The sequence below is a fragment of the Triturus cristatus genome, chromosome 8 (genome assembly GCF_964204655.1).
Source record: "Triturus cristatus chromosome 8, aTriCri1.1, whole genome shotgun sequence".
Lineage (NCBI taxonomy): Eukaryota > Metazoa > Chordata > Amphibia > Caudata > Salamandridae > Triturus > Triturus cristatus.
The window spans coordinates 1627582874-1628736306 of record NC_140591.1 but is presented as its reverse complement, the minus strand read 5'-3'; the positions used below and the strand labels follow the sequence as shown (position 1 = coordinate 1628736306).

At 47.0% G+C, this 1153433-nt stretch overlaps 1 protein-coding gene and 1 long non-coding RNA gene across 7 annotated transcripts; one reads left to right on the top strand and one right to left on the bottom strand.

The window, feature by feature from the left end:
* Nucleotides 1–327943: 327943 nt before the first annotated feature.
* Nucleotides 327944–1057264, bottom strand: LOC146808458 (transient receptor potential cation channel subfamily M member 2-like). 6 transcript variants are annotated; one of them, XM_085623568.1, is made up of 34 exons: nt 1057141–1057264; nt 971246–971465; nt 956281–956369; nt 950243–950417; nt 929538–929718; nt 928118–928287; nt 920961–921141; nt 919276–919337; nt 803995–804195; nt 789189–789291; nt 775616–775737; nt 757511–757861; nt 750748–750867; nt 746843–746972; nt 738454–738599; nt 734644–734756; nt 721943–722062; nt 655552–655765; nt 640015–640133; nt 624278–624410; nt 596357–596528; nt 590812–590989; nt 588553–588734; nt 575553–575685; nt 562190–562277; nt 496153–496240; nt 474952–475103; nt 457918–457994; nt 420708–420809; nt 413694–413780; nt 413116–413221; nt 405245–405346; nt 390522–390632; nt 327944–330970 (listed from the first exon to the last, which is right to left on the bottom strand). In XM_085623568.1, exons 2-34 carry the CDS (start codon nt 971408–971410, stop codon nt 330845–330847), a joined length of 4599 nt encoding a protein of 1532 aa, XP_085479694.1. In that variant the 5' UTR covers nt 971411–971465; nt 1057141–1057264; the 3' UTR covers nt 327944–330844. The 6 variants fall into 6 exon arrangements, with proteins under 6 accessions (XP_085479694.1, XP_085479692.1, XP_085479693.1 ...); XM_085623566.1 differs by lacking the exon at nt 1057141–1057264 and adding an exon at nt 1047687–1047802; XM_085623567.1 differs by lacking the exon at nt 1057141–1057264 and adding an exon at nt 1047611–1047701.
* Nucleotides 989940–990432, top strand: LOC146808459 (uncharacterized). Its single transcript, XR_014967568.1, has 3 exons — nt 989940–990040; nt 990142–990224; nt 990345–990432. It is a non-coding gene; the product is annotated as an uncharacterized LOC146808459 (long non-coding RNA).
* Nucleotides 1057265–1153433: the final 96169 nt, after the last annotated feature.

The window sequence follows — 1153433 nt, the reverse complement described above, 5'->3', positions numbered from 1 at the left end:
CTCTCGGAATTGTCTGATGATATGACGGGGCAAAAGGCGTCAGGCAGGATCTGATCCTCGGAAATCAGGTGACAATGGACCACCGTGACACTCGCCCCCGTGTCCCGGAGCCCATCGATGCGGTGACCGTTGACCGTTACCTGCTGTCGGTACTTCTTCGTGTTGGCGGGCAGGGGCGTTCCGGGGACCATCTCCCGGTCCCCTAGGGAGACCAAGGCCATGGCGGCTGGTTCCCATTCTTCGGAGTCTTCCATCTCTTCCCCCAGGGCTACAGAGGCCATCTGTCGAGCCGGCGGGGCTGTGGTGGCGGTCCGCTGGTACAGGGGACACTGAGCGTCACTGGCATAGTGTCCGGTCTGCTGGCAGCGGAAACAGGTGATCCTCACTCGGGGCCCCGGCCTCCCTGGTGGCCCGGTGCTGGCCGGAGGTTGAGCTGGAAAGGGTGGAGATTGTCCTCTGGGAGGGCTGAGCGGGGATCCCCCCGGGAGCTCCCTTTGCCGGCCTTGGTTCCCTCCGCCCCTCTGGCGGGGGGTCCCTGACTGTGGCGACCGTAGTCTCCCACGGGGCCCCGGGAGGTCCGGGTGTTCACCCACCGGTCAGCCTCGACGGCCAGTTTCCGAGGGTCTGTGAGTTTGCTGTCCAGGAGGTGCTGGCGCAGCTCTACGAAGCAATTAGCGGCCAAGTGTTCCCATGCGATTAGGTCGAACAGCTCCTCAAAGGTGGAGACCTTGCTGCCCTTGATCCATCCGTCTGAGGCCCGGCTGTAAAAGTTCACGTACTCCACCCAGGTGGTACCGGGTATCTTTTTGCAGTCTCTAAACCGTTGCCGGTACATTTCAGGGGTGAGCCCATATCTGGCTACCAGGGCCTCTTTCATGTGACTGTAGGAGTTCATCACGGTGGAGGGCAGGTCCAGCAGGGTATCTCTCCCCTCACGCAGGAACCGGCCCCACAGCCCAGCCCCCCAGTCTTTCTGCGGGACTCGGTGGGAGGTCATGGCGACTTCGCAGGCCTTGAACCATTGCTGAATATCGTCGTTCTTATAATATTCTTTCACCACATCTTTGGGGATGTGGACCTTCGGTTCCACGGTGGAGGAGATGGGTTGGGTTTCCGAGGGTCGGGCCTCCGTCCTCTTGGCCTTGAGCTCGATTTCTTTTAGGCTACGTTCGTGCTCTAGTTGGAGTTTCTTTTCTTCGTGTTCTCTCTGTCGTTTCTTTTCCTCTAGTTCTCCTTGTAGGCGTAACTGTTTCACCGCCAGTTTTTTCTCAGCCAGTTTTATCTCTCCTTCGATTTTCAATTCTGCTAGTTCTAGTTCGTGGTTGCGACCTCTTTCTCGGTCCGCTAGTTCCTCTGGGGATAGGCCCCCCTCGGGGGCGCCGTTCCTCCCCGGGCTGCTTCGTGGTTCGTTGGGATGCTCTCCTTCTGTTTGTGTCCGGGGAGCTTCTGCCTCGACCCAGGTTTTTAATGCCCCCTGGAAGTCCTCTTTCGTGCTTAGTCCGGTGGTAGCGATTCCAAAGTCTTTGCAAAATTGTTTCAGTTCTCGGTGCGTATAAGATTCTAACTGGTCTTTTTGAAATGCCGTGCTTGGGTTGGTGCCTGCGGCACCTAGGGAAGTTTCTCCTTCCATTCTTCTCGGTAGTGCGTCAGCCGTCTACTGCACGATCTCTAGGTGTTGGCTCGGATCCCGTCGCCTGCCACCAAATGTTGGAAGGCGTTCCCCGGGGAGGCTGCGGAATGAGTTCCCGACCACCCTGAGGCCAACCTTTCCCAGAATTAGGCCGAGCAAGAGCAGGGAGGCCCTTCCTGGAAGGGTCTCGCAGCTAGGATCGCACGCGCTGCCCTTACTCTCTCTTCGGATAGAGGGACACCACACAGTAGGTCGTTATAAGGTAATAAGCTTTTATCGGTAGTTGTCAGGGATCTTTATGATCCGGCAGACAGGTGCAAAAGTAATGCCACAAGCGGCAGCGATCTCGTGATGAGGGAAAAGTGGTAGCGGGACAGTCTTTCAATCAGTGTCTCTGCGAGGTATCCGGCGCACAGCTCTCAATCCTCGAGTTGAGGGGATGTTGCTTCTCTCGGCAATCTCTGCCGATTCTCTTGGAGGAGCGGGCCGCGAGTCACTCAGCAGGCACCGGAGGGTCGTAGTTCAGGGAGCCGCGAGTCACTCAGCAGGCACCGGAGGGTCGTAGTTCAGGGAGCCGCGACGGCGTCAGCAGGGCTCAGATGGTTCAGAGTTCGGGGAGCCGCAACGGCGTCAGCAGGGCTCAGATGGTTCAGAGTTCGGGGAGCCGCGACAGCGTCAGCAGGGCTCAGATGGTTCAGAGTTCGGGGAGCCGCGACAGCGTCAGCAGGGCTCAGGTGGTTCAGAGTTCGGGTAGCGTTCTTCTGTTCGGTGAGCGATCGAGCCGCGACCAGGTCAGCAGGCTCTCGTCAGTCCAGGTCTTCTCTGCCTCTCGTCCCTTCAGCACCCCTTGTTATACTCCCCCTCCTCTTTGAAGTCCGGAGTCCTCGCGGAGAGGGGTCTGGTGCCTGGGGGGCGGTGTGTCGGGGTTTCCTGTCGCTCGGCCCTTTGATCTGTTCAGGTGGGTCTGGGAGGGACTCCAGACAACCAGCAGGCGAGGCGCCCGCTCACTGGGGGCCTGGTGGTCGATCGAAACCTCCTTCGGGGGAGAGACCAGAGGTGTGACAGGGTCGGCGCCTCTCGGTCTGGTTTGGGGGGGGGGGTTCGTTCTCCCTCGGCCGGGCATGCGTGTTGGGGATCTGGTCGGCCCTCGGGATGTTGGTCCACGGAAGCCGGAAGGCCGTGCCCACGAGGTTCGGCGTGTTTGTAGTGTGACTTGCTGGTCGGGAGGGCCCACGCCACGAGGCCGGTCTCACACTGCGGAATGTGTTCCTGACCACCCTGAGGCCCACCTTTCCCAGAGTTAGGCCGAGCAAGAGCAGGGAGGCCCTTCCTGGAAGGGTCTCGCACCTAGGATCGCACACGCTACGCTTACTCTCTTCGCCGGATAGAGGGACACCACACAGTAAATCGTTGTAAGATAATAAGCTTTTATCGGTGGTTATCAGGGATCTTTATGATCCGGCAGGCAGGTGCAGAATTAATGCCACAAGCGGCAGCGATCTCGTGATGAGGGAAAAGTGGTAGCGGGACAGTCTTTCAATCAGTGTCTCTGCGAGGTATCCGGCGCACAGCTCTCAATCCTCGAGTTGAGGGGATGTTGCTTCTCTCGGCAATCTCTGCCGATTCTCTTGGAGGAGCGGGCCGCGAGTCACTCAGCAGGCACCGGAGGGTCGTAGTTCAGGGAGCCGCGAGTCACTCAGCAGGCACCGGAGGGTCGTAGTTCAGGGAGCCGCGACGGCGTCAGCAGGGCTCAGATGGTTCAGAGTTCGGGGAGCCGCAACGGCGTCAGCAGGGCTCAGATGGTTCAGAGTTCGGGGAGCCGCGACAGCGTCAGCAGGGCTCAGATGGTTCAGAGTTCGGGGAGCCGCGACAGCGTCAGCAGGGCTCAGGTGGTTCAGAGTTCGGGTAGCGTTCTTCTGTTCGGTGAGCGATCGAGCCGCGACCAGGTCAGCAGGCTCTCGTCAGTCCAGGTCTTCTCTGCCTCTCGTCCCTTCAGCACCCCTTGTTATACTCCCCCTCCTCTTTGAAGTCCGGAGTCCTCGCGGAGAGGGGTCTGGTGCCTGGGGGGCGGTGTGTCGGGGTTTCCTGTCGCTCGGCCCTTTGATCTGTTCAGGTGGGTCTGGGAGGGACTCCAGACAACCAGCAGGCGAGGCGCCCGCTCACCGGGGGCCTGGTGGTCGATCGAAACCTCCTTCGGGGGAGAGACCAGAGGTGTGACAGGGTCGGCGCCTCTCGGTCTGGTTTGGGGGGGGGGTTCGTTCTCCCTCGGCCGGGCATGCGTGTTGGGGATCTGGTCGGCCCTCGGGATGTTGGTCCACGGAAGCCGGAAGGCCGTGCCCACGAGGTTCGGCGTGTTTGTAGTGTGACTTGCTGGTCGGGAGGGCCCACGCCACGAGGCCGGTCTCACACTGCGGAATGTGTTCCTGACCACCCTGAGGCCCACCTTTCCCAGAGTTAGGCCGAGCAAGAGCAGGGAGGCCCTTCCTGGAAGGGTCTCGCACCTAGGATCGCACACGCTACGCTTACTCTCTTCGCCGGATAGAGGGACACCACACAGTAAATCGTTGTAAGATAATAAGCTTTTATCGGTGGTTATCAGGGATCTTTATGATCCGGCAGGCAGGTGCAGAATTAATGCCACAAGCGGCAGCGATCTTGTGATGGAGGGAAAAGGGGTAGCGGGACAGTCTTTCAATCAGTGTCTCTGCGAGGTATCCGGCGCCCAGCTCTCAATCCTCGAGCTGAGGGGATGTTGCTTCTCTCGGCAATCCCTGCCGACTCTCTTGGAGGAACGGGCCGCGAGTCACTCAGCAGGCACCGGAGGGTCTTAGTTCAGGGAGCCGCGACGGCGTCAGCAGGGCTCAGATGGTTCAGAATTCGGGGAGCCGCGACAGCGTCAGCAGGGCTCAGATGGTTCAGAGTTCGGGGAGCCGCGACAGCGTCAGCAGGGCTCAGATGGTTCAGAGTTCGGGGAGCTGCGACAGCGTCCGCAGGGCTCAGTTGGTTCGGAGTTCGGGTAGCGTTCTTCTGTTCGGGGAGCGATCGAGCCGCGACCAAGTCCGCAGGCTCTCGTCAGTCCAGGTCTTCTCTCCTCTCGTCCCTTCAGCACCCCTTGTTATACTCCCCCTCCTCTTTGAAGTCCGGAGTCCGCGCGGAGAGGGGTCTGGTGCCTGGGGGGCAGTGTGTCGGGGTTTCCTGTCGCTCAGCCCCTTGATCTGTTCAGGTGTGTCTGGGAGGGACTCCAGACGCCCAGCAGGAGAGGCGCCCGCTCACCGGGGGCCTGGTGGTCGATCGAAACCTCCCTCGGGGAAGAGACCAGAGGTGTGACAGGGTCGGCGCCTCTCGGTCTGGTTTGGGGGGGGGTTTCGTTCTCCCTCGGCCGGGCATGCGTGTTGGGGATCTGGTCGGCCCTCGGGATGTTGGTCCACGGAAGCCGGAAGGCCGTGCCCACGAGGTTCGGCGTGTTTGTAGTGTGACTTGCTGGTCGGGAGGGCCCACGCCACGATGTTGTAAATTGAAACAACGATGTGATTAAGCATTTACTAAAGACATGAATTCTCTACTTTAGAGTACGTTTCTTCTGTTATGTTGACTGAAGTCCGGACTCCATTTTGTATTATCATGACTCCACGTGCTCACCACGCGAAGAGTTCGACCTCTGTGTTAGTTGCTCTTGTAATCTGCCTAGTAACAGTCTATAAATAGCTCCTTTGTCCATCTGGCGCATGCCCAAACTTGATCACATCTGTTATCAGTTAGCCTTGCTTGACCATGTTTTCGCGGGCTCAAGGAGTATGTCAGCTCCGCCCATATATTGATTCAGTATCGAAAATGACCATAAAAGGTAACGTTCTCCGGCCTCATGTTGTATCCACCCACTTATGAGCCCCTCTATTGTGTATAAAAGGGGACCATGTATGCAAGTTCTTTGTGCTACTCTATGCAATACTGAAGAGTGTTGTATGGATTGTAGGACCACCCTTAAGGGTTAATAAATCTTGTCTTTGTACTTTGCAGTTTCCGTGCCAACTTCCTTACAGATTCCATTGCAGGAGAGCGAACCCTTGTGTCCTGCGGGCCTAGCTGGGGCCTGTATTCATCAATTGGCGCCCGTCACTTGGGGCTCATCGGCGACTCGGATGCTCGAAGGACTGGTCGCGACGAAGGTGAGGAATTTGGCCGGGGATGTGATCACTGCCAGCGGCGGTTTTTGCTCTGGTATCCCGAGGTTTTTCTTCCTTCCCTTCCGAGCTGACCGTCTGGGTGGCGCCGGTCCTCGACTGAGACCTCTTCTGTCGGTCCTGCCGTGAAAGCCGTTTGGGCGATTTTGGAGCTTGGCAGTTGGAATCTGGACTCTTGATTGGTAAGGACCGTTGTACGGTACTTGCTCCGAGTTTTTTTGAAGCCTGGGTTGGCTATTTGAGTTTGATTTGTGATGACTGGTCATATTTTGTATTGGTTATTTTGAAAATATATGCGTTGCAACACATATAGGCAGGTAATGTGGAGAGATTTCTCCGGAGCTGTGTAACTTTGAACGGCGCAACGATTAAGTGCCATTTTCTTTATAATATTGCATATTTTGCATTATTTTTGAGCATGCCTGCTTTTAGCGCACTCCGTAAGTGGTGCTGCTGCTTTGGAAACCGGTTGAACCTCGAGGAATCTGCTCCGGCTCCCCCAGAGGGGACTCCTATTAGGGATATGTATGTGAAGCATGGTCTTTCCTCCATAATGTACAGCACAGTATGGAGGAAATATACTAAAAAGGATCCTGAGTTGCGATGGCCCTTGTATGGATCGTTTGATCTACGTAAGATTGAGTATGTGGAACAGTGTATGTGTAAACGGCGTGCTCGTCAGGATATGTTTGAGTGTGTGCGGTTGTGGGTGAAGGAAGTGCGTGAGCGAGAGAAGCGTGAGAAAGCGCTGTTTGATAAAGAACAACGGAAGAATGATCATGTGCGAGCACAGGAAGAGAGGCGTCGGGAGGACAGAGAACAGACGGAGAGACAAGAGAAAGAGCGTAGGCTGCAAGTCTCGGGTCAATACGCTGTTCGTCAGCCACTTTATCCTGTCCTTAATAATCTTGATGATGATTTTTATTTACTAGATCGCTCTCCGCCATCTTATGTTGGCGCATCTGCCCCGAGGCCACAAGATTCTGACCCGGCTCCGGGTAAGGTAGATACGCGGTCCATGCTATCGGCTGAGCGAATGGGTGAGCTTCGGCACGTTTCTTTCCGTGCACTAAAGGGCAAGGTGTCCCTGGATGAATTGTTCCATACTTAGGGGATGGGGCAGGATAGAGAGAAATTGTATTTTTTGGGCCATTTCGCTGATGAAGTGATTACTGCTTTCCGGAAATATTCCAGTGTCTTTGAGCCTGACGATGTGGTGTCGGACGCTAAAGCATTGCGTAACGGTGTTTTTCCTTCCTCTAAGGCTCCTGATGCGGCTCGGCGGCTGTTCGCATTACGGGACGCGGTGCTGAGCCTTAAAGAAAAAGCACGCCAACAAACGGGGGAGGAGCAGCAGTCGGATTCGTGTACAGCAGAGGGCCACTCATCCACCTCTCAGTCAGATAAGAATGTTGTAGTGCATGCTAAGCCAATGCGAGAGGCGGCGCCTTTGTATGTTCCTCCTAAAGGAGCGGGGACTAGCTCGGACATTACCTCCGCTGATGCTAAGGGTTATTTTGTGTATAATTGGGTTTATACTCCTTGGCATAGAGCTGATGTTATGGCATTGAAGAATGCATTGCCTGACCCCCGCAAGAATCCAGCGGCCTTTTACGAAGAAGTCGAGGGGGCCTTGAATTCTTGCGTTATGACCTTAGCGGATATAGACCTGTTCTTTGGTCTTATTCTACCACCGGATATGTGGCGATCTGTCCGAAAAGTGGATGATATAGCTGCTTTTAAGGCTCGGTGGTCTGACCTTGAGGATGAGGATAAGGAACGGAAGCCCGCGCAGAAACCACCCCAGAGCATCTTAGATCTCCCCACCGCTATTCTGACTAAGCTGAAGACAATTATCCCCCCTAAAAAGATTGACTGGAATATGTTAGCTTCATGTAAGCAGAAAGTTGACGAGTCAGTCGCAGACTTCTTTACGCGCTTTGAGGAGACGTTTCATGACTTTAGTGGCCAGTCGCTTACGGATGATACGGGTCGGCACCTTTTCGCTGATAAATATGTGGCTAATCTGCTGCCGGCAGTTGCGGCCCGTCTAAAAGCGAGTGAGAGCTCTTGGTCCTCCGCGACCCCGACGGCCCTCCTGACTATAGCTCAGTATTACGAGCGTCAGGAGCAAGAGGCAAAAGGCCAAGAGGAAAAGAAATCGAAAGATCTAAAAACAAAGGTGATGTTGGCACAGGTATATGGCCCGCCCCGACGGGGTGGTAATAGAGGTAGGGGAGGATTTTATGGACCTCCCTCAGGCCGATCTGATTTGAATAGGAATCAATGTGCGTATTGTAAGCAATCGGGACATTGGGCTAGAGATTGCCCGGCGTTGCATGCTCCGCGGCAGGGGCATAGTCAGGGTGGCCCGAGAGGTAGAGGGGGTTTCTCGAACTTTAGAGGGAATTCTAACGACCACGCTCGGTTTGATTCTACTGGGCAGCAACGAGATAGATCAAATGTTTTCGATCGCCAGCATCAGTATCAAGTATCGGGGATCGACCGTTCGGGGTACCATAAATCTCAGCATGCATAGGAATGCGTTGGATGGGGGTTAGAATCAGTTGAGGTGCCGGTTGATCAGAAGGGTCCTTATGTATTGGCTGAAGTTTTGGGCTCTACTGATCAGTTCCTAGTGGATACAGGAGCGACACGTAGTGCGCTGTCTCAGCAATTGGTTCCGAGGGCTCCCCCATCTGGCTTAATGGTTACATCGGTAGGGTTTGACGGTACACTCTCCCGAAGCCCTCTTTCGCAGCCCCTCACATTTCGGGTTGATTCCTTTTCTGCACCCTGCCCGTTTCTGCTTGCCCCGTACACACCGGACAACATTATGGGCCTTGATATGTTAAAGCATTTTAGGGCTACGATCCGCTGCTCCCCTGCTGGTGTGCGGGTAATATTGAATGACAATTACCCCCGGTCTGAACGGATGTGTGTGGTCTCAGAGGATGCTTTGTTAGCTTCCCTCCCACGTGCTTTGTGGGCCACTTCGGATACTGATGTGGGACAAATGGTGATCCCGCCGGTCCACATTAGTGTCCAGGAGGGGGCGGTGTTGCCGCGCCTCCCACAGTATCGCATTTCCCAGGAGGGGGAGGAGGCTCTCATACAGATTGTGCAGGATTTGATTAAAGTGGGGGTAGTGGAGGAAGTTCCCTATAACATCTGTAATAGCCCGATTCTCCCCATTTTGAAAAAGGATACGGATGCCAGAGTTTATCGGTTTATAATTGATTTGAGAGAAGTAAACAAGATCGTGATACCTCAGTACCCAGTGGTTTCTGATATCACGACGTTGCTTACTTTGGTCCCGCCTACGGCGACCGTGTTCTCAGTTATCGATTTGAAAAATGCCTTCTTTTCCATTCCCATTCACCCCGATAGCCGATATCTTTTTGGGTTTACTTTAAATAATAGATCTTACCGTTTTTGTAGGATCCCTCAGGGCTACACAGAAAGCCCTAGCATTTACAGTCAGGCTTTGAAAAGACAATTGGATTCCTTTGTTCTGCTCGAGGGGGTCGCCCTCATTCAATATGTCGATGACATCTTGCTGGCGGCTGACACCCTAGAGTTGTGTGAGAAGAGCACGTTATCCTTACTTTCCTTCTTGGCATCCCACAATCATAAGGTATCTAGGAAGAAATTGTAGTTCTGTAGACCAAAGGTGACTTATCTGGGTCACCTTTTGTCTAAGGAGGGACGTGCACTCACACCGGATCGTATCCAAGTAATTTTGGATACACCGACACCGTCCACGCAGAAGGATGTGCGTGCATTTCTGGGTCTTGTTTCTTTCTGTAGGCAGTGGATATTGGGGTTTTCACATATAGCTAAGCCATTGTTAGCTCTTTTGACAAAAGACACACCTATCCCGATCCCTTGGTCAGATGAGTGTGACGCTGCTTTTCAGCAATTACGACAGGCCCTCTGTTCAGCACCAGTGTTAGGGACCCCTGATTATGCAAAACCCTTTTCGTTGTATGTGCATGAGAAAGATGGATGTGCATTATCAGTTTTAGTACAGATGCACGGCGATAAGCAGCGCCCTTGTGCATATTTTTCGGCTGTACTTGATCCTGTCGCCCGAGCATTACCAGGGTGTTTTCGCTCGGTCGCGGCGACAGCTGTGTCAATACGCCAAAGCGAGGGAATTGTGTTATCTCATAAGTTGTTGGTATTAGTCCCCCACGCTGTTGATGCCTTGCTTAATCAAACAAAGACGCAGCATTTGACCAGTGCCCGTTTAACGGGATATGAGTTGACGCTTTAGGCTCCTCATATTACGTTGAAAAGGTGCGTAACGTTAAACCCGGCCACATTGTTGCCATACCCCGAGACTCAGTCTGAAGCACGGAAAGCACATGATTGTATTCTTGTGACTGAGGAACAAACAAAGGGTCGTATTGATCTCCAGGATACACCCTATCCAGATGTAGATGGAGAACTGTGGGTGGACGGATCATGCCTGAAGCTACCAGATGGTACGACTTCAGCAGCGTATGCAATTACTACGTTACAAACGATAGTGGAGACAGCACGCATACCGCAGAAATCAGCTCAAGCAGCGGAACTGATAGCATTAACACGAGCATGTGAGCTCAGTACAGGATTGTGTGTGAATGTTTATACATATAGCCGCTATGCCTTTGGAGTAGCGCATGACTTTGGCCTGCTCTGGAAGGAGAGAGGGTTTTTAACGTCACATGGAGTACAGATAATGCATGGAGAGTTAGTTCATAACCTTTTAACTGCATTGACCTATCCGAAGAAAATTGCCATCGTTAAATGTAGCGCCCATAGGAAAGTAGTTGATAAAGTTGGGGAAGGGAATGCGTTAGCGGACCGAGTGGCACGGGAGACTGCGACACAGCCCGGTGCTACTGCCATGTATGTAGTGAAGTCACAGGTGGAAAGATGGCATGATGCGAAAGAGGAAGTGCGAGAAATGCAAAGGACCGCTTCTGATAAAGAGCGGGAGCAATGGGCTAGTGAGGGAGAATTGGATGATGAAGGCTGCTGGAGGAATAAGCAGATGGATAGATGGAAATTACCCACGGGTTTTGTACAGCCTATGGTTCAGATGGCACATGGGCTAGCACATGTTGGGGCTTCCGCAATTGTGAAATTGCTTACTCAAGTTTGGGAGCATCCAGAGATTGCTAGCACGGCAAAGAGGGTGGTGCAGACCTGTATGATCTGCCTGAGGTACAACCCAGGAAAGGGTACTCGAACTCCAGCAGGAGGATTTGTGACACCTACTGCACCCTTTGAGGTCTTGCAGATGGATTACATCCAGCTTGAGCGCTGTAACAATTTGAAGTATGTTCTAGTAGTGGTTTGCGCCTTCAGTAAATGGGTTGAAGCGTACCCTACGAAAGACAATACTGCAATGACTACGGCGAAGCTGCTGTTGAAGGAGTTCTTCCCTCGATATGGCGTTTGTAGACTTCTGTGGAGTGATAATGGGCCCCACTTTGTAGCGGATGTTATAAAGTACGTTTTGAAGGGCCTGGGCATCACCCAGAAGTTCCACGCAGTATTCCACCCTCAGTCTGCAGGATTAGTTGAGAAGTATAATGGTACACTGAAGCTCAAGATCGCTAAAATTCAAGCTTCGACGTCTTTGACTTGGCCAGATGCTTTACCGCTGGCGTTATTGTCAATTAGGTCGGTACCACACTCTCGAACCGGTCTTACACCGTATGAGATTGTCTTTGGACGCCCAATGAATATTTGGGGTCCACCGAAACCTAAGGCTGTGTACGATGTACCTTGTGTAATGATGAGCGATTATCTGGCACAGTTAACGGATAATTTGGTTTCTATTCATCAACAGGTCCGAGAGGCGCTCCCTGATCGGTCTACCGGTGAAGGACATGGTCTCCGACCTGGCGACCATGTGATGGTAAAAATCTTCGACAGGACAAGCAGCTAGGAACCGAGATGGGTGGGTCCTGAGCAGGTCCTCCTTGCAACGAGGACGGCTGTGCGAGTTTCCAACAGAAAGAATTGGATCCATTCCCTGCATTGTCGGAAGGTGCCGCCTGGATTGGTGGAACCTGCTGTGCTGACCGATCAACGAGAAATCCTGGCTGCCGAGACAGGCCGTGCTGCGGAGCCAAGCGCCACTGAGGAGCTCTTTCCGGACCACGCGACTCCTGGAGGAAGGCGATATCATCTTAGGCCAAGGAAGTGAGTTCTTCAGTACCGGGACACATTGTCAGAACGGCCCTTGGGTTAGTGAAACGGAGAGCCAATGAGGCAAGGGGGGGGGATCAGCCCTGCATTAGTGTAGCGACACCCGTCTTGGCCCGTTGGTGAAGAAATCGACCGCTGCCCAAGGAGAAGAGTTCTGACAAAATCTTTAGTTTCAGGAAGATATTGGGTTTTCTTTTATTCTATCATGGAGAGGAAAAAGATTCTTTGTGCATCAGGGTTCATGCTGACAGTAGCTATTGTTGGGATAACCACATGGTTCGTGGAGGATGTGACTCCCGCTCGAAAACTACTTGTGTTGACAACTCCGGTGCCTGAGGAGCACTACTTTTATACATTACCGTATCAAGAGTTGAAGCATCGACAGTCTTACTTGAATAACACTTTCATCCAGATGCTGCATCATACCCACGTTGCTACGAACGCTACGAACTGTTGGATATGTGGGATGATGCCAGCCCATCAGAAGAAAGGGGGAACGCCATTCATACCACTTCCTTTCTCTCACAATGGCTCTTGTAGAGCCTGGTACACTTTGCTTTTTGCTACTCGGAAACCGACAGTGGGACGATTACTCTTTAGGCTCAACAAAGAGTGTCACCAGGATAAGAATGGGTATCCGCAAGCGAATGGGACAATTTGGGAATGGGAAGAGTACCGACTGGACAATGAATCCATTCCCTATATCTTCACGAACACTAGAGACACTGTGGGAAAGGACAAATTTGTGATTCAAGTGGCACAAGCTCAAGCGGACCTGTGTGTCCAGAGTGTGGGTTTTATTCCTGTTGGCGTCAGTGATTGTATCACCGTTTTGAACATTGATGGGTTGAACAATAGTACCTTTTTAGCGTCCCACAATACATTCTTTGTGTGTGGAAATAAAGGTTATTACCGTTTGCCGGCTGGGTGGTCTGGGGTATGCTACGTATCATTCCTATTACCTCCTGTATTCCTAGCACCAGCATCTTATCATAAAGATCTGAAATTGTTGAATAATGTGACTGTAAATAGGTATAAACGTACTCTATCAATTGATGATGTAGATCAGACTGATACCAGTCTGCAACAGTATATTGATTTTAATTTAGGATTGTTTTTCTTTGTTGGAGCTGCCCTGAACAGTAGGAAGGTCCGAAGATTAACAAGAGTGGTAGAGGCTGTGACAAACCAAACTGCTGCTGCTCTTGGGAATCTTACGGAAGAATTGCAAATTACTAGAATAGTTGCATTGCAGAATCGTATGGTATTAGATGTTATGCTAGCTGACAGAGGTGGAGCATGTAAAATTATCGGAAGTAGTTGCTGTGTGTTCATTCCTGATCATACGCCGTCAGTTTATAATGCCATCAATAAATTACATAAAATTGCAGCTGAAATCCATACAGAAAACGGCACTTGGTCCTTCTCTGGATGGTTTTGGGCATTGATCACTGCCTGGGGATGGAAGGTTTTAACTGGTCTCTGTATCATTGTGGCCGTTCTGTTTTCTTGTTGTATCTGTGTTCAATGTGGTCCCTTGCTCTGTTCCTTATGTGTATCATTCTGTATTCCCGATAAGAAAGCTGTTGCCGATGTCGCTCAACAGAAGCGTTTAGCTAAAGAAGTCGAAGAAATGATGACAATTGACATATATGATGATTACCCTAACAAGCCGGATGTCTTCAGTAAATGCTGAAAGGGTCGTCTGTTGTAAATTGAAACAACGATGTGATTAAGCATTTACTAAAGACATGAATTCTCTACTTTAGAGTACGTTTCTTCTGTTATGTTGACTGAAGTCCGGACTCCATTTTGTATTATCATGTCTCCACGTGCTCACCACGCGAAGAGTCCGACCTCTGTGTTAGTTGCTCTTGTAATCTGCCTAGTAACAGTCTATAAATAGCTCCTTTGTCCATCTGGCGCATGCCCAAACTTGATCACATCTGTTATCAGTTAGCCTTGCTTGACCATGTTTTCGCGGGCTCAAGGAGTATGTCAGCTCCGCCCATATATTGATTCAGTATCGAAAATGACCATAAAAGGTAACGTTCTTCGGCCTCATGTTGTATCCACCCACTTATGAGCCCCTCTATTGTGTATAAAAGGGGACCATGTATGCAAGTTCTTTGTGCTACTCTATGCAATACTGAAGAGTGTTGTATGGATTGTAGGACCACCCTTAAGGGTTAATAAATCTTGTCTTTGTACTTTGCAGTTTCCGTGCCAACTTCCTTACAGATTCCATTGCAGGAGAGCGAACCCTTGTGTCCTGCGGGCCTAGCTGGGGCCTGTATTCATCAACGAGGCCGGTCTCACACTGCGGAATGTGTTCCTGACCACCCTGAGGCCCACCTTTCCCAGAGTTAGGCCGAGCAAGAGCAGGGAGGCCCTTCCTGGAAGGGTCTCGCACCTAGGATCGCACACGCAACGCTTACTCTCTTCTTCGGATAGAGGGACACCACACAGTAAATCGTTGTAAGATAATAAGCTTTTATCGGTGGTTATCAGGGAGCTTTATGATCCGGCAGGCAGGTGCAGAATTAATGCCACAAGCGGCAGCGATCTTGTGATGGAGGGAAAAGGGGTAGCGGGACAGTCTTTCAATCAGTGTCTCTGCGAGGTATCCGGCGCCCAGCTCTCAATCCTCGAGCTGAGGGGATGTTGCTTCTCTCGGCAATCTCTGCCGACTCTCTTGGAGGAACGGGCCGCGAGTCACTCAGCAGGCACCGGAGGGTCTTAGTTCAGGGAGCCGCGACGGCGTCAGCAGGGCTCAGATGGTGCAGAATTCGGGGAGCCGCGACAGCGTCAGCAGGGCTCAGATGGTTCAGAGTTCGGGGAGCCGCGACAGCGTCAGCAGGGCTCAGATGGTTCGGAGTTCGGGGAGCCGCGACAGCGTCAGCAGGGCTCAGATGGTTCAGAGTTCGGGGAGCCGCGACAGCGTCCGCAGGGCTCAGTTGGTTCGGAGTTCGGGTAGCGTTCTTCTGTTCGGGGAGCGATCGAGCCGCGACCAAGTCCGCAGGCTCTCGTCAGTCCAGGTCTTCTCTCCTCTCGTCCCTTCAGCACCCCTTGTTATACTCCCCCTCCTCTTTGAAGCCCGGAGTCCGCGTGGAGAGGGGTCTGGTGCCTGGGGGCCGGTGTGTCGGGGTTTCCTGTCGCTCAGCCCCTTGATCTGTTCAGGTGTGTCTGGGAGGGACTCCAGACGCCCAGCAGGAGAGGCGCCCGCTCACCGGGGGCCTGGTGGTCGATCAAAACCTCCCTCGGGGAAGAGACCAGAGGTGTGACAGGGTCGGCGCCTCTCGGTCTGGTTTGGGGGGGGGTTTCGTTCTCCCTCGGCCGGGCATGCGTGTTGGGGATCTGGTCGGCCCTCGGGATGTTGGTCCACGGAAGCCGGAAGGCCGTGCCCACGAGGTTCGGCGTGGTTGTAGTGTGACTTGCTGGTCGGGAGGGCCCACGCCACGAGGCCGGTCTCACAGTAGGCTTCAAGGGCACAGGCTAAGTGCGATGGAGACTGACAGAGGACCTAACATCACAGCACCAAGGACAAAATGGTACAACTTCCAACAGGCCAAACTAAGTCCTGTACCCAGGCCGCATGAATCGTGATGGGCCTGAACTTGTCACTTTGTTCCGGACCAGGATGACCAGATAAACACAGTTGCCACTTTGTGCTTTTTGGCAATATTTATCACTTGAAAACTCATAAATGTAGTTCTACTGACTGGATGTTTACTAGTTTGGTGTCATATTTATTAAAATGTACTCTATTGATGTAAATTGGTGTTTTTTTTTTCTTGTGTTGTGTTTTCACTTTATTACTGTGTGAGTCTGCATAAATACTTTACACATTGCCACTAAGTAAAGTATGATTGTATTTGTGCCACACGACCAGAGGGTTAAGCACAGCTTTATTTAGTGGCCTTTGTGGTTCACACTGACAAGGATTGTGTTCATTATTTGAGTGGGGCTTCTACCTCTCTTAACTGATAACCCGGTTTCTCACAATGAGTATTTGGAGAAGAAGAGCGAGTGTCATGGTGCAGGGCCCGAGTGTCATTACATAATGAGTATTTGGAGGAGAGGGGTGAGTGTCATGAGGCAGGGCCTGAGTGTCATGGCAAAATGAGTATTTGGAGGCGAGGGGTGAGTGTCATTATGCAGGGCCGAGTGTCATTACAAAATGAGTATTTGGAGGCGAGGGGTGAGTGTCATGAGGCAGCGTCCGAGTGTCATTACATAATGAGTATATGGAGGCGAGGGGTGAGTGTCATGAGGCAAGACCAAGTGTCATTACTTAATGAGTATTTGGAGACGAGGAGTGAGTGTCATGATGCAGGGCCTGAGTGTCATTTCAAAATGAGTATTTGGGGGCGAGGGGTGAGTGTCATGATGCAGCGTCCGAGTGTCATTACATAATGAGTATTTGGAGGCGAGGGGTGAGTGTCATGAGGCAAGGCTAAAGTGTCATTACTTACTAAGTATTTGGAGACGATGGGGAGTGTCATGAGGCAGTGCCAGAGTGTAATTACAAAATGAGTATTTGGAGACAAGAGGTGAGTGCCATGAGGCAGCACCCGAGTGTCATTACATAATGAGTATTTGGAGACAAGGGGTGAGTGTCATGAGCCACGGCCCGAGTGTCATTACATAATGAGTATTTGGACACAAGGGGTGAGTGTCATGAGCCATGGCCCGAGTGTCACTACACAATGAGTATTTGGAGATGAGGAGTGAGTGTGATGATGCAGGGCCTGAATGTCATTACAAAATGAGTATTTGGAGGCGAGGGGTGAGTGTCATGAGGCAGCGTCTGAGTGTCATTACAAAATGAGTATTTGGAGGCAAGGGGTGAGTGTCATGAGGCAAGTCCAGAGTGTCATTACTTAAGTATTTGGAGACGATGGTGGAGTGTCATGGCCATGGCCCGAGTGTCATTACATAATGAGTATTTGGAAACGAGGAGTGAGTGTCATGATGCAAGGCCCGAGTGTCATTACAAAATGAGTATTTGGAGGAGAGGGGTGAGTGTCATGAGGCAGCGCCCGAGTGTCATTACATAATGAGTATTTGGAGACAAGGGGTGAGTGTTGTGAGACACGGCCCGAGTGTCATTACATAATGAGTATTTGGACACAAGGGGTGAGTGTCATGAGCCATGGCCCGAGTTTCACTACACAATGAGTATTTGGAGATGAGGAGTGAGTGTGATGATGCAGGGCCTGAATGTCATTACAAAATGAGTATTTGGAGACAAGAGGTGAGTGCCATGAGGCAGCACCCAAGTGTCATTACATAATGAGTATTTGGAGACAAGGGGTGAGTGTCATGAGCCACGGCCCGAGTGTCATTACATAATGAGTATTTGGACACAAGGGGTGAGTGTCATGAGCCATGGCCCGAGTGTCACTACACAATGAGTATTTGGAGATGAGGAGTGAGTGTGATGATGCAGGGCCTGAATGTCATTACAAAATGAGTATTTGGAGGCGAGGGGTGAGTGTCATGAGGCAGCGTCTGAGTGTCATTACAAAATGAGTATTTGGAGGCAAGGGGTGAGTGTCATGAGGCAAGTCCAGAGTGTCATTACTTAAGTATTTGGAGACGATGGTGGAGTGTCATGGCCATGGCCCGAGTGTCATTACATAATGAGTATTTGGAAACGAGGAGTGAGTGTCATGATGCAAGGCCCGAGTGTCATTACAAAATGAGTATTTGGAGGAGAGGGGAGAGTGTTATGAGGCAGCACCCGAGTGTCATTACATAATGAGTATTTGGAGACAAGGGGTGAGTGTTGTGAGACACGGCCCGAGTGTCATTACATAATGAGTATTTGGAGACATGGAGTGAGTGTCATGAGCCACGGCCCGAGTGTCATCACATAATGAGTATTTGAGGGGAGGGGTGAGTGTCATGATGCAGGGCCTGAGTGTCATTGCAAAATTAGTATTTGAAGGCGAGGGGTGAGTGTTATGAGCCACGGCCCGAGTGTCATTACATAATGAGTATTTGGAGACATGGAGTGAGTGTCATGAGCCACAGCCCGAGTGTCATTACATAATGAGTATATGGAGGGGAGGGGTGAGTGGCTTGATGCAGGGCCTGAGTGTCATTGCAAAATGAGTATTTGGAGGCGAGGGGTGAGTGCATTATGCAGGGCCTGAGTGTCATTACAAAATGAGTTTTTCGAGACGAGGAGTGAGTGTCATGATGCAAGGTCTGAGTGTCATTACATAATGAGTTTTTGGAGGCGAGAGGTGAGTGTCATGAGCCATGGTCCGAGTGTCATTACATAAAGTGTATTTGGAGGCGAGCGGTGAGTGTCATGAGGCAGCGTCCGAGTGTCATTACATAATGAGTATTTGGAGGCGAGGAGTGAGTGTCATGATGCAGGGCCCGAGTGTCATTACAAAATGAGTATTTGGAGGCGAGGGATGAGTGTCATGAGGCAGCGTCCGAGTGTCATTACATAATGAGTATTTGGAGGCGAGCGGTGAATGTCATGAGGCAAGGCCAGAGTGTCATTACTTAATGAGTATTTGGAGACGAGGAGTGAGTGTCATGATGCAGGGCCTGAGTGTCATTACAAAATGAGTATTTGGGGGCGAGGGGTGAGTGTCATGATGCAGCGTCCGAGTGTCATTACATAATGAGTCTTTGGAGGCGAGGGGTGAGTGTCATGAGGCATGGCCAAAGTGTCATTACTTACTAAGTATTTGGAGACGATGGGGAGTGTCATGAGGCAGTGCCAGAGTGTAATTACAAAATGAGTATTTGGAGACAAGAGGTGAGTGTCATGAGGCAGCACCCCCAGTGTCATTACATAATGAGTATTTGGAGACAAGGGGTGAGTGTCATGAGCCACGGCCCGAGTGTCATTACATAATGAGTATTTGGACACAAGGGGTGAGTGTCATGACCCATGGCCCGAATGTCACTACATAATGAGTATTTGGAGATGAGGAGTGAGTGTGATGATGCAGGGCCTGAATGTCATTACAAGATGAGTATTTGGAGGCGAGGGGTGAGTGTTACGAGTCAGCGTCTGAGTGTCATTACAAAATGAGTATTTGGAGGCAAGGGGTGAGTGTCATGAGGCAAATCCAGAGTGTCATTACTTAAGTATTTGGAGACGATGGTGGAGTGTCATGGCCATGGCCCGAGTGTAATTACATAATGAGTATTTGGAAACGAGGAGTGAGTGTCATGAGGCAGCGTCCGAGTGTCATTACAAAATGAGTATTTGGAGACAAGTGGTGAGTGTCATGAGGCAGCGCCCGAGTGTCATTACATAATGAGTATTTGGAGACAAGGGGTGAGTGTCATGAGCCACGGCCCGAGTGTCATTACATAATGAGTATTTGGAGACATGGAGTGAGTGTCATGAGCCACGGCCCGAGTGTCATCACATAATGAGTATTTGGAGGGGAGGGGTGAGTGTCATGATGCAGGGCCTGAGTGTCATTGCAAAATGAGTATTTGGAGGCGAGGGTTGAGTGTCATGAGCCACGGCCCGAGTGTCATTACATAATGAGTATTTGGAGACATGGAGTGAGTGTCATGAGCCACGGCCCGAGTGTCATTACATAATGAGTATTTGGAGGGGAGGGGTGAGTGTCATGATGCAGGGCCTGAGTGTCATTGCAAAATGAGTATTTGGAGGCGAGGGATGAGTGCATTATGCAGGGCCTGAGTGTCATTGCAAAATGAGTATTTGGAGGCGAGGGGTGAGTGTCATGATGCAGGGCCTGAGTGTCATTACAAAATGAGTATTTGGAGACAAGGGGTGAGTGTCATGAGGCAGCGCCTGATGTAATTACATAATGAGTATTTGGAGACAAGGGGCGAGTGTCATGAGCCATGGCCAAAATGTCATTACATAATGAGTATTTGGAGGCGAGGGGTGAGTGTCATGATGCAGGGCCTGAGTGTCATTACAAAATGAGTATTTGGAGGCGAGGGGTGAGTGTCATTTTGCAGGGCCTGAGTGTCATTACAAAATGAGTATTTGGAGGCGAGGGGTGATGTCATGATGCAGGGCCTGAGTGTCAATACATAATGAGTAGTTGGAGACGAGGAGTGAGTGTCATGATGCAAGGCATGCGTGTCATTACATAATGAGAATTTGGAGACGATGGGTGAGTGTCATGATGAAGGGCTTGAGTGTCATTAAAAAATGAGTATTTGGAGAGAAGGGGTGAGTGTCATGAGGCAGCGCCTGAGTGTCATTACAAAATGAGTATTTGGAGGTGAGGGGTGAGTGTCATGATGCAGGGCCCGAGTGTCATAACATAATGAGTATTTGGAAACATGGAGTGAGTGTCATGAGCCACGGCCCGCGTGTCTTTACATAAAGAGTATTTGGAGGCGAGCGGTGAGTGTCATGATGCAGGGCCTGAGTGTCATTACATAATGAGTATTTGGAGGCGAGAGGTGAGTGTCATGATGCAGGGCCTGAGTGTCGTTACAAAATGAGTATTTGGAGACAAGGGGTGAGTGTCATGAGGTAGCGCCTGATGTAATTACATAATGAGTATTTGGAGACAAGGGGCGAGTGTCATGAGCCATGACCCGAGTGTCATTACATAATGAGTATTTGGAGGCAAGCGGTGAGTGTCATGATGCAGGGCCTGAGTGTCATTACAAAATGAGTTTTTTGAGGGGAGGGGTGAGTGTCATGATGCAGGGCCTGAGTGTCATTCCTAAAATGAGTATTTGGAGGCGAGGGGTGATGTCATGATAAAGGGCCTGAGTGTCATTACAAAATGAGTATTTGGAGACGAGGGGTGAGTGTCATTACATAATGAGTTTTTGGAGTTGATGGGTGAGTGTCATCAGGCAGCGCCCGAGTGTCATTTCATAATGAGTATTTGGATACGAGGGGTGAGTGTCATGAGCTACGGCCCGAATGTCATTACATAATGAGTATTTGGATGCGAGGGGTGAGTGTCATGAGCCACGGCCCGAGTGTGATTACAAAATGAGTATTTGGAGACATGGAGTGAGTGTCATGAGCCACGGCTTGAGTGTCATGAAATATGGGTGAATGCCATTATACCTCATAAGTGCTGTGAGATGTGGGCTCAGTATCTAAAGACATGGACTGGAGCTGTCAATCCTCCTGAATTGTGTAGTGAATACAGGGGGAATTCCTTTGTTTCTGGAGATGAGAATCCCCAGTGCCAGGAGGGAGAAGAAATAAAAGCCTCACTATAAGGATGGAAAGAGAGGGAAAGAATCCATGCTACACAAGGGAGTAAAGAGCGCCCCGCTATGGAGTGCTCCCTCGGTGCTGAAATGAGAAGCATAGAGAGGCAGCACACACATTCATTCGACCAGCTCATAGCAGGCTTTGATTGTACCAGAAATGCTTAGTGGGGCTGTGCTCCTTGAGTGCGGATGCAGGTGAGCTGAACTTCAAGCAGCAGCTGTTGCAGGGGAGCATTGGAGCCCGTCCTTCCTGAGGGCTGTGCTTCTTGTGTGCGGCTTCAGGTGAGCGGAACTTCAAGCAGCAGCTGTTGCAGGGGAGCAGTGGAGCCCGTCCTTCCTGAGGGCTGTGCTTCTTGCGTGTGGCTGCAGGTGAGCGGAACTTCAAGCAGCAGCTGTTGCAGGGGAGCATTGGAGCCCATCCTTCCTGAGGGCTGTGCTTCTTGCGTGTGGCTGCAGGTGAGCGGAACTTCAAGCAGCAGCTGTTGCAGGGGAGCATTGGAGCCCGTCCTTCCTGAGGGCTGTGCTTCTTGCGTGCGGCTGCAGGTGAGCGGAACTTCAAGCAGCAGCTGCTGCAGGGGAGCATAGGAGCCCATCCTTCCTGAGGGCTGTGCTTCTTGCGTGTGGCTGCAGGTGAGCGGAACTTCAAGCAGCAGCTGTTGCAGGGGAGCATTGGAGCCCATCCTTCCTGAGGGCTGTGCTTCTTGCGTGCGGCTGCAGGTGAGCGGAACTTCAAGCAGCAGCTGTTGCAGGGGAGCATTGGAGCCCATCCTTCCTGAGGACTGTGCTTCTCGTGTTCGGCTGCAGGCGAGCGGAACTTCAAGCAGCAGCTGTTGCAGGAGAGCACTGGAGCCCACCCTTCCGGAGGGCTGTGCTTCTTGCGTGCGGCTGCAGGTGAGCTGAACTTCAAGCAGCAGCTGTTGCAGGTGAGCACTGGAGCCCACCCTTCCGGAGGGCTGTGCTTCTCGTGTGTGGCTGCAGGCGAGCTGAACTTCAAGCAGCAGCTATTGCAGGGGAGCACTGGAGCCCACCCTTCCGGAGGGCTGTGCCTCTCGTGTGTGGCTGCAGGCGAGCTGAACTTCAAGCAGCAGCTGTTGCAGGGGGGCACTGGAGCCCACCCTTCCGGAGGGCTGTGCTTCTCGTGTGTGGCTGCAGGCGAGCTGAACTTCAAGCAGCAGCTGTTGCAGGGGAGCACTGGAGCCCACCCTTCCAGAGGGTTGTGCTTCTCGTGTGCGGCTGCAGGCGAGCTGAACTTCAAGCAGCAGCTGTTGCAGAGGAGCACTGGAGCCCACCCTTCCTGAGGGCTGTGCTTCTCGTGTGCCGCTGCAGGTGAGCGGAACGTCAAGCAGCAGCTGTTGCAGGGGAGCACTGGAGCCCACCCTTCCGGAGGGCTGTGCTTCTCGTGTGCGGCTGCAGGTGAGGTGAAGTTCAAGCAGCAGCTGTTGCAGGGGAGCACTGGAGCCCATCTTTCCGGAGGGCTGTGCTTCTCGCGTGCGGCGGCAGGTGAGATGAACTTCAAGCAGCAGCTGTTGCAGGGGAGCACTGGAGCCCATCCTTCCGGAGGGCTATGATTCTTGCGTGCGGCCGCAGGTGAGCTGAACTTCAAGCAGCAGCTGTTGCAGGGGAGCACTGGAGCCCATCCTTCCAAAGGGCTGTGCTTCTCGCGTGCGGCCGCAGGTGAGCTGAACTTCAAGTAGCAGCTGTTGCAGGGGAGCACTGGAGCCCATCCTTCCTGAGGGCTGTGTTTCTCGTGTGCGGCCGCAGGCGAGCTGAACTTCAAGCAGCAGCTGTTACAGGGGAGCACTGGAGCCCATCCTTCCTGACGGCTGTGTTTCTTGTGTGCGGCAGCAGGCGAGCTGAGTTTCAAGCAGCAGCTGTTGCAGAGGAGCATTGGAGCCCGTCCTTCCTGAGGGCTGTGCTTCTTGTGTGCGGCTGTAGGCGAGCTGAACTTCAAGCAGCACCTGTTTCAGGGGAGCATTGGAGCCAAGAGCTGTGCTTCTTGTGTGCGGCTGCAAGCGAGCAGAACTTCAAGCAGCAGCTGTTGCAGGGGAGCATTGGAGCCTGTCCTTCCTGAGGGCTGTGCTTCTTGTGTGCGGCTGCAGGCGAGCTGAACTTCAAGCAGCAGCTGTTTCAGGGGAGCATTGGAGCCGAGAGCTGTGCTTCTTGTGTGCGGCTGCAAGCGAGCAGAACTTCAAGCAGCAGCTGTTGCAGGGGAGCATTGGAGCCCCTCCTTCCTGAGGGCTGTGCTTCTTGTGTGCGGCTGCAGGCGAGCTGAACTTCAAGCAGCAGCTGTTGCAGGAGAGCATTGGAGCCCTTCCTTCCTGAGGGCTGTGCTTCTTGTGTGCGGCTGCAGGCGAGCTGAACTTCAAGCAGCAGCTGTTGCAGGGGAGCATTGGAGCCCATCCTTCCTGAGGGCTGTGCTTCTCGTGTGCGGCTGCAGGCAAGCGGAACTTCAAGCAGCAGCTGTTGCAGGGGAGCATTAGAGCCGATCTTTCCTGAGGGCTGTGCTTCTTGTGTGTGGCTGCAGGTGAGCTGAACTTCAAGCAGCAGCTGTTGCAGGGGAGCACTGGAGCCGAGGGCTGTGCTTCTTGTGTGCGGCTACAGGTGAGCTGAACTTCAAGCAGCAGCTTTTGCAGGGGAGCATTGGAGCCCATCCTTCCTGAGGGCTGTGCTTCTTGTGTGCGGCTGCAGGTGAGATGAACTTCAAGCAGCAGCTGTTGCAGGGGAGCACTGGAGCCGAGGGCCTTCTTGTGTGCGGCTGCAGGTGAGCTGAACTTCAAGCAGCAGTTGTTGCAGGGGAGCATTGGAGCCTATCCTTCCTGAGGGCTGTGCTTCTTGTGTGCGGCTGCAGGTGAGCTGAACTTCAAGCAGCAGCTATTGCAGGGGAGCATTGGAGCCCATCCTTCCTGAGGGCTGTGCTTCTTGTGTGCGGCTGCAGGTGAGCTGAACTTCAAGCAGCAGCTGTTGCAGGGGAGCACTGGAGCCGACGGCTGTGCTTTTTGTGTGCGGCTGCAGGTGAGCTGAACTTCAAGCAGCAGCTGTTGCAGGGGAGCACTGGAGCCAAGGGCTGTGCTTCTTGTGTGCGCCTGCAGGTGAGCTGAACTTCAAGCAGCAGCTATTGCAGGGGAGCATTGGAGCCCGTCCTTCCAGAGGGCTGTACTTCTTGCGTGCGGCTGCAGGTGAGCGGAACTTCAAGCAGCAGCTGATGCAGGGGAGCATTGGAGCCCATCCTTCCTGAGGGCTGTGCTTCTCGTGTGCGGGTGCAGGTGAGCGGAACTTCAAGCAGCAGCTGTTGCAGGGGAGCATTGGAGCCCATCCTTCCTGAGGGCTGTGCTTCTTGCGTGCGGCTGCAGGTGAGCGGAACTTCAAGCAGCAGTTGTTGCAGGGAAGCATTGGAGCCCGTTCTTCCTGAGGGCTGTGCTTCTTGCGTGCGGCTGCAGGTGAGCTGAACTTCAAGCAGCAGCTGTTGCAGGGGAGCATTGGAGCCCATCCTTCCTGACGGTTGTGCATCTCGTGTGCGGCTGCAGGCGAGCGGAACTTCAAGCAGCAGCTGTTGCAGGGGAGCACTGGAGCCCACCCTTCCGGAGGGCTGTGCTTCTCGTGTGCAGCTGCAGGCGAGCTGAACTTCAAGTGGCAGCTGTTGCAGAGGAGCACTGGAGCCCACCCTTCCTGAGGGCTGTGCTTCTCGTGTGCGGCTGCAGGCGAGGTGAACTTCAAGCAGCAGCTTTTGGAGGGGAGCACTGGAGCCCATCCTTCCGGAGGGCTGTGCTTCTTGTGTGTGGCTGCAGGTGAGCGGAAGAGCCCATCCTTCCTGAGGGCTGTGCTTCTTGCGTGCGGCTGCAGGTGAGCTGAACTTCAAGCAGCAGCTGTTGCAGGAAAGCACTGGAGCCCATCCTTCCGGAGGGCTGTGCTTCGTGCGTGCGGCTGCAGGTTGTAGGAAGGTGGATATCTGACTATGGTTACCCCCAACTTTTTGCCTAGTGTCTAGCTGGTTTTTCGACTTAGTTGGCCTGAGATCCTGCCATTCAGGGTCTCAGGCTGTCTGCTCTCTCTGTAAAATGGACTCCATGTACCCTAGGTACATAACCAATTGGTAAGGATCACCTTATTGGACCCTGTACAGTGTACCCTAGGTACCCAGGGCATAGGTGTACCCTAGGCCTCCCAGGGGCTGCAGCATGTACTATGCCACCCCTGGTCTGGCCTTCCAATCCGACACAACTGGCTGATCACTAAGCTGGGGCAAGGTCGTGTAATCACCCCTTGCTTAGGTGTAGTATTCCTATACCTACCTTATATATAGACACATGTGTACCTATCAGTCACTCCTATGGCAGGCCTTAACAATCCTGGAGGCAGAGTGCTTGGTAACATGTGAGATGGTGCTCTAGCATGAGCTGAGCCTGTCTGCAGCTTTCGGAACCATGTCCTTATAGCTGTTCTATGATATAGCCTACCATATACTCTTAAAGTGCCTTATAATCTTAAACGGTTATGGTAACTATGGTTGGGCTGTATCAAAACATGTCGTGTAAGGTGTCTAACACTTTGGAATAATACCCCCATACCATTTCTGGTGATGAGGATATTATTCCTCCCTTCTAGAGGGAGAGACATGTTAAAATCCTACTTTGCTGTGTAACCTCTGACCAAAGCCTCAGCATCACAAAATGGATGCTGCTGCCACGACACAAGTCTGACCTCCTGCAGCTGGGAGTGATCCCAGCCAGGGAGGCCTGGACAATAGGTTTCCTGCTTGGGGAGGTGCTAGCACCTCTCCAGACAGCCTTTAGTGTATTGGGGCAGGGTGGGCTGAAAGGAATGAGACATGCCTGGGGCACACAAGGTGTTCCTTGCATAGTCCAGTTCAAACCGGCGCTGGGGCACTCCAGCCCCAGCTCTAGCGCGAAACTGGACAAAGGGAAGTGGGTGTAACCACCCCCTCCCAGGTCCCACCCATAAGGCGTGACCTAGCAGGTATCCCAGCCCCCCAGATTAGTATAAGAGTGGGAGTTGGGCCTCAAGACTTTAGATTATCCTGAACCTGCAAAACTGAACAGAAACTCTGGACCTTCGACATTCGACGAAAGAAGAAGACTGAAGAATCTCCCTTGTGGCCAAGGAGTGGCTACCCTGTGCAAACAGGCACCATCAAGAGACTACCCTTTGCTTTGCCCACGTTCTACGAGGAACCGACTGCAGAGCCCGACCAGAGCCTTGACTTCCAGACTTCTCCGACCCTGATCCACATCTGCAGCAGAGCTGAGATCCGTGGAGGCGACGAGCGACGTGGGACCGGCTACCTGGGAAAAGTGGCTAGTATCTTCAAGCGCAGCTTCTGAGGCACCCTCGAAGTTGTGCACCGGGGATTGAGAAGCCCCACCCCCAAGCACCATCTGCACCGAAGACCAGCCCCCCACACTCAATGAGTCCTGCGTGGGGCCCTTCAGCATTTTCCTGCTTGCCGCGTCTGTCCGGTTGCTTGCGCGCTGGCTAGTGGCCTTTGTGACGACGCATCCCGAAATCTTCTGCGCTGGTTTGGCTCCTCCAGACTGGCTCCTGCTTCCCTGCAAAGAAGAAGCACCCCAGACCTTCCTGGTCTGATCCTGAAGCAAGTCCTCCGTTCTTCGTGGGTTCCGCTTGCCAAGGCCTGGTGAGTCCTAGCCCAGCTTCGACGCCGCCGACAGCAAGAGCCTTCGTGGGACAGCTCGCCTCCTGGTCCTGGTCGTCCTCGACGCTTCCTGGTCCTCCTGGCTGCAGCGACAAGCTCCACCTTCACCTGCAACTCTTCACGACATCGTCTGGTTCCTTCCTGGTTCCACGTGATCACTGGCTAGTGATCTTGACTCTGTCCCCTCTGCTTGCAGGTCTCTTCTCTTCTTGATCCCAGCCTTGGGATCCACCGGACACTCTTCACTGACTGCCTGTCAGCATCTTTCTTCAGGCATCCATAGGAGTCGACGACGAAACCCGACGCAACTTCAACCCTATGCACCCGCAGCCTGTGGGCTAGGTAACTTGGGTACTCCGGTGCTCATCAGGATAGTGACTATCCTAGTGTCTAAGTTTCAAGTCTCAACTTCCTAGCTACTCCGGAAGTGTCCTAAATCTATCTATTTCTAAACTGTACTATTGCTAGTGACTTTTACGCATTACGCGTGAGTGTTTCCACTCTGCATACGAATCCCGTGGGCCTCCCACTTCCTAACTGTTGCTAGTGCAGTGTAGCCCCAGCGATTCCCTAGGCCTAGGCCTACCCTATTTCCGTGACAGTGGTCCTTATACCACTTACTTAGTATATGGTTTGCGTGGCCCCTAGGGCCTAACTGTATTACTTACCTGTGTGACTTACTGTATGCATTAATAAGACTGTGTTGTACTTACCTCTAATCTCATAAAGAGTGTTGAGGGTTTGCTTAGAATAAATACACTTTATTTTATATATATATCTGTTGTGGTGTCCTTTCATTTGGTATTCAAGGGATTATATATGGTATCACAGCTGGCTTCACATGCCATTCAGAGTTTAGCCTAAGACTGCTCTTGTCCATGCTACCACTAGGATAGCTGGTCTATAAGGTTGACTTTACAACCAATCACCATAAGGGTATTTGGACTGATATAAGGTGTACACTATAACTAGTGACATCATACATCAGGCCAACTTCTCACATTGGTGAGCAGCGGTTGGGATCTGAGCTTGCTGTTGTAATACCATTGTAATCTTGAGATACTAAATTGAAAGATCACACAGATATTGTCTAGGTACATATAACATAGTTTATAATACTTAAGTCCTACTGGACTTAGTGGTTGTAGGTTGAAGGGAGTAACACACCCTGACTACAACTACTAGAGAGGTTTAGTAGAAACAACTAGTGTAGGTAGGTGCACACACCACACCCTCACTAGATCATGCCTCTGGGAGGAGATCAAGTAGATGCTCTCTCAGGAGGGGCAGGTCTGCAGAAGACCCCCTCTAGGTATGATACCTTAACATTCCAGGAGATGAGACAATTGTGTACCTCCAGAGGAATAAAACAGGGTGCAAACCCTACCCTCCTTCAGTTAAGACAGCTCCTAGAGGAGTATGATACCATTAGGGCCTCTCAGGCAGGTACCCTAGGTACAGAGGAGGGTCTACCCACCACAGAGGAGTCAGATGGGGCTTCAGATGGGGAGGTAGACAGCCAGGGCCAAGTAAGGAGACTTAGCCAGGCTAACCTAAGCTTACATGGGAGTTTGCATGGGGTCCCCCCATACAGACCCCCAAGTAGGTTTTCACAAAGAAGCAGGAGGGACAGATCCCCTTCAAGGGAATCCATCCACTCCCATGTTTCTAGCATCTCTAATGCTTCCTCTCACAGGGGAATGACTTCACCTGAGAGAAAGGAGCATAAAGCCAGAATGAGGGAAGCTAATCTGAGGATTCAGAGGGAAGAAATTGCCCTTGCCAAGGAGAAGCTTGCTCTGGCTAGAGAGCAAAAATTGTGTGGGTCAGAACCCACTGGTGGCAGCAACATTCCTAGAGATAGGGATAGGTCTTATGACCATAGAAACCTAAGCAAGATAGTCCCCCCATATCAGAATGGGGATGACATCCACAAGTGGATGACTGCTTTGGAGAGGGCCTGCAAAGTACAGCAGGTACCCCAGAGTCAGTGGGCAGCTATCTTGTGGCTCTCCTTTTCTGACAAAGGTAGAGACAAGCTCCTCACAGTCAGTGATGAGGATGCAAACAATTACAAAGTCCTGAAGAGTGCTCTGATAGATGGGTTTGGCTTAACCACTGAGCAATATAGGTTGTTGTTCAGAGACACCCAGAAGACACAGACACAGGACTGGTCTGATTTTGTGGATTGTGCCACTAAGGCTTTGGAAGGTTGGTTAAATGGCAGCAAGGTGCAGGACTATACAGGATTGTACAACTTGATTATGAGGGAGCAGATCCTTACTAATTGTCAGAACCAGCTTCTCCATCAACACCTGGTAGACTCAGATTTGACCTCTCCCCAAGAATTGGGAAAGAGGGCAGATAAATGGGTCAGGACCAGGATTAGGCCTAAAAATCAGGGTGGTGACCAAAAGAAAGATACCACCAAGCCTCAAGACAAGGGTGGGGATAAAGCAAAAGAGAAATCTTCCTCAGGGCCCCAAAACTCCACACAGGGTGGTGGGTCCCAAGCTCCCTCCTCTACCACAGTTAAAAAGCCTTACTGCCATGTGTGTAAAACACCTGGGCATTGGAAAACTGACAGCAGTTGTCCACAGGCTAAAAACAAAACTGTTCCTCCAACTACTCCTGTCACACCACCTATTACTGTCAGCAGTAATCCCCCAGGTGGTGGGAGTGCCCCCAAAAATTTGGGTGGGTTTACTTGGGGAACACAGGGGGACCCTGGCTTAGCCAATTCCCCTACGGCAGCTACTCTTGTCTGTGATGGTGGCATGGGGTTTGCCAACTTCACTGCCTGTCCCAACACTTTGGGTAGGTACAGACAGGAATCCTACATCAATGGTAGAAAAGCTGAGGCCTACAGAGACACTGGAGCTAGCATCACTATGGTGGCCCATAGGCTAGTTCCCTCTGAGCAGCTTTTGCCTGGTTTCTCATACCAGGTAACTAACATTGATGGCAAACAGACCAGTCATCCCATGGCAGAGGTATGTCTCAGCTGGGGAGGTGTCACTGGCCCTAAAAGGGTGGCAGTGTCTCCAACCTTGCCTGTGGACTGCTTGCTGGGGAATGACTTAGAACTCTCAGCTTGGGCTGGAGTTGAACAGGACACCCATTCTAAAATGGTAGGCCTTTCCAAAAAGGGTAGTGGGGTTGTGCCAGTCACAACCCCTGTCCAAGTAGCTTTCCTCCCTGAAAAGGTTGGAAGGGCAGTGGTAGCCACAGCCCAGGCACAGACAGACTTCCCTGTAGAAATTGGCAGAGCTGTGACAGTCACAGCTCAAACACAAACTGAGTGCCTTCCTGAAAAGGTTGGCAAGGCTGTAATGGTCTCAGCCCACACTCAGACTGATATAGGTGTAGTGAAGCCTGAAACTATGGATCACTCCACACAGACAGAGAGTAGTGGGGAGGAAGAAAAGTCTCCCTCTCCCCAGACATTAGGAAAAGGTCAGCCTCCTCAGGGATCTGACCTCACCCCTTGTGAAGGAACTGCCCCAGAGGTAGCCAGGCCTGGCCTGGCAGAGCCTCTGATGTCAGTGGCCTCTTCCAAGGTGGGACCCAGTCTGCCGCAGGTAGCCTGCCTCTCTCTACCCTGCCTCAGTCAGCCCAGGGCTGCAGAGGTCAGGGAGGCCAGTGGACCCCAAGAGGGCCCCTGTCCACAAGAACCCCCCCTTCAAAAGAATGAGGATTGCCTGGTTAGTTGCCCTAGCCAGGTGATGGGTAAAAACATTCCTGAGGGATCCCCTTCACAGGTAGTTAGGGACCTCCCCCAGAGGGATTCTGTTGGGCACAGGCAAACATGGGACCTTAGGGCCCCAAACCTGACCTGTCCCTCCAGTAAGCCCACAAAAGGGACCCAGCCTCCAGCTTTAGGTAGCCAGAGGCTGACCCTGAGAGCACAGTGCAACTCAGTTAGAGAAAGAAAGGCATCCATGGTGGAGGATGATTGGAGGAAGCTGAGGCCTCACTTTGAGGACACTCACTTCAGTACTCCATCTCAACACCAGCCTTTTTCTTTGCAAAGACACACCAAAGGTAGAGATTCCCTATGGTGGAGACCCTATGATATCTTTAGGATGAGGGATTGCTTAGTGGACCATGAGACCGGGGGTAACCATGCCAGTGCTGGTTCTTCCTTATATGGCCACTCAGGCAATAGAGGCTTACCTTGTAAAGGCCAGCCTTATCTCCTTTCGTTTGGGGGGGGGGTTGTGTAGGAAGGTGGATATCTGACTATGGTTACCCCCAACTTTTTGCCTAGTGTCTAGCTGGTTTTTCGACTTAGTTGGCCTGAGATCCTGCCATTCAGGGTCTCAGGCTGTCTGCTCTCTCTGTAAAATGGACTCCATGTACCCTAGGTACATAACCAATTGGTAAGGATCACCTTATTGGACCCTGTACAGTGTACCCTAGGTACCCAGGGCATAGGTGTACCCTAGGCCTCCCAGGGGCTGCAGCATGTATTATGCCACCCCTGGTCTGGCCTTCCAATCCGACACAACTGGCTGATCACTCAGCTGGGGCAAGGTCGTGTAATCACCCCTTGCTTAGGTGTAGTATTCCTATACCTACCTTATATATAGACACATGTGTACCTATCAGTCACTCCTATGGCAGGCCTTAACAATCCTGGAGGCAGAGTGCTTGGTAACATGTGAGATGGTGCTCTAGCATGAGCTGAGCCTGTCTGCAGCTTTCGTAACCATGTCCTTATAGCTGTTCTATGATATAGCCTACCATATACTCTTAAAGTGCCTTATAATCTTAAACGGTTATGGTAACTATGGTTGGGCTGTATCAAAACATGTCGTGTAAGGTGTCTAACACTTTGGAATAATACCCCCATACCATTTCTGGTGATGAGGATATTATTCCTCCCTTCTAGAGGGAGAGACATGTTAAAATCCTACTTTGCTGTGTAACCTCTGACCAAAGCCTCAGCATCACAAAATGGATGCTGCTGCCACGACACAAGTCTGACCTCCTGCAGCTGGGAGTGATCCCAGCCAGGGAGGCCTGGACAATAGGTTTCCTGCTTGGGGAGGTGCTAGCACCTCTCCAGACAGCCTTTAGTGTATTGGGGCAGGGTGGGCTGAAAGGAATGAGACATGCCTGGGGCACACAAGGTGTTCCTTGCATAGTCCAGTTCAAACCGGCGCTGGGGCACTCCAGCCCCAGCTCTGGCGCGAAACTGGACAAAGGGAAGTGGGTGTAACCACCCCCTCCCAGGTCCCACCCATAAGGCGTGACCTAGCAGGTATCCCAGCCCCCCAGATTAGTATAAGAGTGGGAGTTGGGCCTCAAGACTTTAGATTATCCTGAACCTGCAAAACTGAACAGAAACTCTGGACCTTCGACATTCGACGAAAGAAGAAGACTGAAGAATCTCCCTTGTGGCCAAGGAGTGGCTACCCTGTGCAAACAGGCACCATCAAGAGACTACCCTTTGCTTTGCCCACGTTCTACGAGGACCCGACTGCAGAGCCCGACCAGAGCCTTGACTTCCAGACTTCTCCGACCCCGATCCACATCTGCAGCAGAGCTGAGATCCGTGGAGGCGACGAGCGACGTGGGACCGGCTACCTGGGAAAAGTGGCTAGTATCTTCAAGCGCAGCTTCTGAGGCACCCTCGAAGTTGTGCACCGGGGATTGAGAAGCCCCACCCCCAAGCACCATCTGCACCGAAGACCAGCCCCCCACACTCAACGAGTCCTGCGTGGGGCCCTTCAGCATTTTCCTGCTTGCCGCGTCTGTCCGGTTGCTTGCCCGCTGGCTAGTGGCCTTTGTGACGACGCATCCCGAAATCTTCTGCGCTGGTTTGGCTCCTCCAGACTGGCTCCTGCTTCCCTGCAAAGAAGAAGCACCCCAGACCTTCCTGGTCTGATCCTGAAGCAAGTCCTCCGTTCTTCGTGGGTTCCGCTTGCCAAGGCCTGGTGAGTCCTAGCCCAGCTTCGACGCCGCCGACAGCAAGAGCCTTCGTGGGACAGCTCGCCTCCTGGTCCTGGTCGTCCTCGACGCTTCCTGGTCCTCCTGGCTGCAGCGACAAGCTCCACCTTCACCTGCAACTCTTCACGACATCGTCTGGTTCCTTCCTGGTTCCACGTGATCACTGGCTAGTGATCTTGACTCTGTCCCCTCTGCTTGCAGGTCTCTTCTCTTCTTGATCCCAGCCTTGGGATCCACCGGACACTCTTCACTGACTGCCTGTCAGCATCTTTCTTCAGGCATCCATAGGAGTCGACGACGAAACCCGACGCAACTTCAACCCTATGCACCCGCAGCCTGTGGGCTAGGTAACTTGGGTACTCCGGTGCTCATCAGGATAGTGACTATCCTAGTGTCTAAGTTTCAAGTCTCAACTTCCTAGCTACTCCGGAAGTGTCCTAAATCTATCTATTTCTAAACTGTACTATTGCTAGTGACTTTTACGCATTACGCGTGAGTGTTTCCACTCTGCATACGAATCCCGTGGGCCTCCCACTTCCTAACTGTTGCTAGTGCAGTGTAGCCCCAGCGATTCCCTAGGCCTAGGCCTACCCTATTTCCGTGACAGTGGTCCTTATACCACTTACTTAGTATATGGTTTGCGTGGCCCCTAGGGCCTAACTGTATTACTTACCTGTGTGACTTACTGTATGCATTAATAAGACTGTGTTGTGCTTACCTCTAATCTCATAAAGAGTGCTGAGGGTTTGCTTAGAATAAATACACTTTATTTTATATATATATCTGTTGTGGTGTCCTTTCATTTGGTATTCAAGGGATTATATATGGTATCACAGCTGGCTTCACATGCCATTCAGAGTTTAGCCTAAGACTGCTCTTGTCCATGCTACCACTAGGATAGCTGGTCTATAAGGTTGACTTTACAACCAATCACCATAAGGGTATTTGGACTGATATAAGGTGTACACTATAACTAGTGACATCATACATCAGGCCAACTTCTCACATTGGTGAGCAGCGGTTGGGATCTGAGCTTGCTGTTGTAATACCATTGTAATCTTGAGATACTAAATTGAAAGATCACACAGATATTGTCTAGGTACATATAACATAGTTTATAATACTTAAGTCCTACTGGACTTAGTGGTTGTAGGTTGAAGGGAGTAACACACCCTGACTACAACTACTAGAGAGGTTTAGTAGAAACAACTAGTGTAGGTAGGTGCACACACCACACCCTCACTAGATCATGCCTCTGGGAGGAGATCAAGTAGATGCTCTCTCAGGAGGGGCAGGTCTGCAGAAGACCCCCTCTAGGTATGATACCTTAACATTCCAGGAGATGAGACAATTGTGTACCTCCAGAGGAATAAAACAGGGTGCAAACCCTACCCTCCTTCAGTTAAGACAGCTCCTAGAGGAGTATGATACCATTAGGGCCTCTCAGGCAGGTACCCTAGGTACAGAGGAGGGTCTACCCACCACAGAGGAGTCAGATGGGGCTTCAGATGGGGAGGTAGACAGCCAGGGCCAAGTAAGGAGACTTAGCCAGGCTAACCTAAGCTTACATGGGAGTTTGCATGGGGTCCCCCCATACAGACCCCCAAGTAGGTTTTCACAAAGAAGCAGGAGGGACAGATCCCTTCAAGGGAATCCATCCACTCCCATGTTTCTAGCATCTCTAATGCTTCCTCTCACAGGGGAATGACTTCACCTGAGAGAAAGGAGCATAAAGCCAGAATGAGGGAAGCTAATCTGAGGATTCAGAGGGAAGAAATTGCCCTTGCCAAGGAGAAGCTTGCTCTGGCTAGAGAGCAAAAATTGTGTGGGTCAGAACCCACTGGTGGCAGCAACATTCCTAGAGATAGGGATAGGTCTTATGACCATAGAAACCTAAGCAAGATAGTCCCCCCATATCAGAATGGGGATGACATCCACAAGTGGATGACTGCTTTGGAGAGGGCCTGCAAAGTACAGCAGGTACCCCAGAGTCAGTGGGCAGCTATCTTGTGGCTCTCCTTTTCTGACAAAGGTAGAGACAAGCTCCTCACAGTCAGTGATGAGGATGCAAACAATTACAAAGTCCTGAAGAGTGCTCTGATAGATGGGTTTGGCTTAACCACTGAGCAATATAGGTTGTTGTTCAGAGACACCCAGAAGACACAGACACAGGGCTGGTCTGATTTTGTGGATTGTGCCACTAAGGCTTTGGAAGGTTGGTTAAATGGCAGCAAGGTGCAGGACTATACAGGATTGTACAACTTGATTATGAGGGAGCAGATCCTTACTAATTGTCAGAACCAGCTTCTCCATCAACACCTGGTAGACTCAGATTTGACCTCTCCCCAAGAATTGGGAAAGAGGGCAGATAAATGGGTCAGGACCAGGATTAGGCCTAAAAATCAGGGTGGTGACCAAAAGAAAGATACCACCAAGCCTCAAGACAAGGGTGGGGATAAAGCAAAAGAGAAATCTTCCTCAGGGCCCCAAAACTCCACACAGGGTGGTGGGTCCCAAGCTCCCTCCTCTACCACAGTTAAAAAGCCTTACTGCCATGTGTGTAAAACACCTGGGCATTGGAAAACTGACAGCAGTTGTCCACAGGCTAAAAACAAAACTGTTCCTCCAACTACTCCTGTCACACCACCTATTACTGTCAGCAGTAATCCCCCAGGTGGTGGGAGTGCCCCCAAAAATTTGGGTGGGTTTACTTGGGGAACACAGGGGGACCCTGGCTTAGCCAATTCCCCTACGGCAGCTACTCTTGTCTGTGATGGTGGCATGGGGTTTGCCAACTTCACTGCCTGTCCCAACACTTTGGGTAGGTACAGACAGGAATCCTACATCAATGGTAGAAAAGCTGAGGCCTACAGAGACACTGGAGCTAGCATCACTATGGTGGCCCATAGGCTAGTTCCCTCTGAGCAGCTTTTGCCTGGTTTCTCATACCAGGTAACTAACATTGATGGCAAACAGACCAGTCATCCCATGGCAGAGGTATGTCTCAGCTGGGGAGGTGTCACTGGCCCTAAAAGGGTGGCAGTGTCTCCAACCTTGCCTGTGGACTGCTTGCTGGGGAATGACTTAGAACTCTCAGCTTGGGCTGGAGTTGAACAGGACACCCATTCTAAAATGGTAGGCCTTTCCAAAAAGGGTAGTGGGGTTGTGCCAGTCACAACCCCTGTCCAAGTAGCTTTCCTCCCTGAAAAGGTTGGAAGGGCAGTGGTAGCCACAGCCCAGGCACAGACAGACTTCCCTGTAGAAATTGGCAGAGCTGTGACAGTCACAGCTCAAACACAAACTGAGTGCCTTCCTGAAAAGGTTGGCAAGGCTGTAATGGTCTCAGCCCACACTCAGACTGATATAGGTGTAGTGAAGCCTGAAACTATGGATCACTCCACACAGACAGAGAGTAGTGGGGAGGAAGAAAAGTCTCCCTCTCCCCAGACATTAGGAAAAGGTCAGCCTCCTCAGGGATCTGACCTCACCCCTTGTGAAGGAACTGCCCCAGAGGTAGCCAGGCCTGGCCTGGCAGAGCCTCTGATGTCAGTGGCCTCTTCCAAGGTGGGACCCAGTCTGCCGCAGGTAGCCTGCCTCTCTCTACCCTGCCTCAGTCAGCCCAGGGCTGCAGAGGTCAGGGAGGCCAGTGGACCCCAAGAGGAACCCTGTCCACAAGAACCCCCCCTTCAAAAGAATGAGGATTGCCTGGTTAGTTGCCCTAGCCAGGTGATGGGTAAAAACATTCCTGAGGGATCCCCTTCACAGGTAGTTAGGGACCTCCCCCAGAGGGATTCTGTTGGGCACAGGCAAACATGGGACCTTAGGGCCCCAAACCTGACCTGTCCCTCCAGTAAGCCCACAAAAGGGACCCAGCCTCCAGCTTTAGGTAGCCAGAGGCTGACCCTGAGAGCACAGTGCAACTCAGTTAGAGAAAGAAAGGCATCCATGGTGGAGGATGATTGGAGGAAGCTGAGGCCTCACTTTGAGGACACTCACTTCAGTACTCCATCTCAACACCAGCCTTTTTCTTTGCAAAGACACACCAAAGGTAGAGATTCCCTATGGTGGAGACCCTATGATATCTTTAGGATGAGGGATTGCTTAGTGGACCATGAGACCGGGGGTAACCATGCCAGTGCTGGTTCTTCCTTATATGGCCACTCAGGCAATAGAGGCTTACCTTGTAAAGGCCAGCCTTATCTCCTTTCGTTTGGGGGGGGGGGGGTTGTGTAGGAAGGTGGATATCTGACTATGGTTACCCCCAACTTTTTGCCTAGTGTCTAGCTGGTTTTTCGACTTAGTTGGCCTGAGATCCTGCCATTCAGGGTCTCAGGCTGTCTGCTCTCTCTGTAAAATGGACTCCATGTACCCTAGGTACATAACCAATTGGTAAGGATCACCTTATTGGACCCTGTACAGTGTACCCTAGGTACCCAGGGCATAGGTGTACCCTAGGCCTCCCAGGGGCTGCAGCATGTATTATGCCACCCCTGGTCTGGCCTTCCAATCCGACACAACTGGCTGATCACTCAGCTGGGGCAAGGTCGTGTAATCACCCCTTGCTTAGGTGTAGTATTCCTATACCTACCTTATATATAGACACATGTGTACCTATCAGTCACTCCTATGGCAGGCCTTAACAATCCTGGAGGCAGAGTGCTTGGTAACATGTGAGATGGTGCTCTAGCATGAGCTGAGCCTGTCTGCAGCTTTCGTAACCATGTCCTTATAGCTGTTCTATGATATAGCCTACCATATACTCTTAAAGTGCCTTATAATCTTAAACGGTTATGGTAACTATGGTTGGGCTGTATCAAAACATGTCGTGTAAGGTGTCTAACACTTTGGAATAATACCCCCATACCATTTCTGGTGATGAGGATATTATTCCTCCCTTCTAGAGGGAGAGACATGTTAAAATCCTACTTTGCTGTGTAACCTCTGACCAAAGCCTCAGCATCACAAAATGGATGCTGCTGCCACGACACAAGTCTGACCTCCTGCAGCTGGGAGTGATCCCAGCCAGGGAGGCCTGGACAATAGGTTTCCTGCTTGGGGAGGTGCTAGCACCTCTCCAGACAGCCTTTAGTGTATTGGGGCAGGGTGGGCTGAAAGGAATGAGACATGCCTGGGGCACACAAGGTGTTCCTTGCATAGTCCAGTTCAAACCGGCGCTGGGGCACTCCAGCCCCAGCTCTGGCGCGAAACTGGACAAAGGGAAGTGGGTGTAACCACCCCCTCCCAGGTCCCACCCATAAGGCGTGACCTAGCAGGTATCCCAGCCCCCCAGATTAGTATAAGAGTGGGAGTTGGGCCTCAAGACTTTAGATTATCCTGAACCTGCAAAACTGAACAGAAACTCTGGACCTTCGACATTCGACGAAAGAAGAAGACTGAAGAATCTCCCTTGTGGCCAAGGAGTGGCTACCCTGTGCAAACAGGCACCATCAAGAGACTACCCTTTGCTTTGCCCACGTTCTACGAGGAACCGACTGCAGAGCCCGACCAGAGCCTTGACTTCCAGACTTCTCCGACCCTGATCCACATCTGCAGCAGAGCTGAGATCCGTGGAGGCGACGAGCGACGTGGGACCGGCTACCTGGGAAAAGTGGCTAGTATCTTCAAGCGCAGCTTCTGAGGCACCCTCGAAGTTGTGCACCGGGGATTGAGAAGCCCCACCCCCAAGCACCATCTGCACCGAAGACCAGCCCCCCACACTCAACGAGTCCTGCGTGGGGCCCTTCAGCATTTTCCTGCTTGCCGCGTCTGTCCGGTTGCTTGCCCGCTGGCTAGTGGCCTTTGTGACGACGCATCCCGAAATCTTCTGCGCTGGTTTGGCTCCTCCAGACTGGCTCCTGCTTCCCTGCAAAGAAGAAGCACCCCAGACCTTCCTGGTCTGATCCTGAAGCAAGTCCTCCGTTCTTCGTGGGTTCCGCTTGCCAAGGCCTGGTGAGTCCTAGCCCAGCTTCGATGCCGCCGACAGCAAGAGCCTTTGTGGGACAGCTCGCCTCCTGGTCCTGGTCGTCCTCGACGCTTCCTGGTCCTCCTGGCTGCAGCGACAAGCTCCACCTTCACCTGCAACTCTTCACGACATCGTCTGGTTCCTTCCTGGTTCCACGTGATCACTGGCTAGTGATCTTGACTCTGTCCCCTCTGCTTGCAGGTCTCTTCTCTTCTTGATCCCAGCCTTGGGATCCACCGGACACTCTTCACTGACTGCCTGTCAGCATCTTTCTTCAGGCATCCATAGGAGTCGACGACGAAACCCGACGCAACTTCAACCCTATGCACCCGCAGCCTGTGGGCTAGGTAACTTGGGTACTCCGGTGCTCATCAGGATAGTGACTATCCTAGTGTCTAAGTTTCAAGTCTCAACTTCCTAGCTACTCCGGAAGTGTCCTAAATCTATCTATTTCTAAACTGTACTATTGCTAGTGACTTTTACGCATTACGCGTGAGTGTTTCCACTCTGCATACGAATCCCGTGGGCCTCCCACTTCCTAACTGTTGCTAGTGCAGTGTAGCCCCAGCGATTCCCTAGGCCTAGGCCTACCCTATTTCCGTGACAGTGGTCCTTATACCACTTACTTAGTATATGGTTTGCGTGGCCCCTAGGGCCTAACTGTATTACTTACCTGTGTGACTTACTGTATGCATTAATAAGACTGTGTTGTACTTACCTCTAATCTCATAAAGAGTGCTGAGGGTTTGCTTAGAATAAATACACTTTATTTTATATATATATATCTGTTGTGGTGTCCTTTCATTTGGTATTCAAGGGATTATATATGGTATCACAGCTGGCTTCACATGCCATTCAGAGTTTAGCCTAAGACTGCTCTTGTCCATGCTACCACTAGGATAGCTGGTCTATAAGGTTGACTTTACAACCAATCACCATAAGGGTATTTGGACCGATATAAGGTGTACACTATAACTAGTGACATCATACATCAGGCCAACTTCTCACACAGGTGAGCTGAACTTCAACAGGGGGGCACTGGAGCCCATCCTTCCGGAGGGCTGTGCTTCTTGTGTGCGGCTGCAGGTGAGCTGAACTTCAAGCAGCAGCTGTTGCAGGGGAGCATTGGAGCCCATCCTTCCTGAGGGCTGTGCTTCTTGTGTGCGGCTGCAGGTGAGCGGAACGTCAAGCAGCAGCTGTTGCAGGGGAGCACTGGAGCCGAGGGCTGTGCTTCTTGTGTGCGGCTGCAGGTGAGCTGAACTTCACGCAGAAGCTGTTGCAGGGGAGCACTGGAGCCAAGGGCTGTGCTTCTTGTGTGCGGCTGCAGGTGAGCTGAACTTCAAGTGGCAGCTGTTGCAGGGGAGCATTGGAGCCCATCCTTCCGGAGGGCTGTGCTTCTTGCGTGCGGCTGCAGGTGAGCGGAACTTCAAGCAGCAGCTGTTGCAGGGAGCATTGGAGCCCGTCCTTCCTGAGGGCTGTGCTTCTTGCGTGCGGCTGCAGGAGAGCGGAACTTCAAGCAGCATCTATTGCAGGGGAACATTGGAGCCCGTCCTTCCTGAGGGCTGTGCTTCTTGCGTGCAGCTGCAGGTGAGCGGAACTTCAAGCAGCATCTGTTGCAGGGGAACATTGGAGCCCGTCCTTCCTGAGGGCTGTGCTTCTTGCGTGCGGCTGCAGGTGAGCTGAACTTCAAGCAGCAGCTGTTGCAGGGAAGCACTGAAGCCCACCCTTCCCGAGGGCTGTGCTCCTCGCGTGCGGCTGCAGGCGAGCTGAACTTCAAGCAGCAGCTGTTGCAAAGGAGCACTGGAGCCCACCCTTCCGCAGGGCTGGGCTTCTCGTGTGCGGCTGCAGTCGAGCTGAACTTCAAGCAGCAACTGTTGCAGAGGAGCACTGGAGCCCACCCTTCCGCAGGGCTGTGCTTCTCGTGTGCGGCTGCAGTCGAGCTGAACTTCAAGCAGCAACTGTTGCAGAGGAGCACTGGAGCCCACCCTTCCGGAGGGCTGTGCTTCTCGTGTGTGGCTGCAGGCGAGCTGAACTTCAAGCAGCAGCTGTTACAGGGGAGCACTGGAGCCCACCCGTCCGGAGGGCTGTGCTTCTCGTGTGTGGCTGCAGGCGAGCTGAACTTCAAGCAGCAGCAGTTGCAGGGGAGCACTGGAGCCCACCCTTCCGGAGGGCTGTGCTTCTCGTGTGTGGCTGCAGGCGAGCTGAACTTCAAGCAGCAGCTGTTGCAGGGGAGCACTGGAGCCCACCCTTCCGGAGGGTTGTGCTTCTCGTGTGCGGCTGCAGACGAGCTGAACTTCAAGCAGCAGCTGTTGCAGGAGAGCATTGGAGCCCTTCCTTCCTGAGGGCTGTGCTTCTTGTGTGCGGCTGCAGGCGAGCTGAACTTCAAGCAGCAGCTGTTGCAGGGGAGCATTGGAGCCCATCCTTTCTGAGGGCTGTGCTTCTCGTGTGCGGCTGCAGGCAAGCGGAACTTCAAGCAGCAGCTGTTGCAGGGGAGCATTGGAGCCGATCCTTCCTGAGGGCTGTGCTTCTTGTGTGTGGCTGCAGGTGAGCTGAACTTCAAGCAGCAGCTGTTTCAGGGGAGCATTGGAGCCGAGAGCTGTGCTTCTTGTGTGCGGCTGCAAGCGAGCAGAACTTCAAGCAGCAGCTGTTGCAGGGGAGCATTGGAGCCCGTCCTTCCTGAGGGCTGTGCTTCTTGTGTGCGGCTGCAGGCGAGCTGAACTTCAAGCAGCAGCTGTTGCAGGAGAGCATTGGAGCCCTTCCTTCCTGAGGGCTGTGCTTCTTGTGTGCGGCTGCAGGCGAGCTGAACTTCAAGCAGCAGCTGTTGCAGGGGAGCATTGGAGCCCATCCTTTCTGAGGGCTGTGCTTCTCGTGTGCGGCTGCAGGCAAGCGGAACTTCAAGCAGCAGCTGTTGCAGGGGAGCATTGGAGCCGATCCTTCCTGAGGGCTGTGCTTCTTGTGTGTGGCTGCAGGTGAGCTGAACTTCAAGCAGCAGCTGTTGCAGGGGAGCACTGGAGCCGAGGGCTGTGCTTCTTGTGTGCGGCTACAGGTGAGCTGAACTTCAAGCAGCAGCTTTTGCAGGGGAGCATTGGAGCCCATCCTTCCTGAGGGCTGTGCTTCTTGTGTGCGGCTGCAGGTGAGCTGAACTTCAAACAGCAGCTGTTGCAGGGGAGCACTGGAGCCGAGGGCCTTCTTGTGTGCGGCTGCAGGTGAGCTGAACTTCAAGCAGCAGCTTTTGCAGGGCAGCATTGGAGCTCATCCTTCCTGAGGGCTGTGCTTCTTGTGTGCGGCTACAGGTGAGCTGAACTTCAAGCAGCAGCTTTTGCAGGGGAGCATTGGAGCCCATCCTTCCTGAGGGCTGTGCTTCTTGTGTGCGGCTGCAGGTGAGCTGAACTTCAAACAGCAGCTGTTGCAGGGGAGCACTGGAGCCGAGGGCCTTCTTGTGTGCGGCTGCAGGCGAGCTGAACTTCAAGCAGCAGCTGTTGCAGGGGAGCACTGGAGCCCACCCTTCCGGAGGGTTGTGCTTCTCGTGTGCGGCTGCAGACGAGCTGAACTTCAAGCAGCAGCTGTTGCAGAGGAGCACTGGAGCCCACCCTTCCTGAGGGCTGTGCTTCTCGTGTGCGGCTGCAGGCGAGCTGAAGTTCAAGCAGCAGCTGTTGCAGGGGAGCACTGGAGCCCACCCTTCCGGAGGGCTGTGCTTCGCGTGTGCGGCTGCAGGCGAGGTGAAGTTCAAGCAGCAGCTGTTCCAGGGGAGCACTGGAGCCCATCCTTCCGGAGGGCTGTGCTTCTCGCGTGCCGCCGCAGGTGAGATGAACTTCAAGCAGCAGCTGTTGCAAGGGAGCACTGGAGCCTATCCTTCTGGAGGGCTATGATTCTTGCGTGCAGCCGCAGGTGAGCTGAACTTCAAGCAGCAGCTGTTGCAGGGGAGCACTGGAGCCCATCCTTCCTGACGGCTGTGTTTCTTGTGTGCGGCAGCAGGCGAGCTGATTTCCTAGCAGCAGCTGTTTAAGGGGAGCATTGGAGCCGAGGGCTGTGCTTCTTGTGTGCGGCTGCAAGCGAGCAGAACTTCAAGCAGCAGCTGTTGCAGGGGAGCATTGGAGCCCGTCCTTCCTGAGGGCTGTGCTTCTTGTGTGCGGCTGCAGGCGAGCTGAACTTCAAGCAGCAGCTGTTTCAGGGGAGCATTGGAGCCGAGAGCTGTGCTTCTTGTGTGCGGCTGCAAGCGAGCAGAACTTCAAGCAGCAGCTGTTGCAGGGGAGCATTGGAGCCCGTCCTTCCTGAGGGCTGTGCTTCTTGTGTGCGGCTGCAGGCGAGCTGAACTTCAAGCAGCAGCTGTTGCAGGAGAGCATTGGAGCCCTTCCTTCCTGAGGGCTGTGCTTCTTGTGTGCGGCTGCAGGCGAGCTGAACTTCAAGCAGCAGCTGTTGCAGGGGAGCATTGGAGCCCATCCTTTCTGAGGGCTGTGCTTCTCGTGTGCGGCTGCAGGCAAGCGGAACTTCAAGCAGCAGCTGTTGCAGGGGAGCATTGGAGCCGATCCTTCCTGAGGGCTATGCTTCTTGTGTGTGGCTGCAGGTGAGCTGAACTTCAAGCAGCGGCTGTTGCAGGGGAGCACTGGAGCCGAGGGCTGTGCTTCTTGTGTGCGGCTACAGGTGAGCTGAACTTCAAGCAGCAGCTTTTGCAGGGGAGCATTGGAGCCCATCCTTCCTGAGGGCTGTGCTTCTTGTGTGCGGCTGCAGGTGAGCTGAACTTCAAACAGCAGCTGTTGCAGGGGAGCACTGGAGCCGAGGGCCTTCTTGTGTGCGGCTGCAGGTGAGCTGAACTTCAAGCAGCAGCTTTTGCAGGGCAGCATTGGAGCCCATCCTTCCTGAGGGCTGTGCTTCTTGTGTGCGGCTGCAGGTGAGCTGAACTTCAAGCAGCAGCTGTTGCAGGGGAGCATTGGAGCCCATCCTTCCTGAGGGCTGTGCTTCTTTTGTGCGGCTGCAGGTGAGCTGAACTTCAAGCAGCAGCTGTTGCAGGGGAGCACTGGAGCCGACGGCTGTGCTTTTTGTGTGCGGCTGCAGGTGAGCTGAACTTCAAGCAGCAGCTGTTGCAGGGGAGCACTGGAGCCAAGGGCTGTGCTTCTTGTGTGCGGCTGCAGGTGAGCTGAACTTCAAGCAGCAGCTGTTGCAAGGGAGCATTGGAGCCCGTCCTTCCAGAGGGCTGTACTTCTTGCGTGCGGCTGCAGGTGAGCGGAACTTCAAGCAGCAGCTGATGCAGGGGAGCATTGGAGCCCATCCTTCCTGAGGGCTGTGCTTCTTGCGTGCGGCTGCAGGTGAGCGGAACTTCAAGCAGCAGCTGTTGCAGGGGAGCATTGGAGCCCGTCCGTCCTAAGGGCTGTGCTTCTTGCATGCAGCTGCAGGTGAGCGGAACTTCAAGCAGCAGTTGTTGCAGGGAAGCATTGGAGCCCGTCCTTCCTGAGGGCTGTGCTTCTTGCCTGCGGCTGCAGGTGAGCTGAACTTCAAGCAGCAGCTGTTGCAGGGGAGCATTGGAGCCCATCCTTCCTGAGGGTTGTGCTTCTCGTGTGCGGCTGCAGCCGAGCGGAACTTCAAGCAGCAGCTGTTGCAGGGGAGCACTGGAGCCCACCCTTCCGGAGGGCTGTGCTTCACGTGTGCGGCTGCAGGCGAGCTGAACTTCAAGTAGCAGCTGTTGCAGAGGAGCACTGGAGCCCACCTTTCCTGAGGGCTGTGCTTCTCGTGTGCGGCTGCAGGCGAGCTGAACTTCAAGCAGCAGCTGTTGCAGGGGAGCACTGGAGCCCACCCTTCCGGAGGGCTGTGCTTCTCGTGTGCGGCTGCAGACGAGGTGAACTTCAAGCAGCAGCTGTTGCAGGGGAGCACTGGAGCCCATCCTTCCGGAGGGCTGTGCTTCTCGTGTGTGGCTGCAGGTGAGCGGAAGAGCCCATCCTTCCGGAGGGCTGTGCTTCTTGTGTGAGGCTGCAGGTGAACTGAACTTCAAGCAGCAGCTGTTGCAGGGGAGCATTGGAGCCCATCCTTCCTGAGGGCTGTGCTTCTTGTGTGCGGCTGCAGGTGAGCTGAACTTCACGCAGAAGCTGTTGCAGGGAAGCACTGGAGCCAAGGGCTGTGCTTCTTGTGTGCGGCTGCAGGTGAGCTGAACTTCAAGCAGCAGCTGTTGCAGGGGAGCATTGGAGCCCATCCTTCCGGAGGGCCATGCTTCTTGCGTGCGGCTGCAGGTGAGCGGAACTTCAAGCAGCAGCTTTTGCAGGGGAGCATTGGAGCCCGTCCTTCCTGAGGGCTGTGCTTCTTGCGTGCGGCTGCAGGTGAGCGGAACTTCAAGCAGCAGCTGTTGCAGGGGAGCATTGGAGCTCGTCCTTCCTGAGGGCTGTGCTTCTTGCGTGTGGCTGCAGGTGAGCTGAACTTCAAGCAGTAGCTGTTGCAGGGGAGCATTGGAGCCCATCCTTCCGGAGGGCTGTGCTTCTCGTGTGCGGCTGCAGGCGAGCTGAACTTCAAGCAGCAGCTGTTGCAGGGGTGCACTAGAGCCCACCATTCCGGAGGGCTGTGCTTCTCGTGTGCGGGTGCAGGCGAGCTGAACTTCAAGCAGCAGCTGTTGCAGGGGAGCACTGGAGCCGAGGGCTGTGCTTTTTGTGTGTGGCTGCAGGTGAACTGAACTTCAAGCAGCAGCTGTTGCAGGGGAGCACTGGAGCCAAGGGCTGTGCTTCTTGTGTGCGGCTGCAGGTGAGCTGAACTTCAAGCAGCAGCTTTTGCAGGGGAGCATTGGAGCCCATCCTTCCTGAGGGCTGTGCTTCTTGCGTGCGGCTGCAGGTGAGCGGAACTTCAAGCAGCAGTTGTTGCAGGGGAGCATTGGAGCCTGTCCTTCCTGAGGGCTGTGCTTCTTGCGTGCGGCTGCAGGTGAGCTGAACTTCAAGCAGCAGCTGTTGCAGGGGAGCATTGGAGCCCATCCTTCCTGACGGTTGAGCATCTCGTGTGCGGCTGCAGGCGAGCGGAACTTCAAGCAGCAGCTGTTGCAGGGGAGCACTGGAGCCCACCCTTCCGGAGGGCTGTGCTTCTCGTGTGCGGCTGCAGGCGAGCTGAACTTCAAGTGGCAGCTGTTGCAGAGGAGCACTGGAGCCCACCCTTCCTGAGGGCTGTGCTTCTCGTGTGCGGCTGCAGGCGAGCTGAACTTCAAGCAGCAGCTGTTGCAGGGGAGCACTGGAGCCCACCCTTCCGGAGGGCTGTGCTTCTCGTGTGCGGCTGCAGGCGAGGTGAACTTCAAGCAGCAGCTTTTGGAGGGGAGCACTGGAGCCCATCCTTCCGGAGGGCTGTGCTTCTCGTGTGTGGCTGCAGGTGAGTGGAAGAGCCCATCCTTCCTGAGGGCTGTGCTTCTTGCGTGCGGCTGCAGGTGAGCTGAACTTCAAGCAGCAGCTGTTGCAGGAAAGCACTGGAGCCCATCCTTCCGGAGGGCTGTGCTTCGTGCGTGCGGCTGCAGGTAAGCTGAACTTCAACAGGGGGGCACTGGAGCCCATCCTTCCAGAGGCCTCTGCTTCTTGTGTGCGGCTGCAGGTGAGCTGAACTTCAAGCAGCAGCTGTTGCAGGGGAGCATTGGAGCCCATCCTTCCTGAGGGCTGTGCTTCTTGTGTGCGGCTGGAGGTGAGCGGAACGTCAAGCAGCAGCTGTTGCAGGGGAGCACTGGAGCCGAGGGCTGTGCTTGTTGTGTGCGGCTGCAGGTGAGCTGAACTTCACGCAGAAGCTGTTGCAGGGGAGCACTGGAGCCAAGGGCTGTGCTTCTTGTGTGCGGCTGCAGGTGAGCTGAACTTCAAGCAGCAGCTGTTGCAGGGGAGCATTGGAGCCCATCCTTCCGGAGGGCTGTGCTTCTTGCGTGCGGCTGCAGGTGAGTGGAACCTCAAGCAGCAGCTGTTGCAGGGGAGCATTGGAGCCCGTCCTTCCTGAGGGCTGTGCTTCTTGCATGCGGCTGCAGGTGAGCGGAACTTCAAGCAGCATCTGTTGCAGGGGAACATTGGAGCCCATCCTTCCTGAGGGCTGTGCTTCTTGCGTGCAGCTGCAGGTGAGCGGAACTTCAAGCAGCATCTGTTGCAGGGGAACATTGGAGCCCGTCCTTCCTGAGGGCTGTGCTTCTTGCGTGCGGCTGCAGGTGAGCTGAACTTCAAGCAGCAGCTGTTGCAGGGGAGCATTGGAGCCCATCCTTCCTGAGGGCTGTGCTTCTCGTGTGCGGCTGCAGGCGAGCGGAACTTCAAGCAGCAGCTGTTGCAGGGGAGCACTGGAGCCCACCCTTCCGGAGGGCTGTGCTTCTCACGTGCGGTGGCAGGTGAGCTGAACTTCAAGCAGCAGCTGTTGCAGGGAAGCACTGGAGCCCACCCTTCCCGAGGGCTGTGCTTCTCGCGTGCGGCTGCAGGCGAGCTGAACTTCAAGCAGCAGCTGTTGCAGAGGAGCACTGGAGCCCACCCTTCCGCAGGGCTGTGCTTCTTGTGTGCGGCTGCAGTCGAGCTGAACTTCAAGCAGCAACTGTTGCAGAGGAGCACTGGAGCCCACCCTTCCTGAGAGCTGTGCTTCTCGTGTGCGGCTGCAGGCGAGCTGAACTTCAAGCAGCAGCTGTTGCAGGGGAGCACTGGAGCCCACCCTTCTGGAGGGCTGTGCTTTTCGTGTGCGGCTGCAGGCGAGGTGAACTTCAAGCAGCAGCTGTTGCAGGGGAGCACTGGAGCCCATCCTTCCAGAGGGCTGTGCTTTTCGTGTGCGGCTGCAGGTGAGCGGAAGAGCCATCCTTCCTGAGGGCTGAGCTTCTTGTGTGCGGCTGCAGGTGAGCTGAACTTCAAGCAGCAGTTGTTGCAGGGGAGCACTGGAGCCCATCCTTCCGGAGGGCTGTGCTTCTTGCGTGCGGCTGCAGGTGAGCGGAACCTCAAGCAGCAGCTGTTGCAGGGGAGCATTGGAGCCCGTCCTTCCTGAGGGCTGTGCTTCTTGTGTGCGGATTCAGGTGAGCGGAACTTCAAGCAGCAGCTGTTGCAGGGGAGCAGTGGAGCCCGTCCTTCCTGAGGGCTGTGCTTCTTGCGTGTGGCTGCAGGTGAGCGGAACTTCAAGCAGCAGCTGTTGCAGGGGTGCATTGGAGCCCGTCCTTCCTGAGGGCTGTGCTTCTTGCATGCGGCTGCAGGTGAGCGGAACTTCAAGCAGCATCTGTTGCAGGGGAACATTGGAGCCCATCCTTCCTGAGGGCTGTGCTTCTTGCGTGCAGCTGCAGGTGAGCGGAACTTCAAGCAGCATCTGTTGCAGGGGAACATTGGAGCCCGTCCTTCCTGAGGGCTGTGCTTCTTGCGTGCGGCTGCAGGTGAGCTGAACTTCAAGCAGCAGCTGTTGCAGGGGAGCATTGGAGCCCATCCTTCCTGAGGGCTGTGCTTCTCGTGTGCGGCTGCAGGCGAGCGGAACTTCAAGCAGCAGCTGTTGCAGGGGAGCACTGGAGCCCACCCTTCCGGAGGGCTGTGCTTCTCACGTGCGGTGGCAGGTGAGCTGAACTTCAAGCAGCAGCTGTTGCAGGGAAGCACTGGAGCCCACCCTTCCCGAGGGCTGTGCTTCTCACGTGCGGCTGCAGGCGAGCTGAACTTCAAGCAGCAGCTGTTGCAGAGGAGCACTGGAGCCCACCCTTCCGCAGGGCTGTGCTTCTTGTGTGCGGCTGCAGTCGAGCTGAACTTCAAGCAGCAACTGTTGCAGAGGAGCACTGGAGCCCACCCTTCCTGAGAGCTGTGCTTCTCGTGTGCGCTGCAGGCGAGCTGAACTTCAAGCAGCAGCTGTTCAGGGGAGCACAGGAGCCCACCCTTCTGGAGGGCTGTGCTTTTCGTGTGCGGCTGCAGGCGAGGTGAACTTCAAGCAGCAGCTGTTGCAGGGGAGCACTGGAGCCCATCCTTCCAGAGGGCTGTGCTTTTCGTGTGCGGCTGCAGGTGAGCGGAAGAGCCATCCTTCCTGAGGGCCGAGCTTCTTGTGTGCGGCTGCAGGTGAGCTGAACTTCAAGCAGCAGTTGTTGCAGGGGAGCACTGGAGCCCATCCTTCCGGAGGGCTGTGCTTCTTGCGTGCGGCTGCAGGTGAGCGGAACTTCAAGCAGTAGCTGTTGCAGGGGAGCATTGGAGCCCATCCTTCCGGAGGGCTGTGCTTCTCGTGTGCGGCTGCAGGCGAGCTGAACTTCAAGCAGCAGCTGTTGCAGGGGTGCACTAGAGCCCACCATTCCGGAGGGCTGTGCTTCTCGTGTGCGGGTGCAGGCGAGCTGAACTTCAAGCAGCAGCTGTTGCAGGGGAGCACTGGAGCCGAGGGCTGTGCTTTTTGTGTGTGGCTGCAGGTGAACTGAACTTCAAGCAGCAGCTGTTGCAGGGGAGCACTGGAGCCAAGGGCTGTGCTTCTTGTGTGCGGCTGCAGGTGAGCTGAACTTCAAGCAGCAGCTTTTGCAGGGGAGCATTGGAGCCCATCCTTCCTGAGGGCTGTGCTTCTTGCGTGCGGCTGCAGGTGAGCGGAACTTCAAGCAGCAGTTGTTGCAGGGGAGCATTGGAGCCTGTCCTTCCTGAGGGCTGTGCTTCTTGCGTGCGGCTGCAGGTGAGCTGAACTTCAAGCAGCAGCTGTTGCAGGGGAGCATTGGAGCCCATCCTTCCTGACGGTTGAGCATCTCGTGTGCGGCTGCAGGCGAGCGGAACTTCAAGCAGCAGCTGTTGCAGGGGAGCACTGGAGCCCACCCTTCCGGAGGGCTGTGCTTCTCGTGTGCGGCTGCAGGCGAGCAGAACTTCAAGTGGCAGCTGTTGCAGAGGAGCACTGGAGCCCACCCTTCCTGAGGGCTGTGCTTCTCGTGTGCGGCTGCAGGCGAGCTGAACTTCAAGCAGCAGCTGTTGCAGGGGAGCACTGGAGCCCACCCTTCCGGAGGGCTGTGCTTCTCGTGTGCGGCTGCAGGCGAGGTGAACTTCAAGCAGCAGCTTTTGGAGGGGAGCACTGGAGCCCATCCTTCCGGAGGGCTGTGCTTCTCGTGTGTGGCTGCAGGTGAGTGGAAGAGCCCATCCTTCCTGAGGGCTGTGCTTCTTGCGTGCGGCTGCAGGTGAGCTGAACTTCAAGCAGCAGCTGTTGCAGGAAAGCACTGGAGCCCATCCTTCCGGAGGGCTGTGCTTCGTGCGTGCGGCTGCAGGTAAGCTGAACTTCAAGCAGCAGCTGTTGCAGGGGAGCACTGGAGCCGACGGCTGTGCTTTTTGTGTGCGGCTGCAGGTGAGCTGAACTTCAAGCAGCAGCTGTTGCAGGGGAGCACTGGAGCCAAGGGCTGTGCTTCTTGTGTGCGGCTGCAGGTGAGCTGAACTTCAAGCAGCAGCTGTTGCAAGGGAGCATTGGAGCCCGTCCTTCCAGAGGGCTGTACTTCTTGCGTGCGGCTGCAGGTGAGCGGAACTTCAAGCAGCAGCTGATGCAGGGGAGCATTGGAGCCCATCCTTCCTGAGGGCTGTGCTTCTTGCGTGCGGCTGCAGGTGAGCGGAACTTCAAGCAGCAGCTGTTGCAGGGGAGCATTGGAGCCCGTCCGTCCTAAGGGCTGTGCTTCTTGCATGCAGCTGCAGGTGAGCGGAACTTCAAGCAGCAGTTGTTGCAGGGAAGCATTGGAGCCCGTCCTTCCTGAGGGCTGTGCTTCTTGCCTGCGGCTGCAGGTGAGCTGAACTTCAAGCAGCAGCTGTTGCAGGGGAGCATTGGAGCCCATCCTTCCTGAGGGTTGTGCTTCTCGTGTGCGGCTGCAGCCGAGCGGAACTTCAAGCAGCAGCTGTTGCAGGGGAGCACTGGAGCCCACCCTTCCGGAGGGCTGTGCTTCACGTGTGCGGCTGCAGGCGAGCTGAACTTCAAGTAGCAGCTGTTGCAGAGGAGCACTGGAGCCCACCTTTCCTGAGGGCTGTGCTTCTCGTGTGCGGCTGCAGGCGAGCTGAACTTCAAGCAGCAGCTGTTGCAGGGGAGCACTGGAGCCCACCCTTCCGGAGGGCTGTGCTTCTCGTGTGCGGCTGCAGACGAGGTGAACTTCAAGCAGCAGCTGTTGCAGGGGAGCACTGGAGCCCATCCTTCCGGAGGGCTGTGCTTCTCGTGTGTGGCTGCAGGTGAGCGGAAGAGCCCATCCTTCCGGAGGGCTGTGCTTCTTGTGTGAGGCTGCAGGTGAACTGAACTTCAAGCAGCAGCTGTTGCAGGGGAGCATTGGAGCCCATCCTTCCTGAGGGCTGTGCTTCTTGTGTGCGGCTGCAGGTGAGCTGAACTTCACGCAGAAGCTGTTGCAGGGAAGCACTGGAGCCAAGGGCTGTGCTTCTTGTGTGCGGCTGCAGGTGAGCTGAACTTCAAGCAGCAGCTGTTGCAGGGGAGCATTGGAGCCCATCCTTCCGGAGGGCCATGCTTCTTGCGTGCGGCTGCAGGTGAGCGGAACTTCAAGCAGCAGCTTTTGCAGGGGAGCATTGGAGCCCGTCCTTCCTGAGGGCTGTGCTTCTTGCGTGCGGCTGCAGGTGAGCGGAACTTCAAGCAGCAGCTGTTGCAGGGGAGCATTGGAGCTCGTCCTTCCTGAGGGCTGTGCTTCTTGCGTGTGGCTGCAGGTGAGCTGAACTTCAAGCAGTAGCTGTTGCAGGGGAGCATTGGAGCCCATCCTTCCGGAGGGCTGTGCTTCTCGTGTGCGGCTGCAGGCGAGCTGAACTTCAAGCAGCAGCTGTTGCAGGGGTGCACTAGAGCCCACCATTCCGGAGGGCTGTGCTTCTCGTGTGCGGGTGCAGGCGAGCTGAACTTCAAGCAGCAGCTGTTGCAGGGGAGCACTGGAGCCGAGGGCTGTGCTTTTTGTGTGTGGCTGCAGGTGAACTGAACTTCAAGCAGCAGCTGTTGCAGGGGAGCACTGGAGCCAAGGGCTGTGCTTCTTGTGTGCGGCTGCAGGTGAGCTGAACTTCAAGCAGCAGCTTTTGCAGGGGAGCATTGGAGCCCATCCTTCCTGAGGGCTGTGCTTCTTGCGTGCGGCTGCAGGTGAGCGGAACTTCAAGCAGCAGTTGTTGCAGGGGAGCATTGGAGCCTGTCCTTCCTGAGGGCTGTGCTTCTTGCGTGCGGCTGCAGGTGAGCTGAACTTCAAGCAGCAGCTGTTGCAGGGGAGCATTGGAGCCCATCCTTCCTGACGGTTGAGCATCTCGTGTGCGGCTGCAGGCGAGCGGAACTTCAAGCAGCAGCTGTTGCAGGGGAGCACTGGAGCCCACCCTTCCGGAGGGCTGTGCTTCTCGTGTGCGGCTGCAGGCGAGCTGAACTTCAAGTGGCAGCTGTTGCAGAGGAGCACTGGAGCCCACCCTTCCTGAGGGCTGTGCTTCTCGTGTGCGGCTGCAGGCGAGCTGAACTTCAAGCAGCAGCTGTTGCAGGGGAGCACTGGAGCCCACCCTTCCGGAGGGCTGTGCTTCTCGTGTGCGGCTGCAGGCGAGGTGAACTTCAAGCAGCAGCTTTTGGAGGGGAGCACTGGAGCCCATCCTTCCGGAGGGCTGTGCTTCTCGTGTGTGGCTGCAGGTGAGTGGAAGAGCCCATCCTTCCTGAGGGCTGTGCTTCTTGCGTGCGGCTGCAGGTGAGCTGAACTTCAAGCAGCAGCTGTTGCAGGAAAGCACTGGAGCCCATCCTTCCGGAGGGCTGTGCTTCGTGCGTGCGGCTGCAGGTAAGCTGAACTTCAACAGGGGGGCACTGGAGCCCATCCTTCCAGAGGCCTCTGCTTCTTGTGTGCGGCTGCAGGTGAGCTGAACTTCAAGCAGCAGCTGTTGCAGGGGAGCATTGGAGCCCATCCTTCCTGAGGGCTGTGCTTCTTGTGTGCGGCTGGAGGTGAGCGGAACGTCAAGCAGCAGCTGTTGCAGGGGAGCACTGGAGCCGAGGGCTGTGCTTGTTGTGTGCGGCTGCAGGTGAGCTGAACTTCACGCAGAAGCTGTTGCAGGGGAGCACTGGAGCCAAGGGCTGTGCTTCTTGTGTGCGGCTGCAGGTGAGCTGAACTTCAAGCAGCAGCTGTTGCAGGGGAGCATTGGAGCCCATCCTTCCGGAGGGCTGTGCTTCTTGCGTGCGGCTGCAGGTGAGTGGAACCTCAAGCAGCAGCTGTTGCAGGGGAGCATTGGAGCCCGTCCTTCCTGAGGGCTGTGCTTCTTGCATGCGGCTGCAGGTGAGCGGAACTTCAAGCAGCATCTGTTGCAGGGGAACATTGGAGCCCATCCTTCCTGAGGGCTGTGCTTCTTGCGTGCAGCTGCAGGTGAGCGGAACTTCAAGCAGCATCTGTTGCAGGGGAACATTGGAGCCCGTCCTTCCTGAGGGCTGTGCTTCTTGCGTGCGGCTGCAGGTGAGCTGAACTTCAAGCAGCAGCTGTTGCAGGGGAGCATTGGAGCCCATCCTTCCTGAGGGCTGTGCTTCTCGTGTGCGGCTGCAGGCGAGCGGAACTTCAAGCAGCAGCTGTTGCAGGGGAGCACTGGAGCCCACCCTTCCGGAGGGCTGTGCTTCTCACGTGCGGTGGCAGGTGAGCTGAACTTCAAGCAGCAGCTGTTGCAGGGAAGCACTGGAGCCCACCCTTCCCGAGGGCTGTGCTTCTCGCGTGCGGCTGCAGGCGAGCTGAACTTCAAGCAGCAGCTGTTGCAGAGGAGCACTGGAGCCCACCCTTCCGCAGGGCTGTGCTTCTTGTGTGCGGCTGCAGTCGAGCTGAACTTCAAGCAGCAACTGTTGCAGAGGAGCACTGGAGCCCACCCTTCCTGAGAGCTGTGCTTCTCGTGTGCGGCTGCAGGCGAGCTGAACTTCAAGCAGCAGCTGTTGCAGGGGAGCACTGGAGCCCACCCTTCTGGAGGGCTGTGCTTTTCGTGTGCGGCTGCAGGCGAGGTGAACTTCAAGCAGCAGCTGTTGCAGGGGAGCACTGGAGCCCATCCTTCCAGAGGGCTGTGCTTTTCGTGTGCGGCTGCAGGTGAGCGGAAGAGCCATCCTTCCTGAGGGCTGAGCTTCTTGTGTGCGGCTGCAGGTGAGCTGAACTTCAAGCAGCAGTTGTTGCAGGGGAGCATTGGAGCCCATCCTTCCGGAGGGCTGTGCTTCTTGCGTGCGGCTGCAGGTGAGCGGAACCTCAAGCAGCAGCTGTTGCAGGGGAGCATTGGAGCCCGTCCTTCCTGAGGGCTGTGCTTCTTGTGTGCGGATTCAGGTGAGCGGAACTTCAAGCAGCAGCTGTTGCAGGGGAGCAGTGGAGCCCGTCCTTCCTGAGGGCTGTGCTTCTTGCGTGTGGCTGCAGGTGAGCGGAACTTCAAGCAGCAGCTGTTGCAGGGGTGCATTGGAGCCCGTCCTTCCTGAGGGCTGTGCTTCTTGCATGCGGCTGCAGGTGAGCGGAACTTCAAGCAGCATCTGTTGCAGGGGAACATTGGAGCCCATCCTTCCTGAGGGCTGTGCTTCTTGCGTGCAGCTGCAGGTGAGCGGAACTTCAAGCAGCATCTGTTGCAGGGGAACATTGGAGCCCGTCCTTCCTGAGGGCTGTGCTTCTTGCGTGCGGCTGCAGGTGAGCTGAACTTCAAGCAGCAGCTGTTGCAGGGGAGCATTGGAGCCCATCCTTCCTGAGGGCTGTGCTTCTCGTGTGCGGCTGCAGGCGAGCGGAACTTCAAGCAGCAGCTGTTGCAGGGGAGCACTGGAGCCCACCCTTCCGGAGGGCTGTGCTTCTCACGTGCGGTGGCAGGTGAGCTGAACTTCAAGCAGCAGCTGTTGCAGGGAAGCACTGGAGCCCACCCTTCCCGAGGGCTGTGCTTCTCACGTGCGGCTGCAGGCGAGCTGAACTTCAAGCAGCAGCTGTTGCAGAGGAGCACTGGAGCCCACCCTTCCGCAGGGCTGTGCTTCTTGTGTGCGGCTGCAGTCGAGCTGAACTTCAAGCAGCAACTGTTGCAGAGGAGCACTGGAGCCCACCCTTCCTGAGAGCTGTGCTTCTCGTGTGCGCTGCAGGCGAGCTGAACTTCAAGCAGCAGCTGTTCAGGGGAGCACAGGAGCCCACCCTTCTGGAGGGCTGTGCTTTTCGTGTGCGGCTGCAGGCGAGGTGAACTTCAAGCAGCAGCTGTTGCAGGGGAGCACTGGAGCCCATCCTTCCAGAGGGCTGTGCTTTTCGTGTGCGGCTGCAGGTGAGCGGAAGAGCCATCCTTCCTGAGGGCCGAGCTTCTTGTGTGCGGCTGCAGGTGAGCTGAACTTCAAGCAGCAGTTGTTGCAGGGGAGCACTGGAGCCCATCCTTCCGGAGGGCTGTGCTTCTTGCGTGCGGCTGCAGGTGAGCGGAACTTCAAGCAGTAGCTGTTGCAGGGGAGCATTGGAGCCCATCCTTCCGGAGGGCTGTGCTTCTCGTGTGCGGCTGCAGGCGAGCTGAACTTCAAGCAGCAGCTGTTGCAGGGGTGCACTAGAGCCCACCATTCCGGAGGGCTGTGCTTCTCGTGTGCGGGTGCAGGCGAGCTGAACTTCAAGCAGCAGCTGTTGCAGGGGAGCACTGGAGCCGAGGGCTGTGCTTTTTGTGTGTGGCTGCAGGTGAACTGAACTTCAAGCAGCAGCTGTTGCAGGGGAGCACTGGAGCCAAGGGCTGTGCTTCTTGTGTGCGGCTGCAGGTGAGCTGAACTTCAAGCAGCAGCTTTTGCAGGGGAGCATTGGAGCCCATCCTTCCTGAGGGCTGTGCTTCTTGCGTGCGGCTGCAGGTGAGCGGAACTTCAAGCAGCAGTTGTTGCAGGGGAGCATTGGAGCCTGTCCTTCCTGAGGGCTGTGCTTCTTGCGTGCGGCTGCAGGTGAGCTGAACTTCAAGCAGCAGCTGTTGCAGGGGAGCATTGGAGCCCATCCTTCCTGACGGTTGAGCATCTCGTGTGCGGCTGCAGGCGAGCGGAACTTCAAGCAGCAGCTGTTGCAGGGGAGCACTGGAGCCCACCCTTCCGGAGGGCTGTGCTTCTCGTGTGCGGCTGCAGGCGAGCAGAACTTCAAGTGGCAGCTGTTGCAGAGGAGCACTGGAGCCCACCCTTCCTGAGGGCTGTGCTTCTCGTGTGCGGCTGCAGGCGAGCTGAACTTCAAGCAGCAGCTGTTGCAGGGGAGCACTGGAGCCCACCCTTCCGGAGGGCTGTGCTTCTCGTGTGCGGCTGCAGGCGAGGTGAACTTCAAGCAGCAGCTTTTGGAGGGGAGCACTGGAGCCCATCCTTCCGGAGGGCTGTGCTTCTCGTGTGTGGCTGCAGGTGAGTGGAAGAGCCCATCCTTCCTGAGGGCTGTGCTTCTTGCGTGCGGCTGCAGGTGAGCTGAACTTCAAGCAGCAGCTGTTGCAGGAAAGCACTGGAGCCCATCCTTCCGGAGGGCTGTGCTTCGTGCGTGCGGCTGCAGGTAAGCTGAACTTCAACAGGGGGGCACTGGAGCCCATCCTTCCAGAGGCCTCTGCTTCTTGTGTGCGGCTGCAGGTGAGCTGAACTTCAAGCAGCAGCTGTTGCAGGGGAGCATTGGAGCCCATCCTTCCTGAGGGCTGTGCTTCTTGTGTGCGGCTGGAGGTGAGCGGAACGTCAAGCAGCAGCTGTTGCAGGGGAGCACTGGAGCCGAGGGCTGTGCTTGTTGTGTGCGGCTGCAGGTGAGCTGAACTTCACGCAGAAGCTGTTGCAGGGGAGCACTGGAGCCAAGGGCTGTGCTTCTTGTGTGCGGCTGCAGGTGAGCTGAACTTCAAGCAGCAGCTGTTGCAGGGGAGCATTGGAGCCCATCCTTCCGGAGGGCTGTGCTTCTTGCGTGCGGCTGCAGGTGAGTGGAACCTCAAGCAGCAGCTGTTGCAGGGGAGCATTGGAGCCCGTCCTTCCTGAGGGCTGTGCTTCTTGCATGCGGCTGCAGGTGAGCGGAACTTCAAGCAGCATCTGTTGCAGGGGAACATTGGAGCCCATCCTTCCTGAGGGCTGTGCTTCTTGCGTGCAGCTGCAGGTGAGCGGAACTTCAAGCAGCATCTGTTGCAGGGGAACATTGGAGCCCGTCCTTCCTGAGGGCTGTGCTTCTTGCGTGCGGCTGCAGGTGAGCTGAACTTCAAGCAGCAGCTGTTGCAGGGGAGCATTGGAGCCCATCCTTCCTGAGGGCTGTGCTTCTCGTGTGCGGCTGCAGGCGAGCGGAACTTCAAGCAGCAGCTGTTGCAGGGGAGCACTGGAGCCCACCCTTCCGGAGGGCTGTGCTTCTCACGTGCGGTGGCAGGTGAGCTGAACTTCAAGCAGCAGCTGTTGCAGGGAAGCACTGGAGCCCACCCTTCCCGAGGGCTGTGCTTCTCGCGTGCGGCTGCAGGCGAGCTGAACTTCAAGCAGCAGCTGTTGCAGAGGAGCACTGGAGCCCACCCTTCCGCAGGGCTGTGCTTCTTGTGTGCGGCTGCAGTCGAGCTGAACTTCAAGCAGCAACTGTTGCAGAGGAGCACTGGAGCCCACCCTTCCTGAGAGCTGTGCTTCTCGTGTGCGGCTGCAGGCGAGCTAAACTTCAAGCAGCAGCTGTTGCAGGGGAGCACTGGAGCCCACCCTTCTGGAGGGCTGTGCTTTTCGTGTGCGGCTGCAGGCGAGGTGAACTTCAAGCAGCAGCTGTTGCAGGGGAGCACTGGAGCCCATCCTTCCAGAGGGCTGTGCTTTTCGTGTGCGGCTGCAGGTGAGCGGAAGAGCCATCCTTCCTGAGGGCTGAGCTTCTTGTGTGCGGCTGCAGGTGAGCTGAACTTCAAGCAGCAGTTGTTGCAGGGGAGCACTGGAGCCCATCCTTCCGGAGGGCTGTGCTTCTTGCGTGCGGCTGCAGGTGAGCGGAACCTCAAGCAGCAGCTGTTGCAGGGGAGCATTGGAGCCCGTCCTTCCTGAGGGCTGTGCTTCTTGTGTGCGGATTCAGGTGAGCGGAACTTCAAGCAGCAGCTGTTGCAGGGGAGCAGTGGAGCCCGTCCTTCCTGAGGGCTGTGCTTCTTGCGTGTGGCTGCAGGTGAGCGGAACTTCAAGCAGCAGCTGTTGCAGGGGTGCATTGGAGCCCGTCCTTCCTGAGGGCTGTGCTTCTTGCATGCGGCTGCAGGTGAGCGGAACTTCAAGCAGCATCTGTTGCAGGGGAACATTGGAGCCCATCCTTCCTGAGGGCTGTGCTTCTTGCGTGCAGCTGCAGGTGAGCGGAACTTCAAGCAGCATCTGTTGCAGGGGAACATTGGAGCCCGTCCTTCCTGAGGGCTGTGCTTCTTGCGTGCGGCTGCAGGTGAGCTGAACTTCAAGCAGCAGCTGTTGCAGGGGAGCATTGGAGCCCATCCTTCCTGAGGGCTGTGCTTCTCGTGTGCGGCTGCAGGCGAGCGGAACTTCAAGCAGCAGCTGTTGCAGGGGAGCACTGGAGCCCACCCTTCCGGAGGGCTGTGCTTCTCACGTGCGGTGGCAGGTGAGCTGAACTTCAAGCAGCAGCTGTTGCAGGGAAGCACTGGAGCCCACCCTTCCCGAGGGCTGTGCTTCTCACGTGCGGCTGCAGGCGAGCTGAACTTCAAGCAGCAGCTGTTGCAGAGGAGCACTGGAGCCCACCCTTCCGCAGGGCTGTGCTTCTTGTGTGCGGCTGCAGTCGAGCTGAACTTCAAGCAGCAACTGTTGCAGAGGAGCACTGGAGCCCACCCTTCCTGAGAGCTGTGCTTCTCGTGTCCGCTGCAGGCGAGCTGAACTTCAAGCAGCAGCTGTTCAGGGGAGCACAGGAGCCCACCCTTCTGGAGGGCTGTGCTTTTCGTGTGCGGCTGCAGGCGAGGTGAACTTCAAGCAGCAGCTGTTGCAGGGGAGCACTGGAGCCCATCCTTCCAGAGGGCTGTGCTTTTCGTGTGCGGCTGCAGGTGAGCGGAAGAGCCATCCTTCCTGAGGGCCGAGCTTCTTGTGTGCGGCTGCAGGTGAGCTGAACTTCAAGCAGCAGTTGTTGCAGGGGAGCACTGGAGCCCATCCTTCCGGAGGGCTGTGCTTCTTGCGTGCGGCTGCAGGTGATCTGAACTTCAACAGGGGAGCACTGGAGCCCATCCTTCCGGAGGGCTGTGCTTCTTGTGTGCGGCTGCATGTGAGCTGAACATCAAGCAGCAGCTGTTGCAGGGGAGCATTGGAGCCCATCCTTCCTGAGGGCTGTACTTCTCGTGTGCGGCTGCAGGCGAGCGGAACTTCAAGCAGCAGCTGTTGCAGGGGAGCACTGGAGCCCATCCTTCCTGAGGCTTTAAGCCAGTGAGGCAAGGTTGTATATGACACTGCTTCTCAGGATGCGGCCCAATTATATGACCCTCGTGAGACTGAAACAGAATCGACCATTAGTGCCAGGGCAGAAGGCACCCAGTGAGCTTTAGTTCTGATAAGCCGGTGTCTCAGGACCTCTTCAGGGATATGAGATGCAATAGAAACACACTTACAGGCTGGAGATCCTAACTCAGCTCTCTCTCTTGCCAGCCCTGGTGAGGCGGACCAAGCGCCGTGAAGAACTGGCGCTGTCTTTTCAAGGCATAATACATCTCAAAACTCCCGCATTGGTCAGCCACAAAGCAGCTTTTTGTAATGTGTATTGTAGAGGATTCTTAGTGATGGAAGCCCGTGAAAAGACTGGGAAAAGCGACTTCTGAATGGCCCCTTCAAATCAGAAGTTGGGCGAAGAGAGCAAAAATGTGTCTAGTCCTTGACCCATTTACCAAGGGAAGTTAGATATGCAAGGACCCGGAGGCACACCCAGCCCACCTCTTGCTGCCTTTCATGTGCTGTTAACTACAACCTGGGCACACGTGTGTGTACCTTGGCATGAAACCGATTATATGTTCCACTAAATATAAAAAGGTGAGCTCGGACCAGCCGTGAAATAAATGTGCAGAAAAACAGCGGCAAGTGAACGTGGCAGGTCTCCTTGTTTGAGCCTCGAGGTCTCTGTTGGCGCTATAAGGAGTAAGGAAGCTGTTCTGTGGGCTCATTCTCACTTCAAGTTTAGACATTGCTACCCTAGTAACATTGAGGAAGGACTATACTGTTGGTAATGGCAGCCATATTTTGGGAAGAAGTGCAGTAAAAGTGTTCACATTGCGAGTTATCTGTATCTGGCTTGCAACATGGCTATCATTGAGTTATCTGTCAACAGAGGACTTTTGGACAGAATGTTTTTGTTCAGGTTTGATGTATTAGTGACTGTGGATAGTTGATAATTTCATCTTTGTTAGCGCTTTTTCTTCTGCAAATTCTGGGGCACATTAAGTGCTTTCTGATGAATCAAACTTCAACACTGGGGTTATCCGACAAATCAATACATTCAAATATAGTAAACCACGTTTGGCTTCACAATAAAGACAGAGAATGATTAACCTTTTAAACCATAAAGATTTTATTGAAAGTTTTATCATTTACAGAAGGCAAAATCAATCAAGTTAGGGGCAAATCATTAATCAATATATGAAGTAAGTTCAAACCAATTCAAAGTGATAGAAGAGGGCAAATTAACATAAAATCCCTTAAAAAGGAAAAATTAAGGAAAGGCAGTTCTCATATTAGAAGAGTCCTCTAAAGTCTCCTACTCTGATCCAAACTGTTTCGGAAAGCTGACAAAACCATTCTGAAGTTTTCTGAAGTGCCGGGTCATCAGGAAGCAGCATTTCTTCTGTTAGGGCCGCCTAACAGAGCCAACTACTAACCATGAAAGTGGGGGGAGGCTTAACACGAACTATGTTCGTTTGCTCAACACCACATAAAGTTTTCCCGAATGACAGCGTCTCGGGATTCAACGGCCGAGCCCTCCTGACGTACTTTGTCTCCCCTCTCTCCATTGGCTGGGGCCCAGCCAATTAGAACACAGCCTCGGGGAATTTGCCCAATCACATTTGGGCTGACTGTACTGCTCGATTTTCCTGGCCTTCCGGTGTTGCAGAGCAATCCATATGACTTCAGTCTCTTTCCATCCGAGTCTAAGGACTGGAGTAGTGAATAGGGCCTATCTATTAGACACTTGTGACACAATCCCGTGCTCCTACTCATAGCTCAGGGCCTACACACATAGCCTAGGGGATAGATTCGGTAGCCTTGAGGATAACTTGCCCTATAGTGAGGGTATTTTATGGAGCTGAATTCAGGCCTGGTAGGCCTTAAACGGGAGCGATATTATTCACTTCGACATGATCCTGTGTCCTTCCCCATAGATCAGGGTTTGCATACATATCCTAGGGGATAGATTCGTTAGCCTTGAGAATAACTTGCCCTATAGTGAGGGTATTTCATAGAGCTGTGTTGAATTCAGGCCTGGTAGGCCTTAAACGGGAAAGATATTATTCCTCCACCGATGTTAGTCATGTTTATTGAATGTATAATAGACTGAAGTCAAGGGTGGAATGTACTGCCCGATTTTCCCGGCCTTCCCGTGTTAAGAGAGGCCTAATGTGACTTCAGTCTCTTTCCATTCAAGTCTAAGGGTTAGAGTAGTGTATAGAGCCTATTTATTAGGCACTTCAACATGATCCTGTGTTCTTCCCCATAGATCAGGGTTTGCATACATATCCTAGGGGATAGATTCGTTAGCATTAGGGGTAATATGTTCTGTAGTAAGGGTATCTAATGGAGCTGTGCTGCATTCAGGCCTGGTAGGCCTTAAACGGGAGAGACTCCATCTTTCCTCCTGCTCTGGCAGCTTGGGAAGTTTCTAGGTCATAGGCAGTGTTTTAGTTAGGAGGTGTTATTCGCTTGGAGAGAACCGGTTCAGGCCGGCCCTTATCGAAGGATTGTATTCTCCTTCATGCCGAAGACACTACAACAGGCCGGCCGGCTGGGAACGTGTCCTTGGCACGGGGAGGTACAGGAATTTGGTGAGCGGCAGGTTTCGAGCTGGAAATTTCCATGAGAGAATGCACATCTATATTAGTGAAAGTCTGAGGCAGACACTTGCACTTGCTTCTAGACCATAGGCGGCATCTGGCCGTTAGCAGAAGAGCTATTACTTATTCCAGGGAAGACTGATGACGAACTTGAATCCAAAGAGGAGAGGGTAGTCGATGAGGACGAGGTTCCAGTGACTCGGAGAGGGAGAAGGAAGCAGACCCACAACTGCAGAGGGGTGACTTCCAGGCTAAGCCGAGGCATAGACGAGGAGGGAACCTAGATGACCACTGAGTACAGGCGACGTACCCTCAAGGTGAAGTCGATCCCTTTTTCTTTGAAGTGTATAACTTAATCTTTTACTTTCCTTGCAGGTTATATATATATAATGTGTTCCGTAAATGTGCATGTGGCATTTAAATAAAGTATTTAGCTTGTTGTAAGTTAGCATGTGTTATGTGTCTTTGCGTAGAAGGATAGCCTAGCCTCTCTGTCAGAGCTAATGCGACATGAACCGGGGTTAATCCGGGTCAGGTAAGTGATAACTGGATGAGGAGGAAATGAGCCCCTCAAACTGGAGAACAGGTTGTGCTCTGCTAATGGTCTTTGTGTGATCTGATATATAGTAATCCCAATTCCCCTGTCGTGTACTACGGTAATAATAGGATGAGCTCGTGCTAAGGCTGCCGAATGGGTAGGAGATTCTGGGTCTGACTGAGGCCGCGAGATCGTGTGTGTGTCGCTGCCGAATGGGTAGGAGATTCTGGACCTGACTGAGGTCGTGAGACTTTGTGTGTCGCTGCCGAATGGGTAGGAGATTCTGGACCTGACTGAGGTCGCGAGATCGTGTGTGTCGCTGCCGAATGGGTAGGAGATTCTGGACCTGACTGAGGTCGCGAGGCTTTGTGTGTCGCTGCCGAATGGGTAGGAGATTCTGGACCTGACTGAGGTCGCGAGATCGTGTGTGTCGCTGCCGAATGGGTAGGAGATTCTGGACCTGACTGAGGTCGCGAGGCTTTGTGTGTCGCTGCCGAATGGGTAGGAGATTCTGGACCTGACTGAGGTCGCGAGATCGTGTGTGTTGCTGCCGAATGGGTAGGAGATTCTGGACCTGACTGAGGTCGCGAGGCTTTGTGTGTCGCTGCCGAATGGGTAGGAGATTCTGGACCTGACTGAGGTCGCGAGATCATGTGTGTCGCTGCCGAATGGGTAGGAGATTCTGGGTCTGACTGAGGCCGCGAGACTGCGTGTGTTGCTGCGATCGCAAGGCTGTGAAGCCTTGGTATAAATATATATATATATAATAGGAATTCCCTGTCCTTAGGTGGTACGTATATATGTGGTTATTTAGGTGTAAAAAGGCCCTAGGGAGGGGGTAACGTTCTGGTTTGGGTTAAAAAGGCTCTGTGGAGCAGGTTCTATCAGGAGGAAAAACCAAAGCAGAACATTTGGCGTCGTGAACCGTTTACGTATTCTGTGTGCGTTGTGTTGTCCCGTGTTTGCTGCTGCCGTGTGCGTGACTTTGTTTGTATGTTCTTTGTGATATATTGGTGTGTCTAGCCTTTCTTCTTCTTTCTTTTCTTTCTCTTCTTTTCTCTTTTTCGCGATCTGTTCTAAACAATGTATATATGCTTTTAAGTTGCCCATTGATATTCCCGGCTGGGATTCAATGCCTTATGAAGCCTTAGCCCGTGAGTGGGCTGAGTAATTGGAAGCAGACTGTTACACATCACTTGATTTATTTGAATGGGGGCAGACGGTATGATGTGCTGGCTCGTGAAGTGAGCTCATTGTGCTGATTTAGAATTGGTATGTGTATGTTTCAGCGTGTCTTGTAAAGGGTGCTTGTAAATAGCTTGCTACGTGAGGCGGAGAGGGCTGGATCCCTTTCAAGTGTTAGTTAAGGAATGCATATCTACTGTTTTCAGTTGTAAAGTGCATGTAAGATCTCAAAGCATGGCTCTGAAACGTGGGACTCCCTTGAAATTCCAGTCTCCGTAGTTGCAAGGAAGGGTGTTATTCAGCAGGTGATTGATGGCATTTTGGAGAGAGACAGCGGTGTTATTTTCATGTGTTGGTTACCATGCATTACACATGTGGGCATTTGCAATAAGAACGTAGTGAGTTGAATCCGGAGCTGGTTGATGCCCAATTTGCTAATATATCTTTGACGACTAAATTAAACGTGTACTAGGCTGTGAAGTTGTTCACTTTGCCATGCCAGAATGATTCAGGTGTGATGAGTGTAACCGAGAATGCAGACAAGCTATGAGCTGCACAGACGGTTTTAATTACTTCCTCTGAGACGCTTTCTCATCCTGAATGGAATGTGCATGAAAGTAAACAGACTATTGTTGTAAGCTTCACGATCACCGGTTGCGGACATAAATTACACATGACTCTGTATGATATATTTTGCTTTAAAAGATGATTGCAACAATGTGATTTTGGATGTGCACAGCTGATTGTGTACAATATGTCTGATATGTGGCCTCTTCATTAACATGTACATTTATTTCATAAGGTACTTCTAGAGCAATGTGCCCTTTTTAGTTACAGGTAAGTGCAGGGAATTAATAGGTCCCTTTTAATTTCAGATGCTGGGCACATATTGTGCTTTTGCGCCCCAACAAATACTGAACAAAGCTGGGTTAGAGGCAATGTGATTTGCCTATGGGAGAGCATTTTCAGATTAAGACATGTGCAGTCTTGCTGGAGGTAAGGAGTGGTTACAGCTATTTTTCCTCTCAGACCTGTAAAGAGCTGTTCTGGAAGTGGGTCATTTGACAGCGTCTTTCAGATTGCTGTTTGGGAGTCTTGCAGTGAGATCATCCAGCAACGCTGGGCAGGGCTCAGGCTTTCTGTGAAGTCCGAGAAGGAATTCCTACGGGAGGGGTCATCTCATCTCAGTTCCTCTCCTCCGTAGGTAGGGACAGCTTCCTGGACATAACTGTCTGGGAGGCTTGCACAGGCGCAGGCCCCCCCCCATGAGCAGAGTCGCAGACAGTCCAAGTAAGTTGGCAGGCGTGCAGTTCTCTCCGACCTTGAAGGAGATAAGGTGTGAGCTACAGACAGCCGGAGAAGTCTCTGCTTGTTATCTTTGGCAAGAGGCCATTTAGAGTCCGCGGAGATTTGTGAAGGTGGGCTGCACCTGTGAGGGGTGCAGTGAGAGAAGTCAGAGAAGGAGACTGCCCCAGCCCTTCTTGCTGTGTATTGAAACAGAGGGATTTTATCAAGACTTTAGAGGCTAAAGTGTTAGTAGTATTATTACACGATTCCCCAGAGCTGGAGGAGACCTATATAGATAGAAATTTAAATATTGTACTTTTGAAAATGTTCTTTACAAGAAAAGTGATGCTTGTTTCTTTTTCAGATTCGCCCAGTTCTCCGCGTGTGAGTGGGACTCCCTTCTCCCGTGTGAGTGGGGCCCTCCCTCTCCCCTCCCCTTCCCTTCCCCCCCCCAAGCCTGGAGTAATACGAGACGGTGGCGGCTGATGCCGGTGGCTATCCAGACTGGATGGGGTCCTCCCTTATCAAGAAGATACAGCTGCTGATGTGTACCGGAGAGCATGATGGCCTGCTTCTTTCCAAGCGACATGGGATCGGCGAAGTATGGAACTGTTTCCTTCACGTGCGGCCAACGTTGTTTGCATGAAGGCGGTGTGTTTTTTCATACTGCAGGACTGTTTTTTTTTTTTAGGGATGGACATGAATAGAGACGCTCTGCAGCACTCTGAGTAGATATTTTCTGAGTTAGTGAACAGTGATAACTTGTAGCTATTGCTACTATATCTGAGTTTGACAGTGGAGTCTCCAGTTTAATCATTAGAAGCATTAGGTGCGTTCAACAGCTTGATTGATTTATTTTCTGTATCCATTCCACATGTATCCGGATGTCTATGAGCTATTTCTAGCTGCTCCTGTAGTTGTGGCTACTACATGTGTTTGGAGAAAGCGGACTTTATTTGCTCTACAGTGATTATCACATACCTTTGATGAGTTTTTTTTTTATTGCTTTTTAGTCATGCTTTGTTTTGAATTGTGTATTTTTGTGTAGCAACTTCAAAATATGAGTTGCTGTTTCAACATGTGCTTTTTAGTAGTTGTGACTTTTGATTTCGACATGTGGTTTTCAATGGTTTTTGCTTTCAACTGCGATATGCAGTACTTTCATGATCATTTTGCTTTTCAGTTATGTAATTCAGTTGCTATTTGCTAGATTTTGTTTTTTGACATATGTGAATGGTGATGATCAAGGGTCATGGGGTGCAATGTAGTGAATCAGCCACTTGTGGTCTGACACCCTATGGTGACCCTCAACCACCACCATTCTGTACTGACTTAAGTGTGTTCTACCTTTTAGTGGAATAGTCTTTCCAAGAATAGAAGGTATGGTATGTTGAGGTGCAGTCTTGTGGGTGGTGGTGCACACATGTGCTCAATGTTGTATACTGAGGGATTTAGCGTATAATGTTATTTGGGTTAGGTGAATTATGATTTTGACCTATTGGCTTTGACGTGGTCTAATGTGATTCTGCCTTTTGACTCTACCTTGCTTCAAACTTCTCTGTGTGTGTAAGTTGTGTGGATGAGAATTATTGGTATTCCTGCTTTGGCAGTCTATAATGCCAATTCTATTGAGAAAATGGCCTGCTGGATGGTGAAATCCATTAATAATACTTCTACAATCTTATCTGACTTGCTATTAGACGCCCAGGGTGAACGTAGAGCCATCTTGCAAAATAGAGCAGCCATTGATTATCTTCTGCTTAAACATGGACATGGCTGCTCAGACTTTGAAGGTCTCTGCTGTTTTAACTTATCTGATCATACACAATCCATTCGTGCACATATAGATAAATTGCATGACCTAACTAATGAAGTTAGGAAACACATTGATCAGGGCTGGTTTGACTGGCTCTTTAATTGGTTGCATATGCTGTTGCTTTATTCAGTGTATCCCTTCACTGCTTCAATTCTGCACATCTGGTACTAGACATAGATCGGTTAGTTTTGTTTCATATTATTCTTCCACAGATGTTAGTTCCATTTAGCAGGTATAATAGACTGAAGTCAAGGGTGGAATGTACTGCTCGATTTTCCCGGCCTTCCGGTGTTGCAGAGCAATCCATATGACTTCAGTCTCTTTCCATCCGAGTCTAAGGACTGGAGTAGTGAATAGGGCCTATCTATTAGACACTTGTGACACAATCCCGTGCTCCTACTCATAGCTCAGGGCCTACACACATAGCCTAGGGGATAGATTCGGTAGCCTTGAGGATAACTTGCCCTATAGTGAGGGTATTTTATGGAGCTGAATTCAGGCCTGGTAGGCCTTAAACGGGAGAGATATTAGGCACTTCAACATGATCCTGTGTTCTTCCCCATAGATCAGGGTTTGCATACATATCCTAGGGGATAGATTCGTTAGCATTAGGGGTAATATGCCCTATAGTGAGGGTATTTCATGGAGCTGAATTCAGGCCTGGTAGGCCTTAAACGGGAGAGATATTATTCACTTCGACATGATCCTGTGTCCTTCCCCATAGATCAGGGTTTGCATACATATCCTAGGGGATAGATTCGTTAGCCTTGAGAATAACTTGCCCTATAGTGAGGGTATTTCATAGAGCTGTGTTGAATTCAGGCCTGGTAGGCCTTAAACGGGAAAGATATTATTCCTCCACCGATGTTAGTCATGTTTATTGAATGTATAATAGACTGAAGTCAAGGGTGGAATGTACTGCCCGATTTTCCCGGCCTTCCCGTGTTAAGAGAGGCCTAATGTGACTTCAGTCTCTTTCCATTCAAGTCTAAGGGTTAGAGTAGTGTATAGAGCCTATTTATTAGGCACTTCAACATGATCCTGTGTTCTTCCCCATAGATCAGGGTTTGCATACATATCCTAGGGGATAGATTCGTTAGCATTAGGGGTAATATGTTCTGTAGTAAGGGTATCTAATGGAGCTGTGCTGCATTCAGGCCTGGTAGGCCTTAAACGGGAGAGACTCCATCTTTCCTCCTGCTCTGGCAGCTTGGGAAGTTTCTAGGTCATAGGCAGTGTTTTAGTTAGGAGGTGTTATTCGCTTGGAGAGAACCGGTTCAGGCCGGCCCTTATCGAAGGATTGTATTCTCCTTCATGCCGAAGACACTACAACAGGCCGGCCGGCTGGGAACGTGTCCTTGGCACGGGGAGGTACAGGAATTTGGTGGGCGGCAGGTTTCGAGCTGGAAATTTCCATGAGAGAATGCACATCTATATTAGTGAAAGTCTGAGGCAGACACTTGCACTTGCTTCTAGACCATAGGCGGCATCTGGCCGTTAGCAGAAGAGCTATTACTTATTCCAGGGAAGACTGATGACGAACTTGAATCCAAAGAGGAGAGGGTAGTCGATGAGGACGAGGTTGCAGTGACTCGGAGAGGGAGAAGGAAGCAGACCCACAACTGCAGAGGGGTGACTTCCAGGCTAAGCCGAGGCATAGACGAGGAGGGAACCTAGATGACCACTGAGTACAGGCGACGTACCCTCAAGGTGAAGTCGATCCCTTTTTCTTTGAAGTGTATAACTTAATCTTTTACTTTCCTTGCAGGTTATATATATATAATGTGTTCCGTAAATGTGCATGTGGCATTTAAATAAAGTATTTAGCTTGTTGTAAGTTAGCATGTGTTATGTGTCTTTGCGTAGAAGGATAGCCTAGCCTCTCTGTCAGAGCTAATGCGACATGAACCGGGGTTAATCCGGGTCAGGTAAGTGATAACTGGATGAGGAGGAAATGAGCCCCTCAAACTGGAGAACAGGTTGTGCTCTGCTAATGGTCTTTGTGTGATCTGATATATAGTAATCCCAATTCCCCTGTCGTGTACTACGGTAATAATAGGATGAGCTCGTGCTAAGGCTGCCGAATGGGTAGGAGATTCTGGGTCTGAATGAGGCCGCGAGATCGTGTGTGTGTCGCTGCCGAATGGGTAGGAGATTCTGGACCTGACTGAGGTCGTGAGACTTTGTGTGTCGCTGCCGAATGGGTAGGAGATTCTGGACCTGACTGAGGTCGCGAGATCGTGTGTGTCGCTGCCGAATGGGTAGGAGATTCTGGACCTGACTGAGGTCGCGAGGCTTTGTGTGTCGCTGCCGAATGGGTAGGAGATTCTGGACCTGACTGAGGTCGCGAGATCGTGTGTGTCGCTGCCGAATGGGTAGGAGATTCTGGACCTGACTGAGGTCGCGAGGCTTTGTGTGTCGCTGCCGAATGGGTAGGAGATTCTGGACCTGACTGAGGTCGCGAGATCGTGTGTGTCGCTGCCGAATGGGTAGGAGATTCTGGACCTGACTGAGGTCGCGAGGCTTTGTGTGTCGCTGCCGAATGGGTAGGAGATTCTGGACCTGACTGAGGTCGCGAGATCATGTGTGTCGCTGCCGAATGGGTAGGAGATTCTGGGTCTGACTGAGGCCGCGAGACTGCGTGTGTTGCTGCGATCGCAAGGCTGTGAAGCCTTGGTATAAATATATATATATATAATAGGAATTCCCTGTCCTTAGGTGGTACGTATATATGTGGTTATTTAGGTGTAAAAAGGCCCTAGGGAGGGGGTAACGTTCTGGTTTGGGTTAAAAAGGCTCTGTGGAGCAGGTTCTATCAGGAGGAAAAACCAAAGCAGAACAGCTGACTCCCACAACTTTTCTGTTTATACCTGCCTCGCTCCGGGTCTCATCACTTCCTGGACCCGGCGGATCGAGGCTGCATAGGTTTCCAACGGGTGCCGAACAGCGAGGGCGTAAGTGAACGTCCTGTTACCTGCTTCTTTTCTATTATTTTATGTTCTTTTAAAGCCACAGTTCTGGTTATTGAGCCGCTCGTGGCCTCGCTCTTTCTCTTCTCTTCTTTTCTCTCTTCAGGGTGTGCCATATTGTTCGCACCCCCACCCCGGGATCCCTGAGGCGACGAACGGTCTGGCCTCTTAGTAAGAATACTTCTTTACATTCAAGCATCTTTGCCTTCTAGAATTGATGCACGGGCCATGTCCAATGAGTTCCCGGCCCCTCTCTTTGATCTAGATCCTCACGTAGCGTGCAAAATTTCACGTTAGTTCCGATATAGAGTACTAGTCACGTTATTCAGGTGAAGTCTGGTGTACTCCCCTGACACTAGTACCTGGATAAGCGTATAGCACGGATAGCACATCTTTTGTCACTTGAGGTACTGATTATTGGCACAGTCCCATCCTTGCACTATGTTTTGTGCCAGTAGTTACGGCGATTTAGAATGAATTGACCATGCACATTTACAATTCTTTTATGTTTTGTCTTGTGTTTGTTTGTCCTTTTTCATTTTAAGAGTAAACTCGTTTCTCTCCACCTTGATACCACTTGGCGGATTTTGAATTGTTTATTTACACACTTTTTCACATAAGAGCCCACGGCAGGGTGAACCTTAGTGCGTTTATACCTCCGGGGCTCACACACTCCCACTCTGGTCCTGATGAAAGCCTGTATAACATACCCAAGGCAGAAACATGTTGACCGCCATGGAGTGAATCCGGTCTGTTATTTTTTGACCCTCACTCCTTTTTAATCTTTCCCAATTCGCAAAACTATTAAATTATATATTTTTTGACTCAATTGGGTATTTTTAATTCCAAATTCACTGTCACCTCACAAAATCCCGCTCCGCAGTAACCTGGCGTTGTAGCACACTGGGATGGCACTCGGTCATACCCAGTGGAGCCCGATGATGAAGCATGTCACCAACCAGGTTGGTGAGTGAGGGCTTTCATACTTAATTTGTATTACCTCCCAAGGTCTGTGCTCCTCCCTATAACGTTTTGGGAAGGTCCCGACTCTGGAGACCCGTGCTTTTCGGATGGTAAGTGCCTTGCAGACACTACACTGACTTTGTTGTTTTGGAACTTTTCCCTTGAGGGGACTAGTCGTGTTTTTACCCTTCCTCTTCTGTTGTTGATTGATATATTGGCAGCGCACAGCTGTGAGAGCCCCTTCCTTGTTCTCCCTTACTTGAAGGGAGCTTCCTTTACCTCTAAACATTTCCCGGAAGTTAACAATATGGCCACCCTTGGTCTCACCTTTTCTGACTCTGAAGTCGATGCTATTTTAGCACGCCCCTCACTCTTTGCAGATCCAACCATCTCACAGACGGTGACATATGCCAGTGAATGGGAACAACTCTCAGAACTAAAGAAAAATCGTATCCGTACCATACTACATGGGACTATCTTAACTGAATACTTGAGGACGAATACAGCCCCTAGGGGCTTACTAGTGACCAATGCGCCCCGCATCTTCTTAGAGGATGCCACCTTCAGGAAAGAGTGGGCCATGATTGCATGGCACTGCACTCGAGACTGGCTTGTCTTGATTATAAAAACAGCAGTACGACTATCAGAGGCAATCATGATTGAAATCACCCAAACAGAGACACAATTTAAGGCCACTCTAACGGGGTTCAAAAAACGACTAGATGAATTAAATAAAGACATTAATGAATACAAGGAGAATCTGACCCAAAGTAAGGTGAACCAATTTCAAAAAGATCTGAAAAAGTTCGAATTCAACAAAACCTATCCTTACGCAGATCCCTCCTTTGTGGCAGTGCGTAAAACCGAGACCTACACCTATGGCTCTGACGATGATTCATCGAACAGTAGCGGCTCGAGTAATAACAGTTTCAGACAGGCGAGGAGAGGCAGACAAAGGGGGAGAACACGCCCTCCCTTTAATCAACCACCCTGGATGAACTTTCCTCCCCAACAAGGTATCATGGGGACACACCCAATGCAGTTCCATTACCCATTCAACCCACAAATGGGCTGGAACCCAGCGTACACGGCTCCAATGTATCCACAAAATCACTTTACACGACCTCCTTTTTTAGAGAGAGGCCAAAGAGGCAAGGGACGGCGGAGAGGACCCAACCAAAGGGTCCATTGGATACAAGACGACCCGGTGGGCAATCACACCAGGAGCAAACAACCACAGGATCAGACGATCGCAGGTCCGAGTACCTCAACAGCCTAATTGTCAATCTATCTGACAAGATCCTAACTTCCAACGAGATAGCTATACTGGAAAAGGGATTGGGTTTTGTTCCATCTGCCCGTCCCGACAAATTTCGCCTCCATTGCGAACTCTCGGCTTTCTTTAGGAAATTAAAATTGAAAGCCTTCTTTGAGGAACACACCTCAGAGTCAACGGATTTAGATGCAGGTGACACACCACTACGACCAAAATCAACGTTCATACCTTCCCCACATACCATACCAGTGGAAATTGTAACTTTCGAACGTGCGGTTTTTACCGAAATTGAGAATATGGATATCCCCCCTATTTTCAAAAATCTTAGAGCCGATGAATTCAGAGCAATCAATTCTTTACGCCAGGACCCTAATCTTACCATCAAACCGGCTGACAAGGGCGGAGCAGTGGTCCTGTTGAATACTGCTGACTACGACCATGAGTGCCGTAGACTCCTCAGTGATCGCAAGAACTTTACACCTCTTTCTAGCGACCCCTCTAATGATCTTAAAAACCAGATCGAGAGGATAGTCGAAGAAGCACTCACAGAAGACATCATCACCAGACCAGAAGCACGATTCCTCACTGAAAGCCAGGGTATTATTCCCTATTTCTACACACTCCCCAAAATTCACAAGGGTAGACTACCTCCCCCTGGACGCCCTATTGTGTCAGGGATTGGCTCTCTCCTGGAACCATTATCTCGGTTCTGTGACCATTTCCTCAAGCCTCTGGTCCAGCAATCATCCATGTATCTTAAGGATACTAAGGACCTGCTTAAATTACTAAACACCATTCAATGTTCTGAGGACACGGTCTTGGTCACATTGGACATCGAGAGCTTATACACCAGTATCCCCCAGGATGAGACCATCCGGGTCCTGGGGGAGTCTCTCAATACCCATCCTTGGGAATATAGGACATCTAAGAACTTCATTGTTCAATGTGCAACCCTTGCCTTGAAAAGGAACTTTTTTGAATATCAGGGACATCTATACCTACAATCCACAGGTACTTCCATGGGGAGTACCATCGCTCCCAGTGTAGCGGGATTGTATGTGTATGATTTTGAACGAAAATTTATTCTTCCTGATACCAATCCTCATCTATCCTCCATAGGCCTATGGAGACGCTATATAGATGACGTGCTCCTCATCTGGCACGGCGATATCAACGCCCTCAAAACTTTTTTTCAGTGGGTCAACACCTTGGATCCCAACTTAAGATTTACATACACCTATGATCTCCAGGAAGTCGTATTTCTCGATGTTGTGATCACCAAGAAATTTGGATCTCTTCACACGAAGACACACTATAAACCCACATCCAGAAATAACCTTCTTGATTTTACGAGCTTCCATCCTCGTGCTTTGAGGGAGAATTTGCCTTATGGGCAATTCCTCCGCCTCCGGCGGAACTGTACCTCTTTGGGAGATTTTAAGGCCCAATCCAGTGATCTCACTTCCAAAATGACAGCCAGAGGGTACCCCGTCCCTCTTCTCTCCAAAAGTTACAAACGGGCCAGAAACCAACCTAGAGAAGTCCTTTTAGAGGACTCTGTAAAAGACGTCATGCCCATACCACTCACATGCGTCACGACTTACAGTACCCTGTCAAACGCTATGAAGAAAGTCGTCATGAAACACTGGCGTATTATTAATAGCAACAACCGGAGATGGGAAAAACCTCTATTCTCATTCAAACGAGCACAAAGTCTGCGGAATAGCCTGGTGCATACACGCCCTATCATCCAATCAAACACTGCTCAAAGATCCATCACTGAAGCATGGGGTCTTCCTAAGATCACTGGCCATTTCCCATGCTCGGACTGCAGTATATGTCACTTGACCTCTCACACTACCTGCCTAAACCTGGAACCTGGCAAGGTCTGGACCCAGACAGGACATACCAATTGCAATACATCCAATGTCGTCTACCTGATTACTTGTCCCTGTGGTCTACGCTATGTAGGGATGACCACGAGGAAAGTGAAACTCCGGATCGGTGAACATCGGAGCAACATTAGATGTAAGCGAGTCACTACAAAACTTAGTGAACACTATCTGTCTGCTAACCATACTACTAACGATCTACACTGGACAATAATTGAAGAAATCACGACACACAGCAATACTCAGAAAATCCTTTTTGAGAAGGAACAAAGATGGGTGTATCGTCTGGGTACTAATCTTGTGGGTCTTAACGATAATATACCTTGGGTTAACATACTTTAAGTATGTACTGATGATCTCATCACTCACTATGATTGCCAGTCCGTGTAAACCCATCCCCTGCTTTATGATTACGACTTGACTTTCATCTTGGTCGGTCCCTTCTTTGGTTGTTGCACCGCAGACTTATTTAGTACATAGGTCTTTTTTTTGGGCCGTAACATTTCTGACCCCCTCAACACGGTTAATAATTCTTCTCTGAAATACCTGTGTGTGGGCTTCTTTGCATAATGTTATTTGTTCCACGAATATTTGATCTCCCCTCTTTCGTATTGACACTCTACAACACTGAAGCACTTAGCATGTGCTCGATTACCTCCCTGCTTCCGATTTGCGGATTCAGCATTTTTTCTATTTTCCCAGGCTCAACACGAACTATGTTCGTTTGCTCAACACCACATAAAGTTTTCCCGAATGACAGCGTCTCGGGATTCAACGGCCGAGCCCTCCTGACGTACTTTGTCTCCCCTCTCTCCATTGGCTGGGGCCCAGCCAATTAGAACACAGCCTCGGGGAATTTGCCCAATCACATTTGGGCTGACTCCCACAACTTTTCTGTTTATACCTGCCTCGCTCCGGGTCTCATCACTTCCTGGACCCGGCGGATCGAGGCTGCATAGGTTTCCAACGGGTGCCGAACAGCGAGGGCGTAAGTGAACGTCCTGTTACCTGCTTCTTTTCTATTATTTTATGTTCTTTTAAAGCCACAGTTCTGGTTATTGAGCCGCTCGTGGCCTCGCTCTTTCTCTTCTCTTCTTTTCTCTCTTCAGGGTGTGCCATATTGTTCGCACCCCCACCCCGGGATCCCTGAGGCGACGAACGGTCTGGCCTCTTAGTAAGAATACTTCTTTACATTCAAGCATCTTTGCCTTCTAGAATTGATGCACGGGCCATGTCCAATGAGTTCCCGGCCCCTCTCTTTGATCTAGATCCTCACGTAGCGTGCAAAATTTCACGTTAGTTCCGATATAGAGTACTAGTCACGTTATTCAGGTGAAGTCTGGTGTACTCCCCTGACACTAGTACCTGGATAAGCGTATAGCACGGATAGCACATCTTTTGTCACTTGAGGTACTGATTATTGGCACAGTCCCATCCTTGCACTATGTTTTGTGCCAGTAGTTACGGCGATTTAGAATGAATTGACCATGCACATTTACAATTCTTTTATGTTTTGTCTTGTGTTTGTTTGTCCTTTTTCATTTTAAGAGTAAACTCGTTTCTCTCCACCTTGATACCACTTGGCGGATTTTGAATTGTTTATTTACACACTTTTTCACATAAGAGCCCATGGCAGGGTGAACCTTAGTGCGTTTATACCTCCGGGGCTCACACACTCCCACTCTGGTCCTGATGAAAGCCTGTATAACATACCCAAGGCAGAAACATGTTGACCGCCATGGAGTGAATCCGGTCTGTTATTTTTTGACCCTCACTCCTTTTTAATCTTTCCCAATTCGCAAAACTATTAAATTATATATTTTTTGACTCAATTGGGTATTTTTAATTCCAAATTCACTGTCACCTCACAAAATCCCGCTCCGCAGTAACCTGGCGTTGTAGCACACTGGGATGGCACTCGGTCATACCCAGTGGAGCCCGATGATGAAGCATGTCACCAACCAGGTTGGTGAGTGAGGGCTTTCATACTTAATTTGTATTACCTCCCAAGGTCTGTGCTCCTCCCTATAACGTTTTGGGAAGGTCCCGACTCTGGAGACCCGTGCTTTTCGGATGGTAAGTGCCTTGCAGACACTACACTGACTTTGTTGTTTTGGAAGTAATGTCCATAGCTGCTGACTTCGGAGCTGGGGGATCAAGTTCTAATCTCGGCGTCAGCTCAACATCCTGTGATTCTTGGCAAATCTCCCCATAAATTAATGTGTACTTAACTGGTGCTCAGGAAAAGCGCCAGTGTTCATGATTAAGTGCCGGTGCTGAGCACCGGAAAACATCAGCCCAAATTAAGCACTGAGCTGATTAGCTTCTCAGGATCCTCCACATGACAGCCTTTGTCAATTCAATTCAATTCAAATCATCTTTATTCAAATTTTTAAAATTCATAAAAGCAATCGCATATATACAGACCCAAATATAATACCAGTATATATTTGTACAACACACAATACATGGTCACATATTATTTGGCGCAAAAATTCTTTCAAGGGTTTTCCATTGTTTTGCGTACATAAGTTACAACTCTCAAAAAGGTGCTAACACGAAAAATCAATTCATCAGTTTCCAGGGTGAGCAGCATCACATAAGATTGTTCCAGAGAAAGTGGTCTTTGTTTTTTAAAATATGGGAGTAAAAACCATTTAATATATTTTAAATAAAATTTACAGAAAAAGAAGAAATGTAAATCATTTTGTAAACTCACTCCATCACATGGGCATAACATATTATCTGATTTCGAAGAAAAATAACCTAATGGAAAACATAATAGAAATCTGACAGTACCTGCCCTTAGACGAAGCAATAATGATCTTTCCCAATTTATCATTGGTAACGTAAGATATAAAGGAATTGATTGTCTATATAAGTCTTTGTTTACATAGGCCTGGACAGTTGATTTGGTTAATTCCACTTCCAGTCTCCTGTTACTATAAAGTGCATACAGTGCAAACTTAATTTCATTTTTATCTGTGGGCTCAATCTTAGTAGGATCAGTAAATAAATGACCTTTGCCCACACTACATAGTAACTTAAAAACACCAGCAAGCCACGGAATTCTCAACCCTTTCTCACAATTTAGACAATCTCTTATAATTTCATGAGTTAAAGAGGCCGCTGTATTCCTCCAAATTGCCAGCCAGAACAAGGCAGGTCTCGTTGCTATAAAATCTGTTATATAATGCAAATTTAATTCGCAGTGACAGATATACTCCGATGTAGCAATCGGGGCTCCAAGGAGTTTCCTACAGAATCGATTTTCCTCAGTTTGAATACTAGGAGTCTTAGCCAAACCCCATATCTCGGCCCCATAGGTTGCTACCGGTGCACATTGCGATTTAAATTTTTTTAAATAGCTTTAGTAGCTCCTATTTTCTTAGGCCGTGGGAGACTAAGAATAGAATTGATGGCTTTTGAGAACTTGCTCGTGGCGTGGGCCAAATGCCCACTCCACGAGCCGTTCGCAGCAAAAACCATTCCTAAATAGGGAAAAGTATTTGTAGAATATAACTTATCGGTTCCCACCGAGATGGCACTAAGCTGTCTTTTCCCTGGCCCGCAGGACATAATAAAAGATTTTTTTAAATTTACTTTAAGATCCAACTTATCCATATGCAGTACAAAACTTTTGACCAAAGTACGCAAGGCGTACGGGGTAAGACCCATAAGGACCGCATCATCTGCGTAAAGCAATGTTGGTAGAGGACCCCCCCTTATTTTTGGGACATCCATAGTTGTCAATTTTAAGGAGTTACTTAACCCATTAATATAAATGATGAACAGCAGGGGTGCTAAAACGCACCCCTGCCTAACTCCTCTTTCCACTCTAATGGCCCCGGAGGTTTCCCCCGCCATCCCAATCCTTACTTGGGCTTTTGTATCGGTATGCAAATAGGCCAAAAAATGTACAAGGGGAGCATCTAGACCATAATTTAGAAGGATAGACCACAATTTGGATCTATTTACAAAATCAAATGCGGACGATAAGTCCATAAAGGCTAGATAAATTGGTGACGACCTTGCGATATTATATTTGCCAATTACTAAGTTTAAATTTAGACACTGCTCTGTCGTCCCAACCCTACTTCGGAAACCCATTTGACACGAATCCAAGATACCTAATTCCTCTGCCCATGTGTTTATTCTATTGTATAGGACTCGTCCCAGAATTTTTAGTGTATTATCCAAAAGTGGAATAGGTCTATAATTTACTGGGTCTGTTCTCTCCCCTTTCTTGTATATTGGTACAATTATACTTGTTGACCAAGTGTCAGGCATAGGTACTAGGGGTAAGCTAATAAAAACATTCATTAAGATCGGCGCCCAAAATTCCGGTTTCCATTTAATTATATCTATTGGGAAACCACCTGGCCCAAGGGCCTTATTGCCAAGACTTTGTTTAATGGCCACAGTCACTTCGCCTAGACTGATCTGTATAGAGCATAATTGACCAGATATATACTCAACATTAACTGTTGGAGGCATGGCATATACTTTTGAAAAGTGATCTTCCCATCGATCACTCGAAATAATACAATTAATTGTGGATAGTTGGCTTCCCATGTTACGCATTTTTTTCACTACCGGCCAGAAATTAGATGCATTCTTTCCTGTTGCAGCATCATATAGCTCCTCCCAATGCTCTCTCAGAATCACTGCCATGCGTACCTCTATTGTAGACTTATATTCCTTTCTTGCCGCCCTAACCTCCAGTTGAGATCTTGGTTTTGCACTCAATGCTTTGCGTAAGGCCCTATTAGCAACTGAGCAATTTCTGTCAAACCACCTAGGGTCCTTACCTATCCTTTGATTAGGCACGGATAGGAATGATTTTATAGCTATACATAAGCTGGTAAAATCTTCGATTATCCTTTGATTATTCCCATCTGAGGATATGCATGAGTCAATTAAATGTTGGTGCTTATTTATAACATGCTCAACCACCCTTCCACTGTCAACCCCTCTCCATTTCAGCCTCAAATTATTTGTGGTGGGGCTGATATCTCTAGCGCCTGGAAAGCTTGTAAATACTGGTGGTGGACCCAGTTTGATTGCTGCCACTAATGCATTGTGGTCGCCAAAGGCAGTTTCTAGGACCCCGGCCATTAAAAGGCAATCAATTAGCTCAGGTGACATAAAAATATAATCAATGATTGAACTATGAATGTCGGAACATTATCAGTTGTAGAAATATCATTTATGTCCATCACGTTAATTAAAACATGTTCACGGATAAAACAATCCAATTCTATACCGCGTTTTAATGCACGGTCAATGTGCGTATCTCCTTCTTTTACTTTTAATTTGGTAATTTTAGCATTAAAATCCCCTGCTAGAATGATCCTGTTACCCCTACTATTTTCTGATCGTTCGATAATATCTGATAAGAATTTAAAAAGTTCTATAAAATTTTTATTTGGAGTTGAATAAAAATCATTATTATAAAAATTAATCACGTAAATGGGAGCCTTCCTTTTATATTCAATAACCTGAATATTGGGGTTATTGGTTGGTATTATCTTTATGCTTCCACCTGCTGTTATCCTAACACCAATTAGTAACCCACCCTTAGGGCGACCATAATCAGTCTTGGTTGCAATTACACTGTTACAATGAAAACCTTCTATCTGAAGGTCCGTAATAGCCCAAGTCTCCTGGAACATTATTATGTCTTTATCTTGTCATATATCCTTAACCAGTTGGAATCCAATAATCTAGGCTCCAGCCCTGCGACATTCCAGCTAAGGATATTAAAGCTAGTTTTGGTCGACTTATCTAAACAAGGTTTTTGGCTTTCCCCATTTTCGGTCCCCATATTTAAAGATCTATATCTGGGCTTTACAGTCCCTTCACTACCCCCAGTGTTTTCCATTACAACAGTCCCTACATTATTTATCCCTGTTACCAATGGACATTGTGTAGTAGGTGCTGCAGCTACATCTATATCTGTGTCCCTATTCTCCAGAGTTAGTTTTGGGTGGCTGTGGACCATCTGGTTGACTCTACCATTATTCATTCTCTGCCCCTCCTACTCTCTGGTTGGGGAACCAATAGGAGCTACGGGTCAATCTACAGACTCCAGACAACTATACCTGTTAAAAGTCGGGATCCCTCTATATTTTCCCAAAAAGCTTCTATCACTACGATTCCGCACTCCCCACTCCCCCCGGTCCCCTCTCCGATCCCGGTGGCCTATTGTGCTCCAATTTTCGTCTTCGTAACCTGACCCAAAACAACTCATAGAGGGGTAGAAAAAAGCAAATCTTTTTGTTTCAATACGCTCATTACATCCTTGGTTTCTCCATGAGCATATGTAATCTACGGTGTTTGGGTCCTCAAAGTTAATAATTACGCAGTCGCCATGGATCTTTTTCTCCTCTTGCCCCACCCATGGCACTCTACGCACCATTAAGATCCTGCTTGACCGGTTGAGGGGTAATGGGCGATTAGTATTAAGCCAGTGCTGGACTTTATTCTTTAATGACCAACTCGATTCCTCTATATGATCCGCCATTTCTGGAACCCCTGTCATGATCACCACATAAGGGCTTGCTTCAGGGGGCAAATTAAATTTTAATCTATCCTCTTTCGCTCCCATATCCCGGTCCCTTTTAGGAAGTGTGGAGGCCTTAGATAGAATATTTTCCTGTCTATTGGGCAGAGTTGAAATAGCCGATCTATCGGCCATTTGCTTATCTGGGGCCTGCAAGGTGCTTAATTGTACATTCAAGGGTATCACCGGCAAATTAGGATCAATAGATTTAGTTTTTGTTCCCCCAGTCTTTGGGGCCCCATGCTTAAGAGAATCTTTTGAGGGAGCACTCAATGTGGCCAACAGCCTTTGTCAGTGTCCTTCAAACTTACATTTCTGCAACAAAACGAGATACATTGGAGCAGAATGTACCCTAGATGTGTCTTCTTGGATTCAATGGCAATTAAAGCATGGGAATGAAAGCACAAAAACAACCAACTTTAGCCATTTTAAATGCGGTCCTACATTAGCTATGGTCAATCTAAAAGTGTATTATACACAGTTTATAATGTTACGTATTTACATGTTAATGTTGATTCATTGGAAAAACAGGTAAGATGAAAAAAATCCCTTCAATCAGACGGATCACAGTTTGAAAGAAAAATACCTGTGCCTGCGGCCCCTTAAGATGGAGAACCACAGGTAAAGGCCAAGATGCCATCACTCCCAGTGAGGGGGCAATGACTGAAGGGCGCTGACCCACTGCCTCACCCTGTATGCAGGGGTGGGTGGCAGCAAAATGAGAACGGCACAAAAACAGATGAAAGGATGAAGAGAGAGAACTGAAAGCCTCCATATGTATGTATAGGTTCATCTATTATTTTTGAGGACTGAAAGCCTCCATATGTATGTATAGGTTCATATATTATTTTTGAGGACTGAAACCCTCCATATGTATGTATAGGTTCATATATTATTTTTGAGGACTGAAAGCCTCCATATGTATGTATAGGTTCTTATTTGTTTTGAGGACTGAAAGCCTCCATATGTATGTATAGGTTCATATATTATTTTTGAGGACTGAAAGCCTCCATATGTATGTATAGGTTCATATATTATTTTTGAGGACTGAAAGCCTCCATATGTATGTATAGGTTCATATATTATTTTTGAGGACTGAAAACCTCCATATGTATGTATATGTATGTATAGGTTCATATATTATTTTTGAGTACTGAAAGCCTCCATATGTATGTATAGGTTCATATATTATTTTTGAGGACTGAAAGCCTCCATATGTATGAATAGGTTAATATATTATTTTTGAGGACTGAAAGCCTCCACATGTATGTATAGGGTCATATATTATTTTTGATGACTGAAAGCCTCCATATGTATGTATAGGGTCATATATTATTTTTTTTAGGAAACGAAAAGTTCATGACTAATGCTAGACCTTAAAATGTTTCTGAAACTATTTTTCTAGGAGAAAGCACAGTGTTGCCCCATTTCCTCTGTGTGTTATGAGCGCTTGCTAGATCTGGCGTGGAGAGCAGAAACTGTAGAATTCACTGCTCTCTTGCAGGTCTTTCAAATATTATGTGAGCGGTTAGACAGTCAACCCTAAAACAGTCTGGCGTAAACCTGACTTCAAAGCAAGTAACCTGTTCTCAAAAAATACCTTTGTGTTTTCTGGAGAACTTGAGTGTAGGGAGCCCTGCAGGGAGACTCTTTTCCCACAGTGTTTTAGGTTTGACTAAGGGAGTTTTAGCTTTCTTGCCAGCCTCATGTAATACAACAAAGTAAGTAACCTACATATGTACATACACAGGGTGTTGGGTCAACCCACTTCTTCCTGTGGTCTGTTCAGCTGTACTTCACATTTTGGTTTTGCTCACTAAGGCATACAGCTTGGGGCAGTGGGACAGCCTGCTCCAGTCACTGGCCCTCTCACACAGCAAACAAAAGCATTTCTTCCCCATGAAATGCGCACATCTGCCCAAAAAGAAGTGTTCAGCAGTGTCAAAACTGGTGGTCAATACACTGCTTTGCCAATGTTTGTTTCTTTCCATTTTTTTAAATCCTTTTTAAAAATTATATTATGAACATCTTTGTGTGTTTAAACTATGACTGCAGGTTACAGTAATTCAAAGCCAGTAGTACCCTTTCTGTGCTATTATTTGCATTAAGATTAAATTTTCTGTACCTGTTCTAAAAACCCCAAGCTACATTAACGAATTCCACAGTCTCTTTTCAGAAACTTTGGCGACCCCTGTTGTCCTTACTAGCGCTAGAAATGAACGAGGTGACATGCCCCAAATATCTCCGCCTCCTTCGGCTCACTGACACACAACTTGGGGAGGATGCCCCCAGACCAGCATCTTAGACGTCAGCCCCTAAGTGAAACCCTCAGAGGTCTACATTCAGCACACCGGTTCCGGGAAGGAGGGGGGGGGGGGGGGTTGTGGGTGTTTTTGAATGTTCCTGGATTGTTCTTTATCGGCATGCTTATTGGGATCTAGTCCATGAGACCCTCGCTCAGCAGATCACCCCATATCTGACCATGGAAACTTCTGGGACTCGCGATGAGACATGGAGCTTCAGGTTGGGAATGGGGGGGGAGATAAGCATAAGACTACTTTCGGGGTTTGTCTCCAATGTACATTGCCATTTTTGCATTATAAAAATCAAGAAAACAGATTTAAACCTAAAGCAACTGTGGCCCTGAGTTTCTCCAGTGCTTGGAGTACATGACATTTGTTCTGTAAGGGGTATCCTCAACAGTCACGTATAAGCTCACCCCTCTATAATTAGCCATAATACTGAGGACTAAGGTGTATTTCCAAGTAATCTGACCAATATTAAAACATTCAACTGTAACATTGACATAATTACACATTAACATGACACAAATAAATCGCCAAAACTGTGGAAACTGAGTTTTCTTTCCGTCATGATAGCATTAAAAAAGAAATCTTCACCCTTTCAACAGCCTGCAATGTACTGTTCCGTTACAAAAAAAACATATTTGCGTAATCAACACAAAAAAGTTATTGTATTATTATTTTAAATTAATTTATCAAATGATTAGTGTAAACATGTTCGTCAAAACAACTTATTTAAATTCCCCTATTTAATTACTAGTGCGGTCAAAAAGATTCCTTGATATTCCCGTGGAGGGAGGGGGGAGGGGTGTCCTCTTTACTAAAGTAGCAGATTTCAGCTCCAAATGGTGTCCACGTTTTCCCTCCCTCTATTGATCAGACAGGCCCACCCATTGAGTTTTGACTTCCCAATGGATATTATAGCACTGATGGGTCAGAGGTCATCCACTGGAGGGCAGCACCTGAGGGCATTTGTTTACACTTATGTGATGTTCAAATCTGAAATCCTTTTTGTCTCTCATTCATAATGATGGCGTTTGAGTTATTTATTCACCCAGCATCAGCAGTTCAATCTTTTTTTCGATGAAACCAGCAGTGATTGACGTTGAGACTTGGCAGCAGCTTCGATGTGATAAGCCTTCACAGGAAGAGGCATCAGCAACTCTACACGCAAGATTCCTCACCTGAAGTGCTTCATCTGGGTTATTAATCAGAGTGTGACCTTCTCATGGGTGTTTCTAAGCAGTGCAACCCTCGCCTCTTCCACCAGGCTGTGTCTTAGTCCCTCCCAGGCATGAGCTGTTCTTATGGCCACTCCTCTCACCTCAGTGTCCGTCTATGGTGCTTTTTAGGTCTCGCCTGAGCCAGCGCATGTGCTGCTCTGGCGAGACTTTTAGTAAGGGCTTCAGAAAATGCTACCACTGTGGCCTAGAGCTTGCGGTTACGCATGCGGACGCGTGCTTATGAGCAGAGGCGCCATATGGCTTTCCTCTCTCGTCATGGGTCATCAGCTTTCAAGATACGAGAGCTTTCTTTCACATTTCTGAAGTCGATCGCTTCCTTGTCATTTGCGTTACTAAGCAATCCTGGGCGGAGCCAACTGTTAAATTAAATGAATCAGGTTATTCGTGTTAACAAGCATCTCCTGAGAAACGCGCAAAACTTTCAAATTACTCCGTGGTTTGAAAGTTTCGCCACGTTTCTCAGGAGATGCTTGTAATCAGCTTTCAAGATAGGAGAGCTTTCTTTCACATTCCTGAAGTCGATAGCTTCCTTTTCATTTGCCTATATATCCCTGCCTCTCTTCTACCCCTCTACCTCTACTCTACTTCTCTTCTACCCCTCTACCTCTCTTCTACCCCACTACCTCTACCCCACTCTCTCACAGACATTCTCTCACACTCTCTCACAGACTCTCACAGACACTCACAGACTCTCACAGACACTCTCTCAGACTCTCACAGACACTCTCTCACAGACTCTCACAGACACTCTCACAGACTCTCACAGACACTCTCACAGACTCTCACAAACACTCTCACAGACTCTCACAAACACTCTCTCAGACTCTCACACACTTTCTCACAGACACCCTCTCACAGACTCTCTCACAGACTCTCTCTCACAGACACTCACTCACAGACTCACTCAGACACTCTCATAGACTCACTCACAGACACTCTCTCACAGACACTCACAGACTCTCACAGAAACTCACTCACATACACTCTCACACACTCTCACAGACACTCTCTCATAGACTCTCTCACAGACTCTCTCATAGACACTCACTCACAGACACTCTCTCATAGACTCTCTCTCACAGACTCTCTCATAGACACTCTCTCACAGACACTCTCTCAGACTCAGACACTCTCACAGACACTCTCTCACAGACTCTCACAGATTCTCACAGACACTCTCTCACAGACTCTCACAGATTCTCACAGACACTCTCTCACAGACCCTCTCAGACTCACAGACACTCTCTCACAGACTCTCACAGACACTCTCTGACAGACTATCACAGACACTCTCTCACAGACACTCTCTCACAGACTCTCACAGACACTCTCTGACAGACTCTCACAGACACTCTCTCACAGACACTCTCTCACAGACTCTCTCTCACAGACTCTCTCACAGACTCTCACACAGACTCTCTCACAGACTCTCTCACAGACACTCTCTCACAGACACTCTCTCACAGACACTCTCACAGACTCTCTCTCACAGACACTCTCTCACAGATTCTCACAGACACTCTCACAGACTCTCACAGACACTCTCACAGACTCACAGACACTCTCACAGACTCTCACTGACACTATCACAGACACTCTCTCACACTCTCAGACACACTCTCACAGACACTCTCACAGACTCTCAGACACTCTCTCACACACGCTCATAGACTCTCACAGACACTCTCTCCGACTCAGACACTCTCTTACAGACTCTCACACAGACACTCTCTTACAGACTCTCACACACTCTCTCACAGACTCTCACAGACTCTCACAGACACTCTCTCATAGACACTCTCTCATAGACACTCTCTCACAGACACTCTCTCACACTCTCACAGACACTCTCTCACAGACACTCTCTCACAGACACTCTCAGACCCTCTCTCACACTCTCTCACAGACACTCACTCACAGACACTTTTTCACACTATCACAGACACTCTCTCACAGACACTCTTTCACACTATCACAGACACTCTCTCACAGACACTCTCTCACAGACACACTCTCACAGACACTCTCACAGACTCTCACAGACACTCTCACACAGACACTCTCTCACAGACTCACAGACACTCTCTCACAGACTCTCACAGACACTCTCTCACAGACTCTCACAGACACTCTCTCAGACTCACAGACACTCTCTCACAGACTCACACTCACAGACTCGCTCACAGACTCTCACAGACACTCTATCACAGACAATCTCTCACAGACAATCTCTCACAGACAGTCTCTCACAGACTCTCTCATAGACGCTGGTAGACCTTGAGGAGCTGCTGGATACATAGAAGGCTGAAGTCCTTTCCTGTGGGAGCCTCTGACACTTGCCTAGTTCAGTAGTGTGCATCGAGCTTCCTTGCCACTTTCTGCATGATATCCTTCATGTTTGCGAAGAGGGGTATCTTCTGGTCCACAATCTGCCAGCGAATAAAACTAGTGGATGTGAGATCAGGAAAATTCTGCAAGACATAGAAAAAACTTTACTGTAGAACACTGGACCCGCTCCGCCCAGAACACACTTTCAACATTGTGCCAATTTTCACAAGGTATTAGATACCCACTTAAAGCAGCCAGGTGCATCCATACACAATATAACGTCAAGTGAATCAAATCCAGGGTTTGCAACAGTGAAGATCCATCCACTGAACATACTCGCAGTCAACACCTGTTAATAAATCTTTGGTGCAATCAACAACACTCTCAAGCCTACTTATGCAAAACTTTGAATTGTGGTCAACTATTAATGAGACAACCCACCAGACCAAGACTAGATCCTCTTCATTCGACTGGAACACCGCAATCACAAGACCATCCGTGATGATCTTATAATAAAAGAAACAAAATGTTTTCCTTTCAAACCTTTAGAGTGGGATCATCAACTAATGGGACATAGAACACACCAAGGATCAGGCTCCTCCATTCAACCGGCAAAATATAACCATAAGATCAACCATGTTCTTTGTGGTGGAAACCAGTGCACCATGCAAGTTCTTCCTCTACTGGCAATAGGAACCCTCTGGGTGACCGGCTATTGACAGCCCGTTAAAACCATTAATTGTGCACTGCTATGCCAAATAGCTGTCTAAAAATGGGGGTGTCTTATCACTCTGAACTGGCATGAGTTAACATACTAGCACTCAAAATCTTACATTAATGGATAGATAAAATTATTAAGACAGTAATACAGTGCATGGGGATTAGTCCACATTGGATAGGAAAAGGAATGGAAGTTCTCTTTCAATACTGTAAACCACTGCACTGTATCACTTTGTGCTAGAATAAAAAAAAACACCCCATGTTTTTGTAATATTTCCATATTGCTTTTGGTGACACTGGTTTAAATAAACAAGTTACTTCCCTTTTGCAATCTCCTTTCTGATGGGTAATCAATCTAACCACAGATTTCTCACCTTGTAAATACCTCCAGGGTCCAGATTTGATCTGGAGATTTTTCTCTCAGCAATTCCTACAAGCGTCAGTAGCTGGCGAAGTGATGCTCCACATCAGTTTTATCCCGCACCGAAAGTGACATAGGGTCACAATATAACTGTTGCTTCCACATGACAGCGTCAGTTTCTTTCTGATATCTGTCCACGCCATCCGGCACAAAGCCCTTAGGAATAAGATATTGTCAGTGGGTAGGTGTCTAAGTTGGAAGCTTTTTAGTATGCACAAGGAAAGTACATTCCACAGAACAGGGAGGAGGGTGGATCAGTGAGGAATCTGTAGATAGAGTATCCATAACAAAAATGTGTTACTGAAAGTAAGTAACTTGTTCTTCTGATGGATAACCACAGATTCCGTGCCATGTGAATAGATAAAGCAGCACCTCTCCTGGGGGTGGGTCTGTGGAATGGCTCAGGTTAAAATGCCCCTATCACTGGAGTAGGCTATCCAGGTAGCAGTGTGTCATGAACCTGGGCACCGATGCCCATGCTGCAGCCTGGCACATGTCCAAAGCAGGCATTCTGCATGCTAGCACAGTGGTAGCAGCTTTGTTTCTGGTGGAATGAGCACACAGGCCTTCCGGAGACTGTTTCTTGGCAATGTAATAGCAGAACTTTATACAAAGAACAATCCATCTGGCGATGGTCCATTTCAGCACAGCCCTTCCTTTGCGAGTCCCAGAGAAAGCCAGAAAGAGGTGATCGTCCACCCAGTGATCTTTGGTGCGATCAATGTAGAGACATGGGGATGTCATAGGGTCTAGGCGATGGGGTCCCTCTTCCTCCTTGGATGGATGAGGAGGAGCGAAAAACGTTGGCAGGGTAATAGACTGCCCAATGTGAAAGGGTGTTACAAATTTTGAAACAAATGCTGCCATGGTACTTAGCCCCAATTTGTCTGGGAAGATTGTGGTGTATGGTTGGTGGATAGAAAGCACTTGCAGCTCACTCATGTGATGAGCTGACGTAATCACATTGAGGAACACTGCCGTCCATGTGAGCAAATTCAAGCAGCTGCTGTGCATAGGCTTGAATGGAGTGCACATTAGGAATGTAAGAACCAGACCGAGGTTCCATTGGGGCATCACAAAGGGCTTTGGCTGGAACATATCACCCAGCCCTTTCTACAATCACATCACAACAGCCAACGTGAATCAAGATAGCTGATCAAGCAACCACAGGCAAGCAGATAAACCTTTACCGATGCCACAGCAAGGCATTGCTGGGCTAAAGTCTAGGAAAAAAGGACATCAGACAATTGGGCTTGTAAGGTGTTGAATATGGCTGGAGGAACACCAAACAGAACATTTCTCTCTGTGTCTTGTATGGATGGTTATGGTGGAGGGACACATGGATCCCGGAATAACTTTTACCACTTTGGGAAGTACGTCAAAAGCAGTCAACTGTTGCTGTTCAATTTCCAAACATAGAGGTGTAACAGGAGATCCTCCCAAAGAGGCAGCTGAATCAGAGAAAAGATGGTAATCGCCAGAAGTTCTCGGTACCACACTCCCCTGGCCTCATCAAGGAGTCACTAGGATGACTTGTGCCTGGTCGTTCCTGATCTTCTTCAGAGCGTTTGGCAAGAAACGTAAAAGGGGGGTTGTGCACAAGAGTCCCAAACTCCAGTCCAACTGAAAGGCATCTCTGAGGATGACCTCCATTGCGCAAAAGCTTGAACAATGTGTATTCTCAGCAGATGTGAAAAGATGAAGACACCCATTTCTGGAAGGCGTCCTGTGCCACCTCAGAATGTAGCCGTCATTTGTGATTTGTTAGGCAATGCACTGGCATTTAAAGAACCTGCCAGGAGTTGTACAACCAGAGAGACTCCTTGATGACTCATCCAGTTTCTGAGGTACCGATGTTCTTTCCACAGGACCCACAACCTCACCTCCCCCCGTTTGCTGCAGTACCTCACCTCCTCCTGTTTGCTGCAGTACCACATGCCGGTGGTGTTATCTGTAAGAAACTTCACACGTACCTCCTTTATGGACTGGAGGGAAGTCTTAAGTGCTAAGCAAATCACCTGCAACCGCCAACAAGTTATGTGAAGGTGGGTTTCAGCCAGAGACCAGAGTCCTCTGACTTCCCCCTCTCCCAGATGGCTTCCCCAACCCAGCAACGATTCATCCATCATGATCGCTGTTAGTCCTGGGTAAGGCAGGGGGACGGTCTGCATCCGGACCAATTGCGGTCCAGTACTTACTATTCCGGATCTTGAGCAGTCTCTCCAACACTTGGATAGAATTTCCCTTGGTGCTCAGCCCACTGACACTTCAGATCCCATTGCAGAGCCTGCATATGCCATCTGGCATAATTCACTAGTAGGATCCAGGAGTCCAAGAGGATGACAAGCCTCAGAGCCGCTCTCACATTGACCCAAATCAAGGGTTGAAATATCAGGATTATAGCCTAAATATCCTGGACTCGTTGAGGGAAAGGGAAGGCATGAAACAGCACCATGTCCAGTATGGCTCCGTAGAAAGGGAGTCTCTGTGAAGCAGTCAGGTGTGACTTTGGCACATTGATGGTAAATTTCAGAGATCTCAACCGGTCGGCTGTTGTCTGCAATGGTTTACAATTGTTTGAGGTGAGCACACCTTTAACAAAAAGTTGTTGAAGTATGGGAAGACTGGTATTCGCAACCTCCTCAGATGTGCAGCTATCACCATCCTTAACTTTTGTGAACACCCAAAGGGCATAAGTGAGGAAAAAGGGGAGCACAGAGGACTGAAAGTGCTTGTGGCCTACCTGAAACTGCAGGTAACATCTGCAGGTTTGAGGACAGGGATGTGGAAATAGGTATCTTGCAAATCCAGTGCTACCATCCAGGGGCCTGGATCTAGGGCAGATAGACTTTGGGTCAAGGTGAGAATCTTGAACTTGCCCTTCTTGATGAAGATGATCAGGGACAGAGGTCCTTCTTTGGCACCAGAAAGTAGTGGTAGTAGCAGTCAGTAACTATTTCTGATGCTGTTACCCTCTATATGGCTCCCTTCTCCAAGAGGATGTTAACTTCTTGACAGAGAAAAGACAAGTAGGTTGCTGGAAGCCTTTATGGTATAGGCCACATGCCTGGAGGGGTAGAGAAGAAGGAGCATGGCATTACTAATTAGAATGATTTGTCAGATGTGATGCTTTACCACCAGTAGAGGTAAAAACGTATCTGGTTTCCTATTGGGTGGGCGATAGTGTGCCAATGAGTGTAAACTAAAGGGGTTTTGCAGCAGGGATATGGGGGAGTGGATAGTTTGTCAGGAGCCTGGACACTGGCAGTCATATCCCTGACTTTTTCCTTGAAAGGACTGGGAGGTCTGTTGCTGCAGAGGCAAGGTATTTGCAAAAACAACAATTGATGGACAGAATGCAGAACAATGTCATACATTCAACCCAGTACAGAGATCTGGGCCTAAATCCATCGTTTTTTTGCTCACCATGCCATTCCAGTTTGAACCCAGCCATATGCAAAACAGTCTTGACCCTGTGCCTCATGGAACAGTCCAGCCCGAACTGCCAAGCCAGGTCCTCCCTGGACTGGAAACAAGCATCCTAGGACCGGTTTCGGGGTTTCACCCCTCTTCAGCCAGGATAGCTTGATTCCAGTGGCATGGAAAGCACGGGACTCACGTCTGAGCATACCCGTCCCACTCGGGGTGACAATTGCAAAAACAACAATTGATGGACAGAATGCAGAACAATGTCATACATTCACCCCAGTACAGAGATCTGGGCCTAAATCCATCGTTTTTGTGCTCACCATGCCATTCCAGTTTGAACCCAGCCATATGCAAATCAGTCTTGACCCTGTGCCTCATGGGAACAGTCCAGCCCGAACTGCCAAGCCAGGTCCTCCCTGGACTGGAAACAAGCATCCTAGGACCGGTTTCGGGGTTTCACTCCTCTTCAGCCAGGATAGCTTGATTCCAGTGGCATGGAGAGCACGGGACTCACGTCTGAGCATACCTGTCCCACTCGGGGTGACAATTGCAAAAACAACAATTGATGGACAGAATGCAGAACAATGTCATACATTCACCCCAGTACAGAGATCTGGGCCTAAATCCATCGTTTTTGTGCTCACCATGCCATTCCAGTTTGAACCCAGCCATATGGAAATCAGTCTTGACCCTGTGCCTCATGGGAACAGTCCAGCCCGAACTGCCAAGCCAGGTCCTCCCTGGACTGGAAACAAGCATCCTAGGACCGGTTTCGGGGTTTCACCCCTCTTCAGCCAGGATAGCTTGATTCCAGTGGCATGGAGAGCACGGGACTCACGTCTGAGCATACCCGTCCCACTCGGGGTGACAATTGCAAAAACAACAATTGATGGACAGAATGCAGAACAATGTCATACATTCACCCCAGTACAGAGATCTTTGCCTAAATCCAGGCTGAAGACGGCTGAAATGCCAGAAACCGGTCCTAGGAAGCTTGTTTCCGGTCCAGGGAAGACATGGCTTGGCAGTTCGGGCTGGACTGTTCCCATGAGGCACAGGGTCAGACTGATTTGCATATGGCCATGTCTGAACTGGGGTGGCAGAGTGGGCTAAAAAACGGTGATGGATTAAACCCAGATCAGTTGACTGGGGGTGTGTGCTTGCAATGTTCAACACTCCGTCCATCATTTCCTTTGGTTTTTGCTTTGTTCGCCATAAGTAGGCAGGGTATGCTCAGACGTGAGTCCCTTGCTCACTTTGCCACTGGATTCAAGCAAGCCTGGCTGAAGACGGCTGAAATGCCAGAAACCGGTCCTAGGAAGCTTGTTTCCGGTCCAGGGAAGACATGGCTTGGCAGTTCGGGCTGGACTGTTCCCATGAGGCACAGGGTCAGACTGATTTGCATATGGCCCTGTCTGAACTGGGGTGGCAGAGTGGGCTAAAGAACGGTGATGGATTAAACCCAGATCAGTTGACTGGGGGTGAGTGCTTGCAATGTTCAACACTCCGTCCATCATTTCCTTTGGTTTTTGCTTTGTTCGCCATAAGTTGGCAGGGTATGCTCAGACGTGAGTCCCTTGCTCACTTTGCCACTGGATTCAAGCAAGCCTGGCTGAAGACGGCTGAAATGCCAGAAACCGGTCCTAGGAAGCTTGTTTACGGTCCAGGGAAGACATGGCTTGGCAGTTCGGGCTGGACTGTTCCCATGAGGCACAGGGTCAGACTGATTTGCATATGGCCATGTCTGAACTGGGGTGGCAAAGTGGGCTAAAGAACGGTGATGGATTAAACCCAGATCAGTTGACTGGGGGTGAGTGCTTGCAATGTTCAACACTCCGTCCATCATTTCCTTTGGTTTTTGCAGAGGCAAGGTATGACATGGCCTCTTGGCAACTCTCTTTCACAGTGCTTAAAGATGCAATATTGTTGGGTAAGTGGACATAACAGGTGATTCAAGGCCAGTAGAGCATGCTATTGCTTTGCTTTCTTCGAGCGCTCTAGTGATGAGTCTTCCTTTTCTCCAAAGAGATGAGTGCCATCAGATGGTATGTCATGAGGGGCTGTCCATCGTGTCTTTATGTGATGCCAAAGCACCATGCTGGTACCAGATGCCCTACAACGACAGTCAGTAATGACGTACTTTGCTGTGTCTTGACCATCCTGAATTATTTACTGGAGGTTGGTGCAGAGGTTGTCTGGGACTGCGGACAAAATCTGGATCACCATGTTCTGCAACCCATGGGAATAATGCTCCAGGAGGCAACTTGAGTTGATGGACAGAAGGGCAAAGCTGGTAGAGGAGAACATTCTTTTCCTGAATGCCTTTATACATTTTCGACTTGACTAGATTCAGGTTGAGTGAGCTGGTGCAAGCCAGAATAATTCTCTCAGGTGTTGGGTGCTGCAGGAGCAAAGACGTGTCCCCTAGAGTTGGGCGGTGTCATCGGCCTGTTTGCCTGTTGACAGGATCTCCCAAGTGCCAAAGAGGGTATTTTCACTAAATGGGAATATTGTTTCTGACAAGATCTACCCTGGCTGCATGACCTTAGTAAGCACATTCATCACATTCATTTTATCCTCAAAGGAGGCAGCTGGAAATCAAGTACTTCTGATATTCTTCTAAATATCATGGTGAAAAAAGCAGATTCTTCTAAAGAGTAGCCAGGTGGGGAATTAAGTCCAGTGTTTGGAGAAGTATTAATGCCACTGGCCTCCTGGAGGTTCAGAATCAGAAATAAATTCTTGTAACCATAGAGGTGAGATTTATCATTACCAATGTTGTTGTGCTGTGGCTCTGGGGTAGAAATTCTATGTGGCAAATAAAGTTTGTTACAATCAAAACGCTGTGGCATAGGTGAAGGTGGGCGTGACTTTGATCAATGTCACAGCAGATTCGCTTCTGCGCACAAAATGGACTATTCATTAACCTCTGTTGTCAGTTACATTGCTTCCTGGAGATGATGCATGGGGGACTCTTTTGGTAGTCTGGCCGGGTGAAGGGGTGGGAGTAGGCCCTGTTTCCAAAGTCAAGACGGGCCTCGAAATGGGGTTGAGAGGAACAGTCACTTCTGAGATGACTCTGCTGACGGTAACCCCATTTAAGGCCCCCTTGGAACCATGGAGCTCAACGGAGCACCAGCAGGATCCAGAAGGGTACCAAAAATTAGCCGCATAACCTTTTTGGATAACTTTCTGAACTTGCTGCTATGTCGCCAATGGACGGAGGAACTCATCCTAGATCAGGACTAGTGCGGGAGTCGGTTCCATAGTGAGAAGACTTGAGGTACCCTGGCGTCCATGCAATGTCTTCTGATGAGAGTGGCAGGAAAACGGAAAGACATGTTTTTATGTCTTGTGTTACTTCTTCTTTGACTTACTTGGAGTGGGATGAAGATCTCTCAGCACCAAGAGTGCATCCGTGACTTAGATTGGGACCGAGCCTTCTTACAGTGCACAGCGACGTAGAGTTAGGCATTGTGGTTCCAGATGGTCTTCGGGATCATCTGGGATCATCTGTCACATAACTTTGAGATGTGCAAGGAGCTGAGACACTGGAGACAGACCTTGTGCAGATCTGTCACTGAACTCTGGTTGTGGGAATCCCTAAAGGGTTTGAACCCAGTTGTTTTAAGGAAAGACATGTCCCTTGCACACTGGTAAAAGTTTGTAAAATGTTTTCTGTTAAGTGACAGAAATCAAGGGAACAAGCTTGGGATCCACGCCAGAAGGTGTAGAAAGAAAGGAACTGATGTTGTCGTGCAGAAGTACAGTTATAGTGTGGCACTGACGTCACATTTGGGGCAGGACAGAGCTGATGAAGACGGCATGACGCCACCTAGCGGCATGCAGTGGAATTTCTGAGAAAAAAATCTGCAGATCCAGTCTGGCAGCTGGAGATATTCATAAGGTGAGGAATCTAATGTTAGAAGCATTCAGTGGCATGGCGCGATGTCTGGTTGAACAGCAGAATGGAAAGACCAGACCCTACATATGGTAGTGCAGGTGGTGAGGATGGGAGACAGCCGCCTATTGTTTTTCCTTCACCTTCTACTGGCACTTTGGAGAGAAAAAAGATCCCTAAGTGGAGGGTTTGACTTTCGTGAGATACTAATACTAAACCAGGATTTATCTTCGGGTGTGCCCTGTGAGAAATGGGGGCTGATAGATTCCTACATGAAGTGGCCCAAGCAGAGTTGCTTTGGAGAGAACAGTGTTGGGAACCCTAGTAAACTGTGGCAATTTCTAAAGATACATTTTTTTGGGATGTTCTTTTTGCTCTGACGGGAGACATAGTGACTTTTTGTTCTTCTCTAGAATATATTAAACTGAAAAATTGGTGTTTTGATGTTTTTCTATTTTGAACATGTCAATGTGAGGGAAAGAAATGTCAGACTTTTGGTCACTGAAGTTCTTTTGTATCCCACAATTTAGTTTCACAACTGACAGATGAACAAATTACTTATCTTTGGTAGTGATCTTTCTGGTGGATACTCAATTCCTCTCCTTATGAATGATCCCCAGATGTCAGTCTGATATGGAAACCTTTAGAGCAGTTCTTCTAGATAGTATCTTTCTGCTTCGCGCCCACGTCATCCAGCTCCAGAAGTGAGGAGCACAGTTGTATATAAGTGCCACCCATGTGCACTGACATCATTTGCTTTCTGGGATGTAAGCATCCTGCAGGTACAATTCCACCAGCTAGTCTCTAGGACTAGCATAAGCGTCCTGAATTTGTCCTTCCACAGGAAGGCATTGAGAGGGGGAAGATGTAAGATAGAATGAAGGCATCCATCACTCTTCAAGACGCATAAGTAGCGAGAGTAACACCCAGTTCCTAACTCCGAGGCCAGAACCTTTTCAGTGGCTCCTTTGACCAAAAGAGCCTGCCCTTCCAGCGGTAAGACTGACAGATAGTCCTGTATCAACGAGCCTGGGGGTCCTGGATTGCTTATGTTCTGGTTCACTGAGGACCTGACTTGGCAGTTTGGCACAGACATTTTCCATTGGAGCAGGGTCAAGACTGATTTGCAAATAGCTGGGTCCAAACTGAGATGGCATGGTGTGCAAAATATCGATGGACAGCGATGCAGAGCGAGTAATTACCAAGGCTGGGATTAATTCAAGCGTTCCTGCAATCACTTTTGTATTCTTTAGAATGTCGCCCTTAGTGGGATGGGTAGGCCCAGATGTGGGTCCCATACACAGTGTGTCACTGCGACCAAGCTATATCCGACTTATAAGCTCATATCAAGGGTGAAACCGGTCCTGAATTGCATGTGTTCTGGTTCAGAGAGGACCTTGCTTGGCAGTTCGGGCTGGATTGTTAGTATTGGAGCAGGGTCAAGACTGATTTGCATATAGCTGGGGCTAAACTGAGGTGGCATGGTGTGCAAAGTAATGATTGACTGGGATGCGGCCCCAAGTAATTATCAGTGGCTGAGATTAATTCAATCATTCCATCTGTCACTTTTGTATACTTTAGCATGTCACCCTGAGGTGGGATAGAAAGGAATGACAGGGCAGAGCCCAGATGGATAATTTGGAGGGCCCACCTGTCTGTCGTAATGGACTAGCACTGATGCAGAAAAAATCAGATCCTGCCACTGACTGAGAGTCTGTATGCTGACAAGGACACACTACAGGGTTTTTGTGATTGCGGCTGCTGGAGGGGTGGGGGACTGAGCAGTACATTGTCCCTGCTGTCGATGGAGTTATCAAGAGTTTTGGCCTCTACGACAAAAGGGCTGAAAAGCCTGTTGGAGTGGAGGAGCAGTCTGGTGTTGCAAAATTAGGAAACCCCTGTTGTAGCCAAAGAGATTTCAAAACTGTTTCTGGAATTCCAATGGGGGATCAGAAAGAATTAAAAACTGGATGTGGCACTGCTCTCCTTGAAATGTTTTATGGAAAAGTCTGTTTTTTTGCCATAAAGCTGAGAGACATCAAACATATCCATTAAAGATGCCTGGATGTCCCCAGAGAAGCCAGTGTGGGGTGCCGAAGACCACACTGGTGTTACCCATGGCATGTCCAAAGCAGTCAGTCGTGTCCAGTCCTGATCGTATTACAAATTTAGCAACATTGCGGCCTTCCTGAATTACTCATTAAGGAATACCCGGAGGTTGTCCGTAACAGCTGGTAAAACCTGAGCCACCGTGTCCTGAAGGGAATGGGAGTAACCGCAGAGGAGACAGCTAGCATTTGCTGATCATAGAACAAGGAAGGCTCTTGAAGGAGAAAATTAATTTGCCATACGTCTGTATTTTTTTAGACTCCGGATTGGGAGGAGTGGTGGGAAAGGCATTTAGGTTAACTCTGATGGTGGATGCCTGCACAACCAGGGTTTTCAGAGTTGGATGCTGTGATAGGAAAGCAGGATCACCAGGTGCAGGGCGAGGGCGACCTGTCTATTGAAGGGAGGCCTTGAACAGGGCTTAGCACAGGTGCCCAAAAGGGTGTCGGAGAGAACCTCATTAAGTGGTCAAAGAGGCTCATTAGAAGCCTGTTCAGGTTTTAACACCTCAGTTAAAACAGGCTAGACTTTCATGGTTGCCAATGGTAGGTTTAACTCCTCAGCCCCCTTTGCATCACAACAGCAAATGAGATGCTTTCTTCTGAAGCAGGACCTGGGGGAGACACATGGCCAGTAACAGGCAAATGCAAGCCCACTGCCATACCAGCGGTCCTCATCATATTGGGGGATATTCATCCCCTTCCTCATAGCAGTCATTGGCAGAACCCATACCTAGAAGTTATGTAAAGTATGGGCCTTAGATTGAAGTGAGGTCAAGGTATCAGAATCAGATGGGTTTCCAAGAGGTACTGCGCCGGCTCGACTTTGGTCAATGTCATGGAAGATTCATTTTGGAGTTGGGACTCAAAGGACATATAAGATGATAACACCACACCACCGATAGGACATACTTATTGGAATTCCGTCCTCATTGTATACAAATATTTTTGGAAATTGCAGACACCATAAGCTGTGGTACTGCCTTTCATACTGCAAAGGTCACTGGTGATGCTATTACCAAATAAGGGGATACCACTGATAGAACCCCTCAATTACTGTGTCCTTATTTACCTATCAATAAAGTCAATCTATTTGCCAAGAAGACAGGGTGCATGGATGGGGCAGAAACCTCGGTGCTTGGAAGGTTGTCAGTCATTATTACCCATGCGGGTGGCATGAGAGAGGGTAATTTGTCGCTGTATATTTAGTTGCAAATGTTCATTTTAGTCTCCCTAGTCTTGTCACTATAATTACTATGCACATCTTATTTATTTGAGGGTTTCTATATAACGCAGACTATTACCTCGCAAGGGGTGTCAGAGCCCTTTACAGGTACCATAGAGAATATACAACATTAATGTTGTTTGTCACATAGAGGCAAATGTTTGAGTGTCAAAATATATACATTTGGTGTGCCCAGGGGGCTTGGGTCAGAGTCACTGAGAAATGTCAAGAGCAAGCTTATTATTCCAAGAGCAACACTGTGTTTTTTTATTCTGGGAGGACTATAGGCGACAAACTTTTTGAGGACCACGTTACGGTACAGACAGGTGGGCATGTTGACGTGTGATCTAATATAGTTTGTGGCTGGGTGCTTTTGGATGTGATTGTCCTGGTTGTTTATTGTGGATCCCGAGGTTCATATGTCTTTGTAGGTCTCAGTCCGAGTTTGTGCTATTCTACTGTTGGGAGGACCTCATTATTCTGGTGGGACCCCTGAACGCAGGGGGTCTTCAGTGTGTGTTTGTGCCAATTTCGTACTGGGGTTCATCTAATCAGTAGTGTTTCCTTGTGCACATGGATCAGGGATAGGATTTTAAATGCATCTATATTCGCACAGTTGTTGAGTTGAGCTTTATGAAGTGGTGGTTCCTGTTTTTTACTAGTTTCGATTTATGAAGAGAATAAGCTACTGGGGCAACGTAGTGCGGCCATTTGGGAGAAAATGTTGGATGAGCAGCTTTTTTCACTTCTGCTTTGAAGACTTTAAGAGAGCGATTGGTTCCAATTGAAGAGGGGAAAGTGGTTCCAGATCATGGGGGCTTGTTGAGAGTTCTTTTTATTTTCCAGGCAGGTGGGAGTTTGTTATTGCTCTGCAGGAGGCGATGGCCTCCTGAAAGGGTCAGTTTTTGGGCTAGGCAGATCAGGGTCTTTGTGTGAAGGGCTTTGTGAATAATGCAGGTCAGTTTCAGGATACTTCTGGCTTTGGTAGCCATCTTTCTGAAATCAGGAAGGGGGTGATGTGAACACATTTTCTTACATTTGATACAAGCATACAGGCGGAATGGAGGGCAGCAAATAGGGACACAAGCTGGAGTTTAGGTATGAAATGAAATGGGGTCTTGTAAAGTGCATGGCTACCCAGAAGCATCCCAGTTAGAAGAGAATTTCTGTAGTCTAGTGTTGTGTAGTTCACCACATCCCAGTAGGAACTGCACATTTGTTGGGCAACTTAAACGTAGGGATGGTGCCAGACTGATTCCGTGCACCCTCACCGGATTTGTCATCATCCTAAAGACCAGCTAGCCCACAGTGCCACCATGTGCACCCCTAAACCTAGATGGGTAGCAAACGGTTTTGGCAACCACAGAACATGATAAGCCTGAGCTCTCCCAGGGATCGTGGTAACAGATCTAGAACCCTTTCGCTCAGTCACTCGTCCTCTCTTTCTCTCAGAGAAATAAACAAGGAATACTCAGTGGAGCGTTTATAATATTTCTTGAACCACAGTGATTCATGTAGAAAATATATGTGCTGCAGTGATCAATAGACAGAAGCAGATGAAAGTGATTAGCAAAATCAGGACAGTGAACAAGATGAAAAGTTCCACCATCTTGCTAATACAATACATATGGGGGCATATGAAACAAAATGTATATATATATCGTACTCCTACTATGCATTCTCTAACCTAAATGTCTAGGGTGTATGCATGTTTCTGCCAGAAATCCCCCACCAGATGATCCAACCCCATTTCCTGAAGGGAAAGAATGCAGGACCCGCCCTGGTCACGAGTTGGACAACCCTCGTCGAGGGATCAGCTAACAGCTGGGCTGAGGTTTCAGCGTGTAGGGACCTCACAAATGACAGCAAGTGCTCCTCTGTTAAAACCCGGAAATACTATTTATGTTTAACATAAATCATCCTTGCCTTGGGCTGAGATTCTAGTTAGACTGCCATGGTTTATGTACTATAGATAGCTGTTTCGCCGCATGGATAAAAAACAATTGATCACATTTTCACAATGTATGTATAGACCTTGTACATGATATTCAAGGTATCATGACAGTGTTCTTGCAAAGCTGATTTTGTAAGCATATATAGTTTCATGGAAACTAATCCACTGGCATGGACGCAAATGTGTGTCAAAAGTCATTGTGTGAGAGTGAAGGCAATTTAGGAAATAAATAAGATCAAGCACACTAAAGCAGACTTCTTCAGCCACCAATTAGACCAGGCAAAAATCCCCCCAAAAACTTTTCGAGTTATTCAAAACTCAATCTAAGGATGCACTTCACCGCCCCCAAGAAAAATTAGGCCCACAACGCAACTATGAAGAATTTGCTTCCTTCTTCACTCAGAAGACGGACAGCATTAAGAAGGACCTTCTCAATGATCTAATCACACACTCTGTCTCACATACGAACCCCTCACCATCCCTTCCAATTGCACCACATCGAATCTCAGCAAAGTTCGGCCTAAAAAATAATGCATCTTGGTCATCCTTTAATACTTACAATGAAGAATCTATTTGCAAAATGCTTATTGCCCTGAACCCTGCCAATCACTTCACTGACCCTCTCCCAGCAAACGCTGTGAAAGACTTCACCCCGCTGCTACTATCTCTCTGGACCAAGATCATAAGTAATTATTTACGACAAGGTTGCATCCCAGACACCCTCAAAGCGGGGCAGGTATCCCCCATTCTGAAGAAACCTACGGCTGAACCTGCAGACTTAAACAACTATTGCCCTATATCCAACATCACCACCTTGGCCAAACTCTTAGAAAAATGTGTACACCTCCAGCTGATAAGACATATTGAACATTTTAACCTACTCAACAAATACCAATCAGGATTTCGTGCAAGTCACAGCACATAATCAGCCATGACTCATATAGTTGACGATGCTCTACAAATCCTAGATCAGAATGGAGCCTGCTTACTCATCTTGCTAGACCTTTCCTCGGCCTTTGATACCGTCAAACACGATAACCTGATAGACCTTCTGAAACTCAGAATGGGATTATCGGGATCAGTTCTAAATTGGTTCACTTCGTTCCTCCAAAACAGATCACAATGATTCAAGGTCCACCATTTACTGTCCAAACCCGTCCCAGTCACTTTAGGAGTCCCGCAAGGGTCTTCACTATCTCCGACACTGTTCAATCACTTCATGGAACCACTCACCGAAATTCTCCACACATCTAACGTGCAATATCACATGTACGCTGATGACACACAACTATACCTTAAGATCCACACCCTAGATGACATCAAATCGCTCAACACTACTCTTGGAAAAACTCAGACTTGGCTAGCAGAAAACCATCTAAAATTGAATGCCCTCAAAACCGAATTCCTCCTAATCGCCCCTCCCGCCCAAGTACCCATAATGCAAGGCTGGATCAAACACCTCACTGCACTCAACTGCCAACCTATCATCGTGGAATCAGCAAAATCGCTGGGAACAACACTGGACAGAAACCTCAATATGCAAAAATATTTCATCAGCAACGCAACAAAAGGAGCAAACTTTCAGATAAATACGTTGAGAAAGCTATAACCCTTCCTGCTGGAAAAGGACTTCAAGTTGGCAGTACAAGCTCTAGTCATCCCAAGAGTGGACTTCGGGAGCGTTTCACTCTGCGGCCTACCCAAAGCCGCAACAGCCCCGCTAAGAGCATCAATCAATGCCACAGCAAGACTTATCACTGGCTTGAAAAGAAGCTCCCACATATCCCCTGACCTAAAATCCCTTAATTGGCTACCTTTTGAAACCAGAATTCATTTGAAAATATCATGTATGACACATAAAGCCATTAATCACAATGCACCCAGCTTTCTGGCACAGAAACTGGCGCCTTCATGTGGCGTCAGATCTGCAAGAAGTGCTAAAAACCTCCTACTGAAACCGCAAAGATTCTACAAGAAGAAAACATATAAACAAACCTTTTCAGGGATGGCGCCCAGAATCTGGAACGCTCTACCCCCAGAAACTAGACTTATTCCCTCTACTGCAGCTTTAAAAAAATAAGTTAGAGCGCTTCTCATGGCTAAATTCACCTGAGCTTGGATCACTGTTATTATGTGACCCAACGTATCTTCGATATCGAACTTTAGAATGCCTACTTTCCAGCCAGATATCCTAGATAGTGTAACTACATGATGCTTGTTATTCTGGGATCTTTTGTTATGTACCATATAACTATGTATCTACGAGACCATGTCTATACTATCACTGACGTGCATTAAACCCTATGTCATTTACATGTACTATGTAACTAAGACACTTCCCTGTAAAGCGCTCTGATACCCGCAAGGGTGTTGTTCGCGCTGTATAAAACTCTCAAACTAAATAAATAAATAAAATAAACTTGTGTGTATGTAAAATGGCAGTGTTTCCTTCTAGGCCTAACCAGGAGACCAGGCATAGGTCCGGATAGAAAAAGAGATTGCACCACTCTTTTGTTATCATAAAATATAAAGCAATTCTATTTTGCTGGAAGGTGGTTTATTAGTAGGTGCAGCTAGTTATAACATCACAATCACAAATAAGGTCCAGTCAATTCTCAGTCAATGAATCCTTGCTCAACCCTTGGTAGCTTGGCTCGTGGACAGTCAGGCTTAACTTAGGATACAGGTGTCTAATGCATTTAAAAACACCAATACAGCAAATAAGTAAGACACAACACTCAATACAAATCCAACACCAATTTATAAACGTAGGAAATATTTTTATGATTAAAATACCACCAAAACGAAAAAAGATCCAATGTAGGAAACCAGAGACAGGATTGTTTAAAGATTAAATGCTTTTTACGGTCTAAAAGCCAAAAGCGTCAACTTGAGACATCTGTTTGCACTTGATCGGGACAAAGTCAAGGTTTTAGGCCAACCGCGATGATGCCCGGTTGAATATGATGAGCGGTAGGGCTTGGTCAACTTTTTACCTTCTTTTTTTTTTAAAACATATTTTATTTCGTCAAGTTCTGTACTCCAGAGACGTCTGTCACATCAATCATACATATACATGAAAGCAAACGACATTTGTATACGGAAAATAAAGATATAGAACAAATGCATGTTTGATAGCAACTAGTTTCCCCACCCTTAACTCCTCCCTCCCTCACCCAACTTCCCTATGATCGCACTACATCCGCTTAATTTTGTTCTCACGCTAACACCAACAAAATGTCCCACCCTCGTACCCCCGCACTCCGCAACCCCTCCTCTGCAGCTGGACCCTGCTAGCAACTACCCCAGTGAATGGGTCTCCGCCTCCACCGGCAGCTCTAACCATATTCAACAATAGTCTGCCCACCGTTTCCAAATCTTATAGTGTTTGTGTGGGCAGCCCCTGGCCACAAAGATGGGTTGCTCCAGCCCCATACAAAAATCCAATCCATTCTTCCATACAGTCATTGAAGGGACCTGTGTCGCCTTCCACTCCCTAGCAATATCCCGTTTTGCCAGCGTAAACCCCAACAGCATAAGATGTCGTTTGTAGATATTGCCCCCTATTCCTTCCATGACATGGAGTATAGCCAGCCGTGGTGTTCGAGGGTGCTCCCACCCCAGTACCTCTGAGAGGCATGCAAATACTCCCCTCCAAAAACAATCTAAGGACGTACACTGCCATACAGTATGTAGGAAAGTGCCTTCCTCTCTACCACATCGAAGACACTCCGGGGAAGCAATCAATCCCGCCCGCCACAGTCATGTTCTTGTAAAGTAGACCCTGTGAAGGTATTTGAAATGAACCAGACGGAGCCGTATCGCTATTGCCACACCCCGCGGAGCTGCCAGTGCCTCCGTCCAGTCCTCTTCCTCTAGGGCGCCCACGTCCGCCTCCCAATCCCCCCGAAGTTTGTGCAGTGTGGAGGAACAGTGTGTGACCAGGGATTAGTATATCCGAGAGATCTTTTTGTCTTTCAGGTCCCCCATGAAGACATTCGCCTCCAGTGGGCTAAATTCAGGGAGTGACTCCAAACTCTCCAGACTAGGAGACAGGGCGTGACGAAGCTGAAGGTATCAAATAAATTGCGACCGTGGCATATTGAACTCCCTCTGTAGATCCTGAAAGGGCTTGAGTGTCCTACCCCTTATCACATCTCCCAGTGCCAATATCGTTCCATCCCCTGTAGAGCCGCCAGTTGGGGCAGGTGCCCATTGTTCCACAGAGGGGTCTACCGAGTCAAGGGCTTTGGAGGCAGAGCCTGCCTCCAAAACTGAAACACTACCCGTGTGACCGGTGGCAGCGCACCTCTCAGCGGTGACGCCCCAGAAGCTACTGTTCCAGCGCATATGGCGGGTCTCCCCTATCCCCATAACACCATTCATCAAGAACCAGCAGGTGCGATGCCTGGTAGTATGATAAAATATCCGAGGTCGCAAGCCCTCCGCTATAGGTGGATAGAAAGCACGTACGTATTGCCACGCGCACCCTACCCCCCCCCCACAAAAATTGCCCGAGCACAGAATTCATCAGCCTGAACCAGCTAGGCGGGATGCGGTACGGGTGGTTCTGTAGCTGGTAAAGGAGCCGAGGGAGCGCCACCATCTTGAAGATTACCGATCTGCCATACAGGGTCAGAGGCATACGGGACCAAGATTTAATGTCCGAGCGAACTCGCTCCCATACCGGAGCCACGTTCCGTTCCCAGGAGATTGCTGGCATGTCTGACAGGAACACCCACAGGTATTTCAGGCCCCCCACTGCCAGCTGGACCGAGGACACCCATGCACCCACTCTCGTTTGATCTCCCAGGGCCCACAAGGTGGACTTGCGGGGGTTCATGTACAAATCTGACGTTTCCCCAAAAATCTGAATGATGCGCAGAAGCCGCGGCCCTGTCCTGTCCACTTCTGTAAGGAAAAATAAGACATCATCTGCGTATAGCGCGATCCGGTCGGACACACCCGGGGCACATTCGAATCCCTGGACCTGCGCATCAATGCGTACCCACGCTGCCAGCGGCTCCATGGCTAGGACGAAGAGGTACGGAGACAGGGGGCACCCCTGCCTCGCGCACTGTCCTATGGAAAAGGTGGGGGAGGACGTGCCACCCACCCGTACCGACGCTGTTAGCTCCGTGTAGAGGAGCGTTATGTAGGAGAGGAAGCGGGCCAAGATTGAGCCTCCGTAGCAATGCAAAAAGATAGACCCAGCTGAGGAAATCGAACGCCCTGTCCATATCTGACATGAGTAACGCCGCCGGCTCTCCCGTGTGCCATATGCCTGCCACCGCAACGTGAGCCCTCCTTATGTTGTGTCTGGTCGCCCTCTGGGGCATAAACCCCGCCTGGTCCGGGTGCACTCGGGCAGAAATGTGGGCCAGAGGTCGATTTGCCAATGCTTTCGCCAGTATTTTGGCCCTTTTCGGGCCTCTTCCACTACCACTTGGTAATACGGGACTAATTGCATATTGTAACGACGGAAGAATTCGATAGGAAACCCATTGGGTCCCGGTGCCTTACCAGAATTGAGCTCCCCCAATGCCACACCCAACTCCTCATCCGTCAAGGCATCTGGCACTATTTTGGGGGGTAAGTCCGCGAGGAACTTATCGATGGTGGCTCCTGATAAACATTCCAGCGGGGTGTACAATTCTGCAAAGTAAGGGGCGAAGCTCTCAGCTATGGCTGGGGGGTCCGTAATCGGCATCCCTGCCGAATCCAAAATACCCGGTAGGGCCTGGGCATGAAAGGCACCCTGACAGACGGTGTAGCATTTTACTAGACTTGTCCCCCCATTAGTATACCCTGCTGCGTGTTGCCAGCCAGACCTGTCGTGCCTCATCCATTAGCAGGGTGGCACATGCCTGTTGTGCATAGAGCAATTGCGGCACGTTCTGGTCCATCCCTGCCCCCTGGCACCGATGCTCAAGTGCCTCCACATCCGCTTCTGTATGAATCAGTTCCTCCCTACGCTTCCTACGGGCCGCCGTGCACCAGGATATATCAACTCCACGCAAGGTGGGCTTCATCGCTTCCCACAAAGTCACAGCACCAGGTACAGACCCCTCATTATCCGTCAGGTACTGGGCAATTGCTTCGCTCATATGGGACCCATACTCTGAATTTTGCAAGTGCCAAACTGATAATCTCCATCGAAACGGTTGTTTCCCCCTTCCTATATATATCTCGAGGAACACAGGAGAGTGATCCGAGAGGCCGCGAGGCAAAATTTCCACCGACGACACCCTACCCACTGCCCCCGAGGGACAAAGAAGTAGTCAATCCTGGATAGTGAGTGATGAACCGCCGGGAGGTATGTGAACCCCCGCCGATCACCATGCATTCGTCGTAATACGTCTATCCAGTCCAAACCCATAACTAGCGACTGCAGCTTCGTGGGAAGACCACCCCCTGGGCTACACCCAACTCTGGTCCTATCTTTAGTCAGGTCCATAACATCGTTCCAATCCCCACCCTCCATGGATAACCCATCCGGCATGTCAGCCCACAAGGAGAGAAGTTTCTCAACCAGATTCCATTGCAGGGGAGGGGGAGCATATACACTGCCCAAGGTCAGGAAATCCTCCCAATTCTGCCCCTGATAAATAGATAATGCCCCTGCGTGTCGGTCCACTGTTGTTCGTGTACAAATGGAACCCTATGGTGTCTCAGGATCGCCACTCCCCGCGAACCCATTGTAAAGCCAGCGTGAAATACCTGCTGAAAACCATATAGTTGCAAGCAAAGGGCCTTTGTGCCCAACAAATGCGTTTCCTGTAACATTAGAACATCTGCCCTAGCCCTCTTTGCCTGATGGAGTATCGCCCCACGTTTGATTTTGTCCAGGGCCCCACGCACATTCCAACTGATAATACGGAGACTACCCGGGGTTAACCAGCTATCATTTGGCACTCCTGTCATGAGATGGCGTATGTTCCAGCCCAGCCGGCAGTGAACTGTGGCGGTGCAGGTGCAGAGAACAGCGAGTGTCCAGCGGAAGTGCGATCTGAAAACTGAAACAGCCCCCCCAACAAACCCCGCACCCCATACCTCAAAACCACTGAAGTATCTGTTGTGGCGGAGCCAGGCCCCAATCCCCAACAGGAGGATGAAGCCCGCCCCAACCAATGGATCCCTAACTCACAGCCCATTTCCTCTGAGCATGTCTCCAACCAAAACGGTCTTGACAGAGAGACCAATCCACATCATAACTCCCCCTAATAAAACAGCTTCCACTGCTCCACAAAGCCCCATTAACGTCTTATATTAGAGTGTGTCGCCCTGAAGTAGATCCCCCCGAGAGGAGACACTGCAGGACCAGGAGCGCTGCCAGATCTAGATCTTCTGCTGCTTTTCTGATGCGAGCCCCGAGGGCCCTTCCGAGCCTCCTCGCCCGATGACGAGTCAGACTCCCTTCCTGGCGGGGTATGCGGCCTCACCCGCACCGTCTCGTCTGTCCATTTGAACACTTCCTCCGGGGTGTCGAAGAAATGGGTGCGGGAGCCAGCTCTCCAGCCAGTGCGTCAGGAATCGTTCCATGTTGCCCTCTTCGCAGCCCTCCGGGAAACCGACAAATCGAAGGTTGTTGTGTTGAGCCCTCCCGTCCGCATCTTCCACTCGAAGTGCAAGGCCCTTCTGGACGGTCTCCATCTTAGCAACCTTCTGCTTTAATAGCGTGACATCGTCTTCCACCCCCGAAATCCGGGACTCAGCCTCCGTGATATGGGTCACCGCTGTGCGCAGATCCTGCCGCAGCAACATGACGTCCGCACCAACTGCCCAATTTTTGCGTCCAACATGTGCCTGGACTGGGTGATAGCAGCCAGGAGAGCTGCATTGTCTGGTAAAGCTCACGGTGGGCCCCCAGAGGCCCCAGTCACCATTCCCGGACCCGTGAACTTGTCGATGGGACCCTGCTTGTTCGATCCACCACCCCCCTTTTCCCTTGTCATATCTGTCCCTGATGCCCCCGCACAATCCCAGGAAGAGCCAGGTAGGGCGCAGGTGCAAATACCGCTAGCTCCCGCGGTCCAACCAGGCGGCCGAATGGGAGCCGGCCAGCAGACGCTGCAAGTCCACCCAGCCTATTAGACCTTTGCAGGGCCCCACCTCTCCAGGGACTTCCAGGCCCGTAAGTACGTTCAAATCAACTGCCAAACCCAGGTCTCTATAGTTGGAGCGATGAGGCTCGCAGGCACTCCTGCCGGTCTGTTCCACCCGAAGTAGGAATAACTACCAGTCCCGGAGGCCCAATGTGAGCCCACGCGGCCCGATCGACCGCCGATGTGGGCATCCCCTCGATCCAGACCCAACTCTGGGGGGGGACGGACGTAGGTGCTGAAAGCCGGTCCGCCAATTCCGCAGCCCCCCCTCGCGGCTCGACTTCGCCGCCGGTCCCCCACCACTAACACACACTCAGGAGGAAGATACTCCTGGGGACTCAGGTCTGCCGTCCACAGTCCAGGCCGGCCCCTCGAATGGCCCAGCACAGGGGGGGGAGCAGAAGCCGAACTCAAACCGCCGGAGCTCTGCCCCCGCAGCTCGATTCACCCGCCGATCCCCCACCGACACACCAGAGAGATGAGGGCGCCCCCCAGTCAGCAGACCAACCCCACACGGCCCGCCCGCCCGCCGATGTGGGAGTCTCACTGGCCCCCGCCGATTCCAGGTGAGGAGGGAGGAAAAGAACATGTGGTAACCCCCCAGAACCTCCCCGCGGGCCGGCTGCACCGTAGATCCCCCACAGAAGATCAATAGTACCTATAGGGGGGCCCACACCTCAGCACACAAGCCTGCAGTCCGTATCGGCGATCTTCAGTGCCGCCTGCCACCCTCACCGCCTCAGGGGCACGAACGCGGCACACAGCTCTCTCCTCCCCTGCGCGCGGTCCGCCCAACCGCCGATGTGGGGGTCGCACTGGCCTCCGCCAGGCCAAAGTGGGGATGGCGGAAAAGAATGTGCGAGGTAAACTCCCAATCGGCTCCCCTGCAGGCCGGCTGCACTGCCGATCCCCCACACAATATGAGCAGTACCGGTAGGAGGGGAGCCACACCACAGATCATGAGCCTGCAAGCCGGTTTGGCGATCGTCAGTGCCGCTGGCTGCCTTCACCGCCATAGGGCCCGATCTCAGCCCCCAGCCCGCGCCTCACCTACGCGGCCCGATCCGTCTGCCGAGTCTCCGCCTCGAACTGTGTCCCGGACCCGGCAGCAGAACCACGGAGCAGCGCCCAGCACCCAGGCCGGCTGTCCAGGTCCTCCGCCACCAGTAAGGCTCGCCAACTTGGTCGTATGTCAGTGGGTGGGCCCAGTATGCCGCACGTCCCCCAACCGTCTCCAGTGGCCCCATATGCGACTCCCCGGCTCCACCGCCAGCAGCTAGGCCTCTCTCCAGGCGCCACTTGATCGCACCATCCAGGATCTATGCGGGCTCACAAGTATCTCTCCGGGCGATTGCAGAGTCAGTGCAGCATCGATGGGTCGTCACTATGACATTTCAGAACGCAAAGGAGTTAGGATAAATGTCAGATGTTCGGTGGGCTGGACGGAGCTCACTAAGCACGCGTCTGCCATGTTAGGCTTGCCATGCCACGCACCCAAGTTTTTACCTTCTAACTTAGTCACTTCTTTTTAGCTTTTTATCTCGACGTTGAGCGAGGCTCCTCATCAGGCTGGGTTGCAGTTCGATGATGGCAGCTTGCTTCCACGATATGCCTCGGCAACTCCTGGAGGTTTTGGTTCTTGTCGCCGACGGCGAAGAGTTCTGGAGCTTTCAGTGAGGCAAACCTGGATTTCAGGCCGAGTCGCGGTTCGATATTGCCGGCTTGACTCTCGACGACAGGCCAGTCAACTAATGGAGCTTTTTGATGAATATTCTGTAAATGGTCTCAAACCTCTGGATCTTCTACCAGAAGGTCATTTTGGGGTCTTGCAATGTCCACAACACAAATCCAAGGTTCCAGAAGCTCTGAGTTGCTCTTTGGGACAGCAATGCATTTGGTCAAATCCTTCAAAGTCCAGGTGAAGCTGGCCAGCTTGTAGTGTAGTTCCTATTTCCCTGATAGGCTCTGTGCATTGGAATAATATACACTATAGTTCTGTGCATAGGAATGAGGTCAGTATGCTCCTATCGTGTATTTTTAAACTTAATTACTTGTGTGCCAGCTAATTCAGAGGTCACTAGAAACTTCTCGAATGAACAAGAAGGGATTAGTTTCCGACAACCGCATAAACATGACAACTTTGTTTCCTTTCAGAATCGGAACGTGTCTCAGAATCGTGGAAACAATAGATAACAGTTTCACTCAGTCAATCGTGCATGCTTAGTTTCTTCAGAGTTACACAGAAAATAGGAAGACGGGTGTTTTCAATAAAAAAGGATTAATTGAACAGTCTTAGTTCTCGTGTAAGAGATATGAGCTGTCACGATCATTAGACAGTCAGCAAGATATAATATGCACAGCGTCAGCAGTAAGAAGAAGTAAAACTGCAACAGCATTATCTTTTAACTTTGACCTATATCTATATACATGCACATAAATACACAGGCTAAAAGTGGATACTCATCTGGTGCTTCTAAATAATTCCACCCCAGTGTACCTAACTTGAATGTAGTGCAAGGTAGGAGGTAGGTGCTGATTTAAGCTATGGTTGGTATGAGCTTAAGTTAGTATACTATATGAGATGCCAAGAATGTCCTTAGGTTCTAGTCAGCTCCATACCTTAGAATGAGAGAGGTGGGAATCTCTTTCCAGATCTCGAACTCTAAGGAAGCTGGAATCTCTGCGTGCAGGGAAGACAGCTTCTGTTCAGTGCGTCTGGCGGGGACTCGAACTCCTTCAGGACTTGCCGTGGCGAGCCGTATAGCCGAGCTGTGCCGTACCGTGATTTGCCAGGGGAAGTGAAGGTATTCCTAGACACCTTCTATATTTATACCTGGAAGGTGTCTAGGAATGTTAGCATTGAGGTAGTCGGGCAGAGGAAGACGTCATGAATGAACCCCTAAGGAATAGTAGTTCATGCATAATAGATGAGTTCTTGGAGAAATCAATAATCCAAGCAGGGAAAATCCCAACGGCTTAAGGGTCTGGTTTCTAAGAACTCGTTATGACATGGGATGGCCGGATGTAGGTGACCATGCCTGTATTTGGATCTGCATGGCCAATGCCTAAATAAGGACTGGAATATTATGCCTAAATAAGGCCAGGTCGAATTGTGCATATATAAGGACATGATTCAATAGACCTAGGGTATCTAAAGCGACACACAACTCCCACTCCACTTTCTATAGAGCGACATTACTAAATGCTAAACATGATAAATATGTAAAATAGAGTATCACATGATTTACTAAAAACATATCTAAAAGCATAAAAACCGTCTCTAAAAACAGTGGCTATGCATTAAAATGAAATAGTGCTGTACATAATTAAAGCTAGTCTCATTCTAAGCAAACATATTACATTGATCGCTAAATGAATGAGCACAAGTATATACAAATATACATACAATGAAATGGTTCAATGGTACAGAAAGGAAAAACAAACCATTTCATGTCATGATTACATTGGTGTTAAAACAAAATATGATGACAATGTGTCCCTAGAAGTGTTCAAGGAAATCTATTCTCTATGAATAGTTCTACTATAAGCAGAGTCCATGAGCCAAAAAAGAAAAATGATAAAGCGAAAAAATGAAAAGTTTCAAGCTTTGTCTCTTGGTTTTAGAAAAATGAAGGCCAAATTCAGTGATTATCTGGTACAATGTGAGCCAAATCAAAAGTCAGTGGAAGGTGTAGGAGAGAACAAGTAATCCTCCAATCCTGTAGACAAGAAGTCGTCCACCGATATTGGTGACAGGTCAAATTCCTCGTTTAGATGATTAACTGCACATAGATGTAAAACATCTTCAGTAGCAGTATTCGATGTTACCTGTGCGCCTGTTGATCTGTCTCGTACCTCAGCAGTAGCATGTCGCATCTGTGAGATTTCAATGAATGCTGTCATCAGGATTGGTAGCCGCTGGGGACAACACAGAGCATGGGCCATTATCGGGTCCAGCAGAGTATCGATATCCGTAGGCATGACTGATGGAAGTGTCAGACATATGTCTAGCACGCATTCTTCACCGCAAAGCAGGCAGCGCAGAACAGGTAAGATGCAATCCTGCCAGATTGGTCTGAATGACAGAAACCATATGGCGTTCAGTTCTCGTAGACGAGGTAAACCGAGTTGTTGTTTTATCCGCTCACGACAACTCCTCTCTAGGAGCACTATCTCCAAATTGCTAGTGACGTTGGTGGATTGGCTTGCCATAGCGTAGCAGGAGGAATAAAAATAGGATTCCTGCAATGAGTGCTAAAAGAAGCGGCAGACCACCAAACACTGAGTGCATAAAGTTTGGAATGATTCCGAGGACTGCTTGAAAAGGTGTTAATAGTCCTGGACATATGGTCTTAAATACATGCACAGTACCGCTCGTATCAGACATGTTTAAGATACGTCCCAACATTTCCGTGAAATGTGTAGGGCAGTTGGTACGTAAAAGAGGCTGTATCTCAGCCGAAGTCCTTGCAATTTTTAGATCATAGGTTTCTTTGGCAGAGGTCAAAGGCACAGTTTTCTGCAAAAGAATGGATTTTATTCTGCTTAGAGTATCAATTCGTATAGAAGAGATATTCAGTGAAGGCCATTGTTAGACCTGTCAGCCCTAGGGTGGTCTACCCCGTTTTTTTTGCCCTTGTTGCCTAATTTTTTCTGCCATCTTTTTGTTGGCCCTAGGTCTCTGGGCGCCTTACCACTGCCAAACAGGGCTGAGGTGCAGGTGCTCTCTCCTAACAATATGGCTGCCACGGGCCCCTGCTACCGCGGAGTGGCCATTGCATACTAGTAGTCAGGAACAGTCTGGGACATTTGGATACAGTATCTTTTTCCATTCTGCCTTTCTGTCCCATAGACTATTATGTGGAAGCTCCTGGAACCTTCCAGCCCTGGGAGGGATTTTGCTTTGCCGCCTTTGCAGGAGGGTCACCTGACCTGGGGGTATAAGAGGAAAGGACGGAAACCGGACTAGTTAGTTGAGGCACCAATGGACCTGGGGGAACCTCTGCCGGAGCGTAGGCGGTTGGGCCTAGGGGAGGAACCTACACTACTGGGGACTGACTGAGTCTAGGCCCTGCTGTACCCAAGTTAGATGAGGGACTCTGCCTGCCTACTGATCTTGCCTGGTGAGGGGGCAACCCAGGGGACCATCTCCAGCGTGCTGCAGGGACCCACCCTGCCTCTGATGCCTGCCAACTCAAAACCCCTTCTTCCCCCCACTGAACCTGCCAGGGGGACCTGCCATCTACTTTCCCCTGCAGACGAATGCTGACCTGGACTGTTGCTAAGGGCCCTACAGAATTGCAGGTAATGTGCTGTGCCCCCCCAAGCGCTATGCTGCCAGACATGGGGCCTTGGAGAAGAGGCTGGCTGTGATCAAGCACTGTGCCTGCCTAGCGCTGTGCTGCCGGAACTGTGCCCTGGGTAATACGTGCCTGCTGTGGAGCGCTAAGCTGTCGCTGTGTCCCCCCTGTAAGCGCTCCTCTGCCTCCAGCGCTGCATCAGCTCAAAGCGCTAAGTCATCTTGGACCCCTCGACCTGCGGGGCCCTGGCGTGCCACGACCTGCCCGTACCCATGACACCGGGTGCTGCTAACCCTATCCACCACCGCGGCCCGGGGGCCTGAGTCTAGCGCTGCGAGAGGGGTAGCGCCAATTGTCACCAGACACCGCCGCGGGCCCGCGCTCTGCTCCAGGGGAGCTACTACACCCACCTTCACCGCTGCGGCCCGAGACACACGTGTTAGCGCCGGGCCGCGAAGAGAGCTCACCGGGTGGAGACTGCCGCCGCCGAGGCTCTAGCACCCCCGTCCTCGGCGTTGCCTCGCTGGAGATCCACCGCCGTGGCTCCGCTGTCTAGGAGGGCTGCCGCGATAGCGTGGGAGGCCACACTGGGCCTTGCGAGTGACGTCAGGCATCCTGAAAGAAAGGCGCGGCCCCATTGGTCCCGGTGGCCGCGCCCTCGAGGAGCTGGTCACCCATTGGTTCCCGGGTCGAGGGAGAGCCCAGGCCTGCCTCGATCTTCGTCGCGGGGGCTCCAGAGACGGAGGGAGCCCCTGACCTGCCCCAGGCCGGGGCAGAGCGATAGAGCCCTTCGTGGAGGCGGAGGCCACCGGAACACCCCCAGGAGTGGCCCAGTCTAGGAGGGGACGGCGGGGCTGCCGAAGAGCACCCCACGATCCGTGTGGTAGCCCCGCCACCGCCCCTCGCTTCCCAGGAGCCGTGACGAGGCCTCGAGGTGCCCCCCAGGTAAACGAGGTAACCGAAAGTGGGAGCCTGCCTGCCAGGGTAGTTTAAAGGGCGTAACTGTTCCCAGGAGAATTGCCGGCGAGTACCCACTGAACTTCTGGACTGAATTTGCCCCCTTTTCTGAGCCCACATAAATCCTCAGTTGTCCTGAGAGTTCTCGCATTATTCCTTTGGACGGAGTTGCGCCCGTGTTGGGGCGGGACTGAGTTGCTTATGGCCAAAAGGTTAATGGTGCTGTATCCCCAAATGAATTCATGCCTGTGTTAATCTAAATGAATTGATTGTCGCCCTGCCAGTCGCTGATTCATGTCTGGGAAGTACCCTGATTGATTTAATGCAATGAATTGACTGTTCCTCCATCCTACATTACTTGAAGTAACTGAATGGACTGATTGTTGCCCGATGATTATCTGTTGTAGCTACTCCATTGATGCGAATGACTTTGTTGTTGCCCTGAAAAGTAACTGCGTTATACCTGAAATGAATTGATACCCTGAGACTTGCAATAGATAAAGAATCTTGTGTTTTACAAAACCCCTGTGGTGGCGTGCTTCACTGTGTGCGCATGGCTGAATTTGTGTGAGTGAGTGCTGCACTAGTGCTTTACACATTGCCTTCGGGTGCCTTCCTACCTCTCGCCAAGCTACCATGTTGGAATTGGTGACCCCAGTTCTAACACTGGTGTTCAGCGGTGGGATTGGGACTTGCGCTTGTGCAGCACCCTACAGGGATTCAGTGTGCGCCGCAATTGGACACCTATCCTAACACAAGCAAATTGCCCTTCACTGTCCGTTTGAGTGTATAGGCTCCTGTTGTGAACCTGTTGCCTACGTCCTAGTGTTTTCCCTTGAATTGTCTGGGGCCCCACCTGTCAGTATGGAGTTCGAGCTGGCCAAACTACAAATGCATACGGTGGCGCAGCTGAAAGAGTTCTGTCAGGGAATGGGGGTGTCCGTCAGGGGAGGCGCCAAGAGAGAGGAGCTTCAGAAAGCCTTGAGGGCATGGGTATTGGCCCACCCGGGAGGGAGAGGGGACGGGGGGCAGGGGGAGCCGGGCGCTCCGGGGGAGCCGGGCGCTCGGGGAAAACTGGGCACTCCGGGAGAGTTGGACCTACTGCAGGTTGATGTTAGTGACAATGAGTTGCCAGGGAGACGTTCCAGGGCAGACAGTAGTGTGTCAGCCGGGAGTGTGTCGGTGGAGGAGTATGAGGACAGGAGGGAGGAGAGGCAATTGAAGTTGGAGCTTGCTAGGATGGATAAGGAGAGAGAGAAGAGGCTAGCCATGGAGGAAAGGAAGTTTGCGCATGAGCTTAGCCTGAAGGAGTTGGAGCTGAAAGCATTGCAGCTAGGGGCGCAAGGCAACAGGAATGGTGGCAGCGTACCCGCTGAGGTTCCACAAGAGCCTAAGATCCATCTACCGAGGGCGGTGGTGGCCAGTTTTAGTGTTGGGGATGACGTAGATAAGTGGCTGGCGGCATATGAGGTGTCCTTGGTAGCCCATGGGGTGCCCGAGAGTTACTGGGGGGGTGGTCTGTATCGGTACATGCCTCCCGTGGCGAGGGACACGCTCTTGGGCTTAGACAGAGAGGATCGAACCAATTACCCTGTCATGAAGGAGGCCCTGCTTAGGAAGTTTGGTCTCACCCCAGAGAAATATCGTCAAAGGTTCCGCAACAGCCATAAGCTTCCCACACAGAACTGGGTGGATTTTTGTGATTATCCACGGAAGACCTTAGAGGGTTGGGTGCGTGGCCTTTAAGGCCTTACATGTAATAGGTCCAGAGTTTCTACAGCAAAGACTGCGCTGGTACGTTCCAGGCAGACATTTGCGCTCTGAAGAGGCCAACCTGGTTTGGGTGCCTCGTATAAAGAAAGCCCGCTGGGGAGGCAAAAGCTTTATTTATGGCACAGCGAAGGCTTGGAATGAATTACCTCGCTATCTGAGATCTTTCACCGAGCTTTTACCTTTTCGTAAGGAATTGAAAACGTGGCTCTTTTCCAAAGTGTAGTCTGCCTCCTTTTATTGTTTCCTGACAGTCTTAGAGAATCAAGAAGCGCCAGGACACCTCCGGGTATTTGTTGCGCTCTATAAATGACATTAACATTAACATTAACAAGTGAGCGACTACGAGGGGCTGTACAATCTGTTTTTAAGAGAGCACCTCGTCGATAAGTGTTTTCCAGAGCTACGTCAACACCTGGTGGACCGCAAGCTGATCGACCCTCGGAAGCTGGCGGAGGAGGCAGATACCTGGGTTAGCACCCGGGTGTCCCACAAGGGACCCGGGGGAGACACCCAGAAGGGCGGACAGGGCGCACCCCAGAAGAGAGAGGGGAGGATAAAAAGAAGGAGTTCTTCAAGGGCCCCCAAAATAGACCTCAAGGGAAGGGGGTAGGTTCCCCACCTCAATCTGAATCACCAAAACCCACTTACCCTGACAAGAGTCAGCAGCCCAGAACTGTCCGGTGTTACGAATGTGGGGAGGATTGGGCACTACAAGGGAGATCCCCAGTGCCGCAAACGGTCCCCAGCCCCCACAGGTGGTAAGAGCCCCGGGGTGGCTAGTGTAGCGCTGGGGGAGGAGTTGTCCCTAGATGAGGGGGGTGAGTGGACCGGCCTGACTCTGGTTTCACTGGGGGATATAGAGATGGTCCCAGTGACTCAGTTGCCCTCGAACACTGCCAAGTACCGGCAGAAGGTACGGGTTAACGGGGAGGAGGTGGAGGCTGAGGGACACGGGTGCCAGCATGATGATGGTAAGGCGTCAGCTGGTGTCCCCAGAGCAGGTGATTCCTGAAGTATTCCACCCGGTGGTAATGGCTGATAACAGCCTGAGTCATTACCCCGTGGCCCAAGTTCCCTTTGAGTGGGGAGGAGTCTCAGGTCAGTTGAGAGTTGCCGTCAGCCCTGCCATGCCAGTGGATTGTCTGCTCGGAAACGATCTGGAAAATACCGCCTGGAAGGAGGTGGAGTTCAACGCTCATGCTGAGATGCTGGGGTTACCAGGATGGACTTGCGTAGTCACGAGGTCCATGGCTGCCCGGCAAGGAACTCAACCCGGGTTGGAGCCTGGAACAATGGCCCAGCCCAATGCTGGTCAGGAGGACGTTGTGGGAGATGCACCCTGTGAGATGGATAAGGAGCCCGCGGAGGTGACCCCGGAGTCCGCAGAGGTGGATGTTGTTCCCGTGGGGACTTGCCGACCCCTGCAGAGTGGCCGGTGGAAAGAGGGAGTGCCCCACGCTTGAAGGTATGCGGCGTCAGGCCGAAACCCAAGCAACGAACCAGGAGACCGGCAATTATCATATTTACTGGGAGGATGGTCTCCTCTACAGTGAGCCTAAGGCTCCGGTGCATGGGTCATCTAGGGCCTTAGTGGTCCCCCAGTGCTACCGGGCCTTTCTGCTAGAGTTGGCACATGAGCTACCCCTAGCAGGACACCTGGGCCAGGACAAAACTTTTGCTAGGTTGGTCCCACATTTTTACTGGCCCAGAATGCGAGTTGCCTCTGACACCTTCTGCAAGACCTGTAAGACTTGCCAGGCGAGTGGCTAGACTGGGACTAAGTTGAAGGTCCCCCTGGAACCGCTCCCAGTCGTCGGTACCCCTTTCGAGTGGGTAGGTATTGACATTGTCGGGCCCATGGACCCGCCGACTTCTTCGGGACACCGGTTCATCTTGGTGTTAGTGGACCACGCCACCCGGTACCCGGAGGCGATTCCTCTGAGGACCATCACTGCACCTGCGGTGGCGCGGGCCTTGATGGGGATTTTTACCCGTGTGGGATTCCCCAAGGTCGTGGTGTCAGATAGGGGCACTAATTTTATGTCGGCCTACATGCAGGCCATGTGGAAGGAGTGTGGAGTGACCTACAGGTTCTCCACTCCTTACCACCCCCAGACTAACGGGCTCGTAGAGCGCTTTAACAAGACTCTGAAGGGGATGATCCGGAGTCTGCCCGAGGACTTGAGGCGGAAGTGGGACGTCCTCCTGCCCTGTCTGCTGTTCTCCTACCGAGAGGTGCCGCAGAAGGGAGTCGGGTTCAGCCCCTTTGAGCTGCTCTATGGCCACCCCGTTAGGGGGCCCCTCAGTCTTGTGAAGGAGGGGTGGGAGAAGACTTCTACGAAGCTTCCCCGGGACGTGGTCAGCTACATGCTGGCATTCCGCAGCCAGATGGCCAAGCTGTGGAAGGAAGCCTCAGACAATCTGGAGGCTAGTCAAGCCATCATGAAGGAGTGGTGTGACCGCATCGCTCGGACGGTGGAGTTGGATGTTGGACAGAAGGTGTGGGTCATGGAGCCCGGAGAGCTTAGTGCCCTCCAGGACCGGTGGACAGGGCCGTACGACATCGTGGAGAAGAGAGGCCAGACCACTTACGTTTTTGACCTTAAGACCCCCCGACAACCCCATAGGGTGTTCCACATCAACCGCCTGAAGCCGCACCATGAGAGATCGGAGCTTGCTCTCCTTATGGTGACGGAAGGGAGTGAAGAGGAAGAGAGTGAGCCTCTTCCAGACCTTCTGGCGACTCAAGAGAAGGATGGATCGGTGGAGGGAGTGGGATTCTCCCCATCCTTGACCCCTGAGCAACAGAGGTACTGCCGCCAGGTCTTGGAGCAGTACGCCTCGTTGTTCTCCCTCACTCCTGGGATCACGCATCTGTGTACCCATGACGTGGACACAGGGGACAGCCCGCCCGTGAAAACCAAGTCTTATCGGCTGTCCGACAAGGTCTAGTCCAGCATCCAGGGTGAGGTGGCCAAGATGTTGGAGCTGGGGGTGATTGAGCCTTCCATCAGCCCTTGGGCTAGTCTGGTGGTGTTGGTGCCTAACGCGGCCCCACCGGGCACCATACCGGAACTTCGGTTCTGTGTGGATTAGCATGGCTTGAACTCCGTGACTAAGACGGATGCTCACCCGATCCCTAGGGCGGATTAGCTGATTAACCGGCTGGGAGCAGCTCGGTATCTAAGCACCATCGATCTGACGTCCGGATACTGGCAGATTGTCATGGCCGATGGAGCAAAGGAGAAGACTGCGTTCTCCACCCCCGAGGGCCACTTTCAATTTCGGGTGATGCCCTTCGGGCTCAAGAATGCTCCGGCCACTTTCCAGCGGTTGGTTAACCAGGTGCTGTGTGGCCTAGAGGCCTTCTCGGTTGCTTACCTGGACGACATAGCCGTCTTCAGCAGCAGCTGGGAGGACCATCTGGAGCACCACCAGGAGGTGCTACAGGCTCTACAACGGGCTGGCCTAACCATCAAGGCTAGCAAGTGCCAGATTGGACAGGGACCTGTCGTCTACCTGGGACACCTGGTGGGCGGGTGTAAGGTGCAACCCCTCCAGGCCAAAATTGAGACCATCTTGGCCTGGGAGCCCGCCAAAACCCAAACTGAGGTCTGGGCTTTCCTCGGCCTCACGGGTTACTACCGCCGGTTTGTTAAGGGGTACGGAACTATCGTGGCCCCTCTGACGGAGTTGACCTCTAAAAAGCAACCCCGTAGAGTCATTTGGACGGCTGCCTGTCAAGAAGCCTTTGAAACCCTGAAGCATGCGTTGAGCACCACTCCGGTGCTTCGAACGCCAGATTTTAATAAGGAATTCATCGTGCAGACAGACGCCTCTGAGCATGGCATTGGAGCTGTGCTCTCTCAACTGAACGAGGAAGGCCAAGACCAGCCAGTGGCCTTTATTTCCCGACGACTACTTCCCCGGGAACAGCGGTGGAGTACCATCGAACGCGAAGCGTTCGCTGTGGTCTGGGCCCTGAAGAAGCTGAGGCCATATCTTTTTGGCTCTCACTTCCTCATTCAGACCGACCACCGACCCCTTCGCTGGCTCATGCAAATGAGAGGCGAACACTCCAAATTGTTGAGGTGGTCCATTTCCCTACAGGGGATGGACTTTAGGGTGGAACCTCGACCCGGAGTAGACCACGCCAACGCTGACGTCTCTCCCGGTTCTTCCGCCTTAGTGAAGAGAACTCCCTAGAGGCTGGGTAGCTCTCCCCACTTTCGGCTGGGGGGACGCATGTTAGACCTGTCAGCCCTAGGGTGGTCTACCCTGTTTTTTTTGCCCTTGTTGCCTCATTTTTTCCGTCATCTTTTTGTTGGCCCTAGGTCTCTGGGCGCCTTACCACTGCCAAACAGTGCTGAGGTGCAGGTGCTCTCTCCTAACAATATGGCTGCCACGGGCCCCTGCTACTGCGGAGTGGTCATTGCATACACATACTAGTAGTCAGAAGCAGTCTGGGACATTTGGATACAGTATCTTTCTCCATCCTGCCTTTATGTCCCATAGACTATTATGTGGAAGCTCCTGGAACCTTCCAGCCCTGGGAGGGATTTTGCTTTGCCACCTTTGCAGGAGGGTCACCTGACCTGGGGGTATAAGAGGAAAGGAGGGAAACCTGACTAGTTAGTTGAGGCACCACTGGACCTGGGGGAACCTCTGCCGGAGCGTAGGCGGCTGGGCCTAGGGGAGGAACCTACACTACTGGGGACTGCCTGAGTCTAGGCCCTGCTGTACCCAAGTTAGATGAGGGACTCTGCCTGCCTACTGATCTTGCCTGGTGAGGGGGCAACCCAGGGGACCATCTCCAGCGTGCTGCAGGGACCCACCCTGCCTCTGATGCCTGCCAACTCAAACCCCCTTCTGCCCCCCACTGAACCTGTCAGGGGGACCTGCCATCTACTTTCCCCCGCAGACAAATGCTGACCTGGACTGTTGCTGAGGGCCCCACAGAATTGCAGGTAACGCGCTGTGCCCCCCCCCCCAAGCGCTATGCTGCCAGACCTGGGGCCCTGGAGAAGAGGCTGGCTGTGATCAAGCGCTGTGCCTGCCTAGCGCTGTGCTGCTGGAACTGTGCCCTGGGAAATACGTGCCTGTTGTGGAGCGCTGAGCTGTCGCTGTGTCCCCCCTGTAAGCACTCCTCTGCCTCCAGCACTGCATCAGCTCAAAGCGCTAAGTCATCTTGGACCCCTCGACCTGCGGGGCCCTGGCGTGCCGCGACCTGCCCGTACCCGTGACACCGGGTGCTGCTAACCCTATCCACCACCGCGGCCAGGGGCCTGAGTCTAGCGCTGCGAGAGGGGTAGCGCCAACCGTCACCAGACACTGCCGTGGGCCCGCGCTCTGCTCCAGGGGAGCTACTACACCCACCTTCACAGCTGCGGCCCGGGACCCACGTGGTAGCGCCGGGCTGCGAAGAGAGCTCACCGGGTGGAGACCGGCGCCGCCGCGGCTCTAGCGCCCCCGTCCTCGGCGCTGCCTCACTGGAGATCCACCGCCGCGGCCCCGCAGTCCAGGAGGGCCCCCGCGATAGTGCCGGAGGCCGCGCTGGGCCTTGCGAATGACGTCAGGTGCCCTGAAAGAAAGGCGCGGTCCTATTGGTCCCGGTGGCCGCGCCCTCGAGGAGCTGGTCACCCATTGGTTCACGGGTCGAGGGAGAGCCCGGGCCCGCCTCGGTCTTCGTCGCGGGGGCTCCAGAGACGGAGGGAACCCCTGACATGCCCCAGGCCGGGGCAGAGCGATAGAGCCCTTCGTGGAGGCCGAGGCCACCGGAACACCCCCAGGAGTGGCCCAGTCTCGGAGGGGACGGCGGAGCTGCCGAAGAGCACCCCACGATCCATGTGGTAGCCCCGCCACCGCCCCTCGCTTCCCAGGAGCCGTGACAAGGCCTCGTGGTGCCCCCCAGGTAAACGAGATAACCGAAAGTGGGAGCCTGCCTGCCAGGGTAGTTTAAAGGGCGTAACTGCTCCCAGGAGAATTGTCGGCGAGTACCCACTGAACTTCTGGACTGAATTTGCCCCCTTTTCTGAGCCCACATAAATCCTCAGTTGTCCTGAGAGTTCTCGCATTATTCCTTTGGACGGAGTTGCGCCCGTGTTCGGGCGGGACTGAGTTGCTTATGGCCAAAAGGTTAATGGTGCTGTACCCCCAAATGAATTCATGCCTGTGTTAATCTAAATGAATTAATTGTTGCCCTGCCAATCGCTGATTCATGTCTGGGAAGTACCCTGATTGATTTAATGCAATGAATTGACTGTTCCTCCATCCTACATTATTTGAAGTAACTGAATGGACTGATTGTTGCCCGATGATTATCTGTTGTAGCTACTCCATTGATGCGAATGACTTTGTTGTTGCCCTGAAAAGTAACTGCGTTATACCTGAAACGGGTGCCTTCCTACCTCGCGCCAAGCTAGTGTCGGAATTGGCGACCCCAGTTCTAACAGCCATAAATGCGACTCCCTGACTGTGTGACTTGTTAGGGGAACAAGACTTGCATATAGCAAGTGACCCTGGAAGTAACCGTTACTAGATATGGGATACCTGGCAACATGCCACAACAGCTCTGATCATTCAACATGAGGTAACTCCCATTTGAAAGTTGTCCAAACATTGGATTAATCACAGCGGCTGGTAAACCTTGCAGGTGGCAGGATAAATTTGAAATGGAATCGCTACAGGCCCCGTGTAAACTAATATCCCGACATATGAGTGAACCGCTCAGTGCATTTTCACAGTGTGTACCACTAATACACACTTCATGCCCCCCCACTCCAACATCTGTGTGTGTATGGTAAATCCCAGGATGTCTTGATGTATTCTTTACCCAAGCTTTCATATTTGCCCACTGGTATGTATTTGAGGCAATACTGAAAATGGAAGGTTGTAACAGGCAGAGGTATTTTGCCATGAATTATCCATTCAGTAGCTGGTTTTTCTGCTACCGTAAATGGCATTTTTTCCAGTTTTTCAATGCTCAGCACTGAATACTTAGCTCCCGTTTGTGCCAGTTCGATCTGTTTATTAGTGAGATTGTATTCTGGGAACAGAGAAGACGTGTTGATGAAACGCCAAGGCACATAGCCTGCACGCAAGTTTTGTAGCGTCCAGCCTAATGACAGAATAGAACGTAATTGAGACTGGCTTTGTTGCAACTGGACCAAATCTTGTTCCAAAATGTCTATTGCTGAGGATACAATGTTGCCCAATGAATATATCCTGGATGACAGAGTCATTAACCCATTGTCGACTACAGCAAGAGTTTCCTCTAAATTAATACGATCAATTTCTCGTATTCTTTCTGCAGCGGCTGCTTGGGTAACCTTCCATATTTCATTATAAGCAGCATAGATACCTGCATGTATGAAAAGTTTTTGACGCGGTTTTCTCGGTCCTAGCATGAAATCCCTAAGGTCTGCATCATCTTTAAGTAAAGATAAGTGTTGTTTCACATCCTCTAGTGTAGATGTCTGCAGTCAGTCGAGGCATAATTTTTCTACAGTGTATGTTGTTACTACCCCTGGATGCTGTCTTTGGACATAGCGCGGGTGTGGCCGATTGTAAACCCCTGTGTTCTGTTCAGGAATCTTTCTTGACAGTTGTTTGTGTCTATGGGCCAGAGCAACCATTTTTCCCATTCGGAATCTGTTCTGTTTTGTAGAATTTTATGTACGTCGACCTCCCCCCGTGTAGTGCTATCACTGGCAGGTTTAGGTATGGACGGAGTGTTCATGTCTTTGATCTTGACTAATCCAATGCAAGACGTTTGTTGGACAGTGTCCTTCAAAAACAAGCTGTGGGATGATGCAGGCTCTAAAAAAAGCTTCTATCCCCTGCACTTGCCAATCTTTTGTACCCCAGACAGATTTTGTGTCAATAGCTTGTTTCCAAAAATCGAAACCCTGTCTAGCCAGTTGGTCAAAAAAAGGATGCAGAAGAAATCTGTTTTGTAGTTGTTAACATATTTTCCTTTCCTGTTTGGTTGACATTTTTATAATAAAACGTTTCTCGGATGGATGTATTGTACCCTAAAAAATATGGAAACTTCTTCTCAAATGTTTTTGAGCTACCCCATAGTGGTGTAGGGCAATGTTCCCATTGGTTATACAAAAATACATTTCTAGGAGTTCTAGATTTATGCAAGAAATGATCACCATTGTGATTGTAGCAAAAAAAACATTCATAGTCTGTTGAACCCTCTAAATATTCATGGTTAGAAAATGCAGCAGACCTTTCTAGATCAGACATCATGTTTTTAAGAGTCTCAAAATCCCAATCAGCAGAATAGGTACTAGAGGTAATAAAGTCACTTAATGATATTTTGAATAAGTGTGGAATCTTCACAAGTTCAGACGGACCGAATATATCATAATCCGTTTTGTCTCAAACTATACCATCTTGTATAGTAACGGCTGTGATGTTCACTGCTGACAAGTCTCTTGCTTCACGATGGGATTTTTTGTGTGGTTTTAAAAGTAAATTCACAGTTCTGCTTTCTGTTTCCAAGTGAATATATCTTCCCTCTGTATTGTATTGTATTGTATAAATATTTATATAGCGCACTGTGACCCTTCGGGTATCCAAGAGATCCAACCAAATGAGATGTTTTAATGCTGAGGGGGGCAGAGTAGGGGGCATCATGCTACTGGGAAGAGCCAGGTCTTAAGGCTTCTCCTGAATTCCATCAGTGATTGCAGCTGTCTGAGTTCAGGTGGAAGTTTCTTCCAGCTTCGGGCTCCGACCACACTGAAGGCCCTCCCCCCCAATCTTGCCCGTTTGAACCTGGGCTGGGCCAGCAAGCTGGCATTGGATGACCGCAACTGCCTTGCGGGGGAGTACCTTGAGAATCTCTCCTGGAGTGGGACCGGCCCTGTTCCGTGAATTGCCTTATGAACCAGGCAGAGGGATTTAAAGAGGACCCTCTCTCTAACAGGCAACCAGTGAAGGTCCCTAAGTGCCTGAGTAGAGGAAGAGTCAAACCTGCGACCCAGTGCCAGCTTAGCAGCGGCTGACTGTACTCTCTGTAGCCCCTGCAAGATGTATTGGGGGGCTCAGAGATACAGCGAGTTACAGTAGTCCAATCTGCTAAGTATTGTGCTCCTAACAATCGTGCTGCGGGAGTCAACAGGCAGCAGCGGAAGAATCCTACGTAAAAGACGCAGCAGTCCAAAGCAGGTACTGGATATTTTATTTGTCTGTGAGTCCAACTGGAGGTTATCATCGAATAGCACCCCGAGATTCCGTACTGTGCCAGCTGGGACCAGTGGGGCCGCATCCAGAGCAAGCCTAAAATCCACTGGTAGATGTCGAGTCCGTCTTGTTGGCGCAAAGTACAGCAGCTCGGTTTTGTCTCCGTTGAATTGCAGGCAGTTTCTCTGTAGCCAGTCCGTAGTCTGCCTCATGCAGCTTTGGAACTGCTCCAGAGAGACCACCTTGTTACCTTCCAGGGAGAAGGCCAGTTGTGTGTCATCTGCATAGTTAATCAGCTCCACCCCGAACGCCTTGATGATAGAAAATAGCGGTTGCAGATATATATTGAACAGGATGGGGCTGATGCTGGAGCCCTGTGGAACTCCAAAGTCCACAGGGGTATTTTCTGAGGAGAAGGAACCCATGGTCACCCTTTGGTGTCTCCCCGCTAGATAGGAGCGGAGCCACTGTAGAGCCTGGCCGCCCACTCCAATCTCCATCAGCCGTCCCAGCAAGATTTTATGGCTCACGGTGTCGAACGCGGCTGATAAGTCCAGGAGCACCAAGACAGATGTGCTCCCGGTGTCAGCCCGCATACGCATCGAGTCCAGCATGGTAACTAATGCTGACTCTGTTCCGTGGCAGGGGCGGAAACCAAACTGGTCCTTGTCCAGCAAAGAATTGACCTCTAGATAGTTCGAGAGGGACCCACTCACCGCCTTCTCTAGGATTTTGATAGGGAACGGGAGGAGAGAGATGGGCCGAAAGCTAGCAGGAGCAGTAGGATCCAGAGTTGGTTTTTTAATGAGGGGGGAGACAACGGCCTGTTTCCAGCTGTCCGGGACCATGCCCTCTTCCAGCGATTGGTTGCAAATTTGGCACAACCAGGGAAAAGTCGGATGGCCAAATAACTTCCACGCCCTCTGGGGCAGAGGATCGAGAGGAGAACCGGATGAAATGCTATTTGCTGTTGTGACGAACGACACTTCCGAGAAGGATGGAAAAGAGGTCAAAGAACAAGACCTGCCCGGACTCTCAAAAGCCACCTCATCACCAGGGTCCTCAACCACTCTGTCGATACCCCTAAAGAGATCGGTTATCTTGGTCACCTTGTCCCTAAAGTAGGTGGCTATCTCATCGCATAACCTCTTTGATGGAACGACTTTATTTTCAAGGCAGCTAGGGGCCGATAGAGATTTCACAATTCTGAACAATTCCCTTGCCCCGTTTGGGACATGCACTATAGAGCTAGTGTAGAAGCTGGCCTTACGTTCCGTAATGAGCTGCTTGTACCTGCTCTGTGCGGATCTCAGCGCCATCTTGTCCCTGGCGAGGAATCCCTTCCTCCATTTTCTTTCGGCCTGCCTGCAATGCTGTCTTAGCAGTCGCAGATCGTCATCATACCAAGGCGCAGATGGCCTGCTCCTGACTCTTATCTTTTTGTTCGGAATTAGGAGGTCCAGCTCTTTAGTGATGAATTTGTGGTAGGCGTTATAGTTTGCTTCCACAGACCTAGAGGCCTGAAAAAGGCTGGCTATGGGCGGGGAAAGTAAAGAGCCCGTCTTGGCCAGTTTGATCCAGTTTCTACCTTCTATATACACTGCAGCGGCTTTTGCTTGGGTGCGAGTGGCTTTTAGCAGTAGATTAAACTGGATACAATAGTGATCTGTCCAGATTAATGGCAGAACATTTATAAGTTCAGCCTCTGCCTTGCTGACAAACAAAAGATCCAAAATGTGACCTCTTTGATGAGTGGGAGAGGTGACTAGTTGGTGAAGTCCAAGGCCGCTGCAGGTAGACGTCAAGTCTCGCAGCTGGCTCTTTGTGCTGGTGTTCTCCCACCAGTTGAAATCACCAAGAACCGTCATTTTGGAGTGTGTGAGTGCCAGGTTAGTAATGGCATTCAGGAGGGGTTGCAATGGAGTATACAGCCCTGGAGGGCGATAACAGAGCAAGCCTGTAAGTAAATTCCCTCTGCTGCTATGTAGCGAGAAGGCCATTGCCTCGATTCCCGCCAGCTCCTCAGTTTGTAGCAGGATAGGACGAAATTCCTCCCTGTAGATTAGTCCCACCCCTCCCCCCATGCCCCCTTGCCTGGGTTTATGTAAAAACTTAAAAACCTCAGGGCATGCGGAGCCGACCTCCACTGCTGTGTCTGCCCTTGCCCAGGTTTCTGTAAGGAAAAAGGTCTTCTATTAGTAGTGCGATTTCTGTATGATGCTTAACTAGGGATCTACAATTCAACAACACGCAATTAAAGGTACTCAGCTCCCTCGGGCGTCTGTTGCCTGCCCTCGCTCCCAGACTGGAGAATTGCATAGCAGACTTAATCTGACTAGGAGCACTGTAGCCCATCCTGCCCCCTATCTCTAAGAGCTGATACCTCGAATACCTGCGGCATACCTTACCGCCAGTAGCTACGTCGAGAGTCGTCCTCTGTGCGTCCGAGGCGCGGACGGGCGCAGACGGGCTTGCCTCTGGCGAGCCTCCTGCGCGCTTGCGTACTGTTCATTTTTATAGGCGATCCCCCCGTGAGGTTGTCGCCCCTACCAATATGGCGACTGCCCCGCGCCTCCATGCCCGTCCCAAGATGGCTCCCAAGCAGCGAGGGAACGGAAGGGGATCCTGCTCAAGCAGCAGGTGAGTGATAAAATGTTTTTAAGTGCGAGTATGAGGGTTGGTGGGACTGGAGATAGAGCGCCCTAGCCACACATTAAAATACGAACACAATCAACACACAAACCGGGTCGGCAACAAAGATATTCAAGTGCCCAGAACCCGGCTGCGTAAACAAAAACAGTAAAGAGATGATTAAAAACCATTCAGCGCCAGCAACAGCAGCCCCTAAGACAGCCGCTCAGCTGCTCAATGAGAATACATGCGGTCAGAGTAGGCTGCACGCTTGCGTACTGTTCATTCTTATAGGCGATCCCCCCGTCAGGTTGTCGCCCCTACCAATATGGCGCCTGCCCCGCGCCTCCACGCCCGTCCCAAGATGGCTCCCAAGCAGCGAGGGAACGGAAGGGGATCCTGCTCAAGCAGCAGGTGAGTGATAAAATGTTTTTAAGTGCGAGTATGAGGGTTGGTGGGACTGGAGATAGAGCGCCCTAGCCACACATTAAAATACGAACACAATCAACACACGAACCGGGCCGGCAACAAAGATATTCAAGTGCCCAGAACCCGGCTGCGTAAACAAAAACAGTAAAGAGATGATTAAAAACCATTCAGCGCCAGCAACAGCAGCCCCTAAGACAGCCGCTCAGCTGCTCAATGAGAATACATGCGGTCAGAGTAAGCTGCGCGCTTGCGTACTGTTCATTCTTATAGGCGATCCCCCCGTGAGGTTGTCGCCCCTACCAATATGGCGCCTGCCCCGTGCCTCCACGCCCGTCCCAAGATGGCTCCCAAGCAGCGAGGGAACGGAAGGGGATCCTGCTCAAGCAGCAGGTGAGTGATAAAATGTTTTTAAGTGCGAGTATGAGGGTTGGTGGGACTGGAGATAGAGCGCCCTAGCCACACATTAAAATACGAACACAATCAACACACGGACCGGGTCCGGCAACAAAGATATTCAAGTGCCCAGAACCCGGCTGCATAAACAAAAACAGTAAAGAGATTATTAAAAACCATTCAGCGCCAGCAACAGCAGCCCCTAAGACAGCCGCTCAGCTGCTCAATGAGAATACATTCGGTCAGAGTAGCTTAAAGTTATTACCAAAGGTAAGCCAAAGTAGAAAGAAGAAAATTCCAGAAATAATCCATAGTTCAATCCATGGTGAAACCAGATAAGTCTTTTTCAAGTGATGAAAAAGTCTTGTGCTTGTTCTTTAAAAGTCTTTTTTGCTGGCGTCATTTCAAGTTCTCTGGGATCCTCAGAAAACATATCAAAGATAATGAAATAGCCAGAGGCAGTTCTGTCAATGGTTGGAATTGCTTCAGGATTCGCATCACTGGCACCAGCTGATCACGTGTTATGTTGGTGTAGACAGATGTATCAGGATGAACTGTTGTATGGGTTTCAAGAGGAACGAGTTACATAGCATTGTTGCTTAGTCCTTCATTTCTTACAGTTGGAGTCTCAAAGGTGATGAGTCTTTCAGTTTGAACCTCTTGGATAGCAGCTAGAGGAGTGTGTCTGCTGCTTGGTCAGAGTCCACTTGGCCTACTGTTTAGTATCGCCCACATAGTGTGGTTTGATGAGGTCGATGGACACAAATCTTTTCTCCTTTTTACCAGCAAGGGGCGGCAGAAGTACTGTTCTTGATCCGTGGATTGTTAGGACAGGTACTGGTTGTTTGTAAGATAGGACAGGTACTGGTTGTCTGTAAGAAGGCCCAAATTCCTTCTTATCCGCGATCTTTTCTCTGACTAGATCCCCAAGTTTTGGGATCCAGACAGGCCTTGCTGGGATGGCTGGATTTTCCCCAGTGGTGGTTGGCTTTAGGAAGACGTTGCTTTGTTCCGTTCTCAATACATTGAAGTCCTGTAAAACAGCCAAACGATCTGTGATATCAAAAGGTTTATTTTCCACCACTGTGCCTGCACATTCTAGATCTGGGACCCACATTCTTCTCCCAAATAGGACCTCATATGGAGTGATTCCCCTAGAGAACTTCTTGGCAAATTGTTTAAAGAGCGTTGGACCCCATAAAGATGTTTGACCCACCCGTCACCCGTACCTAATACTCTTGCTGTTATAGACCGCTTTATGTCCCGTTTTTTTCTTTCCACAACAGAATTTCCCTCAGGATGGAATGGAGAAGAGTACCGCAATGCGACGCCCAAACTGGCCATGGCTTCTTTGTAAGCTCGAGAGCTAAACGCAGGGCCGTGGTCAGAGTGTAGCGTGCCAATTGCCTATGTGCCGATAAAGACTCGCAAATCTTTTATAACAGTTCAAGCATCAGCCGAGCGCTGAGGCCACATCCATAGGAACCTTGAGCACGAATCCACTGCGACCATGATATATTTATAGTTACCTTTCCTTTGCAAGGGACCGCAGTGATCCAGGTAAACACAAGCTAATGGTTTAGCTGAAATTAACAGGGGAGTCTGCACAGGACGTTTCACTGTAGAGACTTTCATCTTCTGGCATATTTCACATTCCAAAACGTAGATTTTGGTCTGTTTCCTAATGCCGGCCACCAATATCTCTATTTCAATAACGATACCGTGGCGGAAACACCTGCAGGGGCAGAGGCTAACCCTTCATATGCTGCTAGGATTAGTCCTAATCTATGTTCCTTGTTTGGAATTACCCTATCCCCCACTCCAGGGATTCGAGCAAAAGGAACATTGTTCGCATCAATTATGTATGAGTATTTGACTAGAAACTTTTTAGGTAACGCTGCGCCGCTGCCTTTGCTTGAAGTATTGACAGCCAGCAATATCTCACTGTCTAGTGATCGCAGCTACGGAAGCACAGCACCCTTCGTGGCTTCGTCAGCCAATGAATTCCCTGCAACTTGAACGCCATCACGTTGATGACTGCACCCTTCGTGGCTTCGTCAGCCAATGAATTCCCTGCAACGTGAACGCCATCACGTTGATGACTCAGTGTGTGTATCACGTGAGTGTTTTGTAGTCCATGTCGCAACTGAACTACTTGTTCCCAAAGCGTTTTATGCGTGATCGTGCCACACTTTGCATCTTTCAAACCATTTTGAAGCCAATTCTGTAAATATTAATTATATGATTGTACACAGTAAAAGGAATCGCACACTATAAGTTTGGGGAATTTGCGATCTGTATTTTCAAGTACCAATTTGAATGCTTGTAGTTCAGCTCGTAGAGCTGTACAATCTCCTAGAGATTGTGTTTTAGTAACCATCGGTCAGAATTTACCGCTTGTGTGTACAAATGGGATTTTTATGCAATCGGTACTTTTTCACCTTCATTAAACGTTAAGTAGGTGAATCCGCATTGACCCAGAATTATTCGGATCACTAAGTTACGTGTATTCACTTGTGTTTGTAAGTGGTTTGTTGCTAACATGTCAGCTTGTATTGAACGCAGGATATTTGTGTGTTCCTGTGTCTAATCTTTTTGTTTGAAATCCTGTTTGATTAATTCGTAGAGAGGTTTAACCCTTTCTGCTTAATTTAGAATGTAAGTTCTTCCAAAATTCAGGAAACCTAGAATCGACTGTAAGTTATTCAGCGTTTTTGGAGGTTGGAGTAGCGCACATTTCTCTAAAAAGTTTGCTGCCAGGCTTTTGCCTTTACTTGAAAGTTCATATCCTAGAAAAAGAACGTTGAGATGGGCAATTCTTGATTTTTTTTAATTGAATTTGTAGCCCTCAGAGGCAAATCCCAGTATTATGGTATTTACCCTGTTCAAGTGCTTTTCCAGGTCATCGTCTGTTAAGTATATGTCATCGACATATGACTGCCTCATCATCATAAATTTGCAGTAACTCTGTTACTCTTGCTGAGAATAACCCCGGGCTGTTCTTGAACCCTTGTGGGAGTCGACAAAAGTGATGTGAGTCCCCATTATTGAGAAAGCTGTCAAGTACCTACTTTCAGGTGCTATATTTTGACAAAAGAACCCATTTGAAATATCCAATGTGGTTTTATATTTTTTACGCACAATATTATTCATTAATGCTGTACTGTGTGCATTTTGCACTGCAAATGTTTTAGAACAAGTGTTCAGGTGTCTGTAATCCAAAACTAGACGATATGTGTTGTCTGATTTTGCAACAGGAAACAAAGGATTGTTCATTGATGAGGTGCATGTTTCAATCACCCCTTGATATTCAAGTTGATCTAAGATCTCCCTGACCTGTTTTTAGCTTCTTGCTTAATAGGGTACTGCCTTTGTGCAGTTGATTGCGTTTTTAATTGGATTTTATGGTGAAGTGAGTCCTCATCCCATCCGAGATGATTTTTATATAATGCTTGAGCTTGGGCAACTGCCCATTTCCTGGCATAAGTATATTTTAGATGTACTGGAACATGGTTGGAGAAGGCTGGCATAATGATGTCTTCGCCATGTGGGCACTCCCTGACAAATTGTGATGGGCAGTCTTTTTCTGCTAGAAGTATGTCTTAACCCCTTGAAAGCTTCTCCCAACAGAGTGCTTTCACTTTTCGTGGTATGTCTCCCTCCATCCGGAGTATTATTTCATATAACTTTTGTGGAGAACTAACCTTGGTGTCTACAGTTTCAACTGTTATGTATTCATTCAAGTCCACTATCTCCAGAAGTTCCTTCACGTTCTGGCAAGCTATTGTTACTTCTGCTGCACTGTCCAGCATTGTCTGAGCCCATTCTCCGTTCTTGAGTTGTGTCCTCAGGCTTTTCGGCATGTCTGATCTTCAGACCTGCTACCTTTTTCTTGGTGAATTGAGGTTTTGGTTTGTTTTTCTGAACGTGTTGATCGTCTCTAGACTTCTTCTTTGTGTTCTGACTGTCCTCTTCTTTCGGATGTCTGTGAAAATGTCTGAAAGGTGCGAGATGTATCTTAATACCTGTCAGGTTTTCTCAAATTGTCCCTATTCCTGAGGTTATACCTCCTTTCAGAGGGCTCCTTTTGAGGAGACCTACCTCGGGACTGAGAACGTTTCTCTTTTGACAAGATGTAGGATTGTTTTTAATTGAGTCTTTTTCATGACCGTCAGACAGTTGTGGTTTAACTGGTTTCCCACCTAAATTGTCTCTGCCTAATTCTTCATAGGAGTTTTCTATTTTTCTGGGTAGTTCATGTTGATGTTCTGTTACATCAAATTCCCTTAATTTCTGGCGGATCGCCACCGATGCTGCCTCCCCTTTTATATTAGATAATATTATGGTTGAGACCTGGTCGAAGTTTTTCAGTAATTTCATACCCAAGTTTAGAGCAGGCTCTGCCCCGTATTCATTTTGAATCTGTTTCAGGACATCAGGTATTACCGCAATAGACGGAACACCATGTGTTTTAGTGTAGATGGCAGCAAAGAGTGGTGCAGTCTTCCAGATGTGGTGTGATCCCCATTGGTAAACAGATTGTTAGGATTCTGTGTTTCTCATAAGGGCTAGTATTAGGAAATACTGCTTCGATTTGAGTAATTTTTTAAGCTATCCAGAATGGAATTTGTTCACGTTTGTGGGCATTTTACCCATGACTGCGTGTAAAGTCTGTGGAGTAATTTTTTGTATATTCCCCTGATGAGGGGTCTGATTTGGAATGGTTATTGGTGGTTGGACTGTTAAAGTCCGCATGACATATTGTACTAACTGTCTGTAGATTTGTATTAACTCTTTCAGTTGAGTGAGTAATTCATCATCTGACATTGTTTCAATGTCAGGATGAGGTGTGTAGCCGGCTAAAATCGTCCATGTTACTCCTGGTCTACCTAGTGGACCGAGCCTGGTTATGTGATTGTAATGTTTTAGGGCGCCTTTAAACCAGAGCTGATGCTCCTGGTATGTGAGTGGAATTTCAATATCCTCGAAGGGAATGTATTCCTCAGGTGGTTCATCTTATTTGAAGAAGTGAAAAAATTGTCTTACTGGATTTGATTCTGGGAATGTAAGCCATGAATAGAATACCTCTGTCTGAAAAGATTCATGTGCCTCTATCACAAAAACAACTCTACCTCTTGGTGTTAGACCATGTTTTATACGTTTTAGAGTGATGGCTCTCCTTAAATTTGGATGGATGTTTATAACACCCTCATCGGTTTCATTTAAACCTGTAGTATTTAAACCTGTTACGACTGGATCAGCTGTAGCCTCTGTATCAGACATTTTGTTTAATGAAAAATGTAGAACAAGTTTCAAGGAAACAAAGATAAGGTGCACATTATTTTGGAACACTGTATCCTTCAACGTTGAATAAACCAAACAGCTAATACATAGGACTCTCGTCCTACTCAGTTATGGCGGATATTATCCCTCTCCACTCCAGACGTCTTATGGAGTATTAGGAGTAGGGGTCTCTGAGAAAAGCATGACTGAGTTACTTCAGTATCTAGCGTTAAATTAGTGCCTTACCAAAACGTTGGGCGCAATGTAGTGTAGTTCCTATTTCCCTTATAGGCTCTGCGCATTGGAATAATATACAATATACACTATAGTTCTGTGCATAGGACTGAGGTCAGTATGCTCCTATCGAGTACATTACACTTAATTACTTATGTGCCAGCTAACTCAGAGGTCACTAGAAACTTCTTGAATGAACAAGAAGGGATTCGTTTCTGACAACTGCATAAACATGACAACTTTGTTTCCTTTCACAATTGGAACGTGTCGCAGAATCGTGGAAACAATAGATAACAGTTTCACTCAGTCAATCGTGCATGCTTAGTTTCTTTAGAGTTACACAGTAAATAGGAAGACGGGTGTTTTCAATAAAAAAGGATCAATTGAACAGTCTTAGTTCTCGTGTAAGAGCTATGAGCCGTCACGATCATTAGACAGTCAGCAAGATATAATATGCACAGCGTCAGCAGTAAGAAGAAGTAAAACTGCAACAGCATTGTCTTTTAACTTTGACCTATATTTATATACATGCACATAAATACACAGGCTAAAAGTGGATACTCATCTGGTGCTTCTAAATAATTCTACCCCAGTGTACCTAACGTGAATGTAGTGCGAGGTAGGAAGTAGGTGCGACTTAAGCTATAGTTGGTATGAGCTTAAGTTAGTATACTATATGAGATGCCAAGAATTTCCTTAGGTTCTAGTCAGCTCCATACCTTAGAATGGGAGAGGTGGGAATCTCTTTCCAGATCTCGAACTCTAACACCCCGCAAGGGGAGTTGGAACACTGGAAGCTGGAATCTCTGCGTGCAGGGAAGACAGCGTCTGTTCAGTGCGTTAGGCGGGGACTCGAACTCCTTCAGGACTTGCCGTGGCGAGCCATCTAGCTGAGCTGTGCCGTGCCATGATTTGCCAGGGGATGTATGACGTTACAACGCATGCTTTTACACCGCATGCCGTTACAACGCATTTTTTACACCGCAAGATCTGTTACAACGCCAGCCTTTACAACGCATGCTTCTACAACGACGTACACTAGATGGAGTGCTGACATTAGAAATGTATAATTTACTATTCTAACTCCAGTCCACGTTGCAGTAGGGAAGGTGTTTGGATAGTAAAACTACACTATTTCTAATGTTAGCACGCCATCTAGTGCATTTCGTTGTAATGGCATGCGTTGTAATGGCATGCGTTGTAACAGATTTCGCGTTGTAATAGTTTCGTTGTAATGGTAGTGCGGTGTAAAAGTTGCGTTGTAAAGGTTGTTCACCTTTGCCAGGGCAAGTGAAGGTATATTTATACCTGGAAGCTGTCTAGGAATGTTAGCATTGACGTAGTCGGCAGAGGAAGACGTCATGAATGAACCCCTAAGGAATAGTAGTTCATGCATAATAGATGAGTTCTAGGAGAAATCAATAATCCAAGCAGGGAAAATCCCAACGGCTTAAGGGTCTGGTTTCTAAGAACTCGTGACGTGGGTTGGACGGATGTAGGTGACCATGCCTGTATTTGGTTCTGCATGGCCAATGCCTAAATAAGGACAAGTCCAATTGTGTCTATATAAGGACATGATTCAATAGACCTATATACGGGTATCTAAAGCGACACACAACAAGCTGGGTTCTTCTTGGTGGAAGTACAGCTCTTTTAACCTGTTGCTTTCATGGAGTCCACTCCTCAAACTTTCAGAGCAAGGAAAAGTCCTTCATTTGGTAAATCTCGAAGTGTGCAGCAGGTGCAGTCCTTGAGATTTCTGTCCTCTTGGTGCAGAACAGGCGCTCAACAGGGGAGTAGTTCTTCTTCTTGTTCCTTCCAGTCAGGGATCTGAGTTGCTGGGCAGCTCTGACATATTTACCAGGTTTTTAAGTTGGCAAGAAGGGGGGTACCCCTAACTAATGACATGCAGGGTGCTACCCTCTGTGATGACCACTTCCCCTGAAGTGTGGCATTTTCTTGTCCCAGCAATGTTCACAAAAATCCAAAAAGGAGAAAATCTCTCTTAGAGGGTTAGGTTTCTCTAACCCAACCTACAGGTGTGGCTAACTTTCCCTAAAACTTCCCTTCCAGTCCCTCTGTCAATTCAATTACAGGGACTGCCATCTGACTGGGGGTGCAGGAAGTAGGGGTGCGCCTGGTACCTGTCCTTACTGTCTTTCTCTCTTTGAAGACCAGTTTGGCTACACCGCCCCCTTGCAGTCTTTTGCTCTGCAGCTGCAGATCTCGTCCCACCAAATGTCTCTTTGTTTCCTTTCAGGCAACTTCAAACCTCATCAGAGCCCTTTGGTTCAGCCTGTCAAAGGCTAGCCAATCAGGAGAGGCTTCTCCAGAGCTGGATTCAGGCACATCAAAAATTCAAGTTCTATAACTTTTTTTCTGTCATAGTTTATAATAAATCCAACCTTGGCAAGTTGTTGAATTTATTCTATTATTTTAATACTTTTTAGCTCATGCCTGTCAATAGTTACACTTTATTGATGTTAAATAAAGCCTTCCCATGTAAGCCTATGGATCTAATGCGCTACAATGGGGAAAAACGAATTTGGTAGCTGCAATTCCACTGTAATATTTTACAATTTATGCAATATTGTAACTTTACTGTAAGGGTGCTGTTCACCAGGTAACCAAGCATTATATTGATTATCACTAATGCACAAAGAATGAAGCAGGTTACACTAGCATGGCAACAACACACTTTCCATATTTAGATATTAATTTCTACATTATGGGAGTGTCACTATAACATACCAAATATGACTAAGGCCTATGTGGCTCTATGTTATAGGTCACGACTCGCTGCTTGTATAGGGTCAGTCTACTTAACCACAAGGCCACTTCTTTCCCTATTTCCAAAGGGCCGTTGTTCTAAGCACCAACCCGATCTGTTCATCCTGGCTTAACGCTGTTCTTGCAACAATTCACAGCTACTGTCCCATTCTTTGCTTCTAACCATATCCTTCACTTCTCATGCTCTGGCTCACATTGCCAAGGCCATTCTATGAGCAACACAGTAGTTTTCCAATGCAAGGCCTTGCAACTTAGTGTATTGTAATTTTCCACTTCAACTGCACTAAGCAATAATGGGCCAAATGGATGAAAACAAGATTATCATACTGAAGTAAAATGTTTCCAACTCACAGATCATCATGAGGTTCAAACAAGAAAGTTCTTACCGATGTCAGTAGATCCAAATCTTCTGGGGTGTTAAGGTGCACATTCACTGTGTGTATCTCAACCCATGCATTATCTGTGTTTCTGGGGTCATCCAGGTAACCTTTATACACCTGCAAGGGTCAAATCAACAAATAGCCTGCGGTTACATTGGCAATAACAGACTTAGGTTTTGGTTCCTCTGGGACTGACCCCATCTTGTCTCCCCCTCAATTAGCTCTTCCCACTCAGTGTTCTCCTCTTCCTTCTAGTGTCAGCGCAGGCTTTGCTACATCCAGTCTACTTATATCACCTTCTGTGCTCTCCTCGCTGCATCCTGCCTACTTAGATCACATCCTGTGCTCTCACTGCTGCATCCTGCCTGCTTTCATCTAATCATTTGCCCTAATCTCACTATCCTTGCTGCTTCCATGGCCTACTATACTGTTACCGTTCCATACAGCATGCTTCTATCTTATATTGTGACCTGAGTAGTGAACCCTGCCTGCTTCACTTGTGACACGTGTTTGCATATTGCAGCATGTGTATTTCACTCATCCCTTGTTTCTATACCCTTCCGGCTTTCAGTAACTAACGTGTTCATGATTTTGCCCCCTTATTTCATCTCTTGCCTCCAAACAACTGAGAGCCATCAAAAGGAATGTCCATGAGTGAGGGCTGAACATCCTCTAGAAAGCCAGTGCTTCTGAGCCAGGTGGGGCGCCTAAGGGCCACTTACGATGATATTGCTCTGCCCAGCAAGTCAGTTGTATCATGCACTCATCCTATACGGGCCTCCCATCAGCAATCCCTTGAGAGAGTATGGCTCGGGCCTCCTCCGAGACTATGGGAAGCACTTGTGCAATTGAGTTCCAGATTGTATCGGAGTATCAGCCCAAAAGGCATGCTGTGTTCACCGACCGCAATGCCAGGCTGGCGGAAAAGAACACCCTCTTCCCAAAGGTATCCAGTCTTTTCGATTTCCTGTCCAGTGGAGTGGCAGGGAATGCACCGGAGTTAACTTTGGAGGTGGAGGCCTGGACCATCAACCTCGCTGGGGTTGGGTGAGGAAATTGGGGTACCCTGGGGCAGATCGATGGCAGCGGGCAATTGTACTATGCACAGGAGCCTCTGTGCAGGGCTTGGACCAGGCCCTGAGTTGGACATCAATAAGGACTTCCTTCGAATGGGAGTAATGGTTCGATAGTCACAACTCCCGGCTGAAGCGCATCCGACAATACGGTTGTCTTGACCACCACTGAGGGTAGCATAAGGTCTAGAACCTCAGCTGCCCCCGCACCACCATTACAAATTAGGCATCCTCCTCTGTAGCTATGGTAGGGGGAGAGACCAGGCCAGTGTCTGGGGAGGTGTCCAGTCCACTGGCATCCCCCAGACCTCATACCAGTTGCCCTCAGGATCTTCTAACTGGTATCCATAAGGGTCTGCATACCCCTCCCATTCATCTCCCAATCCAGGTCATATGAATAAGTCACTGGCTCTGTCATGGGGAGTCTGCTCCCCATCGGAGATGGATTTGGACGATGCTATCCAACTTCATGTCGGAGTCAAGGATGGCAATGAGGATGGCACTGGAGCAGGTGCTGGGGATGGTTGAGGTAGGTCAACCAGTGTTGCTCCGGATCCATCAATAAATCCAAAGGGACCGAGGGGTACTGGTAACAAATCTGCTGACAGAAGACCAGTAGTCCCCCCCCCCCATAACCCGTGGGGCCCAAAGGCACTCCAGCAGGGATAGGCCACCCAGATATGAGGTGCATGGCTTCATAACATTGTTGTAACTGGGCAGGGGTCGCTCCAGCTTCCGGCATCTCTGGGAGGTGTGGAGACAGTCCAAGCCGAGGCTCCATCACAGAGCTAGGGCTCAAGTGCCAACACTGCCTTGTCTCATCAGATGACTTCAACGGACGTGATGAAATCGAAGATCTCTTCAACTTCTTGTTCTTCTTGTGCATGTGGTACTTACCCTATTTCCCTGGCGACCCTGACTGCGATGAGGAACTCTTGGACTGGCTCCACAGCCAATCTCAGGCCTTTCCTCTCGATTGAGATCCTGAATGCTGTGGCGTCAAAGGAGCTTGATGGACCACTCCCTCAAGGCCTTGGGATGCATGGCATGCCAGTCGAAGCAGTTCTTTGCATCGTATTCATGCTCCAAGCACCAGAGACACGCCAAATGTGGTCTGTCACCGACATCTGGTGATGACAGGTGCCACAGGGCTTGAAAACAACTTTCATAGTTGATATCCTTGATGCACCACAGGACAAAGTCTTGAAACAATCTTGACAAAAAGTAAAAAAAGGGTCAGTCAAAAAAATATGGGGTAGCTCTTCTCTGGATCTGCACTGAATGGCGCATAAAGAAAGGAAATAAGGTCAGCGCGCCAGGGTTGAGCCTATATTGGCACCACACATGTCACTGCCAGTATGGAGGACGCTGACGATGCCATGGGGAGCTGAATGATGCCACCTACCGGTGAGCAGGGGTAATGCTCACAACAAAGTTCCAGAACCAGTCTGACGCCTGGGGATTGTTTTGAGGTAAGGAATCTGTGGCTAGAAGTCTCTATCAGACAGATGATTCCTGCATGTTGAGTACATTTAGAAATAGATTAGATCGTTAAGAAGTCAAAACAGTGAAATAAAGGTCCAACCAACAGAGACAAATTTGTCTCTTTCTTCTACCACAGTAACCTAACAGGTAGAGGTACTAACAATCATCATTTGAGGAGCAAATGGTCACAAAGTACAGAATAAAAGAAATAACATTAATACTACTTTCTCACGCATATTTCCCAGTACTACTTGCTTACCTGTGAAAACTTTTTGGAATAAGGAAATCCTATGAAAACAAGTGGGTGAAGTGACCTTCTCTTCTCACACCAGAATCCAAAGAATAGTATTTTGCAAAAGTGTGGAGGAACGCCCACATCACCATTATAGATCTCTACTACTGGTACAGCTTTAGCTAAGGCTGTAGTGGTACGCTTTTCTGGTGGAATGGGCCTGGATTCCATCAGACGGCTGTGTTTTTTCTAGTGTGTAGAAGGTCTTTATACATAGTACAATCTAGCGGAAAAGAGTTCTCTTTTGAACCGCCTTTCTTTCCTTGATGCTCGTGTATCTGATAAAGAGTTGGTTGTCAGACTAGATCTTCTTTGTGTGAATGCTATAGAAGCTTACTGCACACTTGGGATCCAGCCTATGTAACTGCTTCACTATCTTGGTAGAGTGGGGTTAAAGATAAAAAGTGGGAAAGGTGATAGACTGCCAGAGATTGAAAGGGGACACCACCTTTGGTAGTAAAGTTCCTTTAGTTCACAGAGCAAGCTTATCTGGAAAGAAGGACATTCAGAGCCTGCAGCTCCGTAACTCGATGAGCTAAGGTCATCCCAACGAAAAATAAAATCTTTCATTTGAGAAGCCTCAACTAACAACTATGCAGGAGCTCAAACAAAGCACCCAAACACATCTCAGTGGTAAATTATTGTCCAATTACAGTATGGGAAAAAGGACTAGCGGAAATAAGTTTGTCAAACCCTTCAAGATTCCAACCATCACCCGTGCCTTGAATAAAGAATTTTGGTCTGGGAGACATAGATCAGCTGACAAGGCTGCAATATATCCCTTGACTAAGCCAAAGATAATGAAATTGGAGGATTTAGCAAAAGTTGATTTCAAGGGTTGAGTATGCCCGTCTGCACACAAGAGCTACAAACTCATTCTAGTTCTTGGAACAGACTGCTTAGCGAGTGACAATTGGCTGAAAGTATCACATCGATCACCTCTGATGGAAACTGAAAGGAACTAGATTTCCCCTTTTAATCTCCATGCATGAAGATGTAACCGATTGAGATTGGGGTGTAGGACCTGGCACTCTGATTAACATAGAAGGTCTACTCTGAGAGTGAGATGAAGGGGAGCACACAGGGAGAGGTGCCATAGGTCTATATGACACACAAATTGTCTCAACCAGTCCATGGTGATGAGAATTACTTGAGCCTGTTCCCGCTAAATCTTCCTCAGAGCCCGAGGAATCAAGTGTATGGGGGAAATGGTGTAGGAGAAACTTCCACCCCACTGAAACGTGTCTCCCAGAGCATCTTGCAACAGATATTGGAGGACACACAAAGTTGGAAAATATGTGTTGTTGTGAGTGGCAATCAGCATCGCCTGAGATGTGCCCCATAGGAAGATGTCCTGAACCACCACTGGATGGAGATGCTGCTCATGGTTAGCAAGATGACACTGACCGAGACTGTTTGCTCTGATGTTGAGTGAGCTTGCTAGAAGGTTGGCTAGCAGCCACAGCCTGTGTTGGTACGCCCAAGTTCACAGCCACAGTGCTTTGACAAAGAAGGCGAGACCACACTCCTGACTGTATGGTAATGTACGACATCACCAGTGTGTTGTCTATCAAGATCTGGATGGGTCATCGGTGAAGAGATGGGAAAAAGGCCTTGATTGCCGAATTTCCTGGGTCCTCTGAGGAGGACGGAAAGCCAGAAGCAAGGTCATATACAGCACTGCCCCAGTGAACAGAAGGCAGACATTGCTTGAAAATCACAATTTGAACAGCAGTAAAGCTGCCAACTGCAGGTAGTGAACATAACTTGATCAGCCAGTCATCTAGGTATGGGAAAACTGGGATACCCAATCTTCTGTGAGGGGCCGCAACCACCGCCCTCACCTTGGTGAAGACTTGACGTACCTAAGCCTGTCTATGAGGAAGAACCACAAATTGGTAATGAATAGAAACCCCTGCAAAGAGCTCAAACTTCCTTGGTGATCTTAGGATCGGTATGTTAAAATGTCCTGAAGTTGAGGTACACCATCCGATCTTCCATATCCAGTGCTTGCAAAACCCAAGCAAAGGACAGCATCCTGAATGTCTCCCTGCACAGGAATTAATTCAGGATCCTGAGGATTAGGATCGAAAAAGAGAGCTGTCCTTCTTGGGAACCAGGAAGCACTGAGAGTAGCACCTCTCACCATTTCCTCCTCTAAAGTATACAAAAAAATGATGGATTCAATACTTACATTAATCTCAGCCACTGGTAATTCCTTGGGGCTACATCTCTATCCATTGTTATTTTGCACACCATGCCACCTCAGTTTGGACCCAGCTACATGTTAATCTATCTTGACCCTACTCCAATTGGAACAGCCCAGCCTGAACTACCAAGCCAAGTCCTTCCTGAACTGGAACACAAGCAGCTCAGGACTTGCTTTGCCTTACCTATGGGCTCATCGGCTGGATCCAGCTTGGATCCAGTGACACAGTGAGCATGGGACCCAAATCTGGCCATACCTGTCCCACTTAGGATGACACGCCAAAGTATGTATGTTTGTGCAATTTCTTCTTCTTGTACTAATTCCACCAATCCCTTCTGCAGCAGGCCCGCCACCTCTTGATGCAGGATCTGAAGAGTGTTTCCTGGAGAAAAGGAGTGTTGGGTGGCTATTGGTAGAAGGGTAGGGTATATTCCTTGACAATGACTTGTGGGACCCACTGGTTTGAAGTAATGATCTGCCAAGCATGAAGAAAATAGGATGCCCATCCTCCAACCGGCATCATGTCCTCCTTCACAGAGTACCTAACGAGATATCCTAGGTGGAGCGGGGGAAGAAGAGGAGGAGGATGAGTGTTGGACTTGTTGGCCACATCCCTTGCCTCTATCTCTGTCCTGATGGGCCAGAGGATTCAGCTGTGTTAACTGGGAGGTGCAGATTGGTTCAATCTGCTCCAAATGGCTCTGCCAAAGGCCTTGGGTCATTAAAATGAGCAAATACTCTTAGAGTCCCAGAGAGATAACTGTGGCTCTTCCTTTCTTAAAGTTTTCATGCACTACATTTCTCCTCTGACAAAAATCCACTCCCCATCAAACGGCATGTCCATTAAAGTATTTGGCACATCTGCGAAGAAGCCTGTAGAGCAGCATAACCAGGCCTGCCTTCTCAAGCTAACAGTTGAACTTGTGGTCCTGGCAACACAGTCCATCATGTCCAAGCCTACCCTGATGATGTGGTGAGAGGCATTTTGTCCATCGCGGGCTACTTCTTCAAAGTGGTCCCTTAGGTGTTCTGCTGGACACCAAGGATGCCATGTTAAAAAGGGCAGGAGTACAGTGACCCAGGAGACAAGTGGCATTCAGAGAGCAAAATGCTAGGCTTCCTGCACAAAAGGACTTTCCCTTCCACACCTACCAATTTGTTTGACTCCCTGTCCGGGGGTGGTGACATCATAAACAAATCCCATGCCAATCATGGATGGACATCTTTCCCTATGGCAGGGCTTAAAACCTGTCTTTTGGGTGGAACCATGTCCTTAGCATTGCACCAAAAACAATCTTGAGAGCAAAATCTTTTCACCTCAGAGCTGAGGAAAGCGGCTTTGGAAAATATTTAACTGATGTCAGGGTACCAGGGTGAGCGCTATATGGCTCCAGTAAAGTCACCACAACTCAATTTCTGGTGTTGAGTCGGAACCCACATGGAAGATGGAAGAATTTTCCAGATCTAGACTGGTGCCTGAGATATGCAAAGCTGAGGAATCTGCAGGTAGAAGTATCCATCAGAAAGGTAGTGCATGTTGCAGTAAAGAACAGACATCAGAACCACTGTCATGTGTTCACGTTCTCTTCCCCAGCAATGAACATGTTATTTATTGCTTTAATTGCTGCTGGCTTTTCTGGAGCTGCCACCATTCCAGCCCAGTGTGTGATGGTATATCAGTGGATGAGGTCTATCCTGTGCATGTTCGAATCCTTGCTCCTCGGCACATGCGCAGCATTGTGAGTATGCCTAGTGGTGAACTGTCTGCTCTCATCGAGCTCACTGTACCACCAAGCTCCCTGATGTGAATGGCACTTTGCTGCGTATGTGAACTTTGTCTACCATCATGCCCTGGTGCACTGGGACCTGCATCAACCAGGGACAACAGCTGCTAGAAACGAATGCGGAGCTGTTCATGTGTCACCAGAGGTTGTGTTCTGGAGCAGAGGGTGAATGTCTGGGAGCTCTGAGGTGCCCTAGAGGAAGGGCCTGAGACGCTGCTCACCGATGTGATTCCAGCTTGGTGATGCCAGTAAGCACAACTATCTGTGCACGTTATGTGGGGGATAATTGATCTCTACAGGGAAGGGCTTTGGGCACAAGAGGCCTACCTGTGATCAATGGATGGGAAAAGGCTATTGAAAGTAAATATATGGACAGCCTGAATCATAAATACCCCCCACAAACCCCAATCCTTGTGCAGCATCCTTAGAGCATGTAGACCCCCAATGCTGAGATGTGGAGGATGAGAACTCAGCTTGGGAACAATTCCTGCAGGGTTGTTTCAAAAGACAGCATGCCTTCAACCATGATGATATTGAAAACATGATTATGGAAAAGCAAACCAACAGTACTCTTATTCTCCTCACAGACTAGTAATCACACACTAATGGAAGCACTATTACACCCTTCCCAGCCTAGCAATCACACACTACCGTAGGCACTCTTACACCCCTCACACACTAACAATCACACACTACCTGAAGCACTTTTACACCCCTCATAGACTAGCAATCACACTCTACCGGAAGCAATCCTACACCCTTCAGAGAGTAACAATCACACACTTCCGGAAGCACTCCTACACCCTTCATAGACTAGTAATCAAACACTACTGGAAGCACTCCTACACCCTTCACAGAGTAACAATCACACACTTCCGGAAGCACTCTTACACCCTTTATAGACTAGTAATCACACACTAATGGAAGCACTCCTACACCCTTCACAGAGTAACAATCACACACTTCCGGAAGCACTCTTACACCCTTCATAGACTAGTAATCACACACTAATGGAAGCACTCCTACACCCTTCACAGAGTAACAATCACACACTTCCGGAAGTACTCCTACACCCTTCATAGACTAGTAATCAAACACTACTGGAAGCACTCTGAAACCCCTCACAGTCTAGCAATCACACACGAAGCACTCCTCACAAACCAGCAATCACACACTACCGTAGGCACTCTTACGCCCCTCAGACTAGCAATCACACACTACCTGAAGCACTTCTACACCCCTCATAGACTAGCAATCACACACTACCGTAGGCACTCTTACACCTCTCACACACTACCAATCACACACTACCTGAAGCACTTCTACACCCCTCAGACTAGCAATCACACACTACTGGAAGCAATCTTACACCCTTCACAGAGTAACAATCACACAATACCGGAAGTAATGCTACACCCTTCACAGAGTTACAATCACACACTTCCGGAAGCACTCCTACACCCTTCATAGACTAGCAATCACACACTAATGGAAGCACTCTGAAACCCCTCACAGTCTAGCAATCACACACGAAGCACTCCTCACAAACCAGCAATCACACTCTACCGTAGGCACTCTTACACCCCTCACACACTAACAATCACACACTACCCGAAGCAATCCGACACCCCTCACAAACTAACAATCACACACTGCCTGAAGCAATCCTACACCCTTCACAGACTAACAATCACACACTACCTGTAGCAATCCTACACCCTTCACAGACTAACAATCACACACTACTGGAAGCACTCTGATACCCCTTCCCAGCCTAGCAATCACACACTTCCGGAAGCACTCCTACACCCCTCATAGACTAGCAATCACACACTACCATAGGCACTCTTACACCTCTCACACACTACCAATCACACACTACCTGAAGCACTTCTACACCCCTCAGACTAGCAATCACACACTACCGGAAGCAATCTTACACCCTTCACAGAGTAACAATCACACAATACCGGAAGTAATCCTACACCCTTCACAGAGTTACAATCACACACTTCCGGAAGCACTCCTACACCCCTCACAGTCTAGCAATCACACACGAAGCACTCCTCACAAACCAGCAATCACACTCTACCGTAGGCACTCTTACACCCCTCAGACTAGCAATCACACACTACCTGAAGCACTTCTACACCCCTCATAGACTAGCAATCACACACTACCGAAGGCACTCTTACACCTCTCACACACTACCAATCACACACTACCTGAAGCACTTCTACACCCCTCAGACTAGCAATCACACACTACCGGAAGCAATCTTACACCCTTCACAGAGTAACAATCACACAATACCGGAAGTAATCCTACACCCTTCACAGAGTTACAATCACACACTTCCGGAAGCACTCCTACACCCTTCATAGACTAGCAATCACACACTAATGGAAGCACTCTGAAACCCCTCACAGTCTAGCAATCACACACGAAGCACTCCTCACAAACCAGCAATCACACTCTACCGTAGGCACTCTTACACCCCTCACACACTAACAATCACACACTACCTGAAGCAATCCTACACCCCTCACAAACTAACAATCACACACTACCTGAAGCAATCCTACACCCTTCACAGACTAACAATCACACACTACCTGAAGCAATCCTACACCCTTCACAGACTAACAATCACACACTACCGGAAGCACTCTGATACCCCTTCCCAGCCTAGCAATCACACACTTCCGGAAGCACTCCTACACCCCTCATAGACTAGCAATCACACACTACCGTAGGCACTCTTACACCTCTCACACACTACCAATCACACACTACCTGAAGCAATCCTACACCCCTCACAGACTAACAATCACACACTACCTGAAGCAATCCTACACCCTTCACAGACTAACAATCACACACTACTGGAAGCACTCCTACACCCTTCACAGAGTAACAATCACACACTTCCGGAAGCACTCTGATACCCCTTCCCAGCCTAGCAATCACACACTTCCGGAAGCACTCCTACACCCTTAATAGACTAGTAATCAAACACTACTGGAAGCACTCCTACACCCTTCACAGACTAACAATCACACACTAACGGAAGCACTCTGATACCCCTCACAGTCTAGCAATCACACACGAAGCACTCCTTACAGACCAGCAATCACACTATACCGGAAGCAGTCTTACACCCCTCCCTGAATTTCGGTCATGCACTACTGGAAACATTCCTACACATCTCACACACTAGCTGTCTCTCTTCAGACATTCCCACGCCCTTCATAGCAGTCAAACACTACGAGAAGCACTCTCACATCCCTCATAGACTAGTTCCGAAGACAGACCTAAACTTGCTTGGTAAGAATGACAGCACACAGAAGTGCCATGCTTCTATTCTCAGGCAGTAGCTGTGGCCACCAACAGAGACAGAATGGAAAAACCTTGACTTGAATTTTTAGATATATGCAAGAACTACTGTCATTGACGATGCTTGTTCGGTTAAACTGTATTATTCCTTTTCTTTCTTTTAACAAGGTCAAAATTAGGTACTTTTATCTTGAACTTAGACCTGACTATAGAGCATGTAAATATGTTTGTAACTTAGATGTATCTCCCCACAAGGCTCATATGATGATTAAATAATGATATTTAAACATTCCAGGAAGAAAGGTACCATATCATTAGGTTGCAGGGCACTGTAGGGGTGCACATCAGATTCATGTGTCTTTGTATACATCTTCACCCCTCTGCTCTACCAGAAACATGCATTAAAAAGTCAACAATAAAAGCAGCACCTCAGTTCCTTTTTCTAGCAGAGCCTCAAACGTTTCCCAGAATTCCTTCTTCAGGATGTCTTTGAGTGTTGATGGCAGCTTCTCATCTGGCCGCAGTCTGCCCTGAAACACAGGATATCATGGGTGAATGGAAGTCTGAAACATTCAAAACTTGCAGTCCATGACACATCCATGGTGATAAAGGAAATAGATCTATTAAACAAAAACCTTGTAGTGAGCGAGGAACAGGTGAAAATATCTTCAGAAGGAAAGAAGTGCTCATCCTGCCAATAGCTGATGCTGAGGCAAGGTCTATTTGTTTTGTCAATGCTTGTCATAAATGTCAGTATCACAGCCGGGTGAGTGTTTGATTCAGCACTCCGTCAATCATCTCCTTGTGTTTGCTTAGTACCACAACCGTAGCCATCACTTCATACAAGTAAAATCTAGCATGCAGTGCTGGGCCGCTTAACTACTCCCTCCCACTCTTCTGCTGAATGAGTGTCTCGGTTCTTACACTTCATCTTCAGTCAGCAACTGGGGTTTCACAAATCCCATAACTTTAGTGTGGTGGAATCAATGTCCTGCATCCCAGCTCTGGAAATAGTTCCAGGACAACTGGAGAACACTTTAACAATTCTTTACTGTGACTTATTGCAGAAGTCTGAATCAAATCTATTATAGGTGTGGCTGATTGCGCTTTGTTGGTGGTGACAAAAGGTGTTAATCAATTTAGATAATGACACTTAAAAGGTTTGTATGGACCTCAAGCAAGCCTTGGTATCACAGACCATTTCTGGCTTCACAAACATGCAACATGTTTAACAATTATAAGAAGGGCTAAAGCATGAAAGCATGTTCAAGGGACATGTACATCATGGGCAAGTAAGAAGATCACTGCCTGATTGATGGCTGGGTCAGACCTGTGTTGTGAATTGTAATAGACTACTGTCAACAAGTAAGCATTGCTGCTGGGGTCACAGCGAGCATTACATTTATGGGCACTTTCCCTGTTTGCGCCAAGGCGCACCTATCAAAAGGTGTGGCGGGTGTAACAGGGACAGTGTGCCATATTAGATTATTATTATGGCTAAATGTTAATTTGCAGCATTCAGCTTCAAACATACATTACCTAGTGGGCAAGCGAGAAGCTTCGCCCCCAGAACTCTGATTCAGTGCGTGATGCCTATTATTGCTGGTGAGAGGGCGGGCAGCAGGCACCACAGAGGGTGAGGGCAAGGAAGTAACAGTGTGGGCAAGCACCAAACCAGGGTGGGATGGGTGGAGGGGAGATGGCCTGCAAACACAAGTGCTCTTTTGGAGTGCTGAAACTTTAATCAAAAAAGCATTTGCAATGCAATAGGTCTCGCATTTGCGAGAGTTTAAGCTAATGGCATTGTTAATGAGAACGCCTTTTATTTATCTGTTTTGCTAATTAACACATATATAAAAGGCATTGTCATTTACAATGCCAACAGCTCAAACTCTTGTAAATGTGAGACATATTCGAAGAAGCAGCCGCCATTGTCCAGGGCCATAGCTGCCAAAGTTTCAGTTTGCCTATGTGTGAGAATTTCAATTTTTCTTTCTTGTGAGCAAAATCATGCAATGAAGAACAGGGAAACATATAAGCAACCTAAAAAACAACCATATGAGCAGCCACAAACCCGCATTTTAAAGTACCAGCCAGTAGAAAATTAGAAGAAAAAATAAATCACAAAAGCCGGTATTTTCTCCTCCATTAGAACATACTAGAGGTAGAATGAAGAAAGCACTTTAAACGTGCTTTAGAGCTGCATATGCTGATCCCTGGGCGATAGGTAAAATAACAAAAACAGAAAAGATATGTAATACAGATGGCTTTATGCGAACATGAAAATAACAAAAACAGAAAAGGTATGCAATGCAGATGTGTTGGACTTGGTCTTTCTGGCAGGTTCACCCCTAAAACTTTTTGCTGTTGATTGTGATCTTGTGTTAGTGATTTTTGGCTTCTGCGCACTTTACCACTGTGTCCCAGGGTAAAGTGCGTGCGTGTAGTGAGGTTGGCCTGCCCTCCCATAGGAATGCATAGGGGACTTTATGTGTCCCTGGTAGTTCCTGATGCGTGGGGAGTGCAGGTGCGAGTTTGGTATGTGCGAACTCGTGTGATGAAATGCTGCGCGATGATGTGTGCGGCGTCAATGTACCTAGTGTGGAAGTGCCACTTCTAGAAGTTGGCATTTCTGTGTGCAGTGTGAGATGAGTGCCTTGTCTGGCGATTGGCTGGCTAAGGTCATGTGACGGGCTAGGGAATCCCCAGAGTCAGGATGAGTCACCCAGTGGTGAATGGGGAGGTCAGCAGCCAGATGGGTGGGAGGAGTACACCTGGGACCTGAATAGGGCTGGGCTTTCCCCACACAATGCTGGCTCCGCCCCCTGTGGTGTGTCTGATGGCCCTGGCCTGTCCTGTGAAAGGAAGGAGAGGAGCTGAGCAAAACAAAGTGCTCAAGTGCTCCTGAACCAGTTGTAACTGGTTCTGCCCTAAACCCTGTGCTGTGTCACAAAAGAAAAATGTGTATAAAAAGGGGCTGTGACTCCTTACAAAATGTTCTCTGCTGATCCTAACTGGGGGGGCTGCTGCTGGGCACCAGGAGAGACCGCCACTGGGGACTGCCCCCCTGCCTCCTGAAAGACTTTGCCCAGAGCCTTGCCTTGTTGGAGGAGCGCTGTGTTTCCCAGGGCAGAAGCGCTGCATTTTTGGACTAAGGAGCGCCTTCATTTGTGGCCAGCAGCGCTGAGCTGCGATAATTTACAGGGGAACCCCGACGTAGGGATTCCCCCGCTTTTTGCCGTGTTTGATAGCGGGTGCCCACCCTGCATTTTTAATCGCCTTTCACGGGTGCCCACCCCGCTTATTTTATTATTTTATTTGTAGGCGGGTGCCCACCCTGCTTATCTGATTTAGTATCCTCGTGGGTGCCCTCCCCTCATCACCGCCATCGAAATCACCGCCGCGGCCCCCGCGAAACCGGAAGTCAGGCGCCCTGTGAGGGACACAGTCAGCGCCAGAAGTGTGGCGGCGACGTGGGAGGGGCCTGACCCAGCGAGCAGGAAGTAGCCTGGGAGCCTCGCGGGCTCCAGAGAAAAGTCCCGGTCTCGAGGAGGGAGACCGGGGGAAGCCCGGCTGGATGATAGTGCGGGACTCCCAACAGTGGAGAGAGCCCCGCCGACGTATTGGACCAAGAGGATGCAGAGCCTGAGGTTCGGCGGGAGCCTACCCCGCCTACCGTCGAAGGAGAGGGCCCCGTGTGCAGCCCAGCAGCCGCCGTCACCACGAGACCGAAGGAGAGCGGTGACATCGCAGGAGAGAGCCGGTGAGTGGGGCGCGGTCTTCGGTGGTTGGGGGGTGTGTCGGGCCACATTGACGGTGGCCGCCCTCCTGTGCAAGCTACCTCCCAGCTGCCCCATCTGACAGCGGGCTGCTGCAACGTGTTGTGGGCAGCATTGATCAAGAGCCAGAAGCGCTCCAACATTGGGGGCATTATTAATCACGAGTGCCAGTGCGCTCCAACGTGGGACACAGTTATTCCCAGAGCCTAGGTGGCTCCAGCCCTGCGCAGTGTTTGTTTTAGAGCCCAGAGGGGCTCCAATGTTTAAGGGGCAGTATTACTTCAGAGCCTGTGAGGCTCCAACGTCTGAGGCAGTATGATACCAGAGCCCAGAGAGGGCTCAAGGGGCACGCCGATGCCAGGTTCATTCACAGCTGCCCAGCACTTAGTGGGCAGCTGCAACGTTTAGGTTGTGCCCTGCGGCCTGCACCCTGTACGTTGCTGCATTCGCAGCTAGCCCTGACTCTGCTGGACAAAGGGCGTTTGAGCCCCTGAGAGGCCGGGTTGGCCTAGGGGACAGGTCTAAGTGATCTGTGCGTTATTTGTCATTATTGCCTAATGTGACTTATGCAATGCTTTGTGTATCCCTCTAGATGTATTTTTTATACCTAGGAGGTTGTGTTACCTAGTATAGTGATACTAGTGAGTTCATGGTTCCCTGCGTAATATTTTCCTAAGGTGGTTAGGGTTGCGTAGGTGGTACTTACCTGTTACCAGTGGTTACTGGTTGTGCGCTACATTTGCTAATTGGTGCTACAGTGATTATATGTGCTATGTTCTAAAGTGTTATTCCTACAAAGTGCTGGTTCTAAAAGTGCTTATTCCTGACAGTGGTCCAGGAGGCCCTGTCCCATGTAGATAATTCCCCTGTAAATTCTGCCCGTGCCAGTGGCACATTGTGAAGTGTGTATTTATTATCTAATGTGTTTGGTATAATACAAAGGCTATTTTTATATATAACCTTGTGTGGAGTTTCTTTTGTGGTGGGCCTGGGGTGTTGTTGCTGGGTGCGCGCGCAAACGCTTTACACATTGCCTCCGGGATAAGCCTGACTGCTCGTGCCAAGCGACCAAGGGGGTGAGCAGGGGTTATCTTTGGCGTGTAACTTCCTTACCCTGACTAGAGTGGTGGTTTCTGACTGGCTTTGGCGCAAGCCCTAGCCAACCAGAAAGCCCATTTCTAACATTGGTGATCAGCGGTGGGATAGGACTTGCGTTTGCGCTGTACCGCAGCAGCAACTGGCTGCACTACAAAACTCTGCATTTTAGATAATCACGTATTTGGGGATTATTGTTTTGAGTTCCAATATTTCTTCTCCTAAAGGTGTCCTTTGTGAATTGTGTACTCCTGTTTTAGCTCAGACACCCAGGTTCCTTGTGTTGAACTTTTCTCGAGAACGTCCGCCAAAATGGAGCCTGCTTTTAATTTCTGTGGTCTGTTTAGAAACAGTATGTTAGAGTTGGTCAGATTCTGTGAAGAGAGAGACATAGAGGTGGGTGAGTCAGACACCCAGTCCAAACTGAGGGACAACCTGATCCTATGGCAAAAGGATGAATGGGAACGAGAGCGCAGTGAGGAAGATAGGGCCCGGGCCGCACGCCAAGTGGGTGGTGGGTCTGAGGGGAGCTCTGAGGAGTCTGAAGAGGAGGAAGAAAGTGACCTGACAGGGATGCCAGTAGATAGTGAAGACCCCATAGATAGGGAGTCCCTTGCTGGGTCCAGTGTCAGGAGCAACACCCCATCCCTTTTCCTGTCCCCAGAGGAGTGGGTAGATAGGAGGGAAGAAAGGGAGCATCAGCTGGCGCTGGAGAAGCTCAGGTTAGAGCATGCCAAGAAGATAACGCAGCTGAATGTGGAGGAGAAAAAGTTTGAGACCGAGAGGGTCTTAGCGCAGGAGAGGATGGTGGAGGCTGAGAGGGCCTTTGCCAGGGAGAAATTAGCTCTGGAGGGCAGATTATCCCCTGAGTGCCGTTGTAGTTTTCTGGATTCCCCAGTGAGGGTAGAATCCAGTGGTGGCAGCGATATAGAGTCCAGTGCAGGAAGTCCCATTTCCAGTTCCCAGAGTATGGTACCTGTTTCCCAAGAAGAGGAGGATAGGTTGAAATTCAGGGGCAGTAGGAAACTGTCTCACCAGTCTTGGGAGGAGTTTGTGGAGGAAAGTAATGATGCACTGGTCAATTGGGTAAAGCTTGACCCGGAATCTGACTTTGGTGAACTTCTCAATATGATTCTCAAAGAGCAAATGTTCAGTAGTGGTTGTGGGCCGTAGTTGCGCCAACACCTGTTGGGGTGGGAGGCCTGTGATCCTTGGGAGCTTGCAGAAAAAGCAGACCGTTGGGAAAGGGCCCGAGGTTCCGAGGAGGCATGGGAGAGTACTTCCAACAGTAGTGGCTCAGGTATCTTCCCGTCCAGCATTGGGGAAGAGGCTCAGAGTAGCCCAGCTAGGTCCCAGAGTAGTGAGAGGGGTGTAGGGGCTCACGGCCTATCTCAGTGGAGTAGGAGTGAGTGTGTGACTTTGAGTCCCCAGATGCCCGAAACCCACTCTCAGAGCCTGGATGGTTTCTTCAGGGAACACCAGGTTGGGGGCCTAGGCTGTCCGGTTAGTCCATTTGAGGAGGATCACCTAGTGTATGGAGAACCTGGAGCATCTGTAAGAAGAGCTCCAGTGGTTCTGGTGTCTGGCACTGCCGCTCCAGTAGGGAGGGTACAGAAGTCCAGCGAGAGGGGTGGCATGGGGCTGTGTTCCCCAGTGGAGGAGCCAGTGGGTCAGGGACCAGCTGGGAGGGCTGAGTCTACTAAAAGTGACCATGGTGACCACACGTCTGTCCTGGGGGATCTTCTCGCACTGTCAGGTGGACGGGAGATCTGCGCCAGGCCGACTGTCACGCAACATATGAGGCATATGTTACCCTCGGGGGGAGGGTGTGTAAGTCCCCAGAAGTACTGGAGTGCCAGGCAAGTACTCAGCCACAGGATTTAGACCCCTGGTTGGGAGGCCAGGTTCAGGATCAGCCTGACCTGGAGGGAAGGACGCAATGTCCTGACCAATGTAGCTGCTAGGGGCACCACTCCAGTTGGGAGGGTGCCGGACTCTGGAAGGGGGTGCAGAGGGAGGGAGTCCTCGCCTCTTACCCCGGTGCAACCTGAGGGGTTAAACCCTAGGTTGGGAGACCGGTTCTCAGGGAAAGGTCCTAAGCTGGGGGGGGGGGGGGATTGTGTTACGAGGTCGCCTCTCAGAGGAAGAGAGGGCGAAACCCTAGAAGAAGAGGTAGGGGGAGGAGAGCCTCGCCCATTACTGTTGGTCAGCCTGAGGGTACAGACCCTGGGCTGGAGGATCAATGGCAGTTTAGAACTGCCCTGATGAGAGGTAGAGTGGAGAATGGTTGCTATGTGCCAGGGGTTACTACCCCCAACTCTGTGGTTAGTCAAGGACCAGTGGCACCTGGATGGCCTAGGGCCTGGTCCTGGCCGCGGACAGCTGAGGAGTACCAGTGGGGTAGCCCAGTTGGTCCGCCGAGTTTTTTCAGAGGGAACCCCATGGGTTCAGAGTGGCGTAAAACCGGAGAGTGTCCCTGCCGTTGCGGGCCTGCGTCTGTGTTTTATCGCCCCAAGCAGGGAAGACCATCACGGTGGTGATTGGTCTACCCTGCGTTTTGGCTGGAAGGGGGTTGTGTTGGACTTGGCCCTTCTGGCAGGCTCACCCCTAAAAACTCTTTGCTGTTGATTGTGACCTTGTGTTAGTGATTTTTGGCTTCTGCGCACTTTACCACTGTGTCCAGGGTAAAGTGCGTGCGTGTAGTGAGGTTGGCCTGCCCTCCCATAGGAATGCATGGGGGAATGTATGTGTCCCTGGTAGTTCTTGATGCGTGGGGAGTGCAGGTGCAAATTTGGTATGTGCGGACTCGTGTGATGAAATGCTGCGCGATGATGTGTGCGGCGTCAATGTACCTAGTGTGGAAGTGCCACTTCTAGAAGTTGGCATTTCTGTGTGCAGTGTGAGGTGAGTGCCTTGTCTGGCGATTGGCTGGCTAAGGTCATGTGACGGGCTAGGGAATCCCCAGAGTCAGGATGAGTCACCCAGTGGTGAATGGGGAGGTCAGCAGCCAGATGGGTGGGAGGAGTACACCTGGGACCTGAATAGGGCTGGGCTTTACCCACACAATGCTGGCTCCGCCCCCTGTGGTGTGTCTGATGGCCATGGCCTGTCCTGTGAAAGAAAGGAGAGGAGCTGAGCAAAACAAAGTGCTCAAGTGCTCCTGAACCAGTTGTAACTGGTTCTGCCCTAAACCCTGTGCTGTGTTACAAAAGAAAAATGTCTATAAAAAGGAGCTGTGACCCCTTACAAAATGTTCTCTGCTGATCCTAACTGGGGGGGCTGCTGCTGGGCACCAGGAGAGACCGCCACTGGGGACTGCCTCCCTGCCTGGAGGGCCCTGTGAGCTGGCCCCTGGGCCCAGCTCTTGCCCCCTGCCTCCTGAAAGACTTTGCCCAGAGCCTTGCCTTGTTGGAGGAGCCCTGTGTTTCCCAGGGCAGAAGCGCTGCATTTTTGGACTAAGGAGCGCCTTCATTTGTGGCCAGCAGCGCTGAGCTGCGATAATTTATGGGGGAACCCCGATGTAGGGATTCCCCCGCTTTTTGCCGTGTTTGATAGCGGGTGCCCACCCTGCATTTTTAATCGCCTTTCGCGGGTGCCCACCCTGCTTATCTGATTTAGTATCCTCGTGGGTGCCCTCCCCTCATCACCGCCATCGAAATCACCGCCGCGGCCCCCGCGAAACCGGAAGTCAGGCGCCCTGTGTGGGACACAGTCAGCACCAGAAGTGTGGCGGAGACGTGGGCGGGGCCTGACCCAGCGAGCAGGAAGTAGCATGGGAGCCTCGCGGGCTCCAGAGAAAAGTCCCGGTCTCGAGGAGGGAGACCGGGTGAAGCCCGGCTGGATGATAGTGCGGGACTCCCAACAGTGGAGAGAGCCCTGCCGACATATTGGACCAAGAGGAAGCAGAGCCTGAGGTTTGGCGGGAGCCTACCCTGCCTACCGTCGCAGGAGAGGGCCCCGTGTGCAGCCCAGCAGCCGCCGTCACCACGAGACCGAAGGAGAGCGGTGACATCGCAGGAGAGAGCCGGTGAGTGGGGCGCGGTCTTCGGTGGTTGGGGGGTGTGTCGGGCCACATTGACGGTGGCCGCCCCCCTTTGCAAGCTACGTCCCAGCTGCCCCATCTGACAGCATGCAGCTGCAACGTGTTGTGGGCAGCATTGATCAAGAGCCAGAAGCGCTCCAACGTGGGGGGATTATTAATCACGAGCGCCAGTGCGCTCCAACGTGGGACACAGTTATTCCCAGAGCCTCGGTGGCTCCAGCCCTGCGCAGTGTTTGTTTTAGAGCCCAGAGGGGCTCCAACGTTTAAGGGGACAGTATTACTTCAGAGCCTGTGAGGCTCCAACGTCTGGGGCAGTATGATACCATAGCCCAGAGAGGACTCAAGAGGCACTCCGATGCCAGGTTCATTCACAGCTGCCCAGCACTTAGTGGGCAGCTGCAACGTTTAGGTGGTGCCCTGCGGCCTGCACCCTGTGCGTTGCTGCATTTGCAGCTAGCCCTGACTCTGCTGGACAAAGGGCGTTTGAGCCCCTGAGAGGCCGGGTTGGCCTAGGGGACAGGTCTAAGTGATCTGTGCGCTATTTGTCATTATTGCCTAATGTGACTTATGCAATGCTTTGTGTATCCCTCTAGATGTATTTTTTATAGCGAGGAGGTTGTGTTACCTAGTATAGTGATACTAGTGAGTTCATGGTTCCCCGCGTGATATTTTCCTAAGGTGGTTAGGGTTGCGTAGGTGGTACTTACCTGTTACCAGTGGTTACTGGTTGTGCGCTACATTTGCTAATTGGTGCTACAGTGATTATATGTGCTATGTTCTAAATTGTTATTCCTACAAAGTGCTGGTTCTAAAAGTGCTTATTCCTGACAGTGGTCCAGGAGGCCCTGTCCCATGTAGATAATTCCCCTGTAAATTCCGCCCGTGCCAGTGGCACATTGTGAAGTGTGTATTTATTATCTAATGTGTTTGGTATAATACAAAGGCTATTTTTATATATAACCTTGTGTGGAGTTTCTTTTGTGGTGGGCCTGGGGTGTTGTTGCTGGGTGCGCGCGCAAACGCTTTACACATTGCCTCTGGGATAAGCCTGACTGCTCGTGCCAAGCTACCAAGGGGGTGAGCAGGGGTTAGCTTTGGCGTGTAACTTCCTTACCCAGACTAGAGTGGTGGTTTCTGCCTGGCTTTGGCGCAAGCCCTAGCCAACCAGAAAGCCCATTTCTAACAAGATGGCTTTATGCGAACATGAAAATAACAAAAACAGAAAAGGCTTTATGCGAAGATGAAAATAACAAAAACAGAAAAGGTATGAAATACAGATGGCTTTATGCGAATCATGAAAATAACAAAAACCGAAAAGGTATGAAATACAGATGGCTTTATGCGAACATGAAAATAACAAAAACAGAAAAGGTATGAAATACAGATGGCTTTATGCGAACATGAAAATAACAAAAACAGAAAAGGTATGTAATACAGATGGCTTTATGCGAACATGAAAATAACAAAAACAGAAAAGGCATGAAATACAGATGGCTTTATGCGAACATAAAAATAACAAAAACAGAAAAGGTATGAAATACAGAAAGCTTTATGCGAACATGAACAAATGTTAATATCCGGTATATTTGTTTAATGCTCTGAAATCCTACCTTGAATAGTGCGAAGCCGACAGACTTGAGAGGTGCCAGCGGCTCCATTCTGGCTTTAGGCGCCATTCATAGAAACAAGCACTGGCAAAGCCAATTGGTCTCGGCAATCCGAGAGCTAATGGCATTGTTTTACCTATATGTTATGGAGTGGAGCGGATGTATGTTGTTTGGAGTGGATTTATGTATGTTGGTTTGGAATTGTGCGCCGTGGAATTGTGTTGTGTTGAGTGGAGTTATGTGTGATGGAATTATGTGGCATGGTGTGCAGTGGAAATATGTAAATAGCAATTATATGGTATTGAATGTACTGGTATTATGTGAAGTGGCATTGTGTGTAATTATGTAAACTGGTATTTTGTGTTGTGGAGTGGTATGTCGTGTAGTTTAATTATGTGGTGTGCCATTGATTTTTGTGGCACGACGTGGAATTCTGTGGTGCGTTTTGGATGTAAGGGCTTTAATTGTGCTGTTGAGTTGAATTATGAGTTTTGTTGTCGAAATGTGGTGTGGAATGGAAATTTGAGGAGTTTAATTGTGTGGCGTGGATCTGTTGGGTGTTGAATGAAATGAAAGAAATGACCATGCTGCGAGTTCCCATCCTTCAGAGACAGCAGCCGCATTATGACATTAAAATGGAACCACTGTATACTGCTCAGTGCAGTGCCCACTAGTGAATGTGCACTTGTTCTGGCATGGCAGCAGAATAATTCATATGAGGATTCATGGAGATGGTGCCCTGCTCAACAGCACATGAACTATGCAGGCTGCGGCACGGTACCCATGGCGAGGAGGAGCAAAGCCCTGGGGGGGTTGGGTGCTGTGTACTCCAGGAATGATACTCCTTATTTACAGCGAAGGCTACTGCTTGCTAACGGGAACAGTAACTTCACATGTTAGATTATCCCTGGTCAATAAAGGCTGCGTCGCTAATGGACTTTTTATCTAGCTAATCCTTAAAAGCAAAAAAAAAGTGTGCAGAGTGGGATAAAAATCCACAAACAAGGCAGACATATTAGGCACTACTAAAAAGCATTTGGTCACAACAAACACTAAAGCCCACACTGACTGACAAGTTAGGGCTTGTAAAATATCTGATAAATAATGCAAAGCTGAAGTACTCAAAAATGTTGAAGCTTTTGAGAGGAGTAAATTAGACCTTCTCTGCCATGAATGCAGCTTCTTGGCACATCATGATTAAAAACATGGCTTTAAGTGGGCCGGGTCCTGCCAGTGCTCAGCACCGGCAGTTTTTAAAAGCAGGTGCCGAGACGGGTCCCTATCGGGCTCTCCGTTTTTACCCTCAGGGTGACTGCTTTTGATGTAACTTTAAAGAGACACGGTTTTATGTAGCGCAAACTTGGAGCGCTTTACATGAGCACCAGTTACTTTGCATAAGGGCATATTAATTTTTGAATCACAGGACGTCAGGCTCGAACCTGTGTTTTCAGGTCGGCTGCTCTAGCCTTACTCCACAACCGCGAGGAGCATTTTCAATATTATATACAATGAAGTGATAGTTGTTGCTTATTTATCATATACCACTTACAACCATTGACAAAGCCAATAGTCCGTTTTAACTAACGCCCATTACAGCGGCCACGCCCCTATGAGAGACCATCCAGTTTTTTCATCCCAATTAAAGCCCTGATTATTTAATATAAAACTTACAAGACAGGCAAACAGTGTAACACGAGTGGGAAACGTGGAAGATGCAATACATTGGAAGGCACGACCGGTGCAGAAGCAAGCTGAGCACACACCCCAAAGAAGGTAAACAGTGTGACATGAGTAGGAAACAGACGGAAGCAGCACATTTAAACAGGAAACTTAAGAGCACAGCGAATATCATAATTCCATTTTTTAGGTCTCGCCTTGCTATCGCTGTTGGAAGGCGTACCCCGAGGAGTCGGCGAGACCACCAAGGGGGGGCCCTCACACTGTACGAAGTAGCCGAGCGCTGCAGAGAAGTCTCCTGAGAGATCCTTCCCCTATCACGTACTAGCACAGTAACACCACCACACAGGACTCAAGGAGGTTGTCTTACGACAAGCAAATCTTTATCAGCAATCAAAAGGTTACGAGGTCAATATTTACACGAAGGGATCGAGGAATCCACCAAAAGTCTCAGTGTCTCTTTGGAAGGGTAGGGGTAGCGGGACAGTCTTTGGCAGGAGTGCGGTACGAGGGTACCTGGGGCCCAGTTCTTATCCTCAAGCTGGAGGACCTCTGGATCTCGGAGGGGTCGAGCCGCGACGGCGTCAGCAGGGCTCCGGCGTACAGTTCGTGGAGAGCCGCGATTCAATCAGCAGGGCTCTCAAGATGGTTTCTGCTCAGCTCGAGCCGCGACGTCGTCAGCAGGGCTCCGAGGGAGGTTTCAGCGAGGTTGGGCCGCGACAGCGTCAGCAGGGCTCCGATGTTCCAGGTGGTTCAAAGTGTTCACAAGAAGGAGCCGCGACGCAGTCAGCAGGGCTCGTGATGGTTCCGACAAGAGTTCTTCTCCGTAGGGTCAGCCGCGATTCAATCAGCAGGGCTCTCGACTCCGGGATACAACTGCCGATCTGTGGCGGGGTCGCCCCAGATATAGGTCTGGAGCCCTTTGATGTCTGGACCAGGCGCCCGGGGGGGGTGGAGAGGCCGGGTGGAGGTGGCCAGACGCCCAGCAGGAGAGGCGCCAGGCCCAAGGGAGTTGCAGGGCGATCACACCTCGAGAGGGGAGGACAGTTGGGGTCCTATCGATACTGTCCTCCGCCGGGGGCGATGAATGGTTCCTGCGGCACCCCCTGGCCAGTTCGTAGTGCCTCGATGTCGGGGCTTCGCTGGGGTCGAGGCCGGGTTGAGCGGGGTCGCGCTGGCTGGTGCACAGAGTCACGTGGATGCCAACAAGATGGCGGAGCCACGAGGGGTATGCCACCTCGTGCAGCTCAGGATGAAGGGCCTCGGTGCAGTTCAGAAGGGTGGCCCGTGAAGGCCGGGGCGGGGAACGGGCACAATCCATGGGGTTAAGGACCACGCCACGAGGCCGGGTCCAACAGGTGTCCCCCCCAGCCGAAGGCATGGAGAGTCACCCATCTCCTTGGGGATTCTCCTCGTCAAGGCGGAAGAAGCGGGACAGGCCGTCGGCGTTGGCGTGGTCATTGCCGGGCCGGTGTTCGACGTCAAAGTCCATCCCTTGTAGCGAGATGGACCACCGCAGCAGCTTGGGGTTCTCGCCCCGCATTTGCATTTACCACCGCAGGGGCCGGTGGTCGGTCTGGACCCGGAAGTGGGTACCAAAGAGGTAGGGCCGGAGCTTCTTGAGGGCCCACACTACAGCGAAGGCCTCACGCTCAATGGTGCTCCATCGTTGCTCTCGGGGCAGTAGTCATCGGCTGATGAAGGCCACTGGTTGGTCGAGCCCCTTTTCATCGGCTTGGGATAGGACGGCCCCGATCCCATACTCGGAGGCGTCCGTCTGCACCACGAACTCCTTATTGTAGTCAGGGGCCTGCAGCACCGGGGCAGTACACATGGCTGTCTTTAGGGTGTCGAAGGCTGCTTGGCAGCGGGGTGTCCAGTGCACCTTCTTGGGCTGCTTTTTGGACGTTAACTCTGTGAGGGGGCCAACAATGCTCCCATAGTCCCGGATAAACCGCCGGTAGTATCCGGTGAGGCCCAGGAAGGCCCGGACAGCGGTCTGGGTAGTGGGGGGTTCCCAGGCCTGGATGGCATCTATTTTCGCTTGGAGGGGGGCCACCTGCCCGCTCCCCACTTGATGGCCCAGGTAGGTCACGGATCCGTGGCCGATTTGGCATTTGCTGGCCTTGATTGTGAGCCCGGCCCGCTGGAGGGCGGCCAGGACGGCTTTAATGTGAAGGAGGTGCTCTGCCCAGTGGTTGCTGTACACAGCAATGTCATCGAGGTAGGCCGCGCTGAAGGCCTCAAGCCCGGCCAAAACCTTGTTCACCAGTCTTTGGAAGGTGGCCGGGGCGTTCTTCATTCCGAAGGGCATCACCCGAAAGTGGTAATGCCCATCCGGGGTCGAAAAGGCGGATCTTTTTTGGGTGCCGAGGGTGAGCTGGATTTGCCAGTACCCAGCGGTGAGGTCCAGCGTGCTCAAGTAGCGAGCGGCCCCTAGGCGGTCGATGAGTTCGTCGGCCCGGGGTATCGGGTGGGCGTCTGTCTTGGTTACTGCATTCAGGGCTCGGTAGTCCATGCAGAATCACAATTCTGGGGGGTGGCCGGGAGCTGCGGCCTTGGGCACCAGGACGACAGGGCTGGCCCACGGGCTGTCGGAGGGTTCGATGACCCCCAGGGCCAGCATCTTCGTTACTTCGGCCTGGATGCAGGCCCGCACTCGGTCGGGTACCCGGTAGGCTCTGTGTCGCACGGGGGGCTCTCCCCGGTGTCGACGTCGTGGACGCACCAGTGGGTCACCCCCGGGGTGAGGGAGAAGAGGGCTGCGTAGTCCCGCAGCAATTGCTGGCAGTCGTTGCGCTGTTCCGGAGTCAGGGAAGAGGCGAGTTGGACACCTTCGATCGATCCATCATGGATGTTGGACTGCAAGAGGTCGGGCAGGGGCTCGGAGTCGTCCTCGCCCTCCTCGTCGGTCGCCAGCAGCAGGCTCAGTTCGGTCCGGGGAAAGTGGGGTTTTAGCCTGTTAGCATGTAGGACCCGGAGGGGGTTCCGGGGGACTCCAGGTCGACCAGGTAGGTGACGGGACTTTTCTTCTCCACTACCTTGAAGGGCCCGGTCCACTTGTCCTGGAGGGCGCCGGGTTCGACCGGGGCCATGACCCATACTTTCTGACCTGGCTCGAATTCTATGGTAGAGGAGTTCCGATCGTACCACCGCTTCATGTCCTCCTGGCTGGCCTCGAGGTTGGCTTCGGCCATGGCTCGGAACTTGCGGGTCTGGTTTCGGAGAGTCAGGAGGTATCGGTAGACGTCAGGAGGGGCGCCTTGGGGCTTCATCTCCCAGCCCTCCTTGACCAGGCTGAGCGGTCCGCGGACCGGGTGTCCATACAATAGTTCAAACGGGCTGAACCCCAGGGACTTCTGCGGGCCCTCATGATAGGCAAACAGGAGGCACGGCAGCAGGACATCCCACCTCCGCCTGAGGGGCTCTTCCAGGCCCTGGATCATTCCTTTTAATGTTCTGTTGAACCGCTCAACCAGTCCGTTCCCCTGAGGGTGATAGGGGGTCGTGAACTTGTATGTGGTCCCGCACTGCTGCTACAGGGACCGCATGTACCTGGAGATAAAGTTTGTGCCGCGGTCGCTCACCACTTCGCGGGGAAATCCCACTCGGGAGAAGATCCCCATTAAGGCCCGGCCTACCATGGGGGCCGTTATAGTTCTTAGCGGGACCGCCTCCGGGTACCTGGTGGCGTGGTCCACGAGGACCAGGATGAAGCGGTGGCCCAGGGCGGTTTGGGGGTCCAGGGGCCCCACAATATCGATTCCAACCCGTTCTAACGGGGTGCTGACGGCTGGAAAGGGCTGGAGGGGGGCCTTGACCCGACCCCCCGTCTTCCCGCTGGCTTGGCAGGTCTGGCAGGACCGGCAGTGGTTGTCCACGTCTCTCCCCATCCGGGGCCAGTAGAAGTGGGTCACCAGACGACTGTACATTTTGTCTTGCCCCAAGTGTCCGGCGAGGGGCACATCATGTGCCAGGTTGAGCAGGAACTCCCGGAAGCGGAGGGGGACCACCAGCACTCGGCTGGCCCCGAGTTCTGCCACTTTTTGCTCACTGTAGAGCAGGCCCTCGGCCCAGTAGACCCAGTGGGTGCCGGTCTGGTTCCCGTTGGTTTGGGCGGACGCTTGTTGGCGGACCCCTTCGAGAGTGGGGCAGGACTGCTGCTCTTGTTGGAACTGCTCCCGGGCGGGGCCCCCTTCGTGTCGCCATTGTGTCAGCTCTGGTAGGGCGCTCGGGGAAGCCATCTCTTCGGGGGAGGATTCGCTAGGTCCAGGGTCGGTGTCCGCCTTCTCCTCGCTGCTGGTGAGAGGGGGTGTGAGCCCCTCGGCCTGGGCGGCCCCGGAGGCCGAGGATGAGCGGGGGGCCCGGGCGGTCATGGACCGGGTGATGGCGCAGGCCCAGTCAGCCAGTCCCAACATTCGGAGGTGCTCTCGTCGCTCTACTTGAGCCCAGGGGGAACTCTCCAAGTCGTTCCCCAGGAGGCAGTCGACAGGGGCGTCATCGCGCACCGTCACCTTCAGCAGGCCCGTCACCCCTCCCCACTCGAAGGGGACCAGGGCCATCTGGCACAGGCTTTCACTGTTGTCGGCCGTCCGGACGGGGCACAGTACATTCGGTAGAATCTGTTCAGGGGTCACCAGGTGGCAGCGGACAGCGGTGATACTGGCGCCGGTGTCACGAAGGGCTTCGGCCCGTTGTCCATTGACCGTGACCTGCTGCCGGTACTTCTGGGTGTTGCTTGGGATGGGGGTGCAGGGTACCATTTCTCGGCTACCCAGGCAGACCAGGGACATGGCTGCCGGCTCCCACTCAGTGTTTCCTCGGTCGAGGGTCTCCTCTTCCTCTTCTCCTTCTCCCAGGGCGGCGGCCGCCAGCTGTCGGGGCGGGGGCCCGCCGGCCCCGTTTCTTCGGTTCAGGGGGCAGACCGGATCGCTGGCATAGTGTCCGGTTTGTTGGCAGCCGTAGCAGGTCACTGGTGGCCGTGGTCCGGGTCGGGCCGGGGCCGCCCCCCTTCGGGCTAGGCTCGGGGAGAGTTGTTGCTGCGGTGGTCCTTGAGGGGGGCTTCTGGGGGCCCCGGCGGGAGGGTCTCGGTTCCTGTTCGGCCCTCCCCCTCCACCACGCTGGCGGGGGGGTCCGTTGGGGTTCCTCTGGTACTCCCCCATTGAGTTTCCGGGGGACCCGGGAGTTGACCCATCGATCGGCCTCGACGGCAAGTTTTCGCGGGTCGGTCATTTTGCTGTCGAGGAGGTACTGTCTCAGTTCCACGAAGCAATTGTTGGAGAGATGTTCCCACACGATGAGGTCGACCAGCTGCCCGTAGGTGGTTACTTTGCTCCCTTTGATCCACCCTTCTAGGGCCCGACTGAAAAAGTCCACATATTCCACCCATGTGGTACCCGGGATTTTCTTGCAGTCTCTGAACCGCTGGCGGTACATTTCCGCGGTTAGCCCGTAGCGGGTGAGCAGGGCCTCCTTCATGTGATCGTAGGAGGTCATCACCTCCTCCGGCAGCTGGAGCAGCGTGTCTCGACCCTCACTCAGGAACCGCCCCCACAGGCCCGCGCCCCAGTCTTTTCGGGGCACCCGATGAGAGGTCATGGCCACCTCGTAGGCCTTGAACCATTGTTGGATGTCGTCATTCTTGTAATACTCCTTGACGACCTCTTTCGGGATATGTACCTTGGTCTCGGAAGGCGGTAGAGTGTCTCTAGTACTGGGGGTGTTGGTCCCCCCGTTCTTGGCCTTGATCTCGAGCTCCTTGAGACTGCGCTCGTGCTCAAGAGTTAGTTTCTTTTCCTCCAACTCCCGGTGTCGTCTCTTCTCCTCTATCTCCTCTTGAAGCCGTAGCTGCTCTAGGGCCAGTTTCTTTTCTGCCAGCTGGAGTTCGCCGTCCAGCCGCAGTCGTGCGAGCTCTAGCTCGTGGCTCCGGACCCTCTTCCGCTCTCGTATTTCTTCTTCGGAGAGGCCGGTTTCTAGGCTCTTTCTTCCTCCGGTTGCCGGCGTCAGTGCGTTTGATGTGGTCTCAGTCAGGGCAAGGGACCTTCTTCCTGGGAGGGGCCTGCCCCGGCCTCCAACCATGCCCTCAGAGCTTTCTGCATCTCCTCTTTGGTACCTAGGCCGGTGGTTGCAATGCCTTTGTCTTTGCAGAACTGTTTTAACTCTTTGTGCGTATATTCCTCCAGCCGTTCGGGCTGGAACTCCATTGTCGCGTTGTTTTCCTGGCTGCTCATGATGCTGTTCGTTTGGATGGGTAGCTAGTGGGTACTGGCTGGTACGTACTGCGTTCGGCTCGGATCCCGTCGCTGGCCACCAAATGTTGGAAGGCGTACCCCGAGGAGTCGGCGAGACCACCAAGGGGGGGCCCTCACACTGTACGAAGTAGCCGAGCGCTGCCGAGAAGTCTCCTGAGAGATCCTTCCCCTATCACGTACTAGCACAGTAACACCACCACACAGGACTCAAGGAGGTTGTCTTACGACAAGCAAATCTTTATCAGCAATCAAAAGGTTACGAGGTCAATATTTACACGAAGGGATCGAGGGATCCACCAAAAGTCTCAGTGTCTCTTTGGAAGGGTAGGGGTAGCGGGACAGTCTTTGGCAGGAGTGCGGTACGAGGGTACCTGGGGCCCAGTTCTTATCCTCAAGCTGGAGGACCTCCGGATCTCGGAGGGGTCGAGCCGCGAAGGCGTCAGCAGGGCTCCGGTGTACAGTTCGTGGAGAGCCGCGATTCAATCAGCAGGGCTCTCAAGATGGTTTCTGCTCAGCTCGAGCCGCGACGTCGTCAGCAGGGCTCCGAGGGAGGTTTCAGCGAGGTTGGGCCGCGACAGCGTCAGCAGGGCTCCGATGTTCCAGGTGGTTCAAAGTGTTCACAAGAAGGAGCCGCGACGCAGTCAGCAGGGCTCGTGATGGTTCCGACAAGAGTTCTTCTCCGTAGGGTCAGCCGCGATTCAATCAGCAGGGCTCTCGACTCCGGGATACAACTGCCAATCTGTGGTGGGGTCGCCCCAGATATAGGTCTGGAGCCCTTTGATGTCCGGACCCAGGCGCCCGGGGGGGGGCGGAGAGGCCGGGTGGAGGTGGCCAGACGCCCAGCAGGAGAGGCGCCAGGCCCAAGGGAGTTGCAGGGCGATCACACCTCGAGAGGGGAGGACAGTTGGGGGTCCCATCGATACTGTCCTCCGCCGGGGGCGATGAATGGTTCCTGCGGCACCCCCTGGCCAGTTCGTGGTGCCTCGATGTCGGGGCTTCGCTGGGGTCGAGGCCGGGTTGAGCGGGGTCGCGCTGGCTGGTGCACAGAGTCACGTGGATGCCAACAAGATGGCGGAGCCACGAGGGGTATGCGACCTCGTGCAGCTCAGGATGAAGGGCCTCGGTGCAGTTCAGAAGGGTGGCCCGTGAAGGCCGGGGCGGGGAACGGGCACAATCCATGGGGTTAAGGACCACGCCACGAGGCCGGGTCCAACAATCGCGTAAGCGATCGCCAAGCGAGACTATAGGGGCTTCTAAAAGTGCTCCCAAAAAGCGAATTGCATTGCTAGCACGCGCACAATCACGCGCTTGGTGCCGCCATGCACTCCGCCTTTTGGGAGCACTTCAAAGGGTCCGCTTCCCCGCCCCCAAGAGCGCGTGCACGCGCCACGCTCCGCCGGGCTTGTTTCTGATTGACTTTAATTGGCTGTCGTTCAGCCCAGAAGCCTCCGCGCCAGGCCTGGGATGAGTGGAGCTCTGAAAACCCCTCCCCCTCTGCCAGGTGCATCTCCGTGCTCCGAAATCCTACATGCCGCCAATAGGTACGCCGGACTGCTGCGCGTGCCGATCCAGGTCCTCGCCGGTGACAGGTGCACCTCACACTCTGGTACACCCCGCTGACGGTGCTACTTCACCACTGTTCGCTTAGCTTTCTCCTGCTGAGGGACACCTCGCTCTCAGCTCGCCTAATCGGGTCATCTGTGCCAACTCAACCAATCAGGTCCTCACGTCCGATGCTAGCAGGCTTGTCTCCTCACTCTCCTCACAGCGCCATGTCCTCTTGCTTGCCGACAACAGGGCTGCTTGACGGTTTGCTCTCTGAAGCGATTCCTCGGCACCGGCAATGCACTTGACTCGTTGATTTGCCTAATCAGATTCCTCGCCGCCGACAGTTGTATCTCACTAATGTAACCACCCTCTTGTGCTTTTTGCTCACTAGGAGTAAGTGGTCCTCACCGCGACTAATGAGGTCTTTGTCAGACCAGTCTGTGCACCCATTTTGGTGTTGCCCTTCATCTTGCACGTCCCGCGTCTTTAACTAGTGCCAACATTCACACCGCGCTTCAGATCGCCCAGCGTCTGTGGGTAATAGCCTGGGCTTCTTTTCTGGTGGGTGGGGGGGTTAGTGGAAAATTTTGAAGTTTAATGTAACAAAGTTAGACTTTCAGAGTCAAAAACATCACACATTGACGTAAATTTCACAATTGGTTTTAAAAAGTACAAGATAAGGGAAGGAGACTTGCTCGATCACCAAATAAAGGGCTGTTGGTGTGTCTCTTGCAAGCATAAAATTGTGCAAAATGTTGTGTTGAAAAGCCGCGCATAAAACGAAATTTAGGAATCTTGCAGATTTCAGTCATTTAAATGTTGTCAAGTCCTAGTTACGACACTGTTAAACTCAATTGTCACATCTTTCACCCACCTTCATTGAATGAATACAAAATGTGTTGCATGGATATAATAAAATAACAATCATTAAACAGCAGAATCCGCATAAATACTAGTAAGATGAACAAAACAAGCATTTGCAATGCAATAGGTCTCGCATTTACGGGAGTTTGAGCTATTGGCATTGTAATTGACAATGCGTTTTATTTATGTTTTACAAACAAAAACATAAATAAGAGGCATTGTCATTTACAGTGCCAATAGCTCAAACTTGCGTAATTGCGAGACCTATTGCATTGCAAATCCTTGTTTGTTAAAAGTTGCAGTGTGAACGAACTATTGATAACACCCATAAGCATGTTTTAGTTTGTTCCATGAGGTTTGTACAAGGCAGAAACTTGATATATTTAAAACACTGCGCAGACTGGCAGATGCTACGGGAATGGAGTGCTGGGAACAGCCACCAGCAGCAGCCATCGCTTACACTGTGCCTCTCTCAGGTCAAACCTCTGCGCCCACAAAGTGAGATTTATTGTGTAGAGTTGTCCAGCGTGCAGCGGGCTAAATTATATGTGTGGTCTTAGACAAAACTTGTCCTTTTAAAAGAAAATGCGGCTGCCCTCGGCTCCCGCAGGGGGCCACTTCAGAGGGCGGACACCCTTAGTTTCATTTGGGCTCCTCCCCCCCACTTTCCCGCGGGTCTCCAGGAGGAGGCCCCTTTCAGGGCGCGCTGGACACGTCATGTCTGGCGCGCCGGGGGTTGGGGAGGGGTATTTAGGCCTCCTCCCCTCCATTTTGGACCCTCTTTGCTGCCCCAAACTGACCAAGCTGGGAAGGGGAGAGACACAGTTCTAATGCCTCTGGGTGACCCCAGGTACTGCCCCGTGGCGAGAGTCAAAGAGTACTTGGCCATCCGCCCCAAGGTCCCGGGTTACTTTCTGATTCATGTGGATCAAGTGCCTCTCTCTAAATTTCAAATGGATAAGGTGATGGGGGCCTGCCTCGGGCGTGCAGGGCTTTCCTGCCACGGCAGGAGGTTCGCGAGTCATTCATTCAGGATTGGGGCCGCTACTACAGCATTTAAGGCGGGCATGGGGCAGGAAAGCATAAAGAAAGTGGGTCGATGGGAATCCCGTTGTTTCAAGCGCTACATTCGTCCTTGAGTGGGGCACCTACTGGCAGCAGGTCATGCGTTTGCCCCCCCCCTGCAACATGGGACTGTTGTAATATGTGTGCAGTGAATTACGGTGACGGTTTTTGCGTCCTTTGTATATATGTGTGCAGTGAAGATGAACATATTTCTGAAAGCAAGAACATTTCTTAAACAAAAGGGGGAAGGAACAAGAACACAGAGAAAGGGTTTTCATTAATTTAGGTATCAGAATTGATAACATTCGTTATGTAAACAAAAAAAAACATTGCAGAATTTTATACTTCCAAATACATACAGTAATACACAATAGTGAAATAGTGGTGCTCAGTGGTGATATAGATACACAGTGCAGTGAGGTGGGGGTGGGGGATATGGTTTGTTTTGAAAGGCCAGATTCAGAATGCAGTAACAAGTAAGTTAAACAAATGATATAGTTGGTAACAACTGTGTCCTGCAATCTGTGCCACAATAGATCGTCGACGTTTCAACCCTATGGGCGCTTGGTGGAGTGTCACAAGCGGGTCTTCATCAGGACTGTGGAGGAGGAGGGGCCGCCTATGGGAAGGAGTATTACAATAAAGAGTGTTCAAGTTCCTATTATTTGACACTATTTAAATTAAGAATTGAGTTGAATTACATAGACTCACCCTAGAATTTCAAGGGCGGTCAAGGCAAATTGATTGAAGGGGTTTGGTTATTCTAACAGGATGTCTGTGAAAAATAGAAAGTTATTATAAGTACTGACTCCTATTATAAACTTTATTGCGTGATTTAAAAGTAAACCATTGCAAATACAAACATTTAAAATTCAAGGTTAATTTAAGACGATGATTTCATTAAAAAGTTGATATGTATGGATAATAACATAAAACTTCAGTTTAAAAAGTCATATTCAAAGGAGCCAGAAGCAGCAAGTGAGGATTTTTCTGCATTATTCCAATGGGGGGTCGCAGACTCTGGACAGCTCAGTATGTTTTTTTGCAGCGCACTCCATAAATCTTACTAGGGCACAATTTAGTTTAGTGTTCCTAGGATCGAAACACGCCAAAACTGCTGCTCTACAGCTTCTAATCATGTTTCTATTCCAGTGATGCTTGAGTAAAGCCCGTCTCTCTGTCAATAGTAGAGGACACAGGCATATGATGTGTGTAATGTCTTCTTTGGGGGACCCGCAAAGTCGGCACTGTACTTTTTCATGTTCTCTTTTCCATTTTGGCCGGTGTGTCAACAGATTAATGACTCCCAGTCTCAGTTTTAAAAAACTTAGTTTCGTCCGAGCACTAAACAATGTGGTAAGGTACGGCTGTGGGATTAGCAAGGCATAGGATTGAAGAGTCATCCACCCATGACTTCTTTTGGCAAGGCTGGCTTTGTCTTCCACTCTTGATAGTTGTTTAGTGCTGATTTTCGCTAGCCTTTTGAATTCCTTCTGACTGGCATGCAGGATCCAGAGGTCATTTAGGCACAGAGTTTTTAAGCCTTTTGACCAATATTCGTGTCCTGCTTGCCATAAGTTGTTAACAATGCAGGCCCACAAATGGTAACCTAAACTTCCCTCCTTTGATAACCTCAACTTGTGACAGCACACGAGGAAGGACATGGCTCTAGCCAGTCGTTGTTTGCAGATGCCAAATTCCAACCTGATTTGTGCAGGTGATGTGTGGTTTGGTAATTTGAACACGGACCTGTAGATATTAGTGATTATTTTATCCAGATGGTCACTGTCCAATCCTTTTAGAGCTTCACTGCCATAAGTTAGAGTGGGAATGATTTTTGCCTGAGCCACCTGAAGTGTGGGTGCAAGAGTAGGGCCTTGAAGTTTCTTTTGGATTAGTCCGATTGCAAAGGCAAGTGCCGTACCCTTCCTTTTTTGCTCTTCTAGTTGGGATTTGTATTTTCCGTTGTTGTTAAAAGTGACTCCAAGGTACCTTTGGCAGTTGGATTCGACAATGCTTTCGTTATTCAAAGCCCAAGACAGCTTCTTTGCTTTCCTTGAATGCACCGCTAAAATTTTCGTCTTCCTGTTATTAATGCGAAGCTCATTATTGTTGGAGTAGTTGGAAATAGCATCCAGAAGTCTTTGCATTCCGATCTTTGTTTTACTTAACAGTACCACGTCGTCAGCATATAATAGGTTTGTCAGCGGCAAACCGGATAATTTAGGAGCGTGGGAATTGACCTTATTGAGAACTTCAGGAAGGTCGGCTAGGAATAGATTGAAAAGTATTGGGGCCAAGACACATCCCTGTCTGAGGCCTTTTTCCGTCGAAATCTGGCGAGACAGTCTTGAGCCGTCCCCGATCTTAATTCTAACCCATGTGTCCTGGTGCAGGAGTTGTATGGCTCTAAGAAGGGCCTCTGGAATGTTGAAACTGGACAGCTTCTGCCATAATTTGCTTCTGTTGACATTGTCAAAGGCCGCTTGATAGTCGATAAACCCCATATAAAGTGAACAAGAGCAGAATTTAGCTTGGTCGATTAGGCATGAGAGGGACATGAGATTGACTGAGGTTCCGGTGTTTATTGTAAAGCCTGTTTGATTCGGGGGAATTATGGAGTTTTCCTCAGCCCATGACCTAAGTGAGTTTAGCAGCACTCCCGCAAAATACTTTGCTTCGTTGTCAATGAGTGCAATGAGGCGGTACTTCCCAGGAGATTTTTTGTCCCCACCTTTAAAGATTGGTGCAAGGATAGATCCACGTCAGGAGGGCGGTATGATGTTGTTTTGGAGACATGTATTGAAAAGGGGGCTTAGTTTCGCAGCCCAAAAAATTGGATCTTCCTTGAACAAAGCTTGAGGAATTCCCCCTGGGCCAGGCGCGCCATCCTGACGTCCCTTTTTTATTATTTTTTCAATTTCGCCCTTCTGGACTGTCACAAAGTTGGCGCAGCTTTGGATCGAATGAATTACTTTTATTGGTATCATTTTGTGACCGAGCTTTTTTGAGGAGTTTGAAGTGTTCAGATGAGATTCTGAGGCAATCTCTGATTGTGATAGTGTGTCCCTGAAAGGGGGATATTGATCATTAATGAGCAATTCCTGGTCATTGAAGTGGGAAGAAAGATATTCAACCCACTCTATTTCGAGAATGCTCGAGGAAGCGACTTTGGAAGAGCGCCCAGATGAACTATTAATTGTGCGCCAAAACCTGGCAGAGTTGTTTGTTTTAACCCCTTCGGTGCTCATGACGGAATGGTTCCGTCATGACCCACGGTTGAGCTGTGCTCATGACGGAACCATTCCGTCATGACCACGCCCGCGCAAGATTCCGTCAGCACAGCGGCGGAATCTGCGCAGCATCGAAGGGGTTAATATCATACTGTAATTTGACCCAAAACAGGTTCCATTGGTTTTTGCGTAGTTCACGTTTTGCTTTCTTAAGATGATTACGTGCCTCTCTCAGTTTTTTTATTTTGCTGGGATCCGATGGGTCAGTTTTTAAAGCCCACCATGAGCGATTCATTGCTCTTTTTGCAGATAGTATCTCACCGTTCGAGCGCGGCATGTTCTTTTGATCAATTTGGCTTACGTGTTTTGTTGGTTTCGCAAATCTATCCATAAGTTCGGTAGCAAATATTGACCAGTTGGCACATATATTGCCCGGGCACGTTTGGCACTCAATTATTTGTTTAGCCTCGGCTGATATGGGTTGAAGATTCTTAAGGGAACATTTGATGCGTTTGAGGTTGATTGTGAGGCTCTCAGATGGCAAGTCCCTTACCTTTTTATGTTGTGTGAGGCCAGTCCTCAAAATAATTTCTTGCGGGCAATGATCACTTTCTATTCTGTTTCCAAGACAGTATCCTGCTACTTGATGGAGCAAAGAGATGCTGACAAAGGTATAGTCAATTAATGAAGTGCCTTTTTTCGATAGGTAGGAAAATCGAGGTGGCTTGTCAGCAGGATAACGTCCGTTTAAGGCTCTTAGACCCAGATTTTCGAGGTTACCTTGTAGAAAACTTCCTTGAGAATCCTCCTTATGCCAACCAGGCTTGGCTTGCGGTGGGATCACCCAGATGCTATCGTGTGATTTGGTGACCTCATTTTTATGAAGAACTGACATTAACCACATGTTAAAGTCACCAGTGAGTAAAATTTCTGAGTTTGGAAAACCTGTTTGCACTCTTACTACTGATGCCGATACTTCATCTGCAAAGGATTTCCTGGATGCTGTGTTTGGGCGAACGTAGACGTTCATGAGTGTTAACCTCCATTTTTGGCCATTGTTCAAAATAAGAGAGATTCCCACACATTGGAGGCGATTTGATGAGTCCGGCAAGTCCCAGGAAGTGACTGCGTTTTTTGTTGATATATAGACTGCTAGACCACCACTCCCCCTTCCCGGACGATTCAGTTTGTGCGCTGGGATGTGGTGGATTTTGAAGCCTTCTAGGTGATGCGGTGCCATAAGCCATGTCTCTTGTAATAAGAGTATGTCAAAACCCCGAAGGTAGGGAATGGTAGTATTGTCCTCGAGTTTGTTCACGAGGCCATTTATGTTCCATGAACAGATTTTTCAAGGACTCTTATCATAGCAGTCCACCCTGCTAGGATGTCAGCGTAAAAGACGGGTTGTATTCAGGGCGCCGGCCAGCCATGACCATGAACCCACCTCGTCCAGATTCCTGTTTTTTATGCATCCATCTTCTTTTGCTTTCCTCATTGGGTGGGCAGAAGTGGGAGTTTTATTACATGCTCCCCTGAGGACGGAGTAAACTGTACCCCTCCCTACACTTCTATTTACAACACCGCAGCTTCCCTGTAAAACGTGTGGGTAATCCTCTTCCCTTCCCGGTTGTATCATTATTCCCCATTGTTTGAAGGTGTCGATTGACCCTAAAATTTTGTTCATTGCTTCAGCAGTTCTCCAGGTGATTTTTGTAGAATCATTTGATTGGCCTTGACACGGTGCGATGAATTCTACCGATTATGTCTTGAGAGGTAATTTCATCAGACAGACCTAACGCTTGTATCAGCTTTAAAATGTTACCCCGATTTAGGATATCGTGGCTGCCTTTAGACTTGTATTCTGGATAGAAGAGGGTAGAGTAGTTGTCCCCACTCCGAACTATGCTATTTGGCCTGGGCATTGCCTCTGTTTTATCCATGATTGGTAATTGCGCTATTTTTATCAAAGGACCCGTGAAGGGGATCTCATTGCGCATAGTGTCAAGCCTTTCATTATTTACATGACCAAAGTTCCAGTTTTTCTTTACTGGGAATGGGCCCTGTTGGTGGTTGGCACAGGTTGCTGCATCTTCCAGCTTTGAGATGGGGCCTCCAAGCGGCCTTGTCGCAAGACTCCGAGCATGATTCACATCTATTTCATTCTGCTTGATGTGTATGTTGGGGGGAGCCAAGTTGGTGGTAGTTTTTTGTTCTTTTGCATCAATGGGCAAATATTTTCCCAAAGGGACCGTTGGTGGTTCCTTTAATGTTGGCGGGCTGGAAGTGAGACTCTTCCTTTTGTCACAAACTTGATTGATTGGTTGTGCTTCCGTTGTTGTTCCTGGGACAGAGGGAGTTACTTGCTCGACATCTCCGGAGACACCAGGTGGTCCAAGGCTGTTAAACATCGGGTAGAGGTTTAGGACTTGTTTGCCCCTTCTCATTTTATTGCGTCCTTTCCGCTTTCTCTGTCTCTTAACTTTCCCCGCAGGGTTTTCCTCTTCTTGTTCAATTGAAGAGAGAGGGGTGGAACTGGCTCTGCTAGTAACCTGCTTCCCTCTCGTGCCACCACTTTGCGCCGTGTTCTCTTCGGGTCGTAGGGAGTTATCAATTTCTTCCTCACTTGGTCTTAAATTAAAGACTGTTTTAGATTGACGAGCTTCGCTTGGATTTCCTGGGTCTGTATCGCTGCCATTTCCAGAGGTAGGTGTAGCTTTTGCTATTTCTTTTAAGTCTGCTACAAGCTTTTCCATTATGCCTGGAAGCGAACTGAGTTTCTCCACAATAGGTAAGCAGTCGCATCCTTGCTGCGGGCGATCTACAGTTTCCTGGGCCCGTCTGATCAGGCTGTTTAGATTTGAGATCCTTTCGTCGATTTTGGCAACGTATACGGCAAGTGTGTTTAAGAGGCTGATTTGTATATCCATTTTATCAGCCTGATAGAGCATAGCGTCTGCTGACTTTTGAAGGATATCAAGGGCGGTGGCCCATGCGTTTTCTTGCGAGGGAACCTCACTTTTGCCCTGCCTTGAATTTGCTGGTGGCTTGGGAGAGCCAGGGTTTGAATTCCCATATGAATTCAACATTTTTGCCCATTCCGTCGATTCGAAGTAGGAAAGCTCCTTCATGACACCCTCAGCGTCTTCTGTGTTCATTACAGTTTCATTATGCACTGATTCAGATTTGCATACACGGTGAGAAACCTGTTGGTTGCAACCACCCCCCCCAGAGGAGGTGCCTAGCTTTTCCGTCATAAGGGAGGTGTTAATACCCTTAATAAAGTGAAGCGCAGATTCTATGTTTTGACTGCACGGGATGCTTAAGCTAACTTCAGGAAGCGTACGGTTGAGATTTCCCAAAATCCTGTTGTTTTCCGCCGCTGGTTCAGTGTCAGTTTTCTTTATGTTGAGGTCAACACTCCTTGAGCCCCCGTTCGCTGAGCGATCCTTGGAAATAATCACCAGTGGGCTTAGGGGGGTTGGGAGCCCGGTGATGTTCTTGTTGCTAGAAAAAACCGCTGACCCAGCGTCCTTTAAGTAGTTGAATTTTGTTGTTATCTTCGGTTGGTTTCCAATAAATTTACTGGCCCTTGTATCAGAATGCTTCTTCAAGGCCTGGGACTCGATATCAGTTGTGGTGTCGGTGTCGCTCAGCAACAGAATAGGTGACCGTTCTGGGTCAGAGACTGTCCTCTCGTTTCTCCCTTTGCTTTTGTTTTTCCTTTGGGGAGCCGTCGTCCTCACCCTGCCAGATCTCATCTCAAGGCAACAAAGTAGATGGGAAACTTGACTGAGGAAAAGCTCACAGGACTACTGCCGGACTTCTGCAGCGGCAGGGCTTTTGATCAGATACTACCGGCCACCAGACGCTGGACACAGGACACAGGACCCTTTTCACGAGGCCCAAGATCACTGGTCTCTTTCGCCTCCACGGCTCAGGTCTCAGGAGTTTCACTAGCGTTCGGACATAAAATTAAGTTTTTTGTTTTTTTTTTGTTTTTGGTCAGACGACCGGATTCTCCCAGCAAGTACACTCAGCAGACCTGGGTTGGCTCGGCACGGCGACTCGGCGCCACTTACACTGACTCTCTAGCACTGTCTCTAGCGCTGTCTCTCCCCCTGCCGTGATACTGGAGGCACAGGGCAGCAACAGCGGCAGCTTCGAAGGGTAAGGCCCAGTCGGGGAGGGCCAAGGAGAGCCAAATGGGACCCGGCCAACCCGCTCCAGGTGATACTCGGAACTTAAATGCCCAAAGATGCCCAAAAGATGCCCAAAGATGCCGGAAACGTCGAACTCCCACCAAAACTGCCTATTACTACTTACAACCAGTCCGCTCTTTCGCTCCGGTTCTTGCACAACGCAGCGGCAGGACACCTCCCGGTCCAAAGGGCCTTGGGCCTGCTCCGGCTCCTTGCACAACGCAGCGGCACAATGCAGCGGCTGGCAGGACCTCCCGGTCCAAAGGGCTTTGGGCTCGCTCACGCTTTTCCTCCGGCCCCCACCAAGTGACTCAAAGTTCCATGCAGGCAGGTAGATTGTGCTGTGATGTATTGTGACGTATTATGCAGTCAGCCTCTGTCAACAGCCACCGTTCCCCACCGCTCGCCCTTCGACCTTTGCCCCCCTTGCGGCCTCGACAGTTTCAGCAGTTTCAGCACTTAAGCCCGTAGGGATGCCGCGAGGGTGCTGTAGAAGTGGTACCTGATCCAGGGTGGCCTCTCTGGGGCCTGAGCGGAGCAGAGCGCGCGTCAGCCGCGAGACAAACAGCAGCGGTTCCAGCAAACACTTGCGGCTGTAGCGGGCTTCTGTGGCAACTGTTGTGAGCACAGGGAACAGGAGGGAGCAAGTACGCAAGAAAAGGTGAACAAAGTGTGAGCGAGCGAGCCTACTACATGGGTCGAGCTCAAGCTCAAGCTCTACCTCTTTCTCTAATTGCTGCTTGCCAGTCTCACCGGTATCCACCAGCATCCAGCTGCCAGCCTCCAGTGCAAACGCGGCTCAGCACCCGGCCGCTCTACTCTGTCTCGTGAGCTTTTGCCTCCCGCGCCCCCCCTCCGAGCGAGGGAAGCGAAAGCAGGGCCGAGCCGGGCCGGTGGTGGGCGGTGTGTGAAAGAGCGAGTGAGCGGGTGAACGAGCCTTCAATGGCAGACCCGCTCTAACTCCAGCTCTGGCTCCTGCACCGGTTGCTGGCTGCCGGTCTCACCTGGCCTTGCCGGTCTCAAACACCACAGCCCGGTCTCCCCGTCTCCCGCGTTGGCGTTGACGGCTCCCAACCCAGCCGCAGCTCCAGGTGCCGAACGAAATGGAGCGGAGCTCCTCCAACAGCTGTGGCTCGTTCGAAGTTTGCTCTTCCTCTCAAGGAACACTGTCGGTAACAGCCCTGCCGGGTTTCAGCAAGCGTAACAATGATGGAATTTATTTTTCGTTCTTAAAACGCGTTCTAGTAACGCCAGCGCTTTGTAAAAGTGGTTTAACAGATAAAATAACCAGACACTACACATTTTTGGGCAAAATGAGAGCACGCTCAGCTAAAGCAGGGAGCGAGCGAGCCCCTAACAGTACTGACTCAGATGTGAGTAAAACACAATTGTATGGAATAATTCTAAAATCTTACCAACTGTGATATGAATTGCACAGAAGATCTGAAGGAAAACAAGATAAGGGGAAATTAATCACTAAACCAGGAGAATGATTTAAAAATGGTATAGTCATGGGGCAATGGTAAAACTCACCAAAGAATGATTGTTTTCTTGAGCTGGTAACACGGAGTCCTCACGAAACACTGCTTCCTGGTTGTGGAGCAAGTGAGAAATGAGCTCCTAAATACTCTTGGCCAATGCTCCAGCTGGGAGCTTAATGATGATTGACAAGTGTGTTCAAAGGAGCCATCACAAGGCCTAACTGGCAAGTCAAAAGGCTACAGCTGAACTGTAGCTAAAAACAATCAATTATGTTCTGCCATGGAAATGCGTGCAAACGAAGTGAAGGACAAATTACGAATTAGGTAGTCAAACCCGAATAGCGCTGGCGCAAGTATTGGGTAGGGTAAAGTATTCATAGTAATAATATACATTGCTTAGAAACAATTGATTCTAAAGGAGGGGCCTCCGTAGGCAAGCTGGGTTGGGCTCCCACCGTGAGCTTCATGATGATTGACAGGTGTGTTTAAAGGAAGCAACCAGAGGGTTTTACTGGCGCTAGGGAGGTTTTCAGCTGAAGGCAGCTGAAAGAAATCAATTAAGCTCTGCAAAGCAGATGCGTGTATTCAGGGAAAAGCAGCTTTTATAAAAACACACTTCATCGATTCTAAATGTGGGTGCAGATCACACAATCTTGCCTGATTTTTAGAGGCTTAAGAAAGTATTTTCTCTCAGTGGCACCGTGTGCTTGTTGCGATGTTTCTAAGCAATGTTGTATTACTATGAATACTGTACCCTACCCAATACTTGCGCCAGCGCTATTCGGGTTTGACTACCTAATTCGTAATGTGTCCTTCACTTCGTTTGCACGCATTTACATGGCAGAACATAATTGATTGTTTTTAGCTACAGTTCAGCTGTAGCCTTTTGACTTGCCAGTTAGGCCTTGTGATGGCTCCTTTGAACACACTTGTCATTCATCATTAAGCTCCCAGCTGGAGCCTTGGCCAAGAGTATTTAAGAGCTCATTTCTCACTTGCTCCACAACCAGGAAGCAGTGTTTCGTGAGGACTCCGTGTTACCAGCTCAAGAAAACAATCATTCTTTGGTGAGTTTTACCATTGCCCCATGACTATACCATTTTTAAATCATTCTCCTGGTTTAGTGATTAATTTCCCCTTATCTTGTTTTCCTTCAGATCTTCTGTGCAATTCATATCGCAGTTGGTAAGATTTTAGAATTATTCCATACAATTGTGTTTTACTCACATCTGAGTCAGCACTTATAATACCTTCCTATTTTTCACAGACATCCTGTTAGAATAACCAAACCCCTTCAATGAATTTGCCTTGACCGCCCTTGAAATTCTAGGGTGAGTCTATGTAATTTAACTCAATTCTTAATTTAATTACTGTCAAATAATAGGAACTTGAACATTCTTTATTGTAATACTCCTTCCCATAGGCGGCCCCTCCTCCTCCACAGTCCTGATGAAGACCCGCTTGTGACACTCCACCAAGCGCCCATAGGGTTGAAACGTCGACGACCTATTGTGGCACAGATTGCAGGACACAGTTGTTACCAACTATATAATTTGTTTAACTTACTTGTTACTGCATTCTGAATCTGGCCTTTCAAAACAAACCACATCCCCCCACCCCCACCTCACTGCACTGTGTATCTATATCACCACTGAGCACCACTATTTCACTATTGTGTATTACTGTATGAATTTGGAAGTATAAAATTCTGCAATGATTTTGTTTTTTTTGTTTCCATAATGAATGTTATCAATTCTGATACATAAATTAATGAAAACCCTTTCTCTGTGTTCTTGTTCCTTCCCCCTTCTGTTTAAGAAATGTTCTTGCTTTCATAAATGTATTATATGTTATGCTGAAGTAACTACGGCTAACTACAATATGCATTGTTTCTACCCAAGGGAACCATTGTTCTTTATACATTAAATACCCAGGTTCCTAGGGACACAGGGTCACCCCATTGTGTTAATATATAATTCAGTGCAGGTGCTACCTGCGAGGGTACTTTTACTCTCACTTTGTGTGTTTTTTGTGAAGGCATTTCCTTCTAATTATAAGTTGTGGTTTTTTTTTTTTCCAAGGTAGAAATACTGGCTTGACTAAAAGAGCAACACTGCTTAAAAAAAAGGAAGGATGACTATGTAATTAATAGTATTTAAGGTATAGAGGGATAAAGTGTCGTTCTAAGAGATGTTTTTTTTTTATTACCGGGCAGACAAGATGCTTAGCAATGTGCTGTTTAAGTAAAAACAGACTACTAATAAATGTCAGAAGAGGGCAATAACCTGGCAGATCCTCTGTCGAGGTGGATCTTACACACTCGCATCACCAAGGACTATGTCCTTATGCTCACAAGGGGTGACTGAAGTAGGGAGGGGGAGGGGGGAAGGGAGGGAGGGCCCGGTTCGGGGCCAGAGGGTGGGTCAGAGTGGGATGGTTGAAAAGGGGAAAACAGGGATCATGGGTATAATTTTTGTTGATTGTTTGGAAACAATGCAGGACAGGGGGCAGAGTGTTTCTATTTTTTTTAGAGCTAGAGCTAGAGAAGATGGCAGTTAGAAAACTAAGAATAGGTACTCTAAATGTGAGAGGCTTGAATGCTTTAAATAAAAGGCAGCGTGTTGCTCGGGAATTGCAGTGGCTTAATTGCGATATTATTGCATTGCAGGAGACACATCTTGCATGGTCTAAGCGAAAGTATTTAATCGATCTAGGGTATAGTGTGCTGGTGTGCACTAAGCAGTCCATTACAACGAGGGGGGTCGCTATATTAGCTAAGAGAAATTTAATTGAAGGCGGACGAGTCTTAGCGGATAATGCTGGAAGGTGGGCAATTACGGAATGTAGAGCAGGAACTTTTAAGTGCACTGTCTGCTCCATCTATGGATCGAATTTTGATGAGGCAGTAGTCCTGGAATATTTGAATGTTGAATTGGCAACCTGGCCCGCTCCTGTAATTCTTTGTGGTGATTTGAATATTAATATTCATCCTGGAACATTAGGTAGTGATCAATATAGTTATGCAGGCAGGAAACCAAAGGTATACAGGGCATTAAGCTCACTGGTGAAAGCACATAGACTAACCGATGCTTGGGCTCATCTCAGGAAGACCGAGCCCGGCTATACTTTTTTCTCGTCCCCTCACCAAAAATTATTTCGCCTTGATTACTTCTTAGTTACACATAAACTGTTTCACGACGCACAAATACAGGTTTATCCCCGAGCGGCGTCTGATCACGGGCCTGTAGTATTGTCTATCCGGGCTTTACTTCCACCCGGCAAACCCCGTGATTTCTCTTTTGATCGCAAGCTGTTGCTGGATGTTAAATTCCAATAAAGTATGAGCGAGTGGATTCGTGAGTTTTTCAATTCAAACAGGGGAAGTGCAGGAGTTGGGGTAGTCTGGGATACGTTTAAAGCAGCTTTTAGGGGGGAGGTGTTAAGTTATGGATTGTATGCTCAAAAACAGATTCGAAAAAAGCTGCAGGAGCTCTATCAGGACTTAGGCAAGGCTGAGGAGCTGTTGACTCAAGACATTGCTTATAATAGGGATACCTATAATACATCAGCCGCGGTGACGCGATCCAAGGCCAAGGTTAATAACCATTGGAGTAAGGAAGCAGCAAAGACTTTCGAGGTTAAGAGACAGGTGCTGTATGAATACGGGGAGGCAAGTGGGAGGTGTCTTGCTCAGAGAATGAGGAACAGAGAAACCGCTCAACGAATTAAAAGTATGAAAAATGAAGCTGGGCAATATGAAGAAACTGAGAGTGGAATCTTAGAAGTCTTTAGAAGTTTCTATGCTCGTTTATATGCAGCAGAAGAATATGACAGTAATAGAGCTTTATCCTTTCTTGGGCAAAATCTCGGACCAAAATTGGATCAAGGACTGGCAGACATATTGGAGGCCCCTATAGAGATGTTTGAACTAGAAGCGGCTATTAAAGCACTACCAGCAGGTAAGGCTTCGGGTCCTGATAAGCTCCCGCTTGAAGTATATAAGACTTTTTTTCAAGCTTTAAAACGGGATATGCTAGCTACATTCCGAATGGCCCAGCAAGGGGAGTATCCTATAACATGGGGTGAAGCGAGTATAGCAGTGTTTAGAAAAAAGGAAAAAACGGCGGATTTACCAGGCTCATATCGGCCTATTTCATTATTAAACACAGACGGGAAAGTATACTCTAAGATTTTAGCTACCAGACTATCAGAAGTGATAACCCTTCTGGTCTCTATTTATCAGCATGGGTTTATCCCAAAGCGTGCTACAACTGATCATGTTAATCGGGTGATCACTTTAATTGATCATGCAATTGTGTCAGGGAATCCATTGAGCCTTATATTACTGGATGCAGAGAAGGCCTTCGATCAAGTATCGTGGGCCTTCTTATGGGACTTGATGAAGCTACAGGGGTTTGGGCCTAACTTTATTAAATCAATACAGGTGCTCTATCAAAAACCTAGTGCACGGATCAATGTAATGGGACTTCAATCCGCAGTGGTATTAATTCAACGAGGGACTAGGCAGGGATGTCCATGCTCCCCACTGCTGTTTGCTCTGTATATAGATCCCTTTTTAAAAATGATTGAGATGAGTAGTAGGGTACCTCCAGTTAGGATACAATCACAGCAGTATCGTGTATTGGCGTACGCTGATGATGTCGCAGTGCTCTCACCAAGACCGTCTATGGCTATGCCCGAAATTGAAAATCTTGCAAAGATATATGGAACGGTATCGGGATATAAATTAAACACTGCTAAGACCCAAATACTTTGTATGAATATCAAGTCTTATGTTGATCCACGAGTCTTAGATGAGGTTACTTATTTGGGAGTACAGATTTGTGCTGGTGCCTCCACTACGGTAGAGGCTAACTGGCAGAAGCTGACGCACGGGGTTCGTAAACAGCTGGATCAGTTAGAATGTTTACATTTGACATTGGTTGGCAGATGCAATATCTTGAAAATGATGGTATTGCCTAAGGTGCTGTATCTTTATAGATGTTTACCATTAGAAATCACTAGTGTACGTATATCACAGTTGCAAGCAATATGTATGAGGTTTATTTGGTCTCAGGGGAAAGAACGACGGGCTAAGAAATATATGACGCTGCCTAGGGCAGTGGGTGGGTGGGCAGTCCCTGACTTCCTTTTGTACTATTATGTATGTATGTTGCAGCGAATGAATGTTTTACTAACTGGTCAGGGACCTGCGGAGCCAGCACTACAACCCTCTATATATTCTCTGCTTTTAGGGACTGATGCTAGGAACCGCCTCTTTATTGACACAGATTGGAATTATTACAAGCGTACTAGATTTAAGGTGATAGCCGCTGCATATAAGGTCTGGAAGGTAATAAGGAAACAATATAATATTCGAAATGTGTCTACCTATACTCCTTTAATTGCACCGGTATTACACCCCAATATATGCTGGGATCGCATAGTAGTCAGCTGGCGTTCAAGAGGTTTAATAACAGTGGGAGATTTATATACACTAGACGGGTTAAAATCTTTCTCCCAACTGAAGAAACAATATTTGTTACCCACTTCGCATTTTTTTAAGTATCTTCAGCTGCATGAGTATTTTGTTAAAATAAATATTTTGAATAAATCTAACCCTCTTATTGAGGCAAATAAAAAGTGCTCTCGTATAGGAGTACTATACAATATAATTATTGAGACAATGCCCAACGATCTGGAAACTCATCGTACGAGATGGAAAGAAAGATTGGGATGCTCTGAAATATCGCTGGAGCTCTCGATTGAATTGGCTAATCGTTTATTTATGTCAGCCAATCTTAAGGCACAGCATTACAAGACTATGTTCTATCTCTATCGTACGCCCGATAAAATTGCAAAGTGGGGAGGAGATCCAGATGGAAAGTGTTTTAGATGTAATATTTTACACGCTGATGTAGCACATATCTTTGCCACCTGTGCTAAATTATCAGAATTGCTCGGACATATAAATAGATTCTTGTCTGAGATTCTTGGTGTTTCTATACAAGTGTCAATTAGTGAGATTTTATTGGGTATAGATGCAGGTGGGGCACGCACAGATTCTAGTAAGGAAGTCAGGTATTTGATATTTATGGCAGCAGCAGTGCTTAGGATGTGTACTGCCTCAGTGTGGCTACAAATTGATGCCCCCACATTTGAGATGTGGAGAACTCGTTTTTTGTTCACGTATAATATGGAATATAACCTTTATATTGTTAAGGGGAGGTGGAAAATGGCATTGGGACAGATGATTTGGGGTGCTGTCCGTGCATATATGGATAAGTAGGATGGTCTTGAGTTATTTGGTGTACCTATTAAGTACCTGGCCTTATCTTTTTTTATTCTTTATTTTTACACTGAATGATATAATGGAATTATTTTTCCTTTTGTATCAGTTATACCGGCTGCTATACAGCCTGAAATCTGCCGAATATTATAGCAATTTAAATTTTGTGAATTGATCCTGCATTATATAACAAATTGAATCGTGTGTTATGCTTCTCTTTTGTTTGTACCCGTGATCTCTATTCAATAAAGAAATTTGATGTCGGAAGTGGATGCAGGGTTTCCCACACACTAACGTGGTCTGGTGGGGTTTCCCCGGCATGCGATGGTCCAGCCTGCTGAATAGACTAGAACAGGGCCTGGCAGGGCGGGAAGGCTTTCCCAACATCTTGATAATACACCTTGGAGGCAACGATCTCCCTTCCATGGGCAGGGGTGCTCTCTTACAGGCCATGAAGACTGATTTGGGGGAGATTAGCAAGCGCATGGGACTATGCAAGCTTTTTTTAGTCTGAAATAGTGCCACGCTTGGCCTGGCATGGGGCAAAGTCCAACGAAGCGGGTGAACATTCCCACAAAAGGGTGAACAGTGCAATGCGCAAGTTCACAGACCAAAGAGGCCTTGGGTTTATCAGACATGAGCTGAGCCAAATGAAGGTGAGAGGCTATTTTGATGCCGATATGGTTCACTTGTCACAGGTTGGAATGGACCTGTTCCTCTTGGATATGCAGGAGACACTGAAGGGAGCTGGGTGCAAGTGATTAAAGTGCTGTTGGTTGGTGGGGGGCTCGGTAGGCAACGGGGGCCACCTCCAGAGCTGTGGAGGAGTTACAGGGCGATCTGGAAGCAGAATGGGTACAGAAAATACCTCTGCAAGAGCACAATAGGGGTGCCAGAGCCAAACCCACAGGAGCCTCAGGAGAGGGTCCTGGAACAATGACGTCGGCGCCCCGTTAGTCCCTAGGGCGGTTGTGGGCCTGAACAACCGGGGGCTTGCCTTGCTACGCTCCGCCCTGAAAGGGGCGTGAGTAATAAGGGACCAATGTGTCACGTGATCCAGTAAGGGGATCACCCCGATAAGGGTAGTGCTGGTTGGGGGTTTCTTCCACAGTACTTGGCTCATCAGGCGGGCAGGGCAGCATAGGTTAGTACGGCTACCTGCCCTTGGATCACCCGTAAGATAACCCACAATATGTTGCATACTTTGTATGTAATAAACCTGCAGCAATATTTTTCCAAACAAAAAATTGTGGTGTATTTATTTATTTATGCATGCTTATTCTGCTGTGGTGTGGGTGGGGGTCCTGTGCCCATAATGGAACTATGTTATTTTCCTGATGTGAGCTGCTGTTAGGATGTCACTGCATCACAAGCTGTGCACATAACAAGCCGGGGTCCTCTGCTCCAGTGCTACTGACACGTCGGTGTGTCGAGCTGTGAGATAGTACTTCGCAAGAAGCAGAGAAATAAAGCTCCCCCTTGACTCTGGCTGGGAGACTCGCTGAGGGAGGCTGTTTTCCTGGGGAGCCTGCCAGGTAAACCTTGACACGCCGCCCCTCGTGAGTCCAAAGTGCACAGGCTCGTGTGCAAGTCTTAAGAGCATTGAAATTAAGGAAGACTCGCCGCGAGCCGGTGTATGGACGGTATGGCTGCCGTCTGAAACGTCACTGAGCGATCTTCCAGAAAAAAAGTAGCGTAGAAGCAATATACTAAATTGTTAAAAAGAAGTAGGGGCGATCGCTTGGGGAGGGCTACATGAAGTAAAAGGCATGATGTATGCATGCCCTTAACAAATGGGGAGAAAGACAAATGGGGCAACAATAGTGCCAGCCAATGGGAAGCCTGTGGTGGACTGAAGCCCACAGCTATAGAAACAACAGTCTTGGTTCAAGACCGCGCATGCGCGCAGTCTAGAGCCGAGACCTAAACAACTGTACGTACAGTATCACAGTGGTGATCATCATTCTCATGATTTTACAACTCCAGCAGCATTCAGAATCATGCCAGAAGCCACCAAAAGCTAAGGTCAGTGTTAGTGATGCGGGGTGGAGTCTTTGCCGGAAGGGGTGCTTGAGGGGGGGGTAGCCGACTGCAGGGAGGTACCCCCCCTCCCGGCAGTTTGGGAGGGGCGGGGGGGGTGGGAGGCGCTCTTCAAGCCAACCATTTTGTTTTGTGCTATTATTTTTTGTAGCCCAAATGGAGCCCAATTATAAATTCTTTGGGCTCCTGCTCCCGGCCATTTTAGGTTTGGTGACCTGGTGGCTGGGAGCATAGGCGCAGTGTAATTTTTTGAGAGGTTTTTTGTGGTTTATTCATTTGTTTAGTCAGGTGATAGTTAGTTTGTTAAGTGTTCTCTTGTTATTTAATTCCCTTACCGTGTGTCATGGAGGACTATCGGGTGCTTGAAGCCCTCCGTTTGCTGAGCAAGGCCGGCAGGATGGATTTTGTCGTGGGCGCAGGCTGCAGCAGGTGTAGCAGCCGCTCTGGCCGCATGCACGTCTCCAAAAAAGCGTTGCCTGAATATGGTGAGTCAACAGGCCGCCCGCGTACCAGGAAGGCGGCCCCGGCAGGGAATGGGCAGTCTGGGGGTGCTCAGGCTCTGGAGACATTTTGCGGTGCGGGGCGTTTGGCAGGTGAGCAGGTGTGGCAGCGAGGGACTCTTACAGTGGAGCCCCAGGTGCCGTTGCTGGGCTTGGAGCGCGGGGAACGAGCAGGCTGGCACAGCGGGGGTGGGGCAGCAAGCGGCGCTCGGCCTCCCTTTCAGCCGCGCCGGTTTCTGACACTAAGAGAGGGGACGGGCACCCTGGGGGCCTGTGTGTGCTCCGCTCTCCTGCTGAGGAAGGGCAGAGCAGTGGGAAAGAGGGCGGGCTTGCGTTTAATTCCGCCACATTGGAGACAGGTTTGTTCGGGCTGAACAGCTGGGTGGAGGACGGGGAGAGCTCGCTTTGGTTGGTCCTGTCTCGGGCAGCATGCAGGGAGGGGATATCGTTTTTCAGGATAGAGGCTCTGGGGTTGAAGGTTTCGCTTTCGAGGAGGCGGGTTTTGGTGCCAGGGTGATATTGTCGGGGCCTTCGCGCTGTGCATTGCAAGGCCCTGGGAGGGGGGAGATGTGTTCTTTAGGGGGTAGCTCTAGGAGGGATGGTGAATGGGCACAGGTGGGAGGGGGGGGAGGGGCAGCAGAGGGTTTCTTATGGCCTTGGGGCAGAAGTGAGGGACTCAGCACATCAGTCCAAACTTTTTCTTTACAGGGCACAGAGCATTGCAGCGCAGCGGACTCGGTAGGGCGGGGAGCGGCCCAATTGCACCGAGGTGAAGGGAGGGTGGAGCCTCGTGCGGCGCAATCCGTACCGGCAGGGGATCCAGTCGCGGCCAGCGCACAAAGGTCCAGCATGACCTCGCTGGACCCAACGACAAGCAGGTCAAGGTGGTCTGCTACGTCAACGAACACGGAATGTCAGAGAGGTCAACGCATGGGGGAGTATCGGCGTGTACAGTCGGCTCCCCCGCAAGGAGTGCATGCCGGGTCCGGTAGGGCCAGTGTAGGGCATGCTGGGTCTAGTATGGCCCGTGGTGTTGATTTTGCTAATGATGAGCTCCAGGTGGAGGAGCCTATTGTGCTGGATTATGAGGAGGATAGCTCCTAAGAAGGGGAATTGTGGGAAAATGAGGAGGGGGGGCCCTCTCACGTTTTTTCTAGTGTTTTGCAGGCACCGGCAGTGGCACCACACAGAAGGGCATCGGAATTAAGGAGAGAACACGGCCCATTGGTGAGGACTCCTTGGGCAGTGGATCAGACAGAGCAAGTGGCAAGACGGTCGCCGTCTGTCCGGGCAACCTCCTTAGAGCCAGGTGAGACCAATAAAGCACAGGCCAAACCTAAGATGGTGTCTGTGGGGACGGGGGAGGGGGCGGGTGGGGGAGAGATTGAAGGGAGATTACACAAAGGGAAATATGTTAAGGATACGTGGTGGGAACAGGGGATGGGGAAGTAGTGCAGGGCACCAAAGTAGAGAGCGGGACAAACACAGAGGCAGGGGGTGGGGGGGAAGGAACCTTTGGAGAGTAAAGAGTTGAAGATAAAGAAACTGCCATATATAGGAGTGACAAAGCCTTTGAGTGCTCACTAGATGCTGGCAACCAAGGAGCGTATTTGGAAAGGGGAATACGTAGAAATGCTGAAGCTTCTACACAGGACAGTTAGGCCTAAGGAGGGCTCTAAGGAGGAGGAATATGAGTTGGCCAAGAGGCCTAAGGTGCCTTTGACCATAGAGAATTGGACGGCAGCATTTTTGATTTGCGCCAGCATCTACTGCAAGAAGTTTCCTGAGCGCTGCGTAGCCATTTTTAAGTACATGGACGTAATTCGAAAGGCACAGATCACGGGGGGTGGCTACTCTTGGGCACAGTATGATGAGAAGTTCCGGGCCCATATGGCTTGGGACCCGGAAGATGAGGGCTGCGAAAGGTGGTAAGACCATCTATATGAGTTCATTTGAAGCAGCGTTTATTCAATAAAAACCCAATGCATTTCGGGCTACTAGCGCCCTTCGTCGGGTGTCACTGTAAATAAACAATAAAACAACACCAATTATGATTTAGAGCCATGTTATAGCATCGCTAATTAATATTCAGTTTACTCACAACCAATAATGTATGCCACCCAAAGCATTATACACAATTAGGCCCCTTGTCTCAACATCGTGACTTGTCTCCCGTTTCCCACATAGCGCGCCAGTGCCTTCTAGAAAAGGCATTGGCGTGCTATGTGGGAAACTAAATTCCGCCTTCCTGAAACCCTTGTCTTGGAGAAACCAGGCATTAAACCTCCAAGTTGGGGGAGGAGCCAAGATGGCGACCGGGATGGCAGCGTAGGCTCCCGGCTCCTTGAACCTCCGCACCCCGCACACATATCCTGCACGAGATCCTTAGCCTGCGCTATCTGCCCGTGTTGGTGAACGCGAGCGGCAACCGATCGTGTGACCCCGAAGTTTCTGGCAGCGGTACCGCCGGAGAAATGTCCGTCTGAAGTTTGCGGCCTGTGCAGCCCTGGAGCCGGGACCTCGAGTGGACGCCGTGGCCGGGCGGCAGTGCAACAACAGCGGCCTTTGGTGACTGGGTGGAGTCGGACTGCCGGAGTGGTGTGAATGTCGGCCTGCGTTTCGCCGTGGTCGTTCCTACCACTAAGCGTAGCTGAACGAGTGCGTGCCCGAGGTGGCAACTCCAAGACTCTCCGGTGATTGCCTCAGCCTTCGCCGGTGAGCTGCCCGGACGCCGCCCGTAACTCGCCCCGATTCTTGCGGGCTGCTCCCGGATTTTTGTGGGCGCTGGTCCGTGGTGGGGACGACTGTGGCCCGTGACCACACACCGGACACATCATTTTGCCTGCCCCCGGAACCCTGTTTCCAGTGACATGGAACCCGAGGCGCTTGGGCCTGAGTCCCGGTCCCGATCTGGGTTGGATCTACCCAGCGGCCATTTTGGTAGGGCAGTGTCCACCATCCTGTACACTGGGTTGCAGCAGGATTGGGAGGGTGCGACTCTGGGGAGCGTGGCGGAGCGAGCGCCGGGAGCTGTACTGGGGTACGGTGACCTTCTCGAGGCTCTCGGTGCCCTTCATTCCACCTTGGTTCACGGCGCCTGGGTGTTGGGGAGCAAGCTCGATGGAGTGACATCAGCGTCGGAACAGTTGCCGCCTGCCTATCCCCAGGTACACTGGGACTTCTTACACCGCGCACGGGGGGACAGTGTCGTGGCCGCCCCTGTGAATAGTGCACGCATGGACTCTCCGGACAGTATATTAACGTGCGATCAGCTGGCTGTGGATCTGGTCTGTTCCGGAGGTTTCGGACCTGAGTGGGGGGTGGTGGCCTTGTCCCATGCGCGGCCTCCGACGACTCAGGCAACATCCAGGCAACGGTCGCCTGCTCTGGCTGATTCCGCCTTCCTGGGCCTAGTGTGCAGTGTAAATCCTGGCTCAGCACTGGGAAAGACGACCCTCCATAGAGCTGACTGTGTCGATCTTCAGAGCCCTCTACCCTACCTGTGTGTGTCGCTTCCTGTTCTTTATTGGACGCTTCTCTTCCTGGTAACATTGGACATGGCACTGGGACGAGGGGTATGCATGGGTGGGTTTGCAAAGAGTGGCCAAGGATGAGGCTGACCCTTCGGAGGTGGTCATCTACTAGGCGGGCGGGCTCGGGAGTTGTGTGCTCTCACGGCATAACTATCAGTGTACCAAGTGCGTAATGCTCCTTACTTCTCTTTGACAGGGTCGATTTTGTGTTCTTTATTGTATGCTTTGCGGGAAAACGTATGGTGCGGGAGGGAGAAGCCGGGGGCGTGTTTTGCAGGCCCTCCTCCAGTTTATTAATACTCTCTCTACCCCCCCGTCTGGTGGGGGCTCTTTTCCTACTCCTTTTCTCTGTTTCTTCTATATTTCGGGTCTGGTTCCGGGGCGACAGGCACACTGCTGGGGGGGGGGGGCGTACTCATCTGCAGAGGTGCAGGGTGGGGGGTTGGGGGGGGGATTCTTTAGTCTTTAACCCCTTTTTTCTATGGCCTCCTTTTCTTCTCCTATTCTTCTTTGTCTTTTTCTGGGATCAGCATGGTAGAACTCCTTTGTTGTTAATCACTGCTGTTTTCGGAGTGCCATAATTTCCGTGGAGTTTCCTGGGTCTTGGGGCAGGGGGTTGCAGGCGCAAATGGCCGTGTCATTCCTTCACATCCTGAACTTCCTGTTTCAGCGCCATTGCTTAGATAGACTGCTGTTTATTGTTTATGTTCATCGTTCTGCCTGCCATTTTTCGCTGCTGGGAAACTGTTTGGCACCTGATCCTTCCATCCTATTCTATTATAAAATGTAAACCTTTATTATCCTGGTCTCCTACTTGGGCTGTTCAGAGACTGAGAGTATGCTAGCGTCGATATTTTGCTCCCCGAGGTGCTGACTGTGATAGACTTGCTTTCTGTTATTCTAACTGTTTAGCGGCCGGCCCCGGGGGTTGTAGGCCCATATGTGTAATCGATTGAAATATCAATAAAGGTTTTCAAAAAAAAAAAAAAAAAAACCTCCAAGTTTGCCGGACAGAGGCGGGGGGGGGACCCGTGCGGCTCATCACTGGCGAGTGGTCAGAGATACCTCTTGGAAGAAGCGAGACGTCTTGAATCAGCAGACAGTCCGTCGAAGGAACGAAGATGGCATCAATGCATGCCTGTGTGTGGTGCGCCGCTGAGGTGTTTGTGAATTGTTTAGAGTGAGGGTGCCATAAACCTAGTGATGCGGACCAAGACCTCAGTTGTTTGGCCTGTGTAATTCTACCAGGGGATGGAGGGCCCGTCGTGTCAAGGTCGGATGATGAGATCGCGTTAAAGTCGCCCCCAAGAAATGTGGAACCAGGGGGCAGGGATGCCAGGAGGAAAACAGTCTTAGCTAGGATCGTCGCCAGCATTGAGGGGGGAGAATAAAGGGACACCAGGTTAAGCGGGTTGCAGTTTAGTGTGCCACTGAGGGCCACGAAAGTGCCCTGGGCATCAAGAGACATGTGGATAGTCACCAGAGGAAGGGAGCGTCTCACCAGGATCGCCACCCCTTGGGAACCACTTGTAAAACCCGAGTGCCACATTCTATCATAGCCGTACCGCGTTAAGAAGGGACAGCGATTACCAAGCAGGCGGGTTTCTTGTAAGAGTAAGATGTCAGCCCCTAAGCGCTGTGCGTATCTGAGGACAGCCATGCGTTTAAAGCGGTTCAGGAGGCCATTAACGTTCCATGACATGATGCGCAGGGGGGCGTTTATCAATGGTGTGTCGGACATGGCACTTGAGTTGGCAGTAGGACTACAAGTCTGAAAGGGGAGGCCCAATCTGTCTGCCCTATCGGGGGTACGTCAGAGTGCTTCGTGAATGCTGGTGTGGTAGAACTAAAAAACCCAAAGCCCAAAAACAGGTCCATCGGTGCATCCGAAGGGAGATCTGTATGTCTCACAGGGTGCAAATCTGGGTGCCATAGGAAAGCTGGTGTAGCGAAGCTAAAGGAAAAGAACCAAAAGTACAACTGAAACACGGGACAACGGTCCCACCCCCCCAACCCCTCTCCCACCCCCCACCCTACACTTCAGGAACGGAAGCATCTGTTGCTCTAACAATAAATCAGTGAGTAACAACTGAACTAATACGTTTGGGAATGAAAAAGCGTGGAGGACCCCTCCTCGTGTCCGGATGTGTGTATACGAGTCCATCGGGAAAGTAAGAAATGTTCTGGGTTGGAGCACCATCTCCGGCTGCGGAGCTAGGCCCGGCGGGCAGAAACCAGTTCAAGCAGGGTTGTGCAGGAGCATCGGGTTACAAGAGAGGTCCGATTGTGGAAGGTCGATCGCTGAGAGCCCGGGCGAAGCCCCCCTGCCATCCAGGCAGCCGGAGGAGCCGGAGCGCCTCCCAGTCGAGGGTCCTCTGGAGAGAGACACCGGTTGCTGTGAGTGACCTGGCGGGGAGGCCGAGCGGGTTCTTCTCTGCCCACGGCGCCAGCGGGAGCGATTACGCTGAGGTTGAGGGGCAAAAGGAGCGGGGAGGTCAAGACCGCCCTCCGCCCCCTGAGTCCAGCACCCGATCCTCGGCCCGCAGAGGGCCTCCTCCGTCGCCCAGGTCCAGGCCGCCGTCGGGTCGTCAAAGAACAGTGTCTTGTTCGCGAACACCACGGGCAGGCGAGCCGGGAAGAGGAGCCGGTATTGAATGTTGAGCGCCCTCAGCTTTTGCTTGACCTCCCCAAAGGAGCGGCGCTGGCCCTGGATCTCGTGGGTGTAGTCTAGGAAGATCATGATTGCACAATTTTCGTAGCGCAGCCGCTGTTGTTTGCGGGCTTCAGCCAGGACAATGTCGCGGTCCTTGAAATTGAGAATCCGCATGATGAATGGGCGGGGGGGCGCACCCGGCGCCGGCCTCGGGGCCAAAGACCGGCGGGCCCGCTCGATCGCAAACCATGGGGAGAGAGAGCCCACTGGGACCCACGACCGCAGCCACTTCTCCAGGAAATCCGCCGCGCGGCCCTGCTCCACTCCCTCCGGAAAGCCCACCAGGCGGAGGTTATTGCGTCGAGATCTATTATCGACATCCTCTGCCCGACGGTGCAACTCCTTAGTGTGTGACTGATGACGGGCCACCTGCCCCCTTATGTTGTTGAATGTCATCTTCGACAGTGGAGATGCGGCTTACAGTCTCTGTAATCCGGGCAGTGGCGTTACGGAGGTCCTGCCGAATGAGAGTCACCTTCACCGAGGTCTGGGATGCGTGGATGGCCTGGAGGATGGTGGCCAAGTCTGCAGACGGAGTGGCCTCCTGTTCAGCCACGCCCCTGGTAGCCCCTGCTTTCAAGGTAGTAAAGCGATCCATCTTCGTCTGGGTGGCAGGGATCTTCGCTGATCTGTCTGTTCTGCCCATGGTGGCACCTGGGAGTCAAGGATTCCTCACGTCCCCACAAGCAGACCCCACAGTGGGAAGTCAACAAGCTAAAACGGGTGAGCAGTGGGTCAGCAGGGACAAGCAGCTAGCATAGGGACTCGGCACGGGTCAAATTGCCGCCGCCCGAAATGTGCGGCCGGAGTCGAGGAGGAGGGAGAAGGACCACGATCCAGGGCCAAACAGGGACCCCCCGCCAGGGCCACAGAAAGTTCCGCTGGGCGGCTATACACAATGTCTGCTGGGATATTAGCTGGTCCAGGACTGATGTGGGCAGGTGACCACGGGAGCGCAGTAATGGTCAGTGCCAGATCCATGGAGGAGAGGCCCAGCAGGGTCAGTTCACCTCAGCCGCAGGTCGCAGGAGGCGCGTCGGGAGTGGGGGAGAGGGGGAGGAGGCAGGGTGGAGGGAAAGGAAGCCGTGCTAACTAGGGCCCCACGCACCTGCCTGCCACCCGACCAACGGCCGAATTCTCCACCCAAACCCAGATGCCTCAACACCCCCACTCCTTACCTCCAGTCCAAGGCGTAGGAGATCACTGCCCGCCGCAGAGCTCCCATCGACTGCTAGTGGTGCCCGCAGCAGCGGTACAGGCCTCAGGTTCAGCAGGGGCAATCAGGAAGCGTGCAGGCCTCTCCTACGTAGACTCCGTAGGCTCTCCACTCCCAGAGATGTTGTTTGGGCCCAGGGGGTGGCGGGGGGAGCACCGCTCTCAACAGACAGCCCAGCGACAACGGTGATATCCCCCCATGGGAGACCACAGCCCCAGTGGATCATACAGCAGGCGGAGGCCCACGACGCCGGCGGAGTCCGCTCAGGGCCGGGAGGTGGGGCAATACCGGAGCGCCACCTCAGCAGTCCACACCTCGAGCAGAGGCTCGTGGCTCCATCAGGAATCCGCCTTGCCCAACCAAGTCTGCAACCGTGGCGCGATGGGGGTCCGCAGTGCCAATTGTTTCCAGTCCGGGCCCCGGGGGACGGCAGGTACCAGCCCAACAAATCCTGCAGTTGTGTTGTGGTGGGGGCCCGCGACACCAAGGTTTCCATTCCGGGCCCCGGGGGATAGCAGGGTTAGCCCTTCAAGTCCTGCAACCGTGATGTGGTGGGGTCCCGCGGCACCAACACCCGCAGCCCGGTATAGCGGGGCCCACTGCCTCCAGACGCGCACACCACCGGCAGAGGCCCACGGTACCGGTCACACCGGTCCAGGTCACAGGGCGGAAACAGGGATCATTGCCCCCAGCGGGATGCACTGCATGCACCAGTTCCCAGCGGTTGCCGCGTTAAGCCAGGCCTCAGCCCCGGGAGCAACAAGGAAGGCTCCGGCATCCCCAGGCACACTGCACAGGCCCATCAGGATCGCTGATTGCGGGTACAAGGGCCCCCGCAGAGCCGAGCCACAGCAGGCAGAACCGGGCCCACCTCGGAGGAGCGGGCAAGCCCTGGGCAGGAGCGCCGCAGACCGCCAGGCACCGTCAGTCCACAGTCCTTTGCCGCCCGACCGACGGCCGATGTCACCGCCGTCTCTCGGCGGTCATCCAGTACGCCAGCGCTCGGTGCAACCAGGCCTCGCAGGGGAGGGAACCAGCCAATATCAGCAAAGCGGGGAGGTGCCAGCTACAACAGGGGCCCCACCGCGCAGGCAAATGTAGTCAATCCAGGGCGGCTGGCCGGCAGCTGACCCGGGACCTTCGCGGCAGAGGCCGCCATTTTAAAGGTGCCGCGCGGCGGGTCCAGGAGACAGGGGCCGCCCACACCGTTCCAAATCGCCACCACCGTCCCAACTGGAGCTGCGGAGGCCCCCGGGCAGCAGGGCGCTCGATTCAGGTTGACAGGGAGTCCCGATGATAACAGATGGCCGAGCGAATGACGGAGGGGTCCGGAGCACACCTAAGGTGCGACCGCCATCTTGACGCTCGTAGCCACGCCCCCCCTGCGTGAAGACTCTAAAACGTGAACGACGCAATACCCTCAGAGTCTTAAATATGTGATTTACACTTACCAGCATGGCTCTCGTTTTTCTCTTTCTTTCTGTTTTATCCTATGTTAATGCCTTAAAGTTGATTCAACATGAGTGTCTTTGGGACCCTAGCAACACAATGCATGTGGGTACTTTGGGTCAAATTACTTCATACATTACGCACGCCCCATATTTTAGGGGCCAAAACCAATAAATGTTCTCTGATTGGTGAGTAACAGAGAATCTTTGGGTAATCCTCCCTTTTAAAAAAGTCTCTATTATGCATGAATGTGACTATTCTCTTTGAATTGTTTGCACTGGAGGTGATGGTTTTATGACACGGATTTTGATGAGGAGCATTCTCTTGTTTTTAAAGTAGATAAATGGAGTAATGTAAAGATATCTCCAGGGGTGTACGTAGAAAATTAACATTAAAACTTTCTTCTCCCATTATTTCTTTCTTTTTCCATTACTAGATTCCCCCTTCCTTCACCCATTATAAATTATAAAATAATAGGTCCTGAAGAAGATGGAGAACAATTATTCAGTCCATTGAAACGTAAGTTGGCCAGAGAGTGTGACACCCCAGTTACCAGCACAGCAACCGAGGGTTGATGTTATCACCCCGTTCTTTCCATCTGTGCATGCAGTGTTGTTCTGGGATGTGGAGTGATAGTGTGTAGTGTGTGAGGGATACGGTTGAAGATGAGAGGTGTGAGTGTGTGGGGGATTGTTTATTGGTTTCACTACACAATCTTAGCTGTTGTCATACAGGTGCTGAGATTAGATGTAATACATAGATTGTACCAGTTTCCAAACAATGGGCATTTTAGGTATAGCTGCCTTTTTAGTTCTACCCTTTTTGATAAAATACATACGTAGCTGACCAAAGAATTTATTGTGTATGCAAGTGGCTTGCTTTAGGGCCGTTGGATTTTCTACACTGGCCTGGAGCTCATTTATGGCATAATCTATATCCTTTTCGATGCTGGCTAATACTTCGGGTAGCTCAGTTATCTTAACCCATTTAAGGCGCCTCAAGTCATTCGATGGAACAACATCCGCGGTGGAGTATGTGTCCTGTTGTTCATGGGGGGGCCTTAAACCGTATTAGGTCCAGGTCCACACATAATGGATTATGATCACTTTCCAATCTATTGTGAACCCTCATATCCTTAACGGCATGCCAAAGTGCTAGGCTAACCAATACATAGTCTATCCTACTAGCACTAAAGCCATTGTCAAAAGTCTTTGACCCCATTTTGCCTGACGGTGTACGGTCATTAACTGCCCGTAATCCCTTTTCCATACAGATGGAATTAATTTGGATCACCGCATCTGTCCATCTTTTTATTGGGTCAAGTTCCAGATTTGGGACACCCCACTTAGATCTCGATTCCGATCCTGGATTTATTTTTCCCGTACGACTCGTATCTGTATTTTTTTCCGTACGAATCGTACAAGTCCCGTACAAACTGCGAAGTACGATTCGTTCGTAAGAACTTACATACGAATTGCCTCGGGAAAAGTCTCCGACACGTCCCCGGACAGTTTTACTTACAAATCGTAAAACTGAAGTCCGAGCGTACAAGTACGATTCGGACCGCGCGTCCGAACACACAAGCATATGGAAAAAGCTCCGTACGGAGCGAACTCTGTACGAGCCCTTCCCCGAATACCCCTGTTCCCGGGGTACGAGTCAGACAGCCCCCCTAGCCCCCCACCCCACCCCCGTATGTACACACCGTACCCCCACCCACCCCCGTATGTACGCACCGTACCCCCACCCACCCCCCGGTATGTACGCACCGTACCCCAGCCGGACCCCAATCCTCGCGTATGTACGGTGCGTACCCCAAGCGAACCCCCCACCCGCGTATGTACGCACCGTACATACACGGGTGGGGGGTTCGCTTGGGGTACGCACCATACATACGCGAGGATTGGAGTCCGGCTGGGGTACGGTGCATACATACGGGGGGTGGGTGGGGGTATGGTGCGTACATACGGGGGGTGGGTGGGGGTACGGTGCGTACATTTGCAATTGTGGGGTACTCACCGTCCATGATGACATGTACAATGTGGGTGATGGGCTGTACGTGGCGTAGGGGGCCCCCTTTTCTTCGTGCATCGCGGCGTACTTGGCTTTTCCGGCACTTTTTGGCACTCGTGTAAATATAGCCGTGAGGACTGCTGTGGGTACGAATCGTACTTGCTGGTCCGTAAAATGCAGCCTGACTCCGTGCGGACGTCGCGTACGCGCTGTCCAGGATCGGAATTGTATGTATTTTTTAGCCGCACAGTCTTTTGTACGATTCGGACGGAAATTGTATTTCCGTCCGAATCGCACTTGCTGGTTTGTAAGGTGTATTGCCCGGGTACGAGTCGGACGGAGAAAACGCTCCGTACGACGATTTATACCCGGGTTTTCCATTATCGGAATCGACACCTTAATGTCTTCCTCATCTAACAAATTACCCTCCTCACTCAATAGAGGCTCAAATGTCGCATTCAGGTCCCCCGCGACATTGATGTTTGTGTTTGTCTGGCTACCAACGAGAAGATCATCAAGAGCCGCTAAAACTCCCGACTTTTTCCCCCGGGTGCCTCGCACATAGATATTATAAATATCCATAATCCCGTTAGTTCCCCTATACACTCTAACAGCCTGGATGTTTTGATTAAAAGTTGGGAGTGCTTTGATGTCTATCCTTAGATCTTGCCTCACCCAGATTGTCAAGCCCCCCGATTGCCTCCCTTTTGAGCCTTTACTGGCCGGGATGTAAAAATGTAAATATCCCACACAAAAGAGAGTAAATTCTGCCCAGGTCTCTTGAAAGAGACAGATCTCAAAACCTTCAATGAAAGCATGTCACTCTGGGGATCCCAGTTTGGAACCTAGTCCTGCGATGTTCCACTGATATCCGGGATGAAATCCGGTCGTATTACACCACATTACACACTTCTCAGCTGAGCCGTGACCCGACTGCGCAGGAGGCATATCTCTCTGAGATTATCCTAGTGTACCTAGAAAAAGATATGCAGGACATTATGGTGGAACCTATCACTGAATCCGAGGTCCGTGGAGCAATCAAGGTGCTTCGCAGCTCCCCTGCCCCGGGATTGGACATCTTTACTAGGGAGTTTTATAAGGCCTTCTCAGACCTCCTGGCGCGAAGCTGATTGAAGTGTATGCCGAGGCCCTGGAAAAACAGACCCTGCCTCCTACATTAAGTGAAGCAGTTATCACTCTCCTTCCTAAGCCCGGTAAGGACCCTTCACTCTGCGGATTCTACAGGCCGCTTTCCCTATTGAATGTTGATTATGAAATCCTCGCAAAAAATTGTCGCTAATAGACTTTCCCAATTAATGGAATACATCATCTCCCAGGCCTAATCGGGTTTTGGCCCGCATCGTTCGACCTTCTTAAATATACGGACCCTGTTTGCGGTACTTCTTAGAATAAGCCCTGAGGTTCCGGCTGCGGCAATTCTACTTGATACAGAAAAAGCCTTTGATACACTTGAGTGGCCATTCTTTGTATCCATCATGCGTCGCATGGGCATGCCAGTCGGATTTATAGCTACTTTAGGCCTATTGTACAGTCGGCCAACGGCCAGACTTCGCATAAACGGAACCCTCTCTGACTTCTTCTCACTGACCCCCGGCACACGCCAGGGTTGTCCTTTGTCGCCCCTTCTGTTCATTCTCGCCATGGATCCCTTAATGCGGCACTTCCAAGAGCGACATCTCCACGGGGGCCTGCAGTTTAAAACAGGCCCCCTTTTGGTTTCTTTATATGCCGACGACACTATCCTCTATGTTCGGGAGCCGCACTTGAACCTAGACCCGCTCCTCCGGCAGATTCTTCATTTTGGGCAGCACTCTGGATTAGGCATTAATTGGCGCAAATCAATTATTTTTCAGTTGACCACCAGTACGACACCTTGGGATTGTGAATTTCCCTTGGAATGGTGCTCGGACTCCATCAAATATCTGGGTACCCATATACGCTTAGACCCTGCCCAGATGGTCCGACTAAATTATGGACAAGCAATAGCGCAATTGGAGACTCAGGTGGAGAGGTGGCTGCGGCTCCCACTGTCCATGGCAGGTAGAATTGCCATAATTAAGATGATGGGCCTTCCTATATTAGTATATCTTTTTAATAATATCCCCATTCCCCTCACGCATAGTATTTTTGCATCATTACGATCCCATCTCATCCGATTGGTCTGGGGTGGAAAACAGCCGCGTGTTCAATGGAGGATACTCACTTTACCATTTGATTGGGGAGGTTTTGGGGTTCCGGATTTTTATTTATACTATTTAGTGGCGCAGGGCAGTTTCGTCTTTGCTTGGTATCACCCAGACGCCAGGATTCCGTTTCTGCGCCCGGAGACCGACTTGGTCCTCCCTGAACGGCTTGCTGCTGTCTTGCCCAGGGGTGAACCTAAGGATCCAGTAGATATACAGACAGTCTCGACCACTAGCTGGGCATGGAGCAGACTCCATCTATGCTAGTTCCTCGGTTTTATACTCGTCAGCCCTTCCGCTTCCTAATGCCCGATGGCTCCCTATTTCTGGAGAGAAACTTGTGCAACGCACGTTGACTAAGTTCAACATTTTAACGATAGGTGACTTTTATCCAGACGGCCACGTCTTTTCAGTCACTGAGGAAGCTTGCTTCCAAGAGGCCACATTCATGGATAAATTTGTGCCAAAACGGCTATACTCTGCATTGCGATCCACACTGTCAGGCTTTCCTTTAGAACCTGGCTCATTCGCTCCTCTGTCCCTCATTATTGAGAGCGATAGTGGAATGCACATTGTATCCAAACTCTACAAGCTTTGCATCACACAACTCCCTATCTTGGACGATAAACTGCGTACGGAGTGGGAGACAGATTTGGGTCACCAGATTACAGACGACCAGTGGACCGTCTGCTGCAGAACCACAAAGGACGTCTCATTGAATAGTCACCATAAGTTATTGCACTACAAGTTTCTGCGCCGAATATGCATGACACCGGCCACGCTGCATACAGTTGATCCCAGTAGACCGCATAACATGCAGGAAATGCGGCGCTCAGCACGCTGATTTTGCCCACCTGTCCTGGACATGCCCCTGCATACGCCCTTACTGGGAACTAGTACACTCCACGTTAGGTGAGATCCTTGGACTTACCCTTATTCCTATTCCGGAGGTAGCGCTCCTGGGTTACACTGTAAATTTTCCTAAAGCAGTCCGTAAATTGGCATCTCTTAGCTTACTGCTGGCAAAGTGAGAAATCGCACTATGCTGGGGCAGCAAGATTCCTCCCACACTACAAGGCTGGTTGCACAGCTTGGCCCACTGCAGCACAAATAGCAAGATATACTCCAGCACATTACCGAGCACAGCACGGCCCAAGGATATCTGGGGCCCATATAAAGTATACATTAACACCCTACGCAACTCCACCACTTCACAGTCCAGCTCAGGTATAGTACCCACGTGTAGGATAAATCAGCTGCTTCATACACGAACAAGCCATACTGGATATCTCCCAGCACTACAGGAGTTACCAATTCCGCCCATACGTCACCGCAGTTTAGTTATGCTTCTTTAGGATAGGGACCCCACTGGCTCCTCAGACACAGCTTGCTACAGGGATAGATTTGGAGTATAGTTATGCTTCTTTAGGATAGGGAGCCCACGGGCTCCTCAGACACAGCTTGCTACAGGGATAGATTTGGAGTATAGTTATGCTTCTTTAGGATAGGGAGCCCACGGGCTCCTCAGACACAGCTTGCTACAGGGATAGATTTGGAGTATAGTTATGCTTCTTTAGGATAGGGAGCCCACGAGCTCCTCAGACACAGCTTGCTACAGGGATAGATTTGGAGTATAGTTATGCTTCTTTAGGATAGGGAGCCCACGGGCTCCTCAGACACAGCTTGCTACAGGGATAGATTTGGAGTATAGTTATGCTTCTTTAGGATAGGGAGCCCACGGGCTCCTCAGACACAGCTTGCTACAGGGATAGATTTGGAGTATAGTTATGCTTCTTTAGGATAGGGAGCCCACTGGCTCCTCAGACACAGCTTGCTACAGGGATAGATTTGGAGTATAGTTATGCTTCTTTAGGATAGGGAGCCCACTGGCTCCTCAGACACAGCTTGCTACAGGGATAGATTTGGAGTATAGTTATGCTTCTTTAGGATAGGGAGCCCACGGGCTCCTCAGACACAGCTTGCTACAGGGATAGATTTGGAGTATAGTTATGCTTCTTTAGGATAGGGAGCCCACTGGCTCCTCAGACACAGCTTGCTACAGGGATAGATTTGGAGTACAGTTATGCTTCTTTAGGATAGGGAGCCCACGGGCTCCTCAGACACAGCTTGCTACAGGGATAGATTTGGAGTATAGTTATGCTTCTTTAGGATAGGGAGCCCACGGGCTCCTCAGACACAGCTTGCTACAGGGATAGATTTGGAGTATAGTTATGCTTCTTTAGGATAGGGAGCCCACGGGCTCCTCAGACACAGCTTGCTACAGGGATAGATTTGGAGTATAGTTATGCTTCTTTAGGATAGGGAGCCCACGGGCTCCTCAGACACAGCTTGCTACATCGATAGATTTGGAGGGACTCTTCAGACATATGTTTACTCTATGTCATGCATTCACTATGTATGTTATATACTCATTGCTTCGAGACCGGGCAGCGCTGTTTGTTTTATTCAATATTACTGTGATATTTTCATGACGAAAACGTGTTTATCTTGCAGTGACCAATGATAACAGTGATGAATATGTAAAAATTGATAATCAATAAAAAAAGTTTAAAAAAAAAGAAAATAGGCTATGGTTAAAGGCCTTTACGTGTATGCTTGCTGCGTCACTTTTACGAGGTGTTCCTGCGACAGAACGCCCATCCTGTGCAGTTACACCCACATGAAACCAAATGCAGGTTTCATGTGGCGCAGGGCTTTACAACCTGACGCATCTCCCTAGATGCGTCACGTTGTAAATAAGGCGCAACGTGGCGCATGGTTTACGCCGCTGCTGCATCACAGAAGTGACGCAACAGCAGCATAAAAGCGTCGCAAGGGGCTTGTAAATCTGCCCCATTGTATTTTGCTTTGTATCCATATATATAGTGGGAATGCATTGTACATCTGCACTTAACATTTGCAAGGGGCTGCTTAGTTTTAAAGATGCCTGGATATTCTTTGTGGCTCTAAGTCAAGTTCCATAAATTTAAATCATTTTACAAGAGGCATTTCAGATCATAATCAGGTACACAATGGAAAAGCAAACAAAAATGCAGTTTAGAAAATTGTGAAGAGAACTCAATATGAGTAAGAGTCAAAGGGAGGGGGCATTAAATAAAATAAATGCTATGAACAGCTGTGCAACGTTCGAAGAACTATATCGACTTGACCTCATTTTTAGATCTAGCTTCAGCCAGCCACAGCTGCCTGCCTGTTCTCACGTGAAGATTCTCACAGTAGAAACTGTCTTCAGTTCTTGATACTTTTGAAGGTTGTCTGCTGTTTTCCCATGAGTTCATCGCTGCACCTGGCCGTTGTAGTAGTGAAACTGTTCAAAAGTGTGACTGATTCAGGAAACGTCTCTATTATGGTACAAATGTGAGTATCTGCTTGCATTGGTGGGAAGGGCGAATTATTACCAGATTCTGGGGGATTCACTTGTAATATTATTTTGTGATGCACAGATTTTTAAATACATTTTCATACTAGACTAACATATGAAGGCCCCAGTGTCTTCTATATTTAGTCGCTTTGAGCCTCATAAGGACCCCCACCCCCATAACTCTGCATACAAGGAGACTGTCAGTGCCTAATTTGAGCCGGTGGTTTCCAGTGCTTTGCACCAACACTTATGACGGGCGACCACATGGTGGCGCTGTCTGTCTAATTTGGGAATGAGCACAACAGTTGTTTAATAATTCTGTATAGATTAAAAATGACTAATACCAGGCGCCCTATCCATTCTTACAGCATTGGGTGGCCTGGACTAGTGGAATTGTCACACTTGTGGGAGTGTCATGGTTAGGTTAGTAGTTGTGTTGGTGCTGTCATTGGCCGGTGCAGTGGGTGGTGCAAGCTGCAGGGGCCTCCTGACAAGGGCCCTGACCTTTCTATTTTTAGAGATAAAGTACTGGGGACAGTCCCTCTCACAGAGGCACCATTACCTTCTTTCTTCATGGTGTGCTCAGAGATGAACTTCTCCAGGTTGGTCCTCAGGGGGATCTCGACCCGTACCTCCTCCGTGTCCCATCGTCCACCAGGATGAAGTGAGAGTGGTTGTTGTCCAGACAGCAGAGGCCTCCTTGGTTCTCCACATCCAAATAGTACTCAGCTGGGAGACCGTCCTAAAAGGAAATACATTTAAGAATTGGTTCCTCTGATGGTGGGAAGTCTGGAGACAGCTCCAGGAGCATATTTTAACAATGGTGCCCACACAGGGCCAGAAAGATAACTTTGCGGAGAAGCAAAAAGCACTGCGGTTTCAGGGTATATCATTCTAGAAAACTGTGAGGTCAGTTCTCTGGGGCCTTCAGAATTCAAGGGCAGTTAGGAAATTCTTGTAGCAAGTACTGGCACTCTCCATGGAAATACAGAAACAACATTTAATTGACATGCTAAGCGCCTCTTTTTGAGGTCTTAACTTTCAGGGATCAGCAGGGTGCAACTCTTGCAGGATGGTCTGGGGATATAAAGGCAGACAGAGGAGGATCACTCACAACGAATGAACGGAATAGTTTATTTTCATTCATGGGATCATAAAATCGCAGATAAAAAAAATGCACAAAATGGTAACATCTTAAAACATCTGCAACAAAAGAGAATATTAGAAAGGAAGCAATACCACATTGGAAAAAGAGGAAATTATAATACCTACTCATTGATATGAAAACCCTAAACCTATAATTAAAATGTTTTCATTTCTTGGCGCAAACGTTCCTCTGCGCAACAGGCCGTAACCCTAAGACTTTCTCAAATGACTGCAAAGCAGACAAGAGAATGTGATTAGGTCAAAGAGTTAACTTAACAAACCTTAGTTTGCACTCAAGAAGCCTTCCTAAATGACCGATGGGTGCAAATATTTGCTTCTTGAAATAATGTAATAACAACAAAAGAAAATAAAATCCATATGTGATTGTTTTGGTGGTAGGTCACAGGGGCACTTGAGGGATCTGGGGGCATGTTTACAAGCCCCTATCGCCACCACAACGTCACTTTCAGTAACGTTGTGATGGCTATAGGGGCTTCGCCTTATTTACAAGGTAGCGTAAAGCCACTTAACGTGATTTAACGCTGCCTTGTAAATAAGGCACCCTTTCACGCTGTACTTAGCGTGAAAGGGGAAGACAACGGGTGTCGCGGTGGGCGTTCCACTGCAACACTCATTGATTTTGACGCTCCCCCTATTTACAAGGGTGGCGTAAATAGGTGGCAGTGCCAAAATTAAGACCAGGGAAAACCTGGTCTTCAACAGGAGAAACGAGGAGAAGTGCTTCATTTCTCCTCGTTTTTGCAGTTTCATTGTCTGCTGCCTTGTACAAACAGCATATTGCCATTGGCTGTTTTTGTGCAGGAAGGTCTCCCTTCCTGCACATAAACAATCAAAAAAAGAAATGTCATTTTGCAACTTCTATGTGTGCTGCTTAAAAGTTACAAAACACAATTTAAAGATTGTTTATGTCCAGGAAGGGAGACCTTCCTGCACATAAACAATCTTCCCCTCAATGCAGACACCCTTGCACTATGATGCAAGGCTGCCTGCGTTGACGCTAGGCTGCTGAGTTTAGCAACAGCGCAGGGGAAACGCAGGGCTGCACCTTATTTTTGTACATATGGTGCAGCCATGTGTTTCTGAAGTGGCAGAGTGCGGCGTTAAGTCAAGGAGGCTAACACCACACTCTGTCACTTCATTGTAAATATGCCCCCTGAAGTTTTATCCTGGGAAAAGACAGCTAACCTGTTATCAACCTCATCTTGAAGCTTGGTCATAGGCCTTGCTCACAGTAGCTTCAGCCACGTCCGGCAGGACCTAGCAAAGGTATAAGCCCATGCAAAGAGGTGTGTCTTGGTTCCTATGCATCCTCCCCAGAGGTCCAGGTCCCTGCTGCTCAGCCGGTGTGTGAGGGCAATAGAATGTTGATTGTGTTCGGCCGAGTGTCAGTTTAAGGAATGGGCTGAGCCGCAAGGATGCGGCTCCTGGTGGGGTGTTATCTGTAACTTGGAACAAGCTTAAAAAACCTTCAACTTGGCTACACCCCATCTTTTATTTATTACAACAGGTTGCATGCTTCTACATTGTCCCACTCTGTTATAACTGATGACATGTTATTTTTGGCAAAATAATAAATGTCCTGTGGCATCTTTATTTTCTCTTTCTTGCATCATCAGCTCATTGGGTATTGCTGAGTTCTTCCTTGGAATGGATGGTGTTTGTTCCTGAAAGGGGCATCAGTTGAAGACCAGGTCCAGGAGCCGTTGTGCCATGTAACATGATCTTGTCATGCAACATCAAACTGTGATACAGTTGTATGTGACTCTAGGAGTCTTTGGACACTACGGGCATATTTATGGGGATTTGGCATAGGGCAGCGCAGCAAGTCACCTTGCTGCCCCGCCCACTGTCAAATTAAAAGGGCAGAAATGCACCGTATTTATAACATATGATGAATTCCTGTCATTTCCTGTGCTCTGGCGCCATTTCAGCAGCCTAGCGCCAACGTGGGCACCTTTGACCATGATGCAAGAGTGCCTGTGTTGTCGGCAGGAATGTTTAAGTACAGGAAGGGGCACATTGCTGTACAGAATCAGTCCACTGAGACATGTTCCTCTTTCTATGTGTGCTGCGGGATGCACCCTGCCTTGAAGGGAAGGGGTGGATGCCACCATTAACCCAACATATTTTATGGACAAACCTCACACAAGTTAAACGTGAATTAGCTTAGGGTCAACAGTGACCCAAAAATAAGTGAAAAAAATGTACCCTCTCAATCGTATGGTTGTTCATTTAGTCTAAAACCTGGGCAGGGCGGCAAAAGACAAGAACCTTGGATTCTGTAAATGTATGCGTCCGTCACAAAAGATTCCATGTATGTTAAATATTTAGTGACTAAACACTGCAGTGCTCAGAGTTTGTAGCAAACACCTGGCATCAGAGCCATCAGACAAAAGGGGAGATCATTTACTTGCCAGCCTCAGGGGGTCTGCACATCCCTACAACAAAGGCTCCAACCCTAGTTGGTTGATGCAGATGGTGAACAGGAAGGATGCTAAAACACGCCCTGCCTGACACCTCTCGCCCACCCGAAACAAGAAGTGCATTCCCCACCCAGCCCACACCTCACCGAAGCATTAAGATTCCTAACCAGAGCAGCTCACGGGGCAGCAGTGTCTGGGGCCAAGCCCGTGGAGGCCAACATTAACCACAAATCATCCAGAAAAGCCAGAAAAGACTCAGAGCCCAGCACACGGCCTGTTTTCTCTAAATGCACGGGTGCATGTGCATCATACTGTTCATGGTCTCTTTTAAGAGTTTGGGGTTTGCAGAAGAGTTCTAGGACTCTGCTGTGTTTGAGGACCCCCGGGTCTGGACATGCAGGGGGACAGCACACTGTGTGGTGGCAGTCTGCCTGGTAAGATCTCAGCGTTTGCTCGCCATCTGAATGAAAGTACAGCCGGACAGGCACCCAAAGCAGCCCTGGCAAATTCAGCCAGATTGGCTCCGTAGGGTGCAAGGCGAGCAAGCGCAGCGAGCAACCGGACCACTGACCACCTAACCACTCAAGAAGGATTGGGGGAAACGGTGCATTCTACTAAAGATTTGTCATTATATATGAACTGCTATTAGCTTGTAAAGCATAGTAACTGCCGACCTCACAGGATACGGCAATCGTTGGCGGGGATCTTCAATAATCCCCCACTATCACCCTCCAACATTGCGCCTCTTCCCTCCACAGCCCCTCTCTCACATGCATTGTATCTGCTTTATAGCGACGCTCATACCTGTGTAGGGTGTCCGAGCACTTCTGTACATCACACACACATGCACAGACAATGAATCATACGTGTGTAAATGAGTGCATAGAAAATGTTCCATAAGACAAAAGGGAATACAAGGCGTGGGATGTTCATGTCCTCCACACTAGCAGCCATTCTTTAAAAATAATTCAATACGTAATGCAATGGGTGGGGTTAGATTTACTAATAAGAATATATTCATATCCAAACAAACCCATATTAACAATATTAGGATTATGAAAGACTGGGGAAAAAAACATACCTTTCGAAATTGTACCTTGCAGTTTGCATGCAGCTCTTTGATGGCAGTTCACAGCTCACTGAGCTAGATTACTATTGTAAATACAAACTGTAAGTAACAAAAGGATCTCTGTCACAAAAGTAATAACCCAGTGAGCTATCCTCATAAAATACAGCTCTGTGACGTGCATGGTCCACGCTCTTTGTGGAGCTACTTTACATGAGTCGAAACTGCTAATCGAAAAAACTCTGATTTCTCCCCAGCAGGAAGATTATTCCTTAGAGATATCAACCTTGACCCTTTTATTGGTGCCTGAAAACTGCTGGATATACAAGGAACTCTTCAGCAAGCGTGAGAAGGGAGTGATTATGCTGCCCAGGCCTTCTGATTTTGTTACTGGGAGGCAATATTGCAGCACTGATGCAGCAAAACTGGCTCCCAGGAACAAAACCACCCCCCAGCCCTCCAGCTTCCTGGGGGAACGTCTGATACCCGCACGACCAGTCGAGTCCACGCCACATTTGCAGAGTGCAGCTGGAGCTAGAGAGACATGTTGGCCTCAATGCCAATCAAGCGTGTTCATGTGAAATTGCATCTTCTGTTCAGCTTGCAGTCAATAATTCAGCATGCCAGCTTTCCTGTACATATTCCAGTTGGTTTGCAGGGACTTGCAGGTAGGGTGATCTGATGACGCTTACATTTCACCTATAGATTTAGGCATTACTAAATGACAAAATCTGCTTTGAGATTCAGACATAAACCTGAATTTAAAAAGTGGCACAGTGAATAGGGCCTGGTCAGATGCTTTCAGTCTAATGAATGATGTAAAACCATGCTCAATTAATTAATTCTTGGTTGATTTAAATGTGTTTAGTTTAGATTTGACCTCACTATAGAATGTACATTTATTTGGAAAATGTGTTTTGGACTTTCAAAGTTTTCATATATACTTGCGCTGAATTAACACGCATTTTAAAGCGTAGAAGAAAAGCTGAAATACACAGCTCCTGATTTCGTTTGCTTTGAGAAGTCAGCACAAGACCTTGAGATAAGAAAGGAATGTCTGCCTCCCCGTTTCCTTTTCTGTTTCTTCATGAAAGACCTTTCTTATAATTTACTGTGGCTTACTTTTATCAGTATGCAGTTGTTTAGACAAAGCTTTATTCATTTTGAAGCTTAGAATGAAACTGTAAAGCACACATTTTCTTCTGAAATATTGTAGAATGTATTCACTGTTTTCACATAAATATTACTTTTTGATGGAGTCAGGACAGAGATGAAATCATTTAGCACAAGATTCAAATGTGTTACAAGAACTCGCGTGATTGATGACGTGAGCAGTCAGCCCATGGGGTGTTGATGCTTTTTGCAACTTCAATTGGAGGAAGACCAAGTCACGTGTTCTGTTAGAAATATATACTGGTTCCTAGCTGAGATGTGAGGGGGTTTTCCTTATTTTTTTAGCAGGATGCTTGCAGAATCACACAGCTTTTTTTTAGTTCTGCAGAAGGGAGGAGTGGCTCATGGGCAGCTCCTGCGAAGAGAACAGACAGGCAGAGAGAGAAGCACAAAGAGAGGAAATGAGCTGCAAGAGAACGAGGGCAGATTGAGATGCAGACTTTTTTTTTACTAAAAACCCTAAGATTTATTGGTCCTATGCTTATTTCTCTTTATGGGAGTTGTTGCAATTATTAATTATTGATTTAGCTTTGCTAAGCTCACTCTTGCATTATATTTCTTGAGCTCTTTATGAGTTTTGACTGACATTTATGCCTAATGTTCCATAGAAATAGGGATTTCTTCCCTTATGGACTGTTTTCTATGCAATTTATATGTTATGTATTAAATCTATTATTTTTCCTATTTTCAATTCTTTAACCTGATTGATATCTGACTAATGAATAAAGGGTCTGAGAACCTTAAATTTTGATTGGAAAATAAATACTTTAAAACTACTCACAAGCTCTCATTATTGCCTTAAAATATTTATTTGCATTTGAATTGCTCATGTTCAAGTAAGTCTCTTTTTGAGTCATCACACGGTGGAAAAGGTTCATCGACTATTATCGGAACTCAAGATTAGTGGTGTTTTGCATAGGGAGATTACCGTGAAATTTCCGCTCCATCAGTTTGGTAGCAGACTTATGGTTATACACCTTGATCAAAAGCAGCAAAGTTTAGGTTAATGCCTAAATGGAGCTACAAAATAATTGCTCAAGTTAGGTAAATGTCCAGATCCTCAAAAAGTCCTGATTCCTGATTCCAATGCCCAGAACTTGAAGACTGGCAAAGCAGTAATGGAAGGTAATGCGAGAAGTTGCTGAAATGGTGTGAGTATCAATAGGGTTGTGAAATGTTGTTAATGTGCTAGAAGGTATTATTAGTAGTGTTAAAAAAATAGTAAGGTTTTGACTAATGATGACATTTTGCTCATTAGACTTGATGGTTTTATTGATTAAATTGGTAATTGATTAGGACAGAATTAATAATTTTTTATTAATATTTTGTATCATTGTTACATGTTGTGGTCCATCGTTGACCTTAAGAGAGACGGGTCCGAAGTGGCCTAAGATCGCGGGATGATATTAGCCTAATGGGCAGGTTTAGTGTGGCATACACTAAGGGCCTGATTCCGATCCGGTTAGGAAAGCATTCCCACCTAGGGCCCAATTACAATGCAGTTAGGATGGCCTCCTAACGGCATTTGCTCCTTCCAAATCGGATCGGGAACACGTCTTCCTGACCGAGGGCCAGATTACGATGTGGTTAGGAACATAGGGATCCCATTGAGGTCAATGGGAGTCCTACCAAATGGTATCTGGAAGCATCCGGATGCATCATACTCGGTCAGTCGGATTCTCCCGATCCGAGTCGGTCGGGAACCGTTTCCAAACCGATTAGATCTGGAGGATTTCCTAACCGCATCAGAATCTGGCCCTTAGTGGTATTGCGTTGTCTGCTGATGTGGTATTAAGCAACAGATGGGTTGTATTGAGAGCTTTGAAAACTAGTATGGTGGAAATGTATTTGGGTACCTTTGGAAGGCGCAAATGAAGAAGTCCCGAAAGTTTTGACTTGATAGAAAGTAGAATACCGCTGGTCGAGATTCTACTAGTAGCAAAAGAATACTTTGTGTGATTGAATCTATCTCTTTCTTTTAGTGGAGCAGACAAGCAGGTTTGTTTAAATGTTGTTTCTAATTTTGTTTCTGTGTGAGAAAAGTTTGTAATTTATTGCTGATTATTTTTGTAAAGGGAGTGTCAGTAGCAGGAGTTAAACTGACTGAAATTGAAAACAGGATAGGAGAAAATAAATTGCATTAAGCTATTGCAAAATTGAAATTGTTTAAAGGCTTTAAGAAACTGTTGGGAGGTAATGTGAAAAATTTGATTTTAATTGGTGATACCCCTGAAGGAACACCTGTGCATTTTATGTCCACAAATTTGGGACAAAATTCATGTATGTGGGTTCACCAACGGTGCAAGATTACTAAGAAGGAGGGTCCTTTGAGGTTTCCAAAATATGGTACTTTTGAATTGCACATTATTGACAAATTAAGGGAAATGTTAAGTGAAATGAAGACTCCACCTAGAGCTACGCAATTTAAAGCTTTAAGCATGTGGGAAAAGACAGCAAGAGACAAGGAAAGAGAAGATAAAAAGGGAAAGCATCAGATACAGGAGAAGGGAATTAATGATGACAAAAAGCTTCAAATGAATAGTGATTTAGGATTTGAAATATTGGATGCATTGTTAACTGAGTGTCCACCGCCTTATGTGGTCCCCACTACAAATACTGATAATAGTATACCAGTAAGTACTGCAGTGGCTACTGCTTCTGTTGAACTAAGAGAAATACAGATTGAGAGAACTGTACAGACATTTCATATTGACCCACTACCTGTTGATTCAGCACTGACAGTGATATCTCCAGGTGTTACTGCTTTAGCTGTGACTGACTCAGTTCAAATACTACAAGCTACAGTTGCACAGACAATGCCTGGACAAATTGTGACTGTGAAAATTCATATGGTCCCTACTCAAAAAGTTCAAAGAACTTCAGAATGAATAATTACATCAGGGTTTATTTCAGAAACTCAGCATTCACAGAGTATTGAACAGAAACTACCCCAGACAGCCCAAGCATTGAAAGATGGGGGGGGAAATGGTCTTTACAACACCAACAGCCCAGGGAAAAATGAATATATTTGGAGATGGGATTTTTCAAACATGTTTTGAGGAATCAGCAGTGATTAAAAAGATTGAGAGCATGGGGTACAAATTAAGTCAAGCCCCGAAAAAGAAAGACAGCTTAATGTTTCAAATTTAAAAATTGAACATGAAGAAATTATCAGGGATGTTTAGATCATGAGAAAGTGAACCATTGTCAGGAAAAATAATTCATTTCCCTGAGTAAGGAAAATACAACATGTGCAGTAACTATACATGATAGACTGACAAATTTGGCTTAAAAATATGAAATTGAAGTTTCAGGAAGTTTTCCAAATCAGAAAAGTTTCAGTGTATATATGGATGATGAAGCAAATGAGACAATGCGTTCTTCAGGAATGCAATTCCACATTGCAGAAATGGTGAAATATATTTTAAATACAATGGGTTTGAGAAATTAGGAGACAAGTGGGCAAGAAAATATGAGAAGAAAAAGAAACCACCAGACCTAGCAAGGAAATATGAGAAGAAAAAGAAACCACCAGACCTTGTTGAGGAAAATAATAAACAGAACGAGGGAGAAGCTTTTGCTTACCCATGGAGAGAAATAGTGGGAGAAGTGCATGTTCATGTACCACGGAACAAAAGTGAACTTGCAGCATTTCTGAACACATTCCCAAAATTGAGAGGTACGCATATGCTGTGGTACCCACAAGTTGATGGATTTGTTGAAATTTCAAAGGAGTTGTGTATTCATTTGAAAACGTTCTTTGACACTGCCATGCAAACTGAATTGTGGTTTGAATCTAAAGTTGTTGTGCAAGGGCCAGATGAGGAGACAATGAACATGTTTTGCATAAATGCACCGCCATCTTCTGTTGTTATGGAGAAAAACGAAGCAGTGATTATTCTTCTGATGGGCAGAGTGCCAGCAAAAGATGTTAATCGAGGGTAGATGAAAAGAACCACAAAAGAGCTAAAAGAATTGGTTCATGAGTTTTGAGAAAGAGTGAGCCAAGAGTTTCAACATCACAGTGGGAGAGAATGTCCTGATGCCAGTGAAATTAGATTATTTGTGACTCTGTTTGTTATTGGGTTAATGTTCTCTGATCAGATCAGTGTGCATGTACAGAAAATATTGGTTTGTTTGCAAAAAAAGCTGACAGATGGGATTCTGAAGAATGAAGGGTACTATTAGTGCTTAACAAGGAATGAAGCAGAAAACGTTTGAGGAAGAACCTATGATGGCTCAGAGGGAGTTTGTCAGAGAAGTTTTCAGAATCAGTTGTTTGCAGAGAATGAAGGTGAGTTACAGGTGTTGTTTCACAAGCAGAAATAAAAGGTGCTCAAGCAAAATGTGGTGTTTCACAGTCAAGAGGTAGCAGTGTTTTGGTTTGTGCAAAATCAGGTATGGATGTCGCAGTGCTGATAAAAGTGTCCTTTTGCCATCTTAGTAACAGATTTGAGCAGTGAAAGAGGAAGCGTAAACTTAAACATGATGCAGTAAATGGAAATGCGCAAACACAGAGAGAAATGCAGGTGCAAAATGTGCCAATTCACCAAATGCAAATGTCAACTCAGAAACAGGTACCAATGACCGGAGTTTTAGGAGTTTTAAAGAGAGACATTACAAACCCAGTTTTGGAGAAGGTTGCAGCAAAAATAGGTTCATTTGTGAAAGGTTACCAATTTGTTGTTTGTGACTCAAGCACTGGAGGCCTGACAGGAAAACATTTGTTTTGCAAATTAAACAGCACAGATTACTGTACACTAGATGTTGTTACATATCAGATTCCTGATGATGTTCTACAGTGTAAAATGGCTCAACAAGTGATATCTGTAGGATTGTTTTCAGAAATGACAGTTGAACAATTACCCTCTGATTTGAAAGAAATAGAGAATACAGAGGTAATGGAGTTCACAGTGATGAAAAATGACAGATTAAATAAAATGTGCAGAACAAGTCTTAGTCAAATTAGAACCAGATGACATGTATTCAAGAACACCATCAGTTGCAGGAATTTTACTCATAATTGGAGATAAACTGAGTAATGGATTTTGATGGAATTCATTGGAAGTTCATGTAACTTTCTGTTCACAGGTTTACAGAAACGAATTGAGAACAACAGAATAGTGCAGGAAGTTAATAGCATAATTGTTCCATGTTATCCTATGGTACCAAATCCAGCCAACATATTATTTCACATGCCATGTGCTGAGTAATTGCTTACTGTTATTGATTTTTGTCAATTTTCTATCACAGTGCTATTGTATGAGGATAGTCAGGAGTAGTGTCAAAAAGAAGATCAATATCTGGGACACATAATTGGAAAAGGAGCTAGAAAGGTATCACCAGAGAGAGTGGAAGTAATTCACAAGATGAATCCACCTCAAATTCAGAAAGAAGTCAGGGTGCTTTTGGGAATGGATGTCTGCTGTAGACAGAGGATACCAAACCTTTCCCTAGTGGCTAAGCCTTTACTGAGGCTGACACACAAAGATGTGTCTGATCCACTTCCATTGGACAACAATTGCACAAAAGCATTCCTAGAGTTGAAAGAGAAAATGTGTCGCACACCGGCACTAGGGATGCATGTTTATTTAAAAGAAAATACACCAATTTGCAGTAAGAGGGAGGGCTGCACTCTCTCAGTGCCTGTTCAAAAACGTGAATGTACTGAAAAATCTGTGACGTATTTCCCAATGACCCATGACCACATCATCATAGAAATGCCCAGCTGCCTTAACATAGTAGCTGTGGTACATGTCAGTCACAAAAAGAGTGAGAATATAATGATGGAATGTCCAATTACTGAAATGGTCCCTTACTTTGTGGAGTTGTTTTTGGAAAATACTGGGACCAAAACATGTCTAAATTCAAATGTATTGAACTTACTGACAGCAAATGACATTGTTTGTGATGAAACTGAACATGAATGTCTAGGTGACATGAATCTATACATGAAGCCAAGGATAGACTTTAATGATTAATCCCTGATTGAACCCAACAATGTAGAATTTGTAGATGGCTGATGTTTGAGAAGTAACAATGGCACATTATGAGCAGCACATGCTGTGCTCCCTATACATTATGTTGTCAAAGCTTCATGGCTTTCTGAAGTTACCTCAGCCCAAAATTCTAAATTGTTTGCCCTTACCATAACATGCAGTATAACTCCTCAAATGGGAGTCACTGATGTCATGGAAAACAAAAATGCTAATTCAGTTGTACAATGCTGTGTCCTGTTAGTCTATGGAATTTTCACATGTGACTCTGAGAAGGATGCTGTCTATCTAATGTTGATGTCAATAACTAATACTTGGAAAGAGTTAAAGGAGGTACAAGAAAATATTTCAGGGGCAGAACAACAAGGTTGTATCAGAACAGATTTTCAGAAAATGCCAACTACACAGTAGCAAATGTGTTATTACAAAAACTGATGCCCAGGTATAGATTGCCAGTTTCTTTGAAATCAGATCAAAACTCACTCTATCAATGAGGTCTCAAAGATGATGTGTGTAGAACTACATATTGGAAAAAGATTGGATTGTAGCTACGTGCCTCAACTTTCAAGCAGTATAAAGCAACACAAAGACACCACATAGTCTCACTTTTCAAAAGACTGTGTCTCAACATCACTGAAGTGGCTTGAATATGTACATGCAAATGCACTTGTGAAAACCACAGACGAGAAGACTAGCCATTGCTATGAAGGATTGGCTGATGTGTAACATGCAGTTTCTCATCAGATTGCAACAGCTATACAAGATCTTCATAGTGGACGGTGCCAAAACTTTGAGCTGAGAGATGGTGTTGTGAACAAAAAGCACAATCTGAAGATTTGGTTGCAACCAAGATAGAAAGGCATGTTCCAAGTGATCCTGGCAATGACCGTTGTGAAGTGTGGTGGCCTTCCAAATTGGGTGCATGCCTGTATGGTCCCGTGTCCCCTTGATAAAACAGCTCCTCTTCAAGAAGAGATGCGAGCAGTGGTCAAAAGGCCAAAGACTTTGGGTCAGTCAAGCTGTAAGGGAACACACAGAGTCTGAAGCAGCACTAGAGCAAATTGAGGTGGTACTGGAAAACCAAAAAGTGGAAACTGGCTCAGATGAAAGCGGTATCAAAAGGGTGAATGAGTCAGGTCCATGCTCTTGATGAAGGAATTAGTGCTGTGGGCCCATGAGTGGAGGTAGAAAAAAGCTGTCTGAAAGGGTGTCCAAACCGTCTCCAGTGGTCCCCTGAAAAAATCATTTACAACCATAGCTGAAACATCTGAATCTGAACAAAATGAAGATAAAAGTGGAAAGTTTGGAATGAAAAAGTACAAAGAATTGATGGTGCTCTGTCAGAGTTATTTAGCACCTGAGTGGTCAAATTGCATGGAAAAAACACAGAATGCCACATTGAATGAACTGTGTGAAGCGAGGCTTGAACTGTATGAGCCACCTTGATTGCAAGCTTAAGACAAAAAGAGCCCAAAAGTCATGAAACAATAACTGAGAACTGTCATGGGCAGAAAATAAAACAATGACTGAATGATGAAAGAAAAGAAAAAGAAAAGAAGAAAAAGAACTGTTCTGTTGGATATTTTAAAATTATTTTAGTTACTTATTTTGCAGAAAACTAACAGTTCCAAGAAGCTACTTACAGAACTCTGCACTAAACGTTTGAGCTTGGCTATATATGATATGATTACAGACAAAATGTGTGTTGCCTTAGAAATAGAGGTAAAATTGTTATATGCTCAACTATTGTAATAACAAGTGATAATGAACATATTAATTTTAGTAGGGGTTTTCTTTATATGCTTGATAGAAATTATGTGTCCGAATGAAATTACCATGTCTACATACACTAAATATGAGTAGCAATATTTTAGGTAGAGAAAAATTGATATTACACTCAACTAATGATGAAAGTGCTCTTCGATCAAATGTCACCTGTGAAATGAAATAAGTGTGATGATTTACAAATCATTTGAGGTGTCATGATTTGTTTCTCATCAAAGGGTGAATTGATGACACTTAAATTTTACTTATTGATTTAGGCACTATTAAATGACAAAAGCTGCTTTGAGTTTCAGACATAAACCTGAATTTAAAAAGTGGCACGCAGACATTCAGTGCATGAAAAGTGAAAACAGTGAATGGGGCCTGGTCAGATACTTTCAGTCTAATGAATTATGTAAAACCATGCTCAATTAATTAATTCATGGTTGATTTAAATGTGTTTAGTTTAGATTTGACCTCACTATAAAATGTATATTTAATGTGGAAAATGTGTTTTGGACTATCAAAGTTTTTTTACATACTTGTGCTGAACTAACACACATTTTAAAGGTAAGAAGAAAAGCTGAAATACACAGCTCGTGATTTAGTTTGGTTTGGGAAGTCAGCACAATATCTTGAGATAAGAATGGAATGTCTGCCTCCCCGTTTCCATTTCTGTTTCTTCATGAAAGACCTTTCTTATAATTTACTGTGGTTTACTTTTATCAGTATGCAGTTGTTTAGACAAAGCTTTATTTATTTCAAAGCGTAGAGTGAAACTGCAGAGCACCCATTTCTTCTGAATTATTGTAGAATGTATTCACTGTTTCTGCATAATTAATACTTTTTTTGTTGGAGTCAGGATGTTAGAAGATGAAATCATTTAGCACAAGATTCAAATGTGTTACAAGAACTTCAATTGGACGAAGTACGAAGACCAAGGGCCAGATGTACAATCCTAAAGTGCATGCACAAACGGGATTGTGACCCGTTTGCGCATGCAAAATGGCCCCGGGCCATGTACAATTCCTAAATAGCGAGTCGCAATTTATTTGCGACTCGTTATTTAGGATTTGTGACTTGCTATTAGGAAGGGGCGTTCCCTTCCTAATAGCGTCCACAAAACAATGTATGACTGTTTTGTGACCACAATTGCGGTCGCAAAACACTCGCAAATTACCACCCAGTTCAAGAGGGTGGTAATGCAGTCGCATTTGGAAGGGTTACCCGGGGGACCCCTTCCACTTTGTGAATGTCTCTAAAAATATTTTTAAGGGCAGGCAGTGGTCCCAGTTACCACTACCTGCCCTTAAAAAATTAAACAAAAACGTTTCATTTTCTTTTTTTTAAATGCATCCCATTTTCCTTCAAGGAAAATGGGCTACATTTAAAAAAACTGCTTTATTTAAAAGCAGTCCCAGACATGGTGGTCTGCTGAGCCCAGCAGGCCACCATCCCTGGGAGGGCCTGTCATTCCCACGGGCTCACAAATTGCGAGAGACTCATTAATATTCATGAGCCTCGCAATTTGCGACCCCATTGGGAACCGCAAACAGTGTTAAACACACTGTTGTACATGCCAGATAGAGCCTTGCAAATTGCGAGTCGCAAATGAACAGCAATTTGCGAGGTGCTATTTTGCACGTCGTAGATCTGGCCCCAAGTCACATATTCTGTTAGAAAAATATACTGGTTCCTAGCTGAGAGGTGTGGGGGCTTTCCTTATTTTTTTACCAGGACGCTTGCAGAATCACACTGCTTTTTTTGTTCTGAAGAAGGGAGGAGGTGATCATGGGCAGCTCCTGCGAAGAGAACAGACAGGCAGAGAGAGAATCGCGAAGAGAACCCAGTGATCCCTGCCCTTTATGGAGTGCCTACAACACATAAAAACACTAATAATCCACCCATGAGCCCCATGATTTCCTCAATCAATTCGAGTACAGAACCCATATCAAAGTATGTGGATGCTTTCCTGTTCCCTTTAATTTTCACCTATCAATCGTACATTAAGGACACAGGGGACATCATTAATAAGATAGAGAACCAGTCTTTTGAACCGAATAGAGAATTTTTAGTAACACTAGATATAGAGGCACTCTATACAAATATACCCCAAGGAAGAGCAATAAAGCAGTAGCATCGCTACTCAGTAGAACTGCAGGGGAGAGCCCGGATGGTTTCATCTTAGAGTGCCTCAAACTAGTTCTATACAATAACTATTTTGAGTTCAATAATGATCTTTTTTTTCCTTTTTTTTTAATACTTTATTTTTTGTCCAACCAGAAGCATTACTTCATAAATACACAACATTTTCCATATTAGTAGTACATAGTTTCATGGCATTACCTACATATATAATACACATAGAAATTATCACTTAACAGCAATGCATATTGAATAAATGACCACTGAGCGGATCAGAAACTGTTGTCATGACTTGGTCTGCCACAGCACACACCACCCTCATTTCTGCTATACATGATCTTTACCCGCCATGCCTAGTGTGGAAGGTTGTATAGCCTAATTTGTGCTTACGTTGTGCCAGTCTCTTGAGTCGACTGCAAGTACTGAACTAGTGGTTCCCAGAAATCTGTGGGTCGTGAAGCTTGCGGTATTTCCTCTGCATAGGCCTCTAGCGTCTCCCTGCAATAGGTCATGTCCGTGATCCAATCTTTGAGTCTTGGGGGCCTCTTCCTCATGTGTACCTTCCTCATAGGCTTCCTCATACATTTCTGCTAGATGGTAAATCAGTAGATCTTGAAATTCTTTATAAAACTCTCCTGGGAGTCCGACTAGTCCCGAAGCCTTATTATTTGGGAGAGAGTTAATCGCGTCTATAATTTCGTCCCTAGTAATATGGTGGCAGAAATACTCCCGATGTGTATCAGATAACCATACCAGTGCTACATCATCCAGGTACTCATTTGTTTCAGATGTGGATACCTTCACCTGGGCGGTGTATAATTTAGCATAGTATTTGGTAAAACAATCTAAAATAGCTGGGATGTCATACAGTGATTGGTGTTGATCATCCTGAATCTGGGTTATGTATGCTGTAGTGTGCGCAGGTTTGACTTTATATGACAGTGCGCATCCAGGCCGCCCACCCTCTCCATAGCACCTAGCTGTGAATTTGCGCGAAATATATTTTATCTCGTCGTCCGCAAACTCGTGATATTTATCTATCTGGAGTCTGATGTCCGCTAATACTGAATTATTCTGAGTGGCTTCAAATTCCATTTCAAGTCTTCTAATGTCTGCTCCTGTCATTTTTAGTTGTTGTTGGATATCCTTTAGGATGCCTGCATGTTTACTAATACAATGACCCCTAATAGTAACCTCCCATAGTATCTTTGCGCTGCTAACCGAGCCAGAGTTGTGATCAAAATAGTCTGTTATCGCCTGCTGCAGTTCGCTGAGGAACACTTGGTCCTGAAGCGCAGCTTGTCGCAATCTCCATGTAAATTGTCGCGGAGTGTGTGTAGTAATCGCCAGTGTGAGGCGTACTGGGGCATGGTCTGACAGAGTTTTAGCTAAGTGCTCTACTGCAGTGTTCCATTTGCACACCTCTTGTGTCAACAACCAGTAGTCCAGTCTGGACCATGTATGGTGTGTTAATGATGGGCAAGTTCCTTCCTTGCGTTCTGGGTGTCATAGTCTCCATATATCGACCATGTTCCAGTCCTCCATTCCCTCTCTTAAGACCTTAGCCGATTGTTTACCGTATCTGTCGTTACTAGATGATCTGTCTAAAGCTGGGTCTAAGCAAGTGTTAAAATCCCCACCCCATATAATAGCTGCAGGTTGTAAATCTCGTAGCTGTGCCCAGATTTGTGTGTAGAAGGTTGGGTCATCATTATTTGGACCATACACATTGACAATTGTTAAAACAGTGCCCCCAAAGTTGCCTTGAACTATAATATAACAACCCTGACCATCCTTGATGGATTTAATAAGCATGAAAGGTGTGTTTCGTTTGACTTACAATAGTACCCCTCTTGCAGATGAGGAATATGAGGATGCCATTTTGTATGCGGCCCATCCGGCACCTATCTTATGCTCTCTGAGGTCTGTCAGGTGTGTCTCCTGTATACAGGCAACATCCACAGTATGTCTGTCTAAATAGGCTATTTCTTTGCGTATTTCAATAATGATCTGTACCAGCAAATAAAGGGGACCAGCATGGGAGCTTCATGTGCTCCGAATATTGAAAACATCTTCATGGGGAAGTTTGAACAAAAACACATTTTCAATGAAGTAGCACCATATTTTGAAAATGTAAAATTATGGCACAGATATATAGATTACATCTTTCTAGTATGGGAGGGGGAGGAACATATTCTCCTTGATTTTATATCCTGGTTAAATCTGAGTGAGGCAAACATCAAATTTACAGCAAATTACAGCAACCAACAGGTGGAATTCCTGGACATAATCATTTCAGGTAACAATGGCTGCCTAGAAGTCAGCTTTTTTAGAAGCCGAAAGCCAAGAATGCAATTTGTTAAACACAACAGCTTCCACCCCAACTGCCAAAAGGATTCCATCCCTTTTGGAGAGTTTCTGAGAGTTAGACGAAACTGTTCAAATATCTCAGAATTTGACATCCATGGAGGGCATCTAACACAGAGACTGATAAACAGAGGGTACCCCAAAAGGCTAGTAAGGACAGCCTGTAAGAGAGCGAGATTCTATACCCGGGAGGCTCTTCTAACAGGACCTAAACGCCAGAAGGCAGACAAATTAGTATGTGTAATAATTCATTAGTCATTCAATTTTAAAGTAAAAAAGATACTGGAGAAAAATTGGAATATCCTCAATGCCACCGAAGTTCATGATGTTTTAGAAAAACCCATACTAGCGTATCGCAGAAACACCAATTTGAGAGACAAAATAGTCCACACTAGAGACAATAAACCAAAGGCCATTAGAGATAGAACAGTGACAGGACTGCCTGTTATTAAAGGCAACCATCAATGTGGCACGTGTGTTGCCTGCGATACAGCAAGTGTGACAGATGTATGGGAATACCAAGGCCGATATAGCAAGCTACAAGACATGACAAATTGCAGGAGCAGCAACATAATTTATCTTATCTTATGTCCCTGCAAGAAGGGTTAGGTTGGAGAAACAGGCAGAGAGTTCAGGGTACGTTACACTGAACATAGATCAGCCATAAAAAACAAAAAACTCACATCACCTATGGTGCAGCACTGCCATAAATATGCACATACAGCAAAAGACTTGCCTTGGCTAATTCTGGAAAAGGTAAAAAACCAGGGTACAATGAAATAGGCACACGAAAAGGCAGAGAGACATATTGGATTTTTACCCTCAATACTGTTGAGGATGGCCTCAGTGAGGAAGTAGTCTGGAAAATTACGTGACTGGACACTGTATTATGATAATCATGGAGCAGTGCATAACCACTCCCTGACCAACCTCAGAATGGACTACATGTACTCAAACTGACTCCCATGGCGATACTTACAAGGCATACTAGTTTCAGAAAGTTGAATATGTGATGTAGTAAGAGAAGCTTAGAACTTAGACTCCCTCTCTTTAAAAAGTCTCTGTATTATGGACACTAAGAACATAGTAAACCTCGGCATAGCTACACTTTGTAATTTGGCTACTTATCCCATAATCTAAAATGCACTAAGAGCTGTAAGGAACCATTCCAATATGGAGGGTGTCACTTAAGATATTTATAGAACATGCTTATCGAAACAATTACTAACATCAGTTTTACAAATATTTGATCAACATAGTTAATAATTTTTTCTTTTAAATTTTCGGATTGTTAGACTTAGCCCCTAGTTCTTTCTGATAAGCATGCAAAACCTTTTATTTTGCATATCGTTGAATTCAGGTATCCTTATTGTCCTATTGAAAAAGTTCCATTTGTGTCAGCATAGCTATATACACATATGGACAAGGAGGGAAATCACAAAAATGTTAATACATTATTTTACTATCATTGGCAAGAAGTGGAAAATCCATAGAATATACAGCGAGTGGTCATTCAAAGATGGCGATCCCGTTGGGATCTGAACAAACATAGCGATGAGACGCAGATCATGTGTACACCACGCATTTTAAATGGTCCTTGCGACCCCCATTGAGCCAGACAGGAACCATCAGAAATGCCGCTGAAGTAAAAGCGCCCGTAATGGGGTATGCGCTGTGGAAATAGTTGGGATATTTGAGTTAAAAGGAGGGACTGGTTTCCCGAGAAGGTTTTTTAAGTTAATCTCCTGCATGCCAGCAATGCCTATCTCGCATACATATCGGTTAGGTAACATATTACTAATGCAAGCACTAAGATCGCTTTTGAGGCAGTGACCTCTATCAGGCACCCGTTAGACCACCAGACTGGATGTTTTTTATAACCGCGGTGGAAAGAGTTGAGGTAACGGAGTAAAAGGGAAAGTCAGGTACCCTGAGAAGGTTTTTCAAGTCAGTCACCAGGGAGATACAGGTACCCCGAGAAGGCTTTTTAAAGTTAATCACCCGCCTGACAGCAATGCCCCCCATACATAGATATTGGGCAGCTAATATTTAACTATTGCAAGTATTAAGATTGCATTTGGTGGCAGCAACCATTATCGGGTACCCGATAGACAACTAAACTGGGGGGGTCACGCAACCTTAGGTTCACGATATGTGTTAACAAGCATTTGCAATGCAATAGGTCTCGCATTATTAAAGTTTGAGCTATTGGCATTGCTAAATAATGCAACACCAATAGCTCTAATTTTCAGTAATGCAAAACCTAAGTATGCCACTATGGCACAAAATTCACACAAACACAAAAGATATGTGATTACGAAGTAGGCCATAGAGACAACACATACAAAAAAATACACCATAATAGAGGGTGACGCTTACGTGCACTGCATGCACAAATGCTGTTTATCACATTAAAGCCTACACTACTGACTTTGCCAAATGCAGAGAACTCAACTTATAATTGATAAAAAAAAACACTTGTTCGCCTTTCACCACCAGACACAGGCCTCTTTTCAGTGAGCCAGATTGTGTATTCAGAGACAAACATCTAAACACATAACAATGAGAGAGGGGTGGACTTGTGGTTAATTAGCCAAATATTGCTGATTACCTCCCCCCAACGCCCCGTTTGCAGCATATTATGATGCTATTCAAATCACGTTCTATCCTCGCACAAGTGTAAAGCGGAAGCACTTGGAAAGCGCTACACAAAGGTAGTAGCAGTAGCCATATAAAAACTAGTTTCCACATTGAAGAAATGACTGGAACCATGCCGCTTTTAAAAAATAACATATAGAAGGGCTGGTGCATGCTCATGCCCCGCCTGCTGCCATCTGTCTCAGTGAGGTAGGAAGGTGAGCGCTTTCCCGACATGGCGCGACACTCCTTAGCCCCGCTCCGGCATCCGCAGCCCTGCATGTCGTGTCACCCCAGAAAAGAGAGGAGAGAGAAGTACTGGGGCCGCAGCGGAGACTACTGACCCCCATGAGGCTTCCCTGTTGCCATAACCCTGACCTTCGCAAAAAACACTGGTGCATAGCAGCACACAGATGGAATATGAATTGAGATGCTAAGCAGTCCCTCTATGCAATGTAACACCACCAAGGACGTTGCCTCATCTCCATTCACCAAAGGACGATAGAAAAACATGCAGCAGAGGCATGTGCTGTAAATAATGGGTGTCACTATTACACAAAGGTATGCGACTTATTGTGCAGGCACCGGGTGGAAACGTGAATTAGACTTGCAGGGATTCGAATTGGTGGTCTCCGAAGCACAGCAGAGGTCAGCGGCGAGCGTTAACTCGCCTGGCCATTTTGTCGGTAGTCCGCTCTGCATCGATCAATGCGTAGGAATGTAGGCAAAAAGTCAGTTTTAAAGAAGCGCGCGAAATCGGGTTAATTAATTCAAACAAGCAGGAAGGGGGTGGCAAATGATGTGCACTTTCGCGGCCGTTTTGATGTCCTCAGTGGCCGCGCGGCTCACTGAGGACATCAAAGCGGCCGCGAAAGTGATCAGGCAGTGCTTCTCAGGCTGCCAAATGGTGCGCGCACCCGGCGCACATGCACTGTATTTGGCGGCCTGAAAGGCACTAGTTTGCACTTCCAGATCCCCCTTTTACAAAAGCTCTCGCGAGAGCAGCGCTAAAGCGCTGGCTCAGGCGAGACCTAAAAAGTAAAACCAGTTCAGGCACTAGTAAACTACCTGACGAAGATCCATGGTATACGTGACTAGCTCGCTCCGGATCAAGACCAGGGTGAAGTAGTTGCATTCATGGGATGTTAACTCTGCTGTTTGCCTCTGTTATGAAATAGATACACAGGGATAATTTAACCTGATAATTAAAGCTTGTGGCGAAAGCTATATTTGGAATATGTGAGACAGTTGAGGGAAACCAAATTAAGGGGAAATAATTATCTACTTTGCTGTATACCTCCTAAATACCTTTCCCTCCCCTTTTTAGGTCTCGCCTGAGACAGCGCTTTAGCGCTGCACTGGCGAGACTTATAGTAAGCGAGTTTTGGAAGTGCAAACAGTGCTTTTCAGGCCGCCAACTACAGTGCATGTGCTCCGGGCACGCGCACCATTTGGCAGCCTGAAAAGCACTGCCTGATCACTTCCTTTGATGTCCTCAGTGAGCCGCGCGGCCACGGAGGAAATCAAAGTGCACACCATTTGCACTGTGCCCGCCCCCACTCCCTCCTCGTAAACTTCAGTGCGCGCTTGTCATTTTTACACTTTAGCACTCGTGCTTTTGTGGCATTTGAACAGCAGCGTGTTTCCCCTTATAATTTTGTGGCTGCTAAAAAACATTGTGCTTCTCCTTTATAGTTAAATACTTATTTACGTCGGAAAAGGGCAAGTTAGCTTGTGTGCACGTTTAAAAGTTTTACCCACCTCCTCCCTCCCGTCTATGCCTGCTCCGTCCACAAATCACTCCCAGTCCCTCCCCCGTCACTACTGTTAAAACCACCCTTTGGCCTTTGATGTCCGCAATTCATTGTCATTGGTGTTTCTAACTGGCCTCCCCCCAGGATCGGCTCAGAGTCTCTGTGCAATGGATTCCACATTTTCCATGCTTGTATTTTCCGCAGTGTTGTTTGCTGTTGTTTCGACTAATGTTCACACATTCACTTACATCTGTTTTTTCTTGAGAGAGTGATTCTCTGTTTCTTTTACCCCTCTTTTAGCTGTTTGATTGACTTCTCACCTGTACATTAGCTTGGCAGCGGTGCATATATGGTGGCCATTCCACTAGGACTAATTGCAGAATATAAGGGATATATTGTTCCTGCAGTACATTTTGCTCAGCTGCTGATTAGTGGGAAGCCTTCCAATTGGACATTGGCTCATAATATATTTTTTCCCTTTTCACAAATATTTTCCTACGATACGAACTGAAACTTTCTATACTATGAATTAGGTTAAGAAGAATGCACTTTAACACCTACAGCAACACTGATTACTTGTTTAACTTCACACTATTATTCAGCGTGGCGCCTATTTTCTAAGCGCCGTGCTTTCAACTTTTAAGCTCCATCTCCCCGTAGGCAGCCCTCCCTCCCACCACCAAACACAGGCTGCCTATGGAACTCTCCTCCCACCCCTGCTGCCAGGTTGAGGAGTTCATCGGTCGCCCGGTGTAGACTCTTCCGCTATGTTTTGCTTGCAGCTTGGACGCTTTGCATTTCTCCGTAGGGTGCCCTCCCACCACTTCGCACCTCCCTCCCACCTCCCCCGCTCAGCCGGACTCAGCCTCTCCCGGGATCACCTCTTGCTGCAAGAGCCATGGTGATCAGCTGCTGAGCTGATATTGTCTGATATTTTTCTTTATATAGCTGTAAAGAGGTGATTATGCAGCCAGGTATCGCTTTTTTGCACTTCTATGGCGATAATACCTGCAGTATATGGTATGGTACTTAGGGTAACCAGATAACACATAGCTGTTCCATAATAGGGGATATAGAAACTACAACTGCAGTGACTCAACTGCATGAATTCGAAATAAGTCTCTGGGAAGGAAGAAAGGCACATAATGTGCATGTTTTGACCTCCTAGTTCTTTTGAAAGATGCAAGCAGGCCTTGCACACGTCTTCAAGTAAAACTATTTTTTCACGTTTCATTGACTCTCTAAGAAGTTTGCCTAGTGTTGTCTTCACAAAAGACAATTGCATTTTCCTTGTCTCACTGACATGAAGCGGCTTAGCAGGAATGCCAGAGTTTAGATGCACCCGATTTTAAGTTGAGGTACCTAGGTCCGTGCCTCTTAAAAAAACCTTTGCTTTGATTTTTTCAATCAATGTAGGTTTTGCCAGCTTGGATTTATGTGTGAAAAATGATTGTAAGCCTAGATTAACATGAAGTGCCTAATTAGTAATATATATCAGCACTTTACTGTGAAGTGGGCTCGCTGTTTGAGAGTAAGGGGAGGTGAAATTGCAGTGTCTTCCCATACAAACAACACGTGTGAAATTCACTTGCAGGTGCACATAGTTTGTCATTGTATGTTCACTTCCTTTGATGTCTGAGAACTAACTAGTGGCTGCGGTCAAGCAATAGTGCTCATCAGTCTGAAGCATAACAAAATATACAAAATTCCAGCTATCACCTAAATGTTGCTTCCAGAAAACATTGTGAATATAGTAGGTGTTCAAAAATAAAACAAACCACTATTCTTACTGAAAGAATAATTTATTGTTAACGAATGTTTTTCTTCTGTCAGTGAAGAAAGTGGTACAACTGTATCTTTACTCTGTGAATTTTTACAGCCCTATCTTTGGGAGAAGCACTTAATACATTTTTATATGGTTGCAATAGCACACATTACAGAACAATGTGCACTACATAATTAAGCATATGTCATCAAACGACATCATGATTCCAAAATGACCACTGCATCTCAGTATTTTGCTGTGCACCGTTTTTAAACTGTAGTTTACTTCATATTATTGTCTAGTGAGTGTAGGTGTGCGGTGTACAGCTTCCTTACACAGGAGTAATGAGGCAGGTGGCAGGGACATACAAACAGCCTTCTTTATTTTGTAAGCTTCAGTCATAAAGGAAACAGATATGTCCAGCTCCTCTGCCACAGCAACTCCTGCACAGAATGCTGGACAGTGTGTCACCATCTACCACCCTCTACATTCCATGTACGCTCTTATAATGCACATCTCTGTGTCAGTCTTTCATTTCCACAGCTACAATGCTCAATTAGCAAGTGTTAGCTGGGAACAGACAACAGGCGCCACTGTGACACAAGGCCGACAGAGCCATCCTCTTTGAGTAACCCCTCCTTTCTCCTATAACAGCGCTTGCATCCTGCTTCTCCAGGACTCCAGCCTCTCTGCTGGAAACAGACAACAGGCGCCACTGTGGCACAAGGCCGACAGAGCCATCCTCTTTGAGTAACCCCTCCTTTCTCCTATAACAGCGCTTGCATCCTGCTTCTCCAGGACTCCAGCCTCTCTGCTGGAAACAGACAGCAGGCGCCACTGTGGCACAAGGCCGACAGAGCCATCCTCTTTGAGTAACCCCTCCTTTCTCCTATAACAGCGCTTGCATCCTGCTTCTCCAGGACTCCAGCCTCTCTGCTGGAAACAGACAGCAGGCGCCACTGTGGCACAAGGCCGACAGAGCCATCCTCTTTGAGTAACCCCTCCTTTCTCCTATAACAGCGCTTGCATCCTGCTTCTCCAGGACTCCAGCCTCTCTGCTGGAAACAGACAGCAGGCGCCACTGTGGCACAAGGCCGACAGAGCCATCCTCTTTGAGTAACCCCTCCTTTCTCCTATAACAGCGCTTGCATCCTGCTTCTCCAGGACTCCAGCCTCTCTGCTGGAAACAGACAGCAGGCGCCACTGTGGCACAAGGCCGACAGAGCCATCCTCTTTGAGTAACCCCTCCTTTCTCCTATAACAGCGCTTGCATCCTGCTTCTCCAGGACTCCAGCCTCTCTGCTGGAAACAGACAGCAGGCGCCACTGTGGCACAAGGCCGACAGAGCCATCCTCTTTGAGTAACCCCTCCTTTCTCCTATAACAGCGCTTGCATCCTGCTTCTCCAGGACTCCAGCCTCTCTGCTGGAAACAGACAGCAGGCGCCACTGTGGCACAAGGCCGACAGAGCCATCCTCTTTGAGTAACCCCTCCTTTCTCCTATAACAGCGCTTGCATCCTGCTTCTCCAGGACTCCAGCCTCTCTGCTGGAAACAGACAGCAGGCGCCACTGTGGCACAAGGCCGACAGAGCCATCCTCTTTGAGTAACCCCTCCTTTCTCCTATAACAGCGCTTGCATCCTGCTTCTCCAGGACTCCAGCCTCTCTGCTGGAAACAGACAGCAGGCGCCACTGTGGCACAAGGCCGACAGAGCCATCCTCTTTGAGTAACCCCTCCTTTCTCCTATAACAGCGCTTGCATCCTGCTTCTCCAGGACTCCAGCCTCTCTGCTGGAAACATACAGCAGGCGCCACTGTGGCACAAGGCCGACAGAGCCATCCTCTTTGAGTAACCCCTCCTTTCTCCTATAACAGCGCTTGCATCCTGCTTCTCCAGGACTCCAGCCTCTCTGCTGGAAACAGACAGCAGGCGCCACTGTGGCACAAGGCCGACAGAGCCATCCTCTTTGAGTAACCCCTCCTTTCTCCTATAACAGCGCTTGCATCCTGCTTCTCCAGGACTCCAGCCTCTCTGCTGGAAACAGACAGCAGGCGCCACTGTGGCACAAGGCCGACAGAGCCATCCTCTTTGAGTAACCCCTCCTTTCTCCTATAACAGCGCTTGCATCCTGCTTCTCCAGGACTCCAGCCTCTCTGCTGGAAACAGACAGCAGGCGCCACTGTGGCACAAGGCCGACAGAGCCATCCTCTTTGAGTAACCCCTCCTTTCTCCTATAACAGCGCTTGCATCCTGCTTCTCCAGGACTCCAGCCTCTCTGCTGGAAACAGACAGCAGGCGCCACTGTGGCACAAGGCCGACAGAGCCATCCTCTTTGAGTAACCCCTCCTTTCTCCTATAACAGCGCTTGCATCCTGCTTCTCCAGGACTCCAGCCTCTCTGCTGGAAACAGACAGCAGGCGCCACTGGGGCACAAGGCCGACAGAGCCATCCTCTTTGAGTAACCCCTCCTTTCTCCTATAACAGCGCTTGCATCCTGCTTCTCCAGGACTCCAGCCTCTCTGCTGGAAACAGACAGCAGGCGCCACTGTGGCACAAGGCCGACAGAGCCATCCTCTTTGAGTAACCCCTCCTTTCTCCTATAACAGCGCTTGCATCCTGCTTCTCCAGGACTCCAGCCTCTCTGCTGGAAACAGACAGCAGGCGCCACTGGGGCACAAGGCCGACAGAGCCATCCTCTTTGAGTAACCCCTCCTTTCTCCTATAACAGCGCTTGCATCCTGCTTCTCCAGGACTCCAGCCTCTCTGCTGGAAACAGACAGCAGGCGCCACTGGGGCACAAGGCCGACAGAGCCATCCTCTTTGAGTAACCCCTCCTTTCTCCTATAACAGCGCTTGCATCCTGCTTCTCCAGGACTCCAGCCTCTCTGCTGGAAACAGACAGCAGGCGCCACTGGGGCACAAGGCCGACAGAGCCATCCTCTTTGAGTAACCCCTCCTTTCTCCTATAACAGCGCTTGCATCCTGCTTCTCCAGGACTCCAGCCTCTCTGCTGGAAACAGACAGCAGGCGCCACTGTGGCACAAGGCCGACAGAGCCATCCTCTTTGAGTAACCCCTCCTTTCTCCTATAACAGCGCTTGCATCCTGCTTCTCCAGGACTCCAGCCTCTCTGCTGGAAACAGACAGCAGGCGCCACTGGGGCACAAGGCCGACAGAGCCATCCTCTTTGAGTAACCCCTCCTTTCTCCTATAACAGCGCTTGCATCCTGCTTCTCCAGGACTCCAGCCTCTCTGCTGGAAACAGACAGCAGGCGCCACTGGGGCACAAGGCCGACAGAGCCATCCTCTTTGAGTAACCCCTCCTTTCTCCTATAACAGCGCTTGCATCCTGCTTCTCCAGGACTCCAGCCTCTCTGCTGGAAACAGACAGCAGGCGCCACTGGGGCACAAGGCCGACAGAGCCATCCTCTTTGAGTAACCCCTCCTTTCTCCTATAACAGCGCTTGCATCCTGCTTCTCCAGGACTCCAGCCTCTCTGCTGGAAACAGACAGCAGGCGCCACTGTGGCACAAGGCCGACAGAGCCATCCTCTTTGAGTAACCCCTCCTTTCTCCTATAACAGCGCTTGCATCCTGCTTCTCCAGGACTCCAGCCTCTCTGCTGGAAACAGACAGCAGGCGCCACTGGGGCACAAGGCCGACAGAGCCATCCTCTTTGAGTAACCCCTCCTTTCTCCTATAACAGCGCTTGCATCCTGCTTCTCCAGGACTCCAGCCTCTCTGCTGGAAACAGACAGCAGGCGCCACTGTGGCACAAGGCCGACAGAGCCATCCTCTTTGAGTAACCCCTCCTTTCTCCTATAACAGCGCTTGCATCCTGCTTCTCCAGGACTCCAGCCTCTCTGCTGGAAACAGACAGCAGGCGCCACTGTGGCACAAGGCCGACAGAGCCATCCTCTTTGAGTAACCCCTCCTTTCTCCTATAACAGCGCTTGCATCCTGCTTCTCCAGGACTCCAGCCTCTCTGCTGGAAACAGACAGCAGGCGCCACTGGGGCACAAGGCCGACAGAGCCATCCTCTTTGAGTAACCCCTCCTTTCTCCTATAACAGCGCTTGCATCCTGCTTCTCCAGGACTCCAGCCTCTCTGCTGGAAACAGACAGCAGGCGCCACTGTGGCACAAGGCCGACAGAGCCATCCTCTTTGAGTAACCCCTCCTTTCTCCTATAACAGCGCTTGCATCCTGCTTCTCCAGGACTCCAGCCTCTCTGCTGGAAACAGACAGCAGGCGCCACTGTGGCACAAGGCCGACAGAGCCATCCTCTTTGAGTAACCCCTCCTTTCTCCTATAACAGCGCTTGCATCCTGCTTCTCCAGGACTCCAGCCTCTCTGCTGGAAACAGACAGCAGGCGCCACTGTGGCACAAGGCCGACAGAGCCATCCTCTTTGAGTAACCCCTCCTTTCTCCTATAACAGCGCTTGCATCCTGCTTCGCCAGGACTCCAGCCTCTCTGCTGGAAACAGACAGCAGGCGCCACTGTGGCACAAGGCCGACAGAGCCATCCTCTTTGAGTAACCCCTCCTTTCTCCTATAACAGCGCTTGCATCCTGCTTCTCCAGGACTCCAGCCTCTCTGCTGGAAACAGACAGCAGGCGCCACTGTGGCACAAGGCCGACAGAGCCATCCTCTTTGAGTAACCCCTCCTTTCTCCTATAACAGCGCTTGCATCCTGCTTCTCCAGGACTCCAGCCTCTCTGCTGGAAACAGACAGCAGGCGCCACTGTGGCACAAGGCCGACAGAGCCATCCTCTTTGAGTAACCCCTCCTTTCTCCTATAACAGCGCTTGCATCCTGCTTCTCCAGGACTCCAGCCTCTCTGCTGGAAACAGACAGCAGGCGCCACTGTGGCACAAGGCCGACAGAGCCATCCTCTTTGAGTAACCCCTCCTTTCTCCTATAACAGCGCTTGCATCCTGCTTCTCCAGGACTCCAGCCTCTCTGCTGGAAACAGACAGCAGGCGCCACTGTGGCACAAGGCCGACAGAGCCATCCTCTTTGAGTAACCCCTCCTTTCTCCTATAACAGCGCTTGCATCCTGCTTCTCCAGGACTCCAGCCTCTCTGCTGGAAACAGACAGCAGGCGCCACTGTGGCACAAGGCCGACAGAGCCATCCTCTTTGAGTAACCCCTCCTTTCTCCTATAACAGCGCTTGCATCCTGCTTCTCCAGGACTCCAGCCTCTCTGCTGGAAACAGACAGCAGGCGCCACTGTGGCACAAGGCCGACAGAGCCATCCTCTTTGAGTAACCCCTCCTTTCTCCTATAACAGCGCTTGCATCCTGCTTCTCCAGGACTCCAGCCTCTCTGCTGGAAACAGACAGCAGGCGCCACTGTGGCACAAGGCCGACAGAGCCATCCTCTTTGAGTAACCCCTCCTTTCTCCTATAACAGCGCTTGCATCCTGCTTCTCCAGGACTCCAGCCTCTCTGCTGGAAACAGACAGCAGGCGCCACTGTGGCACAAGGCCGACAGAGCCATCCTCTTTGAGTAACCCCTCCTTTCTCCTATAACAGCGCTTGCATCCTGCTTCTCCAGGACTCCAGCCTCTCTGCTGGAAACAGACAGCAGGCGCCACTGTGGCACAAGGCCGACAGAGCCATCCTCTTTGAGTAACCCCTCCTTTCTCCTATAACAGCGCTTGCATCCTGCTTCTCCAGGACTCCAGCCTCTCTGCTGGAAACAGACAGCAGGCGCCACTGGGGCACAAGGCCGACAGAGCCATCCTCTTTGAGTAACCCCTCCTTTCTCCTATAACAGCGCTTGCATCCTGCTTCTCCAGGACTCCAGCCTCTCTGCTGGAAACAGACAGCAGGCGCCACTGTGGCACAAGGCCGACAGAGCCATCCTCTTTGAGTAACCCCTCCTTTCTCCTATAACAGCGCTTGCATCCTGCTTCTCCAGGACTCCAGCCTCTCTGCTGGAAACAGACAGCAGGCGCCACTGGGGCACAAGGCCGACAGAGCCATCCTCTTTGAGTAACCCCTCCTTTCTCCTATAACAGCGCTTGCATCCTGCTTCTCCAGGACTCCAGCCTCTCTGCTGGAAACAGACAGCAGGCGCCACTGGGGCACAAGGCCGACAGAGCCATCCTCTTTGAGTAACCCCTCCTTTCTCCTATAACAGCGCTTGCATCCTGCTTCTCCAGGACTCCAGCCTCTCTGCTGGAAACAGACAGCAGGCGCCACTGGGGCACAAGGCCGACAGAGCCATCCTCTTTGAGTAACCCCTCCTTTCTCCTATAACAGCGCTTGCATCCTGCTTCTCCAGGACTCCAGCCTCTCTGCTGGAAACAGACAGCAGGCGCCACTGTGGCACAAGGCCGACAGAGCCATCCTCTTTGAGTAACCCCTCCTTTCTCCTATAACAGCGCTTGCATCCTGCTTCTCCAGGACTCCAGCCTCTCTGCTGGAAACAGACAGCAGGCGCCACTGTGGCACAAGGCCGACAGAGCCATCCTCTTTGAGTAACCCCTCCTTTCTCCTATAACAGCGCTTGCATCCTGCTTCTCCAGGACTCCAGCCTCTCTGCTGGAAACAGACAGCAGGCGCCACTGGGGCACAAGGCCGACAGAGCCATCCTCTTTGAGTAACCCCTCCTTTCTCCTATAACAGCGCTTGCATCCTGCTTCTCCAGGACTCCAGCCTCTCTGCTGGAAACAGACAGCAGGCGCCACTGGGGCACAAGGCCGACAGAGCCATCCTCTTTGAGTAACCCCTCCTTTCTCCTATAACAGCGCTTGCATCCTGCTTCTCCAGGACTCCAGCCTCTCTGCTGGAAACAGACAGCAGGCGCCACTGTGGCACAAGGCCGACAGAGCCATCCTCTTTGAGTAACCCCTCCTTTCTCCTATAACAGCGCTTGCATCCTGCTTCTCCAGGACTCCAGCCTCTCTGCTGGAAACAGACAGCAGGCGCCACTGTGGCACAAGGCCGACAGAGCCATCCTCTTTGAGTAACCCCTCCTTTCTCCTATAACAGCGCTTGCATCCTGCTTCTCCAGGACTCCAGCCTCTCTGCTGGAAACAGACAGCAGGCGCCACTGGGGCACAAGGCCGACAGAGCCATCCTGATTGATGAATGATTTAGGATTTAGACGTATTTAAAAGAAAACAAACACAGAGAGCAAAAGCAACACACAGACATCCGCCTTAATTGATGTTTCCCCTCTAAGGGACTTAATTTACGCCAAACTCACATTTTTCTGATCCACCAAAAACCTGTACTTTTTTAACGGATTCTATCTTGCACAGTATTGTTAACATAAAACATATTTTATCCTAAAGGTGTTTGATTATTTGTCGCATTTCACACATTTTAAGTTAGAATCGGGTACACAGCCCATTGCACAGAATGTTTCTATAAGGAAACTGTCATTTCCATTTTGCAGCTTCATCCCGTCACTCACTTACAACAGCACACACTCCACTACCTTATTGTCTCTTCCCTTCTCTCACTCTTCCTTCTCTAATTCTCGGTATGCTGACATAACTTTAATCTAATACTATTTTGGAGCCTTTCTTTCTCTCTCACCCCTTTATCTGCTTTGCTTTCAAAACACTAAATTCACTTTCATTCCACTGATTTCTCTCTGTTACCTACGCTGCTTTTTTCTGTACATAGCGTTTCATATATTGCTCATGTCGCTGCTGCAGTCAAACAGATAACATAACACATACTTTGACATACTCACTTACATACATTCACAGACTTTTACATGCACCTTACCAATAACATCAGAGTGCTCCATGACACCCCTGGCTTCACATGCACCATATCAATCACATCAGAATGACCCAAAGGGTTGCAAAGTGACACGCATCACTTTCTGCGGATGCAATACGCCTTATGGGGAGGACTGCAAAGGGTCCGCTCCCCCGCCTGGAATATGCCCACCCGCCCCCAAGTGCGCGCCCCATGCTCCGCCGGGCTTGTATTTTTTTCCTTATTTTCTAAAACTTTAACCGCGAGGCATGCGCAATTAACTCACTCTCACTGAGTCACTCTATCACTAATTAACTCACTCAGTGAGTCACTATCTCACTAATTGACTCACTCTCACTAATTGCCTCTCTCTCACAGACTCACTCTCACAAACTCACTCACTCTCTCACTATTTGACTCACTCACACTGGCTCACTCTCACTGACTCACTCACTATTTGACTCACTCTCAATGACTCACTAATTGACTCACTCTCACTGACTCTCTCCCTTAATAATTGACTCACTCTCACTGGCTCACTTGCTCACAAATTTACTCACTCGCACTGAGTCACTCTGACTAATTGACTCACTCTCACTGACACTCTCTCTCTCATTACTCACTCTCAATAACTCACTGTCACTAATTGACTCACTCTCAATGACTCACTCGCTGATTGACTCAGTCACTGAGTCACTCTCTCACTAATTGACTCACTCTCACTGACTCACTCTCTCATGACTCACTCTCACTGACTCAATCTCACTCGTTGACTCACTCTCACTAACTCACTCAGTCACTAATTGACTCACTCTCAATGACTCACTAATTGACTCACTCCCACTGACTCACTCTCTCTCTCATGCCTCACTCTCACTGACTCACTCTCACTAATTGACTCACTCTCACTGACTCACTCACTAATTGACTCACTCTCACTGGATCAGTCTCACTCACTTACTCTCACGGACTCACTCATTGACTCACTCTCACTGACACACTCTCACTCACACTCTCACTAATTGCCTCACTCTCACTGACACATTCACTAATTGACTCACTCTCAATGACTCACAAATTCACTCACTCTCACTGACTCTCTCTCTCACTATTCTACTCACTCTGACTCTCTCTTACTAATTAACTCACTCTCACTGAGTCACTCACTCACTAATTGACTCAGAGTCACTCTCTCACTAATTGACTCACTCTCACACTAATTGCCTCTCTCTCACAGACTCCCTCATAGACTCACTCTCACTGACTCACTCACTCTCTCACTAATTGACTCACTCTCACTGGCTCAGTCTCACTGACGTACTCTCAAGGACTCACTAATTGACTCACTGTCACTGACACACTCTCACTGACACACTCTCACTAATTGACTCATTCTCACCGACACACTCACTAATTGAGTCACTCTCAATCACTCACAAATTGACTCACTCTCACTGCCTCAGTCTCTCTCTCTCACTAATTGACTCACTCTCACTGACACTCTCACTGGCACACTCTCACTAATTGACTCACTCTCACTGACACACTCACTAATTGACTCACTCTCAATGACTCACAAATTGACTCACTCTCACTCACTCACTCTCTCTCACTAATTGACTCACTCTCACTGACACTCTCACTGGCACACTCACTAATTGACTCACTCTCAATGACTCACAAATTGACTCACTCTCACTCACTCACTCTCTCTCACTATTCGACTCACTCTGACTCTCTCTATCAATAATTTGACTCACTCTCACTGAGTCACTCACTCACTAATTGACTCACTCACTGAGTCACTCTCTCACTAATTGACTCACTCTATCACTAATTGCCTCTCTCTCACAGACTCCCTCATAGACTCTTAAAGCTATCTGAGTTATTCTCACGCGTATTGCATGAGACTTGAGATATCTATCAAACGTTGCATGAAATTACAATTTCGGATTCTCCTTTGAAAGCCCATGCACTGTGCGTGATTTCATAAAAATGAACGAGTCCCAGCATTCTGGCCAAATTAGTTGCCAAATGCATATTTCAGGAGCGTTTAGATAATATTAAGAGCTGCTGCCACAGATGTGAACGGAAATATAGAAGTGCAGATACTCGCACCGGACAGTACCTGCCCATTTAAAGCACTGGTCAAGCATTTGCAATGCAATTGGTCTCGCATTTACATGAGTTTGAGCTATTAGCATTGTAAATGACAATGCCTTTTATTTATGTTTTGTTTTTTAAAACATAAATAAAACGCATTGTCGTTGGCAATTCCAATAGCTTAAACTTGTGTAAATGCGAGACCTATTGCATTGCAAATGCTTGCTTCAAAGGATACTGAGCAAACCAATGCTCAACAACAGACAGTGAGAAACCACTTAAGATATCGTCTTGTCTCAGAGCAGCGCGATGAAACAAAATGAAACCTGTGGAACCGCTGCCCCACGAGGATCATCGGGCTAGTCTTACTGCCAAATTGAACCAAGCATAAGGTAATGAGAGTATATGACTCACGTGTAGGAAGCAGAAGCTATGACACAAAGGAGCGAAGAGAAGTAGAAAATGTAATTAGACATCAAGCTTCCATTACAGTAACGGTGTTAGATAATCAGACGGCCGCTGACAGAACGACCAAGTCCTATGCTTGGAAAGGGCCTTTCTACAACCACAGTTTTATCTTGCACACGTATCATTTTATACAGCATGGGTCACATTGCACCAGGAGAAGAAGGGCTATAAGGTGTAAATGCCGGCACACTAAAGATATCTTCATTCAATAATCCGAAACTTGTAGCGGAGTGTTCTTCTTATTCCTTTTTCCTCTTTTTCTAATTACTTTTTTTTAAAAAAAGGATTTTATCACCAAAATATATCCCTCTTTGCACGGGTTTGCTAAGGTGGAGGTTTGTATTTTTCTCTAAAATATATTATGGGCGCCCTTCAATCAAAATATTTCCTTTGCTTACAGATACCCCTTCTATTCTTGGATGTAAATTTCATTCTTAACACAAGGTCCTGCAAATACATTTTACCCACTGAAACATACGTCAACCTAACCAATTTGATCCGTAGGTGGCAACGCAACCATGGAAATTAAATGAAATGTTTCTTCCATGAGTTGAACAGTGTATGCCTTTAAAACTGGATGAAGTATGTGTGTGGGGTATGAATGTGTGAGCGTGGTAACTTAGGTTGTGATGTCTTGTGAGTTAGTTGTGGTGTGAGGCTGACCATAGTACAGGGGTTTCTTTATACAAATAGGTTTTATTATGCACATTATTATGAACTATTGAATCACGGTTAAACAGAAAAAATATATATTTTGAATAAAAAGCAAAGACATGTTTGTGTATTTTGAAAATGATGTTTACTCTCTGAAGAAATTAAAAAAATGAATTTTACAAATAAAAAACAGCAAGTACATGAATAAATCATTGTTGTATCTGATGTATTGTTATAGCAAAGGGATTGCCCAGGAGCTTAACTAGCTGCTACTGAAGAAACACAGGTCAAGTGGGAGTGCTCTTGGAGAATTTAGTTTAGTTTTCTGTTAGAAGATGAAATCATTTAGCACAAGATTCAAATGTGTTACAAGAACTTCAATTGGACAAAGTACAAAGACCAAGGGCCAGGTGTACAACCCTAAATTGCATGCGCAAACGGGTTTGCGACCCGTTGGCGCATGCAAAATGGCCCACCATGTACAATTCCTAAATAGCGAGTCACAATTTATTTGCGACTCGCTATTTAGGAATTGCAACTCGCTACTGGGAAGGAGCGTTCCCTTCCTAATAGTGTCTGCAAAGCAATGTATGAATGTTTTGTGACCACAATTGCTGTTGCAAAACACTCGCAAATTACCAACCTCTCCAAGAGGGTGGTAATGCAGTCTCAATTTGGAAGGGGTCCCCATGGGACCCCTTCCGCTTTGTGACTGTCTCTAAAAATATATTTTAAGAGCAGGCAGTGGTCCCAGTTACCACTACCTGCCCTTAAAAAATTAAACGAAACAGTTTATTTTTATTTTTTTTAAATGCATCCCGTTTTCTTTTAAGGAAAACGGGCTGCAGATTAAAAAAAACTGCTTTATTTAAAAGCAGTCCCAGACATGGTAGTCTGCTGAGCCCATAATCCTGTGCATAGTTCTGTTTTGGGGCAGAATCCCTGCAACATGGCACCATCAACGTTTGGTCTGATACTTATACACAGGACCTCTGAGTAGCACTAGTGCTTGTCCACGATACCCTCTCACTGGTTCCTGGAGATGTCTGTGGTGAGGGGGCTTAGCCTCTTATATTTGTAGGGTATACCTATTTCTATAAGTTTTTTAAGCTCGAAGTTTAAAACGTTTATTGACCCGATTTTGCTCTACAGTTTTACTTGTTCTTTTTACAATTTACACATGACACAAATGGCCGCTATTGCGGCACATAACCTCACGGCATTTACAGCTTACTTAACTCAACATGGAGTCCCCAATGCGGGGGCTACCTTCATTTTTGTAGTTGAGGCGGATCCAGCATGCAGGTTATGTTTCCCACGGTGGATGCGAATATTAAATTGTTTCACACTTACACGGCCGCTGCTCTACCACAGGCATATCATCCTCATGCATTAATTGAAGCTCCGTTGATGTCCTGGGAGCATACCATTTGATTTAATGGTGCCCTTCCTCACCCTGTCTCTTTTGTTCGAATGGGCCCCTTGTCTATCGATGGGGGAACTTGGCCTGTTTTGGCTGGTTTTACACCACATCCAAATTATCTCATGGTTACTATTGTGGAGCTACATCTACTATATACACAGCTGGTTCATCTTCATAGATGAGTCATACAATTTATGTCTTGTCAGGTAGCTATGGCTGGAGCTGCTCCTCCGGCACCAGGTCAGGCCGGAGGGCTTGTGATTAGTCATGTCAAGAATAACTCCGTGATGGGAAAACATACTCAGAATCGTGAGGACTTACCGTTTGGGATAGCACGGAAAATTGAGATGCTTGAGGCTATTTTTCCACACACATCTCCTATTGAAAAACACAGGATTCTTACAGTGAGTTTGCACACTGGCTTGATTATTCCTTTTGCGGACTGCTCCACCTGGGGGACGGTGTTTGCTTCAGTGTATACACTGTGCTTTGGCACCCCCCCCATGAGCATTCTGCCAAGCTTTCTGAAGAAGGTAAAGAATGAACATGGGGCTGGTCCAGCCCTGGATTTGGGGATGAAGTTAATAGGCATGTTCCCTGTTGTCTCAGATATGATTGTGGCTAACATTAAAAGTGAAGCAGTTTGCTTGCACGTGTGCGAATGCCTGTCAGCGGTTGCAGATGGGGTTTGGGAGGGACAGTTACCGATTATTATTGCGGATGTGCATACATCCTTGGGTCACAATAGTTTAGGGATTTGACCATTTACTCAGGCACAAGGTAAACCCCCACCTGAAAAGGAGGGTCATCCAGTCTTTCCTATAAAGTCTTGTGTAGGAAGGTAGGATCCTTCTGCATGTGTACCCCTACGTTTTGCCGGGTGCTAAGCTGATTTTTAACTAGTCTGACTGGGATCTTGCTAATCAGGACCCCAGTCTATCTGCTTTCTCCCTGAACTGTTACAACATTGTACACACCAGATTGAATACTGGGGTACCCTTATAAGTCCCTAGTATATGGTACCCATGTACCCAGGGCATAGGTATCCCAGAGGTCTCCCATGGGCTGCAACATGTATTATGCCACCCATGAGAGACCATGCAAAATGGGACCACAGGCCTACCATTGCGGCCTGTGTAAGTTGGTGCATGCACCACTTACTTAAGATATAGGTTTCCTATATCTAAGGGTCACTGCACTTAAAACCTATAAGTCACCCCTCTAGCAGGCCTTTACAATCCTGAAGGCAGTTCTAAGTGAGAGGATGCCCCTGCATGAGCAGGACACCCCTGCAGCCTACAGAGTCCATTCTCCCGGGTTATCAGTGTAGCAACCATAAATATATGTAGAGGTGCATTATGCGACAGCGTGATGACTATCTCGAAAACGACTGCAATTAACCTTATCATGTTTGTTATCAAACATCTTGGAATCATACCCCCACTCTGGTAACCGTTGTGGGAGGTATGATTCCACCCCTCAGAGGCATCCTTCGTGGGGCTCCTGGTGATCCCAAGACCAGCCTTCTAGCCCGGACAGTACAAAATGGTTGCTGCTGACGACCAGAGACACATTTCTGCCGTCCTGCTGCTGAGCCCAACTCGAAAAGTTACCAACAAAAACAAGGGACACCCTACTCACAAGGAACCGGGGTATGTAAAACTTGCCAGAAGCAATGGTTCCTGTGGAATAGTACAAAATTCTATGGTGATAAAGATATGCACAATCGCATAAAAAAGGGTTATGATGATGCCAAAGGAAGAAGAGACCATGTACACCTCGGTTTCTATTTCCAGTATATGTTTTATATAGTTCAACAAATTATTCATATATATATACAAAAAACAGAATAGTTGTGCGTAGTGTCCCCAGTGTGAATGGAACCTTAAAGCAAGAGTGACATATTTGTGACATATGGGTCCATTTGAGGGTCAACTTTGCTTTTCTTGGGCTCCCCTGGTTGCTCCAGGCTGGCCCTGACTCCCCTGTGTTTGGTGAGTCTCCTGGACCTTGCTGGTTCACACCCTACTCTTCCATGAGTTTCTGCATGGGTTGCTGTTGCCAAGGCTTGTTGGTGCTCCAGCTGGACACCAACTCCTCAGTGTAAGAAAGTGGCTCTGTATATACTGTTCCCAAATAGGTACAGTGTATACAGTCCCTAGAGGTTTGGCAGAGGCTAAAGTTAGATACAATCTTACTCTCTAAAGTGGTAGCTTGGTCGAGCAGTAAGGCAGTATCAGAGGACAGTGTAAAACATTTGTTGTACACACTCAGTCAGCAAATGGTCTCACACACTCAAGAACTGAACTCTAGGCCAATGGTTTGTATATAAAAATATATGCTTGTTTTTATTTTAGAACCAACAATAGGTATCAAAATATACATTCTCAGAATGAGATGCTTTAGATAAATACTTTCAATAGGCAATAGACTTTTGAATGCAGTAGTTGCAGTTGTTGCAATAGGCAACCCAATTTCAAACACAATATAACATTGAGCTCAACGGGAATTTCTAGTTAAATGCAATAGATTACTTTTTGGATTACTTTTCTTACCACAGGACTGGATCCTGGATTCAGTCCTGGGACATCTCCTGTAAACAGTTAAGTAAAAACGTTTTGGTTACAGTTGTGATTTTTAAGGAATATTATTGTATTTTAATAGTTGACACTTAGAAACTTTTTCACATAGAATCACCAATGTTATCCTATGGGAGGAAATTCACTTAGCAGGTCATGGGGTTATAGTTACCTTTTCCAACTCAGTGTTGGATCCAGCACTGGGGCATCTCCTGTAAACAGTTGAAAAAATGTGTTTTTGTTATACAGGCGATTTTTAACAAATATGTGTAAGTTTGCAAAATTGACACCAGGCAATGTTATCCTATGGAGGAAAATCAAGTTAAAGGTAAGTACGGTTGTAATTACTTTTCAGGGTCAGTGCTGGGCACCAAGATCCAGCACTGGGATCTCTCCTGATAACAAGTGAGTAAATTCGTTTTTGTAATTCTGCTGATTTTAGATGAATAATTTAAAGTTTCAAAACTCGACACTTAGAAGAATTTCCAAGTGAAACCAGTCAATGTTACACTATGGAAGAAAAGTGAGTTATCGACTTTTTGGTAAGTACTCGACTGGCAGAGTTAAGGTTCAGGACATAGACTCAGGGGTCTCCCAGGGTCAAAAAGTACAGTTGTTACACCTCTGCAGCCGGGTGCAGAGTGAGTTAGGCCCAATGTTATCCTATGTGAGGCAGGGGGCCTTTGGTTGTTGGCTGCTGGCTAGCAGGCCATGCGGCTGTGGGAGCTGGGCACCTGGTCAGGGCAAATGGGGAAGTAGATTAGAGTAGAAGTTGCACTGCCAGGGGTACTCGGGCGGCTGGGTGCAGGGTGCTTTTGAGCCGTTGGGCTCTCAATGGATTGCAATGGAGAAGCTCAAGAACGAACAAAGGCTGCAAGCTCGGGGACGAAGATTCTTCAGGTGCGACTACCACTTCGAGAGGTAAGTTGGGTAGTTGGAGGATAGGTAGGCACCCAGGAGTTGGGCACAGGGGCCGCAGGGCGCCGGGTGAAGGAGTGCCTTTTGGCGTCGGGAAATCTTACCCTCTGCTGGTCGCGGTTGGAGGGGTCTCTGGTTCTGAGGCTGCAGGCGTCGTCAGGAGTGTCGAGGTGGGTCCTTGGGTGCTGGATTCGGAGTCACAGTCACCGGTGGGTACGTCCTCGAGGTCTTTGTCCACTTCGGGACAGGCCAGGCTTGGCGGGTGCAGAGTGTGCAGGGTTCGCGGTTCCAGGGGTCAGTTACTTGCTTTGAGCAGTACCACTGCTCGTGGGAGTCCCAGGTAGTCAGAGTCACAAGGCAGTCAGGTCCTATGGGGTTGTTGAGGTTTCTGACCACTGGAGATGCCGGGGTTTAGCAGGAGCAGGTTTGAGGGTCGACAGGCCGGTAGGGCTGGGGCCAAAGCCGTTGGTGTCTTCCTCTTGTTAGCAGCTGCACGGCAGGTCTTCTTGTTCCTTGTTCTTCTTTCTTGTTTTGGAATCTGGATCTGAGGAAGGAAGGTTCAGGGTGCCCCTAAATACTAAATTTAGGGGCGTTACAGGTGGGTAAAGTGCAGGCCCTGGGGTGGGTACACCCCTATCCTGCCACTCTCCTGTGGGAGGGGGGCAGTAGCCTAGTCCTGATTGGGCAGGTCTTCCCATTTTCAGAATGGCGAAAGCCTGGACATGTGCTTCACCTCGCCTCCCCCACCTGAGGGGTGAGGTTGGCAGAGGCTGGCACACCCCCTTTCCTCACTTAGCTTTTCCCACCGATCTTCTCGCCAGAGAGGGGGTAAGAACCGGTGGGGGCCAGTTGCTGAGTACAGCAAGTGGCCTGGAGAAGCTCACAAAGGCGGCATGCCTTTGAAGCCTCCCCTGCCCATCCTGGGGGAGGAGACCGTCTCCCAGGTAGACCTAGTGTTCGGATTCGATGGCGAGCGTGTGATAAATTCAGCAATGGCATCGCTGAGGTCAGTTCATGGTCCTGGCAGTCTGTATGTGGGGGTTCCTTAAGTTTAATGGCAGTTTTGGTGTCAGCGCAAATCTGGAAGTTCATGTTTTCCATGATTGGCATTGTATCATAATCAGTGATGGTGCAGGTGATTGGTTCTTTGTGTACTGTGGCTATGACTCCTCTATGAATGTTGGTGCGGTTGCAGTGTTTCATCTTGTAACCTGCCGGGAGTTGCTGTGGCTATGTCTGGGGACGATGTGGGGTGAGCCAGGTGTCCGTAATGAAGGTCACATCGGGGTTAAGGGGGGCTGGTGTCCCAGATTTTGGTGCCATGATTGCAGAGCGATCTGGCATTGATCCCGATGCCTGTGAGTTGTTCCTTAGGGGTGTTGACATTTGGGCGTGGCGTGGCACTGTTTGATGTGGTGTTAGTCGGTGCTGGGGTGGAGATGAATCAGCAGTGGATGCAGATGAATGGCCCTGCTGTGGAGCATGGTGATGTGAAGCAGCAGCTGTTGTGTGCGGGGTTCAGGGCACGGAGCTCCTCGGCAGAGTACCTGTGGGAGTGTGGAGGGGCAGGGTTTGGGGGCAAATGGCCAGCTTTGCGTTACTTTCCTATACAAACCAACGCTAACACTAACTATCGTTGATTTGTTAATCACCAAAAAGGTTTAGCGTCTGGTTAGCATTACAAAAATAACACTGACCTGACACTAAACCTTTGTGACCAAGGGCCAAATTGCGAAGACACCTGTCCCTTGTTAACATTTCTACAGTCCCCGTTCCGAATGCCATTGTTTGGGAAAAGGTCCCATTTGATATTTTAGGTCCCACATAGACTTTACAAATTTCATATCTATTTAAGGTATTTCTTAACAAGATGATCATCCCTGGCAGCATTTCCGATGACTGGGATATTAATACTGTAAGATCTATGCTTTCTGAGCTAGAACATTATACTGTATTTTAGGATGAAGATATGTATAGTGGTACATCTAATTATAATGAAATGTTTTGTTTTCATCTCCATGCGTACCCTTACTTACACAGAGCGAGCAATCTGGGTTACACACAATGGGAACATTACCCAACACCCCCTTTGGGCAGCGCCAAAACACACTGACAAAAGTTAGCATATTTTTCTGGCAACAACCCCATAGACCCAGTATCTAATTATTTTAAACTTCTCCCTTCCCCGGCAAAGAAAAATGTACTAAGCAAAACAAAATGTATTTATTTGGCTTCCGTTATTTCCCAGTTGTCGATACAAGCGTATAACTGTTGGAAAGACAATGATGATTTAAAATCTTTTTGGGGAACAAAAAATTGGCAAGTGCAGGGCACCAAAGCTTTGTTTAGAGCTTGTATCATAACAAGGCAAATGATTTTTCTGAACAAGACTGTACAGCAAACCTCCTGCCTAGGCCTTGTCAAGATAAATGATTTAAACTAACATTTCCACATTTGCATGTTTTGAAAATTGGCAACAATTCACAAAACAACACAGAGGAACAGCTCAATGTTATGGTACAGAATGGTACATACAATTCTTCACATTTCAGTCCGGAAGGGTGGCTAGTGTGGCCATTAGATACTAGTGATTGCCATGCACATTTTTTGAACAACATGAAGGGTTTCAGAACAAACAGACCAGACCCACATTATGTGCAGGCACAACACTCAAGGGTTGGTACAACATACAGTGTGGAAACGTTATGCCTTCAGTGGTTACAACATTCCACATTGGAAGAGGTGGAAAAACACTTCTCTCTCCTTTCTGATGACATTGATTTACAGGAGTTTTTATTAGGCTCTAGGAGGCCACATTATATACGGTTTTTGAATGCTGTATACAACAAACTTTGAAAGTTTTTGCAACAGGAAGTTGATTAACTGATGTGTTAAGTTGACAGAGTAAATTTAGAAAAAGCTTTAGCTGTAGTTGACAATAGTATGACAACTTTATACACTAGAATGTACTCTTTAAGTAACATTGTGTCATCATCTATTGACATCGTACAGAGTGATTATCCCTTTTTCAGCTTCGACCCACTGTGCTATTAGGCTGAACATTACAGACTCTGAAGAGTGGTCATGTACACTGGAAGCATTTTATTTTTGCCCTACAATTTAACATGTGAACAAACAAAAAAATGGCAAAGAAAGACGCGACATACACAATCCTAAACATAGAACACTTAGAGAAGTTACCGTTTACTGTTGCAGAAACACCATTGGTAGATTGGTTAATTCTTGATTTTATTTCTCTACCATTTTCAACATTTCACTTCACGTCCTGTTTGAAACAACTTCAGGTAGGCAAATATGAAGCGTTATGGGAGAGATATGTACATGAGACATGGATACTGCCTTTCCATTACGGGTATAGGAATGGAGACACTGAGGTTTTTCTTAGCTGTACTGACTGCGAAAATACTTTTGGCCATTCTTTAGTTTGCAGGTAGGTTACACTTCCTGGAGAATGTGATGCATGCAAGTCAAACTTAGCTTGTTATCTGAAGGGTTCCCTAGGTGCTGTAATTCGTCCGGCATTCAGATTACTTTTCAATGGAAGTTATTTGATGTTGAATGACCAAGGTTGCTGTGGGATGGGACCTGGAGTACACTATGTCGTGACAGTTTCCAGGGTTGTAACCTGCAGTACAAATGTACTTTTACCACCCACGTGTACAGTTAGAGGAGTGACATTTTGGCCTTCAATCTCTATTTTTAATGTGAACTTTGATGGTCTGAGCAGACTGAAAGCCTTATTGTTTCATAAGGAAGTTTTTTTAACATCTGCAAAAGAGATGTTTGCTCTGCAAGTTGCAAGGTCTTCTTCTGAAATACAATCGCTTCGACGCACTAACCACCCACAACATTTCAGAGAACTTGTGCATTACATTTTTAATGTATCTATACTGCGGCAGTAGTAAATATTTTCATAGCAATTGGGTCTGGGTTTGTTAGTACATTTCAGACTGTATTCAGAGTGATTCTATCATTCATACACTCCTTGGTTTCCAGTTTCTTTGAAGGCATTCCACTTATTAAATTTCTGATTGTCCGAATCCTGCTTTTATTTTTGCTGCACCGCAGTCGATGTTCTGCCACTCTGCAAAATGGGAATAGCACTGCCCTATGTGCTGATGTGTCATGATTGCATGATACAGTTCTTTGGCGCACCCTTACTTCAGGAACTGAATGACGTCTGGTCTCTGTCCATTTGACCTGTTTTGTTACTTTGCATTCAGCCAGTGTTCCTCTGTCTACTGTGTGCTTTCTAGAGTGCCCTGGATATATGCCTTGGAATGAAATCCGTTTAATCTACAGATGTGAATCTGCTGGTAGGTCCATTACAAATCCATTCTCAGAGATGTCCTGTTCAATTGCCGTTATTGCAAAATGCATATTATGAGCCTTCTATGGATGCCTCGACTCGTGGGTTTTCAGATCCTGTCCCATCCTCTGCGGATGCACTTCTGGCTGCCACATCTTCACCAGTTGCTGATTGGGTTGGACACAACCATGTTTGTTTAATGGAACTTGTGATTGGGGCACCAACGGAAACATCGTCTGTGAAAGCTAGAAACACCATGGTTTCTAAAGACTCTCAAAATGTTTAAAACATTCTTGCAGTTTCAAGAACATTTTAATTCAGCATCTTTTTAATGCGTGATTTAATTATTTTTAATGCAGATATTATTTGCATATTTGTAAACTGGCTTTTACCAATTTGGCTTTCCTTATGCTTTATTATTAAAGTGATTTTATTTTAGACTTTCATGATATAAATCTTACATTTTTATTTTAGGATGTGTATTTATGTTTAGTTTGAAGCTTTTAGTCACCTTACAGTCAAGGAGTGGGTGTTGTGAGTTTAATAGGGCTCCTGCACAAATGCTCTCATTTTTACATGTTCATGTTTAAAGTTGACTTTTTGCTCATATTTGCTTGTGTGCTTGTAAGTGATAGTTTTCTCAGAAAGGAGTTGATTACAAATACATTTTCTTCATAGGCACATTATCATACCATCATACATTTTGTCCATGGCCCAAGTACACTGCGCAAATTGCCCTTGTTTGTGGTTGTCTGTTCGGCAAAAGCCCTGAATGGATGGGATAAACAATGACAATTGAAATCTGGACTCAGAATGGGTCCAGTTTTTATTATATACACTGCCCAAGCCTTGTTGCAGGGATTCTGCACAGAACACCAAACTATGCGGAGGATTATGGGCCCTATAGGGACAGAGTCATCCTACCACCTTAGTACCTATGAGCCCAGGACCGACTAGCTATAGTGTCTCACTTGCCCTCCTACTCACTCACAGAGGAACAAGTGATTAGATAACCCAGAACACAACACTCCCGACTCTCTCAGGAATCGAGGTTGCAAGACACACCCTTTTGCTCACACTCTTGTACTTGTCCACAGTAAGATCTGACAGAGACAAGAACAAGTTTAAAATATTTATTTTAACTAATGTGCTCTAATATGCAGTATACGTGCCACAATAATCAGAAAATGTATAACACAAATACGGTCACCATAGCAAGTAGTCCATAAATCATAAAAGGAGCGGTCATTGTAAAAGACAGCGTAGCCTAACCTCCTTCCCTTTGTATAGGAGCAGGATGATTATATATTAGAAGAACTCTGGGCATTATCTGCAGACTCCGTACCTCTGTCTATAGATGGTAGATCTACATCATAGGTGCTGTCATGCTTTTCTCCCTATAAAGATCCCTCTCTAAGTGCTCGCTACCTATCCGTGTATTCCAATTAAACCAAAGTATGTACTCCCAAACAACAGCTGCATCTGTATGTTTTGTCTAGGTGCTAGGGCCTGACCAGAACTGAATAACAAGGGGCATTGTTGTTGGACCTTGTTCACAATGTTCAGACTAAATCCCAGGAACCTGCAGAGCGTGAAAACAGCAGTAGGTTCTTCTGTGAAAATTTCAAAAGAGGCATTTTCAAAATAAACTTGTGTAGTAACGTGCGCAAAGCAGCGGACAGTCTGCAGCGTGCTCATGCTAACTTAGAGAACACTACAATGTTCCCAGGGCTATGTGACACCCTTCCCTTGGTCAGGACGTTAGCCCTGGACTAACATAGAAGGTAGAGGTAAGCAGAGCCAAAGTGCCTTTGTCAAAGGCCAAATAGCAACTCAAGTCCAAAGCTGAACCCTAATGGACGGAGAACTGAAGAAGAGAGAAACATTCTTTGGTATGTAACAAAATATCCAATCACAGCGTATCGTCTGGGGCAAAAACCTCGCGGGACAAGTGGAAAGTCTTAAGCTCCAATAAGGCATCAGAACCTTCCAGAGTAAAAAGGAAAGACATCCAATTAAGCAAGTCAAATGAGCAGACATTCTCCTCATATCCAGAGGCCCTTAGGAGCATTCCAGGGCAACCTGTGTCGAATTCAATGAAACTCCAATCCAGGAGGTGCTGTGCAAGGGCACAGGGACTCATTTGGCCGCCAGCCCCGGTGAAGGATTGTACACAAGCCACCTACCCATGGAACAGTTCTGGTTATGGGACATGAAGAGACCCATCAACAGTTCATAATCCAGGGCAGCGTGTGACGTAGTGGACAGGCAGGTGTTCAGGGCCCATTGAAAAGGGCACCGGATGCAGTAGAACACAGGTTGCACGTGGAGTGGTGTGGCTCACTGGTTAGAGGCAGCAGACCGGGAAGCAGAGGACGGCCCGGGACCAGGGTTCAATTCCCGACGCGGCAGGGTCGTGGACCAGGGCCAGCGGACTCGATAATTCTCGCCTCGGTGCCTACTCTAACCAGGGATCACACTCGACAACTCTGGGCATTAGCTTGCCTCATCTCCACAACGGCCCCCCACATTCGCCGGGGATGCCTGGTTTCACCTTGGAGATACCCAGGAGGGACCATCTCACAGGGATAGCCAGGACAGGTTCCCCAGCGGTCTACAGCGCCACGACGCCTCAGGGCAGCAGTGCGCTTTACAAGACACATTACATTACATTACAGGTAAAGTAGGCATAATGGAAGGTCAGCCAATAGTCGATTTCAAGAGCTTCCAATTGCATTAAACCAAAAAACAAAAAGTATAGTCGGAGATTTGTGTTTAGCAGTGACTGAATTTCAATTGATGTTCTTGCCACCTGCAATTCAAAGGGCTCACGAGCTGACGTGAGAGCCACTTTGTGTTGAAACAATAGCGTTTAGAGTCTGCTTAGCTTATTGAAATTTGTTTTCAAAGTCGGAATGGAAGGCCACTGGTAACTATCTACACTCCCATGTGGGGAGGGAAACAGGTCATTGTTACAACAAGTAACTTGTTGTGAAACTGTTACTTTATGCAGGATGCCTGCCCGTAAGCCGCAGCAGTTCTGATTGTTGAGAATGAGATAACTGCCATTGGAAAGTAAAGTGAGAGTTGAAATAACAGCAGGAACCAGGGTTCCTTTAAAAAAACAAGCCAAATTAGGGGCCAAAATGTTGCAGGCGCAGTGAAGTTTTACTTGCTTACACACAAGGGAGTGGCTGACCGTTGAATCACAATCCTCCCCTGTAAGGAAAATTCCTTTTCTGCACTCTGGCAACAGAATGTGAATGGTAAGGACCACACTTCATGAATGTAACTGCTCCCAAGTGGTTCATATCTACCTACAGGATAGTGCTTCATGCAAGCTGCAAACTGGAAAAGTGAGATTGATAATGAAATAACACCATGTATTAACCACACCGCTAAATCTGTTTCCGCTATAGTAAATGATAATTGTTCAAGTTTTTCAATATGTAACAAAGTGTATGTTGCATCTTTCATAGACATCAGTTTCTGTTTGTCTGTCAAATTGAAAGGTAAAAACAGTGCGGGAGCATTCAGGTAATCAAATGGTACTCTCTCATTTTTAAGTGTGTGCAAGGGCCAACCAAATTGCATAACTGAATGCAGCTGATTCTGACCATGATACAAAGAGTATACCTCATTTCGAGCAACATCAATAGCAGATGATACAATATTATCTAAGATATATATACAAGAATCCAGAATGTTTATGCTGTTATCAACCACAGCAAGAACGTTTTCCAAATTATCCTGATCAATTTGGCGTAAGCGTACTGCTGCTTCCATTTGTGATAGCTTCCAAAATTCATTGTAGACTGCATAAACAAAACGTTTAATGCGAGGGGATTTTGGGCCTAAAGGAAAATCCAAAATATATATTTTTTTAATGTCACCTGACAAAAGGGAAAGATGTTGCTTCACAGACAATAGCGTGGAGTGTTCCACCAATTGTTGACATAATTTACCAACTGAATAAGTTATAACTGTGTGGGAGTGGGGGTAATGAGGATCAGGTCTATTTTGGGTAAACCCCTTCGTAACATTTATGAAGTGTAAATGACAAGCATTGGTGTCTGTGGGCCATAGTAACCAACCCTCAGAGCTAATAATAAATTAATTAAAAGTGCCATTTTGTCTCATACAAATCAAGTCCTCAATTGTATAGTTGGTATGTGTATGCCACGTCTCATATTGAGCCAGGGACGGAATAGAGGGAATATTCAAATTGTTAGCAGTAGCTAAACTGAAACAGGTTGTTTGTTGGAATGTCTGATTTAAAAATATTAGTTGAGACGGTATTAAACAGGCATGAAGCAAAGGACTCAACACCTTGCACTTGCCAACATTTGGCGCCCCAAACAGACTTTAAATAAATTGTGTCCTTCCAATAATCATAATCTTTTAGGGACAGATTTTATAAGAAGGACGATGAATACATTAATTTAGTGTGAGAAAGCATGTATTTGTTCAAAGTGGGGATATCCAATTTGAAAAAATATGATGCTGGGTCTGATAGATTGTAACCAGCACAGTATGTACATTTCTTTTTCTGCATTATAGAACTCCCCCTAGATGGTGTTGGGCAATGCTCCCATTGCGTATAATTAAAATGTGTTTGCTGAGTACTGGTCTTGTGTACAAAGTGATGTCCATAATGTTGGTAGCAAAATAAATCCGCATAATTTTCCTGAATTTAAATATAGAACTTCGGCATCAAAAACAGTATTATATTGCAAATCTGAAAACAATAAGTAAACAGCATTGACATCCCAATCATCTGAATGTATTCCAGGCAAAACAACATCACCCAAAGAAACACGGAAGACATATGGAATTTGTATGGTCTCCTTAGGAGCATATACATCAAATGGCACCTTGGCCGAGACTGCTGAAATATTAACATGGGTTTGATCGCTTTTTATTTTATGAGATGAAGTATGAGGGGCCAGTACTTCTTCAACCAGTTCTACAGGGGAGTGTTCAGGCAAGTAGTGGCCATTACTTAAAAGGAAAAAGACAGTCACAAATCCAATCCACATGAAGAGGAACACCATTGTCAACACAATCCAGATGTAAGTCCATGGTCGGACCAAGTAAGTTATTTTCAACCACGAGATGAAAACACAAATCCGTGTATGAGGTACCACCAGAGACTAAGACAACGCAGTAACCACTGGAACTGAGCTGAAACAATTGGGCTTTTCTTCATTGGAAGGTGAATGTATTATACTATCAGGAACACCAACTGTAAGTTAAACTGGTGGGGAAGCATACTTGTTTTCCACAGATGTAGAAGGCAAAACAAGCAATAAATCAATTGAAGACTCCATCTCTCCCTCCAGTTGCCGGGGAGAATCCGGAGAAACAGAATACATGTGATGAAGTGAAACAACCTGACGTGGAATGCTTGTAGGCATACTATTGAGTATCGGCCATATGGTGTAACTTGACATGTTCAATAGAAATGAATCGATTATCTTTGTGACCAGGTAGCAGAGGTAAGATCACAGTGCAGGTGTTCTTTAGACCAAGAACCGGGACCGGTGCACTGTATGTGGGACTGCATGTGGGACCAAATTCCTTCTTGCTCGCCACCTTCTCCTGGACTAAATCATCAACTTTAGGAAACCAGTCAGAAACAGGAATCAGTGCTGCTGCATCCGATGGCGAGGGCAAATGGGTTTTTGCTAGAGCATCTCATTTGTTTTGTACATCCTGTAACATAGCACAATGGTTATCTATGTCAAAAATGGCGGCAGCCGCAACAATGTCTAGACCTTCAAGGTCTGGCACAAACATCTTAATGCCAAAGAGCATTTCGTACAGGATCCGCAGACCCAGAGATCTTCTAGTTAGATTATTTAGTGCACATTGGACTCCATAGAGATGAGTCAACCAGCCCCGGCCTGTACCTAATACCCTAGCTGTTAAAGATTGCTTTAAGTCATGGTTCATCTGCTCCACAACAGAATTGCCCTCAGGCCGATATGGAGATGAGAAATGCACCTGCACCCCATAGACTTCATCGCATCATGGTAAGCCTTAGAGCCAAATCCGGAACTTGGTCTGAATGGAAGGTGCCACAGGCATATGTCCTACAAAGACATGCAAATCTTTTATAACATCATGAGCGTCAGCACAGTGTTGCGGCCAGACCTGAAGGAATCTCGTGCACGAATCCACTGCAACTAAAATGTATTTGAAAGCATTGTCCGATGTCAATGAACTGCAGTGATCAAGATAAAAAGAAGAAATGAAGAGATGAGTATGTGGCGGACGCGAAACAATAGAAGGTTTAATCTATTGACAAATGTCACAGGAAAGCACATATTTGCGTGTCTTTTGGTATAAGCAGCGCCACCAATAACGTTGCTGTAAAAGTGAAACTGTTGCTGTCACTCCCGCATGTACGGAAGCCATTCCTTCATGGACAGAAACAATTAATGATAGCCTGCGTTCCCTGTTGGGAATCAAGCAATCACCAACTGAAGGAATAGTTACAAATTGAATATTATCAGTTGTTAAGTGATAGGTATAACGTGAAGGGAAACCCTGGGGATATAGTGTCCCCTCCTTCGTTGCAGTTATAGCCTCCAAGATGTTATCATCAATTTCAGTTACGGACCTAGTAACCGCCACTACGGAGCATGTGGCTACTGCAGATTTGGCTGCCTCATCAGCCATAGAATTACCAACAGTGTGTGCTCCCACATTAAAGGATTTTACACAGTAGAAGGAGTCACATACAACAAGAGTTGGCACCTCAGGATCAGTAAACTCAAGAGTACCCATGAGCCCGGGACTGACTAGCTATAGTGTCTCACTTGCCCTCCTACTCACTCACAGAGGAACATTTGATTAGACACCCCAGAACACAACACTCCCGATTCTCTCAGGAATCGTGGTTGCAAGACACACCCTTTTGCTCATACTCTTGTATTTGTCCACAATAAGATCTGACAGAGACATGAGCAAGTTAAAAATATTTATTTTAACTAACGCGCTCTAATATGCAGTATATGTGCCACAATAAGCAGAAAAATGCATAACACAAATACGGTCGGCATAGCAAGTAGTCTGTAAATCATAAAATGAGCTGTCATTGTAAAAGACAGAGTAGCCTAGCCTCCCTCCCCTTGTATAGAAGAAGGATGATTATATATTAGAAGATCTCTGGGCATTATCTGCAGTACCTCAGTCTATAGATGGTAGATCTACATCATGGGTGCTGTCATGCTTTTCTCCCTGGAAAGGTCCCTCTCCAAGTGCTCACTACTGATCCGTGTATTCCAATAAGACCAAAGTATGTACTCCCAAACAACAGCTGCATCTGTATGTTTAGTCTAGGTGCTAGGGCCTGACCAGAACAGAATAACAAGGGGCATTGTTATTTGACCTTGTTCACAATGTTTAGACAAAATCTCAGGAACCTGCAGAATTGTGTGAAAATTTCAAAAGAGGCATTTGGAAAATAAACTTGTGTAGTAACGTGTGCAAAGCAGCGGACAGTCTGCAGTGTGCTCATGCTAACTTAGAAAAGACGACAATGTCCCCATGGGACATGTGCCAGCCTTTGTTCAACAGAGGAGCATTTCCAAGGAGTGTCATGGTTGCCTAATGTCTGAGTTCCGGCCCAGCTGACTCTCATCACCATCCAGTAAGGGATGGCATCCTGCTCTACACCAGAATGGCTTTTGGATGAAACACTCACACTGGTAACTGGGTAGATAGACCATTTTGAGGTATCCGACAGAATTGCATCCACCCTATGCTCTCAAGGATAGGTTGTACTAGATAGGACTACAATGATATGTACTCACATAATCAATGCACCAATTATAATGGTTGAATTATTTATCATTTTCACGATTCTTGTAATGCTAGTTACTATGGGCCTGATTCACAGAAGTAATCTGAGACAAAATCCTAAACTTACAACTTTTTCCCAGAAGGCATTTAGTAGTAGTAAAGTTAAGATTTTGTCTTAAGTCTGTCTCAAGTCTGTCTCAAGTCTTCTTAAGTCTGTCTTAAGTCTGTCCTACGTTTGTCTTAAGTTTGTCTTAGGTCTGTCTTAAGTCTGTCTTAAGTCGGTCCTAAGTCTGTCTTAAGTCTGTCTTAAGTCTGTCTTAAGTCTGTCTGAAGTCTGTCTTAAGTCTGTCTTAAGTCTGTCCTAAGTTTCTCTTAAGTCTGTCTAAAGTCTGTCTTAAGTCACACTTAAGACAAAATCCTAACTTTACTACCACTAAATGCCTTCTGCGAATACCAAAAGTAGTAAGTTTAGGATTTTGTCTCAGATTAGTTCTGTGAATCACCCCCTATGTTTTGTTTTCTTCTACTAAACATTTCAGCAACATATTTTACAAAAGAATCCAATTGTTTCACAAAAATGCTTAGACGTGACAATTGTTGTATCTTTTGTGTTTCCCTTTGGGCATGCCTGATTTAACAACGCAAGGGTAAAATCAGTTTCCATGATTTTCTTGGGGGAATTAGGGTTTTCTTTTCTGAGGTTGCAGACACCACCAGGTACCCTTATAGGTTTACGGGTTCGAATGGCGCACTGTGAGCTAACATATTCTGAAGGTATGAGTGGATGTAGTCCCCCTAGTTTTGATGCTTATGTTGCCCCAATGCACAGTCTTACTTATTTTGTAGGAACCAGCCTGCAGGTACAAACAGATTCCCACAAACCAAATAATCGCTGGCCATAATGCCCTCCGAGGGATCGCCCAAAAGTAGATGGTCCAGTGCATTGTGGGAAACATATTCCTGACCTCCAGCAAGTTTCAGGTGGCTACTGTTTTCACCCGGACCTCCGAACGTCAAACTTATCATCTAGCTAACCTTACCGCTACTAAAGCTTGTTGTTACCAGTCCGGTTACCACTATCTTTGGTCAACACTGCAACATGAGGGAACTCTGCAGTACCTTCAACTGACCACAGCGGTGGCCCAATTGATGACCTTCTGCATCCGTTTCCTCCCCTGCACAGTCTAAGTGATAAACCCAGGTTTCCTGCGGCTCCCGCATCAGCCCAAAGGTCAGCCAGGACAACTCTGAACCCGGGGCCTCTCGGGCCAGGTAAAATTGAACTGATAGTTGTGGCTTGGTCCTGTGAACCGCATCACCTACATCCCCAGTGGGTTCCACATAACTCGACCTGCAAGTGGCATATTTTCAAAGTTTTACTGTAGTGAATTGCACTGATTTATTATTACTTCTAAAATCCATAACTCCCATTATATGCATGAGATTGTATTAGTGTTTGTGTCTAAATTAATATAAAAATCTGCTTTATGTTATAGTGTTGGGGTTTACTTCGAGCCATGTCAGTAACTATTGTCCATGTTGGCACTCTGAAATGCTCAACACATGTTCCTCTTCTAAAGCCTGACTGCTGTTTGCCACACTACCAGGACTGGAAATGCCGGAAATAATGACATCACTCTCTCGCAAGACCTCTGCGACTCCCTCGCAGCCTTCTTCCACAACAAGATCACCAACATTCACAACAGCTTCGGCCCACCAACCACGAACCTCACCACCGAACCGATGCCCCCCACCGCCACCCTCCGCACCTGGACCCCAGTCAGCACCGAAGACACAACACGCACAATGAACACCATCCACTCCGGATCCCCTACGGACCCCTGCCCACACCACATCTTCAACACGGCCGACCACATCATCGCACCCCACCTCCGCGACATCATCAACGCCTCCTTCAACACCGCCACCTTCCCGGAGTGCTGGAAACACGCCGAGATCAGTGCCCTGCTGAAGAAACCAACTGCAGACTCCTCCGACCTCAAGAACTACCGCCCCATCTCGCTCCTCCCGTTTCCTGCCAAAGTCATCGAGAAGACCGTCAACAGACAGCTAGCCGCCTTCCTCGAGACCAACGGATCCCTCGACCACTCGCAATCCGGCTTCCGAGCCAACCACAGCACGGAGACCGCCCTCATCGCAGCCACAGACGACATCAGATCCCTAATGGACACCGGGGAAACTGCGGCCCTCATCCTCCTGGACCTCTCCGCAGCGTTCGACACTGTCTGCCACCGCACCCTGGTACAATGCCTGAACAACACCGGCATCCAGGAGAAGGCCCTGGAGTGGATCACCTCATTCCTCGCCGGAAGAACCCAGAGAGTCCGCCTCCCCCTGTTCCGGTCAGCGGCCACCGAAGTCATCTGCGGCGTTCCACAAGGGTCATCGCTCAGCCCCACCCTCTTCAACGTCTACATGAGCCCCCTCGCAACTATCGCACGTCAACACAACCTCAAGATCATCACCTACGCTGACGACACCCAGCTGATCCTCTCCCTCACCAGCGACCCGGACGCCGCCAGAGCCAGCCTACACGAAGGGATGAAAGACGTCGCCGAATGGATGAAGAACAGCCGCCTGAAACTGAACTCAGACAAGACGGAGGTCCTCATCCTGGGATCATCACCCTCCGCCTGGGATGACTCCTGGTGGCCCCCCGCCCTGGGAGCTACCCCCAAGCCAACGGACCACGCACGCAACCTAGGCTTCATCCTGGACTCCTCCCTCTCGATGACCAGACAAGTCAACGCCGTCTCGTCTTCATGCTTCAACACCCTGCACATGCTTCGAAAGATCTTCCGGTGGATCCCCACCAAGACCAGGAAGACGGTCACCCAGGCCCTCGTCACCAGTCGGCTGGACTACGGGAACGCCCTCTACGCCGGCACCGCCGCCAAACTCCAGAAGAAACTCCAACGGATACAGAACGCCTCAGCACGACTCATCCTGGACATCCCCCGACACAGCCACATCTCCGGACACCTGAGAGACCTGCACTGGCTCCCCGTCAACAAAAGAATCACGTTCCGACTCCTCACCCACGCACACAAGGCCCTCCACGACCTGGGCCCCAAGTTCCTCAACAGCCGCCTGACCTTCCACAAGCCCACCCGCCAGCTCCGCTGCGCCAGCCTCGCTCTCGCCACCGTCCCCCGCATCCGCAGAGCCACCGCCGGAGGAAGATCCTTCTCCTACCTAGCAGCCAAGACATGGAACTCCCTCCCCATCCACCTCCGGACAACGCAAGACCATCTCGCCTTCAGGAAGCAACTCAAGACCTGGCTGTTCGAGCAGTAGCGTTCCCCCCCCCCCCCAGCGCCTTGAGACCCTCCGGGTGAGCAGTGCGCTATACAAATGCCTATGATTGATTGATTGATTGACTGAGCTAAGGATTTATTATTGTGAATCCAAGGATCCATATCTCTACTCCAGTTTCCAGCAAAAGTCATTGAAAAAGCCGTCAACAGCCAGCTCGCCTCCTTCATTGAAGAAAACAACATCCTCAACACCTCCCAATCCGGCTTCAGGAAAAACCTCAGGACCAAAACCTCCTCACCACAACAGATGACATCTGCTCCCTCTTCGACAGAGGGGAGATTGTGGCCCTCATCCTCCTGGACCTTCCGACAGCCTTTCACAAAGTCTCTCACCGCACCCTAGCAAGCAGAATCTACGACACAGGGATCCGGGACAAGGCCTTCGACTGGATCCGCTCATTCCTCTCCGGTAAAATGCAGTAGGTTAGATTCCAACCACTCCTCTCGGATCCCACACCAATCACCTGCGGAGTTCCCCAAGGATCCTCTATCAGCCCCACACTGTTCAACATCTACATGGCCCTGCTTGCCCCCATGGACAGATGCCACAGACTCAACATTGTATCCTACGGAGACGACACCCAACTCATCCTCTCCCTATCCAACGAACCCAACGTATCCAAACATAACTTTCAAGAAGGAATGGAAGCAGTCACCAAGTGGATGAAGAGCAACTGCCTACAACTCTACACGGAGAAAGCCAAAGTATTCATCATGGGCCCACACCCCAACGCCTGGAACAACACCTGGTAGCCCCCCGCTCTCGGGAATCCGCCCACCCTCACAGGCCACGAATGCAACCCCGGACGCATCCTGGACTCCGAGCTCAAGATGGCCCGCCAAATCAACGCTGTCTTATACTCCTGTTTCCACACCCTCCGACTCCTACGAAAGACCTTCAAATGGACCCCCTCGAACACAGAAGGACCGTCACACACGCCCTCATCAGCAGCAGACTCGACTACGGCAACACTGTCTACACCGGAATCAACAAGAACTTCACCCATAAACTCCATTATGTTCAGAACGCCTCCGCCAAACTAGTCCTCAACCTACCGCGCCACTGTCACATCACCCAACACCTGCGTACACTACACTGGCTCCCCAACGAGAGGAGAATCACCTTCAAGGTTCTCACCCACACCCACAAAGCCCTCCACAACACCGGACCTGCATACTTGAACCACGGCCTCACCTTCGACGCACCCCAAAGTTCCCACCGCTCAGCCCAGCTCTCCCTTGCTATGGTGCTGCACGTCAAGATGACCAGAATAGGTGGATGTTCCTTCTCCTTCCTCGCGGCCAAGGCATGGAACACCCTCCCGCACCACCTCAGACAAATGCCAACACTCTCCAAGTTCACAAAGGACCTCAAGACCTGGCTCCTGGATGGATCTCCTTGATCATCTTGGACCTGCCTACACCCCCCACTCCCGACAGCGCCTTGAGACCCACCTGGGTGAGTAGCTGCACTTTACAAACCCATGATTGATTGATTGATTGATTGATTGATTGAAGGACCATCTTTGAAGTATTGTGAGAGCAATACATAGTGAAGCCTAACCAGCATCACTACCTAATATACCGATTTCTACATTGATTGCAGCAGTGGGATCCTGAACTTCTGTTTTGTAGTACCACTTGGTCATAAGTGAATTTTGCACAAGGAATCCACTATTGAATTTAGACTCAAAAATATTTTTTTAGAAATGTTTTCCTAAAATATTTATTGCAATTTCAAGGCCTTTTGTGGACCTCCACTACAAAAATAAAAAAACAAAGTCCTAGAAAGTTAGGATAAAGGTTTAAAAGTCTCTTAAAGTTTTAAAAAGGTTACAACTTTCAGGCAAAATGGAGGCTGGACAGAATCTCATGTTGTCAGTCATCCCAGCTCTGAAGATTACTGATCCAAGAGTTCTGTGCAAAGCAAGGGGCATTGACCATAGGACAACAGCCAAAAAGGAGGAGCTTGAGAGAGTCATCAGCTCCTACCAGAAAGAGATGTTAGGGAGAGCGGGATACTCCTTAGAAGAAGACCCTGATGAGGGGGGGAAGATGTCCTAGCCCAAAGTTATATTAGGCAGAAGGTGAAGACCACACATCTTCACCCTTTCCCAGACCCCGTTCACCAGTGGGAAGTGACAGAAGTCGCTCTAGCAGAACCCCTACTGGAAAGGTGGTAGGAAACTTTGAGGAAGAGCTTGACCTCCTCTCACTAGAGGAGAAAAAGCTTAAGCTCGAAGGAATGAGACTGGCCATTGAAGAAAGAAGGGTCAAGATGGGCTCAAGGACCAAAGAGAATGGTGTCAGGAACGGTAATACAGAAAAAAAGGAACACTTTGACCCTAAGATCCCCAAAGGAACTGTCCCAAAGTTTAGTGATGATATTGACAACTGGTTTGCAGCCTTTGTGAGGGCCTGCAAAATGAGACGGATAGGACACCAGCACTGGGGCATGTGGGAGTTATTCTCAGTGAAGGGCAGAGATAGACTGGTAACCCTTAATAAGGATGCAGCTGAGTCCTATCAGACTACGAAAGAGTCCTTGATAGAAGGATTTGGACTCACCACAGAACAGTATAGAGTGAAGTTTCAGGACACCCATAAAGGTCAAAAATGGACATTGGTGGATTTGGTAGACTCCTCTCTCAAAGCACTAGAGCACTGCATAAAACGCAGTGAGGTGGGCGCTTATGATGGACTATATAATTTGATTATGAAAGACCACATTTTGTCTAATTGTAACACAGAGAAATTGCATTAGCATTTGGTATTTTCAAAGTTGTTGTCTCCGAGGGAGCTGGGGAAGATAGCTGGCAAGAAGGTCAGAACCAGGGTGACCAAAAGGCCCATGGCGTGAGTGACCACAAAAAGGGTGCTCAAACATCACAGCAGGAGAAGGAGTTGAACAACAATAAAGATAAAAAGAAGGAGTTCTCCGAAGGCCCACAAAGTTCTTCACAGAAGGGTGGTCCCCAAGATTCTTCCCAGTCCAAGGTTAGGGGTTACCATGGTAAGAATTGGAATCCTACAAATACATCTGAGACATGCTATGACTGTTATCAGTCAGGGCATACGAAAGGAAAACCAGCATGCTCCAAAAGTCCACCAATGGTGAACAATCCAAGAGATTGGCTAGAATAGGAGTGGGGTGGAAATGTACTATGGAGAGGCCAGAGGATACACTTAAGCTACTTTAGTTTCCCTGGATAGGGTGGATATTGAAGCCCTGGCTCTTACATCCAAGCATGGAGAAGTATAGACAAAGATCAATGGGAATGAACTAGAGGATTCTCAGAGATACAGGTGCCAGTGTCACCATGGGGGCATCTAGACTGGCTTACCCTGACTAATTGATACCTGGTGTTAGTCACCAGGTGACAAATCCTGACAATGAGTCTAAGCTCCATACAACAGCCTTAGTAAGCTTAGAGTGGAGAGGGGTCATTGGTCCACAGAAGGTGGTTGTGTCCCCTCCCATCCCAGTGGAGTGTATGTTAGGAAATTATCTGAAAGCGTCTGCATGGGCAGAAGTAGAAAGGAGGGCTCATGCAAAAATGCTGGGCCTTCCTAAGTGGTTGCGTATGACGACTAGAGCACAAGCAACACAACAGAGAAGTCATGGGATCTTTGGAGCATGAAACAGTGGCCTAAGGGTCCCAAAGCAAAGGAAAGTGCAAGAAGTCTGCTATGACGGGTTCAAAGAGGAGAGTACTCCTGAGGGAGATGCCCTGGTGCCTGAGGAGGAAACTGCAACTAAGGGAGCCTGACCTGGTGGAGCTCCTTACTTCAGGGGAACCCTCCAGAGAGGACCTATGCCAAGGGCAAAACTCAAGCCCTACTCTTGATGGTATTAGGCAGCAAGCTGCAAGGCAATAAGAGGGAGATGTCAGTGTTACCTACAGGGTCTACTGTGAAGATTGATGTAGGAAACTGGCTCTCTATATAGTGTACTAAAATGTAGTACACTGTGCAGAGAGTCAAGTCAAGCCCCAATTGGTATACAGAGGTAAAAGCAGATAATTCTAATGCTCTTTTTGTGGTAGTGTGGGCGAGCAGGTAGACTTATCAGAGGGTAGTGCTAAGCATTTGTTGCACTCATAGAGGCAATAAATGAGACACACACACTCAAGAATAAATCCGAGACCAATTTATAAAAATAGTATAGATTTTTATGTAAGTTTTAAGACCAAAAACGTTGATCTACAGTAAGTACTTTAGAAGTTACGATTTCTCAAATTTCAGAAAAGACATCACTTTTGTGTACAATTACGCACCATTGAAGTCAATGGGAAAACGTGTTAAAATGCAAAGAATATCAGGCAATGTTTTTACAAAGTTCACCTTCTCATTGTAGGTCGATAACAGGACCAGGTCCAATGTTCCAGCAGCAGACGTTCGGGTGCAGAGTGCTAAAGGTGATGGTAGCTGGTGCTCTATGACGAAGGAGACCACTTGAAAACATACTGCGCAGGGGTACTTAAAGGTAAGTCCAAGGGGTTTCCTTCAAGGAGAGAGGTCGCAAGGGTCTCAGGGCCAAAGGAGAACAGCTGGTTCATCGTTACCTGGGCGACCAGGTGCAGAGTAGATAGGACAGCCTGGCGTCGAGCACCAAGAGGTCCTCGCAGTCAGGAGCAGGCAACTTGGCGAGGTGATTCTGGGACTGTTGGGCCACTCTAGAAGTGGGTCTCAGGGGTCTCGATGTCCCTCGATGGGTGCTTGCTTCTGGTGCCATGGGAGTCCGGTTCGGACTCTTCTTCTCATGTTTTGCAGGTGGGGTCTGGTACCCCAAATATTGGTACAGTGCAACATTGGTAGTTCTTGGTTCCTCCAAACTTGGCGGAGAGGCTGATGTGACCCTCTGGAGCTGGTGTACCGGTTTTGGTGTAGATGCTTCTTCAGGATCTCTAGGGAGCAGCAGTCGACAAACCGGACTTCTCGGGATCTGTGCCTGATGTGTGCAGGGAGTGAGACCTTCACTCCAAGGGAGGATCTTGGCACTTTTTCAAAGTCTGGAGGAGCTCTAGCATTCTTGGAGTCTTCACAGGTTTAGGACGACACGGCAATTGTCAAAGTCCTAGAGGCAGCAGGTAGGGTTTGGCCCCTTTTTCTTCTGCAGCAGGGCTTCAGTTGTCTTGCAGTGGGTCTTCTTTGTCCTTCTCTTCTTCCTGTCCATTGAATCTAAGTTCCAGGTCTGGGGATGCCACCTAAATTCTGAATTTAGGGGCGTTACAGGGGGAGACAGGTGGTAGCCAATGGGCTACACCCTCTAAGTGACCACTCCTGTGGGAAGAGGCACTGCCCTGGCCCTGATAGATTGTTTCTCCACCATCCAAAGAAGGTGGATTTTCAGGGGAAGGGTTCACATCGCCTGCCCCACCCTAAGGGCGGTGCTGGCTGAGTGTGGACTCTCCTTCTCATCTAACTAATTTATCCCACCTGTCCTCTTGCCAAATGTGGAGCAGGAGAGGGGGGTTGGCATCCCCTCTATCTGGGGAAGCCTGGGCTGAAATTCAAGGGCAGCAACGCCTTTGAAGTGTCCTACTCTGGAAAGCCATTCTGGCCTGGAGGAGGTGTGAAGCACCTCAATCCAAAGCAGGCTTTGTTTCTGGCCTCTAAGAGTACAGACTCTCACCCCATGAGGTCAGAAACATGTCTGGTGGTGGCAGACTGGTTATGACTAGTCAGAGACCACACCAATGCTTGGTAGGTTTTCAGGGGACCCTCTACAGGGTCTCCTGTGTGCATCTATTAATAAATCTCCCACTGGCATCAATGAGGATTTATTACGACAAGATGTTTGGTACCAAACATCTTAGGTACAGGGAAGCCATCATGGAGCTAGGAACTCGTAATGACAAGTATCTAGCCCATGTACTCTTTATGGCTTCCCTGTTCATTTACAATATCCAAGAAGGGCTCAGATATTGCAGGGTCATAGCTGCTCATGCAGATATGTACACACATGGAATATAGTGCATCCTGCCTTAGGGCTATAAGGCCTGCAGTAGTTGTGACTTACCTATATCTCATGCAGTGTCTGTGGACCTGGCATACAGGGCAGTGTGCCATGTCGACTCTTTGTGTTACTCTGTACCAAGACATGCAGCCTGCAGTGGCAGTTTGCATGGTCTTGGTGAGGGGTCACTGGTGTGGCACAATTTGTTGTGCAGCCCCAGTGGGCACTCTAGAGTACCCATGCCCTAGGTACCGAGGGTATCATTTACTAGGGACTTACTAGGGTGGCTGAAGCTGTGTCAATCGTGGTACATTTTTAGGACAGAGATCTTGTACTGGGAACCTGGTTAGCAGGGACTCAGTGCACTTACAGTTTGAAATCACATCAGGCAAAAAGTGGGGGCTAACCATGTCAAAAGAGGCACTTTCGAACAACTGGCTTCTGTGCACTGAGGCCAGGGACCCCAAAAGAGGGGCAGCCAGGAGAATGGTGCTCCTCCAGATGTACAGAGATTGTTCACCCTAACCTTAGCCCAACACAACTCCCTTGCTGGACATCTGGAACCAACCAAAACCTGGGACAGGTTGGTTGCCCATTTTTAGTAGACCCAGATATCTGGGAAAGTGAAGTTTTGTCACTCTTTTTTCACCTGTCAAGCCTGTGGGGAAGACAGGGGGACAACCAAAGGATCCCATAATTCCACTTCTAGTGGTTGGGGCTCCCTTTGAGAGGGTAGGGATTGCCATTGTTGGCCACCTTTACTTTACCACTGCATCTAGGAACAGATTTAGTCTGGTAGTAGTGGACCATGCCACCCAGAGGCAATTCCCCTCAGGACTGTCAATGCTCATGCAGTGGCAAAGGGTTCTCTTAGAATCTTTACCAGAGTGGGGTTTCCTAAAGAGGTGGTCTCGGATAGAGGGGCAAATTCTATGTCTGCATATTTGAAAGCTATGTGGAATGAATGTGGTGTGAGCTACAAGATCACCACCCCCTATCATACCAGATAAATGGTTTAGTTGAAAGTTTAACAAAACCATGTTGGGCATGATAATGGGACTCCCTGAAAAAACTCAAAGGAGATTGCATGTCTTGTTACCCTGCCTCTTATTCCCCTACAGAGAAGTGCAACTGAAGGGGGTTGGCTTTAGCCCCATTTAATGTCTGTTTGGCCATCCCGTAAGGGGTCCATTGAGTCTAGTGAGGGAAGACTGTGAGAAACCTATCAAAGAACCCAAGCACAACATAGTGGACTATGTACTTGGCCTGCATTAACACATGGCTGAATACATGAAGAGAGCAAGCAAGAATCTGGAGGCCAGCAAAGAGCTTCCAAAGCTCTGGTATGACCAAAGTCAGCACTGGTTGAGTACAAATCAGGTCCATTGGTTTGGGTGTTGGAGTCTGTGGCTCACAGGGCCCTCCAGGACAAGAGGACTGGGCCCTACCCCATTTTGGAGAAGATAGGAGAAGTCACTTACCAGGTGGACTTAGTCACCCCTAGGAGCCCTCACAGGGTACTCTATGTAAATCGCCTAAAGCCAATCAATCAATCAGGGGTTTGTAAAGCGCACTACTCACCCGTGAGGGCCTCAAGGCATTCGGGGTGGAGAAGAGGGGAGCTCCGCATCAGTCGAAGAGTCAGGTCTTGAGGTCCTTCCTGAAAGTGTGCAGGGTTGGGGAGCATCTGATGTTCACAGGGAGCTCGTTCCAGGTCTTGGCTGCGATGTGGGAGAAAGCTCTCCCGCCTGTTCTGTTCTTGCGGATCCAGGGGACCTCTGCCAGGGCGAAGTCGTCAGAGAGGAGGTTCCTCTTGGGTACGTGGAAGGATAGTCTCTCGTTGAGGTATTTGGGTCCGATGTTGTTGAGGGATTTGTAGGCGTGGGTTAGGAGCTTGAAGGTGACCCTCTTCTCGACAGGGAGCCAGTGAAGATCTCACAGGTGTTGAGTCATGTGTTAATGGCGTGGAGTCCCGGGAACGAGCCACACCTAGACAGAGCTGACATGACAATGCTGATGGTCACTGGTGGAGGCCAGTAGGAGAACAAGGAGCCCCTCCCTGACCTACTATTAAACTCACAAGACGGTTCAGTAGAGGGTGATATCTTGCTAGACTCTCATACTGCACAACAGCAGACTGATTGCAGACAAGTCCTGAACCAGTTTGCTGAGCTCTTCTCCTTGACCGCTGCACATACAATATGGTGTGCCCATGATGACCAGTTTGCTGAACTCTTCTCCTTCACCCAGGTCAGAAAACATGGTGTGTCCTTGATGTGGACATTGGTGACAGCCTCCCTGTCAAAAATAAAATATATAAACTGTCTGACCAAGTCAAGAGTTGCATAAAACCTAAAGTAAGCAAGATGCTAGAGCTAGGGGTGATAGAGCCCTCTGACAGTTCCTAGGCTAGCCCAGTGGTACTGGTCCCCAAGCCTCACTCAAAGGGTGGAAAGCCAGAGATGAGGTTTTGTGTGGATTACAGAGAGTTGAATACAGTCACCAAAACTGATGCACACCCCATGCCAACAGCAGATGAACTCATCGACCAACTGGGATACTGGTAGATTGGACTCATCCAGAGAGCAAAGGAGAGATCAGTATTGTCAACCCCTGAAGGCTACTTTCAATTCAAAGTGATGACATTTGGTCTGAAAAATGCACCTGGCAGTTTCCAAAGGTTGGTGAATCGAGTTCTTTCAGGACACAACTTTAGTGCAGAATGGCTCGGTGATATTGCTGTATTTAGTTCCACCTAAGAAGATCACCTGGTCCACCTTAGGGAAGTTTTACAGGCCCTGCAGCAAGACGGGATAACTATCAAGGCCAGTAAGTGCCAGATAGGATAGAGCTCTTTTGTTTACTTGGGCCACCTTATAGGTGGAAGCCGAGTACAATCTCTCCAACCCCAGATCCAGACCATTCTGGAGTGGGAGGCTCCCAAGACCTAGAAGCATGTCAGGGCTTTCCTTGGCTTTACTGGGTAGTACAGGGGAATTGTGAAGGGGTATGATACCAATGTGGAACCACAAAAAGCAGTCTATGAATGTATAATGTATAATGTATAAAAAGGCTTATAAAGCGCTCTAATGCCAAACGGCGTCTTGGCTCTGTGGTGTGAGAGGAGCAATGAAGACGAAAAAACTGGGGAACTAGAGGACGTTAAACAGCCTGGACTTCAAAGCTTTCCTGAAAGAAAGAAGGTCTGGCTCCAGGCGAAGAGAGGCTGGAAGCCTGTTCCATAATTGAGAGGCACAGATGGAAAATGTGCGGCCACCCCATCTGGCACGTTTATATCTAGCGATACACATAAGGCCAAGATTGGCCGAACGTAGATCACGACAGGGAACATAAGGTCTAAAAAGATTATGGCAGTAGGTAGAACCACCCCCATATTGTGCCTTATGGACAAGGCATAATGCCTTAAACTCAACTCTCTGTTGGACCGGGAGCCAGTGCAACGATCTCCTAGCAGAGGAGATGGAGTGGCCCTTGGGGATTTGCAACAGGACACGGACAGAAGTGTTCTGAAGAGATTGAAGTTTGCTAATCTGAAACTTGTCCATGCCCAAAAACATAGCGTTGCAATAGACAAGTCTTGACATAAAAAGAGCGGCCATCACCGTCTTCTAAAGAGCAGCGGGAATAAAAGGAAAGATCTTACGGAGAGACTTAAGCAGGAGAAAACAAGCAGAAGTTATGCTATTAACCTGCACTGACATATTCATCTTTGTGTCAAATATGACGCCAAGGTTTCTAACCTTTCCCACAGGGAGAGGACAAAGTCCTGCCTCCGGTGGCTACCAGAGGTTGTTACAAATTGGAGGTCCCTTCCCGAATTCCATAACTTCAGTTTTCTCCGTATTGATTTTTAAAACGCTCAGCGACATCCAAGCCATAATGTCCTTAAGACACAGATGGAACCGCCCTGCAGTTAACTCTGGAGTATCTGATAGCGAAATGACCAGTTGCGGGTCGTCCGCATAGGAGACAAAGGAAAAGCCATGCTTCCTCACAACAGCAGCCAGGGGTCTCACATAGAGATTAAACAGAGTAGGGGAAAGAGCAGAACCTTGCGGAACGCCTCAGGTCAGATTAAAATTATCTGATTTCAAGCCCTCCCAACTGAGAGATTGCTGTCTGTCCTGCAAAAAAGAAGAAAGAAAGACCAGGGCTCGGTGACTGATGCCTGCCTCCTTTAGTCGCTGCACTAAGACCGTATGGTTAACGGTATCAAAGGCAGCCGACAGATCGAGGAGAACTAAAATAGCTCTCCCACCTCCGTCGACTGCCATACGGATTCCCTCCGCTGCAGCAATAAGAGCAGACTTGGTAGAATGATTGGAACGAAAGCCATGCTGAGCCGGATCAAGTAAACAATTACAGTCTAGAAATTCAGCAAGCGTGGTATTCATATGCTTTTCCATGATCTTAGCAACAAAAGGCAGACCCGAGATTGGTCGATAATTTTTGAGCTCAGCAGGATCAAGCGAAGCCTTCTTCAAAATTGGTCTGACACTCGCCGTCTTCCATGCAATGGGATAGTTCCCTGACAGCAGAACTTGATTAATTAGAGGCGTAAGAATGGGACTGGTCTTATCTGCAACCGGATGCAAGATTGACGGGGGACAGGGGTCCGAGACAGACCCTGACTTAGTCGACTTTAACAGATCTGTTACAGCCTCATCCGTCAGGGAGCCGAAGCTAGAAAGACCACCATGCCTGGTCGCAGGTAACGGGCAAGGTTGGCGGGAGATAGCTTGACCAAGAGCTGGGATTGCAAGATTCGACAACTCCTCATATATAGATTGAACTTTGACAAAGAAAAAGGAAGCCAGCTGGTCACAGAAACCCTGATCAGGGCTAAATAGACAGCCCTGCTGAGGATTGGCCAAATAAGATACCGATTTGAAGAGTTCTTTAGTGGAGTTACCAGCGGCCAAGATTTTCCCCGTAAAATAAGATGTCTTTGCTGCATAAATGGCCACTTTATATTTATAAAGGGCGACATTATAAAGATCTTTACTGGCCCTGGTATAGTCCTGTCTCCACCGGCGCTCAAACCGTCTACATTGGACTTTTAAAAGTTTGAGATCAGAGCTATACCATGGGGCCCCCGCCGGACGCCTATTGAGAGTGGCTGTCTGTATAGGGGCAACAAGATTAATTGCTGCCCTGACCCAGTCATTGAACTGTGCTGCGGCCACCTCATTATCTACATCTAAAATAGGGGGGAGATGATCAAGGGCGGCCACTAGATCAGTGCTAGTGATTTTAGACCACCGCCGGAACGCGACCTTAACTGGTTTATGAGGGGCGCTCATACCGGCAAACCTGGCCACAACCTCAAAAAAGACTGCTTTATGATCAATCCTAGGAAGCGGATCAGCCCTGCAATAATTAATATCTGGGTGATTAGAGAACAGTCCATCAAGAGTATGGTCACCTTCATGTGTTGGTGCAGTCACTAACTGATGAAGACCAAAGGCTGCCATAACTTCACAGAGTCTGTTCGTATCAGAACTAGTAGTAGATTCCAAATGGAAATTAAAATCACCCAAAATGGAATATGAGTCTGAATCCGTGCAGGATTCCATGTAGGTCATAAGAGCCAAAGAGAAGGGAGCCCTGGGGCCAGTGGGTCGATAAATCAGCAGGCCCTGAAAAATCGTGACCTCCTTCCACTTGACGGCAAAATGAAGTGCTTCAGCATGAAGCTCTGTAGCATTCATGGTCTGGACAGTGAAAGTTTGCTTATAAACAATGGCGATGCCCCCACCTCTTCTGCCCAAGCGATCCAATGACATGACAGCATAACCTGGGGGCAGAGCGACATTCCAATCAGGGGCGTAGGCAGCCTCCGCCCAGGTCTCGGTTAGAAAAACCATATCGGGATTGTGTGCTCAAGTTTGTGCTTGGCCACCGAACGCACATTTAAAAGAATGCCCTTAAACGTCTTCAATGAGGTCTGCTCTGCTGTCCTACTCGAGGCAGGTAATGTGCCTTTGAGTAGGGCGACTGGCGAAGGAAGAACATCCTTACCGCCGAACGCGGTATGGCATGCGACGTCAGCATGACTCGGCATAGTGGTGGTAAGCTTGGTAAATGGTGCAAAATGACAGTGAATGCAACAGCGCAGATCAGGATCATCCTGGCAGTTAAACATGACACCGGCCCCACAGGGTGGTGGCCGGAGCTTGTAAAGCGCCTGAGAAGCATAATGGATTGATACCACCAGAGCAGGGGTCCTGGCCACGGACCCATTCCGGGCGCTGACGGGCGCAGATGGGCTTACCTTTAGCACGCCGTCGGCGTGCCGTCGGCGTGCCCGCTGCCTGCGTCTGCTGCACGCTCGCACCAGCACGTCCGCTGCGCGCTCGTGCCAGTGCGCTGTTATATTGGTGGCGAAAAGACTAGAGTGCTGACCGCCGGAAGACGGGCCCGCTCGCACGGACGGGCCCCGCTACCGGTCGGAGACAGCACTGGTAACCGCAAGGAGAGAGGTACAGATAAATATATTTAAAAACAAGGAAAAGTTTTAAAAATGCCAGATGCCTGAAAGTGTCTCTCGCAGCCCTGCTTTGCCTCCCAACGTGAGCGCGAAGCGTCTCACACGCTGCGCTCGCGCCAATGCGCTGTTATATTGGTGGCGAAAAGACTAGAGTGCTGACCGCCGGAAGACGGGCCCGCTCACATGGACGGGCCCCGCTACCGGTCAGAGACAGCACTGGTAACCGCAAGGAGAGAGGTACAGATAAATATATTTAAACAAGGAAAATGTCATCTAGATCACAGGATGCCAAAGGGCGTTTGACACCCTGAAAGTGTCCATGTACTCAGTGCCTGTCCTGAAGGCACCTCTCTATGGAAAGGAGGTCAGTGTCCAAACAGATGCTTCGAACATGGGATTGGAGCAGTGTTGTCACAAACAAATCATGAGGGCCAGGATCAACTAGTTTTCTGTGGGAAGCAACTTTTATAACGTGGAAATTACCACGTAGTGCCTTTACCACGCATTTTTTCCGATGCAAATTTTTATGATGCATATGCCCTGACTTGCCTACAGCTTTGGTGCCGTTTGACAAATCTTCACGAAAGTTACCCCAAAAAGTGTGCTGGTGATTCTTGTTCGTGCATGGAAAGTTTCGGGGAGATACATCAAGCGGGGCTAAGAAAAAGGGGACCTCAGAAAAAGTGTGTTTCCCATGTTAATTCCCATAGACTCTTTGGACACGCCTGCAGCCTGAACCACTGGACGAAGTCACACCAAATTTGGCAGAAAGCTAGCATTTGGTCCACAGATTGTGATTTTTGTTATTTGGTGTAAATCCGTTCAACGTTTGTGAGATATTAAAGGAAATCTAAATTTGTATATCTGTGGCCGTAACTAATTCTCAACGATTCATGAATGTGCGTGCCAACAGAAATGCTGTATCTGACTGACCGCAACCTGAGTGGAGAGTTGCGACCGTCATTTTACTTTATCGGAACAGTCCCCGGGGATGAAATGAAATGGCACAAAATGAAATAAGGGGTTAGGTTGGATGTGTTACAACAAACAAATGATGGACGGAATGCTGACAATGCAGACATTCTCCCCCAGTCAAGAGATCTGGGTTAAATCCATCGTTCTTTTGCCCACTACGCCACCCCAGTTCAGACATGGCCATATGCAAATCAGTCTTGACCCTGTGCCTCATGGGAACAGTCCAGCCCGAACTGCCAAGCCATGTCTTCCCTGGACCGGAATCAAGCATCCTAGGACCGGTTTCTGGCTATCAGCCGTCATCAGCCAGGATAGCTTGACTCCAGTGGCGTAGTGAGCACGGGTCCCACGTCTGGGAATACCCATCCCACTTAGGGCAAAAAGCGTTACAACAAACAAATGATGGACGGAATGCTGACAATGCAGACATTCTCCCCCAGTCAAGAGATCTGGGTTAAATCCATCGTTCTTTTGCCCACTACGCCACCCCAGTTCAGACATGGCCATATGCAAATCAGTCTTGACCCTGTGCCTCATGGGAACAGTCCAGCCCGAACTGCCAAGCCATGTCTTCCCTGGACCGGAATCAAGCATCCTAGGACCGGTTTCTGGCTATCAGCCGTCATCAGCCAGGATAGCTTGACTCCAGTGGCGTAGTGAGCACGGGTCCCACGTCTGGGAATACCCATCCCACTTAGGGCGAAAAGCGTTACAACAAACAAATGATGGACGGAATGCTGACAATGCAGACATTCTCCCCCAGTCAAGAGATCTGGGTTAAATCCATCGTTCTTTTGCCCACTACGCCACCCCAGTTCAGACATGGCCATATGCAAATCAGTCTTGACCCTGTGCCTCATGGGAACAGTCCAGCCCGAACTGCCAAGCCATGTCTTCCCTGGACCGGAATCAAGCATCCTAGGACCGGTTTCTGGCTATCAGCCGTCATCAGCCAGGATAGCTTGACTCCAGTGGCGTAGTGAGCACGGGTCCCACGTCTGGGAATACCCATCCCACTTAGGGCGAAAAGCATTACAACAAACAAATGATGGACGGAATGCTGACAATGCAGACATTCTCCCCCAGTCAAAAGATCTGGGTTAAATCCATCGTTCTTTTGCCCACTACGCCACCCCAGTTCAGACATGGCCATATGCAAATCAGTCTTGACCCTGTGCCTCATGGGAACAGTCCAGCCCGAACTGCCAAGCCATGTCTTCCCTGGACCGGAATCAAGCATCCTAGGACCGGTTTCTGGCTATCAGCCGTCATCAGCCAGGATAGCTTGACTCCAGTGGCGTAGTGAGCACGGGTCCCACGTCTGGGAATACCCATCCCACTTAGGGCAAAAAGCGTTACAACAAACAAATGATGGACGGAATGCTGACAATGCAGACATTCTCCCCCAGTCAAGAGATCTGGGTTAAATCCATCGTTCTTTTGCCCACTACGCCACCCCAGTTCAGACATGGCCATATGCAAATCAGTCTTGACCCTGTGCCTCATGGGAACAGTCCAGCCCGAACTGCCAAGCCATGTCTTCCCTGGACCGGAATCAAGCATCCTAGGACCGGATCTTAGGTTGGATGTGCCCTGACCCCATGAATGTAATATAGGCGTCTTTGAGGAACCCCTGATATGTATAATATGTCAAAAAATAGCTTTTTCATCGTGCGATATTTGTGAATTCATCGCGACCCTCAGTGCTGCCCCCTGTGTAATGTTGCAATGACTTTGTAAATATAGGCAATACAATTCAAAAATACATTCAGAGACTCATTCAGACACTATGCATTCACTCATAGAAATACTCAGAGCGTCATGCACCCACTCACACACCCACTCAGATACTTACACAGCCATTCACAGTTCCACTCAAACACCCATGTACTCATTCACAGACACTCACACACCCACTCACAGACTCACTCAGACAGTGATGCACCCACTCATAGAGCCACTCAGACATTCATGTACCCAAACACAGACCTACTCACAGACTCGTGCACCCATTCACAGGCCTATTCAGACATTCATGCAGCCACTCACAGTCCCACTCAGAGGCCTATGCACCTACTCACAGATGCACTCAGAGAGTCACATACCCACTCACTGTCCCACTCGGAGACACACCCACAGAAAAACCCACTCAAACACTCACATATCCACTTGCAGTCCCACTCAGAGGTCCATGCACCCACTCAATGACCCACTCGAGACTCACACACCCACTGAAGCACACCCTCAGAAGCACACGTGCCTACTCAGAGACCCAGTCAGACACTGATGCATCCACTCAGACACTCATGCACCTAGTCACAGACCCCACTCAGAAACTGATACACCCATTCACAGTCTTACTCAGAGATCCATGCACCCTCTCACAGACTCACTATGAGAGTTATGCACTCACTCACAGACCCATTCAGAGACTCACTCCACCACTCACACACCCAGACAGACAATTACACATTCAGTGCTATGATGGCTGCCGAGTAGGAGCTCTCCCCTGAAGCTCCCGGGTTAGGGACTACCAATTCGGTAGATATCCCTTGTTTACCCATCCATCCACATCTATCCTACTAGCAACCTGTAAACAATCTAGTTACTTTTCATCAAAATCGAACTTCAGTATAACTTACCCCTCTGGAGACGACATCGGATGACTTCAAGATCCGCCGACTCGCGGACCACGCTGCTCCTCACCGGGACCAGCTCCCCCTGGCCGGTTGGGGATGAGCCCTCCACACCCAGTTGTGCTGATGTGGGTTCACTCCATTGACGGCCACCCTGATGCACCGCTGGCTTGTGGCCCGACCTCTGCCATCCTGATGGGATTTAGGTGAGACCTCCTCACCCAGTTGTGCTGGGTTGGGGCCACTCCACCGGCTGCCTTCCCTCATGCATCGCCGGCTGATTGCCTGACATTCGACGTTCCGGGCAGTCCTTTGCCTCGCCTGTCTTGCCGCTCCTTGCCGAAATTTGGCCCTCCTTGTTCGGATTGTAGACAAGTCCTCCGTCGGCTTCCACTCTGATCCATTGGCGGTGTTCCCTGCCTCGAATGAGCCACTCCTGTCCCTACAGATGTTGGGGGACCCTCGTGGTCAATTTCTGACTGAGTGCTGGGACGAGGCAGAGCGGATGTCCGAGAGTCGATCGATCCTCCTCAGCCACCTCTTGTCTCGACGTTGCTGCTGACGCGGGAGCATTCTCGGAGCTGTGTTCCTCCCGGTGTCGGGTTGGGCCTGGGAGGGCTCCCCTGGCATTTCTGCTTCCCGCTGGTGTGCAGAGCTCCGGCGTCACTGGATATGCGCCCTTCCACCACCTTAATCACTGCCTCATTCTCCCACTGTTGCTCGACCGTCTCTCCTGTCTCTCCGCCAAATGGCCTGAACAAGTAAAATGCCTGGACTGGCACATGGCGGCGGCTGGAGTGGAGCCTTTCCCCCAGAGAAGAGATTGAGGAGGCGTAAGTGCCCTGCCTCCACTCCGACCGCATCTTAGAGTCAGACTAGGCTTGATTACCTAATTCGGCTTCCTGCTGCCACACAGCACCCTGGTGGAGCCTGTGGAGCACTGTGCCTGATCCTTGCCTCCACTCTGGCCTTTGTGAGGGCCTGGTGAGGCCTCCATGCCCTGCCTCAACTCCGACCACTTGGGCTGTTCCCCTCCCTCCGTTTGAGGGCCTGGACTGACCTGAACTAGTTTATCGGAGCATTACTATTTCACTGTGCTTAGCAAACTTGGCGATCCTCCCCCTTCTCATTCCGAAATTGCGCCGGCTTGGCCCAGACACCACACAGATCTGCCTCACGTCCTCCACGATCGACTAACTGACTGATTGCTGCATTATTCCCTGGCGAACCTCTGTGAACTCCCTCCTTACGCTGGTGCAGTGGCTGAAAATTTGACTGGTGTCATACCGCGGTTTAGCCGCTGACACTGACGATGAATGCATGACCTGTTTCTTTCCTACTTTCTTTGTCTCTCCTTACTTTATTTCTATTCTTTATTTTCATGACAACCTCATCTTCAGAAAACTTCTCCTCAAAATGGTGATTCTCCACCAGTTCCAAAATGGAGATTTTCCTCTAGCCACCACTCCCTAAACCCTAAAATGGCGATCCATTTGTCCACACAAAAAGGCCAGGACGTGTGATTCCTCCCGACCCCTGCGATCTCACCACTAACCAGCCCGACCTCGCCCCTCCCGGCGCCCGCACCGCTGCAGCTCTGAGGTAATTCTGCGAGCCTTCTTTTATTTCGGAACTTAGTAACCTGGACAGGAATGGCACAAAAACTTCCTGTTTTTCCTGTATTAACTCTATAATATATGACTAATTAATAAGTGGTTTTCAGTGATTTACCTGCACAACTTCACTGTTTCATCCTCCGGCACGGACTAGAGACTTCTCTCTGACACCAACGCCCTAACAATGGTTCCCCACCCTTACTGGCTGGAGTCCTCTGTATAGCAATAAATAGCCGCTCGAGTTCTCCTGTTTGGAAACAGCATGCAACTACTCCGCACCCTGCCGCCAGGCTATCCTCAGCCTCTCCGCTCAATTTACTGACAATCCGTAACTCTAGCTTCCTGATAGTGATTTACTAGGCCCCCCAAATGTAATTTTAATTTTATTATATTCTATCTATCACTTTAATTATGCTAACTCCATAACTGTTGTTACTATTGTTGAACCCTCTTTTACTTTTTGATTGTTATCCTGAGTGATGGTGTTCCAGCCCTAGTAGCTTCGCTACTCCATCACTACTACTTTCACTATACTATGTTTTAATATTGACTGCTTCTGGTGTGCTACCGCTATAATTATGCTATCTCTATAAGTACTGTTACGCATGTTGAACCTTCTTTATACTTTTTGAATGTTATACTGTCGTTATCTTGACGTACCTTTAACTAATCTAGGTGCTCTCTGGCTGAACTCCCACTGCTACACGGTTTCCCCCCACTTATTAGTCCCTCCTACTCCTTCTCTACCCCCTCTCTGCTCTCTTCTCTCAACTCCCCCCTCCCCCCTCCCCCCCACTACTTTATTCTTCTGTCCCCCTATTATATTTGGTAATATATTCATACTCTGCCATACCCTCCTGGCTTCCCCCCAAACACCTTCTTTTCTATATCTCTGACAGCTGATCGACACTTGGTTCCTTCCCCCCACTGCACCTCCTCCTCTCCTCGTCCCCTAGCGTCTCTCCCCCCGACCTCCCATCTCTAACGCCTCCTACCTCTCACCTCTTCTGTCCCACCCCCCTTCCGTCTTTTCCTCCTAACTTCCCCCATCTCCCGATGGCCCATCATGCCCCCCCATCTACCGTGCCCACTCCCCCAGATCCCGCCCTCTCAAGACATGGTCCAAATTCATGGAACATTGTATACCCATCCAATCTGTCCAAACATGCCAAGAAAAACGTTAAGCATAAATTACTGACTCATCACCCCGAAACTCTCATTGTTGACTCCTACCATGGCCTCAACTCACCGATAAAAACTAACCTTATTTTCTACTCCAAACGCCCCTCCAAATGCAAAAGCATCTTTCTGACCTATCTCACAGTCTTTAAATTCGGCAATATCCCATATGGTTTCAAAGTATCGACCACCCCATCCCCAGCTTTTAGCGGAGAAATCGTCATATCCATTTTTAAAACCGGCAACATTCTCATTCAAGCATCCGAACACCAACTCAACACCTTCGACCACCTCTACAGTTCCCTAAGTGACCTTCTATCCAAACCTACCCCTAACCCCCCTCCCTCCCAAACATCTCTCACCCACATTTCTCCCCCACCAACCCAGAGCCCACACCCCCTAGACACCCTAATTGAGCATCCCTCCACTCAAATCTCCACCTTATCTAACAATTGAGTTCCCCAAACCCACCTTGCTACCGATGACCCCTCCACACCTCCTGTATTCTCCCCTGAACGTCCACTCTCCCAATGCCCACAACACCTACTCCGAACTACACTCACCCCACGCACGCGGAGGTAATTAATTCCCGACGCCTTCACCCACTGCTTCCCACCGCTCGCACCACTTCACCTATATGTCCTCCACTGAATATCACTCCTCCCCCTCATATTGACCTTACTTCCCCCTCCCCTCTCTCCATCATATTGCCTCCCCTGGCCTCTCGACCTACCTGCAAGAGTGACCCCGCCACCTCAACGTCCTACCGCACTAGCTCGCCTCTGACCCCACCACGCAGCATCTTCCCCCCTCCACCCATCAGGCTCTCGTCTCCAGCCAACAGCGAACCCCCATGCCCCACCCCAGCCTCGCCGCCCGAGCTAACACTCAACCTTATCGCTCTGACACTCTCCAACATTGAACTGAATCTCTCAACCGTTGAGGCGGAACTTATGAGACTCAGAGAAGACTTCAGAGCTCTGAACAGCAAGGCCCTCCTCAATCAAAATGGCTCCGCCTGCCCCACCTCACTCACCACTCCCAACATAACCTCTGGAAAACTATTCCCCTCAACAACAGATCGCCTAGGCCGCACCGTGCTAGAGCTGATCTCTCCCCCTCTACCACCATGGACCTATGCAACTCACCCTCGCAAACACCTGATCCCTGAACGCACCCCCATTTTCTCCAACATCCCATTGATTGTGGGAATGAGCAGAACACCCTCCTCTCCCATCTCGGCCAGACCCCCAACACAACTTACCACCATACGCTCGTGCACTATCGCCAAAGCTAACCCAAAGCCCATCTCCTGCATGCTCGTTAACTGCCGCTCGGCAGTCCGACACGCAACTGAAATATCAGAAACCCTCCTTAGTGAATCCATCGACATCGCCTTCCTTACAGAAACCTGACTTAATGACCACTCAACAGCCATTCTTGACCTACCTACCCCTCCAGGCTACTCCATCATTAGGAAAGACAGAACAGACAGAATTGGAGGTGGCCTAGCTATTGTTTACAAAAACAAACTGCAACTCTCCTGTGTTAAAAATTCCAAACACTTAACCTTTGAATACCTTGGTGCCGAACTCACTATCCAGGGTTCCCTCCCAATTCGCCTACATAACATCTACCACTAACAGATGCGGTCATCAATCTGGAGGCTTGGCTACATACATATCCACCACAACAATAACTTCGGCAGTCCTCATGGACTCATCCACATCCACAACGTTAACAGTGAAGATAAAAATACAGCTAGGCAACAAAGAAGAAGAGATATGCCTTGTCAACGCATACGTTCATCCCAAACATAGAGCCAAAGACTCTAATACAATCTGCAACCAATTGACGGAGTATGTTACTCAGATGGAAAAGCCTCTCTTCCTCTTGACAGGGGACTTCAATCAAAACTTACTTGGTTCATCAGCAGAAGAAGAGGCTATAGCCCTCAATAAAATCTACACCATACCATCACAAAGCTCCCCGCTACATAGGAGAAAATATCAAAATAACGCCTTACTTAAAGACCTAGAACATCAATCTTCGGGCTTTAAATGGAAGATTTCCGACTGACTCTCCTCCAGTAGAAACCTTCTACTCACAAACTGCCAGATCTATTCTGGACTACACTTTTGCCAGTCTGGCACTATTTCCACATATCCGGGGGTTCAGAATGGGGGACAAGGGTGAAAGTGACCACCGTCCCCAGGAATGCTATTTGACATCTAAGACGCACACTGCAATTAGGCCAGACAATATGCTAGGGGAGATCTATTCGATCAACCTGAAAAGCATCAAATGCACGCCAACCAACTTAACCACCTTGGCTGAAACTGCCCTTCTCATATATAACACACATAAACCAGATGCAGTTGGGCACATCTCCCACTGGGAGCAATACACAGGATTTCTGCTAAAAGAACTGGCAACTAAGAACGCCCCAGAAAGCAACCTCAATAAACAAAATAGCAAAAGAAACTTAAAAAAGGTCCGAGAGCTCAAGTAAGGTCATACAAAAGACCAGTCAACTTGACCTTACGGAAGCTAAGATCATCCCCTACCAATGCACATCTTCGAGTAGAGCTGAGAAAACAAAGGGCTGAGCTCAATCGTATAAAATGGATCATAAAAAAAGATGCTGAAAATGAGGCATGGGTAAAATTACTATATGATACTAAAAGTAGCAATAGTGCCCGCTTCTGGCAATCAGTGAACAGGATCCTGCATCCACATCATAAAGACCTAGGATCGCACATCGTGGTAGAGTCATGGATCAACTACCTCTACAGTCACTTCAATGACCATCTGGGACATACAGGAACACAAAGAGGTAACAACATAGAGGCAGACTCCACTACGCCAACGCCGGGATCTCTGATCAAGAGAGAGCAAGGCCAAACCATAAACTACCTGGAGCTACCAGCCGCTCAGCAAATAGCTGTAATAAAAAAGCAGATTTGTAAGGGCAGGAAAGAAGGCGTGCCAGGACCCAATGACATCCTGCCAGCCCTATTTAAAGAAAAAAATACAGAATGGGCAGCTATTCTGCAACCAATATTCTCGGAAGTAAGACTCCTAAATAGAATCCCAGAATCTTGGAGAGGGTCGACGATCGTCCCTATATACAAAAAAGGCAGCAAAATGGACCCCAACAACTATCGCCTAGTAGCCCTCCTTGATAATGAGGCAAAATATTTTGCGGGAACTATCCTAGAAGAGATTGTGCAATGGGCGGAAGCAAACCAGATCATTCCACTGAACCAGAACGGTTTCCGGAAAAACACAGGAACATCAACCAACATCCTGGCCATCTCACTAATCATAGATGCTGCAAAAACTAAAAAACTTCTTCTGCATCTGTGTTACATCGACTTCAGTGCAGCATTTGATAACATCGAGAGAGGCAGACTCTGGGGGAAATTGGCGCAATGGGGCATACCACAGCCGTCGCTTAACATGCTGAAGCTTCTCCACTCTGATACTTGGGTGCAAGTGAAGCTAGGAGGCGGCACACACTTGTCATCTAAGGTTTATACCACCAAAGGCCTTAAGCAAGGGTGTGTGCTTGCCCCAATATTGTTTAATCTGTACATGGCTGACCTGCCAAGTCTACTCAAAACATGCAACTCCCACTCTCCGAGGTTGAGAGGAAAATCTCTGAGTAATCTTCTGTACGCGGATGACGTCGTACTACTCAGCCACACCTACATCGGCCTCCAGCAGCTTCTGATTCAAATGCATAGCTACGCAATGGAAAACAATCTAAAAATAAACCTGAGTAAGACTCGAACCATGTCAATCAACACCAAGAATAAACATCAGAAGTCATGGGCCCTAGGTGGCCAAAAAATAGAGCCAGCATCTGAGTACAAATACCTTGGAGTCATCTACGACAGAGATGGTACATTTGCACAGCATAAACAAGATGCAAAAAGGATAGGGATTTGCATTGCCGTCACTTAGAAAAACTTAGCCAACCACCTGACGGGGCCAATTTTGACTCCTTACTTGAAGGTTATTCAGGCTAAACTACTCCCTTCCATCTGCTATGGCAGTGAGGCACTACGAGGAAGAGACTCTAAGAATCTGGACACAACCCAAATAAAAGCCTACAGAATAATGTTTTCGCTCCCGCACTACACCTCGCCTGCCCAAATAAGGCTGGAGTTTGGTTTGCTAAAACACGACCTTGCCAGACAGGGAGCCTACATCATCTGTTGCCACAAACTCCGCTCGGCCACGGCTAACACCCTAAACTCACTGCTATGGCAAGACATCCAAAGCAGGGACGAATCTCAAGCAAGATCTTACTTGAAGGCAGCCCTGGGGGTCACCAACCAACTTGCGACTTGGGATATGCAACTTGGGCATAATGCGTTTAAAAAACTGGTTTGGAAAAACGTAAAATCTCTTTCCTTATTAGAGGACAAGGCCGCATTCACAAAAAGAAACCACGCATGGATGACCTTAAACTCATACAAAACCCTGACACCACAATCATACTTCAGTCAGGGCTATCCCAAGGCCATAAAACTGCGGTTTCTGAAACTCAGATTAGGGGTCTTGCCGAGCAGAGAGCATCTTCCACCATGGCTCAGGAGCAATGGCCGAGAAGCCTGTCCGCTCTGTAACCAAGAAAAGGGCGATATTCTCCACCTGACTTGCCTCTGTGAAGAGCTTCGGCTAGCCCGTCAACACCTCCTAAAGGACCAGTTCAAGCAGCTGAGGACTAGCACTAGAAGGCAAGCAGTGCTTGCCTGCATGAACCCTGCAAATACGAAACTGAACTGCAGATATGTTAAGTTCCTTGCGACAGACTGTTAAACTCACTAAAACTGACGATCAATTACGCAGATAACAAGTAGGAGGTCATCAGGACGCTAAGGAACATGCTGCTCCGCATCAGGGAAAAATGCTGCTGGACAATTATTCTGGGTCTTTTACTGTACGCTTAAAAAAAAAAAATTATGAACATTATAATGATCAAACTTTTATGCTTTTTTAAACTTTTGTAAAATGTTTGCACTGGTTTTAATTAACTATGCATAATAAATTTACCTTACCTACCCTCTCGTCGGTGACAATACACTAATCGTTCCTACCGTCTTGACCCCGTCTCCTCAGCCTTCCACTCCCCATCTCGCTTGTACCCCCCCAGAACCAAGACTTCCCCCCGGCAACTTAAAAACTATGCATCTTGGTCAAACTTCCACCCCGTGACTGATCTCGAAGTCCTTAACATCATAACCAAACTTAAACCGTCCTCACACACCAAAGACCCTATTCCCTCCAGTCTTATCCAGAATCTCAACCACATCATTGCCCCTTACTGGACCAACATCATCAACACTTTCTTCTCTACAGGTTGTGTCCCGGACTCACTTCAACTCGGTCAAATCACGCCTATCCCTAAAAATACCACCGCAGACCCTAATGACCTGAACAACCTCCGCCCTATCTCTAACCTACCTCTCCTGTCCAAAGCCCTGGAAAAATGTGCTCTGCTTCAACTAGATAAACACATTAACAACTTCAACCTTCTAGACACCTTGCAATCTGGCTTCAGAAAAGGCTGCAGCATGGAAACCGCCATATTTAACATAATCGATGACATCCACTCTTCCCTTGACAACGGTGAATCCTACCTACTCATTCTCCTTGACCTCTCGGCTGCCTTTGATACAGTCAACCACAACTCCCTTCTCAACTCACTCAAGTCCCGCTTTGGCCTTAACTGCCAGGTCCTTAAATGGATCACCTCATTTCTCCAACACAGAACAAAACAAGTCAAAATGAACGACTGTCTATCCAACACCTCTCTGGTTTCCCTAGGCATCCCCCAAGGCTCTATCCTCTGCCCTTCACTCTTTAACCTCTTTATGGAACCTTTTACCCTCATCCTGAAACAAGCAGGAATCAACTACCACCTCTATGCTGACGACACACAACTGTACTATAAGATTAGGTCTCACGCTGATGTACTTCATCTTAACCATACCTTAAACAAGATCCAACACTGGTTCCACTCCAACCATCTCAAACTCAACCCCAAGAAAACTGAAATCATCCTCTTCTCCCCCAAAAACAACGGACTCCCCATCCAAACCTGGATCTCTGACCACAATGCACGCAACTGCTCTCTCTCTTTGTCCAACTCACCGAAATCCCTCGGTTTTACCATTGACAAAAATCTAACCCTCAACGATCACATAAAAATCTCAGCTAAAGGAGCTCTCTTCACTCTCCATCACCTGAAGAAAATCAAACCCTTCAGCCCTCCTGAAGACTTCAAATGGGTCGTCCAATCTCTGGTTCTCTCAAAAATCCACTATGGGAACGCTATCCTCACAGGAACCCCCAAAGTCCACCTAACCCCACTCAGACCTGTGCTCCACTTAGCAGTCAGGCTTATCACTGGCTATAAACACTTTGACCACATCTCCCCAGCCCTGAAGGCTCTCAACTGGCTTCCCACCGTAGGTAGATCCACATACAAGACAGCATACATCACATATAAAGCCCTACACCAAAATTCCCTGCTGTATCTCACAAACAAACTCAAAAAAGCGGGCTGCTCCAGAATGATGAGGAGCACAAACACTTTCCTCCTCATCCCCCCCCTTATTCAAAAAGAAAGCCTCTCAATCCCGCTCCTTCTCTAGAAACGCGCCAACTATCTGGAATGCCCTCCCAAAGGATTTGCGCTGCAACCCCTCCTACATTGCCTTAAAAAAAGACCTTAAACTGCACTTCCTCGACAAATACTGGGGTCATTAATCAGCACTCTGACCTGCTCCGACCCTATCCTCCTCCACTTCACTCCCTCCCCTCACCTCTCCCCTTTCCCAGTCTAATCTCCCCCACTCTACTCTCACCTCCCTTCCCTCCTCCCTCTTAAAGCCCTGCCTAGATGACCACCCCCCTCCCACAACCTGTTTTCGCCGCCTATCCTTTTTTTAAATCTCTATCTCACCCTCAGCTCAGCCCTGAATCTTCCCCCGCCCCAGCAACTGTATATGTTAATTTTGTTTTGCTTGTGCTATGTCTCTGTTTATTAGACAACTATGGAACGTTTATTTTATTGATTGTTAATACTGTTTTTTTCTCTTTGAGCAACTCCTGTAATATTGTTCTTGTTTTTCTTTTCGCACTTGTGAAACGCTCTGATACCCCCGAGTCTAGCCAGTGCTATATAAAACCTTTCAAATAAAATAAGATAAATTCACTCACAGGGGTGTACCCACTCACAGACCTACTCAGCCAATCCTGTACCCACTCACAGGCCTACTCACAGATTCACGAACCCACTCACAGGCCCACTAAGACACTCATATAGCCACTCAGTCTCATTCAGAGACCCATCCACCCACTCAGAGAGTCACGCACCCACTCACAGTCCTACTCAATGACCCACACACCCACTCACAGATCCATTCAGAACCTCACACACCCAGTGAAACATGCACTCAGAGGTGCATGCACCCACTCACAGACCCTCTCAAAGACTCACGCACCCACACAGAGACTAACTCAGACACTGATGCACCCATTCAAAGACCCACTCAGACACTCATATACACAATCACAGACCCAGAGCAGCAGTTACACAGCCACTCACAGAATACACAGGCACTGACACCACTACTCACAGACCCACACAGTCACTTACACACCCTCTAACAGACCCATAGTGCCATTCACAGTCCCAGTCACAGACCCACAAAGGCCCTCACATGCCCAGTCACAGACAAACACAGCCACTCACACACTGATAGTTCCACTCTCAGACCCACACACAGACACATACAGCCAATCACCCCTATATAATTTCCAAGAATTTGGGGGCAGGCCCTGGGGGATGGGGTCACCAGGGCCAAAAAATTAGAAAAAGAAGGGGGGCTACACGGCCCCCCGTCTAAAAAAAGAAAGAAAAAAAAAGTGATCGGCCGGAGGCCACGCCCCTTTTTACACCTCTCTGCAAGGCAGGTCCGTGGCGCTTACTGGAGGTACCTGATGGGCTAGTTGGCTGCCAGGGGACCTCAGGATTCAAGGGGACTTAATCTCCCAACTTAAAATGCGCCACGGGGCGCGTTCGCACAGTGGTGAAGGTAGGGGGCGGGGCCTGAGGGGATATTGTGCAAACACGCCCTGTGGCGTGTTTTAAGTTGGGAAATTAATTCCTCTTCAATCCTGAGGGTCCCTGGGGACCAACTAGCCCACCAGGTACCTCCAGTAAGCACCATAGAGCTGCGTTGCAGATTGTTGTAAAAAGGGGCGTGGCCTCTGAACACCTCTCTGCAGTGCAGCTCCCTGGCGCATACTGGCGGTACCTGGTGGGCTAGTTGGCCCCCAGGGGACCTCAGGATTGAAGAGGAATTAATTCCCCAACTTAAAACGCGCCACGGGGCGCGTTTGCACAGTGGTGAAGGTAGGGGGCGGGGCCTGAGGTGATATGTGTGCAAACATGCCCTGTGGCGTGTTTTAAGTTGGGAAATCAATTCCTCTTCAATCCTGAGGGTCCCTGGGGACCAACTAGCCCACCAGGTACCTCCAGTAAGCACCACAGAGCTGCGTTGCAGATTGTTGTAAAAAGGGGCGTAGCCTCTGAACACCTCTCAGCAATGCAGCTCCCTGGCGCATACTGGAGGTACCTGGTGGGCTAGTTGGCCCCCAGGGGACCTCAGGATTAAAGAGGAATTAATTCCCCAACTTAAAACGTGCCACGGGGCGCGTTTGCACAGTGGTGAAGGTAGGGGGCGGGGCCTGAGGTGATATGTGTGCAAACATGCCCTGTGGCGTGTTTTAAGTTGGGAAATTAATTCCTCTTCAATCCTGAGGGTCCCTGGGAACCAACTAGCCCACCAGGTACCTCCAGTAAGCACCACAGAGCTGCGTTGCAGATTGTTGTAAAAAGGGGCGTGGCCTCTGAACACCTCTCTGCAATGCAGCTCCCTGGCGCATACTGGAGGTACCTGGTGGGCTAGTTGTGGGCGCGCGAGATGTAGTTAGTACAACTAACTATATCGAAGGAATTTTGATGGTTTTGTTCGAGTGAAATGTCCAGCTAACTATAACACCCCTAAAACCTATTGTTTTTTCAGTGAATTTCTAAGGTTTTTTAAATGCTATTTCCTAACTATATCAGGCCTGAAACCTATGGTTTTTTCTGTGAATATATATATGCATACATATACATATATGTATGTATATATTTATATATACATGAATATATATATATTCACTGAAAAAACCATAGGTTCAGGGGCGTTATAGTTAGCTGGACTTTTCACTCGTACAAAACCATTGAAATTCCCCCGTTATAGTTAGTTCAGCTAACTATAACTTGCGCACCCGCAATGCACTGCTGATGACATCACATATTACATCACTCATGACATGGTCAGTGACATCACTCATGAGAGCACTGATGACATCTCAAATGACATCACTGATGACATCACTGATGATATCATCCAGATCATCCAGTGAATGTGTGTTTTTCAGAAAATTACATATGTTTTATATATGTATATCTCAAGGTCGATGGAAGAATAAATGGGTATATAAGTGTCTAAATGGATGATTTGTTTTTGAAAAATTGATTGTATAACTGACTGATTAAGTGTATCTTAGTGAATACATGGCTTAGTGAGGAATGTTTAAATATGTAAATATCTGTATCTGTCTCTCACTTTGTGTATAAGTGGCTGCAGGGGTTGGTGAGTAGCTACATGAGTGTCTATATCGGTTATTAGTTGGTTTTTTGAGTATGAGTGTCTGAGTGTCTGTATGGTTCGGTGGGGGGTATTACATAGTGCATAGGTGCATGAAAGGGTGACTCACTGTTTGTATGTGTTGAAGACAGCATGTGTGCAGGACTGTATGGGCGGATGAGTGTCTGCATGGGTGTGCTAGTGAGTGAATGGCTGTCTCAATAGTGTCTTTATGAGTAACTACATATGTTTTAAACTAGTATATGTGACTATTGGTGTATATAAGTGAGTATATGTGAGAGTGAGAGATTGAAAGAGTTACTGTATGAATAAGTATGTGTTTCTATAAGTGATTGTTTAAAAGACTAAGTATGTGTAAGTTTCTGTAGAAGTAAGTGTGGTGGTGTGTGTATAACTGTATATGCAAGTAAATGGATGTTTGATTCTTTATTAGCATGAGTGACTATGTGTGTGAGTAACTCTATGGATGAATGGCATTGTGTAACAGGATGTATAGGTGTATGAGTACATATGATGAGTGAGTACATGTATGAGTGACTGTATAGGACTGTTGGTGAATGAGTGGATGTGTATGTGGATCTTAGAATTACTGAATAGGTTGTTGTAACTGATATTGGTATGTCCATTGTTTTGAAAATTTTAGTTTCTATTTTTGAATGTGTGTATCAAAGGTTATATTAGGGGTAGAGGAGGACTGCCACTCTATCACAAGGATGATGTCATCAGTGATGTCATTTGAGATGTCATCAGTGATGTCATGAGTGATGTCACTGACCATGTCATGAGTGATGTAATATGTGACGTCATCAGGAGTGCATTGAGGGCGCATGAGTTATAGTTAGCTGAACTAACTATAACGGGGGAATTTCAATGGTTTTGTACGAGTGAAAAGTCCAGCTAACTATAACGCCCCTGAAACCTATGGTTTTTTCAGTGAATTTCTAAGGTTTTTTAAATGCTAATTCCTAACTATAACGTGCCTGAAACCTATGGTTAATTCAGTGAATTTCAAAGGTTTTTTAAATGCTAATTTCTAACTATGCCTACAGAGATAGGACATGTGAAGAAAGAAGAAAAAACGCACTGAAAGAAAAAAAAGAAATGCAGAAAGAAGAAACAGAAGTCCTCAAAGACGAAGAAAAGTGCAGGATGAAGGATAACGTGCAGAAAGAACAAACAGAAGAGCAGAAAGAAGACTTGTTGCAAAATCATCCTGTACCCTCAACTTTTTTAGACGGATACTGGTGGTAACTGAGTCTGACTAACCAGTCCTAGAGCCAGTGCTATGTTAAAAGACACTCAGAATACAATGAAAACGCCTGCATACACTAGGGAACACTATGCGTTGGGGTCCCCCTGTGATCAGCATGACCTCCTCTGTAAGCCCCTAGTATATAATAGGGCAGGGGATTAAAACTACCTCTTAAAACGTACCACAGGGTGTGTTTGCACACGTCACCTCAGGCCCCGTCCCCTCACTTCCCCACTGTGTAAACACACCCTGCGGCCTTTTTAAGTTGGGAGATTAAGTCCCATTGAATCCTGAGGGTCCCTAGGGTCCAACTAGACCACTAGGTACCTCCAGTAAGTGCCACAGAGCTGCGTTGCAGAGAGATGTAAAATAGGGCACGGCCTAGACCACCTCTCTGCAACGCAGCGCAGTGGCGCTTACTGGAAGCACCTGGTGGGCTAGTTGGCCCCCAGGATCTCTCAGGATTGAAGGGGAATTACTTCCCCAACTTAAAACGTGCCACAGGGCTTGTTTGCACACGTTAACTCAGGCCCCGTCCCCTCCCTTCCCCACTGTGTAAACACGCCCTTGGCCGTTTTTTAAGTTGGGAGATTAAGTCCCCTTGAATCCTGAGGATCCCTAGGGGAAAAATAGCCCACTAGGTACGTCCAGTAAGCGCCATTGCAGATGTAAAAAGGGGCACGGTCTGCACCACCTCTCTGCAACGCAGAGCAGTGGCGCTTACTGGAAGCACCTGGCGGGCTAGTTGGCCCCCAGGGTCACTCAGGATTGAAAGGGAATTATTTCCCCAACTTAAAACGCGCCACAGGGCGTGTTTGCACACGTCACCTCAGGCCCCGTCCCCTCCCTTCACCACTGTGTAAACGCACCCTGTGGCCGTTCTAAGTTGAGAGATTAAGTCCCCTTGAATCCTAAGGATCCCTAGGGTCAAACTAGCCCACTAGGTACCTCCAGTAAGCGCCACAGAGCTGCGTTGCATAGAGGTGTAAAAAGGGCCGTGGCCTCAGAACACCTGGCTGCAACGCAGCTCCCTGGCGCATACTGGAGATACCTGTTGGGCTAGTTGGCCCTCAGGGACCCTCAGTATTGAAGGGGAATTAATTCCCCAACTTACAACTGGCCAGGGGGCGCATTTGCAGAGTGCTGCAAGCAGGGGGCGTGGCCTCCAGCGCGATGCCAGTCTTTTATTTATTTTATTTTTTTAAGGAGGGCTGCGTGGCCCCCCTTCTTTTTCTAATTTACTGGCCCTGGGGACCCCATCCCCCAGGGCCTGCACCCTAATTTTTTTGTTGAAAAAAAATACATTTGGCCCTCCCAAGGCCTTAATCGGCCCCGGGGACCCCAACCCCCGTGTCATGGCCTTTGTTTTTTTAAAAATTCTTTAGGAGGGGGCTGCGTTGCCCCCCTCCTCAGGCCACTTATGGCCCCGGGGACCCCATCCCCCGGCGCCGGCCTTTGTTTTTTATTATTTTAAAAAATATATATTTATAGAAAAACCTAGGACATGCTGGACAAACCGTATGTACCTATCACCATGACGATTTGCGTGATATTCATTAAAAGGCGACTATGCATAGAATGAATCCACATGGAATGTATTTACACCGCTAGTGAAGCTCTGACGTGTCTGACGCCCTACCGTGCCTAATCCCGGCACCCCCGCCGGTGGGTACTCTCCAAGTAGACACCCTTGTTGTTTATTTATACAAACATGGGTAGCTCTTGATGGGCACATTTAATATACACGCACACCAAGCCATTCAAAGGGGATTCGACAAAAATTCGACCAAACTATGCAAGAAACCCCCCTCACGCTTAATAAAACACACATCCACCGCCGGATGTGTAATGCTTTTTATTTTACTCTCTGAAAAGGAGACGAACCTCACTTGAGAGTCACAGCGTGCTCCTGGCTGAGCCCAATGCTGTGTTACACCTACCAGTGCCCGCCGAGTCCCTCACACCTCTGTGTTGTATTCCACCAGATAGTGCGTATGCTATGACACTCTCTAGCCCATGTGCACTGTAACACCACCCCGTGAATATGTCATGCCACACTTGCCTTCGCACGGGTTATATTGCCCCATCTAACGTGCCTTCCTCGATGCCTACGTTATAACGCACAGCGCGATGCCATACATATTACAATCTGGGATCCATATCTTTGTCACAGTGCATATGCAACGTTACACTCCCCAGCACATATTTTATATTACAACTTTAGAGACTAGTTAGGTTACACAACACTGCCCTGTGCATATTACACTCCAAGGCGATTATCGCATAGCACGCACTAGTGCCTGTGCTATCTCGCGCTCTCCAATGAATCTGTCATTGCGCACAATGTATTGCATATTATATTTCACGCCCCGGTTCATCTTATATCACACTTTTTGGTGCATAGTTTATGCCATATACTATATCTAGTTTTCATTTTCAATCGTGCTCTCAGGACTATGTTCTATATAACACTGCGCCCACCTACCAAAGTGAGATTATGCTGCATACTTGTTCATATTTTAGGTTGTTCGCACAGACACACATTTTAAAAACAATAAAGTTCCTAATACCCACCTTCTCTGAACAGTTAGCCTGCTGCCCCATCCACCTCCTCCCTATCCTCTGTTGTCTGAATCCATGGACTAGCCTCCTCCCTCCTGCCATGCATGGTCTGATGTGCTGCCACTGCCCTCCATTTAGCATGATGTACCAGTCCACTCCTCCTGCCCTCCATTGCCCAATTCTATGGCCCATCATTGACCTCCTGCTTAGCCTCTGTGCTTAGCTTGCTGCCCCTATTCTCCTTTCCCCTGCTCTCCGATGTCTTTGTGCATGCCCCTGCTCCATCCTTTTTGCCCACCATGTTCCATGGACCTGCCACTCCTATCTACTCTGAGTGTTCTGTTGAGCTGCCACTCCCCTACCACCTCCCTAGCATTGTCAGATGACTGTAACCTGTCCCTGCCACCTCCACACTGCCTGTCCACATGCCATGCCCCTATCCCCTTCCTCCTGTCCTCCATGGTCCATTTTACTGCCACACCCTTCTGCCCTCCCTGGTCTGTTGTGCTGCAACTGCTCCTCCTGCCTGCCCCGCGCGGTCTGTTGTGAGGCCCCTTCCCCTGAACTCTCTTGTCTGTGCCCAGGTCCTAACCCTCCCTTCTATCCTCCATGGTCCTTTGTGCATGCCCCTGCACCCTCCTTCTTGCCCATCATAGCCATTGTGCTGCCACTAACCCTCCTGCTTGCCATGCATGGTCTTCTGTGCTGCCATGGCCCCTCCCACCTTCCCTGTGTGGTCAGCTAGCTGCCCCTGACCCCCTCCCACCTTCCCTCCATGGTCTGTGTGTATGCCATCATAGTCTCATTGTTGGTCTCCATGGTGTGTCTTGTTTCTAGTGCCCATCCTGCCTGACCTCCATGGTCATCTTGCTGCTCCTGCCCTGCCCCCTTGCCCTCAGCCCTCTGTTTCCATGTGCAGACCCCAATTTCCTCCCTCCTGGCTTGTCTGTTCCATTGTAATGCCCCTGATCCATCCCTCCTGCCCTTTATGGTCTATTATGCTGCAGCTTTCTCTCCTGTCTGGCCATTATGATCAGCTAGCTACCATTGTCTCTTTCCCCTCTGTTCTCTGTTGTACATGTGTATGGCCCTGTCCCCTCCCTATTGCTTTCTATGGATTGTTGTGCTGCACTCCCGTCCTGCATGCGCTGTGTGGTGTATTGTGCTGTTGCAAACCCTGATGCCTGCCCTGTGGGGTCAGTTTGGTGCACCTCTCCATGTGCCTCCTGTCCTCTGTTATCCGAGTCCATGTCCCTACCCCAATTCCTCCTGCCTATCATGATCCAATGTACCATACTTGCGAACATTTTGAACTTGGTAAGAGGGAGATTTTGAAAAAAAACTGGGTTATTGATTTTCCCCTTTGAGTTACATTGAAAAAGAGGAGATTGTAGATAGGAGACAGATCAAATAAAGCCCATTTGAGCTTAAAAACATTGGACGTTTCCTGGCTGAAACTAGTCTGTTGGCATGTATGGTTGTACTACCACTGCCTCTTCCTTCTGACCACAATGGTCTATTATATTGCCACAGCCTCTCTTGCCAGTCCTGTATTGTTGGTTTGTTGCCCCTGCCCCCCTTTCCACTGCCCTCCATAGTCTGTTGTGCTGCCACTGCCCTTCCTGCCTGCCCAGTGTGGTCAAATTGTTGCCTCTGCACTCTCCTACCTGCCTTCAATTTTCAGAGTCCGTGCCCCTGGCCTCTGCCTCTCAACAGTATCCCAATGAACAACTAGATTACTAACATTCTATATTTATTACAAAAGTGTGGAACGCCTGACGTCATCTTGATGTAATCAAAACTGTAATACATAGAGTATTTCCTTTAGAAATTACATATATGAGAGGGTCTTATTTGCATCAAAATTATGGTTAGTGCTCTAAAAAATTAAAATGAGGACATATTTTCTGAGTTTTCAAATAGCGACAAAGAACTTTTAAATTATTTGTAATCTTTATGTTTTTTTATCCAGTTGACCACTTGATTAAATGTTGCACCTAGGGGAGAGGATGTGGTGTTACTTCCAGAGCTGCAGACTTTGCCACTGGGGAACCAGGTTGGAGTTTCTGCTTCAGCTCAACATTCTGGTCAAATCACTTAATCTCCCCATGTCTACAACCAAAATGAATTTGATCCTGTGTGATGTAACCAATGCTCATGTAAAGCACTCCAATACCTGACAAGTCTGCACTATATAAAACTGCAAATACACAAAAAATACGTGTTTTGCACACTTCTGTCATTGGGCTATACTTGGGCTACATCTGGGTGATATTTGGGCTACATTTGGGCTCTTTTGTCTCTGGTGGCCATCTTGGGAGATTTATTTGTTATGAAGTTTCCTAATTTCCTCATGTACTGCAGTCTCCTCAGTGAGAATACTTTCAGTTTTTTATTTTGGTTCCATCAAGAAGGCATTCACATGTGTTACACATTTGCCATAAATTCTGAATGTTAGCACTCTAGTTGCTCATTAGATCACTGTAGTAAAACAACTGCTCAACAGGGAAGTCTGCTGCTGGTATTCAAAGTGCACGTTTCAGTCTGCATGTCAGAATTTTTTTATGAAATAGAAGAGGATTTGAGAAGTCAAAATGTGCCCTAATTTTTCTTTCTGCAGAACTAATCATAATTTCTATGGCAAAATGAACCCCCTCATTTTGTTCCTTTTTAAATTAAATGTTTTAAGAGTTACCACTTTATTCCAATCAAGATGGCTTCAGGTGTGCCATACGTTTGTCATAAGTAGGACTGTTAGCGCTCTAGTTGTTCTTTAGAACACTCTGGGAAGCTGCGGTAGAACACAAAGGAATCAACTGACAGTCTCTGCCCTTGTTGTCTGTCCATGTTTAACTGAGAATGTCAGACTTCATTCTCACACTTAGAATAGCGCTTAGAATAGCAGCATCTCCTGAGGCACAGCCGGGAGTACGCCCCTCTGATACATTTTAAAATTGCACGTTTATTTTGTCTGTTAATAATTTTAACCTTACGAGCATTGCCTTTGCTTAGCGCTCAGCGCTCGGACAGCTGACGCGGGCGGGTGACTGGAGCACTAACGCGAACGCCATTGGCCGATTGAAGGCCACGCCCCCTGCCGAGAGACACGCCCCTCTGCATTACTAAAGCGCGCGCTGTTCACGAGCGTGGCGCTTAGAATAGCAGCATCTCCTGAGGCACAGCCGGGAGTACGCCCCTCTGATACATTTTAAAATTGCACGTTTATTTTGTCTGTTAATAATTTTAACCTTACGAGCATTGCCTTTGCTTAGCGCTCAGCGCTCGGACAGCTGACGCGGGCGGGTGACTGGAGCACTAACGCGAACGCCATTGGCCGATTGAAGGCCACGCCCCCTGCCGAGAGACACACCCCTCCATCTATTCCTCATATAAAAGATGTGTCCTTATAGGAAGCGCAGCGGACGAGCGCAGCGGGCGCGACGAATGCGCGCCGAAGGCTCGCCAAAGGCGAGCCCGTCTGCGCCCGTCCGCGGCCGGCCGGGACCAGGGGCTACAACTCCTGTCTCCCAAATTATAGATAGACCAGGCAAACCTCCACTGGTATACTCGCGTGGTGAGCTGCTTATGCTAAATACTCCTCTAACAACTTCCCTTTGTGCCAAAGTTGGACCCTCCTACATCATGGGCCCCTTTAGCTGCCGTCATTGTCGATGGAAGTGTAACCACTTGGAGTCACCCTTATTGGAAGCCACACCTACACAGGACTACACATGTGTTTATGTCAATGCTAGGTCCCTCCCCAAACACTCTACTGAAATATGGGACATGTTACAGGATAGCAGACCCGATTTTGCCTTCATTTCGGAGACTTGGCTCGGCGAGCACAACACCCCGGATATTTCCGCAGCCCTACCTATTGGGTATAAAATCATTAATCTAAATCGACAAATTAAGAGAGGAGGCGGAGTAGCTATGATATTTAAAGACAGTTTCTCATGTTGCCAAGACAGAGTCACTCAACTTGGCAAACACGACGTGTTAACCATCTCCATCTCCATCAACACTCAGGTTATCCTCGGATGTGCAATCATCTATAATCCCCCAAACTGTACAGCTGACTTTAGCACTCAACTCCTCGAACAAATCCTTCCATTCTGCCTTAATCATAAAAGTATTATAGTCATTGGAGACTTCAATGTTCATTTTGATCTAGCTGATAATTTCCTAACTAAACAACTTGCCACAGATATGGAAATCCTTCAACTATCACAGGTAATAGCTTGCCCCACACACAGAGCGGGGCACATGTTAGATCTCATATTTACAAATATATTGAAGACCAACATCACGAATATAACTCCTTTGACATGGACGGACCACCATAGGATAGATTTTACTTTAAACCTACCTTTAAAAACTAACAGATCACTAGCCCAGTCGGCTAACTCCACTAAATGTTGGAGCAAATTCTCCTTGGAAAAGTTCAAAGAAGATTTTTCCTTTTTTCCTAGTCCTGAAATGACATGCGAAGAAGAAATTTGCCTCCTACAAGAAAACTTAGAGATAGCACTTGCCCACTGTTCACGGACTCGCGTAACCAATCGAGTAAAATCAAAAACCTCTGAGAAATGGTATGGCCCAGACCTAAAAATTGAAAAAAGAAAATGCACCTCTCTGGAGCACAAATGGAGAACTAGTAGAAACATCGAAGATAGAACATCTTACAAACATCAGTTGAAAATATACCATACTGCCATACGCAAAGCAAAGAAAGACTACCTTTCTCAAAAAATTTTAGAGAATAAAAATTCGTCTAAGGAGCTTTTTAAAATTGTAAAAGATCTTTGTAATCCTCCTAGCCTTATATCCAACTTGACACCATCACAAGAGAACTGCACAAAAATCAGTGACTTTTTTTGTAATAAAATTGACAAAATATATGCCTCTTTCACAAACAACGCCCTGGCCTCTGTGGAGTATCGGACTGACCCGACTTTGCAAACCAGTTGCTCTACCTTTGGCCCATTTTCAGAAGACGAGGTCACTAAAGCCATGTCAGAAATTAAATCTGGCTCACCATGGGATGTGTGCCCACACTTTATTTTTTCTCAACTGACTCCCACAATTGGCCCCGCAGTTACAAAAGTTCTTAACAAGTCTCTGGAGCAAGCTGTTTTTCCAGAAGTTTGGAAAAAATCAGCAGTAATTCCATTACTAAAAAAGGCGGGTGCGGATATAAATGACCCAACCAACTACCGCCCCATCTCACAGCTCCCCTTTCTATCGAAGGTTTTAGAAAGACTGGTAACAAAACAACTGTCAAGTTATTTAGAAACCAATAAACTCCTCGACACCTCCCAAACAGGTTTCAGATCTAATAACAGCACAGAAACAACGCTACTGGCTGTAATGGACGACATTCGTATGCAGGTTGATAAAGGCAAAACGGTTGCCCTGATACTTCTCGATTTATCAGCGGCATTCGATACCGTGTCCCATAAACTGCTAATTCACATACTTGCCGCAAAAGGTATTCAAGGTAAAGCCCTAAACTGGCTGGAGTCTTTTCTATCAAACAGATCCCAGTCTATTTGTTTAGGCAACTTTACCTCCACCCCCCGTAAGATTAAATACGGAGTCCCCCAAGGAGCCACATTGAGCCCAACATTGTTCAATGTATATGTCTCCTCTTTGGCGTCGATTGGCAAGAAATGGGGCATTAATATCTGCTCCTACGCTGATGATACTCAGCTGATGGTTACCCTAAATGGAGATAACGATGCCAAAAGCAGATTACACAACTGCCTGTCAGAGCTATCCAACTGGATGCAGGGCCACTATTTAAAATTGAACGCTGACAAATCAGAAATTCTACTCTTTGGTGGGGCCAAACAGCTCTGGGATAACACCTGGTGGCCAACTACTTTAGGTTCTCCACCAATCCCTACAGCATCTGCTAGAAATCTAGGAATTCAGATGGACACCACCTTATCAATGAAAAGCCATGTTTCCCTAATATGTGGCAAAGGATTTGCCATACTAAAAAGGTTGAAAAGAGTCTTCCCCTGGATCCCACTTGAATGTAGACAGATCCTAGTCCAGTCGCTACTAGTGAGCAGGCTGGATTATGGCAACTCACTATTTGTAGGTATGTCGGACTACTTATTTAAAAGACTACAGCTGGTCCAGAATGCCGCAGCAAAAGCTGTCTGCAATAAGAAAAAGTACGATTCAGCCACAAGTTGTCTGAGAGCCTTACACTGGCTGCCCATGAGACAAAGAGCCACGTTCAAAATGCTATGTATTGCCTATAAATCAATTCACAATACTGGCCCCTACATTTTACGAAATAGAATTAAGTTCTATGCCCCAGCGCGGAACTTACGTTCACAATCCTCAGCCAAAGCAGCCACCACTCGGATTAAGTTATCCAGAATGGGCGGAAGTGCTTTCTCTCACATTGCTGCGAAATGTTGGAATGAATTACCCATCAACCTCAGACTCGCGGATTCCTACCCCTCCTTCAAGAAAAAACTAAAAACCGCACTATTCCCCACATCAGATTAATCTATTGGCTTTCTGTCTACTGCCTGGGTTTCACTGTTATTCTTTCCAGCGCCGTGATATCCTTGCAGGATGAATGTTGCGCTCTATAAATACCCTTAACAATAACAACAATAACAATAACATGACTGAGAAAGATAATGTGAATTTACAGACAATATGCTCTCAGTTTAGCTTATAGATCACCTTCCAAACCTCTGTGGGAAAAGCATGAGAAAATATTCTCTCAAACATGATTCATGAAATCACAGCAGAAGGCTTTTTCACATGGTAAAATCACCTTACAACACACCACAATTCCTAAAATGGGTATGGTACCATCAACAAATGATTTACAATGTAACTAAAGTCTTAAAATCTTCTATTAACTGCAATGCTTTGTAATGAGGTGCTAGCATGTATATTGGTCCCAAGATGGCTGCCAACACTTCTTGGATTAAGTGCTGACAGCCAATCAGATCTCACGATGAGATGTGTGGTTAGGCACCGCCCAGATATATATGTGATTTTAATTTTGATTTTCTCAGGAACTACTGAACAGATTGACACCATATATGCAAAAGGCACATGCCTGACCTGAGGACTACCTCTTTGCCAAATTTCAAGTAATTCTGTTCAGCCGTTCGGGCTGTACCTTCGACTAAAGGTCCTATGGGAAAATGCATGGGGAAAACACGTTTTGGGACCCCCTTTTTTTCTCAGCTCCCGCTTGACGAATCACCCCGAGACATTCAGGGTAGGAGCTGAGCGGAGTGCCCCATTAGTTTTGAAAATTTCACAAAGATAAGTCAACCGGCGCCAAAGTTATTCAAAATAGAATTTTCTGATTTCCTATGGGAACTCTGTCCTAACTATAACTATCTACTGGCGACCGCCAGTAGATAATATATATATATATACTTATATTTTCAATTTTGATCAATGGCACAAGTAAGTATTATAAACAATCTTAAATTCACTTCCTCCGCCAGGACTTGGGATGGTTACATTATAAAATCAATGTAATTACTGAATACATGTATACGGAAATGCTAAAACTTTACTGTTTTATCAAATGAAGAAGCATGAGCAGTCACGGTTGTGAATATATGTATTTTTTCTATGTTTATTGAACACGCTGCATGTTATTGAAACTCACTGAAGGTCATGTGACCAAGATCTCGGCTGAGATCGAAACGCGTCTTGTGGTTTGTCGAATAAACCCGCAACATTAACCAAACCTTGGACTGGAGTGGCTCGTTTTTCTACTATATTCGTAGAAAATTGTCTGTGCATATTTAGCGGCGGCGTCCGCTGAACGAGCCCCGACTCGCAAGGAAGGGAAGTGCCTGTGACCGCCAACCCAACTTTTTGAACTCGAGAAAACACGCCCGCCGGCGCAACCAGGAAGACTCAACATCAAAGAGCCACGACTCGGTACTAGAAACTTTCCAAACACGGAGAGCCAACTGAAAACGAGTGGACCAACAGGCGAGAGAAGAGCAGATTGAATATCTACCATGAACCGCCAAATATCTACTCGTGAGTACGCAAATGCCCCGACTGTTTATTTTCTGTTACGGTTGCGCTAGAGTCCGTGAGTGTACGTATCACTGAAACGCGGTCCAAGGTGTGTGAAAACCTATGTGAAAGCGGAGTTTTTGTTATGGCAGACGAATGATTGAAAGGACGGGAAGCATCCGCTAACCTAATTTTCAAAAGGAAAAATACGGGAGTGGGAGAAAATACCGGCACACAAGGACCAACAGTGCCCGAGGGTTCAACAGTAAAACAGCTTGGGAACCAACTCGAGAGACTACGCAAAAAAGAAAAAAGTAGATGGTGGGAGGCGACTTCACTGCAAAATGATCTCGAAGTCGATAGAATCTCACGAGGCCTGAGAATCTTTATCATTCCGACACTAAACTGTCCTAAGCCACAATTACTCAAAGACTGGACTGACAACACCAACACTTGCTCTAAGAATATGCTACACATGCTAATAAAAAATGCATGGGAAGAACACAAGGAATTGACACAGCAAATTCAAGTACTAATGGATGAACTAGCAAGTAATACAGACCAGAATGAAGTCAAAAGCGTCCTGAAACTAATTGATGAGAGAATTAAAACATTTGAAAAAGGAGTAATTGAAAGAAAGGAAAGGAAGTTCCAACGTGATGAGAAGGATTACAGATTGGGACGAATACTGACTTTTGCAAGAAAATTTGACAAAATCAGAGCAGATATGGCGAAAGACAAAGCACTTGGAGTGATCGACAGAGGCACGGATGGCTCAATTACAGATCTGAGCTCAGACCAAGAATCAGTGGATAGTGGTGCATCAAATCAAGGTGAATCGTCGTCTTTTTCCGAGGAAATGCGCCTCATTCAGAGAAACCACGAACAGTCCTACAGAGGAAAACCGGGGGGAAGAGGAAGAGGCGCCAACACAAAAGCAAGAAAAGAAGGTGCAGGAGGACAAAGGAAAAACAATACTGCTATGGGAACGAGAAGCCAGGACAACAAGAAGCAATAATGGAAGATTCTACCCAACAATTAACGGTAATGAATCTGTCAGTTAGACCTATTACGGTTTTTGAAGAACAGGTTTTAAAATTGGGTTTATCTTTTTGTCCGGATAACCATTTAGACTATGCCCAAACTCGAATTGATCTTTATCAATTCGTACGTAAAATCAAGCTCTACAAATTACACACATTACATGGCAATGTTACCAATACTAATCCCAGTATTATTTCACAAGGAGCCAATTCTAGTGTTAACCAAGGATTAGCCATAGCTGATATTCCAGTTCTTTTAAGCATGCAGCATTTACAGAATCCCAATGATAATGTCGTGAATACACAAAATCCATTAGATCCCAACAGTAATGACATTAACTCACACACACTGGGAATTGAAACTAATGCCCCTAGTCTGACTAATTTTAGAGCCCCCTCCAAATATGTACCCCAGACACCTAAAGACAACTTTGACCTATTCCATGAGACGGTCAGTCAAGACCTACTCAAAGTCATTGATAAACACCCTAAAACTAGGAACATGAGTAAAGACCACTGGGAGGCAGTCTCGAATTTACAGCAAGACAACACAATAGTGATTAAATCATCGGACAAAGGTGGTAATATTGTGGTCATGGACAGGGACAAATACATCCAAGAGGCCATGAGACAACTGAACAACTCCACATGCTACGAAAGGGTAGACAAGTCGTATCTTGACACACTACTCACTAGATATCATGGGTATCTAAATGAATGGTTTGACCAAAAACTCCTGAGTTGGGATGAAAAGAAATACTTACTGAATGAAACGCCCACCACATCCACTTTTTATTTATTGCCCAAAGTACATAAGGATTCTGTTAACCCTCCTGGTCGGCCCATAGTATCTTCCAAAAACAGTCTTCTAGAAAAAACATCAGAATACATTGACCATTTTTTATTTCCATATGTCAAAGATCTCAATTCATATCTAAGAGATACTACAGATTTTCTTCAAAAGATTCAAAACCTGCATTGGGAAAAAGAATATTGGATGGTCTGTCTAGATGTAGAGAGCCTATATACTAGCATTAAACATACAGATGGCCTGATGGCATGCCAATATTTTTTAAAAGCAAGAAATATTGAATTTTTGGATCACACACGCATGCTCCTACAAATGATCGAGATATGTCTTACTGAAAATGTGTTTATGTTTAATGAAAAATGGTACAAACAATTGCAAGGCACTTCGATGGGTACCTGCTTCGCCCCAAGTTATGCCAACCTTGTGGTAGGTTGGTGGGAGAAGCAGGTACTCTGCAGCGAAGATACTGAGCCATGGTCAAACAATATCGGACTGTGGCTCAGATTCATTGATGACATTCTCTTTGTGTGGGAAGGCAATGAATTAGATCTCCTTGATTTTGTAAATCATCTGAATTGTAACACCCTGAATCTTAAATTCACGATGCAACACAGCCAACACAGTATAGATTTCCTTAACCACTGACCTATACAGAAAAAAGACGGCAGGGAACTCTATCCTCCACGCAGCTAGTTGTCACCCACCAAACTTCAGATGGAGTATACCATACAGAGAACTTCTGAGAGCAAAACGAAATTGTAGCACCTAAAAAGTTGAAAGAGGGCCCGCACAGGTAGGTTTAAAATCAGCCAGTCTTTATTGGAGGAACAGCAAATGCCAATGCAGCGGGAACAATTTCACAGCATCTACGTCCAGCCCGACGCGTTTCGTGCACTGTAGCACTTCCTCATGGGCTTAAGGCATTGTAGGACAAACAACAGGGCAGTTTCTTGAAACACCTTTTAAACAGTCATTCCCGCCCCAATAGGCGTGGCCACCAGAGTGGCCTGCTGGAACTTGTAGTGATCAATTTTCCTCATGTGAGTTGCCATGTTGCTGCCCCAGTTGGCAAAATCGATACCCCAGTGGGTGGCGAAACATTCACGCTGCTGGGTACAGCTTAGTGACGCTACTCCAATGGCACCACCTGTCCCTGTTGCCGCAGCGTCGGTTGGCGCCGCAGCGGGACTGCTCACGGCAGCGAAGCACCTCTCGCGGCTCAGGCGGGGCCGCTACACAAATCCAACCAAATGTTGCCTGTTGAAAGAGGGCCCGCACAGGTAGGTTTAAAATCAGCCAGTCTTCATTGGAGGAACAGCAAACGCCAATGCAGCGGGAACAATTTCACAGCATCTACGTCCAGCCCGACGCGTTTCGTGCACTGTAGCCACCCACTGGGGTATCGATTTTGCCAACTGGGGCAGCAACATGGCAACTCACATGAGGAAAATTGATCACTACAAGTTCCAGCAGGCCACTCTGGTGGCCACGCCTATTGGGGCGGGAATGACTGTTTAAAAGGTGTTTCAAGAAACTGCCCTGTTGTTTGTCCTGCAATGCCTTAAGCCCATGAGGAAGTGCTACAGTGCACGAAACGCGTCGGGCTGGACGTAGATGCTGTGAAATTGTTCCCGCTGCATTGGCATTTGCTGTTCCTCCAATAAAGACTGGCTGATTTTAGACCTACCTGTGCGGGCCCTCTTTCACGGTCGCCAGTAGATAGTTATAGTTAGGACCGTGTTTCCATAGGAAATCTCAAAATTCTATTTTGAATAACTTTGGCGCCGATTGACGAATCTTCGCGAAATTTTCAAAACTAATGGGGTGCTCCACTCCGCTCCTACCCTGAAAGTATCGGGGTGATTTTTCAAGCGGGGGCCGAGAAAAAGGGGGGGTCCCAAAACGCGTTTTCCCCATGGATTTTTCCATAGGGACTTTAGTCGCAGCTACAGCCCGAACGGCTGAACAGAATTACGTGAAATTTGGCAGAGAGGTAGCCATAAGGTCCATGAAGTGCCTTTTGCAGGTTTGGTGTAAATCTGTTCAGTATTTTCTGAGAAAATAGCATTTAAATCAATATATATATCTATACGCGCGCAGCGTGCGCGCTGGGTGCGCGCACCTTGCCGTGCGCGAGCGCAATTCTGATTGGTTGGTAGATCTTAGTAAACATTCGAATCGGTCGAAACCAGGACGTGTCGGCCGCCATTTTGTCTCTCGCACTCTGAGGGGGTGAAAAACTAATGTGGAGAATGTGAAAAGGGGGCAGTGTGGACACTTCCCGACCCCCTAGCCGTGGTCAGGGGGTCCCAGAAGCACCCCCAAGGGCAAAAAAAAAAAAAAAAAAATTCGAAAAATCGCCGAGCGCGCGCACCATCCAAACAGAAAAAAATCTGCGAAGTTTGCGCAGCGTGCGCGCACTCCGCGATTTTGAGGAAAAAAAAAAGCACAGCAAGAACTGCGTACAGTGGGCGCGCGGTGCGCAAAGCGCACCGCGTGCCCACCGTGCGTGCACGGTGCGCGATGCGCACCGTGCGCGCACGACACGATCTGCGTAAAGTGGGGACCCGCGTGCCCACCGCACGCGCACGGCCTGAACTGCGTAAAGTGGGCGCGCGGTAAATAAGTGTCTAAATACAGTGATGTAATATCTGACGTCATCAGCAGCGGATTGCGGTCGCGTGAGTTATAGTTGCCTGCACTAACTATAACGGGGGAATTTCATTGTTTTTTTTCGAAGGAAATGCCCAGCTAACTATAACATGCGTGAAACCTATGGTTTTTTAAGTGAATTTGCAAGGTTTTTTAAATGCTAATTCCTAACTATAACGTGTGTGAAACCTATGTTTTTTTCAGTGAATATATATATATACATACATATATATATATATATATATATTCACTGAAAAAAACACAGGATTCAGGGAAGTTATAGTTAGTTGGACATTTCACTCGTACAAAACCAGAAAAATTCGGCTGTTATAGTTAGTTGAGCTAACTATAACTTGCACTGCTGATGACGTCACATATCACATCACTCATGACATGGTTAGTGACATCACTGATGACATCTCAAATGACATCACTCATGACATGTCAAATGACATCACTGATAAAATCACTGATGACATCATCCAGAGACTGGATGATTTTTAAAAGTTTAAGAATGTTATATATAGATACGCAAAGATTTATTGAAGAATTAGTGGGGGTATGAGTGTCTGAATGGATGATTTAGTGGGTGCGTGACTGACTGTATAAGTGAGTGATTAAATGTGTCTTAGTGAATGCATGGGTGAATGACTAATCTGTGTGAATGTCTGTATCAGTCTGTCAGTTCCTGTTTAAGTCGCTGCATGAGTTGGTGAGTAGCTACCTGAGTGTTTATATGGGTAAATGATTGGATGTCTGAGTACCTGTATGGGTGGCTGAGTGTCTGTGTGGGTGGGTGGGGAGTTGTAACTCCCAGCATGGATGTGTGAGTTGGTGATTCAGTGGGTGTATGGGTTCATGAGTGCATCTGTGAGGGGCTCTATGGGTGAGTGAGTGTGCGTATGGCTGTGTTGGTGAGTGAATGGATGTCTCAGTGGTATATGTGTGAGTAACTACGTATGTGAAAGGCAGTATATGTGAGTGTTGGAGTATATAACTGACTATATGTGATTGTGAGAGTGCCTGTATGTGTGAGTGTGTGCCTGTGTCAGTGATTGTATAAGAGAATACGTATGTGTTAGTATCTGTATGAATAAGTGAGGTGGTGTGTGTATAACTGTATTTTTTGAGTAAATGTCAGTGTGATTGAGTCTTTGGGTGACTGGCTAGATGTGTGAGTATCTCTGTGGATGAGTGGCAGTATGTGAGTGTCTGTATGGGTATATGAGTGCATATATCAGAGACTGTATTGATGAGTGACTGTATCAGTGAGTGAGAGGATGTGTGTAGACCTATGACTCCATGAGTGGGTATGTACTAACTGGTATTGATGTGTCTATGGTTTCGAGAATGGTAGTCTGTATTTTAGAGTGGATGTGGAAAAGGTTATATTAAAGTGTGAGGAGTTGCATCAGATATTAAGTGGATGATGTCATCAGTGATGCCATCAGTGATGGCATCTGAGATGTCATCAGTAATGTCATGAGTGATGTCACTGACCATGCCATGAGTGATGTAATATATGATGTCATCAGCAGTGCATTGCAGGGGCGCAAGTTATAGTTAGCTCAACTAACTATAACGGGTAAATTTCTCTGGTTTTGTATGAGTGTAATGTCCAATTAACTATAAAGTCCCTGAAACCTGTATTTTTTTCAGTGAATTTCTATGGTTTTTTAAATGCTAATTTCGAACTATAACATCACTGAAACCTATGTTTTTTTCAGTGAATTCCAATGGTTTTTTAAATGCTAATTACTAACTATAACGTCCCTAAAACCTATGGTTTTTTCAATGAATTTCAAAGGTTTTTTAAATGCTAATTTCTAACTATAAGGTAGTAGTCGCGTTTGCAGAGTGGTACAAAGGGGGGACTGGGCCTCCAACCAGTGCTCAGGAATTCCACTGCGTAGGACTTACAGGAGGTACCAGGAGGGCTTCTTGGCCCCCAAAGTCCCTCAGGAGTAAAGTGGACTTCATCCCCCAACCCGTAGTGTGCCAGGAGGTGCGTTTGCAGAGTGGTGGATAAAGGTGTGTGTGGCCTACGAAGACCTCTTAGCAACCCCACTGTGTGGGACTTACTAGAGGTAACAGGAGGGGTAGTTTTCCCAAGGACACCCTCACCAGTCTGCAAACGTGCTCCCTGGCGTGCTCTTGGATGGGGTCCCCTTCGCTGCTGGGGGTCCTTTGTGGCCAACTAGCCTACCTGATACCTCCAGTAAGCCCCAGATGGTGGGATTGCTGAGAAGTGGACACAGGCCATGCCCCCTTTCTCCACCACTCTGCAAACGCGCCTTCTGGAGTGCTCTTGGTTGGGGGATGAAGTCCCCTTGCCTCCTGAGGGTCCCTGGGGTCCTACTAGCCCTCCTGTAATATCTAGTAAGCCCCACACAGCTGGATTGCTAAGAGTGGTCCAAGGCCGCGTCCCCTTTTTACACCACTCGGCAAACGCGCCTCCTGGCGCACTGCTGCTCGGTGGATGAAGCCCACTTTAGTCCTGAGGTCCTTAGGACACAAGAGGACCTCATCGCCCCTCCAGCTGAACGCCAAGAGGCGTGTTTGCAGAGTGGTGTAAAAAGAGGCGTGACCTTGAACCGCCTCTCAGTAATCCCACTGTGTGGGGCTTACTGGAGGTACCTGGTAGGCTAGGTGGACACTTTTGGCCCGGGGACCCCATCCCGTGGGGCCTGGCCTTGTTTAAAAAAACTATATTTATGTATACAGGAGGGGGCTGCGTGGCTCCCCTTCCCTAGGCCACTATTGGCCCCGGGGACCCCATACCCCGGGCCTGGCCTCAACATTGGGGACCACGGGGGGAGCCCCAATGCACCCACGGTCCCAGCCGGCTCCCCATTGCCTGCGGGAGCCGGAATTGCTTTTGGACAAGGTGAGCTTCTGATATGCTGTTCCCTTTGTCCAAAAGCAATCTACTTTGGATATGGAAGCGAGAGCAGTTTTCCTGCTCTTGCTTCCACAAAGCAAAGCAGAGTTTGCAATGACAGGGCGGGAGCAGTACTACTGTCCTGTCATTGCAAACTGCAATGTCCCAGGGGTGGGTACCCCGGGACATTGCCGGAGCCAGTTGTAGGAGAGTAGGGTCTGCAATCCTATGATCACCCAGATTTTTTTGCTTTTGCTTCATTGGTTTACGACTTTCCCCGGCTGTGGGCCTGCCAATCAGACCCACAGCCTAGCTGTTCTCTCTCGAAATTAACACACATGTACATTAGGTGCATCCACTAATTGGAACTGGACCGCCTTGTCAGTCCCTGTCTCAGCATACCACAGGTATCCAGGGCATCGGTGTACCCAGGGCCTACCAGGGGCTGCAGCATGTATTATGCCACCCCTGGAATGGCCGCCCAAATCTGACACAACTGGCTGCACGACAGCTGGGGCCACGTGGCGTAATCACCCGTTGCTGTAGGTGTAGTATTCCTACACCTAACCCTAAAATGGACACATGGATTCCTATCAGTCACTCCTATGGCAGGCCTTATCAATCCTGAAGGCAGAGTGCGGGGAGTCATGTGGGATGGTGCTCTGGCGCGAGCTGAGCCCGTCGACGGCTTGCGGAACCAAGTCCTAATAGCCGTTCCATGGTGACGCGGGCCAACTATATTAAATGCATTATAATCCTTGTGGTTATTTGCTAACTTTGGCATCGCATCACCTACACATGTCGAGTAAGGTGTCATACGAATTGGAATACGAACCCCTCGCTAGTTCTGGCGACGGGGTTAGCATTCCCCCCTTCTAGAGGGGCACGACATGGAAGTAACCCTGAACCCCGGTTAAAGTTGACTCAAGCCTCAGCATCACAAAATGGATGCTGCCACCAGACACAAGTCTGACCTCCTGCTGCTGGGAGACCTTCCAGCGAAGGGAGTTTGGACAAAGGGTTTCCTGTCGAGGGCGGTGTTAGCACCATCCCAGACAGGGTTTGTGTATTCCAGGTAGGCAGGGCTGAAAGGAAGGTGATCGCAAGTGGCACCCCGGTGCTCACTGTGCATAGCCCGGCTCAGACCAGTTTCGGGGGCACACCAGCCCCTGAGCTGGCGCGAAGCCGGACAAAGGATAGGGGTGTAACCACCCCCCTCCTGGCTCCACCCATAGGTAGAACCTAGTCACGGGCCAACCCCTTTTTCTTAGAATAAAGGTAGGAGCGAGTCCCCTTCCCAAATTGGATAGTCAGATAATCGGATAACTCCGAATCACGAACCACTTTCCACGAAAGGAACTCTTGACTATTTCTGAAGACTCTCCCTTGTGGCTAAGGAGTAGCCCCCCTGCACCAGCAGGCACCACCTAAGCGCTTGCGGTTTGCAGTAAGTCTCTCCTACGGATCAAGACTGCCCAGCTCGACGAGACCCGAGTCCCTGCCATCTCTGACCTTTTACTTACCTCATCAGCCCAGCTGAGAGTCGTAGGTGTGACGAGACCTGCGGGACCGGCCATCTTCAGAACCTCCACGACGCTTATCTAGCACGCCCACCGAGGGACCCTCGAGTGAGTGCACCTAGGGTTTGAGAAGCCCTAACCCTGAGCAGCTCCAGCACCGAAGTCTGCCTCCCCAGCATCCCCGAGATCTGCGTGGGGGCCCTTCCGCTCCTTGCTGTTCACCGCGTTGTTCGACCACTTGCCGACCGGCTTGTGGCCCTCTTCACGACGCACCACGATTGTTTCATCACTAGTCTGGTTGCTCCAGACTGGCTCTTGCTCCCCTCCAACAGAGGAGTACCACGGACTCTCCTAGTCCACTCCAGACGCCATCTTGACTCCACCACGTGGGCTTGCCACTGCCAAGATCCGCTGCCCCATTCCTGGGCCCAGCATCATCGACCGCAGACACCTTCGTGGGACAGCTCGCCCTCCATCCTGGTCGCCGCCGCGCCTCCTGGTCCGAGGAACAGCCGAGTCCGACGTCATCCACTCACCTGGTCGAGGTGACTTCAGCCGGTACCCTCCTGGTACCCACACGATCGCTGGCTAGCGGTTGAGAACTGAGTCCCCTCTGCTTTCAGGTTTCCTTTATCACCGATCCAGGCTTGGATCTCGCTGAATATCGACACTGGTCGCCTGCCAGCAACTCTTCTTTCAGGCTCCTGAGACTACAACGAGGACTTCCGACATCTTGCCGAACCTTCTACAGTCGCAGCCTCTGGGCTAGGTAACACGAGCATTTCGGTGCTCCATCGCAGGTTCACTTTACAAGTGTCCAGTTCCTTTTTCGTTTAAGTCCCCCTGATCGGATCACTCCGGAATCAGTAACTTTATACTTTCTAACCTCTCCCCTTCCACTTGCAGTGTAATGGTTTCGTGCCCTCGGGCATTTGTGTAAATTGTGCAACCAGAAGTATTTTCCTAAGAGTTTCGTATTGTGCTTAGCTCCCTGACTCATAAAGAGCCAGGGTAGTCTTGTTATAAATAAATATCCTTTATTTTCATAACAACTTGTGTGGTGTCCTTTCACTTGGTGTTCAAGGGGTATATGTGATGGTAAACAGCTGGCTTAACACGCCCTCTAGAGTTTAGCCTAAGACTGCTCGTATCCACGCTACTAGGATAGCTGGTCTATAAGGTTGACTTACAACCAATCATCAATAAGGGTCGTTTGGAATGATACACAGTGATCACTAGAATAGTGAGCACTACATATCAGGCCAACTTCTCACATTGGTGAGCAGCGGTTGGGATTTGAGCTTGCTGTTGTTTTACCACACACGTATCCTAAGAACATCGCAGTGAAAGATCACATAAGTACCAAGGTACATATAACTTAACTTAGAATACTCCGAGTTCTACTGAACCGGCTGTTGTAGTGTAACAGGGCTTAGCACACCCTGACTACAACTCTTAGCAAGGGACCAGTAGGTAAACACATAGTGTAGGTAGGTGCATCACTTACACCGCACTAGACAAGCATGTCGGTCCACGGAGAGTCCTCGCAGACTCCCTTAGTGGTCAGTGACCCTCCACAGGTCGTGTCACGATATGCAACTCTTAGCTTCAAGGAGATGAGACAACTGTGTGCCTCCAGGAAGCTAAACCAGGGTTCTAACCCTACCATCGCAATTCTGATAGGTCTCTTAGAGGCGTACGATGCTAGGAGGTCCTCTAACACAGGTCCCCCCAGTGCAGATGGGAACATGCCTCCCTTAGAGGGAACCCTCGGTGACCCCGACCTCGACCTCCACACAGAGGAGGAGGACGAGGACGAGTTATCGGGAGACGAGGCAGACAAAGGTCCAGTGGTAGTCAGCAGGCTTACAAGGACCAACTTAAGCAGGCATGAGAATGGAACTGGGGGAGCCCCGGGCCCACGCTCAAGCAGGCTTAACCTTGGGAACGGACGAGCTAGGTCTCTCTCCAGAGGCTCCGGCAGATCGGTTCATACACATGTCTCTCAGACATCTTCTCAGAGAGGGATGACGTCCCCCCAGAGAAGGGAGCATGAAGCGAAGATGAGGGAAGTCAATCTGAGGATCGAGCGGGAAGAACTTGCCCTCGCCAAAGAAAGACTTGCCCTGGCCCGAGAGCAGAAATTAAGTGGGTTAGATCCCACTGGTGGCAGCATTCTCCATAGAGAGAAAGACAGGGGTATAGACACTAGACACCTGAGTAAAATAGTGCCCCCCTTTAAACAAGGGGACGACATCCACAAATGGATAACTGCCTTGGAGAGGGCCTGCACTGTCCAGTGCGTCCCCCCAAGTCAGTGGGCAGCTATACTGTGGCTTTCCTTTGAAGGTAAAGGAAGGGACAAGCTCCTCACTACTAGAGCTGAGGATGCTAACAACTACCAAGTCCTGAAGAACACACTGATTGACGGGTTCGGCCTAACCACGGAACAGTACCGGGTGCTGTTCCGGGACACCCAGAAAACTCAGTCTCAGGATTGGACTGACTTTGTTGATTGTGCCACTAAGGCTTTGGAAGGCTGGTTACTGGGTAGCAAGGTTACTGATTACACAGGATTGTACAATCTTATCATGCGAGAACAGATTTTAAACAACTGTCAGAACCAACTGTTGCATCAGCACCTTGTCGACTCGGATCTGACCTCTCCCCAAGAATTGGGAAAGAAGGCAGACAGATGGGTCAGAACAAGGGTCAAGCAGAACCAGAATCAGAACCAGGGTGGTCAGAAGAAAGCAGACCAGAAGGGTAGTAACAAGAACGAACAAAATGACCAGAAGTCTTCGACAGGTCCCCAACAAACCAAAGAGGGTGGGGGTCAGGCTTCACAGAAGAAGAAGACTCAAGAAGGCCAGTCAAAAAGGTGGTGCCAATACTGTAAAAGTAAGACTCACTGGTTTAGTGAGTGCACCAAGAAAGGAGGGCAAACTCCTACCACTGCAGCCCCTAAGGCACCTGCACCCCCTAGTACAGTCAGCAGTGGTAGTGCGCCTCCCAAGGCATTAGTTGGGTTAACCTTGGGAACCGAGGGGAGTGACGACTTAGTCGGCACGCTCACTCAGGCCGTCCTTGTCTGTACAGGGGATATGGATATGTCCCCTGATGCCAGTCCCAATACTTTGGGCAAATACAGACAGACACCTTTGATCAATGGAAAAGTGGCTCAGGCCTACAGGGACACTTGTGCCAGTGTCACCATGGTGACGCCTAACTTTGTGGACCCTGGACAGATCATGCTAGGTACCAGTTACCTAGTGACCAATGCCAGCAACGTCACTACCAATCACAGTATGGCAGTTGTTGATTTCTCCTGGGGAGGGGTAAGTGGCCCGAAAAAGGTTGTGGTTAGTTCAGACCTCCCCGTAGAATGTCTGTTGGGCAATGATTTGGAAACGTCACAATGGTCAGAAGTGGAGCAGAGGACTCACATGGAAATGTTAGGCTTGCCAGCACATGTCCTTGCTGTGACCAGGTCACAGGCCAAAAGATGCCCCACTGAACAGGTGCTGGATCCTGGAAGAACGGACCAGACACCTTCCAAGAAAAGGAGCAGTAAGGGTAAGGCTTCGCCTTCCCCCTTGCCCCAGGTCGTGGATCAAGTCTCCGAGGAGGCTGACCTTAAAGAACTGAGGGAAACTGAGCCGCAAGAGCTTGAACCTGGTCAGGTTGAGTTTCTGGGCTCAGGGGGACCCTCCAGGGAAGACCTGGGGAAGGCACAGTTAGACTGCCCCTCACTTGAACCCCTCAGACAGCAGGCTGCTGCTGAGGCTGCAGGGAACGCCACAGGTACCCACAAAGTGTACTGGGACGATGGACTCCTGTACTCTGAGGCAAGAGACCCCAAACCTGGTGCGACCAGGAGGCTGGTCATCCCCTTGTCTCTGAGAGGTTTCCTTCTCACCTTGGCCCACGAGATTCCCCTTGCAGGTCACTTAGGCCAGAATAAGACTTGGGACAGGATCGTTCCACACTTTCACTGGCCCCACATGTCCGAAGATACGAAGGAGTTTTGCCGCTCCTGTGTCACTTGCCAAGCCAGTGGTAAGTCAGGTGGCACGACAAAGGCCCCCCTCATACCACTACCGGTGGTGGGGGTACCCTTTGAACGAGTGGGGATCGACATTGTCGGACCAATGGAACCCCAGACAGCATCAGGGCACAAGTTTATACTGGTGGTGGTGGACCACGCCACCAGGTATCCTGAAGCTATTCCCCTTAGGACCACTACAGCACCTGTGGTGGCACGGGCCCTACTTGGAGTGTTCTCCAGAGTGGGCTTCCCTAAGGAGGTCGTCTCAGACAGAGGTGCAAACTTCATGTCGGGATATCTGACTGCTATGTGGAAGGAATGTGGTGTCAACTACAAATTCACCACACCCTATCACCCACAATGCAATGGGCTTGTTGAGAGATTCAACAGGACCCTAAAAGGGATGATTCACGGACTACCTGAAAAGCTTCGGCGGAGATGGGATGTCCTGATACCCTGCCTCTTGTTCGCCTACAGGGAGGTCCCGCAGAAGGGGGTTGGCTACAGCCCTTTTGAGCTTCTGTTCGGACATCCTGTAAGGGGACCCCTTTGTTTGGTAAAGGAAGGATGGGAGAGACCTCTCAGAAAGCCGGCATCGAACATTGTGGACTATGTACTCGGTCTCCGCTCGCGGATGGCGGAATACATGGAAAAGGCGTCTAAAAACCTTGAGGCGAGCCAAGAATTACAGAAAGCTTGGCACGACCAAAAGGCTGTCCTGACTGTGTACCAGCCTGGACAGAAGGTGTGGGTGCTGGAGCCAGTGGCCCCAGCAGCACTCAAAGACAAATGGTCTGGGCCCCACACGATCATTGAGCAAAAGGGAGAGGTCACCTACCTGGTAGACCTGGGAACTCCCCGGAGCCCCCACAGGGTGCTCCATGTAAACAGGCTCAAGGCATATGTCGACAGGGAGGGCATGGGCTTGCTCATGGCCACAGATGAGGGACAGGAGGAGGAGAGTGACCCTCTCCCGGACCTGCTCTCTCAGAACCCTGACGATGGATCAGTAGATGGTGTTGTCTTTTGTGGCAGCCTCTCTGGACATCAACAAAAGGATTGTAAACAGGTTCTTCAATCCTTTCGGCATATGTTCTCTCTGACACCCAGTCAGACCAATTGGTGTACCCATGAGGTCGACACTGGGGACAGTCTACCCGTAAAGAGTAAAATCTATCGGCAACCTGATCACGTCAGAGACTGCATCAAGACGGAGGTGCAGAAAATGTTGGAGCTGGGAGTCATTGAACCCTCGGACAGCCCCTGGGCTAGTCCCGTAGTGCTCGTGCCGAAACCTCACACCCAGGGCGGTAAGAAAGAGATGAGGTTTTGCGTGGACTACAGAGGTCTCAATGCAGTCACTAAGACTGACGCCCACCCGATACCAAGAGCAGACGAACTTATCGACCGGTTGGCCTCGGCCAACTACTTAAGTACGTTTGACCTGACAGCTGGGTATTGGCAAATCAGGTTAGCTGAGGAGGCCAAGCCCAAAACCGCATTTTCTACCCCGGGTGGGCATTATCAGTTCGTGGTAATGCCCTTTGGTTTGAAAAATGCACCTGCCACCTTCCAAAGGCTGGTGAATCGAGTTCTCACTGGGTTGGACGACTTCTGTGCGGCGTATCTGGACGATATCGCTGTCTTTAGCTCCACCTGGGAGGATCACCTGGTCCACCTGGGGAAAGTGTTAGAGGCCCTGCAGAAGGCAGGCCTCACTATCAAGGCCACCAAGTGCCAGATAGGGCAGACACAGGTTGTATACCTGGGCCACCTTGTAGGAGGGGGTCAGGTTCAACCGTTGGAGAGCAAAATACAGGCCATCCAGGACTGGGCTCCTCAACCACCTAGACTCAGGTTCGAGCTTTCTTGGGCCTGACTGGTTATTACCGGAAATTTGTCAGAAATTATGGATCCATTGTGACCCCGCTAAACGACCTGACAAGTAAAAAGATGCCAAAAAAAGTTCAGTGGACAGCAAGCTGTCAGAAGGCATTCGATGACCTAAAGCAGGCCATGTGCACAGCACCTATCCTAAAGAGTCCAGACTACTCCAAACCATTCATTGTCCAAACAGACGCTTCGGAGCTGGGTGTGGGAGCTGTTCTATCGCAACTGAATTTTGATGGTCATGACCAGCCCATAGCTTTTATTAGCAGGAGGCTGACCCCCAGAGAGAAGAATTGGTCAGCTATTGAGAGGGAGGCCTTTGCTGTGGTTTGGGCCCTGAAGAAGTTGAGGCCATACTTGTTTGGCACTCACTTCAAGATTCAGACCGACCATAAGCCCCTCTTGTGGCTAAATCAAATGAAGGGTGAAAACCCCAAACTACTTAGGTGGTCCATTTCCCTACAGGGGATGGACTTCACAGTGGAGCATAGACCTGGCACTGATCATGGCAATGCAGATGGGCTCTCCAGGTATTTCCACTTAGAGCAAGAAGACTCACCTGGTCAAGGTTAGCTTATTGTCCCAAAGTTTGGGGGGGGGTCATGTAGGAGAGCAGGGTCTGCAATCCTATGATCACCCAGATTTTTTTGCTTTTGCTTCATTGGTTTACGACTTTCCCCGGCTGTGGGCCTGCCAATCAGACCCACAGCCTAGCTGTTCTCTCTCGAAATTAACACACATGTACATTAGGTGCATCCACTAATTGGAACTGGACCGCCTTGTCAGTCCCTGTCTCAGCATACCACAGGTATCCAGGGCATCGGTGTACCCAGGGCCTACCAGGGGCTGCAGCATGTATTATGCCACCCCTGGAATGGCCGCCCAAATCTGACACAACTGGCTGCACGACAGCTGGGGCCACGTGGCGTAATCACCCGTTGCTGTAGGTGTAGTATTCCTACACCTAACCCTAAAATGGACACATGGATTCCTATCAGTCACTCCTATGGCAGGCCTTATCAATCCTGAAGGCAGAGTGCGGGGAGTCATGTGGGATGGTGCTCTGGCGCGAGCTGAGCCCGTCGACGGCTTGCGGAACCAAGTCCTAATAGCCGTTCCATGGTGACGCGGGCCAACTATATTAAATGCATTATAATCCTTGTGGTTATTTGCTAACTTTGGCATCGCATCACCTACACATGTCGAGTAAGGTGTCATACGAATTGGAATACGAACCCCTCGCTAGTTCTGGCGACGGGGTTAGCATTCCCCCCTTCTAGAGGGGCACGACATGGAAGTAACCCTGAACCCCGGTTAAAGTTGACTCAAGCCTCAGCATCACAAAATGGATGCTGCCACCAGACACAAGTCTGACCTCCTGCTGCTGGGAGACCTTCCAGCGAAGGGAGTTTGGACAAAGGGTTTCCTGTCGAGGGCGGTGTTAGCACCATCCCAGACAGGGTTTGTGTATTCCAGGTAGGCAGGGCTGAAAGGAAGGTGATCGCAAGTGGCACCCCGGTGCTCACTGTGCATAGCCCGGCTCAGACCAGTTTCGGGGGCACACCAGCCCCTGAGCTGGCGCGAAGCCGGACAAAGGATAGGGGTGTAACCACCCCCCTCCTGGCTCCACCCATAGGTAGAACCTAGTCACGGGCCAACCCCTTTTTCTTAGAATAAAGGTAGGAGCGAGTCCCCTTCCCAAATTGGATAATCAGATAATCGGATAACTCCGAATCACAAACCACTTTCCACGAAAGGAACTCTTGACTATTTCTGAAGACTCTCCCTTGTGGCTAAGGAGTAGCCACCCTGCACCAGCAGGCACCACCTAAGCGCTTGCGGTTTGCTGTAAGTCTCTCCTACGGATCAAGACTGCCCAGCTCGACGAGACCCGAGTCCCTGCCATCTCTGACCTTTTACTTACCTCATCAGCCCAGCTGAGAGTCGTAGGTGTGACGAGACCTGCGGGACCGGCCATCTTCAGAACCTGCACGACGCTTATCTAGCACGCCCACCGAGGGACTCTCGAGTGAGTGCACCTAGGGTTTGAGAAGCCCTAACCCTGAGCAGCTCCAGCACCGAAGTCTGCCTCCCCAGCATCCCCGAGATCTGCGTGGAGGCCCTTCCGCTCCTTGCTGTTCACCGCGTTGTTCGACCACTTGCCGACCGGCTTGTGGCCCTCTTCACGACGCACCACGATTGTTTCATCACTAGTCTGGTTGCTCTAGACTGGCTCTTGCTCCCCTCCAACAGAGGAGTACCACGGACTCTCCTAGTCCACTCCAGACGCCATCTTGACTCCACCACGTGGGCTTGCCACTGCCAAGATCCGCTGCCCCATTCCTGGGCCCAGCATCATCGACCGCAGACACCTTCGTGGGACAGCTCGCCCTCCATCCTGGTCGCCGCCGCGCCTCCTGGTCCGAGGAACAGCCGAGTCCGACGTCATCCACTCACCTGGTCGAGGTGACTTCAGCCGGTACCCTCCTGGTACCCACACGATCGCTGGCTAGCGGTTGAGAACTGAGTCCCCTCTGCTTTCAGGTTTCCTTTATCACCGATCCAGGCTTGGATCTCGCTGAATATCGACACTGGTCGCCTGCCAGCAACTCTTCTTTCAGGCTCCTGAGACTACAACGAGGACTTCCGACATCTTGCCGAACCTTCTACAGTCGCAGCCTCTGGGCTAGGTAACACGAGCATTTCGGTGCTCCATCGCCGGTTCACTTTACAAGTGTCCAGTTCCTTTTTCGTTTAAGTCCCCCTGATCGGATCACTCCGGAATCAGTAACTTTATACTTTCTAACCTCTCCCCTTCCACTTGCAGTGTAATGGTTTCGTGCCCTCGGGCATTTGTGTAAATTGTGCAACCAGAAGTATTTTCCTAAGAGTTTCGTATTGTGCTTAGCTCCCTGACTCATAAAGAGCCAGGGTAGTCTTGTTATAAATAAATATCCTTTATTTTCATAACAACTTGTGTGGTGTCCTTTCACTTGGTGTTCAAGGGGTATATGTGATGGTAAACAGCTGGCTTAACACGCCCTCTAGAGTTTAGCCTAAGACTGCTCGTATCCACGCTACTAGGATAGCTGGTCTATAAGGTTGACTTACAACCAATCATCAATAAGGGTCGTTTGGAATGATACACAGTGATCACTAGAATAGTGAGCACTACATATCAGGCCAACTTCTCACACCAGTCCTGTGGGGTGGCGGTCCCCAGGGCCATGGAGGGCTCCAGGAGGGGGGCCCCCCTCCCAACATGTATGTATACCCGGAGAGGTGGTGGTCTCCAGAGCCAGGGGTCCGCAACAGACCCACTGTCAGGCAGCGCAACGTGATAGCACAAGAGAACGGGAAATAACTCTAGGTAGACCGGTTTGATTCTTTGGGTCATTTCTTTCTTTCTTTTACTCAAACAGAAATGAGGTCATTAACCCAAGTCCTCTGCTCTTTTGGGGCTTCCCAGTTCCTCGGGGTTCGTCCTTGAGCGACGTACTGCCTCTTGCTTGGCTTGAGATACCAAAACAAACAAAAGAATAAACAATATCAGATATGGGGAAGATAGCGCTTCCTTGTTTAGGGAAGGGAGTGCAAGGGGGTATCACCCAGATACCAATACCGCGTGCATTACGGAGTGACCTCCCTCTAAAATGTCCCCGTCCCCTGCCCGTCAAACCTGTGGATCCTGGCCCATACCTTGCTTAGCCACCCTCCTCCTGGAGAGTGGCTGGGCGACGCGTGATCCTGTTGGACTCCTGGCGTCTCCTTCTCGTTGGGGATGTCGTCTCTGCAAGTATTCCTCTTCTCCACCCAGTAATAGGCGAGGTTCAGCGGTTCTTTTGTCTCCCGCATCTCTCCAGCTGTTCTTGCGCCGACTTCCGCGCTCATCACAGTATCCGGGATTTTTCTTTGGGCCAGCCCCGCTTGTGATAGACCGGTTGAGGGAAGCGTCATTTGGCCACTCCCCTCGGGGCTCCTCCTGCTGGCAACCGAGGTGTTGCTTAAAGGGCTCGTCCAATGCCTGTATACGGAAGGACAGTACATCAGCTGATGTCTCCTTAGGGGAGTATACCACTGCAGTTAGTTTGTCGTCATCGGTCCCCTGACACATACCCCCACTAGGATTTCCCCGATCGGGGGAAAGAGGAAAGCGCGATATGAAGTCTGCATTACCCTGATCCTTGCCCTTCAGATGACGAACTTTGAATTGAAATGGTTGCAGGGCTAGAAACCATCGGAGAACCCGATCGTTACAGCCTTTGTTCCTTTCGAGCCAGGTTAGCGGTGCGTGATCAGTGTATAACAAAACTGGCCACCCCTCCGAATAGTACCGTAGCTTCTCTATGCTCCACATCAGGGCCAAACATTCCTTTTCAATTGTTGGATAGGCTTGTTCCCTAGGCAAGCGCTTATGGCTTATATAAAGGATTGGCTTTTCCAGTCCGTCAGTGTCCAATTGAGAGAGAACGGCACCTATGCCCACCCCGGAAGTGTCAGTCTGTAATATGAAGGGCTTTTAGAAGTTAGGGGTAAGCAATAGGGGGAGGTAGTAAGGCAGGTTTTCAGCCTTTGGAAAGCTAGGCACTCTTGACCTGAAGGGGACTGGAGGTGAGAAGGGGTAGAGGTCTTTTTTAGTAAGTCGGTGAGGGGTGCCACCATGTCAGAGAACTGGGGAATGAAGCGTCGGTAGTACCCGACCAACCCAAGAAAAGCTCTCAGTTCCTTTTTGCTTGTGGGATAGGGGGTGTCTTGAATGGCCCTGACCTTTTCTGTTTGAGGTTCAATTAGCCCCTTTCCTAATACATACCCCAGATATTTAACTTTGTTGAACGCAAACTTGGATTTTGTTGCATTGATGTGCAAGTTGACATCCCTTAATTCCAACAGGATGGCAGCAAGATGGGCCTGATGCTCATCTCACGTTTTGCTATACACAACAATTTCATCCAAATAAGCCGATGCATACCCTAGGTGTTGTTTCAAGAGGGTATCCATGAGTCTTTGGAAAGTAGCAGGGGCACCATGTAGGCCAAACGGTAGTACAGTCAACTGGTACAAACCATCTGGAGTGGGGAATGCCGTTTTTTCCAGGTCTCAAGGGTCAGAAAGGACAGAACCGACAGCCACACCGCATGAAAGAGACCAGTGGCAGACAAAGCTGAACCGCAGGAGCGACACACCCAATGTGCAGCATACGCACATAAGCAGAAGTGCACCTCAACATTGGCAACATACCGGCACAAACAGCAAACCCTCCACAACTAAACACAGGACACAACTGGATCGACAAATGTGCACAACCAGGCAAATCACATCTGTAACCCCAGGGATATGTACCGTGACAATGCACAATTCCAACCTGTAACCTGCAAATATGTTTTATTCACACATGCAGTGCAATTGGACATCTACTACAGTCCCATGATTGCCACGGACTGACACAATGTGATGTGCTCATGAGAAGTAGGTGTCAATGATGTAGTTCCTACGGGCCATTCCTGCCGCAGCTGCAGTGGGATGTGGCCCACCTGCCCCATCACCATCATCATTGTTCGGTACCTCTGGTTCTGGGATCCATGGGGCCCTGGTACGAACACAGATGTTGTGCAACACACAACATGCAACGATCATCTTGCACACGACGTCCGGGCTGTACATTTCACTCTGTGTTTGAAAGTGGTCTTCAGTGGGTGCCAGGAATTTCCACAGTAATCATTAAAATAACAACACATTAATCTGACAAAAATAAAGCCTTCAAAACCAGGAAAAAGAAGATTTTCTGACCACCATCTCAGCATTATAAAAGCACAAATCCTAATCATAACAGTACAAAAACACATGCTACTATCTTCTTGTTAACAATTAATTTATTAAAGAACAATTGCATATAAATGTCCACCAAAATATTCCTGAGTATATCGTGACCACAGACAGACTGGTCACTGAAAAACGTAAAATGTTTCAATTTGAAAGGTCTGCAGTTTTAAAAGCTATGTCGTGCAACAGATACATGTGTCCCTGGTGCACACACAGGATTAATCCATTTTACCATTTTTGCTCTTTGTATGTTACAAAATGAAGCAATATAAACTGTGGCACCAGTGGTGAACAGGTAGGAGAATGATTGTGCTCAGTTTTTGTTGTTCTTTCATGAAAATTAATGGAAAAAATAAATTTCTCTTTTTTTAAAATGTTGAAACTGGGGCTAAGATGGAGGCGAAATAAATCAATTTTCATCATATAAAGACTGCAATAGCAATTTTTTACATGTTTTTTAAGTTACTGTTGTTCATGGACAAAACTAGATTTAAGAAAAGTTGTATGCATTAAATATTTATTTAGAGTTAATATAAATATTTTGCATATGTTTAGCTGTGGTTTCATTCTTCAATTGCACCCGTCAGAAATATCGACTGGAGCAAAATGTGTTTCTTCAGTTCCATGTTGCACAAAGATAGTGCAAAATAGTTTTGAACTTTTTGCCACCAGTACAAGTTTCTGTTCTATGGGCCAAAATGTGCAGCGCTAAGGAATGAGTTAGGTAAAAGCAGTCAGAAAGGAAAATGTTACTTATCCAGTAAGCATCTATCTGTTCATAGCTTGTAGTGCTATAGATTAATCTGCTCTGCATTCTCCTACCATCTAGTATTGGACTCAGATGTTTGCAGGTTGCTTTTCATTATAGATGTCTTTCTAGTAAAACTATGCGACATGGGGCATCCCATAGTGAACAATGCCCCTGAGCACCGACTCCATCTTAGACTGTTTTTCTCACAGTGGGTGAGAATGTGTACGGAGTGTTGAGTGAGTGCACAAATGTGCACTAAGCATTTTGTGCAGTGTCAGCTAGGTAATAAAAGAAGAGATCTGCCTTCAACACGAGTTCCTGGGCAGGAGGGTGGGCGCATGTGAATCTACAGCACAACAAGCCACAAACAGATGCTTACATGGTAAGTAACATTTTCCATTCATAACATGTGTGACTGTAGACACCCATGCCACGCATAGAGTGTAAAAGAGTATCCTCCATAAGCGGTGACTAGAGTGTGGAAGAGGAAGTTGTCCGGAACAAGGTCTTCAAGACTGCCTGGCCAACCATAGCCGGCTCATGCACTAAAAGTTCAACACAGTAGTTTTTGGTAAAGGTGTGTGGTATTGACCATGTGCCAGCTTTGCAGATGTTAGCATGCAGGATGGTATCTAAGAAAGTCATAGTTGACCCTTTCTTATAGGTGGAGTGTGCTCTGGGTGGCGCTGGTAGAACATTTTTGGTGTTTTGGTAGCAGGTTTGGATGCACTTGACTAACATATTTCAATACTTGCTTTAGAGATGGGTGGCCTTTGTGAGGCTTTGCTAAGGCAACAAAGAGCTGGTTAGACTTGCCCATGGATTTATCCTGCTGATGTAATACATAACCACTCTTTCAATATCTAATGAGTGTCATCTGTTTCTGCAATGATGTAGGCTGGGAGCTCCAGGTCTGGCTATGGTGGAAGGATGATACTATGTTGCGTAGAAATTTAGGATTGGTTCTGAGAACAAACTTATCTTTGTGATCCAGAATGTAGTTTTCTAAAGCACCCGTGGGGAGTAATTGCCATCAGGGAGGCCACCTTCCATGAAATTAACTTTAGGGATGTGAGTGTAAAGGTGCAAAGTGTGGCCCTATGTATTTCATGAGGACCAGATTAAGCCTCCACAGGGGCAGGATGCATTCTGGGAGTTATACCTGTCTAAAGACCCTCAGTGAAAGCCTTGTTTACTGGAATCCTAAAAAGGGTGTATGTTCCTTGTTTTGCATGGAGGCTGCAACTGCATCTGGGTCTAGGTGCATTGATGTGTAGGTGAGGTCTGACTTCTACAGATGTAAAAAGTAGCATCTAATGTCCTGGGTGTTAGGCTTTAGTGGGTTCAGGTCTTTGGAAATGCGGTAGTGGATAAACATTTTCCACTTTGCAGCATAGCAGCCCTGTGTAGTGAGCCTACATGCTTACCATAGAATGATCATGTCTTTCTGGGGAGGTGCAAGGAATGCTAGGTTTAGCGGTTTAGGGCAGGGTTGTATGATCTGGCCTTTTCCCGTGAGAAGGTCTGGTCTGAGGTGGAACTTCTTACAGCAGCTGACAGATATGCCTGGCCAAGGTGGGAGTCACCAAGATAAGTGTCAGGGATGTTTGTCTCATATTCCTGACCATGTATAGGAAAAGTGGGAGAGGAGGAAAAACGCAGGCAAAGATCCCTGACCTATTCACCCACACTGGACTATGGACTGTGGGTCCCTGGAAGTGAAGATTGGGCTTTTTCGGTTTTTTTGGGGCGGTGAACATGTCTATTTGCCGGGTGTCACAATGCTGGAAATATCTTTGTAAAACATTGCAGGTTGCTTTCCCTCTCATAAACTCGATGCATCCAGCTGAGCAGGTCTGCAAAGTCGTCCAACCTCAGAAGGTGTTCCGCTTAGAGGTGTATTCCATAGCAGATCGCCCAATGCCAGATCACTTGCGCTAGTTATGAAAACGTGGATAGTGCGTGCTGCTCTGTTTCCATAGGTAAAACATAGCGGTTATGTTGTCTGTCTTGATGAGAACGTTGGCATCTTTTTTGCACCTTTTTGGAGAGGCACCTGTGCCTCTTTTTCAAGAAGACAGAGATAGCTCATGCAGAAGAAATGGCTGTGGGAGGAATATTGAGAGAAGATCTAGGTAAAGCTGTGGGAAACCAATGCTAAAACTCACTTGTCCAATGTGATTTCTTTCCAGTGAGAGGATCTCTTGTATGCTCTACCTGATAGGTGACGTCTGATTGAGGAAGAGTTAGGTCAAATCACTGCTTAGACGTGAAGGCTTTACTGGAGCCACCTCTGCCCTTGCCCCTGCTGTTACTCTGTACCCCTTATATAATCCATAGGCCCGCTGTTGGAAGGTTTCCTGTTGTCTCAAGTAAGACTGCAGCTTGTCGGGTCAAGTAGGCTTGGGTCTGCTCCTGGGTTGATGCTTAAGAATGGAGCCTCTAGCCACTGGACTTTGTAGGGTTGCCATAGACTTTGCAATCTTCACATCCTTTTTAGGTCTCGCGAGCCAAAGGCTCGAAGAGACCTTTTGTATGTGGGATTTTCAAAGTGCTACCCACAGTCTTTTGGCTGGCCTAAACCTTGAGTGCACGATCACATGCACGTGCACAGCTGCTCCTCTGCTCATTGCATTCCCCCCTCCCTTCTCACCCAGCCCTTTGATGCTCTGCTCGATTACTTTCACTTTCGCCGCTTTGACCCTTGCATTCCCCCCTCCCTTCTCACCCAGCCCTTTGATGCTCTGCTCGCATCTCCCTCCTCCCTGGGCGTGAAGGGAGACAGAGCCATCCTGCTTGATTAATGGCTTTTTTTTAACTGGTGCTAATCTCAGCTACTTCACACAGATGGGCGCCAACAGAGCAAAGTATTTGTGAGGTTATTTAACTTCAGTTAAAGGGGTTTGCGTTTGGCGATGAAATCCCACTAGAAATAACTCTGCCTCCTGAATATGGCTTGATTTAAAAATAAATACATTTTGCACGCAGCTCCCAAAAAAAAAAAATGGGGGTCTGAGTGCTTACTTGCACCCAAACGTCGGGGTGAAATCGTTCAACAAAAGGCATTTATTTTAGTGTGTGGATTACAACGTTTTTTTTTTTTTTACTGCAGCCCACTTTGATTTTTTTATGCATTTCTTTTCCTTATCAAATTTCGCACTCTTTGAGTTGGTCACAAATGTAGTAAAAATGCCAGCCGAATGAGGACTCGCTTCCAGACTACTTGAGGTTGCCTCCTTTCCACCGAGCGGCTTTGAAGCACTGGTCCCTCCCTGCCTGTTGGAAGCCTCGAGGGCCTGGGCAGACGCTGAGTTGATTGATGTGTCGAGCACAGAGTTATAATAAATACATCCTCCTCTGAACCCGATTGAGGTTTTTTTTTTCAACAGCGGGCAAGAACGCACACAGGAGGCGTGCCCTGTACAAACACAGGTGTCCCCGCTCAACTTGTACACGAGACGTTTCCGGACGGGCGGGGCCGAGCGCCCCAGTCTGCCCGTGGAGTTTTAAAACAACATACTTCACGTAAAACCCAGGCCAGCGTTCCTCGGAATCCTTGTTTGATAACACCACTAGCCGGTGAGATAGCTCGGTGGGATAATGTGTCTGATGCGTGAATCTTTTTGAAACCAGAGGGCTACAGGTTCGACTGCTACCAGCAGATCCGCGGATTCAGTTCTAGATCCGCGGATTTCATCATAACCTGTGACATTGCATCTTCTACAGAGATCTGTCTGTCGCAAACCCCAGTCCCTTTAACAGAAGCATAAGAAAAAGGCATCTCTTGAAGGGTTTTGATTCTAGTCCACAGAGCACGATTTCCAAATCCAGTGGGTTGGGTTTAGCAAGTGGGATAAGGCACCTGCAGCAGAGGACTGTGAGCATCCTACAGGCCACTGATTTCGATTCCTATAGCACAGCTCAGCAGGTTGACACATCTGCTGCAGAGGTCTGTCTGTCACTTGCAGGTCACAGTTTATATCCACACTGGTGTAGTTGATGTGTGTTAATGTATTCAACATTTGTAGCGTGTCAGCAGCAGCAGTACATAACTGATGACGAGCAAAGGTTGCCGTGATATCGTATCTTCAGCGTTTCAAAACTATTTAGACTGTGCCAGATTTGTTTTTTAGTTATAAAACTCGCATTTGCACCTTAACGTCGACTTTTTTATGACGTTTGTGATTTTTCCTGGCTTTTGTGAAAAGGTTACAACTGTAACAAGCATTTACAATGCAATAGGTCTCGCATTTACGCGAGTTTGAGCTATTCACATTGCAAATAACAATGCCTTTTATTTGTGTTTTCGTTTTTCAAACATAAATAAAAGGCATCGTCATTTACAATGCCAATAGCTTAAACTTGCGTAAATGCGAGACATATTGCATTGCAAATGCTTGTTTACTTTGGCAAGCAACTTGTTAACCTGGGAGCCAAAGAGATACTGCCCATTAAATGGGAGATTGAGGAGATGCTGCTGGACCTCAGGTTCAAACCGGGAGATGCAAAGCCAAGTGTGGAGTCTAAGGAGAATGCTAGTATTGGTGCCTCTAGAAGATGTGTCCACGGCGTTGAGCGCACAGCGAATGTTGGTGTTCCATATGGTCTTGCCCTCTGACACTATATCCTCCGCCCCTTCCTCTACTCTTTCAGAAAGTGTTTTATTGCCCCCTCCCACTGCAACTGTCATAACGGAAGAAAAGGCTAACAGAATTGCTTATGCACCAGTGAGTGGCTGCCCCTAAAGCTACCCTCTTACCCACTGCATTAATCTTTTTTCTTTATCAGCCAGAAGTACATCATCTTAGGCTTGGGTTGAGGCTCTGTTTGCTGCCAGTATGGACTACCAAGAAGTCAGAAGGCCCTGGCTTTTGATATAAATAGCGTTACTAGGGTTACTAGGGGATGGTTTGTATTTCTTCTCCACCCTAGGTGTTACCACCCTAGCTTTAACTGGGACAGGTTTAATCATGCCCTTAAGCATGGGTAAGAACTGCATGAAACGTTTAGACTTGGTAAGAATTTCCACATGGAAGTCCTCTTCCTCCGTAATGACAAGCATGTTGAGGCCCTCTGGGTGACCTCATTGTAGGCTGTGGTATCATTGGGCAGAGATGCCCTAACCGTGTAATGTTTCATGTCAGGACCACCCAGGCATGGGAGAGGAGATGGCACATGGGATGAAGCTGATGCTCGCGCATCGCCCCTCATGTCACATCTTGTGACTCACAAGACTTCTTTGGAGAAAACTAAATTGCAAAGTGCTGACCTCAACACTAGGATGACAGTGGTATACAGAGCATGTGCCTATACAGCCATGCATGCTATGAACATAAACAAATTGTTTAAAATGCATAGTAACTCCTTCAGATCATTCTCTGGAGCAGAACACCTGCCAGTGTGACGCTCTGCTACACTGATAAGTTTAGGGTTTGGGGTGAGTTTCTTCGATTTTCTGGGTTGGGCAGCTGCTTATGGCGGAGAACACCCACAAACGTGTAAAGTTGTGGCTGTTTACATAGCTCTCGAGGCACTTTCCCACCCTGGAATTACATGAAAATGTGTCCCTGATGAATGAAGAAGCAATGGCCCTACCAGGGCCAGAAAGTGGAGATGACATATGCCTATGTAATGGAGGATCTATGGAAAGGATTTGCACACAGGGAACATATTTTTCTCCTAAATACACTTGCTGACACACATAAACCCATGAAGAATTCATTTGGCGAACATACGTTTTGCACATGCTCTAGGAAATCTGTGATGGCTCTAGTTTACCTAAATCAGTCCTGGGTTATTTTGCAAATGCCTCAGAACTATGAAATGTACTCGAGATGTAGCTGCAGGCTCCTGACCTTTGAACTGCAGTCAAGGGGGGGGGGCGGGTGTCAGGTCCACCGTGCCAACCATGGGCCTGATTTAGCCTATGATGAATGGAGCAGTGTCCGTCAGGATGGCGGAGGACATTACCTACATCATCCCAATGATTGTCCATCTGCCAAATTTAGAGATGACCACCGGTTCAGGGCTCATCTCTGTATATTGAAAGGACTTGCTGTCACAGTGGTCCCTTTCAGGGTTCCAAGAATGTTGCTGGATGGCCACCATTGGTTTGGGCAGCCATCCACCAAACTTTTAGGAGGTTTTGTGTTTCAGACTTAAACTCACAAAGCAGGAGTTTGTTTCTGAAAAAGATTATTGACTAATGACCACAACAGCCTGGAGGCCATTTTTGTGTTTAATCCGGATCCTAACCGGCAGGTTTTTCCTGGTGGTGATGGACAGGAAAAAAAAGACATTATTCCATAAACCCTAAATTGGGCGGGCAGTGTAATGTCCTCCCTCCAATAGTCCGTCCTCTGGATGTCAGAGGAAGTCTTCTCTAGACTGAGCCAATGGGGCCTATACCGATAAATACTTCAGCTCTGCCAATCTCTAAATAGGGCAGGCAGACCGATTTTGTGTTTGCAACGGAGTACCCTGTCTGCCAAACTCTAATTAACACGCATTTGGGAGTGCCTTGCCAACAGTTCCTAATGAAATCTGGAACCGCATAAACAAAAAGAAATAATAGGGCACTTAAATCAAAATGAAGTGCAGACCCCAGGGACCAAGAGTCACCCATGCAAGTGCATCACGACTGCAGAATAAAAAGAACAGGAGAAGCAGCTCTACTCTTGGGTAAAACATGAACACTCTTCTACCACCTTCACTGCGTGCAACAAAAGAGCAAATAGCGGTCTGGTGTGATACACAAGTGCACACAAACAGCATCCATCATTTGCACTTGGATAATATAGAAGTAATAGAAGTAAGTAGATAACACATAACTGTGTAGCAGAAAAATCACTCATTTGTTTTTACACCCACCGTAAAACGACCATGTATTACTCCCAAAATGTAAACAAACATCTGCATGCTTCCTCTGAAATTAATACTTAATTGCCCACCAATCCTAATTTCACTATTTATTTAAAATATGTCATTTGGAACAAGCGAACTGAAAAAAAAATATTTTCATATTTTTACTTTTTACACTGCATAGGTAAATGTTGAAGTTACCTGCAAAGCCGCAGGTAAGAAAACACAGCTTACTGCCTCAGACTGCCCAGTCCAATGACTTTACATGAGGAAAATAACTCTGCTAATGTAAGGTCTATTCAGAGGGATTGTATCTCACTGCATGGATGTAAACATGTGTACCCTGGGTTCCTTTAACCCCTTCGCCGCGGCAGGAATTCCGCCGCGGCGCTGGGGGGGGTTTGGGGGCAGCGCGGTGGCGCTGTGCTCGTGACGGAACCGCTCCGTCACGAGCCACGGTTGAGCTGTGCTCATGACGGAGTGGTTCCGTCACGTCTCTGCCCACTGCGCTAATCGCCCGCACAGGCGGGGAATTAAAGCCGCGTGGGCGGAGCGGCGGCCAACGGCCGCAGCATGACGGAACCACTCCGTCATGAGCACAGCGCAACCGTGGCTCATGACGGAGTGGTTCTGTCATGAGCAGGGAAGGGGTTAAATAGCTCTGTTTAGAACTACATGACATAAATGACCATTGTTTAGGGACATGTAGTGGGGGTGTTGAAAGTGCTTCAGATCATTGTACCAAATCTCGCATCATGACCACACACTCCCAGAAGTCTGAGTTTTAACTTCCCAACTCTTACTTTGAACTTTACTTGAGCTTTAGCATGGGGCGGGGTCAGGAGTCATCCACAGTGGGCGGGCTGGAGGAGCAGCAAAGCACAAGGAAGCAGGTGTTTACAATGATGTGGTGGTAAAATCCGAAAGCCCTTTTGTTTACTTAATGCAACACAATAGAGTTTCAACACCTTATTCACAAAGCCTGAGCAAACAAATTTTGTTTCAGTGACAGCATGTGTACTAATTTACATGGAGACACCAGAGCAACTTCTATGTCCTTCGCTTGATTAGCATGGAGACTCCAGAGCCGCCTCTATGCCCTTCGCTTGGTTAGCATGGAGACTCCAGAGCAGTTTCTCTGTCGTTCACTTGGTTAGCATGGAGACTCCAGAGCAGCTTCTATGTCGTTCACTTGATTAGCATGGAGACTCCAGAGCAGCTTCTATGCCCTTCGCTTGATTAGCATGGAGACTCTAGAGCAGCTTCTATGTCGTTCACTTGATTAGCATGGAGACTCCAGAGCCGCCTCTATGCCCTTCGCTTGATTAGCAGGGAGACTCCAGAGCAGCTTCTATGTCGTTCGCTTGATTAGCATGAAGACTCCAGAGCAGCTTTTATGTCGTTCGCTTGATTAGCATGGAGACTCCAGAGCAGCTTCTGTGCCCTTCGCTTGATTAGCATGGAGACTCCAGAGCAGCTTCTATGTCGTTCACTTGATTAGCATGAAGACTCCAGAGCAGCTTTTATGTTGTTCGCTTGATTAGCATGGAGACTCCAGAGCAGCTTCTATGCCCTTCGCTTGATTAGAATGGAGACTCCAGAGCAGCCTCTATGCCCTTTGCTTGATTAGCATGAAGACTCCAGAGCAGCTTCTATGCCCTTCGCTTGATTAGCATGGAGACTCCAGAGCAGCTTTTATGTCGTTCGCTTGATTAGCATGGAGACTCCAGAGCAGATTCTATGCCGTTCACTTGATTAGCATGGAGACTACAGAGCAGCTTTTAATGTCGTTCGCTTGATTAGCATGGAGACTCCAGAGCAGCTTCTATGCCCTTCGCTTGATTAGCATGAAGAATCCAGAGCAGCTTCTATGCCGTTCGCTTGATTAGCATGGAGACTACAGAGCAGCTTTTATGTTGTTCGCTTGATTAGCATGGAGACTCCAGAGCAGCTTCTATGCCCTTCGCTTGATTAGCATGGAGGCCCCCAGAGCAGCTTCTATGTCGTTCACTTGATTAGCATGGGACCTCAGAGCAACCCGATGAGCACTGAGATTTAAGAGCAGTTTCTATGTCCTTAACTGAATAGCAAGAAGACACTGTATCAGCTTTAGTAGCATGAAGACTCCAGAGCAGCTTGATTTGCATTGAGACCCCCGAGCAGCTGCTATGTCCTTTGTTTGATTATCATGGAGACTCCAGGGCAGCTGCTATGTCCTTTGCTTGATTTTCATTGAGACTCCAGGGCAGCTGCTATGTCCTTTGCTTCATTAGCATGGCACCTCCACAGTAACCTGCCCGCCCTCATCCTTTGCAGGAAGATGCAGTAGAAGCCCCATATGCAGGATGCCTGATCAGAAGCGATTTGTTAGGTATAAATGGGAATGTGAGCTTTGTAGGAGCCTCACATTCATTGGTGGGTGTGACGTGAACAGGGCCTACCTTGGCTCTTCCACCATGCACAGATGAGAACTTCTTATAGCCCCTCCCCTGACCTCAGTCTCATTTCAATGGGTGAGGACAGAGATGATTAGGTAGTCAGCAGTCCGGAGGTGCAAGTCTAATTAATGTTTGTTTGGCACGCGATGAGAACCCTGGTGAAGTCCACCAAGTAAGAGACACGAAGATCACAATCATGAAAATAAATAAGGTAAGCAACGAGTCCGCATGGCCGTTTGGGGACTTCGTTTAAGCTTACAATATATCACAGTATTGGAGTGAGGGAATATCAACCCCCAACAGCGATGATCAGAACAGTAGAGATCACAGGGCCAGGGCCTTTGGACAGATTTCAGGAATCATTTCACAGTAAGTGTTTGTGAATGAAAATAGAAAGTTAAGGACTAGAGTATGACTAATAGGTGGTTGTCATACTGGAGGGTTCGATCTTTAAGAGCTGGGTCCACGGACGGTGGAAGACCTTGAAGAGATGCTGGACATATGTCGATACCTAAAGTCCAGCCATGACAAGTTGTCCGAAGCATGCTGAGCCTAGATCAGTAGTGAGCATCAAAGCTCTCTGCCACACTCTGCAGGATATCCTTCATGTTCGCGAAGAGGGGGATTTTGTGATCCACGATCTGCCAGCGGATGGAAACAGTGGGCCCAACGTCAAGAACATTCTGCAAGAGAAAGAGAGAGAGAAGGTTACAATCAGATACAGAACCTGTTTTTCGTGACCAGGACAAACTACTTTTTTCAATGCAGTACCAAATTTTCAAAAAGTGAAATAGTCCCTGACAGCAGCCAGAGAATAAAGTAAACGGAATCAAACTCAGTCATCTCTCATTGGGACGCCCCATTACCATAGAGCACACACAGCCAGGAGTCATGGAAACCAGTACGCCAGGCACTTCACCTTTACAAATTGCCACTGATGGCAAGGACATAATACTGTATAAAACAAATCATTGTGGACTATCACTGCCAAGAACTGGTCAAGCAGTGCCCATGTCTTGGACCTATAAAGAAGGACATACTGTGTTGCAGAGTGCATCCTTGAGTTTGATTGCCTGTTGTTGTGCTGTTGTTCCTTAATAAAGACTGTGTTCCGATAGTGTGTCTACTCAGCATGTTGTGCAGGGAATTCATTGATTATTCCAATGCGGGTGTCTTTGATCCAACAACCTCACTTATTTGCACACAGTTTAACACACCTTCTCCGATCTCTACTGAAGATTTGATTAGTAATGCATGGGTAAAGGGCTAGGGCCTAACTGAGATTCATAAAGATGGCAGATATCCCATCCACCATATTACAAGTTCAGTGACAGATAGATATGCTGTTCTCCTTATTAAAAGTGCATTATATCCTTATGGAGTTTGTAATAAGGCAGATGAGATATCTGTTGATTTTGGAATGGAGTAACCCATCCACCAAACTCTAAATTAATCCCCAAGTTTACATTTATTATTGCTCATAAAACCAATCTCTTAGCATTATTAATTGACCTATTCAATCTGTATTGTTTACTTTTTAGTATTTTCACAACGCAGTCTAACTTGCAGAAGGCATGGTAGTGATGTTCAGCAGTCTATATCCGGAATAGACATGAAATCACATACAAAGTTTCTACTAGAACTCTGAACCAAAACAAAGAGCTCTAATAACCACACATCAAGCAGAGCACAACTACTGTTTTAAATGTCACAGGTATTGCAGTAGATGGATTTTTCATATTGGTTCAGTATGAAACCCCAACATAATTACCTACAGTTCACAAAGGAGAGGAACTGTGCAGTATATCAATGGAACAACTGACGTCATCAATCATTGCAAGAAGAGGAGAAGCCTCCACCCTGAAACTTCAGTTCATTTTGACTGTGGGAGTGGGTGAGCTAGGGAGTGGCCACCCCTGCAAGACTTATTATATAGCTACTATGGCGAGCGAGCATCAGGTGCACGAGGACATTGGAAAGCTTCATTTCAGAGTGCACCCTATTGACACAAAAAGACAAGGCAATGGGGATGGATGATAGTGAGGAGGCGTATACTTCCTGAGAGTGGGGGACTTCCAGGAAAACACAGATGAAAGAAGAAGCCTCAAATTAACGTAAATTCATGTATTACTGGGATTTGCACACCAGTTAAACCCTGTGTGGTAATAAGAAATAGCTTATTTAACAGTTTGTTAGACCTGACATCTTTGGTGCGATTTTCCCGTCTTTTTTTGCTACTGACCTGCTGTTTTTGACTGTGTGCTGCAATTCGTTTTTGCTAGTTTTAGAACTCTGGGCACTTTATCACTGCTGATCAGTGCTAAAGTGCGCGTGCTCCCTGTGTAAAGTGCGATTGTGATTGGCTATCAATGATTGGCATATTTGAGCTACTGGTAAAACCCTAGTAAAGTGCACTGCATGTACCCAGGGCTTGTACTTCAAATACTTCTAGTGGGCCTGCAGCACTGATTGAGCCACCCACATGAGTAGCCCTGCAAACATGTCTCAGACCTGCTACTGCAGTGCCTGTGTGGGTAATTTTAAACTGCCATGTCGATCTGGCAAGTGCAACCACTTGCCAGGCCCTAACCTTTCCTTTTACTACATGTAAAGAACCCATAAGGTAGGCCCAAGGTAGTCCCATGGGCAGGGTATAGTGTATGTGAAAGGTAGGACATGTACTGGTGTGTTTTACATGTCCTGATAGTGAATTAGTGCTAATTTCGTTTTTTACTATTGCAAGGACTATCTCTCCTATAGGTTATTATTGGAGCTGCCGTGTAACATCTTACAATCATAACTTACAATTGAGAAGAGATAGAGATTAGAAGTTTGGGGTCTCTTATCTCACAATTTAGAGATAAATCTTTCAGTGAAGTTCGTTTCTAAATTGCGTATTTGAAAATGCCACTTTTAGAAAGTGTCTTAACACACAAGGATTTGGCCCTCAATCAGTAAGGCTGGGCCATAAATACTAAACAACAAGAGAAATGCCAAAATTGTCACTTTTGTGATCCCTATGAATATTGAATAATAAGGAAACTCTTAAATGTATCAAATTGTCATAAAACATTCAAAGAAACTTTGTTCAAAGAACAAAAATTGAAAACAATTTTAAAATAAAATAATAATTCACTTCATAGCATTGATCATAGCAATTGGTTTGTGTGATCTTGTTGCGAATGGATGATTGAATGGTGATCAGAATTGGCATTTCTCTTGTTGTTTAGTACTTTTAGAAAGTGGACATCTTCATGCTTTGTTATTCTGTGCCTCTGCCTGCCTGTGAAATCCTCGCCTGTAGGAGTTGGGCTATTTGTGCATTCACTCTAGACAGTCTTAACCCTGTGCCTCATGGGAACAGACCAGCCCGAACTGCCAAGCCAGGTCCTCCCAATACAGAGCAGAGTAAGTATACAATACAAATCAGAGTAAATATAAAAACATGTTGGCAAGGTTTGGCAGATAACAAAAGCGATAATAGAGATGAATTGTTTGGTGCAGAGGGAACAAGTTCAAGTACGAGATAATCATAAAAGCGAGGGTGTCATCATGGGAAGAATAAACGGTGAGGATTGTTAAGGAGTTAAGGGAGGAATTTGCTCATCAGGAATGATTTGGCTTCCCTTTTGAATAATAGTGTTGAGGAGATTTTTCTGAAGAAAGAGGTAGCGAGTTCCATATTCTTGGTGCAGCTCCCGAGAATTCTCTGTCAAAAGTTTTCTTCTTGCTGAAGCGTGAAGGTTTCAGAAGTACACTGTCGGAGCTCCTAGAGTGTCTGATTCCTCCAGATACAGTAAGTTTCTGAGATAGATATTAGGGGGTATTATGGTGTAACGCTTTATGAGTGATGCAGGCCATCTTTAGGTGAATTCTAGCTTCGTAGGGTAGCCAGTTGAGCGTCTTCAGGTGTGGCGAGATATGGTCAAATTTCCTAGATACTGTTAGGAGTCTAGCTGCTGCGTTGAGACAGGCTTTTAAAGGGGCTGTTGAGATTTTGGGAAGCCCCAAGAGGGTAGTACATCTGTACCCCAACCACGATATGACTAAAGCCTGAACTGCAGTTTTGAAGTCAGAGTTCTCAATAAATGGTTTCATTTTTCTGAGATAGCTGAGGTGAAAGCGGGCATTTTTAGCCAACAGGTTGATATGTGTTTGCATATTAATGTTCTTATCCAGTGTGATTCCAAGCGATTTGATGGAGTTTATCAGAATCGGAGTGCAATTTAGAGCAGTGATCAACTTAGTCCATTTATTGATCACCGGAGAGTTTTTTGGTGAGGAGATTAATAGAAATTCAGTTTTTTGCGAGTTTAGCTTGAGGAAGTTGATGGTTTTTTCAAGAGCTTGATTCATAATGTTGATCTCTTCAATGGAAGTGACCTTGATGTTCACTTGAGTGTTATCCGCGTACATGTGGAAGTAGATATTCGCCTGCCGTAGTAGTTCGGTTAGTGGCTCGACATAGAGGTTGAAAAGGGCGGCGGATAAAGTTGAGCCTAGTGGTACTCCTAGTAGGTTAGGGGAAGAGGGAGAGAGATTTTTATTCACCATGAACGTTTGCATTCTGTTTTCCAGAAAGTATTTGAACCATTGAAGGACTGTGCCAGATAGTCCCACCCTGTTTTCCAGTCTTTTTAGAATTTTGTCGTGATTGACAGTGTCGAAAGCTGATGAGAGGTCGAGCAGGACTAGTAGACAGGTTTCATTACGGTCGAGAGCGAGTAGGGCGTCGTCGACAATATGAAGAATTGCTGTTTCTGTGCTATGACCAGATCTGAAACCCGATTGGCAGTCGTTTGAAATCTGCGATGTGTTGGTTTAATTGTTCCTGAACACGTTTTTTCAAGATCGTGCCTGGCATGGGAATTTTTTGGCTATAGGTCCGAAGTTATTAGCGTTTTCGGATGTTTTTTTTAGGATAGAGGTGACTTGACCAATTTTAACGCAATCCGGGATGTGACCTTGTGAAAGCGAAGCATTGATGATTTTGGTCCATAGAGGGGAGATGATATGGTAGATGTGGGGTAGGCAGTTTGAGGGAAGAGGGTCATTGAAATGGTGTTTGGGTTTGATGGTTGCTAAGGTTTTAGAATATCGCTCACATCGTAAAGTTTGAAGGTAGACCAGTGAGAGTTATTTTTAGACAAAGATAGATCAAGTTGGATAGGATTTTCGACTTGTGTGTTCATTAGGGTAGCTGAGTTGATTGCTGCCGTCGAGATCTCGTGAAGGAGGGAGTTGGTTTTAGCTGTGAAGAATGAAGAGAATTCTTCACTACTTAGCTGCGATTTCTAGTTATTGAGTGTGGTTTTGGCCAATTTGCTTGATTGTTGTTTTAGCATTTCGAAGAGTTTCTTCGGTCTATTTTTGGCATTGTCTAGTTCCAATCTGAAGAAGTCTTTTTTTGATTGTAGAATACTTTTGTTATAGGAGTTTCTAGATTTTCTTAGGAGTTTGAGTTGGAGGGAGGAGGGAAGTTGTCTCCATTTCCGTTCAGTTAGTCTCAGTTTACATCTCTCTTCGTTCAGGGTGCTGTTGAACCATGGGTTTTTGTCTTTGACCGGTATTCTTTTGAGTTTTGGTGGAGCTACTTGGTCAAATAATTTGGTCATTGCGGAGTTGTAGTGATCAGTGAGGTCACTGACGTCTGACATGTTATTGTCAGGCTTCGTGGGTGCAGCGCCTACGGAGTTCCTTACAAAGACTTCATTTCCCATGATGCCTGCCTTTCGGAAGGGGTTTTAGACGACGGCGTCGCACAGGAAGTTGCACGCAATTCTGATTGCTGGCCATTCACTCTCTCAGCTGAGGGAGGTCGGAGGCAAGGAGGCGTCGTTGGAGATCTTTGGGGTTCGAGATCCCAGGTTGGAGCTTTACAGCTGCAAGGACTACCAGCTGTATTTCCGTGAGTACGGAGGAAGGGTTTTGATGTCCGGAGTTCGGCTTCATTTCTCACCCGGAGAAGGATTTCTTGTTTACTCGGAGCGAAATACGGCGGTGCTACTGTGTATTGCCGTTTCCTAGTTATTTGTGTTCTACATTTATTTGTTGAAGTACTCTCATGGTGGCACAGTGGAATACGGCGGTAAGATTAACCGCGTATTGCCATTTGTGTTCTTATCGTCTCATTTTGGATTGTGATTTGACTGCGGAGTACAGCGGTGGGATTGCTGCGTATTACCGTTTGTGTCCTTTGATCCTCGATATACATTTTTATGGGAAAGGTTGCGACATTGAGGACGACAATTCAGCGGGAACTCACCGTTAATTCTGCACCTATGAACCATTGGCCATATTTAGGCAGTATATTTCTGTGATACTTATTCCAACTTTATACGGAGGTGAGGCAACCCCGTAGGACGGAGTTTCTGTGCATTTGGTCATTTACCCTGGGGAGGGGTTCTACCAATTCTACATACTAGCTTTGGATCTATATTGCTAGTGACACGTGGGGAGTATATATTTAATTGCACCAGTACAAAGATTTCATGCCTGTGTATGGGACTATCTTTTGATATATATGAGGTCTATGTTGGGACATATTATGAGGTGAAGGGGGAGTAGTATGACAGAGTTAATGCTTTTAAGTTCTTTCATTTCAGGTCAAATGTTTTGTCTGGTTAACGTTGGAGGATGCCCAAAGAAGGTATCTACAGCAGTAGTCATATCCAGGTATATAGTTGCAGCCCTCTACCGAGAAATATATGAGAGTAGAATTTATCACTTTGTTGTATGTTTTGTTGTTTCAGGTTCTATTCCCATGCTGTCCCTTCCCTCTCCTTTCCCTCGCCTGATCATTCGAATACCCTGTGTACGTTCACAGTTCAGGGTATCGGTAATATCAGGAGGTGGACCTTTTTTCTGCTGCGACTGGATTCTGCGGAGCTGGGCCTGACAGTTATTGGGAGGAGTGAGTACTTTCTCTCAGTGGAAAGCCAGATTGTTCCAGTTGAGGTTTTTCGTGTCTCTTAGCCAGTGTCTGGGCATGATTTGCTGCGAGTAAGTTTTCTTTTTAGCAGAGGGAATTTGGAAGGTGATAATATGATGGTTTGACCAGTCAGAAGGGGGTGATCGAGATAGATTCAACTATTTTTTCTTTAGAGATGACCCAGTCAAGTGTATTAAATTAAAATAAATCTAAAAGGGCAATGGGACTAGCTAGAAAGGATTTGATCCTATATTTAGGGTCACATGGTACAAAAAATTAAAAAAATAAAGAGGTTGGAGTCAGTTGGGTTCCAAAACCGCCACAATTCCATGCCACTCTTGGTCGTGCCCCTTCTCCAAGCAGTAGTTCTACCCTTGCATATTATTTCACTTATACCATGTGAAATTTTAGCCTCCATAACAACACTTATGACATCTCAAATGACATGATCTGTGAGAACACAGTGGAAGGTAGAGTAGTGAGTTATTGTCAATGTAGTGTGGAGAGTGAGGTGACAAGACAAGGCAAGACTGTGCATAGAGGTGCGCTATTTACAGTAATTTGAAGGTGGTGCATAGATTCTAACTGAAAGTTATAACTACAATTTAAGAATTTCTATTGTTTGTATAGTTTAAGTTGGGTTGATGTATATATAGAATACCTAAAGTTTTCCTAACTATAGCAAAGGTCACTGGAATCATGCAGCAGGAGAGGGTCAAATTGTGTGGTAGGGTGTAGTAAATTACGCGGCACGAAAACACAAATTAGGCGCCGTTATGTGGCACATTTTGTGATGGTTTTACTTTAACGTTTGTCATTATTAACACTGAGCATTAGTTGTACCTCATTAGTGCCAGTTTAACACTTCTATATAGCAATAAGCTACAGAAAGGTGACCACTCAACTTTAGCAAAGGGCCTTTCACTGCATTTTTAGTAACTTTTGAACAGTTTGAGCTAGAAACAATTTTTTTGTTGCTAAAATCTGCAGATTATGTGGCAGATGATGGATTATGTGGCAAATGCAGCAAATCTACAATCATGCATAAATCGAGGCAGCCGCAAAATTGCATAATTCAAGTGGCTCTTACTATAGCAAAGGTTAAACATTTGTATTTTTAATTGATATATATATATATATATATATATTACCTACTGGCGGTCGCCAGTAGGTAGTTATAGTTAGGACCACGTTTCCATAGGAAATCCGCAACATTCTATTTTGAATAACTTTGGCGCCGGTCGACGAATCCTCGCGAATTTTTCAAAATAGGTGGGGCGCTACGCTCCGCTCCTACCCTGAAAGTCTCGGGGGGATTCGTCAAGCGAGGGCTGAGATAAAAGGGGGGTCCCAAAACGCATTTTTCCCATGCATTTTTCCATAGGACCTGTAGACAGGGCTACAGCCCGAACGGCTGAACAGAATTTAATGAAATTTGGCAGAGAGGTAGTCCCCAGGTCAAGGAAGTGCCTTTTGTAGGTTTGGTGTAAATCTGTTCAGTAGAATCTGAGACAATAGCCTTTAAATCAATATATATATCTGTGGCAGCTTACGGTGCGCTTACCGTGCGCTTACCGTAAGCTTACCGTACGCGTACAGTGGCGTACGCGAGCGCGATTCTGATTGGCTCTTAGATCTTAGTAAACATTCGAATCGGTCGAAACCAGGAAGCGGCGGCCGCCATTTTCTCTCTCGCTTCCTGAGTTGGGCAGCAAAAACGAACCCCAAAAATGTGTAAAGAGGCAGTTTCATGAGATCCTAACCACCCAGCATTGATACAGGGGTCCCCAAACCACCCCCAAGCCCAAAAAAAAAAAAATTTTTTTTTTCGGAAAATCGCCGATTACGCTTACCGTACGCGCACGGTAAAAAATTATAAAAAAAAAAATCTATCCACATTCTCCCCACCCCGTGTGCAAATGGTGCCCGAAGGGCACCATTTATGCATGGCCTATTAGAGCTAAGAAGTTAACAAAGAATACATTTCACAAAGATGCGCAAAATATGTCCCCCATGTGCGCACGGTGCGCGAAGCGCATCGTGCGTACATGGCCCATCCCGCTTAACGTGGGCACGCGGTGCGCGCAGCGCACCGCGTGACCACTGTGCGTGCACGACACTAACTGCGTAAAGTGGGCGCGCGGTGCGCGAAGCGCACCGCGTGCTCACTGTGCGCGAAGCACACCGTGCGCGCACGGAACGAACTGCGTTAACTGGGCGCGCACGCCACGAATGGCGTAAAGTAACTTAGCATTTAAAAAACCTTGCAAATTCACTGAAAAAAACATAGGTTTCACACATGTTATAGTTAGCTGGACATTTTACTGATAAAAAACCAATGAAATTCCCCCGTTATAGTTACTGCAGGCAACTATAACTCACGCGACCGCAATCTTCTGCTGATGACATATGTGTCTTTATGAAAAAAAAATATTTGTAATATATGTAAAGCTAAAATTTAATGGAAGAAGACATGGGCAAATAAGTGTCTAAATACAGTATTAGCATCAGCAGAGGATTGCGGTCGCGTGAGTTATAGTTGCCTGCAGTAACTATAACGGGGGAATTTCATTGGTTTTTTATCAGTAAAATGTCCAGCTAACTATAACATGTGTGAAACCTATGTTTTTTTCAGTGAATATATATATACATATATATATATATATGTATATATATATGTATACATATAGATAGATAGACAGACAGGCTGACAGATAGATATTCACTGAAAAAACAAAGGTTACAGGGACGTTGTTGTTAGGCTCATATTTCACTCGTACAAGACCATTGAAATTCAGCTGTTATAGTTACCTGATGACATCTCAAATGACATCACTGATGACATCATCCACAGAAGCACCCAGGGCCAGAATCAAACATCATTTTTTCCAAGAAGAGTCCCTAGTTTTGCCAAAAACGTCTACCCAACTGGAGAAATTTAATTTGGTTAATTGATACAATTAGTAAGTGCTACCTCGTTGGGTGAATGTCTTGTGCATATTCTACATTCCAGCTGCATAGGGGACCACGAGGTGTGCATGTCATTTCGGCAATGTGATTGTTCTTCGAGTGTCTTTATCCAAAATTCTGTGATAACGCAAATCCTCATCAATAGAAGACTAAAAGAATACAAAGAAGTAAATCTCCACCAAACTGGGGTACTTCCCCTTAACTAAATGAAGTAAGTGGCTCTTTGTTTGGTGGAGATGTCCTTGTATTCCTCTGCATAAAGAACCCGTCGCCAAAATCGGAGGGAAATGCGCTCGAAAGCCTTTTGGAAAGCTGCTCATCAACATGGGAAAAGGCGGAAGACCCTTACATTCTACTAAGGAAAACAGTGCGCGGTCACACGGGCAGAGCTTCCAGATGATTTTGGGCATGTGCACACTTAGGTCAATTAAAAGGGCTGCCAATGCTTCCTAGTTGAACTGTTGGCAGCCAATAGGATCTCTGCACAAGATCAGGAGGGTTCACGGAGGGTTCATGCAACTAGATATACAAATTTGAATTGTGACTGGTCTGACCATCACATCATTACCTTTAGTATTTCCTCCGCTACCAGGAAAACCTTCCCGCTACAAAACAAAAATAAACAATGGATAAGAAACACAAAAAACTTTGACTGGAACACCCTAGCCTCTCACTGTGAAAAAGTTCTCCTCCCACCCAACAACATATCTAATGTCACCGACCACTACAACTCCACGATGACCAAGATCTTTGACCAAGCTGCCCCACCTAAGCTCAAACGAATTCCAGACAAAGATAAAAAACCCTGGTTTAACGGAGCCCTAAATGAAGAAAGACGCAAACTTAGATCATCAGAACGGAAATGGCGACAGCATCCCTCCCCTCTCCATCTCAAACTACTTCGGCAAGCTAGAAACTCCTATAACAAAAGTATTCTTCAATCCAAAAAAGACTTCTTTAGATCAGAACTAGACAATGCCAAGAACAGACCAAAGAAACTCTTTGACATTCTAAAACAACAATCTAACACATTGGCTAAATCCTCTCTCTTGACCGCAAAATCACAACTTAGCAGTGAAGAATTCTCCTCCTTTTTCACAACAAAAACAAACTCCCTCCAACTCGAGCTTAACATGGCCGCAGCGAATGCAACCCCCCCCAAAGCACTCTCTAGCTGACATCCCTGATCAACCCGAGTTACTTTTGCCAAAAAATAACTCTCACTGGTCCACTTTCAAACTTTACGATCCAATTGACATCACCAAAACATTAGCAACCACCAAACTTAACAACCACTTCAATGACCCAGTCCCTTCAAATTGCCTTCCCCACATCTACCGAGCCATCTCCCCTCTCTGGACCAAAATCATCAACGCCTCGTTAGCGCAAGGGCACATACCGGACTGCCTACAAACAGGCCAGGTCACGCCTATACTAAAGAAACAGACTGCGAACTCATTCGACCCCAACAACTTCCGACCTATAACTAACATTCCCATGCTAGCCAAAGTCCAGGAAAAATGTGTTCAACAACAACTGAACCAACACATCATGGACTTCAACCTTCTGAACACCCACCAATCGGGTTTCAGACCCGGCCATAGCACAGAAACAGCCATTCTACATATAGTGGACAACGCTCTCCTTGCCCTTGACCGCAACGAAACTTGTCTACTACTCCTGCTTGACCTCTCCTCAGACTTCGACACGGTCAATCACGAAAAAATTCTCAAAAGACTGGAAAGTAGGATGGGTTTATCTGGCTCAGTCCTTCAATGGTTCAAATCCTTACTGGAAAACAGAATGCAATCTTTCATGGTGAACAAAAATCTTTCCCGCTCATCACCAAACCCTCTGGGTGTACCACAAGGCTCTACCCTATCCCCCACTCTATTCAACCTATATGTCGAACCGCTAACCGAACTACTACAGCAGGCAAACATAGCCTACCACATGTACGCGGACGACACTCAGCTTTACATCAAGATCTCCTCCATTGAAGACATAATATCAATGAACATGGCACTCGAAAAGACCGTCCACTGGCTAACAACCAACTTCCTCAAGCTAAACTCACAAAAAACTGAATTTCTTCTAATCTCCTCCCCTAATAACTCCCAGGAGACAAAGGAATGGTCCAACTTGATCACTGCACTTAACTGCACGCCAACTCTGGTGGACTCCACCAAATCACTTGGAATTACTCTAGATAAGAACCTTAACATGCAAACACACATCAACTTGCTTGCTAAAAACGCACGCTTTCACCTCAGATATCTCAAAAAATGAAACCTTTTATCGATAACCAGGACATCAAAACCGCAGTTCAATCCCTAGTCATCTCAAGGCTGGAGTACGGATGCACCACCCTCGCGGGACTGCCCAAAATCTCAACCGCCCCATTAAAAACCTGTCTCAACGCCGCAGCAAGACTTCTAACATGATCCAGGAAATTTGACCACATATCCCCACACCTGAAAGCGCTCCACTGGCTTCCTTTTGAAGCTCGAATCCACCTAAAAATGGCATGCATCACTCACAAAGAGCTTCACCACAATACTCCCCAGTACCTATCCCAAAAACTGACCTTATCTGGAGGAATCAGACATTCAAGGAGTGCTGATAATTTACTCCTAAAACCCTCACGCTTTAGAAAGAAAAAAACCTCTGACAGAGCATTCTCCGGAGCAGCACCAAGAATATGGAACTCGCTTCCTCCCTACATTAGAAAAATCCCCTCTACTCTTCTGTTAAAAAAAGAAGCAAAATCATTCCTTATGTGCAAATTCCTCCCGTAAACTATCTCACAGACCATTCCAGATATACACCCTAAAAAATTGCTCCTGCTGTCCCCCGAAAGAAACCTTCGCTGCTCTCGACCCGTTGCTTAAAGTTGATCTTATGTATGCTATTCTTTTCTTGCAAATTGTTTTATTCGTATTGTGCCCTCAGTGTAAAGCGCTCTGATACCCTTATTTGGGTCTGGTCAGCGCTATAGAAAACTCTAAAAATAAATAAATAAACTTATTAATAAACATTTTTTTTTAAAAAGTAACGATTGGCGTACATTACACATCAGAGAATACGTTACAAAATAATCAGTGACACATATTAAGTAGAGCGAAAGTCCGTGCAAACACAACAAAGCATTATTCACAGCAATAGTCATTGTAATTTTGAATTACTTTTAATAACTCTATAACTACTGTACAGATTTACACCAATTAACAAAAAGGTTGCTTTCTGGACCAAGAGCTACCTTTCTTCCTAATTTGGTGTAAATCCGTACAGCGGTTCTGTCATGTCTAAAAATTCCAATGGGAATCAACATTTTTTAACCCCCTTTTTTTCTTCCCCCTCCACTTGACGGAGCACCCTTAAACTTTCCATGCATAACTAGAACCACCTGTACACTTTTTGGGGAAAATGTGGTAAGGATTCGTCAAACAGTGCCAACGATGTAGGCTAGTCAAAAAAAGCTTTTCCTATGGAAACTAAGTCCTAACTAGGCCTGGGCGGTAAATTCCGTTCCGCTCGCGGAATTTGCGGAATTTGCGTAATTTCGCGTTCCGCGGAGAACGCGAAATTGCTCAAAAGTCTGCTTTCCGCGATTTCGCGAAATTTTTGCTTGTTCGCGTTCTCAAAATGCGTGTTCGCGAGATATTTCTCCCCGAGCACGCAAAAAGCAGGAAAAAAGCATCGCGAACAAGCAATTCCGCGTGTTCGCGGAATTTCTGCGTGTTCGCGGAGATTTTTTACCGTTTCGCGGAGATTTGCGTAACGCAATTACGCAAATTCCGCCCACCCCTAGTCCTAACTATAACAACCTACTGGCGTCCGATTATCAACTGAAGATTAGGTATGACCGATCTAAAGTGCTTAGAGCATACTATAAAAGCCAAGGGCATTTGCGGTCAAGGCAACTAATTCAGGATAGAATGTCGCAAATCTAAAGTGCTAGGCGTGTACTCTGAATACCAATAAGGTTTGCATGGAATCCACATTAAGTCTGACAGTTATAATAAATTCCAAAATGGATATACTTTCTGGTACAGTGATGTCTCAATAGAGCAAATGTCTGGCAGTTCTTACGTGCTTGGGGCTAGCTTATCTTTTTTTTTTTTTTTTTGGAACAAAATTGGACACTTTAATAAAGAAGTTTACAGGAAATCAATTATCAATATCAGGAAAGACTTTTGTTGCAGTTGCAATAATTTTCCATGATGGACCTTGTATAACTTCTGGTCATTACACAGTTTATCTAAAATGTGAAAAAGGATGGACACTGTGTAATGATTCACAATTGATTTTCAAGCAACGTTTGCCTGCAGAATGACCAAATTCCTACTTAATTTTTCTAAAACCAAAATTTAAGATACAAATTGCAGCATCTGAAGAGACCATTATTTCGATTTTATAGGATTACCATTGGATATTTCACCAAAAAAGAATTTAAAAATTACCATTTGGCCTCATGGAAAGGTAACTGTTTCTATTGTGGACTTCTTTGATAGATATTATTTTGGTGTATGTGCTTAAGCAACAAGATTTACAGACGATATTTATTGCAAATAGTTATTGTTCTTAGAACATATTTTTAATATATATGTTACATTTCTATCAGGGTATGTTTTACTGAGGATAGATTCAGGGCTTTTTTAAACAATCTTTCAGATTGTTTTTTTTTTTTTTCTTTTTCTTTTTTTTTTTATATAAAACCTTTATTTCGTCAAGAATCTGGACACAGCTATTCAGCCGACAACCCGGAGGTTCGGCAGCTTCGATAGGAGAGGACAAGGAAGCGTCCACAGTGCAATAAAGGAGCAGTGAAAAGGTTCAATTTTTAAATAATAACAAACACACAACAAACCCAAGCAAGGCAACAACACTGAATGCCCACGGTGAGAGCCCCTCAGGGGGAGCCGGACCCCAATCGTCTAACAGTCACAGTATTATGATAAGAGGAAAACGGGGGAAAAGCAGAGGCCCAGGAAGTCAATTAACCATCACATCTGCATACTGAGCTGGAAAGAAGGTCAAGAAGAAAGCTGTTCCTCGGGGGGATCCAGATCAGGGGCAAGACATATTCCCCCCCTGTATTGATTCCACCGCCCCCAGATGGCATGCCACTTCCGAGGGCGGCCTCTAGCGCAATACACTGTCTTCTCCCTGAGCATACTCCAGTCCATGTTCTCTTTCCACGCGGTTAACGTGGGGGGCCCTTCGGAACCCCACAAGCGCGCGATGTCCCTCTTAGCAACCATGTTACCCAGAGTCACCCACTGGGTCTGTGCCTCATCATGATCAGTGGGCCCCCAGACATTCAGGAGACAGCACCGCACTTCCGGCTAAATAGCAATGCCCGTCACCTCCCCCATCACCGCATGAACTCGCCTCCAAAATTCCGTGATGAAACCACATTCCCAGATGATATGTAGGAAAGTGCCCACCATACCACATCCCCTCCTACATAGGCATTCCTCCGAAAATCCCATATGAACCAGTCTTGGCCCCGTCACATACACTCGATGCAATATCTTGAGCTGCACCAGCCTCAGACGCGACGGGAACGCAACCTCCTTAGGAGAGGAAACAGCGGACTGCCAGTCCTCATCATCCAACTCGAGTCCGTCCCTAGTCCACTGGTCCCGCAGCCCCAGAAGCATATCAGCCCGAACATTTATCAGTTTCTTGTAGATGAGCGAGATCGTGCTCTCTGGCATATGGCCATCAAGGATCCGGTCCTCCAAAGGAGAGGACTCAGGCACCTTCTCACCCTCCACGAGGACTGACCGCAGGGCATGACGCACCTGAGCATAGCGGAAAAACTCAGATGCCCCCAACTCATACTCCTTCTGCAACTCTTCAAAGGACTTCACCCTCCCCTTAATCAGCACATCCCCAACCCTGGAGATGCCGATCAAGTCCCATTTATCAAACCCTTTCGTGTGCCAAAGCCTACCCAACCTTTCAGATTCAAACAACGGGGTAGCTAGGGTGAGTCTATCCTTCCAGCCCAGAGAGTCAGTCGCCATCTTCCATACACGCACCGCCACCCCCGTGGGCCCCGTGAGGGACGGGTCGAGGGACCGCGAGTACAACGCCCTAAGATAGTTCCCACCGCGCAGCAACCATCTGTCCATGGCATAACCAGGGCTGAGGGCCGGGCCATAGAAACCATGGTTAATCGCGGACAACTGGGTGGCTGTACTGCTCGATTTTCCCGGCCTTCTTGTGTTGTAGAGCGATCAATATGACTTCAGTCTCTTTCCATCCAAGTCTAAGGACTAGAGTAGTGAATAGGGCCTATTTATTAGACACTTTGACACAATCCTGTGCTCCTACCCATAGATCAGGGCCTACATACATAGCCTAGGGGATAGATTTGTTAGCATTGAGGATAACTTGCCCTATAGTGAGGGTATTTCATGGAGTCGTGCTGAATTCAGGCCTGGTAGGCCTCAGACAGGAGAGACTCCATCTTTCTTTCTCCCCCTGGCAGCTTGGGACATTTCTAGATGGAGGGTGATGTTTTAGTTATGAGGTGTTATTCGCTCGGAGAGAACCGGTTCGGGCCGGCCCTTATCGAAGGAGTGTATTTTTCCCCTGCCGAAGACACTACATCAGGCCGGCCGGCTGGGAACGTGTCCTTGGCACGGGGAGGTACAGGAATTTGGTGGGCGGCAGGTTTCGAGCTGGAAATTTCCATGAGAGAATGCACCTCTATATTAGTGAAAGTCTGAGTTAGATATGGGCACTTGCTTCTAGACCATAGGCGGCATCTGGCCGTTAGCGGAAAAGCTACTACTTATTCCAGGGAAGACAGATGACAAACTTGAATCTAAAGAGGAGAGAGTAGCCGATGAGGAAGAGGTTCCAGTGACTCGGAGAGGGAGAAGGGAGTAGACCCGCTACTGCGGAGGTGTGACTTCCAGGCGAAGCCGAGGCACAGACGAGAAGGGAACCTAGATGACCATTGAGCACAGGCTACATACGACTAAGGTGATGTCGACCCCTTTTTCTTTGAAGTGTATAACTTAACCTTTTACTTTCCTTGCAGGTTGTATATATGATGTATTCTGCGAATGTGCATGTGGCATTTAAATAAAGTATTTAGCTTGTCGTGAGTTAGCATGTGTTGTGTATCTTTGTATAGGAGGATAGCCTATTCTTTTAGTCAGAGTTAACTCGACATGAACAGAGGTTAATCCTGGTCAGGTAAGTGGTAACTGGATGAGGGGGAAACGAGCCCCTCGAACTAGAGAACAGGTTGTGCTCGACTAATAGTCTTTGTGTGATCTGATATATAGTAATCCCGATTCCCCTGTCGTGTACTACGGTAATAATAGGATGAGTTCGTGCTAAGGCTGCCGTCTGGTAGGAGATTCTGGGTCTGCCTGAGGCCGCGAGACTATGTGTGTTGCTACCGTCTGGGTAGGAGATTCTGGGTCTGCCTGAGGCCGCGAGACTGTGTGTTGCTGCCGTCTGGGTAGGAGATTCTGGGTCTGCCTGAGTCCGCGAGACTGTGTGTTGCTACCGTCTGGGTAGGAGATTCTGGGTCTGCCTGAGGCCGCGAGACTGTGTGTTGCTGCCGTCTGGGTAGGAGATTCTGGGTCTGCCTGAGGCCGCGAGACTGTGTGTTGCTACCGTCTGGGTAGGAGATTCTGGGTCTGCCTGAGGCCGCGAGACTGTGTGTTGCTACCGTCTGGGTAGGAGATTCTGGGTCTGCCTGAGGCCGCGAGACTGTGTGTTGCTACCGTCTGGGTAGGAGATTCTGGGTCTGCCTGAGACCGCGAGACTGTGTGTTGCTGCCGTCTGGGTAGGAGATTCTGGGTCTGCCTGAGGCCGCGAGACTGTGTGTTGCTACCGTCTGGGTAGGAGATTCTGGGTCTGCCTGAGGCCGCGAGACTGTGTGTTGCTGCCGTCTGGTAGGAGATTCTGGGTCTGCCCGAGACCGCGAGACTGTGGTTGCTGAGATCGCGAGGCTGTGAGGTCTTGATATATATATATATATATATATATATATATATATATATATATATATATATATATATATAGGAATTCCCTGTCCTTAGGTGGTACATATATATGTGGTTATTTAGGTGTAAAAAGGCCCTAGGGAGGGGGGTAACGTTCTGGTTTGGGTCAGAAGGGCTTTGTAGAGCGGGTTCCACCCGATCCGAAAACCCAAGCAGAACATTTGGCGTCACGAACTGTTTACGAAACCTGTGTGCGTTGTGATTGTCTTGTGTTTGCTTTCGGCGTGTGCGTGGTTTTCTTTGCATTCTTTTTTATATATTTGCGTGTATAGTTTTTTCTCTCTCTCTTTCTCTCTTCCTTTCTTTTCTCTACGTTTCTTTTTCTTTCTTTTTTCGCAATGTTTTCTAAGAAATCTAAATCTACTCTGAAATTGTCCGTTGATATTCCCGGATGGGATTCAACGCCTTATGGAGCCTTAGCCCGTGAGTGGGCTGACTCTACTGGTCTGAGTGAAAATTGGAACTCTTCTTTGGAGTCGGCGGAACCGGCTGACGTGATTACTTGTTTGCAGACGGCACCTGTATTGAAGGGTGAGGAGGTTCCCGCTTTGGGGCGCAGAGGTTGGGTTATTCTGTCTGCATATCGGATTCTGCATGATAGATTGTTGAAATTGCAGATCTCTCTTAAGGATGTGGAGGCACACTTTGTTGAGATTCAGAATTCTAATACTCTATTGCGTTGTCAAAATAAGTTGCTTTCTGACAAACTTGACACTTATCAAACGGTTGCCGAAAGGGCGGCTGTGCGGATTGCTCGTTATAAGTACAAGAACAGGCGTGGTCGAGTTTCGACGCGTAAGGTGCGTCTGGTCGTGGCGAAAGCTGGACTGGATTGGAATCCTGATGAATGGGATGGTAATATCTGGGACTCGAGTACATCTTGTTCCTCGGGTGAGGAATGTGCTACGCACGAGTTTTCTCGTTCCCGTCATGAATGTAAGTCTGCTTCTCGCACCTCTGATGGTGCACCCCGTGATTGCGCTCGTTCTTCGGGCGGGATCGATGCTTCTTACACTGATTGTCCCTCTACTAGTACTGCTCGGGCTCCTTGTGATGCTCGTCCCGTAGTCTCTGCGCATCCGGTTTTTCGTCGGAAGTTGCAGCAGTCTCCCAATGCTCCGCAGGGTGTTTCTTTGGACTGTTTAGAAGATTTTACCCAACAAGAAATTAGTGATATTTTGCAGCGCTTTCGGCAGCGGACTGGTGAGACCTTGCTCACATGGATGGTGCGCCTTTATGAACTAGGCGCTGCTGGTATTATGTTGGATACTGGCGATTGTTTGAAATTTTGTTCTTTGAGTTTGGATTCTACTGTGCAAGATCATTTTCGTAACTATAATGGTGGTGGTCAGATTTCTTTGCTCCAATTGGCGACTGAGGGTTGTAATTTGAAGTATCCTACTGAATCTGACTGGCCTGTCACTGACAAGCCGTGGTATACCTTGCGTGATGCTGCGCAACGTCTTAAGGAGGAAGTGATGAAAACGGCTATTTTTCTGGGCACTGCTGACAGGTTGCTTGATGGGATGTTGACTTCTTCTGTGCGGAATCGTATCATTCGCTCTTCTCCTGTCGCCTACAAGCAGGTCATGATGACTTTGTTGATTAACCAGACTGGTAATGTGCTATCTACGGTGATGGAGTCGGTGCGCCAACTCGGTGAGTTGGGTGAGTGGTTTAAACCTGAACGTCAGTCCCGGTCTGACACTCGTACTCCTGGTGAATATAAATTTACTAGACGTGATATTTTTACTGGTCTTTTGGCTGATGGTGTACGTCGGGAGGACATTGATGGTGAGACTACTGCTCGTTTGTGGGAGTTGTTTCGCAAACGGGGCTTGGATCGGAAGGAGGGTGCCCGGCGTGTTCGAACGACTGAGTGTGATCGTGGTTGTTCTGATGATAGCGGTGATGACGATCGCCGTGGGCGCTCTGATCGTCGTGATGATCGGCGTCCTGTACGTGATCTGTCCCCCCATCGAGAGCGGGACAGGGAGAGAGAGGGGGAAAAGGAAAGGGGGAGAAATGATCATGCTTACAGCAGACGTAGAGATGATAGGGATCAATACCCTGAGTTGAGAAGGAGAGAGGATCGACACAGTTTGGCCGATCGAAACCTGCAGTACAATGCAGAGGACAGGAATCCATTTCGTAATAGAGATGGATATGAACAGGAGGTATCGATACCTAAGAAACGTGAGAGTCTTTATCCTGATTTGTCCTGGTACACAGAATGCAGTAAGAAAGACTAGGAAATAGGTCAAGCTCCAGTACACAGATGGGCTCACAGAGATAATAGACCCTATGTAGATATTGATATTTATTGGAGACATCGTAATATCCAAAGGGCCCGAGCATTAGTTGATACAGGAGCGGAGGCCACTCTTATTCATGGAAAATCAAAGAAGTTTACAGGACAGCCTTTTACTATTACCGGATTAGGAGGAAAAGAAACCCCTGCAGTTCAAACTTTGCTTGAAATGAGAATAGGTAGAATCCCTAGAAAGGAATATTCTGTATTAGTGGTGCCACTCTTAGAATTCATAATTGGAATTGATATTTTGAAGGGAATGACGTTGCATCTTGATGATGGATGTTACCAATTTGGAACGACGCATTATATCTCGTCCAGACCTATACGGGTTGGTCGTTTAAGGATGCCCCCTATACAAGTTCCCCAGGCGACCAAAGTGGTTTGTCAGAAGCAGTATCGTATTCCGGGTGGTCATGAAGAGATTAGTACCACCATTCAGGAGTTGGTTGATGCAGGCGTTATAACTCCAGTTACTTCTGCTTGGAATAATCCTGTTTGGCCGGTGCGTAAGAGTGATAATTCTTGGCGCATGACTGTTGATTATCGAGAATTGAACAAACACACGCCCTCTTTGACTGTTGCAGTACCGGATGTTATCACCCTGATTGAAAGAATCCAAACACATCCAGGTACGTGGTATGCGTCCATCGATATTGCTAATGCTTTCTTTTCTATTCCAATTGCCCCTGAGTGTCAGGAACAGTTCAGTTTTACGTGGAATGGACGTCAGATGACGTTTAGAAGTCTTCCTCAGGGCTATGTGCATAGTCCTACGATTTGTCACCGGCTGGTGGCAGAACATTTGGCTGAGGTACCAGTTCATCCCAAAATTCAGATATGTCATTATATTGATGATGTTTTGATCCAAGGCGAAACACAAGAGGATGTTCAGACACAATTAGATAGAGTCATTGAGTGTCTGCGTGAGAAAGGTTGGGAGATCAATCCGGATAAATTACAAGGTCCATCCCAAGCTGTAAAATTTTTAGGTATTAATTGGCACGAGGGACACCGCGAGGTGATCCCTCAAGTTAAACAGAAGATTCTTGATTTTTCGGTTCCGAGGAATAGGAAGGAAGCCCAGAGCTTCATTGGCTTATTTGGTTTTTGGCGTCAGCATATTCCTCATTTGAGTCAAATATTGGCCCCTTTGTACCGAATTACACGTAAAAAGAATGCATTTGAATGGGGTAAGCAACAGCAAGATGCATTTAGTCTGGCGAAAGAGGCAATTCAACATGCTATGGATCTATGGCCTGTACGTGATGGTGATGTGGATTTGAATGTGTCTGTGCAAGGCCCTTATGCAAATTGGAGTCTATGGCAGAAACAAGGCAGGAGTAAGGTACCGTTAGGGTTTTGGACCAAAAAGCTACCTGATGCTGGTGAGCGTTATACACCCTTTGAGAAACAGCTACTTGCTTGTTATTGGGCTTTGGTGGATACCGAGCAATTGACTTTGGGACATGACATATTCTTGCGTCCTGAAATTCCTATTATGCAGTGGGTTTTGAGTTCACCAAAAACTCATCGAATTGGGCATGCTCAGGAGGCAAGTGTGATTAAATGGAAATGGTATATACAAGACAGGGCACGTGTGGGTCCGAAAGGAGTTGCGTTTTTACATGAGCAAGTGGCGCAAGCACCGTCGACTGAAACTGAGAGTGAGAGTTCCGTACCTTTAGAACAGGAGTCTCCTGTCCAGTGGGGTAGACCTTTTGATGATTTGTCCGCTGAGGACAGAAACCATGTTTGGTTCACAGATGGGTCAGCGAAGTTTATTGGAACGACACGGCACTGGAAGGCGGTGTCTTATAATCCGGTCACACAGAAACTGTTGAGCACAACTGGTGAAGGGAAGAGTAGCAAATTTGCCGAGCTTTACGCTGTTTACCAAGTTTTGAAACAGGAGTTACCTGGTACATGTCATATTTTCACCGATTCCTGGTCCACTGCCAATGGACTGGCTGTTTGGTTGCCGACCTGGCATTCCCATAATTGGAGGTTACACTCCAAAGAATTGTGGGGAAAAGAGTTATGGCAAGAGATTTGGGAGATGCTCCCACAGAGTACTGTTACCATCTTCCATGTGGATGCTCACACCCCAATAGACTCCCTTGACAAATTTTTTCATAACATTGCAGATGAAAAATCTAAAATTGCTGAGGCAGTGGTGGACAGACAAGATCCTGATATTGCGGGATTGGCGAAATGGGCACACCAGAAGGCAGGACACTTTGGAGAGAAGGCCACTAGCAGGTGGGCTGTTGATAGAGGAATTCATATTCCCCTGGATCTAATCAAAAATGTTATCTTACATTGTCCCGTCTGTCAACATATCAGACAGCGTAAGGTACCCCAAATTGTTAGAGGCCATTTACATCGCGGGAAACTGCCCGCTCAAATTTGGCAGATTGATTACATCGGACCCCTTCCCATGAGTAGAAATTGTCAATATGTTTGCACAATTGTCGATACATATAGTGGCTTGCTGGTAGCTCTTCCATGTAAGCAAGCCACCCAATTGAATACCATAAAAACATTAGAATTGATTATGATGTATTATGGTGTGCCATTCCAAATTCAATCTGATAATGCATCCCATTTTCGTGGAAGATTGGTACAGGAATTCTGTGTGGAAAATAATATTGAATGGATATTTCATATACCCTACTACCCGCAGGCCTCAGGCCTGGTGGAGAGATTGAATGGCCTGCTAAAGGATCAATTACGAAAGTTAACAGATGACAAGTATAAAAATTGGCGAGACTTTTTACCCCAAGCACTATTGATCCTGAATAATCGTCCTTTTTTAAATGCTGAATCTCCACTTATGCGTTTGTTTCCCCCAAATGTTGAGACTATGCCTAATGTAATCAATGAAACTGTGATGTATTGGGAAATTACTCCCGGAGCTCTGGCTCCATGCAGAGCGACCCCAGGGTCGGCAGGTTTAGACTTGCATGCCATGGATGACACCGTTCTGGAAAGTAAAAATCGGGTCATCATTGCTACCGGTGTTGGTATTCATATACCACCTGGGAATTTTGGATTGATCGCCCCTAGATCGGGGCTGGCTGTAAAAGGCACCCAGGTACTTGGAGGGGTTATCGACAGCGACTATCAGGGAGAGATTAAGGTACTTCTGCTAAATAGCAGTGAGATTGACTTACTGATACACCGCACCGACCGAGTGGCTCAATTACTCATTATGCCTGTTTTCAGTGGTGAAATAATGAAAGGCACTGCCCCAACTTTGCTAACTGTACGTGGCCAGAAAGGCTTTGGCTCTACGGATAACCCTGGGGCCAAGGTTTGGGTGCAATCGCCTAAGAATCCCCCTGAACAAGCAGAGGTTATTGCCACCGGTCAGGACAATACCATTTTGGTTATGAGGCCAGGGAAAGATAGCTGGGAAGCTGTCCCAGCTGATAAATGTTATTTACGAGAATGATTAATGCCTGTATTTGGTTCTTTTTCAGATCATTCTTTGGATTGTTGCTGCAGGATGTGTCGGTATTGGACTCCTTTCGGACTGCTTCGGCGAGAGAGAAGGGATCCTATCAACCCGGGATGAACTGGGAACCCGAGTGTTGCGTTCCTTCAATGCGTGGGATTCGTCATCGAACTTTTGGACATTACTGGCCAAGAGAGTGACTGATGCCCCTCACTTCTGTTTGACACCGATGAGATCTGTGCACGACATTCTTGCGACTTGCCTAGTTGCTGTCCCCGCCTCACTGGAGACTTTAATCAGTATCTTTAACATTTCGAAGGCTCGTCCGAATATTATCTTGGGTGATTTTGCTACCCATGTATATTGTCCTTTGTGTATTGAACTGCCGAATGACCAACTTCCCATCCAGTCCCAAATAATTACGTATAATATCACACAAGGTGACCTATGCTTCTTTCTTACATGTAATCCTAATGCAATTTCTGAATGCCTACGCCTCAAGTTAAGAGGCGCCACTTCTTTCACAACTCACGAACGAACTTTGTGTTTCCAGAGGACACCGACCACATGTGTCTCAGTCCAGAACAATATGACTTGCAATAGTTTGGTAGTTACTCCCAGTCACTATCGTGCGATGTTGCTACCTGCCGGATGGCTTTTCTCATGTGGTAATACTTCCTGGCCATATGTCCCTGCAAACATTTCCGGAGGCCCGTGTGCCATTACTAGATTGAGTTTACTTATGTTTTCATCACATCCAAATGCCAACTCTCGTGTGCTTCGAGATACAGTGATGTTACAGGAGGATTGTGACTCATCTTTGCATTTATATTCCAAGTCTGAATACCTTAGCCTAGCTGTTTCAATTATTGGTGTTCCTGCTTTGGCGGTTTACAATGCCAAATCCATTGGGAAAATGGCTTGCTGGATGGTGAAATCTATTAATCATACTTCTACAGTCTTGTCTGACTTGCTATTAGACGGCCAGGGTGAACGTAGGGCCATTTTGCAAAATAGAGCAGCCATTGATTATCTTTTGCTTAAACATGGACATGGTTGCTCGGACTTTGAAGGCCTCTGCTGTTTTAACTTATCTGATCATACACAATCCATTCGTGCACACATAGATAAATTGCATGACTTAACCGATGAAGTTAGAAAACACATTGATCAGGGCTGGTTTGACTGGCTCTTTAATTGGTTACCGGACATGCATATGTTACGCCACACATTAGGTGGCATTTTGATTGCTATTGCTGTTTTGATTTCTATCTGTTGTTTTATTCAGTGTATTCCTTCACTGCTTCAATTCTGCACATCTGGTACTAGACATAGATCGGTTAGTTTTGTTTCATATTATTCTTCCACCGATGTTAGTTCTGTTTAATGGATGTATAATAGACTGAAGTCAAGGGTGAAATGTACTGCTCGATTTTCCCGGCCTTCTTGTGTTGTAGAGCGATCAATATGACTTCAGTCTCTTTCCATCCAAGTCTAAGGACTAGAGTAGTGAATAGGGCCTATTTATTAGACACTTTGACACAATCCCGTGCTCCTACCCATAGATCAGGGCCTACATACATAGCCTAGGGGATAGATTCGTTAGCATTGAGGATAACTTGCCCTATAGTGAGGGTATTTCATGGAGTCGTGCTGAATTCAGGCCTGGTAGGCCTCAGACAGGAGAGACTCCATCTTTCTTTCTGCTCCGGCAGCTTGGGACATTTCTAGATGGAGGGTGATGTTTTAGTTATGAGGTGTTATTCGCTCGGAGAGAACCGGTTCGGGCCGGCCCTTATCGAAGGAGTGTATTTTTCCCCTGCCGAAGACACTACATCAGGCCGGCCGGCTGGGAACGTGTCCTTGGCACGGGGAGGTACAGGAATTTGGTGGGCGGCAGGTTTCGAGCTGGAAATTTCCATGAGAGAATGCCCCTCTATATTAGTGAAAGTCTGAGTTAGATATGGGCACTTGCTTCTAGACCATAGGCGGCATCTGGCCGTTAGCGGAAAAGCTACTACTTATTCCAGGGAAGACAGATGACAAACTTGAATCTAAAGAGGAGAGAGTAGCCGATGAGGAAGAGGTTCCAGTGACTCGGAGAGGGAGAAGGGAGTAGACCCGCTACTGCGGAGGTGTGACTTCCAGGCGAAGCCGAGGCACAGACGAGAAGGGAACCTAGATGACCATTGAGCACAGGCTACATACGACTAAGGTGATGTCGACCCCTTTTTCTTTGAAGTGTATAACTTAACCTTTTACTTTCCTTGCAGGTTGTATATATGATGTATTCTGCGAATGTGCATGTGGCATTTAAATAAAGTATTTAGCTTGTCGTGAGTTAGCATGTGTTGTGTATCTTTGTATAGGAGGATAGCCTATTCTTTTAGTCAGAGTTAACTCGACATGAACAGAGGTTAATCCTGGTCAGGTAAGTGGTAACTGGATGAGGGGGAAACGAGCCCCTCGAACTAGAGAACAGGTTGTGCTCGACTAATAGTCTTTGTGTGATCTGATATATAGTAATCCCGATTCCCCTGTCATTGTACTACGGTAATAATAGGATGAGTTCGTGCTAAGGCTGCCGTCTGGTAGGAGATTCTGGGTCTGCCTGAGGCCGCGAGACTATGTGTGTTGCTACCGTCTGGGTAGGAGATTCTGGGTCTGCCTGAGGCCGCGAGACTGTGTGTTGCTGCCGTCTGGGTAGGAGATTCTGGGTCTGCCTGAGGCCGCGAGACTGTGTGTTGCTACCGTCTGGGTAGGAGATTCTGGGTCTGCCTGAGGCCGCGAGACTGTGTGTTGCTGCCGTCTGGGTAGGAGATTCTGGGTCTGCCTGAGGCCGCGAGACTGTGTGTTGCTACCGTCTGGGTAGGAGATTCTGGGTCTGCCTGAGGCCGCGAGACTGTGTGTTGCTACCGTCTGGGTAGGAGATTCTGGGTCTGCCTGAGGCCGCGAGACTGTGTGTTGCTACTGTCTGGGTAGGAGATTCTGGGTCTGCCTGAGACCGCGAGACTGTGTGTTGCTGCCGTCTGGGTAGGAGATTCTGGGTCTGCCTGAGGCCGCGAGACTGTGTGTTGCTACCGTCTGGGTAGGAGATTCTGGGTCTGCCTGAGGCCGCGAGACTGTGTGTTGCTGCCGTCTGGCAGGAGATTCTGGGTCTGCCCGAGACCGCGAGACTGTGGTTGCTGAGATCGCGAGGCTGTGAGGTCTATATATATATATATATAATAGGAATTCCCTGTCCTTAGGTGGTACATATATATGTGGTTATTTAGGTGTAAAAAGGCCCTAGGGAGGGGGGTAACGTTCTGGTTTGGGTCAGAAGGGCTTTGTAGAGCGGGTTCCACCCGATCCGAAAACCCAAGCAGAACAGTGGCCCAGTAATAGCGTCGGATGTCTGGAAGCGCGATACCCCCGTCATACCATGGAAGCGTCAATTTAGCAATCGCTATCCGCGGCCGCCCATCCCACAACAACGTTCGTTGGAGGCTTTCGACCTCCCGAAAGTACTTGGCCGGCACCCAATCTAGAGTATTCTGCAATGCGTAGAGGAACCGAGGAAGGGACATCATTTTGAATAGGGCAGCGCGCCCGACGAGGGAGAGCGGCAGCCTCCGCCAGCCCTCAACATCCCGCCGCAGGCGCGCCAGGGGGGGGAGCAGGTTTCTTTCATACCGCAAAGCGGGGTCCATGGAGATAAAGATCCCCAGATACACGAAGCCCTGCTGAGCAATCTGGATCGAGCAAGTTCGCGGGACCGGTGGAACCTCACCACTCAAGACGTATAAATACGATTTACTCCAGTTGATGACGAGACCCGAATTCCTACCGAAAGATGTAAGAACGTCACAGACCACTATGAGGGAGTTCTTGGGCGAGGCAAGATACAACAGGATGTCGTCCGCATATAGCGAAATGCGGTCCTCGTGTTCGGGCGACCATCGAAGGCCACGTATGTCAGGGTGCCAGCGTATCCATGCCGCCAGCGGTTCAAGGGCAAGGGCGAACAGCAGAGGCGACAGGGGGCAGCCCTGCCGAGTTCCCCTCCCAAGCCGGAACGGAGTCGATGCCCGGCCATTCACCACCACACTCGCAAGGGGTCCCTCATACAGCAACCTCACCCAGCTCACAAAACCAGGGCCAAAGCCGAATTTGGCTAGCACAGCCCACAAATACGCCCATTCCACCGTGTCAAAGGCCATCGTGGCATCAAGAGACGCCACAATAGCCGGTTCTCGCAGCGTGCCAGCCCTGGCAATCACACCATGAAGGCGCAGAAGGTTTAACGCGGTGTTGCGATGCGGAATAAAACCGGATTGGTCCGGGTGAATCAAGTCTCCAAGTACCCTGACCAATCGGCCCGCCAGGATTTTAGCCAGAATCTTCGGCTCGGCGTTGAGGAGTGATATGGGCCTATATGAGGCACACTTATCTCGGGGTTTACCATCTTTGTGTATCACAACAATTGTCGCCAGCCTCTGGTCCAACTGGAGGGTCCCCCTCCCCCGCGCCTCCACGAACATGGCGCGCAGGTGAGGGGCCACCCTATCCGGGAACAGCTTATACATGTCAATCGGCAAGCCATTCGGGCCCGAAGCCTTGCCCGAGTTCAGCGCGCGAATAGCTCCCGCCACCTCATCGACCGTTATGTCTCCATCAAGATCATCTCTATCTACATCAGAGAGACAGCGCAGAGAGATGTCCCGCAAGAGATCACGCGAGTCCTCGTGCGGCCTATCCGACACTGAGGCATAAACCTTACGGAAGTAGTCCGAGAAAGACTGTACAATCCCCTCAGGTTCCACAGTCACCTCTCCCCCCTCTCCCGTCAGCTCCGGCACTACTCTATTAACCCGTTCTTTTTTATCCAGCCAAGCTAGGAGCTTCCCGGCCTTGTCACCAACATCATACAGGCGGCCCTGCTGTTCCCTACTGAGGGTCTTAGCGGCATTTGTCACAAGGTCCTTATACTCGGCTTGCTTCAAGCTCAGCTCATGCAGTGAGGCCGCTGTTACCTCCTCCTCTAGCGCTCCCTCCAAAGCCACGATCTCCTCCTCCACCTGCATAACCTCGCCATCTCTCCGCCGCTTGGCCGCCACTACAAGTGAGAGGGCCTCCCCTCGCAACACGGTCTTAAATGCTTCCCACAACGACACTGCCGAGTCCACGGACCCCTGATTGTCCTTGAAAAAATTATCAACTGTCTTCACCAGTGCGCTGCGCATCTTGGAATTTCGAAAGTACCAGGGGTTAATAGGAGCCACCCTTCCCCCTCCCTCGCGGCCTATATCCAGCCTGACCCACACTGGCGAATGGTCCGATATACCGCGCGCCATGTGCCTGGCCTCAGACACCAATGGGGCGTGCGCAGCCAAAGTGAGCAGGTAATCAATCCTAGAGAGGCTACCGTGCGCCCCGGAGTGGAAGGTGTATTGACGCTGTGTGGGGTGCCGGAGCCTCCAGCAGTCTATCAGGCCGAGTGTGTCTAGGAAGTCTGGAAGCCACCTCTGAGCCCCCCCAGTGTCCCTGGGCGGGTACCTATCCAGCAGCCCAGAGCCGACAGCATTAAAATCCCCCCCACCACTAGCATACCCCCCGGAAGATCCAGCAAGGCCCTACCCAAATCTGTAAACGTGGAGGCCTGCAAGGCTGGAGGGACATAAACCGAAACCAAAACCAAAGTTCTACCTTCCCACCTCCCCGCCACCGCCACAAACCTCCCCCTATCGTCAACAATGGTGGAATCCACCTCAAATGGTAGCGAGGCCCTGACTAGGATGCCCACACCCCTGGACCCGGAGGAAAATCCCGAATGAGCTATGAATTTGTAACCCTTCCTATTAAGAGCATAACACGTATTACCTATAAGGTGTGTCTCCTGCAGTAGGGCAACATCTGGCATTGACCGTTTCAAGTGTTGCAAGACTATCCCGCGCTTAATGCGATCCCCCAAACCATTAACATTCCAGCTAATAACACTTAAACCTCTACCCCCCATCCCCAAACACAAAGAGGCCCACCCCCCACCCGAAGAGCCACCATGGAACAATCCCGAAAATGATCACTACGCCTTGCAGAAACAAACCCCCCAACAACAAACCCAAAATCCCAACCATCCCCCCCACCCTGCACCCCTGCTGCAGCTTACAAAGCCCCCCCAACTTGCAGTGTGCCTGTCGCCCTACCAAACCCAAAATCTACAAAAAGCACCCAAGGGAGGAAAGAGCTCCCCTCGTCCTCCCGCAACCCTCCGCATTTACTGCACTCCAGTCAAGTCATTAGATAAAGTCAAATCGAGTCAGACCAGCTCCGAAAACCTCAACCTTGCCCATCCCGGCCACTGTCACCCTCCGCGGCGGCGTCCTCTCCCGTCCGTCGTCGGGGCAAAGCGTCCAACCATTCATCGGCCATGGCAGGAGACTCAAAGAAGAATGTCCGGTCTTCGTACACCACACGTAATCTGGCGGGGAAGAGCATGGCATACTTCAGATCCCTCTCCCGAAGTCGCCTCTTCACCCCCAGAAAGCCCTGTCTCTGCCTCTGCACCTGCTGGGTGAAATCAGGATAGAAATTCACCGACGCGTTCTGGAAGGGGACCGGGCCCGTCACCCTCGATGCTTGCAGGATAGCGTCCCGATCTCGAAAATGAAAGAGCCGGGCGACAATCGGCCTCGGTGGGGCTCCCACCTTGGGCTTCCCACCCGGCATTCTATGGGCCCTTTCAACAGCGAAGAACTTCCCAAGACCCTTAGGCTGCAGATGGTTAAGCACCAAGTCCTCCACGAGCAGGTCAACCGAAGCCTCATCCGAGGACTCCGGGACCCCGATAACGCGCACGTTGTTGCGCCTGGCCCGGCTCTCGAAGTCCTCCAGCCGACGGGCGGCGAGATCACTCTCAGTCCTCAGCTTACGAACCTCGGTCTGCAGTTCCAAGACATCATCGGCGAGGCCCGTGGTCTTGAGGTCCAGGGATTTAACCCGTTCGTTTGTTTTGCCCAAATCCGCACGGATCAGGTTAACGTCCACCAAGATGGTATCCACTTTATGCGCCAGGGCATCAAACTGTCTCCCAATCGAGGTCTGCATCCCCTCGAGCGCACCCATGACATCCTGCAGCGAGAGCTCCGGGGCCAAGGGCGAGGCCGCCTTCTGGGTATCCGGCGACTGGCTCGACCCACTCGGTGACCCCTTCTGCAGGGCATAGCGGTCCATGTTATTGGCTTGAGTATAGGCTCCCCGCCTGATAGACTTAGGCTTCAGTCGATCCACCTCTGCCTTGCCCGACATGGCTGGCACCAAGCAGTGCGGTTCAGATAAGACGGGCCTCTCTCAGCAAGAGGAATCAGGAGTGTTCAATTCTGCAGTGGGCCGCCAGAGTGGCACGCAGAGCGTCCAAAGGATAATAAAGCCACCAAGAGCTCTCCAGAGGCAGGGCAGACAAAGGAAGAGAAAGTGAAAGTGAAAGGACGGGGACCTCCATCCGACAGTTCACACCTCGCCTGGCCGCTGTTGTTCAACTAGAGGTCGGGCATCCTGCCAACTCTAGCCTCTGGCATCCCTCGGAGATAGGCCTCAATCTTCCGCCATGCATAACTCCGGTTCCCGGTGGGCGATCCGACCTCGGGTAGCATCAATCGCCTCCCTGACAGGTCATCTACACGATGCCATGCATACAGACAGGATTAGAGACAGGATAGTCGACGGAGGGCGCGAGGGTCTCGGGAGCTCAGAGCTCACGCGGCCATCTTGGTCAAGCGCTAGGCTCCTCCCCCGGGGCTAGCTTATCTTGATGATAAAGTGCTAACTTATTAAAACAAAATTATGGCATATCTAAAGTGCTTACCGGTAGCTGCTATTACTGTTAAAGTGCTAACTCAATAAAGCAAATTGTGATGCTCAATACGTGTTTCAAATACTTTGAGGTTAACATGGGGTATACACCATGAGACATTTTGTTAGCGCTACCTAGTTTTGAGGTTTAAACATCTCAAGTTCATTTATGCTGTCACAATAAGACCTTGTATGTATGGCAACCAGATGTAAAACAATTAAATAGAAGCTCTAAAATATTTTCCTAACTATAAAATCCGATGGTGAATGATAGAAAAGATTTGAAAAGTCTATTCTGATCTAGATTACTCTTATATCGATTAGATCTAGTCATAAAATAATCAAATAAGTAAGGAAATAAAAATTATTTGTACAAGTCTTCTGATACCGAGATATAAAGTCCCTTCTAGTAACATACACATGTAGTAATTAAGAAAAAATACTTTTTTGTTTTCTTTCTCATTTCTTTTTTTTTATTATATAGAGCTTCAGTCTGTGCATATGCTAAGGGATATGAAGGTGATATGAAAGCAGAGTCATGATTATTGATCATGGGGCAGTTTTAAAATAACTTGGAAGAATCCTGACAAGAACTTGGAAGAGTTCTAAAAAGGGTTTCATATTTGAAATCCATAAGTAAATGGCAGCTTAAAGGTGTACATGAAGTTCAGCATCTGTATTTAATCCGCGTGGATTTTCAGTGCCCATTAATAGAATCCATCTAGACTCTATATGTATATATATCCTAATATGAGAGGTCAGAAGCAGTGTAATACGGGGCATAAGTTATAGTTACCTCAAGTAATTATAACTGCGAATTTCTATGGTTTTGAGTGTGTAAAATCTGAGCCTAACTGTAACGTCCCTGAAACCTATGGTTTTTTCAGTGAATTTCAAAGATTTTTTAAATGATAATTTCTAACTATAACGTCCCTGAAACCTACATTTTTTTCAGTGAATTTCAAAGGTTGTTTAAATGCTAATTTCTAACTATGCCTACAGAGGTAGGATGTGTGCAGAAAGAGGAAGAAAGGCACAGAAATAAGCAAGAGAAATACAGAAAGAGGCAAGAGAAGTCCAGAAAGACAAAGAAAGGTGCAGAAAAAAGCAAGAGATATGCTGAAAGAACCAACAGAGTTACAGACTAAGGCCTTGTTGCAAAGTCATCCTGTGTCCCCAACTTTTTGCTGACTGGTACTGGTGGTAACTGACTGACTAGACAGGCCCGGTGCCAGTGCTATGCTAAAAGACACTTAGTATACAGTGAAAACACCTACATACACTAGGGTACACTATGGGTTGGGGTACCCCTGTGATTGTCATGGCCTCCTCTGTAAGGCCCCAGTATATAGTAGGGCAGGGGGATTAAAAATACCTCTAAGTCAGAGGTGCAGAAAGATGCTTCTTTAAGTAGTAGTTGTGAGAAGTTGGCCTGGTATATGCTGTCCACTAATTATAGTCGACACCCTGTACCAGTCCAAACAACCCTTTATTGGTTATAGGTTAAAGACAACCTTTATTGAAAGCTATCCTAGTGGTAGCTATGGAGAGCAGCCTTCAGGCTAAGTCTTGAAGGAATGGAAAGCAGCTTGTTTTACCAGTCTATAATCTCTTGAATGGCTAAATGAAAGACAACCACACCAGGTATATATATAAAATATATGTATTTATTTCTAAACACACCCTCCTAGTCTCTTTATGAGGCTAGTGGTCAAAACACATAAGTTACACTTCAAATATCACAGTAATAAGCACAAATACATGTCAGGCCCTAGGGGCGAGCCAAACCATATACTAAAATAGTGGTATAAGAACCACAACTTAACTAGACACAAGGCCTAGAGCCTGTAGAATCGCTGGGACACTAAGGAACCACCCAAGGTAATGGCACAGGGGACCCACGGGGGCCTTGTGCAGTGTGAGAACACAGCCATGATCTCCAGTTAGCTTCTATGGGGAAAGTCACAGTTTGATTTTCAAAGGTTAGGGACACTTAGAAATGAGTCAGGACCAAACACTTTGGGACTTAAGAAGTTCTAGGGTCAACACCCCAGGAGCACCGGAGTACTCGTGTAACCTCACCCAGGTAAGCCGAGTGCGTAGGTGTCAAATGGTGTTGGGTCGTGTCGTCGATTTCAATGGGAGCTGGCAAAGAAGTGCTGCTGCTGGGAAGATGCGACGTGTCCGAAGAGATCCAAGCCTGGATCGAAGTCGAGAAGAATCTGAAAGCAGAGGGGACAGAGTCTGGGTCCCTTGCCTGTGACCAGGAAGGCAATAGGCGGATGCCCACCGATGTCGGGTGATTTCAGGTGAAGGAGGTGAATCTTGAATCTTCAGCCATGAGGACCAGGAGGCCTCGAGGACAACCAGGAGCTGGGTGCGAGCTGTCCCACAAAGGATGTCGAGTGCTGCAGCATCAGTGCCCGGTTTGGACACAACAAGCCTTGGCAACTGCAACCCACGCAGAAAGGAGATAGATGCTTCGGTGCAGACCAGCAAGGTCTGAGGGACTCACCACTTGGTTGGGAGTTGGGGCACGTCTGCAACAACCAGGGAAGCCCAAGGAAAATCAAAGTTACCCCCTCAGGGACCCACCAGCTGACGGACCAGGGATCGCGAAGGGACCTCGAGAGGAAACACAAAAAACACAAAAATGGCGGCTCACAGGTCACTCGGTGTGACTAGGGCAACAATCTTTGGTGGATTCTCTGCTCGAGGTGGGGACTACAAGTAACCCCAAGCACGACTTCAAGAGACGCCGAGAAGTCAATGCACTTGCAAAAGTGTACGGTGACCAGGAGTTCCGGTTCCAAGCTACTCACGAGGGCTGCGGGTCTCAGCTTTGCTGGGGACTTGGGTCAGCCTCTGAGATGTCTGGAAATCCTCTTCCTGGGCTGCAAATACTTCGGAGTCCGGTGGGAGCTTCAGAGATGCAGACTGGCAAAATGCTTTGTTGGTCCCTGCCAAGCAGGGGAGTCACTCCTTGACCCCAAGGGAGATTTCTTCAGTCCTCTAGTCGTTAGTAGAGCGTCAAAGTTCTGGGATTCAGCTTCAGAGTTTCCTCCAGGGATATCTAAAGTTCTGGTTACAGAGGTTCCTTACTTGTCCATAAGGAAGGGGTTGGACTAACTCTGGGGATCCAGCTATGGGAGGGTTTGGAAAGAGGGGTGGCTACACCCATTTCCTTTGTCCAGTTTCATGCCAGAGCAGTGGCTGGAAGCCCCTGAACCGGTTTGAGTTGGACTGTGCACAGGAACACCAAATGTGCCCCCAGTGCAGGACTTCAAAGCACTCTGAGAGTGCTCCCACCCAGCACCAATACACATTAGCCTGTCTGGGAGGTGGTTACACCTTCCTGTGACAGGAAACCTATTGTCCAGGCCTCCCCTGCCGGGGTTTCGGTCAGAAGCAGGAGGTCATACTTGTGTCTGTGGCTGCAGCATCCATTTTGTGATGCAAGGGATCTGTTAAGTTTCTACTGGGTATACCAGTACTGCCATGTCTCTCCCTCTAGAAGGACGGAATCATACCCTCACATCAGGAATTGATGTGGGGTATGATTCAAAGGTGTTTGACACCAAACAAGACATGTTTCCGTGCAGCCAGTCCAAAGTTAGCATTAACTGATTAAGATATAATGCACTTGTATGAGTATGTGGTCAGGCTGCACCACTGACAACCCCGGAGAAGAGATTCCGAAGACTGCAGAGGGGCTCAGCTCATGCCTGGGCACCCTCTCACATATAACCAAGCACTCTGCCTTCAGGATTGTTAAGGCCTGCCATAGGAGTGACTGATAGGTTTGTATGTGCAGTGATAGGTGAGGTATAGTAGACCTATACCTCAGTAAGGGGTGCATGCACCACCTTACCCAGGCTGCAGTAGCAGACCTGTGGTGTAATTTTGGGAGGCTTTCCAGGGGTGGCATAATACATGCTTCAGCCCCTGGTAGGCCTCTGGGGTACCTATGCCCTACCTATGCCCTGGGTACTTAGTATACCATATACTAGGGACTCACAAGGGTACCTCAGGATCCAATCTGTGGTGTACCTAAAGTACATGCAATCAATTTATAAGAGAAATCAGATAGTTTGGCTGGGAACCTGCTATTCGGTTCCCCAGCCTAAGTTAAAAACCATCAAAACACCAGGAAAAAAGTGGGGGCAACCATGCAGTCAGATTCCACCTTCCTACTGTAGTCACGTTTGCAGAGTGGTGGAGAAAGGGTGCTGGGCCTCCGACCAGCGGTCAGGAATTCTGCTGCATAGGACTTACAGGAGGTACCAGGCAGGCTTATTGGCCCCTAAACACCCTCAGGAGTAAATTGGACATCATCCCCATCCTGTAGTCTGCCAGGAGGTGCATTTGCAGAGTGGTGGAGAAAGGGGGGGCATGGCCTCCTAAGACGTCTTAGCAATCCCACTGTGTGGGACTTACTGGAGGTAACAAGAGGGGTAGTTGACCTCCTAGGACATCCTTGGTGGCCAACTACCCCTCCTATTACCTCCAGTAAGTCCCACACAGCAGCATTGGTAAGTACTCGTAGCAGGCCATGCCTCCTTTGCCCACCACTCAACAAATGCACTCCCTGGCGCGCTCTTGGATGGGGATTGAAGTCCCCTTCGCTCCTGGGGGTCCTTTAGGGGCCAACAAGCCAACCTCCAGTAAGCCCCACATAGTGGGATTGCTGAGAGGTGGACAAAGGCCACACCCCCTTTCTCCACCACTCTGCAATCCTGTTTTGCTTAATTGAAGCGAGAGCAGGTTTACCTGCTCTCGCCTCAAACAAGCAAAACAGTGTTTGCCATGACAGGGCGGGAGCCGTGCTCCCGCCCTGCCATAGCAAACAGCAATGTCCTGGAGGTGGGCACCCCTGGAGATTGCAGGAGCCGGCCCTGGGGGGTGGCGGTCCCCATGGCTATCAAGGACTCCAGGAGGGGGACGCACGGCCCTCTTCCTTCATTTCCAAAGCCTCAGGGAGGTGATTGTCCCCGGGGCAGGGGGGATGTAACAGACCCCCGAATTATAATATTTAGTAGTGGTCCCTGGGGCATGTGGGGGGGGACTTGAGCCCCCCACACACTTATTTTTCAAAAACAGAGCTCCGGGGAGGTGGCGGTCCCCAGGGCAACAAGGGGGCCAGTGCCCCCGGCGTTTAAATTGGCAAAGCCCCGGGGAGGTGGTGGGCCCCGGGGCATGTGGGGAGCTCGAGCCCCCCACACACATCTTTTTAAGAAACAAAACAGAGCCCCGGAGAGGTGGTGGTCACCGGGGCCGCATGTAACCCGCATTTAAATTGGCAAAGCCCCGGGGAGGTGGTGGTCCGCGGCGCGTGTGGGTGGGCTCAAGCTCCCCCACACACATTTAAACTTTTTTTAAAGAGAGCCCCGGGGAGGTGGTGGTCCTGCAAATCATGAATGAAGCCCCCAGGAGGTGGCGGTCCCCGGGGCTGCGGGGTCCCCATGGACCCCCCCATTTTAATTTGGGATTGCCCCCAGGACGTGGCCCACCCAGGGGCTTAACAATAATGAAGCGCGGGAGCCGGCACCCCCCCCCCCCCCACCACCTCGGCAGGCCTAGGGGTCAGGGTGTTTCTACCTTGCCCCTTTTTCTTGTTTTTTAATGTTTTTTCACTGTTTTCCTGTGACTTGGTTACTGAGTCACAAGATGGCTGCCAACACTTCCTGATTTGGAGTGTTAGCAGCTAATCAGAAGTCAGCTCGTGCTCGAGAGGATTCTCGACTCCTCCTCAGTGCTCAGATATCAAAACTTTTCTTTTTCAAATTACTCAGGAACTACTGAACGGATTTCCACCATTTCAAAAAAGAACTATTTCTGAACCAAGAGCTACCTTTCCGCCACATTTGGTGTAATTCTGTACAGCAGTTCGGGCTGTAGCTTTGTCTAAAGTTCCTATGGAAATTAACATGGGGAAAATGCATTTTGGGGCCCCCTTTTTTCTCGGCCCCCGCTTGACGAATCACCCCGAAACTTTCAAGAGAGGAGCTGACCGGAGCGCCCCATTTGTTTTGAGATTCGTCAAATGGCGCCAAAGATATTGGCAAAAAAAAGAATGCTTTTTGAATAGAAACAAGGTCCTAACTAACTAGCTACTGGCGACTGCCAGTAGGTTATATATATATTACCTACTGGCAGTCGCCAGTAGGTAGATATAGTTAGGACCTATTTTGCATAGGAAATTCGCAACATTCTATTCCCAATAACTTTGGCGCCGATTGACAAATCTTCGCGAAATTTTCAAAACTTTTGTCCAGCTCCGGTCCGCTCCTATCCTAAAAGTCTCGGGGTGATTCGTCAAGTGGGGGCCGAGAAAAAGGGGGGTCCCAAAACGTGTTTTCCCCATGCAATTTCCCATAGGACCTTTAGCCGCAGCTACAGCCCGAACTGCTGAACGGAATTACGCCAAATTTGGCAAAGAGGTAGTCCTCAGTTCAGACTCGTGCCTTTTGCTTAAATGGTGTAAATCCATTTAGTAGTTCCCGAGAAAATCACAATTAAAAGTACATATATATCTATGGCCTCGGAGGGTCCGGGTACCCTAAGCGCAGCCTAAGCGCACCCTGCCGTGCACAAGCTGTATTCTAATTGTCTGTCAACACTCCAAATCAGGAAGTGTTGGCAGCCATCTTGTGCCTCGGTAGAACCGAGGCACAAGAAACCAAATAAAAAACCTCGCAAAACGCGCAAAGGGGGCAGGATAGACACACCCTGACCCCCTAAGCCTGCTCAGGGGTCCCACAAGGACCCCTAAGCCCCCCAGAAAAAAAACAATCGCGGGATGCGCGTAGGATCCACGCATCCCGCTGCTGAAAACAAAAATGAAGCGCGGGCTCACGCGCTTCGTTTATAATTAGCCCCGGGGGCCGAGTCCCGGGGGCATTATATTATACTTATGGGGGGCCAAAAGGGAGCCCCCAGCCCTGGGGACCGCCACCCCTGGGGCTTTTGAGAAATATATGGGGGGGCTCTCAGCCCCCCCAGCCCCGGGGACCGTCACCCCCAGGGCTTTTGAAAAAAAATGGGTGGGGGGCTCAAAGGCCCCCCCAAGCCCCTGGGACCGCCACCCCCGGGGCTTTCTGACATTAAATGCGGGGGGTTCACGGCCCCCCGCAGCCCCGGGGACCGCCATCCCCCGGGGCTTTAAAGTATAACGTGGGGGGCATCCATGTCCCCCCGGAGACTGCCACCCACCAGGGCTTAAAATGTATTGTGTAGCAGGGTGCACATGGCTCCCCGCTGCCCCGGGGATAGGCAGTCCCGGGGCTTTTTTTTTAAAAATAAAGTGAAACTAATTGGGGGGGCTTGAGCTCCCCCACAAGCCCCGGGGACCACCACCTCCCCAGGCACCAAGTTTATAATTTGGGGGTCCCCGCTGCCCCGGGGACAGGCAGCCCCGGGGCTTTTAAAAAAAAATAAAATGAACCTGAGTGGGGGGGGGCTTGAGCCCCCCCACAAGCCCCGGGGATCACCACCCCCGGGGCTTTTCAAATGGTGGGGGGGCCCCCAGGAGCCCTTGATGGCCCTGGGGACTGCCACCCCCCAGGGCCGGCTCCTGCAGTGTCCCGGGGTGCCCACCCCCGGGACACTGCCATTTGCAATGATAGGGCGGGAGCCTCGCGGCTCCCACCCTGTCATTGCAAACTGCTTTGCTATTTGGAAGAGAGAGCAGGAAAACTGCTCTCTCTTCCAAATAGCAAAGCAGATTGCTTTCCATATGGGGAGCAGCTAACGGGAGCAGCATGTTAACTGCTCCCCATATGGAAAAGCAATGACGGCTCCCCCAGGACGCGGGGAGCCGTCTGGGACCGTGGGAGTATTGGGGACCCCTCCACGGTCCCCAGTGGAGTGGGCCAGCCCCGGGGGATGGGGTCCCCGGGGCTATTAGCGGCCACAGGAGGGGGGCAAGCCAGCCCCCCTCCAAATAACAAATATTTTTAAAAAAGGCCCATGCCCCGGGGGATGGGGTCCCCGGGGCAGATTATGGCCCCCCTTCTAAAATAATATATATTTTTTTAAACGGGATCGCAGCAGGAGGCCACGCCCCACTCTGCAAACACGCCCCCTGGCGTGTTTGCGGAGGGGGAACAAATTCCACTTGAATACTGGGGGTCCCTGGGGGCCAACTAGCCCACCAGGTACCTCCAGTTTGCGCCAGGGGGCTGCGTTGCAGAGTGGTGTTCTGAGGCCACGCCCCTTGTTACACCTCTCTGCAACGCAGCTCTGTGGTGCTTACTGGAGGTACCTGGTGGGCTAGATGGCTCCCAGGAGACCTCAGAATTTGAGGGGACTTAATTCCCCAACTTAAAACGAGCCACGGGGCGCGTTTGCAGAGTGGTGAAGGTAGGGGGTGGGGCCTGAGGTGATATGTGTGCAAACATGCCCTGTAGCGCGTTTTAAAATGAGGAATTAATTCCTGTTCAATCCTGAGGTGCCCTGGGGGCCAACTAGCCCACCAGGTACCTCCAGTAAGCGCCACGGAGCTGCGTTGCAGAGAGGTGTAACAAGGGGCGTGGCCTCAGAACACTCTGTTTTAAGTTGAGGAATTAATTTCTCTTCAATCTTGAGAGGTCCCTAGGGCCCAACTAGCCCACCAGGTACCTCCAGTATGCGCCAGGGAGCTGCGTTGCAGACAGGTGTTCAGAGGCCACGCCCCTTTTTACACCTCTCTGCAACACAGCTCTGTGGCGCTTACTGGAGGTACCTAGTGGGCTAGTTTGACCCTAGGGACCCTTAGGATTGAAGGGGACTTAATCTCTCAACTTAGAACGGTGACAGGGCGCGTTTACACAGTGGTGAAGCGAGGGGACGGGGCCTTACATGATGTGGGAAAACACGCCCTGTGGTACGTTTTAAGTTAGGGAACAAATTCCACTTCAAACCTGAGGGACCATGGGGGCCAAGTAGCCCACCAGGTGCTTCCAGGAAGCGCCACTGCGCTGCGTTGCAGAGAGGTCATGCAGGCCGTGCCCCTTTTTACATCTCTCTGCTACGCAGCTCTGTGGATGTACTACGAATTCAGATTTACTCACCTGTTATCAGGAGAGACCTCAGTGCTGCATCTTTGAGCCCAGTACTGATCCCGAAAAGTAATTCTAACCATACTTACCAGTAACTTGAATTTCCTTCCATAGGCTAACATTGACTGGTTTCACTTGGAAATTCTTCTAAGTGTGGAGTTTTGGAACTTTAAAATATTCACCTAAAATCATCAGAACAACGAATTCCAATTTACTCACCTGTTATCAGGAGAGAACCCAGTGCTGCATCTTTTAGCCCAGCACTGACCCTGAAAAGTAATTCCAACCATACTTAACAGTAACTTGTATTTCCTTCCATAGGAATCCATTGTCTGGTTTTCTGAAGAACAGTTTCTAAGTGTCTATTTTCACAAACTAAAAATATCCCTAAAAAATCGCCTGTATGACTTAAACGCATTCTTTCAATTGTTTACAGGAGATGCACCAGTGCTGGATCCAGGATCTACCACTGAGTAAGAAAAAGTAACGATAACACTACTTACCTGCTAAGTGAACTTCCTTCCACAGGGTAAAATGGACTGGTTTCACTTGAAAATTCTTCTAAGTGTGGAGTTTTGGAACTTTAAAATATTCCTATAAAATCAGCAGAACTACGAATTCAGATTTACTCACCTGTTATCCGGAGACACCTCAGTGCTGCATCTTTGAGCCCAGTACTGATCCTGAAAAGTAATTCTAACCATACTTACCAGTAACTTTAATTTCCTTTCATCGGCTTACATTGACAGGTTTCACTTGGAAATTCTTCTAAGTGTGGAGTTTTGGAACTTTAAAATATTCACCTAAAATCATCCGAAGAACGAATTCAGATTTACTCACCTGTTATCAGGAGAGAACCCAGTGCTGCATCTTTTAGAACAGCACTGACCCTGAAAAGTAATTCTAACCGTACTTACCAGTAACTTGTATTTCCTTCCATAGGAATCCATTGTCTGGTTTTCAGCAGAAAAGTTTCTAAGTGTCTATTTTCACAAACTAAAAATATTCCTTAAAAATCGCCAGTATGACTTAAACGCATTCTTTCAACTGTTTACAGGAGACGCACCAGTGCTGGATCCAGGATCCACCACTGAGTAAGAAAAAGTGACGATAACACTACTTACCTGCTAAGTGAATTTCCTGCCATCGGATAACATTGGTGATTCTATGTGAACAAATTTCTAAGTGTCAACTTTGTAAAATACAATGATCCTTAAAAATCACTACTATAACCAAAGCGCTTTTACTCAACTGTTTACAGGAGATGTCCAAGGACTTAATCTAGGATCCAGTCCTGTGGTTAGAAAAGTAATCCATTAAGTAACTAATTGCATTTAACTAGAAATTCACATTGAGCTCAATGTTGCATTGTGTTTGAAATTGTTTTGTCCATTGCAACAACTGTAACTACTGTACTTAAAAGTATATTGCCTATTTGCAAAGTATTCAAACTAAAGTAATTCATTCTGAGAAAGTATATTTTGTAATGTAATGTATAATGTAATTAAAAAAATAAATATCTAAAAATAAATAGTTTAAAAAATGTAGTAAATCAGTATAAAAAAATATAACAATTAATACATTTAAAAATTGTAATTTACAAAACCTTTGAAATTCACTGAAAAAACCATAGGTTTCAGGCCTGATAGAGTTAGGAATTAGCATTGAAAAAACCTTAGAAATTCACTGAAAAAACCATAGGTTTTAGGGGTGTTATAGTTAGCTGGACATTTCACTCGTACAAAACCATTCAAATTCCTTCGATATAGTTAGTTGTACTAATTATATCTTGCGCGCCCGCAATCCACTGCTGATGTCACATATTACATCATTCATGACATGGTCAGTGACATCACTGATGACATCTCAAATGACATCACTGATGACATAATCCACGTGACAGTCAGATACACCTCATCATACACTAGTATAACCTTTCATCGCTCACTGTAAAATACAGAGTACCATATTTGAATCCATTGACACACCAATACAAGTTACTAAAAACCCACTCAGTGATTCCTAGATCTATACACACTTCTAATCACTTACCTACAGATTCACTCATACATGCTGTCAATGATCAATAGAACACTATCAAATATACCTATGTATCGACATTACACACCAGTACACATCCTATTCACTTATGAAGTCATCCTACTCACTTATACAAACAATAGATCATACTTACATTTACTTAGCTACACACTTATACAAACACCACGTCATCTATTCATATAGATAGTAACTCATACTTAGTGGGTTATAAAAACACTATTACAAGTATACAGTTATCCATATAGTCACTCATACAATCACTGAGTCTTATGTATACTTATTTATATACAACTGACACATACACTGCCTTTTATTTTTCTAGTTTGTTGGACATGTACCATTGAGACATATATTTGCTCATTACCACACCCATAAAGATTTTGACATAGAATGGGTGGATATGCTATATCGATCTGCACATCATCTCATGTACATATATTGTATTGATTCTAACGCATCAGTTTCTAAACATTCAATATTGGGTGCTAATACAATGCTGAATACTTATCCACCTAAAGTATTGAAATTATTGAGATCACAAGTAACCCCAAAGTTAGATCAATATCATAAGCACTGTAGCACACCAGAAAAAAAGTCACTATCACAGTCCTTAAAGTATGTTAATTCTAATCAATTTATCAACATTTGAATTAATAGAATTATGTCCATTTCACTGTTCCAAATATCACAGAAAGCTTGAAATATTGGTCCATATCCACGTAGAGTTGTCAAAAATTGAGCTTTATTCCAAATTCACATAGCAGCCATTCCAAATTCACATAGCAGCCGACGCGCGTTTCGCCCATCAGGGCTTCCTCAAGGCTCAAAAATGGGTTGCTCTTTCATGTAATCAATGAATCTCTTATACAGATTGTCAATAACCATTAGAATACTAACTCCAGGATTCAAAGTTAATTTTGAAGTGCGTAATAGTAAATCCAGTCATCGCGAACGACCGGAGAGTTTGAGTACATGCTGTTGGAATACAGAACAGCAGTGAGGACTTAATATGGTCCCTGGAATGCAAATTACTGCATCCTAAACAATTTGGAATACATATGCCTTGACTTTGATGACTGGATTTACTATTACGCACTTCAAAATTAAAATTAAATGGCTGCTATATGAATTTGGAATAAAGCTCAATTTTTGACAACTCGACGTGGAATTGGACCAATATTTCAAGCTTTCTGTGATATTTGGAACAGTGAAATGGACATAATTCTATTAATTCAAATGTTGATATATTGATTAGAATTAACATACTTTAAGAACTGTGATAGTGACTTTTTTTCTGGTGTGCTACAGTGCTTATGATATACACCCATAAAGATATTCACTCACCCAAAGAACTGTTATAACATGTAGTTTTAACTTCATATACCTACTGAATCAACTATTCACACATCTTTGGGCAGTCACACACCCCCCCACCGAACCACACACACATTCACTCTCCCATACAAATACTCAATAACTAATATAGACTTTCACATAGCTAGTAACCAACTGGAGAAGCAGTTTACACAACAACTGACAAAGTGATACAGATATTCACACAGTTTAGTCACTATCCAATATATTTAGTGAGACACTATAAATTAGTCAAGTAAACAGCCAATCACACTGCTACTAAATCCTCCTTTCAGATATTTATATTTATATATCCACTCATTCTTCAATGCAAATTGATATATATATAATACATATTTAAATAACGAACCAAACCACATTCACTGGATGATGTCATCAGTGATGTAATTTGAGATGTCATCAGTGTTGTCACTGACCATGTCATGAATGATTTAATATGTGACATCATCAGCAGTGGATTGCGGGCGCGCGAGATATAGTTAGTACCCATGGTTTTTTAAGTGAATTTGCAAGGTTTTTTAAATGCTAATTCCTAACTATAACGTCTGTGAAACCTATGGTTTTTTCAGTGAATTTCAAAGGTTTTTTAAATGCTAATTTAAGTATGTTTTTTTTTTTTTTGGTTTTTAAGCGTGCGCGCACAGTGCGCGCGCCTCGCGATTTTTTGTTAAATTTTTTTTTAAATGTTTTCACCCTTCGGGGTCCTTCAGGGACCCCCTGACAAAGGCTAGGGGGTCAGAAACGCTCTACTCTGCCCCCTTTTCACGTTCTTATATGTTTTTTTAAAAAGGTTTTTCACCGTGCGCGCACTGTGCGTGCACCCCGCGATTTTTAAAAAAAATATATATATTTTTTTGGCCCTTCGGGGTCCTACTGTGATCCCCTGACAAAGGCTAGGGGGTCAGGAACTCCCTACCCTGCCCCCTGTTCACGTTCTCCACCTTTCCTTTTCAGTGCGACAGACAAAAATGGCGGCCGACACTTCCTGATTTCGACCGATTCGAATGTTTACCGATATCTAGCAACCAATCAGAACTTTATTGATATTTGATATTTATATGCTATTTATATGCTTTTAAATGCTATTTTCTCAGAAAATACTGAACAGATTTACACCAGACCTGCAAAAGGCACTTCCTTGGCCAGAGGACTACCTCTCTGCCAAATTTCAAGTAATTCTGTTCAGCCGTTCGGGCTGTACCTTCGACTAAAAGTCCTATGGAAAAATGCATGGGGAAAACGCGTTTTGGGACCCCCCTTTTTTCTCAGCCCCCGCTTGACGAATCACCCCGAGACTTTCAGGGTAGGAGCTGACCGGAGCGCCCCATTAGTTTTGAAAATTTCGCGAAGATTCGTCAACCGGCGCCAAAGTTATTCAAAATAGAATTTTGAGATTTCCTATGGAAAAAGGGTCCTAACTATAACTATCTACTGGCGACCGCCAGTAGATAATATATATATATATATATATCTGAGAAAGGTTATTTTACCGAAATGCATCATGCTTGTGCTGTTTAAATAAAGGGTTTCCATGCTTCCCTCAGTTGGCCTCTCAGCATTTCTTCATCGAGGAGGTGTTTGTGTTAAAGATTTATCTTTGAGTGCTTGCCAGCGGCACTCGAGAGGCCCCGTTCTTTCAAGTGGCGGGAGTAATGCTGACACCAGCGGCAGCTGTTCGCTTTTGTTTTTTCCGAGTGATTGGATCAACTCCTGCCCGCCTCAACTGCAGACGAAGCCAGGGACTGCTGCCAAGCGCAGCTTGTGACTTCACAAGGAGTCGAAATCACTGTACCTTCGACTTATGGCCCGACGATAATCTGCTCCAGAGGCTTGGATCTGGTGAGGGACTCAAGGAAGCCTGATATTTTTATTTTTGAACCGGGACTTTCCACTCAATTAACTCGTTTTTCACCTGATCATCTTTGCCTTCCCCATGCAGCACTCAGTCGGCAACTGTGCTTTCTGGGTACCGTAGTCTATGTTGGACTCCAGTGAGAGAGCAAGCATGTGACTTGGGATCGGAATACTCTCACCAATGGGAGTCATGCAGGACACTTAAAAACGAGGGAGAAGCCACTTACCTGGTAGCAGCAACAGCGTCTGAGGAAGGTTATTTTACCGAAATGCATCATGCTTGTGCTGTTTAAATAAAGGGTTTCCATGCTTCCCTCAGTTGGCCTCTCAGCATTTCTTCATCGAGGAGGTGTTTGTGTTAAAGATTTATCTTTGAGTGCTTGCCAGCGGCACTCGAGAGGCCCCGTTCTTTCAAGTGGCGGGAGTAATGCTGACACCAGCGGCAGCTGTTCGCTTTTGTTTTTTCCGAGTGATTGGATCAACTCCTGCCCGCCTCGACTGCAGACGAAGCCAGGGACTGCTGCCAAGCGCAGCTTGTGAATTCACAAGGAGTCGAAATCACTGTACCTTCGACTTATGGCCCGACGATAATCTGCTCCAGAGGCTTGGATCTGGTGAGGGACTCAAGGAAGCCTGATATTTTTATTTTTGAACCAGGACTTTCCACTCAATTACCTCGTTTTTACACCTGATCATCTTTGCCTTCCCCATGCAGCACTCAGTCGGCAACTGTGCTTTTTGGGTACCGTAGTCTATTTTGGACTGCAGTGAGAGAGCAACCATGTGACTTGGGATCAGAATACTCCCACCAATGGGAGTCATGCAGGACACTTAAAAACGAGGGAGGAGCCACTTACCTGGTAGCAGCAACAGCGTCTGAGGAAGGTTATTTTACCGAAATGCATCATGCTTGTGCTGTTTAAATAAAGGGTTTCCATGCTTCCCTCAGTTGGCCTCTCAGCATTTCTTCATCGAGGAGGTGTTTGTGTTAAAGATATATATATATATATATATATATATATATATATATATATATATATATATATATATATATATTCACTGAAAAAAACATAGGTTTCATGCACGTTATAGTTAGGAATTGGCATTTAAAAAACCTTTGAAATTCACTGAAAAAACCAAAGGTTTCAGGGGCGTTATAGTTAGGAATTGGCATTTAAAAAGCCTTAGAAATTCACTGAAAAAAACATAGGTTTCAGGGGCGTTATAGTTAGCTGGACATTTCCCTTGTACAAGACCCTAGTAATTCCCCTGTTATAGTTAGTTTAGCTAACTATAACTCATGCCCCCGCAATGCACTGCTGATGATGTCACATATTACATCACTCATGACATGGTCAGGGACATCACTGATGACATCACTCATGACCTCTCAAATGACATCACTGATGACATCACTGATGACATCACTGATGACGTCATCCATGTGATAAATTAGTGCATCTTCTCACACCCTAATATAACCTTTGATACACCAACTCAAAATTTCAGACGGCCATTTTGAAAACCATAGATACTCCAATACCAATAACTACATACCCACTCATTAACTCTTAGGTCTACGTACACCTCCACTCACTCACCTGTACAGTCACTCATACTTACAGTCACTCCGTACAAGACTATCATATGCATGTCTACACCTATATAGACACTCACACACCGCCAATCATCCATTGAGGTACTGACACACCAAGTCAGTCGTGCAAGTAATTAAACACAGTCCAATTTACTCACCTATACAGTTAAACACACTCAAGTTCACTTAATCATAAAAATAGTACCACATTCTTACGCTCTTATACAATCATTGATACAAGCACACACTCATCCATACAGCCACTCTCACAATCACACACTCTCACACATACCCACTTATATACTCTTACACACATATATACTGCCTTGCACATATGTAGTTAGTCACACATGTACCACTGAGATATACATTCAATCCCTAACACACCCATACATACACTCACCCAACCATACAGTCCATCACAGATGCACTCTTAAAACTATGCACCCATAGAATCACCCACTCACACATCTATGCATAGAGTCACACACACCCTACCCACACAAACACTCAGGCACCCATACAGATACTCCGACAACCAATCAATAACCCATATAGACACTCATATAGCTATTCACAAAACCATGCGAGGGGATCCTAACAAGAAATACTCTTGCGGCACGGCAAGTATGATGAAGCACCTGAGGAGCCGAACAACCTTGCACAACAAGAGTGCCGACGGATGAGAAACACTCCTGCGCCTTCCACCTCATCGCAGCCGAGCAATTCAAGAGTGCATCCATCAGCCCAAAACTTGGACATCCGTCCTCAATTTCAATATTTAAAAGTGCTCTGCACTAAGTGCAATGCGACTTTGTGCTACGGTGAGCAGTCGATCGATCTGATCTGCCGCCGGCAAGAAAGTCACATTTGCTAGTTTAAAAAAATAATAATAATTTGTTCCCTGATGTTCATTGTTTGGTTCCTCCTGTTTTGTTTTTTGTTTTTTTCCAGAAAAACCAAAAAAAATAAAAATTGTTCAGAAACCCCCCAAAAATATAAAAGAAGAAAGAAGAAAAAAAAAAGTTCTTCTAAGAACTAACTTTCCTGGTTTAAAAAAAAGAGCTACATTTATTTGTTAGTGTGTGAAAGTTTAGATGAATGTATTTGTAGTACGTAATTGAGTGAATGAATGCATTAGTAGCGTATGGTGAATGTATAAGTGCAGAACTATGAGGAAGTGCTGCAGCATCACACAGTAACCTCTTTAACTACAGTGTGCTGTAGTACTTCCGAAGAACAGGGATGCAACATATTACATAAATATGTTGCAAATCTATGCTTGTCTCTGCACGGCTGCTTAAACTGCAGCCATGTGGTGACACAGGCACCCTTGCACCATAGTGCAAGGATATCTGTCATGTGCTGTTTGTTTTTCTGCAGGAAGACACACCTTCCTGCACAAAAACAATGATAAAATGCATTTTTCTCCTTCAATGTATGCTGAACATTTCAGCATGCATTGAAGATATAAATATGTGGAGAAATGAAAACAATTCTCCTTGTGTTGCATTCCTACACCAATTTTAGAATGGTGCAGCATTCACACACATATCGAGATTTATGATTTCTGACAAATCTAGACATGCGTCTTGTTCTATGAGTATTCAGTGCAATCATGCACAACAACACTTATAGAACACAATTTCAACGCAAACTGGTGTGCATAATGAGGTTGTATTTACATGGAGTATAAAAAGTACACAGAGTGCCTTTTCCTCTCTTTGTAAATATGAAAGAGTGTCTTGCACAATAACTATGTTACAAAAAGTGACATATTTCCGGTTTTAGAATTCCTTGCAAATGATAGAAGGTAACCACAGAGTTTTGTCTGCAAAGATGTTCAAAGAAGAATGATTGAAATGATTGCGGGTCCTTCAATAGCTACAATGGGAAATATTATAAACCCCTCAAATCTCTTTTTTTGCAGGTCACATGATATCTGATTATGGTCAGATTTAAACAGAGTGTTTTTAGAAACGTGTTTCAACTTTGTAGCTTCTTGCAGACCTCCTCATTCTGCATATTGAGACTTAGTTAAACTTACCTTCACAATAATAGAAATAAAAAATGGTATACATTTTTTTCAGATTTTCATTGCAATCTAAATTCATATAAATTGCTTATTTTAAAATTTGGATCTGTGAAAGAAAAGGAAAAAAAAGTTATAAAATGTAATAATACATTTTTTACAACACAGCATAATTTCCACAAAGTAATTTGTTTGCCTTTTTTGCTGTTCTCAGAATATATTAAATTTCACTAAAATAGTGATTTCAATCGTACTCATCACTTAACAGCAGACAAAAAAAAACCAATCAAAAAGATTGTTAAAAAAAACCCAACATGCTATTCTCAACAAAATACCACAAGATACAAATCACAGATATATAAAATGCTTACAGCTAACAAAATTTTATAAGTTTAAATTACAAAAACTGTAAATGTTGTCGCTTTAAAATATTCACCGAATCGAAGGATGAATTTTCGGAGGACGCACCACGCCCACAACGTTTTCCTTCAGTGGTGTGGAAATGTTTTACTTTTCCCGAGGGGCAAACAAAGATCAATGCCACCTTGGTCACGTGCAAGATTTGCAAACGAGTTCTGTTGCAAGGGGATCCTAACAAGAAATACTCGTACGGCACGGCAAGTATGATGAAACACCGAAGGACCCTTCATCCAAACAATCTTGCACGAGAAGAGTGCAAACAGATGAGAAACACTCCTGTTCTGCATCTGTAAAAAAGAATCACAAATAAATGTATTTTAATAACTTTCAAATTTATACTATTCCATTACTGTAAAAAAAACACATTTTATATAAAAACTGACTAAGAAACTATAGCCCTGAACCACAAGTGTGACAATCGTTAAAACACTACATGCATAGTGCATACTACTTTGAAGCAGTTCATGCCCTAAAGCCTACCTCACTAAAAGACTACATGCTAACTGACTGAATGATTACAGTACTATAAGGAGACACACTGGGTGAGTAACAGGGTGTTTGCTAGAAGTGTATGAATACTGACTGGGGAATTGAAGGTGTGAAAGACAACTGGGTAGGTGGTTAGAGGACTGCATGCATACTGGATAGGCATTTGAAGCAGTCCATGTGCTAAGGCCTGGCTCACTGCATGAGTACTTGAGTATGACTGAATGATTAGAGTACAGCAAGGAGAGTGCCTGGGTGAATTTATAAGTGGTAGGCTTTTGGCGCAGGGAATGGATTAGTACTTGGTACTGAATGGGTCACTAGAGGAGTGCAAAGGGAGTGACAGGATGTTTGCTGGACTGTATGGATACTGACTAGGGAATTGAAGATGTGAAAGACAAGTGTCTAGGTGGTTAGAAGACTGCATGCATAGTGGATAGGGGTTTGAAACAGTCCATGTGCTAAGGACTTGCTCAGTGCATGAATACTTAGGCGTTGACTGAATGATTAGAGTACTGCAAATAGAGTGTCTTGGTGAATTTATAAGTGTTTGGGTTTTGACACAGTGAATGGATTAGTACTTGGTACTGAATGGGTCACTAGAGGACTGCAAAGGGAGTGACAGGGTGTTTCCTGGAAGTGTATGGATACTGATTAGGGAATTGAAGGTGTGAAAGACAAGTGTATAGTATGTTAAAAGACTGCATGCATACTGCATAGTTGAAGCAGTCTATGTGGTAATGTATGGTTCACAACATAAGTACTTAGAAACTGACTAAATCATCAGACTACTGCAAGGACAGTGCCTGGGTAAAACTTTTAAATTTTCAGTTCTGGCACAGTGAAGAGAATAGTACATGGTACTGCACTTTAGTGTCAAACCCTGACTCATTTTATCAATGCATAAGCAAAGACTAGCTTCTAATGCTACTAAAACTTGACAACATGACCGGTTTTAAAAGAGTTATCTGTCAGCAAATACACGATGTTACGGAATGCTTCTCTCACAGTGGTTCCCAAATGCACACAGACTCACAGTGTGATTCTAGACAAGCACCACTATCCCTAGGAGGTTACCAAAACTCATTCACTACGGTAGAAGTGGTAAGGGAAGTGCACACAATCTACACATTTCAGGACTGCACTTTTGTGTCAAAGCCTGACTCATTTAATCAAAGCATAACCAAAGACTGGCTTCTAATGCTACTAAAACTTGACAACATGAACGGTTTTAAAAGAGTTATCTGTCAGCAAATACACGATGTTACCAAATGCTTCTCTCACAGTGGTTCCCAAATGCACACATACTTGCACTATACCAAAACACATTTCTTCATCTAGAAGGAGTACTACATTTTAGCACAGAAACATAACTCATTTCACAAATTCATAAACAATGACTGGTTTCTAATTATACCAAAATATAAAAACATTACAGTTATCTGTCTGCAAACACATGAAAAACACAAATGCTTATCACAGAATGGTTTCTACATGCATACACACTGTCAATAAGATTGTAGAGAAAAAAGTACTCCCTACACTTTAGCAGGAGAAATACATTAGTCTGATTAAAATCAAAATAGTCTACATACATCCCCTCACAATTAAATAACTCACCTTTTTGTAGATTAAGAAGTATATCAGTCACACACCAGATTTTCTTTTACAAAATCTCTGCACTGTGCACCTCTCAGCAAAAACAAAGAATGGAAACGTTTCCCTTTCATTTTCCACACATATACATGTAAACATCAAATCACAATCCTTCACACATAAATTCAAAAGCAAACACACATTTCTATTGGTTAAACATTTCAACCCTTTCCAAATGAAATACATTTCAACCCTTCCCCGAATCTGCCTTCTGCCTGTTACCATAGAAACAGGTCATGGAACACTGCACTGAGCACACAGGTCACAAGTTCAGCACACAATGTTGCTAAACAAGACAGCAAGTGTGCTTGACTTTTCAACATATCAGCTTATCATATATAATGTTCCTTACAAACTGTTTTTGTTAACCAATAAGAATCATGCCTTTAACAAACAGAAATATACACCCTACCTTTCAGTGTAGAAAGTTGTAATACAACCAATGATCTCTTGTCTTTTTTCAATTTTTTTTCCTTGAATCCGCGCACCCAACACAAGAGAATCCGTGCACCCGATGCGATAGGATGCGCGCACCCTGAGTGCATTTGGCCGTTTAAAAATAAAAAAGGGGCCCCAGGGGTTCCTTCTGGGATCCCCTAAGCACCTCTAGAGGGTCAGAGTATTTCCACTCTGCCCCCTTTATATGTTTTACACACTTATTCCCCTTGCTTCTACAGCCTCGCTTCTACCGAGGCAGAAAATGGCCGCCAACAGTTCCTGGTTTCGAATGTAGACAGACACTCGATAGCCAATTAGCATTCAGCGCGCGATCGGGAGGGTGCGCGCTCGGTTCGGGGAGGGTGCGCTTACAGTGCGGGTAGGGTCCGCGGATCCTCCCCGGCCATAGATATATATGTACTTTTAACTTTAATTTTCTCAGGAACTACTGAACGGATTCACACCATTTATGCAAAAGGCATGAGTCTGAACTGAGGACTACCTCTTTGTCAAATTTGGTGTCATTCCGTTCAGCGGTTCGGGCTGTAGCTGCGACAACAGATCCTATGGGAAATTGCATTGGGAAAATGTGTTTGGGACCCCCCTTTTTTTCAGCCCCCGCTTGACGAATCACCACGAAACTTTCAGGGTAGGCTGGCCAAAAGTTTGGAAAATTTCGCGAGGATTCATCAACCGGCGCCAGACTTATTGGGAATAGAATGTTGCGGATTTCCTATGGAAAATAGGTCCTAACTATAACTATCTACTGGCGACCGCCAGTAGATAATACATATATATACATATACTTACATATACATATACACACACACACACACACCAAAGTTTAAAGCAACTTTATAGTTAGGAGAATATGTCAGTGACAACATAAATGTTTTGAACTAAAATTAAACACAGAAATTCACCAGTTATATTTAGCAGAGCGCCATGCACTGCTTATGACCTCACATAATACATCACTCCTGACACATTCTAAGACATCATTTATGACATCACTGATGACATCATCCAATGAGTGTGTTAGTTTGTTTTTATAGTTTACATAGTAGCGGGTACCATATTACTTTTCTACCTTATTTTGTACAGCATGTGTCCAGCGAATGGGTGTAACTGTCTATAAAACGCATGTGCTTCTAATGCAGCATTGGTGTATAGAGGTACTGAACACAATATAAATCTTTGTATTGAAGAGTAACTCTGTGTGCAGATGACAGTTGATGACTTGTCCAATATTTTCCACCAAACGTTTTTGGGTTCTTCAGAAAAAGTTTACATCAGAGCAAAGATTCTTCTAAGTAGATACTAAGACTTGTAGGCAGACTTGAGTTATTAGACATAATCTTCTCAGTATGACAATTTCTACATAACATAGATTACTGTGTGCACCAGGTACTAACCTATGTACATGTTCTTCTTTTGCTTCAGAAGATGGGCTACCTGTAAAATTTCCACCACAGTATGTAAGCGCCATTTACCACCTTTAGATCTTCGTTATTTTGAGCAAACAGTGTATTTTTTGGTAAGTGTTGCATAGGCTGCATGCTGTTCTTAGAAGATACTTTTTACTACTCTCTGGTGTATTTCTCATGACAGTTTCACTGTCTGCAAACAGTGTGGTACAGAGTAAACTCTCTATAGAGTGAACTCTGTTTACAGTATCCACTTTTTTAAGCAAATCAACTTAATTTCTCAATGTAGTTTCGATGACTGTGAGGGGGTTAATACAGGTAAAGGCTGTCCATAGTAGATCATTAATTATGGAACAGGAGAGGAGTATCTTGAGGAACCTGGGGGCATATTATCAAACACGGCATTAAAAGTATTGCCGCTTTAGCGGCAGAAAACTGCAGCTAAAGCGGCGATAATGGGCTTGATAATATGCTGCAGAGAATTCCAATAGAAGCCCATGTTAACACTAGAACATGGGCTTCTATTGGAATTCTCAAGGGCATATTATCAAGGCCATTATCGCCGCTTTAGCGGCAGTTTTCTGCCGCTAAAGCGGCGATAATTTTAACACCGTATCTTGATAATATGGCCCATAGCTTTCTCTGAACAGTTGCATGCAAATTGAACACCATGTGTAATGAGAGTTTCTCATATATCTGTGTTAATGTGAACTAGGCTACCCGTTAAGTGTATGGTACAGGGTTAATGTTCCACATAACACATGCTTGTTACACCTAAGGAAGTTGTATCTGTGATGGCATTAATGATGCTTTGTATTATTTTGCATTTACTTTGCGGCGTCGAATGCCATAGTTGTTTATTTTATAGATTAATGTCTGCGTGATATCATCAGTAATGTCATCAATTATATAATTTGTCCAATATCAGCCCGGGGAAGAGGGCAGCGTGCACCCCTCTACCCTAAATATAAACATCTCTTTTCCCTAGGACCTGGCCCACCCTGGGGTGGGTGGGCTTAAAAGAAACAAATGTGGGAGACTGTGCTTGTTTTTTTTAAACACATGCTGCAGTGGATTTGCGGACCTTCCGCTAATTTACAGCAACATTTTAAAAAACAAATTTGGGCAACAAGCGAGGTCCCTTCTGGGCAACAAGCAGGGTCCCTTCTGGGCTCCAAAAGGTCTGTGGGAGGGGGAGGGGGTAGGGTGTTTACCCTGTCCCCTTGTGTCTTTTTTTAATTGATTTTTCAGGACTTGGGAACGAGTCCCAGGTCTTAAGATAGCTTCCACCACTTCTCTATAAAAAAAAGGCCCTGGGGATGGGGTTCCTAGGGCCTAATGAGGCTCGGGAAGCGGACCACATGGCCGCCCTTGCCTTTGAAAAAATATAAAGCCCTGGCGATGGTGTCCCCAGGGCCTAATGAAGCTTGTGGAAGGGAGCCACATGGCCCCACTCCCCCCCACTCCCCTTTAAAAAAAGACCCTGGGAGATGTGGTACTCAGGGCCTAATGAGGCTCAGGGATGAGGGCCACAAGGCCTGGCTTCCCATTTAAAAAAAGGCCCTGGGAGATGGGGTCCTCAGGGCCTAATGAGGCTCGGGGAGGGAGGGCAATGCGGTCCTACCTCCGCTTTAAAATACTTCAGGCCCCGGTGATGGGGTCCCAATGCCTAATGAGGCTCGGGGAGGGGGGACAAGTGGCCCTTCACCCCCTAAAGATATACATCTCTTTTTCCTTAGACCTGGCCCCTCCCTCCCTGTGCCATTTGCTATTTGCGGCCCGTGGACCTCACTGGGGCATGCAACCTCCCTCCCCAGGCTGAATTTGGTCCCAGAGACCCAATCTGCCGGGACCAGGCTGCATTTCTAAAGAGGGAGTGGGCATGCTCTCCCTTTGTGGGCTGATTTCGGCCCATAAGACCCCATCACCTGGGGCCCACCGCATTTCTAAAGGGAGAGGGGAGCATACGGCCCCCTTCCCCAGGCCGATTCACTGGGACCTGTTTTCCCGGGGCCTGCAACATGTTTTAAGGGGTGTGGGGGCCGCACCGCCACATTCCCTGTGCTTTAGAGGCCTCAGGGACCCCATTCCTTGGGCCGTAAAATAATGAAAAATGGAGGGGGCCTGCTGCCCCCCCCCCCCTCACCCCACCCCCCACCGAGCCATTAATGGCCCTCGGAATCCCATTCTCTGACGAGACTTTAGATCTGTTTAGGGAAACATCTGAATATTGCATTATTAGCAGCTGCCTGCGGGCATGGAGCCCTCTGGGGCTGCATAGGGCTTGGGGTTTCCCCCACAGACTCTACAGAGGATATGGTGGATACTCTGGGTAGGCACCAGAACACCCTCTTTTTATTCTGCAGGTCCCCAGGGAAAGAGGGGGGCAAAATAGGGGGGCATGTGCCTCCCACCTCCTAATATTAACTTCGGGCCGGTGCTCAGCATCGGGTTTGGCTACATGAGGGGGTTTGGCTGCAGAACCTGTGTTGGGTTTACATATTGTAATTAAGTATTACTTTACGTTTAAAAAAAAAAACTAGAAATTCACTGAAAAAAACAAGGGTTAAAGTTATGTTATAGTTAGGTGAAATGTTCAGTAACAACGTAACGTTTTAAACTCTAAAAACCATAGAAATTCACCAGTTGTAGTTATCTCAAGTAACTATAACTTGTGCCCTCGCCATGCGCTGCTAATAACTTCACATATTACGTCTCAATAATGATGACATCTTCTATTACATCATTGATAATATGACTACAACATTTGCAGTGAAATTAATGATGATAAAACTGTGCATTGCGAGGGCGCGAGGTATACTGTGAGAAAGTCATCCTTTTTGCCCTGATCACCCCCATTTTTTGACAGATATTGGTGGTAACTGACTCTGACTGTACCCTGAGCTCGGCTAACCATGCCCAGGGCCAGTGCTCTGATTAAAAATGTATATGGTAATTATGTGTAATTACAATTGGCACTGACAACCTACCTGTAAGTCCCTAGTATATGGTAGGGCATGTAGGTTTAGAGGCCCAGCAGATTTGGGGCAATTAAGTGTGCTCTGCGGTGTTCACTGCTGTCATTTTAAAAGGCAGCCCTGCTTTGAAAGCTAGCGCCTTTTAAACTGAAATAATATGCAAATTCGACTTTGGATTTAAAGGTACTTCCAAAGTATCAAACTACCTTATTTTTACATGTCAGTCCCCCCTAAGTGCCACTGTTGAATTTATCATAACTAATAAAGAAAATAAGTTATAGAGCTTTCTTTTCTGGGAGCCAAAATCCAGCCTTCTAGGAGCCTTTCCTCCTTGGTCAGCCCTCAACAGGCTTAGACAAACTGCTTTGATGAGGTGATAGGTGGCCTGCATTGAGACAGAGGTTATCTGCTTGGGGGAGCTCTGCAGCTGCAGAGAACAGGCCAGGAAGGTGGCTGGGTGGAACAAATTGGGCTTCAAAGAGAGCAGGACAGTAAGGAATGTCATGGCCTACCCCCTCTTCCTATACCCCCCAGTCAGATAGTAGCCCCAGGAATGGAATTTGCAGGACGTCTGGTAGGGTAGTGTTAAGGGACATGAGCCACACCAGTAGGTTGGCTTAGCCAGTTTTATTCCCAAGGAGAGTTCTCTATCTTGAATTTTAAAGTACAGTGCTTTAGGGGGTCACGAATATGCCACACTTTGGAGGAAACTGTCATGCTTTTGGGTGGTATCCTGTACCCTATTGGTCAGGGGTACTGCCCCAACTTGTTGACCCAGAGCAGTGGATAAATGTGTGAGAGCTGTATAGCAACTTAGATCTACTGCCTCAAACTACAAGGAGAAGGACTGCCCTGCTGGAACCCTGGTCTGCACCCACGAAGAATTTGACTCTGATGAATGGCTCCTGCTGCACACTTGGAACTAAAGTCCTGAGGAGTTTGCCTTACTTCAAAAAGGATGAAGAAGTGGATATCCTGAAAGCTACAGGCTAACAGAGCTCGCCTACACCACCTCCCCTAAGAATACCCTAGCCTGGAGTACGTCGAGTGGACTTTTAAGGATTTGGCCAGGCACATTGTGGGAATTGTAGTCCCAAACTTCCAAGGACCATCCCAGAGTTTCTAAGTCTTTTGATTTTGTTTTGGACACTTTTAACCCTCAAGAGTAAACTTCAGGAACAAGTTCCAGAAGTTTAGAGCAAATTTTGGGAAAAGCTCCATAAGGTGACTGACCCGTCAATGAGAGTCGGGCTGCCACCATCGAACCGCGACCCAGGCTAGATTTCAGGTTCCGCTGAAAGCTCTGGAGCTCAAGACTTCCAGGATTTCACTGAGGCCTCGCGCTGAGCCAAGATGCCATTGTTGACTCCAAATTCCGGCCTGAAGAGGAGCCTCGCTTAACGACTAGTGAAACTCCTCCATAAAAGTTTTAAAGTGCGAAGATAACATTTTAATCGGGGCCTCCAGCTTAGTGTATTCGACCAGGGATCTTTTGCAGTTAGCCTCAACCTTTGACTTTGATACTATATCAAGGCAGGGGATTGCAAGATTATTGCTGGTTAGTTCAATGCGCAGTCAGCTGCCCATCACCTACTCCTCCTTCTGCCTGCCTGACCACGCATTGAAACCACAATAATCTTGCGGTCCCCTGCCTTGACCCAGGGCACATTATGGCCTATGAGCAGGGGTTGATTTATGGATTCGTACTGGGGGAGCATGACATAGATCCCTAGGATCTATTGTATCACGACCAGGGATTGAGTATAATAGGACTTTAGATACCAATCCTAATTCAGGTGTAGGGAACATATTTTTTGGTCCTGAAGAAACGCTAGGGATCCAGTACTGCACCAACATAGCGAGAAACAAGTTGACCTGAATAGTGAAACCACGATAGTTCACTACAACACACTCACTGAGTAGTGGCGTATCATAACCTTGCGCACACTACTGCATCTTAGTTTTTAACCTTACTGAAGGGTCACTGAATAAAATTTGATCTCCTTTAGGTCATTTAAAAATCACACTTTACACATTATACCCCACACACCCCCATGCACTGTCATGGCTGATACAAGAAAAGATCTCCGACAAAAAGCCCTTTTGCTTGGCCCGTGGGGCATTGCGGCGCCGGCCCAACGAGGACCCAAACGCCCGATGATGCAGCATGACACCCACATGGGTGTGTGAGGGCAACACTTCAAACAAGGAAGATCCCCTTGAAACCATATATTCTGACCACATCTTTTCATTAAATGTTTTCTATACCCTCTCCACATAGGAACAAGTACCCACACTGATTAGACTAATAAACTGACACAACCATCACATTTCTAAATACAATGATTAAAAAGGAATAAATTATCTACTTTTCAAACCGTGACTGAAGCCAGTTGCACATGTGCTAGTCATCTCGAGGATTGATACTGGCAATGCCATTCTGGAAGGTCTTCCAACAAATGTGGAGGCGCATTTCAAAACAATACCGGACTCCACCACACGGCTCATCTCAGAGTCAAAGAATTTCAACTACTTCTCCCAATCCTGAGAGATCTACATTGGTTTCCATTAGAGGCTTGAATAAAATGTAAAATCAGCTAATCACCACCCAGGTAGTCCAAGACAATTAAAAGATCTACTGGCAGTCTTAGGAGGTGCAAGAGATTCCAAGAGCAAAATCTCTCTGCAGTTGAAGATACCCAAAGTCTGAATGACTGAAGCCCAAAACAATCATTCTTTAGGGCAACTGCGACCATGTGAAACTCTCTACCGATCCACTTAAGAACTTCTCCGACATCTTGATATCCTGAATATGTGGTAAACAGGAAGAGGAGGAAATTATGCTAAAGTTCATTTAGGTGGCGAATTTCAGCCACGAAAGACGCTAAATAAATACAGCCCCACACTATGAATGGTAATGTTATGTACCACTCATCCCTCCTGCTCTCTGTTCCTGTAGGTTCTGCAAGGATCTTTTCTGTCTTTGCCCTCTGTGTTGTTTCTCCCATGCCTTCCTTCAAGCAGTTCTCTCCTGATTTTTGGACTCGCTCCATGCAGCACCCTAGATACCCCTGCCTCTTTATATCTTTCCACTTCCGAACACTGACAAGCATGTGCAGCACTGTGGAAGCAGGAACAATGGTATTAAAGTATGGTATTTCAAAACCCTCCCCCCTCTTTACATACACATTAGTGGGCTTGTCTCCAGATCTCCTTAGTGAAGACAAAGCTATACTAAGACATCAGGACTGATTAGATGGAACCAGGGCAAGGTTTGTGAACCAGATTGCTTCCAATTGGCAGATTATCATGAGCTTCACAATAGTTCTTACCGATGTCAGCAGATCCAGCTGTTCTGGGGATTCAAAGTGCACGTTGACTGCACGTGTCTCCACCCATGCATTGTCTGTGTTCCTCGGGTCATCCAGGTAACCAATGTACACCTGAAAGTGTCAAATCAATAAAGTCTGGTTTTACTGAGGCAAAATCATTGCAATCAACTGGTCCGTATGGACATTTACTACTTATCTCCCATCCCTGACTCCCTCCCTCACTTTTTGTCTGTAACCTCCTCCTTCTAATGTCAGTGCAGCGTTTTCTGCATCCAGTCTGCATACATCACCGCTGTGCTCTTAATGTTGCCTCCACCATTTGATATGTATTTACTGATTAATTCTGCCTGCCCTCATCTAATCCTATGCTCTTATTTCAGCATCCTGTCTACTTCTATGACCTACTATTCCCTTAATATTGCATCCGGCATGCTTCTATCTAATCTTTAGTGCTGAACCCTGCATCTTTCACTTGTACCATGTGATCTCCTATTGCACCATTTTAGTTTTGTTTTCCACGGATCATTGTATTGCCATTTACAAACAAACACAAAATCAGTCACTTTATCATGACTTACACACATTTGTCATCTTAACAGCAATCATAGACGTGTAGCCAGGCACCAGCAACCCTCTCTCCCAATACAGCTCTTCTGGGACTTCCACCCTGACTTGGATTTGAAGTCCAAAGAAGCACAACGCCCCTGTAATCACCAATATTTTCAGGTGCTTCTGTGTGCGTTCCCCCGCTCTGCAGATCAGCATTTCTAAGGTGTACATCGATCCATCCCTTGTCACCAAATCTCCTGTGAAGAGGGCCCCACAGCACACACGTTCTTGCATGTGTCACTTTTAGAAGTGACAGACCCAATCCAAAGCAGCGCAGTTTTATAGTGGCCATGTGTCTCTATCAAGACTTGTGTGTAATTATTGGTCCTCACTAATCTGCACCCCAGTACCTCTGCCCGTGTACGGTAAATCAGCGTCAGAACAGGCCTCGTTTGACCACAGTGACAGCTTGTGTGATGTAGTCTTCTCTTGGACATTTGCAGTCCTAGGCATACTGGGGAGTCCCTCTGAGCAAATCACCAGAGCCTTACTCTGGTGAGGTAGGTCCAAGGTGGATTTACTCAGGTGAATAAGTCTAAAAAGCAACACAGTGGCCGACTCTTGTGGCGCCATTCTTCTTCCTGCCATTCGTCGTTAGTCAGTTTACCAACATCTCTCTCCTAAGCCTGAGGAAACTTATCAATGGTATCTGGTCTTCTGATAAGCAACAAGCAGTACATTTGGGGCATCTGCCCTCCTCTAACGCCCTCATTAATGTCTTCCTCTTAAGTGGATTGAGGAGGCTCTTTGAGGTCTGTTATGTATGATGTGATCACATGACACAGTTGGAGACATCGGAAGAATTGACTCTTGTCAAGTTTATATTCTTCCCTTATGTCGGAAAAGGGACGCACATCAGCTCCCTCTGTTGAGAAATCTCAATTGTGGCTTACCCACAGCAGCCCTGCAGTGCGAACATAATTCTGAGCCTCTTTCCCACCCAAAATAAAGTCTCTTTAGTTAAATTATCCTTCCATTCAAAGTCTTGTCCCTCACTTTGAGCAGAGGGAGAGGGGATTTAGACCTACCCCATAAAGTAGTTGTCGGATCAGAGCCCCTTTCATAGCCCACTTAAGAGTCGTAAAAGCGTAGTCTATCTGTATATCATGCCACTACCCAATATGACTAGGTATAATGCTCTATAGTATAGCCTGGTATCCACAGCCCCAATTCCCCTGTCGTATTGGGACTTAAAACATTTTGTGAGAGCTATTCTGAGATCACTGAAACCCCACAGAAAGCTGTGAAAACTAAGCAAGAAGTTACTTCTCTCCAAAAAAGTTGCTCAGGATCACAAATGGGAAATTCTGGAGAAAGTAGAGGATGTGCAGCAGAAATATAATTTTATAATATGGCGGCTCTGCTCATGGAAGATAGAGGCAGGAGGGACCAAAGAGCTGTCTATTTGAGGTTGATTTTTTTTGGGGCGAAACAATAGCCTTATCTGCAGTCACACACATTCCAAAATACTTAAATCCCTCCTTAGCAATCGATGGGCCAAGCCCCAACCAGGTTACTGTGGTTGTATGCCTACCAAGTATAACCAAGACTTATTAATCTTCAGACTTGTACATCTGCCTACTATATGGAGGATCCAGAGAACTTTGGGCCCACAATCACATCATCTGAATATAGAGGGACTTTGTAGGCAATGCCCGGTGCCCATTTACAGCCCCAGAGAAGGTAATCTCTCCTGAATCTTCCCTGCCAGTGGTTCGGTTACGATGGCATCAAGTGTGTTAGTGGGCAGCCGTCTTTAGTACCTCTCTTTAGAGGAAAGAGATCAGACACTTTGCGCACACACCCTGACCCTCGTGGTTAGACGAGTACATAGTAGCTGCAGCCGCTGGTCAGTGGGAGATGAGCATGTGAGAGATGAGCCTATGTGTTTGGCCGGCTGCCTCGGGCCAGCCAGACTTCGCACTTAAATATGTTAGGTGAGGCTTGCGTTGTTTTTTAATGAATTTTTTCACGCTTCTTAACAATGCATTCTTGCTCTGCACTGTCTTTCGCAGGGCTTACCAGAGCCGGTTCGTGTACTTCACCTAATTTGATGAAGCCAACAAATAATTTATGAAGTAAGAAGGCCTCCTATAATTGGTCCTTTTAACAAATAATTTTTAAAAACATTTTTGGGGGATGAATTTGTTTCTCCATTATTTGTTTTCTTTTTTAGAAATCACTATATAGATGATTACACGAAGACCGTCCTATTGATTCAATTCCATAACTAATTTCATATCACGATACAGCATCCCTGAATATTAGATATTGTATATAATATCTTTAACCCCCAGACTAAAAAGTGGGTATTCTGTATATACATGCTCATCTTTCTTATCTTCATCAGATACCTTGGAGGATACCCGTTCTTCTCCAAATATAGCTATAAGACACCAAGAACCTTTACTGAGATATGAATCACTTCCGTTTATGGTTACAAGAATTAGAATTGTGAATCTCTTATTCGTGGATGATCTTCTCTATAATAATAGGTACAGTATGTTAGACTTATCTAAACTTGATAATACCCTAGTTTTAACTTTCTGTTTGATAATAATCAAACCAATATCACCTCGTTTCTGTTTCCTATTAGCATTAGAGATTACTGGGGAAGATGGATTAGTTACTTACCTGTAATCCTAGTTCTCTTCCAGGGGTATCCTCATCAAAGTCATAAGCATTAGAATATTCCCGCCCATGTGCGGGATCCCGGAAACAGTATATTATATGTGCCCCACATATACATATCCATACATATATACCTATATGTATACACAAGCAAATGCAGCCCCTAACACCCTAGAGCTGGATCATGCTGTAAGGAATTTCCACTACACATTAGAAAAATAGCATTATAAACATGAGAAACAACATAATAACTTATTTGGAAACTGTTTTAATGCTTAGAAAAACAGCAGAAATTCTTAGAAAACACTGAAAGCATAGGAAGCTCCCAGGCTGCATTGCAAATACCCAGTCTAAAAAGACTGAAAAGCTAACTCATAGCTGTATAGTAAAAACTGACACCGTGCCTTTAAGGCACACCTGACCCCCACCTTCCCATCATGCCTCAGGGGTGACAGTTAGGTCAGTTGTTCTTTGCGGAGACTGAAAAGTCATGGCACAAAGAAAATAATAACCTCTGAAAACTATCACACCTTTGCCCGGGGAGGCGGGAGGGTTGCTTATGACTTTGATGAGGATACCCCTGGAAGAGAACTAGGATTACAGGTAAGTAACTAATCCTTCTCTTCCAGGGGATCCTCATCAATAGTCATAAGCATTAGAATAGAATAGCGAGCCTCACCTCATCTCCCTGCGGGCAAAGGAAAGAAAAAACAGAGAAGGGACAGTATGCTCAGATAGCTCAGCTACCCAAACAGGTTCCTCAAGGAGGCTTGGCCTACTTGGGCATCCGCCCTGGAATCGGATTCGAGGCAGTAGTGCCTGGTAAAAGTATGGACCGATTTCCAAGTGGCCGCCTTGCAGATCTCTGCCATAGGAACGTCATGCAGGAAAGCTACTGTGGCCGCTTTCCCCCTAGTAGAATGGGCCTTAGGGGCCAAAGGTAAGGGCCTTTTCGCCAGCTGGTAGGCTAGGGTAATGCAAGAAACAATCCATCTGGAAATGGATCGCTTAGCCGCTGGGAAGCCTGTTCTCATGGCGCCATAGTTGACAAACAGCTGGTCCGTCTTCCTAATGCCTCTGGTACTTGCCAGGTAGAATTTAAGTACCCTTTTGAGGTCTAAGGAGTGGAGCGACCGCTCAGCCGGGGTCGCTGGATTCGGGAAGAAGGATGGCAGAGAAATGGACTGATTAATATGAAAATCAGACACTACCTTGGGGAGAAAGGATGGATGTGCCCTTAAGACCACTTTGTGCTGGTGAAAAACTGTGTACGGCTCTTTAGTACACAGAGCCTGGATTTCGCTTACTCTGCGTGCCGATGTAATGGCTACCAGAAAAGCCGCCTTCCACGACAGATGCTGTAAAGAAGCTTTGTGGATCGGCTCAAAAGGTGGGCCCATCAACTTGGATAACACTAAGTTCAACTCCCACGGAGGTGAAGGGTTTCGAACAGGGGGGTAAACTTTTTTCAACCCCTGCAAGAAGTCCTTGACCACCTGCATCTGGAAAAAAGAAGGTTGACTGGGAGACCTCCTGTAAGCTGTAATGGCAGACAAATGGACCCTGATGGATGCATACTTCAAGCCTGATCTAGCTAAGTGAAGGAGGTACGGATCATGGTGATTCTCCCTACACCAAATGAAGAACCTCTTCCACTTAAACGCATAAGACGCTCTTGTGAAGGGTCGCTTCGCTTCCTTGAGAATATGCATGCAGTCAGGAGGTAGACCTAAATGTCCGTATTGCAGGACCTCAGGAGCCATGCCGTTAAGTTCAGTGAGGGAAGGTTGGGATGCAGAATCCTCCCGCCCATCTTGGACAGCAAGTCCGGCCTGCAAGGCAGCCGCCTGTGAGGTCGAACCGAGAGATGAAGAAGGTCCGGGTACCACCACTGGCGCGGCCAGTCCGGAGCTATGAGGATCATCTTCATGTCGGATCTGAGCAGCTTGGATACCACCTTCGGAATCAGAGGCAGGGGCGGAAAGGCGTAGGCAAATGTCCCTGACCAGTCCATCAAAAGAGCATTCCCCCTGGTCCCTGGACGGTGGAATCTGGACGCGAAGGCGTGGCATTTTGAATTTTCGTCGTCTGCAAACAGATCGATGTCTGGACGACCCCACCAACGGAACAGGTCCGCCACCACGTCGTCGTGCAGCACCCAGTCGGGCTGATCTTCGAAATGCCTGCTGAGTGCGTCTGCCTTGATATTCAATTCCCCTGGAAGGTGTACTGCCACCACCGAGAGGTTCCGGGCAAGCAGCCAGTGCCAGATCGCCTGCGCCTCCAGGGAGAGGGGCCGTGACCGAGTCCCGCCCTGTTTGTTCAGGTAAAACATGGTCGTGGTGTTGTCGGTCTGCACCAGGATTGAGTTGGTCTCGATTGCTGGGAGGAACGCTTTTAGAGCAAGGTGGACTGCTCGAAGCTCTAGCATATTTATGTGGTAGCCCTGTTCTTTTGCAGACCACTGACCTTGTATCTGGAGGCACCCCATGTGGGCTCCCCATCCTTGTAGCGACGCGTCTGTCACCACTGATTGCACCGGAAGTGGCTGGTGAAACGGGACTCCCACCAACAGATTGTTCTGACGAGTCCACCATGTTAGGGAAGATTTCGCTACCTGGGGGAGAGAGATCCGATCTCCCCAACGACCTGTGGACTGATCCCATTGATCCTCCAGAGCTTGCTGCAAAGGTCTCATCCGCAGCCTGGCGTGGGGAATCAGAAAAATGCAGGACGCCATGGAACCCAGCAGAGATGCTACCTGCCGAACTGACGGCCTCCGCATCTGCTGCATAAGCCTGCATTTTTTCTTCATTGAAGACAGTCTCTCCTCCGAAGGATACGCTCTTCCCACGCTTGTGTCCAGAACGGAGCCAAGGTAGTGGATGGACTGAGTAGGCCGCTGCACGGACTTCGCCATGTTGACGTGAAGGCCGAGAGCGTGCAACTGCCTTAGACAGATTTGGAAGTCTTTCTTCACCTGTTGCTGGGTTGGAGCCTTCAGTAACCAGTCGTCCAGGTACGGGTAGACGAAGAGACCCTGCTTGTGTAGGCAGGCCGCCACCACTGCCATACATTTGGTGAAAACTCGCGGGGCCGACTTGAGTCCGAATGGAAGCACTTTGTACTGGTAGTGCTTGTCTCCAACCACAAACCGCAGGTACCTGCGGTGATGCTTTGCTATTGGAATGTGAAAATACGCATCTTGGAGGTCCACCGAACACATCCAATCTCCGACTTGTAGATGTGGACATATTTGGTGAAGCGCCAACATACGGAACTTCTCCTTGACGATGACTTTGTTTAGGAGACGAAGGTCCAGAATCGGCCGAAACTTGTGCTCTTGATCTTTCTTGGGCACCAGGAAGTACCGGGAGTACACTCCTTTTCCGACCTGTGAAGGAGGAACCCTTTCTATGGCATGCTTTTGCAGAAGGGACCTCACTTCCTGCTTGAGTAGGTTTAGGTGGTGAGGACGGGACCTCTTTGGCGGGATGTCTCTGGGAAGCGCTCGAAAACGTAGCGCATATCCATGACGCAGTATATTCAGCACCCAGCGATCTTTTGTGATGCTGACCCACTCTGCTAGATGTTGCGATGCACTTCCTCCCACTGGAGTGGGCAACGGTCGTAGAGGAAGCCACAGCTCATGACTTTCCTCCTCTTGTGGCAGTGGAGGACTGTTGTTGGTGTCCACCTCTGCCTCTGCCAGACTTTCCGCCTCGAAACTGGGTTTTCCCTTGGGGTTTGCTCTGAGACCACTGAGGGGTTTGAACCCTCTGTTGAGGCCCCTTGCGTTGGGTGGGTCGAAAACGGCGCTTGAACTCCTTTTTCTTCTCCAAGCCCACGGCTTTGAGAGTGTCCAGCTCAGTTTTCATGCGCCCCATCTCCTCATCCGTGTGAGTGCCGAAGAGGGAGTTGCCAGAGAACGGGAGGTTTAAAATCCGTTGCTGTGCGTCTGGCTTGAGCCCTGTCAGACGCAACCAGGACGACCTCCTGGCGCAGACGCCGTGTGTATAAGAGTGGGCTGAGATTAGCGCACCATCCGCCGCTGTGCTAATCGACTGATTAGCCACCAGTGCCCCTTCAGTAACAATCTCCTCAAAGTCCTTTTGGTCCTCCTTGGGCAGCTTGGATTTGAAACGTTCCATCGAATCCCAGAGGGCCCTATCGTACCTGCCCAGAAGCGCTGCCGCGCTGGAGATCTTGAGGGCTGCCGCCGCCGAAGAGCAGGTCCTGCGTCCCCATGAGTCCTGGGTTCTGCTCTCCTTGTCTGGAGGGACGGAGGAGGAGGCCGACGCCGTCTGACCCTTCCTGGCAGCTGCCACTATGACGGAGTCCGCAGGTGGGTCTGTCTTTACAAAGACGGGGTCAGAGGTAGCTGGCTTGTATTTTTTTAGGATACGAGCCGGAACGGCTTTGACAGTCGCCGGGGTGAGAAAAGTGTCCATGACTGGTTCCATGATTCCTGGGACCAAAGGCAGCAGCGGACGAGAGGCAGACTTTTGGTGAAGTGTTTCAAAAATCACCGAGGTTGTGACTTGGGGGACTGACATCTCAATCCCCAGCTTCAGTGCTCCCCGCTGCAACACTTCCTGGTAGGTGTTGATGTCGTCTACGGGAGAGACCCTGGACACTGGGCTGTCCGTGAGCGTGGGAGAATAGTTTCTGATGGAGGACTTGGAGGACGAGGAAGAGGACGATGATGGAGTCCTTTTGCGCTTCCGGTGATGATCACGCGCCCTTGACCCAGGTGAACGCTCCTCCCGTCTGGGGGAGCGCGATCTGCGTCGCCTGTAGTCCGGAGATCTCGGACGTGCTGGCCTGGGGGGACTAGATCTGTCCACAGCCGCCACCAGGCGTTGCAGCGGAGAATCATGCACTGGGCTAATGTATTCCCGCATCCTCCTTGTAGGCCCTGAGTCTAGCCAATGATGTGCTGGTAGTAGCCATCTGGGCGACAGAGTAACGGTCTGAGCCTGAGGAGAAGACCTACGGGGTTGAGCTGCAGGTTCTCGTGGCTTTGCTGGTCGTGGAGAGGCCTCTGAGTGGGAGGAGGAGTGGCGAGAAGCCGACTCTGTAACCAGGACCACCGACTTGTCTGAGGCCTGTCTCGACGTCGAGCGCGGTCTTGACGACGATCCGTGGTGTCCTCTCCTGTCTCGCTGGGACTCTCTCGACGTCGAACGCCGTCTCGACGTGGACCGGCGGCCATGTTCCGTGGGCGAAGCCTGCCGCCTCGACGTCGAGCGGCGATGTGAAGCCGACGACGGAGGCTCTCTCTCCCTCGACGCCGGACGCCGCGGGGACGCCGGCGGAGATGCTGCCACTCTCGACGTCGATACCGATGCCAACCTCGACGCCGAACGCCGCTTGGAGGACGACGGCGGAGGATCCTGCTGCTTCGACGTCGAACGTCGATGAAGCCTCGACGACGGTGGGGATGGTGCCCTCGACGACGGAGGGGTGACACTCCTCGACGCCGGTCGTCGCCTGGTTGACGACGGCGGAGGGTCCCTGCTCCTCGACGCCGATCGACGTCGAGATGTCGACGGCGGAGGGTCCCTGCTCCTCGACGCCGAACGCCGCTGGGTTGGCGACGGCGGAGGCTCTCTGGTCCTCGACGCCGATCGTCGCCGGGTTGACGACGGCGGAGGCTCTCTGCTCCTCGACGCCGATCGTCGCCTGGTTGACGACGGCGGAGGTTCCCTGCTTCTCGACGCCGATCGTCGCCGGGTTGACGACGGCGGAGGGGGGGTGTCTCTCGACGCCGAACGTCGCCGGGTTGACGACGGCGGAGAGGATCTGGATCTCGACGCCGCTCTGGATCTCGACGCCGATCGTCGCCGAGTTGACGATGGCGGTCTGGACTTCGACGTCGACGTCGTACCTGCTCTCGACGGCGAGCCCGCTGTCGAGAACTTCTTTTTCGAAATATGACCTACCGGAACATCTTTTCCCAGCGCCGAGCCCGACGCTGAGGCGGAAGGACGAGAGGACTTGCTTCTAGATGATTTTTTATGCCTCTTGGAGCCCTTCCTCACCGGAGATCGGCCTCTAGATGGTTGTGCCAGGCCATAAGCGCGACTTCGCTCTCTGTCCTTCAAAGTTCTTTTGGACAGGCCCTGGCAGTGAGGACATGTGCTGGAATCATGGTCCTCCGGCAGACACAGGATACAGACCCTGTGAGAGTCAGTCGCGGCCTTTTTCTTGCCACAGGCAGGGCAAGGATCGAAAAGAGAAGGCATTTTAAGTGGAAAAAATGCCCAAAAAAGCCTAAAAAAAGGCAGCCTCTTACCGACTTAGCTGTGAAACGTCGAAGTAAGGGAAAAAGAATTGAAAAAATAGACAATATTTTCTGACAAACTCAGAAAAAAGTGGAGCTCTGTTGCCAGGATCCTTCCAGAAGGAGCCGGAAAGAACAACTGACCTAACTGTCACCCCTGAGGCATGATGGGAAGGTGGGGGTCAGGTGTGCCTTAAAGGCACGGTGTCAGTTTTTACTATACAGCTATGAGTTAGCTTTTCAGTCTTTTTAGACTGGGTATTTGCAATGCAGCCTGGGAGCTTCCTATGCTTTCAGTGTTTTCTAAGAATTTCTGCTGTTTTTCTAAGCATTAAAACAGTTTCCAAATAAGTTATTATGTTGTTTCTCATGTTTATAATGCTATTTTTCTAATGTGTAGTGGAAATTCCTTACAGCATGATCCAGCTCTAGGGTGTTAGGGGCTGCATTTGCTTGTGTATACATATAGGTATATATGTATGGATATGTATATGTGGGGCACATATAATATACTGTTTCCGGGATCCCGCACATGGGCGGGAATATTCTAATGCTTATGACTATTGATGAGGATCCCCTGGAAGAGAACTGTTATTATCAACACACAACTGATATATTTACCAGGAGACCGTCTGGCGAAAATACTTGCTTTTTCAAACCTTCACAAGATTCTAAAAATTCTTGGGTATTTATATTTCCTCAGTTTCTAATTATTTAAACTTATATTCTGAACATAGTCACACTCAACTAGTATGTGTCTATTCATTGTCTATTTTCAAACCTCTGCTCTCTATTATACACTTCTACAGAACCACATCGCACGTCGGAATCTTCTCTTGAAATTATCTACACTTATTACTGCGTGCTAACAGTAGCATAATTATATGCCTGACATTTAAAGCGTTCAAAGACTCTTTACAAAGGTTAGTGCCTATATTCTACCTTGGGACACAACGCTCTACTTTCCTCACACCGGATGTGGTGGTGGGGACAATCCAATCTTCTAACCCAATTACCTTACTGGTCACATCACTACCTTTTTTTCGTTCTCATATTATCTCTTTCCTTAACTAACTCACGTTTTTTCCTTTCCTTTCTCTCCCATTCGTTTCACTCAAAAAATTCTTATACTTTGCCTATTTTTCACAATGGAACTGATAATAACGGATTGAACTAGATTGCTAATGTACAATATCGACACACTGTTGGTGTTTTGTGCAAACTAAGATCTTGACATTCTTCTTACAGCCCTGAGGAAGTCACTAACGTGACGAAACACGTGTCGGCTGTCATCCTTCTGTATCAAGATTCAGAAAATTGAAGTCTCCCTGTCATGAAATAACTAGGGAGTTCTGATTTTTTTACTTATGAATGTGTTTTTCCTTTTTGTGAAACTTATGTATTAAATTGCTTTCTGATATATACTCTTGTGAGGACCTATTCTGTTCCGTAGTCAGTTACTTTTATCGTCACTGTATCCTTCTCTCTTTTTGGCTAATAACCAATAAGAATAATATATGACTTTAGAGTGCCGGGATTGACTTATGTACAAAGACTTCGCACTTAGGTTGGTCCAATCCGGCTGTATTGAACAGCCAGGCTGGAGAAGCAGCACAGACTCCCTGTCCTGAGCCGTGCATCAAAGCAGCTTGCTCAGGCCAATCCCTGCACTGCTGTCATGCGTGAGAGCAGTGTGGGGATTGCATTGCACAGGGAGTCTCTGATGCTTGCCCAGGTGCTGCTGGGACCTAGGAGGCATCGGAGAACTGAGGCGCCAGGAGCAGCATCAGATACGTTTTTTTTTAAAACAGTGGTCACCCCCCTGCTCTTCCTCCTCCCGTGCTCCCCCCTGCCCCATCTCGTTCCCCCCACACCCCCTCCACCCACCCTACCCCTGTTCGCCACTGGTTTGTTACTTTGCAATCAAACTGGCATTTCACAGAGAACATTTTTCCCTTTGTCTAGATGCGAAGCTTCAGCATTTGACATTTTGTGGGGCGGCCAAAGGTGTACTTGAAGAAAACAACAATCATGAACAATATTGGAGTTCAAGACTCATTCATGATTTCCCTTGTAAAACCTGCTTAGATGGTTCACCTGTTGATTGAGGTCACATGGTAAGTAGACTGCATGTAAAGACAAATCTCAGGTTAGAGACAATGCCAAATCTTTACCTCAAAACATACATGTCCATATCTAGTATTGCCGTGTTTGTTTATTACATCGTTGTGGTATTGTCTGTTTGAGCCAAAATCCTGTCTGTTATCAGAGCAAGTCGGAAACCCTTGACAACCAGAGGGACCATCCTGACAGCCAGGAAGCGTATGTGGCATTATGCCTTCTTCATCAACTAGAGTCCTTGTTTGAGAGTCTACCCAGACAGGCCCATTAGCTTGTCAGAGATGAGCAGAGTTTGGACAGGAAGGTTCAGAAAGAGAGGATTGTCTTGTCAAAGGTTACTCCTCTTGCAACTGCGCACTATGGACTGCTTTACTGTCGGGGATAAGAGACCCTGGAAGTCCTTTGTGCCCCCACTGGGTCCATTGACTCTCCAGACACTGCCGCAGTGGTCTCATGTGCAGACTTCCATTCGAAAACATGACTCCGCGAATCTGTTGATTATTTGATAGTGGGCAGGGGCGTAAGACAGGGATGCATATTAGATCCCTTTCTTGTTTCCTTATACATAAATGGCACAGACAACTTCTTGGCTGCTAGAGTGTTATATATGCAGACAATGATGTGTTAATGGCCCACACTGGCAATGCATTACAGTTTCTTACGGATAGTTGTGTGTCTTCAAGGGAGGGCCTGAGTCTTAAAGTTAATATAAGCAAAACACATGAAGTATTTCCATTGCTAGTTCCTGCTAGAGCCATTGTTGAGGCAGGCCTCCATATCAAATACAGCTGCAAGGTGCTTTGCATGTGTGACCCTTGACAAATGAAGAGGGAGGGTTTTTTTTACTTTGTGAACTTTCTTCCATGAACACAATAAGCATGTGTTTTAAAATGTGAGCTCTCTGACAAATACAATAGGGTGTTTGGGGTTTACATTGTGAACTCTGATAAAGATAACATCAAGGGGTTTTATATTGAGAACTCTATGCCAAACACCATAGCAATTGTCTTCACCTTGTTTAACACAGAGACTTTACACAGATATCTAGTGGAGGAGGAGCAAAAGAGGTTTTCATTGCGTACATCAGTGATTTTATGTTTAATATTAATAATATGGGACTTACCTTTGTTTTTAGAGGAAATGACTGACTGGAAATGAATGTATTTTATGCTTGCTTTTGGGTGGTTTGTGGAGTTCTAAGCGTTCTCATGGGAGCTGTCCAGGCGAGGACAGAGGCAAGGTCCTGGAGTAGGGTCACCAAGGAGTCAGGGTGCGGGTGGGGGATTTGGGGGCCGTTTGCACTGGTGTAAAGAGAGTTAAGTCTACTCCAAAATTAAGGCGGGGGACACCAGAGGTAAAAGACTCCAGTTGTTATAGTTGCTGCCAAGTAACCCCTGGTTACCCTGGAAATCTCCATGAACCAGTGAGCACATTCCCACATAACTTCAAGGGTACATCCAGTGCCCCAGAAGAATCCAACCCTGCTACGCCCATCTCCCCAGCGCATGCTGCGGCGGCACAAGTTCCAACAGCTGCATGCAGGTCTCTGTTTCAAAAACATCCCCAAGGCCCATTGCAGTGAGTGCAGGTAACAGAGCCAGTACAACATGGCATGATGTGGTGTGTATTGAGCACTTATGGGATGGCCATATCTCCCAGCTCAATGATGTGGCAGCATACGCATGCATGTAAACACCAAACATTGGAGCCAGACTGATCCCTGCCTCTCCCCCAGGGGTGATTAGGATATCTGTCAGGCTACTGGCAGAGCTACCGCCCTCCATCCCTGTGTCCATGGTAGCAGTGGATAGGGTCTATGCTGCACTATGCTGGTTTACCTATCACTCAAGGTGCTGTTCTGTACGTGCACTGGTATGTGCTCTTTGCCACATGCAAAGTATAATGAACCTGCCTGATGGTGAAATACCTACTTTAATAATGCACTGTACCCCAAGTGCACCCTGCGTGTGTAAGGCACTAGGCTGCACCCGCTCATTTTGTATATGTGCCCAACGTGGAGTTCGTGTGGCTTTGGTGCAGTGCAGCCGGTGCAGACTGGTGCAGAGCTGCTCCTTTCAGGCAGGAGGGCGAATGGGTGCAAGCGCCAAGCAGCCAGGAGGAGGTGCCAAGATTCTGTCACTGATGTAACTGGGGCTTGGTGGTGCCACTCAATACAACCAGTTCCACACATGGTGGTGGGCAGGGGCAGCCTGACAGTGGTCACTAGGCAAGGACTCTCAAAAGTAAATCCATGGACAGCCTGGCTCATTAATGCCCACCCTCAGTAGGAAAGCCACTGAGGCTCCCAAGTGGAGAAAGTGGGCTCTAGTTAGTAACTATTACTGCAAAGTTCAGGACAAAGGGCCATCCAAGGCTTGTCAGGGGTGGTAAGTGCTAGAGAATGGAATTTAAATTCAAATACAAGGGGAAGGGGTAAAACCTCATGGTAGAAAAGCAAAACTCCTAAATGCTGACTACGCTTTTACATCCCGTAAAGGCTAGCAAGCACACACTACCAGGAGCACCCTCACACTCCTCTGAGAGTAGCAGTCACACACTCCTGCGGGGGAATCCTACTCTCTTCCGTTACCAGCAGTCTCCCTATCCAAAGCTGTCTGATGCGAATCACAGCAGCAGTCACGAACCACGAGAAGCCCCCTCACACCCCTCACAGTCTAGCTCCCAGGCCAGGCTGGTGCATGGTGAGAATGAGTGAAAGCAGGACTGCCAGATCTCCCTGGCCACAGTCAACACCAGTAAAAAGCTCTGTCTTGTATTCTCAGCTGTATGCCGGACATGCATCTCAGTGACAAGGCTTGTGAGGTTTGGTTGTATTATTCATTTTGTTTCTCTTTGAGTGTTTAAAAGATGTTATTTTGAAGTGGGACTTTACTTTGTACCATGTAAAGTTGTCCATAACTATTACATACTTCATCACAGGATTAAAATTATGTTTAAATAAAAACAAAATTAGAATCACTACAATTGTGCTGCAGTGAACGTGTACACTCATTTGCCGGCGTGTTCTAGTAGAAACATATGTAACATGCACAAAATGTGAATTTAATGTGCTGACCTCAGTTCCTTTTTCTAGCAGAGCCTCAAACGCTTTCAGGAATCCATTCTTCAGGACCTCTTTCAGTTTGGATGGTAGTTTCTCACCTGGCCCCAATGTGCCCTGAAACAGAGGATAATATGGTTGAACTTGGGTCTGAAGCATGCATTAACCCACTCTTGGCCACTTATGAACAGATGAAGAGGATAGAACTGGCATGATAGACAGAATATGGAAATGCCCCTGAGGGCAGAGTATGTGTCTAAAGACAGGCAAATTGCAACAAGACACATATAAATGGCTGTCAATTATCTGGATTGGTAATACTGAACGCCACATATGGCCCATACGTGGCCAGTATATAGCATCATCGTTCTAGATTATTAACAAAGTGCCACTTCACTTTCAGCCCTGGCAAACCCACCCTCACATTAACACAAGCCTCTTTATGATTTCTATCACCTTGTCGTCTGGGACCTGACAGAGCACCAGCAAGGGCACAGGCAAGCATCCCCATCTTGCTTGGGTGAAGAAGGGACCCATGGTAAGAGAGAAGGAAGGAATAGTTACTTACCTGTAATCCGAGTTCTCCTAGCGCAACCTTCATTTTTGGCATAAGCACTGAATTGTCCTGCCGGCGCCAAAGTACAGGAAATGTTTTGGAAAAGCCTAGGAAAGGCTATATTGGAAAAGGATTGGCTGTTTACTTTAACAAATAATTTTTTTTAAAAAAAAGAAACAAAGTCAATAGAAATAATCTAGTGACCTGAAAACTCTTTCACAAACCTATTTTAAAGGAAGGCTGAGCAAAAATAGGGACCATGTAACCTAATACACGGCAGGGAAAATGGCGCTGCTGCATTGAATGTTATGTTATGTTATATTGTAGTTCTATAGAGCCCGCTTTCACTCAAAAATGGGCATCTTGGCGCTATTGACAAGAACTCTCAAAATTGTCAATAATCTGAACACAAAAGTGAACCCATCTTTTAAGGGGCACCAACCCGCTGGTTCAAGGAGAAAAAACAGGTTTTTAGAACCTTTCTAATGATGCTCCTAGATGATTTGGCAATAGATTCCACCATTTTGCTGCCATATAGGTAAAACTTCTTCCACGCCAGTGAACTTTCTTTATTCTGGGTATTTGTACTTTGTTAGCTGTACTAGATTGCAGCCGCGGTCGGTAGCAGGAGTAACTGCAGGGCGGTGAATAATAAAACAAATTTCGTTGCGTGCACTGCATCCCCAAATGCCATGCAGTGCACGCAACGAAATTCGTTTTTATTAATTTATATGTTAACTTACCTGTAAACCTCCGTAATCCATAGTTTACTACCCCTCACCCTGCCCCTCCCCCTCCCCACGTCACCGCCCTGCAATTACTCCTACTACTGACCGCGGCTGCTAGATTGTAAAGTAAGTGGGGGAACGTACCAGTGAAACATTTCCTGCAAAAAGAGTGGACCGTCATGATGTAAACCATTATGCGCCCAGCAAAGAGCTTTGAACTGGATCCGCTCCCTAATTGGAAGCCAATGTAGTTCCCCAATGGATTTATAAACTGAGCAGAATCTTGGTAACAGAATGTTCGCCGCCGCATTTTGCAGAGCCTGAAGTTTATTAAGAAGACGTGCTTGACATCCTAGAAATAGTACATTACAATTATAAATCCTTGATAATACCAAGGCAATGATTACTTTTTTTTACATTCTAATGGAAAGAATGGTTAGATCTTTTTTTTTATTTTTAACGTGAAAAAGCAGGAGGAGGTCACCTGGTTTGAATGTTCTATGAAGGTTAATCTGTTGTCAAAAATGACACAAAGACGCCAAGACACCAAGATTTCTCAACTTCTGGGCTGGAGTTGGCAGTGATCCCAAAGTAGATGGCCACCAGGTGGAATTCCAAAAAGCACTGTGATTTCCAAACGCTAACACCTCTGTTTTATCGGAGTTAAGCAACGAGAGTTCAGTTGCATCCACTGCGCAATTCTATTTATGCACGTGCTGAACTGCAAGGCTACTTTTTCTGGATTCGATGAAATTGCTACTCGTAGCTGTGTGTCATCAGCATAAGAACAGATTGAGAAACCTTGTGCTCTAATTAGCTGAATAAGTGGGGTGATGTACACATTAAAAAAAGATTGGACTTAAAGAGGATCCTTGCAGGACCCCACACCGAAGTTTAAAAGGAGTGGAGGTATATCCTTCAGCATCACTGCTTGCTCTCTATTAGTAAGAAAGGATGAAATCAATTTCCGAGCCTCTCCTTTTATGGCTATTTCCTCAAGGCGATAGATTATTGCGAGGTGATCCCCTGTGTCGAAAGGGCTGATAGGTCTAATAAAATCAAGGCCGCATTCTCTCCCGCATCAACAATGGATCAGATCTTTTCTGTAGCTGCCAGGAGAGCTGACTGAGCTCTGTCCAGGCCTAAAACCGTGTTGTGTGGAATCAAAAAGATTATTGGAATCAATAAAGGAGATAGCCTCTTCATTCATTGCTTTCTCCAATATTTTTGCTGGTAATCAAGAAATAGGCCTATGATTTTTCACATCGGAGGAGTCCAGAAATGCTTTTTTAATTTAGGGTAAGAGAGATGCTTTCTTCCATGTTGTCGGGGAATAGCTTGAATTCAATATATTATTTATGATACTAGTGAGGTGAGCAGCGACTGTATCTAAGACAGGATAGAGTACCTTCGGGGAACAGGGATCAGTCGGGGATCCGGACTTATTTGTTTTTAAAAGAGAAAGCGTTTGTTCTACTTTAAGATGAGTGAACAAGAGCAGAACCGGGGCACGGGCAGAGCAATTTTAGTTTAATGTATCAGTATCCCTGATAGTACCTGGAATATGACCTTGACCAATAAGTTGACCTTAGAAATCTTGAAAGATTGTGTTAACTTTCTTAAAGAAAAAACAGAAGAGCAGGGCATCACCAGTATCCCATCACATTCTGTAGATGTCAGTTGAGCTAGATCGATGGCGAAGGGTCGTAGTAAATCTGACAATATTATCCTTTTGCCTTTACTCTGGGAAGGGTGTGGGCTGCTTATGACTATAATTAAGACCCCTCTCGACAAGAACAAGGATTACAGGTAAGTCATTATTCCTTCTCCTACAGGGGGATCTTCATAATGAATAGAATAGCAAGTCCATCAATACAAAGGCAGAGAAAAAACTATTGCAAAGTCAAAAAATCAACCACACAACGTAACCAAGAAGATTCTGCAAAGAGGCTCGGCCCACTTGGGCATCAGCTCTGGAATCTGTAACAAGACAGTAATGACGTGTAAAAAAGTATAGAGAGTTCCACTTGGCAGCTTATAATATGTCAATATTTGAAATCTTTCTCAGCAACGTTGTAGTAGCAGCTCTGCCTGTAGTGGAGTGACCTGGGAAGGATTTATTAGCCTTGCTTTAACAAAGGATAATACAGGAAATAATACACCTTGAGATGGATTGCTTCAACTGTGCTATAGGGGCCATAATTTACAAACAGATGGTCAGATACATAATGTCTTTGGTCTCATCTAAATAAAAGTTTGAAACACTTTTAACGTCCAAAGGTTTCAAGGCCCTCTCCATTGGACAAGGATTATGAAACAAAGTTGGAAGACAAACTGTCTGATTAACATGGACATTAGATACCACCTTGGGAAGGAAACGTGGGTGAGTCCCCATCTGTACTTTGTACTTATGGAACATTGTATATGGTTTCTTACATCAAAGTCACTGTCCCTAAAGACGAAAGTCGTAGCCACTAGAAAAGCTGTCTTTCAGGAAAGATTCTGTGGGGTTAATTTATGAATGGGTTAAATCTGGGGACACAATAGTTTACATAAAATTAGATTCTTTTTCCAAGGAGAAGGTCTTCTTAAGAGATTCCTGGGCAGAGTTTGCAGAGTTCTGCTATATGGATCTCCTCAAAGTGCCGAAAAAACTCCACTGTGCTCCACAGAGTTCCGTGAGCGGTGGACTGCGGTAAGTCGTGCTGCTCACGCTGATTTTTAGCGCCAGCAGTTTGTCCTATGCTGTAAAATCACAAGAGGGTGCTGCTTCTTTCTGCCACTCATGGCAGCTTCCTTATCGCAAGCGGCAGGTTTCTCAACACGAGCGGTAGCAACCTGCAGCGACTGCCCGCATTGAGAAATCTCACTGGGAGGTTGTCTAGCGTATGATATTGGCTGCTCGCCAAAGAGGAAAAACTACAATCCACTTTGCGGAGTTTTGTGGAACTCTGCATGGAGTGCAGAGTGGGTAAAAATCTACAAACTCCGCCGGTGCAGCAGAATTCATAGCCCACCCCTACTTAAGAGAGGATAAGCCTTAAGTTCTTCTGAAAAAACTTTTTAGAAAGTGATTTTGAAAAAGAGGTTTGTGAAGGGTATTTTCTGTAGGAGGTTAGGGCTGATAAATGACCCCTTTTTGAGGAAACCGGCAGCCCAGTTATTCTTAAGTCAATAAGGGATGGAAGTACCACTTCCTCATGACATCTGAAATGGTCAGGTTTCTTCCACTGGACTCAGATGCAGAACCTCTGCACTTAAAGCTATAGGATGTTCTACGGAAGGGTGCCTGTCTTCTCTCAATATGTTCATGTTATCTCGAAGTTTTAAGCGGACATACTTCAAGAGTTAAAGAGCTAAGCTAATAACTTCCACAGTGGAAAAATAGGGTGCAGAATTTGGCTCCCGAACCTGAATAGGAGATCTGGCCTATACAGCAGTCTCCGGTGTGGTCCTTTCAATAGGAGTAGAACTTTGGTGTACCACAATGGCTGGGGCTACTCTGGGGCAACGTGAATCATTCACTCCTTGTCTTTCTAGGCAGAGAAAGTACCAGAGGCGTAGGTGTCATGAGAGGTGGTGAAGGAAGAGGTGACCTTCCATGTTTAGATAATTTAGTGGAAGTGGAAGAATAGTCACCTCTGGGGATATCTCTCTGGTAAGAGAGTATGTCCGGGAGTAACTGGAGTCAGGCATACATGGAACTCTTTTTAAACTTGCGGACCTACTCTTTAGAAAGATGAAATTATCTGCTTAGAGAGGAATCCACCAACATTGAACGTCTCCTCAGTGTTGACACAGTCTCTGACAACAACATCCTTGCCCTCGGAGTTCACTCGCCCCATCTCGAAGTTGACCTATGGCTCTGGCTTTGAAGTCAACAAGAACCACGTTCTTTTTGTTCTTTTGTTTTTGACCCCCTTGGTTGTCCTTGGAAGTGGCAGAGAGAGCAGAGGGTAGAGTGACACGCTCTCCATGTCCCTTAAATCTTTCAGGTGTTTTGTCTCCTCAACATCGGTCCTCTTAAAGGCTGTGGTGACTTATCCTCTCCCTCTCCTTTCTTCATGCGTATGTTCTATCAGAACTTATAGGAATCAGGAGGATGAGATTCAGGAAGGCACACAATACAGACTTAATTTACTTTAAAAAAAGGTTCATGAAGGAGAGTATGTCCTTGTCACCTAGGCATTCTTTTCTGGGGGACCACTGGGCAAGCATAAATAGATGCCGGACCCCATTCAAGGGCCATGGGGCAAGCCTCGGCCATGAAGGCTGTGTTTGTTTGCTTTTTCTGTCCTGCAGTCCTTCTTACTATGGCTCAGAATACTGGTTACCACAACCCTTTCAACACTTTCAACACTTGACTGTCAGTGCTGGCGATCGTGAGAGTCACAGGCTTCTCACGGAGGTAGTGTGGTGGTGCATCAAGCTCAGTACTCAACAATGACCCAACAGCACAATTGCAGATTGTCAAACCCAACGCTTGACTTTTTATTTTTAAGTACTTCAATACCCTCCAAATTAAATACTATACATTTCAAAATGCAGTTGTGAATAATCACCGGGTTTCAGGCACAGGAGCAGTTCTACACCACTCTAGAAGGGCTTGTGCGCTCAGTTTAACGGTCTTAATCTCTGTAATGCAAGTCTTCTCTGCCAGTTGGCACCACAACATGCATCAGTTCTCTCCTCCTTCCATGGGGTAGAGGAGCCAGCTTCGGTTCCATTGGACCTCTGGTCCTCTGCCCAGGAGAAGCAGGTTTGGGGAGTGGCGATATTTAAAGGCTGGCTGCTGGTGTTGCTAGAGGTCTTCGGGAGGATTGCAGGCCCTCTTCCAGGAGCGAGGTAAGTTGGCAGACGTGAGAGGTGGAAGTACAGTTCTGACACCATACACTCTATGGAGGGTCAGTAGTGTGGCCATGCAAATTTGGGAGATCAATGCAATGATGCAATTATCTCTAGTCATACTTTCGACTTGCAGCAGTTGGAGCAATTTGAAGCACAACGGTGGAGGTAGCAGCGGTACAGTCTGTTTGGGCATGCCTCATAATAGTGCCACTGCCTTGCTGCTTTGGTGGGATAGACAGAGCTCCAGTCCAGAAGTGTGCTGTTCACTCTCTTGTGAGCCTCTAGCAGGCAGACCCTCAGTTCCAGTGTCTGCTATTTTTGTTCTCCCTGGTAGTCAGTTTCATCGGACGGCCTGACTCCCTCCTTCCTTCTTCTCAAGCAGGTTAGCTTCCAGATGCTTCGGGACAGGGAGAAAGTTCTTCCTTCCAGAATCAGATTCCAGGTAATGTTCCCTCACCACTCGGAAGCTGGCTGACAGCAGACACCAAGTCTGGTTCCATAGCAGTCCTCTGGGTATTCTACGGAGCAAACCATTCCTTAATGAAAGAGAACTTGTAATTGAAACAACAAGTGGGTCAACAGCTTCCCCTTTTATACAGATACAGAATACAGGGTATATGTATTCTCTGTCTGCACTTCCAGAACAGGTTTGGGTCAGTTCTTCTTTCATGTGTCTTCTCCAGGTTGTCATTCAGGCACAGCCCTTGCATAGAATAGTGATGCTCGTCACAGCAGGGTTATCTCCAGGTTTGAACACCAATAACAGAAGCACAAAGAGGTGTGAGCAATCAGCTCCTGGCTAAAAACAGCAACAATTAACATTGATCAGGAAGCAAGGCTGGTCTCAACGAAAGGACCCTTCTCACTTCTAACAGAGACTACAGTTCATCCCCCCACTCCCATCTCCCAAAGGGCAGCACCACTAATCAACAGCCCCTGGCAGCAAAATGACCTCATCAAATTTCTAAGGGAAGCACGGTCTTCTTTTCTCCTGCTTCAGTGTCTGTGTCTCCTCCCTCAAGCATCGGGAAAGTCAGCAATACACTGCACAATCTGGGAAGGCAACCTCACCTCCAACACTCTCATTCACTTATACAGGCTACGCATGCACCACACAGGCAAACACACAAAGCAGTCTCATGTTTGCATTAGCACTTGGGTTCGCGTGTAGCCACAAACACGAGAACCGCGTGTCACAGTGGCACAGATAAAAAAGTCTAATCAGAGCAACAAGTTCATTGTGTCTGATGCGCGCTCTGGAGTAATTTAAGAGACAAGGACCTTCTGATGTCGGCAAGATTCTGATGATGAATGCAAACACAATATAAAAAGCAAAAGTGTTTCCAATGGTGTGTTTCATCTATATGAGAATGCAGCACCCTCTAAGCATCTGTTGGTTCACACAAGCTCGGCCAATCAGTGGAATGGCTTGAGATCCCAAGAACTTCCTCAGAAATGATGTTTTACTAAATGTATCAAACAGTTTGAATGGAGAAAGATGGCGACGTGTCTATCCTTGACTCATGCCATTATCATGGAATATGTTATAACAATGAAAGGGAAACTCATTGAAATTAATACACTTAGAAGCAAAGATGAACTTCTCTACCACTTCAACTAATGATCTCTAAAGACAGAGCGGAAGTGGCTTGCTGTGTAAGCCTCTACTTTACATCTGGGACCTTCGTCAGCTGCAGCTAGTATTAGTTCCTTCTAGCACAGATGTCCTTCTCCACCACCTTTGTGAGCCTTACCCCTGGCAGACCCCAGCGTTCTGATCCAACACGTTTCACCACCAGTACCTCAAGCACCTTCTTCATGTCCTTTCTACTAATGGAGCCATTGTTGTTTTTCTTCCAGCTGGAATGAGAAGGAAAGCAGTCAGCATGTCCGAGAGCAGGTGTCAACGTATGCAAAAGTGAATTCTATTACATGGAGTCACGGACATCACATCAATCACATGTCAATATTTCAAGTATTTGCAAGGCATCTTCACAACAGACCAGCCTCACATTCACCATGGATTTGGTCTCTTGCCTAGAGTAAAAGCTCTAAACCCCAAAACAGCCATTTGCAATAACATCTCACAATGGAAACCCACCTTTGATAAATCTGGCACAGATGGTTAAAGGATCTGAAGACCTGATAAAGGGATTTATTTAGAGTCAAGTGATCAAGGGATGAAACTAATGATGGAAAACCTACACGGTACTCTTCATAACAGTGTTGTACAGAGCATAACATGCCTCCCACAGTGCTCCATAGCAGAATAATTCTCAATTGCCGTTGAAGCCTCGTCAAAGAGGGGGACTGAGAAGATCTCAGAACTTACTGTGTCAGCACTGGGTGTAGACAGTGGTTTGGTCCATACCACCTTAGGCTTCCGACCCCTCTTAATCCTGTTCGTCCCATTGGATTCCTTTGTAAGAGACAGAAGCAAGTCACAATGTTGGCATGCACAAGAATATGTGGACTGTGAGCTCAACAGCATTGGATTATTGTTGACTAGTTTATTCAAACTCAAGTCACATCCCAAGTCAGATCCGAGAATCGTCCAGACAACAGCTATCAAAATGATTCATGGTACATTATCAACTTTCTAAGTTAGTTTCCCGTTCAAAGGTTATTACTTTTATAACACATCCTCACAACCCTCTTACATATAATCTTCCATAAATTCAAAAATAACTCAATTTTCAGAACTGAGAGAAATAACACATTTATGACTGTCCTCCTAAATCCATTACCTCAAAAACCCTTCTGTTCCAAAGTAAATGGCCCTCCTACATCCACTCTGTCACCCACAAACAACTCCCTTATAAGAATCCAAACTTCTGCTCTAGCATCATTTCTTACTCACCGCCGACAGCACCAATCTGTGGGCGCTTTCAATCGCGAAGCATCCACAGTTAACAGGCGCTAATGACAGGGCCACACGGGCTTCACATTCTAATGAGATCTGAGCACTGACTTACAGAGCCTCATCACCTGATCCCAGTGACTACAGTCTCTTCCCTGTAGTAATGTCTAAGGGGAGGAACCAACTGAGAAGAGCAGATAATTTGCTTTCAGTATACAAAAGTAAGGAGAAAGCAGACAGGAACATGCGCTTAAAACAGCATTGGATCTAGGGAAGAACCCAAAGCAAGAACCGATGACAAGCCAAAGTGGGTAAATAAGGTGCTGATTGTGCAGTTATAAGCTAGCTATGTGAAGGGAACAAGTGTGGGTGTTGAAGGCAAATGATTCCCTTTCCAAAGATCCAGTGGTACCGGGTGAGCACTAGGCCTATTAGTGTCCACAATGGTTTCCTGCAAGAATCTGGCTGCCACGTTTAGGAGCTGTCATGTTTTCTTTTTAAAAAATGGCAAATGTGCAATGAAAAAATTGCCATCACATCAACTTGCCATGGCCACACCCATTGGCTTGGCCAATGGTTGTGCATTTTGAAAATGGGTTGATCGTACCACAACCTAGTAAGAGAAGTAACTTTCCCCAATATCACCCTCCCTGGATACTTATGGGAAATCTTTGCTGCGCGTGGTTGTGGGGTATGAGGCTCCCAAATAGGTAGCTCTCTTGGCTTACCGCCTTATCCGAGGATGGTGAGAAATGGTGCCTACTTTAAAGAGACTTACCATGTCCTCACCCCTAGGATGCATTGGAACCCATGGGGATCAGAGAATATGTGTTACAATAGGAAGCTGGAGCGAAAGCGAAAAGACTGTAGGGCAATTTGTGATTCAGTTTCTGTCATGTAGGCAGCACATAAAAAATCTAGAATTCCCAGAACACAATGTACCGCTCCGCTTGACAGAGAAGGACCAGAATGGATGCCTTCAGCAAGAGGGTTTCCTATATGGCAGCTATGTCCATTAGAGCAGCCAACTCTTTCGCAATGTTGGGCAGTAATGGGCGCCAGATGTGGTCGGACATAGCACCATGTCTGGATTTCTTATCAGAAGGCAGAAAACAGGAAGGGAGGGCAATGTTGCATAAAAGGGGACAAGCGTCTGCATTGCTCATTGGCTCAAAGATAGAAGTCATTAATCTAGGATTTCGACAACTAGTTGGAGAAGAAGTATTATGAAGGTAAAGTATAAAATTTTAGACATCTCCTTTAGCAGAGAGTTATTATTTGTGAAGCACTTTGATGATGTGCTCCAAAGTGTCAGAGAAGACAAAGTCACAGCCATGTCTCTCAGAGCCTTACAGTAGAGATGACCTTACCACTTTCATGGAGACAGAGACAGAGCCCAACCATACAGGGGCACTGATAATTCATATATATATACCCTTCATACCAACCACAGTGGCAGTACCACTAACACTATGGATCACATCAGCAGCAGCTATATGGGCCACCACCAGCCCAGACTTAAAGCAAGCCTCCATCCAAAAACAAGGCACATGATACAATCATCGATGAGTGCTTGACACTGGCTGCCATGCCCACATCTCCAGGAGTTCTGACTCTGTAAACTGCAGAATCTCGGTTTCCAACAATGATTGGGAAATAATGACAGCAGACATTAGATATCATCCAATATGGATGCACCTTGGAGTTCCTTCAGTGCTTTTCTCGAAACCTGCCATCCAAGGTCAAGCACGGTTATCTGCTTCTACTAAAAACCGAGATTCTCATCAAGCTATAGAATGGACCTATCAAGCCAATCCTGGCAGAACATCAAAGAGTAGGGTTATACTAGAAAATCTTCTTATTAAATAAGACATCAAGAGAATTGAAACCCATTCTAGGCTTCTGCCTTTTTAATGTCTTTCTCAGAAAACGCGAATTCAGACGAGTATATGGCATCACTAGAACTCAAAGATGCACACGTTCATATAGGACAAACATCAACCATTCCTCCGATACCATTATCAATTCTGTGTACTCCCTTTTGGCCTCAGATTAGCACCCAGATGATTTACCAGACGCAGCTCATATTCGAAGCTTAGGGCACCAGATGTTGCTGTACTAGGACAGCTGCTTGGTCAAAAGTTCATCTACACACTCCATAAGAAACTCAGCCCGAGCCTGTACCAAGCTCTTCAACAAGTTAGGACCCGCACCAAACATGGACAAATTATTAATGCAACCATCATGAACAATCCAGGCTCTGGGTGCTCTCGGATAAGAGCAAGGAAAAAGTATATCCTTCGCAGGACAGAGAAGCTTCTCGCCAGGCATTAACAAAACAACCAGCAAACCAACGCCAAGTCAAACTACCCTCTCAGAAATAATGGCACATCAAACCACTTTCTAAAACATTTTCTCAGCATGATGTCGTCCTGTATATGCCTAGTCCCATTGTGTAGATTGGGAATGTGATTAATTAAAGAAGAGTTGTACAAGCAATGGGCTCAGGCAACATTCGCTTTCAGTGACCATGTTAAAGCCATGTCCAGAGTGAAAGAAGCCGTCCCATGGTCGATGTCTGCAAAAGAATCGATGGGAACAGGCCTATCATTTCTCCCTCAGTCACACTTCGTAGTACCTCAGATGCTTCGATGCAAGGATAGGTTGCCCAACTTCAAGAGGGCAAGAAGTGTAAGCAAGTGCTGTTTGGTCCACACAAGAGGAGAGACCCCATAAAAATGTGCTATCGTTAACATCTCTCGAGAAAGCCCTGCAGTCGCTTCTTCGTCACACCACGTCAATGTTTTATGTAAACAACTAGGGAGGCTCAAGGTTCCAGGTTCTCTGCTCAGGAGCACAAGACCTTTGGTGCTGGGCCATACAACAGCACATTGATTGCCAGAGGTGGAAAATTATCCGGCAGAGTATCTCAGGAGAATGATGCAAGATTGCAACAAGTGGAAGCTGAACAACAGTGCTCTCAAGAACCTAATCAGTTCATGGGGAAAACCAAAGATCGACCTGTTTGCTATGCAAATAAACAAGAAAGGTGTATGATGCAAGCAGGCACCTACAGGCAGGCTCATGGAGGAATTCATTTTTTCATGGTTCAGGACATTTGCATACGTATTTACCTTTTTTCTCCAATTCACAGAGAAATTGTCAAAATGTAGGAGATCCTTGCAGGATGATATTGATTACTCTAACATGAGCGAGACCATTATAGTTCATAGACCTTCTATTTCTAGCGGACAACCTCCTATTACACTGGGGTCACAGCTACATCTGCTATCCAAGAGGTATATTTACTATAATGTCTTGCAATGCAGCACAGCAACTAAAAGTGCTGTGTTACATTGTGCTGTGTGAGAGAACAGGACAACACCACATTTACAGAGATATGGTGCTGTTCTGCTAACCTCCCAGCGCTTGTGCGCATTTCGGCTGTCAGCACCACACACATTAGTGCAAAAGCGTCTGCGTCAAGTCTAACATACTTTTTCTACTTAAAGGTTATTCTTCCAGGACAAAATACTTTGCTTAGGCTAACTTTTAAATTTTTCCTAGTTTTTAAATGTTCTGTACAGTGCAGCACATATGCAAAGTCAGAAACGTATGGAGAAATAAATGCATTTCTCCTCATTAATGCCAGTGTCAAAACGGTGTTACTTGTTCATGGACACCCCCTTGATGTAATGTAAAGCAGTGCTAGGCGCTGTTTTGCATTGTTTGCAGGTGACTTTCTAGCACAAAAAATCTTTTGCCCTGGAAAGTAAATTGTAAATAAACATATTGAGACAATTTCTGTCACCTTTGTGACACAAACCTCCAAGTGCCAAAAGCAGATCCTACATCAACACACAGAAGGTTTAGCATTTTTGGTTTAGCTTCTGAATTCAATGAAATCCAAACCTTAGACTTCCCCGGATGACTGCAGAAATATCCTAGCGCAAACAAGGGCAATCTCTTCAAATAAGTCCTACTCATCAAAACAAAAGAGGTTCTCTGGTTGGTGCTCTTTCAAAGATCTACATCCATTCATAATACCGCCCTCCTTAAATATTAACCTTATTATTAGAGCTGACTTACTTAGCCCTAAAGCACACTTCTATATAAGTTCTTGCTGACATATCAGGATATAGACAATTTCCAGGACAACTATCATTATCGTCACAAAGAGTTATCTGAGAATTTTTGAAGAGTCTCCTAAGAGCTTTCCCACTGTCTGGAATCTTCCACTGAAGAGAGAACTCAACACAGCCTTTCACAACTAATGAGAAGTCCATTTGAGGAAATTCACAAAGTTCATATAAAAATACCTCACATAGATCTACTATTGGCTGTCACTTCAACAAGATGAGTCAGGGAGAATCAGGAATTTAAATCACAAGGCTTACCTGCAGTCATCCAAAGATAATGTCACTTCATTGAATAATCCACAATTTGTACCCAAGGTCTCTGCAGATTTTTACCTCAGCAAGCCCATAGTCTGAAAGGCTTTTTTTCTAAAGCCATTGTGATGCAGCACAAAAAATGTGACTTTAACTGGATGTACGAAGATGTCATAAATTCTATCTGGACAGAACTAAACAATTCAGAATAGCTAACCAATTACTAGTCTTGTTCTCCAACCCAGGTAAAGGTTCCCCATGATCAAATCTGGGAGCTACCAGATGGTGGACTCTCATCTCACTGGCTGCATTTCAGGTCTTTTCGAGAGAGGTGAATGGGTTGTGACATTGTTTTTGGGCATTTCAAGCAGGCAGTGACTTCTATCGCCACTGTAAAGTTACTGTAGGTCTCCCACCCAATGACGGTAGATGATTCAAGCATGTGACTCTATGAACGATACAATGCAGGGGAAGGTATCTCCTTTGCCAATTGCAAGCTACATTGATTTTTGAGTGTTCGATGATCAGATGCCTCCCCAGCCAACCTCTTAACCACCTCTAATTAAAGAACCCAGCATTAGGCATTAGGAGGAATACTCTGCCCTAAAGCTATCTTCTTTCAGGAGTGACATGAATCTCGGGTTCTAAGCTATGGGGGCTTTTTGTTGTACCTTAAAGTGATGATGTTGTAACCTCAGGTGATTTTGTTTTAATGTGAAGTGGATTTGTTGCGACCTGAAGCTGTTATTTTTCCAGAGGAGTCTGATGATGAGAAGCTGCTAACAGTCCAGGCAGGAAGATGTAGTAAGAAGTGACGCAAGGTTCAATCTGGCAGGTGGCTGACTCCTTGCATCATGTCTGAATTCATCAGTGCTTCATGGCGGGCCAGCTGTGGAGGATTGTGGAGCCCCAAAGGATGTATTGTAAATTACTATTGCTTGCAGGTGTGTGTTCACATCTACAAGCCCATGATCCTTTCTCATAGCATCAATTTATTGAGATCTTTGTGCTTGGTCATTCCTCTTCATCCACTGGTTTTTTCAAATGTCAGTCATATTCTCCTTCCACCCACCTCAGCATTCAGCCATGGCAATGCTTGGACATTGCTGCTGTGACCCGCTGGCCGTGTGAGCTCTTAGTTAAAGTGCCACTTGTTCCTTATCATAGTATCCTCTCATTTTTATCAAATGACATGCAGGGAATACCAATGATGAAGGCCAGATGAGTAAGCAAGTGAGTACTGCATTTGGTTTTTCATTGAGCATGATGACGGGTGAGGGCAAAAGTTTTGAGAAAATGTGATACAGAGAAAATGACCAGTATCACTTTTCCACTGGTGGCACAGAATTCAAGAGCTTTACGGGCCTGAATTCAGTGCTGCCGAATTCAGCCACCATTCTACCTGCGCGTAGCATCTTGCAGGCCTCCCACACCTCCCTACAACTTTACTTTTCCACGCATACAGCTATAGTCTTGGCTTAATTTTCAAGGTCTTACTTACCCCATGGTGTCTCATATAAGACAGACAAGGCTCACTCAGGGTAGCTAATCCTTCACTGTGTAGTTTCTCACATGAGACAGACAGCATTCATATTCATAGAGGGTACCCTGGGCTTCACTGTTTAATATTGAAGGTCTCACATGAGACAACCATTGCTCATATAGGGCACACAATCCTTCACTGTACAAGGTACTCAAATGTTTACTGTGCAATGTTGAAACTCTTACTCATAGGAGTAGCTGTTCCTTAACTGTGCAATGTTGAATCTCTCAGAAATTGCAGACAATACCTGCAGCAGAAGTCATTCCTTCGCTGTGCAATGCCACAGCAGTTACAGACTGGATTCCTAACAGGCGTCCCTCTTTTAGCTTGGAAGGCTTGAGCAGTCATATTAGACAGTACTCATAGCAAAGGTCCAACCATCCCTGGGCAATGTCTGCGCATCACAACTAGCAGACATTAGTATTAGGGCTATTTCATCCTTCTCTGTTATTGCAAACCATGAGCACCAGATACAAATGACACTACTTAAAGAAGATGTCCTCCCTTCACTGGTTAATCCCTGAGCACTCCCAACAGACATATTGTACTCACAATGGAAGACCGTCCTTGACAGTGTACTTTCCACATGTGCTCTCGAGGTTGATAAGGTTGGTTTTGGAATTGTATTCTCTTTTAGGTTCAGAGCCAGCAGTCCTGTTGAAGACAGAAAGACAGTCAGCCATGAATTCCTTGCAAGAAAAGAGGCTGTGAAGAGAGAGAGAAACATGTGAAGAACAAGAAGGTCTCTACAACAATAAGACAAAATTAAAGAAGGATGACAGCATTACATGATGTCACATCCACATCTCTATTTCTGAAAAAACAAATTGGTATTAGTGCTGGGGCCGACTGTTGTGCAGGCCTTCAGTTCATAGCCCCACATTTCCCTCCTCCAATCTCTGTTATGCCAGCCAGGAGTGAAGTTGGCACTTCTCAATTACTGTTACCTGCTTCACAGAATTCTCTGACATTATCCTTACCTGAAGTTACCTGAAGATATCAAGGGGGCCAACTCGGAATGTAGGAGGGAGCAAAGCGAATCAGTGCCAGAACAGTTGCATGAGGCATGAGAACCCGCAACAGGGGGGCAAGACACTCATTATGCAATGGGATGCTAAAATATGCTTAATCTTTTTCTGGACGGGATTAGGGACCTCAAAGCATCTCAAACTGTAGAAATTGCAGCTCTCCATGCTAGGCTCTCCAAGATTGAGGATATCGTGGCTCAGATTCCAGAGAGTTTAAAAGAAGCTGAGTTTAGGATTTCGGAGCTTAAGAACCAGGTCCCCATGATGCAGAAAGATGTTGAGACGTTTCATAAACAAAAGTTCATGTTAGAAAACAAGTAAGAAGATTTGGAAAATCCCTCTTGGTGCACTAATTTCTGCATTGTTGGGGTCCCAGAGGGACGTGAGGGCCAACAAACTCTCCAATGGGTGAATTCCTTTATAAAAACCCATATTTTTTCAGAGTACTCCAGGGACTTGACATTTACTAGAGCTCATCGTGTGCTGGCACAGGTGCCCCCTAATCAAAATTTTCACGTACAGTATTGGTAAACTTTGGGGACTATCGTATTAAAGAGAAAGTGTTAACTAAGGCAATCAGACAAAGACAGTTCACTACGCCAGAAGTGCTTCTTTTCTGTATTTATCCTGACATGTCTCTGCAGCTAGACATCTTAAAGAACTTGTGAAAATGCTTTATTTGCTCGAAGCTCAGGGTGCTCAGGCAATGATTGTGCAGCAATCTGAATTGATGGTGTTGGTAAAAGGGCAATTTCATTTATTCTGTAAGGTTTCAGAGGCACAGGAGCTCTTACAGCATATGTCCAACAAATCTTAATCACATGGTATGATGCCTAATGCATAGTGACCATTTGGAGTATGCAGACATTAGGATTCTGTTGATCAACTGTTTGCCTATTGGCATTTAGCAGATGTCACCCATATTACTGTTGTGTTATATGTAAGGCGGCGGGGGTCCGAGGAGACGGGTCTTGGCACAGTGTCATGGTGCCAGTAGTTTCAGGGGTAGGGAACCATGTCAGGTGTGGGTGGAAAGGTGACTCACTGCTGCTTGGGGTGGGGGATGGTGGGGGCATGTGGTGGGTAAGAGAGGAAGGTGGATGTAGTAGGCTTGATAAAAAAGATCCAAACTTGCGATTTGTAGTAAAATGCACCAGTTTTGAAGGTTCAGAATGTTACATTTCAAAGAAGGGGGGGGGTGATAATGTGGGGTTGATTCCATTGTTGGATTACAGCAGTGTATTATTTGTAATGGTTGCTCTCCTAAAGGAAAAGACCAGGCATGCAGGTTCTGTAATTAGATATGAATTGCAAGATGGGGAGATATTTCAGTAAATGGGTATTTGTGGCCAATTGCTGGATATGCATGTTTTTTAATTGGGGTAGATCATGGGACGTAATAGTAGTTGGCCATTGGGTAACACCTCCTTTCTTCTTTTCACACTAAGCTCTCTACGCACTTTCGGCAGCCCAGTGCATAGGGGGGTTTCATAACTCTGAACCAGCCTTAAATGTCTCCTTAATGGAGGTATGGTCACCCAAGAATAGGAGAGTGCATGTTCATTTTGAGATGACAACAGTAATAATGCTAAGGCTTAGGGAATCATCGGGAATGCAGGCCCCGCTGAAAGCCCCTGTCTGCCCTGAATATTTGGGCTGATGATACACAATTCAGGGGAGAAACAGGGAAGGAAGTGAGAGAAAGAGGTCCTGGGTGGGAATGCACTCTCCAAGGTTTCGTCAAAAGATGGCACCACTCTGTCTGGATGTTATGGCAATAGGTACATCTGATCAGCTGGAAGACAGGGGGCATATAATAGTCACAATCATACCTGCTGAGCAGCAGGGAACATATGACAACTGAAACAAGTTTTAACGGTTCCAGCAGCAGATGCTGCTGCGATGAGCCATGAGCTGACCTGTAACATGGAGAAGACCTCTGAACGCTGCTGAACACTCACAGGTAAGACACAACAAACACATGGGACAAGAGACAGCACAAAAAACTATACAAAGGAAAGAAAGGAACTAACAGTAACTGAGAGGACTAGAAGGGAAAAAGGTGAAAGGATGTAAAACGGGTGCAACTGTAGCGCGGATTGGAAACCCAAAGTTACAGGACTAAGGGGCATATCAACAAGCGGCAGCGATAATTATCACTGGCCGCCCTGAGCGTGAGTAATTTTATCGCCGGCTATCGCAGATAATTATCGCCATGCAAGCGCTGTATTAACAACGCATAGCGCAATGGCGATAATTATTCCTGCGATAGCGGTGTTTTCCATGGAACATCGCTGGTTTTCCAGCGATGTTCCATGGGAAACGGCGATATCCTTGTTGATAGGGCTGGGTGATCTCAGCCCTATAATCCACCACCCATTGGCTAACATTGTTTAGCCAAAGGAAAAGCAGGCGTAAGGAAAGTAGCGATAACCAAGGTTAGCGCTACTTTTCTTATCGCTATGCTTGTTAGCGTGCCCATTGATGATTGGAGAAATGTCGGTTAGCGACATTTCTCCAGTTATTTTGGGACGGAATCTCATTAGCGATGCAAAGCTGGGCGTTACGGGAAAGGGTGTTAAGGCAAGGATTCACGCAATAGGGTGACCTTGCTGATAAAGCGATAAAATTATCGCCGCTTTTCTTCCGAAACCGGACGCAAAACCAGCGATAATTTTATAGCGCCGCCTTGTTGATATGCCCCTAAGTTCTTATGGAGTATAAATAAGGCCCGATCCCTCCTGATCCGTAAATGACCCAATCCCAGGAAGTGAGTGGGTGTGAGTCACCGAGAGTTAGCAGTCCTGACTGTCAGAGCTTCCATTGACCCCTTCTCTAGCACCTCCATCCCCCGGGTGATGGTCATCTAGCCTGAATCCTGATATTATGTGCTGGTCACCTGCATAGCATTGGGCAGCATTCCCTAATACAATGCCCAAGACCACACAATACGTATACCAATAACAACACATATCCAAAGGAAGAAATGATGCTGTATTGAAAGGTGTGTCATTGGTAATGTCAAAGTTAAGATCTTATGCAATGACACTGGAGATGTCATCTGTCACATGTTTCCTGCCCTGGGGTACTTTTGCCTCTAATTATCTGCTTTTAGAAACTGGCACGTGTTAATAAACAGACACCTGTAGCTCTACTTGTACACAGAGGACAAACATCCTGTAAACCAGGAATCTTCATGAGATCACAAAGTGTCTGGGGCTCAGCCACTACTTCTTCTGCATCTGCTATTGGGTTGGTCCACAGCCAGATAATTCCATTTGTGTCTCGCAAAGCTCTGAAATCAGTTGAACCTATATGTTAACAGCACAAATCCTAGGTGTAATTCTGGAATTACAAATCCATGCTCCAAATAACTGAAGTGATGAAAGGTTCTTGATGTTAAATATCCATACTCTGACAGATACACCTCCTCTGACACATCAGCTACCAAGCTAGTAGAGTTCAGAAGGACCCTGGTCATGTCACATCTGGACGTCTGCCACTGTCCACGACAGAAAAACTGATTAGCAGAGATGCAAGATCTGTGCAGAGTCCTTCCTACACTGAACAAGCCAGAAGAGCCAAACTTTACTGTAAAAGCACTGCACTGGCTATCAGAGGAGAGCACAGTTACTTTTGAAATCCTGTGCACAGTTCAGATGGACCTCTGAAGCACGTTCCAAGATACGTGCAGACACCACCCCCACCACATAGGAAAAGGAAACTGGTCAGCCCCTACACAAAGAATCTGCCAGTTAGTTAAAAAGTGTGAACACTTGTGCAAGACCCACGCACGAGATGGCTTCATACTCTGCAATGCTCTCACATCACCACTGAGGACACTGTCAGCCTGCAGACCCCAACTACTACTTTCACCTCACTACTGAGGGCACAGTCAGTCTACAGACATTGTCTGTCTACAGACACTGACTAATACTTTCACCCCACCACTGAGGGGGCTGTCAGTCTACAGACCCTGTCAATCTACATACACTGACTAATACTTTCACCCTACCACTGAAGTGTCTGTCAGTCTACAGACACTGACTAATACTTTCACCCTACCCTACCGCGGCTGCTGCACCTTCATTTTAAAAGTCTCTCACTGTTATTACTATTGTGAGCCTTGTTGTTTTAAAACTTTTTTTAAACACTTGTATCCTCTTATTTTTTTCACTTTGGCTATTTCCTCATCTCGCTGCATTTTGAGCTTGCTTACCTGTTGGGTATAGGTGTTCCGGTCTCTGCCCTGTTCCACCGTGGCTAGTGCCGTTTGTGCGGAGGGCGTGTATTGACCAGTCATTCGTTCTTCCTCACTTCTGGCGTCAGCAGGTATTTCCGGGTGGTGTGTGGGCTAGTTTCCCGATGCAACCGCCTATTTAGCCTGATGTGGGAGCGGACGCGCGCAGCGGGCGTGCCGTCGGCATGCCAAATGCAAGCCTGTCTGCGCCCGTACAAGCTTGGACTGTGCCCAGTGCCACAACCCTTGCCCGTTTTTGCCCAGGAGTGGGGTCGGTTCTTAAATACTCAAGGGATGAACTACTGACTCTAACTAAGGCAGAAAAAAAACATAGCTGTCCTTTATTAGATCTGCAGAGTGAGCACAGGCAATGACACAAGTGTAAACTACACCTGAGCTTTACTAAGGTCAGAAATAGTTCTGCTGCTTCCCCGCATAAACATTCTCAACTTGGAGCCAAGAAGTTTTTTTGGGGTATGCTCTGTCAAGAATTCCTGTCATGCGAGGGGAAGAAAACGGTAACCAGCGAACACGGACTATATCTCCCAGGATGCTTAGCGGTTGAGAGTTTATGTAAACAGGAGAGCTGTTACATAACTCAAGGAAAACACGCCCTTATGTAAACAGGAGAGCTGTTACATAACTCAAGGAAAACACGCCCTTATGTAAACAGGAGAGCTGTTACATAACTCAAGGAAAACACGCCCTATAAAGGGAGGAACCGGGAGTTACAACGCTGTCGGATATTGTGTTTACACCGACGTACCTGCTTCGTGAAGAGCAGTGTTCCGGAGTGGTGCTCCAGTAAGGCAAGAACGGAGGTAGGTCGAGTCGTTACTCCCTGGGCCGTGTCTTGCCCCATCGTCACCTGTGAAGGACCCGGAAGCTCTACCGGTCAACCATTAAGCTTCGCTTTTTGACTCGGCTGAGTCAAAGCGCAGTGGCGCTTTTGCTGGTTGGAGTCGTAACTCCCAGCCCGACCAGAGATACAGGGACTGCCAGCTGTAACGCACACCAGGAGGTGTTTGCCGCGTTACAGACTCGGAAGTCCACAGGATCGATCGAGCGGCTGCTCTCGGTTCAGTCTTCTTGCTTTTGATTGGGGTATCGGTGACGCATCACCAGGAGGTGACTCCGCGTCCCGGTGCAGTCTGAGGAAGAGGTTGAGCGGCTGCTCCCTTCAGGTAGAGACCCCGGCTGGGTGTTTCCCTGACTCCTCGATTCTCCCCAACACTCTTCGTGCCCCTCACAGCCTACCGATTGGCATTGTCGGCCATTTCATTTCTGCCCTCTGTTGGCATACGCCGGGATCGGCGTATATGCAGAGGACGGTTAGGACCATCCGTGCGGTGGGCTGGTAACGTACTTAGCCTGGAGGATTCCAGTGACTATAACTTTTGTTTATTCTTTGTATTATTTTTGCCTTCATTAAAATAACTAACCCTTCACAAGTGGTTGCGTCCTCATTATCGTGTCTGTTAAACGATCCTGAGACGTTCAGGGCGTTACAAAATATCCCACCTTAATAACACTAACTGTCTCCCGGTCGATAACAGACATGGCAACACTTGACGATGTGCTGGCTGCTTTAGCGACCGTGCAAGCTGAAGTGGCTGCCTCTAGGCAAGAAACAGCCGATGTAAAAGCCAGACTGGATGCTATCCAATTGGACCCGCTCTCGCCCAGCACCTCCCTCACGAACCAGACCCCTGCTGTAGTAGTGGAAATGCCGGTAGCCATCCCCTTGGCAACACCAGAGAGGTACAGTGGGGATCCTAACACAGTGCAGGTATTCCTCACACAAGTGGCGCTACATTTATCGTGCAAACCAAAGGCGTTCCCCACGAGTCAGGCTCGTGTGGCTTTCCTTATTTCCTATTTGGCTGGAAACGCGGCACAATGGGCCATACCTCTGGTGAGCAGGGACGACCCCATCTTATGTGATTGGGGTGCTTTTCGCGAGGAATTCCTGAAGGTATTCGACAGAAGGGCTGACTCGTACACGGCGGACCGTGAAATGCTTGAGTTGAGATAGGGATCCAACGACCTGGTGCAGTATCTCAACGCGTTCCGACGGCTGGTTGCGGAAACCAAGTGGCCTGTTGCTAAACAGACGGCGCTCTTCCATCAAGGGCTGTGCGATGAGCTCAAGGACGCCGTGGATCATATTGACCCTCAACCCAAGACATGTGAGGGCCTTATCAACCTGGTATTACGGCTGGAACATAGGCTAAGTGAAAGAAAGGGGGATCATGGGAGAAAAGGAAAATCCCTTCCATCCTATGTGACGGTGGGAAGTCCTGAAACTTCCACCGCATCCAAGGGAGAACCCATGGACATCGGCGCAATACGAGCGAGCCTCACAGACACGGAGAAAGAGTCACGCCGTAAACAAGGATTGTGCCTATATTGTGGCAAAAAAGGCCACTACGTACGTGAATGCCCTGCCAAACCGAAGACGTCACGTTATCGGGCCAACCGGTCGGTAACAGCCGTGGTGGACATACCGGCGGAAAACTAGAGGACTCCCAGACCAACGAAGGGGCATCTCGGAGTCACTCATCCATCCCTTCACTTTCCAACTCGGTCACTAAGGGACACCGACACCTGTTTCTCACGGTGCACGTGGGAGTGCATGACCAGTGGATACCCGTTGTGGCCATGGTGGATTCAGGGGCCACTGGCATGTTTATGGACCACAACGAGGCATGCAGGCTAGGGCTAGTGCTTCTTCCCAAAGCTGTACCCGAAGACGTCTATGCTGTAGACGGAAGGCGATTGGTGACGGGGCCCATCGGGCAGCACACGGGGGTCCTTCCGATGAGATATGGGAGGAACCATTTGGAACAAATCGATTTTAACATCATCCGAGCGCCCCAATATGGCGTCATATTGGGATTGCCGTGGCTACAGAAACACAACCCCTCTGTGGATTGGCCAACACATCGCGTCGAAATGACGTCACCGTATTGCATCCTGCATTGTGGAAAAAGAACGGAATCCCTTGACGCAGATGCGAGCGGGAGTCAGACGGTGGCTAAAGCGGCAGAAAAAGATGTGGCTCTCCCCCAGGCTTATCACAGTTTTGAGGATGTATTTGATGAGGTGAAGGCGGAAGTGCTACCACCACATAGACAGTTTGACTGCCAGATCGACCTGGTGCCAGGGGCCAGCGTTCCCAGCGGCAGGCTGTATGCCCTGACGGAGCCTGAAAACGTGCATCTCCGGGGGTACCTGGATAAACTCCTCAAGCTAGGATTCATCCGCCCGTCCAAGTCTCCGGCCGCCTCGCCACTCTTCTTCATCCCGAAAGCTAATGGGGAGCTGAGAGCCTGTGTGGACTTTAGGGCATTGAATGCGATAACCATAAAAAATCGGTACCCCTTGCCTCTCATCAGTGTACTTCTGGAACAGGTCAAGAAAGCTCGTATCTACACCAAGTTGGATTTGAAAGGGGCATTCCATCTGGTGCGCATGAGGGACGGAGACGAGTGGAAGACCGCCTTCAAGACCAGGTTCGGCCTTTTTGAGTACCTCGTCATGCCGTTCGGTCTGTGCAACGCCCCGGCAGCCTTTCAGTACTTTTTGAATGAGGTATTCAGAGAGGAGTTGGATATCTACGTGGTCGTATATATCGACGACATCCTCATCTACTCGTCCAGTGTGGAGGAGCACGTACACCACGTCAAAGCTGTGCTCCAAAAGCTGAGGGAAAACATGCTGTTTTGTAAACTCAGCAAGTGTGACTTCCACGTCACGTCCGTGGAATTCCTCGGAGTGATGCTGAGTCCAGAGGGGCAGGAGATGGCAGAGCGAAAGATCAAGGTGGTGAAAGAATGGCCGGTGCCCCAAAGCGTGAAGGACGTCCAAAGTTTCATTGGCTTCGCCAACTTTTACAGGCGGTTTATAGATGGATTTTCAGGATTGGTGGCCCCAATCACACAGCTACTGAGGAAGTCCAAGGAGTTTGTCTGGTCCCCTGAAGCGAACACAGCCTTTGAGGCCCTGAAAAGCGCCTTTGGTAAGGCGCCGGTGTTGGCTCACCCCGATCCGGATCTCCCCTACGTGGTGGAAGCGGACGCTTCGGATGTGGCGCTGGGGGCTATCTTGTCCCAACGCAACCACGACACAGGGGTGCTTCATCCCGTTGCGTACATGTCCCGCAAACTCAACGACGCCGAACGCAACTACCATATAGCGGAGAAGGAGCTTCTCGCAATCAAGGACGCCTTCACCGAATGGAGGCATTGGTTGATGGGGGCAAGACATGTGGTATCGGTGTACACGGACCATCGGAATCTACAGTTCATGACGGCCACAAGACACCTTTCTCCCAGGCAGCTGCGGTGGATGATCTTCTTTGCGGGGTTCAACTTCCGCATCACATATCAGCCGGGGACGGAAAACCGGAAGGCGGACGCCCTGTCCCGTCAATCTGCAGTTAAGGAACCATTGCCTGCGACCGAGCGTTCCATCATTTCCCCGAGGATGGTATTGGGGGTTATCCAACCGGATACTTTCCTGAGGGGAATAAAGAGAGGGATCAGGTCGTTCGCATGGAGGAGGTGGCTCCTTAGTCACAGGGAATGGCAGCTGAAGGACGGGATACCCCTGAAGGGCAGGTGCCTACTGATACCCACGCCTAGGCTAAGGAAACAAGCATTCATCTGGTGCCATGACTCTCCATGCGCAGGTCATTTGGGCTTTGAAAAAACGGTGGCTAGCATGGGACGGCATTTCTGGTGGCCAACCATGAGAGTGGATGTCAGGAGGTGGGGACAGGAGTGTCCTACGTGTGCTACCATGAAGGCCGACCATGGCCGAACCCAAGGGCTCTTACATCCACTTCCGACCCCGGATAGACCATGGGATAGCATATCACTGGACTTCGTGGTGGGCCTACCGGTAGACCAGGGGATGACGGCAATACTGGTGGTGGTGGATTACTTGACGAAAATGGGGCACTTCATCCCTTGCAAGAGAGTCCCTACGGCCGGGGAATTGGCGTCTCTACTTCTAAAGAATGTGGTACGACTGCATGGATTACCTGGGGTGATCGTGTCGGACCGGGGGTCGCAGTTTACTGCGCAATTCTGGAATACTTGGTGCACTGCGCTGCATGTTAAGACCGCCCTGTCCACCAGCTACCACCCTCAAACGGACGGCCAAACCGAGCGCCTGAACCAAACGCTCAAACAGTATCTGCGATGTTTTGTGGACCAGGGCAGGGAAGAATGGGTCGACTTGCTATGGGTTGCAGAGATAGCCTATAACAACGCCACTCACAGCTCCACACAGTCATCTCCGTTCTATAGCAACTATGGCCAACATCCCAGGTTCTTGCCGTTTCAACATCCGTTCAGAGAGGACAGGATTCCCGCCACAGCGGACAGGGTGGCACACATAAAAGACACGTTGATGCGCTCAAGCGCTGTCCTAATAGAGGCCAAGAGAAGATACAAGGCTGCGGCAGACAGGAAGAGAAGGCCCGGGCCACTGTACCGCACTGGAGACTACGTCTGGATATCCACAAGAAACATGAGGTTTCGAAAGAACAGTGTGTTCCATCCCAAGTACATGGGCCCCTATCGAATTACCAAGTGTATGGGTCCCGTGAACGTGAAGGTGTGCTTGCCCCAGTCATTGCGGATACACCCTGTCTTTCATGTATCATTGCTCAAACCTGCACCCTCCAAGCCGTCTGGGACACCTAGGCCGGTATGTGTGGAGTCGGAGGTGGAGTATGAAGTGTCGGGCATACGGGCGTCCAAATGGCGCAGGGGGAAGCTGTGGTACCTGGTTGCGTGGAAAGGCTATGGCCCGGAGGAGCACTCATGGGAACCGGCTGAAGGGGTTCATGCTCCGCGCTTGGTCTCCTTGTTCCATTGGCGTTTTCCTGCCAGCGCTGGACCCATGGGGAGCCGCTGAGAGGGAGGATGTACTGTCAAGAATTCCTGTCATGCGAGGGGAAGAAAACGGTAACCAGCGAACACGGACTACATCTCCCAGGATGCTTAGCGGTTGAGAGTTTATGTAAACAGGAGAGCTGTTACATAACTCAAGGAAAACACGCCCTTATGTAAACAGGAGAGCTGTTACATAACTCAAGGAAAACACGCCCTTATGTAAACAGGAGAGCTGTTACATAACTCAAGGAAAACACGCCCTATAAAGGGAGGAACCGGGAGTTACAACGCTGTCGGATATTGTGTTTACACCGACGTACCTGCTTCGTGAAGAGCAGTGTTCCGGAGTGGTGCTCCAGTAAGGCAAGAACGGAGGTAGGTCGAGTCGTTACTCCCTGGGCCGTGTCTTGCCCCATCGTCACCTGTGAAGGACCCGGAAGCTCTACCGGTCAACCATTGAGCTTCGCTTTTTGACTCGGCTGAGTCAAAGCGCAGTGGCGCTTTTGCTGGTTGGAGTCGTAACTCCCAGCCCGACCAGAGATACAGGGACTGCCAGCTGTAACGCACACCAGGAGGTGTTTGCCGCGTTACAGACTCGGAAGTCCACAGGATCGATCGAGCGGCTGCTCTCGGTTCAGTCTTCTTGCTTTTGATTGGGGTATCGGTGACGCATCACCCGGAGGTGACTCCGCGTCCCGGTGCAGTCTGAGGAAGAGGTTGAGCGGCTGCTCCCTTCAGGTAGAGACCCCGGCTGGGTGTTTCCCTGACTCCTCGATTCTCCCCAACACTCTTCGTGCCCCTCACAGCCTACCGATTGGCATTGTCGGCCATTTCATTTCTGCCCTCTGTTGGCATACGCCGGGATCGGCGTATATGCAGAGGACGGTTAGGACCATCCGTGCGGTGGGCTGGTAACGTACTTAGCCTGGAGGATTCCAGTGACTATAACTTTTGTTTATTCTTTGTATTATTTTTGCCTTCATTAAAATAACTAACCCTTCACAAGTGGTTGCGTCCTCATTATCGTGTCTGTTAAATGATCCTGAGACGTTCAGGGCGTTACATGCTCATTAAAGCATGGTCCTTACCAAAACACAATACAGAATTTGCAGAGATGGTGGGCTCATATAAGCTCGACTTGGCATTCGTCACTGAAACCTGGGCGGACGAATCTTCCGATCTAGAGTTGGGCTTAGCAATCCCAGCAGGCTACTCGATTCTTAGAGCAGATCGAGCCGATAAGTGGATTGGGGGGCAAGCAATTATATTTAGAGATGATTTTCTAGTTTCAGGGTCTGCAGCGGGTCACTCCCCAGACTGCGAATTCGTTTCAGATCACGTTAAGTAAAAACTATACGTTTAAGGGCCTTCTTCTATACAGACCTCCAAGGTCAAGAACCACCTTTGTGAATGCTGTTAGCCCTCCTATAGAATCTAGTCTCGATGCAGCAGATTTCACAGTGTTAGGAGATTTCAATTAACATTTAGAAATACTGGAGGACCACGACACAACCTCACTAGTCGATACCATGGCTTGTTTTTCCATGAGACAGATCATCGAGCATGCTTCCCACGATGCAGGGCATACCTTAGATGGCATATTTACTTCAAATCCATCTGTGAAGGTCTCAGAAGTGTTGCCCGTCCCATGGTCAAACCATAAAGCTATAATGTTCTCATTTTTTTTTTTAAATGGTCTTTACTAGTTTTATAAAGGTAACATCATTGACATTAGCATGACGATTCAGTCGAACATTGACGGTATAAAATAGCAATAAATCGAAATAGCGTAGGCAGGGTACAGGGAAACACCCATTTGGGAAGTATTAAAGTCCATTCTAGTGGCGGGGTTGCCGCTTCACTCTGCGGCGCAGCATAACTTTACAGAGTCCAATGTAATCAGGACAATCACAGTGGAATCAGCCATTGTTCTTCAATACCATTTCTTCATTGAGTCACATACATTTTGCAAATGTATTTTTGACTTGATCAAGAAGAACAACAAAGAAAAATTGAAGATAGAAAACAAAAGAGAAAAGGAACAAATGATCTCTTCATAGAACCACCAGCACAAGTGCGTCTGGTAGTCTGGTTCATCAATGGGCAACAGGTGTGCGGCTGCAAGGACACGGTAGGCCATGTCAGGAGTTGTGGCGTAGCGGGGGAAAGGGTAAAAAGAGGAGGCACGAAGTGAAAGGACAGCAACGGGGATAAGGTTCTCATTGAGTACTGATCAGCACACCTCGAGACCACATAAACCCTGTGTCACTTCTTAAGGTTGTGATTGGGGGAATATTGACCCACTCACTCTATGAGGGTCCCTATCCTTACCACTGACGCCAATACTGCTGCCCATAGGCTCTCCACCTGGATTAAAGCTGCCGTCGATCCACTAGCACAGGTGAAGACCTTTGTTACCAGGCAGAAAAATACCTCAGAACCATAGTTCAACAAACTAAGAGCACAGAAACAAGTCTGTAGAAGGATAGAGAGGTAGTGGAGAGCAAATCACGACCTTAAGAAAAAAATCCAATATGCACAATCACTGGCAGACTATAAGAAACTGATAATGGAAGAAAAAAGGAAGAACTTCTCTACAAAAATCCTACGGGCAAAAAACTCTAGTAAGGAGCATTTCTCTACAGTTAAAAGCCTAGCCAAACTACCAGCGCCACCAAGGATGGAAAGGAGTGCCGAATTCTGTAACTTACTGCCACAGTCTTTTAGGAACAAAGAGGAGACAGTATACAAATCCTTTCAGCACGGTTATAAAATCATATTTGGGAACCCTCTAGCAGTTACATCTCCTTCCCCACCCAATCGGTTTACTTCCTTCTCCCCTCCTCCCACAGAACAGATTACCCAGGAGGTAAAAAGTAACCACGGGCAGAGCTAGCGTAGTGCCACTAAGCGGAGTTCCACAAAGTTGGGAAAAACTCAGTGGAACTCTGTTCCGCTCCCTGCATCCACCCCCCCTAATAAAAAATATTTTAAAATGTATTTAAAAAGAAATAAACACACGTACCTGTACTGCGGCATCCCCGGGCTGCCCTCCTCCTCCTAGCCGCCTCTCTCCTGCATGTCCCCTACGTCGGACGTACATCTTGCGAGAACTGCGTGCGCACTTCTTGCAAGACGTCTTGTGAGAACTGCTCATGCGCGTGCACGCCACCACTGAAGGGACTGTCAGTCTACAGACACTGTCAGTCTACAGACACTGACTAATAATTTCACCCCACCACTGAAGGGACTGTCAGTCTACAGACACTGTCAGTATACAGACACTGACTAATGCTTTCACTCCACCACTGATGGGACTGTCAGTCTACAGACACTGACTAATACTTTAACCCCACCACTGAATGAAATGCCAGTCTACAGACACTGTCAGTATACAGACACTGACTAATGTTTTCATCCCACCACTGAGGGGGCTGTCAGTCTACAGACAGTGTCAGTCTACATACACTGACTAATACTTTCACCCCACCAATGAGGGGGTGGTCAGTCTACAGACACTGTCAGTCTACATACACTGACTAATACTTTCACTCCACCACTGAGGGGACTGTCAGTCTACAGACACTGTCAGTATACAGACGCTGACTAATAATTTCACTCCACCACTGATGGGACTGTCAGTCTACAGACACTGACTAATAATTTCACCCCACCACTGAAGGGACTGTCAGTCTACAGACACTGTCAGTCTACAGACACTGACTAATGCTTTCACTCCACCACTGATGGGACTGTCAGTCTACAGACACTGACTAATACTTTAACCCCACCACTGAAGGGAATGCCAGTCTACAGACACTGACTAAAACTTTCACCCCACCACTGAGGGGGCTGTCGGTCTACAGACACTGTCAGTCTACAGACACTGACTAATACTTTCACTCCACCACTAAGGGGGCTGTCAGTCTACAGACACTGTCAGTAAACAGACACTGACTAATGCTTTCACTCCACCACTGATGGGACTGTCAGTCTACAGACACTGACTAATACTTTAACCCCACCACTGAAGGGAATGCCAGTCTACAGACACTGTCAGTCTACAGACACTGACTAATACTTTCACCCCACCACTGAGGGGGCTGTCAGTCTACAGACACTGTCAGTCTACAGACACTGACTAATACTTTCACTCCACCACTGAGGGGACTGTCAGTCTACAGACACTGTCAGTCTACAGATACTGACTAATAATTTCACTCCACCACTGATGGACTGTCAGTCTACAGACACTGACTAATACTTTAACCCCACCACTGAAGGGAATGCCAGTCGACAGACACTGTCAGTCTACAGACACTGACTAATGCTTTCACCCCACCACTGAGGGGGCTGACAGTCTACAGACACTGTCAGTCTACAGACACTGACTAATACTTTCACCCCACCACTGAGGGGGCTGTCAGTCTACAGACACTGTCAGTCTACAGACACTGACTAATACTTTCACCCCACCACTGAGGGGGCTGTCAGTCTACAGACACTGACAGTCAACAGACACTGACTAATACTTTCACTCCACCACTGAGGGGATCGTCAGACTACATGATCATAAAGATCAAAGAGACTGAGAACATCCAAGTTGCTCATTCAAGACACTGACCAATACCGGGGCTGTAACAACCTAGCACAGCAGAGTAGAGGACAGCCCATGCATCCTAGTCAAACTGCGGATACTTGGAAAGTACTGTTCATCCACTCAGCAGGTTCTACTAACCCAAAAACGGCATCCGCGTTATGTCACACAGAGTACAAACAGATTCTGGGACGAAATCTCAGTCACTCGTTTTAAAGTAAATCTCTAAGATCACTGTCTAACAGAGTGAGTTGCAATGGTAAGAAGGTGACCTATGAAGGAGGCTGCATAAAATACCAAGTTACATATATAACAAAGAGAAATATACCGTAAGCGCCCTTGCTCAATTTTTATCTTGTTGTCTAAAAGTGAGTCCAAGATTAGCTCCTGTTGCCCGGACAGGTATGTGAGCCGGTATTTTCTGTTATCCTCACACTTTCAATGATTGTGAATCTTTACAGAGTGTTACTAGTCACTAAGACCATCGCTAACCAATGTTGTTGATGACGTTGAGGAGAGATTTGAGACAAACCAATAGACCAAAACAGTTTTTGGAGAGTAAACAACTATTCCCAAAAGTATTTTGTATCATCATCTGTTGACTCAAATAGATTTTTTAAACAATATCAAGTCTGGTTTTTGATTGACTACTTCGAGCGGTTAAATGGGCAATTCTAATTTTGACACTTCGACGGACCTTTCTTTACCTAAAAATCCTCCTTAGTTACGTCACTCCGGAGACCAAGATCATTGGCCTTTTCATTCCTATTTTCTGTCTGCATTTTGGTCAGTCTCTGTGATATTTCCAGGTGTAGTAAACATGTTCACATCTATATGGTCTACCGGACTCCAAGACGTGGATGCCTGGGACTTCTTTTTCCTGACTTGTGGCTGACTCTCTCAAAAAAGATAGACCTCTTTAGCTTCTGCGCGGCAACATGTCCACTTCCAACTATTGGTTTGGCCGAAACATATTAACCTGTGGCTTCTTTTGTTCATTCAGGGATTCACTTGTGGGAGTCCTTAAGTTTTTCAAGTATTATCTTTAAAAATATTAGAAATAACAACACCAGGCAAAGAACCCCTTGACCTTCAGAGCATATGTGCATCTTCAGTGGTCTGGTGGCTCCTGGAGTCCGTTTCCAAAAGCAGCAGGGCAGGCCTGCAGTAGGTGAGTGGCAGTGTGAGGGGTATCTGCTAATAGTGATATTTTGAACATGGTGGGTGTAGATGCATACTGTGGCTTTGAAAATCACTTTAATGCTACCTTGTGATCCCTTCATTTATAGATCACTTACAAGCCATCCACATCTATCTGCACATGTAATTTTGAAGTCCAGTCTACTCACTGTTTAAGAAAATATTGTTTACCTCTGCCCCTAAATGTGTCTTTTGGCTAATGGCTTCCATTAGCTCACTGTCTATGCCCTGAAATCCTTTTTCTCATCAGTGGTCCTGAATGATCGCTTGTGGCCATGCACTGTGGTAGCTCTGCAGCATGTCTAATGACTATATTTTGACGGAGACTAAGGATACATATCTCATGCATGAAACTCATGCCCATAGCTCCCAAAGAGGCCTTCAGCTGTGAAATGGGGTACTGAACACAAGTGATTACCCTTGCATACACCCTGTGCTTAGTAACCATTCCCTCATTGCCCACAAATATAGTATTCAGACACAACTCCTTACAGCATCTTTCTCTTGACCCACACAGTACTCCCCCCTACTTTTACCACGAACATTACTACTCGGCATCCGAATGCTACATGACTTATACCGATCAATGACCCACCTTTGAACACTGTTTACTGTACCACTCTTTGTTATCTTGACTGTCATTGACAAATGTTGTAAAGCACTCCGATACCTTTGGGTCTGGCTAGCGCTATATAAACCTCCCCACCCCCCCCAAAAGAAAATGCTCTTTGGGTACCGATCACAGGGCAGAGTCTTCAGCCATACCATATGCTGAGTACCTGTGCTTTTAGTGAATACAGTCATGTACTTAGTCATGCCATCCTGAAGCTGGGAGCAGGGTGAGGCCTTTGGGTATGCTCTGTACCCATCACATGTGCCCTGCAGTATTCAAAGGGCCTGGTCTTTGATCTTCCATCGAGGGTTTCAGCCTCTGTGTGTGAACTATAGCCTCACTATGCCTCCAGTACTAGAAGAGAATTGCTTTCAGACAGTGTTTTTGTATTCTGATACAACGAGGATCAGAGCGACTACCCATCCTAACCAGTATGTGTGCTGACAGATATGTTCTATGTAAAGTTTTCAGTTGTATAAGTCGTAAACGCATTGGGATGGCCACCTCCCTAGGAGAGGAGATGGCTTCTTGCCAGTCGTCGTCCTCCAGCTATCCCAGTTCTGTTTCCCACTGCTGGCGAAGAAGTATCAATGGGTCGGGTTTGTTATTGATGAGTTTGTGGTAGGTGAGCGAGATCACTTTACGGGTCAGGGGATCCGTCGCATAAACTGATGTTTGGAGAAAAAATTCCAAAACATATGTAAAACTGAGATTTGAGTGGTAAATGGTGTAGTGTTGGGGAGACTTGCTACTAATACCACTACTTTGATGACAGAGGCTGTTCTGTATTGCCAATATAAAGGCATTTGAAATTAACAAAGTAATTGACAAAGATTTATTTTACATTGCTACTGGCTGCCCTGCCTGATGCACTGAGGTGTTCACTGCTCATACTCTTCATAAGGAGGCCACTGATGAAATCTTGTCTAATGTGATCACTAGTGAAATACCATATAGTAACAGCTCGGGATAGGATAGCTCCCATTACAGACTTTGGGGCATACTACATGCTGCAGCACATCTCATCCAGGCCTGAAGACATATGATGACATCACTTCCGTCCTAATGGTACTCCATTGGCTGGCCCTGCTGGCCTGGACCATCTTTAAATCAAGCTGCATCATTTACAAAGCTATCATGACTAACACTTCGGATTACCCTGCAAACAAACTCACCATCTCGGGTAGTTCATGGCACGAAATAAAGAAAGTCACAGGACAGAGTGACTTTTCTATCTAGATATCCAGGATCTGGAACAACATACCTGTGTCAATCAGAACCACCTCAATGCTGCTCCAATTCAATAAAGAGTTGGAGACTCAACTCTTTAAAGAACACTACATCCCAACGCATTAACCCTCAACAACCCAGCTACCTCTCCTATCACTCATTGACTCTATGCGTGTCTTTGGCCATGTGCAGCAGTCGGATACCTTTTGGTTAAGCTCGTGCTATAGACGTATCTCCTCCATTCACACTGCACGTTTATTTACTAGCAGACACGGCTACAGTTCCTCTGCTAACATGCAGGTATCCTTTCTGATGCTGCACCATACACAGTTGAAAGTAAAAACATGCTATCACCTCCTCAAAACACCTCTGCCATTATTGTTCAATCTATTACTTTTTAGGAAAATGATTTTTGCTTCACTAACACCTTAGGCTCTGTCTTATGAATATAATTGAAATATTCTCAAGAAATGTTTGTCTTTATAAGACTATTTTACAAACTGTCATGAGGATTTGCTTACTGGGTGGAGGGAGAAGTTCATGGCAAGTGGCCCAGATGTCTCTTTTCATATTCAGTATCTAATGACAAAGATTTGGTAACTGACGTAAAATACACTGATCAGAATTTCACTAGGAGCAGAGATAGAGTTTAGCCCGAGGGTGCTGCTTTTTATTTGGTGTAAATTCCTGTTATGTTTTTTGGAAAATGATACAGGGTAAAAAACAATGGTGTTGCAAGGATGCAATGGACCCCTCTGCAAGAAAAGACTGGGCCTTCATCCCATAATTTTGTTGAAATGTTTGTTCCATTCTTCTGCTGTTCAAACATACACAAGCTGTTATGCCTCTGAACACCTTCAGGGAGATTTCCTATGAATTAATGCAATTGTTCTGCATGACTGGGAGAAAGCTGGGAAGCAACATATTTACAACAATCATATTTACAAAGATATGGCTCTCTTCAGCTTTCTCTCAGTGCTAGCACACTTGTGACTGCCTATCGCCAACACAGCCAGCCTTTGCACCATGCCGGAAGGGTGCCTGTATTACAGCCAGGCCTCTTTTGTGCAGAAGGGATAGAATGCATCATAGATAGAAAGAGGAAGCAACAAGAAAGAATAAACATACTTCTCCTTGTTCCGACTCTCCATGACACGCAATTCCAGCTTCATATACCTCAGTAAATCTGTAATTGCATGAAATCCATGGGTAGATGCACGGGACCGCCCATTCTCCACTCATGGAACGTGTGCCACTAAGAAATGGAGCGTAATGCAGTGCAACTGATACTGAGCCACTGATGATACTCAACCACCGATACTGAGTCACTGCTGATATTTAACCACCAATACTGAGTCATTGATGATACTCAACCACCAATACTGAGTCATTGATGATACTCAACCACCGATACTGAGTCACTGAGATACTCAACCACCGATACTGAGCCACTGATGATACTCAACCACTGATACTGAGTCACTGATGATACTCAACCACCGATACTGAGTCACTGCTGATATTTAAACACCAATACTGAGTCATTGATGATACTCAACCACCAATACTGAGTCATTGATGATACTCAACCACCGATACTGAGTCACTGAGATACTCAACCACCGATACTGAGCCACTGATGATACTCAACCACTGATACTGAGTCACTGATGATACTCAACCACCGATACTGAGTCACTGCTGATATTTAAACACCAATACTGAGTCATTGATGATACTCAACCACCAATACTGAGTCATTGATGATACTCAACCACCGATACTGAGTCACTGAGATACTCAACCACCGATACTGAGCCACTGATGATACTCAACCACTGATACTGAGTCACTGATGATACTCAACCACCGATACTGAGTCAATGATGATATTTAACCACTAATAATACTGAACCACTGATGGTGCCTGTTGGAACTGGCACTTTCGAGTTTGCTACGGCAATGCCCCAGCCAAGCAGAACCTACGACTCCTGTCAGGGGCGGATGATTACACACACTGTATAATTTGTGCTCACCCTTGGGTAGCTTGGCACTGAGCTTTCAGGCTAACCACAGAGGCAATGTGTAAAGCATTGGCACAGCACTCACTCATGATAAATACCTTGAGTGTCACAAAAGAGACTTCACACCAGATGGATGTAATCTAACGTTTGTATTCAACACACATAGGGGCCGATTCACAGAACTAATCTGAGACAAAATCCTAAACGTACTACTTTTGGTATTCACAGAAGGCACTTACGATTTTTGGTATTCACAGAATGCACTTACGACTCCTAACTTTATGACTGCACTCGGGCTGGAATTTCTGCACCCAGACCGTACTCTCCGCACCCGGAGCGTACTCTCCGCACCCAGACAGTACTCTCCGGCTAGGGCCGTACTCTCTGGCTCGAGCCGTAATCTCCGGCTGGGGCCAGATAAAGTGTAATCAATAGGCCGGATTGCAATTTTTACAAAAAGGAACATTAGGAATGTGTGATAAATGGTAGGGGAGGTCATGAAAGACTGTTTGGGCAGGGAAAAGGGTACGGTCAGACACTACATCATAACCCAGAAACGTTTTCACCTTTGCATCATGGTACATGCAGTGCACAATTTGTGCTCCCCTTATTGTTCACTGCATCGCATGAGTGTATGGGTACTGCCTGAGTGAATGGATGAGTAGTGCCTGAGTGGAAGGTTTGGTGAAAGGGTAATGTCTGGGTCATTTGATGAGTGCAAGTACGAGTGCAAGAGTAATGCCTGGGTCATTGGATGAGTGCATGGGTAGTGCCTGAGTGAATAAATGAGTACATGGGTACTGTGTAAGTGAATGCTAGAGTTCAAGAGTAGTGCCTGTCTGATTCCATGATTAAATGGGTAGTACCTCAATGATTGGATGAGTATATGGGTAATACCTGACAGAAAGAATGGGTACAAGGTTAATGCATGTGTCATTGGATGAGTGCATGGTTGGCGCTTCAGTGAATGGTTGAGTGGAAGAATAATGCCTGAGTGATTGTATAAGTACATGGGCAGTACCTGGGTGATTGCATAAGTGCAGAGGTACTGTGTGAGTCATTGGATGAGTCCATAGGTAGTCCCTGAGTGACTTTATTAGTGCATGGATAGTGTCTGGTTGCTTAGATGAGTACATGGGTAGTGCCTGAGTAAAAGGATGACTGCAGGAGAAATGCCTGGGTCATTGGATGAGTGCATGGGTAGTGTTTTACTGAATGAATGAGTGAAGAAGTAGTATCAGAGGTGAATGAATGAGTTCACCAGTAGTGCCTGAGTGATTGCATGAGTACATGGGTAGAGCATTGATGATTGCATAAGTGCAGGGGTTGTGTCTTGGTGATTGCATGTGTGCATGGCTTTTGCATCTGTGAAATGAAAAATGCAAGGATAATGCCTGTGTTATCCTATTAGTGCCAAAGTTGTGCTACAGAGATTAGATGACAGCATGGATAGTGTTTATGGGAAAGGATCACTATCTGGCTGATGACATCAGCAACATAATGAACGTTTTTAAATAGTGTAAAGGATCAACATTATTTTTAATAGAAATAAATAACATAACAGTGTTGACTGCACAGTCAACACTGAGGGGACCACAAATTGTGCACTGCATGTACCATGATGCAAAGGAGAAAACGTTTCTGGGTTATGACGTAGTGCCTGGCCTTACCCTTTTCCTTGCCCAAACGGTTTTTCATGACCTCCTCTACCATTTATCACACATTCCTAAAGGTCCTTTTGTAAAAATTGCAATCCGGCCCATTGATTACACTTTATCCGGCCCCAGCCAGAGATTATATGCTACTTCATTTATTGAGAACAATTCTTATAACGAAAGGAGTAACAAAACTGAAAAAAGAAAAGAAGTAAATAAACCTTGTGCAGAGGGATGAAGTAGAACATATCTAACATGGTACACATAGGGCGAAATCACAACATAAATGGACCTCCTTTGAGGCTGGAGGGGCAGGGGAGGGTCTCCCGACTGTTGTCAAAACTACCATGCCTGGTCTGTAGGCCTCTGCCTGTTGTTCCCCTACAATCATCTACCATTCAGGTCGGCGCTCAGGGCTTTCTAAAGACCAGGTAGGGTTATTGCATTGCTCATTTTCAGGGGGGGACTCTTGGCCAGGTTCTGAACCTGTCTCATCATTTGCAGCATCCTCAGGAGTTTCCCATGCTACCATCACCTCCCTCCATTGTTCGGCTATTGGGTGCTTCCTCATGCCCTTAGACCCTTCCCAGCTGAGTGTTCTAACTTCTGCCCCCGCCCACATGATAACGTCTCTATTCCAGGTCTTAAACTGTGGCCCCCTCGGAGACGTCCATTCCATCACAATTTGGTGCTTAGCCAGGCCCAATGCGAGTCTATCATCCTATTCCCAACTTTACGCTTTGGGGGTTTGGGGAAAAGACCAGTAAGCAAGTCTGCACTGTGGGAGCCACCACTCTACCCAACACTTCTGTGAGTTTGCTAAGCACAACCCTCCCAGAATGGACACAGGCTTTGCCTGTCTCAAGTCATATGGCCAAGTCTGCATCCGGATGCATGCATCTGGGGCACAGACAGACTTCCACCCCGTAGGTCACATTAAGACGATGAGGTATCATGCAAGCCATGTGTGTGTAATTGAATTGTATATATTTTAAACGTGTATTGCGAGAAATCTTCTTAGGATAGTGCAGGACCCTGCGCCACTCCGCATCTGTAATCTCTCTGCCCCCGATTCTATCCCTATTTTGCCTATAACCCACTCAAGGGTCCTACTGAGGCTGAATGCAGTGCAACATATAGCCATTTCACTAGGTGCCCTGCTGTCCCAAGTGTGAACAGGGCATGCAATACCGAGTCTGTTTCAGGTTCTTAACTCCGTTTATTCCACAGCTGCGCAACTGTTCGTGTCAAGGCCTCATATTGCAAGAACTGGCACGAAGGAAGACCACAGTCCTCCACAAGCTCTGCATATGGGAGCAGAGACTTGTCCAGGTAACAATCCCCCACATTGTCCAACCCTGCCTCTGTCCAGCAGGCCAGCTGCTAGCTCGTGATTAGAGTTTGGGGATCGCCATGCGACAGTCCTACAAGTGGTAGCATAGGAGTATACTTGGTGATTCGCCGCTCCTTGTCCTGGCATCGCCTCCAAGCTTGGAAAGCCATACCCTGCAACAAGGAGTAGTGCGTTGTTGGTACTAATAATTTCACCATCACTAGGTTAGGGCGGGATTCTGGAAGTGATAGACACGTACCCTCCTCATTCACACACTACACCCATTGCGCCAGCAACTGTAGCTGAGCAGCGAACATATAAAATTCAAAATTCGGTACCCCCAGCCCACCATCAAACATAGGGCATTGTAACGTTTTAGGAGACCTCCTTGGGCACCCATCTTCCCACACCAGGTCTCGTAGTAGGGAATTCAAGGGGCGAAACCAGTCGCTGGGCATGAGGACCGGAAGATTAAAAAAGAAAAAAGTAATCGCGGGAGCATGACCATTTTAGATAGCTAGACCCGAGCCATGATAGCTAGTTGCAGTGTACGCTAAAAGTGCACGCAGGAACGTAGCGAGCGCAGCGCTCTACCCAAGTTTCCCTCCTTCAGATCATCCAGTGAGTGAAATATCTGAGCCCATAATATGTCGGCCATCAGTGCCTCAGGTCTGTGCATTGGGCCTGCTACCGGGAACAGATATGTCTTTTATTTATTGACTCGCAGGCCCAAAAGGCTAGCAAAGTCATCCAGAATGTGTATGGCCACAGAGGTGCTAACGACTCCATCTGCCAAATATATCAACATGTGGTCTCCGTAGAGGGAGACATGATGTAGCCGCCCTCCAATAGACAGCCCGATCCCATCCCCTCCCTGGTGAATTCTCTCAGCAAGGGCCTCAATTGCCAGGGCAAACAGGAGGGTAGAAAGGGGGCACCGCTGTCTAGTCCCGCGGGGTATCCTATACTGCCTGGAGATTGTTCTGCCCATTTTAACCCTCGATATACTGGCGGTATGTAAAAGTCGCACCCATGGCACCCATTCCTCTCCCAGGCCCATATGAAGCATCACCTCAAATAGGTACTCTCACCCTACCGTGTCAAATGTTTTTTCTAGATCAACAGAAAGCACTGCTGCCTGGTGTTTGGTGGGGGCCTCGACATGATAGAGAATGGAGTAGAGCCTGCGGAGGTTATAAGAGGTGTTGCAAGAGGGAATAAACCCGTTCTGGTCAGTGAGTACTAGTGTCTTCATATGTGGGATTAACCTACCAGCCAACACCTTACTTAAGATCTTAAAATCCATGTAAAGCATGGAGAGGGGCCTATAATCTTTAACACACGCCTCTGTCTTCTTAGTTTTCGGGAGGGGGATCACCAGGGCCGTCTGGGTGGAGCATGGCAATTCTCCAGATTCATACGCGTCTGCATACAACTTAACTAGCTGCGGTGCTAACAGGTCTGCGAAGCTTTGTTTAAATTCCGCCAGAAGGCATGCAATAATGGCTGCTTTGATTTCCGGCAAACTTATTGGTTCTCACCAGTTCTTCCCGGTCCTCCTCTTCTATCGCACTGAGGGGCAGGGGCTCCAGGTACTCTCTTATATGCAGCCGGGAAACCGCGGTCGGGGCAGTGTATAATCGCTCATAGTATGTTAAAAAGGATTCATCATTCTCATATGGGTCGTACACCACCTCCCCGGTATCTAAGCTAATTTGGGTGATTGGAGATCCCCCTAGTTCGGATCTAATTGGCCTTGCTAATAGTCGGTCCGCCTTCCCTTCCTCTCTCTGCACTTTATCTAAGTAGTCCTTGTGATTATAACATCTCAGTTGCCCCAGTGCATCATTATACTTTACACGCGTGGTCTGTAGTGCCACTCGAGCAGCATCGTCAGTACTCTGAACATTATCTAGGCTGCGGATGCTCCCCTCTAGGGCTAATATCTCTTGAAGGAGCTATCTATGCACCCCCGTCGCCTGTCCCATACAATGGCCCCATATGATCGCTTTAAACGCCTCCCACTCCACTTGAGAAGAGGATGTTGTGTTTGCGTTAATGGGAAAGTATGTGTCTAGGAGTGTATGCAATGATGTGCGAAAAGGAGCATAGAATAGAATAGAATAGAAGGAATTTTTATATAGCGCATGGCTACCCGGAAGCATCCCAGCGCTGTATGATCACTAGGGTCGGAACTGCCTTTTAAGGAAAGAGCCAGGTTTCAAGTTGTTTCCGCAAAACAAGATGATTGGGTTGTTTCCGCAGCTGCAACGGAAGGCTGTTCCACAGCTTGGAGGCGTTATAGGCAAAGCGACGGCCTCCACATCTGGTCTTCCTTATCCTTGGTACCACTGCGAGGTGCATCTCATCCGAGCGGAGGCTTCTAGGGGCCTTTGTAAGGGCAGATAAAGGATTCCATAATAGGAGGCCCATTACCCCCTAGGGACTTATGGACGACTCACAAGGCCTTGAAGTGGATTCTTTCTTGTACTGGTAACCAATGGAGCGTGTGAAGTGCCGGTTTTGCGGAGCTTTGTTTCTTGGTTCCCGTAAGCAGCCTAGCAGCAGAATTCTGCACGGTCTGTAGTTTTGAAATTACATAGAGGGGTGCGCCCAGGTAAAGGGCATTGCTATAATCTATCCTTGATAGAATAAGTGCTTGGACCAGTGTTTTTTGGTTTGCTCTGGTAGCAGTGGCAGAACTTTGCGAATCATTCTTAGTAGGCCGAAGCAGAGTGCAGTAGCTTTTCTGGCTTGGACTTTGAAAGAAAGATCTTGGTCCAGCCAAACACCCAGACTTTTTATTTCTGTTTTTGGTGTGGGTGCTGGGCCCATGCAGGCTGGCCACATGGTGTTGTCTTTAAGAGTAAGCTGGCTATCAAGTAGCATAAGTTCAGTCTTATCGCTGTTAAGTTTTAATTGGGAAAGACTCATCCAATTGGTGACTTCCTCCAGGCAGTGGTGGAGATTAAGGGATGTGTGGTCGGTCTAAGTCAGAGCTACTACCAACTGGGTGTCGTCCGCGTATGTAACTATATGGATCCCAAAGGGGGCGACCGTCTCCGCCAATGGGAACATATAAACAATAAAAAGGGTAGGGCTCAAAGACGAGCCCTGTGGGACTCCACATTTGAGGGGGACTGATTTAGACAGAGTGTCACCTGAGAAGGCATGAAAACAGCTATCCTCCAAAAAGGATTTGAGCCAAGATAGCACCTTGCCGGACACGCCTAGTTTCATTAGACGGTGAGTCAGGATCTTCAAGAAGTGCCAGGTTTAGTTTCCAGGTAGGGATCAGAGGGTACTGACCCAGGGGCTGATGCGTCATTATCAGTGGGCTATGATCTGACAATGTGCGCCCTAAATATTCGGTATGTTTAATAGAGCTATTAAGGGTAGGGGAGCACAGGAACATATCAAGCAATGTGTGCACTTCATGGACCAGCGAAAAGAAGGAGAACTCGCTGTCTCTGTTGTGATCTAATCTCCATGTGTCTTCAAGGCCCCAATGTGAAATCCATGTGTGGAACCCCAGAGCCATGCGGCGTGTCTGAGACCCCATCAAGGGAGTGTGCGAACGGTCAGTAACAACGTCCGCAACACAGTTGAAGCTCCCCCCATGTATCAAGTTGCCCCTTAATTTATCGGCCAGCACAGCAGAGAAGGATTCCAGAAAGCCAATCTGGTCCTGGTTAGGAGCATAAATATTGCCAAGGATAACTTTGTAACCCGACAGTCTCCCTGTGTCCAGAGCATACCAGCCTTCTGCATCTAACCACGAATGCTCAAGAGCAAAAGGTACCCCCGGCTTAACCCATATCAGTACCCCTCTGGCAAAAGCCGAGGGGGTGGTCACAAAGACCTGGACCCTCCATCATCGTTTCAGCTTCCCAGCTTCCTCACTGTTCAAGTGGGTTTCCCGAAGGAGCGCGATGTGTATGTCCCTGCGCCTCAGGTAGAAATAAATATTATGGCGCTTTGCAATAGACCCTATTCCTCTATTGTTCCATGTTAGGAATTGCATTACGCTACGGGCATCTGCCATTCGTGTTGGGTATCACCAAGCGGCTCGCAGAGGGAAGCCCTCCCCCACCGCCCCCCCATTCCTGCACCATCCCCCCCTCTGCAAACGTTCAAACACAAAAAAAAAGGACACCTATGATGGTCAGCACCCCGACCCCAGGGAAGTCCGACAGTGGTCGGCCGCTCAAACATCATGTGAAACAGTTGGTACTAGATGAGGCCCTAACCTGGTACGGCACTCATCGGGGGTTAGCCAAGAAAGATTAGATTGGGACGCTCCCACCAAACAGAGCGCACCAGCCCCGTATACAATATACAATGGGGCAGCTCGGGACCTGGAGCAGCCAACTGCAGTTCAACATCCTTCTGAGTAGCACAGTCACCGTAGCTTACCAATGGCATCAGATAATATCATCCGCAGTGTTAGGCGTCACCACTGGCAGCTTCACACTGTTGCTGCGGGAAGTGTCAAACTCATTTTCTTCAGTCTCTCTCGAGGAGTCAGCCTCTGTCTCCGGGGCAGCACTCTGACTTTGCATAACTGCCGCCACAGCCTGCAACGCTGCAGCCCTCTCCCTCTCTGTCTGCGATGAGGTTGGTTTCTTCTAGGTCCCCCTACAAGGTCATCGTTTCGGGCGTTTTCCAAGCTCTGTGGTCTTCCGCATGGCAGATCCAGGACCCGTGTCCCGCGGGGTCTCACATTTGTAGGCCTCTAACCAGTCCCAAGCGTCTTTATGACTGTCAAAGTAGTGGGTGTTCCCCTCAAGTATAATGCGCAGCCGGGCAGGGAACATCAGAGAGTATAGGAAACCTTCCTCTCTCAATGCCTTCTTGACCTCTAGGTATGAGGCCCGCTTCCTCTGCACCTCTAGCGTATAGTCCGGGAAGAGGGAGATTCTACTGTTATCCATAGTGAAGGGGCCCTCCGCTCTCGCCTTGTGCAGGAGGAGATCCCTGTCTCGGAAGTAGAGCAGTCGTTCCACCACAGGCCGCAGATGCCTCCCACGGGCCAGTGGCTTGGCCGGAATTCTATGGGCCCTTTCCAGTGCATAAAAACTGGACACACCCTCTGGTGCTACCACACTTCTGAGCCAATGCTCCAAGAAGGACACCATTTCGCTGCCCTCCGCCCCTTCCGGCAGGCCTAGGACCCTGATTTTGTCCCTCCTCTTGCGCCCCTCGGCATCTTCGACCCTACATTCTAGTAAACTCACTATGTCCGTAAGGGCCCCCATCTGCTGCTCCAGTGCCTTCTGTGCTGGCGCTAGTTCTGCGACATTAGACTCAGTCTCTTTTACGCTCCCCAACAATGTCTTATGTTCTTCTCACAGTAGGTCAAGTCCCACCGCAACCGTGCTAATATCTTGATGAAGGGTGGCCTTCTTGACCGCTATGGCCTCAAGTATTTTGTTCAGTTGTTGTTGCACCAGATCCTCTGGGGTAGATTACAACAGCTCCTCGGCACTGTCTTCCAGATCTTGAAGGGCCCCTGCCTGACAGCCTCTAGGATTGCCCAGTGTGCCAGGGGCTCACTAGGCCTATTTGACGCCCACCGCTGACGATGCTTATGAATCAGAGGACCCGCTGCAATTGGAGTTCAGCAATGATCGTGGATCCACCACCTCGAACAGGGCCGCACTGCAACCTGCCAGAGTAGTCCGACTCAGCCCCTTTCCCTCTTTTCCGCTAGTCCTTGCTGCACACCGTGGGCCCTGTACGATGCACCTCCACTGGACCGGGAGCGCTGCCTGGACCACCCTGGATTGTCTTCACTCACTTAAGCCGTGTTCTGTGTGGCCCACCAGACTACGGGCACAGCTATCACACACTTTGGACTCCCAGTGAAGGTCCGGCGCCCTGCCCACTCAGGCGTTGCGGGCCCCCTAGCTGCACCCCTCACTGCGCATTCCAGTGTGGTGGGGTCCACTCTGCTCCACGGTCACGGAATCATCACAGGGTTCTTGCCGCCGGGCAGACCAGCGCAGCTCCTCCTCTGGGCTGTTTCCACCTTCTCCTTAAGATCCATGCAAAGCCCTATAAACTGCCCAGGTACATCACCAACAGCGCCCTATCCAGTCCGCCCGGCTATGGCCAGACTCCTTACGGGCTCTATTCGATTCGAGTCCGGAGCCTGAATACCAGGGCTGCAAGGCCAGGCCCGTGCCGCCTACTGCTCCAACCTCATTGGCAAGCACTGAAAAGGCTGCTTCGGCCAGCCTCGCCCAGCTCTCCAGTGTTACTGCCACTGTATCCGGCAGCGATTGCGTTCTAGGGCAGAAATGCCAACACAAAGTCCAGCACCACAACTAGGCCCAACCCCCAGAGGCCCGGGCAGCCTCTGCACTACCAAGCCCACGGGAAAGTCCCCAGGCGCCAACTCGCCGTCTCCGGCAGGGGCCTCAATCACAATAGCTTTCCTCCCGAGGCACTCCGCTACTACCCTGGTCTCAGGAGGAAGTCCGGTGTTGCAGGAGGCCCTCCAGCTCCGAGACACAGCCAGGCAGTGCACCGGTCATGCCGCACTCCTGACAGCTAGACTCGTCAGGGGAGGCCCGCCTGCATCACTCAGTGGATCTCGGGCTCACCTCGGGGACACAGCTTCTGCCTTGTACGCGGGGACTGCCACTGCGCCTCCCGCTGCTGTCCAGCGAGGCACGCCTCAGAGCGTAGGGGCAGCAGCAGACATCCACTCAATGCCTGGCTCCGCTCACGGGGTAACTCCCAGGCACCTCAACGTCCTTTTTCGGCCGCTGTCACTTCGGCCGCAGTGGCCCGCTCCATGCAGCATATCGCGCGCCCTACTGGAGCCCCTGGCGGACCCCAAATTCCTCCTGGGCTCACCCCTCGGCTCGCGGATCTCTGAGGGACAGTTTGGAAGCTTGTCGGCTCATCCAGGCTGCCAATTTAATGAGAAGAAAATGTGGGCTGGTACGGAGCTCTTGGCTCACGCGTCCGCCATGATCCTCAGTTAGGCCACGCCCCCAGCTGGTGATGATACTTAACCACTAATGATTCAAAGCCACTGATGATACTTAACTACTAATGATATTGAGGCACTGATGATACTTAACCACTATTAATACTGAGCCACTGATGATACTTAACCACTGCTGATAATGAGCCACTGATGATACTTAACCACTATTGATACTGAGCCGGTGATGATACTTAACCACTAATGATACTGAGGAGGCGATGATACTTAACCACTATTAATACAAAGCCCGTGATTATACTCAACCACTAATGATACTGAGCCGGTGATGATACTTACCCCCAAATTATACTGAGTCACTGATGATACTTAATCACTAATGATACTGAGGAGGTGATGATACTTAACCACTATTACTACTGAGCCACTGATGATACATAACCACTAATGATACTGAGCCACTAAGGATACTTAACCACTCATGATACAAAGCCGGTGATGATACTTAACCACTATTGACACTGAGCCGGTGATGATACTTAACCACTAATGATACTGAGGAGGTGATGATACTTAACCACTATTAATACAGAGCCAGTGATTATACTCAACCACTAATTATACTGAGCCGGTGATGATACTTAACCCCAAATTATACTGAGGCACTGATGATACTTAATCACTAATGATACCGAGGAGGTGATGATACTTAACCACTAATGATACTGAGGAGGTGATGATACTTAACCACTAACGATAGTGAGCCACTGATGATACTTAACCACTATTAATACTGAGCCACTGATGATACTTAACCACTAATGATATTGAGGCACTGATGATACTTAACCACTATTAATACTGAGCCTCTGATGAGACTTAACCACTAATGATACTGAACCACTGATGATACTTAACCACTCATGATACTAACCTGGTGATGATACTTAACCATTATTAATAATGAGCCACTGATGATACTTAACCACTAATAATACTGAGCCACTGATTATACTTAACCGCTTATGATACTGAGCCACTGATGATACTTAACCACTATTAATACTGAGCCACTGACGATACTTAACCACTAATGATATTGAGCCACTGATGATACTTAACCACTATTGATACTGAGAAGGTGATGATACTTAACCACCAATGACACTGAGCCGGTGATTATACTTAACCTCTAATGATACTGACCCGTAGATGATACTTAACCACTATTCATACTGAGCCACTGATGATACCTACCCTCTATTAATACTGACCTACCGATGATACTTCACCACTATTAATACTGAGCCACTGATGTTACTTAAACACTAATGCTATTGAGGCACTGATAATACTTAACCACTAATGATTCTGAGCCACTGATGATAATTAACCGCCAATGATACTGAGGCACTGATTATACTTAGCCACTATTAATACTGAGCCAGTGATGATACGTGACCACTAATGATACCGAGCCACTGATTATACTTAACCACTAATGATACTGAGACAGTGATGATACTTAACCACTAATGATAATGAGCCAGTGATGATACTTAACCACTAATTATACTGAGCCGGTGATGATATGTAACCACTAATGATACTGAGCCTGTGATGATATTTAACCACTATTAATACTAAGCCAGTGATTATACTTAACCAGTAATGATATTGAGCCAGTGATGATACTTAACCACTAATGATACTGAGCATGTGATGATACTTAACCATTAATGATACTGAGCCAAGAATGATACTTAACCACTATTAATACTGAGCCACTGCCCAAAAATAGCAGGTGCCCAAGTACCTTTATTGTCGAATGCTGACAATACGGTTTTGATGGCCTTGACTGCCAATAGCCTTCGGGGATGTTTGGATGCTTTCACCGAATACATGACGTCACTAGACCTGAAGGTAAATTATAAGTAGGGCTCCCGGTTTTATGGTATTTATTTTTTTGCCATTTCCGTCTGTATTTATCCATATTTATTTTTTGGGCATTTTTTCTGTATTTATCCACATTTATTTTTGCCACAAACAAAAGACGACGCTACAGCTACTATTTTTCCACATTTATTTAAATGCCCAATGCCAGTGTCCACCTGAACTCATCTAAAGCAGGTAGCAAGAGCACTTTCAGCGAAAACGACCTAAAACCCTCAGTGTTACCGAAGCTTGCCTACAGTAGACAACTGAGAGCACATTCAGTGTCCAATACACGCCACTGCCACTGTGCACTTGAGCTCATAGGAACAATGGTGTAACCTAAGCTCTTCGGGTGAAGGCAGCAGCAAGTACATTTATTGACCAATGTCCACCACCTCCAGTGTCCATCTGAGGATATCTAGAGTGTTTTCAGTGACCAAGGCACAACAATCTTAGTGCTTTCCTAAGCTTTTCTACAGCAGGAAACAGCGAGCACATTTAATGACCAATACCAGTGTCCACCTGAACTCAGAGCAGGAAGTAAGAGCACTTTCAGTGAACAAGACCTAAAACCCTCAGTGTCTACTGAAGCTTGTCTAGAGTAGACCATAGAGAGCACATTCGGTATCCAATGCTTACCACTGCCCACCTGAACTTATATAGAGCAATCTCAGTGACCAAGCAACAATGCTGTCAATGACTACACAAGCGCTTTGGGAGCAGGCAACAGCAAGTACAGTCACTGGCCAAAGGCCACCACTACCAGTGTCTACCTCAGCTCATCTGGAGCACTTTCAGTGACCACGGCAGAATGCTGTCAGTGACTGCCTAAACTCACCTACAGCAGGCCGCAGAGAGCACTTTCAGTGAGTACAACCCCAGCAGAAAGGTGTGCTTCCCACCAATCCAGGCAGTAGCGAGCACAATCACTGAGTACACCCCCAGCAGAAAGGTGTGCTTCCCACCAATCCAGGCAGAAGCAAGCACATTCACTGAGTACACCCCCCAGCAGAAAGGTGCGCTTCCCATTCCTTCCCAGACAGCAAAAAGCACATTCAGTGACTACAACTCCTCAACAGAGAGATGTGCTTCCCACCAGCTGGAGACAGCAGAGAACACATACAGTGAGTACAACTCCTTAGCAGCCATAGTTGGTACTCACTCACCCACATGCAGCAGAGAGCGCATTCAGTGAGTGCACATAACCAGCAGAGGGGTGTGCTTCCCACCAACCCAGGCAGCAGAAGGCACATTCAGTGACTACAACTCCCCAACAAACAGATCTGCTTCCCACCATCCGGAGACAGCAGAGAACACATACAGTGAGTACAACTCCCAAGCTGTCAAAGATGCTACACACTCACACGCATGCAGCAGTAAGGGCATTCGGCCGAAGTCCGGTGCTGAGGGGGCCCCCTGGAGCTTGGAGGCACCCCCACCCCGCGGGGGCTATGGGGGCCTGTGTTACGCCCTGATTTTTTTGTATGAATCAATAAATAGCACGTTGGGAAATGGTCCTTTTGTAACGCGTTCTGACACCTTCGGGAATTAGGTGTTTCGAAGATATTTTTTATACTTTTTTGTGTATACTGCTTTTATGATTCATCTGGAATCGAATAGAGGTTTCTGACTGACTACTGAGCCAGTGATGATACTTAACCACTAATGATACTGAGCTGGTGATGATACGTAACCACTAATGATACTGAGGCAGTGATGATACTTAATCACTAATGATACTGAGCTGGTGATGATACTTAACCACTAATTATCCTGAGGCGGTGATGATACTTAACCACTATTAATACTGAGCCACTGATGATAACTAACCACTAATGATACTGAGAATGTGATGATACTTAACCACTAATGATACTGAGCCAATGTTCATACATAACCACTAATGATACTGAGAATGTGAAGATACTTAACCACTAATGATACTGAGCCAATGATGATACATAACCACTAATGATACTGAGCCAATGATGATACTTACCCACTAATGATACTGAGCCGGTGATGATACATAACCACTAATGATACTGAGCCGGTGATGATACATAACCACTAATGATATGAGGCGGTGATGATACTTAACCACTATTGATACTGAGCCAATGATAATACTTAACCACTAATGATACTGAGCTGGTGATGATACTTAACCCCAAATGATACTGAGGCGGTGATGATACTTAACCACTATTAATACTGAGCCAGTGATGATAGTTAACCACTAATGATACTGAGCCGGTGATGATACGTAACCACTAATGATACTGAGGCGGTGATGATACTTAACCACTAAGGATACTGATCAGGTGATGATACTTAACCACTAATGATACTGAGCCGGTGATGAAACTTAACCAATAAGTTGCCACTGATGATACTTAACCACTATTAATACTGAGTGAGACGATACTTAACCATTAATGATACCGAACCACTGATGATAGCTAACCACTCATGATACTGAGCCACTGATGTTACTTAACCACTAATGAAAATGAGTCACTGACTATACTTCACCACTATTCATAATGAGTAAGTGATGATAATTAACCACTAATGATAGTGAGCCACTGATACTTTAAAGTAAAGTCGAGACTTCATTTACTCTTTTTTTGCTGAATCATTGACATGTCTGCCTAGGAAGCAGGTGTCATATGTGCTAAGAACCTGTGAAAGGTCAAGTCACTCACACAACAATATCAATAAAAACACCTGAAGCGACATCAGTATGGGACAAATGCCTTGTTACCTCCATTTCAAGGTCAGGCACGTACACGAATATAAATAGTGTAGTCTGAATTGAGGTGTTTTTTTACCTAGTTATTTTTTGATAATCAATTTTTATTGTTTTTTTAAAAACAGGAATAAACATAAGACCCACAGTAAGCAGAGACATTAATATTCAGCAATTGTATGGCATCTTCGTAACATCAAACAGCCACTCCTCGGAAAGGCATGAAGTGAAAAGGGGGACAGAGTACATTCTTACGTTGAATCTACAGATGTATAAGTGGAATGTTATTTGTCTATTACCCCCACCCATTTGCCCCATACTTTGCGATACTTTGCTGGGCATCCCCTGGAATTATACATGTCTTTCTCTTGTGCTGAGCACCAGTCCACTCCCCTACGCCACCTTGCCATGGTGGGAGCAGCTGGTCTAAACCAATTGCCTCAATGTCCCTCTTGGCTACCATCATGGCAGTGTTCAGGAAGGGTTTATCCGCTCTGGACCCGTCCAATCCCCCGGCAACCCCCAGAAGCACATTCAATGGTCTATGCAGGATCTCCCAGCCCAGGACCTCCGTGAGTTCCCTTTCTATGGAGTCCCAAAATCGTGTAATGACGGGTCAGAGCCATACCAAGTGGAAGAAATCAGATTGTTGCTGGTTGCTAAGGGGGCACGATGCGTCTGGTCTCAGCCCTTCGCTGTGAAGGCGCTTCGGCGTAAGGTAGGCGGCATGGAGATAATATATTTAAACTAGACGGAGCCTCGCGGAGGTGGTGATTGTCTTGGGTGTCATCAGTGCGTTCCTCCAGTCCTTCTCCTTCAGGGGCCCGATCCATCCCTCCCAATGGTCCCTGAGTCGGTGTAGTGTGGTGGGAGTGTTATTCGTTAAGGAGCAATAAATTCGAGAAACTCCCCCCTTTCCCAGGTCACCTGTCATATGATTTGGGCCTCGCGTGGGCTGTATTCAGGCAGTGAGGCAACGTCTGATATGTGGGAGCGGAGGGCGTGACACAATTGAAAATACCTGTAAAACTGTGAGGGGTATAAAGAATACTGGGATTGTAGGTCTTGGAAGGTGCGTATGTGGTCGCCCCCTCCCCCCATATGTCCCCAAGTTGCGAGATGCCAATAACGTCCCGCGCCCTGAAGCCTTCCAGGTTGTTAACCTCCTGGAGTCAGGTGCCCTGCCAGAGCGGTGTGTATTGAGTCAGTGTGTTTGGCCAATGCGTATCACGTAGAGAGGCACGCCAGGCCAGGAGAACCCCCTGTGTCACTGTGGGCAGGGATCTGGGAATAGCTTCTCCGTACATCATCCCTTGGATCTTAGATAGGCCCAGGGCATTTAGTTCCACTCTGTACGCTGGGTCCGATCAGCCGCCGTTGAACCAGTCGTGTATAGTGAGCAGTCGGGTTGCTAAATAGTATAGGTACAGGTTAGTCATGCCCATTCCTCCATCGAAGGGCAGGATCCGGCATTAGGCCAGAGCCAGACGAGGTCTCCGACCCCCCCAAAGGAATTTGATAGCCAGGCTGTCCATCTCCTTGAACCAGGTTTGTGAAAACAAGAAGGGTGTATTCTGAAGTATGTATAAGAACCTGGGTAGTATCATCATTTTGAACAGGGCTATTCTGCCCAGGGGGTTCACTGTGTTTATAAGAATGCAATTAAGACGAGCATATTGATGCACACAGTTCATGTCAGACATTTCTAAGGTTATGTCAGAAGTTTCCATCTCAGATAAGATACAGTATAAAAGGGCGACCCCTTGACCCTTGGTTAGGAGAGGCTGGTTGTCCCGGATTATCACTTAATATACTTTGTCTCCCAGAGCTCCGGGATGCTGCTGCACCGTGCTTTATGCTGATACCAAGTTGAGTCCAGGAGGAGAGGAAATGACAAGAGGTATGTTTGTCTTTTGCAAGGATTATGGTCTCCATGACTTCTAATAACCACAGTGTTTTGCTGTAAACGGGTATGCAGTGTGTTGATTCTCTCTAAGGAACTCTTGATGTAAGCTATGCTACCCCATGGTCTCCTAATGTAGTGCCCAAAAGTAGGTTTTAGGGTATTAGGTTTTCTTGACACTTTAACTATGGTAGAAATGTTGAATTTTGTTCTCGTTGTTCACAACATACTTTTGTGATGTTTAAAGATATTTTGTGTTGTTATTTTAGGAAAGGACAAAGGACAGAATAGAGAGAATGGAAGAATGGACGATGAAGCAACAAAACCCTGCCTATGACATGGGGTCCTGAAGGTGACAAACAAGATGAACCTTTGATTCAACACTTACTCTCCCCAGGGGTTGTACGTTCCTCTGCCCTCTCTCTCTGCGATATGGAAAGGAGGGTTATAGAGCAGGAAGTCCACCTATGGGGAGCAAAAAAACACATTATTACAACATGGACACACACACAGGCATAAACACACACCAACAAACAAACACATTCTGACACAGACACATGCACATTCACACAGCACACACACACACACAGGCATAAACACACAACAACGCACACTCACAGTCTGGCACAGACACTCACACACACAGGCATAAACACACACCAACACACACACACACTCTGCCACAGACACACAAACACTCACATACACACAGGCATAAACACACTAGCACACACACACACACACATACTCACACACAGACACATACACACACACAGGCAAAAACACATGCCAACGCACACACACTCAGACACGAAGGGCCCCTTGCTTTGCCTCTGGTGCCTGCAGTGGGGATCTGGGGCCTCCATTTAGGATAGGGAGGTACTCTGTCTGTTTCCGCTGGAATAACCAAGCCAGAGAAGATTCCTGTGACGGCATATATTATTCACAAGACTTTTCCCATGGTGAAAGAAATCCCACCAGACTTAGCTTCTTCCAGAAATCAGAGTGTTTGCGACGACCACCGACCTCTGACCCAGTCCCATGACTCAGGGACGGCAAGGAGTCTAAGTGAGCCTGTGTGGCATTAGCCAGTCTTCCAGTGATCTTACATACAGAAACATTTATGACCTCCTCACTTCGTCCTCTCTTTCTCCATCCTTTGCCATTCAATCTTCTCACTCTGTTATCTCCTTTCTCTCCACTTTCAGTTCTCACAACCCACTGCCCCCATTACCAATCCCTCATTCTACCCTCTCTCCTGCTCACTCAGGCTTCTCTCACTCCATCTTCAGGTTTGCTCTCAATGAAATACCAGTAAATACTGTCTGATAAAGGACAGCTGGGCCCTGTGAAACTGAGGGCATATTCCCTCTCTGTCCCCACTCCCCCCTCCAGCACCCAAGCAAGTGTGAATGTGTTTTTAGAGCTTACGTTAGCCAAGACATTTTGTTTGTCCCACAACAATTATTTAATGAAGTATCCACATATACATACATATGATGATAGCTTTCAGCCAGCCATCTTCACCCATTGGTCAGTAGTAGTGTCACACGCACATTGTTTCTGCTCACCACTTTAGCCTTTGGCTATCTTCACTGAGTGACATCATTTTGCCGGTTTAGTGTCTGCTTGCACATCTGTATGCAAAGGAGTTAGGGACAGATGTGTCAAACCTATTTGCAGTTGCAAACAGTGTGATCCGAAGAGTCGGGACATTTTTCGGTAACACATTACCGAATCTCAATTTGGGACTGCAAATACATAGCAATGCGATATTTGGAAGGGGGTGTTTAGGGCGTCCCATCCAAATATCAAATTGCAGTAGTATGAATGAATGTTTTGTGACCAAATTATGGATGTAAAACCTTCATTTTTTACCAACTCCTCGGAGGACCATTTTCAAATAGTAAGGGGTCCCCATTTGTGAATGTTGATACAGATATTTTTTAAGAGCAGGCAGTGATCCCACAGACCACTGCCTACTCTCAAAAAATAAAACTTTAACATTGAATTGTTTTCTTCTGCTGCATTTAAAAACAAGAGATGGCTTTACTAAAAAGCAATCACAGACATGATGGGCTCCTGACCCCAGTAGGCCACCTTCCCTGTGATTGCTGCAACTCCTAATGGGTCGCAAACTACGACCTAACTCATTAAAACTCATAAGGTAGGTCTATTCCGTCCCCATTATGAAGTGCTATTTCCAACTTCTAGGTTTTTGTACACTAGGAATTGCGCATCTCAGGGGAAGGGTATTGGATAAGAAAGTCTTGGTCCCCAGGTACAGCAAGGTGACGGTGAGCAATGATGTTTGACCAGAGACCCGTACAGGCCTTGGCCCTGATCCCCAAAGAGTGTCTGTCGAAGTGTTGTTAAAAGGGAGAAGAATATGGCATGGCTCTAGGACCTCAGTCAGCACATTAGTCTTGACTTCTTGTGTAGGGAGGTGGAAGTCAAGGATTTCCACAGCTCTGGGCACCACCATGCCTCAAAGTCGGACAGCACTATGGTCGTCCGTTGTCATCCGGTTCGGGTGAAAATGTTATTGGCATCAGAGGATAGCGCTTTGGCAAAGGGCATGATGCTTGAACCCGGTTCAGTACAGGGCTCCTGCTGGCAGGAGTCCAGTTGAGAGGCCCCTCGGTTGCATGGGGTCTGAAGGCACTCCAGAGGGAGTCAATTGGGGATAATTAACACATCACCGCCTTGTGAAACTCCTTGATTTGTCACAGAGGCACCCCAGGTCCAAGAAACTCTTCTAGGACTTATCCGAAGACCGTGATCTTGATCATGACTTCTCGAAGGAGGGGCCTTGAGAAAAGGGTCTTCCTAATAGTGACACAGAGTCTTTTGTTGTTGGGAGACAAACAACTACGTTTCTTGCTCCGGAATGGGCTTTTGGTGCATCCAGGCACCTCACTGTAGGCCGCGGAGTGATGGGATGACCCCAGATACCACAGGCAGACTAAGAGAGGCTCAGTTACAGACAGTGGCGGCTTGCTCGGAATAGGGGTGGTGAGGCGGGGTGGATTAAAAAATGTTTTTTAAAAATAAATATACCTTCTCTGCCGCGCCACTGCACACCTCTCCTCTGTCCTCTTCAGGTCTGCTACAGCACTGGAAGCACTCAGGATTTGGTGCTCTCCCAGTCAGTCACGACACTGCAAGAGCAGACTCATGACTGGTCTGAGCATCCTCTTGGACACCCAGGCAGTGCCTGGGTAGGCTGGGCATGTCATCCACAGGGCTGTGTAACACAGCCCAATGGAGAACATGCCAAGTGAGCATGACGGTTTCGCTGGCCCTAGAGGACCAGCCAACCTACCATGTGCACTTAGAGAAGTGCAAACCGCTCCTCCTCTGCTCTGGCGTCATAGAGCTAGCCTGCCTCGACTCCTGCATAGAAAAAGAAAATGATAATTCGGTCCTGTTATTATCATATTCTTTTTCTTTTTTGCACAGCTGTAATAGCAGTGAGGCGACACTCCTTTCCCTTACCGGAGGAGCCGCCACTGGTTACAGACAGTATGGGTGTAGGAAAGTAGGATCTGCTTTCATGATTACCCACACGTTTTGCTTGGTGCTATGCTGTTTCTGACTAGTCTGATGGGATCCTGCTAACCAGGACCCCAGTCTCTGTGCTTTCTCCACTAATTTGGCTATGGTCAGTACTTAGGTACACCCCAGATTGGCTACTGGTGTACCCTTATAAATCCTAGGATATGGTACCATGGTACCCAGGGCATAGGTACACCAGTGATCTCCCATGGGCTGAAGCCTGTATTATGCCACCTATGAGAGGCCACTCAAACTGTAACAGGCCTGCCACCGCAGCCAGTGTAAGCTGGGGATAGAACTACTTATGACAGATATACGTTTTCTTACATCTGAGGTCACTGCACTTAAAACCTTTAAGTCACCCTTAAGGCAGGCCTTTCAGTCCTGAAGGCAGGGTGCTCAGTTCATAGTGTGAGGGTGCCCCTGCATGAGCGGGGCACCCAAACAACCTTCATAGTCCATTCTCTCAGGTTGTATGTGCATTAGCCATTACGATATATAGAGCGGCCATGCGTCATTACGCGATGACCATCCCTAAATTGTCTGTAACGAATCCTGTCGTGTTTGATATCAAACATGTTGGAATCATACCCCCACACTGATGGTGTAGAAGGTATGATTCCATGTACTGTAAAGCTCCTCCAGGAGGCCCTCATTGCTACCGGTACCAGTCTTCCAGAACCGGACAGCGAGTTAGGGCTGCTGCCGACCAGAGACATGTTTCTGTCAACCTGCTGATGAACCAAGCTTGAGCAGGGGAAGGCAGAACAATAGATATTCTGTCACAGGGAGGTGTGACCACCTCCCAGTCAGGTTTAAGTGTATTGGGGCAGGGTGGGGGTCTTTGCCAGCGCCAATGAGACTGCTGGAAGGGCACATTTGGTGCCCTCCTTGCATAGTCCATTTCAAACCAGTTCGGGTAACTGTTGGCTCCTGCTCTGGCACGAAACTGGACAAAGGACATGGGAGTATCCGCCCCACTGTCCAGCCCCTCCTCTGGGAGGACCCCTGAATTGTCCCAACCCTTTACTTAGAGTACTTAAGGGCTTACCGGTGGGTGGGTCCCTAGATTCGTCATGGGACAAGATTCAGATCAACCCACCACTTCATCTTTGACCATCTGGGCCCTCTGGACTTCCCTGGACTCTGCTCTGGGCACCAAGACTGTAACTGGGAAGACTCCTGCTGCTCCTGGTCTTGTTGTCCTGCTCATCCGCTGCAACGTCTGTGCCTGTGCTCCATACAGGATCCTTCCAAGGCCTGTGGACACCCAAAGACACTTGAAGTAATCACCCTTGAAGTGAAAGAGTCACTTCTCTGCATCTGCAGGCACCGCAACAAAGCTGGGCAAACACAAGCTGACCATCTTCTGCTCCTGGGCTGCCACGGACTCCGAAAGGCACAGCAACACAGGTGGTGGTTCTACACCTCCCTCAAGGCCTGCACTGTCCTCTCACCAAGTTTGAGACCAGTATCCCTTGTCGGAGCTGCCAGAACCAAGCCCCTGCGCACCAAATCGACTTGCCATTGCCAAGGTCTGTTGGCTCTCTTCCTCAGAGATCTTGGGGCTCCAAGCAGCTCCCTCCTCAGGCATCTCCTGCTGTGGAAATTGCAGAAATTACCGTTAGCATAAGCTGAAGCCATTTTGTTTGTGGCATCCATTTTAGTTAGCCATGGTTTAGACATGTGCTTCTTCCGTCTTCACTGTTACCTGCTTTTCTGTTCTGCTTGAGTCATCAACTATAACTATAGTTAACTCTTTCAGTACTGAGCCAGAGCACTGCGCATGCTCAGAAAGGCCTGTAGCTGCTAGAATGCACCTGTCTTAGAGTGTAAGTGTCAGGTTGTTTTAACTGATGTAAGCATAAATGTTTCCCCTCCCACTTTGTTGACCAAGCAATTTTTGTATGCCCATGTTAGTCAATAACTATTCTTGTATGTGCCAGTACCTCCCCTTTGAGTCTCCATGCTGACTATGCAATAAATGTATATATAAGGCCCCTGGCTTCTGTATTCTATGGACTACCTCATACAGTGCCCGAGGGTGTTGTATAGATGTAGTCCCACTCATGAGAGGTTAATAAATCTATTTCTTTGATATTACATCTTCCGTGCCAATCTCTTCTTTGTTGGTTTAAGAACCAGTGGAGAGATAAGGGTGAACCCCTGCACCGGTGGGCCTCTAAAAAGACTCATTTCCACACTGCAGCCAGGATCTTTGTCCTCACAGTATCCTTTGCACCGTGGGCTTGCATCTTTGGCGAGCTGCTCGAGGTCCTACTGCGACTCCTGTGTCTCTGGCCTGTGGGTCCTCTCGAGGGTCTACTTTGGCTCCAGGGGGCTCCCCCAATTGCTCAGAGCTACTCTGACTCCTCTGCTTGTGGTGAGTCCCTTGGAACCTGCTGGTACTACCTCTGCACCTTTTTCACTTGCCACGATGTTTGCGGTTGCCAAGGCTTGTTGGTGCTCACGACAGACACAGACCGCTCAGCTCTCGTCATCCGGCGTGGGACAGCTCGTGAATGTCTGCTGGTCTGCCACAGCATCGCCTGGTACACACAGCTGAAGCTCCAAGGTCATCGTCAACTCTCCTGCATCTCCCAACATCGGTGGGCATTCGTCTTTCGTGCCTCCTGGTTATTCCTGAGTGGCATAGGCTCTGTCCCCTCTGCTTGCAGGTACTTCTTGACTTGAATCCACCTTTGAGTTCCACTGGACCCTTCCACCTTCTCCAGCAGCGGCATCTTCCTGAAGTCCTCCACTGAGTTTGACGGTGGTTTCTGACGCCACTTCACACCTATACACCCGGCTTCCCTAGTGTAGGTATCCTGGTTCCTAGAGTATCCACGGGTGGGGTGACTCCTCAACCTTCTGTCTTTCACAGGGTTTCTTCAGGGTCCACTGGGAAGGGTCCTTCTTTAAAATTTTAACTGTGACTTACCCATTGACTTGAATTGAGCACGCTCTTGTGATCCCACTCTGCACACGGCCTCCGTGGGGTTCCTGGGTACTTAACTTGGGTGGTTCCTTGGATCCCCAGCACTTCTACATCTTCTAGGTACAGTCATGACTCCAGTTGTGGTTCGCATCCCACTATTTTAGCATATGGTTTGTTCTCCCCTTGAGGACCACTGTGTATATGTGCTATTTGTTTTTATTGCAAAGTATTTTGTGCATTGCATCATATCTCCGGGTAGAAGATATTGTTGTGTGTTAGTGAGTGTCTTATAATAAATACCTATTTTTATAAATACACTGTGTGGTTCTTTTTCACTAAACCTATACCAAAAAGATTACGATCTGGTAAAACAAGATGCTCTACACTCCTTCTGGACTAAGCCTGAAGGATGTTCTCCAGAGCTACCACATAGAGAGCTTTCTAAGGTTGTCTAAGACCACTAAAATCATCATAAGGGTTGTCTGGATGAGTGCAGAGTGCTACACTTTAATAAGTGAGCACCATATACTAAGCCAGCCTCCTACAATGGGTACAAATAAAAAGTATATATAGTGACAATGTGATCTTCACAGGTGCTCAATTTTGGCCTGTTCCTGGACATAGTTCCAAAAAACATGTGGGTACTATTTTTCATCGAAGAAAGTGTAAAAAGATTGGATTGCCAATTTGCCTGAAGTTTAGGAGTTTTCCATCCAGTGGTTTATTTGTAACAAAAAAATGTCTAGAAACAGAACCAACTACTGACCATGAAAGTGGAGGAAAGATGTGGCATAATAGCCAGAGCTGCCGACCTCCGAGCTGGGGAAACAGGTTTGAATCTCGACGTTGGCTCAACATCCTGTGATTTTTGGGCAAATCACTTTAGCTCCATGTGCCTATCATAAATGAATGTGTCCTTTTTCTGGTTCTGATGAAAAGCGCAGGTGTTAATGATCAAATGGCGGTGCTGAGCACCAGAAACTACTGGCTCAAATTAAGCACTGTTTCCATCATACAAAAAGGAAGAATTGTGTGTTTTTTTTAACCCATGCTGTGATATTTGCAGGTGATTCTGGCTAATAAAGCATGTTGGAATACATACAAGCCAACTCACCAAATTCTTTTCTGCAAGTCTGGTTTTTAAAAATGTGTTAAATTGGTAGGATTCGACTGGGCGCCTAACCTGTACCCAAATACTCTAGACATCCCCCTCAAATCACCCAATTCAAAAACATTGCCAGGTATTTAATGTGTAGGTCTTTGCTTGGTTAACTAACCATAAGTATACTAAGATAAGTATCGTACTAGACGCCGAGACCCTCTATGGGAATCTGGAACAACAAGTTAATTTATGTGAGGTCATGCTCCTCAAAGCTTCTGTGTGTTTCTTATCAGTGGACCCACCTCGGAGTTCGTTAGATTCCTCTTAGACCTGTAGAGGTACAGATCCATCCGGACACTTCGGACTGTGTGGCATCATGCTATACATGATGTCTTACTTATGGAACCTCTACAGAGGTTCTAATGCTGACACCTTTCTTGCTTCCATGACTTCATCAGGTTTCTCTTGAGTTCTTAGTTGAGAGTACGGCCAATTATATTTTACAAATCTTTCCATGTTTAGGGAGAAGAATCAAGAGTATTCAATTAGTCACTAGATTATTTTCTTGATTTTCTGCATTGCAGCAACAGAGAGGTTTATATGCACATTTCTGTTGAGGACTGATAGTGTAAGGCAGTTTGGTTGTCCTTTGGTGATTTATTTTATACTTTTACAGTATGTTTTTATGATTGATATATATCAGTTTGGCTTTGAGTTTTTAGCAAATCTTTTCAACTTCCAGTTAAGGACTCTGCCTCTTATTGTGTGGTTTTAAAGGTCACACTGTAATTGTGATTTAAATACGTCGTTAACCCCTCTCGCCCTTTGGCTACTAAGAAAAGGTCTACTGACCGAAATGGGATTTTGAGGTAGCCGGGAGCATCGTCAACTACAACGGTGAAGGAGATGGCACTGAGTTCATGAAAGGCTTCGACACCAAGGAGTCTGGATACCGGTGAGAGCAACGTCTTGTCATCCAAGCTTTGCTGGTCTTTGTTGGGGAGTATGTCGGGGCTAAAGCCTTGGATATCGACGTCACGGTCTTCAGCAGCGATCAGGAATGGTGACTACAATGCCTTTGCTGCCTTTTATTGAAGTATTTTCTCGGGACCACGTGCTGTGAGAGTCCTTGACATTTGCTTGTACCTTCTCTTTGTGTTCCCAAATGTTTTTCCAATTTTCTTTTCTTTTTCTCTTCCTTTTCCTTTAGATCTTGAAGCTGGCCTCAGAATCTCATCCCATCTTGTTGATGCCAAGTCCTTTTAGACCTCACAGCAGAACACTCACATTCCTACACTGAATGGCAGGGCGGGAGGACACCGCGCACACTTTTGTGGGCCAGTGGCAGATCTTCCTTTTCCCACAAGAGGGCATTTGACAAAAAGAGGTGGTATCCTGATGGTAAAAGCCAGAAGAATGAAGGCAAAAAAGGCTTTTCTTACTTATGAGATGATAAAGACATTCAGTGGCTTCATTAAAAAATCCTGAGATCGACTCCTCGGAAAACATGAGGTGTGAACAGGCAAAATGTTCTAGGACCCTGAGGAACCGGCCAGTACCAGCCATCATGGGCACGTGACGCTCATGGATCCTTAAAGGGACAGGACGCCTTTTCCACTACTATAAATTAAGCATCTCATGTTACATTTTTATCAGTATTAAACATGCAGACAGCAGTTCAGGGTTAGACGCTGGCATGGAGGTTTTAGGAAGAATTCTTTGAAGTACAACTATTTACATTTTGGAAAATAACTTTGATAGGCTTCTAAAGGGCGCGTATCAACATATGGACAAGATGCCCTTCTCACCCTATCTGTGTAAATATGGACAAATATATTGCTATGAAGAGTTCAAGGGTCAACACACGGCAAGGAATTATTCTAATGTTTTTGATTATCAATAAATATTCAATGAATATTGAGCAGTTCAAAGTATCCATCAGAAAGCACTCTGTTTGTGTACTCTGCGGTTTGCAGAAACAATCTGTTTATTGATAACATGGATGCTACTGCACTGTAATCAGGGCCTTTGAAAGCAGCTGCCTTAGGGCATCACCACAAGATGCTGCTTAGCTACAAAAAAATAAGTCATCACAACTGGCATTATTTGTAGTGCAGGAGGGGAACGATAGTGCCAAAATGTCATTTTCCCTTGGTGGTAGGTAAAAAGTGCCTACAAGGGATTTTATTAGCTACTCTCACGACACATACATCACCGATTTGATTCTACAGGGTGGTGTCTTTTATCTATACAACTCAGTTCAAGACTAGTGTTCTTTCGGCACAGTCAACAGTGTGCACTGAGTGGCACCTTTCCTAACATTTAAATTAGGCAGAGACTAATGCAATTTTTGTTAGAGTCTATATGCCGATAGGAGCCCATTCGCAAGGCCCGTTTGGTGTTTTTAAATTCTGACTCATCTGGTTCCAATCGAATATTGAACCTTTATAAAGGGACTTTTTTAACCTCTTCAGTGCCCATGACGAGATAGTCTTGTCATGGAGCACGGTTGCGCTGTGCCCATGACAAGACTATCTCGTCATGAACCCCACCCACTAGTGCAACGCCCGGCACAGGAGGGGGAAAGGGCGTGGCACTGAAGGGGTTAACAATCAACTTCATGTCCTCAAGATGGTCTGACGGACAAATCTGCCACTACAGACCGAAACGTCGACTTACACATCTGTTTCCCAAGCATGTGTTGCGCATTAGGAATTGTTTTCTGCTTTTTCAGATCCATCCCTTCTCCATTTCCATTTGGAATAGATGTTCACCCCTGTGATTTGCAGGTCGTTTTGTACATCCTCCATCATGGTGTTTTGTTGTATTTGAATGTACCCTTTCAATTATGAAATTATGAAAAATTATGAAAAAAAGATATTTCTGTGTTTGTAAATTTTGTATTGTTGAATATTTATGTTTTGAATAACCTAATTTATGTATTGATTGTTTAATGGTTAGCTACCAATTGGGGCTTAACGCACAAGTGATTACTTTTGTGCAACCTTTGACTGAGAGTAGCTAATAAAATCCCTTGAAGGCCCTTTTTACCTGCCATTAGTCTATTTGCCCAAGCCTCCAAAGGTATGGAATATGCTACTTACCAGTATGCATCTGTTCTTGGCATGTAGAGCTGCAGAGTTGTACACTTAGCATAGATCGCCATCTGGTGTTGGGCCCGGATGTTTGCAGTTTGTTTTTCTTCTTGGACAGTCTTTGGAAGTCACGAGTTTGGTGACTCCTCCTTCGGTCCGTACTGCGCATGGGCATCGGCTCCATCCTCAGATTGTTTTTCGCCAACAGGGAAATGATGGAGCGTAGTAATAACAGTGAGAAACCCATGTGTTGTATCTAAATAAGATGTACTGGAACGGATACAGGTAGCCGGGGAGGCGGGTGGGCGTGTACAACTCTGCAGTTCTACATGCCAAGAACAGATGCATACTGGTAAGTAGCATATTCCGTTCGAGGCATATGAGCTGCAGATTGTACACTTAGCATAGATTATATAGCAGTACCCAACCTTAGCGGCGACCACCGGTATCCGTTGCAGCTGTTTGAAAAAGTGTCTTTAGTACAGCCTGGCCCACCCTAGCTTGCTGCTTGGAGTGCACATCTACACAGTAGTGTTTTGTGAAGGTGTGCGGTGTAGACCATGTGGCTGCTTTGCAGATGTCATCTAAGGGTATATTCCCTAGAAAAGCCATAGAAGCCCCTAACTTTCTTGTAGAGTGGGCTTTAGGGGGAACAGATAATGTTCTCTTTGCCTTTTGATAGCAAATTTGTATGCATTTTACAATCCACCTAGCTATCCCTGATTTTGAAATGGGGTTGCCTTTATGTGGTGGAGAGAAGGAAACGAACAATTGTTTAGTCTTCCTGAAGGGTTGCGTTCTTTGTATGTAGTATAGCAACGCCCTTTTCACATCAAGTGTGTGTAAGGCCCTTTCCGCAACAGATTGGGGTTGCGAAAAGAAGACAGGTAATTCCACTGATTGATTGAGGTGGAAGGGGGAAATGACTTTGGGCAGAAACTTCGGATTTGTGCGAAGTATGACCTTGCTGTGATGCATTTGTATGTAGGGTTCCTGTATGGTGAACGCTTGTATTTCACCAACCCTTCTAAGAGAAGTGATAGCTACAAGGAAAGCTGTTTTCCAGGTGAGAAATTGTAGCTCACATTTGTGCATTGGTTCGAAGGGCGGACCCATTAGTCGTGTAAGAACTAAATTTAGATTCCATACAGGGGAAGGTGGTGCCCTGGGAGGAATTACTCGTTTAAGGCCTTCCATGAAGGCTTTAATAGCGGGCACTCTGAAGAGTGATAAATGCTGTCTGTTTTGTAGATAAGCAGCGATCGCTGCCAGGTGTAGGCGTATGGATGAATATGCCAGGTTACACCGGTGAAGATGGAGCAGATAGCATATGATGTGCTGTATGGATGCATCTAGAGGGTTGATTGTATTATTACGGCAGTAAATTACAAATCTTTTCCACTTTGCGGCATAGCATGCTCTAGTGGTAGGACGTCTGGCTTCCATAATGATGTTCATGCAATCAGGGGGAAGGTTAAGGTATCCGAATTCTAAGATTTCAGGAGCCAGATGGCCAGGTTGAGCTGAGCTGGGTCCGGGTGCCTGATTTCTCCATGGTTCTGGGTTAGGAGGCATGGGGATAGGTGCAGTTTTTGATGTGGTACCACAGATAGTTGTAGTAGCGTGGTGTACCACGGCTGCCTGGCCCACGTGGGGGCTACCAGAATGAGTGTGAGGGAGTGCTGTTGTAGCTTCCTGACCACTAATGGAATTAGTGGGAGAGGTGGAAAGGCGTATGCAAATCTGCCTGACCAGTTCATCCATATCGCATTGCCCTTGGACAATGGGTGTGGGTATCTGGCGGCGAAGCTTGGGCATTTTTTGTTTTCGTGGGTGGCGAAGAGGTCTATCTGAGGATGCCCCCACTGTTGGAAGAATGGGTGGAGAACTCGTGGATGCAGTTCCCATTCGTGTAGTTGTTGCGTTTGTCTGCTGAGCAGATCTGCCATGGTGTTTTGTACGCCTGGAACGTGCTGTGCCAGGAGAAAGATGTTTTGGGGAATTGCCCATCTCCATATGCTCTGGGCTAAGCGGGAGAGCTGGGGAGAGTGTGTCCCCCCCTGTTTTTGTATATAATACATCGCAGTCATGTTGTCTGTGCGAATGAGGACTGCTTTGCCTGAAATCTGTTTTTGGAAAGATTTTAGGGCTAGAAAGATCGCCAAGAGCTCCAGATGGTTGATGTGGAGCGATTTTTGCTGTGGCGTCCATAGACCTTGCATTGTGAGGTGTAGGAGGTGCGCTCCCCAGCCGGAGAGCGATGCGTCCGCTGTTAGAATCACCTGAGGAACCGGGTCCAGGAACGGCCGCCCTTTGGAAAGGTTTGTGGTGTTCCACCACTGCAGAGAGTGATGTGTGCGGCCGTCTACCAACACCAGATCCGTCAGCTGACCCTGGGCCTGGTTCCACTGTTGTGCTAGGCACTCTTGAAGTGGACGCATGTGGAGTCTTGCATGGGGCACTATGAAGATGCAAGACGCCATCATTCCTATGAGCTTCATAAACACTCTTGCTGGAAGAGAGTGTTGTGGAAGGAATGTTTTGCGTAAGGCTTGAATGCTTGTGATTCTGGCTGAGTTTGGGTAGGCAATACCTTTGGAGGTGTCTATAGTGGCCCCGAGATATTGCTTTGTGTGAGATGGTACAAGGTGGGACTTTTGGTAGTTCACCGTGAAGCCTAGCTGGTGGAGCAGTTGGATGGTGCTGTTTGTATGTTGCACGCATTCGTGGTAGGACGCGGCTTTTATCAGCCAATCGTCTAAGTAGGGGAAGACGTGAATATGTTGACGTCTGAGGTGTGCTGCCACTACTGCTAGGCATTTGGTAAACACTCTTGGTGCGGTGGTGACCCCGAAGGGGAGAACCGTGAATTGGTAATGTTGCCCGTCCACCACGAACCTGAGGTATTTCCTGTGAGAGGGGTGTATTGGAATGTGAAAGTATGCGTCTTTCAGATCCAAGGTTGTGAGAAAGTCTCCCTGACAGAGGAGCGGGAGGACTTGTTGCAAGGTGACCATGTGGAAATGGTCTGAATGTATGTATGCATTTAGAGGCCGGAGGTCCAGAATGGGCCTCAGGGTCCCGTCTTTTTTCGGTATTAGGAAATACAGAGAGTAGACCCCTAGATTTTGTTGATTGACGGGGACCTGCTCTATAGCGTGTTTTTGCAGGAGTGAGAGTACCTCTTGTTTGAGCAGTGTGGAATGTTCTTGAGACATTGGACGGTGCCTTGGTGGGATATTGGGTGGGGTAGATGTTAGCTCTAGACAGTACCCTGACCGAATGATTTGGGTCACCCATTTGTCCGATGTTATGGACTCCCATACGTGGATAAAGTCTTGTAGTCTGCCCCCGACCGGAGTGGAATGGTCTGGGGGGAGCGGAGGGGAGTCATTGTGCGGGGGGGGGGTGGCAGAACGGGTGTTGTTGGTTTTGCCCCTGCCCTTATTGTTGTTACCCCTGTAACCACCTCTCTGATTGCCCTTTGAAAAGGTATTTTGAGGAGGGGACTTGTAGGAGGTAGAGGCGTTATCGGTGGAGGAGCCTCTGCCTGTGCCACGAAAGGACGAGCGTCGAAAGGAACGTTTGGAGGCTTGTGTTTGGAGTGCCCCCATAGACTTTGCTGTGTCTGTGTCTTTTTTCATCTTTTCGAGCGCTTCGTCTACCTTTGGCCCAAAGAGTGTTTCCTGGTCAAAGGGGTGATTGAGTATGGATGCCTGGACTTCAGGCTTGAACCCTGAGATCCTGAGCCAGGCGTGGCGACGAAGCAGGACACTAGTATTTATGGCCCTAGAAGCAGTGTCGGCTGCATCGAGGGCACACTTAATGGAGGTGTTTGTGATTAGTTTACCCTCCTGTATCAGGTCATGAGCCTTGTGCTTGTATTTTTCTGGAAGGTGCTGCATAAGAGCCTCTAGTTCATCGTAGTGTGCTCTATCATATCGCGCAAGCAGTGCTTGTGTGTTCGCAATGCGCCACATGTTTGCAGCCTGGGAGGCGGTGCGTTTACCAGACGCGTCCAGAAGTTTAGATTCTTTGTCTGGCGGTGGGGCATCTCCTGAGGATTGGGAGTTAGCCCGCTTTCTAGCTGTGGAGACAACTAGGGAATCTAGGGGAGCAGGGCCCTTGATGTAAGCAGGGTCTGTGGGTGCCGCCTTGTACTTTTTCTCTATTCTAGGGTTCAGTACTCTGGCTCTGACAGGGTCTTTGAACACCTCTGTAGCGTGCTTGGTGACACCCTTAAGCATGGGTAAAATGGAAGTAGATTTATCTTGTATATCAAATGTATCCAGTAGGAAGTCTTCGTCTACTGGTTCGCTGTGCATGTCCACCCCATGGTAGTGTGCTGCTCTCTGCACTAAATGATGAAACCCTAAGGAGTCCTCTGGAGGAGACGGCCTTGATGGGTATAGGTCGTCCTGAGGTACATTGGGTATATCAGGGTTATTGTAATCCTCCCATGGATCTGGGGTCCCTGGTGGAGTGGGATCCATTGGGGCGTCCGCCGGGTAATTGTCTGGGTCCCCGTCATCCGGATCTGGGGATGGGGCCGGATCGTAGTGAGGTAAAGGTGGCGGAGACCTGTGAGGTGGAGGGGGTGGAGGAGGTGGAGGAGGTAGGGGAGGCGGTGTTGGGGAGGGCACTCTGAGGGGAGAGGTAGCAGAGTCCTTCCTTTTGGGTGGAGGAGGAGGAGCCGGAGCATCAAGGCGTCTTTTCTTGGTAATTAAAGTCAAAAGCCCAGTCTTTGGATCTTTGGACAAAGTCTTTTGTAAAGGGTCTGGTGTAAACAGAGCCAATGGTGCCGAGCCGTCTGTCGGCACCGGTGATGTCGGAACCGGGGGTTTCGATGGTTTGTGTGCGCCATGCTTTCTTGAGGTCTCCGGGTGTTTCGGCGTCGAATGATGTTTCGGCGCCGGAGCGTCGGTGCCGACAGATTTGTGTTTGTGTTTGGTCGGCACCGAGTGTCCAGGCTTCGGCACCGGTGGTTTCGGAGTCGAGCTGGATTTTGCAGTTTTCGGTGCCGGATGCTGTTTTTCGGCACCGGGCGTCGGCTGGCTCGATCCCGAGCTGCCGTGAGACTTTGGAGGCTTCGGCACCGGGCCCGAAGGTGGGGTGATCGAAGCTTTGGTTTTGGTTTTGCCCAGGCCGGCAGGCGAGGGAGTAACCTGAGTCTCTTTGGTTTTCGGCGCGGGGGTGGGAGGGGGCATAGTACTCACGGCCCGCTGCGCTGGTGTAACTTCCTCCACGTCGGAGTCGTCGGCCTCGGAAGCGCTGACGACGTCTTCCTCCTGCTCGGTGTGTGTTTGCCCCGAAGCTTCGGCGTCGTCCCCGAAGATGTCCGGTGGAGCTGCAGAGGATGAGTGCGCCATGGTGCGTCGAGCTCTTCGATCTCGGATGGTCTTTTTCGATCGAAAAGACTTGCAGGCGGGGCAGTCTCTAGCCTCGTGTTCCGGAGAGAGGCAAAGGTTACACACCTGATGGAGGTCGGTGTGGGGAAATTTAGACCCACATTTTGGGCACTTTTTGAACGGAGTCCTTTCCATCGGCCGGGACCGGAGTCGCGGAGGGCCCGAAGGCCGGTGTCGATGTACGGGATGGAGAAAGTGCCGCTTCGAGAGATGAAGATGATGAAGGAACTCGAAGAATCGAGGATTTTCCGTCGAGGCTGGAACCGTAGAAGTTCGAAGCCGGAGCACGAAGTATCACATCCGAGCCCGATGGCGGAAAAAAAACAATCTGAGGATGGAGCCGAAGCCCATGCGCAGTACGGACCGAAGGAGGAGTCACCAAACTCGTGACTTCCAAAGACTGTCCAAGAAGAAAAACAAACTGCAAACATCCGGGCCCAACACCAGATGGCGATCTATGCTAAGTGTACAATCTGCAGCTCATATGCCTCGAACATTGGGTTTCCCACTTTCCTGTCACTGTATTTTCCCTTGGTGTCTGGGAATCCTGACTGTGATGTATACTGCATACTAGGAGCCTCATTTCAGGGGATTTGGCGTAGGGCAGCGCCGCAAGTCTTCTTGCTGCGCTGCCCTACACCAATCTAAAAGGGCAGGAATGCACTGTATGTGTGCAATAGGATGCATTCCTGCCCTTTCCTCCACGCCGGAGCACTATGGGCTGTCTCGCACCAATGCAGGCACCCTTGCACCATGGTGCAAGGGTGTCTGCGGCGCATGCAAGGTTGTTTTTGTGCAGGAAGGTACAACTTTCTGCACAAAAATAATCCAGAGAGGGGGTTTCCTCTTTCTATGTGTGCTGCAGAATGTGGGACACAGGGAAAGAGGAAAAAACCAGGAGGAATAAAAATATTTTATGCCTGCTCTCTGGAGGCAAAAGTTTCTGGCTCTTACCCGAGTTTACGTGAATAATTAAAACTAGGGCACCATCAAAACACATTGGTGTTGCTTGTGAAAACCCAGCACAACGCTCATGGACTGCCTCCCTAGCACGATTTATCTGCTTTGTCTTACTCCATATCTGTGAGGCCACGCAAAGTAGATGTGGTCGAGAGGTTTGCACCGCCAGAGCATCAGGAAAAGTTACGCTCCGGTGGCGCAAGCCTCTCATAAATAAGTCCCCAAGTACATACCTGTGCTGTGTATGTAGAGTTGAATTACATGCTAATGTGTGCTAATGCTAATTAGAAAACTGGTGGAAAACAGGTGTTCGGACCCCTGGGTGCTCATCTCGGGACGTATTGTCACGTTTGATCCTCACCTGCCATGGCACCAATTCATCTGGTACTGGGAAGCGATTCACATTGGAGCCGGGGTACATCAGCTGGCGGGAATTGACGTGGTATTCAGATTTGGAGATCTCAGGTTTGTTCCCAGAGGTTGGATCCTCGGCTTCAATGGACCTCAGATGTACTGCGAGAAAAAGAAAAAAACATTACTAGCCCCCAAAATCCATCATGCACCTGCAGCCATTGGACTTCAAACAAGCACTGGCAAAATCAAGCGATTGCAATGGTTACATATATTTCTATTTTGTACTGCACGCATACACCACAAAAATAAAAAGAAGGAAGAAAAGAAGACATGCCTCAGCACAGTGGCTGTGGACTTACAGTACAAATCTGATATATAAATACATTAACCATCATATCATTTTAACAGATCAGTATGGGCATACTAGCATTACCGGACACTTCACTGTCTGCTTAATATCTCCTGACCTACAGCTTCTCTGTTACTGACTGACCTACCAGTCTGTTCTTCCTAGGCCTAGGGTTCAGCCTGAAACCGTGCCTGCAGGACCAACACTCCAGCTAACACATCTCAAACGCCTCTTTGCACATATTTAACCCACAATAAGATGAACACACTTTTATCAAAAGTAAATCAAAGTTCTGAAATACAGAAAAGCGTGGTATAAATTTTTTTTTTCTGATCGACATGTGTCTCCTTGGTGAATCTGTCATTCATAGTGCACTTCGAATTAAAGTTAAGACAAAATCAAAAAGAAGTGTTCTGTGTTCTGTAAATCATTCAAATAGTAACACGACTTTAGGTACAAACTCCCCACCTTGAGCCCTCATCTCCTAAAGCATGAGAAAGATCCTGAAATGTAATTTGATAAAAATTCACCTTGGAAGGCTCATTGGCTGCAGATCAAAACTTGTCCTTAATATTATGTTCCTGAAATAAGTGACCTCTGTATGGATTGAGGAAACAGTACAAAAGGCCGACCTACATCTTGATGTCAAATCGGCTCTGCTCTCTGCCCTCAGCACCTGAAGCTGTCCAGTGTGAACACATAGGAGTGGGCCTGATCAGAGGCTGTGGCCTCAGGCCTTCCTACTAGCTACTTACTCAATCAATTAGGGATTTATAGAGCGCACTACTCACCCGTGAGGGTCTCAAGGCGTTGGGGGAGGGGGATTCGGGCAGCTCCGGTCATCCGAAAAGCCAGGTCTTGAGGCTCTCCCTGAATGTTTGCAGTGTGGGGCTTCGCCTGATGCTGAGGGGGTGTTTGATTCAGGTCTTGGCCGCAATGTAGGAGAAGGAACTGCCACCCGTTCTGCCTCTGTGGATGCGGGGAATTTCGACCAAGGCTAGGTCAGCAGAGCGGAGGTTTCTCTTGGGGGCTTAGATGGAGATTTTTTCGTTGAGGTATTGGGGTCCAGTGTTGTGGAGGGCTTTGTAGGTGTGTGTGAGCAGCTTGAAGGTCACTCTTTTTTTGACAGGGAGCCAGTGGAAGTCTAGTTGGTGCTGGGTGATGTGGTCTTGTCATGAGATGCTGAGGATGAGTTTGGCTGCGTCGTTCTGGACGGTCTGGAGTTTGTGGAGTAGAGATTTGTTGATTTGGGCATAGAAGGTATTAATGTAGTCCAGCCTGCTGGTGAGGAGTGTGTGGGTGATTCAGAGGGGATCCATTTGAACGTCTTGTGGAGTATGCGGAGGGTGTTGGAGCATGTGAAAGATACAGCGTTGATCTGTCGGTTCATGGTGAGGGAGGAGTCGAGTATGATGCAGAGGTTGCGGGTGTGGTCCGTGGGAGTGAGAGGGTTGCCGAGTGTGGGGGGCCACCAGGTGTCGTCCCACACGGAGGGGGTGGGTCCGAGGATGAGGACTTCCATTTTCTCCGAGTTGAGCTTCATGCAGCTGCTACTCATCCAGGTTGCGACATCCTTCATTGCTTCATGGAAGCTGTGCCTGTTAATGTCGGGTTCCTTGGTGAGGGAGAGGATGAGCTGGGTGTCATCGGCATAGGATACTATGCTGAGTCCGTGTTTTCTGACGATGGTTGTGAGGGGGGCCATGTAGATGTCGAAGAGCGTGGGGCTGAGGGAGGATCCTTTGGGTACTCCACATCTGATCTCTGTGGGTTCGGAGAGAAAGGGCGGAGTCTGATTCTTTGAGTTTGACCGTCAAGAAAGGAGCGGATCCACTCTAGGACAGTACCCTGTATGCTGGAGTCTGGTGGCATGTGTGCGGTGGGAGATGGTGTCTAAGGCTGCTGAGATGTCTAGTAGAATGAGGGCTGCAGTGTGGCCTTCGTCGAGGAGTGTGCGGATGTCGTTTGTGGTGGCTAGGAGGATAGTCTCGGTGCTGTGACTGCTGCGGAAGCCGGATTGAGATGTGTCGAGAATGTCGTTGGATTCTATGAAGTTCGTCAGCTGGATGACGATCTTCTCCGTGACTTTGACGGCGAAGGGGAGGAGGGAGATGGGCCTGTAGTTCTTGAGGTCCGTCGGGTCTGCAAGGGCTTCCTGAGGAGCAGTTTGTCTTTGTGCGTTTCCAGTCAATGGGGTAAATGTCTGTTTCGAGGGTGCAGTTGATTGTCCGTCGTAGTTCTGTGGCGCTGACGGAGGCGGCCCTGTGGAAGATGGGCGGTGGGTAGGGGTCAGTGGGTGCTCCGGACTGTATGCTGCTCATGGTTTTTGCGTTGTCTTCTGTGGTGACAGGGGTCTAGGCGAGGATGGTCGGCTGAGTGGAGTTGCTGGCGGAAGGTGTTGGGTCGGTGCCTTGGTTCTGTTCGTTGAAGTTGTCATAGAGAGTCCTGATCTTGTGGTGGAAGAAGGAGCTGAGTTTGTTGCAAAGGTCCTGGGAGGGAGTGACGTCAGAGGTTTTGCTGGGGGTTCTGGTGAATTCTTGTATGATTTTGAAGAGTTCCTTGGAGTTGCGGGAGTTGGAGAGAATTCTGTCCTGGATGAAGTTCCTCTTCGTGGATCTGATATGTTTGTGGTGTGCTGTAGTGGTGGTTCTCTAGGCGATGCGTGCTTCCGGAGTTTTGTTGTGCCTCCATGCTTTCTTGAGTCTTTGGCTTGAGCGCTTAGATTCTCAGAGGTCTGTGGTGAACCAGGTGGCTTTCGTAGTGTGTTGTCTGTCGGAGCTCTGAGGGGTGCAAGCATGTTGGCGCAGTTGGCGATCCATTTGTGGATCGGAGCATGTGAATCCGAATCCCAGCTTCTCTTTCATTTTCTAGACTATTTGACTCACTCTCCTGCGTCTTGGTTATCCCCCAAACACTGGGATGCAATGAAGTTTACCAAAGGGGCAGGGCAGTAGGGCTTCGGGGGTACATGAAAATGTATTCATTGCCTAGTTGTCAAAGGTCGCCCGGTGCTATTAGTTAAAAGTGTGCAGATATTAAGAGTACTTTACTCGCATCTATGAGAAAATCAACATTAACTAAACAAAATGCCAGAATGCGTGTCAGTTTTCACAGTGTTTTAGACAGTACTGGTTGCTTAGTTTCATTGCATTCATTGTTGTATTTACTCTTTTACACAGCATCCAAAGTAGGTTACCTAACCCCAAAACCCCAAGTTGTTAAATGACCCTAGAAGGGAGTGTTTTACAGTTGAGCAAATGTGTCCAAATGTAATTTTGGTAGTTGCATGGAATGATCAGCCAATGAGGTACTCGATGAGCAGGTATTTAACTACACCAGGGGTACTCATAGTGGCGGCCCGCGGACATTGCAGACATCGTACCTGTGCAAGCACCGCCTCTTGCAGCAGCGCGGAGCTATGGGGGCCGGGCGATTCTTTTAAAAGCCAAGTCACTTGTTAATGAGGCTTTGTTGTATTTCACCTCTTCTTAGCGCCCCTGTATCTCCCCTCTGAATGAGTGGAGATGCAGGGGCGCTAAAAAGAGATGAAATACAACAAAGCCTCATTAACAAGTGACTTGGCCTTTAAAAGACCTGTGAAGTACTTGGGTGCGGCGGCTGTTTGTGTTCCAGGAAGCTGACTCAGCGCCGGATGAGGTGACGGACAGGGGGGGGAAGGGGGAAGGGGGGGCAGCAGCTACTGAGCGCAGCCGGTGAGTTTAAAGCGGGAGGAAGACAGAGTGCGACAGAGGGAGGGAGAGAGGGAGAGGGGGAAGACAGAGCAGGAGACAGGGAGGGAGAGACAGCGAGAGAGAGACAGACAAGTTGGGAGAGGGAGGGAGACAGAGGGAGGGAGGGGGACAGAGGGAGAACAGATGGAGAGGGAGGGAGACAGAGGGAGGGAGGGGGACAGAGGGAGAACAGATGGAGAGGGAGGGAGACAGATAGGGAGGGAGACAGAGGGATGGAGACAGAGAGAAAGGGAGACAGACTGATTGAGAGAGAGGGAGAGAGATAGAGAGAGGGAGGGAGACAGGGAGAGAGAGAGGGAGGAGAGAGAGGGAGAGGGAGGGAGAGAGAGGGAGGGAGACAGAGAGGGAGGGAGAGAGAGAGAAGGAAGGAGGGAGACAGGGGGAGGGAGGGAGACAGAGAGGGAGGGAGACAAACACAGTGAGTGAGGCAGAGGGAGAGAGAGAGAGACAGAGGAAGACGGAGAGGGAGGGAGACAGGGAGAGGGAGGGAGAGAGAGGGAGACAGAGGGAGAGAGGGAGACAGAGGGAGGGAGACAGAGAGAGAAGGAGACACAGAGGGATGGAGGCAGAGGGAGGGAGACAAGAGGAAGGGAGACAAGAGGGAGGGAGACAAGAGGGAGGGAGAGGGAGGGATGGAGGGTGGGACTGAGACAGAGAGAGGGAGGGAGACAGAGTGAGTGAGACAGAGGGAGACAGAGACTGAGGGAGGGAGATTAGAGAAAGGGAGACAAAGGGAGAGAGAGAGAGAGAAATAGATAGAGAGGGAGAGTGATAGAGGGAGGGAGGGAGACAGAGATAGATAGATAGATAGATAGATAGATAGATAGATAGATAGATAGATAGATAGATAGATAGATAGATAGATAGATAGATAGATAGATAGATAGATAGATAGATAGATAGATAGATAGATAGATAGATAGATAGATAGATAGATAGAGATGTGTGAATGCCGGGTCTGGTGGCTCAGTGGACGAAGGTGTCTGCTACAGGGGCCTGTGTTCAACCTCATGGTCACAGTTTTTTTTTTTTGCTCTAGCCCCGCCCCCTCCCCCACTGCCCCCGCCCCCACCGGTGCGGCCCTCGGCCACAAACCACACTGTAAATTTGGCCCCCGAGAGAAAGTTTGTGAGTACCCCTGAACTACACATTCAAAACGTACGGTATTGTGGCTGTTGTTTGTTTGTACACAACCACCTCTCTGAATGTGTTTATTAACACAGAGCTTCATCTACCAGACAGTGCTCACAGAGGGGCAACTAAAGCATAGAACAAAATGTATTCATTTATCCTGAGTGTGAAGGCACCCAGAAGGCTTAGGTGCCCGCCCGGAGAGGCTAGGGATCCCAGCGCTTCTACAGACTCTGTTGTGCTCCTCTGCACCAGCAGGGCTCAGCTCAGAATCTGTTGCTTCTACTAAGAATAGGTGAGGGGGATGAGGTTGGGGCATGCTGGAGTTGCCAGCAGATTTCCAGGTTATTGAAAGTGATGATTCTGACGTGAGGCAACGGAGACTGACTTTGTCTGTTTGTTTGCACCAGTCTACTTCTCTACCCTCTACCGGGCTCACTGTCATGTATCCATTCATCTCTCTTTGTTAGAGGTGCGCGAGCCAATATATTAATTAGCAGGTAGAGCCAGCCGGAGAAGAGCCAAGCGTATAGGAGCCAGTGGGCGAGCCGTGAAAATGATCGGCATGTTAATCATACAGTAAACATGATGTAAATGTACAATAATGTCTCTTCAGAATTCAAAAAAGTGCATTTCTTTAGCGCGCCACCTCAGTACACAAGATTATAGCACTGAATTGAGAGGAAGTTATTAAAAGTGCTCGTTTTAAGCATGAGTTAAAACACTGCCGCTCCTCCCACCCGACAACAATGCCATTTGTGAACTGAGAGGCGTCAGTTGCCATGCATACCCCGAATGTTGCCTAGAGTCTTATTATATTTAGAGTAACATTAAAATCTAGTTCATTAAACATGAGCAGTTTTTGTATAGCACGCATCTTGAACTCGCATATTTCAAGATGGCAATAATAAAGATGAAACCGAAGTGCCGGCAGGCAAGAAAACACGAACAGGAGTGGGAGGAGGGCAGGGGGGCAGGGGAGGGTGAGAAGTCACAGACTGAGGGAGGGGCCGGTGGGGTGGGGAGACAGAGAAGAAAATAGTGTTAGGAGTAAAAGTAAATGGAAGCATATAAATCATGAATGAGGAGGGACTAACAAGCCTCAAACCAATTGTAAGGCAACATTTAAGACAAAAGCCAATGGGCAGGGAGTGGGCGGAGTTTCCACGAAGCTTCCACCCTACAGTATATACTGCATGCCTCGCAAAGTGATGGCAGCGCTTTCACTCTGCAACACTAGGCGAGACCGAAAAGAAAATAGTGTTAGGAGTAGAGGGGCCAATAGCCGTGGAAGTATACAAATGATTGAATGAGGAGGGACTAACAAGCCTCAAACCAATCGGAAGGCAGCATTTAAGACAAAAGTCAATGGGCAGAGAGTGGGCGGAGCTTCCATGAAGCTTCCACACTACGGTATATACTGCATGCCTCAAAGCGATGGCAGCGCATTCGCGCAGCAACGCTAGGAGAGACCTAAAAAGAATAAAAAATATGGGCACAACCTATTTTAATAGCCACCACGCCTGCCAGGCATCAGTGGGTGAAAACACTCAGATTAGGGACTCACAACGGAGATGTAACTCATTTGCCAGATGAATATAGAGAAGGGTTTAGGAAAAGCTTAACGCAGCTTCCTTCCCTGCAACGCGCGTGCAGAGTTGGGAAGAGTTCGGTCTACCTGCTCGCCCTTCCACGTCCCTCCATGCCCCACCACGGCCCATCCCCAACGGTAAAATAGCTGCCTTTGGGGATTTTTACACAGTGACTTGTACGCATAGGCTGACATTTGATTTTTCATCTTGTACACAATTTGCTGAAGTCAAAGGCGTATCTCAGTCGTTAATGCCCGCGACAGTCTAAGGTGGGCAGCTGTGAGGATGGAGGAGGTTAAAAAGAAGAAAGAGGGGGGGGTTGGCATGTTGGGTAAAGAGCAAAGGTGAGGATATGTGTTCAATTTTTAACTATCATGTCCAGAACAGTGGGTTGTGAACCTTACTTTCTCACTAGTAAACATAGTGTGATCTCAGATAAATAGCAGTGCCTCAAATTAACTCTCAAAATAAACATAGTGCTTAGAAGTAGTTGGAGCAGTTAGTGTTGAGCATTAAAGCAGGGCTAGCTTGGGAAACAGCCTTTACAATGAGGTTTTTACCTCTTTGTGCCTTTACCATGCATTTGTTAGCACGCATGTTTTTACCGTGAATATGCATTTACAACGCATGCCAATACCACACATTTAGGTAAGTTGTGGGGGCGGGGGATCTCCCCCCACAAATTCATCATATTTAAATATAAATACAATGTGTGGTATTGGCATGTGTTGGAAATGCATATTCACAGTAAAAACATACGTGCTAACAAATGCGTGGCAAAGGCATACGATGTATTTACCTGCGTTGTACCGTCATACAACTGGGCTGATGACTCAGCAGCTACATGCGGAATTATTACGTTCCATTCCTGACCTCGGCTCAACATTGTATGTGATTTTTGGAAACTCACTTAGGGCCTCATGTAGGTAAATAAATTTTACCGGTTCTTAAATACCGAGCCGTACCGAATCGGTAAATTAGAATCGGTAAGTTACATGTAGGTAAAAATTCGGTAACAGTTACCGATTCGGTAACATTCGGTAATCACGAATCGGAATTCACCGAATCGGTAAATACCGAGGTGGTATTTACCGAATCGGAAAATACCGAATCGGTATGTACGGATTCGGTAAATCAAATCACATGACTTGACGAAACAGCTAATCCAGTGCAACGACAGCCCACCCAACCAGGAAGTGCCCACACCCAGGCAGGTGTACATAATTAGCCGAAGTGGCCACACCCAGGCAGGTGTACATAATTAGCCGACCCTGGAGAAGCTTGGAGTGCAGAGGAGAGGCAGGGAGCCGTTGCATGTGCGAGCGGGTAAACGAACAGCATGTCCAGCCAGAGAACACAGAAAGACGGAGGGGAAAGGAGGAGGAAGCTGAAATTTAGCCCCAAGGAACTCCAGGTGCTGGTGGAGGAGGTGGTGAAGCAGCACCAGAAGCTGTTTGGAAGGCAATCCCTACAAGTGCCTGAGGCCGAAAAGCGCAACATATGGCTGGCCATCCAGGCGCAGGTCAATGCTGTGGGAGTGACCCACAGGGACATTGAGGTCCTCAAAAAGCGCTGGTATGACCTCAGGATTGTAACCAAGAGGAAGATGGGCGACATCCAGAAGGAGGCCAGCCAGACCGGAGGTGGAACCAACAGGGCACCTGCCCTCACCGAACTGGAGGAGCTGGTGGCGGCCACAATCGAGCAAGAGAGCGTCGTGGGTCTTGGGGACGCCGACAGCTCTGCCAGAGCCGCAACACACCAAGGTAAGACGAAAGCACAGCAATGTAGCCCCCCCTACCCCTATCCCACATCCCCCATTGTGAAACGAGAATCACACTGCAGTCCACACGTGTCAGTGCAGACAGGCAATGCATTCCGGGAGATGTAGTCAGGGCAACACTAACCATGACGTAAATGTTACAGGGCAACAAGGCATGTCACGCACTCGAGGCACAAGGAGACAGGGCACATATTGGAATGTGAAATGATTTATTGTGACGCTTGCAATGCAGCCCTTTGGGGACACTGAGCCAATGTTGTATTTCTGTCCACAGATGTGACATCATGCAGGACAGGGCATGCTGCAGGAGAGACGGCACACCGGCCACATAAATCATCTCTAGCCAGCACCAGTTCAGACCAGGGAGCAGGCCCACTGGCAGCCGCACCACCAACACAGCCAGCCTCGCCGCACACAGAGCCAGCATCACCTCACCGAGAGCCAGCATCACCACCACCAGAGCCAGCATCGCCACCACCAGAGCCAGCATCGCCACTCATGTTCGAATCACCGGCCACATCTCCGCTTGCAGGTGTGAGAATGAGGAGGCGTCCAGCAGCCAGGCTACGAGCCTTAGACACCTCGTCAGACGACAGCATGGGCCCAGAAGACCGCACCGGGCCCCAGGAAGGGAGCCATGCCACTGTGCCCCACACCTCACAGGCAGCACAGACGGAAGCAAGAGGGCGCCGCAGGTCGCGTGTCCAGAGTCCACCAGCACCCACTGACGGCCATGGTGTCTTCTTGGGGCTCGAGGGCCAAATGTTGAAGCAACAGCGCCTGCAATCAAAGGCAGTCATGTCAGTCCAGAGGCACATGCGGGTGATGAAGACAACATTAGTCAACATGGACACCAACATTAGCGGCATGGCTGCGGGCATTCGGGACATGTCCCAGTCAATCCAGCAGTTGTGCAGCAAATTAGATGCTGACATCGAAGCACGGCGCCGGGAACGCCAGAGAAGGGACACTACCAGCAGGGCACTCAACCGTCTGGCAACTGCGACTTCTCTACTGTGCCGGCGCTCTGTGACGATGCAGGAGGGCCTAACACAGTGCTGCAGCGACCTGTCTCGGGGGATGGTGCAGGTGACAAGTGCACTAGGGGTGCTATTGACTAGTCAGGCGTCGACAACTGCTGCAGGGGATGCTGCGGAGAGCATCGACACCAGCAGCAGCATCACACCCCCCGTCCCAGAAGCACGCAGGAGCAGCAGGCGGCTTGGGGTTGGCTCTAGTGAGGATGCACAGGCAGTGCAATCCACCGCTGCAGCGCGTATGCGCAAACATTGATGTAGCCCTGCTTAGCCACTTCCCATTGGGTGACGTAACCCTGGACATACTCCTTGTATAGATGTTATATTGCCAGATTGGCCTGTTCATGTGTTCATGGCGTGGTGCCACATTAAAACTACGTCAGGACTTCTCACAACTCGCTGTGTCCCCTTACTTACTCAGAAATAGTTGCATGTGATATCTGCCCGTCTCTCTCTCCCATCTATTGCAGTTGGCACTCTAGCTGCGTTGCCCTCTGGCTGGCCTGCCTCATCCTCGTTGTCCTCAAAATATGTCAGTTCCACATCTGTACCTTTTTTCGTGGCAAGGTTGTGCAGCATTGCACAAGTGGCAATAATCTTGCAGCAGGTGATGGGTTTGTACTGGCGTGCGCCTCCGCTCTTGTGCAGGCAGCGGAACCTGCTCTTCAGTAGTCCAAACGTGCGCTCCACCACATTGCGTGTTGTTTTGTGTGCCACGTTGTATCGTCTCTCACTCTGGGTTGCTGGGTGTAGGTAGGGAGTGAGGATGAATGACCGGCATGCATATGCACTGTCGCCTGGATGAGTAAAAGGGAACCATCAGTAACATGCCTCTATACACTATGATTTGCAGGTTTCAAGGGGCGTCACTGTTACTTACCTAGCAGGTATCCCTCTCCGAATTCTCCGGCACTCAGTCATGTGTAGATCCCACTATTCTGGAAGATGTAAGAGTCGTGGGTGCTCCCAGGAAACTTTGCAACAATATCTGTGATGATGTTCCCTGCATCACAGATCACCTGCACATTGATGGAGTGGGTGGACTTCCTGTTCCTGTAGATGTGCTCTGTATCAGCTGGTGGACAGATTGGGATGTGTGTACCATCAATACAGCCGATGACATGGGGGAACTGTGCCATGTGATAAAAGTCTGTTTTTGTTTTCTGCAGTGCAGCCTGTGTGTTTGGGAAGCTTATGTAGTGGTGCATTCTCTGCATCATGGCATCCAGGAACTTCCTGAAGAAACGTGACAGGCAACTCTGGGATACCCCACCCACCGCAGCTATCACCACCTGATAACTGCCGGATGCCAGCAGATGTAGGCTGCAGAGCACCTGCACATGTGGGGGTATGGCGTGCGCCCTTCTTATTGGATGGTCCAGGAGTGGCTGTAGGTCCCTGATTAAGTCCATGATGGTTTCGGGGTCTAGCCTGTACCTCTCATGTATCTCTGCATCAGTCAGCTGGAATAGTGTGATGCGCTGTCTGTAGATTTGTTCCTCCCGTCGCCACACCCTCAGTCCTGCTGCCTGTAGACGTAGGCGCCTTGCAATGACGTACATAGCGGCCATGTTGTCCACGCTGTAGCATTTTGGGATTGCTTATATGCATTGTTGATGGTTACCACCTGCTTTCAATCCGTGTTATTTACCGACTCTTATTTACCGATTTTCCTGGATTTCTTAATTACCGAGTGCTCCTACATGTCATTTTAATTTTTACCACTTCATATTTACCACTTCATGTTTACCGATTCGTTAATTATGTATTCGGTAGATATGAATCGGTATTTACCGCCTCATATTTACCGAAAAGTTGTTTTTGGACTCCTACATCTCACTTGTCTGAATACCGGTCGGTAACGGCATATTTACCGAATATCGGCCGTTACCGACCGGTATTTGGCTACCTACATGAGGCCCTTAATCTTCCTGCCTCCAGTACTACAAAGCGCTTTATTGCCAGTGGGAGCTGTAAAAGTGGTTGCACGTTTTTTTTGCAATTTTAGTTCAGGCAAAATCGACCCTAGGAGGTGGACCGCTTTGAGTAAGCACAGGTTACATTGCACAATCATTTTTGGTAGGCACGGGGAGATTAAGTGATATACCCAGAATAACATGATGTTGAGCCAAGGCCGAGACTCCAGCCTCATCTTCCAGCTCCTAAGTCGGCAGCTCTGGCCATCACACCATATTCATGGTTCTGTTTTAGGCGGCACTAACACGAGATACGGTCTGTTGCAAGCTGCTTCCTGACGAGAGCCCTGGCACCTATTTTCTTCCACAATAACCACTGAGTCATAGGAGAGGAGGCCACACCAAACTGTCAGTGACTACAGTCATGGAACAAGCTACGTGTCACGAAATTTCAAGCTACACAAATGTTATGTGTGCCTTACACACCTGCTGTACGTTAACTTTCATTAGGTGTGTTAATACCAGAACACACCATATGCTTGTTTTATTACTTACAGGAGGGCATTCATGTGCACCATGTGCCCTCTTTCCGCATTTCACTGTCCCCTGCCCTGCAATGAGTGCCACCCTCACATATGACAGATAGCGCATCTCTCGGCACATCAGAGAATAAATGCCCTTGTAGCCAACAGATTTATAGTGCACGCACCCCTCTTGTAGTGTGTCCTGTTGCAGAGTGCACACATCGTCATATGTTACAATGCACATTACCCCCATTAATGTCCCTCTGCAGCACCCGTTCTTCCTAACTAATGAGTGGGTGACTTCACTACAGCTGTTTTACTTCTTTATTTGGTTTTATGAACCAAATACCTGCCCAATACCCATTAATAAGAATAAAACATTTTATTTACATAAAGCACAAGATGGTTAATAAATCGTAAAACTGAAACTTATTTCATCAATTCCAAAGTCAGCTGTTTTATCTGTTACGTTACTCCACTACAAACAAAACAAGCATTTGCAATGCAATAGGTCTCGCATTTACGAGAGTTTGAGCTGTTGGCATTGTAAATGACAATGCCTTTTATGTATGTGTTGTTTTTAAAACAGATAAATAAAAGGCATTGTCATTTACAGTGCCAATATCTTAAACGCTCGGGAATACAAGACCTATTGCACTGCAAATGCATGCTAATACATTTTTTCAAAAAAGTGTTAGGAGGGAGACTGCCCTGTTTCAGGCAGGACAAAGCTATTTGAGAAAAAAGTGCTTGGAGGCTGTAATTAAAGCCTACCGAGTAACTACTCACATAACAGGGGGTGTAACCAGTGGAGGTTACAAAATGAGACATGGCAGTACTAAGGAGGGACTACTAAGCCTTTTCAACAATGCACAGCCACAGTTTACAGTGGACATTGACACAAGCTAATGAAAAATATGGGCGGAGAGTGGGCGGAGCTTCAATGTCCAACCTGAATACAGCATGCCTCACAGAGCACCGCATGCGCTGCCCAGGCTCGACCTAAAAAATGGTTGTTCAGTCTGAATTGCGCTGCATTCCCTTTCCTCTTAGCATCTAGACACTCTCAGGAGTAAGTCATATCTAAAATAAAGCAATGAGTATGGGTTTAGAAAGATGTATCCCATGTGTGATAAGAAAAGCACCCGTTCATTTCAGCAGGGCACGTTTTTCTTCCATAATTTTAGCCTCCAGGCCTGCTCCATTAAAAGCTGGATAAACATCAACATCTGCAGAAGAGAAGCGACGCTAGGATGTGATAGTCTATACAAATAAAAAGAGGTGTGACATTTCTGTTGCCACCGAGGCGGAAATTAGAGACATCAATGACTTTGATTTTCATGCTACCTAGAATGAGAAGCCTATGTAGTTTGGCTCATTTGGACCATTCCCGAGCTGCAAAATAGGTAGTCTCTCTCAGGTTGAAGTCTACTAGACAGCGCAGCCGTCTGGTTTGCTAAAGACATCTTGGGGACATCCAGAACGGTTCCTTCCCTGGGATTACATCACACAAATTGCTTACTATTGGCTTTGTGGTTTGTAACTCACATTTGCATGCTTTAGATTTGCTGGCTTCATTTGTTTTTGGTTGTCCAGGGTGAATTCATCCCACTCATGAAGCATTGCCTATTTACTGTCTTCTCTCATGGGCTAGTTTTGTGTAAACAGGTCATAAAGTCTTGTTCTTAGGTTGTCACATTTGCTGTGCATTCAAAGACAGACGTCAAAAGTCAGGCTGTGTCTTCCGAGGGAGCTTGGTGTTTACTTTTCTTTCTCTGATTTCGAAGTGAGAGGATGTATTGACATCCTTGTATACATAGGTTAAATAGGAGATTTTTGATCAGGGATTCACATTGAATAAGCAAGTTGAAAGCTTGGATGGCCTTGGTAAGCACACCAGGTGCTGGACCATAATGAAAACCTTCAACATTCCATACGTACCAAAATACCCGATTTATGGGGAGGAAGGCTTCTGCCTGAAATCGCCCTCATTTTACAAGTCAATGGGGAATAACCCCCCATCCCCCATTATTGCTTTACAGCCACCATCTTTCTGCTTTTGGAATACTAGCAATGCAGAAACAAAAAGATGTATATCCATGGAGAAACTCCAGTCGCATGAAGCATGGACACAGCCTTCTTTCAAGCCATCTTCTGTCCCCAGGTAAGGTAACTACAATTGTGACTGTCTGTATAGTAGTAAAATATAGCGATATTAGGTGCTTAGAGGAGTTCTGACAACTTTTGGCCCAATGCCACTGCACCTGCTGCACCATTTAAATCAAGCCCCTTTTAACTGCAAGGTAACTGTAATTGTGTCTGCATGTACAGAAGTTATATACAGCAATATTAGGTGTTTAGAGGAGTTCTAACAACTTTTAGGCCTGGTGCTTCTGCACCTGCTGCACCATTCAAATCGAGACCCTCTTGCCTGAAAGATAACTGCACCTGTGTAAAATATAGCATAGCTCTTTTATATTAACTTGATTTTTATTTTTATAACACTTTTTATTAGCACTCAAACAATGAGCAGTACGTTTATAAACCCTTTGATTTTACATTGCAATTTTCTTTGTTACACTGCAGGTTAGAATTTAGTTATACATTGCTATTCATTCCTACAATCCCCATGGGAATTGCCACTACAAATTACTGTAATCTCCATATAACCCTCTGTAGGCCTGCCAAGCCCCCCGAACCTTCTCCCATTTCTTGGGGCATCCCCTGTTGTGTAGACTGCATGTTCTGCCTGCCAGCCAGCACCAATCCAAGTCATTTTCCCATTCTGCCACTGCCGGGGTGGCAATTGCCCCCCACTTACTTGCGATATTCCGTTTCGCAACCATGGTTGCTAATGCTAGCCATGTTCTTATGTGTCTCGGCCAGTCCTCTTCTCCAGGGATCAGCAATAGGAACCATTTTGGTACTATCGGTACCCTCAAGCCCACCATGTTTGCCATTGTCTCATCCACTTTATGCCAGTATGCCTGCAGTATGGGGCATTCCCACAATACGTGATATAAGGTCCCTTCTAACCCGCACTCTCTATGGCAGTGTGTGTTTCCACTATGTGTATTCACAGTGCAGCACTGATCTGGGGTAGTACACTCTATGCTGAATTTTCTGTTGTATTAGTAGAAACCTCGCTTATATTGTCACCTCCCTCAGGCCTTGGATTATCTCTATCCACTCTTCTTCCTCCTCAATAGGGCCTACATCCCTTTCCCATGTACTTTTCAGTATGTCCAGTGTGTTGGGGGCGTTATTAATTATTTTCCTGTACAGCAAGGAAATGGGTTTCTCCTGTAGCTGTTCAGTCAGTATTCTGTCTTCCCGTGGAGAGGCCTCTACTAGAGTCTCTCCTTCGCTGATGTATTTTTGGAGTGCGTGTCCCAACTGGATGTACCTTAGCCATTCTCCTTTGTTCATGTCATATTCTGTTTGTAGGGTCGCACATGTGATGTATGCCTGTCCTCTCCATAGGTCTCCCAGGGTTTCCAGACCCAGCAATTCCCATTTGGTGAAGCCCCCCTCAGGTCGCCTTCTTCCTTCAGGCGATCCCCTTCCCAAAGGGGTGTCATCCCTGTAAGCTTACCCTCCCAGCCCAGATAGTTTGTTGCTGCATGCCATGCTTTTATCACTGCATGTGTATGCGCTGGTAGACTCGTCCTTGTTAGTTTAGTATATATTAACTTCATTTTTAACATGCAATGTTTATTACAACATTTAGAATTAGATCATAATCGCCAAATAGATTAAGTTGGAAAATTCAATCCGATAATGCATACAAAGTGCAAAGAAAGGTACTGGGGTATGAATAGGAAATGCTGCAAACATTCTGAGGCTAAAGCATCCGCTTTACTCAACTAAGCAATAAAAAGCAAGCATTCCAGCATACTCTTAGAAGCTCTGTGCCTTTTCGTGGGGAAGAGATCTTCTCTTGGGAGTGAATGGGGCTTAAAAAGTGGGAACACCTTTAGTAGAAGTTTCGTAAATGCGTGCAGCCAGGGGAAGTTACCAAAATAAAACTTTCCACACAAAAGCGAAGGAACACAGTAATTCGGCATTGGGAACTGATAATAGCCCCATTAAATACAAGACATTTTCACACTGTGAAACCTTTAAAAAAAAAAAGCACTCCAGTACACTGTTAGACGTTGTCTGCCTTTTCCATGGGAAGAGATCTTATCTTGACAGTGAATGGGGCTTAAACAGTGTAAACAGCTTCAGTAGAATTATTGTAAATGGTGGAGCCAGGGGAAGTTAATAAAATAAAACGTTCCACACAAAAGTGAATGAAAATAGTAATTCGGCTATGGGAACTGAGAAGAGCCTCATTTTCAGATATATTAAATACAAGAGATTTCACAAGCACAGCGCAAGCGAGAACTAGAAATGATGAGGTGTGGGTAATTCTTCAGGGCATTGGCTCTCTGGTAACACATGCACTCTCGTGGAAAATAAAAAAGTATTGATAATTCTTCAGGGCATTGGCTCTCGTGGTAAGACAAGCCCTCTAATAGAAAATGACAAAGTGTGGTCAATTGTTCAGGGCACTGGGTATTGCAGTAAGGCAGACTGTTTGATAGAAAACAAGGAAGTGTGGTCTGTGCTCCACGGCATGGAATCTTTCAAGAATGACAGACCCTGTGATAGAAAAGGAGGAGGTGTGGTCGCTGTTCCAGGGCCTTGGCTCTCATGGTTAAACAGGCCTTCTAATAGAAAAGGAAGAGGTGGCATCCCTTTTAAAGAAGGCGGAGCCCGTGCTAAAGCCACCTTCAGACACAGAGAGTCTGATTCTTCAATATAAAGTTCCGGTCACTTTGATAATTCAGAATCTACCATCAGAACACAGCTCTTGATTCAGTGAGTGGTTTACTGATTCAAAATTGATTCTTGCTGGCAATTTACATTTGTGAGTGGCCAACCTTATGGTCAACCCCAAACCTAGGATTCAATCAGTTATTTTAATAATTCCAGGTTGGAGTAACTGGTCCCATCGACCCCTCATATCACTAGGCAAACTCTGCCCTGTCTGTGCTACCCGGGGTCTGTTCTCCTTCCCACATACCCTTCAGGAAATTCAGTCATGTCACTTCAGCATTTAAAGGCATCCTCTAGCTGCCAACATAGCATCAGTTTTGCCTTTGTCGTGAGGCTTCCTTCCCATAACTGGACCGATGTGAGTCCTGAGGTACTGGATAAGAAGCTGGGACCACTGAATGACTCGTGTTCTAGACTTGACTCCTTTGGTTAAAACTAAAACCAATTCCATTATTTAACTCAATCTTTATCTCAATCTTCTGACTGATACTGGTTGTATACACATGGAGTGAAGGAGGCTGAAATGTACTTCCACATTTATCTCTGCCAAGTTTGAGCTCTCTACAAAAACTTGCTCTTGGTCACTGAGTCTACATATTCATTGCTTTCAATGCGTTCAAATGGACGGCAAGGAGAGTGAACCCCTGTAGAGCCACCAATCACATCCCTCCCTGTCTGCTGCTATGATGACCCCGGTGGATGCAGTTGCTGCTGATCTTGTAATTACCTGGAGTCAACCAAACCTTTCCAGCTTTCCAGAGAGGCTGGTCGGGACATGAGAGTCACCGTCCATCAGCAGCTCACACACTGAGGCACAGACTGGTGATGGCTCTTCGATCCTCTCAACCACCTGAAAAGAACCATGCTGTGCTTTACGCACTTCCATGGGTTTTTGTTCAGCTTTTTAAGACTGATGTTGGGCCCTTTGTTTAGCTCATCAAATCAATGTGCTTTCACCACTGCATGTATCTCCACGACACAAAGATCATTCTCCAGTATTCGCGGCTAAGTTCCCGTGATGCGTGGTGTGAGTTCATGATTGAATGGGTAGCAGCCTTAAACATGGGTAAATCTGAGGTTAAGGTGTTCATGGTCATCAGCAGATGCCCTACATTTATGGGGAACCATAGTTTCACCCAGGGAGCTACATGAATGTCCTAGACCGAGCTCTGTGATAAACATTTAGAGGCTCAAAGTGCATGTTGTGCTCTCACAAGCTCCACAGGTCTCTTTGCATGTTCAGTGTGTCATTGTAAGGTAACACCATTATGATGCATCATCGCTTGCCTCACCCCTGCTGGCTGTATTATAATGATTACTACATTTGTCGAACAGGATAGATTTGGGGAATGCTTTCTCTGTAGGTCTTCAAGTTTTCCTATTTAACTGGACCAGGGGTCCCAGCCATTCGCTCACACCACACCTCTTTTTAGATCACTCTTGGTTATCTTGGCTCACTAGGGTGACAATCAAAGCCCTTTGTGTGGTGCACTGTGCCCTCTCTGGGAACAACACACTGTTTATCAGGGATATTCTTCAGCAATGCGCACCTTTTCACGCCCTTCGTTCCTATGATCAGAGATCTTTGTTTCGTCGACCTTTAGAAGGTAGCGTGGCAGGGCCTGCACTACCTCAGTGCTTCCTACCCAGTTCTGTATTCCCTGCAATAGACAATCCATCTCCATATTAATCATGACCAATTTGGAAAGCTTTAAAGACATTCATCTGCTCCCTGTGTCATACAAGTTAACTGATTGCTCAGCTTTCAGATGTGGAACTTTTAAGGGTGGTCTCTTGTCATGAAAGTTATTAGGGTGTGCAGGCACTTTACCAAGACACAACTGCACTCTCTATGATGCAGAGTGTCTGAAAGCTATGTGGCCTGGAAGGAGTGGCCAGTGCAGGTTCTGAAGATTACAGGTGCTAGGCTAGTAGTTGTGTTAAACAGTGGCTTAAGTGGATCTGATGTTTGGTGGTCCATTGTCCTGCTTCTGACAGAAGCGGACAGACCTGACTTACTAGAGACTTTATGCAGGTAGCGAGAAGATATTCCAGGTTTCAAAGAAGATCCCTTGGTGAAACAGCCCGCATTGTAGAAAGGTTGACCCATGTAGATCCACAGAGTGTGACAGCTGAAATAACACAATGTCCCATTTGGTCTGGCCATTTCTAATGCTTTGCCTTAGAGGAAAAAACCCTAAATGCCCATTGCACACTATTTTACATGTTGCACTGAACAACCAGATTGCGCCTTCTGTGATTTACATATGAGAGGTTACAACAGTTCACTTCTACTGAATCCACCCAAATTTGGATAGTCCGTTCCTAAATATGGCCGCCAGCCGGAGATGAACCTTACCATGTACATGCAGAGGAGATGCTAGTCGAGACTGGTAGAAGTCATCTTCATTGAATAAGGCTGGTATGACCTCTCCCTGATCAGCCTACGTGCCATTCTAATCTCTCTTAGTCAATATTGAAACTTTACAAACTTTTTCTGTGTTCAAAATGTATAATCGCTTTGGTAGAAAATGAAGCTGCACCTTTAAGATCTGTATCCCCAATGTGTTTCTCAAATTTGAATGTGGACAAGGCCATGTTTGGGGGAGCTGGAACACCTCCATGCTTGGCTTTCATTGAACCCAAGTGCCACCCACACAAAATCAAAGTAGGAGATGAGAGAAAATGAGTGTTGCTTTATTTCTATCAGCCAATTTCTCCTCTTATTCTGTATCTTCCTCTGTGATGAGTACAGCTTTAGCCTCTTTAAGCCCTTACTTGTCCTTGTTCCAGAATGAATGTTCTGCTAGCTTCCTGCTGCTTCATGACCTTTATCCCACCAAACAGAAATTACTGTGCCCCATTCAGGCATAGCCAAGCTTTGTAGCCATGGGTTGCACCCTTCAGTGTCATCGCATACATTCCACACACTTTGTGCAAAGGATAGGGGAGGTCCAAATTTACATTGGTTCAAAAAGTGCTAATAAGAGACACAGACCAGCCAGTACATCTCACCTTCCGATTTCTAACCCTACCAAAAAAAGAGAAAGGCCAATCCTAGAATCTAACTCTTTGATTTTCGAATGCCCATTCACAGTTTATAAAACCAATAGCTTTTGGGTAAACCACACAGCACCCCACTAAACACCAGCAACCTGTTGTTGAGCGAGAGGTCTCAACTTTGCCCAAGCCATATAACTCGAGCCAGGCTCATACGAAACATGAGCTCTCTCTTTTATAAAACCAACGAATCCCGAGTCACCCTCACTCACCCAAGACTGGATCATTTGCCTTTACCAGACAAACATGTTGATAGTCACCATCACTTACACAAGAAAGAAGCCCTCATATTCAGCCACATGACGGATCCCAAACAATGCTCATTTGTCCAAGATAGGAGTCCACGCCTTAATCCAAATAAGAAACCCCAAACTTTCCTCACATACACACGACAGAGCCCTGTACCTCACTCCACCAACATATCACAAGTCCTCTTTACAAATCTATGATAGCAGGCCTCTCCTTTACCAACCCAACATAACTTGAGTCAGACTTCCTTACTCAAGACAGAAGCCCTCTCAATTACAACCAACATACCTTGAGTCAGCCTTCCTTACTCCAGACAGGAGCCCTCTCAATTACAACCAACATATCTTGAGTCAGCCTTCCTTACTCAAGACTGGAGCCCTCTCAATTACAACCAACATACCTTGAGTCAGCCTTCCTTACTCAAGACAGGAGCTCTCTCTATTACAACCAACATATCTTGAGTCTGCCTTCCTTACTCAAGACAGGAGCCCTCTCAATTACAACCAACATAACTTGAGTCAGCCTTCCTTACTCAAGACTGGAGCCCTCTCAATTACAACCAACATACATTGAGTCAGCCTTCCTTACTCAAGACAGGAGCCCTCTCAATTACAACCAACATACCTTGAGTCAGCCTTCCTTACTCAAGACAGGAGCCCTCTCAATCACAACCAACATATCTTGAGTCAGCCTTCCTTACTCAAGACAGGAGCCCTCTCAATTACAACCAACATAACTTGAGTCAGCCTTCCTTACTCCAGACAGGAGCCCTCTCAATTACAACCAACATACCTTGAGTCAGCCTTCCTTACTCAAGACAGGAGCCCTCTCAATTACAACCAACATATCTTGAGTCAGCCTTCCTTACTCAAGACAGGAGCCCTCTCAATTACAAGATAACTTGAGCAGCCCTGGCAGCTGCCTTCTTTACCCAACCTGGCAAGCTGGGCGTCCTTCCCTTTACACCTCTACCCACCTTCCCTGTACATACCCATGACAGGAGCCTTCTCCTTGGACGCAAATCCCTTCTCCATCAAGGACTTCATGATCCAGCTCAAGGCCGCTGTAGACTGAAACACCTGCACCAAAAATAATTCAACACAATTCAATTATATTTTACCTTCCATGCTCTACAGAAAAAAAACATCCGCTAATTGGCTAAGAGTACATCACCGAGCATAATCATGAGGGATCGAACAGGAACGGAACAGACATTGTTAAGGCAGGGATAGAAAATGTTATCAGCAGGACCGGTCACAAGTGCATCATGTAAACTCATATGGTTAGTGAGACTCCATTTATTTATCCATTTCCACTGGGAAATGAAATTCTTTTCTATGTACCTCAGCCTTTCAGAATTCTGACTCCAATGTGCATTGTCTCAGGGAGACACACTCTAGATTGCCTTTACGTGGCATTAGGGAGCAGAAGCCAACCCACTCCTGGAGGTTTCAAGTACAATGCTCTGGCTATCAGTTGCTCTTTGGGTATTTGGCAAGGAGAGACACTATTGGTTGTGCTTGATATAAGATTGAAAGAAGCCAATGTAATTCAACTATGTTCAAGCTGAGCTAGTAAGTGTGCAGCCTCACTTCAGTATGTCAAGCTAAAGTATACAGATTAGGGATGGACGCAATACTTGAAAAATCTCAGCCACTGGTAACTATTCAGTGCTGCAACACCAGCCATCACTATTTTGCACACCATGCCACCTCAGCTTAGACCCAGCCAAATACAACTAAGTCTTGACTCTGCTCCATTGGGAACAGTCCAGCCTGAACTGCCAGGCCAGGTTCTCTCTGAACCGGAACTCAAGCATCCTGGGACCGGTTTCATCCCTGTCATGGGCTCATCAGCCAGGTATAGTTTGGTTTCAGTGACACAATGTGCACGGGATCCACGTCTGGGCATCCCTGTCCCACTTAGGGCGACACACTAAAGCATACAAAAAAGTGATGGATATACTTTAGTGTGACTTCAATATGTCAGCAAAAACATAGTAGGAACTGCACATACCAAGGCCACAGTAATCTCTACAAAATTGTCTTTCCTGATTTTATGTTCTTTACTTTTAAATCACAAATTAAATAGTTATGACAATAACCTGTAAGCTACCGAGCTTCCTACACCCCATGTCAAGTAATAAATACAATTTAAATATATAAATTAATACTTTATTTGCCCTGAACGGCCTTGGCTCTACTGCTTACATACCTGCCCTCTATTATGATACCCTGATTGACTATTAAATTGTTGTACACCTGGGAATCCCAGCGTTAGCATGCTATGCACATATATGTAACTAATGTTCTTTTCCCACTACTGTTGCCTACCTATCCTAAAAGTGAAGAGCTCTGATACCCGCTTTGGTCATTTTCATGCTATACAAAACTTTATAAATAAATAAATAAATGTATTTGCAAAAATTGAATTTTTTTTTGTAACTTTCTTCATAGAATTTATAACATTATTAATTGTTATTTACAGCAATTTAAGAAACTTTTCTAATATTGATTGTTTCATTTCCCATAATGTGCCACACATCAGCAGACAAAGTACATTTCTAACGTCAAAAACTATTGAAAAGAAGAAAAAGCTATTTATCCTTGGAAAAGATATCTCTGGTGGAAACATAATCGTCCCCCAGATTTCTCACCTTCTAGATACTCCTTACAGGCTTCAGACTGGCCCTAGAAACCTTTGTCCTTGCAAGAACTCTCCAGTGCAGCCATGCACAACAGATTTTGATACAGAGGATGACCAACTATGGTGCTTTTGGTCACCGCCTTGCCCTTCTTGACTGCAACAAAGCCCACACAGAGCTGATTGAGTGTGGATAATGCAGTAGGATGCCACATGCCCGGGGTCGAGTCTGCGCAGTTACTCCTCCTCGGTGAGACGTGGGAGAGGGAAGAGAGTTGGAAGAGTGGGCCATATGAAAGATTTAAACCATACTGGGGAAGAAGGATAGGTAAGTGCGAAGTACCAGCTTATAGAGAGAGAAAATGTGAAACCTGTGAGAACTGGAAGGGTGTGGAGTTCTCCTACCCTGTGAGAAGATGTAAGGTCACACATACAACTGTTTTTAGAGTTAGAAGCCAAACCAAGCAACTGTGCATCAGCTCAAATGAAGATGATATCTGGAAAATTAATAAAAGTTCAAATCCCTGAGAAGCACAATGAAAAGATTGGGAGGGAACAAGTGAAGTAAATCTTTACAAAAAAAAATCTTTGGGCCAGAATAAATATGATCACATCACCCCCATCCTGATTAAACTCCATTGACTCCCTTTCTGGCTCGCATCATCTTCAAAACCAGCAGGATCATTTACAAAGCCATCAAGGCCAGCACCCCTGCTCATCTTACAGGCGAGCTCATCATCTCTGGTGATCCTTGGCACACCCACACACAATCAAGGCAAAATGTAACAAGCATTTACAATGCAACGGTCTCGGCATTGTTAAAGTTAGAGCTATTGGCATTGCTCATGACATTATTCTATAGCTATCATTTCAGGGCCCGTTTTTAGGATGCCGGCGTCTCCGCACCCCGTTGGCTCGAAGAGCTTGAAATAAATAAAAGCGACATAATACAGATTGGAGACACAAACACACACACAAACACCGCCCCCCCAAACACTCCCTCCCCCAAGGCCTCTGCTTACAAAGCATAACTGTATACATTTTAGTACGGAATAGTCAGCCCTTTTATCTAAAATGACTGGCACTCATCTCCTGAAAGTAGTGAATGAGCAGACTCCCAGCTGGTGCGAAGTACACAAACAGCGGTCTGCACGAAAGCAGAGTAATGACAATATACTATACAAACGGTATACAAACAACTGGACCAGTGAACCGAATTATACTACACTGCCACCCCACAACCCGCCAATTACGGTGTCATTGCAATTGGTTAACGCTAAGGTACCAACTGCATGATCTAAACTCGGAGTCCGAGGCAGGAACTTTGGCAGAGTCTTTTATCGGTGGATACAATTGCAGTTAATATCAAATAAACAATGCCTGCAGATTATCAAATATTGCAATTTGAACTATTTTATTAAACGACGTTTACATTCTCGGTATAATCCTCTTAGGTTTGGCAGCCTCAAGAAACACAACTTGCTGGTACTCACAGCAGAAGTGGCACCGCTCGCTGCCGACCGCCGGGGCACTCATGGGTATAAAACGTAGGTGGAACACCGTAAGAAAAGGCCCATGTCTAACACAGAAGTGCCTGCGCTTCCGCGCGTTAGGAAGCGGGGAACGTTTACCTTTGAATTCCTGTAAACATTCAGCTCTCACACACCGCAGGACCCCAGCGCTGTCCTTTTCTCGAGGACCCCGCGTACAAGGGGAATTAACGCACTGCCTGCGAAGTAGCGGAAGTAAAAACGCCGGTATGGCGAGTGTGAAGCAATAACACCAGAAGAGAAGGCAAGCCGTAAAGCTAACTGGGGAACCAGATCAGTACAAAGGAACGGCGTGCTTCTGTGGGGAATACGGAAGGAAAGTGCGGTAAGGCCTTGGCTAACCATCGGATCAGTGGAGCGAATGAGGAAATAGCTGCGTGCAACGACTCAGAGAGTTTGGTTTGTTCAAACTGGGCCGTATCTCCTAATAAACTTACACCGGGCATAGCGCTGCAAGAATATGATGCACGGAATGATAGAACAGAGTGTTACCATGGAAGAGGAGGGACGATACCATGGGCGGGTAAAGAGTGGGTCTTCGAGGGCCTCTCAGGAAGAGAGCGGACGGTAGATGAGTGCAGGGCGGAGGAGAGAGCAGGGGGAGAGGACGAGCACACCACTGCCTTTCTCCGAAATTAATGCCTCAGAGAATCGCAGCGTCGTTTTAGGATTCGGGGGCGTGTTTTTCTTTCTCTCCTCTTGCCATTGGCTGGAGGAGAGAAAAGAAACACGCCCAGAGAAAAAATCGAAAAAACACGCCCCCGAATCGCAAAAGGACGGGGCTTGTTTGGAGAGACAAACCTCTTCTCCAATGGCTGACCAGCATTTCAGAGGCCAGCCAATGGAGAAGAGGAGAGAAGAGGGGCGGGTTAAAGCCCCACTACTCCAAGTCATTAAATCTCGCGAGCGAGACTGCGCAAGCGCAGCCTTCGCTAGCCGAGACCTAAAAAAGAAGAAAAAAGCAAGCCGCAAGCTTTAATGGATGTTGAACAACATCCCTGTATCCATCAGGACCGCCCCAACACTACTCCAATTTAATAAAGAGTAGAGAATGCATCTCTTTAAAGAATACTACATCACAATGGATTAACCACCCACAAAGAACTACCTCTCCAACTACTCATTGACTGTATGCCTTTTTTTGACCTCGTACAGCGCTCGAGTGCCTTTCGGCTAGGCTCGCTTTATAAAAATACCAGAGGCATACTCATACTTACAATGAGGGGGACGTGGCCAAGAAAGATGGCGGAATAGACGTATCTTTTCCGGCTCCTGTCATCTCATTATCCGATATTATCCTGACGGCTGAAAATCGATTGTCTACACCTGACCTGCTCTTCACCCCTTCTTCTAAGTGGTGTGCCACGGTACGATGAGCTTGGCTACCTCGTGGATCGGAGTGTTGAGCGGGACCCTGCGAGAGCAGCCAGAGCTCCGCAGCCATTTTACCGAGCCTCCTTGCGCTGGAAGAGTCGGACGCTTGGGGGTGAACAAAACGTCTTCCAGCACTGGCCGGCGATCTAGGGGGACCGAAGCAGTGGTGGAGTCCTCCTGTGGCTTCCGCTGATCTGAGCGCCGATTGTGGTGCCTTTGTGGTGAGGATCCGAGCGAGGCAGATGCTGGATGAGCTCCGCGCTCTGGGGCCTGCGGCGGCCTGACGCAGCACGGGGATCTCGACTGCCAGATGCCTGATCCCTGCGTGACAACGGCTGGGTGTGTGGCGGAGGATTCGGCGGGCTGGTGCCTGATCCTGAGAGGGCCTGCATGACATTTTGTGGACGTGATTACCACCTAGGGGGCATAACCTGAATATAACACTGCAGCCCATAATGGGAATATCCAACAGTGCCTGAGGTTTGCGGTTTTTGGCAAGGGGAAACAACAGGCCGAGGTATTGAGGCTGACTCCTGCTGTATATGCTGGCATTGTACCACACCTAGAGCCCGGAGCTGAATCTGCGCAGGGCTTTGGAGCGGCAAAAAGGCCCAGATTGGGGGCTTTCTACAAGGAGGATGAGCCATCGAAGTACTAATGTTGCAACTGCTGACATACCCCTCCTGTGACTCAGTTATTGAGGGGAATTTAGCAGACCACCGATTACAGGGCGTCCGGGGCTGACCTCTTTGTTGCGCATTGGTGAGACAGAGAACGCGCAGGGGACTCTGTCATAACTTTGGGCCTACTCTTCGTGTGCTGCACCCTGACTGCACAATGGCGATAGACAACTACGCCCAGCCGCTTCCTTTGGATCAAGGAGCTACGGCGATGCCCATAACCACGGAAACAGAAGATTTGCCTCAGGCTGCTGACAGACCCCCATATATTACAGAAATCCTCTTCGCAATCCATACCACAAGGGATGAACTGAAAACGAAGATAGATTCGGTCGCTATTGATACAGAGCTATATAGCCTCTGAGACACTGGGATCACCTTACAGAAAAAAATAGTGCGCCTAGATGATCAGGTGGAAGATGCGGAAGGACGGTCCAGGAGGAATAATCTTCGTTTTATTGGATTTCCCGAAAAAGCGGAAGGGCCATCCACTGAACTGTTCCTGGAAGACTGGCTGACGGGGATCTCTGCCCCTCGGGGGCTCTCAAAGATTTTACAGTGGAGAGGGCACATAGGGCGCTTGTGCTTCCCCCAAAACCAGGGGCACCTCCCAGGGCCATAATAGCCCGCTTTCTCAACTTACGCGATAGAGATCTCATACTTCATTGCCAGGAGTCGCAGCCCCAGCTGAATCAGAGTTTGCCTGGACGGCACCATGCAGGTCTCTGATGTTGTTCCAGATTCGAGGGCCTCGTCACCTGGTCACCCTCCGAGCGGTAACATGAGCGAGGACACTGATGCCTGATACAGGACAGTAAGGGGGATAGGTGATTTGAAGAATTAATGGTCACTCTTGATTGGTAAGACCGATCTATTGAAGGGGTAGAGGTGTACTACGGGAAATTGATTGCATCACAGAGACACAGTTTATTTCCACACGTGTTTACTGGATGACGGGGGCCTGAACCATAGTGACTGGTGCCTGTCGACGGAGTTGGAGGCACGGCCTCACACCTCGGCGGTTCATCACTCACTTCTTTTGGAACAGGGTGGGGTGGGGGTAAGATACATGACTGTGCTGTTGTTTCTTTTTTGTGAATCAGTTTGAGTTTGTTGAGGGCACAATATAGGGAAATGGGGCAACATCTACATACCTTCGCGGAACCAGGGGTTGCCGGGGAGGGACGTGATATTGCCCAAGGGGTGGGGGGTTGTTGGGGAAGTTCAGACTTGGGACAACCAAACCTTCCTTCACGAGAAACAGTTTGGAAATTGCCAGTGGTCGTACGTGTGGAGGACACTGCTCACCTTCATGAAAAATGAGCGGAATTGTCCTAAGTAAAGTGCTGATAGGGATACTATTTGGCGCCCACCTTGACTAAGTTACTTACATGGAATGTTCGGGGCATCGCTAGCTTTGACAAACGTAGACAAGTCTTTGCCTACCTAAAGAGGTACAGGGTGTCGGTGGCCTGTCTCCAAGAAACTCACATTTGGGGAGACTCAAATAAAAGTTTGAGGAAAAGATGGCGGGGACAGTTGTACACTACCGGGAACCCTGTTTCAACATTTACATCATGTGATGGATGCTGATGGGAGATATGTTGTATTGCATGGGAGACTTGATGGATCAGAAGTATGTATTATGAATGTCTGCAGCAGGAGATATCAGCTACTCCCATACTGCAGATCCGCACTGCGGAGGGAACCTTGCATTATACACAAAAGGGCAACGTGGACACCTTGGCGACACACCTCGAAAAGGTATACACTAACCATGCAGGGGCGGAAATAGACCACGTGACCTGTTACCTGGATACAATGCAGTTATCTCACATTACCACTGATGAGCAGGAGACGCTGAGCTCTCCAATCACCAGGGAGGGAATAAATAGGGCAATAAGACATCTTAAACCGGCAAAGAGACCGGGCTCTGATGGACTACCCGCAGAGTTCTATAAGTGTTTTGCACCAATACTAGTAGATACATTTCTGGAAGTTTACAATGAAGGACTACAGAAGGGTTCTCTCCCGTCTACTATGAGTGAAGCCCTAGTCGCTATGATCCCAAAAAAGCATAAAGATCCTGATTTGCCAGGTTCATATAGACCCATATGCCTGTTGAATATAGATGTAAAGGTTTTGAGCGGTATCATGGCTGATCGCCTTCTCCCATTCATGTGACGTTTGATCCACACTGATCAGGCAGGGTTTATCCCTAGAAGAAATACTTGTTATAATTTACGACGCTTGGCACATGTGTGGCATGCCCCGAGCTTGGCAGACTCTGATAATGCTGTTAAGTAAGTATATACTTTATTTAGATATAAAAATATCCTTAAAAGCACACCTCAAAATTACAACAGCAATACACATTTTAAAAACAGAACCTTAGCATAAGAGTAGTGGTTATTAAGAACTTCAGATTGCAATAAAAGCTTCACTGATATACCAGTGGTAAAAGGACTTCATGTGCAAAATGCAATGACAAGCATAACGTTTAAAATACATTTGATTTCAAATGTTTGACAACAACCGTAAGTACAATCAAATATTTCATAAAATGACAACCGGTTGTGCAAGGCGCCAGTCAGGTAAAAGTAATGTTAGCAGCCTTTGAGAAATTACAGGATGAAATAAAGTAGCTCTTAAAGAAAGCATAAAAACATACCAAACCATTACTGTTTAAGAGTGCGGTAAGCATGTCGTAAAAAAGTTGTAAAGGCAATATTTAGACCTGTGTTTTCTGGCGTTAAAGATGCAATAATTGCTTGTCTACACGTTCGGATTCCCAGCCTATTCCACTCAATTTTCAATTTACGTCTACGTTGTGACATAAAAGATGGACAGAGACATACTATATGCTCCAGGGACTCAGGAGACATACCGCACCCTCTGCACATTACGTCCCCTGAAAGACAGCGCCAGACGGGCAGTTCCTTTAGAAATTGCCAATCGCCCAGTCTGGCAGCCATAAAGCTGATTTTTAGGTGAAAGGAGTAAGTGCAAGATAGGTAGGATGCGGGGGATAACCGACCATACGAGGTCATTACTACCCAAGCATGTCTGCGTTTGGCAAATTGGGCTATATCAGTGATCAGGGACCTCATTCTAGTGCATTTCTTAATGGTAGCTTTAAATATTGATTTACTGGGGTTGAGGTCCCATAATGCACCTGCAGACATTTCTTGGATCGAATCCTTAAAAAGACGACTGTAAGAGCCGCGTGGATTTTTCTGGGAGATATCCAAACAAATTAAGGACTCCAATGAACCTGTGTTTGCTTGTCTCAATTTGTGGCACAGGTTTAAATACATTCCAGTGGCTGACATTTCATAGTTTAATAGACCCAATTCGAGTCTGATCTGTGCAGCAGAGGCTGATTTGGGCAAGTGGAGTATTTTTTTGAAGAGTTTCGTCACATGTTGGTTAAAAGAGGAGTTTAATTTCCCCCTAAAAATCTCAACACCGTAAGTCAATGTAGGCCCTATTTTTGCTCTCATAACTTCCAGTAATGGGGACAAGCTTGGGCCAGACAGATTTCTTGAGAGCTTGCAAAAATTCACCTGTAGGTTCATGGCTTTTACTGAAATGACCTTACGCTGTTTGTAAAAGTTGCCCCTGGAGTCAAAATTGACCCCAAAATATTTATAAGCGTTTCCTATTGTAAGACTCGAGTTGTTAAAGAGCCAACCTCCTCCACGATAAAGTTTTCTACCAAAAGTAACCACTTGGGTTTTCTTTAGATTAACCTCTAACCCATTCATGGTGGTGTAGATTTCCAATTTGTTTAGTAGGATTTGCAGCCCTACCCGTGTCAAACTGAAAAGGACCAGGTCATCGGCATATAAAAGATTACTTATAGGAACACCTCCCATCTTAGGCGAGTGGCTGTTTGTTTCTTCGAGGGAGGATGGCAGATCAGCTATGAACAGATTGAAAAGGAGGGGGGCCAGCACACATCCCTGTTTGACCCCTCTGGTTGTCATGATTTTCCGAGAGAGATGTGTGCCAGTCCCCAACTTCACTTGTACCCACGTGCCCGAATGAAGTTGGATGATCGCATACAGAGGTTTGTCTGGGATCCCCCATTTTTTTAGCTTCTCCCATAGAGCGGCCCTTGGTACCCGATCAATTGCGGCTTTAAAATCTACAAAACAACAAAAAACCATCTTAGATGTGACTAATGCTTTGTCAACAATAATAGACAGTGACAGTAAGTTGGTCAAAGTACCGGAGTTAGCAGTGAAGCCAGTTTGGTTCATTGGAATCAGATTGTTCTGCTCTACCCAATTTTTCAGTTCCTCCAATAGTGTTCCTGCAAAAAACTTGGCTTCAATATCTAACAGAGCTATTAGTCTGTAATTATTTGGAGAGGCATGAGAGCCAGACTTGTAGATCGGATGGATTATTGCCCCTCGCCATGAATCCGGTATGGTTGAACTTGTCAATGCACAGTTGAAAAGATTGGTTAGGTATCTCGACCATAGGTCAATGTTTGTTTTAAACAAGGACTGTGGTAGGCCATTTGGACCCGGAGCGCCATCTGATCTTGCTTTTAACCCCTTCTGTGCCCATGACGAGATGGTATCGTCATGGAGCACAGTCGCGCTGTGCCCATGACGAGACCATCTCGTCATGGGACCCACCCTTGGGGGAAGCGCTGGCGCTCCCCCCGTGATTTGTTGATTTTTTTTTTTTTTTTACTCGGGAGGCAGGGGAAGACCTTCCCCTGCCTCCCCCCGCCCCCCCGCCCGCGTCATCAATGACGTCAGCGCGCGAGCCGCGCTGACGTCACCGGAGGCTTCCCCTTTGCTCTCCGAGGCGCAGGAAGCCATTTGCTTCCTGCGCGTCGGAGAGTAAAAGTCAGTTTTGGGGCTAGGAGGGTGTATTATTGCATTGGTGGGTTAGGTAGGGTGGGGGCACAATGTTGGGGGGGGTGGAAATGTTGTTCTGTAGGCTCCGCTTTGTTCCTGCACTCGGATAGTCAAAGTGCATGAGAAATGGATCCAAAAAATAAACGGACGTTTTGGAGAGATGCCCTTTTTAGGTCTCGGGACTATTTGTAACGCAAAGTTCTAAGTGCTCATGCTCTGTCTCAGCTCTTGACCTCCCACCACTTCCTGGAGTAATTCTTAACTTCTCTATGTAGCTTCCTTTGGCGAGTCAAGCGTACAAAGGGAATCCTTTGATTTAGAGGCTCAAGTGCCATAGCAACCGAGCCCTGGAATACAAGTGCTCAGTAAAGGTACCAATCACGGATGCTGTCCTGAGTGTCCTCTAACCACTGCCTGCCTTAGGAACCTTCCGAAAAAGCCCCTCAATGTGCACAACTTTGAAGCTGAACTTTTTTTGCTACTAGTAAAAAATCGATTATTACTGTTATCCTTTCGATATTATGTTGCCCAGGAGCAAATATTACAGAGCCACGTGCTCAGCTGACGGGTGTGATCTCTCGCACCACTGATGCTGCTTTGAAGAAGTGCGTCCATCTGGCTCGAATCACACGCTCTGTGGTCCGAAAAGTACAGCGCCACCAGCAAAAAACAAGCATTTACAATGCAACGGTCTCGGCATTGAGTTAGAGCTATTGGCATTGCTCATGACATTATTTTTGTTTATGTTTTTGTGAAACGGCATTGTCATGAGCAATGCCAATAGCTCTAACTCAATGCCGAGACCGTTGCATTGTAAATGCTTGTTTCTCTCGTTTTCAGTATGAGGGGTGCTGCTAGCGTGGGATGGGGGTGGGGGGCGAAATAAAGTCAGCCATAGGGGTTGTAAAGTCAAGCCAGATTGATTTTATTTGCATCCAAATACACCAGCATCACATAGTGCTACTTTCGTTTTCTCGTCTTCATTTGAACAGCATTGTTGTTCCCCGGGGGCAAAATAAAGTTAGACAGAGGGATTGCAAAGTGGCCAGATTTATTTCTTTTACATCTTGTGATCGGTGGGTGCTGGTAGGGGGGTGGGGGGTGAAACGAAATTATTCAGAGGGGTTGCAAAGTGCCCTGTTTTTTTTTTTTTTAGTATACAAATACACCAGCATCACAGAGTTTGCCAGTGAAGTGCTACTTTCGTTTACTTGTGTAACGTTGAAGAGCATTGTTGTTCCCAGAGGGGGCGAAATAAAGTGAGACAGAGGGGTTGCAAAGTGGCCAGATTGATTTTATTTGCTTCCAAGTACACCAGCATCAGAGTTTGCCAGTGAAGTGCTACTTTCGTTTTATCGTCTTCCTTTGAACAGTATTCTTGTTCCCAGGGGGGGGCTAAATAAAGTAAGACAGAGGGGTTGCAAAGTGGCCAGATTGATTTTATTTGCATCCAAGTACACCAGCATCAGAGTTTGCCAGTGCAGTGCGACTTTCGTTTTCTCGTCTAACTTTGAGCAGCATTGTTGTTCCCAGGGGGGGCGAAATAAAGTAAGACAGAGGGGTTGCAAAGTGGCCAGATTGATTTTATTTGCATCCAAGTACACCAGCATCAGAGTTTGCCAGTGAAGTGCTACTTTCGTTTTCTCGTCTAACTTTGAACAGCATTGTTGTACCAAGGGGGGGCGAAAGAAAGTAAGACAGAGGGGTTGCAAAGTGGCCAGATTGATTTTATTTGCATCCAAGTACACCAGCATCAGAGTTTGCCAGTGAAGTGCTACTTGCGTTTTCTCGTCTTCCTTTGAACAGTATTGTTGTTCCCAGGGGGGGCGAAATAAAGTAAGACAGAGGGGTTGCCAAGTGGCCAGATTGTTTTTATTTGCATCCAAGTACACCAGCATCAGAGTTTGCCAGTGAAGTGCTTCTTTCGTTTTCTCATCTAACTTTGAACAGCATTGTTGTTCCCAGGGGGGGCGAAATAAAGTAAGACAGAGGGGTTGCCAAGTGGCCAGATTGTTTTTATTTGCATCCAAGTACACCAGCATCAGAGTTTGCCAGTGAAGTGCTTCTTTTGTTTTCTCATCTAACTTTGAACAGCATTGTTGTTTCCAGGGTGGGAGAGTGTACCATTTGTGGAGGTACTGCAATACCTGGTTGATGGGTGAATTGGAAAACACAATGTGCACCATGGTTCTGTGTTTATGGATGTGGTCTACCATACTGCTTATGTTTTGTAAGGATGTAAGCAATGGACAGTGAAACGGTTCCCTTCAGGGCCCTCTAGTCATATCCATAACTTTTCCGGTGAAACCACTCGCTGATTTCGGAATAGTTAGTGAGAGATCGTTTAGGTAACCATGTTGTTTCTGCTTACATTTCACATGCTTTGCATTCCCTAAGAGTGTTTTTTTTTTTTTTAGGCAGCGTATTACTCTTATCAAGTGCATATTTTGAATTGAGCCACATCCAAGTGTTTATAGCGGGCACAATTAGGTTATATCAGTGCGAGTTTCTCTCAGTGGGCAAGTATGGCGTTCAGTGGGGATGTGGCACTATGGCCGGAGCTGTTGAATTTGGAAATGGGGAACCGGGTTCAGCATTCATGACCAGTCCACCACACCACTGTACTGAGGGAGCACATTCCCATGCTACACCGTAGAAGGCCCCACTAGACCGTAGAAGGCTTGATGTCTTAGCACAAGCAGGTGTACTGTAGTGGTGTCAACTTACAAAAGAGTACAAAGTACAAGTAGAGGTATAAAAGTGCAATAAATGGCAGACACGCAAAACACAGGAACACACTGGGTAGGCACTTCTACGGGCATGGAGAACCGAATTTCCTATAATGTAAAGACTTCCTTCACACAATAGAGAGGGTGTGAATTAAGTTTGGAAGTGTCTTTGCAGGAGGAGAACTTTGAGGTTAGTTTTGAAGGACTGGGAAGAGGGAGGGGGTGGTCCGGAGCTGAGGCTCAGTTCCAGATTCTCGCCGCGTTGCTTGTAAAGGATTGGGCCATCGATCTTTTCTTTTTGAAAGTGGGAGGTTCAAGCAAAACATTTTGCGCAGTACGTGATGGTCTAGAGCATTATATGCATATGTTACAATAAAGTTTTTCTTCTTCTTTTTATTCTAGTCTAAAGCTTTTCGACGGTGGCTGTTCTGCAGTTTTGTGTAGTTGCATTCTGTTGGTAAGAAATTTTTTGTTGTTGTATTTACACCAAATGAGTAATAATATAATGTCTGAATGAATTTTTTTGTAAGTGATGTCATAATGGCGGCATATTTAGTTAGTGGTTTGAGCATGAAATTCTTTGCGATGTGTTTTGCATAGTCTTATGTGTAATTGCTTTTCTCTTTCTTTTTTAGTGGGATATTGTTGATCCATACTGTGTCTGTACAGAGTTGGTGGTGGTGAGTAGTTTAGCTGCCTCTGGCAAGTGAGTGGTATTGTTTTGGAGTATATTTAAGTTTTTGATAAAGGTGCTTTTTGTTTATTACTTATTTTACAAAGAGTTTGTTGTTGTTGACTTGTTTGACAAGTTACCTTTATTAGTAAGCAATATGGCTAGCCGTAGAATGACTGCTCAACAGGTGGTCGGTATGCTTCTTGAATCTTCCTCTGAGCATGATTATGAGATTGACAGTGCGTCTGAGGGAGAGGAGGGAGGGGAAGATTCTGGCAATGAGTTTTCACTCAACATGGAATCATCGGATGATGAAGGTACTCTCAGTGCAGATGAAGGTACTCTTGGTGTGGATGAAGCAACTCTCAGTGCGGATGAAGTGCCTGTCTTAGAGGAGGAAACTGCTGTGCCGATGGTGCAAGAGGCATCTGGATTGCAGTCTGAGGCTGCTAGGCTTCCTACTGGAAGTGCTGGACTTTGGGTTGATCCAAACATGGTGCAGCCGGTGTTGCCTGCCTTTAGCGGTGATGCAGGGTGTACAGTGAATTGTGAAAACTTTTTGCCTATACAGTTTTTTCAGTTGTTTATGGATGATGTATTTTTGGGTGAGATTGTTGAGCAGACGAATTTGTATGCTGAACAGTTTTTGAGGAACAACAGCGACAAACTTAGGCCCCAGTCTAGAGCTACCCGGTGGACTCCCACATATCTGGAAGAGATTAAGAAGTTTTTGGGTTTGACTTTATTGATGGGTGTGGTAAGGAAGCCAACCTTGGCTTCATATTGGTCTACTAGCCCCTTGTTGGCAACTGCCATATTTCCTGCAGTTATGACTCGTAATCGGTATTTTCTTTTGCTACGTATGCTGCATTTTGTTGATAATTCTATGGCGTTGCCACGAGATCACCCTGACTGTGACCATCTTTTTAAGATTCGGCCTGTTCTTGATCACTTTGAAGATCGATTTTCTGAGATCTATACTCCAGGGAAATAAATATCTATTGATGAGTCTTTGGTCTTGTTCAAGGGCCGTTTGGTTTTTAGGCAGTACATCCCTAGCAAGAGGGCACGCTATGGAATTAAGCTGTATATGTTGTCTGAGAGTAGGACAGGATATGTTTTTAATTTTCGTGTGTACACTGGTAGAGATTCTACTATTGACCCCCCAGGTTGTCCGTCCACTTTTGGAGTGTCAGAGAAAATTGTGTGGGATCTTGCTAGAACACTGTTTAACAGAGGCCACCATTTGTACCTTGATAACTTCTACACTGCTGTGCAATTATTTAAGGAATTGTATAAAGTGGACACTTTTGCATGTGGCACAATCCGCTCTAACCGTAAAGCTTATCCGAAAGAGCTTGTTTGCAAAAAACTTCAGAGGGGGCAGTGCAGTTCCTTGCGTAGTGATGAACTACTAGCTGTAAAATTCGTGGACAGGAGGGATGTGTACATGCTGACTACCATCCATGATGAGAGTACTTCACCTGTGGCTGTTTGGGGTCAGGTTGCTGAAGTGCGCAAACCTGTGTGCATTCTAGACTACAATAAGCACATGGGTGGTGTTGACAGAGTAGATCAGAGGTTGGAACCTCACTCTGCTATTCGGAAGGCTTATGTTTGGTATAAGAAGTTGTCCATCCATTTCTTCGAATTAGCAATGTTCAATGCTTTTATTGTGTTCAAGGAGTGTTCTCCTGCGTCAAAGTTGACATTTCTTCAGTTTCAGCACTCTGTGATAGCTAGCCTTGTTGTTGTGGAACAGGCAAGTGTTCCTAGATTTGGAGTGGTGGAGGATGTGGTTCGATTGAAAGATCGCCACTTTCCTGATTTCATCCCTCCCACACCGGCAAAAGATTTTCCCACTAGGAGATGCAGAGTCTGTTGGCGAAGAGGTACGCGGAAGGAGATTCGTACGTATTGCCCCGACTGTCCATCTAAACCTGGGCTGTGTGTCCCTGCTTGTTTTAGAGCGTACCACTTGCAAAATAATTTTTGGGAGCATTCATGAGTGGTAAAGTTAACTGATTGGTTTGTATTCTTTGAAAAATTTGATTCTGTTTCAAGGTTGGCGTTAGTGCAATGTGTTTAGTTTCTGATTTTGTGTTTGTAGATTTGTATCTATTTGTGATTTGTTTGTGTTTTTATTTTTGTCTAAAAAAATCCTAAATGTGTTGGCAGTATGTGTGGACTGGCACTTCTTTGGCGGTGTACGTGGAATGGTGCTTGGCTGGCGGTGTGCATGGACTGGTGCTTGGCTGGTGGTGTGCGTGGACTGGTGCTTGGCTGGCGGTGTGCGTGGACTGGTGCTTGGCTGGCAGTGTGCGTGGACTGGTGTTTGGCTGGCGGTGTGCGTGGACTGGTGCTTGGCTGGCGGTGTGCGTGGACTGGTGCTTGGCTGGCGGTGTGCGTGGACTGGTGCTTGGCTGGCGGTGTGCGTGGACTGGTGCTTGGCTGGCGGTGTGCGTGGACTGGTGCTTGGCTGGCGGTGTGCGTGCACTGGCGATTGGCTGGTGGTGTGCCTGGACTGGCGCTTGGCTAGCGGTGTGCGTGGACTGGTGCTCGGCTAGCGGTGTGCGTGGACTGGCGCTCGGCTGGCTGTGTGTGAGTAGTGACTTGCTGCTGGTCACTACACACACTGCTTGCTGAGTGCCACTCCACGCAATCCATCTGCTTGTGTAGTTGCTGTGTCAGGAATGTGGGCGTGTGAAAGTGATGGGCCCTTGAATGGCGCTGTGTGCTGGTGTGAGTTTTGTTATGTGATGGGCCTGCGGCTGGCGGTGTGAATGGTTTTGTATGTCTCACGCGTATGAAAGGTGTATGAATGGCCTGTAAAGAGGTTGGTGCCTTGTCGTGGCTTTACAGCTCACGAGCTGTGAGTCAATGGTTCAGTTTCTCGCCCTTTCAATTATTAACAGTGCATTTCATTTTTGTGAAATCACTTGCTAATACAATTGTATATTCTGAACCATCACTCACCCTCGTGCCAAATCCAACCAGTATGTGTGTGTGCTTGAGGATTAGATGGCTGTGCAGTAATATTTGCCTTTCTGGAGCAGGGTGTACCTTGTCCCTTTTGTGAATTTTTTAATGTGTTGTTTTTGTGCCTGGTGGTGCAAATGGTCTTGTGTGTATCACGTATGAAAGGTGTGTGAATGGCCTGTAAAGCGGTTGGTGCCTTGCCGTGGCTTTACAGCTCACGAGCTGCGAGTCATTGGTTCAGTTTTTTCTCCATTGAATTATTGACAGTGCATTTCATTTTTGTGAAATCTCTTGTTAATAAAATTTAATATACTGAACTATCACTCGCCCTCGTGCCAAATCCAACCAGTATGTGTGTGCGTTTGAGGAATAGATGGCTGTGCAGGAATCTTTCACCCTTATGCATCAAGCCAAAATCCAGTCGGTAAAATACCGATTCCTTATTAGCTCCCGGTATTAAGTAAAAAATACCCAATCCCAATGCATCAACCCAAAAGCAGAAATCGGTATTTAAGGAATCCTTAAATAGCGATTCTTTAAATAGGGATTCCTTAAATACCGATTCCTTAAATAGCTCTTGCATTTAAGGAATCCCAAAGTGAGATTCCTTAAATGCAATGCATCAAAGTTAAAAAATTAGCGATTTCGCTAATAAGGGGAGCAAATTACCATGAAGATGAACTGCATGGTAATTTGCAAAAACTTTGAAAAATGCACTTTTGTGCATTTTTCAAAGTGTCATGTTGCGCACACACATGCCCTTAGAGCATGTGTGTGTGCAACATATGTGCACATATCATTTTCAGGGGTGCAACAGGGTGTCCTTTTGACACCCTGGCACCCTTGAAAGTGCTCCAGCTATTAGCGATTCGGTAATACCGAATCGCTAATACAGAATGGCTTTACATTCATTCCTATGGGCCTCCAAGCCCATAGGAATGAATGGGTAGGTATTCCTTATTACCGATTCGGTATTACCGATTCGGTAATAAGGAATGTTAAGGAATCGCTATTTGAATAGCGATTCCTACATGCATAGCCTTTTGCTATTCCTTATTAGCGATTCCTTATTTTTCGCTAATAAGGAATCGCAAATGCTAATGTTGATGCATATGCCCCATTGTCTTTTTAGTTTCTCTGCCAAGGTGTATGTTCCATGTAAAAATAACCCACCAACTGTAGATATTGTCGTAAATCCATGGGAGTTCATGGTGATGTCTCTCTTGTGAATTCCAAAAAGGTTTTTTATCCTCAATGTCCTGCAAACCTCAAAATATCTGTCACATTGTGCCGAAATTCTCACGTTGTAGAAACAATGTCAAAACGTTCTGGTTTTGCAAGGGGGTCAACTGTCTTTTTGGCCCGTGCTCGGCGGCCATCTAGGGAAACCTACCAAACCCATACATTTCTGAAAACTAGACACCCGGGGGCTTCCAGGGAGGTATAGCTTGCGTGGATCCCCCAACGTTTCCTTACCCAGAATCCCCTGCAAACCTCAATTTTAGCAGAAAAAATCACTTTTTTCACACTTTTTTGTGTGGGAAAGTTGTGGCATCACCGGGCTCACTCAAATTTCCCACCTCCCAGCGTTCCCCTGGGTCTACCGGTAAAAATGGTGCCTCACTTGTGTGGGAGGCCCAAGTACCCGCGACAGGCAAGGGCCCAAAACGTAGTGATGCGACATCAACATTGCCTATCTCAAAACCACCTGGTTTTGCACGGGGGGGTCTCTTGGGTTTTTGGCCCGGTGCACGGCGGCCATCTAGGGAAACCTACCAAACCCATACATTTCTGAAAAGTAGACACCCGGGGGCTTCCAGGGAGGTATGGCTTGCATAGATCCCCCAACGTTTCCTTACCCAGAATCCCCTGCAAACCTCATTTTTAGCTGAAAAAATCACTTTTTTCACACATTTTGGGGTGGGAAAGTTGTGGCATCACCGGGCTCACACAAATTTACCACCACCCAGCGTTCCCCCAGCTCTCCCGGTAAAAATGGTGCCTCACTTGTGTGGGAGGCCCAAGTACCCGCGGCAGGCAAGGGCCCAAAACGTAGTGAGGCGACCTCAAAATGGCCTATCGCAAAACCACCTGGTTTTGCAAGGGGGGTCACTTTGGTTTTTGACCCGGTGCTCGGCGGCCATCTAGGGAAACCTACCAAACCCACGCATTTCTGAAAACTAGACACCCGGCCGCTTCCAGGGAGGTATGGCTTGCGTGGATCCCCCAACGTTTCCTTACCCAGAATCCCCTGCAAACCAAAATTTTTGCTGAAAAAATCACTTTTTTCACACATTTTGGGGTGGGAAAGTTGTGGCATCACCGGGCTCACACAAATTTACCACCACCCAGCGTTCCCCCAGGTCTCCCGGTAAAAATGGTGCCTCACTTGTGTGGGAGGCCCAAGTACCCGTGGCAGGCAAGGGCCCAAAACGTAGTGAGGCGACATAAAAATGGCCTATCGCAAAACCACCTGGTTTTGCAAGGGGGGTCACTTTGGTTTTTGACCCGGTGCTCTGCGGCCATCTAGGGAAACCTACCAAACCCACGCATTTCTGAAAACTAGACACCCGGCCGCTTCCAGGGAGGTATAGCTTGCGTGGATCCCCCAACGTTTCCTTACCCAGAATCCCCTGCAAAGCTAAATTTTTGCTGAAAAAATCACTTTTTTCACACATTTTGGGGTGGGAAAGTTGTGGCATCACCGGGCTCACACAAATTTACCACCACCCAGCGTTCCCCCAGGTCTCCCGGTAAAAATGGTGCCTCACTTGTGTGGGAGGCCCAAGTACCCGCGGCAGGCAAGGGCCCAAAACGTAGTGAGGCGACATCAACATTGCCTATCCCAAATCTAGATGAGCTGGAGTTTTGGCGGTTAATTAGGGCCCAGAATCTTTTAGAGTTGCAGCTTTTGCTCTCCCATAAAAGTTTGCACCAAAATTGGGCTAGGTGGCGACGTTTATCAGATTGTGTTGCCTCCCTGAGTAGTTTTTGGTTGGCTTTATACCCATTCAAGAACTCATTGTTTCCTGGGGACGTCTTGAGAGTCCGCAGAGCTTTGTCTCTGGATTTCTTCAATGCCCTTGTTTGACTGGAAATTTGGAACTGGCGGCTAAAATGAGCCTTGTGAACATGTTGTCTGGATGGAAACCGGCTTGTCAATTGGGAGCAGAAGGACGACCACGCGCCAGTGGAGGAAACCGCTGAGTCAGTGCTTTCCGTTATAAAAACCAAACATGCTTCCATGATATTTGTGCTAATGTCGTCTTTCCATCTTAACCGTTTTAGGTTTTCTGTATAAATTCCTGGGCATGTCGTTGAAGCAGGTTTATGGTACTCTGGCTGTATATTAAAGTAGACAACTTGGGGACGATGAGCGCTTTCTAATCGAGGAAGGATGCTATAGCTGCTCAGGTGATGGAACAGCGCTAAATTACAGATGGTGTAATCTAAGTAGGAGCATTTGCGGCCATTTGACCAGGACCAGTTGGGAGGAGTATCATTCGTAGATCTGCCATTCATTACCAATACTTAAGAATAGCAGCACATAGAGCTCACCAAGGCCACAATACACTTGGTTTGGGGGTTTGGACTGTGCCTTGACTTCCGAGGTTGTAAATGTAAAAAGTCCTTCATAATCGATAGAATTACCCTGGAAAAAGTTAGTGTTGAAGTCTCACACGCGATTTTCATTAAACACGATAGATGGGCCTTTTGAACAGGTGTTAGGATTAATATACACATTTAGAAGTAAAAGAGAACGCTGTTTGTTCCATGCACTGATTTTAACACCAAGTAAGCAGTCTTCGTCAAGGTTCAGTAACTCAATCGGGCCTTTTAGGTTATTTGAAACATAGATCGACAGACCACCTTTAGGGTGGCCATAGAGACAGGTTCTGATTGCCGGTTTCCAAAATTCAATAAAACCTGGTCAACGGCGACCATAGTCCCCATCTATAAAAAAGGCAACCGTGATGACCCCCAATGTTACCGACCCATTTCTCTCATCGACGTGACAGCCAAGGTCCTGGGGCGAGTCATCCTATTGAGATTGCAAGACTGGGCAGAGGAGCAACAAATCCTCTCCGAAATCCAATACGGTTTTAGGAAAGGCAGATCTACCACCGACCAATGCCTAAATCTATACCTCCTGATTGCAAAATATACCATCGCCGGGAGGGGGTCAATACACATGGGGTTTATGGACCTCTCAGCGGCCTTCGATCGCGTAAACAGGAGAAAGCTCTGGGCTATGCTAAAGGAACTAGGAGCGGACCAATCACTAGTCGACACTCTACAAAACCTCCACCGGAACACCTCTGCAAACGTAAGGTACAGCCAGGAAGGTAAAAAGACCGATCCCTTCACCTGCAATAGTGGAGTAAGGCAGGGATGCATTCTTGCGCCCTTCCTTTTCTCTATTTACATTAATGCATTGGAAAAGGACCTCCTTAAGCTTAAAGTTGACTCACCCCAAATCGGTCATCGAGCAGTGCCCGTACTACTCTACGCCGATGACGCGGTCCTGCTCTCTAGAACACCTCTGGGACTGCAAAAACTAATTGACGGGTTTGTCAAATTCATGGACAAACTGGACCTGGCAACAAACCTGGAAAAGTCCTATATTATGTCATCTGGGAAACCCACAAAAGGAACTTTCACCTATAACATTGGGTCACATAAAATAGACCAGGTCAAGTCTTTTACGTACTTGGGGGTGTTATTCGATCACGACTCATCGTTTAAACCCCTGATTGAGAAGCACTCTACAAAACTGGCAGCTGCAGTAGGAGCAATCATGGGGTATGGGCAAAGACTAGGGAAATGGTCCCCGGAACAAATTCTGACCTTATACAGATCCATCTGCTGTGCGAAAGTAAGTTATGGGGCAGAAGTGTGGGGCTTCCTGGGCAAAAAAGCACAGCCGCTTCAGACTGAAGAAAACAAATTCTTACGAAGAATATTAAAAGTTCCACAGAGTGTTTCGGCCCACATTATACACGAAGAGGTAGGAGAACCCTTTCTAGAGGACAAAATCAAATCCAAACCTCTCCTGGCATGGGTGAAAGTATGGACCAACCCTGAGGCGGCCCTTACAAGACAAATCATTGAGGACTGCCTCAAAAGAGACAAAGGCCATGCAATCCCCTGGCTGAAATTTGTCAAGAAGTCGCTAACAGAGATTGGTTGCTCCAAATACTTCTCATCCCCCGACTCTCTGACCCCGGAGAGCAAGACCTTGGTTAAAAAACTTTTTCTTACACATCTGAAGACATCAAGGGCTGAAAAAGAGAAGCATAAACCCACCAATCTCACGTATAACGACCTCACTGCGAAGCAAGGCATGGAACCCTATCTGAGGGTCATGTACAACGCGCAGGATCGCTACCTCATGACCCGTTTCAGAATTAACATGTTACACCACATCCTTGCAGTGCCATCTGGGTTTACCCACACAGTGGAGGAGAAGGGTACCTGCGGCTGCGATCTTAGATCTCCGCAGGATACCCTCCACTTTGTTTTACTGTGTCCATTTTACACGATGCCAAGACGCAAGTTCCTGGTGGGAATCCTGAAAGAGCTAAAATTTAAACACGCAAAACTGGCGCTGAGATTCCTACAGGAAGCGGAGGACGCTTATACCCTGTTTTGCACGATAAACTTTATTCGAATTGCAACAAGACTGAGGAACACTAGAGACATTGGCCCCTAAACGTGATTTGAACATTTAAACTCTTTAAATCCCCTGGCCCTCTCCCTGAGTACAGAAAATCTTAACATTTATACTTTTTAAACTGAATATCACTTGCTGTGTTTTTAATTTGTGTATATATATTGTATTTGCGCTTTTATGGTGTCTTTTTAAGAACCAAATAAAGATTATAATTGAATTGAACAATAAAACCAATAACTGGGCTAGTTTGAGAGGCCCAGGTTTCCTGAAGGGCAATTAAATCATGACCAAAAATAGAAGAATGGATCTCTAAATTAGTGATTTTCTGAGGGAGACCACTAATGTTCCATGAACATAGGGTGAGCAGAGACTGCGGCTGGGGGGACGGGATCATTGTGGGAGGATATAGGTGGCGTCCTGATTGAACCTGGGCTACGAGATGTTCATCACGTGGTCAATCTGATATATTACGGGACAGGGTGGCTGGTAGCCAACCCCAGTCAAAATTTTTATCGAAATTCAGGGGATTAGACCGTCCGTCTTCGGTCGATTGTAATGATCCTAAAGCGTTTTTAAGGATTGAGTATGGCCTATTTTTCCCCCCAGGTCTATGGCTAACCGGACTTAGCAAAGTAGGGGACTGTTGGAATAACACTGTAGGGTATCCTTGCGTGGAGTAGGGGTAGATTTTGATGCCCCATTTCCGAAATGTGACGTTTTGATCTAAGAATAGTCGTACCCAAGTGGTAGACTTAAAGGACACCACGGTTACCTCTGAGGGTTGAGTACCCCTTGGAGGGAGAAATTCAATTGACTCGATATCATCCGAAATCAGAGCCTCAAAGCCCGGAACACTGTTTTCTAATTTAATTATATTTGTTCTGTTAAGTATTTCCTGCCGACCTTTTGATATGTATTCGGGGGCAAGGAGAATTTTTAGGTACTGTGAGTCACTATTAGCGGTATCGATGATCCGGATTAGGTTGGGCTGTGAGGAGTTGACACTTGGGGAACCTAAGTGTGCTCTCTGATGAGATTGGGGAAGGTCCCGTGTGCCTTGCCCGGATATCCGAGAATCTTTCAATAACGTTGATGTATTATTGAAGATTGTATTATGGAAAGTAGGTCTATGTCGAGATGGACTTGACAACACTGCTACTTGGGGTTGGGGTATTGTGACTAATGACCTCATTGTTGTTATCTCATTGGAGTTGCTTCTTGGTTCGTTTATGTCCGGCTGAGATTCTGAAGGCCCATTTTCCAGTGGTAGGGGGCTTCGCTCAAGACTGCTCAGAGGAATCTGTTGATTGGTGGTTATGGTTATATCTGCCTTATGGGGGCTTCGAGAAGAGTTTGTTGGCGTTGCTAAAGATTGTAAAGTGCTTGGGGTGTTTTTGTTGGTAGCGATTGAAAACAACGGAAATAATTTAGGAAGATCAGCTTTGGTGTTAAGTCTTGATTTGTTCCTTTGTTTTCGCTGACGTTTACGCTCTCTCTTACTACAAGGTAGCAGGGGAGGGTGGAGCATTTCTGGGATGGTGGGGGCAACGACAGCTGGATTGACACTTGACCCTGCCATATTACTATCACTGACATTGGAGAGCCCATTTGCTGTCTGAGGGCTTGTAACGGCTTGTACCAACGGTACCGTCAGATATGAAGAACCTTGGGCTTGGTGAGGGTCATCTTGATGGTCGGTCTGTGTCATAGAAAGTTTTCGTTCCCCTCTTGTCTGTAACCCAGTGGTCGTTGGTGTTGGGGTATTCACCGTATCTGATTCGTGAATTGGGAGAGTCGAGGGGGTTGATCAGGCCGAGACGAAACACCGCCACCCTTCAGCAGTTTTACTTCATTTAGGACACTAGTTAGAAAGTCTGGGAGCGAAGAAAGGGAATCAATAATAGGTGAGCAACAACAGACTGACTGAACCAGATGTGAAGATGCTTGCGCACTCATTATTAGATTGTTCAGTTTGTCCAGCTTACTATCGATCCCTGCTGTGAACAAAGCTAAAGTTTTCAATGGGTCCACCTGAGTGTCCAATTTGTCCGAGTGGTAATTTAGGGCCGTAACTGTAGATTGAAAAGTCTGAAGTAATTGAGGCCAGATGGTCAGGATTGTAGCGGCATCGTGGTGAGGCTCCTTTTTAGATCTAGAGTAGGATGTGTTATTAGGTGAAGTGGAGGTGTTCATAAAAGATAAAGACAGATCTACTAGCCGTTGATCTTTTAATTCTGTTTTTTGTAAAACCTTTGGAAAGGCTGAAGCTGCTGCTTGGGGTGGGAGTGGGCACTGTTGCGGTTTAACTTGGTCTGGGCTCCCCTCCAGAAAACTTAAGACCTGTGGTGAACCGGGACTAAGTGTATCAGAGATGGGGATCAAGTCTTTATGTCCATGAATTTGTGGAAAAAGTAAGTGAGAATGAGGCGCAATAGGAGTCATCTCAAACTCCTGGGGGTTATGTGGTGACATAACTAAAAGATTCTCTGGTTGAGATACATGCGGAGCTTGGAAACTTAAATTGTAAGTTGGACTCACAAAAGGTATGAGGCTGATTAGAGCAATACTCTTGATTAACAGAGTCATGGCGGGGGGAGGCCGACTTGGTGAGGGTTGATGATAACTTAAAACCGGTGTTTGAGTTGTAATCATAGAACATTCTGAGACAGGTTTCCGAACGTCGGGTGCTGACCCAAAATGAAAACATCCGGATCATGAACTGGAGTGATAGATGATTTGGAAAACAAATGAGACAGTTGTATATTTCGCTCAGAGACTTGGATTGGTTCGCAAGATTTAGTTGCCTCGGGTGCTTTTTTAAAATAGTCCAATAACGAGTAAGATTTTGAAGTGTTTGCAGAGGATATATAGAATGGTTGCATGTTGCTTTTATTGGTATGTTGCCGTCCCTTTGGTGACGGATTGGAAGCCTTCGGTGAAACCAAGGGATCTGGTGCGATCGCCGGAATGGCAAGAGCAGACTCCACAACTGCGGCCAACCGTTTTGAATTCTTCCGTTTTAAAGCTGGAAGTGCTTTTCTCGTATTCCTGGATCTCATCTCTTCTGTTGTTGTGGAAGGCTTATTAAAATCTGTGGGTTGATAGACTGGGTCGCTCGAGCCCTTTGTCAGGCACACCCTTGATTACCAGCTGAGCCAACCAAGCTGGGATGTATTTGCAGGAACACGAGGGGGCGTGAAAGACCAAATTGCCTCCCGGACAGGCTTACTGGGTTTATCCAAGCTTGGCCTGGACGGAAAGAGCAAACTCAGCTGACTATGACAGCATGTGCAAGGGCAACCCCCGCTAACTTCGTCCCAACACAACCACTTGCTAGTCCCTTACCCGCGGCCTCCCATCAGTTGCTCCCAACTGCTTCAGAGGGAAGACCCTCAAGCCTAATACCCCCGCTAAACTCCCAGTACCCTAACCCCCCCAAGACTCCGCGTCCACAACTGTCCGGCAGGCAATACCCAGTTCGAATAGCCGGTGGAGTCGCAGCGCGGTGGCGAGGGGAGGGGGACCGGGCCAGCGGAAGCGGGCCAAATTCCCCCTGGGCAGGAGGAGCAGCGCTGGTAGCGACGGGCTGGGGGGGTTGGGGGGTGCGGGGGGAGCAGAACCAAGGCTGGAGCTTACTGACTGGCGCGCAATCAGGTGACCAGGGCAGCTGACTAACTGCCAAATTGGCTGGCCAAAGTGGAGGGGAGCCGAGCAGGGGCCGCTCCGCCCGGAGCGGAGCAAAACGGTAAGAGGCGATCTAGAAGTCCGAGGCTGGCCAAGGCCAGGCGAGATGAGAGACTGGAGAGGCCGGAACCGGAGGCAGCCAGCAAGAGAAACCCAAGAGCGAAAAGAGGCCACAAGCGGAGGCGAAAGCGGGGGCTGTGGCAAGGGCAAGGGGGGTGAGGAGGGGCAGGAGCACAATGCGACATGTAGAAGAACTTGGCGCCTTAGGGCAGTTATGACCACACACCCCAACGCTCCCCAAGTCGACTTACTTGATGCTGCTCCGCCAAGACTCCTTGTCTTCCTCGGGGCTAGCAGTAGACGCTGCCTATCCGCCCTCTACCCTTTACCCTCTGTCGTCGCCGCTACCGCCGGTCTCGCCACAGGACCTCCAAAATCTACCGGGTCTCTGCAGGTCTCTGCGGCTGCCAGTCACGGTTGATTGCTCTTTCACGGACTCAACCTCTCCGTCGCTCACAGCCGCTCGGCTCGGCTCTGCCCACAGGGCTCGTCAACAGTCTGACGCCTGTCGCTCGTCACATTGTGTGCTCCTCCTCCAAAGTTCGCGGCCTCTAAACACTCACACTCTGATAATGCTGTTGTTTCCCTAGATATCGAACAAGCATTTGACTCCGTGGAATGGCCTTACATGTGGCGGGTTTTGGATCGTATGGGAGTCGGGCGATCAATATCTTAAATGGGCTCAGCTGCTTTATGCGGCTCCTGTTGCCAGGATACGGGTGGGTAGGACTGTTTCAAGACAGATAAACTTGCGGAGAAGGACTAGACAGGGGTGCCTGATGTCACCCCTGCTTTTTGTGGTCACTTTGGAACCACTGGCAACCCATATGAGAACGGTAATGGATAACTGACGAATAAAATTGGGGAAGACAAATCATGTGATATCGCTATATGTGGATGATACGTTGGTCTACCTGCAACGCCAGAGAGATCCTCCCGATATTGCTACGGGAGTTACGGACCTTTGGAGAACTCTCAGGACTACGTATCAATCTCGGCAAGTCTACGGTGATACCAATGGGCAGGTTGGCCATGCTTCAACCGGAATTGCGACCCAAGATAGACCTACCATGGACTGCAGAAGGGGAGCGATACTTAGGGATATGACTGACCAACTTTGCTGATACCTTTCATGCGGACCAACCTGTGCCGTATTTTGGAAGGATTGCAGGGCTCGGTTCACTTCTGGGCAGATTTACCACTTTGGCTTATGGGACGGATAGCCATAGTCAGAATGATTATTCTCCCGCGTTGTCTTTAAATACTGCAACACTCCTTTTATGTGATACCGAGGTTATACTTTACTACCCTGGAAGCCCTAATTGGTAGTCTTCTGTGGGGGAAAATAAGATGACGAGTTAGACTGACGACACTGCAGAGAACAAGGGAGGGAGGTGGACTTGAGGTCCCAAGGTTAGACCTGTACTAAATGGCATCTCAACTGCAATACGCAGTACAATGGTTCGATGATGAGGAAAACTGGGAGAAGGATCTACTGTCCGGGACATATGGGAGGGACTCCCTGGTGGAACTCTTAATGATGGGGTCATCAATCCCTGATACTCGCCCATATGTGATACGATATGTGGCTATACTCTGGGAACGAGCAATAAGACAAGTGGTGCAGCATGCCCCATATGCACCGGATATGTCTCTATGGGCGGTCCGGCCATTTACTGCAATTGCGGACTCCATGTCAGTTAACCACTGGAAAGAGGGGGGATGCTTGCTAATGGGGGACCTTTATAATGGGGGACACATGAAGAGGCACAAACCAAGTTCAGGACGGGCCCAGAAAAATTCCTACAATATAGTAAAATATCAAGTGTCGCACATGAGTTTTGGCATATTTTTCAGATGAGCCACCCGTCACCAATGTCCTCCGGACGAGGATAGAGATGGTACAGGGCAGACAACTCATTTCCCATTTGTATAGAGCTTTAAGAGATGATCTCCCAAGGGAGCCACTGGGCCTTCAACAGAAATGGGATGAGATCTTAGAGGAACACTTATCGGAGGAGGTGTGGCGGAGGGTGCATAAGGGAGTACACAAAGTGAGCACGAATGCCCGTTTTAAATTACTTCATTATAACGTTATACATCAAGTATATTTGACCCCACGCACGCTGCATATTATATATCCGGAGTGGAAGTGCCCTAGGTGCATCACACCGGGGGCAGATTTAATTCATATGATTTGGCAGTGTCCCACAGTTGGACCCTATTGGGAAAAGGTGTTGGAGAACCTAGGTGATGCCTTGAGTGGAACATCTCATGAGACATAAAGACAGTATTGCTTGGACTGCTACCCGCACCAAACAATAAAAAGCTGAGCAGACGCTTTGTACACCTGGGACTAGGACTAGCAAAGAGATGTATGGCCATTGTCTGGATGAGACCAAGCCCTTCGAAATATTCAGACGGGTACGGAAAATATGGGTGGGTGGGCGACTGAGGAGCTAGACAGGATGAGATCTGTGAGGAAGGATGAAAAGGCAGAGGATGATAGACTAGCCTGGGCATCCATGATAGCAGACCTACAAACAGGTCAGGGACAGCCCAACCAGCATAATGACGGGGAGGACAGCACCCAGGAGGATAACACAGACGGACACTCAGACAGGCAAGTCCCGTCATCTGATTAATACGAGTATGTTGGACCTACTGGTGATCTCAGGAAGGGGGAGATGTTTATTGTTTACTTTGTTCTTTTGTTATCCAGGTTGAAACAGAATATGGCAATACAATGTAATTGAGAGTGCACAATGTCATGTGAATTGGATAATTGCTCTTTGTAGATAAAAAATACTATTTCATATAAGTTGGATTAAGACATATGTTTGATAGCATGTCTCATGAATACAGGTCATGATGTGTTCTGTATATTCTCTTAAAATGGCAATAAAAAATATATAAAAAAGAAAACGTACAATGAGGGAGCTCCTGTCAGGTGAGCCACCTCTGGGAAAGATCCCCTTAGCTGCACCCACTTTCAGAGGGCAATCATCTCTCAACACGTGGTCCACAACTCCACCCTACCCTGTCTGTTGATGTAATGGATGGTGGTGTTATTATCTGATAGAATTTGATACTGCCTGATGAGTTGGAAGGGAAGAGGTATTCAGGGCATGATGGATCGCCGACAACTTGGCCACATTTATTTGGACATGTTGCTCCATCATCGACCAGGGGCTGTACACCTACCAGGTGGGCAAAGCCACCTAGCTCAGCAACATCCATGACAATTGTAGCTTAAGCTTGTTAGAAGTTGAGAGGACGATCTCTCAGGAGGTTAGAGGGTTCCATCCACCAATGCCTCGATGTTGCAATCTCTGATTTCTCAGACACCAAGGAAGGACCTCATCTAACAACAGGATGCAGGAAGTATAGTACATGCAGGCTCAGGATCCAAGCTTGAGTCTGACACATCGAAACTATTGACTGAATATCTGCAACCATCTGAAGAGGAGGAAAGGCTGTTATAAAATTGCATTGAGCACATCTTGATAAAGGTCAACCTTTGGGTGTTAGTGAGGTAGGACTTTGACATTGATGGTAAACCTTAGGTCATGCAGAAGAGTTACTGCTTGCTGGAGATGTTCCGAGAGAGGCATTTGGGACTCCGTCATCCCCAACAAGTCATTGAAGTATAGATATACATCGACTCCTGGCCTCTGTGACAAAGTTGTGACTATAGATCCCACCATGAAACTAAAGTAGTGTCTGTTTGCAGGGAGGATAGGAAGATGAAAGTAGATGTCCTGGAGATCCAGAAACACCAACCAATCTCACAAATTCACAGCCAACAAGGCCTGACTGATAGACATCAACTTGCATTTGTCTTGCTGGATGAACAGGTTCAGAATAAGCCTCAGGCCTCTTTCCTTCTGGGGGATTAGAAAGCAAAACATCCCATGCTCCTCTCTTTTGAAGGCACCACTTCCATGGCTCCCTTGTCCAGTCAAACAAATGCCTATGCCTTTAAGAAAGAGATGTAAGTTGGAAAGCACGAGAAGAGAACCAGACAGATCAGCTGTGATCTGTGATCACCTTCAAATGATTATGAAATGGGAGACCACACGTCATCAGAAGATGGTGGCAAAGGGTGATCTTCAGAGGGGTTTAGACTCAGCAAAGTGCACAGACATGATGGGAAGTGGATCTTACGCTGTTGCTGATAGCTTCTATATACATTGCTTCCAATGATAGATCTGCTGAGGTGTTTGGAGAGGTTGAGACAGTTACCAAGTCTGCACAGCCCTAGAGTGACCACTGAACTTCCTATATCGGTAGTGAAATTGCCATACAGTGGAGGTCAGGCCCAGGGCTTGGGCCATCATCCTGTTGTTCTTGTAGCGTTCCAAGAAGGAATTGACTTTCTCCATAAATAGTCATTCTCCATCAAAGGGCATGCCCATAAGCATAGCCTAGATATCCCCTGAAAATACAGTGAACTCATCCAAGCCTGATACCATAGTCTGACTGCCATGCCATAGATGGCACTAAGAGGTCTGCTGGTTCAAATAATTGAACCGCACAGGTTCTATTCCTATGGTACTGGTGCTGCCTAAGCATGGGTTGGGTAAGTACATATTTTGGGGAATTGTAAACAACTCTTCTTCGGGAGAAGAGTGAACCGTGCAGCTGGATCAGCTCATGGAAAAGCATAGATTACCCTCAAGAAGCCAATGAACATTGCCATATAAGACCTATCTATAGGGAACACTTTAGACTATCCTGCAGATGGATGACTGACACAATATCATGATAAATAATATGGCTGACAAAACCTTTTTGGCACAATATCATTTTCCACAATATTGTGCTCCTATACTTTAAATGGCAAGTACCAAAATATCGGGAAAAAAAAGAAATCTTTGTCTGTTCGAGGCTTGCTCCCGGATTGTATTATCCAACGTCAGTGAGCACACAAGGATTCCCATAATAAACTTGCAATGTGAACACCAATAAACAAATATGTACATGTGGAAGCATTTCAATTCCCATGCACGTATCTTGGAGTCATGTAGTACTACCAGTCCCATACCAGTCCCATAATGCCTCATTGCGACACACATTGGGAAACTCATGAATGGCACAAGTAATTCATGCGGCAATACATCCTGCACTAATTGGCATCACTCTAATATTTGTATTCTTAAATCAAGGAAAATCCAAATGTAATCTGTTTTTAATGTGACGGGAGACTCACACAATGAAATGCTCTTGTTCGAAACCAGTTCAGTTTGATGCAAACGCATTTTTTTTGCCTCTGCGCCTGTATCTTTAATACAGCACTGGTGCAAAGGCAAAATGTTCCCTCATTTGCATGGACCCCCACCCACATGCAAATGACGGACTGCCCACTCATGATCGAACCAGCGCAAGGGGAAGTAAGATTGTGCATTTTATGGGTGGGATGCGTCCCAATGCCCGAAAAAGCCAACCCCTACACCAGGCCGTTGGCTTTAGGGGTTTGAGCGAGAGGTGAAGCCTGATGCCATAACAGGCTGGGCCCCACCCCGTCTGTATAAAAAAAATATCTACCCCCTGGTGCCTTAATGTTCCTTCAATCCCCTAGGGGAGCAGGAAGATTATTGTCCTCTAGGGATGTGGATTTGCCCCATGTCAGGACAGTCTCCCCTCTACCCCAGTCATTTTTTCTTTTTTAGAAGTGATTTCATTGCGTCAAATCTTCAATTTGATGACATTAGTGTGGATGACGTGCTGCGTGTCATCGAAATGAAAACAATATGTCTCGGATTGTAAGGTAAGGGCTGCCCTTGAAGTATGAGGTGGTGGTGGCATGAAAAAGGAAGCCCTCTGATGTGAGTTCCAGAGGATTCCTTGCACGTAGTGCGAGAACATAAGATGCATGGTCACCACACTATGTCACACCCACTGCACTTATGTGGTTAAACATGGAATCATCAAAACAATATGAACCCTTAATAAATCAATCAGTCAATCAGAGGTTATTGTAGAGTGTGGCTTGTCACCCCGGGGGGTCTCCAGGCGCTGAGTGGAGTTTGAGTCTTGTTTGCAGAGGTGGTGGTCGAAGAGCCAAGTCTTGAGCTGTTTCCTGAAGTCCTTCATGGATGTGGCGGTGCAAAGGTGGAGGGAGAGGTCGTTCAAGGATTTTGCGCCGAGGTTGGAAAAGGAGCGACCTTCACAACGGCTGCAATAGATGCGGGGGATGTGGGCCATGGTGATGGTGGAAGAGTGGAGCTCTCTGATCAGTTGGTGGAAAGGCAGGCTGCTCTTGATGTAGGCTAGTCCGTTTCTTTGGAGGGCTTTGTAGGCGTACGTGAGGAGCTTGAAGAGACATCTCTGGACTGAGAGCCAGTGGACGGGTCTGAGGTGCGGGGTCATGCTGGCTCTTCTGGAGAGGTCGAGGATGAGTCTAGCTGCCTAGTTCTGGATGGTTGGGAGGCGGTTCAGGAGCTGTTTGGTGGTTCCAGCGTAGAGTGCATTGTTATAGTCAAGTTGGCTCAGATGTCTGTAGGCCATAGATCTCTACAGAAAGGTATTTACCCACAAGAACTCTCTTATTGTGGTTTTTATCCCCTGAAAATTACTGGGCACACACAGAGTCTCAGGCTCAGTACAGTAGCAGGTCGCCCAACTGGCTGAGCGTGACTCTCCTCCTTCTGAGACAGTCAAGGCCCAGACCACGAGGCAGACATTAAAAACACGCTAACATGCCTACCCTTCTTGACCACATTGCTCCAGCCACTCAGAGGAGAGGCCGACTGCATAAAGCAAGACTGTCATAGTTAGTGCTTTTGTGCTATGACCGATTGATCTGAGCCTGTGTTATGCTGGGAGGTGCCACCTCGTTCACAAAGTTTGCACACAAAGGGCTAAACAAAGCCCAAATTTGCCCACTCCGCCAGGAGAGTTTTTCCCCCCAGTAATTGGAACTATATTGCCCATTTGTGGGAGAATAAGTCCAATCTGGCAACACTGTGTGAACACGGTGTAATGTACAGGTCCTCAGGAGTGTGACCTGATGACGTCAGGTGCAGACTGAGGCATGCACCCTGGTGAGCAGGTGTTGGCGCCGGAGACAATAACTGAAACTGATTGGTGTACGGCATGCAGTTACAACCCAGCCATTGTATGGTGTTGTCTTTGTGTGCTGCTGCTCTGATCCGCCAGCCCGGCGCCACTACACCACACTAGTGATGCATTCTTCACGAGCCCTCTGGAAATGTACAATATATTCTCTACTAACTTGGGGAAGGGGTCCCTGCAACACTTTCTGATTAACCCTTTGATCAGATCACCATTTATTAAAGGAGTCCACAAACAGCCATGGAGACTGTGAGGCTGCAAGCTCGAACGTTGGGTCTGCAAGGGACAGGCCAGTCTGCTGGGCCACAAATGAAACTCTCAAGTGCTTCCTGTAAACACAATATGTCAGTGGCAACGATCAAATAAACTCAAGTTTGTCAATGTAAGGAGTCACCATCAGGCAGTGTTTTAGGCTTGTCCCAGAGAGCACCTGCAGGTCAGGTTTGACATTTTCTTCGTGACTGGCATTACTTCAGCTACTGCGTCTCTAGTTTCACCTGGACCGCTTCTCTTGTGTTCTTCAGCAGAATCTGGAGCACAGACATGACTGACTGTGGTGGTTTATTGAGCACAAACAACCGTATTAAAATACAGCTCCACTTGTATTGGAAGTTCCCAGCACAGAGGTGAGTTGTGGCTTCCAACATGCAGAGGGGGCCCTCACCCTTTCAAAGGGTTCCACTCCTGTAGGGGATTACCATTCAGCTCAAGGGCAATGAATATCTGTGAAATATGGGAGACTTAGGGGTCCTTCATCACATTCTGTAGGGGGCCACATCATTTTGTGTTACACCATAGGCTTCCGTAACCACCTGCCTCCAGCCTACAGTCTTTGCGGATAAATCCTGCAAAATCAATAAAGTGCCTCCTTTGAACTGCAGAGTTTCAGATTTCACAGTGTCTGTGGGTCAGATGTATCAACGTGATTTACCCATTCTGCGTCTATGGGAAGATGTGTTCATACATATGGCCCTGTATGTTTTCTTTGTGTAAAAGAATGAATCCGTGTTAAGATATCCTGGGTCAGGGTCGTCCTTGCTGAAATGAAAAGGCTCCTGTTCTGTGAAGAATCATGTAAGAATCTTCTGCAAGTTGTAATATGTGGCAGGGCAAGCTTTGTGTGTGGGCATCTAAACCTGTGACATTGTTGCCAAACATAGCTCAACTCATTGCTCCATGAATCATGGACCATGATGCATCGAACAGGAGCTGCAGGTTGTGAGCCCAAACACAACATGCAGATGTAACATGGGTTGGACCTAGACATTTTGTTGTGGCATCTGTGGCAGGTTTTAAACCCAGAAATATTAGAAGGACAATTTGAGCTACTCGCTATGAAAGTAGTGAGAAATTTCATGCTTGAAGCACCAAAAGAGCTCTTAACCTACATCAATGAGGAATGGAAAAACAGGAACTGAAGCCAGTGCACCAGTCGGCACCAGATATACTCTGATGCAACTTCCGGTGCGAGGAACTGCTGCTGAAGGCGCATGGAACCATCTGGATGCGCTAGAGAGCTTTTGCTCCCCAAGAATATCTACACAGTCAGAAGCATGGAGAGATGTGGATGAGGTGAGGGATCTATGGGAAGAGGAATCCATTAGAACCTTCTCTACTGATTGAGTCACAAGGAAGAAAAGAGCCAAGACGTGGAAGCGGGATGTGCAGTGCAGAGGGATGCCTGGTGGTACTATCATAATCCCTAAATCTAAGGACCTTCAACATGCCCAAAGCATTCTCTAATTTTGCTATTGACCTTCTCCTAGCTGTGCACTCCGACAGAAAGAAAGGTGCATTGGAACAGGCACTCTCAGTTGAGAAGGCTTCCAAACATCAACCAGATGCAATCATGGAAGTGTCATAGTTAATTAGCCAAAGACATGGCATAATGGGAGGAGTTAATTTAAAAAACAAAAATGTATAACACATTTTATTGGGATTTTATTGGTAATACAGCACAGCCTGAAAGGCCCATATACAAACATATCAATCGTAGCACAGTTCTGAGCAATTCCAATATTTCGGAACTTCAAAATCCGCGGCACAGACCGGATACTACACCCCATACCCCACAAAATGTCAGTCCACTGCAGTGGAATAGTGAAGACAGCAAGCTGTTCAAGACTATATGACTGTATTTCCTGCTCTATGAGGGATTCTAGGGGCTGTGGAGAAGGCAGGTCAATACCTCTGTACCCTGCCCGCCACTTCCAGATTTTATTATGTTTCTGAAGGCAGCCCTATGCCTGGAATACTGCCAGTTCCATCACCATACATCTGTCCATGGCTCACGTCCACCCACCCACTGATGGTGGGGAGACCCATTCCAGTGTTGGGCAATATCTCTCATGGCTGGTGTTAGACCCAAAAACAAGAGGTGTTGTTTATGCCTGTTGCCTCTGATCCCATCTGTGCTATGTGGGAGAACTAGTTTGGATTCAAGGGGGAGCTGCCAGTCAACACTTGAGCTAGGAAAGATGTTACTCTGCGCCAAAAAGACAGGGGTGCAGTGCAACTCAATACCGTGTGGAGGAAAGTCCCATCCTGTTTGCCGCATCGGAAACATTTGAGGAAAGATATTACTCCCATGCGCCAGAGGCAGGACCTTGTGTAGTATGCTTGGTGTAGGTATTTGAACTGGATTAAACAATACCGTGTTGCAATGGCAGCGCCCCGAGAACCCGCCAAGGCTTCTGTCCTGTCATCGTCATTTAGGTCCAAGATATAGCCCTCCCATGTCGCCAGCAGCATCCCTAACGTGGTGTGTCTATGTGTAACCAAAGTTTGGTATTGTTGTCTGATCTTGTGGTCACTCATATCACCCATTAACAAGCCCTTCTAACGGGTTAAACTTGGGTAGGTCTGTCAGATCCTTATTGAATGGTGTCAGTGCGTATCTAAGATGTAGGTACTTATAAAACTGGCTACAGTGGAGCTGATAATCATTCTGCAGCTGTTAAAAGGATTTGAGCACTGCCCCCTTCATAATGTCTCCTAGTGTGGACAGTCTGATAAGGTCCCAAGCATGGAACCCAGGCAGTACAGCCACCTGCCAAACATAGATTCCATGCCACAGTGTGGTCGCCTGAGTCAACCTCCCCACCAGCCCATCCGCTGGACCGTCCGCCAGCATAATTGGATAACCACTTTAGCCGCAGGGGGCAGGTGGTCTATTCCCGCATAACTATAAAGGAGATCTAACAGTAGCTGGTTGCCCATTGCTCATCTCTCAACTGCATATGCCGGGTCTGTCTGCGTGCTATAACACCATGCGTTGATGTTAAGTAGGTGGGAGGCAGAATAGTAGCCGTATACTTCCACCGCGGCTATTCCTCCACAATAGGTAGACTCTATACAGGTACGAAGGGCAACTCTAACTTCCCGCCCCCCCCCCCACAGGAAATGAATGAGGTCTGCATTAATCTGCTTAAACCACGATGGGGGAATATCGTAGGGGAAATTATGGAGCCAGTAGAGCAGTCACGGTAGAGAGAGAATTTTAAAGATGGCGGACTGTCCGAACAATGATAGGGGCAAAGGGGACCACGCCTTCACCTCCTCTCGGACATTCAGTAATAAGGGGTTAATGGTGTGCGTCCAGGAGAGAGTCGAGTTGGAGGAGATATATATACCAAGGTACTGGAAGCCGCCCACTGCATGGGTCAAATGGGCCGCCCATGTTCCTCTACCCTGGTCCCCACAGACCCGGAACAGTATTGATTTCGATGGGTTAGTGCGTAATCCGGTGGTCTCCTGAATACTCAAATTGTCTGCAGGATTTGTGGGCCTGTGAACCCCAGATCTGTACTAAAGAATAACGTACAGCGTACAATGCGATCCTGTCTGATGTCTCGATGGACCAATCAAATCTGAGCACTAGACGGTCCCGCCTCACCCATGCGGCCAATTGCTTTACCACAAGTGCAAATACTAGGGGGGAAAGCGGGCACCTCTTCGTGGTACTCCTAAGGATAGGGAATTGGTCTGCAGTGCCCCGGCCTTGCACACAGAGGCAGAGAGGTCTGTGTAAAGTAGATGGATATATGTCAGAAACCTTGGACCAAAGTTGAGAGCTTGCAAGAGGAGAAACAGATAATCCCAGTTGATCGAGTCAAAAGCTTTATCTATCTCTGCTAATAAAATGGCTGTGGGTTGGCCAAGGTCTGGCGCCTTTGCGAAGGCGATGTGAACCCTTCTGATGTTGTGGCACATGGATCGTTGTGGCATAAAGCCTGCCTGATCTGGGTGAACAAGATCAAAGATGTGTGGGAGGAGGCGATCTGCAAGAACCTTACCCAAGAGTTTGGCTTCCGGATTCAGTAATGAAATTGGGTGGGCGTGGTTATGTGCCGTAGCGTGATGGCGAGTAGCTTCTGGACTTTTGCCTTAACACCGATAATCCGCCTACATAATCCGCACCCTGAGCGGAGACAAAGCCGCCAGAAGTAACCAAGATTCGTCCGAGCCCGAAACCGAGTCCTCCAGACCAGTATTGGCAGAGCTGTGAGCTCTGTTGCGTGTGGCCTCGCCGGAGTGGAGAGCCGGGACCTGCTGTGACGGCCAGATCCGTAGAAGGAGTGCGAACGGGTTCCGAAGCACCATGCAAGACCGCGGCCTGAGAACTGTGGGTGAAATATCGGCACTAGGACAGTGCCCCCCCCCAACCGTAGTGAACACTGGAGAGTGGCGTGAGGTTCCCTGGAGCCCCTACTGTGGTGGGACCCCCCGGTCATAGAGGATCGGAAAGAGGGCAGCTGCGTGGCTCGGCCTCTTGAAGCAGAGAAACATACTGGCAAGGTCTCCTGTGATGTCGACTGGCCGACGTACCCCCGCGACATCAGAGGACCTCGTGTGTCCCTGAGCGTGTGAGTCCAATAGTAGCGGCACCGCTGGCTGCCCCAGAGCGGCGTGAGGTCCCTACGAAGCCCAGATTCTGTGAGGCCTAGGTGGTGGAGGCGGGCCCAATGCCTGGAAGACCCCCAAAGACAGAGGTGAACCCCTGAGGTGAGATCGCGGGCTTGAGGAGCTGCAAATACATACGACGGGGATAAAATTGGGAGCCCTCCCCGGGGTCGCTAACGTGGGACGCCTGCCAACTGGCGAGAGAGAGAGAGGTGGCGCCCGTGCACCCAGTCCACACTTGTTTGTCCTGGAGTGCTGAGGAGGGGGGACACAGGCATTATCCTCCGAATCCTCCTGATCTGGAGTCAACGACGTGTTGTTGGGTCACCCCTCCCCCCCTCATACCATAGTGAAAGGAGCGACGGCCTACGCCAGTGTGAGCAAAGTGGTGAGGGAAAGCACCAAGAACATCAAGGGTGGAACAAGGTGTTGGGCGGGAGAGGCTCAAAACGTACACAGCAGAACAAGCTGGACCGCTATACTTGCCCAAAGGCAGCTACTTCTGAGCAGCTCACTTGGGACAGGCCCGCGGGAGGGTCAGATGGAGACCACCCTGAGCTTACCCTGAAAGATGTCATGGAGGCAATCGCTGGGGTGAGAACGTCAATGTAGCAGAGAACGGACGCTATCACAGTTGAGATGACACTCACCAAAATGAGCGAAAAGGTTAAACAAATGGAGGTGACCACAGCTAGCCTCGTCGACGACGCCTCCCAACTCCAGAACGAAATCCATGAATTGAAAACCTTTCAAAAATTCGCTGAGGATAAACTGGACGATTATGAGGGGCGCTCCAGACGAAATAAGGTACGAATTATTGAGGTGCCAGAGAAAGCGGAGGGACAAGCAGCTGATCTCTTTGTCGAGGACCTCATACTCAACAATCTGCGCCCTAAGGGCCTGTACCAATTCTTTGTGGTTAAATGGGCCCACAGAGTCCCAGGGGGGCGTCCGAAGCCTGGCGCCCCTCCCCGCCTTATACTGGCCAGACAGCTTAACTTCCGGGACCGGGACGTGATATTACAGAGTGCCAGAGTGGCTCCACCGCTCAAATATGAAAATGCAGTCATCTCTTTCTTCCCCAACTTTACTCAAGCAGTACAAAAACAGAGGTGATCCTTTCTTGTTGTCAAGAAGAAACTCAGAGATAAAGGACTGAAATATGCGGTGCTGTTCCCGGCTCGTCTCCCGGTCGAAGCAGACGGAAAGGCCTGGTTTTTTGATCATTCTGAAGCAGTGGCGGACTGGCTGGAGGGCTGGAGAGACGCAGCGGAACACAATGCTCGCTGACACCTCGATAAGTGTGGAACTCAAAACGCGATGCAGTCCCAGACTCGGTGAGCCATAGCTTTTGCTCCGCCCCTTGCCCAGAGCTGAGCTATGAAGTGGTAGGCGGCAACTAAAGGTGTCCTGGCGAACTATGGCTGGTTGAGTCGTCTCACGTCTCCTGCCGCTATAGACACTGGTAACTGCCCTGCTCGAGGACTAAATCCTGACTTGAGAAAAGGGTGGTTGGGCAGAAGGATGGAGCATCTTCCCCCACATTTAGCTACTGTTGGTTTATAAGTTGGGCGACTGGCACTCTGCATAGGTGATTTCATGGGCAGTTTCCAGCCCAGAGTGCAGGGAAGCAGGAAGGGGGGAGGTTGGGTTGGTGGTTGGGGGTTTACTTGTTTTAGTTAGATCGGCAACAACTGTGTTAAGGCACATGTATGGTATGCTTACAACTGAAAAGTCCTCATGGGTACGCACTGGGATAAGAGTATAAAGTTACTGAGATGGAACATAAATGGGCTTGGGGACATGGTGAAGCGTACTTTAGTCCTTCAGTTCTTCAAACGCCACTCCCCCGATGTGGTGCTCCTCCAGGAGTCTCACCTGCTAGGTAGCACCTGTAAAGCGTTGAACAGATGGGGTATAGACTGCTAGCCCATTCTGGCTTTACATCCGGCTACAGGGGAGTCGGCTTCTTCAAAATCTCCTTCCTCTTCTCCATACAGTCTACATGCTCGGATGAGTGGGTCAGATACATCGCTATCATGGGACAGTGGGAGGGGAACACACGAACTTCAATGTCAGTCTATGTCCCACCCGCACTTCAGGGCCAAACGTTCACAGATCTAGGCACCCTCCTGATCTCGCTTCCTGAGGGTCTCTTACTGGTGGGAGGGGACTTCAATGCTGTAGCCTCTGGCTCCTTAGACCGCTACCCCCGCAACATAGGCCCCTCGCGTCGATGGCTTCCTGACTTCCTGGAGGCCCTTGGCCTCGGGGAAGTGTGGCGGGCATTCCAACTGGCCAGCACACAACATACCTTCTTCACGGGGGCGCATAACAGCCAGTCCCGAATCGACTGACTTCTTACACCAGTGTCTCAACTCACCCATACCCAGGAGGTTAGACACTTGGCGCGAGGTATCTCTGATCATTCCTCAGTGTGGGTCAGGTGGGTCGGTGGGGATACAAGGGTGGGGAGGGGTTTTGAAAAGGGCTATTGCAAGCTCTAGACAACTACTTCCAGGAAAACCAGGGTTTGGTTGAGTCCTCCCAAACATTATGGGAAGTGTTCAAGTCGGTAATCAGGGGGCAGGCTCTTTCCCCGATTGCTGGAGTCAGAAAAGAAAAACAGAACGATCTGGTGACCATAGAGAACGAAATCCTCCGGCTGGAGGGGAGTCTTGGTGACAAACTAACTCCAGAAAAGTTACATATCTTACAACTGAAGAGAGAGGAATATAAGGGTATCGCCACCAACAGGGCTAGAACATGGGGGAGGGAGAGGGACGGCAGAGTATATGAGTGGTGCGACAAAGCCAGGAAGCTACTTGCCTGGCTGGACAAAAAAGAAATGGCTGATAGACTTGTCCCAGAGCTAATCAGCGAGGCAGGTGAGAAAATCACAGACCCCCTAAAAATTGCTAGTGAATTCGCCGCACACCATAGCACGGTATATCAATCCAGCACAACCTTACTCGAGGAGGACTCCCGAGATCTACTTCGAGATATCCGCCTCCCTGCTCTCTCTGAAGAGGATAAGAACTTCCTGGAAAGCAACATTACCAACGACAAAATAGCTCAGGTGATCAGGAGTCTCCAGCCAGGGAAGGCTCTAGGCCCTAACAGCCTACCGATTGAACTGTATAAACTACGACCAGATAAAATACCCCCGCATCTAAGAGCCATGTTCGAAGAGAGTAGGAGAGTGGGTTCGCTCCCGTGGTTGGTCGTGATCCATAAAGAGGGTAAACCTAGGAACAAATGTTCCTCCTGCAGACCCATTTCCCTGCTTAATGCAGAACCTAAAATACTGGCCAAAGTCTTGGCTACTCGATTGGCTCGAGTGATTAGTAATCTGGTACACCCTGATCAATCGGGCTTTATGCCCCACCGAAATATGGCCCTAAATCTACGTAGATACATGGAGTGCTGGGTAGGGTGGACACCATCCAGGAGGCGGCCGTGATTGTTTCCCTAGACGCCTCCATGGCGTTTGACACCATCGAACCTTATCGCTGTCCTCACCAAAATGGGGTTCGGGCCTGTTTTCATAGCGTGGGTTAGACTCCTCTACTCAGGGCCCCTCGCACAAGTGGTGGACAACAATAAACTATCAGCCACTTTCGAACCGAGTCGTGGTACCCGCCAGGGATGTCCGCTGTCACCCCTACTTTTTGCCTTTTTCCTGGAGCCACTGGCGGCATGGATCCGGAGGGACCCAGTGATACCTGGGCTACAGTGGTCGGCGGACTGGGAAGACCGCATCTCGCTATACGCAGATGATATTCTCCTCTACTTAGCCTCCCCCAAAATGTCATTTAGATACGTACTAGACATCTTCACGACCTTCGGTAGATACTCTGGCTACTCGATCAACTGGAGTAAGTCCCTCATGTATGTTCTTAGTGGAGACCCTCCCCCCACACCCAGGGACTGCCCTATACAAACGGTTAGAGATGGCTTTCGCTACCTTGGGATCTTTGTCACCGCAGACTCTAAGCTCCGTTTTGAGAGAAATCTGCTCCCAGCTTTGCTGAGAATGAGGTGAGATATTGCCAGTGGAAGACACTCCCACTCTCACTGCTGGGCAGGGCAGCCCTATTTCAAATGATGTCTTTGCCCCGTTTCCTATATGCCCTGCAAAACTAACCAGATCAGGTCCCTTTAGGGAAATCGAGGGCCTGCAAAGGAAATTGCTATGGGATGGGAGACCCCGGATAGCTCTAAATAAACTTGTCTTAAATTGGTACGATGGCGGCATAAGTCTCCCTGACGTCAATAAGTATTACTGGCCTTCCCACCTCGCTGCTATCAATCACGGCACCTATCGCGGACCAGATGATCCAGGGTATACCATGTATAGGTGGCTGCTGCCGGGCAGGGACTATAACAGGGCCCTGTACTCTAGGAAATTCCCTTTAACTGGTCCGACCAGACATGCTGTACAGGTCTGGCATGCAGCAAAGAAAAGCTTGGGATGGGACCGGAAACTCACATTGGCAACTCCCTTGTGGGACTCGGAACAACTGGGCTACCTGCGGTCCTCGAAGGGATTTGACAAATGGGACCTCCTCATCGTAATCTCCCGGATTGGAGACCTCTGGGTGAAAGGCGAGATGATTCCGTTTGATACATTGCGGCAGGCGTACGGGTTAACTGGCTCGGAGTATTTCCGATACCTGCAGGTCCGTCATGCACTCGTATCAAACCTGCAGAAGGGCTCCTCCCCCCCTGAGTCTTCACCGTTAGAAGACAGATTACTCTATGGATACCTACCACAGAAAGCAATCTCCTTAACTTATAAAAAATTGATCAATAACACCCCAGATCCCCTCGAATGACTACGAGAATGTTGGGAAAGAGACGGCCTAGTGCTTGATGATGAAGAGTGGCAGGAGGCGGTGGCCTCTCCTGGGGAAGTGGCGATTTCCGCTCAGCTACGGCTTGTTAAACTAAAAATATTACACAGAATATACGTCACAGGACCCCAACTGGTCTATATCGGAAAGGAGAGGGGGAGGATTGTAGAAGGCACTGTGGTCAAGTGGGCACTTTCCTGCACATAATTTGGGAATGTGAGCATATACAACTGTACTGGAGGGGGATAAACGAGGTCATGCGGGAAGTACGAAAGAAGAATTTACGCCGGGAGGCCAAAAGGTGTCTTCTTAATGTTTGGGAACCTACCGATCTGAATTTTATGGATAAACTCTGGGCTACTTTGTGCCTGATGGTGGCAAAACGAAACATTGCGCAAATGTGGGGGGCAAGAACATCACCAACTCTGGAAGCCTGGAAAAGAACTTATATTGGTGCATGTTTAGGGAAAGAACTGTCTACACAGCAAGGGGATGTCCCAAAAAGTGGTCCTCAGTATGGTGTAATTGGAATGTCTACCTGGGAAATATACGTGCTGCCCCTAATGTCCCCTCGGAAGATGAGTCTCTTTCTCCTTGAAACCCATTCCCGTTGTTCGTTATATGTCCAAGATATGTTTGTCGCCAAGCTGTGCATGCCATTGTGAACCAATTTCTTGCAAGTGTAAACTGAATTGCTGAACAGTTCTTGTTTAATAAAAAGAAATGTAAAAAAAAAAATTAGATTGGGTGATATGAGGAAGGTTCATCAGGGGGTTCCCAGTCTGATGGGAGGATCTGCTGGTCAGAGGCCTCCTGAAGTACCTTTAGCAGATGTGCACCCAAATGGGGCATATGTATTCTCAGGAACTCACTCGGGAACCCGTTAAGTCCTGGGACTCGGCCTGGGAGTAGACTGGACAGTGCTTTAGTGAGTTCATCTTCAGTGATCGGCATGTCGAGTTGTGCCCATGTGCTGTCAGAAACTAATTTTGGCTGTATGCTCCTTAGGAACTCAATCATTTGATCATGAGACATGGCCTCCCGCTTAGCGTATAGGTGCGAGTAATAATCTGCGAATGCCTGAGCGATTTTGCGAGGGTTGTACACAGGCCGCCCTCCGTGTCTTACAGCACCGGCACTGGGGCCGGCACCTGCAACATTTAACACAAGCAATGCAGCATCTTGCTCGACTGTTCACCCCATTGGTATATTCCATACTGGGTCGCTTGCCACGCCACCTGATCCTCATTTGTAAGTAAGCGATGCAGTTGCTGTTGGGAGAGAAGTAGACAATGTCTAGCCCGTGCTCCGCCACCATCTCTAATCTCGGCCTTGAGGGCTCACTGCTGGGGTTTCCAGTTCTACAACGTGTGTATTTCAGCGGCATCTCTCTCCAGCACAAAAGCTGATATCTACACCCCGCAGTGTGGGCTTCAGGGCTTCCCACAAATTCACGCCTGAGGGGGCAGTGTCAACATTAGAAAATGGACAGTCTGTGATCGCTTGGTGGAGAGTGTATTTATACAATGGATTTTGCAGTTGCTAGGTCGACATTCGCCACCGAAGTGGAGATCTCTGGGACCCTATATGAAGCTTGAGCATCACTGGAGAGTGGTCTGACAGCTGTTGTGGCAGGATTGATACCACAGAGGCCCTATGAACCTGGGGGCTAGGGAGAAATAAATAGTCTAACCTAGAGAAAGACCAGTGAACCGCTGAACAGATGGTATATCCGGGTTCTGCTGGATAATAAGCTATTCATACGTCCGGCCACCACAGGGAGGACATCAGAAAGGTAACTTTGAATCTCCTGGACTGTGGCTAGGTCCCTCTGCACGCCATCTGTCTTTTGGTTCCATGGTGTCATTCCAGTCGCCCCCATCGCTGATAAACAGTCCGGTAGTTCCACCAAGAGGCACAAGACCCTATCCACAAATACCTGACCCAGGGGAGAGGGGCATAAACACCTCAGCAAACATGAAGTATCTGTCAGGGTGGGGGCACCTCCTGAGCCCCAACAGGAGCCTGGGAGGATCCCGTGCCAATGGTTCCCCAATCTCCCAACTCCCTCAACCATAGGTCTTTCGAACTTGCAGGTGTCGGGCCTATCCGGCCTGGTGGCACCACAAGAGCTGACCGAGCGGGTCATATCTGAATACAATGAACTTGGGTTGAATTGGGTGACCCGTATCAGCCCCATTGTTCAGTTACGAATCTTCACCCTGTGTGATCTATGTCTCTGATTCGATGTGGATTTCTTCGGACGGAACTGCCTGTTTCCCTGGGATGAATCGGACTCCAGCGGAGGTGATGAATGCAGCCTAAGGTGTACAGTTTCTTTGGACGGAACTGCCTGTTTCCCTGGGATGAATCGGACTCCAGCGGAGGTGATGAATGCAGCCTAAGATGTACAGTCTCATCAGTCCATGTAAAAATCGCCTCAGGTGTATCAAAAAACAGGGACTGTGATTTGTAGATGACCCTCATTCGTGCAGTGTAGAGCAGCAAATATTGGATATTGAGTTCCTGGAGTCTGCGTTTGGCCACCACAAATGATTGGATTTGCTGCTGAACAAGTCTAATGTAGTGTAGTCAAGGAAAATCATGAGAGCATAGGTATCATGTGGGAGCTTGTCTTTGTGGCTCCTGGCGAATTGAAGAATAGTATCTCTGCCAAGGTAGTTCTGCAGTTTAGCGATTACGGGATGGGGCCTTTCCCCAGGAGATAGGGGGGAGTCTTATTTCTTAGGACCCTGTGAGCCCGCTCTACAATGCAGCATGGGGAGAGCGAGATGCGAGGAGTTTATAAAGCATTGTTCTTGCCTGCTTTTCCTGCACCTTTGTGCTAAGTTTGTTGCTTCAATGAAAGCAGGTGGGTTACTAAAAGGCATGAGAGGTGATCATTAGCACATTTCTAAAGCCCAGATGCCCAGCAGACTTCTGTAACCATTCCAGGCTAACATCTCTAATAAACTTTGAGTCTAAGATCTTAGTCAGGAGTTTGCCAAACATGTTGATCACATTATAGGTATCTTTTACAATGCCCTAGAAATGCCAGTGAGGCTCAAAGATCCCCTTTCTATCCTCCTACCAGACTTTGAGATTAAGACAAAGCAATTGACTACTCAGACTGGGAAGATCAGTTTCATATCCTTGCCATATGAACATGGGTCCTATGTGCACTACATACTTCCATCTGCTGTATAGGGAAGCTAAACGTGTATGAGTGACCCGGATACTCCACGACTCTTTTACCATTGGGTGTGGGTAGTGCAGAGCGTTGCCTTCTCTCAGTTCTACTTTTTGAGCTTGCTATTGATCCACTGGCACAAAGGCTGAGCAAGAATAAAGGCATTAGCAGTGTGCAGTGGGCCCAAGGGTTCGAGCAACACCTGCTGCAATTGCGGACTACCTTTTCCTAGACTTAAGTCAAGCTAAGCAATCAGGTTGACTGGCTGGACAGATATTGGACAATAGTGGGCACCCCTGTAGGGCTAAGCGTAAAAACGACAAAACAAAGCTTATTGCTCGCACGTAGAATGGGGGATGCAAGAAAATGGCCCTCATTCCCTGTACTACCAGTGACTTCTGTATGGATCAGGTGCCGGGGCTGTTCATAGGCTAGAGCAGGCAATAGATCCCAGATGGCGGAGACCACCATCTCTGGTGGCCACTGCCATATTGCTGATGGGGAGGGTGGCAGTGGTTACTATGGAACACTCCCTTGAAACTTGTACATTCTGTACTGCTTCAGTGATTAGCATCACTGTTAAACGGATTCCTCTGGGACAATGGGATTTCTTATGCCTACCACCTCACAACAGAGTGGTTGCAGCATTGTGAAACTCCCTCATGGGACAGTGATAGTTTGGCTGAAGTCGGGAAACTCGGGGGGGGGGGGGGGGGGTTCATGGCTGGAATCAAACTGGTATAAGCAAACTGGGCGTTGTGGACTGGAAAATTGGAATTCTATAAACATCTTTGTGTTAGACATGCCCTGTTGGGTCAGGTTCCGAGAGCAGCTGAGGCAGAGGAGGTCTGCTCAGTAGTAGACAGACTCATCGCTGAGCACCTTCATTAAAAATACTTTTTGTTAATATATCAGAGCTCAATAACAGCTCCTTCAATACACGTGTACAGCTGAAAACCGATTGACAAAAGGACTATAAAGAGAAGGATGGGAAGAAGCAATGGGATCTCCGCAATATGGCCAGGATTCCTAATCCTCCACAGATCTCACTGCACTAGTAGCCCTCCCTCTCTGGAAGATGAGAAAAACAGAATCAGGCATGTGTGTGAAACTGCAAATTGTCCAAAACACAGCGGCAAGGATCCTGACCAACACTCCCAAATTCAAACCTACATCCAATTTAATAAGTCAGCTCCACTGGCTGCCCATCAGAAGCCGAACAAAGTTCAAGGCCCTATGTATCGCCTATAAGGCAGTAAACAACACAGGACCTTAATTCCTAAAAAAAATACTATGCCCCTACAAGCCAACCAGACCCCTACGCTCCTCAGCAGCAAACCTGATAAATGTCCCCAGAACAAAAAAATCCTCCTGGGGTGACATAAGATTCACAGTCGCCACCACCAGACTATGGAACACGCTTCCCCTTCACATCAAAAACGCCCCCTCTCTCCTTGCATTCCGTAAACAACTCAAATCTTGGTTATTCAACCAATAACTGACCAGCTCCGACCCTGTCCTATCCTCTCCCGTCTACAGCGCCGAGACACCCAAGAGTATTTGCGTGCTCAATAAAATGCATAAATTAAATAAATTGAATAAATATGAGAGGATGTAGCCAGAATGGCACTGTTAATCATCTCCTTTGGCCGTGCTCATGACTGGGACCATTCTGGCAGGATGTCAAGGCCTGCCTCGGACAAGTCACAGGAACACAGATAGACGACAAAAGGCTGAACATCTTTACCAACCTGGGTGACGGAGAGCCACCGAATTCTCAAAACTATTGATCACCCTGGGTCTGATGGTTGCAAAAACGAATATTGCTAAAATAAAATGGAGATCAGTCCAACGCCAGACTTGAAGGACTGGAAGGAAGCCATGGACTGGTGCATGCTGGCTGAGAAGCAAGTCTATGCAGGCAGGGGATGCCCGAATCAAGGAGAAAAAAAATATGGCTGAATTTGCAGGAAAAAGGGGTATGATGTTACCAACCTATACACCAAGACGTTCTTGTGTGTGATGATGATATACATTCATTGTGAGAAATCAGAAGACTAATGGGGCTCCGAATTTGAAAAGATTCTTGTGCCCTCATATGTGGTGAGATTAATTCTTATTCAAATCCGCTTTTTTTGTAAGTGACAATTTTTTCCCCATGTTTTTTGAAAAAACAATAAAATTGATTAAAAAAGAAATACATTTCCATTGGGAGTCACTTTCTACAAGTTGACTTTTTAGGAGGGTCACACATGGTGGACTTCCCCTCTTACTATCAAATCTCTCAATTCATGGTAATCAATGAATGGCTGATTGACTTGGGTTCAGTCCTATCAAAGAGGAGTTATTTATGGGTTTTACCTGAAAATATGTGATCAAATAAAAACAATATCTGGATCCAGGAATAAAGAATCAGACATGTACTATCAATCAGCCATCACCAGGCCAGTGAGAAGATACAACCAACAGTTGGTTTGACAGTTATCAGCTGTGCCAGGGAACTTTCCATGGATAGTTGTCATGCGGGTGAGAAAGGAGGAAAAGAGGCTACCACTGTGGAATTTGAAGACATGAAACAGAGATATCTGAGTGTGCCACTACATTGTTTGCAGTGGGTGTCCTGAGGACTGATCCTCCAGTCACTAGAATGGTCTATAAAAACTGTAGAGGCTCCTGGGAATCTAACAAGAGTACCGCACTACAGGGGAGCACACAGCTACCCCAAGTAACTGCTGTTAGGTTTCAATGTGCGGGACGCCTTTGGCATCTCCACTGTGGGAGAAGAAGTCAAACAGAATCCTATGGCAATATTTGATGAGCATCTCCATACACACATTTAGCGGTGAAAGCAACTTCAACATCCACCATTGCGATGAGTAACAGCCATGGGCACTTCACTTCCTTTAAATCACGTGGACGCGCAACTCAAGATATCCAGCTACAGGTCTAGGGTTCACAGGTTATTGGTCCTACATACACCTGACACACTTCCTGAATTCCAACCCAGGTGGAAGACTGACTTGGGGCCCTTAAGCATTGGCATGTAGACCTTATAGCTCTGGAGGAGACTACCTTTTGGTCACCAAACCAGCTTAGAAAAAAATCAACAACTTACATAGTATATACTTCACCAGAATTGGGCTGTGACAGATGAAAAGGGACTCCTCCCTCTTACGTTTAAGATGGCAAACTGAAGAAAGAGATTTTCTCCAATAAACTTGTGCTATTGAAAAAGAGAGGGACAGGTCAGATTGCTACACCATGTGTCCTTGCTGGAAGGAGATTCAATTCATTACTTCATTGAGACAATGAGTTGTTCAGAGATATGCTGGAATGTAGTCAAGGCTGTTGGATTGGTCATTGAGTGTCGAGCCTTCCATGTAACCCCTGATTTGGGGTTACATGGTGAACAACTTGAGAACAGCTTTTCCATGGATCAGTTTACGTCTCTGGGCTGCTTTATGTCATGTTCCCCTTTTGTGATGTTTAGTACCTTACTTTAGGGGGTGGTGAAGAGGATGACCAGATTACAACAAGAGTTGCTTTGATTGGATGATTTATTTCGTATATGACAAGTGTAAGTATGAGGAAAGTGCATGGTACTTTTGATGGAATTTCAAAAGTTGGAAGAAGAGTTTGAGGTGGAGTTTGCAGCAAAGAAGTGAGAAGTGCCATTGTGTAAGCAGACCTGTTTGGGCACGGAACTATACTTGGGCCCTTGGATAAACAAGAGGCACTAAAAATATTGATAAATGAAGTGAGAGGCATGAGAGACAGAGGAATGTACAACAGTTATTCATGAAGATGAACTTCACATGTAACAGGACTGCCCCTGTGTAGGAGATTCTGTAGGGTGATAGCTATGGCCATGTTTGTCATGTTAGGAGAGGAAAGATCTCCCCACAGAATGAGGGTATCTGGAAGGGTCAAGCGTAATCGAGAAATTCTACAGCTTTTTGGGAAGACTTCAGCAGGGTGGACACTGAAGGAAATGGGGAATTGGAACATAGAAATAAGTTCTGATGCAACTGGATGGTGGGAAAGTAAGTGAGTAGGCTGTTAGCAGGAGGAGAATGAGACACAAGAGTACTGAGATTACAGAGATTATCAATGTTGAAGTACAAGATAATGTTTAGGGCACAAGTGCAGGCTTACACATTGTATTGTTAACAATTTGTCATCTTCTCAGAGTGGGGTAACCTCTCTTGGTTGGCACCAACAACAGAGAAAGGTTAGAGGCTTGGAGAAAAAAAGCCCCCAATCCTTCATCTAAAGGGACGATGAGCCGTCACAGGAGACAAAAATGTGTAAGTGGCAGCTGAGCAGTCAGAGCCCACTCCTGCACACAGCACTAGATTAACAACAGACAATTTTGAGTATTGTGGCTGTTACTAAGTTATGTAGTGTCTTTTGAAACGTTGAGCATATACACTGGATGTGACCTCAGGAAGGAATATGCTACTTACCAGTATGCATCTGTTCTTGGCATGTAGAGCTGCAGAGTTGTACACTTAGCATAGGTCGCCATCTGGTGTTGGGCCCGGATGTTTGCAGTTTGTTTTTCTTCTTGGACCGTGCTTGGAAGTCACGAGTTTGGTGACTCCTCCTTCGGTCCGTACTGCGCATGGGCTTCGGCTCCATCCTCAGATTGTTTTTCGCCAACAGGGAAATGATGGAGCGTAGTAATAACAGTGAGAAACCCATGTGTGTTGTATCTAAATAAGATGGACTGGAACGGATACAGGTAGCCGGGGAGGCGGGTGGGCGTGTACAACTCTGCAGCTCTACATGCCAAGAACAGATGCATACTGGTAAGTAGCATATTCCGTTCGAGGCATATGAGCTGCAGATTGTACACTTAGCATAGATTATATAGCAGTACCCAACCTTAGCGGCGACCACCGGTATCCGTTGCAGCTGTTTGAAAGAGTGTTTTTAGTACAGCCTGGCCCACCCTAGCTTGCTGCTGGGAATGCACATCTACACAGTAGTGTTTTGTGAATGTGTGCGGTGTAGACCATGTGGCTGCCTTGCATATGTCATCTAAGGGTATATTCCCTAGAAAAGCCATAGAAGCCCCTAACTTTCTTGTAGAGTGGGCTTTAGGGGGAACAGATAATGTTCTCTTTGCCTTCTGATAGCAAATTTGTATGCATTTTACAATCCACCTAGCTATCCCTGATTTTGAGATGGGGTTGCCTTTATGTGGTGGAGAAAAGGAAACGAACAACTGTTTGGTCTTCCTGAAGGGTTGCGTTCTTTGTATGTAATATAGCAACGCTCTTTTCACATCTAGTGTGTGTAAGGCCCTTTCCGCAACAGATTGGGGTTGCGAAAAGAAGACAGGTAATTCCACTGATTGATTGAGGTGGAAGGGGGTAATGACTTTGGGCAGGAACTTCGGATTAGTTCGAAGTATGACCTTGCTGTTATGCATTTGTATGTAAGGTTCCTGTATGGTGAACGCTTGTATTTCACCAACCCTTCTAAGGGAAGTGATAGCTACAAGGAAAGCTGTTTTCCAGGTGAGAAATTGTAGCTCACATTTGTGCATTGGTTCGAAGGGCGGACCCATTAGTCGTGTAAGGACCAAATTTAGATTCCATACAGGGGAGGGTGGTGCCCTGGGAGGAATTACTCGTTTAAGGCCTTCCATGAAGGCTTTAATAGCGGGCACTCTGAAGAGTGACAAATGCTGTCTGTTTTGTAGATAGGCAGCGATCGCTGCTAGGTGTAGGCGTATGGATGAATACGCTAGGTTACACCTGTGAAGATGGAGCAGATAGCATATGATGTGTTGTATGGAGGCATCTAGAGGGTTGATTGTATTGTTACGGCAGTACATTACAAATCTTTTCCACTTTGCGGCATAGCATGCTCTAGTGGTAGGACGTCTGGCTTCCATGATGATGTTCATGCAATCAGGGGGAAGGTTAAGGTACCCGAATTCTAAGATTTCAGGAGCCAGATCGCCAGGTTGAGCTGAGCTGGGTCCGGGTGCCTGATTTCTCCATGGTTCTGGGTTAGGAGGCATGGGGAAAGGTGCAGTTTTTGATGTGGTACCACTGATAGTTGTAGTAGCGTGGTGTACCACGGCTGTCTGGCCCACGTCGGAGCTACCAGAATGAGTGTGAGGGAGTGCTGTTGTAGTTTCCTGACCACTAATGGAATTAGTGGGAGAGGTGGAAAGGCGTATGCAAATCTGCCTGACCAGTTCATCCATATCGCATTGCCCTTGGACAATGGGTGTGGGTATCTGGCGGCGAAGCTTGGGCATTTTTTGTTTTCGTGGGTGGCGAAGAGGTCTATTTGAGGATGCCCCCACTGTTGGAAGAATGGGTGAAGAACTTGTGGATGCAGTTCCCATTCGTGTAGTTGTTGAGTCTGTCTGCTGAGCAGATCTGCTATGGTGTTTTGTACGCCTGGAACATGTTGTGCCAGGAGAAAAATGTTTTGGGGAATTGCCCATCTCCATATGCTCTGGGCTAAGCGGGAGAGCTGGGGAGAGTGTGTCCCCCCCTGTTTCTGTATATAATACATCGCAGTCATGTTGTCTGTGCGAATGAGGACTGCTTTGCCTGAAATCTGCTTTTGGAAAGATTTTAGGGCTAGAAAGATCGCCAAAAGCTCCAGATGGTTGATGTGGAGCGTTTTTTGCTGTGGCGTCCATAGACCTTGCATTGTGAGGTGTAAGAGGTGCGCTCCCCAGCCGGAGAGCGATGCGTCCGCTGTTAGAGTCACTTGGGGAACCGGGTCCAGGAACGGCCGTCCCTTGGAAAGGTTTGTGGTGTTCCACCACTGCAGAGAGTGATGTGTGCGGCCGTCCACCAACACCAGATCCGTTAGCTGACCCTGGGCCTGGTTCCACTGTTGTGCTAGGCACTCCTGAAGTGGACGCATGTGGAGTCTTGCATGGGGCACTATGAAGATGCAAGACGCCATCATCCCTATGAGCTTCATAAACACTCTTGCTGGTAGAGAGTGTTGAGGAAGGAATATTTTGCGTAAGGCTAGAATGCTTGTGATTCTGGCTGGGTTTGGATAGGCAATACCTTTTGAGGTGTCTATGGTGGCCCCGAGATATTGCTTTGTGTGAGATGGTATGAGGTGGGACTTTTGGTAGTTCACCGTGAAGCCTAGCTGATGAAGCAGTTGGATGGTGCTGTTTGTATGTTGCACGCATTGGTGGTAGGACGCGGCTTTTATGAGCCAGTCGTCTAAGTAAGGGAAGACGTGAACATGTTGACGTCTGAGGTGTGCTGCTACTACTGCTAGGCATTTGGTAAACACCCGTGGTGCAGTGGTGACCCCGAAGGGGAGAACCTTGAATTGGTAATGTTGCCCGTCCACCACGAACCTGAGGTATTTTCTGTGAGAGGGGTGTATTGGAATGTGAAAGTACGCGTCTTTCAGATCCAGTGTTGTGAGAAAGTCTCCCTGGCAGAGGAGTGGGAGGACCTGTTGTAAGGTGACCATGTGAAAGTGGTCTGAATGTATGTAGGCATTTAGAGGCCGGAGATCCAGAATGGGTCTGAGGGTCTCGTCTTTCTTTGGGATTAAGAAATATAGGGAGTAGACCCCTAGATTTCGTTGATTGTCGGGTACCTGCTCTATGGCGTGTTTCTGGAGGAGCGAGAGTACCTCTTGTTTGAGCAGTGTGGAATGCTCTTGGGACATTGGACGGTGCCTTGGTGGGATATTGGGTGGGGTAGATGTTAGCTCGAGGCAGTACCCTGACCGAATGATTTGGGTCACCCATTTGTCCGATGTTATGGACTCCCATACGTGGATAAAATCTTGTAGTCTGCCCCCGACCGGAGTGGAATGGTCTGGGGGGAGGGAAGGGGAGTCATTGTGCGGGTGGGGTGGCAGAACGGGTATTGTTGGTTTTGCCCCTGCCCTTATTGTTGTTGCCTCTGTAGCCACCTCTTTGGTTGCCCTTTGAAAAGGTATTTTGAGGAGGGGATTTGTAGGAGGTAGAGGCATTATCGGTGGAGGAGCCTCTACCTGTGCCACGAAAGGACGAGCGTCGAAAGGAACGCTTAGAGGCTTGGGTCTGGAGCGCTCCCATAGACTTCGCTGTGTCTGTATCTTTCTTCATTTTTTCGAGCGCTTCGTCTACCTTTGGGCCAAAGAGTGTTTGCTGGTCAAAGGTGTGATTAAGTATTGATGTCTGGACCTCAGGCTTGAACCCTGATATTCTGAGCCAGGCATGGCGGCGAAGCAGGACACTGGTGTTTATGGCTCTAGAAGCAGTGTCTGCTGCATCGAGGGCACACTTAATGGAGGTGTTTGTGATTAGTTTGCCCTCCTGTATCAAGTCATGAGCTTGGCGTTTGTATTTCTCTGGAAGGTGCTGCATAAGAGCCTCTAATTCATCATAGTGTGCTCTATCATATCGCGCAAGCAGTGCTTGTGTATTTGCAATGCGCCACATGTTTGCAGCCTGGTAGGCGGTGCGTTTACCAGACGCGTCCAGAAGTTTAGATTCCTTGTCTGGTGGTGGGGCATCTCCTGAGGATTGGGAGTTAGCCCGCTTTCTAGCTGTGGAGACAACTAGGGAATCTAGAGGAGCAGGGCCCTTGATGTATGCAGGGTCTGTGGGTGCCGCCTTGTACTTCTTCTCTATTCTAGGGTTTAGTACTCTGGCTCTGACAGGGTCTTTGAATACCTCTGTAGCGTGCTTGGTGACACCCTTAAGCATGGGTAAAATAGCAGTGGAACGATCTTGTAAATCAAATGTATCCAGTAGGAAGTCTTCTTCCACTGGTTCCGTGTGCATGTCCACCCCATGGTAGTGTGCTGCTCTCTGCACTAAATGGTGAAACCCTAAAGAGTCCTCTGGAGGAGACGGCCTTGATGGGTATAGGTCGTCTTGAGGTACATTGGGTACATCAGGGTTATTATAATCCTCCCATGGATCTGGGGTCCCTGGTGGGGTGGGATCCATTGGGGCGTCCCCTGGGTCATTGTCCGGGTCCCCGTCATCCGGATCTGGGGATGGGGCCGGATCGTAGTGAGGTAAAGGTGGAGGGGGTGGTGGTGGGAGGGGGGGTGGCAGTGGGGAGGGTACTCTAAGGGGAGAAGTGGCTGAGTCCCTCTTTTTGGGTGGAGGAGGAGGAGCCGGAGCCTCAAGGCGACGCTTCTTAGTAATCACAGTCAAAAGGCCAGTCTTTGGATCTCTGGACAAAGTCTTTTGTAAAGGGTCTGGTGTAAACAGAGCCAATGGCGCCGAGTCGTCTGTCGGCACCGGCGATTTCGGAACCGGAGGTTTCGATGTTCTGTGTACGCCTTGCTTTTTGGAGGTCTCCGTGTGTTTCGGCGTCGAATGCTGTTTCGGCGCCGGAGCGTCGGTGCCGACCGATTTCTGTTTGTGTTTGGTCGGCGCCGAGTGTCCAGGTTTCGGCACCGGTGGTTTCGGAGTCGAGCTGGATTTTGCAGGCTTCGGTGCCGAGTGGTGTTTATCGGCACCGGGCGTCGGCTGGCTCGATCCCGAGCTGCCGTGAGACTTTGAGTGCTTCGACACCGGGCCCGAAGGTGGGGTGATCGAGGCTTTGGTTTTGGTCTTGCCCAGGCCGGCAGGCGAGGGGGTAACCGGAGTCTCTTTGGTTTTCGGTGCGGGGCTGGGAGGGGGCATTGTACTCACGGCCCGCTGTCCTGGTGTTACGTCCTCCAGGTCGGAGTCGTCGGCCTCGGAAGCGCTGACGATGTCTTCTCCCAGTTCGGTGTGTGTCTGCCCCGAAGCTTCGGCGTCGTCTCCGAAGATGTCCGGTGGAACTGTCGAGGATGAGTGCGCCATGGTGCGTCGAGCCCTTCGATCTCGGATCGTTTTCTTCGATCGAAAAGACTTGCAGGCGGGGCAGTCTCGAGCCTCGTGTTCCGGAGAGAGGCAAAGGTTACACACCTGATGGAGGTCGGTGTGGGGAAATTTAGACCCACATTCTGGGCACTTTTTAAACGGAGTCCTTTCCATCGGCCGGGACCGGAGTCGCGGAGGGCCCGAAGGCCGGTGTCGATGTACGGGATGGAAAAAGTGCCGCTTCGAGAGATGAAGATGATGAAGGAACTCGAAGAATCGAGGATTTTCCGTCGAGGCTGGAACCGTAGAAGTTCGAGGCCGGAGCACGAAGTATCACATCCGAGCCCGATGGCGGAAAAAAACAATCTGAGGATGGAGCCGAAGCCCATGCGCAGTACGGACCGAAGGAGGAGTCACCAAACTCGTGACTTCCAAGCACGGTCCAAGAAGAAAAACAAACTGCAAACATCCGGGCCCAACACCAGATGGCGACCTATGCTAAGTGTACAATCTGCAGCTCATATGCCTCGAACATTATATTTGCCATGTTTGAGTAGGGTGTATAGCGATTTTGGAAGGTTCTATTAAAAATGTTCTAAAAAGGAGAGCCGTGGTCGAAGATGGCAGCCTGATCTGCGAGCTTCGCTGTGAGAGGGGCTTCAGGCAGAGACGGCGGCTTCCTACACATGGACTGAGGCATCGTGTTAACACCTCTTACATCACAGCGCTCATGAGAAACAAATGGGCCAAACTCCCAAACTGCCAGAGATGTCTTTCGGGAGTAACGTACACTGTGCGTGGAGAAGACCAGTCAGGCCTATGGCGGGAAAGTGTGTTGTGCTATATTAACTGCAATGAGACTGGCATATTCCCGTCCTCTGTGCTCTTTAATTTAATATACTGGCCCCACCTCCAAAAAATGGACTTAAGTGTTAGTCTGTGGCTGTGTGAGGAGTAATTCTTAATGTGTAAGTGGATAGACCCATGCGAAGCGACAGAGCGTCAGCTCTTAATTCATGAGTGACCATTGCAGCAACAGCATAGCTTGAAGCTTCACAGTTTGACAGGAGGTTGTTCGGACACTTAATTAAATACAGATTTAACCTTGTACATTGCGTCTCTAGCAATTGAGAGCCATATAGCGCCCTTGTTGTTGTGAGGAATATTCTGCGCTCTAAGTATCCTATCATCTGCTACCAAATATTTTACTCCTTGTCTTCAATAGCTGTGCATTCAACCATATGTTTGGTCTTCAAAGATTGAAATAGCTTGTTCCCGCGCTTTGGTCTCTTTGACTCGAGATACTGGCCTCATCTTCACAAACGACCTGGAGTGTTAGTCTGGGGCTGTGTGAGGAGAAATTCTAAATGTACAATGTGGATAGCCCCGTGTGAAGTGAGAGAGCGCCAGCTATTAATTCATGAGTGACAATTGCAGCTACCATATTGCTTGAAGCTTCATAACTTGACTGAAGGATGACTTGGTCACTTAACTAAATACAGTCTTATTCACACACAGTGCGTTTATAGCAATTGGGATCTGTATGGCACCCTTGTTGCTGAGAGGAATATTCTGCACTCTCACTATCCTATCATCTCCTAGCAAACATTTTACTCCTCGTCTTCAGTAGCTGAATACCTGAAGAAATTGGTCTTGCTGACACACCTCAAACTTCCTCATACCGATATCAAATGATCTAAGTGGAGCAGCACATAAGAGAGGAAGGAACAACAGTCAAGTTTCACTTCCATTAACGACAGGAAAAAAGTTCTGCCATCTTCTACAGAGGATTTGAGCCGACAATACCAAAGTTGATAGGCACCTTGTCTTGTATACTTGTGGAGGAAGGTTCATACGAGTGTCAACAAATTTCACTACTTAATCGAGTCACTTAAGACTTTACCTCATAGACCCTGTGGCTGTTCTGTGCTTCCACAATGACTCAGCGCAACACCCTGAGAATAAAAGTAGTCGAAAGTCTACTGTCAAGCACGGAAGTAAAAGCTCGAAGAAACCCCTGTTTGTGGACGTACTCAAACAGCCATGCAATATGTCTATGAAAAGCACTGTCTCTCCGACAGAAGGCTCACCTTAGATTAACTCAACCTTCACACAAGGGGAAAATGTGGATCGCATATTGCAAGAGATTTCTGCTATCAGCCAGAGGTTAGAAGGGTTAAGCACAAACATATCCTCCTTAGCGACAGAAACTAAATGAATTTGAATAGACATTGCAGGATTCCATACAAAAACAGATGCACTTGATCATAGATTGACTGCTGTGGAAGAAAGTCTATAATCAATACAAAGCAGAGATCAAGAACTGCTATTTCTCCGTAGCAAATTGATCGATTTGGAAGATCGCAGCAGGGAGATAATGTTTGTGTTTTTGGGTTTGAGGACAAAAATCGAAGGCCCAAATGCCAGAGTATTTCTTCGAAAAATGCTTCCGAACTTAGTTGGCTTTACTTTTGATCCTCCACTGGAAATACAGCGTGCACACTACATAGGCCCACTACTCAAAGAATCCGCAATGCATTCACGGCCACTTATTGCCTGCATGAACAGACAAGGCAACTACTAACATCAGCTCGTTTTGATGGTCTGTTCACATATGATGGTCACGAAATCTGCATGGCAGCTGACTTCTCCAGAGAAACTAATGATCGCCTGCAAGGCATTTCTTTCACTGAGACCACAGTTGTGACAAGTGGACATCAAGTATGGTCTCTTCAAACTTGCCCGCTTACGCATCAGGAAAGATGGTATCTCTAAGGATTTTTATGACTCTGAAGACCTCCATCTCTTCATAGACCGTTTGAAGCCACTGGATATGGACACGTAGCACTCTACTCCTGAACCAACACAATCTACTCCTATCACTCAGGTTCCAGGAAACTCACTACATTGCGGCAGAGATCTCGAGAGGTCTGCTCGAATTCATGAAGACAAGGCTACAGCTCTTCATACTGTGTCTACCTTTAATCAGGAGCAACACAGAGGCAAATCTCGCTCCCCTATAGTCATGATTATACTATATATAATACCTTCTAGACCTGTGGCAGGCCTTTTTTGTGCTCAAGACACCAGAAAGAACGAAAACACCTTGCCATCGGACAGCTGAGTATTACTCATACTGATTTGTTCTCATTATCATATTAATTTTGATAAGTCTTCTGTTTATTTCCTGTGTTTTAACAGCTATATATGATATAGGTGTCTTTCAATTCAAGGTTTCTACTGTTGTTACAGATTTATATGAAATTATTAATATTTTCGATAATAGTGCAGATCCACATGATTTTGATCGTATACCAACCTCTTTAATCCATAGGCAGAGTAATATGACACAAAGTTACATTGCAATGTTTTCTTATAATCCACATTTTACACATTTTGATTCATACAGTGTAACTGTCCTTTTGTTTTATTCTGTATTTATTAATCATTACCCCGTTCTCTTGGTGGGGCCCCCTCATGGCGGTGCTCCAGTGTGCTTGGATCCGCGGTTAAAAGTTCAGATTCCTCATCCCATTTCTCCCTCCCTTACACTCTTCCCTTATTAAATCATATCACATCGCATTTCCTGATCTGTAGTGCGACTTTAGCTCCACACATTAGTCATCTCTCTTTCCGGTTATCTTGTTGGATTATCTTGCTTGTGTTGCGGACCAGGGTTTCCCTCCCATTTTCCTTCCCTCCTCTCTCTCTTCCATTTCCTTCTCGGCTGGTTCTTACAGTACCAACCAATTCATAACAACCTTATTTGGCATATTTTGATATACTTATAATAATCCCCTATTATTGACCATTCCTCTCTGTTTTCCCATCATGGTCTCCCCTTACGCTCTTCGTGTCATTACATGGAACGCTCATGGATTAACACATTTCATCAAAAGGAAAAGAATACTCTCTTATTTACAATCTAAGCAGGTTGATATAGCACTCCTTCAATAAACCCATCTAAATGCTACTGAATCTGACAGACTGCGTAGGGAATGGGTGGGAAAGGTGAACCATAGCAGAATACAAGGGGAGACGCCTCCGACGAGAGACCTTCTCGCAAATGCGGAGTGGCCATCCTTGTTCGTAAATTTCTACCAGTGACAGTGTTAAAAACGTGGACACCTCCAGATGGACGTTACGTCTTTACCAAATTACGAATTGGGGAGTCTCATATTTGCATTGGTTCAGTCTATGCTCTGACCGCAGCAAAGAGTAATTATTTCTACATTTGAATCGCCTTCTAACTGAAAGAGGTGTTTCACAATTCCTTATCGGCGGAGACTGGAACTTGGTAAGTGACCCAGTTCTAGACAAAACAGGTCCATTAGACAGGTGCAATGCGGCAGACAGAGCACTAATGGATGATATACAAGCAGATAATTGTTTGGTAGCTCGTATGGCTTTGAATATTCTTTTTACTTCCAAGGCAGAATATGCCCTACAAAGGAGACATTACGAGGAAGGGGAGAAGGCAGGGAGGCTACTGGCGGCGCAATTGCGACAGAGAGAAGCAGCCATGGCTATACCAGCTATAAAATCTACTACAGGAGCCACACTAACTAGACCTCAAGACATTGTTAATCAGTTTGCCCTATTTTACAAATCTCTTTACACTACTGAGATTCAAGCTGATAATGATAAATTAGAAGCCTTCCTCACAAAAGCAAAACTACCCTGCCTTTCTGATGAAGGCAGACAACTTTTAGAGGGTGAAATCACCAAAGAGGATATCTCGCATATAATAGCCAACTTACCTTATCATAAGGCCCTGGGTGAAGATGGCTTCCCTGCAAAATTTTACCGATGGGCGGGTTCGGAGATTGTTGACTCCCTTCATGCTGCATTTCAAGAAGCAGAGCATAAGACCTCTCTGGGTCCCTCATCTCGTAAAGCTGCAATTGCTGTGCTACCCAAACCTGGAAAATACCCCTTTTCTGTGGCAGTTACCGCCCCATATCATTATTAAATTGTTATATTAAAATATTAGCCAGTGTCTTAGATTCCCTTTTGCGCAAAGTTTTACCTTCCTTGATTGATCACTCACAAGTAGGATTTGTCCCAGGTCGATCCACTAGGAACCAGCTCCGCACTCTGGCACATACACTGTGGTCTGCCATATGCCATCAAAATGACGCATGAGCCCTCTCACTTGACGTGGAGAAAGCTTTTGACCGCATTGAATGGGAATACTTTTTTAAAGTATTAGAGAAGTTTGGATTGGGTGACCAGTTTATCACCAAAATACGTTTGCTATACGATAATCCTACTGTGCAGGTAAACTGTGGGGGTTTTGTGTCTAACTCGTTTCCGATTCGTAGAGGGACTCGTCAGGGGTGTGCCCTCTCTCCACTCCTATTTCTTTTAGCTATGGAGCCTTTAGCAGCCACAATATGTCAATGCGTCAATATTACGGGTATATGCCACCCTACACAGATGACATTCTACTTACACTTACAGACTTACCCATCTCTCTACCATCCATACTTCAAATTATAGATGAATTCTCCTACTTTTCGGGTTAGAAAAATAATTGGGACAAAAGTGAAGCTTTATCCATTTTGGATGGATCCACAAAAGGGGCTATACATGGTTTTCCCTTTTATTGGCAGTCCTACCAGTATACCTGTTTAGGTATACTGGTAAATAAAGGATTAGAAGGGATGATTGTCGACAACTCAAACCCCCTAATTACTCAGATGCAACGCGATTTTGAAAAATGGAAGGTACTGGGGCTCTTATGGGGGGTAGAGTACAAGCCATTAAAATGGTCACTCTCCCATGTTTCTTCTACGTTTTAGGTATGCTCCCCCTTCAGATTCCTCTGACCACTCTGCGCTCAATAGATCCCAAAATAAAATCCTTTGTATGGAATTCAGCTAGACCTCATCTAGCAGCATCGAAACTGAAGGCCAATTACTCTTGTAGAGGTATGAGACTTCCCTCAATAGTGCATTATGCCCTTGCACTACATTTATCCCAATTGGCTTACATGACATCAAAAACCTCTGATGTGCCTCAATGGGTACTCATAGAAAGACACCTTTTATCAACTGAAACAGACTTTTCTGCTTTATATGGTGCAGGGATTAGTCATGAGGACCCTAACAACTGGATTTTATCAGCCATGCGTAGATCCTGGCAACGAGCACATCGATTGTTGGGCTCAAATCCTCGAATACATGGAAAGGCCCCTTTATGGGATAACACAAATATACGTAGTAACAGGCAAACAATACCAGGCCCCTATGGAAAGTAGCAGGCATTCACACCCTAAACCAGATTCTTCATAATGGGGATCTTAAGTCATTTGCACAATTACAAGAGGAATTTAACCTACCTGCCCAACAATTCGGAAAATACTCACAACTTTGACAATGCTTAAGGAGGAGATTAGGGCCACAACCTTGGTTGTTACAAACTTCCCCAGTTGTATCATATCTACATACCCTGGGGAAAACATAAAGGGATCACATCCGGTTTATATGAAGTACTTACATCCCATATCTTTTCGCAACCCCTACTGCAAGATTTGTAGTACTAAATGGCAATCCCGATTATCAGTCTCATATAAAGATGGTGAATGGATGGAGATCTTAGAAGATTTGAATAAAGGCACCCGTGAGGCTAGATTGAAATTTTGTCTATTCAAAATCCTTCATCATTGTCATTGGTCACTAACAAAACTACATACAGTGGGAATACTTCCACATGCTAATTGCTGGAGATGCTCTAATACCTATTGCGATATAACCCATATTATATGTGAGTGTCCTCTGATACAACTTTTCTGGGCCCATGTGGGTAACACCTTATGTAACACGATGCCTTTACACCTTCCACTTATTTCTACCACCGTTCTCCTACACGATACACGTTGATCACAAGCACTGTCAAAACCTCAAAGTCGTTACTATCTTGAGAAAACAATAATAATCGGATTCTTACAGTGAATAACTACAATTAATAGTGACAATTGTTGATAATACACACCACCAATTGATGCTCTCTCAATTAATATAATAGTAATTACCCCTCGTTTTACAACTTATCCTAAAAATACCTGCATTCCATACCACTCCAGGGTGCTTCCAGGCACCAGAAAGAGAAACTGACAACTTCAATTTGCTGATTTTGCTTGCCATGATGGCGTTTATTTTTTCAATTTTTGTGGTGCAGTTCGGTCAGACGCAGTGGCCTTGATCACATGAGCGTGTAGCGAATGAGTGAGGTATATATTGGTTACCCTCATACCATGTGACATTGAGTCTGTTTCCAGCATAGACATAGAAGAAATACTTTGCATGTTGATAAATAAAAACAAAAAATGCACTGACCAATATATTAACAAAAACGCACTGATATAACAGACTACAAGTGTGAATCAGAGGAAATGCAGTTTCATACATGGATATTTCAAAAGAAAAATAGAAATGATGCAAATTCATAGATATTGCACGTTCGTTGTGCTCATATTAAACAGACCTGCCATTCAAACATAGAATATAAAGTGCTAAAATGCAGCTATAAAATATGTTTAGATTAAAAAACCAGGCAGTAAACAAACGGGAATTTAAAAACCAATTGTATAAAAATATTTCTTTTTTTCCTTTTTTGTCTTCTGATATTTCCTATTAGTAGTATTCTGTGCAAACATGAGGAAGTTATTAAGGGTACAAATACTGTAATCAATTCGAGAGTAAGGGATCTCATTTAGATACCCTAATTCATCATAGTGCATTAATCATAAAAGAATTCCAATCTAAAGTGCTGTGTGCAGACATCTAAAAACTGTGCAAATGTGCAAAAGATAAAGTGCAAAGCTACAACAGGTAAGAGCTAAAACTATTAGAAAAAGCAGTGCAGATGCTATAGACTATATATCTTGAGAACTAAATCGATGGTTTAATGCATTTTATCAAAAATAAAAACCCTTTCCATAGACTTACATATATCTCTACTTTCAATTTTCCCTTTTCTTACACATGGTCATGCCCTCTATCATCTGTACTGTATTCCTATACTATTATTTTTGTCTACAAGTACATACCTAGATGTCTCCAACTTCCCTACTATATATCTTTTCTAGAGTTATCCTCCCTCCCCTCCCCTCATTTTAATTTCTCCTCACACCCTTCTCTCTCCTCCCTGGTTCCGCACCACTATAGCAACAGAGCTATAACAACGGAGATATAGTAGCTCGTTCTATTCTGTACCTTACATAACATCCTAGCAATACTTATTCAAAAGGGACTTACCATATTTCTCCTCTTCCTGTGAGTTATAATCATCCCTTTCTCTCCCTTCAGATAAAACACTATACATTGTAGAATGGTAAGTATTCATCTAGATCCTCCTGCTATTGTTGCCATTTTTTTAAGCAGTATTAAAATACACACAGCTTTCAATTCATTGTTTAATATTACTACGCATAAGTCACCTTAAGCTCTTGTATTTACATTTTACTCTTACATTTGACTAATAGTCACTGTTTGCCACCTGCCACTTGCCTTGAGGGGACTCCAGGTCCCAGAATTCCGTGCTCACCCAGGGAGGGAGGAGCGTGCTGCTGGTGTGCGCTGAAAAGCGCTGGACTTCTCCGCGGCGCGGGAAGCGCGTGGGCCGTGCCCGGGCAAAGCCCGGGCCAAGGGCAGGCCCATCCTAGCCCGTCTGAACCTGAAGGAGGCCGGGCAGGGCAATACTATTGACCTTTTGATTTCCGGGTAACAAAGTTCTAAATCTGGGAGGTACTGTGTTACACACTGATATTATTAACTATTACTAAGCAATATTTAAGATGACTAAACGTAAGCTGGGTTTAAACTGTGGGGTTGTGGGGACACTTGATGCCTTTCTACTACGAGCAGAATCAGTCCTTACCCACGAAATAGAGCTTACTGAGCGCAGGTTGTCATTAGAACCTCAACTACCTCAATTTTGTCAAGCACTAGCAGGCCCCCTTTTGAGTGGACCTGCTGAGGTTACTAATTCTCAGTCTGAGCAGGTACATACCGTTCATTTGATCCCTGAAATTATTGTAGCACCCGAGGTAGCGATCAGCCCGCATAAGACTACTTCAACTACTAGGGGAAAAAAGTTAAAGGCGCCCAAAAATATCACCCACGAACCACCCTCTAATAAAATAAAGGGTCTTGGCCCCCCGTATAAACAATATTCGTCCAGGGTAACTAGACGCAAAATCACAGTAAGTTATAGTGACGATAGTCAGGGGGCTAAAAAAACGCTAGAATTGCATGATCCATGCTGCTTACTTGAGTGCGGCGCTCCCATCTCACTTGTATCTTCCTGAGCGCTGGTGATCTCAGGAGGCGCTATAAATGTGAGGCTTATGCATTTTAGTTCGTTGATGCAGACCACCACACTAAAATGCGTTGGTCTAACCCTGATGCTTGGTACCTGGCAGGGCTGGAATTCCCAATGCTCACCTAGGAGAGGAGCAGGCCTCACAGTAGTGAAAAAACGAATTGGGCTGTTTGTCACTACCAGGACATGCAACACATACAATTACATGTCCTACTTTTACTTACACAGCACCCTGCCCTAGGGCTACCTAGGGCCTACCTTAGAGGTGACATATATGTAGTGAAAGGGGAGTTCAAGGCTTGGCCAGTGGGTTTAAATGCCAAGAAAAACTGGCACTAAACTGCACACACAGGCACGGCAGTGGCAGGCCTGAGAGATGTTCAAAGGGCTACTTGTGTAGGTGGCACAATCAGTGCTGCAGCTCACTGGTAGCATTTAATTTACATGCCCTGGGAATATGGTATACCACCTTACAAGGGACTTACAAGAAAATTAAATAGGTCAATCAGATATACACCAACTATACACATGCTTAGGGAAGAGGCACATGCACTTTAGCACTGATGGGCAGGGGTGAAGGGCTCAGAGTCCTATGGCCAGCAAAAGAGTTCAGCAAAAAGAGGAGGAGGAAGGGCCATTTTCCACCACTTATTAACTTCAGACGCACGGAGAGGAACACTGCCATTCACTGGCTAAAGTGCTACAGATTTAGAACTTGAACAGTAGACAATTTACACAAAACTCTTACCCATGTCCACTGGGCCATACCATTTTCCTACACGGTCACTACATGCACATTTGATGCTTTCTTAAATATAGGGTGCAAACTACATAGTAGGTGTTCATGTGAGTCATAAACCAGTGCAAAAAGGGACATGATTAGTTCAACTCATCCCTCTCTATGAACATTTCTAGATATATTGATAAATATGAAATACAAGCAAAGCACATCACCTGTTCTTCCAGCTGCGCCAGCCTCTGCTCCATCATCCTGCTATGCTTCTCTTGTTCAAACTCCAACAGTGTGACTACTGTATCGACCCTAGACAGAAGAGAGAATGAGTTATCAGCGCCTCAGGCAAAACATGAGGCCAACGTGAAAGAGAACAAAGGGTTTAAGAGTAAGCACTGTCATGACAACTCTGGCAACCAAATATAAAAGGACAATGGTAGTAGCAAGCAAAGCCATACACACCTAAAGCGAAGGAAGAAGGCAAGATCAAGCAGTGTCAAACACAGCAAGCAAAGCCATACACACCTAAAGCGAAGGAAGAAGGCAAGATCAAGCAGTGTCAAACACAGCAAGCAAAGCCATACACACCTAAAGCGAAGGAAGAAGGCAAGATCAAGCAGTGTCAAACACAGCAAGCAAAGCCATACACACCTAAAGCGAAGGAAGAAGGCAAGATCAAGCAGTGTCAAACACAGCAAGCAAAGCCATACACACCTAAAGCGAAGGAAGAAGGCAAGATCAAGCAGTGTCAAACACAGCAAGCAAAGCCATACACACCTAAAGCGAAGGAAGAAGGCAAGCTCAAGCAGTGTCAAACACAGCAAGCAAAGCCATACACACCTAAAGCGAAGGAAGAAGGCAAGCTCAAGCAGTGTCAAACACAGCAAGCAAAGCCATACACACCTAAAGCGAAGAAAGAAGGCAAGATCAAGCAGTGTCAAACAAACTCTACCTTTGAGGCTAAAGCTTCAGTGCAGTCAGCCTGAAAGCCCAGGGTGCAGGACTCATAAGGGATGAACAGGATGTAGACAGGATGAGGAATAAGCTAAGGGGGAGGTCAGAGTATTAGATGTGTGTTGCAAGTGCCATCCAAGGACAGAGCAAGTGGCTCTGTTTGCATACCCAGAGTCGACACTATTGATGAATTCTATTTATCAATGGAAACCTACTGATTCAGCCTCTCCGGGAACCCACTGAGTTGTGACCGTCAATTTCACTGGACAGTGGACTAGAGTGGCTGCTAAAAATGATCGAGTACCTTCCGTTTGGACTCCCTGGCATGAACTCTCATTCATTAACAGGTGATCTGAGCCCTTTTTCCATATGTAATTGAGGGTACTTAGGTTAAAATGGAAATGAATCATTCTAAAGTCAGAACAGTACCCCACGAGGGGCTCCAGCCCACTGTATGTATCAGAAATAAGGTAAGCGTATTCATACGTTGTTAAAGGATTCAGAAAAGGGCACTAAGGGGGAACAGTGCAAGTGCTAATCTGCAGAGGGTACTTTTCACACAGATAGGACAGCAGATTAGAAAAATTCAACACCAATATTTCGCCCGATCAATGGAAGGCATTCATGAGTTGCCTGAGGAAGCCCTCGAATGCTGACAAGAATCTTAAGTAAAGGGCCCTAAAGTTACCTGGTAAAAGCTAAAATATCAGAAATGTTAAATGAAGATTAAAATACGAACCTGCACACCAACTGCCAAACCTCCCACTTACTTTCTCACCCTGGCCACGGAAGATGAGACTCAGGAAGATAGTGGAGAGAATCTCCTGAATATAGTACTCCTACCTTCTCACCAGGTGAGGAAACCCTTTGTCGCTTCCTTATATAGATACTACACACAACCGGCCAGATAACCCAGTCTGAGGTAGTGCAGCCTAACGTTGAGAAAACCTCTCAGGTGACTGTCAGGGAGATTTTGTGAGGTTCGAGTCATTGTCTCGAAGCCTCTAAACCAACAGCACAGGAACCAGCACTTCCCTGATTTTGCAGTACCACATGGTGGTTGTGTTGTCTATCATGACTTGGGCTGGCCTGCCCTTGATCAAAGACAGAAAAGCTTTGAGGGCAGCTGGATGGCACACAAGTCTGCCAGACTGCTTTGAAACCACTGTCCCATCAATGGCCAGAGAGCTTCACATCGTCCAATTGCTCCCCCACCACTGATCAGAGGTGATGTGTCCATCACATCTACAAGCTCCAGCAGAAAAAAGGGAGAACGGCCATCTGGACAGCAGGATGGATATGCCATCCTTTAGATGGTCTGAGACTTGAGCTTGCATTCCTAAGCTAGTGATGGAGATATGGTAATACATGTATTCCAACATGTGACCAGGGGTCTTGATCAACAACACGATCTTTGTGAAAACTAGATGGGATGAGGTAAGGCCGAAGGGTATGACAATGAATTAAAAATGTTCAGATTGTACCATAATATGGAGGTACTTCCTATGGGACTTCAGGGTCAGCTCATGGAAGTACGCACACTGCCAATCAAACCACACCACCCAGTCATTCAGATCCATGGCCAACAGGATCTGGGAAAACATCATTATTTTGAACTTCTCGTTCAGGAACAAGGCATTCTACAACCTGTAGTTTCAGATGAGCCCCCGTTCCCTGTCCTTCTTGTGGACCAAGAAGTATCAGCAATAACACCTATACCCTTCTCTGCCTCGGTTACCACCTCAATCGCACCGTTAGCAAGCAACCAATGTACATCTCTGGTGACACTAACAGTGTGATAATAAATATACACTATATATATATATATATTTCTATTTTTAACCATTTCAAATAATGTAATTTAATTGCACAATATTTCCTATAGGGCTCTATTTTTAGTACCTACCTCCGTTGCTTTCTATGGGGGTTTGCAGTAGCAGTGGTTGGCCATGTGTAGTGCTGGACATACTATTGTCTGTTTTTTGTTTCTGGTAAGTTGCACAGTTTGGGAACACCAAAAATTTCTAAACTTACTCTAAAGTGTAAGTTACCTTTGTGAATCAGGCCCTAGATGTTTTAAATGTGACATGGGGACATGTAGCAGCACTGGCTGGTAAATAAACAGCATAAACTTCATTTATCACGAGCAAGGCTCCATCAAAAATCTACCTTACGACAATACACAATACACACTGTCCTTAGGCAGTCTGTTTAAGTGAAGTGAAGTGGAATACTAACATACACATGTTTTGATGGGTGTGCAATGAGAGTATACACACCTGTATTTGTGAAACTAAAATCGGATGTGGTTAGGTCCCAATCTAAACATACAGATGAGGACGAGACCCTCATAGGCTGCGGTGGGTCTGAGACCCATCTTACTTGATACTCCTCACCCGGCGGGAGCACCAGGCTCTGGATCTGCTACCGCCTGAGGGCTGAGAGAGGTGGCCAAGCCCCTCTGCCTCCCCTGACCATGACCCTGACAGATGAGGAATAACCGAGGGGAGCAAAGTCTCACCCTACGTCTTCAAAGACCTCCCCGAGTACCAAAGCCAACGTCCTATGGCTGTGTGCTCCAGAGTATCTCCTCCAGCAAATTGTGAACCCGATAAAAGCTAGCATTGTAATTGTTCTCTCATCCCTCATTGCAGAGCCCAACCCCTGTACCACTAATTGTCCCTTTGCCCACATTGTAGAAGTCTTCAAGTCTACCTGGGTCATTGCACAGTTCCAGCCCCCACTGCAGGGTGGATAAGGTACCCCCGATGCCGGCAGAGTCCTTTTGCAACCGTGCAGGAAGGCTGGGTCTGTGCCTAATTTGGACAGAAGTACTTCACACAATTAATGCTTACAATAACTATGCAGTTTTCAGTAAAGTGCCTCTGGTGCTCGAACTAAATGTACTAAGGGAGGCACAGGTCTCTGTTAGCACAAAGGCGCTGTGCAAAGTCTTGCTGGCATGAAGCACACACCACAGCCTATGACGCCCAGGTCTGCCACAGACAGAAGTGGGGTTTTTTCTTTGCTAATAACTTTTGGTCCATTTGACAAATCTAAACAAAACAATCCATAAAAAGGTTCATCCACCTTAGCTGCTTCATGGAAAGTTTCAGGGTGATCAGTATTGTGGGGGCAGAGAAAAGGAGGGTCCCAGAATTAATTTTCCTACAGACCCCGGACCTCGCGCCTTGTTCACCACTACCATTGCCGGCCTCATTGCACCCCACGCCATCGCATCCATGGACAACTTACTCATCGGAGACCTGAACTTCCACCTCGACAACCCCAACGACCCCAACTCCACCATCCTCCTGGACAACCTCGCCAACATCGGACTGAAACAGCTCGTCACCATGCCAACTCACAAGGCAGGACACACCCTCAACTCCATCTTCACAGGAGGTAACAACATCCACTTCAGCCATCCCACCCAACCCCCATGGACGGACCACCTCTGCATACACTTCCACGTCCACAAACCCATGCCGCCCAAACTTGCACCGTGCCCCCTATGAAGGAACTGGGGCAAAGTTACTGAGGAACAGCTCAACTCCACCCTCAACCGACGCCAGCCTCGCAATCAAAGAACTCTACAGATGAATCTCCAACTGCGCAGAAGAGCTCGCACCTCCACAAAACTCCGACAGACAGCACCCTAGGAAGGCCAACTGGTTCACCACTGACCTCCAAGAATCCAGAAGCACCTGCAGGCGTCTCAAGAAGAACTGGAGAAAAAGAAAAACGTCAGAAGATCGCACCACCTACAAGAACGCCATGACGGAATACCACCAACACATCAGATCTACCAAAAGGACCTTCATCCAGAACAAGATCCTCGCCAACTCCAGCAACTCCAAGGAACTCTTCAGCGTCATTTAGGAATTCACCAAGCCCCCCAGCAAAACCACAGACATCACCCCCCCCCCCGGCCCCTTGCAACAAGCTCGGATCCTACTTCCATCTGAAAATCAAGTGCCTCTACGATGACTTCAACGACCAGACACCTGACTCAGAAACCACCTCCTTCCCCAGCAACGCCAGCCAGCCCAACATCTCCTCCAGGACCCCAGTCACCACCGAAGATACCACTTCAACCATGACAGGCATCCACTCAGGAGCCCCCACGGACCCCTGCCCGCTGCACATCTTCCACAGAGCCGCCATCGCTCAGAACTACTATGCACCATCAACACCACCTTCAAAACCGGCATCTTTCCAGGTGACTGGAAACGTGCAAAAGTCAGACCCCTGCTCAAGGAGCCCCCAGCAGATCCCACAGACCTCAAGAACTACCGACCTATCTCCCTCCTCCCCTTCGCGGCCAAAGTCACCAAGAAGACCGTCAATGCCCAAATAACAAAATCCATCGAAGAAAACTCCATCCTCGACCCCTCCCAATCCAGATTCCGCAGCAACCACAGCACCGAGGCCGCTCTACTTGCCGCCGCAGACAACATCCGCAACCTCCTGGACCAAGGACACACCAAGGCCCTGATCCTACTCAACTTCTCTGCAGCGTTCGACACCGTCGCCCACCGCATACTTACCGCCATACTCCACGACGCCGGCATACAGGGAACCGTCCTCGATTGTATCCACTCCTTCCTCACCGACAGAACCCAAAGAATCAGACTGCCACCCTTCCTCTCCGAACCCACAGAAATCAACTGCGGAGTACCCCAGGGATCGTCGCTCAGCCCACACTCTTCAACATCTATATGGCCCCCCTCGCCACCATCGCCAGACAGCACAGACTCAGCATAGTATCCTACGCCGATGACACCCAGCTCATCCTTTCCCTCACCAAGAACCCCATCACCACCAGACTTAACTTCCAGGAAGGAATGAAGGACGTTGCACCCTGGATGAGCAGCAGCTGCCTTAAGCTCAACTCTGTTAAGACAGAGGTCCTCATCCTTGGACCCTCCCCCTCTGCATGGGACAACACCTGGTGGTCACCACCCTCGGCAGCCCTCTCACCTCCATAGACCACGCCTGTAACCTCGACTCCTCCCTCGCCATGACCCGACAGGTCAATGCCGTCACCTCAAGCTGCTTCAACATCATCCGCATCCTCCGAAAGACCTTCAAATGGATCTCCCCCCAACCAAGGAAGACCTTCACTCATGCACTCATAACCAGCAGACTGGACTACAGAAACGCCCTCTACGCCGTGAGCAACAAGTCGATGCTCCGCAAACTCCAGACCATACAGAACACTGCAGCAAGACTCGTCCTCGGCATCTCTCAACACAAACACATCACCCGACACCTACGGAACCTCCACTGGCTCCCCGTTGAGAAGAGAGTTACTTTTAAGATACTCACCGACGCCTACAAATGCCTCCACAACACCGGACCCCAATGCCTCAATGAGAGAATCTCCTTCCATGTACACGAGAAACCTCCGATCCGCCGACCTCACCCTCGCCACAACCCTGCGCATCCGCAGATCCAGAACAGGTGGAATAGCTTTCTCCTACATCACGGCCAAGACCTGGAATGAGCTCCTGATCGACATCAGATGCACCCCCTCCCATCTTCAGGAAGACACTCAAGACATGGCTCTTCGGTTGAACGAAGCTGCTTACTTCCCCCCAGCGCCTTTAGACCCTCAGGGGTGAGTAGCATGCTTACAATTCCCCTGATTGATTGATTGATTGATTGATTGATTGATTGATTCCCCAAGTTCCCATAGAAATTGTAGATAGTGATACAATACAGGTGAACAGAATTACAACAAATTTGGTAGAAACCTAAATCATGACTCAGTGAGTGTGCTTTTTTTGATTTGGTGTAAATCATTTCAGCTATTTTTGAAATAGTGTTAAAAAAAAGGAAATATATGGACGGTCAGTGAGAGAGTGAACGAAACAGAAGAAACTGATAACAGAGGTGGCTGAATTATAAAAAACTGTGCACTCTTTGTTGGCTTTGGCTGACCAGCTCGACGCCAGGGTTGAGGATGCGGAAGAATGGATGCGGTTGCGAAAGGATGGACGCGGTGATGTAACGTGCATTTTGTGGGTCTCCTGGAGGGGTTTAAGGGATGCAACCAGAACAATTCTTGGAATCATGGATAAAAGACTTACTTGAACTCCCAGATCTCTTGCAGTGCTTCGTAGTTGACAGAGTACACAGAGTGCTTGTTCTGCACCCCCCCCCCCCAGGAGTTCTGCCAAGAGCACTCACTGCCAAGATCCTAAACTACAGAGACAGAGACATTATCCTGCAATGCACAGGGAGCTCCCTGAAGCCAGGTATGAGGAGGACCATTATTGGGATCTTCCCACCCTATCCTCAGAGGGTACAATGCCTCATGCACTTTTGAGCTGGTTGAACAAAAAAATTGAGTTATGGCAATAAAGTATATGCTCCTTTTCCCTGCAAAACACTGTGTTCTCCACAATGGGAAGTCACATTTTTTCACAACTCGGTAGCAAATCTGGGCCTGACTGAAGGTGGGTGAGCGCACCAGAGCCAGTAGACTCACTCCTGAGACCTTCACCTCTAGCTGACCATTGCCTTGCTTGTTTCGATCTGGTTCTCGAATAAGACAGAGGATGTGTAACGGCGCAGGCTCGGGTGGAGAGTAGGAAAATGTCCTCTTGCACAATGACACAATTCAGGGTTTCGGCAGGTGGCTCATGATACCAAAGGGGCCTCTTTCGAGGCAAAGCTAGGAACATATAAAGCTAAAGAAGGTTTACTCAGCTGGGGTGGCTGGAGTGAGTGTTTTCTTCTCCCTTGACTTCATGCTTCCATAGGGGTTGGGGATGTCACATTGATACTCCTGTGTTTCTTCTCTCGAGCTCACTAAGATGGTAAGTTACTTAGTGCACATTTTATCACTACAGTTCCTGTTGAAGTGGGCCTTCATTTGTGGAAGCTCTATGATTGGTCGCAAGCTGATCAGCGTCAATAGGCAGTGTTTGCGTAGGGGGGAGGTCAGGAGCATTTTTTGTTTGCAGGATTTCTTTTCACTCAGACATCCATAACGCAGCAAAACATGGCATTGGGTATCCCACATTGTAACCTGGGTAGGCATTCATGGTCTTATCAAGCTCTCCCCTGTTGTTGGCAGGGAAGTGGCTTCATAGCCTCTCCCACTGAACAATTATTACAAAGATGGTCACACATTAGAAAATACTGATGTGGAATGTCAGAGCCCTCAATGCCCACAGAAGTGCCCTCCTTCCTAAAACATCATAAACTTGACAAAGTCTGTATGCAGGAGGCCCATCTCACTGATTCAGAGGCACTCAAATGGACAAAGAAATGGCGCAGACAACTCCACTCATCTACGTACTCGGCCTATGCCAGGGTGTGTCTATTTGGGTGGAACCTGGAGATCCCTTCAGACTGAATTACTTGGAGCCAGATATTGAGAAGTGTTATCTCATGCTCCTATGGCATGTTAGGCGAGAGGGTAATCAGCATACTTAATGTTTATGCCCCTAATACACATGTTCAGCTGTATTATTTCAAGATTTAGGACCTCCTTGATGACTATGAGCACACTCATATGAATCTATGGATTCCCTGGGGTGTGCTGGCATATGGAGGAAATTTCACCCTGTAGCCAAAGAGTATTCTTGTCGCTGGCTGGCTCATAAACATATAGTAGGTTGGATTGCATAATGGTCATGGGAGGGCTGTGCGATTGACCCAGTACTTTGGCAGGATCTTATCTGACCACACTCTGCTATTACAGGAATATACAGTTAATTCATGGAGACTTCCAACAGGGATACTCACGGAGCCCACTGCTGTTGACACCATCAGTACTGCCAGTACATGCTACTTTGAGGGTAACTGGGGCACCAGTGAAACTCGGGGCAACAAATGGGAGATGATGAATGGTAGGTGATGAAGGTGGTAGTTTAGGGAAAGCATGTAGTTTTAATTTGTGGGGTCCGAGGACATCTACAAAATGACTTGAAGACTCAGGAGGAGATGCAAGCGTAGGTCCAGCACAGATCCCGTACTTCCCCCACTACAACACATCGCTGCTGGCAGCCAAGAGAGAGCTAACAGACACAAGAGACAGGCTGGATAAATACACACTGAGTTATCATTGGCAGTGCCGTCATTGGGAGGGGGACATGCTGTGTACATTACTGGCTTGGCTGATTGCCAAAGAACATCAGCACACTTCAATTTCTGTGCTTCTGTAGGCATGTTGGTCATGGCACAGATGGCTATCAACAGAACATTGTCTGACCACTTGTAGTTGACTAGGTAACCTCTGTTCATATGGCACACGGCAGCAGCTAGTGACAGCCAATTCTGCAGAATCTACAGCCACACCTATTACTTGATTGGCCACTGGAAGCATTTCATTGAGTTCACCAAGAAATCTTGTCAATGTTTTAAAAGATAGTTTATGATAGATGTAATATTGTCCATGATTACGCATTATGGTTACCCAGGTGTTGAGGGGTCTCCAGACTTAGATTGGGTTCTGGACCTCTCTTCCCTTGTCTATCATGGATCGGGTGGCAATTTAAAAAACAGTGGTTCTCCCATTCTGTCTACAAGGGTATATACGGTGAGGACTCCCTTTTGTAGTTGCTCATGGAGGGCAGCCGGATCCCAAAGAAGTACCCATACATTGAGAGGCAGACTGGAATTGTACAGGAACAGATCTCAAAGCATATTCGATGGAGGTTGTTCTTCTCTAGGGTGCTGAACCAGTGGTCCCTGCAACCTTTTAAATGCATAAATGAGGTAATGGCGCTGTCCCAATGACAAGAAGGGGGATGTCATACCTTAGGGTATTTATATCTGGGGAGACATTTCTTCCTTTTCAAGAGGCACAGAAGGTATTTGGGGTGGGCCCTGGACACTTCCCACATTATGCAAAACTCAGTAATGGCAAGGGGGATCTGGACTTGGTTCCTGACTGCTCTGGCACCCACAAGGGCGCTCAAGGCAGTTTTGCAACTGGGTGCGTCCCGACACACAAGAAGCACATAGATATAGAACGCTGTGATTTGAAAGCTCCAAAAAGGTGAGCAATTATAGATCTGTGTAGGAAACAGATATTTGGAAACAGCTAACTGATAGGATCTGCCTGTGCTTAGGTTCGGGAGGTCCTGGGTAAGCAAGATTTGAACTAATACGATTTAACTTCCTCCACCGAACATAACTGACACTAGTAGTCATAACCCGAAATAGATACCCCTTACCCTTTAGTCTTAGTACTATGAGATCAAATTAAGTCAGCAAAGATTTTCTCAAAGATGAATATTTGTGGAACCCATAGTTTGGTGATGATGCAACAATGAGATGAACGGATGACTGTGTTTAGTATTTGATGATGTCCTTTGGGCTGTGCAATGCATTTGCAACTTTCCAACATTTTGTAAATTACATTTTCCAAGATATGTTGGACATGCACAATAATACATATCTTAATAAAGTTCTTATTGTTTTTTAGAAAATCTGAAAAGCATCAAAAATATGGCAAGGGTGTGCTAAGAAGACTAAAAGAATATTTAAACTTTGCAAAGCCAGAAAAGTGTCTGTTGGAAGTGTCCAAAGTGGTATTACTGAAGTCCTGAATCTCTCAAACGAATTCATATGGATCTGTAGAAGATCAAGTTAGTACATGATTGACCCCACCTCGAACAGTCATAGAATAGTCATTCCTAGGGTTCTCCAATGTTTATAGACACTTTATACAGAACTTTTCAGAGATTTTGTGTCACATTTGGAAGTTCACCCATAAAAGAGTTGCTTTTCACTGGGGCGGGGGACAGGGATAATTTGAAACCTTTAAGAAAGCATTTACAAATGCCTCCACCCTAAGACTTCCTGACTGTAATTGCCCTTCCTCATAGAAACGGATGCTTCCTTCGTTGTTATAAGTGCTATTCTGTTATGGAAAGAGACTTAACTGGCGAAATCCACCTGGTGGCATAATATTACAGAACTTTAGCATCTGCTAAAATCAACTATGCCATTGGTGACAGAGAACTCATACTCAATACTGAAAGCACTCTCCTACTGTAGAAATTATTTAGAAGGCACTGAGAATCATATTACCATCAGGACTGACCAAGAGAACATACAGTGTCTTAAATTCCTGAAATTCCTGAACCCTAGAAAAACCAGGTGGTCCCTTTTCTATGTTTTGCTATAGAGTCAATTATAGGCCAGGGAACAGGCATTGGAGGGTGGATGCATTATCCAGGAAAAAGGGAAAACGTCAGACTATCAACAGCCCTTATGCATTTTAATCACAGAGCAATTATTCTGAAACAGATAAAGGATTTTTAGAACATCTTTTACAAAACTATCAGAAGTTTAATGAGAAAACAATGTCAAGTCAAGTCAAGTCAAGAGATACGTATTCGGCCACTAAAGGCCATAAAAGCAAATATTTGATAAAAAAATAAGGTAATTAAAAGATCCCACATATACAATTAGAAAACTAAATCACACAAGTCAATAAGCTAAAAAGCCACAGTACACACAAATACAATGTGTATCACAAGATCCCCACAAAAGAAAACAACAGAATGAATGATTATGGAACAACAAAGGAATAATAATCTCTGATCTTGATATCCAACATAGGAGATTAGAAAGAGGACATGATTCCCCTACAGCTGGACATCCAGAGATGAGGAAGACTTGAGATCTGATTACCTGTCACTTCTGAAGGACTTAGACTGCTGTGTTAAACTGTGCTCAGTGTGTGCACAGGCCAAAATGTCTAGAATGAAAGCCAGGCGAGCCCTACACTCACTTCCTACCCTCAACAACCAGGTCCTACATTTTGATAGATTTTACAACAGATTTACTTCAGTCAGAAGTTACATTTTTGCTTCTAGTTGTAGCTAACAATTTTTCCAAGAGGGACCATTTCATTCTACTTGATAAGAAGCCCACCGCTCCTTCTTTAGACATTACTTTTCTGAGGGAAGTAGTAAAGTTTTATGGATTACTTTCTGGTGGAGCCTATAGGGGGTCCCAGTTTATTGTCAAAATCTGGAGGTCTTATTTGAGACTTGGGGGTGATACATTACATGTCAACAAGTTATCATTGACAGTCTGATGGGCACACTGAGAGGCTGAAAATTGCGTTCCCCCTCACATTTGGCCACCAAAGATTTGCCATATCACAGTTTCATCACAACAGACTCCCATACAGGAAATAAGTAAAATGCACAACAACTATTTTACAACATCTAAGAATGGCAAAGCAGCAAGATATAAAAACTATGCTGACAGACATCTCGCCCCTCGTTCCACCTACACGGTTGGGGAAAGGATCTTGTTATCCATGGATTACCTCTCAATTCTGGGGATATATTAAATTTTCCCCCTAAATTTGTCTGTCTGGTTCTTATCCTCAAGTTAATTGGTACAGAAGCAATCAGGTTAGTTCTTCCTGGTCACTGGAAAATTCCTCAGGCTCTCCAAGTGTCTGCCTTCAAGATAGCCCATTCAGCTAGTCCTTCACTCCTCCCCTTGCTTTGGTAGCTGGAACATCCTATTATGAGCAAGAGGACATTTTGGACGCTCGGTGGTGCAGAGGTCTATTTTGGTAACTTGGAAAGGGTATGTGCTGTCTGACAGTTTATGGGAACCAGCTTCCTTTGTCCCTCAATTGGTATCCACGTTTCAAAAGAAAATCCCATCCAAACCTGAACCCCACGGAGAAGGGGATACGTGGGAGGTGGGTTGATGATGTCAGGCCACAAAACACTTTAGAACACAGAAGAATGGGAACTTGGAAGAGATGGCTCAGAGGTCTGTGGAAAATACACATTCATACACGTTAAATCATATTTCCCAGACTCATAAGCACAGCCCAAGCCACTAGACCATTCAGACCTGGTAATTAATTAATTTACCACAAGAGGCCAACAAAGTTAAGGTAAAAAGTGGCAAACTAGGTATTCAGACCAGACCTTTATAGAGTTCTCTTGTCTGGCAACAGAGGTTAGTGCGATTATTTGTTATTCCCTTGGTTCACACCTGGCTTGTCCCGCCGCCTTTGTTGTTTTTCACCTTTTTGGGTCCCTTCAATCCTGTAGTATCCTTATCTGTAGCTAGTGGTTGCCTGCTTTGTTACCCTCTTTTGAGTTTGTCTCCTTGCCCGGTGCCCCTCTTTCCCAGTGCAGCAGAGGCTTTCCGTCTTCAGCCCCTGAGCAGGACTCAAAGAACGCTGGAGCTAGTCGCACCTGGAAAGTCTTGAACTCTGTTATCTTTTGGTATACCTTCTTATTTTTTTCTGACCACCAGACTGCAGACTCCATTGTTGCTCTATTTTCTAGTGTGGGCCTGCCTTCATTAACATCCTTGACCTAATTCCGAGGGTTAGTCGGGGGAGATAGAGGCATTGGACTTGACATCCACAGTCTCGCATTATTGTGTCTATCACACTCAGACAGCAACCAGCCCCATGCAAATCAGCCTTAGTCTTGTTCCAATAGGCAGCTCCTATGACAGGCAGTGGAGAATATGAATGAGTGAGCAAGCGAGTCAGTCAAAGAGTGAGAAAGAGAGGAGGCTTGTACAGACTGCCATAATGAAATGAGTGCTCTTGAGAGTTAGAAGTGGGACAGATCTCTATCACCATCACAATTAGAGGGGTTTGAGAGAGACACTTACTTGTCTGAGGTATCTCTTATTTTCATGTCTGAGCTCTGATTTTGCGCATCTCGCTGGTTAAGGACATAGTTTTCCTTCATATATTCCTCCCAGGACAAGAGAGTCGCTGTCTCATTCTCATCCAACCGGTGCACTGTCACAGAAATTACAGATAAATCAGAAAAAGTGCATACAAGCTTCAACAATATCCATACATACCTCAATAGCAGATGACATAAGCGAAACCTCACATATAATTGTAACATCTTACAACACCTTCTAGAAGTCTCACATGTTGACAATATACCCTGCACATACTGCCACCATTTATCAATATTTTTAGTAGCCATCTTTGTTCATATGTAGGAGAAAGTGTAAGGTCTGATATGTTCAACTAGCTGTTATGTAAACTTGAGCAACCTTGCCCACTCTCTAGGCCTCTGCAGAACCACAGACTCAAGGGTACTTGATGATGAGCCAACTTCAGAAGCAAGAGGTCCTCTCCAAGTACTCTGTGCTATGAACATTACGAGTTAATCAAATGTCATCCATCAAACTCAAAAGAGGAAGGTGGCAGATCTCTGCGCTTGATTCACAAAGTTAAACTTAGACCAAAAGTCTAGGTTTACGATGTTCAGTATTCACAAAGGTAAATTACGTGTAGTATCTTTAAGTCTGCACTCGAACCAGAATCTCCGCCCCGAGTACATAGATCAGAGTGGGAGAATACACTCTGGGTGTGGAGTTGTTTTCTCTGCAGGCGAGCCAGAAAATTCCGGCCCGAGTGTGGACGTAAAGATACTACTCGTAACTTACCTTTGTGAATACTTAAAGTCGTAAACTTAGACGTTTGGTCTAAGTTTACCTTTGTGAATCGGCCCTCTCTCTTCAACCAAGCCCCATCCTTTGATACAAACTCTGCCCCCTCTAACCAACCCTTTCTGGACAATCAGCTATCTCAGAGCCCATTACCCTGACTTTCTGAACTACGGCCCACTCTCAATCCACACCTCCATAGATATATAACTCAAGCCCTTTTAAATGATTTTTTTGTGGTGAACTACACCACATTAAGATAATGAAATGTTTGGCATCCATTCCGACTGTGCATTTTTGAGGTGTCAACACCATCAATGCTAATTCACCCTCCATTATTTACTACTGGGGTCAAGGACAGCATTGACAGCCTTGCCACAGGAAACATGCCTTCTCCTTAGTAACTACAGCCCAGATTTACAAACCTCTCACACAATGCTGCGCACTACCCAAAAATGCTGTGCTGCTTGAGGGGCATAGGGAAGGACAGCGCAAATCTACTGAGATATGACTCTCTCCTCACCTTTCTCTAGTGCCTGAGGACAATCAGGCCGCCAAGCACCACACAGGCACATTTGCACCATCACCATAGTGCAAGAGTGTGTGTGTGTGGGAGTCTAGCATAGGGTTTGGTACCCTTCAAGTAGTATGATAGATTAGACTAACTTAAAAATGTTTTGGGTGTGTGCTGTGCAATGCAGCACACATAGAAAGTGGGAAGCATTAATAGAAGTAAGGCATTTCTCATTTTTAACATCTGCTTCAAAGCAGCGTTATTTATTGGCACAAAACCCTGTCTACTATTGTTAGTAGATAGGGTTTTGCATCAAAATGTAATGATGGTTGCATGTGAACGCCTGTATACCACCCATGATTCCGGTCCAGGGAAGACATGGCTTGGCAGTTCGGGCTGGACTGTTCCCATGAGGCACAGGGTCAAGACTGATTTGCATATGGCCATGTCTAAACTGGGGTGGTGTAGTGGGCAAAAGAACGATGGATTTAACCCAGATCTCTTGACTGGGGGAGAATGTCTGCATTGTCAGCATTCCGTCCATCATTTGTTTGTTGTAACGCTTTTCGCCCTAAGTGGGATGGGTATTCCCAGACGTGGGACCCGTGCTCACTATGCCACTGGAGTCAAGCTATCCTGGCTGATGACGGCTGATAGCCAGAAACCGGTCCTAGGATGCTTGATTCCGGTCCAGGGAAGACATGGCTTGGCAGTTCGGGCTGGACTGTTCCCATGAGGCACAGGGTCAAGACTGATTTGCATATGGCCATGTCTAAACTGGGGTGGTGTAGTGGGCAAAAGAACGATGGATTTAACCCAGATCTCTTGACTGGGGGAGAATGTCTGCATTGTCAGCATTCCGTCCATCATTTGTTTGTTGTAACGCTTTTCGCCCTAAGTGGGATGGGTATTCCCAGACGTGGGACCCGTGCTCACTACGCCACTGGAGTCAAGCTATCCTGGCTGATGACGGCTGATAGCCAGAAACCGGTCCTAGGATGCTTGATTCCGGTCCAGGGAAGACATGGCTTGGCAGTTCGGGCTGGACTGTTCCCATGAGGCACAGGGTCAAGACTGATTTGCATATGGCCATGTCTAAACTGGGGTGGTGTAGTGGGCAAAAGAACGATGGATTTAACCCAGATCTCTTGACTGGGGGAGAATGTCTGCATTGTCAGCATTCCGTCCATCATTTGTTTGTTGTAACGCTTTTCGCCCTAAGTGGGATGGGTATTCCCAGACGTGGGACCCGTGCTCACTACGCCACTGGAGTCAAGCTATCCTGGCTGATGACGGCTGATAGCCAGAAACCGGTCCTAGGATGCTTGATTCCGGTCCAGGGAAGACATGGCTTGGCAGTTCGGGCTGGACTGTTCCCATGAGGCACAGGGTCAAGACTGATTTGCATATGGCCATGTCTAAACTGGGGTGGTGTAGTGGGCAAAAGAACGATGGATTTAACCCAGATCTCTTGACTGGGGGAGAATGTCTGCATTGTCAGCATTCCGTCCATCATTTGTTTGTTGTAACGCTTTTCGCCCTAAGTGGGATGGGTATTCCCAGACGTGGGACCCGTGCTCACTACGCCACTGGAGTCAAGCTATCCTGGCTGATGACGGCTGATAGCCAGAAACCGGTCCTAGGATGCTTGATTCCGGTCCAGGGAAGACATGGCTTGGCAGTTCGGGCTGGACTGTTCCCATGAGGCACAGGGTCAAGACTGATTTGCATATGGCCATGTCTAAACTGGGGTGGTGTAGTTGGCAAAAGAACGATGGATTTAACCCAGATCTCTTGACTTGGGGAGAATGTCTGCATTGTCAGCATTCCGTCCATCATTTGTTTGTTGTAACGCTTTTCGCCCTAAGTGGGATGGGTATTCCCAGACGTGGGACCCGTGCTCACTACGCCACTGGAGTCAAGCTATCCTGGCTGATGACGGCTGATAGCCAGAAACCGGTCCTAGGATGCTTGATTCCGGTCCAGGGAAGACATGGCTTGGCAGTTCGGGCTGGACTGTTCCCATGAGGCACAGGGTCAAGACTGATTTGCATATGGCCATGTCTAAACTGGGGTGGTGTAGTGGGCAAAAGAACGATGGATTTAACCCAGATCTCTTGACTGGGGGAGAATGTCTGCATTGTCAGCATTCCGTCCATCATTTGTTTGTTGTACCACCCATGTAACGCCACTTGATGCTTTACGCTGCTTTGCGTTACTGTTAGGCAACTTTCTAGAGCAAAACAAGTTTTGCACCAGAAAGCAAATAAAAAATATATTTTGCGAAGGTTTGCATCACTTTAGTGACGCAAACACAATGCAAAAGGTTGTACATCTGGGTGTAGGAAGCTGGCACTGTATATACTATACTAAAGTAAGGTATAGTGTGCACAGATTCCAGTGGAACCTAAAGGTAGGCAGAGGTTAAAGTTAGATAGAACCGTACTCTCTGTTTGTGGTAGTGTGGTCGAGCAGTAAGGCAGTATCAGAGGGTAGTGTTAAGCATATGATGTACACACTCAGTCAGCAAATGATATCACACACTCAAACAAAGACTGTACTTAAGACCAATTAGTTCTGCATAAAAATATTTTTTTCGTTTTTTATTTTCTAGAACAAAGCATGCCTGGCACAGGTAAGCAATAAATACTTTACAGTAGCAATGCAGTTTGGTTTGATTACAGTTGATTTACTGGTAACGCAATGCTTTTGATATCCTGTACATATACTGTATATAGGCTTTTTAGTAGAATGTCAAGTAGATTACTTTACAGATCACTTTTCTTCCACAGTGCAGTACACCTGGATACTGCACTGGGACATTTCCTGTAAACAGTAAGTATAAGAGTTTTGGTTATTTACTTACAGTTTTAAAGGTTTTTATAGATTATCCAACTCCACAATTAGAAACTTTTTATAGGAAAACAGTCAATGTTATCCTATGGAGGAAAATAGTTTTATCGGTTAGCAGGTAAGTACTTTGTTGTTGAAGTTGGTATTCTGGGGTTAGACTCAGGGGTCCCCCAGGGTCAAGGATGCATTCTTGTTACACCCTCAGCAGCACTAGGGCGGCCGTGTGCAGAGTGCTGAGGCCCAATGTTATCCAGTGGGGGATAGGGGGCCTCCCGTTGGTGGTCTGCTGACGAGCAGGCCACTGGGTTGTGGGAGCAGAGCACCTAGACTTAAGCTCAGGGCAAATGGGGGTTCAAGCCAGCACAAAAGGTGCACCTTTAGCGGAACTGGGGCGGTCAGGTGCAGATTGCTGTTTTGGCGTTGGCCCTGTAGCTTTCAATAGGGAGTCTCCTGTTTGCAAACACATTGCAGGCTCGGGGACGAAGGTCTTCTGGTTGCGACCACCACTTGGAGAGGTAAGTTGGGATGCTGAGGGTTGGTTAGGCACCTCTCTCTAAAATGCCCTCTGTGTGCATTTTTCATTAAATGCCACACTGACATCAGTGTGGGTTTAAAGTGCTGAGAAGTTTGATACCAAACTTCTCAGTTTTCAGTGTAGCCAATATGGTGCTGCAGAGTTCGTAATGACAAACTCCCAGCACCATTTACTCTTAATGGCAGCACTGCACTTACAATGTCTAAGAATGGACTTAGACACTGTAGGATACAGGGCTCATGCACCTGTAGCCTCACCACTGGTAGAGGGCTCCGAGCTAGAGGGGTGACTGATCTATGCCAGGGCAGTGGGTTGTAGGCATGGCACACAGGGATGTGTGCCATGTCGAATCTTCACTTTGTTATGCACCAAGACACGCAGCCTGCAAAGTCAGTGTGTGAGTGTAAAGGTACAGGGCCTCTAAGGGTGGCACAATAAGTGCTGCAGCCCTTAGAGGTCTTCCCTGGCCACTGTGCCCTGGTTACCTGTGGTACCATTTACCAGGGGCTGACCTGTGACCAGAGATGCCAATTGGGTTTTGTTTTAAATGCAGTTATAGGGAAAGAACATAGGCCCTGGGTACCCGATTGGCAAGAGCCCAGGGCACACTCAGTCAAAGCAGATCAGCAGTTCAGCAAAAAGTGGGGTTAACCATGCAGAAAGAGGGCACTTTCTCACCCCCCCCCCCCCAACGAAATAGGATGAGACTAACCTTTCCCTAGAGAGTCTTCATTTTTTATGTGGAAGAACCTGGAAAACCCATCTGCATTGGCATGAGAAGTCCCAGGTCAGTGTTCCAATACAAAGTCCATTCCCTGTAGCGAGATGGACCAACTCAACAGTTTAGGATTTTCACCTTTCATCTGCATTAGCCGTCTGAGACGTCTGTGATCAGTTTGAAGTAGGAAGTGAGTACCAAACAAGGATCGTTTCAGCTTCTTCAAGGACCAAACCACACAGCAAAGGCCTCCCTCTCAATGGCACTCCAACACTGCTCCCTGGGGACAAGCCTTCTGCTAATAAAAGTAACGAGTTGGTCTTGGCCTTCATCATTGGTCTGGGATAGGACCGCTCATAGCCCTAGCTCAGAGGCATCGGTCTGCACAATGAATTGCTTGGAATAGTCTGCAGCTTTGAGAATTGGTGCTGAGCACATTGCCTCTTTCAGGGTGTCAAAAGCCTTTTGACAGCTAACTGTCCAGTTTACCTTTTTGGGCATCTTCTTGAAGGTATGTTCTGTGAGGGGAGCCACAATGGACCCATATCCCTTCACAAACCTCCTGTAGTCCCCAGTCAAGCCAAGGAGTGCCCTGACTTGGGTCCGGGTTGTTGGAGCTGCCCAGTCCTGGATAGCCTGGATCTTGGGCTGTAAGGGTTGCACTTGGCCTCCACCAACAAGGAGGCCAAAGTACACCACCGTTCCCTGCCCTATCTGGCATTTGGATGCCTTGATAGTTAGGCCTGCAGTTTGCCCAAGGTGGATCAGTTGATCCTGACAGGTGGAACTATAGACAGCAATATCATCTAGATAAGCTGCACTAAAGGACTCCAATCCAGCAAGGACTTGATTCACCAACATTTGGAAGGTGGCAGGGGAATTCTTTAAACCAAGTAACTGATAATGCCCATCACGTGCGGAGAATGCTGTCTTTTCTTTTGCTTCTGGTGCCATGCCAATCTGCCAGTACCCTGCAGTTAAGTCAAAGATAATTTGGCTGCACCTAGTTTGTCTATCAACTCATCTGCTCTTGGAATGGGGTGAGCATCTGTCTTGGTGACAGAGTTGAGCCCTCTACAATCCACACAGAATCTAATTTCTCTCTTTCCCCCCTGTGAATGAGGTTTGGGCACTAGAACCACTGGGCTGGCCCAGGGGCTCTCGGAAGGTTCAATAACCCCTAACTCCAGCATCCTGCTGACTTCAGCTCTGATGCTTTCCTTGACTTGATCCGATAGATTTTGTATTTGACAGGTGAACTGTCACCAGTGTCCACATAATGGGTACACCAGTTTGTCTGACCAGGGGTCAAGGAAAAGAGATTTGCATACTGCTGCAAGACTTGCTTTCAATCAGTCTGCTGTTGGGCAGAGAGGGTGTCTGAAAAGACAACTCCATCTACTGACCCTTCTTTTGGGCTGTAGGAGAGGAGGTCAGGGAGAGGTTCACTCTCTGTCTCCTGATTCTCATCAGTCACCATCAGCATGGTGATTTCAGCCCTATCATGGTAGAGCTTAAGGTGGTTCACATGGATCACCCTTTTGGGTGTCCTACTTGTGCCCAGGTCAACCAAGTAGGTGACCTCACTTTTCTTTTTTAAGAAGGGGTAAGGGCCACTCCATTTGTCCTGGAGAGCCCTTGGTGCCATTGGCTCCAAAACCCACACCTTTTGCCCTGGTTGAAATTCTACCAGTGCAGCTTTTTGGTCATATCAGTGCTTGTAAAGCTCCAGGCTGGCCTCAAGATTCTGGGATGCTTTTTCCATGTACTCAGCCACTCTGGACCTTAAGCCAAGCACATAGTCCAAAATGTCTTGTTTTGGTTCTTGGAGAGGCTTCTCCCAACCCTCTTTTACAAGACAGAGTGGTCCCCTGACAGGATGGCCAAATAGAAGTTCAAAGGCGGAAAACCCTACTCCCTTCCAAGGCACCTCTCTGCAGGCAAAAATCAAGCATGGTAAGAGGACATCCCGTCACCTTTTGTGTTTCTCAAGGAGCCCCATAATCATGCCTTTCAATGTCTTGTTGAACCTCTCAACAAGACCATTGGTTTGTGGGTGGTAGGGTGTAGTAAACTTGTACTGCACTCCACACTCTTTCCACATGTGTTTTAGGTAAGCAGACATGAAGTTGGAGCGTCTGTCTGAAACCACCTCCTTAGGAAACCCTACCCTGGTGAAGACACCAATAAGGGCCTTGGCTACTGCAGGAGCTGTAGTAGTCCTAAGGGGAATTGCCTCAGGATACCTAGTGGCATGATTCACTACCACTAGAAGGAATGTGTTTCCTGATGCTGTGGGAGGTTCAAGTGGACCCACTATGTCCACACCTACCCTTTCAAAGGGAACCTCAACCACAGGCAGTAGTATCAAGGGGGCCTTTGGGTATCCACCTGTTTTGCCACTGGCTTGACAGATGAGAAGGGAGCTGACAAACTCCTTTACTTTTTGAGATATCCGGGGCCAGTAAAAATGGCTAACTAGCCTTTCCCAGGTTTTGCTTTGGCTCAGATGTCCAGCTAGGGGGATATCATGAGCTAAAGTTAGTAAGAACTCCCTTTACTTCTGAGGCACTACCACTCTCCTTGTGGCTTCAGGGATGGGGTATTTGGCCTCAGTGTACAGTAGTCCCTCCTCCCAATAAACTCTGTGGGTACAACTGACATATCCTTTTTCTTGAGTAGCAGCTTGCTGCCTCAGGCTTTTTTAAGAGTTGGACAGTCCTTCTGTCGAAGGCACAGCTCTTCCCTAGAGGGTCCCCCTGGGCCTAAGAGTTCAACCTGTTAAGGGTCAAGCTCCATGGGCTCAGTTCCCTCTGGGGTTTCCAAGTTTTCTCCCTGAAGAGAGGGGTCCTGATCCTTTTGCTGTACAGAAGCTGGTTTCCCAGTCTTCCTACCTTTCCTCTTGGAAGTTTGGGCTATACTTTCAAGCTCCAACACTTCTTTTACACCCTGTTTTCTGCTCCGTAATCCTGTTTTTACACACACCATCTCAGGGATATCCAGCATTGCTGCATTGGTTTTCAATTCTACCTCAGCCCATGCTGAGGTTTCCAGGTCACTGCCAAGCAGACATGCAGCTGGAAGCTTTGGAGAGACCACTACCTGTTTCAGGCCAGTAACCCCACCCCAGTCTAATGTTACCATAGCCATTGCATGGTTAGTGGTAACACTGTCAGCATTGGTGACTGGGTAGGTTCTCCCAATAAGGTATTGCTCAGGGGAAACCAGTGTATCTCTCACCATAGTGGCACTGGCACCTGTATCCCTCAGAGCTTCTATCCTAGTTCCATTAATCCAAGGGTTTTGCAAATAATTATTTAAGTTTGGTGGCCACACAGCTAAAGTGGCAAACTCAACTTCCCCTTCTGAAACTAGAACTGGTTTAGTGTGCAACCCTATTTGCTCTTGGCACACTGCTGATCCTATCTAGAGACTGGCTACACCAGGAGTAGCTGTAGTAGGACTAGGGGGCTGCTTGTTAGGACAAGTAGCATCTCCACTTAGGTGTCCCAACTTTATACAGTTGTTACACTAGGCCTTTGCAGGATCAAAGTTCTTTCCCCTGTACTTAGTAGTAGATTGGGAAGAATTTTGGGACCCACCACCGTGAAGGTTTTTGAAGTCCTTTTGAAGGCTCAGGCTTTTTATCTTGGGAATTCTCACCACCTTTTTCCTGGGGAGGTTTTGTAACCCCTTTCTTTTGGTCACCCCCAGTGGTAGTTTTTGTCACCCATGTCTTGACCCAATGGTCTGCCTTCTTTCCCAATTCTTGGGGAGAAATTAGACCTGGGTCTGCCAAATGCTGATGTAACTTTTCATTAGTGCAATTACTTAAAATATGATCAGACTGTGCACCTGGATGCCCAGCTAACCAATTTTCACACTGCACCACTAGCACTTTTTTTTCTCACCCAAAAATATTAAAATGTTTCTGGACTATAGAAAAGATGGGATATTCTGATGAAGAAACCCCCTCATGAAGAAGAAAACTTGTTGATTGATTTGGATTGTTTCTGCGTATTGGCGTATGTTGTGTTCGAGAAGGTGGGATCTACTGGCATGGTCTAGGTGTGCTGCTGATTTGTTTGTGCCTTAAAATATAAAGTTAGATGACTACTGACTTACACTTAGGAGACCACTGTTTTCTATTGGGGGGATGGCAGCAGAGCCAAAGCTGGCATGTCAGCTGATTTTGACCACGGGATCATGCTAGCCTGACTACTGGTATCAATAGATCCCCCTCAGTTGGTTCAGCTCTTTCAACCTGAGCATCCCAGAGGATATCTAACCCCATCCCCTCCCATTACTTCTGCAGCTCCCACAGAGCTGCTGAATACCCCATGGGTCACTCAACTCTGGCTAAGATCACCCAATCCCACAGTCTCCTCTTGTTCATGAATGCTAATGACACAAACCCTCTCTATTTTGGAATAAAATGGGTCATCAGAGGCAACCTTCTGACAATGCATGATGGAGGTCAGAGATGGATGGGCAGTGACTTGCTCAAGCTTAGTTGATACATATCAAGGTCCGGTGGCACAGGGACCAGCTGACCAATGGGTGTGTCATTTCAGACTTTAATCAGAGGGACTGTCCTCTGTCTGTAAGAATCATTAACACTCTGGGCTCCAAAACCGATGAAGATTACATTTGTTCACTTTCACATCAAGCTACTAAAGTCATGCCATTCCATATACTTACCTGCGATGTAAAAACTCTGATGTAACAGTAACACACATTTCTTTTTGGAAAACATTAGCCCAACAACACAGTTGTTAGGAAGCAGGCTGCTTGCTGGTTTACCCTCACTTTGTTGCGCTCATTTTGAGTAGTAGGTACTGGTGTAACGGCTCTGAAATGCCCTGAGACCTGCTAAATCGGACTTGGTGCACGTGTTCTGAACCTTAAAATGATGCATGTTTGATTGACTTGTCCCATATTGGCATAGCCTAACTTACTTATAAAATCCCTAGTATGTGGTTCCGGATACACAGGGCCTGTAAGTTAGAGTGTCGCCCAAGGGACTGCAGCACTGGTTGTGTCACCATGAGTGGGACAAGGTAAAGCTTGGCTCTCACTTTGCCAATGCAGACTGGAAGGGCAGTTTTAAACTGATAACTCCACTTTGCCATTAAAGGTGAAGGCAAAGCTCAAAACTCCCTTTTTAATGAATGTAAGTTACACTTAAGGTAGGCCTAGTGAGCCTTAAAGCTTAAAGCAAGGTGCTGTGTGTTAAAATTGGGAACATGTACTTTTACATGTTCCAGCAGTAAAAATACTAAATCCTCCTTTTTATTGTGGAAAGACTAGTAGCCCCATTGGCAAGTACAGAGTTACAGGATGCACTTTAGCTCCGCTAACTCCTGAATGGAACTACTAAAGTTGGTACAGTAAGGTATCAAAATTATCAGTGTATTAAATTAGATTTAGCTGTTAAATGTAATGTAATGTCACTGGCGGCAAAGTGCAACTTCAGAAGTTGTCACTATAGTTGTCCAAAGTTTTTAATGCCTGTTTACTGTCGTACTCAGAATCTGTCCTACCGACAGCTTTCTGCCCTCGTGGGGCTATGTACTATTGACTCATAGAGCAGGAGACAATAGGGAAAGGAGGTGTCACCTCACTCTTGCAGGACGCCACAGGGGTTTTGACCTAAAAGGTGAGCTTCAAAGCTGAATCCTCCTTTGAAGGGAAAATAGAAAACACTTGGGAGAGGGGCTGCTCTACCGTTTAGGCAGACAGGCTGGCACTAGGGACAGGGAAGAGGAAGCCAGTTGGCAAACCGGTTTTTCCAGGGGCTTGTACCCCCTTGGTAGCCACACCTCTGGGTTGGGCTAGGCAGCTCCAAACCAGTGGTTAATTTGTGAAAACATAAGTGCTGGGGCTCTCGTTAGCAGGCAACTTGCACCAGCCAATTGCTCCTATTATAGCGACCTATAACAAAACCAATTATTAACCATGAAACCCTACATGTAGAGAGAGGATGTGGCGTAATGACCAGAGTAGTCAACTTTAGAACTGGGGTACCAGATTTGAGTCTCTGCAGTAGGCTCAACATCCTGTAATTCTGGGCAAATCACTTAATCTCCCAATGCCTACCAAACATGAATGTGTCCTTAACTGGTGCTCATGAAAAGCTCTCCAATATCTATGGGAGGAGTTTGTGCTATAAGCGCCAGAGTCGAGGATTAATTGCAGGTGCTGTGCACTGGAAACCACCGGCTCAAATTGAGCACTGCTCCACACGCCGGGAGAGGGGTCCTGCCATATTGGAAGTGGGCAGTATGGTGCATCCTGGGATGCCCAAATACCACACTTCACAGAAAGAGGTCATCAGGTGGTAAGAAACCTAGTACCCCATTGGCTACAAACTGCATCCTCCACCGAGGGCATTTTCTGTATAAAAATAGGGCACCCCTGGCGCCCAGAACTCAGATCTCGACTGGAGATGAGAGAGGATCGAAGAAAATCTGCCCTGCTGCACTGTGGAATCACCAAAGAGAGGCGGTACAGGTGTGGAGTGCATCTCCTCAACCTGGTGGCCTGCAAAGGAGAGGGACTGTGCCTACTATGTCTTGCTCAAGGAGAAGTCATCTCCAGAGTCCATCCAAAGCCAAGCGACTCCAAGGGCCAGCTGACTGGCCTCCTCTTCTCAACACAGAGGCACAACAGCAGAAAAAGCCTGCTGGGGAAAGTTGGTAGCCCAAAGTCTTTAAACCGCTGCCAACCGCTGCTATGCAACACCAGGGACCAGGATCCAACACACAAGGTTGCACCCGAGTCCGCTGAGCCCAGGAGTGCAGCTGAAACCTCCAGAGGACAAGTTATTGACCCAGAAAGGACTGGCCTGTGACTGTGATACTGAGCGACCAGAAGTCCAGTGGTGACTGGACCTCTCCCAGTTCTGAGAGGTCTTCGAGGGACTTGGCCCTTGTGACATGGACCACCTCACCCCCTTTGCAGACAGAGGGTTGCTGGTATGGTGTTGTGGAAGGATAAAAATCATCCAGTCAAATGATGGTAAAGAAGCTGTGGTCATCTAGGAAGGGGCAACTACATGAAGAGGAAGGATAGAAAGCTATTGAATAAGATACATGCAACTGACACTGAGAAGAAAGCCAACCAATGAAAAGCAATGGGCTGACCAAAACCCACTGCAAGTGCGGGTTTAATACACAGCTGAAAGGAGCATATAGGTGAGTCCTAAAATACCAGTCAACTCTGTATTATTTCCCACTGGTGTTTTAGTGCATTCTTGGCCCCATCTTCATGAGACAATGGCCCAATCCCTGGAATTGTGCTGTGAGTGATGAGGAGAGACATCTACCATGTTCGGCCACACTCTTAAACCTTTCTTTCATGAGATACACATGTAGGGATCTAATCTAGAACAGGGTGCAGCCCCCCTTTCTCTAGAGCCCTAAATCCTGTCTCAGTATGGGAAGGAACAAGGAGATGCAGGAAGGGATCTGTTGCCCTAAAAGCTTTAGAGTAAGAAGCAGTGGAGAAAGGATCACACCTAACATACAGGAGGTAGACAACAGATCATACATGTCACAGCTGAGGACAAGCACAGTTCACTCACTGAGCAGCTTCTTGCCACGGACTGGTCTCCGCAACATAACATTATTGACCAAGAAGTAGAGGAGGCTGAAGAGGATGAAGGGTGGCGGGGCAGGAGGTCGGTTGCTGTACTCCTCAATCAGGTTGTGTCGCTGAAACTTCCAGATCTGATCAGTGTGATCTTGTACTTCAGAGAAGGTGTAGCTGGAAGCAAAGATAGCAACTGAAAAGGTTAGATGAAGGTATGCATTTTACCATGAAAATAAGGATGAGAATCGCACTACATCAGCGAATTGGAAGAGCAACCACTCAAGGTGAGGAAAAGCAAATGACCTGGGAAGGACATGTAATTTCACAAAAATCAATTTAAGACAACAGGCAGGAATAAGGAGAGAGAAAATAAGGACAGAAAAAGAAACAAAGCAAGCTGGAGAACTAAAGAGCAACACTGCAACCTATCCTATTATGAATGACCAGACCAAAACCTGAGGAATGCAAGAAGGCAGACCTTTACATTAGGGTGGATATACCATTTTAAATAGGACTAGTTGATGCTTTGCAACTTATTCTGGAAAGAGCGGATCAGGTTTATATATGGACAACGACAAGCATCACTGAGGGAGCAGAGAACAAGCTAGGAAATGGCTGCTTGTGATAATGTTTTTCAATAGAAGTCATGCAAAGCATTTCTTTTTCTGTCACCCATCTTTTGGAGAAGCTTGGAAATCTCTAGTTACAGGGACTACTGTTGTAAATGATATATTTTGTTTAGAGGCTTTGGCACGGGCTGTTTTAGGAATTCTATTGTGTAGCCATACCTTACTATGTCTAATACCCAGAGGTCAGATATAAATTGTATCTAGGCAGGGTAATAAGCCTGAACCTTTCCTTCCATCATATTGGGAGATGTGGGGATTGGGCTGCCAAGGAAGTGATGCTCAGCTCAACTTGTCCTGCCAATTTCTGGAAGACAGGCCTTTCTGTGTTGTCTTCCTCCAAATTATCATCCAGTGTAGCGATGGGTGGACCTGATAGCTTTCCCTGGAGGAGCGAAAAGTACTGGATGACCCTGAAATGGTAAAGTCCATTTTTTATACAATCTTCATGTGTAAGAGAGTAGTCCTGCCTAGGATACTCAGGGGTTTGGCTTGTTCCAGAGGAGGTTTATTACAGATGGATGGATGTATACCATCTCTTTACCCCCACCCAAAAGGTGGCAAAGCGTGTTCCAGATTTCTGGATCTTACATTGGTAGCTAATGGGTCATTGTTGTGCACAGGAGAGCCCCAGATGGTCCAGCGTACTGTAAATGGGGGAGGGATGTAGAGATGTGGGCAGTATCCGAAGAAGTGGCCTTAAAAACTGAAGAACAGAGAGGGTTACGCCAAAAACCTACAACAGACGCATGGTCGGACTTTGGAGCAGCATTCACTAGAGTAGTAGACACCTAAGGAAAGGACCCATCATGGACTGGATGACTGTGTGCATGCAGACTGAAAAAAGGGGGAGCACTGCCACACTTGCTGGACTAGATATAAAGGAAGGCAATTATAGACGGCAAGTACATAAATAATATACATCTCAACACATGAATAGATTCCTAGTACTTGCAGTGTGTTTAATTTTATTACAGAGAATATATTGCAGAAGAGTAACAATGTGCACGAGGAAATTAGTCGATCACATCTTCATAGTCTTGTCTATGCATTAAAGAGCTACTGTTGCTCGTAATTTACATACGGCACATTGAGATCAAATAGGTGCCTGGCAGGATGTCATGTGCCAATAAGATGTATGTGATTCATCTTGGTCAGCTTCTTGGCTTGATGCACTTCAAAAACCATTTGAATGATCAGCATTACTGCATGATTGTTACATTAAAGTAGACAAAAACAATACAAAATGATTAGGAAAGACCATTAAGACTAGTGGTGTCAGTGCCAGGGAGAATATGCATAGGTATTGCCTTGACTTTGTCAGAATTTGAATATTTGGTCATGTTAAGTGGATCTGCAAGCTTGATACAATAAGAAGGGACACAACAGAGAAGAAAATACTGGAGTGGACCTTGTAGACACTTGAAAAGAGATACAAATGAAGCAGTGGAAAAGAGCAGCAGAGTGGAAACAGAAGAAAAACATTGAGCAAGAATGTAAAGATCTGAAGAGCAACAGACACAGTGTGAGTAAAGTGACATGAGAATGAAAAAAGAAAGCTCACAAAGAGCTAAAGGGAAGCAGAAGAGAGATAAAAGAATGAAGACTACGGTGGCCTGACTCACCTGAACATGGCAATCAGCAGGTTTAGGAGCAGAATGTTGGCAAACAGCAGGTACAAACAGAGCAGGACAATCGTCAGCCACTCTGGGAAGACAGGAACTCCATCCAGGGTTTCAGCACATTTCGGTTGAGATGCGACTGACCCATCTGCGGTGCATGTGCTGTTATTAAAGTTTAATTCTGTGACAATAGTAAAGACAAAGGATTCACATCCTCAGCCCTTCCTGTGGCAGGAAGCATTTCAAATTCAAAAGGTTGCATACATCATGAAACAGTATACTAGCAAGCAATTAGCATAAAGAGTAGCAAAGAGCATGAAGGTTTGCTGAAGTTTTGGATAGAATATCAGTGAGAGCAGTACACACAGTCAAGGTAGGATACTTAAAACGACAAATTACAAACTTTCACTAAGCAGTAACAGCCACATTAGCTCACATGCAGAGGGCTGAATCGCTCTATCCCACAATGATCTTGTCTTGGGATCCCTGAACTTTCAGGATATCATGCCACATGGGACAAAAGGGAGACATTTCCCTGTAGTCACATATTCGTCAAAGCTGTCATGTCACCTGTGGTACTTATTATTTGCCCATTCTGCTCCCCTTTTAGCATATCATCATGAATGTTATGCTTTTTATATTGAATGTTATGCTTTTTATATTGTATGTAATATATTGTCCTAATCCAATAGACATTAGGTTGACTGACCTCTCTTAGGTGCATATCATCAAGGACCGGCGATAATTATCACTAAGCGCACTTAGCGCTAGGATAATTATCGCCGGGTAACGTGGAATTTTATCGCTGAGATAGCGTGCTATTAGCAAGGCTTAGCTCAAAAGCGATAAAATTCCAAGCGCTAACTGCCAAATGTGAGATTATCGCTGGAAATCCAGCGATAATCTCACAAAGTTTGGCGATAGCTTGTTGATAGGGCAGGGCAGACTTAGCCATGATATCCACCTTACATAGGATATCATGGCTAAGTCAGTTTTGAAGCAGGCGTAAGGAAAGTAGTGATAACAGAGGTTATCGCTACTTTGCTTGTCGCTCTGCAGGTTAGCGTGCCCATTGATAATTGGAGAAATGTCCCTTAGCAACATTTCTCCAGTTATGTCAGGGCAGGACCGCCCACTTTGCATCTCATTAGAGATGCAAAGATGGGCGTTGGTGGAAAGGGCGATAATGCAAGGATTCACGCGATAGCGTGACCTTGCTGATTAGGCGATAACATTTTGCTCCCTGGAATATGGTTGAGCACATCCTGGTTTTTAGGGACCTGGATGAGACCTGAGGATAAAGCATGACACCAATAGGGTGTGTGAGGGTCTACATAGTAAACAATTAAGATTGTGGATTTGTGAAGATTTAGCCTAGAATAGTATAAAAATAGGACACTATTTGGTAATGATTGATTGATGGTTGGAGGACGTATCCTATGGTCTTTCCTCTCCCCCCCATAGAGAGCATCTGACTGACCCTTTGGTCTTACCTTTTGCTATTACATCTCATTAACTCCTCGAGATCATAGACACTGGGGCACGTAGTTGTCCCAGTTCTACCTGTATAAAGCAATGTCATCTAGGGAGGTGGTACTGAAGCCATCCATCCCAGACAGTACTTGGTTGACTAACATTTAGAAGGAAGGAGCATTCTTTAACCCAAAAAGCATCACTTTAAACTGAAAGTACCTGGGGTAGAGAATGCAGAACTCTCTCGTGAAAATACTGTTAGGAGAATCTGCCTGTACTCTAAAGTTAAATCAAAAGTACTGAGAAACCTGGCATCCCCAAATCGACAATGAGCTCACCAACCCTAGGTATGAGATAGGATCAGTCTTCGTGGCTGCAATCAGCCTCCTGTAGTCTATACGAAACCTCAACTGGAGTCCCCTTCTGCTCCAAGGAATGTTGGAGGGTTCGATCAAACCTAGGTCCAACATCTGGGAGAGCTCTCCCTTGCTGCTGGTCTTCACCTTGTTTGACAACCTGTATCACTTTTCTTTTAACAGACATACTCTCATCTGTTATGGATACACCAAGAGGTGAGCCCAGGTGTCAGCAATAACAGAGACGCAAGCTGCCTCTGCAACTGAGGACAGTCCCTCTGTTGTTCCTCCACTGAGCCATCTTTCTCATGATGTGACATGAGATCAGGGAAGGGCTTATTCTCCTCCTCTTCTCCACCCCTAGTCAGAATGAACATGGTGATTTCTGACCTGTAATAGTTGGGATTTATCCTGTTGACACACAGGACCCTGAAAGTGTTCCTTCAGGTCTCAAAATGTACAATGTAAGTCACCTCACATCCTCTGTTTGGAGTGATCTTATTCCATCAGCAAAACTGCCTGAGCAGGCTGCAACTCCACCAAAGTCACCTTCTGATTATACCACTGTTTATCAGTTTTGGACTTGCCACCAGATTTTGGTTAACTTTCCTCAAGCACAAGCACTGGGCCATAATGGACCCCACGGTCAGCAAATAATTCACCACTTCTTGAGAAGGCTATTGAGTTATCTCACACCTGTCTCTGAAAAGACTCTGAAGTACCCGGATCAAATTTACTGAACACTACTTTCTTCTGTGCCCATTCCAGTAGGCAAACAACAGGGATTGGTACACAATGCCTCACTTACTCCAGGTTCTTTCATCAGGATTTGATTATCTTTTTAGGAAGCCCATTTTTCTTGGGTGACATTGCTTGTAAATAACCCCTGCTGACATGAAACTTGACACCCTGTCAAAAAAAACCTCCTTAGGAAACCCCCATTTGGGTCCCGCCCACAAAGGCGGCATCAGGATACCTGGTGGTGTGATAAACTACCACAGAATAAACCTATCTCCAGAAGTTGTAGGGTTTTGGAACCAACAATCTACCCTTTCAAGGTGTCTCTACTACAAGAAAGATCCAGAGAGAGCCTTAGACATTTGTCCTGACGTGCCACTGACTTAAAGGCATGAAAATGGCAAGATGGAAGAGTGGTAGAATGTATCTAGCTTCTGCTTCATCAGGGGCCAATAAATGTGGTTGACCAACTTGTCATAGGTTTTGGCTTTTCCAAGGTGTCCTGTAAAAGAGATATCCAAATTCATTACAATAAGAAGGTCATGTAGTACTGTGAACCACCACCACTCTGCCTGACTCGGGCTCTGGAATCTTAGGCTCACCATGGAGGACACTAACCTCCAAGTAGATTAGGCAATTGCCAGTGGTGTCCCCTTCTTCTGTACCGTAACTTGTTGCCGAAGACATTTGAGAGTGCTTCTACTTTTTAGAAGTCAGACAGAGATGGTTCTCATGCAGCTTGGCACCCGTCTAGCTCAGGCAGGCCTCCGAGGACAGACACCTCTTCCCCAGTAAGCCAAGGTCATCGCCCTCACGTTAAACTCTTCTTGGACCATGAGAATTTCTGGGATTGGTTACCATGACCATTTTCTTTTGTGCAGGAACCTGGTCCACTAATTCGGTCCCTATGACTCCCCTGATACACTAGTCTAAACCCTGTGGTCAGAAGCACCCACTAAGGCAAACCCAAAATCTCAACATGCAATTTAAGAATACGTCCTTCCTGGCACAGTGCTCCAAATCATTGCCTAGCGAACAATCTACAGGTACAGCAGGGCTAACCTCTACTTTCCTACGACCATTGACCCCACTGCATGATTCCTGTGACACCATCGCCACAGGATAGTAACTGACCTGATTGTCTACATTTACTACACACTGCCACATATTAGTTAGGCTGTGCTTTAGTTTAAAGATGACCACTGCCTGTACTTTTCAATGTTACCAAGCATGTAAGCTATGCATTCAACTCCCTCTTAACCATGGATAAGGTAACCTCTGTGTACACACGATCACCACTGCACCAGTGTCCACCTAAAGCACTACATTTGCATTCCCTGTGGACTGCCCGATGGAGGAAGAGGAGACTTTTTAGTGTAAGCAGAGTCCAAATTACTGGTAAGTAACAAGGCCCATTTATTTTCATTGATCAGAGAGAGCTGTTCATCGAAGAACACAATAACGAAATACAATACACATATTTGTAAGTTACTTACCTTCAGTAATGCCTTATCTGGTAGAGACTCTATCTAGCTGCAGATTCCTTACCTTAGAATTATCCCAAGACATCAGACTGGATCTGGAATTTTTTTGTGAGTAGTACCCCTGGGTGTGGATAGGTGCCGTTGTTCTCCTCGAGGAAGTTGGTCAGTTACTTCTTGACGGCCTTTTCGATGACCTTCGCCGGGAACGGGAGCAGGGAGATGGGTCGGAAGTTCTTGAGGTCCTTGGGGTCCGCCTTGGGTTTCTTGAGTAGGGCCTTGAACTCTGCATGCTTCCAGCTCTCCGGGAAGGTCGCTGTCTCGAAGGAGATGTTGATGGTTTTCCAGAGATGGGGTGCGATGGTGCTGCTGGCTTTGTTGAAGATGTGGTGTGGGCAGGAGTCTTCCGGGGATCCGGAGTGGATCGTGTTCATGATCTTGACGGTGTTGACGTTGTTGATGTTGGTCCAGGTGAGCAGGCGGTTGGTGCGGGTGGTGGTCGTGGGAGCGGGGGTCTCAGCGGTTGCCGGGGGTGGTGACGGCTTTGAAGCTGTTGTGGATGTCTGCGATCTTGCGATGGAAGAAGGTGGCAGTGAGTTGCACAGGTCTTGTGACGGTGGGATGTCGTTGGTGTTGGAGCTGGGGTTCGAGAGTTCCTTCACAATGTTGAAGAGCTCTTTGCTGTTGTGTGCGTTGTTGTCTAGGCGGTCTTTGAAGGAGGTCCTTTTGGCGGAGCTGATTAGGTGGTGGTGTGTGCGGGTGGTGTTCTTGTGAGCTGTGTAGCTTTCCGGTGTTCCTTCAAGAATCAATTTTTTTTCGAGTTTTCAGCAGTTTCACTTGGAGGCCTGGAGGTCTTCGGTGAACCAGCTGGCTTTCTTGCTGGTGTGGGTATTGGAGGGATCCTTGAGCGGGGCAAGGGTGTTGTGGTTGCTTTATTGATCCTTTCTCACTGGCACCGATCGAGGTGTAACACATAGGTGAAATGACATCTATTTGAACACTGCCCAAAGGAGCACTGGTTCCACCACACATCACTACATGTAAATTGAAGAGCTTGCCCTGTCCCAGGGTGCATCCATACAAATTCCACAATAAGCATCAGAGCTCCCACCCTACGCAAAGGAAAACATTAAATGTGTGAATAAATGTAAACATTAGTGGCAGAGCTGTCTTCCTTTGCACAATGCCACCCTTCACATGAACAATTGCTTGGTTATTACTCCTAAATTCCCATAATTCCTTCTAATTTAACACAGATGTGCCACCCTGGGAAGCTACAAACATCAGCAAAAAAGCACTCCTGACTAATCACGAGTTCCTCTGTGTGGGGGGTGATGACTCTGCTCAGCTCGGTCCTGGGGTATCATCATTTTACATGAGCAGTGATTATCTCAAAAGGATAAAAACAGCATAGCTGGTGGCCCAGGGGTGTGTAGGATTGGCAGAAGGTGACTTTAAAAGACATATGGCACGTGACATAAACACAACATGGTTCCTTACTGTCCACATCCGTAGGTAGCTGCCCAAAGAGGGTGAGGTAAGGCTGATATATCACACTGCGGAAGATCCATTCCAACCTCTCCTCATTTTGTATCATGATGGCCTGCTTGGAGACTCCAAATGACACCACCCACACAGACAACAGGAACAGGAAGAAGAAGATGTCCTTGATCTGAAATGAGAATGAGAAATGAGCTCCTGTAAACACTTTAGCCAAAATATCCTACTCTTCACGCAAGGCTGTGTGAACCTCTCCTGCAGGCGAGTTTGCTGGTGTTTACAACAGCGGTGGAGAACTCACTCTTCCTGACTGTTGGTGCTCAGCTCATTTGGAGAGTGTTGCTGACAGAGCCTGCTCCAGTCCCATCACCAGCATACCCCGACAGCTCGATGGGGCACGGAATGTCAGAGGTGAGCCTTATCACTGCCTACCGGCTTCTCCACTACGGCGGAGGAGCGTCGCCCCACTGCTTTCTCGCAGTGCGAGAAGCCAAAACAAAAAATGGTAATAACTTTCAGTTATGACCATTTTATGTTTGCTTTGCGCAATGTGGGTGGGCGGGTGGACAGTGGAGGATTGGTCTGCCCACTCCTGAGTGCGCAAAGACTCTTTGGTCCGCTCTCTCGGGCCGCCCAAACCAGTCATGCGCACTCTGCCCAATGCAGCCTGCATGGAGAACATGTCCACCCCACTAGCCCCTGGCTGGGCACCGTCCCGACCAATCACAATACTGCACTGCATAAAATCAGGGCCTTTGTGGTCATATTACTGAAAATACAAGATTTGAAATAAATGTTATTGTCTACGGGTGCTTGTGGAAGACAATTTCTATGGACTGGAATCTAGAGAATGCAGAAGTGATTCTGGTATTTTACCGACCTCAGCTTGTCGTTTTCTAACAAGAAAGTTAAATAGAGTCAGTTGTAAGAAAAATAAAAAAAGAAAGCTCCCCAGCAGAAAGCAATGCTGCTATTTTACTGACCCCTGCTGATCATTTTCTATTAAGACAGTTAAATAGAGGCAATTGAACAAGCAGAAAGCAATTCTGGTATTTTTCTGACCTCTGCTGGTCATTTTCTATAAAAACAGTTAAATAGAGGAAGTTGAACAGAAAAAAAGTCCCTAAGCGGAAGCAGACAGGTCCTAGGGCTTATCTCCAGAGCTCACAAAGTACACACACATATAAGTATATAATAAGTTTATACTAAAGTATATACAAGAGGTCTCGAATGCTTGGCCTAAAAACATACGGTGCAACACTTCCTTCACACAAAGTGCAAACAGCAGGAGCCGCAGATGTAAAGAATCATAAAAGAGCGCAAGTCAAATCAGCGGAGCGCGGGTTTCATTGGAAAAGACAAAACAAGGCAGATTCAGGCAGACAGGAGCAGGTGGAGGGCCCAAGGAGTCAGAGCACACTAGACACCGCTGGGTGGGCGAAGTGTAAACTGCAGGTCACCGTGGAGGAGGGAAAGAGCTGATAACTGAGGTCCCAAAGTTACATGAGCCATTGTTTGTGTCCTCACAAGCTCCCACCTGCAAAGAGCGCTGCTTGATGGAATGGAAAGAGATAGTGATAAATAGGCGTGCAAGGTACAACCAGTCAATGTATCTTATTATTACAAACCCATGTTGGATCTAAGTCACACAGGGATGTTTGGGCACCCAACATGCATTTCCTGAAAATGAAAAGACATGGCATTTAAGGATAAAAATGCAGTTTTTTAATTTTATTGGTAATTTTTTGTTATGGGGAATTGTGTTTATTGTTGCAAAATGAAAAGCTTGAATTGGGTAGCAAAATGTGTCTGACTGAAAAGCTGATGCTTGGATGCGAAATTATTAAATTTGCTAATATATCTTTCATATAACGTTTTCCTTAATTCTTTAATAGTGACCATTTCCCCAGAATAATAACGGTGTCTTCTGAAAGCTATTGGCACAGATTTGTGGAGCTGTTTGAGGTTTGGGAATGTCCTCGCAATCAGTCTCTCTGCCGGTTACCTCCGAACTGGAAGATGCTGAACTGCCTTTGAGCTGAAATCAGGTTCCCCCAATGAAGTCTGTCTGGTCAAGAGTTTAAATTCTTTGTCCCATGCAGTCATCCTGATTATTGCCACAAACCATTATCCTTCTTTTTCTTGTAGTTTTGTGCTGCAAGGACTGACAGCAGGGGGTGTTGGAAATGCCTAGTTCAGACCCCTGGATGTAAATAAAACACAATCTCATTTTGATTACCTTCAGTTGCCCTGAAAGGTGAGAAATGTAAAGCCCTATGACAGTCCAGTCTAGGACCCCTATTGGTCTGCAGCGTTTGATGGACAGGTTTCTGCTGTTCATCAACGATAGAAAACTGTTGATCAACAAGACTAAAACTTTCATTATGGAATGCGGGGCGGTGTGTAAGAAGCCACATGCTTACTTTTTAGAAGGTCATAAGGTGTCTACAGTGGAATCTTTTAATTATCTCGGCATCACCTTTTCTAAATCAGGCAGCTGGACTAGTGAGATCAATAATGTCCAGGCTAGGATGGCAAAAAACTCGCATGGAGTGTTCAAATTCGCTACAAACATTGGAGATAAACGGATCAAAGATATGTTGACAATCTTTCAAATGAGATGTCTGTCCGTGGCCCTTTATGGAGCCGGAGTGTGGGGGCATACAAAGACAGGGAACCTGCAAGTAGAGGAAAACCACTTTTTAAAAAGGTTGTTGTGTCTACCCAAATCTGCCACAAATGATCTGGTTCATAGAGAACTAGGTATCTCCCACCTCTCAGATTTACTGGCACTAAGGCCCTTAATGTTGTGGCGTTCTGTATGGTTAAAAGAAGAAACCTCCCTAAGCAGAGCAATTATTGGAGATTGTCTCTCCATTGATGGCCATATGAAAATTCCTTGGATTAAATATGTTATTAATTGTTACTTCGAGATTTATGGTATTAGTCTTAAAAATGACTGTAACGCCTCCTCCAGTCTGTCTAAAAATGTGATGAAATTAGTTTTTATGAATTTTGTACAAAAACAAAGGGAAAGAACTAGCAGAAATTTAAGTACATGTGTTTTCTATAGTAGTTTTTGCGAAGATGAGGGTTTCCAGCTATATCTGAGTTTAGTCACCCGGCCCTCCCATAGGTACGTTATCACCAGATTAAGGTTTGGGATAGTTCATCATTTGGTGGCCTACCCATATATAAAAAAAATACCCGGTAGGCCCATGCCCATGCGATAACGTATCAGATCAAAGCACTATGCACTTTCTCTTGGCTTGTAATCTTTATGATAATTACCGTCGAGCCTATCTTAAACCCATCTTTTTAAAATACGGAGTAAGGAACAGGAAAGATGCTATGAAGTTGCTTTTTAAACCTTATCCCGATGTATGCTTTTTTACCGCAACCTACCTCCTATTAGCTATCAAAGCAAGGCCTGGTATGCTCTTTTAATTATTTATATTCTTAAATCATGTAACCTGTCTACATTTTAACCATGTATTGTTTGATGTATTTGATGTGTATTTTGTTTTGCTTTTATGGACTTGTTTTAAGCTCCGAATAAAGCCTTATGAACTGAACTGAACTGTCCAGTCATCTCAATGACTTTTACATTTTAGATGGTTCATGAATGTGTTTAGCCTGTTTCTTAGACTCTGATAATCTCTGTCCTTCTCAGACTGGACCTCGAAGCAGATCCTCCCACCGGCCTCGTTCTGCTTGACCTGTTGTTTGCATCGGTTTTGGTTGACCATCCAATCTTAGTCATGCAAATGAACGAGGTGGGTATGTCAGGACGTGCCACAGCTTAAGTTGCTTCTCTCTTCTGTGCCAAAAAAACATTCCTCTTTCTTTCTCCTTACCATTCTAAATCATTCACAGGCCTCCTCAGGGATCTTCGCTTCCTGAACACAGAAACATACATGAAAGCCTATTTAGACACACATCATAATGGGTGACTTCAAATAAACATGCTGGTCAGGAAAACAAGCAAGGCTGGAGGCTATAAGTAACCAATACAGTGACCACAGCAAAGCCTTGCCAGGCCAAAGATAAAACCAAGAGAAGTACATCACGTAATGTAGGCTGCAGAGGGCCGACTCTTCTATACTCACATTAGAGGAAAAACTTAGTCCAATAGTCAGAGGAAATGGCATTTATGAATGGAAGGTTGAGCAGCTAGAATAACATTCACTACCCACGGCAGATGATCAAATCCTCTCAGTGGATTCCACTCAGTCTCCAAGCGTGGAGGTGGAAGTTGAGGAGTGGCGATCCAGAGACATGTTCTGCTGCTGGACAGCACATTCTCTAGAAGACGCAAAGTGGAGGCCATATGGAATATCAGAGTCTCTTGGACCGGTCTAAGCACTCTATCCATCATGACCCTCTTCAGGACCCAAGGAATCAGGCAGAATGACATGCAGGAGTTCGGAGTCCGACTGAAGAAGGAAGAGTTTTCCAAGGCGGAAATTCCAGGATGCAAACTGCCAGCCATTGTGTATTCTCTGAGGTTGCCAACAGCTCTAAGGGCTCGGCCCACTGCAGAAGATGTCATGTGCCACCAGTGAGGGCAGGCTCCACTCTTGTTATCTGCAAAATGAATCCTGTTGAGCTTGTCTGCCCAGATGTTTAGAGTGCCCAGTAGATGGCTGACCTTTTGGGACATGCTATGAGAATCCAACCATCACCTCAACATTATAGACTCCAGAAAGAGGGTGCAGGACCTCACACAACCCTGCTTGTTGTAGAACCACAATGCATTCATGTTGCCCAGCAGGACCTAAACAGGCATGCTTCTGAGGATATGACATATGACATGATGACAGGACATATGATAAGACATGACATACGACATGACACGACACAACATGACATGATAGATATTGTGCATTGTTACCCCAAGGTGTTTTCCTGGTGCTGAGAAGATGATTGGAGAAGCAGCCAGTGCAGGGGGTGAGGATGACTGAGACAGAGACCTGGCTGGGGATGCTGGGCAGAACCCTAGCAGCAAGACTTTGAATCAGTTGTAACCTGGTAAGTAGAGATTTAGGAAGGCACAAGTAGATTAAGTCGGTGTGGTGAAGTCTCACGATGATAGTAGCTTGCACCACAGTCTTGTGACACTGCTTTACACCTGAGTCTGAATGAGCAGTAGCACAAGGTATAAGTGTTGTTGACTTGGTGTGGAAAGTTGAGCTGGATTCAAAGACGACCCCCAGATTTTAAGCACTATTGGTGGGTATATTCAGTAGCTGTAGCTCAGTCGGCCATCAGGAAGGGGACCAGCTGTTGGAAGATTTGCCAAATATGACAATCTCTTTTTTGTGTGTGTTTAGTGTGAGATGGTTGGCTTACATCTAGGAAGAGACAAGCGGAAAGATGTGGATAAAAGCAAGGAAAGTCAGTCAAGGTGGACAGCCTTTATATGTCATCACCATAGAGGGCAAGGACAGTTTGAAGGATTTAATTAGGTGGGCAAAAGGGAGTACATAAGCATTGAACAAAGGGGCCAGAAAGAGGACCCCTGAGGAATATCACAAATATTGACATAGAAAGAAGACTAGTAAGGAACAGGTAGTTGGAGATGTTGGTGGGATTTGGGTATCGATGCCTGCCCTGTTGCTCAAACAATAGGTCCTCTCGAAAAAGTAAGCAGATTGGTGGGAAAATACTCAGGCTCAGAAGATTGGGGTATCACACTCTCCTGGCCCAGTTTGGGTCCATTAAAATGACATCTGCTCAGTCTTTCTGATCTTTGGAACAGTAGATGCAGGTGTAGGAAGGTATACAGTAGACCAGAGTCCCAAAATATTAGGGATTCATCTCCTAAGGACATCTTGGCAGAAATTCTTATGTGAATCAGTTGTGACACTGTACACGTTTGGTAGAGGTGGAAATATCTTCTTACCTCACTGGGCAAAGAACAACCTGTAGGGGAAGAAAAATCTGTGGTCTGCAAGTTGATCTCTGCTGAGCGTCTCCACTCTGGCATTCAGCAAGTCCACCAAATGAATGGTCAACTGAGAAAACCCCTAGAGGTCCCACCACTTCCAGGGACACAGCTTCTCCTAGCAAAAGATCCGTAACCCCACACTACCCTGCTTGTTACAGTACCACATGGCATTGGTGTTGTCCTCCCAGAGCTGGTGCAAAAATAGGGACCCCTCTCTAAGGAAAAATAATTTAAGGTCAGGGAGAAGAGGGGAAGAACAAAGAATACAATAAAGGGCTCCCTCAAGACCTATATTTCTTTTATCACAATAAGGCTGAATTCAGCTTGGGCTCAACAACAATATAATCATCTCAACAAGACTAGCAAGATTAATTTTATCATAGTTGTTTATTTAACTTCTTTTTGCATTTGAGATATATGTATCAAAAGTAATTCATTTCTTTCTTTTTTTCTTTTAAGACTTTTATATATATATATATACATAAAAGTCAACAGTATTTCCACATAGAATTCAGGAACAAATACAATATACTGTTGAGCAAATAACCCCCGAGAAAAAACACTTACACATACCAAAAACAAAAGACACAAAAATCATCCAGACTCATACGGACTCATACAACATTCACAAGAAAACACATCTGGGTAAAAGGGAGACTATAGGTTGCAAAATCTCCACAACCAAGTATGATGAATATGTTCAACAGAATCTGAACATTAGGTCGACGCACGTTTCGGAGGCATGAAAGAAGTAGTACGGCCCCCTTCCTAAAGACCTTTTCAGATACCCACAAGAATCACAAAACACCCGGGGGACAAACTATAATAAAAACTCAATGTTCTCAGAAAAAATGGCAAGATATGCCGCAGCGTCCTTTAATAATGATGCATGATCTGGAACCCTTTTATATAGTGCCCCATAGGTAGAGAAGTCGTGATTGAACAGAAAATATCCCAATGGGACTCTGATTTCTAATTTGGTAAAGCAAAACGATTATGCTGGTGTTTTTATTTCCAATATCATGTGACTGTACGTTACAGAGAGTCAAACAACTCTTGACTTGTAGGGTTAAAACGACATTCTCCTGCAGCTAGATACCGAAATGAATCCGATCAATATTGTGTACGGAGATATGTGGACCACCGATCCCCAGCCGGGTAGACCTCCCAGAGCTGTACAGACTTCCCTTTCATTGATGGGAGGAAGGCCTTCAAAAACAACCAATGGGCGTGAATCTATAACAAGTTGATGTGTCGCTGCTCCATCAGGAGCTAATGGCCTCTGATCTCCACCTTTCCCAGATGAACACCCCAACCAAGAAACAATGCCTCAGTCATTACTTTGAACTCTAGGTGGGGTGGGGAAATGATTTGCCTCATGTCAGATTGGTGACTGACAGCCCCCAATGAAGGTCCTGGGCTGCCTTATCTAAAATACAGATGCTACCCAAAAGACAGCCCCACTTTTTGTCCCCACATATGGAAGTTTTGTTGCAGGACTTGCATGTGCTAATTGGCTCATGTAACCAGATTTATGCAAAGGCCTAGAGGTCAGGAAACCTCATAACTGTCAATGCCAGAACCCAGGAAACTGATAGTGCTCTGATGCCACCACAAACTGGAGGAAGCATCTGTTGGACAATAGGATTGTCACATGAAAGTATGTGACTTGTAATTTCTAGTGCAGCACCAATCCCCTGAGAATATAGGCCAATGTCACCATCTTGAACTTTTTCAACTAACACAATTCTAAAACGTAGACAACTCTTCTGAACATAGGTTGAAAAGCACCTTAAGTACTCCATCTTATTTTGTCTACCAAAAAACAACCTAACAACCCCTACCTTTCTCCGCCTCTGGGACTTTCCCTATAGGCAGTTTAACCAGCAGGAACTGAACTTTCTGCACAAAGAAGAAAGCATAATCTGCTGACATCTAAACAAGACAGGTGGAACAAATTAATTGTGTGGAGTCATCCAATTCTGACATCAGTTTCCTCTGGTTGTGGCAGTCTGAAGCCTGTGGTCTTTGGATGAGACATTTTTCCTACTACTACGTCTAAGTAAAAACAATTTTGGAGTTGGTAGAACACTGATAAAAGCTGGAAGCAGAACTCTGGATAAAAGAACAGAATTGATGTCAGTGCACAGGTGTGGCACCTATATATGGCTCGACGTTCGGCTGTCACTTGCAGAAGAAGTGTGAGGTCACTGTGGAGTCTATGGCACAACTTATCAGCACAAAGGAGCTATTGCTATGAAAAGTTCCTGATCCAATCAGGCACCCTGGGAATTTATATAGTGAGGAATCTGTTCATAATGTGAGGAACCAGTTGTTAGAACAATCCAAACAACATGCTCAGGGTGGCAGAACTGCATTGGCCAAGAAGAAGGAAGTCGAAAGAGGAAGACAGGAGAGTAATCTCCATGCTGTGAACTGTACAGAACCTGGACTAATTAGCAAAGGAAGAAAATGGGGCTGCTTTCTTTCTTTCTTGTAAAGTTTAAAGTAAATCTATTGAGCTTGAAATTACATACATTAGCATAATAGAAAGCAATCAAACAAGAGAGATAAAGATAAAGATAAAGGAAGAGGCATACAATGAATAAACAATTACAGTCTGATTATTTATCAACTATACATATTAGAATAAAGATTGATAAAATTAGTTATATAATCAGGAAAGGGAAGTTAGGGAGGCTGTAGAACTTCCTGGATATGAGGTGGGGGGCAGAAGTTGTGATGGCGGAATGTTTTCCACAATTCACAAAGGGGAATGGAAATAATGTAGCTTGGGAGTCTGTAACTATTCAGTAGGTTGTGACCAGAATTCTTGCTGCAAACCATTGACACATCCAATATGAATTTGCTATATGTAGGGGATGACTAGAACATACCCTTTCCAAACAGTGATTCAATATCCAATAGCAAACCCTTTTAAAGAGTCAGTAAAAATTTACCACCTCAAAAAATGGCTTTCAAACATTGTAAAAAAAGATTTTTTGATTGCAAACAGTGAAGCGGATTGTAGTTTTCAACAAGTGCCCGTGTGGATGTCCATAAATGCCTTGTTAAATGGCAACAGAGGCTCCGAAGAAACTGGTTGGAGAATTTCAGTCAATAAGTTGCCTTTGATTTAAACTGTAGGCCATTGTAAATCTTGGCCCTCTGCCGCCTTGTGTACTGCTGTTACAAAGGAGGTTCTTTTTTCCATTGGTGGGCCAGGTATTGAGTCCAGCTCAGGCTCTGGGGAGGTGTTTAACCCACTGGAACTCTGTATGTGTAGGTAAAGTCCTTCAACAATGTGATGAGAGAGGAGAAGTCCTTCTGCCTCCTTGCTGTCATTGGTGTGTTGGAATGTTTTGTAGTCTTGGTACATTAAGAATCCTGTTCTCTTTGGAGGAGGCATCTTCCCTAGCAAAGTGTCCAAAAAGTGTTGGCATTTTTGGAAACTAAGACCAACAGGAGCAGAGTTGAAAGGTGCAGAAAGAATGGTACTGACGTCAGCGCACAGGAGTGGTGATATATGCAGCTTCACTCCCTTGCTTCTGTGGTGATTGTGAGTCACCGCAAAACCACATGGCACCACCTGCTTGCTTGGAGGAACCATTGCTGGGAACAGTTTCCGAATCCAGTCTAGCACCAACGTCATTCTAAATGTGAGAAATCTGCAGTTAGAAGTATCCATCAGAAAGACTATTACTTTTGGTTGGTGGAAATTTAATAAACAGTTTTTAACCATTTGGCTTCAGTAGATAAGGTTCCTTTTCCTACTAATGAGTCTAATAGACAATTGAGCACATTTTATAGGTAGATTTTGGTTGCGAAAGACAATTTAGCAAGAGTTTTTGAGTAACATTAAGATCTTCTGATGCTGTACCTTCTTGCAGTGTTTTCTGCCAAATTAAATGTTGCAAACATGAGAAATTGTGGCGCCAGTTGAATGAAAGCCTTAAGCTTAGGGATTCTCACTATGTGTGGCCTCTGGTGGGACATGGTATGAATAGGTATCAAAATAAATAACATTTTTTTTATTAGTTTTGAGACCTGGGAATCCTTTATTTTACAGCTGTAAACCATAATCAAAACTGTGATTTTAATCCTCCAAATTGGTCCCATAATTACCTTACAATCCTTTATTGTGACAATTTGGCTTTTAATAAGAACGGCCACTCTGCTCGTGCCCCCAGTCCTGACAGTGTGCCAACTTTTGTATTAAAGGATTATCCAATATTCTGAAGCTCCACACTAATTCAACTTTTTATCAAAATGTTTAACAAGAAGTTATAATGAAATCATGAAGATGGTTTATTTTACATCTTATCCATAAATGTGTTTCATTGTCAGATCCAACAAGTGATCATTTAATAGCATTATTAGATTCAGAAAGCACACGATCTGCCAAATATATGATGGACAAATTATCACAGTGACTTCAGGATGAAGATATACTAGAGTTCTCTTAAACTGGCTTTTGGGCCAACCGCTCTGCTCTCGATAGCACAATGGCATTAAATGTTAGCATGATGGCGTTAAACATGTTAGCATGATGGCGTTAAACATGTTAGCACGATGGCTTTAAACATGTTAGCATGATGGCTTTAAACATGGTAGCTACCTGTTCTTTAGCAAATATTTTTACTGCTTTCAATAAAGTAGAAATTGCGATTGAACTAAGCTACTTTCTTGCGGCACTAAGAGCACCTTATAAGATTTTTACTTGAATTATAGTTAAGGCTCCCAGTGTTCTGTAAAAATATTTTTATTGAAATTTTCCCATACTTGGAATAACACATCAATTTTGCATTCGATACAGATACAAACAGTAAGCGATACACATTTCTCATTTGGTTACAGGAAATACTCTTTTCCTGTGGCCTTGATAGACTATCGCTTATAGACACAGAGTCGGAGCTACACTGGTTTCTGCTCCCGTCTGCGCCATGAATGGCTGCCCGGTAGGGCCTCCTTTGTTCCGGGGCACTACTACGTTTTGTGACCCACTCTGTGAGTCTTGAAGCTCAAGCCCATATTACCTGATCCAGGAATGCCAGATCTTAAAGAATTTCCTCGGACAGCCTCTTGATCTGTACGTCATCTGCTCCGCCCCCATATACATGTCCATCCCAGATTTCCACTCCCTCAAGGTCGAGACCTCCGGTGCACCCCATTTTTTCGCTATATCTCTTTTTGCCACGATCATCCCTAAACTACACAGGAGGAGACTTCGTCTGGGCAGGTCTAAATCGGAGGGTATGCCTAGCAGCGCATATTTGGCATCCATCGGTATATGAGCTCCCAATAAGTCACTGAGTTCCCTCACTATTCTGGCCCAGTAGCGTTGTATAAGTGTGCATTCCCACAAAATGTGTAGGAACGTATCTCTTTCTATCTGACAGCGGAGGCATCCGGGGGATTCCGCCCTCTCCATTTTGTGAAGAAGGGACCTGGTTACATATGTTCTATGTAGTATTTTTAGTTGAATTAGACGCAGCCTCAATTTAATTGCTACCTCCCTTGGGTGCATGAGGGCCGCCTCCCAATCTATGTCTTCCTACTCTCCCAGGGTACCTTCCCATTTCCCCCCCGGAGCCATCAGGTTATCCGGGACGTTATTAAGGAGGGTCTTGTAGGTCCAGGATACAGCTTTCTCAGTGATCTTGCCCTGTTAGAGTCTACCCTCCAGCGGTGCAAATTCAGGGAAACATGTCGCTTCTATTCCCTCAGCGGCCCACACATGTTTCAGTTGTATGTATTTGTACCTTTGCCTGTCCCCCATCTGGAATTCGAGCTGTAGGTCCTCAAACGAGATCAAGGAGCCTCTCTTTATTAGATCCCCGATTGTGGAAAGTCCTATTAAGTTCCAATCCTTAATCCCCTTCAATTTTCCAATTTCTGAAAGACGCCTTCCTTCCCACAGTGGGGTGTGCCTCGTTAATTTCACGTGCCAGACCATTTGTTTCTCAGTGCCCCTCCAGGCTTCCAGGGCCCTCTGAGTTGCCGGCAGCAGTTTAGCCCCCTTTCCCCCATATATGTAATGTAGGTATGAGTGTACTTTGAACTGGTCACATTCCAATGCATAAGTCGGGTGTGTTCTTGGCATATGCCCCCACTCATTTATTGCAATCAAATGTGCAGCTCTGTAATAGGATCTGATGTCCGGAAGGGCTATCCCTCCATTATACTGGTTATGCTGCAGAGTTCTGAGTGCGATCCGTGGTTGCCCCTGTCCCATGGCAGTGTGTACACCTCCCCATCTATTGTCCTGAAAGTGTCTTCCGGGATCTTGTGGTACGTGTTTTGCAAGCCATACAGAAGCTTGGGGAGCGTAATCATCTTATACATTGCCGCCCTGCCCAATAGCATGAGAAAAGTGGCCCCAGCATACAGATCATTCAAAACAAAACATTACATTGACGATATACTCCTGATGGAATGGAGACGCCACTGAATTGGCGGTGTTTCATGAATGGCTCAATCTACGTAATGATAACATCCAGTTCACGATACACTCGGATGCCAAAGAACTTGCTTTCCTGGACATCAAAATCTATTGTGAGGACAACAAATTGCACACAACATTGTATCGGAAACCTGCTGAACGCAATTCCCTACTTAGATACAGTAGTCACCACCCACTCGGCCTCAGGGATAACTTACCTTTTGGACAGTTTTTGAGGATCCGCAGAAACTGCACCAAAAAAGAAGATTACCTTGTCGAATCTGAGGATTTGAGCAATCGACTACTATTAAGGGGATATCCGAGGAGACTGGTTAAGAAAGCACGCAAGAGGGCATGGTTCAATCCCAGGGAAACCCTCCTAACACCCAAGGCCAAACAAGATGCAGCATTGCAGAGAATGATTTGTGTCACCACTTTCTCGACACGAAGCAATGCAATTAAGAAAGTGATCAATAAGCATTGGAAATTAGTGGCTGATGACATCGATCAACCGAACCCGCCGATACACTCCTTCAGGAAAGCGAGAAGCGTGAAGGACTATGTAGTCCACTCTTTCCTAGAAACAGCAACAACACCGACCATCCAAGAACTTTGGAGCCTGCCACCAGTGATCGGACATTTTAAGTGTGGTCACTGCAAGGCCTGCGATACCACTGACACAACGAAGATCTTTACGTATAGAGGACACTCGATTACTCTCAGTTCTTCCACTAACTGTAACTCTCTCAATGTAATTTATGGTATTGGTTGCCCTTGTGGCTTACTCTATATCGGACAGACACAACAAAAGGTGAAAGCCAGAATTCTATAACACCACAGCAGAATCCGGTGTAACGTGGCGGGAGCTCCCCTCGTTGAACACTGTGTCTTAAACAATCATAAACCGGATGATCTTAAATGGCTGGTTCTTGAGAAGGTGAAGGTTGGCCCCAGAGGTGGTAATCTATCAGCCATCCTCAATGTCAGAGAATCTAAATGGATGTCTTTGATGGACACTGTGGCTAATGGGCTTAATGAACTTGATGGCAGCAACGCCCAATTAGCAGTCCTCCGCATTTAATCATTGGGTACTATATCTGTATATGAAATATCTGTTTCTCTCCTCTCCCTAGGTCAAGGAGTTAACGTCTTGTTGATCAATATACAATAATGAGAACTGATTTCTAATGCTAAATCCTTCTCAACCTACATGTATACAAATGACAACGTATAGTGCATTTTGAGTTGGGCCATCAATGCTATCTATGTTTTGTGCTAGATTTTGACGGTCATTTTATAACATACAGACACATTAGTATGCGCTACAATGTTTACATGCCCGTCTTGTTTATGAACTGCAATACTCAACGATTTTGTTGACGCCCAAATTAGCGGTCCTTTAAATTTGATCATTTGGCATTATATCTGGATATGTTATATTTGTTTTTCTTCTCCACCTAGGTCAAAGAGTGATCATCTTGTAAATTTATTGTACACTAATTTGCACTAATGAGAAATGAATTTTATTGTTAAATCGTTTTTCAACCAATATGTATACAAATTACAATGTTTCTTGTTGGGCCATCAATGCTATCTATGTGGTTTGCTAGATTCTGACGGTCATTTTTTACCTACAGACACATTAACATGCGTTACAAGGTTTACACTCTTATCTTGTTCACGAATTGTAAAACTCAAAGACTTCGTTTACTTCGTGACTGCACTTGTCCAACTATAGTCTTTTCTTCATTACGTTTGTTAACCGGCATCTAGCGCCAGCACGGTAACGGAGAACACGCGTTGACCTCGCGTTTCCCTACTTAATCATATGGGCTCCCGGTGCGCCCTTTCCATTCGCTTGTACAGCAGAAGCAGAGACTCAGGGTAAGCAATTTCAAACTCCCAAGCTGACATTGGGGCTTTGTATACTGTCCGCGATACCCTGACCTGCCCTTTGTGGCTCCCTATTCTGGTGCGAATTGTCCGCATTTGTTTTATAACATGCTGTGTCAGTTCCCGATACTTTGTCTCGATCTAGTGCCCCTCATTTTTACTTTTTACTTTCTTCGTGACCCTACTTGATTCACGCACAGGTCAGAGATTTCTTACCGCAACCCTTCTTAGAATAGCTTTAAGTTTTAGAGCAATTCTGTTGACATTTGATATCTAGCTAATTTTTCGATTGTTCACTTGCAGGGTCCCCTCTCTCCATTCAACCGATTTTTTATTTTCCTCTTTCTAGATATATTCCCTGATGGTGAACTAGCGGTGTTTATTTCTCAGCAGTTCAATCGTCCAAATCACCTGGATTTATTTCCCGGCATAGCTGTCCATTGAAGTTTAAGACACAACCCGAAAGAATTGCGGTCTACGGTAAATTATTTTCGCTTACTATAGGAGCGACCACTTTTTGAACTAATTACCTTGGTTCTGTGTTTTTGATCCACCTAATTTCATTTTAGGTGTTTACCACTCTCTATGACCGTTTGTTACCACCGAGGAGTATGAACCCCTCTCTCTCTGACGACCTTCGGACGTCTTAGAGGCCTGTCCTCCGACAGACATGGTAACTTTTGCTGATATTTTAATTTATTTTAGTTCCCCTGAATAAGAGATCGATGAGTCTTATACTCATTCAATTTTTGTTTCTTCAGGTGCCCATGCTCCTTTTTTGTTTACCCCAGTCCTGATGAAGACCCCACTTCGTAAGGTTGCACCAAACACCTACAACACTCAAGGGGTCGAAACGTCGACTCAACATCTTTGGCCAATATCATCAACAGTACAGGATGCACTGTGATCGTCTTTATATGGCATTACTCAGAATTGTGGATATTGTGACTATGATTTAATCTGTGTATAATATACGGCAGAGATTCAAGTATGCCGATCAATTTGATTGTAATTTAGTATTTTTACCACTGTGTTCACTTTCTTTCAAATTCCGCACTAATTCACTCACTTTCCCATCCCTCCCTTTGGGCACGTGTTTTACTTTTACAAATTGTTGCTTAAATTGTTGACTCCATTTGAAACATCTTAACTTATTCGATGTGATTAAATGGCATTCGAACTTCTTTGAGCCGTTTGGTCGACTGTGTTTTTTAATGTTTTGTTTTGAATGATCTGTATGCTGGGACCACTTTTATCCATACTGTTCTCTACCCAGGTCCCAGTGACTTCATATGGGTTGACCCTTTACGTTTACTACTTCAGAGCAGGTGCACACCTGCGAGGTCTTTTGGTGATTAATCACCTTTCAGAAGATGGCAGAGAGTGAGACTCTTTCATACACAGAGGATTATATTAATCGGTTGTTACAGGACCCTGCTCATCAATTTTTATCGTCAGATACCCCTAATATTGACTTTACTCTGAATGATAAAGTGGCACGTTTAGAACGCCTTGAGAAGAAGTTGATACGTACCCGCCTTCATGGTCACCTACTCACTAAATATCTCCAGGCCAATGTAATACCAGTCGGTCTACAGATTAAGAACGAACCAGCTATTTTTGTTGATATACCGAAATTCAAAGAAGGCTTTAGTTTTGTGGCCAATAACGCCTCACGACACTGGATGGTGTTGGGAGTTGAAACGGCAGCGGAACAAGTACAATCATTGTCCAGAGAGATTTCCTCCCTCAAACAGGAAATTGCCGGTGACTCAACCCTAACTAATGCCAAGGAGGCCTTGGCAAATTTGGTTAAATCTTTAAAAGACTTTGAGCTCACAACTCAGAATAAAAAATTGGACAAACTTGCAAAAGACATCCGCTTCTATGAGAAAAAGAACACCTATCCCTACCTAAACGAGGATTACTACAAACAGGACAACCAAGGGAGATTCACGGGTAGGGGCAGAGGTAGAAGGAACTTCACCAACTTCTCTGATTCTTCATTTAGCTCTGGAAGTGACAACGAGCAACCATCCACTAGCTCTGACCAGAGTTACCGTGAAAACTGGTATCCCCCACAAGGCTACTACCCTCCCTCTTTTTTAGACGAGGGTCAATGGAGACCCCCCAGAGGACGAGGCACTTGGCAAAGGGGACCGCAGAGAGGTCGACAATCCAACACAACCAACTGGGAGAGAGGCAGGGCATCTGCAGGGAAGCAGGTGCGTTTTCAGACGGAGAACCATGGAGAAATATCAACAAGACGAAAGGTCTACAGATGGTAGAAAAGGATAACCCATTGGTGAATATTTCATCGTACACATTGACTGAAGATGAGGAACGTATTCTTTCCAAGGGGCTCTCCTTCATACCAACATCTCATCCAAATAGCTTTGATTCTAGGGTTGAATTACATGCCTTTTTTAGGAAGATCCGTTTGAGATATTTTTTCAAACATTCTGCTTCTGATGTATCACAGTCGGCCACTGGATTAAGGGCCCCCTCCACCTTTGTCCCGCACACTAATGCGATGTCTAGTAAGATCTTGGCATATGAGAACATGGTATTAACCGACGTGACGAAATTATTGGGTACCTACAAACATACCATCCCCAATACCAGGAAATTGGAATGAACAGCGTTAACCAAATTGAAGAACAACAGAGATATTGTGATAAAGGCTGCCGACAAGGGTGGTGCCATCGTCATCCAAGATACAACTGCATACAAGGATGAGATTTTGAGGCAGCTCCAAGATGGTGTAAACTACTCCAAATTACGATCCGATCCAACTAAAGAACTGGCAGAAGAAATTTTACAAGTTACCTCCGAAGCATATGGACAAGGTATACTTAGCAAACTTGAGTTTGAGTATCTCAACCAGAAATATCCTCGTTTGCCTACTATATACACCCTACCCAAAATTCATAAGGATTTCCATAAACCACCTGGACGCCCGATTGTTTCAGGATGCGGTTCCCTACTGGAACCATTATGTAAATACGTGGATTTCTTTTTGAAACCACTGGCGGAGAAAACTGAGGCCTATCTAAGGGATACGATGCAGACGATCAACCTGGTCGACCAATTATCCTTTGATCCAAGTAGCCAGCTACTAGTGACCTGCGACATCGTGTCCTTATATACCAGCATTCCCCAGATACCTGCCCTGGAGGTGATGAGTGAAGTCCTTAATACCAGACCAGCACCTATGAGAGTTCCAACAGAGTTCATAATTCTACTTTTGACGATTGCCATGCAAAAAAAATTCTTTATCTTTCAAGGAGATTTCTACATTCAGACTAAAGGTGTTGCCATGGGAGCAGCCTTTGCTCCTGATCTAGCAATAATCTTCATGGACCACTTTGAACGGCTATTCATCTTCAACAACAATCCATTCTCTGGCAAGATCAATTTATGGAGACGTTACATTGACGATATACTCCTGATTTGGAATGGAGACGCCACTGAATTGGCGGTGTTTCATGAATGTCTCAATCTACGTAATGATAACATCCAGTTCACGATACACTCGGATGCCAAAGAACTTGCTTTCCTGGACATCAAAATCTATTGTGAGGACAACAAATTGCACACAACATTGTATCGGAAACCTGCTGAACGCAATTCCCTACTTAGATACAGTAGTCACCACCCACGCGGCCTCAGGGATAACTTACCTTTTGGACAGTTTTTGAGGATCCGCAGAAACTGCACCAAAAAAGAAGATTACCTTGTCGAATCTGAGGATTTGAGCAATCGACTACTATTAAGGGGATATCCGAGGAGACTGGTTAAGAAAGCACGCAAGAGGGCATGGTTCAATCCCAGGGAAACCCTCCTAACACCCAAGGCCAAACAAGATGCAGCATTGCAGAGAATGATTTGTGTCACCACTTTCTCGACATGAAGCAATGCAATTAAGAAAGTGATCAATAAGCACTGGAAATTAGTGGCTGATGACATCGATCAACCGAACCCGCCGATGCACTCCTTCAGGAAAGCGAGAAGCGTGAAGGACTATGTAGTCCACTCTTTCCTAGAAACAGCAACAACACCGACCATCCAAGAACTTTGGAGCCTGCCACCAGGGATCGGACATTTTAAGTGTGGTCACTGCAAGGCCTGCGATACCACTGACACAACGAAGATCTTTACGTATAGAGGACACTCGATTACTCTCAGTTCTTTCACTAACTGTAACTCTCTCAATGTAATTTATGGTATTGGTTGCCCTTGTGGCTTACTCTATATCGGACAGACACAACAAAAGGTGAAAGCCAGAATTCTATAACACCACAGCAGAATCCGGTGTAACGTGGCGGGAGCTCCCCTCGTTGAACACTGTGTCTTAAAAAATCATAAACCGGATGATCTTAAATGGCTGGTTCTTGAGAAGGTGAAGGTTGGCCCCAGAGGTGGTAATCTATCAGCCATCCTCAATGTGAGAGAATCTAAATGGATGTCTTTGATGGACACTGTGGCTAATGGGCTTAATGAACTTGATGGCAGCAACGCCCAATTAGCAGTCCTCCTCATTTAATCATTGGGTACTATATCTGTATATGATATATCTGTTTCTCTCCTCTCCCTAGGTCAAGGAGTTAACGTCTCGTTGACCAATATACAATAATGAGAACTGATTTCTAATGCTAAATCCTTCTCAACCTACATGTATACAAATGACAACGTATAGTGCATTTTGAGTTGGGCCATCAATGCTATCTATGTTTTGTGCTAGATTTTGACGGTCATTTTATAACATACAGACACATTAGTATGCGCTACAATGTTTACATGCCCGTCTTGTTTATGAACTGCAATACTCAACGATTTTGTTGACGCCCAAATTAGCGGTCCTTTAAATTTGATCATTTGGCATTATATCTGGATATGTTATATTTGTTTTTCTTCTCCACCTAGGTCAAAGAGTGATCATCTTGTAAATTTATTGTTCACTAATTTGCACTAATGAGAAATGAATTTTATTGTTAAATCGTTTTTCAACCAATATGTATACAAATTACAATGTTTCTTGTTGGGCCATCAATGCTATCTATGTGGTTTGCTAGATTCTGACGGTCATTTTTTACCTACAGACACATTAACATGCGTTACAAGGTTTACACTCTTATCTTGTTCACGAATTGTAAAACTCAAAGACTTTGTTTACTTCGTGAGTGCACTTGTCCAACTATAGTCTTTTCTTCATTACGTTTGTTAACCGGCATCTAGCGCCAGCACGGTAACGGAGAACACGCGTTGACCTCGCGTTTCCCTACTTAATCATATGGGCTCCCGGCGCGCCCTTTCCATTCGCTTGTACAGCAGAAGCAGAGACTCAGGGTAAGCAATTTCAAACTCCCAAGATGACATTGGGGCTTTGTATACTGTCCGCGATACCCTGACCTGCCCTTTGTGGCTCCCTATTCTGGTGCGAATTGTCCGCATTTGTTTTATAACATGCTGTGTCAGTTCCCGATACTTTGTCTCGATCTAGTGCCCCTCATTTTTACTTTTTACTTTCTTCGTGACCCTACTGGATTCACGCACAGGACAGAGATTTCTTACCGCAACCCTTCTTAGAATAGCTTTAAGTTTTAGAGCAATTCTGTTGACATTTGATATCTAGCTAATTTTTCGATTGTTCACTTGCAGGGTCCCCTCTCTCCATTCAACCGATTTTTTATTTTCCTCTTTCTAGATATATTCCCTGATGGTGAACTAGCGGTGTTTATTTCTCAGCAGTTCAATCGTCCAAATCACCTGGATTTATTTCCCGGCATAGCTGTCCATTGAAGTTTAAGACACAACCCGAAAGAATTGCGGTCTACGGTAAATTATTTTCGCTTACTATAGGAGCGACCACTTTTTGAACTAATTACCTTGGTTCTGTGTTTTTGATCCACCTAATTTCATTTTAGGTGTTTACCACTCTCTATGACCGTTTGTTACCACCGAGGAGTATGAACCCCTCTCTCTCTGACGACCTTCGGACGTCTTAGAGGCCTGTCCTCCGACAGACATGGTAACTTTTGCTGATATTTTAATTTATTTTAGTTCCCCTGAATAAGAGATCGATGAGTCTTATACTCATTAAATTTTTGTTTCTTCAGGTGCCCATGCTCCTTTTTTGTTTACCCCAGTCCTGATGAAGACCCCACTTCGTAAGGTTGCACCAAACACCTACAACACTCAAGGGGTCGAAACGTCGACTCAACATCTTTGGCCAATATCATCAACAGTACAGGATGCACTGTGATCGTCTTTATATGGCATTACTCAGAATTGTGGATATTGTGACTATGATTTAATTTGTGTATAATATACGGCAGAGATTCAAGTATGCCGATCAATTTGATTGTAATTTAGTATTTTTACCACTGTGTTCACTTTCTTTCAAATTCCGCACTAATTCACTCACTTTACCATCCCTCCCTTTGGGCACGCGTTTTACTTTTACAAATTGTTGCTTAAATTGTTGACTCCATTTGAAACATCTTAACTTATTCGATGTGATTAAATGGCATTCGAACTTCTTTGAGCCGTTTGGTCGACTGTGTTTTTTAATGTTTTGTTTTGAATGATCTGTATGCTGGGACCACTTTTCTCCATACTGTTCTCTACCCAGGTCCCAGTGACTTCATATGGGTTGACGCTTTACGTTTACTACTTCAGAGCAGGTGCACACCTGCGAGGTCTTTTGGTGATTAATCACCTTTCAGAAGATGGCAGAGAGTGAGACTCTTTCATACACAGAGGATTATATTAATCGGTTGTTACAGGACCCTGCTAATCAATTTTTATCGTCAGATACCCCTAATATTGACTTTACTCTGAATGATAAAGTGGCACGTTTAGAACGCCTTGAGAAGAAGTTGATACGTACCCGCCTTCATGGTCACCTACTCACTAAATATCTCCAGGCCAATGTAATACCAGTCGGTCTACAGATTAAGAACGAACCAGCTATTTTTGTTGATATACCGAAATTCAAAGAAGGCTTTAGTTTTGTGGCCAATAACGCCTCACGACACTGGATGGTGTTGGGAGTTGAAACGGCAGCGGAACAAGTACAATCATTGTCCAGAGAGATTTCCTCCCTCAAACAGGAAATTGCTGGTGACTCAACCCTAACTAATGCCAAGGAGGCCTTGGCAAATTTGGTTAAATCTTTAAAAGACTTTGAGCTCACAACTCAGAATAAAAAATTGGACAAACTTGCAAAAGACGTCCGCTTCTATGAGAAAAAGAACACCTATCCCTACCTAAACGAGGATTACTACAAACAGGACAACCAAGGGAGATTCACGGGTAGGGGCAGAGGTAGAAGGAACTTCACCAACTTCTCTGATTCTTCATTTAGCTCTGGAAGTGACAACGAGCAACCATCCACTAGCTCTGACCAGAGTTACCGTGAAAACTGGTATCCCCCACAAGGCTACTACCCTCCCTCTTTTTTAGACGAGGGTCAATGGAGACCCCCCAGTATGCCGATCAATTTGATTGTAATTTAGTATTTTTACCACTGTGTTCACTTTCTTTCAAATTCCGCACCAATTCACTCACTTTCCCATCCCTCCCTTTGGGCACGTGTTTTACTTTTACAAATTGTTGCTTAAATTGTTGACTCCATTTGAAACATCTTAACTTATTCGATGTGATTAAATGGCATTCGAACTTCTTTGAGCCGTTTGGTCGACTGTGTTTTTTAATGTTTTGTTTTGAATGATCTGTATGCTGGGACCACTTTTCTCCATACTGTTCTCTACCCAGGTCCCAGTGACTTCATATGGGTTGACCCTTTACGTTTACTACCAATAGCATGAGAGGCAGCCTTCTCCACCTCTCCACGTCGGCATGGAATTCTGTCACCACTCTACGAATATTACTAGTGTGACTGCGCGAGGCGTCAGTAGAAATGTATATCCCCAGTTATTTAAATCCCTCCGTAGTGACGTGTAGTATCCTGGGGAGGTTCTGCACATCAGGGGGGCCTCCCACGGGGTAGAGGATTGATTTACCCAATTAATTTTATAACCTGCATGTTTCATGCAACGTTCCCAGCACTTGAAAAAAGGTTGGAATTGTGGATAGGGAATCGGTTACATACAGAAGGACATCGTCCACATTAAGCGAAATGCGTTCCTCCCTTCCGCCTGCCATAAACCCCTTTACCTTTGAGTGCGTTCGTACAAGGCAAGCTAGTGGTTGCAGGGTCAGTGCAAAGAGCATTGGTGACCACGGGCACCCTTGCCTGGTGCCTCTCTCTATCACAAACTCTGCTGACAGCGCCCCATTTACCCGCACTCTTGCTGTTGGTGACCTATAAAGTAGCTCAATCCACCCCATAAAGTTGGGACCGAACCCAAATCTCCTTGACGTCTGCCACATAAAAGGCCAATGGACGGCATCAAAAACCTTCTCTGCATCCAATGAGAGCAGCTACATGGGACTCTGCTCTATCTTGGACCGTACTCAGTCAGTTTGCCATCCCTCTTAAATTAAACCTTGTCGATCTCCCCGGCATAAACCCCGATTGGTCGGCATGTACGAGGGAGGTGACCACTGAGGCCAGTCTATTTGCTAGGATTGAAGCTAGTACCTTTAACTCCACGTTGAGGAGAGAGATTGGTCGATGGGACCCATAATCCATTGCCGGCTTTCCGGGCTTGTAAATCACCACCACCGTTGCTTTCCGCAAATCAGGAGGTAGACTGCCCTCTTCTCCAGCAGGCAGCCCATTAGGCCCTGGAGTCTTCCCTGCTTATGTATAGCCTCGGTCACCTTCTCTAGCATGAACTCTTCTTCCAACGCACCTTGGTCGGCCGGGGACAGAGCTGTGAGGACGATTTCCCCAAGGTAGTGCCTAATCTGCTCATCTCCCAACTTTGTCTGCCCTTTATATAAGTCTGCATAAAAATCCGCAAGGGCATTTGCAATATCTTGTGCCTTCGTAAGGTCCTTCCCCTCCCTGTGGATGGCTCCCACCCATCTGGATTGCATTACCGTTGTGCCGAGCCACGCCAGGAGTTTCCCTGCCCTGTCTCCTGTTTCATATAGGCGATGCCGAAGGGCGAGGTATTGCTGTTTCGCCTCCCTTTGTGCCAGCGATTGATATTCCGCCTGGGTCACTGCTATCTGGCGGAGGGTGGACAGACCAGGGTTTCCGCCCTCGCTTTTTGATAGATGCAAGTGTTTACTTTCAAGCTTCACCATGTCTTGCGCCTCTTTCCTGTTCTCGTGTGCAATGGCGTTCTGGGCTCTGTCTCGTAGCACGGCCTTAAAAGGTTTCCAATAGGACCACTGCTGAGGTTACCGACCCTTCGTTTTCCCGGAAGTAGAACTCTGTTTCCACGCTCATCTTTTTTGCTATACTGGGGTCTTTAAGGTCCCAATTGTTTAGCCTCCAACCTCCCGCACCGCCACGGGGTACCCCACCTACCGTGAGCCATAGGGGGGAGTGGTCCGACAACCCTCTCACCAGGTAGTCCACCACTGCCACCGTACCCAGTTCTACTGCCGGGGCAAAAAAAGAATCTATTCTAGAGAACATACAATGTGCTCCCGAAAAGTATGAGTATGCCCTGTCAGTGGGGTGATGCTGACGCCAAATATACTGCAGTCCCAGGGTGAGAGCAAAGTCAGCCAGTCTTGTATTGCCCCTTCCGTCGCTGGTCTGCGTGGACCGGTCTAAGACAGGATCCACCATATCATTAAAGTCTCCTCCCACCAAGTGTTGGGGGGTGCCCACCGCCAGTAGGACCTCCGTTATCTTCTCCAGTGTCTGTCTCCGCAGTCGTGGGCTTTTTACTGATTTTTAAAGATTAATGTAGACTGTCTGTATTTATTTTTAAAAGCGGAAAAATGTGGAAAATTGTGCTTCTTTTTGGCGACTCTCCATGCTGTTTTTCGTAATTTCCAGGACATCAACTGAGCAGATTGACAGCATAGGAAGTTACAGACAGGTTGAGATGTCCCTAAATGCAGGCATATGTTAACATATATTTGTATTATAATGCTGATATTTCCTGGAGGTGTATTTTTTTGCTACATTTGGCTGCTTTATTTGCTAAAATATTTATTAGTTTAATAAATGTTGAAGTATACCATTTTAAGACTACATATATTCGCAAAACACAAAATAAATATGGATAAATGCCAGCAAGATGGCCAAAAAATGAATATGGATAATTACAGACGGAAACGTTAAAAAAAAATACAATAAAACTGGGAGCCCTAATGATATTCAAATACTTGGTACAAGTAAACCCTCTCATGATAAGAGTCTTTTGTCCTGAATCAAGGGTGTTTTCTTTATGTAGAGGATTTGCCAGATCATTTGACTCATGTGGATGAATTGTCAAATACAATGAGAGATATCAGGAACAGCAATTTAGCGCAGGCGGATGATCTGATTATACTATCCAAGACTCAGGTGGGCCTCCAGCACCAACTTCTAAGAGTGTAATCATATAAGAAGTTGAAAAGTCTAAAAGAATTTATCCAAAACCAAGTTTATTAGCTGTCTGAATCTTTCCTTCACTGGGGCAATGGATTCCAATGTAATCAGACATGTCTATAGTTATCCATATTTGGGTATGACCTCAGATCCCACATTGAATTGGAATCTCCATGCTGACAGCTTGACTTCAAGGATCAAGGGCACAGCCAATATTGCTAGAGACTTCTCCATTAAATATGGTGGGGCATATTAGCAAGGGCCTTATCGCCGCTTTAGCAGCCCTTTTTGCCAATAAAGCGGCAATATTTTAATCGCCCCATTAGCAAGCCAGTGCCAACATGCGTTAGCGCCAGCTTTCCGGCGTTCTCTGCTGGTTTTCCTATTGCCTTGCATGCCAGCGATAATTATCGCTAATGACATGCAAGGTAGGCATTCCTTACAAAAAGCACACGGATAAGATCGCTAAAACAACTTCGCTCTATTAGCGAAGCTGTCCCGCGATGACAAACGTCGCACTACGCCCCCCTCATCGCAATATTCTATCGCCTGATTGAAACCTGACTTACCATTGTTGGCTATGGGAGGTGGGTTGCAAGGTCAAGTCCACACTCCCCTATTATCAAGCCTGACATCAGCGCTGTGCAATCATCGCAGGATTTGACACGCTAATGTTCATTATCGCAGTCTATCGCAGATTTTAGTTAGCGGCGTGTGGGTAATACACCGCTAACACGGCGATAGTTTCCCACGATAGACGGCGATAAGAAAAGGCGTGCTAACTGCGGTTAGCAATAATTATCGCGTTCTCTTGCTAATATCCCCCGTAAGGTGTGCAACTGGTCCTGCTACAGGCGTTGTAAGAGGAGAAATTTGTTATTGCATTATTCTATGTTTCTGTCTATTTACAGTTACAAATAGTTCTTAATCTTGAATCAGTATACTCAATTTGTTCTATTTCAGTGTGCAATACACTACCTCTCATTGTCTTCAAGGGTTGATTTTTCGAGGGAGTCCTAATTCTCACTCCTTGTCGGCAGACCATATTAGTAGGACTCTCATGGAATGTCAACTCCCAAACTTTGAGTGTCTTTCTACTGTGCTAACTCTCGAACTTTAAAAATGTGCAATTTTCAACAAAAAGATTGTCTAGTGAAAATAATCAGTTTTTTCTCTTTATCATATAAACATGTGCATTATGTTTAGTGTTATTGCTCTGTAGAGAAACAACCTTATCTTCAATCAAATCAATTTCTAAGATAAAAACTAATTTTGTCTGTCTAAGATTGTTCTATATTCCAGTCATTCAGCTTGACTGCGCTTGGACACATTTTGCTACAAAAGGTAGGCTGACGTTTCCGTAATGGTGCTGAAATGGCAGGGATGCGCCGTATTTAACATCATACAGCACAATCCTGTCCTTTCCTCGCGCTGGCACACTTCAGGCAGCCTAGCACCAACACAGGCCCCGTTGCACAATGGTGCCAGAGCACCTGCATTACAAGGAGAAATGTTTTTGTGCAGGAAGATATACCTTCCTGCACAAAAAAATCTCTGGAGTGATTTTCTTCTTTCTATGTGGGCTGCAGATTTCTGCACACATAGAAAGAGGAAATACTAAGGAGAAAATTGTTAGTAGATAGGGTTTAGCATCAAAAGACATCGGTAGTTGCATGGAAACGCCTATGTACTACCCATGTAACGCCCCCTTGACACAAAGTAATGCAAAGTATCGTTTCAGGCTGTTTTGCGTTACTTTTGGGTACTTTCCAGCTCAAAACAAGTTTTGCACTGGAAAGTGAATCAGGAAAAAAACTCAGAAAAAATGTTAGTAAATCTGGCCCAAAGGGGTATATTTACAAGAACTAACACATCGGCATCAGATTTCTAGCGCCTGCTGCAAATGCCCTAACGATGCCATGGACGCGCTGTATTTACAATACAGGGCTCTATGGCACAAGGATTCATGGATACGTCAGAAATTCTTACACATATGATGGAGCTAAAGTGATGCATTGCTGGAGTTGGTTGTAAGACTGATGCAACTCCAGCAATGCGTCAGAACAAAGAGGCGACTCCCATGTTACAAGCCCTGCGCCAATCCTTACACCTGGCTTGAGAAGGCGTAGGGATTTTGACACGGTCAAGTCCTAGAGTGACGCAGTGAAAAGTTGTAAATTCCAAATGCAAATTCCTGATGCAGGTATAATGTGGCGCAGGCCTTTACAAAGTGGCGCTTTGGGCCCAATGCGTCAGTTTGTAAACATGGAGCAGTGTGGAGCCCTGATTGTGCCACTACTGCGTCAAACAAAATGAATCCTGCGGTGTTGCTCTCTTCTTGTAAATATGCCCCGTAGTATATATAAGACCAGGTTTAAGTTTTTAGAACCACTGTCCCAGATTATACTACTTATTGCTTTAGCGGACACTTTAATAAACTGGTTGGCTGTATTGTTCATTTTTGAGTTTGTTGTAGCACAAACTGAAAGAGTTAGAAAAGCAAGGCACCTACCTAAAGGGTGTTATGAAACTTGCTCGGTAATGTTGCCTGTGACTAATCCTCCATGGTTCTGTATTTAAGGGCTGCCAATTTTATGTGGTTATTTTTTATAGCTGTAATTTTATTGTGAGTGATTCTTATTCCGTACCAGTAACATGTCTACCTACCTGCTTACAGTACTGCAAGTAATGTTACATAAGGGGTTCAGCAAACAATCTACCAGGGCTAAGCTCAAAGAAGGGTGACATTTGTTCAAAAAAGCTCAGGGTCAGGTGCCTGCTTAGCCTGTCCCTATATAGTTTTCCTCCACAGGTGGCCAACTCCTGTAGGGATAGTCTAAGTCTAACTACTGCTGCCTTCCTTGTGGCTTTTAAGGGACAGAGGGCACTTTCTGCTGGATTTTATGTTATAGGAAAAATAATGTGAAATGTTTGCACCTTCTTTCAGTTGACACTGTTACACTATTAGTGCTAGAGTTAGGTTGTAGTATTTCATTTGACTTTAGCAGGCTGCAGGCAGTTAGGTGTGATTTCAATGGGTCCTGCCCAAAACGTGCATTCGCCATACATTATCTGGTCTTTCGCCCAGTGCAGTACAACACAGTTTTGCTACAGCGCTCGTGCCAATACTAGTGGCAGAGTGATGATCAACTGAGGAGCAGGGCTTCTCACCATCCTCTGCATCATGATGATCTTGGGCCCGAGGACTTTGCTGACAGTGAAGATGCACATGAGGCGGAGGCAGAACACGATGAAGTCCAAAGCGAGGATGACTTTTCCTGCGTAGAATGAGGCTGTGATGCATCTGCAAACAGGAGGAGGAGAACAGCAGTCAGGGCCATTGCAAAGAGGTCTGGGGCACACATGGTAACATGAACCGCTTAATAGGACCTTTATAAGGTATCAGAGAATGGTATATGAGTGAGCGACAAAATAGTCCCCGTGTCGAAACTGCATCCCGGGCAGGCTGAGGCATGGAGCGTACTAAGCATGATGTGTGTTAATATATGTGCGTGTAAGGGAAAGACTGGAAATGTGTCAACAATTGAGGGGTGCTAACAACTATTATCTTCATACTACCAGACAGAGTCACAAAACTGGGACTTCACACAACCATGTTCCCTTTCCCAACACCCCTGCAGTGCTGATGCCTCCCTGACAATGTGCAACACATGTCAATGACAATAAACACACCAACGTCTGGAACCTTGGTGTTTGCGGGTAGACCTGTGTGTGTGTGTTTACAACTACAACACAGGTATGGCATGAAAGCTATCCATCACAAACCAACACAGCAACAAAGTATGCCACAGAGAGCATTGTTCTGGACAAATAGGGTGTGGACATTAATTCTGTTTATTCCTTAAATACCAGCTGCTTGAGCGCCTTCTGACTTTTCATGGTTGTGCCGCAACAGCAAGCTGGACAGGGAGTGTCATGACCCCATAAGGCAGAGATCATAACATTCAACAGTACCAGCTGTCAGTGGGGTCTGTCAGTCCCTCCAGGGGCCTGGTGGCATGTTGGGTCACCGAAAGGCTTGCCCCCTGCAATCTCCATAATTCCCATGTGTGTCATTTTGGCACTGTGGCTGTAGCAGAGGGGCACTGGCCGATGCCACAGTGTGCGACCATGCATGCACTGGTGACAGTGCCCTGGTGGGGTGAGGTGTGGGGTGGCAGCGCACCAGGACAGGTTGCTTTGACATCACACATAGTTCTTACCCAGAAAAGGCCATGCTATGCCACACACACAGACGGGCATATGGCCTTCTGATGCCTAAGACCACAACATACCAACAACAGCAAAGAACAACATGCCCAAGGGGACGTAGCTGCTAAGTAAACTCGAGGGCTGTGGACGCTACTGGCGCCAAGCACATTAATGTAAGCATGTGGAGGCAATTTAAACATGCAAGCCTGACCAAAGTGTTTTTGTTTAATGTGGACACAGTGCGTGGACAGTTTGCTGAACAAAGATCCTGGATCTGCAGAGAAGATGTTACGCATTGACTGGCACCAGCAGAAGTGGGCAATCCATCATTAACTGCATCAAAAGCATTGGAGGTACCACCTGCTGCCATCCGTGGGTGCCAAAGAAGAGCTACTGCAGTATGAGAGGTGCAGACACAATACACACATTACCAGCAATGTTCCTGACACAGTTAGATTTGGACTTTCAATCTCTCATACGCCCATCTATGAAAATTCAAATTGACTCCATTGCTTCTTTAATTGTTTTTTTTTTTAAACGAAAAATGAAAGAGGAGAAATGCTACTTTGCGTCTTCCTATTATCACACCCGCTGTGGGTTATGCCTTTGGTGTTGCCTACTTTACTGCAGTAACGCTCTTTAGTTTGCATGCTAGACTGCTAAGTAAACACTGCACCATGTCTAGAACATGGCATTTCCTTGGTCCAGGGCTAGATTAGGCCTGCACCGATTACTAGCACAGTTAAACAAACAAGGCTAGGTAACATATGGATTTCTGCTTTATGAACAACTGTGTCCCCCATAGACCCTTGTGGGCTCCTGATGTAAGAGATGGCTGCTGAGAGGCATGGCCCTCTCCCTCCTGGCCTCAACCTGGTGAAATCTCTTGCCTGTCTCTACACAGTCGCGAGTTGATCATTTAGCATTCATAAAAGCTGATAAAACCCTACTTGTAGCAACAAGGTCTGTAGTAAGCTGTGTCTAGAGCAGATGAAGACAATGTTCTATTTTTTCTTCACAACTACATGAAATGACTGCACAAAATAGACCCATCTTTAATGACAAGATCACAAGTGGACGTCACCACAAGTTGCACATATACATGCGTCAAAGGTCAACCTCCATCCCGGTGGTCTTCAGAACAAACCCCTTGGGATATGGGATCCTGGAAAAAGAAAACCTGTCATCTTGTCAGTCAAGCCTCCACTACAAGTCTCTGGTAAAGCTTTCTTCAAGCGTTTGATTGCCCCATAGATCTAAGTGTCAGAGCCTAATTTGGGAGGCAATAAGACTATCTGGAGTAGGTGTTAGATGGGTGGGCACTCCTCAGACAGAGGGTTCTTTGCATAGGACTGTAAATTGCTAGCTGTAGATGTAGTGTTGTATGGTCGTTTGCAAGGACCCTTGTATTCATCAGCGGACTCCTTGCAAAGTTACAGAATTGGTTGGGAGGTTCTTGGGTGTGTCTGGCTGATGTAAACAAAGTTTATAACGTAATGCGTTAAGTGAACAGTTGCATGCCGAAGAATAAAGACGTTTGTTACTGTGCTCCGTGTGTGGTCATTTATGTGCTCCAGAATTGGGGAAGACGCAACAATTGGTGACGAGTAGGGGAAACGTGCCCTGAAGAAATGAGACTGCTCTCCCTGAGAGTTCGTTGTGGACCAGCAAACTGCTCTTGTGTGCAACGTAAACCCCAAAAACAGTCTATAGTTGGTTTATGTGGAGCCAAAACACCACTCTAGCTCTTAAAAGGCCCTCAAAGAAGGACCCTACAGAGAAGCACTATCAGAAAGCCAGCCAGGAACGGCATATGCTGTCACCGTCAGTAAGTTTACAAGTTATGGTGCCGCCGCATTTTTGAAATTTCCACCACCATTCGACACAATCAAAAAGCAGAATATTGGCGCCAGATGGACTGCATAGATCGAAACGTTTGATGACTTCATAGATGCGCTAGAAGAAGCAGATGACAAAAGAATCATCAAATACTTAAAGAACTTTGCATGTGATGGAGTGAAAGAAGTGATAAAGAAAATACCATAAGCTCATACAATCAAATCAAAGAAACGTAAGAAGCCAAATTCAATCCAATGCCAAATGTCGACTATGAAATAACTATTTTCAACCAGGAAAGAAAAGCAAGCTGGTGAAATGATGGATGAGTCTGTTGAAAGACTTGATGCCCTCATCAAGCGCTGCAAGTTCAGTGAATTCGACAAATGAAGAAGTCATGCGTCTCAGAGTCATCAATGGCTGCAGTTCTGATTTGTTCAAGCAAGTCATGCTGAGAGAGACACCAAGTCTAGAAAAGGTACTCATGGCTGCAAGAGCTGAGGAACATACAGATCGACAGGCAGCTGAGATGGAAGTTGGAACAGTCCAGAAAAAATCAACGTTGATCACAAAAAGTAAGCAGAAACACAGAGTAGAGAACCATAAGACGCTATCTCTGAAAAAAAGGAAATTGTGTTTCCAATGTGGATTCTCATTTCCACACAAAGGTAAATGTCCCACCATTGGACAGATGTTCAAGGGCTGTGGGAAAGAAAACCATTTCATAACAGTCTGCGAAGTGAAAGAGAAACTGGATGGCAGAAAGTTCAAAAAGCATTTTAGCCATGCCCACAAGGCTAAACGGCGACATCCATTGAGACAACTAGAGACTAGATGAAGTTGACCGCCATCAAATTCATATTCCAAAGGAGACTTCAACATCACTATAGAGTGATAGTGAAGAAGAGGGATGTGCAATAGTGATGTTGGACGCAGAATGACGAGCACGTGTAGGATTGGATGCTTGCAAAGTAGAACACAAGTCAAAGAAAAATCGCCACGTGTAGAGACCAAACCTTTTTAGACATTGCCCCAAGATCACATTAAAGGTGAATGGCTGCCCTACAGCTTTTATTATAGACAGTGGTGCATCGATTGTTATCATGCTGGCACAAAAATACAACAAACTGTCTCCAGTACCACGTCTCACACCATGGAAAACAAAGGGTGTTCACATGGGCTGCTTCTAACAGTTTGCAAAGTCAAGGGTCATTCGTAGCGACCATGCGGTATAAGAAAAAGACAGTACAAGCACCGATTCATGTCCTCCAAGGTACTTCGCCGAGTGTATGTCTACTCAGTTTCAGCACTGCTGCTAACATGGGACTGATATCTATCAACCGCAACCTCAATGCACATTCTGAAATAGTAAGTCGATTCCAATTGTTGTTTTATGGAATCTGGAAACTCAAGACAATGAAGCTGAAACTACGCATTAATGAGGAAATTCATCCTGTTGTTCTGCGGCATCTTCGGATTGATCTTCATTTACAGGAGGCAGTTGAGTAAGGACTAGAAACATTATTAAAACATGACATCGTTGAGCACTCTACTGGTCTAATGCCATGGGTTTCACCCATTGTGGTGGTGCCAAAGAAGGATAGTGTGGGTGCAAGTGCATTTGTGTTGACATGTGCCAGACCAACAAAGCAATCGAGAGAGAAAGACATCCAGGACCACACATAATAGACATGATTATAGAGCTGAATGGCGCTAAAGTCTTCTCCTGTCTTGATTTAAACAAAGGATACCATCAACTCGAGCTGGAAGAGAACTGTAGGTACATTACTACTTTTTCAACTCATGTTGGCTTGTTCAGATTCAAAACGCTCAGCTTTGGTGTGTCCTGAGCTGTAAGAATCTTTCAGGATGTAATTAGCTGAGTACTTCAACCTGTCACACATGCTTTTAATTACAGTCTTGATATATTATTGTTTGGGGCCACACAAAAGGAGCATAACAAAGCTCTCACACAGGTCTCACTTTAAATGAAAAAAACTGTGATTTTCACAAGACCAAACTCAAATTCTTTGGCCATATTTTCTCTGAAAGGGGAATGACGCCTGACCCTTAAAAAGTACAAGCATTACCATCCACTTGTCCCCCACAAGATGTAACAATGCTGCAATCCTTCTTAGGCATGGCCAGCTAATGCTCCAGATACCTTTGTGAATTTGCCATAGTGATTGCCTCATTAAGAGACTTGACAAAGAAGGATATTCCCTTCTAGTGGTCCTCTGAATCTCATTGAAGTTTCAAGAAAATCAAATACGCAATTGAGAATGCAACTGAAATGGCTTATTTTGATCCAAAGTTACATACTGAGACCATAGTAGATGCAAGCCCAGTGGGGTTGGGCATGATCATTGCTCAACACAATGGACATCCAAATGCTCAGAGACAAATTGTGGCCTATGCTAGCAGAAGTCTGTCTCAGACTGAACGTGCCTATTCACAGCCAGAAAAGAAGGGAACATTCCACCCTTGTCACTGACCACCAGGTGTTGCTCACCATTTTCAGATATCCAAAAGCCAAGATCCCCCCTTGCATCGAGAGGTGGGGGCTGCGATTGCAAGAGTATGATCACACTTTTGTGCATAAGGCAGGGAAGGATCAAAACCCCAAAGATTACTTTTCACGAGTGCCGTTGCAGCGTCACAATGCTACGTCGAAAGCGGCTTTAGAGTATATCAATTTCATAGTAACATCTAGTACTCTTGCAGCTCTATCCATTGAGCAATCATTGCAGCTACCAACACAGAGACATGCTCACATTCAAGGACGTCATCACAACGTAGTCGTGGAGAAAACATACTCGCCCTCTCACAGATGACACTGAAAAATTTTACAATGTGCAAGAAGACCTTTCCATCACTCAAGAAGGTATTATACTAAGAGTTTCCAGAATTGTCAAACCTGAGTGCTTGAGGCAATAAGTCATTGAACTGACAGATGAAGGAAACCATGACATTATAGCCACCAGGAGAGCCCTCCGAGACCGAGTGTGGTTCCTTCGCCTTCATGAACGAGTCAAGAAGGAACTGAAAGCATGTCACCTGTGTAACTGCTTAACTGCCAAGACAATACAGCACCCGCTAAATATGTCTAACCATCCCAAAAAGTATGGGAGCAATTTGCAGTTGATGTCTTTGGACTCCTCAACATTGAACATCATCTCATGGTAGTCATTGATGAGTACCCACGTTTTTCCCTTAGTGGCAGATTTGTCATCGACCACCCATGACAAAGTCATCAAGAGGCTGGATGACATTTTTGCAGCATGGGGTGTTTCCTCCATCCTTAAATCTGACAACGGTCTGTCCTTTAATAGTCGAGAGTTAAAGGACTTTCTCAGTCGCTTGGATTACAAGTATCAGAAAATTACACCACTCTAGCCACAGGCAAATGGCGTTGTTGGACGATTTATGTGCACCCTAAAGAAAGTGGTTCAGTGCGCAGCACCAGTAGGTATTGATCTCAAGTCAGCCTTGTGTTCAGCCCTTCATGCCTATTGGTCAATTCCCCATTCTATAACAGGTGAAAGCCCTGCCGCCTTGCTGTTTGGGAGAGCCATTGGGACAATGCTAATGCAATGGACCACAAGCCAAGTGATAGAAACTCATGAGATTTGTGTCATGGCCACTGCTCACAAAAGCAAAATGAAGACTTATGCAGATAAGCGCAGATGCGCTCGGGACACTGTTTTCGAGAAAAGAGTCCGGGTCTTAGTCAAATGAAAACGGAAACGCAAGACTGATGCTTCATTTGATGCTGACCCATTGAGAGTTGTGAAAAGTAAAGATCATGGTGAATGCTCAATGTCTTGGAAAGTTCATTACAAGAGACTTGCTCCATTTTAAGCATCTGTCTCGATGTTCATCGGCTCTAGATCTCACGAGTGAGCACATCCACCTGAGTGCCCAAGTCAAGCATCTGAGTCTACATCTATCATGTCAGATGACAGCACCACTTCTTCACTTCATATGACTCGATCTTGAAGATTGGTGCGAGCACCTCGACGGCTCATTGATGAAACTCTAATACATATATGTTGTTCATACATTTTATTTAACAAGAGGGAGATGTAGGGTTGTGTTATCATGGGCAATAGGACCCTTGTGGTCCTCTGCAGACTCCTTACAAAGTTAGGTAATCAGTTGGGAGGTATCTGGGTGTGTCTAAGTTAGGCCTAGGGGGAGCTTGAAGAGTTCCACTCTGCGAAAATCCGCAGCGTTACCAAAAAACTCAGTGAGATTCCACGGAGTTCCATGAATGGGCAGAGTAAGGGGGATTTATTCATTCCAACTCAGGCCCGCATGGAATGCAACATACAAACAAACAACTACAAATCAAAAGCAACCAATGGCCCTGCACCAGCTCAATTGGCAACAGGACCAGGGCATGTCCAGCCAGGAAACCATGGTTCTAGAAAACTCTAGATAGGGGAGCACCCAACACTCACCCCCCAAGCAGCTCCTTCTCCAGCGCCCCAGCTCAGCAGATGATGGAACCCCGAATTGCGCACTCCACAGCCTGCATACAAGGATTCATGCCGCTAAGGTCAAAGTGCGCAGCTCAGGAGTACCCCCAAGGCATTCGGGGCAGGGGCTGTGGTGCCTGTTGCATGGCATGGCACAGCGGAGCCCCGCCCATTAAGAACCGTAGCCTCCTACTCATCTGACCACCACCAGCCAAACTGTGACTGTGCAAGTCCTCTGAGTTGTCCATGGCAGAGTCAGGCACAACATCACTGGCCAGCCCTCAGTGGTTGTCTAAGAGGGGCGACGAGGTGGCCCGTCCATTCATCCCAGCACAACACTCAATGTCTACAAACCAGCTAATCCTATGGATGAGGCCTTGGGACACCCACAGACCCACCCGCATGTACTTCCCTTTGCTCTAGTGTGCCAGGATGCACTCCATTATATCTCCATTAAGGACTTTGCAGCAGTCATTAGCTTGTGCCAGCAGAGCCATCATGCAGCTGAGATGTTTACCTGTTGTCATTAGCTCAATGAGCAGCCACCACGTCGCCCACCTCACATTTACTTTCTGTCATGCTGCCACTTGCAGATTGCTTCCTGGGGCGCGGAGGTGAGACAAAAATCTAAAACCCAATTCATACACCTTTTTCACCTTTTTATTTGTTTGCTGCCACTTCTGATAATTACTAATTAAATTTGAATAATATGTTTAAACAAATGAGGTGGAAATAACTACACACCTCCTGCTTGCTGCCACAGCGGGAGGTGGAGGCCGTGGAGCAACACTGTGGAGCAAACAGAACATGCTGGGGACCTCGGGTGTCAGGGTGTCCTTTTGTGGGTTCATGCCATAATTGATTAATGCATATATCTTGATGTGGACCGAAACACGACCAGTGACTTGTACTGGGAAGGTATTGGGGGACAGGAGACTGGAAACTTAAGGACAAAGGGAGTGTGCAAAACAGGTGTGACGACTAGAGAGTTGCATTTACACTAGTTGTACCACCCCTGAAGAGCTGTGCCCTTGCAGGGCTGTTCCTCCCCAGGAAGGACTGAGCTTGTCATTACTGGCTAGTGAAAAGTTCATAGCAAATACAAAATGATGGACGGAATACTGAAACTTTTCAACCACTCACCCCGGTCAAGACATCTGGGTTAAATCCACTGTTTATTGCTTACTATGCCACCCCAATTTGGATCCAGCCATATTCAAATCAGTCTTGACCTTGCTTCTCATTGGAACTTTCCAGCCCGAACTGCCAGGCCAGGGCCTCCCTGGACAGGAAACAATCATCCTTGGACCGGTTTTGGGGTATCACCCCTTATCAACCAGGCTAGTTTGAATCCAGTGGCACAGCGAGCAAGGGACTCATGTCTGGGCTTACCCTTGGCAACTTAGGGCTAACATAGCAAACACAAGAAGATGGACGGAGTACTGAAACTTTTCAACCACTCACACCCAGTCAAGAGATCTGAGTTAAATCCATTGTTCTTTTGCTCACTATGCCACCCCAATTTGGATCCAGCCATATGCAAATCAGTCTTGACCCAGCTCCTCATGGGAGCAGTCTAGCCCAAACTTGTCTTGCAGAAGTTGTGACAAACTCTTTGTGTCTTATGCAGAGTATATGCAAGCTTTATACTGGTGCGTGTACATAGCTAAAGGGGTTATTGAGGCGAGATGGCCCACAACCATACATCACCATCTCTTTTAAAGATCAGCACCGAGCCTCAAGAAAGAAGTGGTTACATGTGGATAGTATAGACCAGAAGGATCAGCACCTGGCCATTCCAAAGTATAGGATGAAAACCAGGGCTGGACTGGCCATAATGGGCACCAGGCGTTTCCCCGGTAGGCCGCTAGGGTGGGGGCCAGTTTTGGGTCCCTGGGGGCCGTTTTTGTTACCAAGGGTCAGCAATATCGGTCCCCTGTAACAAAATCGTCCGAAACCAGCCCTCGCAAACTGCAGGGCTGCACTCCCCCTCTCATACGATTGTTTGAGGCAATTTACATGGAGTACCGGTAAGGGGTTCCTGAGAGTCTTGAAGTCCACCAAGTAAGTAACCGCCCCCTTTTTCTCCTTCACCTTATAAAACCCTGACCAATGGCCTTGGAGCACCCTGGGCTCCACTGGGTCCATTACACACCTTTTCTGTCCAGGCTGAAACCCTACCAGAGTGAACGTATGGTCATATCAGAGTTACACTACTTTCTAGCTGGCTTCTAGGTCTTCATAAGCTTTCTTCCAAAATGTTTTCATCTGTCTTCTAAGAAACCAGCATATAGCTGACTACATCCTGAGGGGGTTTCATTGGAGCTAGCTCCCATCCCTCCTTTACCAAACTGAACGTTACCCTAACACAGTGACCACAGAGGAACTCAAAATGGCTAAACCCAACTCCCTTCTATGGTACCTCCCTGTAGACAAACAGCAAGCACTGTAAGAGGATGTCCCACGTCTGCCTTATGGGCTGAGGCATGCCCATCAGCATGCCTTTGAGGGCCTTGTAGAATCTTTCAACAAGCCCATTTTCTTGAGAGTGATAGGGTGTGGAGAACTTGTAGGTTACCCCACATTCAATCCACATGGACTTCATGTACGCTGACAGGGAGCTGGTACCCGTCGGACACTACTTCCCTGGGGGAACCCCACTCGGGTAAAAGTCCCTATTAGGGCCCCAGTCATTGCAGGTACAGTCCTAGATCTCTGAGGTATGACATCTGTGTATCTGGTGGCATGGTCTGGCAAATCCAAGATGAATCTGTTGCCTTAGACAGTTTAAGGGTCCAAGGGCCCAACAGAAGTGAGTGACAAGTCTGACAATGCTCCTGCACTTCCTCAGATGTTCTGCCAGGGAAATATCATTAGCTGGCACCAGTACGAAGGCTCTGCATCACTGGGAGACTGCCAACACACAAGTTGCTCCAGGCTCAGGAACCTTAGTTCGTTATATAGAAGGTCATTCTCCCAATAGATTGGGTGATCTCCAGAGGTGTCACCAGCTGCCTGGGACTCAGCTTGCCACCTCAAGCCCTCCAGATTTGGGCACTCCTTCTGTGTTTTACAAATATCCTCCCTGGTGAGTCAACTCTCAACTTGTCCTCCAACAAGCTCAGGCAGGTCTCCCAGAGAAGCAAGATTCTCCCCGGTAGGCTCCAGGGCAGCGTCCTCAGGCCCCCCTTCTGTCATGTAGCTGATGCCTGATGGAATGTACTTGGCAGCGACTTGGACCTGATGCCCACATTTGCTTTGAATGTTTCCCAAATGTCACTGGTCTGGATGTGGGTGGTATCCTCAAGTTGCTCATTGCAGTATATCACTCTGCGTATCCATGGCTTCCATGGCCTCGTCCCTTCGCATATCAACTCTGCTCTTTGCAATAAGCAGCACAAGTGCCATGAACTTCCTGAGCCTTGCCAGTAATGCCAACTTGGCTGATGGACAGTGCTGTGTCAGTATATCCTTAAAAGATCCAGGAATAGGCAACTTGGCTGAAGGCTGAATGTTCACTTTTAACATTCAGACAAGCACATAGAGACTTGTCCCCTTACGTGCACACGGTCAGGCATGGCCAGACTGGGTTGAGGAGACAAGCCTCTGGGGCATTGCATCGAGTGCATAACAAGTTCTCTTTAAGCCCATTTTATCTTTGCCGCCGGGAGTGTACTAGTCTATGAAGAAACTTGGGATGTGCGTGGCTAAGACATTTGTTTGTGGAAAGCACACGTAATTGTGCTCAATGCTGCCATTCTTCATCAGAGATCTGAGGTTGTAACTCTAGGTCCTACTCATCCCTGGCTGCAGGATGGGTAATGTGTGTTTCTTCTTGCGTTCTTGTAGATCTGCATGTTAACTTACCGCAAGCCCATATTGTGCATGTTACTGCGTTAATCTCAATCAACCAATCAATAAGTAGATTGTTCGAGGGCTACTTGTCACCCGTGACGGTACCCAGGTGCTGGCAGGGACCTATTGATTAGCCAAATAGCCAGGTCTTCAGGGACATTCAAAATCTCGGAGGTTGGTTGGGCTGCCAGCAGGTACACTATAGTCTGTAATAGTCGGGCATCTGCGCTGTCCTTTTCCGGCGCTAGGTGAGCTAAGTACTGTTGAGGTGGCCCCAATAATGTGTGTTGTGATTGGACACACAGTTACTAGAGTTTGACTATGAGCATTACCAGTTGGAATAGTGTGAAAGAGTGGGGATGTGGAATCCTCTCCGCTGGCAATTTTCTCGTCACAGCGTTCATTGACGTTTTGGGCAGGGTGCGGGAGAGTAAGTACAAAATTCTCTCAGCCCACTTTTCTCTTGTCTGCGCTCTCAACAAACAGCGAGTCTTCCTGAGAAAGCTAAATATTAAATTAAAAAGATAGTTGACAATATTTTTCAGTTGTTAACTGTAGTCTTTTAAACATCCAGGAAAAATAAATGTTAAATATGTTTCTTTCCCTGTAAAATAGAAAAAGTAACATTAAGTAAGAGCCTGATTTAGATCTTGGTGGACGGGTTACTCCATCACAACTGTGACGGATAACCCGTCTGCCAGAATAATAATCCCATAGGATATAATGGGATTTATATTTCGGCGGACGGGATATCCATCACTATCGTCACTGTCTGCCGAAATAGTAATCCCATAGGATATAATGGGATTTATATTTCGACGGACGGGATATCCATCACTATCGTCACTGTCTGCCGAAATAGTAATCCCATAGGATATAATGGGATTTATATTTCGACGGACGGGATATCCATCACTATCATCACCGTCTGCCGGAATAGTAATCCCATAGGATATAATCGGATTTATATTTCGACGGATGGGATATCCGTCACTATCGTCACCGTTGCGATGGAGTAACCCGTCTGCCAAGATGTAAATCTGGCCTTAATTTCTATATGCTGGCCCTTTTATCTTTCCTTAGCAAATAAGATGTAACTTTTCAAGGCTGCACCTCTGTGGCCAGCTGGCAGGAGAGAATGTTTTCATTGCCTATCTCATTAAGTTTCTTTCAACATGATATGTGCAAGAACAACATGAGGAAGAGACGAGTTCATACATTGTATTTTAAAGTTGTTCTTTAACTTTTCGCAGAAAAGAGTATATGAATAATGACCGCATGCACCCTTATTCATAATGTTTAACTGTATTTAATGACAAAAATGAAAGGAAAGCATGTATGAATAATGTATTTATTTATGTTTACCATCTCGTTTCCTAAATCTGTTGCTGACTGAATGTTCTGTATTTAAAAATTTCACAATTTGTTTGTATAACATGCACTTTCTGAAACAGTAGAAATGGACTTGAGTTATTGACAATTGTTCTTCTGTTTTATTTGGGCGTCCTTATGCTCGGATCTCTGCGGGTCTGCTCTGCTGTTTTCCATTTGGAGATATTGTTTGCTAAAAGCATGTAATTTTTTTGCACATTTACTCCTATATTTGCACATTTGCTTTATTATTGCTTCGGAGCTCTACTGACTGCAAGCTCACTTTAACTTTAAGTTACTTGGCACAAATCTCTCTTTTGCTATATTTAACTTAATATCAACTTACTAAAGGTACACAATTTACACGCTCTGTCTCTGAGCACATAATGTTGTTTTCTCATGCAGAGCAGGCTGAGACCTCCTCCTGCTCTTACATGCTGTGTTCGGGCACAAATCGCCTGCTCTACAATGCAGCCGTAATTGGGGGGGGGGGGCAACTGGCAGAATCATGCAAGCACCCCCCTCCCGCTCATCAATGCAGTCACTGGCAGACCGGTGGCCAAAGGGCTAGCTATGCCACTGGGCGTCTAGGTTTGAAGGTTTCTTTCAACCTTAGGGTGGTCTTCCCCAAAACCTTGAGCCTGTTATGCCTCACTTTTTGCTGATCTGTTTTTGCTGTTATTGGGACTCTGGACACCTTACCACTGCTAACCAGTGCTAAAGTGCAGGTGCTCACTTCCACTAAACACTTTAACATTGGTGCTTCCACAATTTTACATAGTTATTGTACTTAGAAGTCCTTAGTAAAGTACACTATATGTGCCTGTGCCTTAAATGCTACTAGTGGCCCTGCAGCATTTATTGCGCCACACACTGAAGTAGCCCTTTGAACATCTCTAAGGCTTGCCACTGCAGAGTCTGTATGTGCAGTCTGAGTGCCACGTTGACTTGGCATATAAAACACCATGCCAAGCATTAAACTCTCCTTTTATTTCACATAAGTCACCCCTAAGGTAGGCCCTAAGTATCCTATAGGGCAAGCTCATGTGTAAGTAATACACAGGACATATACCTTTTAGTTTTGCATGTCCTGGTAGTGAAAAACTCCCAGGTTTGTTTTTCACTACTGTGAGACCTACCCCTCTCATAGTTTAACATTGGAGATTTCTTAATGTCATTCCAGATTGAGAGGAGGGGAACTGTCCTGTTTTGTACCTATGGACTTGTAATAATAAATGCTATTTAATGGTCAAGTTGTATTTGTTGTTACAACTTTAAAATTCCTCTTTTAGGAAGCTGCAAAAACAAAAAGAACAATTGATGGATGGAATGCTGAAACAACGTCAACTATTCACCCCCAGTACAGATATCTGTGAATTCCCATAGAAGCCCAGGTTCACACCAGAACCTGGGCTTCTATGGGAATTCACAAGGGCATATTATCAGGCCCATTATCGCCGCTTTAGCGGCAGTTTCCTGCACTAAAGCGGCGATAATGTTATCGCCGTTCCTTGATAATACGGCCCCAAATGAGTACACTTCTGGACACATGCATACTCTGCCAGGAAGATGGACTGCTGTGAGGCTGAAGGACTGCCGCTCTGCTGGACTGTTGCTTTGCAAAAACTGCTTTTCTGCTGTTCTGATATGCCTGCTGTAATCTCTGCCTGAGTGAGAAGGACTGGACCTACACCACTTGCACCCAGAGTGATCCCAAGGGCTCGCATGCTTGCCTCCTGTTCTACAGTCTCAGGGACATTAAAGACTGCCTGCAACTCTCCAACCAGCACCTGGACTCTGCAGTCTGTGAGTCCTACCCTGCCAAGTGGTGGCAATCCAGTCCTGGGACCTTGGAAGTGGGTTTTCCTGTGCGGCAGCATCAACATCCATGCATTGTTGACGTTACGCCGGTCATAATCAACACATTCCCTTCGAAGATGATGCACTGCAGGTTCGAGGACATCAAATTGCCAAACGCGCGGCTTGACAATGAGGCAACATCTGCCAGACAATTGTCTTCAAACTGCATTACTTGGAACCGACGCATCCCCTACAATACTAAGGATTGACACTGCCTCAAACAGCTCCTCGAATCGTGTTCCTTGCCGTCTACGCTTCCTCTGTGGAGATACTGTTTGCAGCGGGCCCAGCGTGGTTCCTGTTTCCGACCTGCGCTCCATTGCGGTCAGCCTAACTTTTCAGATTTGACACGGTACAGTGTGACTAGATCGCTCCTTTAGTGTTTTATGCTTCTAAGCACTAGATTTCAAAATATTCTTTAAATATACAGAACTCCAGTTCTATGTATTGGATGTTTGTCATTTTCATCTTGTTTTGCTCATTAAATTAAGCTCTATTTTTCTAACCAGGTGTGGATTATTTTTGTGTGATGTTTTCGCTGTGTTACTGTAGAAAATTTTGAACACATACTTTACACATTGCCTCTTGAGTGAAGCCTGCTTGCTCCGTGCCAAGCTACCAAAGGGTGAGCACAGGTGAATTTATGGTGTGCAACTGACTAGGATTGCGGTCCCTACTTGGACAGGGTACATGTCTCTGCCAACTACAGACCAAATTTCTAACAGAAAGACACAGTGAACCTGCTAAACAATTATAATGTGAATAAGGGTAGGAGTACCATGCTTGACATATAGATCATAAAATACCTCCATTGCCCTGATGTTAAACTATAGGACACTGCACAAAGACTAATAGGGCAAGCATTAACCAGTACCATTAACCAAAGCCTTCTTGCATCCCACTCCTGATGCACCCAGGCCTAGCTATGCCAATGACCACAGACGCTGTACAGAACGCTGCGGCTGTTTGGCTATGATCGTCCTATGCAAATACCATATGCACTCATGCACACCACATGTAGACCAGGCTTGTGAGATGCACCGCTGGAGAAGCTGTGTGCAGTGTGTCATCAGTTTACCAATGGCTGACAAAGGGAAAGGTAGCTTGTAAGCTGTAATCCTGTTGCCCCTGAAATGAATTGTCAAACACACTGGCTGTTTGGTACTCACTGCCCCAGCAACGTTTCTCTGAAAAACATTGTTACCCTGCAGAGAGTTCGGCTCATGCTATAAAACGTATCCCTAAATAAAATGAACGCACAATCAAGGTCAATGTACCCAGAGTGATACCAACCTGCATGTTAGGCCAGCAGCAAAGAGAATAATCGCCACAACATCCACAATGTTCCAGAACTCGCTGATGTACATTCTGCCTTTCGCCACAAAAGTCATGCCTTCATTGTCGTAGAAGAGCTACCAAAAACAAAAAGAAGGTTTTTTAAAGCTGTTATGACAGTGGCATTTAAATCATTATGGGCCTGATTCAGATCTTGGTGGATGGATTACTCAGTCACAACGGTGGTGGATATCCCGCCGACCGAAATATAACTACCATTATATCCTATGGGATTTATGTTTCGGCAGATGAGAGATCCGTCACCGTTGTGACGGAGTAACCCGTCTGTCAAGGTCTAAATCAGGCCCTATGTTACTTTATAAAACTGGACCTTCCTTTGCTGTGTGGAGCGCTCTGACAGCGCTGTGGTATGCTATGTGTATCTGTTAAGTGCACTATCACCTGCGGGGGTATCCTGGCACTAGTCCGCGATATGCAGAGCTGCTACAAAACAAATAAATTGCTGCTCATACACTTTATGAAAACAATGCTAACCATCACAAATCCTTCATGAACCAAGCCTATGACGAAAAAAGAGGTGCTGCCACTTTTCCAATTCATAGGCGAATCGCCTTGTCTGTAAATACCAATGTCTGGCCTAGTGGGACATTGACCCAGCTCAGCATCGCTAGTTCCACTGCAGATGCTCTAGGATCTATCAATATTATACTCTGCAGATCCCACAGCAGATGGCTCAGAACCTAAAGGAATCTGCCACACTTTGGATAACACCCACTGACTCTTTTGGTGTTTTTGAGGAGGACACCTTAGAACACTGAACAATCTCAGATTAAGCTAAGATCAGATAGCAAACTCAGAGAATGTAAAGGAACATATAATTATATAAAAATGTAAATGACAATGCACACATGATACTAATTGCATAATAAGTGAACCCATGTTAGTCTAATCATTTTAATAACTCTGGCGAAGACCTATGTCACACAAATCAAACAAAGCCATAATCCTACCTCAGTTCTGCAGCTTCTCCTACATTTATTATATCCCTTCCTGAAATGGGAAACAAGGATAGGTTTGTAACCCACCATTAAGGAGTTTTGCTACCCCTTTCACCCCACCTCAAAATGAGTATTTAAAAAGAAAGCAATTGGGATTTCTGGTGAACCGATAGGAGGCATCCAAGGTGTACAAGCCTGAATTCTCTGTTCAATTGGTGCTCCAGGCCGGACCAGCGTGGACTCAAACTACTCTGTCAAAATTACTTTTCTGAAAGCCAAATTGAATTCTAACATAGACCTTGGTTCAAGTACCGCCACCTTTGCGGGACCCTATTTAAAGGGACTTTACTTGATCTAAAAAAAGGGATGAAATTTGCCCCAAGAATCTGGCAGGCACCATGAGTGGCTCGGAGGGTGTGATCAGTGGGCATCAAAGGGCTGAGGGGAGATGGCGCTGACTGGGGTACACCTGGGAATACTTTCACATTTTAGTGCCCCCTGTTGGGCCATGCTCCCAGTTGGCACATCACAGTCCACCTAGCAAATGATTATGGCCCCCATTCGCAGCAGGGATGCCTGTGATAAAACGTTCCCATGTGTTCACCCATCATCGGCATCTCCCCTCAGCCTACTGATGCCAACCAAACACATGCACCATCCCTCCAAAGGTCTCCCAGTGAGTGGGCAGTGAGTCCGGTGCCTCATGCATTTCCTCATCTTCCATCTGGGACTGCATGCGGTAGGATCTGAATTGGTCCCAGATAGTTCTGGGTCTTGCTGCGGGGAGTATATGTTCTGCATACAGTTCAAGTTGTTCACTGCAGTATGTTATTGCTTGTAGCCATTGTTTAAGTTTTAGGCACCAGATCCTTACCCAATAGCAGGGAACCAGTTGCTTGGTCAGCAGTAGTGCTAGTGCTAGATGTTGTTTATGGGTTGTGTGGGGTTTCTCAGTCCAACTATTGGGATGTCACAGGCAAGTATTTGCTTCAGTGTAGCAATCACATCCGACCAATATGCATACAACTTCCGGGCAAGACCACGCCAGATGTAGGAAGTCAAAGCTATGCATTCCCATTCAAGCAAATATTGTGAAAATGTATCCCCATTCTAAGGAATCAAATGCTTTAGTGGGATCTAGAAAGACAGTTGCAGCGGCAGTAGTGGCGTCCAGGTTGTTAATTTATTGCAAATAATGCGCATAGGTTGTGGGAAGTAGAGCAGCCATGGATGAATTTAGACTAGTCTGGTCTGGCCAGGACTGGTAGCAGAAGGGTAAGAGCACTTGTTTTGCGCAAGTGATTTCCCTGGTCATTTACCTTCACTATACGAGCGTGCTTTGGCTTATTTTCTCCTAAATGTATGTTCTTCCTCTGCCACCCTTGGTATACTCTGAAAGTAAATGCGGGATATGTACCTCTGCTCATATGGTCTCGGGGCTCCCCAGTTTGTCCTCCTGGATTTTGACCTTGCATTCTAATCTGTCAAGGTGTTATTTGAGTGATTTATGTACTCCATACTGCTTTGTAATGCAAGGCCCTCTTAGTGCTGCCCTAAATACGTCCCAGACAGTGCCCCAGTGAGTCACTGTGCCAAGGTTATGCTTTAATTATTGACAGATACCCTCACACACCTTCTCAGAGAAAACCTCGTCCATCAGTAGTTCTGGGTTGAGCTGCCATTGTCCTCCTTAATGGCTAGTAGTCGATCAGGCAAAGTTTCATCAGGGCATGCGAGTGGTCAAATCTATAGGGGGAGCCAGAGCTCTGGTGTGTCAAGTGAAATAGCCAATGGTATTCAAATACAAATGCAAGGTGAGTATTTCCCAGCCGGAATTCGCTGGGCAGGTCTCATCTGCATCCAGATGATGAGGGACCGACAACAGAGGATGGCTAGGGGCAAGGAGTCAGAGGGGTGTCCTTGTGGGATTAATGCAGTATGTATGTCAGTCCGAATCACTTAGGGTGAGGTGAGCAAGCAGGGTAACTTGTCATTCTGCTCTTTGCTCTAGGCGCTCCTTCTGTTGTGCTTCTTGCGATAGTTTGCTGTGGGGTTTGGAATACGTGCTGTTTCCCTCCATATGTGATCTTAAGTCAGGCAGGATATAGCACAGCAAAAAGAAAAATACCTCGTGTTAGACCTGTCAGCCCTTTGGGTGGTCCCTCCTCATCATTATTTATTTTGTCCCACTTTTGCCTCAAACCCTGTTAGAATTTTTCCTTTTTGGGAACCACCAGACTTTTTAGTATTGATGCAGATTCAGGGAGCCATTTTATCTACCCCTGGAACTTCTGTCTGAGGGCCTGGAGCACAAAATGGTGGCCACCTGTGACATCATCAGAACCCACTGGAACCTACTAGAACCTTCTGCAACATTCTGGAGCCCTGTGACAGTTGGAGGCGGTTTAGAATGTTGGGAAGTTAAGACAGAGAGTTGGCAGTTGGAGCTGGCAGTTGGCACCTGACTGGTGAAGAGAGAGCAGCAGTAACCTGAAGGAGGAAGGAGTGAAGCAGCAGGGGTGGAAACTTGTGCCTGGAGTGGGGTCCATAAACCCACCCGTGATACTAGTCCCTACTGACTGAGCCCAGCCTGGAGCCCTGTGTGGGAAGAAGCAAGAAAAACCATCTTAAGGACCTGGACAGCAGGAACAGGCCTTAGAAGCAAAGAACAGCAAGATCCTGACCTGGTTACTGGTAATTTCCTGGAGTCCAACGTCGAGAAGCCTGAGACCTGGAGCCCGAGGTGGAGAAGCGGCGCTGACTGGAAAGCAGACGTCGTACCCGGAGCCGCCAGAGGTCGAGAGAGGGCGCCGACGGAGGTCGTAGAGAGTACCAGAGGTCGAGGAGGAAGTCACCCGAGGTCGAGTGAGCGGCGTCGACGGGGGAGTGAAGTCCGCCCTCCGGAGTCGCCGGAGACCGAGGTGAAGCGTGCCGGAGGTCGGGAATGGAGATCGCACTCCGGAGTCGCCGGAACCTGAAGAGAATCGTGCCGGAGGTCGGGAGTGGAGGTCGCACTCCGGAGTCGCCGGAACCTGAGGAGAGGAGCACCGGAGGTCGGGAGTGGGGATCGCACTCCGGAGCCGCCGGAAGTCGACATCGAGCCAAGGCCGGCCGACGTCATCGAACCTGAGGTCGCCATCGGACCGGAGCCGCCCGAAGTCGACATCGAGCCAAGACTGCCCGACGTCATCGAACCGGAGGTCGAGATCGAGCCGAGGCCGCCGACATCGAACCGGAACCGCCTACCGGCGTCGTCAAGAACTGACATTGCGCCGAGGCCGCCGACATCGAACCGGAACCGCCTCACGGCGTCGACACAACTCCAGTGGCGTCGGAGCTTCATAAAAAGGGCAGTAAGTGGAATAGAGGGCGCCTAAGGCCCTGTGGAGCCCTAAGTGACCATCCTAGGGGGTAAAGAGGTGTTAGGACCAGCCTGGGAGTGCCAGGGGTGGACTGAGACTGTTACAGTGACCTGTGTGAGGGGTTATGTAGTTTGGGAGAACCAGATTCCTAGATTACCCTTGGTCTACCTCAGTTTAGCCTCAGCCTTATCCAAGCGAGGTGGGACACCCTCAGACCATCCACCTAACCACAAGCCGTGACTGGGCCAAATCAGCCCTGAGTATTCTAAATGTGATCTGATTTTCTAAGTGTCACTGTTAGCTTTAATTATTTATTGAGAGCACTGTATTTATTGTATTTAACCTATTTATTGCTTCACTGTATTTATTGTTCCACAGTATTTATTGTCGCACAATATTTATTGTCTCGCAGTATTTATTCCCTCACAGTATTTATTTGACCTGAACCTATTTATTGCACCTGTATAGTGTTATTATTTATTTGACCTGCACTATTTAAAAAGCCTTGTATATTGTGATTGTGTTATTATTTATTTAATCAGCAACTAAGAGAAAAAGAAGATAAAGAGAGATATTTTCATAATTTTTACGGTGTAGAGTCGTTTTTGGAACGGATGCACGCATGGTTATTGTATGGGTATGACGTATGCTTAGCACGGTGCCTGATTCCTGACCACTCGAGCCAAGCTACCACAGTGTGTCTAGGAGAACACCACCACCCTTCCGGTGTGGGAATGTGTTTTTCTAACATAATTGGTGTTCAGCGGTGGGATAGAGCTGTGCCTACGTATACTCGACAATAACTGTGGGTAGTCCATAGGCCTACACCGGGAGTTTTCTCAAAGCGGCCTTCCTAATTGTGAGTTTTGTTTTTCCAAATTTACTCTGGTGGTGGGAGGAGGTATTATATAAGGTACCCCCCTGCATAGCTTCTGCAAATAACTGTCCTCTGACCTGAGTGGGCAAGATGGAGTTTGTACTGGAGAATTTAGAAACGTACACTGTGGCCCAACTCAGGGAGTTTTGTCAGCGGGAGGGGGTGTATTGTCCCCCAGGAGCAAAGAAGGGTGCACTCCAAACCAGCTTAAGGGCTTGGGGGGAGGCACGACGAGAAAGCAAGGCTGAGGAGGAGGACAGGGATAGAGAGCCCGACAGTGAGGGAGCTGGTTTGTACCAACCGGAGGTGGGGAACCTGTCAGCGGTGCCCAGGACACTTTCCAGGAAGGGCAGCAGTGCCTCTAGCGGTGGCTTGTCTGAAGTGGAGTTAACAGACCGGAGGGAGAAAAGACAGCTCACATGGGACTTAGCAAGGCTGGAGAAAGAGAAGGAGGAACAGAGGATGGCTCATGAGATAAGGCTGAAAGAGATAGATCTACAGATCCTAAGAATCGGGGCACACCCTGTACCTAATGGTGGCAGCGAAGAACGAGAGTACTCCAGGGAACCCAAACCCTACCTGCCAAAGGACATAGTAGCTAGCTATGGGGCGGGTGACGATATCGCCAAGTGGCTAGCGGCCTATGAGGTCTCGTTAAGGGCCCATGGGGTTCCAGAGAAGTACTGGGGAGGGGGATTGTACAAGTACATGCCTCCAGCTGGCAGGGATGCTTTATTGGTCCTCGAAGAGGATGAGCAGACCTACTACCCCACCATGAAAGTGGCGCTCATAAGAAAGTTTGGACTAACACCCGAAAAGTACAGACAGAAGTTCAGGGGTAGTCACAAACTGGGCACACAGAATTGGGTGGACTTCCTGGACTATGCAAAGAAGGCACTAGAGGGTTGGATTCAGGGCAGTGAAGTGAGGAACTACGAGGGGTTGTTTGATCTAGTACTGAAGGAACACCTGCTCGAGAAATGTTTCCCTGAACTGCGTCAACACCTGGTGGATAGCAAGCTGACCAGTCCCCGGAAGCTTGCTGAGGAGGCGGACATTTGGGCTAGTACCCGGGTGTCCACAAGGGGGACTGGAGGGGATACTCAAAAACCGGACAGGGCGCCCCCCAGAAGAAAGAGGGAGGGGAAAAGAAAAAGGAGTTCTCCAAAGGCCCCCAAAATAATTTCCAAGGAAAGGGAATAGGATTCACCCCTAGGGCTAACCCACCCAGAAACCCTAATCCTGGCCAGAGTCAGCAGCCAAGGGTTGTCCATTGCTACGAGTGAGGTGGCGTTGGACACTACAAGGGAGATGCGAAGTGCCCGAAACGACCACCCCCTCCCATTGGAGGAAAGACCCCCGGAGTAGCTAGTGCAGTGCTCGGGGAGGAGATGCCCTTAATTAAGGGAAGGGAGTGGGCGGGTGTCACTTTAGTGTCCCTGGGAGAACGGGAGATGGTTCCTAAGATCCAGGTGCCCGCAAATACTGTAAAGTATGGGCAGTGGGTCACCATCAACGGCCAAAGAGGGGAGGCTCTGAGAGACACAGGAGCCAGTATGACTATGGTACGTAGCCAACTGGTGTCTCCAGAGCAGGTAATTCCCGATGTACTCCACCCAGCCGCAATGGCTGACGGCAGAACAGGCCACTATCCAGTGGCCGAGGTTCCCTTTGAATGGGGGGGGGTTGCAGGTTCACTTCGAGTTTCCGTAAGCCCTGCCGTGCCAGTCGATTGTCTGCTGGGGAATGACTTGGAGCACAATGCTTGGAAGGAGGTGGAATACCGGACTCATACTGAGATGCTGGGTACACCTGACTGGGCCTGTGTGAGCACAGGGTCCGCGACTACCCGGAGAGGGAGTTCGTTTCGGCTGGAGCCTGGAACAAAGGCCCAGCCAGCTGCCAGTCAAGGGAAGAACCGAGGACAGGAGGAGCCTGCCTCGGCGTCCGCACCCCGTAGGACGGATAGGCCACCGGAGGTGGTGGACCAGGAGTCTGCGGTGGGGGACGTTACCAACCTGGAGGACCTACCCATCCCGGCCGAGTGGCAAGTGGAGGGAGGCCCGTCCAGGGAGGAATTCTGCCAGGGCCAGAGGGAGTGCCCTACCCTTGAGGGGCTGAGGTGACAGGCCGCAGCCCAGGCAGCAGGGAACGTTGAAGGGAACTATAGTGTTTACTGGGAGGATGGCCTCCTCTACAGTGAACCCAAGGCACCCCTACATGGATCGTCACGAGCCTTGGTAGTCCCTCAACGTTATCGAGCCTTCCTTCTGGAGTTGGCTCACGAGATCCCATTGGCAGGACACCTGGGGCAAGACAAGACCTTCGCCCGTCTTGTCCCACACTTTTATTGGCCTCAAATGAAAGTGTCGTCCGATACCTACTGCCGGACATGTGTGTCTTGCCAAGCCAGTGGGAAAACAGGGGTGAAGCTGAAAGCTCCCCTGGAACCACTTCCTGTCGTTAGCACCCCCTTTGAAAGGGTGGGCATCGACATTGTGGGTCCGTTAGATCCGCCAACGTCAGCTGGTCACAGGTTTATCCTGGTTCTGGTGGATCATGCCACACGGTACCCAGAGGCAATACCTCTGAGGACCATAACAGCACCTGTTGTGGCTAGGGCCCTGATGGGAATTTTTACCCGAGTGGGTTTTCCCAAGGAAGTTGTGTCCGACAGGGGGACCAACTTCATGTCAGCGTACATGCGGGCCATGTGGAAGGAGTGTGGAGTGACCTACCGGTTCACAACTCCTTACCACCCCCAGACCAATGGTCTGGTGGAGAGGTTTAACAAACCCTTGAAAGGCATGATCAGAAGTCTGCCTGAAAGCCTGCGGAGGAAATGGGACGTCCTCCTAACCTTGTTTATTGTTCTCCTACGGGGAAGTGCCACAGAAGGGAGTGGGCTTCAGCCCCTTCGAGCTTTTGTATGGGCACCCTGTACGTGGACCTCTCAACCTGGTGAGAGACGGATGGGAAAGAACTCCCAGAAAGCTTCCCCAGGATGTGGTGAGCTACATGCTGGCCTTCCGGAGCCAAATGGCTAAGTTGTGGAAGCAAGCTTCTGACAACTTGGAAGCCAGCCAAGCAGTAATGAAGGCGTGGTATGACCACAACGCTCACCCGGTGGAGTTGGAGCCTGGCCAGAAGGTGTGGGTGATCGAACCGGGAGAGCTTAGCGCCCTCCAGGATCGCTGGTCAGGACCCTTTGAGGTGTTGGAGAAGAAGGGTAAGGCTACCTACTTGGTGGACCTGAAGACCCCTCGTCAGCCCCTACGGGTGCTGCATGCCAACCGCCTCAAACCCCACCACGAGAGGCCCGAAGTCATCTTGATGATGGTGACTGACGGAGGAGAGGACGTGGAAAGCGAGCCTCTCCCCGATTTGTTTGCGTCTCAAGAGAAGGATGGGTCGGTGGAGGGAGTGATTCTCTCACCATCTCTAACTCCTGAACAGCAGGAGGACTGCCGCCAGGTCCTGGGGCAGTACTCCTCGTTGTTCTCCCTTGTCCCGGGTAGGACTCACCTGTGCGTCCATGACGTGGACACAGGAGACAGCCCACCTGTGAAGTCCAAGATCTACCGGATGTCAGACAACGTGAAGGCCAGCATTCACAGTGAAGTCACTAAGATGCTGGAGCTAGGAGTGATTGAACCTTCTAGCAGCCCCTGGTCCAGTCCGGTGGTGTTAGTACCGAAAGCCGCACCACCGGGTGGCCAACCGGAACTGAGGTTCTGTGTGGACTACCGGGGACTGAATTCAGTAACCAAAACTGATGCTCATCCGATCCCTAGGGCGGATGAATTGATTGACCGGCTGGGAGCTGCCCAATATCTAAGTACCTTTGACCTTACTTCTGGGTACTGGCAGATCTCTTTGACTGATGGAGCAAGGGAAAGGTCAGCCTTCTCCACGCCCAATGGCCACTACCAGTTCTGTGTGATGCCCTTTGGGCTCAAGAACGCACCTGCCACGTTTCAGCGCCTGGTAAACCAGATCCTCACTGGAATGGAGAGTTTCTCTGCTGCTTATCTGGATGACATAGCCGTCTTCAGTAACAGCTGGGAGGATCACTTGCGTCACCTGCAAGCTGTTCTCCAGGCCCTGAGACAAGCTGGATTGATGATCAAGGCCAGCAAGTGCCAGATCGGGCAGGGGTCGGTAGTGTACCTTGGACACTTGGTGGGTAGGGGAGCGGTGCAACCCCTCCAGGCGAAGATCAAGGCCATCATGGCCTGGGAACCCCCCAAGACACAGACTGAGGTCCGAGCTTTTCTGGGCCTCACGGGATATTACCGCCGCTTCATGAAGGGGTACGGTACCATTGTAGCCCCCCTCACGGAGCTCACGTCCAAGAAACAACCTCGACGGGTAGTCTGGACGGAGGCTTGTCAGCAGGCCTTTGTGAGATTGAAGAAAGCCATGTGCGAGGCCCCGGTCTTAAGGGCCCCAGACTTTTTCAAGGAGTTCATTGTCCAGACGGATGCATCAGAACATGGCATTGGGGCAGTGTTATCGCAACTCAACGAAGAGGGTTTGGATCAACCCGTGGTCTTCCTATCCCGGAGACTACTCCCCAGGGAACAGAAGTGGAGTGCAATAGAGCGTGAAGCCTTTGCAGTGGTATGGGCTCTGAAGAAGTTGCGGCCATACCTGTTTGGCTCGCACTTCCTACTTCAGACCGACCACCGACCCCTTCGTTGGCTGATGCAGATGAAGGGGGAGAATCCCAAGTTGTTGAGGTGGTCTATCTCCCTACAGGGAATGGACTTTCAGGTGGAACATCGGCCTGGAGTGGTCCACGCCAATGCAGACGGTCTCTCAAGGTATTTCCGCCTTAGTGATGAGAACTCCCAAGGGGTTGGGTAGCTCTCCCCACTTTCAGCTGGGGGGGACGCGTGTTAGACCTGTCAGCCCTTTGGGTGGTCCCTCCTCATCATTATTTATTTTGTCCCACTTTTGCCTCAAACCCTGTTAGAATTTTTCCTTTTTGGGAACCACCAGACTTTTTCGTATTGATGCAGATTCAGGGAGCCATTTTATCTACCCCTGGAACTTCTGTCTGAGGGCCTGGAGCACAAAATGGTGGCCACCTGTGACATCATCAGAACCCACTGGAACCTACTAGAACCTTCTGCAACATTCTGGAGCCCTGTGACAGTTGGAGGCGGTTTAGAATGTTGGGAAGTTAAGACAGAGAGTTGGCAGTTGGAGCTGGCAGTTGGCACCTGACTGGTGAAGAGAGAGCAGCAGAAACCTGAAGGAGGAAGGAGTGAAGCAGCAGGGGTGGAAACTTGTGCCTGGAGTGGGGTCCATAAACCCACCCTTGATACTAGTCCCTACTGACTGAGCCCAGCCTGGAGCCCTGTGTGGGAAGAAGCAAGAAAAACCATCTTAAGGACCTGGACAGCAGGAACAGGCCTTAGAAGCAAAGAACAGCAAGATCCTGACCTGGTTACTGGTAATTTCCTGGAGTCCGACGTCGAGAAGCCTGAGACCTGGAGCCCGAGGTGGAGAAGCGGCGCTGACTGGAAAGCAGACGTCGTACCCGGAGCCGCCAGAGGTCGAGAGAGGGTGCCGACGGAGGTCGTAGAGAGTACCAGAGGTCGAGGAGGAAGTCACCCGAGGTCGAGTGAGCGGCATCGATGGGGGAGTGAAGTCCGCCCTCCGGAGTCGCCGGAGACCGAGGTGAAGCGTGCCGGAGGTCGGGAGTGGAGATCGCACTCCGGAGTCGCCGGAACCTGAAGAGAATCGTGCCGGAGGTCGGGAGTGGAGGTCGCACTCCAGAGTCGCCGGAACCTGAGGAGAGGAGCACCGGAGGTCGGGAGTGGGGATCGCACTCCGGAGCCGCCGGAAGTCGACATCGAGCCAAGGCCGGCCGACGTCATCGAACCTGAGGTCGCCATCGGACCGGAGCCGCCCGAAGTCGACATCGAGCCAAGACTGCCCGACGTCATCGAACCGGAGGTCGAGATCGAGCCGAGGCCGCCGACATCGAACCGGAACCGCCTACCGGCGTCGTCAAGAACTGACATTGCGCCGAGGCCGCCGACATCGAACCGGAACCGCCTCATGGCGTCGACACGACTCCAGTGGCGTCGGAGCTTCATAAAAAGGGCAGTAAGTGGAATAGAGGGCGCCTAAGGCCCTGTGGAGCCCTAAGTGACCATCCTAGGGGGTAAAGAGGTGTTAGGACCAGCCTGGGAGTGCCAGGGGTGGACTGAGACTGTTACAGTGACCTGTGTGAGGGGTTATGTAGTTTGGGAGAACCAGATTCCTAGATTACCCTTGGTCTACCTCAGTTTAGCCTCAGCCTTATCCAAGCGAGGTGGGACACCCTCAGACCATCCACCTAACCACAAGCCGTGACTGGGCCAAATCAGCCCTGAGTATTCTAAATGTGATCTGATTTTCTAAGTGTCACTGTTAGCTTTTAATTATTTATTGAGAGCACTGTATTTATTGTATTTAACCTATTTATTGCTTCACTGTATTTATTGTTCCACAGTATTTATTGTCGCACAATATTTATTGTCTCGCAGTATTTATTCCCTCACAGTATTTATTTGACCTGAACCTATTTATTGCACCTGTATAGTGGTATTATTTATTTGACCTGCACTATTTAAAAAGCCTTGTATATTGTGATTGTGTTATTATTTATTTAATCAGCAACTAAGAGAAAAAGAAGATAAAGAGAGATATTTTCATAATTTTTACGGTGTAGAGTCGTTTTTGGAACGGATGCACGCATGGTTATTGTATGGGTATGACGTATGCTTAGCACGGTGCCTGATTCCTGACCACTCGAGCCAAGCTACCACAGTGTGTCTAGGAGAACACCACCACCCTTCCAGTGTGGGAGTGTGTTTTTCTAACACCTCTGATCAGCTGTTGTTTAATCAGTGCATATTTCTGAGGTACTTCTTGCACAGCTAGTGTAAAATCCAGGAAGAGCAATATGCTGTGTCTATCAAATGATAATTCGTACTGTTCCTATCACAGGTGAATCGCTGTATCCAGGTCACAGAAATTGAGAGGTTAGGTATGCCAGGGCTCCCCAGGGAGCTGTGTGCTATTTCCACTATCAGTAGTTTTGAGAATGTCTCAGAGCCAAAATAAGTGGTCAGTCTGAGCTCTACATATTCTTCCATTTTCCCTGTGTTGGCCGTTTCTGGTGCTCCAAGGATGCGGAAGTCGTTTCAGCGGGATCAGGACTCTACATTTTAATTTTTGGTTCGAATCACTCGGAGAAAATTTTTCATGGTGTGGATTGAATCACTGTGCTTTTTCAGCCATCTTCTGATTGGGAAATTCTCAGTTCCGCTTCTTTCGGGCACCCATCATTTTGGTCAATATTTCATGTTATTGTGTACATACGGGTATTGAGGGTGTCTATCTTCTGGTCAATGGATAGCAGGCTGCCCTGCATTGTTCAGAGTAGGACATGCATGTCATCCTCACCCTCCTCTCATGTTGAGGCATGGTCCGGAGCACCCTCATTGCCCCGGCCCCTTAGGGCCATACTTCGCATCGATCTTTGCAACAACATGTATGTCTGATCGGGGTGCCTCTTTCCCAGGTTTTCTTGTTTTAATACAGTGTTATAGGGATTACCCGCTGTCACTCTTGGCTGTGTGTGTCATACTTATACAGTGTTTATGGAGTGATGATATGGCCAGGCCTACCCCTCTTCCCAACCAGGCACAGCGCAGACCAGCAGGGGAGGCTTAAGCAGGCACTGCTCTTTGCAATGAATCACAGCCGGATAGGGCAGCCACACATGTGCCCACTGGTTCATCTGAGTCGTGGCTCACAATCTGTTCCTCTGGGTGCTCAGTGTTATTTTGAAAGGTATGGAGGGAACACCCATCCTCCTAGAGTTGTTCTGCCGTACCACCGCTTTCCGTAGTGCACTGTTGTGTGCTAATAGGGGGCTCCCAGAGCAATATTCCCTGGGTGTGATCCAAAGTGTCAGCAATATTTTTTAGCAGCCTTTCTCTGTCCTCTCTGTGCAAACCTCCAAGGAGGTAGCGACTCTGCCTTACCCTTGCGCTGTCCTGGTGCCATGCAGTTCAGCAGGGGAGGCACAAACAGGTCTCACTGACCACAGGGGATCATTACCGTTAGCCATGAGGTAATCTCTGCAGTCATGCGGGGGCCCTCCTGGTCCTGCTCAGCAGGTAGCTCACTATGGTGCCTGTTGGGTGTGGGAAGAGCAGTCCCTCGTGGACATTAGGCAGCATCACCTATTATGTTTTTCACTGCACTGCCAGGAGCCTTGTATCGCCGCATTGTTAATGCTTCAGGAACGTGTACTGGCAGAACAGTCACTCAGTACAAACCAAGCACGGCATCCTGCATCTATATCCAGCTGAATGGGCCGCTTCAGTCACACCTCCTTGGGATCTCCTCCACCAGCAATTTTGCTCGCACTCAACTCCTCTGGCGCCCATTGGTGGCGTGTGCTATGATGCATTCACTTCTGGGTACCTCTCCATGGGCCTAGACCAGGCAGCGAGGGGTCCTCCCAAGATCCACCCGTTATAGTTGCAGAACCTGCGTCTTAGAACCACACGACCCACAGAGTGCCAGTGGCCATTCTTCGCTCAACGCCGTTCGCTGCTGCTAATATGCAGCGATACACGTAGTGGGTTTGCTACCTTGTCACATCCAGTGGGAGCAGTGCTATCTATAAGGCTAGATGAGGAAGGAGAGGGCAGATTATTTGTCCCCAAATGCAGGAGCCTTGCTACAGTGGGATCATTTTACGCTTCGTCTCTCTGGTGCAGCTCCATTGATGTTAAACTTTATCACCCTTTGGGAAGGGTAGGTAAGGAAAGGCAAGGGAAGGGAAGAGAAGAAGGAAAGATGACGTGGATGGAAGAAACAAATGCAAAGAAGGAAGGAAGACAGAAAAGAAGAGAGGCAAAAGGGAAGGAAGAAAGGCAAAAGGGGAAGAAAAAAGGAAAGAATGAAAGAAAAGAAAGAAGGCAAGAAAGAAAGAAAAAGGCAAGAAGGAATGAAGCAAAAAAGAGCGAATGAAAGAAAGAATGCAAAAACAAAAGAGGGTCAGAAGATAGAAAGAAAGAATGAAAGAAATAAAGAAGGCAGGAAAGAAGAGAAAAAGAAGGCAAAGACTAAGCAAGGAAGGAAAAAAAAGCAAAGAAGGTAAAAAAAGGAAAGTAAGAAAAAGAAGACAAAAACGAAGAAAAGAAGGAAAAAAGATTGGAAAAAGGCAAGAAAGAAAGGAAGGAAAGGCAAAAAAGAAAGACGGAAGGAAGATAAAAGAAAAGGCAAAAAGAAGGAAAGAAAAAAGGAACAAAGGAATGAAAAATGGAAAGAAGGGAAAAAAGAAGGAAAGAAGGAAGCAAAAATGGAAGAAGGCAAAAGAGGAAGAAGGGAAGAAGGAAAGGAGACAAAGAATGAAAGCAAGAAAGAAAGAAAGAAAGAAGATGGAAAAAAGGTTCACAGTATAAAACAGTGGATACTTGAACCCAAATTACACCCCACCTTCATTTAAATAAAGGTTTTACAAGTGCCCTGCAAAATAAACACAATGAAGTTTGGTTTTTTTCCTGGATAAAGTTCAGTAAAGAACCAATGGTGAAAGCGAGTCCAGGAAAACAATATTTTATGCTGTGCAATAGCAGCAGACATATAAACAAAGGCCTCACAAAGGATTTTACAACAGCATTGGCAGGGGGCAGGAACTGATATAGTTGGAATGTGCCCTGTGGCCACATGAAGAGTGGGTAGAAAGCATGCTATCACAAAGATAACACTAAAGTAATAATGTGAAAACAAAAACACAGTCACTGAAGGGAACTAGCTTGTGAGTGGATATGCTCATTGTGAAAGAGCAAAATATAATACTCAAAGTGAAATTAACCAGTTGGTTAAGTAGGCTGACCCACTAACCTGTGCTGTATGCTGTAGTGGGAGGAATCAAAATGTGAATGGCACAACAACAGGCCAATGGATAAAGAGAGCTGTCTAAAAAGTCTCTTAAAGTAAGTAGATTTATACATATTATTTTAGAAAAATTTAAAGGTCTTCATTGACTCCAGACCTAACAAGTCCCTCTGGCTCAACTCATGCAGGTTTATTCATTTGTCAAACACTCAGCAATCTGTGACCTCGTTTCCCCCTTCATCCCCCAAACCCCACAGTGTGATAACTTGCAGCCAGCAGAGTACCAGTGACAAGGTGACAGGCAAACAAGAGATCTCCATACAGAAACGGTGCAACTTAAAATCATGGCCCATTGCCTTGGTGTGTTTCGGGGCTTCCTTACCTGCCGTACTTCCTCACAGAGTAAGCTGAAGATCCAGACGTAGAGCAGGTACTCTCTCCAGGAAGGGGTAGCCTGGAAATCTATAGTGAGGACATAGGCGAAGAGCCAGAGGAAGCCAATGTATGAGACCACGTTGGCATAGAAGACCACCACCGGGGCAGTGAAGAAGCCAATCAGGCGCTGCATGCAGGTCAGTTTCCGTGACTCCTTCCACCTGTTGGAGATGAGAGGTACACAGCAGTGCGTGAGTTCACTGTAATACTCCTTACTTTGTTCTAGGAAAGTCAACGCAGCTCGCTCTGCTTTCTCACAATCCCGCACTACACCAAACATAGTCCAGTTCAGGAAGAAAGCACAGCTATGAAGCCTTCTAAGCATTCCTGAGAGCCTAGTGAAGTTGGATCACATTCACTCTACGTGAACATAGGGTCGAAACAAGGGTAGTCAAGTATGGAAAGACAGGGCAGACAGGCAGTGCTCCAGCAGTGAGTGCAACATGAAACTGAGAGAGCTGGGAGCACCTGACAGGCACTGCTTCAGCAGTGGGTGCAGGGGAAACAGACCGGCACTGCTCCTGCATTGAGGGCAAGGGGCAGTCAGAGCACAAGGAGGAGCTGAAAGGCACTTCTACAGCTCTGACTACAGGAACCAGACAGGCACCGCTGAATCAGTTCATGCAAAGAAACATAATGAGCACAAAGATGAAGTGGATAAGTGCTGCTGCTGCGGTAAGTGCAAGGGGCAGTGAGAGTGTAAGTGTTGTGTAGTTCCTATATTACCCATGCAGGACCTGCACGTTTAGATAACATAAACTGTGGGATTGGTGGCAGACTGGTTCCTTACACCCCACTAGTTCACAGTGCTACTAGTGTCTCCTCTTATCGGGGAGAAATTCGTTTCTGACAACCTTAGAACATGACAACCATGATCCCTCAAAATCGTGGAAACAATGTATTACTTTTCGCTCAGTCACTCGTGCTAATTTAGTTTATCTCAGAGGTACACAGAATAAACAGTCTGGGCGTTTCAAAAAGGGCAGTTGTTATTCTCATGTAAAATACATGAGCTGCAACAACCATTAGACAGTAGCAGAGATATATGATTAGCAGTACAGTGAATATAAAACGATAGTACAGTTTTGCCATCTTGCAATAAGCATGAATAAATACATGAATATGAAATGCATGATAAAAGTGCACATACTCCTACGATTCCTATCTAGATGTGCCTAAGTGTACCTAGCATGTGAGTAGGTGTGAAGCCAAGAATCTCTCTAAGATTTAGTCAACCTCAGTACCTGAAGTGTGAGAATTTAGAAGCCCTTCTTGGTCTCGAGTTGGACACCCCGCAAGGGATGTGTCAGACCACTGTCAGGTGGAGTGTCTGCATGCAGGAGCCTCAGCGTCCCTAGTCGGTGTGTTGGCCTGGAAGTCTCGGTCCCCTCTCACTAACACTAGCAAGAGGTGCTATATTTATACAGAAAGTATCTAGGGCTCCTTTGTCCCTTGTCCCTCATTGCTTGTATTAGCCATTGTTGGATTTGAGGATGACGTATGGGATTAACCATGTACGTAGATATGGGGAGGAAGGTGGCATAGCCCCAGCCTGGTTTCTAGGAACTCTTATGAATATTCATTCATACTGTGTGAGTCTATTGATGGAGTTATAGGATTTTATTGTTTAGGAGAAACCCTCCTTCTGCACCCAGGACTAGAACTAGGTAAAAAGTTCAATCCTAAAAAGTCTCGTTACAGTGTAGTGTAGGGGAGGTAATGTAGGTGAAGGTGTATGATGTTAACTGGGCTTATATTAGGGTACCTATATGAAACGTAACACCCACTCCTCTTCCGACCAGTCAACAATGATAAAAATGCTAGTGAACTATTCTCCTTACTAGATAATAGTGCAAAAAACATTTATCAATGAGTTTATAAATAAACTAGTTTTAAAATCACTTTAAAATCAGTTTTAAAAGAAGGGAAAGAGAAAAAAAAACTCTACGAAATCTGTTTGTTTAGAATTGTCCCTCAAGCCACAGCCCTAATTTGAATTTGTTTATATAAGTTGAATTTCTACAAGCGTCAAAAGGCCTTGCTTTTCAGCGAGAAAGTGTCAATTTTTAGGAAATGTTCCAAAATTAGTTAAGTTTAGAAAAAGGAAAATCAGAATTCTTTCCCAGCACATGATCAGCCAATTATAGATTAAATGTTCTGGCTGGGAGAAGTAACATCATCGCTGCTTGCAACTGTAGGGGACGGTCCTTGTAACACCAAGCAGAGTACATCAATGGAGCACAGATGATATTCAGTACTGCCAATAACTGGTGTAGAGGCAGCCGGTGTTGTACTCGATACCTGGGTGCTGGTGGTGCTGGTGGTGGAGCTAAAGCTCACTCCAGTTGTAAAGGCACCTGCGGATTCTCAAGGAACGCACTCGTTAGTATAGGAAGACGTCGGGGACATTGCCGAGCATGAGACCTCAAGGGTTCCAGCCTGGTGTTTAAGTCCGCAGGCGTGTCCGTCGCAAGTGTCAGACAGAGGTCCAACACGCATTCGTCACCGCAAACCAGGCATCAAAGAACAGGTAAGATGCAGTCCATCCAGACTGGTCTAAACGATGGGAACCAATAGGCGCTCAGTTCCCGTAAGCGAGGTGTGCCTAGATGCTGTACCATGCGTACACGGAATTTCCGCTCCAGGAGTGATTTTGCCATCTCGTTGGTGATTGGGCCGTCCATTGCGAAGCAGATAAATGACAATCAGGATTCCAGCTATTGATAATAGGATCAGAGATAGCCCTCCAAAAATGCTTCCAAATACGGAGTGTGTAAAGTTTGGAATAACTCCAAGGATTGTCTGGAAGGTGCTTAGAAATCCTGACTCTATGGGCTTAAATAGGTGTACAATACCACTTGTATCAGACATATTAAAGATACGACCCACCATTTCTGTGAATTGAAATGGGCAGTTTGGATGTATAAGTGCCTGTATCTCAGTCGAGGTCCTTGTGATTTGAAGATCAAAGGTCTCTCGAGCAGAGGTTAAGGGTACTGTTTGCTGTAAAAGCATGGCTTTCAGTCTGCTGAAAGTATCAAACTGTATAAAAGAAACATTTAATGAAGGCCTTAACGATGCCTCCCTGACTGTACTTGTCTGGGGAAACAATACTTGCATATAGCAAGTAACCTTGGAGTTCACAGTGACCAGATAGGCCATGCCCGGAAGCATACCACAGCAACCTTGAATGTTCAGCATCAAGTAACTCCCATTCGAGTGCAGCTCGAACACCGGTTAATCACGGCAGCTGGAGTCCCTTTCATGTGGCAGGACAAGTTTGCTACTGACCCATTACAAGGCCCGTGCAATGAAATGTCCTGGCGCATGAGAGAACCGCTCAAAGCGTTCTTGCAGTTTATACCCCTTAGAAACACTTCTCGATCCCCACTTCGGCATCGAAATCTATACAGTAAATCTCAAGATTCCTTAATGTAATTCTTATCCATTTTTTCATATTTGACCCCCTGCCTTTGCTCAAGGCAATATTGAAACTGAAAAGTAGTGACCAGTAGAGTTATGTGGCCATGGATAAATGGTAGTCAGTCCTCTTTTTCAATATGCAGCATTGTATATTTAGCTCCCCATTGTGCCATTTCAACCTGTTTATCTGTTAGATTATAGCCAGAAAACAGAGACATACTGTTTATAAAACGCCAAGGCACAAAGCATGCACGCAATGATTGCAGCGTCCAGCTTAATATCACGATAGAACGTAATTGAGATTGCCAGTGGTGTAATATGGCCAAATCTTGTTCTACGATGTTCTATCGCAGAAGAGACAACGTTGCCTAAGGTATATATTCTGGAGGACAAAGTTGTTAACCCATTGTCTACCACAGCTAACGATTTTTCTAAGTTAATACGGTCTATTTCCCGTATTTTCTCTGCGGCCACTTGTTGTGATATCCTCCAATGTTAATTGTAGGCAGCATAAATGCCAACATATATGAAACGTTCCTGACGTTGATTCCTGGGACCTTGTAAAAAATCCCTAAGATCCATTTCTTGTGTGAGTAAAGATAAGTGTTGTTTCACTTCTGTGAGTGTTGAGGTTTCTAGCCAATCAAGAAACAACTTCCCAACACTATAGCATGTCACTACCCCTGGATGTTCTCTCTGTACATAGTGTGGGTCTGGCCTGTGGATACTGTACCCTTCGGTAATACCCGATAATATCTTATGACATATGTTCGTGTCTAATGGCCAAACCACCCATTCTTTTCAATTAGGTTTTTTTCTATTGTACTGTAAAATGTCATCTACTGTTGCCCCTTCCTTTGTAGTTGAATTTTGCCACCAATGTGATGGTGTTGGAAACCGAGGTGTGTTAAAGTCCTTTATCTTGGCTTCTCCAAGACAGAATGTATGTTGCACAGTTTTGTTCAGAAATATCATCTGCTGTGGAATGAGGCATGCTTTAAATAGCGCTTCTGTTCCCTGGACTTGCCAGTCTCTAGAACCCCAGACTGATTTTAAGTCTATTGTATCCTTCCATAGGTCAAATCCCTGTTCAGACAATTGGGCAATAAAGAAAGCAGAGTAAATCTGTTTGGTGTTAGTCAGCATAGTTTTCAGAGCTGATGTCAGTGCAACCTTATAATAATATGAGGTCGGATCTGTGGTGTTAAAACCTGAAAAGTATGAAAACTTCTGTGCAAAGGTATGAGAACTACTCTTTGGTGTTGTAGGGCAATGCTCCCATTGATGGTATTCAAAAACATTTCTAGGTGAAATAGATTTGTGCAAGAAATGATGACCATAATGTTGGTAACAGTACAAAGTGTCATAGTCTGAATTACTTTCTGACATTTCAGTATTTGGAAATGCAGCAGTTTTTTTCTAAATCAGACAACATGTTATTAATAGTTTCAGCATCCCAATCATCAGAAAGGGTACTGGAGGTAATGATATTACTTAATGACATTTTAAATAAATGAGGAATTCTTAAAAGTTTGGTCGGGCCGAATACATCGAAATCAACCTTGTCCCACACTATACCGTCCGACATAGGAACTGCTGTAATGTTCACTGATGACAAGTCTCTTTGTTCACGGTGTGATGATTGATGTGGCTTTAAAATCAAGTTGACCTTTTGGGCTGTAGATTTTCTGAATGTATCTTCCATTAATAAGCATGCTAAATGTTATAACTAAGACTAGCCAGAAAAGAAAAACAGTATCTCAGTCATTACCCAGAGTTCTACCCAAGGCGATACCAGGTATGCTTTTTGATGAAAGTGAACAAAGTTTTTGATTTGTTGCTTGAGTGATTGTTTGGCTGGCATCGTTTCCTGTTCACTTGGATCCAAAGAAAACAAATCAAAATTCATGAAAAAGCCAGAAGCAGTTCGATCAATTGTTGGAATTGCATCGGGATTTGTTGAAATTGTACTTTGCTCTTCTCAAGGCATTTTAATGTAGACGTCTGTATTTGGTCTAATTGGAACTTGGGTGTTGCTTTGAGTTTGATTTTAAAGTTGAACTTTGAGTTCAAGGGGAACGAGTTCCATAGCATTGTTGCATAGTCCTTCATTCCGTACAGGAGGCTCCTCAAACATGATAGGTCTTTCTGTTTGAAATTCTTGGATTGTAGCGAGAGGAGCGGGTCTGCTACTGTGGAGTCCAGGAGGCCTACTGTTTAGTATTGGCCATATATTGTGGTTTGATTAAGTCGATTGAGACAAATCTTTTCTCCTTTTTCCCGGTAAGATGCGGCAAACGCACAGTTCTTGTTGCTTCTACTGCTAGGACCGGTACAGGTTTTCTGTAGGATGGGCCGAATTCTTTCTAGGCCGCTATTTTCTCTCTGACCAGATCCCCGACTTTTGGGATCCAGACAGGTCTTGCTGTGACTGCCTTGACTTCCTCAGTGGTGGTCTGTTTTGTGAGGACGTTACTTTGTCTTGTCCTGGATTAATTTAGATCCTGTAAAACAGCCAAACGTTCATGGATATCAAATTGTTTCCCATCCGTCACTGTGCCTTCACAATCAAGATCAGGTACCCACGTTCTCAGCCCAAATAGGACCTCATATGGAGTGGCAACCCTAGAGAACTTCTTGGCTGGTTATTAAGGGCTCTCTGTACCCCATAAAAGTGATTGACCCAACTACGGCCCTTGCCTAACACCCTAGCTGTTAAAGATTGCTTTAAGTCCCAGTTTTTCCTTTCCACAACCGAATTTCCCTCAGGATGGTAAGGAGAGGAGTACCGCAATGCTAAGTCCATACTTTCCATGGCCTCTTTGTAAGCCCGAGAGCTAAACGCCGGGCCATGGTCAGAATGTAACGTGCCAACTGTGTATGTCTCTATAAAGACTCGCAAATCTTTTATAACAGTTTGTGCGTCACCCGAGCGCTGAGGCCATACCCACTGGAATCTTGAGCATGAATTCACTGCAACCATGATATACTTTTTAGCTCCATCAGATTGTAAGGGGCCGCAGTGATCCAAATATACACAAGCAAGTGGTTTGTCTGATTTAAACAATGGTGTATGTGCCGGGAGTATTATGGTGGTCCCCTTCATCTGCAGGCAGATGTCACATTTCAAGACATAGGGCCATATGTAGGTAGTCTAGAAATACCAATTCCTAAATACCGAATTTTACCGAATCGGTATTTGCTATGTACCAAATTGTTCGGTAACTATTACCGAATCGGTAAAATTCGGTAAATGAATACCGATTCCACAATACCGACCGGAGTTCTGAACCGGTAATTACCGAATCGGTAAATACCGAATAGGTATTTACCGAATCAGTAAATACCGAATCGGATGTTACCGATTCGGTAATTCAAATTTACATCATTTGAGGAATCAGCCAATCCAGTGCAAACCCAACCCCACCCAACCAGGAAGTGGCCACACCCAGGCAGGTGCACACAATCAGCAGACTCTGGAGAGGCTGGGAGTGCAGAGGAGAGCAACAGAGCCAGTTCCTGAATTTGCACAAGAAACTGACACAATGGCCAGCCAGGACACAGAGAGAGATGGAGGGGAAAGGAAGAGGAAACTCAAATTCAGTCCAAAGGAACTGCAGGTACTTGTTGAGGAGGTGGTGAAGCAGCACCATAAGCTTTTCGGAAAGTAGTCCCTGCAAGTGGCTGAATCTGAGAAAAGAAAGATCTGGCTGGGAATCCAGGCGCAGGTAAATGCCATGGGAGTGACCCCCCGGGACATTGATGTGCTGAAGAAGCGGTGGTACGATATCCGTATCATCACAAAGAGGAAGATGGCTGATCTGAAGAAAGAGGCCAGCCGGACAGGAGGAGGAAGGAACAGGGCACCTGCCCTGACAGAACTTGAGGAGCTCGTGGAGTCTACAATTGAGCCCGAAATTGTCGTGGGGATTGGGGATGCAGACACCTCTGCCAGAGCCGCCACCAAACAAGGTAAGACGCATGCACAGCATTGTGCCCCCCCTACCCCTATCCCAAATCCACAATTGGGCAATGAGAATCCCACTCCAGTACAGGTGTTAGCGCATACCAGCAATGCATTATGGGAGATCTAGTCTGTGAAACCCCAAACATGACTAGAATTGCACAGAACAACAAGGCATGTTACACACATTAGCGATAAGCACGCAGAGGACAATGAGAGAGTGTTGCAGAAATGTAGCAATGCAGGGCTGCAGGTACACTGAGCTGATGTTGAATTTCTGTCCACAGGCGATAATTCGCGCAGGACTGCACAGGAGAAGGGAGAGAGGGCACCCCGGAAGGACAGCTCAGAGAAGGCCACCACGAGTGCTGGGCAGACAACAGCACCACAGCCAGCCTCACCACCACAGCCAGCCACGCCACCACAGCCAGCCTCGCCACCACATCCAGCATCGCCACTCCTGCTGGCCTCACCCGCATTGACACCACCTGCATTGTTCAGGTCTAGGAGGCGTGCTGTTGCCAGATTACATGTGTCAGAGTCCTCATCAGAAGACTCGAGGGGGCGGAAACATCCACTGTGCCACTGGATGGTTGCCATGCCGGTGTGCCCTCTGCCTCTGAGGGAGCACACACAGGTGCCAGACATCACCGCAGGGCTCGGGTGCGCAGTCCACCTCCACAGGGTGAGAGCCATGGTGTATTCTTAGGGCTGGAGGCCACCATGGTCAAGGTGCAGCGCCTACAAGGCAAGGCAATCTTGTCAGTACAGCGCCAAATGTAGGGCCTCAATGACACAATGGGCAACATTGACAGCGGCATAAGCGCAATGGCTGAGGGCATGAGGGAGATGGCTGCGGGCATGCGGGACATGTACCAGTCCGTCATGCTGCTGTGCACAAAGATGGATGAGGACAGAGCAGCACGGCGAAGGGAGAGGCAGAAAAAAGATCACCACACAAGGGCAGTGAACCGCCTGGCAACTGCCACTTCGCTGCTCTGCAGGCGCTCCTTGGCAATGTAGGAGGGGCTTGCGCACTGCAGCAATGATGTGTCAAGGGGGATGGTGAGGGTGACCAGTGCACTTGAGGTGCTGCTTATAAGCCAGTCTGCCACAACTGGTGCTGTGGATGCTGGGGACAGCGAGGACACCACCAGTAGGAGCAGCATTACCCCCCCTGTCACAGACACACGGAGGAGCAACAGATGGCATGGGGCTGCCACTGGTCCCACAGCCAGTGAGGACACTCAATCACTGGCATCCCGCACTGTAGTGCGTGGGCTCAGACGCTGATGCAGCACACAATTGCAGGACACAGTTGGGTGAAGTAACCCTTGAATTCCAACTATGGATTTCACAAAATTGATAGGCCAGTTTCGCCGTTGTGTTGTGGCGTAGTGCCGCATAATTAAAACTACGTCATGGCATACAACTACTGGCTGTGTCCCCTTACATACTTAGAAATAGTTGCATGTGATCTCTGCCCGTCTCTCTCTCCCATCTGTTGCTGTTGCCACTCCTGCTGCGTTGGGCTCTGGCTGTGCAGACTCATCATCATTGTCCTCAAAATCTGTTATTTCCACCTCTGTACCTGTCTTCGTGGCAAGGTTGTGCACCATTGCACAAGTGGTAATGATCTTGCAGCAGATGATGGGTGTGTACTGGCGTGTGCCTCCGCTTTTGTTTGTTGTAACGCTTTCCGCTTTTGTGGAGGCAGCGGAACCTGCTTTTCAATAGTCCAAACATGCGCTCCACCACGTTGTGTGTTGATTTGTGTGCCACATTATATCGTCTCTCACTCAGGGTTGATGGGTGTAGGCAGGGAGTGAGGATGAATGACCGCACGGCATATGCACTATCGCCTAGGTGAGTAAGAGAGTACCATTAGTCACATGCCTCAATACACATTCATTTGTGATAAGTATTATGGAGTGTCACAGTGATTTACCTAGCAGGTATCCTTCTCCAAATTTTCCGGCAACCAGTCGTGTGTAGATCCCACTTTTCTGGAAGATGAAGGAGTCGTGGGTGCTCCCAGGGAACTTAGCTACGATATCAGTGATTATGTTGCCTGCATCGCAGATTACCTGCACATTTATGGAGTGGGTGGACTTTCTGTTCCTGTAGATGTGCTCAGTGGCTGCTGGTGGGCAGATTGGAATGTGTGTGCCATCAATACAGCCTATGACATGCGGGAACTGTGCCATCTGGTAAAAGTCGGTCTTTGTTTTCTGCAGTTCAGCCTGTGTGTTTGGGAAGCTAATGTAGTGTTGCATTCTCTGCATCATGGCATCCAGGAACTTCCTGAAGAAACGGGACAGGCAACTCTGGGAAACCCTGCCTACCGCAGCTATCACCCCCTGGTAACTGCCAGATGCGAGTAGATGTAGGCTACGGAGCACCTGCACATGTGGTGGTATGGCATGCGCCCTTGTTGTTGGATGGTCCAGGAGTGGGTGCAGGTCCCTTATCAGGTCCATGATGGTTTGGGGGTGTAGCCTGTACCTTTCATGTATCTCAGCCTCAGTCTGTTGAATGAGTGTGATGCGCTGTCTGTAAATGCATTCCTCCCGTCTCCAAATCCTCTGACCTGCTGCCTGTAGACGTAGGCGCCTTGCAATCACATACAGAGCCGCCATGGTGTTCACGCTGTTGCATTTTGGGATTGCTTATATGCACTGTGGCTGATTACCACCTGCTTTCACTCAGTGTTAATTACCGACTCTTAAATACCGAATTTCATGGAATTCGGTAATACCGACTTTACCTACATCTCTTGTATCGTTTTACCATTTCATATTTACCGAATCGGTAAATATGAATTCGGTAATTATGAATCGGTAATTTAGAATTCGGTAAAGATGATTTGGTATTTACCGATTCATATTTACCGAATCCTTCTTTTTGGACTCCTACATCTCAATTGCCTGAATACCGGTCGGTAACTGGATATTTACCGAATTTCGGCCGTTACCGACCGGTATTTAGCTACCTACATATGGCCCCCAGTCTTTAGTTTGTTTGGTTAGTCCTGGCCACCAATAGCGCTGTTTCAATAAAGAAATAGTTGCTGTAACGTCTATGTGCTCAGAGCCCAAACCCTTGTGTGCTGCTAGTATTAAACCTTTCCTACAATCCATATTTTTTTCATTACTCTATTTCCCACTCCAGGAATCTGAGCATATGGAATGTTGTGTGCATCTAACTTGTAGGAGTACTTGAGTGGAAACCTTTTAGGTACTGCCGAGCTTCCTTTGCGAGAAGCAATGACAGCCACCATAATATCACCATCTATTCTCGTTTTAGAGTAAGTGATTGCCGCTACAGAAGCCGTGCGTACAGCCCCTTTAGCGGCTTCATCAGTCAATGAATTCCCTTCAACATGAACGCCATCACGCTGATGACTCAGTGTATGTATCACGTGAGCCCGTGGTAGTTCGTTTTTCAACTCAACTACCTGTTCCCATGGCATTTTATGCTTAATTGTGCCACCTTTCGCATCTTTAAACCTGTTTAGTTCCCAATGATGTGAGTACTCATTATACAACTGTACACAGTAAAAGGAATCACACACAATTAGAGTGGGGACATTGTTATCCGTATTTACAAGTGCTAGTATCAGTGCTTTTAGTTCTGCCATCTGAGCAGTGCAGTCTCCTAGAGATTGCATGTTAGTGCAACTTGGATTCAACTTTCCATCCTGCATGCAACCTTTAACGATAGCACATGCCGCGCTGTATCGTTGCGTACTCCCTATGGCCGATTGAGCAGATCCGTCAGTGTAAATAATATATTCATACTGATCTAGAGGCAAGAGTTAATTTGGTAGAGGATATTCTTATTTATATTGCAGGAATGCTTGTGTTTTTAGACTTGCATCAAATTTGTATTCAACATCCGTTGCAGTAAGAGAATTAGCCCATTGTATCCATCTCGGATGTAAGGCTTTTGCATTTGGAATGCTAGCCTTTGTAACAGCCTCTAAGGCTGGTACCGGGGTGGCGACGATTATACGCTTCCCCTAAGCCAGTGCTCTTTCTCTTGCTACACCGGTCTGAAGTGCTGTCAGGATTTTCTCTGTTGAAGTGAAACGCATTTCTGTGTTTGTGTACAGGTGTGATTTGTATGCGATTGGTTCAGTTTCGCCTTAATTGAAAGTTAAGTAAGTGTACCCACACTGACCCGCCATTACACGTATTACCAAGCTGCGTACGTTTCCGCGTGTCTGTAAGTGTTTGGAAGCAATCATGTTCTTGTAATGAACATAGGATATTGGAATGTTCCTGTGTCCAATGTCTAACTGAGAAGTCAGGTTTTATTAAGTCATAGAAAGGTTTTACTCTTTCTGCGTAATACAAAATGTATGTTCTGCCAAAATGTAGGAATCCCAGTATCGATTGTAAGTTTTTAAATGTTTTTGGAGGTTGGAGCAGCGCACACTTTTCTAAAAAGTTAGCTGCCAGGCTTTTCACTTCATTTGAAAGCTCGTATCCTAGAAACAGGACACTGAGGTGGGCTATTTTTGATTTTTTAAAGTTCCATTTGTAGCCCTCAGAGACGAATCCCATAATAATGGTGCTCACCCTGGTCAACAGCCTCTTTAAGTCATCGTCCGTCCGATAAATATCATCTACATAGGACAATGCTTCATCATCAAAATTTTGGAGTAACTCAGTTACTCTTGCTGAGAATACCCCCAGGCTGTTCTTATACCCCTGGGGGAGACGACAAAATTGTCCTTGTGACCCTAATGCTGAGAATGCGGTCAAATATCTGCTTTCAGGCGCTATATTTTCGCAGAAAAATCCATTTGAGATATCGAGTGTTGTTTTGTATTTTTTCCGCACAATTTTATTCATCAATGCAGCACTGTGTGCATTTTGGATAGCAAATGTCTTTGTGCAAGTGTTTAAATGTCTGTAATCTAAAACTAGATGATATGAGTTGTCCGGTTTTGATACGGGAAACAAAGGATTGTTCATTGGTGAGGTGCAATTTTCAATCACCCCCTGATATTCAAGTTGATCTAAGATCTCCCTGACCTGTTTTTTAGCTTCTTGCTTTATTGGATATTTCCTCTGAGCATTTGGTGAAACTTTAAAGGGGATTATATGGTGGGTTGACTCCTCATCCCACCCTGCATGATTTTTATACAATGCTGGAGCTAGGGCGACTGCCCACTCCTTTGCATATGCATGTTTAAGATGTATAGGAATGAGGTTGGAGAATGCTGGAAAAATTACGTTTTCCCCCCTTGGGTACTCCATAATGAATGCTGGCAGCCAATCTTGTTCTACTAATAGGATGTGATACCCAGATGACAGATTTTCCCAAAAGAGACCCTTAACTTTCCTGGGCTTGTCCCCCTCCATTAGGAGTGTTATCTTGTGTAACTTATCTGGGACGCTCACCCTTGTGTCTGGTGTTTCCACTGTGATGTAATCCTTCAAGTCCGCTGTCACCAGACATTCCTTCAGGTTCTGGCGAGCTATTGTTACTTCTGCCGCACTGTCTAGCATCGTCTGATCCCGTTCCCCGTTCAGAAGCTGCGTCCTCAGAATTCTGGGCATGTCTGATCTTTAGACCTGCAACTTTCTTTTTCTTAAATTGAAGTTTTGATTTTGGCGTGTCTTCTTTTTTGGAAGTATAGTCTTGAGCATGCGGCTTGTCTCTGGAATTTGTACGCTCTTCTTTGTGTTCTGACCGTCCTTCTCGCTCAGAGGTTTTCGACGAGCCCTGAAAGGAACGAGAGGAACGGATATCAGTATCCGGATACCTTTCAGGTTCCAAATATTATCCCTATTCCTGAGATTATACCACTTTTCAGAGGGCTCCTGTGGAGGAGATCTACCTCGGGATTGAGATCTCTATTCTGTATAGTTTTGTTGTTTTTTATTATCCCACTTCTTTTTAGAAGAAGAAGCAGGTGTCTGCTCAGAAGTGTCCTTTACAGAACTGCCTAGCAGTTTTTGTTTTAAAGCTTTCCCATCCAAACTGTCTCTGCCTAATTCTGCATATGCAGTTTCGATTATTTTGGGCTGATCGTGTTGTTGATCCAATGGACCAAACTCCCTTAGGTGTTGGCGGATTTCCACTGACGCTGCTTTCCCTTTAATATTAGCTAGCTACCTGGTCGTAGTTATTTAATAACTTTATCCCTAAGTTAATAGCAGGCTCTGCCCCGTACTCATTCTGTATTTGTCTCAATACATCAGGTATCACCGTTAATTAAGGAATACCATGTGTTCTGGTATATATGGCAGCTTATATATGGCAGCAAAGACTGTAGCCCAAGTGGTACAATTCTCTAACTGTGGTGTTATCCCCATGGGCAAGCAGATTGTTAACATTCTGTTTTCCAAATGTTGTAGTATTTGGGAATACTGCCTCGAGCTGAGTTGTTTTCTGAGCTACCCAGAATGGTATTTGTTCACATTTTGTGGGCATGTTGCCCATTACCACGTGTAATGTTTGTGGAGTTATTTTAGTTGCTGTACCCAGTGATTGAGTACCATTTGTTGCAACTGTTGTTGGTTGTACTGTAAAAGTCCTCATGACGAATTGCATCAGGTTTCTGTAGATTCTAATTAAATCTTTGTGTTGTATGAGTAATTCTGGTTGTGGCATTGTATCAATGTCAGGATGTGGTGTGTAGGCCGCTAATATTGGTCATGTTGCCCCGTCTCCTCTGAGCTGGCCTAATCTTACTCTGTTTCTTAAGTGGGGTAGAACACCTTTAAACCAGTAAAAATGTTCCTGGTACGTGAGTGGAAATTCTATGTCCTCGCAAGGACCATATTCTGCTGGTGCATCTCCCTTTGTGTAAGAGTGAAATGTGTGTGTTCTTGCATCTGCTTCTGGGAATGTAACCCACACATAGAATACCTCTGTTTTGTTTGATTTGTGTGCCTCAATTACAAAACCTCATACGGCACCCCTTGCTGATAAACTATGTTCTAGTAGTTTCAGGGTGATAGTACATCTGAATTTAGGTGGAATGAGAACTCCATCCACCTCTTCTTCTCCTGAGAGGTGCAGATTCACTACGGGGTTATTTTTGCCCTCAGTCATTTTAAAACGAAGAAGTTTGTTCAAGGGAACTAAGATAAGGTGTTATGCACAATTTAGGAACACTATGTCCTTCAAGCTTGATTAAGCAGCAGACAATAAATAGGATATTTCGCCTACTCAGCTGTGGCGAATTATGTGCCCACCCACTCCATACATCTCTGGGTCCTCTCAGAATTAGCATGACTGAACTACTCAGATTCTACTGTTAAATAAGTACCCAACCAACGTTGGTGGCGCTATGTCGTGTAGTTCCTATATTACCCATGCAGGACCTCCGCGGTTGGATAACATAAACTATGGGATTGGTGGCAGACTGGGTCCGTACATCCCCACTGAGAAATGTTAGCCTGTTTGCAGTTAGCTAGCTCACAGTGCCACTAGTGTCTCCTCTTATCGGGGACAGATTAGTTTCTGGCAAACTTAGAACGTGACAACCCTGATCCCTCAAGATCATGTAAAAATGTAGTACTTTTTGCCCAAGTCACTCGTGCTCATTTAGTTTATCTCAGAGATGCACAGAATAAACAGTCTGGCCGTTTCAATGAGGGTTTATTGAGTGTTAGACCTTGCACCATTGGCGTGGGCCTCCCTTCCTTTTTTTGCTGTTGCCTCCTATGTTTTTGCTATGTTCATGCTGGTTTAGATGCTTTGAATATATAAACAAATGGTATAGAGGGATCGATCTTTCTTTTGTTTTAGCACAAGAGTTTATTAAATACCTTGCCAGCACACTATTTCTTGTGGCAAATTCGATAAATATTTTTTATGGCACAAATATCCATCAGTGAGCATCAAAATAAATAATACACAAAACTAAACACATACATTACAAATATACAAAAATAAATTATACATCCAAAATATTTTCCCCTAAAATATTGCTTTAAAATGTACACTTCTCAATCCTAGTGATACATTCGAAGGTAGTCCTATTGGCAAAAAGGGGTATAAGCCCTCTATCTTATTTCGTTATGCCAAATAACTCATGTTTTTAAATCAAACAATAGGTGGACTCCTCCTTTGTCTATGTGTCGACGCGTTCGCGTTTCAGCCTCCACTTTCTTATTGGCTTCCTCAGGACGGGGATATAATCTGTATAATAATCCAAGCTAGTCCTACTGCAGAGCAGAAGGGCTTTTACTATGGCCCCCTTCCTCAGTATCGAGATCCTCAATATCCTTGTATCGTCTCGGGATGGCCTGGCCTTCTTCGTTTAACTCTTCGTATACTCAGGTCAATTTCTTTTTACCAATCTTGCTCTGCAACCGTCCGGCATATCCTCCACTCGTATCGATGTACTGACGCAGGCGTCAGTACATCGATACGAGACGGTTGCAGAGCAAGATTGGTAAAAAGAAATTGACCTGAGTATACGAAGAGTTAAACGAAGATGGCCAGGTCATCCCGAGACGATACAAGGATATTGAGGATCTCGATACTGAGGAAGGGGGCCATAGTAAAAGCCCTTCTGCTCTGAAGTAGGACTAGCTTGGATTATTATACCGATTATATCCCCGTCCTGAGGAAGCCAATAAGAAAGTGGAGGCTGAAACGCGAACGCGTCGACACATAGACAAAGGAGGAGTCTACCTATTGTTTGATTTAAAAACATGAGTTATTTGGCATAACGAAATAAGATAGAGGGCTTATACCCATTTTTTGCCAATAGGACTACCTTCGAATGTATCACTAGGATTGAGAAGTGTACATTTTAAAGCAATATTTTAGGGGAAAATATTTTGGATGTATAATTTATTTTTGTATATTTGTAATGTATGTGTTTAGTTTTGTGTATTATTCATTTTGATGCTCACTGATGAATATTTGTGCCATAAAAAATATTTATCGAATTTGCCACAAAAATAGTGTGCTGCCAAGGTAATCAATAAACTCTTGTGCTAAAACAAAAGAAAGATCGATCCCTCTATACCATTTGTTTATATATTCTAGATGTTTCTATGCCCAGGTATGGGAGGGTCATTTGGGCATTCCCCATAGTGTTCTTTTGGGTTTAGATGCTTTGGGCACTTTGCCACTGCTGTTCAGTGTCAAAGTGCAAGTGCTTCCTATTGTATATTGTTGTTACGGATTAGTGACTCCATGATTGGCTTATTTGATTTACTTGTCAGACACTAGTACAGTGCACCATGAGTGCCCAGGGCCTGTAAATCAAATGCTGCTGGTGGGTTTGCAGCACTGATTCTGCCACCCACAGAAGCAGCTTGTAAAATATGGCTCAGGCCTGAAATTGCAGAGCCTGTGTGCATGCTGGGACTGCTATGTCGACTTGGCAAGTGCACCCAGTTGCCAGCCACTAAACCTTCCCTTTTCTACCACCCCTAAGGTAGGCCCAAGGTACACCTATGGGCATGGTGCATTGTATGTGAAAGGTAGGACATGCCCTGATGTGTGTGACATGTCCTGATAGTGAATTACAGCCACGTTCGGTTTTTACTATTGCAAGGCTGTCTGTTCCCATAGGCCAGAATGGGCAGTTTGAATATAACCTCTTATAATCCCAACTGACCCTAGGAACAAGATGGGAAAATAAAGTTTAGTATGCCTGAACTCAGAATATTAAAATACATCTTTTAGTGTGGGTGATTTTTACATTCTGTGTGTGAAAATAACACTTTTAGTAAGTAGTTATTTTTTTGCCTAACCATTCAGTATGCCTCTACTAGGTTTGTGTATTCCATGTCTGGTTTGTGAATGACAGGGGGCTGGAAAGGGCTTTGGTTCCAGCAGTCTAATGAGTCAGGGCTGGGCAGAATAGGACCTGAGCTGAATAGAGAGTATGGGGATGAGATTTTCTTTCACTTGCCTGAGCCTACATAAAATAGAGAGTAGGGGTAGGAGATTTCTTTTCAGCTACCTGAGCCAGGTCTGCTTTCAACAATGCTGTCTCCACCTCCTGCCAGGAAGCTGCACCAGGGAGGACATAACTGTTTTTGACTAGGTACAGACACTCTCTGCCTTCAGAGAACAAAGGATTTAGTAGTATAAATATTGGGGCCCAGACCCCAGAACTTTAGATCACTTCTGGGAATCAAGACAAACCTTTGCCATGGAGAGAAACCAAGGAAGCTGAAGGAGGAGACTGCCCCTGCGCTGGGTACTGTTTGGGGTTGGCCTGCAGTGGTTACTTATTGCCTAGGAAAAGAGAAAAGGAAATTTGTGTGTACTTTAATCATCTAGAGGAAGATCTCCAAAGGCTTGAAGCGGAGCTTGCCTACTGTTCTGAAGTCTCAGGGACACAAAGACTTCACCACCAGCTCCCCCTGAATTTCCTTGCTGGGAATACTACCTGCAGAGGTGCCCTCTAGAGACTGCGTGTAGCTGGAAGAGCGACGTAACGAGGAAGTAGCGTGTCGCCGCCGCATAGCCGTAGAAGTGTGCCGCCACCGCAGCTGTTTGCCGTCGCATCGCCAAAGAAGCATGTCGCATCACTGGAGAAGTGTGCCGCCACCACAGAGGTTGCCGTCGCATCACCTGTGAAGCACATCGCAGGGCCGTTGGGCGTGCACGTATCGCATCCAAGTTGTCGCATCGCATTGAAGATGCCATTTTGTCGCATCGCACCAGATCGTCGTATCGCATCAAGGTGCCATCTTGTCTCATCGTAACAGGAATGCAGTAGAAACAGACACTTCGCTTCCTCTCCGGTAAGGAACAGACACATTGCCTTCCCTGCGCTGCAGTAAGGAACAGGTGCACCGCCTCCCCCGAATCAAGGAACTGAAGCATGGCCTTCCCTGCGACCCTTTTGTTTATGTTGCAGTACGCATCCAAGGTACTTTGAGAGTAAACTGTCGCATTTACCATCTACATTGAACTATGCTATGTCTACCATCTGAAAGTCATATTTTTTAATACTGTATCGTGGATTTTTGTCGTTTGGTCTTGTGTTAAGTCTAGATAAGTATTACTTATGTTTCTAAACTGGTGTGGTGTCCATTTGTAGTATTTTCACTGCATTACGTATGTGTTCACAAATGCCTTACACACTGCCTCTGAGATAAGCCTGTCTGCTCGTGCCAAGCTACCATGGAGTGAGCAGGGGTTATTTTAGGAGTGTAGCCCCCTTACCCTGACTGGAAGCAAGGGCCCCTACTTGGTCAAAGGTACCTACCTCTGCCAACTAGAGACCCCCATTTCGAACATTGAACACTTGTTATTCTTGCATAAAATATATGAGCTGCAACAGCCATTAGACAGTAGCAGAGATATATGATTAGCAGTACAGTGAATATAAAAGGATAGTATAGTTCTACCATCTTGCAATAAGCATGAATAAATACATGAATATAAAATGCACGATAAAAGTGATTGTACTCCTACGATGCCTATCTAGATGTACCTAAGTGTACCTAGCATGTGAGTTGGTGTGAAACCAAGAATCCCTCTAAGATTTAGTCGAACCCCATTACCTGAAGTGTGAGAATATAGAAACCCTTCTTGGTCTCGAGTGGGACACCCCGCAAGGGATGTGTCAGACCACTGTCAACTGGAGCGTCTCCATGCAGGAGCCTCAGCGTTTCTGGTCAGTGTGTCAGCCAGGAAGTCTTGGTTCCCTCTCACTAACACTAGCAAGAGGTGCTATATTTATACAGAAAGTATCTAGGGCTCCTTCGTCCCTTGTCCCTAGTTGCTTGTATTAGCCATTGATAGATTTGAGGATGACGTATGGGATGGACCCTGTATGTAGATATGGAAAGGAAGGTGGTATAGCCCCAGCCTGGTTTCTAGGAACTCTTATGAATATTTATTCATACTGTGTGAGTCTATTGATGGAGTTATAGGATTGTTTAGGAGAAAACCTCCTTCTGCGCCCAGGACTAGAACTAGGTAAAAGGTTCCATCCTAAAAAGGCTTGTTACAGTGTAGTGTGGGGGAGGTAATGTAGGTGACAAGGTATGATGTTAGCCAGGGCCTATTTTATGGTACCTATATGCAACAGAACACAAGGAGGAGCTGAAAGGCACTGCTGCAGCTCTGACTACAGAGGAACCAGAAAAGCACTGCTGAAGCAGTTCATGCAAAGGAACATAATGAGCACAATGAGGAAGCAGGCAAGTGTTGCTGCTGCGGTAAGTGCAAGGTGCAGTGAGAGTGCAGGGAGGAGCTGGAAGGCACTTCTGCAGCTCTGACTACAGAGGAACCAGACAGGCACCGCTGAAGCAGTTCATGCAAAGGAACATAATGAGCACAAAGAGGAAGCAGACAAGTGCTGCTGCTGCGGTAAGTGCAAGGTGCAGTGAGAGTGCAGGGAGGAACTGGAAGACACATCTGCAGCTCTGACTACAGAGGAACCAGACAGGCACCGCTGAAGCAGTTCATGCAAAGGAACATAATGAGCACAAAGAGGAAGCAGACAAGTGCTGCTGCTGCGGTAAGTGCAAGGTGCAGTGAGAGTGCAGGGAGGAACTGGAAGACACATCTGCAGCTCTGACTACAGAGGAACCAGACAGGCACCGCTGAAGCAGTTCATGCAAAGGAACATAATGAGCACAAAGAGGAAGCAGGCAAGTGCTGCTGCTGCGGTAAGTGCAAGGTGCAGTGAGAGTGCAGGGAGGAACTGGAAGACACATCTGCAGCTCTGACTACAGAGGAACCAGACAGGCACCGCTGAAGCAGTTCATGCAAAGGAACATAATGAGCACAAAGAGGAAGCAGACAAGTGCTGCTGCTGCGGTAAGTGCAAGGTGCAGTGAGAGTGCAGGGAGGAGCTGGAAGGCACTTCTGCAGCTCTGACTACAGAGGAACCAGACAGGCACCGCTGAAGCAGTTCATGCAAAGGAACATAATGAGCACAAAGAGGAAGCAGACAAGTGCTGCTGCTGCGGTAAGTGCAAGGTGCAGTGAGAGTGCAGGGAGGAGGTGGAAGGCACTTCTGCAGCTCTGACTACAGAGGAACCAGACAGGCACCGCTGAAGCAGTTCATGCAAAGGAACATAATGAGCACAAAGAGGAAGCAGGCAAGTGCTGCTGCTGCGGTAAGTGCAAGGTGCAGTGAGAGTGCAGGGAGGAGCTGGAAGGCACTTCTGCAGCTCTGACTACAGAGGAACCAGACAGGCACCGCTGAAGCAGTTCATGCAAAGGAACATAATGAGCACAAAGAGGAAGCAGGCAAGTGCTGCTGCTGCGGTAAGTGCATGGGGCGGTGAGAGTGCAAGGAAATATTGCATCCTACTGCAGTGACTGCACAATGTTAGTGAACTCACAGGTGCAGACAGGCACTAGTCCTGTGGGGGCACCACAAATGCGCAGAAGAGAGGGAGCAAATGCAAAGTGCTGCAGTGAGTGCAGGAGAAGGCACTGATAGGGCAGATCAGTGACTAACCTGAAATGAGTGCTAAAACATTATGAACATTTCAGCACTGAAATGAAAATGCTGCTCTTGAGAGAAATGAATTTTCCTGTGCTTGGCTAAACTAGGCCCAAACTAGGCCCACCTTCCATCTTGGATTTTAAAGCAGCCATGATGTGTGTTATGATTTCTCATTCTGGCAAGACATGCAACCAAAATGCCCACTGATGCTCTGTACTGACATGCTGTCCTCAAAGAACTACGGAGGAAGCCGTTCACTGCATTAGAGGATCTTCCTGTCGTTTCATTGTTTATAAGACTTCCATGGTTTGTGTAACTAGATTTGTGCTGCCACCTCAGATGAAATGAGTTAGAATAAGGCACATTAATATTCATATAGGGGCTAGTGCTAGAATGGTGGAACCAAGAGATGTTGTATGTCTGTATTCTGATTAGTCAGTTATTTGCTACTTTTGCTTTTCCCATGCTCACTGTGTGATTTCCATTGACTTCCACTGTAGATTTACGCATAGAAATGATGTATTTTGGAGATGGGACGGTCTTCTGACTACCGACTCTGGAGACTGAACCTTGTTGGCTTGTGCCATGATTTGTACTGTGATGTCCCTGACTTTGTGTCATATCCTTTGCTGCGTTTGACTGTGCCTTAAGCAAATTCTTCATATTCATTGGACACGCACGTTAACTAACTATTATTTTGCCTTCTGTATTGCATCTTGAATTTATTTAATAAACCTTCAAGGTTTGTATTTTACTACTGACTCCAGAGGATTTGTTCTCCTGAAAATGCTATTTATTTCACCTTTATGTATGCCCAGTGGTGCACCCTCAACCCTGACTCATCTCACAGGCAGCAGACCAGACACACCACCCGTTCCCCAATGCACAAAGTCAGGTATCACACCTCTGATTGAGGTTCACCTACACCCTCCACATAGTGCTTACTGCAATGGCAATGGACCCTTCTTCACCCATTATGCTACCACTTGCCCCGCCAGCCAGCTTCCATACCTCCGTGGGCCCTCTGCCATCCATCCGCGAACTATTGGACCCCATCACTGCAAACCAGCAATTTAAAATATGTGTGGGAAGGCTCAATAACTACTTCCGCTCCACAATGGAGACTGACGGGGCAGAAAAAAGGTCCCTGTTGCTGCACTTCAGTGGTTAGGAAGTCTAAACACTCTTTGAAAACCTCCCAACGAAGCGGAAAGATGACAACTACGACGCTGTTGTGGCAGCACTCAATGCCCATTTTGACCCTCAGCTAAACCCCAACTACGATCAGTTTAAGCCCTGGCAGGTTCACTAAGACAATGACAAAACCATTGACAGATTCCAAACATGGCTCAGAGCCCTTGACAGCATATGTGCCAATGATGATCAGTCGAAGCTGGTTCAAGGGTGACACTTGTCTGCCTTGAGAGGCCTGATACTACACCACTAGGCAATAAGATGGAGGACATTTTCATCCTGGCAACATCATATGAACTCTCCAATTGCTACACTGATGAGATGAATTTAGACCCGGGAAAGGGTTTCAAGACCGCAGCCACACCCAAGCCCAGCTTGATAAAACATGCACGGCCGCAGCACCCAACCTAGAGTTAACGCTGGAACTCTGGATTAGAGCTCCACGTGCCCACCAGCTGCCCGGCGAAAGAAAAAGCGAGTTCCCGCAATGAAAACTTCAACTACTGTGCCAGGGTATGCCAGAGCAGAGACAAAGGGAGAAAACTTCAGGCAAGCATGTACCTTAAGCCAACATCATGGTAACTAACACTCGAAGACAGACAATCCAACAGTGCAACACCGAGACCACCCACCACGAAGTAAAGGGGATCATCATGATCTCCTACCAAAGGTTACAGAAGTGAGGAAGATGGCCCCCTCCAACATGCACCATTACAGATGAAGCAAAATCTATCAGGCCCTAATTGACACAGGGGCCGTGGTCAATGTCATGAACATACACCAACACCAGAAGATCAAATCTAGGTCACCTCTTCAGTACACTAGCACAAAGATCTCTGCATATGGAGGATAATAACTCCTCCCTGTGGCCGGAGTGATAGAAGTGACAGCTTGAAACAAGGACACTCAGAAACAGGTTTGTTTTCAAAGTTACAACAGAAACAATGGCACTCTCATTAGATGCCACTCTGTGGAGGACCTGGGCCTTGTCTTCTCTGCCGGGCAAACACATGGTTCCTAAGCAAAGGAAATCTTGAAAGACATTTGTCAGTTGTAAAATGCTCACTAATCAAGCTACACATCTACCATGCTGTGTAGCCCACTGCACTCTGGCACAGATGGGTGCCATTCCACCTTATCCCACTGGTGTAGAAGGAGCCCCCAAAGCTGGAGCTATTGGGAGTCATTGAAAAGGTATCAGGGGCCACCCCTCGGGTCTCTCCTCTGATGATTGCGACAAAGCCGAAACAACCTGGTGCCATTAAGTTATGTGAGGACATTAGACTCCCTAACAAAGCAATCTAAAGGGTACGTATTTGATGCCGATAATGGATGACATTAAAGCCGATTTGAATGGGTCTTTATGTATCTCAAAGCTGGACTTGAATGCTGGGTATTATTAGTTGAAAACTGACTTAGACAGCCATCAGCCATTTTATCGCAACATTCTCCACCCACCTAGGATTTCCCAGATATTGGCGAGTAAACTTTGTGATATCCTCGACAGCTGAAGAGTTCTAAAATGCCATAAAGGAGACATTGTCTGGCTCGGAAGGCATCATTAACATAAGCAACAATATCCTAATTTACTCTACGACAATAGAGGAACACCACTGCCACATTCGCACCATGCCCGATATGCTGGCAGAGCACAGACTTGTGCTGCACCATCAGAATATTTTTCTAATCTACCATAGAATTCTTTGGATAAAGTTTCTCAAAAGATGGTATAAAGGTCAACCACCGCAAGGCAGACACCATTCTGAATGCTCTAGTGTCCCAGAACCTGATGGAGGTAAGGGGTTTCCTGGGAATGGCCATGCACTGTATGAGGTTTGTGTCAAACCTGGCCATGCTGTTTGCCTGTACCTCCCAACAACTGCTGCCCTGGATCAAAAGGTGGGCTATATGGTTGCAACTCTACAACTTCACTGTCATCTACCGCCCAGGGGCAGAAAACCCAGCCGACTACCTGTTGGGTCACCCTCCGCCCTGGTGAGGAAAAGGTGCAGCCAGAGGTAGAACCATGGTTTAACCGGTAATGGTTATTGTTTTGTTTGTCATTATAGTGACCCCTGATGAAGGGCACCAGCAGCCCGAAATGCATGGGGTTTTTAAATAAACACTGCCTTGGACGAATTTGCGTCATTCGTGTTCTAGGAAGAGGTTCGGAGGGCCCAGCTTGAACATAAGAAAACGTGAAAGTTGGTATACCATTCTGCGTGTGGATGTAAAATTGTTAAAGAAGTTGAAAAAATGGTTTCATAGGACTGATTATAAGGAATACAGTGACAAATTTGGAATAATTATATGACCGTCAAGAAGGCAACATTTAGCTGTGCGATTGGTTGGGGCGAGATGACGCCCCAAATCAGAAAATGTTTCTTACCCAGGTGCCATTCGGGCATGGCACCAAGCCAATCTGCACGCACTCTGCTAAAATATCGGACAAGTTTGGAGCAACAATGATGAGATGGTGTGCATCCCTACCCCCATAGCTGAATTCTTGTCAAATATTGCCCTACATTGGGATAGCACCCGCAGGAGAAAACATTGGAGAAAGAAGTAAAAACTGGACTGGAAAACCGCCATTAACATTTAATGGCAATTTATTTTAGCATAAATGTTTATAACGATAATAATTACTTGGAAATGATTATGGTATAATGTGATTACGATGTCTTGACTTGATTCCCCACAACCGAACTGCATTATGGGAAATGTAGTTTTTTTAAAAGTAAAAGTCATTTACGATGCAATGCTGATGGTGGGAAACGGGAGAACAGCGGACCAATCGGGAGGGTTGCATGTGATTAAAGAAGGGTTTGGAGAAGGGAGGGAACGATCACCTGGGGAATTGGAGATGAGGACGGTTGTTTTTAGCGATTGTGGCAGGTATGGAATGTTATGTATTGCAGAAGAAGGATGAGAGTAATATCGGCGGCTTAGCCGTGTGAGAGTGGATGCAAGTACTGAGAAAGACAATAGGAACCTACAGGCATGACCTTAAATTGAAGGAGTAGTCTGTGAGGCATGGGGAGTGATAAGAATGGTAATTGTAGTGTAAGTGTAGTTGTTGGTTGGGGTTTAGTAGAGTGTTAGCACGATTCGATAGTGAACACATGAATGCATGGGTACGATATTAAAATAAAAGGTTAATTTGTGATGCATGATTGACAGAAGGAAGAGATTTGAATAAGATAGCCTTGAGTGAAGGGGGTTGAGCGGGGAGTATGGTTTAGTGGGTGCAATAAATGTGAATGAATGCAAGAGTGTATGGATTTAGTATGCAAATGAGGGGGCAGTTCATTATGTTAGTGTGAGGGTAACAGGAAGTTTGAGTAAACTGTGGTGTACGAGGCAAGGGGAGAAAGAGGGATGAGCATATGTCGTGATGGTAAACAGTCATAATATCGAAAAAAAAATATCGACTGGACAGAATATCGAGTTTGTAATATAGAATGGACAGAATATCGAATTGCCAAAATATAGTGGTGTAGAATATCGAAAATCAGGTAAGAAATATCGATTTACATAATATAGAAGTAAGTAATATCGACAGTCATAATATAGTTGTTAAAAATATCGAATTTTTTTATAGTGTTTTAAGTGTTAGTATATGTGTTAAAAGTATGTATTAGTTTTGGAATGTATGTTTGAATATTTTTAAAGTAATGAATTTTATGTTATTTAATTTTTGTGTAATTTAATTCCGTAGCGGGTTGTGGGTTTATAGGGGATTAGGGTGAGAAGTAATTTAATTATAGTACATTAGGGTGCCGATTCCGAACCTGTAAAACCCGGGTACGAATGGTCGTAAGGAGCGTATTCTCCATACGACTCGTACCCGGGAAATCCTCCTTACAAAGCAGCAAGTACGATTCGTACAGAAATACCGTTTCCGTACGAATCGTACAAAACTACGTGCGGCGAAAAAATACCCACAATTCCGATCCGGGACATCGCGTACGTGACGTCCGGACGGAGTCAGGCAGCGTTTTACGGAGCAGCAAGTACGATTCGTGCCTACGTCACTCCGCACGGCTAATTTTTTACGGCAGCCAAAAACTCCCGGGAAATTGAGGACGACGCGAAGAAGGAGCACCGGTACGCGACGGACAGCCATGGACCCCATCCTACGTGTCATCCCGGCCCTCCTAGCCTACGACCTGGTGCACCGAAACCGCCGTGCACGCCGCAGAAGGTCAGAACAACACCCAAGGGCAAAGGGGGGGCGAGGGGCAGGAAACATAACCCCTACCCAATTTACAAAAAATATATCCTGTACATACATTACCTCCAGGGTCTGGTCACTTCGGGGGGCGTGTCCACCAATCCCTGCGTACCGCCACAACGGAAGTGGACGTCTACGCGTACCCGTCACCACTACAATGGTGGGATGGACCGTACCCAAGCGCTGAGGGCATGGTTACGGTCCGTTCCACCATTGCAGTGGTGATGTAGGGGTACGCGTGGTGTTGTAGCAGCCTCCGCCCCCTCGAGGAGTTCAGCCTCGGACCCGTCAGCGTCGTAGTCTGTGTCGCCACCAGACAGGTCCTCCGCCTGACTCCCCTCGCCCTCCGTGCCACTTGCTCCTGCAGACTCGCCAGCAGTGGTGGCACCGGTGCTGGATCCCTCCACCAGGTCCGTGCAGGTGTCTCCCTCGGTGTCCTCCGATGATGCTGTGGGCAAGGTGAAGATACAGAGAATAATCAGTCACCTGTATACATCTGACACATGAGTCCAAACAAAATAGGTCACAGTGCATATCAGGAAATGCATCATGAGTAACATCTAGATTACTCCGCACATATGTAAGCCCTGCACTCCCCAGTTGGTTGACCCACCATGCCACTTGGAAACAAGGAAAAATAGGACACAGAAGCTAGTGTCTGGGAACAGTTGAGCACAGCAATACTATGGAGGCGTGCCACCTCTTGTTTACTGTGAACGAAACAGTATTGGTGCACCCAATGCTAAATAACAGACCGCAATGCTGAAGGTGTCCCCACAATCAGAGACCTGTGATTACTTTGGAAACCCAAACGAAATACATAGTGATCCCTTGGGAATCTACATGTTTAGAATGTGTGAATGTGCCACTTTGTGAACAGAACACACATGTGCCTGTATAAAAGAAGTCACACAAGGAGGTGCACACAAAACTACATTTACACAGTCATCGTATGAGCTGCCAGCCTTATTCAAATAAGCCACTGTTAGAAAGAAATGGGGTTTCAGTAAGTACATATACATGGCCCCACGGCGGTCTGGATGACTTGACACTCGTAAGTTGGTAACAGCAACAACCAAGGACTTACCCAAATGCCACCACACTGTGGGAACATGTATATGTATCATCTGAAAAAAAGTGTTATTCGAACTGTGCCTTTCTTTAAAATGTGCCAGCGTGTCCCCTGAAAGTGTAAAGGTGGTTTCTTGTGCACTTCCGTGGGAGACATCTGTCATGCAGGCACATTATTGTCCTTCCCAACAAAACATCAAAGTCAAGCATTGAAAGACATGTTGACAAGTGTAGTGAGTGCCAAGGTACAAGACTTCTTGACTAACAACTTGAATCATGCCACCTGTCACATGGCCATCCATACCATGATGACACAGTTGGCAACACATCTGACCCACTGCCTGTCATGTGGAGTGGCACACATGTCCAAACACAGGACAATGCATAAGATAATGGGCCTGCAATTGTGTCGGAATAAGGAGCACCTGCACTGAGGAGACACACTCATGGCAACCAAGAATGTCCAAACAGATGTAAGCATACAAAGACCAAACTACGTAACATCTGGACCACACACTGGTGCCAAAAATGGATGAGCAGGAATCATGTATTTAAACTTTTGACACATGCTGCAAAGCACAAACATTAAACCCTGCACAACATGACTGGGTCACTGCATGTTGAGTGTCTGTCCAGACAATTATCACACACAGGTCAGACCTGGCAAGGAGACATAAGGTTTGGACATGTAGGCCTTGCCCGCACAAACCCCCCATACCTGAGACAATGTGATTGAGACAGATCAAGAAGTTACACCTCTTAATCTGGGTTTACTAAAATGTGCATCAATAATACATAAATACAAATGAGGCCAGGGAACAATGCCACAGAGGCCAACCTATGCTGAACACACAGAGAATGGGCACAGTGTTGGATGACACACATGATTCCGAGGCAAGGGTGTCTCAGGGTACTATGCATATCTCCCACTCATGCACATCATGTCTGAGGCCACAACATCGGTCATGCATGCTGCAAGTCTGTTAATTTGAAACCTCACACTCCTATGTTGAGACTCAGCATCAGTTCCAACAAATATGGACCCCCAAATGACTGAACAGGACACGGCACAGGCAAGGTACCAACACATGTCACAGACCACCCCCACACATGATGCAGAAAGCAATGTGCACTTGGATTGACTGGCAGCCTAGATGACCATGTGCAATAGTGTTTACACACAGACCAGGGAACACATGTCAAGGAGGGGAAGAGAGGAAGAACAGCACCGGTTGACTTGGGGGAAAAGGATATTCACTGCACATATAAATCCTGGCAGTGTATCCAGGCGACTGAGCTTTTCCAAAAGCTGGTGACACCCTACAAACACACATGTACCTACCCCCTTCCTGCTGCTGCATCTCCTGTAACCGCCTATCCATGTCAGGGAAGACCACCGCCAGAACACGCTTCATCTGGTGGGTTAGGCGTCGGCGCCTGCCGTGTGGGCGTGGAGGTGAGTCCTTCAGCAGGACCCGGGCGATCCTCCGGGTCCAGCACTGGATGTCCTGCCACCGTTTTCTTACTTGGGCTAGGCGCCGACTGCGACCCTCCACCGATCTCACTGCCCTGACGGCCTGCTTCCAGATCTCCCCCTTCGCGTAGGCAGTTACCTGTGAGGATGACAAAGTGAGACAACATCACTACACCTGCTCCATGTCAGAGAGACACACATTTGAACATCTTTGATATGTTGAACATGGCATAGGATGCTGCCAAGGAATAGCATCTTAGTCATATGGACATTGGCCTCGGTGGAAGCCCCAATGCACTACATGGCATATAAAGTACACAGGTGGCATGAGGGGTGCGACACACTCCATGAACACACACTGTGCATCACAAGCAACACCAGGATGATGGACAGCACGTCCAAGCAGTTAAATGCCCCAGGCCACTGACGCAACCTCAGCAGAGTACACAGACACACACAGGCATAGATCAATCACATGCCATTGGCAACAGCGGATACAAACCTCACTCTGCACATGTGCCACTTGCCTGTGGGGTGTCACAGGTGTGGGGCTAGCTCAGCAAGTCAGACACACAGCACGGCTTACTTCTGACATCAGATGGGTAGAGCCGTTGCCTCCTCCATGCAGGTGTGGTGCAACACTTCACATAGACAGTCACCCACATGACAAGGAACATTCACACACATCAATGTCCAGGGGGCATACATATCACTTGGACACTCTCACCACAGCTCCACTCAACTCACACACATCTGTGGGTACAGTCACCTGTCACACTGGGGGGACCACTGAATCACCTCAGGACTATAGACAAAAAATGCCACAAAGGATTAGCCAGGCTGAATGTATCATGCACTATGCAGTGAATGTCACAGTAAGCACAATGCAACCGAGGAGTGCACACATGAACTATATCATGCTCTGCATGGGAGACATAAGCCATTCCCCCCCCTGGGACCCACTCTAAACAACATTGCATGTCTGTCACACCTGGACACAATGCCAGAAGTGACAGTCACAAAAAAGGTGCACAGTCAAAGCTAGTGGAGTCAGCACTCACCTGCTCCCCTGGTCTCCCATACAGGCTGGGGTACTGTGGGAGGATGACATCCAGCAATGCCTCATTCTCCTCCTGGGTGAATGGCTGGGCCCTCTCCACAGACCTTGACATGGTGCCAGAGGAAGCACAGACAGCAGCAGTGTTGTTGACAGGAAAGTTGTGCAGGCAAGAGCCCTCTCATGGGTTCTGGCTGACTTATATCTGTCTTGCTGAGGGGCATTCATTTGGAGGAGTACATAGTGATTGGTCAGATTCATTCGCATCTTACGTTTACTCCAATCCCTTTCCACATACACCAGTGACAGCATTTGCATCGTTCAAAATGTGAGCATCATGTCAAGTCAATAACCACTTTGCAACATTGTATTTTGTGGCCAACTGACTTTTCCAGGCCACCTGATGGAAACTTTGAACTGAAAACTCTGTATCCATGACAACCAGCATGCATTTAGTGCCTAATACTTGTCCCTTATGTGTCCCCTATGTAATTTTCAAATCCACACACAGGTACGGTGCGTTTCACACGTATCCCTACGGCACCAGTTGCACAGTGCCTTTGACACGTACGTGTACGCACTGGTAGTACACGTACGGGTATGTGTACTACCAGTGCCTACATGTACGTGTAGGCACTGGTAGTACACATACGTGTAGGCACTGGTAGTACACATACCCGTACGTGTACTACCATTGCGGACACGTACGTGTAGGCACTGGTAGTACACGTACGTGTAGGCACTGGTAGTACACGAACCTGTACGTGTACTACCAGTGCCTACACGTACGTGTCCGCAATGGTAGTACACGTACGGGTACGTGTACTACCAGTGCCTACACATATGTGTAGGCACTGGTAGTACACGTACCCGTACATGTACTACCAGTGCCTACACGTACGTGTAGGCACTGGTAGTACACATACATGTAGGCACTGGTAGCACACGTACGTGTAGGCACTGGTAGTACACATACCCGTACGTGAACTACCATTGTGGACACGTATGTGTAGGCACTGGTAGTACACATACGGGTATGTGTACTACCAGTGCCTACACGTACGTGTAGGCACTGGTAGTACACGTACGTGTAAGCACTGGTAGTACACGTACCCGTACGTGTACTACCAGTGCCTACACGTACGTGTCCGCAATGGTAGTACACATACGGGTACGTGTACTACCAGTGCCTACACGTACGTGTACTACCAGTGCCGACACGTACGTATAGGCACTGGTAGTACACGGACGTGTAGGCACTGGTAGTACACGTACCCGTATGTGTACTACCATTGCGGACACATACGTGTAGGCACTGGTAGTACACGTACGGGTACGTGTACTACCAGTGCCTACACGTACATGTAGGCACTGGTAGTACACATACCCATACGTGTACTACCAGTGCCCCACGACAGGCCGTCAACGCCTGCTGAGGGTGTGTCTCCTGTGCGTGGCTCGGCCTTCTGTTTCCTGATCCTGTGTCAGTCATCTTTGGTCATTGTGCATCCATTTTCTCTGGGTGTTCCATGGGTAACCGGACACTCCTTCCTTTACATACGCCTGTTGCAGTTGTCCTTTCTGACATCCTTGTCTTTGTGCGCTACTTTTGGCATAGTTTCAAGGACATGCTGCCTGCTGCTGCTGCCCCTGCAGCAAGGGCCCACAAAGTGGCAGGATTCGGCAACACACACGCCTCAAAGATGCTCCTCCCTGCCTCCCTCAACCCATTCATTTGGCTGTCATCATCTTGTCTGTGCAACTGTTGGGTCCACGCGGTGCCAAAGGCAGGACCATCAGCACATGCAATGTGCACATTGCACGACCCTCATGTCCTTGCATGACCCACATCACACTACAGTCTGATGTTGTAGCCACCCTCCAAGCAATGTCTATCCGAAACTCAACCGCCTGCTCTTAGGCATACCCTAAGCGCACACATGACACCTTTGCATGCTGAGTGTGCAACTCTAACTGCCTACACAGTGCTGCCTCGCCTTCCAGGCCCTGTCACACCAACCAGATCATGTCCCTCCTGCTCCACACCGGCTTTGTCCACCAGCAAGGCCATGGGAGTGGGACTCAAGCCTTCAGCATGTGGTATAGTGGCGTCATCTGGCACATGGCCCAGGGATCATCTCTCAGCATGCCAATCTTCAATGTGTCCAGGACCCCCCTCTCCACCATCACATGCGCACACAACATCATCATCATGTCGTATGCCATTGACAACCAGGTGCTCCTCACCCTCACCAAAAACCCAGCCATTGCCAGTTCCAACATTCAAGAAGGCATGAGGTCCGTGGATGAATGGCTGAACATCAGCCACCTGAGGCTGGACTTGTACAGGACTGAGGTAAGCATCTGAGGATTGTCCCCTTACATCTGGCTCAACTCCTTGTGTCCCACCCGCAGGGGCCCTACACAAGCACCCAGTGGCCACGCACACAAAATGGTGTGCATCATGGATTTGTCACTCACATTTGCCATGCAAATCACCAGCATCTGTACCTCATGCTGCAACACCCTCTGCATGATGCACATGATCCTCAGATAGATCCACTCCAAGGAAAGACAGACCATCCCCCTGGTCCACGACACCAGCCGTGTCAACTACTGCCCCGTCCTCTACGGAGCAAGTACATCCAAACTCACGGGAAACTTGTCCATATCCAGGGTGCATCAGCACAACTCAGCTGCAACATCCCGCACCCCATCCACATCACTGTCCACCTGAGATAGCTGCAAGGGATCACTGTCTGCTGCAGGATGACCATCACACTCCTCACAGACACTCAGGAGGCAGTCTACAACCCCAGACCCCAAATTCAACCTTGTACGTCTGTCATCCAAGACCCCGTTGGCCCAACTCAATGCATCCGAACTTGGCCTGGCCACCATTCTTCACATCCACAACACTCCAGCATGAAGGAGATGGTTCTCCCACCTGGCCAAACATACCTGGGACTCCCTCCCCGGGAACCTCCACATGAGCCAAGACATCTAGGCCTTCATCATCCTCTTGAGGCTATCACGGGTGAATATTGGGCTCCCAGGCTGTATCGGATGATACATTGTGACCCATGTGTGTTCTGTACCGGACTCAGATCCCAGGGTATGGATGGCTCGAGTTAGTTCAACACTCAGGCATAGTTTGACATTAACACATACGTATGTTGTGGACTAATGCAAAATGACTGCAACATCTCATGGAAAATAATTGTTTTATTCTCGGTGGGGTGCGTGTTTTGGTAGATAAAATAAGGTGCTCTACCGGGTGCTTAGAATCCAAAGTTCACAGGGGGCGATGATATCCTTGGCATTTGAAGTCATCAGAGTCCAGACCACAGTGTTGGTCATCATTGGTCAGACTGACCAGCAAGTCCATGTGGCAGAGAATGTCAGTGAATGATGTGCTGCTGTTGCGCATGAAGGCCAGGTGTCAGGCCAGGTGACCTGGGAGATGTGGATGGTCCGCTGCCTCTCACGGTCTTTTCCGTGGACGACCCACCTTCCTCCGGGGACCCTCAGATGCAGGTCTTGACGATGTTTGGGACGCTCCATCGGACGTATCGTCCTCCTCCTCCTCCCTCCCTGTGGCTGGTGCTGGTCTGCGCCTGGTGTCACAGGGAGGGTTGCCCATGTTGTCGGCGATCCGACGGAGTGAATGGCTTATGTCCCTTTGCACCGCCAGGAGCTCAGCCAGTCTTGCCTCCATCCGTCCTTGGTGTTGTTGTTGACTGGTGTGTTGCTCGGCCTGCTGATTCTTAATGTCTGTGAGGGTCGCCACTACCTGACTGATGGTCTCTAGGGTCACGCCGATATGCCTCCATGATGTTGCGTACGTGTGACATGCCGGTCCCTTCAGCTGTCTGGTCAAGTTCTCGCCTCCGCCTTCCTCCACTCCCACCACCCCTGCCCACACGAGCCTGGCCTGCCGTTGTGGGCACATCGGGTCTACGGGACCCCTGAGGGATGGAAGTGCCGGTGTTGGCTGCCTCCTCCTGTGTGCCCGGCAAACCTTGTCCCTCCAGGTCAGGCTGGCTCAGTTGTTCAGTGTGGGCAGGGATCCTGGGTATCTCCTGGGATGTGGCAGGAATGGGGGTGGTGATTGGCACAGATGTACCTGAAGCAGGTGCTGCAGGGGCTTGGACACCAGAGGGGCCAGGTGGGTTGGGGTCATCCGTGGAGTGTTGTGAGGTGTTGCTGCCGGTGGGATCTGGTTCCTCCCGAGCCTGGGACTGTGGTTCTTCCCCCCCATTGTTGGGGGGAGATCCATGACATTGCCCTGTGTGTGAGAGAGAGAAAATGTTAACGCTGTTTAATGCGACATCCATGTTTCATACATATTCTATTTGTCACAGTTCCTCCAGGTCGTTGTATGTGCCTAGCATTCACATCAATGTTCACTTGTGGATGGGTATGTTGCAGGGGACTGATTGAAATGTTCTCCAGGGTGTTTGACATGTCGAATTTGGGCTTGGATACTTCTTTGGCTGTGGCTTGATCTTGTTCTGTCACATGTCCATTGTGAGAGTGGGTAACTCCATTGGCTGCCCCGGGTGTGTGCTTGTGTAAGGGGTGAGTGATCATCCCTCAGCCCGATGCTGTTCAACATCCACATGGCCCCCCTCACGCAAGTGGCCCGCCACCACAATCTCAAAACCATCTCCTACGCCGACACCCAGCTCATCCTCTCCCTCACCAAGGACCCTCACACCGCCAACACAAACATCCACAAGGGCTGAGGTCCATCGCCGACTGGATGCGGAGCGGCCATCTGAAACAGAACTCGGACAAGACGGAGGTCCTCATCCTGGGACACACACCCTCAGCCTGGGACGACTCCTGGTGGCCGATCGCTCTGGGGACAGCACTGACACCCACCCACCACGCACGCAACCTAGGATTGATCCTCGCATCCTCCCTCTCCATGTCCAAGCAGGTCACTGCCGTCTCCTCCTCCTGCTACGACACCCTACGCACGCTCCGCCGGATCTACTGGTGGATCCCGACCAAAACAAGTAGAACAGTGACACAGGCCCTCGTCAGCAGCTGACTGGACTTCGGCAATGCACTCTACGCAGGACTCCCATCCAAACACCAACGGCAGATACAACGCTTCCGAAACGCCTCCGCACGACTGATCGTCAATGCCCCCGCCACAGCCACATCACCCCCCTCCTGAGTGACCTGCACTGGCTCCACATCGACAAGAGGATCACCTTCAAGCTCCTCATCCACGCACACAAGGCACGCCACAGCGCTGGACAAGCCTACCTGAACATCAGACTCAGCTTCTACACCCCCACCCGCCAGCTCTGCTCCGGCAGCCTCGCCCTCGCAGCTATCCCCCGCATCCAACGTGCGACTGCCTGCGGGAGATCCTTCTCCTACCTCGCTGCCAAGACCTGGAACACCCTCCCAACCCACCTACGACTGACCCAAGACCTACTTGCCTTCAGATGACTCCTCAAGACCTGGCTCTTCGAGCAGTAGTGAAACCCCCCTCCTCAGCACCTTGAGACCATCACAGGTAAGTAGCGCGCCTTACAAGTACCCTGATTGATTGTTGATTGATTGACGGTGCCTGCTGGTGGGTGTAGTCTGATTTGGCAGTGGGTCTCCCAGGTGATGTATCTGTCCCCCCATGGAGCATACTGCCATGTCAGTGTGTGTGAGTTCCTGTCCTAGATATCTGAGCTGGTTGTGTTTGTGTTAGATTTTGCAGTTGTCACAGGAGGGCCTTGTGCTGCCTACAGCAGGGCCAAGTGTCAGCTACCTTGTCAGTACTTTGCCAGTCCCTGTGCATTGCGCATGGTGCATGGGTATGTACCTGGGCCATATGGGCTGAGGGCAATGGTGTCTGTTTCTGAGTTGTACAATATGTTTAGTGATCCCTACCCTCCCAGCATCCCGGACATCCAGTCTTGGGTTTGTGGTTTGTGTAGCCTGGGACATGGCATGGCCTTGCTTTGTGAATGGGGCATACACATGTTAGTGGCATGAGCGTTGTTTTTGAGTGTCGTTGTGTCCGGTGAGGGCTTGGGGGTAGGTGAGTGCATTTGTTGTAGTTGGGGTGTGGATGTCATTACCCCCATGTTACATAAGTTGTTTGTGTACTCACCAGGCTCGGCAACTCCTTCGACTTCGTGTACTCCCACCGGCGGAAGCAGGGCCATCACCTTCTCTTCCCAGGGATGGTAATGTACCGGTCTGCGGGGCAGCCCACCTCCTGTGGTGTTACTCTGGGCGTAGTCCTCGTTCATTTTGCGCTTGACTGCCCTCCGCAGATCGTACCACCTGGCTTGGCATTCATTCCTGGTCCTTCTGAAGGGCACAACAGCATTCACCCGATCGACGATCCTCTGCCACAGGCGTGATTTTTCGGCTATGCTGGTCTGTCTGACCAATGTTCCAAAGAGCTGTGGCTCGACTCTGATGACTTCGTTGACAAGGATGTCCAGCTCCTCCCTTGTGAACTTTTGATTCTTGTCTGTGGGCAGGGTGTGGGGTGTGGGTGTGGATGGTTGGAGGTGTGTGGGTGTGAATGTGTAGGTGTGTGTGGTACAATTTTTATTGTATTATTATTGTACTCTCTGAAACCAAGGATGTACTGCCTGGTATCACATACCTGCAACCTGCTACAACGGTTTAGTAATTCTGCCTCACCATATAAGATGTCTACTGGATCTGGCAAATAAACTGTTTGTAATTCTATGTACCAATTCTTTGTATTCCATTTCGTCATTGTTTGTGGTTGTGCATCTAGAAACATTTGATGCATTAGTCATTGTCATCCTTTTTCGCAGGTTATCTGCTCAGCTCCTAAAGAACTGTGCCCTTTTGATGCTAACACAGCCTTTGTTCTGTTACAGTCCTACACCAGCAAACTGCATCCGTTCAGCAGCATTTAATGCGGTTGTAGCAAAGGGCTCAGGTGAACCAGCCATTGATTCAAGCACTAAAATCTGCATCTGTATTGAACGATCCACCTCATATATGGTCATATCATGCCGCAGCAGCCTTCTGGATAGGTCACCCAGCTGGAACTTTGCGTTGTGCATGTACCATGTTGCAAAGTGCAAGCATAATGCAAGGCCCTTGTAAACATTCCCCTTAGTCTGGTGTGCATGCAAATCCTGCATTGCCAATCCCTGGTGAGTTGCATTAGTACTGCTGGAACAAGGCAAATGGAAGCACCAATTGAAGCCCATGTTAGATGTCCTTCACATCTAACATGGGCTTCAATTGGAATCCCATAGAGCATATTATCAAGCCCATTATCGCCGTTTTAGCTACAGTTTTCTGCCGCTAAAGCGGCAATACTTTTATTGCCTGGCTTGATAATATGCCCCTTACTCCGGTGTATTTCGTGCCTGTGGTCTGAGGCACACTCCCGCTGGTGGGCATTATCTTCAGGGAAACAGGGACGCGGATAGCGCCTTGTTAACGCAACCTGATAGGATCTGTTAGACGCTATACGATCCCTTAATATAGAAGTACACCATGGATGCACATTACTGCCCCTGGGGGTGAGCTAGTTTATTTAAAGAAATAGTATCTTTTTGACTTCCCATATGTTCTCCCCATTGGTGCTTATGGGGTGCTGATAAGGCCGACCGAGTCTTATTGCCAGCGTTGTTTATTATTATGTACAATCTAAAGCTTTTTGGACCATGCTTTCGCGAGTAGCAATCGGATTTCGTGGTCCTGCGCGAATTGTATGTATGTGTGTAGATATATATATATATATCCCCCCCCACATGGGCACCCTGGCTCAGAAATTGGAAATCCACGCGGTGAAAATTCATTAATTGGGAATCAGCTCGAAAATCGTGTGCTCCCTGCCGAGGCGTGTTTTTCTGGTCTCGAAGGTAGTCTTCTGTCAGCAGGAGGTGACGGCTTCCCTTGCTGTGTCTCGTTCATTGCAGGTGAATCATGGCTCTGTTTTGATAAGTCTACCATCAGCAGCGAGGAAGAGAGGCGAGCGAGCTCGTCTCGACATCTTGGTGTTTACATCGCGGAGTGCCATTCGCTGCGCAGCCTCCATGCTCTCCCCTTACGTTTTCCATGGCAGGAGCCCCCTCAGTCCCCCTCCCACACTTTGTTTTGAACGGAAGAGTAAGGAAGGTTGTGTGCACGCCCCCTTTACTGCCTGGTGGGTGGGGGTGGCCGAGGAAAGCCGTGGCGCCGCTGCTGTCGACATAAAACAAAATCCCCTTTCCTTAGCCCCTTCAGAACACCGTTCCGCCATGCATGGATAAGGGAACTTATTGTAAAAGCTGGCCATTAATTCTAGTAACCTATTAGAAGTGTTTACGCCACATCATAACTGTCGTTAGAGGGAACATCTAACGTGCTACCTGCAAAACTGTTCACCTCTCCTTGGAACCAGCACTATGTTGTGTCACCGTTGTCCTTCGTGTAGTACATGATTTTTAATTGCTTTTCTTCTGTTTGCTTATAAATGCGCTTTGTAGTAACTGGGCAGACGTGGGTTGCTGTTTAGGAGTATCGTACAATGATTTCGACTTTTTGTCACAGACATTTACATTGAAATGTAAAATCTCCATTTTGGTACAATATTGGACTTTGTAACATGAGTCGATGCCTCTCTCTACAGTTGTCTGGCAGCGAAGGGGACAGGAGGAGAAAAAGGCACAGAATCACGGGGGCAACGAAGGGGACAAGGGAAAAAAAAGGCACAGAATCACGGGGGCAGCGAAGGGGACAGAAGGAGAAAACAAGCATTGAAAAGGCAATAGGTCTCGCCTTTGATTAAGTTAAAGCCATTTGCTTTGCTAATGGTATTATATAGCAAAGCAAATGGCTTTAACTTAATTAAAGGGGAGGCCTATTGCATTTTCAATGCTTGTTTAAAATGTTGCCCGTGTCATCCTGTTTCAGTAATGACTCACTACCAAGCAATATGTAATCTGGGAAAGGTTGAAACTGGTCCTTGAGCAAGAGGGATGGAATCCAAAGATTGGGACAAGGAAGACTTGGAGTAATGCAGATTTTCATTCCTGCATTGGGGAGCTGGTACATTTAATACTCAACTGAGCCCATTTGCTGAGGAACTCGCATTCAAAGCGGAGAATGAGTAGAATATCAATGCCCATTCCATCCATGGCCTCTTATAGAAGAAATCCCTTGCACAGCGTGATAGAAGGCTTTGCTGCAAGCTGAAATTTCAGGGACCCTAATAGATTTCCCTTGGCTCCAGGCTGCAAAGAAAATAGACTGGTGCCTCATAACTCCTCCATCAAATCTTACATAAAGTACACATCATTTGCGTTAGACAGTCCTGTCAGAGAATGGAATGGTTGTTGGCGAGTTACCCTCAGCCTACCCTCCTGATTAACACACAACTGAAAACATATGGCTTTGAATACTAATGGCTTCACCACCATATATACATATATACCAAAATAGAAAAATTACAAGTAAATTACCCACTGCAATCTTAAACAAGCATTTGCAATGCAATAGGTCTCGCATTTACGTGAGTTTAAGCTACTGGCATTGTAAATGACAATGCTTTTTATTTATGTTTCAAAAACAAACATAAATAAAAGGCATTTTCATTTACAATGCCAATAGCTAAAACACGTATAAATGCGAGACCTGTTGCATTGCAAATGCTTGTTTTTTCCTGGTGGCGCCCATCAGTCTGCGTGAGCCCGAAAATAAAGGGCAGAGGAGGTCAAGGGCGGGGACACCAAAGTATCCTGACGTGACCATTGTATTGGCCACATTGGGTGCAGGCAAGTAGCGTCCCCACTAAATGAGGTGTGAATCACGGCAGCAGCAGGGCCATCAGAGGTAGCAGTTTTCGTGCTAACCTAAGACTGATGGCCCTTTCGGTGTTGTTTTGCAGGACCCTAGACACAGAGGGGAAGGGGGGAGGAGGTCGTGGGCACTGCAGAGGCCTTCCTCGATGTGCACCTCACAGGCTGAAAGATAAAGTGGCAATTTTAAAAGTAGGGCTATTCCTGCAGTCCCGGGACGCTTTTTTAAAACAAAGAAGTAGGGGAACGGACTGAAATTTTTGCCCTTCCGTTCATGCCCACTTCTAACACTGGTTCACACTCGTAAGTGTAAGCTCTGGTTGTCTTGCACTTCCAGCTGATCACGCGCCGGCGCTTCAAACTGACTAAACGTGCGAGCATTAAATCTCTTTCTGTGCTTTATGAAGAGCGCGCCCTCGTCACTTCATTCTGCCACAGTAGCGAGCGCAACAAAAAAAATAATAACTTTCCTTTATATTGCCTTACTCAAAAATGTCTCTTACCTGCTGATTTCCTCTGTGCTTGATCATCGTCAGCCTCTACTGTCGTCATCACCATAGAGTGTACTTTCTCGCGCTTTCACACTCTTGACAGTCTGCTGCCATCGTGTGGTTACTTGTGGTACTTCATTTTAAGCAGTATGTCTCAGTAATAAAATGCAGATGATCATATTTTTGTATTCATTCCTACTGGCACACCATCGATTTCTTCTGTGATTTGCACACAATTTTAATCTCAGGTACAGATCCGAATTCCTCAACAACTTGCAGCTTTTGTTTTTCTTCTACTATGCATTATATTTCAGTGCAGATCTATAATTCAGTGATTTGCACACTTGATTGTATGCAAAACTTCTCTGCGATTTGCATGCATCAGTTTTCTGTCACATGGTCATTTTTTTATTTACTCTGTGATGTGCACACAATTTTTTTCTTCTTCTCAAGTACAGATTTTAATAACTCTACAGTCTACTTCAGTGCAGATCTACACTTCAGTGATTTGCACACTTATATATACATTTTTTTCTTTTTTCTTCTTCATCAGTAATTTCCTTACTTTGCCACAAAAAATAATAATAATAATATGCAGAGCATTTCACCCCCAGCACCTTTCCTGCAAGAACCAGGTGAACCTGTACTAGAATGGAAATTGTGGATTTGTTCATTTAACGCTTACTTAGTAGCTATTGATGCTACGAAATGTAAACCTGATAGAAAAAAAGGTTTGATGTACTATCACTTAGGAGTTAAAGGGCAAAATATTTTTGACCATTTACCTGATTATCCTGATATAGATGAAACTGATCTTGATGAGTATTAACTTGCTACTGCTTAATTGGATAAATATTTTTCAAAATCTAAAAATCTTGTTGTTCATAGGTTTAAATTCTTTACACGAGTACAGAAACCCACAGAAAGCATTGACTCTTATGCTCCTGATTTAAAAGTTCTAGCGACAACTTGAGAGTTTGGAGATCTTACGTCACAGTTGATAAGAGATCAACTTGTGGTTTGATGTAATTCCAAGAAAATACAAGAGCGTCTCCTTACGTGTAAGAATCCATCCTTAGATAAAGCTGTTGACATAGCTAAAAGTATTGAGGTTCATGTCAAGATGTGACATTTTTAGAAGATTCATTCAGCAAAACTACTATTTCAGGCGCTGTTGTCAATAAATCTTCTTCTAATTCTGATAAAAGTGACATCAAGAATAGCAAACCTATTTTTAAACCTACATCACAAACTGCACATCCATCTTCTCAAACTCGCAAAATCATTTGTTTCAGGTGTGGTTCACCCAATCATGTTTCCAATTTCAAATTTTGTCCTGCCCTTGGACAACAATGTAAAAAATGTGGAAAGGTGGGTCTTTTTTCCAAAGCCTGCAGAGGTGGTAGGTTTAACAATGGAGGTAGATTTAACAATGCTAATCCTGTCCGTTGTGTAGTTAATGATGACCATGACACTGATGATAGCAATTGCGATACTCTGGTTAGAGAGTTATCATTGGGTGTCAGATGTATCAAACAAGACAACATTTCTTCTATTCCTGACCCAGAAATCGAAGTTTGGATTAATGGTATTTCCATTATGCTCCTAGTAGATACTGGAGCTTGCATCACCATTATAGATTATATCGAATATACACAGTTTTGTTGCTCACAGCATTTACTGCCTCCGGATGTCATGACCGTGGCCTTTGAGGGAAGTAAAGTGGATTTGATGGGTTATTTTTGGTCATCTATTAAACTTTTACATTCCTCTATAACTGGAAAGATTTATGTAGCACGCAAAGGTATCAATCTCTTAGGTCTTATTCATCAAGCTGAATTAAACTTAACCATTAGACCTGGTTAAAAAAATCCTATTACTATTGAAAAATATGATGTTAAATCTGTCACTAATATTGATCTTGATTGGGAAAATAAATGTCCTAATGGTTTTCAAAACAAATTAGGAAAAATTTCAATCTTTGTATATTCTGTAAAGGTTAAACAAAATGTTGCACCCGTCAAACAAAAATTGCACAATATACCTTTTACTGTCAGGAAAGAACTATCAGATATGCTGTCTGACATGTGTATAGCAAGGCATCATCGAAAAAGTAGAGGGTACAGTTTGGGTTTCTCTCATAGTTTTAGCAAAGAAAAAGACAGGTGTACTGAGAATGTGTGTTGATTTAGGAAGTGTCAACGGGGCTATCTGGGTGGATAATTTTCTTTTGCCAAGAATTGAAGACTTAATGACCAAAAATTGGACAATCTAACTGATTCACTAAGCTAGATCTCAGATCCCCTTACCATCAAGTGGAATTAGACAAGGCTTCTCGTCACCTCACTGCCTTTGTCACACCTGATGGCACCTTTCAGTTTTGTCGGATGCCTTTTGGCATAGCTTCAGCAGCGCCTGTTTTTCAACGACTAATGTCTGAAATGTTTCTTGGTATGTCTCAAGTAGCTGATTTCCAAGACAATATTTTATTATTCACTAGGTGTGAGTCTGAACATGACCTTCTAATAACAAAAGTTCTAAGTATACTTCAATCTAGGGGAGCTACATTGAGAAGAGACAAATGCATCTTCAAAGCTAAAGAGATTCAATATCTAGGACACGTCTTTTCTGCTCAAGGAGTCAAACCTAAGCCTTGTCTTGTCAAGAGTATAACAGATGCACCAGCCCCAAAAAACAAAGAACAGTTACTTTCTTTCCTAGGCATGTGTGAATTTTACGCCAATTTTTTTTTTTTAATTGCTAATTTAACAAAATGTTTTAGACCTTTGTTAAAGAAAAATGCAGAATTTATATGGTCAGAGTCTTGTGAATCATTTTTTAAAGAGATTAAAGAAAGAATTGTGAATGTTCCTGCCTTACAACCTTTTCTTGAAGGTAGAACTACTATTGTAACTGTCGATGCCTGTGAGTACGGTCTTGGAGCTGTTCTCACTCAAATGGACAATGGACGTGAATTTAACATAGGATTCGCATCCAGGACTCTCAGACCCGCTGAACGCAAGTATTGAGTGATCGAAAAAGAACTTCTAGCCTGCGTTTGGAGTGTAGAAAAATGTAAAGCTTATGTTTGGGGTAGACCCTTTATACTCAAAACTGATAATTGTCCTTTGGTAAACATACTCTCTGGCAAAAATATCAAACGTACCACAGCTCGCATTTCAAGGTTGGCAGCAAAACTACTAGAATTTACTTTTTCTATTCAATACATTCCTTGTGGGAATAATTCCAGTGCAGACTGTCTTTCTAGACTTCTATTGATGAACCTGAAAATCAAGAATGGGAAACAGAAGTAGAAGAGTGTTTTATTGCGTACATAGGAGATGCTTCCTTCTGCGTAAAAGATTGGATTTCTGCCACTCATTCTGATCCCATTCTTAACCAAGTTATCACATTTGTAAAGTCTGCCTGGCCTAAAGAAACTGTCTTACAGCATGAACTTCAAATATTTTGTAAGGTTTTGGATGAACTGTCTCTTGAAGGTGACATTTTAGTCCGTGAAGATAAATTAGTAGCCCCTTTTTGTTTTGAATGAAATGAATGAATGAATGAAATAAAATGTGTAATGCGCAATAGCTACCCGAAGGCCTCCCAGCGCTGCGGACAGAGAACATGCAGAGAACAAAGGCAGAGGAGAAAGCTAAAACAACCAGGTTTTCAAGAGCTTGCGAAAAGATAAAAAATTAGATTATTTCCGTAATTGAAGCGGGAGGGCATTCCAGCCAATGGCGCCATTATACGCGAAGGACCGACCCCCACATCTGGCCCTCCTTATTCTAGGTTGCCAGGCAAGGAGGGATACAGATGACCGGAGGTCTCTCTTAAGATGGTTGGGGGTGTTCAAGAACTGAAGAATGGAAGGACTATTCTTCCAGAAGGCTTTATGGACCAGGCACATAGCTTTAAACTGGATCCTTTCCCTGATTGGCAGCCAATGCAGGCTCTTTAGTGCTTGTTTGGCAGAGTGCCAACGGGGAATTTGAAGCAATCGACGAGCAGCAGAATTCTGAATAACTTGGAGCTAATTGATGGTGTACTGCGGAGCTCCCAGATATAATACATTCCCATAATGCAGGCGAAAAAGGGTCAGGGCTTGTACCATGATCCTTCTGGTGTGGAAGGGAAGAAGGGGCAGAATCTTATGAAGCATCCTTAGTAGCCCAAAGCAAGTTGCAGAGAGTTTCGCTGCCTGGTGACTAAATGTAAGGGAGCGGTCGATTCAGATGCCCAGGCTCTTGATTTGCTCTTTGGGGGGCGGGCCCTAGGCAATCCAGCCAAAGAGATGCCGGGTCGAAGACAGGGGAATTGCCCAGGAGCATAAGCTCTGTTTTGTCCCCGTTAAGTTTAAGGCACGAACGTTCCATCCATTTGGAGACCTCCTCTAAACAAGTGCTTGGAGTGTCAGATGGCCCTTTAGAGTGGTTAAGTGCCACCACAAGCTGGGTGTCATCCGCGTAAGAAACTATTTTTATGCCAAATGGTTGGACGATTTCTGCCAGGGGTCTCAAGTAAATATTAAAAAGCGTGGGACTAAGGGCCAAGCCCTGAGGAACTCCGCAATTAAGGGGAAACTCATTTGAGACCACATCTCCCTCAAAGACCCTAAATGAGCGGTCACTGAGAAATGATTGAAGCCACTGTATTGCCATACCTGATACTCCCACATTCTTAAGTCTGAAGAGCAAGGTATTATGGTTAACAGTGTTGAAGGCGGCGCTGAGGTCAAGAAGGATAATGGCCGCCGTGCCCCCCTGATCCAAAATCCTTTTTGTTTCTTCTATCACCGCAAGGAGAGCAGTTTCCATGCCCAATTGGGGACGAAACCCCGTCTGGGACGGGTGGGGTAAGTTATGAGTTTCCAGAAAGGCTACCATAGTGTTATTTACGTGTCTCTCTAGAATCTTACTCACCCAAGGTAGGAGAGAGATGGGGCGATAATTGGCAAAATTGTCCTGATCCAGATTAGTATTTTTTTAAAAGGGCTTTGACCATAGCACATTTCCATGCTAACGGGACTGTTCCTGAGGAGATGGAAGAATTCACCAGATCCAAAATTAAAGGGCGAATAGTGTTGGCTACTAAGGTGAGAGCCTGGGGGGCAGGGTCTGTGGGGGAACCTGATTTTATGTGTGCCATGATTAAACCCAACATGGCAGAGTTGAGAAGAGGGAATTGTGCTAGCGAGATATGGAGCCCTGCAGACAGCTCAGCAGAGGTGGTAATGGGAAAAGTAGATTGAGGGGGCGAAAAGGCCTGATAGATAGTTTGGATTTTCTTATGAAAGAACTCTGTCAGAGTGTTGCAGTGCGTCAAAGGGTCCTGCAACCTAGGATGCTTTTGGGGCAGTTTAGTAAGGGCTCTAGCAATTTTGAAAATTTATTTGGGAGAGTTAGCAGTTAATTCAATTTTCTGTTCGTAAAAAGTTGCTTGGGTGGTTTTAATTTCCGATTTGTAGCATCTGATGGATTCCCTGTATTCCGTTTAACTAATATCAGAGTAATCCAGCCTCCATTTTCTTTCAAGCCGTCTGCAACGCTGTTTAAGTTCTCTAAAACTATGAGTAAACCAAGGCGCAGTTTTTGTCCTATTAATTATATACGTCGGTTTCTTAGGAAGAACTGTATCTAGGGAACCTTGTATCCAGGAATTGAATCTCTTATTCGCATTTCCCAGATTACAATTTTCATCCCAGGATGGCCTGTTGATTTCCAGGACAGATTTCCACTGGTCAATAGGGAGTTTAGTTTTGAAAACTGACGGGGCCCCTGGAATGAGGATGAAAACCTACCAAGGAAAAGACTAGTTTTAGAAAAAGGAGAACCAGCGATAAGAATTAAATGCTATGCATGGAACAGCAAGTTTCAAGTAAATATGCCATTTTTCCAGAACCTTTTGATCATTGTTTTAGGAAAAAAGATAATCATAACATAATTATATTTATATTTGTTTTTTATTTTTTATTGATTTAGTGTTTAGGATTATTTCTCATATCAAAAATAGAAAAAACATTCATGTGTACATATTTACAAAAAATACCAACACTCGGCGGACGCTATTGCTGCACACATACTGTGTGAAGAGAATTATCTTTATGATAAATCAGAGTCAACCACATCATAGCCAAGGGATCTCTTCATTATACTGGAAGTGCACACACCCAAATGTCAAAGATACATGAATCTCGGCACAACTTCCACTATCTGCATCTATTATAAGGTGGCACAGTCCGACCGAGTGACATCACAACGTTATGGCATCTAATAACAAGGAGTACGAATATTTTAGGAACGTTAACCACAGTGATGGAATCCTGAAGAAGGCATTGCCGAAACGCGTTGGTTTTTCCATTATGGGCTTTCTCATCATACGTCATTGAATTTCTTTTTATGTACATCAGTAATTGAGAGTGTTTGAGCCAATTATCGAAATGTTGGCAACAGAATTATCATGTATATTGTAATATCATACCATGCCAGTTTGCCACTAGCTGCTTAAAATCATTGCTAGGTTCAGACAATATTCAAATGTGGTTTTGATTAATATCATTGGGTAGATGTATTTATTGATTCCATCTTTTTTTGTAAATATGTACACATGAATGTTTTTTCTATTTTTGATATGAGAAATAATCCTAAACACTAAGGGGCCAATTCCGATCCGTTAAAAATATTCCCCGTATGAATCGTATCCGTATTTTTTTACGTACGAATCGTACAAGTCCCGTACAAACTGGCAAGTACGATTCGTATGTGAAAAAATACATACGAATCGCATTGGGAAAATTCCCCGACACGTTCTCAGGTCGGAAAAAGTCCCCGACACGTCCCCCTACATTTTTACGTACAATTCGTATAAATGAAGTCCGAGCGCGCAAGTACGATCCGTCCCGTCCGTCTGATTGTTCAACCGTATGGAAAAAACACCGTACGGAGCAAACGCTATAGCACTCATGTACATGTATAAACATGTGCCCGCATGCGCGCCGAACACCCCCCGTAGGTACGCGCCGTACCCCCAGCCCCCCGTAGGTACGCGCCATACCCCCAGCCCCCCCGTAGGTACGCGCCGTACCCCCAGCCCCCCGCATGTACGCGCCGTACCCCAGCACATACCCACAGCCCCCCGTAGGTACGCACCGCACCCCCAGCCCCCCATAGGTACGCACCGTACCCCCAGCCCCCCGTAGGTACGCGCCGTACCCCCAGCCCCCCCGCATGTACGCGCCGTACCCCCAGCACATACCCCCAGCAGGTACGCGCCGTACCCCCAGCCCCCCGTAGGTACGCGCCATACCCCCAGCCCCCCATAGGTACGCGCCTTACCCCATAGTTATGCACCGGGGGAGCTGGGGGTATGTGCTGGGGGTACGAAGATGGGTCGAAGTTGAAGCAATTTCTGAACCTACCACTAAAAAAACAATTGAATGCTTTCAAAGAGTGTTTTCAAGAGAAGGTTTTCCTGGCGAGATTCTTACTGATAATGGGGTTCAATTTACGTCATCTGAAATGTTTTCATTTTTAGAAAATTGTGCTATTAAACATCTAAGAACACCTCTCTACCACCCCCAAAGCAATGGTGAAGTTGAACGTTTCAACAAAGTACTTGTAGAATGTATTCAATCTTCTATCAAAAGCAAATCTTGCGTTGCTAAGTCCATACAAGAGCTAGTGTGGTCTCATCGTACCACTCCACATTCTGTGACTGGGAAATCTCTTTTCGAATTAATGAGAGATAGAGAATCCACCACTGAACTTTGTCCTTTTTGGATCACAAACATTTCTCAAAAAGACGGAAGTGTAAATGAATGGTGGAAATAAGCTGAACTTAATTCTAATATTGCAAATTTAAAGAGATCTGTTAAAACCAATTCTAATTTAAAGAAAGAATGCAGACTGAAAATAGGCGATTGGGTACGTGTAAAGAATCTAATTCTTGTTGGCAAAGGCTTATCCAAGTTTAAAAATCCTGTTCAAGTAAGCGAATTAGGAAGAAATTCTGTTAAACTTTCTGATGGAAACTGGTGGGGAATGTCTCGTGTAGCACTTGTTCCCCACCATGACGTGACGTTTTTCTCAACCTTCTCTTCTGCCTGTCAAAAGATATCCAAAGAGTAATGTTACCATTAGAAAGAGTTCTCGCATTCCTGTACGACCTAGAAGATGGAATGATTATGTCTGATTTTAATTGTCTCTCTTGTCTTTTTTTTTTCTTCCCTATTTCCATTATTCTTTTCTTTTTCTTCTCTTCCCCTTTCTTTTTTTTTCACTCTATTTCCTTCTGTTTATTTTGGGGGGGAGGGGGTATGGGTATTATATTTAGAATTAATTGGCTTTCATACTTTGTTCTGTAAAAAGGGAGATGTGTGGTGATGTAAGTCCTTGCATTAGAATGTCTAGATCTTAGAATGTGTCATTAAGTCACTGTAATTCTGCATTCTGATTGTTGGCAGTTGCTCCAGTGCCCCTTCATGAAGAGACATGTCTTCTTGAATAAACCTAATAAATCCTTCAAGGACTCCCTACTCATCATTATCTGAGCATATGGGGAGAAGGAGTAAGGAGCCTCATGAGGAAGTGACAGTATAATCGCCAGGAACAAGATTAGATAGATGATTATTTTTTTTGGGGGGGGGGGTTGAGTGGGTGGGAGAGGTAAAATTCGGGGAACGGTTTATGTTGATAGAGAGTTTCGGTAGTTAAATGGTGTGTACTGTTGTCGGAGGGACTCATTGTGGGGGTAGACATGTATGTAACATCGCAATGAATATTAATTTGCTATTACTGATGAAGTCAGAGGTAGAACCATGGTTTAACCCCTTCCATGCGGGGCGGATTCCCCCGCGGTGCTGAGCGCTGCTTGCGCGGGCGTGGTCATGACGGAACGGTTCCGTCATGAGCACAGCTCAACCGACGCTCATGACGGAACCGTTCCGTCATGAGCGTCGAAGGGGTTAAATGGTAAAGGTTATTGTTTTGTTTATTATTATAGTGACCCCTGATGAAGGGCACCAGCGGCCCGAAATGCATTGGGTTTTTAAATAAATAAACACTGCCTTGGATGAATTTGCGTCATTCGTGTTCTTAGAAGAGGTTCGGAGGGCCCAGCTTGAACATAAGAAAACGTGAAAATTGGCATACCATTCCGCGTGTGTATGTAAAATTGTTGAAAAAATGCTTTCATAGGACTGATTATAAGGAATACAGTGACAAATTTGTCGTCTGTCTTAAGTCTGTCTTAAGTTTGTCTTAAGTCTGTCTTAAGTCTGTCTTAAGTCTGTCTTAAGACAAACTTAAGACAAAGTCCTAACTTCTGTGAATATCAAAAGTAGTACGTTAAGGATTTTGTCTTAAGTTAGTTCTGTGAATCGGGCCCTTATGCTTTAGTTAGGCCGGCCAGACCTCTGTTTACCTTCAGTCTTGCTATATCTTCGTTCCTTGATATCTGGTTGGTGTACTTTTTTAGCACCCTCTTTATTGCAAGGTAGTTTAGTTCTTCTTTTGACCAGGATGCTGTAGATAAGCCCAACTCTGCCACTGTCTCCAGGCAGTATTTCTGTCATGGGTTCGACAACCCCTCAAATCTTGTTCTCAATACCTCCTTAAGGGATCCTTTCTGTGCTTTTGTCGTCTTGAACCAAAATTTAACCAAGGTGCTCCTGCATTCGTATTTTTGTTGTACGAGGCCAAACTCAAGCTGAATCAGGGTGTTTCTTGTGTACTTGGGGAGCCTAAAAAGCCTTTTATAACAATGGCACTGGGCTTTTTCCATCATCTTTTCCATCTTACCTGGGAATGCCTGTGATGCATACCCAGCAACCGCAAGGAGTTTAGATTTTGTGACTCTCATGTTGGGTTTCGTGGTAGGTCTATATAGTTTGCCTTGGTGTTTGCAGAGGGCGTCAATGGTGGCTTGTATTTTGGCTTGCGTCTTGGCCTGGTGCAAGGTTGCCTTGCCTTTGTCGTTCAGCCATGCTCCTAAATATTGATATGCTCTTTCTGTGGCTATGCTGTTGTTGCCCAGTCTCCACTTTAAACCTGTTTTCTTCATGTGTTTACCAAACACCACAACTTTTGTTTTACTGGGGTTGGCCACAAGTTTGTTTTCCAGGTTGTAGTTGTTTAGTGCATTCAACCCTCTTTGTAAACCTACTCTGGTGTGATCAAGAATCACCAGATCGTCCGCATACTGAAGTATATTTAGTCGTTGCTGTCCGATTTTTGAGATTACCAAATTTGCTCCTTGTATAGCTTTCCCCAGGTCTGCCGTGTAAAGATTAGAGAGTGTGAGTGCTAAAACGCAGCCCTGCTTTAGGTCAGTTGACATCTTATGTGTGACTGTATCCCCCACCAGTTTGATCCTCACCCACGTGTTGGTATACAATGACATCAATGCCTTCAATAGTTTTCCGGGGATGTTTCAGGGGGACAATTTGTACCACAACTTACTTCGATTAACCCTGTCGAAGGCGGCCGAGTAATGTATGAAACATGCAAATACTGGCAGGTTTTTACCGGAGTATGCCTGATATGCCAGGAACGAAAGGGCCATAATGTTATCTATAGTGGAGCAGCCTTTTCGGAATCCGGTCTGGTAAAAAGATAGTATTTCATCATCCAAATTTAAAGAGATCTGTTAAAACCAATTCTAATTTAAAGAAAGAATGCAGACTGAAAATAGCGGATTGGGTACGTGTAAAGAATCTAATTCTTGTTGGCAAAGGCTTATCCAAGTTTAAAAATCCTGTTCAAGTAAGCGAATTAGGAAGAAATTCTGTCAAACTTTCTGATGGAAACTGGTGGGGAATGTCTCGTGTAGCACTTGTTCCCCACCATGACGTGACGTTTTTCTCAACCTTCTCTTCTGCCTGTCAAAAGATATCCAAAGAGTAATGTTACCATTAGAAAGAGTTCTCGCATTCCTGTACGACCTAGAAGATGGAATGATTATGTCTGATTTTAATTGTCTCTCTTGTCTTTTTTTTTTCTTCCCTATTTCCATTATTCTTTTCTTTTTCTTCTCTTCCCCTTTCTTTTTTTTTCACTCTATTTCCTTCTGTTTATTTTGGGGGGGAGGGGGTATGGGTATTATATTTAGAATTAATTTGCTTTCATACTTTGTTCTGTAAAAAGGGAGATGTGTGGTGATGTAAGTCCTTGCATTAGAATGTCTAGATCTTAGAATGTGTCATTAAGTCACTGTAATTCTGCATTCTGATTGTTGGCAGTTGCTTCAGTGCCCCTTCATGAAGAGACATGTCTTCTTGAATAAACCTATTAAATCCTTCAAGGACTCCCTACTCATCATTATCAGAGCATATGGGGAGAAGGAGTAAGGAGCCTCATGAGGAAGTAACTGTCAGGGCTGTGGTGGGCGCAGCCAGATTTCCGACATTTTGCATACACTCTAGGAGTCAGGCGGGTCGTTGGGTAGGAAGGCGTAGAAAGATTTCAGTACGATCGCTTGCTGCCTTCTTGCGATCCTTTAGCGCTTAGGATTCAGGTACACACCCCCCTCAAGATGGCCGCTGGCTGGCACATCTGTTTTCCAGCTATTGTTTGGTTCATGCAGCGGTGTAGTCTTTTCTCAGTTTCTGAAGTGCGCGAGCGCGTCCTCAGCGCGGCGCACTTCAACCGTCAAAATTGGTTTGACTAGACGGAGTTTCCAATCGCTCCGTATTTCGTTTGAAGCAATTCCCGTCAAGATTCTGACAGTTAGTTCTGAATAGAGCCAACTTCCCCTAAGGTTCCTTCCCAGTCCTTTGTCATTTGGGTTCCAGTTATTTGCTCACTCTCCTCAGGAGTACAGTTAGTTTTTAGTCACAGCTTGAGGTGAAGAGTCCAAATCCTTTCCAGTTCTACCTCATCTCGACGGACAAGAAGAAGGTAGAATCTATTCTCGAACTTCCCTTCAGAGAAGTAAGTGCTGATTTCTTCTTATCTCGTGGACTCCGGATTCCACAAGGGGCTTGTGACTTTCTATCAACTTATTGAGAGAATAAAGAAGCGCTATCTCTAAAGATCCACAGAGCTCCAGAACATCTTTAGAAGGAAAGACTAGAGAGAAAGTAGTCGCAAGAAACAAGTAAGAACTAAAAGAGACCTTGCAAGAGAAGCAGCATAGCATATATGATATATATATATATACATATATGAATTGAACTTTCAACCTAATTTTCTGCCTCGCTCTGGAAGTAGAAGAAAGAGAATTAGTGAACATTGACTTGAACATAACTCAACCTACTAGTAAAAGACAGGTAACGATGGACTTCTAGGGGAGGAGGTTTGGAAGGAATATGAGGTAGATCAGGGTTACATATGTTTCTATTTGCAGGAGTGGTACCCACCTTCCAACTCCACTACTCATCCACTAGAAGGTATCAACCCAAGCAGAGAGCGGCAAAACACAGTGTCAGGACAGGTATAGTTGGTTAGAGGTCAATGTAATTTCTGTGTAGAGCTAGTGGTAAGAATTGTTGTTAAGTAACTCTCGTTGCAGGAATCGGAAGACCAGGTCAGAGTCCAGTCCAGGAAGAAGACGCAGTGTTGTCTCTCTTTTCTGTCCAATTCCCCTTTCCCCCTCTCTGCTGCTCGTGAGCCTTTGAGCTCGCGGTAGCGGAGTGGTGGAGTGGAGATCAAGCATCGGCTCCTGTGGAAAAGGCTCAATCGACTCAGGTACCTTGACAGAACCTTGACAGATTGAAGTGCCCAAAAATTAAAATTCCACCCGAGCACGATGGCTGAGGGAATTGATGTAAAGGCTCTAGCAACGGTGTTAGATAGTATACAGAAACAGCTAAGTGACACCTTGGAAGATAACAAGTCTCTGAGGGAAGAGGTTAGGAAGTCTGCCCAAGAAGCTCGTTATTTGCGTCAGCAGTTTGACGAGTTTTCCGGAGGTTCTCCTTCCTCAGTTAAGGAAGATAAGCCTCCTTCTTTTGCTCCTGCCCCGTCTGCTGCAGAACTCACTACTCAGGTCATTCATGCTATTTCCCCGACAATTCCATTGGCAGCTCCAGAAAGATTTAGTGGGGACCCTCACAAGGCCCAAATTTTTCTCACGCAATGTTCCTTACACTATCTCTGTCGGCCAATCATTTTTAAGGAAGATCAATCCAAAGTGGCTTTCATGCTGTCGTACCTGAGTGGAGATGCTGCTGCCTGGTCCATGCCCTTGGTGAACAACAATGATTCCATTTTGTATGATTTTGAAGGATTCAAGAGAGACTTTTTACGGATTTTTGACAGAAGAACCATCTCCCAATCCACGGACAATGAGCTGTTAGATCTTAAGCAGGGGAATCGTGAATTAGTGGCATACCTGGCCCAATTCAACAAACTAATTGTGGAAACCAGTTGGCCTGAGGAAAAAAGAGCTGCAATTTTCTATCGTGGGCTAAAGGATGAGTTAAAGGATGGTCTCTCACAGATCCCAAGGCGTCCTACTGAGGTTTCAGAACTAATCGACTTAGTCCTACAGATTGATCAGCGACAGAGTGAAAGAAAGAGTGAGAGACGTAAGGAATTTAGGAATGTCCCACCTCGGTTTGACAGAATAAAATCAGAAGGATCAAGGTTAAAGGAAGCTGTGTCTGAGGAAGAGCCTATGCAAATTGGTTCTGTAAGAGGGCCACTGTCGAAGGAGGAAAGGGAGAAGAGACGATTGGGCAAGTTGTGCATGTACTGTGGGAACTCTGGTCATTTTGTGCGGGAGTGTACTAAGAGGCCCAAGAACAATTTTGGGTTAAAAGATCGGCTCCACCAGTAGAAGGGGTTGCCCTGGTGGAAGCGAAGGAACAGTCAACTCCAGAACCAAAGTTAGTGGCAAACACCTTGCAATCTTCGGCGCCACATTTGATCATTTCTGTGCAAATAAGATTTGGAGGACGGATCAAGGATGGGATTTCAGTCATGATTGATTCTGGGGCAACTGGAAATTTTTGTGACATAGGTTTTGCCAAGTCTCTCGGAATCACCTTTCTGAGAAAAGAAAGGCCGGAGCCGGTTCGCGCAGTGGACGGAACAAGCTTGTCCTCCGGTCCAATTGTGTATGATACGGAGAAGATCCTGTTGAGTGGACCCGGACAACATCTTAGTTCCTTGCAATTTAGTCTGATCGACGCTCCACAATTTCAGCTGATTTTGGGTCTGCCTTGGCTCACTGAGCATAATCCGCAAATCGATTGGGCCAGACGTTCGATTTGCATGAACTCAGAGTATTGTCTACGTCATTGCTTTCACACGATTCCAGAGTCACCAGAAGTTTCACAATCCCAACTTTTAGCAAGCTTCCCCAAGACTATCTGTGCGCTAGACACCCAAGAAATTCCCCTTGAATACGAAGATCTGGCCTCAGTGTTCGACGAAAGAGAGGCTGAACGTTTGCCGCCTCATCGGGAGTACGACTGTCGAATCGAGCTTGAGCCAGGAGCCTCCCTTCCCTGTAGTCGGATTTATGCATTGTCTGAAGCGGAAAATGCCCATCTCAAGGAATATCTGAACAGATACCTGGCCAACGGATTCATTCGCCCCTCCCAGTCTCCAGTTTCGTCCCCACTTTTTTTTATCCCCAAGAAAGATGGCCAATTAAGAACTTGCATAGACTATCGCGCCCTTAACTTGGTAACCAAGAAGAACCGTTATCCGCTCCCCTTAATCTCGGAGCTGTTAGACCAGGTGAAAGGAGCGAAAGTTTACTCAAAATTGGATTTGAGAGGGGCTTACCATTTGGTACGTATGGCAGAAGGCGAAGAGTGGAAAACCGCCTTTCGCACTCGTTTTGGTTTATTTGAGTACCAAGTCATGCCATTTGGCTTATGCAATGCTCCAGCAGCATTCCAGCATTTTTTGAACGATGTTCTGCGAGAATTTTTAGATCGCTTCGCAGTGGTTTACATAGATGATATCCTCATATTCTCTGCCAGCGAGGAAGAACATATCCAGCACGTCAGATCCATACTTCAGAAATTGCTTGAAAATCAACTTTTTGTCAAACTAGAGAAGTGTGTTTTTCATACGACTCAAGTTGAGTTTTTGGGATTTGTGTTGTCCTCGGATGGAGTTTCCATGGATGAGTCTAAGGTGCGAGCAATCAAGGAGTGGCCCTCTCCGCGTACTGTAAAGGAGGTACAGAGTTTCCTTGGATTCGCCAATTTTTATAGGCGATTTATCATCAACTTTTCTGAGCGAGTTTGTCCTCTTACGAGATTATTGAGGAAGAAGACCAAATTTGAGTGGAATGCCGAAACGGAATTAGCATTTAACGAGCTCAAGAACATCTTTGTATCTTCTCCAATCTTACTCCACCCGGATCCGGGAGAACCATTTTTTGTGGAAGCAGATGCCTCCGATTTGGCCATCGGAGGGGTTTTGTCTCAGCGACATAAGCAGACCGGTCAGCTACATCCAGTAGCTTTTCGCTCTAGGAAGTTGTCTGCGGCTGAAATCAATTATCCCATTGCGGATAAGGAACTGTTGGCTGTCAAGGATGCCTTCACTGAATGGAGACATTATTTGCTGGGAGCAAGGCATGTGGTGACAGTATTTACTGATCATCGGAATCTCCAGTTTTTGAAATCTGCCCGTACCTTGACCCCACGCCAATTGAGATGGTCTTTATTTTTTGCAGATTACGACTTTGTTTTAACTTACAAGCCTGGATCGGCAAATGGAAAGGCGGATGCCTTATCTCGCCTAAATGTGAGCGCTGACAACAAGACTGCAGAAAATGGAGTCATAATTCCAGCAGAACGGATAATAGGAACACTCTCCTACTCCGAAATAGAACAGAAGTTACCAAACTTGCGATCTTTGGAAGAAGTTAGAGACTGGACGGCAAAAGGGAAAGAATATCAAGTCAAGGATGGAAGACCCGTTTACCAAGACAAGTTGTTCGTGCCAAGTCGGGAGCTGCAAGAACAAATCATTGAACACTTTCATGACAATATGCTGGCCGGGCACAAGGGAGTAAAGAAAACTACAGAACTGATTCGAAGAGAGTTTTGGTGGCCTGCAATGGAAGCTCAGGTGCGGCAGTATGTAGCTACTTGCGAGCCTTGTATCAAGGGAAAAACACTTAGAAGGGCTCCCCAAGGGTTTTTGCAGCCATTGCCCCCAGCCCCGTACCCGTGGCATACAATTTCAATGGATTTCATAGTGGATCTACCTTCCAGTGTGGGACTATCTGTCATTTGGGTGGTGGTGGACCTATTTTCCAAGATGAGTCACTTTATCCCTTTAAAGGCCCTCCCCAATGCTACCCAGCTTTCCAAACTGTTCACACAGCACATTGTCAAGGCCCACGGAATCCCCAAGGTTGTTATCTCTGACAGGGGTCCTCAGTTTGTCTCTCGCTTTTGGAGATCCTTTTTGAAAAGATTGGGTGTAGACTCTCGTCTGTCTTCCAGTTTCCATCCTGAGGCAGATGGACAGACTGAGAGAGTGAATCAGGAGCTGGAGCAGTTTCTGCGCCTATTCTTGATGGACCAGGAGGGAGATTGGCCTGACCTGATTTGGGCGGCAGAGTTCGCTTTTAACAATGCTGAGCATGCCTCCACAGGTTTCTCTCCGTTTTATTTAAATTCTGGTCGTCATCCAAACGTTTGGGTAGACAAGGAGGCTAGTGATGTTCCTGCTGTGGAGACAGTGGTTCAGGATTTACATAAGGCCTATCAATTAGCCACTAGAAATCTGTCACAGGCTAAGATTTCTTACAAGAAGCAGGCTGATAAGAAGAGACGTCCCAATCCTGTTTACAAGAAGGGAGATCTAGTCTGGTTGTCTACTAGAAATTTACGTTTGAAGGGAAACAGAAAGTTTCAGCCGAGGTACATGGGTCCCTTTCAGGTAGACAGAATGGTGAATCCAGTCAGTGTGAAGTTAAGACTTCCTCCTAGGTTGAGGATACATCCAGTTTTTCATGTCTCCTTGCTTCAGTGCAGTCCAAAAGGGGTTAGGTACAGGAATTCTCCTTCTCCCGTTTTGGTACAAGGGCAGGAGGAATTTGAGGTGAAAAGAATACTCGACTCAAGAGTTCAAGGAGGGGAGATTTCCTATCTCGTAGATTGGAAGGGTTGTGGTCCAGAAGAGAGATCTTGGGAGCCCCAATCCAATATCCATGCTCCCCGTTTGCTGAGAGATTTTCACCGCACACACCCCACTAAGCCCAAAAGGGTTAGGGAGGGGGTTTTGGTGGGAGGTACTGTCAGGGCTGTGGTGGGCGCAGCCAGATTTCCGACATTTTGCATACACTCTAGGAGTCAGGCGGGTCGTTGGGTAGGAAGGCGTAGAAAGATTTCAGTACGATCGCTTGCTGCCTTCTTGCGATCCTTTAGCGCTTAGGATTCTGGTACACACCCCCCTCAAGATGGCCGCTGGCTGGCACATCTGTTTTCCAGCTATTGTTTGGTTCATGCAGCGGTGTAGTCTTTTCTCAGTTTCTGAAGTGCGCGAGCGCGTCCTCAGCGCGGCGCACTTCAACCGTCAAAATTGGTTTGACTAGACGGAGTTTCCAATCGCTCCGTATTTCGTTTGAAGCAATTCCCGTCAAGATTCTGACAGTTAGTTCTGAATAGAGCCAACTTCCCCTAAGGTTCCTTCCCAGTCCTTTGTCATTTGGGTTCCAGTTATTTGCTCACTCTCCTCAGGAGTACAGTTAGTTTTTAGTCACAGCTTGAGGTGAAGAGTCCAAATCCTTTCCAGTTCTACCTCATCTCGACGGACAAGAAGAAGGTAGAATCTATTCTCGAACTTCCCTTCAGAGAAGTAAGTGCTGATTTCTTCTTATCTCGTGGACTCCGGATTCCACAAGGGGCTTGTGACTTTCTATCAACTTATTGAGAGAATAAAGAAGCGCTATCTCTAAAGATCCACAGAGCTCCAGAACATCTTTAGAAGGAAAGACTAGAGAGAAAGTAGTCGCAAGAAACAAGTAAGAACTAAAAGAGACCTTGCAAGAGAAGCAGCATAGCATATATGATATATATATATATATACATATATGAATTGAACTTTCAACCTAATTTTCTGCCTCGCTCTGGAAGTAGAAGAAAGAGAATTAGTGAACATTGACTTGAACATAACTCAACCTACTAGTAAAAGACAGGTAACGATGGACTTCTAGGGGAGGAGGTTTGGAAGGAATATGAGGTAGATCAGGGTTACATATGTTTCTATTTGCAGGAGTGGTACCCACCTTCCAACTCCACTACTCATCCACTAGAAGGTATCAACCCAAGCAGAGAGCGGCAAAACACAGTGTCAGGACAGGTATAGTTGGTTAGAGGTCAATGTAATTTCTGTGTAGAGCTAGTGGTAAGAATTGTTGTTAAGTAACTCTCGTTGCAGGAATCGGAAGACCAGGTCCGAGTCCAGTCCAGGAAGAAGACGCAGTGTTGTCTCTCTTTTCTGTCCAATTCCCCTTTCCCCCTCTCTGCTGCTCGTGAGCCTTTGAGCTCGCGGTAGCGGAGTGGTGGAGTGGAGATCAAGCATCGGCTCCTGTGGAAAAGGCTCAATCGACTCAGGTACCTTGACAGAACCTTGACAGTAACAGTATAATCGCCAGGAACAAGATTAGATACATGATTTTTTTTTGGGGGGGGGGGGGGGGGGTTGAGTGGGTGGGAGAGGTAAAATTCGGGGAACGGTTTATGTGTTTATGTTGATAGAGAGGTTCGGTAGTTAAATGGTGTGTACTGTTGTCGGAGGGACTCATTGTGGGGGTAGACATGTATGTAACATCGCAATGAATATTAATTTGCTATTACTGATGAAGTCAGAGGTAGAACCATGGTTTAAATGGTAATGGTTATTGTTTTGTTTATTATTATAGTGGCCCCTGATGAAGGGCACCAGCGGCCCGAAATGCATTGGGTTTTTAAATAAATAAACACTGCCTTGGATGAATTTGCGTCATTCGTGTTCTTAGAAGAGGTTCGGAGGGCCCAGCTTGAACATAAGAAAACGTGAAAATTGGCATACCATTCCGCGTGTGTATGTAAAATTGTTGAAAACATGCTTTCATAGGACTGATTATAAGGAATACAGTGACAAATTTGTCGTCTATTTTAAGTCTGTCTTAAGTTTGTCTTAAGTCTGTCTTAAGTCTGTCTTAAGTCTGTCTTAAGACAAACTTAAGACAAAGTCCTAACTTCTGTGAATATCAAAAGTAGTACGTTAAGGATTTTGTCTTAAGTTAGTTCTGTGAATCGGGCCCTTATGCTTTAGTTAGGCCGGCCAGACCTCTGTTTACCTTCAGTCTTGCTATATCTTCGTTCCTTGATATCTGGTTGGTGTACTTTTTTAGCACCCTCTTTATTGCAAGGTAGTTTAGTTCTTCTTTTGACCAGGATGCTGTAGATAAGCCCAACTCTGCCACTGTCTCCAGGCAGTATTTCTGTCATGGGTTCGACAACCCCTCAAATATTGTTCTCAATGCCTCCTTAAGGGATCCTTTCTGTGCTTTTGTCGTCTTGAACCAAAATTTAACCAAGGTGCTCCTGCATTCGTATTTTTGTTGTACGAGGCCAACTCAAGCTGAATCAGGGCATTTCTTGTGTACTTGGGGAGCCTAAAAAGCCTTTTATAACACTGGCACTGGGCTCTTTCCATCATCTTTTCCATCTTACCTGGAATGCCTGTGATGCATACCCAGCAACCGCAAGGAGTTTAGATTTTGTGACTCTCATGTTGAGTTTCGTGGTAGGTCTATATAGTTTGCCTTGGTGTTTGCAGAGGGCGTCAATGGTGGCTTGTATTTTGGCTTGCGTCTTGGCCTGGTGCAAGGTTGCCTTGCCTTTGTCGTTCAGCCATGCTCCTAAATATTGATATGCTCTTTCTGTGGCTATGCTGTTGTTGCCCAGTCTCCACTTTAAACCTGTTTTCTTCATGTGTTTACCAAACACCACAACTTTTGTTTTACTGGGGTTGGCCACAAGTTTGTTTTCCAGGTTGTAGTTGTTTAGTGCATTCAACCCTCTTTGTAAACCTACTCTGGTGTGATCAAGAATCACCAGATCGTCCGCATACTGAAGTATATTTAGTCGTTGCTGTCCGATTTTTGAGATTACCAAATTTGCTCCTTGTATAGCTTTCCCCAGGTCTGCCGTGTAAAGATTAGAGAGTGTGAGTGCTAAAACGCAGCCCTGCTTTAGGTCAGTTGACATCTTATGTGTGACTGTATCCCCCACCAGTTTGATCCTCACCCACGTGTTGGTATACAATGACATCAATGCCTTCAATAGTTTTCCGGGGATCTTTCAGGGGGACAATTTGTACCACAACTTACTTCGATTAACCCTGTCGAAGGCGGCCGAGTAATGTATGAAACATGCAAATACTGGCAGGTTTTTACCGGAGTATGCCTGATATGCCAGGAACGAAAGGGCCATAATGTTATCTATAGTGGAGCAGCCTTTTCAGAATCCGGTCTGGTAAAAAGATAGTATTTCATCATCCAAATTTAAAGAGATCTGTTAAAACCAATTCTAATTTAAAGAAAGAATGCAGACTGAAAATAGGCGATTGGGTACGTGTAAAGAATCTAATTCTTGTTGGCAAAGGCTTATCCAAGTTTAAAAATCCTGTTCAAGTAAGCGAATTAGGAAGAAATTCTGTCAAACTTTCTGATGGAAACTGGTGGGGAATGTCTCGTGTAGCACTTGTTCCCCACCATGACGTGACGTTTTTCTCAACCTTCTCTTCTGCCTGTCAAAAGATATCCAAAGAGTAATGTTACCATTAGAAAGAGTTCTCGCATTCCTGTACGACCTAGAAGATGGAATGATTATGTCTGATTTTAATTGTCTCTCTTGTCTTTTTTTTTTCTTCCCTATTTCCATTATTCTTTTCTTTTTCTTCTCTTCCCCTTTCTTTTTTTTTCACTCTATTTCCTTCTGTTTATTTTGGGGGGGAGGGGGTATGGGTATTATATTTAGAATTAATTTGCTTTCATACTTTGTTCTGTAAAAAGGGAGATGTGTGGTGATGTAAGTCCTTGCATTAGAATGTCTAGATCTTAGAATGTGTCATTAAGTCACTGTAATTCTGCATTCTGATTGTTGGCAGTTGCTTCAGTGCCCCTTCATGAAGAGACATGTCTTCTTGAATAAACCTATTAAATCCTTCAAGGACTCCCTACTCATCATTATCAGAGCATATGGGGAGAAGGAGTAAGGAGCCTCATGAGGAAGTAACAGTATAATCGCCAGGAACAAGATTAGATAGATGATTATTTTTGGGGGGGGGGGGGGGGGTTGAGTGGGTGGGAGAGGTAAAATTCGGGGAACGGTTTATGTTGATAGAGAGGTTCGGTAGTTAAATGGTGTGTACTGTTGTCGGAGGGACTCATTGTGGGGGTAGACATGTATGTAACATCGCAATGAATATTAATTTGCTATTACTGATGAAGTCAGAGGTAGAACCATGGTTTAAATGGTAATGGTTATTGTTTTGTTTATTATTATAGTGACCCCTGATGAAGGGCACCAGCGGCCCGAAATGCATTGGGTTTTTAAATAAATAAACACTGCCTTGGATGAATTTGCGTCATTCGTGTTCTTAGAAGAGATTCGGAGGGCCCAGCTTGAACATAAGAAAACGTGAAAATTGGCATACCATTCCGCGTGTGTATGTAAAATTGTTGAAAACATGCTTTCATAGGACTGATTATAAGGAATACAGTGACAAATTTGTCGTCTGTTTTAAGTCTGTCTTAAGTTTGTCTTAAGTCTGTCTTAAGTCTGTCTTAAGTCTGTCTTAAGACAAACTTAAGACAAAGTCCTAACTTCTGTGAATATCAAAAGTAGTACGTTAAGGATTTTGTCTTAAGTTAGTTCTGTGAATCGGGCCCTTATGCTTTAGTTAGGCCGGCCAGACCTCTGTTTACCTTCAGTCTTGCTATATCTTCGTTCCTTGATATCTGGTTGGTGTACTTTTTTAGCACCCTCTTTATTGCAAGGTAGTTTAGTTCTTCTTTTGACCAGGATGCTGTAGATAAGCCCAACTCTGCCACTGTCTCCAGGCAGTATTTCTGTCATGGGTTCGACAACCCCTCAAATATTGTTCTCAATGCCTCCTTAAGGGATCCTTTCTGTGCTTTTGTCGTCTTGAACCAAAATTTAACCAAGGTGCTCCTGCATTCGTATTTTTGTTGTACGAGGCCAACTCAAGCTGAATCAGGGCATTTCTTGTGTACTTGGGGAGCCTAAAAAGCCTTTTATAACACTGGCACTGGGCTCTTTCCATCATCTTTTCCATCTTACCTGGGAATGCCTGTGATGCATACCCAGCAACCGCAAGGAGTTTAGATTTTGTGACTCTCATGTTGGGTTTCGTGGTAGGTCTATATAGTTTGCCTTGGTGTTTGCAGAGGGCGTCAATGGTGGCTTGTATTTTGGCTTGCGTCTTGGCCTGGTGCAAGGTTGCCTTGCCTTTGTCGTTCAGCCATGCTCCTAAATATTGATATGCTCTTTCTGTGGCTATGCTGTTGTTGCCCAGTCTCCACTTTAAACCTGTTTTCTTCATGTGTTTACCAAACACCACAACTTTTGTTTTACTGGGGTTGGCCACAAGTTTGTTTTCCAGGTTGTAGTTGTTTAGTGCATTCAACCCTCTTTGTAAACCTACTCTGGTGTGATCAAGAATCACCAGATCGTCCGCATACTGAAGTATATTTAGTCGTTGCTGTCCGATTTTTGAGATTACCAAATTTGCTCCTTGTATAGCTTTCCCCAGGTCTGCCGTGTAAAGATTAGAGAGTGTGAGTGCTAAAACGCAGCCCTGCTTTAGGTCAGTTGACATCTTATGTGTGACTGTATCCCCCACCAGTTTGATCCTCACCCACGTGTTGGTATACAATGACATCAATGCCTTCAATAGTTTTCCGGGGATCTTCCAGGGGGACAATTTGTACCACAGCTTACTTCGATTAACCCTGTCGAAGGCGGCCGAGTAATGTATGAAACATGCAAATACTGGCAGGTTTTTACCGGAGTATGCCTGATATGCCAGGAACGAAAGGGCCATAATGTTATCTATAGTGGAGCAGCCTTTTCGGAATCCGGTCTGGTAAAAAGATAGTATTTCATCATCCTCTATCCAGGCTGTTAGTTCGTGTAACAAAGTGCTGGCATATGCTTTGCCTTCGATATCGAACAAGGCAATGAGTCTATCATTTTTTGGGTTGGTTTTTGCTCCCTTCTTATATATTGGTTGCAGTAGAGAGCCTCGCCAGGCATCCGGCAAGTCACCTAGGGCTCTGCATTCCCTGTCCAGCGGTGTTAACAGGTCTGCTCACTCCTTAGGATCCTGCTTGAACAGTCCGCCCGGTAGGCCATTTGGGCTTGGGGCTCCGTCCCGTTTTATCTTTTTAAAAACCTTTATAACTTCTTTCGGCTCCAGCACTTGACCCCCCCATATCTATTTGGTCGTCTTCCTCCGCTTCGAACCCATCTGATCCGGGGAAAGAGGTGACATTTTGGCCACCTGGTTTTATTGTATATAGTTCTGCCGTATGGTCAAGCCAGGCATCTGCTGTAACTGCATTTCGCCTGTCCGTTTTTGTATTTTCCCTCTTGGCTATGTACTCCCAGAATTGCTTCTGTTTGTTTGGTTTGCATAATTCAAATAGGGTGATCCATTCCTTCTCCATCATCTGGCATTTTTCTTTCCATACTAAGTGTTTGTGGTTCCGCTGGGCGTCTTTGTAGGCTCTCTCTGGCATCAGGTGCCACTTTTCTGGTGTACCCGTCTGACCTGTCTGAGGGTGCGGGTGCTATTCTTCAACTTTAAATTGTATTTCCTGGATCGTTCTTGTTGCCTCGCCGATTTGTGGTTTGTATTCCTTGTGCCTTTCACTGCCCGCAGTGCTTCAATCTAAACTCTGGATGGTAGGGAAGAAAAGTCCACTATGTCCCTTCTGTACTAGTCTCTGCTTGCAGCTTTCTCAATTCAAAACTGTGAAGTGGTTCCAGCTAATCCTCATCACGAGTTTGTGCTCCTCCCACCCAGATGTGTTCCTTATGGGCACCAATTCCTCACGGCGGTCGCACTGGAGGCAAATGGAAAAACCTCACTTGGCCATTCATCTTTTTGCATGTAATCAGTGTGGGTACTTGTTCCTATGTGAAGAGGGTGTAGAAAACGTTAAAGAAAAGGTGTGTTGGTCCAGTACTGGATCCCTAGCGTTTCTTCAGGACCAACAAATATGTTCCCTACCCCTTTATTAGGGTGGTTATCTACGGGCATATTTACAAGGGCTTTATCGCCGCTTTTTTGGCTTACAAAGCCAAAAAAGCAGAGATAAAACCAGCGCCCTATTTACAAGAGGGTGCTAACATGCATAATCGCATGTTAGCACCATTTTCCCCAACACCTCCCTTTGCATCTCCAATGAGATGCAAAGTGGACGTTAATGGGCGTAACACCGATGGAGTACCTTGCAAATAGCGCTGATGTTTACATCGCAATATTACAAGGCAGCCCACATGATTTTAGCACACGTTAGATTTTGGCGAAAATTGCAGTTTTCGCCAAAATCTAACGTCTGCAAAACCCTGATTTAACCACCCTTAACATAGGGGGTGGATTATGCTGATACGACCCTGTGGGTCATATCAGCAAGGTTATCGCTGTTTTGCAGGGAACATCGCTGGAAAGCAAGCGATGTTCCCTACAAAAGGGCGATAACCTCGCTATCTCTGGAATTTTTATCCCCCTGGAGAAACGCGTTGCTACCAGGGCGATAAATTCCAGAGATAGCCTGCGATAATATTATTATCGCTAAGCACGGCCAGCAATAATTATCGCTGGCCGCTGATAATATGCCCCCTAGGGTCTTGTACTCAATTTCTGTAGTGATACAATAGAAACGCTAGCGATCCAGGATAGGACCAACATCGTGTGAAACATGTTGACCTGAATAGTGAAGCCACGATAGTTCACTACAACACACTCACTGAGTAGTGGCGTACCTTAACCTTGCGCACACTACAGCAACCCAGTTTTTAACACTTTACACATTATACCCCACACACCCACATGCACCATCACGGCTGGTGCAAGAAAAGATCCCTGATAAAGGGCCCTCTTGCGTGGCCCATGGGGGATTGCAGCGCCGGCCCCAAGAGGAGCTAAATGCCCAATGATGAAGCATGACACCCACATGGGAGTGTGAGGGCAACACTGCCAAACAAGGAAGATCCCCCTGAAACCATATATTCCAACCACACCTTTTCTTTAACATTTTCTATACCCTCTCCACATAGGAACAAATACCCACACTGGTATTCGAGTCAAATATAGTGAGAAGCACGGGTACTAGACTGTAATCTGGCTCCTAGTCGCCCTCTTTTTGATTCATCATTAATGTTTTTAGCCATCAGAGGAGTATGTTGGCAGCGGCAGTGGAGATGGAGTAGTCATTGACATACTCAAGATCCACTGGACACTCAATGAGGTGGACGGACCTTCAGTGTGGCAGAGAAAGCACTCCATCGCTATTGCAAGGGAGTACCCCCTCCACCAAACTCCACGTTCGGCCCTATTTACAATCTTGCTGAGTGTTAAAGGAAAGTCTGTAGGATGCTAATTTGTTTTCTAACGCACAACAAAAGTTGAACTCCACAAATATTTAAAATATATCTGCAGTTAGGAAAGCAAAAAATGAAGCACTTTCTTTTGTAATTCTGAAGTGTGATAGAAGCAAATATTTTGGTAGGGTCAAAGTAATCAAGACAGTTTACTTGGTGATGTGCAAATATATTTGCAACCGTGTGCTTCACAATACCACCACACCCTTACCACTCTCTCGCTGAATGGGCATGGCCCATTTGCAACACTTGCTCTTTGTGTGATGCTTGAATTTTTAACAACCCCTATGACTTCAGTGATTGAGACATTCATGATAGCTCCCCCGCTCTGGAAACTGTTCCAGCACCACTGACTAATAGAATAGATTAGTTTCCTTTGTAATAAGACTGCGCCACAAACCCATAAATGTCATTGAAGCTCATATTATGCACTCTCTCATCGGATCACGTTGAAGTGCCATTAAACCGTGGCATGGTTTCTGCTTCCTGATTTGGACAGAAGGCCTGTTTAGATCTTGCTAAATGGGTTACTCCATCACAACAGTGACGGATATCCCGTCCGCCAAAATATAAATACCATTATATTCTATGAGATCCAACTCGGGTCCAGAGCCGTGAAGAAACCTGCACTCACTTTAACTTTGGCTTTGAAGTTGGAGGCCTCTTGTTCCCTCCCGCATGCGCCGCTGAGTCTGGTCTTTTCACTTCCACTGCTTGATAGATCTTTGCGGCATCATCTTTTGCAGTTTCTCTCCTGTTGAAACAGTATTATTATGTCAAAATAATGAAACAAAAATAAAATAAAAGTGTGCATGAATTATAATAGAATTAACCAAATACTATAGGAGGAAATCTGTTTTGGTAAAATACCACAGACCAAATATTTGGGATGCAGAAGTTGGAGAAGAACGCCCAGGGATGAGAAAGAGGTGTAGGCAGATACAGACAAGAATGAAGATGTGCATAAGTAAAGATAAATGTACTCCGTACTGGAGCCGACCAGACTGAACTCCACACAGAGACCACTCACTGTGCAGGATTGTGCTGTACATGTAAGTTAAACAATGCGAATACACACAACGAAACACAAAGGAGATAGTATACTGCCACATTAAAGAAAAAAGACATTGAGAAAATGGCACTATGTTAAACACATCTCCTTTCCTTTTGAAAAGAGATGCAAGTGAATGAAATGAAAAATAAAAATTAAAAGAAAAACTAAGAATCCAGATGGGTGGAAACCAAATCATGGCATTTTAAGGAAAGACTTCTAAGGAAATACAACAAAAAATCGAAAATTAAAAGAAACATTTTGAAGGAAAGGTCATTTTAAGGAAAAATCCAAAATAATATTGCAATTGGATTTAGGGATAGTGAAGGGTTTTTGAGTTCTAGGTTGGATGAGGAGGGGCTTTAGGAGTGAGAGATTGGTAAAGTTAATTTACTTTCAAAAAGGTTTGTGAAAGATTGCTTTGGTCACATGATTTAAATTAGTGACTATTAAAATGTTTTGGTTTTTTTAAAGAGAAAATAGGCAACAGTTGACAATTATAGCCTTACTACAGGCTGCAAAACGGTTTAGTTTAGTTTTTTTAATGGGTTTTTCTACCAGGGAGTTTTCATATATATATATATATATAGATATGTATAGTCACTGAAAAAACACAATTAAAAAATGAGTTATATTTCTTGCTCAAGAGTGTAAAGCAACTGAATTTCACCAGTTACGTTTATGAATGCACCACGCAACATAACTTATGGGTGTCCACCATGTTGTGCGTCAGTTCACTTTTGTGTTTATTTGTGCCATTGTCAGACAGGTGTTTTTTGCATAGCAGTTGTCCATGAGTTATGCTATAAATTAGTTTTTAACTGTGTTTTTTCCCAGTCGATTTCTTATTTTATAGTTTGCTTAATTTTCAACCCCATCTGTGCACAGCTTTTGGTTGCAGTGGGTGCACACTGAGCTCTGAGCCCTACCCTGCTGCCTTGCAAGCGAAGCTAGACACTCGTCGTGTGTTGCTTTACTTGTATTTTATGTTTTTTACAGCACCTGAAGCTTGTGAGTCAGGCACAAAATGGCTGTTGAATCCAGAACCTGAAGTCGCTTCTGCTGAGCTTCCGAATCAGGTCTGACTCCTGAGTTATATGCCGAGAACATCCTTTTTATCAGAAGTACCCTTTATTTTCCATGAGTCCGAATTCCCCTGACCACTGACGTAGAACCATTTTTGCCCTCTTAAAGCCCCTCACCATGCCTAAATTACACCCACCCCTAAAACCTTAACACCCATCACCACGCTAAATTACACCCATTCCTGATCGCAAAAAACCCTCACCACTCCTAAACTCCACTCATCCCTGAATGCTAAAAACCCCTTTCTACACCTGAAAACACCCACCGTAACCCTCAACAAGTTGATTGCTCATTCCAAAGCCTAATTTGTGTAAAATATCATTTTTCCTATACATGCAAAAACAGCCTAAATATTTCACAAATTCGCCACGAAAGGCTAGCCCTATGTACTGAGCCGGTTTCCCATTCCTCCCGCAAGCCCTCTCATCGCCCCCTTTATCTCCACGCTAAACACGACATTCCAGGTATATTTAAGGTGGTGGCCCAAGGAGCGGCCTGCTATAGCGTGCATATCAGTGTCTAGCTTTGGCCGTGAAAGTTCAGTCCTCTGGGCTGTCAACAACCAAGCTTGGTCAAGTCCCCCAGAGGGACTTGCGGCCCTTCTTCAGTCCAACCGGCCACAGTTCAGAAGTCTGCAGGAGACAGGACTCTTCTCACCCATGCTCCGACAGCGGTCACCATTCACCATGTCCACCTGTGATCGGTGGGGTCGCCGTGCTTGAGGCGGTCGCAGATGTGCCGGCTTCTGGCTGGAGCGGTTCTGTCCCTGGTCAGGTGGTGAAGCAGCAGAGATGCTGCAGGGTGGCATTTGGTCCTGTTCTTGAGCCCCTCTGCTGGTCGTTGGGACACAGGTGATGGCTCAAACAATCCTTGTAGCACCCTCATGGAATTAGGGGGGCATGGGTGACAGCTCCAAAAAGGCCAGATTCTCTGGGCGACAGCTCTGCCAGTCCCATTGGCAATGAGCCACCGATGCGGGCAACGGCTTCGACAGGCTCAGTTGCAACAGGTGACGGCCCCAACAGTCTCAGTGACAACGGCCAATGGCTCCAACTGTCACAGTTGTCTCCTTCTAGAAAACGAGGGTCACAGAGTTGGGAAACAGCCTCAGTGAGATCATGATGCTGTGGCAGACTGATAAAGGGCAGTGCAGAGGAGAGAGCACGTCATAGTAGCTGATACCCCCAAGTCGAATTTCAAAGGCCAGACAGTAAATCACATATGTGTCTTGAACTGTACTATAAGGGTGAAAGCATGAGTCCCACACTTTGTTCAACAGTGCTGTTCATCACAATAAAACAGGAATGGCCAGGTTAACATCGTCGCCTCTTCCGGCTTCCACGCCTTAAACTCCTCAAGATTGTGCACGCTTAACACCCAAAGAACCATCGCACAAGCCGTGAATATCAGCAAACTGGACTTCAGAAATGCACTCTACATAGGCATCAATGTACAGCTCACCATTAGTCCCCAAGTCATTCAGAACGCAGCAGCCAGACTCAGGCTCAAACTCCCATTCCACACCTCAAAGACCTCCATTGGCTCCTCATTCGCAAACACACCCTCTTGAAGTATCTCACTTGCACATACAAACCTCTGCACAATGAAGGTCCTTCATACCCAAACAGCCGGATCCACTTCCACACACTGACCAGACACTGCCGCTCGGCCAGCTTCCTGCTCACTTTTGCCTGCTTCTGAAGAGCCAGGGTTTTCAAATCCCACTCCTAAGGCCTGTAAGGACCTTTGCCTGTACCTCGCAGCCACCAGCTGAGCCTTAGAATTCCATGCTGTAGGAAAGTAGGATCTGCTTTCATGGTCACCCCCACTTTTTGCTGGTGTCAGTATGTTTTACTGACTAATCTGACTGGGATCCTGCTAATCAGAACCCCAGACTCTGTGCTTCTTCTCTAAATTGGACATGATAAGTACTTAGATACACTCCAGATTGGCTACTGGTGTACCCTTGTAAGTCCCTAGTATATGGTTCTAAGGTACCCAGCGCATAGGCACACCAGGTGTCTCCCATGGGCTGCAGCATGTATTATGCCACCCATGAGGGACCAGTCATATTATGACTACAGGCCTGCCATTGCAGCCTGTGTAAGATGGTGCTAGCACCACTTACGACAGATATAAGTTTCCTTATATATTTGGTCACTGCACTTAAAACCTATGTTACCCCTAAGGCAGGGCTTTCAATCCTGAAGGTAGGGTGCTCTTTTATAAGAGTGAGGGTGCCCCTGCAATCCATGGAGTCCATTCTCCTGGGTTGTAAGTGCATCAGCCATTATGATATATAGAGGGGCCATGATTCATTACGCAATGGCTAACTCTAAAATGACTGTAAAGAACCCTGTTGTGTTTGGTATCAAACATGTTGGAATCATACCCCCACACCATGAACGGTGTGGGAGGCATGATTCCATGCACTATAAAGCTCCTCCAGGAGGCTCTCAGTGCTCCTGGTACCAGTCTTCTAGATCCGGACAGCAAACGATGGCTGCTGCCTACCAGAGACATGATTCTGTCCTCCTGCTGCTGAGCCAAGCAAGAGCAGTGGAAGGCAGCACAATAGGTATCTTGTCACAGGGAGGTGTGACTACCTCCCAGACAGGACTTAGTGTATTGGGACAGGGTGGGGGCGCTTGCCAGCAACCACTCAGACTGCTTGAAGATCACATTTGGTGCCCTCCTTGCATACTCCAGTTCAAACCAATTCCGGGAGCCACTGGCTCCTGCTCTGGCATGAAACCGGACAAAGGACATGGGAGTATCTTCCCCACTGTCACGCCCCTCCTCTCAGAGGGACCCCTGAATGGTAACAACCCTTTCTTAAGGGTACTTAACGGCTTCCATGTGGGTGGGTTCTTAGATTCATCATGGGACAAGATTCAGATCGAACACCACTTCAACTGCGACCGTCTGGATACTCTGGACATCGCTAGACTTTGCTTTTGGGAACCAAGACTGTAACTGGGAAGATTCCTGCAGCACCTGGTCTCGTCGTCCTGCAAATCTGCTGCAACGTCTGTGCCTGTGCTTCATACCGGTACTTCACAAGGCCTGTGGACATCCAAGACACCTGAAGGAATCTCCCTTGGAGTGAAGGAGTCACTTCCCTGCATCTGCAGGCACCGCAACAAAGCTGACCGGTCTGCTGTTCCTGAGGTCCTACAGACTCCGAAAGGTTCAGCAACACAGGTGATAGTTCTGCAACTCCCTCGAGGCCTGCACTGTCTCCCTATCAAGTTAGTGGCCAGTATCCCTTGATGGAACCACTGGAGCAGTACCCCTGTGCACTGTGTTGACTTTGTTACCAAGACTTTTTGACTCTCTCCTCCAGAGATCTTCGGGCTCCAAGAAGCTCCAGCGTCAAGCATCTCCTGAAGCCAAAATCTTCTCCTGCACTGCATCCTTTGCACCGTGGGCCTTCATCCTTTGGGGAGTTGCTTGAGGTCCTCTTGTGACTCCTGTGCCTCCGGCTTGTGGGTCCTCTTGATGGTCTTCTTCAACTCCAGTGGGCTCCCCTGCTTGCTCGAGGCCTGCTCTGACTTACCTGCTCATGGTGAGTCACTTGGACCTTACTTGTCCCGACACTGCACCTTTTTCATCAACTGCATCTCTTGCCGCTGCCAAGGCTTGTTGGTGCCCCTGTCGGACACTGACCCCTTGGCTCTCGACATCACGTGGGACAGCTCATGAATGGCTCCTGGTCCTCCTACGCATCGCCGTTTCGTACAGCTGCAACTACAAGGGCACTGTCAACTCTCCTGCATTCCCGACATCAGTGACATTCGTCTTCCATGCCTCCTGGTCACTCCTGAGTGGCATAGACTCTGTCCTCATTGCTTGTAGGTACTTCTCATATCGAATCCACCTTTGGGTTTCACCGGACACTTTCACCTTCTTTGCCAGTGGCATCTTCCTGAAATCCTCCATTGTGGTCTACGGTGGTTTCCAACGTCACTTTGCACCTATGCACCCAGCTTCCCTGGTGTAGGTATCCTGGTTCCTGGGGTATCCACGGGGGGGGGGGTGACTCTCCAAACTTTCATCTTCCATGGGGTTTCTATAGGGTGGACTGGGAAGGGTCCTTCTTCTTTAATATTGCAACCACGACTTACCTATAGACTTCCATTGAGTAGGAGGTCATGTTCCTTGGGTACCCAACTCTTCTACATTTTCTGGGTCCACTCTTGACTTAAGTCATGGTTCATATTCCACTATTTTAGTTTGGTCTCTCCTGGGGCAAAACACACAGTCCACCGTATCCTTCTGTGGAGTCTCTGAGGTTCATTTTCACCCTTCTGTCACTAGAATGAATGAAGCCAGCACCAGGTGTCCATACAGAAAAAAGTTCAGAGGTACTGAACTCTACACCCTTCTGCAGAATCCCACGACGCGAACACGTGACCTGGCAGGAGAAGATCCCAGTTCCTACATAGGTTCTCTGGCAGAGCTCCCATCATGCTTGTCAGTGTATTGAGCTACTCCATCAAACCATTGGTTTTTGGGTGGTATGCTGTTAAGAAGAGGTAGGTCACAGCACCTTACTCTCACATCTCTCTTATGTATGAGGAGATGAAGTTGGTTTCCCGGTCTAATATTACCATTCTTAGAAATATGACCATTGAAAAGATACCCAGATGAGCTCTCGCTACCACCTGTGCAGCCATGCTCCTGATGGTTCACTGGGTTCTTAGTGCCATGATCCTCTACACCCACGACAAGCTTGTTGTCTGACTGTGGGGGGAGGACAAATAGAGCCCCTATGTCTATTCTCAAAGGGAACACCCACAACTGGTGGAGGCCCTGGCAGTGCCTTAGTGCTCCCTGTTGACTTACCACTCATTTGGCAGGCACAACAGGTTCTACAGAATCTCTCTGTGTCTCTGCACATTCCTGGCCAGTAGTGGGGAGAGTCTAACTCATCTGGGGTTTTTCTAAAACAAAGTATCCTGTCAAGGGCACTTCCTGGGCCAGTGACAACATGAAGTTCCTGTGCACTTACAGAACCACTGGCCTCTTGCTAGAACCTGTCTTAGGATTCGCCGGCTCGCTATAAAGAGGCCATCCTCCCAACCAACCTCGGCGCAGATTTAGACAGCTTTTGTGTTGTCTTTCATTACCTTTTTTAGACAGACATGATAAAAAATATTTTTGGGGCTTAATAAACCGAAACATATTGGTATTTGAGTTTTTCATAAGAAAAAGTAAAACAAACCTGTGCATGTTATGTTATGTTATGTTATGTTATGTTATTTATTCTTTTGTATAGCGCAACGGTTACTCAAAAAGAGTGTCCCGGCGCTTTTAGGTAAGGGGAACAGATTTCAGAATAACACAACACAGCTAAAAGAGGTTAAAAGATAAACAAAAAGAAAGCAAAACTACTGGCAGACCTATTGGGAAAACAGCCAGGTTTTGAGACCTCTTCTAAAATCAAGGAGAGTAGACGCCCCCCGCAAAGGGAGCGGAAGTGCATTCCACATCTGTGGGGCCAACAGACTGAAAGAGCGGCCCCCAAGGCGAGCCCTCTTCACACGCGGAACAGCCGCCAAGAGTAGAGATTCTGACCTCAACGAGCGAGTCGGATGGTAAAAGGTCAGTCTCTTTTGGAGATGTTTAGCTCCCACAGCATGGAGCGCTTTGTAGGCCAAGGTCAGAGCCTTAAAGGCAATCCGTTTGCGGATGGGTAGCCAGTGTAACGTCACCAACAACCCAGAGGCGCTGGCCCGTCTACTTAGGCCAAAGATGGCCCTGGCCGCCGCGTTCTGTGCAACTTGAAGCCTTTGTAGCAGATACTCTGGCAGGCCCAGGTAAAGAATGTTAGCATAATCCAACCTGGAGCCTATCAGAGCCTGCACCGTCAGCCTCCTGTGCTCCTCGGACAAGAGAGGCAAGAACCTCCGCAGCATTTTTAACAGGCCGAAGCAAGTGCCGGTTACCCCCAAGATCTGGGCTTTCATCGTCAGCCCCTTGTCCATCTTAACCCCCAAGTTTTTAGCCATGGGAGAAGAGCCGGACGGAGGGAACATGTCGATGGGCCACCAGGCCTGCCAGCTAGGCTCCGTATCGCACCCGAAGAAGAGTACCTCCGATTTGTCGGAATTGCACTTGAGGCTGTTCAGTTGGAACCATGCGAACACAGCCCCAAGGCAATTCTGGATACTCTCCCCGTCAAAGTCAGCCCCTCTCTCGCAAGAGAAGAGGAGCTGGGTGTCGTCGGCATACGACACGATCCGGGCACCAAATGACTCCGCCACCGCCGCCAAAGGGGTCATAAAGATGTTAAAAAGGGTCGGGCTCAATATAGAGCCCTGAGGGACCCCGACTCCCAGAGGCGGCATTACGGCGGTGTCAGATGATGTCCAGATCGTTTGCCGGCGGCCGGCCAAAAAGGAAGAAAACCATTTGAGCACCGTCCCCCGCAGACCAACCTCAAAGAGTCTTGCGAGCAGGCCCTCATGGGGGACGGTGTCGAAAGCCGCCGACAAGTCCAACAACACCAGCATGACTTTGCCCCCGGTATCCAACACCCCTTTAATGGTTTCAGAAACCTCAAGGAGCGCGGTCTCGGTGCTGCGATGAGAACGGAAGCCCGACTGGGAGTCATGTAAGATCTCATGGGACTCCAGAAAATTGGAGAGCACCGACTGAACGTGCTTCTCCAGAATTTTTACAAGAGCCGGCAGCAACGAAATTGGCCTGTAATTGGCTGGGGCTTTCGGGTCAAGTCCCGGCTTTTTAAGCAACGGGATGACCATTGCCTGCTTCCATACTGGCGGCACCTCTCCCAGACTCAACGAGAGGTTGAGAAGAGGGTGCGCCAGCGGATTAACCACCTCCGCCAGTTTACCCAGGAGCTTAGCAGGGCAGGGGTCAAGCGGAGACCCAGATTTTAAATTGCCCATAAGCGCTAGAGAAGCTGAGGCTGGCAGAGATGGAAACTCAGCCAATAAGGCGCCCTGCGCAACTGGGGGAGGCGAGCCCGCCTCGGGCATCGGCAATGTAACCGGTTCACTCGATAGAAAGGAGTCCTGGATGAGTTTGATCTTGCCTGTAAAAAAACACGCAAGATCCGCCGCCCAAGATTCTGCGGGCCCCTCTTCCGAAGCAGTAGTCCGAGGGAAGATGAATTCTCGAACGATGGTAAAGATCTCCTTACTGGAGTTCGAAGCTGCTTCGATTCTCCCCGCAAGATAGGCTTTCTTTTCGAGGCGGATGTCTCGGTGGTAAGCTTTAACCACAGCCTTGTAGGCAGACCTGTCCTTGCTGTCATAATGTGCCCGCCAGGCCCTTTCGGCTACCTTGCACTGCTGCCGCGTAGCCCACAGAGCAGGGGTAAACCAAGGGGCCGAGACCCGCTTAGATGTCGGGCGGGGGGGGCGGGACTGGGGCCAGGTCATTCAGCCTCTCCGTCAGCCATTCTTGCAGGGACTCCAGGTCTCTCTCTAGCTCGCCAGACAGAGGGCAAGGGTGCGTCGCAGCAGCCTGAGCCAGCATCTCAGGGGTCACCCTGCTAAATGCTCTGGAGGCTCATCCCCGCTGCTGTGAGACAGGGTTAGGCGCCCTGACGTTGCCGCTGATTACAAATTTGGCCAGCCAGTGATCCGACCACAAGACCGGGAGAATCTCTTTCACCACTAAAGGAGAGGTCGAGAAGACCTGGTCTAGAGTGTGCCCCTTGTCATGGGTCGGGCCCTGCAAATGCGGGGTGAGACCCAGCGGAGTCATAGCCTCCAAAAGCTTAATAGCGGCGGGGTCCGACGGATCATCCATCCGGATGTTAAAGTCCCCCGCCACTAAGCAGTGTTCTGCTCTCAGTGCTAGACCCACCAGCACCGAATCAAGGTCAGCAAAAAACGTCCCAAGTGGACCAGGGGGGCGGTAGACTAACATTCCCTTTACTGATTGATGCGGCGCTAGCACAATTGAAAAAGCCAACGATTCCGAGCCGCGGATGTCCTCAGTGGGCAGGATAGTGCAGGGCGTGCCCTTCTTTACCACCAATGCGACCCCGCCACCCCTGCCCTTTGCTCTGTCCTTCCTGAAGATGTCAAAATCCGGCGGAATGGCCATAGCCACATCGGGATTAGAAGCTTCACCCCACCAAGTCTCCGTCAGCATTAGGCAGAGTGGCTTCTCTGTCTCGAGGAGCTCAAAGATGTGTTGCGCATGGCTGCGAGCTGATCTGGTGTTTAACAGCATGCAGGCATACTCTGCACCAGCTATGTCAATAGGCGGGGCTGATGACAGAACCCGTGTCGGATGCCAGCCCTGAAGTGCTTTATTATGTATTATGTATCAAGAAAGCCTGCCATTGGTGATACATGGGGGTCCCCATGCTACCACTCATGGGGTATGGCACACAATTCGATCTACCAATTAATGCCACTTGAAAGAAGGCATTAAAAGGGGAAATGCTTTAATTTCTCTTTTCTTTTTCGACTTCGCATGTGTGTTGCCCTGTACAGAACACATGCAAAGTAGGAAACGTTTTAAATTTCATCCAATTATAGTATTTATAGCATTTTGGTGCCAAAGTGTGTGTGGCGCTCTGCAGAGAAATCTCTGAAGATGTGGCGCGTTCCTTCACGGTCTCTGTCACACAGCTTTAGATGCTGCACTGCATTGAGTGACAGGTTTGTAAATCTTGGTCTCTGAGCGTCAAACCCTGTAGGTCTGGAATCAACCCTGACTCCAGCACCTAGTTCACTGTAGACTTCTCATCCTCCTCTCCCTCTGGAGCTGCAGCAGAAGCAATGACCTCCATGGCCAATGCATGTTCGGAGCCTAATTCCTTCTGTGTCTGCTGCACAGCGTGTGCTCTAGTCAACCCAGCTGATGCTGTCCAAGCCATGCAGGCTTCTGGGCCTTGCACCAAGCCATCACTGTGCAAGAATCAACCAGCACCGTGCTTCTCTCTCACCCAAAAATTCACCATGGCTGCCTTGCCATTGTTTCCACAGTGACTCAAGCAAACGAAAACCCCATATCCTCATCACTGGATAACAAACCTATTTCCTTGAGACCAGGTATATTTTCTTGGGCTTGAGATAATTCCATTCAACTATGGCCCTTTAAACTCCAGTATCCATCAGGTCAGGCACCTGCCTTCCATTGAAACTGACTTCCTGCACAAACCCCAGCATGTTAGGATGAGTGTGCTTCACAGAATCTGGATCCCTACCCCAGATGTCCATAGGCACTAGGTTGAGCTCAACAGGGCCCTATCGGGTCACTTCTCCCATGTGTAAGATGCTAGCTATCATGGGTGCTGCTGGTACATGATCTTTCACCTGACAGTCCCTTCTGTACTTATTAAAAGCCACCACCTTGGACTTGGAGGAAGCTTGCTGTCCTCCCCTCTCATGATGGTCCTCACCGGACACATTGTTACCCTTCCCATTCCACCTGGAAGTCCGCCAGGCCTTTACCATCAGGTTTCGAATCAGGCTGAGGAGAATTCCTCTCCCCTTTGGGCTTCGGCTCATGCTGTTGCAGCCCCTTGTGAACTGCACGTTTCTCTGGATCTCTCGCCACTGCCTAAGCGGGGTAGAGCTCTCCTCCACGAGTCGCTCTTTCACCATCAACTGATTAAGGGAGGAAAAATCCTTGACCTCCGTCCCTTTCACCTACTCATTCCTGTTACACAATAGAATACGAATACATGTTTCAAATGGAACACCATTCGCTCTACTGCAGCCCTTGAACCTCTGACAGTGCTGAGCTAGCTTCAGCTCAAGCCACCTAATCCCAGCTTCTTTCATGTGTTCGTAGCAGGCTCTGGAAACGAGGCCCAGTCCATGCAGGTTTATTCCAGCACAGTGCCACAATCCTCAGCCACCGCTCGCATTTCAAATCTATCCAGTGCATAAATTGCACGCTCATTATTAGTAGCGGCTGCTACCAGAGGTGAGTGCAGGGGGGGGGGGGCGAGTGGGGCGGGGGGAACAGGAGGAATGAAATAAAAAGGAAAAAAAAGGCCTTACCTGAAACTGCCAGCTGCCGCCTCTCCTCTGTCCTCGTCCTCTTCCTTCTTCCTGTCCGGGCCAGCTGCAGGAAGCACCCGGGCACGCAGGCGTCCGTGTATCAATCACAACGCTGCAGTGCAGCGTTGTGATTGGTCTGAGTGCGGTGGTTCGGAGCTCAGACGGGGACAGGGAGCCTGTGCATGTTCCTCACCAAGCCTGGTGGAGAACATTCAAAGTTCGCATGAACTGTTTGGTCGGCCGAAGAGGTCCGGCCAAGCAGTTCATGCGCAGTTAGGGAGTGCACACCACTCCTCCCCTGCTCTGGCCAGCCCTCTCCCGCCTGCCCTGCCACTTACTACAATAGGAAAAATAAAATGATAATAACGATATGGTATTAATATTTTGTTTTTTCTTTTGGGGAATGGGGCGACGCTCCTCCGCCTTAGCGGAGTAGCCGCCACTGCTCATTATATTAAACAACATAAAGCCTTGCGCTTTTATCAGAAGCCCATCATAAACATAAATGAAATGTAACACTACCACACTCTTCAACAAGTTACTGAAGTTTGCCTCCAGCACAAAGGCTTGGTGAAGTGGAGAACTGGTCATTTCTAACCTAGAATTCACCCCAGATGGCTTTAAAGAGGTAGACACAAGGTGAACTCCTTGGTCAGAGATCACCTCAAACTAAGATTCCAAGGACAGCCTAGGCACATGAGGGTAGGAAAGCCCCCCAAAATGCTGACTCCATTAAATACCACATGGTACACGGCATAACGGGGTCGCAGTCTCACTCTACCACTCACACATTGTTGCATCCACTGGCACAAGGCATGTCAGCAAAGTGTTCAGCAAGACAGGGTGGCAAAGATTCTCCAAGCCAAGCCAAGATGTTGTCTCTAGGTGGGTCTGATGCAGGCTTCAGAGGTGAGTATTCTGGGACTGTTCTGCTTCACAGCACTTTGAGGCGGCCAGAGACAGCAAGTGTTTCGTAACAGGACCTCGATTAGCGTAATCATTGGTCCATTCCATTCATTCACTCACACACTCACTTATAACTCATTCACACGAGTCTTTTAACAATATTGTGACTATTTACACATTAATCAAAATTGTGACTCAGCAACATCCTTGTGATAAATCTCAAGGATTTTACTTTGATATGTGAGTCGATCAAGAATGGATGGTGTTGGTTTATCGCTAACGTGGAGGTCTTACCTGAAGGAAACGAGACCCGTGTAAATCAAAGGGAAAAACACAATGCAGAAGAGAAGCGGAACCAAGGCGTTGTCTATGGACAGCTTCCCCCACCAGATCTTGGTCAGAAACATCTGTAATGAGAGAGAGAGCAACATGGCAGCCATTATAGAACGGATGGACAAAACATGAAAAGGAACGGACCAACGAAAGGCTGCTGGGGCTGCAGAGCGCTTCCCATTGTGCGTCTAACTAGGAACAGGAAGTTATGAATCAGGGCAGGAAGTTCACAGGGGACAATGAGGACGTCTCTATAAAATAAACCAAGCCTGAAGTGGACTGGAGTACCTTCCTGCACATAAACTGTCCTCCGAGGCATATGTCTCTTTGTATGTGTGCCTGCAGAAGGTAAAGATATTGCTTCTCAGGACACCAGCCTCTGGCAGGCTCACCGCTTTGCTGCAGAGCCATGTTTAAAAGGCTTTGTAACTAAGGCTTTGCATGAAAATACAAAGGTGGGTGCATGGTCACAATACAAATGCATAGAATGTCAGAAATTGTGCTTTCTCTAACTTAGGCCAACACAGCCCCCACTGCCCATCTTGGGTGTGACACTGCGGTACACAAAGTGACTATTTCTGCTGTTTATTCTCTGCTTCAATAAGAACTTTCAGTCTTTGTTATAATCCGACAGAGACATTCTCAGTCGAGCCGAACGAAAAGGACCTTTCCAAGGACAAGACTGAAGAACTTCCCATGCAACATTTCACGGTGCTTGAGCAGATGTTGTGAGCGCCCGAACCCGATGCAGTAGGAAGGGGGGAATCACCAAATATATTCTGTAGCAAATGCTTCTTTCTGCTTGCATTTCATGGATTGAAAGCTTGGGAATCATGCACTAATAGAGTATTCTTAAGTGTATTTATTTATTTGCTAATATAGTTAATGTATGAATCCATTTGTCTAAAGTCCTATAAAAGAGCAAAGATTTCCCCATTCTTTGCAGGGAAATCTCTGCCGGATTTGTATTTTGCTAGAATTCCCCTCCCTGAGTTCTTTGACTTCTTCTGCTTGTTACTTGAATTCGGATCCTTATTGATATCACTGATGGATGACCCAGCTTATGCATTTTCGGAACTGAAATACTTTCGATAAATCTCCAAATGAATGTTAGCCCCTTGCCTGAGGTTCTTTCACGGACATGCTGTCGGCTCAAGATGCCGCGCTTCCGGATGTGATTCCTGGAGAGAGGGGGGCAGCCGGGAGCTCCAGATCCGATGGGGAGGGCACTGCTCCGGAAGCAGTCTCGGCACCACAAGGGAGCACATCTGCTGGGGGTCGGAGCGCTGCCATTGGCCACGCCTCCACTCCACCCGTGGAAGGTACCACAAGGCAGTGCTCTTGTTGCAAAGCCACACACATCGGGCTCTGAAACTCTCAGAATAGATTTGGTTTCGGGCTGCACCAAACGAATGATGCAACCTTGATTCAAATCTTACTAAATCGGGGCCTTATACTATTCGGCAATGGGTAGTGCAAGCTGCAGTGACAGCCCTACATCCCTGGCGCTTATTATACTTTACAAATTAAGCCCTGGCCGCTCATCAGAACTGACACAAATGTAGTTAAGGTGATTGATTGAGTAAGTACACGTGGGAGTGGCTGAATGAATCAGACAGTGAGCAGGTGACTGAATAAGTCAACATTGAAGTGCGGTTCCAACACTTTCTCAAGAAGTCTCCGTTATCTCATGGAAATCTCCCTCTTTGGCTCCTCGGCCCTTATAATCCATGTGCTGCCCCAAAAGAGGCCACTCGGTGGTTTATGTGTGTGCAACTCTCTCTCGGCTTATGTGAGTGTGTGTATCTGTTGGCGTGGGGTGGAGTGCCAGCATCTGCATGGAAGTCTGAGTCTAGGTCTATGCGCATGTAGAGGTGGGTACAGTTTAAGACCATATATCTGTGAAAAGGCAAATTATACCAAACACAATGAAGATCCCCACTAATCCTTGTTGATTTCACAGCTAACTTGTTGGCCACCGAAACACTAGTACACAATCACAAAATGATACTAGCAGCCATAGACAAAGGCTTGCTTATAAGCACACTACTTATCAAATGGAAAGGCGGTGCGGCGACCTCCCCCGTCCTTCCGGACTTCTCGGTGGTGGGGCGTGTCCACTGGGGCGCGCCCTGCCACCGATTGGCTGCCACCGTGACCCGGATGTCGTTAATCGACTTCCGGGTCGGAGGGGAGGGGAGGGGGGCGGGCCACTGCGGGATAAAGAGGTGGGGAGCGCCCAGGTGACCCCCTTGTTGCCTGGACGCTCCCCCACAACGGACGTGCCCCGGCGTTCGGGGCTTCAATTTCCCCCACCCACCATCCCTGGAGTACGCGGTTGATGCGTGACTAGTTCGACTAGCGGGCATTTGGCGCGGAAAACTGTTCTGAAATGTTAGTTTCTGATGAGGTTTTCTTTTAGGACTTTTTCTCCCATTGTAGTGAGCAATATTGTATCGTGAAATTATGTTCTTGTTTATGCTTTCTCGTAGGCCTTTTTCTCCCAAGGTAGTGAATGATACTGTATTATGTGTAACTTGTGCAGTCGTGTTTAGGCCTTTCTTTCCCTTGCAGCTTTATGGTGTTATACACGATGTGTGATTTTAGTCAGTGTAGTTGTCCTTTAGAATTTTTCTCCCATAGGTCGTCGTATTTATTAGGTATGGGGCATGCGGTAAGGTCATGACCGGTGAGCAACTATTTGAAGGTCTGAGGGGGCGGGCATCATCCTACGGAGGTGCCCGCCCAGGGGGAGGGGCCATTGGCCCCTCCTAGAACTTCAGGGGCAAGGTAACTGGTGCTTCAAAGGGGCGCAGGTTGGGGAGTCACGCTTTCCTTAGGCTGGTAGCCACCCCGCGCGCGCATACTCATGACGTCACCGGATGGCGCAGAGTAAGGGCCCTCCTTTAGGGGGTACATGAAGTTCACGGCGTGGACCGGGTAATTACCGGGCCCGGCTGCGCATGCGCACACCTGTAGGGGAGGCGCAGCTAGTAGGACCTGACACCGGTTAGCGACCTTGCCATATGGCCCAGAAATGTTAGTATACAAAAATGCAGAGGAGGATGTTAGACTCGGTTAGGAAACAATCTGTATTAGAGTCTTTGTTAAGGATAGTCACTCACACCTGTTGACAATAATGTATCTAATGTCCTGCTGATTTTTGTATAACTGTTTATCATGCAAATTAAAATTTTTATTGTTTTTTAACTTAATAAATACGGCCGGGGGGTCTCGCGACCTCCCGCCTTCCAAAGATACCACGTCTATGTTCTGTGTCCGGGGGTGGTGAGGTCATAGGGGGAGGGCGGTAGCCAGTCACTGACCATGTGCATGCCATGCACAGAAACACAAGTGTTGTGCACATTCTAACATTTGTACAGGAGCAGAACCACATATACGTTTGCACAATCACGCAAACACAATATCGCCTCACACATCAAATCACAACAACAACAGCATGCAAACTCTTAACACAGTCACATATAACCGCTTACAAAAACTTACACACAGCTAAGGGATAATGTTCGAGAAAGTACTCAACTTACTTTTGCTCCCACACATGTAATGCCTCACATTCACCTTTTGCCTGGTGAAGGTGTCTGTCCCTCACGCTCTCTCGCCCCCCTGTATACCCTCTCTCTATTTATTGCATCTCTCTATGGCCCAATCCCTTTTGTATTGCATTTCCGTCTTCTCTACAGGACGTTGAGGTTCACCCTATACAGATACATACAAGGGGCCACCGGTGAACTGGATGCCCTCACCCACCTGCACGCCTCCATTTGACATGAAACTCATGGCCTCAGCGCTCAGAGCCAGCTGCATGCAGGTGGTGTTTCCCCAGGCCGAGGACACTCGAGTCAAGAGCTGCTCGGCGCGCTCTTCATTCTTTCTGCAGCACTCTGAGAAGACACCTACAATCAGCACAGGGAACATTACAAACTGTCAGTAATGCTGATACCTGGAAAAAGCATGCACAAGGAGGCAAAGATTATAGGAATATGATGGTGGAAAATGCAATAACAAACCAAGCAACCACTTTCTAGAACAGAACCTGACACATCCAAAATACCCAATGGATCCCATGATCTCAGCATTACACACACTGTTGTGTTAAATTGTTCTAGTTCACTGAGATACTGTTTTACAGTAGACATGCTATGTTGGCGCTGAGGTTTTTCAAGCACAACCACAGGCTCAGATGGCATTACAAGGTGTGCAGTTAATGAAAGCCAACTCTGGCTGCAAGTGAAGGAGGGATGCTCACACATCTCTCAATGTCTCACCATCTCACATTTGGATGTTTACAGGTAAACCTTCCCTTCATGATTCTGAAACAGATGTCGTCCTGCATGTGTCCTCTGCCATTGAAATGTCCAGAAGTCATATGAGCTCCACTATCTACCACTCCTACAACCAAAAACCTAGGAGTGTTGCTGCATACTGTCTGAACTTGTATTTGTTTGGTGCACAACTGTCGCTGTTGAAGCATCATAGCACGGTTGCCTTGTCTGGCGGATTGTTAGTAGGGTGAGTGGGTGACAAGTCCTATGGGAAAGAGTCAGGTGGTGTGCATTAGGGCCAGAGATGTGCTCCTAGTATGACACAACAGAGGGGACATTTCATTTAAGTGTAAAAAAAATAATCTGAATGTGTTTTAGATTTTATAAGCATTATGTTTTTCATGCATAACTCAGCAGGACTGGGCATTCTTTAGTTGTAGATTTACTCTTGATGACGTGGGTCCTTTTCGCGAGGGCCATGGTATTCGGATGTGGTAAGATCGCTTAGTGAATACTGAAACTACGGTGTGGCTTCTCCCCAATGCAGTGTAACAGCCTGATTTGGAGATATTCCACCTAATAATAGAATAAATAAAATTTGTGACCATAATATCGTTGCCAAAATATCATGACTACAAAAAATACTGTGGGACAAAATAAGGAAGGTAAGTACATCTCTTTTTTTCTGTTCTACTATAGTATCAAAGTTTAAAATATGGTTTACTTTAATATAGTCTTTCATGGTGCTTTATTGTATTGTGTTATGTTTTTTGTTTTATCATATATATTATTGTGAAATGCTTTTTACTTTAAAAACAAATAATATGATGTATATTTCTTTGGGTTGTTGAAGTTATGGGAGGTTAGGTGAGTAGTGCTTTTTTATTAATGTTAGTTGATCAATGTGTAAATCATGTTACATATTTTAAGTCTTTGTTTAAATGTTTAACACTTTTTTTAATTATGTATTGTATATTAATTTCAGATTGTGGGGTTTATAAGGGGATCCAGTGGGTAGTCTTTTAAATAAAGTCTATCTAAATTGACAGTAATCGATTAATGCATTCATAATGCACATTTTAACTAGACCTTAATTGCATGTTTAATTAGTTTTAAAACTGAAAAATATTTGTTTATATATTTTCTGAAGAAAAGTATTTTTGTAACTGTGGGAAAAACGGGTGGAATGAGTACAGCAATTTTTCAAATGGCCTGTTTATAATTCATTAACAATTAAAATGTAAATTTAGAAAACTAGATCTTGTTTGATTTTCATTTAAAAAAAATATATATATATTGCGGATTGTTTTGGTTTGTGTTTTTATGTGTGAATCTTGGGGATATTGTTTATTGTAAACATGCATTTATCAGTTTGAATCTTAATTAACAATTCCAGTATATTTTTAGAAATATATATATTTTTTTCCATTTTAAGATGCATTTTAAAAAGTTATTATATTAATATGTATATTATATTTTTATGTTATGGATTTTTAAAACATCTTATTTATTTCAACAGTTTAAAAAAATTTTACAATAAACGTTTTACATTCAAACACATATACTTAGAAATGCAATGTCAATATTTCGGAACAACATACATTTTTGTAGTTGATATTTTTTAGGATATATTTACGTTGATATTTTTGCACAGCAATACTCTTCATTCAGATTACAGAAATAACACAGGGATACTTTTCAAGCAGTAAAACCCAGAATTGTGGGGAATTGTGGGGGATACTGTCTGATCCCCAAGAGGAGAAGGGAGGATCTCACTGGGCTGAGTAAGGAGGGGATGAAAGTAGTGTTGTGGTAAACAGGTGGAGAGAATAGGGAAACTGTAGGAAGCTGGCTCTCTAGATAGAGTACTAACATTAAGTTCACTGTGCAGAGAGACCTGTGCAGCCCCAAATGGCATACAGAGGTAAAAGCAGATCATTCTAATGCTCTTTTAGTGGTAGTGTGGGCGAGCATTTAGGCTTATCAGAGGGTAGTGCTAACCATTTGTTGTTCTCCACAGAGGCAATAAATGAGACACACACACTCAAGAATAAATCCGAGGCCAATTTATAAAAATAGTATTGATTTGTATATGATTTTTAGGACCAAGAACACATTTCTAAGGTATTTTTGGAGTTACAATTTTTCAAAGTTCCAAAAATATATCACTTTTGTGCGCATTTGTTAGGAAACAATGGGGAAAAAGTAGAAAAATGCATATAAAATCAGGCAAGGCTTTCATGCAGTGACCATCATGTTTTAGGTCGATGTCTGGACAAGCTCTAAAGTTCAAACAGGAAAAGTTCTGGAGCATCCTGGTTCCGGCATGAGCAGATTGCTGAGGGTCTTGGAACCTGGTGTTCAAAGATGAAGCGGGCCACTTGAAAGTACACTGCACAGGGGGACTTACAGGTAAGTCCGATGGGGCTCCATTGAGGGAGGAGGTTGGAAAGAATTGGACCCCTGGAGCACAGCTGGTTAGTTGGTGCCAGGGCCGGTGGGGCTGGGTGCAGAGCGAACAGGTGAGCCGGGCGTCATTCTTCTTGAGGTCCACGCGGTCAGGAGCAGGCAACTTGGAGTGGTAATCTTCAGACAGCTGGGCCATGCCAGAATTGGGTCTCAGAGGTGTCTCGATGTTCCTTGACAGGTGCTTGCTTCTGGTGCTTTGGGAGTCCGGTGTGGACTCTTCTTCTTGGTATTTGCCATTTGGGGTCTGGTACCCAGGGTATTGGTATGCCGTGGCTCTGGTAGTTCTGGTGTCTCCAAACTTTGTGGGGAGACAGATCCAGCCTTCTGGAGCAGATGTACCTTTTCTTGCTTTGGTGCTGCGTCGAGGTCGTCAGGAAGCAGCAAGTCGACAAACCAGACTTCATGGGATTAGTGCCTGCGGAGTGCAGGGGAGTAATACGTTCACTCCAAGGGAGCTTCCTGTCCTGGCAGTTTCGTGAAGGCTCGAAGTGCTCCGGCATTCTTGGAGTCCTCTCAGATTCAGGACGGCACAGCAGGCAGCGATTATCGAGTCCTTGAGGCAGCAGGCAGGGTTTGACGCCTTTTTTCTTCCGCGGCAGGGCTTCAGTTCTCATGCAGCGGGTCTTCTTTGTCCTGGTCTTCTCATGTCCATTGAACCCGATGTTCAGGTCTTGGGGTGCCAACTAAATCATGAAGTTAGGGGCTTAAGAAGGGGAGATAAGTAGTAGCCAAGGGGCTACCTACCTTTAGAGTGTCTACAGTCTCTAAGTGACCCCTTCCTGTGGGAAGGGCACTATGCTAGCCCTGATGGGTTAATTCCTCCCATGGCAAGATGGAGAAATTGGAAAAGTTGTGTCCACATCACCTGTCCCACCTTAGGGGTGGTGCTGGCTTAATGTGGGCACATGCCTAATCTAACACATTTTCCTGCCTGTCCTTCCACCAAAAAAAGAGCAGGAAAGGGGGGACTCTAAAGTGTGTTCTATGTGCATTTATTCATAAATCCAACCCTAGGTACATACCAATTGGATACTGAGGACACCCTACCAGCCCCTTGTAGATGGTACCCTAGGTACCCAGGGCATGGGTCCCTCAGAGGCCTACCAGGGGCTGCAGTACTTGTTGTGCCACCCCTGGGACAGCCATACAAACTGACACCACCAGACCACTACTGTAGTCTGTGTAAGGTGGTGCTTGCACCCCTTACAGGGATATAGGTACCCTGTATCCCACTTAATACAACACATATATCCTCATAGGTCAATCCTAAGGCAGGCCTTGCTAATCCTACAAGGCAGGGTGCTGAGATATGTGTGAGGGGGAACCCCTACCTGAGTAGCACCCCTCTGCAACCTTCGTAAAACTATTGCTGGGTTGTTTGTAGTGTAGCCATACCATATACTCTTAACCGCATTATAAGTAATCGCGATAGCGTGATAACTTGAGAGTGGCTGCACAGCACCATGTCGTGTTTGGTGTCAAACATGTAGGAATCCTACCCCCAATCCAACCATGGGAGTGAGGGCATGATTCCCACCTGCTAGAGGGGTGATATGGTAAAAGCGGCAGATTTTAGACACCAATTTAAAAGTGCACACGTAGTACAAAATGGATGTTACCCGCCACCTACACAACTCTGGCTGCCTGTTGCTGGGCAGAACACCAGCCATGGCAGCTGGACAATAGGGATCTTGTTGCAGGGAGGTCCTCCCACCTCCCCAGACAGACTATGTGGATTGGAACTGGGTGGGTGCACCATCGGATGTCTTTCAGACTTGCACGTAGGCTTCTCCAGTGCCTACTTCTGCATACACCACCTCAAACCGTTTCAGGGGCATCCTGTCCCCTGCCCAGGTGGGAAAACACACAAAGGGGAGAGGGTATAGCCACCCTTTCCCGCCTGAACTCTCATTGGTGGGCTCTGATTAAGACACTCCCCTAATCTCTGGATAAAGGTGGGTGCAGGGTCCCCAGAGCCTCAGATTAATCTTGGACTTCACAGACATGAACCTTCGACTTGCTGCCGCACAGCTGAATGAAGAAATCTCCCTTGGGGTAAAGGAGTTACCCCCCTGCTTGGCAGGCACCTGAAACACTGCAAGTGACTCGGTTGCAACTCCTCTGCTCCTACGGACATCGAAGACTTCTGCCTACCCTGAGGTGGGTTTCCAAGCATCCCAGAGGCCAGTGAGTGTGCACAGCAAAGCTCAGCACCGTGGACCCCGTGGGTGCCGAGAACCCCAATACCCCAGGACACCAGCCACCTCTTGCACAGCACACGACCCGACCAGTGGGGAAGTTGTGCTTTGGCCCATTATTGAGCCAACCGCTCAGCATTACTTGTGCCAAAGGACGACGCCCCAGCCCGCTCCGGCGACCCGTGGGCTCATCTTTACGCACTCCAAATTGCCGCCTCCTGCGGTCCCTTGTCTCTCGACTGGTGGGCCCTAGCGGAGGTCAATCTTTACTTTAAAGGGCTCCCCTGGTTGCTCCAGGCCTGTTCTATAGTCTCCTCGCTGGAGACCTTGCTCAGACCTCGTGGGTCTGCACCGTAGCTGTTTTGTGATCCTTGCATGGGTTGCGGTTGCCAAGGCTTAGTGGATCCAATCCGGACACTAACGCTGCAGCAGCCTTCATCCTGCATGGGACAGTTGCCATCCAGAAGCTGGCCTTCCTTGAAGCCTCCTGGACCCCGTGGCTGCTGATCCAAGCTACCCAACTTTCACCTGGAAGCACCTGACATTGAAGGGCTCTTTCTCCTGAGCCCCCTGGTCACTGTGCCGTGACCCAGACTCTGTCCCCTCTGCTCTCAGGTCCTTACCTTCAAGATTTACATCTTCAATCTACACAACATCGTCGACGCTTCACGCCAGCAGCAGTTCTTCACCTTTTTCCATTGAAAACGAGATTGCGACCCGACATCGAAAACAACCTATGCACGCAGCTTCCCTGGGGCAGGTAACAGTGGTACCTCGGTACTGTTGTGGGCCCTCCAAGAGCTTAACTCTAAGCTGCTGAACTTGAACTCCTGCTAGAAGTGTTTAGATTCTTGTAATTTCCAACCGCGACATTCTCCATAGGGTTTAATAGAGATCCCGACAGTAGTTTATACCACTGCACGCGTCTCCCGTGGGTCCCCTTCCTCACTACCTTGGGTGGTTTCGTAAGGGGCCAGCGACCCTAAGTGCCCTAGGCACTGTCTGTAGAATTGTCGTGGTTCTTATACCACTTTTTTAATATATGGTTTGGTCCCCCCCTGAGGCTCTATGATTCCAGTGCTATTTATTGTAACTATCAATGCTTGTTTGAATTGTATCTTTACCTTCAGTTTCATAAAGAGACTAGTGGGATTATTCTTATAATAAATACATATATTTTATATATATACCTGTGTGGACTACTCTTTCATTTGGTCATTCAAGAGGTTATCTATGGTAAAACAATAAGCTTAACACTCCTTCAAGACTTAGCCTGAAGGCTGCTCTCCACAGCTACCACTAGGATAGCTTTCTTTAACGGTTGTCTTTTAACCTATCACCTTAAGAGTCGAATTGGACTGGTGCAAGGTGTCCCCTATAACTAGTGGACAGCATATGCCAGGCCAACTTCTCACAGTAGGGTCATATCTTCTGATCGTGATATATCCACACATGTAGTGCTTAATTTCAGCAAGTAGTTTCCGGTGCTCGGCACCAGCACCAAATTTTCAACACAGCACTTATGACAGCCTGACACATGGTGGCTCTCCTCCTCTAATTTAGTGATGAGCAGAACAATGGTTGTTTATTAATATAATATACATTAAAATTACGCATACCTGCCTCCCCAGCCATTCTTTTAGCTTTGGGGACCTAGAATTTTTTGAACTGTCACATTTGCATTTAAAAGAAATGATTATTACTTGTTTTGACAGCAATGACAGGGGTGATGGGTGGTGCAAGCCGCAGTGGCCTCCCGGTCAGGGCCTGGCACTTATTATTTTGCAAGTTAAGCACTGCACAAATGGGAAATAGTGCACCCTGACTTAGGGCTGTAAGGCCTGCAGTAGGGGCGACTTACCTACACTGTGCAAGCAGTGCATGGGGGCATGACACACAGGGCTGTGTGCCATGTTGACTCTTTGGTTTCTCTGCACCAAGACCCGCAGCCTGCAATGGCAGTTTGCATAGGCTTGGTCAGGGGTCTTTGGAGTGGCACAATTAGTGCTGCAGCCCTAGAGGACCCTCTTCAGTACCAATGCCCTAGGTACCAGGGGTCCCATTTAGTAGGGACAAACAGGGATTGCAAAATTAGTGCCAATCGTGGCACAGTTTTAGGGAAGAGATTTGGCACTGGGGACCTGTTTAGCAGGGACCCAGTGCGCTTTCAATACGAAATTACATCGTGCATCAGGCAAAAAGTGGGGGCTAACCATGCAGAATAAGGCACTTTCCTACACTACAGTTGGGTCAAATGAAGTACCACACATAACAGACTGGTTTCAGAAGCTGTGGTATATTTTAGTCATGGAACAATCTGTCATTCTATCCTAGGTCAGGAACAGGTGTTCCCAGTGGTGTGGACCTCAAAAGACTACAGAGGTCTCACGCGTCCAAGATTGTGGGCACCACAACTTTTGCCAGCATTGAATCCGACACTGGGCATAAAGAAAGGAGGTTGCTCATCAGCGGGACTCTGATGCAACCACTGCAGGGAGAACAATTGTTGAGAAGAGATATTTTAGCAAGTTTGTCATGGGGGGGGGGGGGGGAGTGAAATTTGGGGAATATTGTTTGGCGCTTGATGGATGTGCCCTAAAAATGTCAATAAAAATATAGGACTTTGAAGATGGCACCCAGATCACAGGCAGAGGGGAACCAGGAATCAAAGAACGCCTGGATTAGAGACAGAGTATGAGAGAGAGGGATAAAGGATGAGATTGTATTCAGAGAAGGAGAAAAAATATGACACCTGGATCCTAGCCAGAGAAGGAGAGCAAAGGTGTCAAAGATGCCACCCAGGTTAGATGCACAGAAAGGGTGAAGAATCAAAGACAACATTCTGATCACAGTCCGGGGGAGAGCAAAGATGACAAAAGAGAAATAGATGAAGGCATAAAAGACAGGCAACATGTCAACATGGGAAAAGGGAATTTTCTATTTTACAGCATGTACAGAACAGACTCCCAACAGAGGAGTGAATGTATGTGGATGCCTCAGACATTACACAGAAAGATACATTGGGATGTGCAAAATCATCACTAAAAGTGAATGAGTCATATGCAGGACACCAGTTAATGGACAAAGGCATTGAAGTAGGCACACATATAAGTAGAACAAGTGCACACTGTTTTAATTTATTTTCTTTTGTGGATTTGTACTTCTCTTTTTATGCATAAGAGGAAAACAATAAAAAGCTCTCATAACCTGCTGCCCGCTCCTCAAACTGTTGAGCTAGTTCCAGCATAGCTTCCAAATTGTCGGTGTCCTCCTCCTCCTTGGCAAGCTCTCTCATGATCTTACAGCATGCTAATGCTCCCACAATGCAGTCCCGGCACTAAAACAGATCAAACACAACACGAGTTTAGAGGCAGAAGACCTTTGCTGTCACAATCGCTTGCCCATGAGAGCAACTGCACCCGCATTCTGGAGGTACACCAATTAAAACAAACCATCACAAGAACACAAAGACTGAAAAACTCAGAAGGTGGATCACTTAATCTGAAATATTAGGATGGTATGAACACTACCAACCAGGGTGCAAAGTCATGCTGGATACATTACTCCGTCACTTATTAAAAAGGGTTGAACTGGGGTGCCAAGCTATCGTCCTTATTTTCTACAAGGGGTTTGAGGCCTCATTTAGCAATGGGCAGCAAGAGGATCTGGCAAAAACAACACATACAACCCAAAGGCAGTCAATCCTCAATAATATGAGCTGTCTTCTTGATAGACATCACACCAATAGAGATACCTTCATGAACTCCGTCGAGTCCGTCATCTGGGCAATGAAACCCCACACTGCTGGGTGGCTGGTCCAGGATCAATTTGGACAATTCTAACCTCATAAAAAGTCACCATTAAATATTTCCATCCATCCATCCATGTATGTCTGGTGGCTCAGTGGTCTAATGTGGCCACTGTATGGGCCTGTGTTTGACCTAATGGCCACAAGTTCAAATCCCAGCAGGTTCACTCGATAAAATAAATGCCATTGAGTTGGGTAATGATAAACATTTGTTATTCAGTGTCAAGATACCCTTCTGGGTGAACGTGCGCTTTACAAATTTAAAGTTTATGTTATTTATCTATCTATCTGCAGTAGGCAATGAAAAAGATTAAACACTACAAATTACTAAAAACAATCCCAGTGGCAGACTACCTTTCGAGAGAATACACGTGGTATCTATCTATCCATATATGTGGTCGAGAGAACGATACCTATATGGATAGATTAGCTTTGGTTATAAATTCAAGGTATGTTTATAAAACTTCAGAAATTCACCCAAAAAGCAGAGTTAGGGTGCAGCTATGGTTATGAATTTAAACCAAAGAAACACTGAAATGTACAAGTTATTGGTAGAACCACAATCCATAACTCACACAACAGCCATGTAAACCAAAACTCACACAACAAAAACATTGCTTATGACGTCACCTTTCATAAAAACAGATGAAGTTAGAATGTTTTAATTCATCTTGAAAAACGAGATTACATGTGACATGACCTTAAACACTTTGAGAGACATGACTATGAATCTTTTATGTGTTGTTATCGATTAGGATACATTTGATGAAGTCCAAAGCATTGAGTTTCCAATTGGTTGGGCGTAACATGAACACAATGTTGTGGCAGCCATTACAGAACTCAGGGATATGGTCCCTTTGTCCGTAAGATTAATTAAAAAACATTTAAAAGGACATGGAATCACACTCTGACCCCCAGGGCATGTGGGGATCCCCATTTTGATTGACTGGCCACAACATGAACAATATGCTGTGGCAGCCATTACAGGATCTGGTCCTCTTTAAATTGCATTGTCGGTAAAACCTGTGTTTGAGAGTCACAAAAAGTAATCCCTTTTAAAGGGGATTTCAGATGTCAGTCACAATATAAATTGTTTGTTGGTGGTACCATACTAATTTTAGAAACTGTGCTTTGTTCTAAGATTATTTTACCCTGTAAAAAATGTCATCCTCTGCGGTGATTTGATGAGCCATGTTTGAGAGAAAACATCAAAGAGAGGTTGCACCAAAAATTGGACTGCACTTTCTGCTCCTTGGATTAGAGAAGAGACGACAATGCTCGTAGTGCCTATTTCAAGGAAAAGTCATCCTTATGTCCCAGCGAAAAGAGATGAACTACAAGAGACAGCTGAGTTGGCAAGGCTATAGAAGCTGAGGAAGCCTGCCTGGTCGAGTTGGCAGCCCAGGTCACCGGATCAATGCTCCTCGACACAGCACAGCCTGGTAGACAGAGTTCAGATGCTCAGAAGTAGCACCCAAGTCTGCTAGACCCTGGATAGTCATTGGAGCACAGTTTGGTCCCCCAGAGGACAATCTCTCATTAAAAGAAGGGCTGTCATAGCTGGAGACCAGCCGACCAGTGGCAACCGGTTCAGTGCTGGACTCTATCTGGACTTTAAGGGACGTCAACCTCGAAGGCCAAAATTGTCCCACTGTTTTAATGGACTGAGGATGATCCCAGGAAGACCCCAGTGAACCACACCCTTAACAACAGCATCGTTGAGCATCCTCATCCTCCTGCATCCCTTGCATCACGACCACTCTATTGGAGTTCATGGCACGTTGACATTGACTCTGAAACTGAACTGGAGGCTGCATCTTTTTTTGAGATAACTGTCTTTTTAGACCTAGTTGGTGCCCCTGGTCTGCTCCCTGAGGGAGTTTGTTGCCCAAAGTAACTCAAAATTACTGCATTCAACTTTGATGCCAAGTTTCTTGAATCGTTTCTAATGGCAAATTTGTGGAACTTACCAGTGCTGGTTTTTCAGTTAAGTAAAAAGTTGTGAATTATGGTTTCTTTAGGTAATTCTATATTTTCAGACTCCTCTGGTGGATCTTTTTTGTTTTGGTGTCCAATTTCTTCAGTGTCATGTTGATTTGTTGTTGACTTGTTTTGGTTCAGCTAAACGCTTTTCACTGGTTACTGTCTTTAAGCCTGACCGCTCGAAGCCACAGCTACCCAGGGTTGAGCTAAGTTTTGACAAACAAGCCTGACTGGACCCAAGCCAGGTCTGGTGAGTGTATTACGCAGTGAAGTTACACAGCCACACCATATATAAGACCCCATTTCCTCACAGTCTGTCCAACAATTATAGCTAGCCATTGTCCAGAATATCACATGACTGAGGTATCGCAGGTCAAAGGGTTAAGCTGCAACTTAGGGTCAACTGCTTCTCAGGTCAGATGAGTGTCTTTGAAATGTGAGCCAAACCGACTTGGGGAGTTTATGCTCCTAGGGGTGCCAATGTCTTCCCCAAGCTCACACAGCACCCGGCTATGCAACAACGTATAGGTAAGGAGCAGTTGAAAACAACAGTGGGTTATCTAAATATTGACTGAGGATGAAATAAGCACTGTTGCCTTCTATTTGTTTCTGATCATGCTCAGTGATTGGGATTCATAAGGGGGTGTCCCATGCTCTGCGTTCTCTTGGGCCGTGCACCGCTATTGATTGTCCGAGGTGCTTGGGAGCCTAAACGTCACACTCTCCTTACTGCAACCTAAGATCCTGGCAGTACCTGACTTGGACTCCGGATCTTCTCTCCTCTCCCAGTCCCCCTGCCTCATTGCTGCTGTTCTGCCTCATGTCGCACTCACTGCGTGCCAGCCTCTATTCCGATCTAGACCTCGCACCACTGGCATGGCCTCTTTGGTGTTCCAAGTCTCCCACTCACTCCCGGGCTCTCAGCAGCCATGTGGTTGCTATTCTAATGTGAGTGTGGTTCTCTGCCATTGTTACTCCCACGTCACCTTAGCCACGAAGAGGCTTCTTCTGTTGGTGTGGGTTAATGTGCATTCTTTCGTGCATCCATTTTCCAATTAAATTTCAGCATGCATAGGATTGGGCATATTTCTGTTGCTTCCGCGCTGTCAGTCGTAGTTGAAACACTGGATGATGGATGAATTTGACCTCAGGCATCAAAGCCTTGTCGAGGTGCAATCGTCTTGGCATCTGGTACCCCCTCCTCCAGTACTACTTTACATACTACAAAATGCAGTTTGTGGATAGGCCCCTACGTTTTTGCTGTCCATATTTGGGACCTCCATATTTTGAGAAACAACCTCAATGATGAAGCGCTCCTTACCTCTGTCCAGAGGATTTCTGCCAGCTCGCCTCGGTTCTGAAGGATGGCCCAGATAAGAAGGTCTCGGATGGGATATTCTGGATCTGGTGGGGTCTCCACAGGAGTGTGTTGACGAGTGCTCTATTGTAGATGAAAAAACACAAAGGGTCATGTTAAAACAATGGTTTGTGGGGAGGGATACACAGATTGTTGTTTATTTTCTGTGTCAAACGCCCAATTCATAGGAAGAAGGAGTTAATCTAGATGCTGGAATGCAGTTTAGGAGAGAGGGAGCTCCATCTTAGAATACTGAAGCCCCTGCCCTGATGAACGTTCCAGGCAGAAGAACTACAACAGGGAAAATTAAACATGGCCCGAAGCAAAGTGAGAAAACCCCAGTGAGGGCAAGACCCTGGATTTTCTGTTTTTCAGAAAGAGAGTCTCTGAAAATATTTTTTTTCAGAAAAACTAAAAGAATGCTGAGCTCGCCAAAAATGTTGCTTGCTTTTTTCCCCAGTTCTGGCTACAGTGCATACACCACAGAGGCACTGAAGCCATGGAGATCCCCATTAGGCAATCAGGGCCCATCCAATTCTGGCATCCAGAAGCTAAATGAGCTACTAAGTTTCTCCTAGAACTGCTCATACTAAGCTGCAATGAAACCAAAAGAAAATATTAACTTCACCAATTTAGTAAAGCAGCTACTGTTTGAGACCAATAAAAATCCCAGAGCTACTCATGGAAAACTACAAATATCTCAGATATTCCTGTAGGCACCTAATTTAAATAAGAAGATCTGCTGAAACTGTTTGAAGAAAATGAAACAGTTCTTTCCTAAAAAGCAACTTCAGAACCTCTGCTTGTGCTCTTGCATTTGGATAGTGGTAATGCCCTGTTCCATGGTGTTAGAAATGGGATTTCCGGTAGGCTAGGGCTAGGGCGGGAGCCAGGCGGAAACCTCAACTCCAGTCAGGATAAGGGAGTTACCCTCCAAAAATAACCCCTGCTCGCCCCCTTGGTAGCTTGGCACGAGCAGTCAGGCTTAATCTAGAGGCAGTGTGTGAAGCGTTTTGCACCCAACTAACAGTAATACAGTGTAAGCACTACAAAAGGACATCACACCAGTTTTAGAAAAATAACCAATAATTTTATATACGTTCAAACAAGACCAAAGATGATAAAAATCCACGATACTATTTAAAAGAAAGTCTGTACTCTATAAAAATAAGATTCCAACAAGTTCCTTGGGGTCGATAGCTCCGTCTGGGGCTATCACGGCGTCTTGAGCAACCAAGTCCAAAAGAGTTCCGATTGGCCGCAGGTCGCAGGCCAACTGCGGTGTCGGGAGGACCCGCAAACAGTATCTTTCAGAAATGCAGGGAGATGGGGCCCTTGAAGCCACTCGCATTACAAGTGGAGTTCCTTTCTGATGGGATCAGGAGCGCTTGGCGACAACAGGCGTCGGGTCCTGCGGTGCAAAGAGCAGCGGTGCGGCGTGCAGTGCCCCCAGGTCGCGGTGCGAGCAGCGGCTCGGTGGTGGCGTCAGATGGCATCATCGGTGAGACCAGGGTCGCGGTGTGAGATGAAGGCGGTGCTCGTCACGGTGCTAGCAGGTCACGTTGCAAGCAGCTTCGTTGTCAGGCTGGAGCGCTGTCGTCAGTTGACGAGCGGGAGTCGATGGCAGCGGCGTCGGCGGGCCAAGGCTGCGGTGTGGAATGGGCCGGTGCATCATGTAACTTACGAGCGGTGCCCCGAACCACGGTGCAAGCAGCGGGATCGATTTCGGCAGGAAGTGGCGGCATCGGGAAGGCCACGGCATCGTCGTGTAGCGAGGCGGTGCTGATTGCGGTGCCTACAGGTCTCGGTGCGAGCAGCGGCTCAGTGATGGCATCAGCAGGTGTCGTCGGTGAGACCAGGGTTGTGGTGCGGTATTGCGGCGGTGCTCTCTGCGGTGCCAAAGCTTCGACGTGAAGCAGGCATGCGAAGTGTGGTGCCCTCAGGTCGCGGTGCGAGCAGCAGTTCTGGATGATGTCGGCAGGCGCCGATGGTGAGACCAGGGTCGCGGTGCCCTCTGTGGTGCGTTCAGGACATGGAGTCGGCAGGGTCATCGTAGACGTCGTCGAGTTGATGCTCTTCGGGTTACAGCACAAAACATGCAGTCCCCAGTGCTGAGGGTCGAAGAACATGAAGTCTTTGCTGTTCCTGAGACTTCGTGAACAGGGGGCAAGCTCTACCTCAAGCCCTTGAAGAGACTCGTAACTTAGGTTGCAGAAAGTCCAAACCAGGACTTTCGCTGCCCAAGACAGAAGCAGCCACTGCGGGTCAGTCCAGCAAAGCACCCAGCAAAGCAGTTGTTCCTTTTTGTAGCGTCTCCAGCTCTTCTTCTTGGCAGTCTTCTTGATCCAGATGAGTTCTCTAGTTCAGGGGTCTGGACCTCAGCATTTGTACACAAAAATCCTCTGATCTTTCAGGCAGAGGGTGTCTGTGCCTGGCCAGAACCAGTTCGGCCTTCTCTGGTGTGATTTCCTGGCAGGCGGTGGAGACGGCTTTGTCAGAGGCAGACCAGGCCCTTTGAGGTGCAAGGAAATCTCCTCCCTCCTCCCCCATCGCAGCCCAGGGCTATTCAGTCCTTTCCTGACCTACCTAGACTATCTGGAGCCACCCCCACCCCCCAGCCTTCTGTCACCCAAAACCCAGACAGGCAATCCACATTCCAGCAGAGGCACAAGGGCTGACCGAGCAAAATAATACCCACTTTCTAAAAGTGGCCTTTATGAACTCAGAATGAAAAGGGCGCCTTTGCTAAAAGCAGCGTCTCTTGATTCCGAGTTCAGGCATACTAAACTTAATTTCCTTACCTCCTTCCCCGGGCCCGTTATGTTTATAAGATGCTATAGACAAACTGCCCGATCCATCCTACGGGGAAGGGGTGACCTTGTAATAGTGAAGAGCAAATTTGGCTGTATTCACTATCAGGACATGCCACACACACCCGGGCATGTCCTACCTTTCACATACGATGCACCCTGCCCATAGGGGTACCTTGGGCCTACCTTAGGGGCGTCTGACATGCACGAAAAGGGAAGGTTCCGTTGCTGGCCAGTGTGGGCATGGGTTGCGCCAACATGGCAGTCACAACTGCGCACAGACTCTGCGATGGCAGGTCTGAGATATCTTTTTCAGGCTACGTACGTGGGTGGCACAATCTGTGCTGCAGGCCCACGCGTAGCATTTGATTCACAAGCCCCGGCACCCGTAGTGCATTTTACTGGGGACTGACAAGTAAATCCAGCATCCAATCATGGAAACACCAATTCATGACACAATTTGATCAGCAGTGCGAAAAGTGCGCAGAAACGTTATGCCTGCAAAAACAGAGTCAAAACCGGGAGGTCAGAAAGCAAAAACTCAGGGGAAACACGCCAAAAGAAGCCAAGTCTCACATATGGCCTCCCAGATGCCACTCTAGCCCCATCTTTATTGACATTCAACATGCTTCCCGAGAGCATGAGGAAAGATAACCATCTCACCCCACCCTGATGGAACTCCACTGCCTCCATTTGCCAGACTGTGTCATCAGAAAGAAGCAGCTGCATCGTCTACAAAGCCATCATAAATGGTACTCCTGGGTATCTGTCTGACAAGCTGTCTGCCTCCAGGAGCTCTTGGCAGACTTTTCAAGTAGGACACTCTCAAACTAGAGAAGAGGAGGTGCAAAGCTGAAAAGGTAAGCAACAGACCTCCAAGATGTGCAGCGGCATTACTGTACCCCTCAGAACCTCCTCTTCCCCATCAGGAAAGAGTACCAGTCCGCATTCACTCTCTGAACCCAGCCACACACCAATAACTCAAAATGCCAGATTTACAAACATTTTGTGCTGGGTTTACATAATAAAAGTGACGCAAATCTGTCCAAAATGTTTTCTGTTGGATTCACTTTCCAGTGCAAAACGTATTTGCCGCTGGAAATTTACCTGAAAGTAACGCACAGTTTTGCTTTATGTTACTCTGTGTCAGATGGGCATTAGATGGGTAGTACATTGGCATTCCGGTGTAACCATGATTTTTGACACAAAGCCCTATCTATTAACAATAGTAGACGTGGTTTTGTACCAACTAATAACGCCAATTTGAAGCTGGAGTTAAAAGGAGAAATACTCTTATTTATCCTTTCTTTTTCGACTTTTTATGTGTGCTGCACTGTACAGCCAGCCTACAAAGTAGGAAACGCTTTGATGTTAGTGTAAGCATAGTATTTTGTACTTGAAGGGTACCCTTCCAGTCATTCAGAGGGCTGGCTCCCGTGGGAGTCAAACTCCGATGGGAGCAAGATGGCCCAAAGGAAGAAAAAGCTCCCTGGGCCAATCAGAGTGCTCTAGTTTTTTTAGTGGGTTTGTGGGACTTTTGCGAAAGTCCCTTGAACCCAAAATCCAGATCTACAAAACATTTTTTAACCTTAATTTCTCAAGAACTACTGAACTGATTCACACCAAATCACACAATCTGCAAACCAAGATCTAGCTTCCTGCCACATTTGGTGTAATTCTGTTCAGTAGTTTTTGTGGTAATGTTTCTTAAAGAAGTCAATGGAAAATGCATGTGGATTTTGAGTTTTGGGACCCCATTTTTTTGGCCCTGGCTTAACAGAACACCCCAAAACGTTCCAAACACAAACTGGTCAAAAAGTAGCACCTTTCTGGAAAACCTTTTGGGGAGATTCATCAAAATGTGCCAAAATTATTAGAAACACAAAAATACTTTTCCTTTGGACAGCTGACCTAACTGTAACTACCCAGGGACACAGAAGTTTCCCTGACCGCACCAGCGTGGGCAGGGAAACGTGTTTGCTCCTGTCTTGCCGGAGCCTTTTCAAAACCCCTGCCAAAAGGGAGCAAACACAAGGTCTGCTCCCAGCAGGTTAGAGCTTTGAGAAGGCTCCCACCGGCTGGGAACAGACTTTTGATCGGTTTTGCTGCCCACAATACAGTGGCAAAGTGAGCAAGGGACCCACGTCTGGGCATGCCCTGCCAACTTAGGGCGAACAAAGCAAACTGGATTCAAGCCAGCCTGGCTGATGAGGTTTGTTAACACAAAACCGGTCCGAGGATGCTTGTGTCCGGTCCAGGGAAGACATGGCTTGGCAGTTCGGGCTGGACTGTTCCCATGAGGCACAGGGTCAAGACTGATTTGCATATAGCTGTGTCTGAACTGGTGTGGCGCAGTGAGCTGAAGAACGATGATCGATTCAACCCAGATCTGTGACTGGGGTGAGTGTCTGAAAAGTTTCAGCGCTCTGTCCATCATCTGCTTGTGTTTGCTTTAAACAATCCATGGCATTTTGCTTTTCCATGTGTGCTGCACAAGGCAAAACTGAGGAGAAATAATGCATTTCGCCTCGTTTTGCCAACTTAAGACCAGGTTTTACCTGGTCTTAATTTGGGCGCTGCCTTCTATGTATACCACCCTGGTACATAGGGGGCAGCATCAAAATAAATAGGTGTTGCGGTGGAACACCCACTGCCCGTCCCTTTCACGCTAACCATAGCGTGAAAGGGGGCCTTATTTACAAGGCAGAGTTAACGTGTGTTAATAAAGGGGGTTTGCCCTAATACTCCAACACTGAAAAAACAACAATAATGCGCCGGAATGGATAGAAAGTAGAATTATTTTGCTTTCTATCCATTCCGGTGCATTATTGTTGTTTTTCCCTTATAAATAAGGTGCAGCCCCTATCGCCAAAACATCGTCGATGTAAGTGACGTTGTGGTGGCAATAGGGGCTTGCACTTATGCCCCTACGTGTCACAGCTTAGTTAATTTATAAAGTCCTCTTTTCTGAAAGCATTATTTCTTTAATAAATAAGCTACTTACTGCACTGATTTCTTCCATTGTTACCTGCTGCCAACTAGTGGAGGTTTTGAGAAAAGAACTGGCCATGAACTGAAAAGAGGAGTTTTCATCAAGAGGATGTGGCCTAACGGCTACAGCGGTCAACCTTCGAAGCTGGGGAACTGGGTTCGAGTCTCGGCAACGACGCTCAACATCCTGTGATTCTGGGCAAATCACTTAATCTCCATGTGCCTAACAAAATGAATGTGTCCGTCTATAAATCAACTGGTGCTCATGTAAAGTGCTCTAATACTTTTGGGTCTAGTTTGCGGTAATAAAAACAAAAAAGTAACCAGCGTTGTTTTTGTTCTAAGATTTGATCACTGCAAGTGAATCTTGAACTTTTCTTAAGTGTTCTCTTTAAATTCTATTCCTTTTAACTGACATTGACCCACTCAGCTTTTTAACCATTTTTTTTGTTGCAGAAAATGTACCACATATGTTTTTTCTGAGGAAAACCTTGCTGCTTGAGCTAGCTGCCAACGGCGAACTCAATATTCCTAACTGAATTCAAATTACTTTTTACAAACCATCTGACTTGTTAGGAACTCAGTCGCAGCTCACAATGAGTAAGCGAGGGCACTTCTACCCCAGACTACTGAGCTGGTCACCGACAGCTACAATCCAATTCATTCAAAACAATACTGAAAGGATAATAGCTTGATTCATGTGAAAGTCAGACACAATCTTTAAAAGAAATTGAGGACACTTTCTGGTTACCCAATTTGAGCCCTCACAGCCAGCTGCATTATGACATTTATTGACTTGATATTCATTTAACTCTATAGTAGATATTAAGATGTTTGAATAAGTACAATATCCTCATTATCTATCAATTAAAAAACGTATTATGTGTTTCATTATTAATACATTTTCAGCAGACTAGGCAATCTACCTGGAATATGATCTGGACTTCTGACGAGTTCTTCTGTGGTCCTTTCGATATCATTTTGGAGTAGAGGGGTTCTGTGAACTCGCCCAGCAAGCTTTTCAGCGCTCGTGCGACATGGTGGAGTTTGACTCCATCCTGATTCTTTTTATGAAGAGAAAATGTTTTCCCTTCCTCCAGAATTTTCTCCAATTTCTGAAAAAAGGGGGTGGATGACTCCATATTATTGTAAAGGAAGGTCAAATGTTCCCATGTCACATAATCCCGCAGGCTGACACCGTGATCCAGGAAAAGCTGCACGAAATTCGGCTTATTTTCAATCAGAGCAACAGTGAGTACTGGGTACAAGTCTTCAGGCTGAAAAAATGAAACAGACAGTTGATTAAGTATTGGGGTAGCACTGGTGTTTACATTTAGTTATATATTTATTGATTGAGAAAATGATCTGTTATGTTACACTTAGAACAATTTTTAGGTATGAATAACATCACTCGAGAGCGAAGATTATCTGGTCTTTATTGTAGGACAGCCCATGTGCATATTCAGTATCTGCAGATTGAAGGGAACACAATTCACTGTGAAAGCCTGTTCTCCTAAATGAAAATATGGCCAAACGCAGCAACCGTAATGCGGAGAGCGGTAATACAGGTGGTTACAAAACAAAGCTTCCAAAGTTTGGAGAAGCTATAAGTAAAATTCAAAAGTTATACAAAACAGGCAGAAACTAGCCTACCTACAGATGCATGGTCTTCCAGAAAGGAAACAGGAGGGAGACTAGGCATTGCAAAATCAGATGCACTGTGGACCAGAACTTCTTCCCGGACCATAACAGAGGTCTCCTACCTGACCAGGAGACATGCAAAGCCACCCATCACACATCACTTGCAGGTACAGGTGAAAACTAGAAGCAGTCCCCCACACGAAGATAAAACATCAATCTCACAAGGACAATAACAAATTACTTCAGAGACATAAAACCAGCCTCTGTCTTGAGCAGAGAGTGTGCGCTTCACTGTAAAATATCAGAAGGGTTGCAAGCACAAGAAGCTTTCCGTAACTCCACGCAACTACATGCACTCTTCAAACAGAGACAGAACGGTTGTTCTATCAAACCTGCAGCTCTCAAGCTTTCAAGAGTGAGTTTGGTCATCAGAGGCTAGTGGAAAGATGGTAAACCCAGATGGCTATGAATACTGTGGTAGAGGACCAACTCCACCAAAGTCAATACGAGACACTTGTGATTAGTAATTTGTGATTTGTCTGCTCCTGTCTACTCAACAGGAGACACTCGAACGGAGGCCTTCCTATGGTGTGACAGGACCATGAGCCATCTATTGGGACTATCCCTTGAGTTCTCAGAAAGGTCTGTCTCAAAGTAACTGCTCCCAAGTATGAATTCAGTGTGAGATAGTATCATGGATGGCTTGTACTCATAAATAGGCGTATTCAGTCATAATTCTAGACATCTTCCAGGCACAGGCTGGTCCGAGGTCGCATCACAGGGGCCATTTTAATGAAGTGAGGCCTCCAGGAGACATCTTATCAGTTGCTTACTGTGGAATCGCTACATTCCTGAAGCTCACATAAGAGCCTGACTTTATATATGAGTCACAAACGGTGAACAGTTCATGAACAGGAGTCAAGGGAAGCCATCCCCGCCTCAGGAGACGCTCAAAGCACCAGTGGGCTGCTGAAAACACCAGTTCTTATTCAGCAGGAGATGCAGAAAGGTGGTATGGCCTCTGGGGTTCCTGCAGGCTCACCTGGAAGGAAGAGCACCTCACCAAATGCAATCAAGGAAGCTGCTCACCAGTAGGGCTTAGCTTGGTAAGTGAGTTTGGGGGGGGGGGGGGGTGAGCTTCTGATTTCTCAACAATCATGCTGGCACACAAATTCTCATACAGCACAGCAGCCAAAAACGGTGTGCTGTGCTGCATGAGGAGGGAGCAGGAGAACACCATATTTACAGAAATACGGCACTCTTCTCCCCTTTCCCTAGTGCCGGCGCAGAAATGTGCTGCTGTGCACCATGCACACACCTTTGCACCATAGTGCAAGGGTGTCTCCGTGAGACTAGCATAGGTTTTGTACAGAAAGGGTACACTTCCAGTTTAAAATACCATGCTTAAACTAACTATAAAACTTTTCCCACTTCGTAGTGTGCTTTTCAGTGCAGCACACATGTAACGTCGGAAATGAAACGATAAATAAAAGTATTTCTTCTTCTTAACGCTTATGTGGAATGGGCATTGTTTTTTTATGCAAAACCCTGTCTATTTGTTTTAGTAAATAGGGTGTTGCGTCAAAAACCATGAGTGATTGCATGGGAACGCCTATGCACCACCCATGGAACGCCCACTTGGAGTTAAGTAATGCAAAGCAGCGCTATACGCTTTTTTACATTACTTTCAAGGCAACGTTTATGACGCAAACACAACACAAGATCTTAGTAAATATACCCCATAATGTTAAAATACAAACTACGACAAGCCAAGGGCATAAGAAGGGCTTAATGGGCAGTGTAAAGCGAGAGTAACCCAAATTAGTAGGAGTACTAAGCAAGCGAAAAACATTACTTTGTGAAATAAGCAACACTGTTTTCATTCTCTTTCCAAACAGAGATAGGGTGAGTGTGTGCATTTTTAGTCTGTGTGTATACATTTCTGGTGAAATCCAACAGGCACCTCACCACACCTGACTGAAAGCACCTCTATCCAAATATTTATAACAAAATACATTGATTAGGGGGGTGTAACACTCCAAATAACCCCCTGAAGCTACGCTCTTGCTCACCAGAGGTTCTGTGAGTTTGGTAACAGTCTCCACTTTGATATGAGAGAAGGGAGGTGGAAAACCTCTCAAAGGGCAAATATGGAGAGAACTGCAGAAAAGCAGTCTTTGAGGAGGTGAAGTTGATTTGCTTGGCCTTGTCAGGACTGTCGCCGCGCCAACCCAAAGATGGCGCCTAGAGAACATGCATGCACGGAGGAGTCAGGCAGGAATAAAAGCCTGGCTTCCCCCGGAAGAAGCGCTTTGCGTACTGAATCCTGAAGCCCCGTATTCCCGAAGCTCTTCCGTGCCTTGGTTGGATTTCGTGTCCTGTATTTCTCCCTGCCCGCTTTGCCTTCGACCGCCGTTGGACCTCACCGCTGTCCTTGTCATCCCTGACTTCGTAGGGCTGCCCGGCGGCATTAGCAGAGAGGGAGGGATTCAGCTGCGGTGTTGTGGCGTGAGAGTTTACTTTCCGCCTGCCGATCGGATCTGTGGTTAGCTTGTTTGCTGACCCAGCGTCCCGCCGGTGGGTCGGGCTGCAGACTCAGCGTTTAACTTCCCGGACGGTTTTCCACTGTCCCTGTGCCCTGTAATTAGAACGCCGCTAGCCTTTGTCTCTTGACTTCAATCCTCTCAATCTTGGGACTCCTGAACTCTCTGCCTGAGCCCTTGGTTTCGCATCAAATTGTCCTGAGCCACCCTCTACGGAGTTTCCCATTCCCTCAACGCGACACATTTGTGAGTACACCGGACATCAGAAGACATCAAGAAACATCTGAACTCCGGTAACATTTGAAGGTCGCTCTTTTCCTTTATTTTCTTTCTGTCTGTAACTGTGCTGCTTCAACTGCTGCTAGCCCTTTGCATCGACTGTTGCATCCTGAAATCCAGACTTTACAAGTGCAGCGTTATACGCTAGTTGAGAGGGATTCATGGTGAGCCTGAATAGAAGTAGTTACAACGACTATCTCTCTATGCTAGGTATATATATTCAGTGTGCTCTCCTTGTTCTTACAGCCTCCTGGGTGGCCCCTTTTACATGTTCCCCATACCTGAACAGGAAGAAGGGAGAAATAAGGTACAGCACTGCCTTGGGAGGGTTAGATAGAATACGTCATCTCAATTGTTAGCTAACCCCTCCTTCTTTCTTTGAGCTACCGTACAGTGAAGAGATTGAGGACAGAAACTGGGCAAGACGTTCATCCCTTTTTGTTTCTTCCCTTGTTTTGTTTCCCTTCTTCCTCTAATCACCTCCATAGTGTAGAGTTTGATATGCTTAGGTGGTGGTTGAGGGAAGTTGTGGACATTGTCATCAGTTCCCGGGCGCCTCTGCAGAAACACAGGTGAGACAATTCACCGTCCTAGGAATCCGACAGAACGCAAAGCCTAAAACTATATAACTAATATTTCTGCCCAGGCGCCATGGAACTGAGCCAGGTATCTTTAGCGGATCTGGCGCATATGATAGAAAATCTCCAGGTAGAGACTCAGTCTTTAGCAACCAGGGTAGATTCCCTACAAAGAGACCGGAGGGTAGAGAGTGAAGGAGGTAGACCAGGTTCGAGCACTGCCTCCCCAGTGATACAGGTGTCAATGCCCCAAACTATACCCTTAGCTCCCCCTGAAAGGTTTTTTGGGGACTCTGCTAAATTCGCTGTATTTATTAGCCAATGCCAGTTGCACTTTATGTGCAAAGCCTCTTGCTTTCCCACAGAACAAGCCAAGGTAGCTTTTGTTATATCCTATCTGGGTGGGGTAGCCGCTAATTGGACCATACCACTTATAGAGAGAGACGACCCCTTATTACATGACTACAATGCTTTCCGTCGAAAGCTTAGGAAGCTATTCGATAAACACACGTTTACACATTCAGCTGACACTGAACTCTTGAATTTACGGCAGGGTACCAAAGATTTGGATAGTTATATAACCACCTTCCAGAGATTAGTAGTAGAGGCTGGTTGGCCGGAGGAAAAGCGGAGCGCACTTTTCTATAAGGGATTAAGAGATGAGTTAAAGGATGCCCTAGCGCAAGTAGTGGATCCCCCCGATACTTGTCCAGCTTTGATAGACTTAGTGGTAAAGATCGATCACCGCCTTAACGACAGAAAAAGAGAGAAGGGTAAGGGGGATTATAAATGGATGCCTTACCGTGAGAAGAAACCTGATACAGAGAAGAGTCTTGATGAAACAGAACCCATGCAAATAGGGACTGTGAAAGGACCATTGACCAACGAAGAAAGACAAAGACGAAGAGATAATAAGCTCTGTCTGTACTGTGGGAAATCAGGTCATTTCCTTAGAGAGTGTCCTGTGAGACCAAAACAAAGTTCACGCTCGGAAAACTAAGAAGCCCGGGATCTAAGGAGAAAGGAGTCTCGGGTACTTCAGGATTGATTGTCTCCTCTTCTGACATGCTTTTAAAACAAGCTCGTCATTTCTTTGTTAAAGCTTGTATTACATGGGGTCGGCACAAGGTCGTGGTCCCGGTGATGATCGATTCAGGAGCGTCAGGGAATTTTGTGGACCTCCTATGGGCCAAGAATCACAATATCGATCAAGTAGCTAAGGCAGTCTGGGAAGATCTAACGACCATAGATGGCAGTACCTTAACCTCTGGTCCTGTTACCCACCATACAGCACCCCTACGGGTTGACATAGAAGACCAGCATTCGGAGATTATGGTCTTTGACCTGATCGGAGCTCCCCAGTTCCCAGTTATTTTAGGGTTGCCCTGGTTGCGTCAACACAACCCTCTTATCAATTGGAAAGACTTAACTTTGGAATTTAGGCACGAATCTAGTTCAGATAACAAATCTTCCTTATTGATCTCTGGGAGTGACCAAGTAACCTCGAGTACTGTTGAACAGGGCTCTTTGCCCCCGGTGTACCGTGATCTGCACTCCATATTTGATGAAAAGGAGGCCACCAGTCTTCCTCCGCATAGAATTTACGACTGCCGGATAGATTTACAGGCAGGAGCTCGTATACCATGCAGTCGAGTATATAACCTTACCGAAAAAGAGAACATCTATCTCCGAGAATATCTAGACAAGATGCTACATATGGGGTTTATTCGTCCCTCACGCTCTCCGGCTTCTTCCTCTCTTTTCTTTATCCCAAAGAGAGAGGGAGGTCTGAGATGTTGCATAGATTACAGAGCGCTTAATACGGTTACCATAAAGAACAGGTACCCGTTGCCTCTGATTTCTGACCTTCTCGACCGTGTAATGGGTGCAACAGTGTTCACTAAGCTGGATTTACGCGGGGCTTCTCATCTCGTCCGTGTTAGAGAGGGGGATGAATGGAAGACGGCATTTTGCACTAAATACGGTCTCTACGAATATTTAGTGATGCCGTTTGGACTGTGTAATGCCCCTACGGCATTCCAGTTTTTCATCAATGAAACCCTCAAGGACATGATTGATAAGTATGTGATTGTTTATATTGACGACCTGCTTATTTTTTCCCGCTCCATGGCAGAACATGAGAAACATGTTAGAAGTTTACTTGAGAGGTTAAGAACTAACAAGCTCTATTGTAAACTGGAGAAATGCATCTTTCATGTACAAGAAGTGCCCTTCTTAGGTTTCATCATTTCTCCTCAAGGTCTTAGGATGGATCCGATAAAGGTGGAAGCGATTCACCATTGGGCAGCTCCCCAGACAGTGAAAGAGACACAGAGTTTCATTGGCTTTGCCAACTTTTATCGTAGGTTTATTTGTAATTTCTCCCAGTTGGTTTCCCCCATTACTGCTCTCTTGAAGAAAGGCGTAAGATTCCTGTGGACCCCGGAAGCGGAAGACGCATTTCAAAGGCTGAAGAAAGCTTTTACTCAAGCCCCAGTGCTAAGACATCCGAACCCTGCTCACGAATTTGTAGTGGAAGCAGACGCTTCCAATGTAGCTGTAGGAGGTGTTCTCTCACAGTACGACCCCCAGACTGAATATTGCATCCAGTGGCATTCTTTTCACGAAAGCTTACTCCCGCTGAATTAAACTATGCTATAGGGGACAAAGAATTGTTGGCCATAAGAAAGGCGTTTAAAGAATGAAGGCAATATTTACTAGGAGCCAATCACACATTCACAGTATTGACTGATCATCGAAATTTACAATATTTGAAATCCGCAAGAGCCCTTTCCTTGAGACAGTTACGCTGGTCACAGTTTTTTAACGAGTTTGTCTTCCTTATTCGTTATCAGGCGGGAAAGAAGAATGGGAAGGAGGACGCCTTATCCCGACTAGGCTACGAAAACGAAGAAACCCATCTAGAACCACCCCTTATCATAGCCCACGAGAAGATAGTAGGGGGAATCTGTTCGGAAGAAGAGTTTCTTGATCGAGTCCGGCGTGAACAAATTGCTGCTGATATGAAAGACATAATTGGTTCAAATTCGGTCACAAACGAAGCTGGTTGTTCTTACATAGAAGATGGCCTGGTAATTCCCACTGTCGAGCTACAGGAACAAGCGTTACACTGGACCCATTCACATCCCCTTGCAGGACATCCAGGGTATGTGAAGACGCTAGAGTCCTTACGTAGACGGTTCTGGTGGCCTGATATGAGAAAAGACACCAAACACTATATTCAGCGATGCAGCATATGCGCCCAAGGCAAGTCGTCCACTCAAAAACCAATGGGGCTTTTACTTCCTTTGCCCACACCTCCTCGCCCATGGCATACCATTTCACTCGATTTTATAGTAGACTTACCACTTACAGTAAAGGGACACACAACGTTATTAGTGGTTGTAGACATGTTTTCAAAATTGGCACACTTCATTCCGTTAACTAAACTCCCCACATCACGAACATTGGCTCAGATCTTCTTACAACAGATAGTTCGAGTGCATGGACTCCCGTCAGTCGTCATTTCGGACAGAGGAGCGCAATTCGTTTCTAAGTTTTAGAACGGATTGTGTACCTTGCTAGAGATAGACGCCCGTTTGTCATCCAGCCACCACCCTCAGACGGATGGACAAACAGAAAGAGTAAATCAATGCTTCGAGCAGTATATTAGGTGTCAGGTCATGCAGTCTACTAGAGAATGGGACAAATTAGTTTGGGTGGCAGAGATAGCCTATAACAACAGCTACCATACAGCGATCAAGACCACCCCTTACATGTGCACTTACGGGTATCATCCCAGAACCATCTGTCAACCTATCTATTCTTCTTGTTCTACTCCCACGGCCATAGACATGATACAAGACCTTCAAATAGTGCATCAGACAGCTAAAAGTAATCTTGAACAGGCAAAGGCTCGGTATAAGGAAGGAGCAGATGCTCATAGAAGACCCGGGCCTGAGTATAAACAGGGAGACAAGGTATGGTTATCTGCAAAGAATGTAGCTTTAAAGGGTTCCTGCAAGTTCAAGCCTAGGTTCCTAGGACCGTACGAGATACTCAAGGTAATCAACCCGGTGGCCATGAAATTAGCTCTTCCCCCATCTCTAAAAATCCATCCTGTCTTCCACATATCTTTGTTGAAGCCTGTTGAGCCAGGGACTCGGTTGCTACCCTCTCCTGCACCTCTTCTCATAGACGAGGAACCAGAATACGAAGTAGAAATAATCATAGACTCCAGAAGAGTCAGACAAAGACTGCAATACTTGATCCACTGGAAAGGTTATGGAATCGACGAACGGTCATTGGAACCAGCTAGTAATGTGCATGCACCCAGACTGCTTCGCCTCTTCCACAGACGACATCCCGATAAACCCAGACCCGTGGGAGGATCGTTGGGAGGAGTGTACTGTCAGGACTGTCGTCGCGCCAACCCAAAGATGGCACCTAGAGAACACGCATGCGCGGAGGAGTCAGGCAGGAATAAAAGCCTGGCTTCCCCCGGAAGAAGGGCTTTGCGTACTGAATCCTGAAGCCCCGTATTCCCGAAGCTCTTCCGTGCCTTGGTTGGATTTCGTGTCCTATATTTCTCCCTGCCCGCTTTGCCTTCGACCGCCGTTGGACCTCACCGCTGTCCTTGTCATCCCTGACTTCGTAGGGCTGCCCGGCGGCATTAGCAGAGAGGGAGGGATTCCGCTGCGGTGTTGTGGCGTGAGAGTTTACTTTCCGCCTGCCGATCGGATCTGTGGTTAGCTTGTTTGCTGACCCAGCGTCCCGCCGGTGGGTCGGGCTGTAGACTCAGCGTTTAACTTCCCGGACGGTTTTCCACTGTCCCTGTGCCCTGTAATTAGAACGCCGCTAGCCTTTATCTCTTGACTTCAATCCTTTCAATCTTGGGACTCCTGAACTCTCTGCCTGAGCCCTTGGTTTCGCATCAAATTGTCCTGAGCCACCCTCTACGGAGTTTCCCATTCCCTCAACGCGACACATTTGTGAGTACACCGGACATCAGAAGACATCAAGAAACATCTGAACTCCGGTAACATTTGAAGGTCGCTCTTTTCCTTTATTTTCTTTCCGTCTGTAACTGTGCTGCTTCAACTGCTGCTAGCCCTTTGCATCGACTGTTGCATCCTGAAATCTAGACTTTACAAGTGCAGCGTTATACGCTAGTTGGGAGGGATTCATGGTGAGCCTGAATATAAGTAGTTACAACGACTATCTCTCTATGCTAGGTATATATATTCAGTGTGCTCTCCTTGTTCTTACAGCCTCCTGGGTGGCCCCTTTTACATGTTCCCCATACCTGAACAGGAAGAAGGGAGAAATAAGGTACAGCACTGCCTTGGGAGGGTTAGATAGAATACGTCATCTCAATTGTTAGCTAACCCCTCCTTCTTTCTTTTAGCTACCGTACAGTGAAGAGATTGAAGACAGAAACTGGGCAAGACGTTCATCCCTTTTTGTTTCTTCCCTTGTTTTGTTTCCCTTCTTCCCCTAATCACCTCCATAGTGTAGAGTTTGATATGCTTAGGTGGTGGTTGAGGAAAGTTGTGGACATTGTCATCAGTTCCCGGGCGCCTCTGCAGAAACACAGGTGAGACACTTCACCGTCCTAGGAATCCGACAGGCCTAAGCAGAAGGATGCTTTCTCTGTACTCTCACTGGCAGCAAAACCTCACATCTTTCAAGTACTTCGTACTTTCTGGACAGTTTTCCGCATTGACTCCAGTCTTCCTCCTTTACCACAGATCATATCAAAAAAGGTTTCTATTGCAGTCCTGCAGCCTATCCCTGGCCCAAAGGAGTAACATTGACTGTTTCCACTGGTTCAATGGGTGCCTTTATGCTGGTGCATGGAGCTTCTGCAATGTTAAAGACAAACTGATCATCACATAAAACCTCTACTGCCTGAGATTCCATGTGATGGAAGACATCCTATAATACTTTTTAGATACAGTGGACCACCAGGCTGGTGCTGCATCTCTTTTCTATGAGCTTGATACAGGCTACTGGACAAGCCTGTCCTACAGGCTACAGAACAAGCTCTGAGCAGTTCTTATTTGTTTCAGGTGTGAAAAAGTCCTTGACTCGTGTTTGCATAGTCTATCATCGTTTAAATCACAGGCTGATCTGACAGAGCTTGCTCAAAGAGGTGTATTGAACAAAACCGTCTCCTCACTGCTTCTGAGCTGCAATGGCATACATTGGGGTGTCATGTCAAGCCTACACATCTGAGTCGCTAGGACCCTGGTGGCAGCGGAAGTCTTGAGGGAGAGAACAGGAAAGAGAGGGGTTGAGGTGGCAGAAAGATTGGGGATGGCTTATGGAGTGTGCACAGTTAGAGCGACAAAGTCAATAAATACAAAGAAGCAACCTTCAATTTACTGTGTTGCCTAGACACTTACAATCAGACAGGGGGAGGAGGGAACTGGGAATATCAGGTAGATATGTGCATAGGTTCTCAATGCCAAATCAACATCTTGAGGACAAAGACGTAGCCCAACTTTTCATGTACTCATAAACAGGTGAACATTAGAGGGATCTTTGTGAGGGGCTGAGAGGACCCAGTAAGGGCAGTTAGAATGTTTTTTAAGAGAAAGATCAATTCCCTTCGAGAGGTTGTAAGGAAGAAGCCTGTATCCTTGAATATGTTTAGCTACCACCAAATAGTTAAGAGAAGGTACACCTGGTGGGATCCCCTTCCCCAGCAGAGTCAATGCTTTGCTAAGGTAAAATGTATTATATAATTGTGGAACACCACTCAAGTAGGGACTCAGGACATGACTATCCTGAGCAGTAACATTAACCAGGCATGCCTGAAATTGAGAAAAGCAAAAACGAGGTGGTGCAGGGTACTTTCGAGTGGTCATTTATTGTGGAAATGTATTGTCCAAGGTGACTTCTCCCACTACATTCTGGGAGAATGTTGAATGCCTGGTCATCAGCTCACAGTGAATGGCTGTCCGTAGTTTTCTGTCCAGTCTCACATTAGAATACCATACAATGGCAGCATGAGCAGATGCTCTTGTTCAGTCAAATATTGGGTCCATGCTTGGACAGAGTGCTTCGCCATAACATCTTGATAGTTTGGGAAACCCACCTTCTTCTCTCCGCTCCATTGTTATGCCTCTGGGTACATGGGATGCGTATCTTGTTTCGGGTCTCTCACTAAGAAGTTGATGCAAGATGAGTGGCTCATTGCATATTCAGTTGTCGTTTCTGTCTGGGGCTCTGTACTTGAGAGTTTGCCTTTTCCTTTATTCATTGGAGTTGGAATTGGATTGGATTGGGCACTTTCCTAGCAAGGGATGCAGAATCACTGACGGGGACCTTCAGTATGCGGAATGCTAGGTATTATACCTTAGAAGGACAGCTTTCTTCACATATACACCCCTTTACTTTCTGTTCCTTCTCCTTTTCCTCCCTTGTCCTACCTCACAGCCCCCCCATTCCAATGCTCCTAGTCACCTGAGATCTAAGGATATGTTGTTACCCATGATGAAGTAACTTGTTTTAGTGATACACCTTCTTCTTGGTTATACATCATGACAGATCAGTGCCATTATTAGTTTAAGCACTCAAAATAGTATACAATATGTTAGACCTGGCACCATTGACATGGGTCTCCCTTCCATTTTTCGCTGTTGTCTCCTCTGTTTTTGCTGGTGTTAGATGCTCTGGGCACTGTGCCACTGCCATTCAGTGCCACAGCGCAAATGTTCCCTGTGTAAATATGACATGTGAATTAGTATATCCATGATTGGCTTATTTGGTGTACCTGTTAGTCCCTAGTAGCGTGGCCTGTGTGTGCCCAGGGCTGGTAGACCAATTGCTGCTGGTGGGCCTGCAGCGCTGGTGCGCCACCCACAGAAGCAGCTTGTAAATTGTGTCTCAGACCTGCCACTGCAGAATCTGTGTGCAGTCCAGAACTGTCATCTTGGCCGTGAAGTGCACCCACTTCCCAGCCCCTGAACCTTTCCTTGGCATCATGTAAGTCACCCCTATGGTAGGATGCATTGTATGTGTAAGGTAGGACATGCCCTGTGTCAGCGGGCAACCCGGATGCTCACTAACCTTATAAGCCGGATACAGCAGGAGCGATCCACGACGCTAGAGTCCTCTCTCCCCGAGAACGGTATTACCTACGAGGACGCCAAAAACCCCTCTATAAGCAACACCACCCCCGGGGAAAAGGAGGGAAGAGAGATAACAGGGGAAGGGCTGCGGCGACTACACGGAACCTGCACTCAGGACACCCACTCCTGTTGAGAGAGAAGGAACAGGTTGAGCTACAGGAACCCCTTACCCACACTTCAAGGAGTAACACAATTACAGATGGGGTGGTATCCCCAGCACACTCACTCAGGCTGTTCCCTGAATCGCCCATGCAGTCTCACTCAGTACAGAGGTACTCACGACCCAGCAGGCACAGGAGAGGAGGTGGAAGGAGTCCTTCCCAGTCGTGGTCACCACGTAGTGGAGGCGGGGCCGCTCTCCGAGCCTTTCAAGCGACTCCAAGCGCAGGAACAGCACCCAGGATGTGATCACGGTCTGCAGCGTCGTCCGGGCGCTCTCCGAGCCTTTCAGTCGGCTCCAAGCGGGGGTAAGGACAGGTGGGAGATAGGCAGTCCTCGATGCGGATAGAGACACTGGCCAGGTCTCTAGTCACTGCAGGGTCACGGGAAGGCGCGCGTCGGTAATTCCGGGAATAAAGCGCCGATAAAGATTCTCACGGTCTTAAGGGTCCTCGTGGAGCTCTCACGAGCACGAAGGTCGTCCTTGCCGGAATCCGTGGGTTAGAGCCAGGTCGCGGCTCACGAAGCAAAGTAATCACGGGGAAAAGGTCACGCGAGGTCCGTTACCTCGAGGAACGCCAGAAGGGACTTGATTGACAAGCCCTTGGCCTTCCGTGTACGAGGCTTTTGTACCGCCTCAGGAAGTGCGTTCACGCGTTCGCTAGGGGTGATGGGTATTGTAGTCTCATACCCACCAGCTCCCTAGCGACGCTTGGAGCGTCACAGTCGCGGCGAACGCCAGCTCAACGTCGAAGCCTGACACCCTGGTGTGTGTAGCATGTCCTGGTAGTGAATTACACCCAATTTCGTGTTTCACTACTGTAAGGCTACCTGTTCTCCATAGGTCAGAATGGGCAGTTTGACTATTACACTCTATAGTCCTAACTGACCCCAGGAACATGGTAGAAAAACGAATTTAGTATGCCTGAGCTCAGAATATTAAAATAAATCTTTTAGTGAAGTTTATTTTTATATTCTGTGTTTGAAAATACCACTTTTAGAAAGTAGGTATTTTCTTGCCTAAGCCTTCCAGTGTGCTCTGCTGTTATGTGTATTGGCTGTTTTGGAGGGTCAGGGCAGGCTGAGTCAGACCTGGGTTGAATAGAGAGATCTGCATTTGGAGTATGGGGAGGGGTAGCTCCTTGACCTGAATAGGGCTGTGCCTGACAAGGTGAATGCTGGCTCCACCTCCTACTGTGCGTCTGATGGCAGACCCCCGTCTTTCTGAAAGGAAGGATGCAGCCTGGTAAACAAAGTGCTCCAGGACTGAGCAGAACTGGTTCTGGCTGGGTTCAGTGACTTGTAGCTTTTGAGAACAAAGACTTTTGGGGTATAAATATCTGTGCTGAAACCCCTACAATTTGTATTGCTCCTGGACAACAAGACGAACCTCTGTCCGTGTAACTGAAGGAATCTGCAGGAGGTATCTATACTTGTGCTTGTGGGCTGTTTCTTGGATTGGCCTGCAGTGGTTACCATTGGACTTGGAAGAAGAGGAAAAGGACTTTGAGAGAACTTTTATTTTATCGTGCTAAAGCAATCACCCAAGGGCTAGAAGAGAGCTAGCCTCCTGTTGAAGTCTCAGGCACATCAGACTTCACCATCAGCCTCCTGTTTCCTCCCAGCGAGGATTTCTATCTCCAGGTGAGGCTCCTATGAGTTCCAGGACCTCTAGTTCTACTACAGAGAAGAGAGTGCTGAAATCGTCGCTAACACCTGTCTGCGAGCCGCCGCAGTTGAGAGCGCCCGGAAAATCATCGCGATGCTGCCGCTGAGTGCTTGCAACCAGAAATCATCGCATCGCACGTTTGCAGGCTGCCAAGTGCTCGCTAATCTAAAGATTATCGCATCACATATTTGCGGGCTTCCAAGCGCTCGCTAACCAGAGATCGTCGCATCCAGATCATCGCTTCATGACATCGCAGCACGGACGCTGGGCGCCCGCCATTTTCATCGCATCGCATCAGGAGCGTCGCTCCCTCGCGGAGCGCCATTTGTTCGCATCGCAACATGATCGCACACGCAACAGGATCATCGCATTGTCTACTCCCTCGCAGCAAGGAGTCATCACATCAACGGCCTAGCGTGCAGAAGTTTGTCGCATCGTCTCCGCATGCATCAGCAGATAGGCGCATCATCCTCCCTCGCGGCAAGGATTCAAAGCATCGCCGGCCTCGCGTGCAGAAAATCATCGCTACAGCTTCTTTGCGACATTTTGTTGGTTTTGCTACAGAATCCAGGTACTTTGCAAGTAAAAGGGTCGCAGAGACCACTGCTTTCAACTGAACTCCTCTTTGCACACTTTGAACTATTTTTGCAGCATTTCAAGAGTAATTCTATTTTACAGTATTGTGGCATCTTATCGTTATTTGTCTTGTGTTAAGTCTATATATAAAGAGACTTATTTTTTGATAACTACTTGTGTGGTGTCCCTTTGTAGTGTTCTTCACTGTGTTACTGTGTATGGTCATAAATGCTTCACACACTGCCTCTGAGGTAAGCCTAGCTGCTCGTGCTACGTTACCACAGGGTTGAGCAGGGGTTATCAAAGGGTGTAGCCCTCTTTCTCTGACTTAGGAAGAAGGGTCCCTACTTGGACAGTGGCCAGCCATTGCCAACTAGAGACCCCCATTTCAAACACAATAAAACAATGCTTAAATCAAATGAAACTATATGAGTAACTAAATCCAAACCTCCATTTAAGTGTAGATAAGCAAGACCCTAAAAAGCACATTCCCACACCGACATAGATCAGACTTCTAGAAATGCAGTACACAACTCCAATGGTTCTACTGCAACTACTCCTACATAGAGTACACAGAGGGTCGGTTGGTTTCTTCTCATGTCTGGACAAACACTCTGTTCTCCTTTGCCCTGCATCACCATCTTTGGCCCCTGCAAGAAGAGTATTCTGTCATCCTTGTATAAAATTGTGTATCTATGAAGTAGTGTCACTCTGCGGAGACCCTGTAAGGAGCTCCATTACCCACGGAACCTAGTTCAAATATATAAAAATGCACACATTTAAAAAAGATATCTACAATTTCTATGGGGGCTGGTTTTCAGATATACTGGTTTTTATTGAAAGATGTTCTAATAGTATATAATAAATTATGTTGAATAACAAAATATTTAGTATTTGACATGATGCTGGCAAAATATTGTAGCTAAATTAACACAGTTTAATAGTTCATTAATCATAACAGTTCTTTAGAAATCCAAGTATTTGGTGTAAGGATGTAATCATCACAGTGTGTTCATAGAAGGAATCAATAGTTACTAAATGATTTTTAAATGATTTAGCTCCCTCTCAGATCATAGAATCACTCATTCCATAGCACATTAATCAATAAATTGAAACCACTATTCTCTTATAGCTTTGAAATATGTAAGCAAGCCAATAGCGTAGAAAAAATATATTACCCTGTATTCTCTTTAGTACTAATTCAGAAATATCAATTTAGGACCAGGAGGAATTTTAATATCTAAGAGTATGGGTAGCTTGTGGAAAATCTGTTGCCAATATACTTGGATTGGATGATGTTTCTTAAAAAATATGAGGGGTATCAGCTTAGTGAGCCTGGCATTAAACTCATCTAGAATCTGCAGGCAGTCCCATGAATACAGCCTATCAGGTGTATGATAGATCTCCTGAATAACACTGTAGTGGAGGATTTTAAGAAACATTAAAACTACACTGAAATTCACTAGTTATATTTATTTCATTCAACTATAACTCGTGCTCTCATATCAATCATATATCACATCACTCATGGCATTTTTTATCATATTATTGATAACATTAATACGACATTGTAAATGACATAATTGAAGACAATACTGTACATTGCTAGGATGTGAGTTATAGTTACTTGTGTTTTCACTGATGCATCTTGCTATTCCTTCTCAGTTGCCATATTCTCAACTTCTCCCTGGCAGACTTGTTCAAAGTTATTTAAGGTGTAGGGGTGTTGTGTTTGTATACACATGTATATTGTACATATTGGATCAAAATGTTGTTGTTCTGAGATTTTTAAATTTCAACATGTCAAATGTTTTTAACACTGCTGTGCGATTTTGGTTTACTTACAATAACAATGATGTTGCCAGGTTTAATGAATGTTTAACCTAAATATAATTTAATTCTGGTCGGATATACAGTTTCACAGACTCCAATAAAACAAAGCCTACATCCTTTGTTTTCCACCAAGGGAAAATCTCCACATAGGGTAACTGAGTTAGCGCACGTAGAATTATAATTCAAAGAAAAAATTGAGGATGAGTGATCTGACTACATATTCATGAATGTATGCGGTGTTTCTATAGTGTGAACCTAGCCAAAAGGCAGCAGAGTGCTGTACAGTGTCAAAGGCAATCATAAAGACAATGAGTGATAGAGAGAGTAGCTGGGGTTTGGACGAGTCAAGCATCATTGGGTACCGTTCTTTGGAGAAGCGAGACTTCAACTCTTTCCTAAATTGCAGCAGCGCTTTGGTTGCCATTGCAGGTACAGGGATGTTGTTCCAGGTCAGAAGTTGTAGAAGATTGATAAAAATTATTAGGAGCAAATAGTGGGTTTAATACACGGCCAACAGAATAGGTCGGCTCAATGAATAATTGCTTAAGAACAAGAATACAGCACATTCTATGAGGCCGTAGAAGAAGGCACTTCAATCTAAATCTTAAATTTGCCCAAAGGGGAAAATACAGAAACACCCATGACTAATGGTGAGATAAAGTCAGCAAAGCTAGCTCCAAAATCTAGTAGAGCGCCTGGAGGCTGATAATGAGGTGTTGGAGAAGTGAAGATATAAGTGAATTCACCTTTGATACTTATGTGGCTGATTGTGAGTAGGTGGTTTCAGCCCTCTAGGGGATCAGGCAACACCAGAAACAATGATTTACATTTGCTAACTTAAAGAGGTTGTGCAAGAATTTTTCTTGAATCTTCAAGAATAAAGAGGTGGAAATAGTAGATATTAACATAGGTTTAGCACAATAATATAGGCCAAGACATAAGCAATAGATATAAAATAGAAGATGACCTATTATTGACCCAACTGAAATGCAGGAGATACCAATTGTAGATACTGGAAAAAAGGAAGAAGTGATCTTACCCATCAGTGATCCCTCAAAAAGAGAAAAGATACCAAGCTATAACATGAGAACCAGACAACATAGATAAGCAACACTTGAAGGGCATAACCATAACCAAGACTCCTCATCATGGACTCAAAAACAAGATAAGAGAATCCAGCAACAGCTATTGAGCAATGTCTAGCCACCAGTAACCAGAGGCAGAGATGTAATAGGCAAGCAGCAGATACCACGTACCATAACCAATGACCCAACAACAAGATAACAGACCACAGCAGTAGATAACGCAGAATATCATAACCATACCTGAGATCAATGGCCAAACACACTCACTAATGATACATTATTCAAGATTAGCCACAGTTGCTCAAACAAAGAACCAGCAGTACATACAGCACAATATCATACATATGACTAGCTATCAATGAGCAAACACAAACTTAGAGACATTAGCAGAAGATACTGCTCAATGACACAGCTGCCAAGCTCATGGGTTAGTGATTCCATTATATAATAATTTCAAGCACAGGGCAGCATACAAAAAAGTGACTCTGAGAGGATGTAGGGACAATATAAAACTACTGAGCTCCTCTAACCTTCCAGTTACGGTCACTGTTGAAGATGTCACTCCTTGCTATATCGAGGCGGTTCCAGCTCACAGCCAGCTTGAGCTGGTAGTCCCAGTTCTCATTTCCTTCATGATCCAAGCTTTGTGATGCTGCAAAGAAAAAGGTGGCGGAGAAGTTGACATGTAAGTGAAATTCTATTTTAGGTACTGACATTTGCATACAACATTTGCACATATTCATTACATACATATCGCCTAGAAAAAAGACAGAAACACATACTGACAAATTAACTACATATTGGTACCATGAAATGCTTGCCAAGCATAGAGAGAAGATGTAGCAATGTGGAGGAAATCTGCCTTTCCGGCATGGTCCCTCCTGTGTTCTTTCCCTTTTCAGGACCCTTTTTGCTGGTGTTAGGACTCTATGCTCCATGACGCTGCTATTCGGTGTCGCTGTGAGTGTGCTCCAGCTATAAAATGTTATTGTCAGAATCTGATTCACCCAATACTGAATGTAGCAGATATGCAGTAATCTGGTTGTTTATGGGCAAACATTACTCTTCACTAACCACGTGAGGATAGCTTGGCCCAGCAAGGAATAGACATCCTGACTGGTGGAGCAAGGAACAGAAGGAACAATGCCTACAAGAGGGTTAGTCTAAATGTATTGCAAAATGACAAGGAAGTGATTTGGAAAACTGTCTGAAAGTGTAGCAGCCTGTAACCCAAGCCAAGGTAATTGAGGCTCCTGTCACAAATGTCATGAGTATTTATGAAAATCAGTCATAAGTACAGGCAGTGACAATTTTATACGGGATGACATTGAAGTAAATCATAGTTTCTACCCTGCCCTGACCTATAGTTGTGTTCTGCAAGGTCATGGAGCTGGGAATGCGAGGATGCAGAGGTTGAGGTCTCTGTACTGGGGAGAAGGTGAGAAGACGTTGTTAGCAAGGTCATGATTGTTAGTGGTGTGCTTGGTTGCTGATCTGGGAACCTCCAGAAATCCTTTATCACTGGTATGGTGAGGAAAGACTACTCAGAAGGACATTTTCTTGAGGCAGTTATAGCTGCAGATGAATCTTGATGGAGGAAAACTGGAGTCTTAACTTTTCTAAGTGTAGGTGGTCTGGGAGTATCATTCCTTCTTAGCTCTTGACAAGTAATCTGGTCTAAATTTATACTTTTGGCATCACAGGCACACTCTCATCCACTTGAAAGAATATGGCAACACTGTAGAGGGTCTTGTTTGAGATTTACATAAAATATGTTGATAAGCTCAAGTGTGTATGTTGCATGAAATCAGGAGTCATTCTGCCAAGATAAATAATGTCATGGTGGGTTGGAATCAATCAATCAATCAAGCATTTATAGAGCACGCTACTCACCCGTGGGGGTCTCAAGGCGCTGGACGGGAAGAAAGGGGGAGGGGTGCTGCCACTGTTCGAAGAGCCAGGTCTTGAGGTGTTTCCTGAAGGTGAGATGGTCCTGGGTCATTCGCAGGTGTGCGGGGAGGGAGTTCCAGATAACGGCTGCCAGGTGGGAGAACGATCTTCCACCGGCGGTGGTTCTGCGAATCCGTGGGACAGAGGCGAGGGCGAGGCTGGCGGATCGGAGCTGGCGGGTGGGGGCGTGAAACAAGAGGCGGTTGTTGAGGTATTCGGGGCCCTTGTTGTGGAGAGCTTTGTGTGCGTGGGTGAGGAGCCTGAACGTGATCCTCTTGCTGACGGGGAGCCAATGCAGGTTTCTCAGGTGGGCGGATATGTGGTGATGGCAAGGGATGTCGAGGATGAGTCGTGCGGAGGCATTCTGTATGCGTTGCAGTAGTTTCTGAAGTTTGGCGGTGGTTCCTGCGTACAGGGCGTTTCCGTGGTCCAGTCGGCTGGTGACGAGGCCTGGGTGACGGTTTTTCTTGTTTCGATGGGGATCCATCTGAAGATTTTTCGGAGCATGCGCAGGGTGTTGAAGCAGGAGGACGAGACGGTGTTGACTTGTTTGGTCATCGTAAGGGAGGAGTCCAGGATGAATCCCAGGTTGCGTGCGTGGTCAGAGGGTGTCGGCGCGGGGCCCAGTGCAGTGGGCCACCAGGAGTCGTCCCAGGCGGATGGTGTACATCCAAGGATGAGGACCTCTGTCTTGTCTGAGTTCAGCTTCAGGCGGCTTAGCTTCATCCATTCTGCGACGTCTTTCATTCCTTCCTGGAGGTTGGTTTTTGCAGTGGCTGGGTCTTTGGTGAGAGAAAGTATAAGCTGGGTGTCGTCAGCTTAGGAGATGATGTTGATGTTGTGTTAGCGTGTGATGGCGGCGAGGGGGCTCATGTAGATGTTGAAGAGGGTTGGGCTGAGCGAGGAGCCTTGGGGTACGCCGCAGATGATATCGGTAGCCTCTGAGCGGAAGGGGGGGAGGCGGACTCTCTGGGTTCTGTTGGAGAGGAACGAGGTGATCCAGTCCAGGGCCTTTCCTTGGATCCCTGTGTTGAGGAGGCGGGTTATTAGGGTGCGGTGGCATACGGTGTCGAAGGCTGCCGAGAGGCCCAGGAGGATGAATGCGGTAGTCTCACCGTTGTCCATCATGGTCCTGATGTCGTCGGTGGCTGCGATGAGGGCGGTCTCGGTGCTGTAGTTGGCTCGGAATCCGGACTGGGATGGGTCGAGTGAGTTATTTGCCTCGAGGAATGCTGTCAGCTATTTGTTGACGGTCTTCTTGATGACTTTGGCAGGGAAGGGAAGCAGAGATATCGGGCGGAAGTTCTTGAGCTGTTGGTTATTGACTCTTTATAGGAGACAGTCTGTATAGAGGCCTCAAGTCTGGTCTTAAGTACATCTGAAGGAAGAACCACCTCTGTCTGGGCTGTTCAGGTGCCATTAGAATCAGCTTGTTTTTGCAATCGACTTCCTAACCAGGTCATCAAAATGGTGTTGCCTGGAGAGTGCTTTTCTGTTTATCTGGATGCAAAGTCTTGAAATTTCCCATTTTGAGCTAAGGTAAACAAGATTTTTTAAGGAAAACCTCATTTTTCAAAGATGTCTTGCAGGATGTTGTCGTGGATGACCCATTTGTGGCTTTATTCATGGAGCCTAGTTAGTACTTTGCATTCCTGGAAAATGCAGAGCCTTGATGGACAGGCACTTCAACAGAAGCCAATTCAAGATTGAGTGGGCCTCCAGGGCATGAGACCAGGATCCGATTCCCTCTTGACTGCTTAAGTTATGAATAGTGGTGGTATTGTCTGTCTGGATCAGAATTATGTTTTCTGTATATTAGTTTTGGCACAATCTAATGTAGCTTGTGAGTATCCTCTACTTTGGAATCTTAACTCCAAATTTTGCAGTTCCATGAGGAAGACCGAATCCTCGCTACAGTTCCTTTTGAGTCTCGTGATCTCCTCCAAGGGGATTGAATTTATTTGGGACTTCGGATGAGCACTGCTTGCATACAACACAGAGTTGCAAGCTGTGGGTTTTCTAAATAGTCTGGATACGATCCTATTTTCTTTTATATATAAGACAACATCCAGAAATTCTGTTCCCAATTTGCTGATCTTGTGAGCAAATCTTAGATTATATGTGTTGTTGTTTAGATGTTCCAACAAATCTTGGAGACATTGGTCGCTACCCGACCAGATAATGAAAATATCGTCGATGTAGTGACCCCAATACACTATATGTTCCGTGAGCTTCGTGTTTGACATTTTCCACAGGTGCTGCTGTTCAAAGAAACCCAGGGCCATTAAGAATATGGATATACATGATTTCTAAAGACAATTTTTGGGTGCTGTGATTATTTCTTCACAGAATATCGGTCGTATTTGGATCGTGTATGACAAATCTCCTTGGAGTAATAGGAACGTTATAGTCACAGAAAATAATATTTTTTAAAAAGGAAAGTTACTTGAAGTTTCATGCACTAGGGATTAGTGATCATCTATGGTCACTTTGAATTTGTTGCACGGTGAGATAGTGGGTCTTTGTTTCTTCTCTTTAATAACTTTTTCCATTTTGATATGGCCAGCACATCTTGGTGTTTCTGGGAAAAATAAATTCTCTTTTCTGACTCTGGAGCACTTTCTTCTTGTTCTTGACTCAAACACTTCTTGTATTTAAAGACTCTCAGTAAGTCCCATGGTGGAAGAGATCCCCTATAAATGGGGTAATGTTTTATATATTAATATGAACAGCACACATGAGATTATGTTATTGTTTTCACAGCCTTGAGGAAGTCACCTGGTGTGACGAAACACGTGTCGGCTGTTGCGTTTTCGGATCAAGACTGTAAAGCTACAGATACCCTTTATAAACAGTCTCTTCAATATCATGCTTGTTTAGGGACAATGGGTCTTTATGGTCTTATTTGAAAAACTGTGGTGTTTTACACAATGTCTTGTTTATATTAAAAAGAATATTTTTGGTATAAACCTATCTTTGTTTATTGCCAGTGATATATTGACACAATGAAATGCAGTTTGCTTATAATGGTTGTATACAGGTCAGAATACGGTATTACTTTGGAGTGCCGGGATATTTGTATATTATATTGCTTTCCATAGTGACTGTTTACAGGATCTGTGTATTTGTGCACCTAAGGTAGTAAGGCACATTTTTTATCCCGAGGGGCACCACAACAAATTGCTTCTTTGTCATTTGTAAATTAGGAAATTTAGAAAAACATTTGGACCGCCTAATCTGATTATATATTGTTTTCTGAGGCGTGATCCGCTATACATTACTACCACTTTTGTGTTTATTAAGACCAAGTCAGTTAGGAAGAGTGGTTGTGTTGTTAAAATCGTGCACACTTTTTCCAGGTTGTTAGCCTTGAAAAGCCAATTTTCTGGGTAGGTATTTCCTGCGATGTGCTGAATACCACTGGAAAAGGTTTGCGGTGCAGACTTTGAAGCTGAACGGCAGAACTGTGCAATAGTTGCATCAACTCCCCACCACAAATCTTAGATATGTCCTATGGTTTCTGGCTACTGACATTTGGAAATTCATTATGTAGGCTCACTACACGCATTCAATCTCCCTGTTTGAGTTGAGAGAATATTTGATGAAGAGCTAGTATACAGAATTTCTTGACCGATCTTTTTGTACTACAAGGTATCTTAAATAAAATCTTCATCACTTCTGAGCAGAAGGGATCACTTCTATTGCCTTCTCCTCCTGAAGTGCAGCAGTTTCCATTTGTAATTGTTTATATCAACATCTAGGTGCATTATCTACAATATCTAGCACCCATATATTACTGGTCATGCATTGTCACTTGCTTAGATGATATTTGACACTGCATAGGATGGGGAGTGGAGAATCATTAATTCGAGTCAGACTCAAATTTCCCAATTGAGTTTGAGTGCTGAAAACTCTGCCTCTTAATGATCTTCTCGGGAACAAAGTTTATTGCTGATGTTGCTGGGCCTGATGGCTGATTTCTGTAAGACTATTGTATCTTCTGTGTCTCTGCCTGTATTTTATCTTGTTAATTGTTCTGCTTTCTTCTAGTTAAAATGCCTTTGCGGTGTCAGTCTCACTTTTCATCCATTGCATATTGTCATCAGTATATGGTACACAAAAAAACACAACTGAGAACAACAGGTTCATAGGTTTTGCTGAGCTCTGTTTTTTAGTGATGGTGTCTGTTAAAGTCATGCGTCCCAGGACACTTGCACACGGCACTGATGTTTAGGACAAGAAGATGCCAACTTTCTAAAAGTGTGTCTATCATGACGGGGAGTGATTCAGTTACGGTAATAACGGGCACGGATCAATGCTAATATTTTAAATGCACATGTACCCCCTACACCATGAATCCTTTCTTTTTGTTATCAGAGTCCAAGTTATTGTTCCGTGTCTGCTTAGCCAATAACAGCTTCTTGGTACTTCATAAAATATTGCCTGCTCCTCCTCATACACCTTGTGTAGGATTTGTCACTACTGTGCATTGTTTATTTATCACATATTTCATAATGAACATGTGGAGGGTTCTGAAGTAAAGACACCCAGCAAAGAGGTTGTAGAATCATTATCATATATGAGTCCAATAAAAGATTAATGCTAAAGGTGTGTGAGAAGGAGTAGGAGAAAATTATAAAGTACAAGTAAACCCGGGCGGAGCTGGCGTAGTGCCACTATGCAGAGTTCCACAGAGTTGGGGAAAAAACTCTGTGGAACTCCGCTCCGCTCCCTGCCTCTAGCCCCCCTAATAAAAAATATAAATGAAAAAATGTAAAAAGAAAAAAACACTTACCACTGCTGTAGTGTCTCCCGGCTGCCCTCCTCCTACTTGCCATGGTCTCTCTCGCCGTCTCCTCATCCACATACATCTTGCAAGCCCTGCGAATGCACACGTGTGCGTGCGCAGTCCTACCAAGACATAAGCCCGATGTAGGGGTTTGCATGGGTGGACGAAGAGACGGCGAGGAGGAGTGGGGCAGACAGGAGATGCCACAACAGAGGTAAGTGACTTTTTTCTTTTTTAATGCATATTTTTTATGGGGGGTGGAGGCGGGGGCCTTTTTTTGCGTGGGGGGGCTGGCTAATTCGGCTACGGAGTCTGAGTTTTGCCTAAACTCTGCGTTCTCAGCGAAGTAGGCAAAACTCCGCAAACTCCACTGGCGGAGCAGAGTTCTCTGTCCAGGCTTGGTAACAAAAAAACGTTATTGGCTGAACAGACATGGAAAAATAATGTGGATAACAAAAAGAAAGAAGGATTCATGATTTTAAATTTTTTTCAAAAATGGCATTTTCAGAATTGTGGCTTATAATCGGACTTCACCATTAAAGAGGGTTCTAAAAAACTCTTCATTTGAGTGTAAACACCACATCTCTGAATGCTCCAATCTAAAGATATTGCTTATTAAATGTAATAAGGGAACCCAGTGTTAGTAAAAGGGAGAGATACGCCCTACAGGAGCGAACAACGACTATGGGAGTTTTTCACTGCCTGGAATGTTAAACGTAAGGCCTACTTTTTAGGTTTAAATGTCTGTCATTGATTTCAAAAGAAGATATACAGAGAAAAACAAGTTCCTCACCCATAGCCATCAGTCAGTGAGAAATAATATAAGCCAACGATAAACGAATAAACCAGATTAGGTGAGGGGGACTTGGGGAAGATAGAGGTGTCCACTTCAACAGGATAGGGTGATGGGTGGGAAGAGGGAGGGAATAGGGCGAGAGTAGAGGGGAGGGGGAGATAGCACGACAAATTTAGCCATCCACATAGACAACAGCAGTAAATGGTGGGGAGATTGTAAGAACTTCATGTGCATTTTTCCATCACCCTGGTGGGTCTCTGTGGTTGTGAATCAGAGTATGTGTTGGTATGCCGGACAGGAACTATAGGAAAACTCCAGAAAGGAACCAGATGTGGAGCACAGAGTGCTAGAGTTATCACTTTCCCTGACAGAGGGTATGTCAAGGTATCAAAGTCCTACTTTTTAAATACAATGCACCCTGCTCTATTAGCCTCTTAGGACCTACCCTTGAGGGAATTCATAAGTATTAAAAAGGAAGATTTAGGCCTGGCAAAAAGGTTTACTTTGCCAGGTCTAAATAGAAGTTTACAACTGCACTACAGCCTGCAGCGCCATGCCTGAACCATGTTTAAACAAGCATTGGCATAGCCAATAGGTCTCGCCTTTGGGACCTTAGAAGTGTTTAGCCATGCAACAGTTGCATAACTAAATACTTATAAGGTCCCAAAAGCGAGACCTATTGGCTATGCAAAGCGGCCGCGAAAGTGATCGCAATCGCGATCAAACATCAAAGCGGCCGTGAAAGTGAAAGTAATCGCGGTAAAGCGCGGCGCGCGCACATGCACTGTAGCTCTAGGCTGGCCTGGTAGCACTTTTTGGAGCCCTCTCAATAAGTCTCGCCAGACCAGCGCATGCGCTGGGTCAGGCGAGACCTAACGATGATGCACCTGAGCTCATATATGAAAATTCTTTAAAATACTATATTTTTTTTTTCCAAGTAATTCCATTTTGCATTTAGTACATTGGGTTATACCAACATATTAAATAACACATTAAATTCAGTATGTGATGTCACTACACACATCCTATAAAAGTTACAGTAAAATTATTTGCCTAAGGCCATGCAATCAGACTAGTAAGGTAGTCAAGATTTGAGCGTACGGCTCAAATTATGGACATCACCTCCTCTTACTGCTTAGTAGTACACCTTTGAACAAAATGTGATGCGAAATGGTCTTTCAAAAAATTAAACAGCACTGCCATGTACAGTTGATGTGCAACATGCATAAATCACATGATCAACCAGACCTTATAGAAGCAATCTTGGGAAAATTAGTTAAAGAGACCAAGTAAGACTGAATCATGAGTAGAAATAGTATAAAACAAGCATTTGCAATGCAATAGGTCTCGCATTATTAAAGTTTGAGCTATTGGCATTGCTAATAATAATGCAACACCAATAGCTCAAACATTCAGTAATGCAAGACCTATTGCATTGCAAATGCTTGTTCTTCTTTCTGTCACTGCCACTTAAAACGTGGCAGCCAAGGACTGATAAAAATAATGACCCCCACACTGAGGGAAAAAACTCTTTGGGTGTCGGGGTCATTATCTATTTGATGTTCAAAAACAAACTCCCACTTTGGAGTTGTTATTGAGAAAGGTGCCCAGTAGTGCTGCCTTTGCTTTTCAACACATGCCGCCAGGTATGACAACTCAGACTGAAGGAACTAAACAGTGCCTTTAAAGTTAGCACTTGGAAGTTATGACAGCAGGATTTGGAGTGGACCCATCAATTTGGCAAGGTTCCCTGGACAGTGCTCCTCCACATAACACGGAAAGATTGCAGTAGTTGTTGTCCAAGACAGCTCCTGGAAACGAAATACAGCTTGTTATCCTATGCAAGCACTGGGAGTGTCATCAAGCAGCAGTTCCACTAAACAGCCACTTCTGTGCCGCTCTCCAGAGAACGACATTTTGTTAGCTGTCCACCTCCACAGCAGGTTATGTCAAACTGTCTTCCTTGACTTGTACAAACAACGTTATGATCATTTTTTGGTTTGTTGCATATTTATATAGCGCGAACTCGACCCGAAGGTATTGGAGCACTTTACATAGCACCGTATTTATGTCACACATTCAGGCACGGGGAGATTAAGTGATTTGCCCAGAATCACAGGATGTGGACGCGACCTCGAGGCTCGAACCCTGGTTTCCAGCACTCGAGGCAGCATCGCAGCCGACGGACCACATCCTCTGGCCACTCTGGCAGTAGTGGCGTAATTCTAACTGCTTGACTACGAGTTTTAAAAAAACACTGAAGGCAGAGTAAACAAATACTAGCCAAATGATAACTTACAGCAAGTTTAACATTAACCACCAAATGCCCCTTCTGATTCTTCATTCGCAGAAATCAATGCGTTCAGCAAGATGTGGTCGTCTCCAGGCGGGCAACTACAGCCAAATTTCGGGGGGGGTGGATGAAAGAGATTTCGGGGGGGTGCTAAGTCTTCCAGCAACAAAAGCCTCAATAACGAGTAAATGGTCTTTTAAAGACCCGTGCAGCTGCAATTAGACGGACGCCAGCCCGCGAGGCTGTCTCAGCCGGGCTGTCACACACGACGGGGGGGGGGGGGGAGCTGAAGCCCGGTGATCCCAATGGGTGTTGCGTTGCGCACTCGGCCGTCTCTCAGTGGGTAGTAGTACAGCCTGCATGAACTTGAAGAGAGCAGATTATTCCGAAGCAACGGCCAAATTAAACATTACTATCTTACGTCACAGGTCAGCGGGTCACAGAGGTGGACTGGTCAGTTACATGTCAGAACAAGGATATCATGCTTCAACTAAACCATTCTCTCCCACGTTCACACGCTGTACGTCACGGCCTCACAGATTCTCAGCAAGCCCTTAATGCTAAAAATAAAACTAGGTTATGCGTTTCTGAAGAGCAAGCCGCTGCCTTCCTCCGACAGGCCTCTTCTGCTGAAGAATGCTTCCAGAAAAATAAGTTAGTCAGCGGCAGGGACGAGGAGCACTGAACTTTAGTGTAACTCGGGAGATAGTTGTAACCAAGATGAGCAGTGCCCCGCTCCACCTCCCCCCCCCTCCCCGCTTAATTGCCTGACACTGGAAGACGTGTGGGGAGAAATGAAGGATGATGTATCCAAAAAAGCCATCACTTTCATTCAAGTAATTCACCGGCAAATCTTTATCTGCTAGTACATCCATGAAAGGTTCGCGGCTACGATGGAATATTTATCAAATACGATACCCTGGTTCACTCGAAAAGAAAAAAGACAGCGCATTCCACAGCTCTGTTGTTCCTCTGCAGAACAGCGCCGTGGAACCTGCAGGCGGAGCGACAGCAGCCAAGAAGACCTTTGTTTTCGTTGCGGTGATCAGCAGAGTGTTGACACAGCTGGCGGGAGGCTGCGTTTGCCGGGACCCTGGGGCCGCCATTGTATTAAACAAATACCCATAAAAAGAAAGGCATGGGTCAGCGTTTCGCGCAGTAAATATTAAAACATTATTATTCCTGCCCAGGCGTGCGTGCGTGCCCGATGCCTAAATAAGACAAGTAGTCCCTAAATTAAACGATAACAGCCAGCAGTGGAACTACATTGTAGTTGGCCGGTGCTGCTTCCTGCAAAACGGCAGGAAAACGGAAGTGACGTTTCAGACCACCAGCCAATCAATGAGCTACATAAAAGGAGCAACGCCAGATTTAACCAATGGCAAGCCAAAATACAAATATAAACGCAATGGGTGGAGTTTCACCCAACTTACTAATTACTTAATGCCTCGGAGAGGCAGCGCATGCGCTGCCCTTTGCGAGACCTAAAAAAGAACTGTTTTCTGCAAAATAAGGGATAGGTAATTTTAGCATGCGTGAGAATGGTGTGTGTGCCGTTTTCCGTATTATGAAGCCAAGTGTGTGAACAGAAGATCTGCCATCACTTCACGCAGAGCAAAGAATGACTGCAGAGAGTCAACAGAGCTTCCTCCTCTGTGTTACGGACTTAGGAAGACGTTGGTGAAGCGCAGCATGGGGAGGGTCTGGGTCTGTGGATAAATTCTCTCGTGTTCTACCAATGAAAGGCGCAGCAAAAAACACACTTCCGTTTACGATCGGTGTCACCGCATAGCTGCTAAAGTAAGACCAACTGTCCCTGGCAGGAAGCAGATTTCTCTTTGGCTCCAAAACAACAAGATCTGTGACACCAGCTCTGTTCTTATTAGTCTTGTAAGTCCCAAGAGACCAAAGGCATATACAGAACTTTGGGGGAAGTCGAAAGCTTAAAGTTAAACAATTAACAAACGCAGACTGAGGTACAGTGTTCCTTCGTTAATACACTAGAAAAGTAAAACATCATTTAATGAACCAGGGGAATTTAGCAAAATATGTCTATAAACATAACATTTTGTGGGTAAAACATGGCTGGAGCAGAACAAGGTGCGTGTGTTATGTAGCCGAGAGAGCTCTGCCATAATATGACCAGTAAAGCTGACAAAACTATCAAGTAACGAGCGCCGAGAAAGCAAGAGAGTAACAACAAGAAAATAAGATAAATTAATGAAAATAGAAAGTTAACTGAAATAACCAACTAGGCGACATCCTCAAAGACTCCAAGGAAAAATTCAAATGAACGAACATTTCAGAGATAACATTGGGTACGTACACTTACTTAAATTTGGCTCCAAAATCCTTTTATTGATGTTCAAAAGAAAGCGACGTGTTGTGATGAAGTAAAGAAAGAATGAACGTTTTTAACATCTGTCAACTGAAAGCAAAGCATTTGGCAGTGCCAGCCGACCGGTAGGTATAAGTCCCTCCAGCATTAGGCCCATGTTTCCTGTGGCAAACATGGAACATAGGACCATTTTTCAGACGAAAAAGTAAAAACAATATCATTCAGCAATAAAAAAAGAATCGGATTTTCTGTCAGGAGGGCGCTATTTGCTATTCGTATCCCTAATACACGGCAAAGAGGTCATTGACTGATTTCTCCCAGCTAAAGGCCTATGCTGCAGAGCTCCCAGAACCTTCCTAAAAAGTCTTAACCTCCCGACATCTCGTTGTGGAAGTTTGAAATACTTGGAATGCAAAGTGCCTCTGGGTCGGATTAAGTGAATTATGTAAAACACTGAATAACTTTTCCCAGTGTGCCGCCTGCACGCTCTGTATGTGCTTTTTATTGATACTAAAACACAAGTAAATGCAAAAAGGACTGCCTAGGCAACAGGTTATTATATTATTAATAGATGCTGCTAAACAAGGAACCTTGTTCTTTTACATGTTTGAGCAAGAACTTTCCTAAGAATTATTTAGAAATGGTAAGAACTGTGCACATAATTATAGGTCGTAGTTGCCCCATGCATGATGAGAAGCGCCTTGGGTGTATGATTCATGCTTTGAACAGTCTGAAGTACGGGGCTGGCAGTGTGACCATCAGCCTGTGAAATCCCTAGCTAGATTACTAAAGTTAACCACACCTTAAGACATAGCTTTCCGCTCCTGTGTTTTATGAATCTTTTTTTAATCATACGAGAGAAATGCTAAAACACTCGCAATGAGAACAATCGCGGCCAAACACTCATCAACAAAAACAAGCGTTGGCCGCGTGTGAGCGGCTGGAGACGCAATATGTGGTGGGGGGGTGAAGCGGGAGTTGTGTGTGCGCGTGCGTCATCGTGATCGCTCTGAAAGCGAAAGGGATCGCGATCGCGATGACGCACGAGTTTTCAAAGTGCTGCTGGCGGCCGGCTGCACGCGTGCACGATCGCGTGAACACAAGCGTTAGGCCAGCCAGCAGCACTTTGAAATTCCCACACACAAAATGTCTCTTCGAGCCAGCGCATGCGCTGGGCTCAGCGATACCTAAAAAACTGCTTTAGTGGGTGGCACAATGAGTGCTGCAGCCCACTAGTAGCATTTAATTTACAGTCCTAGGTACATGTGTTACCATTTCCTAGGGACTTACAAGTACATTACATGTGCCAATTAGATGTAGGCCAATTTTACCATGTTTGAAGGAGAGAGCACAAGCAATTTAGAACTGGTTAGTAATGGTAAAATGCAGTCGTAAAAGTCTACGGAAAACGAGTTCAGCACCAGAAGGGAGTGAAGACAAAAGGCTTGCGGTGACCCTGCAGAGAGGGCCAGGTCCAACGCATTCACTCTAGTTTCTTTGTGGTACAATAATGACTTAGGTGTGGCCTTTAAAGGGGGTTATGTGAGAAGTAAAGGCTTCCTGGAATTAATAGATATTGTTAGGTTGCAGTGATGTGGTTTAAAATACCATATAAAGACAAGCATGAGATTTAGAGTAGACTATAAGAGGCATGCATAAGTTAGAAGGGAATGGATTACAGTCAAAATAATTAAGGGAGGGGAAGAATTTAAGGTCAATTCTTCATGTAGCATTTTAAGGAAAATAGCAGGTAGAGATTCTTTGCAGTGGCATGCAATCTGTGGATGTTAACCTGTACAGAGAAGCCATTTTATATTCTGCTTTAAAAAGGAATGTCGCTTTTACAGTATTTCTAGAGACACATAACCATCTAAGAGATGTCTTTTCTATTAAATGTTATTGTACATATGTAGTGTGGCAGTAAAGCATTTGCTCACCTTTCAGGAGGGCCTGAAGAATAGCCACATCCACGTCCTGAGCGCCGTCCTTGTCCTCCCTGAAGATGGTGAGCAGCTGAGACATGCGCACAATGTCTTGGATCTGGAAAATAATGCGAACTTCTTAGGAGGATGGTGAATAATTGTTGGGTAATCCATAATATACACACTTCACAGACTGAGAAAACCAACCAGGAATTATAAAAGGGTTTTAAAGGAGTAGTTTTTAATGAAGAAACATCCTGTTCACATCATGCACAAAATGAGTCAGAGCTCACGGTCGCCCCACCTCCACATTTTCACGTAAGGGATAGTGGCACAGATGAAGGGCCCTCCCCACCTTTCTAGAGTAACAAGGTGTCTACCCGACATTTAAATGCTGAGGTTGGTGTCAGCATGATGCTGTAGCTTGCAAGTGAAATATGATGTATCATGGCATGTCAGAGTGTAACCAAATATTTCAAGGCAGCAAGAATCAGGGAGGTAGATGATGAACATATCCTAAGATTACCACAGGTCTGGAGTTGATCTTAGTCAGGGTGTTTCACCCTAGAAAGGGCCCAACAGCATATGGTGGGATATTGTATTGTGTGCAACATTTATATAGCACTGACTACTACGATTTCTGGGGTGCTGAAGCACTTGCCTACATGGGTAGAATGCTACACCATGTAGGGGGTGTGGTTGGAAGTTCATTTTCCTTGTTTTGATCCTGTATGGAAGTGTTTCCGTTTTGTGCCAAGGTTCGGTTATTTTGTTATGGGATGCAGCACTTAGAATTGTGATGGATGAAAAGTATGAGAGACAGGCACATAGTTTATGGTTCCCAGTACAAGTGCAGCTTTGAATCGCTCTGAAGGTCCCTTAATGGTATTTCTTATTTTCATAGTCCACCTAGCTGGTTCCTGTACTGGTATGTCCATTCTGAGGTATTTTGTTTAATGTTTTAGGTCCTGAGCAGGCATAGGTTAAAAAGGAGAAATGATGGCGCGATCTCCTTGGATGGACTGTGTTAATCCCATCACACAAAGTCCTTGAGTCCTGAACCTAATGGTTCCACCTGTCCTATCTCAGTTAGGAAACCACTGCATCAGGTCATAAAAAGATATTTGACAAAACTGCAGAGTTTAGGGGCACTGCTAGGTGCATAGGTGGCACCGTACTCTTGACAAATACATGACTACAGAGGAGGCGCTCCCCCACACTGAATCATGAAGCCTTTAGTCTAGTAAAGCATGTTGTGAAGACCTCGGGCTTCTTAGAACAGAGCTGGCCAATATCCGCGGGAGCGAAGAAGGTGCCTTTCCTCTCCCCAGAGACAACTCACCCCTTGCCTAATAAAATAGCAAGAAAAGGGAGTAATATCCGGGGAGCGAAGAGACAGGAATGAGCCACCAGGATGTTTCTAACTTGTTCTTTAGGGATGCAGGATAAGGCGATAAATGAACCTGTAGCAAGGAAGACAAACAGACACAAGGTATAGGTTATGACAATTGACTATCTGTCATGTGTGCTTCTAATCTCATAGTATAATGAACCCTTGTGTACTTTCACACACTTACACAGAAGTTATATGCCAGTGGGTTGTAGTGAGATCCGTAATGGTAGCCGTCACGGACTGGATCCAAGGGCGTTCTTTTACTCTGGTTTTCTGGATAGTAAAAGCCCAGCGTTTAAAAAAAAAAGGGTACAGCTAGCACCCGGACTACCCGCATAGAGATAAACAGATTGTGCACCTGACTCTAGCAGAAAAAAGTCTTGTACATTACTATATCCATGAGTGCACTTACTTGAGTTCAGATAGGCAAACAAAAGGAAGTAAGTATCCGGGTGTCTCTTCTCTCCTATTTCAGTAATCACAATTCTTCTTGTAGCGGTAGGTTATCGTTTTGAAAATAAAGCGCAACAGCGCGCTCCCCAAATCACTGCCTTAATGAGAAATGAAGTTTAGCGCGTCCCTAGCGCTGTTAAAGATGTCTTGCTATTGGTTTCATAGCGTGGCCCAGTGCTGATAAAAAAAGAAAAGAAATGATCTCGAGTTGTAAAGTTCTCAAGATTCAGGTGGGAGCGGTTAACCACTAACGCGTCCTCGCACTACTGTAGCGAGAGCAAATGCAGTTACTAACCAGCGCGTCCTCGCGCTATGGCCGTGAGCTCAAACACAGTTACACATCAGTGCGACCTCGCGCTACGGCATACCGGGGAGGGTCGGAGGAAAAGATGAAACAGCGCGTCCTCGCACTTAAAGACAAAGAGTTCAAAGCGGTCTAAGAACGTTCAAACTTGCAACAAACAGGAAAGTGATCTGACTACATATTCATGTATGTATGTGGTGTTTCTATAGTGTGAACCTAGCCAAAAGGCAGCAGAGTGCTGTACAGTGTCAAAGGCAATCATAAAGACAATGAGTGAAACAGGAAATCCTCAATCCATATCACGGAGTCCTCTTGACAGGAGAATGGCTCAGGACAATCCAAGGATAGGGCGTGGCTCAAACACCAGAAAGCAAAGCCAAGCACCTGGGAGCAGTCTCTGTACGCTTATAAGCTGTTCAAGTCAGCTGATTAATTCCCAGTGCAGTGTGGGAAGGTACACAAGTAATCTACCATCCTGGTGCATTATGGGACAGGTAGTTCAAGAGTTACAACAGTAATGATAAGAGAAATTCCTACTCTCTAACAGTTCTCCCCCCTAACGGCCCTTCCTAGGTCTTGGCTTGGAGGGGTGCCTAGCATGGAAGTTTCTTATCAACTGAGGGGCGTGTATATTCTCAGCGGGTTCCCAAGTTCTATCTTTGGGATATTGTAACTTGCCTTTGCTTCGGCGTGAATCTAGGATGTCTTTCACTTCATATTCTAATTCTCCTTCTACTGAGATAGGAGGGGGTGGAGGCTCAGGGAAGGAGGGAGGGATATAGGGTTTAAGTAGGGAAGTATGAAAGACGGGATGGATTTGCAGTTCAGGTGAGAGGTCTAATTTGCAGGTAACGGGATTGATAACCCGCAAAATGGGGAAAGGTCCAATGTATCTGGGTTGCAATTTACGAGAACCTGGCAATCTGAGATTTCTTTTTTTTTTTAATCTATTTTTATTGAGCAGAGGAGAGCAGGATAAAAAACAATTTTTAAACATTATTACAATTTCTTTCTGATACGTGTATGAGTCTGAAACAACACATCCTAACATACCAATCTGTAATCAAGGATATAGACTTATAAAACACCCCCACATAAAGTAGCATAATGCTTTCTGATAGTACAAGCCATAAAAATAACCTAAAACAAAGTGTAAAGCTACTAAAGTGCAGTGTGCAACACTATTGGACTTTCTACAACACTTCAATTTTATATTGATAACAATTTATCTAATGACCTCCAATCCACGGTAAGAAAAGCATCTGCTTTCCCCCACCCTACTATCCCGCCACATTTTAATCTGTTTCATCGAATCAACAATAAATTGTGCAAAAATACAAATTTTCTTAAAGTGCAGTGTGCTAAAGTGCTGAACCACTACCATACTGAAATTCTATATAGCTTGATACTTATCCAAAAACCTCCAAACCAGAGTGAATTTTTTTACTGCCCCTACCCACTTGGCATATGCTTCTTCATATCTCCTTGTCCTCCACATTTTAATTAACCATTCCGAGTAGGTAGGGATCTCTTCTGTTCTCCACTTTTGTAGAATCAATGACCGTGCTATTACAGCGCCGATAGCCACGAACGTCGCTTCTGCTTTATTTAGGTCAGCTCTTACTCTAGAGATCCCAAACAATGCCACCTCTGTCTCTGGATCAATATTTTTATCATTTGCATAGCTTATAGCTGAAAAAAATTTATTCCAGAAAATTTGGAGTTTTGGGCATGTAAAACAAATATGTAGCCAGTCTCCCTCTCCCAAGGCCTGGCACCGAAAGCAGTTATTTTCGACCCCGGCCTGGCGCTTGTTTAATACTGCCGGAGTATAATATGCCATCCACCTTGAAAGAAAGGCCATCCTTTTAAAATTGGCCGCTCTCAATACTTTACTACCCAATAGTGCGATCTGCTGCCACTCTTGATGTGAGAACTTACAATTAGTTTCTTGTATGATTTTTCCCAAAAATGTTTCCACTATTGGTGCTAACCTTTGTTTTAAGAGTAGAGAGTACCAATTTCCTACGCCTTTCAATCTCATCTTATAGAGCGCATTAGCAAGTTCCCCTGGTACCCGACCTGGAAAAATATCATATTTTTTAATCAGATGCAAAATCTGTAAATATTCCAAGAATCCGGGCTTCTCCAGGTTCCCACATCTGGCTACCACCTGTTCCCAGGACATAAAGGTTTGAGCTATAAAAAAGCTACCCAGCTCGATAAAGCCGTTGTCCTTCCATCTTGTTAAGAGGCGAGAATGCATCTGCAGCCCTAAAGATCTACTTTCTTCGAGATTTAAAAAAATGTAGCCAGAAGAATCGATTTGTTTAAAAAAGCATAAAAGGGGTTTGGAGAAGTCGCGTAATGTCTTATACCGGGATTTCTCGGGTAGTTTGGTTGTTTTAAGGAAAACTGATAATTGTGTTCCAGACTCACTAAGCATTTTTTCATAGGAAAAGATTTCTGTCAAATCATTACAGTCAAGTAGACGGGCAGTTATGTCCAGTAGGACAGCCTCATAATAGATTTGGATATTGGGTAGAGTCAATCCCCCCTGATCTATTTCTAGTTGTAATATGGGGAGCTTGACTCTGGAAATCTTGTTATTCCATATAAATTCTCTGAACATTGAATCGATTTCTTTAAAAAACTTTACATTTATCTTAAGAGGAACATTGATAAATAAGAATATTAATAAGGGTAGAATAGACATTTTTAAAAGCCCAACACGGCCTATCAAAGTCAATGGTAAAATAGACCACTTATCCAATAAACTTTTGATCTTACATTTCATTGTCGTATAATTCAGGCTAAAAAGTGGATCAACTTGGCTGGAAACATAAATGCCTAAATACCTTATTGGGTCTGTTTTCAACGCCTGGATTTTTAAATTCGGGGGTAGAAAATTATAATCATTATTCAATATTAACATTTCTGTTTTGATTTATTTTATAACCCCCTATTTGTTCAAATCTTCTAAACTCCGCTAGTACCTCGCTCCAGTTCATTTCATCCGGATATAAATACAGGATTATGTCATCTGCAAATAATTTCATTTTTGGCATCCCATCAATGGGAGCTCTAATTAAAAGATTATCCCTTATTCTACATGCCAGTGGCTCTATAAAAAACGTAAACAAGATGGGTGACAGGGGGCAATCTGAGATTTCTTGTGGAAAGCCAAGCCTGTTCTCCTTCAATGTACTCGGGTGCAGGGCGTCTGTGTTTGTCTGCTTGTGTTTTCATGGACTGTTTGGCTTCAAGCAGGTGTTTTTTGGCTTGTTCCCAGATAGGCTTGATATGAGTACAATGGTCTGTTACTGCGGGTATGTCCGTGAGTGGGAGGGAAAGAGGCAGGAACTTAGGATGGTAACCAGTAGTAAAAAAGAAGGGGGAAACCTTAGAAGCAGAATGCGTGGCATTATTGTACGCAAACTCTGCCAAAGGGAGCGCTCGGAGTCAGTCATTGGAGGTAGTGCTTATTAAATACCGGAGATACTGTTCCAGCGTCTGATTGGTTCTCTCTGTTTGACCATCTGTTTGTGGGCGGTACGCTGAAGAGAGGTGATGAACTATCTGAAGTATCTTACATAATCCCTGCCAGAATTTAGACACGAACTGAGGGTCTCTATCAGAAAATATGACAGACGGTAAGCCGTGTAACCTGACTACATTGGTGATAAACACGTCAGTGAGACCTAAGGCTGTGGTTACTTTCTTGAGGGGGATGAAATGGGCCATCTTTGACAACATATCTACTATTACTAATATAGTGGTAAAACCTTAAATGGGTGGAAGATCAGTGATGAAGTCCATGCTGATGGAAGACCACGGTGTATCGGGGATAGGCAAAGGCTGTAACAGGCCAGCTGGAGCACAGTGTGAGGATTTCTGCCTTGCACATGTAGGACAGGCCTTAACGAATTCCTCAACATCGTGAGTCATGTCTTTCCACCAAAACCATCTTTTGCATGTTAATAATGTTTTCTCTCCCCCAGGATGACCTGCCATTGGCAATGCATGACACCACCTCATACTAAGGTCACGGGTTTCTCGAGTAGGAATAAATAGACGGTTCTGATGATAAAATATACCCTCTACTATTGAGTTGTCTGGGTCAGTTAACCAGTTTTCTCGATCAATGGTAGCGAAGGCACGTGTTACCTGTGAAGCAAAAGAATCAGCCTTGTCGGTAACCGCCATAATCTTGTTTGCAGGGATGATGGGCATGGGGGATTCTTTCGTGTGTTTATGCTCTTTACCTAAGCGAGACAGAGCGTCCGCTTTTCCTTGTTGTGAGCCTGGGCGAAAGGTGATTATGAAATCGTATTCAGAAAAATAGGAGACCCATCTCATCTGTCGTGGAGTGAGGGCTCGAGCCGACCTATAGAACTGAAGGTTCCGAAGGTCGGAGTAGATGGTGATGGTATGAGGTGACCCCAACAGGTAATGACGCCATTCTTGAAAGGCCATTTTAATGGCCAAGAGTTCACGTTCTCCAATAGCATAATTTTGTTCTGCCTGTGAAAGGGTCTTTGAAAAATAGGCTACCGGATGAAGAACTCCCGATTGAGGGTCACGTTAAGAAAGAACCACCCCAACTGCGAACTGAGAGGTGTCTGCATCTACGTAATAAGGCTGAGTTTCATCCGCGTGCTGTATGATGGGAGCCGAAGTGAAGCTGTTCTTCAAGTGTCGAAATGCTTTCTCGGCGGCCTCAGTCCACTCAAAAACTACTCCTTTTTTTAACACCGGTTTATAGGGGTGACTGTTTCAGAGAAATGTTTAATAAATCTCCGATAGAAATTGGCAAAGCCCAAAAAGGATTGCACTTCTTTGACCGTCTTGGGGCTGTTCCATTTAGTGATAGCGGTTACTTTCTTGGGGTCTATATGTTTGCCTTCTGGAGAGATAACAAACCCCAAGAAAGCCACTCTTTCGACATGAAAAAAGCATTTATCCAATTTTGCAAACAGGTTGTGGTCCTGTAGACGTTGTAAAATTAACTTTACATGTGTCACATGTTCGTGGGTATCCTGGGAATAAATCAAAATATCATCAATGTAGACGATAACAAAAATATCTAAGTACTCCCTTAAAATATCGTTCACAAAGAATTGGAATGCCGCAGGGGCGTTGCATAGGCCAAAGGGCATCACGCAATATTCAAATAGCCCGAATTTTGTGCGAAAGGCCGTCTTCCACTCATCTCCTTCTCTAACTCGGATCAAATGATAAGCCCCTCTTAGGTCTAATTTGGTAAAGATCTTAGCTTTTCTCACCTGATCCAAGAGAGAGGACATGAGGGGAAGAGGGTATTTATTTTTAATGGTCACTTTGTTCAGTGCTCTATAGTCCAGGCAAGCTCTTAGACCCCCTTCACGTTTGGGGATAAAAAAAATAGGGGAGGAAACTGGGGAAGTGGAATGGCGGATGAACCCTTTTTGTAACATGTCCTGTAAGTATTCTGAAAGATATTTAGTTTCTGGTTCTGTAAGGGCATACACCCGGCTGACAGGAAGTTGCGCCCCCGGTATCAAATCTATTCTGCAATCATAGGACCGATGAGGAGGCAAGGCTATAGCTCGTTCCTCATCGAATACTGCTGCAAACTCCGCATATTCAGGGGGTAGAACAGAGGCTTCAGGTTGAGACAAGGCACAACATAACGGGGCATGCCAATGGGCAACGTCTCAGTAGCAATGCATTAAGCAATACGAGGAGCGCAGTGTGACCTTCCTAGCTGTCCAATGAATGAGCGGATTGTGTACTTGTAACCATGGGACTCCCAAAATTGCGCCAAAGTTAGGGGCATCTATTAAATCAAAGGAGAGGGCTTCCGTATGACCGTTATCACATATCACCATAAGACTAGGAGTCTGATAAGTGATCAACCCAGAGGATAGTTCTGTACCATCCACTGCTCTTACCTTTTCAGGTTGAGCCTTTGGGACAAATTCTATCCCCAAGGATTTGGCCAAAGATATGTCTAGGAAATTACCGGTTGCTCCAGAATCAATCAACATGGACAAGGTTTATCTAAGCTGAGAAGGTAATAACACTACAACTGAAATGTGAAATGTTTGGGGACAAGCGCCACAGTATTAGCCAAAAAATGAGAGACCTGTACGTGTGAAGGACTTGAACAAGCGATCTCTATACCGTTCAAGTCTTTTAGTTTTCCGCCTGCGTCACTGCTCCGTATCTGGGTGCCATAGTCTTCACAGGAGTTTTAGGTTTAACCAAACATTCTCTTGCGAAATGACCAACCTTGCAACAATACAAGCATAGATTTAATTTTCTACGTCTTTCACGTTCCTCTATAGAGAGTGGGCCCCTAATCCCCCCTATCTGCATGGGTTCCACTGTATCTTTTGTTTCTTTCTTCTCGCTTTTAGCGCAACAAAGACGGGTATATTCGCCCTTGGTCTTTTCTCCTTTTCTCTCCGCTAATCTATGGTCAAGTTTCACCACAAGATCTATAAAAGAAGAACAGTCCTCAGGGGGGTCTACGATTTGTGATAGGATATCTTTTAAGTCATCCTTGAGACCTCTGTAAAACAAGGAGGTTCTCTTTTCCTCAGGCCACTGCGTTTCGGTTACTAACCTATTGAAGGTGGTGATATACGTCAAAAGATCTTTAGACCCTTGTTTAAGATTCAACAACTCGTTATCACTTGCTTGCATGTAGGAGTGGCGATCAAAGAGGCATCTCATTCTTTCTTTAAATCTAGAGAGGTCATATAATATGGGGTCATCGTTCTCTACGAGATGTACTGCCCACAGCGCAGCATTGCCACTAAGGTAGGAGATAATAAAGGCAATTTTTGCTGCATCGTCTGGAAACGAGGCTGTTCTACACAAGATGGCACTGATTCATAAATACCCCATACTTGCTACTATCACCGCTGAATCTTTCGGGCATCGCTAAAGGGGTTTGGGGAGGGGCTACTACTGTTACATTTACTGGTGCAGAGAAAGAAACCCCACTCGCAGATACAGTGGCCGAAGTAGGGACCTGGAAATGAGCGGGCTGAATGTAACTCCTCTTGTGTTTGGGAATAGTTTCAGGGATTACAGTGTCTACCTGTCTATGAGCCTTCAGAACCCCTAGTTCAGTAACTAGGCGTTGATTTTCTCCTCTCAGCACACTGAGCTCTGCTTGTAGATTAGCGACTACGTCCACTAACTCACTCATGGATGTTTGAGGGGTAACAAGAGACATAGCCTCATCCATCTTCACTCAGGGGATAATATAAACGTGGGCTTGGCTTTTTCTGTGAAGACCTCGGGCTTCTTAGAACAGAGCTGGCCAATATCCGCGGGAGCGAAGGAGGTGCCTTTCCTCTCCCCAGAGACAACTCACCCCTTGCCTATTAAAATAGCAAGAAAAGGGAGTAATATCCGGGGAGCGAAGAGACAGGAATGAGCCACCAGGATGTTTCTAACTTGTTCTTTAGGGAAGCAGGATAAGGCGATAAATAAACCTGTAGCAAGGAAGACAAACAGACACAAGGTATAGGTTATGACAATTGACTATCTATCATGTGTGCTTCTAATCTCATAGTATAATGAACCCATGTGTACTCTCACACACTTACACAGAAGTTATATGCCAGTGGGTTGTAGTGAGATCCGTAATGGTAGCCATCACGGACTGGATCCAAGGGCGTTCTTTTACTCTGGTTTTCTGGATAGTAAGCGCCCAGCGTTTTTAAAAAAAAGGGTACAGTTAGCACCTGGACTACCAGCAGAGAGATAAACAGATTGTGCACCTGACTCCAGCAGAAAAAAGTCTCGTACATTACTATATCCATGAGTGCACTTACTTGAGTTCAGATAGGCAAACAAAAGGAAGTAAGTATCCGGGCGTCTCTTCTCTCCTATTTCAGTAATCACAATTCTTCTTGTAGCGGTAGGTTATCGTTTTGAAAATAAAGCGCAACAGCGCGCTCCCCAAATCACTGCCTTAATGAGAAATGAAGTTTAGCGCGTCCCTAGCGCTGTTAAAGATGTCTTGCTATTGGTTTCATAGCGTGGCCCAGTGCTGATAAAAAAAAGAAAAGAAATGGCCTCGAGTTGTAAAGTTCTCAAGATTCAGGTGGGAGCGGTTAACCACTAACGCGTCCTTGCGCTAGTGTAGCGAGAGCAAATGCAGTTACCAACCAGCGCATCCTCGCGCTATGGCCGTGAGATCAAACACAGTTACACATCAGCGCGACCTCGCGCTACGGCATACCGGGGAGGGTCGGAGGGAAAGATGAAACAGCGCGTCCTCGCGCTTAAAGACAAAGAGTTCAAAGCGGTCTACGAACTTTCAAACTTGCAACAAACAGGAAATCCTCGATGCATATAACAGAGTCGTCTTGACGGTAGAATGGCTCAGGACACTCCAAGGATAGGGCGTGGCTCAAACACCAGAAAGCAAAGCCAAGCACCTGGGAGCAGTCTCTGTACGCTTATAAGCTGTTCAAGTCAGCTGATTAATTCCCAGTGCAGTGTGGGAAGGTACACAAGTAATCTACCATCCTGGTGCATTATGGGACAGGTTGTTCAAGAGTTACAACAGTAATGATAAGAGATATTCCTACTCTCTAACACATGGGTTTACATCCAATTAGATTCTGATAGAGAAAGTTTCTCCTTTTGTGCATGGACTGAGCGAACAGTATAGCTAGGGAGTTCTATTACCCTGATGAAGAAGTTTGACAATTGTTTGGCATTAAATAAAGGTTGAAACATGTTGGTAGTCTGCATATTTTGACCAGTCAGATGAATCATTATATTTCATCTATTGGCTACACATTTTGCATTTTAATCAACACACCAGGGGTATTCATTAAGAAAGGAAGTTACTTGGGTGTACCCCCTAGGTACTTTTAGTTCTTAAAACATCAACCAGACTAGTGCAATTTTCCTGAATTAGATATTTAGGAAATCCCAAGTCTATGGACTTCAGTTGAGTCCGCTGGAGAGGCATTGTCCTACCTTAGTGTGAGAGGTCACCAATGATGAAGCATGCTACGATACGAAGGACCTCTCAAATCTCTTTTTATGACCCGACGCAACAGTTTCTTAACCGAGATAGGACAAGTTGGACCATAAGTTTCAGTAATCAAGTACTTTGTGTGATAAGATTGTAGACATTAGGAGGACATACCTGAGTGTATACCTCTTTCCTCTCCTGTGGGGATTGATATGGACTGTGTTAATACCATCCTATATCTGATTTGTGGGGCCTGGGGACTTTGTGTTGTAGAAACATTGCTCTGGTGTGCCCCAGGGACACCTGGGTACTGGTTTCCACAACACTTTCACAGTCTATTCACCTTCAGGTTTTATTTTCCAGACCTTTCCATGAGAACAAAAAGAAAAGTTCCTGAGTTGGAATATCACCTCATTTATTGTTGATAACGCAAGCTGCTGTTTACCTTGGGATATCTCTAGCAAGCTCCATGGTAGGGTGAGGTCAATACATTGTATCCAATATATTGTTTGATACTAATATTGTGCTACTACATTGCCTACTGATACGCTGCAAGGTAAGTCAATATTTACTATAATTAACTCCCAAGATGAGCATGGATGGAGTTAAGACAACTAATCAGCATAGCTTGTGTTAGAAATGGGATTTCTGGTTGGCTAAGGTGTGCACCCAAACCAGGCAGAAACCACCTCTCTAGTCAGGACAAGGGAGTTACACTCCTAAAATAACCCCTGCTCACCCCCTTGGTAGCTTGGCTTATCTTAGAGGCAGTGTGTAAAGCATTTGCACAAAACCAACAGTAATACAATGTAAGCACTACAAAGGGACGCCACACCAGTTTTAGAAAAATATCCAATATTTTTATATAAACAAGACCAAATACGGTAAAAATCCACAATACAGTACTTCAAAAATAGTTACTTCTCAAAATGTCTTTAAGTTGCAAAATACGTTGAAAAACACAGTTCGTACGAGTCCGTAGCTCGGTCCGAGCCTACCGCGATGCTGAAAACAAAAGAGTCTCGCAGTTCCCGGTGACCGCGTCGGTACGGGCCAGCAACAGCGGGACAGATTCGTTCACAGTACCTTTCTTAGTGTGGCTCACACGGGGGTGCGAGTCGGTCTTGGCATCCGTCGTGGTTGCGATGCAAATTGGAAGCAGTGCAAGGTGCGGTGATGATCGTGCAGACGGCGTCGGTGAGACCAAGGCTTGTGGTGCAGGGCGAGTCGGTGCTCGATGCGGTGCTGGCAGGTTGCGGTGCAGGTGACAGAGCCATTTGTGGCATTCGTCGCAGTCACGGTGCAAGGTGGAAGCGGTGCAAGGTGCGGTGTCCCTCGATGCGGTGCGAGCAGCGGCTCGGTGGCGATCGTGTAGACGGCGTCGGTGAGACCAAGGCTTACGGTGCAGGGTGAGACGGTGCTCGATGCAGTGCTGGGTGAGTCGGTGCAGCTTGTGGTGCCTTCAGGACACAAGGCCAGCTACGGAGTCGGTTGACAGAGTCGGTCGCGGTTCCCTCTTCTCTGTGGCAACTGAAACAGCGGTTCCAGGAGCGGAACCCAAAGGTTGGTGAAGTCTTTGCAGTCCCTGAGACTTCTTAACAGGAGGCCAGCTCGGTTAGGCCCTTGGAGATACTCAGCACAAGTAGAGAAAGTTCAGTCCAGTCCTTTCACTGCCCACGGCAGAAGCAGCAGCTGCAGGCCAATCCAACAATGCAACAACACAGCAAAGAGGCAGTACTCCTCCTGGCAGCTCTTCCAGCTCTTCGTCTTGGCAGGTTCCTTGATTCCAGCAAGATCTAAAGTTCTGGGGTTTGGGTCCCCCTTTTTATCCTCAATTTCTCTTTGTCCTCTGGAGGCAGAGGGGCCTTTGCCTGGTCCAAACCAGTTCTGGTCGTTCCTGGAGCACTTTGTTGACAAGTCTCCTTCCTTCCTTTCAGAGAGTAGGCCAGGGACATCAGACGCACCACAGGAGGTGGAGCCAGCATTGTGGAGGGAAGGCACTGTCCTGTTCAGGTCCCAGGTGCAACTCCTCCCACCCATCTACATGTAGATGTTGCGATTCAGCCCTGTGCTGACCCACCCTGTCTCCTGGAATGCCCCAGCCCCTGTCACTCACACGCCAGACAAGGAATACACAACCGAGCAGAGGCGGCTTGGTTGGTCAGACAAGAAAATACCTACTTTCTAAAAGTGGTATTTTCAAACTCAGAATGTTAAAACCAACTTCACTAAAAGATGTATTTTATCATTCTGAGTTCAGGCATACTAAATTCGAATTTCTACCATGTTTCCTGGGTCAGTTAGGATTATAGGATGTAATAATCCAACTGCCCCTTCTGGCCTATGGAGAACAGGTAGCCTTGCAATAGTGAAAAACAAAGTAGGCTGTAATTCACTATCAGGACATGCCTCACACACCAGGGCATGTCCTACCTTTCGCATACAATGCACCCTGCCCACAGGGGTACCTTGGGCCGACCTTAGGGGTGACTAACATGTAGGAAAGAGAAGGTTTAGGGACTAGCAATTGTGTGCACTTGCCAAGTCAACATGGCAGCCCCAGGCTGCGAACAGGCCCTGCAATGGCAGGCCAGAGATACACTTTATGGGCTTTTTGCGTAGGTGGCACAATCCAGTGCTGCAGCCCACCAACAGCATTTGATCCATAGGCCATGGCACTCGCAGTGCACTTTACTAGGGACTGACACATAGATCAAATAGGCCAATCATGGAAATACCAATCCATACACATTTTATACAGGAGCACTTGCACTTTCCCACTGGACAGCAGTGAGGAAAGTGCGCAGAATCATTACACCAGCAAAAACAGAGTCAAAAACGGGAGGTCAGAAAACAAAAAGTCAGGGCAAACACGCCAAAAGATGCCAAGTCTAACAGCTTCTGATACTGTAGATGTGATATTTTTGTGGGACGATAGAGTCACATATACCATCCCTACAAAGGTGCTCTTGGATGAATTTAGATTGCCTAAGGTTGGGTGACTATGATTGGGTGTTCTTGGGGGATTTAGGTTGCCTGAACTAAATCATGCATCCAGCTCTCTACTAGGTCTCACACTGAGTGACAGAACTAAAGTATGCACTAGGCCTTACACTGAGTGACTGAAATAAAGCTAACATCCTGGTATCTACTTGGCCTCAAAGAGTAACAGAACTAAATTGCATACCTGGCTCTTTACTAGGCCTCACTAGACTGATCTAAAGAATGCATACAGCTCTAGTACTAGGCTTCACACTGAGTGACTTAGCTAAAGCGTGCATCCAGCTCTGTACTTGACCTCACAGATTAACAGAACTATCTTGTGTATCTGACTCTTTACTAGGCCTCACACTAAGTGACTGATATAAAGCATACATACAGTTCTTTACTAGGTTTCACGCTGAGTGACTGAACTAAAACGTGCATCCAGCTATCCACTTGGACTCACACTGAGTAACAGTACTAAAGCGTACAACCAGCTCTGTACCATGTCTCACACTGAATGACTGAATTAAAGAGTGCACCCAGCTCTGTACTAGGCCTCACACTGAGTGAATGAGTGCTCATGCAACTTGGGTTGTGTTGCATTTTGAGTGATGGCACTAAAACATGCAACCCGCTCTGAATGACTTCGCTTTGACTGATGGGCCTAGTGTGCATCCAGGTGCAGAGGGAGTCTCACCTTCTTAGTCCACTCGATAATCTTGTTTTCGCTGAAGGAATCGAAGGTATCCTGAAAAAGACTGCGCAACTTCTCCTTGATCAAGGCGATTGTGATTTTTGAAGGGTTCATATGAGCTACCTGGGCTATGACATCAGCAACACGTCCAGAGCTCTCCACAATCACACACGGCGTGTTGTTAATCATAGAGCTGTGAATAGTCTGAAAAGAAGCAAAATTTGGGTTTCAGGAAGTGAGACACTGCAACGTGTGCACAAGCTCCAAGCAAAAGACATTGTTTCAGCACTTACTCTAGAACCCAAAGCCTATCATTACCAAATAGCAGAGGAAGGGATCCCCCATTTCATCACATAAGTGCCTCGCTGCATCCCCATTCCCTGCTGCTCTAATCCCTGTTCATCCAGGCTTTGACTTGCCTCCTTTTTCAATTACTAACAAGAAACATCCTAGTGATCGTGTTTCTTCATAGTCCACCACCTAGTGTGTACCCACACCAGTTTCTTCATAGTCTACTACCTAGTGTGTACCGACACCAGTTTCTTCATAGTCTACCACCTAGTGTGTACAACACAAGTTTCTTCACAGTCTACCGACTAGTGTGTATCCATTCCAGTTTCTACATAGTCTACCACCTAGTGTGTATCCACACCAGTTTGTTCATAGTCTCCCACCTAGTGTGTACAACACCAGTTTCTACACAGTCTTCCACCTAGTGTGTATCCATTTCAGTTTCTTCATAGTCTACCATCTAGTGTGTATTAACACCAGTTTCTTCATAGTCTACCACTTAGTGTGTATAACACCAGTTTCTACACAGTCTACCACCTAGTGTGTATCCATGCCAGTTTCTTCATAGTCTACCACCTAATGTCACACCAGTTTCTTCATAGTCTACCACCTAGTGTGTACAATGCCAGCTTCTACACAGTCTACCACCTAGAGTGTATCCATTCCAGTTTCTTCATAGTCTACCACCTAGTGTGTATTCACATCAGTTTCTTCATAGTCTACCACCTAGTGTGTACAACATCAGTTTCTACACAGTCTACCGCCTAATGTGTATTCACACCAGTTTATTCATAGTCTACCACCTAGTGTTTATCCATTCCAGTTTCTTCATAGTCTACAACCTAGTGTGTATTCACACCAGTTTGTTCATAGTCTACCATCTAGTGTGTACTAACACCAGTTTCTTCATAGTCTACCACCTAGTGTTCACCGACACCAGTTTCACTTTTTATTTACCTGTTTTTTCTTTTTTTACCTTACTTCAACAGAATGTCTGCACAGAGACTACTTACTATTGAGGACTAATTCTTCTTCTAAGGAAGTTAGAAGAGACTGAGTTGGAGTTACTCTAATCTCAATTTGAACAAGTTATCAACACATCCTCCTTGCTCTTATCTCTTGACTAATTTATACGATGATCGACAAATTAATGAGATATTTGTTTACAATAATTGACTTCTCGTCGTACACACCACGCTCAAACTGCTGGGGATCCATCAACTGAGGCTGCCCTAATTAGGCAGACCTCTTTACCAATTGTCCATTATCACTGTTTTTTCTTTTTTTGTCTCCAAGTACTTGTGATGTACAATTGACCAGTTTGATCTCAGTACTCATTAGCTAAGATACCATTAGCAGCTTCCCATAAGTTATGTAATGATAAACTATATATTAAATTACCTACCTCGCTTAATTTAGAATGTTTCAAGGTGCACTGTGTAGAGAAGCCAACCTAGTTTAGTGAAAGACTGATTTCCTTCTCCGATTTTCTAATCCAATGGATGTTGCATGGACCTCTATTATGTCAATTATGGTTGAACAAGGGAATAAAGTCTGAAGTTTTGGATACAAAATCAATTATCAACATCCAAATATGAGTACATAAATCCGTGAATAAAATATTATGGTGATAACACTATATTTCTGTGGCCATATGTCAATGTAAATTGTAGTTCATTATGTAATGAACATAAGTTTTTAATGTCATTTTTGTACAAGTGATTTTAAGGTTAAACCTTCGCACTGAAGAAGCTCTGTGAGAACGAACAAAACTAGGCCTGGGGGAATTTTAAATGACACTGGCATAATTCACACAATTTTGGGAAGATTGTGTTACTTTCTAGCCAAAATTCCTGAAATGTTGCCATTACACCACGTAATTAAGTACTGTTTAGAGTAAAATTTTATCAGAGGCATGTCGGAATGATGCAAATGGGCAAAGCATGGGAATCTGTTACTCTTACCACTTGTGTTTATTGCACTATTTTTCACAATGAAATGCGTCCATATGAATTTCACACTAAAGATGACAGGTTTGCATTTCTATAATTACAAACACTTTTGAATGATTTTGCCAAAATTTGTGCAATAATGCACAAGCAGATTATGCAAATTTCACACACCCCTAAGAGAAAAGTGTAGCCTATTCATTTTGTATGTAAAAAAATACTTTGGACAAAGGGAATAGGATATATTTTTATGAAACTCCCCATGTTCATGATTAAATTGGATAAAGACTTTTTGACTTCTAACAATAATTAAGACTATGACTGGAGGATCATTTTTTCTTAGACTCCTCACATAAGCAGCCTTTGGGTCTGCATTAATATGCTTCATTGAAGTGCCTCTTCGATTGAAGGCTTATTATTGGCTCACAGGCTCCATGGTGGCTGGCTCACGGGGGTGAGCTCTATTTGCTAACATACATATTGTAGACCAGGGAAGGTGGTATAGATTCCACAGCCGTCTCTGTAATTTGGTCAAACACCAGATAGAACATAATAGTCTGAAGCACTGAGCATTGCAATAGTTAGATTTGTTGAATGATCTGAGTGCTGAGTTCTTATGCTTACACTAAGCAGATGTAGACACCTCGCATTGCAAACTGGTAGGTTATCAAGATGAAACAAGCATTTCACTACCAAAGGCAGCTGCAGGCCAACCCAACAAAGCAACAACACAGCAAAGGGGCAGTACTTCTCCTGGCAGCTCTTCCAGCTCTTCGTCTTGGCAGGTTCCTTGATTCCAGCGAGATCTAAAGTTCTGGTGGTATTGGTGGTATTGCTGGTGGTATTTCTAGTGGTCATATTGGTATTGGTATTGGTGGTGTTATTGGTATTGGTGGTGGTATTGGTATTGTGGTGGTGGTATTAGTGGTGGTATTGGTGGTGGTGGTATTGGTGGTATTGTTGGTGGTATTTCTATTGGTCATATTGGTATTGTTGGTATTGGTGGTGGTAGTGGTGGTGGTAGTGGCATTGGTGGTGGTGGTAATGGTGGTGGTGGTATTGGTGGTGGTGGAGGTGGTGGTATTGGTGGTAGTGTTAATAAAACAGGCTTTTGAAAACAACCCATCAGGTGGCTTTAGTGCAGATGACATGTAATACAGATGTGCTGATGTCAGCTTCAGCCCATTTGCACACGATTATGTGCTACCTGGAATTCACATTCCTTAATTTGCTAATCCTTTCTCAATCCATTTTATATTGGGGGTTGAAACAGACATGAGATAATGCCTGGCTAATGTGATTGAAAGCAGGGGCCTGTGCTGATTAGAAAAACACAAGTATTTTCAGCTGACGCAGTATGTGTCCGGCCTGCAGTAAGAGAAACTCAATAAAGTAAATGGTGCTTACAGACTAAATAACAGGTCCCCTGTAACAAGCGAAGTAAAGGGGCCAGTAGCAATGAGAGGTTACAAATGAAGACAAGGCTGTACTTAGGAGGGACTAACAAGCCTATTAACAAATCCGAAGCAGCATTTACGAAAGGCAAGGACACAAGCCAATGAAAAATATGGGTGGAGAGTGGGCGCTGGCTTCTCTCCCAGCACATGCACACTGCCACTAGGCTCAACCTAAAAAGGAGCTGTTAAGGGACTAATCTGTATACAAGATGGGGCATTTTCAAATATGACAATGCTTGCACAAGACAGAGGTAATGAATGTGGCAGAGCTTTTAAGTGTGTATTTCCTAGTGCATGTAAGCACATTTTAATTTACCATGTTTTTACATTCACATGCTGTCCATACAAGGTGCAAGTGAAGGGCAGACATTTAAATTAGAATTAGAAAGCAAACAAACTTGTTTTATTCTTGCAGCTAATAAATGTGTGCTTGGAATGCAATGTTTCTATTTAACTCCCACTAACAAGACAAGGAAGGGCATAAAAGCGGTGTATGTGCTCAAGCCCAGCCGTGGAGTAAGTCCACCACCACACATGTCCACTCACAGGTATTGCAAAACACACAGAAAATAATAGTGTAAGGGACTTAAAATAGAACTCCATAGGAACAAAGGGAATATTACATTTGAAACCCATGGCCAAGGAGACAAGTTTTCTGAGACGCATCGGGCAAATCTCCATCTTTTGTTGCATGTAATCAATCTTGGCTGGCTACTCGAATTGGAAATCACTGTCTGTCTCTTTTCTTCCCTATGGAACGGGGATCAAGCAGAGGAGTGGAAGCTTGTGGTATGTGTGGAGTTTGCTGCCCCTCGCGATTCATGGATTCTAAATTGCGATATATATATATATATATATATATATATATATATATATATATATTACCTACTGGCGGTCGCCAGTAGGTAGTTATAGTTAGGACCACGTTTCCATAGGAAAACCTCAACATTCTATTTTGAATAACTTTGGCGCCGGTCGACGAATCCTCGCGAATTTCTCAAAATAGGTGGGGCGCTACGCTCCGCTCCTACCCTGAAAGTCTCGGGGGGATCCGTCAAGCGGGGGCTGAGATAAAAGGGGGGTCCCAAAACGCGTTTTTCCCATGCATTTTTCCATAGGACCTTTAGAACGAGCTACAGCCCGAACGGCTGAACAGAATTACTCAAAATTTGGCAGAGAGGTAGTCCCTAGGTCAAGGAAGTGCCTTTTGTAGGTTTGGTGTAAATCTGTTCAGTAGATTCTGAGAAAATAGCCTTTAAATCAATATATATATCTGAGCCCGCTTACGGTACGCTTACCGTACGCTTACGGTAAGCGTACGGCGGCGTGCGCGAGCGCGATTCTGATTGGCTGTTAGATCTTAGTAAACATTCGAATCGGCCGAAACCAGGAAGCGGCGGCCGCCATTTTGTGTATTTCACTCTGAAAAAAAAGAGTGAAAACAAGGAAAGGGGGCAATGAGGAGAGTTACAGACCCCCTAACATTTGTAAGGGGGTCAAAGAAGGACAGAAAAGTACAAAAAAAACATTTATTGATTTTTAAAAAAATCACGGGGTACGCGTACGGTAAGCTTACGGTAAGCGTACGGTAAAAAAATAAAAATAGATAAATGAAAAGCAGATTTAAGAGTTTAGAAATTAGGGAGCTCTAAAAAGAGCTGTTGTGTTTATGAAGTCATTTTTTTAGTGGTACCTACAAGTAAGTACCGATGCAGAGTCTAAGGTTCAAGAGGAAGACTCTGTTCCCTTCATCATTGAAGTGCACACCATCTCCTCTATAAATGTCTTGCATGTCATAACGCAAGTTGTTGTGGTAAATGGCACCCATACCATAGTCACGGAGGAAAGCAGAAACAGATTTGTTGACGTGCTTTCTTGCTTTGTCAATCTGTGGACAGAAATGATTGGACCAGTTCCATTTTTGCCTTTGGCATATGTTGGAAAACACAAAGGCAGTTTTAGGGAAAAGTGTAAACAGTTGTGCAAAGGTGTCCTTCATAAGCATTTCCAGACCTACCCCAGTCAAAGTGCCTAGGTCATTGCCACCACAGTGCACTATTATGAGGTCAGGGTGTTGGATTTGAATGAAGGATTTCACCAATGGCATCAATTGGTGCCACTTTAACCCTCTCTGACCAATCCATTTAATGTCTACATTTGGCAAAGCAAGGTCTCTCACCATATCTGTTTTCTCTGCAAACTTTTCACTCCAGAAGACATAGCTGTGCCCTACAATCCACACTGTGAACATCTTCAAAGGAGAACTGGATGCACTCAGGAGGTGTCTTTCAGTAGAATGGCAATATGAAAAGAAAGACAGTTTGGAAATGGAGGCATACATATTTTTTTAAAACAAAAAGAACTGATTGGCTGTTTCATACCATTCTAGAATAAAAACTAGGCTGTATGTGAAAATTAATAGAAGCATGTTTTGTATTGGTACAAAAAAATGTGTAACCAAAGAACAGTACTATGGATTTGCTGTAAGGTTTGAAAAGTCAAGCACTCTTGCTCTGTGGAATTGAAACATTGTGTGTCGAACTTCTGACCTAACTGCACACAGCAGTGTTCCATGAGCTGTTGCTATGGTAGCAGGCAGAAGTCAAGTTGGGGGAAGGGTACTAGGCAGAAGTCAAGTTGGGGGCAGGGTACTTTTGGAAAAGGGTTGGTTTTCAACCAATAGAAATGTGTGATTACATTTGAAAAAAAGGGGGAAGCACTGAGATTTGAAACTTACATGTATATGTGTGGAAAAATAGAGGGAAAGTTTGCCATTATCTGGTTCTGCTGAGAGGAGAGAGGTGAACACAACAGAGATCCTGGCTCTGATAATCTGCTGTTTGAGTGTCACATTTCTTTCACAACTAACTAATTTTAAAGGCGAGTTTAGAGTTTGAGAGGGGATGTATGTGGTAACTTAAGAAATGAATAATAGAAATGGGAATTGTTTTTGTTGTAGTTACACATGGTGGTTTCATAATGTGACAGTGTGTAAAAGTGATTTACACTTGCCCCGAAAAAAAAAAGAGCAGTAAGTGTGCTTTCAAATTGGCAAAGAAATTTCGTTTTGGGACTAATGTGAAAACATGACTCTGTGTGCATAGAAGAATTATAGGCAGAGATTTATTGCGTCTTGCTCTGGTGATTTCACAGTTGCATTAGATGGAAAGGGGGAGCGAATTTTTTGGGGAAGAAGCAGAGGCTTAGCACACACCCATGTGCTTGCCATGTATAGTCATGCACAGTATTTAGAAGCCACTGGGGTTTTCAGGTTTAAGTCTGTAATGCAAATACATTCAGCATCACTAAGGCTGGTTGCCCTTGCTGGAGTGTAGGCAGACACAGAGAATACACATGGTGTTGGTCTGAAAAAAAAACAGCTTGGACACGTGCAATTAAATAAATCAAAAATAGTGGTTTCATAATGTGTCAGTCTGTAAAAGTGATTTCAAATTGTAAAAAGAGATTTTCACTTGGCCCTAAAAAAAAAGAGCAGTAAGTGTGCTTTCAAATTGGCAAAGAAATTTCGTTTTAGGACTAATGTGAAAACATGACTCTGTGTGCATAGAGGAATTATAGGCAGAGATTTATTGCGTCTTGCTCTGGTGATTTCACAGTTGCATTAGATGGAAAGGGGGAGCGAATTTTTTGGGGAAGAAGCAGAGGCTTAGCACACACCCATGTGCTTGCCATGTATAGTCATGCACAGTATTTAGAAGCCAGTGGGGTTTTCAGGTTTAAGTCTGTAATGCAAATACATTCAGCATCACTAAGGCTGGTTGCCCTTGGTGGAGTGTAGGCAGTCACAGAGAATGCACATGGTGGTGGTCTGAAAAAAAACCAGTTTGTACACGTGCAATTAAATAAATCAAAAATAGTGGTTTCATAATGTGTCAGTCTGTAAAAGTGATTTCAAATTGTAAAAAGAGATTTTCACTTGGCCCTAAAAAAAAAGAGCAGTAAGTGTGCTTTCAAATTGGCAAAGAAATTTCGTTTTAGGACTAATGTGAAAACATGACTCTGTGTGTATAGAGGAATTATAGGCAGAGATTTATTGCGTCTTGCTCTGGTGATTTCACAGTTGCATTAGATGGAAAGGGGGAGCGAATTTTTGGGGGAAGAAGCAGAGGCTTAGCACACACCCATGTGCTTGCCATGTATAGTCATGCACAGTATTTAGAAGCCAGTGGGGTTTTCAGGTTTAAGTCTGTAATGCAAATACATTCAGCATCACTAAGGCTGGTTGCCCTTGGTGGAGTGTAGGCAGTCACAGAGAATGCACATGGTGGTGGTCTGAAAAAACAGCTTGGACATGTGCATTTAAATAAAAGAAAAAAAAGTGGTTCCATAATGTGTCAGTCTGTAAAAGTGATTTCAAATTGTAAAAAGAGATTTTCACTTGGCCCGAAAAAAAAAGAGCAGTAAGTGTGCTTTCAAATTGGCAAAGAAATTTCGTTTTAGGACTAATGTGAAAACATGACTCTGTGTGCATAGAGGAATTATAGGCAGAGATTTATTGCGTCTTGCTCTGGTGATTTCACAGTTGCATTAGATGGAAAGGGGGAGCGAATTTTTGGGGGAAGAAGCAGAGGCTTAGCACACACCCATGTGCTTGCCGTGTATAGTCATGCACAGTATTTAGAAGCCAGTGGGGTTTTCAGGTTTAAGTCTGTAATGCAAATACATTCAGCATCACTAAGGCTGGTTGCCCTTGCTGGAGTGTAGGCAGACACAGAGAATACACATGGTGGTGGTCTGAAAAAAAAACAGCTTGGACATGTGCAATTAAATAAATTTTTAAAAAAGGTTTCATAATGTGTCAGTCTGTAAAAGTGATTTTCACTCGGCCCGAAAAAAAAAGAGCAGTAAGTGTGCTTTCAAAATGGCAAAGAAATTTCGTTTTGGGACTAATGTGAAAACATGACTCTGTGTGCATAGAGGAATTATAGGCAGAGATTTATTGCGTCTTGCTCTGGTGATTTCACAGTTGCATTAGATGGAAAGGGGGAGCGAATTTTTTGGGGAAGAAGCAGAGGCTTAGCACACACCCATGTGCTTGCCATGTATAGTCATGCACAGTATTTAGAAGCCAGTGAGGTTTTCAGGTTTAAGTCTGTAATGCAAATACATTCAGCATCACTAAGGCTGGTTGCCCTTGCTGGAGTGTAGGCAGACACAGAGAATACACATGGTGGTGGTCTGAAAAAACAGCTTGGACATGTGCATTTAAATAAATCAAAAAAAGTGGTTTCATAATGTGTCAGTCTGTAAAAGTGATTTTCACTTGCCCAAAAAAAAAAGAGCAGTAAGTGTGCTTTCAAATTGGCAAAGAAATTTCGTTTTGTGACTATTGTGAAAAGAAATGTAGTAAAAAAACAAATGAATAAATATTTTTTTGAGTGAGTATGGTAAGTCAATAATAATAATTGTAGTCTCTCAAGGACCTTGTAATGTGATAATTGATTTTTAGTGTTTTTTTTAAAAAATAAAAAAAAGGTACGCGCACCGTACGCGTACGGTAAAAAAAAAAAAAAAAAGGTTTTAAAAAACATATGTAAAAAAAAGATGAAAGATAAGGTTGGCTCTTAAAAGAACCGTTGTGTTCATGCAGGGACAGAGGAAAGGAAGCATGGGAAAATCATTCAAAGCTACAAATGTGCTGATCTATTTTGTTGTTCACTAGGGAAACACTGGTCTCCCTATGACAAATTAGACCTTTACAAAATGTGCAATGAATATCAACCTTCCGAAATCGAAGGTTCATTTCCAGAGGGCCAGCAAAAGGAGATTCTCCCCCCACAGATGAAGGGCTCACCTGACCTGAAGAAGAAGGAGTCAGCCCTGCAGATGATGGTCCAGGCTGAGCTGCTGTGGATGTACTGGCTCGTCTTTCTGAAGAGTTACCTCCAAAAAGATGACCATGTGTCCTTCTGTGTACATCCTGGAGGTGTCTCTTCATGGTGTGATTCCCAAAGGAATACTTCCTGTTAGGATTACCTCTAGAAAGTACACGCTTACACAGCTTGCAAGTAACTAAGGGTGCATTCACCTTTTGCTGGCCTTCTGGAAAAGTAAAATAATCCCAAACATAAGAAGGCTTTTGTTTCCTCGATCTCTGCCTCAAGACAGTGCTGCTGGTGCTAGCCTCACTCTCAGAAGAGCTCTGCTGTTCTGCCATCGTATCCCAAAGACAAACCAGCTCCTTCTCCCAAGGGATCACAAGTAGAAATGAGGGGAATGGGTGTGGTGTAGGAGAGTTCTAGAACTGAAAGTAGTTTCAACCAATCAAAAGTTGTGTTTCAAGATCACATGACCTACCGTACGCTTACGGTACGCTTACGGTACGCTTACGGCAAAAAGTACGCGTGCGCGTAAAAAAGACACGCGCTTGCGCGCATGCGCATAACAGTCACTCCCCGGCACTTCCGCGTAACGTGCGCGTGTGGCGTAAGCGCGCACGCGTCCCACGCGCAGTACGCGCGGCTACGCAAAGTGCGTAACTATACGCAAGCAGCGTAGATAGATTACGGACGTTGCGTAAACCGTACGCTTACCGTGAGCTTACGGTACGCGTACTATAAAAAAAAAAAAAAAAAAAAAATCTGGTAAAAAATTTTACATGTTTATTTTAAAAAATATATTAAAAAAAAATATTTAAGGATTTTAAAAATTTAAGCATAGTCTTTATAAAATGAAAGAAAATTAAATTAAAAATATGTTTGAAAAAAATGAAGAATAAAAAAAAAAATTAGCATTTAAAAAACCTTGCAAATTCACTGAAAAAACCATGGGTTACACACACGTTATAGTTAGGAATTAGCATTTAAAAAACCTTGCAAATTCACTGAAAAAACCATGGGTTTCACACACGTTATAGTTAGGAATTAGCATTTAAAAAACCTTAGAAATTCACTGAAAAAACCATAGGTTTCACACACGTTATAGTTAGGAATTAGCATTTAAAAAACCTTAGAAATTCAGTGAAAAAACCATAGGTTTCACACATGTTATAGTTAGCTGGACATTTTACTCGTAAAAAACCAATGAAATTGCCCCGTTATAGTTAGTTCAGCTAACTATAACTCACGCGCCCGCAATGCACTGCTGATGACGTCACATATTACATCACTCATGACATGGTCAGTGACATCACTCATGACATCACTGATGACATCTCAAATGACATCACTGATGACATCACTGATGACATCATCCTTGTGATAGAGTGGCAGACCTCCTCTCACCTTAATATAAGCTTTGATACACACATTCAAAAATAGAGACTAAAATTTTCAAAACAATGGACATACCAATACCAGTTACAACAACCTCTTCAGTAATTCTAAGATCCACATACACATCCACTCATTCACCAACAGTCCTATACAGTCACTCATACATGTACTCACTCATCATATGTACTCATACACCTATACATCCTGTTACATAATGCCACTCATCCATAGAGTTACTCACACACATAGTCACTCATGCTAATAAAGAATCAAACATACATTCACCTGCATATACAGTTATACACACACCACCACACTTACTTCTACGGAAACTTACACATACTTAGTCTTTTAAACAATCACTTATAGAAACACATACTTATTCATACAGGAACTCTTTCAATCTCTCCCTCTCACATATACTCACATATATACACCAATAGTCACATATACTAGTTTAAAACATATGTAGTTACTCCTGAAGACACTATTGGGACAGTCATTCACTCACTAACACACCCATACACACACTCATCCACCCATACAGTCCTGCACACATGCTGTCTTCAACACATACAAACAGTGAGTCACTCATTCATGCACCTATGCACTACGTAATACCCCCCACCGAACCATACAGACACTCAGACTGATACTCAAAAAAACAACTACTAACCTATATAGACACCCATGTAGCTACTCACCAACCCATGCAGCCACTTATACACAAAGTGAGAGATACACTTAATCAGTCAGTTACACAATCAATTTTTTAAAAACAAATCATCCATTTAGACACTTATATACCCATTTATTCTTCCATCGACCTTGAGATATACATATATAAAACATATTTAATTTTCAGAAAAACACACATTCACTGGATGATGTCATCAGTGAGGTCATCAGTGATGTCATTTGAGATGTCATCAGTGATGTCATGAGTGATGTCACTGACCATGTCATGAGTGATGTAATATGTGACGTCATCAGCAGTGCATTGCGGGCGCGTGAGTTATAGTTAGCTGAACTAACTATAACGGGGCAATTTCATTGGTTTTTTACGAGTAAAATGTCCAGCTAACTATAACATGTGTGAAACCTATGGTTTTTTCACTGAATATATATATTATCTACTGGCGGTCGCCAGTAGATAGTTATAGTTAGGATCGTGTTTCCATAGGAAATCTCAAAATTCTATTTTGAATAACTTTGGCGCCGGTTGACGAATCCTCGCGACATTTTCCAAACTAATGGGGCGCTCCGTTCAGCTCCTACCCTGAAAGTCTCGGGGTGATTCGTCAAGCGGGGGCCGAGAAAAAAGGGGGTCCCAAAACGCATTTTCCCCATGCATTTTCCCATAGGGACCTTTATTCGAAGGTACAGCCCGAACGGCTGAACAGAAATACTTGAAATTTGGCAGAGAGGTAGTCCTCAGGTCAGGGAAGTGCCTTTTGCAGGTCTGGTGTAAATCTGTTCAGTATTTCCTGAGAAAATAGCATTTAAAAGCATATAAATATCTATACGCGCGCACCGTGCGCGCACGGTGCGCGCACGGTGCCGTGCGCGAGCGAAATTCTGATTGGTTGTTAGATGTCAGTAAACATTCGAATCGGTCGAAATCAGGAAGTGTCGGCTGCCATTTTGTCTGTCGCACTGAAGAGGAAAGGTGGAAAAAAGGTGGAAAACGTGAAAAGGGGGCAGGGAAGAGAGTTCCTGACCCCCTAGCATTTGTCAGGGGGTCACAGACGGACCCCCAAGCGTGAAAAAAACATTTTTATTTATTTTTTTAAATCGCGGGGTGCGCGCACCGTGTGCGCACGGCGAAAAGCCATTAAAAAAAAAAAACATATCAGAACATGAAAATGGGGCAGGGTAGAGAGTTTCTGACCCCCTAGCCTTTGTCAGGGGTCCCTGAAGGACCCCGAAGGATGAGAAAAAATATTTTTTTTTTTACCCAAAAAATCACGAAGGTGTGCGCACGGTGAGTGCACGGTGCGCGCACAGTGAAAATGCCATAAAAAAGAAAAAGAAAAAGAAAACTACATACATAAATTAGCATTTAAAAAAACCTTTGAAATTCACTGAAAAAACCATAGGTTTCACACACGTTATAGTTAGGAATTAGCATTTAAAAAACCTTGCAAATTCACTTAAAAAACCATAGGTTTCACACATGTTATAGTTAGCTGGACATTTCACTCGAAAAAAAACAATGAAATTCCCCCGTTATAGTTAGTTCAGGCAACTATAACTCACGCGACCGCAATCCACTGCTGATGACTTCAGATATTACATCACTGATGACATATGTGTCTTTCTGTAAAATAAATATTTGTAATATATGTATAGCTAAAGGTAAATGGAAGAATAAATGGGTAAATAAGTGTCTAAATACAGTGATGTAATATCTGACGTCATCAGCAGTGGATTGCGGTCGCGTGAGTTATAGTTGCCTGAACTAACTATAACGGGGGAATTTCATGGTTTTTTTTTTTAGTGAAATGTCCTGCTAACTATAACATGTGTGAAACCTATGGTTTTTTTAAGTGAATATATATATATATATATATGCATGTCAGTGTGGGTGTGGGTGTGTATATATATTACCAGTAGGTAGTTATACTTAGGACCTAGTTTCTGTAGGAAAGGCATTTTTTCTTTTCGCAATATCTTTGACTTCGTTTGATGAATCGTTGTAAAATTTAAAAAACTATTGGGACGGTCAGGTTAGCTGCTGTGTTGAAAGTTTCATGGTGATTCATCAAGCGGGGGCCGAGAAAAAGTGGGGGTCCCAAAACGCATTTTCTCCATTTTAATTTCCATAGGAAACTTTAGACACGGCTAGAGCTCGAACTGCTGAACGGAATTACACCAAATTTGGCAAAAAGGCAGCTCTTCAGAAAGCACTCTTTTCAGTAAGTCAAAACCACTTTATTCGGCTAATAAAAGCCATAAAAGTACACAACAAACAATTATCATACCAGCAATACAAATAGATAACATTCATAATACATTTTGGGGGAAATAAAATATACCAATTACATAACAATAAAAAAGTACAATTAACAAAAACAAAAAAAAGGATCAAGAGCAATTCATATGTAGAACAGCAAATACATCAAGACAACATCATCCTCCATCACTTTTTCACAGATATAAAAACATTTAATAAAACAAATTTACATCAGAATATATGATCAGCCATAGTTTAGAATATCTAGCACCCTTTCTTCCTATGCCTAACAGACGCCACAAAAAATTTGCAACATTAAAATTCTCACGAGGGTCATTTAGCATCTGCAAATATAACAAGGCAGGTCTGACTTGCATAAAACCTTTCCCCTTTAAAATAGGAATTAAAAACTTTCTCCGCATGGAACTAAAATGATCACAAAACATCCTTAAGTTCATGGTATCCTGTGTCGAGAAGTTGTCACATTTACAGGGGCCTAAATCATTTACCCTACTCCATCTCTGCACATCTGCTAAAAGACAATGGATGAGATTGAGGCAAAATCTAGTTAAGAGAAAACGATGGAAAGGCTTTATAACAATTATCGGATAAGGTTCTATCTGCGATACAGTTTTTAACAAAAGATAAGCTTTCACGGTGTAGTTCATGATCTCTGTCGACTCTCTCTCTATCGACAACAGATTTAAAAATTGCGGTTTAACCCATACCAGGTCCTCTTTCACTATATTTCCTGGAGAGGCAAAAAGTTCAGGTCGTCCCAGTTTATCTCTGAATGACTTAACGTGTTGTAGTCATTGAATTCTACTTGCATTCTCCATGGCAACACAGTCCGTGGCAATTTATCTTTTCAATGGCAATTCTGGGTTTATACAGATCATTAACCAGCATGCCACAGGGCCCAGACCTATCAGGTCTGCAATGAAGCCTGTGCCTAGTTCTTGGTGTATAACATAGGTAGGTGTAGATTGGGGAACCGACAGAAGATATCTTAAAAATTATTTTCCGCTGTCAGGAGCCCCGCTGCCGATTTTTAACCCCAAATCACAGACCCATACCTTGCAATAGCAATACATTTAGATCTATAGCTATTGAGCAAGGCTTCAAGGGGCTTCGCTCCAAGTTGTGATGGAAATCCATGGATGGCTTCTATGGATCTTGACATTGCATATTTTTGGGCTTTTTGCTGAGGAACCCATGAGCCCCTCTCATCAAATAAAACTCCCAGGTAAGAGAAAGAGGAAACCCTTGTCAATTCTACCTCTTCGAAATAAAACGATTTAAGCATTTTTGGCTTCTGCCCCATAGTTGTATTAACAATTAGGTCCAAAGATTGCATAAAGGACCCAAAAGAATCCAAGAGCCTCTGCAGCCCTACCGCTGTGCGGGCCAGCAAGACCGCGTAATCAGCATATAGTAGTGCAGGAATAACCCTGTCTCCTTCACGTGGAATATCTAAACTAGTAGTACTTAGGGCAATGCCTAAATTATTTATATAAAGGGTAAAGAGCAAGGGAGCTAAAATACAGCCATGACGTACGCCTCTATCTATTTTAAAGTGCATTGTGCATTTACAATCTTGGCTAACTCTGACCCTGGCATAAAGGTCCTTATGGAAGTCTGCTAAAAAATAAACTAGGCAGCGATCCATCCCCATGCCTATCAATGTTTCCCATACTTTTGATCTATTTACCAGATCAAAAGCTGAGGATAGATCCATAAAGGCCAACTGTAACATATCTGTTTTGGCCACTGTATATTTCTCAGCCAATAGGTGCAGGTTTAAACACTGGTCTAATGTGCTTCTTCCTTTTCTAAAACCATATTGAAAATCTGTTAATATACCTGTGTCATCTAGCCAGTCCGAGAGTTTACTCAAAATCATTCTACCTAGAACTTTAGCCACTGAATCAATCAAAGAAATGGGTCTATAGCAGCCTCAAAAAACTGAGATGATAGTTGAGAGAGACCAGGATGGCGGAAATCCATGCTTACTAGCCACATTGAAAATTTTAGTTATAATTTTAGCCCATAGGGACGGATTCTGCTTATACAGGTCGGCCGGGACACAATCCGGGCTGGAGGCCTTGTTACTAGTCATTTGAATAATTGCTTTCTCCACTTCATCAAAAATAACTGGAAGACCCCTCCCGGTGAAACCCCCATAAATAGAGATAAAATGGGAATACCTCCGTGATATTACATTGTAAAGGCATAAAGGCATATTATTCCATCCTGTAAAAAATGTTTATTAACTATGGCCCAGAATCTGGAGCTATCCTTAAGGACTTCAACAGATAACAAGTCATTCCATGCATTTTCTTTCATTTCATTTCTTCGGCGGTTCTCCGTATATTTATAAGACTGCCTCAAATCGGCTATATAAGAGCGATCTCTGGGCACCTGTTTCAGGGCAAAGATAAGCTTTTGGTGTGTTTTTGAGTCGTTTTTATCAAACCATTCCTCACCCATTTCAGTGTGTCTTCTACTAGGCAATGTTAGGTCAGTCGCCACCTGAGTACAGGTGTCTTCAAATGCCAGTAGAACCTCAGCCGCCTCATATATAGGGTTAAGACAAATGTAGAAACTCTTTTCATTAGATCTTGAGGGAAAAGCTCTGAGATTACTTTAGTCCATTTTAGCCTACATCCCTGATCAGAGGTCTTTAGGAATGAATGAGCGGAGGGTTGCCCATGTTTACCTTTTACTCCATTTGCCCCACCTAACTCAAGTACGATGGGATTGTGATCATGTGATCACTGTAATAAGAACATTGAGCACTGTAATAAACCAATTGAGAAAGCAATACGGGGGAGATTAATATATATAATCAATTATAGAATCCTGTCCTCTTGCTTTAAAGGTAGGGATCCTCTGCTCCGTGATATTTGTATTAGGCTGGAAAAGATCAACTGCTGCCAGAAGATCCTCCAGACCTTATCCTTGCAGAGTATGCTCATAATGGCAATTAAGGAACTCCTCATGTCCTAAATGGTCTGCAACATGACAATAATTCATACATAAATGAATATTAAAATCTCCCAAAATGATAATAGAATAAAAAGTGATTTGCTTAAGTCTAAAGTCCTTTAAGCAACTTTTAAAGTGCATAAATATTCATTTGGAAATTTAGCCTTGAATGAATTATGAAAATGTACTATTAACAATTTAATTGTACAGTAGTAATTTCTACAGCTAAACAATTACTGGAACCTGTGTCCACAATACAATGAGTTCCTATCAACTTTAAAAATATTAAAATTAAAAGGCCCCCCTTTGCTCTACCCGAGGCCGAGGGACGTGCTGGCTCATGGTAGGACTTATACCTGTCCATCTAAAAATTACTTTCCCTGTCCCATGTCTCTTGTAAACCCACTATATTGTGAACTTTAAGAAAATCAACCCACCTAGGTTCAGCACTTTCGTTCTAAGACCTGCTATATTCCAGCGTAGAATCTTACAATTCAAGTTAGCTTCCTCACTCGACCCAGGGGCCCCTGCACCCCCCTCCCTTCCCGGTAATGTGAGGGGCTTCTGTCAATCAGTTTCGTCTGGTTGGCTTAAAGGAAGAAAACTATTTGAACACACTAAACCACTCTCCATTGCCTCCTCCCCAGGGGGTTTAAATAACGTTCTGGGGGGGCCCTTATACCCCCGGGTTCACATTAGATCCTCCCTGAAAACACTTTACCGCTATTCCTAAATGGTCAAAGTTAAAAACAATACGATCACCTTCTACTTGTTTGGATCACTGTCCCACCCAGCCAACTTGTCTAGCCATTATTATATGGGCAGAGGCCTGCGCCCCATTTGTAGAGTGCTAGTTGCACCAGAACGTAGTTTTGCGTAAACGTTCCTCAGTGGATTCCAAACCGTTCTCTTTAAGTGGCGGCACTCCTATGAGAACTGCAACAAGGGGGGTGGCTTCTGGTGGCAGATTGTGTCTACAGCTATTTCTTCTCCTGTAGTCCACCCTGGTCCCAGAGATCTTACCCATACCCACAAAATGTTTATTTGCATCCTGTATTTATTCATGTTGCTTGCCCACTACACAACTCCCCGTGGACTGGGCTGACATTACCCCAGATAGTATGCCCTGGCTAGTCTGTGATGGGCCCTCCCTGGTGGCCCCCAATCCCTATTTCTGGCCTTCTGAGTAAACCGAGACACTGTAACACTTCTCTCGTTTGTCCTACTTTTGTTATTCATATTCAGGATTTGGCTCTCTAAAGACTCTAACTTCCCCAATACCCCATTTATCAATGATTTACAGAGATCAGAGATGTCTTTAAATGCAGAGGAGAGAACTTGTTCCAGGCATGTGTTCCATATGTCCTATAGGGCTTGTTTAACAGATGAGTGGGTCCAGACTGCGATCCAAACCTTTATCGAGGCTTGCGACAGATCCGGCTGGTACTGGAGCAGATTTGGAAGCTCTTCTTTTCAGGTTTTTATTTGGTGGGGTTAGGGGATTAGACAATTCCTTCTGTGGGGGAGCCACCATTACCATGTCTCCCTCCCTAAGTGTAAAAGACCCTCCTGGGTAAGATCCTGCATACCAGGGTTATCTAAGGACTCATCTGAGGTTTCAAGCTGTATGGGTATAGCTAGGCAAACACTCTGACCCAATGTCTCAGTTCTCCAGCCCAGCTGTTCTTTGGCATTTTGGATCTTTTGGGTTAGTGCCCTTACTGTAGATGTTAGGTATGAGATAATAGAGGATGAATTCCTAAGTACTTTTTCCCTTACTTTCCCTATATCATGACTAGAGGGTTGTTTGCGCGTACCCATCTTGCTGTCCGATGCAGGGATGAAATAAGGTGGCCCAGCTCATCCTCTTTCAGGTTCTGACGGGCGCAGCCCAGGCATGGGCAGGGCATACGAGTGCGCATCCCGCGCACACTTTATGCGCCTTCGGGCACATTCCGGGGTTGCTGGCGGCTTCAGGACATGAGGCACGCTGGGGAGTGGAATCCCCTTGCAGGGTGCAGCAAAGTGGCAGGAAGAATGCAATGACGGGCTCTCTTTTTGTTAAATGGTGTAAATCCATTCAGTGGTTCCCGAGAAATTTAAACTTTTCTCAGATAAACCACTGTGGCTGCAGAGGATCCGCAAATGCTCCATATCTTGAGCCGGCAATCTGATTGGCTGCTAACACTTCAAACTAAGAAGCGATGGCAGCCATATTGTGACTGGGATGAACCGAGTCGCAAGAAAAAAAGGTTAAAAAACCTGAAAAAAACAAGAATGGGGGACAGAGAAGAAACACCCTGACCCCCAGGCCACAAAAAAGCATATTTTGTTTGTAAAACAAATCTGTGGGATTCGCAGTGGAACCGCAAATCCAGCCAAATTTCTTTTAAAACAATGAATAGATAATTTTAGAAGGGCTGAAATTTTCCATACATATAATAGGATGGAAAATTTCAGGGGATCTAAATTATATATTCATTGTTTTATATATATATATATATATATATATATATATATATATATATATATATATATATATATATATATATTTATTTATTTATTTATTATCTACTGGCGGTCGCCAGAAGATAGTTATAGTTAGGACCGAGTTCCCATAGGAAATCTGAAAATTCTATTTTGAATAACTTTGGCGCCGGTTGACTTATCTTCGTGAAATTTTCAAAACTAATGGGGCGCTCCGCTCAGCTCCTACCCTGAAAGTCTCGGGGTGATTCGTCAAGCGGGGTCTGAGAAAAAAGGGGGGTCCCATAACGCGTTTTCACCATGCATTTTCCCATAGGACCTTTAGTCAAAGGTACAGCCCGAACGGCTGAACAGAATTACTTGAAATTTGGCAAAGAGGTAGTCCTCAGGTCAGGCATGTGCCTTTTGCATATATGGTGTCAATCTGTTCAGTAGTTCCTGAGAAAAATGCAGTTAAAAGTATATAAATATCTATAAGCGCGCACGGTGCGCGCACGGTGCTCGCACTAAATGTCCGCGAGCGTAATTCTGATTGGTGGTTTGATGTCAGTCAACATTCCAATCGGTCGAAATCAGGAAGTGTCGGACGCCATTTTGTGTGTGACAGTGAAAAAGAAAGGTGGAGAACGTGAAAAGGGGGCAGGGTAGAGAGTTCCTGACCCCCTAGCCTTTGTCAGGGGGTCCCTGAAGGAACCCGAAGGGTGAAAAAAACATTCTACTTTTTTTCAAAAAATCGCGGGGTGCGCGTACCGTGCGCGCACCCTCCAGCCGCCATTTTGAGTTTTAGAGGCAGAAGAGAGCTAAAAACACAAGTGGAGAACATGAAAAGGGGGCAGGGTAGAGAGTTCCTGACCCCCTAGCCTTTGTCAGGGGGTCCCTGAAGGATCCCGAAGGGTGAAAAAAACATTTTATTTGTTTTCAAAAAATGGCGGGGTGCGCGCACCCTCCAGCCGCCATTTTGAGTTTTAGATGCAGAAGAGAGCTAAAAACACAAGTGGAGAACGTGAAAAGCGGGCAGGGTAGAGAGTCGCTGACCCCCTAGCCTTTGTCAGGGGGTCCCTGAAGGATCCCGAAGGGTGAAATTTTTTTTTATTATATTTCGAAAAATCGCGGGGTGCGCGCACGGCTGCAAAAAATTCGTTAAAAAAATAGAATTAAAAATCAAGTTTAAGTGTTTAGATGTTGGTTGGCTCTAAAAAGAGCCGATGTGTTCATTGAGTGTTTTTTGGTACCTACAAGTAAGTACCGATGCACAGTCTAAAGTTCAAGAGGAAGACTCTGTTCCCTTCATCTGTGAAATGTACACCGTCTCCTCTATAAATGCCTTGCATGTTGTAACGCAAGTTGTTGTGGTATATAGAACCCATACCATAGTCTCTGAGGAAAGCAGAAAGAGACTTATTGACGTGCTTTTTTGCTTTCTCAAACTGCGGACAATATTGGTTGGACCAGTTCCGCTTTTGCCTTTGGCATATATCAATCAATCAATAAAAGCTTTATTCGGAATGCTTAGCAAAACCATAAAAGCATAATACAAATACACAATAAAAAGTTTGTCAAAAATTTACACAATGTGGGTATAACACTCAACTTTTTTTAAAAAGAAACCAACATTTTCAAAAGAACTTGTTAGTTCTGTATAGGAGTGGATAGGTGCAAAAATGGCAATAGATTGTCAAGTGCAAAATAGCAACACTAGAGTACATAATTTGGTTAAAGTTTGGATTTAGCAGATGATTGTTAAGAAAAATTATTGTAGAATTGATTTAAGGTACAACTGACAGTCGCAGAGTCAGAATTTATAATCATAAATTTGTTCAATGCCTAATGCAAAATTTTAAAAATTTAGCAATATTAAAAGATATCAGAGGGGAATCCAACATTTGTAATGACAGCAGTGCCGGAGGGCATTCACGTAAGGCCATTTGTAGCAAGAGAGGTTTCAGCCACCGTTTTCTTGGCTCAAGATAGAGATTATTTTGTTGAAGGGGGTTTTTTACACTATTAATAGGGCCAGTTAGTTCCAGTGTGATGGAAATAGGGAAGTGATCGCTATAGGCACAGTCATGCGTGGTAAAGTTAGTGATTAAGTTGGGGGCGCAGAGTGCCAGGAGTATGAAATCTATACAGGTCGAGGCTCCTCTGCCGTAGTATGTGGGGCTTAGCTTAACAGTGGGTGTGAGTAGCTCATTAGAAAAGGTCAGTTGGAGCAAGGACATGGTTTCGTTCATGAGCGAACCTTTTAAAGAATGAGAAAAATGGGTGGAAATGTTTTCTTGATGATCCGTAAGGCCACAGGTAACGTGGTTTTTCTCACATAATGAAAGATTGAAATCTCCTCCCCAGATTAGGATTGGGTTTTTCACTTAGGGCTGATTGAAGTATTCCAGGAGAAATTGGCGGATTTCTTTCAGTGTGCCTAACAATTGGAGGTCTTGCAGATAGTTATAAAAGTTTACTATCAGCACTGAAATAAGTTTGTTAAATTTTATCAGTAGGATCTGATAGTTGGGCTAATTTTTTAATACGCTAGTAGTTTGACCTGGGATTTAGTTGGAGATATAGATCACTAATCCTCCCTTTGCCCGCCCTGAAATTGAAGGGAACGCTGGGGAAAAAAAGGTTTTATAGCCGTTGAAGTGAATGGGAGAAGGTGCCCAGGTTTCCTGCAGGCAGAGGATGTCATAACGCCTTGCAAATACTAGCCATCCTTCATGGTTGATTTTTGAATGAAGGCCTGCGATGTTCCAGAATATTACACTGACCGGGTGGCCGACAAGGGGTTTTGCTGGTCTCTTTGACGGAATCGGTGATTGGTTAATTTGGAGAGGAAAGGAGGAATTCTCGGGAATAGGAATCGGTTTTGGCTCTAATTGGGATGCGGTTTGTACATCAGTTGAGGTTACTATGAGGTTGGGGAATGAGTGTGAAGTAACCTCTGAATGTGTAAAGGATGGAAGAAGTTGATGAGGATGTGAAGCTGGAAAATTACTCAATGACCAGGACTCAATTTCAGAAGTGGGGATTAGGTAAGATCGTGATTTATTAGTTATTGACAAAGGTTTTGGGGAGTTAGGAAAATTTGAGGGCGTGGATAGTCAATCTACCTCCTCTATTAATGACAATGAGTCATATCTGTTTTGCTCTAGTCTAATCACTCACCCAGGTTCCACATGCTCATGGTCTCAAGTAGCTGTTAGGACATGTGCTCTTTTCTGCCTCTCTAAACTATAAGGAAAATGCGTCAGGCTGTTATAGTAATTATCACTTGCTCTACCACAGTAGTAAATGTGCTTTGAAATTGCCAATTAAATATCGTTTTCTGCCTAGAATCACACCATGAGTCTGTGTGCACACAGGAATTGTTGTCAGAGATTTAATTTGTGTTGCTCTTGTTCTGTAAGACTTGCACTCGTACGAAAGGGGCAGCTTGTTTTCTTGAACTGTGATGGTTAGCATTCAGCACAAATCACTATCTCACAGATGAGAGGCAAATTCTAACACATTTGAAAACAACAGGGTAGATTTTCCTTCCACTCCTGCAATGGGTGAGGTAGTTCCTACATGTTCAAAACTCCAATTAACCCTTCCCACATGTGCTCTTACATACATCTCTGCAGTCTTCATGCAGTTGTGGAAGCGTCCATGCAGATCTCTCTTGCACCTGACAATACACAGTCTCCAGAAACACACTCTTAGCACACAGGCAGCTGCTTCTCCTGCACTCCCATGCTTACTATTCAGCACTGTGTGGTATTTTAGATAGCAGTGTGTAACACTAACACATTCAACATCACCAAGGCTCATTTCCTTTGCTCTAGTCTAATCACTCACCCAGGTTCCACATGCTCATGGTCTCAAGTAGCTGTTAGGACATGTGCTCTTTTCTGCCTCTCTAAACTATAAGGAAAATGTGTCAGGCTGTTACAGTAATTATCACTTGCTCTACCACAGTAGTAAATGTGCTTTGAAATTGCCAATCAAATATCGTTTTCTGCCTAGAATCACACCATGAGTCTGTGTGCACACAGGAATTGTTGTCAGAGATTTAATTTGTGTTGCTCTTGTTCTGTAAGACTTGCACTCGTAGGAAAGGGGCAGCTTGCTTTCTTGAACTTTGATGGTTAGCATACAGCACACATCACTATCTCACAGATGAGAGGCAAATGCTAACACATTTGAAAACAACAGGGTAGATTTTCCTTGCAGTACTGTAATGAGTGAGGTAGTTCCTACATGTTCATAAGCCCAATTAACCCTTACCACATGTGCTCTTACATACATCTCTGCAGTCTTCATGCAGTTGTGCAAGCGTCCATGCTGATCTCTCTTGCACCTGACAATACACAGTCTCCAGAAACACACTCTTAGCACACAGGCAGCTGCTTCTCCTGCACTCCCATGCTTACTATTCAGCACTGTGTGGTATTTCAGATAGCAGTGTGTAACGCTAACACATTCAACATCACCAAGGCTCATTTCCTTTGCTCTAGTCTAAGCACTCACCCAGGTTCCACATGCTCATGGTCTCAAGTAGCTGTTAGGACATGTGCTCTTTTCTGCCTCTCTAAACTATAAGGAAAATGTGTCAGGCTGTTACAGTAATTATCACTTGCTCTACCACAGTAGTAAATGTGCTTTGAAATTGCCAATCAAATATCGTTTTCTGCCTAGAATCACACCATGAGTCTGTGTGCACACAGGAATTGTTGTCAGAGATTTAATTTGTGTTGCTCTTGTTCTGTAAGACTTGCACTCGTAGGAAAGGGGCAGCTTGTTTTCTTGAACTTTGATGGTTAGCATACAGCACACATCACCATCTCACAGATGAGAGGCAAATGCTAACACATTTGAAAACAACAGGGTAGATTTTCCGTGCAGTACTGTAATGAGTGAGGTAGTTCCTACATGTTCATAAGCCCAATTAACCCTTACCACATGTGCTCTTACATACATCTCTGCAGTCTTCATGCAGTTGTGCAAGCGTCCATGCAGATCTCTCTTGCACCTGACAATACACAGTCTCCAGAAACACACTCTTAGCACATAGGCAGCTGCTTCTCCTGCACTCCCATGCTTACTATTCAGCACTGTGAGGTATTTCAGATAGCAGTGTGTAACGCTAACACATTCAACATCACCAAGGCTCATTTCCTTTGCTCTAGTCTAATCACTCACCCAGGTTCCACATGCTCATGGTCTCAAGTAGCTGTTAGGACATGTGCTCTGTTCTGCCTCTCTAAACTATAAGGAAAATGTGTCAGGCTGTTATAGTAATTATCACTTGCTCTACCACAGTAGTAAATGTGCTTTGAAATTGCCAATTAAATATCGTTTTCTACCTAGAATCACACCATGAGTCTGTGTGCACACAGGAATTGTTGTCAGAGATTTAATTTGTGTTGCTCTTGTTCTGTAAGACTTGCACTCGTACGAAAGGGGCAGCTTGTTTTCTTGAACTGTGATGGTTAGCATTCAGCACAAATCTCTATCTCACAGATGAGAGGCAAATTCTAACACATTTGAAAACAACAGGGTAGATTTTCCTTCCAGTCCTGCAATGGGTGAGGTAGTTCCTACATGTTCAAAACTCCAATTAACCCTAACCACATGTGCTCTTACATACATCTCTGCAGTCTTCATGCAGTTGTGGAAGCGTCCATGCAGATCTCTCTTGCACCTGACAATACACAGTCTCCAGAAACACACTCTTAGCACACAGGCAGTTGCTTCTCCTGCTCATGCTCATGGTCTCAAGTAGCTGTTAGGACATGTGCTCTTTTCTGCCTCACTAAACTATAAGGAAAATGTGTCAGGTAAGTTTAAAATATCTGTATTTCTCACCCCTTCACTTTCATGCTCCCTTTTCTTCACTTCTCCTCACTCTGCTTTTCTCATTCCCCTTCCCTCTCTCTTCTTCCTTTACTGCTGTTTTGTAACTCCCTCACTTCTTCTCTACTACTCCCCTAGGTTTACTGCCTCCATCACTTTTTTTTCCACCATGTTTCTCTCCCTGTCTCCATATGTCTCAGTCATTCTAACTGCCTTACTCCTTCTCAGTTCCTTTCTCTCTGTCTCTGTTTCTGTCTCTCTCCCTTTGTCTGTCTTACCCTTAATTTCCTTAACATCTCCGTTTCTACCACTCCTCCTCTCTCCATCACTCATTTTCCATCTATGTTAATTTTTTAACCTTCTCCGTCATTCTCCTTCCCTCACCTTCCCTAACTGTCACTATCCTTTACTCATAGTCACTCCTATTCTCCTACTTCACTTCCTCCTGTCTGTATCTCACACCCCTTCACCTTTTCGCATTCTTTCCTTCACTCTCCCTCACTCTCCTTTGCCCATTGAAATCCAGACTCCCTTTCTCTCACTCCAGTTTCCTAAATCCCTCCATCCCCTCACTCCCCATCTCTCACTTTCCCTTACCCCCTTTTCTAATCCTCATACCCCTTATCTCACCATCACTCCCCTTCTCTTACTTTCAATCCCTTTACCCTGCTTTACTTCATCCGCTTCATCTGTTACTCCCTTTTCCTATCTCCGTCCCTTACTCCCCTTTTCTGACTCCCCCTCCCTCACTCTCCATTACTCACTGCCATTCCCTTACTCATTCACTCTTCTTACCTGTATCCTTTACCCTTAGTCCTTTTGTTGCAGTCAGTCTTTCACTTCCCTTTCATGACTGATCATACTTTACTTTTCTCACTCATTCTGTCAGTCCTTTCCTCCTCTTCACTCAGTCATTTCAATCATTTCAATCATTCATGTATACACTACACATTCATTCAATAAAATTACAACACAGTATATTAGGAATATAGCTCTTCTTGGAGAAGTGAAGTGAGTTCTGAAAAGAACTGTTTTTTTTGTTTTTTTTTGTTTTGTATTTCTTTTTTAGTTTTTTAACAATTTTGTATTTTTTTTGATTTTTTTAGAGCACCAAAAAAAAACTGGTAATGAAAAACTGTTCAACAGGAACAAAAACAATAAATGAAAAAAACTATGGTCTGGAGCATGTGTGCTGCTGTATTTTGTTTTCAATCAAGTTAATACTGCTCTCACCGTAGTAAAGAATAGCATTGCACACATTACAATGTATGTGCACCTTCTGGAAAAGTGGGCGGATGTCCAGTGGCCTGGTACACGGAGAATCTGCGGTCGCAGATGATGTGCTCGGCTGAGCAGGTGGAGGGTTGTCTCTCAGGGCTCTAGTTGTCTCTCGAGCATAACGTACAGGATGCACTGTCTTGAAGTGTCTCAACATGGTATAAATACTAAACGAGTATTTCTTGGTGGGATCTCCTCTGGACAACACACTTCCACAAATAGTGCATGTCACCTTCGGTGCATTGACCTTCTTTTGGCCCTCTGGAAAGGTGAAGAATTTCCAAATAAAAGAGTCTTTTTGTTTGGTGTGCCTTGGTGGTACCACAAAGGTCTCCTCCTCACTCAATGAAGTAGACTGCTGTTCTGCCATTTTCAAGTAGATAGCTGTTCAGCTCCTTGTCCCAGGAAATAAGAAGAAATAGTGAGGGGAGTGGGTGTGGTGTTTGAAGATTCTGGAACAGAAACTACTATGAACCAATGAAAAGTGTTGTTTCGTAATCACATGACCCGCGCGCACGTACGCGCACCCGTGCGCGCACGGTGCACGCACGGTGCGCGCACGGTGCACGAACGCATCGGAAATGAATTACTTTTAACCAGATTTCTAAAACATGTAAAGGAGGCAGGGAAGACACTCCCTGACCCCCTAGACCTTCTCAGGGGGTCCCTAAAGGACTTCGTAAATAAAAAAAAACCATTTCGTTTATAAAAATAATCCCGGAAGAAGATAGCCAAAGAGAAAAGTTAAAAACGTGAAAACAAGTAACGGAAGACACTTCCTAATGCCCTAGGCCTTGTCACAGGGTCTCAAAAGGACCCACAAGAGCAAAAAACAATACGTTAAAAAAAAAAAAAAGGTGCGCGCACCGTGAAAAACCCTACAAAAAAAAACCATTTTAAACTGTTTATAAGTTTATTGAAGATATTAACTATGCTGTTCAACTTTATCCAAATTTAAAAAAAAGAGCTGAGCCATTCCATATTACAGGATACAGTCAATCTATAACTATATACATAGGTAGTTTATTGTAAAATAAATATAAAGAAAATATGATAATACATACATAAATTAGCATTTAAAAAACCTTGCAAATTCACAAAAAAAACATAGGTTTCACACACGTAATAGTTAGAAATTAGCATTTAAAAAACCTTGCAAATTCACTGACAAAACCATAGGTTTCACACACGTTATAGTTAGGAATTAGCATTTAAAAAACCTTGCAAATTCACTGAAAAAACCATAGGTTTCACAAATGTTATAGTTAGCTGGACATTTCACTCGTACAAAACCAATGAAATTCCCCCGTTATAGTTAGTTCAGCTAACTATAACTCGCGCGCCCACAATCCACTGCTGATGACGTCACATATTACATCACTCATGACATGGTCAGTGACATCACTCATGATATCACTGATGACATCTCAAATGACATCACTGATGACATCACTGATTACGTCATCCATTGAATATGTGTCTTTCTGAAAAATAAATATTTTTTATATATGTATATCTAGAGGTTAATGGAAGAATAAATGGGTAAATAAGTGTCTAAATGGATGGGGGTTTTTTGCAAAATTAATTGTATAACTGACTTATTAACAGTATCTTAGTGAATACAAGTATTAGTGAGTAATGTTTAAATATTTAAATATCTGTATCAGTGTCTCACTTTGTGTATAAGTGGCTGCATGGGTTGGTGAGTAGCTACATGAGTGTGTATATGGGTTATTAGTTCGTTTTTAGAGTATCAGTATGAGTGTCTGTATGGTTCAGTGGGGGATGTTACTTAGCGTATAGATGCATGAATGAGTAACTCACTGTTTGTATGTGTTTTGAAGACAGTATGTGAGCAGGATAGTATGGGTGGATGAGTGTTTGTATGGGTGAGCAAGAGAGTGAATGACTGTCTCAATAGTGTCTTTATGAGTAAGTGCACGTTTTAAACTAGTATATGTGAGTATTGATGTATATAAGTGAGGATATACGAGAGTGAGAGATTGGAAGACTTCCTGTATAAATAAGTATGTGTTTCTATAAGTGATTGTTTAAGAGAGTAAGTATGTGTACGTTTCTGTAGAAGTAAGTGTAGTGGTGTAAGAATAGCTGTATATGCAAGTAAATGGATGTTTATTTGCATGTGTGAGTATGTGTGTGAGTAACTCTATGTATGAGTGTAGGTGTGTAACAGGATGTATAGGTGTATGAGTACATATGATGACTGAGTACATGTATGAATGACTATATAGAAGTGTTGATGAATGAGTGGATGCGTATGTAGATTTTGGAATTACGGAATAGGTTGTTCTACTTGGTATTGGTATCTCTATACTTTTCAAAACTTTAGTTTGTATTTTTCAATGTGTGTATCAAAGTTTATATTAGGATAAGAGGAGGTCTGCCACTCTTACACAAGGATGATGTCATCAGTGATGTCATCAGTGATGTCATTTGAGATGTCATCAGTGATGTCATGAGTGATGTCACTGACCATGTCATGAGTGATGTCATATGTGACGTCATCAGCAGTGGATTGTGGGCACGCGAGTTATAGTTAGCTGAACTAACTAAAACGGGGGAATTTCAATGGTTTTGTACGAGTGAAATGTCCAGCTAACTATAACAAGTGTGAAACCTATGGTTTTTTCAGTGAATTTGCAAGGTTTTTTAAATGCTAATTCCTAACTATAACGTGTGTGAAACCGATGGTTTTTTCAGTGAATATATATATATGTATATATATATATTCACGGAAAAAAACATAGGTTTCAGGCACGTTATAGCTGGGAATTAGCATTTAAAAAACCTTCGAAATTCACTGAAAAAACCATAGGTTTCAGGGGCAATATAGTTAGCTGGACTTTTCACTCGTACAAAACCATAGAAATTCCCCCGTTATAGTTAGTTCAGCTAACTATAACTCGCGCGCCCGCAATGCACTGCTGATGACGTCACATATTACATCACTCATGAAATGGTCAGTGACATCACTCATGACATCACTGATGACATCTCAAATGACATCACTGATGACATCATCCAGTGAATGTGTGTTTTTCTGAAAATTATATATGTTTTATATATGTATACCTCAAGGTCGATGGAAGAATAAATGGGTATATAAATGTCTAAATGGATGATTTGTTTTTGAAAAATTGATTGTATTACTGACTGATTAAGTGTATCTTAGTGAGTAATGTTTAAATATGTAAATATCTGTATCAGTCTCTCACTTTGTGTATAAGTGGCTGCATGGGTTGGTGAGTAGCTACATGAGTGTCTATACAGGTTATTAGTTGATTTTTTGAGTATCAGTATGAGTGTCTGATGTCTGTATGGTTCGGTGGGGGGTATTACGTAGTGCGTAGGTGCATGAATGAGTGACTCACTGTTTGTATGTGTTGAAGACAGCATGTGTGCAGGACTGTATGGGTGGATGAGTGTGTGCATGGGTGTGTTAGTGAGTGAATGACTGTCTCAATAGTGTCTCTATGAGTTACTACATATGTTTAAAACTAGTATATGTGACTATTGGTGTATATAAGTGAGTATATGTGAGAGTGAGAGATTGAAAGAGTTCCTGTATAAATAAGTATGTGTTTCTATAAGTGATTGTTTAAAAGACTAAGTATGTGTAAGTTTCTGTAGAAGTAAGTGTGGTGGTGTGTGTATAACTGAATATGCAGGTAAACAGATGTTTGATTCTTTATTAGCATGAGTGACTACGTGTGTGAGTAACTTTATGGATGAGTGGCGTTGTGTAACAGAATGTATAGGTGTATGAATACATATGATGAGTGAGTGCATGTATGAGTGACTGTAGAGGACAGTTGGTGAATGAGTGGATGTGTATGTGGATCTTACAATTACTGAATAGGTTGTTGTAACTGGTATTGGTATGTCCATTGTTTTGAAAATGTTAATTTCTATTTTTGAATGTGTGTATGAAAGGTTATATTAGGGGGAGAGGAGGTCTGCCACTCTATCACAAGGATGATGTCATCAGTGATGTCCATGATTGATGTCACTGACCATGTCATGAGTGATGTAATATGTGACGTCATCAGCAGTGCATTGCGGGCGCGCGAGTTATAGTTAGCTGAACTAACTATAACGGGGGAATTTCTATGGTTTTGTACGAGTGAAAAGTCCAGCTAACTATATCGCCCCTGAAACCTATGGTTTTTCAGTGAATTTCTAAGGTTTTTTAAATGCTAATTCCTAGCTATAACATGCCTGAAACCTATGGTTTTTTCAGTGAATTTCAAAGGTTTTTTAAATGCTAATTTCTAACTATGCCTACAGAGATAGGACATATGAAGAAAGAAGGAAAAATGCACAGAAAGAAAAAAAAGAAATGCAGAAAGAAGCCTTGTTGCAAAATCATCCTGTACCCTCAACTTTTTCAGACGGATACTGGTGGTAACTGAGTCTGACTAAGCAGTCCTAGAGCCAGTGCTATGTTAAAAGACACTCAGAATACAGTGAAAACACCTACATACACTAGGGCACACTATGCGTTGGGGTCCCCCTGTGATTAGCATGACCTCCTCTGTAAGCCCCTAGTATATAATAGGGCAGGGGATTAAAACTACCTCTTAAAACGCACCACAGGGCGTGTTTGAACACGTCACCTCATGCCCCGTCCCCTCCCTTCCCCACTGTGTAAACACACCCTGTAGCCATTTTAAGTTGGGAGATTAAGTCCCCTTGAATCCTGAGGGTCCCTAGGGTCCAACTAGACCACTAGGTACCTCCAGTAAGTGCCACAGAGCTGCGTTGCAGAGAGGTGTAAAAAGTGGCACGGCCTGCACCACCTCTCTGCAACGCAGAGCAGTGGTGCTTACTGGAAGCACCTGGTGGGCTAGTTGGACCCCAGGGTCCCTCAGGATTGAAAGGGAATTATTTCCCTAACTTAAAAACGTGCCACAGGGCGTGTTTGCACACGTCACCTCAGGCCCCGTCCCCTCCCTTCACCACTGTGTAAACGCGCCGTGTGGCCGTTCTGAGTTGAGAGATTAAGTCCCCTTGAATCCTAAGGGTCCCTAGGGTCAAACTAGCCCACTAGGTACCTCCAGTAAGCGCCACAGAGCTGCGTTGCATGGAGGTGTAAAAAGTGGCGTGGCCTCAGAACACCTGTCTGCAACGCAGCTCCCTGGCGCATACTGGAGATACCTGTTGGGCTAGTTGGCCCTCAGGGACCCTCAGTATTGAAGGGGAATTAATTCCTCAACTTACAACTGGCAGGGGGCACGTTTGCAGAGTGCTGCAAGAAGGGGGCATGGCCTCCGGCGCGATGCCGGTCTTTTATTTATTTATTTTTAAGAAGGAGGGCTGTGAGGCCCCCTTTCTTTTTCTAATTTATTAGCCATGGGGACCCCATCCCCCAGGGCCTGCACCCTAATTTTTTTTGTTGAAAAAAATTAATTTGGCCCTCTCAAGGCCTTAATCTGCCCCGGGGACCCCAACCATGACGATTTGCGTGATATTCATTAAAAGGCGACTATGCATACAATGAATCCACGTAGAATGTATTCACACCGCTAGTGAAGCTCTGACATGTCTGACACCCTACCGTGCCTAATCCCGGCGCCCCCGCTGGTGGGTACTCTCCAAGTAGACACCCTTGTCGTTTATTTATACAAACATGGGTAGCTATTGACGGGCACATTTAATACACATGCACACCAAGCCATTCAAAGGGGATTCGACAAAAATTCGACCAAACTATGCAAGAAACCCCCTCACGGTTAATAAAACACACATCCACCGCCGGATGTGTAATACTTTTTATTTTACTCTCTGGAAAGGAGACAAACCTCACTTGAGAGTCATAGCGTGCTCCTGGCTGAGCCCAATGCTGTGTTACACCCACCATTGCCTGCCGAGTGCCACACACCTCTGTGTTGTATTCCACCATCTAGTGCTTATGCTATGACACTCTCTAGCCCATGTGCACTGTAACACCACCCCGTGAATATGTCATGACACACTTGCCTTCGCACGGGTTATATTGCCCCATCTAATGTGCCTTCCTCGATGCCTATGTTATAAAGCACAGCGCTATGCCATACTTATTACAATCTGGGATCCATATCTTTGTCACAGTGCATATGCAATGTTACATTACCCAGCACATATTTTATATTACAACTTTAGAGACTACTTAGGTTACACAACACTGCCCTGTGCATATTACACTCCAAGGCGCATATCACATAGCAAGCGCTAGTGCCTGTGCTATCTCGCGCTCTCCAATGAATCTGTCATTGTGCACAATGTATTGCATATTATATTTCACGCCCCGGTTCATCTTATATCACACTTTTTGGTGCATAGTTTATACCATATACTATATCTAGTTTTCATTTTCAATCGTGCTCTCAGGACTATGTTCTATATAACACTGCGTCCACCTACCCTTTTCACGGGCATTACATTTTGCGATGGGGGGTGGAAGGTCAGGGGATGTTTCTGCCAAGTGAGCCCGGAGTCACAGTCCCAAACATCCTCTTCTTCCTGAATAAAAGTGAGATTATGTTGCATACTTGTTCATATTTTAAGTAGTTCGCACAGACACACATTTAAAAAAAAATAAAGTTCCTAATACCCACCTTCTATGAACAGTTAGCTTGCTGCCCCATCCACCTCCTCCCTATCCTCTGTTGTCTGAATCCATGGACTAGCCTCCTCCCTCCTGCCATGCATGGTCTGATGTGCTGCCACTGCCCTCCATTTAGCATGATGTACCAGTCCACTCCTCCTGCCCTCCATTGCCCAATTCTATGGGCAATCATTGACCTCCTGCTTAGCCTCTGTGCTTAGCTTGCTGCCCCTATTCTCCTTCCCCCTGCCCTCCGATGTCTTTGTGCATGCCCCTGCTCCATCCTTTTCGACCACCATGTTCCATGGACCTGCCACTCCTATCTACTCTGAGTGTTCTGTTGAGCTGCCACTCCCCTCCCACCTGCCTAGCATTGTCAGATGACTGTAACCTGTCCCTGCCATGTCCACCCTGCCTGTCCACATGCCATGCCCCTATCCCCTTCCTCCTGTCCTTCATGGTCCATTTTACTGCCACACCCTTCTGCCCTCCCTGGTCTGTTTTGCTGCAACTGCTCCTCCTGCCTGCCCCGCGCGGTCTGTTGTGAGGCCCCTTCCCCTGAGCTCTCTTGTCTGTGCCCAGGTCCTGACCCTCCCTTCTATCCTCCATGGTCCTTTGTGCATGCCCCTGCACCCTCCTGCTTGCCCATCATAGCCATTGTGCTGCCACTAACCCTCCCGCTTGCCATGCATGGTCTTCTGTGCTGCCATGGCCCCTCCCACCTTCCCTGTGTGGTCAGCTAGCTGCTCCTGATCCCCTCCCACCTTCCCTCCATGGTCTGTGTGTATGCCATCAGTCTCACTGTTGCTCTCCATGGTGTGTCTTGTTTCTAGTGCCCATCCTGCCTGACCTCCATGGTCATCTTGCTGCTCCTGCCCTGCCCCCTTGCCCCCAGCCCTCTGTTTCCATGTGCAGACCTCTATTCCCTCCTTCCTGGCTTGTCAGTTCCATTGTAATGCCCCTGATCCGTCCCTCCGGCCCTTTATGGTCTGTTATGCTGCAGCTTTCTCTCCTGTCTGTCCATTATGGTCAGCTAGCTACCATTGCCTCTTTCCCCTCTGTTCTCTGTTGTCCATGTGCATGGTCCTGTCCCCTCCCTATTGCTTTCTATGGATTGTTGTGCTGCACTCCCGTCCCGCATGCCCTGTATGGTGTATTGTGCTACTGCAAACCCTGATGCCTGCCCTGTAGGGTCAGTTTGGTGCACCTCTCAATGTCCCTCCTGTCCTCTGTTATCCGAGTCCATGTCCCTACCCAAATTCCTCCTGCCTACCATGATCCAATCTACCATACTTGCAAACATTTTGAACTTGGTAAGAGGGAGATTTTGAAATAAATCTGGGGTATTGATTTTCCCCTTTGAGTTACATTGAAAAAGAGAAGATTGTAGACAGGAACCAGATCAAGTAAAGGCCATTTGAGCTTAAAAACATTGGACGTTTCCTGGCTGAAACGGGTCTGTTGGCATGTATGGTTGTATGACCACTGCCTCTTCCTTCTGCCCACAATGGTCTATTACATCACCACAGCTTCTCTTGCCAGTCCTGTATTGTTGGTTTGTAGCCCCTGCCCCAATACCTGACAAGTCTGCACTATATAAAACTGCAAATACACAACAAATATGTGTTTTGCACACTTCTGTCATTGGGCTACATTTGGGCTACATTTGGGTGATATTTGGGCTACATTTGGGCTACATTTGGGCTCTTTTGTCTCTGGTGGCCATTTTAGGAGATTTATTTGTTATGAAGTTTCCTAATTTCCTCATTTACTGCAGTCTCCTCAGTAGGAAATGCTTTCAGTTTTTTACTTTGATTCCATCAAGAAGGTATTCAGATATGTCACACATTTGCCATAAATTCTGAATGTTAGCACTCTAGTTGCTCATTAGATCACTGTAGTAAAGCTACTGCTCACCACGGAAGTCTGCTGCTAGTATTAGAAGTGCATGTTTCAGTCTGCATATCAGAATATTTTTATGAAATAGAAGAAGATTTGAGAAGTCACTCAAAATATGCCCTAATTTTTCTTTCTTCAGCACTAATCATAATTTCTATGGCAAAATGAACCCCCTCATTGTGTTCCTTTTTAAATTAAATGTTTTAAGTGTTACCAGTTTATTCCAATCAAGATGGCTTCAGGTATGCCATACTTTTGTCATAAGTAAGACAGTAAGCGCTCTAGTTGATCTTAAGAACACTCTGGGACGTTCCGTCATTGGGCTACATTTGGGCTACATCTGGGTGATATTTGGGCTACATTTGGGCTACATTTGGGCTCTTTTGTCTCTGGTGGCCATCTTGGGAGATTTATTTGTTATGAAGTTTCCTAATTTCCTCATTTACTGCAGTCTCCTCAGTAGGAAATACTTTCAGTTTTTTACTTTGATTCCATCAAGAAGGCATTCAGATGTGTCACACATTTTCCATAAATTCTGGATGTTAGCACTCTAGTTGCTCATTAGATCGCTGTAGTGAAGCTACTGCTCACCAGGCAAATCTGCTGCTGGTATTGAAAGTGCATGTTTCAGTCAGCATGTCAGAATTTTTTTATGAAATAAAAGAGGATTTCAGAAGTCAAAATGTGTTTTTCTTTCTGCAGCACTAATCATAATTTATATGACAAAATGAACCCCCTCATTTTGTTCCTTTGTAAATTAAATGTTTTAAGTGTTACCACTTTATTCCAATCAAGATGGCTTCAGGTGTGCCATACTTTTGTCATAAGTAAGACTGTTAGCGCTCTAGTTGTTCTTTAGAACACTCTGGGAAGCTGCAGTAGAACACAAAGGAATCAACTGACAGTCTCTGCCCTTGTTGGATGTACATGTTTTACTGAGAATGTCAGACTTCATTCTCACATGACTGAGAAAGATAATGTGAATTTACAGAAAATATGCTCTCAGTTTAGCTTATAGATCACCTTCCAAACCTCTGTGGGAAAAGCATGAGAAAATAGTTTTCTCTAAAACATGGTTCATGATATCACAGCAGAAGGCTTTTTCACATGGTAAAATCACCTTAGAACACACCACAATTCCTTAAATGAGTATGGTACCATCAACAAATGATTTATAATGTAACTAAAGTCTTAAAACCTTCTATTAACTGCAATGCTTTTTAATGAGGTGCTATCATGTATATTGGTCCCAAGATGGCTGCCAACACTTCTTGGATGAAGTGCTGACAGCCAATCAGATCTCAGGATGAGATGTGTGGTTAGGCTCCGCCCAGATATATATATGATTTTACTTTTGATTTTCTCAGGAACTACTGAACAGATTGACTCCATATATGCAAAAGGCACATCCCTGAGCTGAGGACTACCTCTTTGCCAAATTTCAAGTAATTCTGTTCAGCCGTTCGGGCTGTACCTTGGACTAAAGGTCCCTATGGAAAATTGCATTTTCTCAGCCCCCGCTTGGCGAATCCCCCCGAGACTTTCAGGGTAGGAGCGGAGCGAAGCGCCCCACCTATTTTCAAACTTTCGCGAGGATTCGTCAACCGGCGCCAAAGTTATTCCAAATAGAATGTTGCAGATTTCCTATGGAAACACGGTCCTAACTATAACTATCTACTGGCGACCGCCAGTAGATAATATATATATATATATGCTCTTACGGTACGCGGATCCTCCGAGGCCATCAATCAATCAATCAATGAATTTATATAGCGCGCTACTCACCCGGAGGGTCTCAAGGCGCTATGGGAGGGGGGGACTGCTACTGCTCGAACAGCCAGGTCTTGAGTTGCTTCCTGAAGGAGAGGTGGTCTTGGGTCTGCCGGAGGTGGATGAGGAGGGAGTTTCATGTCTTGGCTGCCAGGTAGGAGAAGGATCTTCCTCCCATGGTGGCTCTTCGGATGCGTGGAACGGCGGCGAGGGCGTGGCTGGTTGAACGAAGCTGGCGGGTGGGGGTGTGGAAGGTCAGGCGGTTGTTGAGGTACCTGGGGCCCAGGTCGTGGAGAGCCTTGTGTGCGTGGGTGAGAAGTCGGAATGTGATTCTCTTGTTGACGGGGAGCCAGTGCAGGTCTCTCAGGTGTCTGAAGATGTGGCTGTGCCGGGGGATGGCGAGGATGAGTCGTGCGGATGCGTTCTGGATGCGTTGGAGTCTCTTCTGTAGTTTGGCTGTGGTTTCGGTGTAGAGGGTGTTCCCGTAGTCCAGTCGACTGGTGACGAGAGCCTGGGTGACCGTCTTCCTGGCTTCGGTGGGGATCCATCGGAAGATCTCACGGAGCATGCGAAGGATGTTGAAGCACGAGGATGAGACGGCGTTGACTTGTCTGGTCATCGAGAGGGAGGAGTCCAGGATGAAGCCCAGGTTGCGTGCGTGGTCCGTTGGTTTGGGTGCGTTGCCCAGGGCAGGGGGCCACCAGGAGTCGTCCCAGGCAGAGGAAGATGGTCCCAGGATGAGGACTTCCGTCTTGTCTGAGTTGAGTTTCAGGCGGCTGTTCTTCATCCACTCGGCTACATCTTTCATCCCTTCGTGTAGGTTGGTTCTGGCGGTGGCTGGGTCGTTGGTGAGGGAGAGGATCAGCTGAGTGTCGTCGGCGTAGGAGATGATGTTGAGGTTGTGTTGGCGTGTGATGGCCGTGAGGGGGCTCATGTAGATGTTGAAGAGGGTGGGGCTGAGTGAAGATCCTTGTGGTACGCCACAGATGACTTCGGTGGCCTCAGATCTGAACGGGGGGAGGCGGACTCTCTGGGTTCTTCCGGCGAGGAACGAGATGATCCACCCCAGAGCCTTCTCTTGGATTCCGATGTTGCTGAGGCGCTGCACTAGGGTGCAGTGGCAGACAGTGTCGAACGCTGCGGAGAGGTCCAGGAGGATGAGGGCCGCTGTTTCCCCGTTGTCAAGCAGGGCTCGGATGTCGTCAGTGGCTGCGATGAGGGCGGTCTCGGTGCTGTGGTTGGCTCGGAAGCCGGACTGCGAGGGGTCGAGGGATCCGTTCGTCTCGAGGAAGGCGGCAAGCTGTCTGTTGACGGTCTTCTCGATGACTTTTGCAGGAAAAGGGAGGAGCGAGATGGGGCGGTAGTTCTTGAGGTCGATGGGGTCTGCAGATGGTTTCTTCAGGAGGGCGCTGAGTTCGGCATGCTTCCAGCTCTCCGGGAAGGTGGCGGTGTTGAAGGGGCAGTTGATGACATCTCGGAGTTGGGGTTTGATGACGGAGGCGGCCTTGTTGAAGGCATGGTGGGGGCATGGATCGGTAGGTGATCCGGCGTGGATGGTGTTCATCGTGCGGTCGGTGTCTTCGGTGCTAATCGGGGTCCAGACGCGGAGGGTGGGGTGCGTCGGTACAGCGGTTGGTTGCGTGGGCTGTGTGCCGAAGCTGTTGTGAATGTTGGCGATCTTGCTGTGGAAGAACGAGGCGAGTGAGTCGCAGAGTTCTTGCGAGGGGGTGATGGCGTTGGTTCCGGCGCTGGGGTTGGAGAGCTCTTTGACGATGCTGAAGAGTTCCTTGCTGTTGTGAGAGTTGTTGTCGAGTCGTTCCTTGAATGCTGTCTTCTTGGTGGTGTGGATCAGCTAGTGGTGTTTGCGGGTGGCGTGCTTGAGGGCAGTCATGTTGTCTGTGGTCGGGTCTTTGCGCCAGGCTTTCTCGAGGGTGCGGCAGTTCTTCTTGGAGTTCTTGAGATCGTCGTTGAACCAGGAAGCCTTCTTGCTGCCGGGCCTGCTGGGATGGTTTTTCAGGGGTGCGAGGTCGTCAGCGCAGGTGGTGATCCACTGTGTGAGGTTGATGGCATAGATATATATGTACTTTTAAATGTCATTTTCTCAGGAACTACTGAATGGATTTACACCATTTAAGCAAAAGGCACGAGTCTGAACTGAGGACTACCTCTTTGCCAAATTTGGCGTAATTCCGTTCAGCAGTTCGGGCTGTAGCTGCGGCTAAAGGTCCTATGGGAAATTGCATGGGGAAAACATGTTTTGGGACCCCCCTTTTTTCTCGGCCCCCACTATACGAATCATCCCGACACTTTCAGGATAGGAGCGGACCAGAGCTGGCCAAAAGTTTTGAAAATTTCGCGAAGATTCATCTATCGGCGTCAAAGTTATTGGGAATAGAATGTTACGGATTTCCTATGGAAAATAGGTTCTAACCATAACTACCTACTGGCGACCGCCAGTAGGTAATATATATATATATATATGTGTGAAACCTATGGTTTTTTCAGTGAATATATATATACACACATGTGTGTATATACACATGTGTGTATATATATATATATATTTTATATATATATATATATATATATATTCACTGAAAAAACCATAGGTTTCACACATGTTATAGTTAGTGGAAATTTTACTGATAAAAAACCAATGAAATTGCCCCGTTATAGTTAGCGCAGGCAACTATAACTCACGCGACCGCAATCCTCTGCTGATGACATATGTGTCTTTATGAAAAAAAAATATTTGTAATATATGTATAGCTAAAAATGTATGGAAGAAGACATGGGCAAATAAGTGTCTAAATACAGTATTAGCATCAGCAGAGGATTGTGGTCGCGTGAGTTATAGTTGCCTGCGCTAACTATAACGGGGCAATTTCATTGGTTTTTTATCAGTAAAATTTCCACTAACTATAACATGTGTGAAACCTATGGTTTTTTCAGTGAATTTGCAAGGTTTTTTAAATGCTAATTCCTAACTATAACGTGTGTGAAACCTATGGTTTTTTCAGTGAATTAGTACGGTTTTTTAAATGCTAAGTTTTTTTCCCTTATAATAAGCCCTGTACATTTGGTGGCCTACGGCCACCAAAAGCACAGGGGGTGGGGTAAGTGTGGATAGTGTTTTTTTCCATTGTAATAAGCCCAGCACATTTGGTGGCCTTCGGCCACCAAAAGCACAGGGGGTGGGGTAAGTGTGGATAGTGTTTTTTTTATTTTTATTTTTTTACCGTACGCTTACCGTAAGCGTACGGTAAGCGTACCCCGCGAAATTGCCGAAAAAAAAATAAAACCGTTTTTGCACTTGGGGGATGTTTGGGGACTCCCTCAACATGACTATGTGGGAGGGAGTTGTCAAAACAGCCCCTTTACATGTTTTTGGGCTTCCGATTTTAAAAATCTCTCTCAGTGCGAGAGACAAAATGGCGGCCGCCGCTTCCTGGTTTCGGCCGATTCGAATGTTTACTAAGATCTAAGAGCCAATCAGAATCGCGCTCGCGCACGCCACCGTACGCTTACCGTAAGCGTACGGTAAGCGTACCGTAAGCTGGCTCAGATATATATATTGATTTAAAGGCTATTTTCTCAGAATCTACTGAACAGATTTACACCAAACCTACAAAAGGCACTTCCTTGACCTAGGGACTACCTCTCTGCCAAATTTTGAGTAATTCTGTTCAGCCATTCGGGCTGTAGCTCGTTCTAAAGGTCCTATGGAAAAATGCATGGGAAAAACGCGTTTTGGGACCCCCCTTTTATCTCAGCCCCCGCTTGACGAATCCCCCCGAGACTTTCAGGGTAGGAGCGGAGCGTAGCGCCCCACCTATTTTGAGAAATTCGCGAGGATTCGTCGACCGGCGCCAAAGTTATTCAAAATAGAATGTTGAGGTTTTCCTATGGAAACGTGGTCCTAACTATAACTACCTACTGGCTATCGCCAGTAGGTAATATATATATATATATATATATATATTTATATTATATATATAAAATATATATATATATATATACACACATGTGTATATACACACATGTGTGTATATATATATTCACTGAAAAAACCATAGGTTTCACACATGTTATAGTTAGCGGAAATTTTACTGATAAAAAACCAGTGAAATTCCCCCGTTATAGTTAGTGTAGGCAACTATAACTCACGCGACCGCAATCCTCTGCTGATGCTAATACTGTATTTAGACACTTATTTGCCCATGTCTTCTTCCATACATTTTTAGCTATACATATATTTCAAATATTTTTTTTTTCATAAAGACACATATGTCATCAGCAGAAGATTGCGGTCGCGTGAGTTATAGTTGCCTACACTAACTATAACGGGGGAATTTCACTGTTTTTTTATCAGTAAAATTTCCGCTAACTATAACATGTGTGAAACCTATGGTTTTTTCAGTGAATTTGCAAGGTTTTTTAAATGCTAATTCCTAACTATAACGTGTGTGAAACCTATGGTTTTTTCAGTGAATTTGTACGGTTTTTTAAATGCTAAGTTACTTTACGCCATTCGTGGCGTGCGCGCCCACTTAACGCAGTTCGTTCCGTGCGCGCACGGTGCGCGCACAGTAAGCACGCGGTGCGCGAAGCAGTTAGTGCCGTGCACGCACGGTGGGCACGCGGTGCGCTACACGCACCGCGTGCCCACGTTACGCTAGATGGGCCATGTACGCACGATGCGCTTCGCGCACCGTGCGCACATGGAGGACATATGATGCACTTCGTTTTGAAAGGTAATATTTTAATTTTTCGTAATTTTTATAAGTGGGGTGGAGAGAGTGTTGTTAATTTTTTCTTTTACTATTTTTGTTTAAAATATTGTGGTTTTTCACACCTCTAATAAGCCCTGCACATTTGGTGGCCTCCGGCAACCAAAAGCACAGGGGGTGGGGTGAGTGTGGATAGTGTTTTTTTTTTACATTTTTTACCGTACGCGTACGGTAAGCGTAATCGGCGAAATTAGCGAGAAAATAAAAATTGCATTTTTGGCCTTGGGGGGTCTTTGGGGACTCCCTCAACATGGCTATGTGTGTGGGAGCTGTCTAAACAGCCCCTTTACATGTTTATTGGTTTTATTTAACAACCTAGCTCTCAGTGCGAGAGAGAAAATGGCGGCCGCCGCTTCCTGGTTTCGGCTGTTTGGAATGTTTACTAAGATCTAAGAGCCAATCAGAATCGCGCTCGCGCACGCCACCGTACGCGTACGGTAAGCTTACGGTAAGCGTACCGTAAGCTGGCTCAGATATATATATTGATTTAAAGGCTATTTTCTCAGAATCTACTGAACAGATTTACACCAAACCTACAAAAGGCACTTCCTTGACCTGAGGACTACCTCTCTGCCAAATTTCTAGTAATTCTGTTCAGCCGTTCGGGCTGTAGCCCTGTCTAAAGGTCCTATGGAAAAATGCATGGGAAAAACGTGTTTTGGGACCCCCCTTTTATCTCAGCCCCCGCTTGACGAATCCCCCCGAGACTTTCAGGGTAGGAGCGGAGCGTAGCGCCCCACCTATTTTGAGAAATTCGCGAGGATTCGTCGACCGGCGCCAAAGTTATTCAAAATAGAATGTTGCGGATTTCCTATGGAAAAGGGGTCCTAACTATAACTACCTACTGGCGACCGCCAGTAGGTAATATATATATATATATATATATATATATATATATATATATAATATAAATATGTATATATATATATATATATTACCTACTGGCGGTCGCCAGTAGGTAGTTATGGTTAGAACCTATTTTCCATAGGAAATCCGTAACATTCTATTCCCAATAACTTTGCCGCCGATTGATGAATCTTCGTGAAATTTTCAAAACTTTTGGCCAGCTCCGGTCCGCTCCTATCCTGAAAGTGTCGGGATGATATAAATAAAACCTACTGGAGGTCGCCAGTAGGTAGTTATAGTTAGGACCAAGTTTCCATAGGAAGAGCATTTTTTGTTTTGCTTATAACATTGGCGTCGTTTGATGAATCTTCATGACATTTTCCAAACTAATTCTTTGTTCATATCAGCTCCTATGTTGAAAGTTTGGGGGTGATTCGTCAAGGGGGGGCCGAGAAAAAAGGGGGGTCCCAAAATGTGTTTTCTCCATGTTAATTACCATAGGAAACTTTAGACAAGGCTACAGGTCGAACGGGTGAATGGAATTACCCCACATTTGGCAGGGAGAAGGGTCTTGGTCTAGAAAGCACGCTTTAGTTTAGTTGGTGTAAATCCGTTCAGTAGTTTTTGAGAAATATCGAAATTTACAGATATCGATATTTGGGAATTCTGCCATCTGATTGGCTGAGGCCTTACGAGCAAGAGCTTGCTGCTTATTGGTTGGGAGCGCTGCAAGCGGTTGCAAATAGGAAGTGTTGGCTGCCATTTTGTGATTCTGTCGAAGCGAGTAAGGCGAAAAAAGAGTGAAAAGAGTAGGAAAGAGGAGGGTAGGAGCACTGTAACCTCTGTGGGGTGTTTAGGGTGTGCTATAGAGGGGGTGTGAAGCGAACTACTCATATCGACCGGTCTGAAAGCGCTGTGTACAGAAATTAAGTGAGGTATTGCGTAGAGTCTGATGCTGCTAAGGTGAGCTGCTGCGGAACTCGGGGGTTAAAGCGTGAGCCCAAACTGTGTGTCTTATGTTGAGAAGTCAGGTGCCCTCTCTGTTGCACCACACCTGTGGAAGTAGTGTCAGCATGTGTTTATACCTACTAGGATGAGCTACTGACCCCTACTGGTCTGAAAGTGCTGGGGTACGGAAAATATGTGAGGTATTGTCTAGAGTCTCATGCTGCTAAGCTGAGCTGCTGCTGGACTCGGGATGAACCCGTGAGTCCAAACTGTGTGTCCTATGCTGTGAAGTCATGTGCTCTGGCCACTGTGCCACATCTGTGCAAGTAGTGTCAGCATGTAGTTATACCTACTCGGAGGAACTTTTGTTTCGAATATTGTAAGTTGTGTATGGTGTTTAGGGGGTGTTATACAGTGAGTGCAAAGGTAAATTCGCGAGTATCGAATCAATTTGGTATTTGGAAAGTGCACTCTACTCACTCGTATGGGTCTGATGGCACTGGGGGTGTAAGCTGAGCTGCTGCTGGACTCGGCAATAAAGGCACTGAACCACTGATGCCTACCGGCCTGAAAGTACGGGGTACGGAAATTAAGTGAGGTTTTGCCTCGAGTGTTATGCTGCTAAATTGAGCTGCTGCTGAACTCGGGGATGAAACCGTGAGCCCAAACTGTGTGTCCTATGCTGTGAAGTCATGTGCTCTGGGCGTAGTGCCACACCTGTCCAAGTAGTGTCAGTCATATTTTATACGCAGTAGGAGGAAGTTTTGTTTGGAACACAGTAATTTGTATATGGTGCTTAGGTGGTGTTATACATGGAGTGCGAAGGTAAAGCAATACGGTATTTGTAAAGCACAAACTACTCACTGCTATGGGTCTGAAGGCCCTGGAGTCCGGCGTGGAAATTATGTCAGTTATTAAGTAAGCTATTGCCCAGAGTCACATGGTGCTGAGCTGAGCCGCTGCCAGAGCAGGGGATTAAACCGTGAGCCCTGTGCTCTGAACTCATGTTTTCTGGCCGCTGCGGCACACATGTCTAAGTAGTGTCAGCATGAATGCATACGTACTAGGAGGAAGTTTTGTTTTAAACAGTGTGACGTCTGTAGGGGGATTGGTGGGGTGCTACAGAGGAGTGTGAAGTTCAATTCTGCCGTTTCCAATTAATGGGGTATTTGTAAAATGCAAACTACTCACTCATAAGGGTCTGCCGGCGCTGGGTGCCGGCGTGGAAATTAAGTGAGCTATTGCTCAGAGTCACATGGTGCCATCCTGAGCTGTCGCTAGAGTCGGTGATCAAAGCGAGAGCTCTGTGCTCCAAAGTCAGATGGTATGGCAGCTGCGCCACAGCTGTGTGGAGAATACATTTTGGTGAGGGTGCGGGAGTTGCCGTTACCTGGCCCTAAAATAGTGGGCCTAAGTTGTCAGTTATAAGGCGGCTCTAGAAAGAGCCCTTGTGTTTATTAGTTGGAGCTACATATAAGTGAGGATGCACAGCTTCAGGTTATTCAGAAAAACTCGATTTCCCTGATCTGTGAAGTGTACTCCATCACTACTGTAGATATCAGCCATATCAAAACGTATGTTGTTGTTGTAGATCGACCCCAGTCTATGGTCTCTGAGGTATGCAGACACAGCTTTGTTGACATTCTTCCTAGATTTTTCAATCTGATGACAAAAGTGGTTTGACCATTTCCACTTCTGTCTTTGGCATATATTGGAATATAAAAAAGACAGTTTGAGGCAAAAGCAACATCAATTGTCAAAAGGTGTCCTTCATTAGCATTTCCAAACCTACCCCAGTCAATGTGCCTAGGTCATTTCCACCACAGTGCACAATCATGAGGTCAGGGTGTTGGAGATGCAAACAGGTTTTAACCAAAGGCAACAATTGGTGCAACTTCAATCGTCTCTGTGCAAGCCATTTAATGTCCACATTTTGTAAACCTAGGTCTAAGTCAATACGTCTCTGTTATGCATACCTCTTGCACCAGAAAACATAGCTATATCCTACGATCCACACTAGCATTTTGAAGGTATGGCTGGGAGGTATGGAAAGATGTCTGTAGCTCATGCAGTTCCTTCGTAGAGTAAGAGATATGTTTAAAGATGGGGAAAAATCTATTTTTTTTCCACACAAAACGATAATTGATTGGAAGATAAGAAGCATTGGGTACTAAAAACCAGGGCTCATATTAGTTGCGTGAAAAAGCATGTTTGTCATTGGTTAATAAAGAGCAGTCTAAACGTGGAGTCCATACGATAGGATGAAATGTGCTCAGACGTGCTACTTGCATTGCACATCGATGTGCATGCTCTCACTGCATTCCAATAAAAAAAAAAATGAAAAATGACTACCATTGCGAAGGCCGAAAATAGAGCCAGATAGAGACCCGTTTCGAGGCCTTCTGAAAATAACTGCTGGGGCTCAGAGCCGGCCCACTTAAAGCACAGCATCCATCCATCCTAAGCACTGCACCATCCAACCATCTTTCAATTCATTCATACATTCCTACCTACATACATCTGTCCCTGCACTTATCCTAAGCATCTATCAGTCCACTCGCCTATGGTAAGCACTGTGCCATCCATCCAGTCATACGCCAATATATCCATACATACATCTGTCCCAGAACCAATCCTATGCATCTATCAGCCCACCCGTCTATCCTAAGTACTGGTCCATGCATCCATTTATCCTTCCATCCATTCATACATCCATACATCCATCCATCTAGCTATCCATTCATCCATCTGGCCATCCATCCACTCGCACTTTATTCAACTATCCGTCCTTATTCCGTACACCCTCTGCCCCCGATCCTAAATACCGCGTATTATACTCATCCACCCAGCCTCTTAAGGGGCCGAAAAGGCTGGCGATAATCATTGACAGACAGATGTTTCTGATAAAGAACAAGAAAGCTTGGAGTTGCTCTTTGTGGACCATAGTTCACCACCCTTCTCTGGTGGTGTTTTAAACAAAGGTTGATCCAGCGAAAGAAATGTAAAGCAGCTTTTCAGTGTAAGACGTTAATTTAGAAACATAACGGGCATATTATCAAGAACGGCGTTAAAATTATTGCCGCTTTAGCGGCAGGAAACTGCCGCTAAAACGGCGATAATGGGCTTGATAATATGCCCTTGTGAATTCCCATAGCAGCCCAGGTTCTGGTGTGAAGCTGGGCTTATATGGGAATTCACAAGGGCATATTATCAAGCTCATTATCGCCGTTTTAGCTGCAGTTTTCTGCCGCTAAAGCGGCGATAATTTTAACGCCGTTCTTGACAATATGCCCCTAAGTGAGCCAGGCAAACCGTGTGTTTCCGTAGCACTACAACAAGACACTGTGAAAGGTGAGAGCAGGGTTGTGCTGAAGTTGGCTGCGTGTGGTCGTCTCCAAAGGCGCAACCAGGGTGAGATTTCAGGGGAGGCTAATTCTTTCAGCAATAGGTAAGTACTTGGGTGCGGCTCTGTGTGTGTGATTGGAAAGCTGTCTCATGGAGTCCAGGGCAATGGGGGTTGCGCGCCTGGTGGTCTCTCTGCTAATCATGCCACGATGATGTTGCTCCTGCGCTGCAAAAAGAGAAGGGAAATCGTGGGAGAAAATGGCTCTCTTTAAAGGATTTCTTTTCTCCTACAACGCGACTCACCTGGCATGATGTCTCCACTTCTCAGTAGTGAGCAATGTGCATGCTCTCACTACAGTCCAATAAAAAAAAAACAACGGACTACCTTTGCGAGGTCCGAAAATAGAGCACCATAGAGATCCGTTTCAAGGCCCCCAAAAATAAACTGCGGGTGCTCCAGCCCCCAAAGACCCCCCCCCCCACTTAAAGCTTTGGGTGCAGTGTTATGTTTGCAAAGTTGTAGATAAATTTGTTAGGCTAATAATGGTAATTTTTCTGTGTGCCGTTTGGTTGATAATATCATCCTAAAGACATAGATTACAATTTTTTAAAATACTATCTACAAAGTTGTCTGCAGTGGGTTGCAGAGGGAGTGCTGTGGGGTGGTGGGGTGCGGTGAGAGGTGAAAAGTACGAGGTAGTGCAGTTACATGTAAATTATAAAGGTGTATGTAAATAATTAAATAAATACTTGCTGTATGTTCTATGGCACTACCCGTCATCCTACTGCTCCCCTGCCCTGCTCCATCACATTGCAGCACTGCCGTCAGTAGAACTTATGTAATTGTATGTTATTATTTTAATATATTGAAGTGATGTAAAAAATAATTGAATCTATTTTTTTTTCCAGAAAATTAGTTAGTTTGGATTAAAATTTGAAAATGCCTAGTAGAACTGAAAAAAAATACAAGAGAAAAAATATATATATTTGAAGAAAAGGAAAGATTTTCAATTGGAAAGAAATGAGAGTACTACACAAACAGTTTCTTCTGGTAAAATCACTAGACAATTTCTGAAAAAAATATTACGAACATTTAATGAAAATAACATCACACAAAGGAAAAAGAAGAATTTTTCGAGTAGGGAGAAGGAGACTTTAATTTCAAATACCAGGAAAAGAAAACATGATAAAGAAATAGTATCTGTTACCCGGAGACAAAAACAATTTCAAGAAATTCATCAGAGAGTTTTTCGAACTAGAGTGATTCAGAATTTAATGAAAACATGCTGCAAATATAAAAAGAAAGTGCTTCAAACAGAAGCAGCATATTGAAAGTATAGTGGATACTGCTTTCACTTTATTTGAAGAGGATGAAAGTGTTGGATAAAGTAATCAAAGTGTTGAAAGAGAAAAGTAGAAGAAAAAGACTTGTGAACACAACCAACTTTTGCAAAATCTTTAGTGAACATGAGAAACATACTTCTACTAGTGAGCCTTTTTTTAATGAGGAAAGTTACTTCCAGGAACATAGTTTACCATTTGCAGTTGATACTGGAGGTCGTTGCTACGAAGTTCAGGATGGTTGTCCCCTTCCAAAAGAGGAATTGGTTGGTAAAAGTGCAGAAGAGTTAATAGCTGAAGAAGTGCAAGGGAAACGTACGCAAGCTCCTGTGTATATATGGGGATGTAGCAGTATTTGTAGTATTTAACAGGAATCTATTGATATAATGTGAAATTTGATACGAGAATATACACAGAAAAGTATTAAACAGAAGATTAAGTTGTTGAAAGGACTAGATCCATGTAATGTAAGAAAATATACTGAGAAGCATGGGCATTTTCTGGCTTGTCTTTCAAGAAAAGTGTGTAAAAGTGTTTTTCATCACTTGAGGATGTTAGCAGTACACCATTCAGAAATGCGGAATGTTTGTAAGGAAACTGTACTATGTAAAAAGTTCTGCATTATGTTTAGGTGAACTGAATACAGGTATTTTACATGGTTCTTTATCAGATGTTCAAAAAAAGTGTGATGATATTGAAATGCGATATTTTGGTTCAGAAGAGCAGTCCATAGAAAGTGAAAGTTTGACAATTTCAGATGTTGAAGGAGATGGGAAAGTGATTAGCACTGATCAGTTTGAAGAAGAAATTGGAAAGCTTTATATAGTTTGCTCTGAAATACCAAACTATGTTTGTGTTTGTTGTCGACGTACTCATAAAAGTAAAACTAGGAATGTTGATTTGTATTTAAAAAGTGAAAAGGAGAACAATAGTAAGTGGGAAGAATTTGCAACTTACTTGTTGGTGGAATGTCAATTTGAGTTAGGTAGTGATCAATGTATATGTAAATATTGTTACAACAAATTAGAAGAGAACAAAATGCCTGCTAGAGCAGTACATGATAACTTAGAATTAGTAGCTATTCTGGAGGAACTGGCAGAATTGAATACATATGAGTCGGTTCTAATTCAATCTGTTCATCCTATTCAAACTATAATTCGGATAGAGCCTAAAACAGGTAAACTGCCACCAACAGACTTGCAAAGAGGGCTGAAAGGAACAGTGGTGTACTTACCTTTGGATTTTAAGAAACATATTGAAACTATTGCTGGAGAGAAAGAGGAAAATGAGTCAGTAGTCATTCTAGTAAATGGTGTACCAACAAAGAGTCGGAAAATATGGCAAGAATTTGTGGATGTTAATAAAGTTGAAAAGGCTACCTTATATCTTATAGAGAACAATATTTATTACAAAACTGTAAATGTGGATGAACAGGTGATAAGTTTAGAAAATGAATGTGAAATTTCAAGTGGTCAAATAGAGAAAGTGGACATATCAAGGACTTAAGAGATTTATGAACATTACATAATATGTCCTTTGCATTCAAAAGAAGTAATAGGAAGCAGCAGTGAGTTATTTCAAATGAAAAAAGCACAGGGAACTCCAATGAGTGTATAGGAGAAGAACTTGGAAGCTTGTTGTTGTCCACAGCTGTTTCCTACTGGAGAAGGTGGACGATATGATGACCGACCTGTACGGATTCCAGCTTCAGAATATCGGTCAACAAGATTATATTCTGAAGATCCTAGATTTCGACAGTGCATTCCATACATATTTCACCTTTTGTTTGAAAGTGATCTATCTTCTCTGTCGTATGCAGTGAACCACATACTTAAAACTGGAGTTCATCAATCACTTCTGCAAAAGAAGTTGTGGAGAAAGTTCAAGAAACAGATGAAAATTTAGAAGCACAGTTAATCAATTTGATGGCATGCCAACTTGGAACAAATAAGTATTGGTATCGTCATCTTGGAGAACTCAAGTGTATGTTATGGAACTTAGGTACACCAACATGGTTTCTCACACTTAGCTGTGCAGAGTATGCATGGGGAAATTTGCTTGAGTTTCTAAGAGAAGTGAATTCCAATATAAAAAATGTTGAAATAAAGACTCCTGGTGAGCTGTGTTCATTGGATCCTGTAAATGTGTGCAGATACTTTAATCATAGGTTTCAAGCTATGATGTCTTTTATCTGCAATAAAAAGAATCCACCTCTTGGAGAAGTTACCGATTTCTTTTGGAGAAAGGAGTACCAAGCAAGAGGTGCACCTCATATACATATGCTACTATGAGTCAAGGATGCACCTAAATTTGGAACTGATTCTGATGAAACAGTATTGTCTTTCAGCGAACAGTGTGTGACATGTGAGATTCCGAGAGAAGAAGGAGATAGAAGCTTGAGACAGCAAGTTTTACGTTTCCACAGTCACCGTTGTGGAAAGTACTGCAGAACAAAATACAAGTCTAAAGGAAAATTTTACACCAAATGTCAGAATTTAAAAGAAGGAAAATATGCAGTAGTTGGATGTCATGGTTGTTTAGTAAAACCTGCAAAGAGTAATCTTATAAACCACATGAAACTCAGTTGTGAAACTCCAGATAAGCGAAAATGTTACCATTTAGCACTTCTTCAAATCTTTAAACCATGGCGTAGAGATAGTGAATTACTTGGAGACTTTGACTGCTACGAAGATTCTTTCAATGCATGTAAAGATAGCATTGCATGTACAAATTTCCCTACATATTTAAAAATGTTGAATGATGAAGTTGAACAGGAAAAAACTATTACAGCTGAAATAGCTAATGAAAGTTCTCAAGATAGTCAAAGTAGTCAATGTAGTCAAGATCCTCTTCGACAACCAATACTGGAAAATGAAGCAGCGATTGCTATGCATGAAGTTGAAATTGCAATGCAACAATCACACAAGGTGAATATTATATTGGAAAAGTTAGAAGAACAACTAAATGTTGAACAGGAAGAAATATATGTACAAGTGAGAGAACAGATAGAACATGGTTTGTTGCATAAAAAAAAGAATGCGTGTGTTCATCTTTTAAACCTCTTCTGATGTACATCAGTGGTCAAGCTAGGACAGGTAAAAGTTTTTTAATTAAAGTTTTGACCAGTTATTTAAAAAAAAACTACTGATTCACATTTATGTTCTGTGGTACCAGCTCCAACTGGATTAGCTGCACACAATGTTAAGGGAGTTACTTTGCATAGATTACTGATATTACCAGTTGAGCATGATAATAAATTACAATATCAAAAGTTGTCTGGAGAAGCTTCTCATTAAGTGTCAAGAGTGCTGACGAAAATGAAACTATTAATTATTGATGAGGTGAGCATGTTCTCAAACTTAATGCTTGCTTTTGTACACTTAAGATTGCAACAGGTATCAAAAACAGATTACGACGATCTCTTTGGAGGAAAACATTCAATTGTATTTAGAGATCTGCTACAACTAACCCCTGTAAAAGGAGAACCAGTGTTTAAAACTCTTCTACATGAAGACACAAAGAAATCTCTGGGAAGTATTGGAAATGTGAATCTGTGGTTAAATTTTGAATATAAAGAACTCACTCAGAATATGCGACAAGCAAGAGATGAAGATTATGCAAATATTCTAAAAGATGTAAGAATTGGTGATCTAAGAAAACATGGTAACGAAGCTTTTCAAAGTTGGCTACTAAAGAACTTGGTTACAAATGAAAACACACCAGCAGAAGTAATGTACAAGAAAATGATAGGAAAAAAGTCTGTAGTTTGCTTAATGCCTACAGTGGAAGAGTGTTATACATTTAATAGAGAGTTTATGAAATTAGAAAATCAAGAAATTGAAGCTATTGATAAAATCGAGCATCAAGGAATAACAACTCTTCTTTCAGAAAAACTACAGACTAAATTGGATTCTCTGGAAAAGTCTGTATCAAAAACTGCTGATTTAGAAAAAAATTTAGATGTAGGTTTAAACTGTCAGGTAATTTTGAGGCGTAATCTGAATGTAGAAGAAGGTTTAGTGAATGGAGCAATGGGGAAAGTGGTTGATTTTGTGAAATATCAAAATAGAAATGGAATTGAATTCTTGAAAGTTAAATTTGATTAGATTACAGAGGTAAGACAGATTGCACGTTGTGCTGTACATTTTTTGCTTGTAAAAGACTTGTATGTTCGTAGAAAACAGTTTCCTTTCTGTTTAGCATATGCAATAACTATTCATAAATCTCAAGGTTTAAGTGTGGATAATGCTTTGGTAAATGTAGGAAGAACTGTGTTTAAAGAGGAAATGGTATATGTTGCATTATCTCGAGTTAGAACGTTGTCTGGTTTGTATTTAATTGATTTTGATGAGAACAAGGTTAGTGCTGATGTTAATTGTGTAAGAGAATATAATCATTTGAGAAGGCTTTATACTCCAAGTTTAGGTGAATATCCTTTTATGAGAAACGTGTTGTGTGTTCAAAACGCAAACATGTTGAAGAATCAACTATGGTTGGAAAGCAGAAACAAAATCAAGAGAAAAAAAGATATAAAGAAACAGAAAATACAAACAAGTGATGATGTTGTCGGATATCAATTAGAAAATGCTTCTGGTGTCAACTGCTATGGTAATGTTCTTCTAAACGTTATATTTTATCTTGAAGATGTTTATGGTGAAATTATGGAAAGTCAGGAAAAAAGATTATGTTCAGCACTTTATACTTTATTTCAAGAATTGAGAACTGATAGAAGTAAGATCCATTCTGCTTCTGCTATTCGCCAAGTGTCGGATACATGTACTGGATCTTTAATGTTCAGTGCTAATATACAACAAGATGAACAAGAATTTCTGATGGTTATGCTTGGAGTACTAGAAGATGAAGAAATTCAGATTGAGAGTTTATTTGAACTCAGTTACAAATGGGAACATAAATGTGAACAGTGTTTATTAACTTCAAGCACTATAGTTGACAGAGAACGATTTCTATATTTGACAATACCTGACTGCAAATCTGTACCATTTTCCAAATAAGTAAAAGAAGCTGATCGCGAGATGATCTGTTCTCATTGTAAATCAACAATGCTATCTACATTATGCCTACAAAGATATGGAAAATATTTGATTATAATGCTGCAACGCTGTAGACCAAATAGAAGAAAAGTGGAAACCAAAATTAAAAATGTTGTTGCTAGTCAAGTATCGATTTCTGGAAGATGTTTTGCAACAGTTGATATTGTTTTCCATGCTGGAAGTACTACCACAAGTGGACATTCTTTTTTTTTTATTTTATTTTTTATTTATTGTTTTGCCCCTTTTTCTCAGTATACACATTGTATTACATATTTAACATTTGTACATTTTCCAGCCAATTTTGGAAAAACATTCATAATTTCACTTTATCTGATTTGAAATTTAAACAATATCAACTAACAAAGAAAACACAGGTTAAAGAACAGGTAGCAAATAGGCCTGTATTGCATATTATGTTGCAGTACCCTGTAATACCATAGTCTCTTTCCACTTCCCTATTGGTTCCCAAATTTTTAACCCTAACCTTCTTCCCCTTTTCCCCTTGCGTGCATATATTGCTTTCTCAAGATTATAGCTAACTAATAAATTTGCCAACCAACTTTGCATTCCCGGGGGGATCTTTTCTAACCATGCTCTTGCTATCGTTAACCTCAGAACTGCAGTGGCCATAAATATAAACTCCTTATATTCAGGTCCATCCTGGTTATCTCTCCCGAACAAAATCCTCAAAGGTGTCAATTTTATTCGTATGTCAAGAGTATTAGCAAGAAAATCTTCCACATTTTTAATCAAACTATACAGCTGGGGACAAGTAGCAAACATATGGATTATATCTGCATCCCCTGCACTACATCGGGGGCAGGTGGTACCAGTGGAGCCTCCCCATTTAGCTATTCTAGCGGGGGTATGATACAATGAGAATAACGTCTTGTAATGCTGCGATTGTAAGGATCCCGAACACAAAATATAACAGCCCATATTCAAAGATTCTTGAAAACTTCCGGGCTCCCCCCCCAATTTTCCAACCCACTTATTGCTAACTTTTTCCATATCATCCATCTTTCCTTTTACTAAAAATGCATAAAAAGATCTAATTGTACAGTCCCTTCCTGTTTTTATTTTCTCCAGTACTTCATTACTAACGAAGCCCATACTGCCACCCTGCTTACGACAAAAAAAACTCATTAACTGTAAATATTTGAAAAAGTCCCTTCTCTCAATACCATACTTAAGGGTGAGGTCTACAAACTGTACGATCCCATCCTCGTCCATTAAATCTCCAATCTGTACTATCCCTTTTTGAGACCATCTTGCCATTATTGAATCAGCGAATACTTCTGTAGGAAAGGACTTATTCTTATACAGCCTTATATATCTGTTATATCTTCCGAGTCCCATTTTTTTTAAAAAGGCATTCCATATCCTATATGCTGCCACTACAGTCTTAAATCTAGTCCTTTTATGGTACCCAAACTCAACCCTGTTTAAGAAGTTATTTTCTGCCTCCGCCCCCAGTACTATAGAATAGACTTCCGTAGACATGGTCGTAACCCCTGTGTCTAGCCCCCCGCCCCCAATTAACCCCTGCATATACTGTAATGCTGCAGCCATTTGATATAACCTAAAATCAGGGGCTCCCCATCCCCCTCTTTCTCTTGGGAGGGTCATAAATCTGTAGGCCCGCCTGGTTTTCCCATGCGCCCAGATAAACCTGTTTAGTACTCTCTCTAGCATGTTAAACCATTTGGCTTCAAAGACCAGAGGGACAGAACGAAAAAGATATAAGAATTTGGGCAAGATCAGCATTTTAATTACGTTAATACATCCCAGCAAGGAGAGATGTAAGTTATTCATCCTCTCCAGATCCCTCTTCGTCTTATCCATCAGGGGGGTCAGATTCATTTCTACGATTTTATCCAAATACGCCACTAATGATATCCCTAAATACACTGCCGAGTTAACCACCCTATCATCATTACATACAGCGTAAGTATTTTTTATAATCTGCGTTTTTAATCTATTTAAACTATAGCCCGATATCCGTCCAAACACATGGGCCTCTGCCTCGACTTCCTTTATAGCTAAAGTGGGGTTCGGCGTTAAAATAGCTATATCATCTGCATAGGCTAAAGTCTTTATCATACTGCCATTTACCCACATCGGCGGTATCCCCTGATTAGCTTCCAGTCGTCGCAGTAGTGGTTCGAGATATAACGCGAAGAGGAGGGGAGAAGAGAGTCCCCCTAGCAATTTTAACTGTATCTGACAGCCCTCCGTTCACTCTAATTCTCGCTATTGGGTTACTATAGAGTATCCCTATGGCTTTAACAAAGGGTTCCCCTATACCGCACCACCTCTTAACCTGCCAAAGGTAATCACAGGAGACCCTGTCGAATGCCTTCTCAGCATCTAGAAAAAGTGCTGCGAGAGGGTCCCCTAGGATTCCTGCAGAGTCGAACATCGTAACAACAGTCCTGACGTGCTGCGTTGTCCCTTTCCCAGGAATAAATCCGTGCTGAATGGGGGTTACCAGCTGCTCGATGATCCCAGCCAACCTCTTTGCTAAAATTTTAGAGTATATTTTAATGTCCGAATTCATTAGTGTGATTGGTCTATATGATCCTGGTGCTTCTGGTGGCTTCCCTTTTTTCAAAATTACAATTATGTCAGCCCCCCCCCATGATTCCGGGCTGGCTTCCCCTCGTTGAGCTTGTTGCATTAACAAAAACATATCTGCCACAAGCACTTTTTTAAATATTTGGTAAAACTCAAGCGGGATTTGGTCTGGTCCTGCTGCTTTACCAGTTGGTAGGCTACCAAGGGCCTCGTTAAATTCTTCCAACTGTAGGGGCCCATTTAATAACTCCTTATCCTCTTCGGACATTAACGGTGGAGAGATATCTCTCAGATATTCTTCCACCTCTCGTACTCTTGTTGGACCCTCTGGGGTATACAAATCTGCATAGAACTTCCTAAACACATCCCTTACTAGATCAGAGTCCATAACCATATTTCCACATGCATCCCTGATTTCTTTTATTCCCGCTGCAGCCACTATCTGCCTTGTTCTGCTAGCCAGGACTCGACCCACCTTCTCACTAAATTCATATGTCCTTTCCTTCTTTGTCAAAAATTGGTCCGCAGCTTGTCTAGCCAACCCTTCCACTGCTTCAGCTTTTAAGGCAATAATTTTGAGCAAATGCTCTTCTAAAGGTAAGTTATTTGCTATGGCCCTGCTTAGGTTCCCTTCTTCTCTTAATAGTCTCTGCCCGATCTGCTCTCTCTTGTCTCTTTCTCTCTTTTGTCTTCTTAAAACAAAACCATTTATTTCTCCCCTTACTCCTGCCTTAAAAGTATCCCAGACCACCCCTGGAGCTGCTGTCCCCCTGTTAATATCCCAAAAGAATTTAATCCAAGCTGTCATATGCTCCCTATATACAGGATCTTTTAGCAGGCCTCTCTCAAAAGTCCACTGCGAAGGCATTTTGGGTGCTTGATTAAATTTGACAGTGAGAATAACCGGACTGTGATCTGACATCAGCCTAGGTAGCTTCTCCACTTGTGCCCCAGAGAGGAGACAATTAGAGATCAGAAAGTAGTCCAGCCTAACCATAATCTGATGTGGAGCAGAGAAGAAGGTGCTACCATCTAAGTGGGGGTGTAGCTTCACCCAGGGATCAATCAAAGCATTATGTATGACCATATCAGCTAATGCCCTGAACACTTTCTTCTTCCTACCCCGATATACCGCATCTGGAAGTGTAAATGAACTCTCTGGATCATGGATGTTAAAATCCCCACAGCATATTAAGCGCTCAGGCCACTGAGCTAGCTCAATATCAAGAAACTGGAATATGTCTGGATCATCTTCCGTAGAGCCATAGATCGAAACAAGAGTAAATTTCTGGCCCCTGAAACATACTTCTAGAATAACCCATCTCCCCCATTGATCTTCCTTTTTTTTTCCTACAATCACATCCCTTTGCCTACCCAGAATAGCTACCCCTCTGGTCCTAGACCCCTGCTTAGTACAAGCCAATACATTAAAACCTAATTGCTCCAGAAGATATGTCCTCCCTGCTTCTATATGAGTCTCTTGAAGACATATCAAATCTAATCGCATAGGTTTCAAATATGCTGCTACTCTCATCCTCTTACTCGACTCGTTAAGACCACATATATTAATTGATGCTATCCTGCACGCCATATCATTAACATTCGTTGATCCAGCCAAAAATAACCTTTATTCACCGTCTTCAAATCAGCTTGTGTACATCGAATATCTCCTACGTAGGTAGCAATGTGACAAACATTCTTTTTTAAAAAACACAATTGTTGCTGTTTCCCCCCCCCTGCCTCCTCCCCCTCCTTCTCCCCCCCTGCGCTTTCCCCCCCACCCCCCTCCCTCCTACAGGCAAATAGGTCAGCAGACCTATGTGTGCCCGCCTTGGTTGCACTAGTCGCATCCCTCTCCCGCCGAGTACCTTACCTATGCTGCGTTACCCTTTTTATCCCTTCTTATCTCTAACACAATCATCTATACTCTGGGAGAACTCTTATGTATGCAGATCCCCATATCCCCTATCCTCCCTTCTGCTTCCTCATTTCCTCCAAAAAAAGCTCGGCTTTGATCTCAGAGTTGAACATCCAAATTTTCCCCCTCACAATTACCTTGAGCCTAGCCGGGTACAGCAGGTATGCTTCCAACCCCAAGGCTTGAAAGGGAGCGATCATCTGCCTTAACTTCCATCTCCTCTCTACGGTGAAATGGCAAAAGTCAGGCCTGGCAAAGAAAGTGTTGCTTCCAAAGGTCTTCCTGCTGTCTATTCTTGCCTTGCTCAGAATCTCCTCCCTAAGCAAGAAGTTCCCAACATAGACTAGTATTGCTCTCGGATGATTTTGCTGACCGCCCCTCCCTGCTCCTCCTGTAGCCTGAGTTTTCTTTATTGTGAAAGGAAACCGGTGTGCCCTCTGTATTTCTGTTTCCCACTGCCACTGGGATTCTGGGAAGGCACCCTTCAAAAGATTTATCACAAATTGCCTGACATCCTGCCCCTCTGACCCCTCTGCCACACCCAGCAATCTGACATTGTTCCTCCTCTGTCTGTTTTCAAAATCCTCCATCTTCCAACGCATGTCCTCTGCCATTTTTTCCTGTTCTGTCTTGAAAGAGTGCCATCTCCCAACATCATCCTCAAGTTTGCCGGTGCGCTCCTCAACCTCTGTTACACGGTCCACAAGTTCATCATATAGTTTATTGACCTTCTTCAAGCTACACTGGATTTTCTTTGATGCCTGTCTCGCTCTGCGACTTTCAGCTCTTGCTTCACTTTGCATCTGCTTGAGAGTAGTAAACAAGGTATGAAAGGGACCCCCCTGGGGGGGGGTGCCGCCTGCTACCGCAATCTCCGTAATATTGCCAGAGTTGTCCTCCTCCTGATATACCTGCGAGGTCGCAGAATAATCCTACCGTTGAGTATGGGCATCCTTTGCAAGGGGCAAGATGGCCGCTGTAGCGTTGTGCTGAGAGGACGCATCCTTTCTCTCCCGCACTGGACAATGAATTACTAAACAATATGCTCTGTTATCCACAAAGGACTGCCCCTGATGGAGTGTGCACGACTGTGGCATAAAGGCTTCTCTGAAACCCAGCACGTTAGGAGACAAGTGCTTCGGATCGGGCAGCTCTTGCTTCATCTTAAGAAAGTGATAACGAGGTACTTAGCCGGGCATCCCATGGCTCCTAAGGTACTCACTCGTGCCGCAAATCAGGAGAGAGGGAGCGAGAGGGGGGGCAAGACATCTGACCCTCCAGCAGCGAAGACAGCTGGAAGCTCCACGGGCGCAATCAGGAAAGTACCCCCCCACCCTCTGATGAAGAAACTAAAGAAGGTGAGGAAGGGAGACGCTCGGAAGCCGTGCGCGGACATCAAAACCAGGAATCATGATACGGGGATGCGGCAGCCTACCTTATCAGAGATACTGTCTGCGAAGGTTCCCGAGATTCCCGAGACTTCAGAGACTCCAGAGCCATTGGACCCACTGGATCCCCTCCACGGAACGAACACTGTCTCTTCGGCCTTGGGAGCCGTCCTCGAGGACGCAGCGGAAGACTCAGAGAGCCTGGTTGCTAGGCGACGAGCTGAGGCAGTGTTGGAAGTGTCGGAAGCGCCGAAAACGGAGCGGAACTTGGCGGAACCTGAGATACCGATGACACCAGTGGAAGCAGGTAGATTGAACACTGGAGGTGAGCAGCAGAATGAGGTCGAAGGCAGCGGTGGAGGGGAGTCTAGAGGGGGTTGGCTATCAGCAATAGGAATCTGGGTGGCACGACTGCAGACATGCTGGGGGCTATAATGCTGGTTGAAGAAGAGCTGAAAGCATCCAAGGAAAAGGAAAAGGCTGGCTTCGGGGGCAGCAGGGACAGCCTTGTAAATCAGAAATTTATGGGGGAATTAAACACGGGCAAGAACCCTCTGGAGGGAGGAGATTGTACCTCTCTAGAAGGGGAGTTCTTTTCTGTAAACGAAGACTCCGGGTCAGTTCCCTCATCAGAATCTAACACGGAGGAGGAGGATGATCTGGATGACCAGGATGGTACTGAGTCGGATATTAGCACTCCAGGGAAGGAATCCACAACTAAAAAAGGACATGCAAAATCAAGGAGGCAGGAACCCAATTTGTCCAGGCCCACAAGTGGACATTCTACAGTTTATTTAAAGTGTAATAATGGTTGGAGTCACTGCAACGATACACACTTGAAAATGAAACCGAGATTGGCTTATGAATTACCCAACTCATACTTGATATTTCTGAAACAAAAATTTAAGATACATCATTCGGCCTAGTGGGAAGGTGTAAAGATACTTTAAGGAATTCATACTGGATGATTTCCAAGCCTGGGCGTAGTGGGCATAGTGGGGCTACGTGAAGCAGCACGTAGTGTGGCAAAATCTACGCACACTCGCGCGCTCCGCGTAGCCCCACTACGCGCCGCCCGCCTCCCGCCCGCCCTCATTTTAAAATAATTTAAGTTACCGTCCAGCAAGAAGAGGGAGCCCCAGGACGCCGCACTGAAGGTAAGGTGGTTTATTTACCTTTAACCTTCTTTAAATTATTTTAAAATGAGGGTGGGCGGGAGGCGGGTGGCGGGCAGCTCTGCTTCGCTGCGGCATGTGCATAGCGCTGCCTGCTATGCCTACTTCGTAAACGGCGAAGCAGGCAGCGCTCCGTGCACTCCGTGGGCGAAGCGGAGCACGAAGCCCAGGGTTAATGATTTCAGAGCGACATCACTCATGATCATGACATCTCAAATGACATCATCCTCGTGATAGTCTGACACACCTCCTCACACTCTAATATAACCTTTGGTACATGTACTCTAAATACAGACTACCATTTTCGAAGCCATAGACACACCAATACCAGATACTAGATACCAATCCACTGATTCCTATTTAGATATTGTAAGCTAGACATACACTGACAGAGTCAAACATAATTACATCGGTATAATATCCACTCATACACCTAAACATACATTCATACAGTGCTACTGATCCATACAGTTACACACACATCTACTAAGTCATGCCAAAAATCAATCACATCCATGTACTCACCTATGCATATATATACACACCACCTGTCTTATTTATACACAAACCACCTTTCTTATTTATATAGATACTAACACATACTTACTCTCTTATACAATCACTAATACAAGTACAAATTCATGTATGTAGACACTCTTGCAATCACTCTCTCACGTATAGTCAATAATGCACCCCAACACTCACATATACTGTCTAAAAACATATATAGTTAGTCACATATATATAACTGACACATCAATTCACTGATCAACACACCTGTACACATAGTCAGCTACCCATACAGCCCTTCCGAGATGCACTTTTGAATGTATACAACCATTGAATCAGCTATTCAGACATGTATGCACAGAGTCAGACACCCCCACCCACTCACATAGACACTCAGACACCCATACAGATACTCACACAATCAATCAATAACCCATATAGACACTGATGTAGCTACTCACCAGCACACGCACCTGCTTACACACCAACTGAGAGACTAATATCGACATTCACACAGTTTAGTCACTAACCCATGCATTCAGTAACATACATTCAATCAGTGACTTATACAGTCAGTCATGCATCTACTAAATAATCAATTCAGGCACTTCCACATCCACTCATTCTTCACTAGATCTTGAAATAGATATATATGAAAAATATTTAAACTTTACAGACACACACATTCACTGGATGATGTCATCAGTAATTTCATCAGTGATGTCATTTGAGATGTCATGAGTGATGTCACTGACCATGTCATGAGTGATGTAATATGTGATGTCATCACCAGTGCATTGCGGGCGCGCAAGTTATAGTTAGCTCGGCTAACTATAATGGGTGAATGACCAACTAACTATAACATCTCTGAAACCTATGTTTTTTTCAGTGAATTTCTAAGGTTTTTTAATTGCTAATTCCTAACTATAACGTCCCTAAAACCTATGTTTTTTTCAGTGAATTTCTAAGGTTTTTTAAATGCTAATTCCTAAATATAACGTCTGTAAAACCTATGGTTTTTTCAGTGAATATATATATCAACTGAAAAAACCATAGGTTTTAGAGACCTTATAGTTATCTGGACATTTCACCGTTATAGTTAGTTAAGATAACTATAACTCGTGTCCCCGCAATGCACTGCTGATGATGTCACATATTACATCATTCATGACATGGTCAGTGACATCACTGATGACATTACTGATGACATCTCACGTGGCCGCCCTCCCATGCCAATTCTGGCTCCAGGGGCCCCATCCCCAGGGGCTTGGCCATTCTATATTTATTATACTTTAAAGTAGGGGTGCCGTGTGGCCACCCTCCTGAAGCAATTATCTGCCCCGGGGACCCCATCCCCCGGGGAACTGCCTCTTTTTAAAAAAAAGATTATTCAGGAGGGGGCCCCGAAGCCCCCCTTCCCAGACCGATTTCGGCCTTGGAGGCTCCATCCCATGGCGCCCGGCCATTTATATTTTTAAAGTAAAGAGAGGGGGGGCACGTGGCCCCCCTCCTGGTCCACTTCTGGGGGGCAATCCCCGGAGTCAGCCCTTTGCGTTGGGGACCGTGACAGGAGCCCCAATGCCCGCACGGGCCTGCCAGCTCCCCACATCCTGCAGGAGCCGGCATTGCTTTGGAGCAAGGGGAGCTGCTGAAATGAAATCCTGCTTTGCTTTGTTGAAGAAACAACAGGTTTTCCTGCTTTCACTTCAACGAAGCATAACAGTGTTTGCTGTGGCAGGGCTGGAGCCTCATGGCATCCACCCTGCCATAGCAATCAGCAATGTCCCAGGGGTGGGCACCCCAGGACATTGCAGGAGCCAGTCCTAGGGGTGGCGGTCCCTAGGTTCATCAAGGGCTCCAGGAGGGGGGCCACGCGGCCCACCTCCCTCCATTTGTGAAGCCCCAGTGAGGTGGTGGTCCCCGGGGGTCTGTAACGGACCCCCAATTTTGAATAATTAGTACGCCGGGGAGGTGGTGGTCCCCAGGGCAATGTGGGGGAGCAGGAGCCCCTTCACACGTATTTTCTATTTTCTAATAATTTAAGCCCCGGGGAGGTGGCAGGAGGCTTAGGAGGGGCCTGGAAGCCCCCTCACATCCAAATAAAGAAGCCCCGACCTAGGGGTCTGGGTGTTTCTACCCTGCCCCCTTTTCTTGTTTTTCATCTTTTTTTCACCCTTTTTCTTGTGACTCAGTTACCGAGTCACAAGATGGCTGCCAACACTTCCTGGTGTGGAGTGCTGGCAGCTAATCAGAGTGAAGCTCGTGCCCGGGAGGGTTTGCGAACCCTTCTCAGTGCTCAGATATCCATATTTTTATTTCTTGAATTTCTCAGGAACTACTGAACGGATTTACACCATTTAACCAAAAGGTCTCTTTCTGAACCAAGGGCTTCCTTTTTGCCAAATATGGTGTAATTCCGTCCCGCAGTTCGGGCTGTAACCTGTTTCAAATTTCCTATGGAAATTAACATGGGGAAAACGTGTTTTGGGACCCCCCTTTTTTCTCGACCCCACTTGGCTTATCACCCCGAAACCTTCAAGACAGGGGCTGACCAGAGTGAACCATTAGTTTTAAAAGTTTTGCGAAGATTTGTCATACGGCGCCAAAGATATTGGCAAGGAAAAAAACGCTTTTTGAATAGAAACTTGCAGGTACATGGATCAAGGTAGGGTTTTGCGAGTTCTTAATTGAGATTATTAATGGCTCCCAATTCATTCCTATAGGCCCATAGGAATGAATGGGAAATTGCATGCGCAAGTTGCAAGTACCAATAGGTACTCGCAAATTGCGCATGGAATTTCAAGTGTGTAAGGGTGTCAAAAGGACACCCTGTTGCACCCCTGAAATTGTGATGTGCACCCATGTTGCGCACACACATGCCCCAAGGGCATGTGTGTGTGTAATATGAAACTTTGAAAAATGCACTTTAGTGCAGTTTTCAAAGTTTTTGCAAATTACCGACCAGTTTAAGTGCTCCGTAATTTGCAGCCCCAAATAGCGAAATCACTATTTAAAAGTGGTTCTTACATTGCATTTAAGGAATCGCAAAATGCAAATCCTTAAATGCAATCGCAATTTAGGAAATCTCAAAAAATTGCGATTACCTAAATTGCGCATCCAAAACACTTTGATGCATCGCAAAAGGCCATTTTACGATCGCAAACAGCCGATTTTTGCGAATCGCTCCGTTTGCGCTCACAAAAACCTTTGCTGCATGTGCCCCAAGGTCCTAACTATAAATACCTACTGGCAACTGTCACTGACCATGTCATGAGTGATGTAATATGTGACGTCATCAGCACTGCATTGCGGGCGCGCGAGTTATAGTTAGCTGAACTAACTATAACGGGGGAATTTCTATGGTTTTGTACGAGTGAAAAGTCCAGCTAACTATATCGCCCCTGAAACCTATGGTTTTTTCAGTGAATTTCTAAGGTTTTTTAAATGCTAATTCCTAGCTATAACGTGCCTGAAACCTATGGTTTTTTCAGTGAATTTCAAAGGTTTTTTAAATGCTAATTTCTAACTATGCCTACAGAGTTAGGACATGTGAAGAAAGAAGGAAAAACGCACAGAAAGAAAAAAAACAAATGCAGAAAGAAGCAACAGAAGTCCTCAAAGACGAAGAAAAGTGCAGGAAGAAATATAACGTGCAGAAAGAACAGAAGAGCAAAAAGAAGCCTTGTTGCAAAATCATCCTGTACCCTCAACTTTTTCAGACGGATACTGGTGGTAACTGAGTCTGCCTAAGCAGTCCTAGAGCCAGTGCTATAGTAAAAGACACTCAGAATACAGTGAAAACACCTACATACACTAGGGCACACTATGCTTTGGGGTCCCCCTGTGATTAGCATGACCTCCTCTGTAAGCCCCTAGTATATAATAGGGCAGGGGATTAAAACTACCTCTTAAAACGCACCACAGGGCGCGTTTGAACACGTCACCTTATGCCCCGTCCCCTCCCTTCCCCACTGTGTAAACACACCCTGTAGCCATTTTAAGTTGGGAGATTAAGTCCCCTTGAATCCTGAGGGTCCCTAGGGTCCAACTAGACCACTAGGTACCTCCAGTAAGCGCCACAGAGCTGCGTTGCAGAGAGGTGTAAAAAGTGGCACGGCCTGCACCACCTCTCTGTAACGCAGAGCAGTGGTGCTTACTGGAAGCACCTGGTGGGCTAGTTGGACCCCAGGGTCCCTCGGGATTGGAAGGGAATTATTTCCCCAACTTAAAAACGCGCCACAGGGCGTGTTTGCACACGTCACCTCAGGCCCCGTCCCCTCCCTTCACCACTGTGTAAACGCGCCCCGTGGCCGTTTTGAGTTGAGAGATTAAGTCCCCTTGAATCCTAAGGGTCCCTAGGGTCAAACTAGCCCACTAGGTACCTCCAGTAAGCGCCACAGAGCTGTGTTGCATGGAGGTGTAAAAAGTGGCGTGGCCTCAGAACACCTGTCTGCAACGCAGCTCCCTGGCGCATACTGGAGATATCTGTTGGGCTAGTTGGCCCTCAGGGACCCTCAGTATTGAAGGGGAATTAATTCCTCAACTTACAACTGGCCAGGGGGCGCGTTTGCAGAGTGCTGCAAGGAGGGGGCATGGCCTCCGGCGCGATGCCGGTCTTTTATTTATTTATTTTTAAGAAGGAGGGCTGTGTGGCCCCCTTTCTTTTTCTAATTTATTAGCCCTGGGGACCCCATCCCCCAGGGCCTGCACCCTAATTTTTTTTGTTGAAAAAAATTAATTTGGCCCTCCCAAGGCCTTAACACCAACCCCCGGGTCAAGGCCTTTTTTTTTTTCTTCTTTTTTTTCTTCTTTAGGAGGGGGGCTGTGTTGCTGGACAAAATGTATGTACCTATCACCATGACGATTTGCGTGATATTCATTAAAAGGCGACTATGCATACAATGAATCCACGTAGAATGTATTCACACCGCTAGTGAAGCTCTGACATGTCTGACACCCTACCGTGCCTAATCCCGGCGCCCCCGCTGGTGGGTACTCTCCAAGTAGACACCCTTGTCGTTTATTTATACAAACATGGGTAGCTATTGACGGGCACATTTAATACACATGCACACCAAGCCATTCAAAGGGGATTCGACAAAAATTCGACTAAACTATGCAAGAAACCCCCTCACGGTTAATAAAACACACATCCATCACCGGATGTGTAATACTTTTTATTTTACTCTCTGGAAAGGAGACAAACCTCACTTGAGAGTCACAGCGTGCTCCTGGCTGAGCCCAATGCTGTGTTACACCCACCATTGCCTGCCGAGTGCCACACACCTGTGTTGTATTCCACCATCTAGTGCTTATGCTATGACACTTTCTAGCCCATGTGCACTGTAACACCACCCCGTGAATATGTCATGCCACACTTGCCTTCGCACGGGTTATATTGCCCCATCTAACGTGCCTTCCTCGATGCCTATGTTATAAAGCACAGCGCTATGCCATACTTATTACAATCTGGGATCCATATCTTTGTCACAGTGCATATGCAATATTACATTACCCAGCACATATTTTATATTACAACTTTAGAGACTACTTAGGTTACACAACACTGCCCTGTGCATATTACACTCCAAGGCGCATATCACATAGCAAGCGCTAGTGCCTGTGCTATCTCGCGCTCTCCAATGAATCTGTCATTGCGCACAATGTATTGCATATTATATTTCACTCCCGGTTCATCTTATATCACACTTTTTGGTGAATAGTTTATACCATATACTATATCTAGTTTTCATTTTCAATCATGCTCTCAGGACTATGTTCTATATAACACTGCGTCCACCTACCCTTTTCACGGGCATTACATTTTGAGATGGGGGGTGGAAGGTCAGGGGATGTTTCTGCCAAGTGAGCCCGGAGTCACAGTCCCAAACGTTCTCTTCTTCCTGAATAAAAGTGAGATTATGCTGCATACTTGTTCATATTTTAAGTAGTTCGCACAGACACACATTTTAAAAACAATAAAGTTCCTAATACCCACCTTCTATGAACAGTTAGCTTGCTGCCCCATCCACCTCCTCCCTATCCTCTGTTGTCTGAATCCATGGACTAGCCTCCTTCCTCCTGCCATGCATGGTCTGATGTGCTGCCACTGCCCTCCATTTAGCATGATGTACCAGTCCACTCCTCCTGCCCTCCATTGCCCAATTCTATGGGCAATCATTGACCTCCTGCTTAGCCTCTGTGCTTAGCTTGCTGCCCCAATTCTCCTTCCCCCTGCCCTCCGATCTCTTTGTGCATGCCCCTGCTCCATCCTTTTTGACCACCATGTTCCATGGACCTGCCACTCCTATCTACTCTGAGTGTTCTGTTGAGCTGCCACTCCCCTCCCACCTGCCTAGCATTGTCAGATGACTGTAACCTGTCCCTGCCACCTCCACCCTGCCTGTCCACATGACATGCCCCTATCCCCTTCCTCCTGTCCTTCATGGTCCATTTTACTGCCACACCCTTCTGCCCTCCCTGGTCTGTTGTGCTGCAACTGCTCCTCCTGCCTGCCCCGCGCGGTCTGTTGTGAGGCCCCTTCCCCGGAACTCTCTTGTCTGTGCCCAGGTCCTGACCCTCCCTTCTATCCTCCATGGTCCTTTGTGCATGCCCCTGCACCCTCCTTCTTGCCCATCATAGCCATTGTGCTGCCACTAACCCTCCCGCTTGCCATGCACGGTCTTCCGTGCTGCCATGGCCCCTCCCACCTTCCCTGTGTGGTCAGCTAGCTGCTCCTGACCCCCTCCCACCTTCCCTCCATGGTCTGTGTGTATGCCATCAGTCTCACTGTTGCTCTCCATGGTGTGTCTTGTTTCTAGTGCCCATCCTGCCTGACCTCCATGGTCATCTTGCTGCTCCTGCCCTGCCCCCTTGCCCCCAGCCCTCTGTTTCCATGTGCAGACCCCTATTCCCTCCTTCCTGGCTTGTCGGTTCCATTGTAATGCCCCTGATCCGTCCCTCCTGCCCTTTATGGTCTGTTATGTTGCAGCTTTCTCTCCTGTCTGTCCATTATGGTCAGCTAGCTACCATTGCCTCTTTCCCCTCTGTTGTCTGTTGTCCATGTGCATGGTCCTGTCCCCTCCCTATTTCTTTCTATGGATTGTTGTGCTGCACTCCCATCCCGCATGCCCGGTGTGGTGTATTGTGCTGCTGCAAACCCTGATGCCTGCCCTGTAGGGTCAGTTTGGTGCACCTCTCAATGTCCCTCCTGTCCTCTGTTATCCGAGTCCATGTCCCTACCCCAATTCCTCCTGCCTACCATGATCCAATGTACCATACTTGCGAACATTTTGAACTTGGTAAGAGGGAGATTTTGAAATAAAACTGGGGTATTGATTTTCCCCTTTGAGTTACATTGAAAAAGAGAAGATTGTAGACAGGAACCAGATCAAGTAAAGCCCATTTGGGCTTAAAAACATTGGACGTTTCCTGGCTGAAACGGGTCTGTTGGCATGTATGGTTGTATGACCACTGCCTCTTCCTTCTGCCCACAATGGTCTATTACATCACCACAGCCTCTCTTGCCAGTCCTGTGTTGTTGGTTTGTAGCCCCTGCCCCCCTTTCCACTGCCCTCCATAGTCTGTTGTGCTGCCACTGCCCTTCCTGCCTGCCTAGTGTGGTCAAATTGTTGCCTCTGCACTCTCCTGCCTGTCTTCAATTTTCAGAGTCCGTGCCCCTGGCCTCTGCCTCTCAACAGTATCCCAATGAACAACTAGATTGCTAACATTCTATATTTATTACAAAAGTGTGGACTGCCTGACGTCATCTTGATGTAATCAAAACTGTAATGCCTAGAGAATTTCCTTTAGAAATTACATATATGAGATGGTCTTATTTGCATCAAAATTATGGTTAGTGCTCTAAAAAACTAAAATGAGGACATATTTTCTGAGTTTTCAAATAGCGACAAAGAACTTTTAAATTATTTGTAATCTTAGTTTTTTTATCCAGTTGACCTCTTGATTAAATGTTGCATCCAAGGGAAGAGGGTGTGGTGTTAATTCCAGAGCTGCAGACTTTGCAACTGGGGAACCGGGTTCGAGTTTCTGCTTCAGCACAACATTCTGTGATTCTGGTCAAATCACTTAATCTCCCCATGTCTACAACCAAAATGAATTTGATCTTGTGTGATGTAACCAATGCTCATGTAAAGCACTCCAATACCTGACAAGCCTGCACTATATAAAACTGCAAATACACAAAAAATAAGTGTTTTGCACACTTCTGTCATTGGGCTACATTTGGGTGATATTTGGGCTACATTTGGGCTCTTTTGTCTCTGGTGGCCATTTTAGGAGATTTATTTGTTATGAAGTTTCCTAATTTCCTCATTAACTGCAGTCTCCTCAGCAGGAAATGCTTTCAGTTTTTTACTTTGATTTCATCAAGAAGGTATTCAGATATGTCACACATTTGCCATAAATTCTGAATGTTAGCACTCAAGTTGCTCATTAGATCACTGTAGTAAAGCTACTGCTCACCACGGAAGTCTGCTGCTAGTATTAGAAGTGCATGTTTCAGTCTGCATATCAGAATTTTTTAATGAAATAGAAGAGGATTTGAGAAGTCACTCAAAATATGCCCTAATTTTTATTTCTTCAGCACTAATCATAATTTCTATGGCAAAATGAACCCCCCCATTGTGTTCCTTTTTAAATTAAATGTTTTAAGTGTTACCAGTTTATTCCAATCAAGATGGCTTCAGGTATGCCATACTTTTGTCATAAGTAAGAAAGTAAGCGCTCTAGTTGATCTTAAGAACACTCTGGGACGTTCTGTCATTGGGCTACATCTGGGTGATATTTGGGCTACATTTGGGCTCTTTTGTCTCTGATGGCCATCTTGGGAGATTTATTTGTTATGAAGTTTCCTAATTTCCTCATTTACTGCAGTCTCCTCAGTAGGAAATACATTCAGTTTTTTACTTTTATTCCATCAAGAAGGCATTCAGATGTGTCACACATTTTCCATAAATTCTGAATGTTAGCACTCTAGTTGCTCATTAGATCACTGTAGTAAAGCTACTGCTCACCAGGCAAATCTGCTGCTGGTATTGAAAGTGCATGTTTCAGTCTGCATGTCAGAATTTTTTTATGAAATAAAAGAGGATTTCAGAAGTCAAAATGTGTTTTTCTTTCTGCAGCACTAATCATAATTTATATGGCAAAATGAACCCCCTCATTTTGTTCCTTTGTAAATTAAATGTTTTAAGTGTTACCACTTTATTCCAATCAAGATGGCTTCAGGTGTGCCATACTTTTGTCATAAGTAAGACTGTTAGCGCTCTAGTTGTTCTTTAGAACACTCTGGGAAGCTGCAGTAGAACACAAAGGAATCAACTGACAGTCTCTGCCCTTGTTGGATGTACATGTTTTACTGAGAATGTCAGACTTCATTCTCACATGACTGAGAAAGATAATGTGAATTTACAGAAAATATGCTCTCAGTTTAGCTTATAGATCACCTTCCAAACCTCTGTGCGAAAAGCATGAGAAAATAGTTTTCTCTAAAACATGGTTCATGATATCACAGCAGAAGGCTTTTTCACATGGTAAAATCATCTTAGAACACACCACAATTCCTTAAATGAGTATGGTACCATCAACAAATGATTTATAATGTAACTAAAGTCTTAAAACCTTCTATTAACTGCAATGCTTTTTAATGAGGTGCTATCATGTATATTGGTCCCAAGATGGCTGACAACACTTCTTGGATGAAGTGCTGACAGCCAATCACATCAGGATGAGATGTGTGGTTAGGCTCCGCCCAGATATATATATGATTTTACTTTTGATTTTCTCAGGAACTACTGAACAGATTGACTCCATATATGCAAAAGACACATCCCGAGCTGAGGACTACCTCTTTGCCAAATTTCAAGTAATTCTGTTCAGCCGTTCGGGCTGTACCTTGGACTAAAGGTCCCTATGGAAAATTGCATGGGGAAAAAGTCTCGGGTGATTCGTCAAGCAGGGGCCGAGAAAAAAGGGGGGTCCCAAAACGCGTTTTCCCCATACATTTTTCCATAGGACCTTTAGACACAGCTACAGCCCGAACGGCTGAACAGAATTACGTGAAATTTGGCAGAGAGGTAGCCATAAGGTCAAGGAAGTGCCTTTCGCAGGTCTGGTGTAAATCTGTTCAGAATTTCCTGAGAAAAAAGCATTTGAAAGCATATCAATATCTATACGCGCGCAGCGTGCGTGCACTGAGCAAGCCCTGTGCGCGCACCCTGCTGTGCGCGAGCGTAATTCTGATTGGTTGTTACATGTCAGTAAACATTCAAATCGGTCGAAATCAGGAAGTGTCGGCCGCCATTTTGTCTGTCGCACTAAAAAGGAAAGGTGGAGACCGTGAACAGGGGGCAGGGTAGGGAGTTCTAGACCCCCTAGCCATTGTCAGGGGGGCACAGTAGGACCACGAACGGCAAAAAAAAAGATTTTAATTTTTAAAAAAACACCGCGAGGTGCGCGCACTCTACGCGTACCCAAAAAAACCTTAAAAACATCACGAGGTGCGCTCACAACCTTAAAAAAAAATAGAAATAAAAATCACTTTTAAGTGTTTAGATATTAGGTGGCTCTAAAAAGAGCCCTTGTGTTCATTGAGTGTTTTTTGGTACCTACAAGTAAGTACCGATGCAGAGTCTAAAGTTCAAGAGGAAGACTCTGTTCCCTTCATCATTGAAATGTACACCGTCTCCTCTATAAATGTCTTGCATGTTGTAACGCAAGTTGTTGTGGTATATACCCATACCATAGTCTCTGAGGAAAGCAGAAACAGACTTATTGACGTGCTTTCTTGCTTTGTCAATTTGCGGACAAAATTGGTTGGACCAGTTCCACTTTTGCCTTCGGCATATATTAGAATATACAAAGGCAGTTTGTGGAAAAAGTGACATCAATTGCACAAAGGTGTCCTTAATAAGCATTTCCAGACCTACCCCAGTTAAAGTGCCTAGGTCATTTCCACCACAGTGCACAATAATAAGGTTAGGCTGTGGGAGATGTTGAAAGGTTTTCACCAAAGGCATTAATTGGTGCCACTTTAACCCTCTCTGACCAATCCATTTAATGTCTACATTTGGCAAAGCAAGGTCTTTTACAATACCTCTTTTTTCTGCAAATTCTTCACTCCAGAAGACATAGCTATGACCTACAATCCACACTGTGAACATCTTTCGAGGAGATCTGGATGCACTCAGGAGGTGTCTTTCAGTAGAATGGCAGTATGAAAAGAAAGACAGTTGAAAAATGGAGGCATACATACTTTTTTTAATAAAAAAGAACTCATTGGCTGATTCAAACCATTTAACAGTTAAAACTAGGCTGTATGTTTACATTTTTGAAAGCATGTTTTGGACTGGTTCAGAAAAATGTGTTCCCACACAACATTACTTTGGATTTGCTGTTAGGTTTGAAAAGTCAAGCACTCTTGCTCTTTGGATTTGAAACATTGTGTGGTGAACTACTGACCTCTCTGCTCACACCAGTGTTCCATGACCTGTTGCTATGGTAGCAGGCAGAAGTCATGTTGGGGGAAGGGATGATTTGGAAAAGGGGTTGAAAGTTGTAACCAATAGAAATGTGTGATTCCATTTGAAAAAATGTCGGAAGGACTGTGATTTGAAATGAACATGTATATGTGTGAAAAAAGAGAGGGAAACATTGCCATTTACTGGTTCTGCTGAGAGGAGAGAGGTGTACAGCTCTGAGATTCTGGCTCTGATAATCTGCTGTTTGAGTGCCATATTTATTTCTGAACTAACTACTTTTAAAGGTGAGTTATGAATTTGAGAATGTATGTTGTGATTTTTGATATAAATATTAGAATTGACATTCTTCTTTTAAAATTGTGTTTTACATTTTGTGGTTTAGAAGATATTTAACTATCTTGAACTTGTAAGATATTATGGAGTAGGTCTTCACTGTAAGTCAAGGTGTAGTGGTATCAGTGAGGAATATTGTTTTGTGCCTAGAATCACAACATGAGTCTGTCTGCACACAGGATTTGTTGACAGAGATTTAATTTGTGTTGCTTTTGTTCTGTTAGCCTTGCACTCGCAGAAAAGGGGTAGTTTGTTATCTTAAAGTGTGATGGTTAGCATTCAGCAGAAATCATTTACTGACCAATGAGAGGCAAATGCAAACACATTTGAAAATAGTATGGTACATTTTCCTACCACTTTAAAAGTTGTGTTTTACATTTTATGTTAAGGAAGATATTTAAGTGGCTTGAACATGTTATACATTATGGAGTATGTCTTCATTATAAGTTAATGTGTACTGGTATCACCCAGGAATACTGTTTTCTACCTAGAATCATACCATGAGACAGTGAGCACACAGGAAATGTAAACAGAGATTTGATTCGGGTTGGTCTTGCTCTATTAATCTTGCACTCGCAGGAAAGGGGCAGCTTGTTTTTTGTAACATATGGTGATGGCCTCAAGGAGCTGTTAGGACATGTGCTCCTTTCTGCCTGTCTAAAGTAGAAGGAACATGTGTCAGGCTGTTACAGTAATTATCACTTGCTCTACCACAGTAGTAAATGTGCTTTGAAATTGCCAAAGGAAATATCGCTTTCTGCCTAGAATCAGACCATGAGTCTGTGTGCACACAGGAATTGTTGTCAGCGTTTTAATTTGTGTTGCTGTTGTTCTGTAAAACTTGCACATTCAGGAAAGGCCCAGCAAATTTTCTAAAAATATGTTGGTTAGCACTCAGCAGAAATCAGTATCTCAAAAATGTGAGGCAAATGCAAACACATTTGAAAATAGCATGATAGATTTTTCATCAATTCTTGCAATGGCTGAGGTGGTTTCTACATGTTGAAAACTCCAATTAACCCTTACCACACATGTACTCTTACACACATGTCTGTACTCTTTATGCAGTTGTGGGAGTCTCCATGCAGATCTCTCTTGCAGCTGACAATACACAGTCTCAAGAAACACACTCTTTGCACACACGCAGCACCTTCTCCTACACTCCCATGCGTAATAGTCAGCTCTGTGTGGTGTTTCAGATAGCAGTGTGTAACGCAAACAGATTCAACGTCACCAAGGCTCATTTCCTTTGCTCTAGTCTAATCACTCACCCTCTAATACATGGTCATGGTCTCAAGGAGCTGTTAGGACATCTGCTCCTTTGTGCCTGTCTAAAATAGAAGGAACATGTGTCAGGCTGTTACAGTAATTATCACTTGCTCTACCCCAGTAGTAAATGTGCTTTGAAATTGCCAAAGGAAATATCCCTTTCTGCCTATAATCAGACCATGAGTCTGTGTGCACACAGGAATTGTTGTCAGCGTTTTAATTTGTGTTGCTGTTGTTCTGTAAAACTTGCACATTCAGGAAAGGCCCAGCTTGTTTTCTTCAAATGTGTTGGTTAGCACTCAGCAGAAATCAGTATCAGAAAAATGTGAGGCAAATGCAAACACATTTGAAAATAGCATGGTAGATTTTTCATCAATTCTTGCAATGGCTGAGGTGGTTTCTACATGTTGAAAACTCCAATTAACCCTTACTACACATGTACTCTTACACATATGTCTGTACTCTTCATGCAGTTGTGGGAATCTCCATGCAGATCTCTCTTGCAGCTGACAATACAGTCTCAAGAAACACACTCTTTGCACACACGCAGCAGCTTCTCCTACACTCCCATGCGTAATAGTCAGCTCAGTGTGGTGTTTTAGATAGCAGTGTGTAACGGAAACAGATTCAACGTCACCAAGGCTCATTTCCTTTGCTTTAGTCTAATCAGTCACCCTCTAACACATGGTCATGGTCTCAAGGAGCTGTTAGGACATGTGCTGCTTTCTGCCTGTCTAAACTAGAAGGAACATGTGTCAGGCTGTTACAGTAATTATCACTTGCTCTACCACAGTAGTAAATGTGCTTCCAAATTGCCAAAGGAAATATCGCTTTCTGCCTAGAATCAGACCATGAATCTGTGTGCACACAGGAATTGTTGTCAGCATTTTAATTTGTGTTGCTGTTGTTCTGTAAAACTTGCACATTCAGGAAAGGCCCAGCAAATTTTCTAGCACTCAACAGAAATCAGTATCTCAAAAATGTGAGGCAAATGCAAACACATTTGAAAATAGCATGATAGATTTTTCATCAATTCTTGCAATGGCTGAGGTGGTTTCTACATGTTGAAACTCCAATTAACCCTTACCACACATGTACTCTTACACACATGTCTGTACTCTTCATGCAGTTGTGGGAGTCTCCATGCAGATCTCTCTTGCAGCTGACAATACACAGTCTCAAGAAACACACTCTTTGCACACACGCAGCACCTTCTCCTACACTCCCATGCGTAATAGTCAGCTCTGTGTGGTGTTTCAGATAGCAGTGTGTAACGCAAACAGATTCAACGTCACCAAGGCTCATTTCCTTTGCTCTAGTCTAATCACTCACCCTCTAAAACATGGTCATGGTCTCAAGGAGCTGTTAGGACATGTGCTCCTTTCTGCCTGTCTAAACTAGAAGGAACATGTGTCAGGCTGTTACAGTAATTATCACTTGCTCTACCCCAGTAGTAAATGTGCTTTGAAATTGCCAAAGGAAATATCGCGTTCTGCCTAGAATCAGACCATGAGTCTGTGTGCACACAGGAATTGTTGTCAGCATTTTAATTTGTGTTGCTGTTGTTCTGTAAAACTTGCACATTCAGGAAAGGCCCAGCTTGTTTTCTTCCAATGTGTTGGTTAGCACTCAGCAGAAATCAGTATCAGAAAAATGTGAGGCAAATACAAACACATTTGAAAATAGCATGGTAGATTTTTCATCAATTCTTGCAATGGCTGAGGTGGTTTCTACATGTTGAAAACTCCAATTAACCCTTACTACACATGTACTCTTACACATATGTCTGTACTCTTCATGCAGTTGTGGGAATCTCCATGCAGATCTCTCTTGCAGCTGACAATACACAGTCTCAAGAAACACACTCTTTGCACACACGCAGCAGCTTCTCCTACACTCCCATGTGTAATAGTCAGCTCAGTGTGGTGTTTCAGATAGCAGTGTGTAACGGAAACAGATTCAACGTCACCAAGGCTCATTTCCTTTGCTTTAGTCTAATCAGTCACCCTCTAACACATGGTCATGGTCTCAAGGAGCTGTTAGAACATGTGCTCCTTTCTGCCTGTCTAAACTAGAAGGAACATGTGTCAGACTGTTACAGTAATTATCACTTGCTCTACCCCAGTAGTAAATGTGCTTTCAAATTGCCAAAGGAAATATCGCTTTCTGCCTAGAATCAGACCATGAGTCTGTGTGCACACAGGAATTGTTGTCAGTGTTTTAATTTGTGTTGCTGTTGTTCTGTAAAACTTGCACATTCAGGAAAGGCCCAGCTTGTTTTCTTCCAATGTGTTGGTTAGCACTCAGCAGAAATCAGTATCAGAAAAATGTGAGGCAAATGCAAACACATTTGAAAATAGCATGGTAGATTTTTCATCAATTCTTGCAATGGCTGAGGTGGTTTCTACATGTTGAAAACTCCAATTAACCCTTACTACACATGTACTCTTACACACATGTCTGTACTCTTCATGCAGTTGTGGGAATCTCCATGCAGATCTCTCTTGCAGCTGACAATACACAGTCTCAAGAAACACACTCTTTGCACACACGCAGCACCTTCTCCTACACTCCCATGCGTAATAGTCAGCTCTGTGTGGTGTTTCAGATAGCAGTGTGTAACGCAAACAGATTCAACGTCACCAAGGCTCATTTCCTTTGCTGTAGTCTAATCACTCACCCTGTAACACATGGTCATGGTGTCAAATAGCTGTAAGGACATGTGTTCTTTTCTACTTCTTTAAAATATAACAAAAATGTGTCAGGCTGTCACAGTAATTATCATTTGCTCCTCAACAGAAGTAAATGTGCATTCAAATTGCCAACCAAATATCTTTTTCTGCCTAGAATCACACCATGAGTCTGTGTGCACACAGGAATTGTTGTCAGAGATTTAATTTATGTTTCTTCTATTTTGTAAGAGTTTGACTCGTAGGAAAGGATCAGCTCATGTGATAGGATTTGAAAAGTTGAAAAAAAAAATTGTAATGAATTTAAATTACATAAAGGTATTTTTTTTTTTTTTTGCAGGTATTGCTGAGCAACAGTGAAAAAATATAAAGATGCCTATAAAGTCAAGAAAAAGAAAAGAAACGAAACAACAACTATATTTGAAGACGACTGATAAAAAAAAAATAGGAGGCGAAGCATGTGTTGGAAAACAGAAAAAGTCTTCTGGTAAGCAAACTAAAGAATTTTTAAAAAATATCTTCCAAAAAAAAAAAATGAGCGAAAGATACATTCAAACAGTGTTTCAAGTACAAAACAACAACAGAGTCGACAGCAAAAACAAAATTCTAATATAGACTCAGAAGTTAGGAAAAGTGACTTAACACGGAAAATAGATTTTAAAAACATTCGTCGAAAAATGTTTCAGAGAAGAGTGATGTTAAATTTGCTGAAGGATGTGAAAAAATATAAGAAAAAAACAACATTTTATAAGAAAAAGAAATTAATTGAAAGTATTGTTACCAAGGCATTAGAAATAAAAAAAAAATATTAATTTTAATTTTGAACAGGATGCATAGATTAGATAAATTAGTGAATGCAATGAAGTCACAAAGCAAAAGGAAAAGAGAAGTAAAAAAAAAAAACTTTTGTAAAGTGTTCTTAGGAGAATGGAAGCATAGTTCAAGTACTGAACCATTTTTTAATGAAGAGAGTTATCTTCAAAGTAATAGTTTGTTGCATGCAGTTGACACCAATGGTAGAGCTTATGAAGTTAAGGATGGTTGTGTAATGGAAAAGGAAAAAATGGTTCCAAGAAATGAGGAACAAGTGATGGCTGATGAGGTTATGGGAAGACGTCCTAAAGCCCCAGTGTACACTTGGAATTGTAGTAGTATTTGTACTGTGCGTCAGGAATCTATTGATAAATTACGTGACTTTCTAAGAGAATATAGTAAAAAGAGTGTTAAACAGAAGATTAAGGTGCTTCAAAGACTAGATCCATGCAGAGTGAGAGAGAATACTGGTTTGCAAGGACATTCTCTGGCTTGTCTATCTAGGAAAGTGTGTCAAAGTGTTTTTCACCATTTTAGGATGCTGGCTGTTCATCATACTGAAATGAGAAAGTTTGTGAGAACATTGTATTTTGCTAAAAGTCCAGCACTAAAGTTAAATGAGTTGAATAATGCTCTGTTCCGTGGATCTGTATCAGATGTAGTGAAGGTTACTGATGAGATTCAGTTTTGTTACTTTGGTCCAGAGCAAGAAAGTGTAGAAAATGACACAGTGATTGATGAAAATGTGGAAGAGAATGTAGAACTCACTGTTAGTAAAAATTTTGAGGATGAAATGACAAAATTTACTATCATCTCTAATGAAAGACCAAATATTACTTGTATTTGTTGCCGGAGAAGCCATTACAAAATTAAAACAAGGAATGTTGATCTGTATAAAAAAAGTGAAAATGAAGATAATTATAAGTGGAAAGATTTTGCAATATATATATTTCTGGAAAATTGTTTTGATTTGGGTGAAGATCAGCGTATTTGTAAATACTGTTATAACAAGTTAGAAGAAAATAGAATGCCAGCTAGAGCTGTACATAATAATTTAGAATTGGTTGAAATTCCTCCAGAACTTTCTGATTTAAATACGTATGAGTCTATACTCATTCAATGTGTCCATCCATTACAGACCATAGTGCGTATGGAGCCAAAAACTGGTAAATTACCTCCTTCGGATTTACAAAGAGGTTTAAAAGGAAGAGTTGTCTATTTGCCATTGGATTTGAAAAAAAAATAGAAACAATTGATGCAGATACTTTGGAAACTGAACCATTAGTTATTCTGGTTAATGGTGTACCTACAAAGAATAAGAAAATTTGGCAGGAGCTGGTGGATGTACGAAAAGTACAAAGAGCAAATTTGTATTTAAAAAAATAAATAAATGGTATTATATGGATTAAGATGAAGAAGAAATACTAGAAGACACAGGAATACCAACTGGGCAACTTGAAAAAGTGGATAAGTCAAAAGAAGAAGAAATTTATTAACATTTCAGCATACATCCTCTACATTCTAAAGAAGTTATGGGAAACGCTATTGATCTGTTACAGATGAAGAAAGCACAAGGAACTCCCGTGAGTGTATGGGAGGAGAGCTTGGAAGCTCGTTGATTTCCCCAGCTGTTTCCTACAGGAGAAGGAGGACGATATGATGAACGTCCAGTACAGATTCCTGCTTCTGAGTATCGGACTACAAGACTATATGCAGAAGATCCGAGATTTCGTCAAAGTATTCGTTATTTGTTCCATCTTTTATTTGAAAGTGACTTGTCAGCACTATCTTATGCAGTAAATCATATTTTGAAAACTGGAGTACATCTACGTAATGTCACTGCAAAGGATTTTATGAACAAAGTGCAACAGCGAGATGATCATTTGGAATCTCAATTGATCAATTTGATGGCTTGTCAGCGTGGGACAAATTAATATTGGTACCGACGCCATGGAGAATTGAAATGTATGTTACGGAATTTAGGAACTCCTACATGGTTCCTTACCCTAAGCTGTGCTGAGTACGCTTGGGATGATCTTCTGGATTTTCTTCGAGAGGCAAATTCAAATATTGAAAACATCCAATACAAGACAGCAGGAGAATTGTGCTCATTGAATCCGGTTAATGTTTGCAGATATTTCAATCATAGATTTGAGGCTATGATGTCCTTCATCTGCAATAAAAAAAATCCACCTCTTGGAGATGTTGTGGATTTCTTTTGGAGAAAAGAGTACCAAGCCAGAGGTGCTCCTCATATTCATATGCTGTTGTGGATCAAGGATGCTCCAAAATTTGGAACAGATTCTGATGATGCAGTTTTATCTTTCATTGAAGGATATGCAACATGTGCTATACCTAAAAGCACAGAAGAGAAAAATTTAAAAGAGCAAGTTTTATGTTTCCAAAGTCATCGGTGTGGAAAATACTGTCGACGAAAGTACAAGAGTAAAGATAAATTCTACACAAAATGTCGATTTGGATTTCCACGACCTGTTCTTTCAAAAGGAAGAGTAAACAGTTTTATGTCAGCTGTGCGACATACTATTACAAGAAAATCGCCTAAAAATACCTACAATCTAAGAAGAAAAGAAGAGTCAAAATATATAAATGACTACAACCCAGTCATTTTATCCATGTGGAATGCTAACATGGATATACAGTATGTGGCTGACAATTCTATTGCTGCTGCTCGCTATGTCACATCTTACATCACTAAATCTGAGAAAACGGAATTGAAGGAAATGTGGGAAGAGATTTCTCACGAGAAGACTGTCAGTAAGAAGCTATACAGTTTCAGTTTAAAGATGTTATCGCATCGAGAAATTGGATCCTACGAATGCTCAGATAGGTTATCATCTGCAAGTCTGTACTAAAAATCCAGAAGAATAATTTGGGCAAGTTTAGGTCTTGCAGGAATGCGAAATCGGGTACTGAAATCTATTCGAGAAATCGAATATTTAGCAGAGTTCGAACCAGAACGTACAGACATTTTAAGAACAAACATGTTGGACACATATTATCCACAAAGAAGTCATCACCTTGAGAACATGTGTCTCTATGAAGTGCTGCAGAACTTTATTTGTAAATGGAATGTCACAGAAGATATCAACAATGGAAAATATAAAGTCATTGGTGAGGAAGGATGTTTGGTGAAGCAAACAAAAGGAAGTTTGATTAATCACAGGAAGCTGAGTTGCGACACTCCTGATAAAAAGGAATTTTACTACTTGCCACTTTTGCAGCTGTTTAAACCATGGCGTTCAGAGGAAGAACTACTTGGAGAATTTCAGAGCTATGAAGATTCCTTCAATGCTAGCAAAGACAGCATCGAATGCAGTACTTTCACAACTTATGTTCAAATGTTAAATGAAGAAATTGAACAAGAAGCAACAATTGCAACTGAAGTAGCTAGAGACAGTTATCAAGACAGTCAAAGTTCTGGGACATTCAGTCAAGATCCTCTAGGACAACCGATCATCGAAAATGAAGCAGCAATAGCTATGAATGAAGTGGAAACAGCTATGAATCAAGCTCAGGAAGATTTAGTAGACTTAACATATTTGGAGGAGCAACTGAATGAAGAACAAAAACTAATTTATGAAGAAGTCAGACAAAAAATTGATCCCGGATTACTACATGAAAATAAAGAGTGCTCATGCACATCTTTTGAACCAATGAGAATGTATGTAAGTGGACAAGCAGGAACTGGAAAAAGTTTCTTAATTAATGTAATTAGAAGCTACCTACAGAAGAAAATGGAATCCATTTTGTCTTGTGTTGTTACTGCTCCAACTGGGTTAGCAGCGTATAACATCAAAGGAGTTACCTTACATCGTTTGCTAATGTTACCAGTAGAGCATGAGAACAAAATCCAGTACCACAAACTAGCAGGAGAAGCATGCTTGGAAGTTTCAAGAGTATTGAAGAAAATGAAAGTACTCATTATTGATGAGGTTAGCATGGTATCAAACTTAATGCTTGCCTTTGTGCATTTAAGAATGCAGCAAATTCTGAAGACAGACTTTGACGTCCTATTTGGAGGAAAACACGTCATAGTTTTTGGAGATCTTTTGCAACTTACTCCAGTTAAAGGACAACCGGTATTCCATACACTTACACATGAAGACACAAAAAAGTCATTAGGAAGTATAGGCAATGTAAATATTTGGACATATTTTGAGTATAGGGAACTCATTACCAATACGAGGCAAGCCAATGATGAGGACTATGCAAGTATTCTGAAAGATATAAGAATTGGACTACTCACAGAACATGGCAGAAAAGCATTACAGAGTCGATTGCTGAGTAATTTGTTTCCAACAGAAGAAATAGTTCCAGAGAAAATATACAAGGAAATTTCAGAAAAAAATACTGTAATCTGCTTAATGCCAACACTACATGAATGCTCTGTATTCAATCAAGAACTTTTGAAATTGGAAAATGAAGAGATCATAAAACTGGAAGCTGTGGATAAAATAGAACATGAACGAATAACTGTTATATTGACAGGCAAATTGGGTACTAAATTGGATTCTCTGGAGAAAAACATTTCAAAAACAGCTGGTTTGGAAAAGAATCTTTATGTGTGTATGAACTGTAGAGTAATTTTAAGACGGATTTTGGATGTAGAGAAAGGTTTAGTGAATGGAGCTATGGGAAGAGTTGTGGGTTTTATTATTTACCAGAAAAAAGTTGGAATTGAATGTTTAAAAATAAAATTTGATCAGATACAAGAGGTTAAAGACATTTGTCGTTGTTCAGTTCATTTCTTGCTTGTGAAAGACTTATATGTGCGTAGGAAGCAGTTTCCGTTTTCTCTAGCATATGCTGTAACTATTCACAAATCTCAAGGATTAACTGTTGATAGTGCTTTTGTAAACATTGGATCTACTGTGTTTAAAGAAGGTATGGCATATGTTGCTTTGTCACGCGTGAAAAAATTATCTGGTTTATTCATGATAGACTTTGATGATTCAAAAGTAAGTGCTGATGCAAACTGTGTAAAGGAGTATAATAGATTAAGAAGAAGCTATGCTCCTCATTTAGGTCAGTATCCTGTGTTTGCAAAACGTGTTGTTTGTCGGAAAAGGAGATTTGAGAATATCTGTAATGAGGGTGTACAGAAGAGAAAACAAAAATATAGTGATGTGACTGCAAGCAAAAAGAAAAAGGACAGTGTGGAAGAGGTTGTTGGTTGTCATTTTGAAAATAGCTCTGGTGTCAACTGCTATGCAAATGTAGTGCTGAATGTTGTATTTTATCTTGATTTTTTGCAAGAGCAGATAACACTAAATCATGAAAAAAGATTCTGTTTGTTGCTGAGTCTCCTCTATGAGAAGCTGAGTAATGATAAAACTAAAATAGAAAGTGCTTCTGATGTTAGAAATCTTTTAGATGTATGTTCTGGACGTACACAATTTACACAAAATGTGCAGCAAGATGCACAGGAATTCTTTTTTTTTTTTTTTTTTGAAACCGTTTATTGCACAATGAAAAAGTTACAGGCATGGGCCTACAACCATCCGGCCGGCCGCTAGAGTAGCAAAAGGCATATAACATACATACAGTGAGAGTCTCTTGGCGGAGCAGATTGGCAAATCAGGTGATATCAATAGCGTAGGCCGCATAACTCCTAGCCCACAATACGGTTTCCTTTTGTCAAACAGAACAACACAAAAAAAAACCAAAAAAAAAAAAAACCCACACCCGCAAGGCAACCCGCGATCCAAGTGACAGTACATGCTCCGTAAATGGGGGATCCTAACCAGCAGCAAAACTCTGAAGAGGGGAATGGGAGTATAGCAGGGACTGGGGAGCCACGTGCCCACGGCTGAGGGAGGGGGTCGGCTAAGGAGATGGGGCTGGCGAGGCTGCCGGTAGGAGTGGCGGCTCACAAATACCCCCACGGTAGGCGTTCCAGGGGCCCCAGATTTTCACCCACGCCCCAGGCTTACCCCTCGCCACATACACTACTTTTTCACGAAACATACACCAATCCATATGTTCTTTCCAGGCCAACACCGCCGGGGGCCTCTGGGATCCCCACAATTGGGCAATGTCACGCTTCGCTATCATGTATCCCAGAGTCACCCACCGCGTCTGTGGGACCGAATAATCATTTGGTTCCCACACATTCAGCAAGCATCTCCTCGCTTCAGGCAGCAGTGCAACACGCGTAACCACATGCAAAACCTCATGCACACCACGCCAGAATCGCTCCACTTTCGGGCACTCCCACAGTATATGCATGAAAGTTGCCAAAGCACCACAGCCGCGCTTGCACAGGAATTCTTGATGTATATCCTGATGGTACTGGAAGATGAAGGGGTAGAAGTAGAAAATGTATTTGGTGTCTCTTATAAATGGGAACATTGTTGTGATAACTGTATGAACACAAGCAGTAGTAATGTTGATTCTGAAAGGTTCATATATTTACCATTACCAGAGAGTAAAACAGTGACTTTTAGTAAATTAGTTAAAGATGCTAATCACAACATGGAATGTTCTCAATGTAAATCAGACATGTTGTCAACGTTATTTTTAAAGAAATATGGACAGTATGTAATTTTAATGATGCAACGTTGTAGAGCTGATGGTTCAAAATTGGACACTTTAATAAAGAAGTTTACAGGACAACAATTATCAATATCTGGAAAAACTTTTGTTGCAATAATTTTTCATGATGGTCCTTCTATAACTTCTGGTCATTACACAGTTTATCTTAAATGTGAAAAAGGATGGACACTGTGTAATGATTCACAATTGATTTTCAAGCAACGTTTGCCTTATGATTTACCCAATTGTTACCTAATTTTTCTGAAACCCAAATTTTAAATACTAACATCATCATCGGAAGAAAGCATTATTAAAATTTAAAAGGATTTAAAAGGATTAAAATTGGATATTGGACTTCTTTGACAGATATTATTTTGGAAAATGTTCTTTTGTAACAAGGTTTACAGACGTTATTTCTTGAAAATTGTTATTGTTCTTAAAAGGTATTTTTAACATTTCTATTAAGGTATGTTTTAGTGAGGATACATTTGGGGCTTTTTTAAACAATCTTTCAGATTGCTTTTTTTTTTGCCCGCTGTTAAATGATGAAAACAATTGATTTCACTATTTTCAGTGAAAATCAAAACATCCTGAAAACAGCATAAAAAGGGCAGAAAATTGCTTTGCTAAATATGAAAAAACATGTACTGTTTAATAAAGTGTATTGTTGAATATTAATACTTTTTGTCTTTTTTTCAGAACTAGAAAGAAAATATAGAAGATGTAATTGGCTTTACTAAAAACTTAGAGCATTCACTCTGCCCTTGTGGGAACGGCCAAAAACAAACAACTCTACACTTCCTTCTCTTCTGTAACTTTTACAATAGTTATACTAAACAGTATTTTATCCCTTATTTTAAGTCACTTGCTATCACTGACCATAAAACGGCATATAATGAAATATTACGGTTAGGAAGTGACTTGATGATTTTTAGAGTAAGTTCTTTTTTATATTCTGCGGTTCGCTCACGGAAAACAATGGAAACCTCATAGTTGTATTATTCCTGTTTTTCCTGTCATTTTTTGCTTACAGCTTGCTCATTTGAACATGGTTACAGTTTGGCTGCCGTATGCATAGTGTGCATACTGAAATTGTGAGCACTTTATTGCTAGTTTGCACAACTTTTATGACATTGATGAGATGCTTGTTTATATAAGTGAATTTACTTGCATTCTATTGTCACCCTGCACTTTCTGCCTATGTTTCAACACCATCACCATGTAATTAATCATGTTTTTATCTTTTTATGCTGTATTTTTATCCTATTGGCGGTGATGACTTGTACTTTTATGGATATTTTTATCCGAATAAAGACCATTTGACTTGACTTGACTTGAGAAGATGTAATTCAGTTATCTTTGCAATTTAATAAAAACTTTTAATTCTAAATTATTTATTTTGATGGTCAGGTAAGTTTAACATATCTGTATGTGTCACTGGTTTTGTTTCATGCTTCCTTTTCATCACCTCTCCTTACTCTACTTTTCTCATTTCTCTTCTCACTCTCTCTTCCTGCTTTACTACTCTTTTGAAACTCCTTCACTCCTTCTCTACTACTCCCCTACCTTTACTACCTCCATCACTAATTTTTCATCCATGTTTCTTTTTCTGTATCCATATGTCTTAGTCATTTTAACTGCCTTACTCCTTCTCAGTTGTTTGCTCTCTGTCTCTGTATCTGTCACTCTCTGTTTGTCTGTTTTACCCTTAATTTCCTTAACATCTCTGGGGCAGATTTACAAGCCACCTGCGCCACCACTACGTCACTTTTCTTGACGTACTAGTGGAGCAGGGTGCTTTTCCATATTTACAAGGAGAGGATAAGCCACTCTGTGTATCTTTTCCTCTCCTTGTAAATACAGGCAATTCTAATGCAGCACTAAAATGAGCTATTATCTTTTTTGGGTACCTATACATAAATACTGATGCAGAGTTTAAAGTTTAATAGGAAGACTCTCTTCCCTTCATCTGTGAAATGTACACCATCTCTTTTTTAATTACTTTGCCACTCCCCTCTCTTTGTCAGGGAGTCCCTGAAGGTTTACTAAAGGTGAAAAAAATGATTTTTTTTTTTTTTTTTTTTTAAACCATTGGGTGCGCGCTGGGTGCGCGCACTCTAAAAAAAGAAAGAGAGAAATAGATTCTAAAAAACAAGTTTTTGTGTTTTGATTTTAGGTGGCTCTAAAAAGAGCCCTTGAGTTAATGTAGGGACAGAGGAAGAGAAAAACGAAAAAAAAAATATAACAAAATTATGGCCTTTCGCAAGGATGCTCCTCAAATTTTCTTTGAATGAGATCAATACTGCTCTCACCCAAAGAAATAAGAAGACCACAATCCATGCAGTGTGTACTCATCCTCCCAAAACAAGGACGAATATCCAGAGGTGTGGAAGAAGGTGAAGGCACCATCGCAGAAGAAGTGCTCGCCTGAGCTGCCGAAGATGTGCTCGGCTGAGCTGCTGCAGATGTCGTCGGCTGAGCAGGTGGATGGTTTGCTCCAGAAGCTAGACGAAAAGTCACTGGATGCATTGCCTCAACGTGCCTCATCATAGTATGAATACTAAAAGAGTACTTCTTGTTAGCATTCCCACTTGACAAGACGCGATGACACAGTTTGCAGGTGACCTTTGGTGCATTCACCTTCTTTTGTCCCTCAGGAAAAGTAAAAAACTGCCATATAAAGGAGTCTTTCTGCTTCCTCTGCCTCTGTCTCTCAAGAGTGTCCTGCTCACTCTCAGAAGATGGCTGCTGCTCTGCCATTGTCTCACAAAAACAGAGTAGCTCCTTCTCCAAGGGAATCAGAACTAATAATGAGGGGAGTAGGTGTGGTTTTGGAAGAATCTGGAACTGAAAGTACTTTGAACCAATGAAAAGTGATGTTTTTTGATCACATAACTTGCCATGAGGGGATTGGGTGTGGTGTTGAAACAATCTGAAACTGAAAGTAATGAAAACCAATTAAAAGTGTTGTTTTATTATGCACATAACCCGAGGTGCGCGCACTGAGCAAGCTCCCAGCGCGCACGGTGCAATTACGCAAGCGCGAACGCGTACGAGCACATGCGCATACGTAGTATGCGCGTACGTAACGCGCATACGTAGCACGCGCGTATGCGCGAACGTCAGCGCGCGTACTCTACGCGTATACGGAAGTGTACCGCGTGGAGCGCGTACGACGCACGCATGCGTACGTACGCATGTGTACTGGGTGCGCGCTCCGCACTAAAACGTATGTATGCGTACGTAACTAACGTACACCGGAATTCATGAAAAACTTATCCAAACGTACTAGGTGTGCGCTCTCAGCGCGCACCCTAAGAATTTATATAAAAAAAAAAAAGGGGACATAACTTAATAGAAAATATTAACTATGCTGTTCAACTTTATCCTAATTGAAAGTTTAAAAAAACAAATGAGCCAAACCAAATTAAAGGATACAGATAATATATAAATGAATACATAGGAATTTTTTTTAAAAAGAAATATTGAAAAAATATAATTAAAAAATGCAAAAATTAGCATTTAAAAAACCTTGCAAATTCACTGAAAAAACCATAGGTTTCACACACGTTATAGTTAGGAATTAGCATTTAAAAAACCTTGCAAATTCACTGAAAAAAACAGAGGTTTCACACATGTTATAGTTAGCTGGACATTTCACTCGTACAAAACCAATGAAATTCCCCCGTTATAGTTAGTTCAGCTAACTATAACTCGCGCGCCTGCAATCCACTGCTGATGACGTCACATATTACATCACTCATGACATGGTCAGTGACATCACTCATGACATCACTGATGACATCTCAAATGACATCACTGATGACATCATCCTTGTGATAGAGTGGCAGACCTCCTCTCACCCTAATATAACCTTTGACACACACATTCAAAAATAGAAATTAAAATTTACAAAAAAATGGACATACCAATACCAGTTACAAAAACCTATTCATTAATTGTAAGATCCACATACACATCCACTCATTCACCAACAGTCCTATACAGTCACTCATACATGCACTCACTCATCATATGTATTCATACACCTATACATCCTGTTACACAACGCCACTCATCCATAAAGTTACTCACACACGTAGTCACTCATGCTAATAAAGAATCAAACATCCGTTTACCTGCATATTCAGTTATATACACACCACCACACTTACTTCTACAGAAACTTACACATACTTAGTCTTTTAAACAATCACTTATAGAAACTCCTACGTATTCATACAGGAACTCTTCCAATCTCTCACTCTCACATATTCTCACTTATATACACCAATAGTCACATATACTAGTTTAAAACATATGTAGTTACTCATAAAGACACTATTGAGACAGTCTATCACTCACTAACACACCCATGCACACACTCATCCACCCATACAGTCCTGCACACATGCTGTCTTCAACACATACAAACAGTGAGTCACTCATTCATGCACCTATGCACTACGTAATACCCCCCACCAAACCATGCAGACACTCAGACTGATACTCAAAAAACCAACTAATAACCTATATAGACACCCATGTAGCTACTCACCAACCCATGCAGCAACTTATACACAAAGTGAGAGACTGATACAGATATTTACATATTTAAACATTACTCACTAAGCCATGTATTCACTATGATACACTTAATCAGTCAGTTACACAATCAATTTTTCAAAAACAAATCATCCATTTAGACTCGTAAATACCTATTTATTCTTCCATCGACCTTGAGATTTACATATATAAAACATATTTAATTTTCAGAAAAACACACATTCACTGGATGATGTCATTTGAGATGTCATCAGTGATGTCATGAGTGATGTCACTGACCATGTCATGAGTGATGTAATATGTGACGTCATCAGCAGTTTCACACATGTTATAGTTAGCTGGACATTTCACTCGTAAAAAACCAATGAAATTCCCCCATTATAGTTAGTTCAGCTAACTATAACTCGCGCGCCCGCAATGCACTACTGATGACGTCACATATTACATCACTCATGACATGGTCACTGACATCACTCATGACATCACTGATGACATCTCAAATGACATCACTGATGACATGACTGATGACATCATCCTTGTGACAGAGTGGCAGACCTCCTCTTCCCCCAATATAACCTTTGATACACACATTCAAAAATAGAGACTGAAATTTTCAAAAAAATGGACATACCAATACCAGTTACAACAACCTCTTCAGTAATTCTAAGATCCATATACACATCCACTCATTCACCAACAGTCCTATACAGTCACTCATACATGTACTCACTCATCATATGTACTCATACACCTATACATCCTGTTACACAATGCCACTCATCCATAGAGTAACTCACACATAATCACTCATGCTAATAAAGAAACAAACATACATTTATTTGCATATACAGTTATACACACACCACCACACTTACTTCTACGGAAACTTACACATACTTAGTCTTATAAACAGTCACTTATAGAAACACATACTTATTCATACAGGAACTCTTTCAATCTCTCACTCTCACATATACTCACTTATATACACCAATAGTCACATATACTAGTTTAATAGATATGTAGTTACTCATAAAGACACTATTGAGACAGTCATTCACTCACTAACACACCCATACACACACTCATCCACCCATACAGTTCTGCACACATGCTGTCTTCAACACATACAAAGAGTGAATCACTCATTCATGCACTTATGAACTACGTAATACCCCCCACCGAACCATGCAGACACTCAGACTGATACTCAAAAAAACAACTAATAACCTATATAGACACCCATGAAGCTAATCACCAACCCATGCAGCCACTTATACACAAAGTGAGAGACTGATACAGATATTTTCATATTTAAACATTACTCAGTAAGCCATGTATTCACTATGATACACTTAATCAGTCAGTTACACAATAAATTTTTCAAAAACAAAGCATCCATTTAGACACTTATATACCCATTTATTCTTCCATTGACCTTGAGATATACATATATAAAACATATTTAATTTTCAGAAAAACACACATTCACTGGATGATGTCATCAGTGATGTCATCAGTGATGTCATTTGAGATGTCATCAGTGATGTCATGAGTGATGTCAGTGACCATGTCATGAGTGATGTAATATGTGACGTCATCAGTAGTGCATTGCGGGCGCGCGAGTTATAGTTAGCTGAACTAACTATAATGGGGGAATTTCATTGGTTTTTTACGAGTGAAATGTCCAGCTAACTATAACATGTGTGAAACCTATGGTTTTTTCACTGAATTTGCAAGGTTTTTTAAATGCTAATTCTTAACTATAACGTGTGTGAAACCTTTGGTTTTTTCATTGAATTTCTAAGGTTTTTTAAATGCTAATTCCTAACTATAACGTGTGTGAAACCCATGGTTTTTTCAGTGAATTTGCAAGGTTTTTTGTAATGCTAATTCTTATATTTACCTTTTTTTTTTTTTTTTTTTCAATTTTTTTAACATATTTTTATTTTAATTTTCTATCCTTTTTTAAAGACTATGGTTAAATTTAAAAAATTCTACAATATATTTTTTATTTTTACCATTTTTTTAAACTAAACAGGTAAGATTTATTAGTATAACATGGTGTTTTTTTTTCCCCTTTTTGTTTTTTTTCTATTTTTTTAACGTGCGCGTACGGTAAGCGCACGTCTTGCTTTTATAACGTTAGATTTCTACACTGTTTGCGTTCAGATACGCAATTTGCGTAGACGTACGTCACATGCGCGCAGCGCGTAACGCGTACGCTGCACGCGCATGTTACGCGGAAGTGAAGGGGCGTGCCTGTTTTGCGCATGCGCGCGTGCGCGTGTCTTTTTTAAGCGCATGCGTACTTTTGCCGTAAGCGCTCCGTAAGCGCACCGTAAGCGTAACGTACGCGCACGGTAGGTCATGTGATCAAGAAACAAAACTTTTGATTGGTTTAAAGTACTTTCAGTTCTAGAACTCTCCTACACCACACCCATTCCCCTCATTTCTGCTTGTGATTCCTTAGGAGAAGGAGCTGAGTTGTCTTTGTGATACGATGGCAGAACAGCAGACCTCTTCTGAGAGTGAGGCTAGCAGCACTACCTTGAGGCAGAGAAGGAGGAAACAAAAGAGCTCTTTCATATGGGAGTATTTTTCTTTTCCAGAGGGCCAGCAAAAGGTAAATGCACCCTTAGTGACTTGTAAGCTTTGTGGCCGTGTACTTTCAAGAGGGAATCCCAACAAGAAGTATTCCTTCGGGAATCACACCATGTTGAGACACCTTCATGATGTACACGGTAGGACATATGCTCGACATACTGAAGGTAACCCTTCAGTAAGTCAACCAAGCACATCCACAGCAGCTCAGCCTGGTCCATTATCTGCAGGGCCGAGTCCATCTTCGGCAGGTCAGCTGAGCCCTTCATCTGTGGGGGGAGCATCTCCTTTTTCTCGTCCTCTGGAAACCAACCATCGGTTTGCGAGGGTTTTAGTTCAGTGCGCCACTTGTCATGATCTAATTTGTCATAGGGAGACCAGTATTGCCCTAGTGAACAATTTAATAGATCAGCACATTTGTCGTACCGACTAATATTCCCATTCTTTCTTTCCTCTGTCCCTGCATGAACACAACGGCTCTTTTAAGAGCCAACCTTACCTTTTAACTTTTTTTTATATATTTTTTTAAACTTTTTTTTATTTTTTTTTACCGTACGCGTACCGTACGCGTAATTTATTTATTTTTTTAAAAAAAACACTAAAAATCAATTATCACATTACAAGGTCCTTGAGAGACTACAATGAAAAACTGAAAATGTGATTGTGGAGAAGTGGAAAAAAGGGACCATGATATTTTTGACTTACCATACCCACTCAAAAAATTATTTATTAATTAAAATTTAATTTTAATTGCTTTAAAAAAGGTTAAAGTTTTCGAAAATTTTCTATCTCAATCTGAAAAAAAAGAAAAAAGTATTAATATTTAATAAAACATTTTATAATACAGTACACATATTTACATATTTACCCCAAAAAAATTTTGCCTTTTTTTTGCTGTTTTCAGAATATATTGCATTTCACTATAAATTGTGAAAGCAATTGCATTCATCATTTAACAGCGGGCAAAAAAAAAATAACAATCTCAAAGATTGTTTTAAAAAAGCCTAGAATCTCTTTTTACTTAAACATAACATTTTAGAAATGCATAATATTCTAAAAAAATTTCATCTAATATCAATACTTATTTCTTTAAAATACCGTCTGACATTTTTGTTTCAGAAGTATAATCACATAAATATATCTCAAATAACTCCACAATACATCTGGTTCCATTTCCTTTAGGCCAAATAGTAATTTTAAAATTCTTTTTTGATTAAATTTCCAATGTTAATCCAATAAAATTCTAAAGTTTAAATTGTACAGATCTCACCGATTCTCTGTAACATTTTGGTTTCCGAAAGTTTAATTAATAATTAAATAAGTCCACAATACAATTGTTTACCTTTCCTCATGGCCAAATAGTAATTTTAAAAATCTTTTTTGAATAAATTTCCAATGGCAATTCAATAACATTCCAAAATTTAAATTGTGCAGATGTTACCGATTTTGTCTAAATTTTTGGTTTTCCAAAGTTTCATTTAAAATTTAAAAAGTCCACAATACAATTGGTTACCTTTCCTTTAGGCCAAATGATAATTTTAAAAATCTTTAAATTTGAAAATTCCAATGGTAATCCAATAAAATGGTAAAATTGTTTTGTACAGATCTTGCCAAGTCTCTCTAAAATTTAGGTTTCAGGAAGATTAGATAGGAATTTGCTAAATCAAAAGGCAAACGTTGCTTGAAAATCAATTGGGAATCATTACACAGTGTCCAGCCATTTTCACATTTAAGATAAACTGTGTAATGTCCAGAAGTAACAGTAGGTCCTTCATGGAAAATTATTGCAACTGTTACAAAAGTTTTTCCTGAAATTGATAATTGCTGTCCTGTAAACTTCTTTATTAAAGTATCCAATTTTGAACCATCAGCTTTACATCGTTGCATCATTAAAATTACATATTGTCTGTATTCCTTTAAAATTAACGTTGAAAACATTTCAGATTGACACTCACCGCATTCCATGCTATGATTAGCATCTTTAACTAATTTAGCAAAAGTGACTGTTTTACTTTCTGGCAATGTTAAATAAATAAACCTTTCAGAATCAACATTAGAGCCACATGTATTGTAACAGTTTTCACAACTATGTTCCCATTTATAAGAGACACCAAACATATTTTCAATGGGAACCCCTTCTTCTTCCAGTACCTGAAGAAAAAACATCAAGAATTCCTGTGCGTCTTGCTGTACATTTTGAGAAAACTGTGTTCGTCCTGAACATACATCTAAAAGTTTTCTAATTTCAGTAGCACTTTCTATTTGAGTTTTATCATTACTCAGCTTTTGAAAAAGGAGACTCAACTCAGAACAGAATCTTTTTCTCTGATTTACTATTATCTGCTCTTGCAAACTTTCCAGATAAAATGCAACATTCAGCACTACATTAGCGTAGCAGTTGACACCAGAGCTATTTTCAAAATGACATCCTACAACCTCTTCTTCATTTTCCTTTTTCTTTTTGCTTGCAATTACATCACTCCTTTTTTTTTTCCTCCTCTCTACATCTTCATTACAGATATTCTCATTTCTCCTTTTACGAGAAACTACACGTTTCTCCAACACAGGATACTGACCTAAATGAGGAGCATAGGTTCTTCTTAATCTATTATACTCCTTTACACAATTTGTATCAGCACTAACTTTTGAGTCATCAAAGTCTATCATGAATAAACCAGATAATGTTTTCACTCGTGACAAAGCTACATAAGCCATACCTTCTTTGAACACAGTTGAACCAATGTTCACAAAAGCACAATCTACAGTCAATCCTTGAGACTTGTAAATAGTTACAGCATATGCTAGAGAAAACGGAAACTGCTTCCTACGTACATATATGTCTTTCACAAGCATGAAACGAACTGAACAACGACAAATGTCTTTAACTTCTTCTATCTGATCAAATTTTATTTTTAAACATTCAATTCCATCTTTTTTCTGATAATTAATAAAACCCACAACTCTTCCCATAGCTCCATTAACTAAACCTTTTTCAACATCCAAATTTCTCCTTAAAAATACTCTACAGTTCATGCAAACATATAGATTTTTTTCTAATCCAGCTGTTTTGGAAATGTTCTTCTCTAGTGATTCCAATTTATTTTTCAGTGTGCCTGTTAATGTGATTGTAATTCTTCCATCCTCAATTTTGTCCACAGCTTCCAATTTCCTGATATCTTCCTTTTCCAATTTTAAAAGCTCCTCATTGAATATTGAGCATTCACGTAGAGTTGGCATTAAGCAGATGACACTTTTCTTTTCTGCAATGTTCTTGTATATCTTCTCTGCAACTATTTCTTCCTTTGGAAATAAATTATGTAGCAGCCGACTCTGTAATGCTTTTTTGCCAACTTCTGTGAGTAGTCCAATTCTGATATCTTTCAGAATACTTCCATATTCTTCATCGTTTGCTTGCCTCATATTAGTAGTAAGTTCCTTGTACTCAAAGAAGGACCAAATATTTGCATTACCGATGCTTCCCAATGACTTCTTTGTGTCTTCATGTGTCACAGTATTAAACACTGGTTGTCCTTTAACTGGAGTAAGTTGTAGAAGATCCCCAAAAACTATGACATGTTTTCCACCAAATAACACGTCATAGTCTGTCCTTAGAATTTGCTGCATTCTTAAATGCACAAAGGCAAGCATTAAGTTTGATACCATGCTCACCTCATCAATAATGAGAACTTGCATCTTCTTCAATACTCTTGAAACTTCCAAGCATGCTTCTCCAGTTAGCTTGTTGTATTGTATTTTGTTCTCATGCTCCACTGGTAACATTAGCAAACGATGTAAGGTGATTCCTTTTATGTTATATGCTGCTAACCCAGTTGGAGCAGTAACCACACAAGACAAAGTAGAATCCGTTTTTTGCTGTAGGAAGCTTCTGATGACCTTTATTAAGAAACTGTTTCCAGTTCCAGCTTGTCCGCTTACATACATCCTGATTGGATGAAATGATGTGCATGAGCACTCTTTTTTTCATGTAGAAACCTGTGATCAATTTTGCTTCTGATCTCTTCATAAATTTGTTGCTGCTCTTCATTCAGTTGTCTTTCCAAATTTTGTAAGTCTATAAATTCTTCTTGAGCTTGATTCATAGCTGTTTCCACTTCATTCATGGCTATTGATGCTTCATTTTCAACGATTGGTTGTCCTAGGGGATCTTGACTGAGTGTTCCTGAACTTTGGCTGTCTTGAGAACTGTCTCTAGCTACTTCAGCTGCAATTGTAGTTTCCTGTTCAATTTCTTCATTTAACATTTGCAGATAAGTTGAGAATGTACTGCATTGTATGCTGTCTTTGCAAACATTAAAAGAATCTTCATAGCTTTGAAATTCTCCCAGTAGTTCGTCCTCTGTACGCCATGGTTTAAACAGCTGTAAAAGAGCCAAGTAGTAAAATTCCTTTTTGTCAGTAGTGTCGCAACTCAGCTTCCTGTGATTTATCAAACTTCCTTTTGTTTGCTTCACCAAACATCCTTCCTCACCAATGACTTTATATTTTCCATTGTTGATGTCTTCTGCGGCTTTCCGTGAATAAATGTAGTTCTGCAGCACTTCATAGAGACACATGTTCTCCAGATGATGACTTCTTTTTGGATAATATGTGTCCAACATGTTTGATTTCAAAATATCTGTACTTTCTGGGTCATTCTCGGCCAAATATTCAATTTCTCCAACAGATTTCAGTACCCGATTTCTCATTGCTGCAAGGCCTAAACTTGCCCAAATTATTCTTCTTGATTTCGAGTAGAGACTTGCAGAAGATAACCTATCTGAACATTCGTAGGATCCAATTTCTCGATGCGATAACATCTTTAAACTGAAACTGTACAGCTTCTTACTGACAGTCTTCTCGTGAGAAATCTCTTCCCACATTTCTTTCAATTCAGTTTTTTCAGATTTAGTAATGTAAGACGTTACATATCGAGCAACAGCAATGGAATTGTCAGCTACATACTGTATATCCATGTTAGCATTCCACATGGATAAAATGACTGGGTTGTAGTCATTTATATTTTTTGATTCTTCTTTTCTTTTTAGGTTGGAGGTATTCTTAGGTGATTTTCTTGTGATAGTATGTCTCACAGATGACCTAAAACTGTTTACTCTTCCATTTGAAAGAACAGGTCTAGGAAATCCAAATCGACATTTAGTGTAGTATTTATCTTTGCTCTTGTATTTCCGTCGACAGTATTTTCCACACCGATGACTTTGGAAACGTAAAACTTGCTCCTTTAACTTTTTCTCTTCTGTGCTTTTTGGTATAGCACATGTTGCATATTCTTCAATGTAAGATAACACTCCTTCATCAGTATCTGTTCCAAACTTTGGGGCATCCTTGATCCACAACAGCATATGAATATGAGGAGCACCTCTTGCCTGGTACTCTTTTCTCCAAAAGAAATCCACTACTTCTCCAAGGGGTGGATTTTTTTTATTGCAGATGAAGGACATCATAGCCTCAAATCTATGATTGAAATATCTGCAAACATTAACCGGATCCAATGAGCACAGTTCTCCTGCTGTCTTGTATTCAATGTTTTTAATGTTTGAATTTGCCTCTCGTAGAAAATCCAGTAAATCATCCCAAGCGTACTCAGCACAGCTTAGGGTAAGGAACCATGTTGGTGTTCCTAAATTCCGTAACATGCATTTTAATTCACCATGGCGTCGGTACCACTATTCATTTGTCCCACGCTGACAAGCCATCAGATTGATCAGTTGTGTTTCCAAATGATCATCTCGGTGCTGCACTTTCTCCATAAAATCCTTAGCAGACACATTTTGTAAATGTACTCCACTTTTTAAAATGTGATTTACTGCATAAGATAGTGCAGACAAGTCGCTTTCAAATAAAAGATGGAACAAATAAGGAATACTTTGTCGAAATCTGGGATCTTCTGCATATAGTCTTGTAGTCCGATACTCAGAAGCTGGAATCTGTTCTGGACGTTCATCATATCGTCCTCCTTTTCCTTTAGGAAACAGCTGGGGAAAACATCGAGCTTCCAAGCTCTCCTCCCATACACTCACGGGAGTTCCTTTTGCTTTCTTCATCTGAAACAGATCAATATTGTCTCCCATAACTTCTTTTGAATGAAGAGGATGTATGCTAAAATGTTCATAAATTTCTTCTTCCTTTGACTTGTCCACTTTTTCAATTTGTCCAGTTGGTGTTTCTGTGTCTTCTTGTAAATCTTCTTCTTCTTCATCTATATAAATTGATTCATACCATTTGTTATTCCTTTTCAAATACAAATTTGCTCTTTGTACTTTCCGTACATCTACCAGGTCCTGCCAAATCTTCTTATTCTTTGTAGGTACACCATTAACCAGAATAACTAATGGTTCAGTTTCCAAAGTATCTGCATCAATAGTTTCCATATTTTTTTTCAAATCCAAGGGTAAATACACCACTCTACCTTTTAAACCTCTCAGTAAATATGAAGGAGGTAATTTACCAGTTTTGGGCTCCATACGCACTATGGTCTGGAACGGATGAACACATTGAATAAGTATAGACTCATATGTATTTAATTCAGAAAGTTCGGCAGGAATAGCATCCAATTCTAAATTATTATGTACAGCTCTGGTCGGCATTCTATTTTCCTCTAACTTGTTGTAACAGTATTTACAAATACGCTGATCTTCACCCAATTCAAAACAATTTTCAAGAAATATATATGTGGCAAAATCCTTCCACTTATAATTATCTTCATTTTCACTCTTTCTGTAGAGATCAACATTCCTAGTTTGTTTTCTATAATGAGTTCTGCGGCAACAAATAGAAGTTATATTTGGTCTTTCATTAGAGATTATTGCAAATTTTGTTATGTGATCATTAAATGTTTTACTTACAGAGGGTTCTACATTCTCTTCCACTTCTTCCTCATTTTCTGTGTCCTTTTCTGCACTGTCTTGTTCAGGACCAAAGTAACAAAACTGAATTTCATCAACAACCTTCTCTACATCTGATACCGATCCACGGAACAGAGCCCTATTCAATTCATCTAACTTTATTGCTGGACTTTTAGCAAAATACAACCGTCTCACAAACTTTCTCATTTCAGTATGATGAACAGCCAGCATCCTAAAATGATGGAAAACACTATTACACACTTTTCTAGATAGACAAGCCAGAGAATGACCCTGCAAACCAGTATTCTCTCTCACTCTGCATGGATCTAGACTTTGAAGCACCTTAATCTTCTGTTTTACACTTTTTTTACTATATTCTCTTAGAAACTCATGAAATTTATCAATAGATTCCTGACGCACAGTGCAAATACTACTACAATTCCAAGTGTACACTGGGGCTTTAGGACGTCTCCCCATAGCCTCATCCGCCATCACTTGTACCTCATCTCTTGGAACCATTATCTCCTTCTCCATTATGCAACCATTTTTCACTTCATAAGCACGACCTCTGGTGTCAACTGCATGCAGCAAACTATTACTTTGAAAATAACTCTCTTCATTAAAAAAGGGTTCACTACTTGAACTATGCATCCATTCTCCTAAAAACACTTTACAAAAGTTTGTTCTTTTCACTACTCTTTTCCTTTTGCTTTGTGATTTCAGTACATTAACCATTTTATCTAATGTACGCATCCTATTCAAAATTAAAAGGAATAGTTTCCTTTTTAATTCTAATGCCTTTGCTGCAATAGCTTCAATTTCTTTTTTTCTCTTGTAATATTTTGCCTTTTTCTTATATTTCTTCACATCCTTTATCAAATTGGACATAACTCTTCTCTGAAACATTTTTCTACGTATCTCTTTAAACACTGTTTTTCTGTTTAAGTTAATCTTTGTTATTGCAGAAGGTATATTTGCATTAACTAAATTCTCAATTTTTTCCTGTCCTTTTCTATTGAAAACATTCTTTCCAGTACAGACATTTTGTACATTTTTCCTTTTTTTGAAGATGTTCTTTAAAAAATCTTTTGTCTGCTTACCAGAAGACTTTCTCTTTTTCCCAACATGAGCATCTCCAACTAACTTAGGTCCTCCAGTTGTCTTCAAATATAGTTTTTTTTTGTGGTTTTTCGTTACTCTGGATTTTGTAGGCATCTTAAATTTTGTTCACTGCTCTTCAGCAATACCTGAAAAAAACTTTAAAAAAATTCCTTTTTTATATTTAAATATATTACTACATTTTTTATGATCTTTTCAAATCTTAAAATACTAAGTACCCCTTTCCTAGAAGTGAAAATCACAATAACACATTCACAAATTAAATATCTAAAAACAATTCCTGTGTGCACACAGAGTCATGCTTTGAAATTAGGCAGTAAACGAAATTTCTTTGCCCATTTGAAAGCACACATTCTACTACTTTTTTGGCAAGTAATAAGTACTTTTACAGTCTGACACATTTTGAATCCACTTTTCAGATTCTGATAAAAGCACATGTCCGAACTGCTTTTTGAGACCAGCACCATGTGTAACCTGGGTGACTGACTACACTCCAGCAAGGGCAACCAGCCTTAGTGATGCTGAATGTATTTGCATTACTGACTGCAACCTCAAACCCAACTCGGTTGTGAATACTGTGCATGATTCCACAGGATAAGCAGCTGGGTGTGTGCTAAGAGTCTGCTTCTGCATAAAAAAATAGCTCCCCCTTTCCATCTAATGCAAATGTAAAATCACCAGAGCAATACCAAACAGATTTCTGAGACCAGCAACATGTGTAACCTGGGTGACTGACTACACTCCAGCAAGGGCAACCAGCCTTACTGATGCTCAATGTATTTGCATTACTGACTGCAACCTCAAACCCTAAAAGTATTCCTCATTTATACCACTACACCTTAATTTATGGTGAAAACATAGTCCATATTATTTTACATGTTTTTATTTGCATTATTAAGTGCAACCTCAAACCCCACTCAGTTGTGAATACTGTGCATAATTCCACAGGATAAGCAGCTGGGTGTGTGCTAAAAGTCTGCTTCTTCATAAAAAAATAGCTCCCCCTTTCCTACTAATGCAACTGTAAAATCACCAGAGCATAACGCAATAAATCTCTGCCTGTAATTCCTCTTTGCACACAGAGTCATGTTTTCATATTAGTCTGAAAACGTAATTTCTTTGCCAATTTGAAACCACACTTACTACTCTTTTTTTTGGCAAGTGATAAATACTTTTACAGTCTGACACATTTTAAATCCACTTTTCAGATTCTGATAAAAGCACATGTCCAAACTGCTTTTTGAGACCAGCACCATGTGTAACCTGGGTGACTGAGTACACTCCAGCAAGGGCAACCAGCCTTAGTGATGCTGAATGTATTTGCATTACTGACTGCAACCTCAAACCCCACTCGGTTGTGAATACTGTGCATGATTCCACAGGATAAGCAGCTGGCTGTGTGCTAAGAGTCTGCTTCTGCACAAAAAAATAGCTCCCCCTTTACATCTAATGCAAATGTAAAATCACCAGAGCAATACGCAATAAATATCTGCCTGTAATTCCTCTTTGCACACAGAGTCATGTTTTCATATTAGTCAAATAACAAAATTTCTTTGCCAATTTGAAAGCACACTTACTACTCTTTTTTTTTGACAAATGATAAGTACTTTTACAGTCTGACACATTATGAATCCACTTTTTAGATTTTTAATAAAGCACATGTCCAAACAACATTTTCAGACCAGCAACATGTGTAACCTGGGTGACTGAGTACACTCCAGCAAGGGCAACCAGCCTTAGTGAAGCTGAATGTATTTGCATTACTGACTGCAACCTCAAACCCCACTCGGTTGTGAATACTGTGCATGATTCCATAGGATAAGCAGCTGGTTGTGTGCTAAGAGTCTGCTTCTGCATAAAAAAATAACACCCCCTTTCCATCTAATGCAAATGTAAAATCACCAGAGCAATACCAAACAGCTTTATGAGACCAGCAACATGTGTAACCTGGGTGACTGACTACACTCCAGCAAGGGCAACCAGCATTAGTGATGCTTAATGTATTTGCATTACTAAGTGCAACCTCAAACCCCACTCGGTTGTGAATACTGTGCATGATTCCACAGGATAAGCAGCTGGGTGTGTGCTAAGAGTCTGCTTCTGCACAAAAAAATAGCTCCCCCTTTACATCTAATGCAAATGTAAAATCACCAGAGCAATACGCAATAAATCTCTGCCTGTAATTCCTATTTGCACACAGAGTCATGTTTTCATATTAGTCACAAAACGAAATTTCTTTGCCAATTTGAAAGCACACTTACTACTCTTTTTTTTGGCAAGTGATAAGTACTTTTACAGTCTGACACATTATGAATCCACTTTTCAGATTCTTAAAAAAGCACATGTCCAAACAGCTTTTTCAGACCAGCAACATGTGTAACCTGGGTGACTGACTACACTCCAGCAAGGGCAACCAGCCTTAGTGATGCTGAATGTATTTGCATTACTGACTGAAACCTCAAACCCCACTCGGTTGTGAATACTATGCATGATTCCACAGGATATGCAGCTGGCTGTGTGCTAAGAGTCTGCTTCTGCCGAAAAAAATACCTCCCCCTTTCCATCTAATGCAAATGTAAAATCACCAGAGCAATACCAAACTGCTTTCTGAGACCAACAACATGTGTAGCCTGGGTGACTGATTACACTCCAGCAAGGGCAACCTTAATTTATCGTGAAAACATAGTCCATATTATTTTACATGTTCCTCACATTTAAATTTCTCCCAAAACAGAAAATGATAAACACAACTTCAACAAAAGGAATTCCAATTCTATTATTCATTTCTTAATTTACCATATACATCCCCTCTCAAACTCTAAACTCACCTTTAAAATTAGTTAGTTGTGAAAGAAATGTGGCACTCAAACAGCAGATTATCAGAGCCAGGATCTCTGTTCAGTACACCTCTCTCCTCTCAGCAGAACCAGATAATGGCAATGTTTCCCTCTCTTTTTCCACACATATACATGTTAATTTCAAATCTCAGTGCTTCCCCCTTTTTTTCAAATGTAATCACACATTTCTATTGGTTGAAAACCAACCCTTTTCCAAAAGTACCCTTCCCCCAACTTGACTTCAGCCTAGTACCCTTCCCCCAACCTGACTTCTGCCTGCTACCATAGCAACAGCTCATGAAACACTGCTGTGCAGAGTTAGGTCAGAAGTTCACCAAACAATGTTTCATTTCCAAAGAGCAGGAGTGCTTGACTTATCAAACCTAACAGCAAATCCATAGTACTGTTCTTTGGTAACACATTTTTCTGTACCAATACAAAACATGCTTCTATAAATTGACACATACAGCCTAGTTTTTAGTGTAGAATGGTATGAAACAGCCAATCAGTTTATTTAAAAAAAAAAATATATATGTATGCCTCCATTTCCAAACTGTCTTTCATTTCTTTTTCCCATTCTACTGAAATACACCTCCTGAGTGCATCCAGATCTCCTTGGAAGATGTTCACAGTGTGGATTGTAGGGCACAGCTATGTCTTCTGGAGTGAAAAGTATGCAGAGAAAACAGGTATGGTGAGAGACCTTGCTTTGCCAAATGTAGACATTAAATGGATTGGTCAGAGAGGGTTAAAGTGGCACCAATTGATGCCATTGGTGAAATCCTTCATGCAAATCCAACACCCTGACCTCATAATAGTGCACTGTGGTGGCAATGACCTAGGCACTTTGACTGGGGTAGGTCTGGAAATGCTTATGAAGGAGACCTTTGCACAACTGTTTTCACTTTTCCCTAAAACTGCCTTTGTGTTTTCTAACATATGCCAAAGGCAAAAATGGAACTGGTCCAATCATTTCTGTCCACAGATTGACAAAGCAAGAAAGCACGTCAACAAATCTGTTTCTGCTTTTCTCCGAGACTATGGTATGGGTTCCATTTACCACAACAACTTGCGTTACGACATGCAAGACATTTATAGAGGAGATGGTGTGCACTTCAATGATGAAGGGAACAGAGTCTTCCTCTTGAACCTTAGACTCTGCATCGGTACTTACTTGTAGGTACCACTAAAAAATCACTTCATAAACACAACGGCTCTTTTTAGAGCCCCCTAATATCTAAACACTTAAATCTGCATTTCATTTCTTGTTTTATTTATTTTTTCTACCGTACGCGTACGGTGAGCTTACCGTACGCGTACCCCGCGATTTTTTTAAAAATTAATAAATGTTTTTTTTTTACTTTTCTGTCCTTCTTTGACCCCCTTTCAAATGTTAGGGGGTCTGTAACTCTCTTCCTTGCCCCCTTTTCAAGTTATCTCCCTTTTTTTTTCTGACTGAACCACACGAAATGGCGGCCGCCGCTTCCTGGTTTCCACCGATTCGAATGTTTACTAAGATCTATCAGCCAATCAGATTCGCGCTCGCGCACGTTACCGTACGCGTACGGTAAGCGCACCGTAAGCGCACCGTAAGCTGGCTCAGATATATATATTGATTTAAATGCTATTTTCTCAGAATCTACTGAACAGATTTACACCAAACCTACAAAAGGCACTTCCTTGACTTGAGGACTACCTCTCTGCCAAATTTCATTAAATTCTGTTCAGCCGTTCGGGCTGTAGCTCTGTCTAAAGGTCCTATGGAAAAATGCATGGGAAAAACGCGTTTTGGGACCCCCTTTTATCTCAGCCCCCGCTTGACGAATCCCCCCGAGACTTTCAGGGTAGGAGCGGAGCTCAATGCCCCACCTATTTTTCGCGAGGATTCGTCGACCGGCGCCAAAGTTATTCAAAATAGAATGTTGCGGATTTCCTATGGTAAGAGGGTCCTAACTATAACTACCTACTGGCGACCGCCAGTAGGTAATATATATATATATATATATATATTCACTAAAAAAACATAGGTTTCACACATGTTATAGTTAGGAATTAGCATTTCAAAAACCTTGCAAATTCACTTAAAAACCATAGGTTTCACACACGTTATAGTTAGGATTTAGCATTTAAAAAACCTTGCAAATTAACTTAAAAAACCATAGGTTTCACACATGTTATAGTTAGCTGGACATTTCACTCGTAAAAAACCAATGAAATTCCCCCGTTATAGTTAGTTCAGGTAACTATAACTCACGCGACCGCAATCCACTGCTGATGACGTCAGATATTACATGACTCGACTGACACATGTTATAGTTAGCTGGACATTTCACTCGTAAAAAACCAATGAAATTCCCCCGTTATAGTTAGTTCAGGTAACTATAACTCACGCGACCGCAAATCCACTGCTGATGACGTCAGATATTACATTACTCTATTTAGACACTTATTTACCCGTTTATTCTTCCATTAACCTTTAGCTATACATATATAACAAATATTTATTTTACAGAAAGACACATATGTCATCAGTGATGTAATATCTGACGTCATCAGCAGTGGATTGCGGTTGCGTGAGTTATAGTTACCTGAACTAACTATAACGGGGGAATTTCATTGGTTTTTTACGAGTGAAATGTCCAGCTAACTATAACATGTGTCAGTCGAGTCCCCCAAAAAATAAAAAACAAAAAATAAGGGGGCAGGGTACAATTGCCCTACCCCACTAGCCCTGGTCCTGGGCTCCCACCAGCCCAGAAAGCATTTTTTTAATCACAATTTGCAGCAAAATCACAAAAATGTCCGAATTTGCAGCAAAAATTTATAAAAAACCAAGTGGTGTCTCCCAAGCTTGTTTTCAAAGGAAGCACCTGGGTGGGTCAGGTCCCAGAGGCAGGTGTAGTTTAGAAAAAAATATAAGGGGGCGCACATGGCCCCCCTCCTAGGGCTTATTTATGACCTGGGGACCACTACCTCTCCAGGGCTCATGTGAATTACAATTGGAGGGGACCTCCTGGACCCCCCAGGCCTTGTGGACCACCACCTCCCAGGTGCTATATAAAAATAAACGTTGGCAACCTGGATTCCCAGTGGGGACCACCACTTCTGTGGGGCTACAGTAAATATTAAAGAGGGGATCCAGGCATATCCCCAGGAAGGATGACCACCTTCCTGGGGCTAAGTGTATTTTTGAAAAAGAGGGAGGGGGGCCACCACCTCTACAGGGGAGGCACTAGAATAACAAAGGAGAGGGGGACCCTCCTGTAGCCATATATACGGCTCTAGGGTCTGGCACCCCCCAGGGCTGGCTCCTACCTTTTCCTGAGGTGCTGACCCTTGGGAGATAGGTGTTTGCTTTTGCTTTTGCTTTTGTTGCGGATTTCCTATGGAAAATAGGTCCCAACTATAACTATCTACTGGCGACCGCCAGTAGATAATATATATATATATTCAAAGATTTTTCCTCATTGTGAGAAGCACTCCCAGAAAGTAAGCAGACACAGGAGCAGATTTGTTTAAAAAACACACTGTCCAGCAGTTTAAGGCGACGCGTTTCGGGCTTGCGCCCTTCATGAAGCCAACTGCAACACAGGACGGTCAAACATTTCTGCCAGCATTTTTTATTCATTTATACAAGTCACGCCCCAAGTGGGCCGGCAAATCTCCTTGCCTGCACAAAGCATGATGGGAATGGTAGTTCCTTACCCCAGTGGGTCTGTTTGTTGCCATCACTAGTTTTCAAAGTTCTTTAATGGTGCTTAAAAACAAGGAAACATATATGTGTGTGTATATATTATCTACTGGCGGTCGCCAGTAGATAGTTATAGTTAGGACCGTGTTTCCATAGGAAATCCGCAACATTCTATTTGGAATAACTTTGGCGCCGACTGACGAATCCTCGCGAAATTTTCAAAATAGGTGGGGCGCTCCGCTCCGCTCCTTCCCTGAAAGTCTCGGGGGGATTCGTCAAGCGGGGGCTGAGAAAAAGGGGGGTCCCAAAACGCGTTTTCCCCATGCATATTTCCATAGGAACCTTTAGTCCAAGCTACAGCCCGAACGGCTGAACAGAATTACTTGAAATTTGGCAGAGAGGTAGTCCTCAGGTCAGGGATGTGCCTTTTGCAGGTCTGGTGTAAATCTGTTCAGTATTTCCTGAGAAAATAGCATTTAAAAGCATATATATATATCTATAGGCGCGCACCGTGCGCGCACGGTGCGAGCACCCTGCCGTGCGCGAGCGCGCTTCTGATTGGTTGTTAGATCTTAGTAAACATTAGAATCGGTCGAAACCAGGAAGTGTCGGCCGCCATTTTGTCTCTCGCAGTCTGAGGGGGTGAAAAACAAAGGTGGAGAACGTGAAAAGGGGGCAAGGTGCACAGTTCCTGACCCCCTAGCCTTTGTCAGGGGGTCCCAGAAGGACCCCCAAGGGCCAAAATATGTTTTATTTTTTTTACGAAAAATCGCGGAGTGCGCGCAGCATGCGCGCACGGTAGAAACGGAAAAATTCTGCGAACTGCGTAACGTGGGCGCGCGGTGCGCGAGATGCGCACCGAGCACCCCCAGCGCGCGCACGGTGCGCACGCACGGTGCGCGCGCGGTGAAAAACCTTAAAAAATAAAAAAATAATAAATACATAACTTAGCATTTAAAAAAACGTACACATTCACTGAAAAAACCATAGGTTTCACACACGTTATGGTTAGGAATTAGCATTTAAAAAACCTTGCAAATTCACTTAAAAAACCATAGGTTTCACACATGTTATAGTTAGCTGGACATTTCACTCGTGAAAAACCATTGAAATTCCCCCGTTATAGTTAGTGCAGGCAACTATAACTCACGCGACCGCAATCCTCTGCTGATGACGTCAGATATTACATCACTGATGACATATGTGTCTTTCTGAAAAAAAAATATTTGTAATATATGTATAGCTAAAAATTAATGGAAGAAGACATGGGTAAATAAGTGTCTAAATACAGTGATGTAATATATGAAGTCATCAGCAGAGGATTGCGGTCGCGTGAGTTATAGTTGCCTGCACTAACTATAACGGGGGAATTTCAATGGTTTTTCACGAGTGAAATGTCCAGCTAACTATAACATGTGTGAAACCTATGGTTTTTTAAGTGAATATATATATATGTGTGTGTGTGTGTGTGCGTGTGTGGGTGTGTGTGGGTGTGTGCGTGAGTGTGTGTATGTATATAAATATTCGAGATTATCTGACAGGTTAATCTAACTCATAACACTCTCTTATACTTTGAGTATCTCAGTGGAGGTCGTGGGAAACACCTGCCAGTTCTGCTATTCTTTTAAAATGCTGTCTCCAATTTTTGAAGCTTAAGTGATCTACTGTAAATACCAATAAATTAGAGGTAACAGAATAAAAAGGAGCCAGAGGTTAGGATTACGCCCATGATTTGTATCATCATAGATGAAGGTTTGATTAAGTTCTGAAGATTGTGCAATTTCCATATGCATATACCTGTACAAGATCCAGTTGAGTATGCAAATTCCGGGTGCACCTTAATACCTCAAAACAGATAGCCATATCTCCCTTCTAGATAGTGTAAAACACCCACTACACATACCCCCCTCCTACAAAACAATGAGTGGCATGGATTATCTTTAGTCTTTGGTCACTTATTTATTTAGAAATCTGTTTATTGAGTTTTAAATGTTATACAACACATCGTGAAGCAGAATAATGCGCAGCTACATTTGACTTATATTGAAATATTCATACTGGCATACAAATAACTATAAGAATGGGTGCATTTCTCGGTTCCTTATCACAATGAAGGCCTCCGCGGCAGCAACTTCAACTATTAAACCGCCATACATCTTAAAGCCTTATCCTGTCAGGGTGACCCTAAGGTAAAACATATTACTGTTGCACCCACTTTCCCCTGGTGTTTCTCCATAAACAGATAACCAATTCTTTTGTCAATAACAAAGACTACACAGTAGGGTAACCATTGCCCCTGCGAACCAACAACGATGACAACAGCAGCAGTGCCCCGGTACTTGTCTAAGAATTAACTTCCCAACGCCCCCTGGGCTACCTCCTCTCAAGCCCAGCACACCCTGTTCAAGACAGTGTACGGACTGTGCTGTGTGTGTTCACCTCACCACTCCGAATAAAGCTACGTTGTCTGGCGCTATGGCACTCTGCCGGACAGGTCAGCTCCCCACCACCCAGGACGGCTCCCTCAGCATGTCCCTCACCAACCTCCATGGCAGTCGCTCCCGACCGCAGCATGGACTGCAACAACGCCTCCCACTGGGCCGCTATGGGTGTCATCCCAAGCCCCAATGTTTCCTCCCTCCGGAGAGCCACTCCCTCCGCCTTTGCCCATACCGCCTTTGCCCATACCAGGAAGGAGCCGCGCCATGCCCTTGTGTGTGGAGGGGTATCCGCCTTCCAGCGTTTAGTAAGAAGCCGCTTCGCCACCACAAGCCCCAGGTCTATGAATCTAGAGGTGACTTTTACGGAAGGTGTTCTGTGGAAAAGGTGCAGTAAATAGGCTGACCACTCGTATGGAATGGCACGGCCTGTGCACTCGTGGAGCGCCTCCTGTATTGTCTGCCAGTAGGCGCTCAACACAGAGCAGCTCCACAACACATGGATCAGGTCAGCATCCGGTTCCACACAGCGGGGGCAGCATGCATCCGTGCGATGAAAGTACCTGTTAATAGAGGCAGGCGTGAGGTATGCTCTGTGTAAGATGAAGAACTGTATTTGGTGAAAGCGCATGTTCCTGGGAACTCTCCTCGGGCCCTGCAGTACCCCGTCCCACTCTTTGTCAGTCATGGGACGATCCAGATCCACCTCCCACTTACCACGTAATGGCGCCAAACTCACCGCCGTGTGCTTGCGCAGAGACGCCGCAAACCATTTAACCAGGTGTCTCCTACGCCCCATAACATGTAGGTATTGTACCATTAAATGTTGTTCTGGCTCCTCCCTTAGGTCTCCCCTATAGTCTGCCAGCATCGCCACCAGAGCCCGGTGGCAGAGAAAATGGCCCGAAGCCAGTCCCGTCTCCTCCGCCAGGGCGGTAAATGAAAGAAGGGTCCATCTCGGTAGAGGCCCCCTAACGTGTGGACGTCGGCCGTGTGCCTGTCCTCCAGCTCCAACGCACTAAGCACCCCCTGCCCACTAGGGGAGCCCTCGAGTGGTATAGACGGGACATAAGGGATCCTACATTGGGTGAGACGGAGACACCGACGATAGCATTTATAGGCCGCCACTAGTAACAACGGTGCAGGCCTCGCCACCCCCGCAGCCGAATGAAAGAGCCCAAGAAGGTCGGCCAATGAAAGGGGGGGGGTCACTGCAGTCGCGGTGTCTTTGCGGCCTCTGTCTGCCAGCCAGCGAGATATCCACTGAAGCTGCGCCGCTAGGTAGTAGTGTTCGAAACACGGCATTGCGAGTCCCCCCTGGCCCGCGGGGAGGCATAGTTTGGACAATGCGACCCTGTGTCGCGTGGCACCCCACAGGAAGTCCCGAAGGGACCGTGTCAATCCCGTGAAGAAAGACGTCGGGACATAAACAGGCAGGTTGACGAAATAGTACCGGAGACGGGGCAAGACCACCATCTTAACCAATGCTATTCGGCCGGTGACCAAGAGAGGGAGTGTACTCCAGAACTTCATCTGAGCCTGGACTGCAGATACAGCTCTTCCCAGGTTGCCCTCCAGAAGATCCGCCGGCTGGTGGTAGATCTGGATACCCAGATAGCGAAAGGTGTCCGGCCGCCAATGCACCTGCACACCCCCAAGGCGATAGTTGGGATCCCGGGTGTCAGCCCCGAACGCATAGAGGCAGGACTTAGTAGCATTCACCCGAAGTCCCGAGAGGGCCTCGAACTAAAGCAGGATGCGCTCCAGAGCAACAGGGACGCGAGACATGTCCCTGACAAAGACCAACAGGTTGTCCGCATAGAGGGACACTTGGTGAGTCGCGTCGCCCAGCGGAATGCCGTCATCCAGCCCCCTACGAAGTGTAGCCGCCAGTTGCTCCATCGCGAGCGCAAACAGGAGAGGAGAAAGCGGACACCCCTGCCTGGTGCCGCGGCCAATAGGGATGGCATCCGATATGTATGGCCCAGTTCTCACTCTCACTGTGCGATCCTTGTATAGAAAGGCTGCAAGCTGAAGGAAGCCAAGATCCAACCCGAAGTGTGACAAAGCCGCCACCAAGTATCCCCACTCCAGACTGTCAAAGGCCTTTTCAAGGTCTAAAACCAGGCAGCCTGCCCTGGGCCACTGCTGGACACTGTCTGTCACCACACGGAAAAACCGCCGCAGGTTAAGCGAAGTGCTACGCTTAGGTACAAAGCCGTTTTGGTCTGCCTGCACCAGCGCCGGTACCACCGGCGCTAGGCGCTCCGCTAACACCTTCGCCAGGATTTTATAGTCCGTGTTAAGTAGGGCGAGGGGGCGGTAAGACCCCAGTTGAGTGAGATCCCGCCCGGGCTTGAGCAGGGAAACCAGATAGGCCTCTCGCATTGACCTGGGCAAGGCACGTTCCTCAAGAGCGGTCAGATAAAGAGTGTGAAGTTTGGGGATCAGCGTTTTCCTGTAAGTTTTATAATACTCCGCCAGCAGCCCGTCGGGACCCGGCGCCTTCCCAGCGGCCAGAGAGGTAACCGCATCCCTGATCTCGTCCGCAGTGAGGGGGCTCTCAAGTAACTCCTGGTGCACATCCGGAACCGTGGGCAGGCCAGCAGCCCCCAAAAACCGGTCTAGGTTGTGTGCCTGCCGGCACCCCGTCGACCGATACAGAGATGCGTAATGCGCCGTCATCACCTGGTGGATCTCCCACTGCGTGTACACTAACGATCCGTCAGACCCACGTATAGCGCTGATTGGGGTGTGAGCAGCCTCCCGTCCGAGCAGCCAGGCCAGCAGTCTTCCCGCCCTATCTGATGTGGCATGAACTCGGGCCGAATGTGCCGCATGGTTGTGGCAACGCAGGCGTTCCAACAGTTCGGCGTGGCGCGCCCGAAGTCTTAGCAGTTGGTCTGAGTCCTGACCACCACCCTCCCGAGCCGCTCGCACGAAATTAGGCGAGATTCTAAGGCAGCAAGTGACATCATGAGTTGCTTGCGGATGTTCCACGTCACGCCCAAGCAATGTCCCCTGATGCAGGCCTTGTGGGCGTCCCACCCTATCAGTTCGCTGCTCGTGGTGCCCTCGTTGAGGTCGAAAAACTGCTCTATCGCGGTGCCTAAAGAGGCGCGGACTTCCATATCCTCCAGAGCCACCGACTGGAGGCGCCACATAGGAACCGAGGGACGGTCAGGGCTCCACCGAAGACACAACCTAAGGGGGTTGTGATCCGAGTACGTCCGACCAAGATATTCAGCCTGATCTAACAGGGGAAGTAATGGATAGGAGCTCAGCACCCTATCAAGACGCACATGGAGGTCGTGTACTGTCGAATAATATGAGTAGACACGGTCTTCAGGGTGTAAATTGCGCCACACATCAAGTAGAACCCAGCGCGGCATCCAGTCTGTCAACGCCTGCGTGCTCGAGCCTACCTGTGTACCACGGAGGGGCGGGAAAGACCGATCTAGGTGCAAGTCTAGGACCGAGTTGAAATCCCCGCCTAGTAGCCAAGGGAGACCCGCGTACGGCGCCAACACCGTAGACAAACAGGCAAGGAATGATGGTTGCTCAACATTCGGGGCGTACAGTGAACCTAGCAATACACGCTGCCCATTAAGTCACCCGTGCACTAATGTGTATCTCCCGGCCGAATCGACCAGCACCTCCATACACGTGAACGGGATGCCCGCCCGCACCCAGACCAATGTACCGAACACCTGTCCCCTCCAGCGTGCGCGCAACCGATTTATTTCTACCTGAGTCATGTGAGTCTCCTGAAGTAGAGCTATGGCCGCCTTGTGTCTCTGCAGATAAGCAAAAACGGAGTATCTACGCGCTGGCGTGTGCATGCCTCAGACATTCCATGTGATTATATTGGTGGTGGCCATTTGGAACAATCGTATGGTGGATAGGTGGCGGGGCCGGGGTACACCCAGCCAGCGTGGGGCACAGGATCCCTATAAGTCAATCCGGAGCACTGCATTAAAAAACAACAACAAAACAAAGAAAAACTCACGTGAGGCCAAGCACGCAAACTTAACAACAAGGCCGATATAACTGTCAGGGCAAACGCTTATGATGAATAACTAAGCCAAAGAAATGGCTAACGGGGTTTTTTTACCTGGCTTTGGCTGCCGCAAGCTGCTCCTCCGCCGTGGTGCCTTCGCGTGCGCATTGCGGATGTCTCCCATGACCGGGCACGGGCCGGCATCGGCGGGGGGTTTAACCTCTACTACCTGCGCCTCCAGCTGCAGATACCACTTGGTATGCCATCCCTCCCTCCCGGGGGGCCCCCCCTCGGAACTCGCAACCCCCCTCCCCCTCACAGCTGCCAGTCAGACACCTCCCCACCCTCACACAGCGCCTCTCACTCGTCTCGTCGTCTGTCTCTCAAAGACGTGCCTGGCAGTGGGTACTATCTCAACAACGTTCCCAGCTCACATGATCTGTTCAGAGGTCTGGGGGGTCACCAGTGGCATCAACTGGTCTTCAGAGAGCATGGTGGATGGAGAAGACGAGCCGCTGGTCTCAGGATCGCTATGTCTGTGAGCGTCCGCCTCAGGAGATCCGAGTGTTGCCACAGCCGCCAGCGCTCCCTGGCGCTCCAGACATATCCGCTCCGGGCTAGGAGTCACCCCCAGGCCCATTCCCACATCTCTACGGGACCCTCTCCCCCTCTTTCGCCAGGGCCTCTTCCCTCGGTGATTGCCAGACTCCAAATCCGGCGGTCTCTGCCCATCACTTCGCCCGGTCTCCTCCAGCCAGTCCCAAACCTCTGACGGGGCATCGAAGAAGCGGGTCCCCTCCTTTGTGACCACTCTGAGGCGCGACGGAAACAGCAGGGAGTATGAGATCTCCAGGTCCCGCAGGCGGCGCTTCACCGCCAGGTAGTTGCTGCGACGCTTTTGAACCCCTGCCGTGTAGTCCGGGAAGAACAGCACCTGTCCACTTCCTACTTGAATTGTGCCCATCTTCCTGGTTTCACGGAGCACCACATCTCTGTCCCGATAGTTAAGGAGTTTAAACAAGAAGGGACGGGGTCGGGCCCCCGGCCTGGGCCGATGCGCTGGGACCCTGTGGGCCGGCTCCACCACAAACTGCGAAGAAAGCAGCTCGGGGTGAGTAGGTTTTGAAGCCATCCCCCGACGTATTGCTCCGGCTGTCGTCCCCCTTCGCCTTGCGGCAGATCCACCACCCTGATATTACTGCGCCGGGAGCGCCCTTCGGCATCCTCGGCCCGATCCTCCAGCGTGTGGACGCGGTCTATTAAGTCCTGCAGGGTGGCAGTGTGGTTGTTCACAACTGGCTGGACGTCTTGGAGGGTCTGGCGCTGTTGAGCCACCACGTCCGCCAGCTTGCGGTGGTCCGCATGAAGGAGGGTGAAGTCTACTGTGACCTTGTCGATGCATGACTCTAGGGAGGCTTTCGTCTGCTCCAGCGTGGAGCCAATCCGCTCCGCTGCAGCGAGCACCGTGTCCAACTTCGCCACCAGCACCGCCGTCTGAGGCTCAACGTACTCTTCGCGGTTCTGCGCCATGTGGCCCGAGCCCGTAGTCAGCATCCGGCTTTCCCTTGGCGTGTTCCGTAGCAAGCCCATGACCAACTGTTGAGCTGTAGGCATCTAGCGGGACCGTGTCGCCAGGTGGGCTGTCCGGGTCCAACACCGCGATTCACCACCACAGAAGGGGACCGACACCGCAGGATTCCTGCACTGCCGGGAGAGTGCGGAGCAGAGAGGGAAAGCCAAAGCCCTCCCTGCGGAGTCCGCCGTCACACTCCAGGAGACGCCAGCTCCCCGCTACTTGCCGATGCCACTGGACCACATCAGCTGTCGCATGCCAATCTTCCGCTATGCCCGGATTTCTTTTCGGCCTCCCCTCTGCCGCCTAGGCATCGGTATCTGTACTCCTCAGTGGCTGCTCCTGCGCTCACGCCCTCTTCTAGGCTGCCGTCGCTGTATCGGTGTCGACACACCCCAACCGGCTTCCCGGCGCGAGCTATGCCAAGGCCTCACGCGAAATGGCCGCCGTCTCCATGTCACATGGCGCCTAACCGCGTGTAGGGGGGTTATTGCGGCGCCGCCACTACTCCTCGGCACCAGTGGTGAGCGATCGAGATCCAGGCGCTCCCCCGTGTCACCGCCAACCAGGCACCCTCTCCTCCGCCACTGCTCCTTGCCTTGTCCAGCTCCAGTGCAGCTACCGACCACCCATCAGGCTTCCGGGCCTCTGACCCCGGCATCGGCACAACATGTCACTGCACAATCCGCCCCTGCAAGAGCCATCCCCGTCTCCAGCGCCAGGTCTCCCACTCCACAACTGCACGTGGGGGGAATCCACTTCAGTGCTTCAGCCGCCTCACCACCTCTTTACTGTTCCGCGGGGTCCCCCAGAGGGGTTCACTTCTCGGCGCTCTGCCCGGTCACTCACCAAGTCACTCCTGGCACCCAGACCGAGTCTCAGCAACGCCTCGAGGGTCCGCAAGATGGTCCACGTCGCAAGGCCGTCCGCCCCGCAATGCCTCCAGCAGGCCACTGTCACCTCCGCTCCTCTGCCGTTGGCCGGGCTGTTCTTCGGGGGACTCACGACGCCTGCATAGCCCCAGCCACGCGTCTCATGGCCAGCCCCACTTCCGCCGCTGTCTCCGGTCCAGGGCACCACACATCCATGTGTCAGCGGCGCCCGGCCTCCTCCCGTACCGGCGCTGCAGTCACCGCGGCCCGGGCCCTCGTGGCGAGCCTCGGGTTAAATTTACTGGAGCGGCCGGCCGCGGTACACGCCCACCGCGCTTCGTCTGCCAGCCGCGAATTCCATGTAGTGATGCCCGGGCTCTGCGGCAGTCGCGCCCGCCAGCGCTCGCACCGTGATGTCGGGGGGGGGGGGGCCTTAACTTCACCCCTGCCAGTGCCCAGAGTCCGCGAGGAGCCCAGCCGGGAGAAAGTGCCAGGATAGCGGCACCGATCGGCTGGAGCTTTACTCGCTTGCGGCCATCTTGTCAGCGCACTTAGCCACGCCCCCCTAGTCTTTGGTCACTTATGGGGTTGATGTAGTACCTTAATAGCCTGAATCCAGGCAGCCGGGGCACTAAGAACTGTGGCTAAGTCAAAGGGGAGACCACTCATGGAACACCACAAAAATCTATCATACACACACAGGCCGGAAACCACTCTCTTGCGATGCTCTGATTATAACAATAGGGTATAGTGAACGGACTACCACGTAATGTGAAACCATGACCCAACACCAAGCAACAGCTTTGTTCTTCAAAGAGGTGTTACCAGTAGATCAATGTCCTGACTGGCAATGCCTTCCCTGAAGACTGCATTATCTTTGCACATCATTGTTGTGCACACAGCACCCCCCTGTGATACTTACATCAAGGGAGCCTGGTCCACCCTCCAACACTACGCACACAATGGGGATCTTGATGGCTGCCCCTAGTACACAAAAACGATGTGTTACAATATGAAACAAGCAGGCATTCATACAATAAAAACACATTGTGACAGTATGAAACACAAAGCTTGCCTGTTCAGGAAACATATTACCACAGCATGAAACACAGACCTGTCTTACAACAGAAAAAGACATTGGTGGTGAGCAAAACACAGAGCTACTCTTAAAGCAGAAAATCAAATTGTTAGGAGCATAGGACAAAAAGCCACCACTGCAACAGAACAACACAATATTGTAATATTAAATGCAAAGCCACTCATAAAAATATTTTCATGGAATAATTCCCCAGCCATCAAAACAACACACAATTTCAAAATGATATGAAATACGTTACAGTATGAAACACAAACCCACATTTAGAAATGTAGGTGACTTCCAGGACCGTAGCGCCACTGTAGTGTCTTGACACAGATGTGACAAATATATATCTTCCAACCCCTGGACAGAGTTCCAAGATCACACCATTATCAGGGCATAGAACACACCAGTAGCAGGGCATAGCACACTCTGCCAGCCATCTAGAGACAGGTGCAGTGAGCTACAAACCCACCTTCTACTAACAGTAGGGACATTCTTTGAGCAGCTGACTTATTCCATCCTCTGTGAGAACACAGAACTCCCTTACAAGTCACAGACAGCAGATCTACTCCTCACTTGCCAAAGTCAGTACAGTTATACCTCATTTGCCACAGATAACAGGCAGAGTTATTTCTCACCTTTGGGAGATCAGTTACTCGCTCAGCTGATACATATTTCAGTGTACGCAGCAACCCTAATTCTCAACTGTTTCAGACAGCAGAGCAGCCTCTTACCCGTTGGACCCAGCAGAGTTATCCTGTATAGATACAAAGCAACAGAGCTCTCCTGTGCTCCACTAAGCTATCCTTGGTTATCTGCATACCTGTTTATCTATCTACATGTATGTTCTGTCTGTCTACACCCATCTATTTATCCCATGGAGCCTGGAACTTGGAGCTTTGAAGGAAAAGGACTCCTGAATGACATGGAACTGGAAAACATGGGAGAAGGGAAGACATATTTGCTTACTTACAGTCCTGATTCTGTATCATAAAAACCTTAATTGAATTCATAAACATGGAAATCCTGGGTAGTGTAAGGTCGAGCAGGTTTCAAAAGAATGTGTAGGAAGGTGCCCTTTTCGACCTGGTCACCCCCACTTTTTTCGTGGTATTTGATGTGATTTCAAGTGTAAGTGCACTGGGTTCCTGCTAACCTGGGCCCCAGTGCCAGATCCCTTTCCCAAAACTGTACAATTGTTTCCCCCAATTAGCAATACCTTTAGTAACCTTCTGAAATTCCATTGTAAATAGTACCCCTGGTACCCAGAGCCTGAAGTACCAAAAAGGGTCTCTTAGGACGGCTGCACAAATTTTGCCACCCTAAGGACCCCCTCACCAAGTGCATGCAAACAGACAAACATGAAAACAAGAAGCACACACAGTTTATATCCATCAAAGCATTCTAAACAAAACATATAATAAACACGAAAGAATTCTTGTCTTGTCTTGTGTCGTCATATTTTATTACCTTTGTTAAGCCTTATTTTGACCCCCTAGAAATAACCCTTACATCAGCAACCTCACCTCCTTTCTCAACGGTTTGCTCTGAGATGAACTTTTCCAGTTTGGTCCTCAAGGGAATCTCGACTCCGTACCTCCCCTGTGTCCCATCATCCACCAGGATGAAATGAGAGTGGTTGTTATCCAGACAGCAGAGGCTTCCTTGGTTGTCCACATCCAAATAGTACTCTGCTGGGAGACCACCCTTAAAGCAAAGAAATTTAGAAATGGGTACTTCTGATGGTGGGGGGGGTCAGAAAACAATTCCAAGAGTACATTTTAAAATGGTGCCTCAACAGGGGCAGAAATATAACTTTAGACAGATGCAAGAAATCTTGGGTTCAATTTCAAGAAATGTAAATAGCTCAATGAAACTGTGAGGTCAGTTTGTCTGTGGCCTGCACAACTTAAGGAGAGGTAGGCAATTCTTGGGAAAATCTTGGCTCTGTCCCTGTAAAAACACAGAAACAAGAACTTTTTCATGTGTTAAGGACTTCTCTTTAGGCCTTAGCTTTTAGGGGCTAGGAAGGTGTGGCAGTCAATGCCTATTCTTGAAGGTTGGTTTGGGCTTAGAATATCTAGTTCAGGCAGCACAAGTATCTACCATAAATAGACTGTTCAAGCAGTGTTATTTTATTCACTAAATAAAAAGGAATAAGACTTTTATTAAATGAAGGAACCATGCCGTAACTTTAAAGAGCCTTAGATATTGAGTTACTTTGGGTTTTTACAGTAAATATAGTTTGATCAAGTTCTATGCTACGCAGACGGGAAATGAATGCGTGAGGAGATATGGGTTACAATTTTCACAATTTCCCTTGGATTCACCCAGGCACAAAGTCACTTTATCTAACTGTATGGGTAGGTGTACATCATACTGCTCATCGTCTAGTTCAAGAGTTTGAAGGTTTGTAGGAGTGAGAGGTCACTGTGGTGGTTGTGATCAGTTATGTGTGCATATGCATGGGAACTACACATAGCAGCACACTGCTATACTCGGGTCTTCAACAATTTAAGTGTTTGACCTCCAGCTGATTGGGCTGTACTGGACTGCAGAGGTTAGAAAATGCAAATAAGTAAGTACAGGTGTGCTGGGCTCATTTCAAATCCGGGCTGTTCAAGGGGAGTGGTGTCTTTTTTTCAGCTTGTGGTTCTTGCTTCGGGGATGCCGGCTCTCAGGTAGTTTTGTGTTGGTTCTCAGGAACTCACATCGATAGCACGTCACTAGTGTCAAGCCACTCACTAGGTCACAGGCAGCCGGACATCTCATGGTGTGCAAGTGCTCAACATAGTGATGAGCCACATCACACGTTGCTTTCGCACAGTCACACACCAGCTACATGGGCTTACGGAAGTGACAGGCCACTTCATGAGTGGTGGTCACCAGGTCAAGCCATTGCCTCCTGTCTGCATGGACTGTTCAGGTGTTCAGCTATAAGTTGGGCATTGTTTCTGGTTTTGTTTGGATTTATCAGCACTAAACACCTCAGGAGCAGCACACACACCCAGGCTCTAGAAGTGCAGAGCAGATTATAAGTTTACCAGGAAATCCTTCCAAGCCAGGTTCAGTAGTAAGGAGCCTCTTCATAGTCCTAGAAGTTTGGTTCAAACGGATTTAGAGCTCTGCACACTGGCACAGGCATTTCACCATCTTAAAAGACCAGCAGAGCATGGTTTGTGTGATTGTTTGCAGTAATGCAGACAGCAACTAGTGGGTAGACTTAGGAAATATAAGCTTTTCATCAATCACTGGCTAGCGACCACTGTAAGAAAAGCTTCTAACCTGTAGCTCCTCAGACTACATCTGGAATTAGTGAAGATCAGAAAAAGAGTTTCCTGCTATGTGTCTGCTTTAGAGTAGGACTGCACACTTTGCTTGCTACATATGCCTATGTGTGCCTAAGGAAGAAAAATGATTCTCACGTCTTAGACTAGCCGCCTCTTCAGTGACAAGAGAAAGCATCCTCTCTGGAGCAGACTTTACTGCAGCCTTTGGTGGAACAAGTGGTCATGTTTGCATCCCACATTAATCTGTGATCGCAGATTCTGGGAACCATCCCTAGCAAGGTGGGGGCTTGAGAGGTGACCAGGAGGGACACATAGAAATATTTGACGTAAGCATTTTTCAAATTTTGTATGAATGAGACACAGTGCAAGGATGTATGAAAAGGAAACATTCTCAGGATCACATTTTACAGGTTATTGCTACTGGAGGTTTTCTGTGCGAAGTTTGTGTGTACTGTGGAACAGCTGAATGAAGTATTTGACCTTGTGGAACCCTTGTCGGCAACTTCATCCTTACCATAGTGGAAGATTTAAAGTTCCACAAAAGGACTTAGTCCAGAGGTAAAACTAAAGTGTGTGGAAAGAAAATAAAGTGATCCCAGTGAGGAGATGTTGGCGTCTATGTTTTTCAAATGTGGCCTGTTCTGACCTTTTGACACCAAAACTCAAGGACTGAGAGCCTTCGAAAATCCAGTATCTAGCTTCCTGTAGATCTCTCCAGCTACAGAGTGCTGCCTTACAAGCGGATTTGGACTTCACCGCGACAGGCTATCACGCTCATACAGAGGATTCAGCGCCCTGGTTGATGCAGCTGTTCTTCTAAGCCAAAGACAAGGGTGTTAAGAATCTGTGTGAAGGAATGATGAGAGGTGAAGGTCCCTAAATTGCTAACTAAGCTGAAAGGAAGGACTCAATGCTCCAGAAGAGGAACCACTGCAGACATAAATTTGTAATCCTATAAAGAAATTCCCTTTGTATTTTATAAAAGTTTTAATAAGAAATACTTTTGTGTTACGTAAAAGTGCTGCCATGAGGGTGCCCTCAAGGCAAAAAAATAGGAATGCTGTCAATGTCAGGACTTGAACGGCAGAGTCTGATGTCAATCTGCTTCAAAGCCCAGGGTGTAACATCGATCAGAAGCAAACTCCAAAGGGAAGGGGGAATGGGGATGAGAGAGAAAAGAGCCCGCTAGAGCGCACAGATTCATCTGGTGTAAGTTTCTTAAAGTTCAGGGGACTCGCAGCAGTATTTATACAGGCTAACATCAAGCTTTTACTATAAATGTGAGAAACAAACAATAACTAAAGTTCACAGTCAGAAGCAATGCAAAAACAAATGTGGTTTTTGTTTTTATGTTTACTTGCTTCAGAATGGCTGGCTGCCATTAATCTAAGCCAATATGAAGGAAGAAGGGACAAAGCACCTTAAACTGAGCTAAATCATAATTTAGAATCATGTCAAAGTCCAGGTCAAAAGTCAGGGAATTGAGAGAACCAAATTATGAGTAAAAAATAAATGCGACAGTCGGGTAATACTAAAGCCAATTAACTATAGTGTTAGCGAAGGAGCCAGTTCCGCACAGAAAGTCAGGCAACTTGCCCAGGCAAATGAACAGTTTATGAAACAATGTTGCCACTCAAGACCTTGAAGCCCCACCCCCATGAATGTCCAGTCACCATAGGCCAGTCCGCCACAGTCTTACAAGGATCTAATGCAGCTTCCGTTGAGTCTTTTCCCCAGCAAGTCCCCACCTCTTCACACTGTGTGTATTCCATTGCTCCAAAAATACAAAATGGCTGCCTAGGTTCCTGACCATTAAAATCAAGCAGTTTTCCTTGGTTTATAGCACTTCCTAGCAGAACATCAATGTCCCCCAGTAGTGCTGAATGCTAGCTGGCCTTCAGTCTTGTTTTCATTCTAAGAGCCTACGTGGAGATCGCCCCACTAACGCTTAAAATATACCTCCAAAATTCACTCTCAATGCAGGCGAATTCACAAGACCATTGGAAACCAACCCGCAATCCAGTAACTCAGCACTAAGACAAGTCTTGCTTCTGTAGGATTTCACTAGTGCTGGAAGTCAGAGCCCACCTTGGATAGCAATAGAGGGTCTCATTCAAATTCATCATTAGTTTTGGGGAACCAGATGGCCTTCACAAATGACAGACGTAATACCTTCTCGTTGCACATTACAACGAATAATTATATTTTAATGTTACTCATACTTTTTCTTGAAATATTGATTTTTTTCCCAAATGATGTGTTAAAGTGATTTGAACAATGCATTGTAGAATGGCTGTTAACTGAGTATTGTTCATGTGCTTAGTGCACAGTGGAGGCCACGGTCCCATGATCAGCTTAAAGGAACGTTCCACAGGACAGCCGCCCAACTTTGGAGGCACACAGCCTGCACTCCCAGCTCCGATATGAGATCACTACTAGAAGGTATGGTCAGGGTAGTGGCTAAAATGCTTCCGCACCCTGCCCCAGGTACACAGAGTAGCAGTTCAGAGAAAGTACCTGGTATGATATGTCTGAGGCATAAAAAAGCTCTAAACGTGGCTATATTGCTTTAGAGCATCAGCCCTTCAACTCTGTTAAAAACAGAAGCATTGGTAAACGAACATCGTAGCAGTACCGATTTGCAGTGTACGGCCTGTAAGGTCAAGGGTTTTGGGTTGGCCTCCTTCAGCGTTTGCTTTTAGACACTGTCAATCAGACACTGCAAAGTGTGGCTCCTCCTCACTGTTAATCAAAGTGTGGCTCATCCTCACTGTTAATCAAAGTGTGGCTCATCCTCACTGTTAATCAAAGTGTGGCTCATCCTCACTGTTAATCAAAGTGTGGCTCATCCTCACTGTCAATCAAAGTGTGGCTCATCCTCACTGTTAATCAAAGTGTGGCACCTCCTCACTGTCAATCAAAGTGTGGCTCATCCTCACTGTTAATCAATGTGTGGCTCCTCCTCACTGTCAATCAAAGTGTGGCTCCTCCTCACTGTCAATCAAAGTGTGGCACCTCCTCACTGTTAATCAAAGTGTGGCTCCTCCTCACTGTCAATCAAAGTGTGGCTCCTCCTCACTGTCAATCAAAGTGTGGCTCCTCCTCACTGTTAATCAAAGTGTGGCTCCTCCTCACTGTTAATCAAAGTGTGGCTCCTCCTCACTGTCAAAGTGTAGCTCATCCTCACTGTCAATCAAAGTGTGGCTCCTCCTCACTGTCAATCAAAGTGTGGCTCCTCCTCACTGTTAATCAAAGTGTGGCTCCTCCTCACTGTTAATCAAAGTGTGGCTCCTCCTCACTGTCAATCAAAGTGTGGATCCTCCTCACTGTCAATCAAAGTGTGGCTCCTCCTCACTGTCAATCAAAGTGTGGCTCATCCTCACTGTTAATCAAAGTGTGCCTCCTCCTCACTGTCAATCAAAGTGTGGCTCCTCCTCACTGTCAATCAAAGTGTGGCTCCTCCTCACTGTTCATCAAAGTGTGGCTCATCCTCACTGTTAATCAAAGTGTGGCTCCTCCTCACTGTTAATCAAAGTGTGGTTCCTCCTCACTGTCAATCAAACTGTGGCTCCTGCTCACTGTCAATCAAACTGTGGCTCCTCCTCACTGTCAATCAAAGTGTGGCTCATCCTCACTGTTAATCAAAGTGTGGCTCCTCCTCACTGTCAATCAAAGTGTGGCTCATCCTCACTGTTAATCAAAGTGTGGCTCATCCTCACTGTTAATCAAAGTGTGACTCATCCTCACTGTTACTCAAAGTGTGGCTCCTCCTCACTGTTAATCAAAGTGTGGCTCATCCTCACTGTCAATCAAAGTGTGGCTCATCCTCACTGTTAATCAAAGTGTGGCTCCTCCTCACTGTTAATCAAAGTGTGGCACATCCTCACTTTCAATCAAAGTGTGACTCCTTCTCACTGTTAATCAAAGTGTAGCTCCTCCTCACTGTCAATCAAACTGTGGCTCATCCTCACTGTTAATCAAAGTGTGGCTCCTCCTCACTGTTAATCAAAGTGTGGCTCCTCCTCACTTTCAATCAAAGTGTGGCTCCTCCTCGAGATGCATTTCTCTTACCTTCATGCTGATTGGTGTATCATTGTGCCCTCTAGAAGGTGCTCTCTTGAAATCCTGACTGAACTATTTTATATCTGAATTCAAGCCTCTTATTATGTTATCCCACGTAACCCTTTTTTCATACCTCCATAGTGCGCTCAGTCATGCAATGGTGGGGACTACCCTTTGAAACTGCCCGGTCCCCCTCCCCAATAATGCAACAGGCTTCACTTCTTGGATTTGGACGTAGTAAATTTACTACACATCAAACAAGGTGGCTACACTACCACTGCAGAAGATTAACATTGCACCATGCAGAATATAGCAAATACACCACATGAAAAGAATAATCAAAATTACACATATCTCATTTACTCCCACTTTGGGGGCAGCATAGTACGGAAGGACCTGATGACATAAAGTTAGACATCAAAGATCTGTAAAACATCCCGAGACGGCATAGCACATTGGTGCCACCAAGGCATCCTGTGATTCTTGGTAATGAATGCCACACATAATCTCTGGGGCACCTGAGGTAGAACTAGAAGTGTAAGACCGCCAGTAGGTCATCCCCCTCCCAACCATCCTCACCACAAAGAGGCTCCTCCAAAAGGAGGCAGCCTAGTGCCCACAAGAAACTCACTGCCAATATTTGGCTGCAATCGACCACAGGGCAGAGATGTCACTGGCGCAATCCTTTACATGAGGGACCAGATTCATTTTTAGGCACAAGGAGATTGAGTGATTTTCCTGAATTAATTGATACAGAGCTCAAACCTGGGACTCCAAAGTCAGAAGCCTTGGCCATTGGTCAACATCCTTCACATTACTAAGGCCATGCCCCAGGGGACCAAAATACATAGGACAGTGCATCCCCCCCAAGTAGCCAGGAACATCAAAGTGAGCTATAACTAGCTCATGCTTGCACATCTTCCACAATACTAAGTGCCTTGCCCTGGAGGCCATGATACATAGGGCAGGGCAGCCAATGTATTAAAATCTTAACATGTAGCAAGGGATCATTAAGTTAACTATAAACAATGATCTTAGATACCATTCAAGAATCTTCTTGCCAGCATACCAGGTTACTTATGGTAACATTTTCTTTATGAAAATCCAAAATATCCAACTCCCACTGTCCACATGTCATCCATGATATCTTCTCATTCAAACATGTCCTCACCAGGGACGTTTGCACAGTAACAGAGTGCACCTAACCTCCTAAAACCTCTCACATTGCCCTCCATAGAGTTCTTCTGGACATCTGCCCTTCCTGTTTGCATTTCACAGTCCTGTGCATCACATGCATCCCTTGACCTTTCTCCAGAGTTGCCTTCACTCACCGCCTTGCTGATCAGGCTGGCCCGGTTGTAGACAATGCCCCAGGTGGCAATGCCAATTGTGACAATTTCACTGTCGCCATAGCTGCTGCCGCTCATGCCAAAATCCCGCACGGCTTCACCAACAAGCTTCATCACACCAGCATGGCAGCCACCAGTGATGATCCAGGCTCCTACGGTGGTAGACAAACTCAAAGTTAAGTTGGGAATGCTGATATTAGTTCCAAAATCGAATTCATTAATGTTTGTCTCAAAGACGTGTGATGGGATCCGAGGGGGTGACTAGTAGTGATGAAAGGACAGACAAGGAATCTCAAACTTATAAGTAGATATCTAAATACATATACCAATTAATACACAACCTTTGCATTTGATGGGTGCCAATTTATGTTTCTCACTTGTACATATGGGATGGAAGAACAATTAGCCTGGGTGATGAAACTTGCAGTACCCTTTTCGGGCCCTAGGTGGACCCTGGCCCCAACAGGACTCTGTAGGGGAGACTGGGGAACTCGTGCAGCCTTTTACAAGATTGTTTGGGAAAGCAACACCAGTGACATCATCAGAGGACAATTATGTCCTACTGTAGAAATGGAAATTAACAGAAGAAACTATTATCACAGGTGAAGAAGGAAAATCACAACTGGACATTAGGTTTCTGCTGGGCCAGATGAACAGGCAAGATGCATAACCAGGACTAACTCCTTCACGTGGACAGTAACTGTCTCTCAGGAGTTTGGGATGCAAATCTCAATGTATCGCTTAAAAAATAAATTTATGAAAACAAAAAACATTTCTAACTAAAGAAAAGGGTTAAAATCATGGACATCATTTAGGGGCTTTCCCCTGCTTTTGCAACCCCTGGCCTCAGAGGGGCAAAAATCAGTGCCTAGAACACAAGGGCAGCTTTGTCCAATGGACACTGGTTTGAGCTCCACTTGCCCGCTTTCTGTCAATTTGTTTATTATACAAATAGTGAATAATATTATTTACTATTAGTGAAATAAACAAAATGGAGTACATTAGCTGGAATATGACCCTATCTGGAATTTAGGGAAAGAAAAAATGCTGTTAAATGTATGTTGATACATGCTTGCAAGTGAGTGAGTGTTTATGTGTGTGAGAGTGCGTGAATGTGTTAGTAGTGTAAGCATGTACGTGTGAGTCAAAGTAAAGGTCAAATGGCATTCGATGCACTTCCACTACCCCATGCATTTTAGTGTGTTGACGTTCATTGTTAAAGTGCACCCAAACTTTGCGTATGCCAGCTGGAAGAAAGGAGATGTCTAACAGCACCAAAGGGGAGATAGCATCTGGTGCACGCAGCAATTCTTAAGAATGTTGGTCTGAATTCATCTCAATAGACTGAACCCATGGTCCTCAGGTTCTCTTTATTGATGTGCGTTGAGATGTCCCTCCTCACCTGTGCTCTGAGCTGCTTTGATGAGCCCCTTGCTAAAGAGGTTCTTCAGCCGAGGATTCATGCTGAAATTCTTGGCTCCACCGGTCACAGTGATCAGCAGGTTGGGCACGCTGAGCTGCCACTGGTCGGTCATCATTTCGTAGAGGACTTTGGATGAGGTGTTGTTAGAGGCGCGCACATACTGTGGAGAAAGCACCAGATGAAAAAATGATTGAGATACAGAAGATTACAACAAACATCTAGACCATGTTCTCATAAAACCTTAGTTTTTATCTACAGCAATTGTGCTGTAGGACATTTGCAGCAGAACCATAGAGATGTACTAAGACATTATGGACCAAGACCATGCAGGACACAGCGCGCTACTCACCGTTGGAGCGCTGGGGGGGGGGGGGGGGGGTGCAGCTCCGGATCAGTCGAAAGGCCAGGTCTTGAGGTTCTTCCTGAAGGTGTGCAGAGATAGGGAGCGTCTGATGTTGACTGGGAGCTCGTTCCAGGTGTTTGCTGTGACGTAGGAGAAGTCTCTTCTGCCTGCTCTGGTTCTGCGGATGCGTGGGGTCTCTGCCAGTGCGAGGTTGGCAGAGCGGAGGTTCCTTTTGGGTACGTGGAAGGAGACTCTTTCGTTGAGGTATTTAGGTTCGATGTTGTGGAGGGATTTGTAGGCATGGGTGAGGAGCTTGAAGGTTACTCTCTTCTTGATGGGGAGCCAGTGGTGGTCTCATAGGTGCGGGGTCATGTGCTCGTGTTGTGGGGTTCCGAGGACGAGTCTGGCTGCGGTGTTCTGGATGGTTTGGAGCTTGTGTAGAACTGCTTTGTTGATTCCGGCGTAGAGAGCATTACCATAGTCCAGTATGCTAGTTACGAGTGCGTGGGTGACGGTCTTTCTGCATTTGTGGGGGATCCACTTGAAGGTGTTGCGGAGGATGCGGAGGGAGTTGAAGTAGGTTGAGGAGACAGCGTTGATCTGGCAGGTCATGGTGAGGGAGGAGTCTAGAATGATGCAGAGATTCCGGGCGTGGTCGGTCGGGGTGGGTGGGTTTCCGAGGGCAGGGGGGTCACCAGGAGCTGTCCCACACTGTGGGGGAGGGACCAATAACGAGGACCTCGGTCTTCTCTGAGTTCCGTTTTAGGCAGCTGTTGCTCATCCAGGCTGCGACGTTTTTAATTCCTTCTTGAAAGCTGAGTCTGGTGTCTTCGGGGTTCTTCGTGAGTGAGAGAATGAGCTGGGTGTCATCTGCTCAGCCCATGCTGTCTGACGATGGCGGCCAGGGGGGCCATGTAGATGTTGGAAAGCGTGGGCCTGAGCGAGGAATCTTGGGGTACTCCACAGTTGATCTCTGTAGGTTCGGAGACAAAGGGAGGGAGTCTGGTCCTTTGGGTCCTGCTGGAAAGGAGCGGATCCAGTCGAGGGCGGTTCCTCGTATACCGACGTTGTGGAGTCTGGCTGCGAGTGTGCAGTGTGAGATGGTGTCGAAGGAGGTGGAGAGGCCTAGTAGGATGAGGGCCGCAATGTGGCCCTGGTCGAGGAGCATGCAGAGGTCATCAGTGGTGGCAAGGAGGGCAGTCTCGGTGCTGTGGTTGCTGCGAAATCCAGATTGTGAGGAGTCGAGGATGGCGTTCTCTTCGATGAAGGTGGTCAGCTGGGCATTGATGAATCTCTCGGTGACTCTGGCTGCGAAGGGAAGGAGAGAGATGGACCGGTAGTTTTTCAGGTCTGTCGGGTCAGCCAAGGGTTTCTTGAGGAGGGGCTTGACTTCTGCCCGCTTCCAGTCATTGGGGAAGATGCCAGATTTGAGGGAGGCGTTAATGGTCCTGCCTAGTTCGGGAGCTATGGCGGTGGCGGCTCTGTGGTAGATGTGCGGTAGGCAGGAGTCCGTGGGGGCTCCTGAGTGGGTGTTCTTCATGGTCTTGGTGGTGTCTTCAGTGGTAGCAGGTTTCCAGGAGTTGATGGTCGGCCGGTTGTCGGTGGTGGAGAGGGGGGTGGTGTCAGGAGTCTGTTCGCTGAATTTGTCGTAGAGGGCCTTGATTTTCAGGTGGAAGTAGGAGCTGAGCTTGTTTCAAAGTAACTGGGATGGAGTGACAACCGTGGCTTCGCGGGGGGGGGTTTGGTGAACGGCTGTATGAAGATGAAGAGTTCTTTTGCGTTACTTGTATGCATGATCACAGTATCTCAAAAGCTGACAGGCTCATGTAGTACTTCGAATTAGAATGAAAAAATTAAAAAGATTTGCATTGTGCAAATAAAAAAAAAAGGTTTTCATTTGTTTGATACCATATTGACACATTGTACGTATGTAACAGGCATTTGATCTAATTGCTGACTACATATTAGCCCTCAGGTTTTATATTCTGAGCATGGCCATTACATAGTACATCTGGGGACTGCACTGCTGAAAATCTACACCAACAATACCGTGGCATATTCATATTGAGGACAGAATATCTAGTGACTAAGTATCGAAATGTAAGTGCATATAGGAAAGTATAGATTTTCTATTCCTAATTTCATAGCTACGTCCCTTGAAGATGTATGTACCAAGAAGGTACATTTATGTGAAGCTAGGGATAGAAAATCAGGACTTACTTATCTGTCAATATTTTATTTTGATATCCTGTCCTCAATATTCTGTCCCATTGATATAGTTGGTTTGATATTTATGGGGCACACCAGATCTGGGCCATCTTCAAATTCAGCTGCCTTGATTATAAAGACATTATGAGCAGCACCCCTCCCTAGCTGTCTGCCAACGTGACCATACTGGTGGCTTTTGGCACAACCACAGCCAGGACACAAACACACTGGAGATGAAGACGTGTGTAGGAGGCAGGCTTAGTATATGGTGCACAGTTATGTAAGTGAAGTACCTTGTACTAACCCAGACAACCCTTATGGTGATTTTAGTGGTCTTAGACAACCATAGAAAGCTCTCTAAGTGGTAGCTGTGGAGTGAAGCCTTCAGGCTTACCCAGGAGGACTGGTAAGCAGCTTGTTTTACTTGATCTAATCATATAGTGTAGATTAAATGAAAAAAGAACCACACAGTGTATTTATAAAAATATGTCTATTTATTATTCAACACTCACTAACACATTGGTATATCTACTACGCGGAGATATCAACACAAATACACACAATACTTCAATTGTAAACAGGTAAGTAAGCACAATACACAGTGGTCACCAGGGGAGACCAAACCATATAGTAAGAAAGTGGAATGTGAACTGCGACCAAAGTCAGGACTTGGACCAGGAGACTCAGAAGAGCTGGGGACGCAAGGAACCACACAAGGTAAGTACCCAGGAACACCACGGAGGCTGTGTGTAGAGTGGAAGTCAATGGGAAAGTCGTGGTTGCAGTTTTGGAGAAGAAGGACCCTTACCAGTGGACCCTGAAGAAACTCTGTAGAAGATAGAAGGTTGGAGTCACTCCATCCATGGATACCCCAGGAACCAGGATACCTACACCAGGGAAGCCGGTAGCAAAGGTGCGAAGTGACTCAGAAACTGCCGTAGACCACAATGTAGGATTTCAGAATAGATGCCGCTGGGAAAGACTGTGCAAAAGTCCAGTGGAAGCCATGGGTCCTTTGCACCTCAATTCGGACCACATTTCAGTAGGTGTGTGTGAATATATATCTGGACTAAATTAATCCACTGTCGCACATAACTAGATGTACCCTTGCATCTTGTGCATTTGTGTTGTATTTCTCATTTTTAAGTATATCTTACTGGGACCTAAAATTCAGGAGCGGCCAGTGCGGGTAAGAGTGGGGGTGGGGTGCAATGGGGACTCGACAGACGACGAGGGAAAAATAAATAAATAAATATTTTGGCCGCTCCTGCTCGAATTTAATGGAAAACTATTGCATACAATAAGTAGGAACGGACTAGGGCAATTGGTTTGTAGCATTGTTTTGCTATATGTAGGATATGCCAGCCTCACAGCATGGTAATTGATTTTTATTTATTTTTATTTCTCAGATGCTAATTAGTTGTTTTTCGATGGCTACCCACTGGTGCCCAATAAGGACAGTATCTTTAAAAAAGGAGCAACGTTGAGTCAGACTAGCTACGTGGTCTTCAGCAATGTATCTGACTCATATTGTTAACGCCCTTGTTTTCAAAGTAGTCCCTGTCTGAGCGCCAAACCATGACCAATCAGCATTGCAGCATTGCAGCATTGTGATTGGCTCAAAGGAGCTGTGTGCCTGGGTGCTTCCTGCCGCTAGCCGGGACTGTACAGGAAGAAGGTAGAGGACGGGCATGGAGGAGAGGTGGCGGCAGGCAGTTCCAGGTAAGTACCTTTTTTTTCATTCCTCCAAACTCCTCCCCCCCACCGCCCCACTACCCCTGTACAGTAGCAGACCCTACTTTTTTCTGGGAGTTTGAACGAAATTTTGATTTCAAAAGTAGGTGAAACTTGAATATAAAACGTATTTGTCAGTCCTGCTTGCTCCCTTTGTGCATGGACGTATGTTGTTTAATGTTGTGTGTGCTTTGTTGTTTTATGGTTTGAATACATACCATTCCTAACTCTTCTCAGACGCCAGCTGCCTAGGTAGTGCCCTACCTTAAACCTAAGGTCTGCCACTCACTGTCTCCTTTAATAGAGGGCATAAATCAGTTTGAAAGGCCCTCCCCTCTAGTAACTTCCACTGCTCTGCCACATCTAGGCCTTTAAAGCTGTCTTAGTGGATAATAAAAATAACATGCTCACCCAGCAATAACAAACAGGTTCGGTCCCTCCATATGAGGAGGTCGGTTGCGGTCCTTGGCTCAGGTCGGTCGGTGTTTGCGAGTAGGGATGCCTCGGCATGTTTTTATAGCATATTTGCACGTCTCTCTTTTCTGTGTCTGTAATGTCATGTGCAAGTCATGTGCAAGGAATGTGTATTTGAGATGCGAAAGTTAAACTATTTCCTTTGTCATTGTTCCAAACATGGTTGGTGGCCAGATCTAACCACCACTGAGTCAACAATATGTGGTTGACACTCATCACTTGGATATGCTAAGATCACGTAACACATTCACTGTGACATGGCACACTCCTGCTTGGATATATTCGCACTTCTTTGCCTTTGTGGGCGTGACCGGCGACAGCACCATCGAGTGCAGCGCCTATCCTTCTTCTGTGCGCTACACTGTACTTTTCTGGTGTGACCCTCTCCCTCCCCCCCTTTAATAAAGTGTCCAGTGTGGATGCCTGATATCCGCTTTGATGGCTGTAAACCACACTCAACTCACAGACATACTCAATGGCATTTCACAGTCACCACACACTAATATAGAGACCCCAGAGTTTTTATTTTTCTGAAACAAACAGCATTTAACGTGTGGGCTCTGTGGTTTGACGTCATAGATTCTTTGCTCTGCTATTCTCACCATCTTATCAAAAGCCCATTAGGTTTTTGAGTCCTGTGTGCTGCCGTCTGACGCAGCAGGTGCACATTTCTTCGAAATGAACCAACCAGAGGAGGGCCACCTCCTTCCAAAACCGGAGATGAGAAGAGGAAATGAGGTATGCAATTTATTCTGTGAAGTACTTTTTGGGGCTGGCTGGTCTGCAGATCAGATTGAAATAGGTGCTAGGAAGTTCCGAGCCTTGCCACACGTTCGCATTACCGTCTTAAGCTTGTGTTTCTGTCTCTTCCCTGTGTTTGGAAGAGAAGACCTCGGATATATTTGACACTGTTTAGATTGAACTGATGTGCAGTAATGCTGTTTGTAATCTTTTGGCACAGAAGCACCATACCTCTTTCGAGCATGGTGGAATCTGCTAAGAACTTGGGGGCTGATTACGATGGCGGCGGACACCGTATCGGAAACGGGACTACCCGCCACTCTGTCGGCGGTCCTGACATAGGCATTACAATGCGACCGCAAACACGACAGTCGCAATGCCAATATTTTGTATTGCAATGTGTGCTGCTGGCGCCAGCACATGCCGCAAGACAAAAAGGGGACACTTCATATATCCTTGCACTACGTGTCTAGTGGTGAGGAGGAAAAGGGGCTCACACAGGCCCCCAAAGACACTTTCTGCCTGCCTTTTCAGGCAGGTTGCCTGCCATGAAAAGGCGGGTGGGAAGGGACATTGTAATCCCTACGGCAGTGCCTGCCAAGCACCGCCACCATTGTAGGGAATACAATTCCCTCCAACGCAACAGCGGGCTCAAGGAGTCCGTAGAATGCGTGGAGGTCAGTCTTTCCAACCACCAACACGCCACCGTCACAGGCGGTGAACTTGGTGGCGGTCGGTGGCGGTCTCCCCGCCATCGTAATCAGGCACTTAGGGGCATATCTACCAGGCAGCGATAAAATATTACCGCCGCTTTTGCGGCCGTTTTCGGCTAAAAAGCGGCGATAATTTTATCACTATATCAGCAAGGTCACGCTATCGCGTGAATCCTTGCCTTAGCGCCGGTTTACTGAACGCCCAGCTTTGCAGATGCAAAGTGGGCGTTCCTTCCCCGAAATAACTGGAGAAATGTCGCCAACTGACATTTCTCCAATTATCAAGGGAATCGCTAACAAGCATAGCGATAAGAAAAGTAGCGCTAATTTACCGCTACTTTCCTTACGCCTGCTTTAATTCTGATTTAGCCATGTAATCCAATGGGAGGTGGATTACATGGCTAAGACCACCTTGCCCTATCAGCAAGGTATCACCGGTCACAGTGCGATCATCGCTGGATTTCCAGCGATGATCGCACTGTTTTCCAGCTAATGCTTGCATCTCTATCGCTTTGGAGATAAGCGTTGCTGATAGCACGCTATCTCCGCGATAGTAAGCAGCGATAGCCAGCGGTAATTATCCTAGCGTTAAGTGCGCTTAGCGATAATTATCGCCGGCCCTTGCTGATATGCCCCTGCGTCTTTACGACAATTGTTAACCAGAGGTTTGATTTACTGTTATTTTTATGTTAAGTTGCCAGAGATGGACTGTTAAACGCCAGTCCGTCTCCGGCAACTTAAAATAATTTTTTTAGTTTAGTATCACCACAAACCCGTCCTTTTGCCGTCCTCGTGCTCTGCATGTCTGTGTTGCAATGCCACATTGGTCCATAAGAACTGCTACAATATGTTTGGTTTGGAAGGTTCCAGGGAAATCTTTCACTGCTGTTTAGTTATGGTATCCATGACATATGACGCACCCCTTTCTGCTTGTGCCCATAGGGCATTCGTATTAATTTACAGCCTCATGGGTTGTGCAAGGGACGCATCCTTAAAAAGCCTTTGTTGCTCTTTTATAGCAGCTCCCCATGGGTCAGATAAGTAGGCACGCCTATACATACCTGTATTTCTTTTACGTGATTGACCCATTGAATTATGATTGGCATATAGTAATTAAAATTATTTTTTCTTTTTTTTTGTTAGTAATTAGTTTGTGACGATGTAAAAAATAGACTGCTTTTTTCTGAGACTTATTGTGTTTCTGGGGCCGATTCACAGAACTAACTTAAGACAAAATCCTAAACTTACTACTTTTGGTATTCACAGAAGTTAGGATTTTGTCTTAAATTTGTCTTAAGGCAAACTTAAGACAGACTTATGAAAGACTTAAGACAGACTTAAGACAGACTTAAGACAGACTTAAGACAGACTTAAGACAAACAAGACAAAATCCTAAATTCTGTGAATACCAAAAGTAGTAAGTTATGGATTTTGTCTTAAGTTAGTTCTGTGAATCGGGCCCTCTGTGTTTACTAAGGTAAAGGTTTCCTCAGTGGAAAACACTGTAAGCACTTCACTTTTGAGGAATTGGACTAGTGTGACATCGCAAAACAGACTCTTCAGTTTTGCCATTTGCATGTTGTGCTCTATGTGACTTGCATTTCCAATAGGAGTGTTGGTACCTTAGATGATACATCATATTGATGCAAACATCAGATTTACCAGACTGCAAGCCTGTGGAACGTGTATTGGCCTAATCCTCCATAATTAGTATCATGTGCTCACCGCATACACAAAGCACACTCTGTAAATAGTGTGTCCTGAGCTCACTGCAGCCGGACACACTGTAAACAATGCATTATTCATTGGGTGCTCTTAGTGCAGTCAGGCATAGGACACTCACACTTTTGTTATTCCCCTATTTATCAACATATGCTAGGGATAAAAAAATAATAGTATTAAGAGTATTGACAATGTAGGTAAGTGACGTAATGTGCAGTAGCATTTTGATTGTCGGAGCTTGTAGTTTCACTTTTCCTATTGTAAGAATAGATCTGTAATGTCCAAAATGAAAAGCGCAGTTGAGTAAAGCATCAGAACTGGCTGTAGGTGTCACACAATGCCACAACACACTAATCTTTACCCCATAAATCCACAACACACAGCACATTTAACACCTCATAATAATATGCCACACAATCCAACTACACACACTTCCGTTCCACATCATTCCACTCCATGCCACATAATTACAAACTGATAAAATAAACTCCACATAATTCAACTCCGCTCCATGCCATTAAATTCCTCTACACATAATGCCAATATGCTATAGAATTATACTCTACTCCAAACAATATAATTACACGACAAACAACACAATTCATCTCCAGATAATTCCACTACACAGGATTACACTGAAATGAAATGAAAAAAACATTTATATAGCGCATAAGCTACCCTGAGGCATCCCAGCGCTGCAGACAAACGTGGACAAAAAGGAGAGTACAGTGGTTTAGAGGTGGTTATTGAATAGTAGGGTTTTTAGAAGTTTGCAGAAGGGTAGGAGATTGGGCTCCGACCGCATGCGGAGGGGGAGGGCTTTCCATAGTTTGGCGGAGTTGTAGGAAAAGGAGCGTCCGCCGCATCTCGCTCTCTTTATTTTGAGGAGTAAGGCGAGAGAGGAGGACGCTGATCGGAGCTGTCTGTTAGGTTGGTAGGGGGTAATCAGCGATTGGCTGACTGCCGGGCCATTCTTCCAGAGGGCCTTGTGGGCAATGCACTGGGCTTTGAATTGGATTCTCTCCCTGACCGGTAGCCAGTGCAGGCTCCTTAGTGCCGGGTTTGCTGAGTGTCGACGAGGGGTTTGGGGGAGTGTGCGGGCTGCACAGTTTTGAATATTCTGGAGCTTGCGGTTGGTGGATTGGGGGGCCCCTAGATATAGGGCGTTCCCGTAGTCTAGGCGTGATAGAATAAGGCCATGGACCATCATTTTTCTTGCCTGAACCGGGAGAAGGGGGAGTATTTTACATAGCAACTTCAGTAATCCATAGCAAGAGGCCGAGAGTTTTGCTGCTTGATGATTAAAATTAAGGGAGTGGTCCAGCCAGATGCCAAGGCTTTTAATCTGGTTTTTGGGTACTGGGGCGAGGCCAAGGCAATTTGGCCTGAGTTTTTCAGAGCTGAAGGAGGGAGTGTTTCCTAAGAGAATAAGCTCAGTTTTGTCCCCATTGAGTTTTAAGCAGGAAAGTGCCATCCAGTTGGCAACCTCCTCTCGGCAACTTCTTAGGTTGCTTGGTGTCTTCCATTGGTGGTTTAAGGCCACCAAAAGCTGAGTATCGTCGGCATAGGTGATGATGTTTATGCCGAATGGGCGGACAATCTCAGCTAGGGGGCTCGTATAAATGTTGAACAGTGTTGGGCTCAAGGAGGAGCCCTGAGGTACATCACAACTGAGGGGCATGCTGGTGGGAAACAACATCGCCTTCAAAGACCTGGAAGGAGCGGTCAGCTAAAAATGATCTTAACCAGGCGATGGCACCGCCTGATACTCCCAAGTTCATAGGTCTGTGAATCAGTATGTCATGGTTTACAGTGTCCAATGCGGCACTTAGGTCGAGAAGGATAATTGCAGCAGAGCCTCCTTGATCAAGGATTTTCCTGGCCTCCTCGTTTACTGCGAGGAGGGCGGTTTCGATTCCATGTTGTGGACAGAAACCAGTCTGTGAGAGTAGGTCTTTAGTTTCTAGAAACTCTACCAGTACTGAATTGAAATGTTTTTCTAAGATCTTACTCAGCCACGGAAGAAGGGAAATCGGACGGTAGTTGCTAAGGGTGTCTTAGTCTAGGTTGGGCTTCTTTAAGAGAGCCTTGACCATAGCACGTTTCCAGGGGGGGGGGGGGGTGTACAACGCCAGAGGAGATGGAGGCGTTAAGCGGGTCGAGAGTGGTAGGTAGGATGTTTCCTATGACCAGTGCCAGGGATCGTGGGGGTGCAGGGTCTAGGGGGGAGCCAGATTTCACCCGGTGCATTATGGGGTCTAAGGTGGTGAGGCCAAGAGCAGGGAGGGTATCCAGGGTGACAAGGGCAGAAATCCATTCTTCCATGGGTAGCTTGGACCAGTTACGTTCCCTACGTGAAACCGTATTAATGGGGAGGGTGGGGTCGGAGATGTCCGTGGACAGGGGGATCAGAAAGTGTTCGGACCAGGGGACCTGGGATGGCACTCCTGTTATAAGTTCGGTGCAGTTGCTAAAACAGGGTTGAGAAGGTGGCCTTTAGTGTGAGTGGGTTCAAACTGTTTCTGTTTTAGCTGAAGTGCAGAAAGGCTCATAATCAGTTCCTTAGTGGTGTGGTCAGAGGTATCATCTAGGTGAATATTGATATCGCCTAATACTGTAAAATTGAAATAAGAGCAGGCTAGATTTGCTATGGTTGGGGGGTGGGTATTAAGAAATTGGCCAAAGGCCCCAGGTCGGCGGCAGATAAGTAGCCCAGAGAAGGTACTCGTGGAAGAAAAATCAATGGCGAAAAAAAGTCTCTCGCAGTCTGGTACCTGGTCTGGGAAAATGCAACAGTTATAGTGGTCCTTAAAAACGATTGCTAGGCCTCCTCCTCTGCCCTTTTAGTGGTCTTCTCATTGTACGAGGTATCCGTGGGGGAGAGCTTGAATGAGATTTGGCTCTGACTTGAGCCAAGTTTCTGTCAGGAAGAGAGCATCGGGTTTAAGTTCTTCTAGTAACAGGGCAATTTCGGTGGTATGCTTGGGGAGTGCTCTGCAGTTCAGCAGGAACATGCTTAGGCTGACATGATTTGCAGGGAGGCCGTGTGTCTTAATGGTAGGTTGAAAATTAAAGCCACAGTGTGAGCATGTAGTATGCTCAACTGCAACATTCCATGAGTGTCGGCAACTGTCATGTGTCATTCCTCCGAGGTCTTGGATTGAGTGAGGGCTATAAGACCTAAGATGTGGCTGAAAATGGGCAGGGGTTGTGGCCTCTGGCCCCGTCCGGCCACGGACGGGGGCAGACGGCTTGCCTTTGGCACGCCGCCAGCGCATATGCTGCGCGAAGAGACTGGAGTGTGAATTAAATATCCCAGTGAAGCACCGCCCCCCTCCGGTCTCTTGCCCGGAAGTGAGGGAAGTGAGGTTTAGCCAGGTACTCCCTCCACTCAAGCGGGACAACCCGTGGTGGACCGGGGAGCAGTGTGGCTTGTTGCGTGAGCAGGGAACAGTGGGCGAGTACAAGTAAAAATGACTGTTTTTCTATGTTAGTAAAATCAGGAAAAAAACACTTAAAAACCTTTAGAATGGGTTCTACACCCAATATGCTTGCCTTTCTGTCAGCGCGCGTCAGCTGCGCGAAGAGACTGGTATGTGAATTAAATATCCCAGTGATTCTCCGCCCCCTCCGGTCTCTTGCCCGAAAGTGTGAGAAGTGAGTTTTAGCCGGGTAATAATAATAATCCACATTTATAAAGCGTAAACAATCACCCTTGAGGGTCTCTAGGCGCTGGGGCCGTCGGGAAGATTAAGCAAGCTATTGCCCAGAGTCACATGGTGCTGGGCTAATCTGCCGCCGACGATCAAGCCGTGAACACCAGATTCCAGAGTCAGTCTCCCTGGCCGCGGCGCCACACCTCTTCCCCTATGGGACTCCCTCAACTCAAGCGGGACAACCCATGGTGTACTGGGGAGCAGCCCGGCTTGTTGCGTGAGCAGGGAACAGTGGGTGAGTACAAGTAAAAATAACCGTTTTTCTTTGTTAGTAAAATCAGGTAAAAACACTTAAAAACCTTTAGAATGGGTTCTACACCCAATATGCTTGCCTTTCTGTCAGCGCACGTCTGCTGCGCGAAGGAACTGGTATGTGAATTAAATATCCCAGTGATTCTCCGCCCCCTCCGTTCTCTTGCCTGGAAGTGAGGGAGGTGAGTTTTAGCCGGGTAATAATAATAATCCACATTTATAAAGCGCAAACAATCACCCGTAAGGGGGGGGCGTGGCCGAGCCGAGCTGCAAGATGGCCGCCGTGTAACGGGGCTCTGCCGGCCGGACAACTAATCCGTCAGCCCATCCGGTCTCTGCCTTGATATTTGTGCAGGGAAGATACGGCGGGAGGTGCCCAGACGAAGAGGAGTCTGGCGGTGCTGCTGCGGCCGAAATCGGCAGCGGGGATCAGGAGCTACATACCCTAGCTGATCCGGCGGCTGGGAGGAGCCGCGCTGAGCGGCGTCCTCTGCTACGCGAGGTCCTGGTCGCGGGCCGTGGCCCGTCAGAGGCGTGGAGGCTGTCGTTGGCGCTGGTGGAGCGTGGGACGCCCCGCGATTAGCACCCGGGTGACGGCGGCGGACCCCTGCTGTACGGCTGACAACCTTCGCTGTGGGGCTAGTGCGAAACGTCTGCGGAACTGACGTGCGGGCTGCTTGGGCCCTGCCGGCGTGGCCGAGCTCTGCGCTGCTGCCAGGTACCGGTGCTCCTGCTGACGTGAGACGGCGAGGGACGGGGGCTGCGGCGTCTTGTGAGCGCGGCCCGTTCCCTACCTGCAATGAATGACATCCGGCTATCTGGCCTTTGGAATCCATGCCCTAAAAACTCCGTAGGTCTGCCAGCGGGGGAATTGATGAGGTGGTGGTGAAGAGGGCACGAGAGGCCGGCCGGATTGCCCTCCGTGCTGCTGCCCGGGCGCGGAGGGACCGCCGTTGTTACCTGATTGACACGGGCCCGCGACCTGAGTGCGCCGAGAGCTGGCAGGACCTTGCCTGTTTGGCGGTGTTATCCGCGGGACACGGGCGGAGCGTGGGGCCGCCTGGTGCTGTGACCATCGAGCCGGCGCGATCCTTGCGCTTGGTGAGGCCTATGAATGGTGGTGTGCCTGCTGCCTCCCTCAATCGGTGCCGGTGTGTGGTGGCCCCTCAGAAGCGCCATGGGGAAGTCGGACATCAAGCAGCGGAAGCTCCACTTTGAGAGGCAAGCTTCGCGCGGCGCCGAGGCGGTGCCGACGTCGCAGACTGTGGTCCCCGAAACGCAGTTGGACTCAACGCCGGAGGATGATGTCAAGAGCATGTTCCGCGACCTTAAGGGCTGCCTCAAGGAAATTGACGGCAAACTCGACTCCATGGCCCAGCGGCTTGATGGCATATCGCATAAGGTCGACCAGCACGAGGAGCGTCTCGCGGCAGTGGAAGCGCGGATAGCCGACTGCGAAGAGGGCCACGGAGACACTCAGGAGAAATTACTTCGCATGGACAAGGTCCTGGAGGTGATACGAGGGCGCAATGAAGATTTGGAAGCCCGCTCCCGCAGAAACAACGTACGAATTATTGGTATTGCGGAATCCACAAACATTGGCAATATGGAATAATTCGTTGAGGGGATGTTTCGCGACCTGTTTGGGGAGGATCTGTCGGCCATGTTCTTGATCGAGCGTGCACACCGCACGTTGGGGCCGCGACCTGTGCCGGGAGCTCCGCCACGACCGATCCTGGCCCGTGTTCTAAATTACCGAGACAGGGATACCATCCTGCGGTTGGCACGTGAAAGAGGTGAGCTCACTTTCCAAAATATGGCCGTCTCCTTATTTCCAGATTTTACGCAGGCTGTACAGGCTGCGCGGCGAGAATTCGTGCCGGCAAAAAAAATCTTTCAGAAGGTGGGGACTAAGTATGCCATGCTGTACCCGGCCAAGTTGCGGATACACCATAAAGGGAAGCCAATGGTCTTCACAGCGGCGGCGGATGCGCTCAAATTTGCGAGACAGGCGGAACGGTCGCAGCGAGAGCGGCAAGATAAGCAAGATTCGCCACCGATGGGCCAGTTAAGTGACACTGAATAACGCAGCACAGTTACACCTTGAGTCGTGCTGTGACGCCAGACACCGTGACTGTCGGCAGCACGGCCTGTAACCAACTATGGGGGTCCCTGGGGCCTGCGTGAACGATAGCCCTGTCCCGGAGCTGGTGGAATGGTCAGCTTTAACACGGTTAACTTGGCTGATACCCTGCGGAACACTGTAAGGGGAGAAATGCAGGGCCTCCCTGTCGGTTTTAGACGGGGGAGTTAGCCGGTGACCCCACGCCTCTGTGGGATGATTCCCGAGATACTATTGCAGGACAGTTACTGTTGGGTGGGGTGGCGGGTGGGGAAGGTATCTCAACCTGATTGGGGGGTTGGAGTGGGTGGAGGGGGGTTGTGGTTATTGTTGGTTGGTTGTATTACACTGCTTCTTTTTACTACACCACTAAATGATGATGCGGCCTTTCCACGGACCGAATTTGTATGGTTGTGGAACCGAGGGAATGTGAAGCGGGGGATCCCCCTGTGGGCCCTGGACCGGGGGTCATTGGTGACTTCGCCATTACATAGGACACACGAATATAAGCCTCCCTGACCGCGCTGCGCTGCCTTACATGGAATATCCGTGGTCTTAACGATCACCGCAAGATACGCCTGACCCATGCGTATTTGACAAGACACCAAATCGACATATGTTTCCTCCGCAACGCCGAGGATAAACTTAGATATGCTCGATGGGGCGAGATACACTCCTCCGGCTGCTCCAATTACTCTCGGGGAGTGGCTATTCTTCTCCGTAAAGGCCTTCCCTGGCAGACATTTAAGGTACACGCGGACTCTGAGGGGCGCTACATAATACTGCTAGGGAAGCTATTTCACATGCCGATCACATTAGTTAATACATATGGCCCCAACTCGGATGACCCTGGGTTTTTTCGTCACGTCTGGCACCTGGCACAATCACTGGGCGGCGGGGCATGCATGTGGGGAGGAGATTTCAATGCCGTACTGTCACCGGAGCTAGATAGGGAAGGGGCTGCTCGAGCGTATCACCCGCAAGCTGCAGATCTTATACGCGGCCTAATGGCTGATTATAATCTACAGGACTCATGGCGCGTATTACATCCCGCGGTTAGGGAAGGCACCTGCTTCACCCCTCACAGAGCAGCCTGGTCCCGCTTGGACTTCTGGCTCTTGACCCCGCAGGTCCATGCCTGGGTGTCTGCAGTCACCCACAAGGCGCGCACCCTCTCAGACCACTCACCTGTTGAACTGACTCTGACTGTCCCCAAGCCGTACATTACACCCTTCACTTGGCGATTGCCTGCGCAGGCCCTGTCAGATCAGGTGTTTCGTGAGGATATCCATCAGCACATACTCGACTACTTTGAGCACAATGCGGGTTCCGTGTCATCGTTGGGCACCTTGTGGGACGCGTTTAAGGTGGTGATCAGGGGCCACTGCATTGCGGGACAGGCCAAAGTCCTAAAGACTATCAGGGGTGCGCTAGGTAAATTGGAGGATCGCCTGCATTCTCTGGAGGTGAAGTACTGTTCTGACCCCTCGACTGCCACGTTGGCTGAAACTCGCACCACGCTAACTGAATATCAGACAGAAGCTGATAGGGAGCTTAAGTTCCTGACTAAGCATGCTGTGGCCCGCAGATATGGGGAGGGGGATCGCCCAGGTAGAACGCTCGCCCTCCTGCTGCGCTCACAACGACCCTCTCCCTTCGTCTCCTCAGTGATGACAGAGGGAGGTGATACCGTGTATACACCTCCGGAAATACTGGATACGTTTCGGACCTTTTACAGGGACTTGTACAAGTCTCGGGCAGCCCACCCGCAGGCTGAGCTGTCTGACTATTTTGACACGATACAACTTATATGGTTCAATGCGCACCAAAAAGGGTACTTCGATCGGCCCTTTGCGGCAGAAGATGAGCGGGAGGCAATAGGATCATTGGCAGCCGGCAAGGCACCGGGACCAGACGGCCTCCCGGCACAGTTTTACAAGGAATATGCAGATCTCCTGGCCCCCCGACTGTTGGCACTGTATGCTGAGGCGGTCGAGTCGGGTATACTCCCAGAATCCATGAGAGAGGCCGTAATAATTACCCTCCTAAAACCGGACAAGGATGTCCAGCAATGCGACTCCTACAGGCCATTATCTTTAATTAATACTGACGCAAAGATCTTTGCAAAAATGCTCGCGACTCGGCTACAGCCGGTGTTGCCCCTAATTATCCGCCCGGATCAGTCGGGCTTTGTGCCGGGCCGCTCGACGTCCCACAACCTCCGCACCCTCTTCGGGGTCCTGCATTATTTGGCCCCACATGTTAAGGCTGCGGCGGTACTATTAGACGCCACCAAAGCGTTCGACTCCCTGGAGTGGGGGTTCCTGTTTCCTCTGCTGCAGCGCATGGGCGTGAGTGAGGCCTTTATCAGATACATCAGACTGCTTTATACCGGCATCACTGCTAGGGTGAGAGTGAACGGGCTCGTCTCTGCACCATTTGCCGTTCGGAGAGGTACGAGACAGGGCTGCCCCCTGTAGCCCCTGCTCTTTGCCATCGCCACAGAGCCTTTGGCTGCCCGCATCAGACAGCATCATGCAGCCAGGGGCATTGGCTTCTCGTCAAGGGCGCTGTCCATATCGCTGTACGCGGATGACATTACGCTATATGTGTCTGATCCTCAGGTAAACCTCTCCCCTCTGACGAGAGAACTGATGGAGTATGGTCGGCTGTCGGGAGTGAATATAAATTGGGAGAAATCGGTCATTTTGCCCCTGACGTCCGGGACTCCCCGCTTTACCCCGGACTGCCCGCTGAAATGGGCAACTGGGCCGGTGCGATACCTGGGGATTTGGATAAGCACGGATAGGCAGCAGATATGGACGGAAAATTACGGGCGGGTGATGGGTTGGGTGGATGAGAGGGTCGGCCGCTGGAAGCATCTGCCCCTTTCGCTGGCTGGCAGAATCGCTGTGGCTAAAATGGTGATCCTGCCTAAACTCCTATATTTATTCGTGAATATCCCACTGCCCCTGACTGCACATTTTTTGAGACAGGTCCGCTCACGGATGGTGGAACTGGCCTGGGGAGGTAAACAGCCGAGGGTGGCATGGGAGACCCTCACTCTTCCACAGCGACAGGGGGGCCTGGCCGCACCAGACTTCTCCTTATATGCTTACTGTGCACAAGCACAGTTCCTGCACTACTGGGCGCACCCCACACCGTTTCAACCGCACGTGGCAATAGAGACTGATAGAGCGGCCCCGCTGCCGCTAAAAGTGGCACTCTACGCGCCACACATCTGGAGATGCACGGACATCGACCCGGTGCACGCACTCAGGTGGGCTTGGGATGGGCTGAGACGGAGGGCCGGGCTGGACCTTATTTACACCCGATCGGTGCCTCTGCGTGGTAACCTGCTGTGGCCACCGCTGCGCAATATGCAGACCGGGGAGCGTGCCGCGGTACTGGGCCTTCACACTGGGGGCGATTTGTTTCCGGGGGACACCTTCCTCACGCTGGAGCAGATGTGTGGTGCGGAAGCTCTGACACTATTGGATACGCTTCTTTATTATCAGCTCCGCCACTCGTGCCGGAAGCTGTTCCCCACGTTCCCGGCGCCGCCGCTGGATCTGCTTGCCCTGGAAAATGTGCTGTCCGTGGAGTCAGGGCGCAAGCTTGTATCCCGATTGTATATGCGGATGCAGGCTAATCACCCCGTGGTTCTTCCGGCGGCGCGGGGCCTATGGGCGGCGGAATTGGGTGCAGATATTTCTGATGTGCACAGGGACTTGTGCTGTAAGCTTCTTGAGATACTGTCCCCCAACTACAGGCTGCGCCTGATCCACTTCAAATACATACACATGACGTATTGCACCCCTAGCCGATTGCACCGCATGGGCTTAAGAGACACAGATGAGTGCTGGCGCTGTTACACTCGTGGAGCCACCTTTCTACATATGGCGTGGGACTGTCCCAAATTGGCGACCTTCTGGACAAGGGTGGTGACGATAGTATGCGAAATCACGGGCCTACAGATACCATGCACACCACAGGTTACGCTGCTGGGAATTTTACATATGGTTGAGCCCAAACACCATAAGCTGCCAGCGATGCTATTATTACTGGCCAAACGACAAGTTGCTATGTATTGGGGAGTTGGTACGTCGCCTAGCGTTAGGAAATGGGTCAGAAGCGCTGTCTACTGCCAGACGCAGCTCGCCTTGTACTGGGAGCTTATGCCGATGCGATCGAGGCCTAAGGATATATGGGGGCCCTTCACACACTGGTTGGAGCGCGCTCTGCTGCAGGCGCTGTAGCTCGCTGCTATCCCCTAGGGCGGGAGGGAGATGGTGGTCATTACATTTGCCCGTGGGGAGTATTGGCAGACGTTGGCTTGGGTGGGTGTGTACGGGAGGGGGAGGAAGATGGACAGCTGGGTGAAGAGCAGACTGTCGTATAACAATTTGTGAGTTTCCTTGCGACCTCGTATTTGGTGATATGCTGGTGGGGAGATGCATCGTCATCGCTAAACATATGTACACCGCAGTGAGTTGTATTGTTTTAAGTTTGTTATTGAAAAATGCAAATAAAAAGAATTTAACAATCACCCGTAAGGGTCTCTAGGCGCTGGGGGCCGTCGGGAAGATTAAGCAAGCTATTGCCCAGAGTCACATGGTGCTGGGCTAATCTGCCGCCGGCGATCAAACCCTGATCCCCAGATTCCGGAGTCAGTCGCCCTGGCCACGGCGCCACACCTCTTCCCCTATGGTACTCCCTCAACTCAAGCTGGACAACCCGTGGTGGACTGGGGAGCAGCGCAGCTTGTTGCGTGAGCAGGGAACAGTGGGTGAGTACAAGTAAAAATGACTGAGTTTCTTTGTTAGTAAAATCAGGTAAAAACACTTAAAAACCTTTAGAATGGGTTCTATACCCAATATGCTTGCCTTTCTGTCAGCGCTTCCGCTGCGCGAAGAGACTGGCATGTGAATTAGATATCCCAGTGAGGCTCCACCCCCTCCGGTCTCTTGCCCGGAAGTGAGGGAAGTGAGTTTTAGCCGGGTACTCCCTCCACTCAAGCGGTACAACCCGTGGTGGACCAGGGAGCAGTGCGGCTTGTTGCGTGAGCAGGGAACAGTGGGTGAGTACAAGTAAAAATGACAGTTTTTCTTTGTTAGTAAAATCAGGTAAAAACACTCCAACCTACATTTCACCCCACATATTTATACTCCACATATCTCTGTAAATTCCAAAACATATATTTACACTCCACAAAATAAATTCAAATTTGCAACATGCCACATAATTGCACACCTTATAATACTACTCCACACCATGCTACCATGGTTTGTAGTAATACTACTTCAAACCATCCCACATAATTCCACACAACACCACAAAATCCAATGCCGCACAATATAATTACACTCCACATAACACCGCTCAGCACCTTCTGTACGTACCAAGAGACTTTCACTTCTTCAGCGACATCATGCAGGGTTTGTCAATTTCTCCTTGGCTGCTACCATCTCAGGGAAGGGAAGACCCTCTGGATGGTTGTCAGTTTGGATCAAAACCACCCCAGGCTGAACATCAAAGGAGATTGATATGGCCAGTGTAGATAAACAGTGAGTCTCTCTTTATCATCCGGTGGGACACTACCTATAATATGTGTAGTGTAGGCCTGGGGGTAAAGGCGCCAAGCTGCAAGTAATTGATTCCATTGGTACTCACATGGCAGACCTGCCCGCGGATTCTTTTAACACAGTAGCAGACAATTTTAACTGTAAATTAGAGCCCCTTGGGGATGAGGACCAAGCCTGGGGTGTCCCTGGTCTCACAGTCCCTCCTGTCAAGAGGTGGACTGCTCTTGTGTGACAGCTAGATGTGTTTACAATTAGTAATGGCCTTCAGGTGTGTAATGGGAGAACTATATCTGACAGGGAAGGGAGCCATACGTGCCATCGTCCACAGCATTCAGGCCTCATTGATCATGTCCTGTTGGATATTAGACTATGGCCTGTTTTGGTAGATTTTGTTGTAATTCCCGGGCAAGATAGTGACCTTAAAGCTCCGAAATATTTGCCAATGGCTCCCCCTGGACACCAGTAAGACCGTCATCCAGGCTCTGATCACTCGCAGTTTAGACTATGGCAATGCCTTGTACTATTGAATACCAGCCCACTTCAAACACAGGCGCCAAACCATCCAAAACTCCGCCGCAAGACTGGTTTCCAACCTTCTCTGCTGCACCCCATCATGCCTCTCCTCCAAAAACTTCACTGGTTCCTTGTCCAGAAACACTGCCGTTTCAAGATACTCACCCTCACTTACAATATGCTGCATCAGAAGGAACCGGCATACCTAAATCGCCAACTGCACTTCCACCAGCCAGCCCTGATCCTCTGATCTTCCTCGCACTCACTCGCACACATCCCCGCATTCGCAGAAGCAGGACAGGAGGCCGATCTTTCTCCTACCTAGCAGCAAAGACCTGCAACGACCTCCCATGGGACATCAGAGGAGCCACCACGCTCACAACAATCAGCGAGAAACTGAAGCCCTGGCTCTTCAACTGATGATCCTGACCTCCCACACCTATGCAGAGCCTGAATACCCTTGCGGGTGATTAGTTTGCACTCGACAAATACTTTTACATTACACTTACATTACATTACATTTTTCCAGAAAAAGCTCTGATTCTTTCAGCCCTCGCTTGCCTTTGTAATCTTGTTTCCAAGGCCTTTGAACGTGAAGTCCCCAAAAGAATCGGTTGGCATCTCTTCGATGTGCTTCTCCGGGATCCATTCTGTGTCTTCCGGTTCACCTTCAATGTGGATTCTTGGCACTTGCAGGTGCTGGCTCTTGGCATTTCCACAGTAACACACCTCCTTCCTGAGGGAAACCAACAGAGCAGGAATTGAGGTAGAAAGCTACAGGACAGGCAAAGGTAGATTTGATCAGTCAGGTGATGACCTTCAGAGGAACACCATAGGTCAATATCCACATAAGACACCCTTTTATCAAAGAGGGTGGTTTTCAAAACACCTACCAATTATATCCTTGTCAATGATAGCTGTAGTGTTGACCCGGCAAAATGAAATGGAAAACGAGCGGGTGGCATGTATTAGTACTGCTGATTTGTTTTTATTTACCATTTGTAAAGCGCTTGGTTACACCGCTGGTACTGGGCCATTGCAGTTCCTTTTGATTAACTTTATGAAATCAGACTGAACCATTATCTCAGAACAGTGGGGCAAACTCGATCTAACCATCACACAGTACTCTGTATTTGCACATGTGCAAATACTACATTCCTTCACAAAACACATCAGAGTTTAATTAATATATTGTCAAAAGGACAAATGCAAGTACTACTCTTCAAAAAGCAACTTCAGTAATCCATAGCAAGAGGCCGAGAGTTTTGCTGCTTGATGATTAAAATTAAGGGAGTGGTCCAGCCAGATGCCAAGGCTTTTAATCTGGTTTTTGGGTACTGGGGCGAGGCCAAGGCAATTTGGCCTGAGTTTTTCAGAGCTGAAGGAGGGGGTGTTTCCTAAGAGAATAAGCTCAGTTTTGTCCCCATTGAGTTTTAAGCAGGAAAGTGCCATCCAGTTGGCAACCTCCTCTCGGCAACTTCTTAGGTTGCTTGGTGTCTTCCATTGGTGGTTTAAGGCCACCAAAGCTGAGTATCGTCGGCATAGGTGATGATTTTTATGCCAAATGGGCGGATAATCTCAGCTAGGGGGCTCGTATAAATGTTGAACAGTGTTGGGCTCAGGGAGTCCTTCTACCTCCCTGTTGGATAAAAGTTTGTTAATCCACCGGTGTTTCAGGGGAGGACACAGCAAGAGGTGACCCAAACACCCTGGCTGGTCTGGCCTCATGCGGATAGCCACGGGGCACAGCCAGTAGCACGTGAGGCGTCCGGCGGTAATCCTGGAGTAGGGACTGAATAGCCCAGTCCAAGTTGTGGTGGTGAGCATGGGCTATGTGCAGCACTTTAGAGTAGTATGCATGAACCTTTTGGCTTCTCCAGTTGCTTGCGGCCAATGTGGCGTTATCTGCCAATGCCTGATGCCTAGTGATGCAAAGTACTCTTTAGGTTCTGGCCCCTGAAATGGATGAGAACTGCCTGAACTAATGTCCTGGGTCAGACCAAGGGTCTCCATAATCTTCTCTAATTTTAGGATTATTTCACTTGCTGGCATACTGGGCACAATCTCCACTTCCGGGTACTTGGAGTAATCATCAGTTGCCACTAGCATGTTGCGGCCATCAGACAGACTCCCAAAATTGGCACCCGCCCATACCCATGGACTTCTCTTGGCCTTAACAACGAATCAGCTGAGTTTTGTGATCCTGGCTTATACACTCCTTAAAAGAAGTATTGCTGCATGAGCAGGGGGACAAAAACAGACCTTGGAGAGAGGGGTAAGTGGCAGTGGTCAAAGTGTATCAAGAATGTATGACCGCATGAGTATAAATTGTGAGTTAGCACTATGAGCTTCACCGATTTGCCGATGTGGAGTTTTACAGACTTTGCACAGAGACCTCCTATTCCCCTGAACAGTTCCTGTAGTAGACAGTCAATGCTAGCAGTGTGAATTTCAGATTCCACCAGTCTCGAATCTTCTGTAGCTTGGCAGCTTAACAGCATTCCTAGCCCCCCCCCCAGCTTTACATATATTTGTGCTCACACCATCTCTTCATCATGAGTAATGTCTGTTGAAGACATGCAGGATTGCTAGAAGGGAGCCCAGTGTCCATAAGCATATACTCTCACGTTAGCCTTCTTCAGTGTTGTAAGATGGGTAAGGGACTTGTAAGATTTATGAGCCATAACATTCATGGATTCTACAGTGTCTGTGATGGCAGTCACTGGTTTGTATGCTACCTGTACTTGGCATTTCAATGGGGACTGTGCCCAGGTTGTGGGCTGGACAAAGGCATGTATGACATGCATTAACCCTTCCTCTTCATCATCATCCATATCATCGTCAGCCTGGTCAGATAAACCAGCTGTCCCTTTATTCACCACTCTTGGCCCTAGAGCCTTCTGTGTTCTGGAAAACCTGCATACTTTTGCAAAGTATTTTAATTTTCTGCATGCTAACAATTTCCTCCAATTTGCTGGGCACTCCTTGTGGTGGGGAAATGCCCCTGGACCGCATCCACAGGATGTCCCCTGCTTTAGGTTTATCTCCCCTTTTGATGTGGGGAATGACTCAGTGGTTGGATTTATCGGTTCTGTTTAGATGGACTTGCTGACCGTGGCTTCCATGTGTGAGGCTTGAGCCTTCACCAGTTCTTTGGATGACCCTAGTGTCAGAAAATCTTGCACCAATGTTCTGGGTTCTCACAGAATCTGCTCCTTTAGTTTTGCTGACGCACAGCCCTCGATGAATTCTGAGCAAATTTATTTTCATTTTGTCCCACAGATTCCAGGTTTTGGCCAATTCTTTCTATGGACCCCTTTGGTGTCTGACATGCCTGCCTCAGGAGGAACTGATTGTATTCTGGATTGGCCAGGGATTTAATATGACCATCAGGGTCTTTACCATTGAGTCATATGTGTACGGTGGCCCCACTTATAGTAAACTATGAAGCATATTTACAAAAATGTGGCGAAATGTGTCGTTCAGCCAAGAAGGCTAACGACATGCTTTGTCACTTTAGAAATGCAGGGCTGCACCTTATTTGCTATAATATGGTGCAGCCCTGCGTTTCCCCCTGCGCTGGCACTATATTTAGCTGCCTAAAGCCAACGCAGGAACCCTTGCACTATAGTGCAAGGGTGTCTGTGTTGAGGGGAAGCTTGTTTATGTGCAGGAAGGTTAATCGTTCCTGCACATAAACATTCTTTAAATGCTGTTTTGTAAGTTCTATGAGTGCTGATTAATGCAGCACACATAGAAGTTGCAAAACTGATTTTGTTTTTTAAATGAATGTTTATGGGCAGAAACGTCGCCTTTCCTGCACATAAACAATCCTAGACAATTTGCTTTTTCAATGTGTGCTGCACAAGGCAAAACAGCAAAAACAAGGAGAAATAAAGCATTTCGCCTGTTTAAGGGCAGGAGTTCCCTTGTCTTAATTTTGGCGCTGCCTCCCTGCCCTTGTAAATAGGGTACAGCATCAAAATCAATGGGTGTTGGGGTGGAACGCCCACCGCAACACCAATTGCCCTAAATGCAGTGTGAAAAGGTGATTTATTTACAAGGCAGCATTAAGCCTCTGATTCAAAATTATTTTTGTTATTCACTAAGCCATCCAAAGCCACATTGCATGGTTTAGTAAATACAAAGTAACGCAACATAGCACATAGTGCTGCCTTGCGTTACCTTGCATTGGGAGAGCGTTCCGTGGATGGAGTATGGGCATTCCCACGTATTCACCCATGGATTTTGGCACATTCCCAAATAGACAAATACTTACTTGTAACCCTGGGAATGGGTGGTAAGGAGGATGAAGCTGGTTGCATTTAAAATAATAAGTATTGCTTTATTTAAAAGAAATCTCAGACATAGCGGTCCATTAGTATGTCGGGCGGATCGCCACCTCCCGCATGCAAATTTCCCCCCTCCATGGTAATTACCATGGTGGGGGGGACCCCAGCGGACGGAAAAAGACCGTTCGCCGGTTTTCCACCGGGTCGATGAGTCGATCGGGTGGAAAAGCTGTTAATATGGTGGCAGTGTCTGGTAGACACCGCTATCCATATTAGAATACATTGGGGGGGCATGCGGTTCTCAACATTGGGGGCCCGTAGCGGGCCCCCAGGTATTCTAGGGGGTGGGGGGTGCACATGGGGGGTACCTATGGTACCCCCCTGTATTTGACAGTACAACATGGCCGGCACCATGCGGTGCCTGTCACGTTGTAGTGTCAAATGTACAACTTGCATTTCTGGCATTGCGGCAGGCGGTGCTTTCGGCACTGCCCGCCGCAATGTTAGAAATGCGGGATGCGCCCATCAGTGTGGCGGGCGCATCCTAATGGGATGTGCAGGACCGCCGCATGCATTGCGGGCGGTCCCATTTCCCGGGGGTATGCTGCCCTCCATGCTAATGACCCTCATAGTGTTAATATTCATGATGTGAGTTGATTTGTGACCCACTAAGAAAAACTATTTTAAAATACAAATGTTCATATATTAATGTTTGCGATTTAGCAAAAATTGCAATTTGAAAACCAGTTACTAATCTTGATATATGTATCCATAATGTCCCACCGTTCTTGCAAGAACCAAGCGAGCCATCCATTAATTGGCCAACTTGAATTAGGACCTTCAATGCATATTTAGGGGAATTTCACTGTTAAAGGAAAAGTGCTGAAATAAAGAAAAACATGTTCTAATATTATATGGTAGTTGAACGGTAAATATATTCGATAATCCTACACCATATGTACCTCGAACAGAAGATGAGCTGGATGAATTACAAATTGCAACAAAACAATTAGAGAAGTAAGATGAAGGTGAAAAAAAAGCTAGTTGTATATTGATATATGTTCTTCACACAAGAAAAGGTACCTAAGGAGACAGTTATATTTTTTGTGAAAGCTTTAAAAGTGTTAGCAGAAGACTATGATTTTGAAAGTTTCACTTCACAATTGATTATGGATCAACCAGTGGCTCGATACAGTAGTCGAAGCGTACGTACAGGAGAAGCTGTTGTCTCAATAAAATCCTGCCATTAGATAGAGCTGAAGATAGAGCGCAGCAGTATGGAAAAGACCCATGAAGATGCCAAACAACCGCAGTCATGTTTGGCCAACCAAAGTGGTTGTTCTCATGTAGGTGTCTCTCCCGCAAACTACAACGAGGGTAGTCAGATACAGACAACTCACCCACTTCAATCTAGTAAATGTCTTGTTCGTACAGTCAATCACAGAGGACTTAAAATTAAATCTAGAAGGCAAAACATGTATTTCTACTATAGGGCATCTTTTGATATAATGTGCGGTAGGACAGCAATGTCTGGTCGGCATCCCAACTGCCTACACGCATATATTTCAAAGTTACTTACATTTCCCAAATACTAGGAAAAATCTAAGGAAGTCAATGACAATGGCAGTAAACTTGATTGTAACAATGAAAGAGCTAGGGTATCCCGCTGTACTATAGGTGAGCTGGTGAGAATCAAAGACCCTTTTTATTTAATTTGTTTTTTAAAAGGGTCTGTCCAGATTCCGTAACCTTGTAAGAGAGAGCCTGATTTAGATCCTGTAGGATGGAATACTTTGTCATAACAGTGTAGGATATCCCGTTTGCTGAAGTACAAATCCCATAGGATATAATGGGATTTATATTTGGCGGACGGGATATCCGTCACCGTTGTAACAGATTAACACATCCTCCATGATCTGTATCATGCCCATAGTTGGCTGTCCCTGCCAATGTGTAAAAGTGGAAGGAGAACAACGAGGCAGCTGGGGTCCAAAGGACGTATCCACACGTTGCCAAGATGCAAACTGTGTCGTCACCTCAAATTCACGAAGTTCAAAGATCTTCTACGAGTACCCTAACTTCGGCACCATGTGACGGGTATTTGTGATGAGTGATGCACCACGCCATAGCAATCAAGTGTGTCCTCCTCCACCACAAGTTTGAAGAGCACTGAGGAAGAGGAGTATAGTTAGGCATTAGAAATGTGACTCAGGCCTTTCTTAATGTTCTGCTAAATTTGTCGGTGGTGCACTGCATGAGGAAGATGCAAGAGGTTAGTTGCAGTCTCATCGGGCATGGTGTTGTTACCTGTCATCTGAAAGGGTGGGGTTCCTGATGAAGTGGACACATTCCTTCTTGTTTATGTTTTTTGCGAACCAGGAGTTGAGAATGCGAATCTGCAGAAGAAAAGAGAATTAATTCAATCAAGTCTTGAAAAGAAGAATTATTTTTTTACTCAACAGCTGACTGCCAGTTTGTCAAATAAAAACTGACCTCTCAAACACCCTTGGAGTGGTCATCTAGGACAGTTCATCTAACATCAAGGGAGTGAACACCAGGCTTGATACTTTCAACCCATGGTACTGTTAGTGTGAGATCAGTTTTAGCTTTGGTGGAAAGGTTTCTCTGTCACAAAGGCGATGAAGTGCCCTGTCCGGCAAACCAGTGGTCCACCGCCCTCTGAATTAGGAGAACTGTTAGGTTTGTGCTGACAGAGTAAAATTAAGTCCATTGCATAAACCTTCCTCTGTTGGCCCAATGAAGCACAGGGCTATGGAGGTAAGCCATCCGACCATCTGCACTATTTAGAGTGGGAGGATCAAATGGCTTTTTTTAACTGTATCTCACTGCCTAGAATATCCTGGCGGTGAGGGGGTAAACAGACATAATATCGAAAAAAAAATATCGACTGACCAGAATATCGAGTTTTTAATATAGAATGGACAGAATATCGAATTGCCAAAATATAGTGGTGAACAATATCGAAAATCAGGTAAGAAATATCGATTTACATAATATAGAAGTAAGTAATATCGACAGTCATAATATAGTTGTTAAAAATATCGAATTTTTTAATAGTGTTTTAAGTGTTAGTAAATGTGTAAAAAGTGTGTATTAATTCTGGAATGTATGTTTGAATAATTTTAAAGTAATGAATTTTATGTTATTTAATTTTTGTGTAATTTAATTCTGTAGTGGGTTGTGGGTTTATAGGGGATTAGGGTGGGAAGTAATTTAATTATTGTACATTAAGGGGTCGATTCCGATCCTGGTAATTTTTTTCCCATACGACTCGTATCCGTATTTTTTTACGTACGAATCGTACAAGTTCCGTACAAACGGCGAAGTACGATTCGTACGTGGCAAATACATACAAATCGCCTTGGGAAAGTCTACGAGACGTCCCCGGACAGTTTTACTTACAAATCGTAAAACTGAAGTCAGAGTGCGCAAGTACGATCCGTACCGCCCGTCCGAAAACACAAGCGCATGGAAAATGCTCCGTACGGAGCGAACTTTGTACGAGCCCTACCCAGAGTACACTTGTGCCCGGGGTACGAGTCGTACGCCCCCCCCCCAGCCTCCCACCCCTCCCACGTATGTACGGCGCATACCCCCCACCCGCGTATGTACGGTGCATACCCCCACCCACGTATGTACGGCGCGTACCCCTCACCCGCGTATGTATGGTGTGTACCCCCCACCCGCGTATGTACAGCGCGTACCCCCACCCGCTTATGTACGGCACGTACCCCCCACCCGCGTATGTACGCACCATACCCCAGACATACCCCAATCCTCTCGTATGTACGGTCCGTACATCGCGAGGATTGGGGTACGCCTGGGGTACGGTGCCTACATATGCGGGTGGGGGTGCGCGCCGTACATACGCGGGTGGGGCGTACGCGCCATACATACGCGGGTGGGGGGTACGCGCCGTACATATGCCATGTTGGGGGGTACGCACCGTACATGATGACACGTACGATGTGGGTGATGGCGTGTACGTCGCGTAGCAGGCCCCCTTTTCCTCGTGCATCGCAGCGTACTTCGCTTTTCCGGCACTTTTTGACTCCCTTAAAAATATAGCCGTGCAGAGTGCTGTGGGTACGATTCGTACTTGCTGGTCCGTAAAAGGCTGCGGACGTCGCGTACGCGCTGTCCAGGATCGGTATTTTTTAGCCGTACAGTGTTTTTTACGGTTCGTACGGAAATGGTATTCCTGTATGAATCGTACTTGCTGGTTTGTACGGTGGAATTCCCGGGTACGAGTCGTGCGGAGAAAATGCTCTGTACGACCATTTGTACCCGGGATCTACAGGATCAGAATCAGCACCCAAATAATAATTTTTAGGAATTATTAATTATTTTGAATTTAATTTTGCGTTTTACTTCTGTAGCGGGTTGTGGGTTTATAGGGGAATAGGGTGGGAAGTAATGTAATTGTTATTAAGTAATTATTAATTGGTATTGAAAATTAATTGGTTGATGATTAATTATTAATTGGTAAATAATTTGTATTAATTGGTCATTAATTTGTATTAATTGTTTAATTGATAATTATGTTAATTGTATTAATATATATGGTGGGAAGTAATTTAATTGTAAATAATTAAATATTGAAATATTTTTTGTATATTGATAATTAATTTATTATTAATGACTTATTAATTGGTATTATTTGTATTTATTAATTTTTGGTATTGGTAGTTAATTAATTATTAATAGGTAATTAATTAAAAATAAAATGTATTGGTATTTATAATTAATTAATTATTAAATATAGTGTGATTGGTAATTCATTGTAATACTTTTTTTTGGGTATTAATATTTGATTTATTTTTAAGGAAATATTTAATTATTATTTTCCCTACTGTTGCACTCACTGGAGTGGGAATAGTAGTTTTTACCCCTACGCTATCCAACGCTTTCCCTACTGTTGCACTCACTGGAGTGGGAATAGTAAATTTTACCCTCCCGCTATCCAACGCTTTCCCTACTGTTGCACTCTCTGGAGTGGGAATAGTAATTTTTACCCCTACACTATCCAATGCTTTCCCTATTATTGCACTCTATGGAGTGGGAATAGTCATTTTTACCCTCCCGCTATCCAACACTTTTCCTACTGTTGCACTCTCTGGAGTGGGAATAGTAATTTTTACCCTCCCGCTATCCAACGCTTTCCCTACTATTGCACTTACTGGAGTGGTAATAGTAAATTTTACCCGCCCGCTATCCTACGCAAAAAATATTGAATATTTGTAATTATTATTACGTTAATATATATGTATTATTATTTTTTTACTTACATTTATTATTTATTAATTTTAAAGTTATTTAAGTATTTCTAAGTATGTTTTAGTTAATTATATGTATTATTTCATTAATTTTACATTACTTTTAAGACATTTAAAAAATTTGTTATTTTGACCAACTATATTTGTTACAACGATATTTTGGATTCTATATTTTTGTACTTACCTGTTTGTAGATAGGGATTCGATATTTTGGCATTCTATATTTTTGCCTCGATATTTTGGCAGGTCGATATTCTCCTTCTCAATATTTTGTCAGCGATCCGGTGAGGGACAGTAAAAATAAAAAAATGCCCTCTCACACTATGTGGGGCCATTCGTATTTTATTTTAGAAAAATAAACTAATGATGGGTGCACACCAAACATTTAAGTGGCTTTGTATGAACTGCCAAGGCAGTGGTTCACAAAAATCCCTGGTGGGAACTCTAAATCTGGCGGGCAGAGTAAAGGGCAAGGATGGTGGATGTAAAGTCCTCCACCACCATGATTAACTTTTTCTCCATCCTCCAAAGGCTAAATCGGGCCCTTTGTTTATTCAATAGAATGGTAAACATTTTACGATGTGCTTGGAAATCCAGTTGTCATATAAATGTACATATTCTCAATCTCTTCAATTGAGTTAAAATAGTTTTTATGTTGACTGTTCTGGTTACATCATTACTGTACGAGTAAGTATAGCAATTACATCTCATTTTAAGTACACCACCATCACATTATTCCCGTTTCTATTTTTATCCCATGGTGGCTTCGCCAGGGACAGTTTTAGCTGTCTGACTTGGACAACTTTGCCAATGTTTTGAAAGAGAGCGAGCTTTGGGTCAGCACCTTGCTCATGAATGGATGCCTGTATCATAGTACCTGCTCTTTATTGGGTGCTGTTTCTCCTAATTCTTGTTTTTATTCTGCCTCTGGGTCATGTCTCATTTTACCATGTTTTTGATTGATCAAGGTGCTGAAGTCATAGAACTACTTTTTTGGTTTTTTCAACGTAATTTTTTTTGTAGGTTGTAGAGTACATGTCCTTTCTATGTTTAGAGAGGGTTTGCTCTACTTCCCTGCTTCCAGAACCTAACTCCACCTGGTCTCTCCCTTCCCAATCTCCCTCGTATTACCCTTGTATTAAATTGTATTATTAATTAAAATGGACGGCTACCCACCTCAAGGAATAATCAGAACCCTAGTCATGGTGAACCCTTAAAGTGACTGAATTAACCTGAGCTCAACCCCCCTGGTAGCGATAGCAGAGAGAAGACAGGCTTAACTTAGGCCAATGCGTAAAATATTTATGCGGTACCAAAACAGAAATAAAGTCAAAATGCAACACCCTCACAAGTGAGGTACCATTTTTATTGGGAGACATGGGGAAACGCTGGGAGGTAGGAGATTTGTGCCAACCTGGTAATCCCACACCCTTCCCACACAGAAATTTAAGGACAATTTGACTTTTTAGCTAAATATGAGGTTTGCAGGAGATTCTCGGTACAAAAACATTAGGAGATCCATGCAAACCACACCTCCCTGGACTCCCATGGGTGTCTAGTTTTCAGAAAGGTCTGGGTTTTGTAGGTTTCCCTAGATGGTCACTGAGCCCAGGCCCAAAAACGCAGGTGCCACCTTTGCAAAAACAGGTTGTTTTGTAATAGATAATTTTGATATCTTCACAATACATATTGGGCCCTTCCCTGTTGCGGGGACTTGGCCCACCCTTACAAATGAAGTACTGTTTTTCTCGGGAGACTCGGGGAAACACTGGGTGCTAAGAATTTTGTGGTTCCATGCATATTCCGTGACTTTTTCTCACAGAAATGCAAGGCAAATTAGATCTTTTAGGCAAAGTTTGAGCTCTGCACAGGATTCTGGGTAAAAAATACCTGGTGAGAGCCACTTAAGTCACCTCGTCCTGAATTTCCCTAGATGTCTAGTTTTCAAAAATATACAGGTTTACTAGGTTTCCCTAGGTGCTGGTCTTGCTAAGGCCCAAAATCCACAGCTATGCACTTTACAAAAAATTAGTGAGTTTGAGGGGAAAAATGAGATGTATCCGTGTTGCGTTTTGGGTTGTTTCCTGTCGCAGGCACTAGACCTACCCATACAAGTGAGGTAGCATTTTTATCAGAAGACTTAGGGGAATGCTGGGTGGGAGAAAGGTTATAGCTCCCTGCAGATTCAAGAACTTTCTATCATAGAAATGTGAGGAGGAAAATGTGTTTTTTAATCAGAGTTTAAAGTTTGCAAGGGATTCAGGGTACAAGAACCAAGAGAGAGCCACACAAGTCACCCTATCCAGGAGTACTCTAGGTATCTAGTTTTTAAAATAATTTACAGGTTTGCTAGGTTTCCCTAGGTGCTGGCTGAGCTAGGGCCCAAAAGCCACAGCTGCACACTTTGCAAAAAATGAGTCTGTTCTGAGTTGAAAAATGCGATTGTATCCAAGTTGTGTTTTGGGCCGTTTCCTGTTGTGGGCCCTAGGTGAACCCACGCAAGTGAGGTACCATTTTCATCAGAGAAAGCTGAGTGAAAGGATGTTTGAGGCTCTCTCCAGATTCCAGAACGTTTCATCACAAAAATGTGAGGAAAATGTGTTTCGTTAGTCAAAGTTTGAGATCTGCAAGGGATTCTGGGTAAAACAACCAAGTGACTGCAATGCAAGTCACCCCATCCTATATTACTCTTAGGTTTCTAGTGTTTTTTTAAAAACTGGATTGCTAGGTTTCCCTAGGTGCCGACTGAGCCAGGGCCCAAAGTCCACAGTTTCACACTTTGCAAAAAATGGGTCAGTCTTGAGTGGGAAAATGTGATATGTCCATGTTGTATTTTGGGCCATTTTCTGTTGCAGGCACTAGGCCTACCCGTACAAGTGAGGTACCATTGATATCGGGAGACTTAGGGGAACACAGACGAGTAGAACAGGTGTTATTACCAATTGTATTTCTCTGCATTTCTGCCTTCCAAATGTGAGCCAGTGTGTAAGAAAGAAGACATTTTAAGAAATGCCCTCTAATTCACATACTAGTATGGGTACCCATAAATTTGGACATGTGAAAATAATCACTACATCTGAACTCCATATTTGGTGCCCATTTTGGAAATACATAGGTTTCCTTGATACCTCTTTTTCACTTTTTATATTTTACTGTATGAATTGCTGTATACCTGTACACAATGAAAAAGCATTACAGTGTGCAGCTCAGTTATTGGCTCTGGGTACCTAAAATTCTTTAAAAACCCACAAACCCAATATATACTTGCAACCGAAAGGGTCTAGCAGATGTGCAGATGTAAGGGTAAATTGCTATTGTAAATCAGCCATTGTGATGAGAAGTTACAAATGAAAACTTTGTCACAAATGCCTGACTTTTCCAATTAATGTTCAATATGTGTTTAGTTTGATGTAGTGTAAAATCCATTTTTTAATGTAGGGGTGCATTATAATCACACATGTAGACTGCATCTGCATATGATTTTATGTTGTGTTAACCTAAGTGTTAGACTTTTGTAACATGGTAACATGAATATGACGTATTTAGGCTGTCATATAGAATACATAGGAATTAATATGAAATAAGTTAATATAACCCGCAGAAACACGAACAGAAACACTCATGTTGTGCAACTCACAACCACTTATTATTGAATGTGTTTATTAATTGTGTCATTTTATATGTAGTTAGGAATATTAATTGAATGTGCCTTATTTCCTATGTAAATTCGTAAAGCTCATGTTCCATTTTTCCTATGTTAGCTGAATTCTGTAGGCCTGAAATGCATTTTCCCTTGAGGCTCTCGCATTAGAATTAAAAGTTGAAATGTATGTACACATTGGATTCTGTTCTTTCTCACGTTTCTGTTGCAGATCGAAGAATCATCCTTGTTAGCTAGAATAATGTCTTTGTTTTAGGAGTTAGGCAAGGAGAGAAGGGGATACATTGAGCGTAGATACTGATAGTGAAGACCTGTTGTACTTTCTCATTGGAGAGACCCCGGGAATCACGGTCATCACACCGAGTTCAGGAGCATCTCTTCCCAATGGGAAAATACCTATGAGGAGGTGGCCTGACTGGATGGCATAACCCGCAAAGGATCCTAGGACACCACCGGTGCAATTGATGTATCGTAACTAGGGAGAGAGCCCTGGGACTTCTGCCATGCCTCAAGAGCGAGAGCACCTTAGAACGAGCTCTGTCTTAGTAGCTTCATGCTGCTTGACCCGACTTATGTGGGGGTGACATCTTAGGAAGACTTCACACGCTGACACCAAAACTGATCCTGCCCCGCAAATGCTTAGTTTGGGATGTCACGTTAAGAGTAGTGTAGGGACAGATTAATGCTTTATTCCCACAAACGTCCGGTGCAGGGGAACCTGGACGTTTGTTCCCTAATCTTTTGTATCCTGATACTGGAACTGCTTATTCTGTGCATGTTGCACTGCCTTAATTTCATCCACAGATTTGGTTTTGTATTAGTTCAAATGTATTTCTACACCCTCATCTGGAGGTGCCTGTATGTCCAGTTATGTTTGGCTTTGTAATAAATAACTAACCTTAATTGATAGTCTATGATTCCTAGGAGTCATAGTGAATTGGAATTGAAATGATTGATCAGCTAATGATTTCTCTCCCTCCCACTCTTTCATGCTGAGAAAAAGTACCATCGACTCGAGGTTCTAGAACGGATCTAAAACACTGACTCGACTCCTTCAATTTCAACACATAGGGGTCTATTATAATGGCGGGCGGATCGTCACTGCCCGTATGGCGGTGGCGATCTGCCCGCCATTATTCTCCTCCCACCACCCACCTCCCATTTCCCCCCCGCCATATTAGGATGGCGGGGGGACCCTGGCGGACGGAAAGACCGTCCGCCAGTTTTCCAATGGTCTCACTGGAGACCGGGCGGAAAAGGGGTCTAACATGGTGGCAGTGTCTGCAAGACACCGCCATCCATATTAGCATGCAGGCAGAGATGTGCCTTTCCATGGCGGCGGTGCCGCCATGGAAAGGCATGCGGTCTTTGCCTATGGGGCCTGTAGCGGGCTCCCATGTAGTTGGGGGGTTGAGGGGTGCACATGGGGGGTACCTATGGTACCCCCTTCATTGTCACAGACAAAGTGGCCGGCACCACGCGGTGCCTGTCACCTTGTGCATGCCAATGCATGATGTGCATTCCCAGCATTATGACGGGCAGTGCTGTGAGCACCGCCCACCACAATGCTGGGAATAGGGGATGCCACTGCCATGGTGGCGGTGGCATCCTAATTGCAGTTCCGGGACCACCGCGCCCCTTGCGGACGGTCCGGCATTCCGTTAGGGTCCGCCCTCATCGTAATAGGCCCCTTAGTTCTTTGTGGAAAACCTTGAAAAATGTACACAAATTACCCCTTGCTAAATTCATAATTGTGTCAGTTTTCAGAAATGTATAGCTTTCTGGGATCCACTATGGGTTTCACACTTGCTTCCACCATAAACTGGAAAGAGGTTGAAAGCCCGTATATAGTAAAAATGGGCATCCGCCAAGCAAAATGCCAAAACTGTGGTAAAACAATAGTTTTTTTGATTCACGTCTGCCTGTTCCTGAAAGCTGGGAAGATGGTGATTTTAACACTGCAAACCTTTTGTTGATGCCATTTGCAGGAAAATGCAAAAAGAACTATTGATGGACAGAATGCAGAACAATGTCATAAATTCACCCCAGTACAGAGATCTGGGCCTAAATCCATCGTTTTTTTGCTCACCATGCCATTCCAGTTTGGACCCAGCCATATGCAAATCAGTCTTGACCCTGTTCCCATTGGAACAGTCCAGCCCAACTGCCAAGCATCCTGGGACCGGTTTCGGGGTAACAACCCTCATCAGCTAGGCTAGCTTGCCCCCAGTGTAAAGCATCAAGTGGCGTTACATGGGTGGTACAACAAACAAATGATGGACGGAATGCTGACAATGCATACATTCTCCCCCAGTCAAGAGATCTGGGTTAAATCCATCGTTCTTTTGCCCACTACACCACCCCAGTTTAGACATGGCCATATGCAAATCAGTCTTGACCCTGTGCCTCATGGGAACAGTCCAGCCAGAACTACCAAGCCAGGTCCTCCCTGGACTGGAACCAAGCATCCTAGGACCGGTTTCAGGGTTTCACCCCTCTTCAGCCAGGATAGCTTCATTCCAGTGGCATGGAGAGCACTTGCAGGAAAAAACAGACAGTTACTTCTGAAGCAGTTTTTTTCCATTTAAAAAAATAAAAACAAAATTTAGATCTATGTGCTGGTTAATTTCTCGATTCCCTTCAGGGGAATCCACAAAGCCTGGGTACCTTTAGATTCCCCGGGATATTGGTAAAAAAGGGGATGCCAATTTCGTGTGGAAAAAAGGTTTTGGAGACCTACACGCGGACTATCCCAAAAAGCAAAAAAAGGCTTAGCAGTGTGAGGAAAAAGCCTAGCAGCCAAAGGGTTAATAATTATTACTGCACAGCAGAGAGCCTCATCATCCCCAAAGAGTCTAGGAATTCGGTAAATGTGTGGTTAATGCATTTTAGTGCAGTTTTGCGGACACCAGCTCTAAAATGTGTTCGTCTTACTCTTGGCAAGGCTAGTTAGGTCGAGAGCGTGCAGGGGAATAGACACGATTGGTACATTTTACTCAACCCACCCCAGCTGCAGGCAACATGTATATCTTGTTTATAGTGAACCATGACACCAGGGGCCTGATTTATCATTCTTTCATACAATGCAGCAAGACAACTTGCTGGGCTGCATGAAAGGGAGAGGGCAGGAAAGATATGGGGCATTCCTGTCCTCTTCTGGTGCTGGCTCACTCAGTGCAGCCTAGCATCAAATCAAGCACTCTTGTGCCATGGTGCAAAGGTGCCTGTGTTACAGACAGGATTGCTTTGGTGCAGGAAGGGGCACCTTCCTGCATGAAAACAATCGTCTGAGGCTTGTTCCTCTTTCTAAGTGTGCTGCAGAAACAATGAGGAGAAAAAGATATTTCTCCTCATTGTGTCCCAGTATACATGGGTGTATGCGTAGGAATTCCCACGCTCCATCCATGAATGCTTTCCTAGGACTGAGTCATGTAGGCCAGCAGGTTACACTGCCTTGCCAGATTTGCGAAGCCGCACAGGGCTACGCAAGGTGGCCATGCGTGGCTTGGTATATATCATTCTAGGTTTTGCATTGGCCTGGGTCTCCTTGCATAGTGCAAGGGCGATGCAAACCTTGCAAAAATATGGGACAGGTATCCAAAGGCAGTACATCTGAGAAGCACAAGTACCAGGGTGGAGCTAGAACACTCCTGGGATCTTGAATCAGAATGGGTTTCCTAAGACTGTCATTTCTGACCTGGGGACAAATGTTATCTCCTTATATATGAGAAACAAATGTGGGGGGAAACTGGTGTGACCTGCCAATTCTGCACAGCCTACCACCCACAAACCAATGGGTGGAAAGATGTAATATGTCCTTTAAAACCACAGTGGACCATGTATCGAAGAACCTCAGGCAGAAGTGAGATATTCTCCTGAGAAGCGAGTAGGGTTCACTCCCTTTAAACTTCCTTTTGGGCACCCTCTGATGGCCCACTCAGCTTAGTCAGAGAAGGGTTGGGAGGGACTTCTGAGTCACCTCTAAAGTGCATGGTGGACTATGTTATTGACTTCAAGAGGTGGATGGTGCAATACATAAGTCAGGTCAACAGCTGATAAAAAAAGTGGTATGAGCATTGCTGACTGGGCACGTGGAAAGGCAGGAGGTTCTGGTGCCGAAGACCATTTGTCCAGGAGCTTTGGAGGACAAGAGATTTGGTCTAAATAAGGTATTGCCGAAGAATTGGAGGTCTCAACTACTTAGTGGACACAGGTGCCACCAGAGAGCCTAGGAGGATGGTCCAAGTGAACCGGCTTAAACCATACCTCCAGAGGAACTATACTATACAGGGAACATAATTTCTATGGCAGAGGAGGTTGAGGGAGACCATGATCCTCTTCCTGACCTACTGAATGGTTCTGCGTTTGGGGTGCCACTAGCCCCTGAGCTCATGTCAAAGCTTCAGAAAGAGTGCATAGAGGTGTTGGGGGGTGATTTTCAATCTCTTTACACTCACTCAGTGGCTGGCTCCTGTCTTTGTCCACCACATAGACATAGACAATAGCTTACCTGAGAAAAACAATACTTACTGGATGTCTGACAAAGTCCAGGAGTGCATCAAGGTAGATTCTTTTAATATGTTGGACATAGGGGGTGATTGAACATTGCATAGTCCTTAAGCCAGTCCAGTAGTGTTGGTGCACACACAAGGATACGCATACTAGTACTTTTGTGTGGTTTACCAGGACCTCAAGGAAGTGGCTAAGACAGATGCATGTCTAATCCCCAGAGCTGATGGGCTTGTGGACTGCACTGGTGTTGCCCTCTACCTGAGTACCTCTGATTTGACCAGTGGTTATTGGCTAAGCTGAAGGTTGCAGCTCCTTATCTGAGACCAGTTTAGGGTAATGCCGTGTGGGCTGAAAAATACCTCTGTCTGTTTCCAGTGCCTGGTGAACCATGTGCTCTCATGAATGAAAGAGCTCTGCATGAAGGAAAGAGTTCTGCATGGCCTACCATGCTGTCTCTAGTAATTCATGGGAGGACCACCTGAGGCACCTAGAAGCAGCATTGGCAGTATAAAGGGGGTGGAACCAAGTGGCAGGTGTGACAGTCCTCTATAGTATACTGTGGTCATCAGGTGGGCAACATGAAGATCTAACCGTTGCATGCCAAGGTACAGACTGTGTTGGAGTGGAAGGTTCCTTCTACTCAGGCCCAAGTGAAGAACGGGCTGACTACCACAAGAACTTTTTAGCCGACTATGGCACTATAATCACTCTATTGACAGCCCTGACATTCAAGAAACAACCCCAAAAGCTCATCATTCAGTCATGGGGTAAAGTCCTTTTCTTCTTCTCAAGGGCAGAGTGCCAGCTTCATAGGTCTACCAATGGTGGCTCAAGAAATGAATCTATAACTTTAAGAAAAGGTAAAGCATTGACAGAAAAGCCATTGAGAGCAGGGTTTCTACGCGAAAGCAGATATCTAAAATGACATGTGATGTGGAGAACAGAGCCAAGTTCTGGGATGTCAAACAAGGGAAATGGGTGGCAATTCACATCTCTGGTTTGATATCTAAGTCTATTTCAATATTCTCACCTGCCATGAAAGTGGTGAAAGTTAATACGCGCAAAGTGGTGACCAGGGATAGTAAGTGTTGGCTTATGAGAAGAGAATCCAAGTGGCACGGGAGATTACCTTCTGTTACTGATTAACTCATTACACTACAGAAGAAAACGTCCTGTTGCAAAATAAAATAGTTGGACAAGGATCTAGGGAAGATTACAGTTGCACTCCACAGAATGAAGAAATAGTTTCTCCCAATGATAATCCACCAGGTGTTGAGTTGCCTTTTTCTCATGGACCTGACTTTCTAGGAAGGGATGTTGTTCCTACCACTTTGTATGACCAGGATGGAGTTTCCATTGCTTTCAGAGTGACAAATAATACCTTGGAAACTCATGAAGGATATGTGACTGAAATGTACATGACTGTGCCTGTCCTTGATGTCCACTGAATACACATTATTAAATTTGACCATCGATGGAAGCTGGGACTTGGGCACTTGGGACTTGCCAGAAGTGGCACACAGGGAGGAGGTTTGCAGACTTGAGTTCTGCTTCCCTCCTGACGAGTCTGGCATGAGAAGTGCAGCCCAGCAGTGTCCATGCATACACACATGTGAGAGTTATGGTTTTTACTGTCACTCCAATCCCTCTTGGCATGTTTGTGTGTGAGGTGTGGTCACAGATGAACTACAAAACCGGCGGATGTATCAGACAACAAGGCAAGAAAGTAATTGCACCCTCGGCTCTGATAGTTGCTCAGCTTTTGTCCTCACCTCTTCCTCTACTTTCCAGAGCCTTCCAAGCATCATCCAATTAGTGGAAGAGGTATCTTGGTTGAGTGTGATTAATCTAGTAGTATGTAGCTTTGACGCCTGCGAATGTATCACCCTTAGTGCTGCTTGCCTCCTCCTGCACCCTACATCCTATTGCCTGCCCACTGCTAACCCAGTTCGTCCTCTACAGCTCTGTCTTGCTTACTGTAGTTTCTAAGCATTCACAGAGTTCAGGACGTAGAGAGCTACCTGCTTTAGATCTGTGTCTTGAGCTCAGGGAGGAGGAAATTGGGAGATTTGTTTTCTCAGCTTGACTTCAGAGTCTGGCACTAGGAGTGCAGGAGAGCAGCGACCACACACAGTCAGTATGTGAGGCTGGGCCCTTTCAACTGTCCTCCGCAATGTCGGTGCAATGCTGTAGGATTATTACATCCTCCTCTTTTAAATTTCTCTGGCCAATCTGGTTGGCTCACTGTCAACCAATGGGATGGTAAAACAGTCGGCATCTGGGTCCCAATCACAGGGCCACCAGTCTGTCCAACCCTCTGTAGAGTGAACACTGCAACAACTTCTATGTTAGAATCAGGTGCCCTCCCACACATGAGGTAGTGAGGGTGCCAAATACTTGCACTACTCATATTCATGATTAGCAGCAGGAAGAAGGGAGCTCTGAGTGATATCCAAGTCTCTCACAATACATGATAGGTTCTTGGGTCCTTGGAGATCTAGAGTGTGGGGGTGAATGCTATCGTCTATGACTCTCCGTAACAGGAGGTGGTGCTATATTCTTAAGCATCTATGGTTTGTTCTAATACAAGACCCTTGTTTCACAATGATGTCATTCTTCTGGAGAAACAATGTAAAGTTCTAGGTGAACATTTTAAGAATCAGGCACAGTTCTGGAACAATGAAGATATATTTGTGTTTTTAGATTGCTCTAACATCTAACAATGAAAGGTTGAATATGGGCTTAGCGTGCGGCATGCAAGATGGTACCAAGAATGAGTATGTAAACCCAAAGGTGGGGACAGAGGCACGTGGGGAGGTGAGTAACAGAGCACTTGATGGATACTGTTGATTTACAGAATTCACAGCAATAGGTTGTCACAAAGTTTAACCGTTACAGACGTATCACACTCCTTAGCATGGGGCTTCCTGGCAGAGGACGCCCTGCTTGATGGCCCTTTGAATGCGTGTAGCAAAGCGAGGTACCATCATTGGGTGGGTGCTCTGGTCTGTCTTTTATATCTGTTGACAAACCTGCCAATTCATGCTCCGTTGTGTGTGTCAAGGGCTTCTGTTTCGATAGATCAATTCACCATGGGGGGGGTCATAGAGAGCCACCAAATGAATTGAGAGGCTGCACAGAGGGTTTTGAGGTGGCACAGATGTGCTTGGAGAGAGTGCTTATGGTGTAAAGAGAGATGCATTGGGTGAAATGGTTGGGCAGGCTTTAGGTGCCATTTAGGGCAAGAGTGAGGAATTTGTACAGGCATCAGATTTGGCCAGCTGGGCTTTTGCTGTAGAGTGGAGGTAGAAGCAGTTTTGTGTGGGTTTGTGTTGGGCGGAGGAATACAGTCCATCCCATGGGGGCCTTTCTCATGGAGAGGGAAGAGTGACACGGTGGAGCCCTGAGTATGCTGCGACAGTAGGTGATTTCACAGGAGGCTTGAGCAGTGTTCAGGATACTGGCCTAGAGGAAAGAGATAATGTAGTGGAGGAAACAAGTGGAGAATGTGGATGCAGTAATGACAGTGACAGTGACAACCGCAAGCAGCGATGAAAGTGGATCCTGAGATTCAATGCAAAGGAAGATGAGGCCAAAAGCAAACAAGTTGAGACAGAGTAAGAGCATGAGAGGTGAAAGTAGAGGATGGACATTGAGTGGAAGTCATCATATTCTGGCAGAATTGTGAGATGCTAGAGCTTAGTGGTGGGATAGCTCTGGTAGGAACATTTTATAGACATAAGTGGCTTCTTATATATGCGGCCTGGCTGCACCTCCTCCCAGGTCACCGCCCCTCACTTGCCTTTGGGTCATCTGCCGAGAGGTACAGATTTAGCGGCACTTTCCTTTTCAGTGCAGTGACTGGCCTGCTTTTCACCAGTGGCAAGTGCAGGGGTGAGATTTCCCTCAGGTGCACGTGCCCATCTGCTTCATCTGGGTGCACCTTGTTTTGGTCCATTGAGCCCATGGCCTCCTGCTGCTGCTGTGTTCCTCTGCTTCAGCTCCGTCACAGGCCTCTCATGCTGCACAAATGGGATAAAGAGATTATCAGCACGGGCTGACTAGTTACAGGCCAAAGACAGATACCCATTCTTCAATACAGAGACAACATCGGGGGAAAGAGTTTACTTCCCTTCACTTTTCAAAAGTCTCTTATGCATAACCTTACTGGAGCCATAGATTAGCCAAGTCTCCAACTGGCTGCCCGCCTTCATATCTCCGCCCTACTTACAACCAGGACCCCAATTACAATCAAGATTATCCAGGCAGGAACAAAAATTATCAAAGAAAAACCCAGAATTTTTCTGAGACGTTCTCATCAGACTCTGATAATGAGGCCAGACAAGACTCAGATGAGGCCCAGTATGATTTCCGCCCCCGTAGGGGTAGGCATATGGGAGCACAATCATATCGTGGTGTAGGAAACCGGGGTCACCGGTCCCTATGGCGGTAACGTGACACGAGCGGCTGGGCACCCAAAGGCCTGTGTGTAAAGCAACCATACAACACGCACCTCTCATGGAACGGGGAACACACACAATAAGGGACGCCACACTGTAAAGGTTTATGCAAATAATTCAAGTTTATCCAAATAGTTCAAGATAAATGCAGTTCATTAGCTATAAATGCAATTCATGAGATATAAATGCAATTCATGAGATATAAATGCAATTCATGAGATATCAATGCAATTCATGAGATATAAATGCAATTCATGAGATATCAATGCAATTCATGAGATATAAATGCAATTCATGAGATATCAATGCAAGTTTCACTTAGACTAGCAGTGGATTCGCCCGCACCATATTCACCAGTATGTTTCTTGAAGGCTCTAGGCCACCCTCGTGTATCTTACTTCTCAGGGTAGCGTTTGGGGACCGTAGCGCCACTCCTGGGGCGTGCAGGGACCCAGGGCAGACCTCGTGGGCCCACCGCTACTTCGGTTACCTGTAGCGCCTCAGTGGCGATTCCCGCGCTTTACGCCCTAAACGGTGAGAACCTCAGAACAGAGCCTTTTTCCACAGAGTGCTACTCGTGATCAACTGGCAATGAATACTTCAGAACGGGGCATCTAGACCAGAGCGCTGCTCGTAATCAATAGCCATGCATTCTTCAGAAGGGAGCATTTCAAACAGAGCAATACTCATAATCATTGGCAAGGAATACTTCAGAACGGAGCATTTCAAACAGAGCAATACTCATAACCATTGGCAAGGAATACTTCAGAACGGAGCATTTCAAACAGAGCGCTACTCGTAATCATTGGCAAGGAATACTTCAGAACGGAGCATTTCAAACAGAGCAATACTCATAACCATTGGCAATTAATACTTCAAAACGGAGCATTTCAAACAGAGCAATACTCATAACCATTGGCAAGGAATACTTCGGAACGGAGCATTTCAAACAAAGCGCTACTCGTAATCATTGGCAAGGAATACTTCGGAACGGAGCATTTCAAACAGAGCGCTACTCGTAATCATTGGCAAGGAATGCTTCAAAACGGAGCATTTCAAACAGAGCAATACTCGTAATCATTGGCAAGGAATACTTCAGAACGGAGCATTTCAAACAGAGCGCTACTCGTAATCATTGGCAAGGAATACTTCAGAACGGAGCATTTCAAACAGAGCAATACTCATAACCATTGGCAAGGAATACTTCGGAACGGAGCATTTCAAACAAAGCGCTACTCGTAATCATTGGCAAGGAATACTTCGGAACGGAGCATTTCAAACAGAGCGCTACTCGTAATCATTGGCAAGGAATACTTCGGAACGGAGCATTTCAAACAGAGCGCTACTCATAACCATTGGCAAGGAATACTTCAAAACGGAGCATTTCAAACAGAGCAATACTCGTAATCATTGGCAAGGAATACTTCAGAACGGAGCATTTCAAACAGAGCGCTACTCGTAATCATTGGCAAGGAATACTTCAGAACGGAGCATTTCAAACAGAGCAATACTCGTAATCATTGGCAAGGAATACTTCAGAACGGAGCATTTCAAACAGAGCGCTACTCATAATCATTGGCAAGGAATACTTCAGAACGGAGCATTTCAAACAGAGCGCAACTCGTAATCATTGGCAAGGAATACTTCGGAACGGGGCATTTCAAACAGAGCGCTACTCGTAATCATTGGCAAGGAATACTTCAGAACCGAGCATTTCAAACAGAGCAATACTCATAACCATTGGCAAGGAATACTTCGGAACGGAGCATTTCAAACAAAGCACTACTCGTAATCATTGGCAAGGAATACTTCGGAACGGAGCATTTCAAACAAAGCGCTACTCGTAATCATTGGCAAGGAATACTTCGGAACGGAGCATTTCAAACAGAGCGCTACTCGTAATCATTGGCAAGGAATACTTCAGAACGGAGCATTTCAAACAGAGCAATACTCATAACCATTGGCAAGGAATACTTCGGAACGGAGCATTTCAAACAAAGCGCTACTCGTAATCATTGGCAAGGAATACTTCGGAACGGAGCATTTCAAACAGAGCGCTACTCGTAATCATTGGCAAGGAATACTTCAGAACGGAGCATTTCAAACAGAGCGCTACTCATAATCATTGGCAAGGAATACTTCAGAACGGAGCATTTCAAGCAGAGCAATACTCATAACCATTGGCAAGGAATACTTCAGAACGGAGCATTTCAAACAGAGCAATACTCAAAGCCATTGGCAAGGAATACTTCGGAACGGAGCATTTCAAACAGAGCGCTACTCGTAATCATTGGCAAGGAATACTTCAGAACGGAGCATTTCAAACAGAGCAATACTCAAAACCATTGGCAAGGAATACTTCAGAACGGAGCATTTCAAACAGAGCGCTACTCGTAATCATTGGCAAGGAATACTTCAGAACGGAGCATTTCAAACAGAGCGCTAAGGAATACTTCAGAACGGAGCATTTCAAACAGAGCGCTAAGGAATACTTCAGAACGGAGCATTTCAAACAGAGCGCTACTCGTAATCATTGGCAAGGAATACTTCAGAACGGAGCATTTCAAACAGAGCGCTACTCATAATCATTGGCAAGGAATACTTCCGAACGGAGCATTTCAAACAGAGCGCTACTCGTAATCATTGGCAAGGAATACTTCAGAACGGAGCATTTCAAACAGCGAAATACTCATAACCATTGGCAAGGAATACTTCAAAACGGAGTATTTCAAACCGAGCAATACTCATAATCATTGGCAAGGAATACTTCAGAACGGAGCATTTCAAACAGAGCGCTACTCGTAATCATTGGCAAGGAATACTTCGGAACGGAGCATTTCAAACAGAGCGCTACTCGTAATCATTGGCAAGGAATACTTCAGAACGGAGCATTTCAAACAGAGCGCTACTCGTAATCATTGGCAAGGAATACTTCGGAACGGAGCATTTCAAACAGAGCGCTACTCGTAATCATTGGCAAGGAATACTTCAGAACGGAGCATTTCAAACAGCGAAATACTCATAACCATTGGCAAGGAATACTTCAAAACGGAGTATTTCAAACCGAGCAATACTCATAATCATTGACAAGGAATACTTCGGAACGGAGCATTTCAAACAGAGCAATACTCATAACCATTGGCAAGGAATACTTCAAAACGGAGCATTTCAAACAGAGCAATACTCATAACCATTGGCAAGGAATACTTCGGAACGGAGCATTTCAAACCGAGTGCTACTCGTAATCATTGGCAAGGAATACTTCAGAACGGAGCATTTCAAACAGAGCAATACTCATAACCATTGGCAAGGAATACTTCAGAACGGAGCATTTCAAACAGAGCGCTACTCGTAATCATTAGTAAGGAATACTTCAGAACGGAGCATTTCAAACAGAGCGCTACTCATAATCATTGGCAAGGAATGCTTCAGAACGGAGCATTTCAAACAGAGCGCTACTCGTAATCATTGGCAAGGAATACTTCAGAACGGAGCATTTCAAACAGAGCGCTACTCATAATCATTGGCAAGGAATACTTCGGAACGGAGCATTTCAAACAGAGCGCTACTCGTAATCATTGGCAAGGAATACTTCAGAACGGAGCATTTCAAACAGAGCGCTACTCGTAATCATTGGCAAGGAATACTTCAGAACGGAGCATTTCAAACAGAGCGCTACTCGTAATCATTGGCAAGGAATACTTCAGAACGGAGCATTTCAAACAGAGCAATACTCATAATAATTGGCAAGGAATACTTCGGAACGGAGCATTTCAAACAGAGCGCTACTCGTAATCATTGGCAAGGAATACTTCGGAACGGAGCATTTCAAACAGAGCGCTGTGAGTCTTACGGAGCGAGTCTCTCGTGCTCCGGTGCAGTTCGTAGGGCACCACGCTCCTTGTCAGTCAATGGGGGAACAAGGGGTCAGCTCCCTCGGCGGGGTCTCTCAGTCGTGGTGACCAGGGGACTCCCACGGAGAGGGAACCCGGGCTCAGGGTGCGGTGTGGCTCACAGCCTGTAGGGGGCGCACCGGGGTCAGTCCCAAGCCTCTGGGCTTACCTTGCTCAACGTCGGGAGGCGTCCACACCGGCTCTGAAGTCCGCAGGTGATCCTGTTGCGACGGAGGGGCCGGTCACAGCCTCACACGCCTTCATCACAGCTGCGACGGCAGCGACGGGGCCCTGGGCCTCTTCCCAGACCTCACGACGATAGGGGGCACTCCTCCGAACTCCGGGCCGCAGCGGTGAGCGCGTTTCAGCCTCCACACCACGGGAGGGGCTCAAATTAAGCAGTGGAGCTCCGCGCTTAACGGAGCACGCTGCCGGGGATTCCAGGCCAGGTCAGGGGGCGCAGGGGTCTCAGCGCTAAGACCTGGTTGATCCTCAGCGATTCCACAATCAGCTTGTCATGTAGTTTCAATGTTCAGTCTGGACACGCAGTCTCAGCATTCAGTTCCTGCAATCAGTTTCTCTAGGAAGTCTTGATGGCGCAGATGTATCTGGCGCCCTTAGGGGTTCTTTTACAGGGGGGTAGGGAGTGAGTTGGCGACTAGGTCCTTCCTAGTCAGGCTGGGCAGAGGTGTCCTGGGTCCTCCTACTGCTGGGCAAGATCAGTGGGTTTCACAGGGTCCCTCACTCACTTAAGAGGCAGCACCTAAATCCTGTCACTCTCAGAGGCATAAGTCCCTGGCTAGGCCCTACCGCCTACACTCCTGCGTGGATTCTCCAGCTCTGCTTTACCCCACTGGCCAACTAACTACAAAAAGTTCCCTCCCTCACTTAAGTAGCCCTAGGTCAGGTGACCTCTAGCCGAGGCGGCAAAAGTAAAAACCACACCTCCCTTCTAGAAGGTTCCAGCACATTCCAGGAGCTTCCCCATTCTACCTATGGGACAAAAAAGGCGGGCTGGTGTCGCAACATTGTTGTGGGGTTCCAGCCAGCTCCTGGCAGCTAGGGTGCTACTATGAAAGACCACTCTGCAGTAGCAGGGTCTGTGGCAGCCATCTTGGGAAAAGGGAACACCTGCACCTTAACACTGGAAAAACGAAAAAATTCAGGGAAAAAGGGCCAAGTCCAACACGTGGTCAGACACCTTTTTTATCACGGGGCCAATATCGAGGAAGAAACAGGAGATGGGCATCAGACATGGGGGACCCACAACCAATGGCCCCTCAACATCAGCAGCCATACTTGAAAATCCGGAACCAACAATATTGGCGCCAGTAGTCAGTATGTTGGATTGTCCAAAAAAAGATGATCTATTACCCATTTTTAATCTGTCATCTGTTAATTTAGATACAGAGGAATGCTCCGTTTTAAGTCGAGGCCTGTCTTTTGTCCCTACCACACGGCCAAACCTGTTCAAACTACATGAGGATTTGTACACCTTCTTCAGGAAGGTTAGATTGAAAAAATATTTTCTGGACCGACCATCAGAAATTAATGAGGAGAACCAGTCGAAGTGTAAACCTCCATCCCAATTCACTCCGACTTTGGAGATTGTTGGCCCAGAAGTACAGATCTTTGAACAGAATGTCATAAAGGAGATTACTAAAGTAACCAAACATCTACCATGGGTAAGGAACAACTTGTCCCCTATTGAAAATAATGCCTTGCAGACGATCAAATCCAATAAAAATCTTATTGTGAAACCATGCGACAAAGGTGGTGGGATAGTTGTTATGGATAAGAATGATTATAACGATAAAATCCTTAACATGTTAGCTGTCCCCCAACATTATAAAAGATCGCATCCTAGAGAGCTTTCTAATTTGAAAAAAACAATCCAAGAATTAACAACTAGAGCATTGGAGGCTGGTGATATTTGTCAACAGGAATACATATTTTTGAACAAAACTTGTCCTAAAACTGCCGCGCTCTATGGTCTCCCAAAAACTCATAAAGATGTTCATAATCCACCTATGCGGCCGATTATATCAACTATAGGCTCTAGCACTGAACCACTTTCTAAATATGTGGATTCGTTTTTATGTCATCTCACTCAGACATATGTTTCCTATATTCGTGACACCGGAGATATCATCGGCAAACTTGAGGGTAGACCATTCAATCCCATGACTGAAATTCTGGTAACGCTTGACATTGAGGCTTTGTACACAAACATACATTGCTTCGGAGGTTCCCCGGGGATAGACCAGACGATTTCATTCTGAATTGTCTGGAGATTGTCCTTTTGAATAACTTTTTAGAATTTAATGGTTCCTTATACCAACAGGTCAAGGGTACCAGTATGGGAGCTTCTGTTGCTCCAAGTGTTGCCAATACCTATATGGGGGAATGGGAAATCAAACATGTTTTCAATGAGGCGGCTCCTTTCTTTGACAATGTGAAGAATTCATTGATGATATTTTCTTTATTTGGAAGGGTGACAACGATTCACTTAGTGAATACATTTTATGGTTGAATGCAAGTGATGATAATTCGAAATTTACAGTGAAGAGCAGTGCCCACTCTGTGGAATTTTTAGATATTCTGATTTTGGGATCCAATAATATCCTGGAAGTCAGTCTATTTAGGAAGCCTACTGCAAAAAATACAATCTTGCAGTACCAGAGTTATCACCCGAACATCCAAAAGGACTCTATCCCATTCGGGGAGTTCCTACGGGTGAGAAGAAATTGCACAAATATGTCGGATTTCCATATTCATGGTGATGCCCTTAGAATGAGACTCTTGGCAAGAGGATACCCGAAGAGATTAGTACGTCATGCATACAAGAGGGCAAAGTACTACAATCGTGATGCCCTGTTGGAGGGAGCACAACGTGCTCCCAAGGAACAAGTGGTATGTGTAATTAACCATTCCCCGTTGAATTTTAAGATTAAAAACATTATCCAGAAAAATTGGAAAATCTTGAATACCAATACTGAAGAAACCCAGTTAGAACAACCTCTGGTAGCCTATCGCAGAAATCGTAATCTTCGGGATATGTTGGTGCACACTAGATCGAGCACCACCAATACTTTGCGTCAAACTACCATAACGGGTTTACCAGTTGTAATGGGAAACCATATTTGTGGTTCCTGCCATGCCTGTGACTCTGCCTTAGTCACGGATTCATTTGTATATCAGGGATACAATGCTAAATTGAAAGATCTTACAAACTGCAGAAGTCAAAACGTTGTCTATATCCTCATGTGCCCTTGCAATCTAGCCAATATAGGGGAGACGGCACGTGAATTTAGGGTACGTTTTAGCGAGCATAAATCTGCTATACGTACTTGTAAGGCCTCTGCCCCTCTTGTCCAACATTTTTGTACTAGACACCATACTGAAAAATACATTAAAGGGTGTATTCTTGAGAAAGTAAAAGGCCAATTAGGGATCCCCATGGAAATTTTACGAAAAAGGAGAGAGACCTTTTGGATTTTTACTTTCAATAGCGTGAAACATGGTCTTAATGATAACGGGCGGTTGCCCGTTTATGACATATGGGTTAGACAGTAATAATGAGCGTCCTTACTGTTTTGTAACTTTGTCATACACTCTGGTGTGAACAGTCCCAATGAGTCTTTTGTAAAAAAAATTCTTTTTCTGTTGGTTTTTTCTAAGTCGGATAGTAAAATTCACGCTTTCGACAATGTTGTGTAATTGGTGGATCTGACAGCTCTTTCGAATAGTTATTAGTATTGTTGCTTGTATTTTTAGAAAGTTTGTTCTCTCTTTAATTTTTTTTTTTTGTGGGGAAAGTATGAATTGCTGTACATAGATGTGGGCGCATTTTTTTTATGTATTGTTTAGTTGAGCGGAAATGAAGTGGTTGGGTGTTAGGTTATCTACGTCGTATTTGTTTTATCAATGGAACTTTAGTGTCTTTATTTGGGCTAGAGAAAAAATCCCTCTATATGACCTATTGTACGTTAATCAAAGATTCCTAGTTTTGACGATTTGTTATACACCTATCTAAGATGGCGCTGACGGAAATCTTGGGCCAAGAATCGTTCGCTCTTGTGGACCGACGCATGAAGGTGTGGTCACTATGCGGGTCTTATGTGCGAGCTCCGACTTGTGAAATATAGTTGGCCTATTATTTATTCAGGTTATGTTGTACAGATTAGGTCACTGTGGTAATTTGGAAATTTGGCACTATGGTATGAAACATACCTTTCCAAGATGGCGCTTTGCGTAGCGTTATTTGTTAGTGACGATCTGTTATACACCTATCCAAGATGGCGCTGATGGAAATTTTGGTCAAGAACCGTTCGCTCTTGTGGACCGATGTTGGAAACAGCCCACTCCCACTCCGCAGGGTGGCGGTGGACTCCCCGAACACACTGTGGTAGCTTGGCTCGAGTGGTCAGGAAACAGGCACCGTGCTAAGCATACAATATACCCATACAATAACCATGCGTGCATCCGTTCCAAAAACGACTCTACACCGTAAAAATTATGAAAATATCTTTCTTTATCTTTTTCTCTTAGTTGCTGATTGGGAAAATAAATAAGTCAATCACAATATACAAATTTTAAATAGTGCAGGTCAAATAAATACTGTCTGGAGATTCAATAAATAGGGGTGATCATAAATATAAAGGACATAAATAACAGTGCAGGTAATACAGGCAATTAAATATTCTGAGGCAATAAATACTGTCACCAATAAATATTGTACACCAACAAGTCCTGTGGACCAATAAATATAGTGAAGCAATAAATAGGTTAACCACAATAAATACAGGGCCCCCCAATAAATAATTAAGAGTATACAGCAACACTCATGTAATCAGATCACTTTTCAATTCCTAAGGGCTGATTTGGCCCAGGCACAGCTTGTAGGGTTGTGGAAGGCTTGAGGGGTTCTACTCCCTGGCTGGGACAAGGCTGAGGCCTAAACTGAGGTAGATCAAGGGGGGAATACCAGTGCCCTGGCTTTCTCTCTCCACACAACCTCTCTAGGTTAGTCCCAATTCACCCCTGGCACAGTCAGGTTGGTTCCAGCACCTCCCTAGCCCCTTAGAGCAGTCTCTCAGGTCTCCACAGGGCCTTAGGCGCCCTCTACTCCACTTACTGCCCTTTTTCTGATGTTCCGACGCCGCTGGAGTCGTGTCGATGCCGTGAGGCGGTTCCGGTTCGGTCTCGGCGGCCTCGGCACAATGTCAGTTCTAGACGACGCCGGTAGGCGGTTCCGGTCCGATGTCGGCGGCCTCGGTTCGATCTCGACCTCCGATTCGACGGCGTCGGGCAGTCTCTACTCGATGTCGACTTCGGGCGGCTCCGGTCCGATGGCGCTCTCGGCTTCGATGACGTCGGCCGGCCTGGCCTCGATGTCGACTTCCGGCGACTCCGGGGTGCGATCCTCACCCCCGACCTCCGGTGCTCCTCCTCTCAGGTTCCGGGCGACTCCGGAGTGCGATCCTCACTCCCGACCTCCGGTACACTTCACCTCGGTCTCCGACGACTCCGGAGGGCGGACTTCACTCCTCCGATGACGCCGCTCACTCGACCTCGGTTAACTTCCTCCTCGACCTTTGGTATTCCTCACGACCTCCGTCGGCGCCCTCTCACGACCTCAGGCGGCTCCGGGTACGACGTCTGCTTCTTCAGTCAGCGCCGCTTCTCCACCTCGGGCTCCAGGTCTTAGGCTACTCGACGCCGGACTCCAGGGAAACCAGTTTCCAGGTCAGGATCTTGCTGCTTTCTGCTTCTAAGGCCTGTTCCTGCTGTCCAGGTCCTTAGGATGAGTTTTTCTGGCTTCTTCCCACACAGGGCTACAGGCTGGGATCCGTCAGTAGGGACTAGTATCAAGGGTGGGTTTATGGACCCCACTCCAGGCACAAGTTTCCACCCCTGCTGCTTCACTCCTTCCTCCTTCACTGTTGTGCTGCTCTCTCTTCACCAGTCAGGTGCCAACTGCCAGCTCCAACTGCCAACACTCTGTCTTAACCTCCCAACATTCTAAACCGCCTCCAACTGTCACAGAGTTCTGGAATGTTCTGGAAGGTGCTGGTAGGTTCCAGTGGATGCTGGTGATGTCACAGGTGGCCACCATTTTGTGCTCCAGGCCCTCAGACAGAAGTTTCAGGGGTAGATAAAATGGCTCCCTGAATCTGCAGCAACACTTAAAAGTCTGGTGGTTCCCAAAAAGGAAAAATTCAAACAGGGTTTGAGGCAAAAGTGGGACAAAATAAATAATGATGAGGAGGGACCACCCAAAGGGCTGACAGGTCTAACACGCGTTCCCCCCAGCTGAAAGTGGGGAGAGCTACCCAACCCCTTGGGAGTTCTCATCACTAAGGCGGAAATACCTTGAGAGACCGTCTGCATTGGCGTGGTCTACTCCAGGCCGATGTTCCACCTGAAAGTCCATCCCCTGTAGGGAAATAGACCACCTCAACAACTTGGGATTCTCCCCCTTCATTTGCATCAGCCAACGAAGGGGTCTGTGGTCGGTCTGAACTAGGAAGTGCGAGCCAAACAGGTATGGCCGCAACTTCTTCAGAGCCCATACCACTGCAAAGGCTTCACGCTCTATTGCACTCCACTTCTGTTCCCTGGGAAGTAGTCTCCGGGATAGGAAGACCACGGGTTGATCCAGACCCTCTTCGTTGAGTTGCGATAACACTGCCCCAATGCCATGTTCTGATGCCTCTGTCTGGACAATGAACTTCTTGGAAAAGTCTGGGGCCCTTAAGACCGGGGCCTCGCACATGGCTTTCTTTAATCTCACAAAGGCCTGCTGACAGGCCTCCGTCCAGACTACCCGTCGAGGTTGTTTCTTGGACGTGAGCTCCGTGAGGGGGGCTACGATGGTACCGTACCCCTTCACGAAGCGGCGGTAATATCCCGTGAGGCCCAAAAATGCTCGGACCTCAGTCTGTGTCTTGGGGGGTTCCCAGGCCATGATGGCCTCGATCTTCGCCTGGAGGGGTTGCACCGCTCCCCTACCCACCAAGTGTCCAAGGTACACTACCGACCCCTGCCCGATCTGGCACTTGCTGGCCTTGATCGTCAATCCAGCTTGTCTCAGGGCCTGGAGAACAGCTTGCAGGTGACGCAAGTGATCCTCCCAGCTGTTACTGAAGACGGCTATGTCATCCAGATAAGCAGCAGAGAAACTCTCCATTCCGGTGAGGATCTGGTTTACCAGGCGCTGAAACGTGGCAGGTGCGTTCTTGAGCCCAAAGGGCATCACACAGAACTGGTAGTGGCCATTGGGCGTGGAGAAGGCTGACCTTTCCCTTGCTCCATCAGTCAAAGAGATCTGCCAGTACCCTGAAGTAAGGTCAAAGGTACTTAGATATTGGGCAGCTCCCAGCCGGTCAATCAATTCATCCGCCCTAGGGATCGGATGAGCATCAGTTTTTGTCACTGAATTCAGTCCCCGATAGTCCACACAGAACCTCAGTTCTGGTTGGGCACCCGGTGGTGCAGCTTTTGGTACTAACACCACCGGACTGGACCAGGGGCTGCTAGAAGGTTCGATCACTCCTAGCTCCAGCATCTTAGTGACTTCACTATGAATGCTGGCCTTCACCTTGTCTGACATCCGGTAGATCTTGGACTTCACAGGTGGGCTGTCTCCTGTGTCCACGTCATGGACGCACAGGTGAGTCCTACCCGGGACAAGGGAGAACAACGAAGAGTACTGCCCCAGGACCTGGCGACAGTCCTCCTGCTGTTCAGGAGTTAGAGATGGGGAGAGATTCACTCCCTCCACCGACCCATCCTTCTCTTGAGACGCAAACAAATCAGGGAGAGGCTCGCTTTCCACGTCCTCTCCTCCGTCAGTCACCATCATCAAGATGACTTCGGGCCTCTCGTGGTGGGGTTTGAGGCGGTTGGCATGCAGCACCCGCAGGGGCTGACGAGGGGTCTTCAGGTCCACCAAGTAGGTAGCCTTACCCTTCTTCTCCAACACCTCAAAGGGTCCTGACCAGCGATCCTGGAGGGCACTAAGCTCTCCTGGTTCGATCACCCACACCTTCTGGCCAGGCTCCAACTCCACCGGGTGAGCATTGTGGTCATACCACGCCTTCATCACTGCTTGGCTGGCTTCCAAGTTGTCAGAAGCTTGCTTCCACAACTTAGCCATTTGGCTCCGGAAGGCCAGCATGTAGCTCACCACATCCTGGGGGAGCTTTCTGGGAGTTCTTTCCCATCCGTCTCTCACCAGGTTAAGAGGTCCACGTACAGGGTGCCCATACAGAAGCTCGAAGGGGCTGAAGCCCACTCCCTTCTGTGGCACTTCCCTGTAAGAAAAAAGTAAACAGGGTAGGAGGACGTCCCATTTCCTCCGCAGGCTTTCAGGCAGACTTCTGATCATGCCTTTCAAGGTTTTGTTAAACCTCTCCACCAGACCATTGGTCTGGGGGTGGTAAGGAGTTGTGAACCGGTAGGTCACTCCACACTCCTTCCACATCGCCCGCATATACGCTGACATGAAGTTGGTCCCCCTGTCGGACACAACTTCCTTGGGAAAACCCACTCGGGTAAAGATTCCCATCAGGGCCCTAGCCACAACAGGTGCTGTTATGGTCCTCAGAGGTATTGCCTCTGGGTACCGTGTGGCATGATCCACCAGGACCAGGATAAACCTGTGACCAGCTGATGTTGGCGGATCTAACGGACCCACAATGTCGATGCCCACCCTTTCAAAGGGGGTGCTAACGACAGGAAGTGGTTCCAGGGGAGCTTTCAGCTTCACCCCTGTTTTCCCACTGGCTTGGCAAGACACACATGTCCGGCAGTAGGTATCGGACGACACTTTCATCTGAGGCCAATAAAAGTGTGGGACAAGACGGGCGAAGGTCTTGTCTTGCCCCAGGTGTCCTGCCAATGGTATCTCGTGAGCCAACTCCAGAAGGAAGGCTCGATAACGTTGAGGAACTACCAAGGCTCGTGACGATCCATGTAGGGGTGCCTTGGGTTCACTGTAGAGGAGGCCATCCTCCCAGTAAACACTGTAGTTCCCTTCAACGTTCCCTGCTGCCTGGGCTTCGGCCTGTCGCCTCAGCCCCTCAAGGGTAGGGCACTCCCTCTGGCCCTGGCAGAATTCCTCCCTGGACGGGCCTCCCTCCACGTGCCACTCGGCCGGGATGGGTAGGTCCTCCAGGTTGGTAACGTCCCCCTCCGCAGACTCCTGGTCCACCACCTCCGGTGGCCTATCCGTCCTACGGGGTGGAGACGCCGAGGCAGGCTCCTCCTGTCCTCGGTTCTTCCCTTGACTGGCAGCTGGCTGGGCCTTTGTTCCAGGCTCCAGCCGAAATGAACTCCCTCTTCGGGTAGTCGTGGACCTTGTGCTAACACCGGCCCAGTCAGGTGTACCCAGCATCTCGGTGTGAGTCCGGTATTCCACCTCCTTCCAAGCGTTGTGCTCCATGTCATTCCCCAGCAGACAATCGACTGGCACGGCAGGGCTTACGGCAACTCGAAGTGAACCTGCAACCCCCCCCCATTCAAAGGGAACCTCGGCCACTGGATAGTGGCCTGTTCTGCCGTCAGCCATCGCGGCTGGGTGGAGTACATCGGGAATTACCTGCTCTGGAGACACCAGTTGGCTACGCACCATAGTCATACTGGCTCCTGTGTCTCTCAGAGCCTCCCCTCTTTGGCCGTTGATGGTGACCCATTGCCCATACTTTGCGGTATTTGCGGGCACCTGGATCTTGGGAACCATCTCCCGTTCTCCCAGGGACACTAAAGTGACACCCGCCCACTCCCTTCCCTTAGTTAAGGGCATCTCCTCCCCGAGCACTACACTAGCGACTCCGGGGGTCTTTCCTCCAGTGGGAGGGGGTGGTCGTTTCAAGCACTTCGGATCTCCTTTATAGTGTCCAACGCCACCGCACTCATAGCAATGGACAACCCTTGGCTGCTGACTCTGGCCAGGATTAGGGTTTCTGGGCGCGTTAGCCTTAGGGGTGAATCCTATTCCCTTCCCTTGGAAGTTATTTTGGGGGCCTTTGGAGAACTCCTTTTTCTTTTCCCCTCCCTCTTTCTTCTGGGGGGCGCCCTGTCCGGCCTTTTGAGTATCCCCTCCAGTCCCCCTTGTGGACACCCGGGTACTAGCCCAAATGTCCGCCTCCTCAGCAAGCTTCCGGGGACTGGTCAGCTTGCTATCCACCAGGTGTTGCCGCAGTTCAGGGAAACATTTCTCGAGCAGGTGTTCCTTCAGTACCAGGTCAAACAACCCCTCGTAGTTCCTCACTTCACTGCCCTGAATCCAACCTTCCATTGCCTTCTTTGCATAGTCCAGGAAGTCCACCCAATTCTGCGTGCCCAGTTTGTGACTACCCCTGAACTTCTGTCTGTACTTTTCAGGTGTTAGTCCAAACTTTCTGATGAGCGCCAGTTTCATGGTGGGGTAGTGGGTCTGCTCATCCTCTTCGAGGGCCAATAAAGCATCCCTACCAGCTGGAGGCATGTACTTGTACAATCCCCCTCCCCAGTACTTCTCTGGAACCCCATGGGCCCTCAATGAGACCTCATAGGCCGCTAGCCACTTGGCGATATCGTCGCCCACTCCATAGCTAGCTACTATGTCCTTTGGCAGGTATGGTTTAGATTCCCTGGTGATCTCTTGGGTCTGGCTGCCACCATTAGGAACAGGTTGTGCCCCGATTCTCAAGATCTGAAGATCTATTTCTTTCAGTCGCAATTCATGGGCCATCCTCTGCTCCTCCTTCTCCTTTTCCAGCCTTGCTAAGTCCCATGTGAGCTGTCTTTTCTCCCTCCGGTCCGTTAGCTCCACTTCAGACAAGCCACCGCTAGAGGCACTGCTGCCCTTCCTAGAAATGGTTCTGGGCCCTGCTGACAGGTTCCCCACCTCAGGTTGGTACATCTCAGCCCCCTCGGGGTCAGGCTCTCCATCCCTGTCTTCCTCCTCAGCCTTGCTTTCCCTGCGTGCCTCCCCCCAAGCCCTTAAGCTGGTTTGGAGTGCACCCTTCTTTGCTCCTGGGGGACAGTACACCCCCTCCCGCTGGCAAAACTCCCTGAGTTGGGCCACAGTGTACGTTTCTAGATTTTCTAGTACAAACTCCATCTTGCCCACTCAGGTTAGAGGACAGGTTTTGTGCAGTAACAATGCAGGGGGGTACCTTTAATAATACCTCCTCCCACCACCAGAGTAAATTTGAAAAAAACAAAAACCCACAATTAGGAAGGCCGCTTTGAGAAAACTCCCGGTGTAGGCCTATGGACTACCCACAGTTATTGTTGAGTATACGTAGGCACAGCTCTATCCCACCACTGAACACCAATTTATGTTGGAAACAGCCCACTCCCACTCCGCAGGGTGGCGGTGGACTCCCCGAACACACTGTGGTAGCTTGGCTCGAGTGGTCAGGAAACAGGCACCGTGCTAAGCATACAATATACCCATACAATAACCATGCGTGCATCCGTTCCAAAAACGACTCTACACCGTAAAAATTATGAAAATATCTTTCTTTATCTTTTTCTCTTAGTTGCTGATTGGGAAAATAAATAAGTCAATCACAATATACAAATTTTAAATAGTGCAGGTCAAATAAATACTGTCTGGAGATTCAATAAATAGGGGTGATCATAAATATAAAGGACATAAATAACAGTGCAGGTAATACAGGCAATTAAATATTCTGAGGCAATAAATACTGTCACCAATAAATATTGTACACCAACAAGTCCTGTGGACCAATAAATATAGTGAAGCAATAAATAGGTTAACCACAATAAATACAGGGCCCCCCAATAAATAATTAAGAGTATACAGCAACACTCATGTAATCAGATCACTTTTCAATTCCTAAGGGCTGATTTGGCCCAGGCACAGCTTGTAGGGTTGTGGAAGGCTTGAGGGGTTCTACTCCCTGGCTGGGACAAGGCTGAGGCCTAAACTGAGGTAGATCAAGGGGGGAATACCAGTGCCCTGGCTTTCTCTCTCCACACAACCTCTCTAGGTTAGTCCCAATTCACCCCTGGCACAGTCAGGTTGGTTCCAGCACCTCCCTAGCCCCTTAGAGCAGTCTCTCAGGTCTCCACAGGGCCTTAGGCGCCCTCTACTCCACTTACTGCCCTTTTTCTGATGTTCCGACGCCGCTGGAGTCGTGTCGATGCCGTGAGGCGGTTCCGGTTCGGTCTCGGCGGCCTCGGCACAATGTCAGTTCTAGACGACGCCGGTAGGCGGTTCCGGTCCGATGTCGGCGGCCTCGGTTCGATCTCGACCTCCGATTCGACGGCGTCGGGCAGTCTCTACTCGATGTCGACTTCGGGCGGCTCCGGTCCGATGGCGCTCTCGGCTTCGATGACGTCGGCCGGCCTGGCCTCGATGTCGACTTCCGGCGACTCCGGGGTGCGATCCTCACCCCCGACCTCCGGTGCTCCTCCTCTCAGGTTCCGGGCGACTCCGGAGTGCGATCCTCACTCCCGACCTCCGGTACACTTCACCTCGGTCTCCGACGACTCCGGAGGGCGGACTTCACTCCTCCGATGACGCCGCTCACTCGACCTCGGTTAACTTCCTCCTCGACCTTTGGTATTCCTCACGACCTCCGTCGGCGCCCTCTCACGACCTCAGGCGGCTCCGGGTACGACGTCTGCTTCTTCAGTCAGCGCCGCTTCTCCACCTCGGGCTCCAGGTCTTAGGCTACTCGACGCCGGACTCCAGGGAAACCAGTTTCCAGGTCAGGATCTTGCTGCTTTCTGCTTCTAAGGCCTGTTCCTGCTGTCCAGGTCCTTAGGATGAGTTTTTCTGGCTTCTTCCCACACAGGGCTACAGGCTGGGATCCGTCAGTAGGGACTAGTATCAAGGGTGGGTTTATGGACCCCACTCCAGGCACAAGTTTCCACCCCTGCTGCTTCACTCCTTCCTCCTTCACTGTTGTGCTGCTCTCTCTTCACCAGTCAGGTGCCAACTGCCAGCTCCAACTGCCAACACTCTGTCTTAACCTCCCAACATTCTAAACCGCCTCCAACTGTCACAGAGTTCTGGAATGTTCTGGAAGGTGCTGGTAGGTTCCAGTGGATGCTGGTGATGTCACAGGTGGCCACCATTCTGTGCTCCAGGCCCTCAGACAGAAGTTTCAGGGGTAGATAAAATGGCTCCCTGAATCTGCAGCAACACTAAAAAGTCTGGTGGTTCCCAAAAAGGAAAAATTCAAACAGGGTTTGAGGCAAAAGTGGGACAAAATAAATAATGATGAGGAGGGACCACCCAAAGGGCTGACAGGTCTAACAACCGATATATGAGGGTGTGGTCATTATGCGGGTCTTATGTGCGAGCTCCGACTTGTGAAATATAGTTGGCCCACTATTTCTACAGGCTATGTTGGACAGATTAGGTTACTGTGGTAATTTGGAAACATAGCACTATTGTATGAAACATACCTTTCCAAGATGGCGCTTTGAGTAGCGTTACTTGTTAGTCCTTTGTTAGTGACTACGTAATTCGCAGGTGAAGCTGCTTAGGCAATTTTGGTCGCTTAGTGATGTAGACCTGAAGAGTATAAGTAGAGAAAGTCATTTGGGTCAGGTCTCACTTGCTGATGGGAGGACGAACCGAGGACGCTTACGTGCCATTAAAGGACCACATTGTTTCAAGAAATGGTGAGTAAGGAGGTAATAGGTTGGATCGTGTGATTGAATTTGGGTAAATTTGAGACTTCTCCCCCATGATTTGTTCGGCTTAACCTTCGTGTTTTGTGGTCCAATATTGGGTTTGGTATTATGCGTTATCAAGAGATTGGGTTTCGTAACCTTTCCAGAAACAAATGTGGGCGGACATCTGTGTCAAGTATTAGAGAAATTTTGGTACCGACCTCATAGGGTGTTCTCATAAAAAAAAATCCTTGCATCCTTTTTTACTGTCTTAGGTTAGGATTGTGATAAGAAGTCTCTGATTTAGCAGCGCATAATTGTGATTATTTGTGTCCGAGGACTTCTTTGTGGTTCCCTGTTATGGAACCCAGATATTACATTGTGGTAATTAAGAATATGTGACATACAGTGTTCCTTTTATCCTTTCCCTCATTCTTCTCTGATTATGGCAAGAGATATGTCTATATCTTCTTGTACCTTTGTTGTTATAGGGACACCACGAAGAATCTTAAAATCGTCTATCTGTTTCGGGGTCCCCAGATTTGGGTACGGAGGAAATAGGAATACCCTGATGACCTTTACAAAATTAATTATTTAAAGGTATTTATGATTATTTGGTTTTGGCGATAGAACATAGTAAGGAAGCCCCTTATAATTGGAAGATAGGTGGTAATGTAGTATATAACAACTTCTTTACACAGATATATGGAATATTACTGAATAAATACCGAATGGATCGTGGCTTTGTCTTGTACCTAGAAGGACTCTGAGGTGATTCTCACAGGTATGTAAATATTGTGTTGCCATTAAAAGTAAGACCTAGAAAGATTAAAATAGGGAAATTATATGGATATATATAAATGTAATTACCCTGATTTGGTTGTTGTGCTTTAACTCTCACCAGGGTATCTTCAGATAAAAGAAAAAAACTGTGATTACTTCTTACAGCAACAACAGCAAATATTGTAGGTCAATATTATTCCTTTAAATAGTAAGTATTTTCCGCCCGCATTTATAGCAGGATTAGAATATAACACCTAATTTTCATACTGGGTTTATATTTTTGTAATTAGAGTAGAGCACCATAGGGACAATTTCTTCTTCCACTTTGATCAAATAATTTCTTTTCAAATATATCTGTTTCTACTAGAGATAGCAACACTCTGTGTATCATTATGTATGTTGGTCTTTTTAGGCTAAAACTGTTCTCTTCATATTATATTGGTTCACTTTGCTGTTTATATGTATTAATTGCTTCAATCGGTGTTTTTAAATTTAATAATATGTCTAAAAATATTTTTTTGTGGCTAGTGATTAATTTTACCTTTATATATATATTTTTCTAGGAAATCCCAGGTTGTGAGAACCTGCGATATGAGAAGTAGCGGGTCCTGATGAAGGTGGTTTCTACGTTTTCTCTTGCAACCGAAACGCGTTGACCAAGTCTCTTTGAAAATCCTACAATTTTTTGTAGTAGCTCCCTGTTGGGGGTCATAAAGACTACTTTACAACTATAAAGCGCTAATTGGGACAACTATTAAGATTTGTTTATGAGGGGTGTATGGTATGTGGTTGTATGAATGAAGAGTATGAATGTGCAGTGTTCCTCTCCCTGGGTTCTGCTTTTGTTTTGTTTTGTTCTGGAATAATATATTGTGTATCAAGGAATTGACATAAATAATGTGTAAAATATAATGATAATGTCATAAATGAAGATTGATTAATATGTGAAAAAAACTCTATTATATTTATATAAAAAAAGGATAATACAAAAATATAATAAACAGAAGTAAAAGAAATAAATTGGTGTTTTTTGTGTGCTAGCCCATGCTGACTAAGACTTTCTATCACAATTTTGATTAAATACAGGAAATTAGAATATAGGTCTAGAGGGAGCATTATTTGTTAGGTTGCCCGCCTTCAGAAGCATCGTCAATGCGTTCAACCACGGACAAGCCACTTTTCACACAATTTCATTTATTGGAACTTGTTAGGCATGCCACAGTTGGGCCACATTTGCTGCCTTGACCAAAGGCTGTTACCTGTGCCCTTGATGCCCCTACCAAGCCTTGCCCGTGTGTCTACACATAATCCTTCACGCCTCTCAGCCTCTATCAATCAATCAATCAGTCACGATTGATAAAGAGCAGCAAATCACCCGTGGGGGTCTCAAGCCTCTCCAGCACAAAGTGCTGTTATGGTTACAAAAACCCCCCCGAAAGAAACCCTCTAAAAATCCCCAGCTATGGTTTGTTCCGTAAACTATAGCTCACACATCTGCCATGTAAAGCACAACTGACACACCAAATGCATTCCACACACAGCTCTTTTTACATATTCCAGGTTGTCTTGGATGGTTTTTTATTTGGTATTTTACAAATCCAAAGATATAACTCTGCACCTGGGATGATAAACTATCTTTGACATGTTTTTAAACTCAGTGGGGATGGAATTCACTAATCCTAAACTTTAAAACTTTACTAAGACTGCCAAAAGTTGTGTCACTTTTCTAGCTCAGTGTGGTTGGCACTTTTCTGCTTATAAATTCTGCTGGAAAGATAGGCCTTTGGGGTGAGTAGGTGGTGCTGGTGCTGTAGATGAGCCCCATGTAGAGCTGCTCTCCAGCTAGAGCCAGTCTGGGACCAGCCACAAAGTCCACCTTTCTTTTGCATAATTTATAAGGCACTCTAAGCCTGCAAGTGTGTGCTATGAAATACTCTATATTATACAGGGGTGGCCGCCGCAGTGTACATATGGTGCAGCCACGCTTCCCAATAAAAAGGCATTTATTGAATTGACCATTACTTTGGTCTTCATGAATGATCTTCTCAACATGTCAAACTCCCTCAGCATGTGGAGGTAATGTCAAGAGTTTTGTGCAGTTTTTTGTAGAGGAAAAAGAGTTACACGGGTAGAATAATATGTTTTCTCATTTTAGACCCCAAAGGAAATGTCGCTCAGCGCTACAGCCAAACCCAGCCGGACAGATCTGCCCCAGACGTGGCCTGACTGCAAAGAGTCACAAAGAAAGGGAGCTTTTGTGGTTTGGTGTAAATCTGTTTAGTTTTTCAACAGGTGCTGGGTGGAGTTGAAAGGGTTAACACTTTGCATACCATGGCCATTTACAATCACACGTTCCAAAATCTCGATTTATTGTCAGTCACAGTTGGATTCTTTGAGGAGTGTGATTGGCTGGTGAAGGCGATCAAAATATTCATCATCTGCAAAATTGAGATTTTGGTCAATATCACAATTTTAGCATTGTGTAAAGGATTGTAAATGCTGCAACCGGAACTGAGAGAAAGTGACACAAAGTACACAAAGCTTCAATGTTTTTTTTTTTTTTTGAAACCGTTTATTGCAATCTCAAGAATATACAAGTATGGGCCTACAACCTTCCGGCCGGCCGCTAGAATGACAGGAGCATATGACATACATTCAAAAACTCTTGGCGTTGCAGAAAAGCAAAATCAGGAGGTATCAACGTCGTGGGCCACATCACTCTGACCCCACAATACGGTTTCATTTTATACAAACAACACGAAAACCACACCCGCAAGGCAACCCGCAATCGAACGTAACAGCACGTGCTCCCCGAATGGGGGACCCCAGCCATCCACAGGAGACTAAAGAGGGGAAGGGGAACAGATCGAGGACTGGGGGAACTCCGTGCTCGGGGCTAGGGAAAGGAGTCAACTAAGGGGACGGGGCTGGTGAGGCCGCAGGCAGCAGTGGTGGCGCGCAGATACCCCCGCGGTAGGCGTTCCAGGGGACAAAGCTTCAATGTTTATGCTGATAGTGGAGTACAGAAACCATCCTCGTTTCCTTCATGGACCTATCCAGGGAATTGTGTTGCCCAAGCAGGGGCAAACTGGTGTGTCCTTGAAGAAATCTGCACAGAAGATGGCATTTTGAGCCTGCTGAAATCCATGCATATTAATCTTACAACCATGATGAGCTACAGAGCCAAGGAGAATCCCCAGCTACAAAGGGAGACTGGGTTTCCAATTGACAGCTCTCTTGTTTCATTTACATATGTGTGGGTTCCAGCAATATCTTCAAAGCTAGGGATGGGCGGAACTCACGGAGTTTAACTCCGCGGAATTCTGCAGAGGTTACAAAAGAACTGGAAGAGATTCCATGGAATTCTGCCAATAGGTGGAAAAAATGCAGCTTGCGCAGCTCACGCTACAATTTAGCGTGGGTAGCACAAGCAGCACTGAAAATCAGTGCGAACAGCAGCAGGCATTGGGCAAGAGTGCGCGGCCACTCACTTTGATTCTGCAGCTGCTCAAGTAGAAAATCTACTCGAGGGGAAGCGGATCTACTCGAACGGCAGCCCATGTGACCACGACCACTCACAAACGCCGGCGGCCGCCCAGTTTAGAAGATTGTGCAGGGGTCGCCAAATTTCGCTTGCATATTCTAGAGCCTAGCAGGAGAGAAATTCCACCATGTGGTGATTGGCAGATTTTGTCCAGAACTCCGTGTTAAAGTGTAACATGGAGTGCCCAAAATTCTACCAGATCCGCGGGCGTAACGGAACATTCCAACCACCTCTAATCAAGACCAGAGATGCACCTAGAGTAGGAACCATGGCAGTTTCACTCCATCTGTTTGTGAACTATGTAGTGCTACTCTTCAGAACTGTTAACACCTTCCAAAGTGTAATCCATTCATATTCTACCATTAGGACCTCATTGGAATGAACAACTAAAGTCATGCACACACACAGCAACATATTGTCAAAATATATGATTTTTTTCCCCTAGTTGGAGGAGACCTTTGACTCCAAAATAAATTGGGCTGCACAACTGATTCAAAAAAGTGTGTGCAGTTTGCAGGCTCAAGGAGCCACCTTCTCGTTGGCATTATCTTGGCATCAAAACCATTCCAGAGATGTTAAACATCTGTTGAGCGCAGTGTGTGTCAGGGCAATTTATTGCATGGGTGGATGGATTTTGCTGATGCAAGATCTCTTCAGGTAGAAGAAAAGAGATGTACAAGATAACTTCTTGCATTGCCCCTCCAGCTAATTCCAAGATTCAGGAATGTGCTCTACCTTACCTTAGATGGTCTTGTGCCTTAAACGTTGAGTGTCTGGCTATCGGCAGCCACTGTGGGGCTCGGATCGCTAGTGTCTCACTATCGGCAGCCAGTGTGGTGCTTGGAGCACCTGTGTCTGGCTACCGGCAGCCAGTGTGGTGCTTGGAGCACCAGTGTCTCACTATCGGCAGCCAGTGTGGTGCTTGGAGCACCTGTGTCTGGCTACCGGCAGCCAGTGTGGTGCTTGGAGCACCAGTGTCTTGCTATTGGCAGCCAATGTGATGCTCGAAGCATCAGTGTCTGGCTATCGGCAGCCAGTGTGGTGCTTGGAGCACCAGTGTCTGGCTACCGGCAGCCAGTGTGGTGCTTGGAGTCCCAGTGTCTGGCTACCGGTAGCCAGTGTGGTGCTTGGAGTCCAAGTGTCTGGCTATCGGCAACCAGAGTGGTGCTCAGAGCAGCAGTGTCTGCTATTACCTGCCAGTGTTCTGCTTGGAGCCCAAGTGTCTGGCTATCGGCAGCCAATGTAATGCTCGGAGCATCAGTGTCTGGCTATCAGCAGCCAGTATGGTACTCGGATCGCCAGTGTCTCACTATCGGCAGCCAGTGTGGTGCTTGGAGCACCAGTGTCTGGCTACCGGCAGCCAGTGTGGTGCTTGGAGCACCAGTGTCTGGCTACCAGCAGCCAGTGTGGTGCTTGGAGTCCAAGTGTCTGGCTACCAGCAGCCAGTGTGGTACTCGGATCGCCAGTGTCTCACTATCGGCAGCCAGTGTGGTGCTTGGAGCACCAGTGTCTGGCTACCGGCAGCCAGTGTGGTGCTTGGAGCACCAGTGTCTGGCTACCAGCAGCCAGTGTGGTGCTTGGAGTCCAAGTGTCTGGCTACCAGCAGCCAGTGTGGTGCTTGGAGTCCAAGTGTCTGGCTATCGGCAACCAGAGTGGTGCTCAGAGCAGCAGTGTCTGCTATTGCCTGCCAGTGTTCTGCTTGGAGCCCAAGTGTCTGGCTATCGGCAGCCAATGTAATGCTCGGAGCATCAGTGTCTGGCTATCAGCAGCCAGTATGGTGCTTAGAGCCCAAGGGGCAGATTTACACTAAACTAACGCAGCACGCTGCAGCAAGTCATTTTGCTGCACTGTGCTGCGTTAGTTTAGAAAGCACAGCAATGCAACATATTTACAACAAACTACCGCCTAGCGCCGATGCAGGCACCCTTGCACCATGGTGCAAGGATGCGTGTGTCATGGGTAGATTGTTTTTGTTCAGGAAGGGCTCCCTTAAATAACAAAAACAATCATTAGAGGTGATTTCCTCTTTCAATGTGTGCTGCAGAATGCAGCAAGCATAGAAACAGGAAACAAAAATGAGGAGAAATGAATATATTTCTCCTCGTTGAACCTCCCTACACCTTCCCTGGGGAGGCATAGCATTCAGACGCATTTCCAGATTTACGATTCCTCGTAAATCTGGAGTTGTGCCTCGTTCAATGGGTGCTGCGTGAGAACACCCACAGCAACACCCATGGAACGCCTCTTTCATGCAAAGTGCTGCGTGTAAAGGGGCCATATTTACAAGGACAGGAAAAGCCATGCAGTGTGGGTTTTCCTGTCCATGTAAATATGGGGCAGTGCATTGCGCTGCCAGTGCGTCACAAAAAGTGACATACTGACAGCGCACGGGGCTTGTACATCTGCCCCCAAAGGTCTCGCCATCGGCAGCCAATGTGATGCTCGGAGCACCAGTGTCTGGCTATCAGCAGCCAGTGTAGCGCACGGACCGCCAGTGTCTCACTATTGGCAGCAAGTGTGGTGCTTGGAACACCAGTGTCTGGCTCCCGGCAGTCAGTGTGGTGCTCGGAGGACCAGTGTCTGGCTATCAGCAGCCAGTGTAGCGCACGGACCGCCAGTGTCTCACTATCGGCAGCAAGTGTGGTGCTTGGAACACCAGTGTCTGGCTCCCAGCATTCAGTGTAGTGGTCGGAGGACCAGTGTCTGGCTATCAGCAGCCAGTGTAGCGCACGGACCGCCAGTGTCTCACTATCGGCAGCAAGTGTGGTGCTTGGAACACCAGTGTCTGGCTCCCGGCAGTCAGTGTGATGCTCGGAGGACCAGTGTCTGGCTATCAGCAGCCAGTGTAGCGCACGGACCGCCAGTGTCTCACTATTGGCAGCAAGTGTGGTGCTTGGAACACCAGTGTCTGGCTCCCGGCAGTCAGTGTGGTGCTCGGAGGACCAGTGTCTGGCTATCAGCAGCCAGTGTAGCGCACGGACCGCCAGTGTCTCACTATCGGCAGCAAGTGTGGTGCTTGGAACACCAGTGTCTGGCTCCCGGCAGTCAGTGTGATGCTCGGAGGACCAGTGTCTGGCTATCAGCAGCCAGTGTAGCGCACGGACCGCCAGTGTCTCACTATCGGCAGCCAGTGTGGTGCTTGGAACACCAGTGTCTGGCTCCCGGCAGTCAGTGTGGTGCTCGGAGGACCAGTGTCTGGCTATCAGCAGCCAGTGTAGCGCACGGACCGCTAGTGTCTCACTATCGGCAGCAAGTGTGGTGCTTGGAACACCAGTGTCTGGCTCCCGGCAGTCAGTGTGGTGCTCGGAGGACCAGTGTCTGGCTATCAGCAGCCAGTGTAGCGCACGGACCGCCAGTGTCTCACTATCGGCAGCAAGTGTGGTGCTTGGAACACCAGTGTCTGGCTCCCGGCAGTCAGTGTAGTGGTCGGAGGACCAGTGTCTGGCTATCAGCAGCCAGTGTAGCGCACGGACCGCCAGTGTCTCACTATCGGCAGCAAGTGTGGTGCTTGGAACACCAGTGTCTGGCTCCCGGCAGTCAGTGTAGTGGTCGGAGGACCAGTGTCTGGCTATCAGCAGCCAGTGTAGCGCACGGACCGCCAGTGTCTCACTATCGGCAGCCAGTGTGGTGCTTGGAACACCAGTGTCTGGCTCCCGGCAGTCAGTGTGGTGCTCGGAGGACCAGTGTGCTGCTTGTGATCCAAGTGTCTGGCTACTGACAGGCAGTGTGCAGCTTGGAGCACCAGCGTTGTGTGGTTGCTATGGTGTAGTTAAAGTAGTAGTCTTGCTGTGGTGTTTTGGTTCCAGTAGTGGGCGGCAACATTAAAATATGGTGGTGCGCCATGCCCAATGAACATACCATATTTCATGCGCTGGTACGCAGGGTACGTTGCTCCTATGCTCTCCTCGGCGATTACTAGGGGTGGTCCGGCGGAAAGGGAAGAACTTCCTCCTTGGTGCAAAAATGAAAGCAACCAATCCTGGAGCATTGGTTGGAGCAGGGTAACCCAGTGCTCATATTGAGGCTTGGTGCCTGCGGCTGCAATCACTCGGCTGTTTCTCAGGCCTGGGATTGCAGGCTCTGAAGTGCGCATGTCATATTGGCCAGCAGTAGGCAGTCGGCCAACAGCTGGCCAATCTGACATGGGCACAGGCAGGGGGCTGAAGTAATAGTGCAATTGCACTAATCAGCCCCGCCCCTGCCCTCGTGCTGTAACAGCGCGAGCCTGGGAGACATTATAATAAAAGGGCACTTATTACCATTTTATTATTATTGTGTGTGCGTGCTGCACTTGCAGCAGGCAGGGCAACGCTCCGCCGCCATAACAGAGTCGGACTGGCCTATAGGTCAATGAGACAGTGCCCAATGGGTTGGTCTGACAGATCAGTGTGTGGGCAGTTTTTATAGCAGTTTGTGGTTAGTTTTATGGCCAGGTTGTACAGTTTTTACTTGTTGATTTCCCTGATATTACCATAAGCATTGTCTGCAGCAAACACAAGCATACCTTGCAAAATACCCATGCAGTGGCTAATGGGGTCACTTTTATTTTGATGCCTTTGCCTATTTTTCGTCCCAGTCCGACCCTGGTTGCAGCTTTCATTGTAGGAGCATCGAGAACCGTGGTACCAGCTGCTGCTCAGAACAACCTCGACAAATAGACACAGTGCCCTCCGAAGAATGGGCGGGGCCTGGGTCTGCCGCGAGCCGCCCTCCGAAGAATGGGCGGGGCCTGGGTCTGCCGCGAGCCAACCCTCCGAAGAATGGACGGGGCCTGGGTCTGCCGCGAGCCGCCCTCCGAAGAATGGGCGGGGCCTGGGTCTGCCGCGAGCCAACCCTCCGAAGAATGGACGCGCCCTGGGTCTGCCGCGAGCCAACCCTCCGAAGAATGGACGGGGCCTGGGTCTGCCGCGAGCCGCCCTCCGAAGAATGGACGCGCCCTGGGTCTGCCGCGAGCCGCCCTCTGAAGAATGGGCGGGGCCTGGTTCTGCCGCGAGCCAACGAATCACACGTAAGAGACGAGGACTCGCGCTGTGCAGGGATGTCAGTCCAGGAGCAGCAACGCGCGGGCTGGCCCCACCTAACACCCCGTGCACAGCTCTGGCGCCACTGCACACATCAGATGATGCGGTGTCATCAGTACCCCCTACGACATCCTGTGCACAGAGCCTGTGGTCACCGCCCACAGTATAGGGTGACCAACTGGCATTGGTGCAAATTCAGGACGGTGAGTGTAAAAATTCAGGACAAAGGGTCAAAATTCAGGACACAAATTCAGGACAGGAGGTCAAAATTCAAAAAACTTCAGGACAAACTTTTACAGACACATCAGAGGAGGTCGCACAATAGTATATAAGTAAGCCCAGCCATATCCAAACATATTCAACCATTTGCAAACCTATCCATCATGTATCCTTCCATCTATCATTTCACTCATCCATCCCTTCATCCATCCTTTCACTCATCTATCCATTATCCATCCATCCTTTCACCCTATCCATCTGTACACTCATCCATCCACTCTTCTACCCATCCATTCGCTCATCCATCCAGCCATTTACCCTTTCACCCATCCAGCCATCCTTTCACTTACTCATCCATCCATCCACCCAGTCACTCACCTTTCCACCCACCCATCCACCCACCCACACATCCATCCATCCATCTACTCATTCACTCATGAATCCATCCATTGACCCTATCACTCATCCATTTATCCTTTCACTCCTTCACTCATCTATTAATCCTTTTTTCTATCTACCCTCCCTTTCACTCACTCATCCATCCTTACATCCACCCTTTCACTCATCCATCCATTCACCCTTGCACTTATCAATTCATCAATCCATCCATCATTTCACTCATCCATCCACCCTTTTACCCATCCAGCTACCCTTCCATCCATACATCCAGCTATTTACCTTCTCTCATCCATCCTTCCACTCACTCATCAATCCATCCATCTCCTCTCATTATCCATCTATTCAATCATCCATTCACCCTTTCACTAATTCATCCAGCCATCCACCCATCCCTTCACTTACTCGCCCACCTTTTCATATTAATTTTGAGCTGAGCCTTTTTGAGAAGAGGCCCATCAAGAACTTCACCCTCGCTGCGGGAGCCATTCCAGGACTGGGACAGAAGCCACCCAGGGCAGAGACAGGATCCACTACAGGGGGGACAGGAGGGGGTGTACGGGGGGGACGGGACAGGAGCCACCACAGGGGGGGGGGGGCAGGAGTCACCACATGGGGGACAGGAGCCATTACTGGGGGGGGGACAGGATCCACCAGGGTGGGCACAGGGGTGGGCATTCAGTAATCTAGTATCATCTCGGTCTCTTCAGGGTGGGGTAGGGCTCCTAACCCCCTCCTGGACAAGAGAACGAGAGGACAGGCTCTCAATGTTAGTTTTGCCCCCCCCCCCCCCCCCCTGTGATGTACAGCACTTAAAGGAGATACTCCAAGAGAACTGATTTATTGTCCTCCATACGTTGTTAATCAGTGTGGGTGCGATTGTGCCATTTCTTTATTTTATTACATTATAGACTGCATGTTTGAAGAACCAGTGTTTGCTTACAATTTAGTAACAGTAATTAAGCTCTGTGAAGAGAACCACGTGCTGCCTCGGGGTAATCAGGGCTGGATCTAGGATGTGTGGGGCCCTGGGCAGAAAGGGAATGTGCGAGGCCCCTCTAAATTGCAGAGACATGACGGCATTCAGGGCTGTTTGCATCTGAATAGATGCCCCTGCTCCTGAAGCTGCAGCCCCTCCCTCTTAGTCATCTTCAAGCACCTCTTAACAGCTCATCAAGGGCTGAAGGTGTGAGGGTTGCCATCCCGCTGTGCCTCTCCAATGCTGCTGGGGATCTGAGCTTTGCTGCTGCATCGGAGTCCGTTACACCCGACCTCAGCAGCATCGGAGTCAAGCAGGGAGGTGGGTGGAAGCTGTGCCGGCTTTAGGGTGGTGCGACCGGTGCCCGGTTAAAATTACGGACAAATGGCGTCCGTTAAAGAATCCTTCACGGACAACGGACGGACGGACGAAATTACGGACTGTCCGTGAAATTTACGGACGGTTGGTCACCCTACCACAGTACCACACACTCAATCCCATGTGCTCCCGACTGGTCACCATCTGTCACAACCCCAGGCTCGAAGGGCTGGGAGTATCACACACAATAAAACTCACGGAGTGTGCTTGCTATCTCCCACAACCCAATGTGCACAGTGGCGGGTTCCATGGTCACGTTACAATCCCCTGCACATAGAACTGGTTATCGCCATCCTGTGTACATAGAAAGAGGGCGGTTTCCTCTCACAGCACCATGCCCACAGTACTGATCGCTACCACTCACAACACCATACACTCAGTACTGATTGTCACCACCCAAAGTACTATTTCCACGGCACTGATTGTTATCACCCACATTGCCATACACACATGACTGAATATCACCCACATTGCCATACATGCAGTACTGATTGTTCTCACCCACAATGCATTTCTCACAATATTGATTGCTACTACTTACAGCACCATACTAACAGTACTGATTGTTGTCACCCACAATGCCATGCCCACATTACTGATTGCTTCCACCTACAATACTGTACAGTACAAACAGTACAGACTGTTGTCACCCACAACACCATGCACACAGTATGATTGTTACCACCGGCAACACCATGCACACAGTATGATTATTACCACCGACAACACCATGCACACAGTATGATTGTTACCACCTACAACACCATGCACACAGTACTGATCGCTACCACCCACAACACCATACACTCAGTACTGATCGCTACCACCCACAACACCATGCGCACAGTATGATTGTTACCACCTACAACACCATGCACACAGTATGATTGTTACCACCCACAACACCATGCACACAGTATGATTGTTACCACCTAAAACACCATGCACACAGTACTGATTGTTACCACCCACAATACCATGCCCAGAGTACTGATTGTTACCACCCACAACACCATGCACACAGTATGATTGTTACCACCCACAATACCATGCACACAGTATGATTGTTACCACCCACAACACCATGCACACAGTATGATTGTTACCACCCACAACACCATGCACACAGTATGATTATTACCACCCACAACACCATGCGCACAGTATGATTATTACCACCCACAATACCATGCCCAGAGTACTAATTGTTACCAAACTCAACACCATGCACACAGTATGATTGTTACCACCCACAATACCATGCACACAGTATGATTGTTACCACCCACAACACCATGCACACAGTATGATTGTTACCACCTACAACACCATGCACACAGTACTGATTGTTACCACCCACAATACCATGCCCAGAGTACTGATTGTTACCACCCACAACACCATGCGCACAGTATGATTGTTACCACCCACAACACCATGCACACAGTATGATTGTTACCACCTACAACACCATGCACACAGTACTGATTATTACCACCCACAACACCATGCACACAGTACTGATTGTTACCACCCACAACACCATGCACACAGTACTGATTGTTACCACCCACAACACCATGCACACAGTATGATTGTTACCACCCACAACACCATGCACACAGTACTGATCGCTACCACCCACAACACCATACACTCAGTACTGATCGCTACCACCCACAACACCATGCGCACAGTATGATTGTTACCACCTACAACACCATGCACACAGTATGATTGTTACCACCCACAACACCATGCACACAGTACTGATTGTTACCACCTACAACACCATGCACACAGTACTGATTGTTACCACCCACAACACCATGCACACAGTATGATTGTTACCACCCACAATACCATGCCCAGAGTACTGATTGTTACCACCCTCAACACCATGCGCACAGTATGATTGTTACCACCCACAATACCATGCACACAGTATGATTGTTACCACCCACAACACCATGCACACAGTATGATTGTTACCACCTACAACACCATGCACACAGTACTGATTATTACCACCGACAACACCATGCGCACAGTATGGTTGTTACCACCTACAACACCATGTACACAGTACTGATTGTTAACACCCACAACACCATGCACACCGTATGATTGTTACCACCCACAACACCATGCACACAGTATGATTGTTACCAGCCACAACACCATGCACACAGTATGATTATTACCACCAACAACACCATGCACACAGTATGATTGTTACCACCTACAACACCATGCACACAGTACTGATCGCTACCACCCACAACACCATACACTCAGTACTGATCGCTACCACCCACAACACCATGCGCACAGTATGATTGTTACCACCTACAACACCATGCACACAGTATGATTGTTACCACCCACAACACCATGCACACAGTATGATTGTTACCACCTACAACACCATGCACACAGTACTGATTGTTACCACCCACAATACCATGCCCAGAGTACTGATTGTTACCACCCACAACGCCATGCACACAGTATGATTGTTACCACCCACAATACCATGCCCAGAGTACTGATTGTTACCACCCTCAACACCATGCGCACAGTATGATTGTTACCACCCACAATACCATGCACACAGTATGATTGTTACCACCCACAACACCATGCAAACAGTATGATTGTTACCACCTACAACACCATGCACACAGTACTGATTGTTACCACCCACAATACCATGCCCAGAGTACTGATTGTTACCACCCACAATACCATGCACACAGTACTGATTATTACCACCCACAACACCATGCGCATAGTATGATTGTTACCACCTACAACACCATGCACACAGTACTGATTGTTACCACCCACAATACCATGCACACAGTACTGATTATTACCACCCACAACACCATGCGCACAGTATGGTTGTTACCACCTACAACACCATGCACACAGTACTGATTGTTAACACCCACAACACCATGCACACAGTATGATTGTTACCACCCACAATACCATGCACACAGTATGATTGTTACCACCCACAACACCATGCACACAGTATGATTGTTACCACCCACAACACCATGCACACAGTATGATTATTACCACCCACAACACCATGCGCACAGTATGATTATTACCACCCACAATACCATGCCCAGAGTACTAATTGTTACCAAACTCAACACCATGCACACAGTATGATTGTTACCACCCACAATACCATGCACACAGTATGATTGTTACCACCCACAACACCATGCACACAGTATGATTGTTACCACCTACAACACCATGCACACAGTACTGATTGTTACCACCCACAATACCATGCCCAGAGTACTGATTGTTACCACCCACAACACCATGCGCACAGTATGATTGTTACCACCCACAACACCATGCACACAGTATGATTGTTACCACCTACAACACCATGCACACAGTACTGATTATTACCACCCACAACACCATGCACACAGTACTGATTGTTACCACCCACAACACCATGCACACAGTACTGATTGTTACCACCCACAACACCATGCACACAGTATGATTGTTACCACCCACAACACCATGCACACAGTACTGATTGTTACCACCCACATTGACATACACACAGTACTGATTGTTATCTCCCACATTCCAATGTGCACAGTACTCATTTTCGTGGTTGATTACAATCTCCTAGTACTTTTTTTGACAACAACACATTTTATTGATTTTTGTTTTGACCTTACATTGTGGCCAACATGGCCCATCCAAACTTGCAGTGTAATAGCAATCTGCTGCCCACCCCCGATGGCACAATCAGAAAAGACATAAATCAAATCCACCATCCGTCCCATGAGCAACAATTTAAAGGTCTCTTCATGGAGAACACGAGATTGTAGCAGGGGGTCGGCATAGTACTTTTTAGAACCATCCTGAGCACACAGAGCCAGCAGCCTGCAACCACAACACATGCATCACTCATAAAGCCATGTGCACAGCTCTGATTGTTACCACCCATAGTGCCTTGTACACAGTACTCATTTTTTCACCCGCAATAGTACCGTTTAATGCCACACACTGAGCCCTGTAGACACAGCATTTGGTATCGCCATCACCATACATTGCCAGAGTATGGGCAATTAACAACTGATTTACAATGGACATTCTTAAGAACAATCCCATGCATGTCACACTTCCTAATGTTGACTTTTGACTCATTAAAACCTCATTCTTGCGAAGGCCGCAAAAGGCTCCTCGGTCATAAGCTGTGATGGACCAGGTGTCTTTAAACCATCCGCCATCTGGATAAACACATCTGGTAGGTAAGTCCCTGGCTCAGAAGCCCCGGGGAATCAGTGCCAACAGATCAGCAATAGACTGCCAGGATTGGTTCATCATCAACTGAAGCCTTGTGTGTGACAGCAAGTCATTGGCTGTGAATCTCTGCACACCTGCATGTGTGTATCTGGAGAGCATTGCCCGCATCCATGGCCGTCTTTATTATTGTATATGAAGGGCAGTGTATGCACGGTCCCTCGAGCAGGGCTAGGATTCCTTGGTGTCCCCCGTGCACTTCCTGAATATCGCTGAGGGCAGTCATTCATTTCTAAACCTAAGAAAGACTCTAGGGACAGTAACTGATGGGCACATCAATAAATGTCCCAGCAGGGCACTGATTTCTCCATACACCAGGGGCACCTCTATGGGCATCTTGGAGGGCAGTATCTGATGGGCACATCAATAAATGTCCCAGCAGGGCACTGATTTCTCCATACACCAGGGGCACCTCTATTGGCATCTTGGAGGGCAGTAACTGATGGGCACCTCAATAAATGTCCCAGCAGGGCACTGATTTCTCCATACACCAGGGGTACCTCTATGGGCATCTTGGAGGGCAGTAACTGATGGGCACCTCAATAAATGTCCCAGCAGGGCACTGATTTCTCCATACACGAGGGGCACCTCTCTGGGCATCTTGGAGGGCAGTAACTGATGGGCACCTCAATAAATGTCCCAGCAGGGCACTGATTTCTCCATACACCAGGGGCACCTCTATGGGCATCTTGGAGGGCAGTAACTGATGGGCACATCAATAAATGTCCCAGCAGGGCACTGATTTCTCCATACACCAGGGGCACCTCTATGGGCATCTTGGAGGGCAGTAACTGATGGGCACATCAATAAATGTCCCAGCAGGGCACTGATTTCTCCATACACCAGGGGCACCTCTATGAACATCTTGGAGGGCAGTGGCTGATGGTCACTTCTACTAAGCTGTGGGAAAGTGTCACTGTTTGAGTGGTTACACCAGCTTTATGTGGATTGATGCTGGTGTTCTTTTGACTGTGCACTGGGGCCCTGCTAATCAGGCCCCAGCTAATGTGCTCGGACCTCTAAAACTGTCAAAATTGGCCGCGCGTGCACACAACTCCCGCTTCTCCCCCTCCCCCACCACATATGGCTTCTCGCGCGCGCGCGGCCAATGCTTGTTTTTTTTGGCTCTGCTCGCATGTCCCACCTCCCTTCTCCCCCCTGTTGTCAATTTTGCCTTTTAGAGCTTGCTTGTTCTCTTTGGTTGTATTTCACTTTCTCCATTTTACTCTTTCTTCGCTCTCTGTCTTACACTCTTTCCTTTTTCTTTGAGCTCTATATTTGTCTTACTTCCCTTTGTCTTTTTATCCCATTCTTTTTGCATGCCTCACTCGTTTTTTAGGTCTCGGGACCATCCGGTCGGCAGACCGGAAGTCCGGAGATTTAATGACTTGGGAGAAGAGGGGCTTGAACCCGCCCCTCTTCTGCCCTGTTCTCCATTGGCTGGCCTCGTAAATGCTGGCCAGCCATTGGAGAAGAGGTCCCGTCACTCCAATCATGCCCCGTCCTTTTCGGATCGGGGGGCGTGTTTTTTGCGAAAAGTCTCAGGGAGGAGACAACAGCAAAACACGCCCCCGAATCCGAAAAGGATGCTCCCTTTCTCCGAGGCAGTCGTGTGCTCGTCCGCTCCCCCTTCGTCCGGTTGCTGCTCTGGTCTCCTCACCTTTTCAAGGGTCTTCTTGTGTTTTTTTTACCGGCAGGCTTCAGCTCTGCCTCTTCTCTCGCCCTTTCACTGTCTCCCCCGCCGCCCCCTCCTCAGCCTCTTCCTCTGCAGTCTCCGCTGGACCCGACCTCCCTCAGCATTGGTATGCCCAGCGCCCTCTCTCCCCCAGTCCCTCCGCCTCTGCCTCTCTGCCTCCCTCCCTCCTCCTCGCCTCTCTCCCATGACGTCTGATCACATCTCGATGCCTTGAGAAGGATGCCCGTGCTATCACCAGCAACAAACAGCCTCAACGCTGCATCAGCCCTATAGTCACCCCGAGCTAAATTTAGAATTAAACAAATAAACGTCGAGGATCACATGTTGCCGCTGGTCGCCAGAGGTTTCTGGGATTCAAACACAACACCCTGCAATACAGTATGAAGCCACTTAAGCTGCATTTTGTCGCCATATACAGCCTGACATGGAGTAAATTGACGCATTGCATTAAACCTCACAACATATTCCACTTATCACTTCTCGTCTGGCTCTACCTTGTCTGCCCCCCCCCCCTCCCTACATTCCTTTGTTATGTGCATGTGAATAGCGCTTACTACAGCTTGGAAGTTCTGTGGCGCTTTCGGAATCTAGGCGCCCGGACCCCTACTGTCCCTGGCTAGTGGGTGACAGGAAGAGGTCTGCTGATATATGTTTGTTTACGTCTCAGGCTGTTTAGAGATGAGTCACTGTGGGTGGTGGTCGGTGAGGTGAGCATGGGCCGGAGTCTGGACAGTGGTTGGACGCGTGCACTGAAAGGCTAATGCTCTTGTTAGGAGGCAGACATTAGCTCCAAGGACAGTTATTTTGTAGTGGCTTGAAAATAAACACACGCAGTGCAGCGGGTCTACTAGGCGCTGAAACAGGAGTGCAGAGTCTCGGACCTGATGGAATTCCCCTCCCCCACATCTCCTGCTCGCTGTCTGTAAGGGTCACCCTACAACTGGAAATGCCTGTGCAACCCTCTGCTTAACAATGGAAACAGAACACAATTACCAACAAATGCAGCACAGACTGACCTTTGTGCTCAAGAAGCTCGTTTCCAGCACCCCTTCCCCTCGGATGCTTTAAAACTGCTTAAATCAAGCTGTATGGCTCAGTGAGTTATTCAATACTCTACTACACAATAAACCGCGCCTGAGCACTTCACAGGTCTTTAAAAAGACCATTTGCATGTTAATGAGGCCTCGCTGTTGGTTCACCCCTTGTAAGAACCCCCGCAGCTCCACTCTGCCTAGATTCAGCCCCCCCACCCCCGAAATCAGCGCCACTCTGCCTACTGTTTAAAGATTCAGCCCCCCCCCCCCCAAAATTTTTGCTTAGCCCCCCCCCAACATTAACTAGCAAGTGATTTCGCTGGTCGCTTTTTCACAAGCTCTGAACTTTGGCAGTGATGTTTCCCCTTGATAGAGAAGTTTCAGTTTCTGTATTTGGATTCCATGCCCATTCCTTCTTTGTCCTCTCTGCTGAAACTGCTCTCTGAAGTGTCAAATTTTATTAATACTAAACAAAAAACGCACTACCGTGCCAGGGCCAGACTTGGCGTTGATAATGATTGTTTGAAAAGGGAACTTTGAAAGGATACGAACTTGAACAATTCAGGTTTCAAAATATAAGAGAACACTGTAGAGGCATGCGTCTACCGACTGTTATATATAATTTGGGATATATTTCTTAATCTGTCGAGTTCAGCCACTGCATGATTATATTGTTGTCTCTTTTTGAAACTCAGGTGCAGTAACATTGTCGTGGTGTCACTAGGGCTTCAAGTGGATGCTTTTTCAATATTATATACAAGCCACAGTTACTGCTAATTTATCTTATGCAACTAACAACGATTGACAAAGCCAATAGTCGTTACTTGTTGTAGGTATCATGTTACTTGCTGTATCATTATGCCTGGATGCAATGACAAAAGAGACAGCAAAATACAAGTCGTATAGACCCCGCGCAACACCGCCCCCCACCCCCACCCATTTTTTTTTATCCCACTTAAAGCCGTGGGTAGGATACTCAACAACAGGGCCGAACTGGAACCCCAAAGTAGGCCTGGCAATTATGTCGGAACAGCTGGAGGGTCATGGGGGAGGTTAACTGGGAAGCACTTTTGCTTCAGGAAACGCCCGATGCCCGGGCAAGCCAGCCCGGCCCTGCTCAACAACCCCGTTCTCTCCCGCATTTACCTGTGCATCACCAATTGGGAGTTTTGGTGCTTTGGCGTCGGGCTGTATATTTCCGTTTGTGTCCGCAAAAAATCACTGTAGAAGATTAAAACTGATAGAAAGAAGATTTGATATAGCAAGAAAACCAAAGTCCATGGTGGAGCAACAGACAAACGGGAAAACATCACCCTTTCACTCTTTTCCCTGGAGGGGGCGCGTGTTCCGGTGTTAATTTCGAACATTTTCTAAATGAGTGTAGAACACGTATAACAAATGGCTGAGACAACCGCTGAGGGGTTAGACAAGGCAGAGCAAAAGGCACACCACTGCCTTTCTCCGAGGCAGAGCAGAAATGCCTCGGAGAAACGCAGCGTCCAGGACGGGGTCTGATCAGAGTGACGGCACCTCTTCTCCAATGGCTGGCCAGCATTCAAGAGGCCAGCCAATGGAGAACAGGGGAGAAGAGGGGCGGATAGCAATGGATTTCCAAGCTATTGGCATTGCTCATGACAATGCCGTTTCTTTAAATGTTTTAAAAACAAAAACATAAACAAAAATAATGTCATGAGCAATGCCAATAGCTCTAACTTTACCAATGCCGAGACCATTGCATTGTAAATGCTTGTTTCTCTCTCTTTTCACCTACCCTTTCTACCTCTCTTTGTTTCTCTCTCTGTTTAACCCATCTAGGCCATTGTTGCCCTCCATCTAAGCCTCTCTCTTCCAACACTTTAAATTGTGCGTTGTTGCAGTATCTGACTTCTTGCACGGATACATCGGCAGGCAGGAGGCAGCACGTGACTCCCGGAACACGAGGATGTCTCGTGACCATCTCTTTGTCTCATGATATAGTTGAGATCGATATGCCTACAACAGGCTTCCTGGAAATAGCATATATTTCCAAATCTTCCTGAAATAAGATGGCATCCGCCTAGGCACTGTATTGAACTGCATTAAAATTACATTTATGTAGCGCTTGGCACCCCTGATGAGAGGCGGTAGCGCTATATTTTACGTTAAGTAAATAAAGCACGTGCCGTGCTGATCAGTGTTGATCAAGGTGGGATAATGGCATTTTAATGCCAGCTGGTATGTGACAAGTGTATGGCAGGTTACAAACACAGATGTCGTGATCCAGGGATATCCATACAGTGGGCACAGCCCGGGGGAGGGGTGAGGAGGGGGTGTGCTTAGCACAGCTCTGCAGCGGAGTTCTTCCTCTCACATTATCAGGTACAACATTAAACCAGAGGAGACTGCACATTATGGCACCGCTACCAGCTGTCCTTAATCACGCGTGCCCCCTACATGCAACAATTCACTGTTCGCCACACTGCCCTCTCGGAAAATATTGTGGAGTTAAAAACATAGCACAGTGGTCAGATTTCTATCCTTGTAACATAGATTTGCCCACGTTTAATGCACACACGAGTGAACTTTTCTTACTGACTTCTGTGGGTATGTGTAGTTTCTTCCTCAATATGTAAATCACCTCACGTGCAACATTGTATATCTTCTGTTTCACATATGTTATTGGGGTATCTGCCTATCAGGAAACAAATCATTCATGAAATGACAATTTATTTTTTCACTAAAGCATTTTAAGTGTATTAATGAGAAGAACTAATTGACAGATATAAAAACACTTTATGTAAGATCTAGGCAAACGCAGGCGCAGAACAAAACTCTCAGCAACACCCAGGCTTCATAGAGAAAACCACTCCATCCCTAAAGGTTGCACTTTCTTTCTCTGTCCCATATCAGTTCTTTTCCCTTGTCTCTGTTCCTCTGTTTCATTTCTCCTGTCCCTCCTGAAGGCTTTGAGTTAATCTTACAGAGTGCATAAAGTGCTCGGCAAACACTCAGCATAATTTAACTAAACACACACTCACTCAATCACTCTCTCTTCCTCACTCGCTCCCTCTCCCTCCGTCTTCCCTCTCTCTCGCCCTAACTCTCTCTTCTTCTTCTTCCCTCTTTCTCTCTGTTTCACCCTCCCTCTTCCCCTCTCTCTCCCTCTTCCCCCTCACTCTCCCTCTTCTCCCTCTCTCTCTCCCACTCCCGCTCTCTCTCCTTACCTCCCTCTCTCCACTCTCTTCCCCTCTTCCCACTCTTCACTCTCTCTCCCCCCTCTTTCTCTCCCTCTTCCCGCACTCTCTCTTCATCTTCTCTTCTCTTCTCTTCTCTCTCTCTCTCTCTCTCTCTCTCCCACTTCCCCCTCTCTCTCTCTCCCTCTTCCCCTCTCTTTTGCACTCCCCTCTCTCTCCCTTTCTCTTGCACTCCCCTTTCTCTCCCTCTCTCTTTCTTCTTCCCTCTCTCGCTCACGCTCCCTCTTTCCTCCCTCCTTCCCTCCCTGTTCCCCCCTCCATCCCTCACTCTTCCCCCGCTGTCTCCCAATATACAAAGAAGCATATGGACTGCACCGAGGTAAGCAGAAACAATTGTAGTAGAGGTGACCTGAAGCCTACAATGAGTGATAAAAGTGCAGCGAGAGGCTCAGATAGCTGCCCAAAAGCAAGACCTATTGGCCATGCCAATGCTTGTCAAAGACAGCAAACATGTAAAATTATCATAGTCTTTTTAAAATTCGAAAAGTGTATTTCATTGACCTGTAAAACAATTTCACCAAAGTAAATCAAATTATAGCAGTGCATTGGGAAGTAATATTTTAAAGTGATGGTTTTCAAACATGAATTTAGAAACGTTCATGCTTCCCACCCTGACAACAATGCCATTAGTAATTACATTCAAGCACAGGAGATGGTTTTGTACAGCTCTCATACTGAAGTCATGTTTTTGGAGGTCCTCATATATGTTCTAACCAAGAAAAAAAAGGGCAATTTGAAATTAAATAATTGCCCAGGGTCACACAATTATGTCAAGTGGAGATTCATTCCATGTTTTCTGGTTTCACATTGCACAATTGAGTTCAGCCACTACATATACATGCTTCGCCTCCTCTACACCCACTTTACATGCCCCCTTCCCCGCTGACATTAGTGGGTAACCAAGTACTAGTGTGACAAGGCAAACATGACTTCAGACCTAACAATGTAGCCTGGCCGCTGAAATTTAAAACCTATAGCCCAACCTGTCAAAATAACCCTTTTTGAAAGGAGAAAACCTTAATTTTAAATATTAATAAGTCAACCCTATGTAGGCCTTGCAGGATATAAGGCAGGATGCATAGTATTTTAAAGTAGGACATGTAGAAATGTAAAGTTACCATGTCCTTACAGTGGCTGGCACCCAAAAACTATTTCACGGACTGACCCATATAGAAACAAGGGAAGTGATAATAAATATGCTATTATCTCTGATTAGGGGCACCCGAAAGGAATGATTAAACAATATTTTTTAAAACATATGAAAAGCACAACTCAATGGTGATGTTGGATTTTAATAAATAGTAAGGAATAGTAACTTTTAGAACATTATCTTTTCCCTGCATGAAGGTCCTGGAGGCTAATTTGCATTAGCTTGCCAACAGTAGCCCATCAATTGAATAGCCCCTGATGAGGTATGAAAACTGTTCCTGATACATAGACAAAGTCTTGTGTAAAGAAGAGTGTTTTTTTCCTATAGCAGGAGGCCCCGCAGGGGTGATCCAAGAACCTAATTTACTTTATAGGGTCTTCCCTGTCACAAGCTAATGTTAGGTGAAACCTTGAAAGGCACCCACTTTAGTACTCTGAGTCAGACAGGCACAAACCCCAGTTTGGAAAACTACTCCCAGAAATGGTTTGACCTGACCAATGATGACTGGCTTGCTCATTACTCTGGCCACACCGGTAGATGGACAGATAGGTTCTACACAAGGGATGAAAAGGATCCTCATCTTCAATTCTGAGAGTGACGGGCACTGTGGAATGGTCTGCCTGAGGGAATAGAGATACTGCTGTATAAGTGGATAGGGTTACCCCTGAGTACCTTTACCCCATGGTTAAATAGGGACCAGGAGTCACCCCAACCCACTAGGTAGTGCCAGTAATAAATATGGTACCCTTAGACATCCTCTTCAAAACACTTTCTGATACCTGGAAGAAGAGACGAAGCACTGCACCTGCTGCTTGAGAACTGTGAATATACCTGAAGGGCTGGACCTAATCACTTGTGTGCCCAGGACAAACAAGTGGACTCCAAGGGTCAGTTGGCTGACCTCCTGTGCAAGCTACAGGGCCACAACAATCAGCAAGAGGCCTTTTACTACTTGATCAGTACTAACTGGACCTCAGCTGGACCCTTCTGGTGACCTCGGCTGGAGGGAGTGTTGACCCCCCCAAGTGCTGTTCCTGAGGTCTTCGGAACCGTGGCTATGTCTAACTAGATCTCTTCAATCACCTCCGAAAATATGGAACTTTGAAATTGCTTGAGCTCCAAGATATCCAGAGGACCTGGACAAACCTCCACAGGATTTCTGCCCAAAGCTCAAACTCTCAGGCTAAGAAAACAGGTTTCTGTTCAGCAATGAATGCAGTTCAGCACGCCCTCATAGGAAGGTATCTGGTCTTGTAGAACTCATCTTCAGATACAGCACTCTACTTTGCCCAGCTGGAGGTCTCAAGCTCCAAAAGGGTCAGACTTACTAACATTTCATAGAATGCAGCACGGCAACTTGCTGTGCGGCATGAAAGGGAGACAACAGAAGTGTGCCGTATTTACAAAGATATGGTGCATTTCTGCTGTCTCCTAGTGCTGGTACACTATGTGCTGCCTAGCACCAATGCAGTCGCCCTTGCACCAGGGTGCTTGCGTTACAGGCAGGATTGTTTGTGTACAGACAGGGACACCAATCCTTAACAGTGTTTTCCACTTTTTATGTATTCTGCAGAACTGAGCACACATGGAAAGAGAAAATAATGAGGAGAAATACAGATATATTTGTTCATTATGCCTCACTGGGGAAGCCGTAGCATTTTGATGCAGTCCCAGGTTTACAATTCATTGTAAATCTGGGAATTCAACAAATTCCATGGGTGGATACATGGGAACACCAATGCTCCACCCATGGAAGGCTTTCCCAACACAAGGTAACGCAAGTGAAGAGCTATGCGCTGCCTTGCATTACTTTGTATTTACTAAACCACACAAAGTGACTTTGCATGGCTTAGTAAATGTCAAAAATGATTTAACGTGAGGGCTACGCCCACTAAAGTGATGCAATCCCAACGCAAGATCTTAGTAAATCTGTCCCTAAAACAGAAAGTTAACATCTTGACTGAGCAAAGGCGCCAAAACTATCTGGCCATAGTAACAATGGGGTGACCCAGTATCCCTCAGAACCTGGGCAATAATGTATAATATAAACAATTGGTTCTGTCGGGTGTAAATTATCTCTTTAAATCACTAGACCAGTCATACGGACGCAACAGGACGCTTGCCTGTATCGCTCCATTTGGCCCCCCGGTTCTATTAAAGAAATTAAGACTAAAAGAAACACGCAATCGACCGCATAGGAGACGCGAGGACAGTCTGCTTCTCCTTTCCTGGGTATTTATTACCTGTGTTAACCGTGGATGATTGATCCCTTCCTGGGGGTCCCCTTGTTTGGATTAATCCTCGATGCACAGTACAATGTTGTAACTGTCCTAATCCTTGAAGATACACACGCCCTTTGGTTGCAATTGGGCTTTTTAGGCTGTCCTTCCTTTTGTCCTGATGAAGACCCGCATTGACTAACTTAGTAATGCCCCTTGGGTTGAAACGTCGACATATCCCCTGGACCAGTTGAAAGACTCTGTGTCAAGACTTACTCATTCAACTTACAGAGCTATTCAAACATTGTTGTTCTTTTTCTGGCCTCTTAAAACAACAGTTTTGCAAAATTCACTCTGTATATATTGCACCTTCACTACGTCACTGAGCACCATATTCACCTTGTCACAAATTGCAACGCATTGTATGTTATGTCTCTGACAGCCACTCAAATCAATGTGGGTATTTATAAATGAGGTAATTTATAAAACTTTTGAATACCCTTGACGGTCTTTTCATGTGTGTTGTTTTTTATGTTTCCATGTGAGTAAACCAATGACTGGTCTAGTGATCTAGGGGCATATGTATCAACATCACCATTTGCGATTCTCAAATAGCGATTTTTAAAGATATTTGAGAATTGCAAAACGGGATGTATTTAAAAAATTGCAAACTTTTTGCGATTTCTTAAAATTCCTTAATTGCGATTAGCAAATTGCGAAATCGCAATTAAGGAATACCTGCCCATTCATTTCTATGGGCCAGGAGACCCATAGGAATGAATGGGAAGTAATTCTCAAATAGCGAATCGCAATTTGCTAATCGCTATTTGAGAATAATTTCAAAGGTGCAAGGGTGTCATGATGACACCCTGATGCACCCCTGAAATTAGCATGTGTGTGCATATGGCGCACATACATGCCCTAAGGGCATGTATGAGCGCCACGTGGCACTTTGTAAAATTCAAAAAAGTGCTTTTTGATGGAAATCGCAAATTACCACCAACTGGAAGTTGGTGGTAATTTGCGATTTCTTAAGGATAATTCGCACAACTTGGGTGCTTTTTACATGTCATTTAAGAAATCGCAATTTGCGTTTCTTAAATGCTTACGCAAAATTAAGAAATCGCTAAATTAGCAATTCCTTAATTTTGCGTTGGGAATTTGCCTAATACATCCCGTTTTGCGAATTTTTAATCGCAAACGCTGTATTTTGCGAATCGCAGCGTTTGCGATTAAAAATTCGCTTGATACATATGCCCCTTAAAGAGATAATTTACACCCGACAGAACCAATTGTTTATATTATATAAAACTATCTGGCCAGCAGGAGACTCCTCTGGGCACAAAATTCAAATTTTTCGACTAAAAGTTTTCCCGACAAAACCAACAGATTCAGTGGAGCCTCATCGAATGCATATCAGACTTTGTGAGAACTTCCTAGGACATAGATGGCAACATTGCCCTACAGATGAATTTTGACTTCCATTTTAGAGTGTAAGGCAGGGCCGGACTGGGAACTGAAACCGGCCCTGGCAAAGTGCTTGGCCGGCCCCCCGGGGGTTGGAGGTGCGGCCGAGTTGTTTGCCAGGACCGGTTTCGGCCGATTTTGTTACAGGGCTGATATTGCAGCTACGCTGCAAAAACAGCCCTGTAACAAAAATGGCCCCCCAGGGGCCCAAAACCAGCTCCCCACCCTTGCGTCTCACCGGCAAAATGCCCGTTGCCTGCTACGGCCAGTCCAGTCCTGGTGTAAGGGCCTGATTTTAATCTTAGTGGAATAGATACTATGTAACAACAACAAAAGTGTGTATATGCCGTCAAGACTGTGGTCCGCCCACCAAATTTATATAATGGCAGATCTTAGGTTTAATCACTAAAGTATGCAAAAAAGTGATAGATGGAATACTTGAAATAATCTCAGCCACTGGTAATCACTCAGGCCACATCCCAGTCCACTGTTATTTGGCACACCACACCACCTCAGTCAGGACCCAGCCTTACACAAATCAGCCTTGAACCTGCTCCAGTGCGAACAGTCCAGCCCGAACTGCCAGGACAGGTCCTCCTTGAACTGGTAAACAAGCAACCCAGGATTGTTTTTTTCCTCAAGTGGGCTCATCGGCCATTTATGGCTTGATTCCATTGACACAGTGTGCATGGGACATACCTATTTGGGCATACCTGTCTCATTTAAGGTGACACACTTAAGTATTCAAAAATCTGGTGATTGGAAGGCTTGAATTAATCTCAGCCACTGGCAATTATTCCGACCGCATCCCCGTCCATTGTTCTTTTGTGCGCTATGCCACCTGAGGTTGTACCCATTCATATGCAAATCAGTCTCGGCCCTGCTCCATTTTGAACTGACAGGCCAGGTCCTCCCTGAAATGGAATACTAGCAGCCCAGGACTTGTTTCGCCCTAGTTAGGGCTGATAAGCCAGGTATAGCTTGATTCCTTTGACACAGTGTATGCTTGTATTCTGTAACGTGACAACCGGCCTGCTCTTTGCGCTACAGAGACGAGCATCTGCGACGCTCTCCCTGCTCCTCAGGGCCTGCTCCTCAGTGAACTAGGCTCTTCGTGGCGGACTTTGAGGAGGTAACTTTTCCAGTGGGACTAACCTGGTCCTGGTATCAAGCCCATGCTCAATTGAGGTCAACCTGAACGTGCAACTTTTCCCTCAGTCTAGCACGACCAAAGACAGAGAGTGGCTCTTTGTGTTATTGGACGCTGTACTTACCTACATCTTTCACACTGTATTTCTCTCAGTCTATAGATTGAATTTTGTCATTTTGGTGTCATTTTGCTTATTACATTTTACTCTATTTTACTAAATTGGTGTGGGATTTTTCTTGTACTGTATTTTTAATGTATTATTGTTTGTGTGCTGCATAACGACCTCACACATTTCCTCTCGGTTAAGCCTGGCTGCTTTTTGGCCAAGCTACCAGAGGGTTAGCATTGGTTAATTTACTGGCTTTTGTGGTTCTCCCCGACAGGGACTGTGGTTGTTGCTTGAGAAGGGTTTCCATTCCCCTCAACCAATAACCCTGTTTCTCATAACTATCATGTATCGCTATGCAGACATTCTCCAGTGTAACAATATTTCCCTCTTGCCAAGGATGCTCTAGTCACATCTTATTCCTCCCTCTTTGAGGAAGCTCCCTGCATCATGCATTTTTTCTGTCTCGCTGTGTGGTGTCATATTTTTATCAAACTGGCTGAGCTCTTCCATGTTATTTTGGGGCAGGGAACAGCTCTGCCCCTCTCATCCTGGCAGAAGGGCCCATACTGTCAACGCCTTATTCCCCTTTGTGATACTGTGTAGGAGGGCTACACGATGGAGCTCGCGTTTCTATGAAATCTGTTGTATATAATATATATATAAATATTATTTGCTTATCATGTACACTACTAGAATTACTGTTGTTACTGATGATAAATAAAATGAGAAATGAATTGATCTCACTTATGGTTTATTAATTTTGGAGACGTACTGTCCCTTGTTAAGCTATTGGAGAAGTTGTGTTTTCAGTTTTGTTACTGTCTAGGAGGACTACACAAAGGCCAACTACCAACTGCACCAAGTCATGTGACCCAGGATACAGGCACCAAATGATTAGGACAAGAAAATACCAATTTTCTAAAGGTGGCTTTTTCAGAATTGTGACTTGAAATCCAACTTCACCATTAAAGAGGATTTAAATTACAATTCCTTAGAGACAAAACATGACATCTCCGCCTGTTCAGAAGCAACCGATATCACTTATTAATTGAAATAAGGTAACCCAGTGTTATCCTATGGGAGAGGTAACCCTTGCAGCAGTGGAAAATGAGTTTCAGTGATTTTTACCACCAGGAGATGTAAGACTTAACAGGACATGCCAACTTTTAAAATACACTGCACTCTCCTCTCTCAGCTGTTTAGGACCTTCCCTAGGGTAGCCTATATGTGTAGTAGGTTTGAGCCTCGCAAATGGTTTCATTTGCTAGGCTAAAATAGCACTTTTAACCTGCACCAAGGATCCAATGGCAGGCCGGAGACATGTTCAAAATAGCTACTTTAGTGAGTGAAACAATGAGTGCTGCAGGCCCATTAGTAGCATTTAGTTAATAGGTCATGGGTACATGTAGTACCGGTCTACTAGGGACTTATAAGTGAACTAAAAATGCTCATTTTACCATGTTTAGAGGAGAGAGAACAAGCACTTTAGCACTGGTTAGGGGTGGTAAAGTGCACAGAATCCTAAAGGCCAACGAAAACAAGTTCAGGAAACAGGAGGTATGAAGGCAAAATGTTTGGGGATGGCACTGCAGAGGGGGAAAAGTCCAACAATAGGTCTAATAAAACGTGGAATAACAGAGCTACCTCAGTAAGAGAAGTGCACTATATGCGTACTCAATGTGCGCAGAAAAACTTCTGCTCACTGATCCTACCGCAGTAGGGTTACAGAGGACGCAAAATGCACTAGAAGTTGTTACGAAGCAAAACTGACTAGTCCTTAACTCGGAGCAAAGCCAGAGCCTTTGCATTTGGTAGATCAACATTCATGGGATATTCTTTGTTGAATATCCCATGAATGCTGATTGTGGGCATATTCACACTTTTGATGTTTTGAACGGATGGTGGCAGAGCCTGGGCCCAGCGGCGTCTCCTCCGCTAAGGCGGAGCGTCGCTCCACTGCTTTGTAGCAGTGAAAGAAAGGAAACATAAGATGATAATAGCTGAAGGTTTTATCATTTCCTGTTTTTGTGCGGTGGCAGGTTGGCGGGCGGGCTGCTCCAATGACAGAGGAGCAGGGGGAGGAGTGTTTTGCCCACTCCAAGTGCGGGTGACTATTTGGCAGGTAACATGCCCAGGCTCCCATACCCTGGCTGAGCGCCGAACCACGGTGCTCAGACTAATCACAATGCTGCATTGCAGTGTTGTGATTGGCTCAGGGATGCCTGGGTGCTTACCAATCACAAAGCTGAACTGCAGCATTGGGTTTGGCTCAAGGGAGCCTGGGTGCTTGCTTCCTGTTCAGGCCCCAGGGAAGAGACGATGACAGAGGCAGCGCGAGCGCGAGAAGCAGCATCAGGTGTTTTTTTTCATTCTTTTTTAACACTCCCTGAAACCACACAACCCCATCCATGCCGGCCGCCACTGCCTGGGCCTCTATGCTACGAGGGCCTGGTCTGAAGGTTTCACGCATGAGGCCTCTAAGGCATCACCAGAATTTGATGGACTCGGAGTATATTGTTCTTGGAGCACTGTCAGTCTGCAACTCTCAGGTCTCTTTTTACTGTTTGTGAGGAAGCAATGAAAACACAATAATCAATGTAGATAGACAAATCAGATGTGGCAAGCGCCGGTAACGCCAACAGGTCTAGTAGCGTATAAATGAAAGCATCTCTTTAGTCATTGATGGGTTAAGGCACTCAATAAAACATCACACATGCACTCTGCATCCTTCACCCACTGATGAGCCGCCATGTTTAGAACCAACATATTGACCATCAAACATGCGCCCCGGAAGCACTGTCAGGGGAGCTGTAGTATTCTCTAAAAATGAAAAAAGACTAGAAGGAAAATAAATGAAAGGGGAACTATAAAGTCAAAAATGGAAAACTAAATGACCTGGGGAGGGGAACCCTACCGCGAGAGCACATTTAGTGAGAGCAGGTAGCGCTATTTCTTTGCGCAAAATGCACCCTCACGTCCATTTGGAAAGCGAGGGTGCATTTTGCACTAAGCAATAATAGTAAGTGCTGAGAATAGGTTTGGAGAAACTCCTGCCCCAAGAGCAAATTAACCTCATTAGGTTTTTAGTGCAAATTCATTCTCCTGCTCATTTTAAAAGCAAAGAGAATTTTTGCGCTATGAAAATAGCGTTAGATGCCGGGAAAAATCCTACCTCAAGAACACATTTAGCAAGTGCAGACCACTGCTCTCACCTGTTATTAATGTTCGGGTGCATTTAAGGATATTTCTTAGCACAACATGTATTCTCGCGCCCATTTTGGACGTGGGGAGGCATTTTTGCATTTAGAAATAGCACATAAAGCAGAACGAGCTTTCCGGGGTAAATATGCGTGAACTCGCTGAATTCTCTGGTAATTCTGTGTGATTATGCTACACTGAATTATGCAAGTTACCTGCACCCCTAATTAACACACGGGAGAGCAACACGAGGGAGACTTCAGAACAATGAGTTAACAGACGGGAGAGCAGTACCGATAAGACTTCAGAACCATGAGTTAACACAAAGGAGAGCAGCATCGGTGGGACTTCTAAACCATGAGTTAACACACAGAAGAGCAGCACCGGTGGGACTTCTAAACCATGAGGTAACACACAGAAGAGCAGCACCGAACACAAAGGAAAGCAGCACCGATGAGACTTCAGAACCATGAGTTAACGCAGGGGCGCAGCACCAGTGACACTTCAGAACCATGAGTTAACACACAGGACAGCAGCACCAATGAGACTTCAGAACCATGAGTTATCGCAGGGGCGCAGCACCAGTGACACTTCAGAACCATGAGTTAACACACAGGACAGCAGCACTCATGACACTTCAGAACCATGAGCTAACACAAAGGAGAGCATCACGCGTGAGACTTTAGAACCATGAGTTAACATAGGACAGCAGCACCGGAGGGACCGCAGAACCCTGAGTAAACGCAGAGGAAGAGCACAGTTGAGACTTCAGAACCATGAGTTATCATAGGAGCACAGCATCAGTGAGACGCCCAAACCATGAGGTAACACACAGGAGAGGAGAAGTGGTGAGACTTCAGAACCATGAGTTAACACACACAAGAGCTACACCAGTGAGAGTTCAGAACCATTAGATAACACACTGTAAAGCAGCACCGGTAAAAAATTAAAACCATGAGGTAACACATAGGAGAGCAGCACTGGTGAGACTTCAGAACTATGAGTTAACACAGTAGACCATTACCTGTGGAACTTCAGAACCATGAGTTAACACACAGGAGATCAGCATCTTTGGGACTTCAGAACCATGAGTTAACACACAGGAGAGCAGCACTGGTGACACTTCAGAACCATGAGTTAACATACAGGAGAGCATTACTGGTGAGACTGTGGAACCATGAGTTAATGCAGAAGTGCAGCACTGGTGAGACTTCAGAACCATGAGTTAATGCAGAAGTGCAGCACCGGTGAGACTTCAGCACCATAAGTTAACCCAGGAGAGCAGCACCGGTGAGATTTCAATACCACGAGTTAACACACAGGAGAGCAGCACTGATGAGTCTTCAGAACCATGAGTTAATGCAGGAGAAGAGCACTGTTGAGACTGCAGAACAATGAGTTAACACAGGAGCGCAGCACCGGTGAGACGTCAGAACCATGAGTTAACATACAGGAGATCAGCACCTGTGGAACTTCAGAACCACGAGGTAACACACATAAGAGCAGCAATGGTGAGACTTCAGAACTATGAGCTAACATACAGGAAAGAATTACTAATGAGACTTCAGAACCATGAGTTAATAAAGAAGTGCAGCACTGGTGGGACTTCAGAACCATGAGTTACGCAGGAGAGCAGCACCGGTAAGTCTTCGAAACCATGAGTTAACACACAGGAGAGAAGCACCTTTGAGACTTCAGACCATGAGGTAACACATACGAGAGCAGCACTGGTGAGACTTCAGAACCATGAGTTAACACAGTAGAGCAGCACCGGTGAGACCTCAGAACCATAAGTTAACACAGGAGAAGAGCACCTTTGAGACTTCAGACCATGAGGTAACACATACGAGAGCAGCACCTTTGATACTTCAGACCATGAGGTAACACATACGAGAGCAGCACTGGTGAGACTTCAGAACCATGAGTTAACACACATGAGATCACCACTTGTGAGACTTCAGAATCATGAGGTATCGCACATGAGAGCAGCATTGGAGAGACTTCAGAACCATGAGTGAACACACAGGAAAGCAGCACCAATGAGACTTCAGAACCATGAGCTAACACAAAAAAGAGCAGCACTAGTGAGACTTCAGAACCATGAGTTAACACACAGGAGTGCAGCACCGGTGAGACTTTAGAACCATGAGGTAACACAGGAGAGCAGCACCCAAGAGACTTCAGAACCATGAGTTAACACACAGGAGAGCATTACCGGTGAGACTTCAGACTCATGAGTTAACACATAGGAGATCACCACTTGTGAGACTTCAGAATCATGAGGTATCGCACATGAGAGCAGCATTGGAGAGACTTCAGAACCATGGGTTAACACACAGGAGTGCAGCACAAGTGAGACTTCAGAACCATGAGTGAACACACAGGAGAGCCGCACCAATGAGACTTCAGAACCATGAGTTAACACACAGGAGTGCAGCACCGGTGAGACTTTAGAACCATGAGGTAACACAGGAGAGCAGCACCCAAGAGACTTTAGAACCATGAGTTAACACACAGGAGAACAGCAAATGAGAGACTTTAGAACCATAAGTTAACACACAGGAGAGCAGCACCGGTGACACTTCATAACCATGAGTTAACACAGGAAGGAATCACTGATGAGACATCAGAACCATGAGGTAACATACAGGAGAGCAGCACCATGAGAGTTCAGAACCATGAGTTAACACAGGAAGGCATCACTGATGAGACTTTAGAACCATAAGTTAACACACAGGAGAGCAGCACCGGTGACACTTCATAACCATGAGTTAACACAGGAAAGCATCAATGATGAGACATCAGAACCATGAGGTAACATACAGGAGAGCAGTACTGGTGAGACTTCAGAAACATGAGTTAGCACAGGAGAGCAGCAACCAGTAAGACTGCAGAACCATGAGTTAACACACAGGAGTCCAGCACCGGTGAGACTTCAGAACCATGAGTTAGGACAGGACAGCAGCAACGGTGAGACTTTAGAACCATGAGCTGACACACAGGAGAGCAGCACCTGTGAGACTTTAGAACCATGAGTTAACACACAGGACAGCAGCACCGGTGAAACTTCAGAACCATAAGTTAACGCAGGAGAGCAGCACGGGTGAGACTTCACAGCCATCAGTTCACACACAGGAAAGCAGCACCGGTGAGACTTCTGAATCATGAGTTAACACACAGGAGAGCATCACCGGTGACATTTCAGAATCATGAGTTAACAGAGGAGAGCAGCAGCGGTGAGATTTCAGAACCATGAGTTAACACACAGGAGAGCAGCAACGGTAAAACCTCAGAACCATGAGTTAACGCAGGAGAGCAACACCGGTGAGACTTAAGAACCATGAGTTAACACACAGGAGAAGCGTACCAGTGAGACTACAGAACCATGAGTTAACACACAGGAGAGCCGCACCGGTGAGACTTCAGAACCATGAGTTAACACACAGGAGAGCAGCACTGGTGGCACTTCAGAACCATGAGTTAATGCAGGAGAGCAGCACCGGTGAGACTTCAGAACCAAGAGTTAACACAAAAGAGAGCAGCACCGGTGAGACTTCAGAACCATGAGTTAACACACAGGAGAAGCGTACCAGTGAGACTACAGAACCATGAGTTAACACACAGGAGAGCCGCACCGGTGAGACTTCAGAACCATGAGTTAACACACAGGGGAGCCGCACCGGTGAGACTTCAGAACCATGAGTTAACACACAGGAGAAGCGTACCAGTGAGACTACAGAACCATGAGTTAACACACAGGAGAGCCGCACCGGTGAGACTTCAGAACCATGAGTTAACACACAGGAGAGCAGCACTGGTGGCACTTCAGAACCATGAGTTAATGCAGGAGAGCAGTACCGATAAGACTTCAGAACCATGAGTTAACACACAGGAGAGCAGCACCGGTGAGACTTCAGAACCATGAGTTAACACACAGGAGAAGCGTACCAGTGAGACTACAGAACCATGAGTTAACACACAGGAGAGGCGCACCGGTGAGACTTCAGAACCATGAGTTAACACACAGGAGAGCAGCACTGGTGACACTTCAGAACCATGAGTTAACAAACAGAAGAGCAGCACCAGCGAGACTTCAGAGCCACAAGTAAACACTAGTGAACCATACCAGTGAGACTTCAGAAGCAAGAGTTAACACACAGGAGAGTAGCACTGGTGACACTTCAGAACTATGAGTTAACACAGGAGAGCAGCACCGGTGAGACTTCAGAACCATGAGTTAACACACAGGAGAAGCGTACCAGTGAGACTACAGAACCATGAGTTAACACACAGGAGAAGCGTACCAGTGAGACTACAGAACCATGAGCTAACATACAGGAGAGTAGCACTGGTGACACTTCAGAACTATGAGTTAACACACAGGAGAAGCGTACCAGTGAGACTACAGAACCATGAGTTAACAAACAGAAGAGCAGCACCAGTGAGACTTCAGAGCCACAAGTAAACACTAGCGAACCATACCAGTGAGACTTCAGAAGCAAGAGTTAACACACAGGAGAGTAGCACTGGTGACACTTCAGAACTATGAGTTAACACAGGAGAGCAGCACCGGTGAGACTTCAGAACCATGAGTTAACACACAGGAGAAGCGTACCAGTGAGACTACAGAACCATGAGTTAACACACAGGAGAAGCGTACCAGTGAGACTACAGAACCATGAGCTAACATACAGGAGAGTAGCACTGGTGACACTTCAGAACTATGAGTTAACACACAGGAGAAACGTACCAGTGAGACTACAGAACCATGAGTTAACACACAGGAGAGTAGCACTGGTGACACTTCAGAACTATGAGTTAACACAGGAGAGCAGCACCGGTGAGACTTCAGAACCATGAGTTAACACACAGGAGAAGCGTACCAGTGAGACTACAGAACCATGAGTTAACACACAGGAGAGCAGCACTGGTGGCACTTCAGAACCATGAGTTAACACACAGGAGAGCCGCACCGGAGAGACTTCAGAACCATGAGATAACACACAGGAGAGTAGCACTGGTGACACTTCAGAACTATAAGTTAACACACAGGGAGAGCAACACCGGTGAGACTTCAGAACCAAGAGTTAACACACAGGAGAGCAACACCGGTGAGACTTCAGAACCATGAGTTAACACACAGGAAAGCCGCACCGGTGAGACTTCAGAACCATGAGTTAACACACAGGAGAGCAGCACTGGTGGCACTTCAGAACCATGAGTTAAGACACAGGAGAGCCGCACCGGTGAGACTTCAGAACCATGAGTTAACACACAGGAGAGTAGCACTGGTGACACTTCAGAACTATGAGTTAACACACAGGAGAGCAACACCGGTGAGACTTCAGAACCAAGAGTTAACACACAGGAGAGCAGCACCGGTGAGACTTCAGAACCATGAGTTAACACACAGGAGAAGCGTACCAGTGAGACTACAGAACCATGAGTTAACACACAGGAGAGCAACACTGGTGGCACTTCAGAACCATGAGTTAACACACAGGAGAGCCGCACCGGTGAGACTTCAGAACCATGAGTAAACACACAGGAGAGCAGCACTGGTGGCACTTCAGAAGCATGAGTTAATGCAGGAGAGCAGCACCGGTGAGACTTCAGAACCATGAGTTAACACACAGGAGAAGCGTACCAGTGAGACTACAAAACCATGAGTTAACACACAGGAGAGCCGCACCGGTGAGACTTCAGAACCATGAGTTAACACACAGGAGAACCGCACCGGTGAGACTTCAGAAGCATGAGTTAACAAACAGAAGAGCCGCACCGGTGAGACTTCAGAATCATGAGTTAACAAACAGAAGAGCCGCACCGGTGAGACTTCAGAATCATGAGTTAACACACAGGAGAGCAGCACTGGTGACACTTCAGAACCATGAGTTAATGCAGGAGAGCAGCACCGGTGAGACTTCAGAACCAAGAGTTAACACAAAAGAGAGCAGCACCGGTGAGACTTCAGAACCATGAGTTAAAACACAGGAGAAGCGTACCAGTGAGACTACAGAACCATGAGTTAACACACAGGAGAGCCGCACCGGTGAGACTTCAGAACCAAGAGTTAACACACAGGAGAGCCGCACCGGTGAGACTTCAGAACCATGAGTTAACACACAGGAGAGCCGCACTGGTGACACTTCAGAACCATGAGTTAACACACAGGAGAGCCGCACCGGTGAGACTTCAGAACCATGAGTTAACACACAGGAGAGCCGCACTGGTGACACTTCAGAACCATGAGTTAACACACAGGAGAGCAGCACCGGTGAGACTTCAGAACCATGAGTTAACACACAGGAGAAGCGTACCAGTGAGACTACAGAACCATGAGTTAACACACAGGAGAGCAGCACCGGTGAGACTTCAGAACCATGAGTTAACACACAGGAGAGCAGCACCGGTGAGACTTCAGAATCATGAGTTAACACACAGGAGAAGCGTACCAGTGAGACTTCAGAACCATGAGTTAACACACAGGAGAGCCGCACCGGTGAGACTTCAGAACCAAGAGTTAACACACAGGAGAGCCGCACCGGTGAGACTTCAGAACCAAGAGTTAACACACAGGAGAGCCGCACCGGTGAGACTTCAGAACCATGAGTTAACACACAGGAGAGCCGCACTGGTGACACTTCAGAACCATGAGTTAACACACAGGAGAGCAGCACCGGTGAGACTTCAGAACCATGAGTTAACACACAGGAGAGCAGCACTGGTGACACTTCAGAATCATGAGTTAACACACAGGAGAGCCGCACCGGTGAGACTTCAGAATCATGAGTTAACACACAGGAGAAGCGTACCAGTGAGACTTCAGAACCATGAGTTAACACACAGGAGAGCCGCACCGGTGAGACTTCAGAACCAAGAGTTAACACACAGGAGAGCCGCACCAGTGAGACTTCAGAACCATGAGTTAACACACAGGAGAGCCGCACTGGTGACACTTCAGAACCATGAGATAACACACAGGAGAGCAGCACCGGTGAAACTTCAGAACCATGAGTTAACACACAGGAGAAGCGTACCAGTGAGACTACAGAACCATGAGTTAACACACAGGAGAGCCGCACCGGTGAGACTTCAGAACCATGAGTTAACACACAGGAGAGCAGCACTGGTGACACTTCAGAACCATGAGTTAACAAACAGAAGAGCAGCACCAGTGAGACTTCAGAGCCACAAGTAAACACTAGCGAACCATACCAGTGAGACTTCAGAATCAAGAGTTAACACACAGGAGAGTAGCACTGGTGACACTTCAGAACCATGAGTTAACACACAGGAGAGCAGCACCGGTGAGACTTCAGAACCAAGAGTTAAAACACAGGAGAAGCGTACCAGTGAGACTACAGAACCATGAGTTAACACACAGGAGAGCCGCACCGGTGAGACTTCAGAACCAAGAGTTAACACACAGGAGAGCCGCACCGGTGAGACTTCAGAACCATGAGTTACCACACAGGAGAGCCGCACTGGTGACACTTCAGAACCATGAGTTAACACACAGGAGAGCCGCACCGGTGAGACTTCAGAACCATGAGTTAACACACAGGAGAGCCGCACTGGTGACACTTCAGAACCATGAGTTAACACACAGGAGAGCAGCACCGGTGAGACTTTAGAACCATGAGTTAACACACAGGAGAAGCGTACCAGTGAGACTACAGAACCATGAGTTAACACACAGGAGAGCAGCACCGGTGAGACTTCAGAACCATGAGTTAACACACAGGAGAGCAGCACCGGTGAGACTTCAGAATCATGAGTTAACACACAGGAGAAGCGTACCAGTGAGACTTCAGAACCATGAGTTAACACACAGGAGAGCCGCACCGGTGAGACTTCAGAACCAAGAGTTAACACACAGGAGAGCCGCACCGGTGAGACTTCAGAACCAAGAGTTAACACACAGGAGAGCCGCACCGGTGAGACTTCAGAACCATGAGTTAACACACAGGAGAAGCGTACCAGTGGGACTACAGAACCATGAGTTAACACACAGGAGAGCCGCACCGGTGAGACTTCAGAACCATGAGTTAACACACAGGAGAGCAGCACTGGTGACACTTCAGAACCATGAGTTAACAAACAGAAGAGCAGCACCAGTGAGACTTCAGAGCCACAAGTAAACACTAGCGAACCATACCAGTGAGACTTCAGAAGCAAGAGTTAACACACAGGAGAGTAGCACTGGTGACACTTCAGAACTATGAGTTAACACACAGGAGAGCAGCACCGGTGAGACTTCAGAACCATGAGTTAACACACAGGAGAAGCGTACCAGTGAGACTACAGAACCATGAGTTAACACACAGGAGAAGCGTACCAGTGAGACTACAGAACCATGAGCTAACATACAGGAGAGTAGCACTGGTGACACTTCAGAACTATGAGTTAACACACAGGAGAAGCGTACCAGTGAGACTACAGAACCATGAGTTAACACACAGGAGAGTAGCACTGGTGACACTTCAGAACTATGAGTTAACACAGGAGAGCAGCACCGGTGAGACTTCAGAACCATGAGTTAACACACAGGAGAAGCGTACCAGTGAGACTACAGAACCATGAGTTAACACACAGGAGAGCAGCACTGGTGGCACTTCAGAACCATGAGTTAACACACAGGAGAGCCGCACCAGTGAGACTTCAGAACCATGAGTTAACACACAGGAGAGTAGCACTGGTGACACTTCAGAACTATGAGTTAACACACAGGAGAGCAACACCGGTGAGACTTCAGAACCAAGAGTTAACACACAGGAGAGCATTACCGGTGACACTTCAGAACTATGAGTTAACACACAGGAGAGCAGCACCGGCGAGACTTCCGAACCAAGAGTTAACACACAGGAGAGCAGCACCGGTGAGACTTCAGAACCATGAGTTAACACACAGGAGAAGCGTACCAGTGAGACTACAGAACCATGAGTTAACACACAGGAGAGCAGCACTGGTGGCACTTCAGAACCATGAGTTAACACACAGGAGAAGCGTACCAGTGAGACTACAGAACCATGAGTTAACACACAGGAGAGCCGCACCGGTGAGACTTCAGAACCAAGAGTTAACACACAGGAGAGCCGCACCGGTGAGACTTCAGAATCAAGAGTTAACAAACAGAAGAGCCGCACTGGTGACACTTCAGAACCATGAGTTAACACACATGAGAGCAGCAGTGGTGAGACTTCAGAACCATGAGTTAACACACAGGAGAGCAGCACTGGTGACACTTCAGAATCATGAGTTAACACACAGGAGAGCCGCACCGGTGAGACTTCAGAATCATGAGTTAACACACAGGAGAAGCGTACCAGTGAGACTTCAGAACCATGAGTTAACACACAGGAGAGCCGCACCGGTGAGACTTCAGAACCATGAGTTAACACACAGGAGAGCCGCACTGGTGACACTTCAGAACCATGAGTTAACACACAGGAGAGCAGCACCGGTGAGACTTCAGAACCATGAGTTAACACACAGGAGAAGCGTACCAGTGAGACTACAGAACCATGAGTTAACACACAGGAGAGCCGCACCGGTGAGACTTCAGAACCATGAGTTAACACACAGGAGAGCCGCACCGGTGAGACTTCAGAACCATGAGTTAACAAACAGAAGAGCCGCACCGGTGAGACTTCAGAATCATGAGTTAACACACAGGAGAGCAGCACTGGTGACACTTCAGAACCATGAGTTAACAAACAGAAGAGCAGCACCAGTGAGACTTCAGAGCCACAAGTAAACACTAGCGAACCATACCAGTGAGACTTCAGAAGCAAGAGTTAACACACAGGAGAGTAGCACTGGTGACACTTCAGAACTATGAGTTAACACACAGGAGAGCAGCACTGGTGACACTTCAGAACCATGAGTTAACAAACAGAAGAGCAGCACCAGTGAGACTTCAGAGCCACAAGTAAACACTAGCGAACCATACCAGTGAGACTTCAGAAGCAAGAGTTAACACACAGGAGAGTAGCACTGGTGACACTTCAGAACTATGAGTTAACACAGGAGAGCAGCACCGGTGAGACATCAGAACCATGAGTTAACACACAGGAGAAGCGTACCAGTGAGACTACAGAACATGAGTTAACACACAGGAGAAGCGTACCAGTGAGACTACAGAACCATGAGCTAACATACAGGAGAGTAGCACTGGTGACACTTCAGAACTATGAGTTAACACACAGGAGAAGCGTACCAGTGAGACTACAGAACCATGAGTTAACAAACAGAAGAGCAGCACCAGTGAGACTTCAGAGCCACAAGTAAACACTAGCGAACCATACCAGTGAGACTTCAGAATCAAGAGTTAACACACAGGAGAGTAGCACTGGTGACACTTCAGAACTATGAGTTAACACAGGAGAGCAGCACCGGTGAGACTTCAGAACCATGAGTTAACACACAGGAGAAGCGTACCAGTGAGACTACAGAACCATGAGTTAACACACAGGAGAAGCGTACCAGTGAGACTACAGAACCATGAGCTAACATACAGGAGAGTAGCACTGGTGACACTTCAGAACTATGAGTTAACACACAGGAGAAGCGTACCAGTGAGACTACAGAACCATGAGTTAACACACAGGAGAGTAGCACTGGTGACACTTCAGAACTATGAGTTAACACAGGAGAGCAGCACCGGTGAGACTTCAGAACCATGAGTTAACACACAGGAGAGCCGCACTGGTGACACTTCAGAACCATGAGTTAACACACAGGAGAGCAGCACCGGTGAGACTTCAGAACCATGAGTTAACACACAGGAGAAGCGTACCAGTGAGACTACAGAACCATGAGTTAACACACAGGAGAGCCGCACCGGTGAGACTTCAGAACCATGAGTTAACACACAGGAGAGCCGCACCGGTGAGACTTCAGAACCATGAGTTAACAAACAGAAGAGCCGCACCGGTGAGACTTCAGAATCATGAGTTAACACACAGGAGAGCAGCACTGGTGACACTTCAGAACCATGAGTTAACAAACAGAAGAGCAGCACCAGTGAGACTTCAGAGCCACAAGTAAACACTAGCGAACCATACCAGTGAGACTTCAGAAGCAAGAGTTAACACACAGGAGAGTAGCACTGGTGACACTTCAGAACTATGAGTTAACACAGGAGAGCAGCACCGGTGAGACTTCAGAACCATGAGTTAACACACAGGAGAAGCGTACCAGTGAGACTACAGAACATGAGTTAACACACAGGAGAAGCGTACCAGTGAGACTACAGAACCATGAGCTAACATACAGGAGAGTAGCACTGGTGACACTTAAGAACTATGAGTTAACACACAGGAGAAGCGTACCAGTGAGACTACAGAACCATGAGTTAACAAACAGAAGAGCAGCACCAGTGAGACTTCAGAGCCACAAGTAAACACTAGCGAACCATACCAGTGAGACTTCAGAATCAAGAGTTAACACACAGGAGAGTAGCACTGGTGACACTTCAGAACTATGAGTTAACACAGGAGAGCAGCACCGGTGAGACTTCAGAACCATGAGTTAACACACAGGAGAAGCGTACCAGTGAGACTACAGAACCATGAGTTAACACACAGGAGAAGCGTACCAGTGAGACTACAGAACCATGAGCTAACATACAGGAGAGTAGCACTGGTGACACTTCAGAACTATGAGTTAACACACAGGAGAAGCGTACCAGTGAGACTACAGAACCATGAGTTAACACACAGGAGAGTAGCACTGGTGACACTTCAGAACTATGAGTTAACACAGGAGAGCAGCACCGGTGAGACTTCAGAACCATGAGTTAACACACAGGAGAAGCGTACCAGTGAGACTACAGAACCATGAGTTAACACACAGGAGAGCAGCACTGGTGGCACTTCAGAACCATGAGTTAACACACAGGAGAGCCGCACCAGTGAGACTTCAGAACCATGAGTTAACACACAGGAGAGTAGCACTGGTGACACTTCAGAACTATGAGTTAACACACAGGAGAGCAACACCGGTGAGACTTCAGAACCAAGAGTTAACACACAGGAGAGCATTACCGGTGACACTTCAGAACTATGAGTTAACACACAGGAGAGCAGCACCGGCGAGACTTCCGAACCAAGAGTTAACACACAGGAGAGCAGCACCGGTGAGACTTCAGAACCATGAGTTAACACACAGGAGAAGCGTACCAGTGAGACTACAGAACCATGAGTTAACACACAGGAGAGCAGCACTGGTGGCACTTCAGAACCATGAGTTAACACACAGGAGAAGCGTACCAGTGAGACTACAGAACCATGAGTTAACACACAGGAGAACCGCACCGGTGAGACTTCAGAACCAAGAGTTAACACACAGGAGAGCCGCACCGGTGAGACTTCAGAATCAAGAGTTAACAAACAGAAGAGCCGCACTGGTGACACTTCAGAACCATGAGTTAACACACATGAGAGCAGCAGTGGTGAGACTTCAGAACCATGAGTTAACACACAGGAGAGCAGCACTGGTGACACTTCAGAATCATGAGTTAACACACAGGAGAGCCGCACCGGTGAGACTTCAGAATCATGAGTTAACACACAGGAGAAGCGTACCAGTGAGACTTCAGAACCATGAGTTAACACACAGGAGAGCCGCACCGGTGAGACTTCAGAACCAAGAGTTAACACACAGGAGAGCCGCACCGGTGAGACTTCAGAACCATGAGCTAACACACAGGAGAGCCGCACTGGTGACACTTCAGAACCATGAGTTAACACACAGGAGAGCAGCACCGGTGAGACTTCAGAACCATGAGTTAACACACAGGAGAGCCGCACTGGTGACACTTCAGAACCATGAATTAACACACAGGAGAGCAGCACCGGTGAGACTTCAGAACCATGAGTTAACACACAGGAGAAGCGTACCAGTGAGACTACAGAACCATGAGTTAACACACAGGAGAGCCGCACTGGTGAGACTTCAGAACCAAGAGTTAACACACAGGAGAGCCGCACCAGTGAGACTTCAGAGCCACAAGTAAACACTAGCGAACCATACCAGTGAGACTTCAGAAGCAAGAGTTAACACACAGGAGAGTAGCACTGGTGACACTTCAGAACCATGAGTTAACACACAGGAGAGCCGCACCGGTGAGACTTCAGAATCATGAGTTAACACACAGGAGAAGCGTACCAGTGAGACTTCAGAACCATGAGTTAACACACAGGAGAGCCGCACCGGTGAGACTTCAGAACCAAGAGTTAACACACAGGAGAGCCGCACCGGTGAGACTTCAGAACCATGAGTTAACACACAGGAAGCCGCACTGGTGACACTTCAGAACCATGAGTTAACACACAGGAGAGCAGCACCGGTGAGACTTCAGAACCATGAGTTAACACACAGGAGAAACGTACCAGTGAGACTACAGAACCATGAGTTAACACACAGGAGAGCCGCACCGGTGAGACTTCAGAACCAAGAGTTAACACACAGGAGAGCCGCACCGGTGAGACTTCAGAATCATGAGTTAACACACAGGAGAGCAGCACTGATGACACTTCAGAACCATGAGTTAACAAACAGAAGAGCAGCACCAGTGAGACTTCAGAGCCACAAGTAAACACTAGCGAACCATACCAGTGAGACTTCAGAATCAAGAGTTAACACACAGGAGAGTAGCACTGGTGACACTTCAGAACCATGAGTTAACACACAGGAGAGCAGCACCGGTGAGACTACAGAACCATGAGTTAACACACAGGAGAAGCGTACCAGTGAGACTACAGAACCATGAGCTAACATACAGGAGAGTAGCACTGGTGACACTTCAGAACTATGAGTTAACACACAGGAGAAGCGTACCAGTGAGACTACAGAACCATGAGTTAACATACAGGAGAGCCGCACCGGTGACACTTCAGAACCATGAGTTAACACACAGGAGAGCAGCACCGGTGAGACTACAGAACCATGAGTTAGCACACAGGAGAAGCGTACCAGTGAGACTACAGAACCATGAGTTAACACACAGGAGAGCCGCACCGGTGACACTTCAGAACTATGAGTTAACAAACAGAAGAGCAGCACCAGTGAGACTTCAGAGCCACAAGTAAACACTAGCGAACCATACCAGTGAGACTTCAGAATCATGAGTTAACACACAGGAGAGTAGCACTTGTGACACTTCAGAACTATGAGTTAACACACAGGAGAGCAGCACTGGTGGCACTTCAGAACCATGAGTTAATGCAGGAGAGCAGCACCGGTGAGACTTCAGAACCATGAGTTAACACACAGGAGAGTAGCACTGGTGACATTTCAGAACTATGAGTTAACACACAGGAGAGCAGCACCGGTGAGACTTCAGAACCATGAGTTAACACACAGGGGAGCAGCACTGGTGGCACTTCAGAACCATGAGTTAACACACAGGAGAGCAGCACCGGTGAGACTACAGAACCATGAGTTAACACACAGGAGAAGCGTACCAGTGAGACTACAGAACCATGAGTTAACACACAGGAGAGCCGCACCGGTGAGACTTCAGAACCAAGAGTTAACACACAGGAGAGCCGCACCGGTGAGACTTCAGAATCATGAGTTAACACACAGGAGAGCAGCACTGGTGACACTTCAGAACCATGAGTTAACAAACAGAAGAGCAGCACCAGTGAGACTTCAGAGCCACAAGTAAACACTAGCGAACCATACCAGTGAGACTTCAGAAGCAAGAGTTAACACACAGGAGAGTAGCACTGGTGACACTTCAGAACCATGAGTTAACACACAGGAGAGCCGCACCGGTGAGACTTCAGAATCATGAGTTAACACACAGGAGAAGCGTACCAGTGAGACTTCAGAACCATGAGTTAACACACAGGAGAGCCGCACCGGTGAGACTTCAGAACCAAGAGTTAACACACAGGAGAGCCGCACCGGTGAGACTTCAGAACCATGAGTTAACACACAGGAAGCCGCACTGGTGACACTTCAGAACCATGAGTTAACACACAGGAGAGCAGCACCGGTGAGACTTCAGAACCATGAGTTAACACACAGGAGAAACGTACCAGTGAGACTACAGAACCATGAGTTAACACACAGGAGAGCCGCACCGGTGAGACTTCAGAACCAAGAGTTAACACACAGGAGAGACGCACCGGTGAAACTTCAGAATCATGAGTTAACACACAGGAGAGCAGCACTGATGACACTTCAGAACCATGAGTTAACACACAGGAGAGCAACACCGGTGAGACTTCAGAACCAAGAGTTAACACACAGGAGAGCATTACCGGTGACACTTCAGAACTATGAGTTAACACACAGGAGACCAGCACCGGTGAGACTTCCGAACCAAGAGTTAACACACAGGAGAGCAGCACCGGTGAGACTTCAGAACCATGAGTTAACACACAGGAGAAGCGTACCAGTGAGACTACAGAACCATGAGTTAACACACAGGAGAGCAGCACTGGTGGCACTTCAGAACCATGAGTTAACACACAGGAGAAGCATACCAGTGAGACTACAGAACCATGAGTTAACACACAGGAGAAACGTACCAGTGAGACTACAGAACCATGAGTTAACACACAGGAGAGCCGCACCGGTGAGACTTCAGAACCAAGAGTTAACACACAGGAGAGACGCACCGGTGAGACTTCAGAATCATGAGTTAACACACAGGAGAGCAGCACTGATGACACTTCAGAACCATGAGTTAACACACAGGAGAGCAACACCGGTGAGACTTCAGAACCAAGAGTTAACACACAGGAGAGCATTACCGGTGACACTTCAGAACTATGAGTTAACACACAGGAGAGCAGCACCGGTGAGACTTCCGAACCAAGAGTTAACACACAGGAGAGCAGCACCGGTGAGACTTCAGAACCATGAGTTAACACACAGGAGAAGCGTACCAGTGAGACTACAGAACCATGAGTTAACACACAGGAGAGCAGCACTGGTGGCACTTCAGAACCATGAGTTAACACACAGGAGAAGCGTACCAGTGAGACTACAGAACCATGAGTTAACACACAGGAGAGCCGCACCGGTGAGACTTCAGAACCAAGAGTTAACACACAGGAGAGCCGCACCGGTGAGACTTCAGAATCAAGAGTTAACAAACAGAAGAGCCGCACTGGTGACACTTCAGAACCATGAGTTAACACACATGAGAGCAGCAGTGGTGAGACTTCAGAACCATGAGTTAACACACAGGAGAGCAGCACTGGTGACACTTCAGAATCATGAGTTAACACACAGGAGAGCCGCACCGGTGAGACTTCAGAATCATGAGTTAACACACAGGAGAAGCGTACCAGTGAGACTTCAGAACCATGAGTTAACACACAGGAGAGCCGCACCGGTGAGACTTCAGAACCAAGAGTTAACACACAGGAGAGCCGCACCGGTGAGACTTCAGAACCATGAGCTAACACACAGGAGAGCCGCACTGGTGACACTTCAGAACCATGAGTTAACACACAGGAGAGCAGCACCGGTGAGACTTCAGAACCATGAGTTAACACACAGGAGAGCCGCACTGGTGACACTTCAGAACCATGAATTAACACACAGGAGAGCAGCACCGGTGAGTCTTCAGAACCATAAGTTAACACACAGGAGAAGCGTACCAGTGAGACTACAGAACCATGAGTTAACACACAGGAGAGCCGCACTGGTGAGACTTCAGAACCAAGAGTTAACACACAGGAGAGCCGCACCGGTGAGACTTCAGAACCATGAGTTAACAAACAGAAGAGCCGCACCGGTGAGACTTCAGAATCATGAGTTAACACACAGGAGAGCAGCACTGGTGACACTTCAGAACCATGAGTTAACAAACAGAAGAGCAGCACCAGTGAGACTTCAGAGCCACAAGTAAACACTAGCGAACCATACCAGTGAGACTTCAGAAGCAAGAGTTAACACACAGGAGAGTAGCACTGGTGACACTTCAGAACCATGAGTTAACACACAGGAGAGCCGCACCGGTGAGACTTCAGAATCATGAGTTAACACACAGGAGAAGCGTACCAGTGAGACTTCAGAACCATGAGTTAACACACAGGAGAGCCGCACCGGTGAGACTTCAGAACCAAGAGTTAACACACAGGAGAGCCGCACCGGTGAGACTTCAGAACCATGAGTTAACACACCGGAAGCCGCACTGGTGACACTTCAGAACCATGAGTTAACACACAGGAGAGCAGCACCGGTGAGACTTCAGAACCATGAGTTAACACACAGGAGAAACGTACCAGTGAGACTACAGAACCATGAGTTAACACACAGGAGAGCCGCACCGGTGAGACTTCAGAACCAAGAGTTAACACACAGGAGAGCCGCACCGGTGAGACTTCAGAATCATGAGTTAACACACAGGAGAGCAGCACCAGTGAGACTTCAGAGCCACAAGTAAACACTAGCGAACCATACCAGTGAGACTTCAGAATCAAGAGTTAACACACAGGAGAGTAGCACTGGTGACACTTCAGAACCATGAGTTAACACACAGGAGAGCAGCACCGGTGAGACTACAGAACCATGAGTTAACACACAGGAGAAGCGTACCAGTGAGACTACAGAACCATGAGTTAACACACAGGAGAGCCGCACCGGTGACACTTCAGAACTATGAGTTAACACACAGGAGAGCAGCACCGGTGAGACTACAGAACCATGAGTTAACACACAGGAGAAGCGTACCAGTGAGACTACAGAACCATGAGTTAACACACAGGAGAGCCGCACCGGTGACACTTCAGAACTATGAGTTAACAAACAGAAGAGCAGCACCAGTGAGACTTCAGAGCCACAAGTAAACACTAGCGAACCATACCAGTGAGACTTCAGAATCATGAGTTAACACACAGGAGAGTAGCACTTGTGACACTTCAGAACTATGAGTTAACACACAGGAGAGCAGCACTGGTGGCACTTCAGAACCATGAGTTAATGCAGGAGAGCAGCACCGGTGAGACTTCAGAACCATGAGTTAACACACAGGAGAGTAGCACTGGTGACATTTCAGAACTATGAGTTAACACACAGGAGAGCAGCACCGGTGAGACTTCAGAACCATGAGTTAACACACAGGGGAGCAGCACTGGTGGCACTTCAGAACCATGAGTTAACACACAGGAGAGCAGCACCGGTGAGACTACAGAACCATGAGTTAACACACAGGAGAAGCGTACCAGTGAGACTACAGAACCATGAGTTAACACACAGGAGAGCCGCACCGGTGAGACTTCAGAACCAAGAGTTAACACACAGGAGAGCCGCACCGGTGAGACTTCAGAATCATGAGTTAACACACAGGAGAGCAGCACTGGTGACACTTCAGAACCATGAGTTAACAAACAGAAGAGCAGCACCAGTGAGACTTCAGAGCCACAAGTAAACACTAGCGAACCATACCAGTGAGACTTCAGAAGCAAGAGTTAACACACAGGAGAGTAGCACTGGTGACACTTCAGAACCATGAGTTAACACACAGGAGAGCCGCACCGGTGAGACTTCAGAATCATGAGTTAACACACAGGAGAAGCGTACCAGTGAGACTTCAGAACCATGAGTTAACACACAGGAGAGCCGCACCGGTGAGACTTCAGAACCAAGAGTTAACACACAGGAGAGACGCACCGGTGAGACTTCAGAATCATGAGTTAACACACAGGAGAGCAGCACTGATGACACTTCAGAACCATGAGTTAACACACAGGAGAGCAACACCGGTGAGACTTCAGAACCAAGAGTTAACACACAGGAGAGCATTACCGGTGACACTTCAGAACTATGAGTTAACACACAGGAGAGCAGCACCGGTGAGACTTCCGAACCAAGAGTTAACACACAGGAGAGCAGCACCGGTGAGACTTCAGAACCATGAGTTAACACACAGGAGAAGCGTACCAGTGAGACTACAGAACCATGAGTTAACACACAGGAGAGCAGCACTGGTGGCACTTCAGAACCATGAGTTAACACACAGGAGAAGCATACCAGTGAGACTACAGAACCATGAGTTAACACACAGGAGAAACGTACCAGTGAGACTACAGAACCATGAGTTAACACACAGGAGAGCCGCACCGGTGAGACTTCAGAACCAAGAGTTAACACACAGGAGAGACGCACCGGTGAGACTTCAGAATCATGAGTTAACACACAGGAGAGCAGCACTGATGACACTTCAGAACCATGAGTTAACACACAGGAGAGCAACACCGGTGAGACTTCAGAACCAAGAGTTAACACACAGGAGAGCATTACCGGTGACACTTCAGAACTATGAGTTAACACACAGGAGAGCAGCACCGGTGAGACTTCCGAACCAAGAGTTAACACACAGGAGAGCAGCACCGGTGAGACTTCAGAACCATGAGTTAACACACAGGAGAAGCGTACCAGTGAGACTACAGAACCATGAGTTAACACACAGGAGAGCAGCACTGGTGGCACTTCAGAACCATGAGTTAACACACAGGAGAAGCGTACCAGTGAGACTACAGAACCATGAGTTAACACACAGGAGAGCCGCACCGGTGAGACTTCAGAACCAAGAGTTAACACACAGGAGAGCCGCACCGGTGAGACTTCAGAATCAAGAGTTAACAAACAGAAGAGCCGCACTGGTGACACTTCAGAACCATGAGTTAACACACATGAGAGCAGCAGTGGTGAGACTTCAGAACCATGAGTTAACACACAGGAGAGCAGCACTGGTGACACTTCAGAATCATGAGTTAACACACAGGAGAGCCGCACCGGTGAGACTTCAGAATCATGAGTTAACACACAGGAGAAGCGTACCAGTGAGACTTCAGAACCATGAGTTAACACACAGGAGAGCCGCACCGGTGAGACTTCAGAACCAAGAGTTAACACACAGGAGAGCCGCACCGGTGAGACTTCAGAACCATGAGCTAACACACAGGAGAGCCGCACTGGTGACACTTCAGAACCATGAGTTAACACACAGGAGAGCAGCACCGGTGAGACTTCAGAACCATGAGTTAACACACAGGAGAGCCGCACTGGTGACACTTCAGAACCATGAATTAACACACAGGAGAGCAGCACCGGTGAGTCTTCAGAACCATGAGTTAACACACAGGAGAAGCGTACCAGTGAGACTACAGAACCATGAGTTAACACACAGGAGAGCCGCACTGGTGAGACTTCAGAACCAAGAGTTAACACACAGGAGAGCCGCACCGGTGAGACTTCAGAACCATGAGTTAACAAACAGAAGAGCCGCACCGGTGAGACTTCAGAATCATGAGTTAACACACAGAAGAGCAGCACTGGTGACACTTCAGAACCATGAGTTAACAAACAGAAGAGCAGCACCAGTGAGACTTCAGAGCCACAAGTAAACACTAGCGAACCATACCAGTGAGACTTCAGAAGCAAGAGTTAACACACAGGAGAGTAGCACTGGTGACACTTCAGAACCATGAGTTAACACACAGGAGAGCCGCACCGGTGAGACTTCAGAATCATGAGTTAACACACAGGAGAAGCGTACCAGTGAGACTTCAGAACCATGAGTTAACACACAGGAGAGCCGCACCGGTGAGACTTCAGAACCAAGAGTTAACACACAGGAGAGCCGCACCGGTGAGACTTCAGAACCATGAGTTAACACACAGGAAGCCGCACTGGTGACACTTCAGAACCATGAGTTAACACACAGGAGAGCAGCACCGGTGAGACTTCAGAACCATGAGTTAACACACAGGAGAAACGTACCAGTGAGACTACAGAACCATGAGTTAACACACAGGAGAGCCGCACCGGTGAGACTTCAGAACCAAGAGTTAACACACAGGAGAGCCGCACCGGTGAGACTTCAGAATCATGAGTTAACACACAGGAGAGCAGCACCAGTGAGACTTCAGAGCCACAAGTAAACACTAGCGAACCATACCAGTGAGACTTCAGAATCAAGAGTTAACACACAGGAGAGTAGCACTGGTGACACTTCAGAACCATGAGTTAACACACAGGAGAGCAGCACCGGTGAGACTACAGAACCATGAGTTAACACACAGGAGAAGCGTACCAGTGAGACTACAGAACCATGAGTTAACACACAGGAGAGCCGCACCGGTGACACTTCAGAACTATGAGTTAACACACAGGAGAGCAGCACCAGTGAGACTACAGAACCATGAGTTAACACACAGGAGAAGCGTACCAGTGAGACTACAGAACCATGAGTTAACACACAGGAGAGCCGCACCGGTGACACTTCAGAACTATGAGTTAACAAACAGAAGAGCAGCACCAGTGAGACTTCAGAGCCACAAGTAAACACTAGCGAACCATACCAGTGAGACTTCAGAATCATGAGTTAACACACAGGAGAGTAGCACTTGTGACACTTCAGAACTATGAGTTAACACACAGGAGAGCAGCACTGGTGGCACTTCAGAACCATGAGTTAATGCAGGAGAGCAGCACCGGTGAGACTTCAGAACCATGAGTTAACACACAGGAGAGTAGCACTGGTGACATTTCAGAACTATGAGTTAACACACAGGAGAGCAGCACCGGTGAGACTTCAGAACCATGAGTTAACACACAGGGGAGCAGCACTGGTGGCACTTCAGAACCATGAGTTAACACACAGGAGAGCAGCACCGGTGAGACTACAGAACCATGAGTTAACACACAGGAGAAGCGTACCAGTGAGACTACAGAACCATGAGTTAACACACAGGAGAGCCGCACCGGTGAGACTTCAGAACCAAGAGTTAACACACAGGAGAGCCGCACCGGTGAGACTTCAGAATCATGAGTTAACACACAGGAGAGCAGCACTGGTGACACTTCAGAACCATGAGTTAACAAACAGAAGAGCAGCACCAGTGAGACTTCAGAGCCACAAGTAAACACTAGCGAACCATACCAGTGAGACTTCAGAAGCAAGAGTTAACACACAGGAGAGTAGCACTGGTGACACTTCAGAACCATGAGTTAACACACAGGAGAGCCGCACCGGTGAGACTTCAGAATCATGAGTTAACACACAGGAGAAGCGTACCAGTGAGACTTCAGAACCATGAGTTAACACACAGGAGAGCCGCACCGGTGAGACTTCAGAACCAAGAGTTAACACACAGGAGAGCCGCACCGGTGAGACTTCAGAACCATGAGTTAACACACAGGAAGCCGCACTGGTGACACTTCAGAACCATGAGTTAACACACAGGAGAGCAGCACCGGTGAGACTTCAGAACCATGAGTTAACACACAGGAGAAACGTACCAGTGAGACTACAGAACCATGAGTTAACACACAGGAGAGCCGCACCGGTGAGACTTCAGAACCAAGAGTTAACACACAGGAGAGACGCACCGGTGAGACTTCAGAATCATGAGTTAACACACAGGAGAGCAGCACTGATGACACTTCAGAACCATGAGTTAACAAACAGAAGAGCAGCACCAGTGAGACTTCAGAGCCACAAGTAAACACTAGCGAACCATACCAGTGAGACTTCAGAATCAAGAGTTAACACACAGGAGAGTAGCACTGGTGACACTTCAGAACCATGAGTTAACACACAGGAGAGCAGCACCGGTGAGACTACAGAACCATGAGTTAACACACAGGAGAAGCGTACCAGTGAGACTACAGAACCATGAGTTAACACACAGGAGAGCCGCACCGGTGACACTTCAGAACTATGAGTTAACACACAGGAGAGCAGCACCGGTGAGACTACAGAACCATGAGTTAACACACAGGAGAAGCGTACCAGTGAGACTACAGAACCATGAGTTAACACACAGGAGAGCCGCACCGGTGACACTTCAGAACCATGAGTTAACACACAGGAGAGCAGCACCGGTGAGACTACAGAACCATGAGTTAACACACAGGAGAAGCGTACCAGTGAGACTACAGAACCATGAGTTAACACACAGGAGAGCCGCACCGGTGACACTTCAGAACTATGAGTTAACACACAGGAGAGCCGCACCGGTGAGACTTCAGAACCAAGAGTTAACACACAGGAGAGCCGCACCGGTGAGACTTCAGAATCATGAGTTAACAAACAGAAGAGCAGCACCAGTGAGACTTCAGAGCCACAAGTAAACACTAGCGAACCATACCAGTGAGACTTCCGAATCATGAGTTAACACACAGGAGAGCAGCACTGGTGGCACTTCAGAACCATGAGTTAACACAGAAGAGCAACACCAGTGACACTTCAGAACCATGAGTTAACACACAGGAGAAGCGTACCAGTGAGACTACAGAACCATGAGTTAACACACAGGAGAGGAGCACCGGTGAGACTTCAGAGCCACAAGTAAACACTAGCGAACCATACCAGTGAGACTTCAGAATCATGAGTTAACACACAGGAGAGCCGCACTGGTGACACTTCAGAACTATGAGTTAACACACAGGAGAGCAGCACCGGTGAGACTTCAGAACCATGAGTTAACACACAGGAGAGCAGCACCGGTGAGACTACAGAACCATGAGTTAACACACAGGAGAGCAGCACTGGTGGCACTTCAGAACCATGAGTTAACACAGAAGAGCAACACCAGTGACACTTCAGAACCATGAGTTAACACACAGGAGAAGCGTACCAGTGAGACTACAGAACCATGAGTTAACACACAGGAGAGCCGCACCGGTGACACTTCAGAACTATGAGTTAACACACAGGAGAGCTGCACCAGTGAGACTACAGAACCATGAGTTAACACACAGGAGAGCCGCACCGGTGAGACTTCAGAACCAAGAGTTAACACACATGAGAGCCGCACCGGTGAGACTTCAGAACCAAGAGTTAACACACAGGAGAGCCGCACCGGTGAGACTTCAGAACCATGAGTTAACACACAGGAGAGCAGCAGTGGTGAGACTTCAGAACCATGAGTTAACACACAGGAGAAGCGTACCAGTGAGACTTCAGAACCATGAGTTAACACACAGGAGAGCAGCACCTACAAAATGCCAGGGCCATGTGAAGACACACAGGAGTAGAGCCCTCTTCTGGTTTCAGAGCCCTGTGATAACACGGGAGCGGGACACTTGTGACGTGAGTGTAGGGTAAAAGAGCCCCCACTAGACTTCACCTGATAAGAAAGGCAGATTAGAGAGAGAGCAGAGGAGGCTGTCACCTGGGGCGGGAGGCAGTGAAACAGGAGCCGTCCTGCACGCACACGGAAGGGTTCTGGGATCTCACAGGCTGTTCTTTGTCTGGAGTCTGGCTGCCACAGGTGAAGGCTGGATGGTGTTCTCTCACAGGTGAAGGCTGGATGGTGTTCTCTCACAGGTGAAGACAGGGGGCTGTTCCCTCACAGGTGAAGGCAGGAGGCTGTTCTCTCACAGGTGAAGACAGGGGGCTGTTCTCTCACAGGTGAAGACAGGGGGCTGTTCTCTCACAGGTGAAGGCAGGGGGCTGTTCTCTTACAGGTGAAGACGGGATGCTGTTCTCGTACAGGTGCCTGTAAATTCCCTGGTGAGACAGGTGCCGCCTGTCTCTGCTCTGCACAGGTGACAGCAGGGGAAAGGAGGGAGAGGGAGCCGGCTGAGTGAAGCCATTGAACCAGGCGCAACAAAAGGCAGTTACTAGGGTCATTTTTCAGCCGTAGGAGGTGGGTGGCCGAGGTGTCAGCCCAGGCCTCGCCCCGCTCTGCCCTGCGTGAGAGCCCGGCCGACGCCGCTCCAGTCAGAGCACCGGCCTAGGCTGTAATTACAGCTCCTGGCGACGGCAGCGCGAAACACACGGCGCTTCAAGTGCATAGAAAGTGTGGCAACGGTGATGCTGATGGAAGGGGGCGGGGCCAGACGCGTGCTGAAAGAACAAACTATGCTGCAACTATTACTATGGCCTTTCATCTTCAGGTAACACATATGAAATGTAATGCACACCATCTCTCTCTCTCAAACACACTCACACACACAACACGCAAACACACAAAACTCTCTCTCTCGACGGGGGCTTCATCCATGAAGGAATTACCCAGAAGTCCCAAGGTGTGGCCACAACTGATTCTGAGCATTGTGAGTCTCAAGAGAAGGAGTTCACTAAGACATATTTTCCAATGCAGAAAATGTCAATGACGCAAGAGGGACAGAGAAACGGTTCAGGAAGTACCTTCCTTTTTACAAAACATAATGTGCATAATGTGGCCGGTCGGCAAGCATCAGTAAACCGTACTAAATTGCAAATCGTGTGTGTCATTGCACAAAACTAATAAGCAACCCTTGGATTATTTTACACCTGGCAGAGAATGTACATTTTAGGGTGAGTATAAAATGCGTATGATTTGTTAACACATAATTGCAACAAAATGTAGGAAAATTGTCGAAATTACTCATAATTCAGTGAAATTCAAATTCATCATATAGCACTATATTGTAGCGCTGAATACATCCTCACGCCAATTTATGACGCAATATGCATTTAACACAAAAAAAATAGGGCAAAAAACACGAGTGCCGTGAACGACAGCTGCTGACCTGCTGGTTGTTCGCGTTGTTCCCCTGCTCCTGATCTATAATGTTGAGCCGAATAGCGCGAAACTACGCGATTTGACATAGTGAGAAAGCCCATAGATTACGCGGATTACGCCAGCGTAATCTGCATTTTTCCCAGGCCTAGAGCATTTACAGTGCTGTGTATACTCGGGACCCGATTCACAAAGGTAAACTGAGAGGGAAGTTCAACTGACCCACTTTTGGTGTTCACAAAGGGCATTCACGAAGAGGAGAGTTAGACTTGTGTCTCAGTTTAACTTGTGGTTTGGTCTTTTGTTTAACTGAGACTAGACTTTTGGACCAAACTGAGACAAAAGTCTAACTTTACTACTCCTAAATGCCCTTTGTGAATACCGAAAGTCGTAAAGTTAGACTTTCGTCTCAGTTTACCTTTGTAAATTGCGCCCCTAGTCTTCACCCTCCATTGTGTATCTTACTGACTGTGTCCAGGTGGGTCAGTCATCTGGGCTGTCTGAGGGCAGTGCCAGCTCTGTAAGGGAGCAGCTTCACCATGCCCCTGCCCCCCAGGGTGCAGGAGGGGGGCATGCTGTAACTAGAAGGCAGTTCAGCGATGGCTTTATTATGGCAGCGAACTCAACATCTGCTATCATTCCACACAGCTCTCGGCTACAGGCACGAACCCTCTGTAAGGCTGGGGGGGGGGGGGTTGAGCAGCAGTCCCCCCCGCCCCCCTCCCTAAAAGGGCGGCCACAGGAAGGCACAGGGGTGTGAGGTGGAGACCCCAGCAGATGGCTACTTCCGGCGGGGAAGGGAGGGGGACAGGGGTATTTAAACTGTCTCCGCCCCCTCCTCGCCCTCTTGTCCCTCTCGTTCGCCTTGACGCCGTTCGCTCCTCGGGCTCTTGCGGCGGGTTGTCTACGAGCTCGGGGCCTTCACATCTCTCTCCAATCAGCAGTCAGTTTACAGATTACCACCATGGGTCCCCGTGTCCCTGCTGCTGCCCCTGAAGCATCAGGGACACAATCATTCACGCGCTTAGCGCCTAGACGCCGTATATAAGTAGGTGGGATTGTGTTACTCATTGCCTGCAGAATAAAGCGGCCCGAAGCGAAAATATAGTAAATTACACAAAGAACAGTTGAAACATGTCTTGTCTGAGACCCCGGAAATCGCTCAAATCTCAGTTGCTGGAGACGCAGAGCCAGAAGCAGAGGCAGGGGGCGCTGTAGATACGACGAATCGAATAGACAGAGGTCAAACAGAGAGAAAGTTCACTTTCCAAGTGGGGGACTCGCAAGGTGGGGCCCTGAATGTTGACCACCTTAACAGTGCCTTAAAATGTCCCTGCATCTCAGAGAGTTCACCTTGGGGTGCAGAGGTAAGAATGGAGTTACCACAGCTGTACCCTTGTATACACGTGTGAAGATGCCACGAGTCGAGGCAGGAATGTATGGAATATATCGAGGGCGATGACGTCACATGTGGGCAGCTGTTACCTGCTGCCAGGACCTGGGGCGTGCCTGGTATAAAAGCGCGCACTGGCCCCTAGGGCAGGTAGGGGCCACACACTAACACAAGTCTGTGAGGTGAGAGGCGGGGACATCGCACCTTAGTAAAGGCGAGCAGCGGGGAGGGGTACAAGAACACACGCCTTGTAGGAGCCCCCGCCACTGCAGCTCCTGGGCCTGTGAATGCGTACCAGGCAGGGCCCCGATCTCCCCTCCACCCGGTCAGCTGCTGTGTGCCGGGCTGGGGAGGGTACCTGCATCAGCCTGGCCTGCAAGACGAGTCCACTCGGAGCGCGCGCTGTGCCTCCATCTGTGCTTCTGGAGCCCTACCTCTCAGGCGCCCCCTTCACTCTTCCCGCTCCGCCTAACGAGGGAAGACGACAAAAAGCAGGGAGACAGACTCCCTCTTACCACAGCCTTCATGAGCCACGGAAGTGGCGGGAAAGCAGCAGCGGAGCAGAGATGCTGTCATCGGCCATCGCCCCATCCCCCAGTGAGCCACAGGGCCCCTCACCACTCCCATTTCAGTAAAAGCTGTGTTAGGAGCGCCCATCACAGCACAGGGCACTTTAGACAGAGAGTGAAGTCAGCCGAGGGATTTCCGCCAAAGGAAACATGAAACTCCATCTGTTCATGACATGAACATCTGCAGTCGTTTATTCCACTTTCTTGGAAGCAGTCAGTACAAGCGACGAAACCCGCAGAAACGAAAGAGCCCCCCGATGGAAGTTGTTGGAAGGGCTTTATCAATGCATTGACAAAACGTGGCAAAGATATTGATTTGAGTCAATAAAATAGTTTACATGTAGGTTGTGCAACACACATACAAATGATAAAGTCGTTCAAAATTCCAAAAATGTATTTCTATAAAATGCTGAAGCCAATGCTGTCAGTGAAGCAAGAGGCGAGTCCACTCGGTCAAGTAGGGAACATGGAACTGAACTCAGTTCTTCTGGGTTCACACTGTACAGTTCATAGCAAACACACAGCAAGATGTTGGACGTAGTGCTGACACTTTTTAAAATCTCACCCCAGTCAAGAGATCTGGGTTGAATCCATCATCGTTCTTTAGCTCACTTCGCCACCCCAGTTCAGACCCAGCCATATGCAAATCAGTCTGACCCCGTACCACATGGGAACATTCCAGACCGAACTGCGCAGCCGGGTCTTCCCTGGACCGGAAACAAGCATCCTGGGACCGGTTTCTGGGTAACACCCCTCATCAGCCAGGATAGCTTGAGTCCAGTGGCATGGTGAGCAAGTGATCCACGTCTGGGCATACCTTTGGCCACTTAGGGTGAACATAGCAAATACAACACAATGATGTGCGGAGCGTTGAAACTTTTCAACCACTCACCCCCACTCAAAAGATATGGATTTAATCCATCGTTCTATTGCCCACCATGGTGAGACCCAGGTTGGACCCAGCCATATGAATAGCAGTCTTGACCCTGCTCCTCATGGGAACAGTCCAGCCTGAACTGCCAGGTCCAGATCCTCCTTTGTACAGTTCAGTCACTAGATGGATTAACTTTCTTTAGACTTAAGGTCTAAGCTTACCTTTGTGAATCTGGACCAGAGTGTGTGATAGAATCCGGGTTCTCTGGTTGGCACAGGTAGGTACTTGTGACAAGCAGGGAACATTTCCTCTAGTCAGGGTAAGGGGTTACACTCCTAAAATAACCCCTGCTTACCCTCTAGGTAGCTTGGCGCGAGCAGACAAGGCTTATATCAGAGCGTTATAGGTTAAGCATTTGTGAACACATACAGTAACCAAGTGACAACCCTACAAATGGACACCACACAGGTTTTATATTAAAAATAAGGATTCTTTATATAGAGTTACCAAAAGACCATTAAACGATAAAAATACACAATACTGTTTACTTTAGATGGTAGAAGTTTCCTTAGTTCTCTTAAGTTCTTAAATGCGACACTTTAAGTCAATGTACCTTAGATGCTAATCGCAGGGCAACGAAAGTGTTGCAACGATGCTGATGCGATGAAGTTTTTGGTGCAAAGAAATAAAGACGTGAAGATCTTCCAGATGCGTTACGCTTCTCCGATGTTGCGAGAAGACTCGACTCGATGCGTCAGCTGCAGCGGCGTCACCCTTTACGCGATGCGCCGACAGCGGCCTTGACAGCGGCAGTCTTCTCCGACGTTTGCGAGACGCTTCCGCTCGATGCGATGTTGCAGCGGCGACACCCCTTTACGCGATGCGATGACAGCAGCTCCGACGGCGGTACGCTTCTCCGTGGATGCGAGGCGCTTTTCTTGATGCGGTGCAATGCGACAACTACGATGGCTGCGATGGCGACACGCTTCTTCCTCGATGCGAGACTCTTCTCTTGATGCGGTGCGATGCATCAGCTACGATGGCTGCGATGGCGACACGCTTCTTCGGCGTTGCGAGACACTTCCTGGACGATGCGAGACGCTTCTGCTCGATGCGATGCTGCAGCGGCGACACCCTTTACGTGATGCAACGACAGCAGTTCCGACGGCGGCACGCTTCTCCTTCTTGAGTCGCGCTTCCAGCTCCTTGCGACACACAGTCCCTCAGAAGGCCCAACAACAGCAGCAGGCACTTCCAAAGAACTCTGGGGAGCTGGTTGGTGAAGTCCACTGGTCCTGGGTCTTCGTTCAGGGGCAAGCTCAGCACAAGCCCTTGGAGATCTTTTTAGCACAAGTTGAAATAAAGTCTTTGTAGTCTTTCTCCTCTCCTTTCAGCAGCAAGGCAACCACTGCAGGCCAATCCCCCAGGTCTGGGACAGTACTCCCCCTTACAGCTTTCCCAGTTCCTTCTCTTCAGGCAGAGGTTCTTCTTGTCAAGCAGGATCTAATTTCTTGGGAGCAGGGTCCCAATACTTATACCCCTAATTCCTTTGTTCCTCTGGGGTAGAGGGGCCTTTGCCCAGTCCAAACCAGTTCCTGAGCACTTTGTTGACATGACTCTGCCTTTCTGTTCAGGGTGCAGGGCAGAGACATCAGCCGCTCCACAGGAGGTGGAGCCAGCATTGTGGTGGCAGAGCACAGCCCTATTCAGAGTCCAGGTGCACTCCTCCCACCCATCTGGATGTCAATCTCTCTATTCACCACCAGGCTACCTAGCCCTGCCCCTTTGGGTTTCCCCAGCCCTGTCACTCACACAAACCAGACAGGCAGATACACATCATAGCAGAGGCGGGCTGAAATGGTTAGGCAAGCAAATACCAACTTTCTAAAAGTGGTATTTGCAAACACAGAATATTAAAATAAACTTTACTAAAATATGTATTTTATTATTCTGAGTTCAGGCATACTAAACTCGATTTTCTACCATGTTCCATGGGTCTGTTAGGATCATAGGATGTAACAATTCTAACAGCCCATTCTGGCCTATGGGAACAGGTAGCCTTGCAATAGTGAAAAACGAAAATGGCTGTAATTCACTATTAGGACATGCCACACACATCAGGGCTTATCCTACCTTATGCTTACAATGCACCCTGCCCTTGGGTCTACCATAGGGGTGACTAATATGAAGTTAAGGGAAGGTTTAGGGACTGGGAAGTGGGTGCACTTGCCCAGTCAGCATGACAGTACCAGACTGCAGGCAGGTTCTGCAATGGCAGACCTTAGACACTTTCTACTAGGCCGCTTCTGTGGATGGCACAACCAGTGCTGCAAGCCCACCAGCGGCATTTATATTTACACGCCCTGGCACTCCTGGTGCACTTTACTGGGGTCTGACAGTAAACCAAATAAGGCAATCATGGAATCCAACCAACATATACATTTTAAATAGGGAGCACTTGCACTGTGGCACTGGTTGGCAGTGGCACAGCGCTCTGAGCAGCTAACACCAGCAAAACACCTGAGGCACAGCGACAAAAAGTGGAAGGGAGACTCACACCAAGGTGCCAGGTCTAACACGTGTCCCCTCCAGCTGAAAAGTGGGGAGAACTACCCTACCCCAGGGAGTTCCTCATCACTAAGGCGGAAAAATCTGGACAGACCGTCAGCATTGGCGTTATCTGTACCAGGGCGATGTTCCACCGTGAAATCCATCCCCTGTACTTTAATGACTCTACTGGGTTCAGCAGACTTCACAGTAACTTTCGAGGGTTGGAAATTGGTCTCCCAGGCTGCACTTTGCTAGTCTGCAGCGATCAGGCATTCTTGGCTACCATCTCACTATGGTGGGCTTCTTCGGCTTTTATGGCCATGTGGCTGTAACAGGGTATACGCCAACTGGTTCTTAGAGTGACCTTCTCTGTCTGGGGCTTAGATTACTTTTCTCCTCAAGTGGGACACTATGGACACAGTCGTTGCACCTGTCCAGTCTTTGGTGCAGCCTCTCTTTGCTGGGCCAGGGGAACAGCAGGACAGTCCATCTTCAGTCCTCTCTCCAGTACAGATGTGAATAGAGGTCTAGGTTCCAGGGGTGCCAATTTTATATTCAGTTCTTACTTTCAGGAGATGCAGTGAATACTAGCCAATGGGCTACCAGTCCTTTACCACCTAGTGATTTCCTGTGAAGTCTGGCTTCTAGCTAACCAAACATATATGTCTGCCAACTCTCAATATGACAGAACCCTTCTCTTGGAGTGTGGATCTCCCTACCCCATGCCAGAGATGTGGCTACCCAGGAGCTACACCCCTGCAGAAAAACGGTTTGGCAATGTCTTCTCCCTCTCTGTCCAAGATGCCCGCCTGTAAGCTAAAATAAAAGAGCAGCCCATCTCGTGTGTGACTACTATTTGGTCTTTAAAGGTGGCTTCCCATTTGGAGCTCGCCTGTAGGGCTCACACCTTTTTGGCAGATTCTAGGTGTTCCTTCCAGAGAGTCGTTCACACCTCCCTCCAGGAGGACATAAGGCTGTCTCGAGGACAACAGCTTGTGTGCAACCGTAAACAGTCACTGGAAAACTTTGGGACAAAAAAGTAGCAACTTTCCAAAGTTGTCATTTGTGCAAACATTACATTAAATTTGACTTAAGCAACAAGTCGAGTTTAATGTAACTATTCTTTTGACACCTTGAAGTATGTATTCAGTGTCCCATTCAGAAGTGAGCACTGCTGAGTTGTTAGTGTGTAACCAATACTCACCAATGGGGCTACTAGTCTGTCCATGATAAAAACGACAATGTGAGGTTTTTACTGTAGGACATGTAAAAACCTATCTTGCCTTTTATTATACAGCACCCTGCCTAAGGGCTAGTTAGGCCGGCCTTAGCAGTGACTTATATACATTAAAACGAGATGTGTGCGCTTTGCCATTACTTGAAATGGCAACGTCTAGTTAGCAATTTAAAACTGTTCTACCAGCCAGCAAAGGTGGCTGGGATTCATGCTTTGCTTTGTAACTCTTGTGGTGGCACAATAAGTGCTACAATCCACGAGGGATACTTTAACTTACAGGCCATGGGAACCCTTGGTACCATATACTAAGGACTTATAAGTAAGATAAACTATGCCAATTGCAGGTGAGTCAATTAGACATATACTTTAAAGGGGCGGATCGCTGGCACTGAGGCCTGTTTGGCAGGACTCAGTGCACTCACAGCAGCATCAGCCCAAACAGGAGGGGCCGAGAATGCAAAAAGAGACATTTCCTTACACATTGGCATATGAATGAATATTCTCAGTAAATTGGAGAAAGATATACAGGCATCAAAGACATGGAACAAAAGAAACTGGCAGATATATTTTATCCACTGAATGTATTAGAAGTATTGTAGAAACTAAGGCACTGAAAAAACAGAGCCTTTTTCTTATCTCCGTTCCTGTGACCTATGGAGGAATCATTTCACAGTTCCACTTTTATACTCATTTTCCAGACAAGGGGTGTGGGTCCACTGTTGAGGTTTCAGCACTGATCGGCAGTGATTCTCTTTCAAATGTAATTTTCTTTCAGTAGCTCAGACACATCCTTTGTGCTAGGTGATGGCTCTCACAGCTGTAGCAATACTGCTGGCCCCAAGCAGAGGTATCCAAAATATGGACACAATGAAGCATGAGATCTCACACCTGGCTGTCATCAGCCTTTCTGAGCAGCCATTAGGCACAGACAAAAGGGCAGCCCTGCGTAGAAACATTGTCCCCTTTAACAAGAGAAATCTAGAACCTACCCTGTCATCACTCAGGAAAAACGAATCATCAGCCCGTAGCTAACAAGGACCTCATAGGATTTCTGTGGGTGGCTTTTTCTCCATACTCACTCACTTCAGTGTCTGGGTGTTCAGTCACAGGGATGCAGTCAATACACTTCTACTGTCTAGGTAAGATGTAGCTACTCTCCATCACGTACCATGTTAATACTGGGCCCATCCAGAATGCATCCTACTGGTCCCAGCACTGAGACTCAAACCACACATGGAGCCTTACTACTACACTCTTGCTACATATCCACTTCACATGCATGCACATGGAATGCCAGAACAAGTTTCTGGAAGTCGCACAGGCTGCTTTACCAGTCTTGACACTCAGTGCTTCTTTGCTGGTCTTCAAAATACTTCTGCCACATATGAATCTCCGCCTCTTCATCGGGCCCTCAGAGTTTAGCAGACCACTTGTCTGGTGCTGAAGCTATCACTGCTGGACTTGGTTCCCAGTGTTATCTCAGCTGGCAGTCAGAACCCTTTGTTACTCAGAATGCCTATGTGAGCCAACCAAAACTATCACACAGGAGAGCCGCACCGGTGAGACTTCAGAACCATGAGTTAACACACAGGAGAAGCGTACCAGTGAGACTACAGAACCATGAGTTAACACACAGGAGAGCCGCACCCGTGAGACTACAGAACCATGAGTTAACACACAGGAGAGCAGCACCGGTGAGACTACAGAACCATGAGTTAACACACAGGAGAAACGTACCAGTGAGACTACAGAACCATGAGTTAACACACAGGAGAGCCGCACCGGTGACACTTCAGAACCATGAGTTAACACACAGGAGAGCCGCACCCGTGAGACTACAGAACCATGAGTTAACACACAGGAGAGCAGCACCGGTGAGACTACAGAACCATGAGTTAACACACAGGAGAAACGTACCAGTGAAACTACAGAACCATGAGTTAACACACAGGAGAGCCGCACCCGTGAGACTACAGAACCATGAGTTAACACACAGGAGAGCCGCACCGGTGAGACTTCAGAACCATGAGTTAACACACAGGAGAACAGCACTGGTGACACTTCAGAACCAAGAGTTAACACACAGGAGAGCCGCACCGGTGACACTTCAGAACCATGAGTTAACACACAGGAGAGCCGCACCCGTGAGACTACAGAACCATGAGTTAACACACAGGAGAGCCGCACCCGTGAGACTACAGAACCATGAGTTAACACACAGGAGAAACGTACCAGTGAGACTACAGAACCATGAGTTAACACACAGGAGAGCCGCACCCGTGAGACTACAGAACCATGAGTTAACACGCAGGAGAGCCGCACCGGTGAGACTTCAGAACCATGAGTTAACACACAGGAGAACAGCACTGGTGACACTTCAGAACCATGAGTTAACACACAGGAGAAACGTACCAGTGAGACTACAGAACCATGAGTTAACACACAGGAGAGCAGCACTGGTGGCACTTCAGAACCATGAGTTAACACACAGGAGAGCAGCACTGGTGACACTTCAGAACCATGAGTTAACACACAGGAGAGCAGCACTGGTGACACTTCAGAACCATGAGTTAACACACAGGAGAAGCGTACCAGTGAGACTACAGAACCATGAGTTAACACACAGGAGAAACGTACCAGTGAGACTACAGAACCATGAGTTAACACACAGGAAGCCGCACTGGTGACACTTCAGAACCATGAGTTAACACACAGGAGAGCAGCACTGGTGACACTTCAGAACCATGAGTTAACACACAGGAAGCCGCACTGGTGACACTTCAGAACCATGAGTTAACACACAGGAGAACAGCACTGGTGACACTTCAGAACCATGAGTTAACACACAGGAGAGCAGCACTGGTGACACTTCAGAACCATGAGTTAACACACAGGAGAGCCGCACCGGTGAGACTTCAGAACCATGAGTTAACACACAGGAGAACAGCACTGGTGACACTTCAGAACCAAGAGTTAACACACAGGAGAGCCGCACCGGTGACACTTCAGAACCATGAGTTAACACACAGGAGAGCCGCACCCGTGAGACTACAGAACCATGAGTTAACACACAGGAGAGCCGCACCGGTGAGACTACAGAACCATGAGTTAACACACAGGAGAAACGTACCAGTGAGACTACAGAACCATGAGTTAACACACAGGAGAGCCGCACCCGTGAGACTACAGAACCATGAGTTAACACGCAGGAGAGCCGCACCGGTGAGACTTCAGAACCATGAGTTAACACACAGGAGAACAGCACTGGTGACACTTCAGAACCATGAGTTAACACACAGGAGAAACGTACCAGTGAGACTACAGAACCATGAGTTAACACACAGGAGAGCAGCACTGGTGGCACTTCAGAACCATGAGTTAACACACAGGAGAGCAGCACTGGTGACACTTCAGAACCATGAGTTAACACACAGGAGAGCAGCACTGGTGACACTTCAGAACCATGAGTTAACACACAGGAGAAGCGTACCAGTGAGACTACAGAACCATGAGTTAACACACAGGAGAAACGTACCAGTGAGACTACAGAACCATGAGTTAACACACAGGAAGCCGCACTGGTGACACTTCAGAACCATGAGTTAACACACAGGAAGCCGCACTGGTGACACTTCAGAACCATGAGTTAACACACAGGAGAGCAGCACTGGTGACACTTCAGAAGCATGAGTTAACACACAGGAGAGCAGCACTGGTGACACTTCAGAACCATGAGTTAACACACAGGAGAGCAGGGTTTTCCCTGGCCTCTTAAGGGCCTTTGTTTGGCCTCCTCCGGGCCTTTCCCTGGTCTCCTACAAGACTTTCCCTGGCCTTCACCGGCCTTTCCCTGGCCTCCCACAGGGCTTTTCCTGGCCTCCTACACTGCAGTGATGGAGCGCGCAGCGGGGACAGCGACAAGAATAAGCGGTCACAGGCCCGAATGGCACAAGCGCTCCCTCAACAAATCCCAGCGGGCATTGTACAGACAGCGGAACCAGGTGAACACATTCTTTGGGGATCTACACGATTCCTCCCGGTGGAGACAGCGCCGCGCTCGACGTGCAGAGTTTGATGTACACACTCTGCCCCTCTCTTCACTTTGCGCCTTGCATGGTGGTGGCGGGCAGACGGTGCAGCGGAATGCAGCTCAGAGCACATCGCCCATGTGCCGCCCTGCCAGGGGCAGCTCAGGGTCCGAATGAAATCGGTTTACAGCAGGTGGAGCCTGCCACCCCTGGCACACGCTCGCATCACACTGCCAGTCCCCTCCACTGGCACCTGCATGCGTTGTGTCCTGACCCTTCAGTGCAACAGACGAGTTTGAAAAACGGTATTTCCGTTATGTGTCGAATGGAATGAGTGGCAGGTTGGCTTTGGTTGGTTGACATTGGAAATGTGTCCGGACTTGAATTCCGGACAGAGTGAAACTGCTGTTTCCAGTACCCTGGGATCCGGCCTCTCTGCTGGTGTCAGCGCGTGTCTCCTGTGCCCTGCACTATACCGCGGTGCACTGTGGGTAGACGCCCAGCTGTGGAGGCATGCGCGTGCGCACGGCTGTTGCACTGCAGATTTTGCAGGCTTTAAATCGCATGAATGTGGCGCTACCAGTTATTAATCCGGTTACAAGAGGCGGCCAATCGGAACGAAGCATTTACCTGGACAGGCAGAGATGACTTCCGGCGTTTGAGAAGTGACAGTTGGATGCAGGCCTCAAGAAAGGTGGTCTTGCAAGAGTTGAGGGGGGCCCAAAGTGGAGGCACCAGCGCCCGCATCGATGAATCTTTCTGAAGTCACAGAGCAAAAGCAAACACGCTTCACAATGAGGAAACGCGGCATGTGATCTGACGGAGATTAGGAAGTGTGCGCACCCTGGGGGCTTCCTGCCAGCCTCGGGGTGACCCAGCCGCAGGGGCTGCGGGTGGAGGCCACGAGGCTGGGTCAGAGTTTGAGCACCGGAGACGAGCTCATCGCCCCCCCCCCTCCCCCTCCTTGAAGCGGAAGCGAACATGTGACATGTGAGCAAAACCCCTGGCGGCTGCAAGGCTGGCCTCCATGTCACACTCCGGCGGGCACTCCGAGCCCACGGGGACTCCTGCTTGTATGTTTTTGCTGGCCTCGCACGCATTTCTAAGTCCAGGCAGGAAGAAATGTGGGACAAATCAGCGAAATGTGGTATTTTCCTTGTGAAGGGTCAAATTAAAATGGAACCGCAATTAGAAATCCGCAAATAATTATTGGAGAGCTGTGTACATCGTCTCAGAATGATTATTATAACAAAAAGAGGGATATTGGTAATTTTTTATAAGAATTCTGGCAACTTTAGACATTATTTTTCCCTAGCAGCTCTTGGGTGTTCCACTCTAGCAAGGTGTACACAAATGGCCTTTATTTCTACTATGAAAGGCCACCTATCGGAGAATTATTCTAGCCGCCGCCTCCCTACTCTCTGTGCCACTTCAGACTGGTACCAAAAGTATGCACATTCTCCCAGACCCGGGCACATGGGACCAGTGTAGGAAAGAGTGCTCCCCCTCCCCCCACCCACACCCCGCTGCATGGCTGCTGCAGCATTGCTGGGCCTCATCCGTCAGTTTTAACATCAGGCGCATGGCACAGCAAGGCCAGACCCACCACACTGCGTCTCAGTGAGAAAAATACAACGAAGTGATGGGTGGGCCGCTTGAATTCATCTCAACCACTGGTAATATTTCTGCGCCGCGCCCCAGTTGATTGCCTCCATGCTCGCCTTGCACTTCAGACAGGGACCAACGTTATGCAAATGAGCCTTGGTCCTGCTCCAATAGGAGCAGTCCAGGAAATAAGTGTCGGGTCAGGACTCCAGAATGGGAAGCAATAAAACCTCAGACCCGTTTCAAGACTTGTTGGGGTTCATCACCGAGATACAGGTTGAGTCCTAGGGTTCCGTGAACACGAAGCCGATGTCTGGGCCTAACCTGCACATGCGCTGTGTATCTGAACTAGAAAACAATGTGCGGGGCCAAGGTTTACATCACTCTTAGCGACTGGTAATATCTGGCTCTTCTTCCACTCCATTACCTTGTTTTGCTGTCCTTGCCATTCATGATAGGGGCCAGTCCTGTAATCAATCAATCAATGATTGATTGATTGGTCCAGTCCTGTAGGTATCACCCTTCGTCCCGCTGCATTTGGCCAGCTCCAGCCCTCTGCTCTTTCTGGGTGCACGTAGGTGAGGAGCAGTTGGGTGGTGTGGCACAGTCAGGGGGCTCAGTTCTGGGCATACCCGTTGTACTTAGGGCATCAATAAACAAAGCGATGGCTGGGATGCATGGGTTAAGGGCATGTCACTCAGGATTATGCAGCGGGTCTGAAGTGGGAGTCAGTCATTGATGGAAGAAGCAGACATCCATCGGGGTGGGGGGCGAGCAGGAGCGTCCCTTCAGTTCCCCTTTCAGTCCGCCAGCTTCCTTACCCTCCTAGTGACCCGCTCCCACACCAGAGCTTCAGCCCCTGAGGGGAGACCCGCGTTGCCCGGTTGGGACAAAACATACAGACATCTGTGGCCTGAGCCATCATCCTCGGCTGGCCAGTGAGTGTCTGAGCAATGCCTCAGCTCTTTAAGAGGAAGTCAAGGGTCTGTGAGAATTGTTATTGTCTAGTGCTTACTTCCCCTGACGAGGTATTGAGGCACTTTTCAGCCCGTAGATGCTTCTCCATAACCCAACAAGCATTGGCATAGCCAATAGGTCTCACCTTTGGGACCACATAAGTATTTAGCCATGCAACAGTTGCATAACTAAATACTAATAAGGTCCCAAAAGCGAGACCTATTGGCTATGCCAAGCGGCCGTGCGGCCGCGAAAGTGAAAGTAATCGCGGTAAAGCGCGGCGCGCGCGGCTGCGCACATGCACTGTAGCTCTAGGCTGGCGTGGTAGCACTTTTTGGAGCCTTCTCAATAAGTCTCGCCAGATCAGCGCATGCCCTGGGTCAGGCGAGACCTAAAAAGGAGAAGTGGTGGATTAGTATAGAAGAATATGAGTTCATGTGAGCGGTGGACATGCGAGTCTGTTAGTTGGATTGAAAAGGATAGAGGAGGGAAGAGACTAGAAAGTGTTATTTGGGAGATCCTAGTAGTAGGAGGAGGTTTGGGATGAGTAAAGAAGAGATGGAGGAGGGAAGAGTCTCGAAAAAGGGATTAGGGAGATCACAGTAGTAAGAGCAGGATTGGGATCCGTCAAAGGATGGATACATGATGAAAGAATTTAGAAAGGGCTATCTGGGAGATCATAGTAGTAAAATGAGGTTTGGGGAGAGCGGAGGGAAGAGTCTAAAAAGGGTTACTCTTGCTTAATGAGGAGCAGGTTGTCATGGGGACACCGTGATTTACGGCCCTACTGTCAGAGGGAGAACTGGACCACATGATGTGAATTAAGGTGTGAGTATGTAAATCACCCTTCTTCACCATACTCTGATCCAATGACGGGCTCCTGTTCCAGGAGCTTGTTTTTTAGGTCTCGCCTGGCTATCGCGTAAGCGATCGCTCAGCGAGACTCTAGTAAGGGGCTCCCAAAAGTGCTCCCAAAAGTGGATTGCATGGCGAGCAAGTGCACAGTCACGTGCATCGTGCCGCCATGCAATCCGTTTGGCATCCTACTTCAAAGGGTCCGCTCCCCCGCCTGGAATGCGCTCCCCCGCCCCCGCCAAGCGCGCGCGCCACGCTCCGCCGGGCTTGTTTTCTTTGTCGTTAAGCACTCCTCTTGCTGCTGTTTAGCTGTCTGACCGAGACATGACGGATATTTTTGAGGTCACTTTTCAGAGGCCCTGCTTCTTAAAACACCTCTTTGTATCGCTAACTTCCACTTTGTTTTCCCAACTGCCAAGATGTGTAGGTGGTTTGGCCCATGAAGACAGCATGATGCGTATGTTATCTTCTTCACAGAATGCCAACAAACTATTCCTGTCCCAATCGCTGCGTTCCTGGTGGCCTCAACAGACAGTAAAGTTTATGTATTGCACAAATGTTTTCCGTTTCTACTTCTGTCTGCTTTTAAAGTTTGTAAAGCTGGTGATAAAATGTGCCACTTTAACACGAAAGCACTAGAGACAAGTTTTTATTTCTTTGAGAAATATACGAATATTTTGCAGTGATTAACAGTTCAATTTAGTTTTCTACTGGGATGCCTTTCTCTGGGATGCCTTTCTCTGGGATGCCTTTCTCTTGGATGCCTTTCTACTGGGATGCCTTTCTCTGGGATGCCTTTCTCTGGGATGCCTTTCTCTGGGATGCCTTTCTCTGGGATGCCTTTCTCTGGGATGCCTTTCTCTGGGATGCCTTTCTCTTGGATGCCTTTCTCTGGGATGCCTTTCTCTTGGATGCCTTTCTCTTGGATGCCTTTCTCTGGGATGCCTTTCTCTGGGATGCCTTTCTCTGGGATGCCTTTCTGTGGGATGCCTTTCTGTGGGATGCCTTTCTCTGGGATGCCTTTCTCTGGGATGCCTTTCTCTGGGATGCCTTTCTCTGGGATGCGTCTGTTCTGTGGGCCAAGTGCTCCTCTGCCCTCTTGGAACGCGACTTCCACTGTGTAAAACACTTTAACATTAGTTGCATAACTAAGTTACTTTTCATCACTGTTTGGCAACTGAATATGCAGGGTGTTGTCCTTCTGCATTTAATACAATAATTGTAAAAATGTATATTGTTTCGTTTTCATAATGCTGATTCTTTCCTAAAGCACACAATGCTGCCCATGTGCTTTTTTGTAAGCAAAATAGAATTTTTTTGTAAGAAAAACTAGAAAAATCCATCTTTCCTAGTTGGCTTTGGCCTCATCATGCAAGAGAGACCATGTACCGGTTTCAGAACAACAGTGTTCTTCTTAATACACCCCATATGATCTGGTTTATTAGGAACCCTATATAAAAAAAATCACTGGCGATGGAGCCTGCAGTAAACAGCAGCTCAAGGGTCATATTTGCCTGTTTAATACTGCTGTGGGATGGCAGAGATTTGCAGGCTTGACTATATAATGTGGTCATGGTCACAAAATACTACAAATGCAAAATAAAATTTTTGCAGGATTTATTTGGCCAATAAACGCATACTTTATTAATAGAACTTTTTTTTCACAGGAAGCTTTATTTGAGCATTGTAATATTGCATCTGACTGCGCTGTAGCAATAGCTTTATCTGTCGATATGTATTTATTTTTCCTTTTTAATTTTAGTTACATTGAACTTTCAATATACATATATAAAAATAATGCAGTACATAAGTATTATGTTATAGATAATTCCTTTAGCAGTGATGTTCTACACATTTTTGTAATTTATATTGTTTTCTTTGCTTTCATCCATCCTTTTCATGAGTGCCGCTATGTGAAAAAGTGGAATACTTGAATGGAGCCAGATCCTATCTTTAAGTGCAAATCATTTACATATTTAGACATCCTTTATTTATCTGAAACCTATTGAATACGCCCAGATGGAGGCAAAATAGAACAAGCATTGGCATAGCCAATAGGTCTCGCTTTTGGGACCTTATAAGTATTTAGCTATGCAGCACAATATCCTTGGTGCTACAACATCAACGGTTGCATGGCTAAACACTTAAGGTCCCAAAGCGAGACCTATTGGCTATGCCAATGCTTGTCTACATTAACACCTTGCTCTCAGATCTGAAGCCAAGGGTGTTCTGGTGAGAGAAGCGTGCAATCGGGGAACCCTAGAGTTTCAATGCATGTGCATATTCTTGTACTGTTTCAGTAAAAACAAGAAAGAAATAATGAAAACAAAAAGTGTTTTTAAAAAAGCTGCATTTTTAAAATATAGGGGCAGATTTACAAGCCCCTTGCACCACTTTTGCGTCACTTTTCCCATTTTAAAAGTGACGCAAAAGTGGCGCAAGGGGCTTGTAAATCTGCCCCATAGTTTGTAGAAATAAAGTCTCGGAGACAAAAACAGCAGCTTTCGCTCATTTTAAAAAGGGAAAAACATTCAGAGATGTTGCCGCACTAGGGATAAGTGCGCTGGGAGGGGAGGGGGGGGGGGGACAGAGGCGCCACGACATGCAGAGGACATGATGATAACAAAAAACAATGTCTCAACAGGAAAATTATGTAAAAGGACCGTTAAACAAAAGAATTAATCAAAACAACCAAGGAGGGACAAGGGAGACCAAAGAAACTGAAAATTGTTATTTGTAATTATATACACAGCAGGTATGTACAATTTACAGTAACCATAACAATCATATGTGCACTGATAGTGAAGTGAAAAAGTGAACGGCGCAGTGACATAAGTGTTAAAATAAGAACGTAGTGCGGCAAAGAACTATTCAGATCATAAGGATCAAACGAGAATATTCATACACATTTAACAATTACAATTTTTTTTTTATTTTTTTTACTTAAATCAAAAATGGCCCTTCAGAGAGCCGCGATTGACGTTGTCAGGTCGACGACGTTTCAACCTCCTTACGTTGAGGTCATCATCAGGACTATGGTTACGAAGGTTGAAAATATACCTCTGTACTAGAAGGTTGCCAGATTTTAATTCTTAAATCACGGTGTCGTAGCAGAAAACTAAATTGTATTGGATCCTATAAAAAACAACGGTAGGGACTGAAAAGGTGATGGATAGGGCATCAAAGGCATCCAGGCGTATTAACGATTTTTCTATGGGTGACAATATCGGAGGTATAGGCAAGGTCTTTTGGTCAAGGATTAGCCAAGGCAGTCAGCAATAATAACGTAGTGCAGGGTTTCTATTACGCAATTCAGAATGCAGTACGTCTATTTCGAAACGGGATCAGTCCGGGACAAACTACTCAGCCAGTACGAACAAAGCGTCATACAAGGTAAGCAGGCAGCATTGAGGCTGGAAACCAGAGCTGCCACCCCCCCCCACACACACACACATCCAGTGCGAGGGGAGACAGATGGAGCAGGTGAAACACCCCCGGCCCGTCAGCTGCCAACGCCCCCTGCCCGTAGGGGCTGCTCCAGCTTTGCCCCCCCCACCACAAAGAGATGACGGGATCGATGGAACAGGAGATCATGTGTAGGGTCATCCAGCTGATGCAAGGGGGAAAGCAGAGCATGTTTCAGGGGAGGACAGAGACTGCAAAATAAATAAGATAGAAATGTGTGTTGTGTGTAATGAGGAATCTTTGGGGATTCTAAGCTCTGGCGCCGACACCTCTAGTACCACCAGGGGCACACCTCTGTCCCCCCTCCCCCAAAATGCATACCCAAATAACACACACACAGACTGTTGAATTGGGTAAAATTGCTGAAGGTTTATTACATTATCCAGATATGTAATGGGTGGATTATCTTACGGGCGATCCAAGGGCAGGCAACCAACTGGGCCGCCTGCCCGCTTGATGAGCCGGGCAGCGCGGGAGAGAACCCCTTCTTTGCTGCCATCCAAGTGATTCTTTCTACGATCACGTGCCGTTGGTAACGTCTACTCACGCCCCTCCTCTCGGGGCGGAGCGTCGCATAGCAAACCCCCCGGTTGTTCAGGCCCACAACCGCCCGCTGGACTAGTGGGGCACCGACACGGCTTCCGGGACCCTCCCATGACGCTCCTCGGTTTTGGCTCAGGCACCCCCTATGTTGCCGCGCAGAGGTACCCTTTGTACCGGCCTGCTTCCAGATCGCCCTGTAACTCTGCGGCGTGGAGGGCAACAAAGAGGTCGCCAGGAGGGTGGGGGAAGGCTAAATAGCCTCCCCTTCCCCACAGGGGCCAGGAAGTGACGCGCTTCTGCGTCCCATCCGGCCAACACGAGGAAAGGGGGGACACCGGTCGGCGTCCCCGCCCCCTCCCCTTGGGAGGGGGGGGAGGGGTGACCGGTGCCCCGGTGGCACTAGGGCGCCGACCGCTGTAGTGGCCCCCTGCGGGGGCCGCGGTCGGCAGCATTTCGAGGGTACTCCCCTGTGCCCTCAGGACCCACCTAACACCCCTATAATCAAACCTATTGCCCACATACTAACTGTTCTCAACACCAGGTGCATTAACCCACCGAACTATTATATCAGGGTGCAACATCGTCACCTGCACGTTAACATTCTGTAGCAGGGTCGGTTTCAGTTTCGGCTTGACGTGCATTAACCCACAGAACTACCTGCATTGCTTCATACCATCATGGACTTATTACTTCAAAAATCACCCGTTTATGAGAGGCTGTTACACTGGCGGGTGACAGGGGAAGAAAGTGCTGAAAATCGATGAAAAGGGAGGAATGACATGCAACGAAAATAAAGAAGGAACTCACGGAAGGGAGAGTGTGTGAGAAAGCAGGCTGAGATGTAAAACAGAGGGCGGTGGGTGAAAGGCAGGGAGGCGCAGGTGAGAATAACTGAGGTTGTAAGAAGCCAGACGGATGGAGGTGACGTGAATGCAAGACTAAAAGGAGAAGGAGTAAAGGTATTTATAGGATAAGGAGGTGGTGTAACAAATGTGCAACATTGGAGAAGGGAAGGCTAGGAAGCATGACTGGGTTAAAGTTAAACCAAAGGGATGAGTAACATTAACTATCTCCCTGGATCCTCCAGAGGTAAACACTGAAGCTTGGAGACCAAGGAAGAGAACGAAGCGAAGAAAGTGTGAAATACATGGGATAAAGTACCCTCTACCGTACATTATAAGGTTATTGCAATCCACTGACGAGTTCCTTTTATAGGGTGATGGAACTATAAGGTAACGTGCAATATCCTTATAAGTATGGAAGGGGGTACTTTATTTCTTATAATACATGCCCACGCCATCATCTTTCCCACAAACCACCTAAATCTTTGGTGTTTTGGTCTTTTATATGCAACAAATACCATGGGGCAGATTTATGTTTCCTGGCGCATCCCTGCAAATCAGCAGGGATGCGCCAAGAAACATGCGACACGCAATACCATCGTTGCACCACCACGGATGCGCCACATGCGGCGCGCCATGTTGCAAGGATAGGCAGATGCGTGTCGCATCTGCCGGCGTAAGGTTGGTGAGGTGCTGGAGTTGTGTCGCGAGCGCAACGCAACTCCAGCACTGTGCCAACCCGGCCTATCTTCCACGTGGTGCGTCACACCTAACGCCTGCTTCAAGCAGGCACAAGGTTTTGACGCAGCGGGGTCAGAAAAATGGCTGAGTGAAATCTTGCAGATTATACTCAGGCACTTTTCCAAGGCGTTCCTGCGCCGGAACGCCCACCCTGCGCCGGTACGCCCACATGAAACCTGACGCAGGTTTCATGTGTCGCAGGGCTTTACAACGTGGCACATTTCCCTAGATGCGTCACGTTGTAAATCCCCCGTAGCATGGCGCTAGCTTTACGCCGCCGCTGCGTCACAGACGTGATGCAACGGTGGCACAAAAGTGGCACACGGGGCTTGTAAATATGCCCCGATTTTTTAAACATGGAGAATAAAAGTAGAATCTCTAGTGCATAATCAAACACACCAAAAAAGCAGTTAGATATTTGTAGCAAAAAGATATTAGAACCAGTTTAATACACGTCATATAAAAAAGTGATATAGCTCTGAGTGTGTACAGACATGCAGTGTTGTAAATTGAAACAACGATGTGATTAAGCATTTACTAAAGACATTAGTTCCTTTTTCATTAGAGTATGTTTTCTCTGTTATGTTGACCGAAGTTCGGACTCCATTTTGTATTGTCATGCTTCCACGTGTTCCCCACGAGAAGAGTCCAACCTCTGTGTTAGCTGCTCCTGTAATCTGCCTAGTAACAGTCTATAAATAGTTCCTTTGTCCATCTGGCGCATGCCCAGGCTTGACCACATCTGTTATCAGTTAGTCTTGCTTGACCATGTTTTCGCGGGCTCAAGGAGTGTGTTAGCTCCGCCCACATATTGATTCAGTATCGAAATGACCATAAATGGTAATGTTCTTCGGCCTCATGCTGTATCCACCCACTTATGAGCCCCTCTGTTGTGTATAAAAGGGGACCATGTACGTAAGTTCTTTGTGCTACTCTATGCAATACTGAAGAGTGTTGTGTGGATTGTAGGACCACCCTTAAGGGTTAATAAATGCTGTCTTTGTACTTTGCAGTTTCCGTGCCAACTTCCTCATAGATTCCATTACAGGAGAGCGAACCCTTGTGTCCTGCGGGCCTAGCTGGGGCCTGTATTCATCAATTGGCGCCCGTCACGTGGGGCTCATCGGCGACTCGGATGCTCGAAGGACTGGTCGCGACGAAGGTGAGGAACTTGGCCGGGGACGTGATCACTGCCAGCGGCGTCTTAGCCCTGGCATCCCGAGGTTTTTCTTCCTTCCCTTCCGAGCTGACCGTCTGGGTGGCGCCGGTCCTCGACTGAGACCTCTTCTGTCGGTCCTGCCGTGAAAGCCGTTTGGGCGATTGTGGAGCTTGGCAGTTGGAATCTGGACTCTTGATTGGTAAGAACCGGTGTACGGTACTTGCTCCGAGTTTTTGAAGCCTGGTCCGGATATTTGAGTTTGATTTGTGATGACTAGTCATATTTTGTATTTGTCTTTGTGAAAATATATGCGTTGCAACACATATAGGCAGGTAATGTGGAGAGATTTCTCCGGAGCTGTGTAACTTTGAACGGCGCAACGATTAAGTGCCATTTTCTCTATAATATTGCATATTTTGCATTATTCCTGAGCATGCCTGCTTTCAGCGCACTCCGTAAGTGGTGTTGCTGTTTTGGAAACCGGTTGAACCTCGAGGAATCTGCTCCAGCTCCCCCAGAGGGGACTCCTAATAGGGATATGTATGTGAAGCATGGTCTTTCTTCCATAATGTACAACACAGTATGGAGGAAATATACTAAAAAAGATCCTGAGTTACGATGGCCTTTGTATGGATCGTTTGATATACGTAAGATTGAGTATGTGGAACAGTGTATGTGTAAGCGGCGTGCTCGTCAGGATATGTTTGAGTGTGTGCGGTTGTGGGTGAAGGAGGTGCGTGAGCGAGAGAAGCGTGAGAAAGCGCTGTTTGATAAAGAACAACGGAAGAATGATCATGTGCGTGCCCAGGAAGCGAAGCGTCGGGAAGACAGAGAACAGACAGAGAGACAAGAGAAAGAGCGTAGGCTGCAAGTCTCGGGTCAATATGCTGTTCGGCAGCCACTTTATCCTGTCCTTAATAATCTTGATGATGATTTTTATTTACTAGATCGCTCTCCGCCCCCTTATGTTGGCGCATCTGCTCCGAGGCCACAAGATTCTGTCCCGGGTACGGGTAAGGTAGATACGCGGTCCATGTTATCGGCTGAGCATATGGCTGAGCTTCGGCAAATTTCCTTCCGTGCACTTAAGGGTAAGGTGTCCATGGATGAATTGTTCCATACTTGGGGGTCGTGGCAGGATAGAGAGAGATTGTATTTTTTGAGTCATTTCGCTGAGGAAGTGATTGCTGCTTTTCGGAAATATTCTAGTGTCTTTGAGCCTGAAGAAGTGACATCGGATGCTAAAGCATTGCATGATGGTGTTTTTTCTCCCTCTAAGGCTCCTGATACGGCTCGGCGGTTATTCGCCTTGCGGGACGCGGTGCTGGCCCATAAAGAAAAAGCGCGCCAACGAGCAGGGGAGGAGACGCAGTCGGATTCGTGTACCGCAGAAGGCCACTCATCCACTTCTCAATCAGATAAGAGCGATCTAGTGCATGCTAAGCCAATGCGCGAGGCGGCGCCTTTGTATGTTCCTCCTAAAGGAGCGGGGACTAGCTCGGACATTACCTCCGCCGATGCTAAGGGATATTTTGTGTATAATTGGGTTTATACTCCGTGGCATAGCGCTGATGTTATGGCATTAAAGAATGCGCTGCCTGACCCCCGCAAGAATCCAGCGGCCTTTTACGAAGAAGTCGAGGGGGCTTTGAATTCTTGCGTTATGACCTTAGCAGATATAGACCTGTTCTTTGGCCTTATTCTACCACCGGATATGTGGCGATCTGTCCGAAAGGTAGATGATACAGTTGCCTTCAAGGCCCGGTGGTCTGACCTTGAGGATGAGGATAGGGAACGGAAGCCCGCACAGAAACCTCCCCAGAATATTTTAGATCTCCCTGCTGCTATTGTGGCTAAGTTGAAAACAATTATCCCCCCTAAAAAGATTGACTGGAATATGTTGGCTGCATGTAAACAGAAAGTGGACGAGTCAGTTGCGGACTTCTTTACGCGCTTTGAGGAGACGTTTCTTGATTTTAGTGGCCAGTCGCTTACTGACGATACGGGCCGCCACCTTTTTGCGGATAAATATGTGGCTAATCTGCTGCCGGCAGTTGCGGCCCGTTTGAAAGCGAGTGAGAGTTCTTGGTCTTCCGCTACACCGACAGCCCTCCTGACTATCGCCCAGTATTATGAGCGTCAGGAGCAAGAAGCAAAGGGCCAGGAGGAAAAGAAATCGAAAGATTTGAAAACAAAAGTGATGTTGGCACAAGTCTATGGCCCGCCCCGACGGGGTAGTAATAGAGGTAGGGGAGGATCTTATGGTCCTCCCTCGGGCCGATCTGATTTAAATAGGAACCAATGTGCGTATTGTAAGCAATCGGGTCATTGGGCTAGGGACTGCCCGGCGTTGCATGCATCGCGTCAGGGGCATTCCCGCGGTGGCCCGCGAGGTAGAGGGGGTTTCTCGAACTTTCGAGGGAATTCTAACGAACAGGCTCGTTTTGACTCTGCTGGGCAGCACCGAGACAGATCAAATGTTTTCGATCGTCAGCATCAGTATCAAGTGTCGGGGATTGACCGATCGGGGTACCATGACTCTCAGCATGCATAGGGATGCGTTGGATGGGGGTTAGAATCAGTTGAGGTGCCGGTCGATCAGAAGGGTCCTTATGTATCGGCTGAGGTTTTGGGCTCTACTGATCAGTTCCTAGTGGATACAGGAGCGACACGTAGTGCACTGTCTAAGCAATTGGTTCCGGGGGCTCCCCCATCCGGCTTAATGGTCACATCGGTAGGGTTTGACGGTACACTCTCCCGAAGCCCTCTTTCGCAGCCCCTCATGTTTAAAGTTGACTCTTTTTCTGCACCCTGTCCGTTTCTGCTTGCCCCGTACACACCGGACAACATTATGGGTCTTGATATGTTAAAGCATTTTAGGGCTACGATCCGCTGCTCCCCTGCTGGTGTACGGGTAATATTGAATGACAATTACCCCCGATCTGAACGGATGTGTGCGATGTCAGAGGATGCGCTGTTAGCTACCCTCCCTCGTGCCTTATGGGCAACTTCGGATACTGATGTGGGACAAATGGTGATTCCACCGGTCCACATTAGCGTCCAGGAGGGGGCGGTGTTACCACGCCTCCCTCAGTACCGTATTTCCCAGGAGGGTGAGGAGGTTCTCATACAGATAGTGCAGGATTTGATAGCGTTAGGGGTAGTGGAGGAAGTCCCCTACAACATTTGTAACAGTCCGATTCTTCCCATACTGAAAAAGGATACGGATGCCAGAGTTTATCGGTTTATAATTGATTTGAGAGAAGTGAACAAGGTCGTGATACCTCAGTACCCAGTGGTTTCCGATATCACGACGTTGCTTACTTTGGTACCACCTACGGCGACTATGTTCTCCGTGATCGATTTGAAGAATGCCTTCTTTTCCATTCCCATTCACCCTGATAGTCGATATCTTTTTGGGTTTACATTAAATAATAGATCTTATCGTTTTTGTAGGATCCCCCAGGGCTACACAGAAAGCCCTAGCATTTACAGTCAGGCTTTGAAACGACAATTGGATTCCTTTGCTCTGCTCGAGGGGGTCGCCCTCATTCAATATGTCGATGACATCTTGCTGGCGGCTGACACCCTGGAGTTGTGTGAAAAAAGTACGTTATCCTTACTTTCTTTTTTAGCATCCCACAATCATAAGGTATCTAGGAAGAAATTGCAATTCTGTAGACCAAAGGTGACTTATTTGGGTCACCTTTTGTCTAAGGAGGGACGTGCACTCACACCGGATCGTATCCAAGTAATTTTGGACACACCGAGACCGTCCACGCAGAAGGACGTGCGTGCATTTTTGGGTCTTGTTTCTTTTTGTAGACAGTGGATATTGGGGTTTTCGCACATAGCTAAGCCATTGTTAGCCCTCTTGACAAAGGACACGCCTATCCCAATTCCTTGGTCAGATGAGTGTGATACTGCTTTTCAGCAACTACGACAGGCCCTTTGTTCAGCACCAGTGTTAGGGACCCCTGATTATGCAAAACCCTTTTCGTTGTATGTGCATGAGAAAGATGGATGTGCATTGTCAGTTTTAGTGCAGATGCACGGCGATAAGCAGCGCCCTTGTGCATATTTTTCGGCTGTACTTGATCCTGTCGCCCGAGCATTACCAGGGTGTTTTCGCTCGGTTGCGGCGACAGCTGTGTCAATACGCCAAAGTGAGGGAATTGTGTTATCTCATAAGTTGTTGGTATTAGTCCCCCATGCTGTCGATGCCCTGCTCAATCAAACGAAGACGCAGCATTTGACCAGCGCCCGTTTAACGGGATATGAGTTGACGCTTTTGGCTCCTCATATTACGTTAAAAAGGTGCGTAACGTTAAACCCGGCAACATTGTTGCCATACCCCGAAACCCAGCCTGAGGCGCGGAAAGCGCATGATTGTATTCTCGTGACTGAGGAACAAACAAAGGGTCGTATTGATCTCCAGGATACGCCCTTTCCAGATGTAGATGGAGAACTGTGGGTGGATGGATCCTGCCTGAAGCTACCAGATGGTACGACTTCAGCAGCGTATGCGATTACCACATTGCAAACGATAGTGGAGACAGCACGCATACCACAGAAATCAGCTCAAGCAGCGGAACTGATAGCATTAACACGAGCATGTGAGCTCAGTACAGGATTATGTGTGAATGTTTATACAGATAGCCGCTATGCCTTCGGAGTAGCGCATGACTTTGGCCTACTCTGGAAGGAGAGAGGGTTTTTAACGTCACATGGAGTACAGATAATGCATGGAGAGTTAGTTCACAATCTTTTAACCGCATTGACATACCCAAAGAAAATTGCCATCGTTAAGTGTAGCGCCCATAGGAAAGTAGTTGATAAAGTTGGAGAAGGGAATGCGTTAGCAGATCGAGTGGCACGGGAGACTGCGATGCAGCCCGGTACTACTGCCATGTATGTAGTAAAGTCACAGGTGGAAAGATGGCATGATGCGAAGGAGGAAGTGCGAGAAATGCAGAGGACCGCTTCTGACAAAGAGTGGGAACAATGGGCTAACGAGGGAGAATTGGATGATGAGGGTTGCTGGAGAAATAAGCAGATGGATAGATGGAAATTACCCACGGCTTTTGTACAACCTATGGTTCAGATGGCACATGGGCTAGCACATGTTGGAGCTTCCGCAATTGTGAAATTGCTTACCCAAGTCTGGGAGCATCCAGAGATTGCTAGCACATCAAAGAGGGTGGTGCAGACCTGTATGATTTGCCTGAGGTATAACCCAGGAAAGGGTACTCGAACTCCAGCAGGAGGATTTGTGACACCTACTGCACCCTTCGAGGTTTTGCAGATGGATTACATCCAGCTTGAGCGCTGTAACAATCTGAAGTATGTTCTAGTAGTGGTCTGCGCTTTCAGCAAATGGGTTGAAGCGTACCCTACGAAAGACAATACTGCAATGACTACCGCGAAGCTGCTGCTGAAAGAGTTCTTCCCTCGATATGGCGTCTGCAGACTTCTGTGGAGTGATAATGGGCCTCACTTTGTAGCGGATGTTATAAAGTATGTCTTGAAGGGCCTGGGTATCACCCAGAAGTTTCACGCGGTATTCCACCCTCAGTCTGCAGGACTAGTCGAGAAGTATAATGGCACACTGAAGCTCAAGATCGCTAAAATTCAAGCTTCAACGTCTTTGACTTGGCCAGATGCTCTACCGCTGGCGTTATTGTCAATTAGATCGGTACCACACTCTCGAACTGGCCTTACACCGTATGAAATTGTTTTCGGACGCCCAATGAATATTTGGGGTCCACCAAAACCTAAGGCTGTGTATGATGTACCTTGTATAATGATGAACGATTATCTGGCACAGTTAACGGATAACTTGGTTTCTATTCATCAACAGGTCCGAGAGGCGCTCCCTGATCGGTCTACCGGTGAAGGACATGGTCTCCGACCTGGGGACCACGTGATGGTGAAAATATTTGACAGAACAAACAGCTTGGAACCGAGATGGGTGGGTCCTGAGCAGGTCCTCCTCGCAACGAGGACGGCTGTGCGAGTCTCCAACCGGAAGAATTGGATCCACTCCCTGCATTGTAGGAAGGTGCCGCCCGGGTTGGTGGAACCTGCCGTGCTGACCGATCAACGAGAAATCTTGGCTGCAGAGACAGGCCGTGCTGCGGAGCCAAACGCCACTGAGGAGCTCTTTCCGGACCACGCGACTCCTGGAGGAAGGCGATATCATCTTCGACCAAGGAAGTGAGTTTTCCAGTACCGGGACATACTGTCAGAACGGCCCTTGGGTTAGTGAAACGGAGAGCCGATGAGGCAAGGGGGGGGGGGGGATCAGCCCTGCATTAGTGTAGCGACACCCGTCTTGGCCCGCTGGTGAAGAAATCAACCGCTGCCCAAGGGGAAGAGTTCTGACAGACTCTTAGTTTCAGGAAGATATTGGGTTTTTACTTTGACATGGAGAAAAAGAAAATCCTTTGTGCATTAGGGTTCATGTTCACAGTAGCCATTGTTGGGATAACCACATGGTTCGTGGAGGATGTAACACCCGCCCGGAAGATTCTTGTGTTGACAACTCCGGTGCCTGAGGAGCACTACTTTTATACATTACCGTATCAAGAGTTGAAGCATCGACAGTCTTACTTGAATAACACTTTCATCCAGATGCTGCACCATACCCACGTTGCTACGAATGCTACGAACTGTTGGATATGTGGGATGATGCCAGCTCATCAGAAGAAAGGAGGAACGCCATTCATACCACTTCCTTTCTCTCATAATGGCTCTTGTAGAGCATGGTATACTTTGCTTTTTGCTACTCGGAAACCGACAGTGGGACGATTGCTCTTCAGACTCAATAAAGAATGTCACCAGGATAAAAATGGGTATCCACAAGCGAACGGGACAATTTGGGAGTGGGAAGAGTACCGACCAGACAATGAATCCATTCCCTACATCTTCACGAACACAAGAGACACTGTGGGAAAGGACAAATTTGTGATTCAGTCAGTCATAAAGTCTTTATTCGGTTTTAGTGCAAACCATAAAAGCATACTACAATAAATACATGTTAAAAACAGAGATTTCATTATTAATAAATTACCAACATTAAAAAGGGTACAGTTCATTTCCTCAAGGTACGAATTACCACAGTTAAAAAGCTTGCAATGTTAAAAGTTTCCCAGACATTATTTAAAAGCTGTAAATACAAAAAAGCAGGTCTCACTTGAACAAAGCCTTTATCTTTTAAAATTGGGATTAAGAAACGTTTCCTGGTGTCAATAAAGTGCTCACAGAAGAAAAAAAGGTGTATAATGTCCTGGGGGGAAAAGTTATCACAGGAGCAAGGGCCAAGGTCCAATGCCCTTTTCCAGTCTTTCTTAGCTCCGATCAGTGAGTATAGTTGGTTCAATCTAAATCTGGTTAAAAGAAAACGATGATGTGGGTTTGTTACATATTCAAGATAAGGTTCCATAAGTGGTGTTGTTTTACAGAGCTGGTGGCTCCTAACGGAGCCCTTAACCAACTCCTTCTCTTCCCTTGCCAAAGTGGATATGCAACTATACCTTTCTTTGCACCAGATGATGTCGCCTTTTACCATGGTCTCGGGAGAAAAATACAGCTCTGGTCTCCCGAGTTTTTTAGCCAGGGTCCAAATGTATTTCAACCATGGTATATACAAACCATGATCGAGCGAGAGACAATCTCTCAAAATGGTGTGGTTCAAGTGTAAATCCGGGTTAAGCCAGATGCTAATCCATTTCAACATCGGGGCCAGGGCAATGCTGTCTTCAAGATATCCAATGCCTAGCTCCTGATGGACAATATAATTAGCAGTACAAATCGGTACTGAGAGGAGATTTTTTAAAAATCTGTCCTCAACAGTCTGAATACTCTTAGCGTTGTTAATGCCCCAGACCTCAGCTCCGTACAAGGCTATAGAGAGACACTTAGCCTTGTACACTTGAATAAGAGCCTTCAATGGTCTGGCTCCCAGTTTTCTCGCAAAACCCAGGACTCCTACTGTAGCTCTTGAAAACACAATCTTTTTTGCCTGTATTTGGGTTACCCCAGAATCTCGATCATCAAAGAGGACACCCAAATAAGGAAAAGAAGAGACCCTCGATAATTGATGACCCCCACATAAAAAGGTTTTAGATTTGGCAGATTTCGGGCCAATGACCATGACGTGAGATTTAACAAAATTAACAGATAGGTCCAAATCCTTCATAAAATCAGCGAAGGAATTTAACAGTCGCTGAAGGCCCACTCCCGTTCTGGCAATTAAAGCAGCATCGTCAGCATATAAAAGGGCAGGGACCGAATATTTCCCTGCTCGGGGGATATCTTTACAAGAGGCGACAAGGGTGTTGTCCAAATCATTTATATATAAAGTAAAAAGGAGAGGTGCCAAAATGCACCCCTGCCTGACCCCATAAGAAATGGGTATATCTTTGGTACAATTTCCCTTTTGATCGTAACGAACTGTGGCTATTAGCTCTCTATGTAGGTCCGCCAAAAAATGAACAATCTCTTTATCAACACCAAGTTCTAGGAGCATAGGCCATAGTTTTGATCTATTTACACGGTCAAAGGCCGAGGACAAATCCATAAAGGCAACCAACAGGGTTCCTTTTTTGGCCACCGTGTATTTACCAATTAAGAGTTGTAGGTTTAAACATTGGTCTATGGTACCCATCCCTTTCCTAAAACCATACTGGACCATAGAGAGTTTTCCAGATTCCTCTAGCCAACCGTTTAGTTGGACAAGAACAACCCTCCCCAAGACTTTCACTGAGGAGTCTATGAGAGAAATTGGTCGATAACAGCTCGGGTCGCCTCTGTCCCCTTTTTTAAAAATAGGGACGATGACTGATTTTGCCCATGTTGATGGGAGGCCCTTTTGGCAAGCATTTATAAAAACATTAAAAAGGATTTTAGACCAAAGTTTAATATCTGATTTGAAAAGGTCAGCCGGGATCCATCGGGTCCCGGCGCCTTATTACTTGTCATCTGTAAAATAGCATTTTTCACCTCTAATTCTGTGAAGGTCAACGTATAATTATCAAAGTTAAATAAGGGTCCCGCCCTTAAACCATCTCCATCATACACCTGTTTAAAATGAGCATACCAAACATCCTCTTGGATGCCGCATTCAAGCTCGGTGTGACTTTTACCATTAAAAAAAGGTTTATTTACGATGGACCAAAATTTTGCACTATTATTAATGACATCAGTAGACAGGAGGTCATTCCATGCATTTTCCCTAATTTCGGTTTTACGTTTCTTCTGAGCCATTTTGTAGGCCTTCCTGCAAATGGCAATTTCCGCTCTGTCAGGTGGAACCGCTTTAAGAGCTAACATAAGCTTCCGTTGGGAGGATGAGCAGCTGTGATCAAACCATTTCTCCCCAACTTTGGGTTTATCCTTGCATACTTTTTTAAGATCACTGTTCACCTGACAGCAGATTTTTTCATAAGCTGTCAAAACCGCATCACTACAAATCCCGTCCTGTGAACATAGAAGTATTTCATCCCCGACCGTCTCCCACAAATTTTTGGTGAAGTCCTCTGGGACCAACTGGCACCATTTCAGGCGTCGCATTTGGTCTGTTGGCCTTATGTCCAGTATACTGACAATAGGTTTATCCGCTATTCCTTTTTTGAGATCATCAGTAAGAATTAACTGGACGGGATTGTGGTCACTAAGAGTAGACCAATTAACCTTATAGTGACTTACATTACCAGCTAAGTTGGATGTAACAAAAATGTAGTCAATAGTGGATCCTATTCCACTTCCTTTAAAGGTCGGGGTTTCATTTATGTCATTTACGGGATAAACCAAATGATTCCCCACTAGAAGCTCATCTAAAAAAGTCCCCTGTGGTGTATGTTCAAAGTGTAAGTTACCTTGATCTTGTGGACCTAAACTGTCCCATATAAAACAATTATTAAAACATGGATGAACATTAAAATCACCAAGCACAATAACCGAATATGGATTTTTACAAAGTTCATTATACATTTGTAAAAAATCAAATAGACTGCGTAAATGTTCATTAGGCATATTCTGAATAAATGAGTTATAAAAATTTACTATAAGCCAGATCCCATTTAAATTAGAATGAATTTCAACTGCTAAACAGTAAGGCGAACCCGTTTCCACTATACTGTATTTGCCATCAATGGTTAGTGCAATAAGGGTCAAAAGACCACCTTTAGCCCTTCCCCTATTGGAGGCCACTGCTGGTGACCAAAAAGCACAAAATCCGTCCAGTATAAAGGTATTTTCAGTGTCCCAAGTTTCTTGTAAGCCGATGATTTCATGGCCTAATAGAGTGTCCCTCCAGATAGGGTCGTGGATTTTATTATTTAGTCCAGCTATATTCCAACTAAGGACACTTGTGCCAAGAGGCATTTGAGAAGCACTGACAGTCGCATCCACTCTATCATCATTGACATTCCCCAATGCGGACGTATCATTTTGTGTGGTCTCTCCACATGTGGCTGATACAGAATCACCTGATGCCATAACCTCTCCCTCCACAACGGATACATTTTCCAAGCTAAGACTTAAAGTGCCTCCATCAGGGTACAGTCAATCATTAGAGTCTAAATTACTCAGGGCCTGAAAGCGATTTGAGATGGCAAAACCTTGAGAAAACTGGCTTTCAGGATGACTTGCTCTAAACTCCCATGGAGCACTGTGGGGTAAATTTTTCTGTTCTTTATAGAAATAGCCCAGTGAATGCAGGGTAATACCCTCGCCAGTGTGAGGGAGCAGGGTGGCTTTTGATAAGATGTTATGCACTATATGGGGATTACTAAAGTTTATTATTACACAATCCCCCTTTACAGTCTTGCGTGATCGGCCAACCCAGGAAACTCGTCTCGCGGTTAAAATCAGATGAGATAGATATGCTGGAAAACCGTAATTCTTATTTAGCCACGAGACTGATTTATTTTTAAGAGATTCATGGGTTTCAAAAGAAGAGTTCTGGGTAACGTCCTTCAATGGGGGAACATTTTTTAACACAATAACAAAAGGGGCGCAGTCAGGGGGAAGATCTGGTTTTGCACCTCCCAAATAGGTACTTGCTATTGCATTATTATCGCTTAAGCAGCTGCCAGAAGGTAAAGTATTCTTCTCATTTACTGGTGGAACAGCTACCAAAGGGGCTATGCTGTTTAGAGTATCCTTTATGGACCTCGTAATATCCACAGGGACTGATATGCCCTCTGCGACTTTAGTCGGATTCTCAGAGGAAATTGTCTTGTTTGCCAAAAGATTACGTAGGCCTTCAATCTCAACAGATAGTTCGCCAATTTTGGTAACTAGGGGTTCAACAATTTTCAAGATTTTAGACTCTACGAGGCCTAACAAGGAATCAAGTTGATCGGGATCTAGCTTGGCCATAAGATGGTTAGTGGTGACTGGTTCCTTAATGGCCTGAATTATTGGAACAGGACCCGTCTTTTTATGATTACTTCGTGTGGAACCCTGTTTAAGATGGGTCCGTTTACGGGATCTTAACGCTCTCTGGGATGGCCGGTCCGGAGAGTCTTCTACAATCTCATTAACATCAGTTGCTACATCTCTATTCACTTCATGTGGTTCCTGTTCACTAGGGAAGTGATCATCCAAGTGTGCTAAATCATTCTTTTCATTTACACAGTTTGTGGCGTGGGGTGAGGTAGAGAGTGCAATATCTGTATCATTTAACAAGGGACCAGTAATCAATGAGTTTGAACCCTGACCCAGTGATTTACGTCTATCGCTGTTGATTTTAGTGACAACTTTAACTAGGTAGTTATCCAGCGTTGAAATAGTCGCTAATTTACCTCCTGCACTCGCTTTAGCCATATTTTGTTATAACCCTGGGAGGGCCTAAAACATAAATTAAACTTTCACAGATGTGGCTGCGCCAACATATATAATAATGCCTAATGAGACTTATTCAACAAACATTAAAAATCAATCCTATAAAGTCTTACAGTTTAGTGGGGGGGCCCGTCCCGGCCTCTCTCGGTCCTCTGAGGGCCACAGAGGGCCCGCCCTTTGCCCGGGCATAGCCCGGCGTCCGCCCGCGCGCGTCCCGCGACGCGGAGGAAGCAACAGAGTTTTAAGCGCCTCCGGGCGCGTGCTTAGCGTCACCAGCCGCTGGGGCACCTGGGAGCGGTAGTTCCCCGCTGTGGGGCCGCGCTGTGATGTGGCGGCGAAAGGAGCCCAGGCGAACAGCTGAGAGGCTGCAGGTAAGGCGGAAAGGGCACCAACTGCTCCGCGACGTTCCCTCGCGTCGATGACTGGCTTCCCCGCTCCACCGAGGGAGCAACAGAGTTTTAAGCGCCTCCGGGCGCGTGCTTAGCGTCACCAGCCGCTGGGGCACCTGGGAGCGGTAGTTCCCCGCTGTGGGGCCGCGCTGTGATGTGGCGGCGAAAGGAGCCCAGGCGAACAGCTGAGAGGCTGCAGGTAAGGCGGAAAGGGCACCAACTGCTCCGCGACGTTCCCTCGCGTCGATGACTGGCTTCCCCGCTCCACCGAGGGAGCAACAGAGTTTTAAGCGCCTCCGGGCGCGTGCTTAGCGTCACCAGCCGCTGGGGCATTTGGGAGCGGTAGTTCCCCGCTGTGGGGCCGCGCTGTGATGTGGCGGCGAAAGGAGCCCAGGCGAACAGCTGAGAGGCTGCAGGTAAGGCGGAAAGGGCACCAACTGCTCCGCGACGTTCCCTCGCGTCGATGACTGGCTTCCCAGTGATTCAAGTAGCACAAGCTCAAGCGGACCTGTGTGTCCAGAGTGTGGGTTTTATCCCTGTTGGTGTTAGTGATTGTATTACTGTTCTGAATATCGATGGGTTGAACAATAGTACCTTTTTAGCCTCCCATAATACGTACTTTGTGTGTGGAAATAAAGGTTATTACCGTCTGCCGGCTGGGTGGTCTGGGGTATGCTATGTATCATTTCTATTACCTCCCGTATTTCTAGCTCCCGCATCTTATCATAAGGATCTGAAATTATTGAATAATGTGACTGTAAATAGGTATAAACGTACTTTATCAATTGACGATGTAGATCAGACTGATACCAGTCTGCAACAGTATATTGATTTTAACTTAGGACTGTTTTTCTTTGTTGGAGCTGCCCTGAACAGTAGGAAGATTCGAAGATTAACAAGAGTGGTAGAGGCTGTGACAAATCAGACTGCTGCTGCTCTTGGGAATCTTACAGAGGAATTGCAAATTACTAGAATTGTTGCATTGCAGAATCGTATGGTATTAGACGTTATGCTAGCTGACAGAGGAGGAGCATGTAAAATTATTGGAAGTAGCTGTTGTGTGTTTATCCCTGATCATACGCCATCAGTTTATAATGCCATTAATAAGCTACACAAAATTGCAGCCGAAATCCATACAGAAAACGGCACTTGGTCCTTTTCTGGATGGTTTTGGGCGTTAATTACTGCCTGGGGATGGAAGGTTCTAACTGGCCTCTGCATTATTGTAGCGGTTCTGTTTTCGTGCTGTATCTGTGTTCAATGTGGTCCCTTGCTCTGCTCATTATGTGTATCATTCTGTATCCCTGATAAGAAAGCTATTGCCGATGTTGCTCACCAGAAACGTTTGGCTAAAGAAGTTGAAGAAATGATGACAATTGACATATATGATGATTATCCTAACAAACCGGATGTCTTCAGTAAATGCTGAAAGGGTCGTCTGTTGTAAATTGAAACAACGATGTGATTAAGCATTTACTAAAGACATTAGTTCCTTTTTCATTAGAGCATGTTTTCTCTGTTATGTTGACCGAAGTTCGGACTCCATTTTGTATTGTCATGCTTCCACGTGTTCCCCACGAGAAGAGTCCAACCTCTGTGTTAGCTGCTCCTGTAATCTGCCTAGTAACAGTCTATAAATAGTTCCTTTGTCCATCTGGCGCATGGCCAGACTTGACCACATCTGTTATCAGTTAGCCTTGCTTGACCATGTTTTCGCGGGCTCAAGGAGTGTGTTAGCTCCGCCCACATATTGATTCAGTATCGAAAATGACCATAAATGGTAATGTTCTTCGGCCTCATGCTGTATCCACCCACTTATGAGCCCCTCTGTTGTGTATAAAAGGGGACCATGTACGTAAGTTCTTTGTGCTACTCTATGCAATACTGAAGAGTGTTGTGTGGATTGTAGGACCACCCTTAAGGGTTAATAAATGCTGTCTTTGTACTTTGCAGTTTCCGTGCCAACTTCCTTATAGATTCCATTACAGGAGAGCGAACCCTTGTGTCCTGCGGGCCTAGCTGGGGCCTGTATTCATCAGCAGGAAGAATCTATCTTTCCTGTAACTACCTAGGGCGTGCAAAAAAAAAATATCACCTTTCTGCTTATCACAGTTCATCTAGAAAAACAGAGCAGAAGAAGGGAAAGTTACCTTTCTGTAATAATAAAGGATGTCTCGTAGACAGGCCGCTTAGAACAAGATGTAGGTTTATTCATGAAGTTACAAAGTCAATATATAAGCTCATAAGATCTCTTGTAGAGCCTCTGTTAAGTCCCTATGAGAGCCCCACCAGGAGCAGCCTCCCTGCTGCTCAGCCCCATCTCTTCCAACTGCCGCTCCTCCAGTCCCACACACTCAACATTCTAAGTGACATCACTCATGGCTGAGCAGCAAGGGACAGAATAGTAATAAGGAAGATGCACACAACACAACAGGTTATAACACATCTCCCTTCCTTACGAAAACTAAGCATAAAGATACAAATGCATAAAATCAAGATATCACCAAAATACTAAACAGAAAATTCATTATGCAAATAAATATATAACAAATCATCAATAATGAACCCCATCCCCCTCCCTAGGGAAACTAATTAGACGGGAAAACACTACCAACAAATGAACAGCAATGGGGTAAACACACCACCCCATAGGGGAAAACACCTCCCTTAGAATCCAAAACAGCGTAATAGGGGAATCACACCTCCCTATAGGGGAATACACCTCCCTTAGACAGACAGAACATTGTAATTGCAACAGGGGAACTCACCTCCCTATGAAACTTGGAACACCGTAAAAGGGAAAACACCTCCCAAAGACTCAGAAATAGGGAAAATAAACCTCCCTATGATACAAATCACAGAAATAGGGGAACAACGTCACCCTGTAGGGGAAAAACACCTCCCTTAAACTCAGAAATAGGGAAAATAAACCTCCCTATGATACAAATCACAGAAATAGGGGAACAACGTCACCCTATAGGGGAAAAACACCTCCCAAAAGACTCCGAAATAGGGAAAATAAACTTCCCTATGATACAAATCACAGAAATAGGGGAACAACGTCACCCTATAGGGGAAAAACACCTCCCAAAGACTCTGAAATAGGGAAAATAAATCTCCCTATGATACTCCAAAACGCAAATCACAGAAATAGGGGAACAACGTCACCCTATAGGGGAAAACACCTCCCTTAAACTCAGAAATAGGGAAAATAAACCTCCCTAAAACTCAAAAATAGGGGAACAACGTCACCCTATAGGGGAAAAAACACCTCCCTTAAACTCAGAAATAGGGAAAATAAACCTCCCTATGATACAGATCACAGAAATAGGGGAACAACATCACCCTATAGGGGAAAAACACCTCCCTTAAACTCAGAAATAGGGAACCAACCCCCTATGATCCCAGAAACATCTCAAAATTGAACACATCGCTCCACACAGCTCCACAACCCTACCAAAACAATGGGTACTTCACCAGACACACACCAACCCCACAGGATAGAGGCACTCACTCACACCCCCACAAAACAAAATTGCAGGAATAAAAATAACGAAGTCTTGAAATTCAGGTGCAGCATGTAATTAAACAAGACCCATAAGCACCAAACATCAAGAAGAAACAACACTATTACTAGAGATTCTGACTTCCAGCATTATAACTATTTGACAAAATCTCCTATAAACTTGAAACGAAGGATGCCACCCATGTCCAAACAATGATAAAACACCGTTACCCAAAAATTCCAGGAGGCCACAGTGCAGTCCAGTCAGCGTGAATAGCTTCGTCCCGCGACGGCAGTTCAGTCAGCATGACTCCATGAACAAACTTTAATGACAAATGCTCAAAGACGTGGTTGGCGTTATACGTGGTTGGCAAATAGAAAAGGTTCGTGTCTTAAGATGGTGGCACGCTTTTTCACGCCGCACCGGGTGGCTCACGGCACGCTCTGTGTGCCAAACGTCTAATAACCAGAAGTGAAGACACCAGAAGACGTCATAGAAGACCACACGAAGCCGCGAACGTCATCATGGAGGTAAGTTTTCACGCGCCACCCAGAGCTCGTGCTACGTTTGATTTTGAAAATGAAAAAGGCGGTTGGGAACCACCGCGATTTTAAAGTCTCAGAGAGAGCTCAAAACAATTACAAACTTAAAAAAAAAAAAATAAGTTACACTTGCCGCGCCATGCTATTAGCCACTGCCATGGAGAAGCTCAAATTTGACCACATCCCGTTAGTGAAAGTCCATAGCGCACACTCTGCTCCGTGTGATCTCTCCACGCTGCGAAAGACCCAAAAGTGCACTTCTTTTTTTAAAACCACATCGTTGTGAGAGGACACAACTGACCAAAATGTATACACACCTTGTAGATCCATGAGGCATGTACAAATCGTTTTTTCAAGCACCTCTAAACCACCTCCACATGTAAGACTTGACGTGCGCTGTATCCAGAGTAAACTGTATATTAAAAGTCAGTCTTAATGCACCTCCAAAGTAGCACGACGAGCATGATGGTCACTGGTAGAGCGTTTCCGTTACATTTCCTTTTCTTTTTTTCCAGTTACTTTTATATATTCCAATAGTTCCTTAGCTCTTTTAAACAGTCTCGTTCCTCAAGCTTGTGACAAATGACTAGGAGTGTCTGTATCAGAATCTCTTGTTTCATCGCACACGGTACAGAAGAAAGAAACTGACACTTACATATTAGGGCGACCGATGGAGTGGTCACTGGTGGGGCTTGAGTGTCAGCTTCCTCAAAATACACAGCTAGTTACATTTCTTTACTCCCAGTTCCATTCCAGTTTCCATCAGCAACATCTGTAGAAGAAGCACACACGTAGATTCTTTTCCAATCGTCGCCAGTGTAATAATAAAGGATGTCTCGTAGACAGGCCGCTTGGAACAAGATGTAGGTTTATTCATGAAGTTACAAAGTCCATATATACGCTCATAAGATCTCTTGTAGAGCCTCTGTTAAGTCCCTATGAGAGCCCCACCAGGAGCAGCCTCCCTGCTGCTCAGCCCCATCTCTTCCAACTGCCGCTCCTCCAGTCCCACACACTCAACATTCTAAGTGACATCACTCATGGCTGAGCAGCAAGGGACAGAATAGTAATAAGGAAGATGCACACAACACAACAGGTTATAACACTTTCGTTTTCACAAACTGAAGCTTTAGTTATTCTCTGTGTCCAGCCTTTCACCTTGGCTGCTGGCCCCGGCAGCAGGCATAGTGTCGTCTGAACACAACTGCAGTAAGCTATTACAGTTGAGCAGTTACATTATTTGTTTATTAGAGGCAGGGCCACTGGAATTATGTGTTTATGAGGCTGTGGCATTTTTTCACATTATTTTGGATTTATGGCATTTGCCGCATAATCCATCATCTGCTGCATAATCTGCAGATTTTAACAAAAAAAGTTGTTTCTAGCTCAAACGGATCAAAAGTTACTAAAATGTGACAGGATGTGTCACCGTGCAATGGAAGGCCCTTCGCAAAAGTTAATTGGTCATCTTTCAGTTGCTTATTTCTGAATTTGGTTGTTAAACTGGTACTGATGCGGTGAAATATTTTCACAGACAGTATTACCAGGGGTAGAAGTCCCAAAATATTGAAACAATACTGTAAAGAAATGTGCTACATTGTCTCATAATTTGCCTTTCCTTGCTCCAAATTTAAATCAATCCTGACGCATAATTTAGTCAACCCTGACGCATAATTTGGTGCTCTCCTGCCACTTAATTCAAGAGTACCTGTTTCTAGGTAACTAAAGTCGTTTTTATACACAGATTGTGGGAGCCCATGTATTACAGTGAAATAATAATTTAGCTCATGTTAAAACTCATCCTGTGCATCAAGGCACGGTAAGTAAGAAACTTTACTTTCACCTTATGTTTTTATGCGGAACACAGAAGATGTATAGCTCAGTGGGTTAATACATCCATTGCGAAAATGTGCGTGCAACTTGTAGATCACAGACACGGCTTGAAATCTATAAAAACAAGCATTGGCATAGCCTATAGGTCTCACCTTTGGGACCTCATAAGTGTTTAGCTAGAGATATTGACTTTGCCTATGTTTTTAAGCTGTGCTGTACATCAGTTTGCAGGATGCTTAAAAGTTATAATAAATAAGTGTTCAAAGCATTTTTGTTACCTTATATATGGCCAAGAAAGCATGACGTACAAGTAAAAGACCTTGTTAAAAAAGTATTACCCATAAATAATGTCTTGATTTAATTTTGTCCTTTGAATGCTGGCAACTTGTTTCTGCATGTGCTAATGCTTGCTTGTTATGTTTTTTTTTGTTATGGGGGGTATAAATAACAAAAGGCTGAATCTTGGGAAATAGTATTTGTGTAACAGTTAGTTAGATAGTTAGTGAGTTAGTTAGTCAGTTAGTTAATGAGAGAGTTAGTGAGAAAGTTAGTCAGCTAGTGAGTGAGTGAGAGAGTGAGTGAGTTAGTGAGAGAGTTAGTAAGGAGTTAGAGAGTTAGTTAGTGAGAGAGAGAGTCTATGAGAGAGAGAGAGTTACAACTACTTACTCCTTGAAGAAAAACAGAAGAAAAAAGTCAATGTACAAATGTACTTTTGCTATACATAGGCAAACTGTCCACCTCATGAAAAAAAGATATACCCGAGTGCGGACAAGGAAGACAACTACTAGAAATCTAGAGTAGCCCTGCACTCCAAGGAGTGCCCACTGCGATTGTTGTGAATCCATCAAAACTGACAAATGTACTACCTACTTAAAATAAAACCCACATGTGTACACTTCCTACTTTTTAGATGTGTGTTTGTAAATCAGGCGCGCAGGGGGGGAGGGGCAAAGAAATCGGGCCTGCATTTGGGGAAGGAATGAGACACTCAACGGACATGAACAATTCACTCACCATGTAGTGGATATTGGCAGAGACGTGGAGTATTGCAGAATTATATTTTAGTCAGCACAATCCAGACATAACGTGCATTTTATCAAGCGGTTGTTAGTCTAGAACTATGGGATTGCTGCGAGGCCATACCAATGGCAATACAGCATTATGCAATCTATGTAACAACATATACTGTGAACGGAAACTGCGCGTTGGCACAGATCTATTCACCGATATGTTGGAAAAAAACACAAAACAATGCGGTGTCTAGGTAACTGGTACAATTATATAATAAAAGGAAAGCCTTCTGCTGATGAAACCTAAGGCAGTGACGTAACTGCCTCTCTGGTTTCATTAGCTGGAAGAAAAACATCAGTTGGTAGAACCGTAGTGAACTCGTGGGAGAATTTGGTGTCACTCTAGTGTGTTAGGTGGTTGGGAGTTTTGTAGACTTGGGTAGTGGGGGCGGGGGAGAAGCTGTGATCTCACTAAAAGAAACACCGACTAACGGCAACGGACACTGGGGCAAATTAAGCAGTGGTGAAAGCAAAGAGAAGTTTCTGGCACTAGCCTGCAAAGCACACTTGCATTTGAAGAATTCATTACAAAGAAGATGCGGGGAAGGTGGACTGTAATATAAATGTAAAGCCTCTGTGTGGTTTTGTATAGCATCCCTTTAGAACGACGCAGACCTGTATGTATACTGGAACAAACGTACATTTTTTGGCTTGACACGTTTAATCCCAGTGACTGCGGACCTCAACTGCAACTGGTCTGGAAACCACATCGTCTTCTGCGGCAAGTGCAGCTTATGTAATTGACGGACATATCTTTGAAACTGACGCAGGTTATCATGTAGCCGGCCAGAAAGGACGCACACGGGACGCCAGCCACATTGTGGTGTGGAGTGGAATGGAATTATGTGGGTTGGATTGAAATTTTTAGTTGTGGAATTGTGTGGCGTGGAATAGTGTGGTGTGTAGTGGATTTGAGTAGTGGAATGATGTGGCATGGTGTGCAGTGAAATTATGTGGATAGTATTTATATGGTATTGAGTGTACTGAAATGATGTATAGTGGGATTGTTACGGAATGTAATTATGTCGTTTGGTATTTTGTGTTGTGATATGTAGTGGAGTTTAATTATGTTGAGTGCTGTTGAATTTTGTGGCATGATATGGAATTTTGTGGAATGGATGCAGGCGGCGTGTTGTGTAAGTGAATTGAGTTGAATTATGTGGTGTGGAGCTGAATTATGTAGCGTGGAACTGTGATATTGAGTGCAGTTATGCTGATGGGAATTATGTGGCGTGGAGTGTATTTATATGGAATGTTGCTATGTGGCATAGAGTAGTTTTATGAGGGGTATATTTATGTGGAATTGATTTTGGTATAATTATGTGGTTTTGACTATCTGTCGTCCATCAAATTCTAGTGTCCTCTCATTAACTATTATATGCTTTAAACAACCTATTTGCACATTCTGCTGCTATCTGTTCAAGTTATCACCAATACAAACATGTCAAACAAATCACAGGGTGTAGTAAAAACAACTGTAACGTGATACATAGAAACTGAAGGCTCTTTCATATCACCAACATGTTTGATAAACAAATTCCCACAGAGAAGACCTAGAAGTGATCGCCTGAATGTGAAATTTTCTGATGAGTGCGAGATTTCGTAGAGGTGAATGGGGTATGGCAGCATTGTTGCCCCCTTGACTGAGCTGACTTCCAAGAAGCAGCCAAAGATTGTGAACTGGACTGACACCTGTCAGAAAGCTTTTGATGCCCTCAAGACTGCCATGTGTACAGCACCCGTACTCCAGGCGCCCAACTTTGCTAAGGAATTTATTGTCCAGACAGACGCTTCAGAACATGGGGTGGGGGCTGTTCTGTCACGGATGAATGAGGAGGGACTAGACCAACCTGTAGCCTTCATCAGTAGGAGGTTACTTCCACGGGAACAGAAGTGGAGTGCAATTGAGCGTGAGGCATTTGCTGTGGTCTGGGCACTGAAGAAGCTGAGACCATACCTGTTTGGGACTCACTTCCGGGTTCAGACAGACCACAGGCCCCTCAGATGGTTGATGCAGATGAGGGGTGAGAATCCCAAGTTGTTAAGGTGGTCCATTTCCCTACAGGGGATGGACTTTACGGTGGAACATCGCCCTGGTACAGAACACGCCAAAGCTGATGGTCTGTCCAGATTTTTCTGCCTTAGTGATGAGAACTTCCCAGGGGATGGGTAGTTCTCCCTACATTTCAGCTGGAGGGGACGCGTGTTAGACCTGGCACCATTGGCGTGAGTCTCCCTTCCATTTTTCGTGGTGTCTCTTCTGTTTTTGCTGGTTATAGATGCTCTGGGCGCTGTGCCACTGCCATTCAGTGCCACAGCGCGAATGCTCCCTTTGTAAAGATGACATGTGAATTGGTACATCCATGATTGGCTTATTTGGTTTACCTGTTAGTCCCTAGCAGCGTGGCCCGTGTGTGCCCAGGGCTGGTAAACCGAATGCTGCTGGTGAACCTGTAGCACTGGTTTGTGCCACCCACAGAAGCAGCTTGTAAAGTGTGTCTCAGACCTGCCACTGCAGTGTCTGCGTGCAGTCCAGAACTGCCATCTTGGCTGTGAAGTGCACCCAATTCCCATCCCTAAACCTTCCCTTGGCATCCTGTAAGCCCCCCTTATGATAGGGTGCATTGTATGTGTAAGGTAGGACATGCCCTGATGTGTGTAGCACGTCGTAGTAGTGAATTACACCCAATTTCGTTTTTCACTAAAGTAAGGCTACCTGTTCTCCATAGGCCAGAATGGGAGGTCTGGGCTATTACATTCTATAGTCCTAACTGACCACAGAACATGGTAGAAAAACAAATTTAGTATGCCTGAGCTCAGAATATTAAAATACATCTTTTAGTGAAGGTTATTTTTATATTCTGTGTTTGAAACTACCACTTTTAGAGTATAGGTACTTTCTTGCCTAAGCCTTGCATTTTTGCTCTGCTATTATGTGTATTGGCTGTCTGGTTTTGGAGGGACAGGGCAGGCTGAGTCAGACCTGGGTTGAATAGAGAGATCTACCTTGGAGTGAGGGGAGGGGTAGCTCCTGCACTTGAATAGGGCGGTGCCTGGCAAGGTGAATGCTGGCTCCACCTCCCACTGTGCGTCTGAGGCAGACCCCCTCTTTCTGAAAGGAAGGATGCAGCCAGGTAAACAAAGTGCTCCAGGGCTGGGCTGGGCAGAACTGGTTCTGGCTGGGTTCAGAGACTTGTGACCCCTAAGAACAAAGACTTTGGGGGTATAAATATTTTTGCCCAAACCCCTACAATTTGTATTGCTCCTGGACAACAAGAAGAACCTCTGTCCGTGTAACTACAGGAATCTGCAGGAGAAGGACTGTCCTTGTGCTTGTGTGCTGTTTCTGGGACTGGCCTGCAGTGGTTACTACTGGACTTGGAAGAAGAGGAAAAGGACTCTGAAGGAACTTTTATTTTGTAGCTACAGCAATTATCCAAGGGCTAGAAGAGAGCTAGCCTCCGGCAGGAGTCTCAGGCACATCAGACTCCACCACCAGCCTCCTGTTTCCTCCCAGCGAGGATTTCTATCTGCAGGTGAGGCTCCTGTGAGTTCCAGGGCCTCTAGTTCTACTGCTGAGAAGAGAGTGCTGAAAATCGTCGCTAACCCCCGTTAGCGAGCCGCAGCAGCTGGTGAGCGTGAGAAAAATCGTCGCTCTGCTGTCGCCGAGCGCTCGCTAATCCCGAAGAATATCCCATCACCCGCCAGCGGGCCTGAAAACGCCCGCTATCCCGAAGTTCGTCGCAGCACCTGTCTGCGGGCCTGAAAACGCCCGCTATCCCGCAGATTGTCGTATTGCTTGTTAGCGGGCCCCAAAGCGCTCGCTAACCCCAAATCATCGCATCAAGCTCATCGCAGCGCGGACGCCGAGCGTTCGCCATTTTTCCCGCATCGCATCAGGATCGTCGCTCCCTCGCGGAGCGCCATTTTCTTTCATCGCAGCAAGATCGCACACGCAACATGCTCGGTGCATCATCCTCCCTTAGCGGCAAGGATTTTATCACATCACCGGCTTAGCGTGAAGAAGCGACATTTTTGTTGCTTTGCTACGGAATCCAGATACTTTGTGAGTAAAAGGGTCGCAGAGACCACTGCATTGAACTGAACATCATTTTGTGCACCTTGAACTATTTTTGCAGCATTTTTAAAGTAACCCTATTTTTCTAGTATTGTGGATTTTCATTGTTATTGGTCTTGTGATTAAGTCTATATAAATATACCTATTTTTTATAACCACTTGAGTGGTGTCCATTTGTAGTGTTCCTCATGGTGTTACTGTGTATGGTCATAAATGCTTCACACACTGCCTCTGAGATAAGCCTAGCTGCTCGTGCTACATTACCACAGGGTTGAGCAGGGGTTGTCAAAGGGTGTAGGCTGCTTACTCTGACTTAGGAAGAAGGGTCCCTACTTGGACAGTGGCCAGCCATTGCCAACTAGAGACCCCCATTTCTAACAGGTCCTTTATAACAAAAATGACAGACAAAGATGTCAGTGTCAGGATTTTGTCATTGTCTGCATCCATATATGATGGGCGGCTTATGAGACAAAAATTACCCCTATTCCCAACAGCCCTACTAATGGCATTCAGTGCCAGTATTTACTCATAATTGCTGCTTCTCCCCTGCCCAGTGTGCCATGGTTGCCCCCTGATGCCAAGAATTATCTTCAGTATGTTAACACCAGCATTTTGCCAGAGGTGTCCCATATGTGAAGAATTATCTCTAGTGTGCCGGTGCCATCGGCTCGCTGTAGGTCCCCCAATCATGCAAGAGCCAGCAGCGGTGCTGCTTCTTACTAGAAACACGTACAGTGTACCAGCACCCGCGTTTTGACGCAGTTATGCTAAGAACTACCTCCAATGGGCCTCTGGCAGCATTTTGCCCTTGGTGTCCTGTATGCCAAAGTTTACCTCCAGTATGTGGGCACCAGCATTGTGCAATGGATGTCACGTAAGGCAAGAATTACAGCGAATGGGCCAGTATTTGGCCTGGGTACCCAGTATGCCAAGAATGATCTCCCACACCCTTATGCATTCTCACTCAGTCACTTTCACTCACTCTCACTCATTTGCACTCACTCGTTCACATTCTGTAATTGTATTTGAGTCTCACTTTGTCTCCCTCTCACTTATTCTCACTTGGTTACATTGTCATTTACTCACTCTCACTTTTACTCACACACACCCAAGCACAAACACATACCTGCAGCCTTCCTGAGTTTTTCTTATGTTATGTTATGTTATTGAGTTTTGTATAGCGCGACAAATACCCGGAGGTGTCCTGGTGCTGTCATGAAAACTGAGAGGGCTTAGGATGGGAGCATCAATGCAGAGACATGAACCTATTCATTCCGGAACAACCAGGTCTTTAGTTCCCTCCTGAATAGTAGAAGATCAGTCGTGGTCCTGAGGTACGGCGGAAGTTCATTCCAAGCTTTGGCAGCCCCATAGATGAAACTCCTGCCTCCCCAGCGCGCTTCCCTAATGCGTGGGACATGTGCCAGGTTGGCGGATTTAGAACGAAGACATCTCCCTGGCACATACCAGTGTAGTCTGTTTTTAAGAAAATCTGGACCTAGCCCATGCAGAGCCTTGAAGGTCAAGGTCAAGGCCTTAAACCGGATTCGGCTCTTGACCGGGAGCCAGTGCAGTGTTTTTCTTCCCTGGGAAGCGGAGGCAAATCTGGAGTTGCCCATGAGAAGACGGACTGCGGCATTCTGAAGGATCTGAAGTTTACTCAATGCTCTACATTGTGCATTGAGAAATAGTCCGTTATGCACTCACCTTCCGCCACCTGCCCTGCTCCGCTTCAGCTGCCGCTACGGGGTAAATCTTCAGTCTGAAAAACCAGCTACTTCCAGCCCCTGGAACTGAAGCAGCAGCTAAAACCCAAACACTGCTGATCCTCCAGCCGCTGGAACTGAAGCAGCAGCTAAAACCCAAACACTGCTGATTGCTTTCATTTACTTGCAAAAAAGTGTCACTCATAGTGTCACACATGGACGCGCAGTGTCACTGAAACCATAGAAATGTCACACTTGAGGTGGCTGAAAGCTTGCCCGCTATGTACCCCATCCCATGTCTTCCTAGCAAGGGAGAAAGTGTTAATGGAGCACTCTGTGACAGTGGGAGGCCTAGGCCAGGAGGGGGGCAAGACAGACACACTGCCACCGTCCCTGCCCTGGGGGCTCGTTGCCCTCTCCCCCCGGACAGGCTCAGTCACAGCCACATTGAATTGTCCCAGGCAGATTGTACTGCACAAAGTAAACAATAAAAACTGGTTTACATTAAAAAACAAAATGACCGACAACCTGTGGTGGGGCGGGAAAAATATGGGTGGCATTAATATAATAACACAAAAAAAGGAACTTACCTTGCTGACTTGCCACTCGACAGCCTCCTCGCTTGGGTGTCTTTGCTGGAAGCTCGGCAGCAGTTGCCCCACCTTGTCCTGACACTCCGCTAAGGATGGGTGGCTGAAAAATAAAAATACAATGGTAGTAAATAAACTTTATTACCATTTCATTATTCAGCTGTTCTGGGGACAGAATATAGTATGGATAAAGGGTGGCCATGAGCCAATTTGGAAAAGTTCCAACCTTCCAAATGAAATAAAATACTTTTTTACATTTGTGAATTATGTAAAACATGTCAGCATTTGTGTTTGGGGAATGCTTCTTTCCGAATTGTGTGTATTATTTTCAGGTTCAAATCCTCAAAATTGCTTTGATTGCAGTCCCTGGAATCCTACAATGACCTAGTAGGGGTGCCCAGATCTCAATAATGACTCGGTGGCGTCCCCATATTCCAGAAATTATTAGATGTGCGTCCACAGAAGTCAAAAGGTTAATCACTCAGTACTTGTTAAGCCGGATACTCACTAGTGAGGGTCTCAGGGCGCTTGGGGTGGTGGGGGGGTTGGGTTAGGGGGGTGGGGAAGTAGGTCTGAATGGGCGCTGCCGCTCATTCGAAGAGCCAGGCCTTGAGATCCCTCCTGGCGTTCCAGAATTTGGCGGCGAGCTAGGAGAAGGATCTTCCCCCAGTCCTAGTCTTGCAGCCCCAAGGGATGGGGCGGGAGCCATTTGGGTGAAGCGGAGGTGTCTGGCGGGTACGTGGAATGAGAGACAGTGTTTCAGATCGTCGTGGGCTTTGTAGGCGTGTGTCAGGAGGTTGAAGGTGACTCTTTTGTTGACTGGGAGCCACTGGTGTTCTCCTACGTGCTCGCAGATGTGACTGCGGCGGGGAAGGTTACGGACCAGTCTGGCTGCGGCGCTCTGAACATTCTGTAGTTTCCTGAGGAGTTTCTGGGTGGCTCCTGTGTAGAGTGCATTGCCGTAGTCGAGTGAGTGGGTGGCTGTGTTCTTAGCCTCAGTGGGGATTCATCTGCAGGTCGGACGAAGCCGGCGAAGAACCACGGACACGGAGCAGAGGACATTGGAAGCAGAGTGCCTTTCCCTTTCTTTACTTGTGTCTGATTGTTAAATTGTAAGGAATGATTAACAGAAGGAGAATTTGTGATTTTGTGAGGAGAGTTAGCAGCGTCTTGCAGAAATACTGCAGAGAGTGAGGCAGACATGCGTGTGACGGAGTAGGCTGGACTCAAGCACAAATAAAGCATGCATAGGATGGGGTAAGGAGAGGACCCTTCAACACAACAGAAAGGAAGGAGAGAGAACAGCCAGTAGACACAAGTTGGGGTCAATTTTTCATGCAGGGTTTTAGGATTATCTCGTGAGAGCAGGAGACTGTTTGGGACAGCCTGCAATCTGAGGCTCTCACAAATATAGACAGGTGGGTGGATGGCTGTCGCTTGTGGGCGGGGGCTGTTTGCTCTCACATCTTTGGTTGCTCCATTGGCAGCTGATGGTCTTGAACAGTTTGTCCTTTGAAGGGTAACTTCAATCGTGGGGATCATTTTGATTCTTCTCACCTTCGCCCGCGCCTCTTTTCAATGCTCGGTTCTGTGTTTCGCGGTCTGTCCTGATACCTAGGCCTTTGAGCTCATCAGCCAGGTGTGGAGGAGGGGCCTCCGCTGCACTTTGCGTTGTTTGTAAACTCATTGAATTGTAGTGAGCACTCTGCCCTGTCAGACATTCAGGAGACCGAGGGCCTCATCACAGGAAACGAGCCCTGAACATTTCATCTCTGCCACAGCTAGAGAGCTGGGCCAGCAGGATTTTGCCACCTTTGACCATGGCAAGCAGGCGGCTGGCACCGAAGCTTTAAAGGAATGCTTTTCACTGGAAATGACCAGCATTTGTTGGCACCTGTAAAGTAAACGAGAATACACAGCACTGTGACACAGCACAGTAAAATAACACCACAGAACACATACCAGGGCACAACACAACAAAACAAAGCATTCAAATGATGAAATAATGCAGTAATAAAATAGAACAGCACTAATAAAACAGCACATCACCAATACAACAAAATGCAGCCAAAGAAATATTCCCATGATTCTCGCTATACAACACGACAGACACAGAGGTGCTTGTAAATGCGGGGGTGAACGGAGTTGCAGCGAGCAATGTCGTTCCTACCACCAAGAACATGTTTTACAGCCCAACCCTGGGAGATCCTTTAATTGCATCTGGGGGAAGGGCCAGGGGTCACCCTGGCAACCTCGGTTTGTTGAAAGTCAGGTTGAAGGGCAACTTCAACACAATGGAGCCCCGTGGCTGCACCCTGGACAGCTAAGTATGGCGTGGGCGGTGGACTGCGTTCAGCAGTGTGATGGTGTGTTGCTAACGCTGGTGTGGCCCCAAAGCCACAGTTTGTCACAGCCAGATATCTGTGCCTGGTGGTAGAGTGCACATGTGTTGTGCGACGGGTGTGGCATGCACTGTGTTGTGTCTGAGGGATAGACTCTTGTTGCTGACTTGGAGTGCAGTCATTCACACCTCCATGGGGGGTCTCTGGGCATTTGGTGCTCAGGTGCAGACCCCCACTCTGTATGAAGGTGGGACACACCGTGTATGGTACATTCAGTGAGCCGCGTCACTGAGGCCTTTCCTTAACGGGCTGCGGAGAGTTGCAAAGTTTGGCAGTCATCACTGAAATGACGTCACAACAACAAGGGCTTTCTGTCCTCGGAGGTGGTCAGAAGATGTGCACAGTTCAGACATCTATAATGTCTTAAGTACTAGGGGGACGTGATGCAGGGTGGAGTGTAATGGGTCAGTCATAGAGGAGTCTCAGTTCATTCCTTAGACCTCAATGAGGAACCGGCATGAACCTGAGATGTCCCCGAAAAGATCAATATGAGGTGCCCTCCAAAGAGGGCCACAAACCAGCAGAAGAAAACAGAACGAATGACAAAGAGACCCCGCACGAGTGGCTACCAGTACGAGAGTTAGAGAGACCCCAGCTTACAACAGGGTAAGAGACTCCACATGTGGGGCCCGCCAGTACTAGAGTTACAGAGACCCCAGCTTACAATAGACTAAGAGACCTCACATGTGGGGCCCGCCAGTACTAGAGTTAGAGAGACACCAGCTTACAATAGACTAAGAGACCTCACATGTGAGGCCCGCCAGTACTAGAGTTAGAGAGACACCAGCTTACAACAGGGTAAGAGACCTCACATGTGGGGCCCACCAGCACGAGAGTTAGAGAGACACCAGCTTACAATAGACTAAGAGACCTCACATGTGAGGCCCGCCAGTACTAGAGTTACAGAGACCCCAGCTTACAATAGACTAAGAGACTCCACATGTGAGGCCCGCCAGTACGAGAGTTAGAGAGACACCAGCTTACAATAGACTAAGAGACCTCACATGTGAGGCCCGCCAGTACTAGAGTTAGAGAGACACCAGCTTACAATAGACTAAGAGACCTCACATGTGAGGCCCGCCAGTACTAGAGTTAGAGAGACACCAGCTTACAACAGGGTAAGAGACCTCACATGTGAGGCCCGCCAGTACGAGAGTTAGAGAGACACCAGCTTACAATAGACTAAGAGACCTCACATGTGGGGCCCGCCAGTACTAGAGTTAGAGAGACACCAGCTTACAATAGACTAAGAGACCTCACATGTGAGGCCCGCCAGTACTAGAGTTAGAGAGACACCAGCTTACAATAGACTAAGAGACCTCACATGTGAGGCCCACCAGTACGAGAGTTAGAGAGACACCAGCTTACAATAGACTAACAGACTTCACATGTGGGGCCCGCCAGTACTAGAGTTAGAGAGACCCCAGCTTACAATAGAGTAAGAGACTTCACATGTGAGGCCCGCCAGTACGAGAGTTAGAGAGACACCAGCTTACAATAGAGTAAGAGACTTCACATGTGGGGCCCGCCAGTACTAGAGTTAGAGAGACCCCAGCTTACAATAGAGTAAGAGACTTCACATGTGGGGCACGCCAGTACGAGAGTTAGAGAGACACCAGCTTACAATAGACTAAGAGACCTCACATGTGGGGCCCGCCAGTACTAGAGTTAGAGAGACACCAGCTTACAATAGACTAAGAGACCTCACATGTGAGGCCCGCCAGTACTAGAGTTAGAGAGACACCAGCTTACAACAGGGTAAGAGACCTCACATGTGGGGCCCGCCAGTACTAGAGTTAGAGAGACACCAGCTTACAATAGACTAAGAGACCTCACATGTGAGGCCCGCCAGTACTAGAGTTACAGAGACCCCAGCTTACAATAGACTAAGAGACTCCACATGTGAGGCCCGCCAGTACGAGAGTTAGAGAGACACCAGCTTACAATAGACTAAGAGACCTCACATGTGAGGCCCGCCAGTACTAGAGTTAGAGAGACACCAGCTTACAATAGACTAAGAGACCTCACATGTGAGGCCCGCCAGTACTAGAGTTAGAGAGACACCAGCTTACAACAGGGTAAGAGACCTCACATGTGAGGCCCGCCAGTACGAGAGTTAGAGAGACACCAGCTTACAATAGACTAAGAGACCTCACATGTGGGGCCTGCCAGTACTAGAGTTAGAGAGACACCAGCTTACAATAGACTAAGAGACCTCACATGTGAGGCCCGCCAGTACGAGAGTTAGAGAGACACCAGCTTACAACAGAGTAAGAGACTTCACATGTGAGGCCCGCCAGTACGAGAGTTAGAGAGACACCAGCTTACAACAGGGTAAGAGACCTCACATGTGAGGCCCGCCAGTACTAGAGTTAGAGAGACCCCAGCTTACAATAGACTAACAGACTTCACATGTGAGGCCCGCCAGTACTAGAGTTAGAGAGACACCAGCTTACAATAGACTAAGAGACCTCACATGTAGGGCCCACCAGTACTAGAGTTAGAGTGACCCCAGCTTACAATAGACTAAGAGACCTCACATGTGGGGCCCGCCAGTACTAGAGTTAGAGTGACCCCAGCTTACAACAGAGTAAGAGACTCCACATGTGGGGCCCACCGGTACTAGAGTTAGAGTGACCCCAGCTTACAATAGACTAACAGACCTCACATGTGGGGCCCGCCAGTACGAGAGTTAGAGAGACCCCAGCTTACAATAGACTAAGAGACCTCACATGTGGGGCCCGCCAGTACTAGAGTTAGAGTGACACCAGCTTACAACAGGGTAAGAGACCTCACATGTGAGGCCCGCCAGTACTAGAGTTAGAGAGACCCCAGCTTACAATAGACTAAGAGACCTCACATGTGGGACCCATCAGTACTAGAGTTAGAGAGACACCAGCTTACAATAGAGTAAGAGACTTCACATGTGGGGTCCACCAGTACTAGAGTTAGAGAGACACCAGCTTACAATAGACTAAGGGACCTCACATGTGGGACCCATCAGTACTAGAGTTAGAGAGACCCCAGCTTACAATAGAGTAAGAGACTTCACATGTGGGGTCCACCAGTACTAGAGTTAGAGAGACACCAGCTTACAATAGACTAAGAGACTTCACATGTGAGGCCCGCCAGTACTAGAGTTAGAGAGACACCAGCTTACAATAGACTAAGAGACCTCACATGTGGGGTCCACCAGTACTAGAGTTAGAGAGACACCAGCTTACAATAGACTAAGAGACCTCACATGTGGGGCCCGCCAGTACTAGAGTTAGAGAGACACCAGCTTACAATAGAGTGACAGACCTCACATGTGGGGCCCGCCAGTACGAGAGTTAGAGAGACCCCAGCTTACAATAGAGTAAGAGACTTCACATGTGGGGTCCACCAGTACTAGAGTTAGAGAGACACCAGCTTACAATAGACTAAGAGACTTCACATGTGAGGCCCGCCAGTACTAGAGTTAGAGAGACACCAGCTTACAATAGACTAAGAGACCTCACATGTGGGGTCCACCAGTACTAGAGTTAGAGAGACACCAGCTTACAATAGACTAAGAGACCTCACAAATACATTTCTCAATTTATATAAACTTCAATGCAAATACATTATTACTCTATAAACCTCCTTGTCCTCTTAGCTACCCCACTAGTTTTTAGGTATCAGCTATTATTTTGAATTTGCAATTTTTGCCTTAAAAGCATTTCAGATCCAAACATTCGGACTCATACTACTTTCAGATGAACATTATTTCGGATCTCTAAGCATTTTTTAATCATAGAGATAAGTGTAATACGGTGGAGGTTACCACTGGGTAGTTATAGGTGATCTGCCTTTCCATAGACAGAGCCCTTTTTCTTTTGCAAATAACCTTGGCGCAGTTTGACGAATCGTCAGGAAACGTTAAGAAAAAAAAATTCGTCCACCTCAGTCAGCTCTTTCCTGGAAAGTTTTGAAGTGATCCATCAAGCAAGGGACCCCTAAACGCAACATCCACATCCATATTCCATACACCTTTTAAGACAGCGCAACACCCATTTTTAAAGGAAGCTAGATCACTATACAAAAAGCGTGCTTTTTGTGATTTGGTGTTATTCTATTCAGGAGTTTATGAGAAGTTAATGTGTAAAAATATTTGTATATTTCGACGGTTGGGCTCAAGGGACTCCCGTGTGAGTCCCTTGAACCCAATCAAAGTCCCTTGACCCCAATCAAAAATAAAAAGAATGTTCTGATTCACCCAGAGAGCATTTTCTCCCTTGGGTCAATTCACTACCACAAAAGTCACGCTCCCAGGGAGCGAGCGCTCTGACTGGCTGCCAGCAACATGAAGAAAAATGGGATTGTGAATTGAGATCTTAGAGGTCAGGTTTAAAGTTAGACTTCAGGTCTCAGATTAGACTTCAGGTCTCAGTTTATACTTCAGGTCTCATTTTAGACTTCAGGTCTCTTTTTTTTTTTTTTTTTTTTTAATAATTTTTTTTTATTTTTTCTCGATTCAGCAGCACAATTCATTATTTACAGACCATTATTTGTAACAGAGAAATAAACAAAGCCCGTACATAGAGACAGAAAAAACAAAGCAATCAAACCAAAAATGCATTATTAAATATATCATTGCTGTGTCCAAATTCTGATCGGTTCCCAAATGGCCGCCCCCAACTTTTTCTTTGCAATCCCTTTTAATTTATATAATGCCCATTCCATATTATATATAGCAACAAGTTTTGCTCTCCAGCTTGTGAAGTCAGGAGCCTCAGAATCCAGCCACTGAGATGTTATACAAGACCGCAAAACCGACATACAGATAAATTTAAATCCTCTATCAGATGACGACTGCCTACCCATATCTGTACTGAATTCTATTCCAAACAAAACCAAAGAGGCCGTGATAGATATTGGTATTCCCAGAGATTGTGACAGGAACCGTTCAATATCCAGTAGGAGTGGCTGTAAGGCCGGACAGGAGAAAAACATGTGCAGTGAGTCTGCTGCATAGAGTCCACACCTTGAACAATTAGCCCCCTTACCAGCCTTCCACTTTGCTATCCTTCCTGGCGTATAATATAAATTAAACGTGGCCATATATGATTGACTTCTAAGACTACCAGAAAGCAAGATAGAGCTAGCCGTTCGCATTACCAATTGTAAGTCCAAATTAGCTATCGACGCTTTCTCCTCCCATATTGCCTCCTGCCTTCCTAAGTCATCAGTTTGTATTAGCATAAGCTCTACATATAATTGCCCTATTTTACATTTTCCTTTTATTAAGTCCAAGACACGGATTTGTAATGGGTAGCATTTTCTCCCCACAATTGCGGCCTGTAAGGCACTTCTTAATTGCAAATACTTAAAGAAATCCGCTTTTCCAACCCCGCATCTGATTTGTAAAGTTGAGAAAGATACAATCTCGCCCTGCTCCAGCAAATCACCTACTAGCCTAATACCAAGCTGTGACCACCTACGCATAACGGAGTCCTGAAACACCACATAGGATAAGACTGACGAGTCTAACGGTGTATACCGTGTAATACAAGGAATAGAAAACAGTTTGCAAAGTCTCTTCCAAACTACATAAGCCGCCTGAATGATTTTAAACCTAGTCTTTTTGTAGTAGCTTGGCTCTAATACTTTTAAAAGTAACCTTTGTGCTGAATTTCCCAAGCACCACTCATAAATAGATGGAGAGAAAGCAGGATCCATCACCGTCATCCTGCCCCAAATCAAAACACCCATTAATTGAAGCAGCGAGGCTGAATAATACAAATAAAAATTTGGGAGAGCCAGACCTCCACGTTCCGATGGCAAGTAAAGCCATTTAATTGCCCTTCTAGAGCGGTGGTATCCCCAGAGAAATCGTGAACACATCCGTTCTATTCTGTCAAATAATTCTTTTGGAAAGAGGATAGGGATAGCCCGAAACAGATACAGCAATTTAGGAAAGATAGACATTTTCAAAACATTAGCCCTTCCATATAAGGAGAGATGCAGCCGATTAATTCTCTCCAAAATTTTATTTGAGGAAGCAAGTATCGGCTCTACATTAATACTCGGGATGTTTTGAATTTTAGATGAAACAATTATACCCAAATACATAGCCTCTGTGACCACACCCACCCCTAAATCCCCTAGAGACCCAGCTTCTGAGTGCAGTACTTGAGTCTTCCCCAAGTTTAGTTTATAACCAGATACTATTCCGAAATTTCCAGTGATAGTCTCAATTCTAGGCATAGCACTGCTCATATCTGATGACAATACCGCAAGATCGTCAGCATATGCCAGGACTTTAACTGAGTATGGGCTCGAAATTACCGGTAGAATAACCGGGTCCGACTCTAACCTTACAATGAGAGGATCAATAAACAGAGCAAACAGGAGTGGTGAGCAGGGGCACCCCTGACGTGTGCCTCTACTAATCAAAAAAGTCTGTGTCTCCTCCCCTCCCAATCGAACCCTTGCTCTCGGAGTTAAATACATTGACTGTATTGCCCGTATATATCTGCTAGGAAACGACTTCCATCTCATTACGGCCCATAGAAACTCCCAAGAGACCCTGTCGAATGCTTTTTCAGCATCCAACAGGGCCACCCCAACAGAGGCATTCGTTGCCTGAGCCCAGTCAAATATCGTAATAAGTCGCCTAACATGATCCGTAGTCCCCCTCCCAGCTATAAACCCATGTTGTTGTAATGAAACAAGGGGGCTAATCACGTCTCCCAATCTCGTTGCCAAACACTTCGAGTAGATCTTATTATCGGCATTGATTAACGAGATCGGTCTATACGAGGAAAGCTCCTGAGGATCCTTTCCTTTTTTTTTAAAAACTACTATTATAGTTTGAGACCAAGAGGCCGGAGGAATCCCAACAAAAGCTGATCGAAAAACTAAGGTCATTATCCTCTCTAGTTCCCTCTTAAATTTTATATAAAACTCCAGGGGGATCGAGTCTGATCCCATAGCCTTCCCCACTGCTAATGACATCATTGCCTTTTCGATCTCCTCTGGAGAAAGCTCCTCCGTTAGTGCCCCTTTATCCTGTTCCTTTACCCCCACGCAGGCCACTCCTGCTAAATACCCCTCAGCATTTACGACTGATTCAGATGTATATAATTTTTCGTAGTATTTTCTAAAAGCGTCCTGGATCAGGGAAGGAGTCTCCACCATATTTCCCTCAGGATCCTTAATCTTATCAATCCTAGAATCCACCTCCCTTTGGCGTAATCTATTGGCAAGAACCTTACCAACTTTTTCACCATACTCATAAAGCTCTCTCCTATGTATTTGGTAGCTAGCAGCCACCACATCTGCATAGCCTTGGTAGATTTTCGCCCGACAAGCTGCCACCTCTGCTTGAGCCTCCTTTACCCTCCCACCAATCTTTATCTCTCGCACCAATTTTTGCTCCACCCGAGAGAGAGTCCCTAAATCATCTAAAACCTTTAGGCGCTCTATCTTACGCTTCCTTGCAGCAAATCTTAATGTCTCACCTCTTATCCCCGCCTTCAACGCATCCCAAACAATATCAATCCTTGCCGACCCTATATTCGTCTGGACAAATTTGGGAATCCATTTTGCCATCCAATTACAATAATCCTCACTGAGCAGGAGCTTTCTATCAAATGTCCATTTTTTAGACCTGACCGTTAAGCCCGAAAATTCGAACTCCAAGACTACCGGATTGTGATCTGATATAATTTTAGGAAGTATCCTAATTGAAGCCCTCGGTAAAACATCACCAGATACCAAAAAATAATCTAGCCGTGCCATTTTCACATGTGGGGCAGAGAAATACGTAAATCCATCCTGGCCAGCGTTGAGTTCTGCCCATACATCATATAACCCTTGATCCTGGACAAGCGCCTGCAGACTCCTAAATCCTCGCGGCTTCCTGCCAGTATACACCTCGGCTATCCTTAAATTCACCTGTGAAGAAAGATGTATATTTAAATCGCCACAGACAATCATGGGATGTGGAAAAAATGATAATTCTGTGTTTATCGATTGAAAGACGTCTGGGTCATCCGTGTTTGGAGCATATACAGAACATAATGTAATAACTTGCTGTGAAACCAGCGCCTCTATCATTACCCAACGTCCCAAATTATCAACTTTATACTTCTTCATTTTAATTAATCCCTTTTTAGCAAGAACCGCAACGCCCTTAACATTAGCTGTCTGCGTAGTACAAGCCAATAGCTCGAGCCCTAAAGAGCCGAGCCATACCCTATTTGCCCATGCAATATGTGTCTCCTGCAGAAATAAAAGGTCCCATGAACTTGAGTATATAATTCTGGACAAAACTCTTCTTTTCCCAGGGTCATTCAGCCCACAGATGTTAAGTGAGCAGCAAATTAATTTCCTCATCCCGCATCCTTATCAATTTTAGTGCCAAAAAACCTACCATTATACAATCTGCCCCAACGAGCATCAAATCTTTTTTTTTTTTTTTGGTTTTTTCCCAACATCTTACATGGCATTTAATATCTAATACATCCAACATAATTAATACAATTGATACAGCAAATTTCCTTTTACATAATAAAGCTATTTTTAATCTTGACATATGTAAACCTGTATATTTTAACTGAGACGATCTGATAGAGACTATACAAAATGAGGATTGTGCTTTCTGCTGAACCCATTGACCCCTGCCCCCCCATCCCCCTCCCCTCCCAACAGCCCGAACCCCCCCTCCATCCCCCCTCCACCCACCACCCCTCACACCACCCATATGGAGCATTGGGAATTCCTTCCCTTAGTGATGACAAAGCTCAGTGCCCAACTACCACCTCCCAACAGCCACCTTCATCGTGAAAAAACAACCTATTGTCCAACCAACCACCCAAAGCCCTATAACCCAAAGATACATAAAAGCAAAAAAGCTCAATGTCCCACATCGTTCGAGCTAACCTGCTCTATCCACTAACCCTCCAAAATAACCTATAACCCCTCTATACTACACTGGTGACCCTAAAGATGATACCTCACACAGTACCTAATAACGTACCTTATAGCACACCACCACAGCATAATATGTAAGGAGACTAATATAGGCAGCTAATGTAGGCCACCAGCCAAAAAGACTTATCACCTTATCCAATTTCTCACATAGACTGAAGGTGCTCTTTTGCTTTTATCTCTGAGATGAAAAACTGACTCTGGCCAGCCTTCACAACCTTCAGTTTAGCCGGATTCTGCAAGAACACCTGAGCCCCCTTAGCCTGGAACTCTGGAATAAGCTGCCTGAGCCTCCATCGCTGCCCAACCGTCTCCTGACAGAAATCCGGGCGTACAAAAAACTCGCACCCCTTAGCACTTCTCCTTTTGTTTGGCCGTGCTAAATCATAGAGCTCCTCTCTCGCTCTAAAATTACAAAGTGATATCAAAATAGCCCTAGGAAATTCCGAGCTCTGTCCCCTCTTTTGCACAAACGGAAATCTATGTGCCCTTTGGACTTCCCTTTGCCAGTCCCAGTGCCCCAGCTCCGGGAATGCCTCTGAGAGCAGTTCCACCATAAACCGTAGCGGGTCCGCTCCCTCTTTCCCCTCTGGCACACCCAAAACTCTCAGATTGTTTCGTCTGGACCTATTTTCAAGATCGGTTATTTTCCAATGGAGCTCATCCCTATAAGTCTTAAGTGATCCTATTGTCTCCTTCTGAGCGCACAGTTCGTCTTCCAGTGTGGAAATCCTTGTTTCGGCCTCATCCATCCTTGTGACCACCTCCGAGCAGGTTTTAGCCACCCGTCTTACAGCGTTCTGCAGTCGCTTACATGCATTTTGAGTACGTAGAAGTCCAGCCTGTGTCTCTGCTCTGTGGGTCATAATCAGGTCATAAATAGTGGCCAGCGTGATCTCCTCTGGAGCTAGTACTGATACTGGTGCTGAGACGGAGCTTCTTCGCACTGATTGATCCTGTAGGGTAATTCCACCCGATACGGCAGAGGCAGCATAATTAGGAGAGTTCTGTTCATCCCAGGCAGAAGAGGTCCCTGACCGCCCCCCTGCCCCTCCCCTAGATGCTTGATCACATTGACCCGAAGCATCCATAGACAATTCCAAGTGATCCAGGTGTTCCACCTCACCCCCCATACTGCCCGCCTCAAGCCAGTCCTGTACCGCACTATCTACCGAAGACCTGTCAGACAGCGAGAAGAAATCCTCAGCTATCGAAACCTTATCCGGCAGATCATGTAGCTCTCTTGTTGCCTCTCCACTCCCCAATTTAGTATTAAGTTCCAGAGCAGATAACTTCAGGTCTCAGTTTAGACTTCAGGTCTCAGCTTAGATTTCAGGTCTCAGTTTAGACTTCAGGTCTCAGCTTAGACTTCAGGTCTCAGATTAGACTTCAGGTCTTAGTTTAGACTTCAGGTCTCAGATTAGACTTCAGGTCTCAGCTCAGACTTCAGGTCTCAAATTAGACTTCAGGTCTCAGATTAGACTTCAGGTCAAAGTTTCCCTTTGTGAATGGGACCCTAGGTGTCTGTGGACACGATCCTGTACAAAATCAGTAATAATCATATCGGCTCGCCATTGCATCCATTCCCATGAAAATTGTAAAAATGTCAGTGCCTGCTGCTGTTCCTGCTCGAGCCGGGCTGTGCAGCATCTCCTAGACTCCACCATGGTCCTGGAGAGCTAGAGGAAAGCTCTGAGAACGTCACAAAGAGCTCACAGCTGACCCCATCATTGTGGCGAACTATAGGCCTAAATCTTTACTTTCTTTTCCTAGAAAAATTATGGAAAGTATCAAAAATTCCCAACTGTCTACATTAATCAAATCTACCAATACCTTGACCCTGATCAATCAAGGTTTCACCTGTTGTTTGGTATTGAAACAGTTATGGTTTCGCAGCCAGTGATATGCAAATGATTCTAGACAAAGGAGGCCAAGCCACATTGGTTCTTTCAGATCTCCCTGTGGCATCTGGTATGGTGGGTCGCTCTCGTCCCAGACATGATGCAATGGAGGCACACCCCCACACATGATGCAATGGAGGCACACCCCCAGACATGGTGCAATGGAGGCACACCCCCAGACATGACTCAATGGAGGCACACCCCCCAGACATGACGCAATGGAGGCACACCCCCAGACATGATGCAATGGAGGCACACCCCCAGACATGATGCAATGGAGGCACACCCCCCACACATAATGCAATGGAGGCACACCCCCACATATGATGAAATGGAGGCACCCTCCTGACATGACGCAATGGAGGCACACCCCCACACATGATGCAATGGAGGCTCACCCCAGACATGACGCAATGAAGGCACACCCCCAGAAATGGTGCAATGGAGGCACACCCCCAGACATGATGCAATAGAGGCACACCCCCCCCAGACATGACGCAATAGAGGCACACCCCCCCAGACATGACTCAATGGAAGCACACCCCCAGACATGATGCACTGGAGTCACACCCCCCCAGACACGACGCAATGGAGGCACACCCCCAGACATGACGCAATGGAGGCACACCCCCATACATGACGCCATGGAGGCACACCCCCAGACATGATGCAATGGAGGCACACCCCCAGACATGATGCAATGGAGGCACACCCCCCCAGACATGATGCAATGGAGGCACACCCCCAGACATAATGCAATGGAGGCACACCCCCAGACATGACGCAATGGAGGCACACCCCCCAAACGACGCAATGGAGGCACACCCCCAGACATGATGCAATGGAGGCACATCCCCCCCAGACATGATGCAAAGGAGGCACACCCCCAGACATGATGCAATGGAGGCACACACTCAGACATGACGCAATGGAGGCACACCCCCCCAGAAGACGCAATGGAGGCACACCCCAGACCTGATGCAATGGAGGCACACCCCCCAGACATGACGCAATGGAGGCACACCCCCCAGACATGACGCAATGGCGGCACCCCCCCCACACATGATGCAATGGAGGCACACCCCCAGACCTGATGCAATGGAGGCACACCCCCGACACATGACGCAATGGAGGCACACACCCCCAGACATGACGCAATGGAGGCACACCCCCTAGACATCACGTACTGGAGGCACACACCCCCACACATGATGCAATGGAGGCACACCCCCAGACATGATGCAATGGAGGCACACCCCCAGACATGGTGCAATGGAGGCACACCCCCAGACATGACGCAATGGAGGCACACGCCCCCAGACATGACGCAATGGAGGCACACGCCCCCAGACATGACGCAATGGAGGCACACCCCCCAGACATGACGTAATGGAGGCACACACCCCCACACATGATGCAATGGAGGCACACCCCCCAGACATGACGTAATGGAGGCACACACCCCCACACATGATGCAATGGAGGCACACCCCCAGACATGATGCAATGGAGGCACAGCCCCAGACATGGTGCAATGGAGGCACACCCCCAGAGATGATGCAATGGAGGCACAACCCCCCCACACATGACCCAATGGAGGCACACACCCCCAGACATGACACAATGGAGGCACACCCCCCAGACATGACGTAATGGAGGCACACACCCCCACACATGATGCAATGGAGGCACACCCCCAGACATGATGCAATGGAGGCACACCCCCAGACATGATGCAATGGAGGCACACCCCCAGACATGATGCAATGGAGGCACACACCCAGACATGATGCAATGGAGGCCCACCCCCCCAGACAACGCAATGGAGGCACACAACCCCAGACATGATGCAATGGAGGCACACCCCCCCAGACATGATGCAATGGAGGCACACCCCCCCCAGACATGACGCAATGGAGGCACACCCCCCAGACATGATGCAATGGAGGCACACCCCAGACATGGTGCAATGGAGGCACACCCCCAGACGACGCAATGGAGGCACACCCTCAGACATGATGCAATGGAGGCACACCCCCTCCAGACATGACGCAATGGAGGCACACCCCCCCAGACATGACTCAATGGAGGCATACTCCCAGACATGATGCAATGGAGGCACCCCCCCCAGACATGACGCAATGGAGGCACACCCCCAGACATGACGCAATGGAGGCACACCCCCCAGACATGATGCAATAGAGGCACACCCCCAGACATGATGCAATGGATGCACACCCCCCCAGACATGACGCAATGGAGGCACACCCCCAGACATGACGCAATGGAGGCACACCCCCCCAGACAAAGCAATGGAGGCACACCCCCAGACATGATGCAATGGAGGCACATCCCCCCAGACATGATGCAATGGAGGCACACCCCCAGACATGACGCAATTGAGGCACCCCCCCCCAGAAGACGCAATGGAGGCACACCCCCAGACCTGATGCAATGGAGGCACACCCCCAGACATGACGCAATGGAGGCACACCTCCCAGACATGACGCAATGGAGGCACACCCCCCCACACATGACGCAATGGAGGCACACCCCCAGACCTGATGCAATGGAGGCACACCCCCGAGACATGACGCAATGGAGGCACACGCCCCCAGACATGACGCAATGGAGGCACACACCCCCAGACGTGACGCAATGGAGGCACACCCCCAGACATGACGTAATGGAGGCACACACCCCCACACATGATGCAATGGAGGCACACCCCCAGACATGATGCAATGGAGGCACACTCCCCCAGACAACGCAATGGAGGCACACAACCCCAGACATGATGCAATGGAGGCACACCCCCCAGACAATGCAATGGAGGCACACCCCCAGACATGGTGCAATGGAGGCACACCCCCAGACATGATGCAATGGAGGCACACCCCCAGACATAACGCAATGGAGGCACACCCCCAGACATGACTCAATGGAGGCACACCCCCAGACATGATGCAATGGAGACACACGCACAGACATGATGCAATGGAGGCACACCCCTAGACATGATGCAATGGAGACACACCCCCAGACATGGTGCAATGGAGGCACACCCCCAGACATGGTGCAATGGAGGCACACTGTTGGACAGGCCACACAGAGGGCTTGCTCCCTCCCCGCACGACAGGGCCCGAGCTCCGGCCCACCAGGCATACCCCCGCGACAAGCACCTGTAACCCGTCTCCCGACGGATCTTCTGCCCTCGGACCACTACTCATCACGGGGTCCAGCCCCACCGGCTTCCCCGGCCGGGTCAAGCCTCCATCTTGGGCCCTGCACCACGCGGCCGCGTGGCCTCACCCCGACCCCAACCCCGGGCCTGGCCGGCCCCGACATCCCGGCACCACCATCCACCCAGGAGGTGAGCGGACCACTTGGCAGGTCAATGGGAGGACGAGGTGTCAAAGGCTCTCCCCCGCCAGGTGCCGATCGCCCCCAGCTCCCCCAGGCACTGGCTCCACCCCTTGCTGGGTGTCTGGACACCTTCATCCCGGACCCTCCGACCTCCAAGTGCGAGGGTCCGGACATCAAAGGGCACCAGCCCTATAACTGGGGCAGCTCCGGAGCAGGAAGGCAGTTGTATCCTGGAGTCGAGAGACCCCGAGTGAACTCAGCCTTGACGGTCTACTGGCGCTGCCGTAGCCCGCTCTTGTGACCCATCGTTCTGCCTGCTGGCGCTGCCGCGGCCTTCTGCAATCACCATCCTCACGGGGACCTGCTGGCGCTGCCGCGGACCGTACATCGACCATCTTCCTGGGACCTGCTGGCGCTGCCGCGGCCCGTTGTAACAACCATCTTCACCGGGACCTGCTGGCGCTGCCGCGGACCGTACATCGACCATCTTCCTGGGACCTGCTGGCGCTGCCGCGGCCCGTTGCAACCACCATCTTCACCGGGACCTGCTGGCGCTGCCGCGGCCCGTACCACCTAACCACCAAGCTCGAGGATTGTGAGCTCATCATCTCATCCGAACTACCTGACTGGTAAACAGACTGTCCCGCTACCCCCTTTCCTACCTTGCGAGACTCAAATAGAGGGGACCCCTGAGTCCAGACCTCCTTGTACCATTCAACCGTACCTTAAGAAGTGCTTATAAAGAACACTGAACCTTATCCGTGTGTGGTATCTGTCTGTGGGGGGGAAGTTACTTGTCTGAACGATCGCTGGAGACGGTTCTCCCCGGAGACCTCTCCTCCTGACCCCGGCCGACCCTCCCGGTCCGTCTACCTTTTCTAACATTGGTGGCCAGCGGCGCGATCCGAATCAACGCGTAATCGTACAGAGAGTAGCTCACCCCACGACAAAAACACGATGTCGACCAAAGATAGCAGCCCCACCGAGAAATTCCAAATGGAGAAATTAGAAGAATACAACCACCGCGAACTGAGACAATTTTGCATAGAACTTGGCATTGCTACCACCGGCCTAAGTACCAAGGATGATCTAAAGCGCGCCCTTGAGTCATGGACAGAAACTGGGGTCGCAGGACCCTCCGACCAAAGCAGCGTCACACCAGACCAAAACAGCATCACACCAGAGGAGAACGCCACGGCTCCCGAGGAGCGGGGAACGGGCCTCTCACAGGAGGAGATCCGAGAAAGAGACAGAATCAGATTACACGAGTTGGAGATGGCACGACTCAAGATGGATGGGGAACTCAAGTTAGCTGAACAGAAACTCAATCTCGAGCACATGCGGCTCCGAGATGAACGAGAAGAGAAGCAGAGACAGAGAGAGCTGGAGGAGAAAAAAATAACGCTCGAGCACGAGCGCAGACTAGCGGAGATAGAACTGCGAAAACAGAATAAGGAACTGGGGGTGCCTGAGCGACCACACACCCCGGGGCCAATTGAGAAAAAAGTCCATATCCCCAAGGATGTTGTCCGCGAGTATGTCCGAGAAGACGACATACAGCAATGGTTTAAAGCCTATGAGATCGCCATGACCTCCCACCGGATCGACCGGAGTGATTGGGGAGCCGGACTTTGGGGGAGGTTTATCAACGAGGGTCGCGATGCCCTACTACAGCTCCCAGATCACCAAATGTCGTCCTACGACCACATGAAGGCTGCCCTCCTCACCCGCTACGGCCTCACACCCGAGATGTACCGCCAGAGGTTCAGAGATTGCACCCGGATCCCAGGTACCACTTGGGTGGAGTACGTGAACTATTTCAGCCGTGCCTTCGAGGGTTGGATCAAGGGGAGTCAGGTCACCACCTACGAACAACTCTTCAACCTTATGGTATGGGAGCACCTGTCAAACAACTGTTTCGTCGAGCTCAGGCAGCACCTCCTCGACAGTAAGCTGACTGACCCCCGGCAGCTCGCCGCCGAAGCTGACCGATGGGAAAGCACCCGAGTGGGCCGGAAAGGGCCACACGACCAGAACAGAAGCAGCCAAGGCCAGCACCGTCCTCGGGGAGGAGGAGGGGGCCAGGGTCGAGGGAGAGACGCCTTGCCAGCAACACCCGTGGCCAGCACCCCGCCTCCGGCCGGCCGGGGCAACCCCCCGTTGCGGCCCAGGTTCCGAGCCAACGTCACGTGCCACCGGTGCCAGCGACTAGGCCACTACGCCAATGACCCGAGCTGCCCGCTCAACCAAACACCCAAGCCCCGCCAAGTAGCGGCCGCCGCCCTGGGGGAAGAGCGATTATCGGAGGAACCCGAAGAGTATGAGCCGGCCCAGCAAGGGTGGGAACCGGCCGCCATGGTCCTGGCGTGCTTAGGGGGAAGAGACATGGTCCCACGGGCTCCCCTACCCGCCAACACCAGGAAATACGGTCAGTGGGTGACCATTAATGGACAGAGGGCCGAGGCCCTGCGTGACACCGGCGCCAGTGTGACGGCCGTCCGCTGTCACCTGGTGAAGCCCGAGCAGATCCTGCCGAACATTCTCTGCCCCGTCCGCTCGGCAGATAACTCTGAGAGTATGTGTAAAATGGCCTGCGTCCCATTCGAATGGGGAGGGGTCTCCGGCCTGCTGAAAGTGACGGTCCGGGACGATGCCCCCGTGGACTGCCTCCTGGGGAATGATCTCGAGAGTTCCCCGTGGGCCACCGTCGAGAGAAGAGAGCACCTGGGGATGCTGGGCCTCCCGGACTGGGCCTGCATAACCACCCGGTCCATGGCCGCCCGTGCCGCCCCCCGATCAGAAGAACTCGAATGGCCAGCACCTCCGCCCCCGGTCGCCCCAGTAGAGGGCAACGGCGAGGCCGGCCTCCCGGACCCGACGACCGAAGAGGACGCGCAACCCCAGGACCTTCCGGATCTGGCTCAGTGGCGTCAAGAAGGGGGGCCCACCCAAGAACAGTTCCGCCAGGAACAAAAGACCTGTCCCTCCCTCGAGGGACTCCGCCAACAAGCCAGCGCCCAAAACGCAGGGGACGCCACCGGAACTCACTGGGTCTACTGGGATAACGACCTGCTCTACAGCGAGCAAAGAATCGCCGAGCTGGGGGCCGGTCGAGTTCTGGTGGTACCTCTCCGCTTCAGAGACTTTCTGCTCAACTTAGCCCACGATGTCCCCTTGGCTGGACACCTGGGCCAGGACAAAACGTACAGTCGCCTAGTGACCCACTTTTTCTGGCCAAAAATGAGGAATGACGTCCTGAACCACTGCCGATCTTGCCCCACATGCCAAGCCAGCGGGAAGAGTGGTCGGAAGCTGAAAGCCCCTCTGCAACCCTTCCCCGTGGTCACCACCCCGTTCGAGAGGGTGGGGATAGACATTGTGGGGCCTCTGGACCCCCGCACGGCACAAGGACACAGGTTCATCTTAGTGCTAGTGGACCATGCCACCCGCTACCCCGAGGCGGTGCCCCTACGGACCGTGACAGCTCCGGTGGTTGGCCGGGCCCTAATGGGGAATCTTCTCCCGGGTAGGCTTCCCCCGAGAAGTCGTCAGCGACCGAGGCACGAACTTTATATCCAAATACATGAAGTCCCTCTGGCAACAATGCGGGGTCACCTACAGATTCACGACCCCCTATCACCCCCAAGGGAACGGACTAGTGGAGCGTTTTAACCGCACTCTCAAGGGGATGATTGGGGGATTGGAAGAGCCCCTCCGTCGCCAGTGGGATGTACTACTCCCGTGCCTCCTCTTCGCCTACCGGGAAGTTCCCCAGAAGTCCCTCGGTTTTAGCCCTTTCGAACTCCTGTACGGGCACCCTGTGCGAGGGCCCCTCAGCCTAGTCAAGGAAGGTTGGGAGATGGCCCCCCTAACAACCCCCCCAGACGTCTTCAAATACATCCTGGCCCTACGAAACCAGACCCGGCGCTTCAGGGAGATGGCCAAGGCGAACCTCGAGGCCAGCCAGGAGGACATGAAGAGGTGGTATGATCACAATGCCTCCTCCGTTGAATTCGAGCCTGGTCAGCAGGTATGGGTGATGTCCCCCACCGAACCATGTGCCTTGCAAGATAAGTGGACTGGGCCCTTCAAAGTGGTCGAGCGCAAAAGCCCCGTCACTTACCTCATCGACATGGGGACCTCCCGGAACCCCCTTCGGGTCCTCCACACCAACCGACTCAAACCACACTTTGTGCGCTCAGAACTCAGCCTCCTGATGGCTACGGACAGTGGGGCAGTGGAAGACTCCGAACCTCTCCCGGATCTTCTGAAGACTCAGGAGAGTGACGGCTCCGTGGACGGGGTCCGGCTCTCTGACGCCCTCACTTCGGAGCAACGCCAGGACTGCCGGAACCTCCTGCTGCAGTTCGCTGCCCTGTTCTCCCTCACCCCCGGGGTCACCCCTTGGTGTTTGCACGACGTAGACACCGGGGACAGTCCCCCTGTCCGACACCGGGCCTACCGCGTACCAGATCGGGTACGGGCCTGCATACAAGAGGAGGTGGCCAAGATGCTCACGATCGGGGTCATCGAGCCCTCGGACAGTCCCTGGGCCAGTCCGGTTGTATTGGTTCCCAAAGCCGCTGCCCCCGGCACCGCACCTGAACTAAGATTCTGCGTCGACTACCGGGGCTTGAACGCTGTCACCCGGACCGACGCTCATCCCATCCCCCGAGCAGACGAGCTGATCGACCGGCTGGGGGCCGCCCGCTACCTTAGTATCTTCGACCTAACAGCGGGCTACTGGCAGATCGGCCTCACACCCAGGGCTCAGGAACGGTCAGCCTTCTCTACCCCCGATGGCCACTATCAATTCAAGGTCATGCCCTTCGGCATGAAGAATGCCCCCGCCACGTTTCAACGCCTTGTGAACCAGGTCTTGGCGGGGCTCGAAGAGTTCAGCGCTGCCTACCTGGACGATATCGCTGTATACAGCCGCCACTGGTCCGACCACCTCCGTCACCTCCAAGAGGTCCTACAAGCCCTCCAGCGGGCCGGCCTCACCATTAAGGCCGGCAAGTGCCAAATTGGCCAAGGGTCTGTGACCTACCTTGGGCACCAAGTGGGGAGCGGGCTGGTGGCCCCCCTACAACTTAAGATTGCGGCCATCCAGTCCTGGCAGCCCCCCGTCACCCAGACCGAGGTCCGAGCCTTCTTGGGGCTCACCGGCTACTACCGGCGGTTCGTGAAGGACTACGGCAGCATCGTGGGGCCCCTCACGGGTCTCACGTCCAAGAACCAACCGAAGCGGATTAACTGGACTCCTGATTGTCAAGCGGCCTTCGAGAAGCTGAAGGCCGCCCTGTGCACCGCCCCCGTGCTCCAGGCCCCCGATTACAGTCAGGAATTTGTGGTGCAGACCGACGCCTCCGACCACGGCATCGGGGCCGTCCTCTCTCAGTTGAACCCCGAGGGTCATGACCAGCCGGTGGCCTTCATCAGTCGACGTCTCCTGGCCCGAGAACAGCGTTGGAGCACCATCGAGAGGGAGGCATTTGCAGTAGTGTGGGCCCTCAAAAAGCTCCGACCCTATCTCTTCGGTACCCACTTCCGGGTACAAACCGACCATCGACCCCTGCAATGGCTGATGCAGATGCAGGGGGAGAACCCAAAACTCTTGCGCTGGTCCATTTCCCTACAGGGAATGGACTTCACCGTGGAGCACCGACCAGGCCAAGACCACGCCAACGCGGATGGCCTGTCCCGCTTTTTCCGCCTCGACGAAGAGAGTCCCCAAGGAGATGGGTGACTCTCCCCGCCTTCAGCTGGGGGGGACGCATGTTGGACAGGCCACACAGAGGGCTTGCTCCCTCCCCGCACGACAGGGCCCGAGCTCCGGCCCACCAGGCATACCCCCGCGACAAGCACCTGTAACCCGTCTCCCGACGGATCTTCTGCCCTCGGACCACTACTCATCACGGGGTCCAGCCCCACCGGCTTCCCCGGCCGGGTCAAGCCTCCATCTTGGGCCCTGCACCACGCGGCCGCGTGGCCTCACCCCGACCCCAACCCCGGGCCTGGCCGGCCCCGACATCCCGGCACCACCATCCACCCAGGAGGTGAGCGGACCACTTGGCAGGTCAATGGGAGGACGAGGTGTCAAAGGCTCTCCCCCGCCAGGTGCCGATCGCCCCCAGCTCCCCCAGGCACTGGCTCCACCCCCTGCTGGGTGTCTGGACACCTTCATCCCGGACCCTCCGACCTCCAAGTGCGAGGGTCCGGACATCAAAGGGCACCAGCCCTATAACTGGGGCAGCTCCGGAGCAGGAAGGCAGTTGTATCCTGGAGTCGAGAGACCCCGAGTGAACTCAGCCTTGACGGTCTACTGGCGCTGCCGTAGCCCGCTCTTGTGACCCATCGTTCTGCCTGCTGGCGCTGCCGCGGCCTTCTGCAATCACCATCCTCACGGGGACCTGCTGGCGCTGCCGCGGACCGTACATCGACCATCTTCCTGGGACCTGCTGGCGCTGCCGCGGCCCGTTGTAACAACCATCTTCACCGGGACCTGCTGGCGCTGCCGCGGACCGTACATCGACCATCTTCCTGGGACCTGCTGGCGCTGCCGCGGCCCGTTGCAACCACCATCTTCACCGGGACCTGCTGGCGCTGCCGCGGCCCGTACCACCTAACCACCAAGCTCGAGGATTGTGAGCTCATCATCTCATCCGAACTACCTGACTGGTAAACAGACTGTCCCGCTACCCCCTTTCCTACCTTGCGAGACTCAAATAGAGGGGACCCCTGAGTCCAGACCTCCTTGTACCATTCAACCGTACCTTAAGAAGTGCTTATAAAGAACACTGAACCTTATCCGTGTGTGGTATCTGTCTGTGGGGGGGAAGTTACTTGTCTGTACGATCGCTGGAGACGGTTCTCCCCGGAGACCTCTCCTCCTGACCCCGGCCGACCCTCCCGGTCCGTCTACCTTTTCTAACACACACCCCCAGACATGGTGCAATGGAGGCACCCCCCAGACATGATGCAATGGAGGCACCCCCCCAGACATGACGCAATGGAGGCACACCCAAAGACATGATGCAATGGAGGCACACCCCCAGATATGGTGCAATGAAGGCACACACCCCCAGACATGATGCAATGGAGGCACACACCCCCAGACATGACACAATGGAGGCACACCCTCCCCAGACATGATGCAATGGAGGCACACCCCCCCAGACATGACGCAATGGTGGCACACCCCCCCAGACGACGTATTGGAGGCACACCCACAGACATGATGCAATGGAGGCACACCCCCAGACATGATGCAATGGAGGCACACACCCCCAGACATGATGCAATGGGGGCACACCCCCCCAGACATGACGCAATGGAGGCACACGCCCCCCAGACATGAAGCAATGGAGGCACCCCCCCCCAGACGACGTATTGGAGGCACACCCCCAGACCTGATGCAATGGAGGCACACCCCCAGACATGACGCAATGGAGGCACACCTCCCAGACATGACGCAATGGAGGCACACCCCCCCACACATGACGCAATGGAGGCACACCCCCAGACCTGATGCAATGGAGGCACACCCCCGAGACATGACGCAATGGAGGCACACGCCCCCAGACATGACGCAATGGAGGCACACACCCCCAGACGTGACGCAATGGAGGCACACCCCCAGACATGACGTAATGGAGGCACACACCCCCACACATGATGCAATGGAGGCACACCCCCAGACATGATGCAATGGAGGCACACTCCCCCAGACAACGCAATGGAGGCACACAACCCCAGACATGATGCAATGGAGGCACACCCCCCAGACAATGCAATGGAGGCACACCCCCAGACATGGTGCAATGGAGGCACACCCCCAGACATGATGCAATGGAGGCACACCCCCAGACATAACGCAATGGAGGCACACCCCCAGACATGACTCAATGGAGGCACACCCCCAGACATGATGCAATGGAGACACACGCACAGACATGATGCAATGGAGGCACACCCCTAGACATGATGCAATGGAGACACACCCCCAGACATGGTGCAATGGAGGCACCCCCCCAGACATGACGCAATGGAGGCACACCCAAAGACATGATGCAATGGAGGCACACCCCCAGATATGGTGCAATGAAGGCACACACCCCCAGACATGATGCAATGGAGGCACACACCCCCAGACATGACACAATGGAGGCACACCCTCCCCAGACATGATGCAATGGAGGCACACCCCCCCAGACATGACGCAATGGTGGCACACCCCCCCAGACGACGTATTGGAGGCACACCCACAGACATGATGCAATGGAGGCACACCCCCAGACATGATGCAATGGAGGCACACACCCCCAGACATGATGCAATGGGGGCACACCCCCCCAGACATGACGCAATGGAGGCACACGCCCCCCAGACATGAAGCAATGGAGGCACACCCCCCCAGACGACGTATTGGAGGCACACCCCCAGACATGATGCAATGGAGGCACACACCCCCAGACATGATGCAATGGAGGCACACACCCCCAGACATGATGCAATGGAGGCACACCCCTCCAGATGACGCAATGGAGGCACACCCCCCCAGACATGATGCAATGGAGGCACACCCCCTCAGACATGACTCAATGGAGGCACACCCCCCAGACATGACGCAATGGAGGCACACCCCCAGACATGATGCAATGGAGGCACACCCCCCCAGACATGACGCAATGGAGGCACACCCCCCCCAGACATGACGCAATGGAGGCACACCCCCCCAGACGACGTATTGGAGGCACACCCCCAGACATGATGTAATGGACACACACATCCCCCAGACATGATGCAATGGAGGCACACAACCCCAGACATGATGCAATGGAGGCACACCCCCCAGACATGATGCAATGGAGGCACACCCCTCCAGATGACGCAATGGAGGCACACCCCCCCCCCAGACATGATGCAATGGAGGCACACCCCCCAGACATGATGCAATGGAGGCACACCCCCCCAGACATGACGCAATGGAGGCACACCCCCCCCAGACATGACGCAATGGAGGCACACCCCCCCAGACGACGTATTGGAGGCACACACCCAGACATGATGTAATGGACACACACATCCCCCAGACATGATGCAATGGAGGCACACAACCCCAGACATGATGCAATGGAGGCACACCCCCCAGACATGATGCAATGGAGGCACACCCCTCCAGATGACGCAATGGAGGCACCCCCCCCCCCCAGACATGATGCAATGGAGGCACACCCCCTCAGACATGACTCAATGGAGGCACACCCCCAGACATGACGCAATGGAGGCACACCCCCAGACATGACGCAATGGAGGCACACGCCCCCAGACATGATGCAATGGAGGCACACACCCCCAGACATGATGCAATGGAGGCACACCCCCCCAGATGACGCAATGGAGGCGCACCCCCCCCAAGACATTGTGCAAAGGAGGCACACCCCCAGACATGACGCAATAGAGGCACACCCAAAGACATGATGCAATGGAGGCACACCCCCAGACATGGTGCAATGGAGGCACACCCCCAGACATGATGCAATGGAGGCACACCCCCAGACATTACGCAATGGAGGCACACCCCCAGAGATGATGCAATGGAGGCACACCCCCAGACATGACACAATGGAGGCACACCCCCAGACATGATGCAATGGAGGCACACCCCCCCAGACATGACACAATGGAGGCACCTCCCCCCAGACATGACGCAATGGAGGCACCCCCCCAGACAATGCGCAATGGTGGCACATCCCCCCAGACGACGTATTGGAGGCACACCCCCAGAGATGATGCAATGGAGGCACACCCCCCAGACATGATGCAATGGAGGCACACACCCCCAGACATGATGCAATGGGGGCACACCCCCCCAGACATGACGCAATAGGGGCACACTGTTAGAAAAGGTAGATGGACCGGGAGGGTCGGCCGGGGTCAGGAGGAGAGGTCTCCGGGGAGAGCCGTCTCCAGCGATCGTACAGACAAGTAACTTCCCCCCCACAGACAGATATCACACACGGATAAGGTTCAGTGTTCTTTATAAGCACTTATTTAAGGTACGGTTAAATGGTACAAGGAGGTCTGGACTCAGGGGTCCCCTCGATTAGAGTCTCGCAAGGTAGGGAAGGGGGTAGCGGGACAGTCTATTTACCAATCAGGTAGTTCGGATGAGATGATGATGAGCTCACAATCCTCGAGCTTGGTGGTTAGGTGGTATGGGCCGCGGCAGCGCCAGCAGGTCCCGGTGTGGATGGTCGATACAACGGGCCGCGGCAGCGCCAGCAGGTCCCCGGAAGATATACGGTCCGCGGCAGCGCCAGCAGGTCCCGGTGAGGATGGTCGTTACAACGGGCCGCGGCAGCGCCAGCAGGTCCCAGGAAGATATACGGTCCGCGGCAGCGCCAGCAGGTCCCGGTGAGGATGGTCGTTACAACGGGCCGCGGCAGCGCCAGCAGGTCCCAGGAAGATGACTGTTGCAGAAGGCCGCGGCAGCGCCAGCAGGCAGGACGATGGTTCACAAGAGCGGGCTACGGCAGCGCCAGTAGACCGTCAGGGTTGAGTTCACTCGGTGTCTCTCGACTCCAGGATACAACTGCCTTCCTGCTCCGGAGCTGCCTCAGTTATAGGGCTGGTGCCCTTTGATGTCCGGACCCTCGCACTTGGAGGTCGGAGGGTCCGGGATGAAGGTGTCCAGACACCCAGCAGGGGGTGGAGCCAGTGCCTGGGGGAGCTGGGGGCGATCGGCACCTGGCGGGGGAGAGCCCTTGACACTTCGTTCTCCCATTGACCTGCCAAGTGGTCCGCTCACCTCCTGGGTGGATGGTGGTGCCGGGATGTCGGGGCCGGCCAGGCCCGGGGTTAGGGTCGAGGGGAGGCCATGCGGCCGCGTGGTGCAGGGCCCAAGATGGCGGCTTGACCCGGCCGGGAAAGCCGGTGGGGCTGGACCCCGTGATGAGTAGGGGTCCGAGGGCAGAGGGTCCGTCGGGAGACGGAGTACAGGTGCTTGTTGGGGGGATATGCCAGGTGGGCCGGAGTTCGGGCCCTGTCGAGTGGGGAGGGAGCAAGCCGTCTGTGAGGCCTGTCCAACATGCGTCCCCCCCAGCTGAAGGCGGGGAGAGTCACCCATCTCCTTGGGGACTCTCTTCGTCGAGGCGGAAAAAGCGGGACAGGCCATCTGCGTTGGCGTGGTCTTGGCCTGGTCGGTGCTCCACGGTGAAGTCCATTTCCTGCAGGGAAATGGACCAGCGCAAGAGTTTTGGGTTCTCCCCCCGCATCTGCATCAGCCATTGCAGGGGTCGATGGTCGGTTTGTACCCGGAAGTGGGTACCGAAGAGATAGGGTCGGAGCTTTTTGAGGGCCCACACTACTGCAAATGCCTCCCTCTCGATGGTGCTCCAACGCTGTTCTCGGGCCAGGAGACGTCGACTGATGAAGGCCACCGGCTGGTCATGACCTTCGGGGTTCAACTGAGAGAGGACGGCCCCGATGCCGTGGTCGGAGGCGTCGGTCTGCACCACAAATTCCCGACTGTAATCGGGGGCCTGGAGCACCGGGGCGGTGCACAGGGCGGCCTTCAGCTCCTCGAAGGCCGCTTGACAATCAGGAGTCCAGTTGACCCGCTTCGGCTGGTTCTTGGATGTGAGACCCGTGAGGGGCCCCACGATGCTGCCGTAGTCCTTCACGAACCGCCGGTAGTAGCCGGTGAGCCCCAAGAAGGCTCGGACCTCGGTCTGGGTGACGGGGGGCTGCCAGGACTGGATGGCAGCAATCTTAAGTTGTAGTGGGGCCACCAGCCCGCTCCCCACTTGGTGCCCAAGGTAGGTCACAGACCCTTGGCCAATCTGGCACTTGCCGGCCTTAATGGTGAGGCCGGCCCGCTGGAGGGCTTGTAGGACCTCTTGGAGGTGACGGAGGTGGTCGGACCAGTGGCGGCTGTATACAGCGATATCGTCCAGGTAGGCAGCGCTGAATTCTTCAAGCCCTGCCAAGACCTGGTTCACAAGGCGTTGGAACGTGGCGGGGGCATTCTTCATGCCAAAGGGCATGACCTTAAATTGATAGTGGCCATCGGGGGTAGAGAAGGCTGACCGTTCCTGAGCCCTGGGTGTGAGGCCGATCTGCCAGTAGCCCGCCGTTAGGTCGAAGATACTAAGGTAGCGGGCGGCCCCCAGCCGGTCGATCAGCTCGTCTGCTCGGGGGATGGGATGAGCGTCGGTCCGGGTGACAGCGTTCAAGCCCCGGTAGTCGACGCAGAATCTCAGTTCAGGGGCGGAGCCGGGGGCAGCGGCCTTGGGAACTAATACGACCGGACTGGCCCAGGGACTGTCCGAGGGCTCGATGACCCCGATCGTGAGCATCTTGGCCACTTCCTCCTGTATGCAGGCCCGTACCCGATCTGGTACGCGGTAGGCCCGGTGCCGGACAGGGGGACTGTCCCCGGTGTCTACGTCGTGCAAACACCAGGGGGTGACCCCGGGGGTGAGGGAGAACAGGGCAGCGAACTGCAGCAGGAGGTCCCGGCAGTCCTGGCGTTGCTCCGAAGTGAGGGCGTCAGAGAGCCGGACCCCGTCCACGGAGCCGTCCTTCTCCTGAGTCTTCAGGAGATCCGGGAGGGGCTCGGAGTCTTCTTCTGTGCCACTGTCTGTAGCCATCAAGAGGCTTAGTTCGGAGCGCACAAAGTGCGGTTTGAGCCGGTTGGTGTGGAGGACCCGAAGGGGGTTCCGGGAGGACCCCATGTCGATGAGGTAAGTGACGGGGCTTTTGCGCTCGACCACTTTGAAGGGCCCCGTCCACTTATCTTGCAGGGCACATGGTTCGGTGGGGGACATCACCCATACTTGCTGCCCAGGCTCGAATTCCACGGAGGAGGCATTGTGGTCATACCACCTCTTCATGTCCTCCTGGCTGGCCTCGAGGTTCGCCTTGGCCATCTCCCTGAAGCGCCGGGTCTGGTTTCGTAAGGCCAGGATATATTTGAAGACGTCTGGAGGGGTCGTTAGGGGGGCCATCTCCCAACCTTCCTTGACTAGGCTGAGGGGCCCTCGCACAGGGTGTCCGTATAGGAGTTCAAAGGGGCTAAAACCGAGGGACTTCTGGGGAACTTCCCGGTAGGCGAAGAGGAGGCACGGGAGCAGTACATCCCACTGGCGACGGAGAGGCTCTTCCAATCCCCCAATCATCCCTTTGAGAGTGCGGTTAAAACGCTCCACTAGTCCGTTCCCTTGGGGGTGATAGGGGGTCGTGAATCTGTAGGTGACCCCGCATTGTTGCCAGAGGGACTTCATGTATTTTGATATGAAATTCGTGCCTCGGTCGCTGACGACTTCTCGGGGGAAGCCTACCCGGGAGAAGATCCCCATCAGGGCCCGGCCAACCACTGGAGCGGTCACTGTCCGTAGGGGCACCGCCTCGGGGTAGCGGGTGGCATGGTCCACTAGTACCAAGATGAACCTGTGTCCTTGTGCCGTGCGGGGGTCCAGAGGTCCCACAATGTCTATCCCCACCCTCTCGAACGGGGTGGTGACCACCGGGAAGGGTTGTAGAGGGGCCTTCAGCTTCCGGCCACTCTTCCCGCTGGCTTGGCATGTGGGGCACGATCGGCAGTGGTTCAGGACGTCATTCCTCATTTTCGGCCAGAAAAAGTGGGTCACCAGGCGACTGTACGTTTTGTCCTGGCCCAGGTGTCCCGCCAGGGGGACATCGTGGGCTAGGTTGAGCAGAAAGTCTCGGAAGCGGAGCGGTACCACCAGAACTCGACCGGCCCCCAGCTCGGCGATTCTTTGCTCGCTGTAGAGCAGGTCGTTATCCCAGTAGACCCAGTGGGTTCCGGTGGTGTCCCCGGCGGTTTGGGTGCTGGCTTGTTGGCGGAGTCCCTCGAGGGAGGGACAGGTCTTTTGTTCCTGGCGGAACTGTTCTTGGGTGGGCCCCCCTTCTTGCCGCCACTGAGCCAGATCCGGAAGGTCCTGGTGTTGCGCGTCTTCTTCGGTGGTCGGGTCCGGGAGGTCGGACTCGCCGTTGTCCTCTACGGGGGCAACCGGGGGCGGAGGTGCTGGCCATTCGGTTTCTTCTGATCGGGGGGCAGCACGGGCGGCCATGGATCGGGTGGTTATGCAGGCCCAGTCCGGGAGGCCCAGCATCCCCAAGTGCTCTCTTCTCTCGACGGTGGCCCACGGGGAACTCTCGAGATCATTCCCCAGGAGGCAGTCCACGGGGGCATCGTCCCGGACCGTCACCTTCAGTAGGCCAGAGACCCCTCCCCATTCAAACGGGACGCAGGCCATCTTACACATGCTCTCAGAATTATCTGCCGAGCGGACGGGGCAGAGAATGTTCGGCAGGATCTGCTCGGGCTTCACCAGGTGACAGCGGACGGCCGTCACGCTGGCGCCGGTGTCACGCAAGGCCTCGGCTCTCTGTCCATTAATGGTCACCCACTGACCGTATTTTCTGGTGTTGGCGGGTAGGGGAGCCCGCGGAACCATGTCCCTTCCCCCTAAGCATGCCAGGACCATGGCGGCCGGTTCCCACCCTTGTTGGTCCGGCTCATACTCCTCGGGTCCCTCCGATGATTGCTCTTCCCCCAGGGCAGCGGCAGCTACCTGGCGGGGCTTGGGTGGTTGGTTTAGCGGGCAGTTCGGATCGTTGGCGTAGTGGCCTAGTCGCTGGCACCGGTGGCACGTGACGTTGGCTCGGTACCCAGGCCGCAACGGGGGGTTGCCCCGGCCGGCCGGAGGCGGGGTGCTGGCCACGGGTGTTGCTGGTAAGGCGTCTCTCCCTCGCCCCTGGCCCCCTCCTCCTCCCCGAGGACGGTGCTGGCCTTGGTTGCTTCTGTTCTGGTCGTGTGGCCCTTTCCGGCCCACTCGGGTGCTTTCCCACCGGTCAGCTTCGGCGGCGAGCTGCCGGGGGTCAGTCAGCTTACTGTCGAGTAGGTGCTGCCTGAGCTCGACGAAACAGTTGTTTGACAGGTGCTCCCATACCATAAGGTTGAAGAGTTGTTCGTAGGTGGTGACCTGATTTCCCTTGATCCAACCCTCGAAGGCCCGGCTGAAATAGTTCACGTATTCCACCCAAGTTGTACCTGGGATCCGGGTGCAATCTCTGAACCTCTGGCGGTACATCTCGGGCGTGAGGCCGTAGCGGGTGAGGAGGGCAGCCTTCATGTGGTCGTAGGACGACATTTGGTGATCGGGGAGCTGCAGCAGGGCATCGCGACCCTCGTTGATGAATCTCCCCCAAAGTCCGGCTCCCCAATCACTCCGGTCGATCCGGTGGGAGGTCATTGCGATCTCATAGGCTTTAAACCACTGTTGTATGTCGTCTTCTCGGACATACTCGCGGACCACATCCTTGGGGATGTGAACTTTTTTCTCAATAGGCCCCGGGGTGTGTGGTCGCTCAGGCACCCCAGTTCCTTATTCTGTTTGCGCAGTTCTATTTCCGCCAGTCGGCGCTCGTGCTCGAGCGTTATTTTTTTCTCTTCCAGCTCTCTTTGTCTCTGCTTTTCTTCTCGTTCCTCTCGAAGCCGCATATGCTCGAGGTTGATTTTCTGTTCAGCTAACTTGAGTTCCCCATCCATCTTGAGTCGCGCCATCTCTAATTCGTGTAATCTGACTCTGTCTCTTTCTCGTATCTCCTCCTGTGAGAGGCCCGTTCCCCGCTCCTCGGGAGCCGTGGCGTTCCCCTCTGGTGTGATGCTGTTTTGGTCTGGTGTGACGCTGCTTTGGTCGGAGGGTCCTGCGACCCCAGTTTCTGTCCATGACTCAAGAGCGCGCTTTAGATCATCCTTGGTACTCAGGCCGGTGGTAGCAATGCCAAGTTCTATGCAAAATTGTCTCAGTTCGCGGTGGTTGTATTCTTCTAATTTCTCCATTTGGAACTTCTCGGTGGAGCTGCTATCTTTGGTCGACATCGTGCTTTGTCGTGGGGTGAGCTACTCTCTGTACGATTACGCGTTGATTCGGATCGCGCCGCTGGCCACCAATGTTAGAAAAGGTAGATGGACCGGGAGGGTCGGCCGGGGTCAGGAGGAGAGGTCTCCGGGGAGAGCCGTCTCCAGCGATCGTACAGACAAGTAACTTCCCCCCCACAGACAGATATCACACACGGATAAGGTTCAGTGTTCTTTATAAGCACTTATTTAAGGTACGGTTAAATGGTACAAGGAGGTCTGGACTCAGGGGTCCCCTCGATTAGAGTCTCGCAAGGTAGGGAAGGGGGTAGCGGGACAGTCTATTTACCAATCAGGTAGTTCGGATGAGATGATGATGAGCTCACAATCCTCGAGCTTGGTGGTTAGGTGGTATGGGCCGCGGCAGCGCCAGCAGGTCCCGGTGTGGATGGTCGATACAACGGGCCGCGGCAGCGCCAGCAGGTCCCCGGAAGATATACGGTCCGCGGCAGCGCCAGCAGGTCCCGGTGAGGATGGTCGTTACAACGGGCCGCGGCAGCGCCAGCAGGTCCCAGGAAGATGAAGGTTGCAGAAGGCCGCGGCAGCGCCAGCAGGCAGGACGATGGTTCACAAGAGCGGGCTACGGCAGCGCCAGTAGACCGTCAGGGTTGAGTTCACTCGGTGTCTCTCGACTCCAGGATACAACTGCTTTCCTGCTCCGGAGCTGCCTCAGTTATAGGGCTGGTGCCCTTTGATGTCCGGACCCTCGCACTTGGAGGTCGGAGGGTCCGGGATGAAGGTGTCCAGACACCCAGCAGGGGGTGGAGCCAGTGCCTGGGGGAGCTGGGGGCGATCGGCACCTGGCGGGGGAGAGCCCTTGACACTTCGTTCTCCCATTGACCTGCCAAGTGGTCCGCTCACCTCCTGGGTGGATGGTGGTGCCGGGATGTCGGGGCCGGCCAGGCCCGGGGTTAGGGTCGAGGGGAGGCCATGCGGCCGCGTGGTGCAGGGCCCAAGATGGGGGCTTGACCCGGCCGGGAAAGCCGGTGGGGCTGGACCCCGTGATGAGTAGGTGTCCGAGGGCAGAGGGTCCGTCGGGAGACGGAGTACAGGTGCTTGTTGCGGGGATATGCCAGGTGGGCCGGAGTTCGGGCCCTGTCGAGTGGGGAGGGAGCAAGCCGTCTGTGAGGCCTGTCCAACACACATGGTTCGGTGGGGGACATCACCCATACTTGCTGCCCAGGCTCGAATTCCACGGAGGAGGCATTGTGGTCATACCACCTCTTCATGTCCTCCTGGCTGGCCTCGAGGTTCGCCTTGGCCATCTCCCTGAAGCGCCGGGTCTGGTTTCGTAAGGCCAGGATGTATTTGAAGACGTCTGGAGGGGTCGTTAGGGGGGCCATCTCCCAACCTTCCTTGACTAGGCTGAGGGGCCCTCGCACAGGGTGTCCGTATAGGAGTTCAAAGGGGCTAAAACCGAGGGACTTCTGGGGAACTTCCCGGTAGGCGAAGAGGAGGCACGGGAGCAGTACATCCCACTGGCGACGGAGAGGCTCTTCCAATCCCCCAATCATCCCTTTGAGAGTGCGGTTAAAACGCTCCACTAGTCCGTTCCCTTGGGGGTGATAGGGGGTCGTGAATCTGTAGGTGACCCCGCATTGTTGCCAGAGGGACTTCATGTATTTTGATATGAAATTCGTGCCTCGGTCGCTGACGACTTCTCGGGGGAAGCCTACCCGGGAGAAGATCCCCATCAGGGCCCGGCCAACCACTGGAGCGGTCACTGTCCGTAGGGGCACCGCCTCGGGGTAGCGGGTGGCATGGTCCACTAGTACCAAGATGAACCTGTGTCCTTGTGCCGTGCGGGGGTCCAGAGGTCCCACAATGTCTATCCCCACCCTCTCGAACGGGGTGGTGACCACCGGGAAGGGTTGTAGAGGGGCCTTCAGCTTCCGGCCACTCTTCCCGCTGGCTTGGCATGTGGGGCACGATCGGCAGTGGTTCAGGACGTCATTCCTCATTTTCGGCCAGAAAAAGTGGGTCACCAGGCGACTGTACGTTTTGTCCTGGCCCAGGTGTCCAGCCAGGGGGACATCGTGGGCTAGGTTGAGCAGAAAGTCTCGGAAGCGGAGCGGTACCACCAGAACTCGACCGGCCCCCAGCTCGGCGATTCTTTGCTCGCTGTAGAGCAGGTCGTTATCCCAGTAGACCCAGTGGGTTCCGGTGGTGTCCCCGGCGGTTTGGGTGCTGGCTTGTTGGCGGAGTCCCTCGAGGGAGGGACAGGTCTTTTGTTCCTGGTGGAACTGTTCTTGGGTGGGCCCCCCTTCTTGCCGCCACTGAGCCAGATCCGGAAGGTCCTGGTGTTGCGCGTCTTCTTCGGTGGTCGGGTCCGGGAGGTCGGACTCGCCGTTGTCCTCTACGGGGGCAACCGGGGGCGGAGGTGCTGGCCATTCGGTTTCTTCTGATCGGGGGGCGGCACGGGCGGCCATGGATCGGGTGGCTATGCAGGCCCAGTCCGGGAGGCCCAGCATCCCCAAGTGCTCTCTTCTCTCGACGGTGGCCCACGGGGAACTCTCGAGGTCATTCCCCAGGAGGCAGTCCACGGGGGCATCGTCCCGGACCGTCACCTTCAGTAGGCCGGAGACCCCTCCCCATTCAAACGGGACGCAGGCCATCTTACACATGCTCTCAGAATTATCTGCCGAGCGGACGGGGCAGAGAATGTTCGGCAGGATCTGCTCGGGCTTCACCAGGTGACAGCGGACGGCCGTCACGCTGGCGCCGGTGTCACGCAAGGCCTCGGCTCTCTGTCCATTAATGGTCACCCACTGACCGTATTTTCTGGTGTTGGCGGGTAGGGGAGCCCGCGGAACCATGTCCCTTCCCCCTAAGCATGCCAGGACCATGGCGGCCGGTTCCCACCCTTGCTGGTCCGGCTCATACTCCTCGGGTCCCTCCGATGATTGCTCTTCCCCCAGGGCAGCGGCAGCTACCTGGCGGGGCTTGGGTGGTTGGTTTAGCGGGCAGTTCGGATCGTTGGCGTAGTGGCCTAGTCGCTGGCACCGGTGGCACGTGACGTTGGCTCGGTACCCAGGCCGCAACGGGGGGTTGCCCCGGCCGGCCGGAGGCGGGGTGCTGGCCACGGGTGTTGCTGGTAAGGCGTCTCTCCCTCGCCCCTGGCCCCCTCCTCCTCCCCGAGGACGGTGCTGGCCTTGGTTGCTTCTGTTCTGGTCGTGTGGCCCTTTCCGGCCCACTCGGGTGCTTTCCCACCGGTCAGCTTCGGCGGCGAGCTGCCGGGGGTCAGTCAGCTTACTGTCGAGTAGGTGCTGCCTGAGCTCGACGAAACAGTTGTTTGACAGGTGCTCCCATACCATAAGGTTGAAGAGTTGTTCGTAGGTGGTGACCTGATTTCCCTTGATCCAACCCTCGAAGGCCCGGCTGAAATAGTTCACGTATTCCACCCAAGTTGTACCTGGGATCCGGGTGCAATCTCTGAACCTCTGGCGGTACATCTCGGGCGTGAGGCCGTAGCGGGTGAGGAGGGCAGCCTTCATGTGGTCGTAGGACGACATTTGGTGATCGGGGAGCTGCAGCAGGGCATCGCGACCCTCGTTGATGAATCTCCCCCAAAGTCCGGCTCCCCAATCACTCCGGTCGATCCGGTGGGAGGTCATTGCGATCTCATAGGCTTTAAACCACTGTTGTATGTCGTCTTCTCGGGCATACTCGCGGACCACATCCTTGGGGATGTGAACTTTTTTCTCAATAGGCCCCGGGGTGTGTGGTCGCTCAGGCACCCCCAGTTCCTTATTCTGTTTGCGCAGTTCTATTTCCGCCAGTCGGCGCTCGTGCTCGAGCGTTATTTTTTTCTCTTCCAGCTCTCTTTGTCTCTGCTTTTCTTCTCGTTCCTCTCGAAGCCGCATATGCTCGAGGTTGATTTTCTGTTCAGCTAACTTGAGTTCCCCATCCATCTTGAGTCGCGCCATCTCTAATTCGTGTAATCTGACTCTGTCTCTTTCTCGTATCTCCTCCTGTGAGAGGCCCGTTCCCCGCTCCTCGGGAGCCGTGGCGTTCCCCTCTGGTGTGATGCTGTTTTGGTCTGGTGTGACGCTGCTTTGGTCGGAGGGTCCTGCGACCCCAGTTTCTGTCCATGACTCAAGAGCGCGCTTTAGATCATCCTTGGTACTCAGGCCGGTGGTAGCAATGCCAAGTTCTATGCAAAATTGTCTCAGTTCGCGGTGGTTGTATTCTTCTAATTTCTCCATTTGGAACTTCTCGGTGGAGCTGCTATCTTTGGTCGACATCGTGCTTTGTCGTGGGGTGAGCTACTCTCTGTACGATTACGCGTTGATTCGGATCGCGCCGCTGGCCACCAATGTTAGAAAAGGTAGATGGACCGGGAGGGTCGGCCGGGGTCAGGAGGAGAGGTCTCCGGGGAGAGCCGTCTCCAGCGATCGTACAGACAAGTAACTTCCCCCCCACAGACAGATATCACACACGGATAAGGTTCAGTGTTCTTTATAAGCACTTATTTAAGGTACGGTTAAATGGTACAAGGAGGTCTGGACTCAGGGGTCCCCTCGATTAGAGTCTCGCAAGGTAGGGAAGGGGGTAGCGGGACAGTCTATTTACCAATCAGGTAGTTCGGATGAGATGATGATGAGCTCACAATCCTCGAGCTTGGTGGTTAGGTGGTATGGGCCAGCAGGTCCCGGTGTGGATGGTCGATACAACGGGCCGCGGCAGCGCCAGCAGGTCCCCGGAAGATATACGGTCCGCGGCAGCGCCAGCAGGTCCCGGTGAGGATGGTCGTTACAACGGGCCGCGGCAGCGCCAGCAGGTCCCAGGAAGATATACGGTCCGCGGCAGCGCCAGCAGGTCCCGGTGAGGATGGTCGTTACAACGGGCCGCGGCAGCGCCAGCAGGTCCCAGGAAGATGACTGTTGCAGAAGGCCGCGGCAGCGCCAGCAGGCAGGACGATGGTTCACAAGAGCGGGCTACGGCAGCGCCAGTAGACCGTCAGGGTTGAGTTCACTCGGTGTCTCTCGACTCCAGGATACAACTGCCTTCCTGCTCCGGAGCTGCCTCAGTTATAGGGCTGGTGCCCTTTGATGTCCGGACCCTCGCACTTGGAGGTCGGAGGGTCCGGGATGAAGGTGTCCAGACACCCAGCAGGGGGTGGAGCCAGTGCCTGGGGGAGCTGGGGGCGATCGGCACCTGGCGGGGGAGAGCCCTTGACACTTCGTTCTCCCATTGACCTGCCAAGTGGTCCGCTCACCTCCTGGGTGGATGGTGGTGCCGGGATGTCGGGGCCGGCCAGGCCCGGGGTTAGGGTCGAGGGGAGGCCATGCGGCCGCGTGGTGCAGGGCCCAAGATGGCGGCTTGACCCGGCCGGGAAAGCCGGTGGGGCTGGACCCCGTGATGAGTAGGGGTCCGAGGGCAGAGGGTCCGTCGGGAGACGGAGTACAGGTGCTTGTTGCGGGGATATGCCAGGTGGGCCGGAGTTCGGGCCCTGTCGAGTGGGGAGGGAGCAAGCCGTCTGTGAGGCCTGTCCAACACACACCCCCCCAGACATGACGCAATGGAGGCACACTCCCCCAGACGACGTATTGGAGGCACACCCCCAGACATGATGTAATGGACACACACACCCCCAGACATGATGCAATGGAGGCACACAACCCCAGACATGATGCAATGGAGGCACACCCCCCAGACATGATGCAATCGAGGCACACCCCTCCAGATGATGCAATGGAGGCACACCCCCCCAGACATGATGCAATGGAGGCACACCCCCTCAGACATGACTCAATGGAGGCACACCCCCCAGACATGACGCAATGGAGGCTCACCCCCAGACATGACGCAATGGAGGTACACCCCCCCAGACATGATGCAATGGAGGCACACACCCCCAGACATGATGCAATGGAGGCACACCCCCCCAGATGACGCAATGGAGGCACACCCCCCCAAGACATGATGCAATGGAGGCACACCCCCAGACATGACGCAATAGAGGCACACCCAAAGACATGATGCAATGGAGGCACACCCCCAGACATGATGCAATGGAGGCACACCCCCAGACATTACGCAATGGAGGCACTCCCCCAGACATGATGCAATGGAGGCACACCCCCAGACATTATGCAATGGAGGCACACCCCCCAGACGAAGCAATGGAGGCACAACCCCCCAGACATGATGCAATGGAGGCACACCCCCTGACATGATGCAATGGAGGCACACCCCCAGACGACGCAATGGAGGCACATCCCCAGACATGATGCAATGGAGGCACACCCCCAGACAGGATGCAATGGAGGCACACACCCCCAGACATGATGCACTGAAGGCACACCCCCAGACATGATGCAATGGAGGCACACACCCCAGACGACGCAATGGAGGCATAGCCCCAGACATGATGCAATGGAGGCACACCCCCAGACATGATGCAATGGAAGCACACCCCCCAGACATGACGCAATGGAGGCACACCCCCAGACATGATGCAATGGAGGCACACCCCCAGACATGATGCAATGGAGGCACACCCCCAGACATGATGCAATGGAGGCACACCCCCCAGACATGACGCAATGGAGGCACACCCCCAGACATGATGCAATGGAGGCACACCCCCCAGACAACGCAATGGAGGCACCCCCCCAGACAACGCAATGGAGGCACACCCCCAGACATGACGCAATGGAGGCACACCCCCCCAGATGACGCAATGGAGGCACACCCTCACACATGATGCAATGGAGGCACACCCCCAGACATGATGCAATAGAGGGACACCCACCCAGACATGATGCAATGGAGGCACACACCCTCAGACATGATGCAATGGAGGCACACCCGCCCGGACATGATGCAATGGAGGCACACCCCACCAGACATGACGCAATGGAAGCACACCCCCCCAGACGACGCAATGGAGGCACACCCCCACACATGATGCAATGGAGGTACACCCCCAGACATGATGCAATGGAGGCACACCCCCCCAGACATGACGCAATGGAGGCACACCCCCCAGGCATGATGCAATGGAGGCACACCCCAGACATGGTGCAATGGAGGCACACCCCCAGACGACGCAATGGAGGCACACCCTCAGACATGATGCAATGGAGGCACACCCCCTCCAGACATGACGCAATGGAGGCACACCCCCCCAGACATGACTCAATGGAGGCACACTCCCAGACATGATGCAATGGAGGCACCCCCCCCAGACATGACGCAATGGAGGCACACCCCCAGACATGACGCAATGGAGGCACACCCCCCAGACATGATGCAATGGAGGCACACCCCCAGACATGATGCAATGGAGGCACACCCCCCCAGACATGACGCAATGGAGGCACACCCCCAGACATGACGCAATGGAGGCACACCCCCCCAGACAACGCAATGGAGGCACACCCCCAGACATGATGCAATGGAGGCACATCCCCCCAGACATGATGCAATGGAGGCACACCCCCAGACATGACGCAATTGAGGCACCCCCCCCCCCAGAAGACGCAATGGAGGCACACCCCCAGACCTGATGCAATGGAGGCACACCCCCAGACATGACGCAATGGAGGCACACCTCCCAGACATGACGCAATGGAGGCACACCCCCCCACACATGACGCAATGGAGGCACACCCCCAGACCTGATGCAATGGAGGCACACCCCCGAGACATGACGCAATGGAGGCACACGCCCCCAGACATGACGCAATGGAGGCACACACCCCCAGACGTGACGCAATGGAGGCACACCCCCAGACATGACGTAATGGAGGCACACACCCCCACACATGATGCAATGGAGGCACACCCCCAGACATGATGCAATGGAGGCACACCCCCAGACAACGCAATGGAGGCACACAACCCCAGACATGATGCAATGGAGGCACACCCCCCAAACAATGCAATGGAGGCACACACCCAGACATAACGCAATGGAGGCACACCCCAGACATGATGCAATGGAGGCACACCCCTAGACATGATGCAATGGAGACACACCCCCAGACATTGTGCAATGGAGGCACACCCCCAGACATGGTGCAATGGAGGCACCCCCTAGACATGATGCAATGGAGGCACCCCCCCAGACATGATGCAATGGAGGCACACCCCAAGATATGGTGCAATAAAGGCACACACCCCCAGACATGATGCAATGGAGGCACACCCCCCCAGACATGACACAATGGAGGCACACCCTCCCCAGACATGATGCAATGGAGGCACACCCCCCCAGACATGACGCAATGGTGGCACACCCCCCCAGACGACGTATTGGAGGCACACCCCCAGACATGATGCAATGGAGGCACACCCCCCAGACATGATGCAATGGAGGCACACACCCCCAGACATGATGCAATGGGGGCACACCCCCCAGACATGACGCAATGGAGGCACACGCCCCCCAGACATGAAGCAATGGAGGCACACCCCCCCAGACGACGTATTGGAGGCACACCCCCAGACATGATGCAATGGAGGCACACACCCCCAGACATGATGCAATGGAGGCACACCCCCCAGACATGATGCAATGGAGGCACACCCCTCCAGATGACGCAATGGAGGCACACCCCCCCAGACATGATGCAATGGAGGCACACCCCCTCAGACATGACTCAATGGAGGCACACCCCCCAGACATGACGCAATGGAGGCACACCCCCAGACATGACGCAATGGAGGCACACCCCCAGACATGATGCAATGGAGGCACACCCCCAGACATGATGCAATGGAGGCACACCCCCAGACATTATGCAATGGAGGCACACCCCCCAGACGAAGCAATGGAGGCACACCCCCCCAGACATGATGCAATGGAGGCACACCCCCAGACATGACGCAATGGAGGCACACCCCCCCAGACATGATGCAATGGAGGCACACACCCCCAGACATGATGCAATGGAGGCACACCCTCCCCCAGATGACGCAATGGAGGCACACCCCCCAGACGAAGCAATGGAGGCACACCCCCCCAGACATGATGCAATGGAGGCACACCCCCAGACATGACGCAATGGAGGCACACCCCCCCAGACATTATGCAAAGGAGGCACACCCCCAGACATGACGCAATAGAGGCACACCCAAAGACATGATGCAATGGAGGCACACCCCCAGACATGGTGCAATGGAGGCACACCCCCAGACATGATGCAATGGAGGCACACCCCCAGACATTACGCAATGGAGGCACACCCCCAGACATGATGCAATGGAGGCACACCCCCAGACACGACACAATGGAGGCACACCCCCAGACATGATGCAATGGAGGCACACCCCCCAGACATGACACAATGGAGGCACACCCCCCCAGACATGATGCAATGGAGGCACACCCCCAGACATTACGCAATGGAGGCACCCCCCCCAGACAATGCGCAATGGTGGCACACCCCCCCATACGACGTATTGGAGGCACACCCCCAGAGATGATGCAATGGAGGCACACCCCCCAGACATGATGCAATGGAGGCACACACCCCCAGACATGATGCAATGGGGGCACACCCCCCCAGACATGACGCAATGGAGGCACACCCCCCCAGACATGACGCAATGGAGGCACACCCCCCCAGACGACGTATTGGAGGCACACCCCCAGACATGATGTAATGGACACACACACCCCCAGACATGATGCAATGGAGGCACACAACCCCAGACATGATGCAATGGAGGCACACCCCCCAGACATGATGCAATGGAGGCACACCCCCAGACATTACGCAATGGAGGCACACCCCCAGACATGGTGCAATGGAGGCACACCCCCAGACATGATGCAATGGAGGCACACCCCCAGACATTACGCAATGGAGGCACACCCCCAGACATGATGCAATGGAGGCACACCCCCAGACATGACACAATGGAGGCACACCCCCAGACATGATGCAATGGAGGCACCCCCCCAGACAATGCGCAATGGTGGCACACCCCCCCATACGACGTATTGGAGGCACACCCCCAGAGATGATGCAATGGAGGCACACCCCCCAGACATGATGCAATGGAGGCACACACCCCCAGACATGATGCAATGGGGGCACACACCCCCAGACATGACGCAATGGAGGCACACCCCCCCAGACATGACGCAATGGAGGCACACCCCCCCAGACGACGTATTGGAGGCACACCCCCAGACATGATGTAATGGACACACACACCCCCAGACATGATGCAATGGAGGCACACAACCCCAGACATGATGCAATGGAGGCACACCCCCCAGACATGATGCAATGGAGGCACACCCCTCCAGATGACGCAATGGCGGCACACCCCCCCAGACATGATGCAATGGTGGCACACGCCCCCAGACATGACGCAATGGAGGCACACCCCCAGACATGACGCAATGGAGGCACACGCCCCCAGACATGATGCAATGGAGGCACACACCCCAGACATGATGCAATGGAGGCACACCCCCCCCAGATGACGCAATGGAGGCACACCCCCCCCAAGCCATTATGCAAAGGAGGCACACCCCCAGACATGACGCAATAGAGGCACACCCAAAGACATGATGCAATGGAGGCACACCCCCAGACATGGTGCAATGGAGGCACACCCCCAGACATGATGCAATGGAGGCACACCCCCAGACATTACGCAATGGAGGCACACCCCCAGACATGATGCAATGGAGGCACACCCCCAGACATGACACAATGGAGGCACACCCCCAGACATGATGCAATAGAGGCACACCCCCCAGACATGACACAATGGAGGCACACCCCCCCCAGACATGACGCAATGGAGGCACCCCCCAGACAATGCGCAATGGTGGCACACCCCCCAGACGACGTATTGGAGGCACACCCCCAGAGATGATGCAATGGAGGCACACCCCCCAGACATGATGCAATGGAGGCACACACCCCCAGACATGATGCAATGGGGGCACACCCCCCCAGACATGACGCAATGGAGGCACACCCCCCCCAGACATGACGCAATGGAGGCACACCCCCCCAGACGACGTATTGGAGGCACACCCCCAGACATGATGTAATGGACACACACACCCCCAGACATGATGCAATGGAGGCACACAACCCCAGACATGATGCAATGGAGGCACACCCCCCAGACATGATGCAATGGAGGCACACCCCTCCAGATGACGCAATGGAGGCACACCCCCCCAGACATGATGCAATGGAGGCACACACCCTCAGACATGACTCAATGGAGGCACACCCCCCAGACATGACGCAATGGAGGCTCACCCCCAGACATGACGCAATGGAGGTACACCCCCCCAGACATGATGCAATGGAGGCACACACCCCCAGACATGATGCAATGGAGACACACCCCCCCAGATGACGCAATGGAGGCACACCCCCAAGACATGATGCAATGGAGGCACACCCCCAGACATGACGCAATAGAGGCACACCCAAAGACATGATGCAATGGAGGCACACCCCCAGACATGGTGCAATGGAGGCACACCCCCAGACATGATGCAATGGAGGCACACCCCCAGACATTACGCAATGGAGGCACACCCCCAGACATGATGCAATGGAGGCACACCCCCAGACATGATGCAATGGAGGCACACCCCCAGACATTATGCAATGGAGGCACACCCCCCAGACGACGCAATGGAGGCACACCCCCCCAGACATGATGCAATGGAGGCACACCCCCTGACATGATGCAATGGAGGCACACCCCCCAGACGACGCAATGGAGGCACACCCCCAGACATGATGCAATGGAGGCACACCCCCAGACAGGATGCAATGGAGGCACACACCCCCAGACATGATGCAATGAAGGCACACCACCAGACATGATGCAATGGAGGCAAACACCCCAGACATGATGCAATGGAAGCACACCCCCCAGACATGACGCAATGGAGGCACACCCCCAGACATGATGCAATGGAGGCACACCCCCAGACATGATGCAATGGAGGCACACCCCCCAGACATGACGCAATGGAGGCACACCCCCAGACATGATGCAATGGAGGCACACCCCCAGACAACGCAATGGAGGCACCCCCCCCAGACAACGCAATGGAGGCACACCCCCAGACATGACGCAATGGAGGCACACCCCCCCAGATGACGCAATGGAGGCACACCCCCATACATGATGCAATGGAGGCACACCCCCAGACATGATGCAATAGAGGGACACCCACCCAGACATGATGCAATGGAGGCACACACCCCCAGACATGATGCAATGGAGGCCCACCCGCCCGGACATGATGCAATGGAGGCACACCCCCCAGACGATGCAATGGAGGCACACCCCACCAGACATGACGCAATGGAAGCACACCCCCCCAGACGACGCAATGGAGGCAAACCCCCACACATGATGCAATGGAGGCACACCCCCAGACATGATGCAACAGAGGGACACCCACCCAGACATGATGCAATGGAGGCACACCCTCAGACATGATGCAATGGAGGCACACCCGCCCGGACATGATGCAATGGAGGCACACCCCCCAGACGATGCAATGGAGGCACACCCCACCAGACATGACGCAATGGAAGCACACCCCCCCAGATGACGCAATGGAGGCACACCCCCACACATGATGCAATGGAGATACACCCCCAGACATGATGCAATGGAGGCACACCCCCCCAGACATGACGCAATGGAGGCACAACCCCAGACATGATGCAATGGAGGCACACCCCCAGACATGATACAATGGAGGCACACCCCCTAGACATGACGCAATGGAGGCACACCCCCCCAGACATGATGCAATGTAGGCACACCCAAAGACATGAGGCAATGGAGGCACACCCCCCAGACATGACGCAATGGAGGCACGCCCCCCCAGACAATGCAATGGAGGCACACCCCCAGACATGATGCAATGGAGGCACACCCCCAGACATGACGCAATGGAGGCACATCCCCAGGCATGACGCAATGGAGGCACACCCAAAGACATGACGCAATGGAGGCACACCCCCAGACATGGTGCAATGGAGGCACACCCCCAGACATGATGCAATGGAGGCACACCCCCAGACATGACGCAATGGAGGCACACCCCCAGACATGATGCAATGGAGGCACACCCCCAGACATGACGCAATGGAGACACACCCCCAGACATGATACAATGGAGGCACACCCCCAGACATGGTGCAATGGAGGCACACCCCCAGACATGATGCAATGGATGCACACCCCCAGACATGGTGCAATGGAGGCACACCCCCAGACATGATGCAATGGAGGCACACCCCCAGACATGACGCAATACTGGCACACCCCCAGACATGATGCAATGGAGGCACACCCCCAGACATGGTGCAATGGAGGCACACCCCCCAGACATGACGCAATGGAGGCACACCCCCAGACATGATGCAATGGAGGCACACCCCCAGACATGATGCAATGGAGGCACACCCCCACACATGATGCCATGGAGGCACAACCCCACATATGATGCAATGGAGGCAGCCTCCTGACATGACGCAATGGAGGCACACCCCCAGACATGATACAATGGAGGCACACCCCCAGACATGGTGCAATGGAGGCACACCCCCAGACATGATGCAATGGAGGCACCCCCCCAGACATGACGTAATGGAGGCACACCCAAAGACATGATGCAATGGATGCACACCCCCAGACATGGTGCAATGGAGGCACACCCCCAGACATGATGCAATGGAGGCACACCCCCAGACATGACGCAATACTGGCACACCCCCAGACATGATGCAATGGAGGCACACCCCCAGACATGGTGCAATGGAGGCACACCCCCCAGACATGACGCAATGGAGGCACACCCCCAGACATGATGCAATGGAGGCACACCCCCAGACATGATGCAATGGAGGCACACCCCCACACATGATGCAATGGAGGCACAACCCCACATATGATGCAATGGAGGCAGCCTCCTGACATGACGCAATGGAGGCACACCCCCACACATGATGCAATAGAGGCTCACCCCCAGACATGACGCAATGGAGGCACACCCCCAGACATGGTGCAATGGAGGCACACCCCCCAAGACATGACGCAATGGAGGCACACCCCCCCAGACATGACTCAATGGAAGCACACCCCCAGACATGATGCAATAGAGGCACACCCCCCCGGACATGACGCAATGGAGGCACACCCCCAGACATGATGCAATGGAGGCACACCCCCAGACATGACGCCATGGAGGCACACCCCCAGACATGATGCAATGGAGGCACACCCCCAGACATGATGCAATGGAGGCACACCCCCCAGACATGACGCAATGGGGGCACACCCCCCCAGACATGATGCAATGGAGGCACATCCCCAGACATGATGCAATGGAGGCACACCCCCAGACATGACGCAATGGAGGCACACCCCCAGACATGACGCAATGGAGGCACACCCCCCCCAGAAGACGCAATGGAGGCACACCCCCAGACCTGATGCAATGGAGGCACACCCCCCAGACATGACACAATGGAGGCACACCCCCCAGACATGACGCAATGGAGGCACACCCCCCCACACATTATGCAATGTAGGCACACCCAAAGACATGATGCAATGGAGGCACAACCCCCAGACATGACGCAATGGAGGCACGCCCCCAGACAATGCAATGGAGGCACACCCCCAGACATGATGCAATGGAGGCACATCCCCAGACATGACGCAATGGAGGCACATCCCCAGACATGACGCAATGGAGGCACACCCCCAGACATGGTGCAATGGAGGCACACCCCCAGACATGATGCAATGGAGGCACACCCCCCAGACATGGTGCAATGGAGGCACACCCCCAGACATGATGCAATGGAGGCACACCCCCAGACATGACTCAATGGAGGCACACCCCCAGACATGGTGCAATGGAGGCACACCCCCAGACATGATGCAATGGAGGCACACCCCCCAGACATGACACAATGGAGGCACACCCCCAGACATGACTCAATGGAGGCACACCCCCAGACATGACGCGATGGAGGAACACCCCCACCCATGATGCAATGGAGGCACACCCCCAGACATTACGCAATGGAGGCACACCCCCAGACATGACTCAATGGAGGCACACCCCCCAGACATGACACAATGGAGGCACACCCCCAGACATGATGCAATGGAGGCACACCCCCCCACACATGACACAATGGAGGCACACCCCCAGACATGATACAATGGAGGAACACCCCCACACATGATGCAATGGAGGCACACCCCCAGACATGATGCAATGGAGGCACACCCCCCAGACATGATGCAATGGAGGCACCCCCCCAGACATGACGCAATGGAGGCACACCCCCAGACATGACGCAATGAAGGCACACCCCCAGACATGACGCAATGGAGGCACACCCCCAGACATGACACAATGGAGGCACACCCCCAGACATGACGCAATGGAGGCACACCCCCAGACATGATGCAATGGAGGCACACCCCCCAGACATGACACAATGGAGGTACACCCCCAGACACGATGCAATGGAGGCACACCCCTCAGACATGACGCAATGGAGGCACACACCCCCAGACATTACTCAATGGAGGCACACCCCCAGACATGACTCAATGAAGGCACACCCCCAGACATGACGCAATGGAGGCACACCCCCAGACATGACTCAATGGAGACACACCCCCAGACATGACGCAATGGAGGCACACCCCCCAGACATGACACAATGGAGGTACACCCCCAGACACGATGCAATGGAGGCACACCCCTCAGACATGACGCAATGGAGGCACACCCCCCCAGACATGACTCAATGGAGGCACATCCCCAGACATGATGCAATGGAGGCACACCCCCGAGACATGACGCGATGGAGGAACACCCCCACACATGATGCAATGGAGGCACACCCCCAGACATGACGCAATGGAGGCACACCCCCCCAGGACATGATGCAATGGAGGCACACCCCCCAGACATGATGCAATGGAGGCACCCCCCCCACATGATGCAATGGAGGCACACTCCCCCAGACGACGCACACCCCCAGACATAATGCAATTTAGGCACACCCCCCAGACATGATGCAATGGAGGCACCCCCCCCAGACATGATGCAATGGAGGCACACCCCCAGACATGATGCAATGGAGGCACCCCCCCAGACATGACGCAATGGAGGCACACCCCCAGAGATGATGCAATGGAGGCACACCCCCCCAGACATGACGTAATGGAGGCACACGCCCCCAGACATAACGCAATGGAGGCACACCCCCAGACATGATGCAATGGAGGCACACCCCCAGACATGATACAATGGAGGCACACCCCCTAGACATGACGCAATGGAGGCACACCCCCCCAGACATGATGCAATGTAGGCACACCCAAAGACATGATGCAATGGAGGCACACCCCCCAGACATGACGCAATGGAGGCACACCCCCCCAGACATGACGCAATGGAGGCACACCCCCAGACATGGTGCAATGGAGGCACACCCCCAGACATGATGCGAAGGAGGCACCCCCCCAGACATGACGCAATGGAGGGACACCCCCTCAGACATGACTCAATGGAGGCACACCCCCCAGACATGACTCAATGGAGGCACACCCCCAGACATGATGCAATGGAGGCACCCCCCAGACATGACTCAATGGAGGCACACCCCCAGACATGATGCAATGGAGGCACACCCCCCCAGACATGATGCAATGTAGGCACACCCAAAGACATGATGCAATGGAGGCACACCCCCCAGACATGATGCAATGGAGGCACACCAACAGACATGATGCAATGGAGGCACACCTCCCAGATGACGCAATGGAGGCACACCCCCAGACATGATGCAATGGAGACACACCCCCCAGACATGACGCAATGGAGGCACACACCCCCAGACATGATGCAATGGAGGCACACCCGGAGACATGACGCAATGGAGGCACACCCCCCAGACATGATGCAATGGAGGCACCCCCCCAGACATGACGCAATGGAGGCACAACCCCAGACATGACGCAATGGAGGCACACCCCCAGACATGATGCAATGGAGGCACACCCCCAGATATGATGCGAAGAAGGCACACCCCCCAGACATGACGCAATGGAGGCACACCCCCCAGACATGACGCAATGGAGGCACACCCCCAGACATGATGCAATGGAGGCACACCCCCAGACATGATGCGATGGAGGAACCCCCCAGACATGATGTGATGGAGGCACACCCCCAGACATGGCGCCATGGAGGCACACCCCCAGACATGATGCAATGGAGGCACACCCCCAGACATGAGCAATGGAGGCACACCCCCCCAGACATGACGCAATGGAGGCACACCCCCCCCAGACATGACGCCATGGAGGCACACCCCCAGACATGAGCAATGGAGGCACACCCCCAGACATGATGCAATGGAGGCACACCCCCCAGACATGATGCAATGGTTTGACAAGTGATTTGCCCCAAATCACAGGATGCGGAGCTAACGCCAGGATTCACACCCGGTTCTCCATGATGCACGGTCGGCAGTTCTAGCCACGTTTCCTTCTCAGTTTTTAGCTTATTGGACGTTGTATGCTGTGACTTTTTAGAGGGTGGTTTCTCTAATCATGCCCTGGTGGTTTTGGACTCTTCCTTGGACTACTGGCCCCTCTGGCAAACCTCTGGAGCAGGCACAGATGCAGACAGGTGGGAGGGAAGTCTTGATCCGGGGTAATGATGCGAGACTGCCGTGTGAAAGGAGCAGAGCAGGGCAAACATGTAGCTCTGGAAAAGGGAAAGACTTCATAGGTAGGTACAACCGATGCCTTTCTCATGCTACAATAAGAACATGCGCGGGCACAGATCAAAAGGTGGCACTATGAACAGGGCGATAAGGGGTCACTGTCTACCCCGGCCATTACCAGCGGGGTGGGGGGCGGGTGAGGGAGACACCAGCGCTCTTCTTACTCCCCACTGATCACACTGGAGAGGGGCTGGTTTACCCGCATCCTTACCTGGGCCGTAGAGAATAGGGGGCATATTATCAAGAAAAGGCGTTAACATTATCGCCGCTTTAGCGGCAGAAAACTGCTGCTAAAGCGGCGATAACGGGCTTGATAATATGCCCATGAGAATTCACATAGAAGCCCATGTTCTGGTGTCAGCATGGGCTTCTATGGGAATTCTCTGAGGCATATTATCAAGCCCATTATTGCCGGTTTAGCGGCAGTTTTCTGCTGCTAAAGCGGCGATAATTTTAACGCCGTGCTTGATAATATGCCCCTTAGGGGCATATCAGCAACAACCGGCGATAATTATCGCTCAGCGCTCTTAGCGTGAGGATAATTATCGCCGGGTAACGTGCTATTAGCAACGCTTATCTCAAAAGCGATAAAAATCCTGACGCTAACTGCCTAACGTGAGATTATCGCTGGAAGCCCAGCGATAATCTCACGAAATGTGGCGTTAGCTTGCTGATAGGGACTCACAAACTTAGCCATGATATCCACCTTCAATAGGATATCATGGCTAAGTCAGTCCTGAAGCAGGCATAAGGAAAGTAGTGATAACAGGGGTTATTGCTACTTTTCCTGCCGCTACGCTTCATAGCATGGGGCTTGATGATAGGAGAAATGTCGCTTAGCGACATTTCTCCTGTCATGTCAGGTCAGGAATGCCCACTTTGCATCTCATTAGAGATGCAAAGGTGGGCGTTAGGAATCCCGACGCTAAAGCAAGGTTTCACGGCGATAATTTTAACGTCGGACCTTGATAATATGCCGCTAAATTCCTTGCAAGGCGCTATTGTTGAGGGGGGAGATACAGAAAGCAGTCTTGGAGATGTTCGTTGCGAAATCTCCTGGTGATGATGAGGTGGCGACCTGTGGACTTCAACAAAAAGAACGAGAACAGAATGGCCAGGGTTGAAAGAGATGTGTAAGGATACGGAGTGTCAGGGGCGCTCGTTCAGAACTTGACAGGGCTGTTGACCCTATTGGATGTCAGAGCCCTGTCCAAGGTGCTGATGAGCGGGCGTAAGGCCACATTGCATGTATCTTCCGAAAGTAGGTTTTGTGCAGGGCGGTCCTCGAGGGATAAAATTAGTTCACATCACTTTTATATGTGGATGACGTCATTTTCACACTATCAACGCGCACTGGTTTTCCTTTCCTTCCTTGGTGATGAAGAGAAGAGTCCGGAAACAGATGTCACATCACAGAGGGTCACCTCTGGGGGGCTGTGGTCCCCTCCCTGCACTTCAGAAGTAGGACCAATCCTCAGCAGAAGGTCTGGGATGATTATCAGATAATGTGATTTCAGATACTTAGCACATTTTATTTGCAGTAGCAACCTTTAAATCTGCAGCTAGCCAAGACCGTTTGAGTTTTCGAAAACTGTATGTATAACATAGTTATTTGAAGGGGATTTTAGCCGTCTCCCTTCATCCACTGGCCGACTGTTGTGTACACTGTGGGTCCACCCTCTACAGCATAAAGTATTGGGAAATGAATTTGCTTTTTCACATAGAGCACATCTGCACAAAGGGCCGTTCCCCTCAGAGCCATTATTTTTTGTTTTCACTTTATTGTAACTTGGGTGTTGTCCTTGTGTTTAGAGCCTGGGGTGATAGCCGAACATGTTCTTACAGCTCGTATGCAGCTTTAATTGTCCCAAACCCCTGCTAATCCTGCTGTAAATTCCTTTTGGAGTGGCCTTTGTTTGCATGAGTACTGAGATTTCACAGCATCCCAGAGTGTGTCCAGGTGAAACTGTTCTTTATAAAGTTATCTTCTTTTTTAGAATGCCCCAAATGAATGGCATTTATAACTCCACTCCTGCGTGCCATGTAGAGGACTACAGGCATATTTGTAAACCAATGTAGGCCATATGTCCTGCATGCATGGCTTTCTAGTTGGCTCTCAGAGATCTTGTATGTTGTGCTTATATAAACATTTAACTCTAATATTGCTCATTGAAGCTGTGCCGTTAATTCCAATCTGTCTGTCTGTCTGTCTGTCTGTCTGTCTGTCTGTCTGTCTGTCTGTCTATCTATCTGTCTGTCTGTCTGTCTGTCTATCTGTCTGTCTGTCTGTCTGTCTGTCTGTCTGTCTGTCTATCTATCTATCTATCTATCTATCTATCTATCTATCTATCTATCTATCTATCTATCTATCTATCTATCTATCTATCTATCTATCTTTGCAAGCCTCTCTAGCAGTGTTTGTGAGTCTCTGCATCAATTGGTATAAAGATTTAAAAAAATCATTGGGAAAGGGAAGAAGCTGATAGCCAATGCCAGACCGATTGGCTTTTTTTTAGGTCTGGTGCCAGCCAATACCTTTCAATTTTACAAACATTATGTGTATAACATTGTTACTTATAGGAGATTTCAGCCAGACTTCATCCATTAGTCTGTGTTGTGTCATTCACGTTTCTTCCACTGACCCCAGCATGGACCGTGGAGCAGTAGGTGAGCCCACTTCAGCCACTGGCTGTCCACAATGTGAATTACAGTATGTTTCCCTTTCACAAGGAGCACATCCACAGAAAAGGTAGTTTCCTTCAGTGTCTTGCACTAATATGGTAATTTCTGCTTTTTGAGACAAAAAAAATGTTTTTGCCACTTTCCAATGTAAATTCATGAGGCCCGCACCTTCGCCCATAATAAGGTTTTGCAAAACCCACAACAGAACAAAACAAGAACTACCAGAGCCAAAAGGATGGCGGCCAACACCAGACCTGTTGCTTTGTTATTTGCATTTTTCATTGATAATTACACACAAATCACACATAAGAATATTAACGCCTCATGTCCAGTATTTCTTTCACAGCAGGGCGGAACAAACCCTTATGGATTGACATTTAATTCACCATCGAGACATTCTCTGGGTCAATGGTCAGTGCTAGGTACATGTAGCGTTTGTCCCTCACCTCAGATTCTTGTAGTCCCTCTGTATCGGGTCCAGCTATCTCAGTCTTGACCGTGTTTTGGGAGCATCTTTCTGCTTCGTTTATTGGTTTCTTGAGTGTGCAGCTCGCGCCCATGCTGGCCCTCTATCTGGTCAGGGGTTCAGGCTCTTTCAACTTCTGAGCAATGTTCCTGTCACAAGTGGTCAATACCAGCATTACAGAGATCTTTCAGAGTGAGCGAAGCCTTCGTCTTCCACAATATCAAGTAATGCTGTGGAAATCTGAAATAATTTCTGTTAGCATAAGCTGAAGCCATCTTGGTTGTGGCATCCATTTTGTTGGCTTTGTGATTCTCCCATCCTCTGCTGCTCGTCTTTTTCCCTGCCTGTGCTGTCTATTTTAGTTGACTTCCTGACTCAGCTAAAAGCAATATGTATGCTAAGAGTTTGTAGCTGCCAGAACACCTGGTCTCAGACTCAACTGTCAATTATTCTCTGCTGATGTAAACAGTTCTGTTCCCCCTCCCACTTTGCTGACTAAGTGATCTCCCATCTGCCCATATTTGTCAGTAACTATTCCTGTGTAGGCTTGTACCTTCTATTTGTAACTACATGCTTACCAGTGGAGAAAAAGCTGTATATAAGGCCTGTGTTCTGTGACTTCAATGTACTACCTCAGGCAGCACTTGAGTGCTGTGTGGACGTAGTCACACTTATGAATGATTAATAAACTTGTTATTTGAATTCCAGGTTCAGTGCCAATCTCTGTTTCGTTGTTCTATGGACCCGTGGACAGAGAAGGGTGACCCCTGCTCTGGTGTGCACACTAAAAGGCACATTTCCGCAATGCCATAGTGCGGGTTGGGTTTTGAGGGCGAGCCCGCACTTCTATATGATGTCTTGCACAGCATAGCAAAAACGCTGAAGGAGTCTACACGACTAGAATGTCCGTGTCAAATGTTAGGTACGGTTGGAGTGCATTCTTGTGTTGCATGTATTTCATGATTTTGGCACGTCAGCGTGTGTACAAGGTGAGATATACCCAGGTAGTTCCATTCCCCGACTCCCCGCAATTTGTTAATCTGGGACACACAAGTGCCCACCCAGAGAAGGTGCTCTCCTGTGAGTTATCTGTCCCAATTGATTGATTTAAGTGAAGTATTCCAGATCTCAATGACAGTCCAGGTGTCTGGGGGAAGCCATTCCACAGGTTGCAACCTTATAGGTAGTGTAGTAGGGACTTACCCTCCGTAGTTCATAGTCCAATATGATATTTTGGGTCTTCCACATCACCATATGCCTTGTAAATTATGAGCAAATGCGTCACCTGACAGTAGGATCCAGGATCCATCATACTCAGTTCCCCGTCAAAGGTGGACTTGCAGAATTAAGTGAAAGCCACACTGGGATGCTTACCAGTGGCAGCTCATTGACATGGGCATTGGAGAGCCATCCTCTCTGTATTTCCTTCCTGCTTATTTTATTGAAATGATGACGATTTCAAGATAGTCTGTTCACTCTGACCTCCGCCCGGCACAAGGATCAGACCGTCCGGTGCTTGTGAGAGGCGCATGCACTAGCATGCAGGTGCCTACCATCACAGGTTTAGCTTGGCTTACCTGCTCCCAGCCCCGTCGACTCTGTTGCCTGCAGTGCTTTGTGAGCGTATTATAGGGACGCCCACGTTGCTGCCTGGCAGATTTCTAGGACAGGGACTTCACATGTGAATGCAGTGGTAGCAGCCCTGGTCCTGGTGGAATGAGCCCACAGTCTTTCTGGAGGCTGATTCATCTGTGCAGCAGATCTTGATTGAGAGCACAATCTAGCATGAGCGGGTATGCTTCTGCAATGCCTTGCCTTATTTTCACTCCGGCGAACCCCATAAAGAGCTAATCGTCCACCCGGTGTTCTTTGGTATGACCTATGTAGAAGCTGAGTGCTCTCCTGGGTGCCAAGCAATGGAGTCTCTCCAATGCCTTAGAGGTGTGAGCTCGAGCATAGAACACCGGCAGGGTGATGGTTTGACCGACATGGAACGGTGTCACAATGTTTGGTAGGATGGATGTATTAGTTCTCAGAACATGCATATCTAGGAAGAAGGTCATGTATCATGAATAAACACATGATACATGACAGCCTGGAGCTCACTCACAAACTGTGCAGAGGTGATGGCAAAAAAGTTACTCAGTTTTGATGGTAAGGAGCCGTAGGGAGCAGCTGTGGAGGGGCTCGAATGGAGTACAATTAAATAAGTGAGGACAAGATTGAGATCCCATTGGGTCATCGCAGAAGGAGAAGGGAGGAACAGACATTGCAGAGCTTTCAAAAATCTCATCACAACTGATGATTTAAACAATGAAGGCATATCAGGCAACCGTAGGAAGGTTGAAGGGGTTGAAAGATATCCTTTAACCGTGCCCAAAGCAAGGCCTTGCTGGGCAAGAGATACAACAAATAACAGGCCCCCAGACAGTTTGGCTTGGAGGTGGTCAATCGGTTGTGAGCCGCACCAAACCACAAACATGTCCCAACATAAGGCGTATACAATCCTTGCCAATGGATGCCTGGCTACCAAGATAATGTCAATTGCCTCCATAGGAAGGTCAAAGGTGTTAAGCTGATGCTTCTCAATATCCATGTATAAAGGTGGAATTTGTGAAGGTCAGGGTGGAGAGCCCACCCGACTTTCCTGCTATGATACCAGATCCTCCCAGAGTGGCAGCCTCATCGAAGGGAGACGCTCAAAACTAGACGTTCTGAATACCATACTCTCCGTTGCCAATTTGGAGCTACTGCAATGACTTGAACCCGGTTGGTCCTAATCTTCCTGAGAACTTGGGCAGTAGTGGATTCGGTGAAAAGGCATGTAGGAGTCCTGAGTTCCAATCCAGGAGAAACACGAGTCAGAGCAAGGAAACTCCAAGGCGCTGAAGTGCTGACATTGAGCTTTTTCAGAGGGGGGGGGGGGGCAGATCGAGCCAAGGTTCTCCCCATTTGCAGAAGAGACCTTGCGCCGCCTCCAGGGTAACTGCCACTTGTGATCTTCAAGATGTTGACGGCTGAGTTCGTCCTCTCTGGCATTCAAGGAGCTAGCCAGGTGGTTCACTACCAGGATGATACCATGGCGGTTCAGCCAATTCCAGAGACGCAAGCCCTCCTGACACAGGGTCTGTGACCCCACCTAACCCTGTTTGGCAGTGATGTTGTCCATGAGCACATGTACCAGGGTCCCTTTGATGAACAATAGAAAGGCTTTCAATGCCAAGCGGATGGCTCTCAGATCCAGAAGGTTGATATGGAATTGGGCCTCCGCTGGTGTTCATAGACATCTGATCTCCACCTCTCCCAGGAGTCCCCCGCAGCCCAGAAATGACACATCTGTTACCACTCTCAGCTCTTGGTTGAGAAAAGAGAGGGGTCTGCCACTAACCCAATCATGGTTCTGTAACCACCACTGCAGATCATTTGTAGTCTACTCTGAAATCTAGTCCAGTTTGGAGATGTTCCCTTGCTGTTGGGCCCACTGGGACTTCGTATCCCACTGCAGAGCCCGCAAATGCCACCTGGCATGCTCGACCACCAGGAGACCAGCAGGAGACCAGTAAGAGGCCATCAGTTCCAGCAGTGTCAGAGTCAACCTTGCTGAAATTCAGGACCAATGCTGAAAGATTGGGATCATAGCCTGGAAGTCCTGGAATCTCTTTCCCAGTAAAAAGGCACAAAACGAACTGTGTCTAGAATGGCTCTGATGAAGAGGAGCATCTGAGAAGGAGTCAGATGGTGAAATCTCAGAACAGCATGAGATTTGCAGTAGTCTAAAGGTGATTTATGACTCCCTGGGATGAGGCTGTCTACAACAGCCAATAGGGAAAGACTGGCACCTCTGACCTCTGACTGTGTGCTGCCACCACCGTTATCACTTTTGTGAACACTCATAGGGTGATGGTGAAACCAAAGAAGAACACAGCAAACTGAAAGTGGTCCTCTCCCACCAAATATTGCATGTAGCGCCAATAGGCCGGTAGAACAGGAATGTAGGAATAAGTGTCCTGCAATTCCAATGCCACTATCTAGTCTCTAGGGTAGAAGGCAAACAAGACCTGGGTGAGGGAGAGCATTTAGAATATCTTCTTCTAAGGGAAGGTGTTGAGAGGGTGAAGATCTAGAATAGGCTGAAGCAAAGACCTCTGCCCTTCATGGGCACCAAAAAGTAGCAGGAATAACAGCTACGTCCTATTTCTGGTGTTGGGACCCACTTGATAGCCCCATTGGCCAAAAGGGCTTGAATTTTCTGCCACAAAAGTGAGTGATGGCCCTCCGTCAGTCATTGGGTGGACAATGGAAGAAAAGTAAGGCATAAGCTTTGTGGACAGTTTGCAGGACCCACCTCTCAGACATGATCGCTTGCCAACCCAGATAGAATCAGTGGATTCTGGCTTCGATCTGGTGGCTGTGACCGTGCATGGGCTCACTGAAGATGTTTAGAGCGAACAAAGCAAACACAAGGAGATGATGGACGGAGTGCTGAAACTTTTAACACTCACCCCCATTCACAGATCAGGGTTGAATCCATCATCAATCTTTAGCTCACTTTGCCACCCCAGTTCAGACACAGCTCTATGCAAATCAGTCTTGATCCTGTGCCTCATTGGAACAGTCCAGACTGAACTGCCAAGCCATGCCGTCCCTGGACCGGAAACAAGCTTCCTGGGACCGGTTTCGGAATAACAGCCCTCATCAGCCAGGCTAGCTTGAATCCAGTGGCAAAGTGAGCAAGGGACCCATGTCTGGGCATACCCTGCTAACTTACGGCAAACAAAGGAAACACAAGGAGATGATGGACGGAGTGCTAAAACTTTTCAAACCCTCACCCTCAGTCACAGATCTGGGTTGAATCCATCATCATTCTTTAGCTCACTTTGCCACCCCAGTTCAGACACAGCTATATGCAAATTAGTCTTGCCCCTGTGCCTCATGGGAACAGTCCAGACCGAATTGCCAAGCCATGTCATCCCTGGACCGTAAATAAGCTTCCTGGGACCGGTTTCGAGCTCGCAGCCCACATCAGCCAGGCTAGCTTGAATCCAGTGGCAGAGTGAGCAAGGGACCCACGTCTGGGCATACCCTGCCAACTTAGGGTGAGCAAAGCAAACACAAGGAGATGATGGACGGAGTGCTGAAACTTTTCAAACACTCACCCCCAGTCACAGATCTGGGTTGAATCCATCATCATTCTTTAGCTCACTTTGCCACCCCAGTTCAGACACAGCTACATGCAAATCAGTCTTGACCCGGTGCCTCATGGGAACAGTCCAGACCGAACTGCCAAGCCATGTCGTCCCTGGACCGGAAACAAGCATTCTGGGACCGGTTTTGGGCTAACAGCCCTCATCAGCCAGGCTAGCTTTAATCCAGTGGCATAGTGAGCAAGGGACCCACGTCTGGGCATACCATGCCAACTTAGGGCGAACAAAGCAAAAACAAGGAGATGATGGACAGAGTGCTAAAACTTTTCAAACACTCACCCCCAGTCACAGATCTGGGTTGAATCCATCACCATTCTTTAGCTCACTTTGCCACCCCAGTTCAGACACAGCTATATGCAAATCAGTCTTGACCCTGTGCCTCATGAGAACAGTACGCCCAGAACTGCCAAGCCATGTCTTCCCTGGACCGGAAACAAGCATCCTGGGACTGCTTTCGGGCTAACAGCCCTCTTCAGCCAGGCTAGCTTGAATCCAGAGGGCAAAGTGAGCAAGGGACTCACGTCTGGGCATACCCTGCCAACTTAGGGCAAACAAAACAAACACAAGGAGATGATGGACGGAGTGCTGAAACTTTTCAAACACTCAACCCCAGTCACGGATCTGGGTTGAATCCATCATCATTCGTTAGCTCACTTTGCCACCCCAGTTCAGACACAGCTATATGCAAATCAGTCTTGACCCTGTGCCTCATGGGAACAGTCCAGCCCGAACTGCCAAGCCCTGTCTTCCCTGGACCGGAAACAAGCATCCTGGGACTGGTTTCGGGCTAACATCCCTCTTCAGCCAGGCTACCTTGAATCCAGTGGCAAAGTGAGCAATGGACCCACGTCTGGCCATACCCTACCAACTTAGGGCGAACAAAGCAAACACAAGGAGATGATGGACGGAGATGATGGACTTTGTTTGCCCAAAGTTGGCGGGGTATGCCCAGACGTGGGTCTCTTGCTCACTTTGCCACTGGATTCAAGCTAGCCTGGCTGAAGAGGGTTGTTAGCCCAAAACCGGTCCCAGGATGCTTGTTTCCAGTCCAGGGAAGACATGGCTTGGCAGTTCGGACTGGACTGTTCCCATGAGGCACAGGGTCAATACTGATTTGCATATAGCTGTGCCTGAACTGGGGTGGCAGAGTAAGCTAAAGAATGATGATGGATTAAACCCAGATCTGTTGACTGGGGGTGAGTGCTTGCAATGTTCAACACTCCATCCATCATCCCCTTTGGTTTTGCTTTGTTCGCCCTAAGTAGGCAGGGTATGCCCAGACGTGGGTACCTTGCTCACTTTGCCACTGGATTCAAGCTAGCCTGGCTGATGACGGCTGATTAGCCAGAAACCGGTCCCAGGATGCTTGTTTCCAGTCCAGGGAAGACATGGCTTGGCAGTTTGGGCTGGACTGTTCCTATGAGGCACAGGGTCAGACTGATTTGCATATAGCTGTGTCTGAACTGGGGTGGTGGAGTGAGCTAAAGAATGATGATGGATTCAACCCAGATCTGTTTACTGGGGGTGAGTGCTTGCAATGTTCAATACTCCATCCATCATCCCCTTTGGTTTTGCTACCAAACCCAAAAGGGCATGAGTGTAATGGCCCAACAAACAGGATATGTTAATAAAATGCACAACCAAACTGACTGAGGAAAAGAGGCATGCTCCAAATGTCTCCATTTGCTTTGATTGCCAATCAGGGGGAGTGGTGGGAAATGTGTTGGGCCTGGAACTGCTGGTGGAGCCTGTACCTCTGTGGGGAAGGGTGCTGTGTCACAAAGGCCAGGCCTCCTGGAGCAGGCATTTTCGCTTGGCGATTTGTCTATTGGCCAATACAAGACCTATCTCAGTCACCCTGGAGGGTGTTTGTCAGAGCCTCATTAAAGGGAAGGAGAGACTCAGAAGACGTCTGGCCCAGTTGCAGGACCTCAGTGAGGGCATTAGTTTTGCATCCATGATGAGAAGCTGGAGGTCAAGGATTTCAGCAACCCTACGCATGACCTCTAGCGCAGGAAGAAGAATCTTCCAATGCTGGACTGGGAGGAGAGAAAAGAGCAGTCTCTGGCTCTGTATCTATCCTACTAGCCCCCTGCAAGCCCTCATAACAGTTGTCATCATTGTAGAGATGAACATCCTCATTATCTGGCTCATAGTGGTTGTTGGAGTAAGTCCCAAAGAGGGAATTCACTGACTGTTGTCTCCCACGTGGTAGTTCAAGTGCAGGAACATTGCCCTCGTTTGGATTCTGGTGGGATGTCATTGAATTTGGACTGGCATCAATTCAGCACTGGAAAGGACAATTCACTTATGGATGCAAGGTTGGTGATGTACCAAGGCCTTGTGTGGGTTTAGACACTGAGGGCATCGTCAGTACAGGAACTGAAGGCAAGAGTGGCTCAGAGGGACCAGTTAGTGCCAAGGGTGAACCTGCGAGCGGTATTCCAGGTGAAAGGGATCTTGGCTGCGTGGGGCTTGAAGGTG

Excerpts from the sequence above, each read along its gene's own strand:
- LOC146808458 (XM_085623568.1), bottom strand. The coding sequence starts at position 971,410 with ATGGGCTCAATGGACCAAAACAAGGTGCACCCAGATGAAGCAGATGGG. Across the intron at positions 722,063-734,643 it reads ACGGGTCTCGTTTCCTTCAG|GAGAGAAACTGCAAAAGATG; the intron begins GTAAGACCTCCA and ends CTGTTTCAACAG. Across the intron at positions 596,529-624,277 it reads TCATCATGATGCAGAGGATG|ATCAAGGACATCTTCTTCTT; the intron begins GTGAGAAGCCCT and ends TTCTCATTTCAG.